Source organism: Bubalus kerabau, chromosome 8, assembly GCF_029407905.1.
Source record: "Bubalus kerabau isolate K-KA32 ecotype Philippines breed swamp buffalo chromosome 8, PCC_UOA_SB_1v2, whole genome shotgun sequence".
Taxonomy (NCBI): domain Eukaryota; kingdom Metazoa; phylum Chordata; class Mammalia; order Artiodactyla; family Bovidae; genus Bubalus; species Bubalus kerabau.
Window position 1 is genome coordinate 45,375,833 of NC_073631.1, and position 905,141 is coordinate 46,280,973.

Genomic DNA, 905,141 nt, shown 5'->3' on the forward strand with positions numbered 1-905,141 from the left:
ATCTCTGTCTCTTCTTTCTTGATCATCTTCCAAACTAGTAACTATAAGGGGAGAGAAGATGTTTGACAAAGGCCTTCAGAATTCATCTGCCAGACTGTAATATAAATTTGCAACCCAATAGTTTTGCTCATACTGCACATTAGATTTGCCTGTTTGGGGTAAGAATGAGTAAAGTGAGCTCACTATGGACATTGTACAGCCTTCTGACTGCCCATTTTACTGGGCACAATTCAGAAAGAGAATTATTCTTTCATAACTTGCGTGTCGAAGAAAGGCATTGGTCTTTCTCAAATGGGATATGACCAAATTATTGTGGTCTGTTATTCAGTATTCACTATGAAGCCTCAAGTTCAGAAGACCAATTTCAAAGAGAAGAATAAAGAAAAGAAACAAAATGAAAAAAGAATAACAAGGAGCAGCAAGGGCATACAGCCCAACAGGTCCATTTTTGTTTGCACCATCCCAAAAAGCCAAATGTTCATGAATGACCAGTGAATTTGTTTACCAAAAAAATAAATAAATCAACCTATTTTGTTTTCTGCTTGGCTTAATTTTGTGGTTGTTAACATGATAAGAATAATTCACTTTTTTTTTTCCGTTTGAAACAATTCATAAACTGAATCAACTAGTCATTGTAGTGTTCTGATTGATACAAAATTGGATGATTGAAATCTCTTCAGAGTAATTTCCTCCATAAGGTTAATCAGTAATCACAGAAATGCATATAGCAGTTTCTACTATTTATTGGTTTATTGCCAGCACAGATTTCAGGCTGTAATTTTTATATTAAGCATTTATCATAGGTGAAGAATGAAGCTATGCCCTGGCCATTTGGATAAAACATACATGATAGGTAGCAAGGATGTAACCATAATACATTTGAACCTTATAAACATTTTCCTGTGTGTTGATAATAAATACTCACTAGTTTATACTCATCAGTGAATAACATATCTGAAGCTTTCTATTTCTTTTATTATGAGGCAAATACTACTGAAATAAGTTTCAGAGATGCTTTTAAAAATTCATTCACACAAATAGCAAAACACAAGAAATCATACAAATAAAATGCTCCATTCTCTGTTTTTATACCTGAGATTAGAGCATCACAGTTCCTGAAGCCAAATTCTGAATTCCTATTGATCCACTCTGGAATTTAGAATTTCTAGACCTTCTTCACAATATGTTAAAAGAAAAAAAAAATTATTAGGTTGGTCATTGTCCAAGATAGGTTGTGTTTGTATTGTTCTGTGATACAGATGAAACTTGACTTTGACTCAGTATGCTCCTAAACCCTAGTTATATGCATAGACAACATAAGGCATCCTTTTATTTTCAGTACTTTCTGTGTTATCAAAAAGAGTTGTACTTCTGGAAAACATTTTTTACATGAAACACAAAATTATCATTAAAGGAAATGCATACAAATGTATGATATTTATAATTTCCTAAGTATGTAAAACCAAATTATCTTAAAATTCAAGATTCAAATATTCCTTTAGGGGGAACTGGACTAAGTAAAGTCTTCTTAAAATGAAATCATTAAAATCTAGGCTGAACAAACCGTGTTCTTCTCTGGTAAATCAGTAACAAGTGGAAACATTTTTATTTTTCTCAAAGACATTTGAACTACTTCCAAAATTTGAGTTATCAGTCTCAAAAATTTCTATTGACAATTTTATGACCACAAAATATTTGAATGGTAAATTATGGAGGGGAGAAGGGCAGTTTCCATGGTAATTTCTTGTCCAGCAGCAGCAGCAAGTATCTCTTGCTCTTTTATTTCAGTAAGAGTTCCATTGCTGAGCTCCTGAGAATAAATGGAATTCTCAGAATACAACTCCCAACAAGCTCAGCTGAGCCATCACCCCAGTATTAAGCAAGTAATGTTGCCAGTAGAATTAGCAGAGTCTACGAATCCTCACTCCCTTCAGTTCTTAGCCATTTGTAATTTCAAGTTTTGATCATTACCAAAGGGACCTGTCAGTATAAGAAAGGTTATAAACTGTGTATTTCACAAGCTATAAGCAGAAAGCCACCCACATTTCAGAATATTATATTATCCAATGCTTTGTGTTTTTTAGTTGTAAGTAGCTTCTAGTTTAATTATAGGGCACAGCTGTTGTAATAAATTCACCTTTCAAAAAATCTTAATTTAAAACTGCAGAGAGAAGATAAAACACACTGGTTCATCCCAAACATGCCAAAAGATGTTTATTGATTTTATTAATGGATATGAGCATATACTTACTGAAGCAAATATATATATATGTTATATACCATTACCAACTAAACAACTGCAGATTGTCCTTGACTTAGAAATGGAGTTGTCTTAGTAAACACATCATAAGCTGAAAAATTGAAAATCAAAAGTGCGCTTAATACACTTAGAATTCCCTGTAGCTCAGTTGGTAAAGAATCTGCCTGCAGTGCAGGAGACCTGGGTTGGGAAGACCTCCTGGAGAAGGAAATGGCACCCCACTCCAGTATTCTCGCCTGGAAAATCCCATGGACAGTGGAGCCTGGCAGGGCTCCATGGGGTTTCAAGAGTCAGACACAGCTGGGCAGCTAAACCACCACCAAGCATCATAGTTGATCCTAGTCTACATTAAACATGCTCAAAACACTTACATCAGTTGAGCAAAAACATCTAACACAAAGTCCATTGTATAATAAAGTATTGAATATCACACATAGGCTTTTTTTTTAATACTGTCTTGAATGTGAAAAAACAGAATGGTTGTTTGGGTACAGAATGGTTTGTAGTATATTGGTTGTTTACTCTTATGATCTCATGACTAACTGGGAGCTGTTGGCTCACTGCTGCTTCCAGCATCTCTAGAGTATACACTGCATGTTATTAGCCAAAGACAAGATAAAAATTCAGAGTTTAAAGTATGTTTCTACTGAATGTGTATCACTTTTGCATTATAAAGAAGTCAAAAATTGGAAGTCAAATCATCTAAAGTCAGGGAGGGACCGTTGTCTATTATTTTTAATTTTTGGTCTTATGGGCTCATTTTACTGACTTGGTATGAATCATAATTTTAGCATTTGTTTTGAGAAATTTGTTTTTGTGATATTCAAATATTATATAACAAAAATAGCTACCTTTCCTTTATTACTAACAAATATAGAATTTTTATCAAACATATTTTCTAAATGTATTGAGATGATCACATTTTTTCTCTTTTACCCTATCATTATGATTAAATTATGTTAATAGATTTCAAAATATTGGAAATATTCCATCAGTCAGGATATCCTCGATTATGTTGTAGTAACAAAATTCCTTCTATCTCCATGATTTGAAACAGGATTTCTCACACTTACTGCTATATACAGTTTGGTTTAGGTGATTCTTCATTGTCGGGTGTTGTTCTGTGCCAGGTAGATGTTTATCAGCATCACTGGCCTCTACCCCACTATATGCTGTTAACACACACACCATGTAAGTTGTGGCAACTAAAAATTGCCAGACATTGCCAAATGTCCTTTGGTGGCTGGATAAGGGATGGGGGAGTGATTGCTCCCAGTTGAAAACCATTGCTTTGAAACAGTGCATGTCCATCAAAAATCAGGTAGACACTCTTCTTTATTTTCCTCTCTGGGATGCCCGTGGATTGAGCTGCTACCATCTGGATCTTTGTTGGACATAATGGCAGAGGGAGAAAGAGAGGATATACAAATTGTATACCAGCTCTTAAAGCTGCCTAAAAGTGATGCATGATGCTTCCGGGAATTTCGCCAAAGGAAAACAGATAGGTGCACCTAAACCCAAAGAGGACTGGGAATTGTCCCATGTGCCTGAGAGACAAGGAGCCAATTATATTGCTGATCTGACAGACTAACATCACAATATGATTCTAGGATCTGTTTTGAGAAGCAAATTCTAACTCAGGCATATTTTCTAAGAAAGTGTAAACAGCACACTGCATGTCTAAAATCATCTCACGCCTGTTTTGTAGTTCAGTATATGCTCATATCCTATAGAACTATAGAGTGGTTACATTGGATTAGTGTATTTTTTATTGTTCTTTCAATCTATAAAAATTATTTCTTTTTTTTTCAGTTAACCTTTTCTGTTTGTGCAATCCACAGTAAAATATCAATATTTGTGGGTTTCATTATTTTTTTTTCTGGTTTTAATATTTATTTATTTGGTTGCAGCATGTGAACTCTTAGCTGTGGCCTGTGGTCTCTATTTCCCTGACTAGGGATTGAACCTGGGCCCCCTACACTGTGATCAGGTGGAGTCTTAGCCACTGGACCCCAGGGAAGTCCTCACACTATCTTTTTTTTTTATTTATTTATTTTAATTGGAGGCTAATTAATTTATAATAATTTACGATGTTGGTTTTGCCATACATCAACATGAATCCGACATGGGTGTACATGTGTTCCCCATCCTGAGCTCTCCTCCCACCTCCCTCCCCATCCCATCTCTCTGGGTCATCCCAGTGCACCAGCCCTGAGCACCCTACCTCATGCAGCAAACCTGGACTGGCGATCTGTTTCACATATAATAATATACATGTTTCAATGCTATTCTCTCAAATCATCCCACCCTCGCCTTTTCCCGCAGAGTCCAAAAGACTGTTCTATATATCTGTGTCTCTTTTGCTGTCTCACATACAGGGTTATCATTACCATCTTTCTAAATTCCATATATATGTGTTAGTATACTGTATTGGTGTTTTTCTTTCTGGCTTACTTCACTCTATATAATAGGTTTGGTTATTTAAGCAATGCATAATGAGAAATGTAAAAAGTAAACAATCCATCAAAAACTTAAAGAAAACCTCAATCTGTACTTAATGTAATGACTTCATACTTGAGTACATAAAGTTCAAACTGATGATTTGAGGGCACAAAATATTTTCTTCCCAATCTCTTTAACCACAATCCTCTTCCCACACTTGTTTCTAGTCTGAGCTCCTTGTTTCTTCTGTTCTCTGATGAAATTCTGTCGTTGTGTCATTATAGTTCAGCTCACCTACTATTAAAAAGTGTAGCTGTTGATAATTATATAAGGTGGTGTTCATGTAAAGTGGTGGAAGTAAAATATACACATTGTAATTCATTTTCAAGTATTTTAAATTTAGAAACTATGTGATAGACAATGTTTCCAATGTGATCATGATGTAAAAGTTTCATATCAGATCAGATCAGTCACTCAGTCGTGTCCGACTCTTGGCGACCCCATGAATCGCAGCACGCCAGGCCTCCCTGTCCATCACCAACTCCCGGAGTTCACTCAGACTCACGTCCATTGAGTCAGTGATGCCATCCAGCCATCTCATCCTCTGTCGTCCCCTTCTCCTCCTGCCCCCAGTCCCTCCCAGCATCAGAGTCTTTTCCAATGAGTCAACTCTTCTCATGAGGTGGCCAAAGTACTGGAGTTTCAGCTTTAGCATCATTCCTTCCAAAGAAATCCCAGGTCTGATCTCCTTTAGAATGGACTGGTTGGATCTCCTTGCAGTCCAAGGGACTCTCAAGAGTCTTCTCCAACACCACAGTTCAAAAGCATCAATTCTTCGGTGCTCAGCCTTCTTCACAGTCCAACTCTCACATCCATACATGACCACAGGAAAAACCATAGCCTTGCCTAGATGGACCTTTGTTGGCAAAGTAATGTCTCTGCTTTTGAATATGCTGTCTAGGTCGGTCATAACTTTCCTTCCAAGGAGTAAGCGTCTTTTAATTTCATGGCTGAAGTCACCATCTGTAGTGATTTTGGAGCCCAGAAAAATAAAGTCTGACACTGGGCCATTCTAGTAATTCTCTGTATAATCCCAAGGATGTAATGCTATCACAATCTTATAAATAAGTCAGTCACCCAAAATTACTCAGCAAAAGATAAAGTCATCATTCAAACTTAACCCACATGTGTTCAGTGTTCCTATATGTCTTCTCTAATGTTTGTACTGTTGGTGATGGACAGGGAAGCCTGGCGGGCCGCAGTCCATGGGGTCACAAAGACATGACTGAGTGACTGAACTGAACTGAACTGAATGTTTCTTATAATTATTATAAGAAGTCTAGGCTTATTCCTAACGATTTATTTTAGCCTAGTTTGGGGTTAGTATCTTTTTAAACTGTTCTAATTAAAAAATTCTGATTCATTTTGTTAGTTCGCAATATGTTTTCTGTGGAAAATTTATAAAATCCAGAAATATACAATGTTTAATATAATTCAGCAGAAATCTGTCCATGAAGAGATAATCATTGTGAAAATTTGAGTGCAATATTTTATTTTAAAGAATAATATAGAGGATAATTTCTCATAGTCTAAAATATAATTTTCATAATTACATCATTTTTCATTTTAGGGATGTTGCATAGTAATTTAACAGCTTCCTATCTTTTTTAACATATCCAGATTGTTTCTAAAGGTTAGCTATTACAAGCAATGCTGTAGTGATACACATATATACATGTTTATGTCCAATCTTACTATTCTTAAGATAAATTTCCAGAAGAGAAGATGTATAATCTCAGGCTTTTCATCTCTAAGGCCAAAATGTCTTACAGAAAAGTTTCCTAAATTATACTTTTAGCAATAGTGCCTGGTTCTCAGCAATTTCTATAAGTGGCAATTTCTATACAAGACGAAGCAAGTCAAAGGCTAACAGAGTTTTGCCAAGAGAATACACTGGTCATAGCAAACACCCCCTTTCAATAACACGAGAGAAGACTCTACACATGGACATCACCAGATGGTTGATACCGAAATCAGATTGATTATATTCTTTGTAGTCAAAGATGGAGAAGCTGTATACAGTCAGCAAAAACAAGACTGGAAGCTGACTGTGGCTCAGGTCATGAACTCTTTATTGCCGACTTCAGACTAAATTGAAGAAAGTAGGGGAAACTGCTAGACCATTCAAATATGACCTAAGTCAAATCCCATACGGTTATACAGTGGAAGTGACATATAGATTCACGATATTAGATCTGATAGACAGAGTACCTGAAGAATTATGGACAGAGGTTCATGATACTGTACCAGAGGCAGTGAGCAAGACCATCCCCAAGAAAAAGAAATGTGAAAAGACAAAATGGTTGTCTAAGGAGCCCTTAAAATAGCTGAGAGAAGAAGTGAAAGACAAAGGAGAACAGGAAAGATATATCCATTTGAATGCAGAGTTCCAAAGAATAGCAAGGAGAGATAAGAAAGCCTTCCTCAGTGATCAACGCAAAGAAATAGAGGAAAACAATAGAATGGGAAAGACTAGAGATCTCTTCGAGAAAATTAGAGATACCGAGGGAAAATTTCATGCAAAGATAGGTACAATAAAGGACAGAAATGGTATGGACCTAACAGAAGCAGAAGATATTAAAAAGAGGTGGCAAGAATACACAGAAGAACTATACAAAAAAGATCTTCCTGACCCAGATAAACACAATGGTGTGATCACTCACCTAGAGCCAGACATCCTGGAATGTGAAGTCAAGTGGGCCTTAGAAAACATCACTATGAACAAAGCTAATGGAGGTGATGGAATTCCAGTTTAGCTATTTCAGATCCTAAAAGATGATGCTATCAAAGTGCAGCACTCAACATGCCCACAAATTTGGAAAACTCAGCAGTGGTCACAGGAATGGAAAAGATCAGTTTTCATTCCAATCCCAAAGAAAGGCAATGCCAAAGAATGCTCAAACTACCACACAGTTGCACTCATCTCACATGCTAGCAAAGTAATACTCAAAATTTGCCAAGCAAGGCTTCAACAGTACATGAACTGTGAACTTCCAGATGTTGAAGCTGGATTTAGAAAAGGCAGAGGAACCAGAAATCAAATTGCCAACATCCATTGGATCATAAAAAAAGCGAAAGAGTTCCAGGAAAACATCTACTTCTGTTTTATTGACTATGCCAAAGCCTTTGACTGTGTGAATCACAAAAAGCTGTGGAAAATTCTTAAAGAGATGAGATTACCAGACCACCTGACCTGCTTCCTGAGAAATCTGTATGCAGGTCAAGAAGCAACAGTTAGAACTGGATATGGAACAACAGACTGGTTCCACATCAGGAAAGGAGTACATCAAGTCTGTATATTGTCACCCTGTTTATTTAACTTATATACAGTATATAAATTAAATAAGTCATGACAATGCTGGACTGGATGAAGCACAAGCTGTAATTGAGATTTTAGGGAGAAATATCAGTAACCTCAGATATACAGATGACACCACCTTTATGGCTGAAAGCAAAGAACTAAAAAGTCTCTTGATGAAAGTGAAAGAGGAGAGTGAAAAAGTTGGCTTAAAACTCAACATTCAGAAAACTAAGATCATGGCATCTGGTCCCATCACTTCTTGGCAAATAGGTGGGGAAACAGTGGAAACAGTGACAGACTTTATTTTTGGTGCTCCAGAATCATTGGAGATGATGACTGTAGCCATGAAATTAAAAGATACTTGCTTCTTACAAGAAAAGTTATGACCAACCCAGACAGCATATTAAACAGCAGAGACATTAGTTAGCCAACAAAGGTCCCTCTAATCAAAGCTATGGTGTTTCCAGTAGTCATGTATGGATGTGAGAGTTGGACTATAAAGAAAGCTGAGCGCCAAAGAATTGGTGCTTGAACTGTCGTTGGAGAAGATTCTTGAGAGTCCCTTGGACTGCAAGGAAATCCAGCCAGTCCATCCTAAAGGGAAGCAGTCCTGAATATTCATTGGAAGGACTGATGCTGAAGCTGAAGCTCCAGTACGTTGGCCCCCTGATGCGAAGAACTAACTCATCTGAAAAGACTTTGATGCTGGGGAAGATTGATTGAGGGAGAAGGGGATGACAGAGGATGAGATGCTTGGATGGCATCACCGACTCGATGGACATGAGTTTGAGCAAGCTCTGGCAGTTGGTGATGGACAGGGAAGCCTGGAGTGCTACAGTCTATGGGATCGCAAAGAGTCGGACACTACTGAGCAACTGAACTGAACTGAGAAAGATAATTAACATCCCCCGCAGTTTTGAAAATTGAAAAACAGAAAATATTATCACTTTATCTCTTTAAGTTTTAGTAAATATAAACTATTTTTATCCATTAGTATTCCTTTTTGTATGAGTCACCTTTACTTACCCTTTGCCCATTTTCATATCATGAAGTTCTCTATAGAGGCCTATGCCATAGCATTGTGTTATCTTCAGACCTGTTATTTTCTCTCATCACACCATTTTTGCCTACAGCAAAAAGTTGATTAGTAATTATAGAATCATTGCTTTTTATGAGATTAATTCATCTAATCTCCTACTTTTATAGACTGCTAGGACATGATGTTTGGCTAGGACTTGAGTTTGAAACCAAGTTCAAATACCAAGTTAGCTAAAGGACCTTGGGTGAGTCACTTTATTCCTTACAGTTTAATTTATTTTTCTGTAAAATGTGCAAAATAATTTTTACCTTATGACATTGGTGTACATAGTACCAATATACTAAATACTCAGTGTAAACTTTGTTATTGCTCATACTGTTGTTGGTCTTGTTATTGTTAAGGATGATGACACTGAGTTTTAAGAGAGCAATGTGATCTGTTAACTAATTTTCATCAGGGATCTTCTTGTACTTTTGTGAATCTTTTGTGCTTTATTGCTTTATTTTTTATAGCCAGCACCTAACTTCAAAAGAAGAATTCTAGTAAAATAAAATTTTTAAAGGAGTGAGGCTTCATATAATATCTCAGACTTTACTAAGTAAGGTAGCCTTTTTTGACTGTGTGTATAGTTGACTGGTATATAACTGTAACATCTTACAACCTAGCAGAGTTTCTGATTTTAACTGTAACATCTTACAACCTAACAGAGTTTCTGATTGCCCAGAAGCTCAGGGGCACATGTAGAAACATCAGTTTGACAAGCTTGCTGCTGCTGCTAAGTTGCTTCAGTCGCGTCCGACTCTGTGCGACCCCATAGATGGCAGTCCACCAGGCTCCCCCGTCCTTGGGATTCTCCAGGCAAGAATACTGGAGTGGGTTGCCATTTCCTTCTCCAATGCATGAAAGTGAAAAGTGAAAGTTACTCAGTCAAGCTCAGTGATACCAAAACAAACACATGAACAAATAGAAAAGCAAACAAAACCCAGAATTCTAAAATTTAAGATGACTAGGACTTTGTTATTAACCAAAATTGAAAGGCTTCTTATTTCCCTGAGATGAAGAAAGAATAAACCAAATATATATTTGTGAGACTTACATAGCTCAAATTAATGTTCCTCCTAACCATTGTGTCCTAGTTTTTTTTTAAAAACTTAGGGAGAGAATAGTGGCCAGATAGGAGACTTTAGTCCTTTAGGAGCTCACAATATATGAAAGTAGATTTTTAAGTGAAAGCACACAAATGAATAAAAATATAAAAGTAAACTGTTACTGGTACTAAGAAGTAAATCAATGAAGGGCTGAGACAGAGGACCTGTAGAGAACCATCCATAGGTAGAAGTTTGGAATGAATTGAGGGAAGGCCAGTGAGATCTCCCATAGGGCTACAGAAGCAGATAAACCAAATCTTACGTGGCCTCTGAGAAAGAAGAGCTGGATTTTACCTCAACTGCAACAGGGCAATTGTGAAGGGCTTTAATCAGGGAATGACATCATATAGGGATACTTCAAGGGACATCATGACTATATTCAAGTAGCAAGATGAAAGAAGACTTAAGTAGAGTTATTAGCTGGAGGCCTTCCCAAGGGAAAAGGGATTCCCTTAGTAGAAAAGTGTGAAGTTTAGCACTTTCCTAGCTTAGTCCTGAATTATAAAAATTTGAACTGGATTATACATCTAAACTTTGGCCACCTCATGCGAAGAGTTGACTCATTGGAAAAGACTCGGATGCTGGGAGGGATTGGGGGCAGGAGGAGAAGGGGACGACAGAGGATGAGATGGCTGGATGGCATCACTGACTCGATGGACGTGAGTCTGAGTGAACTCCGGGAGTTGGTGTTGGACAGGGAGGCCTGGCGTGCTGCGATTCATGGGGTCGCAAAGAGTCAGACATGACTGAGCGACTGAACTGAACTGATACATCTATGAGTCATATACACTAGATGAAATTAATCTCTTTTTTTTCGTGATAGGTAAAGATATGTGTTGATAAGGAAAATGAAAAAATGAAGAGACTAGGAGAATGCAGAGAAAGAGCAGTCAAGGGCAAAATGAAGGGAACTCATGAAATTCTATATAGCTGGAAAATCCTATAGTTAAAATAAAAATATGCAGAATTAAAAATAAAACAAATAAAATGAAAATTATCAATAAAGTAATCTGAAATCTCTAGGAAAGTTGAAAGTGAATTTTGGTTGTTCTCAAATCAAAAGATGAAAAGCTAGGAATCTAGAATAGATAAAGTTATAGGAATACATAAGTGATAATCCACAGAGGAGAAATTCTTCTTCAGTACCAGAAAAATTGACTGTGCCACATATACATTTTTATTACTCTTTTGTCTCTAAATTAGGGGAGGGAAAGAAATGTACAGGTTCCTCTTTTAGTAAAGAATGGGGATCTGATTCCATGAACTGTAAGTACACTTGACTTCATGGAGCACCACTCTCAAGGGGACCACTCCAGTGTCAAGCTTATCTGGGGTCCTTCAGAGTATACTGTGCCCCAGCATGACAGGTAGGAGAATAGGATTCTGTATTCTTGAATTAAGAGAAGATAAAGAGGCTGAGAGGGGGCTTCCCAGGTGGCACAGTGGTAAAGAATCTGCCTGCCAAGGTAGGAGACAGTCTGGAAGATCCCCTGGTGTAGGAAATAGCAACCCACTCCAGTATTCTTGCCTGGAAAATTCCATGGACAGAGGAGCCTGGCAGGCTATAGTCCATAGGGCTGCAAAGTGTTGGACACAACTGAGCACACACACAAAGAAGCAGAGAATGAAGGAAATGGTCACTGATTTGGTTCTAACTATTTTTTAAAGGACTTAGGGAAAAAAATGAGTTGGAATTTGAGATTTGTTTCTAATTTACTTTTAATGTTTAAATTTTAATTATAGAAATTTTAAAGTAAAGAGAAAGTAAATGGAATAGTGTGTGTGTGTGTGTGTGTGTGTTGTGCGACACCATGGATTGTAGTCTGCTGGGCTCTTCTATCCATGGGATTCTCCAGGCAAGAATACTGGAGTGGATTGCCATACCCTTCTCCAAAGGATCTTCCTGACCCAGGGATTGAACCTGTGTCTCTTGCATCTCCTGCGTTGGCAGGTGGGTTCTTTACCACTAGTGCTACCTGGGAAGCCCATATAGCCATCACCTATTTCTATTAATTGTCAACATTCTTCCACTCTTATTATCTACACCTCTACCCACTTTCCATACCATATTGATTGCTATTGCTTCTTGCAATTTGAGAGTTTTTAATGTGTTTTTATGTTTTATGCAATGTTAATTCTTAACAGGGGGATATTATTATTATAATTAGGAGATATTATCCAACATTTTTATGGCTAATATTAACTTGATAGGTTTGGTAGTAATCAAGGCAAGCAGAAAAAATCCTTTTTATCTTGCTTGTGTTTTGTCCTGGTTAAACTTGGTGATTAAATGGTTTGTATCTCTAGGAAGTGTCTTGGAATAGGAAGGTTTAAAGATCAGGCTTCTAGCCCTATGCTCTTCAACTAACTGTCCTTGTGACCTTAACTGCTCTGGACTCAGTTTTCTCATTTGTAACTTGAGATCACTGAATGAACCTCCAAAGTGGGTTCTTACTCCCAAGTAGTTTATACATATTTTTCTTTACCAAGCAATGGCCTTCATACTCCTAATTATCCATCTGGAGCATAATTCACAGTTTCCATTCTTTGTTCCATCCAAGGCAATTCAATTCAACAAATACTTATGGAGGATTATGTGCCAGGCACAGTTCTTGGTACTAAAAATAGAGAAGTGAGCAAAACTGACTCAAATCCCTGCCTTACCAAGCTTACATTCTAATGAGGTGTCACAGAATTTTAAAAAAATAATTAAAATACATAATAGTAAGCAATATGTTAGATACTGATAAGTGCTAAAAAAAATAAAAGGCAGAAAGAAAAGTGTGAAGTATATATGGGGTGAGGAGTGGGGAGAAGTAAGGGTGCAAGTTGAGATGGGATGAAATTTAGGCAGGATAGTCAAAAAGGGTCTCAGTTTAGAAGTTAAATTTGGAATTAAGATCTGAAAAGAATGAGGAAGCTAGCCATGTGGCTATCTAGGAGAAGAGCTTTCCAGGCAGAGGAGACATTAATCACAAAAGTCCCATGTCAGAGTCTGCCTGCTGGTTTTGGGGTTTTGTGTGTTTTGTTTTGTTTGTTTTTTTTTCCTTAATTTTTATTTTTGGCTGTGCTGGATCTTCATTGCTATGCACAGGCTTTCTTAGTTGCAGAGGGAAGTAGCTACTCTGTAGTTGCCCTGCAAGTGCTTCTCATTCTCATGAGAATGAGATTCTCATTCTCTCAGGCTCTAGGGCCCAGGCTCAGAAGTTGTGGTCCTTGGGTCCTGAGCCATGTGGAATCTTTCTGGAGGAGGGATTGAATCTGTGTGTCCTCTGCACTGCCAAGCAGATTCATAACCACTGGACCACCAATGAAGTCCCTGCTGTTTTAAGAGGGCTGTAAAGAGGTGAGTGTGGCCAGAACTCAGTGCACAGCTGAGAGGGAAGGCATTGGGAGTGGCCTGCAAGTTGTCGATTGCCTCATAAATCATATTATGACATTGGATTTTACTCTGAATCAGATGGAACATCTTTGAGGTTAAAATTCACTGAAAGGATCTGATTTCTGTTTTAACAAGGTCAGAAGTCTGGCTAAGAAGAGACCAGAAATGAGGAGACCAGTTAAGCTACTGCCATAATCTAGATTAGACATGAGAGTAGCCTATTGGTAGTGAGGGTAGTGAAAAAAGGTCAGATTCTGACTCTATTTTGAAGGTAGGGCTGACAAGATTTGCTTACAGATTTTCTCTGGGGAGTGAAAGACAGAGAGGAGGCAAGGGCGATACCAACGTTTTTTTTTGTTTGTTTGTTTTTTCCAGGGTACCTGAAAGCATTGAGCTGCCTTTAACAGAGAGAGAAGAGGCTGGTGGGGTGTTTGCAGGTGTAATAGCACTTAACTACCACCTCTAATACACATGTAATCCATAAATGTCCAGCAGACCCTTCTCTGTCTCTCTGCACCTGCCTCTCTATTTCTCTGCTTTGCCATTTCTCTCTCTCACATTCGCAATTGTGAATGTATCTGGGATGTAAAATATCAGGCAGGGAATTATGTCTAGGCACATTCTGCAAATAATGAAAAAGAAACTTTCCTTGTCCTTGCCTTCTAATATCACATCATATTGTATGACTTTTCAGATTTTCTCTTAAACTGCATAAAGTTTCAAAATTAGAATGAATCATAAAGAATATCTTGTCTACTTTTTCACTTTATAGATATGGACACTTAGCTCAAATAAGCTAGGTAACTCACCTATGGGACAGGAAAGAGGAGAAATAGCATGGCTTTCTCAAAAGCAAGGAATAAAAATATGACCATGAGAGGAGCAATTATGTGAGTAAATGACATAGTTTTAAATCCCAAAAAAGAAAACAAATGACAGAGTACAAACAAAAATGTTATATACTTGCCCAGAGAGGAAAAGTGAGTGGTATCAAAGTTGATAATTTTGACTTGATGGCAAAATAGACAATTCATTGTGTAAAACTTTTGTTAAGAGCTTTTCAACTCAATAGTTAAAAAGAAAAAAAAAAAACACTAATCTGTGATTTCTTCTTGTTAAAACCTTTTAAGACTGTTCCAAATTTATAGAAATTAAAATAGAACACTCACACAACTTTTGGCTTTCTACCACAAATAGAAATGGTTTCTAAAAAAAAGTACCCATTTTCTATTTTGTTTGCAAATTCAGACTTGCATAAACCTAATCAACTTTTTAATAAACTAACTTGGAGCAGAACAAAAATAAAAGCATTCCTCTTAGGTAGATTTTTATCTCATTTTAAAATATTTTAATTAATGTCATTTTGTTTGACTTTCTAAAATTTAATGATAACTTCAAAAAGTATGTTGTAACAAAACTCAAGGGTGATAACTTTATTATCTCCTTGGTTAGTTTTAATTTTTATGTGCATTTTATGTTAATAAACATATAGATGCAAATGTAAGTAAAGGGTTATGTAAATATTTCCCCCTTAAAATGTACATATATGCATGAACAAAAAGCCTGTTCATCTTCAGCCAGAAACCATGCATGCCTAGCTAGAATCTGCAGAGTGATGCAGAAAATAGTTCTTAGCTATTGCATTATTTAATGGTTAAAAAAAAAAGTACAGAAGAAAATCTTGGTTTATACTTAGCCTTTCTGAGTTTTATATTATCTTATCATATTTGCTTATAATGAGGAAATGAGATAATGTCTTTGAGAGCTTCCTGATACACTATGACAACCCTATTATGTTAGTATGACCATTCAGAAAACAGCATCAAACTTATCTGTTCCCTGATGAGAAAAGACTATATCCTTGAGTCGATCAAAGAAGGAAAGAAGTGTTTCTGTGTTCTTTAAATAAAATCTGTGTCTTTATGCTTGACATTTTAAAGAAGTAGGCCACATCCTGTGTGCTAGAATAGAAATATGTTGAGTTTTTCTACAGTTCCTAAAATTAAATGCTATTTCACTACTGTAGTTATTTTACTGTTTATTAATGCACACGGGTATTTATTGGTACAGCACTCCATTCTAAAAGCCTTTCTAAAAATCCTGAGTCCTGGACTCAGCACTTGTCGAGGTGGGTACCTGAGAAACGAAACTTTTTTAACCTGAGAGCCAGCAATTGACATTGTGGATTCACCCATTTTAATTTAGTTACATTTTATTGAATTCCAATGGGGAAAATCCAAGGGGGCAAAGCTCCAAAGATCATATACAGTGGAACTTTCTTCCAAAACCACTGGAAACCAATTTAAAAAGTAGTTTCCAAAATAGCCCTGTAAATCATGGGACAGTTATAATAATGCTCTTTCACATTTTGCAAACACACATACAGTCTCAGAGGAACACATCGAACCATCTCCACGTCAAATCAACATCCTTCAAAAACAAAGCCAACATGGCTTTATGTCATGAATCATTCTGGAAAACATAATTTTTCCTGCTGATGGCCACATTAGGACACCCTTTAGATTTTATTTTAGCATTAAATTTTGTTTTGTTATTAAAAGATACTTCAATCTTTGTTCAGGTATGTGTCTAAGTTTTTGTATAGTCATTATAATTGATCACCTTTCAACTATCCTTGTACATGTCCAGATAGCCACTTGTTTTCTAAGACCTATTTGTTCTTCCTAAGGAATTTATGATGACTGTTCTTCACTCCTCCTACCCTAGCTGTCCTATTGGAAATGCTCACCTGACGGCTAATACTCTTCCTAAGTTTGATGAATTTTAGCTTTGACTCAATTTGTGCTATTTTTAACTTCATTACATTTGAATTCTGTTTCTTAAGTTGACAATCTAAAATTTAAAGACCTTATAAATTTTTGAAAAATCTGAGTCATTCTTTGATTTCTTTTTTCTGTTGCTTTCATTATTTATGAAGTTTTCTAAAACTTAGAACAATGTGAAATTTTTAAAAAATCATTTAGGAAGAAAGTTCAAGGTGTTACTCTAACTTAATTCTTTATTAGAAAGAAAAGCAATGACAGAAGAATGATATTTACATTTTGTTCTTAAAGATCAAGCCAAAAATTCTGCAGTCTCCGAAACAGTTCCTTTCAGCCGTCTGTCCTGGTGCCTACCAAGCTAATAGAATATTCTTCCCATTGTTAATATTCTTTGCTTTAATATGGTCCTAAAGCATTGTTTCTTCTATTAATATTGTTTCTTATTTCTTAATGTTTCTTAAAAAGATTATTTCTTATTTCAACTTTTTATGGCACTTTTATTTACTGTTTTGTCTATCCTCAGATATAAGTATGTTGTTCTGAAGATAACAATTAAAAATTTAGGATTCTTTCCTCGCCTTTATCATAATTTTAAAAAAGGGAGTTGTTCCTCAATTTGGAACTCATTTTCCTCTAAGTAGCAGTGATGTGTTCAGCATCCTTATTATTTTTCTTTTATTTAATAGGTGGGGAGAAATTTCTGCACATTTATATAATCAATACTTCAAGCATTTGTGCAAATTTTCTTATATAAGAATACTCTTCACATTTAACCCTCTGCTATATTCTTACTTCTGTTTCTCATGATTTTAAGAAAGGAATAAGATGTAGTAAATTGTCTCAGCAATCAGAAATCATTCCTCAAACAATCTATCCAAATATCATTTGTGAGGAATTCTACACAAATGACAACTCGTCTGCTTACTCATGGAGCTGTGTAGACTATGCCTGCGATTTTCCTACAAGTTTTCAGGCACATTGCCTTTATCTCAGAGAAATTCAAGCAGTTGTGGCACTTTAAGGTGAGGAATAAGGTATACAGGGCCATGGGATAGTTTTGTTCTTCCTTTCTGATCAGGTTTCCCTCATGGCCCTTCGCTGAGACAGTACCGGAGGAAACATCACACATCTCACAAAACGTCTTTTGAAGTATCCATTCAAAACGGATGCAAGAATCACCAACATATGGAAAGAAATAAGATGGTCAAGACTGGGAGTTTCGGGAGTTCCTGGTGGTCCAGCGGCTAAGATCCCGATGCAGGAGATCTGGGTTTGATCCATAGTCAGGGAACTAGATACCAGATGCTGCAACTAACAGTCGCATGCCCCAACTAAAGATCCTGGGTACCACAACTAAGACCTGGCACAGCCAAATAAATAATAAGTATTTTAAAAGATTGGGAGCTAGGGTTTTGTTTTCCCTCATTTGCTGATATTATTGACAGTTATATTTGATATTTAAGGAGGTAGACTAGTGATCTGCATAGTTGTCCAAAAGAGAAAATTAGCACATAATTGAAACATATGGTACTCATACTTACTTGAAAAGCATTTACATAGGTATTTCACCCTCTCATTTTGCTATGTTTTTAAATTAAACCGGCATATAAATTCAAGTTCATGCACACATATGCACATAGAGTGATATGCTGGAGACAGACACATTGGCCTGAAAGAGCCATTTGTGTACATTTCTTCTCAACTCCAGCTCAGGGACTTTAAGTTGATAGCTTGAAATTGGCTATGGTGGCCTATTTACTCCACAAAAATTGGCAAATGCTACAAATTAGTTTGTTTTGAGGTCTTTGTAGAGCCAATTGTTAAACATTAAACAGCATATCACTGCCATAACCGGGCATGCTTTCCTCAAATTTCCATGACCGTTTCAGGATTCTTCACATTTATCTAAAATATCATTGCAGAGTCATTCAATGACGGTTTAATCCCTATATAGATTTTTTCCCAGTTTCTGTCCCTCGGGTGGCAACATGCACCCACAGTACATAAAGAAGTACCTCTGGCTTTGTTTTGAAAGACGTTGTTAATCCCTGGTCTATCTTTTTGCCTCTTTGACCTTGAGAAAGTCATGTAAACTCAGTGAGCCAAAAATTCTTCCTCTTTAAAATGGGGATAATATACTATCACAGAGAGTAAGTGAGCTGAGGTAGGTAAAACATGCAGCCATGTCTGACAACAGAGTCAGGCTGAGTCAGTGGGAGCCAACACTACTTAGTGTCGATGTTGGAGGGTCTTCAAGATATGTTTTACTTCTTAATGGCCTGAAACCAAAAATCTATGAGTTGAATGAGGTCTTGGGGAAAGACCTGATAGAGAGGTCTTTTCATAGAGAAAATCATTGACATTAAGCAAGTTACCTAAGGTCAGGTCTCCTGAACCCTAATAGAGTTCACTCGAATTCTCTACTCTCCTACAGTACCATCTCCTGGCCTCTGGGTAGGTCCTGTAACTATTTCTTCTCTCAGTTTCCTCTCTTCTATCCTTCTCTTCTTTCTTTACTTTTCTCCATATTTTTCAATTCAGTTTAATTTCATTTTGGTTTTATTGTTGTTCTGATGCCTTGGGAAAAGTAGATTACTTGACTGAAATTTAGACCCTCTGTGAAAGCACGTTTTACTTGAACAGTGAAACCATGTATGCTGAAAGACACTAAAGGCAAATGTCAGATGAACAGAAGAGATGTGAGCAGATCAGATGACCATGGAAGATGACCCATGGAAAAAAGGAGCTATTTAGTAGGTGACTGACTCCTTAGGAACAGAAAAAAGGAAAATCCTATTTCCTGAGAGTCTATTATATTCCAGATGCTATGCTAGCAATTTTGTGATTTGATTCACTTTTAGATATTGTATTCCCTATTTTACAGAATGAAAAAAATAATACTTAGGGATATTAAGCTATCTTGCCCAAAGTCACAGAATCAGTTTAAGGTGGCGTTATAATTCAAAACCAAGATACCCATCCAATGTCCCTTTTTCCAAAATTAATTTGCAAAGTCGCATGCCCCAACTATATTCATTCAACTCTATGCTACCACTGTATTCATTTTCCATGATTTGAAACTGGGCTTTGTAAGAAATATACCCTGTTGAGTTCTATCTATTTAAATAAACATGGTTTAGAATCTGTGGGAATTAGTTTCTATTTCCAAGGAATGTCTTCATTTTAAGAGATTATGCAAACCATCCAAGTACTAAGACCACAAGTATCCTTACTTCAAGTAACACGTACAAATGTACACAGTGTATTCTCTTGAATTTTGGTTTTGCTATGAGATAAAAATCAAAACCAGAAAATACTCTGAAAGCAATAGAGAAAGTGCCACTGAGTGATTTAAAGGTCAGATGAAGGAAAGTTGGAAGGCACTGATGACAAATTGCACCTACTTTACAGTATTGTCCAGGCTCAATCCAGGCAAAGTTGGTCTCATAGAGCAGGTAACCCATATACACCCCCATTCAAGCCCATCTGGAAGAGTTCACATGGTAAAGTAGATGAAAGGTTTTGGAAAACCATGAGCTTCTGAAGAAAATAAAAGATCACAATGCAGCCTGGTTTTTAGAAGTCACCAGTGGGATGACTCATTATGAGATCAGAAATGAGATTCATAAAGGACAGCTGTCAACAATGGAATTTATTTATGCCTCCTTGGTACAGAAAGCACTTCACTTATACTTGTGCTTTGGTCTCCTCAGTAATATGAAGCATATTTTTATATGCATTGCTGCTGCTGGTGCTGCTAAGTCACTTCAGTAGTATCCAACTCTGTGCGACCCCATAGACAGCAGCCCACCAGGCTCCCCCGTCCCTGGGATTCTCCAGCCAAGAACACTGGAGTGGGTTGCCATTTCCTTCTCCAGTGCATGAACGTGACAAGTGAAAGTGAAGTCACTCAGTCGTGTCCGACTCTTTGCGACCCCATGGACTGCAGCCCACCAGGCTCCTCCGCCCATGGGATTTTCCAGGCAAGAGTACTGGAGTGGGTTGCCATTGCCTTCTCCGATATGCATTGCTAATGTGTGATAAATTACCCTTAAAGGACTTAGAAGTCATCTAAGGAGGGCCATCCTTGTGCTTGATCTGGTCCTGAGAATGGCTTATGGAGAGGAAAGATTAGTGAAGGGAAAAGCACGTTATGTTCATTTTTACTTCATATACTGAGAGGCATTTAAGTATAAGTTTCTGTTTTGATTGAGACCTATTGGAACATGATGATATGTTTTACATCAGGGAAATAGGCTCAGAATATATAGTGTCATGAGCTGAAAACCAATAAAAAAATACTATAACAATAATAAAGGAAGCTGTTATTTATTGTGTAATTATTTATAGCAGTGCCTGGTACATGGTAAATATCGGAGATGGTGATGAGTAGGAAGATGATGATTGTGATGCTGATGGCAGTGATGTAGTGTTTATGATGTGACGGTGTTGATGATGTTGGTGATGAAAATGGTAATGGAAACAGTGTGCTAGGTGTTATGCTTAGCACTTTATTGCATTATTTCATTAGATGCTTGAGAATTCTATGCAACAGATAGAATTGTTTTACAAATGAGTAACTTATCTAGTACCACACAGCTGGGAAATAGTGAAATCAGGGTCTCTAAAGTCCTGTGTCTTTGTCACCATTCTCTATATTTAAAGGCCATTCTTAAAGCACCTGCTTTGGCTGAACAGTGAGGGCTAAAGAAGAACTCAAAGCAGAAATTTTCTGCTTCTTGCTTTTCCTCTCTCAGAATGGGATAATGAAACTTTAACCGTTGCCTGTGATAATTATGCATGCATGCACATACATATAACTGTCTTCAAGTAGAATAGGATACTTTTTACAGTGACTGAAAATGCATTAATTTGGCATAAACAGTCAAAAAGAGATAAGTTGTTTTTGATGAAAATTACCATGCAGCCTATGAAGCAAGGAGAAAAAGTTCCCAGAGATTTTGCTCTGCAAACATTAACTATACCTGCCAACCCAAAGCAGTCTACATGCACACCCAATAAACAACAGGGTAGTACATCAATCATTTAGTCCACACTCACACAAACCTTAAAAAGTAGGATCCTTTCCTATGAAAATCTTCTTGTTATGTTTGCCTATAGTTTGCAAATGTGATAATCATAATTCTTGTGTAGAATTTTTGCCACTGTCAGAGATCTATTTATTTGATTTTGAAGCATAATACCATATATACATTAAACATGCATTTAACTGACACGTACAATGCACACTTAAAAGAAATTTAGTTTCCTAGTAAACATATCTCTAATGTAAGGAAATGTTCCATGTAGATATAGGAAATATTTATTTAGAAAAAAAGAGTAGTTTTTACACAAAGCAGGCATAATTGGTTTTTAAGAAAAAAATAGTATTTAGTTTATTGCTAAAATAAAAGTGCTGCTTGTAAAAAGTTGTGTAATTTCTATTCTCTACCTGCTAGGAAGCCATCACAAATGTCTCAAGAGATTGTACTTTTCAGATCTAATAATAAAGCCATATGTGTAGTTCATGATTAGTTAAGTACTAGTTGGTGCAGCTTTCTAATTTTATCAAACAGACTGTAGTTCTGTAAACTAGAATGAAAGCTACTTAAACCACATTTAATAATACACAGAATCAATGGTGCTTTTTCACCCCTAAAATCTCTGGATAAGAGGGAAAACTCATATGGGGATACATAGAAAATTTGCTTCTCATTTGCTAATAACAACAATAATGATAATAAAAATGATAATTAACATTTACTGAGTTTTAGTTCCAGGCATTATCTTAAATACTTAAGAGGGATTCTCACTTAAGCTGCAAGATGAAACTATGAGATAGGTCAGGAAGAGGAAGCACGGAGAGGCTAAATGACTTGCCCTTGGTTACACAGCTTAGAGTGGCAGAGAAATCCAGAGCAAGTCCAACTCCTTCAGCCAATATACAAAAGAACAGAAGCCAAAATAGTAACGCTATCTAAGATATAACCAACTGCCACCTTTTGAGTTCCAGATACTCAGGGAGTAAAATACAATATGATATTAACCATGTAACACAGACTGCTGCTGCTGCTAAGTCACTTCAGTTGTGTCCTACTCTGTGCGACCCCATAGATGGCAGCCCACCAGGCTCCCCCTTCCCTGGGAGTCTCCAGGCAAGAACACTGGGGTAGGGTGCCATTTCCTTCTCCAATGCATGAAAGTGAAACTGAAAGTGAAGTCGCTCAGTCGTGTCCGACTCTTAGTGACCCCATGGACTGCAGCCCACCGGGCTCCTCCGTCCATGCAATTTTCCAGGCAAGAGTACTGGAGTGGGGTGCCATCGCCTTCTCCGCAGACTGACTTGGATCCTAATCTAGAAACTGTCATTTGTTAGTTTTGTGGTCTTGGTGAATTATTTAAATCTCCAGACCACTTTCGTTAATGGTTGAATGATGATAATAGTACCTCATGGAGTTATTGTGAGAACTTTAAAGGCTAAATTTCATGGAACTAACCTGAAAGTTGTGTATTAGTATGATTATTCCTGGTGCTGCTGTTTATAAGACCTTAAGTGTTAACCATACTAAAGAAGGGGTGGATTCTTAACCATGTTGTTAGCAGTGAGTACTTGAAGGAGAGATAAAGTGGAGATGGACAAAGGAAAGAGAGTTCACTCTAGGAAGGGGAATCAAAGCTGTAGATGTGAGAAAATTCCTGATGTCAGGAGAAATGATAAATAAATCAGCTGACAGGACAAAGGATTTAACAGAAGATAAAATAGGAATGGTATTGTATAGTCTATTGAATATAATGTTACATTTCAAAGTACAAAATAAATGCACTCCTCATATTTGATTCTGATACTGTTCTCATCTTTTATGTAAAAAATATCTTATTTAAGTGTGGAAATCTTTCTTTTGGGTTAGTAATAATCCTGAGCGTATTAACTCTCTGTGTAACTATCCTTATATGTCTTATCTCCTGGGACGTTTGTTAAAAATAGAGATTCCTGGCCTTCTCTAAATTGAGAGTAGAATCCAGAAATCTATGTATTTACTATCACTGGCAGGTAATTCTTACCATTATAAAGTTTTGGAAATGCTACTATAATCCACGCCTAGCACTGCTGTCAAAACAATCTTTGCAAAACAAATAATTTGCATCTCAGTTAAAGCAGCGATACTTGGGCAGAACATCCAAGATTGTGCACTGTCTGTTCATACCTACCTTTGAAATCGCTCTCCCCCACCCATCCTGGAATTTAGCCATACCCTGCTGTACCCTATCTCTGTTTATTCATGCGTCTTGTGTCTCTTGGCTTGATATCCTCCTGTCTTTGCTTTCTTACCTAGAAAACTGACACATTTTTAAAGGCTCAGTTTGAATGTCACCCATCCTATCGTAACCATCATGCATCCTGCTAAGTAGAATTTTGCCCCCTTTCCTGACCTAATGGAGATTACACTTTGCAAAAACATCGGTTGTACTTCAGTAGTATATATATATGTTCAGTTTCTGAAAGGGCCTAGACTCTTATTTATCTTGTAGCTCTTCAGTGCTTAGAATAGGGCTTAGCATGAAGGAAATGCTCAATAAACCCTGGTGGGATAACTAAAGGTATGAGTAAAGGTATATTCCACACTCTGTCATTACTTAAGTTTGTTCCTTGAATAATGGATGACATTTTATAAAGATGGCTGGGGTTAGTGCTGTAACATTTTTGCTAATTTACTTTCTTCTCCCCAGCTTTGGCCTGCCATTGATAAGCTTTAATAACCCTCTTTAAATCAATATCTTTTGGTTTTAATATTAAAAATTTGCAGTCTAGATTCCATGTTCATCACATGTCTACGTTAGCATAGCATGGAGCTTTAAAGTTGCCATACATTAAAGTTTGGGTTAAAGGCCAAGGATTATCTGACATGGTCTTCCCCGGTGGCTCAGTGGTGAAAGAATCTGCCTGCAATGCAGGATCCTCAGGAGATGCACATTCAATCTCTGGGTTGAGAAGATCCCTGGAGGAGGCCATGACAACCCACTTCAGTATTCTGGCCTGGAGAAGCCCATGAACAGAGGAGCCTGGAGGGCTACCATCCATCGAGTCCCAAAGAGTTAGGCATAACTGAAGTGATTTAGCACTCACACAAGCATTATCTGACATAACATGTCTTTCCCACTTTCTCTCTCATTGCCTACCTTTTGCACATCCAGGGAAAATGATGTGACACCACAGCCAAAAGAAGAAAGACCAGGAGATAAGGTGGAGGGCGAAAAAAGGGATAAATGCAAAATGAAAATATCTAGTATAAAAGAGAACAATAAAGGTGAAACAGTACCTAGTTTGGTTATAAGAGACTGTAAAATGAAATGCTCTGTTTTTATCCTACAAAAATGTAGGTCTTCCTAAATTTGCCTAAGCCTGCTTACTTCTCTGAGAGAAGATTTTTTTTTTTTTTTTTCGGTCCAATGTTTTGGTGTCAATTTTGGTAACACACAGTGAAGCTCAATTTTCAGTCAGCATATAATTTATTTTAAAAGCCTAAATAGGATCTTTTCTGTGCAAGATAAAGCTTTTAAGATACAAAACAGACAAGAACAGTGGATACCTGTTCCTCATTTCATATCTACTGCTGATTGGTGTTTATGGAGGGGATAGGGTGTATTTCAGTCCCAGCAGTAAATGCAGCCCTCCCCTGACATCACTCTGGAGAGAATGAGAGGCTGTTTGTGTAAGGGTTCAAAATGTTATCTTTTGAGGCAGGGATAATGTTATTCTATGTCAGCTCTTCCCTTGTTTTCTTTTTTTTGCTGAGGCATCAGTATCACCATGCTTTTGAAATTAAGAATCTATTCATGGAACATCAAAGGCCAAATAAGAGATTCTTCTTCTGATACTTGTTCTCATCAGACTTGTTGATTCTCCTTCTAATTACTTGTCTTTAGTTTTAGAAATTACTTTTTATCTAGAGTTCTCAAAATAGATTATTTAGAGATTATCTCATTTTTATTTTCAGTGTTTCTAAGAGCAGAATGCATAGCAGAGATGGGAGAGATATTCTCCATTGGATATCAGAAACTTTGAAATAGGAAGCTAGGTGGTAGCAAATGTACTCTTCAGGGTCTAGGTCTGTAGATCATAAAATTATTTTCAACCCAGTATAAGCGTAGCACAAGCTTTTCCAGTTGTATCTCTATTTGTGCCCTGAGCTACTGCTATATCTACTTGGACATCCTCCTGTCAGGCCTGCTTGATTGGCAGGGAGGGGAGATGCTACATTTATTACATTTATTTTCTATGTTCAGGCAAAAACATTGAAATAGAGAAGGAAAAAGTTATTTGCCTAAGAGCAGAAATTACTCATTATTGAATCTAGATTCTCCAATAGGAAACTATTGATTTCTGTCTGCTCTAGTTTTGTCACTTATTTTTTACTTTCACATTATTATTATTGTTGTATTTTGTCTTTTATGATGGTCCTTTGAGATAAGTTAAAGTAGATGTCAAAGAATAAAGCCAATTAGAAAGAGTGTGTAAATAGTAAAATGACTGATTCTTTGACCCTCCTAAGAAAAAGAGTCATGTTTACAAGTTTAAAAGAATTGTTCAGCTGGATGATTCTAAAAGTATGCAGCCTTGTTATTAACACTGAAAAGTTTAATTACATTTCATTATACTATACCAGCTTCTCTTAATTGCTAAAAAGGGACTATGAAAGCAAAAACAAAAATGCCTAATCTCTGGAAGCTAGATTTTCCTCTCTGCTTTGTAATGTAAATGTGCCTGTGTGTGTATTAAAATTCACACACTCCATCCATCTCTCTGGCTTTTAAAGGAGGGGGTCACCTGACTACACCTAGAGCGAGCCGCTCCCCTCCCTTTCTCAGAGAAAACCCAAAAGTGAGAGACAGGCGCCTACGGAACACAGGTTCTCCTGCTGAGAGATGTAAATGACCCCTACAGCACGGGAATCCAATGAGGTTGCTGGTGGGGGCTGGGGAAAGAGAAACCGAGGGAGAGAGCGTAAGCTCGAGAGGGGAGAGGGAGAGAGCCTGGGAGAGGAGGAGAGAGAGAGGGGGAGAGAGAGAAGTGCTGCATGCTTCATCTTTGAGAGGAGGGGAAAACAAAAGACCTCAGCGGCAGTTTTGTGTTACTGTGTCTGGCTTAAAGAAGAAAATTCTAGACATCCAGGCTGACAGAATCAAAGCACAGCTGAGACTCCTTCTATCAAGAGAATTCTGTGATCTGAGAATGGGTTGGATCAGTACAGGTGGTCTGAGAAGACACTGATGAGGACCATGGAAAGGTGGGAGAGGACGTGCGGTTTCCCTGCTTCCTCTGAACAGAGCTCTAGGTTAGTAAGCTGAATCTGCCCCGGGTCTGCTTAGATATCTGTATGTGAGTATGTGTCTGTTTTCTATTTATAACCTCAGACCCTTCTGCTCCCCAAGCCCTGGGTAAACAGTGCCATGTTCCACCAGATGTGAACCTAAACTTGATTTGACTCTCACTTCATTTACCAAATGCCTCTCATGTGCTTGCCGAGCTTTTGTTTAATACAGCCAGTGGAGAGCCATCATGATGTCTCTTTCCTTGTGAGTCAGAATCTGTGTTTCAGCCCTAGACTGTCAGGTGGCTGTTTGGAGAATAGTTAGCATTTTGCTCCTGAAAGCTGCAAATGCATAGTGTAGGTTATTGTGAGATGTAAACAGCAAATATATGCTGACTTGGCATTTCTCATAATGTCAGAATAATTCAGAGATATCTGACTGTATTTGCCTTATCTCAATTTCCCACAAAATTGAGTTCAAATATAATAAGTTTGAAATGGCACCCTACCAACAAAGGCACACGCCAGGTATTCTTCCCATAGAGTGTGTTTTACCTCTCATTGGAGTCAAAGCTTAAAAATCAATTTGGTGGGTGGGGGGGTGGTGCTGGCTTTGAGGAAACAATACAATATGCTGTAATTAAAATAGGTGCAAAGCCATTTCTAAGTGGGTACAGATGTGTGTAAAACAAACACATAATTTCTTCCATTCCTTGTCGTGCAGATAGAGTGTCTTTTGTTCCAGCATGTGTATTTTCTTGTGTTTTTACAAAGAAAGCATTGCCTGTGCTTTCTGTGATAGCAGACTTGTATGCCAGTTTGTCATTGTGCACTGGTCAAGAATCCGCTCTATTCTGAAGTAAACTGCCCAGAGGTATTAGTCAAGAAGCTGGAGGAGGGTGGGTAGTGGAGAAAGCTGGTTTCTTTCTTTCTCTTTTTTTTTTTTTTTTTTTGACGATTAGATCAGAAGTGTCTAATTCACATGATTTTAAGAGGACATGGGGGAAGGCATTTAGTTTTGAATAGGATGCAGAACCGTGCCATGCAGTTACCAAAGAATTTATCAAGAAAATGCTCAGAACAGAGGGAATCTGATTTGTAATGGACTCTTTGAGAAAACGTTCCATGAGGGTGACTGGCTGGGTCGCTTTTGACCAAATTAAGATGCGCTCTGGCAGTGCACTAGCAGCTGTGAGCTGACATTTTCTTGTGAACCTGGTGAAAAATGGCTCCATATCTCTCCTCCCGTCCTGAGGAGATGGTCTCTCTGAGTTGTCGAGCCTTTCCCCAGCGTGATTCGTTCTTATGGCTGTTTTCTGATAGGAACGGACTGGCTCATGGTTCCTTTTAGTCGCCTGCCTTTTTAAATCTCGGTGTGAATGGGGAATGGGTGGTCACGGTTTTACTTCAAGTCCAAACTACCCAGCAAGGCTAGCAGAAAATGCCTTTCCAGGTTTCCATTTTTAAAAGGGAGTAGATTTTATTTCTCTGGACACAATATACACTTTTTGTTGTTGTGAAGAGGGCTAGTCAACAATTTCACTAAGAAAAGATGCACGCAAGGTGTGACACTTTGCATCTGGACTCTCCGCCCGGGAGGTGACAGGTAAAGACACAGGGCTACTTGTCTGTCACTCGTCTCTGGAAAGAAAAAGGTGCCCTTTGCTTTCTAACCATTTCCCTGTTTTTGAATTGGGATCAGTTATGCAAGGAGAAAGCTCGTGCCCTAGAGTTAGAACGCAGGGAGGAAGTGTATTACAGCCCTGTACTCCACATGCGCTTCTCGAGGGACCCTGGTTCTGATCAGGGAGTAGAGGTGAAGGTGCCAGGCAGCACTCTGCCCGTTCATTTAGGATTTGGTCTGTGGAAGCTCCAGTCCGCAGAGGCAGGAGGCGCTTTAGCTGAGAGCTGTGTGTTTGACGGGCAGGCTGGTAAAGAGCATGTGTTGTTTGGGAGTGTGTGAAATTGGTTGTTCTCTGATATATAGCATTCTAAGATGCTTCTGTGAGTAGGTTCGTGAGGAAGGGGTTGGGCTCTTCATGTTTTACGCAAGAAGTACAGCACTGTCCACCAGAGCCTGTAATACTGTGTGCACTGTGCAGAGAGAAAAATTATTTAAATTGTATGATAGTTCCCTAATTCCAAAAATTTGCAAGAATTACAGGCTTCCTGAAAAATGCAACGGAGTCATTTCTACATTATGACAAGTTAGACTTCTCGTACAATAATTTTAACAGCATTATGGGAATAGCTTCATAAGTACTTTAGATACTAAACCACTTGCTCCACTGAAGAGTGTCCCTCTTAGGGTTTGCCTCTTGGACACTTCCATAGGATAGGAGTCACAGCACAGTTTTGTTTTTTGTTTTTAATACAGGTAGACAATTTGACTGTGGTACGTAGTATACTTTGGGGAAATTGATGCAATTATAGTTGAACAATGAACATAACAAAGATAATACAATGAAAACATGAATCTCAATATTCATGGGAGGATTAGCAAGGTCACTCTTATATATTGTTAATGATTACAGGTGAGGGGGGTGGTTTACCCTGAGAAATTTCAAACGTTTAGAATAAAAGAATCATGTTTGTAAAACTAAGGGCATAGCTCACCAGCTGTTATAGAAGCTGAATGGTACTGATGTTTAAAGCAGATAATACGTACATACAGAAGAATCACAAACCTAAGGAACTTCCCACCTATGTAATTTTGTTTTTTAAAAAAGACAAAATAACTATAAAATAGAAGCAGTTCATGAACAGCATCCATTAAGGGAAAGAAAATCTAGGACCAGCATGAGACTTTTGCAGTGAGATGTGTGTGATGCCCCAGTGACTCTCAGCATACCAGTGAATTCTTAATGTGATCTAAAAAAGAAAAATCCACATGTTGAAGTAAGTTTCAGCATGTCTGTATTTTTATACCTTCATGTTTAGAAAACAGTAAATTTCCTAAGATTGAAATTAGTCATCATGTTGTACCTGTGGCATAGAAAGGAAAAGTTGAGATGAAACACTGAAATTTCAGACAAAGCTATTTTTATGAAATATTTTTGAACACAAAGCTTCTAACTTTCTGGCAGTATCTTAAGGAGTAATGGCCTGCTTTCTAATGTCTATTTCTCTATTTCTTTTAGAACTGTACTACCCTAAATTCCATTTCCAGTTTTTGAAAGACTTGGTGGGTGACAACATGATATTAAATAAGTAAATGTACAAAAAGAGCCTCTGAATTTAAAATATTCTAATTTTATGTCTCATTTTAGGTACGTTTCTCCTCCAAGTCTGTCATATCTTCAGCTTTTACTCTAAGTCACGCACTTTGTGGCAATCTCATTTTTAAAGACTTCAGTTTTTACTCTGAAGATAGATTTTTCATATAAGTGGAAAAAATAAAAGCATATTTCTATTTGACTCCATTAGGTGATATCTTAAAAAAGGTTAGAATCTACTTATGATCTGAATTATCAGTTCAGATGATTCATAGATACCAGAAGTTAAAGTAACTACTGTATATTTCAAGACTATCAAAACTTATAAAATATACTAAGTATACAATATGGGGGCTAATTCTTTGCCTAGTTTTTATCTCAAGGGTGCCTTTCTGTCCTATAAGCATATTTTTCCAAAAGCAGTGCATTACTCTGTTTTCTCCCATAGATTCCCTATCCGTTTTCCCAGTTCACACAAAGAATATATCTAATTTAATGAAGGCAATAATGATTTTAAAGATCTAATCAAGGCGTTTGAAAATTTACTGTTTACTTTATGAGAGAACACAGTCAAAATAGCCTTTTCTTTTCCTCATCAGTGAAGCAAATCAAACTGGAATCTTTAAGGAAACTAACAATGACATGTATTATGAAATAGGAACCTCATTTGCCAGGCAGTCAGCCAATGGAGATGCAAGCTTAATTGATGACTTTAATTGAAGCACTGCGGATCAGGAAGTTCCCATATTAATAGGATCCCAGCTGAGATTCCAGAGTCAGCCACTCAACTTGTTCATCTTTCTCTTCTCCCTAGGGCTGGCACTGGGAGAATAACACATTTAATGAAAACAGATCACCTTGGCTATAAGATCATCTCTAATACAGACCAGTGTTTGCAAGCATTTCAAGTATGTTTAATATTCTGTCAGCCTGAAATTTCTGTGATGTTTTCTAGCCGATAACAGATTCCAGATGACTTTGGAAGTCACTCGAAGTTTTGTTGGAGTGAGAGGTCTTGCCATTTACTGCCCACAGACACACAAATCCAGCCCCATAGGAAAGACAGAGGGATGAGAGCCTTCTCCGGCCCACAGAGTACTGAGCCTTCTGAGTCCTTTCGTTCAAAGATAGAGAAAGCTCAAATGCCAAGCTAAGGAATTGCTGGCCAAATGTTTAAGGATTCTCAGTCTTGAATTCATACCACTTTTTAAGAAGAGTTTTCCTTTGGTTCTTGGAAAGCTTCACATTTCCTCCTACCTCAGGGCCTTAGCACATGGTGTTTCTTCTGCCAGAATAAACTTCTGAGCTATTTTCTCTCTCTGACATTTAATTGGCTATCTTTATTAAATGTGCTCAGGGCTCATTATTTTTCTTTATTATACAAAGAAGTTTTTTAAAACTATTAGTTGTATATTAAATCATTATTTGATTAATGCCTCTTTCTACCAGGAGTCAGGACCTCCTATAGTCGGGTCTAAATTCATTTTGCTCACAGTAAAATTCCTCGGGTATTGTTAACCCACATGTATGTGTGCACTAAACATTTGTTAAATGAATGAATAAATGAATATTAAAGACACCAGTACTAGTGTATAGACACAGTGTGGCTTTGGTTCGACAAGGAACAAGTCCCTTAATTGTGTTACCTAGTTTGGATGCCTGACAGGTGAACAGAACCATAGTATTCCCAGTCTCCCTCTTTCAGGCTTTTCTATCTGAGCAAGAACATTTGAGTACTATTACGAAATTTCAAAATGAACCTCACCTACCACAGGGTGTTCGTAGGGCCAGTCTTAGTCAAAATTGTGGTTTGTTGTCTTCTGTGTTACTCCTTCTAAAGTATCTGTTTTCCTCAAATTTACTGATAGCATCCTTTGCTTCCAGGACTTTCCAGGTCTCATTTGACAGTGGCTATACCTTGCTAACTAAGCTGCTAATTAGCTTGTGAGCTGTGAAAATTTTCCTGTGGTATGAACTCTTCTAGCAGTGTTTGCATTTTAAACAAAGTTGTCATGAACTGATTAGTGCTCTGCTTATTAATATGAGGGATTGTAAAACAGAATATAGTATGAAGCTGGCCTTTGGGGAGCTTCTTTTCAGCTTTGGATCTAGGAAGACAAGAAACAATTGGTGACTCCTTGAAGAGTCTGTAATCAGTAACTGTATTTTGTTGTACAGATGTTAGTAAAACTGAAGCATATAGAAAAGGATCTGTAGAAGTGGAACTTCAAGAGGATCTCTAATGATAGGTAATACCCAAATTATCAGGGAGGTAGGATAAGAAAATTGTAACATTTTAGGAAAAACTGGAATAAAAATGTTTAAAGGTATTTAGCACATGGTGTGTTAACGTCCTTGTAGAGGATACTGCTCGTGTTTGTTTTCCTGATCAAAGGCAAAAATACCTTCTATTCAAGAATTCATCAAGCTTTCATGCACTGAAGCCATAATCTTGAGATCCTGAGCATTGGGACTTATATACTGAATTTACTTCCCATTACACCTTGAAGTACTCTTTCTATCTCAGCATTTAAAAGTAATCTCAAAGAAGTTTTGTGTCAGAGGTGCTTTTAAAGATTCCTTTAGCAATATTGATTACTTTAATTGAGGTTTATTGAAAGTGCTCAGTATAGCTCCCTTGTGGTTCATGTTCTATAAATACATCATCATCTTATTGATATATAGTAGAGTTTTCATTTCATTGCAGTCAGCCTAACACCTTGTAGAAACCTTACATTTACACCAAACTGTAAAGAGGAAGCATTCTTTTCCTCTGGTTTTCCACAGAACTGAAACCCCAGAACTGAGTAAGAATCACTTTCAAGTGTGTTTTTAGTAGTGTAAGTCTGTTTCATTTGAAGGGTCTCTGTGGAAAATCCTGAAAAAGAATGAACATGCTAAGAATCCAGAAAACATCAAGGTGCATACACCAAAAAAATTAGAGAATTAAAATTATGTGATTTTTGAAACAGGACAATTTTGAAATAATCTAAAACTAGTTTTCTCATGAATTTTTTTGATATAAATGGTTTCCACTTTACTGGTTGGATTTAGTTTAGGTCAGGAATGGCTAAATCCTATGAGAAAGCACTCGGTTTACTTTTTGGGCTTTCCTTGTTTAGATAGAGATGTTGATTTTTTTTTTAGTGTGATTCAGGATATACATCTGTTTAAACAAAGGGGTGCTTTCAGTGACCCCTTCTCAGCCAGTGCTATAACATGCTTCACGAGTAAGACTTCACGTGTGGTCCTTCAGGTACCCTCAGTGATGTGAAAGAAAGAGAATATAAATCCTTCTTTTGAGATAGCATAGATTGCCCCCTCCACATATCCATGTGTGTTACTCTTTGAGTAGTCCTAAGTTAAAGTAACAGTTCGAAAAAATGAAATCTTTCCCTTCTCTTTTATTTCCAAAGAGAAAACATAAAAAAGAAGCTGGGATTGGCTAGCAGGTATATGAAGTTCTATTTTGTGTGGATCCCCAGGTTATGCTATTTCATTCCTATTGTATATACAAGTCTTCATATGGTGCTGCATATGGTAACTTCTATTTCCTAATATATAGTTGCTACTCTGGGAATCATGTCTTTCCTTTATTATTGGTGTATTAGAATTTAAGAACAGTGATAACTAGTCCATTATCTAATTTAGGTGATAAAGAGATGGTATTAAACTATTACTATATCTATTACTATTTCATATCCCCCAAACCTGAAACACATTTAACTATAACGAGGCCTTTGATGAAGTTATCAGTTGTTCATTTTCCACATTTCTTTCTTTCCAATCCACAGAATTCTTTATATATGCATTTGCTTGAATTAAGGTCTGCCGTGGAATCTCCTGACTTTCTCAAACTGGTCTTAACAAATGTTGGCGCCAAACTTATCAAACCATATCACATTATTTTATGCCCATGAGATCACTTTTTTCCCCACTATTAGGAGTGTTCTTTTACAAACAAACACTGATTATGGACCCAGATTTATAATATGTTCCCTGATGTCTTCTCCCCTGTTCATGGGAAAACTTTGTCAGTCCTTATGATCACACACACGTGCACACACATACACTCTACTTTTCTGTTAACGATTCTGTTTCTCTCATCAGAATATACTCTCTGAAAACAGTTGGATATTTGATTATCTTCCTACGTCCATTGCATAGTAGAAGATGTAACATGTGATTAATGTATATTTTAGTTATGATTTAAAAAAGCTGATTCTCTTGTCCACATCACAGAAGGAGTATAATGTGTGTTTATAAGATTAATTGGTTTAAAGTCTTCATTTGTTTTAATCATGTGTCTTTTTAGTCAGTTTTACTAAAGCTGAAGATAAATGCTAATCATACTAAAAATCACTACATTGTTTTTCTAAGAAATTATGAAAATTAATAGTCAAATGTAAACAATGAGAGGTAGAATTAAAGGAAATTGTTCTAAATAGTTTGATCTGTGAAAAATTAACTCTGGATAACATCTATGAATCATGTTAGTCTTGTTTTTCCAAATCATGTTTGTCCAAAATAATGTAGAGAACTCTCCCTCAGTGCTCCCTTATACCCATCTACTATTGCAATGAGGACAAGTAAATGGCAACCCATTCTAGTATTCTTGCTTGTGAAATCCATGGACAGAGAAGCCTGGTGGGCTACAGTCCATGGGGTTGCAAGAGACTGATACAACTTAGCAACTAAACCACCACCGTTGCAATGAGGAGGCAAAGAAGAGATATCATACCTTTGCATAGAGCTTTGCTGTTCTGAATGTGGTCCATAGAGCAGCTACCTCAGCATCACCTGGGGGTTTGTTAGAAGGAAGAATCTTGGACTTCATTCACCCCAACCTATAGAATTAGAATGCACACATTTGAACAAGACCATAACTGCTTTAATTCTGCTTTAATGTTTGAGAACCAGCCTACAGCTGATCTAGTAACTTGGGGACAGGTTGTGAATATGGAAGGTCATTTCTTTTCTCAAGCTTTGTAATGGAAGCAACTCTCCCTCCAAGTCACCCATCTGTCTGTGTCCTAGAAAGAGGAGGAAATGAACCTTATGAGAAGCTAATATCTTTCTTCTTCTTTTTCCCAAACCAACTTCTATTATGTACATTGGGAAAGCAATGAAGTGTAGCAGGAGACACTAGAATTGAATCTGGTCCCTGGTATATGTTTGCTGTATGAAGTTGGACAACTTCCTTAAACTTTTTAACCTTATTTCCCTCTTCTGTAAAGTGGAAATTATAATACTTATTGGTAAGATTGTTTTGACATTAGAGATAAACATGAGGAATTATTTCCTATAGCATACTTGCCTCATATTAAGCAATAAATAAATAGAAACTATGGTTGATGTTGCCTTGCCTCGCTTTCCTCATGGATCCTTCTTGACAGCAGAAATGTAATTTCTTCTAATGCCATCTAAGTGTTTGTCTCAGGTGTCTTTTGGAAGTGGACACTGAGAATTCTACCTGGTTTGCCTTCCTGCTACTTGATTTCAAACAAACAAGCTAAAGAACTTCATGTGCTTCTCTCACATATACACTTACATATTGGAATAAAATGCCCCTGGAGATACAAAGCAAAAAAGGAAACTCATATTCTCAATATCAATTTCTTCTTCTAATAAAGGGAATGTTGGTTACATCCCAATAATATTGTCAAGGGAGGTTAGTGTCAGAATTTACTAGGGAAAGTAGGCATTTCATTAGCTAAGATAGAGAAGGAATTTAGCATGAGAGCAGAAGAATTAAAATCTATTTGCAGGCCTCTAATTCTGAGAACTGCCACTACGTGATAATTCTGTTTTTAATCTGGGTGGAAATTTTAATATTGGAGCTTCTATACCATTATTACACTCCATTACATTATAAGTTAACAATGTTGTCTTAAGAATATTATATAATGAAAAAAAGTGTGGGTTATAAAAAGCAAATTTTCACAGAGAAATTGCACAAAGAAATCTTTTATTTTCTGAAGGACTTAACTTGAAAAAAAATTTAAAAACTTATCTGAGAAAATGTGTGATAAAAACTCCACACATATAGTATACATTAAGATATACATTAAGATAATTAGCCATTGTCAATCTGCACATTATTTTATCATAGCAATATGAAAGAAAATAGGTTTTTTTTTTTGATAAATTAGCAATTTTGGTCACAACTTTATGTTAGCATCATTGTTTCTTACAACTAGTGAGATTATCGCAATGTGGTATTCAAGTTTTCACATTAAAGTGAACATTGTCATGTTAAATTTTAACAGTCACAACTGGAGAGAAAAGCAAGGGACCCTGGTTAACTTTATTAGCTTCTTTTGGTTACACAAACTTTAAAGATCTGACACAATGCATGTACCAACCATGACCTGAAGAAGTTTATCTCGTTGTAACTTCATTAACTTCAGCTAGTTTTCTTGGTTTTAAATAAACTTTATACAGTCATTTTAGTGCTGTATGTCTTTACCTAGAAATGAATGCATGATTAAAAACTAAAGCCATTTAGCTTTATATTTCTATAAATACAAAGATAATTTATATAGATAAATTTTAGATCAAATTTAAAGTAAAGATAAAAGATATAACCAAGAAAATGACTGAGTCAAGTCTTGACAGAAGTGAGAGAGCTACCCATGAGGAAGTTGTTGTTTAGTCCCTAAGTTGTGTCTGATTCTTTTGTGACCCGATGAACTATAGACTGCCAGGCTGCTCTGGTCATGGAATTTCCCAGGCAAGAATACTGGAGTGCCATTTCCTTCTCCAGGGGATTTTCTGACCCAGGGATCAAACCCGCATCTCCTTCATTGGCAGGCAAGTTCTTTACCACTAGGCAACCTAGAAAGATATAGGTTGGAACATAGGTTTGAGGGCTTCTTACTTATGCAAGAGGATCAGTGAAGTAGGCAGTTGGATGTAGAGTCCTGGAATTCAGGAATGAGGTCCCTGATGAAGTGTACATTGGGTTTAACTGCTCATTTGTGGAGCAAATGGAATCTAATGAAATAATTCAAGGACTGAGTACAAAATGAAGGAACATTTTCCTTATTGAGCACTGGTTTACACTACAGTGTTTCAGGTTTAAAAATAAAATAAAATTAAATTAAAAAAAATAGTTGGGGAGATAAAGGAGAATCAGCAAATGAAACCAAGAAGTCACAGAAAGACAAAAAAAAAAGACAGAATTGTGTCCTTTAAGCCAAGAGAAGCATTTCAGAGCATGATCAGCTGTGTCAGATGCTGCTGATTTGTTATGGGAAATGAAGACTTTCTGATGTCCACTGGTTTTGGTAACACGAAGAGTTCAAGAGAAGATAAATGGAGATAGAAAATGCAGGTGATTAAGTTTGTTTTGTTCTTTACTGTAAAAAGAAGGCAAGAGACAGGACAGTTGCTAGAGGAAAAAGAAGCTATAGGCCAGATTTTTTTAAGCTAAACAAAAAAATTTTAGCTTGTTCGAATTAAAAATAATGATTCAATAGAGAGGAGGAAACTGACACATATATACATGTACAGAGAAAGAATTTCAGTGTCTTTAAGTAGATGTTAGGTAGGGGATGAGATCCACAGTATAAAAGGAGAGGTTAGTCTTTTCAAGAGTACAGACTATTCATTCATATTAGTAGGAACAAATAGCACTTAAGGACAAAGAAGTATTTAGGTGGGAATCTGCTGGTGAGAGCTTCTGAATGTTGGTGGGAAGATCTGCTGGTGAGAATTTCTGAATGTTCTCTTCTGATTTTAGCAACTTCTCAGTGAAGAAAAAAAACAAGATTATGGTGGAGGAGGTATCAGAGATTTTGAGGAAAAAATCAGAAGTCTGAAAGTCTAGAGTAGGAAAGGAGTGGTCTAGATGGCAACCCACTCCAGTATTCTTGCCTGGAAAATCCCATGGACAGAGGAGCCTGGTAGGCTGCAGTCCATGGGGTCACAAAGAGTAGGACACGACTGAGTGACTTCATTTTCACTTTTCACTTTCATGTATTGGAGAAGGAAATGGCAACCCACTCCAGTGTTCTTGCCTGGAGAATCCCAGGGACGGGGGAGCCTGGTGGGCTGCCGTCTGTGGGGTCGCACAGAGTCGGACACGACTGAAGCGACTTAGTAGTAGTAGAGAAACATAAAGTGATAGATGGGTAGCATTAAGGTCCACTTGAAATTAATGGTCAGTTTTCCACAGACACATTGCACAATATAGGTAAGATGTGGAGAAGACAGAAAGTTGGATTTAATTAGGGTTGTGTGTATGATGAAGCAGGAGGAGCAAGGGAGTCAAGGTGGGTTGCATTAAAACGACTATGCTGATAAATGAGAGAATTTAAGCTGGGTAGAGAATGAAGTGGGGTGAGGACTGTGAAATCTGAGTGGGATCAGAAGATGGAAGATTTCGGTAGGCTTGATGAGTTTTGAGTTGGTATTGGAGATGTGAGGAATCCCACTGTTGTCTGTTTAGAAGTATCTGATGTCACATTCTTCCATAATACTCTCAGGGGCAATGATGTTCCATTAAAGGTGTCTTTTTAAAAAATATTACCCTCATTTTGTGCAAACATGTCTGCCAATTGCATATATTACTACCCATTTTCACTAATTGGTCAATTCTCTAAACAACTGGCAAAAAGCAAGTACTGATGTTGCAGCTGCTGCTATGTTTCAAATTGATGCAGGAGAGAAAAAACAACCAAAAATATTATATGAGATAATGATAGAATAAATACTTGTTTACAGTGTGCAATTATGAATCCATATCATTGATACTACAAGACTGATGCTTGAGTTTACTTTTGTATTGTTAGAAGCCCTGCAGTCTTTACAATAATTATTGTGGGAAATAATTTATGCATTTGTAAAAGGACCCCATACTTGCATTCCCACTTGGTTGGTGGAGCTCTGATCCTTCTGCCAGTCTTTTCCTGCAGGGATACTTGGGCTCTGTTTGTTATACTCTCCTTTGGCTAGGAAGCACATCCAGCTGACAGATTTTTTTGGAGAAATATTGTTCTCATGCCTGAAGCTAAGGGTAAGTAACCCCAGGCTCATGGGTCCATATTCTTCCTATAGAACCCTGGGGCATCTTCAGTTAGATCACAGTTATTTCTAAGACTTTTAAGATTGTGACATGGAATATCATGGTGCTTATGATAATAAACAAAATAAAAAGAATATTATGAGAAATGTAGCCCTTTATTTTTGTAACAGTGACCTGTCTCTCTGCAAGCAGACCAATTGGAAATGAGTTAAAATTTTAATATAGGCTGCTTAGTCAGATATCTTGATTTGTCATCCATGTAGAATTGTGACTGTATAGTGGAACAAGCCAGGATCTTGTAATGTTCACAGTGCAAGATTTTGGTTATAACTGGAAGCAACACTATTTTAACAATATGTAATTCCTGGATCTTTGCTAATGTCAAACTTGTTTGCTAAACTGAAATGTAGTCCTAGAAAGGAATATATACATTTGAATGACCAAAGAAAGATTGGCCATCGAATAAAAAACACTTCAAATTTTACATCAAACTATAGACCTTTGTATATGGTACTTATATTCATTGCAGAACCAGGTATTAAAAGTTCCACAAAATGAATCATCAACTGATACCTGAAATTATTTTTTCAAATCAGCAGATTAATTTCTTTACACTGTTTGTGGATCAGACCTTCAAAGATGTGTAGAAACACAAGTCTTTTGTCATGAAGATATGCAGATGCCCTAAAATTGTGATTTTTGTTTTCACATATCCTGGGTACTTTTTGTATCTTCAATGAAATATACATAACCATAGCCTATAGACTCTGAAACATGCTTAAAAGTGAGATCAAACAAACATTTTCATAGATTAAACTTTTCCATTAGAAATATAGTATATGTGAACCTATTCTTTTATATAAAGGAACAGTTGAAATGCCCTAATATATGTTTTTACAAAAACCACATGACACCAAATAATTTTCCAAAGCTGCCATGGTAGTTACCTGGGAATAATATATTTTAGCATTGGAGTAGATTAAGGTTTTGTACATAATCAGTACCATATGTGTTTAATCAGTACCAAGGCCAGAACTAGAATCTATGACTCCTAACTTCTTGTTTAGTGTGCTTCTCCCAACACAATTACAGAAAGTTATTCTTGAGCTCAACATCATTTAGTGTCTCCTCTTTCTGATAGAATTGTATCCTCTTAGAAAAGTGTATATTTAACCTTCAGTCTTCAAATGCTCTGCTAACTTAAATAAGAGGATTTTTAATATATTATAAATGATATTACCTTTGTCTCCAAAGGTTGAATTTCAGCACATGTAAAAGCATATTAGGTGTCCCATAATACATTTTTCATAAAATAGACCATCAATCAAGGTGCAAAAAAAGCATGTTAGAGCAATGAGGGTCATTACAGAAAGTAACTTGGTAACTCCAGTATAACTGGATGGATGTTGTCACTTCAGGTGAGCGTATGTGAAATATCAGGATATTTACCTTCATTCTGTAGTTTCTTTAAATTTGTTTTTCAAAAAGGAAGATGAATGTAGTGATGGAAGCTAACACAGGCAACAGAAGTAGTTACTTTTAAAGCTGTTTTAATCCGTTTATTGATGGACTTAGAATTTATATTTAAACATTATATCGAATTTTCCAATTAATTTCACAAAAGAGATGCTTTTTATAATGATTGCCCAAGTGTGCTCCCTGTTTTGTGTCAAGAATATCTAATATGGTAATACCAACAAGTGATGCCCTTAAAACTAATGCTCACTGTTAAATATCACACCATTTTAGAGCTTCGACAAGTCCTGAAGAGTGTGAGGTGTATTACTCGAAATCATTTTAATTTAACATAGAAATGATCAGCAGGTCCATGTAGTTCACAGTGGACATTTGAAATATAATTTATTTTCTTTGGGTTTAGTATCAATAACTACTTGATTATTAATTTTCAGTTTTCTTTTCATATTTACCTGCCTATTTGCCATTCTGTGTGCTCTTCATTTCTTCCTAAATATCTAAGTTTCTGCCAAATACCAACTCTCTTTGACTGAAGAGCTTCCTTTACTGCTTCTTGTGGCATAGGTTTAGACACTATAGGTGACGGTTTCCTTTCATTTTTGTATGTTTAGGAATGTTTGTATTTCACCTTGAATCTTGAATATTTTTCCTAGGTAGAAAATTGTCATTGGACAGGTACTTGTTTTTCTTTCCACAACCTTTCATTTTTAGCCTCCCTTTTTTTTCTGATGAGAAGTTAACTATCATTTTTAACATCATTCTCTTATGTATCATGTGTCATTTTTCTTTGGCTTCTTTTAAGATTTTCTCATAAGGATTTCAGAAGTTTGAGTAATTTGAATTTTTTTTAAATAATTTTATGTATTTTTGGCTGTTCTGCATCTTTATTGCTGTGTGGGTTTTTCTCTAGTTGCAGAGAGCGGGGGCAACTCTCTAGTTGCTGATGCGGGCTCCTGAATGCCATGGCTTCCCTTGTGGAGTGCAGGCTGTGGAGCTCAGGCTCAGTAGTTGTGGTGCACAGGCTTAGTTGCTTCTTGGCACGTGGGACCTTCCCAGATCAGGGATCCAACCTGTGTCTCCTACACTGGCAGGATTCTTTACACTGAGCCACCAGGGGAGCCCTGGTAGATTGGAATTTTTTAAAAAGTGTTTTTGCAGTTTTCTGAGCTACTTAAATCTATAAATTTGTATCTCTTATCAAATTTGAGAAACTTTAGGCCATTATTTTATTATTTTATAATGTTTTTTCTGTCCCATTCTTTCTTCTCCTCCTATTAATCTAATGATACATATGTCATATCTTTTAATATTATCCCATAGGTCATAGAAGCTCAGTTTATTTAATACCTTTGTCTTGTGACTTCAAATTGAATACTTTCTGCCAATCTCATTTTTAGGTTTACTATTTTTTTGTCTGTTATCTCTAATCTGCTATAAAATGCAGCCAGTGAATTTTTTCAGATATGGAATTTTTCACTTCTAGAATTTATTTTTGTGTTTCCACTCTGCTGAGATTTATCATCTGTTTACTTATTATTATTGTTTTTACTTCTGCCTTTGAACATAATTATAATATCCACTTTAATTGTCAGTCAGTTCCATCATATGTGCTATCTTGGGGTGACTCTCATTGATTTCCTTTATTGTTGAGTGTGGATGATTTTTTTTCCCTTTCATTTATTTGTTCTATCCTGGATATTGCTCTACATTCTGAAAAGTGCATTGTCATGCTTTTCTGAAAAGTGTTTATTTTTTGTTTTAACAGGTGGTTAATCCTGCTGAAATTCCAAAATGTGATACATGTTCAAAAACAGATATATTCAAACTCTTATCTACAGTGTAGGACAGCTGAAATTTCTGTTTAGTCTTTTCAGCTTTGATCAGGCTTCTTGGACTCCACCCAGACATAGATAGTTCAGAAATTAGCCAGATATTTGGGCAAAATTTGAAGCTTCCTTCTGTGACTCTGTCCTTCTGTGACTCTTTCCAGATGAGAAAGATAAAAAGAGACATTGACCGGTGGGATCTAACTTGAAACTAATAGGTAGGACTTTGTGTTGCTAGGAATTAGCCAAGTACTAACAATAGGCTGGAGTATTCTACTATAGAACATGCAATAAAACAAAACTCAGAATACAAACACCAAGCAGGGAATTCTGTTACTATGATGCATCAAGACAAAAATAAGATCACACTATAGTCATGTCTAAAAATAGACAAAACAGGAAAATTATCCAATCCACAAAAAAGACTAAACTTGCCCTCTGTGGGAAATATAATTGATTGCCACTTTTTTAACAGTCTCTAGATAAGAAATACTAAGAATTCCCTCCACTTTCTAACACTTTCTAAGAATCGCGAGCAAAAATCTGCTTTCTTGAACTGTTCGCAAGAGAATATAAAATAAGCCCCAATTCTAGAATATATAAGATTCCCCATAGTTTCCCTTGAGGTGTGTTCTCATTTCTGAGCCAATAAACCCAGTTTTGTTCACCTGGTTATCCTTGGTTGAAGGGAAATGACTCAGAATGTTCCCCTTTACTTCCCAGTATCTATAGTAACCCCTAAATCTGACCTCTGATTTTTATAGCCATAACACAAGAGAAATGGCCAACTTCTGGCCGATGCTGTGTGTGTCTGCCCTGAGGCAAAACACAGTAAAAATCTTCGGAAAATCATCAGTATTATTCTCTTTTTTTATTTTCTGACTACTTTTGGTTTCTTCCCAGTGCCTTCACAAAGTCGTTTATTATAGTTTGTCCAGAGTTTATAGTTGTAATCTCCACCAAGCTGTCCTGATATGAATTACTTCTCCTTTATCGAAAGTAGAAATTTGTTTTTGTTGTTGTTGGAAAATATCACTTTGTGTCAGTAATCTGTTACTACATTGAACACTCTTTTGTGATATTACAACTTCGTAGTGCCCATCACACTGCACTGAAGTGAGTAGGCATTGAGTTACTAAGCTAATAAACTAACCTAAATCCTGAAATTTGGGGGGGCCATATAGATTATTTAGTAAGAGACTTGCTGAATTTTCACATTCTTATGTTGGATAGTAATTAAAAGACTTGTCCAGCCATATAAGTCCAAGAGTTTGTCCTTTTCAAGATCTAATTTTAGAAATAATATAAAATTATCACGCATCAGATCATTATAATAAATGTATTGATTGATCCACAAATATGTTACTAGAAAGTAACATGGAAAAGATTTGTAGTCTGTGCTTTTGAGAAGATAATTTGTCAAGGAAACAACAATACCTTGAAATAAACTTGATGTGAACATTAATTTTCTTAAAAATTTTCCGAAGCCTTATTCTTTTTTTTTAAATTGTCTTTTTTTTTTTCAATTGGAGGCTAATTACTTTGCAATATTATAGTGGTTTTTGCCATACATTAACATGAATCAGCCGTGGGTGTACATGTGTTCCCCATCCTGAACCCCTCTCCCACCTCCCTCCACATCCCATCCCTCAGGGTCATCCCAGTGCACCAGCCCTGAGCACCCTGTCTCATGCATTGAACCTGGACTGGCGATCTGTTTCACATATGATAATATACATGTTTCAATGCTATTCTCTCAAATCATCCCACTCTCACCTTCTCTCACAGAGTCCAAAACACTGTTCTATACGTCTGTGTCTTTTTTGCTGTCTTGCATATATGATCATCATTACCATCTTTCTAAATTCCATATATATGTGTTAGTATACTGTATTGGTGTTTTTCTTTCTGACTTACTTCACTCTGTATAATAGGCTCCAGTTTCATCCACCTCATTAGAATTGATTCAAATGTATTCTTTTTAATGGCTGAGTACTACTCCATTGTGTATATGTACCACAGCTTTCTTATCCATTCATCTGCTGGTGGACATCTAGGTTGCTTCCATGTTCTGGCTGTTAAAAACAGTGCTGTGATGAACATTGGGGTACACATGTCTCTTTCACTTCTAGTTTCTTCGGTGTGTATGCCCAGCAGTGGGATTGCTGGGTCATATGGCCATTCTATTTCCAGTTTTTTAAGGAATCTCCACACTGTTCTCCATAGTGGCTGTACTAGTTTGCATTCCCACCAACAGTGTAAGAGGGTTCCCTTTTCTCCACACCTTCTCCAGCATTTATTGTTTGTAGACTTTTGGATCGCAGCCATTCTGACTGGCGTGAGATAGTACCTCATTGTGGTTTTAATTTGCATTTCTCTGATAATGAGTGATGTTGAGCATCTTTTCATGTGTTTGTTAGCCATCTGTATGTCTTCTTTGGAGAAATGTCTGTTTAATTCTTTGGCCCATTTTTTGATTGGATCGTTTATTTTTCTGGAATTGAGCTGCAGGAGTTGCTTGTATATTTTTGAGATTAATTCTTTGTCAGTTGAGAAGCCTTATTCTTAACTGTTATGTATCAGTCATTGTCTTATTTCTTACGGGAATCAAGTACATTCTTTAACTCGATCATTTAAAGTCCAATGTGTTTCTCCATTGGAATAGATTTGTCCGAGTTCTGTCTAAAGAGACAAATCTTTTAACATTATTTACTTTTTTGTTGTTGTTGTCAAACATCAGCAGTTTTAATCAAACGTTGGTAGAAGGAAAAATATTCTGAAAGGAAATTTGATTATTTTTTTGTTTAAAGATTTACTATATCCACATTTTCCTTTGGCTTACTTTTTGATCAGGAGTAAAGGTAATTAAAAGCATCGAGAATTTAAGATCTGATGAACAGTGATCACCTATCCATGGAATAAGTGAGTCAAAGAAATGGAAGAAAGAGAAAGAGCTAACTATTTTTTAGCCCTCACTCTTAGATTACTCCAACAATGAGAAAAGAACTGTTTCTTTACCTGCCTCTGGCCTTGTGCACCGAAAATAGTGACTCTAGGCTCCCTTAGAGCTCTTTTTGGGTCAGTTGTGATATGAATTTTTTTTTTTTTCTTTCCAAGTATACATAAGTGATTTTTTTTTATTTTATTTTATTTTTAAACTTTACAAAATTGTATTAGTTTTGCCAAATATCAAAATGAATCCGCCACAGGTATACATGTGTTCCCCATCCTGAACCCTCCTCCCTCCTCCCTCCCCATTCCATCCCTCTGGGTCGTCCCAGTGCACCAGCCCCAAGCATCCAGTATCGTGCATCGAACCTGGAATGGCAACTTGTTTCATACATGATATTTTACATGTTTCAATGCCATTCTCCCAAATCTTCCCACCCTCTCCCTCTCCCACAGAGTCCATAAGACTGTTCAATACATCAGTGTCTCTTTTGCTGTCTCGTACTTTTAGAATCTTAGTATAATTTGTGAGTAACATGCATCGTTATTCATATAGACAAGGCATGGATTTAGAAATACCTCTGTGTCACTGGCCATTGGATTATATTGATGTGTGGTTAAAGTCAAAGGATTTACTATTTTTTATAATATGTGTCATATGTCAGTGCTAAAATTTTTATAACTTCTTTTTGAATGTGTGAATATTGCCTTTGTGTGTGTGCCGTGTGTGCTCAGTTACTCATGGCTGACTCTTTAGAGCCTAGCCTACTAGGCTCCTCTGTCCATGGAATTTTCCTGGCAAGAATACTGGAGAGGGTTGCAATTTCCTACTCCAGGGGATCTTCCCAATCCAGGGATTGAACCCTTGTCTCTTGCATCTCCTGAACTGGCAGGCAGATTCTTTACCTCTGTGCCACCTGGGAAACCTGAATATTGCCTTTGGTAAGGGCCAAAATTTAGTACTACCCCTGCCCTGCAGTGTCAAACCCTCATCTCCAGTACTCACAGTCCTCTTAGCCTGCTGTATATTTTTTTCAAAGGACACATTCTATTCTACTATACTACATATTTAGAATGTATTTACTATACACACAGACACACATATACTCTGTTATGTTTATGTGTATTGTCTGATTCTTTCTTCCAGAATGTAGGGGTCACAAGGTCAGGGATATCTGCTTGTCATGTTCATTAGTTATCTTGTGAGACTAGGACAGTATTTGGCATGTAAAAGTTTATATATATATATATATATATATATATATATATATATATATATATCTGAAAGGAAATAGTTTATATAAACCACAGTTTCCTGTTATTAATAAAACTCCTTTACATCTTTATTTGGAAGAGGTAGTAGGAAGTGTCCCATTCCTCTTCCTCTCTCTTTTCCATTTAAAATATCTGCTATAGTCATCTACATAAAGCACAGCTCAGATCTTTTTTAATCTTCAAAATTGTTAACATCTCCCCAGTGTCTATAAAATGAAATCCAAATTCCCTAGCTGGCATTTGAGGTTCTCTGTAATCTATCCTGCTTCTGCCAACTTCATCAACCAACGCTCCCCTTCTGCTTCAGCTCTTCTAATGTGATCTTTGGGCTTGCTTTCTCATCACCTTGTTTAAATGTCTGTGCTGTGGCCTACCCTGATTATCTCATTTAAAACAGGAACCACATTCCCCAGCCTCCTTACTCAGCCTTATTTTTCTGTATTGCACTTATCACCTTCCAATGCACTGTATAATTTACCTACTCATCATATTTGTTTTCTGTTTCCATCCTAGAATATAAACTCCTTGAGAATAACGATTTGTGCCTATTGTGTCCTCTGTAATAACATCAGTTTTTAGAATAGTCCCCAGTCTCCACAGCTAGGTTATCTTTTTCCTTCACTTAGATTTACCTTCCCTGAAATCCATGTTTCTAATTGTAGTCTAACAAGGCCTTCCTTAAATGCCAATTCTTCTGAAAATCCCCACTTCTCCTGAGCTCAGGTGGAGATAACCACTTGTCCTCTGATCACTGGTAGCATTTAATCAGAAACCACTTTTATATCATTAAAAATATTTTATTGCTTGTATTTTTTTTATGTGTGAGTCTTATCTCTTCTACAACTGTTCCTTAGAAACAGGTTTCATCACTAATTCATCTGTACAAACTCAGTAGTACCTACTTCTGTGTACATCGTAAATGCATGACAAATATGGGTTGGGTAAATAGCCACATGCATTTCCTTACTACATCACTTTCTACCCAAGTATAAAAATAATATATTTTGAATTATGCAAAACCCCAGTGAAAAGGAATTTTGATTTTGAGCTTGATTATTTGTGGGGAAATAGAATTATGTCTTAAACTCAATGGACTGGAAATATCCAATAAGAAAAAGATGTATTTGATATATTTGATTTCATATTCAGAGCCTAGAATAAGTTCTATCATTGGCGTTTTCACTTCACAGTAATTTCCTTCTTTCAAAGCATTTGTGTTTTGCCAAATTAGTTTACTCACGAACAAATTCCCTGTCAAGTAACCTGGAATAGTTCATAATAGAATTAAGAAAAATATAATTAAAGACACAAAGAACATGGGGTCAATATCAAGCAACATATTATTTGCATTTACTATCATTTGAGTGCTTTTCTCTTCCATACAGTGTCTTGGCATTAATCAGTTACTTTGTGTTAAATACAATTGGGAGGAATGCTAAGACAGGGCTGTAAAGATTATGGTACTGAGAGCAAACTTGAGGAGGGTATTTTCTTTCTTTCTTTTTTTTTTAATTCTGAAAATCCAGACAAAAGCCTCTATCACTGGATTATATTGATTTCAAAGGCTGTCTCTTAGTCATTTGCCTTACATCTGCTGTCAGCGAATTAAAAAATTTTTTTTTCTCCCTTTTATTTTGTATTAAAATTCCCTATTTTAAAAGTCAACATCCCTCACCCCTCACTATGGCCTTAAGGAGGGATGATTTTCATACTTGTTTTTAGGGGAATATTCCCTCCTCCCTTCACTCCCCTTCTCTCTCCCCGATCCCAGCCCCTCCTCCTCCTCATCTTAGTCTCCTCCTTCTTCCAAAGTAGGTGGTGGAGGAAAAGGAGGAGACAGAGGAGTCAGCAAAGGAGGAGGAGGAGGAAAATCTTCCTAAACCCTTGAGGCAAAAGTATTCTCAAAGTAATCGAAACTGGGGCTCACTCATGGAAAACAACTAGTATATCCTATTTCAATAAGCTAGTTAAAAGCTGATGTTAAAAAGAATTATAACTCTGATGGAATTATGCTCAAAGTCTTAAATGAATGTGTCTCAAAAATGATTGATATTGAGCGCATATAGCACCATGAAATTCTCAAGTGTGCCAGTTGAGTAGCCATATGGTGGTATGCAGTAAAATGTATTTCCCAAACTTTTTATGTAAAAACTTATAGTCTTGGCTTACAACAGGAGACTATTCCCTTCCCACCTGTTCCCATGTTGTTGAAAGCCTTTGGCAGGGAATCAGACCCTGTGCTAACTTCCAGTGACACATATTCATACTTGCTTCCTTCAGCTCTGTGCTCAGCCTAATTCAGCCAGCACAGATGCAGCTATGCTTAGAGCAGACCAGACCTACTGGTGGGATCAAAGTTGGTATGATGGGGAGATACTTTGTCAGGTAGAGCAGTACCTAGGATTGCAGATTCCTTGAGGACCAGTATTAGGGTACAAAACTAGATATCCCTAACTGTTCTTTGAGATTTTTTTTCCCTCTGATTCAGTTCTCTATCCCTACTATTGCACTGTTAATATACTCAGTGTCTAAGGATTTTTGTCACCTCATCTGACTGCTATAATATCGGGCATAGAATGATATTCAGCATGTATTTATTAGGTATAAGAATAAACATGAATAAATGATTCAAAACTCATTAATTTTCTATATGACCCCTTATTCTACCATTTTAGATCTGTCAATATCTCATAGTATAATGATAATATTTTCAGATTTTGCCCATGCCTTAGGGAATCACTATATGAATTCTTATTACTGAATCCTTTTAAAGAGAAGTCAGTAGTACCAGGTCAGGATTAGAAAGGTAGCTTTTTTTTTTTTTTTTTTTTGCTTATCATTTTGCAGGTGGTACAAGCCATGTACAAGCTGTTTTAGGAAAACATTTTTAAGAAAACTGTTCAATTTGAGCACAGTGAACATTATCATCAGCCTGGTGCTGGCATGGCTGGCTGTGAGGCTTATATGCACTTGGTATATTTCCTCTAATCTATCATTTGGACTCCCTTTTTTACATTTGGAATGCCTAAGAAATTGATCAATAGTCTTTAAACCATAATGGCCAACAATGGCAAAATAAAACACAAGAATATATGGGTCTTATTTTGTTTTTATTGTAATCAGGGAAAATTCATTGTCCCCTGCCAGATTACAGTTTATCCAATTGCATTTTCTCTTTCATTTCTTAGTGGAAGTGAAGAGAATTGGAGGTGGGTCAGGGAGGGACAGAGAATTAATGCACATTATATAAAATCAGGAAATCCTTCTACTAAATAAAAATCAAATATCTATCTAGAATATTAAAACCTGTACTTTGGAACAACATGCTTTAAAAACAAATTGAGGTGCTAGTGGCGTAAAAGAAAATCCAAATGCAAATGAGGAAAAGACAGCCATAAAATGTAGGTTGGTTGGCTGCAGTTCTGCCCATGAAGCACTAGCTGGCATTAGTGTGAAATTTAAATTCAGTTCTGTGCTAGTGATTGCCTCTTTGGAACTCATTAAACATTCTTTGGCACCAAATTTTAGACTGAGTAAAGCCATAGAGCGTGATCCAGGCAGAAATTAACCTCAGGGTCTATATGCTCCTGTAACTGAGCCGCTGAGAAATTGATATTCTGTCCTGGAAGAAGATTCTCAGAAAGGGTGGAGCTTGGGGGAGGGAGCTTCTGAGTTTGATTCTCACAGCTGGATATGAAGCCAATAGCACTATGTGACTTGACCTCATTAGAAACACTCCTCTTTGAGGTTGTATGCTAATCTTTGGGGCTTCATCATTTCAGTTTCTGCTTGAGAGATGGCTCTTCAAAAACTTTAAGTGACAATGACAGTGTACAAAATTGCTTTTTGAGAACAATTAAATAAAGTCAGGAGGCATATAATATTTTTAGCAGTGGGTAAAAGGGATCATTTAACTATGACAGAGAGAAACTCATAGTCTTTAAAGTTATTTTGACAGATCTGATTGCTATGTGACAGTTTTGGGATGACAGTTGGTTTCTACAGGCTAGCTGAGCCCAGATGGTATGTGGAGGAATTGCCGATTTAATAGATGTGAACTTAGGAGCTATAGGGAATTACTTTTGAAAAGAAAGCATCCAGTATTTTCTTTCTGTTCAACAGGTCACTGCAGAAGATGCACATTGAAAACTATGTTAAACTATAGCACTACGGACTAATAAAGGAGGATAGGAGAGTAAAACAATACTTATTTATTTATTTTTTTTAATTGTCTTCATTTTATTTAACAATAGTCCTTTCAATGCCTGCTGGATAGAAGGCATTAATTCTCTTGTCTTTTTATCAAGTAGTCTTTTATTTTATTTTAATTTTTTTAATTTTATTTTATTTTTAAACTTTACATAATTGTATTAGTTTTGCCAAATATCAAAATGAATCCGCCACAGGTATACATGTGTTCCCCATCCTGAACCCTCCTCCCTCCTCCCTCCCCATACCATCCCTCTGGGTCGTCCCAGTGCACTAGCCCCAAGCATCCAGTATCGAGCATCGAACCTGGACTGGCAACTCATTTCATACATGATATTTTACATGTTTCAATGCCATTCTCCCAAATCTTCCCACCCTCTCCCTCTCCCACAGAGTCCATAAGACTCTTCTATACATCAGTGTCTCTTTTGCTGTCTCGTACACAGGGTTATTGTTACCATCTTTCTAAATTCCATATATATGCGTTAGTATACTTAATTCATGTTTTTCTTTCTAGCTTAAAAAGAAGCCTAGAATATCAACTTTAAGGGTATCAGGGTTATGTTGTTAGTCACTTCTTGAACTGAGGAAGTTAGAAAGTGGTCATTAATAAAGAAACTGAGATAGATAGTATGAGATATCATCAATTAAATGGACATCTTGTTCTTATTACCTTTGTTCTGATTATGATTAACTACCAATTCTGAGCATTGATTCATTAATCCAAGTATACAAAATACTGAATGAGACACATTACCAAAACTTTTGGAAAGATAGTTTCTTTATATCAAGATCTGCTATATTTTAATTAATGAGTAAACCTACACCTTAACAACTGTGATATGTAGAGGATGTGTCAAGTTTCCAATAGTTGTGGTACAGAACAGGGAGAGTGGAGAATTGGGAACAGAAGACTGGCCTCATCTGGAAAGCCCACAGTTAGTCCTCTCCTCTCACCTTGCATCACTGGATCTTTTCACTAGCATTCTGGGTATTACATAGGCTTTTCTATCAAACAGGGAGAGGTTCAAATCTGAGCTCCAGAACTGAGCACTCAACGGGGATTTTGGATTGGCCTGTACTCTACTTGAGCCTCTTTGTATTTATATTCAAAAGGACTGAAATAAACTAATCAGGCTGTTATGCAGCATGCCTGAGGAAAAAAAAAAGCATAAGGGTAAAGCTCTGGAATCTGAGAGTCTGGGTTTAAATCCTGGCTCAACTGCAAACGAGTCAGTTGACTTTGTGCCTCTTTCTCCCCTGGGTAAAGTGTGGACAATATAATTATCTTACTCCTGAGTAGAAGTGATGATTAAATATGTTCAGTTCAGTTCAGTCACTCAGTCGTGTCAGACTCTTTGCAACCCCATGGTCTGCAGCACACCAAGCTTCCCTGTCCATCCCCAACTCCCGGAGTCCACCCAAACCCATGTCCATTGAGTCGGTGATGCCATCCAACCATCTCGTCCTCTGTCGTCCCCTTTTCCTCCTGCCTTCAATCTTTCCCAGCTTGAGGGTCTTTTCAAATGAATCAGCTCTTCGCATCAGGTGGCCAAAGTATTGGAGTTTCAGTTTCAACATCAGTCCTTCCAATGAATATTCAGGACTGATTTCCTTTAGGATGGACTGGTTGGATCTCCCTCCAGTACAAGAGATCTTCATGAACCAGATAATCATGATGGTGTGATCACTCACCTAGAGCCAGACATCCTGGAATGTAAAGTCAAATGGGCTGTAGGATGCATCACTACGAACAAAGCTAGTGAAGGTGATGGAATTCCAGTTAAGCTATTTCAAATCCTAAAAGATGATGCTGTGAAAGTGCTGTACTCAATATGCCAGCAAATTTGGAAAACTCAGCAGTGGCCACAGGACTGGAAAAGGTCAGTTTTCATTCCAATCCCAAAGAAAGGCAATGCCAAAGAATGCTCATACTACCACACAACTGCACTCATATCACATGCTAGCAAAGTAATGCTCAAAATTATCCAAGCCAGGCTTCAACAATACCTGAACTGTGAACTTCCAGATGTTCAAGCTGGTGTTAGAAAAGGCAGAGGAACCAGAGATCAAATTGGCAACATCTGCTGGATCATCAAAAAAGCAAGAGAGTTCCAGAAAAACATCTATTTCTGCTTTATTGTGGATCACAATAAACTGTGAAACATTAAATATGTTCAGTGCAGTTCAGTTCAGTTATTCAGTCATGTCTGACTCTTTGAAACCCCATGAATTACAGCAGGCCAGGCCTCCCTGTCCATCACCAACCCCCAGAGTTCACTCAAACTCACGTCCATTGAGTCGGTGATGCCATCCAGCCATCTCATCCTCTGTCGTTCCCTTCTCCTCCTGCCCCCAATCCCTCCCAGCATCAGAGTCTTTTCCAATGAGTCAACTTTTCGCATGAGGTGCCAAAGTATTGGAGTTTCAGCTTTAGCATCATTCCTTCCAAAGAACACCCAGGGCTGATCTCCTTCAGAATGGACTGGTTGGATCTCCTTGCAGTCCAAGGGACACTCAAGAGTCTTCTCCAACACCACAGTTCAAAAGCATCAATTCTTCGGCACTCAGCTTTCTTCACAGTCCAACTCTCACATCCATACATGACTACTGGAAAAACCATAGCCTTGACTAGAAGGACCTTGTTGGCAAAGTAACGTCTCTGTTTTTCAATATGCTATCTAGGTTGGTCATGACTTTCCTTCCAAAGAGTAAGCATCTTTTAATTTCATGGCTGCAATCACCATCTGCCGTGATTTTGGAGCTCAAAAAAATAAAGTCTGACACTGTTTCCACTGTGTCCCCATCTATTTCCCATGAAGGGATGGGACCAGATGCCATGATCTTCGTTTTCTGAATGTTGAGCTTTAAGCCAACTTTTTTACTCTCCTCTTTCACTTTCATCAAGAGGCTTTTGAGTTCCTCTTCACTTTCTGCCATAAGGGTGGTGTCATCTGCAGATCTGAGGTTACTGATATTTCTTGATTCCAGCTTGTGCTTCTTCCAGCCCAGCGTTTCTCATGATGTACTCTGCATATAAGTTAAATAAGCAGGGTGACTATATACAGCCTTGACGTACTCCTTTTCCTATTTGGAACCAATCTGTTGTTCCATGTCCAGTTCTAACTGTTGCTTCCTGACCTGCATATAGGTTTCTCAAGAGGCAGGTCAGGTGGTCTGGTATTCCCATCTCTTTCAGAATTCTCCACACTTTATTGTGATCCACACAGTCAAAGGCTTTGGCATAGTCAACAAAGCAGAAATAGATGTTTTTCTGGAACTCTCTTGCTTTTTTGATGATCCAGCGGATGTTGGCAATTTGATCTCTGGTTCCTCTGCCTTTTCTAAAACCAGCTTGAACATCTGGAAATTCACAGTTCATGTATTGCTGAAGCCTGACTTGGAGAATTTTGAGCATTACTTTACTAGCATGGGAGATGAGTGCAATTGTGTGGTAGTTTGAGCATATATGTTAAATACCAGAGTGGCCCTATTACATGGTAAGCTATGTTAGTTCTAATTATCAGTATGAAAAGTGTCTGGGAAAAATGGTTAACAGCTTCTAATTTTGCAGTAAGCAGAAGCTACAATTCTTTTTTAATAGTGAGAGACTTTTCTTATGATTTTATTTCTTTATTTTTTGCTGTGCTGGGTGTTTGTTGCTGCATGGGCTTTTCTCTAGCTGGCACAAGTAGAGGTTGCTCTCTAGTTGTACTGTAAGGACTCACTGAGATAGCTTCTCTTGTTTCAGAGCACCAACTCTAGAATGCACAGACTTCAGTAGATGTGGCATGAGGGCTCAAAGGTTGGGACTCAAAGGTTGTGGCTTATAGGCTCAGTAGTTATGCCTCACAGGCTTTGTTGCTCTGTGGCATGTGGGATCTTCCAAGAACAGGGATTGAACCCATGTCTCATGCATTGATTGGTGGATTCTTTACCACTGAGCCGCCAGGGAAGCCCAGAAGGTACTATTATTACAGTTGTTTTAACTGTTAGTCTCTATCAAGAAGGACTAGGCCTATATCACTAAATTATTTTAATGTTTTAAAACCCTTTCACATCTAAATTTTAAAAAGTACAGGCACAGGCATCCTCTCCTTGCAGAATGTATGCTAATACAAAATAAATTTTATCCATTAAGCATAAATTCATAATGAAAGGTTTTCTTTTTGCTTCATTAAATTAGACTTATGCAAAATTCCCAGTAGTCATAATTTCATATAAATAAAAATTAAGAAAAATACAAGATTAACTATTATAGGTGGAACCAGCAGGAAATAAAGAAACTAATACCATGCTTTAATATTTAGACTTCTTAATTCATATTCTGGAAGATGAATCCACCAGGTTAACAAGAGGATTTGCAGATGACACTAAATTCAGGATACCTGGCAAGTACCAATAGAAACAAAATACTTCAAGTGAATTACTGTGAAGTAAGAATAAAAAGAGATAATACAATATTATCCAAGTAAAACTAAAATAAAAATATTGAATAAGAATGTGATTGCTATTCACATAAGAAAAATATTGGTAGTGACTAACAATATTTTCCCTTTAAAAAATGGTCACAAAAGATAATTTGACTCATTTATAAAGAAATTCCATAGCAGATATGGGATATCAGTAGATTTTATAATGTTGAAAACACAGCTTGATTATTGTTTGTTACCAATCATGTTAAAATATCCACATAAGGAAAAAACATAAGAACATTAAGCTTTGATATTTCCTTCTTTCTTTTTATGTACAATAATTTTCTAGTATTCCAAGTTAAGGAATGACCATTATCTTGAAACTGAAAAAAAAAAAAATAACACTAGTACACAAAAAGTAGATAGGTATGAAAGATTAGTATAATCAATTAGTATATCAATTAGTACAATCAATCAATATGTAGGGCTTCAGAGTTGCAGAAACTTTTCAGATGGAAGGACAAAAAAACAACTGAATGACCTGAAAATTCTTCCCTGAAATAGTTCATAGAAATGGAATTGTTCAAAATTGTTAAAAATGGGAAGGCAGATATCTCTCCCATTGTGTTTTAGAGGCTGATGTGTCTTTTGAAAGTTGAAATTAATTATTCACCTATGTTTTAAACATCTTTGGTGGAAGGCCATACCCATACTATATGTGCCAGAAATATTCATTCAAGTATTCATTTGTTTATTCACCACACATGTATTAGTGCTAACTATGTGACAAGGTATTGTGTTAGCATTTATCACTGTGTAGAAACGCAAAGATAAATAATACACAGACCAATCTTCAAGAAAGTTACAAACTAGGTAGAGAGATAGATATGCAAAAATAAACAAAAAGATTATATTTTATATTATAACAGGAGTTGTAGAAGTGCAAGATACCCTGTAGGCACAGAAAAAAGAATAACCTTTTCTGAGAGTACCAGAGAAGACATCCAAAGAAGGTACTATTTGCTTCAAATCTTGAAGGATGACAAAAATTCTTATTCCAAGGTTTTGCATTTGTATTGTAGAATCCATTCTATCATTTAGCCAGATCATTTAGTGTTTGTGTAGTGCATTACATATTGCACAGCACCTTCAGATGCTTTATCACAATAAAGTACATTTTAAAATGTGGTAATGCCCCTGTTTGTATTTTGGTTTCAAAATACAAATTGATTTTGTATTTCTTTGATTGGTTTTAGCTCATTGATTTTATCTTTCTTTACAGTTACTAGATCTAATATTTTAGCCATGCATCTCTACAGTATTCTAGTAAAGGGGATGTTCTAGGCACTATTACTATCTAACAAGTCATCCCAAATCACAATGATTTAAAATAACAGTAGTCACTTAATTATTTCTCATGATTTCTGTGGATTAGGACTTTGACCCGCAGTTGCAGTAGTTGGACAGTCGCAGCCACTGGGCAGTTGTAGCCACGTAGTAACTAGAGCTAGAGTAGCAGAGGGTTGGAGCAGCGGGAAGCTGGTTGGGCATCTCAGTATCTCTGTGTAGTGTTAGGGCTTCTCCATGTGGTTAAGCCATACAGGCTAGTTTGGGCTTCCTCATAGCATGGCCACCTGAGGATAATTCAGTTATTTACATGCTGGCTCAGGGTCCCATGTCCATGAAGTTGAAGTTGAATTGCTTTTCCCAACCTTTCCTTGGAAGTAACATTGCATCACTTGTCACAATCTGTTGGTTACAAACAAGCTACAGACTTAAAGGAAAGGGTATTAAATGTAACCTCTTGATGAATGAGAGGTAAGATTCTAGAGCAACATCTGAAATGGGAGATTTTCTTTTGGACATCTTTGGAAAATGCAGTCTTTACATTTTTATTCAAGCTTTAAGTAAACAAATCATTCTTCTTTAAGAGAGAGATGGCATGGGATCTTATCAGAAAACAATTCAGGCCAAAGGATATTACTGAATTTTACTGAATGTTTATGAAATTGATTTTTTAAAAATTCAGTACCTGACACACTCTAATGAAACTGAAATCAAAACATGATAGGATAGATAAGAGGGATTTAATTTGGTAGTGAGAAAGGACTTTCTGACATAGCAAGCCATTGAACCTTGCAAAAGCTTATGATGGAAAACAAGAATCAATTTCTTTGAGGGTTTTAAAAATCAATGGTAAAGGAATTCCTTGAGGCTGCTTCTGTTAGCATGGTCCCAGCTGGAGGAGAGAAATGGGTTCAGTAACATTTTTAGACCTCTTTCAGTGCCGTAATTCCTACATATTCATTGACAAATAAGAGAGAGACTATCTGGGTAACCTTAGAAAGGATTTTGGTCAATGGAAGGGATTGTTTTATTTATTTATTAATAACTTATTCATTTAAGCTCTCTGTCCCACAAAAAGCATTTCAGTTTCTTTTTTTTTTTTCCCCTCTTGGGTTTTGCATTTTATTATTATTATTTTTTTAATTTTATTTTATTTTTAAACTTTACATAATTGTATTAGTTTTGCCAAATATCAAAATGAATCCGCCACAGGTATACATGTGTTCCCCATCCTGAACCCTCCTCCCTCCTGCATCCCCATTCCATCCCTCTGGGTCGTCCCAGTGCACCAGCTCCAAGCATCCAGTATCGTGCATCGAACCTGGACTGGCAACTTGTTTCATACATGATATTTTACATGTTTCAATGCCATTCTCCCAAATCTTCCCACCCTCTCCCTCTCTCACAGAGTCCATAAGACTGTTCTATACATCAGTGTCTTGCTGTCTCGTACACAGGGTTATTGTTACCATCTTTCTAAATTCCATATATATGCGTTAGTATACTGTATTGGTGTTTTTCTTTCTGGCTTACTTCACTCTGTATAATAGGCTCCAGTTTCATCCACCTCATTAGAACTGATTCAAATGTATTCTTTTTAATGGCTGAGTAGTACTCCATTGTATATATGTACCACTGCTTTCTTATCCATTCATCTGCTGATGGACATCTAGGTTGCTTCCATGTCCTGGCTATTATAAACAGTGCTGCGATGAACATTGGGATACACGTGTCTCTTTCCCTTCTGGTTTCCTCAGTGTGTATGCCCAACAGTGGGATTGCTGGATCATAAGGCAGTTCTATTTCCAGTTTTTTAAGGAATCTCCACACTGTTCTCCATAGTGGCTGTACTAGTTTGCGTTCCCACCAACAGTGGAAGAGGGTTCCCTTTTCTCCACACCCTCTCCAGCATTTATTACTTGTAGACTTTTGGATCGCAGCCATTCTGACTGGTGTGAAATGGTACCTCATAGTGGTTTTGATTTGCATTTCTCTGATAATGAGTGATGTTGAGCCTCTTTTCATGTGTTTGTTAGCCATCTGTATGTCTTCTTTGGAGAAATGTCTATTTAGTTCTTTGGCCCATTTTTTGATTGGGTCATTTATTTTTCTGGAGTTGAGCTGTAGGAGTTGCTTGTATATTCTCGAGATTAGTTGTTTGTCAGTTGCTTCATTTGCTATTATCTTCTCCCATTCTGAAGGCTGTCTTTTCACCTTGCTAATAGTTTTCTTTGATCTGCAGAAGGTTTTAAGGTTAATTAGGTCCCATTTGTTTATTTTTGCTTTTATTTCCAATATTCTGGAAGGTGGGTCATAGAGGATCCTGCTGTGATGTATGTCAGAGAGTGTTTTGCCTATGTTCTCCTCTAGGAGTTTTATAGTTTCTGGTCTTACGTTTAGATCTTTAATCCATCTTGAGTTTATTTTTGTGTATGGTGTTAGAAAGTGTTCTAGTTTCATTCTTTTACAAGTGGTTGACCAGATTTCCCAGCACCACTTGTTAAAGAGATTGTCTTTAATCCATTGTATATTCTTGCCTCCTTTGTCGAAGATAAGGTGTCCATATGTGCGTGGATTTATCTCTGGGCTTTCTATTTTGTTCCATTGATCTGTATTTCTGTCTTTGTGCCAGTACCATACTGTCTTGATAACTGTGGCTTTGTAGTAGAGCCTGAAGTCAGGTAGGTTGATTCCTCCAGTTCCATTCGTCAGTTTCTTATGTTTATATTTCTCATTAATGCAGTTACTGCAGATTGTTTTCTAGTCCTAATCATCATCCTTTGATCAGTAATTAGAAAGAAATACCTTGTGATAAGGTAAATTTTAAGTTTCTTGCTTGGCATGGCTGGCAAGATAGCTAACAAATTATAGGTAATATTTTTGTGTGAACGAGTGTTGGTGTCAATATGTATATATCACATAGAAAGGTTGAGTGGTGCCAAGTATTCTGCTTTGTTTGAGTTAATTCTGATTCTAAATGACTGTAATGTATAATTAGTATCCCTATTTTAGAGATAATGAGGATGAGGTACACAGATATTAAGTAACTTTTCTGAGGTCAAGAAACAAAGCTAAGATTCAAACCCAGTTCTACTAACACTGAAAGTGAAAGTTGCTCAGTTGTGTCCAACTCTTTGTGACTCCATGGGATTCTCCAGGCCAGAATCCACTGAAGCCTTACTAATTAACTAGGTACTGTATTTTTAAAAAAATTATTGAATGGCAATGAAATGCCACTTTTATAAATTTAGACAGTATTTACAAGTTAGATCAATCTTCCCTGGTGGCTCAGATGGTGAAGAACCTGCCTGCAATGCAGGAGACCAGGGTTTGATCCCTGGGTTGGGAAGAGCCCCTGAAGAAAGAAATGGCAACCCAGTCCAGTATTTTTGCTTGGAGAATTCCATGGACAGAGGAGCCTGGCAGACTATAGTCTATGGAATCATAGAGAATCAGACACAACTGAGCGATTAACATACATATGCACACATATGCACACACACACACACACACACACAGAAAAAAACAAATTAGATCACAGTCTGGAATTTTTAAATCAAGGTTCCTCAATATCATTAACTTTTAGGCCAAATGCTCTTTTATCTGGTCTATAAAACCATTTATGATCTGGACCACTCCCTTTTCTTAACATATTCTTTTATATAAGAGGTCTCTGCTCTAGCCAAAATGGGGAGCTCCTATAGCCTTGTGAATACTGCTTCTTTTACCTGAAATTGTCACCCTACTTGCATCAGAATCTTCCTATTTTTCTAATCAATTCAGAAGCTTCCTCTTCCATAAAACCTCTTAGATTACTTGAATTCTTAGAACTCTTAGGAACTCTTACTTTCTCAATGAAAGTATTACAACTTGTGAAAAATGACTTATAAAAAATGTCTTGTTATAATTGCTATTTATATTTGTAGATTCACACACAGTCAAGTTAGAAATTCCTGCATGGAAATGGCTGCATTCCTTGCTTTTTTCTATCTTCAAATCCTGGCCCAGTATGCAACAGACTGTATTTTTTTCAGTGTTGGTTAAGTAACCCAACAGCCTTTTAACTACTGAATTGAGTAGTTGATGTCCTGTCTGAATTGAGCAGCAACATTGCCTTTATTTCTATTTTCAAACCCTGAGTTTGAGAACAATATTCTCCTCAGGTTTCAAGCATTGTGATAGTTAAGAGGTAGCTAACATATTTTGAAGGTTCTTTCTCTACTTGCTTTGACCATATTTTTCTTCGCTGTACTTTTTAATTATTTTTGTATGCTCATTTTATTAAATAAAATCATAGTTAAGTATACTTTGTTTAAAAATTAAGCAAAAATAATCTAGCCCGATTTACTTAATTGATGGGTGTCAGTAATGCTGAAATTCTGGGCCAAATTTCTGAGCATAATTTCTTAGAAGCCAGCTGGTTTTACTCTTTATAGAGCTGGTCAGTCATCTCACATGCATATGCTGTTGTTTACATGAGGCAACCAAGCAGAGTAAAGTGTCTGTGCTGATTTATAAGTACCATCATTTTTGTATATGATGGGAAAAAATATATATATATACATACATTCATTAGTACTACTTAGGAAACAAGACAGAAGAAGGCAATGGCATCCAACTCCAGTACTCTTGCCTGGAAAATCCCATGGACGGAGGAGCCTAGTAGGCTGCAGTCCATGGGGTCGCAAAGAGTAGGACACGACTGAGCGACTTCACTTACACTTTTCACTTTCATGCATTGGAGAAGGAAATGGCAACCCACTCCAGTGTTCTTGCCTGGAGAATCCCAGGGATGGGGGAGACTGGTGGGCTGCCGTCTATGGGGTTGCACAGAGTCGGACACGACTGAAGCGACTTAGCAGCAGCAGCAGCAGGAAACAAGATTAAGATATCATCCATTTAGAATATTATTTATTTATAAAGAAGAAGGAAATATTGCCATTTGCAGCGACATAGATGAAACTACAGAATATTATACTAAGTGAAGTAAGTCAGACAGAGAAAGACAAATATTATGTGATATCACTTATATATGGAATTTTTAAAATAATACAAATGAATCTATATACAAAACCAAAATATACTCATAGACATAGAAAACAAACATGATTACCAAAGGGGAAAGGGAGGAGGAGAGGGATAAATCAAAAGTATGAGATTAATAGATATACAACGCTATATATAAAATAGATTAGCAGCAAGAATTTACTGCGTAACACGGGAAATGATATTCAATATCTTATAATAACCTACAATGGACCATAATCTGAAAAAGTGTATGCATATATTCAGATATATCTTAATCACTTTGCTCTACCCCTGAAACTAACACAATATTGTAAATCAACCATATTTCAGCAAAAAATAAATAATAATAAAATATACATTTATTGATATCCTACTTTGTCTAAAATTTTATCTAAAGTTAAAAAAGTTACATATGGTAAAAAGAAAAACACAAATTACCATTAAATGGTAGAGCTGAAGTGAGGCAATAACAATGATAAGGTTTTATATATTTATATATATACACACACACATACATTCCAGAATATATCTCTCTATATATACATTCCAGAATAAAGCCAGTAATTTATGTACATGTTATATTGTTATATCTTCTTACCAAGAGTGGGCTGCAATTACTTTAATTACAAGCATGAAGAGGGAAACATGTTCACATTTATAGTTACTTTTGCTGAGTGGTAGGTGCCTAGTAAATAAAAACAAAGCAGTTACTGAGGAGGTGGGCACATACTTAAAGCACTAAGAAATAGTTTTCCTGGATCTTCCAAAAGAGAACACTGTTTAAGCCCTAGGAATGATACTTAGGAAATGATTATAAACCAACACAAGCTGCTTTAAACCAGAAAAATGTAAAGAATAGAGTTCATAGTGTGTATGACAGATTACTGATTTTGCTTTTGTGCCTGCTGTGCCAATGTCTCCTGCATAAGCAATTTGTGACTCGCTGTTGATCTGCCTGATTTCACAGCTCTGTCCTTCTCTGGGAATCCCCCAAAATTTCTCATTTCATTGGTGAGATCACGTACTCCGGGCTTTGTTATTGCTTTCACAATGTCATTTAAAACATCCCCGAGCTTGCCTCATTATTCTTTATAAATTCATTTCATGTCACTGACTACCTGCCTCCAATCCCAAACACCATGCATCTCTGTATTTAAGTTCAGTGATTTTTAGCCTGTGGAGAGATTGTCAAGTATTTAAGGACTGGATGCTGCCACTGTTTAGTCACTAAGTCATGTCCAACTCTTTGAGACCCCATAACTGTAGCCTACAGGCTCCTTGAATCATGGGATTTCCCAGGCAAGAATATTGGAGTAGATTGTCATTTCCTTCTCCAGGGGATCTTCCCGATCCAGAGAACAAACCCGCATCTCCTGCCTTGGCAGGCGACTTCTTTACCACTGAACTACCTGGGAAACCCATTCAGGGACTGGAGATATGGCTAAAAGAAAGCCTCCCAACCCCCAACTAAAGCACTGAAGCTACACTTTTTTCTGATATATCTATTATGGTCCCATCTATAATTTCAGTGGAAAAAAACTCACCTGATTAAAAAAATAATAATACTTGAAAAAGATCAGTCCTCTCTGAAGTCTCTTTGAGGTCTAGATGCTGTTTAATTAGGTGAGCTAAGCTGAATGTCTCTTTTTGTATGTTGTCCAATATGTTTTCTGTTGCCTAGATTCTCTAAATTTGTGCCATCTAACGTGCATGTTTTTTAAAATCTGTAAGTAGTCCTGTGCACATGCAGTAGATCTTTTAATGGGGCTATTTTATTTTTGTATTTTTATAAATTCCTCATTTCTTATTTATTCACTTTGGCTGTAGTAGCATAGATTTCTCTCATTTTTTTCCTTTTTTTCCTGGAAGTACATGATATTTCATCTGAGAGGCAATGATTTTTATGCCGGGTGAATCGTTCTTCAGTATCACATTTACATATCTATTTTGTCCTCAATAAGTAAATCACTGGTCCAGTTCAGTTCAGTTCAGTTGCTCAGTCGTGTCTGACTTTTTGCGACCCCATGAATCGCAGCACGCCAGGCCTCCCTGTCCATCACCAACTCCCGGAGTTCACTCAGACTCACGTCCATTGAGTCAGTGATGCCATCCAGCCATCTCATCCTCTGTCGTCCCCTTCTCCTTCTGCCCCCAGTCCCTCCCAGCATCAGAGTCTTTTCCAATGAGTCAACTTTTCGCATGAGGTGGCCAAAGTACTGGAGTTTCAGCTTTAGCATCATTCCTTCCAAAGAAATCCCAGGGCTGATCTCCTTCAGAATGGACTGGTTGGATCTCCTTGCAGTCCAAGGGACTCTCAAGAGTCTTCTCTAACACCACAGTTCAAAAGCATCAATTATTCAGCGCTCAGCCTTCTTCACAGTCCAACTCTCACATCCATACATGACCACAGGAAAAACCATAGCCTTGACTAGCCGGACCTTTGTTGGCAAAGTCATGTCTATGCTTTTGAATAGCTATCTAGGTTGGACATAACTTTCCTTCCAAGGAGTAAGCATCTTTTAATTTCATGACTGCAGTCACCATCTGCATGCAGTGATTTTGGAGCCCCCAAAAATAAAGTCTGACACTGTTTCCACTGTTTCCCCATCTATTTTCCATGAAGTGTTGGGACCAGATGCCATGATCTTCATTTTCTGAATGTTGAGCTTTAAGCCAACTTTTTCACTCTCCTCTTTCACTTTCATCAAGAGGCTTTTTAGTTCCTCTTCACTTTCGCCATAAAGGTGGTGTCATCTGCATATCTGAGGTTATTGATACTTCTCCCGGCAATCTTGATTCCAGCTTGTTTCTTCCAGCCCAGCGTTTCTCATGATGTACTCTGTTATAAGTTAATAAGCAGGGTGAGAATATACAGCCTTGACGTACTCCTTTTCCTATTTGGAACCAGTCTGTTGTTCCATGTCCAGTTCTAACTGTTGCTTCCTGACCTGCATACAGATTTCTCAAGAGGCAGGTCAGGTGGTGGTATTCCCATCTCTTTCAGAATTTCCCACAATTTAATGTGATCCACACAGTCAAAGGCTTTGGCATAGTCAACAAAGCAGAAATAGATGTTTTTCTGGAACTCTCTTGCTTTTTTGATGATCCAGCGGATGTTGGCAATTTGTTCTCTGGTTCCTCTGCCTTTTCTAAAACCAGCTTGAACATCAGGAAGTTCACGGTTCACATATTGCTGAAGCCTGGCTTGGAGAATTTTGAGCATTACTTTACTAATGTGTGAGATGAGTGCAATTGTGTGGTAGTTTGATCATTCTTTGGCATTGTCTTTCTTTGGGATTGGAATGAAAACTGACCTTTTCCAGTCCTGTGGCCACTGCTGAGTTTTCCACATTTGCTGGCATATTGAGTGCAGCACTTTCACAGCATCATCTTTCAGGATTTGAAAGAGCTCCCCTGGAAACTCCACTAGCTTTGTTCATAGTGATGCTTTCTAAGGCCCACTTGACTTCACATTCCAAGATGTCTGGCTCTAGATCAGTGATCACACCATTGTGACTATCTGGGACTTGAAGATCTTTTTGTACAGTTCTTCTGTGTATTCTTGCCACCTCCTCTTGATATCTTCTGCTTCTGTTAGGTCCATACCTTTTCTATCCTTTATTGAGCCCATCTTTGTGTGAAATGTTCCATTGGTATCTTTAATTTTCTTGAAGAGATCTCTAGTCTTTCCCATTCTGTTGTTTTCCTCTATTTCTTTGCACTGATCTCTGAGGAAGGCTTTCTTATCTCTTCTTGCTGTTCTTTGGAACTCTGCATTCAGACGCTTATATCTTTCCTTTTCTCCTTTGCTTTTCACTTCTCTTCTTTTCACAGCTATTTGTAAGGCCTCCCCAGACAGCCATTTTGCTTTTTTGCATTTCTTTTCCATGGGGATGGTCTTGATCCCTGTCTCCTGTACATTGTCACGAACCTCATTCCATAGTTCATCAGGCACTCTGTCTATCAGATCTAGGCCCTTAAATCTATTTCTCACTTCCACTGTATAATCAGAAGGGATTTGATTTAGGTCATACCTGAATGGTCTGTTGGTTTTCCTTACTTTCTTCAATTTAAGTCTGAATTTGGCAATAAGGAGTTCATAATCTGAGCCACAATCAGCTCCTGGTCTTGTTTTTGCTGACTATATAGAGCTTCTCCATCTTTGGCTGCAAAGAATATAATCAATCTGATTTTGGTGTTGACCATCTGGTGATGTCCATGTGTAGAGTCTTCTCTTGTGTTGTTGGAAGAGGGTGTTTGCTATGACCAGTGCATTTTCTTGGCAAATCTCTATTAGTTTTTGCCCTGCTTCATTCCGTATTCCAAGGCCAAATTTGCCTGTTACTCCAGGTGTTTCTTGACTTCCTACTTTTGCATTCCAGTCCCCTATAATGAAAAGGACATCTTTTTTGGGTGTTAGTTCTCAAAGGTCTTGTAGGTCTTCACAGAACCGTTCATCTTCAGCTTCTTCAGCGTTACTGGTTGGGGCATAGACTTGGATTACTGTGATATTGAATGGTTTGCATTGGAAACGAACAGAGATCATTCAGTCGTTTTTGAGATTGCATCCAAGTACTGCATTTTGGACTCTTTTGTTGACCATGATGGCTACTCCATTTCTTCTGAGGGATTCCTGCCCGCAGTAGTAGATATAATGGTCATGCCTGCTCTAAGTCTGGCCATAAATTTGAGCTTTTTTCCATTACTCAAGCTCAATCAGAGCAACAAGAAAAGTTTCAGCAAATGAGGAAAAAATTTCCCACAATTATGGTGTGGATTTATATAGATAACACCAGGCTATGGCAATATAAGTTTAAAGTCTCCTCTGTGTTGGAAACAATTAGATCATACAAAGGGCAGACACACTGAAACCATACTCACAGAAAACTAGTCAATCTAATCACACTAGGACTACAGCCTTGTCTAACTCAATGAAACTAAGCCATGCCCAGGGGGCAACCCAAGATGGGCGGGTCACGGTAGAGAGATCTGACAGAATGTGGTCCACGGGAGAAGGGAATGGCAAACCACTTCAGTATTCTTGCCTTGAGAACCCCATGAACAGTATGAAAAGGCAAAATGATAGGATACTGAAAGAGGAACTCCCCAGGTCAGTAGGTGCCCAATATGCTACTGGAGATGAGTGGAGAAATAACTCCAGAAAGAATGAAGGGATGGAGCCAAAGCAAATCACTGGTCCAACTGGTATTACAGTTCTATTGTATTACTGATGAAGTTAAAGACAACTGTCTACTTGAACTGCTGCTGCTGCTGCTGCTAAGTTGCTTCAGTCGTGTCTGACTTTGTGGGACCCCATAGACGGTAGCCCAGCAGGCTCCCCTGTCCCTGGGATTCTCCAGGCAAGAACACTGGAATGGGTTGCCATTTCCTTCTCCAGTGTATGAAAGTGAAAAGTGAAAGTGAAGTAGCTCAGTCGTATCCGACTCTTAGCGACCCCATGGACTGCAGCCTACCAGGCTCCTCTGCCCATGGGATTCTCCAGGCAAGAGTACTGGAGTGGGCTGCCACTGCCTTCTCTGCTACTTGAACTACCATGAGCATTTCTTTTTAGATTTCACTGGGAATGAAACTTACACTATTTTTTTTAAAGTTATCATTACATCCTTAATCATACTAATACCATAAAATGTATCTTTTGAAATTTTATATTATCCTGCAGTTTTGAGGTAGAAAGACTAATGATTTGTTAACAAATTAAGCACACAGATATTCTTGATAATGGGAAAATGGGCATATATACTATAACATGACTTGTTGAACAAGTCAGATATTTTTATCTAAAAAGATAGAAATTGCCCTAATTGGAAAAATACCTATGGAATTAAAACTAATTGCATATGTCTCACCAGAAAAGAATAAAATATTGCATCAAATAGTATAAAAGCCAATTTTAAGGATGTAATTTATAATTTAACTTAGCAAATTCTTAAAAGCATGGTTCACTTTTGCTTTACTATTATAGTCTCAATCTTTTGAGGGGGGGGTGGGGAAAAGCAACATGACCTTTCCCAGGTAGCACATTGCAGGTTAATAGGGAAAATTGTTTCGTGTCTCTGTGACTGAAATAATAGTAATAATGTTGTTTAAATTATTTTATAGATGAGTCATGCACATAATGTATGGTTCCTAAAAACCTGAAATATATTTCAAATAACACTGAATCACTGTTGTACCTTTTTTTTTTCTTGAGCAAACTCTGGGAGATAGTGAAGGACAGACAGGGAAGCCTGGTATGCTACAGTTCATGGGGTCACAAAGAATCATACACAACTTAGCAAGTCAACAATTGAGAAAATAATGCCTCTATTTCTCAGAAATGTCAATCTCTGTAGTATATCTGTAAGGGAGTGCATTGTAGTCATGTGGGAAAAGCATGGGCATTGGGTCAAACTAGGCAGGACTTGAATAGATTTTCTATTATCACTGTTTTTCCATTATCACTTAGTTCCAAGTACTTTGGTCTCAGAAGCCATTTACACTATTAAAAATTATTGAGGACCCCAAATAAACTTTTCTAGATGTGAGTTATATCTTATCAATTTTTATTTTATTTGAAACTAAAACTAAATTATTTTATAAATATTTATTATTTTAAAAAATAATAAATCTGTTCCTTTATAACAAAAATATTTTAATAAAAGATAACTATATTTTCCAAAACAAAATCATGTAAAAATTGTATTCTTTAGCATTTTTGCAAAGCTCTTTTATTTCTGGCTGAATAGGAGACAGCTGGATTCTCATATCTGTTTCTGCATTCAATCTGTTGTGATACAGTGTGTTAGTTGAAGAATATGAAGAAAATCTGTCCTGACACAGATATGTAGTTGGAAAAGGAAGAAGTATTTTAGTATCTTTTTAGATAATTGTGAATATTCTTTAATGATGCTGTACCAAAATCTGTTAAGTAAGTGGTAGTTCTTTAAAGTTTAGTTGCAATGTAGAATTGGAAACCATATCAATGAGTTTTTAATACTTAAATTTAATTCTATTGGTATAACTTGTACTTTGACTATTTTATGCATACATTGCTCATTGCTTCATTGAGTTATGCAGATATTTCAAATGTTGACACTTTTCATTGTGAAAAGACACCTCATTAATTTCGCCATCAATCTAATTAGAAAATAGTTTTTGTATTGACAATTGACAAGCTGTCGAATTGACAGTGGTTGATTGAAGTTTCCCCAAATACTAATATTAGCTCAAAAGCTCAAATTTTATCACTGACAACAATCACTGTCAGTTGTTTTCTTTGAAGTAACAGGCTTATTTTGTTTACGTTCAAGGAAATGTCTGCCAGATCCCAAGTCTGAGTAACAGTAGTTTGTCAGTCATTCTTTCAGGTAAAAATAATACTGCATAAAAAAGTAGCTAGTTCAGCTTGTACTCACACAATTGCATGGGCATTTTTTTTTTTTAAGATAACCATAATACTTTGGTATGAGACAGAAGGGAGATATGTGTATTTCCCATTTTTTCACACAAACTATTAAAAGACATGCTCAAGAATTGTGATTAAATAAAATTTTTAATGTTAAGTCAAGGACATTCTTAAAAGGCAGCATTTTCCCCCCAGTGCCTGGTGAGTGAGTGAGTGAAGTCACTCAATCGTGTCTGACTCTTTGCGACCTCATGGACTGTAGCCTACCAGGCTCCTCAGTCCATGGAATTTTCCAGGCTCGAGTACTGGAGTGGGTTACCATTTCCTTCTCCATGTAATCTTCCCAACCCAGGGATCGAACATGGGTCTCCTGCATTGCAGGCAGACACTTTATCATCTGAATCACCAGGGAAGGTGCCTGGTGGTAAATAATATAATGACTAACATCTAGCAAACAGAACTATAAGAGAATAAATTTCTTCTGTTTTAGTCATAAAAATTAGAATATAATGCATTAGTACAGACTTGTGCCACTGCCTTGATTTGTGACAAGACAGAAGCAGTGATACCCACCACTGCTTTTGTAACAGAATGCAAATGTCAACATAGAGCAAAAGACTGATAATGTATTAGTTCAGTTCAGTTCAGTCGCTCAGTCGTGTCCGACTCTTTGCGACCCCATGAATCACAGCACACCAGGCCTCCCTGTCCATCACCATCTCCCGGAGTTCACTCAGACTCACATCCATCGAGTCAGTGATGCCATCCAGCCATCTCATCCTCTTATTTTGTTTATGTTCAAACAAAACATCGTCCCCTTCTCCTCCTGCCCCCAATCCCTCCCAGCATCAGAGTCTTTTCCAATGAGTCAACTCTTCGCATGCGGTTACAAAATACTGGTGTTTCAGCTTTAGCATCATTCCTTCCAAAGAACACCCAAGGCTGATCTCCTTTAGAATGGACTGGTTGGATCTCCTTGCAGTCCAAGGGACTCTCAGGAGTCTTCTCCAACACCATAGTTCAAAAGCATCACGTCTTTGGCATTCAGCCTTCTTTATAGTCTAACTCTCACATCCATACGTGACTACTGGAAAAACTGTATATTTGACTAAATGGATCTCTGTTGGTAAAGTAATGTGTCTGCTTTTTAATATGATGTCTAGGTTGGTCACAGCTTTTCTTCCAAGGAGCAATCGTCTTTTAATTTCATGGCTGCAGTCACCATCTGCAGTGATTTTGGATCCCCCCAAAATAGTCTCGCACTGTTTCCATTATTTCCCTATCTATTTGCCATGAAGTGAAGGGACCAGATGCCATGATCTTAGTTTTCTGAATGTTGAGCTTTAAGCCAACTTTTTCACTCTCCTCTTTCACTTTCATCAAGAGGCTCTTTAGTTCTTCTTCATTTTCTGCCGTGAGTGTGGTGTCATCTGCATATCTGAGGTTATTGATGATATTTCTCCCAGCAATCTTGATTCCAGCTTGTGCTTCATCTAGCCCAGCATTTCACATGATGTACTCTGCATATAAGTTAAATAAGCAGGGTAACAGTATACAGCCTTGACGTACTCCTTTCTCGATTTGGAACCAGTCTGTTGTTCCATGTCCAGTTCTAACTGTTGCTTCTTGACCTGCATACAGATTTCTCAGGATGCAGGTCAGGTGGTCTGGTATTCCCATCTCTTGCAGAATTTTCCACAGTTTGTTGTGATCCACACAGTCAAAGCTTTGGCGTAGTCAGTAAAGCAAAAGTGATGTTTTTTCTGGAACTCTTCTTGCTTTTTCAATGATCCCGCAGATGTTGGCAATTTGATCTCTGGTTCCTCTTCCTTTTCTTAATCCAACTTGAACATCTGGGAGTTCACAGTTTACGTACTATTGAAGCCTGGCTTGCCTTTGCTAGCTTGTGAGATGAGTGCAATTGTGCGATAGTTTGAACATTCTTTGGCATTGCCTTTCTTTGGGATTGCAATGATACTTTTTAGCTATTTAGCTGTTGGTACATTTGACATTGGGGCTTCCCTGGTGGCTCAGTGGTAAAGAATCCACCTACGAATACAGGAGATTCAGATTCTATTCTTGGATCTAGAAGTTCCCCTGGAAAGGAATGATAACCCACTCCAGTATTCTTGCCTGGGAAATTCCACAGACAGAGGAGCCTGGAGGGCTAAAGTCCATGGGGTCACGAAAGAGTCAGACATGACTTAGTGACTAAAAAACATTTGATATTCCTTAGGTATATAAGATGCTTTTTGTCCTTGTACTGATTTGTGCCATTAAATCTTGAGTGTTTTGACCCAAAATTGTGTTTTTAAAAAATAAGACATGATCAATAATCATTGTTATGTTTATAAAGAGCTTATCTTTCCCCTGCCATTTCACACACACACATTTGGTCCACATTCTCCTACAAATTGTTGTCTGTATATACTATAAACTCAAATTTCAAATATGAAGCTAAGTGAAACAGTGTTTTAAAAAAGGCTACTTCTTTCATTCATTTCAGATAAATAAAAAAAGGAAAAAAATCAGATCTCATTTAAATATCTGAATTAGCTTAGTTCAACCAACACAAAGGGAAATCATCAGTGACCCACATGTTTTACTATGATTTGTTTTATGAGAGTGAGTCATCCAAAATTGCAGCCCTCTCTGTTAAGTAATTATGAAGCATTATTTGTAAGATGTACTAAGAAAGCCAATGCATTCTAATAAATTGTGTAATGATTGAATGGTTTTTCTTTTTCTTTTTTTAATTTTTTTAAATTTTATTTTATTTAACTTTACAATATTGTATTGGTTTTGCCATATATCAAAATGAATCTGCCACAGGTATACATGTGTGCCCCATCCTGAACCCTCCTCCCTCCTCCTTCCCCATACCATCCCTCTGGGTCATCCCAGTGCACCAGCCCCAAGTTCCAGTATCGTGCATCGAACCTGGACTGTTGACTCGTTTCATATGTGATATTATACATATTTCAATGCCATTTTAAAAAGTGCATCAAGAAACATATTGCATGGAATATTTGAAAAAGGGTAGTTTAACCAACACAATGTAAAATGCACAGGTTATTTAGAGCCTGTTGAATATTTTGCATAAGGAAATTAAAATTGCAATGTATTTATAAATTTATTTCTCCTGAGGGTTCAGTTAGTTGTTGCTATTGTTTCCTTGTTTTGTTCAGTCACTAATTCATATCTGACTCTTTGTGACCCCATGGACTGCACCACTTCAGGCTTCCCTGTCCTCCTATCTCCCAGAATTTGCTCAAATTCATGTCCACTGAATCAGTGATGCTATCTAACCATCTTATCCTCTGCTGGCCCCTCTCCTTTCACCTTCAATCTTTTCCACCATCAGAATCTTTTCTAAAACAGTCTACTCTTTGCATAGGATGTTTCCTTGAAACAGACATAAAAACTTCAGGGGACCTTCTACGACTCTCACTTTTATTAAAGTCCCTTATCAAGATTGCCCATATATGATCCTGTGAAATCATGTAATGGTTTATTTTTCTCTGACAAAGGTAAAACAAAGAAATTTAAGTTGTTTTTATATACCTTACAATTTTTCTAGCACATTTAAAATATTGTAAAAAAAAAAATCATAGAACTGCTGGGCAATTTGCACCCAGATCAAAGGATATGAATTTCTTGGCCAATCAAAACAGACAGAAGTTTGGGGCATAAAATGTATTAAGGATTTGTATAGCTTTTACAAAGAGCCCCTTGAAGACGTTTACCTCCTACTTATGCAAAAAGTAAATTATGCACAGAGAGGTTAAGTCATGTATCAGTTAAATTTTGCTGTATAGCCATCCAAAAAAAGCTCATTTACATACAACAAAGAACTTATTTTCTCACATGTGTAGGTGCAAATGAATTAGATTGGGCTTGGTTCAGGAGTCTTGCTAGTATCTGCTGAAATCACTCATGTATCTACTGGCTAACCATTGCTTCTGTTCTAGATTGGGCTTGGTTGGTGTATCTTAGCTGTGACAGCTCTGTTTATACACGTTTCTCAGCTTTTCCGTGGAACCAACAGTCTAATCTAGGCATATCCTTCTCATGTCAATGGCGAACGTGCTTAAAGGGCAACATAAAAACATACAGCGTCCCTTAAGATTAGGTTGGCAACTGATCTCTTGCAAATCAGAATGACTTCTGATTCATTCTGTTGGAAAAAGCAAGTTACATAGGGTGATCAAGGTACTTCATCCTTGTAGGAAGAACTCAAAAATTTGCTTGACAGAGAAGTGAATAAAGAGAGAATGAATAGTCAGGACCATAAATGCATTTAATATGTCACGTCATTTTGCCTTAGGTCCTGCAGATCGTGACTAGCTGAGGTAGGTCAGGAGCATAAGCTTCTTTAGGCATCTTCTTTCTTCGTGATTCCTGAGACATGTTTTAGTGTTTCCTCCTGACTTGCTCCGGTCAGAGGCTTTTCTGATGGTATTTGAATGTCTGCATTTACATTTCAGTTACTCCCTATTATAAGAATAAAGCAAAATAGATTCAGATGATGGTATCAACTTCCATTTGCCTCCCTGCAGCTGGGTGATCACATGCTGCTGTACTTGATGCTGTACTGAATTAGAGAAAAATGATAATCTGTCAAGTATATTTTGTCATCTTTATCTTATTGCCTCTGATTGCTCTGCTCAAATTCTCATTCATGAGCAATAGATGGGATCATCTATTGTTATTCTTAGATGATATGAAGAAAATAGGCCCAGTCTACTTACGTTGTTATGTTTACAATTTATTGTGCATTTAACATTTACTGGGGCAGTGTATTAATTTAGAACACAAAGACTATTGTTCTTTGCTATTTTGTTGTTTCTTAGTCAATTACCATTTGAGGATACATAATTACTACATTTGGAACATTGTATTAAATATAATATGTCATTTCCTCACATTTTAAGTGTGTTCTTCTGTATTTGCACTTTAGTAGAGTGAAGAGGCAACTTATATTAGTGGTAAGAAATACGTCTTATTGATACATATACTTAGACTGTACTGCTAAAAGCATGACAAATGATCAGTTGTCTTGATGGTGGTTTGATATTAATAACATAAATATTTTGTGCTTCTGTCTCCTAGCAGCAAGTATATCATAAGGCAAAATCCTTACTATAATGCAAATATTCTATGTGTTTTTTTTCTAACGCTACTTCTTTTTTTTTTCCTTGAAAAAATGATTAATTTCATGGAACTTGTTCAACCAGAAAGTAACGTGGAAATCAGAAAGACAAATAATTTTACTAGAATGATTCTATTACTGTATTTTCACTGGTAAATGTGTTTAGAGGCTCAAGCAGAGCATGTGTGGTTGTGTTTGCACACAGTTGTAAATCTTTTCAATTATATACATCTCTGTCGACATATACTGGAAAATCAAACTGCCCCAGAAGTCTCCCTCTCCTTCCTTGCATCCCTAAGGGAAAGGACAAGATACCCTTGTGGAGTCATTTGGTTAGTACATTTGGTGAGTACTGCCCCATGTCCTGGTGTGTTCTTGGTTATTTTGTGTGTGTGGTTATTTGTTGTCATTGTGAGAGTGGCTTCTGCACATGTTATATAATTGATCAAAATTACTGAAGGCTTTCATACATGGGTTAGTGGGTTTCATCATCCTTATATACAATCTGTACCATTTCCTCCATCCCCATTTTTTCCCCAGAATGTCTTTAAAAAAACAAACAAGCAAACAAATTTTAATTTCATTATGCCATTCCCTGCATAGCCCTTTTAGCTCAGCTCCTTCTCTACCAGTTATATTCAAAGATAAAGTCCACTCCCTAGAATGAAACAGCTCCACACATACTTTGCAAAGCTGATTCCATGTGAGTCCCTAACAAAAATACCTCTCCTTTAGCATTAATTTATGGCAGGCTGATTTGTAATTTTTTATAAAAGTGTTATTATTTATTGCGTAAAATTATTTGTATAAGATTAAAGAATACAGATTAATCATAAAACTGGAAATAATAAGATAAATATCACATATAAGTCCACCCTCAGCTATAATCATTGTTAACAATTTGGAGTGGTTTTGGGGGTTTTTTTGGTCATATTTTCATTCTTTATTTTTTCATTGTATTTTTCTCCAAAATTTTATTATAAAAGTTGCATACCTCTTGAAAAGCTGTAGGAATTTTACAGTGAACATCTATTTACCTAGAGTCCACCATTAATGTTTTACCATATGTACTTTTTCACATATCTAAAACTTACCACTCATGTATGCATTCATCAATCATCTTCTATTTGATGTATTTCAAAGTAAATTGCTGACATTGGTACACATAATTGCAGAGCAGTTATGGGTTAGTTAGAAGTTTTAAGTGAGATGAGAAGACCCATCAGAAAATGGACACGTCTATCTGACACTGTAGGCTTTCCTAAATAGTAATAATGTTTCCATAAATACACTTAAGGTGTCAGACTACATGTCCTCATTTTTAGTTTGGAAATCAGTCCCTGTAGGACATATCTGGGGCATATGGACACATCAGAGTTTTCAAAACCTAGGTGATGTAATGTGGGCCATTCTACCTGAACCAAGCTAAATCCTAGTGAAATAAACAAAAGGGATCTCTTTTCTCATTGACCCATCTACCCTTAATTGGTGACAACTTAAGTGGCAGCAAGAATAAAATGAATGAGGTGCTCTTCCTACCAGATATAAATATGGAACACTTTTAAGATTTCACTTACTTTGAAAAAAATTTTTTTGACCTGTTTGCTTTATTACTTGCTTCTAAACTTATCTTTTTCAATATAGCAATAAAAAATATCTCTTCTGCCTTCACCTTTTCACTTCAAGGATGTATTCTTGACCTGGTGTGTATGGATCTGTGGATCCCCTGAAGATTTTCTGTATGAATATATGTATATGCAGGAAAGTCCATGGTTTTTATCAGATTCCAAAGGTATCTAAGCCATAAGACTGGGAGAACAACTTGCTTAAATCCTGTAACCGTGTAAAAGGCACAATTAGGTATGCAGAGGGTCAAATAAGATAGAACCTGTGTTTAGAGATATACTATATTTTCCTAGACATTTTTTAAGGAGCAAAAATTGGATGTTGGTAATAGTAGAGAATTATAATAAGGACATGAGATATCTGCATTTGATTATTTCTGGAGTACATTCTTTAATATGAAAGCTAGAAAATATATGACCTCCAGAGCCTCTGTTAATGCCAGTTTGAGAGGAAGTACTTTCACTGAAAATATTATTTCAATTGGATCCACTTATTCCTTTAACTAGCTAGTATATATTAGGGATTTGGGTATTATAATGTTGTTCTGTCACAGCTCAATTTTTTGCCACCATTTCATTCCTTCCTTCAATGTCTGATAATGAATGTAACCCTTTATTTGTTTTCACTGCTTACTTTCCTATTCAAAATTATTCTCAGGCTGCATTCCAGAGTGAAGAAACCAAATAGAGATAAGCTTTTGATGATCAACAAAGTAGACACAGATGGTGTAGGATATAGCAGTAGTTTTCAGAAGCAATTTACACAATTCTAATTCTTTTACTGTTTCTAATGTCATGTTTACCTGAACTAATTCTTCCTCTTATTATTCATTCTCTATAAATACACTCCTATTTTATTTGTAAGTGCTTCAAAAATATGCCACATAAAAAGATTACAACAGCACTTCTGATTCACTAAAAGGAAGTAATTCGTTATGAATTGGGAGGTTGAGTTTAAAGAGAAAATGGATTGTAGAACATTGTGAAAACCTTTTTTAAGGAGGTGTTTTTCTTATAGAGAGAAATTGGCTGCCTTATGAAAATTTAAGGAGATTTTAAAGAAAAGCTATTTTACTGAAGGAGCTGAGGTGTAAATAGAGATTTTGAGTTTTTTTTCTCTTTGGAGGGCATTTGTAAAATTTTGGCTATTCAGAACTTTTGGTGGAATACATCTTTCTACCTAGACAGTATATGTGTTAGTTGCTTAGTCATGTCTAACTCTTTGAGACCCCATGTGTCGTAGCCCCCAAGGCTCCTCTGTCCATGGAATTCTCCAGGCAAGAATACCAGAGTAGGTTGCCATTTCCTTCTCCAGGGGATCTTCCTGACTCAGGGATAGAACCAATGTCTCTTAAACAGGGAGGAAACCGAAGAGGAAGTTAACAAACTTAAGGACTTACTATTTCATATATAAGTCCTGCCATTCAACATTTATATGTAACTTCTGCATCTCAACAGTATTTAATGTGTCTTTACATTTTTCTATGTTTTTGTATGGATACCACTACATAAAGAATATATGACACTATGTAATTATGTTTATTTTAATATAAAGGTTTAAAAATCATCTCTATTGTGGAAGTCATGTGATCACATTCATGCCATCATTTGTTACTAAACTTACCATGCCCTGTGGTAAACATCTTTACTATCTCAATGATTTATAAAGTTCTCTATATTAAAAATGCCCTTCTTAAATTGTGTAGCTCTTAAGAGTACAATCAATTATAGATATACCATTAATGAATAATCAGTAAAGTCCTCTGTAAAGCCTCCTGGTTCATTATTATTCCAGTTACGCCTTTGTTTTGTTTTGCTTTAGTATTAGTGGATTGAAAGAAAGGTATTATGGGCCCTGTTAACACCTCACATTTATGGAATGAGTTCTTGCTGAACATCGATGGCTAGAAGGTTATTATTAACTTGCTTTGAGTCATTGGAGGTAGTCAAATTGGGGAAAATCTTGTTTATCATGTTTCATATATTATGTATGGGGTTAAAAATCCAAGATCTATATTTAAAAATTAAATTGAGTGCACAGATACTTCTCTCAAATAGAAAACTATAGATTAATTAGATAATTTTAAATTGTTTTTAATAATAAAAAAATTTTAACCCTAAACTTCTGTGCTTATTTTTAAATTTGACTTGGGTTTAGTTTATTTAAATGATATTAATGCAATGATCAAATAAAACATTGTTATGCCTACTTGTCTGGGTATCACCCAAGAGGCTTCATGGTGTGCCATTACATTATTGAATTTACTATGGTCCCATATGTGCTCCTCAGCCTTAAAAGTTCTAAAGTTTACTTTTGTCAATTCTAAAGTTTACTTTTGTCAGAAGCCACTCATAACAGGTTGGTTTCTTAACATATAAATTAAGCTGTTTACTAATTTCCCCCAGGTAGGTCATTATAATATAGATCAGAATTCCTAGGTTGGTAAGAGCAGCACATTTTCCTATTAAGTATCTGCACAGATATTTTCCTATAAAGTATCATTCATAGTCAGAAGATTACCAGGTCAGCATGCATTCGGAAATAGCAGGAGTCCTGTAACAGAGATGCTTACTAGTATCAGACAAAAATAGTTTGAAAATCTCCGTCTAGAATTATCATTAGGTAGAGATCTTTGCCATATGCAAACTCCTTGAGGGTGGGGGCCAATGTGGATCTTGTTCACTGCTACATCTTCAGCACATAGTATGGCATCTAGAATATAGCATGTAATAAAAAAATGTCACCGAATGAATGGATGGGATGATAATACTGTGTGTAAGCCAAGACACCTTGTCTTAATGTTTGAGTGGGCTATGCCAACAAGTATTTTTTGTTATTCTTTTAATACTAATCCAATTCCATCCTTATTTACCTTTTGTTCCATAGAAAGATGAATATCTTTTGTTTGATTTTCCTATTGCTTAAGAATGAATCTAACCCTTTAAAGAAAATTGTTAAATCCCTAATACATTAGTTATATGTTAGTTTGTCATTTACCTTAACTTCTCAAATTCTTGGGAGTAATTCTCTCTCTCTTTTTTTTTTTTTTTTTTTTTTGCCTTTTTCTTAATTTGTAGTCCAGTGGCATTACATGAGTTTGATTTTAAATTCAGACTTTCCTGTTATGAATCATATAATTTTGAACAAGCTACTTCATCTCTTTGAGCTTAATTTTCAGTTCAGATCAGTCACTCAGTCGTGTAAGACTCTTTGCAACTTCATGGACTGCAGTACGTCAGGCTTCCCTGTCCATCACCAACTCCCGTAGCTTACTCAAATTCATGTCCATCAAGTCGGTGATGCCATCTAACCACCTCATCCTCTGTCATGCCCTTCTTCTATCGCTTTTAATCTTTCCTAGCATCAGGGTCTTTTCCAATGAGTCATTCTTTGCATCAGGTGGCCAAAGTATTGGAGTTTCAGCTTCAGCATCAGTTCTGCCACTGAATATTCAGGACTGATTTCCTTTAGGACTGACTGGTTTGAACTCCTTGCAGTCCAAGGGACTCTCAAGAGTCTTCTCCTACACCATAGTTCAAAAACATCAATTCTTCAGCATTCTGCTTTCTTTATAGTCCAACTCTCACATCCATACATAACTACTGGAAAAACCAAAGCTTTGACTAGATGGACTTTTGTTGGCAAAGTAATGCCTCTGCTTTTGAATATGCTATCTAGGTTGGTCACAGCTTTTCTTCCAAGGAGCAAGCGTCTTTTAATTTCATGGCTGCAGTCACCATCTGCAGTGATTTTAGAGCCCAAAAGAATAAAATCTGTCACTGTTTCCACTATTTCCCCATCTCTTTGCCACCAGTTGCCATGACCTTTGTTTTCTGAATGTTAAGCTTTAAGCCAACTTTTTCTCCTCTTTCTCTTTCACTTTCACTTTCCTCTTTCACTTTCATCAAGAGGCTCTTTAGTTCTTCTTTACTTTCTGCCATGAGTGTGGTGTCATCTGCATATCTGAGGTTATTGATATTTCTCCCAGCAATCTTGGTTCCAGCTTGTGCTTCATCCAGCCCAGCATTTCGCATAAGGTACTCAACGAAATAAATAAGTTAAATAAGCAGGGTGACATTGTGATGTACTCCTTTATAAAATATGATTAACATAGTTCTGGTACAAGTTAAATAGTATGGCATGTACTGAGTGACAGAGTATCTAACACACTGTAAAGACTCAATAAATTATACATCAGTATTGTTATAGATATTGTCTAGTATCCTTGCAAATGGGCAATACTGATATGACTGCAAGCTCTGCATTTATAATATGCTTTCTCTTTGTACTTCAAAAGAAGTACAAAAGTAAGTGGAAGCCTAGGAACTAGTTGTATCCTCAGGAAAAGTACTGGAAGCAATGCCTCAGAGAGAAAGAGTAAGGTAAAGTTTTTCAGATATAAAAAAGGATCGGGGAAATTGGACAACCAATTTTGATGTTTTTAACTTAAACTACAGTGGCACCAAAATGAAGTATTTCATGGTTCTGTCTCAGCTATGTGAATGGAATTTGAATTCCATAGGTTAGGAACCATTGTATTTCTTGTATACGGCTAGTTTGTGGGGGTCACATATTGTGGAAACTCAAAAAATGCTTTTTAATTAAAAAAAAATGAACACCTGTGGGAAAAATTTTGAAATGAGACTGTTTATATAATGTTAATTCTGCAATCTTAAAGATCTTTTTTTGTCTTCCTAACATTTGCTTTGTATTTAATATTTAAATTGTTTAATCCATCAACTGCTGTGCCAGAACCTTGCATTCTCAATGTAGATTATTCTGAAATGATCTGTGCTTACACACTGAAGTTTGAGGAGTGAGCATGGAAGCCGTGTGCGGCTGCGTCTAATTGCAGTTTCACTCAGCTGTCACCTTCTTAGCCTTCTCCTAACCACCCTATCTAGAAATAGCTTCACTTCATCACTGTCACAGACCTACACCTATCTTTATGTCACTCTATTTTTCTTACCTTTTATCACAACCTAGTATTATAATTTATACTTATTTTTTACTCTTAGTCACTAGATGATAAGCTGTGTAGGGGAAAGGGCTTTGCTTTGTTCTCAGCTATATACCTGGAGTGTAGAATAGTCGCTGGCCCATGTTAGGCCCTCAATAAATATATGCAGAATAGAGAAATGAATGGACTCAAAGCTAACACATGTATAGACTGTACTGAAGACAGAGCCACTGAGTATCACTGTTTCACAGCAAGCATAGTTTGATCTCTAATTTTATTGAAGAGATCTCTAGTCTTTCCCATTCTACTGCTTTCCTCCATTTCTTTGCATTGATCACTTAGGAAGCTTTCTTATTTTTCCTTGCTATTGTTTGGAACTCTGCATTCAGATGGGTGTATCGTTCCTTTTCTCCTTTGCCTTTCACTTCTCTTCTTTTCTCAGATATTTCTTAGGCATCACCAGACAACCATTTTGGCTTTTTGCATTTCTTTTCCTTCGGGAGAGTTTTGATGACTGCCTCCTGTACAGTGTTACGAATCTCCGGCTATAGTTCTTCACACACTCTGTCCATCAGATCTAATCCCTTGAATTTCTTTGTCACTTCCACTGTATAATCATAAGGGGTTTGATTTAAGTCATACCAGAATGGCCTAAGATATGCACAATAAAGGACAGAAATAGTATGGACCTAACAGAAGCAGAAGACGTTAAGAGGAGGTGGCAAGAATACATAGAACTATACAAAAAAAGATCTTAATGACCCAGATTACCACAATGCTGTGATCATTCACCTAGAGCCAGACAGACATCCTGGACTACAAAGTGAAGTGAGCCTCAGGAAGCTTCACTATTGAACAAAACTAGTGCATGTGATGGAATTCCAAATTAATTATTTCAAATCCTAAGAGATGATGGAGGTGATGGAATTCCAGTTGAGCTATTTCAAATCCTGAAAGATGATGCTGTGAAAGTGCTGCACTCAATATGCCAGCAAATGTGGAAAACTCAGCAGTGGCCACAGGACTGGAAAAGGTCAGTTTTCATTCCAATCCCAAAGAAAGGCAATGCCAAAAAATGTTCAAACTACTGCACAATTACACTCATTGCAATGCTAGTGATAATGCTCAAAATTCTCCAAGCTAGTCTTCAACAGTATGTGAATCTAGAACTTCCAGATGTTGAAGCTGGATTTTGAAAAGGCAGAGGAACCAGAGATCAAATTGCCAACATCTGTTGGATCATAGAAAAAGCTATAGAATTCCAGAAAAACATCTAGTTTTGCTTCATTGACTATGCAAAATCCTTTGACTATGTGTATCACAACAAACTGGAAAATTTTTAAAGAGATTGGAATACCAGAGTACCTTAGCGGCCTCCTGAGAAACCTGTGTGCATGTCAATAAGCAACAGTTAGAACTGAACATGGAACAACAGACTGGTTCCAAATAGGGAAAGTAGTTCGTCAAGGCTGTATATTGTCACCCTGCTATTTAATTTATGCGGAATATATCATGTGAAATGCTGGGCTGGATGAAGCACAAGCTGGAATCAAGAGTGCTAGGAGAAATATCAATAACCTCTGATACACACATGCTACCATCATTATGGCAGAAAGCAAAGAACTAAAGAGCCTTTTGATGAAAGTTAAAGAAGAGAGTGAAGAAGTTGGCTTTAAATTCAACATTCAGAAAACTAAGATCATGGCTTCTGGTCCCATCAATTCATGGCAAATAGGGAATCAGTGGAAGCAGCAACAAACTTTACTTTCTTGGGCTCGTAAATCACTGCACATGGTGACTGCAGTCATGAAATTAAAAGAGGATTGCTCCTTGGAAGAAACCTAGCCAACCGTATTAAAAAGCAGTGACATTTATTTGCCAGCAGAGGTCCATATAGTCAAAGCTATGGTTTTTCAAGTAGTCATGTATAGTTGTTAGAGTTGGACCATAAGGAAGGTTGAGCGCTGAAGAATTGATGTTTTTGAACTGTGGTGTCGGGGAAGACTCTTGAGAGTCCCTTGGATAGCAAGGAGATCCAACTAGTCCATCCTAAAAGAAATCACTGTAGTGCTTTGTGTTAAATAATCACTGTATTTGCATCATTAATCTTATCATTCTGCTCAGTGTTTCCTCAAAGTCTAAAGTGGAAGTTGTATTTTTAATATTAAAACAAATCTTCAATGAACTATTACTTAAATACTATCATGTTGATTGAGGTTAAGAATCTCTTTAAAGAGGCATTTCCTATTACTTTTGGTGGCAGAAAGTCTTTAATTTTCAACAGGTTAAATATATGAACATAAAAGCAATGAAGTTTCAAGAGTTCACCTACTTCCAGGTAAATTGTACTAAGATATTCTCAACAGTGAAGAGGCCATTTTTTTTTTTTTTTCTAACAAATCTCCAAGACAGTGATTCTGAAATCTGTTCAGGAGTCCATTCACTGTATTTTCTGATTTATGTTACTGACTATATTTCTTTCTATTATTTCATCCTTATTGAAGCTTAAGATAAATGCATTTCCTCACCCACCCCCCCACATTCTCCCAATGACTAAAAAAGGCTAATTTGCTTCTCAGCCCTCTTCCTTCAAGCAAATCAATTTTCTTTTGATTAAACTCTATTAGCGAATAACCACCTTAGCACCATGGCTAAATGCAGGACTCTCTTCTAAACAAGGCATCAGAGAAAAACTAGATATACAGAGGAGGTCTAATCATGAACCTAACAAAGAATATTAACAAAACCTAAATTTAAAACTCTAGAGCTTTAGTCTTGGAGGGACAGTGTTCAGTCCTGAATATTCATTGGAAGGACTGATGCTGAAGCTGAAACTCCAGTACTTTGGCCACTTGATGTAAAGAGCAGACTGACTATAAAAGACCCTGATCCTGGGAAAGATTGAAGGTAGGAGGAAAAGCGCATGCCAGAGGACCAAGATGGTTAGATAGCATCACTGACTCAATGGGCATGAGTTTGAGTAAACTGTAGGAGTCGGTGATGGACAGGGAGGCCTGGCTCGCTGCAGTCCATGGGGTCGCAAAGAGTTGGACATGACTGAGCAACTGAACTGAAGTTACATTTTCAGTCAGCTTATAATTTATAGCAATATTATACAACTGTAAGTTGAAATTTACATTTAAGCTGAACTAGCATATTATACTGCGTTAGTTTTAAGAACTGCATTCTAGATTGCCTCATTGCTTGGGAGAAATGTTTTCCTGTGTATTTCTAAATGTAGAATTCATCTTATATGTTAAGATGTCTCTTTAATGATGCCAGTGTCAACAGTTATTTTGTCCATACCCCACCCTTCTCTTTTTTCTCTAACTTCAGCTTAAGAACGTGGTACTGAATTGTTTACTAATTTGGCTTATATTTTTATTGCACCTCATTTTCTTTATAAAATATAGGTGCTATAGGAGAGATTTATGAATCTAACTACTTCCAACTTTTTAGGTCAATCCAGATGGAGACAGATACATTTCTGTGTAGCATTTATGGATAAAATAACTTTATATACTCAGAAATCGTAAACCTATTTCAAACCTATTGATAACATTTAGTTTTGCAAACACTGAAATGACAACTGAAAATATGAAATGCTACTATAAACTATCTAGTCCTGTTTTTATTTCTGTGAAATATAGATTGTTGTGAAATCCTTCCTAAGGTCCAAGATATATTGCACAATCAGAATCCACCCAATTCATGGGTTATATCTTGGTTAGATGACCATATTATGCCTGTGTACTGATTAAGTGATTAGCTAGTATTAGTAGTTAAATATCATGTTGATTCCAACAATCAACTAATATGAACCAAAAATCAATTTATCTGAGAGAATATTTTTTCACCTTTAAATAAAGTTGATTATTATTAAGTTAGGTCCTTATCCAAATTATCTTTTAACAATAATATTAACTTCTATTTAACTTTAAAAAAAAACAAAAAGCTATATTCGAAGATATACGAAGACAATGACAGAATCCTCCATAAAGGGAATTGGAGTCTAACAGGCTATCCAATAAGATATACACGTGATTGCCTACAGGGCTGAGCTTCCAAGATTAGGGAGTGTCACATTTAACGTTTATCTCCAGCATTCAGCCTAGTATATGGCACAATTTAGAGCCCAATAAATGGTTGTAGAGTAAAGGTTATGTGCTGTGACAGCCATTATATTAAAAAAAAAAAAAGCAGTGGGAGTTCTAGAAAAGGAGCAGTGTATTAACCTGATTTGTTCAAAAGCTGAGGTCAAAATAGTGGTGACTTTTTAGTACTCAGAAACCCAAACTCAAGCATGAGCCATTTTTAGGTCTTTTAGTTCATCTTTGGATTCACATATCAATTACTATAGTAACTTGGACCCTAAGAGTCACAAGCATTAATAGTCTAAAAATTGGTAAGTTGTTAACCAGCCCCCATACTTTTCAGGAAGTTTTGTAATCCCCCTTTGGCCCAATAAAGATGTCCTATTAGCCACTTTTTATTCATAAATTCTGATTTTTTTTTCTTTTTATATGTCAAGAAACCTTGTTGAGTATGATATTATTTGGTGATTATAACATTCCTCCCTGGGCTTCACTGGTGGCTCATCAGTAAAGAATCCACCTGCAATGCAGAAGATGTCTGTAAGAGACACTGGTTTAATCCCTGGGTTAGGAAGATCCCCTGAAGAAGGAAATGGTAAACTACTCCAATATTCTTGCCTGGAAAATCCCATGTACAGAGGAACCTGGCAGGCTACAGTTTATGGGGTCGCAAAAGAGTAAAAAATGACTTAGCGACTAAACAGCAACAACACTCCTCCCCAGTGGGCTCAAGATTCTGTAGTATCACTCACTGAATCTTCTGACATCCTTCTGAAATAAGATGACATAAATGGCAAGGTCTGTTAGCCACAATTTACACAGATGCAGAAGTTGAAATTCAAAGTTAAGTGACCTGTCCTGGTCCGGCCAGGAGTGTGTTGGCATATCTCAGTGTAAACGCTGGAGTGCTGGAATTGCCCTACCAGACACATTATGTTCTAGGAAAATGTTTCAGCACCTCAAAGAGGCTTACCTGATTAGGCTACCTTTCTTCTTCCTCCTCCTCAACAGGAACAATAGAACAAAAGACCAGAAGAAATCCAAAACTAAATGAGGGCTCCCATATTTTATACAGCTTTTCATATTGTTGGGTTCTTTAAAACGCTCCATCAGTTTCCTGACTCTACTTGTTTCTAATGTAACTGGGCCCTGCATTTGTAATCTTCCATTCTTCAATTTCCTGTCATCTAAAATTATACCAATCATAGGTGATCACTATCCTCATGGTCTTTGATCTGCTTCTCATCTAAAATCCATCATTTACTAAAGCTCTTGCTTTTTTCAGTCTTCAGTCTGTGCAGTATATGAAGATGGCAATTATGCCTCTTTTTTTTGAACCCTCACTTAGTGGCCTGGAGAGGAAGAGTGATGCCCTTGAGCAGTGTCACGAGTCCATACCCTTCTTCCCACATGCCACTGTGCTATGCCCCCACACGACCACCCTTTTATTCTTTGATATACTTTCGCTTACTTTTCTTTCTGTGTATCTCATCACACCTGTGTTTTCCTTCTTTGTCTTCTCTTTCACCACACAATAAAATATAGACTCCTTAAAGTTAACTCCTTGCCCTTCTTCACTTTGTTCTGATTTGCTTCACTTGGCCATCTTATCTCCCTCTGTTGCTCCTTGCCCCCATGACTTCAGTCCCATTTTACCTGATCTATACCCCACACTTTGAATTAAGCTTTTACCTGCTCAGAAAACTTTAGGAACTTTCTGTCACTTACTAGAAGGAGTCAACACTTCCTGGTTTGACACTCCTGACTCTAATCAATACCTCCATGGCCTACAGCCATCTCTCATATTATCCTCCCACCTCCTGGGCAAGCTTTGTCATTGTCTATTTCCTAACTCACTCTTCATCTTCTTGCTCTCATGTGTTTACTGGTTCTTTATGCCCTTCTTAACTGCCCTGTACCCCATCTCCACATACCCAATTTATCCAATTTTCTAGAAACATCTTCAGTTCAGTTCAGTTGCTCACTCGTGTCTGACTCTTTGTGACCCCATGAATCGCAGCACAACACGCCTCCCTGTCCATCACCAACTCCTGGAGTTCACTAAGACTCATGTCCATCGAGTCAGTGATGCCATCCAGCCATCTCATCCTCTGTAGTCCCTTTCTCCTCCTGCCCCCAACCCCTCCCAGCATCAGAGTCTTTTCCAATGAGTCAACTCTTCGCATGAGGTGGCCAAAGTACTGGAGTTTCAGCTTTAGCATCAGTCCTTCCAATGAACAGCCAGGACTGATCTCTTTTAGGATGGACTGGTTGGATCTCCTTGCAGTCCAAGGGACTCTCGAGAGTCTTCTCCAACACCACAGTTCAAAAGCATCAATTCTTTGGTGCTCAGCCTTCTTCACAGTCCAACTCTCACATCCATACATGACCACTGGAAAAACCATATCCTTGACAAGCTGGACCTTTGTTGGCAAAGTAATGTCTCTGCTTTTGAATATGCTATCTAGGTTGGTCATAACTTTTCTTCCAAGGAGTAAGCTTCTTTTAATTTCATGGCTGCAATCACCATCTGCAGTGATTTTGGAGCCCCCCCAAAATAAAGTCTGACACTGTTTCCACTGTTTCCCCATCTATTTCCCATGAAGTGATGGGACCAAATGCCATGATCTTCGTTTTCTGAATGTTGAGCTTAGAGCCAACTTTTTCACTCTCCTCTTGCACTTTCATCAAGAGGCTTTTGAGTTCCTCTTCACTTTCTGCCATAAGAGTGGTGTCATCTGCATAGCTGAGGTTATTGATACTTCTCCCGGCAATCTTGATTCCAGCTTGTGCTTCTTCCAGCCCAGTGTTTCTCATGATGTACTCTGCATAGAAGTTAAATAAGCAGGGTGACAATATACAGCCATGAAGTACTCCTTTTCCTATTTGGAACCAGTCTGTTGTTCCATGTCCAGTTCTAACTGTTGCTTCCTGACCTGCATATAGGTTTCTGAAGAGGCAGGTCAGATGGTCTGGTATTCCCATCTCTTGAAGAATTTTCCACAGTTATTGTGATGCACACAGTCAAAGGTTTGGTATAATCAATAAAGCAGAAATAGATGTTTTTCTGGAACTCTCTTGCTTTTTCAATGGTCCAGCAGATGTTGGCAATTTGATCTCTGGTTCCTCTGCCTTTTCTAAAACCAGCTTGAACATCTGGAAGTTTACAGTTCACGTATTGCTGAAGCCTGGCTTGGAGAATTTTGAGCATTAATTTACTAGCGTGTGAGATGATGCAATTGTGCGGTAGTTTGAGCATTCTTTGGCATTGCTTTTCTTTGGGATTGGAATGAAAACTGACCTTTTCCAGTCCTCTGTCATCTTACCTTCATGATATTGTCATTCTTCTCCCACCATGAAGCAGCCCCTTGTCAGGGTTTCAGGATGTGTGGTCAGAAACCTACCTGTGTCAGAATTGCTTTTGATTCTTAAATATACACATCCCCAGGCCTCAACCCAGCCTACTGTATTTAATTATCTAAAGATGAGGACCAGAAATCTACATGTTTACCAAGCTTCCCACATTAATCTTACACACATCAAGTTTATAGAACTACAACTGTATGTTCTAAATTCTGCAGTTGCACTTAAGTATTCTTTTATTTAGGTACATTCAGTTGTTCCCTTTCATCATTATTATTTGCCTGTGTACTTTTTGTGAGTGCATTCTGAGAGTAGGTATATAACTTTAACATCAAAATAAATGCTGCTGCATCAAAAATGCTCCTTGAATTTATTACATCTTTGATAAATATTGGTTAATTAAAAGAAGATGAGTGAAAACATTTCATTCACTAGTACCAAAACAGCATTAGAATTTGTCTAACTCATTTATATATACAGATGAAAATAACAACTTGATTTTTCCTCAAAATAATACAAAAATGTGAGGTGGATTGAAATAATATTAGGAAATCACTTAAAAGACTGACTATGCATTTCTAAGTGTGTCTTATTCATCAACCACTGCAATGCTTAATGAAAGACCAGAGAGTCAGGAGGCCTGGGTTTAAAGTTTCTTTTTGACACTTTACTGAGTGCTCTTCCATAATTCTTTCGACATTCCTAGGTCTTTCTTTCCTTCCCTTTACTATACAGAGGTTCAACTAGATAAGCCAATTAAGTAATACTATGATTGCATTATTCTATGATTAAGCTATGTGGTTTAAGTAGGCCTACAATTTCTGATTTTAGGCTACTTCTGATTAGTCTTATTAAATAAAAGAACTTGCATTTAACTTTCCCCAGAGAGTTTCACAAAACAGAGTTTAAAACTCTCTGACAAACTGAGAAACAAATGTAGTTAAATATCCTTAATATCATTTGTTTTAACTCAAATCACTTAGCAAAGGCTGTTTTAAGTATGTGTTAAATATAGCCCATGTCTTATTGCCTGTGTCATTAGCCAATCCATTAAATTGACATTGAGACTGATATTTTGCCATTGTAATATTGTTCTCTGCCTGCAAATTAAGCTAGAATTCTGGGCTCTTCTGATGCTGGGATCTGAGATACATATATTTCTATGATTTCAGTTTAACCTCAGTGAACATGAAAATGGTGTCTTTCATAGAAGTTTTTTATTTTGGACCTTTTAAACACAGAAAGGCAACTATTGATATGGTCTTAAAAATTATTTTAAAAATTGTTCTCATTTTTATATACTAGGTCCACTTTACTTTATTTTTTTATTTATTTTTTTGTGTGTTAATTTCTCCTGAACAAAGGCACTTTATTTTAACAGTCAAGCAGAGGGGCAGGATTCTCTGAGGCAGGCCATTATGTGAGATTTATATACTAGGTCCACTTTACTTTAAAACATGTTTCTATGCAGAAATATGACAAACAACATTGGACTATCCCCTTCTGATATTGTCATTCTAGTTATATCATTTTTCCACAGTTCAAGTTTTAGTTTTACTGATGGATAATTAGATATGAGAGTAAAATTACATTGTTCTAAAATTTCTGTATCATTATTACTATTCATCACACATTTGCTAAATTAAACAGTATATTCAAATGAGCTAATGAATTATAGGTTTTAAGAGCAGAATGATCCATATTTGTTGAATAAAATTCTGCTCAATCTTCATTGGAAACATTAAAGAGCTGTACCTTATTACACATAAATATTTCTTTAGGCCAAGATTTATTTTAAAAAATAAGTTTATGTAAAGAATTTATTACCTAAAGGTAATGATAGATTATATAGTATATTTTATTAAATATAAATAATCCAACTGTGTTGTTTTTTTAATGACAGCTATTTGACCTAAATTTCTTGATTTGATTTCAGAATAGCATTATTTCAGTCTAGCTCATATTTTTCCCTTGTTTTGAATACAATAAAAATCATTATTTTCATCTTCTTTATATGTGTTTATGAATTAGACTTGGACATTCTGATATGCATAGAGTGCTAAGGAAGCTTATCTAAGTCTTTAGTTTTAAAGACTTTAAAGTGTTTAGTCTGTTTAGTTTCAATATAATCAGTTTCTTAATAAAAAGCTATTATGTTACTGACTTCCTTACAGCACCTTCTCTGTAAATTCTTTACAGATTTCTTATAATTCAACAAGCTGGGAAAATGTGGAATGAATGGGAATATATTTCATTACAAAGTAGATAAAAACTGGAAGATTTCAAGACTTTCATTTCAAATCCTACATCAAGCTGGAACCTACCTCTGTGATAAGGGGATATCTATCTTTTCCTTTCTAAAAATTAAAGTACAACAGGACCCAAACATTGGAAAGTATGCTCTTAACAAGGTAACTTTAAGGTACAGGCATACTAGTAATTTAAAAAAAAAAAAAAAAAAGATATACAAGTATCAGTCACCTAGAGAAGGAAATGGCAACCCATTCCAGTATTCTTGCCTGAAAATTCCATGGACAGAAGAGCCTGGCAGGCTATAGTCCATGAGGTCGCAAAAGAGTCAGACAGAACTGAGCACACACACATACAAATATCAGTAGGATTATTGGAGATTAATCCTTATGGTACTTCAGTCACTCTCTGATAGCTAGATATTGAGGGACATAATTTCTTTTTTAACCATGGATATACAATTTTGTGCATCACTGCTTAGGTGACCTGAAAGAGATTGTATAAAAACTCAAATGTATTATCAGAGAGGAGTCATCAATGGAGAGGATCTGGTGCAGTATAGATAAAAGTAAAAATGTAGACAGAACATACATATTCTATGTTCTCCTTCTTTGTTAATATAACACTGGTTTAGGCAATAATATAACTGCTGAGTAACAGGCAATGTCAAATGTTAGTTTTTTAAACATTAAGTCCAGATCTTTCTTCCAATGCATTTTAGTTCCTCTGGAGAAGTGGTTAGTTATGTCCTGCATCTCCATTTCAGATTTTCAGCCAGTAGTATAATGATTCTCTTTACATGCTGTCTTGCATTTAATCATAAAATTTTCCCAGAAGGAGCAGGTTAATGATTGAGTCATCACAGCTGCTATTTTCTGTCCTTTTTTGTAACCACAGGTTAGATCCAGGGGATGTCCTTTTGATCTTCCTTACCTCTGAGAAAACAACAGTTGATTATTTGGTTTTCTGATGACGAAAGAGATGCTCTTTTAAAGCTTATGCTTTAGAAATTAAGCTCCTTGCACTTTGAATGAAACAATTTTTCCAGGGTATAGGAAATTCAAAAACATCTTTTCCCACGACAGTTGTGCATTTGTGAGCTACATTGTTTCTGGAGTCCTATTAAACTGGACCATTTTGAAAGATCTCCATTATTTAAAGGGACAATCTTATTTTGATATATAACTAATATTGTGTGAATTATAAATTATGTATCTAAATAATTTGTATAAGATATAAACAATAAAAACTTATACAATTGCTCATTTAAAGCATTGATTCTGGAATTGACTGTCCAGATTTAAATCAGTTTCCAGCATTTCAGTTCAGTCATTCAGTCGTGTCCAACTCTTTGTGACCCCATGGACTGAAGCACGCCAGGCCTCCCTGTCCCTCACCAACTCCCGGAGTTTACTCAAACTCACGTCCATTGAGTTGGTGATGCCATCCAACCATCTAATCCTCTGTTGTTCCCTTCTTCTCCCGCCTTCAGTCTTTCCCAGGCTCAGGGACTGGAATTTTCCAATGAGTCAGCTCTTTGCATCAGGTGGACAAAGTATTGGAGTTTCAGCTTTAGCATCAGTCCTTCCAATGAACACTCAGAACTGATCTCCTTTAGGATTGACTGGTTGGATCTCCTTGCAGTCCAAGGGACTCTCAAGAGTCTTCTCCATCACCACAGTTCAAAAGCATCAATTCCTCAGTGTTCACCTTTCTTTATAGTCCAACTCTCACATCCATACATGACTATTGAAAAAAACATAGCCTTAACTAGATGGACCTTTGTTGGCAAAGTACTGTCTCTGCTTTTTATTTATTTTTTTTTTATTTAATTTTATTTTTTAAACTTTACATAATTGTATTAGTTTTACCAAATATCAAAATGAATCTGCCACAGGTATACATTGTCTCTGCTTTTTAATATGCTGTCGATGTTGGTCATAATTTTCCTGCCAAGGAATAAGCGTCTTTTAATTTCATGGCTGCAATCACCATCTGCAGTGATTTTGGAGCCCCCAAAAATAAAGTCAGCCACTGTTTCCACTGCTTCCACATGGGGCTGGATGCCATGATCTTCGTTTTCTGAATGTTGAACTTTAAGCCAACTTTTTCACTCTCCTCTTTCTCTTTCATCAAGAGGCTCTTTAGTTCTTCTTCACTTTCTGTCATAAGGGTGGTGTCATCTGCATATCTGAGGTTATTGATATTTCTTCTGGCAATCTTGATTCCTGCTTCTGCTTCATCCAGCCCAGTATTTCTCATGATGTTCTCTGCATATAAGTTAAGTAAGCAGGGTGACAATATACAGCCTTGATGTACTCCTTTCCTGATTTGGAACCAGTCTGTTGTTCCAGCATTTACTAACTGTGTATAAGAGTAAGTTCCTTTATTGCTTCACCCAGTCTCAGTGTGCTCAATAAACATTTAAGGAGTAGATTGACAAGTGAATGAATGTCTTGGCCCTTGATATCCTAGGCAGGGTGGACCCAGAAAAATGAGGGACATAAAACAGGAAAGTAAGAATGAAGCAACGTTTCTCAAAAGTTTCCAACACTGGACTCCTGGAAATGAGGACTCGTGCCCCTGGCATACATGATTAAGGAAATCCTCAATTCTGTACCCACCAACAGACAACCATATTGATTTACAACAGTGTAAGCTTAAATTCAGGTGTCTCCAATGGTAAAGAATCCCCCTGCCAGTGCAAGAGATGTGTGTTTGATCCCCGGGTCAGGAAGATCCCCTGGAGAAGGAAATGGCAGTCCAACTCCAGTATTCTTGCCTAGAAAATTTCTTGGACACAGGAGCCTGCTGGGCTGCAATCCATGGAGTGCCTTGCAAGGAGTTGGACCCGACTGAGCAACTGAGCACTCAGAGGAGTAAGTTAATTAACCTTTCTGTAACTCATTCATAAAATGAGGACAATAATAGTTCCAATCTTATAGCTTTTCTGTGAGGATTAAAGAAGCAATACATACAATGTGTGTGTGACTGGTTCATAGGAAGCACCCAATCAGTGTTATTGCTATTTATAGTTCAATAGGAAAACTAAGGGCTTACCAGCTGGATCAGTGGTAAATAATCCACCCACCAATGCAAGTGATGCAGATTTAATCACTGGGTCAGGAAGATAGCCTGGAGAAGGAAATGGCAACCCACTTTAGTATTTTTGCCTGGAAAATCCCATAAATAGAAGAGCCTGGCAGTCTACAATCCATGGGGGTCACAAAGAGTTCGACACGCCTGAACACAGACAGACCCAGGAAAAGTAAAGTTATACTTATCAACTGTCACCAAAATGGACAATAACTTTATTCCATTAAGAAAGGCATGATCTATTTATGACTTATGTGCAGTTAGATATATTTTGACATTTTACATAAGAAAAAACTTACCTTCATTTTAGTTAATTTCATCTAACCACACTACTGAAATAATGTATGATTTGTGGAAACATGGAAATGAAACCACTTGAAGCATTTTGTAAAGGTTATGAGTTTTTGTTTAGTAACAGATGACTGAGTAGGTTTAACTAAATGTTTAGAATAATGAAGGTTATAACTGATAAGTTATATAAAGTGAAAGTATAGTACAAACATTAATTTGGAGTTACCACTTTTATTGCTTATTTGAAGACAAAAGTCACTAACATCACCACCTAGAATAGATAGTCCAAATTAGATTATGTTCACAAGAGAGGTGTCTTTGGAGATTAAGTTCCCTATAATGGAACTGCTGCTGTTGCTGCTAAGTTGCTTCAGTCGTGTCCGACTCTGTGCGACCCCATAGACGGCAGCCCACCAGGCTCCCCCATCCCTGGGATTCTCCAGGCAAGAACACTGGAGTGGATTGCCATTTCCTTCTCCAATGCATGAAAGTAAAAAGTGAAAGTGAAGTCGCTCAGTTGTGTCCGACTCTTTGCGACCCCATGGACTGCAGCCCACCAGGCTCCTCCGTCCATGGGATTTTCCAGGCAAGAGTACCGGAGTCGGGTGCCATCACCTTCTAAGTATTTCAGGCAGGCTCCTCATTTGTCAAACAGCTGCTTTGGTGAGACAAGTTTAATGCAAAGAAAGAGCTACTGTTGTCAGCAGCAAGGTTCTAAGCCCTTGTCACAACCTTTGTCTTTGAAAGTAAAACAAGAAATGTAGCACCTTGATTATTTTCTCCCTCCGAGAGCCTGTAGGAACCTCAGTAAACTATAGTAATTCCATGTAAATGATTTTGTTTAACTTACTGTTTTCTATTCCTCACTCCTTTTCTATAATAAATATAGACTGATGACAATTTGGCTTTTATAAACCTTTGGAGAACATGGTCATATGAAGCCTACCAACAAAATGTTTATTTGAAGGTCATTTACAATTATTTTCCTATTCTCTACTTTTTCTTCCAAACTTTATGAAAGTAATTTGAGAGGGTTGAGTTTATTATACAAGAAAAAATATTTATGTATTATTCTATTTAGACATGCATTCACTGTAAGATTTCAAGTATTTAACATATTAGAATATATTAGAACTCATTGAACCACTGTGTCAGATTCTTATATACAATTTCACTTTTAGTTTTAACATTTTTTAAATTAATTAATTCACATAATAGGTGCAGGGAAATTGGCTCTGAGAATGTTGGGAAAATGGAAACAGAGATATTTTCAGGTAAATTTAGACATTCATTCTGTGACTTCACCACAGAAATAAGAACGTGGTTTATCTGATGCTTTGGCTTCCCAGTATATGAACACATCCCTCATTAAATTGTCAGTCTGCACTTTTCCAAATTGTGATGGAAACTCAGAATATAAAAGGACAATCCCATATCAAAGTTTGAATTTTCCAGACCTGGTGAGACCCCACCATTCTTGGACAGTGTGACTATTAGCTCTGTGCCTCCACTGAGCCCTCTAGAGGCCAAAGTACTGAGATAGGTTTCATATGCTCCAATTTGGTGTGGCTAAATTGAAAACATAGCCTCACCCCACACTGGGCATACACGGTAGAATTTCTTTCAGCCAGTCCATAATCAAGCTGAAACAGTGTTAATAGTTTTTGTCATTTTAGGAATAGGCTTGATTCCTGAAGAGTAATCAGGTTCCCCTTGTTCTTCTTTCCATTAACTAATTCTCAAATAGGGATTAAACTGATGATAAATGAGCAAGTCATTCTACTCTTTTCAAATGAGATAAAGAAACTGGGGGGAAAAAAAATGTGTAGAAAGACTCAAATGAACATTTATACAGGATTTATTATTACAGTGTTATCCTGGGCTCACCCATGGAGAAGTAACCAGGCAATAATAAAAATCCATAATTAAAACTGAGTTTCACTCTATTTACAAACATTATGACTATCGATAGCACTAGGTCATTCTAACAGCCCAACTTTGTGCTGAGAAAAGTTATGTAACTTCTGTTAGCCTTTGTTTCCTGATTTATACCATGAGAGTACTAATACTTTAAAGGAATATTGTAAGAACTGAACTAACTAATAGCTGTAAAATTGGGTTTGACATATATGCGTGCATGCATGCATGCTAAGTCACTTCACTTGTGTCTGACTGTTTGCGACCCCATGGACTGTAGCCAACCAGGTTCCTCTGTCCGTGTGATTCTCCAGGCAAGAATACTAGAGTGGGTTGTCATGCCCTCCTCCAGGGGAATCTTCCTGACCCAGGGATCAAACCCATGTCTCTCATGTCTTCTGCATTGGCAGGTGGGTTCTTTACCACTTGTGTACCATTGGAAGCCCAAGACATACATACTATGCTCTAGATGAAAATTAATCTTTATTATTCATGTTTGAAATAGGCACTAGTATTTGTATTTTGATCTCCTCGCTGTCCAGGGAGACCTGGCAGGCTGCAGTCCATGGGGTCTCAAAGAGTAAGACACAACTTAGTGACTGAACAATAATTCGTATTTTATAGAAAAGGAAGAGTATATTAGCACTCAGATAAGTTTACCCACTAGACTAAGGTCATGCACAACTAAAATGTGGAAAGCTTCAGTAAGCACATGATTTGTATCAAAGTGATTTTGAAAAGATTATGGAAATTTATTATAAGTTCACCATAATAAGGTCCTGAGGCTGGCTTGCTAATCTTACCTGACTCAAATGTACTTAGTCCGTTGATATGTATGATAATTTTCTTCTCCCAGATCTTGAACTCCTACTCAGTTGTGTATTTTTCCCATTTCTAATTTTAAATTTTGTAACATTTTACAATATCAGAGTGTGTGTGTGTATGTCTGTTGTGATATGTCATCAGAGGCCTTTTTGGCCTGTAGGTTCTAAATAAGATAGGTTTACACTCCTATTCCTTGTCCCATGGAAAACCCAAAACCCTTCTCAGGCTTTCTCTAAACTCCCAGTGGGTTGTTCATTTTCATGGTCACCTGTCTTTAATTACCTCTTTCTATAACTGTTTTCTTTTCTGCCTGTGTCCTGGCTATGTTATTTATTAAAATAAGGAAATCAGCCTCTTTTTAAAGTATGCACCATGTTCAGAGTTCAATAAAAATAAATGTGTTTAGCAATGTGAAAGTTGTTCACTTTAAGATGCAGAAAACAACAACTTAAAATTGGATCCTGTGCATCCCTAATTTTTTATTTCATCTCTCTTAAAAGCCATTCTATCTTGGTCTCTTTTCTTTTTTTTTTGTTTCCCACCATCCACTAAATTCTCATTAATTTCCAATTTAGGAACAGTTCTGCTGCCTTCTGTTGCTTTCTGTTCTAATAACACGTGTTCTCTGACTCTCATATTTTGCTGCAAGCACGTTGTCAAGATATCTTCCTAATCTTAGATAACACTCTTATCAGGGATTAACACATTAACATACACACACTATAATGGCAAAACATCTTAACTCTTCTTGGAACTAGGAGGGATGGAATTAAATAAATTAAGAAAGTGAAACAAGCCAAATTCACATTTGAAAGATGCTTCTGAGGAAAATGGGCTACAAATCAGAGCTCAGAAATTCTTTGAGAACATCTTTAACTCCTCATCTGTTACCTAACATGCACAGGGGCACAGCTATTAGAATCACAGGAACAATTTCTTTTTTATCTCAGAAGCAAGGGATAGCTGAATATGCAAAGCCCTTGTCTCAGATTAATTGATTTATCAGGTAAAGGGCAATTTGATTTTGTGTAGAAGTGGTGAGTCTCTATGTTCTAATTTGAATAAAAATTTTATTTCAAGATGTTCTACTTCTGAAAGCTCTGTGACAGGTTTAACAATTCTAAATATTATGGCTTCAATAGTCCTTTCTTCTGTGTAGGACTTAAATTTTGTGTTTATTTCCAAATTTTGGCTACACTTGTTGGCCATGCTTATGTATGGAAAAATGGCAATTATTTCAGATTTTTAAAGTCATCCTACTATTGAAGACAATATGTTCTTATTATCTAAGTATTGACTATGAAAATGAAGTAATTTTTGCTATTAGTACTGTTATTTCATTTTACTTTAGTCTTTTGCCACATCACTGTAGTGCTTTGTGTTAAATAATCACTGTATTTGCATCATTCATCTTATCATTCTGCTCAGTGTTTCTTCAAAGCTTAAACTGGAAGTTATATTTAAATATTAAAACAAATCTTCAGTGAGGTATTACTTAAATACTATCATGTTGATTGAGGTTAAGAATCTCTTTAAAGAGGCATTTCTTATTGCTTTTGGTGGCAGAAAGTCTTTAATTTTGAACAGGTTAAATATATGATCATAAAACCAATAAAGTCTCAAGAATTCACCTACTTCCAGGTAAATTGTACTAAGATATTCTCAACAGTGAAGAGGCCATTTTTTTTTTTTTTTTTTTTTTCTAACAAATCTCCAAGACAGTGATTCTGAAATCTGTTCAGGAGTCCATTCACTCCTTTTTTCTGATTTTCACTCCTATTTTCTGATTTATATTACTGAGTATATTTCTTTTTATTATTTCATCCTTATTGAAGCTTAAGATAAATGCATTTCCTCACCCCTCCCCCATTCTCCCAATGACTAAAGAAAAAGGCTAATTTGCTTCTCAACCCTCTTCCTTCAAGCAAATCCATTTTCTTCTGATTAAACTCTGTTAGTGAATAGCCACCCTAGCACCATTGCTAAATACAGGACTCTCTTCTAAACAAGGCATCAGAGAAAAACTAAACACACAGAGGAGGTCTAATCATGAACCTAACAGAGAATATTAACAAAACCTAAATTTAAAACTCTAGAGCTTTAGTCTTGGAGGGACAGTATGATTCCCTAGAAATAGAAAAGCTGACATTTGAAGCAATTTAATCAAAGCTCTTGCTATTCCCTCTTGGGTTTATAATGTGAGGCTGTTTTAAATCATTATGACCTCCATGCCTCAGCATCTTTGGAAAATTCGAAACTACATGTTTAGCACCTGAAAGCCTTTGTATTTCCCTTCTAGGATGATGGAAATACATTCCATATAGGCTTCATATTTTAGATATTTAGCTGATTTTACCTGGTTTGGGCTATTTGCTGACAGTGCATGGTTCTTGAATAACAGGAATAACATACAAGAAATGTGCCCTGCTCCTTGGCACACAGGAAATGAGGACGCTCACAGTGCCTGCCTCCAGGAGTTAGCTCAATAAATTTGAATTGCTCATTAGCGTTCCAATGCCTCATTGTTGCCTATATGTGAACAGCTTAAGTGAATAGGAATCAGATGGAGGGTGGGGGAGGACACACAGAGATTTCACATAATTCCTGTTGCCAGAGAAACCATTTTCTTGCTGTCTGGGCATGTACCAAGTAGCTTAGATCAACTGGAGGCTCAGCACAACCCTTGCTGTGACTTTAGTAAAGAAAACAAACAGAAGGGGGGAAATGCTTACAAAGAAAAGCAGAATCGAGTATTAAAATGTTCTTTTAATTAGATGGTTTTGTAGACTGGCCTTTGAAACACCTTGTCCCCTCAGTAATAACTGATTCATCTGACTATACATGTGTTTCTGTGCTTCATGTTGATTTATATTTCTTTTTCTGCCTGTGTTTAGAAACCATGTTTTTATATATGTTTACATATATCATACATATGCATATTTACACAAGAGTATTATTTATCTTTTCTCCTCTCTTCCCACCTCCCCCACATACGCCCCACATCATGCAGCTGAGCTCTGTTTAACACATGGGAAACTTTCCTCAGGGGATAAAAAGAATATGGCAGTAACATAGTTTGCTCATCAAAGCTGAAAGAAATGACATAAATTGAGGAAATACATGAGAGTACACACCATGAATTCTATGTTCATTGATTTAACACTTGGATCTTTTTGATGAAGGATGCTTTTTAAGCATAAAGATGAGAAAATCATTTAGGAATAAATGATGTAAAATATTGTAAACACACAGCTTCCCTTTCATTTTCCCACATAAGTATGTGCTGACTCTACTTCAGATTCTATGCAGGAAAAACAAGTAGTAGTGGTAGTAGTAACAAAATTTATTTATTTATTTATGACCACTCTGAAAAGAGCTGTTTCACATGCTGGGAGACTTTTATTATTTTGTCTTATTTTGTTTTCTTTGTTTCTTTTATTTTTATCGTTTTTATTTTAATTTATTTAAAGATTTTGATAATGATTTGTTTTTCCTTCATCTCCTTTTGAAATAGAGATAATTGGTAGATATATTTGGCACATAGAGACTTTATAAAACTGAGTGTTCATTCATGAATTCCTTGATATATCTCACCTCATGTAGAGGTAACCTCTATTTGTGATGCCTCTGCTTGTACAGTTTCAATCATAGTGTTTATGCCATCTATGTCACATGTTTTTCTTTGGTTTCTGCTCCACTAGTTCCATCAAATACACTAAGATTATAACTGTGTTCCATCTATATTCACAAATCTCACACCAAGCATAGAGCCCATATGTAACAAATACAGAAGAAATGTTTACCGAAAAAATGAATCAATGAATGACACAGAATGTTACCTCATAGGAATTACTAATATGCACAAGATAACATTATAAATTGGGAGTAAACTGGGGGATGAAATTCAAGGTTTCAAATCACCATGCCACAGTAATTGCTGAACATATTTCACATTTTTAGATATTCTAAGAAAAAATGGCAATATTGGAAAAAATATATATTAAATAAAATCACAGGGTTTCAAATATAAACTTATGTTTCCCAAATTGGAAAAATATTTTGGAAAAAAGAATCCAAATACAAAATTTATTTATTTATTTTAGTTTTTTTCCTAATTTTAGTCTCATGTTTTTCTTTTCCTCTGCATACTTCAGTCTTTAATTGTGTCAACGCTAAAAATTCCCTATGCCTTCATAATTACTGTGTGCTAATTTCACCTGCCCTGGGTATATGGCCCAATTTGCATTCTAGTTTAATGACCCATCCTCTTTAGGACAGCACATGTAGAAAATTGCTGATAGGCTTTAAAGCACTCATACTAAAAATATTTAGATTTTATTTTGCTTTGCCATTTATTTATTTTGTTTTCTATTTATCTTACAGAAGGTGCAATAGTTTAATTTCAATCTTTGTTGGTTTCCACATTTTTTTTTTTCGACTTTCTTTCAATTCTTTAAATCTGTCTGTTTACCTTTGACAATCAATTCATCAGATGAAAGCATAAACTATTAAAGATCCCTGTGTAATAATCTCCATCATTTCTGAATGTAGATCTTGACAGTCAACACAATTTCTGAATTTGGCTTTACCAGCAAAAAGAAAATCTATTCCCTTTTACTCTTTTGTTGCATGTCTTGATGAAAATTCTAATTCCTGTTAAGCTCTTAATTCAAATTTTAATAAACTGAAGGACAGTGATTCTCCTCCCCAGTTAGCATAGCTGATGAAAAGGGAAAGATATTGCAGCCTTAGCCTGCACTGGGAATCAACACCTTCTTGTGTTATATCTTTTCATTATAAATGCAGTTGACAGAGGTGTCTGTTATGAGCTATTTGTTATAAAATCTTTATAAATAGCTCTCATCATGTATAAGACAAGTCTAAATTTGTTTGGAAATAGCTTCTGAAGACACCCTGCTGTGGCTTCCTCCAATTGTCAGGCTTGCATTCAGTGAAGGAGACAGACACTTGGAGCAACTTTAGCTAGTCATCTTCCTGTCAGCTTGAATGATGGGCATCACATTCAATTTAAATGATCCAGTTTAAGTGGAGGCATGGTTCACAGATAACCCTATACAACTCAGCAATATTTAGCCATTTTCTGTGCTATCTAAGATAAATCTTGTTTCAGTTTCTCTTGGGGAGATCTTGCTTAGCTTCTTCAGTTGACACTGCCACCATTTCTGTTTCTTTTGATTCTAATTTGACTCGCAGTCCAGGGGAAGAAGGTTTTAAGACTCAAACATTCAATTGCCCCTTCTCTCTAAAGACTGGTGTGTATAAGAAAGATAGAAAGCTTAGGACTCTTCAAGTCCTTAGTCCCGTATTTCTATTCAAATGAAAGTTTAAAAATGCATTTCAGAGTCGAATCTAAATGGTGTTTGGATTATCCACCATTTTGGATTACACACACCACTGCTCTCCATTACTGCAGGGAATTAAGAGCTTTCTGATATGACAAAACGTTCCCTTAAATGCTGACCCTCTCATCTATCAAACAAGAACTTTCACAAGAACTTTAATATGTGAAACTGACTGATTTAAATTCCACCTTCCTTCTTTACTCAGTCTCTGGAGGAGATATTCAAAAGCAACAACATCCTACAAAACACTTAGGGGGAGGAAAAGAAGATAAGCTGGGGACCTGGGTAGTGAAGACTCCCTATCAGTCCTTGATAGTGGAAAAATTTTAACTCATAATTTCCAAGGGACCTATCAGAAAATATGGCCTTAGGGTAAAAATGAACACAATGAAAACAATCTGGTAAATATATAGAAGTGACAAAATTATAGGGCAGAAACAGACTATAGAGATTCCACCCTCTATTTTTACAAATGAAGAAACTAAAATGATCCTTCCCAGATAATAACCTGTCTCCTCTTTATGACCTCTATATCTTGTTCGTATTTCTAATGTTGCTTTAGTACTACAGTTATCTGCAGTTTTAGATTGAAAAAGAATACACAACCTAAAATTTGAGAGTTACGTTTTATTCTTTGGTCATTCTTAGGTCTTCAAGCCCAGAAGATAGCCTCTCAAATAACTCTGAGAGACTGCTCCAAAGAGGTGAGGTGGGGAGCTAGGTTATATAAGAGTTTTTGCAAGAAAAACCAGGCAATTTAAGCATCAGAAGATTATTGTTAACAAAAGAAAACCAGTTGCCTCAAGTTAAGGAAATTAGCACTTTTCCATGTGTGGGAAGATGCAAGAACCTGGGCTCACTGAAATCATTTCATTGATATACACCTCTGCTCTTTGAGGCCAGCATTCTGTGTTTTCTCATCCTGAGTTTCCTCGGGTTGCACCGCTAGAGGTGCCTGTAGGGGCTGCTTGCTGGATGGCTTGGTAATGGACAGTCCGATTGTCTCCATTCTGTTTTCTCACAGTTACCATCAGGGAAGCTGTGACAAAGTGGCTTGATGGCTGCAACATCCTTTGTTTAATGTTATGGCAAGCAGAATGTTAGTTCTCACAGTCTTCTGTAACTATCTGTTTGCCTATGATGCCTCTTTCAGACTGAGACCAGATAGGGGCTCACCCTGATTACTGTTAGCATTAGCAAAGTTTTGTCACAAAATAGACAACAGATATTTCCTAGTTGAAACTAACTGAGTTGCATACATAACTGTAAATGAAAGTTTAGTGTTCATATGTCCTGTGAACTTAATATGATGTGATCATGCCTCTGGTCCTTTGTATACTGTAAAGTCCTGTGTTTGATATTATTATCATCACACATTAGATTACACAGAGAATTCATAAAGAATTATCTAGAATTTTAGTTGCTGAATTAATTATATTCTCAGATCAGGATTTACCTATCAAGCATTTATTCCAGCAATATTCTATAATTTAAGATCATTTCCCTCTGTTGCATCTTTGTTTTTTTTATTCTTGCTTCCAACTCCCATCTTCCTTTGATTACTATGATTTCATCAATATGATGTTATAATCCCTCTTGCAATGCCCTCCTCAGGAGTTTGGCCGACATTACTATAGCTAATCATAGACAGATAAAACTTCAAATTCACTCATTTGCTTCCTCCTTGTTACATTTTAATTCATTTCTCTAAGAATGGGCCAAGAGTCAAATGCTATGATATATTAATATGTTAATATAGCTTGATTTGTTATCATTACCGACTTCCCATTCCCAAACACAGGATTCTGTGTACACCTGTGCTAGGAACTGGAGACCCCCAGGGTACTTGTACTCAAAGAGAATTATGTGGGGCAGGCCTGAAAGTTAAAATCAGCTAGAATCCTGATTTTGACAGTTATCTAGCTATGTGAATTTAGGCTAGTTACTAACTTGTCTGAGTTTCAGTTCTCACCTTTGTAAAATGTGTGTGACTTATATCCTATGAAGATTAAATAATAAAATATATGCTTAGTATGTACAAGTATATACTTATCAGCAAAAGGAACCATTCTAATAGCATTGGTTATTTAATATGCAGCCACTGTCCTTTGTCTGGGGATGAATTCACTTTCCTAGATAGGTTAATAATTTAGAAATTTCTGTCTGAAGGCTTGATGACTTATAGCTTTGTGACCCAAAAGAAGAGTCACAAGAATGCTATGTTCGTCTGACTGGATATAGGATTGACATTAGGGAAAACCTGTCGTGCAGGGTCAATATTAGGAGGTAATGAGTGAGCACGGCATTTAATCTGTAATCCAAGATACTAAGACTAGAGGCAAAAAGTCAATACCAAAAGGTCATGTGTAAATGCCAGGATCCAAGCACAGAAGATGCCAGGAAATATAGTTGGAAACAACTGTTAAAGATGAGGAATTAGGAGAAATAGTTAAGGTATAAACACATACAAATTCTGCTTGATAACCATCTTTTTTTCTGGGCCTATTTTTAGCTCAGCACCTAAGAAAACATAAAACCCATTGAGAAGTGGAATAATAAATGTAATTTGTTCTATGTGTTTGAGCTTGTTAGGGTGCTCAGTATAGTTGGAAAATAAATGTGAACTGAAGTATTGGTCATAGATAAGAGGAAAGTTTGATGGAGGCTCTAATGTGGAAACAACTGATGTAGGCCCAGTGACATCTGAGAAGACATCCCAGGGATTTGATGTCTTACTAAGTATTGAAGGTCGTGTATGAGCTTAGAAAAGAAGAAATAAAGGCCGTTCTAGCAGAGGAATGATACCTTGCAGAGGCACAAAAGACAGCAAAATGGCAAAATGATTCATCTACCCGAAGCAGGGGCTGTGTGTGGGTGCATGTGTGAGTGCTTTGCAAGTGTGGCAAAGGAGGCCTGGGGATAAATGAGATTGAACTGGCCAGTAGAGCCCCTCTCATGAGAGGCTTTGTGCATTCATGGTTAAAATGTGAGATTTTAGTCTGAAAGCAATGGGGCACTTTGGGAAAGTTTTAAGCAGGGAAGAGACACAATCAGATTTATGTTTTCTGAAGATCAGCATTTTGGCAGTCTGGAGAGTGGACCAGAAGAGGGAGAGTTAAGAGTCTTTTGCAAAAGTACAAATGAGATGTGATAAGGACTTAATTCATCTGCTGACAGCAGAGATAGGGAGAAGGAGACAGGAGAAATATTTATAACAGGGAAGAGTATGACCCAATAGCTTTATGACAAGTAAACTATGGAACTGAAAAAGTAAAAGGACTACATTGTAATAGAAATACTTTAACAGCTATTAGCGAGTCGGAGTGTATGTACCTGTTTGGAGACATTGACACCTGAATTTTTATTCTGCTCTGGTAATTGCTGTTTATGAGGCTTAAGGTTTATTCATGAAATGAAATGAAATTAACAATACCTATCCTAGGTATGATGTGAAGGTGAGCTAAGATATGAAAATGAATCACCACTTAGCAGGCACTCAATAAACAGTAGTTATTTTTAGTATTATTAAATATGCACTTAATACAGGGCTCCTATTTAGAGGCACTTCATGAAACTTTGTTTTTTCTAAACATATTTTCTCATGTCCCTAGTGAGTTATATGACATCTAGGATAAAATGAATGAACATGTGTAAAACACTTGAAAGAATGCCTGCCATACAATAAGCATTGTGTGCTTTTTAATTTAAATAACTAAGTAAGTGTCTAGTTTCTTACTGTGTAGTCAGTTTACTCTGACATGTTGGAAAGTCAGAAAAAGCTCTGAATTTTTCTGGAAAGATACTGACTCCAAATTAGAATTTTATTGGCAGCTAAAACCTATTGTACAGTTTAACAGGAAATGAACCATAAAGTATATATGGATCATAATTTCTTTTCATTGAGTTCTTTCTGAGTTTTAGAAGGTTTCCAGTCTATTCAAAAACAGCCATAAATATCTATACATTTGAATGAACAAATTTTTAGTTGATGGCACAGATTGAAGATAGCATTTATGAGTTAAATAAGAAAATTATCAACTCTCAGCCCTGTCAGTCCCCATTATTGGAAAATCTGCATAGAACCTATTTAATTCTTTCAAACTATGCTTCAGTCCACACATGTCAATATAGTATTTTATCTTGATGAATCTTCAAAGAGTAAATCTGTATTAATCTTATAAAAGAAAATATTCTAAATGTTATGCTTTATAAAGATAAAGGATACTTTTACTTAAATTTTACTTTTATATAGTTTTTCTTACCATATTGTTATTTTAAAAGTATCTCATATCAGAGTGCCTTAAGATCCAAGGTTAATACTAAGGTGCTTATGGAAGTAAAATCAAAGTAGAGATTGTTTTCAGGATGTAGTCACGAAATCTAGGTATGTAAAACGAAGATTATCTCATTAAAGCAATAATAAACACAAAAAGATATTAGGGGCAGATGGAAATTCAAATAGGAGACTCTATAATGGGATATAAGAATGCAAATCACCCAGAGAAGAGTTTTTGCACATTTAAATGTAGTTGCTTGTGTCATAAAAAGACATACACATAAAATACAATCTGTTAAACTATTTATATTTGAATCATAAGAATTTCTAAATAGAGGAACAACAATGTTTATTTGAGAATCAATGCCTACAGGTATTATTGCTTCATTTAAAATGAGTATTAAGTGTAAAGTTTCAAGTACTGTCTGGTGTAACAGCATATTTAGAGTCTCAGGTTATAGTTACACTAAAAGTCATATACAGGCAAATTCAATAAGTATAATTTCAAATATACCTTTCTAGCTTATTTTGGATAATACTTCGATATGCAATCATCCTCCTTTCATTTTTGTCCTTCCCTTATGCTACGTGGTCCTTTTTACTTTGCTAGTTTACTTTTATCCTTTAATTTTCATATCTTATTTGCCACCGATCCTTAAACATTTGCCTTCCTATTCTTCAAATTTCCTTTGCAGGGCAAATGGATCTTTGAAGAGATAAACCCAGCTGCAGTTTCTTTGACCATTTCATGAGATATATTCCAGAGTGAGAAGTGAGAATTCAATGCAAAGGAGGCTAAAATCATTCCCATTGTCCTCCAGGGTCCATTGTCCTCTAGGGTACCACCGTATCATGGCCTGGTCAGGCCCGGCTCATGGCCCTGTTAACCGTGAGTCTGTTCGCTCACGAAAGTGTCACTCTTTACTGTTGTTGCTATTTCCCCCTTTTAAAATGCACTTCCACCTTTAAGGAAAAACAAAACAAACCAAAATAAAAAAACAACACTGTGTATTGTTTTAGGGCTGACTCTAGCTCCACTTCCTTCTCCAGGTTGTCTCCTAGCATCCACATGTGCCTCTTACATTGATCTCATACTTAATAGAAGAATTTAGTCCATGGAATTCTCTCGGCTGGAATACTGGAGTGGACAGCCTTTCCCTTCTCCAGGGGATCTTACAAATCTGGGGATCAAACCCAGGTCTCCCACATTGCAGGTGGATTCTTTACCAGCTGAGCCACAAGGGAAGCCTTCATGATGGACAGTGTTACCTAAATGTTATGTGCCCGTTTTTGCTTCCTCAAGTTAATATAAATTCTTTAAGGACAGGAATTATGCAGTACAAATATTAATACAAATATATGCATTTGTAATATAGATATAGATTGCTCAGTTGTTTCTGACTCTGTGTGACTCCACGGATTGTAACCCACCAGCCTCCTCTGTCCACAGGAATCTCCAGGCAAAAACACTGGAGTAGGTAGCCATTCCCACTTCCAGGGGATCTTCATTGCAGGCAAATTCTTCACCATCTGAGCCACTGGGGAACTCCATGGCTCAATCAGTAAAGAATCTGCCTTCAATACAGGAGACCAAAGTTCAGTCACTGGGCTGGGAAGATCCCCTGGTGGAGGAAATAGTAACCCACTCCAGTATTCTTGCCTGGAGAATCCCATGGACAGAGGAGCCTGGCAGGCTATAGTCCGTAGGGCTGCAAAGAGTTGGACACGACTGGAGTGACTTAGCACCATAGATAGAGATGATTTTTAATCTCTTTAAAATATTGAGATATAATTGAAAAAACATTATTAGTGGCAGGTGTACAGCAAAGTGATTAATATTTGTATATTTAATATTATAAAATGATCACTAAAATAAGTCTATATAAGTCCATCACTATATACAATTTTTAAAAAATGTTTTTTTTCCTTGTGATGAGGATTTTTAAAATTTACTCAGCAACCTTCAAAAATGTAATATACTATTTTTAGCTATAGTCATCTTGCTGTACACTACATCCCATGACTTATTTATTTTATAACTAGAAGTTTGTACCTTTTAACTCCCTTCACTGATGTTGCCATTTCCCCACCCTCCTACCTCTGACAACCACTAACCTGTTCTTTGTATCTATGAGTTTGTTTGTTTTTTTTTGTTTTGTTTTGCTTTATGTTTTGTTTTTATGTGAGATCATATGTTATTTGTCTTTCTCTGTTTGACTTATTTCAATTAGTATAATGCCCTCAAAGTCCATCCATATTGTTGCAAATGGCAATATAATTCTTAGTTTCTTAAAATAACTTGAATTGCTGGGCTTAAAATTTAAAGTAGGGACTTTATATCCATTTCTCAACATCACATAGTCATACAATGATAGGTTTTAACCAAAACTCAGTCATTTATGATTGTTATCCATTTGAGAATAACGGGTATTACTACACTTGTCGATATTTACCAAAGAAAATAGCAGTAGGAGACTGTCCTTCGTTAAAAACCAGAAGCGCCATTTAAGGCATCATTATGAGCATTTACTTGAGAAAACTGAATTTTCAGGCACTTTACACTGCCTGGAAATATTTTGTTAAAATGTTAATTCAAGCAGCTATGTTTTCGTAGGGAAACACATGATCTTGTTTTGATTTTCTTCCTTATTCTCCCAGAAAATATTGGCCAAACAGCATTCACTCATACACCAGTTTTGCAAACAAAATGAGAGACAACTTCTTCACAGTCTCAATAGAGGAGTTTATCATAATCAATTGAAAAGTCCTTACAAACCGTTCACAGGGAGAAAACCAGGGGTTGTCAGATTTAGGTTTATCTATGTGTTAGAAGCTGTGGTGCACTGTTTCCCCTTCAAAAAAAAAGACAAAGGTCCAATTTGAAGTCTGCCAAGTCCTGTGGTGTAAATTATGACCAGGGTGGCTGATTTCAAACCACCAGTGGTTTTAATACTGTTGGAGAAGGAAAATTTTCCCACTCTATTCCTCTGGACTAGTAATAAAATGGACACAAATTAACAGGAGAAAAAATGTAATTCATGTTCATGGAGGGCTTATAGAAACAGGCTCTAAGAAGTAGAACAAAGCAGGGAGCTTTTATACTTTTTAGAAAAAGAAACAGTATATTTGTGAGGAATTGACAGAACAAAGAAACTTAGATTTGGGGTGCTCAATGAGTAAAGAGTCTAAACCAGTTTTGGACTTCAGTAGTAAAATAAAGAAATACCAACGTTTGTTTATACAGGCTTCTCTGTGGGCTTCTTGACCTGACCTGAATTCCCTGTCTCTGGCGATAGGGCTGTCCTTCTAGCTCCAGATGCTGGAAGTGCACCTTTCACATGAGATATTTATTAATTTCCTGCTTTCGGGGAGACAGAAAGGAGGGTCAGAGTATCCTTTTTGCTTTGGCCATATATTGGGCTTCCCTGATAGTTCAGCTGGTAAAGAATCCGCCTGCAATTCAGGAAACCCAGGTTCAATCCCTGGGTTGGGAAGATCCCTACCCACTCCAGTATTCTGGCCTGGAGAATTCCATGGACTGTATAATCCATGGGGTCACAAAGAGTTGGAAACGGCTAAGTGACTTTCACTTTTATTTTGGCCATATCTTAAGTAAATTTAATTCAAAATAATCAATATGTGATTAAGGTGCATTTGGGGGTGGTCTCAACAATAGCCAGTTCACAAGAATTCTGGATATTCAACAATTGGCTCAAAAAAAAAAAAGAAAAAAAATTCAAGCCCCTTTAGTATACTGCTGCTGCTAAGTTGTGTCAGTCGTGTCCAACTCTGTGCGACCCCATAGACAGCAGCCCAGCAGGCTCCTCTGTCCCTGGGATTCTCCAGGCAAGAATACTGGAGTGGGTTGCCATTTCCTTCTCCAATGCATGAAAGTGAAAAGTGAAACTGAGGTCGCTCAGTCGTGTCCGACTCTTTCCAGGCAAGAGTACTGGAGTGGGGTGACATTGCCTTCTCCATTTAGTATACTAGTAGACTTATAATTAGGGAAATGGCAACCCACTCCAGTGTTCTTGCCTGGAGAATCCCAGGGACGGGGGAGCCTGGTGGGCTGCAGTCTATGGGGTCGCACAGAGTAGGACACGACTGAAGTGACTTAGCAGCAGCAGCAGCAGCAGCAGCAGACTTATAATTAATGAATTGGTTTAAAAACTTTACTGAGATATTTCTTATAAAGCAGGAATATTTTATTCTTTGCTCTATCCTTTAATATTAAGTTATATTAAAACAACCTGGACCAAAAAGAGTGTTGAACATGCAGAAAGTAAAAACCAGTTTTTGTTGTGTACAACTCTCTCACCACTGGTCTCAGCCCATCCTTTCTTAATCTAATTGTCTTTATCTCTTCCTTGAGAATAATATCTTTTCATCTTTGTAGCCCAATGCTTAGCACATGCATGATCTCAAAAATGTTTGTTAAGTGAATAATTTTGTGACCTATTTGTGCCATTAAAACAAATTTTATTATAATTCTATGAAATTATTACTGAAACTATTGACATAGAATTTAAAAACACCTATTTTTAAATGATTCTATAGTTTCCCATCTTTATTCCTATATCTTCTAGTTAGATGAATTTGGATGAGTTGCCTAACTCATCTCTTTTTCTTCATCAATAAAACTGGAAGTCAGTAAACCTAAAATAGTCTCAGCCTTAGTAATTGGGGTGTGTCTGATAAATTTTGTGGTTTTTAACTGCAACACATATATTTTTTTCATATATGAATGCATGTGGAATCATAATAGCTTTGCATATCGGTGAACAGGAGTGTTTTACAATTATGATTAGTTGTACATTAACCAGTGAGACAAGAAATTTGGTAAGTTTATAAACAATATGATTTATTAATTAACTGATTTTGCTTCTCTAGTTTCAAGCTGTTCATTGAAGAAAACTATATATGCACAGTATGTATGGTTGTTGTTTTTATTCTCTAAGTCATGTCCAACTCTTTTGCAACCCCATGGACTGCACCTGCCAGGCTCCTGTGTGCATGAGATTCCCCAGACAAGAGTACTGGAGTGTGTTGCCATTTCCTTAGTGTCTTGTAAAGCACACACTTCTTTTTGAGTAAAAGACCATATAAACTCATGGCAAATAAAATAGGTTTCAGACCACAAAACACAAGTTATATATTACCCCCCAAAATGTCATCTTAAATGCACAGCTTTATGCATTTGTTTGACTGTGTTCCTCACTTTTGAGGTGTTTGATTTCTGATTAGTACCTAAGAGAAGAGACTTTTTGAACATTGGTTCATGAACAACCCACTGTTACATCTAGAACAGCCATATCATCTTCACAGTCAGAGTTACAGAGATGAGAAACCACATTTGTACCTCTTCAATGCAAATGATTTAGCCTCTTTAGGTGGCAGATGAGAAATCTGAGAGCTTTACACATCTAATTCCAAAATGTTTGCAGCAAGACCTGCACCATTAATCTCTTTCTTTAACCCTTTTCTGTGTGTTACAGTCTGTTTCTACACCAGAAGGTGGAATTCAATCCAGCCAGGAGGTGATGTACTAAACAGCAACATAGTGAAAACAGAAATAATGTCTTCTGGATAAGTTAAGCTATAGAATCTTTTGTGGCAATAAACTGAACAGTATGCATATTCATTGAAAGAAGTATTTTTCAGGCAGTAACTGAGTGTTTTCTAGGGCTGTGAAATTTTTTTTAAACTTTGTTTATACTGACTTCTATGCTGTCCCTCTCTTCTGGTTTTTCCCCTACCTCTAGCTATGTCAAAAAAAAAGCGCCTTTTTGTTCAAGCCTCTCAATCTCCTTTCTCATCCCTCTTTATTTACATTTCAAGTTCTGAGATTCTCCAGACTTTGATCCTCACACATTACCCTTTAAGATTTGTCTATATCCATTTTATACATAATTCCTATAAGCCCCATGATTCCCAAGGTCCCTTATAAACTAGTGACTTCAAAGCTGCCTCCAGCCCCAGGTTTATTATCCAGCTGCATGGTAGACATTGTCACCACTGTGTCCGAAACTAAACCTGGCTGTTTCACCAACTCCTTCAGCAGTTTTATAATCCACCTTGTCATCCAAGAAATAATTCTAGAATTGATCACAGTTGCTTCCTCTCCACCTCCAAATCCAGTCATCCAATGTCAAAGGTTTGGGAAAGTACAATCCTATCTTGTCTGGAAAGAAGAGAGAACTGGGTCTTTATTATCAGCCTTAATGATCACAGCAGATGTTAATATTTTTATTGTTTTTATGTACCAAGTGACTTATGTGTTCAGGATTGTTCTAATTATTTTCCACTTATTACACACCTTAATCTCCATAACAAACTAGTTCAGTTCAGTTCAGTCACTCAGTTGTGTCCGACTCTTTGCAACCCCATGAATCACAGCACAACACACCTCCCTGTCCATCACCAACTCCCGGAGTTCACTCAAACTCATGTCCATCGAGTCAGTGATGCCATCCAGCCTTCTCATCCTCTGTCGTCCCCTTCTCCTCTTGCCCCTAATCCCTCCCAGCATTAGAGTCTTTTCCAATGAGTCAACTTTTCTCATGAGGTGGCCAAAGTACTGGAGTTTCAGCTTTAGCATCATTCCTTCCAAAGAAATCCCAGGGCTGATCTCCTTCAGAATGGACTGGTTGGATCTCCTTGCGGTCCAAGGGACTCTCAAGAGTCTTCTCCAACATCACAGTCCAAAAGCATCAATTCTTCAGTGCTCCGCCTTTTTCACAGTCCAACTCTCACATCCATACATGACCACAGGAAAAACCATAGCCTTGATTAGACGGACCTTTGTTGGCAAAGTAATGTCTCTGCTTTTGAATATGCTATCTAGGTTGGTCATAACTTTCCTTCCAAGGAGTAAGCGTCTTTTAATTTCATGGCTACAATCACCATCTGCAGTGATTTTGGAGCCCCCCAAAATAAAGTCTGACACTGTTTCCACTGTTTCCCCATCTATGTCCCATGAAGTGATGGGACCAGATGCCATGATCTTTGTTTTCTTAATGTTAAGCTTTAAGCCAGCTTTTTCACTCTCCACTTTCACTTTCATCAAGAGGCTTTTTAGTTCCTCTTCACTTTCTGCCATAAGGGTGGTGTCATCTGCATATCTGAGGTTATTGATATTTCTCCCGGCAATCTTGATTCCAGCTTGTGTTTCTTCCAGTCCAGCGTTTCTCATGATATACTCTGCATATAAGTTATATAAGCAGGGTGACTATATACAGCCTTGACGTACTCCTTTTCCTATTTGGAACCAGTCTGTTGTTCCATGTCCAGTTCTAACTGTTGCTTCCTGACCTGCATACAGATCTCTCAAGAGGCAGATCAGGTAGTCTGGTATTCCCATCTCTTTCAGAATTTTCCACAGTTTATTGTGATCCACACAGTCAAAGGCTTTGGCATAGTCAATAAAGCAGAAATAGATGTTTTTCTGGAACTCTCTTGCTTTTTCCATGATCCAGCGGATGTTGGCAATTTGATCTCTGGTTCCTCTGCCTTTTCTAAAACCAGCTTGAACATCAGGAAGTTCATGGTTCACGTATTGCTGAAGCCTGGCTTGGAGAATTTTGAGTATTACTTTGCTAGCATGTGAGATGAGTGCAGTTGTGCGGTAGTTTGAGCATTCTTTGGCATTGCCTTTCTTTGGGATTGGAATGAAAACTGACCTTTTCCAGTCCTGTGGCCACTGCTGAGTTTTCCACATTTGCTGGCATATTGAGTGCAGCACTTTCACAGCATCATCTTTCAGGATTTGGAATAGCTCAACTGGAATTCCATCACCTCCACTAGCTTTGTTCATAGTGATGCTTTCTAAGGCCGACTTGACTTCACACTCCAGGATGTCTGGCTCTAGGTTAGTGATCACACCATTGTGATTATCTGGGTCGTGAAGATCTTTTTTGTACAATTCTTCTATGTATTCTTGCCACCTCTTTTTAAGTAAGATGGTAGGTGTTGCAAGAGGGCATCATAGGGCAGACATACTGAAACCATACTCACAGGAAACTAGTCAATATAATCACACTAGGACCACAGCCTTGTCTAACTCAATGACACTAAGCCATGCCGTGTGGGGCCACCCAAGATGGGCAGATCACGGTGGAGAGGTCTGACAGAATGTGGTCCACTGGAGAAGGGAATGGCAAACCACTTTAGTATTCTTGCCTTGAGAACCCCATGAACAGTATGAAAAGGCAAAATGATAGGATACTGAAAGAGGAACTCCTCAGGTCAGTTGGTGCCCAATATGCTACTGGAGATCAGTGGAGAAATAACTCCAGAAAGAATGAAGGGATAGAGCCAAAGCAAAAACAATACCCAGCTGTGGATGTGACTGGTGATAGAAGCAAGGTCCGATGCTATAAAGAGCAATATTGCATAGGAACCTGGAATGTAAGTTCCATGAATCAAGGCAAATTGGAAGTGGTCAAACAAGAGATGACAAGAGTGAATGTCGACATTCTAGGAATCAGCATACTCAAATGGATTGGAGGTGAATTTAACTCAGATGACCATTATATCTACTACTGCAGGCAGGAATCCCTCAGAAGAAATGGAGTAACCATCATGGTCAACAAAAGAGTCCAAAATGCAATACTTGGATGCAGTCTCAAAAACGACAGAATGATCTCTGTTCGTTTCCAAGGCAAACCATTCAATATCACGGTAATCCAAGGCTATGCCCCAACCAGTAATGCTGAAGAAGCTGAAGTTGAACGGTTCTATGAAGACCTACAAGACCTTTGAGAACTAACACCCAAAAAAGATGTCCTTTTCATTATAGGGGACTGGAATGCAAAAGTAGGAAGTCAAGAAACACCTGGAGTAACAGGCAAATTTGGCCTTGGAATACGGAATGAAGCAGGGCAAAGGCTAATAGAGTTTTGCCAAGAAAATGCACTGGTCATAGCAAACACCCTCTTCCAACAACTCAAGAGAAGACTCTATACATGGACATCACCAGATGGTCAACACGGAAATCAGATTGATTATATTCTTTGCAGCCAAAGATGGAGAAGCTCTATACAGTCAACAAAAACAAGACCAGGAACTGACTGTGGCTCAGACCATGAGCTCCTTATTGCCAAATTCAGACTTAAATTGAAGAAAGTAGGGAAAACCACTAGACCATTCAGGTATGACCTAAATCAAATCCCTTCTGATTCTACAGTGGAAGTGAGAAATAGATTTAAGGGCCTAGATCTGATAGATAGAGTGCCTGATGAACTATGGACGGAGGTTCATGACATTGTACAGGAGACAGGGATCAAGACCATCCCCAAGGAAAAGAAACACAAAAAAGCAAAATGGCTGTCTGGGGAGGCCTTACAAATAGCTGTGAAAAGAATAGAAGCGAAAAGCAAAGGAGAAAAGGAAAGATATAAGCATCTGAATGCAGAGTTCCAAAGAATAGCAAGAAGAGATAAAAAAGCTTTCCTCAGTCATCAATGCAAAGAAATAGAGGGAAACAACAGAATGGGAAAGACTAGAGATCTCTTCAAGAAAATTAGAGATACCAAGGGAACATTTCATGCAAAGATGGGCTCGATAAAGGACAGAAATCGTATGGACCTAACAGAAGCAGAAGATATTAAGAAGAGATGGCAAGAATACACAGAAGAACTGTACAACAAACTAGTTAGAAAGGTGCTATTATTATCCTTATTTCATGGTTAAGGAATCTGAGACATTACTCTTTTTAGTAACAGTGAATAAGATAAAAATAACTTTTGAATAAGTAAACTATGAAATATTAAGAATTCCTATTCTTGCTATGAAGTTTTATTATATGTTAATACATTATTGCTTTTGATAGGTCAAAAGTCATAAGACTGTTTCTTATAAGAAACAGCATAAATTATTTTTAAAGGAAAATCAATCTTGCATTTTTACCTTGTTTTCCTCTTGCTTTTCTTTTCAATATATTTGGGTGATTTTTACAATATTTTTTCAAGTGTTAATCAAATTTTGGCAAATGAATAATTTATTTCCCCTCAGAACACTCATGAATACTATCAATGTTTTTGGAATACCGAACGACAGATGTAATTCTGATATCCAGTAGGGTACTTCAGACTTAATTGCACTCAAGCACCATCCTTTGTGTTCAGATGGCTCCCCTACATTTATTCTCTTCTCAAGGGGAATTCCCTCCTTCCATTAACTTTGCTTTGAATTATGAACATTCATCAGCAGAATATTCATGGGAAGTTTAAAACAGACATGATACTTGATGGTATTAGTTGCTCATGCAAACTTTAGGGAAATTCCAAAAGCTAGTGTCTTATCAGCCATTTTAAGTGACAACATTTGATATAGGTCAAGGATAAGCTTATAGATGATTATGAGGAAATATTTATTTGGAAATGTTTGGAGGCATAAAAATATATAGCTATTTTTAAATTTGTATTTTTTAACAGATTATATGAGGCTCGGGTCAATTCATAAAAAGTAAGGTTTATGAAGGAAGGAAGGAAAGAGGGCAGCAAAGAAGGGAAAAAGGAAGGAGGGCAGGAAGGGAGAGGGAGACAGGAAAATTCATTTTGATCTTCATTAACTGTCATTATGATTAAAGCATAAGTATCACTTTATCTTTGACCTCAGACATAGTGCCCACATCCTTTAAGATCACAAACACGAAATAAACATCCCTTGGGTTCCAAAGGGCAAAGGAAAAAGAATCGTCAAAAATATGAAGACCTGTTGTCTTTCAATTACTCCAACTTACCTATTTTATTTTATTTTTTATTGAAAAATAATTGCTTTATAGAATTTTGTTGTTTTCTTTCAAACCTCAACATAAATCAGCCTTGCTGCTGCTAAGTCACTTCAGTCGTGTCTGACTCTGTGCGACCCCATAGACAGCAGCCCACCAGGCTCCCCCATCTCTGGGATTCTCCAGGCAAGAACACTGAAGTGGGTTGCCATTTCCTTCTCCAATGCATGAAAGTGAAAAGTCAAAGTGAAATCGCTTAGTCTGACTCTTCGTGACCCCATGGACTGCAGCCTACCAGGCTCCTCCATCCATGGGATTTTCCAGGCAAGACTACTGGAGTGGGGTGCCATTGCCTTCGTGTACATATATTCCCTCCCTTTTGAAACCCCTTTCCATTTTCCTCCCCATCCCACCCCTCTTGGTTGATACAGAGCCCCTGTTTGTGTTTCCTGAGCCATACAGCAAATTTACATTGGCTATCTATTTTACATATGGTAAGGTAAGTTTCCATGTTACTCTTTCCATACGTCTCCTCCTCCCCTTCCCTCTCCCCATGTCTGTAAGTCTTTTCTCTATGTTTGTTTCTCTACTGCATCCCTGTAAGTTCTTCAGTACCATTCTTCTAGATTCCGTATATATGTTTTAGAATATGATATTTATCTTTCTCTTTCTGACTCACTTCACTCTGTACAAGAGCTTCTAGGTTCATTCACCTCATCAGAACTGACTCAAATGCATTCCTTTTTATGGCTGAGTAATTGTGTGTATGTGTTTATGTTGTGTATGTGTATGCATTGTGTATATGTACCACAACTTCTTTATCCATTCATCTGTCGATGGACATCTAGGTTGCTTCCATGTTCTAGCTATTGTAAATAGTGCTGCAATGAACAATGGGATACATTGTGTCTTTTTCAACCCTGGTTTCCTCAGGGCATATGCCTGGAGTGGGATTGCTGAGTCATGTGGTGGTTTTATTCCTAGTTTTTTAAGGAATCTCCATACCGTCTTCCATAGTGGCTGTATCTATTTACATTCCCACCAACAGTGCAAGAGCGTTCCCTTTTCACCACATGCTTTCTAGCATTTATTGTTTGTAGACTTTTTGATGATGGCCATTCTGACTGGTGTGAGGTGATATCTCATTGTGAGCAATTTTGAGCATCTTTTCATGCATTTGTTAGCCATCTGTATGTCTTCTTTGGAAAAATGTATGTTTAGGTCATTTTCCCACTTTTTGATTGGGTTGTTTGTTTTTCTGTTATTGAGTTGTATGAGCTGCTTTTATATTTTGGAAATTAATCCTTTGTCAGTTGTTTCATTTGCTATTATTTTCTCCCATTCTGAGCCTTGTCTTTTCACCTTGCTTATAGTTTCCTTTGCTGTGCAAAAACTTTTAAGTTTAATCAGGTCCCACTTGTTTACTTTAGTTTTTATTTCCATTACTCTAGGAGGTGGGTCAAAGAGGATCTTACTTTGATTTATGTCATCAAGTGTTCTGCCTATGTTTTCCTCTAAGAGTTTTATAGTTTCTAGTCTTACATTTAGGTTTTTAATCCATTTTGAGATTATCTTTGTGTATGGTGTTAGGAATTGTTCTAATTTCATTCTTTTACATGTAGCTCTCCAGTTTTCCCAGCACCATTTATTGAAGAGGCTGTCTTTGCACCATTGTATATTCCTGCCTCCTTTGTCAAAAATAAGGTAGCCATAGGTACATGGGTTTATTTCTGGGCTTTCTATCTTGTTCCATTGGTCTATATTTCTGTTTTTGTGCCAGTGCCATACTGTCTTGATGACTGTAGCTTTGTAGTATAATTGAAGTCAGGAAGCTTGATTCCTCCAGCTCCATTCTTTGTGGTCTTTTGTGTTTCCATGTGAAATTGTTTGTTCTAGTTCTGTGAAAAATGCCATTGGTAATTTGATAGGGATTGCATTAACTCTTAGAAAAGGCAATGGCACCCCACTCCAGTACTCTTGCCTGGAAAATCCCATGGACGGAGGAGCCTGGTAGGCTGCAGTCCATGGTGTCACTAAGAGTCGGGCATGACTGAGTGACCTCACTTTCACTTTTCACTTTCATGCATTGGAGAAAGAAATGGCAACTGCCAGGGTCCAGCCCTGGCTGATCCAGGGAGTTCGAAGCGGGGACGGCATCGGCGAGGATCAGGATACAATAGCTTCAATTAGATATTAATTAGAGATGTAAAGAGTAATAGAATGAGGATAGCTCAGTAGGAAAATTCAGTGGAGAAAAGAGGCTGAGTAGCTTGGTTTATGCGGGAGACCAATAAAACCTCAAGACAAGAAGCTTGCACCACTTACATAGGCCGCAGGCGTCCTTCCGTTCTCCTGAAGGAGAGGAGACACTGAGGCCTCCCTGGTCGGATCATAGAAGCCCATGCAAAATTAGTAAGCTTGGTGGGTTCTGCGCTCCAGGTGACTCAGCCGGAGTGTAAGAGAGAGCGAGCGACATGGGGAGACCAGTATTTTGAGAAACTGATCCCAATTCTTTATTTTCCATGGTCTACTTTTATACACTGAGATGTTATGCAAAAGTCACGCGGGGTCAGCAGTCCTGACTTTTATCAAAGTCAGGTGCTTCATACAAATGTATACAGAGGTCTTAGGGTGTTACATCATCTTCTGGCCAGGAGGCCTGCTGACAATTTATGACCCTCTCCTTGTGACAGCGGTCAGTCAACCAGGACACTTATTTCTCCAGGGGTGATTATTCTTAAAACAGACGCCACCCAAATAAAGTTACATTCCTATAGAGTTAGGGTGTAGTGAGTTTTAGTTAAGGAAAGAATTTACTTAGCCTAAGGTCTAACATGATTAATATCAAAGGTTAATACTTATTTCTTCTATATATTCATTAATGTTTTGTAAGGGCAGGGGATGTGGAGACTTAGCAACAAACATTGGCTCAACAAATGAAAAACCCTTCACCAATACAATTTCTAATCAGCCCACTATACTTATACTAATGGTTTTCTAACTTTTCCAAAGAAACTGTTTTTAGAAGGTTTAAAGCATCTCGTGCCTCTCACAGTTGGGAGGCTGTGAGCAATCACATGTGGCCGGACAAGCCTGTCAGGCAGGCTAAAGAACCTTTAGAGGAGTTTGTAGGTTAAAACACTCTTGTCACACCCAGGAGTTTTTATTAACTGGAGCTCTAAGTTAACTCCTTCTCCGAAAGAGGTGGTGGGGGACAGCCCCCCGTAAAGTCAGAGGTGTAGGTGAGAGCACAAAGTAGTAAAGTAGGCAGGCTCTGGTTATGGGGGTAGATGCTCAAGGATTTCCAGGGGGACTCCTGAGGCTCGATCCTGCCTTTGCGTATGTCGAGCCTCCTTCCTCATGACCTTTGCCATGGGCGGAGTGCCTCACGCTGGCCCCCAACAGGCAACCCACTCCAGTGTTCTTGCCTGGAGAATCCCAGGGACGGGGGAGCCTGGTGTGCTGCCGTCTATGGGGTTGCACAGAGTCGGACATGACTGAAGCGACTTAGCAGCAGCAGCAGCAGCATTAAATCTGTAGATTGAATTTGGTAGTATAGTCATTTTCACAATATTGATTCCTCCTACCCAGGAACATGGAATATCTTTCCATCAGTTTATGTCATCCTTGATTTCTTTCATTAGTGTCTTATAATTTTCTGTTTACAGTTCTTTCATCTCCTTAGGTAAGCATATTCCTAGATATTTAATTCTTTTTGTTGCAATGGTGAATGGGATTGATTCCATAATTGCTCTTTCTGCTTTTTTGTTGTTAGTACATAGAAATGCAAGTGATTTCTGTGTATTGATTTTGTATCCTGCAACTTTGCCAGATTCATTGATTAGCTCTAGTAATTTTCTGATACTATCTTTAGTTCTGTGTACAGTATCATGTCATCTGCAAACAGTGAGAGCTTTACTTCTTCTTTTCCAATCTGGATTCCTTTTATTTCTTTTTCTTCTCTGATTGCTATAGCTGGGACTTCCAGAACTATGTTGAATAGTAGTGGTGAAAGTGGACACCCTTGTCTTCTTCCTGATCTTACGGGGAATGCTTTCAGTTTTTCATCATTGAGCCTAATGTTTGCTGTAGGCTATCATATATGGCCTTTACTATGTTGAGGTATGTTCCTTCTATGCCCCATTTTTTGAAGAGTTTTAAAATCATAAATGGGTGCTGAATTCTGTCAAAGGCTTTTTCTGCATCTGTAGAATAAAAAAATCCCTCTGATATTTCCCAAAGAGGTCACTGTAGACCAAATGCATTTAGTACAGTAATTCATCTCTTAAAATCTTGTATTCAATTAAAATGCAGAGTACTGATCAAATCAACCAAATGTTATACAATGGACTTGTAAATTATGGCCCCAGAAATATAGTGTTGTGAAAAATAGATTTATCCTCTAGTACTATATTCTAATTTATAATTAATGTTCAGTCTTTCTTATCATAAACTCTTTATAATGGAAAAACTGAAGAAATGGAAATACTTGGATTTCTATCAGTCTATATTTTGGCATAATATAAGCAAAATGTATACTTTATGGAGGATTGTTTTTGAACCTTTAAAATTTTTTTCCATTCATTTCAGTCAACATTCATACCCATTTGAGAGTGGTTGTGAGAGAAGATGCAGTCTATACAAAGGTGTCATAGGAATATACAGAAATAAGTCAGGCAAAGAGGTGGAAACGTCAAATATGATATGACTTTAGGGTGAATGCAACTGCATTCATAATCAACTTCTACTATTTAATTTATTCTATCATTATACATTTTTATCCTAATGATTAGAAACCTTTGTTTGATTAAACAGAACGTGACCAACAAATACTAGTGTGTGAATTGTATTTTTCATATTATAAGAGCAGAACTGACAGGAAGAAACAAAGTTTTGAGTCATGTTTTAGGTTAAGACGCTGTCCCATGAACTGCCTCTGAAACGAAAATACCCTTGAAGGTTCAAATCATCAGAACACTAACAACAAATGTGTATACATCCTATGAAGATTTTTGACACAAAGGAATACTTAATACTTATTATTATTTGGGGACTAATGAAAACAAAATGAAAAGCTAAAAAAAGGCTATCCAAAAATGGATTTTTATTAAAATGTTAATAAAACAGACTTAGTAGACTGACCCTCTCAAATACGAGGAATTTCCCCAAGATTTTCACAGAGTTGGATGATAAAGAACTTAGTTTCAGACAGAAAGAAGATAAACAAGGTAACTCTAAATTCATTTTAATTCACTCATATCTGAATTGATTAATAGGTATCATTTATGAACTATTTCCTACACTGACCATGTTCTATGACTTTCTATAAACATCCAAGGCATGTTTTATAACAATTCAGATGGGCAAACACAGACTTGAGAGTGAAATCATTTATCAGCTAGAGAATTCTATGAAGAAAGCTGAGCGCTGAAGAATTGATGCTTTTGAACTGTGGTGTTAAAAAAGACTCTTGAGAGTCCCTTGGACTGCAAGGAGATCCAACCAGTCCATTCTAAAGATCAGTCCTGTGTGTTCTTTCAAAGGACTAGTGCTAAAGCTGAAACTCCAGTACTTTGGCAACCTGATGTGAAGTGCTGACTCATTTTAAAAGACCCTGATGCTGGGAAAGATTGAGGGCAGGAGGAGAAGGAGACAACAGAGGATGATATGATTGGATGGCATCATCAACTCAATGGACAGGGGTTTGGGTGGACTCTGGGAGTTGGTGATGGACAGGGAGGCCTGGTGTGCTGCAATTCATGGGATTGCAGAGTCTGACATGACTGAGCTACTGAACTGAACTGAAGAGAATTCTTAGGTCTTTATGTTAAGTGGAAAATGTGATAGAAATATGATAGAAAGAGCATAGTCAAGTTTAATCTGACTTGAAACTCATCTGTTAGCCTTATCAGTTAGCAAAACAAAAAGATCCTTCGTCTAGCTCCCTGAGTCATACATATTCTTTATTGCTTGTCTTATATTCTCTGTAAGAGAAGACAGTGTATAGCACAGTATATAAAAGAAATAATTTTAGGTCCAAGTGATTTTCTTCATAATTTCTATTTAACTAAATTAACTCCTTGTTTAAAGAGAAATCAATAATTTTGTTTTATAATGTCTCTTCTCAAACAAAGGCTTGTGTCCTTTCATTTTCATGTGGCCCAATTTTCTGAATTTTAAGTATTACAATGTAACAATTATATGGCTATTTTAGGAAGTTTTCATATTTCTTGGAACTCTAATTTTTTTGTCTCATTGTGGAATATTCTTTTACATTCAAACAGAAGACAAGTAATTTAACAAATAGATGCTCAATGTTATATATTTTTGTAGAAATATTATAAGATATTGACATCATGTTCTATAAGGAACCTTGACACACACTGGTGGAATGAAGTACCAAAGTATAAAGTAAGACTCCAGATACATGGATGACTGAAATAAAAAATATCAAAGATTTTATTATGCCTATACATTTTGGACAAATTCATTTGCTTTCACTGATGTAGTTTATTAGAAACAAGAAAATAATCTCCTATGACTTCACTATAATGCAAAATTTTTTATAATATACACATTATATATTTTGTATAACATATAAGTGGATGGTAAATACTCTGAAGGATTAAAGACATTTGATAATCATTGAAAATATTTTTATATTAAGCTGATTAAGGCAGGCTAATTGGGAGTTCATAATAGTTCCTGTCTTAACTTCCTAAAGAAATGAACTGTACACAGAAATGAAGTGAAATCCTTTATCAGTCTTGTGAGGAGTAGACAGGTAGAGATTTTTTTCTACAGCTGGATAAAAATAATATAGGATATCTCACAGTCTCAAAAAGTTCATTCATCATTGAAGGATGAGAGGACAGGAGAAGGGCAATGTAGACACAGTAAAGAAGAGAGAAGTAGTATATTAAAAGCATACAATTGCAAATCTCGCAAAATTTTTCCTTATAAGAAATGTCAGAAAATTTCAGAAAATTGTTCTCTTATTTTGATAGCAAGGTTAAAAAGTACATTTCCTCTATGAGATAAGGGTGGGGATTTATTTATAATTATGGCAGTCTTTTCTTTTTCTTTTTGACATTTTTATTATATGTAAGCCATTGTGCTAAGTGTAATAGATGCAGTGTCATTTGAGTTTTGGAGAAGGACATGGCAACCCACTCCAGTACTCTTGCCTGGAAAATCCCATGGACAAGGGGCCTGGTAGGCTACAGTCCATGGGCTCGTGAGGAGTCGGACATGACTGAGCAACTTCACTTTTACTTTTCACTTTCATGCATTGGTGAAGAAAATGAAAACCCACTCCAGTGTTCTTGCTTGGAGAATCCCAGAGATGGAGGATCCTGGTGGGCTGCCATCTATGGAGTTGCACAAAGTTGGACACGAATGAGCTACTTAGTAGGAGCAGCAGTAGCAGCAGCATTTGGTTTTGGATAAATGACAGTAGAATCCCAAATTTAAAGATGAGAGAACTGAGGCTTCTCAAATTTAATTATTTGGCCAAGAGGAAAACAAGTTGTAAATAGCATGCATGAGTGCTAAGTCACTTCAGTAATGTCTAACTCTGCGACCATATGACTGTAGCCCATCCGGCTCCTCTGTCCATGGGATTCTCCAAGCAAGAATAAGCATAGCCAGAATCAAATTCTGGTACTCAGTCTCAAAAGTCTAAAATACTAAAAAACTATTCTATACTACTTCCTACCAAAATGAGAACACAGACAGAAGGACAAACTGAAATGAAAATGCACTCAGTCAGTCAATTCAGTGCTCAGTTGTGTCCAACTCTTTGCAACCCCATGGACTGCAGATTGCCAGGCTTCCCTGTCCATCACCAGCTCCCGGGGCCTACTCAAACTAATGTCCATCATGTGGTGATGCCATCAAACCATCTCATCCTCTGTCTTCCCCTTCTCCTCCCACCTTCAATCTTTCCCAGCATCAGGGTATTTTCCAATGAGTCAGTGGCCAAAGTATTGGAATTTCAGCTTTATCATCAGTCCTTCCAATGAATATTCAGGACTGATTTCCTTTAGGATGGACTGGTTGGATCTCCTTGCAGTCCAAGGGACTCTCAAGAGTCTTCTCCAACACCACAACTCAAAAGCATCAATTTGTTGGCATTCAGCTTTCTTTATAGCCCAACTCTCACATCCATACATGACTACTGGAAAAACTAAAGCTTTGACTAGATGGACTTTTGTTGGCAAAGTAATGTCTCTGCTTTTTAATATGCTGTCTAGGTTGGTCACAGCTTTATTCCAATGAGCAAACGTCTTTTAATTTCATGGCTGCAATCACCATCTGCATTGATTTTTGAGCCCAAGAAAACGAAAGATGTCACTGTTTCCATCATTTCCCCGTATATTTGCCATGAGTGATGGGACTGGATGCCATTATCTTAGTTTTCAGAATGTTGAATTTTAAGTCAACTTTTTCACTCTCTTCTTTCACTTTCCTCAAGAGGCTCTTTAGTTCTTCCTCATTTTCTACCATAAGGGTGATGGCATCTGTGTATCTGAGGTTATTGATGTTTCTCCCGGCAATCTTGATTCCAGCTTGTGCTTCATCCAGCCTGGCATTTCACATGATGTACTGTGCATGTAAGTTAAATAAGTAGGGTGACAATATACAGCTTTGATGTATTCCTTTCCCGCTTTGGAATCAGTCTGTTGTTTCCTGTCCAGTTTTATCTTTTGCTTCTTGACCTGCATACATATTTCTCAGGAGGAAGGTAAGGTGGTCTGGTATTCCCATCCCTTGAAGAATTTTCCACAGTTTGTTGTGATCCACACAGTCAAAGGCTTTGGCATAGTCAATAAAGCAGAAGTATTTTTTTGAAATTCTCTTGCTTTTTAGATGATTCAGTGGATGTTGGCAGTTTGATCTCTGGTTCCTCTGCCTTTTCTCAATCCAGCTTGAACGTCTGAAAGTTCACGGGTCAGTTAGTGAAAATATACTAACTCTCGAAAAGTAGAGGCTTTAACACAAATAAATACTTACATTTCCTTGGATATAGTAAAGGACAGACTTATCTGTTCAGCAATGTAAAGGGCAAACATCTAAAGCTGTCCTGAATGTAAGGAAAAAATGTTCAATGAGATTAAACATTAAATGTAAAAAATGTTAAAAAAAAAATCAAAATGACAAGGGAGATGATGGTAGAAATGAAAGGTAGATCAAATTTATAAATAAAAGTTTAACCTTGAAATATATTACAAATATATATGATCCACATGGTATACATTGTAGTTGTGGAAATTGTTTGAAAAACGTCAAATGATGAAAGCAAAAAAGGAGTAGGCTGATTGCAACGCTGTCAAGATAAAGGCTAGTTGTGGCTTTTGTTTCTAGAGCTGAATTGTTCTCCTGGGTGTAATGTTTTTTAGTCTGCTTGGTTCATCACAATCTCAACTACATGAAAATGAATCTAAAAGAAGAATAAAATAGTTGGAATATCAAATCACTCAACAAATAAAAACTTTTTGGCTTTTAAAGTGAGCAGTACAAGTATTAACTCTTAACAAAAAAATTATATTGATCAGTCTAACTCAAAGCCTTTTATTTTTTCAACAATGTACATTGTAACAAGAAGTAGTTGGAGTAAGAGAAACTTTTTTTTTCCATTTTGCTAAAATGTGTATGATAATGATTAAGCCTAGCAAATGTGATGCAAGATTCATGTCCTTTAACCTGTATAAACTAACTTATCTCTCCTTTGCCTGAGGATGAAGAAAAAAGCAATTATGCACATACTTACTGATTAACCCTAATATATAACTCTATATCTGTAAAACAATAGTGATTTAGGATTAAGGTTCTCCTTATTTATAGTGTAGCCAAGGATATTAAATTTTCTCACAGGGTTAGGCTACATATAATCATTTCCCAACTAGGTAAGATGAGCATCATTAATTCTGTTGCGTTTAAATTTGCTTTTTTTTTTTTTTTTTTAATTTTATTTTATTTTTAAACTTTACATAATTGTATTAGTTTTGCCAAATATCAAAATGAATCCACCACAGGTATACATGTGTTCCCCATCCTGAACCCTCCTCCCTCCTTCCTCCCCATACCATCCCTCTGGGTCGTCCCAGCGCACCAGCCCCAAGCATCCAGTATCGTGCATCGAACCTGGACTGGCAACTCGTTTCATACATGATATTTTACATGTTTCAATGCCATTCTCCCAAATCTTCCCACCCTCTCACTCTCCCACAGAGTCCATAAGACTGTTCTATACATCAGTGTCTCTTTTGCTGTCTCGTACACAGGGTTATTGTTACCATCTTTCTAAATTCCATATATATGTGTTAGTATACTGTATTGGTGTTTTTCTTTCTGGCTTACTTCACTGTATAATCGGCTCCAGTTTCATCCACCTCATGAGAACTGATTCAAATGTATTCTTTTTAATGGCTGAGTAATACTCCATTGTGTATATGTACCACGGCTTTCTTATCCATTCATCTGCTGATGGACATCTAGGTTGCTTCCATGTCCTGGCTATTATAAACAGTGCTGCGATGAACATTGGGGTACACGTGTCTCTTTCCCTTCTGGTTTCCTCAGTGTGTATGCCCAGCAGTGGGATTGCTGGATCATAAGGCAGTTCTATTTCCAGTTTTTTTAAGGAATCTCCACACTGTTCTCCATAGTGGCTGTACTAGTTTGCATTCCCACCAACAGTGTAAGAGGGTTCCCTTTTCTCCACACCCTCTCCAGCATTTATTACTTGTAGACTTTTGGATCGCAGCCATTCTGGCTGGTGTGAAATGGTACCTCATAGTGGTTTTGATTTGCATTTCTCTGATAATGAGTGATGTTGAGCATCTTTTCATGTGTTTGTTAGCCATCTGTATGTCTTCTTTGGAGAAATGTCTATTTAGTTCTTTGGCCCATTTTTTGATTGGGTCATTTGTTTTTCTGGAGTTGAGCTGTAGGAGTTGCTTGTATATTTTTGAGATTAGTTGTTTGTCAGTTGCTTCATTTGCTATTATTTTCTCCCATTCTGAAGGCTGTCTTTTCACCTTGCTAATAGTTTCCTTTGCTGTGCAGAAGCTTTTAAGTTTAATTAGGACCCATTTGTTTATTTTTGCTTTTATTTCCAAAATTCTGGGAGGTGGGTCATAGAGGATCCTGCTGTGATGTATGTCAGAGAGTGTTTTGCCTATGTTCTCCTCTAGGAGTTTTATAGTTTCTGGTCTTACATTGAGATCTTTAATCCATTTTGAGTTTATTTTTGTGTATGGTGTTAGAAAGTGTTCTAGTTTCATTCTTTTACAAGATTTACAAGATGACCAGATTTCCCAGCACCACTCATTAAAGAGATTGTCTTTAATCCATTGTATATTCTTGCCTCCTTTGTCAAAGATAAGGTGTCCATATGTGAGTGGATCTATCTCGAAGGAAAGAAATCTTAAAAATTAGAACTGAAATAAATGCAAAAGAAACAAAAGAGATCATAGCAAAAATCAACAAAACCAAAAGCTGGTTCTTTGAAAGGATAAATAAAATTGACAAACCATTAGCCAGACTCATCAAGAAACAAAGGGAGAAAAATCAAATCAATAAAATTAGAAATGAAAATGGAGAGATCACAACAGACAACACAGAAATACAAAGGATCATAAGAGACTACTATCAACAATTATATGCCAATAAAATGCACAACGTGGAAGAAATGGACAAATTCTTAGAAAAGTACAACTTTCCAAAACTGGACCAGGAAGAAATAGAAAATCTTAACAGACCCATCACAAGCACGGAAATTGAGACTGTAATCAAAACTCTTCCAGCAAACAAAAGCCCAGGTCCAGACGGCTTCACAGCTGAATTCTACCAAAAATTTAGAGAAGAGCTAACACCTATCCTGCTCAAACTCTTCCAGAAAATTGCAGAGGAAGATAAACTTCCAAACTCATTCTATGAGGCCACCATCACCCTAATACCAAAACCTGACAAAGATCCCACAAAAAAAGAAAACTACAGGCCAATATCACTGATGAACATAGATGCAAAAATCCTTAACAAAATTCTAGCAATCAGAATCCAACAACACATTAAAAAGATCATACACCATGACCAAGTGGACTTTATCCCAGGGATGCAAGGATTCTTCAATATCTGCAAATCAATCAATGTAATACACCACATTAACAAATTGAAAAATAAAAACCATATGATTATCTCAATAGATGCAGAGAAAGCCTTTGACAAAATTCAACATCCATTTATGATCAAAACTCTCCAGAAAGCAGGAATAGAAGGAACATACCTCAACATAATAAAAGCTATATATGACAAACCCATAGCAAACATTATCCTCAATGGTGAAAAATTGAAAGCATTTCCTCTAAAGTCAGGAACAAGACAAGGGTGCCCACTTTCACCTTTACTATTCAACATAGTTTTGGAAGTTTTGGCCACAGCAATCAGAGCAGAAAAAGAAATAAAAGGAATCCAAATTGGAAAAGAAGAAGTAAATCTCTCACTGTTTGCAGATGACATGGTCCTCTACATAGAAAACCCTAAAGACTCCACCAGAAAATTACTAGAACTAATCAATGACTATAGTAAAGTTGCAGGATATAAAATCAACACACAGAAATCCCTTGCATTCCTATACACTAATAATGAGAAAACAGAAAGAGAAATTAAGGAAACAATTCCATTCACCATTGCATCGGAAAGAATAAAATACTTAGGAATATATCTACCTAAAGAAACTAAAGACCTATATATAGAAAACTATAAAACACTGGTGAAAGAAATCAAAGAGGACACTAACAGATGGAGAAATATACCATGTTCATGGATTGGAAGAATCAATATAGTGAAAATGAGTATACTACCCAAAGCAATTTATAGATTCAATGCAATCCCTATCAAGCTACCAACGGTATTCTTCACAGAGCTAGAACAAATAATTTCCCAATTTGTATGGAAATACAAAAAACCTCGAATAGCCAAAGCGATCTTGAGAAAGAAGAATGGAACTGGAAGAATCAATCTACCTGACTTCAGGCTCTACTACAAAGCCACAGTTATCAAGACAGTATGGTACTGGCACAAAGACAGAAATATAGATCAATGGAACAAAATAGAAAGCCCAGAGATAAATCCACACACATAAATTTGCTTTTAAGAAGTTATCTTGCTTAGAGAATTAACTTGCACAAATTAAATGATTATGTGGCACCAGAAAGAAAAGAAATACCCATGCATTATACACTGAGAGGACTGAAATGTATTTTAAAAGCTAGGACAGGAGGAAGCTAGAAATTTTGCTCCTGGCAACATCTTAATGGTACAGTAGGAGGGCAGCAGTCTCAAGCCAACAGGGCCTTTAAAATACCTTGTTGTTGTTGTTGTTGTTGTTTTTGTTGCTGCTGTTGTTTCTTTGCTGAGTCATGTCCAACTTTTTGCCACCCCAGTGACTGCAGCACACCAGGCTTCCCTGTCTTTCACTATCACCCAGAGTTTGCTCAAATTCATGTTCATTGAGTTGTCAGTGCTATCTAACCGTCTCATCCTCTGCCAACCCCTTCTGCTGCCTTCATTTCCCAGCATCAGGGTCTTTCCCAGTGAATACATATGGGGAAATAAATTCCTGATTCATTATCAGGTGGCCAAAGTATTGGAGCTTTAGCTTCAGCATCAATCATTCCCCACTTCTTGATTTTAAAAACATTTTTTTTCCAATAAAGGGTGGTGTGTTTTTAATACAATAGGGGATTTTCCCCTATTAAATTATCTACGTCTTAGAGAATTTTTGCCCCAAGTTAATATTTCACTATTTTAATATTTCACTTAAAATGTAACTCTACTTAGATCTGGTAACCCTTCCATAAAAATATGACCAGTGGTGAAACGTCTAGAAACTGAAATATGAGTACTAATGAAAGAACTAGAATAGTCAGCCTGGAGAAAAGATTTAGGGGGTTCATGGAGGCTACCTTTGAATGTTTGAAAGAGGGAATAAATATGCTCTGTTGGACATCAGATACAGAACAAGGAAGAAGATCTCAGTTTACTGTGATTGTGTGCTGGAAGCATTGTGTATGAGTTTGTGCCTGCTCAGCAGTAGGAAAGGGCGTAGGAAGAGAAGTCTAGAATTACTTGCATATGTTCTTTGTATATATTTATGAACAGCTTTGGAGACTATTATGCAACCTAGGCTTCCTAGTGATAATTACTACCCCCCAAATACCATTTATTGAACACCTAGTGTGTTCTAGGTACTATACTAGATGATTTATACAGACCTGATTTAATTTTAACAACAGATAGATATTTCCTTTATGCATATAAAGTGGTTTGACATTTACTAGCTATACCACAAAGCCACAGAGTTAGTAAATGGACAGTCTAGATTTAAATTCAGGTGTGACTAATTCCTTTTTTACACTAGTATGTTACATTCATTTTTAGAGAAGTAGTTTTCTGTTAAAATGTCCACTTAAGAGATTATGCTATTTTAAGTAAATTGTAGGCACTCCTAGTTGAGTTAAGGAACTTGGAGAACTCATATCCTGTGTATGTATCAGTGTCTATGTGTGTGCTGCTGACTCAATTTCTCTGATTGATCATTTGAGAAAGGTTTTAGACTATGTTCCTTAATTAGAAGAAAAGGAAATCCTTAACTCTGGAATTATTTTATTGAGAGATAAAAGGACTTGAGAAAGTTATTACTGAAGGATTCTGCCAAGTTTAGCATAAAAAGTTTAAAGCATATGGATGATTTTCCTTTCCACGATTATATGTGAGTGTGTTTTGGAGGGGGTGGTGTGTATAGCGTGGCTTAAAGGGACTTCGTATATTTGCTAACCAAAACCAAGAATGATTTTTTGGGAAAACTTGGTGTGTGAAAACAGGGAGAAAAACAGTTTTATGGTAGGTATTTTGGGTTTGCTATTTTAGTTACTCCTTGTGACATTGCTACATAGCTATGTTGGTGTATGGGAAACTAAGACTCGACGGTGCTGTCATTGGTCACACAGCCAGTATTTTGTAGAACAAGAATCTGACCTTAGATCTGTCTGGATCCAAAACTTTATACAATGCGCCCGACCCTTTCCTTTCAATAAACACTTGTCCATGAAAAAATGACACCTTCGATCCCAGCCAGGAGAATCATGGCAGCAGGACACTTTTCTAAGGATATGTAAGGTTCAAGAGGTATCACACAACCAATTTCATCACGGAGCCAGCAGTGCATAGGGCAGTACCCAAGTCCCTGAAAAGATGGATGAGCATGTGATAATGAGTGGAATCAGTTTGGGCTATAAACTGGAGAATCACTTTAAGGATGAGTGACATCATCTCATTTAGTGATTGTTGTAGTGTTGTAGCCTCCCAGGCAGGTGATTATTTGGGAAAACAAGCTCAAAGGTTACCCAAAAACAGAATGGGTAGATCTAATTTACCCAAAGGGAAGTAATACTGTGCTACTTTTTTGCCTAAGCCTCAGAAAGTTTGTATTTGTGGAGAAGCAAGTAGTGGGGCATGGGAAACATTTCTAGACTGGAAAAAAAATTTTTCTCTGTGATGTCAATAGAAAGAAAACTAATGTTCTAGTCACTTTCCTCCAGCTCTGGAACTTTGCAATTTTGAGTGACCCATGGTGCAGAGACATGGTAATAAATGCATAATTTAACATATGAGTACTGTATGCCAGCATAATGCAAGTTCCAAGGAACATTTTTTGTTTAAAGAGACTAGTGAAAAAAATACACTTTATAATGAACAAACTGCCACTAAGTATTTATTGAGCACCTGCTTTGTCTAGTTTAAGATTGCTGCTGCTGCTGCTAAGTCACTTCAGTCGTGTCCGACTCTGTGAGACCCCATAGACGGCAGCCCACCAGGCTCCCCCATCCCTGGGATTCTCCAGACAAGAACACTGGAGTGGGTTGCCATTTCCTTCTCCAATGCATGAAAGTGAAAAGTGAAAGTGAAGTCGCTCAGTGGTATCTGACTCCTAGCGACCCCATGGACTGCAGCCTACCTGGCTCCTCCGTCCATGGGATTTTCCAGGCAAGAGTACTGGAGTGGGGTGCCATTGCCTTCTCCTGAGTTTAAGACTATTAATGTAAATATTGCAAAGATCCTTTGTCCTAATACAATGAAAGAAACTGTTGATGTTTTAATACAATGAAAGAAACAATTTAAAAGAAAGCTTCTAAATTGTAAGCAGTCTTCATTAATCTTATCCACTCCAGTATGACTAGTTAGCATAACCATGGAGTAGTGGTTGATTATTTACACAATATATCCATACACTTCATACATGTGCTAATTCAGTGATTCGAACATGCATTTCTTTGTCCCAGGTTTATTTGGATACAAAGGATAAATTGGTAAGACTCAATGCAACAGTTGAATACATTATGTTTCCAGGGCTTTTGAAAAATAGTTTTGTAGTTTTAAGAAACATTATATGTAAATATAAAAAAATTGATGACCTGGTTATCATCTACCCAGATTTCTCCTTGTGCAGACCTTAATACTTAACCAAATCCTAAAACCTTAATAAAATGAGATGAGAACAGATAAATTGAATGAACAGAATGTTTCTTTCCAGGCCACTATCCTCTGCCTTACTGGTGTCCATTTTAATAAACAGTGTGTTACTATGAAGTATCTCCGTGGTACCCTGAGGCTGCTCCTCAAAGCTTCACATACCTCTAGCTAGAGGTAAGCTACAGAGAGTGGGGCTGAAAATTTTTCTCCTTTTTGCAGAGTAAATGATGTATACTCTCATTTTTTATGACCTGCAGTCTATACAAATATACCTGTTTACCTAGCATTAGAATTTTCATTTGCAAAATGATTAAATATGGATATTTTTCTTCAAAATTTTTTTCAGGATGATATCCATCTATTTAAAGATGTGCTTACTAATTATTTTTAATATATGTATTTGGCTATAGCACATAAAATGCTTTATCAAATACCGCTGAATCTGTTTTTAATTCAACTCCATTTCTCTTTAGTTTTCCACTTAGAGCCTTTTTTTTTTTTCAAGGAAAGGAAGCTAAACTTTTTTCAATTCCTAGAACATGACTTCTGTACAAGCTTTTCATACAATCTGGCACACCAGTCTGTTCCCTGCTGATTCTTAGCTTTCATTCTCTTCAAAAATCTCTACCAAAGCTCACCTATTTCAGGAAGCCTGCCTTAATCCATGTAAACTAAGCAATCACTTTGTTATTTTATGCTTCTTCTGTAATGTGTTCAAGCTCATTCATGCATTAGTTCTCTCACAAATATTTATGAGGTATCCACTATGTGCCAAGCCCTTTAATAAACACTCAGAATACAACAGAGAATTCACAGAGCCTGCAACTAGTAGGGGTTATGAAGAAATCAAGAGACAGTAATAAAGTGAAATAAATAGCAGCTAGAGGGGGCTAATAGAAGCATATAAGCAAAGTCATAGAAGTAAAGTTTTGTTTTGTTTTGTTTTGTTTTGATTGCACTGGGTCTCTGTTGCTGCCAATAGACTTTCTCTGGTTATGGGCGCCCGGGCTTCTAATTGCAGTGGCTTCTCTTGTTGCAGTCTGCAGGCTCTAGGCACACAGGCTTCCGTAGTTTTGTTGCACAGGCTCTAGAGCGCAGGCTGAGTAGTTGTGGTGCATGGGCTTAGCTGCCACACAGCCTGTGGGATCTTCAGTTCAGTTCAGTTGCTCAGTCGTGTCCGACTCTTTGGGACCCCATGAATTGCAGCACGCCAGGCCTCCCTGTCCATCACCAACTCCCGGAGTTCACCCAGACTCACGCCCATCGAGTCAGTGATACCATCCAGCCATCTCATCTTCTGTCGTCCCCTTCTCCTCCTGCTCCCAACCCCTCCCAGCATCAGAGTCTTTTCCAATGAGTCAACTCTTCGCAGGATCTTACCTAACCAGAAATTGAACCATGTCCCCTGCACTGGAGATAGATTCTTCACCACTGGACTACCAGGGAAGTCCAGAGGTAAGGGTTTAAGAATCATTTAAAATGATTTGAAGGCAAGATATGCATTAATGAATTACAAAGGATTTTATAAAGAAAAGGGAGGGACTTCATAACAAGCTGTGCAAGCCATGTGACCTGTTGTGCTTTGTTAATTTGGACAAAGTTAGTCTAGCTTTGTGGAGAAGGAAATGGCAACCCACTCCAGTATTCTTGCCTGGAAAATTCTGTGGACAGAGGAGCCCGGTAGGCTACAGTCCCATGGCGTCACAAAGAGTCAGCCACGACTGAGCGAGCACAGCACAGGGTAGCTTTGTGCTCATTATCATTTTACAGTTAGGTGAATCCACAGAATTTGAGGTCGAGGAGGAATTTGGAGACGGTGTTCTATTCTAAATATTTATATGGTTAATCTTCCACTGAAAATGATTAAAAATGAAAGTGTTAGTCATTCAGTCATGTTAGACTGTTTGTGACCCTGTGGACTGTAGCGCACCAGGCTCCTCCGTCCATGGGATTTTCCAGGCAACAATATTGGATTGGGTTTTGTTCAGTTCAGTTGCTCAGTCATGTCCAACTCTTTGCTACCCCATGGACTGCAGCACACCACGCTTCCCTTTCCATCACCAACTCACGGAGCTTGTTCAAACTCATGTCCATAGTACTAATGAAACTACTAATGAAAATTACTACAAATGAAACTACTAATGATAGTACTCATACACACACACACACACACATAATTGTAGAAAGGAAAATCATCCACATGCTTTCAACTTTTTATGCTAAACCTGGTAGAATCCTTCCATAGTAAATTTCTAAAGTCCTTCTATTGTCAATAAAATAATCCCAGAGTTAAGGATTTCCTTTTCTTCTAATTAAGGAACATAGTCTAAATGAAAGAACTAGAAGAGTTCTTTCTACTACTCCTCCACAAACCACAATCACAGAAAACTAGCCAATTTGATCACATGGACCACAGCCCTGTCTAACTCAATGAAACTAAGCCATGCCGTGTAGGCACCCAAGACGGATGGGTCATGGTGGAGAGTTCTTACAAAATGTGGTCCTCTGGAGAAGGGAATGGCAAACCACTTCAGTATTCTTACCTTGAGAACCCCATGAACAGTATGAAAAGGCAAAAAGATAGGACACAAAGAGATGAAATCCCCAGGTCAGTAGGTGCCCAAGTGGAGAAATAATTCCAGAAAAAAGAGAGATGGAGCCAAAGCAAAAACACCCAGTTGTGGATGTGACTGGTGATGGAAGTAAAGTCGGATGTTGTAAAGAGCAATATTGCATAGGAACCTGGAATGTTAGGTCCATGAATCAAGGCAAGTTGGAAATTTTCAAACAGGAGATGGCAAGACTGAACGTCGACATTCTAGGAATCAGCGAACTAAAATCGACTGGAATGGGTAAATTTAACTCAGATGACCATCATATCTACTACTGTGGGCAGGAAACCCTTAGAAGAAATGGAGTAGCCATCATAGTCAACACGAGAGTCCAAAATACAGTACTTGGATGCAATCTCAAAAACAACAGAATGATCTCTGTTTGTTTCCAAGGCAAACCATTCACGGTAATCCAAGTCTGTGCCCTAAACAGTAACACTGAAGAAGCTGAAATTGAACGGTTCTATGAAGACCTATAAAACCTTTTCGAACTAACACACACAAAAAAATATGTCCTTTTTATTTTAGGGGACTGGAATGCAAAAGTAGGAAATTAAGAAACACCTGGAGTAACAGGCAAATTTGGCCTTGGAGTACAGAATGAAGCAGGGCAAAGGCTCATAGAGTTTTGCCAAGAGAACACTCTGGCAAGCACCCTCTTCCAACAACACAAGAGAAAACTCTATACATGGACATCACCAGATGGCCAACACCAAAATCAGCTTGATTATATTCTTTGCAGCCAAAGATGGAGAAGCTCTATACAGTCAACAAAAACAAGACTGGGAGCTGACTGTGGCTCAGATCATGAATTCCTTATTGCCAAATTCAGACTTAAATTGAAGAAAGTAGGGAAAACCACTAGACCATTCAGGTATGACCTAAATCAAATCCCTTCTGATTATACAGTGGAAGTGAGAAATAGATTTAAGGGACTAGATCTGATAGGCAGAGTGCCTGATGAACTATGGACGGAGGTTCATGACAATGTACAGGAGACAGGGATCAAGACCATCCCCAGGAAAAAGAAATGCAAAAAAGTAAGATGGCTGTCTGAGGAGGCCTTACAAATAGCTGTGAAAAGAAGAGAAGTGAAAAGCAAAGAAGAAAAGAAAAGATAAGCATCTGAATGCAGAGTTCCAAAGAGTAGCAAGGAGAGATAAGAAAGCCTTCCTCAGTGATCAGTGCAAAGAAATAGAAGAAAATAATAGAATGGGAAAGACTAGAGATCTCTTCAAGAAAATTAGACATATCAAGAGAACATTTCATGCAAAGATGGGCTCAACAAAGGACAGAAATTGTATGGACCTAACAGAAGCAAAAGATATTAAGAAGAGGTGACAAGAATACACAAAAGAACTGTACAAAAAGATCTTCACGACTCAGATAATCACGATGGTGTAATTACTCACCCAGAGCCAGACATCCTGGAATGTGAAGTCAACTGGGCCTTAGGAAGCATCACTACCAACAAAGCTAGTGAGGTGATGGAATTCCAGTTGAGCTATTTCAAATCCTAAAAGATAATGCTGTGAAAATGCTGCTGTCAATATGCCAGCAAGTTTGGAAAACTCAGCAGTGGCCATGGAACTGGAAATGATCACTTTACATTCCAATCCCCAAGAAAGACAATGCTAAAGAATGCTCAAACTACTGCACAATTGCACTCATCTCACACGCTAGCAAAGTAATGCTCAAAATTCTCCAGCCAGGCTTCAGCAATACTTGAACCATGAATTTCCAAATGTTCAAGCTGGTTTATGGACTCTGTGAGAGAGGGAGAGGGTGGGAAGATTTGGGAGAATGGCATTGAAACATGTAAAATATCATGTATGAAACAAGTTGCCAGTCCAGGTTCGATGCACGATACTGGATGCTTGGGGCTGGTGCACTGGGACGACCCAGAGGGATGGAATGGGGAGGGAGGAGGGAGGAGGGTTCAAGATGGGGAACACATGTATACCTGTGGCGGATTCATTTTGATATTTGGCAAAACTAATACAGTTATGTAAAGTTTAAAAATAAAATAAAATTAAAAAAAATAGAAAAGGCAGAGGAAGTAGAGATCAAATTGCCAACATCTGTTGGATCATTGAAAAAAGCAAGAGAGTTCCAGAAAAACATCTATTTCTGCTTTGTTGACTATGCCAAAGCCTTTGACTTTGTGGATCACAATAAAGTGTGGAAGATTCTGAAAGAGATGGGAATACCAGGCCACCTGACCTGCCTCTTGAGAAATCTGTATGCAGGTCAGGAAGCAACAATTAGAACTGGACATGAAACAACAGACTGGTTCCAAACAGGAAAAGGAGTACATCAAGGCTGTATATTGTCACCCTGCTTGTTTAACTTATATGCAGAGTACATCATGAGAAATGCTGGGCTGGATGAAGCACAAGCTGGAATCAAGATTGCTGGGAGAAATATCAATAACCTCAGATATGCAGATGACACCACCCTTATGGCAGAAATTGAAGAGGAACTAAAGAGCCTCTTGATGAAAGTGAAAGAGGAGAGTGAAAATGTTTGCTTAAGGCTCATACGTCAGAAAACTAAGATCATGGCATCTGGTCCCATCACTTCATGGCAAATAGTTGGATAAACAGTGGAAACAATGGCTGACTTTATTTTTCTGGGCTCCAAAATCACTGCAGATGGTAACTGCAGCCATTAAATTAAAAGATGCTTACTCCTTGAAAGGAAAGTTATGACCAACCTAGACAGCATATTAAACAGCAGAGACATTACTTTGCCAACAAAGGTCCATCTAATCAAGGCTATGGTTTTTCCAGTGGTCATGTATGGATGTTAGAGTTGGACTGTAAAGAAAGCTGAGTGCCAAAGAATTGATGTTTTTGAACTGTGGTATTGGAGAAGACTCTTGAGAGTCCCTTGGACTGCAAGGAGATCCAACCAGTCCATCCTAAAGGAGATCAGTCCTGAGTATTCATCAGAAGAACTGATGCTGAAACTCCAATACTTTGGCCACCTGATGCAAAAAGCTGACTCATTGGAAAAGACCCTGATGCTCAGAAAGATTGCGGGTAGGAGGAGAAGGGGACGACATAGGATGAGATGGTTGGATGGCATCACTGTCTCAATGGACATGAGTTTGGGTAAACTCCGGGAGTTGGTAATGGATGGGAAGGCATGGCATGCTGCAATCCATGGTGTTGCAAAGAGTCAGACATGAATGAGCCACTGAACTGAATGAAATCCTTCACAGCCCACTCATCCACAACTACTGGAGTGGATAGCTGTTCCCTTCTCCAAGGAAATCTTCCAATTCAGGGATCAAACCTGGGTCTCCCACATTGCAGGCAGATTCCCTACCATCTGAGCCACCACGGAAGCCCTGAAAGTGATTATTCAAGGACTGTTTCCTACTAAATTGCATTTAACCAGTCATTACAGGTTTTATCCTCTCCTCCACTTTCCTGAGGCACCAGTAGGGATATTTTCTGAAGTCAATGAAATAACAGGACTTTGATAAACAAAGTTTAAACTTAAGGCACTGATACAGAACAAAGCATAACTAATTCCTAAATTTGGTTTAATTTCTGTATTCTCTCTTATATATTGGGATAAAATACAGTTGACCCATATTATAATAGACTCTCTATCACTAATACATAATTAGAAATGTTTAAAGAGACAGAAATATATTTGGTGGTTAATAGTACATTCCCAACCTGGTTCTACTAACCTCTAAATATTATAAATATCTTTCTTATAGTGGAAGTTGTAGAGGGACAGTGATCAGAAAGAAATGGAAATTTTCTGAGAATATTAGGCTCCTCTGTTATAAAACATACTTTATATCATGGAAACCATATATGTTGACCTTGTGATTTATATGCCAGCATCATGCATCTTTCACATTTGCAAGTTATGGGCTGTATGGTTAACATATTTATTAAATGTGACTAGGAATTAAGTGCATGCTTTAATGTGTATTATTAACATTGTATGGAAGGTTAACAACAAAAGGATAAGAAATTTAATATTAGAAGAGGTAGTACATTCAAGTTATTTTAATTTTGTAAAATTTTTCTAAGAAAATTTTAAAAGTCTAAAACCAAATGAAAGATCATGAAAGTGGAAAAGCTTTTATTTAATAACTCTTTCAGAAAGTTATTTCATATCTTAATACATTGCTTGCATGTGAAATCTATATTCCAAATGCACGTCTCTTAAATTATTAGGTAACGTCTATAACCAAGAAAAATTCAGTAAGACATACATGATGTTCATAACAGATATAAGAGCTGAACACTGATAACAAATACAATAAGTAAATGAACATAAAAATCATGGTTATCTTATTATGTTGTCATTGTTTAGTCACTAAGTTGTGTTCAACTCTTTTGCAATCCCTTGGACTGTAGCCCACCAGGCTTCTCCATCCGTGGGATTTCCCAGGCAAGAATACTGGAGTGGGTTGCCATTTCCTTCTCCCGGGGATCTTACTGACCCAGGGATTGAACCTACATCTCCTGCATTGACAGGCCGATTCTTTAGCACAGAGCCACCAGGGAATCCTATCTTATTATGATGGAATGCTTTTTAGAAATGAAAAGGAAAAATTACTGATACATGTTAACAACATGGATAAATTTTTAAAACTAATGCTCAGCAAAAAAATCAGACCCAAAAGAGTACATGTTTTATAACTCCATTTGTAAAGATCTTGGAACAGACAAAATAGTCTGTCGTGACAAAGCAAATTCGTAGTTGCCTGAGGGTTATGTGTAGAAAATGGAGAGATGAAGAAGTTTGTGAGCAAAGGAACATGGAATGTGTAGTGTGATAGAAATGTTCTAAATCTTGATTAGAATGGTGGTTATGTAGATGTATACATTTGAAAAATCTCATCAAACTTTGAACATTTTATTTTATTTAAATTACACCTTGGTTTAAAAAAATTTTTAATATGTTATTAGTGTTTTTCTGGTAACATCAGCTTATAGCATTTGCAATAATTATTACGATGGCCTTTCAGAAAAAAAAATTTTTTTCTAAAAGTAATATTCAGTTTTTATAATATTGTAGGATTTGGGCGATTATTAGATTATACCCTGGCTATAATTTATTAGCTAGAGTGGTCAGATTCTGAAATAGATAATTTCTGAAGATATACTAAATTGTAATATGTAAGTTTCTTTAAATTTTCTCTCATTTAATCCTCTGTTTCAACTGCAATCCCTACTTCCATGAAGAATGATTGTCATTGTTCTATACTGAGAAAGACCAAAGTCAAAGAATATTGGCTTAATTCCAGACATTTCTAGATAAAAAATTCTGACTGATAGTGTCAAAGCAACTTTGACCTCTTAACTTCCTTTTAAAGAGAATACCAGAAAAGAATTCTAATTTTCCTAGACGCTTTCCATAAGCTTTTATTGGCAAACCCTAAGCATATTATAAAGGTAGGAATTCATCACAACTAGCTCTTAACATCATTATTTCTTCCTTTATATTTCATCTGTCTTTGAGACACATTTTCCGGTTGCACTTTACAGTTCTAAAAATTAAGAAGCAGAAGGTCTTGTAAATCTTGTGCTAGGGTTTATGTCTGTTCACCCTTTTCCTTAGAAATAGACATGTTGGGGATATGAAATGTTGCTTCACTTCTCACTTCAAAGAAACCTATGCTTCTTCTTCATGTTTTTTTGCACTTCTCACTGATAAAAGTATCCATGCTTTCCGTTGTATGTTCTTACGCTTATATTCTGTGAACCACAAAGATTAAATGAATTGAAATTATCCTTTCAGTAGAGATAAAAGGTCAAGAATTTATGGACTCCTTCTAACACATTTTTTTTTGTTTTAAAAACCTTGCAATATATTTCAGAAATATCTAGGACATTATTTTTGGTCTGTCTATGAATGAAACATATTGTTAAATCTGTCATAGTTAAATAATCTGAAATATAATATTTAATAACTTGAGTTTACTTTTTATAGAAAGAAAATTATTTGTTGATTTTCTTTATAATGAAACCAGACAGACACACTCACCCGAAGGCTAAATGAGATCAGTAATGTAGTCTTAAATGATACTTTGACCTTCTGGCCAAAGGCTAAAAAATAGATGATACCTCATACTATTACACTGGATAATTTTTATAACTGCCTCAAAGCTTTTACAAAATGAGACAGGATATGAATCAATCCATAAGAGACTGAATAAATATGAGACTTTCCAAGCTACAGACTCTTCAGTGTGCTAACTTGCAATGCACACTTTGCTTTTATTTGTGAATCCTATACTTAATATGTGAATATAAATCTTTTCTGCACTTCAGGTGTTCACAGTTTTTTCCTTCAGTTGCTCCCAGGTGTATTAATAATAGAAACCTTTAAATTAAATTGCTTATAATTGTGTTCACATAGATTTATTAGATAGCATCTCTGTGCTACACATTGGATAAGGTACTGGGAAATAAAATATGTGTGAGCTCTGTCTCCACTGAGCTCAGAGTCTGTTTCTCCTGTTGGTTCCATTTGCCACATGTTTAAAAATTATGCCTAGCATTTCTAATTTTCAGGAATTAACACTTTCATTAGAAGGTTACCAATATTCTAATGATATTGCACTCATAGTTTAAGTCATAATTTATCTCCATATGACTATATTTAGCTCCTTAACAAGGGAGTTTAGGGACCCAAATAGCTGGCATAACAAAAAATCAAAGCAGTGGTAAGTCACATGGTAGATTCAACTCCTAATAGTGTAATCAGAACAACAGTAGAAGCTCTAAGTTAGATGGGACCTCAGAAGTCATCTCTGTTTAGAAGTGAGATGTAAACCTGGCTAGGCTCAGGCACACATATTAAGTCACTATTTCCCCAGTCTCACCTACAAGGCTTCCGAGTCACAGTTGGTGGTAGAGGTTCAGTATTTAGTTTTTTAACTAAGCACCTGGATGATATGGCTAGACTGAGTACCAGCATTTGGAAACCACTGATTCTGCCCAGTCTCCAGGATAATATATAAATTACATCAGCACTCACACTGAGCAGTCACCTTCAGGCCCTGTTTGAATGCTGCTACTGGCAGAGAACTTAGTACCTCTGAAAGGGGAACATTTTCTTTTAACCACCTCTCATTATTAGAAAGGGTTTCTTTTAACTGGGTTGATATGTGCTTGTAGTCTTGTGTCTTCTGTCTCCTGGAGTTACACAGAATCAAGCTAACTTCTCTTTTTTTTATTATAGCCCTCCATAAACTATAATTTGTAGATAACTAAATCTTCTGTTCTTCAGAAACACAATATTTTGACTATTCAGTAGCCTTAGATCATATTATGATGGATAAAGAGACATAAATCCTACTGGCCTTCCATCTGTAAGATTCTTCATTCATCCCTGTTTTTCTTTCTTCTTCTCATTTGAAAAGCTAACAGTTATAGCTTGGGATGGGGAGAAGCCTGTGATGAAGAAATATGTAAATATACAACTTACCTCTATCTGACTATTACACGTGTGGCTTCTTATGCTAAATATCAATGAGGAAGGACCGATTGGGAGGGAGGCACAGTGAAAAGTGTGAAGAAAAAAGAAGAGGTTCACACTTCGGTGGATCAGAAAGTGTCAGATGACATTTGGAATTCTTAGATAAGTCATTGGTATGATACCTTTCAGTCAGCTATGCACCAAAGCAAGAAGAATGCCTTGTAAAGCTGTTCAGTTAAATCTCAGGAGAGAGAGAGAATGAAGGGAGAGAGCACACTGGTCAAAGAGTCTAACTCCATCCTGTTGCTTTTTTTAATCCATTCATGTCTATTTGAAAATCACACTTGATCTTCAATGTATCGTGACATACTTGGAAAGAATTCTAAAGAAAATAAGCAAAAATGTTTGTACCTTGTAATATGAAAAGGGAAAAGAACCACAGAATGGCATGTTAGGTAAAAGTTTGCCGTTGACAAAAATAGTAGAAACCCATCAGCTTCTTTTTCCTTGAGGAATCTTGAACGTGAGTACTGATCTTTCGGTGGCAGAGCATCATCTGTGCTCCAGAGGAGCCAGGAGAGGGGCGATGGTGGCATGCCTGCCCACAGAACCTTCCTACACAGGGCTTCTCTCTCATCCTGCCTCTCTAAGTCTTCTTTGTCTCTACCAGTTAAAATTATATCATTAAAAAAAAAAGTTTAAAATACATGCTGTATGTATACCATGGCTTTATTCAAAATGAACCATGTGTGCTTTTCTTTGGTTGTTAAACTGAAAAACTGGGAGTGAATTAAAAAAGAAATATCTTGTACTTCTCTGGCTACTGCCAACATGCCCTCTAGAGGATTTCACTCATGTGGGGGCTATTAAAAAAAGGACAATGACAAATTGAAGGGAGTTCAGAGAAGCCAAAGTGATAAAATGTTTAGAAAACAAGGTTTGTCAGAAAAGGTGAACCTAACTAGATATGTTCAGTCTGAAGGAAAAGAAAGAAAACTAATGGACAGTTGAGAATGATCCAAAATACAAAGCAAGATATACCCTGGGACAGAAATCAACTATTCTCATTAACAAAAAGGACAGGTCTTGGAGTGACAGGTTTGAACTCAGCCAGGGATAACCGATGTAAGGCTCAACATTAGAAAAAGCCTTCTTATTTTTCAAGTCTTAAAACCTTATACATGAGAAAAGAAGGTATTAAAATCAGGTGTCAGGAGACATCATTGTGAAAATTTCTTTGACAAAAACATTTAAAGCTGAGATGGAATATCTATGCAGCAGGTTTAACGCTTTATATATGGAATCAGTTCTGCTATATGTAGTCTCATAAATATAGTATGAGAAAGCATGTGAATATAAATTATAAGCGTATTGCTACCACAGGCTCTTCTGTATGTTTAAAATATAATACTGTAGTAATGTTTTTTGTTCATTGATTATCTGCATTCAATGCATAACTTGTCATGGGTTTGAAATTTCTTTGTCCAGCCAGGTAGAATTTCTCAATGATTCTTCATCTTTGTGTAACAAAGATACTGAGTATTAGTTATGCAGAACATATCACAGCTATATCTTCAAAGTTTCGGCAAAAAAAAGAGACAATTTTCTTTGAAAGCAACTGAAAAGCTGACTCTTTTTCATATATCTCCATTTTATTTTCATTCGATCTCTTGACTCTCTGTTTCATAATACAAAATTCACCTCTGTTTCATAATACAAAAGTAAATACAAATTAGAAATCTTAAGGTAACTTGATTTTTATTGTTTCCAAAGTAATTTGAATTTTACCTTGTTACTAATAAAGGTATTGTATTCATAAGTTGTTTTTTGTTTTTTTTTTTAATAGACCTAGACAATTTACCACTCCAGTACTCTTGCTTGGGAAATCCCATGGACGGAGGAGCCTGGTAGGCTACAGTCCATGGAGTCGCTAGGAGTCGCTAAGAGTCGGACACGATTGAGCAATGTCAGTTTCATTTTTCACTTTCATGCATTGGAGAAGGAAATGGCAACCCACTCCAGTGTTCTTGCCTGGAGATTCCCAGGGACACCAGAGCCTGGTGAGCTTCCGTCTATGGGGTCGCACAGAGTCGGACACAACTGATGCGACTTAGCAACAGCAGCAGCAGACAATTTAAGTGAAACTTAAACCAGTGACTCCAAAAGAGGCTTTATTTAGGGTATATAATTGGCTCTCTGTAGAGATCAAAGAGTCTGCTTCCCATCTAATCTTCCAAAGACAATTCCTTGTAACCCAAAGCACTCCCTGTTTTATATTTTGGAGGTGAGTACAAGTGAGTGTTAATTGAGGGATCATGGGCTGTGATACCTAACTTCACACAGCAAGCCTGGAAGTCATTAATCATCCTCCTAATACTTTCCTAAAAAGATTGTAAGAGTTTAGGTGCTTTATAAAACAAAATGCAAGGTCCAGTTTATGGGATGAAATGTATTTGCAGGATATCAGTTGACAATGAGTGAAATACAAGTTCCCTTTTATCTTTGTTTTTCTGTGTATTTTTTTGTTATTTAATATTTTGAGGATGACATAATGGATACATATTATTCTACCACTGTGGTGGGTTTAGCCAGCCCAGAAAGAGGATCTGACATGAAGACTATGAAAAACAAACTCTTACATGATTAGGGGACTCAGAGCTGTGAACTCTGCACCTTCTATTATATTATTAGGAGAAGTCCTATTATTAAGAATAAGAATTATTTTATTTAAATTATTTGTAAGTTTAAAAGATCTTATATATGTTTTTCCCAAAACAAGAGCCAGGCAATAACAGTCTTTGTTGGTTGTTGTGTTAGTTATAAAGCTACAGTGTACTGTTTTCAACCACAGAGAATGAACTATTAGCCTCAACTATTGCAGAGCAATAGGCTCATGAACTATTGCAGAGCAATAGGCTCATGTTTCAAATGAGTGATCTGGTGGATAGGGTTGGGGTATGGATTTCTAATAGTCCTAAGACTGAGAATATCTGTAGTACTTGGAATGTAGGGCAAAGTAAACATGAAGACATGAGAAACACTTTATTATTTGTAGAATAGTCCTACCTTGCAGATTTTAGCACATAGAATCAATGCGAAGTTCATTAAAAGAGCATTAGGAAACCAAGGTGGCTGGACAATGATCTAAAGTTGTGTCTCTCTTCTAATTCCATTCTCCCAAAAGTCCTTGTGAAATTTCTCAAAGCTCTCCACTGACCCCCTAATCAATAATCTAATGACTTTTCCTCTTCCACTTCTTAATTGTTCATTCTCACCCTTGGTATCTTTCCTCAAAAGGCATCTTCCCTCATCCTCCATGGCACTCAATTCATAGAATGGACATCTGATTTTTATGCAAACTCGGCTCTTCCTCTGGTCTATTAGCTCTTTCCACTGGGCATCCTCTTGTAGCACTATTGTAATAGCCTCCAAATAAGTCCTCTTGATTATATAGCCTTTACTATAAACCAGACTATCAAGAGTCACTTCAGTGGCCTCCTATAAGGGTCAGGACTCAGATTTTAAGTCCTCCAAAACTAACTTTGTCACTAATGCTTTTTTTCATGAATTGTTCCTTAGCCAAACTGATCAGTACTTCCTGTCCATATTTCCTTCCACATACTCACTCCAAAATTTATTACAAGTTAATTCTTTCAGATTTTACCAATATCCTCTCAGTAATTTATTATTTTCATTTCTTAAATACTTTACTATTTTCTCATAATTTTCAGAAACAAAAGATTTAAAGTGGTGGTTTCCACACAATGAAGCAAAAGAGTTTTAAAATTTAAAAATATGTTTTTTTTAATCTTCCTCCTTTTTGTAATATCATGTGGAAAGTAAAACCCTTTTAAGTGTTCATCAAATTTTAAAAACTCTAAGTCTTTCCTGAGAAACATTAAGCATTTCAGATGAACATATCTAAAACTATAAAACATAGTTTTATATATCTTGACTCCAAAATTTGATTCCATAAATCATGATATTTATTCACTAAGAGATAGAAACTATTACTGGCATTTTGCAATGTGCACGCTTTCTACCTGCATTTTAGAATTAATGCTGTGTCAGGAATCAAATGCTCTCTCTTGTGTCAAAGTAGGAGAAATTTTTATGATTACAAGTGTTTAAAAACTTTTACTTGGTCTTTGCTCTGTAGACCATTCCTTTGAACATCTTTACCACTGGAGTAAGATGTTAGTGTAATTATTCTATCTTATGAAGGTTGTGATCCTGAAGTTTCCTAATTAATACTCAAGCTTGTACAAGGAGCACATTTATGAAAAGGTCTCCTTTCCTTCTTTTCCCAACTCCACTCTTTTTGCTATTTTTCCTAGGATACTGTCCCTGGCTATCTTCTCTCCTCACTATCTCAAGTCTAAGTAACTTATTCATGCTTGTGACACCCCTGCCACACATGCACTATCATCTTCCAGTCATACCTTTCTTTTTCTTTTTTTTGGATGAGTTCAGTTCAGTTCAGTCACTCAGTCATGTCGACTCCTTGCAACCCCATGGACTACAGCACGCCAGGCTTCCTTGTCCACCAACTCCCAGAGTTTATTCAAACTCATGTCCATCCAACCATCTCATCCTTTGTTGTTCCCTTCTCCTCCTACCTTCAATCTTTCCCAGCATCAGGATCTTTTCCAATGAGTCAGTTCTTTGCATCAGGTGATCAAAGTATTGGAGTTTCAGCATCGGTCCTTCCAATGACTATTCAGGGTTGATTTCCTTTAGGATTGACTGGTTGGATCTCCTTGCAGTCCAAGGGACTCTCAAGAGTCTTCTCCAACACCACAGTTCAAAGGCATCAATTCTTCCACACTCAGCTTTCCCAGGAAAAAGAAATGCAAAAAGTTTGTCTGAGGAGGCCTTACAAATAGCTGTGAAAAGAAGAGAAGCTAAAGGCAAAGGAGAAAAGGAAAGATACACTCATTTGAATGCAGAGTCACAAGGAGTGATCAGAAAGCCTTCCTCAGTGAACAGTGCCAAGAAACAGAGGAAAATAGTAGAATGGAAAAGACTAGAGATCTCTTCAAGAAAATTAGAGATACCAAGGGAACATTTCATGCAAAGATGGGCTCGATAAAGGACAGAAATGGTATGGACCTAACAGAAGCAGAAGATATTATAAAGAGGTGGCAAGAATACGCAGAAGAACTATACAAAAAAGATCTTTGTGACCCAGATAACCATGATGGTGTGATCACTCACCTACAGCTAGACATCCTGGAATGCGAGGTCAAGTAGGCCTTAGGAAGCATCACTACAAACAAAACTAATAGAGGTGATGGAATTCCAGTTGATCTATTTCAAATAGTAAAAGATGATGCTGTGAAAGTGCTTCACTCAATATACCAGCAAATTTGGAAAAACTCAACAGTGGCCATACGACTGGAAAAGGTCAGTTTTCAATCCAATCCCAAAGAAAGGCAATGCCAAAGAATGTTCAAACTACTGCACAATTTTTGTGCATAGGACCCACATATATAAATATATAGCAACATATATGGCAGACTGATTCTGCAAATAGTGATGACTTTGAAGTTAGGAAGATGTCAGTTCAGTCCTTTTAATTCTCACCTGAATGAACAAGTTCATGACAGTCTCTGATCCTCATTTTCTTTGTATTTAAAATGAGGATGTTGATCTTCCTAAAGATGGTTTTCTTAAGTATTAAATAATGTAACTTGTGCAAAACGGCAAACAGAATCTGATGGATAACAGATAATTAGCAAGCAACAGTAATTGCCGTTAGTAACTTTATCCTTGATGACTTGCAACAGACCTAGAGTATGGAGACAGAAACATTTAAGTTTATTTAAAATGTACCAAAGAAAAATATTAACTTTGTGTGTATGTATAGGCATCTGCCGGAGAAGGCGACGGCAACCCACTCCAGTACTCTTGCCTGGAAAAATCCCATGGATGGAGGAGCCTGGTAGGCTGTAGTCCATGGGGTCGCTAGGAGTCGGACATGACTGAGCGACTTCCCTTTCACTTTTCACTTTCATGCATTGGAGAAGGAAATGGCAGCCCACTCCAGTGTTCTTGCCTGGATAATCCTAGGGATGGGGGAGCCTGGTGGGCTGCCGTCTATGGGGTCACACAGAGTCGGACACAACTGAAGTAACTTAGCAGCAGCAGCAGCAGCATAGGCATCTGCAAACCATTTGATTCTAGCCCAGTTGATGAGTGTAAATCTAGATGTTGTTGTCTAGTAGGTCTCAAGGAAACAGGGCCAGTGTTACCCTCTGTGAGGAACCTGGGAAATGTAGCAATGGAGAATGTGTTTCTGGTTGCCATAATGATGGGAGAATGCATGCTACTAGCATTTAAAGGGTATCGTGTTATGGCGGCTGGCGTTTTAAATGTCTTGCAATGAGCAAGATAACCCCACCAACAAAGAATTTGCCAGTAGACACCCCCCCATGAGATAATTCCATGCAACCCTTCTTCCTCAGCTCAGCCATGGCTTGTCAGTGTGAGGGCCCTGAGAATTAAGAATCACTTTTATGACCACCCTCCCAGAATAGGCCAGCATCAAGATCCACTGAGCTTAGTACTTATCCTAGCCCTCTCAGGCCTTCTCTAGACCCAAGATGTATTAGCTAAGTATCTAAAAGACTATATGGGAGAAGGTGATAAGCTTGTTCATCTAAGGGGCACACAGAGGAAATAAATTCCTACTGGGTTAAGAGGGATTTAGATCAGCTCTACAAAGAATAACTTGATTGTAAGTGTTGTCAAAACTCAGACATAGGTTACAAATGAAAGTGTTTAAATCTTCTTTGGAGGATATTAAGAACAGGATTACCCCTCTTATTAGAAATGTTGTGGATATAATCCTGTCTAGAAGTAGAAAGTGGTCTCAAATGGCATCCCTTCCGGTACTGATATATGAACACTAAGAGGCTAGTTAGCATTTTGGAAAATATATCCTCTCTCACTTGCTGCTGCTGCTAAGTCGCTTCAGTCGTGTCCGACTCTGTGCAACCCCATAGACGGCAGCCCACCAGGCTCCCCTGTCCCTGGGATTCTCCAGGCAAGAACACTGGAGTAGGTTGCTATTATCCCTTAATCGCACCCACCTCCCACTTTTACAAGCCCCTGACCTAAGAGAGCCCATGTTTCTCTCAAGGGTACCACATTTATTTTGTTCATCCCCTAAAGAATCTTAGTGTTCAATTAGTGGGAAAAGAATATAATGATAACTCATTATATACTCCATTGCAATACATGCTGTATGTACACAAATAATATTGTAGAAAATTGTGTATATATTAAAGATTATGTATGTAAACATAAATCCACGTTAATGGCTCATAGGCTATTTCTGTCCATCTGCAGACTCTGGGGGAACTGTAAGCACTTCATTATTTTTTCAGGTTGTATGGAGCAGTCATCCAGAAAGGTCTGTAATAACTTATGATTCGAAAAAAACAATCAAATACACATCTCCAGTTATTTTTGTTTTATGTCTTTATTTGTGTAGAATAGAAATATAGATGAAGGGAAAATAGGTCCCACTATTTGCTTTTTATCTGATTTTCTTAATGTCCAGTTACCAATTTGACTGATTTTTTTTCATTGGTTTAACTAAACTGCCCATACTAGCTTTGAAGAGTTGCTTACTTGGTTGATTGCTTCTGGAATCAGCAACATGTAGAGAGAACTGACCAGGGTCTAGTTTTCCTATGGATTCATTAAAATGAAAGCACTTTATCTCTGAACACAGTTTCCCTTCACTGGTCTTGCTTCCTAAGGTTTTAATGATTCCGTTGCATTGCTTCAAACTGCTGCATGTGCTCCCATCTGTCTTTTGCTAGTTTAAATCGAAGGATAGGATTTTCTGTTTAGACACAGAAAATGGTTGTGTCTTTGAAAGGATCTCTCTTTTATACAAATCTTGCCAATAGTGTGTATATCACTTTTGGGCTAGTGCTATACTCATTTAAGATTGTTGCCTCTTTTATATAGAGTATTTACTTAACATGCCATTGTAACCTTTTTATAAATGACTGAATCATTGATTCATTTGTCTAAAAAATATTTACTAAAAGCAGGGTGTGTAACAGGCTTTGAGCTAGATACTGGGAGTTGACAGATGAAAAGTATTTGGTTTCTGACTCCTCGGAAATCAGTTTAGTGGGGCAGATTGGTATATAAACAGTTACAGTAAAATGTAGTGAGTGTTATAATATAAATATGTAGAAGGGTCTGTAAGAATACAGAAGTAGAGTATATGACTCCTGGAAGGGAGGGATGTGGGGAGAGAAGTAAAAGGTCAAGAGGGAAGGAGGCTCAATGGAAGTGACATCTGAACTTAAATTTGAAGAGTAAAATTTCATAGAATTCCATGAGTGAGGGTAAGGTAAGGGTAATGTAGATACATTTTATTCCTCATTGTTAGTCTAACCATGCCTTTTTTTCAGTAGTTAAGCTGAAATATATGCATGAAATGGAATTGTTGTTGTTTTTTTTTTAATGTAAATTGCTTTAGCTTGAAAACCTAGCAGTTATGTCATTAGTTTATAGAGGTTGTTCTCTTACAGTATTTATTTTGATGGGAAGGATAGAGATCATTTTAAAAGTGGAATAAAGCCTCCTCCTTTTATTTCTTACAATATTCTCTATATTTGGGGATGACAGAGTCCATAAATATTGTAAGGTGATAGCTCAAATGTTACAGCCATTTCAGTTTTTATTCCTATAGTCATTTTGGTAATATTATTAAAATCCATGCAGTTAGTTCATGTAAAAATTGTGATTATTTAAATGTCCTATAATTAAGTAGGACTTTATATTGATGAGCACTTTGGCATCATATCACTCGCATCAATAGAAAAAAACTTAAGCTTCCACTCCAGGCGGTGTTAGTGGTAAAGAATCTGCCTACCAATGCAGGTTCAATCCCTGGATTGAGAAGATCTCCAAGAGAAGGGCATGGCAACCCACTCCAGTATTCTTGCCTAAAGAATATCATGGACAGAGGAGACTGGCAGGCTACAGTACTTGGAGTCGCAAAGAGTTGGACATGACTGAAGCGACTTAGTACACATGCGCATGCAATCATGGTCTAGGTACTGAGAAAGATACTGATTACCTTAGGTATGTATATATGGTATTAATATATGCATATATTAATGCATATATATATATATACACACATATATACATATATGAAATAACATCTTAAATGAGCATAGCCCTAACTAACCTGACCTAATCCTGATGCTCATATCCCTCTCTTCATGGAATTTATAAACTACATGATCATTATTAAGTATAGACATCTGAAGAAATTGCCAGAAGGGAAAGGCAGTAAAAAATAGATGGTACATGAATTGGGCAACCATGTAATTTGCTATCCAAAACCATAGTGTTTTAGAAAAGGAGTGGACTGTATTAATAATTATACACAGAAGGTATTAACCAAGGCCATCTTGGGCATACCTCATCATTTTAAAAATGAGTATAGTCTCCCTATAAATGCATGACACAAATAAGTAAAACTCTGGGGGAAAAAAGGGAGAGATCACTTGGAGTACAGACTGGGCAAAATGTTGATTAGTTAAACAATAAGGAAGCCTTTTCATGCATGAGTGGTATCATAAGCAAAAACATGGTCTGTGCTGTCTCCTCTATTAGTTGGGTTCCAGTTTTCCAATACCTGTACTTGAATATGTTGCCTCATTCTGTCCCTTTTTTGGAAGATCCACATCTTTCCCAGGTGTGCTAGTGGGCAAGACATTGGCTTTGTCTTTGATGTTTGTGACATGCTGTAGTAGATCAGCCCTTCCTCCTAACATACCCCTAGTTCCCAAACTCTGTATCAGAGTCCTAGTTAATCTGTTTGACTGTGAGGGACAACAGACAGCATTAATTTTAAGCAACTCATAACATCTCTAGATACCATACTTCTCATTTGTAAAATCATAGGATTGAAGAAGATGATGTCATAAATACCAACATGTTCTCATTTTCTAAGAGAAGGAGCCCAGTAAATCCATAATAACTCCAATGGACATATTTCCTATCTTAAAACAGAAAAAAAAATGTAGTTGCAAGGGGTAAGCATCAAATGCAAATTATTTCATGCAGTGTCTTAGACATAGTAAATGGTTGATGAAACAAGCCAAAAGGGTGGTGAACCTGCATATCTGAGGTTATTGATGTTTCTCCCAGCAATCTTGATTCCAGCTTGTGCTTCATCCAGCCCAGCGTTGGAAAACTGGACAACTACATGTAAAACAATGAAATTAGAACATTCTCTAACACCATGCACAAAAACAAACTCAAAATGGAATGAAGAGCTAAATGTAAGACTGAACACTAAAATTCTTAGAGGATAATAGGCAGAACACTCTCTGACTTAAATTGCACAAGATCTTTTTTGACCCACTTATTAGAATGAAAATAAGCAAGTGGGACCTAATTATACCAACATTTTTACACAGCAAAGGAAACCATAAACAAAATGAAAAGACAACCCACAGAATGGGAGAAAATACTTGCAAATGAAGTGACCCACAAGGAATTAATCTCCAAAATATACAAACAGCTCAAGCACTTCTATGTCAAAACACAAACAACCCAATCAAAAATTGGCAGAAAATCTTAGACATTTCTCCAAAGATTTGCAGATGGCCAATAAACACATGAAAAGATGTTCAACATCACTGATCAATAGAGAAATGCAAATCAAAACTGCAGTGAGGTATCACTTCATACTCCTCAGAATGGCCATCATTAAAAAATCTATAAACAATAAATGCTGGAGAGGATGTGGAGAAAAGGGAATCCTCCTACACAGTTGGAGTGATTGTAAACTGGAACAGCCACTGTGGAGAACAGTATTGAGATTTCTTAACAAAATAAAAATAAAGCTACCATATGATCCTTCAATCCCACTCCTGGGCATATATCCAGAGAAAACTGTAGTCAGATAAGATATAGGCACCATAATGTTCATTGCAGCATTATTTACAACAGCTAAGACATAGAAACAACCTAAATTTCCATCAGCAGAGGAATAGATAAAGAAGAGGTGGTACGTATATACAATGAAATATTACTCAGCCATAAAAAGAATGGTATAATGCCATTTGCAACAACATAGATGGATCCAGAGATTATAATACTAAGAGTAAGCCAGGCAGAGAAATACAAATAATCATATCACTTCTGTGTAGAATCTAAAAAACAAACAAACAAACAGTAAACTTATTTATAAAATAGAAATGGACTCACAGACTTCAACAATAAACTCACGGTTACCAAAGGGAAAAGGTACAGGGGATGGATAAATTAGGAGTTTTGGATTAACATACACATTACTATGTATAAAACAGATAATCAACAAGCATATGCTGTCTAGCACAGGTAACTCTACTCAATATTCTGTAGTAGCCTATATGGGGGAGGAATCTGAAAAATAATGGATTGTGTATAACTGATTCATTTTGCTGTACACCTGAAATCAACAGAACATTGTACTCCAATATAAAATGAAAATTAACTTAAAGATGAAGCATGGCATACACTCATGTGTGGAGACATAATAGAGCCAAATCAGCTGATAAATGATAGCACACAGAGATAACAAAATGATACAACTTTAGTAGTTATTACTATACCACATTTATGGTTTATTTATGGCTTTGAGTGCCAAAGAATTGATGGTTTTGAACTGTGGTGTTGGATAAAACTCTTGAGAGAGTCCCTTGGACTGCAAGGAGATCAAACTAGTCGATCCTAAAAAAATCAGTCCTGAATGTACATTGGAAGGACTGATGCTGAAGCTGAAACTCCAATACTTTGGCCACCTTGATGCGAAGAACTGACTCATTGGAAAAGACCCTGATGCTGGGAAAGATTGAGGGAAGGAGGAGAAGGGGACGACAGAGGATGAGATGATTGCATGACATCACTGACTGGATGGACATGAGTTTGAGTAAGCTCCGGGAGTTGGTGATGGACAGGGAAGCCTGGCGTGCTGCAGTTCATGGGGTCACAAAGAGTCAGACACGACTGAGCAATTGAACTGATCATCAAAGCAGGCTTTTAATAATGGGGAGGGACAGGGAAGGACAAAATGTCTCCCTGGAGCTAACCCTGTATTTTTCTATTGATATGCTACTTTTAAAGAAAGGATGAAAATGTGAGAGAAGAATGAAGAAGTGAAAGAGTAATGGGAAGCTAAAGAAAACATTGAGAAAATTTCTCTAAACCGAATTTTGTAACCTCTAATCTGAGGAAATTATATTAAACCATCTAAAATAAAAGTCCATTACTCCTTTTGGTCTTCTACTTTGAGTACTACATGGAGTATATAATTTTGAAGCAAGAAACTATTTTCTTTAATAAGAAATCCCTAAATATGTTTGCCAACTATGAAATACATATTTATTATTAAGATGGTTGTTATTATCCTAAAAAGACTAACACAGCATTAAAACACATTGACTCTAGTATTCGTGTAATACTCATGGTTTTCACAAAATCATATTTCTCTAAGGATACTAGGAATGATTAAGGATAATATATATCTGCCTTGTGAAAAAACAAAAACACCTGTTTTTTAAAAATGTATCAGTAAATACTTTCTATGTGCTAAATTGTGACACTAGATTGGGATGAAACAATCTCTGTGGTTTTTCTTTTAAATCTTGCTTTTTAAGCATTTAGAAATAATGAATACACAGATACATACTTTAAAAAATAAAAGATGGTCTTAGAGAATACTTAATTTTGTAAGCTGGCTTTTCCAATACAATAGTTTTCAAAATAAAAATAATAATTCCTGATAATACAGAATAACAAGCACTCAAAAATATGAGGTGTTATTATTGTTCAGTTGCTAAGCCATGTTTGTCTTTGCAACCCCATGACTGCAGCATGCCAGGCTTAGGAAAGGCCTGAATCACCAATAAAAAGTAGTGTGAAAATCTAGACATTCTTATTTGTTCAAGCCTTGAGCATTAGGACTTTTTTCCCCCTCTTATTCTCCTTTTGTATCATTCTGCCATAGCAGAAGCAGCATATTATGAATTCATTTAGCTTTATGTTTGTTTAAATGTGTTTCTATAATGGCATTATAACTTTTGGACCATATAATCATTTCAAAGAGAAATTACCTCATTTTTTATAATGGGATTTTGTGATATTACTTTTCTTTTCTAATTTTTTATTCAATTGCATACACTTATTACTGAATATGTGGCCTTGATATTGACATTGACCTTGTCCATAGCTTACAGGTCACTAGTGACTTAGAATTAGTGAAAACAATATCCTTAGAACTTCTAACTGGTGTTCTGAAATACACCATATTCTTGATTCATAAGGAACAAATGTGATTTTTAATATTGTTTATAGTTTTAAGAAGGAACTAGGCCAATTTGTATTTAATATTAGTTGATTTTTTGGATTATCCTATAATTCTGTCCTCAGGTACACCATTGACATATTCTACATCTCTAATTAAACTTCCTTTCCTTTTGGAAAACAAGAATCAAGGTGGTTGTAAACACAGAGTTGTTTATAACATATTGAGGTCATGATTTATTGCAAGTCATGTATATATAATGCCTTACAATTTATAAATGGATTTCACATATATTACCTCATCTCGGACAAGGCAATGTAGGAATTCTTAGATAAGATTCAGATTCAATTTCATGTATTTTTGTTGTTATTGTTCACTTGCCAAGTTGTGTTTGACTCTCCACAACCCCATGAACTGCAGCATGCCAGGCTTCCCTGGCCTTCACCATCTCCCAGAGTTTGCCTAAGTTCATGTCCACTGAACATATTAACATCATGTATATACACATATGCCTATACACATATGCATGGGTACCTGTGTGTGTGTTTGCGTATATAACATTGAAGCAAAGCTTACTCTTTCTTGTTGATGCTTTTAAATTCTACATCTTGATGGAATAAGCATCTATTACAGTTTAGGCCCATAACTTCTCTTCTCTTTCTCCTTAATTTATTTTTCCTCCCTTCTGCCTGCCTGCAGTAGCTTGAACTTTCTGTCTATCAGTCATTCACTTTCTTACTTTCTTATTCCTTTTTCACTGACTAGAAAATTACATTTTGTCAAGAAAACCCCCAGAGCTCTAACTTTTGCATGGACATGAAAATACCACTAGCTCTTTACATGGTCTGGAAATTGAATCAATTTGATAAATTTTGCTTGAGGAAACTGACTACAAAAATAATGGATGTGTCTTTGCTTCATTCGGTAATCTCCAGCAAGACAGAATTTAACTACTAAGATGTTTGTATTTACAAACAGTCATCTAATCTTTGATACATTTTGACCCAGATTTGTGTACTGCTGAAAATAAACACAAGAGATAAAGATAAGGATCTGTCAGTGTAATCTAATGTAAAAGAGCAAGCATTGTCCATTTATTTTTCCCATCATTCAAATTTTTAACATGATTGCTTTCTTTTCTTAGGAGCTATTTGTATTTCAGGGACATGCTAAATTATTTACTTTTTCCCTCCAAGTCTTTTCATATATATATATATATATATATATATATATTTGAAATATAGTTCAGAATAGGCCATTTCAGTTCCTTCAGTCTTAAATTTATAATGATTGTACTGTTGTTCAGTCACTAAGTCATGTCCAACTCTGTGACCCCCATGGACTTCAGCATGCCAGGCTTACCCATCCTTCACTGTCTCCCAGAATTTGCTTAAATTCATGTCCTTTGAGTCATCCATGAACATAAGCCATCCAACCATCTCATCCTCTGTCACCAGCTTTTCCTTTTGCCCTCAATCTTTCCCAGCTTCGGGATATTTTCCAGTAAAAAGATTCTTTTCAAATCTTTGTATTAGGTAGCCAAGGTGTTGGAGGTTCAGCTTCAGCATGAGTCCTTCCAATAAATATTCAGGGTTGATTTCCTTTAGAATTGACTGGCTTGATATCCTTGCAGTTCAAGGGACTCTCAAGAGTCTGCTCCAGTACCACAATTCAAAAGCATCAATTATTTGACACTCAGCTTTCTTTATGGTCCAACTGTCACATCCATACACAACTACTGGAAAAAATACAGCTTTGACTATACAGACCTTTGTTGGCAAAGTGATGTCTCTGCTTTTTAAATATGCTGTTTAGGTAGTCATAGCTTTCCTTCCAAGGAGCAAGAACCTGTAATTTCATGGCTGTAGTCACCATCTGCAGTGATTTTGGAGCCCAAGAAAATAAAATCTGTCACTGCTTCCATGTTTTCCCCTTCTATTTGCCATGAAGTGTTGGTACCGGATGCCATTATCTTAGCTTTTTGAATGTTGAGTTTTAAGCCAGCTTTTCACTCTCCTCTTTCACCCTCATCAAGAGGCTCTTTAGTTCACTTTCTGCCATTAGGTTGGTATCATCTGCATATCTGAGGCTTTTGATATTTCTTCCAGCAATCTTGACTTTAGCTTGTGATTTATCCAGTCCAGCGTTTTGCATGATGTACTCTGCATATAGGCTAATTAAACAGAGTGACACTATACAGCCTTGTCATACTCCTTTCCCAATTTTGAAGCAGTTTTAACTGTTGCTGATAACTATACTAGACAAACTCTCATAACTGTTTATGATCTTTTTTAAAAAAATGTGTTCCCTTGGCTTTTAGCATCAAATGGTTCAGCATAATCTCTTTCATGATTTTGTCGATTTCTAATTCTATTTGTATATTTAATAACTTAGTTAAGGAAATGTGTTTATGTTTTCAGGATGTTGAATATAAAATTCTGAGTACAATCTAACCCAATGGTAAATTGTCATTGATGAGGTGGTAGATAGAAGGAATCCTAGCTGTTTCAAGTACAGAAAGATCTGAACTTCCATTTTATCCAGTTTCTTAACTTCCCTAGCATGTTTTCTCATCTAGAAAATGAGAGGAGTGCTTCCCAGAGTTATTGCAATGATCTGATTATATACATAGATCAAAAGGCTTTCCAAAGTGTATTCATAAAAGGCAATTGCTACTGCAAGAATCATAAGTTTTTATATGTGTGAAGCAAACAAAAATAAAGTCCTCGAAATTTGGTATCATAGAAAGAAGGAATTCATTTTACCAGCTCGAACTTAATTTCATTTTTTTTTTTTTACAGGAATTAAGTTTGCTTCTTTTTGTGTGATGTCTGGTTTTTCTCAGTACACACTCATTCCCAGTTCACCAAGTCACTGTGCTGGCTGAGCTGCTGTGCTATGGACCACCACAATTAATATCATGAGCCTGGAGCCAGGCTGCAGGATAGAAGTCATTTTTCTATTGCTTTCTAGGTGTGTGACCTCAGACAACTTATTCAACTCTCTGTGCCACAGTTGCTTCATTTGTGTGCTAGAATAATAACAAAGCCTCCCTTTTAAGTTTGTTACATAGATAAAGAGTTAGTATGTGCAGAGTACTTAAAGCCTGACACATAACAAGCCCTATGTGTTTCTAGTATTATAATTAGTACAGAAAAGCAAAGATAAACACACCTCAGCTGTCTTATTACTATTATTTCTAACCTCTTTTCATCATCCTAGAGTCATAAATTGCAAAAGTGAAGCAAGAGGATTTATGATTCACATTGATTTTTTAAAAAATGATGAGAAAGACAAAGTATTAAAAGTATAAAATACATGTATTTACCATGATTTTAGCTATCAAATTCATGTTATTTTTGCATATTAATTTGAGGAAATCTGGGGTATAACACGTAGCACCTCACAGGTAATAAACATGCTATAAATATTTGCTTTTGCTATTGATTATTTGAAATCCCTTCCATCTGTTCTCTTCTGATTTAAGATTAGTCTACTTGATACCAAACTGATCTATTAACTAAACATTCTGCTGTACAACCATGTGTAATAAAACTGCTTTATTGTTTGAATGAATTTTTTCATTTATTTCCAGTTGAATTGGTACTACACAAAAAAGCCAGTCTCCTTATTAACTTTTAAGTTATGAATTTTCATTGATATATGAAAGGTACACAGTAGAGCAAAGAACATTGATTGCCCAATATTGGCAATGTTTTACATGATGGTTATTGGCTATTTTAATTTAAATCAGCAGGTCATTTCCTAGGGTCTGCCATGCACTGTATTTGCACTTCATTTACAGTACTTTTATGAATAGCGTTAACCACCTCATATCCAATAGGGGCTAAACACTGAGCTTTTGAAGTAGTGGTAAGGATTTATAATTCTGGTGGGAAATGAAAGTAGGAATTTTAAAATGGCCGTAATGGTTAATTTTTTGTGGCAACTTGACTGAGCCATGGGGTGCCCACATATTGAGTCAAACATTATTCTGGGTGTGTCTGTGAGAGTGTTTGTATATAAGTTTAACATTTGAATTGGTAAACTGAGTAAAGCAGATTGTCTTCCGTAAGGTGGGTGACCCTCCTCATCAGTTGAAGATATGAAAAGAATAAAAGTTGTTAACTCTTTCTTGAGTGAGAGGGAACTCCATCCCGCTTGATTGTCTTAATTTCTTAGTAAGAAATTCTGAACCATGAAATTCTTTGGAATGCAGTCTTAAACTTAGCAGAAAAACAGTTTGAATTTAGTCACTCAGCACTTAAAAACAATTAGAATTATGAATCATTTTTTGGAATCTTTTCATAAGTAGAGAAGCTGCTTTTTATGCATAGCTTCAATTTAGCTGCCCAATTAATGTCATCACATAGAAATATAAAGGTAAAGCATGATATCTTAATTTTTACATTTCCTGGAGGTACTTCTAAATATGTACTTCATGACTTGGTTTTAAATAATCACAGACTTGGCGAAGAAAAGACGATGACTCTTTCTATATACTGGCTCTAAACAGGGCATTTAGAATCTGAAAACAAGCATCAGATGGTTTTAGCTCTGGGAATACCAGACCACCTGACCTGCCTCTTGAGAAATCTATATGCAGGTCAGGAAGCAACAGTTAGAACTGGACATGGAACAACAGACTTGTTCCACATAGGAAAAGGAGTACGTCAAGGCTGTATATTGTCACCCTGCTATTTAACTGATATGCAGAGTACATCAGGAGAAACGCTGGGCTGGAAGAAGCACAAGCTGGAATCAAGATTGCTGGGAGAAATATCAATAACCTCAGATATGCAGATGACACCAGCCTTATGGCAGAAAGTGAAGAAGAACTAAAAAGCCTCTTGATGAAAGTGAAAGTGGAGAGTGAAAAATTTGGTGTAAAGCTCAACATTCAGAAAACGAAGATCATGGCATCCGGTCCCATCACTTCATGGGAAATAGATGGATAAGCAGTGGAAACTGTCAAACTTTATTTGTTTGGGCTCCAAAATCACTGCAGATGGTGACTGCAGCCATGAAATTAAAAGACACTTACTCCTTGGAAGGAAAGTTATGATCAACCTAGATAGCATATTCAAAAGCAGAGACATTATTTTACCAACAAAGGTTCGTCTAGTCAAGGCTCTGGTTTTTCCAGTGGTCATGTATGGATGTGAGAGTTGGACTATGAAGAAGGCTGAGCGCCGAAGAATAGGTGCTTTTGAACTGTGGTGTTGGAGAAGACTCTTGAGAGTCCCTTGGACTGCAAGGAGATCCAACCAGTCCATTCTGAAGGAGATCAGTCCTGGGATTTCTTTGGAAGGAATGATGCTAAAGCTGAAACTCCAGTACTTTGGCCGCCTCATGCAAAGAGTTGACTCATTGGAAAAGACTGATGCTGGGAGGGATTGGGGGCAGGAGGAGAAGGGGACGACAGAGGATGAGATGGCTGGATGGCATCACTGACTCGATGGACATAAGCCTGAGTGAACTCTGGGAGTTGGTGATGGACAGGGAGGCCTGGCGTGCTGCGATTCATGGGGTTGCAAAGAGTCAGACACAACTGAGTGACTGAACTGAACTGAACTGAACTGACACTTCTGGTGGAATTTTTTATTCAGTGCCAAATGATTATAGTTAACTTTCATTTCCTTGGGGATGTATTATCAAGTTTAAGGATACTTCTGTGTCATGTACGCACTGACTGGCTCCAAAATAGACAAAACTCAAATCAGCCAGTTTTGCTGCAGATAACAGTTTTGGTTAAATGAGAGGTTTAAATTGCTTTTTGAAATGAAATTTGGGGTACATCCATGGATTTCAGTCATATGTGCTATCTCTGAATTCCCCTGTCATAGACAATTTGAGTTGATTGCAATTGTTTTACACACTTTACATTGAAAACTTTTTCCTTGTTGCCCTGAGACACTAACTGCTTGGGGAGAAAAAAAGTATAACAAAGTTATTGATTGTTTTTAAAGAAAGAAAAGCATAATTAAATATTGTTGTGCAAGCCTGTAGAAGAAGCAAAGCATATACAGGAAATGTGCTGTGCAGTTTGTCTGAAAATGGAAATTTGAGGGTCAATATGATAAGGAAATTTAGAAGTTATTATAACAAAGCAAATTGATCTGATGCATTAGGATAATATTGGTGATTAGACTTGATAATCTTCCACTAAAAAAGCTCTGTAATTTAGGTTTTCCCTGTAGTGTTTTGAATGGCATCAGGATCAATTGATCAGCATTAAAATTTATTGGAAAGTGGTGATGTCATGGAGTTCAAAATAAAGTCCTTTCAGCTTGGCTTTCTCTTCATCCATTCTGTGCCATTTGAAATCAGTTCAGTTCAGTTGCTCAGTCATGTCCAACTCTTTGCAGCCCCATGGACTGCAGCATACCAGGCTTCCCTATCCATCACCAACTCCTGGAGCTTGCTCAAACTCATGTCCATCAATTGGTGATGCCATCCAACCATCTCATCATCTCATCATCTCTTGTCTGTCCCCTTCTCCTCCTGCCTTCAATATTGCCCAGCATCAGGGTCTTTTCTAATGAGTCAGAAATGAGTCTTCTCATCAGGTGGCCAAATTATTGGAGTTTCAGCCTCAGCATCAGTCCTTCCAATGAATATTCAGGATTGATTTCCTTTAGGATTGACTGGTTGGATCTCCTTGCAGTCCAAGGGACTCTAAAGAGTCTTCTCCAACACCACAGTTCAAAAGCATCAATTCTTTGGCATTCAGCTTTCTTTATAGGGCAACTCTCACATCCATACATGACTACTGGAAAAACCATAGCTTTGACTAAATGGGCCTTTGTCAGCAAAGTAATATCTCTGATGTTTGAAGTAGTTTAATAAATATTTGGAACCCCCACTAATCATCAAGCACTTGTAGTCTTCAATGATAGGTGGGAATGTTCACAGACTTACTACTATTTGAGAAGTCTTTTACTGAAAGGTTAGACAACCTCAAAACACAATTTGTTGTTGTTGTTTTGAAACTTGTCTTGAAGACCCAACTTTGTCTCTAAAATGTGCTGTGAGTTAAAATATGATCCCCATGGTCTGTAAGAGTTTCTCCCATGTGTAGGGGATGTTTCTCATTACCCTGAAAATTCATAAAGAATGCCAGTCCAGAGGTGTTAGGAAACTGATACTAGTGGTTGGCTATATTAGTGGAATATCACTATTATCAGTGAAGAGGCTGAAGACCTCACTCCTAGCATGACACTCTTATTAGATTTGTGACCCTAGGCAAGGCTGGAGAAGGCAGTGGCACCCCACTCCAGTACTCGCCTGGAAAATCCCATGGATGGAGGAGCCTGGTAGGCTGCAGTCCATGGGGTACTAAGAGTCGGACACGACTGAGCGACTTCACTTTCACGCATTGGAGAAGGAAATGGAAACCCACTCCAGTGTTTTTGCCTGGAGAATCCCAGGGACAAGGGAGCCTGGTGGGCTGCCTCTATGGGGTCACACAGAGTCGGACACGACTGAAGTGACTTAGCAGCAGCAGCAGGCAAGGCATTTCACTATTTTGATTCTTCAACACACTCTGTTCAATCAACTAGCTTTTAGTTTTCATTTGAAAACTAATCTCAGATACATCCTAAAATCACCGTAATAGGGTTGGTTTACCCTGTTTTGTTTTCTTCATCCACCTGAGCTTGCTTCTACTGTAACTGCCTGGTGAATCACCAGTCTTTCTTGTGAAACTGTAAGCTTTAAGAGGATATGAAAGCATCCTTATGGTTCATAATTTGGTTCCCATTATTTAGAGCAGTGCCTGACATCTAATAGATGCTCAATTAATCTTGGTTGAAGTAGTAGATCACTGAATGAATATATGAATTAGTAAAATAAAGTATAATGGTTTCCATGTATTCTCTTGATATTTAACCCCAGAGACTGGGATTCATTTTATTCCCCTCTCCTATTAGTTTGTTGATATGATTGTTCTAAGAGTGTTTAAATTCTCAAAGCAGATTTTACATTTGTTTTCAAGAGTTTATACTCTCCATAAAGCCAAACAGTATAGTTTTCAAGTAATCCTTAAAACTCCAAACACACCTAATTTGGATGTCCATAAAGGTATGAAAGAACTAAATGGCTTGGTGCTCGCTTCGGCAGCACATATACTAAAATTGGAACGATACAGAGAAGATTAGCATGGCCCCTGCGCAAGGATGACACGCAAATTCGTGAAGCGTTCCATATTTTTGTGAAGTAAGCCAGAAAGAAAAACACCAATACAGTATACTAACGCATATATATGGAATTTAGAAAGATGGTAACAATAACCCTGTGTACGAGACAGCAAAAGAGACACTGATGTATAGAACAGTCTTATGGACTCTGTGGGAGAGGGAGAGGGTGGGAAGATTTGGGAGAATGGCATTGAAACATGTAAATATCATGTATGAAATGAGTTGCCAGTCCAGGTTCGATGCACGATACTGGATGCTTGGGGCTGGTGCACTGGGATGACCCAGAGGGATGGAATGGGGAGGGAGGAGGGAGGAGGGTTCAGGATGGGGAACACATGTATACCTGTGGCGGATTCATTTTGATATTTGGCAGATCTAATACAGTTATGTAAAGTTTAAAAATAAAATAAAATTTAAAAAAAAAAAAAAAAAAAAAAAAAAAAAAAAAAAAGAACTAAATGGCTTGGACTACTTCAGGCTCCCTTCCCAACCAGACCATCAGTGTACAGTGTACAGTGAAGCAAAGTGTATTGTATATTAATAGTGTTTGGATTGTTTCTCCATCCTCTGCTTCACCTACCTACTTTCCTGCTTTGCTGCCTGTGACTTTTTTCCCATTTCTAGATGGTTGCCATCGGCTATTGCAGAGTAAATATCCCACATAAGTATAAAGCCAAATGGCTATTTTTGACAAGCAGTGCTTTTACATTATATTTGAATTTTACAAGCTTTAATACAGGCTTTTGAAAATGAATATGATACTATCTATCAAGAGTCTTAAAACTGTTTATAATCAGTAATTTCACTTTGGAATTTAAGGAAATAATCACAAATATGGGCAAAAATTTGACCTGGTTTATTGCAGCACTGTAAAAGCTGAAACATTTTAATCTACACTGAAATGCACACTAATAGGAAAATGATTAAATGAAGTAGAATGAAGTGTACAGTGATCAAAATTATGCTTATGAAAAGGTTTAATATTTCAGAGAAATTTGCATATAGTTTGTATCAAAATAACAAATTATATTCCTAGAAAAATATGAGAGAGTTAAGCATGGCGAGATCATATTTCTCTTAAAATTTTTCATTGAGGTATAATAACAATTTAAAGGGTAATTAACTATGAAGTCTAGGAAAATTAAATGCAATGTATGGTTCGTTCATGTTTATATAACTTTTGGAAACATTGAGGATTTTTCTTTGTGTGTTTATTACTCATTGATTCTATTGGTAATAGAGTTAACACTTTCCTTCCATTGAATCAGTTAACTCAAACCACTCAATCAGTTTAGTAAGTAGTATTCCATAAACATGGTAATTGTTATAAGGTCTCTTAGCTACTTATTTAACAGTGAAACCTCAATGAAATAAAGTGTCAGTTTTTGTTAGGAAATGGTTTATTATCATCTCAGTTATGACTGACAACTGCAGTCCCAACTTCAGCAAAAGGCTTGGGAACATCTGTATCACCTCTGCTGCAAATGAAATACTTGTCTTATCAATGTAGTTTAAAGACATCTCCACAAAGGTGATCCCAAAAGCCACAAAGGAAAGCAGTTAACATTGACAGAAAAAAACAGGAAGAAGAAGAGTTGAGGAACAGGATCTACTCCACTCAGTATCACTCACTTTAGTCACTCAGTTGTGTCCGACTCTGCGACCCCATGGACTGCAGCACGCCAGGCCTCCCTGTCCATCACCAACTCCCAGAGTCCACCCAAACTCACGTCCGTTTAGTCAGTGATGCCATCCAACCATCTCATCCACTCAGTATAATCCTAGGTAAATTGCTTACCTGTGTCTCCTTAAAAACAAATGAAGTAATATATGTGAAAACTATGTAATGTGTAAAGTGCTTCACAAATAATGTTACTGTTGTTCTTGAAAATCAGAAGGAAGAAAGTCCAGTGAGTGAGACAGAAAAGTAGAAACAGTAGGAAAAAGAGAGGAGTGGACACAGTCAGAAATGTCAAAGGAAAACAGTCTTATGAAATGAGTCTGAGTACCTTTGGGTGTTAAATTTGCAAGTCATTGGTGCCCACTGAGAATGCTTTTTCAATAAACACTGAACTCCGTTATCTAGGACTCAGGTTGAAAAGAATGAACAGGCAATTAGAAAATGGAAGTGGCAGATCTTTTTTAAAAAATGTTTATGTCTGTATGTATTCTCATGATGAGATATCAAATGGGAGCTGGAAAGTATAGAGTATATTAACATATTATAAGTAAGGTTATAATGGAAAAATGTCCTAGATAACCAGATCATTCAAGTTCATCCCTTTGGAAATTGAATATGTTCCTTTTACTTAGGAGAGTTTTTTAAAACAGTCCAAGTTATTGTCATATCCTTGGTGCCTATTATCTTTTCGTTACTACTTAAGCTTTTTTCTTTTATTTTTTCTGCTTGAAACAGTTGCCTACTTTTGAATCCACAGTCTTCTGTGAATGTTAGTTAATATTTAATTGAGCTTTATGTTACTCTGTTTTATCTATTAGTCCTTTTCCTCTTAAAGTTTTCTTTGAATCAAATTGATCTTTTCATGAGACTCACTATAACTAAACACTTTAAATGAGTTCAGGGATAATTTCCATTTTCTTAATGCCCATTAGGAACTTTTTCTTAGTTCACAATAGCCTTATGGGTTTCATGGACATAAGCCCTGTTGTCTTTCAGAGGTAGATGTTTTAGGGAGCTCTCTCCCACATATAAATCTTAAAAGTTGGGGCATGAGAGATGGGGTATATACCTTTCTCTTCTCAGGGAAGCATTGTGATTTCCTTCGCATTATGTATTGATGCTCATGATATATCATTTTAAGATATATCAATAATAGCATGGTGAAAAAGTACACATTCTATAAATGAAAATAATAAAGTGATTGTTAAATATACTATTCAATTAAAATGTTTTCAATTAACTTTTTATTTTGAGATAATTCTAGATTCACATGCAGTTGTAAGACATAATATATAGAGATCCCATTGACCACATTCCCGTAAGGGAATAACATCTTGCAAGAGTAGTGCAGTATCACAATCAGAATATGAATATTGGCAGAGTAAAGATACAGACATTTCCTTAACCACAAAGATGCCTTCTACAGCCACTACATTTCCTTCCCATTATGACCTCCTTTGGCAACCAGTAATGTGTTCTCCATTTCTATAATTTTGTCATTTCAAGAATGTTCAGTTCAGTCGCTCAGTCGTGTCTGACTCTTTGCAACCCCATGAATTGCAGCATGCCAGGCCTCCCTGTCCATCACCAACTCCTGGAGTTCACTCAGACTCACCATCGAGTCAGTGATACCATCCAGCCACCTCATCCTCTGTCATCCCCTTCTCCTCCTGCCCCCAATCCCTCCCTTTTCCAATGAGCCAACTCTTCGCATGAGGTGGCCAAAGTACTGGAGTTTCAGCTTTAGCATCATTCCTTCCAAAGAAATCCCAGGGCTGATCTCCTTCAGAATGGACTGGTTGGATCTCCTTGCAGTCCAAGGGACTCTCAAGAGTCTTCTCCAACACCACAGTTCAAAAGCATCAATTCTTTGGTGCTCAGCTTTCTTCACAGTCCCAATCTCACATCCATACATGACCACTGGAAAAACCATAGCCTTGACTAGACGGACCTTTGTCGGCAAAGTAATGTCTCTGCTTTTGAATATACTATCTAGGTTGGTCATAACTTTTCTTCCAAGGAGTAAGCGTCTTTTAATTTCATGGCTGCAGTCACCATCTGCAGTGATTTTGGAGCCCAGAAAAATAAAGTCTGACACTGTTTCCACTGTTTCCCCATCTATTTCCATGAAGTGATGGGACCAGAAGACATGATCTCATTTTCTGAATGTTGAGTTTTAAGCCAACTTTTTCACTCTCCTCTTTTACCTTCATCAAGAGGCTTTTTAGTTCCTCTTCACTTTCTGCCATAAAGGTGGTGTCATCTGCATATCTGAGGTTATTGATATTTCTCCTGGCAATCTTGATTCCAGCTTGTGCTTCTTCCAGCCCAGCGTTTCTCATGATGTACTCTGCATATAAGTTAAATAGCAGGGTGACAATATACAACCTTGACGTACTCCTTTTCCTATGTGGAACCAGTCTGTTGTTCCATGTCCAGTTCTAACTGTTGTTTCCTGACCTGCATACACATTTCTCAAGAGGCAGGTCAGGTGGTCTGGTATTCCCATCCCTTGAAGAATGTTCCACAGTTTATTGTGATCCACACAGTCAAAGGCTTTGGCATAGTCAATAAAGCAATAAAGTCAAGAATGTTACATAAATAGTCATTCAATATATAACTTTTTAGGACTGACATTTTTCACTCAGCATAGTTCTCTTGCAATTGATCCAGTCTGTTGAATGCTTTAGTAGTAACAGCTTGTTCCTTTTCATTGCAATTAGACTTTCATGGTATGCATATACCATAGTTTAACTATTCATTGTTGAAAGACAGACATCAGGGTTGTTTTTAACATGGGCTGTTACAAATAAAACTGCTGTAAACAATCATTTGCCAGCTTTTGAGTGAACAGGACTTCTTATTTCTCAGGAGTAAGTGCCCAGGATTACAATGCTGAGTTGTATGGTAGTTGTATGTTCAGTTTTTAAAGCAACTGCCTGATTATATTCCAGGGTGGCTTTACCATTTTACATCCTGCCACCAATTCTGTAAGTGAGCCAGTTTCTCAACACCCTCACCACAATTTTTTGTTTTCACTATGTTTTCTTTCAGCCATTGCGATAGGTACATAGTATTATTCCAATGTGGAATTAGTTTGCATTTGTGTAATGGCTAATGATTTTGAACATCTTTTCATAGGTTTATTTTCCATCTGCAAGTTTTTGGATAAAATGTCTCTATCAGTTGCCCATTTTATAGTTGAATCATTTATTGTTTACTGTGAAATATATATATTTTATATATATACATGTATCTTTTGTTTTATTTATTTTTGACTGTGTTGAGTCTTCACTGCTGCATGGGCTTCTCACTGGTTGTTGCGAGTAAGAGTTATTCTCCAGTTGCGGTGCGTGGACTTCTCATTGTGGTGGCTTCTCTTGTTGTGGAGCACAGGCTCTAGGGCTTGCAGCTTCAGTAGTTGCACACATGGGCTCAGTAGTCATAGTTCCTGGGCTCTAGCGCACAAGCTCAATAGTTGTAGCACATGGACTTAGTTGTGTGCATGTGGAATCTTCCCAGATCGGGGATAGAACCCATGTCTCCTGCATTGGCAGGTGGATTGTTTACTACTGAACCACCAGGGAAGCCCCTATTGTTGAGTTTTGAATTCTTTATTCTTCTAGAAGTTAGTCATTTGACAGATACATGGTTTGCAAATATTTTCACAGTCTGCACTTTGTTCACATTCTTAATAGGGTCTTTCACATTAGCAAATAGTTTTAATGTTTTGAAGTTCAGTTATCAGGTTTTCCTTCTATGAGTTGTGCCAATTCTAAGAATTTTTGGCTAGCTCTAAATCTTATAGATTTTCTCCTGTTTTTTTCTAAAAGTTATATAAATACTTATGTCTGTAATCCATTTTGAGTTAATTTTGTTTAACATGTGAATTTTAGGTCTAGGTTTATTTTTGAAATTTATTATTCATTTATTTATTGCTTACATATATCATGGGCTTCCCCCATGGCTCTGTGATAAAGAGACTGCCTACCAATTAAGAGATGCGGGTTAGATCCCTGGGTCAGGAAAATGCCCTGGAGAAGGAAATGGCAACCCACTCCACTATTTATGCCTGGGAAATCCCATGGACAGGGGAGCTGGGTGGGCTACAGTCCATGGGGTCACAAAAGAGTCAGGCACAACTTAGTAACTAAAACAACAATGTATATCCTATTGCTCAAGCACCATTTGTTGAGAAAGCTATCTTCGTTCCATTTAATTGCATTTGTACTGTATCAAAAATCATTTGGGCATATTTGTTCTCCTTTTACTGTATTTAAATTCCAGTATATATACAGGGTCTGTATGTGGAAGGAGGTCTGTATGCTTACTGTTCATTGCCTTATGGGAGATGCTGCCCTGAAGGCTGTTTCAGATGTATAATCTGTACTATAAGGAGAGAGTTATCTGCTTTTCTTAGAAGTCAGATCTCTGAGTTATAAGGAAGAAAGGGGGGAAAATTGAAGCTTCTGCCTACTTCCCTTCAGGTAGGGGGTTCCCCCTCCTCCCTGGATTGAAACATGTTGTAGGTCACCAATTCAGCTTCACCTACTTTATGTTGATATGCAACTTATTTTGGCACTAGGTTTTCCATTTTATACTGCTGTGAAGGTTTCTTTCAGTCATTTCTAACATAAAGGGTGTTTTTATGGGTGTGCCAGAGGTTTTGTTTGGAACTATTAAACCAGACACCTTTAAAACAATAAGTCCTGAATTTATGGTTTTAAATAACATTTTATGTTGCATTTAAATCAGTATGAAATGAGTTGCCAGTCCAGGTTCGATGCACGATACTGGATGCTTGGGGCTGGTGCACTGGGACGACCCAGAGGGATGGAATGGGGAGGGAGGAGGGAGGAGGGTTCAGGATGGGGAACACATGTATACCTGTGGCGGATTCATTTTGATATTTGGCAAATCTAATACAGTTATGTTAAGATTAAAAATAAAATAAAATTAAAAAAAAAAAGGAAAAAAAAAATAAAGTTCTAGTCAATTTTTGCTTAAAAAAAAAAAAAAATAAAAAAATAAATCAGTGTGTTTGGCATTTATGTGGAACCCTGTATAAAGAACCATGGCCAAATAGGAACAGTAGGAGAATACATCAGAGAAGGCAATGGCACCCCACTCCAGTACTCCTGCCTGGAAAATCCATGGATGGAGGAGCCTGGTGGGCTGTAGTCCATGGGGTCGCTAAGAGTCAGACACGACTGAGCGACTTCACTTTCTCTTTTCACTTTCATGCATTGGAGAAGGAAATGGCAACCCACTCCAGTGTTCTTGCCTGAGAATCCCAGGGACGGGGAAGCCTGGTGGGCTGCCGTCTATGGGGTCGCACAGAGTCGGACACGACTGAAGTGACTTAGCAGCAGCAGCAGGAGAATATGTAGGAATGACAGTAAAACCAAAATCCATACCCTCATACTAGTGACTCAAAATATATGCATGTAATTGCATATATATACAAATACAAATATGAATATATGCAAATGGTTGCAAAGCAAAGAGGCAACAGGTGCATAATTAGAATTTCACGAAATATGTTAAGTAGAACAAGTGCTATAGGGTAGAAGCATCTGTTCTGTAGGGGAAGAGGGGCTCTGAAATAGACTTGAAAGTGTTTGTGTAAATATATCTAAACAAGATTCTTTTAGCTGTAAAACTTTTCAAAGCTTTGAATTAACCAGTTTTCTTACTCTCCCGAAAAAGTAACATTCCCCAAACCTATCCGATGTGTAACTGCATAGAGCATCTTGTGCAACCAGGTTTATTCAAGACTCAGATTGGGAGATGCTGATATTATGTATTTAGTTAACTATATTATAGAATATTTGTTATTGTTGTTTAGTCACCCAGGCTTGTCCAACTCTTTGCAACCCCATGGACTGCAACACACTAGGCCTCCCAGTCCCTCACCATCTCCTGAAGTTTGCCCAAGTTCATGTCCATTGCATTGGTGATGCCATCCAGCCACCTCAGCCTCTGACACCCTCTTCTCCTTGTGCCCTCAATCTTTAACAGCATCAGAGACTTTTCCAATAAGTCAGCTGGAGGAAGGAATGACAAACCACCCCAGTTTATTTGCCACGGGAACCTCATGAACTGTATAAAAAGACAAAAAGATAGAATATTTACCATGTGCCAGATATCATTTTTTAGGCAAGTTACACATATTATCCCATTGAATCCTCATAACAACACTGACAATGGTAGTATTTTGTTATAACAATTTTGAAGGTAAAGTAACTGAAACAGAGAAAATTAATTACCCTGCTAAGGTTACCTAGATAATAAGTGACAAAGCTAGAATTTGTAGTCAGGCGTCTTGCCTAAAGTTTGTATTCTTCATTTCAATGCCAATATGCAAAGTAACTTGTATTAAGCCTAATGCCAGAAATTTAGGATAATTTTGGATAATTAAACTTGCTGGTTAACCAATTAGTTCATTCTAGTTTTGACTTTGTTGCTGAAAAACTGTCAATTTGCCTTCTTAGCTGAATAGTTTCCTGTAATTTTCAGACTATTCTTGTAAGGAGCAATAGTCATTACCTAGTATTTCCTTATTTATTTTTATAACTATTTGTTGAGCATGCCCTGTGTTAGATGTTGGGGATGCAAAGATGAACAAAAGGAAAAATTAGAGACCACAAGGCTGTGAGAGTCTAGTGAGAAAGGCCAGGATATGGTAAAATTCAGAAACTCAACTGGATTTACCATTCTGTGTCCTTGAAGATGTAATCAGTGAATACTTTTTGTCTTATTGTTTGCCACCCAAAAGTCAAACACTGTGTAAACAAAAATATGGTTAATTGAGAATGTGAGTTACTGAATCAGTGAATGAATATTATAGCCCCTGTTTGGCTAAGAGTGGAGCCAAATTCATGATAAATATTTTCAGAATTTAAAGTTGGTGAATTTGGGTAGATATTTTCTAAAGGGCAGAATATGTCAGTGATGAATATTAAAGAGTGGGAATTTAAAGTAATATGAGAAAGAAAAAGCATTCCTATTAGTTTTATTGTTGTAATAAATCCAAGTTAAGGAATCTATTGAGACTGCATATCTCTAGGGAGAATTAAAATTAGAAGGGATTTGGATACTAACCTGTAGATTTGTCTGCTTGCTTGTCTGTCTCTCCCACTGGTGGAGGGTAGGAATCTCCATTACCTGAAATAATGACTGACGCTTCAAACTCAATAGTTGTTTGTTGAAAGAGATTTCATAAAGACAACTCAAAGTATGTGTTTAATATCTGTAGTCACTATGAAATAAACTGTAACTTTTGGAAATACTCTTCATATAAAGAAGTACATTAATATACAGATTTTCTAGAGCATATAGTTTCAGTGTTTGAGAATATATTTTCTTGGCAAAATCCTTAACCAGTAGTAGTGGTTAGTGCTGGATTTTTTTGCTTGCTTGTTTTGTTTCTATTTCAGGTTCTGAGCTCTTTGTTGTTATCTACTCTACTTTTACATTTAAGAGTAGAGCAGTAATTACCAGAATGCTGGAATAGGTTCTCTATATAAATTACCAGTGTATTTTTTTTTCTTTTTTTGGCTGCACCATGTGGTTTGTGGGATCCCAGTTCCCCAACCAGGGATTGAACCCAAGTCCAGAATTCTTACCACTGGACCACCAAGGAATTTCTACCAGTTTAAAAAGGATTTTCATACTCAAAATACACTTGATCTTAAAAGGTCACATAACATACCTATCATATTACCTTTATTAGGAATTTTCAGGATTTCTCAGTGCCTCGGGCCATTTATCCTTCATCCTAAGTACAATAAACATGCTCTGTTTTATTTTTAAGATAGAACCCCAACTCTTTAATATAACATTAAAGAGTTCCTCCCATTAATATAACAACCTGTATATTTTGAGTGCTCTGTTTTGCAAAAGTAGACTGCAAAAACAATGTGTATACTGATTAAGCATTCTGTGGGATTTCAGTTATATAGTCCTGTAAGAATGCTTACACATGCATAACGCTCAAGTCCAATGGAAGGTTAATAAAATAATGAGGCTGCTAATCAGGTTTGTAAAACTAGTCTCTTTTTTTGTCATTTCTGTGACATTTCATCTGTGCAAATGCCAAAACTTTAAGGAAAAAAGCCCAGACTTTTGGATGAATTTAGAATCTGATGTATATTATAAATAATATTTTAACAGAAATTCATCTTTGGCTATACTTCAAAATAACTCAACACACCCAGACTATATTTTAACAGAAAGAGAATTTAAAACAAAGGACACAGAGGGTCTACAGTGGGCACATTGAAGTAGAAGAGTGACTAATATCCAATGATTTAGGTCAATGTAGGTAATGTGAGGATTAGGAGGAAAATTTTGATCTTGGTTTTTTTTCCCCTCTATGGAAGAAAGGGACAAAGCAGAAAGTTTATATCTTTTGTGTGTCTGCCTCTGTTTACTTTTGTTTTGTGTTGCTTGAATTATCTGAAAGCAACTTAAAGTGTTCAGCAAGATTCTGGAAACTCTGCATTATCAGTCTTTATAACAGTAGACACACTACTATGGGATCAAAACTACTTCAAAGCTCATGGAGGAGCTATTTCCAGGATATGCAATGATTGATTTGAAATAACATGATGTGAGAGATTCTACTAAAAATCTTAAAAGATGACTGAGTGTTTTTCAGGCTTCATGTAATTTGATGAAGGTGCCTTGTCAAGGATTGCTAAAAGCTTGCTCATGAGAACTCCTTAAATCACCAGTGAGAATGCAGCTGCTTCTTTATTGTTTTTGAGTAGCTTCTTGGCAGAATGAGGTGACACTATCTGTTTGGATACAAAAAAAAAAAAAAAAAACCTAAGTGACTATTGTGTGTGTACTGTGCTTGTTAGCCAGACATGTCATGTCACCTCAGACAGAATAGTATTTAGAGCTGAGTAGGATTTAATTTTATTTCAATATACCTAGATTGCTTTTATCTTTTCATTGTGTTTGAAATGATTAATAGCCAGCAGCAATCTTTAGTGAAGGAATAACAAAGACTGCTGCTGAATATTGTTATTGACTCAAATGATAAAGATATATTCTGATTATAACTGCTCATAAAATAAATTTCTTAACAAAACCAACTTCTCTCTGCCTGTATACTCCCCTGTAGATCCTTCATTAAAGGCTCTCTCCTCTAACTGTTGACTCAAGAGATATTTCCAGGTTAAATCTCCTGATCTTGAAAGTCTGTTTTGCCTGGTTTTAGTTCTTTTATTTGCTTTCTTTGTCCACTCCCATGAGTGAAATGACATATGAAACACTTGCTTTGGGAGACCACTCCCACACAGGAGACTTTGGTTCCCTCTGTAGCTCCAGATGCGTGTCTGCCCCTCCCCTAGAATGGGGGTTCAAACAATAGGAACTGAGGTTACTGTCATTATTGAGAGAGTATATTAAGCCTGTAAACATGGATACTCTTATTTTTTCCAGCATGTGCACCCCAAGTCAGTTTCTTGTGATAACACCCAGGATCTCTCATGCAGGATTATTAGTGGTTATAGTTTTTGACCAAAATCCAAACCCCTAAAGCAACAAAAGTGGAAGGTGGAAGCATGGCATATAATGAAAGAGAGAGAAGTTGCTCAGTCATGTCCGACTCTTTGTGACCCCATGGACTGTAGCCTACCAGGCTCCTCTGTCCATGGGATTTTCCAGGCAAGAGTACTGGAGTGGGTTGCCATTTCCTTCTCCAGAGGATCTTCCGGACCCAGGTATCAAACCCAGGTCTCCCGCATTGCAGGCAGACTCTTTATTGTCTGAGCCACCTGGGAAGCCATATAATGAAAGAAGGAAATCTAATTCTTATTGAGTTTCTGACTTACCTACTACAAGTCAGACTAAGCCTTCAAAATCTAAGTGTGGTCCATGCATTAGCAGTGTCAGTATCCCTGAGAGCTTGTTAGAAATTCACAGTCTTAGGCCACACCCAGACCTAACTTAATGGTGGCTCAGACAGTAAAGAATCTCCCTCTAATGCAAGAAACCTGAGTTCAGTTCCTGGGTCAAGAAGATCCCCTGCAGAAGGGAATGGCTACGCACTCCAGTATTCTTGCTTGGACGATTCCATGGACAGAGGAGCCTGGCAGGCTACAGTCCGTGGGGTTGCAAAGAGTCGGTCATATAAGAGTGTAAGAAGTGTTGGGATAAAGCATTTGAAAGTATTTTCTCATTTAATCCCCCCAGCACTTTCACATGCTTGGCTTTATTATCCCCAATTTACAAATGAGGGATATGAGGACTAGTAAAATTAAATCACATACTCCAACCCAAGCTCTAACCTTTTTCCCATAGACCTCTGTCCCCATCTGTATAACTCTATGTCAATAAGAGGGTTGATGATCATGCCAAAACACACGGTTTTAATAACCTAGGGATAGTTTGACAGCTGGGTAGCTACCAACTTCTCTGAATATTCATTTTGATATTTGGCAAAACTAATACAGTTATGTAAAGTTTAAAAATAAAATAAAATTAAAAAAAATAAAAATAAAAAAAATGTTTTGTTAATTACTTTCATAGCCAGGAGTATCACAAAGCAAATAGTTTCATTATTTTTAGTCACACCTCTATTTTGAACCAGATGGTACTAACTTCTTTAATTTATAATCTAAAATTTCACTAGATTTTGATATAAACAAAACTTTAGCTGTTATCTCCACAAGCCAGATTTAGTTTTGGACATTGAAATTTTGCCATGATAGTAGATGTTCCAAAAAGATGACACTGATTCCAAAGCAATTCCCAAAGTAAAATTTTAAAATAATATATTTTTTACTCTAGTACTACATTGGAATTAGTGCATAAAGTTGTAAGATGTAAATACTCATGTACAGATTTAAGTTCTGATGGTTTGTTAAAAATATCTTATAAAAATACAGAGGTTTAAAAAAGTGTCTTACTGCTTTTTCATCACAACTTTTATGCTCCCCCAAAAAAGGACAGGCATGAAACAGTAGAGATTGATGTTTGTTTCCACATGTCATTGTGGGAAATAAAACAAGTGCCAGTACCCAATAGACACAAAGTTAAAGGCACTCAAGATCACCTAGTGGAATCAGAATGTTCCAGCTAAAGGAAATTAATCACCACATTGGGGCTGACTGGACAGCACATTACGTAGAACTTTGAAATGTGTGAGTGTGAGCTTGCAGAACTTGTGAAGTTGCGAGACTGGTCACCCAGGGTAAAACTTGTGTAAACCTACAATGTATCAGATTTTTGAAGCAAAATGTCTTAGATTGACACCAACAAACTTAAAACTATATGGCAGATAGAAGAAGCAAGCATTGGAATTCCCAGAAACAATAAATTTCACAATCTTCCTAAATTTTCAGAATACAAAGAAATCAGTTGAAAGTCAATCAAAGATTTAGCTTGCTAATGATAAATCAAATTTCTGATTATATCCCAAGATCAGTGATCCACAATGCTGGTGGACATGAAAATCACCTGGGAAGCCACCAGTGAACACTAACCCCAAAATTCTGAATTAATTTATTTGAGGTGGAGCCACTGATTTATAGATCTATTCAGGTGATTCTACTATGCAGCCAGAATTGAGAGCTCCTATCCTAGGCATTGCTGAAGTAAATGAAAAAACTAGTGGAGAGACCGGTGTTTGATATGCTGTTGAAAGAAAATCATGAGGGTTGGCCATATTTGGGGTTACAGCTATTGTATCCTTGGAAGTTAGGCTAGCATAAAGACATAGAATATCAGCATGGATTTATGGAGGCCTTTTCTTTTCCCATTACTCTGAATGACCAAACAATTTTCAATCAGTAATTGAAAATGATGGGGAAGAAATTGTTTTATGTTTAGTTTTTTCCTTATTAAAAGGATTCTGCAGTGAACATCCTTGTACAATATTTGGTCTATGAGAAAACATCTGTATGATAAATTCCTAGAGGTAGAATTATTTGATCAGAATATTTACTACATTTTAAATGTTGCCAACTGCCCATCAAAGAGGTTTCAGTAATTTGCTATTTCCAAGTAGCATCTATTCCAACTTGTCTAACTGTAAGATTGAATATACAAGAGTGATAGGATGACCAAGAGAATACCGATCTAAAAAGGAAGAAGATTTGAAGAGAGAGCAATGGTTTTGAAAAAATGTGGAGAAAGATGAACTGAGGCAGTATAGGTATGATTGTTGGGCAGCACTAAAGGACAATGTAAGGCTGTTTCATTCAATCAACACTTAGCTACACAGAGAAGGATACAGAGTTAGATTCAGCTATCTTTTCAGTATTATATTTTGGATCTCCCATTGTGCTTTTCTATAGTTTGTAAAGGACATCTTGATATGGTAGTGTTTATATTGCTGCTGCTGCTAAGTCACTTCAGTCATGTCCAACTCTGTGCGACCCCATAGACAGCAGCCCGCCAGGCTCCCCCGTCCCTGGGATTCTCCAGGCGAGAACACTGGAGTGGGTTGCCATTTCCTTCTCCAATGCATGAAAGTGAAAAGTGAAAGGGAAGTCGCTCAGTCGGGTCCGACCCTCAGCGACCCCATGGACTGCAGCCTACCAGGTTCCTCCGTCCATGGGATTTTCCAGGCAAGAGTACTGGAGTGGGGTGCCATTGCCTTCTCTGGTTTATATTGCTAAGTACATGCAATAGAAACACATGGTCACAGGAGATCTTTTTTAAATGTTTCTTATATCATTGTTTATTGTAGTGAAAATTTGGCAACAATGTAAATGTCATTGATGCTCAATCAGTAGGAGAGTAAATAAAGAGATTGTGATAAATATACATGGTAGAATATCATACACATACATAAGTACATTTACAAAATTGCTGCTTTCCTACATGTGGTTTTGTCCTCAGTTAAGGTAACATTACTCATCAGAAGTATTTTCACACCATTACAGAACTATAAATGTTATTTTAATAGGTACTTAGTACTTATGTACTAGCATTTACTTTAAGGTGTCAGAACTGGAGAAAAATATAACAAAGACCTGAGTATATCCCTCAGAGATTTAATAAATTTTAATATTTTCCTACCTTTACTCAGATTTTTTTTTTGTTTTTATTAACATATTGCAGATACAGTTGAATCTCTTCCATTACACTTTTCTCCAAATTCCCTTCTTGGTCTCATGTTCCTCTCTCATCTTTCAGAGATATCACTGGCCTGGGTTTGGTGTTACAATTTCATACACTTTTTCATAGTTTTGTTATGTTTGTATCTATGAACTAATTGTGCATATTAAGAAACTTTATGTAAACAGACACCTGAGAGTTTTTATCAGAAGTAGATTTTTATTTTGTCAAATGTTCTTTCCATATGCTTTTGATAAAATGTTTTCTTTTTTTTCAGTTTGTGAATGGAATGAAATATGACTCTTGGTTTCCAAATGTTAAAGCAAGTTTGCATGCATGATATAAACATTTTTTCACAATGTATTTCCATACTGCTGCATTCCATTTACTAAATTATTTAAGAGTTTTTTACATATATGTTCATGAGGAATGTTAGTCTCTGATTTTCTTTTCCTGTGCTTTTGACATTGTTTGGGATTAGAGTAATGCTGGTCTTGCAAAATGAATTGGATAGTATCACCACTTCTTCAGTTTTCTGAGTCTGTGTAGACTGGTATCATTCCTTCCTTAGATGTTTCACTGAATTCACCAGGAAAGCTATATGGCCCTGGAGTTTTCTTTGAGGGATAGTTTTAAGCTAAAATCTGAAGTAAACACACAGGTGTATATCAGAATATGTATGTATTTTTTAAGTGTGCTCTGGTTATGATAAGGAATTTGTCCATTTCATCTTAGTTGTCAAATTCATTGGCATAAACTTGTTAATAACTCTCATTAATAAGTTTTTAGTATGTGTTGGATCTGTAGTGATTTTACTACATTGCTAATATCGGCAATTTGTGTCTTTTCTTTTTTGAAATCAGTCTGGCTAGTGGTTTATGAATTTTATTGATCCAGCTGTTGGTTTTCTTGTCTCTCTATAGATTTCTGTGTATTTTATTGACTTCTACTCTGTCTTTATTAGGCCCTTTCCTCTTCTTATATCTTAACTTTTGGTTTAATTTGCCATTGGAAGAGATCATCAAGAGGATATGGTTACCAGTTGACCTGAGCTGAACCTGGGCAATGGAAGGTTCTTTACCCACTCCTCTGTCCTTGGAACATACATTCTGCCCATCGTTCCCGCCGTGGGAGCCATTTTCAAGGACATAGCCTTGAAAGAGCAATGTGTTGTTAAGACCATCTGAATGGTATATTGACTGAACCCAGTCAACCTCCATATAACTTTCAAGATTTTAGTGGACAAGCCTAGAGATCTATTCCTTGCAGCTGCCCAAGAGAAGTCTCATATGTGAGGTCTCTTGCTTGTTAAACCTGCCACATACCCATCTAGAGTGGTTTGTCTCTTTCTTCAACTTTTCCCTGTGCTGTCTATACTAACACACAGTCAGTTTGTGAGCTGGTTGCCCCTTTTTCTAGTTCCTGAGGTCATTGCTTTGGGACTTTTCATATTTTCCAGTACAGATATTTTATAACTTTCCCTCTAATTCTTGATTTATTACCATCCCGCAAATTTTGGTATGTTGTGTTTTCATTTTTACTTAGTTCAGAATAATTTCTGATTACCTTTGTGATTCCTTCCTTGACCTATGGTATTTAGTTTCTGAATATTTGGGGCTTTTCTGTTATTGGTTACTAACTCAATTTTATTAAGCTCAGAAAACTTAATTTTTATTATTTGAGCATTATTGAAGTATTGAAATTGTTTTATGATTCAGATATGGTCTATCTTGGTAAATTTTACAATGTGTATTATTCCACTGCTGTAGGGGGGGTGGTCTATAAATGTCAGGTTAAGGTAGTAGATAGACTTGTTGGGGTCTGTTTCTTTACTAATTATCTGTCTACTTGTTCTATCAATTATTGAAAGAGGTGTGTTGAAATCTGAGTATAATCATATAATTGTAAATTTTTCTTTGTAGTTCTGTGTTCTTTGCCTCATGTATTTTAACTCTCTGTTATAGGTACATAAACATTTAGAGTTTTTATGCCCTCTTGATGAATTGACCCCTTTATTATTATGAAGTGATCCTCTTCATCTGATGTTATTAAAGCATGACAACCTTAATTTAATCATAACATGACACATCTTTTTCTATCGTTAACACTTTTAGTTTTTTTGGTTGTATTTAATATGTGTTTCTTGTAGGGCTTGATATAAACTTATCATCTTTATATTCTAATTTTTTGTGCCCTGTTGGAGATTGCTTTAGGGTTTATATTATATATCTTAACCTATCATGTCAACCAACAAGTAACATACCACATCATATATATTAGGAAAAGTTTACTATAGTACAGTAATCCCCTGCTCCAACATGTTTTCTCTTATAATCATACATTTTAATTCACTGTTATAAACTCCGTAATATAGCATTTTTTTTTTGCTTTAAACCATCTCTTTTTTTTTTTTTAATTTTATTTTATTTTTAAACTTTACATAACTGTATTAGTTTTGCCAAATATCAAAATGAATCCACCACAGGTATACATGTATTCCCCATCCTCTTTTATAATTATTAAAAATAATTTTATATTTACTATTTTAAATACTACTTTGAAGTAATTATTATGCAGGTGGCTGTAACTGTCTGTATCTTAGTAATTTCACATTTGGAATTTTTTTTTTTCCATTTTTGTCTTTCTAGCAGCCAGTGTAGTCACCAAAATAATATTTTTTGCAGTTTCTACAAGTCACATTCCTATACTGTGTAAAAACAGACATACGGTCTATTGGTAATTGAAAGAAGTTAATTTGAAAAGGTTATGTGCTATATAATTCCAACTATATGGATTCTCAGAAAAGGTAAAACTTTGGAGACAATTAAAAGGCCAGTGGCCATCACAGCTTTATCAAAACCTATTGATAACATTTGTTAAAACCTGTAGAATGCATCACACAACGTATGAATCCAATGTAAACTATGGATTTCAGTTGATAATAATGTGTTATTGTTAGCTCATAAATTGTACCAAATGTACCTCACTTGGAAGAGATGTGGATGCTGGGGGAAGGTGTGTATTTTGGAGAGAGGGAGATGGGATTATAGGAACTCTCTGTACTTTCCACTCAATTTTGCTGTGACCCTAAAAGTACTCTACAAATAAAGCCTATTCAGAAATATGAAAAAGGACATATTCTCTTAACAACCAAAACTTTATTCAATTCTTTATAATTTGTGATTTTTCCATTTTGAGGAAATTACTACTTTTTCTTCTGCTCAGAGCTCTTTTAAAATGTTTGTAGAATTCCAGTTTCATAAGTTTGAGGTTTTCTTTTCAAAGATATCTCTCCTTTGTACTCTGTAGCTAATTTCTTGGTAATTCCGGATTATCTTTCTGGATATCTCTACCCAAAACTCAGCAACAGTTCAGAGAATGTCTTACTTCCTCCTTTGCCTCCTGGTTTCATTATTCTCTCTGAGTAGAACACTTGATCTGAATGTGCTGTGAATGTGCTTCCCACCTCCTATTCACCAAGCATACTTCCCTGTCACCCCCACCCACTCCTTCCATCCATCCCTCATGAAAAAAATGTGTATAGAACATTTCATGGGTGAGTAGACTACCCTGTTACTTGGGAGTCTGACCTCTACAGGTAGTCTGACTGGTTTAAATCCTGACTCTGCCACTTACCAGTCCTGTGACTTGAACAAGTTACTCAGGCTGTAAAATAGATCAAATGCTATCCACCTTATGTTGTTAAGAGAAGTAAAAGAGCTAACTCATGCAAAGTGCATAGTACAGTGCTTCACACAAGGTTGTGTGTGTGCTCAATCACTCAGTCGTACCCACCTCTTTACGATCCCGTGGACTGTAGCTCTCCATGATCTTCTGTCCATGGAATTTTTCCCGGCAAGATTGCTGGAGCAGGTTGCCATTTCCTACTCCAGAGGATCTTCCCTACCCAGGGATTGAAACTGCATCCCTTGTGTTTCGTGCATTGGCAGGAAGATTCTTCACAACTATGCCACCGGAGAAGCCCTTGACACAAAGTTAGAGCTCAATAAATATTAGTACTTATTAATATTATTATTTACACAAAGAAACTTCCCCTAAAATTCCTTCCTTTGCTATATTCATCAGTCATATCTTTTTCTTTTTTCTAGTAGATAAACATCCATTCACAAACATCCCATATGTCTTTGGACAAATGATAAATTTGTTTAAAAAAATTTCAAAACTGTATTACTGAATATATTATTAGCAGATTGTCTCAGCAAGAGAAAGCCCTCTAATTATTTTAATATTTTGCTTTAATGCAATGAATAATCAAATATCTTAAATTGCTTAGCCTAATATAATTCTCTTTTTCTTTGTCTTATTTTCATGTATTATGCTAGTTTTAAGATACAGTCTTAAACATACAGTTTGTAGGCATCTGTATATTCTTCAGATACAATTCATCATGTGATTGTTGATATTTATATTAGAAAATACCCACTCCAGTGTTCTTGCTTGGAAAATCCCATGGTCAGAGGAGCCTGGTGGGCTACAGTCCTTGGGGTTGCACAGAGCAGACACAACTGAAGTGTGACTGAGCATGAGCATGAGATATCAGAAAATAATCAATTTCTTAGCACATATAAAATGTGAATGTGACTGTCAGTTTCTCCTACAAATCACATGTAACTTGATTCCCATGGTAGATATGTAGCATACATATGGGTCATTATAGATATAACATGATAAAATTTACTTTTGAAGTTCAGAAGCACGTAGAGGCTCAATACTTCTTCCCTATATTAAATGTCTACTAAATTCCATAGGCTGTTAGAAGCATTGTTAATGAAGTTATACCCCATGGTAACAAGGTCAACAAGATATCATTATTTACCACATAAAGATGCAACACCCTCAGTACTATCTCTAGGGCATGGAGAAGCTTGCTCACTGCTTTACTTATAGGAACAGGTGTGTTTCTACACTTGGTGTGGTGTCACAAATCATATAACTCTCCTTGCGGTTATGTGTTGAAATTAGTTCAAGTATTCCTTAAGGGCAGTTTGGCTTCTTGGGAGACAGATTTCTATTGTCTTTCTCATAGATTTTACTCCCTTTTTTGTTTCTGTGTGTTAGAAACCTACCTAGTTATGTTTTAAGGAATTTTCAAAGAGATAATGAACATATATGTAAAATGTTACACTTAACACGGGTCACACTGTCACAAACGGTCATATTTTTTCTCTATATCAAGGTGGTGTACCCAAATTCCAGCATTTGAGTTGCAGATTCTCTGGTGGCTCAGGTGATAGTCTGCCTGCAATGTGGGAGACCTGGGTTTGATCCCTGGGTTGGGAAGATCCCCTAGAGAAGGACATGGCCACCCATTCCAGTATTCTTGCCTGGAAAATTCCGTGGACAGAGGAGCCTGGCAAGCCACAGTCCATGGGGTCACAAAGAGTAGAACATGACTAAGCAACTTTGCTTTTTCTTTCTTTTGGTTTACAAGTACAGACTGAGGAGAAAAGAGCATCAAGACACAAAGGGCAAAAGACGTGATGCAGAGATGGACAGGCCACTACTTGCAGGTCAAATCCAGCCTATTGTCTTGTAAATAAAGATTTATTGGAAAACAGCCACACTCATTCCTTTATGCATTATCTGTGACTGCTTGCACTTTCAGTGATAGAGTTTAACAGATAGCACTATGAGTTATGGCTGGCAATGCCTAGCTAATTGCTGTTTGACCCTTTTAGAAAATGTTTAGCAATACTTATTCCAAAGGAGATCTTCCCAGGTGATGTAATGTTAAAAAATCTGCCTGCCAATGCAGGAGGTGAGAGAAGTGTGGGCTTAATCTCTGGGCTGAGAAGATCCCTTGGAGTAGGAAATGACACCCCACACCAGTATCCTTGCCTGGAAAATTCCATGGACAGAGGAGCCTCGTGACAAAGAGTCAGGCACAACTGAGCACCCACACGCAGACACACACACACACCTTCCAAAGGAACCATTGAAGTGTAACTGTTTGGGGAGGTACAGAATGCTTAGCTTTTCTTAAACTTACAAAGAATGTTGATTTTAATATGGATTCATTAATGCCCTACAGTCCAGTTTGGCCAGCCTTTGCCTTTCTAGTTTTTTTTTTAACTACAAGACTTTTTAATCCTTCTTCTAGGGGACAGTCCTTAATACTTTGGGTTTGAAAGCCAGAGGACTGTCAACCTATCAGATGTTAACTCCCCAACCACTCACACTTCTCTGGGGAGGTTTCTGAGTCAACAGTTGCATTGATGGTGTTCTCATCTCCTTTTGTACTTTGTCTCAGTTGATCTGGCAGATAACCTTGTGTTTTGTGTTCTTGATACAGTAAATAAGGATTTATCTAAAATTACATATATTCTCTCCAAAGAAACTAATATTTATTTTGATAATTCACTATTTAATTCAATATCTTGTGCAGGAGTACCTTAATTAGCATTCTTTTGAAATGTCCTTAAAATTTTATTTTGTATATTTTGATTTGTAAAACTTCTCTTAATCTCTCATGATAATTGCAAATCGCAGAAACACTGATTTGAGACTCTATAAAGCCAAATATATTTGTTACCATGTGATTTTATTCTGATATTTTTATATAAGTATTTCCAACAAAGGTCACAAATGAATATTTGACAGCTCATTGTATACATTCCTCTAACTTGTATCACTCTTAATTTGCTGTGCAATAAAGAAGTGCACATAGTTACCTGGAAAGAAGGCTAGAGGGTCTGGGAACTTATGATAATTGCATAGAAACTGAGTCCTACTGTCCTTCAAACCTAAAGGATCACATAGGTCAAGGCTAGGTTGCTGATGGTTGCATGTCTAACATTTAGGTCTTAGAAAGACAGAAATAGTATTCTGCGTCTTCCGGCCATCCCTTTTTTGTTTAACCTTCAGAGGCATAAAATTGTTTGTTAGCTTAAAAAAAAAAAAAAAAAAAAAAGGCAAGGTAGTGTGTGTGTGTGTGTGTGTGTGTGTGTTTTCAAATGCCAATTATTTCATTTGATCAAGTCAAATCGTTCTTCCTTGGTTTCTTAAAGAGGAGATGGGCCATATGGCTCAGCATTTCATGACTGACTCATCCTTCTTCTTTTCTTCCTTCCATAATTATTTGACATGTGTATACTTGATGCTACGCTATGCTAAGTCGCTTCAGTCGTGTCCGACTCTGTGCAACCCCATAGACGGCAGCCCATCAGGCTCCCCCATCCCTGGGACTCTCAAGGCAAAAACACTGGAGTGGGTTGCCATTCCTTCTCCAGTGCATGAAAGTGAAAAGTCAAAGTGAAGTCGCTCAGTCATGTCCGACTCTTAGTGACCCCATGGACTGCAGCCTACCAGGCTCCTCTGTCCATGGGATTTTCCAGGCAAGAGTCCTGGAGTGGGGTGCCATTGCCTTCTCTGGTGTATACTTGAGAACCTCAATAAATAAAAAATGATCATTCAGCTATATGATTTGCACCATATAATCTGACAAACCTGTCAGTATTTCAAAATTCCTGATTAGTTAAATGTCTTCTTACCTCCATCTGGATTTTCTGGTAGTCTATAGACTTTGTATTCTATGATCTACCTTGGGCATTTTAGAATATAGAATGCTATAGAGCCATATGGTGATACTAAAAGTTAATGTCATTGTAAGATTCTAATAGAGGTAAAATGATAAAGTTATGATCCACTAAACCTTATATGCAATAAAGGTCAAAGAGTAGAGTGTCTGTGTATTGCTCAGAGGGCTGGTAATATCTCTGTAGTTTAGTTCTGGCCCAAATTAACTTATATGAGAAGAGTCTAAAAGCTTCAAGCTAAATATATACTGTTTCTATAAAAAGTCACTATAGCTCTTTCCTTTAGCCCAGTATGTAATTTTGAAACATTATCTATTAAATCATAAATTAGGTAATCAAAATGTATTTTTATTAATCCTATAGAATACCAGATATAGACTATATCTACATTAAATATTAGAAAATTAAAATAAAATTTCAAAATGGAATTAATTGGTAACATCTTCTATTCTCTTAAAAAATCAGGAACTTAATAACTTAAGACTCTTAAGATTATGGTTTGCTACCCTGATTTATCAGTGAAGGTACAGTGTTCCTTTATCCTGGAATTAGGATTATTATATATTGCAAGAGTGGATCAAACAGCCAAGAACAAGTTATCTAGGAATCTGATTTTCCTTGGATGAGTCATTTTATTTAGTCATGTCTCTGTATCTAGACTGTGAATGTGACTGAGGTAAAGGCAGAATTTTGCTGAAGAAAGTAATTTGTGCAGCTAAAGATTCCTCAACAATCTCTTGGGTAGAAGAGACGAACTTTGTTGTGAAGGAATGGTTAAGGATTAGTTTTCTAATTCTTTGTTATCAAAGCTGTAATGACTCAAATGCTGTGCAATTAGGAAATCATTCATTTTGCCCCAGGTCTTCCTCAGTGTGTGTGCCGTCAACAATGTTACTGTCAGTAACAATTGTTACTGTCAGTAATCAAGTATGATCATTTAGTGTAGAAGCCTTAAAATTAAAAATGTACATGCATGCATCAACTTTAAAAATGATAACCTGCAAATGTTGCCTGTCTTTCTTACTTAGTGTCATGGGCTTTGAGTTCAACTGATAAAGATCAATATAATAAACTTTGACTTTTAGATGACATTTTTTTATCTCTGACTCACATCTTCTCTGGTGTTTAGAGCAGGGACATAATTCTGTAAATAGAGTCATAGAAGTGATGAAAGACTTGGTGGGTCATGTACATGCATACATGTGTGTGTGCTCAGTCATGTCCAATTATTTGCGAGGCCATGGATATAGCCCGTCCGCCAAGCTCCTCTGTTCATGAAATTTTCCAGGTTATAATACTGGAGTGGGTTGCCATTTCCTACTCCAGGGGATCTTCCTGACCCAGGGATTGAACCTGTATCTCCTATATCTTCTGCACTGGCAACTGGATTCTTTACCACTGTGCCATGAATACGTCTTCTAAATAATTTGTTCCAGTAGAGAGCCTTATGGATACTAATTCCACAATGTAGCTGCCCATCCCCTGATTTAGTCTGTTTAGTATAGTTGTAGACAAGCTATAATTTTTCATTTAGTGCATCCAGTACCTTGGCACAGATAACATCAGATGTTACATTTTCTTGGTTGTTGGAGATTCACACTTTTTTCATTTATGTCTTCTTATTTCATTCACCATAGTTTTTTTTTTCATAATACAGGAGATTTTTTGCATCAGATACTTGTTTTTCTTGCCTTATTCACTCCTAGTGAGCCATATACAAGCCTCCTATGTTTTTCAGAATTTAAGCCATATTGTTGTACATGTAGGACCAAGATAGTTTAATTATTTCAAGTAGTAATGAAAGTTATTTATAAGAAAGCATAAATGGAGGTGTGTTGATTTTCCCCCCAAATTTGATTAACTCCTAAGAGAACTGTGAAAAAGCGATATGCAATAGCATAAGAGAGTACTTTGATTTTCCAGTGTACTTCTTGCAACTCCATTCACCTGTACACCACAAATGACAAATGAATTGTTTTCTCTGAATCCAGTATGCAGCTATAGATTACTCTAAAGTAAGTGAAGTCGCTCAGTCGTGTCCAACTCTTTGTGACCCCGTGGACTGTAGCCTATCAGGCTGCTCTGTCCATGGGATTCTCCAGGCAAGGATACTGGAGTGGGTTGCCATTTCCTTCCCCAGGGGAACTTCCCAACCCAGGGATCGAACCCAGGTCTCCCACATCGCAGGCAGAAGATTACTCTAAAACTGATGACAAATTATGAACCACTTGCTTTTTGAGCTGTTGTGGCTAAATTAACAATGAAACTTAACACAGCTTTTAGTTCGGGTTTCCTGAGATATGAGTGAGGTTAGAGCAGTGGTTCTCAATTTACTGTCCCTGGACTAGAAGCATCACCATCACCTGGGAACTTTTTAGAAATACTAGTTCTCAGGCCCAACCCAAGACTCACTGCATCACAAACTGCAGATGTGACACCCAACAATCTGTGTTTAACAAGCCTCCTTGTCATTCTGATGCATCCTGCATGTTAGAAACCATCCATTTGGGTGTGAAGCTGCCTCAGTGCAAACTGTTAAAACGTAAAACAGTAATTGGTTCCACATGGGACATTAGTCTAAACCTTTATATCCAGAGATATTCAAGGAGAGCTTTCTTCTTCAAAAATGTCTCTGTGTCTGAAAGATATGTAGCATTACTAGTAGTATATGTCAATGCAGTTTTCAATAATAATAGATAGTATCCTATTTCCGAGGATAAGAGAGTTTTAAAGTAATTCCCAAGGTTTAGGGCAATATACGGTTAAGAAAATAAGTCATAGTTACTACTGGTATTTTGTGCATGGAGCTGTCACAACTTTGATATTATATAGGACATTCATAGTGTTTTATTGAGGAGGCAATAAATCTTATACCTAATATGTGATTAATTGGAAGGTATGTTTTCCTTTCTGACCTTAACCCAATCCACTCTATTAGTTGATGTGAAATCTATAAATCTCACATTTCTTTATAATCTATCACATAGGAATCAATGGCCCAATCAAGTAAACTATATGGTTTAATTTGCTTGCTTTAGCTCTATGTCTGTATAAAATCACACTTCTGGATTTTATATAATTGAAAATGAATGTAAAGAACCCAAGACCTAGGCTGATTATGTAAAAATTGGTAAGTGCTATCAGTCAACGAATCTCCTGAATGTTTTTATTGGAAGTACACAGAAAAATCCATGAGAGTGTTCACACTTGCTAGTAAGTAACTGATACAGTAAAGAAGTGTCTTCAGGAATCTAAAAGTAAATTAATTAAAGGTTGAATCCACAGGAAGTCACCCTAGCTGTCAAGATTTATTTTCTCCAGTTTGCAGTTAAGAGACACCAGGGAAAAAGAGAAAATATATTCATAAACATGCACAAGAAAAGAATTCACTTTTTCAGATTCTCACACAGTCACACATCTGTGTGCAATGCAATGGGCACTGTGGAACTTTCAGCTCATCAGAATAGATCTTATTAGATGACTGGACTGACCATCATCAAGATAGTAATACTTTCTGGTAAGCCAGTGACTTTCTTAAACAATTTACTAAAATTAGGAAATATTCTAAGGCTAAAGGGAAATGTGCCTTAGAGTTACATTTACCACCAACATCATGTTCTTTTCTTACTGAGGCCAAAGGTGCAACATTCCTTCATTTAAATAGTAGAATTAAAAAAATAAATCCATTGGCACCCCCAGTTGCCATGGTAACAAAATGCACGTGGCTTTCATCTGCTTGCACTGTGTATCAATAATAAGCTAGCCATTTGGGAGCAAATCCATCCTCTTCAGAACATGTCTTTTGAGCACAAATACTATTTCCTTTCATTAACTCTGGAAGGAAATGTGATCCATGCACTACTTAATTTAGCAATTATTCAGTAAGTTGTTTTTTAAAGAAATAAAGCAATAGGTGATAAAGCAAAGACATAATTTAGTACATTTCCTCCATTTCTATTCCTTTTAATTTTTTTTTTCCTTTGGAAGAGTGGTTAGGAAGACATAATAAAGAATGAGTATTTAAACTATAATTTGGATAATAAAATTTATTTTGGACATTTCTAAATACCACTTAGGGAAGTACTAACCAAATATAGAAGAGCAATAAAAGAAAGTGAGCTTCAACTTTAGCTATGTGATGAATCATCTATTATATTTCCTTGTTCATTCTCCCTAGCTTCCACCCTGTTCCTAATGTTGCATGATTACTTGTTATTACTGCTGAGTGTTGCTTCACTATCATCTTTCTATTCATAATCTTCTAAGATAGGGAAGTGGCTATAATTATTTCAGCATAAAAATAAGGTAAGTATCTGCAGGAAATTCAACTTAAACTATTTCTCCATTCTAGGTATGAATTACCTTTAACTATAAATTACCTTCGTATAACCTTTCATTACATTTCACATTATTTGCTTTATTTTTAGAATTGTGTTTCTTTCTGAAAGATGTTCATAGATCACCAATTGCTTTCTCTTTCTTCAGCCAATTGCTTTCTTCTTCTGGCACCAACTGATTTAACCTCAACTAATACCTTTTTTCCCCCCAGACACATAGATCTAAAATCTTCTTTTGTGAGTATTCTTATTGAAGGTCCTGTGCCTGAGGGTAAAAGTAAATGATCCACTAATCAAGTTTTATGAGCACTTTCACACTTTTCAAGTGATTAAGCAAAGGGTAGAAAACTTCTTGCAATCTAATCAACAGGCTTTATTGGCCTTAAGTGTCTGTCTAACAAAAGGCAGAGGATCCTCATAAATAGTGACTAAATCATTATATCCCACATTTTAGCATGTAATCAAAGGAACTGACTTATTGTACACCCAGACAGTAGAAGGGGGCAACCTGAGTCCTTAGGCATAAGACCTTTTTCTTAAGAAATTTTAGCATTAATGAAATTAATTCATTTGAAGTTTCCATTATAAAAATTCTAAAATAAGATGCCATCAATCAAGTTTGTTAGAATTGTATTTTCTTAGTGTATTAATATTACTAAAGAGGAATGCAGTTGTGTTGCCATAGTGCTCATATTTTTATTTTTATAATACCCTTTTACACACAATATTTGCCTCACTGAATAATAAGAACACTGATGATCAACTAAATGATATTTTAACCCAGAACCACATATCTAAAATATTCAAATAGAAAGCTGATATCCTGAATTTCAATTCTAAGAATTTTTTTGCCACACCATCCTTCCACTTTCTGCCTTTAAAAATGAAGGGTAATGTGTCTGTGTGTGTGTGTGTGTGTGTGTGTGTGTGTGTCTATCTATGTGTGTGCACATATACCAGTCATCAGAGTCCAGTATGCTCTGTCATACTTATCAACCTTACGAAAATAGCCTTGAAATTTCAAAAATACCTATTGGACACCCGTGTATAAACTAGACCAAGTACATGCACTAAGTGAAGTTTCTCTCTAAGACTTTAGTGATTCCTTTTAAAATATAGTCAGGCTGTTTGTGGATCTTCTGCTGACTCCCACAGGTCCCTGCTGCTGCTGCTAAGTCACTTCAGTTGTGTCCGATTCTGTGCGACCCCATAGATGGCAGCCCACGAGGCTCCCCTGTCCCTGGGATTCTCCAGGCAAGAACACTGGAGTGGGTTGCCATTTCCTTATCCAATGCATGAAAGAGAAAAATGAAAGTGAATTCGCTCAGTTGTGTCTGACTCTTAGCGACCGCATGGACTGCAGCCCACCAGGCTCCCCCGTCCCTGGGATTTTCCAGTCGAGAGTACTAGAATGGGTTGCCATTGCCTTCTTCCCCACAGGTCCCTAGCCAAACTCAATTCACCCCTCTGGGGCTTGCAGCCCACATATTGCAAGTCTCTGCTTCCTTTCAGCTCCTTTACAGTCTTTCTAGTCAAAGTTTTGCTCTGTATTGTCTAAACAAATGGTTAAAAATCTCAGTAATTTACTCATTAAATAGTCCATAGATGCCAATGCCTTGGTTTATGGTCATTTAACCCTTTTATAGAATATTATATAACTTAGAAAAAAATGTTTTATGTATTTATTCTCTGTCTCTTCTTGTTAGAATGTAAGTTTCTTTTCTATTCTGTGTTCCTCAAAGATATATACCAGGTATCCTGAATAGTGTTTGGCACATAAGTGCTCAGTTAATAATTTGTGGCAAGAATTCATGGGGAAAAGCAACTATCCTTGATGTCATCTCTGTTCTTTCAGACAAGAGTACTTAACATATAATTTTTTCTGAATGCCTGGAATTTTTCAGACATTAAGTACTTTATATGGATTATTTCATTTGTTCTCCAAACTAACTACTTAAAGATGCCACTGGTATTATTCCTACTATTATTCCTAGAGTTTATAGAGATGAAAAACCTTCCTCAAGATATTACTGATAGCACATGGTAGAGCATCAACAAGCTCAGGCAGTTTGACTTCATGGCTCACATTCCCATCTACTATAGCATATGCTTTAAAGTTACTTTCTGTCTTGTCTAGGCCAAAGAGTAATTCTAATCGTGGAAAATTTGGGCTAAAATGAAAGGAGATTGACACTTGGTAGGCCAGAAATGAAGATATTTCTGATGCGGAAAATTCCTGTATTATGTCCTCTCACATGTTCCATCAAGGCAAATCCCTCTAAAGAGACTCTGTAACCTGCCATACCATGAGAGCTGCCTTTATTGTCAGTGATAGAATCTGAGCTTTTTCTGAATGTTTTTAAATTGTAGTATTTTCCTCTCTTTACTTTTTTCAGTCAAATTTCTTGACTACAGATTAGGTAGGTAAACTCTTTGAAGAGGCTGTGATTAACTTCGTCCTCTACTATGGCTAATCAGGTAGTTCAGTGATAAACTGAAAGGGAGAGACAAGCACACTAGTGACATGGACGTTGTTTGGTCCAGGAGGGAGGTCTTTGAAGCAGAGATAGTACAGGATAGAAGGATGACACTGTGGAGTTATAGGGCATGGAATTTGCCAACTATGTGGAGATATAGTAAGAGAGTGAAAGATACCTGAAATGTGACACTTAGGGAAAGTTTCAGGGCATGCATGACTGGAAAAATGGTGGTGACATTAACAAGAGGAGCAAGATGGAAATATGCTTTCATTATGCTATTTTCCTGAAATACTGAGTCAAATTTGCCTCTCATGAGGGTTGCCTAAAGACATTTTCATACATACAAAGTCTCAAAAAATGTAGCTCCCATACAACTTTTGATGAAAGATTTCTGACTTTGTGCTCTGCCAAAATGAGGGAATGGACTACAAAAAGAGATACGGGATCTGGGGAAAAGGGGATAAAACAGAGGGAAGAGGCAAAGTGAATCCCCAGGATGGTGGCAAATGGTGTTCCCAGGATGACTGCTGTGTAGTAGATGAGCATAGTCCACATTCAAACAGGTCAGAAGTCTCTAGGAGAAATGTCTTCAATTGGTTAAACTTCAATTGGTTAAATATACAATGTCTTGTATATTCTGAGAGATTTGTTTATCCAAGGAAAAGAGAATTAATTAATTAAAATACTGATCAATATGTGAAAATATAGAAATTGAAATATTCAATCTAGAGTAAAAATATATAAGGAAGGAAAATTAATCAGTACAGTACATAGTTCTGCTGGAAATAGATTTACATAGTATTATTATAGTAAATGTTGAATAGTAATCTAATGCAAGTTTGTTCTACTGGGAGAATGGGAGGAGGAAAAAGGAGAAAGTGATGTGAGGAAGTGATATGAAGAAATATGGACAAAAAGAGCTAAAATCTTCATTTGCTTTACCAAGAAATCAGTAGTTTCCTGTGACACATATGGTAAAGAATGTCTGCAATGTGGGAGACCTGGATTCGATCCCTTGGTCAGGAAGATCCCCTGGAGAAGAGAATGGGAAACTACTCCAATATTCTTTCCTGGGGAATCCCATGGACAGGGGAGCTTGGTGGGCTACAGTCCATGGGGTCGTAAAGAGTTGGACACAACGGAGCAACTGACACTTTCACAATAGTGACTGAAATAAAAACAAGAACCATGATAAGTTAATTATTCAAAGATATTGAGGTAAAACAGAAATCAGCTAAAAGAGTTAAAAGTGTCTGGATAAGATGAAAAGTGTGTTGGAGAAGGGTGATAAAAGTCTTCATTAAAAAATAAAAGCTTGTACACTTGCAGAATAACCTTGTAAAAGTATAGTCTTTAAAATATATGTGTAGCTTTGATAAAACATAAAAACTAGACTTTGAGAGAAAACAGAAGAGATTAGTCTTGATAAGATGGATGGATGATTAGAATTAAGGATGAAAATCATGCAGATGAAGGAAGTAGACATTAGGAAACTTTAAGAAATTTTAATTCAGAATATCTCTTTATCACCAGAAAGAGAATGAGCTAATGTCTTCTGCTGAAAGTTGAAGCCTTTGTGTATTTTAAAATGGTGGGGTGGTGTCAGAGAGGGAAGGAGATACTTATTAAAAGGATTTCCATGCATCAGTAGAATCAAGCTAACATTAGAAGGGGGAGGAGAGAGGGAAGAGCTGGGAATTTGGTGTTGGTAGATGCAAACTATTACATTTAGAACAGATAAACAACAAAGTCCTTATGCATACCACAGGGAACTATATCCAATCTCCTGAGATAAAATATAATGAAAAAGAATATTTTAAAGAAAGAATGTATATATGTGTAAAACTGAGTCAACTTTGCTGTACAGCAGAGATTGGCACAACTTCATTAATCAATTATACTTCAGATTATAAAAATGAATGAACAAAAAACTTGTCAAGAAAAAAAAACAAACTAACATTAAAAAGCCTGAATCTGTAGGGTACTTTGTCAGTGAAAGCTCATGGTTTTCTACAGCAGTTGTAGTCTATGAATTAAATAGCTGATAGAAAACTTGGAGGCTTATTAAGCTATGGGAAATTTTGAAGATGAACTAAAGGAAAGAAGACATTTCAGATCCCCAGTCCCTTAGTAGGTAGAAAAGCAAGTGAAGTCAAATATAAGGAACATCAGGAAAATTAAGAGAGATCAGGAGACTGGAGGCTGTAATTAGAAGAACATAATGAGAGTAAAGAGTAGGAGACTGATGCCAAAGATGGGAATTGCAGCATTTAAGATTGCACTGTAGAACTTCATCAAGAAGAGTGAAGTGGGCGGGCCCCCAGTCCTAATAGGCAGCCAGCATCAGGCAGGTCAACAACAACAGGTGACAATGATGCAGTCACAGGCAGAATCCCTGAGGCAAGAACTCCGTCACACTGGCCTGATGTGCAAGGTGTAGATGGAAAACCAACCAGTAAACCGAAGTACTAATGGTCCTTCCAACAAAAGCACAGCCCCAGACATGTTCACTAGAACTCATGCTAGTCAAGTCAGCAGCCCTGGAAATTGCCCTCAAGCTTGTGGGTAATGCTTACATTTTGCTAGCAGCACATTACTGCACTGCAAGCATTTAATTAGTCAAAGTGTGTAGCTTCTGAAACATGCAGATAAATTAGGAAAGAAAATTGAAATTTTGTTATGTGATTTTTCTTAATGATTAGAGTATGTTCTAAATAAATAGAAAAACAAATTGATTGCCAAAAACCATGTTAATGGGCTTTTAATTCACAAGGGTTAAGCACATAAAAAGTCAATATATTGAAAGTTAAGGTTCTCACAGAAACATTGATTTGACAACATTATGCATACTAGGTGTGGGAGGTTTGTATTTTATAACATAAAAGCAGTAGTGAATATTATAAAATATTAAAAAATGCACAGTTAAAATAAATTCAGGGGGAAGTCATTAAACATGATTATGAGGAAAAATTGTTTTGCAACCCTCAAAAAAGGTTTTAAAAAATTTAATTTTAGAACATAATGCCTTCAAACTTTAAAAAATATTGCCAGTGGAAATTAATCATTTTTTACCCAAAATGAATTTTCCAACACATTGTATATTCTGACATTAGTTTATGCCTCTCATTTGTCATCCAGATTTGATCCTAATATACTAAAGGAAGAACTGATTGGCCATTGCATGGCCTAGTTGGTAAAAATTTTGGAGAGTGAAATAAATTTAAGGGTTTGAAGTGTTAATACTTTTTCTAGTATATAGAGAATGTGGACGGTAGCTTACAGGTCAATAAGCCTGCAAGTACTAGTACTTTGTTTACATATTTGTTGCAGGAAGGAGGACCCCTTCCAGGGCCCGAAACTGGGCTCTTGTGTAACACAGGGAAATGAATTCTCCGAGGAGACACATGTGCTGACAAAGCAAGAGATTTTATTGGGAAAGGGCACCCGGGTGGAGAGCAGTAGGGTAAGGGAACCCAGGAGAACTGCTCTGCCCTGTGGCTTGCAGTCTCGGGTTTTATGGTGATGGGATTAGTTTCTGGTGGTCTTTGGCCAATCACTGTAATTCAGAGTCTTTCCTGGTGGTGCACGCATTGTTCAGCCAAGATGGATGCTAACGAGAGGGATTCTGGGAAGTGGACGGACACGCGGTGTCTCCTTTAGACCCTTCCCGAACTCTTCCGGTTGGTGATGGCTTATTAGTTCCGTATTCCTTATCAGGATCGCCTGTCATAAAACAACTCATGCAAATGGTTACTATGGTGCCTGGCCAGGGTGGGCGGTTTCAATCAGTGTGCTTCCCCTAACATATTTCCCTTCTCTGTACTTGTGCATACTATTTGCATGTATGCCTTATGGGAATTCCAATCAGACTATGCAAAATGTCTTATGTAGGTAGCATTGAAAAAGGAAGAAAAATGCTTAAAGCTTTCTCAGGGAAGGAAGAGTTCCAGGAAACAAATCCACAGCCTTGATATGTCTCACTTTTGGTTCTTACCTCACAAGCTGGACAGAGATCTCGGAACCTGACTTCTCCAACGGAGCTATACTGAGCAATAGGATTGAGTTCCTGTGGCTGTTTACTCTATAGGCAATATACAGCAAACAAGAGTGGTGGACCCTTGCAATGACCCCTGGGGAGGGTATCACCTCCCAATTGAATTAGAATTAAAGGCAAGAATGAAGGAAGAAAAATGACTTACTAATATAATACTGATTTAATTATACTCATTTCTCAATTCTAATTAGTATTTAGTTATTTAATTCTAAGTAATAATAAAGATTTTCTGATCCTTGAAATCAACCATTATTTGGTACAAAATAATTTTTAACAAATGACAACACCTTCCCCCCCTCAAAGCAGCAGATCATGAAAATATAAAAGTAAATTGACATTTTGCTAACATTTCTATTTTCCATTATATTTTATGTCATAGCAAAGCAGTCTACAGAACAATAGAGGTCCTTTCATGGAAGTGAGATATGTAAATTCCTGAGCTAGCAGACTCCTGGCCCAATATTCAAACCACCTCTTCTAAAAGGGCACAATGGTCTGCATTTTTCACTGAAAAATCTATGCAGCCACATTCCATGGCGATGAGCCCTTTATAAACTTGAAGAAAAATGCTTTGTATGTTTCCTTTAATCTTAACCCTCTGCTATTTTCTGTTTCCAAACAAACAGAAGGACAAATGCAAACTGCCAACTCACAGGGTGTACAAACAAGTGTTATTGAATATTCAAAAGTATGGTGGTATTTCTAAAATTCAGCAACAAATCACTTAGAGTCTTTCTTTTGTTTTAATTTTTTCCTTATTCAGGCACCACAAGGCCACATAAGGAGGGTGAGGTCCCTGGAGTGGACTATATTTTCATCACTGTTGAAGATTTTATGGAATTGGAGAAAAGCGGTGCTCTCCTAGAAAGTGGGACTTATGAAGGTAAGCACAGCTCTACTGCTGAATTTATTTCTTGTTGTATCACATTTTTCTCTTTCGACTGAATGAATGCATTAGAACACCACATTACTAAATTGCTATTGTTTTGGTTTGAGAGCTTTTATGAGGTCACTTTAGAAGAGTATTTTGTAAAGAAAATTTAAAATATATCTGGGTGAATTCTTCTCTTGAGATGCCAATAGAAATATATATGTATATTCCCACTGTAACCTTGTGTTACAGATATCCAGAGGGTAAATTGTGATCTTCAGCTAAAGTATCTTCATCTTTAGGTAGCATCCAAAGGACCACAGGGCTTGAGTTCCACAGTCTTGTAACTACTTCTGTGCAGTTTTCTCCAGTTACTTCACTTCACTTGCCTTCACTGGCCTCTCATAGAAAATGATGGTGTAGGAAAAAATATGAATTGTGGATAAACTCCAAAGCTCTACCACAAGTTTACTTGCATGCCTGTGTCAAACATGAATGAATGAAATTAAAACCTTGCATGTGGGAAGTACGTTTTAGTAGAAAAAGTGCTGTAACCTAAGCCAGGATCTGCTTCAGTTCCAAACCTGGCTTTACTCCGTACCCACTGTGAACATTAAGTAACCCAGGTAGTGTCTGTGAACCTCAGTAGTCTTACCTGTAAAAGGATAATGACAGCATAGAAAAATACGAATAAATAACAACATGATTCCTTGTGTATGTTTAATTAACATCTACAGGCATGTAATAGTTTATGTCTAATGAAATTACAGATCTGTGTCTGAGCAGTGAGATTTTACTGGAACTAGAAAACAGTATAAAATAATACTTTTATTCTTATACCACAGTATTGTATATGTAAACTTTGCTTATATGTACTATGAAGTCCAAAGATGAATCTAGTCTTACTGAACTATAATAAATAGTGTGTGATACTAAAAACAAAACTCATATGCATTTCTGCTTAACCCATCAAATATCAGAGGTCTACAGTGAGCAACTGGGTTTGTAACAGTTTGTTCACCTTTTTCCTCCTTCATTTACTTGTAAATGTCCAGTGGACTATAGTTATTTAAGAACTCAGTATTTTTAAGTTGTCAAAGTATTATAATCTTGTTTTGCCTCACACTTCTATGGCAATTTAGGCTGAGACATGTACCTAGGTTATAGCTCAGACATTAAGCTACTTATTGCCATGTTCATAGGAAATAAGCAAAAATACCTAGGAAAAGAAAATGAATTTATATTTGAATGTTGTTTCTTCTTGTCAAAAATGAATGATAGTGAAGATTGATTGAAAATATTATATAATTTATTTTTATTTAAGTATAGTTGATTTAGAGTATTAGTTTCAGGTATACAGCATGATTCAATATTCTTATAGATTATACTCCATTGAGAGTTATTATAAGGTGATGGGTACAATTCCCTATGCTATACAATATATTCTTGTTGCTTATCTATTTTATACATAGCAGTTAAATAAAAAGCTATGCTGATCATATAAGATGCCTTAAAGTATACATGAAAAATGCCTGTATAAATCATAGAAAATAATGATATCAAAGAAGTCAGAGTAAATTAGCAATGAATTTTGTAGTATATTTTCCTGTGGACTTTGCAACATCATTCATTAGTTTCTGTGTCTGCCAATAATAACACCTTGTATTTAGTTACCGTATTTATGTAACAAAGAACCTATGCCTTAACAACCAAGATCATTCCAAGAGTAGTATGATTAACAAATATGGCTTATTCTTTTGTTAAGGATTGTATTAACTATATAGAAGGTAAAAAATTAAATCAAATGTTCATGTTAAACTTCCTGTATTTTCATGATAAACTAGATGTCATGGAGTTTAATATCAATATTTTAGAATTAAAGCCTAGCTTAAATTTTAGGTTTCAGCTAAATTTTGAGGGAAATATTCTGAAACCATACAAACATAACTAAGTTTTGTTATGATTTACAGTGGATTGTCCTGAATCTTCTTCAGACATTTTTTTAGCACTGACAGAAAAGTTGTCTAAATTGTTGCCAAATTGTTAATCACCCCCATGTTCATAGAGCTGATTTTTGAATAATGAGGCTGATTTACACATATGACTTCAGAGAATCAGGGCTATTATTTATAAAAACACATTATGTACTTGGATAAATAAGAATCTCTTTTCTTAGGTCGTATAACCATCTGGACATCTTTTTTGGGTGTTAGTTCTAAAAGGTCTTGCAGGCCTTCATAGAACCGTTCAGCTTCTTCCGCATTACTGGTTGGGGCATAGACTTTGGCATCACTGACTCAATAGACGTGAGTTTGAGTGAACTCCAAGAGTTGGTGATGGACAGGGAGGCCTGGCGTGCTGTGATTCATGGGGTCGCAAAGAGTCAGACAAGACTGAGCGACTGAACTGAACTGACTGATAACCATCTGGGTGGACATGAATGGAGCATTCTCAGATCTCAAAATCTTCAGATTTTCCTATAGTTACAGCTGAGAAATCAATGGAATTGGCATTCTAATAAAAATCACTCCTATTCCTTCAGGATTAATCACAAGCTCTGAACTCAGAACTACCAGAGTTACCTGTGTTATTAATGTGTTACCCATCATGGAAGCCTAGGGAATGCCTTTTCTACTGTTGGTTCTTTCAGAATATACTGTGTAGCAATCATGTTCTACTCAACTAGATAAAGACAGACCTCAGGGCTTTTATATTTATCAAGCTTTCTTGTATCACTTGCCAGTTTCCCTGTTATATGTTCTCCCTTCCATACTATTTGGGCCATTATTCTTCTTCCTTCTTGCTAGACCATTCTCATGCCTTCTCATGCCTACTCTTCACAGCTCTCAGCCAGACAAGAAAATTCACTTCTGATATCTGTGAATCCACTAAAGAACTTAGAAAGAAATTGAGTTCCTCTCAGCTCAGACCTGTTAACTATATGGGAGTCTTAAGACTGATATATGTACATATGTACTTTTGTCTTGTTGTCAGTAAGTCTAATTTGACAAATTCTAGAATCTGTTCTTTGATTAGAAACTAGATTTTAGTTCTGCCTCTTAGATATTGGCTCAAAGTTCTTGCTCCAGAGGAATAATTCTATTATTATCAGAGGCTGCAAGGAAAGCTTTAATATACTTGTACCATCATCTACAGTTAGGCCACATAGCACGAGACAGCATTTTAGCAGATTCTTAAAGTTTTTTCTGCATCACCAACCCCCCATCTAGTATGAGCAACTTCTTTCAGTTTGTTATACAACAGCTGCCAAATGGCCTTGCCTGTAAATGGCCCAGAGGACTTGACTCTAATGGACCATCAGGTGTTGGTAAAGACTCTTCCATGATTTGGATGATCTCATCTTCATCTTTTCATATTCAGTCAGGTTGAAAATTAAATTAATATGACAAGGCCTAGTTTCAGCCTGACTTAACCTCAAGTAACAGGAGATAACACCATGAACCTTCGTATCAGGACTGAAGATATAGGCTTCATGTGAAACATAAATCACAGAGTTCTGTGGATGAATGCAGGCAATTTTTGGGGGATTAAGGTCATCTGCGGGTATAAATGAGATACTGACAGGTAGAATTAAATAAGTACATTTGGTAGTTTAAAGGTTATGTACTTTACAGAAGGAAACAATGGCCCTTGAGAACTGTCCAAAGTGCTGAATTACTCAGGTATCTAAATCCATGAATCCTGCCTGACTTAATTCCAGTGTTTGGAATGCTGCATTCATGGTTTCACTGGACACTCACACTGCCTCAGCCTGCATTCTGAATGTCATCATTAACTAAACCCATGTCACTTGAGCTGCACCTAGACAATAATTTTATTTAATTTATCAAGTGAGATTATCCATGATCATGTTCCAGAGCAGCAGTTCTAACGTTGAATATTGTATTTTGCTGTTCTGCTTTTAAAATGAAGCAAAGCTATTTTTCTATCTATTGAAGAAACCACTGGTCTTAAAGTTTTTCTTTAAATGGACATAAGCTTGATTCCTTCCATTTTTAAGAGGACCAAATCAAGCTCACAAGTTATTAGGGCATCTGACAGAATATAGTGAAAATACGGCACTCACCTTCACCTTAACGCTGTGGTTTCTCCTAATCATGGTATATGGACTTGCTGTTGTTCAGTTGCTCAGTTGTGTCTGTCTATTTGTGACACCATGAACTGCCACGTGCCAGGCTTCCCTGTCCTTCATTATCTCCCAGAGTCTGCCCAAACTCATGTCCATTGAGTCAGTGATGTCATCCAACCATCTCATCCTCTGTCATCCCCCTCTTCTCCTACCCTCAATCTTTCCCAGCATCAGGAACTTTTCCTATGAGGCAGCTCTTCATATGAGGTGATCAAAGTATTGAAGCTTCGGCTTCAGCATCAGTCCTTTCAGTGAATATTCAGGGTTCATTTCCTTCAGGATTAACTGGTTTGATCTCCTTATTGTCCAAGGGACTCTCAAGAATTTTCTCCAGCACCACAGCTCAAAAGCATCAATTCTGCAGCATTCAGCCTTCCTTGTGGTATAATCCGCATATCCGTTCATGACTACTGGAAAAACCATAGCTTTGATTATACAGACCTTTGTCAGAAAATTGATGCCTCTGCTTTTTAATATGCTGTCTAGGTTTGTCATAGCTTTTCTTCTAAGGAGCAAGCATCTCCTGATGCAATTTCATCACTGCAGTCTCCATCCACAGTGATTTCAGAGCCCAAGAAAATAAAGTCTGTCACTGTTTCCATTGTCTCTCCATCTACTTGTCATGAAGTAACAGGACCAGATGCCATGACTTTAGTTTTTTGAATGTTAAGTTTTAAGCCAGCTTTTTCACTCTCTTTCACCATCATCAAGAAGCTCTTTAGTTCCTTTTTTGTTTCTGCCACTAGGGTGATGTCATCTGCATATCTGAGGTTATTGATATTTCTCCTCAGTTCAGTTCAGTGGCTCAGTCGTGTCCAACTCTTTGCAACCCCATGAATTGCAGCATGCCAGGCCTCCCTGTCCATCACCAACTCCTGGAGTTCACTCAAACTCACATCCATCGAATCAGTGATGCCATCCAGCCATCTCATCCTCTGTTGTCCCCTTCTCCTCCTGCCCCAATCCCTCCCAGCATCAGAGTCTTTTCCAATGAGTCAACTCTTCACATGAGGTGGCCAAAGTACTGGAGTTTCAGCTTTAGCATCAGTCCTTCCAATGAACACCCAGGACCAATCTCCCTTAGAATGGACTGGTTGGATCTCCTTGCAGTCCAAGGGACTCTCAAGAGTCTTCTCCAACACCACAGTTCAAAAGCATCAATTCTTCGGTGCTCAGCTTTCTTCACAGTCCAACTCTCACATCCATACATGACCACTGGAAAAACCATTTCCCCTGGCAATGTTGATTCCAGCTTGTGCTTCAACCAGCCCAGCATTTTACATGATATATTCTGCAAAGAAGTTAAATAAGCATGGTGACAATATACAGCCTTGCTCTACTCCTTTCCCAATTTGGAACCAGTCTATTGTTCAATGTCCAGTTCTAACTTTTGCTTTTTGATCTGTATACAGGTTTCTCAGGAGGCAGGTAAGGTGGTCTGGTATTTCCATCTCTTTAAGAATTTTCCACAGTTTGTTGTGATCCACACAGTCAAAAACTTTAGAGTAGTCAATGCAGCAGAAATAGATTTTTTCTGGAATTATCTTGCTTTCTCTGTGATCCAGCGGATGTTGGCAATATGATCTCTGGTTCCTCTTCCTTTAAACAGCACACCTAGTTTCTCAAACAGTTTTACTACAAGGATTCTGAAAATCAAGTTTTTCTAGCATTTGTACATAAATGAGTGCTATTCTTCCTGATATATCACATATCACTCTATAAAATTTTAAGTATTAAGGATGAATAATTTTCTAGAAAAATAAGCCAGTCACTCCTATGATGAGTGAGATACAATAAATTTTACATAAAATCATTCAATTTCACTAATTAAAGTCCACATCCACTTCTTTTAGCATTAGCTGCTGCTAAGTCGCTTCAGTTGTGTCCGACTCTGTGCAAACCCATAGACGGCAGCCCACCAGGCTCCCCCGTCCCTGGGATTCTCCAGGCAAGAACACCGGAGTGGGTTGCCATTTCCTTCTACAATGCATGAAAGTGAAAGGTGAAAGTGAAGTCGCTCAGTCATGTCCGACTCTTTGCGACCCCATGGACTGCAGCCCACCAGGCTCCTCTGTCCATGAGATTTTCCAGGCAAGAGTACTGGAGTGGGGTGCTATTGCCTTCTCTGTTAGCATTAGCTAGGTACATGTATTATTGAAATTTGATCCTCTGTTTCCAGTCTAGATAGCATTGGTGTCTGAGGTGTCCAACAAAAAATCATTATTGGTAATATAAACAATCTTCAGAAAAGCCATTCTTCTATAAACCCAACCTTCTATCCACTGAAATGTAAATATTTCCTGAAGGGCAGATCAATGCTTCAGTTGACGCTAAGATTGCTGTCATTCCAGGATACCAAAGAGAGAGAAAATTCATTTTTTTCTCTTTCCCTTATATTCTGTTACAGGAGAAAATTTTTACTATGTAAATAATAACCCCCACAGCAACAGTAGATTCTTGGAGCTTGCAGTTAAAAGGGTCCAGCTGTTATTACATATTGTAACATTTTTTTTTCTTTTGAACATATTGTAACTTTTTTTTCTTTTTCTTTCTCTTGACAATTTTCCTATTGTGGAAGATTCTAAGCCATGCATTTTGGTGTTCTTTTTAGGAACATTAAACATTTGCACATAAGGTTCACTACATGTTTATTTGACCAGTAAAGGAAAAACACATTTAGTGAAGTTTTACACCCCTTTGAGATCTTATAATGCCAGAGGTTTTTTGTAAGTGATTCAATTTGTGTTCAAAGCTGTTTACAGAGAGTATATGATTTTTGCATGCTGCTTTGCTCCTGTGTAAGGTACCAAGACTGGAAGTGTTATTGTGCATTAAAATTTGATAAAATTCTCTTTTGGTTTGAGACTTTTATAGGCCCAGCCTTTTCAAAAATATGTAATGCAAATGCCTATTTCTAAGTATTCTTTTTTTCCCAAGAGGGAGTATATGAGACAAACCAATAAATTAATTAACTAATTTAGTATTATTATTTAAATTATAACTTACAAACTGAAGTCAAGGGAAATAAAATGACCCGTTTACTGTTAATATTACCTAAACTACAATATTAACCACTTTCCAAGTTGGTTCTATATGTTTTTGTTCAATGTAGATGAAAGGATCAGGACCAACCTTTTTTGGAGTAAATTATTAAAATAAAGCCAATAATAATGAACATAAGACTTGCTTCTTTGACTCTCCTACAACCCACAATGATATTATCCAAAACTGTGGTATTTGGGGTTTATTAGAGTCCCTCATGGAGAAGGCAATGGCACCGCCCTCCAGTACTCTTGCCTGGAAAATCCCATGGACAGAGGAGCCTGGTAGGCTGCAGTCCATGGGGTCACTAGGAGTCGGACACGACTGAGCGACTTCACTTTCACTTTTCAGTTTTATGCTCTGGAGAAGGAAATGGTAACCCACTCCAGTGTTCTTGCCTGGAGAATCCCAGGGACAGGGGAGCCTGGCCGGCTGCCGTCTACGGGGTCGGACAGAGTTGGACACGACTGAAGCAAATTAGCAGCAGCAGCAGAATCCCTCAAGCTTACGTGTTTAATTACAATGATTTTCTAACTCCTGTACACATCTCTTATAAATTTTTATCTGAAGCAAATTGAGATTTCATATGAAATAAATATCATGACATTCGTATAGTGGGAAGAAAAAAATGCCTGACTTTAAATTTTTTACTTGTATTTCTCTCCATTACTTAAACAAGCAGGATCTATTTGCTTTTGCCGATTGGGTAAATAGTTTCAAGACCCCCTTGAGTTGTTTTTCTGAGTGGGCACAAAATGGATAACAATATTGATAATAACTATTTTGTAATGTTTATGTGTACATTGATTGATACATATTGAAAGATATTTACTGTATCTTACAATTCCGTGACTATCAAAAACAGTGTTAAGTGAAAATATTAGTTGCTCAGACATGTCCGACTCTTTGCAACCCTATGGACTCTAGCCTGCCACTCTGTACTATCCATGGGATTCTCTAGGCAAGAATACTCGAATGGGTTGCCATTTCCTTCTCCAGGGGATCTTCCCGACCCAGGGATAGAACCCTGGTCTCCTACATTGAAGGCAGCTTCTTTACCATCTGAGTCACCAGGAAGTGCCAAAGACAGTACATTTACTCATTCCACAACATCAATTCTTGATCAAAGTGATTACAACAGTCTTCTACACGAGAGTTCATGTTTCTCTAAAATAATATCAATATAGTGATGATCAGTGGCTCTTGTCATTAGTCTTATATTAGACATAAACATCTTCCTAAAGGAGAAGTTTTATTTATTCCAGTTATTCTGTGATGCCCTGATGTCCCTTTCCTGTCAAGCTTTTTTCAGACACTTATTTCATACATTATTTGAAAACTATAACCTGTCATCCTACTTTACAAAAACCAGTTTTGTATATGAAATTTCAAATCTGAAAAATAAAACTTTCTGAGACATCCTTTCCTTATATTTTCCATGTTTCTAATGTTAAGATAGTAGGGTCTACAATCTGATTAACCATAGATTTGTTATTTCTCTCAGGGAGAATGAAAATCATTAAAATAGGAAAGCTGTGCATACTCTAATTTTTATTACTCAATACTGTATTTAGTATTTAGTAATAAAATACAGAACATTGATCTCAATCTCCAACAAAGTTACAGTAGATGTAGATGGTTTTATGAATTGTTTTTATAAACTATAATTCTCATTCAGACTGTGTATAAAGCAATATCTGAAACTTTGAGGCTTCCATTGGTCATGCTGCAAAAAAGACAGATACATTGAGTGCTCTGAATAAATATTAGTCAAACTGTGACTGCAGCGCCTGTGGGAGTGCGTAGTTGCTCAGTTCTGCCAGCTCTTTGCACCCTTTACACCTTAGCCTGCCAGGCTCCTCTGTCCATGGGATTTTTCAGGCAAGAATATTGGAGTGGGTTGCCGTTTTCCTCCTCCAGGGGATCTTCCCCACCCAGGGATAGTACCCACATCTCTTGTGTCTCCTGCATTGCAGGCTAAGGCTTCACTTCATAAACCATCATTTCTCAAAAAATACCCTTTTGTCCCTATATTTGAACACAGTCATGCTGTGTAAGATTCATTCCATACGAAAGTTCTTCCTTATCCAAGACTTTAAACTCTGGCAATTATGCAAATTATTCATAAGATCAGGTCAAAATTTAATATACTGAAGCAGTGAGTCCCTCTCTATACAGTTATCAGATCTCTTAGATCTGTTATGAGCTGTATATGTATGTATATAACAAGCAAATAAGATAAAGTTCAAGTAGTCAACATATCTTGTCTACGTGGGAATTTTTTCATTAAAGTTTATTCTTAATACTCTAAAATATGAATTTTTAAGGCCTGATTGAAAATTGATCATTGTTATTATAATAAAATGAAAAATTTTACTCATGCTATCTTCAGCCTATTGAGGAGGGCATGGCAACCCACTCCAATATTCTTGCCTAGAGAATGAACAGAGGAGCCTGGTGGGCTACAGTCCATGGCGTCACAAAGAGTTGGACACAATTGAAGTGACTTAGCATGCACGTCTTTAGCTTATTTGCTATGCTGGCCTCCTTTCTGTTCCTCAAACAGAACAAGCACATTCTCACTTATTTGGGGTCTTGAATTTGCTATTTCATTCTCCTAGACTATTTGTTTTCAAAACACCCACAGCTATCCCTTTTTCTTATTCATGATATTCATCTAAGAATCTTCAGAAAACTCTTACCTGACAACCTTATCCAAAATAACACCTGCTGACATTCTTTGTTCCCTTCCTCTGATTATTTTCTTTATTGCACTGACTATAACTAAAAGTCCATCCTATGTCCATTTGTTTATTTGATTATTCTCAGTATCCACCCACTTGAATGTCAACTCCTCAAGAGGTTAAATAATTTGTTTGGATCACTACTAATTCTTGAGCTTAGTATGGTTTCTGGCACTTAGGAAGCACTCAATATAAGTTGAATGAATACCTAGGTTCCTTCCTCCAAGAAAGCAATGCTGCTGCTGCTGCTGCTGCTAAGTCACTTCAGTCATGTCCGACTCTATGCGACTGGAGTGGGGTGCCATTGCCTTCTCCAAGAAAGCAATGGGAATCCCTTAATTCCTACCTACAAGTTCAAACAGAATTGAAACTCTGGAACACATCCACTTCCTAATTCAAAATGCTCTAGGTCAGACGTTTAGAGCTACGGCATCAATTTAGCTTCAGAACCTTTGTCCTTGATTCTCTAGTATTATAATTTTAATCATTTTGTTCTTGTCTTAATTCTCATTATTTGCCTCATGAGTTCCTGTTCTGAGTTCCTGTACTTGTTTCTCTCTCAGTATCTTATAAACTCTAATACTTTCTCCAGAATTCATATCTTATCTTCCTATGGCCTTTCCTCATAGTCTGATTTTCATCATAGTGATCTATTGTTTGTTAGATTACTCAAATTCCAAGCCTACTAAACTTAGTCAACAAAACCATATCTTCCAGTAGCCCTCCTGCAACTCTCCACGTCCACATCCTATGTTCTATTGACTATAAGCCAAATACTTCTTAAACTGATAATTACCCTGTCATATAAATTATGTCCTCAGAGGGTAAAGCATCTGCCTGCAATGCAGGAGACTGGAGTTCGATCCCTGAGTCGGGAAGATCCCCTGGAGAAGGAAATGGCAACCCACTCCAGTATTCTTGCCTGGAGAATCCCATGGATAGAGGAGCCTGGTAGGCTACAGTCCACCGGGTCACAAAGAGTCAGACACGACTGAACGACTTCATTTTCCTTTCCTTTCCTTTCATGATTGCTTTTTGTCAAAGTTTTATAATGACTATCTTGATTTTTCTACGTCTAGTACAGAATGTCAGTGGAGAGGTGGAGAGCAGAGGTAATGAGGCCAAACAAATAGGACAGGTAGAAAGGTTCTGTAATTTATGGTAAAATGTAGCAGCAGATTGGAGGATGGAGACTCCTAGAGACAGGCACACTGATAACCTGACATTGATTCAGGACAGGGGAAAAGTACAAAAACTGTACATATGAAATTAAAAAAAAAGAGTCATGTAGGATTATTTCTTATAGTGGGAGCACTTGTCAGTCTCCCAAAAAATAGCAGAGTATTGCAACCCAGCACAGCTACTGATTTTCCTTATAATGACCTTGAGCAAATCAAAAGTTAACATATGCAAAAAAAAGGTAATATTTGAGAAATATTTCTTTCAAAGATGATTAAAATTTTAAAAGTTTGAGCTTCTAATAGGGAAAGGCTAGACTATTCACCCAAATAGAATACTACACTCCCTGAAAATGCAGAGCAAATGGAATGCATATCTTGGTATAAAATATTTTAACTATCTTCTCTCTAGAAACAATTTATAATGTCAGTTCAAATTTATATTCAAATAAACACCTGATTAAACTGTCTATGATTAATTTATGAAACTATTCAGTAAATGCAGACAAACCTGATGTTCTTATGTGCACCAACTGTTCCAGACTTATATAAATATATTTTTAAAAATGACTAGATTGTAATGAAGTTGGAAACAACATATACCTTGGTCCTGATAATGTTTGTCATTTTTTGAATATGTTAGATTTAAAATAGACCTATAAATCTATTGCTGCACTTATTGTTGCTATATAGTCACAAAGTCATGTCCAACTCTATGAGGCCCCATGGACCGCAGCATGCCAGATTCTGCAGTCCTCCACTATCTCCCGGTTGTTGTTGTTCAGTCACTAAGTCATGTCCAGCTCTTTGCAACACCATGGACTGCAGCACTCCAGGCTTCGCTGTCCTTCACTATCTCTGGGAGTTGGCTCAGATTCATGTTCAATGAGTGGGTGATGCTATATATCCATCTCATCCTCTTCTGCTGTCTTCTCCTTTGCCTTCAGTCTTTCCCAGAATCAGGGTCTTTTCTAATGAGTCGGCTCTTTGTATCAGGTGGTCAGTCCTTCCAATGAATATTCATGGTCGATTTCCCTTAGGAATAACTGCTTTGATCTCCTTGCAGTCCAGGAACTCTCAAGTGGCTTCTCCAGCACCACAATTCAAAATCATCACTTATTCACTGCTCAGTCTTCTTTATGGTCCAACTCTCACATCTGTACATGACTGGTGGAAAAACCATAGCTTTCACTATGCAGACCTTTGTCAGCAAAGTGATGTCTCTGCTTTTTAATATGCTGTCTATGTTTGTCATAGCTTTCATCCTATTACTCATAACTTCATTGAGTTATGCAAGCCCTTTCACCACGACAAAGTTGTGATCTGCCGGGGTCCAGCCCCGGTGGATCCAGGGAATTCGAAGCGGGGACGGCGTCGGCGAGGATCAGGAAACAACTGCTTAATTAAACTTTAATTAAGGATATAAAGAGTAATAGAATAAGGATAGCTCAGTGAGGAAATTCAGTGGAGAAAAGAGGCTGAAATAAGGATAGCTCAGTGAGGAAATTCAGTGGAGAAAAGAGGCTGAATAATTCAGCCAGAAGGTGAGAGAAAGAACGACATGGGGAGACCAAGTTTCGGTGAACAAGGCCCGCACTTTATTTTCCAAAGTAGTTTTTATACCTTAAGTTATGCATAGAGGATAATGGGGGAAGGGGTAGAGTCATGCAGCAAGCCAGGCTTTCTTCCTGCAAATTTATCATATGCAAAAGCTTAGGTGATTTGCATCATCTTCTGGCCCCAGAGGCCTGTTAACATTTTAAGACCCTTTCTTCAGAAAACTTATTTTTCTCTAAAGGTGATTGGTCAGGAGCCACCCTCCAAAAGCATTAGATAAAGTTGCATTCCTACAGAGCAAAGGTGTGGTGGGCTATAACAAGAAAAAGAATTAACTCAAGGGTCCCAGGTTACAAACATTAAAGCTACTACTTACACCAATTATATTAATCAATACACTGCCAGGGACACAGCAGGTAAGGGATATGGAAACTTAGCAGCAAACATTGGCCCAACAAGTGAAAAACCCTTCACCAATACAATTTCTAACCAATCTTTTAACTACTCAAAGGAATCTGTGTTTAGGCAGTTTAGAACATCTCCTGCCTCTCACAGTTGGGAGGCTCTGAACAATCACATGTGCCCGGAAAAACCTATTCAGGCAGGCTAGAGGATTTCCAAAGGAGTTTGTAGGTTAAACACTGTCACACCCAGGAATTATTAACTGGAGCTGTAAGCTAATTCTTTTTTCAGAGAGAGGTAGTGGGGGATAGCCCCCCGTAAAGTCAGAGGTGTAGGTGAAAGCACAAAGCAGAAAGTAGGCAGACTCTGGTTTGGGGGTAGATGCTCAAGAATTTCCAGGGGGACTCCTGAGGCTTGATCCCGCCTTTGCGTATGCCTAGCCTCCTTCCCCATGACCTTTGTCATGGGCAGAGTTCCTCACCCTGGCTCCTGGCAGTGATAGAATTCCTGTTGAGCTATTCCAGATCCTGAAAATGATGCTGTGGAAAGTGCTGCACTCAATATGCAATATGCACTCAATATGCAATATGCCGGCTCCCGGCAGTGATCCATGAAAGGAATTGGTTCATTATCAAACTGTTATAAATTAATGTATTAATAAACTGCAAATTTACAAGTTCATCCACTAAGTTTTTTAAATCTTAACATAGTAGTTTGTAGATTTTTTTTTTTCACTTTTTGAAATACTTATCTGTCCTCTAGGAATCTTAAAGAGTGATAGCTGCAGGCTACTTTTTCAAAGCCTATATTTACAATTGGGAAGGAAATGATACAACATTATCTTGGCTTATTTTCATGAAAAGTTCACATTCAGAGAGAGTTATATATATTCATCTTAGAAGCAAAATGTTGATCAGAAGTTAAAGATACTTTACACTGGGTAGCTTTCTTGCAGCATTATGTTATCATGTTTTTCCTTCATTTTCCTGGTCCTGCCTTTGTAGTAACCTTCACTTTAGTAGTTTTCTTGCTTGTTTTCCTTTTAATGTTTAGCTCCTGTCATATTTTTATTCTCTCAGAATTTATTTTCTTTTTACTGATCTTTCAAGGGTTTTTACCAAAATCCCACTGACTTTATTCTCTTTCTTATTCTTGCTTTGTTTATCTTTTGATGTCTCCTGAAAATTGAGAACCCTTAATGGATTCTCTACTATATTCCTACTTTATGTCCTAAAAATACTCCCTTTTGGGGATATGCTGTAGTTTTACTTCTGATGGTTTTATATATTGGTGCTGACTCTTACATTTTATTATTTTTTTACCTGTATAGCTACAAGGAACAACAATGAGAATAATACAAATATTTATAAATGTCTCCACAAAGCAATGATTTGTTGAATAGGGTGGAAATTTAACTAAAATGACTTCTCGGTCCTGTGTAGGAAGCAGCAATGTGGTCCTGTGTAGGAAGCAGCAATGTTTTAGAATTGGGTGTGCTCATGGAAGTTTTGTTCAAAGATGAGTTATATGGTTTGGCAGGGTATTTATCTAAAAACAGATGTAATTTATCCCAATTCACTATACTTTTCATGTTACTCAGTAAGTGCTACAGTATAGTAGAATCTGCCCTCTTCCCAAATGGGTCCTATATACTTAATATTTGCTTGAATGGAGAAAAATATTTCAGTGGATATTTTATCTTATTTTCTCTTTATAATATAAAACTATATCTCTGTAGTTTAGAAAATATAACATTTTCTTCTTTTATTATTCTTTCATCTTCAAATTCTTGTTTCATTATCTAGGCAGGCCTTTTTTGTAGTAATCAGAAGACTTTTGGGGGGAGTAAAAATGTTTCTCTCTGAGTATATGAAAATATTGAGCTAATGAAGGAAGAGATGTACTTTATTTTCATTTAGTCTTTATTATTATTTTATTCTTTAAAATTTTACTTCATTTCTAAATCATCCCTTGTTAATGCTCATTCTCAGCTAAATACATCCATATATTTCTTGTCACTTATTACTTTCTATTCTTGGTATTCTTATAATTATCATTCATTTAATTCTATTATATTGTAATGAGACCACATTTGGGGCTTAGTAGACTCCAATAACTTCTTATTACAAAATTGGATTCAAAAATATTACTTAATAAAATTGTTTGTGTTCTTCCAACATGGGTTTGCAGTAACTTGAAGAATATTTTTGTTACATGTTTCATTTAAATTTTACATAAATTTAATGACTCCTCTAGTAATGAAAAAATACATCGTCATCTACTTTTCATAAAAAATAGTAGAAGTAGAAATCATAGGAGAGCAGATCATTTCCAAGAGTGAAAGAAAGCAGATCACAGCTGCCTCAAAATAAGAGAGTATTGATTAAGATCTTCCTAAAGATAACAAAATACATTAAATATGAGCATGAAAATATTGAGACAGAAGTTTGAGAAGCTAGAATTTGGGTTGTAAAGAGAAGCTGCTGTGGGAGGGGACTGTTGGGTTGCTAGAGAGAGAATTAACTTTAACAGGCCTTGCTGAGGCATGATGGATTCCAATCCTACAGCAGTCATTGATAACTTTTTTGGCTAGCAATCTGCTTTCACGTATGAGAAATGTTAGCAGTGTACTTGAAGGAATTAAATAGAAGTATAATACTGTAGTGTTCAGAACTGGATGATTGTCTGATAGAGTTGTTTGCATCCCAGGCTACATCTGTGTGTTCCAGAAAGTTCTTATCTCTTTGATGTCAGCAAAACCATATCACCATCACATTTTCTGAAAAATAAAATCTATAAATGTATTATAATATAGAGGATAGTTAGTGAAAGATTTTAGTACTCCAGGGAAACAAGGCATTGATGGGGAACATCTGTGGCCTAGAGGAAGCCAAAATGTATTTGTTCAAGTATATGTTTGAGGCCTAGGAACTGAAGGACCAAATGCTAGTCTTGGATTTTTCTTAAACTTGGTATGGGACCTTTACTGAGAGGGCTCTAGGAGAACATGAGCATTGTGGTCTGACGAGGAGGCCATAATAGATAAGTGAGACTTGTTCTATGTGATTTTAAAGAGTGGAACTTTTTAGGACAAATAATAGATAAAGAGACAAAGATTGTGCTTCGATATTTTTTTAAAATGCTGTCTAATAGCCAGGGCTGATGAAATAATAAACTAAATGTGTTGGTAAATAGTTGCTAAACATGGGCAACCTCTTTTGTTAGGGTTGTTCTAAAGGAAATACACAAATGGTTAAACCTCTGGATTGAAATAACTACAGCATCAAAAGATTAAAAAAAAAAAAAGTGTGTGAATTTGAGTGGGTCCTGGGATGCCTAGATATATGGTTAAACATTGTTTATGGTATGTCCACAAGTGTATTTCTAGAATAGACAAGCATTTTAATTGCTGAATTTGGTAAACTACATGGCCTTCCCCAATGTGAGTTGGCAACAATCAACATGTTGAGAGTCTGAGTAAAACAAAAAGGTGAAAGAAGGTTGAATTTGCTCTCTGCCTGACTGAGTTGGACCATAGATCTTCTATCCCTTGGTGCTCCCGGTTTTTAGGTCTATGTATCCAATTTGTTCTTTCTCTATATAATCCTGGCTAATACACTAGGCTTCATGCTTTGCATACACTATCTATAATTTTCACAATGTTTCTTCCGTTAAAATATTATTTTACTCCTTTTCACAAGGAAGAATCTGAAGCTCAAATATGTTTAGTAACATAAGAAGTCTCTCAGGTAGTAAGTGAAAAAGTTGAAATTGCTTCAAGCCTTCTTTGACACAGAGTCTGTATCTGAAGGAACATTTTCCCAGTGGGAAATTATTTAGTCAATGTAAGGCTTAATTAGGAAAATAATTTCCTTTACAATAACACCATAAATCATAAGATACATAAAAGACTTAACTAAGGAAATGAAAGACCAGTATACAGAAAACTACAAAATATTGATGAAAAATTTAAAGACACAAGCAAATGGAAAGACATTTCTGTGTTCATGAATTGGAAGATTTAATACTGGTAAGACATTCAAACTACGCAAAGTGATCTACAGATTCAAGGCAATCCACATCAAACACACTTTGACAAAAGTTGCAGCAATATCTTTTGTTAATCTGTCTCCTAGAGTAATGGAAGTAAAAGCAAAAATAAACAGGACCTAATTAAACTCAAAAGCTTTTGCACAGTGTGTGTGTGTGTGTGTGTGTGTGTGTGTGTACTTAGTTGCTCAGTCATGTCTGACTCTTTGTGGCCCTATGGACTGTAGACTGCCAGGCTCCTCTGTCCATGGGGATTCTCCAGGCAAGAATTCTGGAGTGGGTTGCCATGCCATCCTCCAGGGAACCTTCCCAATACCGGGATCAAACCCAGGTCTCCCACATTGCAGGCAGATTCCTTACTGTCTGAGCCACCAGGAAGCCCAAGAATACTGGAGTGGATAGCCTATCCCTTTTCCAGGGTATTCTCCTGACCCAGGAATGGAACTGGAGTTCTCCTGCATTGCAGGCAGATTCTTTACCAGCTGAGCTACCAGGGAAACCCCTTGCAGAGCATAGGAAACTAAAAATGAAAAGACAACCCACAGAATGAGAGAAAATATTTGTAAACAGTGTAACCAACAAGAGAGTAATTTCCAAAATTTACAAACAGCTTATACAGCTCAATATCAAAAAATCAAACAACCCAAATCAAATGTACCAAAGACCTAGATAGACATTTCTCCAAAGAAGAAATACAGATGGCCAAGAGACACATGAAAAGATGCTCAACTTTGCTAATTATTAGAGAAGTACAAATCAAAACTACAATGAAATATCACCTCACACCAGTCAGAATGACCATCATCAGAAATTCTGCAAACAATAAAGCCTGGAGAGGTATGGAGAACAGGGAACCCTTCTATGCTAGAATATAAACTGGTACAACCACTATGGAGAACAGTATAGAGGGTCCTTATAAAAACAAAAATAGAGCTACTATAAGATCCAGCAATCCTATTCCAGGGCATATCCATAGAGGAACATGGTTTGAAAGGATATATGAACCCCAGTGTTTTCTGCAGCACTATTTACAATAGCCCAGACATGAAAGCAACATAAATGTTCATTGATGGATGAATGGGTAAAGAAGATGTGATACATATATACAACTGAATGTTACTCAGCCTTTAAAAAGAAATAATACCATTTGTAGTAACGTAGATGGATTCAGAGATTATCAAGATTAAGGGAAGTAAATCAGACAGAGAAATACAATATGATATCACTTATATGTTGAATCTAAAAAATATACAAACAAAACTTATTTACAAAACAGAAACAGACTGGAAATCAAATGCGTGGTTACCAGACGGGAAGGTGGGAGGGGATAGATTTGAAGTTTGGGATTGGCATGTACACATTGCTGTATTTAAAATAGATAACTAATAAAAACCTACTGTATGGCATAAAAAACCCTGTTCATTACTTATAATAACCTAAATGGGAAAGGAATTGTAAAAATAATAGGTATATTATACGTATAGCTGAATTACTCTGCTGTACAACTGAAGCTAACACAATATTGTTAATCAACTTTATTCCAACATAAAATAATTGAAAAAAAGAAAATACATTTTTAAAAAAGATAAATGGATTTGGAAAAAAGAGAAATACAAAAATTGGCAAGGATGCAGAGAAAAGGAAACCCTGATGCTCTGTTTGTGAGGATTGTCTGCTAAGTCACTTCAGTCGTGTCCAACTCTATGCGACCCCATAGATGGCAGCCCACCAACCTCCCCCATCCCTGGGATTCTCCAGGCAAGAACACTGGAGTGGGTTGCCATTGCCTTCTCTGGGGGATTGTAGTTACTACAGAAAATAGTATGGTGTTTCCTCAAAAAATTGAAACTAAAACTACCCTATCATCTAGCAATTCTGGATATTTATATTGGAGATGAGTGAAAACATTCACTTGAAAAGACTACTGCATCCCCATATTTATTGCACCATATTTACAATAGCCAAGGTATATGGAAACTAAAGTATTCATTGATGTAAGAATGGATAAAAAAAATCGAGATACACAGACAAGCACACAGACATACATATATACATACAGTGGAACATTATTCAGTCATAAAAAATAGCAAAATCTTAGCCATTCACAGCAACATGGATGAAACGTGAGGGCACTATACTAAATGAAGTAAGACAAAGACAAATATTGTATGAATTCCCTTATATGTGTAACCTAAAGAAAAATGTATTTAAACAAAATAAAAGCAACCAAACAAGCTAATAGATAGAGAACAGATTGGTGGTTGCCAGACATAGAGGTTGCTGGTGGAAAAAATGGCTGAAGAAGTCAAAAGGTTTATATATATACACACACACATAAAGTGAGCAATAATTTCTTTTGGAAGATAGAAATCAAGGGAAGGAGATAACAAAGATTTATTCGCTTAATCTTTTCTGTTGTAATCATTTTTTTTAAATGATTCAACATTTATTTTTTAAAATATAAATTTATTTATTTTAATTGGAGGCTAATTACTTTACAATATTGTATTGTTTTTGCCATACATCAACATGAATCTGCCACGAGTGTACACGTGTTCCCCATCCTGAACCCCGCCCCCCTCCCACCCCCGCCACCTCCCTCCCCATACCATCCCTCTGGGTCATCCCCGTGCACCAGCCCCAAGCATCCTGTATCATGCATCAAACCTGGACTGGCGATTCGTTTCACATTTAATATACATGTTTCAGTGCCATTCTCCCAAACCATCCCACCCTCACCGTCTCCCACAGAGTCCAAAAGACTGTTCTATACATCTGTGTCTCTTTTGCTGTCTCGCATACAGGGTTATCGTTACCATCTTTCTAAATTCCATATATATGCATTAGTATACTGTATTGGTGTTTTGCTTTCTGGCTTTCTTCACTCTGTATAATAGGCTCCAGTTTCATCCACCTCATTAGAACTGATTCAAATGTATTCTTTTTAATGGCTGAGTAATACTCCATTGTGTATATGTACCACAGCTTTCTTATCCATTCATCTGCTGATGGACATCTAGGTTGCTTCCATGTCCTGGCTATTATAAACAGTGCTGCGATGAACATTGGGGTGCATGTATCTCTTTCCCTTCTGGTTTCCTCAGTGTGTATGCCCAGCAGTGGGATTGCTGGGTCATATGGCCATCCTATTTCCAGTTTTTTGAGGAATCTCCACACTGTTCCCCATAGTGGCTGTACTAGTTTGCATTCCCACCAACAGTGTAAGAGGGTTCCCTTTTCTCCACACCCTCTCCAGCATTTATTGTTTGTAGACTTTTGGATAGCAACCATTCTGACTGGCTTGAGATGGTACCTCATTGTGGTTTTGATTTGCATTTCTCTGATAATGAGTGATGTTGAGCATCTTTTCATGTGTTTGTTAGCCATCTGTATGTCTTCTTTGTAATCATTTTTTTATGTGTCTTTCCAACTGGACTTTAAGCCCTTTGCATCAGGGAGAGCTTCTTATTTATATGTGTAGACCTAGATCCCACAGTAGCTGGCACACAATAATCAGTAAATAGCCTTGGAAGGTGGGACAAAAAAAGAATTAATCAGCAAAATATATACAGGACTCCTACATTTTTTTAGTTTACACATGTAAAGGAATTCATATAATTAAGGGAAGCGAAAAGTAAAACCAAAAAAACAAACAAGCAACTCAATTTATAATACCTCAATTTAAATAACTCAATTTAAAAATGGGCTATGGACTTAAATGTGACTTGCCCGGTGGCTCAGATGGTAAAGCATCTGCCTACAATGTGGGAGACCTGGGTTCAATCTCTGGGTCAGGAAGATCTCCTGGAGAAAGAAATGGCAACCCTCCTCAGTATTCTTGCCTGGGAAATCCCATGGACGGAGAAGCCTGGTAGGCTACAGTTCATGGGGTCACAAAGAGTCGGACATGACTGAACGACTTCACTACTACTACTATGGACTTAAATGGACATTTTTTCCCAAAGAAAACATGTAAATGGCCAACAGGTATATGAACAAATGCTGAATGTCACTAATCAGTAGGGATATGCTTGACTGCTAATGAATGGAGTATGTGGTGTGGGGTTTATACAGAAGACTTTTGATACAAATAAATAACAACATTAAGTATCTCTGACTTTTGACAATTATTAATACTAGGACTGCCAGATTTGGGAAATGGACCCTACAACTGGACACTAGATTACATTCTCAGCTCTCTCTCCTTCTTTAGGCCATTCATTCCAAGTTCAAAATTCTCTGCAGGAGTATCTCTGCTTGACTGATACTGGGGTTGCATGACTGCACCATAACTGCCAGCATTCAGGCTGATTTTGTTTTCATAGGTCTGCAGTGGAAGGTGAAGTGCTCATAATGCTTTTTCTCACAATGTTTACAAAAAGGTGGATTTCTCAAACAGAGGAAAGCATTAAAATGCTGGACAAACAGTAATGTTTGTCACTGTTGGGGCAACAGTCTTGCCCACCTCCAGGATTATAGTCAGAGGTACCTGACAAAGGACAAAGGTTTTTGTAAGAGGTATGTTTAAAAAAAATGATATTTGGGCTTTTATTGTTAATTTAATTCCATTAGTATTCAGGGGCTTGAGAGACCTTAGAAAATGTGTACTACATTTACAAATATGTATAAAAGATGGGGAAGGGAGTAAAAATTTTAAATTAAAAATGGTGAAATATTTTTTGATAGAGGAAACAGCCCACATATATGAAAACAAATGCAAAGAAAGCAGAAAATGTCAAGGAAATTATGGGTGGGGTATATTAAGCAGAATCCAAGGGCATGTAAACTGCAAGACAAGGGGAAATTTTATAGAGCAGTCATTTTAACTATATTTTAAAACTTTATTGATGCCATAAAATCCAGACCCTATAAACCTGAATTCTTCATTAAAATTAGGCTATCACATGCAAAGACAAATTGAACTGGGATGTAAAAGAGAAACTAGAGGTAAACTAGTAAACTAGTAACATTTTAGAGAATGTTTGCATAAATAGCATTTTAGAAAATATTTCAAAACCAGCATACAATGAAAACATCTAAGAGAAAATAGTGCAGACATTGGAATATTTTATATATACATATGAAATACTGTATAACAACTTTGTCTGTCTGTCCCTGCTTCTGTCTCACTCTGTCTCTCTCCCTCAGTTGATCACTCTGTCTCTTTCACCCTTTCCCTCTCTCCCCGGTTCAATTCTATGCTTATAATCTTTATTCATCATGTATTACTCACTTTTACTTATACTTATTGCTCTGCCTTGGCCTCACAAAGTTGTTTAGTCTTAATCCTTTTTTTCTCAGTCTTTATATACACCATTTAACTTGACTCCTGTTGAATCTGTAGCTCCAACTCCCCAACTCAGACCTAGTTCCTAGGTCTAAACCTATATACAGCCTCCATCTGTATTGTGCTTCAAAAAGACATAAATTAAAATTCTCCTAAATTGAGCACCTAGCCATCTCCTCAAAACTTCTATCCCATCTGTAATCCCAATATCATTCAGTATCATACCTATTAACTCAGTTGCTAAAGTCAGAAACCAAGAAGCCATCCTGATTCCCCACAACATTCAGATAATCATCAAGTCCTTCCAGTTCTAACCCCAAAATAACATCTTCTTAATGTGTCCCCTCTGGTCTACTGGTCTAGTTCCAATGTCCCTGTCACTTCATATTCTCACCATCTCAGAGAATAATAGAGAATGTGTCCTTACTGGTTTTTCTTTCTTGGTGCTAGAATAATCTAATTTCCTCATCTAATCATGTTACTTCTCTACTCAAATAACTTCCACCAGCTTCTCCATAAAATTCTTTGTATGCTGTAGAATATGGCCCCTCTTACTCCTGTCAGTCTCATGGCCACCACCACCCTGCCCCCTTCACTTCACTGAGTTCTCCCAGGAAATGCAAATTCCTTGAATTTGTCCTAAATTAGTTCATTCATATTCACCAGCATGCCTTTGTGCTTGGACTTCCCTCTGCTCTCCTCCTGGTTTACCTGGTGAAATTCTATTCCTCCCCAGTATGTTTTACTCTGTGTGCCCACCTGTAGCCTTCATCATAGTAATTATAGAGTTATAATATTTTGATTGTTAGTTTTTTGTCTCTTTACTAGACTGTTAAACCCCTAGTGCAGTTAGTAGAACGTAAGTAGGTATTATGAATCTTACTACCAGCATGGTTAAATAACATTTCACTATGTCATTTTATATGTTAACCAGTATTAGGGCCATTCTATCTCTATAAAGGATCATGTTTCAGTGTGTATACCTTAGTGAATAACTATTTATCCATTCATTTGCTTATATTAGAATGCTAAGAATCACTCATGACATATCCTTATTCCTCACCTCCATATCCATTTTATCACCAGAGTATATCAGCATTACTTTCTAAACATTGTTTGGATCATTCTGTTTCTCTTCAGTTCTACCATTGCTATCAGTCTAGTGTAAGATACAGTATTTCTTCCTGGACTGCTGCAATAAGTCTCTGAAATAGTTTATTTATGTTTAGTCTGGACTTTCTCCCTCCAGTTTTTGCATTGCATCCAGAGTTATCATTTCAAAATGCAAAGCTAACTCTACTTCCCTTCTATTGTTACTTTCTCTCCACTGTCACACATTAACATACAGAAAACCGTGAATCCATGGTGAGCTTTACTCTTAAGATTAAGGAGAATAAGTAATTGGGGACTATCTAATTTTCCATCACTGAAAGTATAGATACATAAACCATGATGGGGACACATGAAGTGTTATGTAACACGAGCAGCAGATTATATGTACTCCTAGCAACATGAATGGTTCTTAATAAGGACACAGTTGAAAAAATAAGAAACTAAATAAGATCTATAGCACAATACTATTTACATGAATTTAAATGTATTCAAACAAAACAGGATCAGCAAAGATATATTCAAGTGCAAATGCATGTTTCTTATACTTCTTGCTCCTATTCCCTGCATTGGTTTGTTGTTTTTTTTGTTTTGTTTTTTTCCTGTAGCACTTAACATCTAACCAAATATATTTTACTTGTTTATATCATTCTCTGTCTTCTTTATCATAAATGTAAACTTCATAAGGATTTAAATCTATTTGGTTCACTGTTATCTTCCCAATTCCTAGAGTGGTGTATGGCACAGGGAATGGGTGCTCAATAAATATTTAGTCTACTGAATGAATTTTCATTCAGTACATTAGAATATTTGTCTAGTCTAATGAACAGATTTTCATTCAGTATGTTAGAATATTTGTCCATGTGATACATGGAATAATGGAATTCAGTGTAAGGGGAAAAAATCAGTAAATCGGTCAATTTAAACAAACTAACAATAAAGGGGAGACCAAAATCCTTGGCATGACCCTCAAACCCTTCAGGTTCTAGTTTATGTATGTATGCTAAGTTGCTACAGTCATGTCTGACTCTTTGTGACCCTATGAACTATAGCCTGCAAGTCTCCTCTGTCCATGGAATTCTTCAGGCAAGAATACTGGAGTGGGTTGCTATTCCCTCCTTCAGGGGATCTTCTCAACCTATGGATCAAATCCGCATCTCTTATGTCTCCTGCATTGGCAGGCAGGTTCTTTACCATTCACACTACCTAGGAAGCTCCTCTAGTTTGTACCCATCTCTAGAGCATTGTCATCTCTTGACGGGCTCTTCCTGCCCACCAGGTATCTCCCTGCCCACAGATACCTGCTCCCAGTTCTCTAAATGCACCTTATTTCCTGACACTTCAGGATCATCATTCTGATCATCCTGTCTAAAGAACTGTCTAAAGAACTTGTCTTTGTCTAAAGAACTTTTCCTACCCATATTCCCCTCTCCCCAACAGTTCTTTGCCTAGTGAAATCCTACTCATCCTTTTAGACACCTGCTCAAGGGCCACTTCTTCAAGAAACCTTTCTTGGCTCCTTTAGTCTGTAATGCTGCCATGGAAATCCTATGCCAGCATGCATGCATGCCAAGTCACTTCATTTGAAGTCCTGTAATCAATCTTATTTCTTCTGGATGTCTAGATAGATAGATGGATGGATGGATAGATACATTTGCTCTTGGGCTCAGTCATGTCTGACTCTTTGTGACCCAATGGACTGTAGCCCACCAGGCTCCTCTATCAATGGGATTTTCCAGTCAAGAATACTAGAGTGGGTTGCCATTGCTTCCTGACCCAGGGATTGAACCCGCATCTCGTGCATCTCCTACATCGACAGGCAAGTTCTTTACCACTGAGCCATCTGGGAAGCTCCAAATAGATGGATAGGTAGATAAATAAATTATGCATTCAACTTTATGTTATTTCATTAGTTCCAATCTACCCGACTAATCTACAAGCTCCACAAGATCAGGGACTGTTTGTGTTTTCTGTTTGTTTTAAATATTTATTTATTCAGCTGTTTCAGGTCTTAGTTGTGTCACATGGGATCTTTCGTTTGACACACAGTCTTTCCAGCTGTGGCACAGATGCCCTTTGCACAGGCTCCAAAAGCACGCGAACTCAGTACTTGCCATGCATAAGTTTAGTTGCCCAACAGCATATGGTGTCTTAATTCTTGGACCAGAGACTGAACCTGTGTCCCCTGCATTGCAAGGCAAATTCTTAACCACTGGACCATCAGGGAAGTTCCTGTTTATGTTTTTGACCATTGCTATATTTCTGGTGCCTAAAACACTACCTGGCATATAGTAGGTATTCAACAAATATTAAGTATTTGAATGAGTCTCTTTTTACATATTTCTTTGTAGCCTTTAAGGAAATAGAAGTATTATCTGCGAGAATTTCCCTAAATCAAGAAAGCGTCACTCTGAATTTTTTATTCCACTTCAAGGTCACTCTTCTTACAAATGGCCTTCATATCTGTCTTATTGTCTCATCAGAAATGACATTAAGGTCACCAGCCGAGATAAGATTTCCCCAGAATAGTTATTTAATAGAGCTAGAAAGCAACAGGCTCATTTTTTAACTTTTGGGGAACTGATATTAAAGCATCTCCTGTCATTACTTTTTTAGGAAAATATTTAAGTTAATTATGTACAAGAAAATTAATATTTCTTTTGCCTTGGAGCCAGATTCTATGCCTTGTTCAGCTCAAGCTTTTGTAAAATATTTAGTGCTTTTCATTATTGGATTTCTTGGCACTCTTCAGTGTTTCTGTCACTTTAATTGGAAAAAATATAGGAGGTCTTTGATGACTGAAAGAATGAGTCCCTACACCTAGCAACCAGTAACTGGCATTGCTTATTGTGAAAGGAGCTGGCTTTTCAAAGTCAGGGAGCTAAATCTTTGATCAGATTGCTCTTAAAAATCACCATTAACTTTTCCCCTTATTGTAATTCTTGTTTAATCAATTAATTGCAACTCCTGAAGCTGAAGGCAAAGAATAAATGAAATCTAATGAACAAAATCTATGTGATAATGAGATTTCTTTTGAAAATGGTGTTTCTAACTTATACATAGGTTTAATTTTGACTAATAATGTATTTGATAAAAAAAGGTTTTATGGGGAGATATTTTCCCTGATTGACACTTGCTGTATGGCCCATCTCTCATATATCACTTTGCCTGCACTTCTCATCCCTGTCCTTTGTTTGATGCTTGTGAAAATGCTTTTAGATTTAAATGAAAATGCCCATAGATAAAAGAAACAAAGTGTTTCCACTCAATTTTGAGTATGAAGACTAAATCAAATGTTCACAAAGACTTGGCTTCAAAGTATCCAAGACAAGAAATCTTATAAATGGAGAGAAATATATTTAGTTTTCTGGGAATTATAATACATTGAGAGGAGGGATTGAGAGAAGAAAGGGTCACATTTTTCCAGCATTTGAAATGCAAAAACTAAAATAGAGTTACCTTTCAAATCCTTAAAACAATCGGGCAGTGTACCTGTCTACTAATAATTCCTTGTGTTCAAATCTAATAGATTCACCTAAGTAGGTCTCTGGGTTGCTTGCCTAATCATTCCAAGGAAAAGGCAGTATGTTATATCCATTATATTATGTGTGGATAGGAAGAAGCCCAAATGATACACAGATGACCCAAAATTAATGTTTTCTGCTTGTGTTAATCTTTTTACTCTAATGTAAACATTCAAAGTCTGATACTATTTCTCACAGGTTGCATTATGAAGCATAAAGATTTGGATTTCTTTGCTTTGAAAAATGAAAGTTTGGGAAAGTAATTTTCTAAGGGGATATCATTGTTCAAAACATTAACTCATTAAAATTTAAGAAGTTGAAATACTTTAACCTACAGTATTGATGCAAAATTTGAATGTCTCTTTAGAATGCTCATAAATACTGAAAGAAAACAGGATTTTTGCAGGTTGATCTCAGGTTGATCTCAAAGTGATCAACCAAATTTCCTGAGATAAGTTAGACAGGATTTCTAAGACCTTTTAATAAAACATACTACATGCTGGCTCTCAGCAGGTGAATTTCAGAAAGAATGCTGAGAATATTCTTTTGAAAAAAGTTTATTGTGTATGATTGCCAAATACCTCGCATTTTCAAATTTTTGGGAAAGTTGAGAGGAATATTTAATTTATTAAAATATACATTGGCTTTACTGTAAAACATAAGAATGATAAATCAGATCCAAGGGGTATTGCCCGATAAATATACTTTACTTTATTTTTATTTTGACAAAATAATATATGAACATATTATTAAAGTAGCACAAAAAAGCTGATATTTGATATAAAGTGTTCTACTATACTTCTCACCAACCCATATTCTCTTCCTTCAAGGCAATCGCTTTCAACTTCTATAATAATGTAATCTGATATGTGATTACATATTTAAAAATAAATATTATCCTTGTACTGCTGTGTTGTTTTATTAATTTTAGAAATTGCATTTTGATTCCTAATCTAGTATATGAATCTTTAGCTTTCTTTTCCATATACGCACTCTATGTCTCCCTCGTCCCCTTATGGGTGGTCACAGTTTTTCATTAAATTAACTCATGATTTATTTTATTATGATTGCATAAATTACTGTTCACTTCTAAGACAAATTATATACTGTGATTATATGTATTTTTCCTATGAATTAATAACTTCCTTATTTTGGCATTTCCTTAGTTTTCTAATTATATATATAATACTGAATTTCCAAAACTTTACAAAATGCTAGGACATATTATGGAGAAAGCGATGGCAACCCACTCCAGTACTCTTGCCTGGAAAATCCCATGGGCAGAGGAGCCTGGTAGGCTGCAGTCCATGGGGTTGTGAAGAGTCGGACACGACTGACACGACTGAGCGACTTCCCTTTCACTTTTCACTTTCATGCATTGGAGAAGGAAATGGCAACCCACTCCAGTGTTCTTGCCTGGAGAATCCCAGGGACGGGGGAGCCTGGTGGGCTGCCATCTATGAGATCACACAGAGTTGGACACGACTGAAGCGACTTAGCAGCAGCAGCAGCAGGACATACTATTGTCTACACAGATGCATAGGATAATTCCTAAGTTCCTTTTTCCCCTTCTTGATTCAATCTTTTTTTTTTTTTTTTGTATGGCATTATAGTTTTATTTAATGGATATAGCATCTCTATTTAAAAAAAATTTCCTTCTGTTTCCAGAACAGTCACTTCTCCCAGTTTCTACTTTTCTGTTTCTTTTGAGCACTTGTTTGAGGATTTACAGAAGTCAAGTAATTCTTGGCTGTGTATATTCCAACGTGAAGTGGTGAGTTGTAGTTTAGAGGATTTACACCTCCCCATGTTGGGGCTTCCCTGATAGCTCCATTGGTAAAGAATCCACCTGTAATGAAGGAGACCCCGGTTCAATTCCTGTGTCAGAAAGATTCCCTGGAGAAGGGATAGGCTACCCACTCCATATTCTCGGTCTTCTCTTGTGGCTCAGTTGATAAAGAATCTGCCTGCAATGCAGGAGACCTGGGTTTGATCCCTGGATTTGGGAAGATCCCCTGGAGAAGGAAAAAACTACCCACTTCAGTATTCTGGCCTGGAGAATCCCATGGACTGTGTAGTCCATGGAGTCTCAAAGAGTTGGACACAACTGAGTGACTTTCACTTTCACTTTCTTGTTGGGGAAGAGGGCTGTTGACTGGTGGGCTTCATTCAAAGGGACTGGCCTGCAGTTTTGTGCTCTTCAGGGTGAAAGGGAACACCTCCAGACTTTGGTGATAGCAGGTCTTTCCCTAGGGCCATTCAGTTTCTCCAGAGATGAGTGTTCTAGTCTCCTGCCTGGGGTGTATGCCTAGTACCTGTATTCCGGGAGCAGAATAAAGGACAGGAGCTGACAAGTCCAAAGTTTCAGTGAACAAACTTCTGTTTAACGCTCCTGTTTTCAGCTTTGCACTTCAGCCCGTGAGCACTTATGGGGTCCATGGTAAGAACTGATGGATCCTCTTTAATCACTGCCTAAAGGCTCTAGATTTCTGTTTCTTATTTCTGCCAAGATTATTTAACTCTCCTCCATCTATATTCTTTTTCCTCTCAAATTGTGCTGTCATCCTGAATCTACTATTCTCTTCTTTCCTATTCTTTTTCTGTTTCTTTATTCCTCTGTGAGCATTTTAGTTTGTTTTTGTAGATCAGAGAGGAGATAAACTCAATTCTCCATGTATTCATCTAAATAAATTCAAAAGATTGACAGAATAATAAAATTTTTTTGAAGGAGTTGCCTAGATATTTACAAAAAGGTATCCTATCTCACTTGTCTTTAACAAGAAAAATCACTTGTCTTAATCAAGAAAATTTAAAACCAATTTTAACAGATCAACTCCTTGGCATTGAGACATTAGGATGGAATGTTCGGCATGTAAGCATTTGGCATAAAGGGTTCTGATTCATCTCTCAAGTTCTGTGGATAATTCTTTGTTCTGTGCAGGAAAAGACCCTAGTTCAAAGTTCATTTGAAAGAGTTTCTCTGGTAAAGGCAGGGCTCAGAAAGAAAATGCCCTGGTGACATCCTCAGACAGGAAGAAACAAACAGGAAAGTGAAGTCTTATTCAGTGTTTAAGCTGGCTAAGGGCTCCAGATACTAAACTAGAGGAGAACCTGAGACCTGGACACAGGAACTACTTGATGTCAGACAGGGTGTACTACAATAGTCATTCCACATCTAGAGGTTCCAGATAACTACTTCTGACTTTACAGGTGAGTGTTATTGTTCACTGGAATAGTAGAGTGAAAGAAATATTAACATTGTTTTGGTGGCATTTAAGTATTAAAAATCATTATTTCTGAATTTATCAAAATCTTATTTTTATTCAGACTTGTCTATTTTATTATTTCTGGAATTTCTTAGCTCCCGAACTCTGGATATTTGTCATAGAGACTGAGGAGACGGATGAAATGTTAATTGCTTGAATGGGTTAGGGAGGTGCTGGCTTACTTCACACACTAGGTTACATTTTTTTTTTTTTAATGCAAGTCTCAAAATAGTTTTAATGAACATGAAAATATACCCTCAAAATATGCAAAAGTAGAATAATGAATAGGCAAGGAATCAGATTTTTTTTTCAATTCACCAAAATTAGGTTTATTTTTTTTTAATTTTATTTTATTTTTAAACTTTACATAATTGTATTAGTTTTGCCAAATATCAAAATGAATCCGCCACAGGTATACATGTGTTCCCCATCCTGAACCCTCCTCCCTCCTCATTCCATCCCTCTGGGTCGTCCCAGTGCACCAGCCCCAAGCATCCAGTATCGTGCATCGAACCTGGACTGGCAACTCGTTTCATACATGATATTTTACATGTTTCAATGCCATTCTCCCAAATCTTCCCACCCTCTCCCTCTCCCACAGAGTCCATAAGACTGTTCTATACATCAGTGTCTCTTTTGCTGTCTCGTACACAGGGTTATTGTTACCATCTTTCTAAATTCCATATATATGCGTTAGTATACTGTATTGGTGTTTTTCTTTCTGGCTTACTTCACTCTGTATAATAGGCTCCAGTTTCATCCACCTCATTAGAACTGATTCAAATGTATTCTTTTTAATGGCTGAGTAGTACTCTATTGTGTATATGTACCACAGCTTTCTTATCCATTCATCTGCTGATGGACATCTAGGTTGCTTCCATGTCCTGGCTATTATAAACAGTGCTGCGATGAACATTGGGGTACACGTGTCTCTTTCCCTTCTGGTTTCCTCAGTGTGTATGCCCAGCAGTGGGATTGCTGGATCATAAGGCAGGTCTATTTCCAGTTTTCTAAGGAATCTCCACACTGTTCTCCATAGTGGCTGTTCTAGTTTGCATTCCCACCAACAGTGTAAGAGGGTTCCCTTTTCTCCACACCCTCTCCAGCATTTATTACTTGTAGACTTTAGGATCGCAGCCATTCTGACTGGTGTGAAATGGTACCTCATAGTGGTTTTGATTTGCATTTCTCTGATAATGAGTGATGTTGAGCATCTTTTCATGTGTTTGTTAGCCATCTGTATGTCTTCCTTGGAGAAATGTCTATTTAGTTCTTTGGCCCATTTTTTGATTGGGTCATTTATTTTTCTGGAGTTGAGCTGTAGGAGTTGCTTGTATATTCTTGAGATTAGTTGTTTGTCAGTTGCTTCATTTGCTATTATCTTCTCCCATTCTGAAGGCTGTCTTTTCACTTTGCTAATAGTTTCCTTTGATGTGCAGAAGCTTTTAAGGTTAATTAGGTCCCATTTGTTTATTTTTGCTTTTATTTCCAATATTCTGGGAGGTGGGTCATAGAGGATCCTGCTGTGATGTATGTCCGAGAGTGTTTTGCCTATGTTCTCCTCTAGGAGTTTTATAGTTTCTGGTCTTACGTTTAGATCTTTAATCCATTTTGAGTTTATTTTTGTGTATGGTGTTAGAAAGTGTTCTAGTTTCATTCTTTTACAAGTGGTTGACCAGATTTCCCAGTACCACTTGTTAAATAGATTGTCTTTAATCCATTGTATATTCTTGCCTCCTTTGTCAAAGATAAGGTGTCCATATGTGTGTGGATTTATCTCTGGGCTTTATATTTTGTTCCATTGATCTATATTTCTCTTTGTGCCAGTACCATACTGTCTTGATAACTGTGGCTTTGTAGTAGAGCCTGAAGTCAGGTAGGTTGATTCCTCCAGTTCCATTCTTCTTTCTCAAGATCGCTTTGGCTATTCGAGGTTTTTTGTTTTTCCGTACAGATTGTGAAATTATTTGTTCTAGCTCTGTGAAGAATGCTGTTGGTAGCTTGATAGGGATTGCATTGAATCTATAGATTGCTTTGGGTAGTATACTCATTTTCACTATATTGATTCTTCCAATCCATGAACATGGTATATTTCTCCATCTGTTAGTGTCCTCTTTGATTTCTTTCACCAGTGTTTTATAGTTTTCTATATATAGGTCTTTAGTTTCTTTAGGTAGATATATTCTTAAGTATTTTATTCTTTCCATTGCAATGGTGAATGGAATTGTTTCCTTAATTTCTCTTTCTGTTTTCTCATTATTAGTGTATAGGAATGCAAGGGATTTCTGTGTGTTGATTTTATATCCTGCAACTTTACTATAGTCATTGATTAGTTCTAGAAATTTTCTGGTGGAGTCTTTAGGGTTTTCTATGTAGAGGACCATGTCATCTGCAAACAGTGAGAGCTTTACTTCTTCTTTTCCAATTTGGATTCCTTTTATTTCTTTTTCTGCTCTGATTGCTGTGGCCAACACTTCCAAAACTATGTTGAATAGTAGTGGTGAAAGTGGGCACCCTTGTCTTGTTCCTGACTTTAGAGGAAACGCTTTCAATTTTTCACCATTGAGGATAATGTTTGCTGTGGGTTTGTCATACATAGCTTTTATTATGTTGAGGTATGTTCCTTCTATTCCTGCTTTCTGGAGAGTTTTGATCATAAATGGATGTTGAATTTTGTCAAAGGCTTTCTCTGCATCTATTGAGATAATCATATGGTTTTTATTTTTCAATTTGTTAATGTGGTGTATTACATTGATTGATTTGCGGATATTGAAGAATCCTTGCATCCCTGGGATAAAGTCCACTTGGTCATGGTGTGTGATCTTTTTAATGTGTTGTTGGATTCTGATTGCTAGAATTTTGTTAAGGATTTTTGCATCTATGTTCATCAGTGATATTGGCCTGTAGTTTTTTTGTGGGATCTTTGTCAGGTTTTGGTATTAGGGTGATGGTGGCCTCATAGAATGAGTTTGGAAGTTTACCATCCTCTGCAATTTTCTGGAAGAGTTTGAGCAGGATAGGTGTTAGCTCTTCTCTAAATTTTTGGTAGAATTCAGCTGTGAAACCGTCTGGACCTGGGCTTTTGTTTGCTGGAAGATTTTTGATTACAGTTTCAATTTCCGTGCTTGTGATGGGTCTGTTAAGATTTTCTATTTCTTCCTAATCGAGTTTTGGAAAGTTGTACTTTTCTAAGAATTTGTCCATTTCTTCCACGTTGTCCATTTTATTGGCATATAATTGTTGATAGTACTCTCTTATGATCCTTTGTATTTCTGTGTTGTCTGTTGTGATCTCTCCATTTTCATTTCTAATTTTATTGATTTGATTTTTCTCTCTTTGTTTCTTGATGAGTCTGGCTAATGGTTTGTCAATTTTATTTATCCTTTCAAAAAACCAGCTTTTGGTTTTGTTGATTTTTGCTATGGTCTCTTTTGTTTCTTTTGCATTTATTTCTGCTCTAAGTTTTAAGCTTTCTTTCCTTCTACTAACCCTGGGGTTCTTCATTTCTTCCTTTTCTAGTTGCTTTAGGTGTAGAGTTAGGTTATTTATTTGACTTTTTTCTTGTTTCTTGAGGTGTGCCTCTATTGCTATGAACTTTCCCCTTAGGACTGCTTTTACTGTGTCCCACAGGTTTTGGGTTGTTGTGTTTTCATTTTCATTCGTTTCTATGGAAATTTTGATTTCTTTTTTGATTTCTTCTGTGATTTGTTGGTTATTCAGCAGCGTGTTGTTCAGCCTCCATATGTTGGAATTTTTAATAGTTTTTCTCTTGTAATTGAGATCTAATCTTACTGCATTGTGGTCAGAAAAGATGCTTGGAATGATTTCTATTTTTTTGAATTCACCAAGGCTAGCTTTATGGCCCAGGATGTGATCTATCCTGGAGAAGATTCCATGTGCACTTGAGAAAAAGGTGAAATTCATTGTTTTGTGATGAAATGTCCTACAGATATCAATTAGGTCTAACTGGTCTATTGTATCATTTAAAGTTTGTGTTTCCTTGTTAATTTTCTGTTTAGTTGATCTATCCATAGGTGTGAGTGGGGTATTAAAGTCTCCCACTATTATTGTGTTATTGTTAATTTCTCCTTTCATACTTGTTAGCATTTGTCTTACATATTGCGGTGCTCCCGTGTTGGGTGCATATATATTTATAATTGTTATATCTTCTTCTTGGATTGATCCTTTGATCATTATGTAGTGACCATCGTTGTCTCTTTTCACAGTCTTTGTTTTAAAGTCTATTTTATCTGATATGAGTATTGCTACTCCTGCTTTCTTAGGAATCAGGTTTTATATAAATCAGAAAAAATATTTATGACAGCCTTCATTTCCAAAAATTTATTTTTACCAGAATAGATTTTAGTGCTGTTCAAATACAAAGTCATATCCCAGAAATGTACGTAACACAAATATGTCAGTATTTTTAGCTCCCTTTTCAACTGTTATATATCAATTTGATATTCATTTAATTATACCAAATCTGTATTTTCATCCCTGATCGCTCCTAAATGCCAGAACCACAAATTCAGTGCTTTCCTAATGTCTCCATTTGGATATCCCATAAGAATTCAACTCAATCTGTTTGAAGCTAACTTATCATCATCTTCCAAGGTTCTCCTGAGATATTTACCTGTCCCTATGAATGGCACCTCATTTCCCAAGCCAAAAAAAAAATTTTTTTTTTATCAAATTTGGTTTTACTTCTCCTTTACTCCAAATAACCAAACACTGCATATGAGCAGTTTTACTTCCTCAGTAGTTCTACAATGCAACCCTTTTACAATCTCACTTCCAAATGGCTTGCCTAATTTAGGTGATCAGAATCTTTTTCCAAATCTAAAAGATACATCCTAGCCAGTTTCCCAGTTTCCATACTTGCCCCTTTCTAATTCATTCTCCACACTGTAACCAAAGTGATCTTCCTCTAGTACCAATCCTGTCACTTCATTTCCTTTCTTAAACAAGCTTAAGAGCTCCTCTTAACCCTTCTGAATGAAGTTCAAACCCCTAAGTAAAGTTTATTTGTCTTGGCCATTGTTTGTAGTATCATGACCTCTCCTCCACCTCTTCTGCTTCAGACACTGAGCTTTTATCCACCGTATTTTCCCAAATGAACCGTACCCTCTCATAACTCAGTTTGCTTTCTATCTGGGTTCCTCTCATACAATCACCTCCTTGCTATGTTCCTTTACCAGATTAATTCTTTCTTCTTTCAGGACTCCACTTACAGGCCGCTTTTCCAGGCAGCTTTCCCCAAATTACAAATATACTTTCAGTGCTCTCTATCCTAAACCACTCTCATTGACTTCTCCACACCTTATTCCAAGTCTCTATTTTCACAGCCACTAAACTATACAATTTTTGAAGGCATATTGTTTGTTTATTTGCCATGGTATCCCTAGACTCCAACATAATGTACTCATGAAACACACTCAGTAAATATATGTTGAATTAATGTGTGGGCCAATCTATTTGATGTTGAGCCATTCTTCTTCAATGACAATCCCAAGAAGACAGTTAAGTCCAAAGTAATTCAGCATTTACAAGTAGTTGTTAGAATAGACTTTTTACTTTGTTCAGTTCAGTTCAGTCACTCAGTCATGTCCGACCCTTCATGACCCCATGAATCACAGCACGCCAGGCCTCCCTGTCCATCACCAACTCCCGGAGTTCACTCAGACTCATGTCCATCGAGTCGGTGATACCATCCAGCCATCTCATCCTCTGTCATCCCCTTCTCCTCCTGCTCCCAATCCCTCCCAGCATCAGAGTCTTTTCCGATAGTCAACTCTTTGCATGAGGTGGCCAAGGTACTGGAGTTTCAGCTTCAGCATCATCTATAGCAATTAATACAGCAATTTAAAAATGAAGAAATGCCACATACCTATTTTTCTTTAGTTATTGAGTAGACTTAAGCAAATTTTACCAAGTAAATAATTCTGTATGGAGAAGAAAAACAGAGTGTCGGATGTCATAAAGATTCTTGGACTATTGAAATAGAGATTTTCAGAAGAAACCTTGTAAAGATATATTCAAGCAAAACCAAAATCGCCTGATATTTTAAAAGCCTTGCTCTCTTGTGCTACAGTAAATGTCAATTTAACTATTAAGGGACCAAATTATTCAAGATCAGTTGCATTTACAGTTAAATAAAGATGAGAGTTACTATGAGGACAGTTGTTTCATCTTAAGAGTCTGCCTGTACTTAAACTGTTAAATGATATGTGAATGATCTTCACCCTTTATTTCTCTTTTTCTTGTATCACTGCCTGAGTTCTTTAATTGAAATCCTTTGGGTTAAGAAAATTATGATTTCTTTAGCCTTCTGGATGAGGGAGTTGAGTTGGTTCACTACATAGTGCCTATGACTCTATTTCAAGCTGGAGCTCAATAGCATTATGCCCCCAATTTTCTAAAATTAGCCATGAGGCTCCCAGAGGAATTCACTTAATTTAGCTATTTTATGTTAGATTTCATTACAGAAATCTATTAGATTATCATTAATCTTAGAACTTATGATAATATTAAATAAAAATAACAGAATGAGTGTTTCTTAAATTGAAATATGCCCAGGAACTGCTCAGTGCTACCAAATAATTCATTGGACCTTATGTAAGTAACTATATGTAACTAACTAAAGTCAGATCTTCTCTCCTACCAGTATATTTGTCAGATTTCTCTCTTTGGTTATCCTCTCCTCTACCAATAACTCAGGAGCAATTCCTAGTTAAAGAATTTTCTCTCAAACTTGTATTGCATCCTAAAATAGGCATTTCCCTAGTGTGGCAGTTCTCCAGAATATTTATTTCACTTCTGCACATGGGAAAGGTGCATTCATATGTGTAACACACATGAACGTACCCAGATTTCTGGCTAAAATATAGATTAAACTATGCTCTGTACAATTCCTGAGGGCTAGCTTATACTACACACTGACTCCCTGTTAAGTGATCAACTCATCCATGTGTCTTTGTGAGGCTTCAGCTGAGAACTGTTACATTTGGATACTGGCTCAAGTTTAGGATTTCTTATTGACATTTGGATAACAAGCAGGGCTCTGGAAGTAACTGGTAAACAAGAAAAATGATGCTAGTTTTATTATTCATCTTCAATGGTGATGGTGGTTTTAGTTGCTATCGTGTCTGACTCTTGTGACCCCATGGACTGTAGGCTGCCAGGCTCCTCTGTCCATGGGATACCCCAGACAAGAATACTGGAGCGGATTGCCATTTCCTTCTCCAGGGGATCTTCCTGACCAAGGAATTGAACCCGGTCTCCTTCATTGCAGGCAGATGATTTACTGACTGAGCTATGAGGGAAGCCCCATTCATCTTCAATAAGTTGTTCTAATAACTCTCTAAAAAGAGTGTTAGACATCATCTGCAGTATGACTTTAATAAACAGCTGGCAGTCAAAACTAATAACACCAAAAGCTAATTTTAAAGATTTCTTTTGCTCTGTTCCCATAGTATTTAGTCTATATCCTTGAAACAGCCTTCACCACATTTCATTGTGCCTGTTGTATCCTTCAGAATGGAAGTTCATGGAACCAGAGAACTACTGTCCTTCTTGTCTTGTCATCATCTACTACTGACTGGACAGCCAGTACCTAAATGGAAGGAGCATTTTATTCCCAGGGCTCCATTCCTTTTCTCTAAAACCTTAACTCGCTGCTGTGGCATCTTCCCAGTTTCTTCTCTCCTTCCTTTCTTATTTCATTCCTTCCTTCCTTGATGATACAGATATTTTTAACACAGTTGTTCTGCTCTAGAAATTGAAGAAACAACAGTGAACGAGACTAAGTCTCTATCGTTATAGAGCTTATTTCCCAATAGGAAAAAGTATCGGCTTTGATACTGACTCATGCACATTCGTTTTAATCACTATCCATAACTCAACAGGAAAACCGAATTACAAAGACACTTTGGGGTTATAATAGGAGCAAATAACCTCTCTGACCCATCACTTTACTCAGGAATATCTTAGTGTTTTTCACCATATGCAGTCCCTTGCGAAAGCCTACTGACATATACAGGACACACAGTCAGGATATTTTCTGCTTCCCCAAATTCTACTTTTCCCTGGTCCATCCTTAATCTTTGAGCACCTCATCACACATCCTTCTGTTTTCCAGTGAATTTTAGTGCTTTACAGTAAGTAAAAATGAAAATAATTCCCTTTACACTAACTGATTGCACTATGTATATAGAACTAAGTGCCTAATTTTCTTTTGAGGAAAACAACATAGAAGGGAAATAAATTCCTATATTTTAGGTCAAACTCACATTTGATAATAATCTCTCTGAATCTTGTTCTTTACCAGCTTAGGTAGCAGAGTACAAAACATGAAGCTCTACTTTTTAAAATGCAGTTATTAAACTTGTTAAATGAGAAAGTAAATAGAAATCTCAGCATAGATGGTTTAAAAAGAAAGATAATTTCAGAAAACAGTACAATTTCTTGAATGTACTTTTATACTGAAATCAAATACCACTTTAAATTTAGACACAATTAAATATTTGCCATTCCACAGGTTATATATAGTTTCACATTAAGATAATTTGTTTATACTCTGACTCCAAGCATCATTGCACCAAACTGGTGCAGAAAAATTATGGAAAGTGTTACCCAAATTAAATATAACAGTATAAGACAGAGTCAGGAATTAAATTGTAGAATTTGAGTTCAGTTCAGTTCAGTCACTCAGTCGTGTTCGACTCTTTGTGACCCCATGGACTGTAGCACGCCACGCCTCCCTGTCCATCACCAACTCCCGGAGTTTACTCAAACTCATGTCCATTGAGATGGTGATGCCATCCAACCATCTCATCCTCTGTCGACTTTGAGTACATTATCTTAAAAATGACAAGCTTATATCTGAGCTTTATGGTTCATCCTATATACTGATAGCAAAGTCAAGAATACTTATGAACTCCAAAGAGGAAGATATAAGTGAAGTGGTGTGTATATAGATTAAAAGAGATTATTGACTAAGTTTGTGCAGTCCTGTTAATACACTTTTAAGCCAGAGCTACTAAATATTTGCAAATGTGTTAAAAACATGGATTCTAAGTATTCACCCACTCAAAACCCTGAGTCTGATACAATCTTTGGGGGCTGAAATTGTAAATTCATATCCTTATCAAGGATATAAATCAGAACAGAAGTTATCAGACATTGCACAATTTTCACTTTACCTAGGTGTGGAAGTTTGGGACTATGTAATAGCTTAAATTTTGGAAGATGACTTTTGCTTACTCCATTGCAAATATCTTCTGCTTCTGTGTTCAGAGACATCAAGCCCAAAACATAATCTCCTGAATTTCCTCCCCATTTGGAAGATAAGCAGTAGTTGGTCATCTTCAAAAGAAAACTCATGGAAGAGTGATGCATGCACAGGAATTATTGGTGCCTCCTTATTGGTTACCAGATTATACTAATTCTAAAACAAAAGGGCCAATAGAATTTCCCAGTCACATCTAAGTTCATTCATTTATGTGTGGTCCATGGTTGTCCATCTTCCCTGGTGGCTCAGATGGTAAAAGCGTCTGCCTACAATGCAGGAGACCCAGGTTCGATCCCTGGGTTGAGAAGATCCCCTGGAGAAGGAAATGGTAACCCACTCCAGTACTCTTGCCTGGAAAATCCTATGGACAGAGAAGCATAGTAGGCTACAATCCATGGGGTCGCAAAGAGTCAGACATGACTGGAGCGACTTCACTTTCTTTTTCTTTCATGGTTGTTTTTGTGCTACAGTAGAATAGAGTAGTTGGAAGACTGTATGGCGTACAAAGCCTAAAGTATTTACTCCCTGGCCCTAAAAAGAAAAAAGTTTGTTGAACCCCTGTTCTGGTGTTCTAAAATTTCACCATAGATTGGCATATATTACTTTTTAAAAATGTGTTTGTGTTAGGCCTGCAATACATCCTTCCCATTTGAAAAAAAAGACTTTTCAAATTTGGAAAATATTCTTTTTTATATTTCTTTAAAAATGTGTTTCCTTGGGTTTGCTAGTCTATCTACTGCTACTGCTGCTAAGTTGCTTCAGTCGTGTCCGACTCTGTGCGACCCCATAGACAGCAGCCCATTAGGCTCCTCTGTCTCTGGGATTCTCCAGGCAAGAACACTGGAGTGGGTTGCCATTTCCTTCTCCAATTAGTCTATCTGGAACACCCGTTAATCAGATGTAGTCTTTCTGGATTGATCCTCTAAGTCATCCACCTTTGCTCATGTTTTCTCTCACTTTGTCCCTTTGCTCCATGATATGAGGAATTTCCTTGTTCTTGCCACTCAACTCTTCAATTAAATGTCTTTAACTTTTATCCATTATATATATTTTTTTAATCTTGAGGTTTTATTACTCTTATTTTTATTGTTTATAGCATCTTTGTCTTGCTATATTTCCCTGATTCTTATATTCTTATCATTGTTCTTTATGTTTTATGTATTCCCCCTAGAGGATATCTCAAGAATTTTATTTTATGTGGTTAATCTATAATGGAATCAGTTGCCATAGCTTTTCCTCTGGTTTGTCAAAGAGACAAATACAAAAAAATATTTCCTAGAGGATAGAGATAAAAGGTGAGTGGCTTGAATGGTTTTCCTGTGGTATCCAAAGTGATAACCCACATCACTGGCAAAAAGTATTTGTACCTGCCTCAGTTATAAGGAAAACCAGACATAGGAACTTCAATTTTAAGTAAAAGTTAAATAGGAAAAAACTTCCTTATGTCCAGTCATCACCTAGGGAGGAAGCTGTGGAATTTATAAAAATGATCACAGCTTTTGGAGTTATGGCAGTCACCCTCAGTGAGACCCAGGGTCATCTCCAGAACTAAATTGTTCTCTTGGAATCCCCCAGACTAGAGGTGACTAAGACAAGCTTCTGGAGCGAGAGCAAGGCAACACTGGCATTCAAGGACACTTGGCAACTCAGTGGCTCGTGCTTGGATGACTGAATCTTTAAATTACTATGCTAAGCACATCAAGTAATCCACATCAGTAATAAATTTGCAGACCTAACATTCTTCCCGCAAATGACTTTTTCTTTTGCCTTTCTCTGAAAAGGAAAAGCATAATTTTAACTTTGTCTTCTCTCTTTAAATTGTTCATCATTGCTTTAGGGTATACAAGTGAATGTGTGTTTTATTACCCATCTCAATTTACACTGTTTTCTGAACTGCAGTTTCATAGCAGTTTGTCAATATTATCTTTCCAAAAGGAACCAAGCAAACTGCCATGATGCATTTTTAATGGCCTCCTGGTGATAATTAAAATGTCATTTATGAAATAATGGCCTGTTTGTTTTACCTGACTTCAAGTAACTGTTCAGTTTTACTTAGACTGCATGCTCTTTCCATATTGAAGACCTACATTTAAAGTAACTGAAGGATGCTGTATTTCTTGAAGTGTAATGAATCTTCAGAAAATCTAACATGCCTTCTCCAAGATGGCCTCATTTGTGAAGTGCTTGCAGTTCAGTTAGGATCACACCTGGTGTCTTTGGCTCTTCCCTGCCACCATAAAGAAAGGTCATATATTATATTCAATGAATTATTTCCATGTGGCCACAAGGAACATCTGTTTATCCTTGTTGTAGAGAACTAGTGGTATAGGATAGCAGTGTTCTGAGAGGAAATATAATAATTAAGTGCACATATTGACTGTGTTCAAATCCCAAATCTGTCACTTATCAACCATGTACATTCTGGACAAGTTGTTTAACTATTTACTCTGGGCTTCACTTATTCGTCTGTAAAATGTGGATAATAGTTCCTTTCTCATAGGAACTTTTGTGAGTTAACTGATGGAAAATCTTTGGATTAGTACCTGGCACACAGTGAGGGCTATTCATCATTATTAAGATTAGAAAAATAGTTGCTTGGTGAATTTTTGAGTGTCCACATCGAAATACTCTGGGCCAAACTGTAAAATTACCAAGGAACAGTTCTGAAGTCAGTTAGGCATTAGAGGGGAACGGTAGCAATTTTTTTTTTAGTTAAGTGCATAGAAATAACCCTTTTAGAAATCAACAGCATGGCCTCTTGGGATGAGCCCTGCCCTAGCAGTTAGGGAGTTTGGCAATTCGAACTTGTTGAATTTCCTGACATTGGGCAAGTTGTTTGTCCTTTGGCAGCCTCTTTTATAGTTTCTTTAATTGTAAAATGAAGATGTTGTACTAGATGAAGTCTGAGGTACTTTTCAGTTCTCAATTCCTATTTTAAAAATCACCTATTTGTAAATCAAATCACATTTTGAATGCACTGGGAAAAATTGCCACTTAAAAGAGAGCACTGATGGTCGCAAGTGCTTTGTAATAGCAAATCCTTCCTGTTGATTTTGGCTTGTAGATGTAGCTGTTCTAAAATCCAGTTTATTTACAGCCAGCGCACCAATGTTGCTATTCCACAAATGCCTGAAACAAGAAGTAAGATACCTTAATAGGAACTGGACCAGTCATCTGCCACAAGCTTGTAGCTTTGCCTTGGCTTGACATGAATACACCTGGGTGACAGCAAGTTGGTTGAGACCAGCTTAGCACCCTTTACTCCCAGATTGATGCCCAGGTTCTAACTTCCATTTGCACATATGTTATCTGTCTCTACCTCCTGCTGAATGATCTCCTCCACAGACCCCTGCCATAAAGTTGGCTTATAATAACTGTGCATATTCCATGTCACCCAAGGGATTCTGAAGTTATTAATTAAATTTATTCCTTGAGAAAAACCCATATACATACATACCAACTCAGGCTTTGAAGTTAAACATTCAGTGTTTTTGTGCCAAAGAAAATGAAAAGGGAAGAAACATGGTAATCAGGATAAAATGTTTCTCTGGATAGTTGTCATATAACAAAGATGAAAATTAAAGTGTAAGGGTGAGAAAAGAGGACTAACATTAAACAAGCACCTATTCTTAGAGGCCCCTAATACTTAATGTTTCCCAGCAGTGGTTATTTCATAACTGGAATGTAAGAATTGTATTCTCTAGTTTAATTTTTTTTAAGTTCCACAAAGATTTTTTTTTTATTTTTAAATTTTACATAATTGTATTAGTTTTGCCAAATATCAAAATGAATCTGCCACAGGTATACATGTGTTCCACAAAGATTTCTTATTCAGAGTCTCACACAGCCAGTAAATTCTGTATCACTGGAATTTAATGTCATCAAAAAAGACTCCATTCCGTTTCCTCAACACTCCTCTTATAATTATAAAAAATCTGCTTTGTCTGTCTGCAATCAGTAAAACTAAAACCCATTTTAATATGCAAATGTATATTTTTATAGGCCAATAAACCCGTACATGTGCGTGCTCAGTCATGTCCAACTCTTTGCAACCCCATGGACTACAGGCCTCCAGGCTCCTCTGTCCATGGAATTTTCCAGGCAAGAATACTGGAGTGGGATGCCATTTCCTTCTCCAGGCAGTCTTCCTAACCCAGAGACTGAACCCACATCTTTTTGTCTCCTGCATTGGCAGGCAAATTCTTTTACCATGAGTGCCACCTGGGAAGCTCTATAGGGCAATAGGATTATTAATATAAATTCAGGACCTTAACTTCAAAAGAGGCATTATTGTACTGAATTTATCATATTCTTAATATTTTGAGATTGGGGAAGAGTCTTTTGTTTTACTGCCAAATACTTGCTACTACAATTGAAACCTAGACAAAATATGGAGAATGATATGTGACACCAAGAAACAAAATATAATCAGATGGCTACAGCTTAATCTACTGATTTAATCCACCCACCCACCACCTAAAGAAAACTCAAGTGAATTTTATAATTGTGCTATTTTTTTTATAAATGCAATCCAGAAAATAAATCATTTCAGAAGCTTTTTCAAAAACAACAACTGAAACAGAGTTAGATATAAATCTACAGACAGATGCTAGGTCAGATGAACTGAATCACATTTTTAAATGAATTGCATTCAAGATGACTAACTTTATTTAAATATAACAAGCAATTTACAAATAACACATAGGTATAAGTCCTCTGTGTTTCTTTTCTTAGTTTCCCATCACTGATCTTATTAGGCATTAGTACAAAATCTTAAAGACGCTTACTCCTTGGAAGGAAAGTTATGACCAACCTGCTGCTGCTGTTGCTGCTAAGTCGCTTCAGTTGTGTCTGACTCTGTGCGACCCTATAGACGGTAACCCACCAGGCTCCCTCGTCCCTGGGATTCTCCAGGCAAGAACACTGGAGTGGGCTGCCATTTCCTTCTCCAGTGCATGAAAGTGAAAAGTGAAAGTGAAGTCGCTCAGTCGTGTCTAACCCTCAGCAACCCCATGGACTGCAGCCTTCCAGGCTCCTCCGTCCATGGGATTTTCCAGGCAAGAGTACTGGAGTGGGGTGCCATTGCCTTCTCCAATGACTAACCTAGACAGCATATTAAAAAGCAGAGACATTACTTTGTCAACAAAGGTCCATCTAGTCAAGGCTATGGTTTTTCCAGTGGTCATGTATAGATGTGAGAGTTGGACTATAAAGAAAGCTGAGTGCAAAAGAATTGATGCTTTTGAACTGTGGTGTTGGAGAAGACTCTTGAGAGTCCCTTGGACTGCAAGGAGATCCAACCAGTCCATCCTAAGGAGATCAGTCCTGGATGTTCATTGGTGGGACTGATACTGAAGCTGAAACTCCAGTACTTTGGCCACCTGATGTGAAGAACTGACTCATTGGAAAAGACCCTGATGCTGAGAAAGAATGAAGGCAGGAGGAGAAGGGGACAACAGAGGATGAGATGTTTGGATGGCATCACTGACTCGATGGACATGGGTTTGGGTGAACTCCAGGAGTTGGTGATGGACAGAGAGGCCTGGCGTGCTGTGGTTCATGAGGTCGCAAAGAGTCAGACATGACTGAGCGACTGAACTGACTGACAAACTCTTAGAATAGTCATTAGGATGGTTGTAATAAAAAAAAAAGTGTTTGTGAGGATGTGGAGAAATTGGAACCCTGTGCCTTACTGGTTCCCTGTTGCATCTATGGAAAAGGGTACATTAGTCCCTCAAAAAATTAAAATTAGAATTACTATACAATCTAGTAATTCCACTTCTTGATATCTACCCAAAAGAATTGGAAACAGGGACTTGAACAGATGTTTGAACACAGTGTTTATAATAACCAAAAAGAGAAACTGAGTGTCCATCAACAGATTAACAATTCAAAAGTGTGTCTTATATATATACACACAGTGGAATATTATTCAACCTTTAATATTATTCTTATTAAATATTATTAATATTATTCACCCTTTAAAAGGAAGGAAATTGTGACACATGCTATAATATGGAAGAAGCTTGATGATAAGTGAAATAAGTCAGTCACTAAAAGGATAAACACTTTACAATTCTATTTAAACGAGGTAGGTACCTAGAAAAGTCAGGTCCATGTACAGAAATTAGAATGGTGGTTACCAGGGCCTGGTAGGGAGGAGAATAGAAAGTTTGTGTTTAATGGGTACAGAGTTTCAGTTTGGGAAGATGAAAATGTTCTTTTTTATGGTAATGGTTGTACAACTATGTGGGTAGACAATGTCACTGAGCTGTGTATTTAAAATTATGAATTTTTCATTGTATATATTTTGCTAAAATAAAAAAAAAGGAAGTTGTGTGGAAGAGAAGAACATAAGGGTTTGTCAGCATTAGTTCAGTGTACCTTGTTGCCTAAACCAGAATTTATCTGTGTGAAAACTTTAAGCCTCAATTTCTTCTATATAAAATATTAATCGTAGTGCCAGATTCACATTTGTTTGAATGTGAGGAAGGGAACAAAAGTTCTTAGCCAAAACTCATGATGTGAGTAACAGTCTTTTCTACTGTTTCTAGTTATCACAACTCAGCTGGCCAAATTCCTACCTAGGTCAGTTCTGAGATGTTAACTGCATAGAATTCTTCAGTTGTTCAAAGATGGAGAAAGTTAACATTACTAAATACTTCACTATATCCCAGTGTCAGATATGCCACCTCTGGACTATAAAGCAGATTATACTATTCCCATTTTGCTAATAGAGTGACATGCCGAGAAAGACTTAAGTAACTTGACCAGAGTTGTATCAATATAATTTGCTGCATTTAGTCCATTTAATGATGGAGCTGATATATGAATCCAGCTCATCTCCTTAAAAAGAAATAAAGGGAACTGAAGTTTAGCATCGATTGCCGCTCATGTATTCATCTCTGATGAGAGTTTCCCAGACTCACCATTCCCTGGATCCACATAAAAGTTAATGGTGTTAACATGAAATGGATTCTTGCCCACATCTGATCATACAAGACTGGAAAGTAACCCTACTCTGTCATTTCTCCTCTCAAAGTGTTCCTGGCAGTACTAAGGTGATGTTTGCTCATACTCACAAGCCAATGCAGTCAGCTATGTGGTCAACACATAATTTTGCTGCTGTTTCCCCTGAGTAACTCTTATCCTAACGGCCAGTGCCTTTGCTGTTTGCCAGCTGCCACACACCACAAACCACTAACCACCCTTTCCAAGCGCTGCTACACCTGCTGCACACTGCCTGCCACTGGCTATGAGTACCCCTGCTCCTTTCGCTCGGCGTCACAACCCCTCCATCTTCACCGTTTACTTATCCTGCTGCCTCTTCTACTCTTCACTACGTTCTCAGGCAGGGACCACTGGCAAGCAGTGCCACCTTACGTCACTGGGCACTGCAGCTCTTCTTACGCGTAGTCACCACAGCACTGGAGCCTTCAGATATTCAAGTATTATGACTGATGCTTCATTGGGAGAGAAATACCCTATTTTTTTGTTTTATTCCGGCTAACCCTTTTAGATGAATACCAGAGTAGGTTGCCCGTGTTCCAAAGTCTAACAGGGTTTTAGAGAAGAGCCCTTCAGGTTGTATTCCCAGTCCTCTGTCCCCCTTAATTACAGATATGAACGGGGATGCAGGACTCACCTAGAATAGAATTGAATAGGCAGATTATCAGCCTACACAAAGTCATTCCTACCCACTGACTCCAAGACCATTACTGGCTCCAGTTAGCTCTTCTCTCAGAAGGTCTTTCTCTGGAGGCTTTTTTTTTTTTCTCCTCACACAAATAGCCTCCTGGAGAGCCTACTTTACCGTTTCATCAGACTTCTCCAAATATATTTAATTCCAAATCACAGGCACAGCGTAAAGCAAGCCTGGGTATCCCACTACACATTTTCAGTCTCATTTAAATCTCACAAAACTCTGCGATGTACATATTATTATCTCCCTTTTATCGATAAGGAAATTGAGTCGCTAAGGAACTTGCCATTAAACAGCTAAGCCATTAACATTAAACATTAAAACAGCTAGTTAGTAGCAGAATCAAGATTTGAGGCAAGGTCTGGCTGCTATCCAAAAACCAGATACTTTGTTACCACCCTGCTTCACCTCCCAAGCTTGTGCAGTACTTATAAAGTACGAGGTCCCACCTTTATTCACACAGCTCAGCAGCAGTATTTCTCAGGCAACAGCTATTACTACACCTAAATTACAGCTGCATTAAACCTACATTGTAAGGGAATCAAGCCAGTCAATCCTAAAGGAAATCAATCCTGAATAATCATTGGAAGAACTGGATGCTGAAGCTCCAATACTTTGGCCACCTGATGCCAAGAACTGACTCATTGAAAAAGACCCTGATGCTGGGAAAGATTGAAGGCAGGAGGAGAAGGGGCCAACAGAGGATGAGATGTTGGATGGCATCACTGACTCAATGGACATTACTTTGAGCAAGCTCTGGGAGATGGTGAAGGACAGGGAAGCCTGGCATGTTGCAGTCCATGGGGCTGCAAAGAGTCGGACACTTGACTGAACAGCAACAAAGACCTACATTCTATCCCATCTTCATCACCGCTGTGTCTCGTGCTCTGCACTGTGCTGATGTCAGGCAAGGGGCTTTACAGACATTCAGATTTTTATGTGGGAAAATAATGTTTTCCTTTCTGACATTCAGATTTTTATGTGAGAAAATAATGTTTTCTTTGCTGAGTGCTGACCAGCAGACTCCTCTCCATATCCTTTAATCTAACCCTCTCCCCATCCCACTCTCTACCCCGTCCTTAAGACTAACTTCTGTTCTAGTTGAAAAACCTCCTTTAAAAGGGACCAAATGTTTTTCAGAGCTGAACTTATTGCAAAACTGTTCCACTGAGCTAGGACTCTCATGTGTAAATTTTTTTTGTGTGTGTGGTTATATTTTGTTGTGCTTTGTTCTCATCACATGCAGGTTATATAAGGTTTCTATCATAAAACTCTGCTTTGTGACCTCTGCTTCTTAGAAGCACTTGTGTAATTTATTCTGTACGGGCATTTGGTCTCCGTGCGAAAGGTGCAATTGTCTCTATTTTTCTCCCCCTGAATTCTCTATCACAAAGACTCAATTACAATAGACAAGAGAAATGAAAGTGACCTTTAGGTTATCATCTCATTCTTTCCTGCCAATATATGATTGTTCTCTTCAGTGCCATCCAGAATATTACTGATTCTAATTATAAATGAGTCAAGTGACAGGTCTTCATTTACAGTTTCCCCTGAGGGGATTAGGTTAGTACTTTCAGACATTTTGGCTATTTCTTAAAGTATTCAGCTTGAATCTAACCTTGTCTTTCTTCACACTGTTCCCCAATTGATACTGTTTCAGAGATGTATTTTCAACTCATTTATACATTTGGGGGAAATTTTTTTGTTTTTATCCTTTTCTAAAAATGCTTATAGTTCTCATAATTTTTAGGGGGTAGGCAAAGCTCATCTTTACTCAGAGACCTGTTTTATATATATTTTTGGACAAAGCTTTTCAGCAAGTTATCTCAAGGTGGATTTTAAAAAAATAACCCCAGGTCTTTCTCTATGGAAACGCTTTTAAACCACTGACTTGAGTGGTATCCAACATTAACTTAGAGTTTTCACATATGATCAAGAACCACAGAATTTTAAGTCTGGGGAAAGGTAAGCAGCAACTAACATAGGGACGATTTGTTGCAAACACTTTGACATGGGAAACCAAGGCTCCTAGATTTTTTGGTGACTGATTCAAGCTTCAGTTAAGTAAGGCAGAGCCATGTTCGGATTCATAGATCTTTTTAAAGTAGTGTATAAGGTTGTTGTTTTTCCTCCTATTCCCTTTTCAAAATCAAACTACATTCTTGGCCTCATTGTTTCCCAAGTTGTATATATTAACATTATATTAATATAATTATATTAACATTATACAATTAATGTAATATATATTAACATTATAGTTAATGTAACACTAGCTGCTAACATGGATATGTCCTAAAATGTCAGTAGCTTAACACAATAAAAATGTATTTCTTGCTCAGTTTCTGGTGATGGAAATGGCAACCCATGCCAGTATTCTTACCTAGAGAATCCTGTGGACAGAGGAGCCTGATGGGCTGCTGTCCATAGGGTCACAGAGTTGGACATGACTGAAGCAACTTACCATGCATGCATGCATTGGAGAAGGAAATGGCAATCCACTCCAGTATTCTTGGCTAGAGAATCCCAGGGACAGAGGAGCATGGTGGGCTGCTGTCTATGGGGTTGCACAGAGTCAGACACGACTGAAGTGACTTAGCAGCAGCAGCTCAGTTTCAGTTTCAGTTTAGTTGCTCAGTCGTGTCCGACTCTCTGAGACCCCATGGACTGCAGCACACCAGGCCTCCCTGTCCATCACCAAATCCCGGAGTGTACCCAAACTCATGTCTATTGAGTCAGTGATGCCATCCAACCATCTCATCCTCTGTCATCCCCTTCTCCTGCCCTCAATCTTTCCCAGCATCAGGGTCTTTGCAAATGAGTCAGTTCTTTGCATCAGGTGGCCAAAGTATTGAAGTTTCGGCTTCAGCATCAGTCCTTCCGATGAACACCCAGGACTGATCTCCTTCAAAATGGACTGGTTGGATCTCCTTGCAGTCCAAGGGACTCTCAAGAGTCTTCTCCAACACCACAGTTCAAAAGCATCAATTCTTCAGTGTTCAGCTTTCTTTATAGTCCAACTCTCACATCCATACATGCCTACTAGAAAAACCATAGCCTTGACTAGACAGACCTTTGTTGGCAAAGTAATGTCTCTGCTTTTTAATATGCTGTCTGGGTTTGTAATAACTTTCCTTCCAAGGAGTAAGCATCTTTTAATTTCATGGCTGCAATCACCATCTGCAGTGATTTTGGAGCCCAGAAAAATAAAGTCTGACACTGTTTCCACTGTTTCCCCATCTATTTGCCATGAAGTGATGGGACCAGATGCCATGATCTTCGTTTTCTGAATGTTGAGCTTTAAGCCAACTTTTTCACTCTCCTCTTTCACTTTTATCAAGAGGCTCTTTAGTTCTTCTTCACTTTGTGCCATAAGGGTCGTGTCACCTGCATATCTGAGGTTATTGATATTTCTCCTAGTAATCTTGATTCCAGCTTGTGCTTCATCCAGCCGAATGTTTCTCATGATGTACTCTGCATATAAGTTAAATAAGCAGGGTGACAATATACAGCCTTGATGTACTCCTTTTCCTATTTGGAACCAGTCTGTTGTTCCATGTCCAGTTCTAACTGTTGCTTTCTGACCTGCATACAGATTTCTCAAGAGGCAGGTCAGATGGTCTGGTATTCCCATCTCTTTCAGAATTTTCCACAGTTTGTGGTGATCCACACAGCCAAATGCTTTGGCATAGTCAATAAAGCAGAAATAGATGTTTTTTTGGAACTCTCTTGCTTTTTCAATGATCCAGCAAATTTCTTGCTCAAGCAACGGTTTAATGCTGGTGTTTTGGTTAGGTCTCTTTCAAGTGTTCACTCAGGGATTAGACTCCATCCTGCATCTCCACCATCTTCAACATATGGCTCCTAATCTGGAGTTGTCTGCAATTGGTTGTCAAGGAGGAGAGTCACCAATTGCCTGGGAAATTGTTAAGAATCAGGCCTGGAAATAGCATACATCACTTCCATCCACACTTCATTTCCAAAATATGCTTTTGCTTTTCCTTTACCCCCAGGGTGCAATAGTCTTCCTGTTTTATGTTGCAGAATCATTTAACAGATCCCAAGTGAAGGAGAAGGAGAAGTATATCTAGACCTAATGTTTGTCTACCACATGCTTCTGTTTTCCTTCACTTTCCACTTGGCTGCTCTTAGAATCCATCCTTCATGTCTTATGCCTGAAGGCTAGTTAAGTGTGGTTATATGCTACATTTCTAAGGTCAAGTCTTTGTTAACATCTAATCTGCAACTTACCAAATACACTGATGAGCTCTAACAGTTTTCTGGTAGCATCTTTAGGATCTTACACGTATACTACCATGTCATCTGCAAAGAGCGACAGTTTAACTTCCCCTTTTACAATCTGTATTCTCTTTGCTTCTTTTGCTTCTCTGATTGCTGTAGCTAGAACTTCCAAAGCTATATTGAGTAAAAATGGTGAGAGTGGACATCCTTGTCTTGTTTCTAATCTTAGAGGAAATGCTTTCAGCTTTTCTCATTGAGTATGGTGTTACTTATAGGTTTGTTGTATATGGTCTTTATTATGTTGAGGTATGTTCCATCTTTGTCCAGTTTCTGGAGATTTTATTTTTTAATTATAAATTGGTGCTGAATTTTGTCAAAAGCTTTTTCTGCATCTATGGGGATAATCACTTGGTTTTTATTCTTCAATTCATTGCTATGGTATAACACATTAATTGATTTGCAAATATTGAAAAATCCTTGCATCCTTGGGATGAATCCAGCTTGATCATGGTATATGATGTTTTTAATGTATTGTTGAATCCAGATTGCTAGCATTTTGCTTAGGATTTTTGCATCTATGTTGATCAGAGATGAACTGTTGGCCCATAATTTTCTTTTTTTGTGATGTCTTTCGTTTTGCTATAAGGGTGATGGTAGCCTCATAGAATGAGTTTGGAAGTTTTCCTTCCTTTGCAAATTTTTGGAACAGTTTGAGAAGGATGGGTTATAACTCTTCTCTAAATGTTTGAGAGAATTCATTTGTGAAGCCATTGCATCCTGGCATTTTGTTTATTGAGAGTTTTTTACATCACAGTTTCAACTTCAGTGCTCATGATTTGTCTGCTCATATATTCAATTTCCTCCTGGTTCAGTCTTGGTAGACTGTACCTTTCTAAAATATTTGTCTATTCCTTCCAGGTTGTCCATTTTATTGGCATACAGTTGTTCATACTAGACTCTTACGATCCTTTGTATTTCTGAGGAGTCATTTCTAATTTTATTGATTTGAGTCTTCTCCCTTTTTTTTCTTGATGAGTTTGGCTAAAGGTTTATCAGTTTTGTCTATCTTTTTAAAGAACCAGCTTTTAGTTTCATTGATCTTTGCAATGGTTTTCCTTGTCTCTATTTTATTTATTTCTGCTCTGATCTTTATGATTTCTTTCCTTCTACTAACTTTAGGTTTTGTTTGTTCTTCTTTCTCTTAGGTGTAAGCTTGCTTATTTAAGATTTCTCTTGTTTCTTGAGGTGATTGTATTCCTATAAACTTCCCTCTTAAAGCTGCATTTACTGCATCCCATGGGTTTTGACCATTGTGCTTTTGTTTTCATTTGTTTCTGGATTTTTTTTTCACTTTTTTTTTTAAATTTTATTTTATTTTTAAACTTTACATAATTATATTAGTTTTGCCAAATATCAAAATGAATCCACCACAGGTATACATGTGTATTTCCACTTTGATTTTTTCAGTGATCATTTGTTGTTTAGTAGCATATTGATTAACCACCTCATATTTGTGTTTTTATAGTTTTTTTTTCTTGTTCTGTATTTCTAATCTCATAGTATTGTTATCAGAAAATATGCTTGATATGATTTCAGTTTTCTTAAATTTACCAGAGCTCACCTTGTGATCCAGCATGTGGTCAATCCTGGAAAAGGTTCCGTATCCACTTGAAAAAAATGTATAGTCTGATTTTTTTGATATTGATGTTCAATAAATATCAGTTAAGTCCAGCTGGTCTAGAGTGTCATTTAAGGGCTATGTTTCCTTATTAATTTTCTGTCTGGATGATCTCTGACATAAATCACAGCAATATCTTTTTCAATCCCTCTGCCAAAATAATGAAAAAAAAAAAAGGGACCTACTTAAACTCAAAGGCTTTTGCACAGCAAAGGAAACAATATACACAATGAAAAGAACTCACAGATTGGGAGAAATATTTGCAAATGATGTGACTAACAAATGATTAGTCTCCCAAATTTACAAACAACTCATGACCCTTAACAACATCAAAACAAATGACCCAATCAACAAATGGGCAGAAGACCTAAATAGACATTTCTCCAAAGAAGACATATAGATGGCCAAGAGGCACATGAAAAGATGTTCAACATTGCTGATTATTAGAGAAATGCAAATCAAAACTACAAAGAGATACCACCTCATGTCAGCCAGAATGGCCATCATCCAAAAAAAGAAAAAAAAAATCGAAGCAATAAATTCTGGGGAGGATGTGGGGAGAAGGGAATCCTCCTACACAGTTGATGGGAATGGGAATGTAAATTCGTTCAACCTCTATGAAGAACAGTATAGAAGTGCCTTAAAAACTAAAAATAGAGCTAGCACATATCCCACAGTTGCATTCCTGGGCATACATCCATAGAAAAACATGATCTGGAAGGATACATGCACCCCAGTGTTCATTGCAGCACTATTTACAATAGCCAAGACATTGAAGTGACCTAAATGTCCACCCACAGGAGGAATAGATGAAGATGTGATACATATATATAATGCAATGGAATATTACTCAGCCGTTAAAAATAATGAAATAATGCCATTTGCTACAACATGTATCAACCTAGAGAGTGTCATACTGAGTGAAGTAAGTCAGGCAGAGAAGGAGAAATATCATTTGACATCCCTTATATGTGGACTCTAAAAAGAAATGATGGAGATAAACTCACACAACAGAAAGAGATTCACAGACTTAGAGAATGAACTTACGGTTGTTGGTGGAAGGGATGGGGGCAAGGGATAGTTGGGAGTTTGGGATGAGCATGTATACTTTGCTATATTTAAAATGGATAACCAACAAGCACCTACTGTATAGCACAGGGAACTCTTCTCAATGTTATCTGGCAGCCTGGATGGGAGGGGAGTTTGGAGTTGAATGAATATATGTATGTGTGAGTTGAAGTCACTCAGACATGTCCAACTCTTTGTGACCCCATGGATGGTAGCCTTCCAGGCTCCTCTGTCCATGGGGATTCTCCAGGCAAGAATACTGGAGTGGGTTGCCGTTCCCTTCTCCAGGGGATCCTTCCAACCAGGGATCAAACCCAGGTCTCCCCTTCTTTACCATCTGAGCCACCAGAGAAGCCCAATACATGTATGTGTATGGCTAAGTCCCTTCACTGTTCACCTAAAAGTATCACAATATTGTTTATCAACTATATCCCCCAAAAAAAGTTTTAAAAGTTTTTTTTAATAAAATAAAAAGAATTATTCTTAAAGAGTTGCTTTTGTCTCGCTCTTCCTGCTGCTGACTTACAGTTGAAGTTCTAAGCGTATACTAGCTATGCTTATCTTTATCCTACTTGTGGTATTACATTACTGAGAAGCATGTGCCTTAAAAGTAAAGGAAATATTATTAATAACAGTGATGGTGTGTGTGTGTGGTGTGGTGCGGTGTGTATAAAGGCCCTGACAGAACCAGGAAGGGACTCCCTTATAGATAAAGAGAGGAAATGTTTGTCTTTGCTTTATCTGGTTGGAGAAGGCCAAGCATCTTGGAAGTAGTGATTGTAGTCAGTGTTCTTGTACATCTCCCCTACTCAATCCTGAGGTTATGACTCTGCCTCAGGGTCTCTGAGGAGATATTTTTCCTGGCTTTCACCAAGTATTAAGTCATGTCAAGTTTTTCAGCTGATATAACCTTATCTCACTGTGTGTTTTATTCAGCATTTTATTGAAAAGTAGAAGTTGAAATTATGCATCACTAGCCACCCACCATCATAATTCAAAAAGTCTATAATTCGTAATTTGGCAATAAATAAGGAATCCTATTGAAATTGATAGTGAACTATCATTATCTGCACTCATATTATAATTACTTTTGATGGAACGGAGAAGGAAATGAGATGTTACTTGATCCACTCAGTAGATAAACCCTGGATCAATTCCTGGGTTCGGAAAATCTCCTGGAGAAGAGTTAGGCTACCCACTCCAGTATTCTTGGACTTCCCTAGTGACTCAAATGGTAAAGAATCTGCCTACAATTCAGGAGACCTGGGTTCAATCCCTGGGTTTGGAAGATCCCTGAAGGGGAGGACATGGCAACCTTCTCCAGTATTCTTGCCTGGAGAATCCCCATGGACAGAGAAGCCTGGCTGGCTACTGTCCATGGGTCACAAAGTGTTGGACATGACTGAGTGACTAAGCACAGTACAGCACAGATAAGCCATGCTAAGCTTTTTTATGATTTTGATTAAAAATGATTTCAAATCAAGAATGAACAATATTACTGAAGTTTGTCCTCATTAAATGTTTGATAGAAATAGATAAAACCCAGCCTCTTCTGTCTTTCTGATCTGAATGACTTTCTGATCTGAATCTGATCAGTATTTGTAAGGCATCTGAGTCTATTTAAGACTTCTACATGGTACATTGAGAGTCATTTGCTGAACTAGCTAAAGTCGTTTTCTTTTTCTAACCAGACTTGGCAGCTAAGGATAATCACAAGGATATTGAGCCATTCCCAATACTGTGTCAGGATTATGCCAAAATTTGATGTCCTGAAGCCTGTCCATACCCAACTGGGATGAAGTGTCCTTGTTCTTATTGTTAGGTCCTGGCAATCTGGCTGGGTTGCATATGGTATATTCATCAAAAGGAAATAATTGTCAATTATCATTTTTAGATTGTTCTAAGCATTACATGTTACTACACATGCAAGTCATTACTTGATTTTGAATAAACTATTCAAGCACTGTAATGGAAAGATTCAGTAATCACTATCCCCCTTATTTTTCACTGAACCTGTTTTCATCTCCTAACATATTGATAATAGTACTGCTCTGGCCTATAAGTGGTAGTTTTTAAGATGGCATACCTGTTTCTGATCTCATCATATGTTGGTTTTACATTTTAAAATTTAAAAAGAAAACTAATTTTTCTTATTTCAAAGCTTTTATGAAGTATCTTATAAAATATATGCATGCAATAACAAATATATTCACTTACAAAAATATATATTATTTGAAAATGTTTAATAATAAATTATGTCTTACAAATTATCTTGTTGAGGATGTCTGTGGTAGTTTCATTAGTTCATTCACTCATTTGTAAGAGTAATAATATGCCAGTTGGACAATATTAGATGTACTGGAGATTAATAGATAAGTAGTTGGTCCCTGCATTCAAGTATCTTACAGTTTACCTGAAAAGAGGCATATAGACATTTAGGATATTCATCCATCTTCCCATCCATCTTATCATTCATTCATTTGTCCAATGTGTATTAAGCACCATTTTTGTGTCATTGTGTCAGTTATGGGGAGTGTAACTATAAGTAAGATCAGCATTGTTGCAGTCTTCAAGGAGCTTAAGGTCTATAGGAAAATTGATGCTATCCAAACTGAACTTGGGGAAGGCTTCAGAAAGGAGTTAGCCAGAAAAGTAAGACTTGATGTGTGAGCAGAAGCCTGCATATAAGACTACAGATGAAGATGTTCCAGGCACTGAGACTTGAGCATTATTCTCTCAGTCATGTCTAACTCTTTATGATCCCATTGACTGCTGCCTGCCAGGCTCCTCTGTCCATGGAATTATCCAGACAAGAATACTGGAGCAGGTTGCCATTTCCTACTCCAGGGGATCTTCCCAAACCAGGGATGGACCTCAGGTCTCAAGCATTGCAGGCAGATTCTTTATCATCTAAGTGGAGACTGGAAGTAAAGATCAAAAGGTTTCTTTGGAAAAGCCACTAGAAGAACAAATATGTAAATATCCAGTTTAAAGAGATAAGGCCTTTGGATCTGGAAAGGAAAAGTTTCTTTGCATGTTTAGTGCATTCTTGCTTTGTTCTTACATCCAGTCACTTCTGAGGGACAGTGCCCTGCACCCCCAGTGAGAGCCAGGAACTGTGGTTAATTAGCTAATTAACATTTCAAACGGATGAATAAAAGGTGTTAACACAGGCACCTCTGCAGTCCCAAGAAGGGAGCGTGGCAGTGCCTTCAATTTAGAATCTCCAGAGGCATCCTCTTTAGTTCTCTCTTTCCTTTTGCCTTTGTGTTTTCTCCTTCTTACTTCATTCTGTATAAATCTTCCACCTTTTTATTCTCTCTTTTCCCAATGTCCTCCTTTGTCTCTTTTTGATTTACTTAAAAAAATTTTTTCTATTTTAAAATTTGTTTTCTTTTCTCTTTCCACATCCAAGTTCCCCATCCACTGGACTAATTTGTTTAATATACTAAAGTGTTTACATTGATTTCTATTTGTTGTCTGTGTTACATGTGTGTGTAGATATATATATATATATATATATCTACACACATACATATATATACATATGTATATATATATAATATGAAACATTTGCATCCTCATAGTTCTCTCTCTTTCAAAACAAACAAAAATTTTCATTCTATCTTAAACACAGCCAGAGATAAAGATTGCATGTATTTTGATCATTCTAGGAAATTTACCTACTATCTGCCAAAATTTTCATATTTAAGTGGGTCTGGTAAGATCTTTCTATTTTTAGTTCTAATCCTGTCATCTTAAAATGTAAATTGTGGGAGTGGATTCAATAAGATCTTTACTGCCTTGAGACATCCTTTTGATTTATTGTAATAACCAATTGAAAAAGTATATAACTCCCTTTTCTAAGAGTAACAGTGGGGCACTCTTTGTCCCCCTTCTGATGTCCATGTCAGAAGATTTCTCTGTTCTCTTCCACTTTAATAAAACTCTGCTACACACACACACACACACAAAATGAAAATAAATATACAAATGTAGGGAGTAAGATTGAATGTCCTTTTCTTTGGTCCTTTGTGCACAAGGAGAACTTTCCATGATACTAATGAACCCCCAAATAAATAAATAATAAAACATATAGAAAGTGAAAGTCACTCAGATGTGTCTGACTCTTTGAGACACAATGGACTATATAGTCCATGGAATTCTTCAGGCCAGAATACTGGAGTGGGTACCTATTCCCTTCTCCAGGGGATCTTCTCACCCAAGGATTGAACCCAGGTCTCCCACATTGCAGACAAATTCTTTACCAGCTGAGTCACTAAGGGAAGTCCTTAATATATAAAAATAATATAAATATAATGGAGAAAATTAAAACAGTCATAAAATGGACAGTTTTCCTCCCTTATGAAAATATAATTCAATCTTTGTGATATTGCCTACTTCTAATCCATAATAAGAATATATTGCTTCTTCATTATTAATCTTATATTCATCTAAGACTGCATATATTATTTGTTTTTATATTTTGATTAGGAAATGACCACATATTTCTAGGTTTCCTATATTTTAGAATGCTTTATATTACATCAATTATTTTGATTTTTAATTTTTTATATCATTAATAATAGCACAAATTTAAGTTTATATGAATCATTCTTTTATTTGTCCAAGTAAATGGAATGAAACAATAGAATTACATGGACTGTATCTTGTTTATTTAGAATTATGTGGAAGGCACAGTGTTAAATAAAAAAAAAAGAGTTAATATAAAAACCACATTTTGGCAAAACTAATACAGTTATGTAAAGTTTAAAAAATAAAATTAAATTAAAAAAAAAAACCACATTTAAAGTAAGCTGCTCAAGGAAAGAAGATTGTACATGTCACAGCATGTATACACAAATAATGATCGCAGGTAGTAGAGACTAATGTGTCCCCGAAGCCAGTTCTAGATTCTTTAGAAAGTTCCCCAAATAAATGCCTTATAGAATTCTTTTTTTGTTATTTTTGTTATGGTTTGTTTTTACCCCTATTAAATTTAAAGAATTTTCTTTATTCTATTGTTATGTTCGCTTTTATGTAAACTCATTTAAGAAGAGATTTAGATTTACAGAAAAGTTACAAAAATAGTACAGAAAATTCCTGTGTACCCACATCCAATTTTCTGCTTTGATATGATATTAATGTAGTACATCTGCTATAACTAATGAGCATATTTTTATCCATTGTTAATAACAGAAGTCTGTACTTTATTCTAATCACCTTGGTTTTTAGTCTCATGCCCATTTTCTCTTCCAGGACTTTGTCTAGAATACCACTTTACACTTAATCATCATGTCTCCTCATGCTGTGATACTTATAATACTTTATTCTTATTGACTTTGACAGTTTTGAAAAGTATTGCTCAGATATTTTGTGGAATGTCTCTCAATTTGAACGTATCTGACTTTTTTCTCATGGTTACCCTGTGGTTATAAGTTTGGGGGTGGAGAGCCCAAAGAGATAAGGTAACATTTTCAGCACATATACATTCAAGGGTATATATGATCAATGTGACCAGTGACTTATGTCTGTTGATATTATGCTTGATCACAAGACTGAGTGGCATTTTGGGGGTTTCTCCACTGGCTCAGAGGGTAGAGCATCTGCCTGCAATGCAGGAGACTGGGTTTGATCCCTGGGTCAGGAAGATCCCTTGGAGAAGGCAATGGCACCCCACTCCAGTACTCTTGCCTGGAAAATCCCATGGATGGAGGAGCCTGGTAGACTACAGTCCATGGAATCACAAAGAGTCGGACACGACTGAGCGATTTTGGTACTTTGGTACCACTGTAAGGTAATTTACCCCACCCCATACCTTCTCCATAACTGTAGTCTGTGAAAGAAAGTGACTATGTACAGCCTACACTTACAGGGTCGAGAGTTATACAGCACATCCTTGAGAGAGAGACGTCTACATAAGTTCTTCTGTTCAGACTTTTCTGTTCTCTCCATTTATTTATTTATTCAAACATCTATTTCAGTATGCCCTCACGGATATTTCTTTTAAACTTTGTTCTATACTTTAATATTCAGTTATTTCTTTTGTTTCTCAAATTGTTCCAGTTATTAGCTCTTTATAAATGGAATAATAGTGATAGTTGATTATTGTGTGTTTTTTTATTTGTTGAATATCCTTATTGGGCCAAAAATGTTGGCAAAGCTGTGTTGTTACTTCAACTGGAGAAGAAAGGCCCAGAAGGGAATTATTTTTCATTTGAAGTTAAAAACATTAGAAAAATACAGGTATAGAGATCAAATATTTACAGAAAGATGGTGAGATAATTTCTGGCTGACATATCAGGGAAATAACATTTTAGAGAAAGCATGATTTAAGTATGGTTTTGAATATTTGGGGGGTGAATATTTTTAGAGTTATCACTTAATACATTTACCATAGTTGATTATTTGAACTGATGACTCTTCTCTGCATACAAAACAGTTATTTACCCTCATCACCTCATCAATACCTAATATTGTATTTGGGACTGAATGCCTCCCTATAATCTATGTGTCTTATAACATGTCATTGTAGAGCACGTTTATTGTTTTCATTTATGATGAAGACTATACTTCTATTGTAAAAGGAATTCAAATTGGACCAGAATATTTTTATTTCACAAAACTATAATGATTGCTGGTCACTTGATGATGTATTCTAGTACCTCCTAGTACTTAACCAGTGTCGAGATTTGACTATATATTAAAGAAATCAATTATTACATTTCATAGCTATTACTCAGTTACAACTCCATCCTTACCAATAGGCAGTTTTACCTGTTTAGAAAATAAAAGGCTTGCAGTTACTTTCACACAGTTAACAAATGTGTCTAGTCTGCTTACTCCCTAAACATCACTAAGATGACACTGTAAGTGGGAAAATAAACTGTTTCTTAAGAAACGGCAGGAAGATTGATCCTCTGAAACACAAGGTTAAGCCAAAAGAAGTAGAACCAGGAGTTCCAGGGAATGGGAGCTTTATTGAAGGAATGAGTCCAGAAAATGCCCTGATAATAATAAAAAGGAGGTTTCAGCTGTGTAGCAGATCAGGAGAACAAATATTCAGATCAGAGAAAAGAGTATAGTGGAGGGGTGCCCTCTAAAGTCAGTCTCCAGGAGAAAAGGGAACTGCTGAATTATCTGATGGGTTTGAGTGTGTGGGAAATAGTCAAAAGACATTATTAAAGAATTTGGGAAGCATGAATGAAAGTTGGTCAGTCATGTCCAACTCTGAGAACCCATGGACTGTAGCCTGCCAGGCTCCTCTGTTCATGGAATTCTCCAGGCCAGAATAGTGGAGTGGGTAACTGTTCCCTTCTCCAGGGTATCTTCTCAACCCAGGAATCAAACCCAGGTCTCCTGCATTGCAAGTGGATTCTTTACCATTTGAGCCACCAGGGAATCCCAAGAATACTGGAGTGGGTAGCTATCCCTTCTCTGGTGGATCTTCCCGACCCAAAAATCAAACCGGGGTCTCCTGCATTGCAGGCAAAACTTCAATAAGAAAGGAAATATCATATAATTAAACTGTTTTCCTCAGCAGTGAACCATAGGTATATGGTCATAATATAAAACACAGGATACCGATTTAATAAAAAATTTAAAAGAATACTGAGGCATCATGTAAGAGCGATGAACACTCTTCTGCTATAATATGATGTCAGTAAGTAATATCTAAAATGGATAAATCAAGAGCAATATAAGAAATGAAAATAAATAGCAAAGTAAATAGCAAGAACAAAGTCAGAGTAGATGGTGGTTGTCTCCAGGGAGAGGAATTCGGTGGGTGAGTGAATTGCTGTCACCTGTATAACTTTGTAGGATGATTTGACTGTTTGAATTATGTGAATATATTACTTTCAGAAAAATAAAATCGTATATATGAATAAGTTAGTGCTGTGATTTCTTTGAAATATTTATTTTTTAGCTGCCTATTATGGTGTATATAATTATTCTAAAATCCAGTGGCTTAAAACAGCACTGATTTTTTTTAATCACCCAGGAGTCTGTGGGTTAGCTGGACTCAGTTGAATAGTTCTTTTGCTTAATATTATTTGACTGGAGGCTCTCATGTGATCCCACCCAGCAGGGGACATTATTGGCTGGGGCTGCCTCAGTTCCCTTCCTTGTGGTTTCTCTATGCAGATTAGAGATGTCTTCTTAGAATCCAGCAGGATACTTTAGGCTTCCTGTGGCGTGATGGCTAAGTTCTTAGAGGCAGCCATCTAAAAGACGTGTCCCAGTGTGTGAGCACTTATCAAGCCTCTGCTTGCAGCATGCTTGCCAATGTCTTAATATTGGCCAATGTAGTCTCATGGCCCAAATCAGAGTTAGTGTAGGAAAGCTCTGGACAAGGACATGGCTACTGGGAAACATGGTTCATTTGGAGTCACCACTGTAACACAGTAACACATCTCTGCCTCCATCTAATATGTTTTATCTACTCTAAGTATATAAGTGAAAGTCACTCAATCATGTCTGACTCTTTGCAACCCCATGGGCTGTGGCCCACCAGGATCCTCGTCCATGGAATTCTCTAGGCAAGAATACTGGAGTGGGTTGCCATTCGCTTCTTCAGGGATAGAACCCAAGTCTCCTACATTGCAGTCAAATTCTTTACCCTCTGAGCCACCAGAGAAGTTCAAGAATACTGGAGTGTATTGCCATGCCCTTCCAGGGATCTTCCTGATCCAGGGATCGAACCCATTGTCTCTTACATCTCTTTCATTGGCAGAATTCTTTACCACTAGCACCACCTGGGAAGCTCCTACTTTACCAAGGGTTAAAGTTAGACTTATCTAATGAAACTGTTAAACCACTACCTGTTTTTGATTCTTTAGTGTTGGCATACTTTAAAAGATAGAACTTACCTTGAATCCCTTCATACTCAATTATACAGTATTAGACAACTCAAGGACTGATGCTAAAGCTGAAACTCCAGTACTTTGGCCACCTCATGCAAAGAGTTGACTCATTGGAAAAGACTCTGATTATGGAAGGGTTTGGGGGCAGGAGGAGAAGGGGACAATAGAGGATGAGATGGCTGGATGGCATCACCGGCTCGATGGACATGAGTTTGGGTGAACTCCGGGAGTTGGTGATGAACAGGGAGGCCTGGCGTGCTGCAATTCATGGGATTGCAAAGAGTCAGACACAACTGAGCGACTTAACTGAACTGAACTGAGACAATTTATAAGCTCTAAGGAGCTTAGTAAGAGATAACATGAAAGCCAATGAAAATATTTGCTGAACCACTAATAACCCACAAACAGCAAAAGAGATTTATTTTCCTTATTGATTATTTGTTATTACATCTTATTTCATGTTAGGAGCATGTCTCTCCTTTTCTTTTGATTTGTTGTTTTGCTAACCATTTGTCATAGACACTTCTGCCTTTTAAATTTGCAATCTATATATACTTCCAAAGATTTAGAATAATAGTGGACTAATAGTGATAATACCTAAAATATATAAGGCATTAATTATATACTGGGATTTTGCCAAATAAGAAATTGAATATTAGATTTCTCTGGAAACATTGAGGGTATACAAGAAATTTTTATGGAAAAATATATATTTTATTATTGCAAAAACTTCCAAGCCTTTTTTCTTTGAGGAGAAAAACTAGCTCATTAGACAAAGTTCATTAGAAAATTCAATATAAAAAATTTTAGTCCTTGGTTTTCCACATGTATTTCTCCCTCTACTTTTTCTTTTTGTTCTTTACTTTCTTCCTATTATTTTATTATTCTTTCCATGATCAACTAAAGCACCTTAGAATTTTATTTTCCATAAAATATCTTGAATATCATTTATCATATCAAGCTGCTCTTGTCAGATTCAGTTATAACTATCCACCTAAACATGACTATTAAAAATGACTGAAGCACTTTGCAAGTATAAGATGTTCTATAAACACTTTTTCCCAGTAGTCTACAACCCATTTATATGGTATTTGATCTGGCATAAATTGCTGTTTCAAGCATCTTTGAGCCATCATAAATTTGGATGCCTTCCTTGTTTTCTGGGTTTCAAATTCCCCAAATGTTCTTTATTGAAATCCAATGTTCATTCCAAAGTATAGTGAATTCAAATTAACTGAGAACAGGAGCCAGAAAGCCCCATTCCCTCAGTCATTTTTAAATTAGCAATAAGAATTAGGACTAGGAGGTCACATTTGATTAGACTATTTCACTCTCAGCTGTGATGCTGCTACTGCAGGAAACTTTGAAGACATCTTTATCTGTCTTTACCATTGGAGAGTGAAGGTGATATTAATTCCAGTACACCAAAGGGTAACAAGTTTATTTCAACTAATCATCATGACTGAGCACATTTTACTTCATGAAAATAAAAGTGATTGTAATCAGTTCAGTTCAGTCACTTAGTCGAGTCCACCTCTTTGTGACACCATGGACTGCAACACACTAGGCCTCCCTGTCCATCACCAATTCCTGGAGTTTACTCAAATTCATGTCCATTGAGTTGGTGATGCCATCCAACCATCTTATCCTCTGTTGTTCCCTTCTCCTCCCACCTTCAATCTTTCTCAGCATCAGGGCCTTTTAAAACCAGTCAGCTCTTCACATCAGGTGGCCAAAGTATTTGAGATGCAGCTTCAGCATTAGTCCCTCCAATGAATATTCAGGACTGATTTCCTTTAGGATGGACTGGTTGGATCTCCTTGCAGTCCAAGGGACTCTCAAGAGTCTTCTCCAAAACCACAGTTCAGAAGCATCAATTCTTCGGCACTCAGCTTTCTTTATAGTCCAACTCTCACAACCATACATGACTACTGGAAAATCCATAGCTTTGACTAGATGAACCTTTGTTAGCAATGTAATGTCTCTGCTTTTTAATATGCTATCTAGGTTGGTCATAACTTTCCTTCCAAGGAGTAAGTGTCTTTTAATTTCATGGCTGCAATCACCATCTGCAGTGATTTTGGAGCCCCCAAAAATAAATTCTGCCACAATTTCTCCACCTATTTGCCATAAAGTGATGGGACCAGATGTCATGATCTTAGTTTTCTGAATGTTGAGCTTTAAGCCAATTCTTTCATTCTCCTCTTTCACTTTCGTCAAGAGGCTCTTTAGTTCTTCTTCACTTTCTGCAATAAGGGTGGGGTCATCTACATATCTGAGGTTATTGATATTTCTCCCGGCAATCTTGATTCCCGCTTGTGCTTCATCCAGCCCAGCATTTTGCATGATGTACTCTGCATATAAGTTAAATCAGCAGGGTGACAATATACAGCCTTGACGTACTCCTTTTCTGATTTGGAACCAGCCTGTTGTTCCATGTCCAATTCTAACTGTTGCTTCCTGACATGCATACAGATTTCTCAAGGGGCAGGTCAGGTGGTCTGGTATTCCCATCTCTTTCAGAATTCTCCACAGTTTATTGTGATCCACACAATCAAAGGCTTTGGCATAGTCAATAAAGCAGAAATAGATGTTTTTCTGGAATTCTCTTGCTTTTTCGATGATCCAGCAGATGTTGGCAGTTTGATCTCTGGTTCAAGCCTTTTAGAAAAGGCAGGTTCCTCTGCCTTTTCTAAAACCAGCTTGATCACCACTATACCACCAATGCAAAACTAATACAATTATGTAAAGTTTAAAAATAAAATAAAGTAAATAAAATAAATAAAACCAGCTTGAGCATCTGGAAGTTCATGGTTCACGTATTGTTGAAGCCTGACTTGGAGAATTTTGAGCATTACTTTACTAATGTGTGAGATGAGTGCAATTGTGCGGTAGTTTGAGCATTCTTTGACATTGCCTTTCTTTGGGACTGGAATGAAAACTGACCTTTTCCAGTCCTGTGGCCACTGCTGAGTTTTCCAAATTTGCTGGCATATTGACTGCAGTACTTTCACAGCATCATCTTTTAGGATTTGAAGTAGCTCAACTGAATTCCAAAACTTCCACTAGCTTTGTTCATAGTGATGCTTCCTAAGGCCCACTTGACTTCACATTCCAGGATGTCTGGCTCTAGGTGAGTAATGACACCATTGTGATTATCTAGGTCATGAAGATCTTTTTTGTACAGTTCTTCTGTGTATTCTTGTCACCTTTTCTTAATATCTCTGCTTCTGTTAGGTCCCTACCATTTCTGTCCTTTATTGAGCCCATCTTTGCATGAAATATTCCCTTGGTATCTCTAATTTTCTTGAAGAGATCTAAACTCTCTAAAGTTCCTATCCCATTGTTGCACACTGTAGTTTACTCACAGTCAATGGACATTAAATATTAGCAAATTGGAGAACACTTGCTTAAAAAACTTCTGTTTTATATGATTAATAAAATTCTGTTTTTCTCCCTCTACATTCCATTTAATATCATCAGAATTAATGTTCCCTGGCTACATTTTAGGGACCCTGCTCTACTTAGATGATTTTAAATTTCAGAGCTATAAAAAGTTATTAATATTTCAGGAATATTCACATAATCTACTGAGTTAGTGATAGGAAAGTCCAGATTTTAGTGAATTGGGTGGGAATTAATTGCAAAGCAAATTGTACAAATGCTTTGAGAAATTGTTTGGCAATATCTCTTAAAGCTGAACAAATGTCTGTACCCTGACCCAGCTATTCCTTTCATTTTTACTTGTTGGAAAACGCAAGAACAGGAATGGGTGTGGCATTCTTAAAAGTTGTGAACTGGAAATAAACTAGATATTGATTGATAAAAGAATGAAAACCTAAATTGTGAAATATCCATGCAATAGATCACCGTGTAGCACTGAGGTCAGTTAAAGTCTTACTACCCACAAACACATACATTAATCTCGAAAACAAACAGCTGAGCAATAAAATAAAAAATGGCCAGACGAAAAGAAGACATACTGTGTAACTTCATTTCTATAAAGTTTAACATGAAAAATAATAAGGGTAATCAATGGGAGAAATCAGAGTAGTGTTTGCTTTGGGCAGGATGAGTGACTCAGAAGGGTCAGGAGGAGACCTCTGGGATCCTGAGAACATTCTTCATCTTCACTTGGGTGTTTGCCTTGTGGAAATTCATCAAACTGCATACTTAATGATAGCGCAGTTTTTGTGTATGCACACAAATTATGAATTACTTTAAAATAAATTTAAAGTTATAAATAAACATTTTAATATTTCTGTCGGAATGATTTAATGTTTAAAATTTTTTCTCTCCTTTTTGCCCAGAAAATTCTTATTTACATGCAAGTGATACTAGGCATGACAAAATATAAATCTACCCCTCAGACTCTGATTTACCATATGCCTAGATATTTAACTAATCCACTCCAGTATTCTTGCCTGGAGAATCCCAGGACAGAGGAGCCTGGTAGGAGGCCGTCTATGGGGTCGCACAGAGTTGGACACGACTAAAGTGATTTAGCAGCAGATATTTAACATGGACTTTAGAGCTAACAATGTCTTGCCATTAGTGTGTATTTGGGTGTGTGTGCCTGGATGCATGTGTGTATAACAAACAAGTTCAAGTAAAACATGGGGACATATGATAGTATTATTCATTTATTTGACCATTTAGTTAATGTTCCAGGCAGTGGGAATATATACGTGAAAAGGATAGAATAAATCCCAGATCTCATGGGCTGGCATTTTAGAATATGAAATGAATTAAACACCATATAAACAAATAAATGTATAAATAAACACAAACAATACAACATTAGATAAGGATTTGTGGCTTTTAAGAAAATGAAGCAGATCGAGGGAATAGTGACTGTGTGTGTATTAGAGGATCATTTACTCTGGTCAAGGTGAGAAAAGACCTCTCTGATAAGATGACATCTGAGCAGTCTTGAATAAAGTTAAGGACTGACCAGACAGCTATTTGGAGGAAGGTAGATTTAGTCAGAACAAATAATTGGTAGGCCTGAGGACAGAGAATATGCTGAATGTTCCAGGAGTAACATGTAAAACAAGGTGGCTGGGACAAAAAGAGCAAAGGAGAGTGGTTTGGGAATAAAGAAAGAGTGATTATATTCAGGATATATTTCAAAGATATAATGACAAACTTGGTAATATATTGGATATGGGATCTACGAGAAAAAAATTCAAAAATGACTCCACTATTTTTGGCCTAATCAACTCACAGATTAGAGTTACTATTTAGTGAATGGAGGAAACTGTAGGATGTATAGATTGAGAAGGTGGAATAAAGAATCAAGCATTCAGTCAGGGGCATACAAAGTTTGAAATGCCTATGAGACATCTGTATTCAGATGTGCACCTAGCAGCTGAATATATGAATCTAAAGTTCAGAAGAAAGATTGGAGCTAGGATATACATTTGAAAGTTGTTAGATACTAAATTGCATTTAATACAGAAAATGAGTATGTAGATAAAGAAATGAGTTAGTCTGGGAACCAATGTTTGTAAACCTTAAACATTTAGAGTTTGGGAAGATGAGAAGGAACCAGAAAGAGAGATTGAAAAGCAATATTGAGTGAATTAGGAAGAGAATCTGGAGTGTGTGAGTTTGTAAAGTTCACTGGAAAAGGTATTTCAGGAAGAGACTTATTGATTATCTCAAATGTTGCTCAAAGTCCATATAAGATGAAAACAGGGAAGGGACCAGTGGATTTATACTGTAGACATTTTGGTAACCAGAGTAGGAGGAATTTTATTGTAATTGTGTGAACCAAAGCCTGATTGGAATGGGTTTCAGGAATGATCTGAAGAGAAAGACTGAATATGGAGCCCTCTTAAGGGGATTTATTCCAAGGGTAGAAGAGGCTGGGTGATTGCAAGAGAAAGATGTGAGGTGAAAGTCGGATTAGTTTTTAATGACTGCAGATATTCTAAAATCTGTATATAAATGGTTGAAATGATCCAGTAAATGAGGGAAACTGGTGGTGTAGGACATATAGAAGCAGCTGCAGAAATGAGGGAAGCTGGGTGTCAGAAACACCTGCAGAATATTTACCATTATATAATAAATGTAGGTACAACCTGATTAAAGGGCTGATTTTTTGTGATCTCTTTTCCTCTATAAGTAAATATCTGATTGGATAGTTGATGTATAAGTTAACATTTTAATCAGAAATTTCTATGAGAGAGAAAAAAAATCTTATTTATTATGCATTTTGGTTGGTTATATTGGAGAAGGAAATGGCAACCCACTCCAGTGTTCTTGCCTGGAGAATCCCAGAGATGGGGGAGCCTGGTGGGCTGCAGTCCATGGGGTAGCTAAGAGTCAGACACTACTGAGCGACTTCACTTTCACTTTTCACTTTCATGCATTGGAGAAGGAAATGGCAACCCATTCCAGTATTCTTGCCTGGAGAATCCCAGGGACGGGGGAGCCTGGTGGGCTGCCGTCTATGGGGTCGCACAGGTGGGACACGACTGAAGCGACTTAGCAATGGTTGGTTATAGGTACATTGATGGACTCTTTGTTATTATTGAGGTTTTCAACATATTCAGGAGACTGGTTACATCTCTTTTGGCATAATACTTACTTATTACCTGGAATAAAGCAATCCCATTAGCATTCTGATGTTCAAGAGCTTGTTCTATATTCGCTCTTCTGAAATGGCCAATAAGAAAAGTAGTAGAGAAAGTAAAGAGAAATAAAAGCTTGAAAGTTAACTGCCTGTCAATTATGAATTTGCTTTTTCAGAGGAGTTAGTTATCTAGAAATGTTAGAATAAAGGGGCTATATATAGTAAGGAAGCCTCTTGTTTATTGTAAACTGCATATTTTATTTTACTTTTATTTCAGTAAAATTATAAACTGCATATTTGGCTAACTTCCCTTGTAGTTCAGCTGGCAAAGAATGTGCCTACAATGCAGGAGACCTGGATTCAATCCCTGGGTTGGGAAGATCCCCTGGCGAAGGGAAAGGCTACCCACTCTAGTATTCTGGCCTAGAGAATTCCATGGACTGTATAGTCCATGGGGTCGCCAAGAGTCGAACACGACTGAGCAACTTTCACTTTCAGGCTTTTTAAACTCATCTTACAAAACAGAGAAATGAGCTCAGAACAAGAGTTGGTTAGTTTCCATATCTAACATAAGAGATCTAGGGCAGAAGTATTGAATGGAATAAAATTTCAGCTTTTTAGTTTATGCATTCAACTTTAAGATTCTTTAGCTTGATTACATACATTTTTCTAGGTCTTGATGCTGTGAATAATAGTTTTCTATATTATTGATTAGCAGTGAGAAAAAAAAACTACTATTTTAAAATCAGCTGTGTCACTTAAATTATAAAAATTATAAAGATGTAAAAAGGCATGTTATCTGATAGAACTTTTTAATAGTGTTAGGACATTTAAAGTGTCCATGGTATTATACAGAGCATGGATTCTTCTATATATAGCTTGCTCATCCAGGAGTCTACTTTCTGCTGACCTCTGGATGCAACTGTAGGACAAATCATTTGAACTTTATTCATCTTCCTCCTCCTTTCTACTGTGGCTGTTAATAAATAGCACTATCCTTTCAGTCATCATAGCTGGACAACTTTATTAAGCCCTCTCTCAGCAGTGAGATTTAGCTATGATAAATAGTTACCCTAAAAAAAGTTAAGATTAATCTTGTTGGTATACTTTTCACTAAAGTATTCCTTCTCACCATGCCCATGGCCATTCTTGCCTTCATGCCTTTTCTAATACTCCCCAAAAAGTAGTCAGAGTTTCCAGATTGTCAAGGCCTTCAGGATTTGTCCTCTGTCTGATGTTTCACCCTTTTCTCACTCTATTCCCAATCACCTTGTTTGCCCAAGGGAAGTGGTCTTCTGTCCATACCATTTCCTAAACATGCTCTCAGCTTTATACCTCCATGCCTTTGCTCACACTGTTCTATGAACCACAGGTTGGAGATCAAGAGACATTTTCCTACTGATATCACCTAGGGAAACTTTCCCACATCTTTGACTTTCTAAAATCCTCTGGTTCTTGATGGACCATCTCAAATATCAGCTCACTTTCAGCCTCATGACCCTTCCTGGAATCACCGTCTTTGCAGTGTCTCTGTAATGCTAAACTAAAGCATTATCCTCATTTTAAAGATGACTAAACCGAGGATCAGGGAGGTTTAATGATCTGTCTGCACCACAGAGCTAATATGTGGCATCCTGAGACACCAAAACCATGCTGTTTTAAGGCACTCAGCTGCCTTCTAAATGTTCCTTGACTGAATGAACAAGTAAAAGAATTTGTCATTTTCCATTTTTCATAATTTAAAATCGGGAAGTACTAAATGGTGCTTCTCTGTCAGTAAGATGTCTTGCAGGACTAGAACAAAGTAGATTATTACTGACATAAACTGAAAAATGAGAAAATGTGAGAAATTTCTGAAGGGAAGCCAACAGTAAGGCCGTGTTGTCTGTGAAAGAAAATGAAATGAAAAGCAAATGTTTTCATCTTTTACTTATATGTTTTAATGATGTAGTGTGTGAAAATAACAACAATAAAAATAAATGTCTTGAAATAACCTAGAACAGTTATTAAGTGCTTCATACAAGGGAGACATTTTTGGATATTTTATATATTTGTTTTTTGTTGTTGTTTAGTCACTAAGTTGTGTCCGACTCTCTGTGACCCCATGGACCATAGGCCACTGGTCTCCTCTGTCCATGGGATTTCCAAAGTAAGAATATTGGTGTGGGTTGCCATTTCTTTCTCCAGGGGATCTTCTTGGCCTGGGGATCAAAGCTACATCTCCTATGTTAGCAAGTTAGCAAGTGGGTTCTTTACCACTGAGCCACCAGGGAAGCCCCATTATATATATATTAACTTTTTATTTAGCTATTATGCCAGTTCTGCAAATTAAGTATCATCATAACTACTTTATGATTGAAGGAAAGGGGGCCAAAGAGATAAAGTCACTTGCTCTGGGTTAAGCATTAGTGTTACAATTGGAATTCAGAGATAAAAGACAGCAGCATGTACTCTATTGATTTAACTGAATAAGGACTATAGAGACAGAGGATAACATATTTTGAGGTTAATTTTTAATCACACTTACATAAGTGGAGAGAGCTAAAGCTTTTAATGACACTAAGACCATGACTCCTAGTCCCTTATGGGGAACACATGTATACCTGTGGCGGATTCATTTTGATATTTGGCAAATCTAATACAGTTATGTAAAGTTTAAAAATAAAATAAAATTAAAAAAAAAAAAAAACAATATAAAAGCAGAAATAATATAATTCCAAAGAACTTCAAAAGTTGCCTAAATTCCTTTGCTAAACTAATGACCATTAAAATTGATAAATAACTGGATCACTAGACAGAATTAAGATCCCTGTCATCACTACAAAAACTTCCAAGTATTCAGTTGTAATAATACTTGATCTGAAGCAGAATATTTTGCATATGTTTTAATATATGTGAAATGTAAGATGTTGACTTTCAGGGTTAATCCAAGCCCACAGACTGAATAAAATTAACTCCTGTGATATTGAAACATTGGGCATAATAAAAGCAGAGTTATTCTGCAGGAGCCTAGTTTCTCCTTCAGAGAGCACCTAGTCAGATCACCAGGCAAATGTGTGGTGTTCTCCGATAGTTACCCAGCCCAACTAGCTTTGCTTATGCCACTGGCCTATTTGGTGGTGATCCTTTAGACTCGATGTAGCTCCCATGTTGACAGAATTTGAAAATTTATGGTCTCCCTTTTATCATATAAATTAATCATGTTCTGCTGATACAATGTTACCAATTAAAAGAAAAAATCTATTCAAAAAGTACTTTGATTTGATCACATTTAATTTAGTTCCTAATTTCTGAATTAAATAAAATTTAAAAGAATCTCATAAACTCATACTTGTTTGCAGTCTCAGACACTCTATTTGTACTATGCTTTTGATGTATTATTGCTTGATACTTAAACTATAATAATCTTGGTCACTGTGTTGACTTTACACACTTTCTTTCCAATGACCACACCAGTGGAGAACAGACTCGGCATAGGCATTGGATATTTTGGTTTGAAAGATATGATCTGAGAAAGAGCATGTATAGTTTGTCTTTGAAGGGGCACTTAGTACTTCTACCGGCAGAATTTATCATAGCTCTTAGGGTTACCTCTGAGAAGAGCCATCTGCCTGGGGATTTAAAACACGGCTGTGGATGACTGAGGTCATATGGCACTCAGTTAATTTTTATTGGGGACCTCAGCTCTGGCTCATTTCCTCACTCTCTTGAGTGGCTCTAGTTTATTGCTTTTTCATGCTCCTGGTTTCCAAAAACTCATAATCCTAGAATCAATGTTACTTTGCCTCATAAACCTAATGGCCAAATGCTTGAAGAGACTCCACTAATTGTCACAATGGACAGGCTTGGGAAGGTGTGTGAGGTCCCATGTGGCCTCTGAGCCCTGCAGAGAGGTCTTACCATCTCTGGTCATCAGTTTTCTGGGAGCCCATGTGAATGTGCCCCAAGCTAGCAATTGCCTTGCATATTCAGCAATCATCTTTGAACTTCTCTGTCAAATTATGAAACTTGTTTAGTACAGTCTTCATCATCTTGCCAGGGTGTCTCAGCAGGACATTAAGATGTTAACAGAGAACTTAAAAACATTCCGACTAATTATAATAAATTTGCAAATTCCCTTTTTTCTTTCCCACATTCTTATTACCACTACTACCATATTGTCATTAGGTGAATATTCTGGCAAGAAATTCCAATCGAATGATCGATCATTCGTTAAATTTTTTTTTTCCCACCAAAAAAGAGAGAGATGGAAAGTGAATGTATTTTCAGACATAATTATGATGACTTCAAACTTCACTTTAGAATTGCTAAAATGGAAAACAATAGTTTGCTGGGGGGTTTTTGTTTTTGTTTTTTTGCTTTACAGCCAAAAATTAAAACAAAAATTACTATAAAGCAAAAATTTGGTTAGTGGAAACCTGGAAAAGGTATAAATTCTTAAAATTCCTCCTGAGGGATGTGGTTAAGAATAATAAATTCATGAAAGTTCTCTTTGAATAAAAAAAGCCTCATCTATCATACATGACATTATTATCCAAGACATTATCTTATAATGTCCTGCAAAAACTTTTTGTTTCTGATTATCAGATTCAGGAGACAGTGAAATTGTCTTGTAAGAGTATATTTCAGTCTACTTAACTAGATATAATTTTACCTATTTCACTGAGGAAAGAACTGAGGAAACATGATGCTAAAGTTCAGGTCACTTAAAATCACTTCATCAGCTGTGTAAATAGCACATGCCTTTTTGCATTCATTCTTCATCTCCATTGCTATGTTTCAATCAGATGTTCATTATTCTACCCTACTATTTGGATTCCTTAAATGCTAAAATGCCACATGAGTAGCGGAGAAATTTCTTCAGGCTTTTGTGTGGTTATTGTTGCTAAGGAAACCATTTCCTTTGCACTGCAGTGTATGGGACATCTGTGCCATGCTGAATCTGCTACAGAAAGACACAGAACATCAGGAATAGAAAGCAAAAGGAGGGAAGAACATAAAATAACAAAACAGGAAAAGTAATACAAGTAGAACTCCTTTTAAATAACACTCTGCCAGTTTTATATATATATATATATATATAGAGAGAGAGAGAGAGAGAGAGAGAAACAAGTAAGGTACGTATGTGTAATTCTCAGCAACATGGGATATATTTATGCCTATCACTGCCACTTCTGGACTAGGTCTTTTTTTTCCCTTCAGTAAAACTCCTGGTGGCACTTACTCCTGTAGGGCCCTCACCAGTCTTATAAACCTCATCACAGCCATTATCACTTACCAGAGAAGCAAACAGTGACAGTGTTGCAGTGTTTGAGTTAGTACGCCTCTCAGACCCGGTGGTCTTCTAGCCTTATCCCCAAATCCTACCCCCACTCATGTCTTTTTTTTTCTCATACCCTCTCCCCAGGTAGTGCTAGCAATTAAGAGCCTGCCTGCCAATGCAATAGATGTAAGAGACACAGGTTCAATCCCGGGGTCCAGCAGATCCCCTGGAGGGGGGAATGCCAACCCACTCCAGTATTCTTGTCTGGAGAATCCCATGGACAGAGGAGCCTGGCAGGCTACTGTCCATAGGGTCACAGAGTCAGACATGACTGAAATGACTTAGCACAGCATATGTCCTCTTACTTACTTTTATGCCCTAAAGTAGTTTCTTTACTCCTACTTTAGACTTTCCCCTGCACCCTTCCCTGTCCTCCCCAGAATGTTTATTTCTAGTAAATAATTCATTTAATAATCTTTTTGCTTCCTGCCTTGAAATCTGACCATCCCCTGAGGAAGTTGCTTGTTCTGCAGTCATTTCAAGAGAAGGCTGACCATTCTGTCAAACCCCACAGTCCTTAGGCTCAGAGGATGAAGAGCTGGTCTGTATCCCACCTCCTCTTCTAGGCGTTCCTCTCCCATCCTGGCCTAAAACCTTGTCTTCTTAACAAACCCGTCTTGTCACTGACATTGACCTCTCACGGTTACCTGCCACCTTGTCAGTCCCTTTATTTAGTCAAGTGTTGGAAATCGAATTGCAGTCTTTCTTCATGCTAATCTAGGCTTTTTCTTCATTCATGTAAGTGACCTAGTCTCACAGTTACTAAACATTTTAACTCTGCTGTCTATTCAGTTTCAACCAACATGCCCAGGACTGTGCAGTTGTTAACAGCTTCAGAAGCCTAAACATGAGTCTCTCGTGACCTCGTTCTTACCACACATCCTTTTCCACCTCTCAGAAAACTCCAGTTCTTGATCTCAGTATCTCCTGGTTTCTTTGCTTTTCTCTCTTTGTTTCTATTAATCCTGACCCCTTGGTGTTCCTTCACCTATCCTGAAGATGTTTTTTATTATGTACCACTGTTGCTTCCTGAGTCTTTTGTTACCCCTCTATGTATCCCTATCTTAATCTTGCTCCTTTGTTTTTCTGCAGCACCTGCCCAAGATTCCCAGCCTTGAGCACGTGCTACAGGATGCCTCATCTTTCATTGTGTCAGCTGAGTATATAATGCTTGATAAAGTTTCCAGTTGATAGAACTTAACACTTATAAATACAAGATTTTCATCCTGAGCCTCATTCCATGTACCACAAATGTACCACAAAGGCTGTACATTATCCTTGCTCAACATTCACTCTCATTCTCCCAGATAGCAATTCCCAATCCTCTCAGAGGTAATCCATCCTTATAAGGAACAAGAGGATTGTGTAAAGGCTAAGGAAGCAGTTGGGAAGAAATTCAGTCAGTTCAATTGCTCAGTCATATCCAACTCTTTGCGACCCTATGGACTGCAGCATTCCAGACTTCCCTGTCCATCTCCAACTCCCAGAGCTTGCTCAAACTCATGTCCATTGAGTTAGTGATGCCATCCAACCATCTCATCCTCTGTGGTCCCCTATCATACTGAAAACCCCATGAACAGTATGAAAAGGAAGCAGTTAGCAGTTATCAAAAGGAAGAATAGGAATTTAAACGAAGATTTCACTATGTCTAAAAGCAAGAAGAACTTTTGGTTGTATATTATTGTTGATAGTGACATAAGAAAGTTTTGTTTCCTAGAATACCTTTCTTTTGAAACAACTAAAGAATTGAATTTATATTTCTTTTTCCACCTTCACAATTTTCTTTAAAAAATTTCTAGATTAACACTCAAATCACAGGTTATTTTAGAACATGGTCATTTACGTGTTCTATTGATTACTTTTTATCACATCAAATTTGACATTTTTCCATGTCATTTTGTTCATTCTCCCTTGGGAAGTCTATTCTTTTCTATGGCTTCAATTATCACCTCCAGAATATTCCCCAAAACCAATCTGCAACTCTCACCTCTCTTTTGAACTTCAGTCTCAAATGTCCAAATGTCAGTTTGACATATGCATGGGTAGTCTGCTGTCACTTCCAACTCAGCATGTTGAAAACTAATTTGTCTTACTGTCCCCATCCAAATAAGTTGGATGATTTCCATATTTCCATACAATGTACTTTATCCCAAGTTCAAACATCAATGTTAGTTTTCATTTTCCTTTCTTCCTCTTTCAAGGATATATTTTCTTTTTTGATGTCAGTTCTCTCACAATTCTGTTCTGTGTGGAAGTAGCAAATGCCATTATCTCTCTTTTTTCATCCTTCAGGCTGGAAACCCTTGGTGAATATTGCCTTTTGTCTGCAAGTACTCATGTAAACATTTTTATTCATTCCTTATTTACCAGTCTTTTTTAGTCTCTACTTTTTTTTTAATCACTCTCTTTCCATTTTCTTCCTTGCAACACTGTTGTTCAATATTAATGAAATTGGTCAAGGAAGAAGATGGGATGGCAATGTATGTGTGTGTAATTTTTACATATATATGTAAAGTCATGTACATGTTTCGATGAAGATTCTGAGTCACAGAGACAAGAATTAATACAAAAACTTAGTGAGACAGGTATACAGCACTTTAAGCTAGTGTTTGGAACCTTGGGTACTTTTGTATCTAGTAGGTTCCCTTTAAGCAGGACAAGCTTAAGCTGACCTTCATACTAATGAGCACCAGCATGGGAAATTACTTAATATCAGACCATATAGTATATGCTTTTTGACAATTATTCATAAATATCAAGTTTTTAAAATCACTAACTGCTTAAATAAGCTCTATAACAGTACAGAAAACACCATTCGAAAAACTAATCTTTTCTGAACAGTACACTTATTAATGACCATTTCTATTTTCCTTTCTCTTCCTAAAATGTAAAGAATTTGTTAAAAGGGTGATCTTAAATTACTTAGATCATAAACCCTGTAAGATACAAGTCAACCTAGGGATAGAGAGAAGAAACTCCAAAAATAAACTTAAAACTGGGAAAATTAAGAAAACAAACGTGTGTGTGTATATATATATATATCTCTTTCCTGGACCCAACCATTATTGCTTTTGATTCTGTTTTTTTGTTTGTTTTTATTCAGATTGCAAGCTCCTGAAAGCAGAGCTGTAATCATGCAAATATTCCCTGTAATAACTTGAGGACACTCACAGAGGCCTTCTCTCTATTATCAGAGAACACAGTACAATTTATTGAGCTGCAAAAATGGAATTGGGTCCCCCAAATCTGCATCATGTATAGTTAAGTGACTGCATAACAGCATCCTGCACATGACCATGATTATTAGATGAATGACAGTTTAAAATCTTCCTGGTGTGCTGAAGGCTTTGCAGAAAACAAAGGGGTCTCAGAAGGTCTGTTGTTAGAATTTCTGCAAAAGCACACTGTGTGATCACCCACATTGGGCCTTGATATGAAGTCACAGCTGGGAATATTACAATTATTTTCATACTTATGAGAATATAATTTTATTTTGTGACCTCTTATGTGATAATATAGACCCAAAAAGTCAGTGAAGGAACTAAAGAAAGAAATGCTGTCTGTCCTCCTAGAGTAGGGCTTTAGGTTGATTTCAAAGTTTCCAACATTTTGCCGAGTCAAAAGAGACGATATTCATTGCCTCATTTGCTAAAAGCACATTTAAAAACTAACTTTAGGGTTCAGGATGGGGAACACATGTATACCTGTGGCAGATTCATTTTGATATTTGGCAAAACTAATACAATTATGTAAAGTTTAAAAATAAAATAAAATTAAAAAAAAAAAACAGGACTTAACAATAAAAAAAAAAGTGAGCTTTAAAGTTCATTTTTCTTTTGGGCAATTGTAAATTTTTTAAGAAAGGTATTATCATCATGAATGATGCTAAAGAAATACTTGAAAGACCTTAAGCCATAAAACTCTTGTAAGAAAACATAGACAAAGCTCCTTGACATTGGTCTTGGCAATGATTTTTTGGGGGGTATGACACCAAATGCATAAGCAACAAAAGCAAGAATAAACAAATGGAACTACATCAAACTTCTTCACAGCAAAATAAATGATCAACAAAGTGAAAAGCAACCTTCTGAATGGGAGAAAATATTTGCAAATCATATTTTTGATAAAGGGTTATTATCCAAACTATATATGGAAGTCATATTAATACAACAGCAATAACAATAACAGCAAAAAAAAAAAACTGATTAAAAAGTGAGCAAAGGAATTGAATAGGTATTTTTTTTCCAAAGAAGATATATAACTGGGTAACAAGTACTTGAGGAGCATTCACATCACTAGTCATCAAGAAAATGCAAATCAGAATTACAGTAAGCTATCATCTCATACCTGTTAGAATGGCTGTTATCAAAAATCAGGAAATAACAAGTGTTTGTAAGAATGTGGAGTAACAGTTTGTACACTGTTGGTGGAAATGTCAATTGGTTTACCCACTAAGGAAAATAATAGAGTGGATCCTCAAAAATTAAAAATAGAATTAATATTTTTACTTAAAAAACAAAAGGAACTTTTTGGCCAACTATGTATATGTACATATACATACACACACACACACAAATTAAAAATAAAACTAATATTTTTACTTAAAAAACCAAAGGAACTTTTGGCCAACTATGTATATGTACACACACACACACACACACACACACACATTTTTTAGCCATAAAATGCGAAGGAAGCCTTGCCACATATAACAACAGAAATGTACTTTAAGGACATTATTCTACATTAAGTAAGTCAGACAGAGAAAGATAAATACTGTATGATCTTACGTACATGTGAAATCTTAAAAAAAAAAAAAATCTCCTAGAATCAGAGTAGATTAGTAGTTCACAGGGGCAGGGGTTTGGGGGAAATGAGTGAAAGTGGTCAGTGGGTATGTTCAGTTCAGTTCAGTTCAGTCGCTCAGTCGTGTCCAACTCTTTGCGACCCCATGAATCGCAGCATGCCAGGCCTCCCTGTCCATCACCAACTCCTGGAGTTCACTCAAACTCATGTCCATCGAGTCAGTGATGCCATCCAGCCATCTCATCCTCTTTCGTCCCCTTCTCCTCCTGCCCCAATCCCTCCCAGCTTCAGAGTCTTTTCCAGTGAGTCAACTCTTCGCATGAGGTGGCCAAAGTACTGGAGTTTCAGCTTCAGCATCAGTCCTTCCAATGAACACCCAGGGCTGATGTCCTCTAGAATGGACTGGTTGGATCTCCTTGCAGTCCAAGGGACTCTCAAGAGTCTTCTCCAACACCACAGTTCAAAAGCATCAATTCTTCGGCACTCAGCTTTCTTCACAGTCCAACTCTCACAGCCATACATGACACAGTTATAAGATGAATAAGTTCTGGGGATTTAGTATGCAATATACAGTACAGGGGCTATAGGTAACTGTAGAGTGTTATATATTTGAAAGCTACTAAGAGTAGATCTCAGAGTTCTCAGCACACACACAAATAATGATAACTATATAAGATAGACGTGTTAAGAAACCTTATTGCAATAGCCACTTTCTAATATATACATATATCAAATCATCATGATGTACACCTGAAACATAAAATGATATGTGACAATTATATCTCAATAATACTGAAGAAAAGAAATGCTTGAATCCAAAATAAAATCTCAATACTGTTTATGTTTTCTTGCTACCATAGGTATTGATCACAAATGAGCCAGAGGATGAATACACAGTTTGGGCACATTTACCTGGCATAATGTCCATATTTATTTTAAAAATGATGCTTGTTTTTTTCTTTCCATGCCTGATTGGTCTTGTGTGAGAATTTAGAACTATTTTAATGGCATAAACCTCTTCTATTCCAGTTATTTCATGCCAACTTTATAACACAAAACAATTGCTAGTCATTTTATTCACATATTCAGCATTTACATATTCATTTTTTCACATAGTCAAAATACTCATGTTAGGGATTTATTATCTATATTGTTACTTTGTAAGACATACTTAGATAAGACTATCTATCTGGGATTATCTTTAAGTATACTGTAATCAAAGAATTTGTATTTAAGTAGGAGAATTTAGTCATATAAACAATAAACTATAAAAAAGAAGTGTCATAAGAGTTTTAGGAATGTTTTAGAGATGTTCAGTGGAGAGAGACTACCTTAATTTGCTGGGATGAAAGACTTAATGGAGTCAGTGACATTTGAGCTAAAAATTTAAGTTGTTTTCCTTATGCAGGAATACTCAATTATTTTTTAAATATACAATAAGTAATAAGTACACCTCTCCATTTGCACTGAAGTCAGCTCTGGGCCAAGTGAATGATTTTTAAGATTAAAAAAAAAAGCTTTATTATTGCTTTGTACAGAAGGCAAAACATACACAACTGAGTTAGGAGACTAGAATTTCACTCATTGTGTACCTAGACAAGTCAGAATCCTCTAGATACCATTCTTCAGCTATAAATAAGAGTCTTAGATAAGACAGTTTTCCACGTCCACAATGCTCAAAGTGGAGACTTCCCAGTAGAGGAAGCATGACATTTCAGGCAGAAGGGAAAAGGGAGTGTGTTTCTGTGGGGAAAAACCTTAAGACATGGAAACAGGAATGTGTAGTTATCTGGAGCATAGTGAGCAAACCATTCTTTCCTTAATCTTGGCTGTAGACACGTTCATCCCCAGAGCTATTGCTCTCCAAAATAACTTTCCAATTATAAATCAAGAGCACTGCCTCTTCTTACTCTCTTCACTTCTACACATGATCCTATTTCAGTCTGCATCTTCAAACAATTACAAGCCTCCAATCCAAACATTCTAGGGGTGTTTAACAACTTCAAGATATGATAAGCAGCAATAGCCCAAAGTAAATGAAGGATTCTAGAGCTGAAGCCCACGAAATCAGTTCATGTTGGTGCTAACATGAGACTTCACACATGGTCCAGCTCAGTCCGTCTTCGGTGACTGTTGGGGTCAAGTTCATCAGCTAAGGGTACATGGCCCTGAGCAAGAAATTAGAAGACCTATAGTGATTATATCTCCTCTAGTTCTGCCCTTAACCACAGATTGCCCTTCAGTAAGTCGTTTGCTCTCACTGAGATTCAGATTCTCCACATTTCACTTGACAGTGCTATTAATATCTTTTCTGCATCTTTCAGATACAACAATTTAATATATGTGAGGACTTTTTGGAAAAATACGAAGTGTTGAACAAATGTAAAGTGTTCATTTGATTGAAAAACTTTCCAGATATGCTCACATATATTTAAGGCTTATGGTAGTCACTAGATCTTCTTTTAAACATAGTAATAGATTTACTGATGTTATTGCAATGCTCTTATTAGATGAAGGCTTCTGCCCACCCACTAGTGGTTAGTGGGAAGAGTGGAAGTAGAGGTTGTAAAAGTGTATAATAATGTGACAGAAATATGCAGGCAGAAATGACTGTTTAGATAACAGTATTTTGGGCTGAGTACTATAAAATGCTAGATCTAAGATTAGCCATTGACTTAGTATCAATCTATGAAAAATGTTTATTGACTTTCTCAAATGGGGTAACAGTTTTTTTTTTCTTTAACATCCTGAAATAATAATGTGCTGTGCTTTTATCAGCAAGTGGCAACATAAATAGGTAATAAAAACTCACTTCCCAAATGTAAATAGTAAGCTTCCAGATATCATTTTATCAACATCTCTATAGTGGTATTTATAATTGTCTTTGGTCATTTAAATTTCATAATAATATCGTCACATTTCTCATTGCAATTTCATATATACAAACTGTTTTGTAGCCAGAGTAGTTAATTTTGTGTGTATATATATGCATGTGATATACATATATATATACACACACACATACATGCATATACACATATATGTATGTATGTATATGTATATATATACATACACACATTCATATGAAATACATGTGAAATAATTTTCACTTAATGTATTCATATGTACACATATACACATATTCTTGTAACGTTTCTGATAGTTGGTCATTTATTATATATAAAAATGGAAATATTCAGTCTAATAGATAACAGTGCTTTATTTCAGATCCAAATTTTATGACATGATGACTTAGATCAAACTGTTAGATTGTATTTGTATAAATAAATATATAGAATATTTAGGTAGAAAGTTTTTGCTCTGACTTTTATGTTTAAGGGACAACAAATAGTTAATAATTAAAGAATATCAGTTTAACATAACTAATATCTGAAGATTGATACCATCTCTAAGAAATATACTTCTATAAAAATATGTGAAAACTATATAGCAGGCTCAAGATATCCACTTAATTGAAACCATTAATTGTGTCAATCATGTTAACTACAGACTTTCAGACTTTGTATGCAATTCAGCCTATTTGGACAATTGTAAAAAACTGAATTCTTTATAAATTCTGCATGTAAAGGAAACTATTCTTGTGAGGCATTGCCTATCAGAATGAGGAGATGCATGTGAACTTGTAGAGTTACTTATGGTTCACAAATATGGGACTGAAGCGTGATTATCTTAAAAATGTGACCAAGATCAAGATGGTGCTTGAGGCCCCATGGAGCACTTACACAAGATCTCTAACAAGCCTTGGTGGTCTGTTTATCATCTTTTCAAAGACAACTAGTTTTGTTCTGTGTAATTATGACTAGTCTGCCTCCAAACATGTTTCCTTTCAACAAAAATGGAAGCATTTAAAAGGTCACCTTTGAATCAATACCTATGCCAAACTATCTTGCTCCTGGAGAACATCTCAAAATGCATTTCCACCAATAATAACTTAGTACTTTTTTCATTATTATTTTTTTAAACAAAGGGGACACATTTTTTGGAATAGAAACATAAAGAAGAAATAACCATAGATTTTACTAAGTAGTCACAACCTGGTAGAAACAGTACTTCAGGACTGAAGTCAGATGCATCTTGAGACTTGGCACCACACCTCTTCTTCCTGTGGGAGTATCCTCCACTGCCCAGAGGGCCACTGCCTTTCATTTTCTGGGCATAGATCAGATACACATAGTAGGGAGCAATGTGTCAGAGTAGATGAAATAAAAACTTCAGATTTATTCAAGATCCAAACCCTGGGGCTTCCCTGGTGGTTCAGTTATAAAGAATCTGCCTGCTAGTGGATGGAGACAAGAATTCAATCCCTGTCCCAGGAGAATCCCACATGCCGCAGAGCAACTAAGCCTGAGCACCACAACTATTGAGCCTGTGCTCTGGAGCTCGGGAGCTGCAACTACTGAACTCAGGTGCCGCAGCTACTGAAGCCTGCAGGCCTTAGCGCCTGTCCTCTGCAACAAGAGAAGCCACCAAAATGAGAAGCCTGTGTACTGCAGCTAGAGAGTAGCCCCCACTTGCTACAACTAGAGAAAAGCCTATGCAGTACCAAAGACTCAGCACAACCAAAAAATAAATGAATAAATAAAATTATTTTAAAAAAGGAAATTGTTTACATGAGCAAAATTAGATGCTGGTTAAGCCTGAACTATCCAAGTAATATAGTATTCCCCTTCCACAGTAAAATGAAGCTTCCACATATTACTATTCCAAAAAATAATAATTTTAAATCGTATCTCTGCCACTTAATAGCTATGTGATTTGAGGCAAAGTAATTAACTCTCTGAGCTTGGTTTACTGATCTGTAGAAATGCCTATGTAATAGAACTGTTGAGTGTCTAAACCAATGTGTATAATACATAGGACAGTGTCTAGAACATATAGGAGCTTAATACTTAGTAGCTATAATGAGATACCTAACTTATATTGGGATTGTTTAGTATGATTTGCCCACAAAGGTGCATATAAAGCCATGGTTTTTCCAGTAGTCATGTATGGATGTTAGAGTTAGACCATAAAGAACGCTGAACACAGAAGAATTGATGCTTTTGAGTGGTGGTATTAGAGTAGACTCTTGAAAGTCCCTTGGACTGCAAGGAGATTAAACCAGTCAATCCTAAAGGATATCAATCCTGAATATTCATTAGAAAGACTGATGCTGAAGCTAAAACTCCAATACTTTGGCCACCTGATGTGAAGAACTGACTCGTTAGAAAAGACCTGATGCTGGTAAAGATTGAAGGCAGGAGGAGAAGGGGACGACAGAGGGCGAGATGGCTGGATAACATCACTGACTCTATGGACATGAGTTTGAGCAAGCTCTGGGAGATGGTGAAGGTCAGGGAAGCCTGGCGTGCTGCAGTCCATGGGGTCACAAAGAGTCGGGCATGACAGAGTGGCTGAACAACAACATGACGACAGAATCTAACTCATATTTGGATTGTTTACTCTGATTTTCTAGAGTTAGAGACAGAGTTTTAATGAAAGCAGGTATTATTTTATTTCTGTAAGTACAAGTTTTCCTTCCACCAATAACATGTTATGACAGAGATCTCCAAGTTACTTATTTATTTGAAGGACAGTTACTTTTACCTCAACTGACATTCCTGTCGAAATCAGTTCTAATAGGCAACCCAGTGGCATGTTCAGGGTGACCTCAAACATTTTGCATAGTCATCATAAACATATTTCTTCCATTTGTGAGAAAAATTAGCATAGTGTGGATAGTAATATGGGAAATTTTCAAGTGATTTACTGTAATGAGATCATTACAATAAAGCAATGAAAAATGTTTATGTAGTCAAAGTATATCATAATTGCAAGACTGGTTGTTAATAGATGGGTATGCACAGATTTTGCTGCCTTATAAAGCCTGAGTTGTCGCCTTTTTAGGAAAAAGGACAAGCCTGCATTCTGGAAGGCCCTTTGTTGTTTGTTATGTCTAAAGTCGCCTCCCCTTCCCCTTCTTTGTGTGAAGCAGCGAAGACACCTTCCTTACCATGTTCTCCAAACTTGTTTTCTTAATGTGACCAAGTTTTGAAATACGATACACTTGCTATCTACTTATACTTTTACTACTGAGAGATAAGAGAAAATACATATGTTGGTCTCTGCCTTCAGCCCCTGGCACAGAGCTCCTGAAACCTTTGTAATTTCCAGGTGATAATACCACTGTGGTGGTGATTTAGTCGCTAAGTCATGTCCTACTCTTGCGACCCCATGGACTATAGACAGCCAGGCTCCTCTGTCCATGGGATTTCCAGGGCAAGAATACTAGAGTGGGATGTCATTTCCTTCTCCAGGGGATCTTCCCTATCCAGCAATCAAACTCAGGTCTCCTGCATTGCAGGCAAATTCTTCACTGACTGAACCACCAAACATCTTTTGCTCTATTGAGGCAACTCTAGGTGGGCTCCTGAATGACTCCTAGATGAGTACCAGTCACCAGAAAGACCAAACCATGATTCAGTTCAGTTCAGTTCAGTCACTCAGTTGTGTCCGACTCTTTGCAACCCCATGAATCTCAGTACGCCAGGCCTCCCTGTCCATCACCAACTCCCGGAGTTCACTCAGACTCACGTCCATCGAGTCAGTGATGCCATCCAGCCATCTCATCCTCTGTCATCCCCTTCTCCTCCTGCCCCCAATCCCTCCCAGCATCAGAGTCTTTTCCAATGAGTCAACTCTTCGCATGAGGTGGCGAAGTATTGGAGTTTCAGCTTCAGCATCATTCCTTCCAAAGAAATCCCAGGGCTGATCTCCTTCAGAATGGACTGGTTGGATCTCCTTGCAGTCCAAGGGACTCTCAAGAGTCTTCTCCAACACCACAGTTCAAAAGCATCAATTCTTCGGCGCTCAGCCTTCTTCACAGTCCAACTCTCACATCCATACATGACCACAGGAAAAACCATAGCCTTGACTAGACGGACCTTTGTTAGCAAAGTAATGTCTCTGCTTTTGAATATGCTATCTAGGTTGGTCATAACTTTCCTTCCAAGGAGTAAGCATCTTTTAATTTCATGAAAAAAAAAATAATTTCATGGCTGCAGTCACCATCTGCAGTGATTTTGGAGCCCCCAAAAAATAAAGTCTAACACTGTTTCCACTGTTTCCCCATCTATTTCCCATGAAGTGATGGGACTGGATGCCAAGCTGCTAATTTTCAACCCCAACCCCACAAATCTCCTGAGAGGTGAAAAGAACTATAAATATCCTTTTAAAGATATGGTAACAGCTAGTCCATTTAAGTGACATGTTAAAAAATAAAAACAAAAACATACAATACAAATTACATAGGTTGCTACTGCTGCTAAGTCACTTCAGTCGTGTCCAGCTCTGTGAGACCCCAGAGACGGCAACCCACCAGGCTCCACCGTCCCTGGGATTCTCCAGGCAAGAACACTGGAGTGGGTTGCCATTTCCTTCTCCAATGCATGAAAGTGAAAAGTGAAAGTGAAGTCGCTCAGTCATGTCCGACTCTTGAGGACCCCATGGACTGCAGCCCACTAGGCTCCTCCATCCATGGGATTCCCCAGGCAAGAGTACTGGAGTGGGTTGCCATTGCCTTCTCCTTAAACACAATTGAGAATTCTAAAACTAACCCCTCCCCAAGCATGGCTTGACTAAATGATACTAAGTAATTCTTCTGCAGTTTTTCTACACTTCTCTGCATGGCAACATCAGCTGCAAGCTAGGTCTCCTCAAGGTGGATATAAATGTTTGCTGCAAGCTGGATTACATAGCTTCCTTTTTTAGTACAGTAAGGGGATTTTCCATAACAGATGAATAAACTGCTTGTGTGCTAAGTCACTTCAGTCATATTCAACTCTTTGCAACCCTATGTACTGAAGCCCACGGAGGCTCCTCTGTCCTCAGAATTCTCCAGGCATGAATACTGGAGTGGGTTGCCCTGCCTTTCTCCAAGGGGTCTTCCCAACCCAGGGATCGAAACTGCACCTCTTATGTCTCCTGCATTGGCAAGCAGGTTAGTTACCACTGGGGCTTCCCTGATAGCTCAGTTGGTAAAGAATCCACCTGTAATTCAGGAGACCCCAGTTCAATTCCTGGATCAAGAAGATTCACTAGAGAAGGGATAGGCTACCCACTCCAGTATTCTGGGGCTTCCCTTGTGACTCAGCTGGTAAAGAATCTGCCCGCAATGCAGGAGACCTGGGTTCAATCCCTGGGTTGGGAAGATTCCCTGGAGAAGGGATAGGCTACCCACTCCAGTATTCTGGCCTGGGGAATTCTATGGACTGTGTAGTCCATAGGGTCACAAGAGTTGGACACGACTGAGTGACTTTCACTTTTTTTTTTTTTTTTTACCACTAATGCCATCCTAGGAAGCCCAATGAATAAATTGCTTCACTCTAATTGGACTATCCTGAATTGATCGTTGCCACTAGGAGATTACCATTTACTAGTTAATGTATTAGACTTGCATAGAGCAATGTCATACATTTTGAGTGTCAAAAAAATTTAATAGTATATGCAAAATATATATATACCATTTAAATTTCCTCCTATCTCCTTATAGATTTTAAGACCATCTTATCCTCCTATACACCGTGCTCTTACAAACTTTTACAAACCAACCACAAATTCCCACTGCTAGTCACAGAAATTACCTAGAGCCCACAGTTTTGGGGTGGACAATTTGTACGTGCTCTGCCGTTGACTTGATTTCAAACACTGCCATTGAACTTGCTTCTGCCCCTTTGGATGTGTGGCTTGTATGTGCCATGCCCAGCATTTGAATCTTGCTTCTGCCAGTAGATTTTGGCTTTGTGTTCCACTTTGGCTCAGGGCAACCCAGCTGGATCAGTCCTGAGGTACCCTCACCTTCTGTAGTGTTTCAAATACAAGTAATCTGTGCCTACCTCATTGTTAGCTGAGATGAATCATAGACATACAGCTTTTAAAATAAGCAGTTACAATATGGCAGCCACACACCCCTTTTTATCAACCAGAACACCACACAGTTCCTTTGTAGTCCTTCATTTTAACCTCTACAACTTCTTATAAAGGTTGCTTTTACTGTCATGTTGGCCTACATGTTTTTATGTAATGTATTTCAGAGTTAAATGAAAAATCTCTACTAAAAATCTGTGGCCAGTTTCTTTATACTTTTTAGGCTTGTTTTTCTTCAAAGCAAACTGTCAAATCAAAGTGCTCAAAGCAAATAAGCCTTTTATTTCATTGACAGTGCAAACATAAATTTCCAGAAACCAATTTTACTTGGCTTTTTGGAGCGTATTTTAAACTTTCATATAATCCAGTTCAAGCTCAAAGGTTAGATGGGAAGTTACTCTCTTAGAGTCTCATGAAAGCCTGGAGATTTCTTTCTTAGGATAGCCTCCTCATAATTGTCTCCTTTGGAGGCTGACATGCAGTAGGAATATTACTTATGTATGTGACTCAGATTATCCATGCTGGAAATATAATTCAGATGCAAAGTAGGTGTAAAGAGGAACATTTTAACTAAGTAAGCAAGCATGAGGATCCTGTAAAGTAATGCAAAAGCAAGACATCTGGCTTGACAACAGATCTTGTGGAACAGACTCAGAAGTTTTCATGATCTATATGCTTATGTAATATAACTACTTTAAAAAAAAAAAAAAAAAAAAAAACCTTGGTATGGTATACATTAGTCTAGAGAATTTTAGAGAGTATGGTTTCAATGGAAATGTACCAAAATGAGACTGGGTAAAACATTTATCTGGGTAATCAACATCGTGAAATTCAGGTATTAACAGTCTTCTGTTTGTCCAACTTATTCCAGGAGTAGATTTTAGAGTATCTAGAAGAAACACGTACTTTGTATCTTTCTGGTTAATCTTCATAGCATTGTTTTTATTGACTGAGCTTTTGAAATGTACAGAACAGCCCTAAATGAGGTGTACCTGATGTACTAGTACCCTATTACCCAGTCCGTGAAAGCGAAAGTAACTCAGTCATGTCTGACTCTTTGCGACCCCATGGACTATACAGTCCATGGAATTCTCCAGGTCAGAATACTGGAGTGGGTGGCTTTTCCCTTCTCCGGGGGATCGTCCTAACCCAGGGATTGAACCAGAGTCTCCTGCATTGCAGGCAGATTCTTTACCAACTGAGCTATCAGGGAAGCCAGTCAAGTGGAGCATTAAACGCTTTATCAACTGAGTGTCACATAGAGTTGATTCTCTTATGAAAACACAGGTGTCAGAAAACAGGTGCCAGAATAAGACGTCTTCTAAGTTTTACTCGGAATGAAGTCAAGAGTAAAACTCTAGGGAGGGCAAAATCAAGATTCCCATCAGAAAATGATTTTTAGTTCATGGTAACAAACATGTAAATGGGTACTTATGAATGGATTTAGTGTCTAAATTGGCATCATTCTGCCTAGATGTATTATAACAATGTTTCATAGGCCATAAGAAATTTACAATAAGATTTGCAATTTAATAAAATTCCAGTTAGTCTTTTTTACCTTATGTGTCATCTCAATAACAAGATGTCAGCGTCTTTCAGCCAGGATCACCAGGAATGCACCTGTAGTTGAACAAAGGTGGGTTTACTGACTCGTTGCAGTGAGGGAGGGCACACACAGTCGGAAAGTGTGGGACACCTCAGGAGGGAGATTTATTTGACTTTGCGTTAGGTGAATATATCGAGGACTCAAGGAAGTGGAACTTTTCTCTGGACTGAATGCTGTGAGGAAGCCAGGATGATTTTCTGATTGGATATCTAAATAACCCTTATCTAGAATGTGGAAGGACGAAGCAGGGCTCATGCTGTCATTGGGAAAGACACAGCAGAGGGTAGTCTTATTTTTCCATTGATCCATCATAGTCCCAGAGTGGCTTTGTCTGAAGTTGGTGTTCTGTGAAATTGCTGATGTTTGACAGGAGAACACCAGGGCCCAGGTGTGAGTTCCAGGCTAATTCTAGGAACATGGTCTAACTGATAGTACCAGGTTAGCCTTCATCTGTCAGCTTTCCTCTTTATCAAAGTCCAGGAGTTTTGTCAGTCTGGGCCTCCAAAAGAGGAAGCCTGTTTTTCTAGGACAGAATGGTACTAAAATTATTTTAAGTTCATTAGCAATCTATTTATAGAAAATGAGAGGAGAAAATTTTTTTTTTGATTAGTAGATATTTAAATGATCCATGGATATTAAAAGGGCACATAAAATTTGAAAACCACCATGCTTTTCTTAGAAACCTCATCTTACAAGTTGGATGAAAGGTGAATTCTTTCTACCTAACTCAAGTTTTATTTAACAATTGGAAAATAAACAAATGAAAGAAGAAAGTGATACCCCACTGTTTTAAGTACTATTGAAACAATGTCTCCAGCACCATGTCTGGTTCTGTTCAACACTACGTTTAAGAATAAAGATATAATAGTAGTCCTGGAGTATCTGAAGATCTATCTTGTAGGTTAACCTTTAAGCTTATTCTATTCTGCTCCCAAAATCAGTATTATTAGTTTTATGTAACAGGGAACAAAGGTATCTGTTTAGCAAAAAAAAAAAAAAAAGAAATGTCTTATAATTAAGAGTGATCCAGAAATGGAATGCTTAATTATATAGTGAACATAAAACATTGGAGTGCTAGAAGCAGAGGCTGAATGAACACTGGAAAAGCAAAGCTAATTGGAGTATGTGAAATGAAAGTTTAGATTACCTTTCTGACTCCAAAGACAAAAATCAATAAGCCAGAGAAAGAAGTTGAGAAGTCAGCAAATTACCATGAGCTAGAGCAAGTTAAAGGCATTGTATGAGTCAGGGTTCTCCAGAGAACCCAACCCTAGTTGAGAAAAAAAAAAAAAAGAAGAAGCAACTCAAAAGACTGAGCAATCTGGGTTCACCAGTTCCTAAAGTCAGGCCTTTGAAAGGTATCCTCTATTGGGCAAAAATTAAATGAATTTGATGCGTAGGCAGAAACTCTGCCTTTTTTTTTAATATGTCAAGTCTAGGCAATAATAATAAGATTTATGAATTATTTAACCATGACTGCTGAATGATGTTGAGTGCTATGCAAAAGTATGCAGCATCTCATTTTCTGTCTTTGCAACAATCCTTTGTGGAAGGTGCTATTATTTATTATCACTGTTTTAATAGATGTTATTACATGCTCAGAGTTACACAGCTATCATGTGGCAGGGCCCAAGTTTGAACCCATGTTTGTCTGAGTCCATGGGTCAAGCTTTTATTTTAGGTTATACTGCTTCTGGGTAGAAGGAGAGAAATGAGGCCCTATAACAACTGGCATGATAAAGGACTGTTCTTTTGAAAGGGTGTAGGGGGCCACAGCTGTTGATAACATTCATAATCAAGCATAATCAAATGTTTGATTTTCTAAGCCTAAAGGAAGGCCAAGATCACACGAAGCCATAATTGCAGATCTTTAGCATGAATAGAAAATATAATTATACTTTCAGGCTTATATATCTTTAAATTTTTCTCTAAGTCAGAGCTTTATGTTTTGATATTATTAGGCGAACTGTGTGGGAGTGGTTCTCACACATTCAGTTATTTAAAATCTGATATGTAACCCAGTGATCTCAAGGAAAATTTGTACTGGAAGTAATTGTAGTAGTGAAGGTGATAGTAATAATAGTAGTTGTTGTAAAAGTAATAGAAGGAGTATTATTAGAAGAACTATTATGGGAAGTATTGATAGTAATAGAAATCAGTAGCAGACAACCATGAAGTACTTGTTCCAAAAAACTTCTTCATGCTCATCTCATTAAAGGTTCAGAATAGTTACACAAAGTTGGTCTTACCATTTTCTTAAAATACAAGCACTAAATGTTAAATATGGACTCAGAGAATTAAGGGAACTTGCTCAGCTAACATATCTTGCTGACTTGAGAGCCTTTTATGAAAACTTTGGATTTCCAGACTTTTTATTTGTAAATTTGAATAGGGCAATACGATGTGTGTTGGAGAAAATATTTAAAGCATCATTGAAATGTGGGGATTTATTTTTAGAATAGAACCCTATATTTTAGGGAGCAGCTCTACTTCAGATTGAATGTTGTATTGATACCATAAAGTTAATGCCTTTTAGATTTTTTCTTTCGGAGACAGTTACTGTAAACATTCATACAAATAAAATAATAACCTAAATTTTAAATATATCCCAGTTAGCCTTATGTTGACTACATTTAATGAAATGTAGTAAATAGCAATATGTTCTACACAAAACCACTTTAAAAATTGGTCTTTTTCATTTTGTGGCTGTTAACTAGTTTAACAGAGTGAACAATATAATCTTATCATTTACTTGACCATCAGTGCCATTAAATAGTGTTTTAGCAATTTACTGCTGGTTAATGATCCAGGGCATCATAATAGCTCTTCAGGTCTGTCAGGTAAACACAATTTGTTTAAACTAGTGTTGCTTGAGAGTAAGATTACTTAGCATGACCTAATTTAATGTAAGATGATAAAGACTTATACTTCCAACTTAACCTCAATTGAACTCAAAAGGAGTACCACATTGGATCCCTGCCCTCTAGGAGCCTAATCTAATAGAGATGCTAAGACAATAAATAGGCAGGCGGGTTTTTAAGTGGCAACATAAGCAATGCCAACAGCTGGGATACTAGATTATGAAATTAACATACAGAAACAGTATTCAGGTCTTTATTTGTGTCATTAACATATGTTTATAGAGTACACTTTGTGTTCAGTGAGCAGCTGTACAACGTGTCCTCAAGACATATTGCACTCCTCAAACTTTATTGTGCATCTGGATTGCCTGAAGATCTTGTTAAAATGAAGATTCTGAGTCAATATATCTGGAGTGAGCTTGAGAATTTGCAATTTTAACGAGCCTTCTGGTGATGCTGATGCTGTTGGTCTTTAGATCATGCTTTGAGTTCAAGAGTCTAAGTTATTTTAATAAAATTTCCTTAGCATTTCTCATTAAAATCTGTGATATCTTATTTAAACATAAGCATGGATATTTTTAGAGATTGTAGTTATGTATAAATGTAGTGCCACTTTAAAAATGATAAACTCTTGGACTTCCCTGGTTGTCCAGTGGTTAAGACTCCTCACTTCCACTGGAGGGGGCATGGGTTCCATCCTTGGTCAGGGAAGTTCCACATTCCCCATGGTACAGCCAAAAAAAAAAAAAAAAAAAAGATAAACTATCAGGTAAAAACTTCTTGCCATTTGCCTGAAAACTTTTGGCTGTTCCCATCTACAAAGACCATTTTTAACGGCTAGGAGCTGGTGGAGTATCTCCTTTCAGTCAATGTCTTGACTCCTGTCTAAAGCTATCCATCTTGGGGCAGGAGGTAATCACAAATTCCTGACACAGATACCAGTCTTTTAAATTATACTGAGATCACCAATTCATTTTGTTCAACAGCTGTCTATCAGTAATAACTTTTAGTCACTACCAGTTTAGGCCAAATTGGAGTCAATGACCTTTGGGTGAGAAGTTTCATATTCCATTTCAAGTCCCTGGAACCATTAAAGGCTCCTGTTGGAAGAGTTATAATTCATGAATTTCAGCATACTGCCTCCAGCCCAGAGCACAGTGATTGTTTCTTGAAACTTACAGTCACACGTAGGCTATTGTTTGCTCATGACATGAATGTAAGAAAATGGTATAAGGACTTGCTTTGGATTACTTTTTCTTCTAAGCAGTGCTTCAGTTGATTAGTATAAAATATGCACGGGCATTTAAACTAAAATATTCCTGGTCCATGTTCTTCATCAGTAGTCATTTTTACAATGGGGCTTCCAAATACGAAATTAGCTTTCTTTTCTGGAACCAAGAGGATTGTTGGGGAAGATTAGAGACGTTTGAACCACTGTAGAAGAAAAATTTTATGTGTTCTCCTCTTGTTATCACCATAACAGAGACATGAAGTAATGAGGAAGAGATAGTAAGCTGGTCCTGTGATATTGTTTTCTCTTAGTGTTCATTCCTATGAGGTAATCATCTAAATTATAAGGATTTGGCCTTTTATACAGAGGAGAGAACCTGATCCAAATGGCCCTATAAAAAGGAAATTGCTGAATGAAGCCATTATTCTAATTAGCATTTATTCCCCCGTGTTAACAGTATACCTTTTTGAAATATGACATTCAGTACATTCCAGCCCACTACACTGAGTCGTAGTTGTAGCCTGAGTGCCAATTTTAATTGTCCTTTTATTATCAATTTAGACAGATCAACTAATAGAGTTGTATTATTAGATAAATGCCTCTGATAACAGGAAAAAAATGTCATTACAGGGCTGGATTGAATAGCTCTTCACTATGATGAACAGTAAACTATCAAAAGCTCATTCATTCATGAGGCCTACCTACCTATTCAGAGTTCCTTTTCTTGTCTTTGTTCATATAAGAAGTATCATTCTTTAGCTAGTGGAAACTGTTCAGTGAAGCTGTCTACCCTCTTCCTAAATGACTTTTTTCTATATGTGGATCAAATTCCATTCCATTGACCTCCCCAAACCCTTAGATTCTATACTGTTGAATTCTTAAATTCTGCAATTTTAAGATTGTCAGTTTTGGCTTGGGAAATCATTTCAATTCACTGCGGTTTCTGCATGAATAATTCAGTTATAACAATACCCAATATCTGTCAGTAAACACATACACGCAGATACCCCTTTCATCCAGCCTCCAAACCATCTCTCATGTTTCGTGTTCTCCTCCAAATCTGTTTCCACACAGCACCAAGGATGAATAACCTTTAGAACCTTAAAATCACATTTCCCCTCTGTAAAACCTTAACAAATCCCTTGACTTGACTGACAAGGCCCTATAGGATCTACTTCCTTTCTTCCCAGTTAAATCCTGCCCCTCTCCTCCACACTTATTACAGGAAGCTCTTTCTACCCTGTCAACTTTATTCTTGTTATTCTTCAATCTATAACTGTCTTCTCCTGGCTTTTCATATGATAGGCACATTCTCATCCTTCTGATCTCAGTTTAAATAGTACCTTCTCAGACCTTTTCCGGAGAAGGCAATGGCACCCCACTCCAGTACTCTTGCCTGGAAAATCCCATGGACGGAGGAGCCTGGTAGGCTGCAGTCCATGGGGTCGCTAAGAGTCGGACACAACTGAGCAACTTCACTTTCACTTTTCACTTGCATGCATTGGAGAAGTAAATGGCAACCCACTCCAGTGTTCTTGCCTGGAGAATCCCAGGGATGGAGGAGCCTGGCGGGCTGCCGTCTCTGGGGTCGCATAGAGTCGGACACGACTGAAGCGACTTAGCAGCAGCAGCAGACCTTTTCTGCCCATCCTACCTAAAGTAGATTTCTCTGTTGCCCTGTCTTAATCACTCTGGCGTGTTCTTTATTCTTTTCATTTATCTGATTAATTTTTAAAGTCTTTTCTCCTCTGGTTCCCTGAGGACAAGTGCTTTATCTGCATTGCTTATTTACTGGGCACATATTAAAGGCTTCCTTTGTGGCTCAGCTGATAAAAAATCCACCTGCAATGTGGGAGACCTGGGTTCCATCCCTGGGTTGGGAAGATCTTCTGGAGAAGGCAATGGCTACTCACTCCGGTATTCTGGCCTGGAGAATTCCATGGACTGTATAGTCCATGGGGCCACAAAGAGTCGAACACAACTGAGCGATTTTCACTCACTTTCATTTAATTAAATGCTCAATTAATGAGTCAATATCTATGTTTGAAAAATTGTGTGTTGGGGACTGATTATTCCATAGACCAGCAGTGGATAATCTACGTCCAGTGGGCCAAATCCACTGCAACATCTACTTTTGTACTGTTTGAAAAGTAAGAATAGTTTTTATTTTAAATCATAGAAAAATCAAAAGAATAATATTTGTGTCACATGAAAATCATATGGTATTGAAATTTTAGTAGCCATAAATAATATTTTATTACTGGTGGTGCACAATCTACATCCAGTGGACTAAATCCACTGCAACATCTACTTTTGTAAAGTTTGAAAAGTAAGAATAGCTTTGATTTTAAATTATATAAAAATTAAAAGAATAATATTTGTATCACATGAAAATTTTATGATACTGAAATTTTAGTATCCATAAATAATATTTTATTGGAGCACAGCCACACCTGTTTACTTGTGTTCTATCTGTAGCTAGTTGCATGCTACAGCTGCAGAATTGAGTAATTATGACAGAAACCACATGCCCAAAAAAAGCCTAAAATATTTATTTTTTGGTTCTTTATAAAAATTTTGCTAATCCCTAGCATAGATAGGTTTCATATCAGAAAATTAATAATAAAAAACTCGTTGAGTCAGTTCTAATGTGGTAGATTAACCTAGAACCTATTATTCAGAGTGAAGTAAGTCACAAAGAGAAAGATAAATATCATATTCTAATACATACATACAGAATCTAGAAAAATGGTACTGAAGAATTTATTTACAGGGCAGCAATGGAGAAACAGACATAGAGAATAGACTTTATGGACATGGGGAAGGGGGAGGAGAGGATGAAATATATGGAAAGAGTAGCATGGAAACTTATAATACCATATGTAATATAGATGGCCAATGGAAATTTGCTGTATGACTCAGGAAACTCAAACAGGGACTCTGTATCAACCTAGAGGGGTGGGATGGGGAGGGAGATGGGAAGGAGGTTCAAAGGGGAAGAGATATATGTATACCTATGGCTGATTCGTGTTGAGATTTGACAAAAAACAACAAAATTCTGAAAAGCAATTATCCTTCAATAAAAAAATAAAAATAAAAAACGTCTATGTTTGGCAGCTTTTTATAAAGACTATTTTCAAGAAAAAAGAATGATAGGAGATCCTAAAATAGTCTAATTGAATCCTTCTTATGCTGGCCTGACTTTTAAAATCTAACTTGATTGGTCTGCCTCCCGTTGAGGCAGTCCTCCGAAGCTGTGGTTCTCAGATATTAACATATAGCAGAATGACCTGGAGTGACCCGTGCCCAGAGATTCTGATTAGGAGATGAAGGGTAGGGCCTGGAAATTTGTATTTCTAATAAAAGTCAAAGTTAAATAGTGATCAGGGTTGCATCCTTCTTTACAGGATGTGAGCATCCCATCAGTGTAAGAATTCATGTACTCAGTATTGGCCATGCGCCAGTTTTATTCTAGATGCTGGAAAACAAAGCTAAATAATGAATGACACCTTTTGAGAAGCCACAGTTTTAGTGCTATGTAGACATTGAATAAATAATTACAATAAAATGTAAAAGCTGTAACAAGAGGTATAAACAAACTCTGATATGGGCACCAATAAGCACCTGAATATTTGTGAAAACTTTCAAAAAAGGAAATTAAGACCTAAAGAATTTTATAATGTTTCAAAGGGGAAAAAAAAGTACTTATTGACAACCCACATTGTCTTCTAATGAAATTCTGAGAATCAGGAGCAAATTTAGAGCTTCTGTCCAAAATTTCTTATTTCCAGGGTAAAGAAGGGGAGGTCATTGTGAAAAGACTAACAGTTCGTTAGGCAAGTGGCTAATACTAGTTCCTACCTAAACATCATTTTGTTTCTTTGGTTTTGGCCTTTGAAACCTAACTGATTATCATTTTTGTCCCAACACCTATCACCTCCTAAAAGCCCATGCTGCCATGTTGCACCCCTTCCATAGACCCCTCACTGACCTCACGACTTTTCTTCTTGCAGCTTCTAATCCATTCTACTTGCCTGGCAGTATGCTTCAAAATAATCTGTCTTTCACAACCTTCCTGTCACAGTTTGAAAGTTAACCTAAAGCTTTAACAAAACCTTTTAGGCTCCATGTAATCTCTAACCTCAGGACCAACCCCTCCACTTTGTTGTTGGCACCAAGCACACTGTTCTTTTAATTCTTCTAAGGAACTGTTCTTCCTCAAGAGCCAGGGCTTTTGCAAATGTATTCCTTTGGCCTAAAATGCTTTTCCTGTACATCTTGAACCTATACCAGGTTCTACTCACCTTTCTAATTTCAATTTAGACATCAATACCATGGGAAGCTAGCCTTTCACTAACTCTACCCCTGTCCCCACTGTCAGAAGCAAGAAATGACTAGTCTACTCTGGTTATCAGTCTGGAAAAAAAGACCCTATTACTGTAGTAAATAGAGTGTGGGAAGAGAAGTTATTCATTACATTAAACCTGCCATCAAATATACCTTCAGTTAGTTTCATTTCATCAAAAGTGAAACTTTAATTTTCAAACCACATAGCCCTTGAGTTACTGGAATGGATGAAGTATTTTATAGACTATGTCATGAGTTAAATTGAGAAAGGGGAAACTTATCTAGCTAACTAGTTAGCAGAATTTTACAGTTAGCTTTTATAGGCAACTAAATTTGTTTGGGAGAAGAACACACATATAAACACACACATATTCTCATATATATCAACTTCCATATAGCTCAGTTATTTAACCTTAAGAAGAGTCTTTGAGACAAGTTTCAGAAACCATAAAGACATTTTATTTCTCATAGTTATAAAAGTCACATGCATTTCTTAAAAATCTATATTGGCCTGGAAATATTTTGGCCTGGATAGTGGGAGGGGGGGACTGGGTTTTTAACCATATCCCATTTTTTTTTTTTTTCATTAACGATCCTAACCTCAACTCAAAGTACTCAGAACACCACTACTTGACATTTGTAGCTATTGTCAGTTTCTACTTTTGTGTTTGTGTGATTATTTTACTAGTATCTGTCTCCTCAGTAGAAGGTGAACTCAAAGAGGACTTGCTTGCGTTTTTCATCATTGTGCCTTTAGATAATTTGTGCCTGGCACATAGCAGGCTCTTAGTAAATATTTGCTGAATAAATGATAGAATTCAGTTTATGAGAGTCTCAAACCCCTGGTGACCCTTGAAGAGTTTTCCTAACTGAACCTCTTGTCCCTCAGTGTCTGTTATGGTCCTAGACCTTTGGATTGACTCTCACCCTCACCTGTGCCCACTCCTATCCTTAATGGATGCCATTACCTGCTACCAGTAATTGACGACTTGCTGAGTTTTATTTTTTTCATAAGAACTAGAAGAGGAATTGAAACATTATGCAATCTAAACCTTATAATTTTTACATCATGTGTGCTTGCTAACTTGCTTCAGTCATGTTTGACTCCTTGTGACCCAACAGACTGCAGCCTGCCAAGCTCCTCTGTCCATGGGATTCTCCAGGCAAGAAAACTGGAGTGGGTTGCCATGCCCTTCTGCAGGGGATATTCCTGACCGAGGGGTCGAACCCAGGCCTCCTCTACTGTAGGCAGATTCTTTACCATCAAGGCCGCCAGGCTAGCCCTTTGACATCATAAATCAGTGTAAAAATGATAACTGGGATGCTTTCTTTTTTATACCTTCATCAAGATATACCTTCATCAAAATCTGTGGATTACACTTGTAAAGTTTCTCATTTCAAACCAGCCACATTTCAAGTCCTCAACAGCCAGATGTAACATATTGGGTAGTGTAGCTTAGTACGTTATCAGCTCTTAAGTGATGACAGATGAGCACACATGCATGATTTTGGGCAGAATGTCACTCAGGAATAATATTGGAACTTTATGAAAAGGCACATTCCAGTCTTCATCTCCATCCTACTCTTCTCATCTTTTTCCTTTTTCAACCTTTTCCTCCAATTCTCTCTTATTCTCTTCCTCTTGCTTCTTATTTTTCTTCTTACTTTCCATTTTTTCTGCACATTTCTCCCTCTACTTTTCCTTCATTAATGCAAGAATTTCTTTGCAATAAACTTTTATTTCTGATACTTTCGAATTTACTACACAATGATAAGGACGATGTGAAAGGCAAATTTATAATGTAAAAATATGAGGCTTGTGGAAGGTGTACCTCAATAAAAAATACATCTTAAAAGAATTAGTGGTTAATTTCTGGAGTTTATTAACTGCCAATAGTTCTGACATAATTATCTTTATCACAGGTTGATTTTCATAGATAGTAGATATGTTGATTCAGGAAAAAAATATGCATTATTCAAGACTTGTTACAATTACACAAAGCCTCATAGTTAAATGTCAGAAGTTCTTATTTTCTTTGGTCTTTTGGGTTGATCATTGTTTCCCTGGCTTATAAGTTGGTTCTACTTAAGTCTAAATTGTTGCTTACTTTATAGTTTAACAGCTAGGATTTACACTTGTCTCTCACAGATCACAATGAAAATTTTGACTTTTTTCCTATGTTTTTATTTAATTTTTTAAATTACTTTTAAAAGTCATAAATTTTTAAAGTATCACATGGACTAAAATATAAATTTGAAGTAATTCATGTATGGCCTTCCACAAAAGTAATCACAGTTCACATCCTGTCGGGGATATACTTAAGGGCTTTCTAATACTTAAGGGCATGAATTCAAGTGAAAGGCTTGGAACAAAAATAGAAATACTCTGTAACTACAACCATTTTCCCAGAAGGGAATGTGCAAAGAAATATGAAGAGAGAGTAATATGACAGTTCTCCACATTTGTGTCAAGAAAGCAAAAGAGTCCAGGCATTCAAGTAATTGAAATTGTTGGCTACAATTTATTGCCATTCTCTCCTCATTGTCTCAGGGCTTTCTGATATGATGATGTTGTTTTTCACTCGCTCAGGCCTGTCTCACTCTTTGCCACCCCATGGACTGCAGCCTGCCAGGCTTCCCTGTCCATCACCATTTCCCAGAGCTTGTTCAAACTCATGTCCATTGAGTCGGTGATGCCATCCAACCATCTCATCCTCTGTCATCCTCATCTCCTCCTGCCTTCAATCTTTCCCAGCATCAGGGTCTTTTCCAGTGAGTCAGTTCTTTGCATCAGGTGGCCAAAGTATTGGAGTTTCAGCTTCAACATCAGTCCTTACAGTGGATATTCAGGGTTGATTTACTTTAGTATTGACTGGTTTGACCTCCTAGCAGTCCAAGGGACTCTCAAGAGTCTCCTCCAAAACCACAGTTCATAAGCATTAATTCTTCAGTGCTGAGCCTTCTTTATGGTCCAACTCTCACATCCATACATGACTATGGGGAAAAAAATCATGTCTTTTACTAGATGGCCCACTGTCAGCAAAGTAATGTCTCTGCTTTTGAATACACTATCTAGGTTTGTCATGGCTTTTCTTCCAAGGAACAAGCATCTTATCATTTCGTGGCTGTAGTCACCATCTGCAATGATTTTGGAGCCGAAGAAAATCAAGTCTATCACTGTTTCCATTGTTTCCCCATCTGTTTGCCATGAGGTGATGGAACTGGATGCCATGATCTTAGTTTTTTGAAAATTGAGTTTTGAGCCACCTTTTCCACTCTTTCACCTTCACAAGAGGCTCTTTAGTTTCTCTTTGCTTTCTGCCATAAGGTTAGTATCACCTGCATATATGAGGTTATTGATATTTCTCCCCTGCCATCTTGCTTCCAGCTTGTGCTTCATCCAGCCCAGCATTTCTCATTATGTACTCTGCATATAAGTTAAATAAGCAGGGTGTCTGTATACAGCCTTAACGTACTCCTTTCCAAATTTTGAAACGATCCATTGTTCCATGTTATATTCTAACTGTTGACTCTTGACCTGCATAGAGGTTTCTCAGGTGACAGGTAAGGTGGACTAGTATTCCCATCTCTTGAAGAAATTTCCACATTTTGTTGTGATCCACACAGTCAAAGGCCTTAGTGGATGTAGTCAATGAAGCAGAAGTAGATGTTTTTCTGGAATTCCCTTACTTTGTCTATGATCCAACAGATATTGGCATTTTGATCTGTTTCCTCTGACTTTTCTAAATCCAGCTTAAACATCTGGAAGTTCTTGGTTTATATACTGTTGAAGCCTAGCTTGGAGAATTTTATGCATTACTTTGCTAGCATGTGAAAAGAGTGCAATTGTGCGGTAGTTTGAACATTCTTTGACATTGCCCTTCTTTGGGACTGGAATGAAAACTGATCTTTTCCAGTCCTGGGCCACTGATGAGTTTTCCAGATTTGCTGGCATACTGAGTGCAGCACTTTACCAGCATCATCTTTTAGATTTGAAATAGCTCAACTGGAATCACATCACCTCAACTAGCTTTGTTCATAATGTGCTTCCTAAGGCCCACTTGACTTTACACTCCAGGATGTCTGTCTCTAGGTGAATGATCACACCATCATGTTTATCTGAGTCATGAAGGTCTTTTTTGTATACTTCTTCTGTGTATTCTTGCCACCTCTTCTTAGTATCTTCTATTTCTATTAGGTCCATACCCTTTCTGTCCTTTATTGTGCTCATCTTTGCATGAAATATTCCCTTGGTATCTCTGATTTTCATGAAGAGATCTCTAGTCTTTCCCATTTATTGTTTTCCTCTATTTCTTTGCATTGTTAACTTAGAAACAATCTGATATGATGACAAGGATGTAAAACTGTTGTCATTGCATCCTTTAAATACTTACAGGATTTTTGAGGTAAGTACTTTAGAACTAAAACCCGATTCTGTCACTTCACAAATGAAGAAACTAAAATTCGAATGGTCTCATGCCTAATCCAAGGTCTTTTAGGAAGTCAGTCGTAGAACCTTGATTAGGATCCAGATCCTCTGACTATGTGCTGCACTCTTTCACGTGCATGCTTGGAATAATCCAGCAAACAAAATTCCCAAGTAGAAGTTAAATTTTTCTGCTTTCTGTTAGCATCTAAAAATTAGATATTTTGGCAGATTTCTTAAGTCATTAGCCAATAATCAAATTATGGTTAATCAGAATTTCCCTAGATATCATACTTGCAAGACAGTAATAAAAGAAAGTCTTAAAGGTCTCCTAATTTCTTGGTAACTTCATGCTATCACAGCTAATAGCACCATTGAGAGAAGGAAGTTGTATGAGAAGCTATAAATGCCGTGTAAGAAAATTAATACTGTCCTTGAATGATTCAGTTTCCTTTATCAATTTTTGAAGAAGTAAATTTAATCAAGATGACTATCACAGAAATCCACTGAGCTTTTTGCAAACATTCATTTAAAAACTCATCAAAATTTCACTTCCACTTATTTACTGAACCATGAAGGGACTGTCTGTCTCTTAAGGACCAAGCTCACTAGACACTCTAAAACTTAAACATTAATTGCATTAGTAACAAAGTTGCAAATGGTTTCTGTTTAAAAAAAGAAGCATGTGAATTTGGTACTAACTGGAATTATAATACAAATTATTTTTTTCTCAGTGCTGTTTTCCAAAAATCTTCATATTGATCTTTCCTTACATTCCCCAAGGATCATCATATTTATTTTACCAGGTGCCCTGACTACCCAAGAGAATATCTCCATTTGAGAGTACCAAAAACTAAGTTCTTCTAAAATTTATGTGAGTGAGACTTGCTCAGTCGTGTCCAATTCTTTGCGACCCCATGGACTATACAGTCTATGGAATTCTCCAGGCCAGAATACTGGAGCGGGTAGCCTTTCCCTTCTCTAGGGCATCTTCCCAGCCTAGGGATCAAACCCAGGTCTCGCACATTGCATATGGATTCTTTACCAGATGAGCCACCAGGGAAGCCCAAAATATATGTTACACCCCTGAAAGGACCAAATCTCACAATCAACTTTTTGGACTAGAATTAAAAGTTGTTAATATTCAAGATACATTAAGCCAATTTTTGGTGTTGGCATTAAGTTTGAATTAGTTTATCAGAGTGGTGATCCAGTCACTTAGCGTAACTAAAGAAAATTAGAAATGGGACACATATACTGTATAGAAGAAAAAGAAAACTGGAATTATTATGAGCATGGGGTGTGAAAGAGGAGTCTAATGAGAGAAGTATGAGGCAGTGGATTCTGAGTACTATGGAGTATGTTACCAGAGATAACAAGAGGAAGAAAAATGAATATGAGTAATCTGTTTTTACACCATCACCATGAACCAACAATTTCTCTGTGATTTGTGACTAAAAAGGGTTCTTCAGCCTTAAGATGGGCTCCACACACAAGTCCATATTTATATTATTCACTTGAAACATTTTTTTCTTTTTTTTACTTTCTAACTTATAGGTTGATAATAAAGTCAGAAGTAAAATTTTCAGGTTAAGTCAAGATAAAGTGATAAAATGAATGATTAGGAAGCAAGATGGATGAGAGTTGTTAAGAAATGCACATCTGTTGGGTGCTTAATAATATTTTCATGAATTCAGTACAGCAAAGCAGTAAGCAAAAGAAACCTCGTTGACACAGTGTTACCTGAAGTGGTCAGTGTATTCTGGTGTTTTACTCAATTCTCTCATTCATTTAAAGAAGAGATTTTCACTTTATTGTTTTTGAGAAGAATGAGTCAGATGATGACCTGAGTGTTATTTGATAAAATAAGGCTGTACTGTTCAGTATAGTGGTCACTAGGCACACATGGATATTCAGCACTGAAAATGGGGCTTGTCTGAATCAAAATGCACTTTAAGTGTAAACTATCCATTGAGTTTTGAAGACTTAGTAAGAAAAAAGGTAAAAATAGTGCATCCCTAACTTTTAGTATTATATTACATTAAAAATATTATATTTTGTATATGTGGGTAAAGTCAGATATATCATTACAATAACTTTCACCTTTTTCCCTTTTCAGTGTCACTAATTAGAAAATTTTAAATGACATATGATTTGTGTATTTGTGACTGATATAACATTTTTACAAGACAGAACTGCTCTAAGAAATTTAATATTATTTAAATGTGATATGTTTATGCATTGGACTTGTAAGTTTTTTTATGTTAGTATCATTATAAATGTTCTAATGCTTTACTTTGAAAGCAAACATATATTTGAAATTGAAAAATCAAATGTAACTTCCTTATGTTCTCTTAAGGATTTCTTTGCGTGATTTCTTTATATATTTTATTTGGCACAGGCTGGAAATGTTCAGAATACTTCAGCATAATGCTTGAATGAAGAATTGCTAAAGTAAAGGATAGCTAGTTTTCTTTAAAGAAGGACACGACATACACTAACCAGTCTATATAGTTCAGTTTAGCAAAGATTTGTTCTGTGTCTCTAAATATTGGCTAACACGAATAAATGGAAATTTGGCCCAAATGACCACAAGGAACTCAATGAGAACTTGAAAACAAGTTTCAGACAATGTTAGATTAAACCACCTACTCAATTTCTGGAGAGTATTGATGAACAACTAAAGACAGTGATATCCAGAATGCACGTGGATCCTATTATCTAACCAGCATTCATTAATTTCAAGTATACTTGAAATTCTTAGGTGAGGATTGTGGCAGAATAATTCAGTTTTGCCTGTGGAAAAAAACATAATTTTTCACGTTGTCTACACAATTGTCCACATTTTGAAAGTCATATTCAACACTGAATTTTCAAATAATTTAGTAATTTATTGTTTAGTAATTTAGCGCAGATATCAGTGATCATTTAAAATTTTTTTTTTCTATTTCTGTCACATGTGAGATAAATGCTTTTCACCACAAGAGAAAAATATATCTTCTTTTAAGGTCAGAGCATCTTTTTGCATTTTGGTTTCAAGCTACTAACTATATATGACATGCTGAAGAAATGATGCCTTCTAGGGGAAGATCAAATTTAAGTATCAGACCTGCTTGCAAAAATAATTTCAAAAATCAGTTGACAGAAGCATTCTGCAGTGATACTTTGAGTCTTATTTTCTGCTAGGAAGTATAATTTTAAAACAGAATGTTTTCTATGGTACATTTACTAACTTTGCTTTATATTTACAGAATTTCTATTTTACTAACTGTAGCCATATGACTGTGATTCTTGCCATGGCAAGACCGTCTTATAATTTTTGGTACTAATTTTCAGTCATTTACTATCCCATATGTAACATGTTGAACATGTCTTGAAGTTTGAATTAGAATCCTTTGATGACTTATTTGTTTCTGTTAATACAAATTTAAACATCTGATGTGATAAAAATAGTTATTTACTTATAATCTGTCATGTTTTCTAGCGCAGTTAAGTGTGCATGGACCTAGAACTCTGTTCTCTCCATTTAATATAGGAGTCATTTTATGCAGGTGCCATTAGGATGCCAAGTATCAAACTCCTCACTCCATTTATAAAACTGTAAAAAACAAGTGATTAGACTGTCAGCCTCTCAAATTTTGCCATTATTCTTTCCAACACAAGCTCTCTGGGGATCTCAGTGATAGACTGTGTTGTATGCGTACCCTGAAGTGTCTGTAGGCAGTCATCTCTCTTCCACCGAATAATTATCCAAAATGAATTCTTTCTGGGTACTGAAATGGGAATAAAAGCACTGAGAATATAGGGGAGAAATGGGGGTCAAGACCTTAATCTGTGAGGTATCTTGATGACAAGAATATTACCTTTCAAAAGTCCATCTCCACTTGGGTGCTGTGTGGAATGATAGATGGTTATTTAGTGTAAAATCTACACATGTTATTATCATACACCCAAAGGACTGAACCCACAGAGCCAACATCTGCGTCTACTACTTAAGAAGACAAATGAACTAAACAACAAATCATATGTTTCTATCATGAAAACTGATTTTGTTTAAAGGGAAAAAATGTTGGGAACAAGTAAAAACATTTCAAAGTATCTCAGCACTCTCACATTTCACATTTTGTCATACCCCAAATTAGTTTTTAGTGTCTTTCCTACTTCTCATCATAACTTATAAGCAAGTTCTTATTAGAACTTATAAGCAAAAAGAATATGGTGCATCTCAGAAAATACTATTCTGTTACCTATTACCCTTCAACAAAGACTATAGATACAAAAAAATATAAAGAACAGTTTATAATTTTGTATTCCTTTTTTTCCTCTGGCCTCACCATTAAAATCAGTATCTGGGGTGGGGGGAGGCAGGGGCGGAAACTGAGAAGAATCAGAAGAAAGACAAAATGCTATTTAGAAAATTTAGACTTTTTTAAAACATTATTTGTTCTAACAAGCTAGAGAAAGCAAAGGAGTAATTCTGTGATGGTCCTCAAGTATAATACACAAAAAGTCATTTGAAAAGCTCATTTCATCTCTTCTGGATGGCTTAGGAAGGGTCTGTCTAAAAGTGGGTAATGGATTAGATTTTCCAAGTATTTTCTAGGAAGGTTAATTTATAGCACTGTAATCTATTTTCATCCACTTGCAAGAAATTAAGTATAACAGTATTCAGTGTAAATGGTCATTTATTAAATATTTTTATTATTAAACAGATTATTGACATTATAGACTATTCTTTTTATTCATATTTCTGGGAAGCTTTCTTCACATTTTTTTAAATATGTATTTATTTTTGGCTGTGCTGGGTCTACGATGTTTCATGGGCTTTTCTTTGGTTCTGGCGAATGGAGACTACGCTCTAGTTCTGGTACACATGCTTCTCATTGCAGTGATTTCTCCTGTTGTAGTTGTGGGCATGCAGGCCTTAGTAGTTGTGGCACATGGGCTCAGTCGGTGCAGCTCCCAGGCTCTAGAGCACAGGCTCAGTAATTGTGGCACACAAGCATATTTTCTCCACATGTGGGATCCTCCCAGGTCAGGGATCAAACCCGTGTGTCCTCCATTGGCAGGCAGATTCTTCATGACTGAGCCACCAGGGAAGCTCATTTCGTATTTATAATGTAAGAAATGACTGTATTCACCCTGTTTCACTTTTTCATAACTATGCTGTTGTTTAGTCGCTAAGTCATGTGTGATTCTTTTGCGACCCAATGGACTATAGGCTACCAAGCTCCTCTGTCCATGGGATTTCCCAGTCAAGAATACTAGAGTAGGTTGCCATTTCCTTCTTCAGGGAGTATTCCTGACCCAGGGATTGAACTTGGAGAAGAAAATGATAACCCACTCTAGTATTTTTGCCTGGGAAATACCATGGATAGAGGAGCCTGGCAGACTGCTGTTCATGGGGTTGCAAAAGATTCGGACACGGGTGAGCAACTAAACAACAAAACAAAGTGATTGAAACCACATCTTCTGCATTGGTAGATGGATTCTTTACCACTGAGCCATCAGGGAAGCCCTTTGATTATCTATACCTTTATGAAAAAAAAAAAGCCATTCTTTTAAGTACTTTAAAAGCTGATGTATAAGTCAAGTTTCTCAATAATTGCCTCTTTTATTTTCCAAACATTGATTCAAAATTAAACTTTCTTAATTTATAGATTATCCTAATTATGATAGAATTATGTGAACAATGATATGTATCATTTCCATTTTGTCATCATTTTTAACAACTAACTTAGTGAAACTTTGTGTTAAATTAACATGAAACTGCTAATGAATACATCATTCATTACAAATACAGTCAGTAAAAAGTGGGCTGGAAAGCCTATAATCCCTACCCCATGCCCCCCCAAAACACACACACACACACATACTCACACTCACATTCACACTCAATTTTAAAAGAAAGGAGGGAAAAAAATCACCTAAAATGTCCCTGCTTCATGATTTTGGTAGCAATCACTGATTTCTCTTTTGAAAGTGATATTTTTCTGTTCATTGGTTGTGACTTTGAGTGAAGTCCTAGAGGACTGTATCAAATTGCTCTGTACTTTTATTTATTTATCTTTCTTTCTCTCTCGGGAGGCATTATAGTATTTTGAAAAGAAATGTGGTTCCTCAATCAGATGGATATAGTTTTTCCACTTGCTTCATGTATAATATTGGAAATAGTTTAATTTTTTTAGAGCCTCTATTTTCCTTTAACTGCAGAGGCAGGATAACTTCATTCTAATCCCTATCAGATACAAGAGCTCAGAAGTAAAATTCCCTTTCAATGTCCAGCTCACTAAATTGCTATGATGATAATCATGGCATGGGTTATTACAGTTGCTTTTGTGGCTGTGGTCATCTTACAGACCCACAGTTCCACTTCAGCTGAATTTCACTTTAAGGATATGAAGAGCCAGCCAGATTAGGGGACACAGGATTCAAAGTCATTTTATCTCGCTGTGATCTGTGCTGTTAAACATACATACAGGTACTTCATGCTTAATGGGACAGTTTTTCCAAATTATATTTTAAAATAGTTTTGATGTTTATTTGTTTTCTGAAAACATGCTGTTGTGTTACCTACATGGCACATTTATCCTTAGTATATTGGTTTGTATATACTTAAACACCAGGATTATTTCAGTAATTAAGCTACGTGACCATTTGGCTGAATTTCAGCTTCTTTTAGGAATTTCCTGTTTCTTTGTTCTGTGTATTTGGTTTAAGCAATAGCCTATTTTCTAGGAATTGCATTTCTCAAATGTAGTAACTATATGCATTATTTCTATGCCTCTTTTAAATTGCTATTATTATTGCTAATAAAGATAATCTTAATGTCTTAATTAATATTTTATATTCTTTTGCATCTAAAATTTAAAGTATTAATTTTATAAACCAAATTGTAGGAAAAAATACTGCTATATGATTTATAATCACATCACATGTCAATAGATGCAATTATTTATGAATATAAATTCAACATAATCTGTTAATAATTATTTTTAGCCTGAGCTATGTGACTGAACTCACACATGCATTTATTTCTAATTAGTAAAAGGTTCTTTTTCTACCTCACAGAGATTTAAGCCATAAAAGACAAATTGGAAAAAATGTCACTGAAGTGCAATTCATTTTTCTTAGTACTTGTTGTTGTTATTCATTCATTCAGTCATGTCCAGCTCCTTGAGACCACATGGACTGCAGCATGCCAGGCTTCCCTGTCCTTCACTATCTCCCTGAATTTACTCAACTCATGTCCATTGAGTCAATGATGCCATCCAAGAATTTCATCCTCTGTCTTCCCCTTCTCCTCCTGCCTTCAATCTTTCTGAGCATCAGGCTCTTTTCTAATGAGTCAGCTTTTCACATCATGTAGCCAAATTATTAGAGCTTTAGACTTCACTTTCACTTTTCACTTTCATTCATTGGAGAAGGAAATGGCAACCCACTCCAGTGTTCTTGCTTGGAGAATCCCAGGGACGGGGGAGCCTGGTGGGCTGCCGTCTCTGGGGTCGCACAGAGTCGGACACGACTGAAGCGACTTAGCAGCAGCAGCAGCAGCAGCTTCAGCATTGGTCCTTTCAATGAATATTCAGGAGTGGTTTCCTTTAAGATGGACTGGTTTGATCTCCTTGCAGTCCAAGGGACTCTTGAGACTCTTCTCCAACACCCCAGTTCAAAAGCATCAATTCTTCCACACCCAGTCTTCTTTGTGTTCCAACTCTTACATCCATACATAACTATTGGAAAAACCATAGCTTTGACTAGATGGACCTTTGTCAGTAATGTAATGTTTCTGCTTTTGAATATACTGTCTAGGTTTGTCGTGGCTTTTCTTCCAAGGAGCAAACATCTTTTAATTTCATGGCTGTAGTCACTGTCTGCAGTGATGTTGGAGCCCCCAAAAATAAAGTCTGTCACTATTTCCATTGTTTCCCCATCTATTTGCCATGAAATGATGGGACTGAATGCTATGATCTTAGTTTTCTGAATGTTGAGTTTTAAGCCAACCTTTTCACTCTCTTTTTTCACATTCATCAAGAGACTCTTTAGTTCCTGTTTTTTTCTGCCATAAGGGTGGTGTCATCTGCATATCTGAGGTTATTGATATTTCTCCTGGATCTTGATTCCACTGTGCTTCATCCAGCCCAGTATTTCTAGCAATGTACTCTGCATATAAATTAAATAAGCAGGGTGACAATATATAGCCTTGATGTACTCTTTTCTCAATTTTGAACCAGTCCATTGTTCCATGTCTGGTTCTAACTGTTGCTTCTTCACCTGTATACAGGTTTCACAGGAAGTGGGTAAGGTGGTCTGGTATTCCCATCTCTAAGAATTTTCCACAGTTTGTTGTGATCCATACAGTCAAAGGATTTAGCTTAGTCAATGAAGCAGAAGTAGATGTTTTTCTGGAATTCTGTTGATTTTTCTATGATCCAACAGATGTTGGCAATTTGATCTCTAGTTCCTGTGTGTTTTCTAAATCTAGCTTGTGCACCTGGATGTTCTCAGTTCACGTACTGTTGAAGTCTAGCTTGAAGAGTTTTAGCATTATCTTGCTAGCTTGTGAAATGGGCGCAATTGTGTGATAGTTTGAACATTTTTTGGCATTGCCCTTCTTTGGGACTGGAATGAAAACTGACCTTTTCCAGTCCTGTATCCACTGCTGAGTTTTCCAAATGTGCTGGCATAGTGAGTGCAGCACTTTAACAGCATCATCTTTTAGGATTTGAAGTAGCTCAGCTGGAATTCCATCACCTCCACTAGCTTTATTCATAGTGATGCCTTCTAAGCCCAACTTGACTACACATTCCAGGATGTCTGGTGCTAGGTGAATAACCATAGCATTGTGTTTATCTATATCATTAAGACCTTTTTCATACAGTTCTGTGTATTCTTGGCATCACTTCTTAATCTCTTCTATTTCTGTTACGTCCTAACTTATTTCTGTCTTTTATTGTGCCCATCTTTGAATGAAATGTTCCCTTGGTATCTCTAATTTTCTTGAAGAGATCTCTAGTCTTTCCCTTTCTACTATTTTCTCTATTTCTTTGCATTGTTCACTTAAGAAGGCTTCTTATCTCTCCTTGCTATTCTTGGGAACTCTGCATTAAGTTGGGTACATTTTTTCCTTCTCCTTTTCCTTTCACTTCTTTCTTCAGCTATTTGTAAGGCCTCCTCAGACAACCATCTTGCCTTGTTGCATTTCTTTTTCTTGGGGATGGTTTTGGTCACTGCCTCCTGTGCAGTGTTACAAATCTCTATCCATTGTTCTTCAGGCAGTCTGTCAGATCTAATCCCTTGAATCTGTCACTACCACTGTATAATCATAAGAGATTTGATTTAGGTCAACCCCTGAATGGCCTAGTGGCTTTCCCTACTTTCTTCAATTTAAGTCTGAATTTGGCAATAAGGAGTTCATGATCTGAGTCACAGTCAGCTCCAGGTCTTGTTTTTACTGACTATACAGAGCTTCTCCACCTTTGGCTGCAAAGGATATAATCAGTCTGATTTTAGTATTGACCATCTGGTGATGTCCATGTGTAGAATCATCTCTTGTGTTTTTGGAAGAGGGTTTTTGCTATCTTGGCAAGGCTCTGTTAGCTTTACCCTGCTTTATTTTGTACCCCAAGGCCAAACTTGCATGTTATTCCATTTATCTCTTGACTTCCTACTTTTGCATTCCACTCCATTATGATGAAAAGGGCATCTTTTTTTTGATGTTAGTTCTAGAAGGTCTTGTGGGTCTGCAAAGAACCATTCAGCTTCAGCCTTTTTGGCACTAGTGGTTGGGCATAAACTTGGATACTGTGGTGTTGAATGGTTTTCCTTGCAAAGGAACCAAGATCATTGTCATTTTTGAGATTGCACCCAAGTACTGCGTTTTGGACTCTTTTTTTTTTTTTTTTTTTGACTATGAGGGCTACTCCATTTCTTCTATGGGATTCTTGCCCACAGTAGTAGATATAATGGTCATCTGAATTATATTCTCCCATTCTGGTCGATTTTAGTTCACTGATTCCTAAAATGTCAATGTTCACTCTTTTTTTTCCCTCAATGTTCACTCTTGCCATCTCTTCTTTGACCACCAATTTACCTTGATTAATGGACCTAACATTCCAGGTACCTATGCAATATTGTTCTTTACAGTATCAGACTTTACTTTCAGCACTACATCCACAACTAGGCATAGTGCCTACTTTGGCTCAGCCTCTTCATTCTCCCTGAAGCTACTTCTCCACTCTTCCCCAGTAGCATATTAGACACCTAGTGACCTGCGGGGCTCATCTTTCAGTGGTTGCTCAGACAGTAAAGAATCTGCCTGCAATGCAGGAGAACTGGTTTCAATCACTGGTCGGGAAGATCCCCTAGAGAAGGGAATGACTACCCACTCCAGTATTCTTTCCTGGAGAATTCCATGGACAAAGGAGCTTGGTGAGGGCTACTGTCCATGGGATTGCAAAAAGTTGATCACAATTGAGCAACTAACACTTTTACTTTTCTTAAGTTCAGTTCAATCACTCAGTCATGTCCGACTCTTTGTGACCCCATGGGCTGCAGCAAGCCAGGCTTCCCTGTCCCTCACCAACTCCTGGAGCCTACTCAAACTCACTTTTCTTAGTAACTATATATATTTAGAAGCACTAAAAAATCAGAACACTGCTTAAAAGTATACTACTTATTGGAAAATGCAGGACTATTTACTAATTTACATTATATTTATTACATAAGAAGTTAAGTGTTATGATTCTATAGGAAACACAGCAATATTACTAAGAACTATGCTAGGTCTTTTGGGTGCTGTAATACAGTAATAGTTCATAGACTTCTAGGAACAACTAACAGTTTTTGTTTGCTCAGAATTTGGCAAGTGCATTCAAAGGTCTGATTCATTTGAAATGCTCTAAATCAAATTAGAAAGCAACCTGTAGCAAAATATGTAACATCCACTTTGCAGACTAATGTTTAAAAGTTCTACATGTTTAAGAACCACTTTACATGATAATTTTTTTCTGGTATTGTTCTTATAACTGTGAATATCTGTGAAAATGAGCAACAGTGTCAGTGGCATGGCTGGCCTCCAGAACCATCACTCACTTCATGCCAGCCTGAAGTTTTACACTGCCATTAAAATGGGCGGTGTCACAATTTATGAAGCTCTTCCTCATACATCCTTACTTCATCGTCACAACAACCCAGTTGGGCACATGTAGTGAAGGTTTGTAATTTCTGCCTGTCCAGCATCTCAAAGCCCTTCCTGTCTCAGGGAGAACCATGATATACAATGGATGAAAATAGGGCTCCAGACTCCCCTGTGAAATCTAAGGAGGGCAGTCCTCCTCAGCAGTTCAGGGGCTCTCTTGTGCCTGTGATTCAGCCAATGAGATGACCTTTCCTGAACGTTTCCCTGGAAATGAATAAGCTCAGAGCTCCTGAGAAGAGTTTAAGTTCATCCCCACCAGGGTGGCTGCCACTGAGGGTTGAGCCTGAGGTAGTGGGATCTGCTAGGCTTCAGAGTCCAGGGCCAGCACACAAAGCCTGGGTGTCCAGAGAGAACTTCTTTGTTTCTGCCCTTTTCCCCCAAGAGTTTCCAGTCTCTTCCCTCAAGTAGCCATCTCACATCTTCTCATCCTTATCATTTTTAATTTAACTAGAGTATGTTTTATTGTTTGCAGATCACAATACAGGTGATTTTAACAAATATTGCCATTCCCAATATATAGATGAAGAGAGTGAGCCTTACTGAGTTACTTGAATCGTAGTTACATAGAAACTACACATCTAGACCCCATCACTTCTACTTAAGAATTGTTTCTTTCACACCACACGGTCTTCCCAGTTACCTTCAGTGGTCTCTGCAGGTAGTGAGATGGGTTTTCCTCTCTGTGTCTCCTTGTTTGAGTGATTAATCCTACTTCCTGTTTTAATGCTTGTCTGCTTACTGTCAAATGTGCCTAGACCCTTGAGCATCTGGAAGACAAGGATTGCATTGCAGTCATCATTTTCTCTCAGAGGTATACTGGAGTGCTTGGGTTCATAGTCAATGCTAAGTAAAGACTCCAATGAATGCATGAGCAAAGATGTTCATAAACTATTCAATTGATTGAAAACACAATAATGGGTTTGAAGTTGATGCTGAAAGTATAACACTGATCTTTTTAAAAACACACCACTATATTTTTTTGCCAATCAAAAAATTAAAGTATTTTTTAGAAAGTAATTTGCCTTGAATATATATGGATATTCACGTAGTAAGCTCATATACCATGCCTACTATTTGCCAGGCTCTTATTACAGAGATGCACAGGAATTAGTCTCCTTTTTAACAAGTTTCGCAGGCTGATGAGAGAAACAAATGATTCTGTAGCTGAGATCATGGAACTGTGGGAAAAAGAGCTGTGGTAATCTGAAGAACGATTAGAGCAGCAGGCCCACTGTCAGCAGTCATGGGAACGACTAAAACGGCAGGGAGATGCAGCTCTAGGCAGGATGCTGTGCACATCAAAGACAACAGCCAGAGCCCTTTGAAAGCTGGAGAAAAGCACAGTGTGTTTGTGCCTTTGCAGAATGTTGTGAGATTTGCTTTAAAAAAAAAAGTTACCTATACTCTTATTCAGAAATAATTATTCTTAAAAAAATTATAAGAAAAACTTGTTACCAAAATTCTTTGATTAATTTGAAATTGCTGTGTGCCATATCAATAAGTAAGACTATATTTTATTTGGAATTAAGGTGAAATATAGATCAGTATCTTTCCTTAAGCATTAAAGCCCAATACAAAATAAGAAACAAATTAATGTATTAAAAACATAAAAGGCTATAAAATGATATATTTGTAGGTATATTAATATATATATATAATGTATACAAACTAGGATCCACATTTGTTAATAAAATTTCCATTCTTTACAAATTATGCGCATCGGTAGGAGAAATGCTTAACTTCATAATGCTTTTTATTGTTTGCAGACAATTACTACGGTACCCCAAAGCCTCCAGCAGAACCAGCACCATTATTATTAAATGTAACAGACCAGATACTTCCTGGAGCCACTCCAAGCGCTGAAGGAAAACGAAAGAGGAATAAATCAGTGAGCAACATGGAGAAAGCAAGCATAGAGCCTCCTGAGGAGGAAGAGGAAGAGAGGCCTGTGGTCAATGGAAATGGAGTAGTAGTGACACCAGGTTAGTCATTTACATTTGTCATAGGTTCATCAGTTCTTCTGGAAATAGCTGAATATATATTATATCTGTGTTCAAATGTATTGTCAGTAATGCCTAACGTGGCTCCCGTCGGGGGCCGCGTTAGTCATTACTGACAATATATATAGTTCATTCATATATATTTTTTCACATTTATTTTCAGATGTATATGTATGCATGTGTGTGTGTGTATATGTACATATGTATGTGTGTGTATATATATATATGTATATATATGTGTGTGTGTGTGTATATATATATATAATGTTTACAGTTATCTTCCAGGAGAGGATTATGATATCAAATGGGAAGGATATGATTCTTGTGTCTGAATTTATTAGTTTAAATTTTGGTGTATCTCGCAATTTATTCAACTTCTTCTATTTCTGGTTTTACTCATACAATTTTAGTGGCAATATGGTGAGTAGTTTGGGGCTTCCCTGATAGCTCAGTTAGTAAAGAATCCGCCTCCAGTGCAGGAGACCTGGGTTCAATTGCTGGGTTGAGAAGATCCCCTGGAGAAGGGAAAGGCTACCCACTCCAGTATTCTGGCCTGGAGAATTCCATGGACTGTGTCCCAAAGAGTTGGACATGACTGAGAGACTTTCACTTTCAGTGAGTGGTTTAAATCTTAGAAGGTGTATAAGTCATGAATACGACTGTGTCACTTTGTGAAATATTTTTTGTTAGTTAATATTAGATATTAATTAGATGTAGTTATCCTTATAAACCTTACTATACTTTCAGCTCTGTGAAGAGAGGTTGTGTCATGTGATTTAGTTAATAACATCAATGAATACAGTCCACAGAATAACTGAAGTTACAAAATGCCCATGTATTTATCCTTCCACCTTTATCACACAATCTGGCAATTTGGAGAAAGCATCTTCACAATTGATATCATGAAGGCAATTACCTTGAACAAGGGAAAGATATTATCCCTTTAATTTATCATCTGTCATATCCCTATATAAAAATATTAGACAGATATAAAGTGTGTGCAAGGTATGCATTTGCAATTTCCTTATGCTTGTTGCTAATGTAGTACAAAAATTTATTTATAGTATAGATTTTTCATAATCTTATTCATAATAACCAAAACTAAACTATGACATTCTCTTTGCCTGTAATCTTGGAAAAAGTTTCTAAAGTTTTGTTTTACTTATTTATTTGTTAATAATGGCATATCATTATTTTAATGGGCATTGAAAGTCTAAGAGCTGTGTTAAAACCATTGAAAACAATGTTAATACATGTATCTTGCAAACATTATTCTTAAGATATTTCCTACAACTACTTTGATGTCTATACTTTTTACTTATCACTATGCTGCTTCTAGGAGAAGGAAATGGCAACCCACTCCAGTGTTCTTGCCTGGAGAATCCCAGGGACGGGGGAGCCTGGTGGGCTGCCGTCTATGGGGTTGCACAGAGTCGGACACGACTGAAGCAACTTAGCAGCAGCAGCATACTGCTCCTATAGCAACATATTATTTGAATTTTCATGCCTAATTATTTTTTATCAAAGAAAAGTTTCATAAGCCTATTTTTACCTTCATTTTCCATAATACCTGTATAAATGTTCTTCATTAAATATAAGGAGACCAAACATTCAATATGTGTCAATCAAGGTATAAAACCTTAGAAAATGGTTTCATTTTGGTTAATATATGAGGATAGCTTCCTCTATTAATATATTTGTTAAAAAATTATTCTCTGACTCTAGCAATCGTTGATTTCTGGGTACAAATGCTAAAAATCAGTTTAGGTACATAATGTAATTTATTTACTGTAAAATGATCTGATAATTTTCAAGTACTTAGATACCATCTCTTTTTGATTTTTGATTCTGAAATGTTTCTGTCAAAATATTTACTTTTCATCATGTAATGGATTTAAATTAAGTTGATAAGACATAGTTTCCTTAGTTGAACTTTGATATGAAAAGCACAACAATTCAGCTAAGTGGAAGAAAATAATCACAAAAGAAGCAGGAGTTGGATGTCAAAGAGCAGTTATAGGATTTCTTACTGATTAAAACCTTATAGATAAAAATGTAAAATATATGGCCTTGATAAGGCCCAAATCATTGATTTCTGTTCCATTTATATTCTGTTTAGGGCAAATCAAATGAAACATTCTTGACATACAAATTCTCAGACTAGAAATTTATTTTAACTTGAGGGCATAGTAAATCTGGAAAGCTCCATCCCCTTTTATTCATACCTTAGACATGAGAAATATTTAGTTTTGCTTTTTATGACTAGGATGTTTTTAAGGCTCCAGGTAAAATGGACTGCTTTGAACTCTTCTTAACTAACACTAGCCTTGTAACTGTCTTTGGACATCTGAGCCTGAAAATAACAGAGAACAACTATGCAGGCCAGCTTCAGGATATCTGAGTAGTCAACAGATGCCACAAACAGTTCCTCTGTGAACCTGGTATAGCCGTGGTCTTATACTACTTTTTCTTTCTTATTATGGGACTTGAAAGATAGGAGAAAACAGCCCCAAACCAGAAAGTGGTTTCATCATCCTTTATTAGAAATCCTTTGCCAAGTCCCATTTTTGAAGGGTCTCTGTTTTTCTTTATGTTTATCCAAGAGAGTTTTTAAGATAAAAAGTTTCAACAGGGATTTTAAAATAAAACTTCTTTGCCCTCCTCATATATACATTTACCATTTGAATCTCATCACCATTTGAACCTCACCAACTCTTCACCATTTGACCCTCATCACATTTTTTCTAGCACAGGGTCTTTGTTTTGCCTTTGTCTTCTCCCCATATACATTCATTGGATTCAGGACACTTCAAATAATATTGAGAAAATTGTTGCTTACATTTTAGTTAACACTGCCCTGTAGGAGCCTATAATAGTAATTAATATCAGACCTCAGTATAGAGCATAAATAATATAATTAATGAGATACATTTGGAAAAGGAGGAAGTTTACTGAGGTAACTTTATTCCATTACAAGTAAAATTGATAATAATGGTAATAAATAATATTAAATAATTAACTTCTTTTGGATCCTATCATGTGCTAGGAGCTCCTTAACCTCATTGTGTGTATCAGTTCATTTAATTCTCTTATAGTCTTATTAGTTAGATGCTGTTTTACAGACGAAGACTGAGGTACACTACAGTTAAATAACTTGCCCTGTAACTGGAATTCATATATAGGAAATCTGGATCCAGAACCAATACTCTTAGCTGCTGTACTATCCTGAGTCTTATATTAATATTACCAAATAGAAGAACAAATACATTTCTTAACAATCTGTAAACACATGCCTATTACCAAGTCCAAGCTCGCTCTGCTTGCCGCAGGACAGGCCAATGAATCTAAGAGACTAGGTGTTGAGGCAAGAAAAACAACTTTATTCTGAAAGCCAGAAGACTGAGAAGATAGCAGGCTAGCACCTCAAAATAACCATCTTACTAGGATCTGAACACCAGGCTCTTTTATAGACCAGAGAAGGGGGGAGGTGAGGAAGCAAAGCAAAAAGGCCATTAATTGTTCCGTTGGTCTATATTTCTGTTTATGTGCCAGTACCATACTGTCTTGATGACTGTAGCTTTGTAGTACAATATGAAGTCAGGAAGGTTGATTCTTCCAGCTCCATTCTTCTTTCTCAAGGCTGCTTTGGATATTCAGGGTCTTTTGTGTCCATATGAGTTGTGAAATTTTTTGTTCTATTTCTGTGAAAAATGCCATTGGTGATTTGATAGGGATCGCATTGAATCTGTAGGTTGCATTTGGTGGTACAGTCATTTTCAGAATATTGATTTTTCAGGAACATGGAATATCTCTCCATCTGTTTATGTCACTTTTGATTTCTTTCATTAATGTCTTATAATTTTCTGTGTACAGTACTTTTGTCTCCTTAGGTAAGTTTATTCCTAGATATTTTATTCTTTTAGTTGCCATGGTGAATGGGATTGATTCCTTAATTGCTCTTTCTGATTTTTCATTGTTAGTATATAGAAATGCAAGTGATTTCTGTGTATTGATTTTGTATCCTGCAACTTTGCTAAATTCATTGATTAGCTCTTGTTAATTTTCTGATACTATCTTTAGGATTTTCTATGTGCAGTATCATGTCATCCACAAACAGTGAAAGCTTTACTTCTTTTCCAATCTGGATTTCTTTTATTTATTTTGTGTTTTCTTATTAATTTTCTGTTTTGATGATCTGTCCATTGGTGTGAGTCGGGTGTTAAAGTCTCCTACTGCTACTGCTAAGTCACTTCAGTCATGTCCGACTCTGTGCGACCCCATAGACAGCAGCCCACCAGGCTCCCCCATCCCTGGGATTCTCCAGGCAAGAACACTGGAGTGGGTTGCCATTTTCTTCTCCAATGCGTGAAAGTGAAAAGTGAAAGTGAAGTCACTCAGTCGTGTCCAACTCTTCGCAACCCCATGGACTGCAGCCTACCAGGCTCCTCCGCCCATGGGGATTTTCCAGGCAAGAGTACTGGAGTGGGATGCCATTGCCTTCTCCGAAGTCTCCTACTATTATTGTGTTACTGCCAATTTCTCCTTTTATGTCTGTTAATGTTTGTCTTATGTATTGAGGTGCTCCTATGTTGGGTGCATAGATATTTACAGTTGTTATGGGAAATATTGCAAACATCTCCCAGAATGACAAGCCTCAGGCAAGGGATGTGTTAATTTCTTCCCTCCTGCTATCCACAGGTGGACAGGGTTGTACAAAGACACTTTAGTTTAAACAGTCAGGCAGAGGAGCAGTATTCTCTGAGATAGATCATTCTGTATAATTATAATAACAAAAGCAATGAAAAGCAAGTCAAACAATTCCAACATGGAGTCAGAATAGGCTTCTTCTCTGCAATATGACCACTATTTTACTTATACATCTTTAAAGAAGGAATTAAAAGTTTTTATCTACTAAGTGCTTCTTATTTTTTATTCATTTCTGTAAATCATGTAAAAGGCAACTCATTTCCTTCTCTGGATATAAAATATTTCTAGTTTTATATATATATACAATATTCTTTGTTTATGGGTATCTGACTCTTTGTAGGTCCCATGAACTGTAGCCTTCCAGGCTCCTCTGTCTATGAGATTATCCCAGCAAGCATACTGGAGTGGTTTACCATTTCCTCCTCCAGGGAACCCAGAGGAGTCTGGCAGGCTACAGTCCACAGGGTGGCAAAGATTTAGACATGACTTAGTGACTAAACAACAGCAACAGCAATTAAGTACCAAACCTACTAGTCTTTAACCCCTTATATACTTCACCAAAGTGAACTGTTTTCACTGTGGAAATAAAGGTTTTATAGTCCTCAATTTACCCTGATTACTCATTGTCTTGATCTTTACTCCTTTGAAATGTAGTTTGTAGAATTATATTTCTTTTGCTTTCATACCATATGTATATAAAGTCAATACCCACTTTTAAATAGGTAATCAGTCAATTAAGTTTTACTAACATCAATGAATATTCACATACATGAATATTTATTTTATTCTAGTTTCCCTCTATTTATTCAAAATTGCATTACAGAAATGTTTCTTTTTCTGATATATGTCACTTTGGTAATAGAAATCAGTGTAGTTCTACCCTTGAAAATGTAGTTTTATCCTTGTAAGTAATAAACATTACAAAAATAAAATAAATAATGATAAGTTTCCTTTAGTGAATGCATACTATGTACGAGCTATATGGGATATATGTTATCTCTAGTCCCATAATCACAGTATATTTGCTTAAGAAATGAGATGCTCAAATTTACCTTAAAGTACTTTAGTAAGGTAATGATAGCAGAGTTGAACTCTGAACCTAGGGAAACCTGAACTCGTCTTTTTCCACCATATTTCCCTTTGTTGTTAACTACGCTGAGGACAAAGTGACTCCTGACTTCTGTAAGGTAAATCACAGTCCTGTAGTTCAGTGTACTCCATCTACATTGTATTCCATTATATTTGTCCTTCAGAAAGTTCATGGAAGTGACATTAGCTCTAATGCTTGCAAGGATGATACATCCTTATATCATCTAGGCGAATTTCTCTTTAAAATGCTATTTAAAATTCATATGCTCAGGAAACCTTCCCTTGCCATCAACCTCACCTTATGTTCAAACATCTTTATCTTGGTAGAGGTGATGTTCAGCCCTGTGGCTTCAAATACTTAGATTTATCTGCAGCTTTCATTTCTCCCTTGTGTTCCAGGGCCATATTTCTAACTACTGCCCATGGACTACACACACCTCCCTCCCCAAGTATTGCTTCAGCAATTTAAATGCAGCATTGCACTTTAAACTCCTCCTAAAAAACAAACAAGCAAGCCAACTCACAAAGCATCTTACCGGTTTTCTCTAAATCTGCCTCTCACCCAGAGAGTTCAGAGTCTGTTACTTTTCTCCCGCCTGCTGGATATGCATTATTAGATTAAAAAAATAATAATAAGATCACTGGGGCTTTAGCTTTTATCTATGCCTTCCTTAGCCTTCCTTAGATCACTGCCTTATCCCCTCATTTGGGGAACACAGTCGCCTAACTTGGGCTTCCCAGGTGGCACTAGTGGTAAAGAACCCGCCTGCCAGTTCAGGAGACATAAGAGACATGAATTCAATCTCTGGGTTGGGAAGATCCCCTGGAGAAGAAATGGCAACTCACTCCAGTCTTTTCACCTGGAGAATTTCATAGACAGAGGAGCCTAGTCCATGGTGTCGCAAAGAGTCTGACACAACTGAAGGGACTTAGCATGCACTTAGCATGTCACCTAACTGACCTCCTTTCCTATAGGCTCCATTCCTGTCAATTTCCCTGTTACTCTTCAATCAATTAAAAGATTTTGAACCACCATTTGGTTACATATCCTTCTCAAAACTTGGATGAGCCTCTGTTTCTAGTACTTCAAACTCTTCGGACAACTGCCTAGGTCCTCCCACACTTGACTGCAACACTTGTTATCTTTGGTTCCCCCCCCACTGTCTTCTCTCATCTGCATCTCATACTCAGAAAACACCTTCACCTATCTGACAAGCCTTTCCCACATTCCAACCTACTATTGTATTCACAATTCAATCAAATGTTTATATTCTCTGGTAATCATTTGTTGACTCTCATAATGAAAAACTGACAGCCCACCAGGCTCCCCCGTCCATGGGATTCTCCAGGCAAGAAGACTGGAGTGGGCTGCCATTTCCTTCTCCAATGCACAAAAGTGAAAAGTGAAAGTGAAGTCGTTCAGTCGTGTCTGACTCTTAGCGACCCCATGGATTGCAGCCTACCAGGCTCCTCCATCCATGGGATTCTCCAGGCAAGAGTACTGGAGTGGGGTGCCATTGCCTTCTCCGTCATAACAATCTAGTATATGCTAATAGCCAGTTATCTTTGTTTGCTTACAAAAGCTCCATCCTTTTATCACCTTTTTGATATTTTTGATAGCACAATTTACCTCTTTTTATATTGTGTATCCATTAACAAATTATGTTATAATTTTTAAAAACTTGTAACTTTATGCTTGAGTATAGTTGGTTAACAATGTTGTGTTATTTTCAGGTATACAGTAAAGAGATTCAGTTATACATAAAAAAAGAAAAAAAAAAAAAAAAGAAAAACTGAGACTGTCCATTTCTGAATTATTGAAGTCCAGCTTACACTTCTCATTCATTTAGGAGATACTGGTTAGCCTGGACCTTGTAGGTAACTTTTCATAATGTGCATGTCTGTCATTCCCTCATAAATTGTAAATGTTACCAGCACAAGGATTATGTCTACTTTTTTGTTTGCCTGTGTTAGTGATTAGTATATATCATTAATTATTTCAAATTCTTGGTAAATATTTATTTTTCCAGTCAACCAAACCTCTTGAGAATGTCAAAGCCTCACTATATCAACATGATTGTATTTATTTTATGCTCATTTTCCACTGTTCAGTGTCTTCAACATGCAGTGTTTCTAAGTTTGAAAGATATGAGGATTCATGATCTTACATTTCTTCATAAGTTGTTTGAACAAAAGAAAGTAGTATATTTTAAAAGATGCATTCTTAGAGATGAGAATTAGTCAATCTTTGTAACTGTGAAAATGACCCAGATAGATAGGTGCTTAATAGATCAGTAGATAGAACTTTTTTTTTTTTTTCAGTGAAACTTTTCTGAAGAAAAACAAGTCCTGTAAACAGTAGGGTTTGGCTTGGGTTAGGCCTAATTGGGTTAGGCTTTCCTGGATTTCTTTTATTTCATGAATTATCTGCTCAACTTTTCCGGAGAGTAATTCACTATTATATTGTAGCTTCCCCTCACCAGTGATTAGTAAGCCTAGTGCAAAGAATTAGAAATGCACATATATTTTAAAGGCAGCTAAGTCTCTCTGTTAATACACACACATTTACAATGCCAGGAGGAACAGGACCCGTGAGAGCTACCTTCACCAACAAAGGGAATACAGTATGTGTACACAGAGCTGCCTTCTCCAGGCCCCCAAGCCTGCAATTAGTGCAAATGAACTGCGTCTCCCAGAGAGCAAACAGAGTGTCCCTTATGTGATCACTGAGTGTCCTCAGCAATGATCTCAGTTCACCATTAGGGACCCGCATCCAGGTCCTGTGCCGCTTGGCACGCTGACTGTGCATGCACCATCAGTCCTGGTTCTGTGAATGAGGTCCTGTCACTGTCAAAAGAATTATGTCCTCCGTGGTGAATCTCGCTGTTTTCCTGTGAATAATGGTGCACTCTGAAACCACCCCAACGCCTATCCCCTGCTTATTTTTGTGTGGGTTCACAGAGACTGTGATGTGTGTATCCACTCAGATCTTTATCTCTCTCTCTCTCTTTTTTTTTTTTTTTGCAGGGGAGGTTTAATTGTATTATTTTGTTCCCAACATAGTACTGGTTTATCTCGGCACTGGAGGGGCAGATTTCTGGAGCTGTTTTAAATGGTTAATTTTCAAAAATTAGATATTCCATTTATTAATAAATCTTTTCTTAAATGATTATTTGAACGTGAAAGCTGCCCTAAATGTAAAATGCTCCGAGTATCTACATATGATTATAAAGTAACAAGATAATCTCTTTAGAGTCTGTAGCTATGAACTTTAGTAGTAACTGTATCTATACCACTGTAAACAAACATGAAATCATGATTAATTTCAGGGATGTCATTTTAAATCAAGGCAGACTCTCTTTGTGATTAAACTGAAAGGGAAGTACTATTTGAACCTCTTCATGCCCAAAGACTGATTAAGCAATTTTGGAATCTTTGCACTCAACCTTTTGTAGTTTTTTTCTGCTTCTCTGAGTGTTTATGTGATGTATATGAAAGAGAGATTTGATACATTAAGGAGGAATGCACAGCAGGAACAACCATGCTCACACTGGGGTTTGTAAAGCAGACACAGAAAGCCTGCAGCCTAGTTGAAACGTTTGTGTCTTCAGGTTCTCCAAGCATTGTTAGAGTCTAACTGTGGTGTTGGAGAAGACTCTTGAGAGTCCCTTGGACTGCAAGGAGATCCAACCAGTCCATTCTGAAGGAGATCAGCCCTGGGATTTCTTTGGAAGGAATGATGCTAAAGCTGAAACTCCAGTACTTTGGCCACCTCATGGGAAGAGTTGACTCATTGGAAAAGACTCTGATGCTGGGAGGGATTGGGGGCAGGAGGAGAAGGGGATGACAGAGGATGAGATGGCTGGATGGCATCACTGACTCGATGGACGTGAGTCTGAGTGAACTCCGGGAGTTGGTGATGGACAGGGAGGCCTGGCGTGCTGCGATTCATGGGGTCGCAAAGAGTCAGACACGACTGAGCGACTGATCTGATCTGATCTATCTGAAGCTTATTTCTAGTCATGGTCATCCATTCTCTCTAGGTTTAATATTCACCCTGTCGTCTGTAGGGTCCCACAGAGTTGGACACGACTGAAGTGACTTAGCAGCAGCAGCTGTAGTCTATTTTCTTATCTCATATTTCTCCTCATGGATATGTTTATCAATTCAGTGTGAAATCTTAGCTACCTTTTGTCAGACAAAAGTTGCTCTAGTTATTTCTGACTGAAGGCTGGTCTTTGACTCTGAAGAGGGAAGGTCTCTGGATAAGGTCTCTCTGAGCACTCAGGGATAAAGGGATAGCACCTTTATCTTTTATTTTCTAGTTGACTTCTTGTTCTCATGAAAAAATACCTTGCCTCCAATTTGGCCCCAAAGAATGACACCTGAATTATCAAGATCAAGGTTGAATAAAGTCTTCTGCCTTTTCTTTCAGCCCCTTTGATGTTCCTTAAACTTCAGAAGATGATGTTTCATGTAGTACTAATTTGCTGATTTTTGTCAGAATTTTGAAAGATCTGAAAATTATTGTACATACATGTACATATCTTGTTTTGGTCTTTGAACATTTTCAATACTTGTGTCAACTTCTCTCAGCCCAAAGTTGGTTGAAGATTTGGGGTGCTTGTTTCTATATGATAAATATCTTCAGAATTCATTGCATTATGAAAATCATATAGCACATATAGTTTCAAAGATGTAAAGATTAATTTTATTGCCATTATTCCAGTCTGCTTTTATTAAAATGCTAAAACTTAAAAAAAAAGAATATATACTAATTAAGGCAGCACTTCTTCCTTGTCAATGAAAAGTAATTCCCTTTACTAATCTTTTTAGTAATTCTTCCCAATTTAGCTTTTTATATACCCAAATTTTTCCTGTCATCTTCCACTCATACACCTTGCATTTTTCTATTTTCATAATTCCTCATATTGTTCTTTTAGTATTCCAAAGAATGTGTAACTAATTTTGGATTATAGATATAAATGAAAAATAATTTTGAGATATTGAATATGCTTTCTTATTAATTCATATTTCCCTGACCGGCCTCCTAAGTAGATGATATCCAATTTGGTTACAGATATTACAGGTACAAAGTAATCCCTTTACAGGATTGGGCATTCCTGCTCCCTCAGTTGATATATCATCTCAAAAATCAGCAGCATAGTTACTCATACCCTAACTTTCCCTAATTCTATTTTATTCTAGGCTTGTCTTTCTTTCATATTCTCAAATATTAAAATTAAATATTAGTTAAAATATCAGGAAAAAAACACACTTTTAACATTGCCACAGTGTTTAAGGGCCACCCTTCCTCATTCTCATACCATACATAAAAAGAAATTATAGTGCTTTGTTTTTAGAACTTAGAGACACTTTAGGAGAACTAAGGAATCAGAAAAATACCAACTACAAGTCAGTAATCAGTGTGCATAGAAACACCTCAGAAAGAGCAGAAAATATAACCACCTTTGCTTACAGGATTGCTGGAGCACTGGGGGTAGAAACAGGAGAGAAACAGCTTTGCACTGTTTTTCTTCTCTGTACTTTTGGATTTGGTCCCAGTGCATGTTTTACTACATCAAAAAAGTAATTATTTTTTTTTTCTAAATGAAGAGTTAATATTCACTAATCATTCAATGTGCAAATATTTTGGCACCCATATTATAATTCCTCTTCTCATTTGAGAAGGTTAGGAAAAGCAAGGAAAATTGACAAGAGCGCTGTTTGAGCAGTGAGCTAGGACATTGACTTATTTCAGTCAACTGGTAGCATAGAATGCAGGTGGCCACTGCGTGACAGCTTCCTTTCTGAAGGCAGAATGTCCTCTATTTTCACAATAGAAAATAATCTATAGGATGGCCATATGAAAAATCAATTACAATGATATTTTTCTCCTGTCCTAGAGTCAACCCTAAAATATTAATTTATTTATAAGAGCCTATATTTCAAATTCCAAAAACTTCAGCTTCTAGCAGTAAAGCAAGCATGTTATGACAGCCTCCACTCCATCCTACCCCTATGACAATACAATAAGTCTTTATATCAACCTAACAAACATACTTTTTGATGAGACTGCCAAGTTTGCAGGAAAGTAAGGAAAATCTTTCAGAGAAGGCAATGGCCCCCTACTCCAGTTACTCTTGCCTAGAAAATCCCATGGATGTAGGAGCCTGGTGGGCTGCAGTCCATGGGGTCGCTAGAGTCGGGCACGACTGAGCGACTTCACTTTCACTTTTCACTTTCATGCATTGGAGAAGGAAATGGCAACCCACTCCAGTGTTCTTGCCTGGATAATCCCAGGGACAGAGGAGCCTAGTGGGCTGCCCTCTCTGGGGTCGCACAGAGTCAGATACAACTGAGGCGACTTAGCAGCAGCAGCAGCAAGGAAAATCTTGAAGCCCCACCACTTTCACCACTATGGTCACTACCATAGTGTTACCAAAGTGAACAAGAGTCTGGAGCTGTCTATTAGATTTGAAAACCAAGCTTACCCTGAGACTACATTAGGGAAAAGCCTTGGACTAATAAAAAATAGAAGAGCTGTGTCTCTGATTATGATTTTAATCAGTACCCTCAAAGGTATGAAAGCCAAGTTCATAGCTCAGTAGCAGTCCCTGGCACCTAGCAAAATCAAATGTAGAACTCTGCAGGAAAACATACAGAACTTTGAAAAATGTGTGATTTCTGAAGATTATTTTCCCTCCTTTAAATGAGTTAACAGCACAGCAAGTTTCGACTGAGGAAGAAAAGCTCAATTTGTGCACGCACCTTTTAAAAAATATATAGTAGATTTATGTGCATCTTTCTTTGTTAAGAAATTGCATTGTTTTTTGAAATACCTGTCTTAAAAATCATATGAAATTGACCATACTTCTTGTTTCTATGGGGAGAAACCATTTAAGTTGCTTGACTGATTGAACTCGGCAGTTTATCTAGTGTCTATGTAGTATACTGCTAAGTCGATTCAGTCGTGTCAGACTCTGTGCGACCCCATAGACGGCAGCCCACCAGGCCCCACCGTCCCTGGGAATCTCCAGGCAAGAACACTGGAGTGGGTTGCCATTTCCTCCTCCAATGCATGAAAGTGAAAAGTGAAAGTGAAGTCGCTCAGTCGTGTCCGACCCTCAGCGACCCCATGGACTGCAGCCTACCAGGCTCCTCCGTCCATGGGATTTTCCAGGCAAGTGTACTGGAGTGGGTTGCCATTGCCTTCTACACTATGTAGTATAACTCACATATAAAAATATATAACATTTACTGAGCACCTACTATGTTGCAGTAGTTTACTGTTCTACACAATATATATACCTGTCTTATCTAATCCTTATGTAATGTAATGTTACTCCACTTAAGGAAATTGAGGCAGGCACAGAGTGAGTTAAATGATTTGCCCAACAGCACACTGAGAAGTACAGATACAAACCCAATCTGAAGGACAGATTCAAAACCCAATTGCTAAGACACCGGCCTTAGCAATTATATTCTACTGCTCCTTGTGGAGTGTTTATTGCTATCTGAGAACAGTTAAACAAAAAGAAAAAAAGAATCTCAAATTATTCCTATTCTCTTACCTTATAAGCTACAAACATGTTCCTCAACCATTTTTTCCCATTAAATGTCCTCTAACCATGCTTATTTCCCAAAAATAACATAAAGATAGGAGAAAGAAGTTATTAGATTTATTAAAATTTGTCACAGAGCCATTAAAAATATAAATCATAGCTCTCTCGCAGGATATAGCAAGTTTTGAAAATTCAAATTTTATGACTATTCAAAGAAATAAAATCAACAATTTCCTATCTGGCTTTGAAATATTATGTTCCCTTATTTCAAAGGAAGGCAATTACAGAAAGCTTAGCATTAACTATATGCACAGACCATGTCAAATGAAAATATGGATAAGGTATAAAATAGGCAATCTTCTTGAAATGTTTTATCTTGGTTTCTGATTATCCTTTAATAAAACTCAGTAGGGACATTCAAAGCCATGGTATTCTGATTTATTGTTAGCCTTGCATCCTAAAGGCAATGTGTTAGATACTGCTAGAGCAATAAACATGTAAGTAAAAGGAATGACTACTATACTTATGTAACATCAAAACCTTTGACTGGACCAGAACTGTAGAATTTATGTGAACTGTACTGAGTGCAAAAATGCATTCATTTAACTCTCTTCCCATTAAATGTTTTTTAGTCCCTATACTGTGTACAGATCTTTGAGCTCTTCTGAATATCTTATGGGAAGAAGGAAATTATTTGCTGAATCCAAAGAAATTATATTTAATTCTTCACAGAAATAAAATTATACACAAATCTTGTTTTTTATAGGTCATTGCTTTTAAGAATGTATATTATCAACACCTATGCTATCTCAAAGTTTCCACAGAATTTCTAGGAAATACACCAGTCCTAGTCAAAGGGAAATTTTTTTAAAATTATTGTCATTCTCTAAAAATAGATATTCATTCTTTATTGAAATGATTTTTGTTTCTATTGTTAGGGCAAAAATAACCCCCTCCTCTGGTTTGCAAGGCATCTAATGGACCTAGAAACTCAAAATGAAATGCTCAAAACTGCCAGTGTTTGATAAAGTCTGTTCACTTGAGCAGCAAGCGTCTTGGGGGAAATTCATTTACATATCCAAAAAATTCATATTTGAATTTAACAATAAAACCATGCTAAGAAACGTGTCATGGAGGTTTAAAAGGCCAGTTCTATATGACCACTTCCTAATCAAAAAATACTTTCAAACCACTATGAAAGAAAAACATGCATGGGGTTATTTGCCTCTTTCTCCTTAGTCAGAATTTAAATAGTCTAAGATTTCTCAAGTCATAGATTTGACACATATGAGATCTGTGTTAAGGCACATTTGCACGCATATAATTTTAAGCTAAACTTTATGAGAGGGGAAGAATGTTAGCAAGAATGGCTACACGTACGCCTTGGTAAAATCTGTTCTTTCCCATCCCTAATTACTAAAAGTTTATTATGGTGATATATCCAGACAATGAAATATTATTTAGTGCTGAAAATAAATGAACTATAAAACTATTAAAAGACATCAAGCAGACTTAAATGTGTTTTACTAAATAAAAGAAGCCAATCTGAAACAACTCTATACATTATATGAGTGAGTGAGTGAAGTCGTTCAGTTGTGTCCGACTGATTGCGACCCCATGGACTGTAGCCTACCATGCTCCTCTGTCCATGGCATTGCTCTTCTAGAAACAGGTTCTATGTCTTTGTGGGAAACCTGCCCTAATTCAGTACTGTCTTGGGCATACTGGCTTGATTCTACATTTCACCAGAAGCCCTTGACTCTCACCATAAACTGTATCCCTAGATTAGCCTTTCTGAGCAGTAAATGTTAGAAATGTTGTGATTCTCCTTTTGCTTTATTCATTTTTTCTCTTATTTTGTTCAGATAAAGAAAGCAAGTGCTGCTTATTACTTGCCTCTCAAACCAATTCTTAATAACCTGATAAAAATAGCTTTTTTCTCTCCCCCATTAAACTCTTGTTAAATATCTTGCACATTGTAGATATTAAATTCATGTTTGCTAATGTAACAAGTGATTGATTAGATAAGAATAAAGGAATAAATGGATAAATGAGTTAAACTGGGAGAACTTGGCTCAGTGATCTCTCATACATTAATAAATATAATTACTGACATCTCCATTTTTCAGAGTGAAAAGGGGGACCTCCTGGGAACTGAAGACCTTCTGGGATTAAGTGCAACTGTGACCTGAACCATGTGTTAGTTACTCAGTTGTGTGTGACTCTTTGCAACCCCACGAACTGTAGCCCTCCAGGCTTCTCTGTCCATGGAATTCTCCAGGCAAGAATAGTAGAGTGGATTGCCATTCCCTTCTTCAGAGGATCTTCCCAACACAGGAATCAGACTCTGGTCTCCTGCATTGCAGGAAGATTATTTACCATTTGAGCTACAGAGAAGTCCCATTTTTCAGGAGATGTCTCACATTTCTCTGGAAAATATAGTTATCAAGATGAGAAAAAAAGAATAGTTGTTCATAGCTAATCTTTGACTTTATCTGTCAGGATATTCTGTATTTTCTTTTTATTTGTTCACTTAATCCATTCCAACTTGGCTTTCCCACCTACCACTCCACTATAACTACTCCCATATCTGGTACCTAATATCACCAGTGACCTCTATATCATTAATTTCACTAGATTTTACATCCTTATCTTTCTGTTGGCCTGCTTAGAGGTTTTGGCCACAGATAAGTGTTTACTTCTCACCGTCCTTTGCTTGGCTTGTGTGGCATGAAGATCAACTGGTTTTTCTGTTACTTCCCTGGCTGTTCTCTCCTGATCATTCTCTCACTCACTGTTAAATGTTGGAGTTCCTCAGCCAGCTATCCGAGGTATTCTTGTTTCCACTTGCTGAACTGTCTCTCTAGCAATTTTATTCACCCCTGTGGTTTAAATTATAATACAATTTAGCCATGAAAGTGAAAATGAAAGTCGCTCAGTCATGTCTGACTGTTTGCGGCCCCATGGACTATACAGTCCATAGAATTCTCCAAGCCAGAATACTCAAGTGTGTAGCCTTTCCCTTCTCCAGGGGATCTTCCCAACCCAGGGATGAAACCCACGTCCCCTGCATTTCAGGCAGATTCTTTACCAGCTGAGCCCCAAGGGAGGCCCACAATCTAGCCATATGCTGTTGTCTTTTAAATTTGATGGATTCCCTAAGAACTCTCTGACTTGACATCTCCATTGTGAGTTTGACATGAACCTCTATCTCTTGTGCCTAAAATTATACCCACTGGTTTCCCCACTCCTGACATAGTCTTGCTGCTCCTTTCATGGTGCTTTGCCCAGTGAATTGCTTTCCCCCTTTGGATTTACCGTGACTTCTTATTTGCCTTTATCTGTCCATTTGTTTAATCATATCAAATCTATATTCTAATTTCATTTTTCAGTTCATAGAAGAGCCATGCCATTGACACTATCATCTCTTGTCTCAATCACAAAAAATAACTCCCCACTAGTCTGTGAATATCTACTGTTAATACTTTCAAACCCCCAGAATAGCTAGGAGGATCTAGAGAATGAAAATCTACTTGTGTCATCCCCTTGATTAAGACACATCAGTACCTTCTCATTACTCTCCGGGTACAGTTCCAAATTCTGAGCATGCTTTCTAATGCTTAATCCATTCCTTGCTTGTCTGTTTCTTTCTCCTTTACCTTCCTCTGAAAGAAGTCTCTTGACTCCATTTTCTAGTCTCAGATTTGTTAGCATACTGGAAAAGGGGCTTTCCTTGATTCTTTATGTAAGGTTAGATAAATGCATGTACATGAGATCTCATCTTTCCCTTTGGTAACATTCATCACACTTAAAATTGCTTAAAGATGACACATCTTGACATATTTCAAGTTCCATGAGAGCAGGGATCATGCCTTTCTTGTTTGCTTTTCTGTCCTTGGTGCCGGATGCCAACTGAGTGTTTAATAAATATTAAGTGAACATTGAATAAATGAATATGTTCAGATCATGACCTTGCATTTTCACTTTTCAAATGCATCATGACATTTGGAAATACTGAGAACAGTATGCTTCTTATATTGATAATTACATGTTGTAATAAGGTATAACAAAGAACCTAAAGAGAAGCGTCCCTTCTCTTGCTGTTTCTTTCCTGAACAATTTACAAAGGTCAAATCTGTATGGAGAATCAGGTGGAAGACTATATCACTAAGGAATATATTATTTTCATAAAATCCTCTTTTACAAAGAAGAAACAACAAAAACTTGTAAAATGTTCGTATCCTTTCTAACTCCTAAAGATACTTCATATTGCTCTCTGAGATTGACACACACAGGGAAAAAATTGATCCAAGCTGTTGATTAAGACGATAAGTACATTCTACTTTAGTTTACTCATCTTATATTGCTTTTATTAATTTTAAAGTTATAAAAATAGTAGCCAACTAATGCAGAGGTATGAAAAAAAAAATCTCCCACTTCCATCCAATTTTACTGCTTTGGGTTACTCAAAGTTGAAAAATCTATTGTACATTATTTCCATCTTGTTTTTCTAGTCTTATGATTATAAGCAAAATTATATATGTATCTAACTTGGTGTTTGCTTATTTAAAAAAATAGAATTAATAGTGTACATGCATTATTCTTCAACTTAGATTATTCTTTAAACAATAATGATTGGCATCTTTTCCAGGTTGTAGGTCTTTACACTACATAATTTTCCATGGTAATGATAACCACAATTTATTTAACAATTTTCTCATTGATAGGCGTCCAAATCATTTCCAGGTCTTTGCTGCTACAGACAAATTATACAGGTAGAGTAAGCATTATTATTTAAGTATTTTTATATACTACCACCTTTATTTCTAGAGGATATTTCTCAAACGGGTTACTGAGGCAGACCATATATGTATTTGTATATTTTTTAATGTTAATAGTTATAAATTAGGTTCCCAAACAGTTGTGGAATTTCCTGTTTCCAAGAGGGCTGCCTTATCATCAGATTGGCATTGTATGTCAGTAGTGTCTCCTTCCAGTTTCTGGGTTAAGCCATCCCCACTACACCTTCTGCTGTGAAGAAGTCATATGATCCTCACTGCAGGTGGATTGGTTCTCTGTTCTCAGCTACTTTCCAAGTCTCCACCAGAGCATACTTGGACTTCTGCGTGATGCCCATGTCAAAGGGAAGTCTTCGGAGTAGTACTTGCCAAATGTATTCATCTACTTGTTTCTGACACCCTGATGAAAATTTGGAGCAAATCTGCAGGAAACAGTCCTCCCAAAGTTCCAAACTAAAGTATTCCACAGACCAACTCTGCTTTTGGCTCCCTTGATCTTTTCTGTGGTTTCCCTCTTTGTACACTACCACACCCCAGTCTGAAACCTAAATATAGTGGTGCTGAATCCCTGAATGAACCAAGGAAGATCTGAAATCTAAACATTTCCCCTTTGGACTTCTCTTCCAACTGCCTTCTTAACTTGCAGGAAATTTCTCTGAACCTGAGCTTTCCGAAGGTAAGATTTAAAACTCATTTTGATATTTGGCAAAACTAATACAGTTATGTAAAGTTTAAAAATAAAATAAAATTAAAAATTAAAAAAATAAAATAAAATTTAAAAAAAGAAAAAAAAATTAAAACACATGCTAATAATGAATTTTCAATATAATATTTTCTTCTTTTTTAAGAATCTGTCTTTAACAAATACTATAAGTTTCCTGAAATATGATCATCCTTCTTTTAACTATATTATGCAGGGTTTATTTTTTCTAAATTAAAAAAAAAGTCTTCTCCTTATCTCTCCCTACTTGGAGATCTATACTCTGATTTAATCATCATGATATATCAGATGCTGTCTTCTGGTAGCATCTGAGAAATACTTGGGTTGGATACATGGGTGATATGCATTCAGAACTTCTGCATGTTTAAGAGTGACTTTCTTTTGTATAGATGAATAATATTTTGGTAAAGTTCTTGGCCTGCTATACTTTTCTTCTCCTCAAGTTACTACAGATATTATCTTACTATCTTTAAGCTTCAAGTATTACAAGTGAAAGTTCTGATGATCTTCTATTCCTCTTTTTTGGGGTAAGTTTCTTCAGTATGGAAGCTGGTAAAGTTGCTTTTTAACATTGGAGTTTGGAAATCTCACCTACATGTGTTTAGGTGAAATGTATGCTTCATTAATTTGGCCTCAGATATAGTGAACCATTTTAATTGGCAGACTCCTGTGTCTCTTCATCTTAGGTAAATTTTAGTCTATGTTTATTGAACTTTTATTTTTTCTCCATGTGTTCCTGTTCATCATTCTGGATCTCATATCATTTACAAGTTGATATCCTTGGGTCTCAACATCTGATATCGTTGGGTCCTCCAAGAATTTTATTGTTTCTCTTAAAGTGTATATTTCTTTTAGTTTTTGCTCTGTTGGATTAGTTTTCTGTCGCAGCCATAACAATTTACCACACATCTAGTGGCTTAAGATTGAAAGCAAAAGGAGAAGGGAGCAGCAGAGGATGAGATGGTTTGATAGCATCACCAACTTAATGGACATGATTTTGAGCAAACTCTGGGAGATGGTGGAGGACAGGGAAGACAGTCCATGGGGTCGCAAAGAATCGACATGACTTAGTGACTGAACAACAAGAGTGGCCTAAAGCAGTGCGTATTGTTTTATCGTACTGCTCTGTAGGTTAGAAGTCTGAAATGGGTCTCACTGGGCTAAATCAAGATTTCTAAAAGACTGTGTTATTTTCTAGAGACTCTAGAAGAAAATCCATGATTTTGCTTGCCAGCTTCTAAAGGTCACCCACACTTCTTGCTAGTGTTGGATCCCCTTCTGTCTTCAAAATCAGCAGCAATGCATTTCTTTGGCCAATGCTTCTCTTCAATAGTCTTATCTCCCTCTTATAGTCCTCTTCTGCTTTCTTTTTGTACTTGTAAAGACCCTTGTCATTAGAGCAAGCCCACCTGAATAATTGAAGATGATCTCCCAATCTCAAGGCCCTTAATTTAATTGATCCTGCAAATCTTCTTTTGCCATATAAGGTAACAATCACATGTTCCAGGGCGTAGGATACAGGCATCCCTAGGGATTCATTGCTCTGTCTACCACACCTATATAATGACATGGTCCTCCAATTTAGTCATCAGGTTTAATTAGTTGAAGAATAGACTAGAATGATGAATGAAAGAGGACCTCAGATAGGCCTACTGATAATTTTCAGAGGTGGTTACAATTATGCTTTTTCTGTTAGCTTTCAGAGAGCTCATTCCCTGGTGACCATAGTCCATACTCACTCAGAAGTTACAGTGGCTGGAGTGACTAACCATGTACCCTTGTTGTCTTGTAGAATCCAGTGAACCTGAAGACAAGAGTGCAGGTGCCTCAGCGGAGACACCCTCCCAGCCTTATCCTGCACCAGTGTACAGTCAGCCCGAGGAGGTGAAGGAGCAGATGGATGATGCGAAACCAACTAAACCTGAGGAGAATGAGGACTCAGACCCATTGCCTGACAACTGGGAAATGGCTTATACAGAGAAGGGTGAAGTCTACTTCATTGAGTGAGTCTCACACATTTCTCTGAACATTTTCACAAAGATCATAGCAGTATATATATGATGTAACAGATGGAGAGGTAGGTCAGAGTAATTTGAATTTTATTGATCATAATATTACCTTCTTTGTGAGAGAATAATGGGATGGCACCTTGATACAGCTAAAGATTCTAGATTACAGCTATAAACCAAATAATGAATTAAATAGTGCCACTGTAAAATTTGTTGCAATCATGACTGAGGAGGCAAATATCCATGTGATGTTACTTTTGAATTGGAAATAGGGAGGAAATGCTTACTCTACCCTTCCAAGACATCTGTGTAGCTCAAATGAGATAATCCCCATCTTTTAAATGAAATTGCTAGAAACCTCCACCATCATGTCCAATGGTTTGATCGAATGCCAACTATTGAGAGCCAAATACTTGCTAATCACAAATGAGAATATTTTAAGCATTTGACCCTAAGGTCAGCTGTCAATAAAATCATGTGTTTGGTATAGTTTGCCATATTTATTTTTATTATATCCCATTCTATTTATTGCTTACCTTTCTATGATTTACCAAGGAAAATGAAGGGCTAATTCTGAACTAACTAGTGATGCATACTCAGTCTAATCTTTCCTTTCACTGGGGACGCTTTTTCCACAAACTCAGTTTTTATATATTTTATTAACAGCATTGTCTAGCTTTCCTTTTCTTTTTCTTTTTGGAGTAGAACAACTTTTTTAACCCCCTGAGTTGAGGATCGTGGCTAAATATTAAATTGTTGATGTGCATGAGACAATCAAAATGTCCATTAGAAAGGTAAAAAACTAAATATATGGTAAATGAACAACAATCCCTATTCCTGCAAAGCTGTAGAAGACTCAGAGGGAAACATTAACAGAATCTGAAGTTTTCAGTTCAGATAGTAGATAAAAATATGTGAACTCTTGATTACTCAAGAAAAATATTAAAACTAGATTTTCTTTCCAAACCTGGAGTGATTTGTGACTTAGATCTCCATAGGCAGAACTCAGTTGTGAAATTGAAATGTTACCACATGCCAATATTTAATTTTCACTTGAAAACTTTATAACATGTGGCCAAGGGAATACATAATCAGGTAATTACTTGGTGCTCTGCATGACTCCACCATGGATGAGAAATGCATAAAATACATTGCTACCATTCACCTTTTGACAAATCTTATAAGTTACAAAAAAAGAATAAAACTCTCTTGTGTATTTCTTATGGCTATAATCAATGACCCACAGGCATCCTTTTATCAATTAATTGGAAAAGAGAAGGTCATACAGAATTTTTTAAATGTTTGAGCATATTTATATCAAAAACATAGTTTTGTTATTGATAAGCTTAGCATAGCACCATTTCAGACCAGAAATCAAAGTATAAACCTAGATATGAGGTCTCACATTGGTGTTCAGAACAGTTGTTTAGAACAGGGGGACTGACTACCCACACATTTTTATTGCATAATATAGGCAGAGTAAGACTATGTGGAAATAATAAAAGAAAAACAGCATTGCAAGTTGATGAAAGAACTATTTCCTTACCGTGCTTTCAATAATGCAATTATAAAAACCTCCTTTTTTGTGATTATAAAATAAACTTTCCCCTTTTAACTGCGTCACATTTGGGGATCGTGGAAAAAAGAGATTCCATGAAACAAAAGCTGTATTTGTGGTTTATAGTAAATGATGAGGCTCTATCAAGACGTGGGAGAATGGACCAAAATGATTCTGTTAATATGCTAGTCAGTCATCCAGTATCAGAATCAAAAGACTCATTAGAGTTTGTCCCTGGTCTTAAATTTATTGTCACACTGGGGAAGAAAGGATAAGAGGGATAGTTAAAACAATTAGTCAACCACTCATTTCTGAATTTTGTGATACAATTTCAATGAAGATACACTTAACGTAGACTTAAGTAATGAAAGGAAGCATTATAGGAAAGGTAAAATAATGTAGACTTGAAAAGTTGGTACTAGGTAAATAGTACATTCCAGGTATAAGAATCACCATTACAAAAACCAGATGCTTTATGTGTTAGGAGTAGAGAGAAGATGCCCAGACCTACTATAGAGATGTCAGTTGGTGAAAACCGTGTGAAATGATGGCTCCATTCTCATTTTGCTTGATCATTAGTGCTTTTGAAAAACAAGCAGAGCTTTTTGTTTGTTTATCTTCTTCCCACTACTGCAGGGAAGGATGAATGAATAGTATTAGGAGCAGAGATGGGGTGAGCTGAAAAATTAAAACAAAAAGGAGGAGACAATTTCATTTGCAACATGAATGTTAATGCTAAGGGAGATTCATCCAGAGGTCAAGGAGAGGGAAGAAGCCTGGAGTAAAGGCTGAAGTGAGAAGAGTGTGATGGGAAAGTGATTAAAATTGGAGGCAGAGGCAGATGCCTGCTTAAATAGGTCATTCACAGAATGGAGGTATCCCCTGGCCCACCCTTCATCCTGGACCAGCTTGAAATCTGCCTTTTCTTCCTTCAAAAACCTTAGTTTGACTCATAAGACTCAGTGATATAAGCTCCGGTATCGCAGAGCAGGGAGGGGTCAGGCAGTGTCTTTTTCATCTGGTACCTCATTTTCACACCGTTGCAATCTGTGCTGCCTGTTCCTTTCTCTGTGGCCTACATTTAGCTCTGCTGTACTTCCTTCTCAGTAACTTCCTCCAGACCACTTTCAGTCCATCCTCTGGAATGCTCCTTCCTAACTACCTTTGACAAACTCAGCACTTCAACCCACAGGTTATCTCTGCTGATGATACTGCAGAGAATCCTTACCTGGATATAGCCCATGCTTTAAAAGCCCTGTGCAAACAGGCTGGAAGGGCAGGAGAAGCAACAGCACAGGGACCGTGATGGGCCATTAGGACCTGCTTAGGGACTGAGCTATGACGCGTCCCAGAGTTTCTCGCCAAGAAACTCATAATACTATTTGTAATGTAAAAGTTTGCAGTTCTGAAGCAAAGTCAGAGGAAAGAAAGAAAAAGAAGAGTAATTTAAGAGAAAGGTAAAACAAGGAAATGTAGAAGAGGTGGAAAATTAGAGATTACAGCTCTCTCAGAAGAGAGCTGACACCACTGGAAACACTTCTGGTAAAAATATTGTGAGAGCTGCTTAGAGTAATGGGAGTCCCTGGGAGATTAATATGTACTCATTGTTTTTGTTGTTCAGTCACTAAGTTGTGTCCAACCCTTTGTGACACCATGGACTGCAGCACACCAGGCTTCCTTGTCCTTCACTATGACTCATGCCCATTGAGTTACTGATGCCATTGCACTTTACTGAATTTTGTCTCCAATGAAACAAATACTGTAATCAAACATAAGTAAGTGAAACAGAGGAAAAGGACCCTATGGTTCTGTGTATAACATTTAAATATATTTCTATATTCATTTTTGAGTTGTTGTTTGGTCACTGCAGATCCCATTGACTGCAGCATGCTAGGCTTCCCTATCTTTCTTTCTTCCAGTCTTTCACCATCTCCTAATTCAGTTCAGTTCAGTCGCTCAGTCGTGTCTGACTCTTTGCAACCCCGTGGACAGCAGCAAGCCAGGCTTCCCTGTCCATCACCAACTCCCAGAGCTTACTCAAACTCATGTCCATCCAGTCGGTGATGCCATTCAACAGTCTCCTCCATCCTCTGTCATCCACTTTGCCTCCCGCCTTCAATCTTTCCGAGCATCAGGGTCTTTTCCAGTGAGTCACTTCTTCACATCAGGTGGCCAAAGTATTGGAGTTTCAGCTTCAGCATCAGTCCTTCCAATATATACTCAGGACTCATTTCCTTTAGGTGGACTGATTGGATCTCCTTGCAGTTTAAGGGACTCTCAAGAGTCTTCTCCAACACCACAGTTCAAAAGCATCAAATCTTCGGCACTCAGCTTTCTTTATAGTCCAACTCTCACATCCATACATGACCACTGGAAAAACCATAGCCTTGACTAGAAGGACTTTTGTTGACAAAGTAATGTCTCTGCTTTTTAATATGCTGTCTAGGTTGGTCATAACTTTCCTTCTAAGGAGTAAGCATCTTTTAATTTTGTGGCTGCAATCACCATCTGCAGTGACTTTGGAGCCCCCAAAATAAAGTCAGCCACTGTTTCCCCATCTGTTTGCCATGAAGTGATGGGACCGGATGCCATGATCTTAGTTTTCTGAATGTTGAGCTTTAAGCCAACTTTTTCACTCTCCTCTTTCACTTTCATCAAGAGGCTCTTTACTTCTTCACTTTCTGCCATAAGGGTGGTATCATCTGCGTATCGGAAGTTATTGATATTTCTCCTGGCAATCTTGATTCTAGCTTCTGCTTCATCCAGCCCAGCATTTCGTATGATGTACTCTTCTGCTGCTGCTGCTAAATCATTTCAGTCATGTCCAACTCTGTGCGACCCCATAGACAGCAGCCCACCAGGCTCCCCCATACCTGGGATTCTCCGGGCAAGAACAGTGGAGTGGGTTGCCATTTCCTTCTCCAGTGCATGAAAGTGAAAAGTGAAAGTGAGGTTGCCCAGTCATGTCTGACTCTTAACAACCCCATGGACTGCAGCCTACCAGGCTCTTCTGTCCATGGGATTTTCCAGGCAAGAGTACCAGAGTGGGGTGCCATTGCCTTCTCCAGATGTACTCTGCATATAAGTTAAATAAGCAGGGTGACAATATACATCCTTGATGTATTCCTTTCTTGATTTGGAACCAGTTTGTTGTTTCATGTCCAGTTCTAACTTTGCTTCCTGACTTTTCAAGAGGCAGGTCAGGTAGTCTGGTATACCCATCTCTTTAAGAACTTTCCACAGTTTGTTGTGATCCACACAGTCAAAGGCTTTGGCAGAGTCAATAAAGCAGAAATAGATGTTTTTCTGGAACTGTCTTGCTTTTTCAATGATCCAACAGATGTTGTCAATTTGATCTGTGATTCCTCTGCCTCTTCTAAATCTAGCTTGAACATCTGAAAGTTCATGGTTCACATACTGTTGAAGCTTGGCTTATAGAATTTTGAGCTTTACTTTGCTAGCATGTAAGTTTGCTCAAATTCATTTCCATTGAATTGGTGATGCCATCCAACCATCTCATCCTCTGTCGTCCCCTCCTCCTTCCTTCAGCCTTTACCAGCATCAGAGTATTTTCCAATGAATTGGCTCTTTGCATCAAGTGGCCAAAGTATTGGGACTTCAGTTTCATCATTGGTCCTTCCAATGAATATTCAAGGTTGATTTCCTTCAGGATTGACTGGTTGGACCTCCTTGTTGTCCAAGGGACTCTCAAGAATCTTCTCTAACACCACAGTTCAAAAGCATTAATTCTTTGGCCCTCAGCCTACTTTATGATCCTAAAGCTATTTAATGCTATTTATGGTCCTGAAGCTAGTGGAGGTGATGGGATTCCAGTTGAGCTGTTAAAATCCTTAAAAACGATGCTGTTAAAGTGCTGCACTCAATATGTCAACAGTTTTGGAAAACTTAGTAGTAGCCACAAGACTGGAAAAGGTCAGTTTCATTTCTGAGTAGAATAGAATTCTACCTATGCTTAAATGAAGTGTTCATTTAAGTATGTATTAAAATATTGTTGTTGTTCTGTCACCCAGTCATTTCCAACTCCATGCAACCCCTTGTACTATAGCACACCAGGCCTCTCTGTCCCTCACCATCTCCTGAAGTTTGTCCAAGTTCATGTCCATTGCATCAGTGATGCCATCCAGCCATCTCATCCTCTGATGCCCTCTTCTTCTGCCCTCAATCTTTCCCAGCATCAGGGACTTTTCCAATGAGTCAGCTATTCTCATCAGATGACCAAAATACTGGAGTTTGAGCTTCAGCTTCAGTCCTTCCAGTGGATATTCAGGGTTGATTTCCCTTAAGATTGACTGGTTTGATCTCCTTGCTCTCCAAGGGACTCTCTGGAGTCTTCTCCAGTACCACAGTTCAAAGGCATCAATTCTTTGGTAGTCTGCATTCTTTATGGTCCAGCTCTCACTGTTAGTTGGTAAAGAATCTGCCTACAATGCAGAAGACTCTGGTTTGATTCCAGGATCAGAAAGATCTGCTGGAGAAGGGATAGGCTACCCATTCCAGTATTCTTGGCCTTCACCTGTGGCTCATCTGGTAAAGAATCCACCTGCAATCCAGGAGACCTGAGTTTGATCCCTAGGTTGGGAGGATCCCCTGAAGAAGGGAATGGCTACCTACTCCTCTATCCTGGCTGGAGAATTCCATGGACTGTGTAGTCCATGGGGTTGCAAAGAGTTGTACTCGATTGAATGACTTTCACTTTCTCACAACTATACGTGACCACTGGGAAGACCATAGCCTTTATTATACGGACCTTCATCAGCAAAGTAATGTCTCCGCTTTTCAACACACTGTCTAGGTGTGTCATAGCTTTCCTGCCAAGAAGCAAACATTTTCTGATTTCATGGCTGCAGTCACCATCCATGTGGTTTTAGAGCCCAAGAAGAAGAAATCTGTCACTACTTCCACTTTTCCCGCCTCTATTTGTTAGGAAGTAATGGGGCAGGATGCCTTGATCTTAGTTTTTTCAGTATTTAGTTTTAAGCCAGCTATTTCACTCTCCTCCTTCACCCTCATCAAGACGTTCTTTAGTTCCCCTCTTGTTCTTTAGTTCCCCTTTAGTTCCTTATTATATATGTATTTATTTATATATATATATTTATAAATATATATATATATAAAACCTTTGAGTTAAGGTAAGAGTAATTTAATTTTTGTCATCTATGCAATGTTTTAAAATAATTATTTATTTACTCAGTATTGACAAGTAGTTTATATGTCTCGGTCTTTACAAGTGCTGCAGATAAAAGATGAGGGAAATTTTTATCATTGTTCTCAATATTGAACAAATGGGACAATTATTTCCCACAGTCTTCAAGACTCCATCTTTTGTTGAATAATTAAAGCAGATTCCTTTTATCACTTACAGTGACATTTAATGGGAAAAGGTAAGTGTCTGAACAAGTATTTTTACACAACAGAATTTTAAATTGCAGAGAATGCACTCTTCCAAGCATGGCTTTAAAGCATTTCTGTCTTGTGCTCAGTCACTCAGTTGTGTTTGACTCTGCAGCCCCATGGACTATAGCCCACCAGGCTCCTCTGACCATGGAATTTTCCAGGCAAGAATACTCAAGTGGGTTGCCATTTCCTCCTCCAGTGGATCTTCCTGACCCAGGGATGGAACCCACATCTCCTGCATTGACAGGCGGATTGTTTACCACTGAGCCACAAAATCTCTAATGTCTTATGTTTAGCAATTTTTAAGACTTTCAAGTGTATACTATTGTTTAAAACCAATAGTCTGCTTAACTCATAATATCTTCTTCATTAATATTATCTTTTTAAATAGTATATTAATTGTACATTCAAATTAGTAATAATAATCACCACATATTTAGTGCCTACATTTTACAGTCTGTGTTCAGCTTACTTAGCAGTAAAGCTAATATGTTAATCATTTACATTGTGCTTATTTATTTCTCATTTTGGGAACCTAAAACTTACAGAGGTAAGCACCTTGCCTTGATCATATAACCAGGATATGACAAAACAAGGATGCTTTGATTTCATTTATTGGGCACACCCTGTGTTCTAGGAACTATTTTATTAAACCCTGGGGTTACAGTGGTCAACAAAACTGACAACATTCATACTTCCATATTTTCATGGGCAAAATGTCGCTACAGGGTCCTTGCTGTTTGCCATGATGCCTTCTTTACATATATTGTATGATAGTCACTCAGTCGTGTTCAACTCTTGACGACCCTTTGAAGCATTTGAGGTACTCCCATTTTATACATGAGATTCTGAGGCACCTTGGACAAATTAATATTCCCAAGGTCTTACAACTTTGTGACCCTGCAAAGCCATTGACATTATCCCATGCTACTTCCAATATGTAAACAGGCACTGGCTAAAAAAAAAAAAGAAAAAAACAGACTTTTATATTACAAATAGTATTTGTTTTATAAGTTTCTCAGCCAGAATTTACTATTCCAGAGGCTAAACATTCCGCAAAGAATTGCTGCCACAGGGTTAATCTGGATTGACATGCTTTGGGAATCCCATTAAATTAGTTCTTTGTTTGGGAGTCAGTTTAGTTAGTGACATAAAAGAGACTGCTATTGCTTTGGCAAAAAACAAAACAGTAACAAGAACCTATTTGTTTACTAACATCTTCCCGAAGAGCAGTGAACACTATGTCATCTTAAATAATAGATTTTTAAAAGCAAGCTTTTGAAACTGAAAATCATACCTATGGAAAATGTCTTGGATATACATGCTTTCCCAAATTCTAAATAAGACACATGATCTATTTCATCCGTTGTTGCTATTTCTATATTTCCTTAAGTTTTAAGTAAATCACCAATTCCCATTTTCAACAAATTTAGTACTTTCATTTATTGAAAGAAAACGAAATATTTTAGAAATTTACTGGAAAGAAAAGTTGGTTTTTTGGTAAAGCATAAATGTTTTCTCAGTCTAGACTTGGTGTATACCAACATCTGGTCTTTGCTTACTCTCTGTTATTTGTTTTACAATAGCAGTAGATATATTGAATATTTTTTTTTCTGTACAAGGTTCTAGTGCAGTCTCCAGACAGAAAATAAGCATTCGAACAAAGTAGTTTGCAACAAACACTCATAATATCCAGGATAAATTTATAATAAAACCTCTTTTAAAAATGTATTCTAAATATATGAAAGGCAATATGATGACAAGCTCATAATTCATGTGCTTAACAAAATTTTAGGAATATTATTTAGGAAACAGATAACCACTGTAAAGGTCATTGACAATTTTTATGTGGATTATCGATGTATAAATAGAAAAGATTAAGCAGTACAATGAAAGTCTTAAATAGAAAAACTTCTACTGTTCATTATCAATTAGATGTGTCCAGTCATTGTTCAACAGTTCTTCCTTCTGAAATAATGATCAAGAGGGAAGACAAAATCTTTCAGAAAGTGATATAATCAATCTGAGGACTTTACTGACTATTATATGAAATGTAAATATCTATATTCCTTTAAAAACTAATGTTAATTTTTAAAAATACATAAAATACAGCCAGTAATCTCTGTGTTCTTCCTGATTCTGAACATATGTGACGACTACTAGAATTTTAACATTCACGTGCATCTTAAATGCTCAGAGGACTCTAAAATATTTATCTGGGCCTTGTTTACCTTGTTACTATGTTTCATGCTGTCAAGTATTATTGAGTTCAATCTCTTTTTATTCTCCCAGGGTAGTATTTCCCAAAATGAAAATGCAGTTTATGTAATAAAAACTAAGATTCAGAATTGGCTTTTCTGGAGAACTTTCAAAATTCAATGTGTTTATCATTGTTTTAAGTCTGTTACTATTTTTTAAAGAAAACAGAGCAAAGGAAAGGAGTATATTTGATAATAAAAGTTTCTTATCCACTAATCAAATTTCAGTTGATGAAATGCCATCTAGTATTTGTGCAGTAGTGAAAATATTATTTGGATTTCAGTGTCAGTACAAAGGTAGGAAGAAAAGAGTAAAAGAAAACAGAAGGAAGAGAAAAATGAAAAGAGGAGTTGTCTTAAAATTGGATTTGAATTGGGTCAACATAGAGCCTTTTGTATACCTAGGAAACCATTAACAGGTTTGAGCCCAACTGGAAAAACATAGAGTAAATGAAAAAAAAAAAAAAGAATAGAGGATAGAGTGGGCATGACCTATATGAAAATTTTGTTTTACTCCGAATAAATACTCTGCTCATTTGAAAGCTTTTTTATTAACCTAATTCTCTATAACCTCTATGACTCAATATTCACCTGTAGATTATATACATCACCATTGTAAGACTATTCTGGAAAAAATATTCAAATTTGATTTTAAATGATTTGAATAGAGAATTCAAGTTTATAAGGAGAAAATATTTTTAATGATAATATCTCTATGAATGTACAATTTAATATAATACCAAGCACAAGGCATTCAACACAAAGGAATTTAATCAGTGATTACTATTCTCACAAAGGAGATAAAAGTCTCACTTTGTAAACCATTGGCTATGAAACTGGGAAAAAGATCTTTAACTGTTACCCAAGAGAGTGAAATAAAGCATCTCTGTATAAAAAGAAAAGTTTTAGATTTATTATGTCTCTGGTTTCAGATCATTAAAAAAAAAAAAAACTTGGCGTTGGGAATCAGATATGTCTGTATAAGGCCAGTGCTTTTACTCTCATGCACTAGATGTGTTTCCTTAGGCAAGTCACTCATCTTCTCTCAGCCTTCATTTTTATGTAAAATGGAGTTAAAAATAATAGCTGCAAAGACTCTTTAGCATTAAATGAAGTGATGCTATGGAAGTTCTAGCGCAGTCCCTGACAAAATAGGCAATCAGGAAACGTTACAAGATAATAAGAATATCTTTGCAGTGGTATGGCATAATGTCAGCAGCTTTTCCTGTTAAAGGGAAGCATTTTCTGTATGAGAAGACTGTTTCCTCGGCAGATAAGATGTTATTATTTATTGTGCTGCTTTTGTCAATTTGGAAAAGGTTAAACTTAAAAATTATCCAGAAATTTCAAATTCATTACAAGTCAGCCTATCACATGTCTTCAAGGCCATTCTGATGTGAATTTAAACTAGAATTGAAGGGCTGAATGAAATTTCACTTCTGGTTTACTCCAGTCCTCCTGATGGTTTAACATCAAAGACTTTTGGATATACCATTTTTTAAGGTTTTAATATATGACAGTGATAGAACTTGAATAGCTACTGACTCCACTTGATCTCTTACTCTTCATAATCATCTCATTAACTTTAGCCATAGAAATACATGCAGGAAAGTGAAAAGTGAAAGTGAAGTCACTCAGTCATGTCCGACTCTTCGCAACTCCATGGACTGCAGCCTACCAGGCTCCTCTGTCCATGGGATTTTCCAGGCAAGAGTACTGGAGTGGGGTGCCATTGCCTTCTCCGTAGAAATATATAGAGTAGTATATTACTGTGATTCAAAGTTCCTGGAAAATATGTATTTCAATCCTCAACTAGAAAAAGTTTATTTGCAAAGGCAGCCTATATATGTGTATGTGTCTCTGTTGAAGAAACTAGTATTGAAATACAGGGTTATATAGAATTAGCATCTTACCTTCTTGTTATTCATGCTCCTCACAATTTGGGGAAAAGCAGGAAATTGGTGTTCTGCATCTGCCTCTGCATCTTCAGTAATGAAAGTGACAGGAAATCACATTCTTAACTCTTGAGGAAGGATGGTGTGCAGATTGTGAAAAATCCCTCAGTGGTCCCCTTTTACACAATCTCCTGCCCAATGTCAAATCTTATTTTCAAGTGAAATTGTTGAGGTTTAAAAATTAAATAATTTAAGAAAGTGAAAAAGCCACCTAGTCTGTTGTCTCCCAAATGCATTAAAAATATCCCCTTTGTAAGGCATCTTAAAGACGCATGCAAACTACAAGGCTTGTGAGAGCCACTGATGGAAAATACCATGCTGTATATTCATGAGATGTTTGTGACAATTACTGGAGGTAACTACAACCCACTTTCTTTCAGAATCAGTTCAGAGGATCAGCTAAGAATGCTGTTAACTATAAGAGACTCAATCTGTCAAAATGTATTAAAGTGACACACTGTTAATGCTAGTTCAACCTGAAAAAATCATCCTGTAATGAAATGCTTTATATAAACTCAGGAAAAATAGGAAATTCATGAGTCTCTACTAAATTAGACAGTATTAGAGACCCATGTTGGAGCTGTATAGAAATGGTAATTTGACTGCCTGCAGTGGCTTAGTAATGTCGCCTTCATACTTATTTAAAGATGTGTGTCCTCTTGTGAATACATCTTAGAGACCTAGAAATGACTTTGCTCAAAAATAGGGGAAGAATTTGGAAAAAGCAGGTATAGGTAAATAGAAGGGAAGTTTATTTTCCTTGCTTACCTCCCAAGTTTTTTGGTAGCACATAAAAACATAGACATCAACACATATCTACCAAGGGAACATTTCATGCAAAGATGGGCACAATAAAGGACAGAAATGGTAGGGACCTAAAATAAGCAGAAAATATTAAGAGGAGGTGGCAAGAATACACAGAAGAACTGTACAAAAAAAGATCTTTACGACCCAGATAATCATGATGGTGTGATCACTCACCTAGAGCCAGACATCCTGGAATGTGAAGTCAAGTGGGCTTTAGGAAGCATCACTATGAACAAAGCTAGTGGAGGTGATGGAATTCCAGTTGAGCTATTTCAAATCCTGAAAGATGACACTGTGAAAGTGCTGCACTCAATATGCCAACGAATTTGGAAAACTCAGCAATGGCCACAAGACTGAAAAAGGTCAGTTTTCATTCCAATCCCAAAGAAAGGCAATGCCAAAGAATGCTCAAACTACCGCACAATTGCACGCATCTCACACACTAGTAAAGTAATGCTCAAAATTCTCCAAGCCAGGCTTCAGCAATACAAGAACTATGAACTTCCTGATGTTCAAGCTGGTTTTAGAAAAGGCAGAGGAACCAGAGATCAAATTGCCAACATCTGCTGGATCATCAAAAAAGCAAGAGAGTTCCAGAAAAACATCTATTTCTGCTTTATTGACTATGCCAAAGCCTTTGATTGTGTGGATCACAATAAACTGTGGAAAATTCTTCAAGAGATGGGAATACCAGACCACCTGACCTGCCTCTTGAGAAATCTGTATGCAGGTCAGGAAACAACAGTTAGAACTGGACATGGAACAATGGACTGGTTCCAAATAGGAAAAGAAGTACATCAAGGATATATATTGTCACCTTGCTTATTTAACTTATGTGCAGAGTACATCATGAGAAATGCTGGGCTGGAGGAAGCACAAGCTGGAATCAAGATTGCTGGGAGAAATAGCAATAACCTCAGTTATGCAGATGACACCACCCTTATGGCAGAAAGTGAAGAGGAACTAAAAAGCCTCTTGATGAAAGTGAAAGAGGAGAGTGAAAAAGTTGGCTTAAAGCTCAACATTCAGAAAATGAAGATCATGGCATCTGGTCCCATCACTTCATGGCAGATAGATGGGAAAACAGTGGAAACAGTGGCTGACTTTATTTTTCTGGGCTCCAAAATCACTGCAGATAGTGACTGCAGCCATGAATTTAAAAGATGCTTACTCCTTGGAAGGAAAGTTATGACCAACTTAGATAGCATATTCAAAAGCAGAGACATTACTTTGCCAACAAAGGTCCGTCTAGTCAAGGCTATGGCTTTTCCTGTGGTCATGTATGGATGTGAGAGTTGGACTGTGAAGAAGGCTGAACACCGAAGAATTGATGCTTTTGAACTGTGGTGTTAGAGAATACTCTTGAGAGTCCCTTGGACTGCAGGGAGATCCAACCAGTCCATCCTAAAGGAGATCAGTCCTGGGTGTTCATTGGAAGGACTGATGCTGAAGCTGAAACTCCAATACTTTGGCCACCTGATGCGAAGAACTGACTCATTGGAAAAGACCCTGATGCTGGGAAAGATTGAGGGCAGGAGGAGAAGGGAACGACAGAGGATGAGATGGTTGGATGGCATCACCGACTCAATGGACATGGGTTTGGCTGGACTCTGGGAGTTGGTGATGGACAGGGAGGCCTGGTGTGCTGCGGTTCATGGGGTTGCAAAGAGTTGGGCACGACTGAGTGACTGAACTGAACCACACACACACACACACACACATATATATATACTTTGAACTGAGGCACATCTATAAAGTGCATCTTTACAGTGACTTTATTTTTCAAATGGGATCAATGAGCACTGAACCCAGTGCCACTATCCTCACATTAGGATAGTCATAACCCCCATTCTGTCCATAGGCATCAAGTCTTTAACTGAGAGGAAAAGACTAGATGATATTGATATGACTACAGATCAGGACCAGAATGAGATACTACTTTACAGAAGTCACATGTGGAGAAAATAAAAGCTAGCATACTCTCCCAACAGTTTATAATTTCACCAAATTCGTAGACTTTATCTCATCAGATTTATTAGAGTCCTGCTCAGAAAGATCAATTATTGAGGAGTTCCTAAGTATGAAGAAAATGATTGGAAAGTGTTTTCTCTTTACCCCACATGTAAGTCAGAAATAAAAGGGAATCCTTTTTAAGAGCAGAAACTTCATGACCCAAGGATATTAATGTCTAGGTTCTCAGACCGGAGATGGCTCTGCACTTGGGCAAACATATGATCATCCAGAAAACACTCTTTGAACAGTACTTTAACACTCTGGAATCATTTGCTCACTGCCCTCCTTAACCCATTCTCTCCTCCTTCCTGCCTTGAAATTCCCTTCATTAAATAGGCATTTAATCTCTAGAAGTTTGCTATTAAATATGCTACCTGGGAGACTTTTCTGAGCTGTGCTTTAAGTGCAGATTGATTCATCAGATTATTTATCTAACACTGTAATATGATAAAATGTATTTAAATCTCATTGAAGAAACAGACAATATATGTGAATTGACATCATAATTGTAATTTTGACTTCCTTACAAATGTGTTCGAAGATCTTGTTATATGGGTTTAATTTATATTTCTTACCTATTTTCCACTTTTCCCTTTCATATTACATTCTAACTCTTTTCTATACAAACCTCACTTTTCTACATCTGTGACTTTGATCATTCTTTTTAGTCCTTACAGATGTCACTTCCTTGGTATTTTGTCCATTGACAGATGCGATAACATGAGACAGCTATTCACAGCAAATAGTTTAGCTCCACTGTATGCTTATGAGCTATTCATAACCATAATGTAGTTCATTCATAATGTAGTTTTCAAACACAGAATGTATAAGAATCACCTGGAGTGCTAGCCAAAGATGGAGATTTTGCAGCTTCACCTCAAAGATTCTGATTTGGTAGTTCTATGAGGATCCAGAAGATGGATTAAATCCACCAGATGATTCCAGTGCAGGTCATTCCAGAACCTCTTTTAAAGACACTGTTCTAAAAACATCTCTCCTTTGTTTTTTAAATTTTTGCAAGACTTCCCAGAGATCATTTTTTTAAAAACAAAATTATCGTTAAAAATTAGTAATTCCTAGAAATTCCATTCAGAAATGCTAGAATACAAGCATTTTTACCCCCTGGCTGGATTGAAAGTATTTACATGGAAGATAGCTAAATGTGGATTAATGAAATTGCTATTAATCACTTTTTGAGAAAATGTAGGAATCCCAAGAACATGCTATAATTTGTATCACTTTTGTACTCCCTCTGCCAACTCTGTAGTTAAAAGAGTAACAAAACAACTGTTTATGAAAAGGACAGATTTAAGATGAAAATAATTCTTTTGCAAAACTCAGGAAATAGTATCAGAGCCTTCAGCCTGTGCTCTTCCAACTGGAGAATCCTGTATTTGTAATAAATTCCATTTGCTCTGGATGAGTTCTGCATTTTCAATGAGGTTAACTTGGCAACATTCTAGTTGATTTTAATAAAAATAGCTGCTTTGAGGACAGGGAGCTGAGGTTGCCAAATTTACAGCTGCCTTGCACAATTACTCTTACACCTCCTTCAGGGCTACTTAGAACCAGTAAGCAAATTAAGTGTATCGATTGCAATTTTGTTGGTCTAACCCTGTTTTTTTTTTTTTTTCCTCTTAAGGAATAAACGTGATTCCTTTCAGTATGTGTCTGTTCAGAGTGATCTCTTTTCTTTTCAGCCATAACACAAAGACAACATCATGGCTGGATCCACGACTTGCGAAAAAGGCTAAACCTCCAGAAGAGTGCAAAGAAAATGGTAAGTTATTTAAGTTTTTATGGTGTTTTGCCGTTGCACTTCAATAATGTGTCTATTTCTTAAAAGAGAGTCTTGTCTAAAGAAACTGTATTCTGATTGAGACAGTTTTAAAGCTGTAATATTTAGTGCTCAGATAGGAGAGAGAATTAACTCGGCATTTCAGCAGTGCCATGTGGTTTTCCTTTTTCTCTCTGAGGTGACTGTGCTGGATATCAGAGCTCTGTCATCTCTGTGGGTTCTGTTTGACTCCTGGCCTTACTTTCCACCACCTACTAGGGAGTTTTTGTTTGCAATATGTCTCTCTGAGTACTCTGATCTTTTCATTGGAATTGAATATGGTGTATAGAGAAAAGTACTGTGAAACTATAAGTAATACTTTATTTCTGTGTTGTGAGGCATAACATTCTAATAGTTATTATGAAATGAATCTATGATTTAAAGATATATGTAAATATTCTTTCTTTCAACCAAGCATTTAAATACAAGCATGAATGTGCTGGGTTATCTTTAGTATTTTACATTTCCCAATGAAATGGCATAACTTGCTTGAAAATCAACTGTTTTTATCTATGTGAAGGGTTTTTAACAATAATCCTGATGATTAGATGAATGAAAATCTTGTTCTCATATAGTAAATTATATAGATGAAATCTGTTACTGATGATACTTATAAGTTTTGTACTATTGAGTTTAATGTTGAAAGAATACTTATAATTTGTCTAAAATGATAAATATCATATACTCCTGAAGATTCATTATTTGAACACATTCATAGTTTTTATCTGATCAAATTATTAGAGCCTTGTTCAGAGACATCTCATCATTGAAGAGCTCTTAAAAGTGAGGAAAGTGATGAAGAATATTTACACTTTTTAAAAAGCTTTTAGAAAGTCAACTTTTTACGAAGTCTGTAATTCTAAAAGTCCTTTAATTTTGACATAATTCTGTCTCAGATAATATCAAGATGCTATTGTTCATTCTTAAGTTATATGGTAAATATTCACAAGTTGGTTATACAACTGGGTTAAATTAAAAAATCAGTATACAATTTACACGTATGTATTTGAATGCATTAGTCTCTAATTTTTATCACTTTAATTTTATATTCATAGCTATATCTGTATGCCTTCTGTATACAAGTATAGCTGTATGTATGTGAATTTTTTACAATTATATTGTGACATGAGATTTTGAGCACAATTAGGGTACATTTCATTGATACCCATAAGACATGTGTTGCAAAGTATCATTGGTTATAAATTAAAATGACCTGATCTGCTATATCTAGGAGTTACAATTTACTTATGCCACAGATGAATTCAGTGATTTTGCAGTTCTTTAACATGTTGAACTTCTCAGCTGTCTTGTTATTCTCTGAGTTGTTCTTTTCATTATAAAAGGCGATTAAAGTCAAATCTTGAAATTCCGGGAGAGATGTGAGTTTAACATTTTGAATAACTATAACATTTCAATGTTATCAGTTTCTCCTATATCTATACTCGTCTGTCTTTTCAGGATGGTATATCCCTAAAATATACCAGGATCTCTGAATCCATTTGCCATTAAGAAATGAGTCCTAGAATAGAGTCTTATAGCTCATAATGGTTTTATAACTGGTTAATTACTGTTTTTCATTTTGTTCAAAATAAGTAATCCACAGACTTTATTTCATATATTATTGGAGTATTTTACAATGGAAACTAATATCTAGGTAAAATGCTATTGTTCCAGACACATAGCTTAGGTTTTATTAACAAGAAAAGTACCTTTTTGTCATAATATTGCTTCTGTTTTACTTCTTTTTCTTTTTTTTTAATTATTTAGGTTAAAATTGTTTAAAATATTGAGTGTTAATGCATTGCTGTTGAGTCTACTAGTTAAGACAAGGTTCTTTATATGTTTCACAAGTCAATTCAGATAAAAAATGGTAGTAATTTTCTGAAATGCTGAAATATGTGTAATATATGTTTAAAAAATGTAGAGGCTTAAGATGATAATATGTTTCACTGGCAAAGATTTATCCTTCTTCTACTAGGGAGATAGAATGGAGGCTAATCACCTTAATCTGATCAGAACTGGGTCAACGTGAGGTTGAACTGAGCTTTGGTGAGACCCAGTCTACATCTAGTTTGCTTTTTTTCTCACAGTGTTTGCCCACCCAGGATTGTAGGTCAGCAAATATTTTCTTTAGAGGGTCAGGTAGTAAATATTTTAGGCTTTGGTTACCCAGTCTCTTTGCAGCTACTCATTGTTTAGAAAAGTGGCCAAAATCTATATATAAATAAAGAGCATGGATTTATTTCAATAAATGTAGCTCAGGTACACAGAAACTTGAGATTTATATATTTTTACCTATTAAAATATTATTCTTCATTTTTTTCTCAATTATTTAGAAGTGTATAAACAGTTTACTTACCTCTTGGACCATAAAAAATATATGAGCAGGCTGGACTTGGTCCAGAGGATCAAACGTGGTCTAGTGGGTCCATGGGGAGCGTGCCCCTGAGTAGCTCTTGAACACCAACAGTTAATTTTTTTTTCTTCTTGACACTGCAAAACCGCAAAAAATCTGTGGTGCCTTTCAGGGGTTTTAGATTATTTTAACGGAGAAGGCAATGGCACCCCACTCCAGTACTCTTGCCTGGAAAATCCCATGGATGGAGGAGCCAGGTAGGCTGTAGTCCATGGGGTCGTTAAGAGTCGGACACGACTGAGTGACTTCCTTTTCACTTTTCACTTTCATGCATTGGAGAAGGAAATGGCAACCCACTCCAGTGTTCTTGCCTGGAGAATCCCAAGGGTAGGGGAGCCTGATGGGCTTCCGTCTATGGGGTCACACAGAGTCGGACACGACTGAAGCGACTTAGCAGCAGCAGCAGCAGCTTATTTTAAACTTCCAGTTCAGTTCAGTTCAGTTAATTCACTCAGTCCTGTCTGACTCTTGCAACCCCATGAATCGCAGCACACCAGGCTTCCCTGTCCATCACCAACTCCCGGAGTTCACTTAGACTCATGTCCATCGAGTCAGTGATGCCATCCAGCCATCTCATCCTCTGTCATCCCCTTCTCCTCCTGCCCCCAATCCCTCCCAGCATCAGAGTCTTTTCCAATGAGTCAACTCTTCGCATGAGGTGGCCAAAGTACTGGAGTTTCAGCTTCAGCATCGTTCCCTCCAAAGAACACCCGGGACTGATCTCCTTTAGAATGGACTGGTTGGATCTCCTTGCAGTCCAAGGGACTCTCAGGAGTCTTCTCCAACACCACAGTTCAAAAGCATCAATTCTTCAGTGCTCAGCTTTCTTCACCATCCAACTCTCACATCCATACGTGACCACTGGAAAAACCATAGCCTTGACTAGACGGACCTTTGTGGGAAGGTAATGTCTCTGCTTTTGAATATGCTGTCTAGGTTGGTCATAACTTTCCTTCCAAGGAGTAAATGTCTTTAATTTCATGGCTGCAGTCACCATCTGCAGTGATTTTGGAGGCCAAAAAAATAAAGTCAGCCACTGTTTCCACTGTTTCCCCATCTATTTCCCATGAAGTGATGGGACCAGATGCCATGATCTTCGTTTTCTGAATGTTGAGCTTTAAGCCAACTTTTTCACTCTCCTCTTTCACTTTCATCAAGAGGCTTTTTAGTTCCTCTTCACTTTCTGCCATAGGCTGGTGTCATTTGCAGAGCTGAGATTATTGATATTTCTCCCAGCAATCTTGATTCCAGCTTATGCTTCTTCCAGTCCAGCATTTCTTATGATGTACTCTACATATAAGTTAAATAAACAGGGTGACAATATACAGCCTTGACGTACTCCTTTTCCTATTTGGAACCAGTCTGTTGTTTCATGTCCAGTTCTAACTGTTGCTTCCTGACCTGCATACAGGTTTCTCAAGAGGCAGATCAGGTGGTCTGGTATTCCCATCTCTTTCAGAATTTTCCACAGTTTATTGTGATCCACACAGTCAAAGGCTTTGGCATAGTCAATAAACCAGAAAAAGGATGCTTCTCTGGAATCTCTTGCCTTTTCGATGATCCAGCAGATGTTGGCAATTTGATCTCTGGTTCCTCTGCCTTATCTAAAACCAGCTTGAACATCAGGAAGTTCATGGTTCACATATTGCTGAAGACTGGCTTGGACAATTTTGAGCATTACTTTGCTAGCATGTGAGATGAGTGCAATTGTGCGGTAGTTTGAGCATTCTTTGGCATTGCCTTTCTTTGGGATTGGAATGAAAACTGACCTTTTCCAGTCCTGTGGCCACTGCTGAGTTTTCCAAATTTGCTGGCATATTCAGTGTAGCACTTTCAGAGCATCATCTTTCAGGATTTGAAATAGCTCAACTGGAATTCCATCACCTCCACTAGCTTTGTTCATACTGATGCTTTCTGAGGCCCACTTGACTTCACATTCCAGGATGTCTGGCTCTAGGTGAGTCATCACACCATTGTGATTATCTGGGTCATGAAGCTCTTTTTTGTACAGTTCTTCTGTGTATTCTTGCCACCTCCTCTTAATATCTTCTGCTTCTGTTAGGTCCCTACCATTTCTGTCCTTTATTGTGCCCATTTTTGCATGAAATGTTCCCTTGATATCTCTAATTTTCTTGAAGAGATCTGTAGTCTTTCCCATTCTGTTGTTTTCCTCTATTTCTTTGCATTGATCGCTGAGGAAGGCTTTCTTATCTCTCCTTGCTATTTTTGGAACTCTGCATTCACATGCTTTTATCTTTCCTTTTCTCCTTTGCTTCTCGCTTCTCTTCTTTTCACAGCTATTTGTAAGGCCTTCCTGGACAGACATTTTGCGTTCTTGCATTTCTTTTTCATGAGGATGGTCTTGATCCCTGGCTCCTGTACAATGTCACGAACCTCAGTCCATAGTTCATCAGGCACTCTATTCGATCTAGTCCCTTAAATCTATTTCTCACTTCCACTGTATAATCATAAGGAATTTGATTTAGGTCATACCTGAATGGTCTAGTAATTTTCCCTACTTTCTTCAATTTAGGTCTGAATTTGGCAATAACAAGTTCATGATCTGAGCCACAGTCAGCTCCCAGTCTTGTTTTTGCTGACTGTATAGGGCTTCTCCATCTTTGACTGCAAAGAATATAATCTATCTGATTTCAGTGTTGACCATCTGGTGATGTCCATGTGTTGAGTCTTCTCTTGTGTTGTTGAAAGTGGGTGTTTGCTATGACAATTGCTTTCTCTTGATAAAACTCTATTAGCCTTGCCCTGCTTCATTCCGTATTCCAAGGCCAAATCTGCCTGTTACCCCAGGTGTTTCTTGACTTCCTACTTTTGCATTCCAGTCCCCTATAATGAAAAGGACATCTTTTTTGGGTGTTAGTTCTAAAAGGTCTTGTAGGTCTTCATAGAACCGTTCAACTTCAGCTTCTTTAATGTTACTGGTTGGGGCATAGACTTGGATTACTGTGGTATTGAATGGTTTGCCTTGGAAATGAACGGAGATCATTCTGTCGTTTTTGAGATTGCATCCAAGTACTGCATTTCAGACTCTTTTGTTGACCTTGATGGCGAATCCATTTCTTCTAAGGGATTCCTGCCCACGGTAGTAGATATACTGGTCATCTGAGTTAAATTCACCCATTCCAGTTCATTTTCAGAGAAGGCAATGGCACCCTACTCCAGTACTCTTGCCTGGAAAATCCCATGGGCGGAGGAGCCTGGTAGGCTGCAGTCCATGGGGTCGCTGAGGGTCGGGCACGACTGAGCGACTTCCCTTTCACTTTTCACTCTTCTGTATTGGAGAAGGAAATGCAACCCACTCCAGCGTTCTTGCCTGGAGAATCCCAGGGACGGTGGAGCCTGGTGGGCTGCCGCCTATGGGGTCGCACAGAGTCAGAACTGACTGAAGCAGCTTAGCAGCAGTCCATTTTTGTTCGCTGATTCCTAGAATGTCAACGTTCAGTCTTGCCATCTCCTGTTTGACCACCTCCAATTTGCCTTGATTCATGGACTTAATATTCCACGTTCCTATGCAATATTGCTCTTTACAGCATTGGACCTTGCATCTATCACCAGTCACATCCACAGCTGGATATTGTTTTTGCTTTCGCTCCATCCCTTCGTTCTTTCTGGAGTTATTTCTTTACTGATCTCCAGTAGCATGTTGGGCACCTACCGACCTGGGGAGTTCCTCTTTCAAAATCCTATCATTTTGCCTTTTCATACTGTTCATGGGGTTCTCAAGGCAAAAATACTGAAGTGGTTTGCCATTCCCTTCTCCAGTGGACCACATTCTGTCAGACCTATCCACTGTGATCTGCCCATCTTGGGTGGCCCCACACGGCATGGCTTAGTTTCATTGAGTTAGACAAGGCTGTGGTCCGTGTGATCATATTGACTAGTTTTCTGTAATTATGGTTTCAGTGTGTCTGCCCTCTGATGCCCTCTCACAACACCTACCATCTTTTGAGTTTCTCTTTCTTTGGACATGGGGTATCTCTTCATGGCTACTCCAGCAAAGCACAGCCACTGCTCCTTACCTTGGACGAGGGGTGTCTCCTCTTCTGAACTTGACAGATATCATCATGGGATGATTGGCATTGTTGGAGCCTGTCAGTCCCTCAAGATTCTGCAACAGTCTGCCCATTTCTGTCACCCCCCATGATGGTCTTCTTCCCAGGCCAAGGCTGGATTCTTCTCACAGCCCAATCAACAAAAATGAACTACACATCTTTCCTTACCTCTCCAGGGTTCTCTCTTCTTCAGATTCTTAGACCATTTTAGATCTTTTGTTTCAGCAGTTTTCTGATTCCTTTGTACTGCTTATTTTTTACATTTAATCTAGATTTTCTGTGTGTTCTCTTGGGTTATAACCTGCTAACTTCATCCTACCTAGTAGCAGAAATTTTATTGCAATAATTTTTAGATTATACAATTTAGACCTTACTGAGTTGCATACCATAAATTCTTTATTGTCATTATAATTTATATTTAATCTCACAAGGTTGAATCCCATGTTGTATATGTGTGCATAGTTTATAAATGTACATATGATGGATGTCTATGTAGATATGGATTGCATCTGTAAATATATGCTTCTTCAGTTCTGTTTATATAGATGCTGAAAGTAATTCTTCAGTCAACTATAAACAGGACGCTGAGTGAAACAGAGATGGGGCACTGATTTAAATTATCCTTGAATGAGAGAAGCACTAACAAACGTTTTCTTATTAGTATCAAGGGGAGAAAAGCCATCATGGATGACTCAGTACAAATACTTACTAAACAACCACTTATTCTATTGAAACTAATCATTTTGCTTTTTTGTTTGAAGAATAACATAACTACTAAACATAAGAACGTATTTCCTTCTCTCACAGTATGGTTGCAAATACTGAAGTAATTGTGTTCTTTGTATTTGTCATGGCTCTGTGCATTTTTGGAATTTTAGCAACAAGTCTACATGGCAGAAAAAACTCACCACCTACTACTGAGTTCTAATATTAGTATTTGGGGGAGTACTGTTTAGCACGCCAATATAGTCTTTAACAAAATGCAGATAGCAATTAACTGTTAAAGAATTCGAATGTAAGATTGCCTGAACTACATATAAAGCATCATCATATTGTCCACAGCCCTCAGAATTAGCACTGTGGTGTTTGAGATGTTTCCAGTCATAAACGTCCCAGTGACGACACAGTCCATGTGAATCACTGTATTAGGATTAATATCAAAAGTAATTCAATCCCAGTATGACTCTCCTTAAGGTTGAAAAATGACTAAACTCAGTAGGAGTTTGTATTCAGGAAAGGACATTATGTAGAATTTTTCAAGGAAAGCTCTATTCTAAATCTCAGTCTGTGGGCTTTTAGGTAGGTACTTAATCTCTAGGATCCTAGGTTTTCTGACCTGTAAAATGGAAAGGATATCTGTATCACTCAAATTTAGTTTCACATACAAGGAGCACAGAGTTTGCTGTACCATAGGCTCTAAATTGCTTCTTCACTTTCTTTTGAGTATGCTCTGAGCCAACAAATCAGCCTCATGAAAGACAGGGCAAAGAAATTCAGAATAGTTGGCCTACCTTGAGAACCTTTAATTACTCTAGGGTGCTCTGAAGAGGTAGAAAAGAACAAACCCATCTAGGCTAAAATTATCCAGCTAGCTAATTCCAGCCTGGTTTTAGTAGACAGGCCGTCCCCCTCACCACCATCTCCATTCTGTTAAAGTGGTTGTAAATTTCACAAAGAGAATTAGAGCTATGTGAATGGGATGCCTTCATTTGTGTATTTTGTATCTATGAATTTAGTTGTCTCATGTTACCATAGCGGGGCAGGGGGGCGGAAAGCTTACATAATCTTAACCTTTTACCTACATGAAAACTGCTTTTCAGCTTATTTTAACTAAAGCCTAAACTATTACTTACTCTATCTTAGAAAAAAAAGTCCAAAATATGTATGTCCAAAATATTCATAAAGATAGCATGAGCTTTGTTTCATAATAGTTATTAAATGGATGGATTTTTTTCAAGAGAAGGAGGTTGCCTTTCTAAAATAATTGAAAATACTAATTTCAGGTCATTTCTTAAGTGAATTTTATAGAAATTACAGACAGATGTGGACATTTTTATTTTCATAGTTCAAATTCTATCTCTTGACAACATAATTTATTTTCCTTAAATAGGAACTTTGAACTTTCTCATTGAATTTTTTTTTAATTTTATTTTATTTTTAAACTTTACATAACTGTATTAGTTTTGCCAAATATCAAAATGAATCTGCCACAGGTATACATGTGTTCCCCATCCTGAACCCTCCTCCCTCCTCCCTCCCCATTCCATCCCTCTGGGTCGTCCCAGTGCACCAGCCCCAAGCATCCAGTATCGTGTATCGAACCTGGACTGGCAACTCATTTCATACATGATATTTTACATGTTTCAATGCCATTCTCCCAAATCTTCCCACCCTCTCCCTCTCCCATAGAGTCCATAAGACTGTTCTATACATCAGTGTCTCTTTTGCTGTCTCGTACACAGGGTTATTGTTACCATCTTTCTAAATTCCATCTATATGCGTTAGTATACTGTATTGGTGTTTTTCTTTCTGGCTTACTTCACTCTGTATAATAGGCTCCAGTTTCATCCACCTCATTAGAACTGATTCAAATGTATTCTTTTTAATGGCTGAATAATACTCCATTGTGTATATGTACCACAGCTTTCTTATCCATTCATGTGCTGATGGACATCTAGGTTGCTTCCATGTCCTGGCTATTATAAACAGTGCTGCGATGAACATTGGGGTACTCGTGTCTCTTTCCCTTCTGGTTTCCTCAGTGTGTATGCCCAGCAGTGGGATTGCTGGATCATAAGGCAGGTCTATTTCCAGTTTTTTAAGGAATCTCCACACTGTTCTCCATAGTGGCTGTACTAGTTTGCATTCCCACCAACAGTGGAAGAGGGTTCCCTTTTCTCCACACCCTCTCCAGCATTTATTACTTGTAGACTTTTGGATCGCAGCCATTCTGACTGGTGTGAAATGGTACCTCATAGTGGTTTTGATTTGCATTTCTCTGATAATGAGTGATGTTGAGCATCTTTTCATGTGTTTGTTAGCCATCTGTATGTCTTCTTTGGAGAAATGTCTATTTAGTTCTTTGGCCCATTTTTTGATTGGGTCATGTATTTTTCTGGAGTTGAGCTGTAGGAGTTGCTTGTATATTCTCGAGATTAGTTGTTTGTCAGTTGCTTCATTTGCTATTATTTTCTCCCATTCTGAAGGCTGTCTTTTCACCTTGCTAATAGTTTCCTTTGATGTGCAGAAGCTTTTAAAGTTAATTAGGTCCCATTTGTTTATTTTTGCTTTTATTGAATTTTTTTGATGATTAGATATCCTAGATGAAATATGACCAAATTAATATATCCCTTAAATATTTGATTTTCTAATCTGATAAAACTGCCAGGATTATATTTGTAAAGTATCTTGAAATTTTTTCACTAGGAAGACTTAATAAAAAACAGTCTCTAAAGCTATTTGCTATTCAAGTACTAAAACTTTAAAGTTAAAAATATATATTTATGTGCAAATATTGAACTCCTAATGTTTCAGTATTATGAACAACTAATTTGAGTATTTTCTGTCTATACTGATATTTTGGGGTGTTTTTGTTTAAAAAATGAAGAAATTTAAAATTTCTTAATAGAAGCAATTAATTTTTATTCTACCAATTGTTAATTGTTTATATTGTTAGTCATTATTTTCTACAGCAACACTTGGAGATATGCTTTATCCAACAATATAGCACCGTTCCTTTATTTCAGCTCAAGGCTACAAAGAAAAAACAATATTTTAAGAATATTAATCTTTTTGGAAGAAATAATAAAATTAATCTAAAATAAATCATTGGGTAAATCAGTGGATATTCCACTGTTGTGCACGAATACCAAATTCTGGGTTGTTCCTGGCTGGCATCTGTTCAGATTTGTCCCATTCAATTCTAAGTGCTCAGTGTCACAACAATTAAAGTTGTTAAATATTTGGAATTTCATTCCTGTACCAATTATTTGTTTTTCCCCTTCTACCTATTCATTATTACAGTAACTGTCAAGTAGTACCTTGTCCTTTAGTTCTCAACTTTTATGTTTAGGAATATGTCATATCTTTTCCTTACTCCTTGTGGCTCAGACTGTAAAGCATCTGCCTGCCATGCAGGAGACCTGGGTTCGATCCCTGAGTTAGGAAGATCCCCTGGAGGAGGAAATGGCATCCCACTCCAGTCCTCTTGCCTGGAAAATCCCATGACTGGAGGAGTCTGGTAGGCCACAGTCCATGGGGTCGCAAAGAGTTGGACACGACTGAGTGGCTTCACTTTCTTTTCTTTAATGCTCACAAATTTAAAAATAATTTTGACATTACTGAAATTGTTGTGTATAGCAGCAAAATTATTTCAAATTTTTTCAAATATGGCTGTTTTGGGAAAGCATTATAAATCCACAGGAAATAGCAAAGGAATGTACAAGGAATTCCCAAACACCCTTAATGAAGTCTCCCCTATATTACTATCTTATATAATACAATATCAAAATCAGGAAATTGACATTGATACAATGCACAGAACTTATTCAGACTTCACTAGTTATACAAGTACTCTTTTGTGCATTTTTCTATACAATTAGACCATCTGTGTAGCTGCATATAACCTTAACCACAATAAAGATTTGTTACCTTGAGACTCAACCATTGCACAGTCATACACATCTCCTCCCACTGCATAATCCTTACACCACTAATCTGTTCTCTATTTCGATTACTTTGTTATTTCAAAAATGTTATACAAGTAGTATCATGCAGTGTATAAACTTTTGAGATTGCTTTTCCATTCAATTGAATTATGTTGAAATCCATTCAAATGTGTATCTCAATGGCTTGCTACTTTTTGTGTACTATTGTTTGTTCAAGCATTTACCCATTGAAGGATATCTAAATTGTTTCCAGTTTTTAGCTAACACAAATAAAATTACTACAGACACTTGTATACAGGTGTTTGTATGAACATAGGTTTCATTTCCCTAGTGTTCTAGATTGCAATTGCTAGGATATTATAGAAAGTGTTATTTTTGTTCAGTCACTCAGCCGTGTCTGACTCTGCAACCCTATGAACTGCACTATGCCAGGCTTCCCTATCCTTCATTATCTCCTGAAGTTTGCTCAAATTCATGTCCACTGAGTCGATGATGCCATCCAACCATCTCATAGATGATAGAAAGTGTGTCATTACTTTTAGAATACAAAAAACTACAAAACTATTTTTAGAGTGACTGTACCCATTTATTTCATTCCCACCAGCAGTGGAGTGATGAGGTTTTACTGCATACTTGCTGGCGTTTGGTGTTACAACTTTTTTTAATTTTATTTTAGCCCTTTTGATAGACTATAATGATATTGCATTGTGGTTTCAATTTGTATTTCCATAATGGTTAACAATATTGAACATATTTTCATGTGATTATCATTTATATATCCTTCTCAGCATCATGTCTGATCATGTCTTTTGCCCAGTTTTTAATTAGACTATGTTTTTAAATTCAGTTTTGAGAGTTCTTTACATATTCTGGTTATGTAAAGATACATGCTTTCTACAATTGATCAGATATGTTTTGTACAAACATTATCTCTCAGTGTGTATTGGTCTTTTTATCTCTTAACATGGTCTTTTGCAGAGAAAATGTTTTTAATTTTATTGAGGTCCAATTTATCAAATTTTCCTTTTATGAATCATGTTTTTTATAAGTCTAAGGATTCTTCACCTAACCCTAGATGCCAAACATTTTTTCATGTCTTTTTCCTAAATTGTATAGTTTTACATTTAAACCTGTGGTCTGTGTTGACTTAATTTTTGTATAAGGCATACATTTTAGGTTCAGGTTCAGTTTTTCCCCTATGGGTATCCAGCTACTCCAGCACCATTTGTTTAAAAGGCTATCTTTTCTCCATTGCATTGAGAGAGCAACTCTGTAATAAGTCATTAGGTGCCACTGGTGTATGTGTCTGTCTACATGCCAGTAACACACTGTCTTGATTCTTGTGGCTCTATAATAAACCTTTATATTAGGGAGCATTGATGCTGCCTAGTTTATTCTTATTAAAAAAAAAGGAAAAGGAAAAATTGAAAAGGAAAGAGAAAGGAGCTTTAATTAATTGGGAAGAGATAACAATTCTGAACTTCTATGTGTGCTTGTATGTATAGCTTCAATTGCGGCTGCTAAGTCGCTTCAGTCATGCCCGACTCTGTGCGACCCCATAGACGGCAGCCCACCAGGCTCCCCCGTCCCTGGGATTCTCCAGGCAAGAACACTGGAGTGGGTTGCCATTTCCTTCCCCAGTGCATGAAAGTGAAAAGTGAAAGTGAAGTCGATCAGTCGTGTCCGACTCTTCGCAACCCCATGGACTGCAGCCTACCAGGCTCCTCCGTCCATGGGATTTTCCAGGCAAGAGTACTGGAGTGGGGTGCCATCACCTTCTCCGATAGCTTCAAGTTACAGAGTGGTAAAAATGACAAATCTGAAAAAAAGAAAGAAGAATTTGAAGAATTCACTATTAGAGTGTATGATTGAACATACCTGTCTTACTACTCTGCATATTAAACAACCAAAAGTAAGAAAAAATATATGAATAACAGAAATAGGATTATTGATCTAAAAGTTTTAACAAATGGAAAATATACTTCTCAAGCATACATAGTATTTTATAAACATTGGGTACGTAATAGTCAATAGAGTAGGTCTTTGCAAAATTCAAAGATATCATTCCTATATTTATAGAAAGCTTCAATTATATATCAGTAAAATGAAAACTAAAATAATCTCCACAATAGGAAATTTAAAACATATAAATCTTTTCCAACTTTATGTAATATAATTGACAAATGAAATGGTGTCAATTTAGAGCATGAAATATGATTATTTGATTGTCATCATTTAGTCATTAAGTCGGGTTTCCTAGGTGGCACAAGTAGTAAAGAATCCACCTGCCAATGCAGGAGATACAAGAGGTGTAGGTTCAATCCCTGGGTCAGGAAACTTCCCTGGAGAAGGAAATGATAACTCACTGCAGTATTTCTTGCCTGGAAAATTCCATGGACAGAGGAGCATGGTGGGCTACAGTCCATGGGATTGCAAGGAGTCAGGCAGAACTGAGTACTCACATACTAGATGATTTGATACATATATATTGTAAAATGATAAACATAATTTACTTAATATATCTATGAACTCATGATTACCTTTCTGTATCTATATGGTAAGAATATTAAAGATTTACTCTCTTTGCAACTTTCAAGTATACAGTACAGCACTATTAACTATAATCATTCTGCTGTACATTAAATCATCAGAACTTATTCAACTTATAACTGAAAGTTTCTTCCTTTTGACCAATATCAGCTGGTTTCCCTTACTCCCCAGCCCTTGGCAACCACCATTCTACTCTCTGTTTCTATGTGTTTAGCTTCTTAGAATTCCACGTATAAGTATGGTCACATAGTATTTGTCTTTCTCTGACATTTCCTGTAGCATACTACCCTCAAGGTCTATGCATTTTGTTGCAAATGGCAATATTTCCTTCTTTTTTATGTCTGAATAATATACCATTGAATATATACATCATGTTTTCTTTACCCATTCAGTGTTCAATGGATACTTAGATATGGATATCGTGGCTATTGTAAATAAAGTTGCAGTGAACATGGGAGTGCAAATATCTCTTTGAGGTAATAATGTAATTTCCTTCAGATATATGTGCAGAAGTGGGAGTGCAGGATCATGTACAAGTTCTGTTTTTAATTTTTTTGAGGAACCTTCATACTGTTTTCCATAGTGGCTGTACCAATTTACGTTCCTCTCAATAGTGCATAAGTGATTCCTTTTGAACATCTTTTGTCTTTCGATAGTAGCCGTTGTAACAGGTATGAGACGATAGGTCCTTGTGGTTCTGATTTGCATTTCCCTGATGATTAACAGTGTTGGGAACATTTTCATGTACCTGTTTGTCTTCTTTCAATATATGTCTATTCAGGTCCTTTGTCAATTTTTGAAGTAGATTGGGTTTTTGCTATTTATGTGCAAGTTGTTAATATATTTTAGATATTAATCCATTTTCAGATTAATGTTTTGCAAATTTTTTCTGCCATTTAATAGATGTTTTCTGCCTTTTCATCATGTTGATCTTTTTTCTGTGTGGATTCTTTTTAGTTTGCTGTTTTCCCACTTGTTTAGCTTTGCTTTTGTTGCTTGTTCTTTTGGTGTGATTTCCAAAAATATTACCAAGATCAATGTCAAAGAGCTTTTTCCATATGTTTTCTTCTAGGATTTTAATGATTTCAGATCTTACATTTGAGTCTTTAAGCTCTTTTGAGTTAATTTTTGTGAGTGGTATAAGATAAATACCCAGTTTCATTTTTTGAATATGAATATCTAGTTTTCCCAACATGATTTGTTGGAGAGACTATCCTTTCCCCACTCAGTACTCTTAACTGCCTTATCAAGTACTAATTGACTTATAAATGCAAGTTTATTTGGGGGCTCTAAATTCTATTCCATTTGTCAATGTGTCTGTTTTTATGCCAGTCCCATACTGTTCAACTACTTTAGCTTTGCAATATGATTTGAAGTCAGGAGGAAAGTTGATGCCTCCAGCTTTGTTTTTCCCTCCTTTGGATTGCTTAGCTATTTAGGATCTTTTGTGGTTCCATGCAAATTTTACAACTTTTTTTTCTGTTCTGTGAAAAATTCCATTGGTATGCTATTAGAGATTTCATTGAATCTACAGATGGCTTTAGGTAGCGAGAATATTTTAACAATAATAATTCATCAATTTCATCAACATGGGATTTTTTTACATTAAATGTGCCTCTTCAAAATCTTTCATCAATGTCTTATAGCTTTCAGTTGTACAGATCTTTTATTTCCTTAAATTTATTACTTAGTATTTTTTCTTATTTTTGATGCTATTGTAAATGGAATTGTTTTTTTTTTAATTTTGTTTTTCAGATTGTTGTTGTATGGAAATGCAACAATTATTATTTGTTACTTTTCTACAAATTTACTGAATTCATTAATTAGTTCTAAGCACTTTTTGGTGTGGAGTTTTTAGGATTTTCTCTATATAGAATTATATCATTAGCAAACAGAGACCATTTTATTTCTATCGTAGAAAATGTTTCGTGTACACTTGAGAAAATGTATTCTGCTGCTGTTGGATGAAATATTCTACATATCTAAGTCCATTTATTCCAAGATGCAGTTTAAATCCAATATTTCCTTTTTAATATTCTATCTGGATGATCTATCCATTGTTGAGAGTGAGGTATCAAAGTCTCCAACATTACTGTATCATCTATTTCCCCCTTCAGATCTGTATTTGCTTAATATTTAGGTTCTCCAGGATAAAATGCATATCTATGTCTATATACAGTTGCTATATTCTCTTGATTAATTGACCTCTTTATCATTACATAATGACCTTCTTTGTCTCCTGTTAAACTTTTTTTAAAGTCTATTTCATCTGATATAAGTTAGCACTCCTGCTGTCTTTTGGTTTTCCCTTGTTTGGAATCTCTTTTTCCATCCATTCACCTTAAACTTATGTGTGCTTAAAGTTGAATTGAGTCTGTTTTAGGCAACATATAGTTGGGTCTTGTTTTTCTGTCCTTCTGGGATACCTGGATACGTTTCTCTTTTTTAATCTTCCTATATGTTACTTGAACTTGAAGATTCTATATTTATTTACTTGTATATTTTTCATAGTGGTTGGATTGAATGTTACAGTAATGTGTAATTTATCATAATCTAATAATATTGACATATTGCTACCTAGAATTAAGTATAGCAGTTTTACTTCTAATTATGTTCCTTTAGCCTCTCTACTTTTTAAATATATTTGAATTAAGCATTTCCTCTGAAAGTGCAAGTGAAAAAAGTAATCGTTTCCTCTAACATATGTTGAAATACTCCATTAAGTGTGGTTATAATGTTTGTTTTAGCTATCAAATACAATTTAAGAGGGCTTCCCTTGTAACTCAGTCAGTAAAAATTCCGCCTGCAGTGGGTTCAATCCCTGGGTTGGGAAGATCCCCTAGAGAAGGAAATGGCAACCCACTCCAGTATACTTGCCTGGAAAATCTCATGGACAGAGGAGCCTGGTGGGCTGCAGTCCATGGGATCACTAAGAGTCGGGCACAACTGAGCGACTAACACTTACTTACAATTTAAGAATTTCTCTAAGAGAATGATTATTTATCATCTGTTCCTCCTGGTGTCCCATTCCATTGAACTTTTCTTTCTAAAGTTCTGAGTTTTCTCCTGTTACCAGTTTTTTTGTTTTCTTTTGTATGTTTCTTTTGAGAACTTCAGTTAGCCATTCTTTAGGGCATGTCTGCTAATGACAAACTAAGTTGTTGGTGTTTTTTGTTTTTGTTTCCATCTAAACAGTGTATTTATTACCCTTCATTCATCCAGAGTATGAAATGTGTGCAACTTCTTTATGACCCCCAGTTTCAGATGAGAAATCCACTGTTATTTGAATTTGTGTTGGTCCGTAGATAGTATGACACTTTTCTTATTTAAGACTTTTTCTACCTTTCATTTTCAAACATTATGCTGTGTGTTGGTATGAATTTCTCTTTTTTATTGGTTTATGCAAATTCTTGAATCTATAGGTTTATCTATTTTGCCAAGTAGGGAAATCCTTTGGCATAAATTTTTATTTATTGTTTTATTTCTTTGCCCTTTTTATCTTCTACTTCTGGAACTTTGATGATAGAAATGTCAGTATTTTTGTTACTGTCCTACAAGTCCCTGTGGCACTGTTCTTTTCTTTTTCGTGTTTTTTGTTCATATTGAGTAAATTCTACTCCTCAGTCTTCAATTTCACTATTCTATCCTCTGTTCAATTCACTCTGCTACTGAATCCACTCAGTGAGGTTTGAATGCCTTATTTATTTATTTTTTTGTCATGCTACATGGCATGTGGGATCTTAGTCCCCTGACCATGAATCGAACTCACATTCCCTGCATTGGAAACACAGAGTCTTAACCACTAGACTATCAGATGTCTAGTGTCACAGTAAAATGTCCCAGATTTTATTTCCAATATTTTTTTCTATTCTGTGACTTACATTTTGTTGTTTTTTACCATTTCTATTTATGTTCTGATTTTATTTCATTAGTTTCAAGGGAATTCACAATTTCTTGTTGAAACAATTTTATGATGGATACTATAAAATTTTTGACAGATCATTCCAAAAATTGATTCATCTTGATATTGGAATCAGCTGATTGTCTCTTCTTATCCATTTTGAGATATTCCTAGTTACTGGTATAATGAATTTTATTTCACTTTATCCCGAACTGATTTTATATGGACTTTATAGACATTTAAAATAAAATATTTTATGTTAGTAGTAAGTGTCCCTGTTTAAATTTTGTATGCATATACTGACCCATTTTGTAGTCTGTGGTTTCAGATGCCGTATGGTTTTCAGAGCCCTTGCTGTGCTATTTTAATCAGCTTGGTCCTTACTTGGGAGTTCCTGACTGATCCCTGCTTGTGCCATCTGCAAGCTGTGAAAGGGTCCTCCCTGAGTTGCTTGTTGTCACTAGTAGGGATGTGGGATTCTGGATCTATGGGATAAAAAATGTTACCCCTTGTGTATGTTCTCTGCCCACCTGGTAAAGGCAGGTGTAGGGCAGGGGATGGATCACCTACTTGGGACCCACTGATGTCATCATCTCAAGTGTATCAGTCCATCACTCCTGATGGGGAATATGTTGGTCTCTCTGGGCTCCAAGATGCCACCAAGGGCCTCACCATTGTAGCTAGGGTTAAATAAGCAGGGTGACAATATACAGCCTTGACGTACTCCTTTCCTGATTTGGAACCAGTCTGTTGTTCCATGTCCAGTTCTAACTGTTGCTTCCTGACCTGCATATAGGTTTCTCAAGAGGCAGATCAGGTGGTCTGGTGTTCCCATCTCTTTCAGAATTTTCCACAGTTTATTGTGATCCATACAGTCAAAGGCTTGGCATAGTCAATAAAGCAGAAATAGGTGTTTTTCTGGAACTCTTGCTTTTTCGATGATCCAGCGGATGTTGGCAATTTGATCAATTCGCACAAATGTTATATTCATTTTTGAATACTCCATTAGGTTCTGTTTCTATTATTGCTTATGTAATGCTAGATAGTTCTGGCCTCTACTACTCCAATAAGGTCTGTATTTGTTATTTTATTTTTATTTATTTACTTTATTCTTTAAAAGACTTGTAAAACTCATCCTTTCTATTACTAAACTGTAAGTCTTACATGCATCTTTATTCTATACTTCCTTCATAAAATGCTTCATATAAGAAAATATTTCCTTTCCTTATGAAATCTATTCTCTGAAAAATGTCTGTTTCCAAATATCTGATATCTCCTTCCACTATTCACATAATGTGCTTTCCCACTATTCTGCAACTCCTTGTTTTTCATATTCAACATAAATCCAGGGGTTTTGTCTTTGTATTTAAAGTTATGCATGATTCCTGTCTCTTTCCATTTGTTTCATTTTTCTTAGGTATATGGCCACAGGTTATTATTTTCTCTATTTCACTCTGATACACTAATATTTATTTTAAAGCACCCAAAAACAAAAAATCTACAAGAATCAAATAAGCATTCTTGAATCTTCCTTAAAACTAAAGTTCAAAAAGGTCCAAGTACCAACTTGGTGTATTGATTTAACATGGATTTGAACCCCAAACCCTGAGGGAGCTTCTGATAAAATTATGACCCAAGAAAGGGTCAGATGAGCATTTAACTTGAAGTACCGTGAACATCTTGGAATCATATTACAAAAAATGTCAGCTTCCAGGAGTTCAAGAGAATTTTAAACAAGAACATCAGGGTATTCTCCTTTGAATTGAGTTCCCTATGTCTCTGTTAATACATTTTAAGTTTAATAAATCTTATACACATTATAGGGCTTCCTAGGTAGTGCAGTGATAAACAATCTGCCTGCCAATTTGGAGACACAGGGGACATGGGTTTGATCCCTGCATTGGGAAGATCCCCTGGAGAAGGAAATAGCAACCCACTTCAGTATTCTTGCCTGGAGAATCTGGCAAGAATTCTTGCCAGAGGAGCCTGGCGGGCTATAATCTATGGGGTTGCAAAGAGTCAGACACAACTGAGTGACTGAGCACATGCACATTGTATTTTTTGAGAAAATATCTATTACATTAGTTTCTTCCCCTTAAATAGAAAAATTACCATTAAATTTTACAGGTGTAAGATTATATGTCTTCATCAGTATCTATATGGGTTGCTGCTGCTGCTGCTAAGTCGCGTCAGTCGTGTCCGACTCTGTGCGACCCCATAGACGGCAGCCCACCAGGCTCCCCTGTGCCTGGGATTCTGCAGGCAAGAACACTGGAGTGGGTTGCCATTTCCTTCTCCAATGCATGAAAGTGAAAAGTGAAAGTGAAGTCGCTCAGTCGTGTCCGACTCTTAGCGACCCCATGGACTGCAGCCTACCAGGCTCCTCCATCCATGGGATTTTCCAGGCAAGAGTACTGGAGTGGGGTGCCATTACTTGTCCACTTGCCATTCAAATTCCACTGAGAACATGATTTATTTTGAGCAGGAAATCTATTCTTATGGAATGGAACGCTTGGTTGAGGCTTATTGAACATTTTTAAAGTATTGTTTTTTTTTTACTCTCATAACAGGGGCTAGGCAATTCTCAGTCACTCTTCATATGTAATTTAATTAGTTCCTAGTGCCTGGAGCTATGTCATGTTAGCTCTTTTCCAACATAATTTTGAAATTACCTTTTCCATCAGTCTGAAACTCAGCTTTGTGAGTTTTCTTGAGAATGTAACTGAATGATGATCTTGTTGCTCAAGTTTATGTACTATTATACAGATTCCTTTTTTTATCATCTTACAACTCATAACTTGCAACTAGCCAGATGTCTAATACCCTAAAATCAATGAATACCTCTTCAAAATTTGTTGGGAAAAAGTCCAGTTTGCAGGTGAATAGGTACATGTGGTAGTTGGTTCTTTTGCTCAAATAGGGTAGTATTCCTTTTGGTCTTGTTCTCATAGTAATACCAGTGTATGAGATAGTATCTGAGAAGACTTTTGTAACATTTAAGGCACTGACACACGTTAAATTGATGTTTCTATCTTGGTGATGTCGAGTGTGTCATTGATATATGCTAGAGACTGTTCCCTGGTGATAAGAGGAGATCAGATGGTGATTTAAAAAGTAAAGCATTGAGTTCAAAGAGATTTTAGCCGTTACATGGCTTCTTCCCCTTTGTTATATATCTCATTGAATAGCTCATTTAACATCCCTCTCCAATCTTTTTTTCCATCTCTTCTTTCCTCCTACTTCTGGGCTCTTTCATCTAACGACTTGTGACTTGGAGCTTTCTTTTAGTAATTCTATTTGAAGCAAGGGAAGTTAAAGGGGCATTGTGTTTAGATCTCCATGTATGATTACATAAGAAATAAGTATTGCATGTGTGTGTGTGTATGTATATTGTATATCATTGAACAGAGTAAAATGATATGGCATTAGAAATGCATCTGTGTAATTAGGGAAGACTTCTTTTCCAAGATGGAATTTTTGGGCTAAGTGTTTTGAAAGACTGAAGAGGTATGCCATGACAGAGAAAAAGCAAAAGAAACATATTTTACATGTGGTTTGACTTGAGGAAGATTTGAAATGGAAGAGTACAAGCAGGTTTTCCTGAAAGCTAAAATTTAAGCAGGTAAAGTCACATGTAGGTAGAAAGATAGATGATCATAGAGAAGAGACAGAAATGTTATGAAGTCAGGAGATTGGAGCAGGCACTTGTATGCTATCAAAAAATAAATAAACTGATACATTGATAGCCTTAAGCCAAAAAAAAAATGTAGTTCTAACCCCAAGAAGCTTACAGGTTATTTGAGGAATAGCTAAGAAATGGGACTAGTTGGTAGCAATCCAAAGACGTAAAACGGCTCTGTGATCTTGTACCTCAGCGGCTTTTCTGGATATTTGTCATTTATAAAGCATATTTCTTTTCTCAAGAATTTCACAGATGTTAAATTATTTCCCAGTAGCATGCCATAAAATAGTAAAAATAAATATTCTCATTAAGAGACCAAGGCTTAGAGAGTTACAGTGATTTACCCAAAGCAGCTACTGGCAAACCTGTTAATCCTTCCCTTGTGACTCTTGAGTTAGTGACCTTTCCCTCTAAAACACTGCCACTAGGCATGGGGTGGAACCCAGGGGTAAATACCATCAAAAGTCCCTGGGATTTATAAAGCTCATGTGTCTTCTCCTAAAAGATGCCAAGCATCAGTGCCATTGTAGCAGCAGTCATGAACAGGAACCGAAAACAACAGCATATGTTTAGGATGATGCTAATTAGCATCGTTGCATAACTTGGGAATTCGTGCTTAGAAGAATGCTTGAGTACTCTCCCAACACTCCATTGGGTTTATAACATCCCATTAAGTGGAATGGGATTGTGATTACCATTTGCTAGTATCTGTCAGCACACATGGTACCTGCCATGCTTAGAAATATAGTATTCCCTAAAGAATAGTAAAGCTGTCTTAAATTTATTGAATGTTTAGCTTGCTTCAAGGGCAATAATTTGTCCTTCAAAGAAAAGTTTTCTTTTTAAAAAAAGGTATTTATTGAATCATTAACTGCCATGAGGTAGATAGATCTGTTAAATATTATTTATTGCTCTTTGGTTCCATAATCCCTGCTGTCTATATTTGTCTGGTCTTTAAAGTCATCACCTTTTATTCAAAGGACGTTTTAATGCTTTGTATAGTATATGTATGTAAATTCATGGACAAATCTAGCAAAGAAACAATTTTTAACTAAGTGTGACTTAGAAGTTTTAATATTTTAATCCAGATTGGGGAACTAAATTTTGTCACCAAAACAAATTCATTATAGCAGCAAAAAAATGGTGATGAAACACGTATTGGGAAGGATAAAGAGATGATCATCATCAAACCTAATTATGGTAATAATTTAATACTGTCCAGATAGTGCTGAGCCATGTGACTACAAAGAGGAAACCTAAGATAGCAAGCAAGAATGTGGAATCTCTCTGGAGTCACACTACTTGGATGCAAACCCTGATTCTCCCCTTTATTGCCCATATGAACTTGGGCAAATGACTAAACCTCTGGATACCTCCGTTTCTGCATCTGTAAATAGAAGTAAAAGTTAATCTTTCTCACAGGTTGCTGAGAATATTGAATGGATTAATATATTTAAAGTGTTTATATCAGTGCCTGACATTTAATAAATACTCTATAAGTAATTCCTCTTATTACTATTAAGCAAAATACATAATTTTATTTCTAACAGTCTTCCCTCAGATTCCAATATGGAAGAAAATACTTTGAAATTTCCAGAAAAATATGTTTAATCATAAATAAAACCCATAGAATTTATTTCAATACATTCAAGTTATCTACATCACCATTACTATTTTTTTTGCTTGCTAATTTATATTTTATTTTTTATTATTTATTTTTTTTATTTATTTTTTTTTACCTTACAATATTGTATTGGTTTTGCCATACATCAACATGAATCCACCACGGGTGTACACATGTTCCCAATCTTGAACCCACCTCCCTCCTCCCCCCCCATACCATCCCTCTGGGTCATCCCAGTGCACCAGCCCCAAGCATCCTGTATCCTGCATCAAACCTAGACTGGCGATTCGTTTCTTATATGATATTATACATGTTTCAATGCCATTCTCCCAAATCATCCCACGCTCTCCCTCTCCCACAGAGTCCAAAAGACTGTTCTATACATCTGTGTCTCTTTTGCTGTCTCTCATACAGGGTTATTGTTACCATCTTACTTAATTCCATATATATGCGTTAGTATACTGTATTGGTGTTTTTCTTTCTGGGTTACTTCACTCTGTATAATTGGCTCCAGTTTCAACCAGTTTATGTTGTTACTTTTATTAATAGCTACCAGGTATTGAGTAATCAGTGTGTGCCTAGCAGTAGCAGCAGCAATGTATTCACACAGAGAAGGCAATGGCACTCCACTCCAGTACTCTTGCCTTGAAAATCCCATGGACGGAGGAGCCTGGTAGGCTACAGTCCATGGAGTCGCTAAGAGTCGGACACGATTGAGCGACTTCACTTTCAGTTTTCACTTTCATGCACTGGAGAAGGAAATGGCAACCCCCTCCCGTGTTCTTGCCTGGAAAATCCCAGGGACGGGGTAGCCTGGGGGGTGCCGTCTATGGGGCTGCACAGAGTTGGACACGACTCAAGCAACTTAGCAGCATTACATGTATTTTCTCATTTAATCCCCATGATAGCTCAGTGAGATGCATATCATTATCCCCATTTTATTGAAAAGGAAGCTTGTGATTAGTTCATTCTTCTAATAAACTTAGAAAATAAAAGAAGACTTAGAAAATAAAATCTATGCAAATGTAGCTGCATATATGTCAGCCTTTTCTTCTAATTTCTCACTCCATTTTAATTGTTTTGGTAGTAGCACTGAAATAGCACAAGTATACTTCCTTTTATGAAAGAGCAATAGATAGTATCATCCTAAATGTGATTTTCCTAATGAAATAAAGCTGATTAAAAAGTTAACCTTTTTAAAAAATAATTCACTGCTGCTGTAATATAATCAATAGTCTAGTTCACTTTGGGTGTGAGATGACTAAAATATAAATTTTCCATTCTTAGATGAATACAAGATATATGTTTACTACTGCCACAGAACACAGAGAATCTTATTATATTGCACAAAAGTTTATTTAATGAATAATTTAATGAATGTTAGAACCTTTACAAAGAATCACTTGGTTTTATTTTGCTGTGAATCAGTTCATTTTTCCTTCAATATTGCACTTTTCCTCTGGTCAAATTTTAAGGCTTACCTCAAAGACATGTTAAATTGGATCTTATGCTAGTTTATGCATCCTGAGGTTGACAGTAAAGCTGACTTTATTGTAAAGCATTTTATTCCATGGAAAGGAAAACTGTGAGTCTCAGTCATTTGAACCCCACCCAACATAAGGCAATGGCAACCCACTCCAGTACTCTTGACTGGAAAATCCCATGGGCAAAGGAGCCTAGTGGGCTTCAGTCCCTGGGGTCGCTGCAAGTTGGACACGACTGAGCAGCTTTACTTTCAGTTTTCACTTTCCAGCATTGGAGAAGGAAATGGCAACCCACTCCAATGTTCTTGCCTGGAGAATCCCAGGGATAGGGGAGCCTGGTGGGCTGCCATCTATGAGGTCACACAGAGTCAGACATGACTGAAACGACTTAGCAGCAGCAGCAGCACCAGCAACAGATCCATTGTGTTCAGCCAATAGATCAGGACTTTCATTCTATCTAAATATAGGTCCCTGTAAACATAAATAAATTATTATTTCTCTGTCTCTCTGTATGTTCTATGGAAGTAGTGACTGACTTCCACTTTAGTGGCTGACCCAAATGCTTCCCAAGTCCATGTATATTTTGTAACATCCTTAAAGCAGAAGATTCATAGATTTTGACCATCACATGCTCAAAAATTATCTAGAGCCTTGATTATGTTGCATCAAAATTGAATTATGAAAACAAAGGTTAATTATATTGATCAAGTTTATTCCATTAAGAAGAAAATTAAAAGTGTATTTTTAATTTATTTTTCTATAGTCAATCATCCATAATCCCCACCAGTAAATAAAGGAAAAGCAATGCATTAATGTATATTAATGCAGTCTAGCTGATTTCTTATTGTTAATTCTCTCCCAATTTCCTATTAATTTTATTTTTTAAGTTAAGCAGTGCTAAATAAACATTTTTATTGTTTAATGAATGCAGTAGATGTAAATGACATATTCCACAGATGATTAAATGGTAGAAAATGTAGTTTTTTTTTTAATGAGAGAATAATAATCTGTCTTAAAATTTAGTTCCCTTTGGGTCAAGAATGATATCTCCACCTGCATCATGCCAGGCACAGAGCCAGAGGTTTGGATTGTAGAGATTGAAAAAATATTGCTTATAAGGTGGTTTTACATCCTGTTAATGAGACAAACAAATGTTTGGAACTTTTCAGTGCAAAATGGTAGAGACGGACTTACATAAGGGGCTTAAGGAAGAGAAGAGGAAGACTGAAGGCATCCAGAGCATTCTGTATTTTCTGCATAACTCTTATTGACTGTGCCTTAGTTTTAAAGCACAGTGGTATACACTGGGTGGAAACTTCAGGCAGAAAAATCACATCGAGGAATAGATGTGGATGAGTAAATAAGGAAAATGAATGGGTGAACTGAGATCTAGTATCCTCAGGACTTCAAATTGGAACATTGAAAACCCCATCCCAGAGGCAAAGTCATTATAAAGCAATTTTCCCCAGACAGGAACCAAGTTAATAAGCTGCAGACTAATATTAGTATGGGGAAAAGCGCATCTTTAAAAAGTAATTGAGAGAAATAAAATCAAGCATTTCTTAAAATCTTTGAATTATAGGAAGGTATGAGAGTCTTTGCATGTGGCATGATCAGGTCTTAGTTCCCATGGCGGATTCCAAAGAGAGAAAAGAAATAACATCCCATTAATGGCCCACCCTTATGGCAGAAAGTGAAGAGGAACTAAAAAGCCTCTTGATGAAAGTGAAAGAGGAGAGTGAAAAAGTTGGCTTAAAGCTCAACATTCAGAAAACAAAGATCATGGCATCTGGTCCCATCGCTTCATGGGAAATAGATAGGGAAACAGTGTCAGACTTTATTTTTTGGGGCCCCAAAATCACTCCAGATGGTGACTGCAGCCTTGAAATTAAAAGATGCTTACTCCTTGAAAGAAAAGCTATGACCAACCTAGATAGCATATTCAAAAGCAGAGACATTACTTTGCCAACAAAGATCCATCTAGTCAAGGCTATGGTTTTTCCATTGGTCATGTATGGATGTGAAAGTTGGACTGTGAAGAAGGCTGAGCACCAAAGAATTGATGCTTTTGAACTGTGGTGTTGGAGAAGACTCCTGAAAGTCCCTTGGACTGCAAGGAGATCCAACCAGTCCATTCTAAAGGAGATCAGCCCTGAGTGTTCTTTGGAAGGAATGATGCTGAAGCTGAAACTCCAATACTTTGGCCACCTCATGTGAAGAATTGACTCATTGGGAAAGACTCTGATGCTGGGAGGGATTGGGGGCAGGTGGAGAAGGGGACGACAGAGGATGAGATGGCTGGATGGCATCACCGACTCGATGGACGTGAGTTTGAATGAACTCTGGGAGTTGGTGATGGAGAGCGGGGCCTGGCGTGCTGTGATTCATGGGGTCGCAAAGAGTCACGACTGTGACTGAACTGAACTGAATTGAACTGAATGGCCTTACGGTAGCTTTTCAGTTTCAGTTAGGCAAAAACAAGCACATTGAGTAGAAAGAGTTTGTTGATTCTTCTTGTCTAAACAAATGAGATGTGAAATAGAGATTACCTCAAATAAGCCAAAGGCCAGTGACCTTATAGCATTTTTGAGACTCTACTGTCTGGAGTTTAGGAAAGTGTTTGCACAGAGTAAATAAGAAAAATAATGTTTTGCAATGTTTTATCCATATGGTCCATGACTCTAATGGTTCTAGTTCTAGGCTATTTCACAAATATTGATCACTTACTTTAGTTTGTGTAAATTTAAATTTTGTTTCATGTACAAATTAATGGATGATGTGTCTCGTTTTCAGAAGGCAATTATATTTGTATCAGACAATAAATAGATTATATGCTATGCTATGCTATGCTAAGTCACTTTAGTCGTGTCTGACTCTGTGCGACCCCAAAGACAGCAGCCCACCAGGCTCCCCCGTCCCTGGGATTCTCCATACAAGAACACTGGAGTGGGTTACCATTTCCTTCTCCAATGCATGCAAGAGAAAAGTGAAAGTGAAGTCGCTCACTCGTGTCCAACTCTTAGCAACCCCATGGACTGCAGTCCACCAGGCTCCTCCGTCCTTGGGATTTTCCAGGCAAGAGTACTGGAGTGGGGTGCCAGTGCCTTCTCCAAATAGGTTATATATTAGTAACTATATGTACATTTGTCCCCTGAGCATCTGCAGTTCCCCCAAAGGATTGAGAGTTAGTGTTAATTTGTTAATTTAAGCTTGACTTATTCAAAACAGGAACTTTTTTTAGTCAAGAAGGAGTACTGAATAATCATTCTCTTGTAGCTTCTGCCCAGCCATGTGTGATTTTGCTTTTATCATCTTCTGACGTGGCTTCACTGTGTCACCTCTGCTGATTCCTATATCAGTCAGATGTATTAGCTGTAAGCAGCAGTGTTCTCTCCATCAAGTCTGTCACAGAGAGCAAAAGCCAAAGATGTTAGAGGCATCCTTCACTTTTAACCTCCTAATAGTGGTCAGGTAATCAATAACTATATATTTTCATGAACTTTTTTTCCTGTTAGAAAGCAGAACCAATAATATTAAATAGCTTAACTTTAAAAAGTTATTTAAGTGGGCTATTAGAAAAATAATAATTTTAAATCTAATGTCAATATAGTATATGTGAAATGGTTTCTCAGTGGTTTAAAATTGATTTTATGTGAGACAAACTTTTGTAAAATGCAGATCCTTAAATAAAAGCAAGAATGACAAAAAGAACAGTGAGCAGAATTTATATACATATATAATGTGCATACATATGTATAATTTATACAGTGATATACACACATATAATGATGTGAACATCTTCAGTTTTCACAGTCACTACCACTACTACATCTAAGCTATTTTACACACTGTATTACCTGCCTGGACTAGTAACCACTAGACTGTGTCCTTTGAGGAAGGGAAGTGACTGAGAAGAGAGCTAGTATTTGCCTAGATCTAGTATTTGTAATGAAGTGAAAGTGAAGTCGCTCAGTCATGTCCGACTCTTTGCAACCCCATGGACTGTAGCCTACCAGGCTCCTCAGTCCATGGGATTTTCCAGGCAAGAGTACTGGAGTGGGTTGCCATTTCCTTCTCCAGGGGAATCTTCCCGACCTAGGGATCGAACCTGGGTCTCCCGCATTATAAGCAGATGCTTTACCGTCTGAACTACCAGGGAAGCCCCAATAATAATATCCTATAAATATATTTTTGGAGCTTTCTAGATATTTGTTCATTTCAGTTCTTACATTTCTCAGATCCCATCAGTTTAACTTTCAGTGCTACACATAATATTTTGTTTTAATTAAACTCTCGTTTGCTTGGCAAGATGTCTGAAGCATATCAATTAGCCAATTAGTTCTGATCAGTGAAGTGTCTCTTTGGCTCTGTTTCCACCAGGATACAGCTCACAAAGGACCATCTCTTAGGACTGGAGGCTGAGGCATCTCTCTGTGTCCTAAGGGCCCAATTCCTTAAGGGTTATTGTTAGGATTAAATGAGTTAATAATGCAAAATTGAACAGCTGTTGATTAGCGTGGAGAATTAACACTTCAAACAAGAAATAGGGAAGCAGGGTATCACAGTGGTTCCATGTACAGACCTGGGAGCCAGGAGCCTGCATTTATATCTCATCACTGTCACCTGTTAGCTGTGTAACCTTTGGCAGATTTCTGACCTTGTTTGTGGCTCAATTTCTTTGCCTGTAAAATGGGAATAATAATAGAGGCTACATCACAAAGAGTTGGCCACAACTGAGTGGCTTTCACTTTTCCAAGGACGCCACTGACTTATTCTGTGCCTCTGTGTGAGTTCAGAAAAAGATAGAAGCCTTTTAATTTTGCAACCTAAAGGCACTTTTGGACTTCCCTAGTGGCTCAGATGGTAAAGAATCTGCCTGCAATGTGGGAGACCTGGGTTCAGTCCCTGGGTTGGGAAGATGCTCTGGAGGGTGGCATGGTAACCCACTCCAGTATTCTTGCCTGGAAAATCCCCATGGACAGAGAAGCCTGGCCGGCTACAGTCCATGGGGTCTCAGAGAGTCGAACATGACTGAGCAACTAAGTATAGCACAAAAGCCACCTTTATATGAAGAAATAGGAGCCCCTTCATTCGGCAAGATGCACTAAGCAATGGCAACATATCAGCTCCTGTCCTCACTCTCTGCCATGTGCTTTTGGCAGTTTGATAGCACAACCCTTTACCATGACCATAACCACAGTGTAGAATTACTATGTGTGTGCAATGAGTCAGTACCTTTAAGACATTTAGAACCATGCTCAGCACATGGTATGTGCTCAGTAAATACTAGCTATTTTCCCATCTAGCCCTTCACACAGTTTATTTCCTAACCTGGTTTCCTCACCATCCACCAGTTTCAGCACCATTTTATTTTAAAGCACAAAAGGCAGGTAGAGAACTTTTTCTAATTCCTTGTTTTTATAGTCACTATCTGTTTTAATTATTTGTAAGACTTTTTATACTTGATGTAATGCAAACATTTAAATTATAGGCACTTCAGCCTGTGCACACCACACACACACACACACACACACACACCCCCTTTCTTCCCTCTTTGGGGCAATTTGAATTGACCCAAGACTGAATATAAAACATCTGCTGAATTCACAGTTTGTATTCACATTTGGGCCTTAGTGGAGGCAATTTCAGTGCAACACTGAATGGAACAGAATTGAAGACAAAACTGGAGTTGTTTCTGGAGGAAAGTGATTACAGTTACTGATTAGTAAAATCAGTTAGTAAAATCAGTGATTACAGTTAGTTTGATGCATTTTAAACTCAGAGTGGAAGGGAAACACAGGGCAGGGGCTGATCAGACAGCAGGTCAGGAACAATTTCTATAAGATTTGATGCTAGAGCTCTTCAGAAAGATAAGGGAAAATGGGAAAGGGGAAGTTCAGATAGGACGACAGCTTAGAGGTATTAATCGAGTCCACTTCCCTAGACAGACGCTTTGAGTAGTAGGGAGGAAGTTAAGAGATATCAAAGCCAAGTTGCAGTAGGTCATCAAAGGGGTCGGGATAAATATGTATAAGTTGATCCTGTATATAGCGTGAGTCACTTAAATAATTTGAAGTTCACCTATCTAAAACTGTATTTAGGATAGAATTTTGTGTCTGAGTCACATAGACAAAGTTGGAGGAAAGAAATAATGGCAGTAGGCCACTCAAGATAAGAATCTGAAGTGAGAGAGATTATGAAGGAGGAAATGGTGTGGTTTGAAGATTTGACTGGATGATAATGGAACTGGCTGACATTTTAACTGTGAAAGCTAAGCAGAGAAATTATAACCAAGGGATGAAATACATTTTTATTTCATGTTATGCCTTGCATTTAGGGCTCTTTTTGTAAAGAGTTACTTGATTGATCTTTCAGAAAAGAAACTATTTCTCAGGCCTTGGTAGTCTGGAAGAAACTTCATTATTTTCTAGGTTCAGGCAAAATAACTTAGAGGAAATTTTTGTGTGTGATAGTTTACATCTTATTATGATTATCTCCTTATCCATGCCATATGGGACACCTCTAAATGTTTGAAACAGCAACTTCTCCAGAGAGCAGCCTAAGGATTTTTCATAAAGAAATGCATCTGTTAACAGTTTGATAAACCATATTGTGCAAGGTGAACCTCATGCACTGTAGCTCAGGAATGTGGCACAAGTCTCCCATCTATACAGAAATTCTATACTTGCCTACTTCTATTGTGTAATATTAATATAAGTAACTCATATTAAGATTCATATGCTAGTAAATCCGTCCCAGTTTATGATGACTTTCAATGACCTACCTACAGACACCTGCTCATGTCACTACAAATTGGGTTAGTTCACTACCGCCATATGTGTATGCATTTTGAAGCCTAGATTTACTGAATCTCATTGGATTAACACTGGGTGCACTGAAAACAGATTTCTTTACTTGACAGATTTCTTGTATGTTTCCCCAGGTTAACTATAGTCATTTTAGATTTTTTTAATATTGGATAATTTGTCCAGTTAATATTCTGAAATAATACTATGATTCATATGAAATCATAATAAGCTTTTATTGTAAAGCAAAGTTATAATAAGCATTATGGAAGTATTAAAGAATTTATAAAATTATTCCTGTAGGCCGATAGTAATGGGATTAAAACTTAGAATAAAATGCACATACTTGCCTCTAGCTCATCCTTTAGTAGCTCTTAAAGTTTCAGAGGATAGTATGGTCATTTGAAAAGTTCAAGTATCATCCTAATTGACTTGACAAAATCCAAGAAAGTTATTTGTTTGATGTATCACTTGTGAAAAAGCCAAATGCTTATCACCTCACTTTGTGAAAAATGTTTTCCCCAGGGTGGAAAAATAAGCTGTGCATTCTTTGTGGGCCATTAACATATGCAGAACATTATTTTTTCCTAGAATTTATCCTCAGAATAATATTGCCTGTTATTTCATTTTCTCTATTCTCTTGAAAATGAATTAAGTTTAAGAACACTTTTTAAAATACTTTATTTTTGGATGTGCTGGGTTTTTGTTGCTTTGAGGGCTTTTCTTTAGTTGCAGTGAGTGGGGGCTACTCTGTTGCAGTTCCTGGGCTTCTCATTGCAATGGCTTCTCTTGTTTCAGGGCATGGGCTCTGGGGCATGCAGGCTTCAGCAGTTGCAGCTCCTGGGCTCTAAAGTATAGGCTCAATAGTTGTGGCACAGGCGCTCAGTTGTTCCACGGCATGTGGGATCTTCTTGGCCCAGGGATTGAACCCATGTCTCCTGCACTGGTAGGTGGAGTCTTTACCACTGGGCCAGCAAGAAAGCCTGAAGAACACTTTTGAATTTTATTTATTCTTGAATCTTAGAGAATTCCAGCCCCCAACGTGTTGGATCAGGATAAGAATCTCAGTAAAGGGACTTGGTAATGGCCAAATATATTGGAGGAATAAAAGCAGGAGTGTTGTCACCAAAGCCAGAGCGGCTTCCAAAAGTAAGAAATCATTGCTAATGGTAAGTTACTTACCTGCAATGAAGTCAGGTAAGATGTGAATGAAAAATTGTCCACTGGGTTTTGCAACAAAGACGTTATTAGTGAATTTAGCAGGAGTGAATTCTTTAAGTGTCAGGAGTTACAAGCTTAAATGAAGTGGGTTGAAACATGAGGAGAAGATTATCAAAGTGTCTTAGTAGGTCATGGCAAACTAAAGAATTTCTGAAGTATCTTTGTTGCTAAAAGTCCTCTAAGGACAATGATAGTTTTGATAATGATGGTGATAATAACAAAGATGATGATGATGATGATGATGATGACGACGACATTTAAGGTTTCTTGAGCACCTCCAGTATACCAGGCACTGCAATACACACTTTTTACATATTGGCTCTTATAACAGCAAACACTTTACGTATTAATGAGATTTTAATAGGTCAGCTCTTCTTCATCTGCTTGTTCCCTTTGATGCCTGCCTGCCTACCTCTCTTCCTTTATTTCTTCCTTCCTTCCTTTTTTCTTCTTTTTCTTCTTATCATCTCTAGCAAATATATATTTAACTCTTTTTAGATTCCAGGTAATTTGCTATATATGCAAGAAATACAGTGGTGATGAAAATACTTTGGCAATCTTTTTCCTTTGCTTCTTGAGAAGGTCTTCCTTGAATACTTTAGTTCCGGTAACCCATCACTTTCTGCATATCAAACTACCTCCATTGGCTAAGGAGAGTTTCCCAGAATTCTATTCTTACTTCTTTGCTCTCTCAGGATCTTTCATACTAGCCTCCACTTCCATATGTTTAATTCTCTAGGAAGGCCATACAATTAACATATATTTAAACTTCTCTGAGAAAGCCATTGTGTTTAAAGTGTGAGACCTTGGGGGCATCTCTGGTTAGAACAAATGCAGATGAGCATGGTGAAGAAAAAGGTTTTTGCAACTCCCTCCATCCGTATTGGTTCTTCTAACATCCTAGCCCAGGAACTTCAAAAACCTTTTTTAAATATTGCTTATCTTTATTTTGTGAAGTCTTTTCTTGAATCACCTTCCTCTCCTCTGTATATTTCTCTCATTTTTGTCTTTTCTGTCACTAGCACCCTTAGCAGACACTATAATACTGCAGATGCCTCGTTGCTTTCACTCCTGCATTCAGTGTACGTCCTCACCACGGCCGCCAGTAGCCCTTCTCAACACATGTCTTTGGACACAGCCCCACCCACTCCTAGAAGACCATAGGCACCAGGCCCTCTGTTTAAATTACACCAGATAGTATCCTTTTCATTCAAAGTTCAAAATGGGCCTCTGGTTACATTTTTTATAAGCATCTATTTAGCCATCGTCCTGTGAATATTCTGTACTTTATTGACTCCATCTCCTATTTTAAATCCACCTGTCTCTCAATTTTAGGAACCTTGTAGAAAGTTATAACGTAGCATCATTTTTGTGTGCTGAGCGATGGTGGACTTTGCTTTTGTGTTGCATTTGAAATTCTGCCATCAGCACACCAAAAGACTACATCCTCAGGAACCATGCTAGCTTGTGAAGGTAGGAGACCTTTTGCTCCTTCTAGCTTACATGCTGTGACTTTGAATGCAGCCTTCATGCAGCAGCTTTACAATTTTATGCAAATCTTCAAGGAAGATTTTGATTCTTTTTGGAAAATGTTCATCATTGATTTAATAAGTAAATTGGTAAGGTTTTTAATTACATTTTTGGAAAGTATTCTGCTAAAATTAGGTTCACTAATTGGCTCCCTGTAAATAATATTGAAATCATAAATGTTTTCTTCATATTTAATGAAATGTACAGTAATTTTAACATATCTAGTACAATTCTCCTAAATGTGGCAACAAATTTTTGACATTAAAATGCCTTGAGTTTTTTTCTCATCATTATTTCTGATGTTATATTTTAAAATCTAATTCCTAGGGTGTCCTGAGATCAAGAGAAATTGAAGTTCATCTTAAAGTAATGATATATCTTCCATTGTTTATATTTTTATGCCTCAGTCCTTCTATTTGATGTCAGTGCTCTTTTTCCACTGTCATTCTTGTAAGAAAAATAATTTGACTATTCTGTGAAGCTTCTGGCAGAAGGATTTTTTTCTACAAAAACTTGAGTCATGTGTGATTTGAAATCAAGTTGGTACTACACCTGAATATTTAATAATTCAATTTTACATTATAATCATTTTTTCTGTTTCCTTTTTATATCTTTTTGCTTCACTGAGATTTTGTAAAGCTCTAAATTCAAAATTAGGAAATATTCTGTTTTAGGCTGCACCATCAACATAAAATTTTTATATTCCAAACTGGTTGATTCAGAAATTAAAGTTACACAAACACAACATATGAGAATTCAGAACAAAACTGAATAAATCTGATTCTTCCAGCCAAGAGGAAGAGATTACCCAACACACACATATACATTAAAAGTATCTTGGAATTTAACTTATATTTATTTTTTTTTGTATTTTTAATATGTCAACCAAAAATTAATGCAGGAGCTTGCAACTAAGAAAACAGTTTCTTTGGGATTTTAAGAATTGAGACACAGATTCAGATAAGCCTGAAAGAGTAATCCAGTGAAACAAAAGATTCAGGGGCTTATAAAGAAAAAAAGGCATGAGGTTGTTGAAAGTTGCCTGATGAGAATTGTGATTCACAATTGTGATTCACATCAGAATTGTGATGCAAGTCAGAAAATAATTGTTCTCAAGGAATTGTGAGTTGTTTTAGGGTAAAGGGTCTGATATTTTGAGTTTCTGGCAGATGCTGACAGACGTCCTGGATGCCTTCATTGGGATCATAAGTGGTCAAAAGACCAGGTTCCATCCAGGCTGACACTTCCTCTGCGGCCTCCCAGCTCTGTTGTAGAGAGCTCTCAGCAATACCAGCTCCATTTTGATTTTTCTTTCACAGGTTTCCTCACTCACTTACACTACTCATCCAAATGTAAGCCAAACAAACAGTGACAAATTCTTCTTAGAATGGCTTTTGTTACAAAGCTTCTAGAAGAAGTTAAAATCTTTCTTTACTGACCTAGCACAGAGTAAACATTCAAGTATGTATTGAATGTGGGAATGATGAACATGATGGACAGACATGTAGTGTGAAAGATGATGAGTGGAGAAAAAGATGAGTGAAAAGACAGCAAAGGAAAGAAAATTGAATGGGGGATGGCAAGAGGAGAGGTAAATAGAAAGGCTGTTAAAAAGGATGGAGACCAGAAAGATATATAGAACAGCAGGTAGCTCTGTGTGTGTGTGTGTGTGTGTGTGTGTGTGTGTGTGTGTGTGTTTTCTCCATGCCATGTGTTGGTACTTTACATGGCAGTATCTTGAGCACCAGTATCATTGACAGCATAATCCCTTTGTTAGAATTTTTAAAACAACTAACCATCACTTTGCAGTTACAGAGTTTATGAACCAGTACTTTGTTTTCATTTGGTTGTAATAAACATGGATTTAAGTACAGAATTATTTTCTTAATTGCCAAGACTGAGGAAGGAAGGTGTGGTATTAGAAGGAAATTTCACAGTGAATACATGTGACTCCTATGAGTTATTTCTCTCCACTGACTCGCACACTCAAATTCTTTCTATAGTATGCCAGTAAACCTTCTCACTGGCCAACCAAATCTCAGGCCATTATAGGATCTGCTTCCCAGAGTTTCCGAATAATTTATTCAAAAGACTAAGTATAATCACATGTGTATATGTGTGCTAAGATGCTTCAGTCATATCTGGCTCTTTGTGACCTGCATGGATTGTAGCCCACCGGGTTCCTCTGTCCATGGGATTCTCCAAGCAAGAATACTGGACTGTCCATGGGATTCTCCAAGCAAGAATACTGGAGTGGGTTGCCATTTCCTTCTTCAGGGGATCTTCCTGACCCAGGGATCCAATGCAAGTCTCTTATGTCTCCTGCATTGGCAGGAGGCTTCTTTACCACTAGTGCCACCTGGGAAGCCCAATAATCACATGATGCCACATTAAAATGATTGGTAGAGTGAGTGCCAGATGTGTATCAGGGCTTACTATCAAATGGCTATTTTGTTTTGTTTCTCTAAAAACATTAGAGATTTTAAGCAAAATTGGATGCCCTGGGGAGCAACCCACTGGATGTCCATCCCTGAAAAGTGATTTAGTGTTTGCAAAATCTGCAGCAGTCATTATTTCTGTGCTTACCTAGATGACTGTGACTATTAAACACTGACTTGTTTTAAATGTACTTCTACTTTTATCCTATCAGTTTAAGGAAATGTAAAACACTCACCTTTTCAAAATCTAAAGGTCATTCCCAAATGCCATAGAGAATTTGAAAATGCTGAACTGTCTTAGAAATCTTCGCTTATTCTTTGAAGTATTAGCTTTAAAATAATTAAATATACAGCATGACTGAAAAACATGAATAAGAAAAATACATATATGAAAGTAAAGTATTCAATTAAGTTTTATGGTATTAATTGCACACTTAGTTAATCTTTATTGTTCACAGTGCTCACTTAATAGGAAAATAGAGGAATATTAAATTAGTGGAATATGTCTCATATCAGTATTTTTTCCAGTATGTGTACATTTTAAGTAACTGAAAATGCCTTTGCTCTTAAGAGATTTTAGAGATTCAGCCTCTGCATTTATAATTAAAGATTTCATTTTTAGAACCCTCATAGGTGTGACTAAAAAGGGAAATGAGCCATAACCATGTTAATACTACCTTTTGCTCAGAAGTGAAGTATCTGCTCACCAAAGTTTATGAAAAGTGCAACTAGGTAATCATGAGAAGATAAGGTTTCTGACTCTAACTGGTTTTCCCCACTCTGAAGGTTATTATGTAATTCCTAATGAAATTTTTTTATTGATCAGGTTCAAAAATTGCCTTGTCATATGTCAGGGATTTTAATTGTCAATCTGGTATGCATTTTTTAAATGTGGTACGTTGGTGGAACAGGAAAAATAGTTTCTATTTTTACTTATGAAAATAATCAATTATAATTTCATTATTTAAGAAAAGCAAACATACTTTGCATACTCTTTTATCAAACTGAATATATATTACCAGTCAATAACTTCTAAGTTAAAGACAGAGCTGTAACTACAATCCTCTTATATTTGAAGTTTTAGATATTTTTTACCCCTCTGGACACAGACCAGAAAAAGCAATGAATCACTGACCAGCAGTTTCCTTTCTACTTATCAAAACAAAAAACAAACAAACATATCACTGGTAAAATAAATACACAGATTACTGCTCAACAGAGATATAAACATAAATATAACTATAAATACATATATTCTGAACAAATTTACTTTTTATCCTTATTATTATTAAATTGTTTCTCATATAACAAAGTTTAAGATGGAAAACATGTATATATCCTTTTTCATTTTCCATCTTATACTTTGTTATATGTGCTTCCCTTGTGGCTAAGCTGGTAAACAATCTGTCTGCAATGCGGGAGACCTGGGTTCAATCCCTGGGTTGGGAAGATCCCCTGGAGAAGGGAAAGGATACCCACTCCAGTATCCTGGCCTAGAGAATTCCATGGACTGTATAGTCCATGGGGTCGCAAAGAGTTGGACATAACTGAGCGACTTTCACACACACGCATAGGTACACATATATGTATATATACACAAAAACATATTTAAAAACACATGCATATAAACATATTCTTCAGAATACAAAGGGCATTCATAAACAGTGTGTCCTAAGCAAAATAGATGCCATGAGAGCCAACAAAGTGCCATTACTGTCCTTAACTGACCAGATTGTTAACATCTAAACAGGAGTATGGGTAGTAGATTGAAAACAGCTCTTCTAGAAGTCCCCAGACACAGTGAACTGAGAGGAAAGAGACAATGCCCACTGCAGTTCACACTGGGTTCTGGGAGCTTCTCTAAAGGCAATAATCTTATGATTGTAAAATCTAATCTCCAATAAAACTTTTGAATTGATTTATGGAATATTTCTAAATTTATGTCTCTTGCATAAATGTTCATACTTACATTAGTTGATATCTGCTGTAGAAAAAGGTCAAGCATCTCCTTTATTCCAAAATACTGCAGGTTTCTTCAGAAAGCAATATGGCCATCAGAATGTTTTAAGCATTTGTCTGCATCGTACCTCCTGCCAGATTCCCTTTTCTTTCTTTCTTATCTGTGAACTCCTTGTTTTTAAATCCCAGTTTGAATATATCATATTTCTGGAAGATTTCCCTGGCTGATTTCCATCACTACCTTCATAGGGTTTCTCTTACCCTCCTCTCTGAGAACTCTCTAGACTATATATCTTTTTGCTGGTGCTATCACTGCACTATACTATATTCTTTTCACAAATATTTTTGTCCAAGCATATGTTTAATAAATGTTTGTTTATATAGTGAAACTGCTGAAAATAGGGACTGAGTCTTAGGAATCTCACTTTTAGCAACGTCTGGCACAGTTCTTGACCTAGAATATGTGCTCAATAATTATTTTTTAATAAATAAATGAATGATGACTGTGACAGGCCCTGAGAAATACCATTTTCCTCCAGTTTATTGAAAATGGAAGGATGTTTAATAGAATCAGGGCTGTCACTTTAAAATGATGTATAAAGGAAATTAACAGTAGAATGATGGTTACCAGGGGCTATGGGAAAGGGGAAATGGAGAGGTGTTGGTGAAAGTGGTATGACATATTGGTTATGTGTGATGAGTAAGTTCTGAATATCTAATGGACCATAGTATAACTGTAGTCAAGGATATTATATTGTATATTTGAAATTTGCTAAGAGGACAGATCTTAAATGTTATCATTCCCCAACCAAAAAAAGAAAGAAAAGGAAATGATAACTTTATGAGGTGAGAAATTTGTTAATTAATTTGATTGTGGTGACTATTTCACTACTATATACATACATTATGTTTAATTCTCTATTGTACCTCAGTTAATCTGGGAGGGAAATGATGTTTAAAGAAGATAGGAAGTGGAATATGTCCCAAGCACAAATTTGTAAAAAGCCTTGAAGGTCATCATAAGCTAGGCTGACAAAAATGTCATGTAATCAGTAACAATAACCAGATACCTCTTTATAGCATGTAAAGAAATATACTCATCACTATTACAATGTTAAAGTGTAAAATAGAGAGCAAAACTATGACTCCTGATTTGTTAAATCTTTTTCTTTAAGGGCAATTATTTTCAAAGGGGAAAGACTAGGAAAAAAAGTATATCATGTAGAACTTAAAATTCAATGTATCTAGGTGAGTCTTTTTGTCTCAAGTTTACAAAGATGGCCCTGAGAGCTGTCAAAAAAATATCTAGTGGTCCAAGATGTCTGAAATAGTGCAAAGCCTTAGACCCAGATTCTTTACCATCTAAGCCAGCAGGGAAGCCCAAAATGATAGTATGATCTCTGTTCACTTCCAAGGCAAACCATTCAGTATGACAGTAATCCAAGTCTGTGCCCCAACCACTAATGCCAAAGAAACTGAAGTTAAATGGTTCTATGAAGACCTACAAGACATAGACCAAAAAAATATGTACTTTTCATCATAGGGGACAGGGATGCAAAAGTAGGAAGTCAATAGATACCTGGAGTAAGAGGCAAGTTTGGACTTGGGGTACAAAATGAAGCATGGCAAAGGTTAACAGAGTTTGGCCAAGAGATGACACTGGTCATAGCAAACACCCTCTTCCAACAATACAAGAGATGACTCTACACATGGACATCATCAGATGGTCAATACCAAAATCAGATTGATCATGTTCTTTGCAGCTGAAGATGGAGAAGCTTTATCCAGTTAGCAAAAACAAGACCAGGAGCTGACTGTGCCTCAGATCATGGACTCCTTATTGCAAAATTCAAACTTAAATTGAAGAAAGTAGGGAAAACCACTAGGCCATTCAGGTGTGACCTAAATCAAATTCTTTACAATTATACAGTGAAATGACAAATAGATTCAAGGGAATAGGTCTGATAGACAGAGTGCCTGAAGAACTATGGACAGAGGTTCATTAACGCTACAGCAGTCGATGACCAAAAACCATCCCCAAGAAAAATAAATGAAAAAAGCAAAATGGTTGTCCAAGGAGGCCGGAAAAATAGCTGAAAAAAGAAGAGAAGCAAAGGGGAAAATAAAAGATATACCCATCTGAATGCAGAGTTCCAAAGAATAGCAAGGAAAGATAAGAAAGTCTTCCTAAGTGAACAATGCAAAGAAATGAAGGCAAACAATAGAATGGGGCAGACTAGAGATCTCTCCAAAAAATTAGAGATACCAAGGGAACATTTCACGCAAAGATGGGAATGATAAAGGACAGAAACAGTATGGACCTAACAGAAGCAGAAGGTATTAAGAAGAGGTGGCAAGAACACACAGAAGAACTTACAGAAAAGATATTAATGACCCAGATAACCAGGATGGTGTGATCACTCATCTAGAGCCAGACATCTTACAGTGCTAAGTCAAGTGGGCCTTAGGAAGCATCTCTAGGAACAAATCCTAAAAGATGATGCTCTGAAAATGCTGCACTCAGTATGCCAGCAAATACGGAAAACTCAGCAGGGGCCACAGGACTGGAAATGTCAATTTTCATTCCAATCCCAAAGAAGGGCAATGCCAGAGAATGTTTATACTGCTGCACAGTTGCACTCATTTCACATGCTAGCAACGTTAATGCTTAAAATTCTCCAAGCCAGGCTTCAACAGTATGTGAACTGAGAACTTCCAGGTGTTCAAGCTGGATTTAGATAAGGTAGAGGACCCAGGAATCAAATTGCCAACCTCCATGGGGTAATAGAAAAAGCAAGAGAATTCCAGGAAAACATCTGCTTCATTGACTATGCCAAAGCCTTTGACTGTTTGGATCACAACAAACTGTGAAAAATTCTTAAAGAGATGGAACAACAGACCACTTTACCTGTCTCCTGAGAAATATGTATGCACGTCAAGAAGGAACAGTTAGAACTGGACATGGAACAACAGACTGGTTCAAAACTGGGAAAGGAGTATGTGAAGTCTGTATGTTGTCACCCTGCTTATTTAACTCATATGCAGAGTACATCATGTGAAATGCTGGGCTGGATGAAGCAGAGGCTGGAATCAAGATTGCTGGGAGAAATAACAATAACCTCAGATATGCAGATGGCACCACCCTAATGGCAGAAAGTGAAGAGGAACTAAAAACCCTCTTGATGAAGGTGAAAAAAGTGAGTGAAAAAGCTGACTTAAAAATGAAGATCATGACATCTGGTCCCATCACTTTATGGTGAATAGATAGGGAAACAATGGAAACAGTGACAGACTTTATTATCTTGGGCTCCAAAATCACTGCAGAAGATGACTGCAACTCTGAAATTAAGAGATGCTTGCTCCTTGGAAGAAAAGCTATGACAAACCTAGATAGCATGTTAAAAAACAGAGATATTACTTTGTGGACTAAGGTCTGTATAATCAAAGCTATTGTCTTTCCAGTAGTCATGTATCAATATGAGAGTTGGACCATAAAGAAGGCTGAGTGCTGAAGAATGATGCTTTTGAACTGTGGTGTTGGAGAAGACTCTTGAGAGTCCCTTGGACTGCAAGGAATACAACCAGTCAATCCTAAAGGAAATCAGTCCTGAATATTCACTGGAAGGACTGATGCTAAAACTGAAGCTCCAGTACTTTGGCCACCTAATGTAAAGAGCTGAGTCATTTGAAAAGACCCTGATGCAGGGAAACATTGAAGGCAGGAGGAGATAGGGATGACAGAGGATGAGATGGTTGGATGGCATAACCTACTCAATGGACATGAGTTCAAGCAAGCTCTAGGAGATCATGAAGGACAGGGAAGCCTGGCATGATGTAGTCCATGGGGTCACAGAGAGTCGGACATGACTGAGCAACTGAACAACAACAATAACCAGACCCAGATGCTGGAAGTAATTAAAATGGGTAAATTATGTCACTGCAGATGGTGACTGTAGCCATGAAATTAAAAGACACTTACTCCTTGGAAGGAAAGTTATGACCAACCTAGATAGCATATTCAAAAGCAGAGACATTACTTTGCCAACAAAGGTTCATCTAGTCAAGGCTATGGTTTTTCCTGTGGTCATGTATGGATGTGAGAGTTGGACTGTGAAGAGAGCTGAGTGCTGAAGAATTGATGCTTTTGAACTGTGGTGTTGGAGAAGACTCTTGAGAGTCCCTTGGACTGCAAGGAGATCCAACCAGTCCATTCTGAAGGAGATCAGCCCTGGGATTTCTTTGGAAGGAATGATGCTAAAGCTGAAACTCCAGTACTTTGGCCACCTCATGGGAAGAGTTGACTCATTGGAAAAGACTCTGATGATGGGAGGGATTGGAGGCAGGAGGAGAAGGGGACGACAGAGGATGAGATGGCTGGATGGCATCACTGACTCGATGGACATGAGTCTGAGTGAACTCCGGGAGTTGGTGATGGACAGGGAGGCCTGGTGTGCCGCGGTTCATGGGGTCGCAAAGAGTCGGACACGACTGAGCGACTGAACTGAACTGATGTGTATTTGTCTCTTAAAGGAAGAAATGAGTCAGTAGACTTGTCAAACTTTGAAAGAAACAAATAAGCAAATTATTAGATAATGTTTAAGTACTTAGCAAAAAATGAGATAATTCTTTGAAGCCAGATGACATCACTAAAAATAAGAAATGACAAGCTAACATTTATTTTGTGGTAAGGGCTACTAGATTATGACCAAAAAGTACTATTTAGCTACCACCATTAAAAATAAATAAATAAATAAATTAGCTGCTTTTATGCCAGATTCTGTGCTCAGCGTAATATCTTTTGATTTTCATTGAGGTGCTAGTATAGTATCTCAGGATATCTTTGTGGGTAAGATAGGGAATAGGGATTAAAAGATAGGCAGATTTCAACTGGTTGAAGACGTGTACCTAAAGAGACTTGATATTCTATAGTGAAATGGTCTTTTGCTGTCTATGTTGTCATATTACACTAGTATTGGAAACGAGGTGGGGAGTTTCTTGGCCTAGGTGTTTAGAATCCCACGCTTTAACTGCTGTGAACTGTCTTCAATCCCTGGTCAGGGAACTGAAATCCCACACACCACACAGTGGCATTAAAAAGAAAGAAATAAAGAAACAGGTTATATTGATTGCAGTTGTAGGTGGCTCAGAACTGGGGGTTATTACTACTAATAGTTATAAAATGACAGAAACAGTATTACCTAACTACTTAGTGTGAAAATAGTAAGAAGCAGTATCTTAAGAAATAATTATAAGTTTCTGAATTAAGGGTTTTAAAAAAGTTAGTTTTTAATTCATAGACTTTGTTTTTGGTACAGCTTCAAGTTTAAAGAAAAATTGAGCAGAAAAGGCAGAGCTTCATATATCTACCTCACTGACAGTTTCCCCTTTTAGTAACTTCTTATATTAGTGTGGTACATTTGTTACAATTGATGAACTGACAATGATACATCATTATTAACTAAAATTCTTAGTTTACATTAGAGTTCACTCTGTGTTGTATAGTCTTGTGGGTTTTGACAAATGTGTGATGTCATGTATCCACCATTAGTGTATCATAGACAATAGTTTCTTTGTCCTGATAATGTCCTTGCTCCACCTAGTCATCCTTTCTCCCTAGAAACCACTGGTCTTTTCACTATCTGTATAGTTCTGTCTTTCCCAGTGTGTTATGCCGTTGGAGTTATAAGATACATAGCCTTTACAGACTGACTTCTTTCACTTCTCAGTATGTGTTTAAAGTTCCTCTGTGTCTTTTCGTAAGCTTCCCGGATGGCTCAATGGTAAAAAAATGAAATTCACCTGCCAATGCAAGACATATGGGCTCAATCCCTGGGACAGGAAGATCCCCTGGAGAAGGGAATGACAACCCACTCCAAAATCCTTGCTTGGGAAGTCCCATGGACAGGGATGCCTCTAGCAGGCTATAGTCCTTGGGCTTGCAGAGAGTCAGACACAATTTAGCAACTAAACAACAATACCTTTAAGTGGCTAGATAGCTAATTTATTTTTATCTCTGAATAACATTCCATTCTATGGATATACCACAGTCTATCCATTCACCCATTGAAGAATATCTAATTTACTTTGAATGTTTTGCAATTCGAATAAAACTTTAAGCATTCATCTGCAGGCTTTTGTGTGGACTTTGGCTTTCAACTCATTTGGATAAATACCTAGGAGTATGATGGCTGGATTAAATGGTGAGGATATATTTAGCTTTGCCAAACTGTCTTCCAAGGTGGCTGTACAATTTTGCATTTCCACTGGCAGTGAATGAGAGCTTCTGTTTCTTAACATTCTCATCAGCATTTGCTGCTGTCAGTATTCTGGCTTTTGGCCATTCTGATAGGTTTCTGGTTGCACTCAAATCAGGTTTTAAAAAGCGAGTTTCACTAGGAATAAAACCACCATATGACCCAGCGATCCCACTCCTAAGCATATACCCTGAGGAAACCAAAACTGAAAAAGACACATGTATCTCATTGTTCATTGCAGCACTATTTACAATAGTTAGAACATGGAAGCAACCTAGATGTCCATTGACAGATGAATGGATAAAGGAGTTGTGGTACATATATACAATGAAATATTAATCAGCCATAAAACGGAACACATTTGGGTCAGTTCTGATGAGGTGGATGAACCTAGAACCTATTATACAGAGTGAAGTAAGTCAGAAAGAGAAAGATAAATATTGTATTCTAACTCATATACACGGAATCTAGAAAAATGGTACTGAAGAATTTATTTTCAGGGCAGCAATGGAGAACAAACATAGAGAATACACTTATGGACATGGGGATAGAGGGGAGCAGAGGGTGAGATGTATGGAAAGAGTAACATGGAAACTTACATTACCATATGTAAAATAGATAGCCATGGGGAATTTGCTGTATGGCTTAGGAAATTCAAACAAGGGCTATGTATAAATCTAGAGGGGTGGGATAGGAGGGAGTTGTAGGGAGGGGATATATGTATAGCTATGTCTGATTCATGTTGAGGTTTGACAGAAAACAAAATGCTGTAGAGCAATTATCCTTCAATAAAAAAATTTTTTTATTGTTATTTTATTTTATTTAACTTTACAATATTGTATTGGTTTTGCCATATATCAAAATGAATCTGCCACAGGTATACATGTGTTCCCCATCCTGAACCCTCCTCCCTCCTCCCTCCCCATACCATCCCTCTGGGTCATCCCAGTGCACCAGCCCCAAGCATCCAGTATCGTGCATCGAACCTGGACTGGCGACTCATTTCATATATGATATTATACATATTTCAATGCCATTCTCCCAAATCATCCCACCCTCTCCCTCTCCCACAGAGTCCAAAAGACTGTTCTATACATCAGTGTCTCTTTTACTGTCTCGTATACAGGGTTATTGTTACCATCTTTCTAAATTCCATATATATGCATGAGTTTCACAAGTAGAGAAAGGGGGAGACTTGCTTAATAAATGGTTCAACTGGGAAAAAATGTTCTTGATAGAGTTTTGTGGATCATAACATTAATATATATTAAGAGCTTGTTAAAAATGCCAAAAACATATCAAAACAAAACAAAAAATACCCTGCATGTTGTTGAGGTATGTTAATTGCCCCGGCACCCTGCTCATGTGACTAGTCGCACCATGCTCCATTGGTCAGGCCATGTGGGGAGAATGGTCCTCGGGTCACTTTGGCACACATGGTACACTGCCAGCGTGGATTTGTTCATCCAGAATGTTGAGATTGTGGTTATGATGTCAGTCAAAGTATGGTAAAAGAGAGGAGCAGAACAAGGAAATATATGAAAACTCGATCAAAATGGTGTTGCACACCTATTAGAATAGCCAATGGCCAGAATACTAACAACTATCAAAATACTTGAACAAATGTCATATTAAAGGAATTGCGTTTTTGTGAGTTTCCAGACTGCAGAAAGTGAAGGGGAACTAAAAAGCCTCTTGATGAAAGTGAAAGGGGAGAGTGAAAAAGTTGGCTTAAAGCTCAACATTCCGAAAATGAAGATCATGGCATCTGGTCCCATCACTTCATGGGAAATAGATGGGAAAACAGTGGAAAGTGTCAGACTTTATTTGGGGGGGCTCCAAAATCACTGCAGATGGTGACTGCAGCCATGAAATTAAAAGACGCTTACTCCTTGGAAGGAAAGTTATGACCAACCTAGACAGCATATTCAAAAGCAGAGACATTACTTTGCCAACAAAGATTCGTCTAGTCAAGGCTGTGGTTTTTCCAGTAGTCATGTATGGATGTGAGAGTTGGACTAGGAAGAAAGCTGAGCACTGAAGAATTGATGCTTTTGAACTGTGGTGTTGGAGAAGACTCTTGAGAGTCCCTTGGACTGCAAGGAGATCCAACCAGTCCATTCTAAAGGAGATCAGTCCTGGGTGTTCTTTGGAAGGACTGATCCAATACTTTGGCCACCTCATGCAAAGAAAGATTCTGATGCTGGGAGTGATTGAGGGCAGGAGGAGAAGGGGACGACAGAGGATGAGATGGCTGGATGGCATCACCGACTCAATGGACAGGAGTCTGAGTGAACTCCGGGGGTTGGTGATGGACAGGGAGGCCTGGCATGCTGCAATTCATGGGGTCGCAAAGAGTTGGACACAGCTGAGCGACTGAACTGAACTGAAGCTAGTAAAGAAAATTTCCCTATTCTCAAATATAAAATGGAGATAATTTTACTAATCCCCAGAGACTTTAGGTAGAGTATATACTGTGAGGTAATGTCTGCAATTTGCCTGACTCATGATATATGTTCACCGTCAGATTGGATACCACTGGGGGTCCTGAGGGAAGTCTTAGCTGGGAGACACATAAGTGACATTTGAAGTGAAGTGACCTTTGGATGAGTTGGCTCTCTCACCAGAGACACATTCAGAGCAAAATAGGAGAGGCCAACGAAGGTCTCTGAAAAGACCAGGAGGAAAAGGAACTAGCCAAGGACGTTATTGCAAGAAATAAATGAACAGATCAGAGCTTTTGTGGTTCTTGGCTCAGGTACCTGAAGCCAGGAGCCTGGGGAAACATCAGTTTCTTTCTACAGATTCGCTGCAATCGTTTTCCATCCTTTTATCTCTGAAGACAAAGAACCCTGTGAAAGAGTCAACCATTACTGAGAGTCTGTGGCATTAATTAAGTCTTTCAGTTTCTCCATCTGTGTATTTGCATCACACCTGTCACCACAGTACCTGGAAGCTTATCTCTATACTTGTGGGGAAAGGTTCACATATGTTCATCATACAGAGGGATCTGGCAGAGTTAGGTCTGGTTGTGGCAGTAAGGAGAGTTCTGACAATGTGAGACTACCCTAAAACTGAAAGTAAATCCTCAGAGAATACAAATAGAGGAAAGGGGCTATTAGCATTCCGAGTGAGGTGATCATGATGACATTAATATATTAGAAGCAAAAAAATCGTTTTCAAAAATTATTTCTTTAGTTTTGATACTAAAAACAAATGTGTTTTTTCAGGAGAAACTCAGCAATCAACATGAAATAGGTTGCAATGACCTTATATTCTACAAAAATTGTAATATGCTAATAAATAGTGATATAATTTTCCACATTAGGATTTTGACATTGAAATTATATATTTGGGGGTTAACCTGGTAATTTTCGTATGGATTTTAAAGTTATTTACGAAGTACTATAGAATTTTTTGTATGTTCCTCTGGTACCTGATACCCTGGTACATGTGTTCTACCAAGTTCGTCTCCACATTTCTTAAAGAGATGCTTACTTTATATTTTCTGCCTACAATTAAACTTTCCTATGAAAGATGAGATATTCTGTATTAAAATTAAACAACTTATTTGTTTTACATTTTGAAATTTTGTGAGTTTCATATTTTCCACTATTTATTTTGAGAAGCTTTCAAGATCTCTACCACAGTGGTAGTATACTGTTTCAACCCCAGAATTAAAAATCATAGGCATAGCTTTAATACTATTAATGATATCCTGTCTTCACTTTGTGCTCTACAATTTTCAGTGCTCTGTAATGTGTGTCACTCTTAGCATCCAATTCACAGTTATCATCAAAATCAAGAAGCACCATTTCCTGGCTGCAGATCTGGGCACTGGAACCAGCTAGGACTGGTTCTGCAATTTAATTTATAAGCTTGAGGAAATCATTATACTTTCTTAAGTCTTGGTTTCTTCATTTCAAATAATACCTCACAGGGCTAATATAAAGAGCAGACAAAATAGTACCTGTTCTGCACGTAGCACAGTGCCTGGCACAGATAGGTTCCAAACAATACTATTTGTCTTTATCATCATCATTCTCAACATAGTACAAAAATATTGTTACATCAGTAACTCTAAAGATGCAACCAGACCTGGAATCTTGGAAATAAAGCAAAACTCTTAGGCCACAATACCGAGACAGATGTGACATTCCATTAATTATGCAAAACCTTTGTAAATGCCTTATATTTCCCAAAAACATATTCTAAGGGAACATTTGTCAGTCTTGTAACAATGCTTCTCAGCAAGAGGGCAAACAGTATGGAGAAATTCTACAACATATCACCCTCTTGATAATTCACAATGTGCATTAGTATATCAAAATCCCTGATGCAGGAAAACAACTTTGCCAGCATTGCCAAAAGTGCCCCACCCATATAATAGTGCTTACACTATGCCAGACCATCTTGAGCTCTTACATAGTCATTCATTTAATTCTCACAAACCTCTCAGGTAGAGGTTATCATCCCCATTTTGCTGACTAGGAAACTGAGGCTGTTTCCTATAGTAGGAACATGCCCAAGATCCCTCAACTACTTAAGAGACAAAGTCAGGATAAAAATCCAGATCCAAGTAGGCTCCAGAGTCTGTTCTCTTAATCCCACCCCATATATTGTCTCTATCATCCTCCCAGGATGCTTTCAGAGTAACTAGTTCCATTTTCAGTGCCTACCAAAAGAAACTGTCAACTCTGGAAGCCAACACCGCTTTAATATGCTCAATAAATGTTTGTTAAGTTTTATAGATTATAAAACAGCTTCCTTTGCTTCCTTTGTATCTTTCCTTTCCATTCTAAACATTATAAGAAACCTTCTCATTCCAGTACAATATTAGAAATGCATGTTCTTGAGGCTAGTAAGCCTTTCATAAAACTTCTGAAGTCACACACATTCAGGTGTAAAGAACAAGAAGGCCACAAAAATAGGTGCTTTTTCTGCACAAAATTAATATTTAACACTGGAACTCCTCCAAGTAAACAATGGGAACTAAATTAATTAAAAAAAAAAACAAAAAACAATGAGGTGACCAGTGCATAAAGAAACACTTCTAGAAATGACCTTGATGTCACCTTTTCAGTACTACTGCCCACCACTGAAATAATTTTTTTCTTGTTGTTCTCTATCATTATGTGAAAATCATATTACTATTATATTTATTATGATTCAAGGATAAGAGCATGAATCTCCAGACCCTTAGTCACCTCACCATTACCTGAACTTGTGCCAGAGCAGGTGTTGAATGAATTAGTAAATGACTAAATGACCACCTTTGGTAGAAAACACAGTCAATGAAAAGTTAGGGTGGCCTTAGTTCTAATCCCAGCTGCATCACTAATCACTTTGCTGCCTTGTGGAAATTCTTCTCCTTCCAACTCTGAGACTCTATTTGCTGTCTGCGCCAAAAAAAGTACAAAAAGTGCCAAAAAAAAGTAAGTGGAGAAAATGAGAAATGTTCTTGTCATCCTCAAGTTAATAAAGACCTGTTTTAATCACCCAGATACAATCTCCCTAAGAATGTTTCTTTTTAAACTCCTAGAGGCCTCAGCATCCTGTCTGAAAAGCACTTTCATCATAATGAAGCATGTGCTTTTTGCATGCTGTATCCAACTTAGTCATCTTATTAACAAATGCAAAATTATAGAACATTTATTTGAGTTGATTAAATTATCCCTAAATGGGGCAATTTCAAGACATGAATAACTTTCCATCTTTTATATTTCTAATGAGACATTCCTTTTTTCCCTTATTCTGCCCTGAGGATATGTAAAGACTATGAATAATTTAAAATAATATTTCCTAAAGTATCTTACATTTTAATAAATTCCCAACAGTGGAGTCCCCAAAGAATTTTAGTATTGTTTAAATCATATGAATGTTATACATCAGTATTTTGTATTGGTCATGAACATTTCATCCTCATACTATTATAATTTGATAACATAGGAGGAAGAAATGATAAAATATTATGAAGATATTATGAAGAAAGATATGGGAAAGTTGAAATTAAGAGGCAATCTCATATTTTTCAAAAGAAAAATTTCTATTGATTTCTATAAAGAATATCAGTTCAATTCAGTTCAGTTGCTAGTCATGTCCGACTCTTTATGACCGATGGACTGCAGCATGCCAGGCTTCCCTGTCCATCACCAACTCCCAGAGCCTGCTCAAACTCATGGCCATCGAGTCGGTAATGCCATGCAACCATCTAATCCTCTGTCGTCCCTTCTCCTCCCACCTTCAGTCTTTCCCAGCATCAGGGTCTTTTCCAATGAGTCAGTTCTTCACATCAGGTAGCCAAAGTATTGAAGTTTCAGCTTCAGCATCAGTTCTTTCAATGAATAGTCAGGACTGATTTCCTTTAGAATTGACTGGTTGGATCTCCTTGCAGTCTAAGTGGCTCTCAAGAGTCTTCTCCAAAATTATACTTCAAAAGCATCAATTCTTCAGCACTCAGCTTTCTTTATAGTCCAACTCTCATCAGCCATACGTGACTCCTGGAAAAACCATGGCTTTGACCAGATGGGCCTTTGTCAGCAAAGTAATGTCTTTGCTTTTTAATATGCCGTCTAGGTTGGTCATAACTTTTCTTCCAAGGAGCAAGCGTCTTTTAATTTCATGGCTGCAGTCACCATCTGCAGTGATTTTGGAGCCCCCCAAAATAAAGTCTGACACTGTTTCCACTGTTTACCCATCTATTTCCCATGAAGTGATGGGACCAGATGCCATGATCTTCGTTTTTGGAATGTTGAGCTTTAAACCAAATTTTTCACTCTCCTCTTTCACTTTCATCAAGAGGCTCTTTAGTTCTTTGCTTTCTACCATAACGATGGTGTTATCTGAGTATTTGAGGTTATTGATATTTCTCCCAGCAATCTTGATTCCAGTTTCTGCTTCATCCAGCCCGGCATTTTGCATGATGAATAAGCAGGGTGACAATATACAGCCTTGACGTACTCCTTTCCCAATTTGGAACCAGTCTGTTGTTCCATGTCCGGTTCTAGCTGTTGCTTCTTGACCTGGATACATATTTCTCAAGAGACAGATCAGGTGGTCTGGTATTCCCATCTCTTGAATCATTTTCCAGTTTGTTGTGATCTACACAGTCAAAGGCTTTGGCATAGTCAATAAAGCAGAAGTAGATGTTTTTTCTGGAATTCTCTTGCTTTTTCCATGATCCAACAGATAAAGAATCAGATATGTTCATAATTATTCAAGAATGGTATGAAGATTCACTTGTATGGCAGCTGCTATAGACATAATCCTCTAATTCAGTGTTATCTAAATTGGGGAAGGCACCATGAGAGATTTTAAGTGAAGGAGATGCAGCTTTAGATTAAATAAAATCAATTCACTTCTGATTACCTGGTTCTACGAAATCTCAAGTCTGAAACCCTTTAGAACCCCTTCACTTGAACGCAATATTAGAGATGCATATTCTCTTCTAAAATTTTGTTTATTTATTTCTGGCTGCACTGGATCTTCATTGCTGTGTGTGGACGTTCTCTAGTTGCAGCAAGCGAAGGCTACTGTATGCAGTGCACAGGCTTCTTGTGCGGTGGCTTCTCTGGTTGTGGAACATGGGCTCTGGGTGCACGTGCACAGTAGTTGCACCACATGGGCTCAGTAGTTGTGGCAACAGGCTTCGTTGTTCCAGAGCATATGAGATCTTCCCGGACCAAGGATGGAACCCATGTACCCTGTATTGGCAGGTAGATTCTTAACTGCTGGACCACTAGGGAAGTCCCTGGAGATGCATCTTATTTAAGCTAGTAAGCTCCTCAGGGAATTTCTGAAGTCACACATATTTGGATATAACAAACAGAAAGGGACAAAAATAGATGGTTATAATGCACAAAAGCAATACTTAACACTGAACTCTCCCAAACAAGCAGTGAAAACTTAAACTAATAGAGAGAGGTCCTGCTCAGAACTTTCTGAAGATGATAGGATCTAGGCAAACATCAAGTACCACTGTTTTATCTACAATTTATTTATAGTCACTGTTTTTTTTTTTCCATTTATGTTGAGACATGCTTTTTTTTCTTCTAATAGTGGCACATTTCCTCTTTATATTTTATAAGCTTTGTTTCGTTATATAGTCGTTAAGTTGTGTTGAACTCTTTGCAACCCCATGGACTATAGCCCGCCAAGCCCCTCTGTCCATGGGATTCTCCAGGCAAGAATGCTGGAGTGGGTTGCCATTTCCTTCTCCATTTGTAAGCTTAATTGTGCATCAATTTTAAAAAAATATTAAGTAAACAGTAGTGCTGATGGCATACCAATGTGGCAAAGATTCTGACAGTGGTGTATTAATGACTAAAGCTTGGGAAATATTGCTCTGCCAAGTTTAGACATATAGCCTCTCTTCTAATACACTGTCCATGTCACCACAGCTGCTTGTCAGGACCATGAAGCAGGGAAGCAACTCGCCAGTGATAGTGGGGGGACGGAGTACCTGGGTAGCAGAACGAAGTGACGGGATTGGGAAAAGTGTTGAAAGAGAACATCAGTATCTCCTATCTTCCAGTAATCAGAATGCTGAGTGAGTGTCTGTAAGCCAGAGCAGATGCCCTTGACCATTATCTTTACCTATTGAACCATTCACTTGGTTAAGTGGAATGGGGAAAGATTTTATTCTACAGAATCAGTGTGCGATGTCTTTGTGAGTCACTGACTGTCTGACAAAGCTTGTCTTTACTTATCTTTTCCTAACTTTTCACATGCTTAATCCTGGCATTGTATATTATCAGCAGTTTGCTGACAGAGGTATGTGAGTGTCTCTGTGTGTTTTCATATGTGCACACAAACATACACATAAATATATACACACATATACACATACTTAAATTAGTGCTTAAGATACAAAGCATGGGGTTAACATGACATACTCGCATTTTGAGGATTCTCTCTCATATAGAACAGGTAATTTTTTGAAATGGCACCTTTTTGTTTTTGAAAGTAAGTCTGAATGTCCTATAGCATATTTAAATGTGGTCCTAAGCAATAGGAATGTTAGCCATGGAATTTGGAAATGTTTAATCAGTTCAGACTTGGTACATTCTTGCTCAGAGTGGCTCATTTTCCAGATGCTTATTAGAAAATCAGGTTCCCTAGCCTGCATTTCTTTGGATAATATGTATCAGCATTGTTAGTACCAAAATATTGTTTCACATTTGAATATGTAGACAGTGTATGTATATGTATGTATATGTGTGTGCTGTGCATGTATGCCTGTGTGTGTGTGTGTGTGTGTGTATAGGTAGTGCCAGAGTCTTTCCAGAATCATTTTGTCAAATTTGTTGTAACTGATGAACTGTCATCCACATAGAATAATCAAAATGAGTGATTCTTCTGAGAGACTGCCAACTAACTGTGCTTCCTACAAACAGGTCACAGTTGATTGACTTGACCTGAAGTTAGGTATAATAATCACGATTGAGATGGGCTTTGTAACTCTTCTGCTGATAAGTATAGAGTCACAGTCTGGTTGTTTCATGCTTATTAGCATAATTGGGATGCCTAAAATAAGATAAAATTGCTGATGCTTCATTTCAAGAGCAAAACCCTGGGAAAACTATTAACAACTTAGCCTCCCTAGTTTGTATGTGAGTATATAATGAGCCTTGTTAAAATGACATTTTATAGAGGGCTCCTTTTCTGGTTGCCCACTTTGAGCATCAGAACTTGACTGCCGAGGACCAGCAGGACCCATCTGGCATAGTTTTTTATCAGTAACAAAATCCAGAAGGATTCTTTAATTGGTGTTTTATGAAGACAGCAACAAGATTAGCTGATGATATATACATTTTGCTTTGAGGTAACTCATAATTATTTACATCAATGACTCACTAGTATTTATGTCCAGGTCCTTTTTTGAGGAAATGGTGAAATCCTTAGATTAGACTCCTCTGTTCAGTTCACAATGCTCATTTTTATATGTTCATCCAGGGTCTGTTGATTCTCTTTGAGAGTCTCATATCTTATTTATTCCAGTTAAAATTGGTCACTTTCCTTGTAGAAATTTGCAAATTAAAAAAAAAATTGTATCAAGAGCATCTTGACACAATATGACAGAGTAAAAATATGTTTACTCTCCTGCCCTGTGTCCCACTGAACATCACTGTAAATAAATATAGAAAAATAGAATAGTGTTATCATCAGAAAAAAGTCAAATCTATAGTACTTTTTTCGTTTCAGAAGCATGTGATTTTTCAGAAGAATTTTTTAGTACATACTAGAATTCAAAGAAAAAATTAAAAAGACTAAGACAAAAGACATGTGAAATGGAAAGTGGCAAGGCTTGATAAAGAAAGAGATGAGGGGGGAAAGTATTAAAGGTATAAAGGCATTGGCAGTTCAGTGGTAGAATTCTTACCTCTCAGCTTAAAGATATAAATGCCATATTAAAAGCAATGACAATACCATAAACAAGATTTTTTAAAATCAAGAAACAAAGATAGATTTGAGGATAAAATTTATGAAAGAAACATTTAAAACTGTATGCAGAAGATGATACACATGAAAGAGACAAGGTAACCTCACTTATGCATAATTGATGTTTTAATAAATAAAATGGAAAAATTTCCCTAAATTACTAAGTTTGAATTTATAAGTGAAAACACTGGATCTTAGAAAATCTGATATAAAATTACCATTATCAAAGTAAATCCTAGTGAATTACTGTAATTTTCTGAAGCATATTTTCATATGTGCACATAAGATATAAAAAAATTAATTTATGATTATTGTATCAGGAATGAATGCCAGGTAAATCTTATACTTTTTGGTATCAACACTCAATAACAGAATACAGATAATGTAATACTAAATTCTGAGGTATAGTAAGTTTGAACCAAACATTTTTATTTATTTTTTTTGTTTTTGGCTGCGTGAGGTTTTGTTTGCCGTGCACAGGCTTTCTGTAGTTGCAGCAAGCAGGGCTACTCTCCTGCTGTGGGTGTAAGGGCTTCACATCACAGTGGCTTCTCTTGTCACAGAGCACAGGCTCCAGAGCTCAGACTCTGTCGTTGGGGCACACAGTCTTAGTTGCCCTGCAGCATGTGACAACGTCCCAGAGCAGAGCTCAAACTTGTCCCCTGCATTGGCATAACCACTGGACCATCAGGGAAGTCCTGAGCCCAAAATTTTAGTCTGCTAAATTATTTTTGCAAGCATGTAGGAAATTTTTTTGTCAAACAATAGACATTCTCAAGCAAGCAACTATATAACTCACAGGTCCCTTTTTAAATTTTTTTTTTTTTTACCAGATTTCATAATTCAGCAAACCAAAAGGTAAACCAGTATAAAGATTTCAGAATAGAAAATCCATGGTTATCATTGTTGATTATTTTCAAGTTTATGTGACTTATGGTTAAGAACATCTTAAGAACATTGTTTACAACATGTAAACAATGTTGGCAATATATAAAATTTAAAATCAAACAAATTCCTGGTAGAGGAGGGCAGGTGGTCAGAAGATGTATGCATTCAAGACATTTGAGAGGTTCAGTATGGCTAAAGTATTGGATGTGACTAAAGTGAAAGCTAAAGATGTAACCAAAGGTCAGATCACTCTGGGTTCTTAAACCGCTTTAAGGAATTCAAACATTTTCCTAAGAGTAGTGGGAAACTAACATAGGACTTCAAAATGGACTTCTGAGAAAACAGGAGACAGGGTTTTCTGCTTAGAATGGTGAGGGAAATGATGGGGTCAGAGGTAAGAGAAGGAGGTTTGGAATAACTTGTGTGGAGACTAACAGAGAGCTGCCTAGAGAAACTGAAAAGGTACAGCGCTTACCCAGATCTCTGCTGTGCTGGTGCTGCTGTGCTATCGGTTGTCTGCTTTTGGTGACTGAGACCTGCTTCATTCCGGAGATTAAGCCTTCACTCCCCAAATTCCACCCTCACCTCCTGGGTGGCAGGCAGCAGCCCCAGTTAATGAGTGACTGACACGGGAGGAAGTTCAGTAGGCAAAGGGCCTACCCCAGAGCTTCTCCAAAACAATCAAAAGCTACTTTTCAGGTAAGACCACATCTTGGCTTAGCTTTTTCCATGTCCTATTTTGCTTTTGTCACTCCTGTTGTCCTGAGAGCACTGTCTCAGAGAGTCTTTGTGAGAGGCTTCCTGTCATGGGTGCTTTCAGGAAACACATTTCAAGGCAGAGATTTCAGGGCAGTTTTGAGAGGCAAGTTAAAGTTAGGGTACATACAAGTTGGTAAGTACCCTTAGTCTATGCAGCTGTGATTTTTCCAGCAGTATTGTTCAATAGTCTGAGGTACATTCACAGAATGGTCATTTGGATTGATCATGGTTATGAATTTTGTCATCTAGGTGGGGTAGAATGTCAGTGGGATAAAACAGTGTTCGTGGGAGAGGAGATTCAGTGATGGGCCATGATAGCTCAGCTGGAGAGGGAAGAGAGTGCAGACAGGATGGAAATGAGGGATTAAGGGAAGATAGAGGAGAAAAAGGACTAGGGCAACTAATAACATTTTTTAAAGTAAAAATATGCACATAACATATCATGCACATACACATACGCATACATATATTATGCATATATCAACACTAATGTACATATGTATATATAAATCATTGGAGTGCCATAAAAATAGAGTAGTGGAAAGATTCAAGGTAAAAATTGAAGAGATAGGCCCTTCATATAATGTGAATTGCATAAGGATTATAATATGAAACAATTTTTGTTTCTCATTTAGCCAGGGTTTATTTGAAGCAGCACTAGCTCCCCAATGTAATAATGCTAATCAAACTTTTTTTGAATGAATTTAAATCCTTAGGCCAATGAAACATTTATCCTTAATGAGAAATATAAGTATTACTTCCTCTGTCTCTGCCCAGCCACAGCAGTAGAAAAGGATTGCTAGGTGTGAGTGTGGATTTCTTTCTCCTCAGGAGCAGGGATTCTGAAAAGGTGGCCTGAGGTTCATCACTGAATCATGAGTGTTCCACAGATTGACCAAAAAGGGATCTAATTTTTTTAACTTATCTGAGTGGCTCAATCTTTCATAAACTTTAGTTTTCACTTAAGATTTAAGGCTCTGTACAGAGAGCCAACTAAATGAGTTATTTATGATCACTAAATTTGTAAACTAACATTAGCTAGTGATTTACCCAGTTTACTGATGATTTTAATTTAGTGTTCTGACTGCAGCTCAACCCTGGAACAGAAAGTTGAAATTTGAAGTTGCCCAGACAAATGGGAGCTAGAATAGTAAGTGGGCTGCTTTTTTTTTCTTCCCCCACCCAACCTAAATGGCCTTAGTCAAAACATATGAGAGGCTGCACTATATTAGAGCTCAAGTAAATAGCATCTTCAATGCTGTCTCCAATAACATTCCATTCCATTTCTAAATTTATTTAAAAATCTCTGAAGAATCTTCTTTTCCCATTAATACTCCTTTACATGCATCACATCCTAAGGAAAAAAAATGAGAACAGCAGGTTGCATTCTCCATGAGGTCAAACTGAAGGGCAGGACTTGAACTTTGAAGTCTCTATACCAAAGCCAGTCCAAATTAACTCAATTTGAATGCATAGTCCTGGTGTACAGATTAATAATAGACAAATAGAAAGGAAATTATTGAATGTTTTAGAAATCCCTATATGGTTATTATGACAGATGCCTAAAACAGAATATATTGAGTAATTTTCATCTAGAAAAGAGGGAAAAGTACTTAAATGGCTTTAAGAAAACAGGATTAGTTACATGTTATAAAAGAAGAATAATCAAAGAATAATAATGGAATGAGTTCAATAGATTTTATTCATCCAGAAAATATGCATAGAGGGCTTATAATATTCCAGGCACTGCTGTACAGACCAGGGATACAGTTCAGTTCAGTTCAGTCTCTCAGTTGTGTCCAACTCTTTGCGACCCCATGAATCGCAGCACACAGGGCCTCCCTGTCCATCACCAACTCCCGGAATTCACTCAAACTCACGTCCATCGAGTCGGTGATGCCATCCAGCCATCTCATCCTCTGTTGTCCTGTTTTCCTCCTGCCCCCAATCCCTCCCAGCATCAGAGTCTTTTCCAATGAGTCAACTCTTCCCATGAGGTGGCCAAAGTACTGGAGTTTCAGCTTTAGCATCATTCCTTCCAAAGAACACCCAGGGCTGATCTCCTTCACAATGGACTGGTTGGATCTCCTTGCAGTCCAAGATACAGTAGTGAACTAAAAAGATTAGACTCCTCAGAAATGAGAAGAAACCTGGGTGAGCTAACCTCAAAGCAGGATTTTGAACTTCAAATATTGCTTTCTACTAATGTTCCAGGTCCGAAATAGGGGCCCAGAGCTTTAGGACAATCCTCCAGCTTATCATTGTCAAATATAAATTGTATCGTTACCTTCTGATCTTTATTCATCTGTCATAATAAGCCTGCAGTGATTTTGGAACAAAGTCTTCTTCCCAAACACATTTTACAGTACTCAAGTGATTAATCTATAAAATATATTTTCATTAATATGGCTCTGCTTAGTAGTTCTCTACAGCTGGATAAAGAGAATATGTCATGAATAAGGGAGTACAGGGCCACTCATTCACTGTACAGTAGTTGGAAGTAGAATATAAACCATGTATTGTTCTCACATGTCAGTTAACTGACAGACCATATGGTAACTATTTGGCGCATTTAAATCTATAGTTTCAAATAAAAGAAGCAAAATAAACTGAATCTCAACTTACTTTTTCCTGAATGATGAAACTGCCCTTTCAAATCTTCTGTTGTAGGCGGGGGAAAAAACAGGTTTGCATCAATAACTTCTGTGTGTTTAATCTGTATGTTCAAAAACTGTGAGTACCAAATCAAACAGTTTTAATGCTCAATTATGTTAAATAACCTCCATTTGGATGTTTTTCCAAAATAGATCTAAGTAAATATTGACAAACAGCACAAAGCATATCAATAATTTGTTGTCTAAGCTTGTTATTTAGAGGATTAAAATCACAACTGAGAGAACAAATAAAATATTACAAGTTATACTGCATCATACTTGCTAGACTTCCTAAATTATTAGCAAACCTACCGGGTAAATGCAGCAGCAAAGCTCAATCCATTTAACATGCAAATCTGAAATCCACTTATGAGGCATAAGAGGGTATAGATGGGATTTCAGATATATAATTACAGAAGAATTATTGATTCACTGTTTTCATTTATAAACAAGGTCATTCTAAGGGTCACCTTGTAGGTTTACCCAAAGTGAAATGAGAAAAGAGTGTATCAGGTTTTCAATTAATTCTATGCCTGGGTACAGATTTGGAGGTCAGTTTAGCCAGTGTGTGCCAAGATGGTGATTGGTTCACTCCACGTAGAACCTATCCTCAAATAGGAAATGTATAAAATAAGTACACAAAACTCTGCCACATAGAAGCATGAAGGTGCCAGTAGCAGTATGAGAACTGTGAGGGGAGAGACCATGTTTAGATGGGGAAGGTAAAGTGGAGTCCTGATTCTTTGACTGGCATTGGGATTTGAATTGGTTGGGATCTAACAAGAACAACAAAAACAAAAATAGAGGAGAAGCAAAGACTTTGGAAGAAGAGTTTGTGTAACTAAAGGATCGTAGTCACATTTGCCTTCTGAGGAAGCAGTATCCCTTTCCTTTAACTGAGGATCTTGAGTAGCAGAGGTGGAGGCCCTAAGACAGCTGTGAGACAGAGGCTGAAGAGAGTTGAAGGACTCTGCTTGGGGAAGTGGGAGGTCTGAGAGGATGAGAGCCAAGGCAAAGGAAGAGATGGGCAAAGAAGAATGAAGCTAAAACTAAAGAACTTTCTGTTACAGGACTCTGTAACATGAATGCTAATTATCTCATCCCTACTGTGTAAGTCCTTCCATCTACCCAGACTTCTGTATTTCATTTCTTCTAGCAAACATCTCGTGTGGATGGGGTATTTTGTCTACTGTATTTTGGTTTGGTTTGGTTTTGCTGATGGGGTTCTTTTTTTTACCCTTGAAGTTAAGGAAGAGAACTGAGTTCTGTGACTGGTTAGCATATAAATGAGAGACCACATTAACAGAAATGTTAAGTAGAGATGTAATCTAATCACAGACTCTCCTCTAGTTACTAACTGCCAAGGTAACGAAAAACCCTAATTGTGCATGAACCACGACTATTGCCATCTGCTAATGGCTGACAGGGCTATCCATGGCAATTGAACATTTTTAAAAATTGAAGTGATTCTGATAATGTAACCCCCTTCTCTACTCCCTCTAGCCTACAAATACCTGCAAATCTTAGGGAAAACTTTAGATTCCATATATATATTTTTTAAGAGTTCTGCTAAGTCTCTTCAGTCGTGTCCGACTCTGTGTGACCCCATAGACAGCAGCCCACCAGGCTCCTCCGTCCCTGGGATTCTCCAGACAAGAACACTGGAGTGGGTTGCCATTTCCTTCTCCAATGCATGAAAGTGAAAAGTGAAAGTGAAGTCGCTCAGTCGTGTCTGACTCCTAGCGACCCCATGGACTGCAGCCTACCAGGCCCCTCCGTCCATAGGATTTTCCAGGCAAGAGTACTGGAGTCGGGTGCCATTGCCTTCTCCACAGTTCCCTTTAAATCTCTGTCTTTAAGTGTATAGAGACTGTAACTGATGTCAGTCCAATTTGGTTGGAGCCAAGTGTGTGTGAAACAGAAGTAGAGAATTTAAAAGAGAGCTTGTGACCAAATTGTGTAGAACCTTGAATGTTTAAGTCAGGAACTATGTTTAATTCAACCACAAGGCTATTCCTTGTAACTCAAAAGGCCAAGACTGCTGGGGGAAGGGAGTGAGGATCGGGGAGGCTAATGAGTAAGAATTGGTATAACCAGTCTGAATATCTTCCTTGAATTCCACATCTATATATCCTGTTTCCTATGGACATTTCCACTTGAATTTCTCACCGATGCCTTAAATTTGACTGTCAAGTTTATCTTTCCTCCTAAACATACATCTGCCATGTGTTTCCTGTTTTGTTTGGTGGCACCCCGTTCCCAGCCAAGAATCTGGGCATCAACTCTATCCCCATATTCCTTACACATACAAAAAATTGGTCACTGTGATATGTTCATATTAGTTTCACGATATCTTTTCAATTCATCATTTCTTTTCCAACCTACTGCCTCTCATTTAGTCCTGTCCATCATGGTTTCTTTTCTGAAATACTGCAGTAGAACATGCTGAGCGCATAAGACTGCCTGAATCCTACATCAAATCCTACACCACACCTCACCAGTCATGCTATGCCTACCGGCTTTAGTTTTCTCATTTGTAAGATGGGGGAAATGAGCACACCTACCATGAGTGAATGGATGAATGGATGCATGCATGCATGAATTTATTAATTACTAATAGAAGAAGGGAAGGGATAAGAAAGAAGTTCTACAACGTCTTACTTTATCTGGATATGAATCTAGGCCCTCACACTCTAGGGCAACACTGCCTGACGGAAATATAATGGGAACAATATTTGTAATTTTAAATATTCTAGTAAAAAAGGGTAAAAGTAAATAGGTTAACTTATTAATAATATTTATTTAACTCAATATATCCAAATATTCTCCTTTTAACTTGTGGCACTAGCCACAGTTCAAGTGCTCAATAGCCACATGTGACTGGTGACTCCCATTACTGGATAAAGCAGCTCTGGAGATTATTGCATCAGAGACTAATAATGTCAAACATGGTAAGAGGAGACCTTTTCATCCAAAGAAGGTGCTTTGGATGAAAGGTGATGAGTTTATCCTGGTCATAGCAAGTTTGAGGGCATGCAAACAATTCAGTTGGAACTATCTTAATGGTCAATGGGAAACATAGCTCTAAACTAGACAGAATTTGGAATTACATTTCAGAGCCTCCCCCAGCACCACCACCACCCCCCCTCCCAAACCAAAAAAAAATTAGCCATAAGGTTTGCTTTAGTTTTTGTTCACTTCAACAAGAGTTTACTGAGTACCTAATATTTGACTGGTGATAAATCAGGGGCTGAGGGCCCCTCCCTGGGTACTGTTCTTGCTCTGCCCCCTCCTCAAAGGTCCCAGTCCTCCTCTCTACCTCTCCAGATTCTGCCACACTTCTCCTGTTAAGGCTTTTGCAATCATTTTCTCACATAAATCTCCCCCTTCATATCCTGTCACACATAAAATTATTTTTCCATATTTAGGCGCTTAAATCTAATTCCCTATGTACCAACTCACTCTTTCTAGCTTGACTGTAAGCTCTTTGAAGACAGAGGGCCTTCCATCTTCCACCATCCTCAGAATTGAGTAGAGCTCAATAAAAGATTCTTGACACAATGACTGACTCAGGCAGTATTCAAGCTTCAGCTCCTAAAATAAAAATTCAAGAATGAAAAATTCAGGAACGTTGTTTTTAGCTCAGTGCTGATGGTCAAACTGCTCCCAATTGCATATAGAAGTTAGAAATGGCAGGCTCCGAAATCATTTTTGACATAAGTCAGGTAGCCAAGAATGTACAGTTTCTGCCTGCAGCTGTTTTTCAGATTCACCAGGAACAGAGGGTTCAAGGTGGTTCTCTTATAAATCTTAAATTTCTCAATGCACTTTTCAGCTAATTTATCTTCAAAGGAAGATGTTTTCATCTCTGAGTTGTGAACAGGAAGAGATTAATTGTAAAAGCTAGAAAAAGAGCCTAAACAGTCCTCGAATGATGCCATTTTCCCAATTTCCTGCTTTTAATGTATTGTGCTCTTATGAATGATGGGGCAAATTCCAGCTCTGGAAATTCATCTTTCTTGGAGATAATCCATTTCTATGCCTTGCAAAACAGAACTACAGGTGCAGCAGGAAAGCAAACAGTACCAGCTGCTCATTGGCTGTGGTTTCTTAATGAGAAATTAAAGACCAAATCTAGGTTGGAAGGTAGTACAAAATCCCAGCAAGGATAGCAGTGGATTTTCATGGCTTTGGCTGCAATTCCAGCAGCTCCACCGGAGAACAGCATGTTCTTGAAGGGAATGCAGCATTCCAAAGCGAGATGTTGGGGCTGGTTTCTGCCCATATTCTGGTGAAAATATTTAGCGACAGTGTCCTGGCAGGCATTGTTACTTAACCAGAAAACTCATACTAGATGCACATAGTAAAGCAGTATTGGTTGATTTGAGGTATAATATATGCATTAGTCACCCAAAAAAAAGTATTAATAAATTTGGGTCATAGATTCTAAAATAATAATAATTCCAGGAAACTAAATGGATATTTTTATTGTAACTTATGACATGAATTCACTTTTTTTATAAATGATTAGTTTATGCTTTTAGAAAAGGACCCCTGTACAGAGCTTATCAGAATGAAAAAAATTCTGGTATAGATATCAGAGGACCATGATTCTTTCAACATATAGCATGAACTCACTTTTTAATGATGAGTTTATGCTTTCAGAAAAGGACCCCTTTGCAGGGTTTTTCAAAATAAAGTAGGATATATAGTACATGTATCAGAGAGTTTCAAAAAGTGTTATGCAGTTGTCTGCTTTATTCTCATGAATTACCTTGTGTCTTATAGCATCCTATGTTTAGTACCACCAAGGATCAAGGGAACGAACTGTCATTACATGTGACATAAACAGCCACCAGTAACAAAGCTGTTGCCTTTTATTGCTCCTGTATCACTTTCAGCATTTTATTACATCATTTGACATTCTGAAACTTTTCAAGAATTTCTGGGAAAATTTTTCATTAGATGAAATTAGGTGGAATTTTCATTAGGTCAGTGATGGTGGAAGCTGGAATAACCATCTCTAAGAACTTGGGTGACCTTTTTCCTACCTATATAGCAAATTATAAACTTTCACAACTGCTCTTGCTTAACTTCATAGTTAATACTGTGGACCATGATATGTCACTTGGGAATGCAAAACAAATGCTAAGAGAACACTCAGTGGGCATGTCATACCATTATCTCTTTTAAATGTATTAATAGTTTTAGTGCCCTAGTCACTGCCTATAGTACAGTTTACCCCAGTGCAAGGGACTTCAGTGTCACTGCCCTTGTGCTGGCAATGTCACATCATATACCCATTACTCCCATCCACTGTCAAGACATGCGTGCAGAGGCTGGGTGAAAAGGGTCATGAAATACCAATGCACATTCCCAGCATAGGAGCAGAAGCCACACTTTGTTTTCAAACTGGGTCTTTTCAGGTAAACAGCCTTTGCCCTGCTTTGTAGAATCACTTTCTGTTTAGACTCTCTTATGCCTGGGGAGAAAAAACTGTAGCAAAATGCAAATTATTTTTGCATGATTTCTCCTCCAAATTCAAAGATGCTTTTACAGGTCAATGTGTAGGAAGTAGAAAGGGCACAGCCTTGTGTGCTGAAAGGAATGTGCTGTGTATTCAAAGGAGCCCTTGATAAGCTATCATCTCCCTTGCCTCTGAGTGAGGCGTTGCAGAAACAGACAACTAAGCAGCTGCCAAAAGGCAGCCATGATGCTTCATGGGTTGCCCATGTACCAGGAGCACCTGAATGTTCTCTCTGGCACAGAGCAGTGACAGTCCTGTCGCTGTAAAGAGTTTTTCTGTATTCTCCAGGATCTTCTTCCTTTCATATACCTTTCCCAAATAATCCTGTAGTTTCACTCCATGCCTTTGGTATAGAGCAGCCCTGGAGAGAGCTGCTGGGATCACTGCATGTCCATGTAGCACCAGTATCATAACAGGTTACTGAATGCTGTTTCCATCCACTTGCTAAGAACTAGTCTAAATGCATAGGTCCCATGCTGCTGCTGCTGCTAAGTTGCGTCAGTCGTGTCGGACTCTGTGCAACCTCATAGACGGCAGCCCACCAGGCTCCTCTTGTCTCATGTCTCAAATATTTGGGTTTGGTTTTTGAAGGGCACCTGGATGTCTCTAAGGCCTGGCCAGCCCAGGGGTGTGGCTGAGAGCTAGGAGATGTGGTCTATCACAGGAACATGGCAGGCTTATACAGAAGCAAAACATGTAGACAGGGTCTGTGAGCAGAAAGTATGACATAGAAAGCAATCTATGCTGTCAGAGAGGCTCAACTAGGAAAAACCAAACAGTGAAAGCTAATGATGACATTTTATATAGAACAGGCAGAAAACTTTTTTGGATTTGGTTGTTGCCGCTGTTTGTTTGTTTGGAGGTTTTTTAATGTGTTCTTAGCCATAAACATCGAAGAAGGCAGTGGCACCCCACTCCAGTACTCTTGCCTGGAAAATCCCATGGATGGAGAAGCCTGGTAGGCTGTAGTCCATGGGGTTGCTAAGAGTCAGACATGACTGAGTGACTTCACTTTCACTTTTCACTTTCATGCATTGGAGAAGGAAATGGCAACCCACTCTAGTGTTCTTGCCTGAAGAATCCCAGGGACGGGGGAGCCTGGTGGGCTGCCGTCTATGGGATCGCACAGAGTCGGACACCACTGAAGTAACTTAGCAGTAGCAGTAGCCATAAACATAAAAAAAAAAAAAAAAAAAAAGAGTTCCTATGTAGAGTCTCAAACTCCATAAACCTTTCCGACTGCTTGCCTAGTGGTGATTCCAAAAAAGACTGCAAATTGAAAATCCGAGGTCAATCACAAGGACTTTCTCCTCATTAAAGTGTCCCATCTTCAGGGTTTTCTGCATCTGACTTGGCAGCTTCAGCCAGGAGGGATCCAAGGAGCTTTTCACCTCATTGGTTTTCACTTTGCTGCTCCTGGCTTTCTCAGGAATTGTTTAATTGGGTTACTATTGTCTCACTAGCAGGAATCTACAGAAAGGACGCATTTCTGAAAGCAGGATCTTCCTCTCCAAAGCTGAGTAGGCTTATTAAGTAAAGTCAACCCCTTGACCAGTATGACCCTTTGTATAAATATAAACATGATTATGGTCTAGCTTTTTTCCTGTATGAAAAACTTTGGGATTAAAATGACTGATAGATAAGTGATAAGCTTGCCCCAGGATGTTTTCCTGAAGAATCTCAGGGCATCTGGAAAACCTTGTCCAAAATGGCATCTCTCTGCTTCTTGTTTCACCTGGTCCTCTACTTTGAGAATGTCCAAAACTCTTGAGAAAAGTCTGTTTACATATTTTCAAAGGATTATCAACTTGGATGTGGTTCTAAACAAGAGAGAATATGTCCTTAATAGCAGGAAGACCCAGGGAAAAATGTCCCCTTTTATTAGAAATTTGTTTATTTTGCCTTTAGCAAGAAGCTGTTTTCTGTGGCTTAGATTTTTTATTTCTTCAATCTGCTGACTCAGGCAAATGCACCTGAAGTATCTGAAAATGTGTGCTCATGCTGGGTACCCTCCAGCTGAAACAAAACATTTCTTAGGATTCTCTGTGACCTCGGGCACAACTTTAGAAGTAGGTGGTGCTTGCAGCTTTAGTGCCTGCAGGCATGTGAGATCCTGCCACTTCTGCTTGCGCTTCTCAGCTCATGAACCCACTTGTGTGTGTGTTTTGTTTTCTTGGCATATAGTGTTTTCTAAGTAGTACAGAGTGTACCAGGATAGGCTCAGCTGGAGGTGACTGAAAGGAAATCTGGGGGAAACTGGCAGAGCGCTGTCCACTGTTGAGAAGCAGGCATCACTGAAATTCCATTGGTCTTTTGTGAAGGCAAGCAGTATCCTTCTGAGCAGTTAAAAGTAAGGCTGACAACTTGAACTTCAGACAAATAGTTTTGCTACTCATATTTCAAAGTATGAGAGAATAACTCTTCTCACAGAGCTTTTATTAAATAAAGAGCATAATAATACTGCTGCTGCTGCTGCTGCTAAGTCACTTCAGTCGTGTCCGACTCTGTGCAACCCCATAGACGGCAGCCCGCCAGGCTCCCCTGTCCCTGGGATTCTCCAGGCAAGAACACTGGAGTGGGTTGCCATTTCCTTCTCCAATGCATGAAAGTGAAAAGAGAAAGTGAAGCCGCTCAGTCGTGTCCGACTCTTTGCAATCCCATGGACTGCAGCCTACCAGGCTCCTCCGTCCATGGGATTCTCCAGGCAATAACACTGGAGTGGGGTGCCAATACTAGCTGGTATTTATTGAGCATTTACTATAAACCAGAAGTTGTGCTAAGTCCTCTTAACACATTATCTCATTTTAATTCTCAGAACAACCTCTAGGTGCTAAGTGCTTTAATTACCCAATTTAGAGATCAGGAAACAAGCATAGAAAGGTTAAATAAATTATCCAGAATGACACAAGTATAGTGAAGTGGCAGAGCTGAGATGAAAACCCAAGACAGACTACAGAATCCAAGCTCTAATAAAATTGTAAGTCATTTGACAGTTGTGTTTGGGTCTTTGGCAGGAATCAGTTGGGGAATAGAAAGCAGAGAACCACTAGGGAATTAGTGAAAAACCATCGTGGCCAGCTAGCAGCTCCTTGGTAAGAGAGAGTGGGTTTTCAGCCAGTTAACCTTACCTTTTCATTTTGCTTTAATGATCAGTTTTCTTGCCTTTCCTTACTTTTGTTCCTTTCTCCTCCTGCAAGAATTGATATATCTTTCATTCATTTCCTGAATTTTTCTACATCTCCAAGTTTTTACCCCTTTATATCCCATTGTCTTTCTTGAAACTGTTCTAGAATAACCAATCCATTGCCTTACTCTGCAACCCTCTCTCTCCTTATATGTGGAGGAGAAGGAATCATATATGGATAATATGGAGCTAAAGTCATCTCTTTTTATCCTCTTTCAATTCCTTCCCATAAGAAAGTGTTAAAACTTTCTTCCTCCTATGATAAAGAAGGAGACGCTGAGTGTTTTTACCAAACCAAATTCAGGTCCACTTACCAACGCATAGTAAAGCCAGTCTACTGACACCGGGTTGTGGTGTAGGAAAGTACAGCATTTATTGTAAGCTGCCATGCAAGTAGTCTGGGACAGCCAGTGCTGAAAAAGCCCAAATTCTCCACTTGGTTTCAGGAAATCATTTTAAAGGCAAGATGTGGGAAGGGGGTCACAGGACGTGTAATAAGGTTGTGTACAATTTTCTGATTAGCTGATGGTGAGGTAACAGGGTGCTGTCACAGGAGTGAACATTGTCGATCCAGTAGGACTGGGGGCTCTGTGCTTATGGTCATCAAGTAGTTAACACCTTCCATTTAATGGGAATTTTCACATCTGTAAAATAACTCAGGAATGTGTGTCACATACTGTCATCTAGGTACTTCAGGGAGAAACTAAAGCAGAGAATAAAGGAAAGGGGCCCCAGGAAGGCCTCATAGGGTCTTGCTTGGTTAAAAATCCCCTTTCTTTGATACTCCTCAATCATCAGGCAAATGGGTGTCTGACAAGAAAGGGAATTACTTTTTGGATAGAGAGTTTAATCATAAAGTCTGTAAAGGAACTAGGTTTTCAGTTCAGTTCAATCACTCAGTCATGTTGGACTCTTTGTGACTCCATGGACTGCAGCACACCAGGCTTCTCGGTCCATCACCAACTCCTGGAGCTTGCTCAAACTCATGTCCTTCGAGTGGGTGATGCCATCCAACCATCTCATCCTCTGTCTCATCCTCTGTCTTACCCTTTTCCTCCTGCCTTCCATCTTTTCCAGCATCAGGGTCTTTTCCAATGAGTCAGTTCTTGCATCAGGTGTCCAAAATATTGGAGTTTCAGCTTCAGCATCAGTCCTTCCAATGAATACTCAGGACTGATTTCCTTTAGGAGGTACTGGTTGGATCTCCTCGCAGTCCAAGGGACTTTCAAGAGTCTTCTCCAACACCACAGTTCAAAAGCATCAATTCTTTGGCACTCAGCTTTCTTTATGGCCCAACTCTCACATCCATACATGACTGCTGGACTGGCAGTCCATAGAAAGCATTGGTGACCAAAATGTTGTTCCTGTCCCAGGTCCAATCATCTCCTTTGGGTTCCTTTGGCCTGCTTTTTGTAGATAGGTAGGTAGGTAAGTAGATAGATAGATATTTGCCTATTTACCCACATTGAGGGAAAACTAATCAGGTATAACAAACAAGAGCAGAGGTACACTAACCTTTGTATTGTTTGTAAACTATTCCACTAAGAATAAACTTGAGAATTACAAGCAAATAACCAACTGGGTATACATAATTATTTAGTTATAGTTCAAAAGTTCTTAGGGCAAGGGTTAAAATTTTGAACTAAAATGAGATTTTAACATTATCTGATATTAACTATTTGTCACAGGGTGTTCATACTTACCCCATTGCTAGTACTATTAATAAAGGGAATGAGCATTTTATGTATGAGTATTAAATAATTATTTCTTTATTCATAATGAAAGAATGATTTTCAGTACATTTGATTATGTGATATTTTAAACTACATAGTACAATACAATAAATAGCAATAGGAGACCCACAAACTATACTGGAAACAGTTTGAATAAATTTGGTAGATTGTGTCTATCTACAGACTAAATCTTTGTCATTTGAGAAATATTGAGTAGTTTCATCGAAGGTGATTGATTTCTAAATTTGTTCATTAGATATTTTTCAAAAACTTAACAAGTAATAATTATCACACAAATCAATAGTGAAGAAATATATGATTTAGCGCATTCAAAGAAATCACACCAAGCCTATGTTCTTGAGAACTGTGATCATTTCACAACCCTCTTGTCCTCAGTTTCACTGACTAGAAATGAAACATGGGGAGAATTTGTCTACTTCTGCTATTTAAGCATGGTTAGAAATAGAATCTGGAAAATGCTTTAATTGTACAGTCTTATGATTGTGTGCTTAGTCACTCGCTCGTGTCCAAAACTCTGCAACCCCATGGACTGTAGCCCACCAGGCTCCTCTGTCCATGGGGATTCTCCAGGCAAGAATCCTGGAGTGGGTTGCCATGCCCTTCTCCAGGGTATCTTCCCAACTCAGGAATCGAACCCAGGTCTCCCACACTGCAGGCAGATTCTTTACCATCTGAGCCATTAGGGAAGCCCTATAATTATTACCATCTAATTATCAGAGGAGTTAATAACATCCATAAATTACAAAGTTGTCATGCTTCTGTTTTTGAGAGGCCAAGTATAATTTGTTTTTGGCAAAGGAAAAATTAGTTTTATCTGATATTTTTGCAAAGCTTGTATGGGTTATTTTTTCTACCAATGCACAGAATCTGGCTATATTCGGCCAAATTTTCAGGGTGGCTGAATTTTCAGTTTTCTAAAATTTTCAAATTTTCTATCTTTTTAAATGATATATTCATCTATAATCAGCCAAATTATGTAAGTGGCTTCATTTTCCATTTTATAAGATTTTCTATCCTTTTTAAAGTATAATTTAATGCTTTAATATTAGTTTCAATAAGTTAACTTAGTACTTAAACCTGCTGTCTTATATGAAATGTGAAATAGTTGCCCTGTTTTTAAAAATCAGTTTTATTTCACTTTTATCCATTAGGTAAGGAATATAAACACTAAAGATTTGGGGTAATTCTGATTTCCTGATTTTTCTTTTCTTTTTAAGAATTCAAAAAGCTTTGAGGAAAGTTCAAACACACGCAAGATAGAATCACTGTGAGAAGAAAAGTAGCAGAGACTGGCAGAGATGGAGGAGCTACATACACCCACAAATACACTCACACAGCTTGACAAAGGGCAGAACACAGAGTATCCTGGTCTGTCAGTGTTTTCTCCTTCAGCAGTGTTGCCTTCTATATGGAGCTTAGTTCTCCTCCCAAACTCTCCAGGTCTTCAAGTGCTAAATCCCTTGGATCTCCTCAGTACTCTGAGAAATGGGCAACAATGCAACTTTGGGATGGCCAGTTCTCCTCCCTTACAAATAAAACACAAGCTGTGAGAATTATGGGATCTATACTTGCCATAGCATCTGAGATCAACTTTGTTATCTACCACCTGCCATTCTTTCACTTCCAAGATTTTATTTTTCTTGCTTTGACTGACCAGTTGCATAAATAACTTGGAAAAAAGTTTTTGATTAAGCACCTACATGTAAAACTGTTAATATGATTTGGAAACTCAATAAAATACCTGATAAATAGTCAAAACTGCTTTAGCAGTTTTTCATTTAGCCTTTGAAAGGGAACAGTCAGCTTCCAGATTATAATCAGACTGAATTTTAAAAGTGAGTTACCAACCACTGCTTTCCTTGCTCTCTCTAATTAGCAGTTACTAGCATCTAAAGAAAGTCAAAAGAAAACAGGCAAACTGTGCTCTGCCTTCACACCTTCAGTCAGCTTTTGAAAGTCCTCTTATTTGCAAGTGTCTCAAATAATTACCAAACCATTCATGTACATATTCCCCTAAATGAAGTTAGTAATCATAGAGGCTAATCAAAAGTTCATTGAATCAGCAGGGAGTGTAATAAAGGTATTCATAAACAAAAACGGTGTTTTCTTTTGGTTTTAAAAAAACATACCTCACTGATTCCAAAGAGGAAATTCTCACAGATAAACTGCGAATCTATATACCAGAGCAAACCTAGGCAAAACTATGAGTTACTCACTCTGAACACAGTCGAACCTTCTCTCTGGGATTTCTGCCTTTCTCTTTCCCTAGGATCCCCTCCTGATAAACTTGGAAGAACTTAGTCACTAGTGTCAGTGAAAAACTGATCCAAGAAATAAATGGAAAATTTCATTCAAGCCAAATGGAGGATTATAATCTGAGAATAGCATTGCAGAAAGCTCCCACACATTCTAAGTCAAGGAACAGTTATATAAATTTTTTGAGACAGAGGGCTATATATTGAGTGATGTATTGACAGTTTCCACAATCTAAGAGTCTCTGACCCCTTTCAAGATCAAGAAAGAATGTTACCTTTTAAGGTATTGTCTTATTGATGATAGGAGATTGTTGCTCTTTATGGTTGATCAGGTATCCTGCTGGTGAGGAAGGTTTGGTTGATACAAAAGCAATATACATACTATGTATTGAATAATGCAGATATACAATATGCAGTATGGGGGAGAGGGGGGCCAAAGGACAGAGAAAGGTATTTGTGTTTAATTTTTTCCTTGCTTGCCATAGCATATGAATTTTGTTTCATACTAGTAATCTTGGTTGTAAAGCTGTCCTCCTTGAGGTGTCAGTTATGAACACATGGCCATTTACCCTTTAGGGAAGCAGAATTTGCCACCCCAAAATATGTCTCTTTGGCATATTCATTGCTTTAAGCTAGTTATTTTCTAAGAAACAGCAGATGTGAAAAAATTTCAGAAAACCAAGTAGGAGTTACCCTTTTGTAAGAAGCATTTGTAGGAATTCTTCGTTTGTGAGTATTTCTCTCTCTCTCTACCTAGATGAGGAAGGTGACCAAATTTAGAAAAGCTTTTCAATGGAGAAGGCAGTGACATGAATCTATATCACAATCACCCTTGTTTACTGTGCTTTTCCTGGCAACTTCCCAACTGACTCCCCCTGTGCTCAACACTCTTGTCTTCAGCTGAAAATGGTATTTAAGTTGAGGGGCTCAGCCAATTTGGAGAGTTCCTCTGTTTTCCAGGGTCTCTCCCGTGTACACATGTTACTAAACTTGTGTATGATTTTCTCCTGTTAATCTGTCTCATGACATTTAATTGTTAGACCTGCCAGAAGATCCTGGAAATGTAGAGAAAAATTTCTTCTCCCCCAACAGTCATGCCATATGTCTTTGTGTTTTACTAGAGTTATAAGGCCTAAAAAATGTCAAGACTTGAAGGACTAGAGAGAATCTCAGAAAACAGATCAATTGTACCACTTTGGGGGACACACCTGCTCTTAGGCTTTCCTCTTCAAAATTGTTTCAAGAAGTTGCAAAGTTTCCATTACCAAGAACCACTGGTGTGTGAGGTGAAAGTTGCTCAGTCATGTCCAACTCCTTGCAACCCCATGGACTATACAGTCCATGGAATTCTCCAGGCCAGAATACTGAAGTGGGTAGTGGTTCCCTTCTCCAGGGGATCTTTCCAACCCGAGGATTGAACCCAGGTCTCCCACATTGCAGGTGGATTCTTTACTGTCTGAGCTACCAGGGAAGCCCATTGGTGTGTACTGTTTGATAAGTGCCATTGTTGAGCCCTCTGAAGGACAGTTATTCAATTGTTAGATTTATTTACAGCCAAAAAAAATGTTTTTAACTTATTTTAATAAATAATACCAATAGATGAAAAAGCAGTTTTAAAAAAGCTTTCTTGAATCTATTTACATGTTCAGCTGTTAGAGTTGACAGAAAGGAAGCCTAATGAGAAAGGGTTAATGGTTTTTTTGGGAGAAAAGGAAGTAGAACCCATATAACTGAGTAGGTAATAGCTGAAATTGTACTGTTAGAAGCAAGAGTCTGTTTTGTGCAAGACCATATTTTTTAATAATAAATTTGAACTAAGTAATGAGATATTAATGAGCCCTCTATCATGAGCACAGCATTTAGTTTAAAATTAACATTGGTTTTCACTTTATTTCTACCTTTAAAACTGTATGACTTTGGGAAAATCCATTTCTTTTCACTTCAGTTCTCATATATATAACTAAAGAAAATGTATGTCAGCCACATGGGTGCCTTGTTTTCTTGTCTTTATATATTATGTTCACATTCTAGAAATAGGATATTGAAAATTATCCTAAGGAGTGAGAAAATAATGAGGTCAAGTGATAAGTGAAAAAATAAATTATACCAAGATTCATATTGTCACAAAAAGCACCTGCACATTACAAGGTTGACATTATATTCTGCCTGTTTAGGCAGAAATACATATATTATCTAAAACCTCAACTATATTGTCAGTGTTTGTTTATTTGTTTTCTTAATTGTGGCAAGAAAACATGGTCCAATGGAGAAGGGAATGGCAAACCACTTCAGTATTCTTGCCTTGAGAACCCCATGAACAGTATGAAAAGGCAAAATGAGAGGATACTGAAAGAGGAACTCCCCGGGTCTGTAGGTGCCCAATATGCTACTGGAGATCAGTGGAGAAATAACTACAGAAAGAATGAAGGGATGGAGCCAAAGCAAAAACAATACCCAGTTGTGGATGTGACTGGTGATAGAAACAAGGTCCGATACTGTAAAGAGCAATATTGCATAGGAACCTGGAATGTCAGGTCCATGAATCAAGGCAAATTGGAAGTGGTCAAACAGGAGATAGCAAGAGTGAACATCAACATTTTAGGAATCAGCAAACTAAAATGGACTGGAATGGGTGAATTTAACTAGAATAACCATTATATCTACTTGTGTGGGTAGGAATCAATTAGAAGAAATGGAGTAGCCATCATAGTCAACAAGAGTCCAAAATACAGAACTTGGATGCAGGCTCAAAAATGACAGAATGATCTCTGATCATTTCCAAGGCAAACCATTCAACCTACAAGACTTCTAGAATTAACACCCCCAAAAAATGTCCTCTTCATTGTAGGGGACTGGAATGCAAAAGTAGGAAGTCAAGAGTACCTGGGGTAACAGACACATTTGGCCTTGGAGTACAAAATGAAGCAGGGCAAAGGCTAACAGAGTTTTGCCAAAAGAAGGTGCTGGTCATAGCAAACACCCTCTTCCAACAACACAAGAGAAGACTCTACACATGGACATCACCTGATGGTCAATACTAAAATCAGATTGATTATGTTCTTTGCAGCCAAAGATGGAGAAACTCTATACAGTCAGCAAAAACAAGACCGGGAGCTGACTGTGGCTCACATCATGAATTCTTTATTGCCAAATTCAGACTTAAATTGAAGAAAGTAGGGAAAATCACTAGACCATTCAGTATGACCTAAATCAAATCCCTTACGATTATACAATGGAAGTGAAAAATAGATTCAAGGGATTAGATCTGATAGAGTGCCTGAAGAACTATGAATGGACATTCATGACATTGTACAGGAGGGAGTGGTCAAGACCATTCCCAAGAAAAAGAAATGCAGAAGGGCAAAATGGTTGTCTGAGGAGGCCTTACAAATAGCTGAGAAAAAAATGAAAGAAAAGTGAAGTTGCTCAGTCGCGTCTGATTCTTTGTGACCCCATGGACTGTAACCTACCAGAGGAAACTGGTATGGGATTTTCCATGCAGGAATACTGGAGTGGGTTACCATTTCCTTCTGTAGGGGATCTTCCCAACCCAGGGATTAAAACCCAGTCTCCTGCATTGCAGGCAGATGCTTTTACTTCCTGAGGCACAAGGGAAGCTGAGAAAAGAAGAGAAACTAAAGGCAAAGGAGAAAAGAAAAGATATATCCATTTGAATGCAGAGTTCCAAAGAATAGCAAGGAGAATTAGAAAGCCTTCCTCGGTGATCAGTGCTAAGAAATAGAGGAAAACAATAGAATGGGAATGACTAAAGATCTCTTCAAGAAAATTAGAGATACCAAGGGAACATTTCATGCAAAGATGGGCACAATAAAGGACAGAAATAGTATGGACCTTACAGAAGCAGAAGATATTAAGAAGAGGTGGCAAGAATACACAGAAGAATTGTACAGAAAAGATCTTCATGACCCAGATAACCACGGTGATGTGATCACTCACCTAGAGCCAGACATCCTGGAGTGTGAAGTTGAGTGGGCCTTAGGAAGCATCACTATGAACAAAACTAGTGGGGGTGATGGAATTCCAGTTGAGCTATTTCAAATCCTGAAAGATGATGCTGTGAAAGTGCTGCACTCAATATGCCAGCAAATATGGAAAACTCAGCAGTGCCCACAGGACTGGAAAAGTTCAGTTTTCATTCCAATTCCAAAGAATGGCAATGTCACAGAAAAGTTCAAGCTACTGCATAATTGCACGCATCTCACAAGCTAGCAAATTAATGCTCAAAATTTTCCAAGACAGGCTTCAACAGTATGTGAATCATGAACTTCCAGATTCTCAAGGTGGATTTAGAAAAGGCAGAGGAACCAGAGATCAAATTGCCAACATCCGCTGGATTGTCGAGAAAGCAAGAGAGTTCCAGAAACACATCTGCTTTATTGACTCTACCAAAGACTTTAACTGTGTGAATCACAACAAACTGTGGAAAATTCTGCAAGAGATGGGAATACCAGGTCACCTGACCTGCCTCCTGAGAAGTCTCTACACAGGTCAAGAAGCAGCAGTTAGAACTGGACATGGAACAGGAGACTGGTTCCAAATTGGGAAAGGAGTACGTCAAGGCTGTATATTGTCACCCTGCTTCTTTAACTTATATGCTGAGTACATCATGTGAAATGCCAGGCTGGATGAAGCACTGGCTGGAATCAAGATTGCCAGGAGAAATATCAATAACCTCAAATATGCAGATGACACCACCCTATGGCAGAAAGTGAAGAGGAACTAAAAAGCCTCTTGATGAAGGTGAAAGAGGAGAGTGAAAAAGTTGGCTTAAAACTCAACATTCGGAAAACTAATATCATGGCATTCAGTCCCATCACTTCATGGCAAATAGATGGGGAAACAGTGGAAACAGTGAGAGACTTTATTTTCTTGGGCTCCAAAATCACTGCAGATGGTGACTGTGGCCATGAAATTAAAAGACGCTTGTTCTTTGGAAGAAAAACTATGACCAACCTAGACAGCATATTAAAAAGCAGAGATATTACTTTGCCAACAAAGGTCCATCTAGTCAAAGCTAGGGTTTTTCCAGCAGTCATGTATGGATGTGAGAGTTGGACTGTAAAGAAAGCTGAGCGCCAAAGAATTGATGCTTTTGAACTGTGATTTTGGAGAAGACTCTTGAGAGTCCCTTGGATTGCAAGGAGATCCAACCAGTCCATCCTAAAGGAAATCAGTCCTGAGTATTCATTGGAAGGACTGATGTTGAAGCTGAAACTCCAATACTTTGGCTACCTGATGTGAAGAACTGACTCATTGGAAAAGACCCTGATGCTGGGAAAGATTGAAGGCAGAAGGAGAAGGGGATGACAGAAGAGATGGTTGGATGGCCTCACCAACTCGATGGACATGAGTTTGAGCAGGCACTGGGTGTTGGTGATGGACAGGGAGGCCTGGCGTGCTGCAGTCCATGGGGTCGCAAAGAGTAGACCATGACTGAGTACTGAACTGAAACAAAATGCAACACCTACCCTCTCATAATTTTTAAGTGTATGATATTGTATTGATAACTATAGACTCTAGAATTCTATAACATGGTCTACTTTACCTACATTATCATTGTGATATGTTACATAGCAGCTGGCACAATGGTTAGTACTCTCTGTGGGTTAATTTCAGCTCCACATTGTGTGCAAGGCCCTGTGCTCTGCAGCTGATGCTCTGATTTTTATGGTTCGGTCCCTGATAAGATCCTGTTCTAGTGTTTAGAACTGCAGTGTTTGCTGTATCCTGTGAAAGTCAAATTCTGAGTATACTCTTCAAGTATTAACCTAACCCATTTCTTCATATTCAAGTATTCTTTTGAAATTTCTCAGTTTTGGCTGAGTCAGCTTGATTTTTCCATTCTGACTGGAGCTTAAGAAAATATGTCCATTCAAAATATCTATGCTAAATTCCCATTCAAATCCATTTATGAAAATAAGACTGTTTTTCACAACTACTGTAAGATACATCAAAGAAAATGTTCCTTATGAACCCTGTCTGTGTTTTCTATCATAGCTAGTTTTTAGTATGTGACAGAAGAGATCTCCAACTCCATGCCAACTCCATGTGTGTTTTTGTAAAGCCATTATAAGTAAATCTGTTCAAATGTCCTCAAGAAAAAAAAAAAAAAGGAAGTTTTGTCTCTATTGGCCACACAATTGCCATCTGAAACCTCAAAAACACAAAAGAGACCATATTAGTATGATTTCCTCTTACCAAACTGTAGAGCTTTTACCTCCACCAGTTAGATACATAGAGATATTTAGTGGAATTGACTCTTTTTAAAATTATTCTCTGCATCTTTTATGCCTGGAAAGCTATTAATAGTCTTGTGGATCATCATCTTGTTTCCAGGGTTTCTCAAGAGTCCTTCTTCTAGATAGGGATCACATCAGAATCTCCCAGTCCTCTGGCAAGGTGACTGTTTGCAATAACAGTTTACAAGTTTGGCCAGTGGCTCCGCAGTTTCACCCTTGAATTCCTTTGAAACTCTTGGGTGAGTGCCATCTGGCCCTAGTGATTTATCTATGTCTCTGGTAGCTCAGACAGTAAAGAATCTGCCTGCATGCAGAAGACCTGAGTTCCATCCCTGCATCAGGAAGATCCCCTGGAGAAGGAAATAGCAACCCACTCCAGTAGTCCTGCCTGGGGAATTCCATGGACAAAGGAGCCTAGCAGGCTACAGTCCATGAGGTTGCAAAGAGTTGGATGCAACTAACACACACACGTTTGTCAACTCAACTTGGAATACCTTATGATCACCTTTTGATCGATTACCTCTGGCCTGTATAATTCCAACTTTCCACCTTCCTTTTGCTCTCTTTTCTGATCTTTCTAATAGTTCAAAAAGTCATCATTAAGGTAAGGTTTGAACTCATGACCTTGCTTAGAATTAGTTAAGTCATATTTCAACTTTGTTAAATCAGGTTACATGGCCAAGGTCTGAACAGTACTTCTGGGTAAAATTTTGATATAAGTGATAATTAGAACTGAGCCATCAGACTTAAGGAATAGAAGAAAATACATGTCCCAAAGCTATCTTTATATTGTACTATTCATTCCCAGAGAATAGGAAAGGATCAGTGAAATAGGACTTTCAATCAATATACCCTTTTCCAGAAAACGTAAACTTTTTCATTTCAACCTTTGTAGGTTGTTATCATCCAGTGTAGTTTCAGGTTTCATTTTAAATGGAGAGCTCTTAAAAGAGACTGGGTATATTATTAAACTTTATTTGCTTTTTATTTCTCAAGGGAACAGTTGTTTGCTCTGATGACTCTCCCATTTTTAAAATTTACATATTTTTTTATTGGAAGCACTCCTCAAAATTTTCAGTTCATGGAGTAGTTCTTTACTTCTTGTTCCTTACTTCCTGCCAAGAACCTTTGGTGTGTACTGTTTGGTAATTGCCACTGTTAAGCCCTCTGAAGGACGATTATTCAAGTGTTAGATTTAGTGATCCTAGTTACTGTTGTTCTGGTAGCAATAAAAAGGCAAATGATGAGCAGACTTTCAACAAACAGTCCTTTATTAGGGCCAAAACTACCCTGGACTAACTCCACCCTAAATCATCATGGCAGACTACTATAGAAACTCAAAAAGGTTTGAATAATAACAGGAACTCTAAAGTAACAAAACAGCTAGCATGCCCCCGTGTCCTCTGGCATCACCATCCAATGAGGACAAATTAGGTCACCTTAAAATTAGTGCCTGTTTATACCAGTCTCTCTCTGATCAATAGGCCCTCAGCTCCCTTTCTGAAACCTTCCACAAGTATTTCTGAGATACCATAAACAGTATGGGTTTTCAGCACTGCCCCCTGTGCAAGCTAGGATCACTTCTTTCTGTGCAATTTGAGAGTCTCCTTGTCAGTGTTCTCTTCTTATGAATCCGTTAGAAGCATCTTCAGCAGAGCCTTTTCCCATGGTGTCCATCACACTGCTAATTGATACGCATAAGGCACTGTCTTTCGCTGTTCCCAAAGCTGCTGGTCTCCCAGATATTAAAGTGACTTGGTTCTCTGCAAAAGTTGAGAAAATGGTTCGACCTCCTGAACCCTCTTGCCTAAAAAGGCAGCATTGTTCAATCCCAGACTCAATACCAGAGAATGATAAATTTCCTAAAAATCTCCTCTTTCAGTTTCTCTTCTTAACCTGTCTCTCCTTAATGGGTTTAGACTCTTTCAAAAGTTTGGATGGATGTAGATGCCAAGATATTGTCCTATTCTAGTCTTCATTGTCCTTATTAGCCTCTGCATCCCTACACACACACACATACACACACACACCCCTCAGCCTGTATGCACCTAGATGCATATTAACTACTGAACATAGATCAACAGATTCCAGAAGAATTACCCACACATTCTAAAACAGCCTAGTCTTTATTATAGGCTCAGCAGGGCATCCTTCTTTATTTAGCATTTATCCAAGTTTCTTCTTGCCAAGCATAATATTCCTTTTAGTACTTTGTAGTACTAATATTGTAGTACAATATTCCTCTTGTACAAGTATTCCTCTTTGTACTAACAAGAGTCTATCTTTTTTAGTACCCATGGTTGCTCAGATTGATCTGGCATCACTTTAAGAGTTAGACAGTGGGCCCACGTCCCTTGAACTTGAATTTTCAAAATGCAGATACATACCCAGAAACATTGCATGTGCACTAATTCACCTGGAAATTTCAAACTAATCAATATTTACTGAGAATCCATGTAGCCTAATGTCTATAATGAACTTCCTAACTTCTAAGCAGCTTGCCATCTTTTGTGAGGTGGGGGGAGATATTCTTTTATGACCTGCTGTTTATTGCAGTATTTAAACCTTCCTTGCTGTTTATCAGAAGGATAAAATGTTGTTATTACTATAATTACTAGTAGTCCTACTCTCCCTAGCACGTACTACCTTCATTTCCTCTCACTTATCATATGCCAGACTTATATGCTAAGTATAATCCATCATCACGTCTCATTAAACCCTCGCAACAACATTTTAAAATAGATGATATTTGCACTTTCCAGATCAGAATACTGAAACTTACTGTACCATCAGACTTAACTGATAAGGAAGATTGGTTTACAAAGCACAGTCTAGTTTTATACCATCCAATAGGATAGCCTCTAGCAACTGTGGTTATGTATATTTAAATTAATTAAAGTGAAGTTAAAATTCATTTTCTTAGTCACATGGGCAGTATTTCACATTCTTAATAGCCACAGGTGTCAGCAGCTGTGCCAGTACAGACTCGAGAACATTTCCATCATCATAGAAAGTTTTGTTGAATACCACAGATAGTCCTCATCGTTGCCATAGTTGCTGTCTTTTTCAATTGAATGCATCAGTGGTCTGAGTCTTCCTATCACTTCATCTTCTATGCCTTCTAGTTTACATCTTGCTGACTGACTCCAGCAAATTGTTAACACAGCTTCATCTGTTTGTGAGCATATCCTCTGATAGATTCCCTGATGCACTCAGTTATTGCTTAGCAAAAAAATATGGAATTTCAACCCTTCTTTCAATTATTTACATTTGCTTCATCAGTGTCTTGTTTATAATCTGCTCTTCTACTGCATTTCTTTCTGCATCTGCAATAAATTTTGTTTCAGGGTGAATCATAATGTAATCTTTTCGAAGATATTTTAAACAGCAGTTAAGCTCATCGTGTGCTGGACTAACCATGCCCCTAACTCAGTTGAAAAGACAGCAGTGTGGCGATCCATCACCAGATCCTCAAACACACAAAAGTGACGACTGCTGCCTGATGACACTGATTAAAATTTGCCATCAGAGGTGAAATGCATCTCACTTTTCAGAGCTGCCTTCAATGTGAAAAGAAAAATTCATGTTAGAACTGATGAAATGTAAAAGCTTACAATCTAAACTCTACCACTGAAGTCTTTGTGACATAGGCAATCCACTCTCTTCAAGCCCGTCTCCTAATCAATAAAATAAGCACAGTAATGTCTGTCCCACAGGATTATGGTGTTATCCAGTGAATAATACATGTACATGAATCAGCACTCATTAAGCACCTATTATGTACTAAGTATTGTGCTGTGGGTTGGAAACACTAGGATGAATAAGACTTTGTCTTCTTCTCAAATAACTCACAGTCTGGATGAGAAACAAACATGAAAATAAATCACATATTGTAGAATGATAAATAGTATTTGACTAAGTAATAGGCTAGAGGTGTGGCACTAAGGAAAGAGTGATTGATCAACTTTAGGAGATGGACATAAAGCTGAGGGAAGCTTATCAGAGAGGTCTGTGAATGTGAATTCCTTTACTGCTTCACCCATGAGTGAATGTCTCAGAGCAGAGGCAGTGAATGATTTACTTAGGAAATGTGTTTATTTTTATAGATTGTCAGGAGCAAGAATGGGTCATTTCACGAGTCTTTCCTTAGTTTGCTTCAAAATAAACTAACAGCCTTTCAGTATATTAGTTTTAGGAAATGGAATGATGGATAGTAAAATCCATCCACTATGCCCTGCCTCCCAAGCAACTTTATTTATTTACTTGAAATAATAGAAAATCAATTTATGCTTCCTGATGTTATCACTTCCTTTTATTAGGATTTTTTTTGTAGTAGTTCTAACATGAATCTAACAAAGATTATTTGTTTTCAAATAATTATTTATTTGAAAAAATAATTATTTAAAAAAAGATAATTTTTTGTTTTCAAAACTTATTATTTGTAGGTTTTCAGTGACTGCCATTCAGTTTTTTATATCTATTACCACTCTTAATACAAGTTTAAAGTTATTTTAGGAGACAAAAAAGTATTTAGAATATACAATTCAACTATGCCTAATATAACTTAAGAAACCTGCAGAGAAAATAACACTCTTCTGGACCAAAACAAGCCCTAAAATAAAATTATTTGGTATAAATAATTTATACAGTGTTAGAAGCATTTCTGGAGAAGGCAATGGCAACCCATTCCAGTACTCTTGCCTGGAAAATTCCATGGACGGAGGAGCCTGGTAGGCTGCAGTCTATGGGGTCGCTAAGAGTCGGACACGAGCGACTTCACTTTTACTTTTCACTTTCATGCATTGGAGAAGGAAATGGCAACCCACTCCAATGTTCTTGCCTGGAGAATCCCAGGGACGGGGGAGCCTGGTAGGCTGCCGTCTATGGGGTTGCAGAGAGTCAGACATGACTGAAGCAACTTAGCAGCAGCAGCAGCAGCAGCAGAAGCATTTCATTAAAAGTGTCAATATTTATTTTTAAATTGTGTGTATTATATGCTGCTGCTGCTGCTAAGTTGCTTCAGTCATGTCTGACTCTGTGCGACCCCATAGACGGCAGCCCACCCAGCTCCCCCGTCCCTGGGATTCTCCAGGCAAGAACACTAGAGTGGGTTGCCATTTCCTTCTCCAGTGCATGAAAGTGAAAAGTGAAGGAGAAGTCACTCAGTTGTGTCTGACTCTTCGTGACCCCATGGATTGTGGCCTACCAGGTTCCTCCGTCCACGGGATTTTCCATGCAAAAGTACTGAAGTGGGTTGCCATTTCCTTCTCCAGTGTATTATATAAATGATGCATATTTAATATGTGGCTCTCATGCAGATTTCCTCTTTTGTAGCAGATCTCCTCTGCATTCTTAGGCTCAGCCCAGTGTACCATATCACCTATCCTATCGCACTCCAACATTATGCCGTTGGCTCTGGGGATCTTTTCATCTTTCCTGTACAACCACTAGCTAATTCTCATTGTTCCAACATATTCACTTCAGTTCAGACCACGTTCTACTTTGTCAACAACTCCTGTGATATTGCTGCTTCAGATATTTGTAAGCCACATGCTGGCCCATTCCTGTATCCAGCAGCTGACATCAAGGCTCACTCTTACCCAACACCCACCTTTTCACCTTCTCTGTTCTACCTCCAAGGCTGGGGTTCCTGCACCCATTCCCATTAATAGCCTTGCCTCCCAGAAATCCCTACCCATCTTCAAATCTTAATGCCTCATCAACATACAAAGGATCGGGCCATGTCCCAGCCCCTAAAGATGAAAATTGAAATATTAAGGCTAAAAACATTTGCATTTCACTTATCATTGTGAGAGCAATTATGGCTCATGTTCAAAGTATTATAGACAGAACATCTGGTTAAATGTTTATAAGCCTTTAAAACCATTATCACTACCACTGACAGATCTACTTGCTGCCATCTGTGGGGCTGAGGATGACTTCTTTATGGTTCATGATGCTACTCTGGAACTCCTTGAGACATTTGCCAGAAATGCTTCATTCTATTTTATATCTTAGAGTCAGAAAATAGGAGCAGAAGAATTATAATCCATGCTAAATTATAACTAGCCATAGTATTTTGAACTTGGGGTATTTTGAACATGTTTTGAACATTTTGAACATGTTTCAGCATGTATCTGCTGCTACTGCTGCTGCTAAGTCGCTTCAGTCGTGTCCAACTCTGTGCGACCCCATAGATGGCAGCCCACCAGGCTCCCCCGTCCCTGGGATTCTCCAGGCAAGAACACTGGAGTGGGTTGCCATTTCCTTCTCCAATGCATGAAAGTGAAAAGTGAAAGTGAAGTCGCTCAGTCATGTCTGACTGTTAGCGACCCCATGGACTGCAGCCTACCAGGCTCCTCCGTCCATGGGATTTTCCAGGCAAGAGTACTGGAGTAGGGTGCCATTGCCTTCTCCAATCATGTATCTAGTGCATACAAAAAGAATTGTTCTTAATATGTCTGTACTTAACATTCTTTGTATTCAGAGCTAGCATAATAATGTCTTCATTTCACTTATGAATATTTAAAAACCTTTTGAGGTACAATCTACCTGTTTTCCAAGACTACACCCTATTCCCATGTCTTCTCTCCAACCTGTATTTCATCCACCTGTACAACTTAGCACATTTAGATGAAATGAAGGGAAGTGAAAATTGATACAGGTCTATAGATCTTGAGATACAAAATAAGTTAATAGCATGCAGATATAATTTGATCTGATTCCTATTTGTGATTAGCTGGAGAAATGAAGGAAAATAAGGTACTGGTTTTAAATGAAGCCTTAAAATAATCCCTGGATGTTTATAAATAAAGGCACAAAACAATTTGGTACGTAGTTTCATGATTTCCCATTTTTATTAAATCAATTGTCATATAGCTTCACCCTTCTATCACTTGGGTTAAATCAGGGCATATATTCTTCAGAAGATATAATCCATTAAACCTCATTATTTAAACATCTAAAATAATTACCAGTTGGAATTTCTGAAGAGACATCTTACCAACTCCTACTATCTACCTATTTTGTATATTTTGCACTTGAGTACTATTAAAAGCATACTTTAGCAACATTAGTTTTAAACAGTTGCCAAGCCTATTTAACCTTTGTTCTAAAGCCAGATGCCAAATCTGGGAGTGAGGGCTGAGTCTGCCCAAATTTCATAAATAGCAAGTAGAATATATTTCTACTTCTTCTATGCTAAAGGAAGAAGTGTGTGCTCACCTGTGTGTTTGTGTGTGTGTTTGTGTGTGTGTGTGTGTGTGTGTGTGTGTAGTACATGTACCCACATGGATTTGTATTTATTAACTGGATGTGTTTATATGTGTGTTTCAGAAAGAAAAAAATTTCTGCTTTACTTCGATTAATATTATTCTATTTTTCTATTATTCCTTCCTTTAGCCTTTTAGAAGTAGAAGTCAATGAACTTTTTCTATTAATAAAACCAATACATATTTTATCTGAAAATGTAGAAAATTGAAAAGCAGTAAGAATAAAATTAAACTCAACCTCTGTATTACCATTCAGACAAAACTACTCTTAAAATTTAATGTATTTTCTTGCCTTCTCTGTGTATGTACTTTTTAGTGATTTTGTTAAAACACCAAATTAGGCAATCATTCTGGACATGCTATTTGATATTCTGCCTTTTTGCATGTAATAGTATATTATTATATATCATATTTTCCCCATGTGACTAAATATTTTATATAATGTGAATGATATTTTATCATATTCAACTTAGCCATTCCCTTATTTATGGGTTTTTATGTGGTTTCCAACTTATTAAAACAATGCTTCACTCTTGGACATCAATCAATCTTTCTACACATCAGTTGCCTTCTAGAAATGGAATACTGAGGGAAAACGTGCCCCAATTTGCACCTCTGGGAGATGTCTTGCTATTATTTGCATAGCTTCTTACTAAACATATATGATGGCTGGAATATATCCCCACTGACTTTGAAAAGTGCTGTATAAATTTACTGTTTATTATATCCAGATAATCTTTGATTTTGTCAAAACACCACACAGATTCTCAGTGAAAGTTAACATAAGTTCTCAGCCTCCTGTGATCTTGCTTTCTCCGTGTTGCGCTGAAACTTGTTCAAGGCTGTCACTGGGCCTCTGAAATTGCAGCATCCAAAGCTTCCTTTTCTTCCTTGCCCCGTGCGGTATGTGACAGCAGTGATCTGGTGACCAGCTCTTAACTTGGGAGCTGCCACCTGTTCTCTCCTGGTGTTCCTCCTACCTCTCAACTGCATCATCTTTCTGAGGTTGTTCAACCTTGCTTGTCTTCTCTTTTAAAACTGCACGTGCTTCCCTGAGCTTTCCCAGCCACCCACGTTGCCTCAGCTACCACTCCTACAATCACTCTCAAATTTATCTTTCCAGATAAAAAGTATTTTTGAACTTCAGAATCACACTTCCAATTGCTAATTAAGCATTTCCAGTTGCTAATTAAGAGGAGCTGAATTGATCCTCTTCTTCCTTCTTCTTCACCCAAACCTTGAATGTTCTGTAATGTCATGATGATGGAATAACTATTCTTCATAAGGTCCTAAATGGAAATCTGCATATTTGTGATCTATAAATGAACCTGGATAACTTCAGACATCATTTTCTTCCACTAATGGATTGAATCTTGTGTCAAATTCAGTTGACTTAAATTATGTATCAAGCCAGTGTCATTTGTTTGGGCATAGAAATTGGTCCTTAGATCAGAGACCTAAAATGTTTAAGTTCTAAACCTAAAAAGAGAGAGCCTTTAGAAAAACTAATACAATTATGTAAAGTTTAAAAATAAAATAAAATTTAAAAAAAAAAGAAAAAGAAAAACTATCTAGTCCATTTTGGTTTTTCTCATGTCATGTATAAGACCACTGAGGCCCATAGAGCAAGACTGATTTTGTCAAAACCATACAGCTCCCTGTTGGCAGTCTTTCACCAAAAGACATACCCTAATCCAGATAACTGTGGTTTTTCCTGTGAACCCTGCTTCCTTCTGTGTGCAGATTAAAATTATTGAGATATTAAAATGTTCTTATTACTTGAGAAGGTTTTCAGTCTCTAAAGGAAGACAATGTGGGATGGTGGTTAACAACCTTTTAAAAACATTTACATGTTCATATTTTAGGCTTCGAAAATTGGAAATTTGTGAATGATCAAGAGAAAGATGGGACTTAAGTTCTTAAGTGTGGCATTTCTGCAAATGGGTGGTCTTGTAAAATGACTTAAGTTTAAAAAGTTTGAGAAAACTGTTTTCTCTCTCAGATAACAAACTGTTCCCAAATATTTTTGAAGTGATCTTTTTTGTATAGGTACACCTTTGACAATTTCCGGTTGCCTGTAAGATAAAGTCTAAGTTCTTAATCACATACAAAATACCTACCATCTACCCTTAATCTAATGTAGTTTTATCTTCTGTCAGTCCTCTTTGCTCACACCAGGAACCTGCTCTAGTAACATCAATCTCTTTGCCATTTCCCAGAGTAGCATTTCACACCCCACTAATGCTTGTCATGCTAGTTCCTTTATTGTTTATGCTTATTTCATATTGAAGTATAGTTGATTAATGATATTGTGTTAGTTTCAGGTGTACAACAGAGTAATTCAGTTATACATATACTTGTGTCTGGGTTTCCCTGCTGGCTCAGTGGTAAAGAATCTGCCTGTAATGCAGGAGAGCTGGGTCCGATCCCTGGGTCAGGAAGATTCCCCTGGAAGAGGGTGTGGAAACCCGCTCCAATAATCTTGCCTATAGAATCCCATAGACAGAGGAGCCCAACAGACTGCAGTCCATAGTCACACAGAATCGAACATGATCGAAGCAACGAAGCGGCAGCAGCAACATATGTGTATCTGTACTTTTTCAAATTATTTTTCAACTTAGATTATTATAGAGTATTGAGCAGAGTTTCATGTGCTTTATAGTCCTTGTTGGTTATCTGTTTTAAATAGATATCTGTGTACATACATAAATAGAAATATTTAATAAATATTTAATATTTAATAAATATTCAATAAATAAATATCTGTTTTAAATAGAAATCTGTGAACATATCAAGCTCAAAGTCCCAATCTGTCCCTCGCTCTCCCACTCTTCTCCCCTGGTAACCATAATTTTATTCTTAAAGTCTGTAAGTCTGTTTCTGTTTTCTAAATAAATTCATTTGCATCACTTATTTTTAGATTCCTCATATAAGCAATACCATATAATATTTGTATTTCACTGTCTGACTTATTTCACTTAGTATGGTAATCTCCTGGTCCATCCACATTATTGCAAATGGCATTATTTCATTCTTTTTAATGGCTGAATAATATTCCATTATGATTATTTCTATTATGATATTTTCCATTATTTGATTATTTCCATTAATCAAATCCCTTATGATTACACAGTGGAAGTGAGAAATAGATTTAAGGGCCTAGATCTGATAGATAGATTGCCTGATGAACTATGGAATGAGGTTCATAACATTGTACAGGAGACAGAGATCAGACCATCCCCGTGGAAAAGAAATGCAAAAAAGCAAAATGGCTGTCTGGGGAGGCCTTACAAATAGCTGTGAAAAGAAGAGAAGCGAAAAGCAAAGGAGAAAAGGAAAGATATAAGCATCTGAATGCAGAGTTCCAAAGAATAGCAAGAAGAGATAAGAAAGCCTTCCTCAGGGATCAATGCAAAGAAATAGAGGAAAACAACAGAATGGGAAAGACTAGAGATCTCTTCAAGAAAATTAGAGATACCAAGGGAATTTTCATGAAAAGATGGGCTCGATAAAGGACAGATATGGCATGGACCTAACAGAAGCAGAAGATATTAAGAAGAGGTGGCAAAAATAAATAGAAGACAAAAAAGATCTGTACAAAAAAGATCTTCACGACCAAGATAATCACAACGGCATTGATCACTCACCTAGAGCCAGACATCCTGGAATGTGAAGTCAAGTGGGCCTTAGAAAGCATCACTACGAACAAAGCTAGTGGAGGTGATGGAATTCCAGCTGAGCTATTTCAAATCCTGAAAGATGATACTGTGCAAGTGCTGCACTCAATATGCCAGCAAATTTGGAAAACTCAGCAGTGGCCACAGGACTGGAAAAGGTCAGTCTTCATTACACTCCCAAAGAAAGGCAATGCCAAAGAATGCTCAAACTACTGCACAATTGCACTCATCTCACACACTAGTAAAGTAATGCTTAAAATTCTCCAAGCCAAGCTTCAGCAATATGTGAACCATGAACTTCCTGATGTTCAAGCTGGTCTTAGAAAAGGCAGAGGAACCAGAGATCAAATTGCCAACATCCGCTGGATCATGGAAAAAGCAAAAGAGTTCCAGAAAAACATCTATTTATGCTTTATTGTCTATGCCAAAGCCTTTGACTGCGTGGATCACAATAAACTGTGGAAGATTCTTGAATAGATGGGAATGCCAGACCACCTGACTGCCTCTTGAGAAACCTATATGCATGTCAGGAAGCAACAGTTAGAACTGGACATGGAACAACAGACTGGTTCCAAATAGGAAAAGGAGTACGTCAAGGCTGTATATTGTCACCCTGCTTATTTAACTTATATGCAGAGTACATCATGAGAAATGCTGAGCTGGAAGAAGCACAAGCTGGAATCAACATTGCCAGGAGAAATAGCAATAACCTCAGATATGCAGATGACACCACCCTTATGGCAGAAAGTGAAGAGGAACTCAAAAGCCTCTTGATGAAAGTGAAAGAGGAGAGTGAAAAAGTTGGCTTAAAACTCAACATTCAGAAAACGATCATGGCATCTGGTCCCATCACTTCATGGGAAATAGATGGGGAAACAGTGGAAACAGTGTCAGACTTTATTTTGGGGGGGCTCCAAAATCACTGCAGATGGTGATTGCAGCCATGAAATTAAAAGACACTTACTCCTTGGAAGAAAAGTTATGACCAACCTAGATAGCATATTGAAAAGCAGAGACATTACTTTGCCAACAAAGGTCCATCTAGTCAAGGCTATGGTTTTTCCTGTGGTCATGTATGGATGCGAGAGTTGGACTGTGAAGAAGGCTGAGCACTGAAGAATTGATGCTTTTGAACTGTGGTGTTGGAGAAGACTCTTGAGAGTCCCCTGGACTGCAAGGAGATCCAACCAGTCCATTCTAGAGGACATCAGCCCTGGGTGTTTTTTGGAAGGAATGATGCTGAAGCTGAAACTCCAATACTTTGGCCACCTCATGTGAAGAGTTGACTCGTTGGAAAAGACTCTGATGCTGGGAGGGATTGGGGGCAGGAGGAGAAGGGGACGACAGAGGATGAGATGGCTGGATGGCATCACTGACTCAATGGATGTGAGTCTGAGTGAACTCCGGGAGTTGGTGATGGACAGGGAGGCCTGGCGTGCTGCGATTCATGGGGTCGCAAAGAGTTGGACATGACTGAGTGACTGAACTGTACTGAACTCAACTGAATATTCCATTGTATATATGTACCACATCTTTTTCCATTCATCTGTTGATGAACATTTAGGTTGCTTTCATATCTTGGCTATTGTAAATAGTGCTGCAGTGAACAATGGGGTGCATGTATCCTTTTGAACCATGTTTTTGTATGGATATATGCCCAGAAGTGGGTTTGCTGGGTCATATGATAACTCTATTTTTAGTTTCTTAAAGAAACTCCATACTGTTTTCCATAGTGGTTATACCAATTTACATTCCCACCAACAGTGTAGGAGGGTTCCTTTCTCTCCACACTCTCCAGCACTTGTTATTTGTAGACTTTTTAATGATGACCATTTTGACTGGTGTGGTACCTCATAGTTTTGATTTGCATTTCTCTAATAATAGTGATGTTAAGCATCTTTTCATGAGCCTCTTGTCCATCTGTATTTCTCCTTCAGAGAAATGCCTATTTATGTCTTCTGCCCATTTTTGATTGGGCTGTTTGTTTTCTTGATATTGAGCCTCATGAGTTATTTGTAAATTTTGGAGATTAATTCCTTGTCGGTCACATTGTTTGCAAATATTTTCTCCCATTTTTCCACTCTGTGTTATACTTATCTCAGTACCATGCTGTGGGTATTATTGGCTCCATCTTTACAGATGAGGAAATACTAATACATTTTAATTCTATAAAATTTAAAATAAGCTACCATAGCATCTATTTTTATTATTTGCATTAATAAAGTTATTACAATTTATAAATTTATTATATTTTTAAAATTTTAATAGTTTCACCCATTAAAAGCAGTAGAAATGCATTTTTCTCAAGGTAAAAGTTAAGCATGAAATGTAAAAGAATAAAAATGAGATTAACTAATTAATTAACAGAGATTAATTAATAGAAATGAGATATATATACTAACACAAAAGAATGCGTAGAAGTACTTATATAGGAAGATTATTTAGAAAGACAAATGGGTAAAGAACACAGTAGTTAATTCAAAAAAGAGAAATTTAAATGTCTAATAAATATATAAAAATGTTTACCTGAACTGTTTTCATAGTAATGTAAATTAAAACAATAACCAGTTTCATCCTAACTTTGCAAGGAGATGAAAGATTGCAAGCCTCAGTACCTATAGAAAGTTCAAGGTTGAAGATATATATTGATAATTCCCAACTACTTGAGTTTCAATCTATCCTTCCATTTTATTTTCCCCATACTATCAGATCAGTCGCTCAGTCGTGTCTGACTCTTTGCGACCCCATGAATCGCAGCATGCCAGGCCTCCCTGTCCATCACCAACTCCCAGAGTTCACTCAGACTCACGTCCATCGAGTCATTGATGCCATCCAGCCATCTCATCCTCTGTCATCCCCTTCTCCTCCTGCCCCCAATCCCTCCCAGCATCAGAGTCTTTTCCAATGAGTCAACTCTTCATCCATACATGAACACTGGAAAAACCATAGCCTTGGCTAGATGGACCTTTGTTAGCAAAGTATTGTCTCTGCTTTTGAATATGCTACCTAGGTTGGTCATAACTTTCCTTCCAAGGAGTAAGTGTCTTTTAATTTCATGGCTGCAGTCACCATCTGCAGTGATTTTGGAGCCCAGAAAAATAAAGTCTGACACTGTTTCCACTGTTTCCCCATCTATTTCCCATGAAGTGATGGGACCGGATGCCATGATCTTCATTTTCTGAATGTTGAGTTTTAAGCCAACTTTTTCACTCTCCACTTTCACTTTCATCAAGAGGCTTTTGAGTTCCTCTTCACTTTCTGCCATAAGGGTGGTATCATCTGCAGATCTGAGGTTACTGATATTTCTCCCGGCAATCTTGATTCCAGCTTATGTTTCTTCCAGTCCAGCGTTTCTCATGATGTACTCTGCATAGAAGTTAAATAAACAGGGTGACAATATACAGCCTTGACGAACTCCTTTTCCTATTTGGAACCAGTCTGTTGTTCCATGTCAAGTTCTAACTGTTGCTTCCTGACCTGCATACAAATTTCTCAAGAGGCAGATCAGGTGGTCTGGTGTTCCCATCTCTTTCAGAATTTTCCACAGTTTATTGTGATCCACGCAGTCAAAGGCTTTGGCATAGACAATAAAGCACAAATAGATGCTTTTCTGGAACTCTCTTGCTTTTTCCATGATGCAGGGGATGTTGGCAATTTGATCTCTGGTTCCTCTGCCTTTTCTAAAACCAGCTTGAACATCAGGAAGTTCACGGTTCACATATTGCTGAAGCCTGGCTTGGAGAATTTTGAGCATTACTTTACTAGCGTGTGAGATGAGTGCAATCCCCATACTGTAGATCCATCTTAAAAATACTGGGGTTTGTTGTTGTTGTTTTTCTGTCTTCAGGGAACTTTGTTACTCTTCCTTGAGAGTCTAAAAGTACCCTAGGTTTTCACAAAACCAAAACTCCCAAGACATAGAAAAAAAAAATGTTATCTTTTAAATGAGTGAAAATAAGAAAACATAGAGATGACAGCTGACTTGGGAATGCCATGGAAAGACTTATAAAATAAATACATAGAAAAAATACTCGTGGCTCAGACGGTAAAGCGTCCACCTACAATGTGGGAGACCCGGGTTCAATCCCTGGATTGGGAAGATCTCCTGGAGAAGGAAATGGCAACCCACTCCAGTATACTTGCCTGGAAAATCCCATGGACGGAGGAGCCTTAGGTTACAGTCCATGGGGTTGCAAAGGGTCAGACACGACTGAGCAACTTCAGTTCACTTTCTCAGTCTCATGCTCTGGTTTATATTTCACTATGACAGTAATAAAGACAAGACCTTCAGATAGAAATAACTTACATCATGTTCAAGAGAAGGACTTCATGGTGAATGATGATCATGTTTTGGGAGAGGTTGAGGGAAATAACATACATCAAGTTAAATTTTGTTCCTCTAAATTGGAGAAATGTCCAGAAGTCTGTTTAAATATGAGTTTCCAATAATTTAGCTCTACTACTGAAAAATATTTCTCCTAGTCATGTAGGAATGATGACATCATGTGTCATTTTCAACTTAAAAATACCATGATGGTATTTTTACCATCATTAATAGTCTAAATTTATCTCTAACTTAAATGATTCACCATCAAATATTGTTCACATAATTTTTAGTATAGTCTGAGTGATTTAATTAAACCATCTCCATGAACCTAATTGTCTCTAGATTGTTCTTTCTTTTATTAAGAAATTGTGTGAAATAAAACACAAGATCTGATTATACATTTGGGTTATTTTTATTTCACTCTACTACAGTCCTGATAACAACTGATTAAAAAAGTAGAACTGAACACTAATTTTAGCCCAATAAAACCTGACAATTATAATCAATTTTATAAGGGATGATTTGGGCTGAATTAAGTTAAACTGATACAAGTAAGTAGATAATGGAGTATTTATTGTTGTTGGAAGAGAAATCGAAGACTTTCTGCTACTGCTGAGAAGTTTCAACCAGGAAGCCCCCAGTCACAACGGACCATTATGTTTCTAATTACCTCCATTAACAGAAGAAAAAGAAGCCCACAATTTTCTCTGGAGAATCTTAGACAACCTGCTGTTTCCAAATAAACTAGATGGTGTTGGTCAATACATTTTATATTTACAGTTTAGCTGTCATCATCAGAATAATGATAAACCAGGGAACTAGCAAACCAAATGCAGTCAGGCATTTCTTTATGAGCAAAATGTGGATGTTACATTCTTAAAAGAGAAAAACGGACAAGCCAAATGTGTTCCTAGATGTATTTTGTTTTGTGTTGCTTTGATTCATTTTCTTTAATCTCAGAGTTCTCAATCTAAAATACCTACTTATCTGATGAACAATCAAATTTTATTAATGTGTCTATGTTTTTGTCCATTGTAAATACTATAGCTTTTTTTTTTTTTTGTAAACTAGTAGCTCTGTTGAAACAAGCAGTTCTTCTTAGCAGAATATCAACACTTAGCATTCTATAGTTGAAGTCCTGCTGTTATGTTCAAAAAACATCCTCATGCATTTTACATCATATATCAAGAAAATTTCTCCACTTGGCAGAGAAATTTTCCAAATTCTCCAACCTTGAGCATTTCTGTATAGGGCATTAGATGAAAAGCTCTGTGTGTGTGTGTGTGTGTGTGTGTGTGTGTGTTGTTCAGGGTGAAGAGTGGGAGAGTATTTTTTCATTGAGTTGTTCTTTGATATTGTCAACTGAAAAAATGCACAATGTGAAAGTTGTAAATTAAGTTTTATTGGGGGCAAAAAGAGGACAATAGCCCAGGAGACAGCCTCTGAGACAGCTCTGAGGAACTGCTCTGCATAACAAAGAGGTAAGGTGGGCTGTCACCCTGCTTATTTAACTTATATGCAGAGTACATCATGAGAAATGAAGGGCTGAATGAAGCACAAGCTGGAATCAAGATTTCCAGGAGAAATATCAATAACTTCAGATAGGCAGATGGCACCACCCTTATGGCAGAAAGCAAAGGGGAACTGAAGAGCTTCTTGAGAAAAGTGAAACAGGAGAGTGAAAAAGCTGGCTTAAAACTCAACAGTCAGAAAACTAAGATTATGACATCTGGTCCCATCACTTCATGGCAAATAGATGGGGAAACAATGGAAACAGTGAGAGACTTTATTTTCTTGGGCTCCAAAATCACTGCAGATGGTGACTGCAAGCCATGAAATTAAAAGACACTTGCTCCTTGGAAGAAAAGCTATGACCAACCTAGACAGCATATTAAAAAGCAGAGACATTACTTTGCAGACAAAGGTCTGTCTAGTCAAAGCTATGGTTTTTCCAGTAGCCTGTATTGATGTGAGAGTTGGACCATAAAGAAGGCTGAGTGCCAAAGAATTGATGCTTTCAAACTGTGGTATTGGTGAAGACTCTTGAGAGTCCTTTAGACAGCAAGGAGATCCAACCAGTCCATTCTAAAGGAAATCAGTCCTGACTATTCATTGGAAGGACTGATGCTGAAGCTGAAGCTCCAATACTTTGGCCACCTGATGAGAACTGACTCATTGGAAAAGACCCTGATGCTGGGAAAGATTGAAGGCAGGAGGGGAAGGGGACGAGAGAGAATGAGATGGTTAGATGGCGTCACCGACTCGATGGACATGAGTTTGAGCAAGCTCCGGGAGTTGGTGATGGATAGGGAAGCCTGGTGTGCTGCAGTCCATGGGGTCACAAAGACTCGGACACGAATGAGCGATTGAACTGAACTGAAGGTGGGGTGTATATATGTGTTTTTAGTGAAGGAGGACACATGGAATCAAGCACACATTTTGGCAGAAGGTTGTTGCTGGTTACAAGGAGGAAATGTCTTGTTAACAATTTCCGTGCTCTTCTAGATATGAGAAGATGCAAGAAATTGAGCTCATAAAATCTTCTCCTGAAAATATCTATCTGAAGGTTTGGTCTGCCAATTTTTCCCAGGATACAGAATGCCTCATTCCTGACCTCCACCCTGAACTTACTTCAGCATGTGTTTGAAGATCAGCAAATGCAGTAGATAGTGACTTAAACCTTGTAGAGGCAGAGGGCAAGTGACAGTTTTTAGTCAGCAATATTATCCAGTGACCTAAATTTTCATATTCTACTCTGATTGTTTTTGTTCTTCAGTTCATCTGTCATTTACTACTCCTGTCTTGGATTTCCATTTCAATTACATTTATTCTAAGCCTCATACTTAAAAGAAGCCTTTTACTGGCTTAAAAGTAACTAGAAAATATTACCTATCAAGATAATAAACAATATTATCAAGAGATATCAAAAGAATAAACAATTTAGGAAGATGAGAAAACAGATCAGGCCACTGTCAAAGAAATACTGCAACAGGCAGACAAGAAAGACTTATTATAAAGGCAAGGAAGACTAATTCAAGACTATTGCAATAATAGGGAAAAGAAATCGATCTAACTCCCTAGACGGAAAGGAGGATTTTCAAATGCTAGTGCTATCTAATGAAAAATACTGGAGGACCATAGGCATGAAAGAATGGAGAAGTTTGGTTACAGTATTTAGGCCATTTGTGTTTGTTAATTGGCACTTATCAAATTTGGGCTCCTACCCTCCTGCAGAAGTCATTAAATCTGGGTGATAGGGGTGGTATCTTTCTTGATGATTACATTTCAAGAGAAGGCTCCCAGGTCTTTACAAAAGATATTCCTGAGTTTTAGAAGACTTATATCTTGAAGAGGCAGAGAAAGAAATGACAGTTGCAAGTTTCTAAAGTAATTGCTCTAAGAAAAGGCAAGTCAGGGGCCCACAGTAAGAAAGAAACCTTTCTTAAGGTTAGTCAAGCTGAGGGGAATGTTAAGGCCCTCTGAGTCAAATGATACTAGGAAAGTTCCAGACAATCAGACAAGAGATAGTAAACTAATAGTTAACATGATATTTTCTAGACAGGCAATGTTATAAGCACAAGTAATAAAATCAAATTCAGACTGCAACTTTAATAAGCATTCTTCTGACCCTGATGTGAAATCTGCAGTAGTACATCAAATCATTTTACGCATTCTTTTCATAATACCTGAGTCAACTGAGTTAATACTGCTGTTTCAGTTTCTGACTTGTCTTTGATCGTGGATTATTTGATTCAGTTTGACATTCCTTTGAAGAATCTTCTACCTGATTGTAGCATGTAGATAGCCAGTTTCTATTTTTGGCTTTTTCTCGCACAGCACACACAGTCACACATACAGTACAGCTTCATGGAGGATGTATGCATCCTTTTTTCCCTCTTTGATATATAATTAGGCTCTTACATTTCATAAACAGTGTTTAATGTTTAGGATACTACCCAATATTGTTAACAGACGTGAATATAATAATCCTAACCCTCTATAAATTAGAAATAAAAGAGGATAGAGGATATAATATGTGGACCTCTACTTATTCTTTTATGGCTTCTTAATATTTGGAAACTTACCTGTAACTGGATGGAACCCATTCCTGCTTTGGAGATAGAAATGTGCCCATTGTCAGCCTTTTACGTAGAAATGAGGTCATGTGCTAGATGAAACTGGAGTTGTTATCTTATTGATTGTTATATCTTAACCTTGGAAGTTAGTAGATATTCAAAAAGATGTTTAGTCTTATTCCAAAGTCTGAGCCCTAACCAAAACTCCTATGTGTTCCTGGAAGAGTATATCTTTAGATCAACCTTATCTCTAAGTTCTTGCCCATCAAACTCGCCCTCACTAACATTTCACTTTCCATGGCTGCTCTTTCCAGGTCAGCCTAGATATGGAACTCAAACCTTACTCCTTGGTTTTCTTAGGAATTTCTCACATAAGGAATTACCAGGCAATATGTTAACAGAATTTATTGATGTTTTGGGCAATATAAGACTTGTATATCTATGTGTGTATAGAAATTTAAAATATTATCTTTACTTTTGCGATTACTCTGGTGACTTTGATATCAGTGTGCTTTCATAGGCTCAATCATCATTGGCCTATTCTTTTCTCTTCCTTACATATATCTTCATTCCTTGTGCAGAGCAGTTTAGCTTTCCTTTTTTTTTTTTTTCATGATCTCCTTAAAACAAAAAGACAAACAAACAAAAAAGTAAAACTCCTAAGACCTTACTTTTTACAACCAAACAGAATCATCCTGATATTTTCCTGACTATAAACATTTTCATGAAAAATCTGTTGCTACCTGTTAAAATAACTATTCTATCTCTTTCTACCACTTTATATCCTAGATCTGGGATGTCATGTTCAACATTGTTTAAGCTCATTTCAAATTAATTATAACTAAAAGTTAAATTGCTACCTAGGAAGTTACGTGAAAATATTTGTCATTTATTTAGTGTACCCCTTTGCCTACTACTGAGCTAACCAAGAAATATAATAGTCCAAGTTCTTTCTCTTAAGGCCAAGAACAGAGATTTAATCTAACCCTCTCTTCTTTCCTGAATTCTATGTTTCTTGAATGTATCAGACACCACATTCCCCTTTTCACTTAAACTTGATTTCATAACATTTTATATTTCTCACATTCAGTCATTCATTCAATGAGGTCATTTACTTTGTATATCAAGATAACAATAGAACACAAGTGCAGCTCAGATCAAATAAACCATAAAATGTATAGTAAAAGTTCATATGGTTAAAATATGCTTTTAAAATAAGGCAGGATATTGGATAAAGTGAAGGGAAGGTGATAGCTATTTTAGACAGTATGGCCAAGCCTTCTGTAGGCATGTATATTGATATTTGAGGAGATTTGAATTATGAGAATCCAGCTATGAAAGTATCTAAGGAAGCACATACCAAGTAAAGAGAAGGGCAGAAGTCAAAGCCCAAAAGTAGGACTTGGCTTAACACACTTAGAAATGGCAAGGGGAACAAAACAAAGCAAAACAAAATCATAAGTTTGACTAAACTACAGAAAACAGGAAGGAGAATAGTAGGACCTGAAGTCAAAGAGGTTGGCAGGAATGGAAGGCCTGTAGGTCCAGATATGAAATTTGGAGTTTTTTCTAAATCACACTGGGGAATATTTTTCTTAATGGGATATGATTTTATCTGACTTGTTCTTTTCTTAAATCACTTTGCGGTGTGGAGATTAGATTTTATATTAGTTATCTTGAAACTTAAAGAGTCATCTTAAAACTATTGGTATAGTATCTCCAGATTACCTTCTAGGCTAACAATTTATTCAGTTTATGTTTCTTGAATCTTTACTGTTTTCCTGGCACTGGACTAGACCTGGAGATTCAACAGTGACAGGGATATGAACGAGAACACACAGCCTCATAAAAAAGGTTTTGTTCTGTTTTCCATAGACAGTTAATATTGTTCACATGCTCCGCATTCTTGGAATCAGTATGACCTATTTTTGGATCTTGGATGATATCTGTTTTTAGTGCTATACTGTATTCCTCCATCCACTTTGTACAAAATAAATGTTTAAGAATGTATTTGCATTTTCATCATATTCTTGGATTATTTTCAATTTCATACATTGTCCACATTCATTTTAGAAGAAAAACTGAATTCATTGTAGGACATAGAAAAATAATAGCACCAGTATAACATTTTTTCTCTTAGGAGTGCTAAGTTAATTCAAAGTTAGAAATATATTAGGTGAACTAGGAAAATACCTATAATGCTAGATCACAGAACAAGTTTTGTGCTCTGTGTTGGGTCATTTCTAGCTCTTCCTCATATTGAACAGCAAAGTACAGAGGGTAGATTGCGCCTCAGACTGTCAGTCAAATGCCTGATTACCTGTGGATGTTGCCTGACCTTGAGGAGCTGGGTGATGAAGATGAGGGAAATTTTTGAGCAGAACACTGGGAAAAAATCCAAAACACCAATTTTCTGTTGAAGTTGAATCTCAGCATGAAGCTAGAGCTTTCTCTGCCCTTGTGACTATTTGTGTTGCTTCCCCTCCTCCCTTCTCTCCTCATTAGACTTTAAAATGTTAAAGTTTTTTCTTTGTTTCTTTATCTCACAATCTCCTAGTCCCTCTGTTTTGTCTGTATTTTTTTCCCTGCTCTCTTCTGTATTCTCCATACTAAAGATACACTTGCATTAAACAAGAGCCTCTAAAGGACTCTGTCTTTGAAAATCCATTTTGAAGTTGAAAGAAAGGCAAAGCAGCTCTCTGCATTTCCTTTCCCCTTGGGGCCAAGAATGTTGTTCAATAAATATTCTCCTCCTTTCGAAAGAACTAGCATTCTGACCATTGAACATTTGGGGAACAATTATATATTGTGTCTTACAGATCCAGCTTCACTATAGACTAAGTGCTGGTTAATGGAAATACCTTAGACCCTCTCTTACCTTTTTAAAAAGGATTGTTTATCATCATAAAAATAGCCCAAGTGTTGTTATGGATATCCTTCAGGTTTCATATGTAATATGCGCTCTTTTCATTCCTGCAACAAGGTTCCAGGCAGAGGAAACAGCATTTGTAAAAACAAGAAGTCAAGAGATAGTGTAAAGTTTGAGCATGAAAAAAAAAAAACAAAAAAACAGCACAAAAGGTTTATGTACTTGAGAGATGTGAACATGATAGACCCTTGTGCCTTTCTGATGGCGTTAGACTTTAGAAAGCAAAGGAAGGGCACCTAAGGATTTCTGGTAGGGGTGAATTGGAAAGGACAAGGAAACAATTCCAAAACTCCAGTTAAGAAGTGATGAGATTTTTGGCTACAATCAGTAATGGAGGGGCAGGGAATTATTGAGAGATGATTAAGGGATGGAATACAGGACTTGTTGGATAATCAGAAGAGGAAGGAAGAAATCCATGGTTCCTTGTTTAGGTATCCGACACCTGCAGTGCTTATCATTGAGGCAAAACATGAATGAAAGACCACTTGGAGGAAAAACTATGAATTCTGTTTAAGCCATGTTGAGATTGAGGCAACAGGTGCTGGTGTCAGACAAGAAGTCAGTGAAAACAGTGTGGTTCTCATAAACATCAGTTCAGTTCAGTTCAGTCACTCAGTCATGTCCGACTCTTTGCGACCCCCTGAATCGCAGCACGCCAGGCCTCCCTGTCCATCACCAACTCTAGAAGTTTACCCAATTGAGTCAGTGATGCCATCCAACCATTTCATTCTCTGTCGTTCCTTCTCCTCCTGCCCTCAATCTTTCCCAGCATCAGGGTCTTTTCAAATGAGTCCGCTCTTTGCATCAGGTGGCCAAAGTATTGGAGTTTCAGCGTCAGCATCAGTCCTTCCAATGAACACCCTGGACTGATTTCCTTTAGAATGGACTGGTTGGATCTCCTAAACATACATAGAGTCAAAAACTATATTGGCTCATGAAAGCTTCACACTTTGTCTTTGTAGAAAGATATTTTTATGTATAACCACTATTTATGTTTACCACCATTTCCCCAGTTTAGTTTATTCTCTGAAGAAATGTCACATTTACAGACATTCTGTTCACATATTCCACAAACACTTTATTATGAATCCATTAGGATATATATTTGCAAATATTTAGTTTCACTCTGCTTTATCCCTTAGGCAATGTCATGCACGTAGTGCTGCAAACAGAGTAGTGAAGCAAGAATGGAACGGCATTATCTTGCTAGTTACCAAGTCTGTCGATTATTCCTTGTCAGTTCCTCTCAATTCCTCTCAAGAAAGAGTCCTTTCTTCACTCTGCATTATCACTGTCACAAAACAGGCTCCTAGTCATTTCCTGCTTGAGATACCTTTATCAAAGTTCTTGAGTGCAAACAATAGAAACTGATTCTCATGATTTAGGTAGAAAATGAATTTATTGAGACTGTTTGGTAGCTTACAGAATGACAAGGAAATTGGGAAAACCAGGCTTGGAAAAGAAGAAAGTGAGTTTTCATAGCCAGAACCCCAACCTGAGTCATCACACATGAACAGGCCAAGGAAGACACTATTCTCTGGCCAAACTGCCGTGGCTGCCCCTACAACTAGCTGTGACAGTTTCGTCCAGCACTAGAATAAATTCTTCACAGTTGCTGCTTCTTTGCACCACTAGTTCCAAATTCAAAATCCCAGGTGGTTGTGTCTGACTGCCCAAACCTGGATTAAAAACAGGCCCATGCCCTAATTTCCAAGCTTCAGGGAAGGCAAGCACTAGGCTTTTCAACTTCTGTAGTTGGATGTAGTACCCACCTCCTGCTAAGATTCGATCTGTGGAGAGTCATCCAAAAATAGGAAAGAAGGTCTGAATCAGGGCAGCCACAGAAATGCAGGTGTCCTCTTGAATATAACCAGCTTACCTCCTGGCTCTAAACATTCATTTCTGTATTTTATTTGAAGCATTGTGCTAGGCATGTGCTGGGTACTGATGATGGGAGAACCAAGAGTGCAAGTACCTGATTAGGGCTTTCCCAATTACATCCATTACGGTGTTCCTCCTCTTAGACACTACAGAAGTTTCCAATTAACCTAGAAATCAAAAATATTCTATCAGTTTATATACATTACACATACAACCTTTTCTCATTAGCTAACATAAATACTCTTTTCCAACTATGATAATTAACTTACAATTTATGTACTTTCCTATGTTCACTCTCTGAAAAACTAGTCATCATCCCACATACCTCTCCATTGCCCATGCCTGAAGTCATCTTATTTTTAACCCCCAAGTAGCACCCCACTTCTGTTCTTTGCTTGCTTTGTGATTCTACTTAAGAATCAATGAGAGTCATGAAGCTACATGAAGGCACATTATTTATTATGAAATTACACAGTATTTATGTATATCAATTCACACCTGCACCTTCATTCATAAATACTCTTTGTGGATCTATTTCTGTTTTTAAATGTAGATGTTTTTACCTTTCCATGTAGATTGTAAATTATTCCGAGACCAGGATCTTATCTGCTGCCATCTCCTCTGCCATACCTAACATGTTAAAAACAGAATATATACTATGTATTTGTGGAACAGCTGAGCAGATGTCTGCCAGTTTCAGCTCTCACCACACACTTCCAAGGCGTTTAAGATCTTGGAATTTAGGATCTGAAACTTTGTTTTGGCCTTTTCCATAGTCTGTAACTCCAGGTAAATTCTGCTGATCATTGTACAAAGGTACGAGCTTCACATCACAATGAGAACCAGTCAAGGATAACCTGGTATGAATTCACTGCCATTACTAGAGACTTACCTGATACAAGTGCCCAGGTGATGCCAGTGATGTCATCTTCACAGAGGAAAAATGGCTTCATTATAATTCAGAAGAGTAAATTTCTGTACTACACCATATAATCCTTTCATGCTTTGCAAATCTAAAACTGAAAAGAAATGGGACTCATTTAAGAATCTGCTTATTTTGTCATTGTCACAGATTGACATTAATTGGATAGTGAATTTGCAGAAATCCCTTGTGAATGCAAACAAAATGTGCCTTTTGTGATTTAAGCAAAAAACAGATGCCTGTTTCTCACACAAAGTTACTTTCCTATGTTGTCAGAGCAGTACTTTTTGACAGAGTAAGTTTTGGCAGATGGCATTACAATTCAAATAAAGCGGAATAGGCTTCCAAGTGCATCCACATTTTCTTGTCACGTGAATGCCAGAAAAATGTTTAAAGTTTCTAATGTTTCTGAATGTCCTCGTTATTGCATAAATATAAAAGATTAAATTATGACTCTAATGTTAGCTAAGATACGTGTGTTGATATCTTTCTGTCCAACCAAAGCTGACATTCACTGTATCGCACAACAAGGGAATGCAGTATGAAAGGATTTGAAAATATTGAACTTAGACTCCTGCTGAAGAGCAATGTGAAAAGTATTTCAGAGTCATGGGGTATTCCTCAAAAAAGATGAATACACACATGCCAAATCTTTCCCTTCATATTTTCTTACCAACATTTAGAACAATGGGAGTCCCAAGAAAGGCTGTCCAGAAAGGAATCTTTTTTTTTTATTTTTTTTTATTTTAATTGGAGGCTAATTACTTTACAATATTGTATTGGTTTTGCCCTACATCAACACGAATCTTTTAAAGTCCAGGGGATTCCAGGACTACCACCTCCCACCCTCATCAAAAATAATTTTAGTTGTGACATTGCACTCTAAGCAATTAAATAGTATCCCCTACAAGGAAGAAATGGCAACCCACTCTAGTATTCTCGCCTAGAAAAATCCCATGGAGAGGAGCCTGGCAGGCTACAGTCCATGGAGTCTCAGGACTCGACTGAGCATACAGATAGGGTTGTTAGGAGGATCCGAAGGATGATACTTAAAGCACTAAGCACAGTCTCTTATACATATTCTCTCTATATTGTATGTTAAGTCGCTTCAGTCGTGTCCAACTCTGTGCGACCCCATAGACGGCAGCCCATTAGGCTCCTCTGTCCCTGGGATCCTCCAGGCAAGAACACTGGAGTGGGTTGCCATTTCCTTCTCCAAAGCATGAAAGTAAAAAGTGAAAGTGAAGTCGCTCAGTTGTGTCTGACTCTTAGCGACCCCATGGACTGCAGCCTACCAGGCTCCTCCGTCCATGGGATTTTCCAGGCAAGAGTACTGGAGTGGGGTGCCATTGCCTTCTCTGCTATATTGTATAATTATAGCTAATTTTAGTGCTTTGATGATGCTTAATAACTGAGATAAGGCTGGAAGTGTTATAACTTTGGCTACGAAAAATTTTCAAGATAACATCCTGAGATACTAAGATAGGAACATAAATAGCATTGAAATTAAATGCCATTTTTTCAATATAAGGTAAACTCTCCTCAGTAAGAAACATTTCAGGTAATGTTGATTCATCTTTTCGGGCATAGCACAAGGGGAACTTCTCTATAAAGCATCCGCTGTCTACTGCAGCTGCTGCTATAAATGGCCGTTCCTTCATTTGAGAGCACTTGGGCATACTTCTACTATCACATGCCCCCAAAAATCTATGTTACTGAAAGCAATACAACTAAGATTTTAATACCTATTTTTCATATTCATTACTAAAACAGTTCTTTAATCCCTGTGTGCTTCTCTAACATCTCTGTCATTCAATAACAAGGGAGGAAATGAACTTTATGGAATGTTGTCCATAGCTTTTCCTTCTCCTTCCCCACCTCAGCACAGCACACCTCAAAATATCTGAAATATGGGGCAAAAATTCTCAACAGAAAAACATCTGACTAAAAACTGAGTTAACATTTGTTTAAACAACTAAAGTATTAATGACTTAGGAATCCAAACATTCCATGTGCTACCCAAATCTCTGAGATTGCTCTTCCAACAAAGGTGTAATTCCTTTAATAAATGCCTGTGATGAGCCCCTCATATTAGGTTTTGGAATAGAAAATGAGTGGGATACGCTCCCTGTCTTCACCTTTCTCAAAGAGAGAGAGAGAGAAAACAGATGATTATAACATAATCTTTAGAACTCAACAGAAGTCCCATTTTTTCCATGGTGTACCATATTCTTTCTCTCTCCATTGTTTTTTCCTTTTTCTTAGCTGCCCGTGGAGTCCTTTCCAGTCTGTCTTGTTACATCAGGTCCTACTGAGTTTTCTAACTCTCACCTCTCACTGTGGAACTTGGTGAATCATAGCAGTTTTAAAACCATCTAAGTTGTATCTCTATTAGATTGCTGAGTATAATATGCTTATTTTTAAAACTGATAAAGTAGCTTTCAGGTTCTTCTTCACCTTTTTTTCTATTTTCCAGATGAAAAATTTTCCTTTTTCTAGCACCATAAATCTAAGACAGATTTATCTTTTCTTTTCAGGTATTAGTTCTGAGTGACAATAATCAATTGACCTTTGAGCAAAAATAGATTTTTTTAATCACTACAGTTTTATTAAAAGAAAAATGCCACCATATCAAACAAAGGAATTTTCTAATGAAAATATCATTATTAACTTAATTAAACTTGTTATTTCAAAGGCTGTATTTTTAGTTCTGATGCAGTTTTGATTTGCCAACTAAAGAAATTATTTCAAATATGCTTGTTAACTTTATGTAATAAAGAGCCATAGTGTAATATTTTAGAGTAATTTATATGCATATTAATTAAGAATTATAAGCACACATAACTGTTTATTTTCAGGCAGTTTTCTTTATGAACTCCAGTTGCATCCCTTTGTATTATGCAAAGTATCTTCTCCATAAATCAAGTCCCTTCTCCCATTTTTGAAGCTAGACTGCTAAATGTCAGAATTCTTATTCTGAAGCCTTCAAGCCAACTTTACACAGGAAGAAAATAATAGATAGGATCCCCTACTTAATAATTTTTAAATCCTCATTTTTCACACCTAGTTTTATAAGTTCTTTCCCATACTTCAAATAATTTTGAAAAATCTTATTCTTCAAATATTTATGAGGCAAAAAGGCTAATGATTTTTTACCCGCCACAGACTCTAATATGGACCCGCCGTTACTCCATTGAGTCCTACCATCGCTACTATTATAGTTACTACTGATGATGATGACAGAGGAACAGCATCGAGAGCAGTCATAGCAAAACCTAACATTTACTGAGCACCAAGCAGGTCAGGCACTCTACGTTTCTATTCCTTATAACATAATGCAGGATAAAGAAACTGAGGTTTATCTAAGAAAACCCAAAATTCAAATAAGTTTTATCTGATTCCAAAGCCTACAGTAATTCTATCAAATATATTTGCTTAAATATTGATACATGATTTTAGCTTAGTGCTACCATAGCAAGGTTGGTATTTGTAAACTACAACTCATATATAAGAAAAGATTTTTATTTTAATTTTTTTTTATTTTTTTAACTTAAATTTATTTATTTATTTTTTTAATTTTATTTTATTTTTAAACTTTACATAATTGTATTAGTTTTGCCAAATATCAAAATGAATCCGCCACAGGTATACATGTGTTCCCCATCCTGAACCCTCCTCCCTCCTCCCTCCCCATTCCATCCCTCTGGGTCGTCCCAGTGCACCAGCCCCAAGCATCCAGTATCGTGCATCAAACCTGGCCTGGCAACTCGTATGTAACCTCATTTGCATTGTCTCCTTCATTATTGTTAATGGAGGGTGAAGAAATTTAAACTTTCCAATTAAAGGTGGTCTTTTTTTGTTTGTTTGTTTTTCTTGTCCCTTTTAATTCAAAACATTTATTTGGGAGACGGCAGGGTGGCAATAGCCTGTTAATATTAATTAGGTTCAGATTTCCTATCAATTTTTTTTTCCCAGTAGGTCCCTCCTCTCCTCTTGGATCCAAGGTAGTAGATGAACATGTATCTCTATGGCAACAAGGGCTGGTCTGTGGTAGGCCTGCTGTTCTCTGCTGCAGGATGCCTTGGGAAAAGTGAAAATGTTAGTCACTCAGTCATGTCTGATTCTTTGCAACCCTGTGGACTGTAGCTCACCAGGCTCCTCTGTCCACCGGATTTTCCAGGCAAGAAAACTGGAGTCTGCAGCCATTTTCTTCTCCAGGGGTTCTTCCCAACCTATAGATCAAACCAGGGTCTCCTGCATTGCAGACATATTTTTTTACTGTCTAAGTCACCAGGGAAGACCAGGATGGCTTATACCTGCTCAGGTTACGGTCCTTGCCTTTGTCTAGAGCTCCAAGAACTCTACCCTGAACCCTTTCTCCCAGGGCTTTGCACCAACAAGTCCTACTCCCAACCTTGTGACATGGAAGTCATTCATTGATTCTTGGCCCTTTCTCTTTATAGTCCATTTGACCAGGCCTAAATCTCCTAAAATACATGATTGCTTAAATAGATGGAGAGTTATACACAGGGAAATGTGAAATAGGAAAGTATGTTAATATGTTTTAAAAACTACTGTCATTGCTTATACTTGCTCTCTGTACTATATGCCCTGTGTATATCAAAGTTGATTCTGAAAGTTTTAGAGAATCTCGTGCTACATATGAAATGTAGCCTAACACCTTGACCCAATTATCATAAAATGTTTTAACTAGTGATGCTCTGTGAACAAATCAGTATTTTCAGTGTTTTTTGCCTCTAAAGAACATTACAGGTTAGAAAGTATGTGATTCCCTCCTCTAGACCATGTGGCCCTCTGGAGCTCCCTGTGTACTTTGTCTGCACGTAGCACTGCTATTGAATAGTTTGAATTTTTACATGTAGAGTCTTACAAAAGTGGCTAAGTCCTACATCATATCACATTGTCACAGCTCACATGATTTACACACAGTCCAGTTGTTACCATGGGTACAAATCATAGCTCCACTTGGACCTTTAATGTTTCCTGAAAGCCTGGCACGTGAGTTAGAAACGCCTGCAGGGCAGCCTAATATGTGGGATTGACTGGCTCTTTACATGCCAAGTAATCCAAACTAAGACAGACTTTGACAGCTTTATACGGGTAATATTTTTCACTGAGTTGAAGTGCTCTCCAAGAATTCCCCCCCTGTTTTAGGCATCTCAGTACCTCGCAGACACAGCAGGCATCCTGTCTTCTGTTCCGGGCCTTTTTATATTTCGCAGTTTTACTTACTGTGGACAACATTAGGAAATACCACCCTCAGCTGTTTTCCATGTTCCTTTGTTTCCTTCTGCCAGGAAACAAAGCAGGAACGTAGTTCATTCCAAATCCTCTACTTTTTTTTAATGTTACTATGGCATACCTCACTACCACCTTTTATATCACGCAGGATTTTATGTTTCATTAGGAAGTGATTTTGCTTCTCTGTTTCTCATGTCTAATCCAGTGCTTCCACCTGAGAACACTGCGAGGATGGAACAAACCTGGATAGGTAAAGATTTGTATAAATCACAGCACCCAAATCACTGGAAAAAAATACTCTGCCCTCTTTTGTTCTGGAAGCTTATTGATAGAAGTCATTGCCCTTTGTGTGGGGAGGTCAGGAAATTCAGGATTTGTTCTAAAACTACCCCTTCCCTCTCTGAGTAAAATGCTGTATTTGAAGTGAATGCCTCTGATGCCAGCACAGTGTATATTAATAGATACTTTGTTACTTTTTTAATACTTGCAGTATTATTATGATTCACAATTCATTTCGATCTAGCTGAAGGTGTACTTGTGACATTTATACCATTCACATCCCTCAAATTTATAGATGCTTATGTCCTCTCAAGTTACCATTCTCTACACTATATTGCCAAGATGGCAGGGGTTGGGGTGGGGTGTGTGATTCCAACATCTCTGCTAGAGGATACAGCTAAAATAGTTTCCACAGGAAATCATTTTGGTAAGGAGCATTTGGACAATCCTACGCACACATCTGGCTATATAAATATAATTTAATGTCTGTATTTTGGCATTTCTGTCATTAAATCTTAATAGGCAGCATTAGTGCCTTAGTTTAATTCAAAACAGGAAATCAGACATCTTTTTGTTTCAGTCACATACTGAATCATCAACCTCCTTTTCTTATGTCACAGAAAAAGTGTTTCCCTGCTTTATCTTTCAAGTCTCATTACCTTTGACATTCTGTGATCTATCTGTGATAAGTATTGCTGAGAATTACACATTTTCTCTACCTGGAACAAGTATAAATCAGAGCACTATGGGCTTGGTCAGTTTGCCTATTCTGTTAATATTTAAAAGCATTCCACAACACAGAGAGAAAATATGGAAGGTACCCATGCTTCCTTTCTCTCCCCAAAAGACATTGACAATTAGTATTTTATTGATTTTTCTTTTTAAGTGTGCTTTTCAAAAATGTCCATGAACTGATTCTTTGTTCTGCCAGAAAAACACAGAGCTCAGCAAACCAGGTAAAGTAGAGCATCTATGGCAATACTGTATCACCCCAATTTGACAGATGTCCAGCTTACTTGTCTATAAAGCATGAATGCCTTGTAGAATCCATGAGTGTCATGGCAAAAACAAAATTTATGTTAGTGTTTAATGGTATGTAGAACTGTCATGATGCTTCTTACCCCCACTGTTGTGGGAGATGCTTCAGACAGTACCATCCTGCAGAGCTGGCGTGTCTTTCTGCACATTTTAGTTAAAAGCCCCGAGTTTGTGCTTGGTCTGATTTGTTTCACTAGTCAAAGTGGCATTTTAATTAAACAGTGTTCTGAGGCTGCATATTAAGTAGAAAATGAAATTAGGGCATATTTCTATGTAGAATTCAGCTCATCTAATAAAATAAACAAAGGTAAATTTTAAATTTCATTTTTCCAAGTCCTTACTGTATTGATGTTCAATAATTAGTTGTCCCTAGAGACTTTCATGCATTGGAGAAGGAAATGGCAACCCACTCCAGTGTTCTTGCCTGGAGAATCCCAGGGACAGGGAAACCTGGTGGGCTGCTGTCTCTGGGGTCACACAGAGTCGGACACGACTGAAGCGAATTAGCAGCAGCAGCAGCAGAGATTTTAAACAGTAGAATGTTCTTGTATATAGTCAATTCATTAAATTTAAAAAGACTGCTCTGCTAGAGCAATGACATCTATTGTATGAGTTCTTCCCAGAATACTCAGTTGACAAATGTGTTGATGACTTGTTGCATTAGGATTATTTAAATCAGTCATAATGAATTATACCCATGAAATGTAACATCCTATGATTCCAAGCTTTTCAAAAATCACCTGAGGCTTTAGGTAGAGTGAGATGTGCACATACTTCTCCCAGTAGTGATATCATAAATTATAATGAATTAATAATTAGTGAAAATATTTGTTTAAAGACTGGCTTTGCCTGAAGCCATCAGCTCCATGGATGTTGAGACATATCCCTATAGCCTCACAACCTAGTTTCTTGCCTCCCTCAAAGCAGATGAGCAATAACTCTTCTTGAATAAAAAAAAGAGGTTCATAAATGTATTACACTATAAGAGATATATTAAGTAATACCATCAGTGATAAATTGAAATTTCTCTTAATCTAATATATCCAGATCTCATCAAGAACCTTGTCAACCACAAAACCATCAAATATACTATTGAAAGCCTATCATTTTGGGGGCATAAGAAAACAGCAGTCACAACAGCCATCAAAACCATGGCAAGATGTGGCTATTTATCTCAGTTGTTTCTCCTAAATCTGTAAGATCTTCATTGGTAAGACAAAGTGGAGAATTAAAGCAATTTTTTAAAGTTTTTCTTTCTAATAACCTATCCTGGTCTTCATCTTGACTCCATGGAAAGTGATGGTTAAACAATTTTTATTTTTATTTTTTTTAATTAATTTTATTTTATTTTTAAACTTTACATAATTGTATTAGTTTTGCCAAACATCAAAATGAATTTCTCATTATTTATCAATACTTACTTTGAGTCAATAAATAAAATATAGACACTGTGCATTATAGAAGAGCATGTTATGTGCTTAAGTCTTAAGTCATTGCACCCATCTGACCTCCCCAGTTGGAAGTGCCACACTGAGAAAACTGTAGGATAGACTGACCTCTTTATGGGGGAAATAGGACAACCTAAGGAGGAAGAATGTTTTCAGTCTGTAGCCTCCTACTCTGGATCCAACTTCTTCTGCAAGCTTTCCCTCTTACAAGCCCACAGACCAAGATTTAGGTATTGCTCTGTCTCTAAATAAGACCTTGCATCTTGAAGCAAAATCTCATTCTTGCTCCCACAAAGGCAGCAAAACTTGGATAGATTGTCCCCTGTGTGTGTGTGTGTGTGTATGCTTAGTTGCTCAGTCATATCTGATTCTTTGTGACCCCATGGACTGTAGCCTGCAAGGCTCCTCTGTTCTGCTGCAAAAAATACCTGTTTTCATTTTCCAGATTTGTATAGGTTCCCTGCTGCAGTGACTTTACATTCCAAATGCCCAGTGTCTGTAATAGCACTAAGGCTGTTAGGATTATATGGAATGGCAGAGTCCCAGAGTAAATGGAACCCACCTCTGCAGCCTCCATAATGCCTGAAGGTCCTTTTCACTGAAGCCTATGTCACCCTGCTTATTTAACTTATATGCAGAGTACATCATGAGAAATGCTGGGCTGGAAGAAGCACAAGCTGCACTCAAGATTGCCAGGAGAAATATCAATAACCTCAGATATGCAGATGACACTACCCTTATGGCAGAAAGTGAAGAGGAACTCAAAAGCCTCTTGATGAAAGTGAAAGTGGAGAGTGAAAAAGTTGGCTTAAAGCTCAACATTCAAAAAACAAAGATCATGGCATCTGGTCCCATCACTTCATGGGAAATAGATGGGGAAACAGTGGAAACAGTGTCAGACTTTATTTTTGGGGGCTCCAAAATCACTGCAGATGGTGACTGCAGCCATGAAATTAAAAGACACTTACTCCTTGGAAGAAAAGTTGTGACTAACCTAGATAGCATATTCAAAAGCAGAGACATTACTTTGCCAACAAAGGTCCGTCTAGTCAAGGCTATGGTTTTTCCGGTGGTCATGTATGGCTGTGAGAGTTGGACTGTGAAGAAGGCTGAGCACCAAAGAATTGATGCTTTTGAACTGTGGTGTTGGAGAAGACTCTTGAGAGTCCCTTGGACTGCAAGGAGATCCAACCAGTCCATTCTGAAGGAGATCAGCCCTGGGATTTCTTTGGAAGGAATGATGCTAAAGCTGAAACTCCAGTACTTCGGCCACCTCATGCGAAGTGTTGACTTATTGGAAAAGACTCTGATGCTGGGAGGGATTGGGGGCAGGAGGAGAAGGGGACGACAGAGGATGAGATGGCTGGATGGCATCACTGACTCGATGGACGTGAGTCTGAGTGAACTCTGGGAGTTGGTGATAGACAGGGAGGCCTGGCGTGCTGTGATTCATAGCGTCACAAAGAGTTGGACATGACTGAGCGACTGAACTGAACTGAACTGATGGTATTAGTTCTCTAAAGTCACTGTCAGCCTAAGACCAGGTGTCATTTGATCAAACCTGCCCTCTCCCGAGATCTGTGCCTTCCCCTCTGAATTATTAAATTCTAGTCTGCCCATAAGTCAGAGATTAATGTTTGCCCAGCCCCATAACTAACTCTTGAAACTTAGTTATTGCAGCTTTTTTTGATCACGATGTTCCTAAACTCCAGACCCACTGGATTTCCCAATACAGAAGGTATGAGAACTAAGATAAGTTAACCCCAAGACCCAGAAACCAGTATCCTAATGCTTCCTGTAAAGAAAGCATCCCAAATTGTGTGACATTATAAACACATTTGTTTACCTACTGGGTCTTTGCACAATGAAATGTTAGTCTATAATTTCTCTAAAATTTGAGTTTTTCTGAGTGATTAGCAATTTCATATACAATTAGGGTAATTTGCCTTTTGTTTGTATTTAATTTGAGGGTTTTTCATATTAAAAAAATAATAAACATTGATATGGACTACAAAGAATTTTTCTCAAAAATGTCTTTCTTTTTCTTATCCCTTCAACTTTATCATCTATGCCCATCTCTTACAGTTAAACAGTTTCTTTAGTTGGTGGTTCACCTTCTGGTGTACCTTTTCCAAAAGCATGGAAATCTTTTTATTTAGCAATACATTCCACAAGCCACCATATATTACTTTATAGATATTTCCCTCATTAGTTTCACTGTTATATAGTACTACATCATGGGTGTGTGTACCATGTTCATTTAACCAGTCATCTTGCTTGAATATTTTGCTAGTAAAATAATACTGCAAGAAATAACCTTCTGTGTTTGATTTTGTGCATTGTTAAAGATGAAACTTTAAAGAAATTTCTTAGAGATTGTTGAGTCAAAGAGTAAAGTATGTCTGGTTGTGTTAGTTATTGCCAAATTCCTCTCAATAAGGGTTGCACGACACTGCCCATCCACCAGTACTGTAGGTGAGGGGTACAATTCTTGCACAATCTTGCTTGCAGAATGTGTTGCCAAGCTTTTGAATTTTTGCCGATTTGATAGGTGAGAAATTGTATCTCAATATAGTGTTAATTTGTTAAAGGAAGTTGGGCATCTTTTCATGTATAAAGGACATTTGTTTATACATTTTGTGAACTGTCTATTCCTAACTCTTACACATTTTTCTATCAAGTTGATGGACACAGGTTGTTTCCATATCTTGATTATTTTAAATAGTGCTGCAATGAATATAGCAGTGCCTATAACTTTTTGAATTAATGTTTTCACTTTCTTCAGGTAAATACTCAGAAATGGAATTGCTGGAACCTGCAATAGCTCAATTTTTAGTCTCTTGAGGACTCTCCAGACAATTTCTCTTAGTGGTTGTACCAATTTACATTTTTACCAAAAATCTATGAGTTTTCACTATATATGTTACAAATATTTTCTCTGTTTATTATTTATCTTTTAATATTGATTATGGTGTTTTGGATGGCACAGAGATTCTTTTTTGCTTTTGTATAGTCAGATTTGTCAAGTTAGAGTCAGGTTAATATCAGCCTTTACTCACACTCAATTTATAAATAACCCTTAGTACTCATATTATTTTTCTCTGGGACCACTTTTCATAAATTATATTTTTCTAAGAAATTATCCATTTAATTTAGATTTTCAATTTTTAGCATAGGTTTGTGCAGACTTGTGTTTAAATTGCTTTAGATTGTGTTTAGATTGTTTAGATTCCTTTTTGTTACTCTTTTACTTTGTTGTATGTGAATAGTAAAGTAGTGATTATTTTGCTGATTTTTAAAAGAAACAGTGCTTCAATTATTATTTATTTTTCCATTTTCTACTACGTGAAGTTTTGCTTTTATCATTTATAGTCCTTTTTTTATATTTTGTTTTGTTTTTTCCTTGGATTACTTTTTCTAGCTTTTTGAATTGGGAATTCACTTTTATTTCTGTTCTTCCAGATATAGGTATATATATGTGTGTGTATATATACACACACACACTATAAAATTTCCTCTAATCACTGTTTCTTTTCTACAGATTTTGCTACTGTTTTCACTCTCATCACTTTTAGAAATTCTGCAGTTTAAGTTTACATTTCCTCTCTGACACATGAGGAGTTATTTAGAGCTTTTTTTAATTTCTAGATGAAAGTTCTTAGATTTTATGATTTTATTATTAATGTTATTGTTTGTGTTATTTCTGCTTTGTAGAATTTAAGACTTTTGTAGTCTAACGTATAGACAGTGGTGGGGAATGACCCATGTGTAGTTGACAAGAATATACATTCTCTGTTGTTGGTGTATAAATAGAAAAAGAGATGAGGAGAGAACCAAAAGATTTGCCTAATTAATTTTGCTGTATTTAGCTCTTATTTATCTGTAATATTGTCAATTTTGACCTAACTTAAACTGGAGTAGTCTTAAGTGTTGTTAGTGTATTTCTAGTTTTCTTTGTAACTCCTGTAATGACTATTTTATGAAGACAATTTGTATTGTTTGCTATGCAGATATTGAAACTAGTGTGCTTTCATTGTGAATTGTGACCTTTACTGTTATGAAATAAGATTTCTTATCCTGGTTAATGCTTTTGACTTCAATCCTGGTAGCAGATCTGTAATCCCTGCTTCCTTTTTTATTTTTTTCCCCCATTTGTCTGGCATGTCTTTGCCCAGACCTTTCTATTTAGCCTTTCTTTATGATCTAATTAGAAAATATGAACAAGAAAAGCAAATTGCATTCATTAGTTTTAACTCTGTCATACTGTTTTATGTTATATTTATTGACCATATCATGTTATACTGACTGTGTTTGTCTATATAGTCTTTTTTTTGGAGGGGGAGCTATTTGTTTCTTTCTTTGGTATTTAAAACAAGTCTGTATTTGTGTTCTAATGCTTGCCTTTATACTGATATCTTTTATAAGACCCTTGTTCTTTTGTTAGCTTTAAATGGTATTCTGTGACTCCTATCTATCACCAAAGCAACAATCAGTGAGATCTTTGGTCATTCTCTCCTTTTTAATAGTCTCTTTTTTAATTGATTTATTTCAATAATATCTAAACATGTAATAGTTTCATATTATTCTGATGGCTCATATGGTAAAGAATCTTCCTGCACTGCAGGAGACCCAGCTTCAATCCCTTGGTTGGCAAGATATCCTGGAGAAGGGAATGGCTACCCACTCCAGTATTCTTGCCTGGAGAATGCCCATGGACAGAGGACCCTGGTGGGCTATAGCCAATGGGGTCACAAAGAGCTGGACATGACTGAGTGACTAAAATATATGTATTATTCTAACATCCTTACTCCCACCTTTGTTCTACACTTAGATCCACAATTAAATATCTTAGATGATACTCTTAGTCCTTGCTCTAGTTATCTCTTGGTTGAATTGTTTGGTTTAATTAAGATAAGTAGGCATCTCTGGAAGGGTTCTTGAATTAAGTATTCCTTGAGTTCTTGCATATTGTAAACTCATGTGTGAGTGTGCACATGTGTATGTGTGCTTACACATGTGCACACTTTAATATATTTGACTGGCTGGATTTAAAACTCTTCCTAAAGGAGATCGGTCCTGGGTATTCATTGGAGGGACTGATGTTGAAGCTGATACTCCAATACTTTGGCCACCTGATGCGGAGAGCTGACTCATTTGAAAAGACCCTGATGCTGGGAAAGATTGAGGGCAGGAGGAGAAGGGGATGACAGAGGATGAGATGGCTGGATGGCATCACTGACTCGATGGACGTGAGTCTGAGTGAACTCCAGGAGTTGGTGATGGACAGGGAGGCCTGGCGTACTGCAGTCCATGGGGTCTCAAAGAGTCAGACACAACTGAGCGACTGAACTGAACTGAAAATCCTTGGTTCACTAATTCTTTCAGACTCCTTAAAATGCTGCTTCACTGTTGTCTATGTATATTATTCCTGAGATGTAAAACTTTGATTTTTTTTTTTATTTTAAGGAACTTATCTTTTATCCAGTTTTCCTCTATATCTGAAGTCCAATGGCTAATTGATGTCTTACAATTGACTATTCTGGGACAGTGTTCAGTATAGGGATGTGTAGTAATTTTATTTCTGGAAATTCTTCTGGATTATAGTTTTAAGTATTACTTTTATTATTTTATCCTTGATGTATTCCAATTATACATTTACTGGATTATCTTTGCCTGTCTTCTATATTAGTGACTTCATTCTGATTCATTTTACCATTTATTTTATCTTGTTTTGTTTTTTTTAGCTATCACTGTGTCTTTCCTCAGTGGTCCTTATTTTATTTCCGATTGACTTCGTTCTCTCTTGGGCATCCGGTAATTTAGTTTTAATTTCAAAATTCTTTTTCTTACTTTGTATTCTATTTTAATCAACTCTTCTTTAGTATCTTTCTGTTCCTTATCCATTTCTGGTCAGAACTTTTAAATTTCTAATTCAAAATGTTGTTTTATCTTTATAAATGTTTGTTCGAAAATACCTTGAGATTTCATTACAATTTTCTCATTTGTGTTTTTGTTTATGTTTGAGGAAGGAGAGTGATTTTTATTAGACATATTGCTTTGACTCTCATTTCTGGTTTTGTATGGCAACTTGGGCTTCCCTTGTGGCTCAGCTGGTAAAGAATCTGCCTGCAATGAGAGAGACCTGGGTGCAACAATCCCTGGGTTGGGAAGATCCCCTGGAGAAGGGAAAGGCTACACACTCTGGTATTCTGGCCTGGAGAATTCCATGGACAGTCCATGGAATCGCAAAGAATTGGACATGACTGAGCAACTTTCACTTTCACTTTTCACTTTCATTTTTCATGGCAACTTTGTAGGAATATTATCTATTTTGTATGTATTTTTATTTTTTTCCTGGACCAGCAATAACGATTTTATATAAGCAAAAATAAAAGATTTTGGTGGATTACTACATTCTTAGTTCATGAGCACCCTCTTCTGTTTATTTTGTGAAATACTAATGTTTTAGTAGATGACATCTTTTTTTTTTTTTTTGGAGATAGTAGTTGGTATGTCTTAAGATCTTGATTCTTTTTTTGTTTGTTTCTGCAAACACAACTTCTACCACAATTTTTTTCTATCATAACCAAATTTCCAAGGGCCATTTCCTCTATTGACTTCATTTCCCTCTTCTTCTTAAGAAGTACCTTCCTGGTGCACTGGGACGACCCAGAGGGATGGAATGGGGAGGGAGGAGGGAGGAGGGTTCAGGATGGGGAACACATGTATACCTGTGGCGGATTCATTTTTATATTTGGCAAAACTAATGCAAATATGTGAAGTTTAAAAATAAAATAAAATTTTAAAAAAATAAATAAATAAAAAAATAAAAAGCTGAGACATCACTTTGCCAACAACAACAACAAAAAAAAACGAAGTACCTTCCTAAGACTCCATCTTTCATTCTTCTCACTTCAAACTCCCTTTTTTCAGTTTCCCAATAGCTGTGTTCTGATCAACAAGGCCTGTTAGCATTTTCCAATTCAGAACAGGAATTTGTCTTTCTGAGGGTGATTTTGTCTGTCTTTCCATCCCTGAGCTCCTTCTCCCTCTCTTTTTTTGCTGCACTCTCCACCTGACTTTCTCATCCAGAATGAGCTCTTGAGTTGGCTCTGATGCATTAGTGTTGTGTCTCCACTTACATGTACCTTTTCAAGTTCATAGCATTTTCTTTCTCCTAATTATGTTGTGGGCTTCCCTGGTGGCTCAGAGGTAAAGAATACGCCTGCCAATTCAGGAGACACAGGTTTGATCCCTGAGCCAGGAAGATCCCCTGGAGAAGGAAATGGCAACCCAACCAGTATTCTTGCCTGGGAAATCCCATGATCAGAGGAGCCTGGTAGGCCACAGTCCATGAGGTTGCATAGAGTCAGAAATAACTTAGCAAGTGAACAACAACCACAATTATATTGTGGATATGGTTTCTGCATGGTTGTATTATTCTCTTACTGGATATTTATTACTTTCCAAGTGGATAGGTTAAAATTTTAGATAGCAACCTTTACATTATAAGAGACCAGTATGTTTTCATAAAGAATTTTATGTGAATGGTGATCATAAATAGATCAACAGATGGGTTAATATAGACTTAAAGAAATTAAGATTTATAAAATTCTAATTTTCTAAATTTCATGAGAGTGACTGAAATGAAAGAAATTAAGAGGAAACTGGATATCTGTATTTTGAAGTACTAACATATTGTTTCTAAAATCCTTCATTATGTCCAGACCTCTCTCCAGAGCTCTAGGAAATTTATTTTAAAAAGCTCACCTACTACATTCATCATTTTTTCACCTTCTAGTGCAGCTTGCAAACTTGAACCATATATAACTCTTTCTGAAGCTTTACCAGATAGAATCCTTTTTTGGGTCATGCCTTTCTGCCACCACTTCTGTCATCATCTCAAATAGGTTACTCTGCCATTTTTAAGTTAGCATTGCAAAAGTGTGCATCTATATTTGATAGTCTTTTTCCAGGTAGAAAAGGGACCCTGAATATCCACATTATTGAGCATATATTTGTTTATATAGTATCTGTTAGGAACATCGTATGCATTTTACTTTTTAAAAAACAGTCAGTTCAGTCACTCAGTTGTGTCCAACACATTGCAACCCCATGGACTGCAGCGTGCCAGGCTTTCCTGTCTATCACCAGCTCCTGGAGCTTGCTCAAACTCGTGTCCATCCAGTTGGTGATGCCATCCAACCATCTCATCCTCTGTCATCCCCTTCTACTCCTGCCTTCAATCTTTCCCAGCATGAAGGTCTTTTCTAATGAGTCAGTTCTTAGGCCAAAGTATTGGAGTGTCAGCTTTGGCATCGGTCCTTCCAATGAAAATTCAGGACTGATTTCCTTCAGGATTGGCTGGTTGGATCTCCTTGCTGTCTAAGGGACTCTCAAGAGTCTTCCCCAATACCACAGTTCAAAAGCATTAATTCTTCAGTGCTCAGCTTTCTTTCTTTATTGTTCAACTCTCACATCCGTACATGACTACTGGAAAAACCATAGCTTTGACTAGATAGACCTTTGTCGGCAAAGTAATGTCTCTGCTTTTTAATATGTGGTCTAAGTTTGTCATACTTTTTTTTCCCAGAACAAGCATCTTTTAATTTCATGGCTGCAGTCACCATCTGCAGTGATTTTGGAGCCCAAAAAAATAAAGTCTGTGACTGCTCCATTGTTTCCCCATCTATTTGCCATGAAGGGATGTGACCAGATGCCATGATCTTAGTTTTCTGAACTCTGAGTTTTAAGCCAACTTTTTCACTCTCCTTTTTCACTTTCCTCAAGAGACTCTTTAGTTTCTCTTCGCTTTCTGCCATAAGGGTGGTGTCATCTGCGTATCTGAGGTTATTGATATTTTTCCTGGCAAACTTCATTCCAGCTTGTGCTTCATCCAGGTCAGCATTTTGCATAATATATATGCATATAAGTTAAGTAAGCAGGGTGATAATATACAGCCTTGACATACTCCTTTCCCAATTTGGAACCAGTCCATTGTTCTGTGTCTGGTTCTAACTGTTATCTTGACCTGCATGCAGATTTCTCAGGAGTCAAGTAAGGTGGTCTGGTATTCCCATCTCTTGAAGAATTTTCCACAGTTTGTTGTGATCCACACAAAGACTTTAGTGTAGTCAATGAAGTAGAAGTAGATCTTTTTCTGGAATTCTTTTGCTTTTTCTATGATGCCACGGATGTTGGCAACTTGATCTCTGGTTCCTCTGCCTTTTCTAAATCCAACTTGAACATCTGGAAGTTCTCGGTTCATGTACTGTTGAAGCCTCGCTTAGAGAATTTTGAGCATTACTTTGCTAGCATGTGAGATGAGTGCAATTGTGTGGTAGTTTGAACATTCTTTGGCATTGCCTTTCTTTGGGATTATAAAGAAAACTGACCTTTTCCAGTCCTGTGGCCACTACAGAGTTTTCTAAATTTGCTGGCATATTGAGTGCAGCACTTTCACAACAACACGTTTTAGGATTTGAGATAGCTTAACTGGAATACCATCATCTCCACTGGCTTTGTTTGTCATGATGCTTCCCAAGGCTTATCTGACCTCACACTCTAGGATGTCCAGCATCTGGTGAGTGAGCACACCATTGTGCCTATCTGGGTCATTAAGACCTTTTTTATATAGTTCTGTGTATTCTAGCCACCTCTTCTTGATATCTTCTGCTTCTGTTAGGTCCATACCATTTCTGTCCTTTATTGTTTATCCCATCTTTGCATGAAATGTTCCCTTGGTATCTCTAATTTTCTTGAAGAGATCTCTAGTCTTTCCCATTCTATTGCTTTCTTCTATTTCTTTGCATTGATCACTTAGGAAGGCTTTCTTATCTTTCCTTGCTGTTCTTTGAAACTCTGAATTAAGATGGACATATATTTCCTTTATTTATTTATTTATGGTTACTTATTTGGCTTATTTATGGCTTATATGGCTATTTATTTATTTATGTCTATTTATTTATTTATCAAATTTTTAGTTGTGGTGCACGGGATCTTCTTTGCTGCCTGTGGGATTTCTCCTTGTGGCACATAGTCTCTTTCTTGCAATGTGCAGTCTTCAGAGCATGTGGGATCATAGTTGTGGTGTAGGGGCTTTTCAGTGTGGCATGTGGGCTCTCTAGTTGTGGCACAGGCTTAGTAACCTCATAGCATGTGAGATCTTAGTTCCTCAACCAGAGATCTAGTCATGTCCACCATATTGGAAAGCAAATTCTTAACCACTGGACCACCAGGGGAATCTGAAGCTTACACATTTTGTACTCAGTGTGGTAAGATACATTGCTATGCTATGCTAAGTCACTTCAGTCGTGTCCGACTCTGTGCGACCCCATAGACGGCAGCCCACCAGGCTCCCCCGTCCCTGGATTCTCCTGGCAAGAACACTGGAGTGGGCTGCCATTTCCTTCTCCAATGCATGAAAGTGAAAAGTGAAAGTGAAGTTGCTCAGTCGTGTCTGACTCTTAGTGACCCCATGGACTGCAGCCTACCAGGCTCCTCCGTCCATGGGATTTTCCAAGCAAGAGTACTGGATTTATTTGGAATTTGTTTGTGCCCTTGTATGTTTTATCAACAATCCCATGAAGTTGTGGTCAGTACATTTAAAATCGATTACAATACTTTACAATACTGGGGTAATGAAATATTCAGGTTGAAGCCAAAAGTAGCCAAATTAAAAGTTACTATCATGAAACCACATGAAAACATGAATGAAATGCCAGTGCTGTAAAATGCAAATCAGCTAGTTCTCATTTCCATTGTAAAAATGGTTTTTAAAAAAAAAAAACTGTCCTATACTCAGCCCTACAAATGACGATTCCCTAGCCTATAGTTCCACGATATTAACTGGGTTGTGTGTTGTAAACATTCTCTGAGAAAGATGAAAAAGAGAACATAAAGAACCAATTTCCATTTTCATTTTTAGACTCCAAAGTTTGTTGCTTTATTTGTTCATTTTCATCACTGAATGGAATAAAATTATCTAGTAAATAGGAGCAAAAATAGAAGGATACACCCTCAACCTTATATAGGGAAATGAATTTGTGATTAATGTATCATTCTTTTATGTATTTGTTAAAAATGAGAATGTTTTCAGAATTTATGTTTATAATTATACTCCTTGGGAACAAAAGTTATGTAACTTTTCCAGGAAAACTTAGTTATAGTTCCCAATTGATATACTATGTGTATGGCCAAAATCTAATAAAAATATAGGAAAAGATTTTAATATGAATATTAGCTATCACTGGAGTGTGCGGTTTTCTACCTGGGGAAATTTTGTATGCTTCTATGTTCTCTTGTGATGTCATCACCTCTAAACCACAATAGCAAGAGCCTCAATTTTTCAAAAAAGCCAAATCCAATTAAAATAATCTAGGACTAAAGGAAATAGGCCCACATTCTGGCCCTTGTTCCTGTCTCCAAAGTCTTAGTACTTCGTATGTTTTCTAAATTGGTCTACCTTCCTGGCTTCGTAAGCTGCCCACCAGGATGGGCCTTTATACAACCCTAATGAATTAGCATAACCTGTGCTGTGACCCTTACAAGATTCTGCCTCCCAGGAAATGAACAAAACCTGACTGCAAATTTTGAACTCATATTACTGAATTTGTATCTCTAGGATTCAAGATGCAGTAACCCTTAGATGTGAACATGGTGTTAATATTTACCTAGTTTTTCCAGTGATAGGCAATAGGGAAAAAAAAGTGAAAAATAGCCAAATTAAAAGTTACTTTCTTGAAAATATCTATAAAAACTCAACATAAAATAAAAGAAGACTACAAATGCAGAAATATTATATTCTCATTTTGTTTAAAAATTTAATGCTATCCAAATTAATTCCGTGTTATATGTATATGATTGAATACTAATCAAGTTTGAATAGAAGTCATCTAATCAATAGTGAGAGTTGGTGAAATAGCTTTTTTTAATTTTGAAAGTATTTTAGATTTCAGAAATAGTAGAAAAAAAGAGTACAAAGTGTTTCTGTGTACCTTTCACCTCACTTCCCCTAGTAGTAAAATCTTTCGTAAGTACAATTATTGAAGTCAGGAAATTAACATTTATATAGACTAGTTCTCTGGTGGCTCAGCTGTTAAAGAATCCACCTTCAATGCAGGAGACCCCAGTTCGATTCCTAGTCGGGAAGACCCCCTGGAGAAGGGTTAGGTTATCCCCTTGAGTATTCCTGGGCTACACTGGTGGCTCAGATGGTCAAGAATCCGCCTGCAAAGCTGGAGACCTGGGTTGGGAAGATGCTCTGGAGGAGGGCATGGCAGCCCACTCCAGTATTCTTGCCTGAGGAATCCCCTGGACAGAAGAGCCTGGCAGGCTACAGTCCATGGGGCTGCAAAGAGTCATACATGATTGAGCGACTAAGCACAAACTAGTACTAGTCTACACCTTATTTAGCTTTTTCTAGTTGGTTCACTAATGTCCACTTTCTGGTCCAGGCCCAATCCATATCCTATTCTACATTTAGTCTTTGTGTCTCCATAGTCTCCGTACATTGTGATGGGACCTCAATCAGTGTTTCTATTTCATGACCTTGACACTTTTGAAGAGTATTGGCCAGTTATTTTCTAGAATGCTCCTCCATTTCAATTTGCCAAATGTGGCTCTGTATCTCCAAAAGGGAAACACTCCCCTACCTGTATCTGATTATTATATACGTGAATTCTTGACCTGAGAACAACCATTACAGTGATCTTCCAGGCTAAGTAACTTGGATTTATTTTGAATAAAATGAATTGGATTAATGAATTAGGGAGATGGTAGGGGAGGTGGTAGAGAATCAAAGTAGTGAGATAGTGTTTCTTATGGCTTTTCAGTATTTGGGTCCCATTTCCATAGGGAATACTATCCTTGGATTCTACAAGTTTCCCAGTTGTAGCCTGGAAAATGTTTTATTTTTTAAAATTAATTGCTATTGGAGTATAATTGCTTTGGGCTTCCCAGGTGGCTCTAGTAGGAAAGAACACACTTACCTGTGCAGGAGACATAATGGATGCAAGTTCAGTCCCTAGGTTGGGAAGATACCCTGGAGGAAGGCATGGCAACCCACTCCAGTATTCTTGCCTGGCGAATCCCCATGGACAGAGGTGCCTGACGGGCAACAGTCCATAGGGTCACATAGATTCAGACATGACTGAAGTGACTTAGCACACACACATTAATGCTTTACAATGTTGTGTTAGTTTCTTTCTGTATAGCAATGTGAATCAGTTATGCATATACATATATCCACTCTTTTTTAGATTTCCTTCCAATTTAGGTCACCACAGAGCATTGAGAAGAGTTCCCTGTGCTCTATGGTAGATTCTCATTAGTTACTTTTTTTATCCATAGTGGTGTTTATATGTCAGTCCCAATCTCCCAATTCATCCCACTTTTCCTTTCTTGCCTTGCTAACTGTAAGTTGGTTCTCTACATTTGGGACTCTATTTCTGCTTTACAAATAAGTTCATCTCTACCATCAAAAAAAAAATTTTTTTTTGAGCTAGCATAAAGGAGTCTCAGTTTTCTGCAATGAAAATGGACTTAACAAATAAATGATAAACAAACAGTAATTGGGAAAAGCAAGTAAATAAAAAGTATAACATGATAGCTGTGGCAAAAACAGGCAGAACTAGATGCCTCTTTAATTTTTTATTCTATTGTAGTTTTACTAAGCTTATATGACTGACTGCAAGTTAACCTAGACATTTGCACAGACATTTGCAGAGTGGATTACTATAAGAATATATAATCACTGAATTTTCCCAATGGTTCCATGGCCTGAAGAAAATCTCAATTATAACAGTTCTTAATGCAGCATTAACCTTGCAGATCTCAAGTGTTTATTTTTCTCTGTTGCATAGTGTATGTTATTCTTTCATTAGTGTGACCTTAATCATCTGTAAATTTGTCAGATATTATCAGATACAGTTTTCTAAATAACCCAGGACCCAAGAGCTCCAAGCTGCATGCTTGTTTGGCAGAGCAAATAGTACAAAATTGGAAATTCTTTTTTGTCATTTGTTCCCTTAATTTTAAAAAGAAGTAGTCTTTTTTAAAAAAACAAATTCAATTCCAAATAACTTACTTTTCACAATGAAAGATGATTCTTAAGTTTTCATCATATAAATGTATACTTCTCAGTTAATAATCAAGCTATTATTATTGTTATTATAACAATTGTTACTTATTATTATTATGACTTGTCTTCTTAAAAGTGAAAAAAGCTTGTAGTTTTTTTGTTAGCATTTTAGCATAGATCTTCCTTTGCTTTTCAGAAAGAATATCTTTGTGTGCACATATATGCACATGCATATACATATATGCATACACATATACATTCATATATATGTACATACACACACTCACACCATTTTAAACATTGGTTGTAGGTTTTTATACTCATTCTGTCATATTTACAAATGAACCAATATATGTATTGTATTACTTGTTTCTTGTAACATCCATCCGTCAATCCTTTGCAGGCATTATAAATGAAATGAGCGACAGCTCTTTGTAACAAGTTAGAGGTACAGTGTATCATTTTGTTTCAAACTGTAAGTCAAGTACCACTTAATACTTCATCTTAAAATATAAGTATTTATAGCATATAATTTTGTTTAGGAATTAATAATCTATTCTGGAAATATGACATAAGCAAATAAATTATGTTATTATCTTATGAAATGCAAACCAGATTTCCCCCCTAACTCCTGATGACTACCTCATGATGGAAAATGGGAAACAATACCAAGGAATTGTTCTCAGAACCTTTGGCATTAAAAATCCACAAAGATAAAGAATCAGTGAACTCTATACATGCTAAAGCTGAAACTCCAGTACTTTGGCCACCTCATGCGAAGAGTTGACTCATTGGAAAAGACTCTGATGCTGGGAGAGATTGGGGGCAGGAGGAGAAGGGGACGACAGAGGATGAGATGGCTGGATGGCATCACTGACTCAATGGACGTGAGCCTGAGTGAGTCTGAGTGAATTCCGGGAGCTGGTGATGGACAGGGAGGCCTGGCCTGCTGCGATTCATGGGGTCGCAAAGAGTCGGACACGACTGAGCGACTGAACTGAACTGAACTGATCTTTGGGGATACATAGCTTAGAATTAGTAATTTACACCCCCCCCCAAAAAAGAGCCAAAAAAGGAGCCAAAGATAAGGAATAACTGAAGGAAAGGTTTTATACTATAAAAATTTTTTTTTTAATTTAACTTTGAAATGCTTCCATTTGACACACCTTCAAGTAGGACTAGTATATATAAAACTAACCATGTTAGACTTTTACTCTAAATATTAGTGAATATGATTGTTTTACTTATTTTTATAGACATGGGGTAATATTAGACCTATTATATGTATGAATCCATGTATTCAGCCATATTAATAATAAATATTCATAATATCAGGGTTTCCTGTAGCTCCAACAGTAAAGCATCTGCCTGTGATGCAGGAGACCTGGGTTGGGAAGTTCCTACGGAGAAGGGAATGGCAGTCGACTCCAGTACTCTTGCCTGGAGAATTCCATGGACAGAGAAGCCTGGCGGGCTACAGTCCATGGGATAGCAAAGAGTTGGACACGACTGAGCGACTAATGCAGGCACGCATTCATAATATCAATTGTCCTCTGTATATTCTTTCACTTTAGTTGCACCCCACTCCGGTACTCTTGCCTGGAAAATCCCATGGATGGAGGAGCCTGGTGGGCTGCAGTCCATGGGGTCGCTAGGAGTCGGACACGACTGAGCGACTTCACTTTCACTTTTCACTTTCATGCATTGGAGAAGGAAATGGCAACCCACTCCAGTGTTCTTGCCTGGAGAATCCCAGGGACGGGGGAGCCTGAAGCGATTTAGCAGCAGCAGCAACAGCAGCAAAAGGCACTCGGCAGATATCTTTCAAATGCATTTTTCTTTTTAATAGCCAAATTCTCCAGTAGCTTGAGGAATTTGATAAAAACTATCTGGATAGTTATTCTCATTAATCTAAATTAAGTATTGTTATGGCAGAAAGTGAAGAGGAACTAAAAAGCCTCTTGATGAAGGTGAAAGAGGAGAGTGAAAAGCTGGCTTAAAACTCAACATTCAGAAATGAAGATCATGACATCTGATCCCATCACTTCATGGGAAATAGATGGGGAAACAGTGGAAACAGTGTCAGACTTTGTTTGGGGGCGGGGAGGGGGGGGCTCCAAAATCACTGCAGATGATGATTGCAGCCGTGAAATTAAAAGACGCTTACTCCTTGGAAGAAAAATTGTGACTAACCTAGATAGCATATTGAAAAGCAGAGACATTACTTTGCCAACAAAGGTCTGTCTAGTCAAGGCTATGGTTTTTCCAGTGGTCATGTATGGATGTGAGAGATGCTAAAGCTGAAACCCCAGTACTTTGGCCACCTCATGTGAAGAGTTGACTCATTGGAAAAGACTCTGATGCTGGGAGGGATTGGGGGCAGGAGGAGAAGGGGACAACAGAGGATGAGATGGCTGGATGGCATCACTGACTTGATGGACGTGAGTCTAAGTGAACTCCGGGAGTTGGTGAGGGACAGGGAGTCCTGGCGTGCTGCGATTCATGGGGTAGCAAAGAGTCGGACACGACTTAGTGACTGAACTGAACTGATGCTATATTAAACAGAGTGCCTAAATTAATATCTGAATTGGCTAAGGTCTCTGGAACCAAAGTACAGGGTTTTTGAATTTTGTATGATTGTTAAGATAAAATGTGTCAGTGCATGGAAAGTCCATCAGTACCTGGACATTGTAAATACTCAGTAATATTACCATTTTGAAAGAAAAAGTTCTTAAAGTGCTTCACAATTTGATGTTATATGTTACTACTCCAAATATATTATATTAATCCATTACTAATCCAAGAATTATTAAGCCAGGTCATAGCCTAGATTTTATATAGTAAAAAAAAAAAAAAAAACTTGAAAAATATCTTTAGTATTTAAGGGAAGCTCCAATAATAGAAACCATAAAGGAAATCGCTGAGAATTTACCAAATAAAATTTTAAAAAACATGTGTTAAAGAGACTGTTCAACAAAATTAAACTCTTAAAAACATGTATGCAACATGTGATAAAGGATTGTTACTCTTCATAAATTAAAAAAAAAACTATTATGAATTGATTTATAAAAGCAAGAAATGTACAAAAGGGAAAAAAAAGTCCAAGAATGAAGAAATAAAAATTAATACAACTATGAACTGCTATTTAAAAACAATTTGGTTGATTTTTAAATAATAATTTATAATATTTTATCTGCATATCCAGATTTGAAAGTTCTAAAAATTGCCTTTTATAAACTCATGTGGCAGCAAAAGGTAACCTGATCTGGGCTGGCAGCAAACCAGTGATAACTGACTTGAAAGGGTCCTTTTCTGTGCCTCTTAGTGAGAATCACATGATTTGGGCTGCCTGAATATTCATGGCTTTAAAAAATTTTAAGTGCTTTCTCGGACTCTGCTTGGATTGTTATAGAATAGAAGGTATTTGCATCATGTTATCCTTCTAAAATCAGAAAAATTATGAATTTCAAAACCACTCTGTCCAAAAATTTTTGGATGAGGAATTGTGGACCTGTGTTTAATTTGATGGTACAGAGAACCAAAGTCACTCATAAATTCCCAATGAAGTCATAAATTGGTTTCTTTTGTGAATGGGATAGTAAAGTGTGAATATAGATATAGAGATTTATCAAAAGCCATAAAAGTGTGCATTCCCTTTAACCGGAAATTTCTCCTCTAGGAATTTCTCATGGCTAAGTTATTGGGAAAATGATGAAAGACTTAAGCTTTAGTAAGTCCAACACAGGTGACATATAACTGAAAAGTCCCAAATGTTCTATGACAGAAGACTGGTGGGATTACACAAGGCTCGAAACACACCTCACACAACAACTGTGCCACTTTCAAAGTGATATTGTGCAGTAACACTCATTCATGTTGAAGATGCCCTCAATATTTGTTAGATAGAAATACCAGGCTGTAAAAATAATATGACTATATTATCTAATTTCTCTAAGAATTGTCTCTGGATGGCAGAATTGCAGGTGATTCTAATTTTCTTTATAACTGTGCTTGTCTATGATGAACATGTGTTACTACTTATAATAATAAAACTTTTAAGTGTCATTTAAACATATTATTAAGAGTTTGTCAATACATCTTACTTAGTTTCAAGTTATGTATGTTATTAATGTGTGTGAGGAAAATATAATATTCTTCATATTTATAGGAATTAATTATAATGACTTGGTATATTTGAAAACAGTATCATAACACATAGCCTAGTTTTCAAATAGCATGTTTTTCCTTAAGGAAACCTTTATTGTATTGTTGATATTTTAATGTGTATTATTAAAATTTGCTGTGGAGCATTGAAAATATAAGCCATATTGTCAAGGAAAGCATGCTCAGAATTTTAGACTTTATACAAAAATATACCCAGAGAGTTTACTGGCAGCATTCAAATTCTGACCCATGGAGAGAGAACAGTATGCTAACCATCTCGAATAGTGGGATATCAATTGAGAATGTATAATTTCTTTGTTTCAGTCATCAGAAACAATTTGCTATTCTCAGAAATATATTTTGAAATTATAATCTTTATCCTGAAATGCTCCTTTTAACAATACAAATAAATGAGAAAGCTGTGTGCTCTTTCAGGAAAGTGATTTGCCTTCTGCATTGCCTTGAGTGGTGATAACATGATGATGTGCCATTCTACTGCTTGGCATGGGATAAACAGCTAGACCCAGCAGTATATCTACAGAGAAGAGAGTTCTGTGTTTAAAGTGCTAATTTCAAGTCAGTGCTTCTTATAGTTCCTACAATATGCATTTGAAATTTGGTGCTGACTCTGAATACTTTATTCCAGTTTGTTAGACTATTTCTGCAATATATGTACAATTAAACTATATTACTTATTAAAAATAGTGTTATCTGTTACTTATTTACTGAAAGAAACAACTCTTTATTTTTCAGAGCTTCCATATGGCTGGGAAAAAATCGATGATCCCATATATGGCACTTATTATGTTGAGTAAGTCTCTAAGTTTGATATTAACTTGTTATTAATGTGTTGTGAAATTGTGTTAGTATTCCATTTATTGTGCATGTGTGGCTAACAGTCCTTTTATTCCCCTTTCATCTTACTTTGAAGGACCCACAAAGACTCGAGCAGCACTAGCTTGCTGTCTCTTGCCTCTCCAGCTGGCTAATTTGTCATACTTTCCCTTTGACTCATGATTCTAAAACACCCATTGGAAAAGTGTCTTTCACACTGTCCTCTAAATGAGTGATAATTAAAGATATCAAAGTAAATGCCCTTCATTTTGCAATCAGAATGTTGGGAGCTGACTAGTTGTGCAATAGAGATGTTCTATTAGACCAGATTTCAAAGTCAGTTAAATGAAGCAACCATATTTTTCAGTTGAGGGATGAAATAAAATTTAGATTTCTTTGTCTTTTAAGGCCTCATTTTAAATCAGGAGGGTTTTTCTGTAAATTGGACTGAGCGACTAAACTGAACTGAACGCTTACTGAAAATCTTTTAACATTGACAAAATTAACCAGGAGTTGCAGCTATAGTATTATTAAAATATATATGTATTTATTTTAACATATATAAATACCTAATACATAATATATTTTAATACATAAAATATATATGTATTTATCTATTGGAGGTTGCAGCATAATGAGTTACCACTCTATGCATCCTTTTATTCAGGATAAAGCCCCTATTAAGGATTCAATTATATACACATCTTTCCTTAGGAAAATCAAGTAATATTCAATAACTTTCAAAGGTTACATACATAAGTTACTTTTCTAGAACCCCTTTTCTGATAGACAGTTTTTTTAATTTTACTTATTGCATCATGTTGTTAATGTTATTTGGGTGAATAACAAAACCTACATACCCACGAAACACAGAGGCTGAAACACTAAAAATGTTCTCCCTCTCCATCAAGATCTAAATCTGTTTCCTCCAGTCATATTCTGTTTAACAATAATAATCTAGATGGTAAATGGTTACAAACTAATGACATCATTGTTAAACTATTTTTATAGCCATAGTCAAACCGTTACTGAGCTTTTACTAAGTGTCAAGCCCTTCTCTCCACTGGGGAGGTGCTGATGAGGACAGCCTGTGTGCTCACGCCCTTGAGCATCTCCTTCATGAACACTTGTTTTGAGCTATCATCTCAAGTGAATTTTGGCACCACAGTCATTTCCAGTGAAGGTGAATTTACTTCATTTGCCAAATGCAGTTTTCTAACATAGTATCTAAGGTCACGTAGACACTCAATACATGCAAAAATTAAGATAAATACTTGGAGGTATCACTAATTGCAAAAATAAAGGAAAATCACTTTTAGATAGTTCTAAGGCTTCTAGTCCCATTACATTGCTCATCAATTAAAATACATATATATTTTAATAATACTATAGCTGCAACTGCTGGTTAATTTTGTCAACGTTAAAAAGATTTTCAATAAGTGTTCAGTTTAGTCACTCAGTCGTGTCTGACTCTTTACTATCCCATGGACTGCAGCACACCAATAAGTGTTATCTTGTCTTAATTGTTGAATCAGACTATCCCTTGCTTAAACCTAATATATCTGAAATTCAAGGTAGTTCAATGGAAGGAAAGAGAACAGAAGTATGTGACACACCAGATCTCATCTGTAATACACTTCCTTGCATAATTTATCAAACAAGAATGCTTGCCTAAGTTTAGATATTGGGAAACTCCATAAAAAGCCATATAGCAAATATTTTAGGGGGCCAAATGGCATCTGTCACAGCTATTCAATTCTGCTGTTGTTGAAAACAACCATAGATGCTACTTCAAATGAATGGGTGTCACTATGTTTCAATAAAACTTTATTAGCAAAAATAGATGGCTGGACAAACTTGGCCTGGGGGACATGATTTTCTGACCCTTTCCCCGTTTGAAATCTTCTGATTCTTCTTCCATGTCCTCAACTGCTTTCAAGCTGATTTCCAATGTATGAAACAGTATTTAACTCAAACCTTACTTCACTGCTTAAATATCTATCAAAGAGGTGAGAGACTCGCACATCAGAAAGCAATGCTTCCTACCTTCTTGTTCATTGAGGTGTCTGTTCTTCAAGGAAAGATTTGATGCTGGTAGTTAAATTATTGAATTGGACATTAGATATAACCCTAAAAGGAAATGGTTCTCAGTATCATTGCACTTCATATGGTTTACTTTGTATTTGTTTTTGCTTAAACTACATTTCTTTCCATTGGCTTTCCTGGTAGCTCAGCTGGTAAAGAATTCACCTGCAATGCAGGAGACCCCAGTTTGATTCCTGGGTTGGGAAAATCCCCTGGAGAAGGGATAGGCTACCCACTCCAGTATTCTTGGGCTTCCCTGGTGGCTCAGATGGTAAAAAATCTGCTTGCAGTGTGGGAGACCTAGGTTTGATCCTTGGGTTGTGACTATCCCCTGGAGGAGGGCATGGCAACCGACCCATTATTCTTGCCTGGAAAATCCCTATGGACAGAGGAGCCTAGTGGGCTATTGTCCATAGGGTCACAAAGAGTCAGATACAACAGCCACTAAGCACAGCACAACACATTTCTTTCTACATTTCTCCACTTCATTTTTCATGTATAATCACCAAAGTCAGAAAATTACTCATAATTTAGTTAGTTATATCTTATATAATTAAATCAGACTAAATGGCACCCCACTCCAGTACTTATGCCTGGAAAATCCCATGGATGGAGGAGCCTGGTGGGCTGCAGTCCTGGGGTCGCTAGAGTCGGACATGACTGAGCGACTTCACTTTCACTTTTCACTTTCCTCCATTGGAGAAGGAAATGGCAACCCACTCCAGTGTTCTTGCCTGGAGAGTCCCAGGGACAGGGGAGCCTGGTGGGCTGCCGTCTCTGAGGTCGCACAGAGTCGAACACGACTGAAGCGACTTAGCAGCAGCAGCAGCAGCAACATTTAATACTTTTAGATTTCAAGTGATTGTGAGGTCTGAAATACAGTCATTGTTATTGTTGTTTAGTCGCTAAGTCAGGTCCAGCTCTTTTGCAACCCTATGGACTGTCGCCTGCCAAGCTCCTCTGTCAATGGGATTCTTCAGGCAAGAATACTGGAGTGGGATTTCCTTCTCCAGGGGATCTTCCCGACCCAGGGATTGAACCCACATCTCCTGCAATGGCAGGCAAATTCTTTACCACTGAGCTACCAGGGAAGCCTCTGGGTACAATCATAGTGAGTCTAATAGTTTAACCCACTTCAGGTTGCATCCAATTCTACTATATGTCATGGCTTTTTCCCCATTACATGATTCCATAGGTATACCAATACCAAAAATTAAGCATGTGCGTGTGTATCAGACCAGTCAAAAAACTAAGACAGGTAATTCAGACCTCCAGATAATTTTAAATAGAACTGTATGCCAATATTTCTTAAAAATGTCTTTTGGGAAAAGATCATCAAAATAATTGAAGTACCTCAACTTGTAAACATTGTGTGTTTACATTATATAATGGGTTCTCTGGAGAGCTATCATTTTTGGTATTTAATTGCGTACCCCATTACACAATTAGAGAACAGGTTACAAACTATGGAAAACATTCCACCCTCCCACCAAGTGGTAAAAAAGCCTATGCAAGGACTCTAGAAGTCTAACTCAGCAGTTACTCTTCAGACAGACCAACAACTAGGAGGAGAAGTTGTAGAGCAGACATCAGCAGTGAATATCAGATTGAAAGAAACCTTGTGCCTCTGGCAGTTGCACAAACACTCATTCCTGCCAGCTACAGATAAACCAGTAGGACTCCAGCAGTCAACAGCAGGAAAGTGTATATACAACTTGACACTGGAAAACCTGGGCTGAATAAACTTTGACCACTACTGGTGACTTTAACTTGCTGTGTCATAATTTTGTCCTGGGCAAATCCAGTTTTAAGATTACAGGTTTAATATATTTAAAACTCAGAAGAAATTATCATTATCATGTAAGTATCACTGCATCATGGCATCTGGTCCCATCACATCATGGCAGATGGGAAAAAATGGAAACAGTGAAAGACTTTATTTTCCTGGGCTCCAAAATCACTATGGATAGTGACTGCAGCCATGAAATTAAAAGACACCTTGGAAAAAAAGCTATGACAAACCTAGGGAGCATATTCAAAAGCAGAGACATCATTTTGCCAATAAAGGTCTGTATAGCCCAAGCTATAGTTTTTCCAGTAGTCATGTAGGGATGTGAGAGTTGTATCATAAAGAAGACTGAGCGCTGAAGAATTGATACTTTTGAACTGTGGTGTTGGAGAAGACTCTTGAGAGTCCCTTGGACTGCAAGGAGATCAAACCAGTCAATCCTAAAGGAAATATACCCTGAATGTTCATTGGAAGGACTGATGCTAAAGCTGAAGCTCCAATACTTTGGCCACCTGATGCAAAGAGCTGACTCATTGGAAAAGACCCTGATGCTGGGAAAGATTGAAGGCAGGAGGAGAAGGGGGTAACAGGATGAGATGGTTGGGTGGCATCATCAACTCAACAGACATGAGTTTGAGCAAGTTCTGGGAGATAGTGAAGGACAGGGAAGCCTGGCTTACTGCAGTCCATAGGGTGGCAAAGAGTTGGACATGACTGAGCAATTGAACAACAATAGTATAACAAAGTAAATTGTCTTAAATTGACATATGGGGAAACTCTGGCTGAAGAAGTTCAGTAACTTACCCAGCATCACATTATTGATAGGAATGGGCCCAGGCACTGTGACTGTAGAGCCCAGAGTTCAAACTCTTGCTTGAAATGCATCCCATAAATGTAGTGTTCATAATCCTCATGTGATGGTCTGAATAAGCTTCTGCAACTCATCACTGGAGAGGAATAGAGGGTCCCCAGAGAACATCTCCTCCCTGGCTCCCCTCTAGTGGTATCACAGGAGGGTGACAGACAGTGGTGGTCATGTTGCACACAGCCCCATCAGGCTGACTTCTGACTCACTCATTCTGAGCCACCAACTCCATCACCCATGGCTTGAGAGTGGTCCCAGAGACTCCGGCCCCCAAGAGCAAGACTGGAAAGTCCTGAACAAAGAGGATTCCATGTTGTGAGGGCCCCAGCATAGCGATGTTGGCCCTCATTTGGAGCTACAGAAGCAGCCACACAGCTCTGTATTTTGGAGAACAGTGAGGCTCACTCAGCATATTTTCTTATTTCATCTGCAGACAGGACAGACAGACCACATTTCTGCTCAGTTTAGCCACAGAAAGAGGTTAGCCCTATTTTTCTTGACGCTAAATCCATGATAGTACAGGACTTAGCAATGTATTAAAAAGTCCTAAAGTTGCTAACTAGAAATGTAACTGTCACTGTTCATAAAGAAAGGAAAATTTTTAATGAAAAAAGTACAAAATGTAGAGTTGAACAGCTGTGACTTTTGTACAAATGTGGTTTTTTTCCTCCTCTTTTGTGAAATTATGTCTGCTGGGTGCATTTTGGTTTCAATGGCAGTTACACAATTTGCTTAACTAGCTCTCCCAGAAGACACAATTTCCTGGAACAGTTTTCATGCAAAGCTGCCTTCTCTGGCACAGACGGAGAAGCAAACCATACAACTACAGTTAAGATAATGGTGGAGACTGACAGATGTGATTTTCATGTAAAGGTTTTACAAGTTTTCATGTGATGTCACACATCTGCTACTATGAAATGTTACTTGTGTGCAGTTCCAGAATGTATGAAAGATACTGTATAATATCTCCAATATAACATTGAATGTGAAAGGAGAATTGCATTCATTTCATGGTTAATGATGAGTATTTGTCATGATGTAGCAAGTTGCAAAGTGGTTAGAGGGGATTTTAACTCAACAATATTATCTTAACAATGTTTTTCTCCTTCATGCCTTTGAGTAGTTCTCTAAATATTCCAAGAAAACACTTTCTAAGTTCAGAATTTTTGAAAAGTCAGCATTTATGTAAAAGGATATATCTAATTGATATATCTAAATTATATATCTTTTTTATCTTATTGTATTTTTTAACTTTACAATATTGTATTGGTTTTGCCATATATCAACATGAATCCGCCACAGGTATACACGTGTTCCCCATCTTGAACCCTCCTCCCTCCCCGTACCATCCCTCTGGGTCATTCCAGTGCACCAGCCCCAAGTATCCAGTATCGTGCATCGATTTCCAATTAGAAGTCAACACAAAAGTATATCCTTATAAAATCTTGCCTTTTCTTAGAGAATTTTTTTCCTGTATTGAAAGATTTTTTCAAACTTTCAATTTTTTCTTCAATCTTCAAAAATTAGCACATGTTCTGATGCTTGTAAACACCTATTTAAAAAAGAATCCTTTCACCAGCTTAACAAACTTGTGTAATAGAAGATGTTAAACTGAAATGCACTGCTGATGAAGTTGCTCAGTTACATTTTAAAGGGAGCTTAAATCTTGTCAGTAGCATTTGGTCGTATCAGTTATCACTTAGTGGCCAAGAACATGGGTGGCAGCATTTCACAGTATACCAGCCCTGCAAGTTCCTGGTTGTGAGATCTTAAGTACACAGATTGTGGAGAAGGAAGAAGGGGAGGAGGATGGGGATCAGAAAGGAGAGAGGGAAAAGGAGAAGAAGAAATTGTATTATGCATCTACTACATGCCAGTCAGTATTCTAAGTACTATACATATTACTAACTCATTTAATCAAAACAAAACAAACTGTGAAGTCTATGTTACTATCCCCATTTTATAGATAATGAAATAGAAAATAAAGATAAAAAGATAAAAATAACTGAGCTGTAGCTATTTCTACAAGTACTAAATAATAAAGCTGGAATTTGAATCTAGGCAGTCTCATTACACAGCTGGTGAAAGTGAAAATATTCGTTGCTCAGTCGTATCTGACTTTTTGTGACCCCATGGAGTGTACTGTCTATGGAAACCCCCAGGCAAGAATACTGGAGTGGGTTGCCATTTTCTTCTCCGGGGGATCTTCTGACCCAGGGATCTGACCTGGGTCTCCTGCACTGCAGGCAGATGCTTTACCATCTGAGCCACTAGGGAAGCCTTAGCACCTAACACAGGTATATAGGAAGTGCTGAACAAATGTTAATTATATTTTATCTTATGTATCCCAATGACATAGCTAAGGACTCTCCTTTTTGGAATTACCTGCTTTTTCAGTTCTTTCTTGATACAGTAGCAGTTTTGGTCGCTCAGTCATGTCTGACTCTTTGTGACCCATGGACTGTAGCCCGCCAGGCTCTGTCTGTCCATGGAATTCTCCAGGCAAGAATATTGAAGTGGGTAGCCATTCCCTTCTCTAGGGGATCTTCCCAACCCAGGGATAGAACCCAGGTCTTTTGCATTGCAAGCAGATTTTTTACTGTCTGAGCTACCAGGGAGGCCTTTCATGATACAGTTCAGTTCAGTCGCTCAGTCATGTCCAACTCTTTGCGACCTCATGAATCGCAGCACGCCAGGCCTCCGTGTCCATCACCAACTCCCAGAGTTCACTCATACTCATGTCCATCAAGTCGGTGATGCCATCCAGCCATCTCATCCTCTGTCGTCCCCTTCTCTTCCTGCCCCCAATCCCTCGCAGCATCAGAGTCTTTTCATGATACGATGCACCCCCAAAAGTGAATAATTCTAAGGATGATTATTTGATTTGTAAGAAACATATAACTTAATCTCATGGTTAGAGTGTGCCACATTGAATAAAAAATACCATTTCTGGTACTTTTTCCATAAGCCCACTGAAAATGATGAAGCAAGGACTGCAGAGTGTGATATTTCTGTGTCTTCCAGAGGGGCTGAGGTTTCAGGGTAATTTCCAAAAAAACTATTAGTGATGAAAGGATTTATTTAATAACACAGTGATGTTTAAGACACAATTTTTACTTTCAACTACTTTCACATCCATTGTCCCAGAGATTGAGGGAACCAAATCTCTGAGGAGTTAAGTGAGTTCTCAATGAACAGACTCCTAGTAAGGCTGCAGCTATCTGATGCATGGAGAGCTAAGAAAGACCTTTCAATATGTTTTACATTAACATTAACTTTATAATTTATGAAATGTTTCTCATGTTTATAAAACAAGCATGAATCAATTAACTTCACAGTTCAATGAAGGGAAGAAGACTATTGAAATAAACATACGATATTCTATTTCTAACCAAACTATATTCAGTTCTTTTTTACTAAGTTATTACATTTTTACCTCTTCTGGCTGATCCAGGTCAACTTCAAAGTATGTGGCATCACTCCTTTCTGCCTGGAGAAGACAAGCATCAAACCTTGTCGTGAGGGATCTCCTAGGTTCACATACATGTTCTTTACACTATGTTAGCATTTCTGATAGTTTGTCACTGATAATTCTTACTTACCCCTCTGTACTACTTACTTATAGTATGTATTTCAACTGGCTATTGATCTGCTTTGTTAACACTGCACTTCAACCACAGTTTGGTGGAAAAACGTATGCTTCCTTCTGCTCTTTTTGCCAAAGTCTGTCAAATATTTTTAAACTATGATTCTTTCAAAACAAAATGATGTCTCATGTCCAATCTCCCTTCTTACTATTATCATCCAGTCAAGACCTGGGTATATGCCCCTCATCAACCCTTTTCATGAAGTTAGAGATAATTTTTCATCCTGTAAGGTATTTCCCCGTTGCTGATTCATTTTAATATGACCAAAACTTATTTTGTATTCCAGTTGCCTTTCCTTCTCCTGAATGTCTTTTCACCTGAAGGAAAGAAAACTCAACTCTGTAATTGGATATATTTTTGTTAGCAACTTTTAAGCTGATAAACTGCCTTGTTTTAGCAAATCCTCTGGTTCGAAGTTAAAAAAATGTCTTAGGAACCTAGAAGTTTAAATAGATTTAACTGCAAGTGGACTTTTACAAATAACAATGAGCTAATCACTTTGATAGCAGTTATCTTTTTGTTTTTAAAAGACAAAATAATTATTATTCCAGCTTCATCTTTTCTTTTCTTTGAAAATGTTAGTGAAGAATGTAATGTGTGCATCTTTTCATGTGTTTGTTAGCCATCTGTATGTCTTCTTTGGAGAAATGTCTATTTAGTTCTTTGGCCCATTTTTTGATTGGGTCATTTATTTTTCTGGAATTGAGCTGTAGGAGTTGCTTGTATATTTTTGAGATTAGTTGTTTGTCTGTTGCTTCATTTGCTATTATTTTCTCCCATTCTGAAGGCTGTCTTTTCACCTTGCTTATAGTTTCCTTTGTTGTGCAGAAGCTTTTAAGTTTAATTAGGTCCCATTTGTTTATTTTTGCTTTTATTTCCAATATTCTGGGAGGTGGGTCATAGAGGATCCTGCTGTGATGTATGTCGGAGAGTGTTTTGCCTATGTTCTCCTCTAGGAGTTTTATAGTTTCTGGTCTTAAGTTTAGATCATTAATCCATTTTGAGTTTATTTTTTGTGTATGGTGTTAGAAAGTGCTCTAGTTTCATTCTTTTACAAGTGGTTGACCAGTTTTCCCAGCACCACTTGTTATTATCAGAGAAATGCAAATCAAAACCACTATGAGGTATCATTTCACGCCAGTCAGAATGGCTGTGATCCTAAAGTCTACAAGCAATAAATGCTGGAGAGGGTGTGGAGAAAAGGGAACCCTCTTACACTGTTGGTGGGAATGCAAACTAGTACAGCCACTATGGAGAACAGTGTGGAGATTCCTTAAAAAACTGGAAATACAATTATGTAAAGTTTAAAAATAAAATAAAATTAAAAAGAAAAACAACTGGAAATAGAACTGCCTTATGACCCAGCAATCCCACTGCTGGGCATACACACTGAGGAAACCAGAAGGGAAAGAGACACGTGTACCCCAATGTTCATCGCAGCACTGTTTATAATAGCCAGGACATGGAAGCAACCTAGATGTCCATCAGCAGATGAATGGATAAGCAAGCAGTGGTACATATACACAATGGAGTATTACTCAGCCATTAAAAAGAATACATTTGAATCAGTTCTAATGAGGTGGATGAAACTGGAGCCGATTATACAGAGTGAAGTAAGCCAGAAAGAAAAACACCAATACAGTATACTAACACATATATATGGAATTTAGAAAGATGGTAACAATAACCCTGTATACGAGACAGCAAAAGAGACACTGATGTATAGAACAGTCTTTTGGACTCTGTGGGAGAGGGAGAGGGTGGGAAGATTTGGGAGAATGGCATTGAAATATGTGTAATATCATGTATGAAACGAGTCGCCAGTCCAGGTTCGATGCACGATACTGGATGCTTGGGGCTGGTGCACTGGGACGACCCAGAGGGATGGAATGGGGAGGGAGGAGGGAGGAGGGTTCAGGATGGGGAACACAGGTATACCTGTGGCAGATTCATTTTGATATATGGCAAAACCAATACAATATTATAAAGTTAAATGAAAAGAAAAGAAAAAGAATGTAATGTGTGTAATGAAAACATGAATGTAATGTAAACTGTTTGTTTGTCTTGAAACATTTTTTTGTGAATTAAATTAGTCTCTCATTTAGATACTTCTGGAGAGGTTGAACACAACAGCTAGCACACAGCAGGTAAACTGAGTGGTACAGGCAGCAATATCCCTGAGCCCTTATTATCCCAAGGAGAGATGACGAGAATGGTCATAACTGGAAACACCATTGCGTGCTCCCAAGGAAGGACCATGCTCTCTCCTTCTATTCCATCTTTTCTGTAGGACCATGAGAACTGGAGAATGGCCATGGTGAAGGAAGGTAGGACAGTCTGCAATTGGGCCTTGTTGCTCAAGGGAGTTTCAGGCAATGTTCTGAGAGGAGTGTGAGCAGGTGGATGTGGGGAGTGTCATTTTTTCGCTAAGAGGTCCTAGGGTGTTGTGAGATGTGCTGTCTCTCCTGATGGGGGAGGGATCGCCTATTTCTATTCTGTGTAGGTCATTGCTAGGCCAGACCCAGAGAAAACTGCCACCATCTTTCACTGGATAATTCTGTTTGGCTCTTGCCAAGGTAATGTTATAATAACAAGTAAATTATTGTCATCATTCCATAATTTGTGAAATAGTCAGCTTATATAGTTTATTAATCTCTGTCTGGATTAAATATGTTAGGTTTCTTGTGAATGAACTACAAATTGTCTCATGCTACCAGTCTGTATCACCACATACTTTGGAGCCATATCTTAGACTAAGTTCTGAAGTTAGCACATGAAGTGAAAAATTGGATAGGGTCAGAATTATCCTAAAAATCCCTCAGCATCATGTCATGTTGGAGACTAGCATACTGAAACAACATTGCTGTTTTTTCCTTTAGTGTTGGAAAAGAATTCTCTCTGGAATTAAACCGGTTGGCTGGCATTTAGGTCTTTTAGATCTTTAATGGATACAAAACTAGAATCACATTCAGCTCAGAGAGAGGCTGTCAGACAGATGAAGAAATTTAGTGAAACAGAAGAAGCAGTAGATTGATTTCATTTGTGTACATTATTATGAATATAACAAAAGACGGTTACCTTCCCCCACATGAAAACTATAATTTCATCTTTTTTACTATTCAGGTAACGTTTTTCAAAATTGATTTTGTGTCACAGACCATAATGTTAGTAATAGTTTGTCCTTTTTTGCATCCATGGTTTTGAATTTACAGGCTAGTAGAAAATTACACTTAACCTCTCTGGCTTCTATCTGTTAAATGAGTGGTTTGGATTAGGTGGTTGCTAAGAGTTCTTCTAGTTCAGGGAACGTCCACTGCACCTTGTGTTAACAAGGATAAATTTGGCCATTCTCCCGTGTTAAGCCTCGTTGTTTTCTCATTATGCCTGCTGATCAAAGACTTACTTAAAATTTAAAAGCATTTTCTTTCCATTTCTGCTTGTTATTTGGCTAGACAATAACATATATTACCATTCTTTTATTTTATTTTAATGATTTTAGCAATCCCATAATGTGAATGTTAATGAAAGACTTCCAAAAAGAGTGGATTATTATAATAGAATCTCCTTACAAAGCTCTGACAATATATTGTCATAAATACATTGTATTTGATATCTACAATGTATTTTATATCTATAGATATGAAACTAATTATCATTAAATAAAAAGTCAGTGGTATAAAGAGAAGCTTATAGACAAAAAGTCAGGTGAGAACTATATTTTTCTCACCACTGTCAGAGCTGAAGACATTTGAAGGGAATATTGTTTTCCATTTTTTATAGTACAAGGTGACATTGTTAAGGGGCTTTCCTGATAGCTCAGTTGGTAAAGAATCTGCCTGCAATGCAGGAGACCCCAGTTCGATTCCTGGGTCAGGAAGATCCCCTGCAGAAGGGATAGGCTACCCACTCCAGTATTCTTGGGCTTCCCTTGTGGCTCAGTGGGTAAAGAATCTGCCTGCAATGCTGGAGACCTGGGTTTGATCCCTGGGTAGGGAAGATTCCCTGGAGAAGGGAAAGGCTACCCACTCCAGTATTCTTGGGCTTCCCTTGTGGCTCAGTGGGTAAAGAATCCACCTGCAATGTGGGATACCTGGATTTGATCCCCGGGTTAGGAAGATCCCCTGCATCTTCCTGTGTTTAACAGATGACTTTATTTACCTTGGTGAAATTATGTTACCATAGACAGCTAACAATATAATAGATAGATAACAAACTTTTTATTACCAAATTTTGTATATTCAGTCTAGCTAAATAAGATGAAATTTAAAATTATCAGGGAAAAATTCTGTCCTGTGGCTGAGCTTATCTGGATTTGCTGTGATAGGCCAATAAAATTATTTTTTCATAAATCTAGTCCAGGTGAAATTCACCATTAGGTATTTGGTTTCCAAAAGCTTATTAAGTGACACTTATTAAGTCTGTCACAATGTAAAGAACTTAGTTCAAATTTCTATTTAGCCCAACACTCATATATAAAGATTGACAAAGTCTCCTCTTTTTATTCTCACTTCACTTTCTCCAGTTTCAATTGGGCATCTCAAACATAGGATTTTCAGATAAAATGATGGGAATGATTGTCTTTCTTTTTTCTGTACTATTAGTTAGTTGGGGGCATTGACTTAATACATAAATAATAAACAACTATCAGTCAAGCCAGGAAAATCATATTAATAGCTACCACCTACTAAGTACTTTTTATGTATTCGGCATTTTACATAACTTATTTAGTCATTACAACAACACTTTATGTTAGATATTCATGTTTTACAGACAGAAAAACTTAAGCCAGACCATCAACCTCATAGGCGGTAGAAATTGAGTTGGAGCCCAGGACAGGAATTAAAAGACTTGATGCTGTTGGTATTTAAGTTACACTTGACTCCCATACTCTGAGTACCACCAGATAATATAAAAATCTATACAGTGCTTCATGTTAAACACTTTCATCTATTTCTCTTCAAAACAGTCCTGTGAGGTGAGCAGAATAGTTAGATGAGGCCATTGCAATTCAGAGATATTAGGGGAACTTTACAAGGGTAATGAGAAGTAGTCTTAACCTGCAAATGCATTTTAAACTTCAAATGTTGATTTGATGTTAAAATAGAGAATGATCACTGAGACTTACTGTAAGTGGCTTTCCCTCTGGTGACGTCCAAGAGATCCATGTGAGATTGAGGAAACCAGAGCACAGGCGGCTCCTCTCACCTGTGTTACTGTTTGTGGCTAACCCACACTTAGCCACGCAGCTATCACTGGGCCTCCAAGGGAGGATTCTTACTCATGCTTGAGGTTCCACCTTGTTACCGCATAAGGGCTTTCTGTAAGTAATTGAGCAAGTGCCATGTTTTCACTTCTTATTGTATCACTGGACTTCAGCAGGACCTAATATGTCCTTTTCAAAGTTTGAGACAAGGCATAGGTAGTTGTTATTATTGACCATCCCCCATTCTCACTCACGTAAAACTCTTATCTCATCCATAAATGTTAGTGCAGAATCTTATTATCATTATCATAATGGCCAGACGCGGCCCATGTTCAATTTCCAGAGATGGTAAGGACAGAGTTCAAGAAAAGTAGTGAGGATCAGCCCTAAGTGAGGCTGACAGGCAACCCCCAGAGGAGACTCCTCTGGTTTGAAAATTAAGTCACCCAGAGCCGGTCTCCTGGCCCCTCACCTATATTCCCATTCTCATTCCTATTCTCACTTTTCATGACATATGAAATATACACATGCACATGTGTTTTCTTATAAAATGTATACAGTCCCTATTTCTATGCACATAATCACTGGGTTCTTTAAAAAATAATTCAATAATCAAAGTAATGTGCTATATTTTCACATTTTATCTTCCAAGGACCAGCTTGTAATTTAAAATTCTGTAAGATCCAGTTTCACTGATCTCACACTGATAATTGAGAACCACCCTGAAGTAGTCACAGATTACTAAAAATAGTCCAAGCCTAAATATACAGAGGAAGTATCATTGAAAAGTAAATGTGTATTTGTGTCAGAAGCACCTAGATCAATATTGTTGGATTTGGTACTACACAGAGCCAGGTGTGAGTCATGAATCTACTTCTTTCTGTGAGAACTTCTAAAACTTGTTTACCCTCTCTGAGGAGCAGCTCAATTAAAAGCACGAAACATGTTTACCTGAAGGTTTGGCATATAGTATTTACTCAATGAATATTAGTTCTCATCTCTTTCTGCTCCCTACCACTCTCCCATTATGCCCTCTTTTATTACAAGGCTGCCATTCATTTGTCAGACAACTATTTCTTTCTACAAATTGTGGTATCTATTAAAATAGATTTTAAATCTGAACAGCTACTAAGTAACTAAAGTGTGCAAGATGGAATGTTCTTCTGAAATATCCAACATCATGCTTTCCATCTTTATTTGGAGCTTTATTACTTTTTTTTTTAAACTTCACAATATTGTATTAGTTTTGCCAAATATCGAAATGGATCTGCCACAGGTATACATGTGTTCCCCATCCTGAACCCTCCTCCCTCCTCCCTCCCCACACCATCCCTCTGGGTCGTCCCAGTGCACCAGCCCCAAGCATCCAGTATCATGCATCGAACCTGGACTGGCAACTCATTTCATACATGATAGTATACATGTTTCAATGCCATTCTCCCAAATCTTCCCACCCTCTCCCTCTCTCACAGAGTCCATAAGACTGTTCTATACATCAGTGTCTCTTTTGCTGTCTCGTACACAGGGTTATTGTTACCATCTTTCTAAATTCCATATATATGTGTTAGTATACTGTATTGGTGTTTTTCTTTCTGGCTTACATCACTGTATAATCGGCTCCAGTTTCATCCACCTCATTAGAACTGATTCAAATGTATTCTTTTTAATGGCTGAGTAATACTCCATTGTATATATGTACCACAGCTTTGTTATCCATTCATCTGCTGATGGACATCTAGGTTGCTTCCATGTCCTGGCTATTATAAACAGTACTGCGATGAACATTGGGGTACACGTGTCTCTTTCCCTTCTGGTTTCCTCAGTGTGTATGCCCAGCAGTGGGATTGCTGGATCATAAGGCAGTTCTATTTCCAGTTTTTTAAGGAATCTCCACACTGTTCTCCATAGTGGCTGTACTAGTTTGCATTCCCACCAACAGTGTAAGAGGGTTCCCTTTAATGGAAAGTACAAGCTCAGCCAATGAGGGAGCCTATCTATATTCACCAACCTTGTGTGTATATTGTGGAAAGGAAGAAACATGTTACATAAATACATCCCCTGATACAGATACATGAAACTGTCATCCCAGAATTCTGATCTTCCTGTAATGGCATAATTTTAGGCATAGTGTGTTAATTATATAAAACTCTTCAACACTAGTTTTCCCAAAAAGCAAGCTATTAAAATCAACAGTGAAGCAACTTATTGCCACCTGTATTTGCTCTTGGTTCTGCTGAACCTTTATCATCTCTTCCCATTACTTCTCTTCCATGTCTTTCTTATCTTCCCAGGGTCCTCATCTTCTCAGAATGACAGGCTCCTGCCCAGTCAGACCACATGGCCACTTATTAATGCAAGGTATTGAAAGATTCTGTGCAGATTCTAGGTATCTGGCAAAGGAGCCTTTTCTCCCTAAGATGCATCAAAAGTACTTTTAATTTTGTTTTGTTTCCTAATTCTTCCTGCATTACTGTCTAGCTTATAAAAGGAATAACTGCATATTTAGTTTTTCTCTGATATAAACACTAACAAAGACTCAGTAGTCAAGAATAATATTTTTTTAATCTTTATCTCACCCTGAATATTAGACTTGGAAACCTAGTGAGGTTTGCTATTCTATAAAGTGGGAATTATCTTCCTGTCACATTGACTTTCAAGATCTACACAGTCTTGTTCCCAGTCGTGTCTGTCTCCCCTCACTGGCACTTTTTCAGACCCCTCCTTCCTGGATAATCCTAGGCATTAGTGGTGTTGCCTTCATGATCCCTCACTTCTCTGACTCTCCTTGATGTCGGACCCAAAGTATGCTTGTACCCATGGCTGTGTGTTTCTAGCATTATGTATGAGTGACATGTATGCACAGGTTTATAATTCTTAATTATATTTTTGGGGTTCAGTAGACTTCGGTTGGGGCCTCCCTCATAGCTCAGTTGGTAAAAAATCTGCCTGCAATACAGGAGACCCAGGTTTGATTCCTGGGTCAGGAAGATCCCCTGGAGAAGGAAATGGCAACCCAGTCCAGTATTCTTGCCTGTAGAATCCCATGGACAGAGGAACCTGACAGGCTATAGTTCACAGGATCTCAAGAGTCGGACACAACTTAGCAACTAAACCATCAACCAGACTTAGGTTGTATCGTGATTTCACACTTCAATAGCTCATGCATAAGTTGTTAATAAATAGCAATCCAGTTCAATCCAGTATATTACAAGTCAGACTAGTCTCACCCTTACCAGCACATTGTAATGGCTAGTTCCCTGGGTAATAGATTCTTCATAGTCACAGAGCATCTTGCTCATCCTCATAACACCAGATAAGTAGAATGACCAGTGCATTGGAGGTACAGTAAATGATGCTGAAATGGTTGGGAATTTGAGGGAGTATCACGATTCTTCCCATGTGGCTAATATGGTGAAACTCATTCTCTAATCTGCCCATGTTCAGGAAATAGGCACATCTTCCAGAATGGAAAGTTTTCAAAGCTGCGATCATCCTTTAGACTAAAGCCATAGTGGAAGTACGGAGACTTTGAAACAAAATAGAACCTCGTCCCATGACTTGGAAATATTCTTCTTGTCCCATCACTCATCCTCTCCCTCACACCCCTGCTCCCACACCACCACCCACACAGAAATGTAGTAGATGTAGGCACCATCCCTGTCCTCTCACTGAGCAGGATAGAATTTGTTCCTGAACACTTTTGAATCCACTATTCTCTTCCTGAAATGTCTTTTTCTCCATCTGGCAAAATACATCTCTCCTTCTAGAATCTGCTCAAGAGTCACTTCCCTTGTGAAATTTCCTGAACCCCCAGATTCAGTTGTTTTTTCTTTTGAGTCCTCACTTTGTGCATACAAATTTTCTGGCTGCTTATAGAGTGACCAGCTCATCCCAATTTACCTAGGAATGTCCAGGTATTAGCAAAGAAAGGTCCCACACCCTGGGAAAGCCTTTAGTCCTAGACAAATCCAGGCAAACAAACCTCGTATGTCTTCCCCATTGGAATATAGACCTCCTTGGTGAAAGGGTTGTATAGCATCCATTTCTGTGTTCCCAGTGTGTTGCACACTGATACATTGACGAATGTGTATATGAGACTTGAAAGACTGAAATCAATGAGTCAGAGTTGGCAGATACCAGTGGAGGAGCAGTTTATCTAGTTTTGTCTCAATACAGAAAGATGTCGAAATAGTGTTGTCGTTTAGTTTTCTTCTAGATAAACTCTATCGTACCTCTAAGTTTATAACTCACTACTTTTGCTCAATCTAGAAGCAAAAGGTTAGCAATACCTACAATAACAATAACCTCCTCCTACACCCAGCAATAAAATTTGAGATAGATGTTTTATGAAAATGAGAAGAAATGGATAGAAAACGTTTTTAAATGCATGCCTACTGGCAATTTTGGAAAATGAGTCCACATAACTGGTAGGTCCCGGGGGCTTCATGACATGAATGATAGGGCACAATGTCATTTCTGCTGAGAGTAAAATATCAGGTTTGCCATGTAATTGGTGAATAGTAATGTCTAGGTGATGAGTCCCACTTCTATAAAAGATACACATAAAATACACATTACATATTACAAGTCAGTGTCTTAATGTAGCGCTAGTACTGGGGAAGAGAAGAGAGCTCATTTATCTGAAAATATACCCACATTTGGGAAGCTCTGCCTGGAGGGGGATGGGGGAGCAGACTCCTTAGCTGTGAGAGTTTCAGCACCAATGTAAGAATACTCTTCTCAGTTGGCTATGAGTCTACCTCCCACCTGGACGCTATGACCCCAGATCAGACACCCTCATGTCCAGAATGAGCAAAAGAACATGTGAGTGACTCAATCTTCCCACCCACATTCATAAAGCAAATCTACATTTCCCTCAGGAACAGTAGGGTATAATGAATGAGCATCCATAGGAAGAAAATGATCACTTAAGTGTTAGAACTGGGAAGAAATCTTTCAAGAGGCAGGATTCTATTAGTCTGTTTCTTTCTTTTATTTTTTAATGCTCCAAGTGAAATAGATTTAATTATTCCATTTATCCAAAGCTCATTTTTTAAAATAAAGTATATTTCAAACATTAGTCTTTGAACTAGTGCTTTTAAAATTTATACTTTCAAAACACTGTAAGGCACACATCATATTATGGAAAGCCTATTTTATAGCTCTTTTTGTTTCTATTTTATCTCCCCTGCTAGTCTATGTGTCTGATTGATCTTTGCCCATCCCTGCACCCCCTACCACAGTGCCCAGCAAAGACCATTTGAGAAACAAATGTTTGATGAAGCACGGTAGCATTTATTGAGTAGTGGCCACCTCATGCGAAGGGTTGACTCATTGGAAAAGACTCTGAAGCTGGGAGGGATTGGGGGCAGGAGGAGAAGGGGACAACAGAGGATGAGATGGCTGGATGGCATCACCGACTCGATGGACGTGAGTCTGAGTGAACTCCGGGAGTTGGTGATGGACAGGGAGGCCTGGCGTGCTGCGATTCATGGGGTCGCAAAGAGTCAGACATGACTGAGTGACTGAACTGAACTGAACTGGCTGACCAGTCTTAAGTGATATACTCAACTTATTTAATATGCACAACAACTTTATGAGGTGATATTACTTCCATCCCATCTTTACAGATGAAAAATTCTGAAGCATGGGGAGGGTAAATAATGTGCCCAAGATCACATTCTAGGATGGGATTGGGGGGGAGGCTTGGATGTAAATGCCGGCAACATGACTGCAGTGACCAAGTTCTTAATACAGTGTCCCTCCCACCTTCTGTCAAGAGGGTTGGCCCCAGAAGATCCCTGCAATGTTATTATTGTCTTACTAGTTTCTGAAGCAAAAGGAAGCTTTTATTCCATTTATCTAGACTGAATAGTAGAGAAAACTTTATGGGATCTTCTCAAAGTTTGTTCTAAAGTGAATAAAAATTATAGACAGGGCCGGCAAAGTATGTGTTTGGCTGCCCATGTAGCTGCAGTTTAGGGCTTCAGATGTGAGGAGGCAACATGCACTTTGCTAACCATCCTGAAGTGTGGGAGTCAGAATTACGGTCAAAGAAAAATTATGGAATCCCAAGCAACCAGGAAATTCATACTGTGATTCCACTCAGGAATTATTCTCTTAAAAAAATGTACTCCAAATAAAATAGATTTTGGGAAGCCCCAGAAGGAGCAGGTTTGCATAGGCGGGATGACATACTGAACAGCAACCCCAAACATCAAGCTCACCTTCCCACAACCAGTGCTGAGTGGCTGCCTCCTGGCACTCCCACATTTTGTCCCTTACGAAGTGCCTTTCCATATGAGCACATCTCTGTTGTAACATTAGAGAGCAGGTCCACATCTTTCCTAAGCAAAGTGGATGACTTTTTCACTATCACAAGAAAGTCTTGAAAGAGTCTCTGTTTTGCAGGATTCCATGGGTCATTACCCAGATGCAGATTGTTTATAGCTCATAAACTGGCCCTAAGCTTCACCTGAAGTTCTGTCACAACATATATTTTATGGGAGAGTTAAACTGGAAAACAGCAAGATCTATGACCTTTCATGCCTGCCTGCCTCCATCCAGATATTTATGTGACAAACATTTGTTGAGCACAGGCTACCTCATGCTTTGGAGTAATTAGTGTAGCCACCTTGATCACCTTGGAAATATTTTACTTGTGGTACAATCTCTATTTGAAAGGTACTTTCTTCCTCTCTCACATTGACCCAACGATCTATTTCTAAACTGTCAACCAAAGTCCAGATGATGTGAGAGTGGCCAGTGGGTGCAAAAAGCATTATTGGTGACTATGTGCTAAAAATGTCCCTCTCCACAAACCCAGGAGAAGCAAGATGGGGGAGTGAACAGGTTGGACTATGGATGGAGCAGTGTTAGTGAGGGTCAGACCACGGCCTTCATCGCCCAGCAGATCTGTCCTGTGTGTACTGATGGGCTCAGGACATGAGGCATTCCCCTTGTTTCTTCCATTTCCTCCCCACAGTGAAGGAGGTGTCAGTCAAACAGGACTGCGACCTGTGACTACTTTTGGCAGCATGTCATCCAATCCGCCATAAATATTTCCTTCCCTCTGTGCATGTCTGAAACTTTCATTTGCGTGTGTCCTCTCTTCTTGAGCAAAAGAACATTTGTTAATACTCCCCGAGGCTGAGTACAAACTTCTAGTTGAATAAAGGACACCTTTGTACACCTTTGCAGCTTCCATCTCTGGGGACTGCAACCCTAGCTGAACAAGAGAGTGATCTGGAAAGCTTTTTTTTTTGGTGTCAAGCCGTATACCCCATTTGGAGATTGGGACTCCACTGAGTTCGGGTGTGCCTGAATCCTCTCTGTTTTGTGTGTGTGTGTGTGTGTGTGTGTTTAAGTTATTCAGGTTTATCCAGAACTACAAAGTACTGCCACATGCAAACTTATCTTATGTTTCCATTCCGTAATGAAAGAGGGTGGGAGAGGTAAGCTGCAAATGAGTGACTATACTGGCAAAGAGAAGAGGTGATGGAAGGGCATCCTTGAATGTCCTTTTGCCATTCCTGTGTGAAGGATCTCGTATCAGTAGTCTTTCATTTCTGAAATGGGGCTGTTGGAATCTACCCTCCTCAGAATATGTCTCTTACCCCCTTAGCTCTTAACACCTACAAATTCTATTACTAAAATGTAATAATAGACTAGATATAAGAATAAGAATTTTTGATGGTTTCCTAGGTTCCTGTCCTGTACAGAGCTGGATGAGCTGGCTAATAATTCCCTCACAGAGTCTTTAAAAAAAATGAAGAGGAGGATGGCATATGTCATTCACATCCTTTTACACATTGTAGGGCCCCCAAATCCTTGCTAAAAGGGCTAGAAGCTATTCATACTGGAAGCACAAGGAAAACAAGGCTCCCTTACTCAGCGACAATCGTATTCCTTTGTGATACGTCTTTTAAAGCTTGGGAGCATTTTACATTTTAAATGAATGACTCTATTTGTGACAATGTAAATGTTCTGTAGCAATTAGCTCAGGACACTAAAGCCATCCCCAGCTTCCACTATTTGTCAGGTACAAGTCGTACTAGATGAGTTCATTGGTATTTTTCATTCTCTGTGAAATGTAGAATTTCAGTTTAATGGTGAATGGAATCTTTTCAACATAGTTTCCATAAAGCAAGTGGCTGCACATTGACTTTTCTAAGGAAGTAATTACATGCATGTGGCAAGTTGGAGGAATCCAATTGTGTAGTAAAACTATCCCAGAAAGTTCTTGTAATGTATTTTCTAAGGATAAAGTTATGTACATGATGAATAATGACCTAGAGAAACAGAAACAGAATAGTTGGGAAATGAAGAAAGATGGTAACTTCCGGAAACCTGAAAAATGTTTCTAGTTTCTCAAAATTAATAACATATATTTGCAGATAAAAATTTTAAAACACATACTCAACACTTAGCAATATATATATATATATATGTTATCTCTCTGGGGAAACAGTGGAAACAGAGTCAGACTTTATTTTTGGGGGCTCCAAAATCACTGCAGATGGTGATTGCAGCCATGAAATTAAAAGATGCTTACTCCTTGGAACGAAAGTTATGACCAACCTAGATAGCATATTGAAAAGCAGAGACATTACTTTGCCAACAAAGGTCCGTCTAGTCAAGGCTATGGTTTTTCCAGTGGTCATGTATGGATGTGAGAGTTGGACTGTGAAGAAAGCTGAGCACTGAAGAACTGATGCTTTTGAACTGGAGAAGATGTTTGAGAGTCCCTTGGACTGCAAGGAGATCCAACCAGTCCATTCTAAAGGAGATAAGTCCTGGGTGTTCTTTGGAAGGAATGATGCTAAAACTGAAACTCCAGTACTTTGGCCACCTCATGCGAAGAGTTGACTCATTGGAAAAGACTCTGATGCTGGAAGGGATTGGGGGCAGGGGGGAAGGGGACGACAGAGGATGAGATGGCTGGATGGCATCACTGACTCGATGGACGTGAGTCTGAGTGAACTCCGGGAGTTGGTGATGGACAGGGAGGCCTGGCGTGCTGCAATTCATGGGGTTGCAAAGAGTCAGACATGACTGAGCCACTGAACTGAACTGAGCTGATGCTGTCTCTCACTGTGTCCAGTGCTTTGTATACAAAGTTGAATAACCTGTGAACCCTTTACACAGGTATGTACAATATTGAGAAGGAAATAAATATGAAAATCAATCATTAAAACACAGTATGATCAGGTTGTTAGATTAATTATTGTGACATTATCATTTAAGGTGTCATACACTACATCACAAAAATATCTTTATCCAAGACCCAGAAAGAATGATCTCATGAGCCTGATTAACAGGAATACTATGTCCTTTAAAACAACCATCTTGAGTTTATCTTAACTATTCCAAAGAATATAACTTGTTTCTTTTTCCTGCTGGATTAGCAGCTTGAAAGCTCAATACTAATTTGCAGCATAATGGCAACCCACTCCAGTATTCTTGCCTGGAGAATCCCATGGACGGAGGAGCTTGGTGGGCTACAGTCCACGGGTCGCAAAGAGTCGGACACAACTGAGCTACTTCACTCTCACTTTCTAGTAAACAAATAGGATCCTATATTATTAATTTTGTCTCTTGATCTTCCACCTAAACTCAACTAACTTCACCATGGATTTTGTTTACTTCTCCTTGTTGTTGTTCTTTAAAAAGGGCCTCAAATTCTCTCAACAATGAGTCAATGTATAAGAAAATAAATAAACTGTTTGACAGAAGTTTTCTGAAGGTTTTATGTGAGAACCAAAGGGACGAGCATAAAACAGGTTTGGAATGTTGCTGGGTGAGGGTGGAGAAGGAGTTATGGGACAGATGAGAAAAGCATTGTAGAAATAATGGTAACAACAGCAACTGCACTTACAAATATAGTAATAGTAATAGGGAATAACTATACCTTGAAGAATAAACAACTGTACTTTATAATTGTGGGGTTCTCCCTGTATATCTGTACTTTGCAAATATTACTTCTCATATCTTCACAGCCACCCCAAGGAATAGATATTATTGTCCCCATTTTGCAGAAGAGGATATCAATGGTCAGAGAACTTAGTAATTTGCCTCAGATGCTACCTCAAACCCAGGCTGTCTTGCCTCAACTGCTTCACCACTCTAAGTCTCACAGGAAGAGAGGAGAGGCTTGATAGGGTATTGCTGATTCCAATGAAAGTAAAAGTCACTCAGTTGTGTCTGACTCTTTGTGACCCCATGGACTATACAGTCCATGCAAGTCTCCAGGCCAGAATATTGGAGTGGATAGCCTTTCCCTTTTCCAGGGGATCTTCCCAACCCAGGGATCAAACCCAGGTCTCCCACATTGTAAGTGGATTCTTTACCAGCTGAGCCTCAAGAGAAGTCCAAGAATACTGGAGTGTGTAGCTGTTCCCTTCTCTAGCAGGTCTTCTAGACCCAGGAATCGAACTCGGGTCTCCTACATTGCAAGCAGATTCTTTACCAACTGAGCTATGAGGGAAGTCCACTGATTCGAGTTGAAATCTTCCTATTACATCAGAAATATTATTTCCAACTTTGCCCTGACTCATCTCTGTACCTTCCCCTTTGGCTGCATCACCATGCACCTTTCACTTACAATCACTCCTGTGGGGGAGGCAGTATTATGCCCATCTGAGAGATGGAAGATGCTAAAGTTTCAGGCTTAATAATTTGTGCAGGATCACACAGCTAATCAAGCAGCAGAGCTGGATTTTGAATCCAGGACTCACTGATGCCAGAGCCTGTGTGGCAGCAGCTCCTCTGCCCCAGCTCTTGTGAGCAAGTACTTAGATACTGCAGTCATCTTGGCAGGTTTCCGGCAATCGCTTTTCTGCCTCAACAGGAATTCAGTTCAGTTCAGTCACTCAATCGTGTCCAACTCTTTGTGACCCCATGGACTGCAGTACTCCAGGCCTCCCTGTCCATCACCAACTCCCGGAGTTCACTCAAACTCATGTCCATTGAGTCAGTGATGCCATCCAACCATCTCATCCTCTGTCGTCCCCTTCTCCTCCCACCTTCAATCTTACCCAGTATCAGGGTCTTTTCCAATGAGTCAGTTCTTCATATCAGGTTGCCAAAGTATTGAAATTTCAGCTTCAACATCAGTCCTTCCAATGAATACTCAGGACTGATCTCCTTTAGGATGGACTGGTTGGATCTCCTTGCAGTCCAAGGGACTCTCAAACATCTTCTCCAACACCACAGTTCAAAAGCATCAATTCTTCAGTGCTCAGCTTTCTTTATAGTCCAACTCTCACATCCATACATGACTACTGGAAAAACCATAGCCTTAACTAGATGGACCTTTGTTGGCAAAGTAATGTCTCTACTTTTTAATATGTTATCTAGGTTGGTCATAACTTTCCTTCCAAGGAGTAAGCGTCTTTTAATTTCATGGCTGTCGTCACCATCTGCAGAGATTTAGGAGCCCAAAAAAATAAAGTCTGTCACTGTTTCTACTGTTTCCCCATCTGTTTGCCATGAAGCAATGGGACCAGATGCCATGATCTTCGTTTTCTGAATGTTGAGCTTTAAGCCAACTTTTTCACTCTCCTCTTTCACTTTCATCAAGAGGCTCTTTAGTTCTTCTTCACAACAGGAATTATCTTATTCATATTAACAGAAAATTGGTGGTTAAGATTTGGTTTCTCTTACCTCCTTTTGTTTCTTATGAATATTTATAGACCTAAGATGAGAGGACTGTGTGTGCACATCGTGTGTGGACTTTTCAGTGTGAAATGATACATTGAGAAAGAGAAGGTATGTAGATAAAGGATGCATTTTTAGAGACATGTTCCAGTCTGTTCACTCCTAGGAATGTGATTTAGAGCAAGTCATTCAGTCTCTTGTGTGTCAGTCTCATCACCTTTAAAATAGGGATAATTAGGATTCTAGACTATTGTCATGAGACTTAACTGAGAAAATTTATATATGGTACGTGGCACAGAAAATGAAAGTGAAAGTCACTCAGTCATGTCTGACTCTTTACAACCCCATGGACTGTAGCCTGCCAGGCTCCTCTGTCCATGGGATTTTCCAGACAAGAGTACTGTAGTGGGTTGCCATTTCCTTCTCCAGGGGATCTTCCTGATTCTGGGATCGAACCTGGGTCTCTCACATTGCAGGCAGGCTCTTTACCATCTGAGCCACCAGGGAAGTCTCTTAAGTGCTAATTGTTCATTCCTCTTCTAAGCCCTCTCCTCTTCATACTCTAATACCATAACCCTAGTTTTTTTTGTACAAAGAACCAAAATCAGTATACACGCCAAACCTCTGGTGAGGTATATGCAGAAAAAATAGTTACATGAGTATTACTAGTCAGGGTTGTGGTTCCCACCCTTTCTATGGATAAAGAACTTTAAATTTTATACAAGTATGGATCATACTCTAAGGATACTATAAGGAATTCTTAAAGTCTAAGCCCTTAGTTTAGCTGATCCATACTTGCTTAAAGATACTCTGTATTTGATATCTGGAAGTTTATTATCTCACTAGGAAGACTGTAAATACTCTCCTTTTGATTGATCTCTCAGCATCAGTCATCCTAAAGGTATTCTACAACTTAATGTTGTTAACATAAATTCCACACGTACATATCATTAGGGATCTTTCTCCCCATATTCGAGCCCTTTATTACAGGTCTGCCAATTTCTAAAATGTGTAGACTTTAGTTGCTATAAGAGTAAGACAATCAGTGAATTGCCCTTATACTTATCTTGTCGAATTTTACAAAGCTTAGATTACCCTTTTTTCTTCAGCACCATTTGGTATAAATTTCATTTGTTGACCACATATTTAAGTGCACCAAACTCAAATCAACATGGTAGACCAGAAAGTAAGTGCATATTCTAGCTCTTTTAGCTAAATCATGCATAATTTAAATACAAGACCATATGAAAGAGCTATTGAGAACTCTCTTGTCACAGAAACATGCATTGTACACAGGCTGCCCCAGCAGAGGCCTGACTCTGTGCCTGGTGGGGCTTCAACTATAATCATTTAAGGTATCTCGTACTCAGCTGCATTCTGTAGAGCTATCCATTTGTTCTCTTAATGACTTTGCCCCATTAATATTCTAATTTGAAATTTTATTTTTCAGCCACATAAATAGAAGAACGCAGTTTGAAAACCCTGTCCTGGAAGCAAAAAGGAAGCTACAGCAGCATAACATGCCCCACACAGAACTTGGAACAAAGCCCTTGCAGGCCCCAGGTTTCCGAGGTTAGTGCCTGTCAACACTCATTGTTTCAAAGGGAAAGACTGTCTCTCAAATTGCCTACTCTTCCAAATATGCCTTTAGCTCCAACCCTTTCATATAATTGATTTGCTTTCCCCAGACCCCTCAGTTAGCTTTAGCTGGGTGTTTGCTCTGGCTCTAAAAGCATGTACTTAGCAATCAGGAGTGAAGTTAACACTGGGGCAGCACGGCACAGGAATTTATGGCAGGTTGCCAGGTGGAGATGAGTGGGTGTGACAGTGATACCTTACACGGCAGAGATGCATAGAGACTCATAAGTTTGCCCTCAAATGACCAAGCACAAGAATGAGGCTTGTTCTCCTTTGTGACAGTAGACAGCTCCTCATCGACAGTACCTAGGCCCAAACCCGCCCGCCCCCTCGCCGCCTGGGAGCGGTCCCGCAGCGTGAGTGACCTGTCTTACTACGGGAGCCACCTCCCCGGGAGGCCCTGGCGCATCGGTATGTCCTGGGCCGCTTGCTGCACCCGAATTCACCCTGGAGCCGCGTGTGGGCATGAGATGCTGAACCCACTTTTCATGTCTTAGTGAGCTCTTACACGTGAGAGCACGAGGGAGGCACTGGTAGTTGGGAGGCCTAGTTACGCCTGCGGAAGAATTCACACGCTTTCACCGCAGGACCATCAAGATGAATGTAAAAGTCTCACACTGAACTTCTCTCCAAATTGTAAACTTTATTTTCATAAAGAAAACATAGGTGGCATTTATATTTTAAAGAAGCCCTCTTTTTCATAAAGATATGTGTGACATGTAAACAATGTAAGGGCTTCTCTGGTGGCTCAGTGGTAAAGAACCCCCTTGCCAATGCAGGAGATGAGGGTTCAATCCCTGGGTGGTGAAGATGACTGGAGAAGGAAATGGCAACCCAGTGCTGTATTCTTGCCTGGGAAATCTCCTGAACAAAGGAGCCTGGCTGGCTACCATCAATGGGGTTACAAAAGAGTCAGACATGGTTTAAGGATTAAGCCACAACAAAACAATGTAAAATCCCAGTATATGGCCCTCATTACTTTATAGTTTATCCATTACATATGGCCCAAAATGGAGCAATAACCGAATACTTAAACTTAGTCACCAGGTACAGTCTGGTTCTTATAAGTATTAAATCATATCACTCAAAATGGAACAACTAAAAATAAATATATATAAATATACTTGACTGCATAGCATTTAAAGCATAGCTATTAATAGCATGACTATTATTTTTAAAGCATTTGAAATATGTAGGTTGGGAAGATCCCCTGGAGAAGGGAAAGGCTACCCACTCCAGTATTCTGGCCTGGAGAATTCCATGGACTGTATAGTCCATGGGGTCACAAAGAGTCAGACGTGACTGAGCGACTTTCACTCACTCATACTCATTACAGATCATAGCTGGAAAACAAATTACTGCTGTTGCTGCTGAGTCGCTTCAGTCGTGTCCAACTCTGTGTGACCCCATAGATGGCAGCCCACCAGGCTCCCCCGTCCCTGGGATTCTCCAGGCAAGAATACTGGAGTGGGTTGCCATTTCCTTCTCCAATGGAGGAAAGTGAAAAGTGAAAGTGAAGTCGCTCAGTCATGTCCGACTCTTAGCGACCCCATGAACTGCAGCCTACCAGGCTCCTCTGTCCATGGGATTTTCCAGGCAAGAGTACCGGAGTGGGGTGCCATTGCCTTCTCCAACAATTACTAGTTAAACCTATATGAGTGGGTTCAAGTTCTTTTCAGATTATTTGGGTATATAATTTGAACGTGTCAACATATTGCTACAAACTGTGTTACTTTTACATTCATGATTATATTTAGAGATACTGACTTGCCACTTGCTCACATTTTAGAGTGTACTAATTGCTATCAGGTCAGTAAGAGATTTATCTGGTTATCTTCATAGTATCTTATAAGCAAAAGCTAACTCAGTCCCACATCTAGGCATTCTTTCTAATTAATTTAGATATTTGAGGAGGTGCTAACATTCTAGTGCTCCTACTTTTTGTTAGACAAAATAGTCCATTCTGGTTTTCTAGTCCTCTCCCTTCAAGGTTTTGGGCAGTCCCAGCCTCTCATACAAACCTCCTACCTGGACCCTTTCAGAACAAGAGGAATGGATCCACATGTGTCTGGATGATGTTAGGCTCTGTCTCTTCAGCCCTCTTTAAGCATGAGAAAGTGAGTTTAGTGAGTAGACACACTGACTTGACAAACTCTGTCTAAACCCAGGAGCTCTGTCGCGTTTTCTTGGATTCTTGGGCCGGCTCTGTGTTTGTGGCAAGTGCTCAGAGGTTTGCTCTCACAGTCACACCTGCCTGCGTTTGCCGTAATTAACCCGACAGCTGCACTTGGGGTCGCTGTTCAGTGGCTGACTATCGCTGTATAAGAATGTGCCTTAACCGCCATGCTTTTTCTTTTTTTAACTTTTACTGACCAGTAGAAAAGCCACTCTTTACCCGGGATGCCTCCCAATTGAAGGGAACGTTTCTCAGCACCACACTCAAAAAGAGCAACATGGGGTTTGGATTTACCATCATTGGCGGAGATGAGCCTGACGAGTTTCTGCAGGTGAAAAGTGTGATTCCCGACGGGCCTGCAGCACAAGACGGGAAAATGGAAACAGGTAAGTCCCTTAACACTTTAGAAAATGGTTTTGCAATGTCTTTTCTAAGACAAATGTGAGAAGCTTCCTTTTGTGTTTTTAATTTGAAGGTCAAAGGTCACTTCACTGAAGGGAAACCACAAATCATGTCTCCCCTGAATTTAATAACATCAAATTGAAGTAGTTTGGAACTCTAAATATCATTTTTGTCTCATTTTTCTGACTGCCCCTCTATTTGCTGGATTCAATGAACCCTGGAGATTGACACTTTTCTAATTTATTTCTGCAGTCCCTTCTTAGAAATTTGATTAACATTTCATCTTTTTCTATCATATAAAAAGCTATTGATGTTTTAAAAATCTGTGTTAATTTTATAGTATTCTCAGGCTAAATTGCCCAGGTTAGTTATTTAAATATGCTTGCTTATCTCATAGGAAAAAAAATTATTAATGGTATTCATCTTTATATATTCCCATATAGTATTTTAATACATAATATTTTTTCTCTAGTCCTTATAAATTAATTTTCATATGCATGTACTTGGATGTCTATCCAATTATGATTAAAATTCATTTAACATGGAAATGCAGAGTCTAATTGTTAAGGGCAGGGAAATATGAAAGATACACAAAGGTAGAAAAAATCGTAATGAACTAAGTTTGATTTGCAGTCTGGATTTTTAAATTCTCCTACTTGGTCCATGACCTGGAATTAGTCCCATAATTATGAATACTACTTTCCTTACCTGGAAAATAGAGAAGAAATCACATTTGATCTTGTGTATTTAAAATATTGATTCAAGAATTTGGGAGTATTGTTTTTGAAATGTCTTCAGTTCAGTCCAGTCGCAAAGTCATGTCTGACTCTTTGTGACCCCATGAACCATAGCACGCCAGCCCTCCCTGTCCATCACCAACTCCCGGAGTCCACCCAAACTCATGTCCATTGAATCGGTGATGCCATCCAACCATCTTATCCTCTGTTGTCCCCTTCTCCACCTGCTCTCAATCTTTCCCAGCATCAGGGTCTTTTCAAATGTCTTAGAAAATTACAAAATGCAGTAACTATATTTTACCATTTCACAATTTATTCACCATTGATATAATTTATGGTATTTACTTACTGAAGTCCATGGATCTTAGTAGATAAATTAAAGAATTACTTTTGAGGAAAAGTTATAACATTTATATTCTCTATATATTTATTGATTGCAATTCTGTGGATTTTAAAGTGGTTTGTATATGAAGGGACAACATAAAATTGAGGTCTTCATCTGATATTTTTAATTTCAAAGATGACTGTTTAGTAAATGGTTCCTATGGAAATAATATCTTTTCAGGGTCACCTCATGAGTATATTTGTCACTGCCACTCACTAGTGAGAAAGGTATTTAATAGATGTTCAGATCAGATCAGATCAGTCGCTCAGTCGTGTCCGACTCTTTGCGACCCCATGAATCGCAGCACACCAGGCCTCCCTGTACCTCACCAACTCCCGGAGTTCACTCAGACTCACGTCCATCGAGTCAGTGATGCCATCCAGCCATCTCATCCTCTGTCGTCCCCTTCTCCTCCTGCCCCTAATTCCTCCCAGCATCAGAGTCTTTTCCAATGAGTCAACTCTTCACATGAGGTGGCCAAAGTACTGGAGTTTCAGCTTTAGCATCATTCCTTCCAAAGAAAACCCAGGGCTGATCTCCTTCAGAATGGACTGGCTGGATCTCCTTGCAGTCCAAGGGACTCTCAAGAGTCTTCTCCAACACCACAGTTCAAAAGCATCAATTCTTCTGCGCTCAGCCTTCTTCACAGTCCAACTCTCACATCCATACATGACCACAGGAAAAACCATAGCCTTGACTAGACGAACCTTTGTTGGCAAAGTAATATCTCTGCTTTTGAATATGCTATCTAGGTTGGTCATAACTTTCCTTCCAAGGAGTAAGCGTCTTTTAATTTCATGGCTGCAGTCACCATCTGTAGTGATTTTGGAGCCCAGAAAAATAAAGTCTGACACTGTTTCCCCATCTATTTCCCATGAAGTGGTGGGACCAGATGCCATGAACTGCGTTTTCTGAATGTTGAGTTTTAAGCCAACTTTTTCACTCTCCACTTTCACTTTCATCAAGAGGCTTTTGAGTTCCTCTTCACTTTCTGCCATAAGGGTGGTATCATCTGCAGATCTGAGGTTATTGATATTTCTCCCGGCAGTCTTGATTCCAGCTTGTGTTTCTTCCAGTCCAGCGTTTCTCATGATGTACTCTGCATATAAGTTAAATAAACAGGGTGACAATATACAGCCTTGACGTCCTCCTTTTCCTATTTGGAACCAGTCTGTTGTTCCATGTCCAGTTCTAACTGTTGCTTCCTGACCTGCATACAAATTTCTCAAGAGGCAGATCAGGTGGTCTGGTGTTCCCATCTCTTTCAGAATTTTCCACAGTTTCTTGTGATCCACATAGTCAAAGGCTTTGGCATAGTCAATAAAGCAGAAATAGATGTTTTTCTGGAACACTCTTGTTTTTTCCATGATGCAGCGGATGTTGGCAATTTGATCTCTGGTTCCTCTGCCTTTTCTAAAACCAGCTTGAACATCAGGAAGTTCATGGTTCACATATTGCTGAAGCCTGGCTTGGAGAATTTTGAGCATTACTTTACTAACGTGTGAGATGAGTGCAATTGTGCGGTAGTTTGAGCATTCTTTGGCATTGGCTTTCTTAATAGATGTTACATTTTCTTAAATTTGAGTAGTTTCAAAACTCATTACATTTTTCAAATGCTATTATTGTAAAAATCATGTGTACATACTTTTCTAAGAGTAAGTTAGAGAATGTTCAACTCTGCTGCTCATCTGGTGAGATTTTACTAAATAGTGAACACCTTCACGTTGCCCCCAAATCATAGAGAAACATCAAAAGACTCAGTTAAAAAGCAATCTGTCGTTTTCAACTAGAATATGAGGAAACTATGGAGTTAATAACCATCTTAGTAGAGGGAAAGTGATCCCCAATGCTTCTGAACTTCAGTGAAATATTTAACAAACTAATTTCTCTTTTTTTGATCATATTTTTTTTTGAAGTATAGTTGATTTACAATGTTGTGTTAATTTCTGCTGTAAAATGATTCAGTTATACATTATTTTTTATATTCTTTTCCATTATGGTTTATCATTGGATATTAAATATATTTCTCTGTGCTATATAGTAGGACCTTATTGTTTATCCATTCTGTATATAAAAGCATACATCTGCTAACCCCAACCTCACTCTTCACCCCTCCTTCAGCCACTTCTCCCTGGGCAACCACTACATCTGTTCTATATGTCCCTGATTCTGTTTCTATTTCATAGATAAGTTCATTTGTGTCATATTTTAGATTCCACAAATAAGTGATATCATATGGTATTGGTCTTTCTGACTTACTTCACTTAGATGAAATCTCCTGGCACCCCACTCCAGTACTCTTGCCTGGCAAATCCCATGGACGGAGGAGCCTGGTAGGCTGCCGTCCATGGGGTCTCTAGGAGTCGGACACCACTGAGCGACTTCACTTTCACTTTTCACTTTCATGCATTGGAGAAGGAAATGGCAACCTGCTCCAGTGTTCTTGCCTGGAGAATCCCAGGGATGGGGGAGCCTGGTGGGCTGCTGTCTGTGGGATCGCACAGAGTCGGACACGACTGAAGCGACTTAGCAGCAGCAGCTAGTTGGATGCATGTTGCTACAAATGGCATTATTTTGTTCTTTTTATGGCTTAGTAGTGTTCCATTGGATATATGTACCACATCTTCTTTATCCATTCGTCTGCTGATGGACGTTTAGACTGTTTCCATATCTTGGCTATTGTGAATAGTGTTACTGTGAACATAGGGATTCGTGTATCTTTTTGAATTATAGTTTTGTTTGCTTATACGGCCAGGAGTGGGGTTGTTGGATCATATGGGAATTCTATATTTAGCTTTCTGAGGAAACTGTGTACTGTTTTCCAGTGGCTGCACCAACTTACATTCCTACCAACAGTGTAGGAGAGTTCCCTTTTCTCCACATCCTCTCCAGCATTTATTATTTGTAGACTTTAATGATAGCCATTGGTGGCTCAGACGGTAAAGCGTCTGCCTACAATGCAGGAGATCCAGGTTCAATCCCTGGGTTGGGAAGATCTCCTGGAGAAGGAAATGGCACCCCACTCCAGTATTCTTGCCTGGAAAATCCCATGGATGGAGGAGCCTGGTAGGCTTCAGTCCATGGGGTCACAAAGAGTCAGACACAACTGAGCTACTTCACTTTCTTTCACTTTCACTTTCTATTCTGACCCATATGAGGCAGTACCCCATTATAGTTTTGATTTGCATTTCTCTAATAATTAGCAATGTTGAGCATCTTTTCATGTGCCTACTGGCCATCTTTGCTTCTTATTTGGAGAAATGTCTACTTAGGTCTTCTGCCCATTTTTCACTGGGTTTTTTCATTGTTGGTGTTACTGAGCTATATGAGTTGCTTATATAATTTGGAAAAAAGCCCATGTCTGTCATATAGTTTGCAGATACTTTCTCCCATTCCTTAGGATTTCTTTTTGTTTTTTTCATGTTTTATTCCACCCTTTTGCTATATAAAAGCTTGTACGTTTGTTTAGGCTCATTTGTTTGTTTTTATTTCTATTGCCTTGGGAGACTGACCTAAGAAAACAATGGTACAATTTATGTCAGAAAATGTTTGCCTATGTACTCTTCTAGGAGTTTAATGCCGTCATGTTTTATATTTAAGTCTAAGCCATTTTGAGTTTATTTTTGTTCATGGTGAGAAAGTTATGTTCCAACATCATTGATTTACATGTGGCTGTTCAACTTTTCTAACACCACTTGCTGAAGAGATTTTTTTCCATTGTATATTCTTGCCTCCTTTGTCGAAGACTGATTGACTATAGATGTGTGGGTTTGTTTTGGCGCTCTCTGTTGTATTCCTTTAATCCATGGGATTAAACCCATGGGGTTAAATCCATGGGATTTAACCCAGGGACAGGGGCGCCTGGTAGGCTGCCATCTCTGGGGTCGCACAGAGTCGGACACTACTGAAGCAATTTAGCGGCAGTAGCAGCAGCAGCAGCAGCTGTAGATTATCTCTAGTTTAGGCAAAGAGATGTTAATAGTCTGTTTGGACACAAAGAAAAATCTATTCTACTAAAGTTGACTTATGGTCCTGCACTACAGAAACAAGGGTAGAGTGGGAATTCTTTCTTTCTCAGTCAGCACTGATTCTAGGAAGCAATGGAGACAGGATAAAGAAGGATACTGTGCCCCCGGCTGCTTTTTAGCAACTAACTGAGCCAATCCCTAATGGTCCTTTAATTTTACGGAAGACATTTTCTTAGAAGAAATTACTATAGTGCCCAGAAACCATCCCACTTCTGATTATTCAGGATTCAACATATCCCAGCAATCATGTGTAGGCACCAGAGATCCTGAGAACATTCTTGAAATTATTTTAAAACTCAAGATTGATGTAGCAAGGCTTATGTAGAAACTGCAGAGTCTAAAAGAGACTTATCTAACATCCTCCCATTAAAAAGCTTCCCTCATTACATGATGCTTCGTGTTTTTCCCCAGGCTAAGTTTTGAATCAAGGCTTATGGTTTTGAACAAATATAGGAGGAAGGAAAGTTGACCTATCCATGAAGATCTTCTATAGATGTGTTGAATTATGAGATCACTCACAGCCCATTGGTGTTTTTTTTCCCCCACCATCTTTTAATAATTATGCATTTAGTTAGTAAAATAGCAAGAAACTGTCCAGGAGACTAACATTCTGACATTGTCTGGCTCCTGGCATTTCTCCATTTGAGCAGATTGAAGTTATTGCTTTTACTGGTTGCTACCTCTTTATTGGCTTTTCTAAAAGGGGCACAAGATTAACTTTGTCCAAATCACTTGGGGAGCATTTTAAAGATGCAGCATCCTGTGCCCCTAGACCTGCTGATTCCAAGTTTCTGGAAGTAGTGTTCAGAATGTATGTTTATGTAATTTTAAAACTTGTAAAAGCAATACACGTACATGATAAAAAAAATGAAATATTTATAATGCATTAAAACCTCTTGTGTCCTGCCCTTGTTATCTCAATTCAACAGCTCTAGAAATGACCTCTAGGTACTTTAGTTTAGAAAGAGATGAAGCTTTAACTCCTGTATCCCTCACCTGCTCTCCTCTAGTTTCCCAAATGAGTTTTACAACTACTTTTGGTAATATTTGTACAAGTTTTGCATTATCATGGCTCTGTAAACTTGTTCGCTGACCCCAGTGGTGGTATATCATTAATATATTTTTTTTCCCTGTAAACGGCTTTGTGGAGTTTTACTTTGTCTTTCTTTCTTTATTCTTTTTGGCAATATCTTTCTTAAAATGATGCTTTTCCCTTCTGACTTCCCTGGTGGCTCAGAGGTAAAGAATCTGCATGCAATGCAGGAGACATGGGTTCTATCCCTGGGTTGGGAAGATCCCCTGAAGAAGGAAATGGCAACGCACTCCAGTATTCTTGCCTGGAGAATCCCGTGGACAGAGGAGCTTGACAGACTACAGTCCACGGGGTCCAAGAGTTGGACATGACTTAGCAACTAAAGCACCACTTTTTCCCTCAAAGCACAAACATGTTAGGTTCTTAGAGGGTCCTTGTTTTTCTGGGCATCCTTTGTCCTCTTGCTCCTCTCTGGGCTGGCTTCTTTCTATTATGTCTCTCCCAAGCAGAGTTCAGGCTTCCCTGGTAGCTCAGATGGTAAAGAATCCGCCTGCAATGCAGGAGACCTGTGTTTGATCCCTGGGTTGGGACAATCCCCTGAAGTAAGAAATGACAACCCACTCCAATATTCTTGCCTGGAGAATTCATGGACAGAGGAGCCTGGCAGGCTACAATCCATGGGGTCACAAAGAGTCGGAAGCAACTTTCACATCACTTCACTTCAAGCAGAGTCCACTGTTATCTGTAGCTATATCTTATTTTGTCATGGATACTCATTTTATGCCAGCACAGTGCTCATATGCCTTGCAAGCTTTGATTGTCTATATTTAAAAGTTAGATACTGAACAGGTTGCTTGGGAGTTCTGCATCTGTGACAAGGTTTGAAGACTGGTCACATTTTACCTGAGGCTCTTAGGCAGGAGTGGAATAGAAAGTCCATTAAATAGGTTCCTTTTTTTTTTTTTTTTTTTTTTGGAGACACCCTCATCTCTGACTTGAGGTAGGTGGTAAGAGCTTTCCATGAAGATGTAGCATGGCAGATTGTCTATATACTGAATTGTCCAAAAAGATCATTCAGGTTTTACTGCAACATCATGTGGAAAAATCCCAAACTAACTTTTTGGCCAACCCAACGCTTATATCTGATGTTTCCTAATCCCAAGCCTTTCTGCGATTCTGCAAAGCAACTGAGAGTCCTTGTCCATGTTTCTCTTTCCTCCAAAAGCATACTAGAACAGAAATCAGCACATTATTTCTATAAAGGGTCAAGTAGTAAATATTTCGGAGAAGGCAATGGCAACCCACTCCAGTACTCTTGCCTGGAAATTCCCATGGACAGAGGAGCCTGGTAGACTGCAGTCCATGAGGTCGCGAAGAGTCAGACACGACTGAGCAACTTCACTTTCACTTTTCACTTTCATGCATTGCAGAAGGAAACGGCAACTCACTCCAGTGTTCTTGCCTGGAGAATCCCAGGGACGGGGAAGCCTGATGGGCTGCCATCTATGGGGTCACACAGAGTCGGACACGACAGCAACAGCAGCAGTAAATATTTTATTGTGGACCAGCTGGTCTCTGTCACAGCTGTTGATTCTCAGTCACTGTGAAATGAATATGGCTGTACTCCAATAAAACTGTATTTATAAATACATGCAGCAGCAGGCTTTGCTTTGTGGGCCATAGTTTGCCAGCCACTGCTCTAGAATATACCTTCCAAAGCCATAATACATCAGTTATCATGTCTTTATCCACATTCCATATTCTAAAATTCTCTTGAGCTGTCTTGTTTTATAAGGGCCCTTCCTGTCACAATGGTTCTTCTTCTTTTCTCTTCCTTGCTGTAGGTTTATTCATTTTAAAGTCTTTGTTCATATATACTTCATTGAAGTATAGTTGACTTACAGTGTTTCAGGTGCATGGAGGGTGATTCATTGATACATACACACATATATTATTTTTGAGATTATTTTCCATTATAGGTTATTATAAGATCTTGACTATAGTTCCCTGTGCAGTACAGTAAACCTTTGTTGGTTTTTGCATATCTTTTTTTTTTTTTTAAGATTTTTAAGTCTTTGTTAAAGGGGATCGCCGCATATGTTCAGTCCCTCATCTTGAACTACAAGTCTTTGAATCTGCATGATTATAGCAACTGAAGTCTGAGAACCACCACAGGTATTGGTAACAGGAAGACTCCTTTCCCACTTACTGTACAGCTCAGTAAACATTCTCCATCCCAGCAAGCCTGTGCTCAGAATTGTTTTGAAAGAGTATTTATGAATATTCCTGGGGACTAACTTTTGGGATAGAATTGGTGGCTAGTAGAACAAAGCGGATTAATCTTTATATTTCATGTCAGGTCAGGGCATCGAACTATGAGCAATTTCTCATTCTTTGAGATTTTAACATTCTGAGGTACTCTATCTCATGATTGCATTCTCTGAAGTCTTAGTTACCTTTTTGCTTTCTAGGGAACAGTAAAGATTAACCTAGGGCCATGAGTGCTCTGTGGACAGATGACTGCCAGACTTTCAACGTGGCAGCTATTACACCTTTAGGGGCCCCCTTCGGTGCTCAGACGGTAAAGCATCTGTCTGTAATGCAGGAGACCTGGGTTCGATCCTGGTTTGGGAAGATCCCCTGGAGAAGGAAATGGCAGCCCACTCCAGTACTCTTGCCTAGAAAATCCCATGGACAGAGGAGTCTGGTAGGCTACAGTCCATGGAGTCGCAAAGAGCTGGACATGACTGAGCGACTTCACTTTCAGTAACAAATGTCCTCTTCATGGTTATCCGATGGTTTTCCACCCCACCCTACCACAGTGTTCTTTGGCCTTCCATAACCATTATTAGGGAGAAGGCAATGGCAACCCACTCCAGTACTCTTGCCTGGAAAATCCCATGGACGGAGGAGCCTGGTAGGCTGCAGTCCATGGGGTTGCTAAGAGTCAGACACGACTGAGCAACTTCACTTTCACTTTCCACTTTCATGCATTGCAGAAGGAAATGGCAACCCACTCCAGTGTTCTTGCCTGGAGAATCCCATGGATGGAGAAGCCTGGTAGGCTGCAGTCCGTGGGGTCACACAGAGTCAGACATGACTGAAGCAACACAGCAGCAACCATTATTAGCTTCTTAGCAGTTTGATAAAATCCTAGAGTTGTTCATTAAACATCTCCTGGGAAAAATCCATATGAATGAGAAAGCTTAAGAGTCAGTTCAGAAGTGTTTTCTGTGTCTCGTTTTCCTACCTCATAATCAACTTATGCCTAGGGCAGACTTCCTTTTGAATTTTGAGCAAACACTTGTTGGTCTTTCCCATGATGCCTCTCTTATTGACTTGCTGCCTTATAAAAACATTCTAGTGAATCAGCCAGTTCTTCATTACCACCCACCTCCACAGACAAGTGTTCATATTTAGGTGATGTGAACCACATAGATGGTCCTGTCAATTGCCAGAAGCAAAGTAATGCAATATTATTTTTTCTATTATTTTAAGTATCTGTTTAGTTTTCTAGTACCACATCACAAACCATACACAAACTCAGTGCTTTAGAAGCACAATCAATCAAACATTTGCTCATGATTAAACTGGCTTAGAACTCAACATTCAAAAAACTAAGATCATGGCATCCAGTCCCATCACTTCATGGCAAATTGATGGGAAAACAATAGAAACAGTGACAGACTTTATATTCTTGGGCTCCAAAAATCACTGCAAATGGTGACTGCAGCCATCAAAATAAAAGAAGCTTGCTTCTCCCTTGGAAGAATATCTATGACAAACCTAGACAGTGTATTAAAAAATAGAGACATCCCTTTGCCAACAAAGATCTGTATAGTCAAAACTATGGTTTTTCCAGTAGTCATGTATGGATGTGAAAATTGGAGTATAAAGAAAGCTGAGTGCCGAAGAATTGATGCTTTTGAACAGTGGTGTTGGAGAAGACTCTTGAGAGTCCCTTGGACTGCAAGGAGATCCAACCAGTCAATCCTAAAGGAAATCAGTCCTGCATATTCATTGGAAGGACTGATGCTAAAGCTGAAACTCCAACACTTTGGCCGCTTGATGCAAAGAACTGACTCATTTGAAAAGACCCTGATGCTGGGAAAGATTGAAGGCGGGAGGAGAAGGGGACGACAGAGGATGAGATGGTTGGTTGGCATCACCAACTCAATGGACATGAGTTTGAGTAAACTCCAGGAGTTGGTGATGGACAGGGAAGCCTGGCACGTTTAGGTCCATGGGGTATGTGCAGTCACAACTGAATGACTGAACTGAACTGAACTGATTCATTGGAAGGACGGATGCTGAAGCTGAAGTTCCAATACTTTGGCCACCTGATGCGACAAGCTGACTCATTGGAAAAGACCCTAATGCTGGGAAAGATTGAAGGCAGGAGAAGAAGAGGGCAACAGAGAATGAGATGGTTGGATGGTATCACTGACTCAATGGACGTCAGTTTGAGCAAACTGCAGGAGGTAGTAAAGGACAGGGAAGCCTGGCTTGCTGCAGTCCATGGAGTCAAAAAGAGTCAGACATGACTGAGAAACTGAACAATAACAAATGGTTTCTTGCCTGGAATGGACTGTAGTTCTCATCTGTTCGTCTCACACTGGGACTCCTGTGCAACCACCATCACTAGGAGCTCCCCTGGGGCTGGATGTGTGAGGTGACTTCATTTACTGCTGATGCCTCTGCTGGGGTGGATGCGACTCTTCGGGACTGGCATAGAATCTCTCTTTCCACATGGTCTTGACTGGTGGGGTAGCTGAATTTATACGGTGGCTTAGGGCTCCAAGACACCAAAAGAGAAAGCTGTCAAGCCTTTCAAGGCCTAGCCTGGAACTGGCACAATGTTATAAAATCAAGTCACACATCAGCCCAGATAAAAAGGGAAGGAAACTAGGCCCCACATTTTGATGAGAGAAGTGGCAGGAAAAAAAACATTCCCCTTTTCATCTACTGCAGTTTCCTTCCTATGGCTTCTTTGTTTCAGAATTCCTTGAGTTATTCAAGTTCCCTGAGAAAATTATCTTTGACTTTCATGGGCACTCTACCTTCTTTCAGTCTTCTGGGAGGTGTTGATAATGCTTTTGCCTTCCAGTTCTCTACTGTGCTATGAATAAATAATAGTGAATTATAATGTCACATCCAGAGATTATGAGCAGCAAAATCACCAGGCCTCTAGCTCTGTCTTTCTAATAAAAATAAAAGAGGTGGTCTCAGCAATTTATTTTGAAAGATCTTCAAAATATTCACTCAGATCCAAGTTAGGTAAGTTTCTGAATGACCCCTTGATATTAACATCATTTTTGCCTTTTTTAGACATTTATGAGCTTTAGATGCTTCCAAAGAATCTCGTACCCAATAAAACCTAGAAAATGAAATTGAATTTCTAGCCAACTGACCAATACTAATATCTCCAGCAGAGAAGAAAAAAACTGTGCTTGTTTTTTTCGTCACAATATGTTTACTCTTGGTTCTTTCTAAGCACACCTGAGTTTCAGAACCTTGCTTCATTTTGTTGAAATCCTAATATTTCCACTGCTAGTGATATATCCTTCAGATCAATAACAGGACATCTCACAGCGAGGGTTGGAGCCACACTACACACTTTCTATCCACTATTCTTCTTTTATATTGATACGCAGATGATACAGATGTCATAGTTGATAAAATATTTGATCTTGGCTACAGACCAAACCACTTGAAAAAATTTATTGCACCAGTTCTCAAAATCACACCAGGCTTCAATAACTCATTTAGTTTATTTTTTTTTTTAAAGGAATTTGTAACCCAAATAAATGCCACGGCAGTGTTTCTTTTGTTTTTTTACATACTTCTATCTTTTCTCTCATTGTGAATGCCTATACAGTGCTCTTTATACTGTCTTCATATAAAATCACAGTTTAGATAAAAACTCACTTGAGAAGGGATAACTACTGTATACAAGTCCTATCCTAGTTCTCATCTGTGCCCCAGGATTAAGAACTTGATTCCCATTTTAACAAAGGTGTAGCAAAGTTTGCTACTTTTTTTTCCTAGCTTCAGTACTGAGATCCATTTGGATGTTATACAGTAATTATGATATTTATGACCATATTCATGACCACTGTGTCTACTAACATCATGGCAGTCAATGCAGTTAAGTGTGCTTTGTCACATATTATTTGTTAGCCATTCTTCACCAAAACTTTACATGAATTTGCAGTACAGGTTCACTGGCCCACTAGGAGCTCAAGGAGAAAGTGGGAGGAGTCTCCACTAGGCCTGAGAGCAGAGCTCAGGATAGTGCTAGATATCCTTACACCAGGGATGTTGTTTGGAGTACTCTTCAGATCAGATCAGTCGCTCAGGTGTGTCCGTCTCTTTGCGACCCCATGAATCGCAGCACGCCAGGCCCCCCTGTCCATCACCAACTCTGGATACAAAATTGGCATTTTAAAAGTTGGAACGTTTGTTGTTTATGTTTAACAGAAATGGACTGGAGATTATAGGGTTAACATTTTTTACACTTGCTCTGTGGAGGAAGTTGTTGGTTGTCAGTATATTTATTAGTGAAAGAAAGGTGTTCAGCCTAAGTTAGATGCATTTGAAATAAAGGTACTATCTAAATGGGATTAAGAAGTTTTATCTTTTTAGATCTGAGACCAAGATAGCCAATACTCTTGCATATAAGTGAACTAAAAGTATCCAGATAGATAACAGAGATTTACCAGATTCTGGAATCTGGATTGGCAGATGTGTTCTTATAGACAATGTCAATTCTTCCAGTTCCTGCTACTCGCTCTCCCTTCACTAATTGAACTGTGCCTTTGGTTCATCAGGAAACAATCTGCTTTTATAAAAGATGCTTATTTTTATCTTACCCATCCAGCAGATGAATTGTAATCTCTTGCTATTTACTACCCTTACCCCTACCCACTATAAGCTCTCTGAGGTCAGGAACTGTGTCTGATTTGATCATTAACTAACCCCCAGGCTTATTTCACTACCAGATATATAGCAAATATTCAACTTGATGAAATAGTGCAATGAGTCTATGCAGCACTGATGTGCTTACATGAACTACTGTGGAGGTATGTGATTTGCTGTTGTATCATAGATTCCTCTGTGATTATTTATGTTTCTTTTAGATAGTTATCTAAAGCTTTTCTAGTTTAACCAAACATTTCATTAGATGAATTATCTACATTTAAAGTACTTAGAATAGGACACAACATATGGAATTGCTCAAAATAGTAGTCATTATTAATATATTTTTAGAACTATTTTCTACAAAAGTGAAAGAAGCCTTAGCATTCTAGGCATAATAGATATATGAAAAGATCTGTGAACAGCTTAGACTGCTCCCCTCCTTGTACCCAGAAACTAAAATGAATACATATTCATGCCTGAATACATGACAAAACAACTCTTGCTTCTTTAAATAGTTTTTGATTTAAAGAAAAGAAGCAAAATTTTCAGAATTGCGGTGCCATGTTGACAACCTTTATTCTGCTGATAGACTGGCAGCTGAAATACTATAGTCAACCTCTTGTGTGTGCACATACAACTGAAAATTATGCTGTGTACCTTTGGAGTATGCCATAGGATTCCCTGGTGGCTCAGTAGTAAAGAATCTGCCTGCCAATGCAGGAGACGCAGGTATGATCTCTGTGTTAGGAAGATCCCCTGGAGAAGGAAATGGCAACCTGCTTCAGTGTTCTTGCCTGGGAAATCCCATGGACAGAGGAGCCTGGTGGGCTACAGTCCATGGGGTCTCAAAGAGTCGGACATGACTTAGCAACCAAACAACAGCAATGAGGATTCTAACACATATGCTAGACATATTTTAGGAGAGTAGTGACCTAATCTTCATTTGTTTAATGATGGTTCCTCATTTTTTATTTATTATAACCCCTTCAAAAACAAAGCATGTCAATCTTGAATCACAGCAAATAAAAAGAAAAGCCTAGGAAGGGTAAGGTAGTTGGAAAATGTATGAGACAAGATATAAATATTTCTGTTGAGAGAATAATACACCTGAATTAAATAGGGTGATGGTATATATTCCTACAGATTGTCACACGGGCTTGTAAGTGTTCAATGAAGAGTTTGATTGTAGATACACACACATATATATCATCATCTACAGACATATGTGCAGTGAAAGTGAGAAAAAGAAGCAATAAATATGTCTTTCATTGTTTCATCAGCTTAGATCTGAGTTCATAATTATAAATCTCTTAGCATTCTAAGCCAGAAGACTTTACTGAAGTCAATAGGAGATAAATTACCATGCAGACCTTTGTTTATAAGTGTATTTCTTCTGGTTTTTGCAAGCTGCCAGTGAAATTAGAGATGAAGTGTGCTGGAGTCTGCAAATATCAAAACTGCTACAGCTGCAGAGACATTGTTCCTGTATCCAGTGTAATTAGCGTGCCTCTCACATGCTCCAGCTGAGGATTTGCATGAACTGACAAGAGCACACACAGTAAATCTTGTGTCATCATCTAATTTACTACTTTGTTTGAAATATCCAACTCTGTAAGGTGAATTTTGCATTTCTTAAGGGTGAAAACTATTGTCAGAAGGAAAACATTTCACCACATATATGAGATATTGACAAAAGAAGTGGGAACTTTGTTTTGTGAAACCAAGATTAATAACCTGGAAATGTCTTTCTCCATATCAACACCTTTGTATATTTCTCCTCTCTTTGTTTTGAAGTGTTGGGTCCTGAAACTTTCACTTCTTTTGCTTCTTTCTTTCTTTTTTTCCTATTTTTTCACCTGAAAAAAAGAACACTGGATATATTTTCTTCCATTTTCTTAGAATGAAAATTTTTTCCATGGAAAAAACTGACTTAGATTGTTCCATCTCTGAATTTATTAAGAAGCACTTAATATTCTTTTTAAATTAAGTTTTATTATTTTGTATTGGAGTAGAGTTGATTTACAATATTATGTTAACCAGGTATACAGCAAAGTGATTCAGTTATACATATATCCATTCTTTTTCTGATACTTTTCCCATATAGGTTATTACAGAATATTGAATAGAGTTCCCTGTGCTATGCAGTAGGTCCTTGTTGATTATCTATCTTATATAAAGCAGTGTGTATATGTACTGCTACTGCTAAGTCGCTTCAGTCGTGTCCAACTCTGTGCGACCCCATAGATGGCAGCCCACCAGGCTCCCTTGTCCCTGGGATTCTCCAGGCAGGAACACCGGAGTGGGTTGCCATTTCCTTCTCCAATGCATGAAAGTGAAAAGTGAAAGTGAAGTCACTCAGTCATGTCCGACTCCTAGCGACCCCATGGACTGCAGCCTACCAGGCTCCTCTGTCCATGGGATTCTCCAGGCAAGAGTACTGGAGTGGGGTGCCATTGCCTTCTCTGAAATACTTTTAACCATAATGATAGACAAACAATCAGTATATTACAGCACTGGCATTTTCTCAGAGTTTCTCATGGGTTTGTATGAAATTGTAATGCTGGATTAGCACGTAAAAGCTTTAAAGTGTTACAGTAATGAGCTTAAAGTGTGTATGTGGGGGTGTGTTTGTGTGGTGTGGTATGGTGTGTGTGTGTGTGTGTGCGCGCGCGCGCGAGCGCATGCACGCGTGCGTGTGTATGGGTAGCGGGGAAGGACTTACATGCAGCAAGAGCCAAGAGTCTGGATTACAGGCATCCAACCTGCACACAGGGAACATTCCTGGAAAACAAGGTCCTGGGACTTTCTGGTCATTGACATTCGCCCACAGGCTACATCAGTGGTGACAGGTGTAATCTCAGAATTTACAAAGTAAAACCTCATGTATAAATTAAGAGATAGGGAATTGTTTTCCATGTTTTTCATCAAAGCTGAGTCCTTGAGAATTTTTTTAACAAAATGCAAAGGTCATTTTTCCTTTGAAAAAAAAAAAAAAAACTTACCTGCCATTTCCTAGAGAAAAGGTGACATTTTTCTATGAAAAGGAGACATTTTGCCCAGAGGCAAGTGCGGGCAGTTTCTGGGATTGCCTGATAGTGAGTTTACATAAGAACAGGGCAAGATGCTGTGCCTCTGGCAGAAATGACATTTTCCTCCCTGTTCAGTGTTGGCAGATTCTAAAAAATACAAGTCTGATTTTTTTGTGGTAATTCTCCCGGTCTCTTATTGATGTGTGCAGCAGCATTACTAATTAATGTTATGAACACAGAGTGTGCTGAGACGAGCAGGGCTTGCACAAAGATGGCAGGCTGGCCACTGAGCCCTGAGACTGAAGTACGGGGATTTCCACGGGACTTCTAGCACTGATTTCTATCACTGACACATCTTGTTCTGTTTCACAGTCCACCTAGCACCTCATTGCACAGCAACAGTATTCCCCTCTATTAATAATTATTCAAAATAGATATATCCACCTGCTCATTCATGTATTCAGTGAGCTTTATAATGGGATGTTGAGGGATACTCTTTATTAAGTTGGCGCTGGGGCCTATAAGCCTCCCTTGGAGCTGCTATGGATCGACCTCACCACAGTCAACCACTCCACTCTCACTCTAGTCTGTATAAAGAGAAGCTGGAGAGGGGAAAGAAGAGCCTCCAGAATAGTTGTCTTTATGTGAGAGTCAGTGTTTGTGTGTAGAGGTAATCCCATGATCTCCACAAGAGGGGCATTTCTTGTCCCTGTCTCAATCCAAGTGAAGGGGATGCCCTAAGGGCATCATTCATTGAAACTAGAGTTGCTTGAAAGAAGGAGAGTTGATGGTTTGATCCCAAATCAGACATCTGCTTGGGGTCATTGGACTTGCTTCCTTTGCCAGTCAGAAGAAGAAAGAAGTGAATCGGGAGCTGGCAGGATAGAGAGAGAAAACACAGGGAAACCAATGCAGCCTAGTATCCGCATGGCAAGAGTGTGCAGGTTTTCTGTGGCTGAAGTGATTGTGAGGAAGAGACCTTGACCGAACCCGGCTAACTTTCACATACCACTCAAGAGAGCTGCTACCAGTCAAGGAAACCCGGTGTCAACAGGCTAGGCAGTGCAGGCTGGGTACCGTGGGGATAAAGGAGGTCAAGCTTGAGCCAAATAGTGCAGTGACCCTAGGAAGAATCCACAGATTGATCCTATGAGAGAGCCAGCCGCTGATTACCTGCCATTTCAGTGACCAGTTAGCATTCACTAGACAAACAGCTGCAACTGGCACCAAGAAAGAATGCCATTGCAGCTAACTAAATAAAAAACCCCTCCTCTCTGCATATAACACACACTGGAAGAATTAGACCTTGAAGAGTAAAGGAGGGAAGAGGGGATGCCCAGAGGTGGACCATGTCTCCCCCACCTCAAAGCTGTCAGGGTCCCAGTACAAGCCCAGGCAGATGGTAGGAGGGGAAGAGATTTAAATCAAGTTGAGGCATTAACAAGACTGCACATGCGATAACCAAAAGTGACTCAAAACTTAAGAATTTTCCCAAGCCATTATCAAGGAATGGGAAAGGGACATGAAAATAGTAACCATAGAAAAAAAATTACTTCAAATGCTGATTCCTGCCCCCACCCCATGTACTAGATGATTCTGCTTAATAAACGGGTGTGTACCCACCATGCATCAGCCAGGCTTTCATCCTGAGGGCCCGTGGATGAATAAGCCTCTGCCATTAAGGACACGTGTCTGGTAAATTAGCGGAAGTATGTGAGCAATTTCAAGTGGCACCTGGAGATAAATACTAAAAGGAACATGTACTGCTGAGGGAGCACAGAGGAATGAGTCTCCCACAGGAGGAGGGCATATGGGGAGAAGCCAGGGAAGACTTCACAGAGGAAATGTGATTCAGAGACCTGAAGGGAGGTTATGAATGTATCAGCCATGCTCATTACGGGGAGTATGGTGTGCAAAAGTGCAGGCATCCATTCATTCAACAGGCACATATGGGAGCTTTGACTATGAGTCCAGAGTTGTGCCAGATATGATCCCAGTTTATAAACCCAAATCTCAGGGACATGCAAAACCCTGGGCCATTTGTTATGCCTTAAACCTAGGAGGCAGCAGAGAAGGAAGATGGAGCAGAAGTTGGAGTGAAAGGCTACAGAGAGCTTCATGTGGAAGGAAACTTTAAAACGTGCTTGGGAGGCATGGAGGGGGTTATAAGCAAGGGAGCAACCTGATCAAATGTGCATTTTTAGAAAGTTAACACTGGAGTCTGTATAAAGCATGAATTATAGAAAAATAGGAGTCAGAACAGAAGTTAAAATGTGCGCGAGCTCTTCCATTTGCCACTGTAAACTCACCTCCTCTGGTTTCCTTCATGGACTCCACCAGCAGGCTTCCTTGCCCTAGAGTGCTCAGCTGGGCTCCATGTGTGGGAAGAAGCAGCTGGCCATCAGAGAATGAGGTTTTGGCATTTAATGCCTTGGGCCCTTTGCTGCTAGGCTGTTGTGTACTGAGTATCCGTGCTTTTGGAAGTCTCGGCTCTAATGACCATGGGAGGAGAAAAAGGAAATAAAATGGCAAGTATCTGGACAATAGAATCAGTGTTCTTGTCTGAGCGGATGAGAGAGTGGGGAGTCAAGTGTGTTTGTGTGTTTGGCTTTCACGCTTGAGCAACTAGGTGGACTGTGGTACCTTTAATACTGAAAGAGAAACAAGTTTAGAGGGTTTTAATGATTCTTAAAGCATGATGAATAAGGCTAAGTTGGAAAATATGTAAACAAAGCTTATATGTATAAGGTTTATGTCCATTGAGAGCTTCCCTGGTGGCTCAGACAGTAAAGAATATGCCTGCAGTGTGGGAGACCTGAGTTCGATCCCTGGGTTGGGAAGATTCCCTGGAGAAGGGAATGGCAACCCACTCCAGTATTCTGGCCTGGAGAATTCTATGGACAGAGGAGCCTGGCAGGCTATAGTCCATGGAGTCACAAAGAGTCAGACACAGCTGAGCAACTTTCACTTTCACTTACACCCATTAAGTTCAGTATCTGTAAATTCTCATCAAAGACAATGAAGTTCTCAGTTCTACAATTTCCATTTCTTCGTTGAGTGTTTTATGATTCCCGTTTTGATTCCTTCTCAGGAAGAAGTGGTAGCAGTAGGATTCATTTTATATTGCCAGCAAAGTCTATACTTTTAACAACTCAGTGGGATGGGAGAGGGGAGGGTTTACGTGCCAAAGTCTACAGAATGCATAGTGCTTCAGACACTGACTAGCTGCCAAGAGGAAGAAGGAGCAGCCTTGATTTCCACCAAATTCTCCTAGGTTTTTCCAGATGGGAGAACAACCACAGATGAGTGTTATACAGAGAGAGATTTTGATTTATTTTAAAAATAGCTTAATGACAAAGCTACCATGCAATGGAATGGGTTGTCTGACTAATAATAATATTCATTCACTGAGAGTTTCATGCACTCTGCCAAACTCTTAAAACATAATATCTCATTTAATCTTTACAATAACCCTGCAGTGTAGATACCATTATTTATAATTTTATTCTAATTCTAATTATTTTAACTTAAGTCCAGAAAAGTTTAGAAACTAGCCCAAGCTCACATCGTCAGTCCACAGTAAGGCTGAGATTCAGCCCCTTTACTGACCATTGACCTCTGTACTACTGCCTACTGGGAGACTAGTCAACCCCTCATCCCCCGGAATTGGGAGTTTAATCAGTCTGAATAAGCACTTCTCAGGTGCTTCTGCTCTGGCTGGAGGCTGAACCACATGGCTCATAGAGTTGTCCTCTCTCGGGTGTAGTGTCCTGTGGTCCTCCTCTTCTGCGCTCTCTCACTTTCACCACCACCCCGCAGGCTGTTAACTTTATATACATTATATGTGTTTTGTGTATGTATGCATTCAATTTATTCTGTTAAACAAAGTCCATATTTTTTATTAACAGGAAAAGATATTTAGGGAAAGTTAGAAAAAAAATCTGTTCCCTTTTCACTAAACCCATGTAACTGTCTGCATATCCAATATACCTCTCTCTGGCTGGCTAAAAAGAAAACTTCAAGGTCAATGCACAGAAATCATGATACTTTATGATAGAATGTTTTTCCTTGCCATATGCCTGAATGTTTTGCTGGGAGAAAGCCAGCATATAAATATCTTGTAGTCATTTCACATGTTTCACCAGGAAATGATATCTTTTGTTATTAAGAAGTACTGAATTAAAGGTGTTTCAGAACTTCTTGGAACAAGACCTATGAAGTAATATGTTTCAAGTATGTCACTTAGATAGACAAGTTATCTAAGCACAGAACATAGAGCTCTGAGAAGATTTCTCATGATCATTGCAGTTCCAGTGAAACTATCTTCTGTGAAAAGAAACCTGTGAATATGTAAAACTGGCCAAACTACTTAGACTAAAGTGTAATGAAGTAGGATTTCAGGGCAGGTCTCTGAGGCTCCTAATTCCAAACTACCTCCTGGTTCAGTTTCAAACCTGGGGCAGAAGAAGGACTGTCGTGTTAGTTGAGACATGATCCCAAGAGAATTCACTTTTCCATAGGATGTAGAAAGATCTTTTTTGTTTTTAGTAATACATGAGTTCAAACATATGATGTCTCTTTTGCTCCAAGGAAAAAGCCTGAATGCCCTTTGCTCACATGGCTGAGATGTTGAAGTGGGGAATGAGGTACTCAGAGAAAAATCATTTACAGGAAGAGGATCATTACAGTTCAATACTGAGAATTCGCATCATACCCTGTTATTATCTGAAACCCAAGTATGTATCTGATATCCTTGCCCAGTAAACCACTGACATCATAGTATAAGATAGGTAAGACAGTGACTAAAAATATTTTGAAAACTGCAAAACAGTGCTTCAGTTATAAGTTAGTGTCAGGGTGGTTTTACATTCACAAACATCTTAATATGCCACTTTTTCCATTTTAATTCACTGCATTGATGTGCATGCTTATCTTTTCCCTTCTGGGTGTTGTCAACCTGTCTAGTTAGATTATACAATCATTAGGTGGAGGCCAGTGGCTAATTCTGTGTTTAGTACAGAAATGATATACTGTGTTGGTATTTATTCATCCATAGTCTTCTGTTCTGGCTCAGCAGGGTGTAACAATACGTCTTCTCAGAGCTCACTGGAGTGAAAATTTCCCTGCAGAGGGTGAGAAGAAAACAAGAAGGGCAAGTGGATTTTCATTCAACACTCAAAGAGTTCTTTTTAGTAGAGTGTGATAGCTAAGTCACTAAGCTATAGGATGGAAAATCAGCCTGGATAGATGTAAAAGGAAAAAATATGCAGTAGTTGTTTTATGCAGCACAGTTCAATTCCAAAAGAGCTGACAGTTTGTAGAGGCCAAAAAAAAAGATATGTGTTATTCCATTTGGGGAAAAAAACAAAGCAAATAATTCATATGTGGAACTTTTATGAGTGTCTCAGAACTGTTTAAGGAAAGCTAACTCAGTTTTCCTTGGAGAATAATGGGTGAAACAAGAGTAGGGAAAGTACTAATTTATCTAGTTTATAATTGAAAAAGAAAAAAACATATAACAAAACTCCAGGATTCAGAGATCATCAATCCTGCAGCCAGCATCCCAGATTGCTCATCTGCTATTCAATATAGTTTGTAAAATCTGTAGATATTTAGCAGTATCTACTGACTCTGAGATTAGAATTTAAGTTCTGCTCAAATTCTTAATCAAAAGAGTTTCACGGTTTCTTCTTTAGAATTGAATCCCTCTCGAATTGCAGTCAACTTTACCACCACTTCTTCTGGAGCTTTATTTGGCTTAATTGAAAGTATCTGCTGAGGCAAAGATGGGGAAAACAAAATTGCCTACTTCCCATTGATTCTGTAAGAGTTTGATAGGTTAATAATAGAAAACTCTTTTAGCAACTCTCTTTTCAAAGGGTTACAAGGTTCTTTTTCTTCTCAGCTAGTAAGTAAAGCTTCCTTTCTGAAAATGCTATTAGCACCACTCGGAGTTCATAGAAACCAACTTAAGGATCTCAAAATGTTCAAAGAGCTTCTTCTCTAGTCCCCTCAATGTAAATGGGAGGAAGGGTAGGAACTAAGTGCATCTGCATCAACACTGAAATTCAAGGTAAAAGATGAATTTTTATTTTTATGTACCCAATTTCATTCAGTTCCATTCAGTCGCTCAGTCGTGTCCGACTCTTTGCAACCCCATGAATCGCAGCACGCCAGGCCTCCCTGTCCATCACCGACTCCCAGAGTTTACCCAAACTCATGTCCATCGAGTCGGTGATGCCATCCAGCCGTCTCACCTCTGTCGTCCCCTTCTCCTGCACCTAGTCCCTCCCAGAATCAGAGTCTTTTCCAATGAGTCAACTCTTCACATGAGGTGGCCAAAGTATTGGGGTTTCAGCTTCAACATCAGTCCCTCCAGTGAACACCCTTTAGAATGGACTGATTGGATCTCCTTGCAGTCCAAGGGACTCTCAAGAGTCTTCTCCAACACCACAGTTCAAAAGCATCAATTCTTCAGCAGTCAGCTTTCTTCACAATCCAACTCTCACATCCATACATGACCACTGGAAAAACCATAGCCTTGACTAGATGGACCTTAGTTGGCAAAGTAATGTCTCTGCTTTTGAATATACTATCTAGGTTGGTCATAACTTTCCTTCCAAGGAGTAAGCGTCTTTTAATTTCATGGCTGCAATCACCATCTGCAGTGATTTTGGAGCCCAAGTCTGACACTGTTTCCACTGTTTCCCCATCTATTTCCCATGAAGTGATAGGACCAGATGCCATGATCTTCGTTTTCTGAATGTTGAGCTTTAAGCCAACTTTTTCACTCTCCTCTTTCACTTTCATCAAGAGGCTTTTTAGTTCCTCTTCACTTTCTGCCATAAGGGTGGTGTCACCTGCATATCTGAGGTTATTGATATTTCTCCTGGCAATCTTGATTTCAGCTTGTGCTTCTTCCAGTCCAGCGTTTCTCATGATGTACTCTGCATATAAGTTAAATAAGCAGGGTGACTGGGCTAAAATTTGATGAAAAGTGAAAGTGAAGTCGCTCAATTGTGTCTGACTCTTTGACACCCCATGGACTGTAGCCTATCAGGTTCCTCCGTCCATGGGATTTTCCAGGCAAGAGTGCTGGAGTGGATTGCCATTTCCTTCTCCAGGGGATCTTCCCGAAGAGAAAGGAAAACTTAAGCTTTTATTCATTGCTTGCAGTGCACCTTGGAAAACAAGAGAATAGAGACAACTTTGTATTTGAAAGTTTGTACATTTCCATCCAATGGAACAGCTCTAGGGGACAAAGGACCACTTTGTAAAAGAGATTGTATGTTAGAATTTGAGCAGGAAATATAATTTTAGTTTGTTGTTAGTTTCTGAGTATATTTTAAATGCAGTTAAATATTCTAGTGAAATCTTGTGTGGTTAATAGATTATATATCTATACTTATTTGCACAGCTGTAAAAACTTCAAATTTATTTTGAAAACTAAAAAAAGAAAAATAGCAAAATATTGTAGATAATCCTCCATCACTCATGACACAGATGGGCAGCTAAGAAGCTTCCCAGTGGACATCCTGGGACATACTGGTGAAAGTGCCCAACTCAAAGACTTTTGATGAAATGAAACATCTCTGACTGTGGAAATTGCAATGCTTCCATCATGAAAAAGATTAAATAGAAGAATATGTTTTGAAGTGAGCCAAGGAAAGTATAAGACATTGCTGAAACAAAGCAAAACCAGTACTGAGAAAGAAGGAGAGGAAGAAAGAGATAGGGAGAGAAAGATGACCATAGCATCTTCCAGGAAATGAAGAACATGCTTGCACACCTGCAAACTAATTCTAAACTTTAAAACCTACTAAAATAAAATGGAGCAGAAATGAAGTAGAGGTTTGAAAAAAATAGTTCTGATTTTTTTAATTTCTTAGCATCTTAATGTATATACTTAAGCTTTGTTCGAATAGTTTGCAATTCTCAGTATAATAGAGTCTGAGCTAATTGGCTGAGAATTATAATATCCTTTAAAACAAGCTTCTGGCATAATGTCTGATCTTCTCTAGGCCTATAATTATTGATGTGTGTATGTGAGCAAGGAACTATGTGATTCAGTTGGGCTCAATGGACTAGTAATAATACCCCTGATCAGTGTTTGAAACTTTCCAAGGAAGAACCCAGTGTGAATAGCATGACTAAATTCTATAGACAGCAGTGATTGTAAGAATTAAAGTGAATAAACAGGGTATGTGCACTTTATCATCAACTCTTCTTTCTGGGAAAATGGCAAAATATGCAACCCTGTCAAGTATATGCTAGTTAGTGTGAATCATTTTGGATGTGAGTTAACCATCTACAAATGTCCAGATGAGGTTTCTCACTTAATACTAGGTCATATTATATAATAGTTTCACTTAATTGTGTGAAATAAAAATGCAAACTCTTAATTCCAAGTGGGAGACAATACAAAATGGAAACCAGAACAGTTGGCTTGGAAACTTGGGAAAATCATTTCTTACTTTCTTGCCTTGGTATCCTCTGCCCAAAAATATGATGGTAAATTAGATTAGTTCATAGGTCCTCTCCAGCTGAATGACTGTGAGCCACACAGTGACAAACGCTGGTCTAGTAACAGTATAAAACTGTGGCCTTTAGATACAATGCCCAAATCAGTAAACTGGATAAAGTTCATTTATTATAGAGGTGTATGTCCAGCAATTAACTCTGGGGATCAGTATTGAATCCTCCAACAGAAACAACCACAATGAGTTGAATATAGCCTAATAGAATCAAAACATAAATACCACCAAAGGCAGAGTCAGCTAATTTTATAGTTTATAATAAATATATACAGAAGAAACTACATAACAACATTAGCATCAAACATTTCATTATCCTGGAGCAAGACTTGGGCACACTACACTGTCACTATAATTGATTGAGGAAAGAAAGATGGTTAAAGTTAGCAAACAAAAGGCAATAGACTGAAAAACAGTTAACTCAGAGGCCAGAAAGCCTTATGTGGACATGCCTCTTGTTAACACTGATAAACTGTTAATGATGGAGCCAAACTTACAAAGTTATAGAACATGCTGCCCAGGGTTAGCTGTGAGTAATTTGTATTATAACTGATATTCATCTTGATACTCAGCCTACTTTTTCTGTGTGCTCTTCCTTTTTTTGTTCAGTCACTAAGTTGTGTCCTCCTCTTTGCAGCCCCATGGACTATAGCATGTCATGCTTCCCTCACCTTCACTATCTCCTGGAATTTGCTTAAATTCATGTCCATTAAGTCAGTGATGCCATCCAACCATCTCATCCTCTGTTGCCCCCTTCTCCTCCTGCCTTCAGTCTTTCCCAGCATCAGGGTCTTTACCAATGAGTCAGCTCTTCACATCAGATGACCACAATATTGGGGTTTCAGCTTCAGCATCAGTCCTTCCAATGAATATTCAGGGCTGATTTCCTTTAGGGTTGACTGGTTTAATCTCCTTGCAGTCCAGGAGACTCTCAAGAGTCTTCTCCAGCATCATTGAAAGCATCAATTCTTCAGCACTCTGTCTTCGTGGTCTAACTCTCACATCAGTACATGACTACTGGAAAAACCATAGCTTTGACTATACAGACCTTTGTCAGCAAAGTGATACTGTCTAGGTTTGTCATAGCTTTTCTTCTAAGGAGCAAGTATCTTTTAATTTCATGACCACAGTCACCATCTGCAGTGATTTGGGAGTCCAAGAAAACAAAATCTGCCACTGTTTGCATTTTTCTGCATCTATTTGCCATGAAGTAATGGGACTGGATGCCATGATTCTAGTTTTTTGAATTTTGAGTTTTAAGCAAGCTTTTTCACTCTCTTCTTTCACCTTCATCAAGAGGCTCTTTAGTTCCTCTTTGCTTTCTACCATTAGGGTGGTATCATCTGCATATCTGAGGTTGTTGATATTTCTCCTGGCAGTCTTGATTCCAGCTTGTGATTCATCCAGCCTGGTATTTTGCATGATGTACTCTGTTGTTATTGTTGTGCAGTCACTCATTCATTTCTGACTCTTTGCAACCCCATGGTCCACAGCACACCAGGCTTCCCTGTTCTTCACTATCTCCCAGAGTTTGCTCAAACTCATGTCCATTGAGTCGATAATGCTATCCAACTATCTCATCATATAAGTTAAGTAAGCAAGGTGACAATATACATCCTTGATGTGCTCCTTCCCCGATTTTGAATCAGTCCATTGTTCTATGTCTGGTTCTAACTGTTGCTTCTTGACCTGCTTGCAGGTTTCTCAGGAGGCAGGTAAGGTGGCCTGGTATTCCCATCTCTTGAAGAATTTTCCACAGTTGTTGTGATCCACACAGTCAGAGGCTTTAGAGTGGTCAATGAAGCATAAGCAGATGTTTTTCTAGAATTTTCTTGCTTTTTCTATGAGCCAGTCATTGTTGGCAATTTGATCTCTGGTTCCCCTATCTTTTCTAAATCTAACTTGTACATCTGGAAGTTCTTGGTTCACATACTGTTGAAGCCTAGCTTGAAGGGTTTTGAGCATTACCTCTTCCCTTCTTGAGAGTATAATAATTCCCAGCAAGTTCTCTGTCCTACAAAGTACCACTCTTCTTCTGTGTTCTTCCTGCCTCTTCTCTCTCCCATCACCACCGCACAAATATGTAAGAAATATCAGAGCTGCTATTTCCAAGATACTTCTGATTTTGATAGGTTAAGTCCTGCACCAAGGCCAAGACATAATCTACTTTTATAGAACATGCTATGTTAGTCTGCCTTCTTAATTTCATAATATAACTTCTTTCTGTTAACCTTTTCCAGGGAACTGTAAGGTATTGTCTTTATATCTATGGAAGTCTTGAAAAAGCAATAAAGAGGCCTTATAAATACTTAATCTTCATTGCGTCCTATTACTATGTCACTGTAAAATGCAAAGTATCTAACAAAACATACATAGCAATAATGTTCATTCTGAGAACATAGTAGGTGGCTCCTGTGCTGCGCCATGCTTAATTGCTCAGTCATGTCCGACTCTTTATGACCTCATGGGCTATATCCTGCCAGGTTCCTCTGTCTATGGGGATTCTCCAGGCAAGAATACTGGAGTGGGTTGCTATGCCCTGCTCCAGGGGATCTATTCAACCCAGGGATCGAACCCAGCTCTCCCACATTGCGGGCAGATTCTTTACCATCTGAGCCACCAGGGAAGCCCACCCAAGAATACTGGAGTGGGTAGCCTATCCCTTCTCCAGGATATCTTCCCAACCCAGGAATCGAACCAGAATCTCCTGCATTGCAGGCAGATTCTTTATCAGCTGAGCTACCAGGGAAGCTGTTGCTGCTGCTGCTACTGCTGCTGCTGTTAAGTCACTTCAGTTGTGTCCGACTCTGTGCAACTCCATGGGCTGCAGCCTACCAGGCTTCGCCATCCATGGGATTCTCCAGGCAAGAACACTGGAGTGGGTTGCCATTTCCTTCTCCAATGCATGAAAGTGGAAAGTGAAAGTGAAGTTGCTCAGTCGTGTCTGACTCTTAGCGACCCCATGGACTGCAGCCTACCGGGCTCCTCCATCCATGGGATTTTCCAGGCAAGAGTACTGGAGTGGGGTGCTATTGCCTTCTCCAGGGAAGCTGTAGGTGGCTCCTAAGCTACTGTTAAAGTCTTTTACTGGACTAATGCCATTTAAGGCTGTGTGGGTTCATTACAGGTATCATTTGAAGATGAATCAATTATAAAATCAATCTATCTTTGCTCTGTGTATCATGCACCAAGCCTTCAGCTACATGATAAACAGTATAGAAACATTAGTGAAAGTGAAAGTAAAGTTGTTCAGTCGTGCCTGACTCTTAGCGACCCCATGGACTGCAGCCCACCAGGCTCCTCTGTCCATGGGATTTTCCAGGCAAGAGTACTGGAATGGGTTGCCATTGCCGTCTCCTGGATAGAAACATTAAGTTTGATTAATTTTTCTAAGGTAAATGGAGGAGAAGCCTTTCAAAGTAAACAGCATCTTAGCATGAGTTAACCTAGTATAGGTTGACTCCTGTCTCCATGCTAATTCATGTCTCCAAAGCTCCTAGTCCCAAAAGTTTCTCTCTGTAGTTTTTAATCATAAGTGCAATAATTTTTTAAGTCATTCTCAAAAAATCATTGTAGTGTCAGGGGTATTTAAATCAACACAATGGCAAATAAGCATATCATTTCTTTTATGTCTGAAAAAAGTCTTGCTTAACATATGTGGATACAGCCTTAAATGCAGAAAAGTAAGCAAACCATGACCTACTGGCCACGTGATAATCCAAAACATGAACACTTTGTCTTCCACTGATTTCCTTTTGACTTTTCTATTTTTGCACCAACAGAAGAATGCCTATTTCTGTATATCAAAAAAATAATTTTATGTCTTTTTTTCACGATAGATAATCTGTACATCTAAACCTTATGAGTTATCTTACCACTACTTGACAAAAAAGGAGTATTGTGTCTAGAAATGAATAAATAATATTATCACTTTAGTGCTAAAAAGTATATGTCTATACTTAAATTCATTACCCAAAGAATCAGAAGACATCTTAATTTTTAATAACTGTCTTCATAATTAACAGCTTACATAATAGTAACATAGGTGAAAATGTATAAAATCCTTCTGCAAGCATAAATAGCATTACCCTTTATTTTACAAATGTTGTCCTTTGAATGCAAACTGGTCTAAAATTATAAAATTGACAAAGGTGAACCTATGACTGACTTTTAAGTATAAATACTCCTTTTATGTGGGAATAATACTCAGACAGCTCTGTTGGCATTACCTCTTGAATAGATAAATTATGAAGATGAAGCAAAATTTATTTTTCCTTTATATACTTTATGCTCTGGAAAGAATACTAATGATAGTCAAAACATTTGAACCTGAATTGGACATATATATTTCTCTATTCACTTGACTATTTTAAATAGGATTTAAAACTCTTTTGTGAAATTATTCAAAAATTTCTCAGTTACAGTTTACTTGGAATTGACTATTAAATTGTTGTCTCAATGTAAACATTTTTTTTAAAACCATACCATGATTTTCAGGAACCTCTACTGAGTTGTTGATTCAAGATTGAACTGGTCTCAATGACCAATAGAAAAGGCCATTGTGAACATGTGATTATATAGCAAAGTCCAGCTCACTTTCATTCTACTTTCTCAGAATTTGCAATATTTAGAGTATCACTGAGTATTTCAGTAAAAGAAATACAGTCATTTGGTACTGAAATTTGTGCATAAAACCATAATTTTATACCCTAGGGATCTCTACATCATACCATTTTTCTAATAAGCTTCATTAATATTTGGCAGTATCTCTTTTATTTAAATGACTTGATGACAGTTTCCAAGGCAAGAACACTCTAGATAACATTGTATTTTATGCCCATAGTTGGAATGTGGATAAGAAATCACTGTCAAATAGTGAAGCAGTAGCCAAGTTAAAATGGATCTAAATTGGAGAAACAATGAGCTTATTGAAGTGCTGTTATTTTAAATGCCACCCTGAAGGAAAAGATAATACAACCCTTATTCTACTATAAGATACACTTTGCTTGAGTTCATCATTCATATTACATTACTAATGATTAGAGGGAAAGAAGTGTTTGGATGAGGAAATAAAAGAAAAGTCTTACTTGGGCTCATGTGCCCTTAGAAAGACCTCCTAAATGGCTTTACAGTTAACTAAGGAGAAGCCTTTCAAGTCTTTGCTAGGCTGCATTAACACATCCGCTTCCACTCTGTTCAACAAACATGTATGGACTTTGTTACCACATCAGTCCATTTGTAAGAGATATTTTATACTTCCTGATTCAATATGTCCTAAATGTGATTTTTCTGCTTGAATTGTCAGTTCCCAGAAAAGCCAGGCCATGTAAGGTTATGGATGGTTAGCAAAGGTTATGCCATATTGTTTCTGATACCAACATTTTTTTTTCCTTTTGTTGTTTAGTTGATAAGTTGTGTCTGACTCTTTGCATCCCCTTTGGACTGCAGCATGCCAGACTTTCCTGTCCTTCATTATCTCCCAGAGATTGCTCAAACTCAAAATGTGCATTGAGTCGGTGATGCCATCCAACCATCTCATCCTTTGTCACCCCCTTCTCATCCTGCCTTCTTCAATCTTTCCCAGCATCAGGGTCTTTTCCAGTGAGTTGGTTCTTCATATCAGGTGGCCAAAATATTGGTTCTTTCTTTATATCACATTTATTTGTAAGTAATCAGGAATGTATTACAGATTTAAAAGTGTTTTAGCCTAAAACTCATTATTCTCTTAGTTTTGAAATAGCAGCACTGCCAATCTGGAATGCTTAAAAATAGAGGGAATGGGGGAGGAAACCATGGACTGAATGGCAAAGAAAAAGATCCATTACTCTCCCATGTATACATTGCTATGGAGAATGCAAAGGGGGCACCCTTCAGAAGGATTCCCTTATCCTTTGTTCCCCCTTTGTTCCCCTTCTTTATTTTAAATAAAAAAGGTTGGAGCTTATGGTTACTTTGTTATTCAAAAAAGGAGGTTCAGATACTGTGATATTGACCAACTTCTAAAGGTTCTTAAATTACTTTGTAAACTATTCTAGAACATAAGAGCAATTTTAACTGGATAAGTTGATTGTGAAGTACTCACTTCCTTCAAAAGATTCTCTTTTATCTTATTATTACTGAGCACCTGGCACATACCATTAGACACCAGGCTATACATGGTGCTCTGTCCTGAAGACTCAAAGTCGGGCTCACTGCCCCTTGGAGCTTTCTGTTCAACAGTGATGACAATACAAACAATCATCAGAAGCAGGGAAAATGACATTTAGCTGATGGCAGACCAGGCAGTGTTTCATTAAAGCAGTGTCATTGGAGTTGTGTCTTAAAGGATAGTGTTTTAAAAGCAGAGATGCAGTCTAGATAGAGGAAATAAACAAGAAAGACTAAAAAGCATGGAGAATGTTAAAGGATTGGAAATAGCTGGGTTTGTCTATAGGGAATGACGGTTCACTAAATAAATATTTACTGAGTCTGTTCCTTGAAGAAGGTTCAGTCTTCGACTCTTGGGATAAAGCAGTTAAAAACAAAATGTTGGCTGATGCACTAATGGAGCTAACATTCTGAAGAAAAGAAATAAGCTATAGAAAAAAATAGATTTATAATATAATGGAAGTGAGGCATGAGAAGTGGTGCCCTTTTCAAGCCACCTTGTTCTTACTGATGTTCTGCTGGAACTCATCAAGCAAGATCTCACTTCTGGGCTTTGTATTTGCCATTCTATATACCCAAAACATACATCTTCAAGACATCCAGAAGGTTCACTTCCCTCACGTCCTTCAGACCTATATCCAAATAGCCCTTTTTCAGGGAAGACTTCCTTATTAAGCAGCAACCACCACTCTCCACCAACACATCCCTGCTTTGATTTTCACCATAGAACCTATTTTCATCCGACATATTCTTTAATTTGTTTATTGACTCTGTGCCCAGTGGAAAGTAAGCACCATGAAAGAAAGGGGTTTTTGCCTATTTTGTTTAGAGCTGTACTCTGAGCACCTAGGACGGTACCTAACATACTCAAGAGATGTTTGCAGTATGAAATAAATAAATTAATTAATAATGGAAAATAAACTAAGATTAAGGTGGTTACATGAATGAAGTACTGGTGTTTTATTGGGAGCCTAGGGAGGACTTCTCTAAGATTGGGGAAGACCTCTCTAAAATTATTATTTGAATAAAAAGCCTGAAAAAAAGGAAGGAGGGCGTCACATAACTATGTGAGAATAGAGTTCACCAGGCAGAGGGAACAACAGGGGCAAAGGCAGGAGCATCCTTGGCTGGAATGGAAGAAGCTAAATAGGAGAGTGAGAGAATATGTCAGAAAGATAACATGAGGCCCATGAAATGATCTGGATTTCATTCTGAGTAAAAGAGGAAGCTACAGAGGGTTTTGTTTTGCTTAGTTTTAGCAAAGTGGTAACACAATTTTACTTTTGTAAAAACATCAGGCTACGGTGTGGAGAATGGACTATAGTAAAGCAGAAAGAGATAGGAAGGAAGGCAGTACCAAGCCATCTAGACTACCGTTAGAGCAGTGAATATGTAAGGTTCCAGATGGCTTTGAAGCTAGAGTTAGCAGGATTTGCTAATAGAATAGATGGATGTGTTGTTTTGTTTTGTTTTAATGTCAAATAGGAATTCAAGGATTTAGACTGTATAGATAGAGTTGTCTTCAGCTGAGATGGGGAAGATTGTGAAAGGAGCAGATTGGGTAAAGGGAGGAAGATCAGAAATTGAGAGTTAGTATTTAAGCTGAAGAATTTGAAATGCCTTTTAGATATCCAAGCGGGGATACTGAGTTTTTAGTCTGAATCTCAAAGGTTACAACTAGAAATATAAATTTGGAATTTATCAGTGTATAAATGGTATTTAAAACCATGGGGGTAGATCAGATCATCAAGAAAATTACTTGGACTAAAACCCACTAACATTTGTATGATGTTTTACCATTTATCAAGCACTTCCACATTGACCGGAAAGCTCAGGAATTAATACTGCAAATGTAAAATGGACTTGACAAAGAGTGACTGAAAGACAAGAGTAATAGGAGAGAGAATGCTGACTACACAGTACTTTACAGATGATTGAATTTGGAGGATGAGGTTGTTAAAGACAGTTCCATTTCCTTCACTTGAAGGGACTATAAATATGTAAGGGTGGAGATGGGGCATGAAGAGAGATAATGATAACTATTATTTTGAACATGGTGACTTTTTGGTGCTTCAGGAATGTCCAGATGATGTAGGAGGACGAGGATTCTCTTTGCCAAAGCTAAGCCCTATTTATCCTTCACGACTCAGTTCAAGCATTACTTCTGCCAGAAAATCTTCCCCTCCCAGCCTCCTTGGTCTGAGTCAGGGCTTTTCCAGTCTCATTGCCACTTCTATCACACACTTGGATTGCCTGCTTATTTGTTTGTATCCCACTGAGTTCCTTGAAGAGAAGGATTTTATCTTTCGTGCTTGTGTCCTTTGAATGTTGGACAGTGCCTGAGATGTATTAGACGCTTGTATGGATCGATGGACGGATAACAGCAATGAGTACCCAGCTGAAGCTGTTTACATTGTGAACAAAACCAGGGTAGTTTTGTGGAGCCCAGAATGGAGAGAGCAGGAAGTAACACTAAAGGTCAACTACAGCTTGATCTCAAGTGGCATCTGTCCTACATGAAGTATTTTTCAGGTCACCTGACTGAGACATAAAAACGTGAAATATTCACCATGCTGAAACACATGGTGACCAAATTAATTTCCCTGGATGTTTGGAGGTGAAATTAAGTATTAAAAATTGTTATCTGAAACTTTTTCTCTGTTTTAAGAATGAGATGAAGGTGCTTCTTACAAAATGAGAACATTTGCATATTTACCAAGTTTAGCATCTGGATATAAAGTGGAAGGCAGTTGTGCTCACCACTGGATAACCACACAGACCTGAAGTTAATGCCTTGATGACTTGAACCTTGAACCTTCAGATTTAAAATGACTGGTGCTCTGTTTACTGAGTTACTTAAAACAGATGTTGTTTAAGGGTACAAACTTGCAATGACTAATAACTAAACCCTTGAGATCTAATGCAAGCATGGTGAATATAGACAACAGAATTGTATAATATTGTCAAACTTGCTAAGAGGCTAATTCCCATCTTATATGAATTAATGAGAATCGATACGCATGAAGTGATTAGTATAGAGCTTGACACGATACATTTTAGTTCTCATCATCATCATCTTCAGGTATTTGTGACAAGCACACACTTCCCAAGTGAGCTCAGGCAAAAACCCATTCAAAAAACAGGGAGTTAAATTTTGGTATTGTTTTCCAAGTGACTTTAGATAATATGCTTTTAGTGAAGAAATCCTATAAATGCATAGCAAAACAGATAGGTTTGTAAGGCAATTGCTCTCAGGTTTGTTACATTTATATGTAAAATAGTTTTACCATGTTCCCTGGGGAATTAATTCCTCCTGTGATGCTAAATCATAGCTCTGAATGCACCATTGTTTAAATGTGGAATGTATAGAAAATAACTTACTCATATCAACTCCTCCCTTCCCAATTTTTGATGTCTGTGATCAGTATAGTATTGAATTGATTTCTACCTATGAATATGTTTGATATTAACTACCTTTGCCTCCATGGACTGTAGCAGAAGTCTCCTAAGCTCTCTTGTTACTTACATAAAAATTCATAGATAGATATAACATAAAATTTCAAGTTATTTATGGTGGTATTTTCAGCACTTTTTCTGTGAGAAGTCCCTAAATTTTTGATCCTTGGTTGTCTTTGGCAGTATGGTGAAGCCTGTGAATCCTTCTTGGAATAATATTTCTAAATGCATAAAATAAAATATGAAACTATCTATGATTTATATGGGTAACAGAGTCATAGGTTCTGCTGTGCTACTGTTGTTTGTAGAAAACATGTATTTTTAAAGAAAATGCTGTATTTCTCTTAGAAGTAAATGAAAATAAAGATGAAAAATTTTTTTCTCATCCAAGTTCATAGACTCCTCTGTAAAGATCCCTGAGGTAAAAGAAAAAAATGAGTCACTTTGTGAATAATACACTAAAATCCAAAGTTGTTACTCTTTTTGATTAATATTCTTTTTATATACCTTTGAACTGTATTAAATTTATTTTCACCATTTAAAATACTATGCCCACATTATAGAAAAATAAGAAAACAGGAAGAATTAGAGGAATAACCTATAAAATACCCACCTAACATATTTTCTGCCAGCGTTTTCATGTGCTTCTTTCTAATTATTTTGTAATTGCCATCATCATACCGTGCATGTAATTCTGTGTCTACTAAAATTAAGCATTGTATCATGAGCATTTTCCATATTGTCTTACAGTGTTTACAGCCACAGTTTTCATGACTGTGTGATATTTCTTATCTCACTTAGCCATACCCTTCCTACTGAATAGCAATGTTTTTGCTACTGTGAGCAACATTATTTCATAATGGGGGCTACTTAAACTTTCTACATGATAAATTTAAGTATGACTAAGGATTTTTGGGGGCTCTGAAATCACTGCAGATGGTGACTGCAGCCATGAAATTAAAGGATGCTTACTCCTTGGAAGGAAAGTTATGACCAACCTAGATAGCATATTCAAAAGCAGAGACATTACTTTGCCAACAAAGGTTCGTCTAGTCAAGGCTATGGTTTTTCCAGTGGTCACGTATGGATGTGAGAGTTAGACTGTGAAGAAAGCTGAGTGCCAAAGAATTGATACTTTTGAACTGTGGTGTTGGAGAGGACTCTTGAGAGTCCCTTGGACTGCAAGGAGATCCAACCAGTCCATTCTAAAGGAGATCAGCCCTGGGATTTGTTTGGAAGGAATGATGCTAAAGCTGAAACTCCAGTACTTTGGCCACCTCATGCGAAGAGTTGACTCATTGGAAAAGACTCTGATGCTGGGAGGGATTGGGGGCAGGAGGAGAAGGGGATGACAGAGGATGAGATGGCTGGATGGCATCACTGACTTGATGGACATGAGTCTGAGTGAACTCTGGGAGTTGGTGATGGACAGGAAGGCCTGGCGTTCTGTGGTTCATGGGGTCACAAAGAGTCAGACACGACTGAGCAACTGAACTGAACTGAATTCCCTTAAGTGAACAACCAGTTAAAAGTCATGATATGTATTAAAGGTTTAGAACTTACAATCCATTATTTCATGTTAATCATCACAATAAGCCTTCTTTTTTTTAAATAAATTTTTTTGAAATGGTTTAGACTTAAGGAAAATTATGAAGATAGTACCCAATTTCTCTTACTATTAACATCTAACATGAGTATGGCACATTTGCTATATTTTATAAACCAATATTGATACAGCATTATTATTAAAGTCTATACTTTATTCAAATTTCCTTAGTTTTTGCCTAATGTCTTTTTGCTGTCCCAGGACACCACATTACATTTACTCATCATGCCCTGCCTCTTTGGGCTCCTCTTGGCTGTGGCAGTTTATAGACTTTCCTTGCTTTGGAGGACCTTGACAGTTGTGAGGAATGCTGGCCAGGTATTGTATAGAATCTTCCTTAGCTGAGATTTGTGTGAGGTTTTTCCCATGGTTATACTGGCGCTGTGGATTTTTTAGAGGTAAACTACAGGAGTAAAGCACCACTTTTAACACATCATATCTAAAGTATGTATTATCAATGTGACATCACCTGATGTGAATCTTTATCGCCTAGCTAACGTCCTGTTTGTCATATTTCTCCACCATAAAATTATTACTCCCCCTTGTTTTCTCTCCCCCACCCCTGCCTTCTTCTCATACTATAGTCTTTCAAAGAAAGTCATTTTCTATAGCCCACATTTACCAAAGAGAGAGTTATGCTTCACCACCTTACACAGCTACATTTGTTATTTGTAGTTCTGCATAGAATATTTGGCACAAGCTTCCTTTAATGGATGAGAAAACTAGGCTTAGAGAGATTAAGGAACTAGCCCAAGATACATAGCCTTCTATGCTTATTACTGCTAGAGCTTTCCTCTCCTGTCCCACCCTGGTAGAAAAGTGATCCTTACTTCTCTGTGCTGAGGCAGGTGAGCCCTTCACAAGGTGGCTGCACTGTTTGTGGCTGCTCAGCAGCAACTCCTATATTGGCCCATTTGGGGAGAAAGGTATTCATTCTACAACTATCATGTGTTCACTTGCAAATACCAAGTTCCCTCTGATGTCTAAGCAAGTATTCCAAAACCACCAGAAGCCACTCAGTTTGGGAGGATGAGACAGACGAAATAGACTGAACTGCTTCCTTCCTTGGTAAATGCTATTCTGCTTATCTCAATTTATTGACTGAGAAAAAAAAATTTGTATGTAAAGCACTATTCTAAGCATTAAGTATATCCCAGTAAACTAAGTCCCTTCTTCATGGAATATTTTACTGGGAGAGGCAGAATGTAAGGAAATAAATCTCTTCTTAGTAGTATGTCCGAAAGATGCTGTAAAGACAAATAAAGCAGAATTAGAGAATAGAACACTCACGAAATGGCTGAGGACAGGACATTTGAACAGAGACCTCAGTTATATGAGGCAAGACATACCAGGCAAAAGGAATAAAATTGTCTAAGGACCTTCAGCTGCATTGTGCTTGTTCCGATGAGGAACAGCAAGGAGATCATTGTAGCTTGGGGGCATAAATTAGGATTATGGAGTTGTAAAGATACCAGAGGCTGATCATGGACCTTGTGGGCCACAGAAAAGCTCCTGGATTTTGTTCTTAACATAGTAAATGACCATTTAGCAGAGGAATAGAACAATAAGATTTATATTTTGTAAAAAAAATTAATCTGGCTCCTGTGTTGAGAAGAGACTGTCAGCAGAAAAGGGAGAAGCTCTCTGCTTCTCTCGGACCAGTTAGGACACTATTAGAGTAGTCCAGAAAAGAGCTCATGATACCTGGGAGCAGGGTGATGGTAGAGAGAAGAGAGTAGGTTAAGTATATATTTTGGAGGTAGCCATGACAAGATAGATATTTTAACACTGAGATTAAGAAAGGAGAAGAGGTCAAAGGTGGTTCTGAAGTTTTTGTCCTGAGTGGTGGTTTCAGGTACTGAGAATGGAAGACTCAGAGATAAGCAGCTTTATACATATTAAGTTTGAGATGACGTATGGGACCTTCTGGCATTGAATAAATAATTGAACCTGAAGTTTAGAGGAGAAGTTATCCCTGGAGATATTGATTTGGAGGAGAGTAATTGACATATGGATGATGTTGAAATCCATAAGATTGGATGAGCTCATGTAAAAGATAACAGAGAAGTGAAATAGTTCAAAAAAAAGGTATAGAAGAGAACACTGAAAAAAAAACAGTAAGATTGAAAGCCAGGAGAAGGCCATGTTCTGGAAACCAAGTGAAGAAATTGCTTAAGAGAGAGAGTGATCAGCCACATGAGATGATGCTAAAGAAGTTGAATAAGATCTCACACCTTCAGTGGTTGTACAAGATTCTCTTAACTTGAAAAGAGGCTATCTTGTCTTCAGTAGATGGACATTCAGGCACCAGATTTATAGTTTGCTTTCCTACATTGGTTCAGCGCAAATAGAGGCACACATAGGGATGTATATATTCACAGTCTAGCCGATCTTATGTTTGTAGTTAAAATACACAAGGATATACAGATCAAAAATGGAAATAGCTGGAAAAATAAATAATAAAGTCAGATTTATGAACATGATCTTTCTGATACTCTTACTTTCTCTAACCAACAGCATGGATACCATCCCTGAAGCAGTTGAGCATTATGAAATAGCATAGTCATCTATACTTACATAAATATTAAAGCATTGTACAAAAACTAAAAGAGAGAGGGAAAAGGTATAGGTAGAAAGGCAAGGTAACACGAGGTTTATTATTTTGTCACTAACAAAAGATATTCAGCAGAGATAAAACGGGTGGCTGCCTTCTTTAAAAATATTTTCTATTCTAGTGAGCTAGAATAGTTGAAAATGCATGTGTCAAATGCAGAAATATTATCCCAGAACCTTGTTTATTATAGTGCAGTATTTGGAACAAAATATCCATCCATTGGTATCAATAATCAAAGTACCAAAAGAACGTCATTAAATTCAATTCAACCTTTTAAGTTTGATTATCATATAACCAAAGAGTGTTCAGTCCCTTAATTAAGAGAACCATGCTATACACCTTCTAATGCTTAGCATGGTACTAGGTACATAGTAGAGGCTCAATAAATACATTTTTGTTGGTTGGTTGACTGGCTGGGTAATTGGTGGATTAGCTGATTGTTGGCGTTGTGGCGAGATTTTAGTATACACTAAGTTAAAAAAAGAAAGACTGTATTTGTTAAGTGTTTCCAAACTTGTCCTAAGATCTTCTGCCTTCAGCAGTAAGTATTTTCAAATGTGAAGGTTTATTCATCCAACAAACATTTAAGGTACCTTACAGTGTTAGACTCTGGTATGAAAGTCATGAAATTTCATAAAAACTAATAAGAAACACAGGACAGAATTTAAGAACTTTAGAGTTCCTAGGCATTGAAAAGATAATGGTGCTGCTATGGAAATCAAAATGCAAATCATGCTTAATAATGAAACTAGGATGAGAGCACCTAACAATGTTCCTGTTTCCTCCTTGATGACTGTTTTGATAGCCCCCTCCTTTCTTGGGATATATTAAAAATAAAATCCTTTCTTGTAAAATTCTTTGTCCAAGAAACTATGCTGGTTCTATTGGTTGATTCAGCAATAATGGCACAGAATCTATCCCTCAGCCCCGGAAGTTTACAGTCTAGTGAGAGAAACACAAGTATTAAAGGGCAGTGTGGTAAGAATGCGGAGAAGGCAACGGCACCCCACTCCAGTACTCTTGCCTGGAAAATCCCATGGCTGGAGGAGCCTGGTGGGCTGCAGTCCATGGGGTCGCTAAGAGTCAGACACGACTGAGCGACTTCACTTTCACTTTTCACTTTCATGCATTGGAGAAGGAAATGGCAACCCACTCCAGTGTTCTTGCCTGTAGAATCCCAAGGACGGGGGAGCCTGGTGGGCTGCCATCTACGGGGTCGCACAGAGTCAGACATGACTGAAGTGACTTAGCAGCAGTGGTAAGAATGACACAAAATTGAAATATTCACAACATACCAATAATAAAACATAGAGAAAATGGCAAATATTGCCTAGAAAATTATAACAAGGAACCTGGGAAAAGAGTAAGCATTTAAAACAGAGATGTGTATATTATCACATAGAACTTAAATAGTATATAGTTAATTTTGAGTTAACGTTACTATTCTGTTAATGTTGATGTTTAATGGGAAAATATGAATAATGGATTCAGTTTGGAGCAAGGCATGGTTTTATTATTTAAACATTATTTTTCATGTAGCCTATTATTACTTTGTCATGTTAAATTTATGTATTGAATTTGCCTGTCTCATGGTAGAAGAATTCCCACTGAAATTATCCATCTCATAAAATGAGCAATGCATTGCTGGATTTTACAATCCTGGCACTGTCTCCTCTTCTGTTTATTTAGTGGCTTCATTCATTTGAGACAATAAACCCCCACTGAAAATTCAACCACTTGGATTTATCTTGCACGTTTATTTTAAGGAAAGGAAGACAACAGTATTAATATTTATAATAGTCTCCTCTCTTCTCTTTTCTAAGTGATAATCTGGATACCTTTGTTAGCCTAAAGCATATCCTGATGGGAAGATGTTTTAAACAACTCACCTCAAATCCGCAAATTTTGAAAATACTGTAGATTACCAATGCTTTTTGATGCTGAATTTATCAAAGCTGTCACTTAGTAGTCACTCTACTTAAAATAGATTGGCTTCTATGTTATATAACAAAACATGTCACACACACATACACACACAACCCACATACACATATAAAACATTTTCTGTAAAAAATAAAATAACACTTTTAAATGATTGCTATGAAACCAAAATTACTATTCTAGCCTGTGTGATTAACAGGAAGAAACTATATAGCTGTAGTCTACATTACAATCCTGCCTTATATCCTGAGGAAATTGTTGAAAGTTTATTCAAGTGACTTTTGAGAACTGCGTTAATTTGTTACCATTCATTTATGCAGATTCCCTTTCTGACTGAGAAATATAAATTTTTGAAAGCTAAAACTTCTCATTGCTGTTTTAACCACACCCTGCCATGTAGCCTATAGAAGATGGTAGGCTTGCCTCAAGTCTTAGAGATTGTCTGTTCACGTCCCTTCATTCTTTCTTGGTCTACTTGATATGCTTCTCCTCCATCAGACCCAGTATTTCTACATGTGCTGACTAGACTCTATACCTCACAAACACCATACACTTATCCTGCCCCTCTTCACAACTTCTCTGCTTCCTGAATTCTCAGTCTGGGCTAAGAGAATGTTTATGGACCCCATTTCTCAACTTAGAACCTAAACATTGGTTCCAAAATGTCCCCTTCTCTCCTAACTCCATAATCAGTAAGCTTTGACAATTCCTTTCCAGAAATCCACTCCTTTCTTAGCTCCTGCTTAGTTCAGGACTTCATTGTCTATGTTATCTCAGTCATGCACTAGCCACTCTGAGTTGTAATGAAACCTTAACTTTACCTCCAGACTTATTTAAAAAAAAAAAAAAAATGATCATGCCACTTTCTGCATATAAACTTCTCAGGATTTGTAAAATAGACAAAACAAGTCCCTGGCTTGGAATATAATATTTTCCACTATAAAGTCCCACTTCACCATTGCACCTTATATGGCACTAGTTTTTTTTTTGTTTTTTTTTTTAATTTTATTTTATTTTTAAACTTTACATAACTGTATTAGATTTGAAAGATATCAAAATGAATCCGCCACAGGTATACATGTGTTCCCCATCCTGAACCCTCTTCCCTCCTCCCTCCCCATTCCATCCCTCTGGGTCGTCCCAGTGCACCAGCCCCAAGCATCCAGTATCGTGCATCGAACCTGGACTGGCAACTCATTTCATACATGATATTTTACATGTTTCAATGCCATTCTCCCAAATCTTCCCACCCTCTCCCTCTCCCACAGAGTCCATAAGACTGTTCTATACATCAGTGTCTCTTTTGCTGTCTCGTACACAGGGTTATTGTTACCATCTTTCTAAATTCCATATATATGCGTTAGTATACTGTATTGGTGTTTTTCTTTCTGGCTTACTTCACTCTGTATAATAGGCTCCAGTTTCATCCACCTCATTAGAACTGATTCAAATGTATTCTTTTTAATGGCTGAATAATACTCCATTGTGTATATGTACCACAGCTTTCTTATCCATTCATCTGCTGATGGACATCTAGGTTGCTTCCATGTCCTGGCTATTATAAACAGTGCTGCGATGAACATTGGGGTACTCGTGTCTCTTTCCCTTCTGGTTTTCTCAGTGTGTATGCCCAGCAGTGGGATTGCTGGATCATAAGGCATGTCTATTTCCAGTTTTTTAAGGAATCTCCACACTGTTCTCCATAGTGGCTGTACTAGTTTGCATTCCCACCAACAGTGTAAGAGGGTTCCCTTTTCTCCACACCCTCTCCAGCATTTGTTACTTGTAGACTTTTGGATCGCAGCCATTCTGACTGGTGTGAAATGGTACCTCATAGTGGTTTTGATTTGCATTTCTCTGATAATGAGTGATGTTGAGCATCTTTTCATGTGTTTGTTAGCCATCTGTATGTCTTCTTTGGAGAAATGTCTATTTAGTTCTTTGGCCCATTTTTTGATTGGGTCATTTATTTTTCTGGAGTTGAGCTGTAGGAGTTGCTTGTATATTCTCGAGATTAGTTGTTTGTCAGTTGCTTCATTTGCTATTATCTTCTCCCATTCTGAAGGCTGTCTTTTTACCTTGCTAATAGTTTCCTTTGATGTGCAGAAGCTTTTAAGGTTAATTAGGCCCCATTTGTTTATTTTTGCTTTTATTTCCAATATTCTGGGAGGTGGGTCATAGAGGATCCTGCTGTGATATATGTCAGAGAGTGTTTTGCCTATGTTCTCCTCTAGGAGTTTTATAGTTTCTGGTCTTACGTTTAGATCTTTAATCCATTTTGAGTTTATTTTTGTGTATGGTGTTAGAAAGTGTTCTAGTTTCATTCTTTTACAAGTGGTTGACCAGAGTTCCCAGCACCACTTGTTAAAGAGATTGTCTTTAATCCATTGTATATTCTTGCCTCCTTTGTCGAAGATAAGGTGTCCATATGTGCGTGGATTTATCTCTGGGCTTTCTATTTTGTTCCATTGATCTATATTTCTGTCTTTGTGCCAGTACCATACTGTCTTGATAACTGTGGCTTTGTAGTAGAGCCTGAAGTCAGGTAGGTTGATTCCTCCAGTTCCATTCTTCTTTCTCAAGATCGCTTTGGCTATTCGAGGTTTTTTGTTTTTCCATACAAATTGTGAAATTATTTGTTCTAGCTCTGTGAAGAATGCTGTTGGTAGCTTGATAGGGATTGCATTGAATCTATAGATTGCTTTGGGTAGTATACTCATTTTCACTATATTGATTCTTCCAATCCATGAACATGGTATATTTCTCCATCTGTTAGTGTCCTCTTTGATTTCTTTCACCAGTGTTTTATAGTTTTCTATATATAGGTCTTTAAATTCTTTAGGTAGATATATTCCTAAGTATTTTATTCTTTCCGTTGCAATGGTGAATGGAATTGTTTCCTTAATTTCTCTTTCTGTTTTCTCATTATTAGTGTATAGGAATGCAAGGGATTTCTGGGTGTTGATTTTATATCCTGCAACTTTACTATAGTCATTGATTAGTTCTAGTAATTTTCTGGTGGAGTCTTTAGGGTTTTCTATGTAGAGGATCATGTCATCTGCAAACAGTGAGAGCTTTACTTCTTCTTTTCCAGTTTGGATTCCTTTTATTTCTTTTTCTGTTCTGATTGCTGTGGCCAAAACTTCCAAAACTATGTTGAATAGTAATGGTGAAAGTGGGCACCCTTGTCTTGTTCCTGACTTTAGAGGAAATGCTTTCAATTTTTCACCATTGAGGATAATGTTTGCTGTGGGTTTGTCATATATAGCTTTGATTATGTTGAGGTATGTTCCTTCTATTCCTGCTTTCTGGAGAGTTTTGATCATAAATGGATGTTGAATTTTGTCAAAGGCTTTCTCTGCATCTATTGAGATAATCATATGGTTTTTATTTTTCAATTTGTTAATGTGGTGTATTACATTGATTGATTTGCGGATATTGAAGAATCCTTGCATCCCTGGGATAAAGCCCACTTGGTCATGGTGTATGATCTTTTTAATGTGTTGTTGGATTCTGATTGCTAGAATTTTGTTAAGGATTTTTGCATCTATGTTCATCAGTGATATTGGCCTGTAGTTTTCTTTTTTTGTGGGATCTTTGTCAGGTTTTGGTATTAGGGTGATGGTGGCCTCATAGAATGAGTTTGGAAGTTTACAATCCTCTGCAATTTTCTGGAAGAGTTTGAGCAGGATAGGTGTTAGCTCTTCTCTAAATTTTTGGTAGAATTCAGCTGTGAAGCCGTCTGGACCTGGGCTTTTGTTTGCTGGAAGATTTTTTATTACAGTTTCAATTTCCGTGCTTGTGATGGGTCTGTTAAGATTTTCTATTTCTTCCTGATCGAGTTTTGGAAAGTTGTACTTTTCTAAGAATTTGTCCATTTCTTCCTCGTTGTCCATTTTATTGGCATATAATTGTTGATAGTAGTCTCTTATGATCCTTTGTATTTCTGTGTTGTCTGTTGTGATCTCTCCATTTTCATTTCTAATTTTATTGATTTGATTTTTCTCCCTTTGTTTCTTGATGAGTCTGGCTAATGGTTTGTCAATTTTATTTATCCTTTCAAAGAACCAGCTTTTGGTTTTGTTGATTTTTGCTATGGTCTCTTTTGTTTCTTTTGCATTTATTTCTGCTCTAATTTTTAAGATTTCTTTCCTTCTACTAACCCTAGGGTTCTTCATTTCTTCCTTTTCTAGTTGCTTTAGGTGTAGAGTTAGGTTATTTATTTGACTTTTTTCTTGTTTCTTGAGGTGTGCCTGTATTGCTATGAACTTTCCCCTTAGGACTGCTTTTACCGTGTCCCACAGGTTTTGGGTTGTTGTGTTTTCATTTTCATTCGTTTCTATGCAAATTTTGATTTCTTTTTTGATTTCTTCTGTGATTTGTTGGTTATTCAGCAGCGTGTTGTTCAGCCTCCATATGTTGGATTTTTTAATAGTTTTTCTCCTGTAATTGAGATCTAATCTTACTGCATTGTGGTCAGAAAAGATGCTTGGAATGATTTCTATTTTTTTGAATTTACCAAGGCTAGCTTTATGGCCCAGGATGTGATCTATCCTGGAGAAGGTTCCATGTGCGCTTGAGAAGAAGGTGAAATTCATTGTTTTGGGATGAAATGTCCTATAGATATCAATTAGGTCTAACTGGTCTATTGTATCATTTAAAGTTTGTGTTTCCTTGTTAATTTTCTGTTTAGTTGATCTATCCATAGGTGTGAGTGGGGTATTAAAGTCTCCCACTATTATTGTGTTATTGTTAATTTCTTCTTTCATACTTGTTAGCATTTGTCTTACATACTGCGGTGCTCCCGTGTTGGGTGCATATATATTTATAATTGTTATATCTTCTTCTTGGATTGATCCTTTGATCATTATGTAGTGACCATCTTTGTCTCTTTTCACAGTCTTTGTTTTAAAGTCTATTTTATCTGATATGAGTATTGCTACTCCTGCTTTCTTTTGGTCCCTATTCGCATGGAAAATCTTTTTCCAGCCCTTCACTTTCAGTCTGTATGTGTCCCCTGTTTTGAGGTGGGTCTCTTGTAGACAACATATGTAGGGGTCTTGTTTTTGTATCCATTCAGCCAGTCTTTGTCTTTTGGTTGGGGCATTCAACCCATTTACGTTTAAGATAATTACTGATAAGTATGACCCTGTTGCCATTTACTTTATTGTTTTGGGTTCGAATTTATACACCATTTTTGTGTTTCCTGTCTAGAGAATATCCTTTAGTATTTGTTGGAGAGCTGGTTTGGTGGTGCAGAATTCTCTCAGCTTTTGCTTGTCTGAAAAGCTTTTGATTTCTCCTTCATACTTGAATGAGATCCTTGCTGGGTACATTAATCTGGGCTGTAGGTTATTTTCTTTCATCATTTTAAGTATGTCTTGCCATTCCCTCCTGGCTTGAAGAGTTTCTATTGAAAGATCAGCTGTTATCCTTATGGGAATTCCCTTGTGTGTTATTTGTTGTTTTTCCCTTGCTGCTTTTAATATTTGTTCTTTGTGTTTGATCTTTGTTAATTTGATTACTATGTGTCTTGGGGTGTTTCGCCTTGGGTTTATCCTGTTTGGGACTCTCTGGGTTTCTTGGACTTGGGTGATTATTTCCTTCCCCATTTTAGGGAAGTTTTCAACTATTATCTCCTCAAGTATTTTCTCATGGTCTTTCTTTTTGTCTTCTTCTTCTAGGACCCCTATGATTCGAATGTTGTAGCGTTTAATATTGTCCTGGAGGTCTCTGAGATTGTCCTCATTTCTTTTAATTCGTTTTTCTTTTATCCTCTCTGATTCATTTATTTCTACCATTCTATCTTCTAATTCACTAATCCTATCTTCTGCCTCTGTTATTCTACTATTTGTTGCCTCCAGAGTGTTTTTAATTTCACTTACTGCATTATTCATTATATATTGACTCTTTTTTATTTCTTCTAAGTCCTTGTTAAACCTTTCTTGCATCTTCTCAATCCTTGCCTCCAGGCTATTTATCTGTGATTCCATTTTAATTTCAAGATTTTGGATCAATTTCACTAGTTTTATTACACCTATATTGAACTCTCTCAGCTTCTTTTTCATGAAGTTTGTCTCAGTTCAGTTCAGTCGCTCAGTTGTGTCCGACTCTTTGAGACCCCATGAATCGCAGCATGCCAGGCCTCCCTGTCCATCACCATCTCCCGGAGTTCACTCAGACTCACGTCCATTGAGTCAGTGATGCCATCCAGCCATCTCATCCTCTGTCGTCCCCTTCTCCTCCTGCCCCCAATCTCTCCCAGCATCTGAGTCTTTTCCAAAGAGTCAACTCTTCGCATGAGGTGGCCAAAGTATTGGAGTTTCAGCTTTAGCATCAGTCCTTCCAATGAACACTCAGGACTGATCTCCTTTAGAATGGACTGGTTGGATCAATATCATGTAATCCAAGCCTATGCCCCAACCAGTAACGCTGAAGAAGCTGAAGTTGAATGGTTCTATGAAGATCTACAAGACCTTTTAGAACTAATACCCAAAAAAGATGTCCTTTTCATTATAGGGGACTGGAATGCAGAGATAGGAAGTCAAGAAATACCTGGGGTAACAGGCAGATTTGGCCTTGGAATACAGAATGAAGCAGGGCAAAGGCTAATAGAGTTTTGAAGCAAGTACCCTCTTCCAACAACACAAGAAAAGACTCTACACATGGACATCACCAGATGGTTGACACCGAAATCAGATTGATTATATTCTTTGCAGCCAAAGATGGAGAAGCTCTACAGTCAGCAAAAACAAGATCGGGAGCTGACTGTGACTCAGATCACAAACTCCTTATTGCCAAATTTAGACTGAAATTGAAGAAAGTAGGGAAAACCACTAGACCATTCAGGTATGACCTAAATCAAATCCCTGATGATTATACAGTGGAAGTGAGACATAGATTTAAGGGACTAGGTCTGATAGACAGAGATGGAGGTTCGTGACATTGTACAGGAGATAGGGATCAAGACCATCCCCATGGAAAAGAAATGCCAAAAAGCAAAATGACTGTCTGGGGAGGCCTTACAAATAGCTGTGAAAAGAAGAGAAGTGAAAAGCAAAGGAGAAAAGGAAAGATATTCCCATCTGAATGCAGAGTTCCAAAGAATAGCAAGGAGAGATAAGAAAGCCTTCCTCAGCGATAAATGCAAAGAAGTTTGTCTACTTGAATATAAAGCCCACATAATCTCTGATGTTCATGAATTGTGCCTCCTCTTTATTCTAAACCAGTCATGTCAACCAATTTCAGACTTCCCTTCATCACCAATTTCTGGTTGCATTTCTTCCTGATTTCATGATTCTTTGGTTTCTTCATCTTATTCCTTTAAAACCAGTTCTTGGTGCTTCTTCTCCATCTTTGAGCTCTGTCTTCTCACCTTCCTCTCAGTCATTCCAGCATATAGCTTTCCTATAAATATTTCCCCTAGAACTCTCAGGATACTTCACCTCAAAACAGATTTTCATAGTAGTCATCATCTCCAGATTTACACTCATCATGCAGGTGAAATCCAGACCATGACTTAACTTTGTATGAAGTAGAAGGAATGCCTTTCCTCAGAATTCCTTTCCCTCTGCCAGATTCCCTTTCATGACACAGATACCCATTCATAACAGATACATGTCAGTTCTACTATGAAATCTTCCCTGAATTCTTTAGATAGTAATTCACAACCTTCCTTATTTTCTCAGGACATCTCATCATATATTCCATATAGCACATAACCCTTTTGTATTGTAAAACATCTGGCTCTCTAGTAGATGTTAACTTCTGTGGACAAGGATTGTATTTTAATGACACATAGATGTTTGAAATCTGCTTTAGTCTACGTCCATGCCACCCTGAACATGCCCGGTCTCATCTGAAATCTCCTTTAAATCCTTTTAAAATTTGGGAAGAGAGGTAGAGAGAAAGAGAGAAAAAAGAAATTGTATTCCTTCTAGCACATAGAATGGCTTTCTTCTTTTTTAACCTTGACCCACAATGAGGAATACATTTTACAGCAAGAACTCAATACACTATCACAGACATAAATAGACACACACACACAAACTAACATAAAAAGTATGCAGTGCTCTATAGTCTGTTGTTTTTAATATCAATATTGACTACTAAATTGACTTTGAGAGCGACATTGTATTAGAATTACTTGGGGGTCTTTAAAAAATGATTCCATGTCTGAGTTCCAGCCCAGAACTTTAATTGACATGAAATGTGGCCTGGACTTAGAAATGGTTTAATAGCTGTCCAAAGTATTTCTAATCTGCAAGGTAGGATGTGAACTGCAGACTGCAGTCTTGCTACTCAGACTATGACCCAGGGGCATCACCATCACTGAGAGTTTGTTGGAAATGCAGATTCTTGGACTTCACTCCAGATGTCTTGACCAGAAACTGCATTTTATTTATTTTTTAAATTTATTTATTTTAATTGGAGGCTAATTTTACAATATTGTTTTACTGTGGCGGATTCATTTTGATATTTGGCAAAACTAATACAATTATGTAAAGTTTAAAAATAAAATAAAATTGAAAAAAATAAAATAAAGAGAAAAAAATAAAAAAGAATTAAAAAAATAAAAAAAGAATATAATCAAAAAAAAAAAATATATATATATATACTGGTGGTTTTGGCCATATATCACCGTGAATCAGCCATGAGTGTACATGTGTCCCACCATCCTGAGTCCTCCTCCCACCTCCCTCCCCACCTCATACCTCTGAGTTGTCCCAGAGCACCAGCTTTGGGTGCCCTGCTTCATGCATCAAATTTGCACTGATCATCTATTTTACATATGGGAATGTACATGTTTCAGTGCTATTCTCTCATATCATCCCACCCTTGCCTTCTCTTGCATAGTTCAAAAGTCTGTTCTTTATATCCATGTCTCTTTTGCTGTCTTGTGTATAGGGTCATTGTTACCATCTTTCTAAATTCCATATATATTCATTAATACACTGTATTGGTGTTTTTCCTTCTGATTTACTTCACTCTGTATAATCGGCTCCAGTTTCATCCACCTCATTAGAACTGACTCAAACGTGTTCTCTTTTATAGCTGAGTAATATTCCACTGTGTACATGTACCACAACTTCCTTATCCATTCCACTGCCGATGGACATCTAGGTGGCTTCCATGTTGTAGCTATTGTAAACAGTGCTGCAATGAACATTGGGGTACATGTGTCTTTCCATTATGGTTTCCTTAGTGTGTATGCCCAGCAGTGGGATTGCTGGGTCATATGGCAAGAAACTGCATTTTATCTTAAAACTTAAAAAATTATCTTGAAACTATATATTCAAGGTGTACAATATAATGTTCTGTAATACACAAATATTCATATATGTATAGGACTATGAATTGCCACAGTCAAACTGATTAACATATTCTCTCCCACATAGTAACACTTTGTTTTTGATTGCTGTGAATTTCCAGAATATTTTTTTAAAGTTCTTGAAATTCAAGGTCAACATTTTAATAAAGTATAGATAATCTGGAGATGGAGCATATTTTAACAACGAAAACAACATGCTTTTGATTTAACAGTGTGGCAATAAAAAGAAAAAAAGCTTATTTAGAACTTGATAAATTTTTGGCTGATAGTAGTAACAATTTAAATTTTAAGAGGAAATATTTCATCTTTTAAAACTTCACCATTTTCCCCACTTACTTTTAAATTGAGATAAAATTTACAGTGTGAAATGCACATAACTTGAATGTGCAGTTTGATCTGTCTAAAGAAATATATGCCCATATGAGATTAACACAGCCAAGATATTTCATATTTTCCTTCTCCCAGAGTGTTCTCGTGCCACCTTATAGGCAGTTTGCATCCCAGAGAGACAAATCCTATTCATTGATCTCCATAGATTAGATTTGCTTGGTCTGGAACTTCCTAGTAACGGAATCTATAGTAAATACGTAAATGCATCTATGTTATTATCAGTATCAGTGATTTATAATTTCATATTGCTGAATGATATTCTATCATATGACTGTGTCTCAATCTGTATTATACTAAAGCTATTCTAAACATTTTTGTCCATGTAAAAAAGAAAAGACACTGTATTTTAACAAACTCACTGGTGATTTGTAAACACATTAAAATTTAGGAGGCACTGTTCAGCTTAGAGGACACGGAAGCAGTTAAACATAACAGTTAAACGTGTGGGCTGCGGTGACTGTGGCCAAGTTCCTAACTTCTCCTTGCTTTGGTTTCCCCATCTCCCAAACAAGCACAGAACAGTATTATTTTCGTGATTGGTGATAGTATTCTCTGTATAGGGTTCCTGTGAGAATTAAATTAGATAATTCATATTAAAGGTTTTTCACAATGCCTGGCATATAGCCTGGCACATAACATGGAAGAAACTAGCATCACTTATTTGTATTATCCTCAGTATGGCATATGATGCATGCTTAGTCATGTCTGACTCTTTGCAATGCCATGGACTGTAGCCCACCAGGCTCCTCTGTTCATGGAGTTCTCCAGGCAGGAATACTGGAGTGGGTTGCCATGCCCTCCTCCAGGGGATCTTCCTGACCCAAGATCAAACCTGCATCTCCTGCGTTGGCAGGCAGATTCTTTATTACTAGCACCACCTGGGAAGCCCAAGTGTTACCCAAGTATTATCCTCAGTGCCAGCAAAATGACGGCCAAGTAGTAGGCATTCAAAAATTGTGCTGTTCACTTTTTCAAATGGACACTCAGAGAGGTAAGATAACTCATTAAATTATATAACTTGTTTACCAAAAATCTAAGAATATAAAGGGGATCTAAGAATAGACCTGGATTTCTTTGGATGCCTAATCCAGTCTGTCTTTCCTGTGGTTAACAGTCTCTAATTTGCAAGGTTTTGGTACTTAGTGGAGTACAAGTTTCACTAAACGTCTCTTTGTAAATTCATGCACTGTACTAGCAGCTTCAGTGAGCTCATTTTACTCTGCCTCATAAAAGCTAACTTTGAAATTTTCAGAGTTACTTTTGCAGGCCATTAAGCCATTTATAGAGTCTGCAGTCAGTTGGCCAAAACTTGTTTATCCTCCAGCATCTGTTCATATCTATCAGAATTTAAACTGTAAAGTGCCATTTTTAAAATTATAAATCAAAAAACCTCGAATAGCCAAAGCAATCTTGAGAAAGAAGAATGGAACTGGAGGCATCAACCTGCCTGACTTTAGACTCTACTACAAAGCCACAGTCATCAAGACAGTATGGTACTGGCACAAAGACAGAAATATAGATCAATGGAACAAAATAGAAAGCCCAGAGATAAATCCACGCACCTATGGACACCTTATCTTTGACAAAGGAGGCAAGAATATACAATGGAGAAAAGACAATCTCTTTAACAAATGGTGCTGGGAAAACTGGTCAACCACTTGTAAAAGAATGAAACTAGAACACTTTCTAACACCATACACAAAAATAAACTCAAAATGGATTAAAGATCTGAGCATAAGACCAGAAACTATAAAACTCCTAGAGGAGAACATAGGCAAAACATTCTCTGACATAAATCACAGCAGGACCTTCTATGACCCACCTCCCAGAACATTGGAAATAAAAGCAAAAATAAACAAATGGGACCTAATTAAAATTAAAAGCTTCTGCACAACAAAGGAAACTATAAGCAAGGTGAAAAGACAGCCTTCAGAATGGGAGAAAATAATAGCAAATGAAGCAACTGACAAACAACTAATCTCAAAAATATACAAGCAACTCCTACAGCTCAACTCCAGAAAAATAAATGACCCAATCAAAAAATGGGCCAAAGAACTAAATAAACATTTCTCCAAAGAGGACATACAGATGACTAACAAACACATGAAAAGATGCTCAACATCACTCATTATCAGAGAAATGCAAATCAAAACCACTATGAGGTACCATTTCGTGCCAGTCAGAATGGCTGCTATCCAAAAGTCTACAAGTAATAAATGCTGGAGAGGGTGTGGAGAAAAGGGAACCCTCTTACACTGTTGGTGGAAATGCAAACTAGTACAGCCACTATGGAGAACAGTGTGGAGATTCCTTAAAAAACTGGAAATAGAACTGCCATATGACCCAGCAATCCCACTTCTGGGCATACACACCGAGGAAACCAGAATTGAAAGAGACACATGTACTCCCATGTTCATTGCAGCACTGTTTATAATAGTCAGGACATGGAAGCAACCAGATGTCCATCAGCAGATGAATGGATAAGAAAGCTGTGGTACATATACACAATGGAGTATTACTCAGCCATTAAAAAGAATACATTTGAATCAGTTCTAATGAGGTGGATGAAACTGGAGCCGATTATACAGAGTGAAGTAAGCCAGAAAGAAAAACACCAATACAGTATACTAACACATATATATAGAATTTAGAAAGATGGTAACGATAACCCTGTATGCGAGACAGCAAAAGAGACATAGATGTATAGAACAATCTTTTGGAATCTGTGGGAGAGGGCAGGAGTGGGATGATTTGGGAGAATGGCATTGAAACATGTATATTATCATATGTGAAACGAATCGCCAGTCCAGGTTCGATGCATGATACAGCATGCTCGGGGCTGGTGCACTGGGATGACCCAGAGGGATGGTATGGGGAGGGAGGTTGAGGGGGGTTCAGGGTGGGGAACACATGTACAACCGTGGCAGATTCATGTCAATGTATGGCAAAACCAATACAATATTGTAATTTGCCTCCAATTAAAATAAATAAATTTATATTTAAAAAAATAAATAAAATTGTAAATCATATCAATCTTAGTATATATTTTATGCCCCCCCCTTTTTGGCATGTAATTGAGAACAGGATTTTGCTCATAGATTTCTGCTTGGCCATTTGTTCAAGAGTGATAGTTTTGAGTGGGATGGGGGCTAGGAAGATCCCTTCACCATATAATCAAGATCTCTTAATTAGTGGGCATACTGATGGTTGATTCTGCTCCCATTTGATGACAAGCAGCTAGATTTCTCCAGATGACCAAACCACAACTGGAGTGAAAGTAGATCTACCCCATAGATAAGTGAACTTTTGTTCCCTTTTGCCTGAAAAATCATATTTGAATCAACTGGACAAAGAATATATAAAGAGAATACACTACTTTAGAAGATTAGCTAGATCCTGATAAATATGTTTCATTGACTTCTGGCCAAATAAGCATGACTAACTTCTCCAGAAAATGAAGGATTCTCAGGATAAAATGAGCTAGAGTTTCCTTGGCCCAAACAGGGATTGAGGGAAGCAGGAAAGTGGACATAGGAATTTACATTTGTCAGAAGTTCCCATAGACAGAGCAGCCTAGATGGTATAGTAACTTAAGAATAAAACTGCACAGTTCTCTATTTTAAAATAGAATTGGCTATTTTTCAGTTTTAAAATGTCAAAAAAAAAAAAAAAACAAGCAACTAGGAACTGGCTCTTAAAAAGTACATTTAGTTGGCAAGAGAGTCCAGGCTGAACATCAGGCTTAGAACTGCAGCAACCATTGGAAGAGCTCCATAATGCTGCAGGAATAGGGAGTGACTCTGATTTGGACCAGCCATGTCCTTTGAGGAGAAGAAAATTCCTTCTCTAGTTAAACTCAAGTGAATTATATCCTAAATTAAATGACCCTCAGGGCATCTTAGTTGAAGCTAGGAAAGTAAGAAGAGAGAAGTCAAGTAGGAACCAGTGAACTTAAATTGATAGGCATGAGCCAACAGAAAGGAGCCTGACCCATGGTTCCTTGTACGGATCCCTCTGAGTGGGGAGAAAATCATGTGTGTGTGTGTGTGTGTGTGTGTGTGTGTGCTCATTTCTAGAGTGTTCCCTTCCATCAGTGCTACAGTTACAGTTTTTGTGAGCACAGACACAATGCAGGAAAAAAAAATCTTGCTCTATTGTCTCCAATGGCAGGAGCAGTCATTAACTGAAAGAGACAAAGCTTAACTACTATCAATAGGGAGATTAAAAACCAAAAGCATAAGACTCGCCTCACATAGGACACCTGGAGGAGTCATCAAACCCAACAGCGGTCCTACACATTAGCTGAAATATGGTGAGTGTGCAGGTTTCAGAGCAGTTTCTGGGAGAGCTGAGAATTTAAGCTGGAAGCAGAATGCTCTCTGGGGCAAAGCGAAGTGTCATCCTGCCCAGGATAGTGTTCCAGGAGGTTTGAAAGAGCTCCATGATGCTGTAGGAGTAGGGAGTGACTGTGATTTGGAGCAGCAATGTCCTTTGGGGAGAAGAAAATTCCTTATCTAGTTAAACTCAAGGCCCATTACCCTCTGGCCCACCCACAGATACCCTCTTCACAGAGACAAATGTGTGGATACTGAGGGAGGTTGTGGTTAATGGTAGATACCAAATATGTATATAGCTACTTTAAAGCCTGGAAAGAACAGGGGAGAGCCATTGGACTTCAGTTTTTCCAGTTTGTAACATATTGTCTGTAAGAGAGGCAAAATGTAGGAATCTCTATTTCAGAATTCCTAACAGGACCATCCTACCTCAGCTCAAATATATCTGATGATGAGAAAGTGAAGGACAAAAGGGAATGTGTATTTATTTAACGCTCACTATGTGCTAACATATAAAATGTTTAACCTTCACAAGAGTGCTATGAGATATAGTAGGTGTTATTGTCATTTAGTCACTAAGTCATGTCTGACTCTTTTGTGACCCTGTGGACTGTGTAGCTGACCAGTCTCCTTCCGTCCATGGGATTTCCTAGGCAAAGATACTGGAGTGGGTTGCCATTTCCTTCTCCAGGGGATGGTCCCGACCCAAAGATTGAACCCACGTCTCCTGCATTGGCAGGTGGATTCCTTACTCCTGAGCCATCAGGGAAGCCCACAGGTACTATTATCTCCATTTAAACAGGTTAGAAAGATTTGACTGAGACATGAAGTAAGTTCCAAGGATACCCAGCAGTAAGTGGTAGAACCAGACATATAGGACTGCTAAGTCCATTCCTTAAAGCCTGGCTGCCCTGCGGACAATCATGGACCACAACAATAGCATCTCTGGAGCTTATTAGAAATACAGAACTTCAAGTCCCACTGCAGACCGACTGGTTCGGGGATTGCCTTCTATCAGTTTTTAACAGATGATTTATAGACACATTAAAGTTGAGAAACAATGCTCTGAATCTCTGAAACCCATTGTCTTCAAAGGTCTTCCTTAAATTGAATCAGAATCTCCTTCTTGTTTATGCTTTTTGGGGGACCCTTTTTAAACAAAAGAATACAAAATTGTGAATACAAATTGGGTGGGTACAAAATGTGTATTTATTTAGAAATGATGCCCATGGACATATAAGGGAAGTACAATGCGTTGGCAGTGAAGTGTAAAGAAACCATCATATTAACAAAAGGTCTTTTTGTGTGTGTATGAATATATCACTTGGGCCCCTTACCAGAGTTAAGAAGGGGTCCATTCAGCAAAGGGTCTTGAAGCTTAAGATTTATTAATATCATGATAAATTTGCTTCTTTGTCAGCCTCATAGAGTTGTGAAAATTAAATCACAAGACTAAATATATGAAAACCTGTTTTGTAATTATTAAACATGCTGCTGCTGCTGCTGCTGCTAAGTCATTTCAGTCGTGTCCGACTCTGTGCGACCCCATAGACGGCAGCCCACCAGGCTCCCCTGTCCCTGGGATTCTCCAGGCAAGAACACTGGAGTGGGTTGCCATTTCCTTCTCCAATGCATGAAAGTGAAAAGTGAAGTCTCGCAGTCGTGTCTGACTCTTAGCGACCCTGTGGACTGCAGCCCACCAGGCTCCTCCGTCCATGGGATTTTCCAGGCAAGAGTACTGGAGTGTGTTAATCTTTATTCTGATGTCTGAAAGCAAGCATAAATGATTATTCAATAAATGACAAAATGGATGAAAAAAAAAAGAATCTCCTTCTTGACATCCTTCAGTGAGTCATCAGGTGTCATTTTTTTTCTATTCCTTTTCATTTTTAACATCTAAACCCAACATTTATACCTATTAGATTTCATCTGCTGATTTCGGTCTGTATTTTCATTTTCAGTCTAAGATCCTTTTGAATCCAGATTCATTTCTCCCAGATTTATAATTTACAAATCTGATGGGCATGCTTTCTTGTTATTCAAGTATGATCTACTGTTTTTTTTTTTAATTCTATATATACAACACATACATTAAATGCAGTTACTCATGGAGTCTAACGGCACGGTGACATTAATCCATTTATCAACTTATGTAGGTTCTGCTCTTTAAAAAAACTATAAATGGTGGTTGCCAGGAACTGGTAGAGAGTGAAAATGTGTGGTATTAGTCAGAGCATACAAAGTTTCAATTATAAAAAAGGAATAAATCCTAGAGATGTACTGTAGAACATGGAGCCTGTAGGTAGCAATTCTGTGTTGAATCCTTTAAAATTCACTGAAAGAGTAGAACTTATAGTAAATGTCCTTATCACAAAAATAATAATGAATGATTTTTATAATTAGGAATACTGTATAAAGAGGAAATTTCTGGAGATGATAAATATGTATTATGGCTGGTGGTGATGGAGGTGACGGTTTCATGGGTAGACACTTTTCCAAGCTCATCAAGTTGTATACATTAAATGTGTACATCAATCACATCTCAGTAAAGTAGTTTAAGAAAAACTATAAATCATGGGAGGTGTCTTCCAGATCATATTTCTCTAACTTATCTTCATCAAGAGTTTTTTGTTAAATGTCTTGCTCAACCCAAAATACTCTTAAGAGTATTAGGAACTGTCCTAATAACCTTATATAGACATGCTCAGTCACCCTGTGTCCAGCTCTTTGCAACCCCATGAACTGTAGCCTGCCAGGCTCCTCTGTCCATGGAATTTTCCAGGCAAGGGTACCAGAGCAGGTTGCCATTTCCTACTCCAGGAGATCTTTCCCACCCAGGGATTGAACCTGCATCTTCTGTATTGCAGGCAGATTTTTTACTAGTGCCACCTGGGAAGCCCTGATAACCTTGTAGCATAGAGGAAAGAGTTAGCTAAGTGATTCGTTTTTAGTCATCCCATGTTAGCTTCTAGTAATTATTCACTTCCTTTCAAAATTGGTCATGAACAACTTTTCTAACACTATATTGAAAGAGTAACAGATCTTATTTACCTGTTTGTAGTTTCTAGAAACATTTTCTCCGTTTAAAAATGGGCCACCTGCCAGGCTTTCAGTTCCAAGATTTCTTCCATTCACCCTCATTTCTTAAAGAATTTGCACTGTGAGTTCTTTTTAAGGGTTTAAACTTGGAATACTTGGAATTAGAAGATGTGGCTCTAGTACAGTTAAACAATGGGCATAATTGCTTTGAGCAATAGTCATCTATTCTGTACAGTAGACATAATCATCTTTCTGATAAGAACTAGTATGTGGGAAAGTGTTATATAAATTACAAGTTGTGTATAGTCCTATTGATAATGTTTGAAAAAAATTATAACATCAGTGTCCTAGCAATGTAAAACTCATTTTGTGGGTGATGCTTTCTTACTTTAATATCCTCTGCCCTAGTTCTGATACCACCTGGAGCCTTTATGCCACATTCTCTCCAAAGGCCAAGAAAGCAATGCTACTTACCTTGCCATGAACTCCCCTTAGAACAAAGATTGGCAAAACTATGACACATGGGCAAATCTGGTCCTCTGCCTGTTTTTGAAAATAAATTTTTTGGGGGACAGCCAGATGAATTCACTTCCACATTGTCTATGACTAGTTTTGTGCTACAGTGGCAAAGTTGAGTAGTTGCTACAGAGACATATAGCACATAAAAACAGAAGATATTTACTGTATGGCCTTTTCCAGAAAAAGTTTGCTGACCCCTGCCTTAGACTATAAGCTTTAGAAAAAGGGGGAATTTGTAGATATATAATTTCTGCACTCAATTCCTAATTCATCTCTGTGCTTGATTAGGTAGAAAGTAAATCTATTTGTAAATAATTCCTTTAACAGGATTTCTCACCTGTTAAATGAAATCTTATTCTAAAATAGTCCAAAATGATTTGATAAAGCTGGATTAGGATATTTAGCTAGAAAATACTGTTGATTTCAAATCTTATTGATTTAAAAAAAAATCAACATGAAAGGAGAATCTATAATGTTTCTGCTTGATTTTCAACCTTAATAAGTTCCAGATAAATAAAAACATATTTATTAAATAAAAACATATCTTTAATGATAATTTAATGTTCATGTCAAACTGAGCATCAAATCACATTGTCTAGCAAAGTAAATATTAGTGGAAATAATAAAGCAGGTTAGGCTGAATCCCATCTTTAACTTAAGACATGTTCTGGCTTTCCTTTTAAAATAATTTTCCTAGCTAATGTGTTTTTATAATAGTTGAAGTTTCTAAAATTTAAGTGTGGAGAAAAAGTTATCTGAAATTAAGAGTCTCAAGAGTCAAAGTTTGAAACCACTTTGTTATCTGGGCCTTTTTCAATAAAGAATTTCAGGACCTAGTACATGTTATTCTGTATGACAGTCTGTTAATTGTTTCCAAGAGAATAATAAGAAGCCGTCCTTGAAAAGAATGGCTGGCAATGGAATTAACTCTAGAGACTTTCAGATAGCATTTGCCAAGAAGCAAGGTCAGTCTGATAATATGTCAAACATATCCTTTATTAACCTGAATAAATAAAATATACCTATAAATTATGAAGTGCGTGGTGGCTGAGTAGCCAGACCACTGTTTTTAAATGTTCTCATTAGCATTTCATGACTATAATAAATGACTTTCAATTTTGTGCTTCTCTGAAAGGATATTTTAAATTTCAGATTGCATGGAAGAGAATAGCTATGAAATCTTGAGTTTTACTCAGATAAACAATTAAATCATGGATTGGAGTCTTTTATAGTATGCACGACTATTCCAAAATGGTTATTGCTATAGTTCGTAGTATCTGTAATTGGCCCTGAAAACAATAAATTTGTTCCAGCAAAGTAACTCCAAAGATTTCAAAGTGATATTTTGAAAGCCAATGCCTATCTATTTAATTCATATTAGTAGAACATAAATAGGGGAAATTGATGAAAATTATATCCTTTCTCAATACTAAAACTCAAAAGTGATTTTTTTCTTTTATTTATTTTTTACCTTTCACCTAAAGGTAACCAGGTGCTTGACCCAGTTTTAAATAAATTCCTCAACCGCATAATGCAATAAACGTTTGTGTGTGTACTCAGTCATGTCCAGCTCTTTGCAACCCCATGTTCTGTAGCCCACCAGGCTCCTCTGTCCATGGGATTCTCCAGGCAAGAATACTGGAGTGAGTTGCCACATGCCCTCCTCCAGGGGATATTCCCCACCCAGAACATCACCACCTAGAAAACCCCACAATAAATGTTTAATATTTAACAAATCTTTATTTTCCTTTAATAAGTTTAATAAATGAAATTTAGTTTTGATAGATAACACTGTATAGTGTCAGAAATAGGAGATCAGAGCCACTCTTTTTCAGGAAAGTTTGAGCTTTGGTCTCTGTATCAATCAGTGTTCTCCAGAGAAACAGAATCAGTAGGAATTGGCTTATGAAAATCGTGAGGCCTCACAAACTGGAAATTAATAGGGCAGTTAGGCAGGCTGGAAACTCTGGGACAGGAGCTAATGCTTCAGTCTTGAGGCAGAATATCTTCTTCAGGGAAACCTCAGTTTTGCTCTTAAAGCCCTTCAGCTGATTGCATGAGGTCCACCGTAATTATTAAGGATTATCTCCTTAAAGTCAGCTGATTATAGATGCTAATCCCATCTACAAAATACCTTCACAGTAATGCCAAGATTACTGTTTAATTGAATAACTGAGTACTATAGCCTAGTCAGAGGGAAACTAAAACTAATCATCAGAGTCTCCTTATGAAAATAAAATCTTTCACATCTGTGTTTGAATAGTGATCTCTTCTTTAATTTGTATTCCTTAAGACCATGTAGATCCAGCTCCATAACTCAAGTTGAGTAGTTTGCGCAATTGGTGAAATATTTGAATGACCAGCTTTTACTTGTCTGAACTGATGGAGCAGCCAACCAACCTCAGTGCACTAGACATTGTTTCTCTCCTAGATGTAGTACTAGGAGTACATCTGTCCTGGAGGAACAGTAGTGCTGTGAAATCAGCTAATTAATGGTATTTACATGACAGCGTGGGACACTAAGAAATCTCTAAATGCGGTATTTTCAGGGAGTCTGTAATTTTGTATCATTGCCCTGCTCCCCAAGATAACCATCTCTCACCCTGTTTTGCTGAGATGATTAATTTCCTTATAAATGAGGAAAAGATAATGGGTTTCCTCATAAATGAAGATGAAGGTAAATTTTTATTATTGCCCATACTATACTTGTTTTCTACTCTAGAGTCAGGAAAAAAAGAGGATGTTTGTTCTTACTTTATTCTGAAGCTAAAATTCTAGCTAAACTTTCAAATTTGTAGCCTCTGATCCTTATGTAATACCTTAAATTTCCCTTTCCCACTTTTTCCTCATCTTTTCCTCTGGGATGGCTTCTTCTTTTGGTTACTTTTCTGTGTATTTCCTGCCTTTCACCTGCAGATTTCTTAGTAGTAGGTAGACAAGCACTATATCCATTTTCTCACTACTCCCTCTCTCTCCAGTTTCCTGTATTATTATTTTTACCCTCAAAAGCCTACTGAAACAAAACTTGGAAATGTCTCTGGGGTTCACCCACTTGGTGAAACCAGTGGCCAGTCCGCACTCTTCCTTTCTCCTTCACTGATTTCTCCTCCCTGGACATCCTCCTCCCAGCTAATACCCATTTCCCAAACCTTGTTGCACCTTTCAACAGCTCTTCTTTGGCTAGCTCATGCTTTCTTAAAATGTTGCATGACTCCTAATTTCTACATTCAACAAATGTTCCTGAGCTCTTACTCTGTGCCTTTGCTATACTAGATGCCAACTAAGAAAATGAAAAGTAAGGATAGCTATTTTCTGTAGCACTCCAAAGAAAAGGGCTAAACATTTTATGTGTTTTATTTGTTTGTTTGTTTTGTAATGTGCTTTTAAGAGCACTGGCTATTTTTAATATTTCACTGAAATACTGAAAAGGAATCATATATTTGTCCATGATAAATATCGACTAGTTTTCTTTGTTAGTTTAAGTTATAGGTCATAATGTTTCGAGGTTAGGGACTATATCTTACTCTTCGTGTCTTCTGGTCCCTTCCCAGTGTGCATGGTAGGGACCCTATAAACATCTATTGAATAAATATTAAGATATGAAATTATTGTATTATGAGTAAAAATATATCAACCAAATGTGAGTTACTTTGATTAGTAGTTAGTGAAAATACAACTAATTCATTACTTCTCAATAAAAAGTTGAGATTGAAAAATCATTTTAAATATAAAATCCATAGAGAAATAACAAAAGAATCTGAGTGAAAGCATAGAACCTAGATCTCTATATTAATCACTCCAAATTTAGTATTTCCAGCCCCCCACCTCTGTGTTTGCAAGTCCCTTTCACAAAGTCCCTTTCAATTTACCAAGAACAAATCAATATTTATCTTCTTCCTACCGTAAGTTTTCACCCACACTAATAATATGATCATTTTCACAGATGAGAAAGTTAACATGTTTCTTGATATTGAAAATAAAGATGTTATTGTGTATTTTGTATACATAGAATATACAGGGTAGGTTGTAACTACAGATATCTTTTGCATATATTGAGTGATTCAATCAATCAGTAAATTTACAATTAAAACTAGTACTAAAATAGTATTAGTGTGTTTTTTCTCTTTAAAAGAAGGAAAAATTTCTGAGAAAAAATCAGCTGAACAAAGAAAAATATTTAAATTAAGTGAAAGAGATGCTGAAGTTTATGTTAGTTTTGTTTTTGCCAAAAAACACAAAATTCTGCCTCCATTCTAATGCTTTCTCCACAAAACAGGTAGATGCCTTGTCAAATTTAAAACGATAATTGTATGTTTAGTAAGTTTGAATAAATTTAAGAACCTGCAATCAAATCTATATGGAAAAAAAAGAAACTAAGACAAAAATTAGATAAAGATATTTCATGCCAGAAAATATTTGAGATAGTTCCAATTTCCTGTCCTTTCAGAGCTAAGTCTGACTCAAGTGTTTTATGCTGAAGAAATCATTGAAAAATTGTCTAGCAAACTTTTGATGTACTAATAAATATTTATAATCTGCTGACTGTATTTTTATATTATTTATTGACTAAATCCTTAGATCTCTTGCTTCTGTAGGCCAGTAATTAGGAATGTGAAATGTGACATTATGCTTTCTCTGTGCCAGTTTCATGAGTAGAATTCATAATGGAAGAGGTAACAGTCACATGATTATGGTTATGTAGAAAAGTTAGCATGTCTATGTAACTAATATTGGAAATAGAGCATGCAAGGTAAAGATATTACCCCACTGCTTTAAATGTTCTAGAAACTGATTCCTTTTAGAATTAGCTAATGAGCTAATAGGCCTTCCATATTTGAATCCATTTAAAATATCCACTCTGATTTCAGTTAAATGGGATACACAATCCTGTTTCTAATGATTCTTCTGCCTTCTAGAATTCATGAAAGCCAGATTCTCAAAGTTTAAACGTTTAACAATATACCTTAAATTAATGTTCATTGTTTTTTGTTGTTGAACTTGCTAAATGTTTACAACCTCAAACTTGCATCCCCAGGGATCTTCTCTGGTAGCTTGTGATTTTGTCTGTTTTGATTTGCTTCCTTTAACACTTGGGCAAGCTGACAAGTCTATTTAAATATAGATTTTTCTATTACTGGGTGATTTCTTTGTATGGGCTACAACTTGTGAGTAAAAACAAGATTGTTACCTCACAGTAAAATATCATACAAGTTTCCATTATGCCAAAATACCCATTCAATTCAGGTGGTCAAAAATGTGAAGTTAGGGTAAATAAAATTTCAAATGATAAACCATAGTCTGTGTCTATAAAAGTTCCAAGTAAATGAAGTTCCAAGTAATGAAATGAATCTTGAAATTTCATGAACTTATATAACCAAACATCCATGTAGTTAGAAGACAAGCCTAAAAGTAACCCCAAACACACTAGAGATAAGGCAACTCTGCTACTCTGTAAATATGACTTGACTTCTGTAAGTCACTTCTATAAAATGGGGCAGTTTATTCTCCATCAGATCATTTTAAGGACTAAAGAGGCTCAGTCTCTAAAGTGCTTGGCAGAGTTCTTGGCGCACAGTTTTACCCCTTTAGCACATAAATAATACCTATTTTTGTCATTTCCAGTGGGCTTCCCTGGTGATTCAGCAGGGCTTCTGTGGTGGCTCAACAGTAAAGAATCAGCCTACAGTGCAGGAGACCCTGGTTCAGTCCCTGGGTTGGAAAGATCCTCTGGAGAAGGAAATGGCAACCCACTCCAGTATTCTTGCCTGGAGAATCCCATGGACAGAGGAGCCTGGAAGACCGCAGTCCATGGGGTTGCAAGAGGCAGACACAGCCACCACCAACGTAGCCTCCAATAGTGTTTTCTGTTCAGTGGAAAAGATTTAATGGACTGTTTTGCAATATCTAAACCAGAAAAACACAAGAAACTATGTAAAACTTTCACTTTCTTTTTTTAAACTTTTTATTTTGTATTGGGGTATAGCTGATTAACAAACGATGTTGTGATAGTTTCAGGCGAACAGTGAAGGGACTCAGCCATACATATACATGTATCCATTCTCTCTCAAAACCCCCTCCACCCAGGCTGGCACATAACATTGAGCAGATTTCTATGTACTATACAGTAGGTCCTTGTTGGTTATCCATTTTAAATATAGCAGTGTGCACATGCCCATCCCAGACTCCCTGTCTCTTCCTTCCATCCTTCCCTCCTACCTTGGCAACCATAAGCTTGTTTCAAAGTCTATAAGTCTGTTTTGTAAGCAAGTTCATTTGTATCATTTCTTTCTAGATTTGATGCATAAGGAATGTCATAAGATATTTCTCCTCTGTCTGACTTACTTTACTCACTATGACACTCTCTACATGCATCTATGTTGCTGCAAATAGCGTTACTTCATTCTTTTTATGACTGAGTAATATTCCATTGAATATATGTACCACATCTTCTTTATCCATTACTCTGTCCATAGATATTTACGTTGCTTCCATGCATTAGCTGTTGTAAACAGTGCTTCAGTGAACATTGATGTGCATATTTCTTTTCAGATCATGCTTTTCTCCAGATATATGCCCAGGAGTGGAGTAGCTCTTTTTAGTTTTTTAAGGAACCCACTTAAACTATTCTACATAACGGCTGTATCAGTTTACATTCCTACCAACAGTGTAGGAGGATCCTCTTCTCGCCACACCCTTTCCAGCATTTATTCTTTGTGAATTTTTTGATGACAACTATCCTGACTGGTGTGAGGTGATATCTCATTGTCATTTTAACTTGCATTTCTCTAATAATTAGTGATGTTGAACATCTTTTCATGTGCCTCTTGGCCATCAGTGTCTTCTTTGGAAAAACGTCTATATAGCTCCGCTGCCCATTTTTGGAGTGAGTTGTTTGTTTTGATGCTGTTAAGCATCATGAATGATGGTAAATTTTGGAGACTGTATTTTTGTTTGTTTATTGTTTCCTTCTCTGTGCAGATGCTTTTGAGTTTAAGTAGGTCCCATTTATTTGCTTTTATTTCCATTATTCTGAGAGACAGATTGAAAAAGATATTGCTGCAATTTATGTCAGAAAGTTTTCTGCCTATGTTTTCCTCTAGGAGTTTTACAGTTTCTGGTGTCACATTCAGGCCTTTAATGCATTTTAAACTTATTTTTGAGTATTAAGTTAAAGAATGACTTCATACTCTTTCTTTCTTTTTTAGACATAGCTGTCCAGTTTTTCCAGCATCATTTATTGAAGAGACTGTCTTCCCAACATTGTGTAGACATGCCACCTTTGTTGTATATTAATTATCCTTAGGTACCTGGGCTGATTTCTGTGTTTTCTATTCTATTCCATTGATCTGTATTTCTGTTTTTGTGCTGGTGCCATACTGTTTGGATGACTGTAGCTTTGTAGTATAGTTTGAAGTCAGGGAGCCTGATTGCTCCATCGCCATTTTTCTTTCTCAAGATTGCTTTGGCTATCTGGGCTCTTTTGTGTCTCCCTACAGATTTTAATATTTTTTTTTGTTCTAGTTCTGTGAAAAATACCAAATTCTGGCAATTTGATAAGGATTGCATGGAGTCTGTAGATTGCCTTGAGTAGTATTGTCATTTTGCCAATATTGATTTTTCCTATCCACCAACATGGTATATCTTTCCATTTGTTTATGTCTTCTTCAGTTTCTTTCATCAGCACTTTATAGTTTTCAGCATACAGGTCTTTTGTCTCCTTAGGTAGGTTTATTCCTAGGTATTTTATTATTTTTGATGCAATAGTAAATAGAATTGTTTGTTGAATGTCTCTAATCTTTCATTGTTAGTGTATAGTAATGTAACAGATTTCTGTTCATTAATTTTGTAACTGCAATTACCAAATTCATTGATGAGATCTAGTATAAAACTTTCACTTTCAATTGATTCATCTGGAACAATATCATTATGGTTCTTGCCTTTTACTGTGATTTGGAGAACTTGAAAAAATAAAGTACAAGTACTATAATTATAAAATCATTGCTAGATTTAGTTTTAAAAAGCAAGAGTTGTTCATTGTTTCTGACTCTGTCATTAAGTAAATCTGATTGGAGTGTAAACTGTAACCCTTAAATAAGCAAATTAACATATACACATGTGGATGTATTTACATATATTTTCATGTAGATATATAGTCTCTAGTGGTAGAAGACGGAGAAGGCAATGGCACCCCACTCCAGTACTCTTGCCTGGAAAATCTCATGGACGGAGGAGCCTGGTAGGCTGCAGTCCATGGGGTCGCTAAGAGTCAGACACAACTTAGCGACTTCACTTTCACTTTTCACTTTCATGCATTGGAGAAGGAAATGGCAACCCACTCCAGTGTTCTTGCCTGGAGAATCCCAGGGACGGGGGAGCCTGGTGGGCTGCCGTCTCTGGGGTCGCACAGAGTCAGACACGACTGAAGCGACTTAGCCGCAGCAGCAGCAGCAGTGGTAGAAGAGGGAGAAGACAACTTAAAATCTTTGATGATAATTCTCTAGTAACATATTCCAGTTGATTTCAGTACGGTATAAAATTTTTAATATCAGGAACAGCAGGAGATTAGATTGTTTTTTCTGTGCCAGTTGTCTGTTGTATCTAATAGAATAATCTCGCATTGTCTGCAGGGAAATCGCTGCATATTTTCCTGAAACTTCTAGCCTAGTAATATTAATCATCCTCAAAAGAATCATTGTATAGTGTTGATCATAGATAGGGTAGTGGCAGGGTATGTGACCTTTGGAGGAAGTTCTGGGTGTCTAATACATATTGATTTCCCTTTCTCTGCACATAAACCAAAGACTTTCTCTAGATTCCAAAATTTCAGTGCAGCCAGGACAAAATTTTTTTTCTCTCCTTTTGCCATGTGTTTGTGGGAATTTTAATTGGCAATCTTTGGTGTATATGGCCCAATGAACAGACTGACTTCTTGATACTTGTATAAAATATTGCTCTTTCAGAAAGTAAAATTGGAAATAAAAGCAGCCAAGTTTGAATGATCAAAATCTGTCAGTGAAAAGTTACATTTGCCAAGCCTGTTTCCCTCTTAACAAGTTAGAAGGGCTCTCTCATCAAACCTTGGACCAGTGTGTATGCAATATACAGACACATTTTTAGCATGGAACATTTGTTCTTTCTGCCGGCCATTTGATGAAGCTCAGCAACTTAAAGCTGCACCAGTTCAGAAATCCATATGGGAGAAATATCCTGGCAGCCCTTGTTTCAGTAAGGCAGCAGGGGCTCTGTAATTTTTCACATGAAGGGAATAGAGAAGTAGATCAGCATAACCTGATATGTTACACTACCAGTTAAGGATTGTTGATTGGCTTGCACTAGCCAGAACACTTGCCAGAAATATCACACAGGGTGACAGCCATCCAGGTTGAGAGCTCCCTTAGCCAAATAGCCCCAATAACAGACCCACTCCCATCCCCAGTCTGGATCCTCAATGTCAATCCCCAGCTCATGTTAGAGCAAATGGTATGTATTTTTCAAAAGCAATTCAAGGAAATAACTTCACTGAATGTTATCTGGAGCCTTGAAAAAAAAGGGTTTTTTTTTCCCTTTTCTATATCGATTTCACAGTATCAAAAACTAAATGCGTCTTTCCTCTGACTGAAAAATCACTTCTACCTGTCTTAAAAGTGCATGTAGGTATGTAGATCAGATAGCAAACACACACAGAGTTACACACACTTTCCCACATTTGGCAGGAGCCCGCTGTCTGAAATGCAGTGGGTGCTCTAGTCCTCTTCATTCTCTCTTGTTCTTTCTCCCCCTGTTATTTTGTTTTCTTGCTCGATCAGGATGGCTGACAACCGACAGCTGCAGGTAGAGTAGAATAAACTGTTGGAAAGCATGCCCGTGCCCAGTTCCTGGCTCCACCTCGGCCAGCTGTCCCCCCATCATTTCAGAGGAGGTTTTACAGCCACTCTATACACTGTTGGAGTTAGTTCAGAAGATGGCACTGGGTCATACTGGCCCCTAGGAGTCACTTATGCTAAAAAGAGTCATTCTTGTTCAGGAATACAGTTAATGCTGTTTGAAAATAAACGTGCACACCACTCTCTGTGCGTGTAAAATGGCGGCTTTTTCCTATAAGATACTTCTGTAGCTTGGGTTTCGTGGGGAGTTGTGAGTAGCTGAACGTATTTCTGTCATGCATCTGCTCACATGTGTGTCCATACACACAGGAAAACTGGAATGCATTTCTGTCTCACTCTCATAAACTTTCATGTCCTACAAAGGTTTTAAGATATTTTAAAAATTATTTTGTTTTTATTTTCTTCTAGTGAAATCATAAGGTCTCTTTATATTCAGAAACCTATTTTCATTTTATAGAGTCTTTATGATGACATATTTGTCTCTTTTTCTTGTCATTGTTTAAAATTCTTTGCATTCTTTTAAGGAAATAGATTCACTGACCCTTTTATGCTATTGAATTCCTAAAGTGAACCAGCTATTTAGAAAGCATCTACTCTTTGGAGCTTTGCAAAAAAAATTGTTTTAAAAGAAAAAAAGTTTAAAAAAAAACAGTCTTTTATGCTTTCTTTTTGTGACTTTACTTATAGTTTTAATCTAAAGTGTTGTTTCATCTCTGCCAGATCAGCACATAATCAGTGCCTTTAGATTCTCTCAGAATGTATTTCTTTCTTCCTCCTTTCCAACAAAGTAAAATGCAAGTATTTAAATATATCTTACCACTCCCTGCTACACACCACACAAAAGAAATGTAAATATACTGTCAGTCTGATCCACATCTGCCAGAGAATAATTGTCGGATGCGTGCTGATTAAACATAATTTTTTTAACCAAGCTTTTAATTAGGCATCTGCACCAGGTCACACAGATGCAATTATAAAATATGATTAAGAAAGCTTTCATTCTTCTGAGAAATAAGGGGCCATGCTTGGTATACTTTTGCCTGTAGATAAAATGTTAGCATCACTGGCTGCTTTTCCAAAATCAAGGATCCTTGGGGTAAGCCCACAAAGTTTGGTCACTTACCTGTTTAACTGCACCACTGAAATTTCCCAATGCCTTCTATGAGTGAAGTAGGAGAGCTTTTCACATTCTCATCAGATATAGGAACTTTTAAAACTGCACCTTAGAAACTACCTTTCCTGACTTTTCTATGCATAAAAGAAGCTAGATTAAACAGTTAAATTTCTTGCCCAAAATCACACAACTATTGAAATAATTTATACTATAGCTTACGATGGCTACAGAGTTCTGTAGGTTACAGTGCCCTGTCACCCTCCACCTCTTCAGAGTCCTCTTGCAAACAGATTCTTTTAGAGCTAGGCAGAAAGTGGACTGGGATATTGCAGCAGATTCCCCCATTGCAATTATTTGCTTCACTGCTTCCCTCTATTAATGTGGCTAATCAAAAGAATATTGCACTTCATCTCTCAATTTTCATATTCAGGAATTAAAGATATTTTACCCAACATGTCAGCCGATACAATTGGAGGGACACAAAAGTGTCCCCAAGTCAAAATGTGTCCTGGTCTCTGAAATTCTTAACACTTGTGTTAAAGCTTGGGTTCAATTCCTGAATCTCAACCTAACTACCATGATTCAGTTCTCCTAGGCTGTTTCCACATGTATGAAGTCCAGTGGTAATAATCTCAGAGGAATTTTTAAGGATTAGGTAAAACAGAATTTGCAAATGCCAGATAAGTATTAAATATATTAAAATGGTAGTCACTGTGTTCAGAGAAACTCTAGGTGGGGTTAATGTGGTTAGAGAGGTTGAAGAATTAAGGTGTCATGAAGGGTAACACACAGGAAGAGGTAATAACACTGAGCTATGTGGTGGTCAGAAAGATGATCAGAAAGGTTAAGTTGGTCTGAAAGGGTGCTGCTGCTGCTGCTGTTGCTAAGTCGCTTCAGTCGTGTCCGACTCTGTGTGACCCCATAGACGGCAGCCCACCAGGCTCCCCTGTCCCTGGGATTCTCCAGGCAAGAACACTGGAGTGGGTTGCCATTTCCTTCTCCAATGCATGAAAGTGATAGTGAAGTCGCTCAGTTGTGTCTGACTCTTTGTGACCCCATGGACTGCAGCCTACCAGGCTCCTCTGTCCATGGTGACTAGGAGTTTATTAGTGAGGACAAAGCATGAGAAATGGGAGGATAGGAAGACATAGCATGTGTAGGACATAGGCCTGAGCTTACCCCAACTAAAGCACAGAGTGGGTTAGGAAAAGGCAGGAGATGATAAAAATGTAGACTGAGAGCCTTGTTTGCTGAACTAGAGAACTTGGACTCTGTTCCCTTTCGATCAGGCATTGAAAGGACATTAAATAGAAAGGACATCAGAGAGTATGGTATGAAAATGAGTTGACAGGGAGGCAGACAGAAGAAGGCAGTGCCCAAGGCTTTCAAGTCCCTGAAACTAATACCCTTGACCTGTAGAATATTTATACTCTTCTGGTTCCTGAGACAGTTTGATCAGAAAAGGGGGCTTATTGGCCATCCCTTGTAATCCTAGTCATACGGGGTGAAATTATAGAGCCCCATAATCCCACAGGGGAGAAGGCAATGGCATCCCACTCCAGTACTCTTGCCTGGAAAATCCCATGGACGGAGGAGCCTGGTAGGCTGCAGTCCCTGGAGTCGCTAAGAGTCGGACACGACTGAGCGACTTCACTTTCTCTTTTCACTTTCATGCATTGGAGAAGGAAATGGCAACCCACTCCAGTGTTCTTGCCTGGAGAATCCCAGGGACGGGGAAGCCTGGTGTGCTGCCGTCTATGGGGTCACACAGAGTCGGACATGACTTAAGTGACTTAGCATAGCATAGCATAATCCCACAGATTCAAAGTCATTCCATTTGCCAGGCTCTCCTCTTTCTCTCCTTCCCTTCTATGATATGAAGAAAACCAGCTAAGGGACTGTTGTAGAAATCCGTATAATAGGCAAATTCCCAACCTCTATGGTGGCACAATTGCAGAGACACCTAAGATAAGAGGTAGACTCCAAGGGACTTTGTGTTAGAATTTCAGACTGAAAAAATATAGCTTAGAGATCATCCAGTTCAGTCTTCTCTGTTTATGCCATAGTCCCTGACTCATGGTAGCTATTGAGTATAATAAATACTTGCTGCATAAATTACTAATGAGGGATAAGACCCAGAGGTTGATACCACAAATCGTTGGCATGCCTGACATAAGAATGTAAACTTTCTGACTCCTAAATCAGTGCTCTTTCCATTATGACATACTTGGTGCTTTAAAGTAAAAAGAGAGAGAGGGAGATTTAAAACACCTTATTTTATTGCTATAGATCAATTCACCTCATTTTCATTCACAATGTCATTTATAAAGTAGCACATAAGAATTAACAAATTCAGACTCTTCTGATGAAGGCTTTTGTCCTGTCTCTTATACCTTCCATAACTTAAGTATTTGCATTTCTGCACAATTCGGTGGTGTCTGCAATAATGCTGTCTACAAGACAGATGTTTAAATAGACAGGGGTTAGTTCCGGAACATCTAAGATGGAATCTCCTCCAATTCATGGCTGTTTTTATAACTAGTACCCTAAAGAGACCGTTTGGGAATTCTAGAAACCATTTTAAATTATTCTGAAATAATGATGCTTCCATGAGAATGGAAATTGAGGAAATAGTGATCTTTAGCAAAATAAATTAGATTTAGGTGTAAGGGAAAACTATGGGGCAATGAGTGGCATAGAACTCTGTAACAGATTCATCTGGAAAACTGAGAAAGGCAAGCGATCATTTATTTGGTGGATACTTATCATCAGACCTTTTCACTTTGTGACATAGTTGAGAATATGTCAAGACCCTGAAGTGTGGGTGTTCTAAGTCCCACCTACCACCACGACAGCTGCAGCCTCACGGGCCTTCTGACTCGTCTACCCTAACTACATTGTACCTACATTCTAGAAGGAAATGAGGAATCTCAGGATGCTTTCATAAGGCATTGGTCTTCCTTGTTGTGAAACCATATTCAGCTACAAAGATGAACTTTATCTGTCCTCTCAGATTCCTCCAAGTAAACTGCCAGATAATTTGATAAAATCCAGCAGTTTCTTTTTAAAGATTTGAACTATTCTTTCCCCCTTCTTAAGATATTCTTAATTTCCAATCTTTATCAGTCATTTGCTTAAAAAATTTAATATGTAAATTTATATATGTGGTATCATGGTAATTTACAGAACACTTTCACAGACATCTCTTTGCTATAAGGTAGGTAGAACAGCTATTGTTCTCCCATTTTTTAGATGAGGAAACTGATGAATTACTTCTTCAAAGAGCAACCCAGAGACCTGGCTTCAACTCTTGTTCATCTATCTGACATACCACCGTACTTCACTTAAGGGAATACATTTTATTAAGAACAGTTATTTTCAATTTAATTAAAGTGGTGAGTAGCAGACTCCCAAAAATACATGTCAAAATTTATTATCTTTGTGGGAGTCACAGAACAGAGGGAAAATGAATATTCAATATTATAATAAAATTACCTAGTATAATACAATTATATATTATTATTATAAAAGCAGAAACCAAAATAAGCTTCAGAAAGGAGAAAAATTAGTCAAATTGTATTAGCTGGAAAGAAAACCAAGAAACAGTAATTTTTCAATGTAGAGTACATGTAATTGGTGGGATGGGAGTAGTCAGTGAGAATTATTTTTCTTTTAACAAAAATCTATATGACTTGGCTTCCCGGATAGCTCAGGTGGTCAAGAATCCACCTGCAATGCGGGAGACCCCGGTTCGACTACTGGGTTGGGAAGATACCCTGGAGAAGGGAAAGGCTACCCACTCCAGTATTCTGGCCTAGAGAATTCCACGGACTGTATAGTCCATGGGGTCACAAAGAATCAGACACAACTGAGCTACTTTCACTTACTTTTTTCATATGACTTGGCAAAAACAAGTTAGAAACGCTTAAAGGCAATGAATGAAATCCATTCCAGTTTTTTTCTGTCTGTCTATCCTTTATTCTTATTGAATACCTAAAGAGTTTTCAGTATAGTAATGATACTCTGTATATTTTATGGAAAAAAACTTGGAACAGGTAGAAAACTCTCACAAAGGAATAAAATCTGAGAAGAGTTTGTAGTCACAGGAGCAATCTTTGTAGGAATAATGAAGGATTTCTTTGAAAAAGTCAGGAAAGAAATGAATTATCTGGATGAAATTATACCTAGAAAAGACATGCACTTAAGGGTAGAAGAATAGCAGGATTCAACTAAAAGACAAATTACCAAGTTATGAATTGTGAACAGTAACGATGACAGCTTCCCCAGAAAGGTAATTCATTGGGGGGTGAATACAAAAATAAATCGGAAAGACTAGTGGTAAAGAGTGCTAAGCAGTGGGTCTGAAGATTGAGTAATTTGAAGTTAATAGAAGAGACTGTAGGATAAGAATGGAGTGTGAAGTGAATAATTCTAGTCTGGTCCAAGGTGGTGGTTAAGAGAGATAGACACCAGGTGGTAAGTGAGAGCAGCTGAAAAGGAAAATTCTTTAGCCACAGTGACTCAAAGAATGTGGGAGCAGAGAAAAGAGGTATAAAAATATCTCCATTTTAGGCAGTGCTTTACACACAGTGCTCTATTTTATCCAAAATAATGAAGTACCCAAGAGATTGCCAATATTGTATTTTTATTTCCACGACTAAGAAAGAAACCAATTATCTTAGAACATTTTCTCATAGAGTCCAGCGGTTTAAACTTCCCGCTTCATCAGCCTCATTCACCTTCACTTTCACTTTGAAATCCCATAACTGGGAATCAGGACATTAGGAGACCGGCCCTGTTGGGGACACCAAGCTCATTAGTCACACCAAATTCAACCGACAGACCTAAAGGCAATAACCCTGAAACAATCTGGCCTCAATAGGGCCTGAAGCGAATGGCCACATAGAAAACAGTTAACCTCACAGGCGATATGGCAATAAAAATGTGTGCTTGGCTCTCAAAAGAAATACATCATCATATTTTTATGGAGAACTTTCCTTTGGTAAAATTAAAAGTATTTTCACAAGCATGATCTCATTCTCACAGTAGTCCTGTGAAAGAGGAAATGAAGGAGATATTTTAATTCTCATTTTATAAAAGAATAAATTGAGAGATGGAGCAAACAAGTGACTCTTTTACAATTCTCTCATTTAAGTAGGCCAACAGGGTTAGATCTGGAGCCAGTTTTCCTAATGATGTCCACGTCTGCACTCATAAGCCCAGTCTGTCTCAGGACTTAGCATGGCACCATCAGAAGGCACATACCAGGTGGCTCATATTTTTATTTCACAACATGTAAACGACATTCATACAGCATGATCTATAAATATTACCCAATCAGTTCTATTTGAGTAAGCAAAGGTTTGCTTATATCTCCATCAACAACAGCTTTGGCATGACACCATATCTAGGCATCCATTTGCTTTTTTAAACGAGCAGTTAAGTAGTGTCAGGTTATTAGATGTGATAACTGACCACTGATCTTTTATATTTAGAAATCTTCTGGGTAGCTCCATAAAGATATTGTTGCAGGGTTCTTAAGCACTAGCTTTGCTGATGACTTGAAAAATTGCTCTGAGTGGAAAATATCCATAAATTTTAGAAGGCAGTCTCACTAAAAAGCACAAGTAGTTCTCATTCTATTTCTAAATAGCAAGATCACATTAAAACTCAAAAATAGATAACATTAATCACTATAATTCAAGTAACTGCTTTTAGACCTGGCAGGGAACCGTGAGAGCTTAGAATATTACCCTTAGTTCTTTTTTTCCTGTGACTTTCTGGCATAGTAGAGGGAAGAAGAAAGCAACGTGGAGGCCGGGGAGTTTAACTGTGATTAGAGTTAGGGAGAGCCTTAGAGAACAGCATTTGTTACTCTCCTGCCTTTGCCTTGCCCACTTAGAAATTCATATCCACCTTAATTATGACTGTGGTGGGAATATCTTGGTGGGACTGTCCTGATTTTATAAACAGATATAACCAAGGACAGATAATCATTCCTGAAACAACAATTATCCTTTGCATAACAATTTACAGCTTACAAACACTTTCACCTGTATGATCTCATTTCTTATTTCCCGTAGCACACTAAGTTGCTATGATTATTGTTCCTCATTACTTCTGCAGAATCTGAGTCACAGAAGATTTAAGTTGGTTTTGAAAGTCACATAGCTAGTAAGTGATGGAGTGAAGAAGCAGTCCAAAGACTTTGGTTCTCTATTCTGTGTCATATCTGCTTATACCATGTAGCCTCCCAAACCTACAAAAGATGTTGGGTCAAGAATGGTGGCGGGCAGAAAATGGTCAATGTGTTTAAAAACAAATGACTAACCTAATAGGAAAAATGGGGAAAGGAGAGGTACTAAAGAGGAAACCCAAATAGCCAATAAACACATGAAAAGATGCTCACTCTCACAAGCAATCTGGGAAATGCAAATTAAAACCATGATCACACCCATTAGATTATCGAAAATTAAAAAACTGAGAATGGCAAGCATTGTATCAGATGGGGAGCAATGAAAATTCTGATACACTACTGAGGGGAGTGTAAACCAGCTTGATCTATTTTGTCAGCCATTTCCCATTGCTGACAAAGTTGAAGATGCACGTGGCCTATGCCCTCAATTCTACGCCAGGTAAATACCTGACAAAAACTCTCCCAATTGTGCACAAAGGCCATGAAAAAAGGTTCACAGCAGGGTTTTCTTTAATAACCAAAAATTCTCAAGGATCCAAGTGTCTATTACCATAACAATGGATAGACATTAATAAATAATGATGTATTCACCCAATAGATATTATATTAAAATGAGAATTGAGCTAGAAGTAAATATATCAAAAGAGATAGATATCAAAAATACATTTTGAGGAATAAAATGTAGTATTAATATGTATACCATTTTAAAAAGGTTTAAAATGTGCAAAAACATACTTGGGTGAATATTCAGTTCAGTTCAGTTCAGTTGCTCAGTCATGTCTGACTCTTTGCGACCCCATGGATTGCAGAACAGCACGCCAGGCCTCCCTGTCCATCACCAACTCCCGGAGTTCACCTAAACTCATGTCCACTGAGTCAATGATGCCATTCAACCATACATCCTCTGCCGTCCCCTTCTCCTCCTGCCTTCAATCTTTCCCAGCATCAGGGTCTTTTCCAATGAGTAAGTTCTTTGCATCAGGTGGCCAAAGTATTGGAGTTGCAGCTTCAACATCCGTCCTTCCAATGAACATTCAGGACTGATCTTTAGGATGGACTGGTTGGATCTCCTTGCAGTCCAAGGGACTCTCAAGAGTCTTCTTCAACACCACAGTTCAAAAGCATAAATTCTTCAGCGGTCAGCTTTCTTCACAATCCAACTCTCACATCCATACATGACTACTGGAAAAACCATAGCTTTGACTAGATGCACCTTTGTTGACAAAGTAATCTCTCTGGCTTTTTAATATGCTGTCTAGGTTGATCATAACTTACCTTCCAAGGAGTAAGCATCTTTTAATTTCATGGCTGCAATCACCATCTGCAATGATTTTGGAGCAAAAAAAAATAAAGTCTGACACTGTTTCCCCATCTATTTGCCACAAAGGGATGGAACCAGAGGCCATGATCTTAGTTTTCTAAATGTTGAGTTTTAAGCCAACTTTTTCACTCTCCTCTTTCACTTTCATCAAGAGGCTCTTTAGTTCTTCTTCACTTTCTGCCATAAGGGTGGTGTCATCTGCATATAAGAGTTTATTGATATTTCTCCCGGCAATCTTGATTCCAGCTTGTGCTTCTTCCAGCCCAGCGTTTCTCATGATGTACTCTGCATATAAGTTAAATAAGCAGGGTGACAGTATACAGCCTTGATGTACTCCTTTTCCTATTTGGAACCAGTCTGTTGTTCCATGTCCCGTTCTAACTGTTGCTTCCTGACCTGCATACAGGTTTCTCAAGAGGCAGGTCAGGTGGTCTGATATTTCTCTCTCTTTCAGAACTTTCCACAGTTTGTGGTGATCCACACAGTCAAAGGCTTTGGCATTGTCAATAAAGCAGAAATAGATGTTTTTCTGGAACTCTCTGGCATTTTCCATGATCCAGCAGATGTTGGCAATTGGATCTCTGGTTCCTCTGCCTTTTCTAAAACCAGCTTGAACATCTGGAAGTTCATGGTTCACGTATTGCTGAAGCCTGGCTTGGAGAATTTTAAGCATTACTTTATTAGCGTGTGAGATGAATGCAATTGTTTGAGCATTCTTTGGCATTGCCTTTCTTTGGGATTGGAATGAAAACTGACCTTTTCCAGTCCTGTGGCCACTGCTGAGTTTTCCAAATTTGCTGGCATATTGAATGCAGCACTTGCATAGCATCATCTTTCAGTATTTGAAATAGCTCAACTGGAATTCCATCACCTCCACTAGCTTTGTTCATAGTGATGCTTCCTAAGGCCCACTTAACTTCACATTCTAGGATGTCTGGCTCTAGGTGAGTGATCACACTGTCATGATCATCTTGGTCGTGAAGATCTTTTTTGTATAGCTCTTCTGTGTATTCTTGCCACCTCTTCTTCTGCTTCTGTTAGGTCCATACCATTTCTGTCCTTTATTGAGCCCATCTTTGCACTGACCTTTGAGGAAGGCTTTCTTATCTCTCCTTGCTATTCTTTGGAACTCTGCATTCAAATGGGTGTATCTTTCCTTTTCTCCCTTGTTTGTCACTTCTCTTCTTTTCACAGCTATTTGTAAGGCCTCAGACAGCCATTTTGCTTTTTTGCATTTCTTTTTGTTGAGGATGGCCTTGATCCCTGTCTCTTGTACAATATCATGAACCTCCATCCATAGTTCATCAGGCACTCTGATCAGGCAGTTCCTGATCTAGTCCCTTAAATCTAGTCCCTTAAATCTATTTCCCACTTTCATTGTATAATCCTAAGGGATTTGATTTAGGTCATACCTGAATGGTCTAGTGGTTCTCCCTACTTTCTTCAATTTCAGCCTGAATTTGGCAATAGTGAGTTCATGATCTAAGCAATAGTCAACTCCCAGTCTTGTTTTTACTGACTGTATAGAACTTCTCGATCGTTGGCTGCAAAGAATATAATCAGTCTGATTTCGGTGTTGACCATCTGGTGAAGTCCATGTGTAAAGTCTTCTCTTGTGTTGTTGGAAGAGAGTGTTTGCTATGATCAGTGTGTTCTCTTGGAAAAACTCTATTAGACTTTGCCCTGCTTCATTCCGTATTCCAAGGCAAAGTTTGCCTGTTTCTCCAGGTGTTTCTTGACTTCCTACTTTTGCATTCCAGACCCCTATAATGGAAAGGGCATCCTTTTTGGGTGTTAGTTTAGAAGGTTCTGTAGGTCTTCATAGAACTGTTCAACTTCAGCTTCTTCAGCATTACTGGTCGGAGCATAGACTTGGATTACCGTGATATTGAATGGTTTGCCTTGGAAACAAACAGAGATCATTCTGTCATTTTTGAGATTGCATCCAATACTGCATTTTGGACTCTTGTTGACTATGATGGCTACTCCATTTCTTCTAAGGGATTCCTGCCCACAGTAGTAGATATGATGGTCATCTGAGTTAAATTCACCCATTCCAGTCCATTTTAGTTCACTGATTCCTAAAATGTCGGCATTCACTCACCATCTCCTGTTTGACCACTTCCAATTTGCCTTGATTCATGGACCTAAGATTCCAGGTTCCTATGCAGTATTGCTCTTTACAGCATTGGACCTTGCTTCCATCAACAGTCACATCCACAGCTGGGTGTTGTTTTTGCTTTGGCTTCATCTCTTCATTCTGTCTGGAGTTATTTCTCCACTAATCTCCAGTAGCATGTTGGGCACCTACCGACCTGGGGAGCTGATCTTTCAGTGTCCTATCTTTTTCCCTTTTCATACTGTTCATGGGGTTCTCAAGGCAAGAATCCTGATGTGGTTTGCCATTCCCTTCTCCAGTGAACATACTTTGTCAGAACTTTCCACCATGACCCATCTGTTTTGGGTGGTCCTGCACAGCATGGCTTATAGTTTCTTTGACTTAGACCAGGCTGTGATCCATGTGATTAGATTGGTTAGTTTTCTGTGGTTGTGGTTTCAATCTGTCTGCTCTCTGATGCCCTCTCTCGGTGCCTAATGTCTTACTGAGGTTTCTCTGACCTTGGACATGGGGTATCTCCTCACAGCCCCTGCTCCTGACCTTGGACATGGTATATCTCCTCATGGTCCCCCACTCTAGAGATTAAACATTATGTAGGGATATTGTTTATGAGTACCTAGATATATCATAAATATATAAAGACATGTGAATAACAAACCTCAAATGCAGGACAGTGGTTATCTTTGTAAAGGACAGTAAGGAATGGCACGTGGAAAAAGGTACTACTGAGGAGGTCTTCAACTAATATGAGCAATGTTCTAATCATTTAGCTGGATGATAGTGCACAAGTATTTATATTCTTTCAACTTTCAGTGTGTAAATATATATAACAACTTTAAAAATAGAAGAGACAGGGAAGACGAAAAAAAAATCTGGTTTAAATACATCTCTGGAACTCTAGGATGACCCTAACCAGTTTAAAATGATGCCAAAGCATCCTCAATGGCTCCAGTCAACTGTTGAGAAGTCGTAGTAGCAGAGAGTGAATGTCCATCTCAATTGAGTCCTAAGTCATGGCCCAGTGTCCCAGTCATCACATCAGCACCCTCTCTGATAGATGTAGCTGAAGAGTGAAGTTCTATCTGACCAGTCATATGGTCTGTGACATTTTCCAAAATCAGACCTAAACTGGATCACTGAAAATACTATTTTATTTTGTTTGGTTGGTTTTCCTTTTCTGTCTCTGTATCTTTTAACACTTTCAAGCAGTTCTCTAGCATTTGGTAATTGTTAACTGAGTGTATACAGTTAAGGGCATTTTACTGACTGTTCTATTCATAGAATTACTTATTTTTAAAATGTGTTTTGGGCTTCCTGGTGGTTCAAATGATAAAGAATTTGCCTACAATGAAGGAATCCCAGGTTCGATCCCTGGGTTAGGAAGATCCTCTGGAAAAGGAAATGGCAACCTACTCCCGTGTTCTTGCCTGGAGATTCCCCATGGATAGAGGAGCCTGGCAGGATACAGTATATGGTGTCGCAAAGAGTCCGACGTGACTGAGCAACTGACACACACACAATGTATTTAGTGGAGAAATCATTTTATATCAGACAACTGAGAGAAGCCAAAAAGTATTTAACTCTGAAAGTTCACCTCTGTTTTTTTTTTTATTTTTGATATTTGCAGTTTTGATGGGCAATGATGTCTCAGAATGAAATTCCTAGCCATTTATACTACCCATTTCAGAATGATCCTGATAAACTGATATCTGTTGAATTATTCACTTGACAATCTGTGAAAATATGTCTTTTCATATCTCACATACTCTTCAGCATCATCAGACACAGTCTCAGTTTGCAAGTTCATTTCTCAAATGTTATGCTTTTTAAGGATAAAAATACCAATCCATGGTAGAACAGTGCTCTAAAAATAAAATTATTATTTATACATGATTGAATTGTTTTTAACACTGTTTTTTTTTTTTTAATTTTATTTTATTTTTAAACTTTACATAACTGTATTAGGTTTGCCAAATATCAAAATGAATCCACCACAGGTATACATGTGTTTAAATTCAGGACAATTTTAATATCATAAAGTTAAGTTCTGACCAGTGGTCTTCAGTAACTCCATGATTAAATTCATTGGGGGAAATTCCTTGGCTGTCACATGGTTAAGACTCCATATTTTCACTGCTCGGGGCCTGGGTTCAATACCTGGTCAGGGAACTAAGATGCCACAAGCTACATGGCACAGGCAAATAAAATATTAAAAATTCATTGGAAAAAAAATTCATTGGGATGAAAAGACAAATGCCTTTTTTAGAAAGATCTACAGAAATATCAAGTTGTCTGAGATCAGAGGTTGAATCTATGGCAGCTTCCTATTTGAGAACAGAGTCTGAAATCCTCTTCATATTATTTTGAAAGTGAAAGTGCAAGTTGCTTAGTAGTGTCCTACTCTTTGCTACCCCATGATCTATACAGCCCATGGAATTGTCCAGGCCAGAATACTGGAGTGGGTAGCTGTTCCCTTCTCCAGGGGATCATCCCAACCCAGGGACTGAACACAGGTCTCCCGCATTGCAGGAGGATTCTTTACCATCTGAGCCACCAGGAAAGGCCAAGAGTACTGGAGTAGGTAGCTCTTCCCTTCTCCAGCAGATCTTCCCAACCCAGGAATCGAACCAAGGTCTCCTGCATTGCAGGCAGATTCTTTACCAGCTGAGCTACCAGGGAAGCCTCATCTTATTTTAGCAACAATAATATTAATAATGGTCCACACTTATCGCACTCACTGTGTGTCAGGCATTGCACCAAGCCCTTTTTCTGCATCATCTCACTTCATCCTCACAACTTTACAACCATGGCTCAAAGCAGGTAAGTCACCTGCCCAGCAGCACAGATCTGCTAAGTAGTAGAGCCGGGATATGGAGCCAGATCCCTGAACCCAAAATCTATATTCTAGACATCTACCTGTGTTCACATGGAACCTTTGCAATTGCAGTTTACTATAGAAGAATAAAATAAATGGGAAAAAAAAAAAGACCACTGACTCAGTAAAATGATGCTCAAAAGCCCAAATACTGGGCTTTGATTATCATCTGAAACTTGTTTCCACCACTTCTCAGTAACTTGAAAATTCTATTAACTGAATTGCACTGAAAATGAAGATGAAAAAGAAACAAAGAATGTGTCCTTCTTCAAGGTACACATTCTTCTAAATGTTTCTGTAGCTTTATTCCTGTATATGAAGTTGTTTCTGAACTTCAGGAATAACCAACTAGCATTGTTTTCAGCATTTGATCACTATGTTTGTTGTAACCTTGAGTCACAGGGAATTTAGATACTATTCTAATTGATTTTCTCACCGCTTACTGAGAAACAGAGCACCTCTTTCACTAGTCTCACAAATAATTCCATTTCTCTATGTCAATGTTAATTGAACTTACCTCATGTTGTCAATCTCTTTCTTTTTTTCCCTTGCAGGTGATGTCATTGTCTATATTAATGAAGTTTGTGTCCTTGGACACACTCATGCAGATGTAGTCAAACTTTTCCAGTCTGTTCCTATTGGTCAGAGTGTCAACTTGGTGTTGTGTCGTGGCTACCCTTTGCCCTTTGATCCTGAAGATCCTGCTAACAGCATGGTGCCACCCCTTGCAATAATGGAGAGGCCACCTCCAGTGATGGTCAATGGAAGACATAACTATGAAACATATTTGGAATACATTTCTCGGACCTCACAGTCAGTTCCGGATATAACAGATCGGCCGCCTCATACTTTGCACTCAATGCCAGCTGATGGTCAGCTAGATGGCACGTATCCACCACCTGTCCATGACGACAATGTATCTATGGCTTCATCTGGGGCCACCCAAGCTGAACTTATGACCTTAACCATTGTGAAAGGTGCCCAGGGTTTTGGCTTCACCATTGCAGACAGTCCTACAGGACAGCGGGTGAAACAAATACTTGACATTCAGGGATGCCCTGGCCTGTGTGAAGGCGACCTCATTATTGAGATCAACCAGCAGAATGTACAGAACCTGAGCCATACGGAAGTAGTGGATATACTTAAGGACTGTCCCATTGGAAGCGAGACTTCTTTGATTATTCATCGAGGAGGTAAGATAAAGGCTGGCTTAGCAATCAGTATACAGGTGAAATTATAGAACCTTTATAATAATATTGAAAAAATGGAAGTTTCTTTGGGGTTGAATGAAACTGTACTTTTTAATTTTAAGTTTTATTGAATATAGTTGATTTATAATGTATTACTTTCTGCTGTAAAGCAGTGATTCAGTTTTATATATATATATTCCTTTTCATGTTCCTTTCCATTATGCTTTATCACAGGATATTGAATATTGTTCCATGTGCTACACAGTAGGACCTTGTTATTTATCCTTTCTGTATATAATAGTTTGCCTCTGCTAATCCCAAATCCCCAATCCTTTCCTTCCTCTCCCCTCTCCTGTGGCAACCACAAGCCTGTGAAATCATACTTTAAAAGTTGAAGGTAAGAGTAATAGAGAAAAATATGAGTCCAGGAAACTATGCTTTTGAATTTTGAGAATTTTGAGAACATTTTTCCTATTTTATATTAAACACAATAAAAATAGTGCTTTCAGTCTTACAAATATCTACTGCTATGAAGAATTCCCTAGCAGTCCACTGGTTAGAACTCCAAACTTTCACTACCAAGGGTACAGATTCAGTCCCTGGTCCAGGAGCTGAGATCCCACAAGCTGTAAGGTGAGGCCTGTGTATAGGCCTATGTATTGTGTGTGTGTGTGTGTGTGTGTGTGTATGTAAATATATATATATATATATATATATTGCTGTGAACTGAGAGGGTAAAGATTGAATTCCCAAGTGTGAATAGGTTATATTCCAAAACTTTATTAACATATCAGTTGTGGAGTTTCAGACTAGTTTCCATTGACTAAAGTAAGAAACTTGATTTTCCTGAAGGAAACAAGGCTCTGAATTGTCCATAGGCATGCCTGCTAGCAGGTAGAAGCTGGTTGAACTCCTTCCAAGCTCAAGTACAGTGTTGACAATCCCCAAAAGGACCAATGGGAATAGTGTCCGACTAGAAAAATCTTTTCAGAGTGGTGAACAGGGTTGCTCAGGACACTTCTTCCATCACTTACAGGAGCACTTCATCAATAATTACCTGTAGCACCTTCTGTGACCTGGGAAGAAAGTTATGGAGCAGGGCTGGGGCTGAAGTTCTGGGCTGGGTGTCCCAGGTTAAGTGTGAAACTGGAAGCAGCAAGAGCTGTGGTAGGAGCTCCAAGCCCTGGAGGTTTCTTACCTTCCCCCTGCTCTGTGAGGAAGGGAATGGGGCTAAGCGGAGGCCACCTCCTTCATTTCTCTGCTACTCTGCTCTTGATTGTCAGTGAAACTAGGAAGAAAAAAGAGGGGAGGGTCAGAGATAGGGTACTTGAAAACAGAGTATAAATGAAGGGGTTCCGGCAAGTCCTAGTTTTCTACTTACCAATTTGAGGACTTAGGACAGTCAGTCCATGAGTCTGAGATGTCTCATCTGTTATATTCTGATGATAATGCTACCTATGCTTATGGTACTGTTCTTAGTGAAATGGCCCGCAGTAGGTGCTCATTAAATGTCTGTTGTCTGTAGATTACCACCAGAGCTACAGCAGGAATGGGTCAGAAGGGGCAGTACTGTGAGGAACTCTTGCGTGAAGAGCACACATGTGGCAAACATATGTGACTGTCTATTCAAAGCATTAAAAACAGCAGGAAAGCCCTGACAGTTTGAAATGCAAATGAAAGCAGTCAAAGCTGAAAGAAGCACCTTTTATAATGTTTTTTGCCCTTTCTGCAGGTGTTTCCCCTTACAGAAGTATTTATGTTATTGATTTTTGTGTGAAAATGGGTATGAGATATTAGGCATAGTATTTCACAAATAGGCATAGAACACAAAGTACTATGTTCCTGTCTTAAAAAAAGAAATTAATATGATAGCAGAAGTCTTAAATATGACCTTAAAGCATTATTACAAAATTGCACTTGAAACTTGATAATTCAATATTGACAGTGTATTTTGATTTTCCACTGCTCAAGATTAAAACAAATACCCTTAATTAAAAAGCCATAATTTCATAATGTCCAATCAAAATTAAATCTTTGAAACAGATTCTTGATATTAAATGGTATAGCTGAAAATCACTGCGGTATCCTCTGTATGAGTCATAGAAACAAGTCTGGACAAATTTTTGCATGTAATATCATACAGTTATGTAAAGTTTAAAAATAAAATAAAATTAAAAAAAAAAAAGAAGGCATGATGTAGTAGAAAAAAGTATTCTGAAATCATTTTTTCATATATATATATATGCCCATATATATAATAAATATTTGGGCTTCCCAGCTGGCACTAGTGGTAAAGAAACTGCCTGCTAATGCAGGAAACATAAGCAAAGCAGCTTCAACCCTTGGGTTGGGAAGATGCCCTGGAGGAGGGCAAGGCCACCCCCCAAGTATTCTTGCCTGGAGAATCCCCATGGTCAGAGGAGCCTGGTGGACTACAGTCTGTGGGGTTGCAAAGAGTTGGACACAACTTAAGCAGCTTAGCATGCACGCATGATACATACTCATATTAGTGCTGTTTATACCTTTACTGAAAACGTGTCTGTGTGCCAGCTGTCAGCAGACCACCCTATTCTTGTTTGTTCTTTCCCTCTACTCTCCAGCATCTCCATTTAATCCTCATGTATTCAAAGTTTATTTTGTTTTTTTTTTACTTTTTTTTTAAATTGAGACATAGTTGATTTGCATTATTGCCTTAGTTTCAGATGTACAGTGTGTGGGGAGGGGTGTGGGGGATGGTGTGCAGTCAGTCAGTCGTGTCTGACTCTTTGCGACCCTTTGGACTGTAGTCCACCAGGCTCCTCTGTCCACAGGATTCTCCAGGCAAGAATACTGGAGCAGGTTGCCATGCCCTCCTCCAGGGGATCTTCCCAACCTGGGGAGACTGAACCTGTCTCGTGTGTCTCCTGTATTGCAGGTGGATTCTTTACTCACTGAACAGTACAGTATAGTGATTGAGTATTTTTGCAGATTAATATAGAAATCGAGTTTTCAAAGTTTTGTTTGTGTTTTGAATGAGGAATTTGTTTTTATTTTGTGGCTAGTGTAGAATTGCAGAATGTAGTACCCTGTGATGTTTAAAGTACTTCTGGTCAAAAAACCTCTCATGTTTTCCTCAGATTCCCACTATCTGAACTCAGCTCTCTGGAATTAATAGGAACTAACATGTTTTATGATGAAAATCACTTTGTCTTACCATAGGCTACTCATAGGTGCTTATCACTCAGATAAGCATAAATTTTCAAGAGCAAATTCATGTACCTAGGTCTTTGTATCCTGAGAAGGCAATGGCACCCCACTCCAGTACTCTTGCCTGGAAAATCCCATGGACGGAGGAGCCTAGTAGGCTGCAGTCCATGGGGTCGCTAAGAGTCAGACACGACTGAGCGACTTCACTTTCACTTTTCACTTTCATGCATTGGAGAAGGAAATGGCAATCCACTCCAGTGTTCTTGCCTGGAGAATCCCAGGGACGGGGGAGCCTGGTGGGCTGCCGTCTCTAGGGTCGCACAGAATCGGACACGACTGAAGCGACTTAGTAGTAGTAGGTCTTTGTATCAGGATCATCAACTGTTTTAAATTATTTATAGGATTTTTTTTATTTATAAAATGGTTATGTGGTTTAATTTTCTCAGTGTCAGAAGGTATATAATGAAAAGTAATTCTCTTTTCCCAGGATTTTAGTCCTCTTCCTAAAGGTAACCATATTGTTTATATATACACACTTCCAAAAATTTTGTGGTCTTAACTTGCATGTATGTTAATATATGTACTGTGTTTAACATAAATGGAATGATATTATACATACACATGTCTGGTTCTGAATAGCTTGATTATTAAGGTGTATTTTATTTTTTAACAAACATCATTGTGGTATTATTTACATACCATAGAATTCACCAATTATTTGTGTGCTCAGTGGCTCAATCAACTCTGAGTTGTGAGTGGTCTAAGTGGTCTCAGTCCAACTCTGAGACCCATGAATTGGAGTTCACCAGGCTCCTCTGTCCATGGAATTTCCTAGCCAAGAATACCAGAGTGGGTTGCCATTCCCTACTCCAGGGGATTTTCCCAGTCCAGGAATTGAGCCCATGTCTGTTGCATCTCCTGCTTTGGCAAGTGGATTCTTTGCCACTACACCACTAGGAAGCCTCAATTATTAATATAAGTATATATTTCAATAGGTTTTGCTATAGTGATTTAGCTGTGCAGCAATCACCATAATTCTTAGAACATCCATCATCCCAATTCCCTCAGCCCCTAGATAATCACTAATATGCTTTCTGGATAGTTTTGCTTTTCTAGACATTTTTGTATGTGGAATCTTACAGACTAGTTTTTATTTAACATAATGCTGTTGCGATCTACCCATGCAGGGAAAAGAATGAATAGCTTGTTTCTTATTCCTGAGTAGTATTACATTGTATGGGTATACATTTTTTTTTTAATCTGTTCACCAGTGGAAGGACATTTGAGTTATTTTCAAATTTGACATTTATAAATAATACTGTTGTGAACATTTACATATAAGTATTTGTGAGTGCATATATTTTCTCTTTTATTGAGTAAATACCTAGGGTCTGTTGGGTTACATGATAAGTATATATTTAAAGTATTCAGAAATAGCCAGAGTGTTTTCCAAAATGGCTATACCATTTTACATTCCCATTACCGATGTGTAAGGTTTTCAGTTTCTGCCCATTGTTGCCCATGTTTGGTATAGTTAGTTGTTTTGATTATAGCCTTCTTTAGGTATAATGATGCCTTTTCTGATTTTAATTTACATTTCTCTAATTTTTTCATATGTTTACCATGGTATGTGTTCATATGTTTATTAACATTAATTATCTTCTTTGGTGACATGCCTACTCAACATTTTGCTCATTTGTATATTTCTTGAGCTGTTTGTCTTCATATTGAGTTGTAAAAGTCCTTTTTACATTCTGATTACATGTCTTTTCGAAGATAAATGATTTGCAGATATTTTCTCCTAGTCTGTGGCTTATCTCTTCGTTTTCTTAATGCTTCCTTTTGAAGCACTAAATTTTCTTGATAAAATCCAATTTATCGTTATTTTCTTCTATGAATCTTTCTTTTGTGTTAGATCTAAGAAATCTTTGTATAATCCAAGATCAGAAAGTTTTCCCTGCTTTCTTCTAGAACTTTTGTAGTTTTAACTCTTACATTTAAACCTGTAAACCATTTCAAGATCATTTATGAGCATAAAATAAGGTAATGTCTAAGTGCATTTTGCTGTCTATAGATTTCCAATTGTTCTAGCACTATTTGTTTAAATTAAAAAAAAAAAAAAACTGTCCTTTCCCCTTGGATTTCCTTGGCACTTATGTCAAAAATGAATTGGCATAAATATGGTTTATTGCTAGACTCTATTCTATTTCATTGACCTATATGTCTATCCCCATGGTCATACCACACTCTCTAGACTAGCTTTTTATATAGTCTTAAAATCAAGCCGTGTGAGTCCTCCAACTTTTGCCTCCTTTTTCAAAATTATTTTGGTTATTCTAGGCCCTTTGCATTTCCATATAAATTTTAGAGTCAACTTTTAAAATTTTTTTTTTTAATAAAAGGCCTGTTGAGATTCTGATGTTGCATTGAATCTATAGAACCATTTTTGAAGAATTGCCAGTGAATCTCTCCATTCATAAATGTGGTATATCTCTTCATTTATTTGAATCTCCTTTAATTTCTCTTACGATGGTGTGTAGTCCTTAATGTACATATCTGTACTTCTTTGGTTAAACTTATTCCTACCTATTTTATTCTTCTTAAAATGAATATGAATGGAATTGTTTTCTATGTCATTTTCAGATTGTTTATTGATAATGTATAGAAATATATATTTTTGTTTTGATCTTGTAAACTGTAACCCTATTACACTCACTTTAGTTCTGGGCTTTTTTTTTTTTGTAAATTCCATCAAATTTTCTATATAGTTATTATGTCATCTAGTAGTAAATCTTTATTTTTTTCTTTACAATTTTATGTCTTTGATTTTTTTCTCTGTGACTTGCTGCACTAGCTAGAACTTCCAGTATGATGTTGAATAGAAATAATTATGAGAGAACATCCTTGCCTCAATTTAAGAAAAAAAAAAAAAGCGGGGGAGGGGTGGCTTCCCAGGTAGCTCAAATGATAAAGACTTTGCCTGCAATGTGGGAGACCCAAGTTCGATTCCTGGGTCTGGAAGATCCTCTGGAGAAGGGCATGGCAACCCACTCTAGTATTCTTGCCTGGAGAATTCCATGGACAGAGGAGCCTGGTGGGCTACAGTCCATGGGGTTGCAAAGAGTCAGACACGACTGAGCAACTAACCCATACACACATCCTTATCTCACTGCTGATTTTAGTAATAAGGCATTCACTTTTCACCATTATTTTTTTTTAATGTAGTTTTTATATTTTGTGTGGTCAGGGCACTCAAGAGGACTATTCTCTTGTTATCTGTCTATCCTTCACCCGACCAGTGCCTGCTTCACCTAAACCCTATATACGTGACTGATCTTCCTGTGTACTTGCCCAAGGCCCCAGCTGGTGATTGTTCTTATCATAGGGGTGGTGAGGGTCATGCCCCTCTACTGGTTTCCCTGGTAATTACTGAGCCCAGTCCTGTAAATGGTAACCTCATCTCCTCCTTGCTCCTGCAAGAATGAAGACTGCCACTGTGTCCTGCCTGCCATCAACCACACACACTGGGATATCTCTCTGAGTGAAAGTCACTCAATTGTGTCTGACTCTTTGCGACCCCATGGACTATCCAGTCCATGCAAGTCTCCAGGTCAGAATACCGGATTGGGTAGCCATTTCCTTCTCCAGGGGATCTTCCCAACCCAGGAATCAAACACAGCTCTCCCACATTGCAGGCAATTCTTTACAATCTGAGCCACCGGGGAGCCCTAGATATCTCTCTAGAATCTTGCTTTAGACATGTAAACTCCGCCATCCATTAAACCATTGATGTCTCTGTTGCTGACTCCTGTTTGTTTCCTAGGTCTTAAAGCTGGGTAAGCAATGGACTTGTAGGCCTGTGGAGTGCATCTCAACATATGCCCTTTATCAGGTTGAGAAAATCCCAGTCTTCTATTCATAAATTATTGAGACTCTTAATAATCAAAGTCTTGACTTTCACCAAATATTTTTCTCACAACTATTGAGATGATCATGTAGTATTGTTCTTCGTTAATAAAGTGCTATACATTATATGATTATTTAGATATTAAACTAATTTATCATTCCTGAGATAATCCCATTTGATTATGGTACATAATTCTTTTTGTATGTTGCTAGATTGTGTTTGCTTGTGGTTTTTTTTTTTTTTCTGTTTCCATTTTGATTTTATTTTTTTATAAAGCTACTTTGAACAAGGCTTTCTGTAGGCATATGTTTTTTTTTTTTTTTCAGATTTTATTTTTTTTATTTTTATTTTTTTAATTTAATTTTATTTTTAAACCTCAAACACTGTATTAGTTTTGCCAAACATCAAAACGAATCCACCACAGGTATACATGTTGCTCCCCATAATCTTTGAACCTATGGATAGGAGATTTTCTGTAATTTTCTTTTGTCTGCTTTTTTTTTTTCAGGATAATATTGGACTTTCCCTCTATTCTCTGAGTTTGTGTAGTATTAATATTATTTACCCCTTAAAAGTTTGGATAGAATTCACCAGTAAAGACATCTAGTCTGGGTTTTTACCCAGAAGATTTTTTTAATTACTAATTAAATTTATTTTATCAATTTAGGTCTAATTTTTGGATTCATTGTTTTTCTATTTTCTAGTTTAATTATTTCCACTCTGATCTTTAACTTTTTCTCTTCTACTTATTTTTTCTTTTATTTACTTTGCCTTTTCTGTCACCCTGAAGTAAAAGCTTAATGACTCTCTTCTCCCTAATAAAATTATTTAAAGCTATAAATTTCACTGTAAGCACTTCAGTAGCTGAATTCCATAAATTTTTATATTTTGTGTTTTCTTTATTCAGCTCAAGATATCTTCTTATTTCCTTTGTAATTTATTTTATAAACCATAGGTTACTTAGAAACATGTTGTTTATTTTTTAAACATTTAGGATCTCCCAGTTTTCTGTTGATTCTAATGATTTATACTTGGAGGATAATATATTTTATATGATTTCAGTCCTTTTAAATGTGTTGAGATTTGGATTATGGACTAGTGTCTTGCTTTTTTTAACTTAACAATTTATCTTAGATGGCTTTATATATTCGGAAATACACCTCATTATTTTTAATAGCTATTTAATCACCACTAATGGATATTACAGTTGCTTTCCATTTTTATCTGTTATTAAAAACTGATGTATCTTTGCACATCTATCTCTACACAAAAGAGTAAATCTATCTTATAGATTCATCCCTTCTTTAAACAAATATTTCTTGAGTGCCCACTATGTACTAGGCATTTTTGGGGGACTGGAGGTAGAGCAGTATACAAAGTCACATCCTGTTTTCCATGCAGTTGGCATTTCTTTGGAGGGTGACAGATATAAATAAATAAATAGATACGTGTCCACATAAATCTGTCCTTTATTTGTCACATATCTCCTTACCCCATGGAGTTTTACTCTTGAATATTAATTTCATAATCAGTTATTTACCCCAAGTTATCTTCATGTTTCTTATATTTATTTCAGTTCATCTCATAGGATATGGGCACATATAGTCATACTACCTACAAATAACAGTCACTGTGCCTCCTCCTTTCCTATTTGCATGCCTCTGCTTTGTTTTATTTAATACATCTGACTGTTATTTCTTGAACATTGTTAGTTAACGAAGATGATTATAGAAATTCTTATCCCTGGCTTATATGAAAACTGTCTCATTTTACAGACACAATATTGACTTTATTTATCATATTAAGGAAGTACCCTTCAATTCTGATTTCATTAAGAATCTTTATCAAAATTGGATAATGAATGTTATCAAAAACCCAAAAGGCATCTATGGGTATAATCATTATTTTCTCCTTTGAATTATCATTGTGAATAAATTGCATTAAGAAATTTATTAGTATTGAACTATCCTTTCATTCCTAGAATAAAATGTATTATGCATATAACACATCCCTAAATTCTATTTGTTTATATGTAATTTTGCATCAACATTAGTAAATGAGATCTGTCGCAAGTTTGGGGGATGGGGGTATTGTTTTGATTTGTTCAAAGTTATACTGGTGTCATAAAAGCAGTCAATAGTTTTCCTTCTCTCTCTGCTCAGAAACAATTTAAGTAACATTGAAGTTTTCTATTTCTCGAGGCAATAATATAATACACCTTTGAAATTATCTAGTTCTAGTGAGTTGGATTTTGGTTTTGGCTTGGTTTGGCTTTGTAAGGAGAGGGATACCCTTTTACAACTTTCTCAATTTCTTCCATGGTAATTAATCTTCTTACAGTTTCTGCCTTGGCTGGACTTGGTTTTTATAATATATATTATAGCCTACAAAATTGTTTCTTTTATTCATGTTTTCAAATGCATTTAAATAGAATTGAATCAAGTATCTTCTATTTTTTTTTTCTTCCACTTTCCCCTTGACCTAAGATAATTTCTATTATTCTCATGTCTTATAGGTGCTATTATCTTGATTATAGACTGGCTAATAGTTTTTCTGTTTCAGTGGTTCAAGAAACATATTAGTTTATTTATAAATAATTTGTTGGCTGATGCTCAGCCTAATATGGTAGGGTATTGTTAGTATTCTACCCAAGGAGGTTGTTATGTGATGTCTGGGATAAAGCAACTCCAGAGTGATTACTAATTCCTCATCATGTATTTTACACTTATTTATATTAAAATGCAACAATTCCCTACCTAATTTGTGAGCCTCCCATAAACTGTAGCTGATTAATATTTGAAAAATTTTCTTTTTTCTAGAAAACATGATACCAGAAGTTTTCACTGTATCAGAATATTCCCTTGTCATGCTAACAATATAATAATAAATAGTATCAGTAACGCACATATTCCCATTGCTTTACATTCAAATAGAATTCAGAGTACTTGAGAGGCAGCATGCTGCTGCTGCTAAGTTGCTTCAGTCATGTCCGACTCTGTGCAACCCCATAGATGGCAGCCCACCAGGCTCCCCCGTCCCTGGGATTCTCCAGGCAGGAATACTGGAGTGGGTTACCATTTCCTTCTCCAATGGAGGCAGCCTAGATTATACCAAAACTTTGAGGGCAAAGCTTAAAAATCATGAACACAGAATTATGTCTATGTAGAGAACTCCTGCTTTGAAATTTGAAAAAGCATGCTATCAAGAACATTGTAATAAAAAGTTTTAAATTGCACAGAGAAAATGTTAAAAATAAAGCTATAAGAAGTATTGATATTTTTAACAATACTAACATTTTTATCTAAAACAAATGTGTTTGTCTAAAAATAGTTTCAAATTCACATGAAAATTCCAAGTATAGTACACAGAACATCATATACTGCTTACCCACATTGCTGTTAACATTTTGCCCAGTTCTCTGAGTGTAGGTGTGTGTATATGTGTTTGTGCATTGGTGAATGTGTATTTCTGAACCATTTAAGACTAAGTTGTAAACATCATGCCCCATGACCCCAGATATTTTAGTGTTTGTTTCATGTCACTACTTTTTGGAGAAATGTAGTAACAGCTAGTTAGTTAAAGTTATAAAAGATGCTTTTAAAAAGACATGTAGAAGTTTAAAACTATCATTACTACCACAGCAATGAAAGACTTAAGAGGTCATCAAAAGATATTTTGACTAAAATAAGAGAAAGCCAATACTCACCAGTAATAAGGATCTGTCACTGGAATATTTCTGAGAGAGAGAAGCACTCATTATTTGAAAAGAGTGCTCTTCAGAGATTAGGTGAAAAAGTGGATCTTACACAATTAATATTATGTAATCCACCATTCCACTGATGTCAGCAGACAACAATAAACATGACCAAACAAACAAAAAACAAATCCACATCATGAGGTGTGAATGACCATGGCTTACTGGCTGCTGTGTTAACAAATATGCCCTGGGCCTCAGAAGCTCGATAAAAGTCTATTTCTCATGTATATGATTTCCAACACTGCACATTCCTGAATTACAGGTTTTCTAGGCCACTATCCTCCATACAGTGGCTCAGGGAACCAGGCTTCTTCTCCCCTGTTCATGCTTTAAGGCCTTGAAGCCCCACCACCCCCCGGGTCCTCTCTAACCCACTGGCAGATAAAGCGCAAACGAAACAACAGAGGATCATGCAGGAGGCTGTGGGCCCAGCCCCATAAGTTGTGTGCATCACCTTCTCCTACAGTTAGTTGACCAGACCTCAGTGTTGGCCCCATTAACCATCAGAAGCCGGGACATGCTGTGTTCCTGTGTGCCCAGGAATAAGGGAATGTCTTGGGGTCACACACATAGTAGATACTCTGCCCTTGATATTTCAAATATGCTGCCTGCACCTTGACCTGCACATCAGGGATTATAACTACCGATTATGCCAAAGTCTGAGATGATATTTTTTTTATAACATGGTATTGTAATATGACTCATTTCAAGCTTTTCAGGTACACTTAAGCAATTAGTATATGTTTTAAAGTTCATAAGGTCTCCTCAAATATTTTGAGTTTACATGACCTTTCAAATCAACGGAGAAAAAAGGAAAAACTAAAAAAAAATTTTTTTTTCTTGATGTGCTGGGGAGAAATCAGCATCAGTGTTTTGGTCTCATAGAAACAAAGCGTCTTTCATATTTGAACCCGTAGAGTGCATTTATTTGCATGTACTGTGAGATGGTAAATATTCCAAAGAAGGAAAGTATATGTTTTCCTTTTATAATTACCCTGTGCTCAGTCTGTCACTGTTTCCACTGTTTCCCCGTCTATTTCCCATGAAGTGATGGGACCAGATGCCATGATCTTAGTTTTCTGAATGTTGAGTTTAAAGCCAAGTTTTTCACTCTCCTCTTTTACTTTTATCAAGAAGCTCTTTAGTTCTTCTTCACTTTCTGCCATAAGGGTGGTGTCATCTGCATATCTGAGGTTATTGATATTTCTCCCAGCAACCTTGATTCCAGCTTGTGCTTCATCCAGCCCAGCATTTCTCATAATGTACTCTGCATATAAGTTAAATAAGCAGGGTGACAATATACAGCCTTGATGTACTCCTTTCCCGATTTAGAACCAGTCTGTTGCCCCATGTCCAGTTCTAACTGTTGCTTCCTGACCTGCATACAGATTTCTCAAGTGGCAGGTCAGATAGTCTGGTATTGCCCATCTCTTTAAGAATTTTCCAGAGTTTGTTGTGGTCCACACAGTCAAAGGCTTCGGCATAGTCAATAAAGCAGAAGTAGAGGTTTTTCTGGAGCTCTCTTGCTTTTTCAATGATCCAACGGATGTTGGCAATTTGATCTCTGGTTCCTCTGGCTTTTCTAAATCCAGCTTGAACATCTGGAAGTTCATGGTGGAAACAGTGACAGACTTTATTTTGGGGGGCTCCAAAATCACTGCAGATGGTGACTGCAGCCATGAAATTAAAAGACGCTTGCTCCATGGAAGAAAGGTTATGACCAATCTAGCCAGCATATTAAAAAGCAGAGACATTACTTTGCCAACAAAGGTCTGTCTAGTCAAAGCTATGGTTTTTCCAGTGGTCATGTATGGAAGTGAGAATTGGACTATAAAGAAAGCTGAGTGCCGAGAATTGATGCTTTTGAACTGTGATGTTGCAGAAGACTCTTGAGAGTCCCTTGGACTACAAGGAGATCCAACCAGTCCATCCTAAAGGAGATCAGTCCTGACTATTCATTGGAAGGACTGATGCTAAAGCTGAAACTCCAATACTTTGGCCACCTGATGCGAAAAACTGACTCATTGAAAAGACCCTGATGCCGGGAAAGATCGAAGGCGGGAGGAGAAGGGGATGACAGAGGATGAGATGGTTGGATGGTATCACTGGCTCAATGGACAAGAGTTTGGGTAAACTCTGGGAGTTAGTGATGGACAGGGAGGCCTGGTGTGCTGCAGTCTATGGGTCGCAGAGAGTCGGATACGACTGAACGACTGAACTGAACTGAACTGTGCTCAGTGACTCAGTCGTGTCTGACTCTTTGTGGTCCTGTGGACTGTAGCCTACCAGACTCATCTGCCCACTGAATTTTCCAGGCAAGAATATACTGGAGTCGGGTGCCATTTCCTCCTCCAGGGGATCTCCCCAACCCAGGGATCGAACCCATGTCTCTTGCATCTCCTGCATTGGCACGTGGATTCTTTACCACTAGCTCCACCTGGAAAGTGAAAGTGAAAGTGAAGTCGCTCAGTCGTGTCTGACTCTTTGCGACCCTATGGGCTGTGGCCTACCAGGCTCCTCTGTCCATGGGATTTTCCAGGCAATAGTCCTGGAGTGGATTGCCATTTCCTTCTTGGGGAGCCCCATAATTACCCTAAATTATCTTTATTTTCTGCCATTCAACTCATGTGAGATCAAGTGTTTATCACCAAGAACTAGCATCCCTATCTGTGCTGTGTCCAAGTTAGTTCTGTTGTAGGTTCCAAAAGAGTGGGGGGTGGGGGGGGGGCTGCTATACTGCATAATATTTTATATGTATGGGTTAGTTGCTCAGTCGTGTCCAACTCTTTGCAACCCCAGGCAAGAATACTGGAATAGGTTGCCATACCCTTCTCCAGGGGATCTTCCAGACCTAGGAATTGAACTTAGGTCTCCCACATTGCAGGCAGATTCTTTACCATTTGAGCTTTTCATTTGGGGCTTATGAAGTAGGAGATGGCATTCATTGTATCCAAGAGATTCTTGGAGCTGAATGACTTTTTCAACTTTTCATCATAAAGCTTAAGTACTATAAAAATACAGATTTAAAAACTGAAGACTCTATTTCATACAAAAATTATCCCACCCCATGCTAACCCATATATATACATCAATTAAATAATCAACTTAATATATCAATTTGTTTTCTTTAAAAATATATCTGGCCATTTCTAAATATAAATGGAAGAATGGACAAAGGGTCTGTAGATGGTGAATACAATCTACATATGACAAGATATAATTTAGTTATTGTGACTTAGTATTTACCGTCTTTTACCCTATTTTCTAATTCGAGGTACCCTACATGCACAGAAAGGGGCTTTCCAAGTGGTCCATTGGTAAAGAATCCACCTGACCATGCAAGAAGCTCAGGAGACACAGATTGCATCCCTGCATCAGGAAGATCCCCTGGAGAAGGAAATGGCAACCCACTCCAGTATTCTTGCCTGGGAAATCCCATGGGCAGAGGAGCCTGGCGGGCTACAGTCCATAGGGTCGCAAAACTGGACACGACTGAGCATGCTCATGCACATAAAGTGTGTGTTAAGATTTATAGTCCCACATTCACCAGTATAAATATAAATAATTGCGCTAATGGAGATTTATGGAAGTGCCAATTCAGGGAAACTACTCATTTTTTTAAAAATGCTAGCTAATTTCCCTCAAAAGCAGGGACTGTATCTTTTTCCCTACTTTTTCCTCAGAGCTTGGCGAGTATACATGTTAAGTTGTTTTATTCTATTATGACACTAGGAAGAGAAGGACAGTTCTAAAACAAAATTAGGAACATGCATGTATGAGTCAAATAATGCAGCTGAGTGTGCTAAAATGGACAAAACTATTATTTTCTCCTGTCTAGGCTTTTAAACAGCCTTAGCATCTCTCCTTTCTCTTTGGTCATGCACCAAACCTTTACCTAAATTGTCTTTTTTTTCCCCCTTTATTTAGTTCACAAGTGTCATATGTGCTGTTCTAAATATGGGGACATCCAGTAAACAAAATAAGTCCTTGATCTTAGGGAGCTTACTTAAAATCTAATGGGTAGTAACAGGTGAATCCTGTAAATTAACCCACCAGCTGTGTGATTTATATGACTATAAAACCTGTCATACAACATCTTCACTCAGAAACAAAACAGGCTTACTGGCATTAAATGATGAAAAAAGCTCATGTAACTAGAATCAACATACCAGGCTTCTAGTATAATCTGTGCTACTAATTCACATGGCTACTTTGAATGTGTCACTTAAGTTCTTTGGGTACCAGCTCCCTGTTTATAAATTGAAAAGAATCTGTAATGTCCATATTTTCTCAGAAACTCTACAATTCTCAGTGTTTCTGAATCATGAGCTTACTTGGCTATAACTGTACATTCATTCATTAGCTGGGGACACCAGGAGGAAGGAGCTGTGAAAAATAGTTTTATTTTTCATGTGATATCTCTAAACATATCTCCTGCCTCCTTCTAATCTACCATCACAATTTCCTTGAGCTTACAAACCAAACATTTACTAACTTTCTACAAAACTTGGCAATAGTAGAATTAGGGATTTTGAGAAATGTCAGAGGAAAGAAGGAAAAAAGTGAGGATGGCTATAGCCAATAATTCAGAACCTCAGAAAGATGATAACATTTACTATTATGTGGAATATGTTAGATCAGTTCATGCAAATTATTTTTGTGTGAGAGGAGAGAATATTAGGGTCTTTTCATTAAGACTTCTTTTAAAAAGTTATAAACTCAAATCTGAAAATGACCAGTATACAATAAGCTTACTTGAGTAAGTTTCAAAGTCCCCTGATTTTATAAATCTTAAAATAAGTAACCAACACACATGCACACACACACACACACTCCTCACTCTTTGGTGCTATAATGTAATATATTATATATAGAAATTTATGCTGATCGTGTCAAAAATGTGCTCACTCCCTAGAGTGCTAGTTGCTTATGCATGAGAACAGAAAGTTAAGTGGACTGAGTGCAATTAAAGTTCTGTGCAAGAGAATTCCTGACGGTAAACTTAGAAAATCTTGTCATGAAGACTGCTGAATCATAGCACCTGCATGTAGGCTCTTACTTGTTGAATAAATTAATGAAATCACCTACAGCACTATCTTGCTATAAAACATTGTAATGTCATGTTCATTTTTTTCATATTTCAGAATACAAACATAGACTTTTAATGAACATAAATTCTATCAAAAGTGCAAATGAAAATAATTATAGTTATTATACCATATTAATGGGAGTTATGATAATTGCCCTAAAATTTAAAGAAAATGTATTATTTTGCCTCTTCTAATTAACATTATTTCACAATGTGTGGTACATTTATGGAGAATTTTGTAGTGCATTAGATAAATCAGTTTTACATTTCCAGGAGAGTGAGTTTTAATGAGCACTAGAATACATTTCAGTTCAGAAACAGTTTTATGTTACAAAGCATCTTCTCCTGGTAGATTGGGAAGAGTTGCACCAGACTGACATCCACTTAAAATATGGAATGCAATTTAGTGAGGGAAGCATGTGCTAAGTTGCTTCAGTCGTGTCCAATTCTTTGCAACCCTGTGGACTGTAGCCCACCAGGCTTCTCTGTCCATGGGAATCTCCAGGCAAGAATACTGTAGTGTTTTGCCATGCCCTCCTCCAGGGATCTTCCTGACCCAGGGATTGAACCTGTGTCCCTTATGTCTTCTGCATTGGCAGGTGGGTTCTTTACCCCTGGCGCCACCTAGGAAGCTCAAGGAAAGCATTGCTGCTAAGTCGCTTCAGTCATGTCCGACTCTGTGCGACCCCATAGACAGCAGCCCACTAGGCTCCTCCGTCCCTGGGATTCTCCAGGCAAGAATACTGGAGTGGGTTGCCATTTCCTTCTCCAATGTATGAAAGTGAAAAGTGAAAGTGAAGTCACTCAGTCGTGCCTGACTCTTAGCGACCCCATGGACGGCAGCCCACCAGGCTCCTCCGTCCATGGGATTTTCCAAGCAAGAGTACTGGAGTGGGGTGCCATTGCCTTCTCCGAAGGAAAGCATAGATGAATCCAATTCTGCTAAATGGCTATAAACTTATGATGAATATTACATTTTAGCTGTGTATATTTTCCCTATGTTTAAAACCTACCCAGACCACATATGCCAACCATCTAACATAAGTTTGAGGGTCTGCTAAATCCCATATGGAATACCTTGCCACTTGGCATGTAAATCCCCAATCCTATATAAAGAAAAATCAAATGAAAATGAAAACATTTGTGCCATTAAATACATTCTTTAGATCCACATTTAGCTGAACCTAATCTAATATTCATCATTCCAAGTGTATATAGATAAGTACCTCTTTCAGTTCTCAGAAACCAACTTACATAGGCCCATCCTTTCTTCTTCATCTCTGGATTTTCTTTATAGATCCTCTATTCAAAGCCACCAGCTTCACCTTGCTCTTCAAAGAAGCCACCACTATCCACTCAGAGAATGGCTTCATTCACATCTTTTATCATGGACATTATTATAACTTTTCTTTGGGCATCTTACCCTTAGCCTATATACCTGCTGGAATTTATCCTATACTTTAAGAACCTTTTCTTAATTCTGCATTACCCTTCAGCTATGGCTGTTTCTCTTTTCTTTAATTCTCAGATAATTTTTTCAAAATATCATCCCTATATGTGTTGACATATATCCCACCTTACTCCATGAGTCATTTAAGATCACTTTCCTGGAGGAATAGACTTAACATCTGCACTTTCTCACTGTCCCAGTGCCTTTTGACCTACTGCTTCTGACTTCCCTCCCATTACGCTACTGAAAATGCTCTAACGTTGACAGCGGCTTCCTGTGTGTCCGGGAATACTTCTCATTTCTTCAGAACTTCTCCTCCCCAGTCTCTTCTAGCTGTCTTCCAGTTCTCTGTTTCTTCTCAGACTCATTTAATGAATCCTGTTTCTTTGTTCATCCCTCAAAAACTGAGATTCCCCAGATTCTGTTTTAATACTTTTGTTCTTAACCTTATAGCTTTACCACCACCATAGCCACCTACATGATCTTATTGAATTTTATGGTTTTATGTTCCCTCTTAATGCCCTCCTGTGCTTCTCCATGATCTCTAGAGAACCAAGACCAGTTCTTTATCTTACACACAAACCCTTCATCAGTTGGTCCACACCAACCTCTTTAGCTTCATGTCACATTCTTCATTCCACAAATAGCATCTGCCATGTTTCAGACACCATTTGAAATTCTGTCGTATAGCGGTGTATAAAACAGATTTAAAATCCCTGCCTTCATAGAATTTATATCCTCCTAGCAACATAAAACTATTGTTTTATTGTTCAGTGTCATAGAAAATTATTTCTTTTTACATGAAAGATACCTTCTGTTTTGGGGTTTTATTTTTTTCAAATTCCTGTTTACCCTTGAGAATTCAGATCAAATATTACATCTTCTAGGATGACTCTCCCAGCCTTCTGCATTTCCCCTGGAAGCTTTATAAATACACCAGTTTCAAAATTTTCTGTTAAGTCATGGCATTGGAGTTACCATTATCCCTCTTCAGAATTTATCAGGAGAATCCCAGAAAGACACATTATTCCTTCCAGGTTGAAAGAGCCAGCACGCCCTTTAATCAATTATAAGTGGACTTCTAGTCCATAGGATGGTCGGTTGAACTCTGTTAATAATCCATACATCATTTTCCTGGCATAGTGAAGGGGATCATTTATTGCTTCAAACAGCCTTGCTTACATATATTGTGAAAAATGAATAAATTTAGTATACTATTCTTATGTATTAAAATTCTGCTGTTAGTCTAATTATAATACTATTCTAAAAATAGATACAAATCCAGCAACACAATCACACTTTTCCTTTTAACTTCTATTTTTTTCATAAACTAAGGATCATCCTTTTAAGGAAAGATACAAGCAAGAAGACATGATTTCTACATACACACCTATTAGCATTCAGCCAATAGCATTCAGCTATTTAGCTGATATGCCCTTGGTTCAAAAAAGACTATTAAGGTCATGAGTTTGCTCGCCAATATTATTTGAAGCTACATGCTTTCCAACAGTATAATAACCCATGATTTCTTGTTACCTCCTTTTCTCCTATGTGGATTTTCTCTTGTGGTTTCTAACAGTGGTTCCCATTGGAGTCTATCTCATCCACTCCTGTCTCCAGGAGTGTATTGATACAGGGTCATTTTCAGACTATATTATGAAAAAAAAGTCCTCAGGATCAGAGTTTGAAATAAAACTCAGTTTAAATTTCATTTGTAAGACCTGCATTGCAGGCTCAAAGTAGGCAAGTACTCACCAGTCAATAGCTGGACTTCCATCACTGACTGGTTCTCAACATAATTCAAATTACAGGTTTTCCTTAGCACATAGAATTGCTTTGTGATGGGAAAGGAGGTCTTATGATGTAACAGGGGAGCAGAAGGAGAGAGAACTTTGTCATCTAAGTGAGCAACTTGAAGAAAGTCTCAGTTACATCAGTGGAAGAAGTCACCAGATTTGTTCAATAAATCTTTAAGGATACATAAAAGTGTTAGAGTGCTTGTCTGATGGAATAAAACATTAATTTTAGTTGCAATTTTAACTTCAAGAATACATGACTTGAATTTCTGTTTGTTTTTAAGGTTACTTTTCTTCATCGGTTACCATAATGACTGGGCCCTTACTGGCATTTAGCACCCAGGGGCCAGGAATGCTAAAGCCACTGATGTAAAGGATAGGCCTACACGACCAAAAATCTCATCCAAAACGCCAATTAGTATTTCTGTTGAAGAGTATCCTGACTGCCATAACCAGGGATCTTCTCTGCACATGTTGCCTGGGTTCTTTTAGCCACTGGCAGAGCCTGCTGACTTCTCAGGTAACCTGAAAGCAGCAAGCACCTTGCTCTTCAGAATGTGCTTGAGGACCGCCATCCCCATTGCCTCTGAGACCCTGTAATTTCATGTCCCACCTCAAACCTCATGTTCTGCATTTTAACAACATCTCCCAGGAGATTCATATTCAAATTAAAATTTTCTTCCTCAAATATGCAGTTTTGTCTGTGGAATGGTTGATCCTGGCCTAGTGACAGCATCTCCTAATTTGTTAGAAGAGATTTACGCCAAATTAATAAAGACCTCCCCAAAGGCTCCTGAGAAAAGTTCAACAAATATCCCTGAATCACGGGAGTTTATGAAAATTGGTTAATGACCCTTGTGAGGCACGTGTCTTAACACACTGAAAGACTGCCTGGGGAAAGCACAGAAGGAATCTCTGAGCAGGTAAACTCCTGAGACAGCCAGGCCCACGGGGGAGTCATGCTCGAGGGTTTTCACTCAAACCAAGAGATGCTCAGAATCTGAGCTGGTGTCAGATGAAGGGATCAGGGGCCTCCCAATTGTTCCTTTTTAAACCAAACTGCCCCTGAAAGTCTCACTGAATAAAAAGACCCTTTTTGATATTTTGCTTGAGAACCTAGAATTTAAATTTACTCCAGAAAATTGGGAAATTATTTACTAAAAACAGGAATTTGATTGATAGATGGAAAATGTGAACTGTAGTTCACATATGTAACATAAAGATTGTTTATAAATGGTACATCTGCTAAAAAAGAAACAGCAAAAGAAACTCATATCCACTTCTTATAAAATGCTTAAACAACATTAATTCTAACAGAGAAATAAAACCTTGTTGCCAAAAGAAGTGATCAGAAATTGTGCTTATTGCTCCTGTCCTTTGAAAATTGTGTGGTATGAAAATGGCTCTACATACCACACGTAATTATACTTTAAATTGTTATGGTTATATCAAAAAAGTAACATGGTACTCTAAATCTGAAATGTCTGAAAATTCTTTAATTCAAAGCAGCAGTCCCAACTGTTGGGAAGGACGTAGCCATGCTGCTTCGTCAGGCATGAGGAGAGGGCACAGGGTTTGGTCTCATTCGTCCCAGTGCTGTTCCCCTGAACCAAACTTAAAGGCTTTCTTCAACTTGGGAAATTAATAAGGACCAAAGGGCAAAAAAAAAGTGTGTGTTGATCTGAGCAGTTCTCAAGCAGTTAATTTAGTCACATTAAACACTGCCACATGCAAATAATTATTTTTTCTGTGGATCACCAGTCCCTGTTCACTAGATGTTAGTGGACCCTCAGCTCAGAAAAATCTGTGTCTGGAATCCTAGCTTTCATTTGATGTCCTTGTCCATTTCTCCAGAGTCCAGTGCATGTGTGCTAAGTCACTTAGGTTGTGTCCAACTCTTTGCGACCCCATGGACTGTAGCCCAGAAGGCTCCTCTGTCCATGGAATTCTCCAGGCAAGAATTCTGGAGTGGGCTGCCATTTCTTCCTCTAGGGGATCTTCCTGACCCAGGGCTCGAACCTGAATCTCTTACAAGTCCTGCATTGGCAGGAAACTCCTGTGTCTCTTTACCACCAGCGCCACCTGGGAAGCCTGCCAGAATCCAGGCTTCCTCTCCAAAGAAATATGCAGTGTGGCCCCTGTGGATGTCCTCCTCTTTGGGTGCAGGTCTTGTAAGATAGATTTATTCCCAAGGAGCCTACTTTGCTGTTATTGTCTCTTTCTGTTAGAAACCTGGCTTGCTGGTTCTCAAACTTACATAAGAGGAAAAGACATTGTCCCCATCCTTGGCAGGGTGACACAGAGCTGTCCTAGCAAGACAAGAGGGTTGCCTTCTCCTGACCTCGCACAAGGCCATACCAGAGTGATGGCTTCTTTTTCAGGTGGCTTAGCCATTTGTCCAGAGTCTACACACAGCCCTGCCTCTGGTTTCCACTCCATCTAGAGTGAAGGAAACCCCACCAAAGCCTGGTTTTGTTTCAGTGTGATGGTGCTGGGAGGTGGCTCAGGATAGTTGTTACGAGCACAGGCCTTGAGCACAAATCTAGATCTTAACTTGACCTGTGGGATCTTGGACATGTTCCTTTATCTCACCAAAACTCAGTTTTCTCACCTGTAAAATGTAGCCACTCATGTGTTTGTTGTGAGGATTAAACAAGAAAATCCACATAAAGTGCTTCTCACAGCACCTGACATAGAAGAGCTACTCACTAAATTTTGGCTAATGTTGGAAGTTAGAAGTCTTCATTTTTCCCATTCCACTCCTTACCTTTAGAATTTGGGGATAATTTGCAAAATACAGATGATGATGGTCTGCGTCATAGATCAGAAACTACCAAACTTATTCTTCTCAGGTGGGTCATATTCTAGCCTCAATTGCTTGGCGCTGGCAAAGGGCCCCTGTGGGCACAGTTTTCTAGATAGTTCTTCCTCAAAGATGCTTTTTTGCTTAATCTAGTGTGTTAAATGAGTTTATATAGAGCCTTGAGAAATACATTGTATCTGCCCTTTAGAACTGATTGCTGATAAAGAAAAAAATTGTCTCTCCTGAATTTGCCATCACTAGCAGAGGCCTGAGCAACAGAGGCTTTCTTTGGGGGCAGAAACATAAAGAATATATTTTTTTTTACATTTTAGTCTCGTACACATTATATTTAATAAGGAGTGTGAATTTCTTTTCTTCCCCATGAATACACTTCTATTTTTACTGAGTTCAAGTTAAATAAAAATTTGCTGCATCTACTGATATTCTGAATAGCATGCATTTTGAATGTAAACACTCAGAATCCCCAGGTTTTTAATTTTCTGCACCTGAAAAGATTCTAAAATGCTGATTAAAAGCATAGAGTTCCTGTTGTTGATATTCACCCGTTTGGTTCCAAGTCTTATAAAATCGATTCCTAAGGAGCCTGTTCTGTCACTGCCCCCGTCCTGTTAGAATTTCACTTCCTGGCTCCCCAGTACTGACTCAAAAAGTTAAAACATTTTAGCCATTGTAGATGTGGCAGTTCATAGCTCTTTGTTAGTTTCTTTAATGTGATCAGAAATTCTGCTTCACTGGGTCCAGAATTTCTATTTTCTATAAACTCCAGGCCCAGGGCGATTCTGATTCTGGTGGTCTAAGAAGTGTATCTTTGGGAACAAAGATCTAGACCAGGAGTCAGCAGACTATGACCCACCAGCCAAATTTGGTCTACCACTTGAACTAAGAATAGTTTTTTAATTTTTTCCAGCTTTATTGAGATATAATTGACATATAGTGGGCTCCCCTGGTGGCTCAGATGGTAAAGAATCCACCTGCAATGTAGGACACCTGGGTTCTATCCCTGGGTCATGAAGATCTCCTGAAGAAGGGAATGGCTACCCATTCCAGTAGTCTTGCCCAGAGAATTCCATGGACAGAGGAGCCTGGTGGGCTACAATCCATGGGGTCACAAAGAATCAGACACTACTGAGCAACTAACACTTTCACTTCCAACTGATATATAACATTGTGTAACTTTAAGGTGTACATTGTGTAACTTTGAGATGTTGTGATTTTATATATGTATATATTGCAAAGTGATCACTACAGTTAAGTTTTGTTAAATCCAGTTTTTGCATTTTTAGCTGTTTAAAAATATCAAAATAAAAACACTTAGAACACAGACACATCCGTTTGTTTCTATACCGTCTTTGACCTGTTTCTTGCTGAAGTGGCAGAGTTGCGTCATTGCAACAAAGACCACATAGCCTGCAGAGCCTGAAATATTTATCTGGCCCTGTACCAGCAAAGTTGACCAGCCTCTGATCTAGGTATTCACAGTGACTAGTGATGCTTGTTCTTAAGGATTGTTAAAGGCACCTAAGAAAGAAGTTGTTGCAGTGCTTCTTTGGCACATCTTCAGAGGTGACAGGAGAGCAGCGGCAGTGCCAAGTCAGAGGGAGGGAGGAGGGTTAGCCAGGCTTTCCACACCATGTGAAAGAGAAAATGTTGTCTACCTGTGAAGTCTACCTCATTTCATTAAGGAGATGGAGCTAAAATACACAGAACAGCCAAGAAATGATAGAATGCAGGCTATATTTACTTAAAATATAAATCCTGGGATACAAATAGAAGCTAGAGGACTTAAGGAAAAGAATTACCTGACGGTAAGACTGAAGATGGACAAGGATTTAAGGCTTAAAGGCAGAGAAAGAGGAAAGAGACTTCCCCCATGGAATAGCTTTGTGAGCCATGAGAGCTTAGAAATGAGAAAATCTACAGCCAGTTAGGGGAACTTTGGGGAATCAGCCCAGCTCCAATGAAAGTTCATGCTGGGACGTAATCAGAGATAATGTTGGGTCAGTGAAACAGAGACAGAGCCGTCAGGGCTTAGTGACCCAGCAGGAGAGCCAAGACTTGTTCTGATGGGAAATGATGAACAAATGTAGATGCTTCATCAGGGAACTATGTGATGAACATGTGTTAGGAAAATGGCTCTGGCAACAATGTGAAATTAGATTCAGAAAAAAAGGGGGAAAAAAGTAGCTAAGAAGTCTATTTTTATTTTTCAATGAATATTCATTTATACTTTTATAGCCCTTTTTACACCAACTGTATAAGAAAAGAATAAGACCAAAACTGTGCAGAGAGGTGGAAGCCTTAAATAAATAGACTTATGTCCTAAACTTTTCTAAAAGATCTTTAAAGTCTCTCTTTTTAATAATGGTGTCCCACAAAATATCTAAAATCAAACTACAGGCTGATTTTTAAACCAGTGCATTTGACCATGCCTCTCTGGGCCCCACAGTTTTTGATATGTGCACGTCCTCATTTACAGGAGACTAGGTTCTCTGATCCTCCGGCCTTGCATGTAAACATCCAATTAAATTTCTGTTCTGATAGAAGTCTTAACTGTGCATTGTTAACAATTTTTCCCTTGAAAAGCCACTTTTATGTTTGTAAACCTCACAGAGGAAGACACATACACACAAGCTTTTTTTTTTTTTTATTGTTTTACTTTGCAGAAAAAGGTAGTTATCTCTAAAGTTTATGATGGCAGCTATTCAAAGGCAGAATGTGATGTTACACAGCAGTTTAGCAGGGAAGGTCTAATTTCAGTAGTGGAAGACATTCATGTAGACAGACACAATTACCCAAATTGAACTTTGGCCAGAATATCTGAATTAACTGAAAAAGGTCTCCTTCCATGGAGGTGGCATCAGATCACTAATGAGCATGGATGTGAAGTCCCAGCTTTAAGTTGCTGAAAGGCTCAGGTATAAAGTTGAAATAAGGACAGTGAAGCCTTGTGTTTTGTGTATCACCAATTAATTTGCCCACCATACCAAAGTCTCTGTGACAAGTTGTTGCTACCCCCCTTCTTTTTGTCTTTTTTATATACATCTTACGCTTCCTCTCCTCATTCTCTGACAGTTAAACTCAAAATGCCAGAGACCAGGCAGGACCTCGCCTGGACAAGGCTAGGGGGCACCACTCACATAGAATCTATGTCCTAGACCTGTGAGTGGCAAAATACACACCAGGGACCAGTATCATCCTGAAGCTCAAAAAAAGATGCAAGGAAATGAAATAAGCATTTAAAACTTGTTAACAGCAAACTAACTCAAATCATTTTATGTCTGTTGAAGCAAATATTTTTACCAAGGTCTTGTATTTTTTAATTTTCTAATAATTTTTGGTGGATTAAATTCTTTTTTTTAATGGTCATTTGTCAGAGATGTTTGAGAAGCACTGTGTTATCTTAGACCTTCTATCATGTGAACAGTGCCCCCAGGATTTGTGCAGAAACCAAGATCTGCCACTGGACACTCAAAGAACTAAAAGAATTTTAATTTCTTTAGAAATATTTTAGTCACGTGGAGACGAGTGGACTATGATGAAATGAAGCCATTGCCCAGAATGCTTTGTAGGTCAGGGTATTCGAGAAGAAATTAGCCTCTCTGGTCAGCCCTCATCAAATATGGATTTGGTTTTGAAGCAGTCTTACCCCAGCCAATTAGGCTGTTTGGCTTTAGGGACTGTGCCCTAAAATAGCTTTACTTCTGAAACTCTGAGGTGCAGAGAGATGAACATTTGGATCCAGACACATAGTAAGTGCTCAAAAAATATTTTTTAGTAAGTATTCTTTTTATAAATGCTAAGAAAATTAGTGTGGAAAGGGTCTTCACCAGACTGCTGTCTGGATTGAGTCTCTTGATGGTAAGAGGCACAGTGGTCCTCCTGATGGACTGACAGGAAAGCCTGCTGGTGTGGGTAAATGAAAAGTTGAGATCTCAGAAAACAGAGGGGAAAGAATTCAAGCCAGAGGTCTGCTGTGGCCTGACAACTGGTTTCTGGGTAAGTAGTCAGGATTGTTTTGGGGGGAGGTGTTAGGGGCTGCTCCGGGTCTTAGTTGTAGCATGTGGGGTCTTCTGTCTTCAATGGGCATGCAGGATCTTTAGTTGTGGCTCTTGAACTCATAGTTGCAGCATGTGGGACCTAGTTCCCAGACTAGGATGAAACCCAGGCCCTCTGCATTGGGAGCTCAGAGTCTTCACTGGACACCAGAGAAGCCCCAGTATTGGGTCTTGGAGTAGTAGTGGAACATCCCAAAAAGGGACTTAAGGGATGCCATACTAAGAAACACAGACCAGTAGGTCATTTGTGTCCAGGACATGTGCTGAGACTGTGCCAGCTGAGCTGGTGCTTAGTAAGTGGGAAGTGAGCAGAGAAGGAAAGTAGACCTGTTACCCAGCGGAGATGACAGACTAGGGTCCAGAGGACATTCTGGCATGACTCGCAGTGTGGTGACTTGAAACTGAGTCACACACAGAGAGCTAGTAAATTTCCAGAAACTTACCATGAGGCCTTGACTCTTTGGAATTGAGAATCTTGAAACAATGCAAAAGAAGGAACACTATGCAATTACTTACTAATACACTTCCACCCAAAAAAACATACTGGATGAAATAAAGCCAAAAAGTGTATTTATTACTCCTTCTGTAAAATGAAAAGGATTATTAAGAATAATGAAAGGAGATCACTCTCTCTCACCCACACAAAATAATAACTCACATTAGAAGTTGTCTCTGGGTAAAAGCTTTCCTTCTAACTATTTTAAGGAAAGAGTAATTATTTATTTTGCTTCTGTATAAATTGCTCTGTTTTTTGCTCCACCCCCTAGATGAAGCAGAACAATCCAAAACCATAAAAATACCAACTGAACAAGTGCTTCTGTTTCACAGTGAAATCTGTCTACTCTTTCTTCTTCAGTAATTGAGAATGAGAAGCTCAGTGTTTGTATAACATTGCCTTTGACTCAGGCAGTCTGGGGCTTTACATGACCTTAAATCAAGAGTTGGTAAACATACAAAGGGCAGTTGCTTCTGCATGTCAATTGTACCAAGTCTTTGTCAGCTTAAAAGGTGTGTGAGCAATTTTGTTTTGAAATAGTATTCTAAATGCCTGGAAAAAACAGTGGCTGTGATAAGAATAGACTTAATAATAATGACGGGCTTCCCCAATGGCTGAGCGGGTAAAGAATCTGCCTGCAATGCAGGAGATGCAGGAGACGTGGGTTTGATCCCTGGGTTGGGAAGATCCCCAGGAGGAGGGCATGGCAACCCACTCCAGTGTTCTTGCCTGAAGAATCCCATGGATGAGGAGCCTGGCAGGCTGTAGTCCATGGAGCCACAAAGAGTTGGACACGACTGAACCAACTGAGCACATACACAATAATAATGACACATACAACAGTGATATTTTATACTTATCCAATCCCTTCCCAGTTATTGGATTCAAAAATGAACAAGTTCTGTGCTCAGTTTCTGCTGACTTTCAAACCATATATATATATATCTGTGCTCATCATAATGCAAAAAAAAAAAAAAAGAAAAGGAGGGGCAATAGAGAATACTAGTCATAAATCATAAGAAAAGAGAGACTTGTGGCATTAACATTCAGTGGTTTTGGTGAAGTTGGCTCTTTATCACACCCTTAATGGTGTTCTTTGATTATACACCATATTTATTAATATTTAACATTGTTTTAAAATTGTTGATTCAGTTCAGTTCAGTTCAGTCGTTCAGTCATGTCCAACTCTTTGCAACCCCATGAACCGCAGCACACCAGGCCTCCCTGTCCATCACCAACTCCCAGAGTCCAACCAAACCCATGTCCACTGAGCCGGTGATGCCATCCAACCATCTCATCCTCTGTCGTCCCATTCTCCTCCTGCCCTCAATCTTTCCCAGAATCAGGGTCTTTTCCAATGAGTCAGCTCTTCACATGAGGTGGCCAAAGTATTGGAGTTTCAGCTTCAACATCAGTCCTTCCAATGAACACCCAGGACTGATCTCCTTTAGAATGGACTGGCTGGATCTCCTTGCAGTCCAAGGGACTCTCAAGAGTATTCTCCAACACCACAGTTCAAAAGCATCAATTCTTCGGCACTCAACTTTCTATATAGTCCAACTCTCACATCCATACATGACTACTGGAAAAACCATAGCCTTGACTAGATGGACCTTTGTTGGCAAAGTAATGTCTCTGCTTTTGAATATGCTGTCTAGGTTGGTCATAACTTTCCTTCCAAGGAGTAAGCGTCTTTTAATTTCATGGCTGCAGTCACCATCTGCAGTGATTTTGGAGCCCAGAAAAATAAAGTCAGCCACTATTTCCACTGTTTCCCCATCTATTTGCCATGAAGTGCTGGGACCAGATGCCATGATCTTAGTTTTCTGAATGTTGACCTTTAAGCCAACTTTTTCACTCTCCTCTTTCACTTAATTAATATTCCTTAAACTATTTGATAATATATTCCTTAAATTCTTTGTTACTATTTCTTCAAAGTCTCAGACCTTTTGAAAGTTATCTTTTCTTCTAAATCGGAATGTGATACCACAATTTATAACTTCCCTCTTTATAAGTACTTTAAGAAAAGAGTTCCTATTTCCAGAAATCTCAAAGCTGACTCTCTTTAAAAAGAAAGAAAGAAAGAAAACACACCTCTCTGCATGGTTCTCCAGACTTATAGGTCAAGTATGAGAGAGCATTTTTTTAAGTACAGAAGACTCTTGAAAGGGGAAAACATTTTACCTAAAGGTGACATAATAAATGGTCTAGGGATCAGAGTGAGAAAGTATACATGTTTTTCTAATCTTCCTAAAGAAAGAATGATGTCATTAAAAAATATAGGTTGAGGATTCACAAATCCCAGGTGTGGCAGCTGCAGACCCAGAGACTCTGTGAAGGGTGAGAGGGGGAGGGGTATCTGCTTCACACCCCTGACTCTCCAGGCAGTGACTGGGTTATTGATGATCTGCAAAGCTTTCAACATTTGTGTTGTTCACGATCATGTTTCATGGGGTAGGCTTTTTTTCCGTCTGATTATTTTCTGATTACTTCTTCAATCCAGGGTAAGAATATGACCCATGCCCTCAAGAGACTTATATTCTGATATTCCAGTCAGCACAGAGTAGAATGTGGTATCTGACAGACCCAGGGCTCTGATTTCATCATAGCCTCTGTACTGACCTGAGGAAAACCTGGGAGTCCTTTCTCTGAGTTTGAATCATAAACTTTTTATGGTCTTTCTTATGTCCTTGTTCAATAGAGAGAATGGTTAGAGAGGACAAGAGTAAAAGAAAGGAATGACTGTTTTAGATATAATTTACAGTAGTGTAGGCAGGAAGTTATGTGGCACCTTCGGCAATGATGGACTATGGAGGAGGAGGAAAAGGTTAATATGGGACAAGTCCAAGATTGCCAGCTTCAGTGATTGTTCGTGCCTTTTATAGATTCAGGGACTGTTGAAGGTAAAGCAGGCTTTACAGGAGAGAGACTAGCATTATTGGAGTCCTATAGAATGGCCAGGGCAGATGCAGATGGGACACTTGGGCTTGGCCTCCGGGGAAGGATGGGCTAATTTAGAAGCAGACTTAGAAATCTTAAACAACAGGGGAAGCCCTGGGGATAAATAAGCTCACCTCAGGGGAGTGTGACAGTAAGAGGAGAAAGGGGGCAAGGACAGAGGAAACAGGTGTGACCGATTCAGCAGCATCAACTATTACCTTGTTTTAGCAGCTCAGCTGTCCAGACAGACACTGTGCTGTTCCTGCAGCTCGCATCCAATAGCTGTTGGTTTAATGACGAGTAAGTGAATGAATGAGTGAGTAACAGTTGAGAGAGAAACAAGGGACCCATGGGACTGAGAAGTAGAGACAGTAGAGGTCAGGGTGAGAAAGACAACACTACCAATTATTCTCACACAGACGGAAACTAAAACCATGAGAGTGAAGGAGACCCCAAGGGAACAGGTGTAAAGGCAGAAAATAAGGACTTAGGAGTGAACACTGATCTCATTGAAAAGGTAGACGCTGCAGGTTCTCCACGCTTCTCTGTAAAACATTAGTCATCATTAGTCAGAGCAGCCCATCAGCAGGAGCAGCGGCTGTAGCCACAGTTTGACCTTCATCCGCACAGAAGGAAGATGATATTCTGGTTCTCCTTCATGTGGGAGGCAGATGAAGATAGAGGAAGATGGAATGTCGGCTGTGATGAAGTACCAGGTTCAGCAGGAGCACGTTACCAGCCAGGGAGGGGTATCTCGTACCATAAAACATGGTTCTGCACTGCTTAATTCCATTATGAAAAATCTTTCAGCCTTTCCACTCCCCACTAAAGCAGGACCAGGGGTGAGCGTGAGCCCACAGCACCAGTGAGTCTTCAGAAAGCAAACCAGATCCACCGAGTTCCTAAGTAGGTCTAGGAGACATCAACATGATTTATTTGTCCTCTGCAGGGGACAGAAGGTGGTTCAAGCTCTTTCAAACCCTATTTATCTTTACATAATGAGGTCATTAGAAACCTGAAAGCTTCTATTTCGGAGGCTAGGTATCCTTTTTTTTTTTTTTAAGTGACTTAAAGATAATGGGAAATTATTCAAAAATAAGCTGACAACTTAATGGAATTCTGTTCAACTGAGAAGTATTTATTGTGCGGTCACTAGGAATTAATTCTTAACAATAATTCTTAATTCTTAGTTTTGCCAGTGAAAAATGTGATCCTTGCCTTCACTAATTTCCTTAAGATTAAAACCAAAGCAGATCATGATTTTATTTAGTTCAGATGTCATCTAGTGACAGGAGAATTTAAGAGCTGATTTACCTCCTTCTCTGAAAGATTTGTATCATTTCTGATGTTCATGCACAGCTAGCAGTTAAGTCATCAGCTCTGTGATGATCCAGTGAGACACATTCTGTGTCCACATCTGTAAAATGAGAAATCGGGTGGCTAGAGGGTCATCTATTCCACACACACACATTGTGCTATCAACTTATAATACAGTTTTCAGGAACTAAACATGGCAACGGCTGGCAACCCGGAAGTCTTCATTTCATCCTGTCGTCTCTGAAATAGGATGAAACGATGACATTTTGGAAAACTTTAGAGTCGTGAAAGGCTTTTTTCTTTGCCCAGCATACCTGACTTCTTCAGTTCCTAGCCTACCCTTTCCAATTATTCCAGCCTATCCTTGTAGGACTTCACAAGGTCTCTGAGTTAACTTCCTTCCCTAAGTAGAACAGCACCCTGGGATTATGCCCCTTCTAGGAGAATCCCAGGGACGGGGGAGCCTGGTGGGCTGCCGTCTGTGGGGTTATACAGAGTCGGACACGACTGAAGCGACTTAGCAGCAGCAGTTGATATCTAAGGTATCAACACGTAAGATACCTTAGGTGTCTCTAAGGTACAGATAAGAACATACTAAGTCACAATGTGTGTGGTAACTCTCAACCCCGACAGCCCCCAGTGTCATGTGTCCACGGGGGGTCACTGCTGCTGCTTGTTTCTGTCTCATCGACTGTAAAACCAATAAATAATGCCCAAATAGATATTGCAGATCTACTTGCTGATCTGGCAGATCTTAGGACAAGATCATAGCAATTAAAATTGCGTAAAAATCTGTCATTGTTCTGTGATACACTGTTTGTTGGAAAAGAACTCCAGACTTGGAATCAGAGAAGATGGGGGCTTGAACTGGTTCTGCCACCTCCCTCTTGCATGCCTATAGGCAGAACACTGTCAGAACCTGCTTTTTCTGCAAGATGCATGTAATCATTCCTTCCCTGCCTTCTCCCCAGGGATTTCATAAGGAATATATGGCAGTATACCCCAAACTGCCTTTTAAATCATAAACTACTAAAGAAATAAACTTTTTCTCAGAAATTATTTTAGTGTTAGTAAAAATTCATTTTGATTTTTCTTTTATTCATGCAACAGATATTTAGTGGGCACCTGCTATACGTTAGGGCCTGTGTTAGGAACTGGAGAATCAGCAGGAACAAAACTACAGATACAACCCCAGTCATCAGGGAAATTTTAAACTCAGGGGGAAGAAAGCATCATCACAAGAAGCAATATTCTTACCAATTAGTGACCTTAGCCGTGGAAGTGGGAGGGAAGAGGAATGTTGAGATGTTCATGGAGCTGAAAGTCCTCTAGTCATGGGATTTGGTTTAGAGAGGTCGTGGGTGCCTTCCCTAAGAAGTAACCCCAGGAACCAAGATCTAAACAATAAACAGGGGTTAACCAAGTGCTGAGGGAAGGGAAACAGCTTCAAAGACCTAATGGTGAGAGGGAGCCTGGACAATCTGAGGGACTGAAAGAAGGTTCCTGACACTAGAGTAGAGAAAGCAAAGGAGGTAAGAGTCCAGACCAAGTCAAGTCTAAAAAGATGGTTGGGAAACAAAAGTCAGGTTCTGTAACCAATTTTCACTTTGTTCTTTCCAGTACCAGGAAGCTGGTTACAAAGTTTTAAGTATAGGCGCAACATGATAGGATTTGGGCTCTGAAAAAAGATTACTGTGACTATATTGTGTGTAAAAGATGGAACCAAGTGGCAGTTCAGTTCAGTTCAGTCACTCAGTCCTGTCCAACTCTCCACGACCCCATGAATCGCAGCACGCCAGGCCTCCCTGTACTTCACTAACTCCCGGAGTTCACCCAAACTCATGTCCATTGAGTCGGTGATGCTATCCAGCCATCTCATCCTCTGTTGTCCCCTTCTCCTCCTGCCCCCCAATCCCTCCCAGCATCAGGGTCTTTTCCAATGAGTCAACTCTTTGCATGAGGTGGCCAAAATACTGGAGTTTCAGCTTTAGCATCAGTCCTTCCAAAGAACACCCAGGACTGATCTCCTTTAGGATGGACTGGTTGGATCTCCTTGCAGTTCAAGGGATTCTCAAGAGTCTTCTCCAACACCACAGTTCAAAAGCATCAATTCTTCAGCGCTCAGTTTTCTTCACAGTCCAACTCTCACATCCATACATGACTACTGGGAAAACCATAGCCTTGACTAGACGGGCCTTTGTTGGCAAAGTAATGTCTCTGCTTTGGAATATGCTATCTAGGTTGGTCATAACTTTCCTTCCAAGGAGTAAGAGTCTTTTAATTTCATGGCTGCAGTCACCATCTGCAGTGATTTTGGAGTCCAAAAAATTAAGTCTGACACTGTTTCCACTGTTCCCCCATCTATTTGCCATGAAGTGATGGGACCAGATGCCACGATCTTAGTTTTCTGAAAGTTGAGCTTTAAGCCAACTTTTTCACTCTCCTCTTTCACTTTCATCAAGTAGTTCAGCTAGTACTTAATGGTAGGTTGGTAGGAGGCTTCCCATTGGTGCTAGTAGTAGAGAACCTGCCTACCAATGCAGGAGACCTAAGAGACCAGGGAAGATCCCTGGAGGAGGGCATGGCAACCCGCTCCCATATTCTTGCCTGGAGAATCCCATGGACAGAGGAGCCAGGTGGGCTATAGTCCATAGCGTCGCTAAAAGTCGAACACAACTAAAGTGATTTAGCATGCGTGCACAGATTCAGATACATCATTGGAGGTGAGAACTGAGAAATAATGGGCTTCCCTGATGACAGAAGATGAAATGGTTGGATGGCGTCACCAAGTCAATGGACATGAGTTTGAACAAGTCCAGGAGCTGGTGATGGACAGGGAAGCCTGGCGTGCTGCAGTCCCTGCGATCGCAAAGAGTCAGATACAACCGATCGACTGAACTGAACTGAACCCATGGCTCAATGATAAGGAATCCACCTGCAATGCAGGAGACACTGGTTCAACCCCTGCATCGGGAAGATCCCCTTAAGGAGGAACTGGCAGCCCCTCCAGTATTCTTGCCTGAAAAATCCTGTGGACGGAGGAGCCTGGTGGGCTACGGTCCATGGGGTCACAAAGAGTTGGACATGGCTGAGCACACAAAAACTAAAAACTCAAAGAAAGTAGGAAGTAATAACCACAGGGCTTGAAATTAAGTTGAATTGCAGTAGTACAAGTTGAGATATATTTAATACTGTACTTATTCTTTGAATCAACAGTTCAAACCGTGACCCAAGGTAAATGGTGATATTTTCCTTGTCAAGACATTACGACAAAGTACTTATAAAATTTCCCTACTTGATTTAATGACTATTTATTTTTCTCTAAGGTACTTTTTTCTAGTTTTATTGAGATATAGTTGACAAATGAAATTGTACATCATGGTGATTTGACATACATATACATTGTGAAAAGATTTCTCCCATCTAGTTAATTAACACATCCATAGTTATTACACTGTATTGTGTAATGAAATTTGCTAAGAGAATTCAGATATTCTCACATCCCCCTCCAAAATTATACTTTTCTCAACACTGACACTATGAGCAAGCACTAATGCTATTGAACACTGTCTGCCTTTGATCCCTTTTTCTAGTTAATATTATGACTCTTACACTTTTTAATATATCAGTGAGAAAAAAATTAGCATGTTTACTTGAAACCTGTAGCAGAATAACAAGGCTAATGCCTGTAACTGCTGTGCCTTTGAAGTTTATCCCAGGCTTATTCATAACATTAATTGGAGAATTCTTTCATTAACCAAAGGCAGGCCACATGCTGTGCATTTTGAAAGGTCAAATCTCTGAAAGAATTGTATTTCATTAAAGAAATCTCAGCACTGATATGAATAAAAATAGTCTCCACTTTAAAGCAGGGTGACAAATACATGCCCCACATGGCTCACATGCCACCCTTCTGTCCTCCCATTTCCATGTTTGGGATGCTAATTGATAAAGTATGATTTTCTGCTGAGGCTTTTGAGAATCCTCCTCAACACAGCTCTCTAGGCAGTCAGTTGATCAGAGTTGGCATCAGAGTTGGAGCTTATCTGTCATCCCTGTTTTAAGGCTGTGTAAATCCTCTGTTCCCCCAAAACAATTACTCTAAGGGCATATTTGTTCAGTTTTTCCTCCCACCACAGATAAGGTTTGCCAGTTTTCATCTCCACGGACTTTTGGTCCTTGTCTTCTTAGCTCACCTGAGCTCACAGGCAGCTGTGGATGTTTCCATTCAGCTGACCGTCCTGCCTCAAGCACCAGTGTCTCCTATTCTCCACCCCAGAACTTTCTGTGGCACTACAGGTGCTTCCTCAGCCTTACACAGGGACACCCCAGAAATGCAGGAAAGTTAGCACCCTGGAAGAGCAATACTCAGTGAGGAGCAACCATTTACCCCGTGGGAGAGGGGGGTCAGAGCACAAATGGCCTGGCCGCACCACTCCACAGGAGAAGGTTCTGATGTGTGTTCCCCAAGGCTTCTCAGAAGAGCCACAGGGGGAGTCCCAAATTGGTCCCCAATTCACTTTCCACATTCTTTATTTTTTCTTCTTGGGGTAACCCAAGTCCTCACATCAGGGCCTGCTTTTGGGAAAACCCAAACTAAAATGGGCATCTTCTGTCTTCATGTTATGTAAAACATTGATTCACAGACTGTAGTCAGTGAAGTACCCCCCAGTGATCTTGGGCTGAGATATGGACTCTGACCCTCCGCTCCACAGCAGACCCAGTCAAACCATGTGTCCTTCCTCTGTGCAGAGTCCCACAGGACAACCTGAGGGGTAAGAATGGGCAGAGGGGGAGAGAAAGAAACAAACTCAGCTGCACCACCAATTCCCACCACAACCAAACAAAATTTTTATCTGTTTTGTGATTGATTGAAAAATACATTCCAAGGACAGTCTTATTTGTACTTGATCTCCGCCCACACTGCTTGCTACTGCTACTGCTAAGTCGCTTCAGTCGTGTCCGACTCTGTGTGACCCCATAGACGGAAGCCCACCAGGCTCCGCCTGGGATTCTCCAGGCAAGAACACTGGAGTGGGTTGCCTTCTCCGATGCATGAAAGTGAAAAGTGAAAGGGAAGTCGCTCAGTCGTGCCCGACTCTTAGCGACCCCATGGACTGCAGCCTACCAGGCTCCTTTGCCCATGGGATTTTCCAGGCTAGAGTACTGGAGTGGGGTGCCATTGCCTTCTCCACCAACACTGCTTAAGTGATGCTAATTAGGGATGGCAGAACTTTAAATGAAGATGGAGCCTTAGCTTGTTAAGTTAGAGCAGGAGATAAGCATCAGTTCTGTCTATATTTCAGATATTAGTTTATAAATAATAATATAGAAAAAAGTAATACATAATGCTATATTTGTATATATAACTCATAGACAAATAGAGATAAAATTGTTTTTTATAAAAAGTTTTATTTAAAATCACATCAGGGCAATGAATTGTCTCTCTGCTTTCTCTGAATTGCTCAGTAAAGTGCCAAGAATTCATAGAAAAGAAAATGTCTGAGATTCACAGATTCTAGCACTTATAAGACTGCTGAGATACTGATCAGTTGTGCTTATACCTCTTCCCTGCTGACCAATCACTCTCATTTCCCTACAACTCTCTTTCAACAAATTCTGAAGTCTCAAATACCAGAGCACAGCATAACAGAAAGCAGAGAGGCAAGGGTGATGAAAAATTGCCTCCTGGGGCAGTGGTACAATTACATTAAGCTCCAAAGATGGAGGTAGAACTATAAGAAGCCTTTGGAGTAGTATATAGAGACAATCTCACAGTTTTATAGCACAAATGTTTCTTGCCAAACCAAGCAAACAAAATTACGAAGTTGTGTCAAAGAGAAGGCTCCCTACAGTCCAGAAAAGCTAAGTGACACCATTGCCAGTGAAAGTCTGGCTACAAGCTGTGCACATGTGTTCACTGTTGTATGAGCTCCAAAATGGGCATTATTTCACATAACTGAGTGAGCAGCAATCAGGCCATGAACCTGAATCTGGATAAATCTTCCCTTAAAAAAAAAGAAAAGTAACACCCAGCATGGAACATACAACAAAAAGCTAAGCATGTAAGAAAGGGATAGTTATAATTAGCCTTTAAGATCAACCTTCATGACACTGAAATAGATTTACTGTAGACAACAGAAGAAACTGAGAAAACATGCTAGGAATCCTCCGATGCTAGAAGGTATGACATTTGAAAAAAAAACAGAAATGGACAGAGCAGGTTGAAATGCAAAAATCAAGCAACGTGATACTTAATGAAGTAAGAGGGTCAGAATAAACAAACCTGGAGGACTGTAATTATCTCAGAAGATTTTGTTCACTAGAATCAGTAAAATGTAGACCTGATTGTTGTTGTTTAGCTGCCCAGTTGTGTCTGACTCTTTTGGGGCCCCATGGACTGTAGCCTATCAGGGTCCTCTGTCCATGGGATTTCCCCAGGAAAGGATGCCGGGTGGATTGCCATTTCCTTCCTAGGCTATCTTCCTGACCAAAGGATTGAACCTGCATCTCCTGTATTAGCAAGTAGATTTTTTTACCACTAACCCACCAGGGAATCCTGTGGAACTGATGCTGTGAGGAGTTAATGGTGTCGAGACCCAATTGAGCAGTTTCCCAGTTACAGAACAGTAAATCTTCATCTTTGTTCCATCTTAACAGCAATCACATATACAATACTCTTCTACCAGTAATATTGATCCTTATCTCAAGATCCTTAACTTTATCATGTCCGCAAAATCCCCTTAGCCATGTAAAGTAACACATGTACCAATTTTAAAGACTAGAATGTAGAAGGCCAATATTGTACCTACAAAATCAAACATTATGCTATTTCTGAAAAAATTACACACATATACTGGCAACCAAAATTCAAAACCCCAAGATAGTTTTATTAATCCTTTTATACCATGGTTATAATGCTATGAAAGGAATTGTAGGAGGAGGAATCAAGATGGCAAAAGAGAAGTACATGGAACTAACCTTCCACAAATACATCCACATGTGGAACAATTCTCACAGAATATCTTACTCAACACTGAGAAAAGGAATTGTGCTTAGTCATGTCCAATTCTTTGTGACCCTACAGACTGTATCTTGTGAGGCTTCTCTGCCCATGTAATTTTCTAGACAAGAATACTGGAGTGGGATGCCATTTCCTACTCCAGGGGATCTTCCTAACCCAGGGATTAAACCCATATCTCTGTGTCTCCTACATTGGCATGTGGATTCTTTACCACTAGCACCACCGGGAAGCCCAATGAGCGTTAAAAACAGGTTAGTTGATTAAGTCTGAGTAATTATTATATAAATAGTTATAGGAAAATGTAAATCTAGGGACAATTTTAAACATTTTAAAAATCATGATATTGAATATAATCATGTAAACCGGGGATACAGTTTACATAGAGCACAAAGACTGTAGAGTGAGGTAAAAGTGGGCCACCTTACTTCTCTAACCAGGATAGAAGGAACTTAAGGGAGAATCATAGTAGGATGAAAATAACTATTTACTTTGTTTAGCAAAGCAAAATAAGCCATACTCCATATTTTTGGGCTTCCTTTCTGGCTCAGCTGGTGAAGAATCCCTGCAATACAGGAGACCTGGGTTCGATCCCTGGTTGGGAAGATCCCCTGGAGAAGGGAAAGGCTACCCACTCCAGTATTCTGGCCTGGAGAATTCCATGGACTGTATAATCCTTGGGGTCGCAAAGAGTCAGACACCACCGAGCGACTTTCACTTTCATACTTTCATATAGCAATAGGGAACTTGTAAGACCTTAAAAGGCAATTTAAAAGACCTTAAAAAGGAATGTTAAAAGAGCAAAAAGCTTAAAACAACTAAGAGAAGAAAATAATATATCCATTGTGGCAATAAATTGTTGAACACCTTTCTGAAAAGTGGGCCTCTGTTTTGCAGAAAAAGAATTCAGAATACATCAGAGCCATTAAGTGGAACAATGCACCATTTTAAATTGGTAAAATGTAAAGTGCACATTTATTTAGTTCCCACTGCAGTAGTCCCGATTATTATCATCTTTGTTACAGATAAGGAATCTGAACCTTGATCAGGGGACTCACTCACGGCCACCCAGGCATAAGCCATAAAGCAAACCCAGAGCCTCACTCAGAGCCCGGAGCTTGATCCTGGTGTACACGCCCTGCCAAGTGTGTGTGTGACCACACAGCTAGTGACAGGTGGAGCTGGGGCTAGAGTCCAGGTCAGCATTATCCCCCTTCTGTGTGCACAGCCTCTCCACTGTGCTGTGCCAGAAGTTGTTTTTCTGTTCTTATCTTTGTCTCATCCCCATGAACCAAACATTTTGACACTGGTTACTTTTATTCTCTCCTCCAGTTTCCCTGCATACTCAGAGCCCCTACAAACCCGCACTGCTTTTGCACTCTCAGCCACTATGAGTAAATTCTAGTGAGTCCCATCCCTGCCCCATGAGGTAGATCCTGGAGGTTTTCCCCAAAGATCTGCTCTGGCCTCTTGATAAGGACTTGGATGCTTGTGCTCTCTCAATTAGCGTTAATTTCTCCCTTTTACACTCTGGATCCCACCTCTTATCTCCTCATGAAATAATTCCACCAGTTATCTCCTTTTCTCCTCAATCTTCAGACTCTGTCTCTGTTCAGATACCATCTCATCTAAATGCATGCTTCTCCAAAAGGAAATCTTCCCTTTATGGGCAGCTTTATTCCTCCCATAGCCACTATGACACTTCTCAGTTCCACTTCCTCACTTCCCATTCATTCAGACCCACTGAAATCTGATTTCTGCCTTTGTCCTAGCAATCAACTGCCACTCCTGTGACCACCTGTGACCCTCCTGTTTGACAAACTTCTTAAGGCCTTATTTTATGAGTATTTCTGTTTACTACTTCTTGAAACCTTTTTCTTACTTGACTTTCAGTTACGTCTCAGATACTTTCATTCATTCTACATACCATGAAGTGGTCTCTTTTCATGCCACACAATTTTGGTGTCTTGTTTTAAGTTTCACCTAACATATTATATCTCTAATCCTGATAACCTCTATTAAGCTCCAGACAAGAAAGCTAACTACTACCTGACTTTACCTGAACCCAAATTCACTAAGGTTGAGACTTCAAAATGTAGTTCGACTACATTTGAATCCAAACTCCAAAAGGCACCTCAAACTCATTTTGCCCATAACCTAACTTTCTAGACTCCATTCAAAGAAACCTTTTTCCTGTATTTTGTATCTCAGCTAATGAAACCACCCAGTTTCCCAAGTTAGAAGTCATCATGGATTTCATCTTCTCCTTTATACTCCTCCATGCCACGCAAATCATTCTGAGTATCTTGTGACTCCTGCTACCCTCCTCACTCTTCACTACTACTATTAATTCATTAAAATGTGTCTATTGAAGTATATGCTGTGTGTCAGGCATTGTGCTAAGTACGGGGAATACATTGTGAACAAAATAGATATGATCTCCCCTAGTGGAATTTATACTCTAGAAGAAGAGGTGAGCATTAAACTAACAATCTCACAAATACAATTGCATAAATATGGTTTCACAAATATATCTATAAATAGTGATAAATTCCATATGAAGAAAAATAGAGAATGCAATGAAAAATAATTGTGAATGACTTAGATTTAAGATGAAAGGTCAGGGGCATCTTCCCTGAGGAGGTAGTGTTTAAGCTGACACATAAAGAAGGAGCCAGAGATGATTTGGTGGAGGGTTAAAAAGGATAGGTAAATGAAGGAGATTATGCAGAGGCTCTGTGATTAGAGAAGCCTGGCTTATAGTCAATGAATTTCAGTGAGTGAAAGGAAATAACCCATGAGGAAATAACTCTGGGGAGAGTGTGTGTGTGCTAAGTTGTTCAGTCATGTCTGATTATTTGTGACCCTATGGATGGTAGCCCACCAGGCTGCTCTGTCCAAGGGGTCCTCCAGGCAAAAATACTGGAGTGGGTTGCCATTCCCTTCTCCAGGGGAGTGGGTAGGGACAAACTTAGGTAAGTCCTTGGAGGTTTTGTGTTTTATCATAAATGTGTGGGAATCCATTTAAGGATTTTAAGCATGATCAGATTCGGTGACATCAGCAAATTTACTGTAGCTTCAGTTGAGGTAAAAATGATGGTGAGCGTGGATTATAATGGTGACTGTAGAGATGTGGGTTTGAAATAGATGTTGGTGGTAGAATAGACAAAAGTTGGTGAAAAGGAAGTGAGGGAAAGAGATTAAGAATGACTTCAGGTTCCTGCCTTTAAAATTTGGGGAGGCAGGTGAAATTTTCCCAAATATTGAACACATAAGATAAGAAGTAGGAGGGAAGGCCGAAGCTTCCGTTTTGCCGTGTGGAGTCTGTGGTGCTTGTGACACACTCACAACTTAATAAACATGTATTTAATGTTGGTGTAATTGAATGACTAAAGTGTTTAATCTCTCTGAAATTACTTAAAGATGTTTCTAGATGGGTTTCTCAATAGAACAGAATTTAATGCTACATATCCATTATTATAAAGAAAATTGTTCTCAGAAATGGACTTTTCTGTTTGCAAGACTGATATCCTGCCACCTCTCCATTGCCAACTGTTTACAGCCCACCATAAGCACATGGAGTGGTTCTCTCTTCCTTGCCCTCTGTCTTGTTCAGAGCATAAGCCCTTTGTAGTTGCTAATATTTTCAGCAAGCCTCACCTCAGTCTGAGTTTTAGCCTCACTGACACAATTCTTCCTCTTCCAGTGTGTTGCTTTATTCCTGTTCAAGGCTATCTACCTGGCCTGCTTTATTTTGAATGTATCCTTTATGTAACTGAGTTTATCAGAAGACAACATGTGCAGGCTTATCCTTTCTCAATACTCGCTGGGATTACTTGAAATGGTCAGATTGCTCTCTCCATAAAGAACAAAGCCCTGGGGGGAAATGGCCTTCTGAAAAACAGCTTTACAGTGTTTATAAGTAAAACACTTTTATTTAAAAGATGCAGAAAGGATCATTTTTAAAGCATTGCAGAGAACGCCTCAGCTCTCCACACAAAAATGGATTCTGTAGGCCAAAGATGGCAACTAATTTGAAATTTTCTTTGCAAATTGAATAATTTGCTTGACTGAAACATGGTGATGTTGAGGTTAGGGTACCACCAGCAGTATCTTAATGGAAAGGTTGTTTCTTAGCCTAGGTCAGTTTCATTAAGAAAAAGTCCCTTTTTGCTGATATGAAACAGCTTAAACAAATTTTCTAAGGTAACTGCAGGGTTTAACTCATTTAATGAATTTTAATAAGAAATACATGATCAGTCAAGAACATGAAAAAAAAATGAATAACACTGAACTAGTTTTAATGGAAATTAGCTCATTACCCTGCTGGCTTACATTTACTGAAGGCTGAATTTTTGATGGAAAATTTGCCAGACTGTGGGAAAATGGGAGGATCTTTAAATTAAAGATTAACTGTATTAGTGGTATTTTTCTCCCTTAAATTAGCCTTAACTGGATGCTTTTTAAAACCTTGGGTCTTTCTCCGCTTTGGGAAACTTAAAAAAAAAAAAAGATGATTTCCTCTATAGGAAGAATTTCTCACTGTCCCTGAAATATTTTCAGGAAGTAGTAGGGACATGAATCTCCTTTATTAGTCACAATCCTTTGTAAGAAATGATCATTTAAGAGGTGGGAGGGTCTGTACAAGTGGCCAGGTGGGTTTTCTGACCTCCAGCAGGGTACCAAGTTCAGTTCAGTTCAGTTCAGTCCCCCAGTCATGTCTGACTCTTTGTGACCCCATAAATTGCAGCATGCCAGGCCTCCCTGTCCATCACCAACTCCCAGAGTTCACCCAAACTCATGTCCATCGAGTCAATGATGCCATCCAGCCGTCTCATCCTCTGTCATCCCCTTCTCCTCCTGCCCCCAATCCCTCCCAGCATCAGAGTCTTTTCCAATGAGTCAACTCTTCACATGAGGTGGTCAAAGTATTGGAGTTTCAGCTTTAGCATCAGTCCTTCCAAAGAACACCCAGGACTGGACTGATCTCCTTTAGAATAGACTGGTTGGATCTCCTTGCAGTCCAAGGGACTCTCACGAGTCTTCTTCAACACCACAGTTCTAAAGCATCAGTTCTTCAGTGCTCAGCTTTCTTCACAGTCCGACTCTCACATCCATACATGACCACTGGAAAAACTATAGCCTTGACTAGACAGACCTTTGTTGGCAAAGTAATGTCTCTGCTTTTGAATATGCTATCTAGGTTGGTCATAATTTTCCTTCCAAGGAGTAAGCGTCTTTTAATTTCATGGCTGCAATCACCATCTGCAGTGATTTTGGAGCCCAAAAAAATAAAGTCTGACACTGTTTCCACTGTTTCCCCTTCTATTTCCCATGAAGTGATGGGACCAGATGCCATGATCTTAGTTTTCCGAATACTGAGCTTTAAGCCAAAGGATTGTGAAAAAAATTATCTTTCTCACTTTCTCTTTTTTTTTTCTCACATTCATGTGATATGTGTGTACTTTTATTCTCCCTTTCTTTTTCCTCTTTTTATTGCTCTACTTTTTTATTTTTTAAATTGTGATAAAATATATGTGACATAACATTTGCCATATTAACCATACTTAAAGTATATAGTTGTTTAGTCACTCAGTCATATCCAATTCTTTGCAACCCCATGGACTGCAGCATACTAGGCTCCTTTGTCCTCCACTGTCTTCCAGAGTTTGCTCAAATTCATGTCCATTGAGCCGGTTATGCCATCCAACCATCTCATCCTCTGTTGCCCCTCTCCTCCTGCCCTCAGTCTTTCCCAGCATCAAGGTCATTTTCAGTGAGTTAGCTCTTCGCATCAGGTGGCCAAAGTATTGGAGCTTCAGTTTCAGCATCAGTCCTTCCAATAAATATTCAGGGTTGATTTCCTTTAGGATTGACTGGTTTGATCTCCTTGCAGTCCAAGGGACTCTTAAGAGTAGTCTTAGGTATATTCAATTGTTCTATCTTATTTTTCAAGCAAACCAGAACAAAGCTTTTAGTAACTCAGAGCATGGACATCTCTGCTGAAACAGGCCTTTAGTTCAAAATGGTTCCTAGTCCTTTTCTGTTGCTTAAAGAAAAAGAGAAATAGAAAGTGTTTCTCCTGCATCTCTGTCATTTGTAGTAAATGGAATTTTCTATAAAATGCATGAAATTAATGATAGTTTTCAAAGCCAGAGTCATATGTTGCAGCAAGTACTTCAGTTAAAGAAAAAATCATCTCACATTCTGCAAACGGTAGTTCAGTATATCAAACAGACTGTAGAGGCATATTGAAAGATTTAGTCCTGTTTGAGGAAATTACTAGAAATCCCAAAAATTGCATTGGCCTAATTCCAAACTGAAGATATCATGATGGCATTCTCTGATTAAGTTGCTCTTTTGAGCCCTTATTTGAAGTGGGGAGTTTTAAGAAAGTTCATCATCTTGTGCCCTGTGAAAATAATTATTATATAATGATTAAAAAACAACAACAACAACTCTTACCAAACAACTCACAAATGCATGCTAGAAAGTGACTCTCCCTTCAGAGCTGCAATAAATATACTGATATTCTTTCATTTGGGGTATCATGTGTCAGAAGTAGTTTCTGATAAAATCCACTTTGTGGAACTTTCTTATGATAAGGCACTACTGCTAACCAGTCATCGCACAATTTGAAAATGTTCCTTTGCGGCACTGACATTGGCCACACAGAGTTTGTATCACCTGAGGTCAGACATTAGGCAACAATTGTTCCTTATGAACAACCAACCAACGCAATCCAATGATGTGCATAGAATGTTTTCTGGTTTCTCCTAAAGCAAGGTTCCTAACAATAAAACATTGGAGATGGTGCAAAAATGGGAAATACTAAATATTTTCTGCATTTTTACTTAATTGAGTGGGTATTACCTACAGTAGACATTGCTATTGTGTTTTCATTTTTAACTGGTTCAGTTCAGTTCAGTCACTCAGTTGTGTCCAACTCTTTGCGACCCCATGAATCGCAGCACGCCAGGCCTCCCTGTCCATCACCAACTCCCAGAGTTCACCCAAACTCATGTCCATCGAGTCGGTGATGCCATCCAGCCATCTCATCCTCTGTTACCCCCTATCTCCTCCTGCCCCCAATCCCTCCCAGAATCAGGGTCTTTTCCAATGAGTCAGCGCTTCACATGAGGTGTCCAAAGTATTGGAGTTTCAGCTTCAGCATCAGTCCTTCCAATGAACACCCAGGACTGATCTCCTTTAGGATGGACTGGTTGGATCTCCTTGCAGTCCAAGGGACTCTCAAGAGTCTTCTCCAACACCACAGTTCAAAAGCATTAATTCTTCAGTGCTCAGCTTTCTTTACAGTCCAACTCTCATTACCCAGGTCTTATATAAAATGTTCCCTATATAGGGTGTTCAAATTTAGAAAATGAAAATGTAGACTTCCCAATTAAATTGAATTTCAGATAAACAAGTAATTTTTAATATAAGTATGTCCTGTGCAGTATATGTCTCATGCAGTCAGTCTACAGGACATACTAAAAAGTTTTTCACTGTTTATCTGAAATTCATATTTAACTGGGCAACCATAGTCCTATAATTATTAAAATTGTATTTAGTTGATATGTAAATTTGATTTAACTTTCAGTATGAAACTGGTTTTGCCTTCTCTCCTCTTCATTTTTAAGCATCAGAATTTCTGTTTAAGCTATTTGTACTGTGTTTCTGTTTCTCTGCCCATCTAATTGTGCTTTTACATGAGGAATTAAAAATATATTTTAACTTTATTTCTTGTTCTAAAGAAGACAGATTTTAGAGATCTAACTCAGTTTTCTGCTTCATATTAAATGCATTGAAATTTCCTTATTGGCTGCATCTAAATTTTCCCATTTATTCTCTTGCTTTTTTCCTTTTTAAAATGTCCCTACTCATGTGTCAGTTAGCTTATAACTGTTTCTTGAGGTCTTTCACTTTTATTGTCTTTAGAGTTCAGTTCAGTTCAGTTCAGTCACTCAGTCGTGTCCGACTCTTTGTGACCCCATGAATTGCAGCATGCGAGGCCTCCCAGTCCATCACCAACTCCCGGAGTTCACTCAGACTCACATCCATCGAGTCAGTGATGCCGTCCAGCCATCTCATCCTCTGTCGTCCCCTTTTCCTCCTGCCCCCAATCCCTCCCAGCATCAGAGTCTTTTCCCATGAGTCAACTCTTCGCATGGGGTGGCCAAAGTACTTGAGTTTCAGCTCTGGCATCATTCCTTCCAAAGAAATCCCAGGGCTGATCTCCTTTAGAATGGACTGGTTGGATCTCAACACAGTTCAATAAATGATCAGTATGGAAAACAGGTTAAGTTATTATAATAAATAAATAAAATAAATGAATTTTAATTCTATAAGAGAATTATAATATTCTACTTTCTATAGAAGTAGGGAAAATAAAGGCCAGAAATAAGCTAAAATATAAAGCAAGTTTTATTAGTATTTTAAAGAAAAATCCCTTTTTTATGAATTTGCCTTTGTAAAAAGGACTATCAGCTCTGAAAGGCTTAAGAAAAAGCTATCTGTATTCCTCATCCTGTATCCCTGAGTGTAGGTGGTGAGACACCCAAAAGTAATTGTCTCAACAAACCAAGCCTGTCTTCCTTCTGTGATCTATTTTGGCCAGAATGATTTCAAAAAAAGAAAAGTTCCAGAAATAAGGATTTAAAAGTTCTTATTTTGTTTGGGGTATTTTATGTTAATTGCAATAAACTAGATTTCTTAGAGGTGTAATCCCTACAAAAATTTATTGTACATTTATAATCATTTGACCCACATTATTATAGCATTTGACCTACATTATTTGACCCATGCTATTATAGTATTTATGGAGCTCTTCCAATGAAGCCGAGCAGAAAACTGGAGATTAATCATGTAGAAAACATGATTTTATCAATTAATTGGGCCAAATTGGGTATACCCAAAATAGATGTTTTCTTTTCTTTCTTTATTCTTTTGCATTTTTATTTACACAATTATCAGAACAGCAAACTGCCAACCAATTAAATCTTTAAAGAAGAGTTATGTACCTTTTTATATAATTTATTTTTAATTGTAGGATAATTGCTTTGCAATGTGGTATTGCAATGTTGTATAAATGTTTTCTGTTCATCTTCATTTAAGTGTTTATAGCATGATTGCTAATTTGCCAAAGAAACTCTAAGACTCACGTAAGTTATTTATTTTTAAGGAAATCTATTCTGATATTATTTCTGCTACCTAAAATTACTTACTCTGAAACAAGCAGCTTCTTTCTGACAATGACTCAGAAAGTGAAGCTATTGCTTCGGAGATCGAAGCCTCTTCCTCACAACTCAGCATTAGGCATATTTCAGAAACTGCCATAATGGGCACAGTGGAGAGTCCTGCGTCATGCCAATAGTCTGAGGTCAGACTGAATAAAACAACCTCAAAAGAATAGGAAGTCAATGTGCCAGTGATGACAGGTGGTCAAATTAAATGGCCCTCTCTCCTTGTCTTATCTTAACCAATGTCCCTATTATGCCATTTCAGTTCTGGCACCGTAACTGCTGAGAGATCCCATGATTATACATTTTCCACAGGAGGAATAATCATCTTTTAAGATAATGCCCCATGTGGAGATGAGAGCTCCATAAAAAGAAACCATTTTCAATACATCTGTAAATCTAAGAAACTCCCAGCACCTAGCAAATGTAAAGCAGCAAATACTCAAAATCCATTCTGGCACTGCAGGAAGAAGAAAAAGGAGGAACACAGAGAAAGCAGAGGAAATCACTGAATGTTTTAACATTGTGAGAATGTATAAATGACATCTTTTCTCAAAAGAACCATTGCTGACAATTCCATGAAACAGCAAATAAATTTTATCCTTCAATAAGAATAATAGTTAATTGGCCAATAGGTCACAATGCTTTTCACTTTTATAATTATTGGTCAAATTGTTTTCATTAGCATTTTACAGAATGAGTCAAAGAGATAAATATATTTATTTATCTGTAATTTTACTCTCAGCTATTATCAAAAAGGATAATCAAGCCACACATTGAATAGAACTTTTTTAATAGTTAGAAAGAGAAATAAGAACATACATACAGAGTATACAAGAAAGTAAGCCAATTCCACCCATCTCCTTAGGTAAGACAGTTGTTATACTTCAGCATTAAATTTAACTCTGTGTTCCAAGGAAAATTGAGGAATATGATGGCTTACATGCTTTCACTCTTTTCATAAAATGCAACATCAGCTATTTACAACGTTTGTGTTGAGGTGCAATTAGTATTTAAATTAGTATTTATACTGTGCCTGAGTTGGATTGCTTCAGCATCTAGATAAGTGTGTGTCTAGTTTTCTGTGGATATTTCCTATAAATGGAAATAGTTGAAAACCATGGCCCATTCTATGCCAGTCCAAGTTTTAAAGGTAATGAGCATTACGTGGCATATTTTCAACATTCCATTTTTTATTGGGCATTTTATCAGACACCACCTAATATTAACATGAGTGAAGTCATTGAAAGAGGGGAGAGATGGTATGAGAAGAAGGTAATTTTGTTCTGTATTTTGGCTTGTGTTTTGGCTTGCTGGGGTCAGTGTATGATAAAATAATAACAATAAAGGAAAAAGGAATTAATCTGTCCTTTACTTTTAATTATCTTAAAGGTCATTCAGATCAAACAAAGCCAGTTCAACCGTCACACCATTTGTGATCATTGAAAGAGCTCAATGAGTTGAAAAAATCCTGTCTTTGATGATACATGATTCACTCAATTAACAAACATTTTTAGCTGCTTCTTCATGAAAAACATTGTGTTGTCACTAGGGCAGAGGGATAATAAAATAGATATCTGCTGTAGAGAAGTCAGTGGGAGAAACGGCTCATATACAGTTATAGTAGAATCTATTCATGATATAAGTATATACATTATTTATAAATGTAGGATTAATGAAGGCTTGTTGATTGATTTCTAACCACATAAAGCAGAATTATTTATTATACTAGTCACAGGTGTTAACCTTTAAAAGTCTTAATTTCTATCTATATTCTCTCTGTCTGTCCCTTTCTACCCCCCTCACTGTTTCTCATTTTCTCTCTGTCTCTCTCTCCCTCTCCTTCTCCCTCTCTCTCCCTCTTCTTCTCCCTCTCTCTCCCTCTCTCTCTCCCTCTCTCTCTCTCTTCCAAGCCCACCCACTCACACCCATACCCACATCCACACACAGCTAAGGCTGTGCCACAGAAATCCCGAAGGATGACTCAGCCTTAGCTCTTGTAAAGTGACTGATCTTTTGCCACACAGTTCCTCACCATCGCTGGGCTTCAGAATCCTCAGCTGCCAAATAAAGAAATATTCCTAGAATCATTAATATAATTCCAATAAAATTGTTCCCTTTGAAAAAAAAACTGTGCAGCCACGCAGAATGTGTTGTTGTTGTTTACTATTAACTTATATAAAGTACTTGTGGTTGTCTTAATATAATGCTACCTGTAAGTGGTAGTGGAATGTATTTTCAAAGTTCATATATTGTTTTCTTTATTGCAGGTTTCTTTTCTCCATGGAAAACCCCAAAGCCTGTAAGTTGAAATTCTTCTTCCTTATTACTAGTTAGATTACAATTTCACTAAGTAAGATTTGAATTGGATAACCTCAAAATCCCTTCCTCCTTTGAGATTTTTGATGTCAAAAGAACAAATTCTCTGTGAAAAACTAACTTGTCTTGCTTTCCTATAAAGATTATTCTGTTTTTTTACATTTTTACAAAACAAGCATTAACATTGTTCAGTATGGTATGCTGAAAATTCTTTAGAAACCTTTGTTTTCACCATCAGAAATACCATAGTTTCTTACTGCATTGAATTTTTAAAACAATACAAATTATAGACCCAGATGTCTTGACCTAAAAATTAAATCTGATCCTCAAGAAATTTAGCTGTATATATATTTGTGTTTATATTTACATTTTAATGCATACAGAGCTAAACAAAGACACACAGATACATGTGTGTCTGTGAAAAAAATTGTGTTTTTCCACCATAACTGACAGTTACTCAAAGTGGTGCTCTGAATTTTCAGAAACTGGTGATCTCTGCTGTCACCTAGTCTCTCTGAGCCTAGTTTCTTTATCAGCTGTCCTGAAAGGTTGATGCTAACATAGGAGACTGGTATTTTATTAATCTTTTTGTGATACAAGTTTAGCCAACTTGCCTTCCCAGCTGGAGATGATCTTTACTTGCCATTAGATTGAAACTAGTTTGTCCAAGTCCCAAGAGCTGGGACTAGCTTTCTGGGGTCCCATTCTATGCTGTGTTAGAATAGCCAACCTTAACTGAGATGGCTAAAACCCAGACGTGGAAGAGAGCTGTGCAAAGTGATTCAAGTTAACAACAAAAAACAAAACAAACAATTAAAAAAAAAAACTCAAAATCTCAGGGAATCACGTCTTCCACCTACTTTTCTTTCCTCTCACAGTAAGTAGCTCTGACACCAGTGGCCCCTAATTTGGCCAGTGAGTAGGGACTTCTTGGGTTAACTTTATGCTCCTTTTTTCCCCCTTTTACTGAAGGAATATTTAAGTGCTTCATTTTAGAAATGGACATAATATGATTTCGCCTATTTTTCAAGTGCAATAACTGGCTTAGTTAAATAACATGGCTTTAAAATTATTTGAAGACATGTGAAAATAAAATATTATTGAGCCCTGGAGTATGCCTGAGGTCCAGGTTTCTTTCAAAGAGAGATAAGAAAACTGGGAGCTGGTGATGAGAGGCCCATGCTCTCAGAACTTTCACACCAAGCATGTCCTCATTTGGGATTCAGCTCATCTGGTCCACAGAGAATATCAGATGAGAAAACTAGTCTTCCTTGAGCCTAGTTAAAGTATTTAGTGATACATGTGATTTTGAAAAGAAGTGTTTAAAAATATTTAAAATGAAATTTATTTTGCCTTGACCAAAATCTGAGTAATTCCTTCCTTTCACCCCCAGAGTTAAAAATCTGTGTTCTTTGGTTACACATATCTTTATCTAATTTAAGAAGGAATCTTGCAACTTCATCACGGTGCTACAATTATATAATCTACTGATTTCCTTATATGTACCACATTTACACAAATAATGCCATTGGCATAATTATAGTATCTGCTGTCATTACACTAATTACATCCACACTCAATAATTCTAAAAATGGGTTTTCATAGAACTCAGTTTAAAATTAATCCTGAACCCAGGCATCCCTCCAAACGGTAGGGCTTGGACTTCCAGGTCCTAAGCTAAATGAAGACAGAGGATTGTCAGTGTAATGTCCTCCGCGCATCTACCAGAAACTCTTCAGATTAGGGACTCGGGTGACAGGCCATGTGTACAGTGGTTTAGGGTGCAGGCTCTGCAGGCTTACTGCCTGTGTTCAAACTGTGCTTCTCCTTACTAGCTAGGTTGCCTTCGACTAGCTGCCTAAGGTTTCAGTATTTCAAGTTCATCTATAAATGGGGATAATAATAATACTCCTCTCATGGTTATTGTAAAGAGTCTATGGCTTAATCCATGTAAGGTGCTTAAAGCAGAGCCTCTGACATGCTCAAAAATATAAAATACTATCATTCTAGAAAGCAGACCTTCCACAAATAAACTCGTAACAAATTAATCACTCAATGAATAAACATAGTTTGCAAAACTATTTATTTAAACAAATATATGAATACATACCCACAGTATTTGGATTTATACACTCTCTCCTTTGAAGAGGATTGATGATATTGTTAATCAGGATAAGGAAATGTTTTCACCCCTTCTGGTCCTGTGTCACTTTCTGACCTTCTTCTGTCCTACTGTTCCACATCTAAAACTAATCCACATCAAGAGAGCCACTTCTGTTTAACAAGTAATACACTAACTGTAGTGGGTTCTTGTTCTCTTCATCTGGAAGGAATCCAAGTTCATTCTCCAAGTACTGAATCAAGCCAAACGTCTTCATCTCCCAGCCCTGCCCTAAAATAGTAAGGAAGTGTGTTTAGACTATCCCAGCTTCTACAGGTAGCAAGCAGTTTCTAGTTTTCATGGGGAGGACAACTTGCCTTGTTCACAAGCTCTCTATTCTCAGTGTGCATCCTAGAATCAGAAGGTGGGTTTAAAAAAATTGACCACACCATAATCGATTTTTTTTCTGTTTTACTGTTTGATACCCCATCGTGAATTATATGTCTACTCTGTCCACAGCTGTCTCAGTGACTATATTTTCATACAATTAAAACATTCACTCATTCATCAAGGAGAATAGAAATACAAGTCTTCTCCCAGATAAAACAATTTTGTTTCCATTTTTCCTTACTCTAGTGAAGTGTTTATAAATATTGGCATAGATAAGGACACAGCTAGGACTGTGGAAAGTTACAATCAGAAGCCTTTTTGACAGGTAAATGCCTGGCAGGTAACACAGCTCTTCAGAGGTCAAGGCCAGGAAGACATTAAGTGGAATAAGAAGTTGGGGTAAGAATCTAGGTGGTTCATGAATATTGAGAGGAACTAGTGAGTACAAGGTAACCCAGCTGGAAGGCAAAAGTGCAGAGACCAAGGTATCTAAGAAAATATTGGGAAGTCAATAGAGTTGCTCAGTCATGTCGGACTCTGCGACCCCATGGACTGTAGGCTGCCAGGCTTCTCTGCCCATAGCATTCTCCAGGCAAGAATACTGGAGTGGGTAGCCATTCTCTTCTGCCAGAGATCTTCCCAGCCCAGGAATGGAACCCACGTCTCCTGCATTTGCAGGCAGATTCTTTACTGTCTGAGTCACCAGGGAAGCCCTTACTACCTATGGCTGATTCATGTTGATGTTTGGCAGAAATCAACAAAATTCTGCAAAAGCAATTATCCTTCAGTTAAAAAATAAATTAAAAAAAAAAAGATGCTGTCAGATTAGCACATCAGCTCCAGAGAACAGGGGTTGAGGGGTGGGGAGGGGGGGGGGGGTGATCCCACAGCAGGGGGTTTCCACCATGGTCTTCTAGGTCTGAACTTCAAATGACTGGATAAGAGGGTGGGGGAGTGAAGGACTATGAGTCTTCTTTTTCAGTAATTTCATGGGCACTGTGATTATCTGCTCTACAGTCTTACAAATCCCTGACAGAGTGACTCGAGGGTTGATTAATGTCACAGCAAGACACTGTGAATGCTTTACTAAGCATGAACTGGACTCAACAGATTTCTCCATCTCAGTGCTGTAGACATTGTAGAATTTTTCTATCTGCCACAGAAACTTTCCTAAACAGTGCCAAAAGCATTATTTATTTTCTAGTTTTAACAATGTTTTTTAATACTAATATTTCACCTGAAGCATGTTTGCTCCAGTGACTGTACATGAACAATATATATACTAGCAAGACTTATGGGAGAATCAGATAACCCTCCGTGGAAGATAGAAGAAATAAATAGACATTTGCTGAAGCCCTTTGATGACAAGTGGGATACTCAGTGATTCAGATCATATTTCTAATTTATTTACTTTTTAGAATAAAGTATCTTATGTTTAGAAACAGAACGGAGAAAGTCACAGCCAAAATGCATCCACATGGTGCCTGAAGTCAGTTAAAATGAAAAATAAAAAAGAATATGCCTTTAGCCACAGTGTGGGTCTTTCTATCAGAGCACAGGCACAGGGAATGGATGACCAAAGGAACCTACAATGGCTTCCTAGGCAAATTTTACTTTCAAGTGAATTATGAAGTGCATATTTAAAGATTTTTACTAAATGGGAGCGAAAGGGTCGCTGAGCAGAAAATTGGCCAGGACTCTGAGCAAATTTACAAATTATTCCCCTCAATGTATTATTATGTTAAAAGAAAAAAAAGGACTCCCATTATAGATATAGATTTATTTTTGACCCAGGGTCGGACACTGACAGCTGCTGGACCTCTCTGTGCTCCTACAGATCATGTTTAATATTAGGGAGTTGAACTCAGCTAGGGGTTTTCCATCTTTGTTAGTTATAGAACCTTTGTTCAAATGAAATCTTGGTCAGTAGCCCATAAAGTAAACAAATTAAAATGAAGCCAAGTGTCTTCTTAGTTTCTTCTGAAAGCTATGATAAAATAGATTGGTGTCTTATAAAAACAGGAATATATTTCTCATAGTTCTGCAAGCTAGAAGTTCAAGATGAAGGCACCAGAAGATTCAGTGTTGGTCAGAGCCCACCTCCTAGATCACCGTAACCTCACCTGGGTCTTGGGACTACAGAGTTCTCTGGGGTCTCCTCTATAAGGGCACCAATTCCATTCATGAAAGCTCCAGCTTCATGACCTAATTTTCTCCCCAAAGCTCCACCTCCTAGTAGTGTTACCATGGGTGTTAGAATGTCAATATACGAATTTCAAAAAGGCTCAAATATTCAGGCCTTATCTCCAGGAGTACTGAGAGAAGGGTCAGTGACCCATTTCTTGCCCAGTTTGCTGAATGGTCCAACCCCTGCCACAATCCTAGGTACATAAGTGGGTCACAGGGACCTTTGTGTTATATGCTATCTCACATCCTCTCCAGCTTTAAAACATATTGTTGATAGGTGACAGCTGGCATTGAAGCCCTAACCAAACAATAGCTATTATGAAAACAAAAGCAGTGCGGTAGAGACTAGAAAGTTATAATCCTGCCAAGCTCAAAATAGTGTGTATCAAAACTGGTCTTCAAGAAAGAACAGGTGACCATATTTTACTGATTTCATCCATTCACTAAATTTGCATTTTCTGAGTACTTGCTGTGTGTTGATAATGCAACAATAAGAGAGACTATGTCCCCTGTGGTCTCTGTCCCCAGCATCATCTATGTGCGGAGACAAAGGTGGACTTGCAATTACACTTGAGTGTGAGGGGTAGGTAGTGGGTACCATGGGAGCACCCAGGAAGGACAAGTAACCAGATCAGGAATGGTCAGCAAAGGCCTTCTGGGGGAGGGGCCTCATCTGAATCTAGTAGCCAGGTATAATGAAGATGAGAGATGGGAGAGTGCAAAATAGGTAAACTTTGCAAGCAGAAAAAGAAATAAAATATGCAAGGGCGAGAACCGGTAGGGTTCTAGGGAATGAGAGGAGGGACCATCAGTGGAGATGAGAAAGAGGATCGGCTAGAGAGCCGCCATGCCCCACTAGAAAGTGGCGTTTATCCTGAGGACTACACTCAGCACAAAATTTCAAACAAGAGGGCATCTTGTTTGAAATCTCAAACAAGATAATCTCATTCTACATACAACAGGTTTAGTCAAAACTGAAAAGCTGAAGTTGAGTTTGAAAGAGAAATCGATTGGTTGTTTAAGTTGGTCGTGTAAACAGGTGATCTTGGTGAACGTGGCTTTCTCCTTGATAAAAAGAAATGAGTCCCCACTTTACCTCAAGGGGCCATAGTGACGATCAAAGGAGATAATGTAAAAGAAAGAACTTGGTGAACTAATAAGTATTCTACAGACTGTAAATAAATCACGATGGTGGCAGCAGCAGCATTCTGGAGAAGAAACCACTAGATCAGCAGTAAATGAAGCTTCATAGAAGACTTTGAACAACTCAGAAACCCTAAAGGGTTGTATAATTACTTATAAACCATGAGGAAAGTGATTGAATGTTCAAGTATAGGAAGTGGTTTGGATGTGTATAGGCGTCAAATGAATACCTGCAGACTATTTTCTTCTTCAGTAAAAACGGTTTCATGAATTGGAGCCATCTTAGAAAAGGAAACATACCATACAGTTATAAGCACTTACAGATAAATTATCTTGAAATATATACAGTGTCTTATTTTATAGGGAGAAAAAAACAGATTCAGAGAGATTAAGTGATTCGCTGAAAATTACTAGCTGGTAGGTGACAAGGTTATGAAAGTTTGCATTCAAAAGTCAAGCAACACCTGTATTTATAACCATCCATGGTGCTTTATTATATAGAAATAGAATTTTTTCTTTCAAGGCACTTATACCGAAGTTTTGAATGTTTTGTAAAAGAAAAGTCTGCAGGACAAGGAAGTCGAACTTAAATGTGAGGGCTGTGGTGTGTGACAAGGGAAACAGCAAGAAAGAGAGTTCATCGTCAGTCATCTTCTCTGTTCTCTTTGGCTTTACAGATAATGGACCGATGGGAGAACCAAGGCAGTCCTCAAACGAGTTTATCTGCTCCGGCCATACCACAGAACCTGCCCTTCCCACCCGCCCTTCACAGGAGTTCCTTTCCTGACTCAACAGAGGCCTTTGACCCAAGGAAGCCTGACCCATATGAGCTCTACGAGAAATCGAGAGCGATTTATGAAAGTAGGCGTAAGTGAAAGCCACATAAAACAAGAGTGTATTGCAAATAGCTGAAGCCCTGCCAGGGGGTTTATTGAGGATGGAATGATCTGGTGTGATTTTTATATTTTGAGGTTCAAAACCTATCTCTAAAGTAAAGCCAGCTGATCTAAACTTTTCCTTAAAAAAGAGAAAAATCTATGTCAACTCAAAAAGAGCTCATATCTTTTGGGTTTAAATTTTGTTTCCTCCTTTTTCTCCCTAAATCCTTTAAGAAAATCAGGAATGTCGGGGGGAAAGGGGGCAAAGCGTAGGCAGTCGAGAAAGAGACGACTAGCTTTATTTAAGCCACCAGATAATAAGAAGAAATAGTTAGGATTTTTATGTTTAATCTGATCTTAGTCTGAAGCATAGATTTCCTTAGAGCATGAATGCAGTCACTGAAGATTTTAGGAATGTGATTAAAATGTCAACCAAGTCCTTCCAACTCATGATGGTGAAAGTAATGGTTCTACAAGAAGCAAAGAGCAGGTGCCCATCATTTCTACCTGAAATTTCTGCTTCATTTAATGCACTGAGGCCCATTTGAAAGTTGAGTCATAAAATATTGTGTAGGCACTTGTCACCCTATTTAAAAGTCTTCTAAAATCATTTCATTGCACTTTATAAATATTAGAAAACAAAGGTTTTTAATATTGCATATGCATTCACTGAGCCATTTTTCACCACCTAACAGGTTATCTCTTTTGAACGTTAAAGAACAGGAATCCAAATGGCTTGAATGTATAATCTATGAAGGAAATACACAGTATGATATGAACTTGAGTAATGGCTTGAGAAAACTAGCCTAGAGAGCGGTGTTTGGTTCCTGGTGCTCCTGTTTACAGTCCGCTGATTTCCTTTGTTTCGGTATTCCACCAGTGTCTTCTTTCCACCTTTATCATCTGAAGCATGAATAGCAAGTTTTAAATTGTGTGTGATCTCAGAGGATCTCAAATCTGCTTACTCTTTGATGAGCTCGGGGGCTGAGAATTATATGCCCAGCTGGTAAGGGAGAAAGTAGACATAATACCCTTTCCCCATCCTCTACAACTCTCTGTAAAAGTAATTTTACTTGATGAACTAGTTGGGACAGCAAGCCATTGAGAAATCACTCTCATCAAAATGAACCTCCCCCCTGCCACCACCACCCCTGCCACTCTTTTAAAAATAATTGGCTGTGTCAGGGCTAGTGTATTTCACTTTTCTCCTTCTGGCTGAACAACTAAAATGTTTTCAAAGGGCTCTGTAGTTAGAATGTCTTTGCTCTGATAGAATAAATTTTTTCACTGTGTAATACAGAGTATGAATTCATGGTGTTAACGGTCATTATACTGAAAAAATAGGAATGATTTCAGCACAGTTCTTAATACCTTTTCTACTTCAGTAATCAAGTATTTATTAAATACCTACTTGACCTTTAGCACCATGAGGAGACACCCAAATTGAGTTCTATGTCCTGCTCTCACTAACTGGGAGATAAGAAAACTAAGTTTAAACGAGTAGAGATCAGGATACAGCAGAAGTCCTAACTCAGAAGGTGGAACATATCCTCCTGTCCTTGCTGGCTGGATTTTGTGGTTACCTTTAGGGAATGTCAAGAGATGCTTCCTCCTGTTTTTGGCCCTTCTTTAGTCATTTGCTTCCATCCTTTTGTGGTTTCCTGACCAATGCAAGCTTTATTACCCAAGACAAAGGCAGCGTTGCTGTTTATTCTGTCTTTTCTTTATGGTGTCTAATGCTCTTTGTGGAAAGGAATGGTGTATGACCTTCTTTTAACCCTGAACAAATTCTGATTTCTTTATCCAGCCCCTGCAATGTTCCTTCTGTTCATTGCCTTTCCACTCCTCACCTGTGACAAACCTCGCAAAGCAATCCACCTTCACCTCCGTGACTTTCTTTTTCGGTCCTCCTCCGGGAGCTCTGTACCCCTTTGTGTCTGCAGCCACTTGAACAACAAACATCCCAACTGCCCGCCCCATGCCCCTGCACTTCCGTCAGCCCAGCCCGTGCCTCTGCTGGGACCTCTTTTCATTGCTCCTCGCCCCCACCTCCCCACCGCCTCGGTCTTGTTTTCTCAGCTCTCTCTAATGTTTCCAAGGACACAATGATGTTTTCAGGGTCACAACTCTTAGGAGCCAAAAGAGCCATTTTCTTTCCCATTCTTCTCTCTCTGTCCTGTTATTTTGTAACACTAAATGGAGTGTGAATGAAACACAGAAATCATGTCAAGGAAAGAAAAGCTCTGCTCTGAAGATTAAGGAAACCAAAAAAAAACTAAAACAAAAACATGGCACCACTTTCTCTAATCTCTGGATAGCTGATCAGTTCGCTTTGCTTTTCTCAGCTTCACATAGACCTTTGCCCTGTATCCATATCGTGTTTCCAAGTGTGAAAAAGTCTCATTATCTCTTTTAAATTTTTAGAAAAATGCCAAAAATGCATTCTTTTAATGAACAGAGGGAGTATTTCTCATCATCTTCTAATAGTTTTGGTTTTTTTAACCATTGTAAAATGTATGCATCCAAACAAAAGACCCATATTGAGCCACTCTATTCTTTTGAATTACATGCGTAATATTTAGGTATGACTCCTTTTATTCTGTACCTCCAAACTGTTTCCTAGGAGAAAAATCAGTGGGACCAAGGAAAGTATGGAAGGGAATCCTAACCAAAGTGTCTAAACCAAATCTTTTCACATTTTCCTTGACCTGTAATGACCTCATGGTATCCTCTTTTACAGTGAAATCTAACGCTGAGCAGATTTTTTAAAATTCATGTTTAAAACTGGGTTGCAGTTACCAAATAAAAGAGTGTACCTGCACCCACAAGCTTCTACTCTGCAGAGCTACAGAATGTTTGTTACATCCAGTCTGTCAAGAAGTATTTGGATTCAAATTACTAGTCCTCTGCAAATGATGGAAACTTATCAAATGATGTAAATGGTGCTGTGCCTCATTTGGCTCATAATTAGATTATGCTGACATTTTAATGTGCATGCACAGGACATCTTAATAAAGATGTATTCCTGGGAGGAAACATACTGTGATTTTAAATAAACATAGACAACCATAGGATACTAGAGCCACAGGAAACAGAACATGGCAGGTACATGCTTATGAAAGGAAAAGCTAGAAACACCTCGGGTCCTCATAAGATCTTATGATGACATGGGACTTGAGAGAGAGAAGATTCTTCCATCTGGCAGGCCAGGCAATGCCTCTGATTGCAGAGCATCAGGCAGAGTGCCCAGAGGTGGCAGCCCCAGGCTCCACATCAATCAACAAGACTGTATGAAGCACAGTGTGTGTCTGGAACTCGGCTGGGCATGCCATGAGAGAAAAATCACAAGACATGATCTCCACTCACATGAGGCTTACAGTGAAAGTGGGGACACAAAGAGAGAAGCAATTCCTGAATGACATTTTATTATGTAACAGCGAATCATTATCAGTATTTCAACATGCAAAATGTTGCCATTGATACAGATAATAGTTTAAATATAACTAGACAATTAGACCCATCGTCCGTGTGTGTGTGTGTGTGTATGTGTGTGTTTTGCAATTTATTTTTTAACTTTACAGTATTGTATTGGTTTTGCCATACATCAACATGCATCCGCCACAGGTGTACACGTGTTCCCCATCCTGAACCCTTCTCCCTCCTCCCTCCCCGTACCATCCCTCTGGGTCGTTCCATGTTCAAAATTGATATTTAATCAGAAGAATGTCTTGCATTAAACATCTTTTAACTATCAAAATCTTGTTAGTTCTTACTGGCAAGCTCTACGCAAAAAGAAAAATTTTCCTGATTAACTTCATTCCACATAAGCTTATAAACATACTAGAAGAACCATGCCTAAAAAGTCCCAAAAGAAATTTTGACCAGTGGGGTTTCTGGGTTTTCATGTTAGTTTTTCAAGTGCTGACACCCTATATTATTACTGGAAATTCCCAGAAAACAGCAAAAATCTACCCACCCTCATCTCTATCCAAGTCTTTTACATAAATCTCACTTTCCTTTGTGTAACAGTCTCTGTTGATAATTGACTTCTTGCTGTTTCCATTACTTGGATTTTTTTAAATTGAAAGCAGAGGAAAATACCCACCGTTGTGTAATGAGATAAGCCATGCTATTTTTAAGTTTTCCCTTCTCTGTCTTTTTTCCATAAATTTCATGAAAGAGGGACTTTAATTTTCTTTGCAGTCACAAGATGAAAGGCTTGAACTGTGTCGGTTTGTACGCGAACATTCTAAATGTTGGGCTCCGTACACCATTTCTGACTTTGAGGGGAAAAGACTATTTCTGAAGGTCCTTCCTGCCTTCTGCCCTCCCATCTCCTCCTGCCACTTGTTCTCTATATGTGTTTACATCATGTTTCAACCACATATTTCTAATATGATAGGAGACAGTTTATAATGTCCTACTTACCCCAAGACTATCTAGGGTGACTGTGCATGCCATTTGCCTGGGAGAGCCCTGCTCTGTGTTGTCCTGGTATAATTAATAGCTCCCTTTAACACTGCAGATTGTCCTCATTGAATGATAAATTATATGACTTTCCTTTACTACACAATCTGTTAAAGAGATAGACATCATTACTGTCCAAGAAAAGCGTATATCTAAAAAAATAAAATTAAATTAAAAAAAAAAAAAAAGAAAACAAGAAACAAAATAAATAAATAAATAAATAAATATACAGGCTGTGAATACAAATTTTAAAGCCTAATCAGATAAATAATTTCTTTTAAACTGATTTATTTGGCTCCCTGAATTTTTGTCCATACATCTTTTATCCCCAGTTGAGGTAAAGATGTATGCAGTGACTTGTCTTGGTAGCCCAACACCCAGAGAACTCCTTCCATACCCAGAAAACTCTGCAAATGTACAAGTGCAGAGCATGGCAAACTAAGTAGAGAAAGTAGGTGGTGAGGCTTCACTAATCTAAGTGAAGAGAACTTCTCATTCTTATCGTAGAGAATAAATCAAATTCATCATCGCAATAATCACAGGACCAAAAAAGAGTTAACTTTGTCTGTCTTTCTGCTCCTAAGACAGATTGTACTCACGAAACTGCAGAAAAATGGCCATACTGGCTCCTCTTTTTAATGCAAGGGAATACAAAGTGCTTCCCAAAGAAATGAGTGTGGCTCATTTTGGAATCTTACAAAATAAGATTATGATCATGCCAAGGAACTTGATAATTTAGGAATGAGGGTCATGTCCTGCTGCTTCATTTTTCTCTAATTCAGACTTATTTTAGAGTTTGTCCCCTCAGCTCATGGGGCCATTTCCTGAACACACTCCACACTGCAATCTCAGAAGCTGGAGCAGGCAAGCCAGTGAAAACAAAAAGAGAGAAGAAAACCCCTTGTTCCCTGAAACTCTTCCCTCATGATTGTGTCCCTTAGTAGGAATCCAAGGTGAATTATGACTGAAGTTGTTCAAACTTTTTTCTCTTCACATTGAACCTTGGTTATTATAAATAAACAATTTATGAGGTACAACATGTCTATACTCTTTTGCAGGAAGACATCACTCAAACATAGGATTGTAAAAGAGTGAGGGACCCATATAGTATAATGTGCCTTCTGGTAGGACCTCCTTAGAACAGAAATTCCTCTGGAATTTCTTCAAAATGAGCTCACACAATCAATTTTTCTTTCGAGAAATGAGGAAGCATTAATCTGTAATAAGCAATGAGTTTTGTGCTGAAGGTAGCAATCAAGAGCAACCACAGGCCAGTTAAATAGCATAATGAAGGAAGGCTACAAGGCTGTTTTTAGTACTCTATTTGAAATGAAATTATAATTCATAGCTGATCAAAAATGGACCATTGTGTTTTTCACATAAGCCTTTATCCTGCACTTTTGTTGTTCATTGTGGAGTTCTTTTGGGATTATAAAGCACATGTAATTCATAACATCTTAAATGGGTGGTTGTATTTCTAAACCATCTTCTTTTTTTCTGCTGCTCTTTCCTTGTTATTAGTGAGCAAGGGTTGTAGTTAGCACTGTCTCCCATCCTAATGGCAGAGCCATTTGGAAAGCTGGGGTAGTGTAAAAATATTACTCACTGCAGCACATCACTTGAGACCCTAAATGGAAACCAGTGGTGTGAAGTGTGAACCACAGCACACAAGGTAGATGCATAAGATGTACTGAGCTCAGAGCCAGAGCTCCACAGCCCATGCAAGGGCTTCTGCTGAGCCTTCTTGTCTCCAGTCTCCTCTGCCCTTGTGACTAAATATTCAGTACAGTCAAACTGGAAACACCAATAGTTTAGGAAAGGTTTAGATAAAGTGATGGCGTCCATAGCAGCAGGCAGCTATTCAGTAATCATAAACAGCTACCTTGGTTTGTAGAACATCCACATGTCTGAACACAGCTAAATCAAGCCCTGGCCACATGTGCTTGGACATTGCTGATGTCCAGTGGCCTGTGGGTAGTCCAGTACTACCCACAAATGTTCTCTGGAACACTACCTTATTTTAGTGAAAAATCAAAATAAGATGATATGTAAATGTTTAGACACTTTTACCAGTGACTTTAACATTAGAATCATAAAAAGACCAGAAAAAAATAACATCATCATTTAAAATATCCTCTGTTGGGGCTTTCTTGGCAATGCAGTGGTTAGCACTCTATACTTCCAATGCAGGGCATGCAGGTTCAATCCCTGGTCAGGGAACTATGATCTCATATGTCATACAGCACAGTCGGAAATCAAATAAAAGAAAAAAAGAAAGCAAAAACACTCCATGGGGGAAATGAGCATTAAAAAAAGTCCGCAACTGTACAATGAAGGTTAATTTCCTGTACCTTGTTCAGGAAAATCATTATTGCTATCTTTAATTTGTTATGGTTTAATCTGTGAAAAAAAATTGCCTTTCAGCTGGAGTTTCTAATATATCACATTGTGCGTCACTTTGCAGTTAGAGTATGTTGGTAAAGGAGTCAGTAAATCCAGTTAAGTGTGCTTGCTGTTTTTCATATGTAAATTTTATTTGGGAAATCTAATTTCAAAAATAATATTTTTCAGTAACTTTGTAAATAACTATGGTATTATATTTCTAACAGGTTCCTTTTAATAGAGAAAGATATAGCTAAGTAATAATGATAGTGAAATAAAAGTTAAGTTGGAGACATGTTTTTCCCCTGTATTTTAGAAATTAGATTCAATCTGATAGCTTATAAATTCATTAAATTCACTGGTTTAAAATTTAATGCTCTGGGACTCAGACAGGGGATAAAAGGGGATGGAAATTCGAGAAGTAAATTCTAAAATCAGTCCTTGATTGAAAGTTAGTTTGTCAGAGCATTTTGGTGGTAGCACAAGTTGACAATGTAACCCAAAGTACTTTCATGATTAAAAATAAGACCATCAGGGCTGCAGTAAACTGAGTGTAATTGCTGGATGGTAAGTAGGTCCTAGTGAGATTAGAATAGTATAAAGATTATGATGTCAGTTTTACAACTAATGGAGGTATTTAGAAGGGCACAGTCTTCCATCCCTGTTATAGCTCCATCTTTATGATTAAGGAATATTTCTCAATTCATAATCCTAAGCAGTTACACTAAACAGGGAGATTAAAAAAAAAAAAAAAAAAACAGTTTTGCTGGAGAGCTTATTTCCTGTGAAAATGCAGATTGCCTAGCAGGGAGCTTCATTCTCCCCACACCAAGTGAGACTAGCTGTGCAGGGTACCCTGGGGAAGCCTGTCATCACCCTCAAGAGGCTTCTATTTCATTTTCAGTGTTGAATAGTGAAGCAAACAATGCTCAGTAAGAAAACAATCAGAACTTGGTCTTCTAATTTTTTAAGTTTAATGATAAAATACCCATTTTTCCATAGTATTTCATATGCACATTATAGAATATATATAGTATTTTACACTCATGTCCATAAACTTTTATGTTATATGTAACATGTTATGGTATCATAGTTCTCATGAAGGATCCCTATTGCTAAAATAAACCAATTTTATTCGACTAGTTATATATAACTTACTATCCAAATAATTATAAGGATCAAAATGTTTGGAATGGTGTACATAAATCAGCATAATTATTGATTGAAGTTTTCACTTTCCATTTTAATATTTGATGACACAATATCATGTGTGATTTCAAAGATATGTGCATATTTTGGGTTCTGGATTGACGTTACTTTCAAATCAGCACTCATCTTCAGAATCAAAGCTTAATCTTTGGAAATGGTGATTTTCTTTTTCCATTCTGATCTAAAAGAATTCAGGTATTTTCCTACGTGTGAAAAAGATACATTTATAGACATATTCATATACGTAAAACAGGGTAAATCTGTCCATTAACTCCATGGATTTTAGAGAAAAAAATCATGAAACACAAGAAAAAGATTGAGGGTGAGTTCTAACTGCAACCAAAAAAAAAAAAAAGATGAATTTTTAAATGCCATAAATGAATTTCAATTTTAATTCCCCATTTTCCCATCCAGAACAAGTGCCACCAAGGACCAGTTTTCGAATGGATTCTTCTGGCAAGTATTCTTCAGTACTCACAGTCCTGTGAATGAAACGTCTTCCATTTTGTGTAACAAATCATTCTTCTAAGTAGTATCAGTTTTTTAGTATATAATCGCCATGCTAATTTCACTCACCCACATAAGCGTATATTTAAGGTAGAGGGCAATTCTCACCAAATTTGACCTATATGGCAGCCAAGGAAACAAACAAAAGTCAAAGGAAAACAATCATTTATTCATTAAGTTCTTTCATAAAATGCTTTAGTAAAAGACTAGATTAAAACACCAAGTACCAAAAGAAGCTATCAGATTGACTAAATCATGCTATCCAGTTGAGAAGCTTCTAGACACTTGTGGCTACTAGGTGCTTGAAATGTGGCCTCTCTGAGTTTGGATGTCCTGTGAGAAGTGTGTAAGATCCACACTGAATTTCAAAAACTTAGTACCAAAAAAAAGAAAAAAAAAATATGATATCTCACTAATTATTGTGTTAGTGCTTAAATAGTATTTTGGATATGTTAGGTTAAGCATATTATTAAAATTGTATCTGTTTCTTTTTGCTTTCTAAAATATGGCTATTAAAATATATTTTAATTTTAAAATATATTAATTTTAAAATTTATTAATTTTAAAATATATTAAAATATACCTATATAGCTTGCATTTTGTTTACATTGAACAGCACTGGACTAGATAATTGAAATAAGCTAGAGTATCTGAAAAGATTTGTGGTTTAGACATTTCCATAGAACTTACTAGAAATTACTTTACTTAAAAATTACTATAAATTTTGCTAATGTAGAATGAAATTATTCTCACATCAGTTAAATACTGATAACCATTTATTTTTAAACCATGCCAGTTATAAAGTGCTACATTTTGATAGTATTTTAAGTTAGAATAGAATAGTTTGAAGCTTAAGAGCTTTTAGTAATAATTAAATTACTTAAATATTTTTGACCTAATTATTCTGAAAAAATATTTATTAATTTGATTTAGGCTGAAATATTTAATTTTATGGAAATAAAGGAAGATTTAGATCTTCCTACTCTTAAGAAGTACTTTGAACAGCTATTTAGACCACTAGATTGAAAGCCAGAATACTGAAACAATTGTAGAAAAGAATGTTTCATAATAATAGTACTATTTCAGGTCTGTGGGCTCACAACACACATCTCTAGAGTGTTTCCATGATGACAGCTCATTATCCATCTCAGCATGTTCTAACACCCCTTGGAGGATATATGTGCTTGAGATCATTTCATTCTATAAGTTTCCATGTCATTTTTTTGGATTTGTAGAAAATATGGAAGATATTGCTCAGCATTTTGTCATCAGATAATGTATAAAGTATTTGGTTTAGCTTTGTCTGAAATTTTTTAAAACATAATTATATATTATATTATAAATTAAACATAATTTATATGTATAATAATATATATTTTATACCAACTATAACATCTTTGTAGTTTTTAAGAGTATCTTAGAACCAGAGGAAAAATGAGACCTAGTAATTACAGGTGCAAAATGAAGGCAAGATTTAATTTGAGATTCTGAATCTTAGCTTACGGCCACAACAAGCACATTTTCTGCATTTCTCAGCTTCTGAATGTACTATATTTAAAGCCAAAAGAAGAAAGAGAAGAACTACATTTATGTAATAACTTAGATAACCTTGATATATGAGCAAAATGATTCCAAAATATATATTACTTAAAAGAGGAAAGTTTTAATATAGTTTGAGTGTATTATACTACCATACAATCCAGATTTTCAGGGTAAGAACCAATTCAAATATTTTGTTAAGTGTCCACACAAGTTAGGAAACTATTCTGAAAAATTATGACTCCATCCAGAATAAATAGATCTTCTATACTACTTGTCATATTTATAAAATGTTCTTTATCAAGCTATTTGTCATGATTTTCACTTGGATCTGTTTATTAGAATTGTAAGGTATTTTGCTAAATTTAACTGCATGAGATGCTTAGGCAAAATTAATGGTAGGAAGTCCTAATGTAATTAGGAAGCTAAGTGAAATCTCAATAGTAGAATAGTGTTGTGGTTTATCAGGTTCACTAGATTGGAAACAATTAAATTTAAGACACATTTATTTAGCAACTCGTGCAAGCTATTCATAATGGAATATTATAAACAAACAAAGATAATTATGCCATCACCAGGGTAGAATGTTAAGAAGAAACAATGAATCCATAGTCAGGGCCTTTGAGTGGACAGCTCCACCTAAAGACAAGAAAACCAGGATATGGAGTACCACAGAAATCAAGACTAGAAATTACTTCTGGAAGGAGATCTTTTCTTGTTTAGAAACAAAAGAAATCAAGGATCATAAAGGGTGTGTCCACAGTATTAAGTGAGACATAGAAATCAAGCAGAATGAGCAAAGAAAAAATGGCCATTGGATTTTTTCATTAGGATGTCATCAGTGACCTTAGAGCAGTTCAGTAATGCCAAGAGCACAGAAACCAGACTGGCAGGAGTAAGTCAGAGAGGAAAGAGGGAAGGCTTGCGTCCAAGAGAGAAAAGGATGGGGAGAGCAGGGGAGTATTTAGGATGGGAAAATCTGACTTAATTTGAAAACTCTGGGTATTTGAAAAGAACCATATGCAGAGTGGGAGATGGCTTCTACTATGGCTAAACCATGTCTGGCCATGTTCATATCACCAAAGGTTATAAAGAGAAAAAAGTGGAGAGAAGTGATTCTTTTAAGGCAGATATGTATTAGTTATTGATCTGGTAATGTTAGATTTGAGCAGTAAAAGTTATTTAATTCCTGTTTAACTTATTCTGTATCTGGAGTTCTTTGGAAACCACCTTTGTTCCTTCCTAGTACTGTTTTTCCTAGATTTCTTTATGAGGAAAAGCAAAAAATAAATAAATAAATAACATTTTTTCCAGTAGAAAAAATATTTAATGAATTCATTCTCTGTGCCAGACTGTGGTAATAAGCCCTTGGTGCTTATGTTTAATTAAAACATGAAAGGGGATTCAAGTACCAGAATTTAATTGACATGTTTACAGCAGCATCCCGTGTGCCAAATTAATCCATAAAAATGCCATTCTTTGCATTTTTGAAGCTTGAATACATTCACAAAATTAATCAGTTGTGTTCAGTCACCTATCCTTTTCCCTGAAATTGTGCATAAAACCATGTCTTTCAGAAGCTACACCAAGGGTACATAGAGCATGTGAAGTCTTCCTGGAGTCTTAATGCAAAATAAGAATAAGCTTTTGAAATGATGCTTTTCTTTATTATGACAGAGGTTGCCCTGCTACCTGGATATAGTTTTTTCAATATTAGTGAGATCCCAGGATTTATCAGTAGTTGTAAATTCCATCCCCATAGCTTGTCCCAGAGGTCATGCAAAGTCCCACCTGGGACAAGGATCTTCAAATGTTTTATTTCATAAATCCTGAGGATCCCAAGACCCACCTCTAAAGAACCAGCAACACTGGCCATGGCTAGCCATTGAACACCAGCATCCAAAAAGGTTTCTGAGTCTTTTAGTCCATTTCTTCACAAACACTGCCTCACCTTGAGTTGCACCAAGCCATGCCTGAGAGCACCTCTGATGGTTTTTCAAACAGAAAAAAGAAGAGGAAAAAGAAGGGGAAAAAAGAGCATAAATACAGAAAAAATAAGGCAGAAAAGAAAGAAAAAAGAATGTTGGTGGGGGCATGACTGAGTGACATCGAGCGACTCAGGTCCCACTGAGTGTTCACCCAACCGCCTCATCTAAGAACCTGCTAGGTACATGGTTTGTAAACCAACTGGAGAGAGAAGTGAGGATTGTGAAACAGTGGGATGGAGACTGGCCCTTGAATTTCTTTGCTTTAAGTCCTTACACTGACGGGAAGAGATAAAGCATATTACAGTCGTTTTAAACATGTCATCACACCAGAAGAGCAATGAAGAAAAGTAGCAGAAACATCATAATCTTTCAAGAAAGCTAACAAAGTGGGGAGAAAGAGAAACATTTCAAGCTTTGTGCATGTAATTTTAGTTACTTTCTAAAGCCAGGCTCAAATGGTAGGGGGAAGGAAGGAGAAAACAAAGAAAAATTGTCTTTCTGAAAACTCTTATTTTCCTTACACACACACACAATACTACTGCCTTAAGGCACAATCTATCATTTAAACTTTTTTATCCAGTTGACTGTTTCTCTAAAGTTTCCATGCCCTGCAGCCTCTGAGTCTCTGTTCCAAAATTAACAAAAAAGTTAAAAAATAAATCACATCTGTGGCAGACTACTCTAATGGGTCTCTCTTTGCCTCTCTCTATGCGTACATGTACCATGAAACTAGCCATCTCGGCCTGGAAGAGTGGAAGGTGAAGATGACATGGTTGGCATGTTTTGCCCCATGTTTGAAATCAGAGCAGTCAGAGCAATAGTCAAGAGATCGCAATGTCACCAAAGTGCACACAAAGAACAGGGGAAAGACAATATGTGCTCTGCTTACCTCTTCAGAGTTAAATAAAACTAGCAAACATCTGTATTTTTCTCCTAATTAAAAAAGAGTCCTGAATCATTCATTAAGGAAAAGCTTTCCAGTTCTCCCAGGAATCACAGGATTCTCTGACACAAGACAACTCCCTTGTACATTGGCACATCTCAAAATTCCATTACTGGGACTGTTACAGTTTCAGCATCTCCTTGGGGGGAGGTTTCACTTAGCAAATAAAACGGATCACACAGTAAACTCCTTTTAGAGCTCCTCGTGCAATACGGATTGGTGCTGAAGCCACTGGAGGAACAATTTCTCACCATACTCAGCAGCGATGCAAAAATGAGAATATCTACAATTAGATGGCAGGTTCTGGTTAAACATATGCTAGCTCTGTCATTTTAAGTGACAGAAGTATATCATGCTCTCTTTGTAATTTATATATATATATATATGTATGTATGGTCTAGAGTCCACTAAGCCTAAAGTAACCTAGAGGAGAGATTGATGTGAGCAGTCATACCATAACCACATTTTAGAGGTTTGAACAGTGATTGGGCATCGTCTGTCGTCTGCCTTTGTCTTTCTGCCTCCCTCAGGAGGAGTATAGATCCCTGCTATGGTTTTGTAGGGCTGCTCCACCTGCTCCAGAGCCCTGAAGTTTTAGCACACTCCCCAATATGTGATTTCATATATGATGTTCTAGACCTCAGGATAAACTGAGCTCAAAAGTCAACTGAGACTCGTAGAGTATAGGGCAAAGGTTTCGTTTTCCTTTTACCACATGAGTCTAATTAACTGTTTAATAGGAACTGAATTCTGCTAAGTTGTCTTATCTTTAAAATATGAATGATTATACAGTTCATAAAGGATGACTAATGGATGTGGAAATGCAGTTGGTTCTTATTCTTGAGCTTTGTATTCATCGTTGACTGAGAAAGCCTTTGGTTCTCCATGCATCTGGCCATAAAAGGACATGAAAGTCATGGTCTTGGATGATACATACATATGTACATAGGTGCCTGATTCAGCTTTTTTTTTTCCCCTTGAGAGCACTAGACACATGCATATGCCTAAATTTCAGAAGTGAGTGACTTGCCTTCCTCATATGGTGGGAGGGCACAAAGGCGAGCCCCATCTCATTGTACTTTGTTTCCTGTCCCACTTCAGCAGCTTCACTTACTATGGACTCTAGAAAAGATTTTCCAGGCCATCACCAACTATGACTATCACCGTATGTCCAGATGACTAAGACATAGCTTCCTGTCCCATGAGGAGTCTCATCTGAAGTCCCATCCCAATTTCCAAAACCATCCTGATTAAATAATAAGAATTTAAATTTTAACTGAATAATTGCTTCTGTCAGTTTTAATACCTCCTTTAAACCATTAAGGCCCAGAGATCACAAATACTTCTTAAGCAAAGGATGGCATTAATAAGTATTCCCCAAAGTTGCTGATTATTGATTAACATCCTAACAGTGGTTTCTAAAGTGTGCACAACCCAGTCGTGATTGAGACATTTGCCCCTGAAGAAGATTCAAAGGGCCGGGGGCAAGGGAGAAGCTTAAATCCTATTTAAATCATATGCTCCTTTAAAAGTCAAAAGATTTCTTATGGTTTTAGCTTATTTATTCTAGAATTGAAAATGACATTCAGAGGAATTTCTCAGCTTTTTTTTAAGTACATTTCAGTTCTTTCGGCTAACTACAGAAAAGTATCCCTCATCAGCTTTATTTTTAATGTGTTTATGAAGTCAGCAGTCAATCTACTAGTGGCTTCCACATTTTAAATTGTTTGAGGGATAAGAGTTCACTTAGACTCTCATAAATTTCTAGTAATAAGTTATGAGAAACCTAAAGGAGCTTTTCAGAAAATTAAAACTTCACTCAAACCTCAATAGAGAACAGTTTCAATTTTATGTTTTCTAACTTAAACAATTTTAAAAGAGACAACTTCTATTAAGTGTAAGTTTATACCCCCCAGCATGCACGTGCTCACGCGTGCACACACACACACTAAATGGGACACATCAAATCATAAACAGCTATTAGTAAATTACTAGATGGCACCCCACTCCAGTGCTCTTGCCTGGAAAATCCCATGGATGGAGGAGCCTGGTAGGCTGCAGTCCATGGGGTTTCGAAGAGTCGGATACGACTGAGCGACTTCACTTTCACTTTTCACTTTCATGCATTGGAGAAGGAAATGGCAACCCACTCCAGTGTTCTTGCCTGGAGAATCCCAGGGACGGGGAGCCTGGTGGGCTACCGTCTATGCGGTCGCACAGAGTCTGACATGACTGAATCGACTTAGCAGCAGCAGCAGCAGCAGCAGACTATCCTTTACCAGGTAGTTCCAGGGTGTCGCCATCTGTTCTCTCATACTTCTAAAACAATCATCCTGATCAGAGTAACATCCCCAAAGTGGCAGCCAGTCTTCGAGGGCAGTCTCAATGATTTCAGGAAAATAAAGAATTATAGAGGCATTGATTTTTTTTTTTTCCAACTCAGAAAACGTGTGTGCTCTTTCTGCCTATGGCAATACGCTAGTAATGTCCTTGGCTGGTCACTCTTAATCCAGACTACCTAATTTTGGAATGTGTACTTTTTTGTCACCATATATATATATATATTTTATTATTATTATTTCTGTGCTCGTCACTACTCTTAACAGCACTCTCATTAATCACATCCACGAAATTAATTTATCATTGGTGTGTCTAGTTCCTCAGAGGGTGGGGAAGAGGCAGGATTCATTACTCAATGGGATCTCCTTTATGCCAGGTCCAGATTATAAGGAGCTGGATGTTCACCTTCGCAGGATGGAGTCTGGATTTGGCTTCAGAATCCTCGGGGGAGATGAGCCTGGACAGCCTGTGAGTTGAATTATCTTTATTTCTACACTTTGGGTTATATTGTATATGTATGGCTGAGATGAAATACCATTCAGTGTGATACGAAAAAGGAAGTCATTTAGGACTCACATAAAAATTTCTGAGGTTTGTGTTTCTTGCTATTTAAGTTTCCAAAACTTGCCAGTGTTTCCATGCCAGTATATCATCATACATCAATGCACATTTCATTCAGAGAGAGACATTACTCTTTCTTAGAATGGATTGGATTCCTCTTGAATATTTCAGTTATTTAATTGTATTGGATCCCCAGTCTCTTTGGGCAGCAGCTCACAGATAAACATGCAACATGACAGAAGATGTATGTGAGGAGATGACTCAGGACCACAGAACTGTGTATGTTTTCAATCAGAACTACAGGGGAGAGAAAACATGGGGATCAACATAAGTAAAATCAAGTTCAACACTGCAGTCTCACCAGATTTGAATTAGGTGATTACAGTTAGAGGATGTTCATGAACTCAGCTTCAGTTGGCACAATATTGGGGATATGGAAAGGGCTCTGAAGAAATTCTGTATAAATACATCTGAGTGAAAACATAAAATAACAGTGTTCATTAATATACAGAAAAAAAAAATCAACAAAGCTAGACTTCTGACCATGTATTGAAATAACAGCCATAAAACACTTATTGTGTTTTAAGATACAAAAGATGTACCTTAAATGCTGCTGCTAAGTTGCTTCAGTCGAGTCCAACTCTTTGCGACCACATAGACGGCAGCCCACCAGGTTCCCCCATCCCTGGGATTCTCCAGGCAAGAACACTGGAGTGGGTTGCCATTTCCTTCTCCAATGCATGAAAGTGAAAAGTGAAAGTGAAGTCGCTCAGTCGTGTCCGACTCCTAGCAACCCCATGGACTGAAGCCTACCAGGCTCCTCCATCCATGGGATTTTCCAGGCAAGAGTACTGGAGTGGGGTGCCATTGCCTTCTCCGATACCTTAAATAGTACCTAGTATGACTAAGTTGGGCTTCCCTAGTGACTCAGACGTTAAAGAATCTGCCTGCAATGCAGGAGATCTGGTTTCAACCCCTGGATTGGGAAGATCCCTTGGAGAAGAGAATGCCTACCCACTCCAGTATTCTTGCCTGGAGAATTCCATGGACAGAGGAGCCTGGGGGGCTACAGTCCATGGGGTTGCAAAGAGTCGGACATGACTGAGCAACTAATACACACACACAAGACTGAGTCAGGTTCATAAAAGGTTCATAATTGGTCTTTAGGCCCTGAAATACAAGCAAGTCCTTTCCTATATATACTGGAGTGGGGTGCCATTGCCTTCTCCAAGTAAAAGATTAAACTGCAAAATAAATGTAAGGGGAAATAACAAAGTTCCAGTTCTTCTCATAATGCTTATTTCAATACAGTCTTTGAGATACACAATTCTTACTTCTTACTTTGCTGGACACTCCTACCCCTATAGGCTCATGCTTGTCTGCTTTGTGGGTAAACTAGCACCATGTTCACAGCACCGTATTCCCTTCACACATCTCCCCCTCTTGAGAGGTAGAAGGGATTGCATGACTAAGTCACAGGGAAGGCATAGCATCAGCTGGTTCAAGAAGGGAAAGGCCTAGTTGCACTTAGCCTGGCACAAAAGCAGTAACAACAGAAGCGATGGAATTGTTACCCAAATGAAACACATATTGCTCAGAATGAAGCTCAGGTGTGTGAGTGCAGTATGGTCACCATCCAGCCTCAGGACAGCTTTCTACTGGGTGAGAAGACAAGATATCAGGTTCCCAACCCTTCTGAACATTGACTTTGTGCTCCCTGTCCTTTCTCCCCTCCAGTGGGCAGGCATCCAGTATTTATGATAAGCCTCCTCAGATTACAAGTTTTGCTGATCATCCTTATTGCATTTATTTGGCTTTACTCTGGTTTATTCTTTCATTTGAATAATTTAAAACACAATCAGGCTGCAAGTTACAATTTTACAGTTAAACCATAAAGTAGAAGCCTAAATCTCCCTGTTGCTTTCAAAGCCAGAATGTACTGTCTTGAAGGCCAGAATGTTGCACCTCTGAAAGACCATGTCAGGAAAGGTGAATCTACCATAAAGATCTCCCATGTGCCTTTCCGTCCTGCTTTCCTTCACTGAGAGTCCAGAGATAACATGCAAACAAAATGCACTAGCCTCATTTAGTTGCTATTGTGCTACAAAGGGAGAGGCGTGTGAGGTGACTTGGTCCCGAACCACAGGAGGTCTCATAAATTATATCAAACGGGTTTCTGCCTCCATGTAGATGAAATGGTATTGACATCTCATGGTGCACATTAAACACGACAGCATGGCTTTCAGCAAATAATGAACAGCAGGACCCCAGCTCAAACGAAGTGTATGGGCATTTTTCCTGCAAGAGGAAATACTTTTCACAGTTAAATAACAATAGAAATAGAAAGAAATTAAAAAATTGCCACAAAGGAATGAAAATGAGATTTCCAGCTGTGATCTGAAAAGAGATGGGAAGGCATCGAGATGAAAAGGCTTGGAAAACACTGCAGTGGAGAAAGGCCTGTGTGGAGAAAAAACGTGCATGGAAAGAGAGAGCTGATGATAGACGTAGGCCTTGGCATGAGGGTCCAGTGCAAACTTGTGAAAGAGTTTCAGAAAGCAAGAGCCTGAAATCTGCTTGCCACCTTGTCAAGTTGCCCTGGGCTATAATTACTGAAGATCAGACTTGCTGGGTTTAGACTGACATTAGGTAGTATTGGGAAAGAATTAAAGCCTAATTCAAAGGACTGCAAAGGTGGTTTGGGTTTTGTTTGTTTCTTAGTTTTTGTTCTCTTTTTGTGTGTGTGTGTGTTAGTTTTCTCCCTGGCTTACGGGGATATCAGCCACTTGAATGCGAATTGCTATTATTTCATATCAAATACTTCATTTTGTTCTGTGCCCTTACAGCCTATAAGATAAAGTAGAGCTATTGAGATTTTGCTTCTTTTGCTATTTTAGAAAAGACAGTTGAAAAGATAAGGTCAGATCAGTTGTTTGGAGAATGGGTGGGGGCGGGGCGAGGCGGGGGGAAGGTTGGGGAAGAAGAGAGTCTTTCTTGATCTGTTTTTCTGCAGAGTTGTTTCTTTAGGGCCAAAGCAAGAGAGGCAGGATAAAGAACTCTCTCAAGACCAATGAGAAAGCTGATGAGTGGGGCTGAAGTGTCCTCAGAGGTTGAAGGATCCAGTGAGGTCAGAGGGAGGTGAGAAGTGGAGTGTTTGCTGGGAAGACTCACTAACCAGTGGAGCCAGGGGTCACCAAGGCCAAAAGGAAAATATAGACTGATGGGTTGGGGAGCCCTGACCATGCACTCAGCAGACCTGGAAAGTGACCAGTGCGATGGGGCAGGAGGCCCAAGCCAAGCACCGGAGGGAAGGTCCTTCAGTGAACATAGAACATGACCAGTGCATCACTCTGTGGCCACCAGACCAAATGAGAACACTCAGAACCTTACTGCTCAGAGTGTGTCAGATTTAGAGACCAGGGGCACCCAGCACCTCTTGGGAGCTTGGTGGGCATGCGGAATCTCAGGTTCCACTCCAGGCCTGTAGAATCAGGCTCTCGGGGTAAGGGCAGAATTCTAACAAGCTCACGGTGTGATTCATGTGCGCCGTAAAGTTTGAGAACTACTGATTTAAAGGATCAGATATTCTGAGGTATGTTTTCAAGAACTTAGATGAACATAAGAATATATATATATATATATATATATATATATGGAAGTCAATATGAGTTACAGTGCAAGAAGGAATCATAGATTATCTAGTCCCTGCAGTTCCAGTGGCAGATAGGAAATAAACTACTCAAATGTGTCAAGTGTACAAAGCATATTTGAATTAAAGGGGAAAAAAAGTGGGTTATTTTCTTTCCTTAATAGATGCACAGAGGTGGCTCTGTGTCAGAAGTGAAACACAGGACACAAAGGTGCAAATTGGCCAAAGGCTAAAGGACACCAGCAGTGGGAGCCAGAAGCAGAGACAGCGTAGGTGGTCGGCCTATTCCCAGCAAAGGCAGCAGCTCCTGAAGGAAGGAGTGAGTGTGGCTCCTGTATGTGACTCATGGGCGAGCAGCCCTAATGCCACTCCATTCCCCATGCTCAGCTCAGCTCAAGCTTGTTTCTTAACCATAGCAACTTTTTTTTTTGAAACAAGTTAGGATGGATTATACAATCTAATTATATAATAATATATATGCATATAATAATTATGCAATATATATAATAAGTTATGTTGAAGTATTATGTTGAATACACTATAAGTAAATTTATAAGATTTGGTGGAACAAACTGAAGATTGAAGGTTAAATCTTCAAGTTTAAAAAAAGCGTGTCCAGTGAACTTCAGTCTTTGCTCAGATGTCAGCTTCTCAATAAGTCCTGCTCTAATCTGCCCTAACACCACCTCAGCCACAAAGTTGACACCCACCCAACATCCTACCTTGGTGTATTTTTTTCCACAGTACATGCCTACTAACACACAGCATATTTTTTTTCTGTGTCTTTACTGTCTGACTACTGGAATGACTCTTTAGGATGGGGATTTTGTTCATCGTTCACTGAAGGGTTCCTAGCACCTAGAAGCATCCCTAGACTCCATGAATATTTGCTAGATAAATGAATTACCTAGTGAGGAGAGTACTTCATATCACAGCAAGCAAATAGAAAAAACAGATGTTTTACTGGGATTCTCTGTTTAATGGATGCTATTAAACTAGTCATACAGAAGATAACTTCAAGAGTATTTCTTTGCTGTTTTCCCACAGAGGGAGAGGTATGAGAATTTTCCGATGTGAAATTTTGTTTTTGCTATTTTTGTAGAGGGCCCAATTGCAATGTTAGCTCTTAGTTATAACCTATGTTTTTACTCCTTTTCATGAGTTAAAATCAAAGTTACAGCTGAATGGTGGTAATTAAGCTAAGAATTCCGCTAGCCATTTTTTCTCTATTCCTAGCTGTAAGCTCTCCCACTGAGGCACACAGGAAAGTTAAAGGTTGAAGCATTTTCTTTGGGCTAACCCAGCCAAATGCAGCTCTTCACAGGGCAGTGGAAAAACATAAACATTCATTTTAACTGGTTTTTGCACAAAGCACTTACTAAATCTTTGAAGTGCTCCATAGTGGGTTGAATCTTTTGAAGAATAGATTGGACCATGTTTAGAAAGAAACTCATAAATTCAGGCTGGCATGATGATAAGGGAAAATGGAAAATACCAGAAGTCTGCCTGACTGCTGGCCTATAGCAAATGGGCACAGCCCAGTCAATCCAAGGCCGGAGATGGGATTCCCATGGCAGCAATAATGAATCAGTCATCAGAGCACCAATATTCAACATGGGAGCAAACCTACTCCCCACTTCCCTATTCCCATCCCTCGGGAATGGGAAAAAAATAGCCATGGTGGGGGGAGGGTGGGTTTTCATTCCTATCCAGTGAACTAAGAATATGAAGTCCTCAGGAGAAAAAGAAAACTCTCCAGACCATAATTTCACATATTAACTGAGAAGGCCTGGACATTCAAATCTGGTGGCTGTGTTGACAGACCACACTGAGCAGTGTGGCCAAGTAGGAAGACAAACCTGAAAACATGTAAGCCTGCTGGTCACGATGGACCAACTGCAAATTAACTGGGGTCCACAGATCTGAGATTTGAGAGAAATTAGTGCCTGAAAGAAATCAATCTGTGAACAAAGGATCATTTTATAAAGACTTAAAATACAACCTCGAATATAGCCTCTGTAATAGTATCAGACTAATGATAGCCACTGCTTTCAGATGCTGTGAGCCTAAGCCGCTTGGCAAAAGAAAATCTACTCCTTTGAACTCTATTGTCCATGAGTTGGAAAAACTATAGATTTAAGAGCAAAACTAAAATATTTAGTGCTATTGTCTTTCCTCTGTGACGGGAAAAAAAAAAAAAAAAAAAGCCTTGCTAATGGACACTAATTGGAGTGTTTCTAATGGGAAGTAAGAAAACTTACCCTGTTGTGCCTTTCATTGCAATCCCCAGTTCAGGGATTTATGACAGTATGCACGTTTCCCAAATGTGTACCTCCAAACTTCCTGGTATAGTCATTTAAACAGCAGAGCGTTGCAGGCGGCAGGCAGAACTGGGGACATGTAGGGATGTGCTCCTAGAAAATATTCAAAGAAACAGAGCAAAAATCTGGAGGAGATTTTTTTTTTTTTCATTTCAGTATGCAGGATCTTCAGTCTGCATTGCAGCATATGAACTCTTGTTTGCAGCATGTGGGATCTAATTCCCTGACCAGGGATCGAATCCAGGCGCCCTGCACTGGGAGCTCAGAGTCTTAGCCACTGAATCACCAGGGAAGTCCCTGGAGAAGATTTGACTGAGTTTTTAAAGTAGATAAACTGTTCAACTGAGAGACATTATTTTGGGGGGCTCCAAAATCACTGCAGATCGTGACTGCAACCATGAAATTAAAATGTGCTTCCTCCTTGGAAGGAAGTTATGACTAACCTAGACAGAATATTAAAAAGCAGAGACATTACTTTGTCAACAAAGGTCCATCTAGTCAAGGCTATGGTTTTTCCAGTACTCATGTATGGATGTGAGAGTTGGACTCTAAAGAAAGCTGAGCACCAAAGAATTGATGCTTTTGAACTGTGGTGTTAGAGAAGACTCTTGAGAGTCCCTTGGACTGCAAGGAGATCCAACCAGTCAATCCTAAAGGAAATCAGTCCTGAATAGTCATTGGAAGGACTGATGTTGAAGCTGAAACTCCAATACTTTAGCCTCCTGATGCGAAGAACTGATTCATTTGAAAAGACCCTGATCCTGGGAAACATTGTAGGTGAAGAGGAGAAGGGGACAACAGAGAATGAGATGGTTGCTTGGCATCACCAACTCGATGGAAGTGAGTTTAAGTAACTTCCGGGAGCTGGCGATGGACAGGGAAACCTGGCGTGCTGCAGTCTATGGGGTTATAAAGAGTCGGACTTGACTGAGCGACTGAACTGAAATGAACTGTCCAGGGAAAGTCAGCCACGAATTCTGCTTTGTTTTGTTTTGTTTTCTCCTTACCTCCAGCTTTTCAAAGCAAAATGAAAATTAAAAGATGAAAAGCAATATGAACCTTTATCTGAATTTAATAATACACAGCAGTCAGTTTCCCCTGACACGTTTCAAGAGCTCACTATGTGCCCTGAGCAAAGTCAAATGCTTCCCATGTGCTGTTTATTTCACATCTCCCAACAGTTCCATAAATAGGAATAGGTCCTATTTTGCAGGTGAAGCAACTGAGGCTTGCAGAGGTGCAAAGGCCTTGCCCGTGGCCACACAAATAAAGAACTGGAGCTAGTTTGTTTCATGTTAGAGCCCATGTGCAGTGCCAGTAGCATCAGACGTTTGGAGTTAAGGGTGGTAACTTATGAGCCAGTTAGCAAGTGTCCCCCAAACTTTACGGCCATGAAGAGCAAGTTCAAAACAGCTGTTTCTCTAAGAGGAGTTAGCAACCTGGAAGAGTTAGAAGAGCATCCTTTCAGCCTCTCATTTTTCATTTTTCAAGTACATACTCAGTGGGTTCAGTTCAGTTCAGTTCAGTCACTCAGTCATGTCCAACTCTTTGTGACCTCATCAATCACAGCACGCCAGGCCTCCCTGTCCATCACCAACTCCCGGAATTCACTCAAACTCATGTCCATCGAGTTGGTGATGCCATCCAGCCATCTCATTCTCTGTCATCCCCTTATCCTCCTGCCCCCAATCCCTCCCTGCATCAGAGTCTCTTCCAATGAGTCAACTCTTCGCATGAGGTGGCCAAAGTATTAGAGTTTAAGCTTCAGCCATCAGTCCTTCCATTGAACACCCAGGACTGATCTCCTTTAGGGTGGAGGGTAGAGAGTATAAAAGCTTCCACTAAATTACTACATACATACATACATACATAGGAAGGAAAAAGAAAGTCGGAAACATAAATGTTCTTTTCTTCTCATTGCTTCTCTAGATTTTGATTGGAGCCGTCATCGCCATGGGCTCAGCTGACAGAGATGGCCGCCTACACCCAGGAGATGAGCTCGTCTATGTGGATGGAATTCCAGTGGCTGGAAAGACCCACCGCTATGTCATTGACCTTATGCACCATGCAGCCCGGAATGGGCAGGTCAACCTCACTGTGAGAAGAAAGGTGCTATGTGGAGGTAGGTAGCTCGAACCAGCAGCAGGAGTTGGGGGTTAGGTGATGTAATGCTTTGTGAGTCGTGGTCAGGACACTGGAAACAACATTTTAAATCGGTTTCCATATTATGAGGGAAAAGACCAACCTAGATATTCCACATGTAACGATGAAGTTGAAAGTGCAGATTTTCACCTCACTAGTATAATACATTTCTAAGCAGTCAGGGACCGGGGAGCCTGGTGGGCTGCCATCTATGGGGTCGCACAGAGTCGGACACAACTGAAGTGACTTAGCAGCAGCAGCAGCAAGCAGTCTTTGAGGCTGACATTTTCCATGGAGTCATTAAAAAAATTCCTAGCAAAGCCTGGGACTAATTTAAGATGTGTATTCTCTTTGCTTTTTAGTAGGTGCTAGTTATAAGAAGACCATTATAGTAGTGAAAAATATAGATTCTGAAAATGTTCTTCGTTGTGTTTACAAGCCAAAAGCCTCAGTGTTTTGATACCATAATAAGGCAACTAGGATGGAAAACTAGCTTCCTTTGTAGAGCCTGATAAAAGGTAACAATGGAATGATTACCCTGATTTAGAAAAATACAGCTATATGTCACTCTGAGAAAACACATTTCATATAACTCCAAAGTTATGAGACAGAGAAATTAGAAGTAATTATTCCCTTTGCAACTATTTTCTCAGCTTAATAAAAGAATCCACAAAGATATACTTTTAAAATCAGCCCTCTTAGTCATATTATGATGATTCAGTTTATCTCTCTTTACCATGTCTCAACTCCCCCAAAAAAGATTTATATTTGTAAGAATTATGTTCATTACAAGAATTATACTTTTTTTTATCATCTGAGCACTCAGTAACATAGGGAATATAGTTCCAAACCACAGGTGTTTTTCTCTGTTACAACGCCAATGATGTTCTGGCGTCACCTGCCCCGTGAGTCTGCTGGCCTCTTTGCTTAGCTACCTACTGCTCCTCGTACAGAATGATCAATGCTAGAATTAGGAGGGACCTTAGAAAGAGCAACGTGAAATCCCTCATGTAACAGATGACAAATCAAGGCCCAGGGGTTCAGTAGATCACCCTGTGGTCTGCAGTGAGTCAGTGATCATGCAGAGACCCATCTCTCCAGCCAGGGCTTCTTTCTTTACACCATTTCCAGTTCCCTTCCACACTCTACAACCAACCCCATGTCCAGTGAATTCAAAGCCATTAGACCAACCTTTAGCAAATGTCACTCCCTAACATAAGGACTCTTCTACATGTGCTATTATCATCACACGTTTGAATTTTTTAAAAGGCCACCAGCTAATTACAGGCTCTAAACCACTCAAGAAGATAAGGTTTGCTAGTCAAATTAAAAATCCTTTTTGAGTCTTCTAGAAACTAGATTTAGAACAAGAGCCATCACTTAAAAGGCTAAGTCAGAAGTACTGTTAGCCCTTACCCATAGAGACTGCTGTGGATCTTGTATCATACGGAGGTTTTGCTAAGAGGTGCCATTCGTCTTCAGAAATTCATGGCAGACTGCTTGACCCAGTGAGGTAAAGCACCTTGAATTATGCCTTATCCTTGGGCGAGGTGCCAGGATGGAAGACAGTGTTTGCTTGGTTAACATTTAACTGTCTCTCACCCTCCAGAATGATTTTTAATAAAACGTTTACTGTGTTATATGTTCTGTAACCCAAAGATAAATTAGGAAGATGCTTGATTTACAAGGAAATATACTGCAAAGTGCAAAAACCAGTGCAGCAACATAATTTCATGCTCTTCTTGCCACCAGCTGATCATTGCAAATTAAATTTTGTTCTAATCAACCCAAGCTATTGGAGTGTACGCCAAATACCGCAAAAATGTATTCTTGCAATTTGTGGATTGTGTGACTTCCGTGAAGATGCTCTTTGATGTAGTTCTTACCAACTTTACTCATTTAGACATTCAAGTGCATTTCAAGTGCATTTAATTTTTGAAAATGTTCTACTGCAGACTGCTCATTCACACCAGAAGAGTTTCCAAGTTAGTTCAACCCACTCTTCCTTGAAAGCTTTATGAGTATTAAAAACAATGAGTTCAGTAAAGGATACTTTGATAGTAAAGTCAGTGCCTCGAAATAGGATGGGACAGATTTTAAAAATATGCACAGGAAGACAGCCTTTCTTCATAGCTGCCATTTCTTCAACAGTGAGAAGAGATAGCTGCAAATGGATATGGGAATGGAGATGTCATTTCTAGGGTTCTTATTATCATGGTTAAAATTATTACGCTTTCCTAAGCCAAGGCAGTGGGGGTACAAGCCTAGCTTATGATGAGATGGTTCAAAGCCGAGGCAAATGAGCAATTACATAATGAAGAGACACAAGATGAACAAGAAGACAGGCAGCGTCACCCACTTCTTGCATAAAGGAGCACTGTAACGGAAAAAGAGCTGAAAGAAGGAAGGTCATAGAGATTATACCCTTCAGCCTTATGCTTGCTTCGGCTTGTTCAAATGTCCTGCTTCACCTCAGAAGACCCTAGGCAGTGGTTTCCTAGCTAATGCTCAAGAGGGAAAAAAAAAAAAAAAAAAAACATTGATTATGAGAAATATAGACCAGTTAGTTACATTGGGCAAAAATGAAAATAATGGAGAAACCTGCTTCAAATGTTAACATATACATTATGTATGTTACATACATAACACACTAAAGATAGAAAGGCAAAGTTTTCAATTAGACAACGGCAAACTAGACACTCGAAAGTGAGAAATTGTGGAGTAAAGGATGAAAACATCCAATGATGTATCCAATTTTATCAGAAAATTTTAGTACAGATCTTGCACCTTAAACTAGTTTTGAGATTTGTCTTATCCATGCCACTAGCTCCAGTATTTAGCTGTTTTTTCCCCAAGGATAGTAGAAGAGTGGCTTTAATTGTTACACTGAAAGTATAAATATTTATATGTCTCAGCTTTGAGATGCTCGACATAGTGACACATTATTTTGAATACATGCTATTCATCTGAGAGAAGAGTGTCTCTGAGGAGTTTCATAAAGTGTAAATCTAGAGCTGATGTACAAGAAAGTTTTATGACTCAATCAGAACTTGTTAGAGTCCATCTTAAAGCTATCAGCATCTTTTTGCTAACACCTAAGGGAAAGTATGGCCTTCCCTTGTGGCTCAGCTGGTAAAGAATCTGCCTGCAATGTGGGAGACCTGGGTTCGATCCCTGGGTTGGGAAGATCACCTGGAGAAGGGAAAGGCTACCCACTCCAGAATCCTGACCTAGAGAATTCGATGGCCTGTATAGGCCATGGTGTCGCAAAGAGTTGGACATGACTGAGTGACTTTCACTTTGAAGGGAAAGTGTGATTCTTGGCCCGATGCTGAGAAAGGGAAAAGTCTTCTTTACAACTGGGTGAAAAGTTTAGTCAGTGATTAGGGTACTGGTGCGGAGAAGGCGATGGCACCCCACTCCAGTACTCTTGCCTGGAAAATCCCATGGATGGAGGAGCCTGGTAGGCTACAGTCCATGGGGTCGCGAAGAGTCGGACACGACTGAGTGACTTCACTTTCACTTTTCACTTTCATGCATTGGAGAAGGAAATGGCAACCCACTCCAGTGTTCTTGCCTGGAGAATCCCAGGGATGGGGGAGCCTGGCGGGCTGCCATCTATAGGGTCGCACAGAGTCGGACACGACTGAAGCGACTTGCAGCAGGGTACTGGTGAATTTCCTGCTCCTGACTGCTATACTTTTTGTCAGTTCTAAATGCAGTCCCTTATTCTTTGTCTATAAGCATTTAAATAAGTTGTCTGCCCTGTTGAGCATAAAGCAGGAGTACATAAAATCAAATGCCTGTGGGTGGGCCAGCCCCTGACATGGGAAGGGCACCACAGGGACGCACTATGCCTGTGGACACTCCAGCGCACACATCTAAGCTCTGCCATGTGCAGCCCCACTGCCTCAGTGGCTTTAAGACTCACATCTGCAGTGCTGTCATACGTCTGGGGGACAGTCCTGAGGAGAGACCCAGGCACACCCTGAAAGCAGGCAGGGGCTGCTTGGTTACAGAGTCTGAGAGTTCTGATACCCACCGGGTGATCTTGAAGGGAAAAAAGGGCTCTGGTTGAACAAGTCTCTTTGCCCCTACATGCTCCTCACTCCATGGGTAAATGAGTAAATCAGGAATGTACAGGAGACACTGGGGAGTAGTTGAGACTGTGGGGCCTTGCACATTTCATACTCAGTCAAAGGGGCAGCAATTGCCCAACTCTAATTGATTATTGGAAGCTTCCCAGGTGGTGCTAGCGGTAAAGAACCCACTTGCCAATGCAGGAGACATAAGAGACATGGGTTTGATCCCTGGGTCTGAAGATCCCCTGGAGAAGGGCATGGCAACCCACTCCGGTATTCTTGCCTGGAGAATCCCATGGACAGAGGAGCCAAATATTTCAAAAGAAACTAGAACTCCAGCTTTCTGTAAAATCTCCCTATTTAAAAATATTGCCAATTAATTTTAATAATCATTTAATAAACTCTAGGCCAGCACTGTGAAGGAACCATTAATAGGTCTGCAGACCAGGAGCAGCTCCTGGCCAGCACTCGACTGTTCTTGTCAAAACTACCTCAACCTGGAGGACTTTATCAATGACACCTGCCTTCCCAGACTCTCTCTCCCAGTCAGCACAGTGATGATTTCCAGTATGACTGGTGAGGACAAACAGAAGCTAAACCTAAAAATTAATTATTTGATTTGAGTAGATATTAAGTGACTGAATTTTGTATACTCATTTGGCTGTAAGCCAGAAGGATGAGTCAGGGATACTGGAAATTAGTGAGTATTTTTTTTTTTTTAATGCACATGGTATTTAGTCACTTTCTGACATTTTACTATATTATTCTAAAACAATGTTATTCATGCTCCATACCAGGAAGTGTTGTTGAAAAGAAGACAGAGTCATTTGTGTCTAGAGACAGCCAAGTAGAAAAATGATGTGGAATCAGTAATATTCCTCAAAGCCAATCATTGGCAGTCGTCTTAACTCCCTGGGTTTAAATGTGCTCGTGGTGTTAAAGATAAAGAACATTGTTGGAGAGGATGAAAGAGACATCCAGAAGCAATAGAAATGTATTCTGTTAATGTATTTGACTCCTTCACTCACCCGGGGACCACTTGCATTGACTTAAACAATGATTGTCTTTCTTTCTCCCTTTAGAACCAGTGGCAGAGCCACTGTGAGTCATCTACTGCAAAGACAGATAATTTTTCTTTGTGCTGCTGTACCGACGACTGCAGCTCTCAACCCCCTAAAATATGACAGCCAGAAAATGAGATCTTTCTTGTCACTGCCTATGACATTTAGTTACTGATTTGGTCCAGTAACTTGGGGAGCTCTTCAATTTAATGTTGCAGCATAATAATTGTTTGTTTTTCTTCTTCCTGACTATCTCTAATCACTTTATTTCCAACTTGTGCAAGGACTGATAAAGGACATGTGTGCTTCACCAAGACAATAACAGCTTGTCTTTGGATGATGTTTTCTAGTTCATTTTACAGGCAGTTTGAAATTCTGGTAGAAAAGAGGAAAAAGCTTTGACATTGACATTTTTTGTTGTTTTTCTTTTATCACTTCAGTACATTTCTTACAGATGAATGGCATCTATTTGCTTTATTTTATTAAAACCTGATTGAGTAAATATCACAGAAAATTCAAATTTATCAAGTGATAATAAGCAGCAGCCTGGATCTTCTTCATTTTGTACTTACAGATGAGAAATGAATACATTTTTGTAAAGATCATTTGTAAAACAGTATTTTAGTAAATGCAGTTCCATTTTCTGTAGGTATCAGTGTAACAAAACATCTCTTATAGTCAGTGTTCTTGCTCCCTGATTTTTGAACTGACTTAGATTTTTGAAATGAAATGATTTTTCATTTCAGAATGTAATTGCAGTTTAAGTAAGAAGCCCTCACTGGAACTTTGGCTAATTATTTTTAACTTGCCATATGAGATAACTTCCAGTATGCCAAATAGGAAACCATATCTAAAGACCCAAAAAAGAATCATTAATTATCATTATTTTCAATCTTAATGTCCCTCTATTCCATAAATATCTTTTGAGTACAGATGGACAGGGAGGCCTGGCGTGCTGCAGTCCATGGGGTCGCAAAGAGTTGGACACAACTGAGTGACTAAACTGAATCAAATTGTAAGATGGCAATGAAATGGTCATTTTTCTAATTATAGCATTCTACATGCCTGCTTTTAAGTTTTTTTTTTTCATCAGAATACCAGAACCTAAGTATTATTGTAAAATAACAAAATTCTTTCTTGGATGATAGATCAACTTTCAATTTAAAACCTAGCTTCTCTTGGCTGCCAACTTTCTGTCATTTCCCCCTGAAAATATACTTACTTTCTCATGGAAGTATTGGCTTGGATTATCTGGTTGATATAAACTATATTTTGTAATAATACAGAATGTAAATGAACAAGGCTTCTAACACCTCCCTTAGAGACTCAAAGTTCATCATTCCTTAGCCTGATATCATTGTTAGATTTGATCCTAGAGTGAGCAAAGTAAGTGTTTTCCACCTATACAAAGTGAATAAACACTTCAAGGCTAACAGGGTCTCACAATATTAAATAAAACCATGGCTGTTTAGTAAAATTGCAATAGGTCTCTTACATGGACATCCCCTGTTAGCTCCAGCTACAATCAGCATTTCTCAAAGTGTGGCCTTAAAACCTCATCTAAATTCCTGGGCTCAGTTGTTCCTATATCTACTGAAAAAACTTCTTGGGTGGACTTTGAAGATGCATATTTCATACTAGTTCTTTAAGTTTTATGTGTAGTACAGTTTAGGATTCTGTCTACCTGTTTCATGGTCTTTTATGATCTGTCTTAAGATCAATTATGATCATGAAACTAAGAAGCCCTATATTTCAAACTAGGTGTTGTCTAAGGGGGATGTAATTTTACCAAGGAGAATTTATAAACAAGTAACAGCACAGGGGGACTTGAGGAGGGGTTTTACTTGCATTTGCTGAGAAGGGTGGAAGGGGACAAGACCTAGGGGCCTCCTTAACGAGGTTCATAGCCTTTTAAATACTCATCACATCCAGAGACTGGGAGAGTAGAAGCCAGTCAACCAGTCTCGTAACAATACAGGTGTCTGGAACAGTGCCCAGTGTACAGGAGATGCTCGTTCATTCAGACTCTGGCCAAATAACCGGGTACCTGTGTATGATGTGTGTTCCAGGGGAGCCCTGCCCAGAGAATGGGAGGAGTCCAGGCTCCGTGTCGACCCACCACAGTTCTCCTCGCAGTGACTACGCAACCTACACCAACACCTACAGCAACAGTAACCATGCCGTCCCCACCAGCAACGCCTCTCCCCCCGAAGGCTTCGCCTCCCACAGCCTGCAGACCAGCGACGTGGTCATTCACCGCAAAGAGAACGAGGGTTTCGGCTTTGTCATCATCAGCTCCCTCAACAGGCCAGAGTCTGGATCCACTATAAGTAAGTGACTGCTCTGCCTGCATTTGAATAAGAGGTCATCTTTCCATTGTCTGGTGGTGGGGGATCCCAGACAAGCAGACCAGAGAAATGTTGTGTTCATAAATAAATGTGCAGCCTGAAAGTCACAGGCGACGGTCACAACTAAGGCATCTTTAACACTTGACCAGTCAAACTGCTGACTTCGGCTTAGAAAGAACACAAGACTACCACTGATGTCCCCCCAAACCCACAACCCCCATGAAAGCTCTTCATTCATTTTATACTGGGAAGAAAATAAAGCAGAGTGATGTAGGAGTCTTGATGTGAGGAAAGGGGCACTCCTGTTCCATAGAATGACTGATATGAGACCAAGACATAGAGCTTGGCAGGAGCTAGGCCATGCAGGGCCTCACACACCCTTGGAAAGGAGTGTAGATTATAGATTAAATCCTTGGGAGCCATTGGAAGGTTTTAAATGGTAGACAGATATCTAACTTAATATTTTTAAAGGATGAATCCAGCTACTTGTTAAAAATGAAATCAGAGGAAAGAGAGATGGAGTAGAAGTGTGAGACACAGTGAGGAGGCCTTTAAAAGAGTCCTGTGGATCGTGCTGATATTCTGTGATGGATAAAATATCAAATCACTATGCTGTGCACCTGGAACTAATGTATTATTGTAGGTCAACTATATTTTAGTAAAAAAAGAAAGAACTTTTACAATAAGTGAATAACTTAATAAGACAGCCCTGGAGGTCCAGAGGTTCTAGTGCCTTCTCTTAGGGTAGAAGTTGTGGAATGGGGAAAGTGGATGATTTCACCTTCAGAGGTTCCTCCAAATCTCTGGTTCCAAGAGACTGTACAACAGGTGACAGCCAGAGGTTATATTTCTCTTCTGATGAAGCATCTTTGCAGATTTTCAGCTTCTGCAGTGGTTTTCCTTTCAGCCACACTATTTCAAAAGTTACTTGTCAGCCAGCAAGCAATAGGACGGAAATGGTAGGAAAACTTGTTCAATTTTTATGTTGAAGTGATTTATCCCAGAATGGTGTGAATAGAAACACTATAATAGAGAGCAATAAGAGGAAAAAATAATAATAACTGAGTCATGCTGTGGTCCTAAATTTCGTATGAACTGTGGTTGTTCCCAGCACATGGCAGGGGGTACAGATGTCAAACAGTGCTCAAGAAATCAAATTGTTGAGCATGAATACGAACTTTTTATGATAAAGCTAATGTTAGCAAAATACTACCAGGACTAAATGCCAGAGAATTGCCCTGTTTAGCTTTAGCTTTGACAAATTCAAGGGTGGAAACTGTAGAAGCATTAAACCTCGTTGAATATGTACAAAAGGTAAATTGCATACATCTGAAAGTACAATTTCACTTATCTTTTTCTTCATGATAAGCCAAAGAAATAAATCCAGTCTTTAAGCATAGAGTAAAAGCAGGATTCTGTCAGTGTGGTGGATTCACCAAGATTAAAAGGACACAAGACTAAAGATTTTCATGAATTATATAAATAGTTTTCCAATAATTTACACTTGGGGAAAACATTCACAGAGAGCTTTTGTAGCTATTCCAGTCATCCAAATTGTTTGTCGGGACAGGATACCTAAAGGACTGGAATAAAACAAAGTATACTGCCACAATGAGACTGTTAAGTATGTACGTAAGGTCTCATCTTTATTTGAAGTGTAACAGCATAATTGCTAAATGTACAGGAGGATGTGTGTACGTACACACATGCACTTCTTACGTAAGAAGCCACAGATGATCTTTCTCTTGCAGAGAAGATCCATGCATGGACAGATTTGGAGAACACCAGGTACCAGTGCTTACAATTAAATGTGGATTTTTCTTTCTGCCAAGTGACATTAGACTGACCTCAAAAGAGTAATTCTACTCCTTTTTTGAAATGGTATTATTTTATATCACCCTGGACAGTGGAAATAGATTCTAGAGTTCATGATGCTTCTTAGCTTCTTTTTTTTCACATATTTATTTCTTTTCAATTTAAGAAAATGGAAACACACACTGCCCCTATGTCCCATGGGAAGAGCAGCTATTACACTGGTAGCACATGGTGTTCACAGCCTGTAATCTGCAACGTGCAGCTAAAAGGGTCCTAGACCTAATACTGTTTTATCCCTAACTTTCATAATAATTTTCAACTCTAATTTTGGAGAGAAAGGCTAAGCACCTCCTTGTTGTGCCACACAGCCACTGTCAGAAGATCAAGGTTTCCTGGGCTCTGGGAGACTGGGAGAATCTGATGCTATCAGGAGTCACAGTCATTCCCGGGGCTGTGTCATGTTTCTCTTAGTTTCTTATCTGAGCATAAGATCTCGAACACATTTGTACTTTATTTTTAAGGCTCCTGAGACGCTTTCCTTAACGGACAGGAGCTGTTATTTATGCCTTTGATAGGTGTACCATCACATTTAGGCGAGGGAGTGGCGTGGCTATAATCATACTGCCTGCTCCTGAAACCTGGCTCGTCACTTACTAGCTATGTGACCTTAAAGAAATTTCACAAGCTTTTTGGACTTTATAGTTTCCTTGAATGAAAAGAGAAAGTAATTCTAATGCCTGTATCATCAGGTTGCTATGAGGGTTGAGTGAATTAGTACAAATAAATGCTTAGAAAAACTCTGGCTCTGAGTAAGCACTAAGTATGCCCTTGTTGCTGCCTTGACCACCTCGCCTGCTAGGAATCATCACTGCAATCAGCTCACTCTTCTCGGAGTGCCGAGTTCACGCTGCCTGTCAGTTCAGTCTGCCATTTGTCAATGCTCCCCACTCTCCCAAAGCAGCTAAATCTGAGCCACAGATGAGCATCTCTGAGGGCCAGCACCCCCTCTTCCATGCTGACGTTCTGGGTGCAGAGTCTTCCCGATGCCCCAGGCCAGTAGTAGGGGCGGTAAGAGCAGCAGTATCGACGGCCACAGCAGACCAGCAGGCCTTGCTGAGGCTTCAGGCAGGAAGTCTCCCCAGACTTCACTAACCAATAGACTAGAAAAGGCGTGGCAGATGTCAGAATTCAGACTCAAGGCTGTAGCTTTTAGAATATCCTGCAAACCTGACGTCTCCATTGACTGTATCAGAGAAGAGCAGAGATCTGGAGACCCTGTGTAAGCTTCCCTGCCCTCCAGACAAAGAAAGCATTCCCTTCCCCAGCTTTTTCAGCCCAGGTGGCAACTTTGTCAGGGAGGCCAGATGTTTAACCAATAGGGAACTTTGAAAACCGGCAAGCTTCCTGAACACTTTTGTCCCATTATCCAAAATATTGCTTTTTGTTTTTCAGACCTTAAAATTGAACTCAAGGGAAAACAAAGTGGTTTGCAAACCAGAACCTAGGGTAACAGTGAACTGTAATAGGCATTTGCACTTAAAAGTGTTTGAAAGGATTAAAAAAAAAATTTATATAGAAAGCTATTCATGGCCATGTTACTGATAAACATTGAAAGTTGGAAGTAATGTTAGAAGTTTCTCCAGAACTGAAAACGTTGGTATATTTGGAAAGTTCAAGGGATTTGCTGCCCATGACTGACTCTCCTGTCGTGCTTGCTGAGGTTTTGTACCCAGGATAAAGACGGCTCAGGTAGGCTTCTGACTCAGAGTGGATCAGATGCCTGCTCTATAAAAATGCCCCAGTGGCCACGTGCAGTGGGGTTGACAGGTCAGTCTTTGGGCCTCCCTAGTGAAAGGTCTGAGTCTGACATCCTGGTTTACAGCTATAACCTGTCACCATAGATGCTTCCTGCTCTGACCTCAAAACCTGTTTTCCCACCAGCGGTTCCCAAGAAAGGCTTTGACACAACTGATGAAATAAAGCGATGCTTAGTGTCCTGCTCTTATAAAACCTGTGAAGAAGGTTATGTTGAAATGTATGGAGTCAATGTGCCTGGCCAGCTCGGACATCGGTGGTGGAGGCCGGCAGCCTGTTGAGGGGATTCATAAACTTAGGTGCAAACAAACTGAAGGTCAGGCATGCTCAGGACAGCAACCGTAACCCAAGCAGACAGCAGCAGGAGAGGAGCAAGCACTTGAGCCTTTCTTTCCCTTATTCACATCATCCCAATGTCATCAACTGGTTCCCATGTCTTTACTGGAAATGCCTCACTGGTCAACACGGTGCTGGCTCTTCATCTTTCAGCTCTGGGCGAGAGTTGAAAATCTTTTTTCCCGCGCATGAACTTTCTCTGGCACAGGTGGGGAGCGCAGACTAGGTCATTGTTGACTTTCCCTAATGCCCACTGCAATCTGATTTTCTAGGGAAAAGTTAGTTAGTTTTACCTTTGGTAGAATGCCCTGATGACTCGCAAAGTTCTTAATGATATCCATAGGCCCTGGTGTTGAAAAGTTATTCTAGAGATTCAGAAGCTTATCCAGTGGCTCTTTTGTGACATTTTAAGTGTAATTTACCAAAAAGGATGAAATAAAACTGAACAATCGGTAAAGAAATTTTTTTTCCACCTAAACTCATCCCACCAACCATGCAGCCGCTGAATAGTCATTTGAGTTTAGGAGAGGTACAAATTAAAACCTAAAACCAAGACTTCTATAGTTTTGCCCTAACACAGAGAGATTCAAAATAAATGAAAAGTGCATTGGACAACAAGTCTGAGCCTCTCTCCAGCTCATCCACTGAGTATTGTGTCCCTTGAGTGAGTCGTTTGGTTTTCCTGTGCTCATTCCTTGTGTATGTGATCAGGAAAAATGGTCTTAATAACCTCTTTCAGCTCTAAATTATATTATGCCATGAATCATCATGGAAATAAGGTATTTGGTTAGGTTTGTCTGTGTGTGAAAAGCCTTGGATAAGTTTGAGGCCTGGCTTATATTTTTCATTGCCTTAAGTTATCACTTTAAACTTCTGTTACTTTCATTTTTGTTATGTTTTTAGGGTGCTCCTCACACTTTCATTTCTTTTGTTCATCTTATCCTTTGTCAGGAAATGATCTGAAACATACCTTAAACATTAAGCTCTTAAACATACCTAACTAGCTTCCCCTTTAAGGCATTTTAAGGCAAGATTTCCCTCCTTCTTTCACTTACAAAATTATAGCATTTGTATAAAGCACTGAGGTAAAATGAATGAGGCTGATGGAGGCAAAGACCGCCGCGCCTCGGGGCTCTGCCCCTCACCTCAGCCGGCCATCTCCTGGAAGCAGCGGCTCTCGGCATACCTGGAACCTTCAGTGGAACACTTGTTTTAATGTCCCATAGTCACAGAGGTCTGCCCTAAAGTGAAACCTCTGAGGGGCTTCCCAGGTGGCATTGCGGTAAAGAATCCTCCTGCCAATACAGGAGACGTAAGAGACGCCGTTTCAGTCCCTGGGTAAGAAAGATCCCTTGGAGGAGGCCAGGCAACCCACTCTAGTAGTCTTGCCTGGAGAATCCCGTGAACAGAGGAGTCTGGTGGGCTACAGTCCATAAGGTCGCAAAGAGTCGGACACGACTCTAAAGCGACTTAGCATGGACACACAAACCTCAGCAATCAGTAAGCGGCCCATCTTTCATTTTATTGCTTTGGGTTATAGCAGTGGGTTTTCTTCCAAACTCTATACTGAGGGTTGCTCAGTGATCGCCTTAAAAATAGAGGCAATTGGTGGCACTCGTGCTACTGCTGGGACCCAGGCCTTTTCTAAGTCAACAACACCCCAGAAGTCGTTGCCAGAAGGTTTCTGAAGTTATACCCATGCAGTGGAATTAGAAAGTGAATCCTGTTGGTTTCTCTGTCATTGGTTTGCAAAGGCAAGTTCCCTTTCAGAGTTCTTAGCCAATTTTATAAACTAAAATATTCCCTTAATCCTTGAATGAATCTCTACTTTGAATTCCTTTAATGACATAGTGGCTTTTGCTTTGAGTTTTATGCTGAAAGTAGTTCACTCAGGAGGTGTGATGGTGTCACCCACACTGTTAAGGTGGTGCTTTTGTAACAGAAGAAATATGGTGGAGCAGAGGACTATATATAAACACTAGTTTTCCCTCAAATATCTGCTTCTAAATATAACTCATGAAACCATATGATAAGCAAATGTCTTCATAATCTTCTAGAAAATCTACATGTTAATACATAAAAAATATAATAAGGTGTTCAGTCTGCACTGAGGTACATATGTTTTAAGGCAAACCAACCTTTTCACATTTATATGTGTGACTTGATTTCTGCTTTAGGAAGTAGCCAGAGGCTAGGGTCTGAGTGGAGTGCAGTTTTTAATCAAGCAAAGTTCATCTAGAAAGGTGGCATTTTCTGTGTATAATCCAATCTTCCCAGAATGAGTCCTTGATCATAATACCCCTGATAAAAAAATATCTACAGAGTAAATCTCAAACACATCTCTCTTACATGCAAGACCCTAAGTAATGTAAATGCAGCCACTTTTTACCAGTAGCTCCTCACAGTTCCGCTCCATCAAAGCTGGTTTAGTTACCCCTGAAAGACAACTTTTGCTTTCCTGCCCCATAGTCCATGTTTTGGCTGCTGCCACTTGAAATACCTTCTTCACTATGTTTAATTTTCACAGCAACCCTATGAGGTAGAGAAGTGAAAGTTGCTCAGTCATGTCCGATTCTTTGCAACTCCATGGGCTATACAGTCCATGGAATTCTCCAGGCCAGAATACTGGAGTGGGTAGCCTTTCCCTTCTCCAGGGGATCTTCCCAACCCAGGGATCGGACCCAGGTCTCTCGCATTGCAGGCGGATTCTTTACCAACTGAGCCACAAGGGAAGCCCGTGAGGTAGAACTACTGCCCAAACAGTAAGCATCTCTTACAAGCAACTCAAAAATCTCTTCTTAATTTCTGAATGAGAGTCTGCCTGAAGCCTCACCCTTCTTTCTTAAGTGTTTTCTGCAGTTCTTATATGAAATTCTTCTTCATTTTGTTTTTTTGTTGTTTTTTTGTCTTCAAACCTCTTGATTGTTGACTGCTCTGTGATTTCCTTTCTCTTATCATGTCTTATTACTCTCACTGTCATTTTATTTTTCATATGTTTTGCTAACCCTAAATGGAAGTTCCTTAAGGGCAAAAAATTATGACATTTCTTTAAATCCCTCACAGTTCCTGGTAGTATGCTCTTTAAGGATTTGTCACATAATTTATGTTGGTGGGATAGGGTTGGATTGGACTCTCATACAGTGACCTAGCCCTGCCCTCATCAAAGTGTGAATGTTCTCTGCTCCAACTCTCTGTATACCTAACTAGCTGTTCTGTCCCTTAAAGGCAGCACAACATCTCTCTGAGAATGAGCATAGAACTCAGGAAAGGAAATGTTTGCAAGCTGGTCCTTGTGCAGCCTGAGAAATTATTCCATAAGAGAGTGGGACTATAACAAAGTCCCAGATCCTATACAGATTTCCCATCAGTTGTGCTTAGCCTAAGTAAATGATTCCACAGCAGCTAAGGGCCTAGTGAGAGAGCCCTCTAAGAAATCAGGCCCTGGTGAACCAGGGAAGTGCCCCAGGAAGACCTAATCATGAGTATCTGGGTCCCCAAACCCTTGTGCTCTGGAGGGCCAGGCTGCAGGCCTCAGTGTGCTCCCTGATCCCCCTCATCCTGGCACTGACTGTTCCTGGAATGGCCATCCATCTGTATGAACACCATCTCAGTGGTAATGATACCATCCTAAGCAGGAAGGTTTGGATGGCAGCCCAAAATCCTTAGAAAAAAGTTTGACTTCAAATTATTCACTTCACAGTCCTCATTAACAAAGTAACCCCTATCTGTTCCAAGTGAACGACCTCTGAATCACATTAGTCTTCATAGGATCATACCCAACTAAAACCAGAGGACTAGAACCTATTGATTAAATTCAACTTTTTTTTCAGTCCTGCACATGACTAGTTTTGTTCCCAAATTAAAACTTGGCTGCCTAAGTCTTAACAGTAAACAGACTGGCAAACAACAAAAACTAGAAAAGATTTTGCATCAAACTCTAAGTCCTCTGATATCCAAACATCCACACATGTATTGACTAAAATGCAAAAACAAATGTAAGCATTTTATTTTCTTAGCACTAACAAATTTCAAGATCATTAAACTGTAAAATAATAATAATAAACCAGAGAGACACAGCATCATTCTTATTTATTTTCAAGAAGGGGAACAATGCAACCTATCAAAAAAAAAAAATCTGTGAATGCTCACATTGTATTTTTTTTTTAATTCTTGACCATTTTTCTTATCTGAATGGAGCTCATAAATCATAATTTTTCCCCACTAGGAATTATTTTTCAGGAGGGTTTTATCATCACATTCAAAGACTCTCCAGGCAGCAGCAGAAGGTGGATGTCTTCTTAGCTATTGTTTCCTCTGGGCTTATGTCCTGCAGGGCCTTATTCTTCACTGGAAGGTACAGGGAGATCACAGCTGTGAAAAGAGCCCAGACTAGGTGTACAGGAGCTGCCTCTACCAGCAGAAGATGCCCATGAGGTTCAGATAAATTCTGAGCATACAGTTCACTTTTGCAAAAGGCATATTTTCTTTATAATCCATTCAGGGCCTCATGTTGGATTAAATTCTCTGTGATTTTGTTTTTCTTCTTTTTTCCCAACAATCAACCACATAAAAAAAAAAAAGCTGATTCCACAAAGACAACTATTTTAAAGGCATGTTGTTAAGTGAACACAGTACTGTTATTTAATCCCCATTTTCTAGCTATGTTGAAAGAGTGTCATTAGGGAATATTTTCCCATTTGGGCTGGGATAAATAGCATTTCTCTTTCTGCCCCTGCTTTCACCAAGGACTCAGAGAGTGCCTATACCCAAATCCTCCCTGCCATACCAAATCCTGGTAACAGTTCTCTTTGTTTGTTCACTTGACCACCAATAATTTTGACATTTATGCTAGATTTTTTCCCAAACAAACCATTGGCAGTCTTTGGTTAGAATTATTCCTAAAGATTAATCAGTCAGCCTCCTCTGGGTTGATGATCACTAGGCATTCCAAATGTGTACACTGTGCCAAAGAAAATTAACTAAACAGTGGGGCCTGCTATGGCATATTCATTTCCCAGTCTGATGTCTTCCAGATCCTCTTTCTCTAAGCCAGGCAACAGTTTGATCCACAAACATGCCCAGATGTTGGGCACCTGATGAACCCATCTGCTTTCTCAAGGCTGAGGTGCCCAAAATCTTCTGTTCGGAGACTGTTCACAATATAGATATGTTTTTATGGGCTCATCATAGAGGAGGGTCTCCCAGTAAACAAGAGCACATAGTTTAAAGGGTGTTCTGACAGAGAACAGTTGAAACAACATGAGGTAGAAGAATATTTCCACTTAGAAGTCTTCATTCAAATGTGTTTTAGACTTGCTAGATGAACAGCAAGATGAAACATAGCTTAAATTCCTGTAGACATTTGATAAAATTCAAATACAGTGAAACCTTTATTGTATTGTTTGCCAAGTGTCTTAGCCTGTGCAAGCTTCTATAATAGAATGCCACACACTGGTAGCTTGTAAACACCAGTTTATAGAAATGTATTCCTCGCAGTTCTGGAGGCTGGGAAGTCCACGATCCTGGCACTGACAGATTCAGAGACTGGTGAGAGCTGGATTCATAGACAGTGTCTTCTCACTCACTGCCCTTCACATGGTGAAAGGGATAAGGGAGCTCTGGGTGGTTCCTTTCATAAGGGCACTAATCCCATTCATGAGGGCTCCAATCTCATGACCTAATCACCTCCCACGGCCCCATCTCCAAATAATTGTCACTTTGGGGATTAGGTTTCAACATATGAATTTGGAGAGGACACAAACATCCAGTTGCTAGTATAAAGTTAGTCACTGATAGTGATGCTTCCTGGGGCTTAGTGGTTAAGAGAAGGCTAACAGGTATACTTTCAGCTCCAATCAGTGTATATACTCACAAGCTTTAAAGCAGGCCTCCTAGTACCTAAGTTCATATCCCAGCTGAGTTGATACACAACTGCACCTTCCATACTTGAGAGACTAATGCAAGCTATTACCCAAACATGTTTTCCAAATAAAATACCTTGAATACATCAGGACCTCCCTACTGCCACTGCCAAGGCTTAGAAGAGGCTCTAGATTAGCACTTTGCAGTAGAACTTTCTGCAGTGATGCCAGTGTTCTGTCCTGCACTAAACAATACTGTAACCACTAGCCATGCTCATGTGGTTATGGAGCGCTGGAAATGAGGCTACTGTGGCTGAGGAATTAGATTTTTAATTGTCTTTCAATTAATCGAAATGGCCATTTGTGGTGAGCAGCTACCATGTTGGGCTGCACAGCTCTGAGCATTGCAGTAGCCTTTAAATGTCCTCCCTGCCTCCAGCCTTCTTCCCACCCTCCTACCCTTAATCCAACCTTCATACCTCCACTCTGGTACTCCTTCTCAAACAACAAGTCTGATTATATCATGTCTCTTCCTACATCATTAGTGACTTCTCATTTGGTCTTCAAATAAATTCCAAACCCTTGGCCACAACCACTAAGGCCTGCCATGATCTATCCCCTCTCACCTTCTTCCTGAGGCTCAACTGTTTATGCTGGTGGCAACCCTGTACCCCCACTGCAGACTCACAGATCTGTGCCTTTGCGCGTCACATCACCTGGGACGGTGATGCTCTCCCCACCCTTGCCCACCTGGAAGAGTCCTGTTCACCTTTCAAATGCACACTAGGCAGCATTTTCTCCTCCTCTACTGTCCTCTTCCCACCTCCTTTCTCCTGCTCATTCGACAGTACTTCTTTTAACTACTCTCTGTTTATTTCCACCCAAAGCCCTTTCTTTATCACTCCCTGATTTTTTTTACTTCTCTCTCATTTTTAAGATTTAATTATAGATAGTAAATTGTGCCCTTTTCAGTCTATAGTCTGTGAATTTTGACAAATTCTGTGTCTGTTTTTGTAACTACAACCAGTTCCTTAACCAAGGAAGTCAAGCCCTCCACCCACTCCCAGCCCAGGCAGCCACGGATTTGTTCTGTTCTGTAATTTTGCCTTTTCCCGTGTAAATGCAATTACTCAGTATGTAGCCACTTAGCAGAATGCATTTTAGACACATTCAGATTGTTTCGTGTGTCAATATCAGATTCTTTTAAATTGCTGAATAGTATTCCTTTGTGTAAATGTACCACAGCCTGCTTATCCATTCCCAGTTTAAAGATATTATGGTTGTTTCTTGTTTTGGATGATTATGAATGAAGCAACCACGTACCTTTTCATATAGGTTTTGTGTGAAAATAGGTTTTCGTTTTACTTGGGTAAATATCCAGGGGTGGAGTTGCTGGTTCATGTGGTACCACTTTCCAGCATGACTGTTCTATTTTGTACTTCAAGGGATGAGCCACATCCTTGCCAGTACTTGCTGTTTCTAGGCTTCATTGATTTTTTTTTTTTTTTTAGCTTTTCCAATAGGTACGTGTAGTGCTTTCAAGTAACATTTCTTCTCTAAAACTAAAGATATCGAGGATCTTTTCATGCACACTTTTGCCATCCTTATACCTTCTTTTTCACTTTCGGTCTCTTCCCTATAGACTGTAATTCATATTTCACTTTGAACAAGGGAACACATTTTGAGGTTCTTCAGCCTTTGTTTTTTTGCTTCTCAATCATTTCTCATGGTAGAGTAATAAAAATCATCCTATGATGATGATCTCAAGTGAAGTTATTATGAAGATGTATGTCTGCTTAGTAAAAATGAAAATACATATAATTGCTATACTTTAAAGTACAAGGGATTAGGTAAAATACATATAAGCTGAAATTCAAATGAAGTTAAAATGTGTAATAATTGGGTAAGAAAGATAAGGATAAGAAAGAAAAATTATATGCAGTAATGGTCTCACATTTCAAATAAGAAAACTGACATGATTTATTTGGCCATTCAGAGGTCACACTGAAAGTTGTTTTCAAATTAATATATGACCAAGATCTTCTAGCTCTTGAACCCTCTGCTTGAGGGTCTATTCATGTTTTATCCAGTCATGTGAAATTGCGTTATTTCAAGTTAAAACATGATATACCTTGTTAGTGAAACTTTGGCTTCTCTGAGAAACTAAGCAGCCAATAAATATTCATGTAATCTTCTGGATAACATATTGAAAAGGACAGCTGGCTCAGGAGGGATCATTTGCCTGGGTTAGTATATGTTTCCGTTTACATTAAGAAAATATTGCAAGAAGTTATTATCTACCTGAGGGCTTAGGGGAATACAATGAAAAGCTGATATTGCACCTGATTGCTTTTGACATTTACCTATTGTAACAGGGAAACTGTGTGAAGATAGCCAAGTGACTTTTTACAAAACACAATTTCAGAAGCTATAAAAGGAAAACGGAAATGGCAGAGATAGACTGCACTGCATCTGTAAAAATGAGAAACATGACTTGTCAGCAACACCTGCTTGTAACTATCAACTATTTCTATTGGGCCTGCTGAGAAATTACTGAAAGCCAAGTACATTGATGGGTGTGAATTCTCAAAGGCAGTCAAGACATACAGAGGAAAGAAAGTGTGGTTTCATTGAACATTTTTAACACAATACCTGGGGTTGATGAAATGTAGTTTTATGACATGTTCTGAACTCTTGAAAAGAAATCAGTTATATTTTATATTTTATCTGTCAGGGCTACAGGAAACAGCAAGACTTTTAAAGTTTAGGTCCATAAAATATTGATATTCTTTTCCCAAATAGATTCCAAATCTTTAACTGGTACACCAACATATTGATTGCAAAAAATAAAATTTACAGAAGATATTTTCAATTTCTAATTAATGATGTCATTAATGTTTATCTTTTCCCTTTCTTAGGCACCAATAAAATGGTGGTAAATAAAGAAGAAAGGGATGGCTATGAATGGGGAAGGTACTTTAAAGACAAAAATACAGCAACTCATTTTGTAAGACAAAGGAAACCAAAAAGAGAAATGAATAGCACTGATCTGCCTATTTTCTTTTAGAAACTCAGACCAGCTCAGAACTTTGAAAACTTTGGGAAGAATGGAAAACAACCATGGCCACCAGACATGAAATTTGTATTTTTAAAACAGAAAAGCAAGCAAATTAATGAAAGAATAAAAGAAAAAATGGAACAATAACTTACATACATAGAGAATATTACCAGCATAAAATAAGTACAGAATGCTATTTTAAAAAAAAAAAGAATGATATGATTAAAGAAAGAATTCTTAGGAGTTGGAAATATCTTGACTAAAGTTAAAAATTCAACAGAAGGGTTGAAAGTTAGAGTAAAGGAAATCTCACAGGCAGTAGGACAAAGAGAAACAGTATGAAAGAGATGATAAAATTAACAGATCAATCAGGAGGTCAATATCTAACTAGTAAGAGTTTCACAAAGAGAGAGCAGAGAAACAGAATGGAAGTTATCAAAGATATATTATAATAAAAGTTCCCTAAAGCAACACTAAAAGAAATGTCTCCATACTGAAATGAACCAAAATGCATCACTGCAAAACTTTAGAACACAAAATGTACAAGGACAATCATAAACATTTCTGAAAGGAAACAGACAAATAAGTAGGTTATATACAAGGGAAAAAAATCCTAAGGAGTTCAGACATTTTAGTAGCAACACTGGATGTTAGAAGACAATAGAGCAATGCCAGCAAATTTCTAAGGAAAAAGGAATTTTTCAGCCTCAAACTTCATACAACCTAGAATTCAAAGCCAGAATTCTATTTCAAATGAGAAAGTAAAACTGAAGAAGTTTTCAAACATTAAATCCTGAACCATTACTTTCTCCCATGTATAGTTTCTATAGGAAGATACTATAGGATGTGCTTTAGCAAAAGGAAAGAGTGCATCAGAAAAAGACTCGGGATTTACTGACTGTGTATCAGTAAATTCCTTTTGGAAAACAAAAGAAATTCATTCACCTGGGGTTTGTTTTTGTTTTTGTTTTGTTTTTGACAAAATAAATTCAAACTTTAATTTTTTTAATTTTTATTGAAATATAAAATGTGTTCGTTTCTGCTATATATCAAGATGAATCAGTTATACATATGTCCCCTCTTTTTTAGACTTCCTCCCCATTTAGGTCACCACAGAGAACTGAGTGGAGTTACCTGTGCTGTACAGGAGGTTCTCATCAGTCCTCTCTTTTATACATAGTAGTGTATATGTATCAATCCCAATCTCCCGATTCATCCCACCACCCCTCTCCACCTTAGTATCTGTAAGTTTGTTCTCTACACCTGTTGTCTCTATTTCTGCTTTGCAAGTAAGTTCATCTGTACCATTTTTTTAGATCCCACGTCAGCAATATTATTTCTCTTTCTGACGTACTTATTCTGTATAAGAGTCAGACACGACTGAAGTGACTTAGCATAGCATAGGTCTATCCACATCTCTGTAAGTGACACAACTGTGTTTCTTTTATGGCTGAGTAATATTCCATTGTATATATGTAATATATCTTGTTTATCCATTTCTTTCTTGAGAGACAGTTTGGTTGCTTCCATATCCTAGCTATTGTAAATACTGCTGCAGTGAACTTTGGGGTACATGATTCTTTATAAATTATGGTTTTCGTCAGGTATGTACCCAGGAGTGAGATATCTGGGTCATATAGTAGCTCTATTTTTAGTTTTTACTCCATAACGGGAAAATCTTGTGTCACTGATTTAACTCAGTGATGGAAATATGTATCCTTTTCAGAATTTTTGGAGGGAAATTCAAAAAATGTTGAGTACAGTTGATATTTGACTTAGAAGGACACATTTTCTATATCAATTTCAGACCAAAACAGGTAATAAAAAGAATGTCCCAGCTGCCTGGAAATTAGCAAGGGGAAAAAAGGACTTCTTGGGATATACAGTAAAGTGAAATGCATTTTTACAGTAATATCTTGAAATGGAAGTGTTTCCCTATCTTCTCCCTCTCCAGCTCCACATTCCCACATGCATGCCTTTCTGGCCACCTGCAGACTTGAGGGGCATGACTATTCTAAAGTTTCTCTAGCTCCCTCCACTCTCATTTCTAGGTGTTTTGTCAGATGATGAGGGATATAAATAGTATGCAAAGAATACAGAAACTCCTTCACATGTGGTGTGTTATCACTTAGTGGTGTCCAGCTCTTTGCAACCCCATGGACTGGAGCCTACCAGGCTCCTCTGCCCATGAGAACCCAGGTCTCCTGCATTGAAGGCAGATTGTTTACTGTCTGAGCCACCAGGGAAGCCCTAAAATGTCATGGTAACAGTAAAAATCTAGTTAAAGAAAGAGAAAGAAGGATATATGCTTAGTAGATGCTCATTAATGAGTGACTTATATGAATATTTAATGAAATAAGAGAATTAAGGTAATTTTTAGGCCTCTTGAACCAACACGTAATGAATCAAAGATCTTTAAGAATATAAGTAGCAGCAATTATTTGGACTGTCTCTCCTAATAATGTGCATGGGAATGAGAAATGCAGCTACCACTGGAGAAAGAAATTGTTTTTGCTCCTTCCTCCACCATCCTTAGTGATAATTTTTCTTGATAACATACCATATTTTCATTTACACCTTTCATTGCAAACACTGAAGTGATACCTAGTGGCATGAAGACAAAATATACTATGAATATAGTCACGTTGTTTTTGTTATTGTTCAGTAGCCAAATCGTGTCCAACTCTTCGCAACCACATGGACTGCAGCACTGCAGGCTTCCCTGTCCCGCACCAACTCCTGGAGTTTGCCCAAGTTCATGTCTGTTTAATCGGTGATGCCATCCAGCCAACTCATCTGTTGCCTTCTCCTTCTGTCTTCTCTCTCTCCCAGCATCAGGGTCTTTTCCAGTGAGTCACCTCTTCGCATCAGGTAGCCAAAGTATTGGAGCTTCAGCATCACTTCTTCTCATGAGTATTCAGGGTTGATTCCTTTAAGATTGACTAGTTTGATCTCGTTGCTTTCCAAGGGACTCTCAAGAGTCTTCTGCAGCACCACAATTCAAAAGCATCAATTCTTCAATGCTCTGCCTTCTTTTCTGTCCAACTCTCACATCTGTACATGACTACTGGAAAGACCGTAGCCTTGACTATATGAATCTTTGTCAGCAAAGTGATATCTTTGCTTTTCAACACACAGTCTAGGTTTGTCATAGCTTTCCTGCCAAGAAACAATTGTCTTCTAATTTCATGGCTGCAGTAACCATCTGCAGTGATTTGAGAACCCAAGAAAAGGAAATCTGTTACTGCTTCCTCCTTTTCCACTTCTATTTGCCATGAGTAATGGGACTGGATGCCATTGTCTTAGTTTTTTTAATACTGAGTTTTAAGCCAGCTTTTTCACTCTCCTCCTTCACCCTCATCAAAAGGCTCTTTAGTTCCTCTTTGCTTTCTGCCATTAAAGTGGTATCATCCACATATCTGAGGTTGTTGATGTTTCTCCTGGCAATCTTGAGTCCAGCTCGTTACTCATCCAGCCTGGCATTTATCATGATGTGCTCTGTGTATATGTTAAATAAACAGGGTGACAATAAACAGCCTTGTTGTACTCCTTTCTCAATCCTGAACAATTCAGTTGTTCCATTCAGGGTTCTAACTGTTGCTTCTCAGATAAGATGGTCTGGTATCCCCCTTCCGCATCTCTTTAAGAGTTTTCCACATTTTGTTATGATCCACACAGTCAAAGGCTTTAGTCAATGGAACAGAGGTAGATGTTTTTCTGGAATTCCCTTGCTTTCTCTATGATCCGATGAATGTTGGCAATTTGATCTCTGGTTCCTCTGCCTTTTCTACACCCAGCTTGAACATCTGGAAGTTCTTGGTTCGCAAAATGCTGAAGCCTAGCTCAGAGGATTTTGTGTATAACCTTACTAGCATGAGATGAAGATAAGTGCAATCGTCCAGTGCTTTGAACATTCTTTAGTACTACGCTTCATGGGAATTAGGATGAGGATTGACCTTTTCCAGTCTGTGGCCACTGCTGGATTTTCCAAATTTGCTGAGATATTGAGTGCAACACTTTAATAACAACATCTTTTAGGATTTTAAATAACTGCTGGAATTCCATCACCTTCACTAGTATTTTATTGGCAATAGAGCTTTCTAAGGCTCAGTTGACTTCACACTCCAAAATGTCTGGCTCTGAGTGAGAGACTGCACCATCGTGGTTATCAAGGTCATTAAGAAGATCTTTTTTGTACAGTTCTTCTGTGTGTTTTTTCCATCTCTTCTTGATCTCGTCAGCTTCTATTAGGTCTTTACTGTTTCTGTCTTTTACTGTGCCCATTTTTGAATGAAATGTTCCTTTGATAACTCCAGTTTTCTTGAAGAGATCTTCAAGAAGTCTAGAGATTTCTTGAAGAGATCTCTAGTCTTACCCTTCCTGTTGTTTTCCTCTATTTCTTTGTTCATTGAAGAAGGCATCTTTGCTATTGTCTGAAACTGTGGATTTTGTTTGGTATACCTTTGCCTTTCTCCCTTGCTTTTTGCTTTTCTTCTTTCCTTGGCTATTTGTAAAGCCTCCTCAGACAACCATTTTGCCTTCTTGCATTTCTTTTCCTTGGGGATGGTTTTGTCTGCTGCCTTCTGAACAATATTACGGACCTCTGCCCATAGTTCTTCAGGTACTCTGTTAACTAGATCTAATCCATTGAATCTATTTGTCACCTCCATTGTATATTCATAGCGGATTTGATCAATTACATAATTTGCAGCACCCATGTTCATTTTCAGTGGAAAATGAAAACATGTCCTTATTTAGAAATTATTAAGAAGATGAGGATGTTGAAAGTACACCACTGAACCAAACACTAGACCGTTTTGAGTGTAGAAATCGTGCATAGGTCACACATTCATGAAACTGGGCCTGTGCCTACAAGTTCACCAAATCTTTCCAACCAAGATGAGGTTGCTAACTCAACTTCGTGTTCCAGGATGGAATGGTCAAGTAATAGCTAATTACATTTCCTAATGCAATGAGTTTTCTTTTGATTACCAGTTCACTGTCAGGAAAATAATAGCATAAATGTAAGGTATGGTTGATGAGTGTCTACTCCTCTTCAACCGTGTGGTTAACTTTTTAGGTGGTCTTTCTGCCCCTTGAAACAAGAGTTCAGCGGGCTTCCCAAAATGCCAGTGGTGGGGCCCTCTTTCCATTCTCTCATCTGACTATCTTGCTTGTTACCAACTGCAGGGTAACTAAACTGTTCAACCACAAGAGAATGACTCATGGGAGCTGGAGAGGGGAAAGTGCACTTTTGGAATCTGCAGTCCTTAAAACACCAGCTGCTCGGTTTTGGATTGCAAGTTATTTGGCTATGAAATTCAGAGAAGACGTTTTCATTTTTGGAAATCTGAATTTTACAGACTTCTAGAGGAAAACAAGTCATGCAGTCTGTTTTTTTCTTAATTTTACCACAATTAAAAAAAAATACCAAACACATGTTTTCCCCATATCTTCACCCCCTGACAACCTAGAAAATCTCTTTCGAAGGACGTTGTGTCACACTGCAGGAAGGGAGAGAATCTAGCTGAATGGGCTTGTCACCATAGAACATTCTCATTCGGGACTTCTAGGAAGGAGAGAGGTGGAAAATGAGTAAGATTAGCACTAGGCTTAGGTTTCCGAAGCACCCCCTCCCCAAAAATCAGAATCCATTATCATATATTAGAAATATCCTGTGCCAATTACTCTTCTGTTGTTCTGTATATCTGGAGAAGCTGGGCAAAGGCATCATACTTGGGCTCTCGGGGAAGCATGGAGTCATAATGATGGTTGGAGGGACCCCATCCACAAAGCATCCTCTCTGTGCATCTCCCTTCATGGATATGATGGCACCCCCTTTACTATCATGAGTTTTTCACTAAGGGAGCTGCCACTTAGCCTAGGGGCCATGTGTTCTCTCTTCCCTAGAGTGGCTTCCTTTTCCTTATCACTCTGTAAGTCCACACCTGGACTTAATAATCCATCCCACCTTTCTACTCTTGTATGTTACTTGCACCACAGATTTTCCACTTGTGTTTTGTTTTAAATATTTGATATGATTATCCCTGGTCTATGCAACTGGGCTGGGAGATTCTTGAGGGCAAATGCCATGCATTTATTTTATTATTGTCTTCCCCACTGTACATAGCATTTTGCCGGTTACTCAGAAGACACTGTGCAGGAATATGTTATTGATAGAATTACTGATTTTCCTACCCTGACCCACAATTTTAAAACTAGGCAATACATAATTTTCACAGGTGATTTTAAGAAAACCGACTGGAATCATCTAGTTAAAAAAAAATTCTTTTCATGTCAGGTCATAGATTCTAAACCCAGACTAACTTCTGTCGCCTCTTTAAGCTAATGATATGTTGCTTAACCTTCACAAATTAGTGGAATTGTGAGCTAATGAGAATTGATACTGTTGATTGCCTTTGAAGTATTTATTTTTGTCACTTTCATTTCAGACACTTCTCCCTTGTAAGTTTGACATGAATGATGCAGAATTCACTTTCCCCGTCTAATACTTTCCTCAATATACAACTCTACCTCGTGGGGTCTGTTAACAAGGAAATAATTAAATGTAAACATGAGTCACAGGCTCTTCCTTTTCTGGAATGAGATACATATGAAACAACAAGGAAATATTGGGGGAACAGGTGGGAGGAAGATCCACTTCTCCCTTCAGGAGGATGATACAGCTAAAAATTCCATGACTAATCCATCACCAAAAGATTCCGAAAATATACACCACCAGAGCGAGAAAAGTCCTCCCACCTTCTGATGGGAACTGACCCAAGGGAGAACACAAGAGCTCATTGGTTGTCCAGTGACTGAAGGTGTCTGGATAGACCATAGTAAGTCCCAGAAGAGAAGAAACCCACAGCCAGAAGGGAGGATCGTGGCTTCCTGTAGTGGTTATGGCTAGACACCGAAGAATCCAGACCTTTAGAGCTAACTTAGAGACCATCTGGTCCAACTGATTATGTCTGAATAGTCTTACTAAAACAAGTTTGCAGTGTTGAGCATTGCCAAAAGAGTCAATTCATCTACAGGAAAATATGAAACATATTGCAGTGTAAGTGCACAGTAGTGTTTTACCCAAAAACGAATAAAAAAGAAAAAGATGGGTTTCATTTTTCCATAATTTATGTGATTTGCAATTAAAGGAAAATTTCCAACTAGTAATATGTTGTCTCCTTCCAATGTCAGTATGCCCAAAGCCTCATGACATATTGCAGCTTTTCCCAAATATCTGTGTATCTTAAGAACACTCTGTCAAGAGGCCTGATCCAAAGACTTGATTTATGTTGCTGCCTGACAGATGATGTCTGCAAGGCATGCCATCTAAATGGACTGCACTCCAGCAGTTACCTTAATCATCAATTCTCAGAGAATTAATGACTACCATTCATCCCAATAATAGAAATCAAGGTCAGGGCCTCTTCCATGCTCTGTAATCTCATTAACTATGCACAGAAAGTACTTAGGTCACAAGCTCTGTAGACCTCATAACTGAGTGAGTGGAGCTGCATCTTGTTTCCAGAGGGAACCTCCTCTGAGCATACCCCTTGTTGTACAGGAGCAGTTGATGTCCTTATGTATGGAGGGGAAATGCCGGTAAAGGGAAGTGAGGCTGTCTGCCCCTGCCAAGAGTTTCAGATACTGTTTTTATGACAGTAAATGCCAATAGCAAACTATTTGAATAAAGCCATTCCAGGCACTTCCGTGATGGGGCATCCATTTCTGCATTGTATACTCATTCAGATATTATGTAAGCCACTCCATCATTCCAGGACATTGTCGTAGAATTTAGTTTTCATTCTTTTATCTTGGTTTTTAGTTTTTATGCTACCTGCCCTAATAAAGTGAAAATGAGCTTAAAAGAATTATCACCATACACATATTTAGAATGAAACTTTCATCTTAAAATCTCAAGCATGGTTTCCTAAGCTAAGTTTCACTAGGCAGTCCTTCACTTCTCATAATTCAAATTGCTTTCAGCCCCTTGTGGCTCAGCTAATAAAGAATCCACCCACAAGGCAGGAGACCTGGATTCGATCCCTGGGTTGGGAAGATCCCCTGGAGAAGGGAAAGGCTACCCACTCCAGTATTCTGGCCTGGAGAATTCCATGGACTGTATAGTCCATGGGGTTGCAAAAGTCGGACATGACTGAGCGACTTTCACTTTCACTTTGTCACATATTTTAAAAAGGGAGTAACCCAAAGTTTCCAAGTTGTAGGCTTTGACATTTTTTATTGTTGTTTTCTCAACAGTTGAATAATTAAATTTTATTGAATTGAATTGAATTGAATTGAAATATTAAATTTTTACAGCTGTTTCACATTGAAGCTGTAAGGAGTTAAAATAAGTGCCTAATACAGTGCCTGGAAATTAATAAATAGTAGCATAGTGTGCCTGTGTGTGTGTATGTGAAATCTTGTTTTGAAACATTTGGAGTTTTATGCCCAGTAAATTCTAAATGATGCACAGTAATGGTGGGGAGCAGAGGCATGAATAATTCAAAACAGCAAATCATCTAAATATCATTTGTATGTGTTTTGAAATGTATTTTTTAATTTCATTTCAAATGTGACTGTTTCTAATACCCAGAGAAATTGCCTCAAAGGAATGACACTGCAGTGTGAAGTCCTTGCTAAATGGGATCTGAGGAGCTGTCCAATTTTCCTGTTTTCTCCTCTCCCTGGTGCCCTCTTCTCCCCTTCCTTTCTCCTCCTTCCTTGCCTTTCAAAAGAGCTGCCGCAAAGAAACCGCTTCAAGCAAACCTCCTGCCTTTCACCCTCCTCTGGATCAGGGCCAGTGGTGAAACATTTACGACTCTCTCCTTAGGGCAGCCTGCCCTCGCCAAATGAAAGCACCAGGTGCTCAGGGGGCACTCAAGTAGCGGGAGGAGTTGGTGAAAGTGAGAGAGGCATTGTTGGGCTGTGTTAAGGACCCAGGCTGTGGCATCTGACAGTCTGGAATTCTAAACCCTGGTTAGCCTCTGTGACCTTGGGCAGACCGCAGACTGTTTAATGCTGTTTCCTACGCTGTAAACATGCAATGATAACATTGTCAGGTAGCTCATAATTTATTGAAGATGAAGTTATATTTATTTTAACGTAGTTGTAAGTGTGTGTATGTGTGTGTGAGCAGTTCAGTGCAGATAATGCATCATATACAGAAGAGGTCTGTATTATATTCATTTTCCTTTGGATAATTAACTCTTACTTGTAAGTTAGTGTTTTCCTATAGAGATTGTTGCAACACCTTTTTTGTGAAACCTCAGAAAAGGGAACAGGACTCTTGACCTCAGCTGGTGTCTCTATTTTCCATGAAACATACCTCTCTTTCCCAAAGGAAGCTGTTTTCCCCTGATACTGCTCTGTAATAAGCAGTATTCCTTCTGTTTCAGCTGTGTTACAGGTTTGCCCCATGCAGACAGAATTTCAGCTGGTGCCAATACCCAAGCACATACATATCAATAGTGATGTCACTTTAAAATAACAGTAATAGAAAGAATGAATGAAGAGTTAATACTTACAGAGCAATTCTTAATGCCAAGGACTATTTTAGTCTTTTTATGTATGATAACTCATTTAATTCTCAGAACCATCCTGTGAGTTCAACTATATTATTATCCTAATTTTACTTTTGAAATACAGAAAGTCAGAGAGGTCAGATAGTTGTTTAAAGGTCAGGACAGGTAACAATATTACATAGTATGACCAGGGAGATCTTATCATTTATTGACTGATCCAGGATACTCTTGACCATGAAAGGATGCAAAATCAGGAATGAAAGTTCACTCTATTTATGATTAAAGGCCAGACACCTGGCAATACCCGTATCATGCTACACAATTAGTAAATGAATGAGTTTTTATTACATTTCTGCTTGAGCACTATATTGTCCTAAGATTCTCAGATGATCATCAGTATGCTGTAAGTAAGTTGTTCTTAATTAAAGCCATCCATGCTTATGGTAAATAAAAATGTGTTTGAGCTTCCAACATGATGAGTTTCACTTCAGAGACACAGGCTCGGCCAGTATTTTCATATGCTACCTATAACCTTTCACAACAGAAATATGATCAAGGTACTGGTCCATTAACTCTGATTGTCCTTCCTTACCATGGTCATTAGTTGATGTTCTGCCTTTCGCTGTATCTCAGACACAAGATTGAGAGTTTAAGGAACAGATATCCCTGGGGCATAATGAATGGTGAAGTGTGTCTTTGCCTCTTTATGCAGATGAAATCAGTCCCTGACTTCCACGGGGAGTGCAACAAGTCTTTGACAGGCAGTTTCCCCGCTGGGCTCCTGTCTTGAAGGGGAAAAGGAAAAGAAACAGGTTTCTATATGGTCAGCACCTTGAGGGCATGCATAAGGACATCATGCACTACTGATATCTGACCCCAAAAATAGTTAACCTCTAGGAACTCAGACATTGACATTGAACACAAGTCAACCTGCTAGAAAATCTATATCCCCACAAACCTGGCTCTCCCCATGCATATAAATAAATGATAACAAAATGAATTGTCATTGTTGTAAAGAGACATATACCATATTCCATTAATTGTAATACAAATTTTTCATATTTTAACATTTCAAAAATTAGAGAACATGCTATGTCAAATGGAGTTACTGTTTCAATGCTAGAGGTTTTTTTTTTTTTTTCTATTTTTCTTTCTTGTGGTTCATAAAAGACAGGTGTATCTTACTGGAATTTTAAATTTGATGAACTATATTATATACCAGATATTAACAAGATCTTAGCACCACTTGCACTGAATCAGAAAGAATAAGTTAATAGTTGAAAGCTGCATCAGCCTTTAACCTTAATAGTTGGGTAGGAAGTTGGTCATAACTTCTTCATCAGCTGGATAATTCCCATATAAGTATTTCTTCCCTTTCCTGTGTTCTCCTCTTAGTAAAATAGAAGAGGGTAGATATAAGTTCTCTGCATAGAAGTTAAATAAGCAGGGTGACAGTATACAGCCTTGACGTACTCCTTTTCCTATTTGGAACCAGTCTATTCCATGTCCAGTTCTAACTGTTGCTTCCTGACCTGCATACAGGTTTCTCAAGAGGCAGGTCAGGTGGTCTGGTATTCCTATCTCTTTCAGAATTTTCCACAGTTTCTTGTGATCCACACAGTCAAAGGCTTTGACATAGTCAATAAAGCAGAAATAGATGTTTTTCTGGAACTCTCTTGCTTTTTCCATGATGCAGTGGATGTTGGCAATTTGATCTCTGGTTCCTCTGCATTTTCAAAACCAGCTTGAACATCTGGAAGTTCACGGTTTACGTATTGCTGAAGCCTGGCTTGGAGAATTTTGAGCATTACTTTACTAGCATGTGAGATGAGTACAATTGTGCAGTAATTTGAGTGTTCTTTGGCATTGCCTTTCTTTGGGATTGGAATGAAGACTGACCTTTTCCAGTCCTATCGCCACTGCTGAGTTTTCCAAATTCAAGGAGATCCAACCAGTCCATCCTAAAGATCAGTCCTGGGTGTTCATTGGAAGGACTGATACTGAAGCTGAAATTCCAGTACTTTGGCCACCTGATGTGAAGAGTTGACTCATTGGAAAAGACTGATGCTGGGAGGGATTGGGGGCAGGAGGAGAAGGGGATGACAGAGGATGAGATGGCTGGAAGGCATCACCGACTTGATGGACATGAGTTTGAGTGAACTCCAGGAGTTGGTGATGGACAGGGAGGCCTGGCGTGCTGTGATTCATGGGGTTGCAAGGAGTCAGACACGAATGAGCAACTGAACTGAACTGAGATATATGTTCCCAGGTTTATTATGTTTTTCTAAACTGTATTTTTGTCTCTAGAGTATGAGCTCTTTGGGTACTGTATTCTACATCCTTGGTTCTAAATTTTTTGTATGTATTGGAACTTCTTGAGGAGCTTCTTAAAAATCCATTATTCTCCCCTTCTTCCTAAACATTCTGATTCACAAGGTCTAGGATGAGACTCAAAGAGCTGTATTTTTAATCCTAGGGTGATTATAATTTGCCTCAAAGTTTGAGAATCTCTGGTGCATGTGTTTGGAATTGGCCCGTCACTGAATTTAGCCTTGACTGTAGAAACTCTGCTGCTGTTAAGTCACTTCAGTAGTGTCTGACTCTGTGCGACCCCATAGACGGAAGCCCACCAAGGCTCCCCTGTCCCTGGGATTCTCCAGGCAAGAACACTGGAGTGGGTTGCCATTTCCTTCTCCAATGCTTGAAAGTGAAAAGTGAAAGGGAAGTCGCTCAGTCGTGTCTGACTCTTAGCGACCCCATGGTCTCATCTATATGCACAGGGCTGCATTTGATAGAAAAGACTGTAGTCTCGAGAGACTGACAAAAGGCAGAATTCTGATGTCACGTTGTTTCCTATGCGGCAGGCACTCAAAGGTAGAACTTGTACTGGTAATGGCCCTGATACCTGTTTCTGTTTGGGATGTTTTTGTAGCTGTGCCACATAAAATTGGACGCATCATTGATGGGAGTCCCGCAGATCGCTGTGCAAAGCTAAAAGTGGGAGACCGGATCTTAGCGGTGAACGGCCAGTCTATCATCAACATGCCTCATGCAGACATCGTGAAGCTCATCAAGGATGCGGGTCTTAGTGTCACCCTTCGCATCATTCCTCAGGAGGGTGAGTGCCTGAGCCGGGGTCCCGGAGCTCACCTGGCTGTGGTCAGGGATATCAGAAAGTCCAAAGTTGCTCTCCAATATTGAAAAAGTAACACTCTGAGGCAACCCATATCCTATTTACTCATTACTTGATTCCAAGATAAGCTATATGGTGTTACAGATAACTAGTGTGAATCCCAAGGCACCGTGTTATTCACTCATTCGCTCTGGTCCCTGGAGTACAGTTTTTATGGTTATATTCAGCCAGAACCCATTCAACAGAGATGATAGAGTTACAAATCTGCAGAAAAAAAAAAAATTCATATTAACACTTAAGCTCTGGAGGATTCTTCAAAGTCAGATTGATTTTGAAAAGCTTGAGGAAGTTTTGTGGTATAAAAAGAGCTCATTTAGAAAATGTTGCATCTGATAAGAATTTTAAATTCCCACCTAGCCTTTTGAATTTCTCTGTACAAGGACTCCCCCCTGAGGCTTGAGGAGTCATAAGCATCACAACCTACAGCCTGCCGTAAAGAGCAACGAAATTCTGAGCATCAATTCACCATCAATTCACAATTTCAAGACACAGTGGGTTCATGACTAGTTTGAGGCTGCTGACTCAGTACTGATACTTGAGGATTCAGTCTTCGGAGCTCACTGGTGATTGGACCACAGTGTCCCACATGGAGAGGGATGCGCTCAGTCATCTTGGACCCCTCTGGTTTCCTCCATCTCCTGATTTCATCTGGGACTATCTAACAAGCAGGCATCAAGTAGCCACCTGACTTTAAATATGAAACAGCTGTCCTCAGCAGAGATGGTCTTGTCCCACCAGGGGGCATTTGGAGATGCCTGGAGACCTTATTGGTTGTCATGTCTGGGGTGGGGACGCTCCTGCTCTCCAGTGGGGAAAGGACAAGAATGCTCCTCCGTACTCATCCTACAGAGCACACGACAGCCCACCACAGCCTGGAATCATCTGGCTCCAAGTGTCCACGGTGCCAAGGCTGATACAGGTGGAAAACAAATTTTTAAATGTAGGGTGGGAGCAAAGAAAAAGGAAAGTGGTTTATAAAGGAACACTAATATTATCACTTTTCTGTCACCCAGGGAAAAAAATAACCATTTTAACCTGTTATATGCAGACAACATTATGTATAAAATATTCAGTAGAAGTTAACTTCAAACAAAATTGGTTGCAAAAACCTGATTTGGTTTTCCCTTTTCCTGTATGAAATATGTCTCTCCTGCTCTTAGTTCAACATAGAGAGATACTTTCAGATAAAAATTTGATGCTATAACAAGAAAGACCAAGAAGCCATTTTAACAAAGAACAACTTATTAACTTTCCTGTGTCGAATGTTCTTTCTGGAGAACCATGGAGTACAGAGAGGGTTATTAGGAAATAAGACTAACAAGGAACTGAAAAAAGGATTGTGAAAAGCGTTTTGTTTTCTTGTGGTTAATTCCTTATCCAAACTTTAGGATACTGGTAGGACTTCTCATTACAACCAAAATGTAATGACTAAAACACTTTGCTTCAGCAAGTAATGATAGAACAAGTAGAATATGTTTTAGAGTCCTTTGAATTATTTTTCATAGTTTTAATACTTTTTATTGTAATCTTTTCTTCTGACAAAAGATGAGAGATTCTTGTTCATAACCTTGTTCAGCAGCCTTATCATTTATGAAAGAATACTAATTATAGGAGGGTATTAGAGCTTGCTAAGTTTAAGCTGTTATCTTAAAGCCTAACAGAAACTAGAAGAACTATAGCCTTGAGTCATGTGAGCAGGCAGAGGAACCATCTCTGGCCACCTCTTGCCCTTTATCAAATGCCAACCTGACTTCATTTGCCTCTTTGGTTTCCCACTGCAGAACTCAACAGCCCCGCTTCAGCACCCAGCTCAGAGAAGCAGAGCCCCATGGCCCAGCAGCACAGCCCCCTGGCCCAACAGAGTCCTCTGGCCCAGCCCAGCCCGGCCACCCCCAACAGTCCCATCGCCCAGCCAGCTCCGCCTCAGCCTCTTCAGCCTCAAGGACATGAAAATAGGTAAAGTTTCCTCTGTTTTTTCTAATTCTGAATAGTGAGGGAAGTATAAGGAGAGAGTTTGGGACAGGACAGAACACAGGCAGGAGAGAGATTTTCAAAAAGTAAAATTACCACGTGCACCTTTGTGTGATTTCATGATTGTATATATGTTATAAACATAGTTTCGTTAGCAAATGTAGATGTTTGTCCTTCACAATAAGAGAAGCTTTCCTGAGTAAACAGTGCATGGTTGCAGATAAGTAAGGGGTTAACTAGCTGAAGAACACATTAAAGAGAGTAAGATATACAGTATTCAGTAGCATACAGTAAGGCCCTTTGGCAGGAGGGAGCATGCAAGCATGAGAGAGGAAATAAGGCCAGTGTAGGGGGTGAGGAAGCGGGAGCATAGGTTGGAGGGACCCACCCTAAAGGGTCCTGTAGACATGTTATAGATTCTGATCTTTATCTTAAGTGTAGCGAAGAGGTTTTTGCAGGGTTTTAAGCTTAGGACTGACATCCTTGGATTAGCTTTGCAAGACTATCTCTCAGTTGACCCCTTAGAGAGCAGACTGGAGGCTGATCAAGATGAATATGGTTAGATGTGGCCACCAAGTCCACCAAGTCACTGATGGCCCAGAGAATAACGGTGGCATGGAGGGGGAAATGCTGAAGAATTTGTGAGCATGAATATAAGTTAGTCTTTTCACTGCATTTTACCTTATGTCCACCTCCCCACAGTCTAATGAGATCCTTCCGTCTCACATCATGAACGAATGTGATCAGGTGCTATGAACTTCCAGAATAAAAGGATGCCATAGAAAATCAATGCCGTCTTCCTCTTGAGACTTGTGTGTAACGGGGAGCCTGAATTAGGTGCAGCCATTAAAGACAGAGATGAGGACGTGCTCCCATGTTGTTTTCACCCTTTCAAAGGAGAAAAATAGAACAACCCACAGGAATATCTCTGAAAACAAAACCCTCACTGGTCCTTTTCGTGATTCTAATGTTTTCTGAACATCTGCTACCCATCTCCTGCCTCCCCTGTTAGTGAAGATGAAGTGAGACCCAGTTTTTGAGTCCCAGAACTCTCTAGGTTTATCACTCAGAATGTTGCAAAGCAAATATTTTCCTTGTGCCACAAGTGTTCTTTCCGTGAAGCCCAGTCCTATTCTGATTTCTCCCATTTCCTTTCTTAGAGAAGTAAATGTCTGTTGTCCTCTGCTGTTTATGGTTTTAATATTGTCCAGAGAAGAACAAAGACTAAGCCCCAAAAAGTAAATGATACAGAGGCAAGAATCCAAGAGTCCATAAGAGGAGTGTGTCCTGGGTGCCTTGGTAATAATTCCCCGATGTGCTTGCTTTCACCATGTGTGCTTTGGACAGATCACACTGACTTTCCCCAGGATTCATTTTAGACTTGGGAGGAGGGATCCAAGTGCTCCTGCAGTTCCTGAGCCAGCTTCAGACGTCACTGCTTCTTGGCTCTGCCTCTGTCAATTAGCTTCCCAGACACAATCCCATCTTCCCTTTGTGGATTAGACTTTGCTGGAATCAGGCTCTTGCTTCTGGCCTGGGGGTGGGTAATCTCATCGCTGCAGTGTAATAGTTCAGCGGGGAGAATGGCACTGGGGAGAGGCCGCTACCCTGTCCCCATCAGCTACTAGTTACAACAGGGACTCAGCCCCTGTCACAGAAACAGCAGCCTTTGGATGTTTTGTTTGTTTGTTTTTTGCCTGACTTCAGGATAAAATATTTCCTAACTCTGGAATTAACAGATTGATCCAATTTGTTTTATAGATTACTAACAGATAGTTAGTAATCTATCTGGACTGTAAAGAAAGCTGAGCTCACAGAATTCTTAGCTGTTTTTGCTTCAGTAATAGTAAATGTCTGGAACGTGCCCATTCCAATTCTAGGGCCCTTTTCCTGAGACTCACGTTTCCTGGCTTAACTTTTTGATTGCTAGTAGGCAGATCTTTTTCCAAATGAATGAAATAATTCTAAAATCTTACAGAACCGTTTTTCTAGAACCATTTTTCTAGCTTCATTTCAAGATGTTCATGGTGTCAGAGAGAAACTCTGCCTTTTTCTAGATCAGGCTACAGATGTCTGCAAGGCAACTTCTATGCCAAGCACAGTATGAATTTCCTATTAGTTCATTTGTACAAGTGCCCACCTACATGTCAAATTGAGCCAGTTTCCATGTTAAAGTGAGATAAAATAAAATGACAATCTGCTTGCAGATTTTCTTATATGAGTTAGAAGAAGTGAATATTTTACCCCATCTTATTTATTCTTGAATTGGCTTTCTCCTGACGTGCTGCACACCTCTATTCACTTCTCTCTTAACATCCTTTTGGTGTGTGCTCTGGAAACAAAATAATTTTGATATGAACATAAGCAAAACATGGAGAAGCATTTTTTGCAAACAACAAAGAGCCCTTGTGTAATATATTCAAAAACTAAGTATAAATAGCAGAGTTCACCTTCCCAGCAAAAGCAATTATTATTTACATGTCTTAAATATCAAGGTCAGTGGAAAGCATTTGAAATTGACTTCTTTCAGAGACTTTGTATACTCAATGCTGAAGACTGGAAGCAATTCTTGAAAGACCCACATGAGGCAAAATCCCACCATAATATCCCCTACCATAAGAGCAGCATTTTTTGATTCTGGAACTTATACCATAAAATTCTCCTAGAATTTGCCATTAGCAATCTGGTTTTATCATCTCTAAAGCCTCTTTAATAATGTAATTACTAGCTACAAAGAGTTATACTAGTATACAACCTACAAAGGTTATCCTTTCATAAGTAAGGGAACTACCATAGTAAGAAAAATATCAATAACCTCAGATATGCAGATGATACCACCCTTATGGCAGAAAGTGAAGAGGAACTAAAGAACCTCTTGATGACAGTGAAAGAGGAGAGTGAAAAAGTTGACTTAAACACAACATTCAGAAAGCTAAGATCATGGCATCTGGTCCCACCACTTCATGGCAAATAGATGGGGAAACAATGGAAACAGTGACAGACTTTTTTGTGTGTGTGCTCCAAAATCACTGCAGATGGTGACTGCAGCCATGAAATTAAAACACACTTGCTCCTTGGAAGAAAAGCTATGACCAGCCTAGACAGCAAATTAAAAAGCAGAGACATTACTTACCAATGAAGGTCTGTCTGGTCAAAGCTATGGTTTTTCCAGTGGTCATGTATGGATGTGAGAGTTGGACTGTAAAGAAAGCTGAGCTCTGAAGAACTGATGCTTTTGAACTATGGTGTTGGAGAAGACTCTTGAGAGTCCCTTGGACTGCAAGGAGATCCAACCAGTCGATCCTAAAAGGAAATCAGTCCTGAATATTCATTGGAAGGACTGATGCTAAAGCTGAAACTCCAATACTTCAGCCACCTGATGTGAAGAACTGACTCAGTGGAAAAGACCCTGATGCTGGGAAAGATTGAAGGCAGGAGGAGAAGGTGATGACAAAGGATAAGATGGTTGAATGGCATCACCGACTCTATGAACATGAGTTTGAGTAAGCTCCAGGAGCTGGTGATGGACAGGGAAGCCTGGCGTGCTGCAGTCCATGATGTCGCAAAGACTCAGACATGACTAAGCGACTGAACTGAACTGAAGTAAGGGAACTCTTAAGAGACTTTGAAAAGTAATAATAATAATCCTGAATTTTCCTTAAAATAAACTGTTTCACAAATTCAGAGTAACAACTTTTGCCCTAACTAGTATGTCATTCACTTAAAAGTTAGCAATACTCATAAAAATTTGTGTATTTTTCTTATTAGAGAATTCTTCAGTGTGTTGTTCAATGTAGAATCCTGACACATGGCACTGTCAAATGAAATCTGAATGCTGAGAGGCAGGCTTGGATGGCAGCTGTTACAAGTTCTAACTGTCCCTATTTCTAGGCTCTGGGGAGACTCTTAACATTTCACCCTCTTTTGCTGTACTTCATGACACATCCGGTTGAAAAGGAAGCTCATAATGGATATTTCATACCAGCACCACAGAGATAATGAAAATAAAGTGACTGTGCTATAGCTTAAAACAATGTGACATTTAAACCACCAAGCAAACGATTTCTAGAAAGGAACCGACACCCGCCAACGAATGTCACCGTCTAATTCCTTTTGTTTAATTCATGCATTTGCATAGTTGAGTGTCTTTTTCAAAGCGTCTTTTAAATAATTATGTTCTCAGCATGCACACTCTCAGTAGGTGAGTGGACAGCTTGCTGAAGTATAAAGCAGAGCCTGAATTATGCATCTTGCAAAAGGAAAGTGTCACTTCTGTTAGTTAAGCAACTAATGGGAACTACTTAACCCTTTATTAAAATAACTGCATCGCTAACCCCCTCAGTTCAGTTCAGCTCAGTCCCTCAGTCGTGTCCGACTCTCTGCGACCCCAGGAATCGCAGCACACCAGGCCTCCCTGTCCATCACCAACTCCCAGAGTTCACTCAGACTCACGTCCATCGAGTTGGTGATGCCATCCAGCCATCTCATCCTCTGTCGTCCCCTTTTCCTCCTGCCCCCAATCCCTCCCAGCATCAGAGTCTTTTCCAATGAGTCAACTCTTCGCATGAGGTGGCCAAAGTACTGGAGTTTCAGCTTTAGCATCATTCCTTCCAAAGAAATCCCAGGACTGATCTCCTTCAGAATGGACTGGTTGGATCTCCTTGCAGTCCAAGGGACTCTCAAGAGTCTTCTCCAATACTACAGTTCAAAAGCATCAATTCTTAGGTGCTCAACTTTCTTCACTGTCCAACTCTCACATCCATACATGACCACTGGAAAAACCATAGCCTTAACTAGACGGACCTTTGTTGGCAAAGTCATGTCTCTGCTTTTCAATATGCTATCTAGGTTGGTCATAATTTTTCTTCCAAGGAGTAAGCATCTTTTAATTTCATGGCTGCAGTCACCATCTGTAGTGATTTTGGAGCCCAGAAAAATAAAGTCTGACACTGTTTCCCCATCTATTTCCCATGAAGTGATGGGACCAGATGCCATGATCTTCGTTTTCTGAATGTTGAGCTTTAAGCCAACTTTTTCACTCTCCTCATTCATTTTCATCAAGAGGCTTTTGAGTTCCTCTTCACTTTCTGCCATAAGGGTGGTGTCATCTGCATATCTGAGGTTATTGATATTTCTCCCGGCAATCTTGATTCCAGCTTGTGTTTCTTCCAGCCCAGCGTTTCTCATGATGTACTCTGCATAGAAGTTAAATAAACAGGGTGACAGTATACAGCCTTGACGTCCTCCTTTTCCTATTTGGAACCAGTCTGCTGTTCCATGTCCAGTTCTAACTGTTGCTTCCTGACCTGCATATAGGTTTCTCAAGAGGCAGATCAGGTGGTCTGGTATTCCCATCTCTTTCAGAATTTTCCACAGTTTATTGTGATCCACACAGTCAAAGGCTTTGGCATAATCAATAAAGCAGAAATAGATGTTTTTCTGGAACTCTCTTGCTTTTTCAATGATCCAGCGGATGTTGGCAATTTGATTTCTGGTTCCTCTGCCTTTTCTAAAACCAGCTTGAACATCTGGAAGTTCACAGTTCACGTATTGCTGAAGCCTGGCTTGGGGAATTTTGAGCATTACTTTACTAGCATCCAAGCCCCAGATAAACACACATCTGCTGCCATTTACTGTCAGTGTGTCCTCAGCAAATCTTAGATCACACTAATGGCAGCTGTTCAGGTGAGTCACTCTTTAAAATGTCTAATACTCATCAGACCATAAGTCAGTAAAAAACAAATAAAACCAGAACTCATCTAGTCTTAGATGGTGAGAGGTAAAAATTCTGCTGGTTTTGAACCCATTTTCCTGAGACATTTGAGTTTTTCCTTGTTGCTAAACGTTTTCTCAAATCCTCCATATTAACTCTAGATAAATTTATTATTATACAGAATGTATTTTTTAATTGACCTATATCTCTAAGTAGCTCATTATGTAGAACACTGTTCTGGCAATTGGCATTGAACAATAGAGTTCAGTAGCCTCTACACATGGTAATAATTTTTTTGCTTTATCTTATTAATGATCCCATACTGAGCGCCTAAGAATTGATGCTTTTGAACTGTGGTATTGGAGAAGACTCTTGAGAGTCCCTTGGACTTCAAGGAGATCCAACCAGTCCATTCTGAAGGGATCAGCCCTGGGATTTCTTTGGAAGGAATGATGCTAAAGCTGAAACTCCAGTACTTTGGCCACCTCATGCGAAGAGTTGACTCATTGGAAAAGACTCTGATGCTGGGAGGGATTGGGGGCAGGAGGAAAAGGGGACGACAGAGGATGAGATGGCTGGATGGCATCACCGACTCGATGGATGTGAGTCTGAGTGAATTCCAGGAGTTGGTGATGGACAGGGAGGCCTGGCGTGCTGCGATTCCTGGGGTCGCAAAGAGTCGGACACAACTGAGCGACTGAACTGACTGACTGACTGAATGGTAGGCATTGACTGCTTCAGCCCTTTTGGAACCTGGAAACTCCTCATTTTAGAGCAAGTTGGATCTACAAAACAGAACTTAAAAACTAGTTTTGGCCTCTTTTGCAGAGTCGGACATCACTGAGTGACTGAACTGAACTGAACAGTGACTTTCTGCCTGATTTGTAGTTAGTGATTATACTTTACTTTCACTCCCTTAACCTCTGTAAGATACTCAAATTCTGCAAGCTAACAGGTTAAACTAACCTTTAATTAGATATTTGTAGGGCTTCACTGGTGTCTCAAATGGTAAATAATCCACCTGCAGTGCAGGAGACCTGGGTTCAGTCCCTAAGTTGGGAAGATCCCCTGGAGGAGGGCATGGCAATCCTCTCCAGTATTCTTGCCTGGAGAATCCCCGTGGACAGAGGAGCCTGGTGGTCTACAATGGGGTCACAAAGAGTCAGACATGACTAGGAGACTAAGCACACAGCACAGGGTAGAGATCACTTAAATTGTCTTTTCATGAAGTAATGAATGCTGTGTATGTGTGTGAGATAGAGAGAGAAAAATTCAAAGAGTTTACTGATATTAAGACAATCTGCTGTTTGGGTATGTATAGTTAAGTATGTGAGTTAAGCTGCAGTGGCACAGCTTTTAAATAGCCAAGTCAAAGAAGGTGGTCCATAAGTCCTTTTTCACAAAGTTCTGATTGACCATCACTTTTACTTTGATTTCTTAAGTGGCCAAGTGAAAAGTATATAATATGGCATTTGTCAAAGATTTTCAAATAACGCTTATCATTTATTTAATCTTCTTGTAATCCTGCATATGCAAAAGAACCACCAATAGGTGTGGCTTGTACATGCTTGGAGGTCCTAAGATTATTCTAATCTCTTTAGAATCCTGAGATACCAAAGCAAGTTTCATTTCCCTTCATCTAGTTACAGATCAGAAGTAAAAGCGAGGCAAGATGTGAAACCAGACATCCGACAGCCTCCATTCACGGACTACAGGCAGCCTCCACTGGACTACAGGCAACCCCCAGGAGGGGACTACCCGCAGCCCCCACCCTTGGACTACAGGCAGCCTCCGCTACTGGACTACAGGCAGCACTCCCCAGACACCAGGCAGTTCCCTCTGTCAGACTACAGGCAGCCCCAGGTACCTCAAAGACCCCACTATGTTCATTTCATTTTTCTAATCAGCAGACCTGTACTTCTCACACACACACACACACACAACTCAGGTGCATTTATTTATGGTGCTCAGCAGCGGTGAATGAGAAAATTCAGAGAGATAATACCACTGAGGCCTATGTGCAGTAGTTACATGTTTTCCACATAAATGGATAAGAACTAAAGTCCACAAGCTACGCAGCAGTTATTTTAATGACCAAGGAAACTGTTCTGATCTGCTCAAACCTTTGGAATTTTGTCTTGAAGTCAGATTACTCCTCACGATATCTCGTCAGTTGGATCACAGTAACTATGAGAGAGGAGAACAGAGGGACTGACCGCAGAAGCTTCTCTGATATTAAACAATTGTTCATTCCATTTTCTCCCCAACCCCAAAGGATTTTGATTATTTCACTGTGGACATGGAGAAAGGAGCCAAAGGATTTGGATTCAGCATTCGTGGAGGAAGGGAGTACAAAATGGATTTGTATGTGCTGAGATTAGCAGAAGATGGGCCAGCAATAAGGAATGGAAGGATGAGGGTAAGAACATTCTCTTTTTATGCTGCTACTGCTGCTAAGTCGCTTCAGTCGTGTCCGACTCTGTGCGACCCCACAGATGGCAGCCCACCAGGCTCCCCTGTCCCTGGGATTCTCCAGGCAAGAACACTGGAGTGGGTTGCCATTTCCTTCTCCATCTCTTTTTATAGAATTGCTTAATTCTGAAAGAAACACCTATTGTGGTATTGATGCAGTGCTAAAGCCCACTATTAAGCAAACTGACTTGGTGTACATGTTGCCTTCTTTCCATTTCACAGTCCAGTATTCTAAAGGTTTGGCCAAACAAGGTTTAAGACTTATCTCTCATTTTCTTTCTTATGTCTTCTAATTGACAACTCTCAGTATGATGGTTTATGTATATGTTTCTCTAAAGAGCAACTTAAAGAAAATGGACAAAGTAAACAAGTCTAAGAGATACCTTGAAATGCAAATGTGGCTCCATAATCTTTTGTGTGGTTTGAGGATTGAGTTTTCATCTGAGACTGAATCTTTTGAAATTTATTTTTAGCGTCATGCTTTTTTCTTCACATGGTTTTGTGTTTCTTTGGAAATAGTTCTTTTGAGTTGACTGACTTTGGGTTTGATATTGGGCAAAAAGAAGCAGGAGAACGGGGGATGAAGCTTCTTGGATAAATGTTGCCCTTAAAATGGTAGCAGCCAAAAATTTTCCGATTAGAGTGTAAGTTGAGGGTAGATTTTTAATATAATAGTTACTTTGAGGCATCTAGTTGATGCATAACTAACTCTTCACCTAGGGGTACAAAGCAACACTTGACAGAAATATAGAACATTAGTCAGTCTCTCTATAAAATGTCATCCAGGAAGCACACACTAAAGGTTAGTTATTATAAGTAAAATCTAGAATTATTCTTGTCCTCCTTCCTTGCCCTTTAAGTTAATACAGAAAAGCTGTGGTTCTTGAGTTCTAGAGCCTCTGATTCTTCTACTGTTTTACCAACCAATTGCTCCTGGCAATGGAATGAACCTGTTATTCCTGCCACCAGGTCTGCCATTTCTGTAGTCTCATTTTCGAGTCAGTGAATCATCCACAGTGCAAAAGTAGAAAGTGCAAATGTGTCTATTTTTCTCCCTCCCTTCACAATCCTTTGACAACTGGGGAGTCTCCAGGGGATTTGAACCCAGGCAAGGCTGACTGCAGAGAATAACAGCCCCTGCCCTGATTTAGCCCCAAGCTCCTCTTAACATCCTCTGCAGGTGGTTTTAGGATTAGTCTCTACCTGGTTTCTTGGCTCCCAGCTTCCCTGGGAAGGGCAACAGAGGGCACTTTCTTAACATGCTGCAAAGCCAACTCACGAGTGGTTCAATAGAACGAAATTCATCTTTGCCATGCAGGTGAACACAGCACAGTGCAGAAGCTGTGAGTAAAATGACCAGAGCTCCGTTAGAGAGGACCACCCCACCACCAGCCCACAAGTGGATTTTAGAGTCGTGGGCTCCAAAAGGTGGCCACGGTTTATAACAAATGGTCTAGTTGACTTCTGAATATATTCAGTTCTCCCAAGGCACAGAAGCCTAAATATAGAAGCACTCTTGCGTAAAAATGAATGTTCTTTCTTGTAGAATTTAAACCAGAGCAGTAGTTCTCTGCTGTGTGGTCCCCTGGCATCAGCTTCCCCTCGAGGGGACATGTTAGTTAGCAGCACAACATGGAGCCGCATCTCCTGGATGCGCGTCTCAGAGCCACTGAATCAGAAACTCTAGGACTGAGGCCACCAGGCTGTGTTTGTGCGATCCATCTCCCAATGAATCTGGTACAAGGTGACGTTTGAGAACCAATGAGCTGGAGGGAAGCTGGGGTGACATAGGTGCGGCACAGTGAGGAAGTGTGTGACCCAGGCTCTGTTCATTCCCCCTAGACCCTGTCCAGGGAGTCTTCCCGTCCACTGGTTTACCTCAGGTCTCTAAATCCATGTAAAAACAGATTTAGAATTCTGTAGACAGGTGCTCAATTTTATGAAAGCTGTTTTTCTTCTGGCAGGTGATAAAAATGAGTCTTCTACCTGGGTTTCAAAAAATGGTACTTTCACTCTTTGTCAATGATTATAAAAATCAGCAATATTTCCTCATTTTTGGTGTCATTTTTATATAGCAACATATTCTTCCTGTGTACAAGCTGTCCAAAATAAGTTATTATGGCCAGTTTTAGATATTATGGGTCTTTATTTTGGACTACTATATACATATATATTTCTAACATTTAATTCTCAAGGAAAACAAGTCACTTGAGAGTCACAGAAATTCTGGGGATCAGATTTTACTGGTTGATTTTATCTCTGATCTTTAAAATAAGGCTAGGACTTGTCAGGGATGACTTTTTTCTACTGTTATGGTTATACTTAATATTCAGACTTTTTTTTTTTTAACTTATGGATTCTTATGGCACCAACAGAGAACTTGTCTAGGGTAACAAACTCCATGTCAGGGAAGAAAACTACTTCACCATATAAGTTCAGAAGTACTTGTATTAGCTACTTCGAATGTGATAAATATTTTGTATCTACAAAATTAAAGATTAGCAATTGTTCTTGATCATAGCACATAATTAATTCAGATTTTATTTTCATGTTTGATATCAAATTTCATCACTTAAAGCTAATCTTTTCTACCTTCATTAGTATTTACTAATTAGCAATAATGTTTATTTCACAGATATGTTTAAATTATTTCAGCAAGGAACAGGATAGATTAATATTTGCACAACTCAGTGGTTTGATTACTTTAAAATCATGCATAAACTGGATAACATATAGGTTACCAATATGGAAATTTAACAAATAAAAGTAATTAGGAATTCATTTTTCATCTTACTATAACATCCCCCCTTTATACCATTATTGCCCAGGTCTATATCTGTGTGTATATGAATCTGGGCAACAGTGGTAAGATCTACATATGTGTGTGTATATATATATATATATATATCTTAAAAACTGTGCAGATGATCCTTATAAGACAGCTGCTCATTCCATGGGTATTATGGCTTGGTTTAGAAAGGTCCAAGACCTCTGAGAAAAGTAGGTGAACTAGAGATGCATGAGCTACATTAAAAATAAGTTCAAGATGAGAAGCTGCTGCTGCTGTTGCTAAGTCACTTCAGTCATGTCCGACTCTGTGTGACCCCAGAGACTGCAGCCCACCAGGCTCCCCCGTCCCTGGGATTCTCCAGGCAACAACACTGGAGTGGGTTGCCATTTCCTTCTCCAATGCATGAAAGTGAAAAGTGAAAGTGAAGTCACTCAGTCGTGTCCGACTCCTAGTGACCCCATGGACTGCAGCCTACCAGGCTCCTCCGTCCATGGGACTCTCCAGGCAAGAGTACTGGAGTGGGGTGCCATTGCCTTCTCCCAAGATGAGAAGCTAGCACAGGTTTTTCCCAACCTTTAAACTAGTCAGGCACATTTCTCCTTGTTAATTGTGATTTCTTCACCTTCATTCTTAATGCATTATCGACTAAACATGCTCTTCATGATCAAGTAATTTTGGAACACAGTGTATAGCTGCCCCCACCTTTTTTGTGATCGGAAATAGAAGGAAAAATCAGGAAGTATCTGGTAATAGCGTGGTGTCTTAGATTTAACTCAGTACAGTAAAATTGCCCAACTCAGAATCACTACACAAGAGCTAGGTGATTCTGAAAAATCATTTCATGTAATAGTTAATGAATTTCTGTGCCTGAGGATTAGGGCTGTAACACTACTTTTGAACACTGAGTTAATGCACAGGTGTTAGCCTCTGAACCTGAGACTTTTCCTGGGTGTTTTATGTTAGTCTTGCTTGTAGGACAGTGGTGGTTTGTGCCAGTTTAGTAGTACAGGACTTTGCTGAGATTACAGAGAAGCCAGGTAAAGTGAGAGTCAAAGAAGGTGGCTAGCACCAGTGTGAAAGCATCCCCCTTACACTGGGGAGTCTAATAAATGATGCCATAGATATGGATTTGTAAAGAATGTGCTTAGGCATCCGAGTGACCTCCTGGGCATCCAAGAGAAATGCCAAAAATCTTCCCTCCTCAGGGGTTCTCTCATGGATCTGGTGAGAGACAGGTAGACATATCCCAAAAGTGGGTCCCAGGTGAATTATTTCACTCTTGTCTTTCTGGGCATCTGCAGCAGGGACAGTTATCTTAGAGATCTTTGGCAAATTAGACTGTCTGACTTTCAAATTGATTAAGAAGTACTTGCAAAGAACATGATTTTTTCTTCTTCTTCTTCCTTGGAAAGTACTATACGCTTACTCAATTTTTTGGTTAAATAAACACTTTCTTTCCACTTGAAACAAGAGTCAGATCAGGCAAGCATCCTGATAATACTTTTCCTAGTAAGGTCAATGGATTCCTTCAAAATATGAGAACGTACCAAAAGCAAACCACAATCAGAAAGTAGTGAGGAAAATAATGACTCTTTCTGAGGGTCAAATGTACAAGGCAAGTCTAGATACAGAGGAGAGGATAAGAAAATCTTTTTCAGAAGATCAATTTGATGTTTATTTTAAAAGATTCTAAAAACCCCTTTATCAGAAATGTATAAGCATAACAATAAATGAATTTAAAGATTTACTAAAAATATAACTATTTTGATCCCTTCTAAACCCGCAGCCCTCTCTCAATCTCCAAAAAAAGCAAACATGATGGAAATGGCAACCCACTCCAGTATTCTTGCCCAGAGAATCCCAGGGACAGAGGCTACAGTTCATGGGGTCACACGAGTAGAACACGACTTAGCAACTAAACCGCCACCAACAACCATTTAACATTAATACCTATGAAACAGGAAGGATTATATCTATTAATACCATATAGAGTTGTTGGGAAAGTGTAAGCAGTTTTTCGGGAAGTAGAATTGATTTTTCTTATTAAGACAAAGAAGGGAGGTATTAATTTATGAGTGACTTACGTTATTGAGAGACTTATACATGAGAATATGTCATGAAATGGAACTTGAATAGCATAGTGCAATTAGAATAAACACTACGAGAAGCAATGTGAAACATAATTTCATGAAATACTGACTTTATTTAAAAAATTAGAGAGTAGCAAGTTTTGACTTTAATTACTAGCTAATGTTTTAACACTATGTAATAAAAATTAAACACACAAAACAATCTGTAAATGTAGAAAATAAGGGGAATGGGAAATAGAAACATAATCATCCTGTCTGATTGCTCTTCCTCAGTCATTCAAGAAGGGTGACATCAGAAGAGAAACACAAGTGACATTAAGATTTCAAGGAAAAGTTTAAGAAAGGATTAGAACATATTAATAATCTGTTTTTAAAAGAAGACTTTTTAAGTTTATAAAAGAGTCTAATAAAGTTGAGAGGGATAAAATGTTCATAACTGATGAATAAATCTCTGGTACAAAGCTCTTAGGGACACAATCTAATTAAAAACTGAGTATAAATAGAAAGCACAGGCAAAGAATAATGACTGTATGAAGTGATTTACCGGTGAAGCTCAGTGAAGCAGGAATCTAAGAAATCAAGAGACTTCTGGAGGGAAGAGATAGTGCTTAAAGAAAAATCTGAGAGTCAAGTTAGAAGACATCTGAAAAAAGATCAAGTTTGAAAGGTAAAATGTTTCCTTGAATATTTACCTTGAAAAGGTAAACTATTTCCCTGTTTCCATAAAAGTAGAATACATTCCCTATTTCATAAAATGCTTTTTTTATTTTCAAGAAATAGCATCATTTTTTGCTTAGCCACCTTAATAACTGGGTAGTAGCTATCTGTGCCTACTTAGCATTGCATAAACTTATTTATAAAATGGTTTATCTTCTTCCTGAAACTCATATGTGACAAAGTCAACCAGGAGTGGGCCTTGAGATCACCTACAAAAATTTGTAAGACTGAACAATGTGTGAAAAAGATACTGCTTACCCATCATTTTCTTTCTTTTTTAATGAAAAAGCAACTTCCCTGATGGCAGCTTCTCTTAAATTCATCACCTCTCCTGTGGACAAGACACGGCTAGCCTGTGACTATAGAAAGTATTCTACTTTATATTGTTTTAATTAAACATAAAACCAGAAGAACATTTCTAACATATGTAATAGTATAAACACTAACAATGATTCAGGCACCCGTGAGCCCTTATCCCAACTTAAAAAAGCAGAACATCTCCAGTCTCCCATGATCCCATTCTCCTCCCACTCTCCAGCCCCCAGAGGTAACCAGCACCCTAAATATTATCATTCCTTCTGGTCTTGCCACACATGTATGTACCTCTCAACTGTATCATTTAGTTTTGTACACTTAGTGAACTTTACATGAATAAATCTTACTGTACATGTTCTTCTCTGTGGTTTACTTTTTATATATTATGTTCATAGCACTCATCCAAGTTGATGCATGAAGATGTAAATTATTCCATGGTATGAATATGCTACAGTCTCCATTAGTTATAAATGGAAAGTTGAAGTTTTCTGTATTAGTGGACACTGGACTTTTTCCTTTTTTTTTTTTGCAACTAATACTATCCTGCTGCACATATGCACAACCTTCTCTAGACTAGACTATATACCTAGGAGAGCATATATTTAACTAAATAATACAAAGATATTTTCCTAGGTGGTTGTACAAATTTATACTCATACTGGCAATATGAAAGTTTCCCTTACTTTACATCCTCACAAGACTTGTACTTCAGGCTTTTAAATTCTTATTTTGGTAGGTAGAAAATTATATATAAATGCAAATATAAACCTATTTCTTGATTACAAATAATATTTCTTTTCTTTTCTTAGGTTTATTGGGCTTTATTTCCTCCCAAATAAAGATGTATATTCATATCTTTACCCCACCTTCTGTTAAATTATTCCTTCTTTTCATATTGATTTTGAGCCAAGTATTTATATGTTCCTGATGATGGTTTTTCATTGATTGATGTGTTGCAAATATCTTGTTCCACCTTATGGCTTGTAGTTTCACTTTCATTATGATGCCCTTTCATAAACAGAAGATCTTAATTTTAGTGTAATTGACTTAATCAGCCTTTTCTTTTATAATTTCTGCTGTCTGTGTCATCTTAGAAAAATCATTCCCTAAGTCATATTCTTGAAGACCCCCTACATCTTCTTCTAAAAGTCTTATAATTTTGCTTTTTCAAATCTGTCTTTAATTAGGTAGAATTGATTTCTGCATGTGGAAAAAGGAAGAAATCCAATTTCAGTTTTCCATATGGATAACCACCTGTCACAGCATCATTTATTGGGTATCCTCTCATTTCCCTGCAATCTGCAGTGACAGCTCCATAGTAAATACGATGGGCTGTTTATAGGTTCCTTATACTGCTCTACTGGTCTGTTTGTCTATACCTACATCAATACTATACTTATCTACCTTTTAATAAGTCTTGAGTTTTGATGGAGACACTTCCTATCTCCTCATCCAGACATACATCTTAATTCTTCAGCAGTGTCTGAATTTTCTTGGACCTTAGCCCTTCCATATAAAATTTTAGCAGTTTCTTGTCCTGTTGGGGTTTTTATTGGAATTGCTTGGAATCTATAAATAAAAGTGGAAAACCTTATATCTTTATAATATTGAGTCTTTCTATCTGTGAGCATGATATAATCTATTTATTTTGATTTTCTATAAAGTGCTTAAAGTTTCATAGTATTTTCCATAATTTTGATAGATTGAGTCTAAGCATTTGCACATTTTCTTAATACTTTTACTCTTGTATTTTAATGTAATATTGAAATTAACTGTACCAATAAAAAAAAAACCAGTTGATTTCTGTATATTGATCAGTTGTATCATACAAAATTACTAAATTCATATTAATTCAAATAACTTATCTGTAACTTCCTCTAGATTTTCTACATAGATACTCAAATTTTCTGTGTCTTTCAAGTCCTTTTATTTATTTTTATTATTTTATATATTTATTTACTTGGTTTTCAGTATGATGCTAAATAGAAGTGGTCAAACAAGCACTCATATTTATTTCTAATCTTAAAAGGAATGCTTTCACCATTAAGCATAATGTTGAATGAATTTATATAAATAAGCTTTATCAATTAAGAATGTTCCATTCTATGGATAAGGAAGTTTTGGTACATACATACAATGGAATATTACGAACACAACAGGACCAATTGAGAAAGTAGCATTGACGCATACACATTTCCATATTAAAGTAGATAGCCAGTGGGAAGTTGCTATACAGCACAGGCAGCTCAACCCGGTGCTCTGTGACAATCTAGAAGGGTAGGATGGGGGTGGGGAGGGGTGGAGGTTCAAGAGGGAGGGGATGTGTGTATGCTCAAGGCTGATTCACATTGTTGTATGGCAGAAATCAACACAACATCTTAAAGCAGTTATCTTCCAATTAAAAATAAATTCAAAAAAAAGAATATTCCATTCTGTTACTAGTTTGCTAGATAGTTAATTATGAATACATGTTGAATTTTGTGAACTATTTGTACATCCACAGAAAGCATATAATCTTTTCCCTTTAATATGCTAATTAATATAATTAAGAATATTATTCATATATTAATGGAATTTTATGTTAAATCATTCTTGATTTCTCAGATAAGCTATATTTATTCATGATAATCTTTTTGATGCATCATTCAATTCAATTTTCTGTTATTTCCTTTAAACTATTTGCAGCTTTATTCTTAAGTAAGGTTAGCCTGTAATTTTCTTTTCTTGAAGTGTTGGTGAATAATTTCAACATTAGTATTATACTAGTCTTATTAAGTGAGAAAGAATAATCCCTTTTGCTATTGTCATCATTATTGTTATCTGGAAAAGCTTATGTAAGTTGAGAATTGTCCTTGAGTGTTTGGTAGGACGAACCTGTAAATCCATCCAGATCTAGTATATTTTCTTTATGTGAAAATTTTAAACTACATTATGTTTCTATAATAATTAGAGTATTCTTTAGATTCTCTGTTTCTTCTTGGATCAATTCTGATCATTTTTTTTTGATAATTTATTTCATCTTAGTTTTCAGTTTCTATAATATTATCTTATTATATTTTTAATATTTAAAGATTTTTGTTTATGTTCCCTTCTCATTTATCTGACTATTGTGTATGTATGTATTCTTTCTGTTTTTCTTTGTTAATCATGTCAGGGGATTTGGCCATTTTTTTATTCTTTTAAAGAACCAGCTTACATATTTGTTCTCTGGCTTATTCATTTATTTTTATATTTGCTATTTCCTTGGCTCCGTTTTCTTTGGGTCAACTCTGTTCTTATTTTTCTTGTTCCTTAAGTTGAATGCTTAGATCAGTAGTTCTGAAGTTTTCTTTATTTCTATTAATAATGTACAAATTTAAGGCTGTAGTTTCAATATATAGTATGCTCATTTTTTTAAAGTTATAAATATATTCTGATTTCCACTATGACTCATTCCACTGTTTTCTTTTTCATTCATGGATTATTTAGAAGATGTGTTTGGTTTTTATTCCTAAGAGTATGGGAATTTTTTGGTTAGTTGTCTCTTCTTGATTTCTAATACAATTCCATTGCCATAAGAGAATATATTCTATATGATTTCAATCTTTCAAATTTGTTGTGGCTTACTCTTCAAGCTTACGTGTATTCAGGTTTTTTATATGATCCATATGTGCCTGAAAAGAATGTAAGAATGTGCATTCTGTAATTACTGAGTGCAATATTCTATAGCTGTGTTTACCTAAAGCTTAGGTATTGTGTTATTCAAATAGTCTCTATTCTCAATAATTTCTATCTGATTGTATCTATCTATATATTGAACTAGGTACTTTAAACTTTTTTTTGTTAAAAATCTTCTACATTTTTCTTTGATCTGTAAAGCTTTACTTTATGTTTACTGTGTTATTTGGTACTCAGATATTTGTTATATTTTCCAGGTAAATTGAATCTTTTATCATATGCAGCAACCTATCACATCTCTGTCAGTGCTTTTTACTTTCAAGTCTGTTTTGTCTGATATTAGTAAGTACACTAAGTTTTCCTTATCTGGTGTGTCTTCTATCCTTTGCTTTCAACTTTTTGTGTCCTTATATTTTATGTGTTTCTCTGGTCTATGTAGCTATTTTTGTATTTTTTAAACAATATGTCTTCACTAAATCATTATAGTCAATTTACATTAATTTTGATTACCAATAATTTTATTTTATCCTATTGTTTATTCTGTTCCTTTTCTGTCCCACTCTTTTTGTTCTTTTTAGCTTACTTTGAATAAGTCTTTGGGTTTCCAGTTTATGCAGGTATCTCCTATTTATAGCGCCAGGCTGTATTTTCTATTCCTGATGCCCATCCATCAGAATGGAAACAGGTTTCCCAGAAAAAGGTAAAACTCTGTTTGGCATTTGTTTGCCTCCTAAGAGTCCTACCTACATTCACTTTGTTTTTGGCATCAGAGGAGCCTTTAGTTTCTTGCTTGTTCAGCAATGGTAATTTGGGTTATCTAACCCAGCATTTTGCTAGAAGCAAGTTTATGTCACATATATCCTTAATGACCAAATTATGGTTGCTAAAACTATCTCCTGCCTTAGAACTGTCAATTAATCTCCCTCTCAGTGTCTCTATTTAAGAACCCCAGAGGGTACCCTCCATGTGCCAGCTACAGTCATTCTGTAGCCTGTCTTCTTCTCCATCTCCAATTCTACTGCCCTCTGCCCATATAGCCACTGATGAGTTCTTGCTCCAGCCCTGCTGAGACCTCCACAGCTTGGCCCTTGGGTGGGACCAAGGTGTCCAGCCCCTGTGATGTACACTCTGCTAGGTTCTGGGCAGAGAGAAGCATGGCTCCCTCCTCACCCCCAGCCACTCTTTGCCTCCTCTGCACTCCAGTAGCTCTGCTTTGCCCACAGTCTCACAAAGCTTAGGGGTGGTCACTGACTCACTGCCTGCAGGAACAGAACAAGTGAAGAACACAGGGCCCTTGGCCTGCCTAAGGAGCAGCCTCTACTGCCAAGGCCAACTGTGAATCTGTGGGAATGCTGTCTTCCTCCTTTTAAGTCTTCAAACTTTCAAGAGAAAGCAAAAATCTGTATTCTTAAGAATCAGCTAGACTTGAAAAAATTTTTCATTTAAAAAACCTGCACAAGCCAAACAAGTCTCCAGAAGGTGTGGGGTTCACAGCTACCCCATTTCTATCACCTATTGTAGACAGATCCTAAAGCAAGGGGGAGGCAGAATGGCTGAGGGCAGGGATGGGAAAGCAGCTCCTATTCTAGGGACCCAGGGTCTGGGGACCCAGTGGAGTCAGCCAGTAGTATGCTGGTGTAACTAGTACTCTTGTTTTTTCTTACTCCAGTATTACTGGTGTAACTTTTAGGAAAAGCGAATGCAGGACCGCTCAAAATGTTTCAGCATTGTGCATGGTGAGGAAAATCTTGGGAAAATTTTGATCTTCTGCCTCCTCTTTGTACTTGAAATTTTAAAGATGGTTTTCACTCCTAGAAAACTTATTTTGATGGCCCAAAATGATTTTGTGTTTGTCATCTCCTGCCAGATCCTAGAGAAATCAGTTCTGAGAGGGGCCATGTTTAGTAGGGTGCATATTCCTGCTGACCGTGCAGAAGAACCCAACTTTGTCTTCCATGGACCAGTATTGTTTGTCTAGGCCATGAATGCATGGGCCTGCATAGCTGCCTGAATCTGGTGAGGAGCCCTTTTCATATCTAGCTTGCATCCTGCCGTTGAGTTTGAGTAGCATGACATACTGTCTTGAATGAATATGCCCTGAGTCTAGAGAAAGCAAAGAATCTGTCTCCCTTAGCAACAAGAGACTCTCTCACACAGAATTTCCCCACAGGAGGAAAAAGTTAGGTTAAAAACAGTGAGATACACCCATCCATGGGTCTTGGCTTGAAGAGTCTATCTCTGGTAATTGACATATGTCTGTGAAGAACTACATTCACTTCATTTATGTTTAATCATCTAATCTAAGATACTTTCATTGTCACTTAAATTCACACAGTTTCTTCCTTACCTTGAAGACTGGCTTAGAAGGAAGTTCTTATCTGTCTTAGTGACTTCTTAGGCTACTCCCTACGTTGGTCCCTTTCCTTCTTCCTCTGTCTACTTCTCCCTTATCAGGAAATACGGGGTACTAGAATGGCGGGAGCCTGGAAGACCTGATATTCAAACTGGCTCAACAACTCACTGCCTATCTAGCTCTGACCTTGGACAAGTTACCCTGTCATACAGCTGTTTCTATAGCTCCAAACAAATACCAGGCCTCCTGTGGGCAGCTTCAGGGGTACACACATTGGGGAAAAAGAGTCCTCCTAGCCAGCATGACCAGTTGAATCAACCCTAGCAACTCATAGAATGATAGCATGTCCACATATCCCATAAGTTATTCAATAGAATCAATTTTATTTATCTGTAAAATGGGAAAATATTTTCCCGGAAGGGGAAAATGCCTGCTTCAATACTCCTGAGTTTCCATCTGTTCTTTCTCTTTCTCCTGCTCCTCAAGGCTTATGCTTCTATTAAAATACTCAGTAGTCTAAGCTGGAGATACAGAATGCATTTTTTTAAGTAAATGTGGAGATCAAGAGGCCATGAAAGCTTTGAAAATAAAAATCAACATGTATTTACCTCCCCCCTCCCCCGTCTATTAGATAAAGCGGCTCCTTTTGAAAATGCAAAAGGAGCACTGGTCTATCTGCCCAGTGCTTAAAAACCTTCAGTGGCACCCCATTTCTTTCAGGGTAAAGATCAGACCCACCCAAGGCTATCCATACCCTGCATGTTCCAGCTCTGTCTCCCTCCCCAGCTCAGCTCACCTGGGCTCCCCTGCTTTCCATGCAGCTGACAACCAGGCTCTCTCAGTCTCTGATAGTTCACGTGCTTCCCTCTCCTCTTCACAAGATTATCTCCTCCTTGTCCTTCTCATCCCAGCTCAAACATCTCATCCCCAGAGAAGGCTTCTCTTCTCCCCTCTCTGATCAGGTCATATCTGCCTGTCACAGGTGCTTCATAGCATCTTTCCTACTGCTCGTTTTACATTTATGTGTGATTATGTTATGACGTTTGTCTCTCTAGAATATAAGCTCTGTGGGAGTGGGAGCCATGTTGCTCTGTGCTCCCCACTGTACCCCTGTGCCTGACACATGGTGAATGCTCAGTAAACATTTACTGCTGAATGAATGCATGAACAGAAGCCTTTGAAGGGCAGGATACAATAAGCAAGCTCACTAAGTTTGGAGATAGTTTGTAATTTCCTCAATTCTGTCTCGTTGCAACAAAAATTTGAAGCGACGGACAGACCAGTGTTACAGCTCAGTTTTATTTAGAAAGTAAAGGAAAATACATCCTTGAGGCATGAGGGCATGCCGACCCAAAAGACATGAAAAGAGAGGCCTCTGACCCAATTTTGACTCCTCTTTTTATGTTTTTCTCCTTCCCCTGGGCCTGCCCTGTGTAAATTAGGCTAGCCAGGAGTGCTGTTTGTTTTACCTGTGGTCCTCACTCCAGTCCTCCTGGGACCTTCCTTTGTTCTATTTTTGCAAGCTTTTCCCTTCCTTGTCTTTTAATCACTGCCATTCTGGGCTCCTTTTTCCTATTCTAACTACCTAACATTAAGTACATGACCACAAAGGCACCTGATGACCAGGCCGTGGGACTTCATAGATAACTAAGTATATGAATACACAGGGCAAATTCAGTCTAACTCATGGTGAGCTTCTTATGCCCTAGTGCCTCATTGTAAATGCACCATTGTTTTGAGGCTGTATTTAATTATTACAGATTTTGCAGTGTCAAGGAGATGGTATATGCAAAAGCTTACTGTGCCTAATATTATTTAAATACCCTTAATCTTAAATTACATGACAGTTCATGTCTTGCCTTCCTCATCTGTAAACTCCTTATCACCAGATGGGAATGACAAGGTAAGAGTGGAAAATAAGGTAAAATAAGGTCAAACAGGAAATAATGAAGAACCTCAAAAGCATGAGGTATGCGATACATGACAGAATAAAGGGTTACAAGACAGGTGTGCCGGAGCCTATTAGAAGAGGTCCACAGGAGAGCAGTGTAGTTGGCCGAATGATGAAACAACAGAGCTTGGCAGAATATTCCAACTCTGCAGAGCTGAGTTCCTATCAGGTCAATGCAGATAAATGAGGTAAGGAGTTGATAAAATCAAGAGCACGAGAGAAGAGAGATAACAAGTGCTTAAGAGAGGAATAAAGCAGTCTAACTGGAGAATCAAAGCAGTTGTCTGGGCTCAGGTAGATCATTTCAGGAACCCTGCCTTGCAAAGATCACCTACCCGATGTTTCATCACCTTCGGGTGCTGACACTCAGTAAACACAGAAAGCTTATCCTGCATGAAGCGTGAGCCTTTACATGTCATCACAGCCCTTATCACTCAGCTGCCCATCGTCTCTCAGCCGTCACTCTGAATCACCCTTCAGATCATCTGCAAAAGTGAGGCTTTCCCTTTATTGTTTGATTCTGCTCCGTGCCTTTTATGAATAAAAAGAAAAACCCCTCACAAAGATCAAATCCATTACCTTTCTATTTTCAGAGTCTGACCTATGAACGCTGTTAAATGTGCTATGCGAGTTCCTTTCAGGAATGAGGGAGAGCGTTGCCTTGATTAAAGAAGGAGCCATAGGCAGCAGAGCCGGCTCACTGGCTCTAGACTCCATTGTCAATTATTTAAGGCTCATTATCCCACTCGGGGAGGGCTCCAGTTTCTCTGCCCTGTTTCTTCTTCTATGGGATGCCCAACTTTGAACCATTTCAAAAGCAGATTCCCATGAGGGCTAGTTAAAGGTTTGATAAGAAATCAAAGGGTTAGTGTTAGGATTGCATCTTGGTGGGGAAAGAGACAGAAGAAATTGAATAAATTGGAAGTTAGGAGAATCTTCCCATTTTAATTATTCTTTTTTTTTTTTTTTTTGCCTATGGAAAAGAATGAGAACATTTACAAACCACTGCTGTGATCTGACAAACACATTTTACTTGCCTCTTCAATGAGAAGAGGATTTGTGAGTATAGATTCCTCTTTTCTACTAAATCATCATTTCTCCGTCTGTATCTGAGAATAAATCAAGATTTCTTCCCTCTTCATTCTTACGAAGTGTCTTCCCAGTGTTTATGCAAAATTGGTATTCTGCCTGAGATTTTTTTTTTTTTTTTTTTTTGTCATTCCATCTTTCCCTTAGACCTAAAGCTTTTCTTCTGAGTAGGTAGAGAGTCACTCAGTTTGCTCTGTCTACTCCTCTTCTTCTCTTTTAATCAGGAAAATGGACACAAAATACATCTTGATCCTTATGCACACAGGACTTTGCACAGCAGAGCAAACAGTACTGCCCTTATCTTGACACAATGCCATCTTAGTGTCTCATGTCTTTGTGTAATGATCTGCCAAAAGGGTGACTATGCCACTAATCTTTAGGACACTGTCAACAATATTAGTCTATTGCAGGATGTAAAGGGGATTCTTCAACCTATTAGCATGACTTTGCCTTATTCTTCTTGAGAGAAGAACAATTGAGCACAGAAAGGGAAGTTAAAGTCAAATGAACAGCAGAGCAATTCAGAAGCTCTCAAGAGCCAGGCTCTCTTGTCTTCAAATGTGAGTCCAGGTCATTCATGCTTCTTCTCCGGGGTGCCCTGGTGTCTTGCCCTTTGGCAAAACAGCATCCTCAGTCCACAGCCTGTTCATTCCCTGGGGCTGCTGCCTGGTGCCTGCACTATTGAACAAAGAAATGGCCTCTGTTCCTGCCTGCAGAAGGTTGCTGCCTCCTTCTCTGGGATTAAAAGGTCGTTACTGTGTCTGGCTCCTGACTGATTCAACTTGACAAGATACTGGTTTTTCAGTAAGTTCTTCTGTATATTGGAATCCGCCAGCTGTTTTTGACCCTGTGTGAAACAGCACAATCTCCTAGGCAGGCTTGTCTCATTACTGGCCAGCTTTAGGAGTTGTGGACTGACATCCCTTCTAAATGCCTAACCTGAATTTCTGACTGCCTGTTGGATGTCCAAGGCACTCATTTTCCATTTCAAACCAGCCACCACTTCTTGACACAATGCCCTCTTAGAGTCTCACTTCTTTGTGTAATGATCTGCCAAAGCAGTAACTATACCACTGGTCTTTAGGACACTGTCAGCAGTATTAGTCTCTTGCAGAAGTAAAGGAGACTCTTCAACCTATTAGGATGACTTTCCCTTGTTCTTCTTGAGAGAAGAGTGATTGAGCTCAGAAAGGGAAGTTAAGGTCAAATGTAAAGAAGCAAAGAGAGGCAGTATTAATGACTACTGAAAAGTGGGTCATTTCCAAATATCATCTTCCTAGCTAAAGAGAGAACAAGCAAGGAAGATTGAGAGGTGTACCTGATACCAAAGGGAATTGGGGAGCAAAGTGCTGAGTCAGTGCTTGGAGTTAGCTATTCAGAGTGTGCTGGGTCCTGAGCAGAGGCTGGCATGGAGGAAGCCAGAGTACAGTGCCTCAATCTGTCCTTCTGGAAATGGATATATACTTCAAGGATGTTATTGTTGTTCAGTCACCCAATCATCTCCAACTCTTTGCAACTCCATGGACTGCAGCATGCCAGGCCTCCCCATCCCTTACTGTCTCCCAAGGTTTGCCCATGTTCATGTTCATTGATACCATGCAGCCATCTCATCCTCTGACACCCTCTTCTCCTTCTGCCCCCAATCCTTCCCAGCATCAGGGACTTTTCCATTGAATTGGCTGTTCTCATCAGTTGACCAGAATACTGGAGCTTCACCTTCAGCCTCAGTTCTTCCAATGACTATTCAGGGTTTATTTCTGCTGGGTTTGATCTCCTTGCTGTCCAAGGGACTCTCGGGAGTCCTTTCCAGCACCACAGTTCAAAGGCATCAACTCTTTGGCACTCTGCCTTCTCTACGGTTCAGTTCTCACAACTATCAGTGACCACAGGGAAGACCATAGCCTTGACTATATGGACTTTTGTCAGCAAAATAGTGTCTCTTCTTTTCAACACACTGTCTAGGTTTCTTACAGCTTTCCTGCCAAGAAGCAGTCATCTTCTGATTTCATGGCTTCAGTCACCATCCACACTGATTTTAGAGCCCAAGAAGAGGAAATCTGTCACTACTTCCACCTTTTCCCCTTCTATTTGCCATGAAGTCATGGAGCTGGATGCCATGATCTTAGTGTTTTTTTTTTTGTTTTGTTTTTTTTTCAATATTTAATTTTAAGCCAACTCTTGAGCTCTTCTTCTTCCCATCAGAGGCTCTTTAGTTCCTCTTCACTTTCTGCCATTAAGGTAGTGTCATCCTCATATCTGAGGTTGTTGATGTTTCTCCCACCTGTCTTAATTCCAGCTTGTAACCCATCCAGCCTAAACTTTCTCAAGAAGTACTCACGTGTGAGTTGAATAAAGAGGGTGGCAGCACAGCCCTGTTATACTCCATTCTGGATCCTGAACCAAGCAGTTGTTCCATAGGGTTCTAAATGTTGCTTCTTGACCTGCACAAAGTTTTCTCAGCAGTCAGGTAAGATGATCTGGTATCCCCATCTCTTTGAGAGCTTTCTACAGTTTGTTATGATCCACACAGTCAAAGGCTTTAGCGTAGTCGATGAAACAGATACAGATGTTTTTCTGGAATTCCCTTGCTTTCTGTATGATCCAGCAAATGTTGGCAATTTGATCTCTGGTTCCTCTTCCTTTTCTAAACCTAGCTTGGACATCTGGGAGTTCTTGGTTCACATAATGCTGAAGCCTAGCATGCAAGATTTAAGTATGACCTTAAACTAGCATGGACATTGAGTGCAATTGTCCAACCATTTAAACATTCTTTGGTACTACCCTTCTTGGGAATTGAGATGAGGATTGACCTTTTCCAGTCCTGTGGCCACTGCTGGGTCTTCCAGATTTGCTGACATATTGAATGCAACACTTTGATAGCATCATCCTTTAGGGTTATGAATAGCTATACTGGAATTTAATCATGTCCACTAGCTTTATTGGCTGGAGTGCTTCCTAAGGCCCACTTGACCTCATACTCCAGAATGTCTGGCTCTGGGTGATTGACCACACCATCATGGTTACCCGGTTCATTAAGATATTTTTTTTGTACAGTTCTTCGTGTGTTCTTTCCATCTCTTCCTGATCTCTTCTCTGTATACTAGATCTCTACCACTTCTGTCCTTTATTGTACTCATCTTTGGGCAAAATATTCCCTTGATATTTCTAATTTTCCTGAAGAGATCTCTGGTCTTTTCCCTTCTGTTGTTTTCCTCTATTTTTATGCACTGTTCATTGAAGAAGGCCTTTTTGTCTCTCTATGTGATTCTTTGGAACTCTGCATTTGTTGGAGGTACCTTTCCCTTTCTTCAAGGATCCTTATGTCAAATCCCAAATTATACTTTCTTGTCTTTAATTTCACTGCCATTGTCACGATACAGACCCTCATTTGTTAGCCTGAAATGTCCCAGTAAACAGATAGGTCCCACTTGTCTCCCATTTCTCCTGTTCATTCTTTATACTACCACCCAAATTATATGTTCCTGAATTGCAGGTATAATCAAATATCAGTTCAGTTCAGTTCAGTCACTCAGTCGTGTCCAACTCTTTGCAACCCCATGAATCACAGCATGCCAGACCTCCCTGTCCATCACCAACTCCCGGAGTTCACTCAAACTCGTGTTCATCAAGTCGGTGATACCATGCAGCCATCTCATTCTCTGTCATCCCCTTCTCTTCCTGCCCCCAATCCCTCCCAGAAAAAGGGTTTTTTCCAGTGAGTCAACTCTTCGCATGAGGTGGCCAAAGTATTGGACTTTCAGCTTCAGCATCAGTCCTTCCAAGAACACCCAGGACTGATCTCCTTTAGGATGCACTGGTTGGATCTCCTTGCAGTCCAAGGGGCTCTCAAGCGTCTTCTCCAACATCACAGTTCAAAAGCATCAATTCTTTGGTGCTCAGCTTTCTTCACAGTCCAACTCTCACATCTATACATGACCACTGGAAAAAACCATAGCCTTAACTAGACGGACCTTTGGCAAAGTAATGTCTCTGCTTTTCAATATGTTATCTAGGTTGGTCATAACTTTCCTTCCAAGGAGTAAGCATCTTTTAATTTCATGGCTGCAATCACCATCTGCAGTGATTTTGGAGCCCCCAAAAATAAACTCTGACACTGTTTCCACTGTTCCCCCATCTATTTCCCATGAAGTGATGGGACCAGATGCCATGATCTTTGTTTTCTGAATGTTAACTTTTAAGCCAACTTTTTCACTCTCCTCTTTCACTTTCATCAAGAGGCTTTTTAGTTCCTCTTCACTTTCTGCCATCAGGGTGGTGTCATCTGCATATCTGCGGTGATTGATATTTCTCCCAGCAATCTTGATTCCAGCTTGTGTTTCTTCCAGCCCAGCATTTCTCATGATGTCCTCTGCATAGAAGTTAAATAAGCAGGGTGACAATATGCAGCTTTCACATACTCCTTTTCCTATTTGGAACCAGTCTGTTGTTCCATGTCCAGTTCTAACTGTTGCTTCCTGACCTGCATATAGGTTTCTCAAGAGGCAGGTCAGGTGGTCTGGTATTCCCATCTCTTTCAGAATTTTCCACAGTTTATTGTGGTCCACATAGTCAAAGGCTTTGGCATAGTCAATAAAGCAGAAATAGATGTTTTTCTGGGACTCTCTTGCTTTTTCCATGATCCAGCAGATGTTGGCAATTTGATCTCTGGTTCTTCTGCCTATTCTAAAACCAGCTTGAACATCCGGAAGTTTACGGTTCACGTATTGCTGAAGCCTGGCTTGGAGAATTTTGAGCATTACTTTCCTAGCTTGTGAGATGAGTGCAATGTATGGTAGCTTGAGCATTGTTTGGCATTGCCTTTCTTTGGGATTGGAATGAAAATGGACCTTTTCCAGTCCTGTGGCCACTGCTGAGTTTTCCACATTTGCTGGCATATTGAGTGCAGCACTTTCACAGCATCATCTTTCAGGATTTGAAATAGCTCTACTGGAATTCCATCACCTCCACTAGCTTTGTTCATAGTGATGCTTTCTAGGGCCCACTTGACTTCACATTCCAGGATGTCTGGCTCTAGGTGAGTGATCACACCATCATGATTATCTGGGTCGTGAAGCTCTTTTTTGTATAGCTCTTCTGTGTATTCTTCCCACCTCTTCTTAATATCTTCTGCTTCTGTTAGGTCCATACCATTTCTGTCCTTTATCGAGCCCATCTTTGCAAGAAATGTTCCCTTGGTATCTCTAATTTTCTTGAAGAGATCTCTAGTCTTTCCCATTCTGTTGTTTTCCTCTATTTCTTTGCATTAATCACTGAGGATGGCTTTCTTATCTCTTCTTGCTGTTCTTTGGAACTCTGCATTCAGATGCTTATATCTTTCCTTTTCTCCTTTGCTTTTTGCTTCTCTTCTTTTCACAGCTATTTGTAAGGCCTCCTCAAAGAGCCATTTTGCTCTTTTGCATTTCTTTTCCATGGGGATGGTCTTGATCCCTGTCTCCTGTACAATGTCATGAACCTCCATCCATAGTTCATCAGGCAATCTGTCTATCAGATCTAGTCCTTTAAATCTATGTCTCACTTCCACTGTATAATCGTAAGGGATTTGATTTAGGTCATACCTGAATGGTCTAGTGGTTTTCCCCACCTTCTTCAATTTAAGTCTGAATTTGGCAATAAGGAGTTCATGGTCTGAGCCACAGTCAGCTCCTGGTCTTGTTTTTGCTGACTGTATAGAGCTTCTCCATCTTTGGCTACAAAGAATATAATCAATCTGATTTTGGTGTTGACCATCTGGTGATGTCCATGTGTAGAGTCTTCTCTTGTGTTGTTGGAAGAGGGCGTTTGTTATGACCAGTGCATTCTCTTGGCAAAACTCAATTAGCCTTTGCTCTGCTTCATTCTGTACTCCAAGACCAAATTTGCCTATTACTCCAGGTGTTTCTTGACTTTCTACTTTTGCATTCCAGTCCCCTATAATGAAAAGGACATCTTTTTGGGGTGTTAGTTCTAAAAGGTCTTGTAGGTCTTCATAGAACCATTCAACTTCAACTTCTTCAGCCTTACTGGTTGGGGCATAGACTTGGATTACCGTGATATTGAACGGTTTGCCTTGGAAACGAAAGAGATCATTCTGTCATTTTTGAGATTGTATCCAAGTACTGCATTTCAGACTCTCCTGTTGACCATGATGGCTACTCCATTTCTTCTAAGGGATTCCTGCCCACAATAGTAGATATAATGGTCATCTGAGTTAAATTCACCCATTCCAGTCCATCTTAGTTCACTGATTGCTAGAATGTCGATGTTCACTCTTGCCATCTCCTGTTTGACCACTTCCAATTTGCCTTGATTCCTGACCTAACATTCCAGGTTCCTATGCAATATTGCTCTTTACATCATCGGACCTTGCTTCTATCACCAGTCACATCCACAGCTGGGTATTGTTCTTGCTTTGGCTCCATCCCTTCATTCTTTCTGTAGTTATTTCTCCACTGATCTCCAGTAGCATATTGGGCACCTACCGACCTGGGGAGTTCCCTTTTCAGTATCCTATCATTTTGCCTTTTCATACTGTTCATGGGGTTCTCAAGGCAAGAATCCTGACGTGGTTTGCCATTCCCTTCTCCAGTGGACCACATTCTGTCAGACCTCTTCACCATGACCCTCCCGTCTTGGGTGGCCCCACATGGCATGGCTTAGTTTCATTGAATTAGACAAGGCTGTGGTCTGTGTGATCAGATTGACTAGTTTTCTGTGATTATGGTTTCAGTGTGTCTGCCCTCTGATGCTCTCTCACAGCACCTACCATGTTACTTGGGTTTCTCTTACCTTGGACGTGGGTTATCTCTTCACAGCTGCTCCAGCAAAGTGCAGCCGCTGCTCCTTACCTTGGATGAGGGGTATCTCCTCATAGCCGCCCCTCCTGACCTTGAACATGGAGTAGCTCCTCTCGGCCCTCCTTTGCCTGCACAGCCTCTGCTCTCTGGAACTTCCAAATATCAGGGCACATGGTCAATGGCCAGCCAGTTTTGTTTTGGCTGCTGCTGCTGCTGCTAAGTCGCTTCATTTTCACTTTTTTTGGCTACAGTAGCCTAATAGTGCACCTCCCAGCAGTACTGTAGGACTCCAGGGACAGGCATCAGCAGTGTGGAACCGATCCCAGCCTGCATTCAGATAATCCAGCATGGATTATGAAGTCCCCTGACTTCAGACGTGGGGTAGCTCCTCTCAGCCGCCATCCCCGACCTCGTGCGTGTGGTAGCTCCTCTCGGCCGCCGCCCTGACCTCGTCTCCTCAAAAGTTTTCAACAACTCCTCTTTGCTTGCAGCATTAGATCTAAGAGTGTTAAGACGTTTTGTTTAATTTTTTTAATTTTGTGTTTGGTGCCTCTCTCTTTCTCTCTCTTTGTCTCTTGGAAGGCCATTTTTTCCACTACAGTTTTCCATCTTAACGTGCTACTCTATCCCCCCAGTTTATACTCCAACCACTGCTAATTCTCTGACACGCCATGCCATTTCACACTTTCGTGTCTTCCTCACCTTTTCTTCCCAAGTGGAATTTCCTCTCTATTTCTGTCCTTCAAACCCTATGAATCTTTCAGGAGCCAGCTCATGAAGCCGTCACTAAGTCCTGCTTCTCACTCTCTCATTCAGATAAAGTACTCCCATCACACACTTTTGAATACATTTTTATTGTGAAATGTAGTAAAATAGAAAAGAAATTATAGAATATATATGTGCAGTTTAACAACAAAGATAAAATAAGAACCTGCAGACCAATATCTAGCTTAAGAAATAGAGCAGTGCTGATATACTTGAAGCCTTCTCTATCTCCTCTCCCTCCATGCCACCATCTGCCTCAGGTAACTTCTATTCTGAAATCTGTGTTTATCATTCCTCGCTTTTCTTTATAAGTTACCACATGTGGATATAGCCCTCAACAATATACTGTTCAGTTTCACATATTTTTGAACTTTATCAACATAGAATTATATTTTTTATGTTCTCTTGAAATTTTTAGCTCAACATTGTGAATGTCACCCACGTCAGTGTGTATTAATGTAGCTTATTCCTTTTCACTACTGCATGGTTTCCTATAATACGAATATGAATTTATTTATTCATTTCCTATTGATGAGCACTGAGGTGGTTTCCAGTTTTTTCGTATCAGAGCCATCACTGTTATCATCATTCACATAAAGGTCTCCTGGTAGACATGCGCAAGGTTTTCTATCAGGAAAAACTCCTGCATCTATTCCTAGGAGTAGATTTGCAGAGTCCTGGGATCTGAGCAACTTCAGATTGACTAAATAACCCCAGAAAAATTTCCTAAGTGTTGGTACCACTATATTTACTCCTATATACTGCATATGATTCCCTGTTGCTTTATATCCTTGTCAAGATTTGATATAAAATCAATATTAAATTTTTGTTAGTGTAGTAGATGTGACATGCTATATCATCATGGTTTTAATTTTCTTCCGGATTACTAATGAACATCTTTTTATGTGTCTGAGTTATTCATTTTCCTCTTCTGTGATATGTGTGTTGATATATCTTGCCCATATTTATATTGTTATTGTTGTTTTGTCCTTATTGATTTTTATACATGATGGATATTGCATTTCTGTTGCGTATATGCATTGCACATATCTTTTCCCAGTTTGTGGCATCTCCCTCTCCTTTATGGCCCATTTTGATGAAATCAGATTCTTAAATTTGGTATAATCAAATATATCAATATTCTGAATTATTTGCATTTTGGTTATTTAAGACATCCTTTCCTATCTCACAGTCATAGTTTTTTCTAGGAATTTTAAAGTTGGACCCTTCACATTTAAATTCAAAAACCCCTAGGAATTCATTTTTGTATGTGTCATGAGGTAGAGATTCATCCTGAAAGATGTGTAACCACAACACTTAGTTCAGTTCAGTGTATCGTTAAATTTAATATGTTAGATTGTAAACACCTATGGGTGTCACACTGTATCATAATCATCTCTGTCCTCCACGGTCTTAGTACAACTCTTTCTACCTAGTGGCTCCTCAGGATGGCCAGAATATCATAGCCATTGGATGCCTTCCAATGCATCTGTCCTTACACTGTGCTTCTGATAACAAACACTAGGAAGAAGACCCTATAGCAAGGAGCATAATGGCTTTTTTTCCATCTTATAAGACACCTCCCCTTCTCCATCCCATCCACTGAAGATGTTCTTATAAGCTGCTCCCTTATTCTGTTCCACATGTGCACAGCCAGAGATTGGAACTTCCAGATATCAGGGCACATAGTCAGTGGCCAGCCAGTTTTGTTTTGGCTACAGCAGCCTAATAGTGCACCTCCCAGGAGTACTGTAGGACTCCAGGGACAGGCCTCAGCAGTGTGGAGCCGATCCCAGCCTGCATTCAGATAATCCAGCATGGCTCAGACATCACAAATCATGGAGAAGTATCTGTTGTGTTTTGAGGTGCCAGTTTCCTTAACCACAGGCTGGCAGCAAAATGGAATTCCCAATGGATTTGCTTTGCTTTTCAACCACCAGAGTGGTTAACATGGAACTAAATACAAGTGTGAAGTTCTTTTCTGAATCATACAAGCATGAAAGGGAAATACTTCAATTCCCCGCCTCTATCCATGTGTGATTTTTCCATGCTTTCATTTCTGAGCAGTTGAGCATATATTTATTCAGTATTTGTCAGAATAAGCATTTCTAGAACATGCAAAGAAACACTCGGCAACACTGTGAGTGGCAGAGTAGTGTGAAGGAGAGAGCTTGGGTTTGGGCAGATCCCAGCTCAGTCACTTACTAACTGAGTACCTCAACTGCCTCATCACAAAATTGGAGATCAAGACATACCTACCTTGCAGAGTTTTTATAATAATTAAATGAGGTAATTATATAAGTGCACAACCCTGCCTGGTGTGTTCTCAGTAATGAATAAACTATTTAAGGATGATGACAATGAAAATGAGAGGGAGGAGGAGGAATGATGATTAATTGTGATGAAATGACCCAATGTCTGCTCTTTGGAAATGCATACTTTATGACAACTACATGGATCAATAACTCAGAAACAAAGCTGACTGTGATGAGAGCTGTAATTATAACCATATTTTCCAAGCCAAAAACTGAAGTGTGGTTTGACAAATAAATGGATCCAAGAGCATATTAGAATCTAGTATTAGAAATCAGGATTGTTTCAGAATATCTGAGACTAGCAGTCCCTAAAGCTGTAATAGAAGTGCTGATCATTTGCCATAAGGAAGTTTTGTCTTAGAGAGAGTTCCTCGGGAAGATGATATTTGAGTGGGGTTCCAATGTCCTTTCAACAGGTGGCTATGAGGAAAGAGGAGGAATTCCAGATAGCAGAGAAAGTGTCATGAAACAGGCTGGATGACATGGCCATATTCCCCAGATGCCTTTTTATCATATAGAAAATATTGTAGATAATCCTCAGGACTCCACAGAGTCCTCTGGGGTAAGAAAGGAAGCTGGGAAAATAGGCAGGGGTAAAGAGAGCAGGAACCTGAGTACCACCTCACACCTGCATCTCTGTTCCATCAAAGCAGCTTTGCTTTTTCTTAATTTTTTTTAAATGTTACTGGAGTATAGTTGATTTATAATATTATGTTAATTTCAGGTATACAGCAAATTGATTCAGTTATACATATACATATAGTAATTATTTTTCAGATTCTTTACCCATGTAAGTTATTGCTGAGTATTTAGTAGAATTCACTGTGCTATATAGTAGGTCCTTATTGATTATCTATTTTATATATAGTAGTGTATGTGTGTGTTAATCCTAAAACTCCTGATTTATCCCTCCCTGCCACTTCCCCTTTTGTAACCACAGTATGTTTTCACAGTCTGTGAGGCTGTTTCTCACAAATAAATAAGTAAATATGTTTATTTGTATCATTTTTAATTAGATTCCACATGTGAGTGATACCATATTTTTTTCTGGGTCTGACTTCACTCCGTATGATAATGTTTAGGTCCATCATGTCACTGCAAATAGTGTTATTTTGTTCTTTCTTACGGCTGAGTAGTATTTCATTGTATATATGTACCACACTTTCTTTATCCATTCCTCTGTCAGCGGACATTTAGGTTGCTTCCAAGTCTTGGCAGTTGTGAATAGTGCTGGGTAAAACATTGAGGTGCACGTGTCTTTTTGAATTATGGTTTTGTCCAGATATATGTCCAGGAGTGGGATTGTTGGATCATATGATAGTTCTATTTTTAGTTTTTTAGGGAACTCCCACACCATTCTCCATAGTGGCTGTACTAATGTACACCCCCACCAATAGCGTAGTAGGGTTCTCTTTTCTCCACACCATTTCCAGAATGTATTATTTGTTGATTTTTTTTGGTGGTGCCCATTCAGAATAGTATGAGGCAATACCTCCTTTAGTTTTGATTTACATTTCTCTTATAATTAGTGATACTGAGCACTTTTCATGTGCAAAGCAGCTTTGCTTTTTTGTATGCCTTTCTGAAGTAAAATTTCATTTGTAAAAGACTTTCCATTGCTTATTGAAAAAAGGGGGAACCATATTATTGGTAGTATGCTTAGCCTTTGCCTTGTTTTCTGTAACTAGTCAGTGTGGTATTTTTGGTGATTCTTTGATGTCTTTTTCTCTAGTTACTTGTATTGGAAAATTGTCTGAGTCCTACTTGGGACAGAGGTCAACAGTATCATGGATATTATTGAGGTATAGGAGCTTTTTTGAAGAGAGGGAGCGCAAGAAGGATGTAGAGCAAGTATAACCCAGCCCTGAATGCAGAGCTTTGTGATTCAGATTGTGGCTTAGACTCTTTTTGTGGGGAAAAGAAGTCTTTCTGAAAGTCAGCTAGGAGCTGAGATAGTGACCTTGAACAGTAGATACCCCAAGAGGAGTGCTGGTGGGAAATGTACACAATGCAACGCAGCAGCCTCCCAGCCTCCCCCAGAGGGATGCACTGAGTAGGCAGGCTCCTCTGGGATAGCTATGTCTCATGTCTAAACTTCTTAAATTTCTGAAGGTAAGTTGAGAAGCCTCTAGAGGAAGAAAAGCAACACAGGTGTGTCATATGTGAAACTACACAGAATGTCATCATCTAAGAATGTTGTCATTCTAAGAAGAGCTTAGGAATCAGTGAATCCCAGAGTTTTTAAGCTCTTGGCTATTTGTATCCCCACTCATTTGTGCTGGCCCTTTTTTAAAACTAGCCACACTGGCACATCAAAGTGTCCTGGAATGGAATGAATCCATGTAAATGTTCCATTTAGCTCTTAGATATCAAGTGGCAATAAAACTCAATTTGGAAAAGGTAAACTAGAAAATAGAAATAAATTGCAAATGCCCAAGAGAACATGGCCACAGTTAGAAAAATAAGACCGAAAAAATTATATTATAGCTTTCTGTGCTAACAAAAATAGTGCTTCTTGATGCAGCAAGGAGGCTTATGGAATAAGAGTTTAGAGAAGCTCATACTTTATAGACCATATTAGATGACATAAATGCTCTATTAGAGAGACAAAACCCTACCTTTTTAATGGCATGTCATTGCTTTCAGAAATTATTGAGGATATCTAATTTGGAAAGGGGCAGAATGGCTTTAAAAAGTTCCCTAGGTAATTCTGATGCATACCCCTGAGTAAAGCCCACTTTTAAATAGGCTGGAATAGCAATTGAGCATTAAATGGATCACTATTGTAAAATATACAATGTAAGTAAAAAAAAAAGTTAATCCTTTATAACTCAGTTGTTTCCTAACTATTTCACTAAGAAAATTACAAGGTTAAAATAATTCCACTTTTATTTATATGATTTAAGTCTTTGCAAAAATACTTTTAATTTTTTAAAGACCTCTTAAACAGCTGTGGATTAACTTCTAGCAAACCTTTGTCTGCAAATCACAATTAAAATGTTTGAGTTAGCAATTTGTTCCTAATGTATCTCATAATACTTCACACGTGAGGTGAAAAGATTAAGTGTAGGTATTGCTCTCAAACCTGAAACTCAGATAATTATTCATTGTGTATAACCTAAAGATGTTAGGAATCATTTGTATTTGAAAATGAGGGTAAGTGTAAGAGCCTAAAAACATCCAGCCTCACAAGATTTCAAGATTTATGTCTATGGCTATAGGAATCAAAACAATGGGAATGTTGGCACATGAGGCCAAGTTAACTAGAGGACACCGTGAAAAGCTTAGAAAAGCAACAGTGGAGGGGTGGAAACTCATACTTGACTGAGGCAGCATTGCAAACAGGAGGTGAAGGACAGATTCTCAACAACCAGAACTAGGACAAATGGATACCCATGCCGATACAAAATAAGTCTACTTCACACCACACACAAAAGTCAACTCCTGGTGGATTAAAGATTAAGTGTGAAAAGCAAACACCAAAAACTTTAAAAGAAAATATAGGAAAATCTTTGTATTTTATCTGGCTTGAAAAGGATTTTTTAAACAAATCACAAAAAGCCTAAACCACCATCAAGGAACATTACTGATAAATGTGATTCCATTAAAATTTTAAGCATCTCTCTGACGGAACACCATGAAACAAGTGAAAAGACAAGCCTCACATTAAGGGAATATATTTGAAATACATGAAAGTGACAAAAGTATGCTCTCTTGAACATATAAATAACAAAGAGCTTTTATGATTAATAACAAAAGATAATGCAATGCAAAAATTGGACAAAGTACATGATGAATAATTTATGAAAGAAGAAATCAAAATGGCTAATAAACATCTGCAAAGATGTTCAACATCAGGAAAAAGCAAATTAAACTGTAAGGGCACTTTATCTCCATCAGATTGGCAAATGTTGAAAAGTCTGGCAGTTCCACACACTGGCAAGGATGTGGGGAACTGGGAACTCTTATTCACTACTAATGTTAAAGTTAATTTTTGCTGCCACTTTGCAGAGCAATTTGGCAACAAGACATTTGAAGATCTCAGATATGCTATATATCAGCACTCCACTGATCTATGCATGTAACCTGTTCTTCCTCATATACACCAGGAAACCTTTACAACAATGTTTACTGCAGCATAGTTTTAATTGCAAATATTGGGAGCTGTTGGACAAATTCTAATATGCATCTGTAGAACAGCAACAACAAAATGAACTAAAGAATGTTTATATAATGGAGTATCATATAGTAGTTGGAATGAAAGAACTCCAGAGAATAGCAAGGACAGATAAGAAAGCCTTCTTAAGTACACAATGCAAAGAAATAGAGAAAAACCATAGAATGGAAAAGACTAGAGATCTCTTCAAGAAAATTAGAGTTTCCAAGGGAATATTGCATGCAAAGATGGGCACAATGAAGGACAGAAATGGCAAGGACCTAATAGAAGCAGAAGAGATTAAGAAGAGGTGGAAAGAATATACAGAGGAACTGTACCAAAAAGTTCTTAATGACCCAAGATAACCATGATGGTGTGGTTACTCACCTAGAGCCAGGCATCCTGGAGTGTGAAGTCAAGTGGGCCTTAAGAAACATTACTACAAACAAAGCTAGTGAAGGTGATGGGATTCCAGCTGAGCTATTTCAAATGCTAAAAGATGCTGCTGTTAAAGTGTTGCACTTAATATGCCAGCAAATCCAGAAAACTCAGCAGTGGCCACAGGACTGGAAAACATCAGTTTTCATTCCAATCCCAAAGAAAGGTAATACCAAAGAATGTTCAAATTACTGTACAACTGCATGCATTTCACATGCTAGCAAGATTATGCTCAAAATCTTTCAGGCCAGGCTTCAGCAGTATGTGAATTGAGAACTTCCAGATGTACAAGCTGGATATGAAAAGGCAGAGGAACTGGAGATCAAATTGCCAACATCTGCTGGATCATAGAAAAAGCAAAGAAATTAAAAAAAAAAAATCTACTTCTGTGTCATTGACTACACTAAAGCTTTTATATGGATCACAACGAACTGTGAAAAAATCTTAAAGAGGTGGGAATATCAGACCACCTTACCTGACTTCTGAGAAATCTGTGTGCAGGTCAGGAAACAACAGTTAGTACTGGACATGGAATAACAGAGTGGTTCAAAATTGGGAAAAGAGTCAAAGGACAATATATGTCAAGGCTGTATATTGTCACCCTGCTTATTTAACTTATATGCACAGTACATCATGAGAAATGCCAGACTGGATGAAGCACAAGCTGGAATCAAGATTGCTGGGAGAAATATCAATAACCTCAGATATGCAGATGATGCCACTTTATGGTAGAAAGTGAAGAGGAACTAAAGAGCCTCTTGATGAAGGTGAAAGAGGAGAGTGAAAAAGCTGGCTTAAAATTCAACATTCAAAAAATTCAGATCATGGCATCCAGTCCTATCTCCTTATGGCAATTAGATGAAGAAACAGTGGAAACAGGGTCAGACTTTATTTTCTTGGGCTCCAAAATCACTGCAGATGATGACTATAGCCATGAAATTAAAAAGCACTCGCTCCTTGGAAGAAAAGCTATGACAGACCTAGACAGTGTATTAAAAAGCAGAGATATTACTTTACTGACAAAGGTCCGTCTAGTCAAAATTATGGTTTTTCCAGTAATCATGTATGGATGTGAGAGTTGGACCATAAGGAAGCCTGAGCGCTGAGGAATTGATGCTTTTGAACTGTGCTGATGAAGAAGACTCTTGAGAGTCCCTTGAACTGCAAAGAGATCAACCAGTCAATCCTAAAGGAAATCAACCCTGAATATTCGTTGGAAGGACTGATGCTGAAGCTGAAGAAGAGCTGACTCATTAGAAAAGACCCTGATACTGGGAAAGATTGAGGGATAGAGGAGAAGGGGGTGACAGAGGATAAGATGGTTGGATGGCATCACTGACTCAATGGACATGAGCTTGAGCAAACTCAGGGAGATAGTGAAGGACAGGGAAGCCTGGCATGCTGCAGCTCATGGGGTTGCAGAGAACCAGACAACTGAACAACAACAGTATCCAGTACATGAATAAATTTCAACAACAAAATGACGTGTAAAACCAACTTGCAGAATTACGTATGTAATGATATTTATGTTAAATGTAAACATTTGCAATATAATGTATTATTTATAGATATATACATATGAGGTAAAAGTCCTAAAAAATGAAAAAAGGACAAGCATCAACTACAGAATAGGGGTTACCTTTGTGGGGAGGGGAATGAAATCAGAAACCATTCAGGGAACTTTAACTCTATCCATAAGATTTTATTTTTATGCCAAAGAATTAGAAGCAAATGTCACACAGTATTAACCTGATTAAAATCTGGTTGGTGAGTGCAAGGGTAGAAATGTTATTACTCTCCACTCTTAAATGTTTTAAATAGTACATAATTTAAATAAAAGCAAAATAAAATTTTTATCCTAGATTCATTAATTAGAGAAGAATTCTCAAAAAGTCAAGTGTGAACTGCACCCTACGCACAGATCTGTTAGTGTACAAATTATCCAAGACAAGCAGTTGTCTTTCCTAAATTTAAAGGTCCATGGGTGGTCAAACGTTTTCAATAAAGGACCATGGAGTAAATATATTTGGCTTTGTGGACCATACAGTCTCTGATACAACAACTCAACCATATCATATTAGTATAAAAGCAACCATAGGCTATAGGTACATGAAAGAATATGACTGTGTTCCAATAAATTTTACATTAAAAAAAAAGAAAAATAAAAAAACCAGTGGGTTGAATTCGACCTACGGGCCATAGTTTACCAACCCCTACTCTAAATTTTTAGAGCCGAAAACCCCAAATATTACCTTTCAGTACAGGCTGCTGCTGCTGCTAAGTCGCTTCAGTCGTGTCCGACTCTGTGTGCCCCATAGATGGCAGCCCACCAGGCTCTCTGTCCCTGGGATTCTCCAGGCAAGAACACTGGAGTGGGTTGCCATTTCCTTCTCCTTCGGTACAGGATACAACCCAAATCTTTAGTGTTGTATATATTCAAGTTTAAAGTGAGTTTGAAAGTCACCTACTGAGTAAAATTTAACAGAACGAATGTTTATTGAATGCTTGCCATGGCTCAGGCACAGTACTAAGTTTGCATGTGTTTCTCATATGAACTTCTCAACAATTCTGAGATAGTCACCATGAGATAGACACCATTATCATCCCCCATTTTCAGATGAGGAAACTAGGACTTAACAGAGGTTAAATGACTAGTCTAACATTTCTGAGTTAATAAGTGATGTTAATCATAAAACACAAGCCTAGGGCTCCTAATCCCCCCAAAGCCTATACCATTAATCCCGTTGTTACACTACTCCATCTCCAGTGTCCATCATGCCTTCACTACATAAATTATCTAATGGAAACAATCACAAATTAAAAATTGAAACATTGTATCAGAATAAAACCTAGTATATTAGATTTTAATAATAAAGACATACACATTTTAGTCAGTAACCTGTTTCCTTTAGAAACTCTTGTCTAATAAAGACTTTAAAAAAGAAATGAAAATAAGGTCACTTTTCAGTTATCCAGAATGTAGCTGAGTAAGTACAATTAATAGGCAATCCACAAGCTTCATCCAACCCCCTATTTTTATTCTGTTACTCGTCTCCATGTGGTATGATGATGTAAGATCCTTCCAATTATCTAGGAAATGGTGACTCAGGTCATAGCTGAGGATAAACGATTAAGTTCCCCACATTACATTTAGAGAATCACCAGGGGTGATGGGTGGGGCCTGCTGTGGGAACTGCTGTTTCACAGGACCAGCCCTGCTGATGTGTCCTCCCCTGCACTCTTCCAGGGGAGAGTAGAAGCAAGAGCTCTTACTGCAAACAAAACAGGGTTGATGAAGCATTAATCTTTCTTCTCCCTGGCCCCTCCTATGAGGGAAAGAGATATCAGACATGTCCTGTTGCCTTCCTTCAGAGTTGGGGATGCTCAAACCATCTTGGCCTTGTACCCCAAGGGAGACCCATGATTGTTTCTTACTTTAAAGTGACTGAGCTTTTGAATCAGTAGATGACCTGGAAAAGGAAAAAAAAAAAAAAGCAAAGATGAAATGTAAAGAGAGGGAACCTGCAGGTGGGTTAACCTGCACTCCCACCATTTCCTGTAGGTTGAGTGGACACAACAGAAGGTGATTTGAGGCATAAGCCATCTTTCTGGAGGAATATTTTCTGCAAAGAGGGACCCATGCTGAAAGAGGCTATAGGTCATATTATCCATAGTGGAGGAAAGGGATGCCAAGTGGAAAAGAAAGAGAAGAGCCTCAACTGTGTCTCACAATTTGGGGATATATCAAGTCTTCCAAACAAGTGACCCAAAACATCCTCAAGAGAGAGGCAGCATTTGAATATCCTTGAATCAAAATTCCCTGGGGTCAGAAATCTTTTCTTCCTTGATTTCCACCATATCCCCAGCACCTAGAACAGTTTCTGGCACAAAGTGAACACCCAACTCAGATTAAGATCTGCCACATGGAAAACAGAAACAAAAAAAAGAGAGCCACCAGGAACTCTTGATCACTCAAGAGAATGTTGCCCCTCTTACATAACCCTGCCATGGGAGCTTCTCTAGCAGCTTGGAGAGATGAGGAAGAGTGAGGAGTCAGGGAGAGAAGAGAACAAGCTCCTTTCCCTGCGTAAGTCCCTCAAGCCTTCAGCTTAGAGGGGCAGAGGTGGGGGAAGTTCTTAACTGAAGGTGAGCTTGCAGTGCTAACTGTACTATACTTTTCAATAGCTCAAAGTGCTGAAAAACCATGGAAATGGAATAGTATCCAGCAGGTAAGGGTGGGGGGAGTTAACAGGGCACAGCTGGCAGCAGTTATTGGAAAAATAAACCAATCACACAGAAACACCTCAGTGACTAGAAACACTTCAGCCAAACAAGTTGCATTAATAATGTGATATCCTTGGAAAACATAAGTGATTAGAAAAGAAGATTCTCCTTCAGGACAACCCTACAGAATTGTTTTTCTAGGGATGATGATGAATTTGGACGTTTCCATTCAAATGTTTATATTCAGTCCTTTTGGTGACAAGTGGCCCATATTTGTCAAATGACTAGGTGGCCTCACATCAATAACAATGCAAGACTGAACAGAGATAGCATAGGAAATATCAGCTTCCAAAAGCATCAGTATGATGATGACCTCAGATGCATTTGAGGGGCCATCACCAAGAGATAACCAAAGATTACTAGAAAGTGTGAGAAACCGAATTGGAGAGGTGACAAGGGTCATAGTCCAAGGCAGAAACCAAGGACAAAAACACAGAAAATTCACTCGGAATTGGAAAACAGGATCAGAGGAAGCATAATGAAGTAGATCCAAGTCATTCTTGAATGTCCAGTCATATGAACTATTAAAGGAACCTGGCCAAGCCAAATGCAGGGGCACAGCTGATGACGTGGGACAGCTCAAGTACCTAACCGTGTAGAGGCCGACCTGCTGTCTTGGCATGAGTGTCGCTCAGTATGCAGTACTCATATGTTAAATCAGCTCCCAATTAAAAAAAATTGTGATTTCATTTCCCAAAGTTCATTTGAATTTTTCTTTGTTTTCTCTAGCTCATGGAGAGTAGCTTTGCTTTGTTTATTTGTTTGAGAATTAAATAATGCTTCTAATATGCCTAGAAAGTATCTGGCATAAACCTTTGTTCAAAAAGTGTTCATTAATGTGAAGGGTCCAGTTTTTCATCTGAGTGGTTCACAACTGTAACAAGATCTTGGACAATTAATTGAGAGTTTAGTATACAGATAGAAACGTCAGTGTAGATACTCACACAGAGACCTGAAAATAATTGTGAGTCTAGTTAAGATGCAGGATAGCATAATATCACTTTACTTGCCTTTTTCAAAATAATTAATTATGAGACTTAATTGTTATTAATTATGCTATATTTAGCACCAAGTGGTACCCTGAGCTCTGAAGATGGAGGGTTTCTCTTATATCAGATGCTCAAACACAGCTCTTATGACCTTATGTCAAATTGCATTTCTTTTCTCCACCCAATATTCTCTGCATTTCATCCCACGTGGGGTCATTTCTTAAGAATTTGGTAAAGGAGTAGAGGGAGCAAAATGATTGTTTCTCAGGATATAGGTGGGAGAGTCTGTTTTTAAAAACAGCTGATTTACCATAGGATGTCCATGGAATTCTGAGTACTGCCACAGTTACATTAATCAGACAGTTATTAACTTAAACTGCAAAGGGGGAAGAGTTCAAAAAGTGCATTGTGAAGCTACAATAAACCAGAGGCTCTTTATTCTAGCAATTTACGAAAGCTTTACATTTTTATTTCCAATTAACCTATCAATACTGATGTCACTTAAATACTCCTAAGGAATGTTATCTCCTTATTATTGCCAGAAAACATGCTGCCCAATTTCATAGCTCAGCTGTTCTCATGCATGGATGGACAATCTGAATTAACTTGAACAGGAACAAGATTTTTAGACACTCAGCTTCATTCCTAGTTGTAAATTTTAAGTAATTAATATGTGACTTTAAGTAGTAAAGAAAATTGGATAATGTTTATTTTGTGCATCAAAATAATAGTAATACACTGCTATCCTTTCTATTTATTCAGTGTTAGCATATCAATACAAAAATTATTGTAATCCACACATTCAATGCCAGTATAATTGAATATGGCAGCGATGGATGAGTAAAGACCCTCTGGAGAGCTGTCTTAAAATTAAGCTATTAAAGAAAGATGGTGTTTTCAATATGACCAAACAAAGACAGTCAACCCCAGAGACATGAGTTTTTCTGCCTTGTGTACAGACTTCTTTTGCATATTAAAATCAGGCCCAAGGACATCCATTATTCTGCTGATCTAAAACTTTGATGCTAAAAACTAACTTTTATTCATGGAGAAAGTACCTGAAGTGATCAGGGAAGTTTAGAATGTAAAGTACTAACTAGATCTATTTACAATTATAGGTTGTTCTCATTACACCATCAATCAGACCTTCTTTCTCATCCTACTCATGCTTGAGTGAACCTGGATTTCCAAACTATTTATGAAACATGATTGTGTGTATACTTTTAAACAATAGCCCAAAGGTCAGCAATAAATCACAAACATCTTACATAGTGTCTTGTTCCTATAGAAGGAACCTTTGACTGTGAACTAAATAAAAACCCACAAGTGAGTCACTCTCCCCTCCTCAGTGATGCTGAAGCAACTTGAGAAGAACAGGGAGCTGTGGGCTTGGGAATGAGGGAATCTATGTCTTGTCTTGTGACTTCTGCTTATGAGCCACGTGGCCCTTCAGAAAGCCCTATTCCTCCTTCAAACTCAGAGTCCTCACCTTAAAGTAAAGATAGTAGAAACCAGGGATGAAGGGACTGATAAGCTGTACCCTCAGTGGCCCTGGATATGGTTTAGTGTGTGTAATGGGTGTCTTGTTAGCAACTGCTTCCTTGACTTACTTTACCCCCAAATCAATTAGCCAATCATTTCTCTTTCTCTCTCTCTCTCCCTCTCTCTCTCTCATGCACCAGTCAGTACTGCTAGATGCTACAAAGGATATTGTAGAAGTGTAAATCATGATCTCTGCACTCAAACGGTGTACTTTGGGAGGGTGTAATTATGTCTCATATGAATTTATTGTCCAGTGCTTCTCACAGGACTCAGTAAACACAAAAATAATATGTCTGCTGCTTTCAGCCAGCTTTTGCCAGCACAGGCATGGTTATATCAGAAAGAAAAGGGTTGCTTCCACCTTGTGGCTGGGTCTTCTTTAGCTGGTTTCTGGCAAAACCCTGCTACTGCTAAGCTTACTTCTCATGGCAAGTAAAAGACTGTATTGTTTTTGCTTTTATATACTTTTTCACCTTTATATTATAACAGAGATTACAAATTTCTCTTTAGTCCTTGTTCTCATGGAATTCAAGGTTAGCCTTGGCCAAAATGTAGTAGGCAGCATTTATTCCTTCACTTGAGAAATGCTAATGAAGCTCTTATCCTGTGCTAGTCACCTCAGCCAACAGAGAAAAGATGAGTAAGCACAGAACTGCCCTCAATGGGTTCTGACCCCAGAGCCACTCCCCCTCGAACTCCCCCACACTCTCAACTCCTCAAGGACTTTCCTCCTCCCATTAATCATCTTATATCTTACACAGTAATAACTTCTGTCCTTGCTGCAAGTTTTATTATCTGCTGTTTTTAAGGCAGTGTAGATGGAACAAAGGTACAATCCCTCTTTCTAGGACTGTATACTTTACTAGGTGCAGACATGGTGGGGAGAATAAATACAGATATGATGAGAATAAGAGAGGCATAGTCAGGGAGACTTATAATTATACTCTGTAAGAGAGGCATAGTCAGTATGCAGTGGACACCTAGAGAAAGGTGGTGACATCTCCCCTTGGAGGGACCAGAGGTGGCTTCATGGAGGAGTTGAGCAGAACCTTGAAGAATGGGCACAATTGCAAGATAAGACAGGAGGAGTCGGGGAAAACGGCAAGAAAAACTGGCAGAGATGATAGCAACAGCAAATATGCAGAGCTGGGAGCACCCAATGAAGAGTGGAGGAAGAAGAAGCCAGCCAGGTTAAACCTGAGAGTGGCAGGAATGAGCTGGAAGGTTAGGGGCACCAGATCCTGGACGATCATCACACCATGTTAAGGGTCTGGATTCTGTTCAGGAAGTCTGGGGAAGGAGGGTGGGCGTGTGAAAAGGAGAGAGACCACAGCAGAGGTGAGCTTCAAAACATGATGGTGGCAGCCACAAGGACCAAAAGAGGACACAAAAGAGAGAAACAGAGAATGGAGAATGAAGGCAGGAGAAGTGACAGGCTGGAGACCTAGAGGGAGGAGGATGGATGGGGACTAGAAACTGACTAGATGCAAAGGCAACTCCGAAATCTTTAGCAATTTTAAAAAGTAGGTGTAATTCAGTAACCCTGATGCCACTTGTGTTTCTGTAACATTATCTTAAGAGACTATCTATATAAAAATGAAATATTAAAACAAAGCCTTCCAAAAATAGCTTCTCCAATGTAGACTAAGTTACCACCACCTGATTTTTATGTCTTGTCCTTGAATTATTTTATAAAGCCTTTGTCTTAGTCCCTTCAGGCTGCTATAACAAAATACCATTGAGGGAGTGGCTTCTTATAGACAACAGAAATTTATTTCCCATAATTCTGGAGGCCAGAAGTCCAAGATCAAGGTGCCAGCAGATTTAATGTCTGGTGAGAGCCTACTTCCTGGTCCTGGTCCTCACAAGGTGAAGGGACAAGGGACCTCTCAGGGGTTTCTTTTATAAGAGCACTAATCCCATTCATGAAGGCTCTCCTCTCAGGGCCTAATCACCTCCAGATGTCGTCACCTTGGAGGCTAGGATCTCAGCATGTGAACCAGGTGGGCAATACAAGTGTTCAGATCACAGGAGCCTTCATATGTCATGTCATATTCATCCATGGCTTTAAAATCTATCCCCATCCCACACACACCCCACCCCAGTGTTGGTGCTTCTTTTGTTTTACCTCCTCCCAAATCTAGTCTCTTCCCTCTTCTCCCTATTCTGCAATCTTGGGAACTGATCACTATGTCTGCATCACCCAAACTCTCTTGCCCTCTAATTTCCTGTTGGATTAGGCTGATAAGAAGCACTAGTAGGAAATCAGAGGGCAGTGTGTTAGCTTTCTATTCCAGCTGTAACAAAGTACTGCAAACTTATTGGCTTAAGCCAGCACACATGTATTATCTTACAGTTTTAGAGGTCATAATTCCAAAGCAGTTTCAGTGGGTTAAAAATCAAGTTGTCTTATGAGCAGGTCTATTTCCTCCTGTAGGATCTAGGAAAGAATCCATTCCCTTGCCTTTCCAGCTCCCGGAGCCACCTGTATTCCTTGACTTGTAGCCTCCTCAACACCAGCAGCAGATCATCTTCCCTTATCCCTGACCTCTGCTTCAGTCCCAAATCTGTTCTCTCTCAGACTTTGACCCCTGTGATTACATTGGGTCCACTCAGAGAAGCAGGATAGCCCTTCCATCTCAAGATCCTTAACTTATTCACATCTGCAAAGTCCCTTTTGCCGTGTAAAGTAATATATTCACGGATTCCAGGGCCTAGATGTCAGTGTCCTTGAGGGCATGTTACTCCGTCAGCCTCAGAAATGTTGATGTATTCTTACCCCTGTTGCTTGCTGCCATGGTGCCCTGGGCCCAGCGGTGCTCCTTCCTCTACCACAGCAGCTCCAGTCAGGTAGCCCCTCTTTCACAGTTTGAGCTCTCGTATGCCCCTGTAACTTTCTATTCCTCTGGCAGAGGAATAGATGCTATTGGCATCTGCCCTCTTTGGTTGTCTTAATCCTGCTCACACCTCTGAAATAGTCCCACCATTAAATTCTCTTCAAAAATCCCAGCTGACTGATACACCCATCTGGGTATACCTCTCACTGTAACTCACACTGTAAACATCAGGTCTGGAATTGGTATGTGCACATATGCACACACACACAGTAAATGCAAAGGCAATTTGCAATTAGGTCAGCTTCAGGAAAACAAGAATTGGTTATCCTCTGCCTATATAGCAGTCACCACACAACGACCAACACTTGCATCTGAAAAATAAATCTATCTGATTAGATAAGTATGCACAATAATAATCCCTCATTTTCTCTCAATTACATCCAGGGAAGGGAAATCACAGCCTATATTAGGGCCACAATGGAAAGTTTTCTTTTTGATTTGCTTTTGTTTATTTTTCAATCAACCAGGGAAACTGACTTCATGACCTAACATAAGTGATTTCCAAGAAAATGAATAAGCCACTAGCTGAGCCACCAATGATAGCTTTCTATTCTTGCTCAGGCAGATAATTTTAAGATATTTCCCCAGTCTCCTCTTCTTGCCTGAGTAGTCAAAACAGCATATGAAAATGGAATGGTTGTGCTTATATTTTGCTTTGTAGAAAATATTTTGCATCAACCAGCTTGCCTTTAAAATCTTCTTTGCATTTCTGTTTGTGGCCACACAAGCAGTTATCCCTCTGTCCTGGTTTAGGGTTTAGATTATCTGCTCAACATTCAAGGAGATCTTTTTGTAAGAACTATTTGTCAAAATCATAGAATAAAAAATAGCATTAACATCCTGTAGGAATTTCCTAAAAGGCAGTACTTACAAACCAACAGAAGATTTTGGGAGTCTTTAACCTCTCCGTGACATTTTCAGAAAACCACTTCCCTCATTTCTCCATTAAATGCATTTTCAACCCCTCAGGGGCTTCTCTCCTAGATTCATTGGGAAGAACTTACCATTGTGTTCCATTTTTTTTCTCTCTTCCACCATTATGAAGCTGATGATGATAGCTACTACAATTAATAATAAAGATTATATTTAAACAGAGTTTACAAGGCACTTATATACACTTTATATTATTTGATCATTGTCAAGTCCGGCTGACACATATCACGAAATCAGATTTAAAACTTTTTATACATTTTGCTGAACTTGATTGAAACAATAAGGAAGGTGGAGTCAGAACACAGCTTCTGAAAAACCGCTACTTTCTATTGTTCCTTCATCCATTGAAGCAATATATATGGGTATTCCCCATGTGATGGAGTCCCTGCCCTTAGAGAGCATACAGTGTTAATGATAGGCAAAGGTCAATACCATCCCTTGGTATCTATGGAGATTGGTTTGAGGACCCCCACAGACACCAAAATCCAAGAATGCTCAAGTCCGTCATATAAAATGGTATCATATTTGCATATAAACTACTTACATACCTTTGCATATATTTTGCATGTAAAATATATAAAATACTTATATACATCAATGATCATACTTTATCACCTCTAGAGTACTCATTATACCTCATACAATAAAAATGCTATATAAGCAGTTGTTAAATACAATGTCAATGTTAGGTAAACAGTTGCCAGGCATGCCAATTTCAAGTTTTGCTTTTTGGAACTTTCTGGAATTAAAAATATGTATCTATTTGACACTAACACCTAGGGAAATGGAGGGCCAACTTTTAAAGCAATGCTTAGGAAAGGTACCCAACCCAAACTATGGGATCATAGAAGGCTTCCTGTATGCAGGCATACCTGAGGTTTCTCCTAAGGGCTGAGTAGGATTTAGTTGTTGTTTGAATGGGGAAGGGCAGATTCGAAAAGGAAACCACATGTGCAAAGGTACATAAAGAGAACAACTCTATGTGGAAAGTATTTATAAGGCAGGAAATGGGTAACCTGAGGAAGGAAACATCAACACCAATTAAAAGCCCTAGAAGAGTGAGTTTGGGAGGGGAGGGAAGCAATCTAATAATATCCCCTATATGAGATTAGTGTTAGTAATATTTGACAGAGGAAAAGGGAAGTTTTGGTGATAAAGATTCCAAATTATAATTTAGAGTTGACTTCCACAATTGGGCTACTGCATCATCTTTAAATTTCACATACATTTACGTGTTTTAATTTAGAGAATTGTAAAAGTAAGAATGAGAAATGAAAACTATTGAATAAGGAGCTCCCCCTGAATCTCCACCAAAGCGGCCCTCTGAGTGAGTGGCCAGGGTACCACCCCTGCCCAAGTCAAAGACTGAACTTTTTTTGAGCTGTTACTGAATCTTTTCTAAAGAGAAGATACACACATTAAGAAAATGTGGAGTAAGGTACCCCACTCATATCAAGGCTCTGCAATGACTCATAACTCCTTGTTCCCCTCTGGTTCTTCTCACCTTCATGACCCTTCCAAGCAGGTATATGCTCAGGTATAACCCTGATAAAGAACTTTTCTGCAGATCCACCAGGGCTTTTTCACACTTCTCTTTGGATGAAGTTTCGTAAGAAATGTTTTCTTTTTAAATGATTACAGTCAAAACATAGAGTCTTAGACAGATTTCAACATATAAAATAATTGAGGCAAATAAAATCCACAGAATTTTGGTGTTGTCAAAATTTCAATTTCAATCTGTACTTCAATTTCCAGGGGGATAGAAGTTTTTTCAGGAAAAGCATGTTGACTTAATGGGCTCCTGTGCCTTGCTGAGGCGATTGTGCACCACAGTTTATAACCAGAGCCAGGTCCTGTAATAGACACTTGGATCCTGTCTAATTCAATCAACAGTCTCATGGAAGACATGGGAAAGTGAACCAAAGCACTCAGTGTAACCCCTTGGAAAAGATTTATATTGTAATAGTCATTAAATAATATCTCAGAAAGGTTAATTGTGAAAAAAAAACCATAATATAGTACAGGTCACTATTGAGGTGAAAATCAGCCTGTCCTTTGCTCCAGCAGGGCCCTTACAGACCAGGTGTCCTGATGTCATAGCACCAAGTGACAATGCCTCTGGCAGAAGCGAAGACCTGAATTCTAATTTTGTTTTTATGATTTTATTTAGACTCAGCCTCCTTTCATCTTTCTCTCAATCCTTTAGCATTTGTTTCCCATAACAATAACACACCTGTCTCTAGCAATTTTTATAGGTCACCTTTACTGAAACCTCATTCGGTCTCTTGTAATACTGTTGAAATTGTTGTGATTTGGCTGCAAGTGCCTAAGGCAGTATTTCAAGACGGCTTTATGGTGTGCAGAGGTGCTCAAAAGCTGAGTTTTCTGTGTCATGAAAACGAAGACGGTTACTATAACTGAAAAGCAAACCTAAAATTCATTTACTCAAACATGATTAACTGAGGACCTACTCGTTGGGAATTGTGGCAGGTATAGATGACGTGGAGGCAGGAGGCGCTTTCCCTGCTCTTGAGGGATCTAGAGTCAGTGGGAGAAACCAGCCTCTAAGGGAAAAATTATGACAAAACTATCCTGTGACCTCGGACCATTAGCCACACAAATGGTCCACAGCTAAGTCTTTCATGAAACAGCAAATAGAGGCATCAACTATTTTTTGGCATAAAATTCTAAAGAAGCTCAATTCCTCACACCTAGTTATAATCTAGGATCACTTCAGTCACACATAATCATATGAAATAGATTCTTGTGGTATAAAGGCAGTGAACTGATTGCAACCAGCTAGGAATGTTTGTGGAGAAACCTGAGGAAGCCTTGAGTGGAAACTACCATGATTAGGGGCTGCAGTAATTCCAGAATGAATATAGTCCTTGTAAAGATTTCGTTGAGTTGAACCAAATACTGTCTACAAAAATGTGTACAGTATAGAGCTTATTTTTTTTCTTACAACCTGGACTATTAATTGCTTAAGAAATACTGAAACTTTGGGAAATTTCCTAGTGGTTCAGTGGTTAGGACTCTGTACTTTCATGGCTTGGGGCCCAGACTTGATCCCTGGTCAGGAAAGTAAGATCCTATACGGTATGGCCAATATATACATATATACTGAAACTTTTACCTTTACCTGCCTTGGCTTTCCAATAAGAGAAGTTTTACCTGCAGAGCCTCAAGCAAGTTCAAGGACTTAGTAATAGTTTTGTTCAGTTCAGTTCAGTTCAGTCACTCAGTCGTGTCCAACTCTTTGCGACCCCATGAATCACAGCATGCCAGGCCTCCCTGTCCATCACCAACTCCCGGAGTTCACTCAGACTCACGTCCATCGAGTCAGTGATGCCATCCAGCCATCTCATCCTCTGTCGTCCCCTTCTCCTCCTGCCTCCAATCCCTCCCAGCATCAGAGTCTTTTCCAATGAGTCAACTCTTCGCATGAGGTGGCCAAAGTACTGGAGTTTCAGTTTTGTTTTGTTAGGAAAAAAAAAAAAAAAAAACCTGGCAAGATGTGAATAGAAATGTGTGTGTAGAAATGCAGAGCTTGTTAGGCTGAGCCAAGATGGCAGCCTTCTCTCGCTCTGCCTTGCCCCTAAGACACCACTGTGAGGTTGTCAGTTTCCCAAGGGGACCACAGATACAAGTATTTCTTTTACAGGAAAAAAAAAAAAGAATGCCTAGAATTCATGTTATATCCTTTGGTTAGTTTCCTACATTTAACATCTCCTTGATCCCCATAAAACAATATGCACATTCCTAAATTATGTCTATGGCTGTCTGTCCATCTGTCTGTTTCTTCGTTGTCCCCACTGCCTCCATTCTCTCTCTCCTCCCCCATCCCTGTCTCAACTCTAACTCAAACTCAATACTTTAAAAGTTCTCTAAAAACAAGTGGAGGAGATCTTCAGTTTCATTTAGTACCACGACTCAGTTGAAGATAGCTCTGTGGTGAAGCGTGTAGAAAGAGAAGACTACATTAGAGTCACAACTGGTCTTTTTCTTCATCTCTGAACAACCTGCACATTTTCCATTGTTTCTTTTTTTTTTTTTCTCTTGCATTGAAAACTATTTTTGTAATTAATTTATTTATTTTAATTAGAGGCTAATTACTTTACAATATTGTAGTGGTTTTTGCCTTACATTGACATGAATCAGCCATGGGTATACATGTGTCCCCTATCCTGATCCCCCCCTCCCAACACCTTCCCCATCCCATCCCTCAGGGTCATCCCAGGGCACCAGCCCTGAGCACCCTGTCTCATGCATCAAACCTGGACTGATGATCTCTTTCACATATGGTAATATACATGTTTCAATGCTATTCTCTCAAATCATCCTGCCCTCTCCTTCTCCCACAGAGTCCAAAAGTCTGTTCTTTACATCTGTGTCTCTTTTGCTGTCTTGCGTATAGTGTCATCGTTACCATCTCTAAATTCCATAAATATGCATTAATATACTGTATTGGTGTTTTTATTTCTGATTTACTTCACTGTCTATAATAGGCTCAATAGAACTGATTCAAATATTTTCTTTTTAATAGCTGAGTAATATTCCATTATCAAATTAATTCCCCCAAATAATTCACATGCCATATAGGAAAAGGACCCTTCAACTGGCCACACCCAGCAGCTGAATGAAAGTCAGAAGGTAATGAGAACCTCTTCTTTCCCTGACAAATTCATTTTCTTATTCATCTGGATGCTCACAGGATGAAAGTGAAAAGAATCATTTCTCAAATTTCTTTATGGAGTTCCATGTCAAATAAGTATGTATAAGACTGATATTGGACTGAGAGTGAAGAGTAAACCTTTTTAGCATTTGTGTCATTTCACAAGGATAGATGAGCATCTCCTGGCTGGGCCTTGTTACCTCTGACACTGGGTCCAAATGAGTTTAACCACTTTTGCAATATGCCCAGAATACCTGTAAGATTCACATCTTCAACAGTGGCAGCATTTCCATCTCATTGCCCAACCAGCATCTATCTCACTACCACCACCACCAAGTTTTTTTTCCTGAATTTGCCAAGATCTTGGACTGTTTCAAACTTCCATTGCTCCCAGGGAGGCAAGAAGACTGTCTCCCTGGCTCCCTGGCATGGATAGGGGCTTGGGAGAAACTGAAAATCTTAGACAAGGGGCTAAGGACCTTCAGTTCAACCAGCATCAGAGTTATTTTCTGCTTCTAAGGGGATCCCACATGGAATGCTGCCAAGCCCCAAGAGGTCAGCTCAGACTTCCAAAAACTCAATAAAAATCTTCCCAGAGCCCAGTCCTGAAAACCCCACACTGGAGACACTGCACCCAGCCCCGTGAAGCCCTTGAACCCTCTATTCCTCCAACTCCTACACAATCTTCCAACTCACCACCTCTCCCTGGCTATTTTTTCCTCCCTTAATTCTCATGGCTGTCAGTAAGGGAAAGGGAAAATAAATAGTCAAGAGAATGAAAGCATCAAACTTTCTAAGTATGGCTATTAATATTTCTATCACACCGTAAGAATCCTTCTATACAATTCTTGTTGAAATGTCAGTCTTGAGAGAGAAGTGTCTCAGGCAGCGTTGTCTGTCAAGGTTTGAGTTTTGGATCAAGAGTACGTATAACCCCCTCCCTCTGTGGGTCTCAAGATGAGCTGTGTGGAAATGCTTCATTCATTCATTCATTTACAAGTATGTACAGTGAACCCCATACAAGATAAATAGTCAAATGGGACTTAGTCCTCATTTATCCTATGATTTTCTTCCCCACGTCTTCCAATTTCTCATCTGAATAAACACCATGACCACCTCACAACTTCAGCTCCATTCCTCAATCTCCTACTTTCTCTCCAGTCCACTCTTCATGCTGATGTCTCAGGGAAATTTCCAAACACCATTCTGTTTTCCTGGTCAGCTTGCCCCCTGTTCAAAATTTTCAGTGCTTTGCTGCTGCTGCTGCTAAGTCGCTTCAGTCGTGTCCGACTCTGTGCGACCCCACAGACAGCAGCCCGCCAGACTCCGCCATCCCTGGGATTCTCCAGGCAAGAACACGGGAGTGGGTTGCCATTTCCTTCTCCAATGCACGAAAGTGAAAAGTGAAAGTAAAGTCACTCAGTCGTGTCTGACTTTTAGCGACCCCATGGACTGTAGCCTACCAGGCTCCTCCGTCCATGGGATTTTCCAGGCAAGAGTACTGGAGTGGGGTGCCATTGCCTTCTCCGTTTCAGTGCTTTACTGTTGCCTTTAAAATAAAGCCCAAACCCCTGAGTAGCAGAATTAACTACCGGCAGTTCCCCCAAATATACCATGCTCTCAGATCTCAGGCTCTTTGCATATGCTGTCCTCTCTACCTAGAATGTTTTTCCTCTTCCTTTACCAAGGGAACTCCTGCTGATACTTCAGAATCCAGTTGAGATGTCACTACCTGTAGGAAGCTCTCTCTGACCACCGGCCACATTTATTCTAATTTAGATGGCCCTCCCTTCTCTTTCATTAGCACTTTGTGTACACCTCTGTCATAGCAAAAACATACTGAATAGTAATTGTCTTATTTACCCACTTTCTCCCCAACTAGACTGAGAATGTGTCGTAAATAAAAACTGTACTTTTTGTCACTGTTTATCCAATCTCCCAGTAGACTGTCCAAGACATAATAAGTGCTCAGAAATTGTTTGATGAGTGAAGAAGTTCAAAGTCTAAGAGGGAAGACAAAGAGGCATAATTCCCTAATGAGGTGTGATAGATAACAGAGTGGGGTGCAGTGATAACTGAGCAGAGGGATTGCATACTTCTGCTTGAGGAGAAGACAGGGTCTAGGAAGTCATCCCTGGGGAGAAGAGCTTGGGTTGGCCTTGAGGGAAGATTAGGAACGCACCAGGCCTATAGGGAAGACAAGGCAAGGAAATAGTGGCATATGGAAGGCTCTAGCCGCCTTAGTGAGTATGACGTATCTGGGGAGATTTCCCTCAGAAGAATGCTGCTGGTGACCATGTGAAGATATTGGTGGGAGTAATCCAGATGGAGGCAGGAACTGAACTAGGAGCTCAGCAGGAGCCCCAGGTTTCTGTCTTGGGTGAATGGTGGCGCTGTTGTCCAGGATGAGGACTTGAGAGGACAGATTATCTGGGGAGAAAGGTGGTGAGCCCATTAGACTGGTGTTGAGCTGCAGTGGCCTGCTGGACATCCCAGTGGAGGAGATGTTTAGCAATCAGTCAGGTATGTGAACCTGAAGAGAGTAGCCAGGAATGAAGACTCTATTATAACAGCTTCACTGAAACCTGTGCTTTACTTCTACGATGTGATGCTGGGCCTTGGGGTTTCAGTCACAGGCGAGGACTGCTGAGAGAGGGTTAATTGGTCCCACTTCTGCCACTGGCTTGGATACCTGACCTCAGGCTAGCTGCTGGACTTCAGGCTGTGCCTGGTGCCTCCTGGGAAAGGAGACCGTAAAGGAGACCTGAAGAAAACTGGTGCAAACCTTGGCCCTAAGACAAATTAATTTTGTCCTGTCTTTAGTGATTCTTCTATGTGGAGTTTGTGCCATCGAGGCCAGCCTCTTCCACTGCCTTGAAACAGTGCTTCCAAAGGCCACCGAGTACACAAAGTGGGGAGCCTTTACTTTCATTACACTGAAGTCCTGGCCCCTTAGGAAATCCGATTTAGGTAGAGGCATCATTTCCATGGGCTTCCCAGATGGCGCTAGTGGTAAAGAACCTACTTGCCTGCCTGCTGATGCAGAGACATGGATTTGATCCCTAAGTCAGGAAGATTCCCTGGAGGAGGGCATGACAACCCACTCCAGGATTCTTGCCTGGAGAATCGCATGGACAGAGGAGCCTACAGTCAATAGGGTCACACAGAGTCAGACATGACTGGAGTGACGTAGCACACACACAAGCACATACATCACTTCCTTGCTATAATAAACACGTGTTTATTCTCCCCTCCTCCCACTTTGCTCTACCCTTTGGCTGTTGTGACAGCAACTTTTTGTCCCTGTTCTGGTCCAGCCTATAGCACCCACTTTGATAGTGCTCCCTTAAAGGGGGCTTATTTGCAATTCTGTCTGCATTATCAAGTTCAGGAACCCACCTAAAATAGCATTTCTGCAAAGCAACTCATTGTGCTTTTCCTGGCTAATTTGTCTTTAGTGACTTGCGCTGAAATGAAACATATTTTAATTCAAAGGTTCCTGACAGTAATAGTACTGTGGGAGTTACATGGTGTGCTCATGGCTGAACCTCTTTTATTCCAAATATCTATTCACAAAGGATAATGGGAGCTGCTTATGGAACCCACGCATGCTCAGTTGTCTCAGCCATGTCCAACTCTTTGCAACCCCATGGACTACAGCCCACCAGGCTCCCTTGTCCGTGGGATTCTCCAGGCAAGATTACTGAAGTGGGTTGACATGCCTAGGTATTGTCAACAATTCAAGAGGAATTGGTATTTAACCAAAGAGTTTCTGACAGTCAGATGTGAGAATGGCAAAGATTGAGCAAGGGCATTAGTCACGTATGGAGAATGGAGTCATTTTTAATTCAAAGGACTGTGATAGAAAATTCATCATCAAACTTGAATATCAACCAACCACTATTTACAAAGAAGGCAATATCACATCACCCAGGGAAATGTAAGTAAATGATGCATAACAAAAATTCTCAGAGAAGCCCAAAAACCAATCATTCCATCCAACACACTGAATTAGATCCTGCACTGGCACCCCACTCCAATACTCTTGCCTGGAAAATCCCATGGACAGAGGAGCCTGGTAGGCTGCAGTCCATGGGGTCACTAAGAGTCGGACACGACTGAGCAATTTCACTTTCATGCATTGGAGAAGGAAATGGCAACCCACTCCAGTGTTCTTGCCTGGAGAATCCCAGGGACGGTGGAACCTGGTGGGCTGCTGTCTATGGGGTCGCATAGAGTCGGACACGACTGAAGTGACTTAGCAGCTTAGCAGCTGCGTTCAATGAAAAGTCCTTAAAATATTTATTTCTTGACTCAAAGCGAAGATGCCAGCTTATTTTGAATTGCAGCATCAAACACATCCCCTAATTTTTTAAGAAAATCCTAAATAGTTTAATTATGACCTCTGTCATACTGGCTAAATATAAGTGACATATCATCACAAGCTTTATGATCTAATATTTTAATTTCTACAAAGATAAGTAAAGTTTGGTGGTCAGATTCAGGATGCAGCCAGGGATTAGCCTCTACTAAGGAGCAGCAGGCTGCAACCAAGCCTTTCTGTTGCTCTCTGGAAACTGGTCATCTATGGGTGCTTCTCTGTTGGAAATGCAGCTTGAATAAAACCATCTTTGGCTAACGTGATGTTTCTTTAATTAACAGGTAGGAGATCAGATCATTGAAATCAATGGGGAGAGCACAAGAGACATGACCCATGCCAGAGCAATAGAGCTCATCAAATCAGGCGGAAGAAGAGTGAGGCTACTGCTGAAGCGCGGGACGGGACAGGTCCCAGAGTATGGTACGTTTCACATTTTGATTCATGTTTTTTCTGTTTCTTCTGTGCCCATAAATGCCTATGCTTATTTATAAAGCTACGTAAGTTCTCTAATTCTACCTAAATATATATTTAGTGATCAGTGGACATAGATCTATACACATGTATATTTAAGGACAAGGTATATATTATATGTTTGTGAGCTCTTTCTTTTGCTCCCTTATTTAGGTAATGTTGAAAATAGCAAATGTAGGACCTTTCAAGGCATCTCTGAGTGTGCTGGGAGATCTGGCTAAATTTATATATTAGAACTTCTGTTATTTGACTGATAGTCCTCTGTTCATTTGAGTCCACAGTAATTTATCAATTATTTCCTAAAATGACTCATGCATCAGACTGTCCTGTGGGATATGTAACCTGAGCCAAGGGACCAGCAAGACCAAATCTTCAGGCTATGAAGACTAAAACATAAACTTCAGTTCAGATAGTGGTTGCATTGCCTTGGAGTTCAGGGATATTCCAAAAGTTCACTCTTATGTGTATCTAGATGCTTGTGAGGAAGGCTTTGCAGTGCAATTTAATTCATAGATTTGCCTTCAGAAGTCTTTAACAGTGTTATTTCCCAAAAGCCCATTTAAGGTACAGCCAACATCATTACCCTAGTATATCGGAAACTGTTATGTGATGTTTACATGAGAAACAGAGAAACCTTGGCTTGTCTTTAATCTCAGGGAGTAACAGAGAGACAGACAGACATCAGTCAAGAGTAGCACAGATAGTAAGTGTCCAGATTAGGGAAATACGATCTAACCACTGATCTGAATAAGTAGCTGAGGATGTTGATCTAGATTAAATTGACTCCCATTTTCACTCTTCCATTCTTGAAAATCTAACTAGTACTTTTTCCTCTTAAACTGTGCTTTCTGCCTAAGTTACCTAATAATTGACTGAATGCTTATTTAGTAGGACAGATATAATCCTGAATTCAGTTTAAATATCTGAATTCAAAGGCCCTTAAATTCTTTATGTTTCCAGGGTCTTGAACATATTGAAAGCCTACAAGAAGGGCTGGCAAGTCCTCACATTAAGAGTAGGGCAGCATTTAGAAGTTTCTAGGGCTGGCCATATGCCCAAGGAAATATTTCATCCCAGCTTCCCATCCTTAATACTTGGATCTAATAAAATATTTTTAATTATTAATATTAGCAGTAAGCACAGACTTGAGCCTGTTCAATGGCATTAGCATTCTTCCCTTTGTAAAGAATCTGAACTCTTGAAATAAAATCATTTTTTGCACCCTAGGGCATGAAGGGATTCTGTAATGTGAAACCAACCAGTGAAATTCTATCACTTCTACAAAAGACCTTGCTTCAAGGTGTGTTTCCTTCCATGCCAAGACCTATTATCTATACCCAGGAATTCTCATAGAATTAATGTTGTTCTTATTGTTCTAACAAATTAATCTTTAAAAAGTCAATCTGAATAACATGGCTGTCCTGAACTTTCTATTCTTTTTGTAGAATCACTATTTGGTCCTTATTCTGAGCACCCACCACACCAGCTGCTGCTCTACAGAGAGCAGTTAAAACAGTCTGTCGACCAACATGTGGCATAACTCAGACTGTGATGCATCAGCACGAAGCTGCCTCGAGGCATAAAAATAAAAATATGTTTCTGAACAGCATGAAAATTCAAGACCATGTCAACATTATCCCATTAATTCTTAATATCATCTGAAAATATATAGTTAAAGTTAAATTCTAAAATTAACCAACACAGAGAGTTTGTTAAATATCTGGACACACTTTTGAATATTAACTAATATTATTAACTCTAGCAGTATTGCAGAATTTCTTCTAAATATGTTCTTCTAAAATGTAATATAAAAATCATACACACTGGTAGCAGTAGAGCTTGTCAGCTACTTTTGATGTTAGATTTGACATGGATTGTGACTGTAATTTTAGAGATTATGTCATAAAAGAACAAATTTAATAGAGTAAAGCAATCTCCTTTACGGAAGTAAATGAATAGTTATAAACTAAGTAAACATTAGTTCTTTAGGAAACTCTAAACCAAAATTATGGTTTGGTTGGTTCGGTATGGTTTGGTTATTTGCGTGAAAAACCAAGAATGTAGGGATCAGATCCACATTTTTGAGGATAATGCCATCAAATGATATTTCTGGAACCTCACAGTGCCTCATGAAGGAGCTGTTTTAGGGGTCCCCAAGGCCACCCCACATTCAGGTATTTGCTTATAGGACTCCTGGGACACAGAATATAGTTGTGGTCACAGCTCAGATTTATGACACTGATGTATTAATAGTAAGGATACCCAGTAGAATCATAAGGAAGAATAACACAGGTAGAATTGGAGGAATCCACATGCAGGCTTCCTTCTGCTTTCTCTGTCTCCCATGAGGGGTCACCCAGAGAGCATTCTTCATGCAGCAATAAGAATGCAGCAGCGTATGTGTGATAATATTGCTGCCCTGATGGTATGGCTGCCCTGGGAAGCTCATAAGAGACTCAGTGCCCATGGTTTCTCCTGGAGGCCAGTCAAGCTGGCACCCTCTGCCCGGCACGTATCAGAATCCCAGACTCCCAGAAGGACAGAAGGTGCTGAGCATAAACCACATTGCTTGAGCAAACAGTTGAGATACAGTGAGAGACTTGTATCACTTAGGAAAGGTTTATATTAGTGAGGGAACGAATTACCAGTCACGTTCCCGGATGCCAGCCCAGAACCAGACTGGCGAGGAGGCCTTTCTGAGGTATCAGTCACAGTCCTGCTCTGGAAATGCATTCCGGTACCAGGAACAAGTCACAAAGTGGCCACATTCACAGACTCTATAGATGCCCCCAGTGTCTGTACTTGCAGCTAAGGAACTCGCAATTCCTCCAGCATCAGTTAAATCGACTATCTCATGACAAAGAATTTTTTTTGTCCAAGATAGAGTATATTTTTATTAAGGTACTTTTATGAAAATTTTTATTAAAATATACTCTAGACTATCTTGGACATAAAAAAAGTGGGGGAGTGGCTAGGGGTGCAGGTAACAAAACAAAATAATAGCAACAAGAGCAGTGAAAGAAAATGCTTGGACTTATAGTAGATGTAACCAAAAATATAATCCACTTTGTCCAAATGCACCCTAACGACAGGAAAACTGATTTCTCTGTCAACTATGAGTTTAATCCTATGTTTGTTTCCTTTGTTTGCCCTTTAAGATCCCAAACTTGGCATAAAATCCAGTCTCAAAAGATTGTTAAAGGGAGTTTATCGGAATCTAGAGGCGACTTTACCAGTTAGGGAAGTGTTCAGGCTTAACCCCGCCCGGGTGAGAGTGAACTCTGAAGGTGAAGAGACTGGCGAACAGCAGGCTAGGAAGGGGTTTAGGTGATAACCCTCAGCCCTACCTCTGATACCTGCAGAATTCAGAATTCAGAACAGCTCTGAAGCCATCCCTTATCTGGACTTTTGGACATGTCAGGAGAAAGCTGATCTCAGTCAAGAGAAATACAAAAACTCTGGCTCAGGGTCCTTAAGGTGGTTTGTGACAGAGAGATAAGCACAGGTACAATGGGAAGAAAAAATTACCCCAGGTAACCTGTCAGACTGTTGACTAAACAAAGTCAGTGTGAAGCCAAGTGAGCTGAGGAAGGGAATAAATATGCTGCAAACATGCCATCCATAATTACCATGAGACTAATCGGCAGACACACCTCAGCCGATCCAGAGGCAAGAATAAGCAAAGGCAGCCACTAGCAAGCATACTGGCTGCTCATAGGTGGCTGAGCAGCTGTGGCAGGGCGGGGAGGGCGGGGGGGGGGGGGGGGGGGGGGATGGGGGGGGTGGTAATAAGGGCTTCGAAGGAGAAGCTGCTTTCATAGTTAAGTCCTTGCAAGAGCAGCTCAGGAGATAGGCACTTCAACTGCACTCTAGTCCTCGGGATAAGAATTTGTTGATTGTAAACTCAACGAAAGCTTGGGCCCCCCCCTCCCCTGACACATACATCTCAACACCTGCCAGGAAGAAGGCAATTTGACTCCACCATACTGAGGAAAGGCTCAAAAACGGATGCAGCAGAAGCAAGCGGTGCCCTCCTTAACACTGACTGTTGCAGTTCCAATTAAATCTAAAAAGTCTAAGAGAAAAGAAAACAGGGATCCTGATTCTAAAGCTGCATAGGAATGTATTATGAAAATTAACTCCTTCATCAGCATTCAGGGATTGTAAGGAATGTTCACTTGATGTACACACTGAGCCACAGAGCCAGGGCCTTGGTAAACAGAAGTGCCACTGGATGAAAAAAATGTCCTCCACTGGCAATTCAGGCCGATGCAGAGCCTTCCCCTGGTTATTCTTGCTGTTCAGAGCTCATCAAAATTTAAAAAAAAAAAAAAAAAATTATGCCTTCCATTCTTGGTTGGTGGTCTGGCCTGTTGATTCTCTTAAGCAGCATTCCAGGTCTTTATGACAAGAATGCTGAAGCAAGTTTGATTGTAAATGGCCTCAATGGTCTTAGGAGGCCAGACAGGGTTCCCAGGAGGAAGCACAATTCTCAGAATGCCCAGGGACAATTAACACTAATGTCCACATCTCCCTTTGGGGAAAGAAATCATCAATCCATGAGTTAGACTTCTTCCTGCACTACCATTTTCAAAGTTAATTGCATCTTTGATAGGTGTTAACTAATACAAGGCCTATGATAAATGAAATTGTTTACATTTTATAAGTGTAATAAAACTGCATTAGGTAAGAAAAGATCTGTTTGAACCATACTGCATTCATACTCTAGCTGAAGAAATGAATGGGCTAAATAGTTAAAGGTCTTCCTTTAATCAGTAAATGAAAATGATTTACAGTAGTATCAGAGCAACAGATTAAGCAGTACCAGTCTCTACTTGTATGGCAATTAACATTATTTTTTCATGTATTCTTCTTTAACAATGTGCATTGGCATGTGACTATTATAAGCATGTTCCTATAATCTTATTAAGAATTATTTGTTCAAGTCCTTTCTTCCTCTGATCATACAAAGGTCAGCTCTAGACGTTGTACTCCTACCAAATAAATATTCCATGTGAGGTGAGGCAGATCCTGTAATTAGTATCATTAATTAATATCATTACTATTTCCTCAACTAAATCAGGATTTTCCTGAGCACCTACTATGTTCAAGGCACTTTGCAGGCACTGAAAGTAAGACCCAGTCCTGGCCTTCTGTGAGCTGACAGTCTGAAATGAGGATATGTGTAACAGTTGATTTTAATAGAGGGGTGACTAATTAAAATGTCTCAAAGGATCTACTCTAATGAAAAAATTATTAGTTTTACTAGTTATATGTGGCTTTAATAAATACATCTAGAGGGTTAAGGATCTTTGAAAAGCCCTTCGCTTCTTTTGTCTGTTAAGCATTTCCTTTGTAATATTTGTACTAATAATTTGTACTTTTCCCAAAGAAAGAACTCGCTGAGTATGGATAAATTTCTGCTTATACCTTGGCTGAATGATTCTCAGTTCCACATTAGTGAGATAGAATTCTCTTGAGCAAATTTGCTAATCGTTGCTCCTCCCCTCCCGTGGCCCTCAACATGGAGCCTGGAGAACTGTAACCTCATAGCCTGAGGTGTCCATGGTGCAGACATGGGGAGAGTCTCTGCTGCCTTTGCCTCTTCCTCAGAGACCACATTTATGGGAACTTTAAATGGTTCCATAGCCTTTGCACTATTTCACCTGCATTTTTAATAGGGCAAAAGGCGGCTGGCTTCAATAATAAATTCTGAAATTTAATTTCAGCTTCTGACATTCATGGTTGAGTGTATCTCCCTTTTCCCTGAGTGGTTCCACAAATCACTCCAGTTCACCCTGACTGAGCCAGACCAGGGAAGAGGACAGGCAGTCTGGCAGTACTCTGGCTGCATCCCACAGAGAACAGAGTCCTTCCTTGGCTAGAAGGCTCCAGACTGCTCTCTTCAGAATTTAGGGAATCCCAGGAAATGTTCAAACCATGAAACTTCTAATAGGTTCCTGTTTCATGGAGTCACACCCAGGAGCTTCCTTGAAGGATGCCCAACTCTGAAATTCTTTTCCCCACTGCTCAGCCAAAACCTCGTTTATTAAGGTGCTTTAAAAATGAAGGTGAAATCCCATTTCTTCATATGTTTTATTGGAAACCCTGGACTATGATGATATTCCTTCTTGATAGTCTTTGAAACATACACTGTTCTCTTTCAAGATATATTAAGTGACCCACTTCCCCCAGTCGACACTTGTTAGGTATTTAAGACTCTGATAAAATATATTAGACCATGAAGTAACCAAGAAATCAAGCAAGAAAAACCAGTTTTGCTCTTGAGGTCTGACCTCCTTTCCATTCCTTAATAGTACATTGTTGGAGGAGACTAATGAGTGAACAGCTATCTTTCCCAAACCCCACTGAGAAGGACTCCACATGCATCTTGGAAAACCTAAAAAATCCAACTCCTCCAGTAACTCATGCTGGACAGTTGGATTTAGGTTCTGATAAAACTTTCTCTTGCCTCCCCTAATATGAAGCTGAGCTCTCCTGGGCAAGGGCTGCTTCCACCACAGTCCAGGGAGAAGGTAGCCTCTTAGATGAAATGCTGATGAGTTCCGTAAGACCATTGAAATAGATCTCAGAGAAGTCACAGAATCAAGAAAAGGTTTGTGTGTTTTTTTACATGGTAAGCAGAGAGTGGGTAGGAGTGGAGATCAAAGTATTAAGGTTAAGAGGAAAGAAAGCTCACATCATGGTTATACATCTTCACACACACATGCACCATATGTGCACACACACACACACACACAGGATTGGGTCGATTTGGCCCAGGTGTCATCCCAGGTAATTTCATGCCATGGAGATGGCTGGCTTTGTCTCCTCTAGCTCTCCTGTAAAGACCTGAGGAGTTTCTGCTTCTTGGCCTCTCTGTGTTTTTGTGGACCTCTCGCTATATGAGCCTCACCCCTCAAGCCGGCTCCCCCTTGGCCATCAGATCTGAATCACCCTCCATTCAGGCTTGCAACCGTTAAAATTAAAGAAAGGAGATAAGATTGTCTTCCCTTTTTTCAGTTTCAGGCTTTTGTGACAGTCTCAGCTCAGCTCTCACTCAGCTCAGTGTCCCTCCTCACTGAGACAGTCTGACCTGTGTTCATAGCATGGTGGTGTTGATTCAAGTCAAGCTTGTGACCCCTCAAATATACCCACTATGAAGCTGGTGCTAAATGCCAAAGCCATTTTCTGCACTGTCTGATTGTTCTCTTGTCTCAAAATAGGGATGATACAGAAGATGTTGACCCCTATGAGGGAGTTTTCTAACAACATCCTGTTATCCAGGTGCTCAGAGTGGAGTTTAATATAAGACAAATTCTTGGGTAGTCCAGCTAACCGCTACAGCCAGCAAACATCAAATCTCCAGAGCAGTCCTTAAGCTCTGGAGTCCGTAAGTCCTATCCCAGTGTTCCCAAAGCAAATAATTCATTTTAAACTAAAGTACTAAAAACCCCTCATTTCTAGTGAAAGAAATAGTCCATAAGGTTGGATTTTTTTGTTGTTATTTGAGAATTCTGCGTACAACTTTGCTCACAAATAGGATTACCCCGATGTCCTGTTCTGACAAAGACTTCCCTAGGTTTTCTTTTCAACCGAACTCCCTCAGGACCAAAATAAGATTATATAATGCCTTACTCCAGGCTTGAATTATATGCTCTAATTGTAGCAAAATCTCTATAAACGGTGAGAAGCACACATTCTTCAACGTGCTGTTTGGGTTCAAAAAAATTTTTAATAGAAACAACAAACAGACGCTTAGCCCGGACTAAACAGCAGTTACTCTAAGGCAGCTCCGAGGTTTGCTTAGAGAGGAGCCTGCATCCACACTCCCGTCACAAGGTCTCTGGTGTTTTTGGTACACAGTCTGCAACAAACAGTGATCCTCGTCAGGACCCTGGGTTTTCAGACTGAACGTGGGTTTTAGGACTCATGACATATGCATCGAATATGCCAAGCGCAGGATGCAACTGTTTGTCACATTTCACCGTAATTTCCCTTACAGTTTTCACAGCTATTGTCCCCACCATGTTCTGGGCTCTTTTGTTTGACCCTCTGGCCCCAACGTTTCCTAGCACATGTATCTTTCAAGCCCAGTAAAGGCCACGTTTAGAATTAAATGAGACCCTTTTGTGCTTGATAGTAAAACCACTTGATGTTTTTTGTACAAAATTACTTGCATCTTGGTGGGGCTAAATGGTAAACTCAGTTAATAAATCCTGAAACTTCACTTCCCTCCTGATATTCATTGTTAAGCGTTAGTTTCCACACCACAGAGAGCCTCTACTTTCCCTTTAACTTCAAATTGTTTGTCCAGGTGGCGCTAGTGGTAAAGAACCCACCTGCCAGTGTAGGAGATGTGGGTTCATTCCCTGGGTGGGGAAGATCCCCTGGAGGAGGACATGGCAACCCACTACAGTATTCTTGCCTGGAGAATCCCATAGACACAGGAGCTTAGTGGGCTACAGTCCATAGGGTCCCAAAGAGTCGGACACGACTAAAGCAACTTAGCACAGCACACCCCTCAACACAGCTGTGCAGTGAACACCCCAGGGGGCAGGGGGGGTGCATAATGAGACATCCGTGTGGGTGCACTGTCTCTTTTGTGTGTTGAAGCGCGTGGAGCAAGTTAGGCATTGAGATGGGGGCTTGGGGAGGGGTGGTATCATAAGAATATACTGGCAAAGACGGGAGCAGGCTCCCATATGTCTGAGCTATGTGGACTCAGTGCTTCTGATCCAGCAGCCCCACGTCACCCTCTACCTCACACTGTACGGAGCTAAGACAACATGGCACTGAGTGCTGCAGGGACTGGTTATTACATCTCCCAGGGCCTGTCTGGTGGAGATCACTGACAGCCCAGAATTTCTAGTACCGTCTTTATGTCGGCAAAGAACTGAAGCCCAGGAGCTGAGATAGGCCTAGACCAAGGCAGCCTCTAAGAGGCAGGTTTCAGAGCACAGCCCTTGGACAGGCGAGTACAGCCACGTAGAACAGGCAAAACCTGGCTGTTCTACAGCTCTTTTTTTCCCCAGAAAACAAATACGGCCAGCAAGTCAACTGTGAAGTTTGAATCTAAATGAGCAAATTGTTACAGAAGAGACAAGCTATAAGAATTTATGAGATTATTAGAGAAAACATAAATATAAACATAGGCAAACCATGGCTTTAGTTTGAGGGTTTTTCAAAATTTAGAAACATGATTACTGTGACTTCTCAAATGACAGCTGGTCTCACTGAAACACTCTAATTATGAGAAAATTCTGCAAAAATTCTGATATTATGATTTCAAGATGTTTTAAACATGTGTGCCTCCTTAAAAGCACCTCAGGATGCCCTCAATATTTTGAGAAAAAAAAAATCTATTTTTGAAATACACATGTAGCTCAGTCTTTTCACTAATTTCACTTGCTGCATGCTCAATAAGGTCAGCTTTACTTAAAGTCTTTATTCTTACTGCCTAGATAATTTTTATTCAGCTACTCTAAACGTACTAAGCAATCTTGATTCTAACAGTAATACTATATCTTTGTCACTGGTTCTGTTAATTCTAATGATTGGTCCTAGGCTGTTCCTCCCCTTCCTTTAGGAATGGTACCTTCCAGTCTCTCCATGTGCATGAAAAGTGACAAGCATGGGTCCCCATATTTCTACTTATTGGGCCACCCTAAAGACACGGTTTGTAAAATCTGCATGAATATTATCTTTCTCTAATGAGCTTTGGTTTTGCATATGTTTTTAACTGATGTATAATGCTCTACCTTTCATAGTAGCTTGTCTAATTACTGCTAGAGCTCTGGAAAATATTTATAGCTGAGACCTTATAAGTGGTGAGGATAAGATTTGTGGATTCAGGAAAATTAGAGACACACTCATTCCTGGGTTCTAGCCAGTATGGTCCCAGCAGGAAGGAAGGGCTGGGAGGGGACATACAGCAGAGGCAGCACTGGGTAAGCTCCGCACACACACTTCAGAAAGCAATCCCTGGGCGTCAGTGCAGAAAAACAAAATGTATTTTCTCTCAGCCCACGTTTGGTTTGGCCAGCTCCCACAAGGCCACCCTTTCTACACCAGACGGAGAGAGCCACAGTCATCAGACATGTTAGCCCTGGGAACCCAGAACTGCCCCCAGTGTCATGCTATCCTCCAGCCTGTGTGTGCCAGTCATTCATTAAGGACCAGATCTTCTAACTCTCCCTCTCCATACTAGTGATGCACCGAGTTTAAGGGGGAAAAACAGTTACGATTTTTTTTAAGTAGTCCTAAGTTTGTATCAACAATTTCAAAATGAACATTCTCATGCTATATTTTAGCATAACATTTGGTAAAATTCTTAAGGAAATTAAACATCCTGTATTGGCTGGATGGCATCACTGACTCGATGGACATGAGTCTCAGTGAACTCCAGGAGTTGGTGATGGACAGGGAGGCCTAGAGTGCTGCAATTCATGGGGTCGCAAAGAGTTGGACACGACTGAGCGACTGATCTGATCTGATCTGATCTGATGTTACATACACACACACACACAAATAAAGCAAAATATAAATAACAGCTTTGAAAATATAGTTCAAGCAACTTTTCACCCCTCAACTATATCCCTAGAGCAGCCCCCATGTCCACTATCAAAGCTTGCAGTAGATCTGTGACTACCAGCAAAATTATTAAAAACTGCAGTTTTAAAATGTCAGTTTAACTTTTCAGAAGTAGTTGATACACATGCTCGGTTTCCCCACGGTTTGCTGTGCAAACAGGAATCAGATTGACACACTTCTCAGTTCTGACTCGATTTATCCCCCCGCCTTACACTCTCCCAGCCATGGCTAAGCATCTCTCCAACAAATATTTTTAAGTTGGCCTTCTGAATGTTTTCTGAAATATATTTTTCTATTGTTAATAACCCTGCTAGTTGCCATCTAGGACTGGTTTGAATTAAGAATGAAAGGAAATATTATTCTCTAAGTGAATTATTGAATTGGCCTATTGTTGAACATTTCCTTATCAAATACGTTTATGTGGATATGTGTCTACATACACACACACACACACACACACACACACACACACTCTATCACAATCATTCCCTGAAGATGTCTACAAAGACATAAGTTTTAAATGAATCGTTTCTCTAAAGTGTCTCTCAAGGATAAGTTATTGATCAGGGGAAACCTAAATTAGGGCATAAAGAAGACAGTTGCAATGTACTGGAAAAAATAAAAGCCATGGAATCATTATTGGGGACATCTAGTCCAGTGACCATGCTTTAAAGAGGTATAGATTTCTGTTTCTGACAAAAGAAATGTATATGCTTGTCATATAATTTACTTTAACTAGTTTGCAATCCATGCAGGTAAGGTGTCCCTAATCAATTCACTAGAGTCATTAGCTAAAACCAACAACAGAAGAATTAGAGGGCTCTTTGTGGTCTCAGTTCAGTTCCACCAACATCTATCAGGCACCTTGCTTGGTTCTAGAGAGATAAAGATTAATGACAGAGTCTCTCACTTTATGCATTCAAAAGCAAGGAGGAGTGATGGGGAGAGAATGAGGTAAGGGGACAAGTAAGGATAGTATCAGCAAGGAATGCTAAGAGCCCAAGGGACACAGCACCTGAAATCTGAGCAGAGTTGTAGAAGATTCTACTCCACCTAAGAGGTGACATGTTAGCTGGGCCTCAAGTGACAAGTATGATTTCACTTGTGTGGGCAGGAGGTACAGTGGCTCTTATACTGGAGGAGTAGGAAAAGGAGAGGGTCGGACTGAAAGAACATTAAAATGGGGCTCAGTGAAAAGGGCCTTCTATGCTGCATAAGGGAATTTGAATTTTATATAATCATATGTCATCAAAAAAATTAAGTGGAAGGGTGAAATTATCTGTATTTGGAATTGTGCCTCAATAGTATTTAAAATGGCTTTTTATAGGAAACTGGGGACAATTAAAATGTTATTGTAAAAGTTGAAGCAAATGATGTGAGGACCAGAATTAGGGAAGTCGTGACAGAAACAGCACATTGGAAACAGATTTCAGAGATACCTCAGGCATTTCACTGATGGAAATAAAGCTTGGTCAATAGTGAATACAAAGAAAGGGTTCAGGAAGCAGAGCTGTGGCCAGAGTTAAGTGGAAGATGATGCCGCATGGGTGAAGGAGCAAGTTTAGGAACAAAGGTGATGAGGTTAGCTTCAGATTTGTGAGTTTCTGGTGCCTGGAGGAGCCTTCAGGGAAGAGCCCAGGTGCAGGGCAGTAGGGTGTGGTGCTCAAGGGTGGAGCATTTCAGGAGACCTGGAAGGGGCCATCCTGGAACAGGACGGGCTCTCCCCAAGAGACCCTGCTGCGTAGAGAGGAGAGGAGAGTATAGTCAGAGAGGAAAGCAGAATCTGCCAGGCACAGTCACATCTGAGTGGCAAGCGAGGGCGTTTCTGAGAGCCAGGGATCTCTTCCAGAAGAGGAGCTGGAAGGGAGCCAGGGTGGGGGTTCAGAGAGGCCGCAGGGAGAAAGGCAATGGGAGGCAGTTAGGAAACAAAGGGGAGGAGCAGGCCTAGCCTGCCGGTTCAGCGCAGTGCAAGAGCACAGCACTCCACTGACGCTAACATTGTGAGGGCGGCGGGAACGGGCCTTCAGCTGCTCCTCTGCAGGGCCTCCCCACAGGCCTTCCCTGCGCACTGCCCCACGGTCGCAGCCACACTGGGAACCCCCGCAGCGAGACCATGGGTGCTCAGGTCCAGTCATGGGCAAAGGCCTGGCTTCTCTGGTTTGGTTTTTCAGAGGGCAGGGGTAGGTAGGATACAAAGATGAATAAGACACCAATTCTACTCTGAAGGAACTCAGTATGTAGGGAATGTTTAAGAAAAACAGAGTGCTCATTGTTTACAAAAAATACTCTTTAATCACCATCTTGTTGAAACCATTCTCAAATGTACTGTGTTCCATTCTTGGGTTGAGGCACACAGTATCCTGAAAATGGGCATGCTATTGAGTTTCCCTTTTCCCCTGACACATTCAGCATTTGAAATCTGGATTTCATCATCAGGACTCCAGTGAAAAGCGTCCCCTCAGTGATCACCAGCCTCACCATAGTAACAGCATCCAGTGATGGAGTCAACCCTTCATCCCCTTGGGACGGCCTGTAAGCTGAGACTAGTGGTCAGTGTATTAGCTGAATTTTCTCCTTCCTCTTTGATTGCTCCTCAGGGGTTTCCTTCAACTCTCTTCTCGTGCGATGATGCCCCATCCCCAACCCCTCCCCCAGGACCTCATCTGTTCTCATGGCTCCACCCGTTACCACCATACAGATGACTCTGATGTCTGTTTTGCCATCTCTGGCTTCATTCCCAAGACTTCCACTTGCCCTCTCAATATTTCTCTCCAGATGCCCCACATGTATGCGTTCAAAATTATTCATGACCTCTCCTCCTAAACTCCTCCTCCTCTTGAATCACCTATTAATTAAGAAACCATCAACCCTCCTTGTTGCCCAGCTCAAAACCATCTAAGTGCTTTCACACTCGTATATATATATATATGTATGTATGTATGTATGTGTATATATATATATATATATACAATCAGTTCCCAAATTCAAGTGATTTACTTCCCCATTTCTCATAAGGGCCCTCTCCTCCTTTCCTCCTGCTGTTCTATTCCTGTTCAGGCCCATTCTACAGGGTGAAATAGCCTCTACTACTATGGTAAATCTTCCCTGATCACTGATACCACAGCAATTGATTGTCCTAAAGGACCGCCCCACTTGGAGACTTTTCTCACACACACACATAATGTTAAATGAGTCCTCAGAGCATCCCTGATGCAGCCCCATTCAAATATGTCTTATCTCTCCTCTCCCGCAGTAGCCTCTTACCCATCTGTGCTGCTGAAACACTTGGCATCATCCTGTGTTTCCACTTTCATGGTTAGGCCCATGCTGATCCCTTACCTTGGAAAACCCTTTCCCCAAACCATGTCCTCCTTCAAAAACCAGGTTGAAGGCTGCCTTCTCCATGAATCCTTCCCCAAATCCATCAATCAGAAGTGATTTCTTAGTCCTCTGAAGTCCCATCGCTCCTCATACATCTCTTCTGTTCCCTCTCACTCTCTGGCAACATGGTTATCGGTGTTCACATGTTCTCCCTTTTATGGAATTCAAACACTGGATATTACCTTGGGTTCTTACAACAGTGCTTTTCAGAGAGAGTGAACAAGTACATGAATGAGTAAATAAGTCTTGCAGTCTCATTAAGTCATCATTCTATATCAAATTTTGGGTAGATTGCCTATCTCTACATCACTTAGTTGTTCTTCTGGAGCTTTATCTTGTTCCACTGCCATCTCATTTGGTCTAAATTTCTACTGGTATTTTTATGTATGTGGAAGGTTTCTTACATTTCTTGACCTTGGAGAAGTGGCCCTCTGTAGGGGTGTGCCGTATGTCCTAGCACTTCACTCCCCTCGATCACTCAAGGGCCCAGGGAGCAGCCTGTCCCCGGTGGTGTTTCCAGACTCAATTCCGGAAGCTGCTGGGTTGTGGTTTTCTGGTTTCTGGTGTTTGCCGCCTTGTTGGAGAGTCGGTCTAGAGGCTTGTGAAAGGCTTCCTGGTGGGAGAGGCCGTGCTGGCCCACTGGTGGGTGGGGCTGGGTCTTAGCCCTCTGCTGGGCAGGGCCTTGTTAGGGGCGTGTCTACTCACCGGAGTCTTAAAGAAGCCTGTCTGCCACCGGGTTGGAGCTGTGTTCCCATCCTATTGGTTGTTTGGCCTGAGGAGTCCCAGCATGAGCCTAAACGTTGTTCTGTGGGGCCAAGTCTTGGTCCTAACTGCTCCAGCTGGATGTCTGCCCCCACTAAGAGTTCAAGCAGAGGAACACTCCCTGATATTTCCACCACCAGCTTTTATGAACCCAGAGAGAGGGCCACAGCTGCACCCTCCTCCCCAGGAGACCCTTTAAGACCAGAAGGTAGGTCTGGCCCAGGCATGAGACCTTGTGTGTGCCCTCCCAGAGTGGAGTCTCTGTCTCCCCTCCTCCTGTGGAACTCCTGTGCTCAAGCCCGGCTCTGGGGGCTCCTCCTCCCAATGCCAGACCCCCCAGGCTGGGGAGCCTGGTGTGGGGCTCAGCTCTCTCTCCTATGGGAGAACTTCTGTGACCTAATTGTTCTCCAGTTTGTGCGTCACCCACCTGTGGGGTATGAGATTTGATTATATCACACATGTGCCCCATCTACCATTTTGCAGTTTCTTTATGTCTTTAGATGTAGAATATCATTTTTTGTAGATTCTAGTCTTTTTGATTGATGGTTCTTCAGCAGTTAGTTGTTATTTTGGTGCACTCATGAGAGGAAGTGAGCAAATTTATACACAGGCTTTTAGTTTATAGGAGGATGGCCCAAATTTCCACTGACCATCTCAACCAAAATCAGAAGCAGATGTTTATTTGTTAATAACTTCCTGATTGTTTTGCTTATTTTCTTGTAATATATTGCTTTCCGTTCAGAGTTGAATGGAGAAAAACTGGCTAATTGAATGTTCCAGGTAATTGTCTCTGGTTAACCTAAGTTTGTGCTTCCCTGGTAGCTCAGACAGTAAAAGAATCCATCTGCAATGTGGGGGACCTGGGTTGGGAAAATCCCCTGGAGAAGGGAAAGGCTACCCACTCCAGTATTCTGGCCTGGAGAATTCCATGGACTGTATAGTCCATGGGGTTGCAAAGAGTCAGACACGACTGAGCGACTTTCACTTCACTTCACCCTAAGTTTTGTTTCTATAAGGTGTTTTCTTTCACAAGGGTAGCTGGGACCTATGTCAATCCAGCTACTCATTAGAATCACCTGGGGGACTTTGTTAAAAAAATAGAGGCTCCTCCCCAAACCAATTAAAACAGACTGGTGCCAAGAGTGATGATAGTGCGAGGTATGCTGCTTTTTTTTTTTTTTTGAAACACACCCCAGGTCAGTGCACTGAGCAGCCTGAGTGGAGAATCACCAATAGCTCAGATAAGTAGGAATATTATATACGGAGGCTGTTACATTAACTGAGGGAATTCAGGAACGGGGATTGAGGTGCTGAAAATAGCAGAAGTAAAATGCAGAAGTGACAATATCAAGAGTCTTGAAAGAATAATCTTTAAGACTTGGTGACTGTTGACGTAAAGGGAATAAAAATTAGGAGAACTCAAAAATTATCCCTGGACAAAATCCCAAGTATTTGGGAAGATGGCACAGCCATTGTCAGGGGAGAGGGAAAATGGGAAAATTCAGAAATGATGCCATTGACAAACTGGGTGGCCTTTCAAGAATTACTTACCTTCTCAGGGCCTCGTTTCCTCGCCTATACAAATGATAGGGTTTGGTTTTTTGATGTCTCAGTTCCTTTCAAGTTCTAGCATTGAAAGTAAGTGGATGAACTAATCTGGGATAAAAAGCCATATGGAATTTCAAGATGTTTGTGGACATTTAAATAGTGATTCACAACAAGCAAGTGAATCAGAGCCCTGTGGCTTCAGCAGATGGGGTCTCCAGGGAAGAGCCCAGAAAATTGGGGTTGAAGGGTAGGTCAGGAAAGGAGACTGAGAATATAGAATTTGCCTCTTCACCTGCTCCAGGCTTGCTTACCTTGTGACTGGTGCGCAGGGACACAGTGCCTGCTGTCCCTCATCACCTCACCATTAATGCTTGGACACAATCATTTTTCACAGGACTACTTGGAGTTGCTGTCATATACAAGGTTTTTCTGGAGAAAGATCACCTCTTATTAACAGTGCCTTTGAAAACTGAATTGGATCATTTTGCAATTCATTATGAAAATTTACTAACAGGAAAAAAAAATAGCAGGATATCTTAATAGCTCTTTTTTATATTTAAGATGTCTCTGTGTTTTCATATCAAGTGCCAGGAGGGAGAAAAATTATATTTTACAAGTGACATACATCTGTTCAGTTGGCCTTTTCCTATTATTTCTATCAATAGCTTATCACCCCTGGGCATACAGAAATCAATATCTTTAGCTTGTTTTCAAAGTGAAATTTTAGGCAATGGCCATGGGTGGGGGTGGGGGGGGGGGGGGGCGGGGAGCGGGAAACCTCATTGCTTATTCAGCACAGAAGTGAAATGTTGATTGCCTTTCAGCTGTCAAATACAGTGAAACCAAGTCCCAGTCTTCCCATACCCAAAGCTGTGGGGCCCACAGAAGCTCTAGCTAGAAGCCCCTGGTTGTGTTATGTTTGGACCACAAAGATACACAAATAGCCAATAAGCATATGATAAGCTGTTCAACATCACTAAGGATCAAGGAAATGCAAATTAAAAACATAATGAAATATTGCCTCATATCTGGCCACTATTTGGGAAAAAAAAACAAAAAACAAAATAGCAAGTTTTTGGCAAGAATGTAGAGAAATGAGAACCCTTGTGCACTGATGGTAGGAATGTAAAGTGGTGAAGCCACTAAGGAAATGGTATGGAGATTTCTCAAAAGATTAAAGATAGAACTACCATATGATCCAGCATTCTCATTTCTGGGTATATATCCAAAATAATTGAAAACAGAATCTCAAAGATATTTGCACACTCATAGTTCATTGCAACATTATTCACAATAGCTAAGAGCTAGTGGCAACATCGGAGAAGGCAATGGCACCCCACTCCAGTACTCTTGCCTGGAAAATCCCATGGACGGAGGAGCCTGGAAGGCTGCAGTCCATGGGGTCGCTGAGGGTCAGACACGACTGAGGGACTTCACTTTCACTTTTCACTTTCATGCATTGGAGAAGGAAATGGCAACCCACTCCAGTGTTCTTGCCTGACGAAGCCCAGGGACGGGGGAGCCTGGTGGGCTGCTGTCTATGGGGTCACAGAGAGTCGGACACGACTGAAGCGACTTAGCAGCAGCAGCAGCAGTGGCAACATAAATGTCCATCTTTGGACAAATAGATAAAGAAGTAGAATATTATTCTTTAAAAAAAAATCCTGACACATGGAACAACATGAGTGAAACTTGAGGACATTATGCTAAGTGAAATAAGCAAATCATATAAACACAAATACTGCATGATTCCATTTATATGAGGTACTTAAGCAGTCAAGTCTTAGAATGTAAAATGGTGGTTAGCCAGGGGGTCAGGGTAGTAGGGGGCATTGTTCAGCAGGCACAGGGCACAGGGTAACAGTTTTACAAGATGAAACAAAAGTTCTAGAGGACTGTGTATAAATAACAGTACTGTTACTGTTGTTGTTCAGTGGCTAAATTGTGTCCAAATATTTGTGACCCCATGGACTGCAGCATGCCAGAATTCCCTGTCCTTCACTGTCTCCCAGAGTTTGCTCAAATACATGTCCATGAAGTCAGTGATGCTATCTAATGATCTCACCGTCCGTTGCCCCATTGTCCCCCTGCCCTCAATCTTTCCAAGAATCAGGGTCTTTTCCAATGAGTTGGGTCTTCACATCACCTGGTCAAAGTATAAGAGCTTCAGCATCCATCCTTCCAATGAAAATTGAGGGTTGATTTCCTTTTGGATTGACTGGTTTGATCTCTTGCAGTCCAAAGGACTCTCACAAGTATTCTCCAGCACAGTTCAGAAGCATCAGTTCTTTGGCACTCAGCGTTCTTTATGGTCCAACTCTCACATCCATAATTGATTACTGGAAAACCCACAACTTTGACTGTACAGACCTTTGTCTGCAAAGTGATGTCTTTGCTTTTTAATACACTGTCTAGGTTTATCATAGCTTTCCTTCCAAGGAGCAAGTGTCTTTTAATTTCTTGGCTGCAGTCACCATCCACAGTGATTTTGAGCCCAAGAAAATAAAACTTGTCACTGCTTCTACTTTTTCCCCATCTATTTGCCATGAAGTGATGGGACTGGATGCATGATCTTAGTTTTTTGAATATTGAGTTTTAAGCCAGCTTTTTTCTCTCTTCTCTTTCACCCTCATCAAGAGGCTCTTTAGTTCCTCTTCACTTTCTGCCATTACAGTAGTGTCATCTGCATATCTGAGGTTGTTGATATTTCTCCTGGCAGTCTTGATTGCAGTGTGTGATTCATCCAGTCTGACATTTCTCATAATGTACTCTGCATATAAGTTAAGTAAACAGGATGACATTATACAGCCTTGTCTTATTCCTTTCCGAATTTTGAACCAGTCCATTGTTCCATGTAAGGTTCTAACTGTTGGTTCTTGACCCACAAACAGGTTTCTCAGAAGACAGGTAAAGTGGTCTGGTATTCCCATCTCTTTAAGAATTTTCCACTGTTTATTATGATCCACCCAGTCAAAGGCTCTGGGTACTCAATGAAGAAGTAGTTTAGATGTTTTTTTCTGGAATTCCCTTGCTTTCTTTGCGATCCAGCAAATGCTGGCAATTTGACCTCTGGTTCCTGTGCCTTTTCGAAACCCAGCTTGTATATCTGGAATTTCTCAGTTCATGTACTGTGGAAGCCTAGCTTAAAGGATTTTGCACATAACCTTACTAGCATGCAAAATGAGCACAACTGTATGGTGGTATGAGCATTCTTTGGCATTGCCTTTCTTTGGAATTGGAATGAAAACTGACCTTTCACAGTCCTGTGGCCACTGCTGAGTTTTCCAAATTTGCTGACATACTGAGTGCAGACTTTAAACAGCATCATCTTTTAGGATTTGATATAGCCCAGCTGGAATTCCATCACCTCCACTAGCTTTGTTCGTAGTAATGCTTCCTAAGGCTCTCTTGACGTCACACTCCACGATATCTGGCTCTATGTCAGTGACCACACAATTGTGGTTATCTGAGTTGTTAAGACCTTTTTAGTGTAGGTCTTCTGTGTATCCTTGCCACCTCTTCTTAATCAAGTGTGCTTCTGTTAGGTTCTTACCATTTCTGTCCTTCATCATGCCCATCCTTCCATGAAATGTTCCCTTGATCTCTCCAACTTTCCTGAGATCTCTCTCTCTTTCTTGAAGAGATCTCTAGTCTTTCCCATTCTATAGTTTGCCTCTATCTCTTTGCATTGTTCACTTAAAAAAGGCTTTCTTATCTCCCCTTGCTATTCTCTGGAACTCTGCATTTAGTTAGATGTATCTTTTCCTTTCTCCTTTGCCTTTCATTTTTATTCTTTTCTCACCTATTTGTAAGGCCTCCTCAGATAACCGTTTTGCCTTCTTGCATTTATTTTTCTTTGGAATGGTTTTGTACAATGTTACAAACCTCTGTCCATAGTTCTTCAGGCACTCTATCTACCAGATCTAATCCCTTGAATCTATTTGTCACCTCTACTGTCAAATCATAAAGGATTTGGTTTAGGTCATACCTGAATGGCCTTGTGGTTTTTCCTACTGTCTTCAATTTAAGTCTGATTTTTGCAATAAGGAACTAATGATCTAAACCACAGTCAACTCCAGGTCTTGTTTTTGCTGTCTATATACAGCTTCTCCATGTTCAGCTGCAAAGAATATAATCAGTCTGTTTTTAGTACTGATCATTTGGTGATATCCATATGTAGAGTTGTCTCTTGTGTAGTTGAAAAAGGGTGTTTGCTATGACTAGTGTTCTCTTGACAAAATTCTGTTAGCCTTTGCCCTGCTTCATTTTTTACTCAAGGCTAAACTTGCCTGTTATTCCAGGTATCTCTTAACTTCCTACTTTTGCATTCCAACCCTCTATGATGAAAAGGATATCTTTTTTGGTGTTAGTTCTAGAAGGTCTTTTAGGTCTTCATAGAACTGGTCAACTTCAGCTTCTTCAGCATCAGTCGTTGGGACATACATAGCCTTGGATTACTGTGATGTTAAATGGTTTGCCTTGGAAACAGAGATCATTCTGTCATTTTGAAGTTGCACCCAAGTACTGCATTTTGAACTCTCTTGTTTGACTATAAAGGCTACTCCATTTCTTCTAAGGGATTCTTGCCCACAGTAGTAGATACTATGGTCATCTGAATTAAATTTGCCCATTCCCATCCATTTTAGTTCACTGATTCCTAAAATGTCAATGTTCACTCTTGCCATCTCCTGCTTGATCGTGTCCAATTTTTTTTAATTTATTATTTTTTTACTTTACAATAGTGTCTTGGATTTGCCATACATCAACATGCATCCACCACGGGTGTACACGTGTTCTCCATCCTGAACCCCCCTCCCACCTCCCTCCCCATACCATCCCTCTGGGTCATCCCAGTGCACCAGCCCCAAGCTTCCTGTATCCTGCATTGAACCTGGACCGGCAATTCGTTTCTTATATGGTATTATACATGTTTTAATGCCATTCTCCCAAATCATACCCCCCCCCCCACCACAGAGTCCAAAAGACTGTTCTATACATCTGTGTCTCTTTTATTGTCTTACATACAGGGTTGTCATTACCGTCTTTCTAAATTCCATATATATGCGTTAGTATACTGTATTGGTGTTTTTCTTTCTGGCTTACTTCACTCTCTATAACAGGCTCCAGTTTCATCCATCTCATTAGAACTGATTCAAATGTATTCTTTTTAATGGCTGAGTAATACTCCATTGTGTATATGTACCACAGCTTTGTTATCCATTCATCTGCTGATGGACATCTAGGTTGCTTCCATGTCCTGGCTATTATAAACAGTGCTGTGATGAACATTGGGGTACACGTGTCTCTTTCAATTCTGATTTCCTCATTGTGTATGCCCAGCAGTGGGATTGCTGGGTCATATGGCAGTTCTATTTCCAGTTTTTTAAGGAATCTCCACACTGTTCTCCATAGTGGCTGTACTAGTTTGCATTCCCACCAACAGTGTAAGAGGGTTCCCTTTTCTCCACACCCTCTCCAGCATTTATTGCTTGTAGACTTTTGGATCGCAGCCATTCTGACTGGTGTGAAATGGTACCTCATAGTGGTTTTGATTTGCATTTCTCTGATAATGAGTGATGTTGAGCATCTTTTCATGTGTTTGTTAGCCATCTGTATGTCTTCTTTGGAGAAATGTCTATTTAGTTCTTTGGCCCATTTTTTGATTGGGTCATTTATTTTTCTGGAATTGAGCTGCAGGAGTTGCTTGTATATTTTTGAGATTAGTTGTCAGTTGCTTCATTTGCTATTATTTTCTCCCATTCTGAAGGCTGTCTTTTCACCTTGCTTATAGTTTCTTTTGTTGTGCAGAAGCTTTTAATTTTAATTAGATCCCATTTGTTTATTTTTGCTTTTATTTCCAATATTCTGGGAAGTGGGTCATAGAGGATCCTGCTGTGATGTATATCAGAGAGTGTTTTGCCTATGTTCTCCTCTAAGATTTTTATAGTTTCTGGTCTTACGTTTAGATCTTCAATCCATTTTGAGTTTATTTTTGTGTATGGTGTTAGAAAGTGTTGTAGTTTCATTCTTTTACAAGTGATTGACCGGTTTTCCCAGCACCACTTGTTAAAGAGATTGTCTTTTCTCCATTGTATATTCTTGCCTCCTTTGTCAAAGATAAGGTGTCCCACGCACCAGTGAATCACGTTTTGTCAGAACTCTTCACTATGACCCATCTGCCTTGGGTGGCCCTGCAGAGCATGGCTCATAGCTTTACTGAGTTACACAAGCCCTTTCACTATGACAAGCCTGTGGTCCATGAAGAGGATGTATAGTACCATAGTGTACATTTAAAATTATTAAGATAATCAGTTTTATGAATTTTAAAAAAAAAAACAAAAAACAGCACCACGTAGGGCTCTTATAAGAACCAGCATCTGTAAGGCTTAGTAATTCAAAACACAGAGGACTTCTCTTTGAGCTTTATTTTGTAAAACGTGCTGAAGTGTGCTTCCCTCAGGGCCATTAGATGAGAAGCCTCATGTTTCTTAAAGGAGCCATGAGTTGGAGGGAGGAGCCTGTTATAGTAAGATTGACATTAGTATCCCTTCTCCCTCTACAGAGTTTTCTGTTTTGCTTCTCTCATTGCTGCTGTTTAGGTTCTTGCTTTTGGTTCATTTTGGAATAGGGTAGCCTTGGGGTTCCACTGGGACAATAAGGAAGGAGGACTGCACGGTAGAAAAGAAAATTCCAGTCTCGTGACATTTCAGAGATCATTTAAATATTTCCGTTCCTTTGCATCCCACTTCTTTTCACGAAGGCCTCTTTGAAGCAATATTCAGGTTCACAGGGAAAGAGGAATATCAATTGTCCTGCCAGCCGAGATATCAAAACAGACAAATGCTAATAGAACACACAGCCCGCATTCCCCACCCAGAGGCTCAGTGACTCAATGACGAGGCGAAAGCATTCCCATCCGTCAGGAGCCTCCGGTGACGGCTGCAGCCCTCACCACAGTGACAGGCATGGAAGTGGAAATGCCTTCCCGGGTTATTTGGTTATTGCAAAATGTGCTGTGAAGAGCATGGCATCCTTTGTGCCTTTCTGTGACCTTGTTTATGAAAGTTTTTAGGAGGTTATTATTTTTGTTTCATCAGTTAGCAAGCCCAGAGCCCCATGCGGGCCCCTGAGAGAACTGTTTACCTCCAGAGGACAGAAGCCATGACTGCTAGCTCAGTGGGTCTGAACTTCACACCCAACGGTGCCCTGTGCTGCACTGCATGAATGAAGGAGCGAGTGAGTGACTAGAAAGGACATATAGCAGCAGTCGGGCCCTGCCCTCCAGGAGATTGTGGTCTATTAGGAAAAAGACAAAAAAGAGAACAAACTTAAAAATAATGAGAACACAGTACATACACACACTAAAATGAGGAGGATGCCCAAAAGAGTAAGTTGAGTGTGGGGGAGACTTTTTTTAAAGAGAATTCCTACCCTTCCAGTCTGGAAAGTACATTCTTTTAACCAACTGCAATACCTTTTGCCTATGTTTATACTAAACTTCTCTATTTAAATATATATATGTATATATATGTGTGTGTGTGTGTGTATATATATATATATATATATATATGTAAGAGAAAGTGCAAAGTAAACTCAATTCATAAAGAACATAGTGTTGGATCCAGCTAATTCTGAGGCAGACCCCACAAGAGGACGTGTGCGCTTGAAAACTGAAAAAGCTAGAACTTATCCTTTAACACCTCACAGCAGCTGGAAGTTCAGTTTGGACAGCTGAACAGAATGCCAAAAAACCCGATCACCTCCGTTTCCTAGCAAAGGGTAAATGATTTTCAGCACAAAGTTTTTTCTCCCCGCTTGCTCACTTCTCATCACCCTTCTCCATCTGATCGGTCCTCAGTCCACCCACCCCAGGAAACGGATGCTTCCACTTCGAAGCAGGGAAAGGACAGGGTGTGGGGGAAGTGAGTCACAAACTGCTGCCCAGGCTGGAGACTTGAGAGGAAAAAATACAGGGAGATGTCACCTATATTTTTCCAAAGTCCTAGTTAATAGATTTCTCCTGAGAGAAGACATTTAGCCTCACTTTCCCATCTCCGAACAGAACACATTCCTGCGGCAGGTACCTGGCCAGTCTGTCCTCCCAGGTCTTCACCCACCTTTGGGACCAGTGTGACCAAGAAAGTCAGAGGAGGGAGAGAGGACCCTTGCCTGGAAACTTGCTAGTTCAGAGGCGCCATACCCTGGGACTCCCTCTGTACTGGGTCTCTTCACCAAGCGTTCCAGGGTACCGCCTTTATGAACGGCTAACATTCAGAAATTAACTCTTAAGACAGAAATTAAGAAAAGGATGGATCTTAAATCTCAATTGAGAGACTGTTCCTATTGTCATTCTGTGGCTGCATTTATCCTCCAGTGATGCTGCAGAGGGCATCGCTTCTTAAGATAACTTTTACTATTTTTAACACAATAATACACACTAGTTATAGAATATCTCAAAGAAATTATCAAAAGAAGGAAAAACTTCTTCCTCTCTCTTGAAAATGTAACCATTTTGTTTGGAAACCTGCTTGATGCATTTGCCAATCTGCTTGCCTCTCCACAATAGAAAATACCCTTCTGCACATCATTTTGCACAACTGCTTAGCACTTTGTTATAAAGGTTTATCATTCAACCAACGTCCTACTTGAACTTCTCTTGTTTTTTTCTGATTTCTCCACTATTGTGAAAATTACTGAAGAGTATCTTTGTGGCTATATCATCTGTCCATGGGATTTCCTAGGCAAGAATACTGAAGTGGGTTGCCATTTTCTTCTCCAGGGTATCTTCCCAACCCAGAGATCAAACCCAAGTCTCCTACATTGGCAGGTGAATGCAAGAGACACAGTTTCAGTACCTGAGTCAGGAAGATCCCCGGAAATTGAATGGCAACCCACTCTAGTACTCTTGCCTGGGAAATTCCATGGACAGAGGAGCCTGGCGGGCTACAGTCCAGGGGATCACAAAGAGTCAGACACATCTTAGTGACTAAACAGCAGCAGCAGCAGCTACGTCTTGCCATGTATCTTTAGTTCCTCAGGATAACTTTGGAAAGTACAACCACTGGGGCAGAGTATCTGCATTCTCACATGAGGGTAGACAAAGTCAGAGAATCGTGTGGACCCATGTGGGAGCTACTCCTTGGTGATGAAGTAAACTTTATAATAAAGTATCTTTTCCAATAGCCAAGCAGTTATGAGCTCTAGCAGAAGCCTTGTGATCTAATAAAAAGCACCAGGAGCTGAGGGTCAGAGCTGGGCAGGAAGGCCAGGCTGCCCCACACAGCCCGCAAAACCCCTCAGGCCCCAGCCCTGCTCTCTGGGGCTCCCACAACTCATGGATAACCTGGTGACTAGGCTGAACCACAGGTTCTCTGACCAACCCTCAGGCTGGAGCACAAGAAGACTCCACTCAAAATTGGAAAACAGAGTGCAGCCCAACAATTGCTTCGAATGTATGTGTACCTACAGTTTGTTTTACTGTTATCGTCCCTTCCATTTTCTTTAGTTTGTTTTTAAACAGCACTAGCAATATTTCTCAGAGAAGCAGAGGGCTGTGTGTGCAATTTCATAATACACTTCCTTGACAGTTCAAGAAATCATAGGCCTTCTCGGATAACTTAGAAGTTGTCTGCATCTGTGTATCATATTACATTGGGGAAGAGCAATTAGTCAAGGGGAGGCCCAGGCCCAGGGCACCACTGATATTCCTCTGGGTTTCTTCCAAAGTGTGCTGGACAGCAAGGGCCCTGCAGGCACTCAGAGTGAGTGCTGGGTGGTCACTCACCAGGGCGGGCCTGACCTGTGGCGCTGGACCTCTTGCGCCTGTAGCACACTAGGCAGCGACAGAACCCGAGCAGCCTGACGTCTGAGGGAGGGATGGCCGGCAGAGGAGGCTGTGGTTTCTGACTTCAGAGGTATCTGTCCTCTGGCACAGCAGATTTTGAGGTCCATTCCTGTTGACTCAAGTGTGGAAATGCTTCCATTTGGGGAACCGGCTGAGATGGTAATATTTAAGGGGACCCGTGGAGCCCATGATATCTAACTATCACTCTTCCTGGTGAACTGTGCCTTCACCTCTAAATATGTGCTATTTCACTAAGAAAGTTCTTGTGAGATGATGTTTTGAAGCAAGCAGGTCTTTGAGAATTCCTTAAACTAGATCAAGACAGATCAGACCCCTGGGAGAATCGTCTCCACATTGCAGTTCAGAAATCTAAGATGCAAGAGGAATTTCTGATCACACTAACCTACAACGCCAGTGTAGAAATGAACATTTCCATTTCCTTGCCTTATCCCCATTCATTCAGTAATATTTCCAGCTGAACAATAGCAGCTGATGGGAAATACTCCTGTGTCATTTAGTTGCTGTCCAAAGCAGACACCCTTGACACTTCCAAAAAGAGCTGTCTTATGGAGCACCTTGACTGCGCTGAGAATATTCATTCCTATTCAGTCTTCACTTTAAATAGCCACTGTCTTGTTTTTAGCAAGATAGGCTTAATTTGAAGAGACTAGTGTGGGGGGAAAAGAGTAACTAAATGAATTGAATACTGGTCAGTAACATTGGTCTAAAACCACCAGGCAATTTAAATATAAGATCCCTAGGGTTTCTTATAGAAACAGATTTATGGCTAAGGGTTAAAAACTATTCAAGGACAAAACTGAGTCTGAGAATGTATTATACACACACAGCTGTAGCACTTAATAAATATGTAATAGCTAACAGAGTTGAGACAACTTCCTAATATAGAAAATTTGGACAACTTCTACCTGGTGATATAAGAAATTTTCTCCATCGTGAAAGATTTGTTGGCCTTTTACACAGGTATCAGACAGCCTTCATTATCAGTCCCAATGTATAAAATGGTGTTTAAAGAGAAAAATAGTGGCATATTTCAGAGGCCAAAAGACCCTAAGATCTTACAGTGAGTTTTTCCAGGAGCATAAATGTGTGGAAAATTACAGAGATAAATTCTGAAGCACATCGATGTTCAGTGAGACCCTAAATACTGGAAGCTCTCATTTTCCCCTTCTGAAATGAATAAGAAAACATGGAGACATCCCTGCCTGTTATAAAAAACATCCCATCCCTGTTATAAAGAAAGCATCACATTGAGAGTTCTTCTCAGTCAGGGATATTGATAGAGGATGCCATCAGGCACAACCTGGCAGACTGTATTCTTGGAGCCGATGGGTTTTGTTTATCACATTCAAATGGATCCCCCATCCGCCCACCTCCACGATCTGGGTGGAGAGGAGATGGTAATGGTTGTTAGGTGCTTGACTGCCGGACACTAAAACATCATGAAATTGCAGTTCTGTCTGCAACCATTTGTTAGAAGCTAGAGCTGATTACAGGTGCGAGGACAGAGCCCCCACCATGATTTGTGGTGGAAGAACAGCTCAGAGAGGAATTCAGTCAAGCAGGCTAAGAAGCACGAGCCAAGGAGTGAGCACGAAGTGAAACTTCCAGAAGGAGGAAACTTCAGCCACGGGCCTTAGCCCTGTGTTCTGAGCCAGAGATAAGTTTAACCTCTTCTCCTTCCTCATCTTTGACCTGGTTTGCAGTTTGCACTGACCATTCTTGGGAGAAGCCCTTTACAGATCAGACTGGCGACTGTGGCAGTGATGAGACTATTGTGATTATGAAATTGCCTCACACCTTTTATTCCACAGGGTCTTTTTTATCATCACGTTGTATCCTTAAAACAAAAGCAGTGCATCAAACGTTTGAAGCGGAGAGGACAGAATAAATTAAAAATTAATTTTGAAACCAGTTTTTAAAAATTTCCCAGCCTTCTTTATATTCACTGGAAATTCATCAGAATGCCTCATAACTAAGAGAAGAGATCAATAAAACTATTTATGTTTGAAATCCATTCTTGGGTGAATGGAGAACCCAGGTTAAACCACTCCTCCAACACAAAATCAGTATGAAATGAAAATCTAGTTTGTATAAATATGAGGGTATCAAGGAGAAATGTCATAGAAAGAAAAAAAAAACTGGAGGGAAATTCAGATTTTAATAGTATCTTTTTTCTGAGTAGCAAGAAATACTGACCAGATTTTACACCTCTATATATTATCCAAAGTGTCTCTAATATATTTTAGTATTCAGAGAACAAGAAGAAGGAAGATGAGACTGATTCCTTCAGAGGGTGACTGATTCATTTCTCTCGATTATCATATGTAGATAGATGTATGGGTGAGAACATGAGTTATATACACAAGGACTTTCAGGCAACTCCTGGGGAATCACCATGTTCTCCACCCAGGCTTTCTTCTGAAATACTATCCCCATAAAACGTAAAGCAGTACCCCAATTTAACATACTGTGCATGTAGGAGACATTCCAGTGGGACATTCTAATATCCACATTGTTACCCACTGAGTTGCAGAGCCTTCATTCCAAAATGTCCCCTGGGCAAGGCTTTCTCTTGACCTGACTCATTCCTTAAGTCAAAGTTTTTGGTGCAAGACACTTACCTTACCACTGAGAGGAACAGAAGATGAATGAGCCACGCTTCCTACATAGTAGGCATGACCCAAAAAGCCTATCAAAAAGTGAATATCAGCCAACAGATGCTCAGAAGAAATGAGCAAAATACATCTTTCCCTGTGAGGTTTTCAAAGAAGACTTTCCAGAATGTGGTGGCATTTGACTGAGCCTTGAACGAATAGGCTGACTTTTTAGGAGGCAGAGGGAGTGGGGCAATCCAGTCACAGGCGAAATCAATCAAAGCGAGGGCTTGAGAGTCAAGGCAGGTAAAACAATTTGATTGGAGGTTAAGGTGTATGCTCGAGTGGGAAGGAAGGAAAGCCGGAAAGCCTACCATTCAGCCTCAGGCCATGCCATGGAGGCCAGACAGTGAAGACAGAGCAATGGGGTAGCAAAGGAGAGGCTGGAGGTGGAGGCAGCAATGGCCAGGTGACAGCCACCACAGTGCTGTAGAGAGAGAGCAGACTGCAGGGCCTCAACTAGGCAGGAGTGGAAAGGCAGGCAGAGACGGGGGGGAACTGCCAGTACCTTATTACGGGCAAGTGGGAGAGGACAACCCTGAGGCTTGGCTCCTGAGTGACTGACTGGCAGAGGAAAGAAAGCAGGGAGTCAGATGGCAGCAGCTCATCCTTACCGAATCCAGGGAGGCTCAGCAGCCTCCAAAAAGGCAAGATGCTTCCACACAAGATCTGGGCTGGCGCGTTTATAGGCTCACCAGGAGATAACCCCGTTCATTTTCTTCTCTTCAGGCAGTTCCATGCCAGAGCTTCTCCAGACAGCTGAGCTAGACATATACCTAGCAAAGAAAATTCTTCTCCCTCCAACCCCATTTTAAGTTTTCACAGGAGAATGTATTTGCAGGTTATCTAATTCGTCCTAATCTCTTTTCCTTCCCTATTAAGATGATACACACAGAGCTCATTGCTTGGTTCTTTATAAAAGGGCCCAGTCTCTGACTAATGAGTATCCTAATTTTAAATCCCGTCGATGGGGATCTGGTCTATATATTTTATAAACATGGATAAGCAGTTACCTGGCTATTTAGTGATGCAAAATGTCATTAAACTACTTTATATTACCAGTTAATATATTTAATATTTAATGTTACACACTAACATGAAGTGATTCCTAAATATTTTAGTCCATATACATTTTCATCTGGGAAGAACACTTTATTAACATATTTGTGATACCATCTCAAGACTTAATATGGCTTAATTCTATTAATAAAAACTAATTTTAAAATCTTTTCCTAATTATAGCTTTTGATTTAGTTATTTCCTGCGTGGCAAATAAGGGTTGCTGAAGCTGTCATGCAGTTGGTCCATAGCTAGCTTTGTTCTTTTTGTATCTATCATGAGTTATTTGGTAAAGGAAGTTGATTAAAAGCAGCGGCTCCCCATGTGGCCTCACGACTTGACTGTAGCCCAGTTTGTTAGAGCTCTGAGTAGATGCTTAGCTTTTAGCTTATTCTCTTCCATGGTCATGACCTTTAGCCCACAGAAGCCATGGTGAAAGCAATTCAAACTGGATGGTCAGCAGCCTTACCTATGATGACCCAGGTCATCTCATCAGCATCTTTATTGAGCCTGATACTAGAGACATTCCTACTTCTGAATGTGAGATGCCTTCCCTTGGTATTAAGTTTCTAGCTCCTCAGTTTCTCAACTGTGGACTCATCATCCAGGCTCTGTAGATACAAGGCTGGCAGGACCAGGACACCAGGGACCATGCGGTTTTTGACCTTGATGTTTGCAACAAGGTTGCAAAGCTGCTGAGTGTTCAGTAGAGCCAGTATCCTAAGACATATATCAGAACTCATCATGGGAAGGCTGCTGGCAGGGAAGAACTAAGAAATAGGGGATGGAGAAGAGATGTCATATCTCCCATATAGATGTTAAGTTCCATGGGGTAAGGCTGCAAGGAGCCTGAATATTCCTGTAGAGGTTTGCTCCTTGCCTGAAAGCAAACCACCAAAGGGGAAGAGAGAATGTCTGTCTGTTCACCAGGAAACAAGCACTCCCAGATCTTGGTGGTTAATAAGGGAGTTGCCGTAGTCACCAAATGTTTTCAATTACAGGTAAAGCCAACTTGTTTCAGAGTTAAGCCAGAGTGCATTGATTACAGAAAAGCTGTTCTTTGATCTAACTCTGGTTCCAACTGGGAAAGTTTTTGAGGCAAAAAGAAAAAGAAAAGTGCAGTAGCCAAGGATGAATTGCTCAGAAAGCAGTTGAGTTTTTCCCCTCACACTGTTTCATATATTAAAGTAAGCATAACATGACTGAGAAATAAGCATATGATGCTACTACAGCTTTTTTTTATTTTTCCTTCTTTTTTTAAGAAGAAATCTCAGGTCAGTCTGTCTTAAGGGAAGTTGGTCAAAGAAATGGTAAAGCAGGAAGGTCAAGTGATCCTGAAAAGTTAAAATATCTCTAATTCATCTAGGCTTATTAACTTTAATATTAAAGTGCTTTCACTGTATCCATGCTCTTTCCTAAGAGAGTTGCATGTAGTTGTAAAGGAAACAGGCTCATGTTAGATGAATCTTCCATCTCAGATGAAGGGAAAGTGAACTTACCCCATGTATATACATAACCTTAAAATTGTTGACTGAAATTGAAAAGGCTCATGAAAGTGCCATCATTACTCAGGTACTTTCTCTCTAAAATACCTTTCTAAGGAATTGTACCGTGTCTTCATATCAGTCAGTATATAACTCTATTACTGTGCTTAACAAATTGTACTGCACCTCTTTCTTTAGGTGTCCTTCTCCCTTCATTAGAATGTGAGCTGCACAAGGTCAGAAAGAACAGGTTTTAAATTCATTTTCATATTCCCAATTGTGAGCACTTCACTCTGCCTTAGGGATATGAATAGGCTACTCAGCCTGTGGTTGAATGAATAGATGGATGAAAAGAAACTAAAGAGTATCAGACCCCCAACCAAAGATCTTTAAATGGCTCTTGCTGTTCCATATACCTAGGTCTCTGCCACTAAGATACATCCTGAAGCATCTGGGCAAAGTCTCCCAAACAAAATCTCTAGAGTCTTAAGTTTCCATCCACATTTGACATTTATCCCCACTTGTAGCAAATGATAACACTGAAGTTGTTTTTTGAATGTCATATTGACTTTGTCATTGATTCTCAGAGTCCATCTCTTGGTGGGAGCCTCTGTTTGCCAAATACTGCCCCCCAAATGGTATGTTAGCTCTACAAGGGCACTGATGATGTCTTGTTGACCTCTGTATCCTGAGTGCTACCACTGATAGTTACTCCAAAGATATTTGTCAAATGAGAAAGTGAAGATTTCTCAGTCTGCTGCCATCTAACCAGTCCTCTATACTGCTGTGGAAGAAAAGACAGACATAAAAAGCAGTACCAGAGCTCTGCATTAAGAATGAGCGGTTCCCTTGTGTTCAGCAAAAGGCGGAACTGGAGTCTGAGGAGATACTAACACCACTCCATGTGGCTCTGAAACTTTGTCATTCTGTCCCTGGAACGGCAGTGACAACAACCAACCTGCTTTCCTCATGGCTATGTTGAGAGAGGAGGAAAACGTCTCTACTGTTGCCTACACACACACACACACACACTCTCTCACATTCTTTCTCTCTCTTTATACACATACATACACATGCCTATTCCATGGATGGGGGAGCCTGGCGCAGTACAGTCTGTGGGGTTCCAAAAGAGTCGGACACAACTGAGTAACTACACAACAACACATACACTCAAAGACCTCCTACTTAAAAGAAGCAGTATTTCCACTTAGAAATAATTTGTTGTCAGTCTTACTAAGAGAAAGAATGCCCAGGGAACTTTGGATCCTGAAAGGGAAGAGTAATAGCGCTATAAATTTAGGGAGGGGAAATCGTATTATTTTATTAAATAGTTCTCATAAAATAATGGAATAAAAATGACCTCCTCATAATAGACATACAAGTTATGACACAAATTACCTTTTTCCCCCCATTTACCTTTAATCAAGCTACCCCCGGGAAGATGAAAGAGTAAAGAGAATGAGCTTGAACTTGAAAGAGATAAGATTTATACCCCAGTAATTGTCATTATTCTTTTAGCATTTGCTGTAGCTTAGAGTTTGGCAAAAATCAAACTTGGTGAAAGTAATAGTTATACCAGAGTATATCAGTTCTCAATTTTTAAGTTTTTGAGGCAAATTTACATCTCTTAAGATTTATACTTCTCAGTAAATTGGGGATGCCTGTGTCCTAGGGAAAGGCACTGCCAAAAATAAAGTGCAAGGCTGATTAGCATTCACTCTTTCCTAAAACAGCAATGTGGCAAGTTGACCATGAAGACAGTGGTCACACATCAAGTTAAAATATCTTTGACTTGCTTGACTCATTCAAGCTTAGATGCTACAAAAGAGGAAAGTGCTAACAGACCATCCTCTAGGGCTCTCTGAATCCATAAGCCTTATCTAGCTTTGCTGGTTATTTCAAGTGGCTATAAATGGAGATCATGACCAATCCATTCTACCCTCAGAAGTCAATAGAGCATCTGTACTTTTAAAACAAATTCTTTTAAAACTTAAGTTCCGTTTAAAACTCAAGTCCCGTGCAACTTTCTCTTGGTCTTTAAGGCTGATAAGAAGCTCCAGAACACAAGCTCCCCACACAGATGCACCCCCTCTCAGACTCCACCTGCCACACACAGAACCAATAGGGTCCATCCAGCTTACCTGGCGACATCCAAAGCCTTTTGTAGCAATTTCAGTTGCTAAAATGTAGCCCCCAAATTTTTACTGTTTTAAAAAAGTTCTTGTCAGGTAATACAAATAAGAAAAATAATATATCCCACTGTATATTTGTATCATGTCTTTACTTCATACAAGGCAACTTTAAGAAGGAAAGTAATTAATATTTAACAGTTAAGAAAATTAAGGCCCAGATACATTTGTCTAAGGTCACATAGCAAGTAAGCAATAAACAGTGTACTTAAACCCATCTTCTGACTTCAAAAGATAGTGTTCTTTTCACTCAGCTGTGCCCTGCTGGCCTGATCCAGAGGCTTTACTCAGCTGAAGAGGATGCTGGTATATTCCTGCATATCGTATATATTGATGTATTGATGAAGTCCTGGTCTTGAGGGTCTGGCAGTTGTCATTTAGCTGCATTTGACATCTCCAGGGTTCACTCCCTGTAATACTGTAGATATGGATAAAGCTGACTCATTCAGAGTAATTCCAGGCAATTCAGTCCAGTCAGGCCTTCAGAGAGTCTCCAGAGGACAGGGTCTTTGTGGTCAACCAATAATAACAACAACATTTAATTCACTTTGCATTTACTTTGTATCGACTATGTGTCTGGCACTCTAATGGGTGACGTGGTTATTGAGCTCCCTCAAACTTTATAACAGGTCTGGAGTTGGGCACTACAACTCATTTTTTTTTCTAGCTTATTTATTTTTGGCTGCATTGACTCTTCATTGCTGTGCCCAGGCTTTCTCTGGTTGTGGCGAGCAGTCATTGTGGGGTATGGGCTTCTCATTGCGATGGTTTCTCTTGTTGTGAGTTACAGGTTCTAGGGCATATAGGCACCGTACTTGTGGTTCACGGGCTTAGCTGCCCCACAGCCTGTGGGATCTTACTTCCTGCACCAGGGATCGAACCCATGTCCCCTGCATTGTCAGGAGGATTCTTAACCACTCAACCACCAGGCAAGTCCCATCCTCTCATTTTCCTAAGAAGAAAGTCAAGGAGTAGAGAGTGCTGGTTGGCCTTGACTGGGGAGGCTGATCAGAGAGTGGAATCAAGGCAGTTGGACTCCACAGTCCAGACTTTTAAAAGATGCGTTACTACAGCCCAGAGGAATCCATGCCCTCCTAATCAGCCCCAGCCCTCCAGAGACTCCTGAAATTTAACCAGACTTGAAGCCTTTATAGAGAATACTGTCCTAAAAAACAGCAGCCAGCCCTCTTGGCTTATGGCCTGCAATGTTTGCCAGGACAGGGAAGAGCTGCCATTTTATTAGCACAGTGAAACTACCCTCTTGTTCTTCTTTGGGTCATTTATCGAGCCATGTAAACGTAGCCAAAAAACATATTCCTCAACCACTGGGAACCTGACCCTGACTCTTTGGAGTCAAGAGCAAAACTCTCTAAAAACCATATTAGAGGAAGAAAAGATAAAAACTTGAAATAAATGTACTGATTTGAGATCAGAAGGAGCCATTTAGGACCCGTGTCTTCCGTACTCACAGTTGCTTTGAGTATGCATAACGGAATCATCCTTTGCTTTGAAAATAGCCCCTGGCAAAAGGAGCAGCGGCACCTCCTCAGGCCTTCCATTGTTCATTGCATCCCCTCCAGGCCTCTTCACCTCCTCCACACAGCAGCCTCACCCCTGGGAGCAGCGTTCTGTGAGGCCCTTTAAAGGAGCCACTGAGAGGGGCAGCAGGGCATGCAGTCGGGCAGATTCTGACCTCAGCCGGCCAACTGACATTCAGAGGGCTGGGTTTCTAAGTTGACCGGAGCCTTCTTGAGCAGCTTTGCACGGCAGACTGGCGACGGTGGTTGCTCCACCACCAGCGTTAGTTTCTAGTGACTGGCCCTGAGAGGTCATGGTGGGTGGATTTTTCTTTCCACAAGCGCTTGCATTAAAGCATGCAGTTTCAGGTGAGGAGTGACATCGTCTCTGGTGCTAAAAGCAGCCAGAGATGGTTCTGTCTTCCCCCAACAGTATACCTTGTGTGTTCAGCAAAGCAGCCGATAGTTGAAGCAAAAGATGCAGAGTACGTGCTGGTGTGGGGGAGAGTGGGGAGCATGAGCATTTTCCCAGCTGCTCTCCCTCTACCTTAGGCACAGTGGCAGCCACAGGCATACCTTGAGGCTCCTCCAGTATCCTTGGACTCTATGACTTCCTGAAAGACCACTGAAAGATTAACATCCCACCCCACCCCATCCCTAGGATTCCCTGGTGGCTCAGATGGTAAAGCATCTGCCCACAATACAGGAGACCCAGGTTTGATCCCTGGGTCGGGAAGATCCCCTGGGAAAGGAAATGGCAACCCACTCCAGTACTCTTGCCTGGAAAATTCCATGGATGAAGGAGCCTGGTGGACTACAGTCCATGGGGTCGCAAAGAGTCTGACGACTGAGCGACTTCACTTTCACCACCCCATCAGCTTTATTAGTTAAGCCATTTAATTGGAGGCAGGTCACCTGAGTCCACCCTTACTGAGCAGTGATGTAAATCAAAAGAGCTTAGTCTTCTCAGATGAAAAGGGATTCTTATTACCAACTAATGCTTCCAGTCAGCATTTCTAAGGCAGCGGGTCTTTGCCCTACCTGCTGATTGGAATCACCTGCCATGCTTTACAAAGAACCCAAATTTGAGTCTCCTCTCCAGAGCCCAGGGACTGGTCCACGTGCCTCTGCTGGAGGAGAAACCCAACCACCATATTTTGAGTGCAGGCAGAGGAGGATCCCCTCATTCCCAGTGTTCAGTTCAGTTCAGTCGCTCAGTCGTGTCCAACTCTTTGTGGCCCCATGAATCACAGCACACCAGGCCTCCCTGTCCATCACCAACTCCTGGAGTCTACTCAAACCCATGTCCATTGAGTCGGTGATGCCATCCAGCCATCTCATTCTCTGTCATCCCCTTCTCCTCCTGCCCCCAATCCCTCCCAGCATCAGAGTCTTTTCCAATGAGTCAACTCTTCACATGAGGTGGCCAAGGTATTAGAGTTTCAGCCTCAGCATCAGTCCTTCCAATGAACACCCAGGACTGCTCTCCTTTAGAATGGACTGGTTAGACATCCTTGCAGTCCAAGGGACTCTCAAGAGTCTTCTCCAACACCACAGTTCAAATGCATCAATTCTTGGGCGCTCAGCTTTCTTCACAGTCCAACTCTCACATCCATACATGACTACTGGAAAAACCATAGCCTTGACTAGACAGACCTTTGTTGGCAAAGTCATGTCTCTGCTTTTGAATATGCTATCTAGGTTGGTCATAACTTTCCTTCAAAGGAGTAAGCATCTTTTAATTTCATGGCTGCAATCACCATTTGCAGTGATTTTGGAATGCAAAATCACAAAAATAGTCTGACACTGTTTCCACTGTGCCCCCATCTATTTGCCATGAAGTGATGGGACCAGATGCCATGATCTTAGTTTTCTGAATGTTGAGTTTTAAGCCAACCTTTTCACTCTCCTCCCTCACTTTCATCAAGAGACTTTTTAGTTCCTCTTCATTTTATAAAGGGTGGTGTCATCTGCATATCTGAGATTATTGATATTTCTCCCGGCAATCTTGATTCCAGCTTATGCTTCTTCCAGCCCAGCGTTTCTCATGATGTACTCTGCATAGAAGTTAAATAAGCAGGGTAACAATATACAGCCTTGACAAACTCCTCTTCCAATTTGGAACCAGTCTGTTGTTCCATGTCCAGTTCTAACTGTTGTGCTTCCTGACCTGCATACACATTTCTCAAGAGGCAGGTCAGCTGATCTGGTATTCCCATCTCTTGAAGAATTTTCCACAGTTTATTGTGATCCACACAGTCAAAGGCTTTGGCATAGTCAATAAAGCAGAAATAGATGTTTTTCTGGAACTCTATTGCTTTTTTGATGATCCAGCGGATGTTGGCAATTTGATCTCTGGTTCCTCTGCCTTTTCTAAAACCAGCTTGAACATCTGGAAGTTCACGGTTCACGTACTGCTGAAGCCTGGCTTGCAGAATTTTGAGCATTTACTAGCATGTGAGATGAGTGCAATTGTGCGGTAGTTTGAGCATTCTTTGGCATTGCCTTTCTTGGGGACTGGAATGAAAACGGACCTTTTCCAGTGTTGTGGCCACTGCTGAGGTTTCCAAATTTGCTGGCATATTGAGTACAGCACTTTCACAGCATCATCTTTTAGGATTTGAAAGAGCTCATGGAATTCCATCACCTCCACTAGCTTTGTTCATAGTGATGCTTTCTAAGGCCCACCTGACTTCACATTCCAGGATGTCTGGCTCTAGGTGAGTGATCACACCATCGTGATTATCTGGGTTGTGAAGATCTTTTTTGTACAGTTCTTCTGTGTATTCTTGCCACCTCTTCTTAATATCTTCTGCTTCTGTTAGGTCCATGCCATTTCTGTCCTTTATTGAGCCCATCTTTGTATTAAATGTTCCCTTGGTATCTCTAATTTTCTTGAAGAGATCTCTAGTCTTTCCCATTCTGTTATTTTCCTCTATTTCTTTGCACTGATCACTGAGGAAGGGTTTTTCTCTCTCCTTGCTATTCTTTGGAATTCTGCATTAAGATGCTTATATCTTTCCTTTTCTCCTTTGCTTTTCACGTCTCTTCTTTTCACAGCTATTTGTAAGGCCTCCTCAGACAGCCATTTTGCTTTTTTGCATTTCTTTTCCATGGGGATGGTCTTGATCCCTGTCTCCTGTACAATGTCATGAACCTCTGTCCATAGTTCATCAGGCAGTCTGTCTATCAGATCTAGTCCTTTAAATCTATGTCTCACTTCCACTGTATAATCGTAAGGGATTTGATTTAGGTCATACCTGAATGGTCTAGTGGTTTTCCCTACTTTCTTCAATTTAAGTCTGAATTTGGCAATAAGGAGTTCATGATCTGAGCCACAGTCAGCTCCTGGTCTTGTTTTTGCTAACTGTATAGAGCTTCTCCATCTTTGGCTGCAAAGAATATAATCAGTCTGATTTTGGTGTTGACCATCAGGTGATGTCCATGTGTAGAGTCTTCTTTTGTGTTGTTGGAAGAGAGGGTTTGCTATGACCAGTGCGTTCTCTTGGCAAAACTCTATTAGACTTTTCATTGCTTCATTCCATATTCCAAGGCCAAATTTGCCCGTTACTCCAGGTGTTTCTTGACGTCCTATCTCTGCATTCCAGTCCCCTATAATGAAAAGGACATCCTTTTTGGGTGTTAGTTCTAAAAGGTCTTGTGGGTCTTCATAGAAACGTTCAACTTCAGCTTCTTCAGCATTAGTGGTTGGGGCATAGGCTTGGATTACCGTGATATTGAATGGTTTGCCTTGGAAACAAACAGAGATCATTGTCATTTTTGAGATTGTATCCAAGTACTGCATTTCGGACTCTCCTGTTGACCATGATGGCCACTCCATTTCTTCTAAGGGATTCCTGCCCATAGTAGTAGATATAATGGTCATCTGAGTTAAATTCACCCATTCCAGTCCATCTTAGTTCGCTGATTCCTAGAATGTCGACGTTCACTCTTGCCATCTCCTGTTTGACCACTTCCAATTTGCCTTGATTCATGGACCTAACATTCCAGGTTCCTGTGCAATATTGCTCTTTACAGCATTGGACCTTGCTTCTATCACCAGTCACATCCACAACTGGGTATTGTTTTTGGTTTGGCTCCATCCCTTCATTCTTTCTGGAGTTATTTCTCCACTGATCTCCAGTAGCATACTGGGCACCTACCCACCTGGGGAATTACTCTTTCAGTGTCCTATCTTTTTGCCTTTTCATACTGTTCATGGGGTTCTCAAGGCAAGAATACTGAAGTGGTTTGCCATTCCCTTCTCCAGTGGACCACATTCTGTCAGACATCTCCACCGTGACCCGCCCATCTTGGGTGGCCCCACACAGCATGGCTTAGTTTCATTGAGTTAGACAAGCTGTGGTCCATGTGATCAGATTGAATAGTTTTCTGTGATTATGGTTTCAGTGTGTCTGCCCTCTGATGCCCTCTCGCAACACCTACGATCTTACTTGGGTTTCTCTTCCCTTGGACGTGGGGTATCTCTTCAAGGCTGCTTCAGCAAAGCGCAGCTGTTGCTCCTTACCTTGGACAAGGTCACCCCCTCCTGACCTTGAACCTGACCTTCCCAGTGTAGGAACCACCATATGAACTCAAGTGAGTGAGTTTGCCAACCCAGGGAAAGTTGAGCAAAATGTAGAATGAGGTGCCCAGGTTCCACTCTAGGACTGAGCTGTGAGGAGGCGGTTCAGCCAGGAGTCCTCCAGGGGATGCCTGTCCTCCTCCAGTCCACACCAGGCCATGCAGCGCATTCTGTGTGGTGGCCTGAGGAGAGGATAGGAAAGAATTAGCATTGTGCTCTAACTCCTTCCTGCATGTGAGGTGACCCAAGGAAAGTCACTTGCTGTCTGGGAATACATACATACAAAATACATACAAAAATAACTGTTACCCACAAGCCCTAGACAAGTGCCCTAAGATCAACAGCAGGATGGCTGGGGAGTGTACCGGCAAAAGCAGCCCATTTGCAGGAATTATTATCATTACGAATAATGACTTGCCTGTTGAAGTCTAATGTCTATATTAAAACGGCTGCATGTGTGCTGGGAGTGGTCCTCTAAATGACTTGACACATTATTGTGAAGATTAGTCCCCCAACCTGTAGAACAGTATTAGCAGATCACTATGAGGTTCATCTCTCAAAATTGCAGATTCAGAAAGCAAATCTCAGGTGGCAGGTATGAGGTCAGGTCTACTCCACCAAGGGTAAAGGCCAAAGAATTAGCAGCATCTTAATTACTCATCCACCGGGGTTTACAGACTTCAAGCCTGAGCCAGAATGCAGGAAGCTGTTGCCCTACAAGGACCTCCCTACATTTTTCAAGCAATTTCTCCAGTTCATTTGTTTCAAGCACCTTTGAATTCCTCTGGCATAATCACCCTACCCTTTGTCAACACAAAGTGATCGTTTAAACGACTCAATCAGATCATGCCATGGGCGACTATTTCCATTTATTATGATTTATTGCCTGTTTAGCACCAGTGTGCCAGGCACATTCAACAGAAAAGGAAGCTTCGGAAATGATTTTTCTTTCTGCTCTGAAGGCCTACAAAATAAAAACCGCCTGCTCAGAGTAAAGGAAAGATTATCCTCACTGATGAGGATCAGTGACTAAGGACATTTTGGGAAGGGGGTTTAATTTTCCAGATGAAAAAGAACAAGATTTTCTCATTGCCATTGATCCTCCTGTTGACCTAGGGCACAGAGTAAATTGATTAAAGAGAGAGGGAATTCCCGGTTTTTCACCAGGCCCGGAAGAGATTTGTCTGGAAGTCACATAATCCCATTGAAGGCAGGAATCTGGCTCTATTAGTCTTGATTCCCAGCACTGGCCCCACACTGGCACCTTTTGGCACTGAACAAATGCGTATTTAATCGATCAATCCAAGTGCGAGCGATCAGACCACTTATTATCCCCATCACTGATCACATCTACCATTTAGAGAATTGAGGTTTTTTGGTAACAGCTTTTCAGGGAAGAGCCTGTCACCATTTTCCCTCAAGTGGTTGCCAGAAAATGACAGGAGCCAGGTACTGAGAGGTGGTTTTTGAACAGCTGATGGCCTCAGGAATATATTAACTGGATAAACAGGCTCAAGTTCTTAATAACAAGAGCCAGCTAACTTCCTTTTTAAGAAGTCCTATTAGTATTAACCATCAAATCATTTATAAAAATTAAAAAGCACTGTCTATCAACACATCATTCGGATACCCCCTCTCCAGTCATACCTGGGGTAGACAGGGATGATTGCTGTCCTGTCCTGAATGAAACACTGAGAGTTAATATGCCAGTAACATGGCATGACTTATGCTTGGTTAAAACACCACTAACTTAGCCAGTAGTCTCTCTTTAGCATTCACAAGCAAAAGCCTACCTGGGAGGCATAGAATTTCTTATTCATCCTTGAACCATCATTCACTCCACACTCTGGTCACCACTATTACTTCTTTTCTCAACTTTGGGAAAGCGCCCCCTGCAGTTCACAGGATGATCTCACAGGCTCAGATCAGATCAGTTGCTCAGTCGTGTCCGACTCTTTATGACCCCATGAATCGCAGCACGCCAGGCCTCCCTGTCCATCACCAACTCCCGGAGTTCACTCAGACTCATGTCCATCGAGTCAGTGATGCCATCCAGCCATCTCATCCTCTGTCGTCCCCTTCTCCTCCTGCCCCCAATCCCTCCCAGCATCAGAGTCTTTTCCAATGAGTCAACTCTTCACATGAGGTGGCCAAAGTACTGGAGTTTCAGCTTCAGCATCATTCCTTCCAAAGAAATCCCAGGGCTGATCTCCTTCAGAATGGACTGGTTGGCTCTCCTTGCAGTCCATGGGACTCTCAAGAGTCTTCTCCAACACCACAGTTCAAAACACCACAGTTCTTCTGTGCTCAGCCTTCTTCACAGTCCAACTCTCATCTCACAGGCTAAACTGAATCTTTGAGAGCTTTCTCAAGCTACAAAAGAAAGTGAAGTCGCTCAGTCGTGTCTGACTCTTTGCGACCCCATAGACTGTAGCCTACCAGGCTCCTCTGTCCATGGGATTTTCCAGGCAATAGTACTGGAGTGGATTGCCATTTCCTTCTCCAGGGGATCTTCCCAACCCAGGGCTCGAACCTGGGTCTCCCACATTGTAGACAGACACTTTACCGTCTGAGCCACCAGGGAAGTCTCTCAAGCTAGGGAACTCATTAAAATGCAGATTCTTTTTTTTTTAATTGGAGAATAACTGCTTATAGTATTATGTTGATTCCTGCCATACATCACCATGAGCTAGCAATAGGTACACCCATATCCTGTCCTGCCTGAACCTACCCCCCACCCAATCCTGCTCCTCCAGGTTGTCACGGAGCCAGGTGTGCGTGCCTGTGACACACAGCAGTGTCCTACTGTCTGTTCTACATCTGATGTATATGTTTCCACGCTGCTCTCTCAGTTTGCCCCACCCTCCCTTTCCCCACTGTGTCCACAGTCTGTTCTCCATGTCTACGTTTCTACTGATGCCCTGCAAATAGGTTCATCAGTACCATCTTTCTAGATTCCATATATATGCATTAATGTATGATATTTGTTTTTCTCTTTCTGACTTACTTCCCTGTGTATAATAGGCTCTAGGTTCATCCACCTCTTTAGAACTGACTCAAGTTTATTCCTTGCTATGGCTGAGTAATAGTCTATTATATATATATATACATATATATATATATATATATATATCACACACACACACACACACACACACACATACATACATACATACATACCACAACGTTTTGATCCATTTATCTCTCAGTGGATATCTAGGTTGCTTCCATGTCCTAGCTATTGTAAGTAGTGCTGCAATAAACATTGGGCAACATATGTCTTTTTCATTTATGGTATCCCCAGGGTATATGCCCAGTAGTAGGATTGTTATATGGAAGTTTTAGTCCTTGTTTTTTTAAGGAATCTCCATACTTTTCTCCATAGTTGCTGTATCAATTTACATTCCCACCACAATGCAAGAGGGTTCTTTTCTCCACACCCTCTCCAGCATTTATTGTTCGTAGATTTTTTGCTGATGGCCATTCTCACTGGTGTGATACTTCTTTGTAGTTTTGATTTGCATTTCTCTAATAATGAGCAATGTTGAGCATCTTTTCATGTGTTTGTTAGCAATGTGTATATGTTCTTAGAAGAAATGTCTGTTTAGGTCTTCTGCCCACATTTTGATTGGGTTGCTTGTTTTTCTAGTATTAAGCTGCATGAGCTGAAAACATAGGCAGGACATTCCTTGACATAATCACGGCAAGATCTTCTATGACCTACCTCCTAGAATAATGCAAATAAAAACAGAAATAAGTGGAATCTAATTAAACTTCAAAGCTTTTGCACAGCCAAGGAAACTATAAACAAGGTGAAAAGACACCCCTCAGAATGGGGGAAAATAATAGCAAATGAAACAACTGACAGAGGATTGATTTTCAAAATGCAAATTCTTATTCCTTGAATCTGAGTTTGAGGCCTGAGATTCTGCATTTTCAACAAGCTCACAGGTGATGCCAATATTGCTGGCCCATGGAACAGCTTGAATAACAAGGTTTTAGCAATTCGTACAAAATTTTTCCTACATATTGTACATGACGTGGAATATCTTTACTTTTTTTTTTTCATTTAGCAAGACAGTAATGCAATAAAATGTAACTAAATAAGAGTTGTATAGCATTGAGTGATATTACCTATAGATACAGACATTGATACATATCCGTTTAGTTCAAGCATAGCAGCTTTCCACATTTCTCTAAATTACAGTGGTTGGCTGCAGTTACACCTTTAGGAGAGGAGAGTGAGTGATCTCTAAGTGATATTCATCTTTCATTCAAGGGCTATTTATTGAACACCCAGTATGAGCCCACAGCTGTGTTAGATAATGAAGTTGTAACAGTGGACAAGACAGATCACTGTCTAATAGGATTTGTATTGGAGGAAGAAAGACACACAAATCGGGATAAACACTGTGAAAGAAGAAAAGGAGCCTAAATAAAGAAAATGGCCACTTTGGGCAAAGTGGTGAGAGAGGCCTGTGTGAGGAGATGACACTGAAGCTGAACGGTCTGCTCATGTGAAACAACAGCGGCCCGAATGTTTGGGTTCCGGCTGTGTGCACGCCCAGGGAGCCGCTCCTTCCTTGGCAGCAAGTGGATACTGAACAGAAGGAGCCGCTGCACAAGTTTGGCCCTCAGCTCCGAGTCGGCATCACGGCCACGACCCCTCTGCACTCAGCTGCGAAGTTCTTTCCCCAGCCAGCCTCTGCTCCCCTCCTGTCGGCAGCCCCATCCAGCCACTGCACTAGCGCCCCCTGCAGGCTTGCCGACACGGGTGGCGGTTTTCTCCTTGTGCACAGACCCGGGAAAACCTGGGGGCTGATAAACCATCCACCGCAGTGATAGTCAAATAGAGTTTCTGGTATTTCTTCTCAGTTCAGTTTCATTTCTGAAAAAGAGATTCCAACAAAAGAGCCTTATCTTGCTAAAACAAAATTAAACCTGCTGGAAATTGAACATTATGTATGAGACCAAAATGCTACAGAAATTGATACTTACTGTTTGTTTCTAGGAAGAGCAGGGACTTTGTGTGCAGAGTAAAAATTCATAGACAGTCTTTTTCAGAACCCATTGAGAACTATCTTTTTTACGGAGGCAGACACCGTGTGGATGGATGCCTTGTGGGCTCTGGTTCCTTCTCCGGTGAATTATCCAGGAGTTGGATCTACTAGGATCTGTATTTGTTCATCCTTCTCTGGGGCCGTAGCTCTGCTCTCAGCATCTTCTACAGGATATATGAGAAAAGAGATAAAACTCACCTTGCCTTTTTGCTCCTAATGGGAACTGTAAATGTTACAGAAAGGCTAAAAGGGTGGAAGAGGACAATCTCCGAATAAGCCAGTTAACCTCTCTGAGGCTCAGTTTCCTCATCTATATAATGGAGATAATGCCAGTATCTACATCAAAGATATGTTGTGAAATTTGAATGACAGAATGCATATACAACATTTAGCACAATAGTAAGTGCCCAGTGAATGTTAGCTGTTTTTTCCCATTATCTTTATTATTTACAAGTGCTTACTATGTGCCAAAAGCTGTGATAGATGCTTGTTTAATGTCTACAAAAGTTTGGGTAATTTTGTTTCATAGTAGACATGTGAGGAAGTTATTATATCACTTAGGCTCGGAGAAGTTGAGTACTTTGCCCAAAGTCACACAGCCAGTCAGTAGTAAAGCTAGGATTTAACTCTACACCACCTCGATTGTAGATCTCCATCCATGCTTTTTCATGGGTGTTCGTGAACATTGACATTATAAAGTCGGGCTCAAACCCTCCAGTGGTTCTCCGACACCTGAATAATGAATGATCTCCTTCACATGCCTGCAAATGAAGAAGCTCGCCATCGCCTCCTCTTCCATTACTCTACTCCTCACGTGCTTGGATAGTCTGTTTGGAGCCCCTCATACACTGTGCACATAGCACAAAACTTGAGCAAACAAATAAGTGTGTGCAAATATGAATGCACAGGAGTCAGGTTTGTGTGGCTGACTGAAAAACAGAGGAGCTTAGTTTGGGGGGTATACACGTGAGAGATTCATTTTTTCTTCCTTTTTCCAAGGTAGGCAAGAACTGAACATGATTGAAGGTGGAAGAGAAGCAACCACTTGAGAGAAAAAGGCTAATTATTCAGGAAATAAGGAATGATATTCCTGCTAATAATAAAACTATAATTAATCTAGTTTTCACTTAAAGACCATTTTGGCAGGGAGGCTTTCCTGAACCCCTAAATGAGGTCAGCTCCCCCATTAAATGCTTCTGTAACAGCCTTCACTTTTTTACGCTTTTCTTTTGATAATGCATCATATTTGAAATCATTTGTTCCGTATCTGCCTAATATAACAAGTACCTAAGGGAAAGACCATCATCCTTGTTGATTCTGGATTCCCAGCAATGAACACAGTGCCTGGTACACAGCAGATGTTCAGTTATTATTAATTAACTGCAAGATTAATAGTATTTGTCTGCCCTGAGAGCAATAGTGTTTCTCCTTGCCAAAACCAGTAAGATAAAAAGAAATTTAATTTCATGATATAGGAATCTAAAACAACTTGATACTCGGATTGAGGAAGCAGAGAGTAAGTTTTAGTTCCAGCGTCAGTGAATTGACTCACTTGTTAGTGAAAGAGGGGGAACCACCCTTATCACTTTCCTGCGTTTAAACCCTCCCCACTGTCTTTAGGTTGAAGTTTTCACTCCTTAGTTGGTACCCACAGTTCCTAGGCACCCAACCTGCCTTCCCAACCTCCTTCTCCATCACAAGCCCAGGTGGGCACTCCTTACCATTTCCACAACCCACTGAGCTCTTGCTGATCCCACTTTCTGGAATATTCTTTACTACATTTATTTTTTTTAACAGCAAAAATACTTTGTATTGGGGTATAGCTGACTAACAATGTTGTGGCAGTTTCAGGTGAGTAGCAAAGGAACTCAGCCAAACATATTCATGTATCCGTTCTCCCCCAAACCACCCCCCCACCCGCCGCCATTCAGGCTGGCACATAGCATTGAACAGAGTTCCATGTGCTGTTCAATAGGCCTTTGTTGGTTATCCATTTTAAATAGACCAGTGTGTACATGACCTTCCCAAATTCCCTAACTATCCTTTCTCCCCAGCAACCATAAGTTAGTTTTCTAAGTCTGTGCATTTCTTCTTATTTTGTAAGTAAGTTAATTTGTATCATTTTTTTTTACATTCCACATACAAGGGATGTTGTATGATATTTCTCCTTCTCTGTCCGACTTCACTCAGTATGACACTCTCTAGGTCCAACCATGTTACTGCAAATGGCATTGTTTCATTTTTTAAATGGCTAAGTAAAAAAGAACATTTGTTTGTTTCTGGAATTTTTTGATGATAGCTATTCTGACTAGTGTGAGATGATCATAGTTTTGATTTGCATTACTCTAATAACTAGAAATATTGAAGATCTTTTTACATGCATATTGGCCATATGTATATCCTCTTTGGAGAAATGACTATTCGGGTCTTCTGCCCATTTTTTGAGTGGGTTGTTTGTTTTAATGCTATTAAATTTTGGAGACTAATACCTTATTAGTCACATCATTTGCTAATATTTTCTCCCAATCTGTGAGTTTTCTTTTCATTTTCTTATTTCCTTTGTTGTGCAAAAGCTTTTGAGTTTAACTAGGTCCCATTTGTTTATTTTTGCTTTTATTTCCATTTTTCTGAGAGATGGACTGAAAAAAACATGTTGCTGTGATTTATGTCAGAGAGCATTCTGCCTATATTTTTCCCTAGGAGTTTTATAGTAGCCAGTTTCAAATTTAGGTCTTTAATCCATTTTAAGCTTATTTTTGTGTATGGAGTTAAGGAATGATCTAATTTCATTTTTTTTACATATGGTTGTCCAGTTTTACCAGTGCCATTTGTTGAAGAGCCTCTCTTTCCAACATTGTGTAGTCTTGCCTATTTTGTCATAGATTAATTGACCGCAGGTGCTGGGCTTATTTCTGAGTTTTCTATTCCAATCCATTGATCTATATTTCTGTTTTTATGCCAGTGCCACACTATTTTGATGACTGTAGCTTTGTAGTATAGTCTGAAGTCAGGGAACATGATTCCTCCAGCTCCCATTTTTCTTTTCCAAGATTGCTTTGGCTATTTGGAGTCTTTTGTGTCTCTGTACAAATTTTGAGATTTTCTCTTCTAGTTCTGTGGAAAATACCATTGGTAATTTAATAGGGATTGTATTGAATCTGTAAAATGCTTTGGGTAGTATAGTCATTTTGACAATATTGATTCTTCCAATCCACAAACATGGTATATCTTTCCATCTAGTTATGTCTTCTTTGATATCTTTCACCAGCATCTTATAGTTTTTGGAGTACAGGTCTTTTGCCTCCTTAGGTAGGTTTATTCCTAGATATTTCATTCGTTTTGATGCAGTGGTAAATGGAATTGCTTCTTGAATTTCTCTTTCTGATCTTTCATTGGTAGTGTATAGAAATACAGTAGATTTCTGTGTATTAATTTTGTAACCTGCAACTTTACTAAACTCATTGATGAGTTCTAGCAGTTTTCTGGTAGTATCTTTAGGATTTTCTGTGTGTAGGATCATGTTATCTGCAAACAGTGACAGTTTAACTTCTTCTTTTCCAGTTTGGATTCCCTTTACTTCTTTTTCTTCTCTGCTGTAGCTAGGACTTCCAAAACTGTGTAGAATAAAAGTGGTGAAAAGAGGCGTCCTTGTCTTGCTCCTGATCTTACAGGGAATGGTTTCCGCTTTTCACCATTGAGTATGATGCTAGCTATAGGTTTTTCATATATGGCCTTTATTATGTTGAGGTATGTGGTACCCTCTATGCCCACTTTCTGGGAAGTTTTTATGATAAATAGGAGCTAAATTTTGTCAAAAGATTTTTCTGCATCTATTGAGATAATTGTATGTTTTTTATTCTTCAGTTTGTTGATGTGGTATATCGTATTTACTTGTGGATGTTGAAAAATCCTCACATCCCTGGGATGAATCCCACTTGATCACGGTGTATGATCTTTTTAATGTATTGTAGAATACAGATTGCTAGTATTTTGTTGAGGAATTTTGCATCTATGTTCATAAGTGATATTGGCTTGTAATTTTCTTTTTTTGTGGCATCTTTGTATGGTTTTGGTATCAGGGTGATGGTTTCCTCATAAAATGAATTTAGATGTTTTTCCTTTCTCTGTGACTTTTTGCAGCAGTTTCAGAAGGATAGGTGTTAACTCTTCTCTAAACTTTGGATAAAATTTGCCTGTGAAGCCATCAGGTCCTGGACTTTTGTTTGTTGGGAGACTTTTAATCATGGTTTCAGTGCTTGTGATTGGTCTGTTCATATTTTCTATTTCTTTCTGGTTCAGTCTAGGGAGACTGTGCCTTTCTGAGAATTTGTCCATTTCTTCCAGGTTGTCCATTTCTTCCAGGTTGTCCATTTTATTGGCATACAGTTGTTCATAGTAGTCTCAGGATCCTTCGTATTCCTGTGGAGTCAGTTGTAACTTCTTTTTCATTTCTTATTTTGTTGATTTGAGTCCTCTCCACCTTTTTCTTGATGAGTCTGGCTAAAGGTTTATCAGTTTTGTTCATCTTTTCAAAGAACCAGCTTTTAGTTTCATTGATCCTCACAATTGTTTTCTTTGTCTCAATTTCATTTATTTCTGCTCTGGTCTTTATGATTTCCTTCCTTCTACTAACTCTAGGTTTTGTTTGTTCTTCTCTCTCTAATTGTCTTAGGTGTTAGGCTGTTTATTTGAGATTTTGCGTGTTTCTGGAGGTAAGATTGTATGGCTATACACTTCGCTGTTAGAACAGCTCTTGCTGCATCCTGTAAGTTTTGGACTATTGTGCTTTTGTTTTCATTTGTCTCTGGATTTTTTTTTTCTTTGATTTCTTCAGTGACCCAATGGTTGTTCAGCAGCATATTGTTTGGTCACTATGTGTTTGTGTTTCTTAGAGTTTTGTGTTTTTTTATTGTTTATTTCTAAGTTCATAGCATTGTGATCAGAAAAGATGCTTGATACGATTTCGATTTTCTTAAATTTACCAAGGTTCATCTTGTGGCCCAGCATGTGGTCAATCCTAGAGAATGCTCCAAGTGAACTTGAGAAGAGCATGTAGGCTGATGCTTTTGGATGGAATATTCTACAAATACCAATTAAGTCCAACTAAAGTATCATTTAAGGCCTGCATTTCCTTATTAATTTTCTGTCTGGATGATCTGTCCATTGATGAAAGTGGAGTATTAAATGTTCCCACTACTATTATGTTGCTGTTGATTTCTCCCTTTATGTGTGTTAGTATTTGCCTTACATATCAAGCTGCTCCTATGTTGGGTGCATATATATTTATAATTGTTATATCTTCTTGGATTGAACCCTTGATCATCAGGTAGTGTTGAAACAGTTTACCTCCAGTTGGGATTTGAACCCATCTGCTGGGACTCAAACCCAGCCAAAACCCTGCTTAGAACTTGAACCCACTTGGCTGGGACCTGAACCCAGCCAAAATCCTGTTTGGGACTCAAACCCACATGGCTGGTACTCAAACCCAGCCAAAACCCACAGTACCTGGTTTTGGGGCCTAATAAAGCTCAAATCCTTGATGTCTCATTGCAGAAAGAATTCAGTGAGAGACAAAATGATAGGTAAGAAATGGATTTATTCAGATTCAGAGAGAAACACACTCCACAGACAGAGTGTAAGCCATGCAAAGGGTGAGTGTAAGCCATGCAAAATATGGTGTGGTTAGTTTTTATAGGCTGGGTAATTTCATATGCTAATGAGTGGGAGGATTATCCCAGCTATTTTGGGGAAGAGGCAGAGATTTCCAGGATTTGGGCCACCACCCACTCCTTGGTCTTTTAACAGTGCCCTGGAACTGTCATGGCACCTCTGGGTGTGTCATTTCACTTGCTGATTGAGGATCAAAGTCTAGTCTTGTCTGCAATCTTGCTTTCATTTGATTCTAATCTGTTTATGCTGCATCCTTGGGCTATGTCATTCTTTCAAAAGTTGTGCCCTGCCATTTTCCCTCCTGCTACAGTGTCCTTCTTTGCTTTTTAAAACAGTCTTTGTTTTAGAGTCTATTTTGTCTGATATGAGTATTGCTACTCCAGCTTTCTTCAGTTCAGTTCAGTCGCTCAGTCGTGTCTGACTCTTTGCGACCCCATGAATCGCAGCACGCCAGGCCTCCCTGTCCATCACCAACTCCCAGAGTTCACTCAAACTCACGTCCATCGAGTCAGTGATGCCACCCAGCCATCTCATCCTCTGTCGTCCCCTTCTCCTCCTGCCTCCTTGTCTCAATCCCTCCCAGCATCAGTGTTTTCCAATGAGTCAACTCTTCGCATGAGGTGGCCAAAGTATTGGAGTTTCAGCTTTATCATCAGTCATTCCAAAGAACACCCAGGACTGATATCCTATAGAATGGACTGGTTGGATCTCCTTGCAGTCCAAGGGACTCTCAAGAGTCTTCTCCAACACCATAGTTCAAAACCATCAATTCTTTGGCACTCAGCTTTCTTCACAGTCCAACTCTCACATCCATACATGACCACAGGAAAAACCATAGCCTTGACTAGATGGACCTTTGTTGGCAAAGTAATGTCTCTGCTTTTTAATATACTATCTAGGTTGGTCATAACTTTCCTTCAAAGGAGTAAGCATCTTTTAATTTCATGGCTGCAGTCACCATCTGCAGGGATTTTGGAGCCCCCAAAAATAAAGTCTGACACTGTTTCCACTGTTTCCCCATCTATTGCCCATGAAGTGATGGGACCAGATGCCATGATCTTAGTTCTCTGAATGTTGAGCTTTAAGCCTACTTTTTCACTCTCCTCATTCACTTTCATCAAGAGGCTCTTTAGTTCCTCTTCACTTTCTACCATAAGGGTGGTGTCATCTGCATATCTGAGATTATTGATATTTCTCCCGGCAATCTTGATTCCAGCTTGTGCTTCTTCCAGCCCAGCGTTTCTCATGATGTACTCTGCATAGAAGTTAAATAAGCAGGGTGACAATATACAGCCTTGACGTACTCCTTTTCCTATTTGGAACCAGTCTGTTGTTCCATGTCCAGTTCTAACTGTTGCTTCCTGACCTGCATATAGGTTTCTCAAGAGGCAGATCAGGTGGTCTGGTGTTCCCATCTCTTTCAGAATTTTCCACAGTTTATTGTGATCCACACAGTCAAAGGCTTTGGCATAGTCAATAAAGCAGAAATAGATGTTTTTCTGGAACTCTCTTGCTTTTTCAAAGATCCAGCAGATGTTGGCAATTTGATCTCTGGTTCCTCTGCCTTTTCTAAAACCAGCTTGAACATCTGGAAGTTCACAGTTCATGTATTGCTGAAGCCTGGCTTGGAGAATTTTGAGCAGTACTTTACTAGCATGTGAGATGAGTGCAATTGTGCAGTAGTTTGAGCATTCTTTGGCATTGCCTTTTTTGGGATTGGAATGAAAACGGACCTTTTCCAGTCCTGTGGCCACTGCTGAGTTTTCCAAATAAGCTGGCATATTGAGTGCAGCACTTTCACAGCATCATCTATTAGGATTTGAAATAGCTCAACTGGAATTCCATCACCTCCACTAGCTTTGTTCATAGTGATGCTTTCTAAGGCCCACTTGACTTCACATTCCAGGATGTCTGGCTCTAGGTGAGTGATCACACCATCATGATTATCTGGGTCGTGAAGATCTTTTTTGTACAGTTCTTCTGTGTATTCTTGCTACCTCTTCTTAATATCTTCTGCTTCTGTTAGGTCCATACCATTTCCGTCCTTTATCGAGCCCATCGTTGCATGAAATGTTCCCTTGGTATCTCCTATTTTCTTGAAGAGATCTCTAGTCTTTCCCATTCTGTTGTTTTCCTCTATTTCTTTGCATTGATCGCTGAGGAAGGCTTTCTTATCTCTCTTTGCTAGTGTTTGGAACTCGGCATTCAGATGCTTATATCTTTCCTTTTCTCCTTTGCTTCTCACTTCTCTTCTTTTCACAGCTATTTGTAAGGCCTCCCCAGACAGCCATTTTGCTTTTTTGCATTTCTTTTCCATGGGGATGGTCTTGATCCCTGTCTCCTGTACAATGTCACAAACCTCATTCCATAGTTCATCAGGCACTCTATCAGATCTAGTCCCTTAAATCTATTTCTCACTTCCACTGTATAATCATAAATAATTTGATTTAGGTCATACCTGAATGGTCCTGTGGTTTTCCCTACTTTCTTCAATTTAAGCCTGCATTTGGCAATAAGGAATTCATGATTTGAGCCACAGTCAGCTCCTGGTCTTGTTTTGGCTAACTGTATAGAGCTTCTCCATCTTTGGCTGCAAAGAATATAATCAATCTGATTGCCGTGTTGGCCATCTGGTGATGTCCATGTGTAGAGTCTTCTCTTGTGTTGTTGGAAGAGGGTGTTTGCTATGACCAGTGCGTTCTCTTGGCAAAACACTATTAGTCTTTGCCCTGCTTCATTCCGTAGTCCAAGGCCAAATTTGCCTGTTACCCCAGGTGTTTCTTAACTTCCTACTTTTGCATTCCAGTCCCCTATAGTGAAAAGGAGATCTTTTGGGGGTTTTAGTTCTAAAAGGTCTTGTAGGTCTTCATAGAACTGTTCAACTTCAGCTTCTTCAGTGTTACTGGTTGGGGCATAGACTTGGATTACTGTGATACTGAACAGTTTGCTTTGGAAACAAACAGAAATCATTCTGTCATTTTTGAGATTGCATCCAAGTACTGCATTTCAGACTCTTCTGTTGACCATGATGGCTACTCCATTTCTTCTAAGGGATTCCTGCCCACAGTAGTAGATATAATGGTCATCTGAGTTAAATTCACCCATCCCAGTCCATTTTAGTTTGCTGTTTCCTAGAATGTCAACGTTCACTCTTGCCATCTCCTGTTTGACCACTTCCAATTTGCCTTGATTCATGGACCTAACATTCCAGGTTCTTTTGCAATATTGCTCTTTACAGCATCGGACCTTGCTTTTATCACCACTCACATCCACAACTGGGTATTGTTTTTGGTTTGGCTCCATCCCTTCATTCTTTCTGGAGTTATTTCTCCACTGATCTCCAGTAGCGTATTGGGCATCTACTGACCTGGAGAGTTCCTCTTTCAGTATCCTCTATCATTTTGCCTTTTCGTACTGTCCAGCTTTCTTAGGATTTCCTTTTGTGTGAAATACCTTCTTCCACCCCCTTACTTTCAGTCTGTAAGTGTCCATTGGTCTGAGGTGGGTCTCATGTAGACAACATACATATGGGTCTCGTTTTTGTACCCACCCTGCCAGTCTGTGTCTTTTGGTTGGTGCACTTAACCCATTTACATTTAAAGTAATTAGAGATATGTATGATCCTGTCACCGTTTTGTTAATAGTTTTGGGTTTATTTTTGTAGCTCTTTTCCTTCTCTTGTGTTTCCTGCCTAGAGAAGTTCCTTTGTTGTAAAACTGGTTTAGTGGTGCTGAATTCTCTTAACTTTTGTTTGTCTGAAAAGCTTTGATTTCTCTATTGAATTTGATAAGATGTCTTGCTGGGTAGAGTGTTCTTGGTTGTAGGTTCTTCCCTTTCATCACTTGGAATTTATTATGCCATTTCCTTCTGGCTTGTAGAGTTTCTGTTGAGAAATAACCTAGTATCCTATGGGATTTCCCTTGTGTGTTATTTGCCTTTCTTTTCCTGTTGCTTTTAATATTTTATCTTTCTCTTTTAGTTTTTGTCAGTTTGATTACAATGTGTCTCAGTGTGTTCCTCCCTGGGTTTATCCTGCATGGGACTCCTGCGCTACTGGCTGACTATTTCCTTTCCTATGTTCAGAAGTTTTCAGGTATTACCTATTCAAATGTTCTCTCGGGTCCTTTCTCTCTTTTCCTCCTGGGACCCCTGTAATGTGAATCTTGGTCCATTTAATGTTGTCCCAGACGTCTCTTAGGCGGTCTTCGTTTCTTTTCATTCTTTTTTCTGTATTCTGTTTTGCAGTATTAATTTCTACCATTCTGTCTTCCAGGTCACTTATCTGTTCTTCTGCCTCAGTTCTGCTGTTGATTCCTTCTAGTGTATTGTTCATCTCTATTTGTTTGTTCTTTAGTTCTTTTAGGTCTTTGGTAAACATTTCTTTCATCTTTTCCATTGTTTTTCTGAGATCCTAGATCATCTTCACTATCATTATTCTGAATTCTTGTTTCTTCATCTGGGACATAATCCTATTTCTTTTCATTTTGGGTAGCTTTCTATGATTGTGGTATTAATTCTGGAGGCTGATGGGGTTGTAGTTCTTATTTCTTCTGTCTGCCCTCTGGTGGATGAGTATAAGAGGCTTGTGCAAACTTCCTGATGGGAGGGACTGGCGGGGGGCAGGGGGGAGGGGGAAGGTGGGGGGGGGAGGCGGGACTGGGTCTTGCTTGGAGGGTAGGGCTGTGCTCAGTAAAACTTTAATTCAACTATCTGCTGATGGGTGGGGCTTCACTCCCTCCCTGTTAGTTTGGCCTGAAGTAACCCAGTCCTGGAGTTTACTGGCTTCTATAGTAGGGCTGTTGGTGACCTCCAAGAGGACTTATTCCAAGACACATCTAGGACTGCTGCTGCCAGTGCCCCTGTCCCCATGGGGGTCCACTGTCAACCCATACCCTCAAACACTTACAGGTAGGTCTGTCTCAGTCTCCTGTGGGTCACTGACCCTTTTCCTTGGGTCCTGGTGCACACAAGCTTTTGTTTGTGCCCTCCAAGAGTGGAGTCTCTGTTTCCACCAGTCCCATGAAGCTCCTGTAATCAAATCTCTCTGGCCTTCAAAGTCAGCTTCTCTGGGGATTTCCAGTCCCTTGACCAGAATCCCAGAATCTTGACAATGGTACAAGAACCTCTTTGGTATTATTGTTCTCCAATTTGTGGGTCACCCACTTGGCAGGTATAGGATTTTATTTTGTTGTCATTGTTACCATTTTGTTACAGCTTCTCCTTTGTGCTTGGATGGGTTTATCTTTTTTTGGTGGGTTCTTGTGTCTTCCTGTTGATGGTTGTTCAACAGCTAGTTGCAATTTTGGGGCTCTGGCAGGAGAAGATGAGTGCACGTCCTTCTGCTCTGCCATCTTGAACCAATCCTCCTATTCTTTCCTACTTTCTGCATCTAGTGTACTCTTATTCTGCCTTCAAGCTCAAACTAAAACCTCCCTTAAGTCCCAAGTACAGAACAAGCTGTTCTCATCCTGCCCACCTCACAGCACATTTTACTTGCCCCCCAAAGTCTAGAAATCTGGAACAGGGCACTGTGAGCTCCCTGAAGGCACTAATTGTGTCTTATCAATCTTTACCTCTCCAGTGCCTGTATAAAGGTCATTGCATTTTCTAATGAACAAATACAGAAGAAACCCTTGGGTCCTCAATGGCTCTTCTCTCCCTCACACCCAATATCCAACCCATCAGCAGGTCCAGTCTAATTTATCTTCAGAATCATCCAGAGTTCAGCCCCTTCTCTCCACCTCCATCACTACCACCCTAGTCCAAGCCCCATCATTTCCTGCCTTGGCCCCACAGTAGCCTCCTATCTGGTTATCTTGATTCCACTTATAATCCGTTCCACACACAGAAGCCCCATTGGCCTTTTAAAATATCAGTCTCCTGCTTGAGACCAATCTCTGGTTTCTATCACACTTAGAATAAAATTCAAACTCCTCACTGAAGCCCCATTGATCCAGATTTTCTCTCTTCGGCCTCTATTTATATGCCTCCAACATGCCAAACCCTCTCTTTGCTCTTGTTCTGTTTTTACTCACATGACTTGCTCCTCAGCATTCAAGTCCCTGCTCAGTGTCACCTCACCACAGAGGCCTTCTCTGACCGTGCCTGCTTACTTAGTCATGTCAGACTCTTTGTGACCCCATGGGCTGTAGCCCACCTCCTGTGGAATTTTTCAGGCAAGAATAATGGAGTGGTTAGCCATATCCTACCCCAGGGGGCCTTCCCAACCCAAAGATTAAACCCATGTCTCCTGCATTGGCAGGCGGATTCTTTACCACTGTACCACCTGGGAAGCTGCTTCTCTGACCACCTTATCTTAAATAGCCCCCAAATTTCTCTCCATCCCCTTGCCTAACCTTACTTTTCTGCATTGTACTGATTTATACCAGATTTGTTACCATTGCCTATCTGTGTATTAATTGTGTATTAATTTTCTGTCTCTTCTACTTTTGTAAAGTCTATGAAGACAGGATATTGCTTTCCTCACAGGTGTATTTTCAGTGCATAGATCTGCATAACATAAACATTTGTTCAATGAAAAGTTTCCCCCAGGCGTCTACTGAAGGTGGCAGTGGGGCAGGTCTGGTGCTTGATGTCTGAAGCCATCTCCTGGGCCACAGGCACCCATCATGGCCAAGAAGGTCCTCTGGGTGGGAAGGCATGGTCATGTGCTGAGTGGGCATGAACATTGTTTCTGGCAGTTTCTCAGAAACAAGCTAAAGTGCCTAGCCCTCCTCTGAAAGTGTATGAACATCAGTTGGTCCCGTGGCCCCTCCCTCTTCCATCCCCATTCTCACCCCTTGGTGGATGGAGGAGGCATGCCACCCACAAGACCAAGTGAGGCCAGGCTGCCCTGACCTCTTTGGTACTGGATAAGATCCCTCAACCCCTGACAAGAGAAAACAGGTGGTCATTCTGCTGCCCTCCAGACTGTGTGTCTGGAAGCTTTGTGAAAGTCTGTCCACACAGGGTGCCAGGACCAGCAGGTTGGCTGGGAGTATGGAGGTGATAGCACCTGGAGGAGAAGGGGAGGATGGCCAGGTTTCTTTACCGGAGGAAAGACCGGCTCATGAGTCTACAGGAAAAGGCTGAAAGGAATGTGGAGAAGAAAACCAGTCCATCCACAGAGATCCTGAAGACCCAGGGACTCCCGAGCTGAGCGCAATAATGGCAGTCTATGCCTCTTGCCTGGTCTGCCCTTTGCCCAGCACCATCCTGGGATGTGGGGACCTAAGGGTGGCCATCCAGGGGCCACAGGTAGCCTGGGGCTTAGTAGGCTAGGGTCACAGAAAAGGCCTTGGTCATTGTTCCTGATGAAGAAAGACCTTTCTTTAAAAAGTTACTTTAAACACCTCTAAGAGCTGTGCAGACATACATTGTCTGTAACCTACTTGTTCATGAGGGAGTTTTAGGAAATCAGTGGTAGGAACGAGTTACTTCAGTTTTAGTATTTGCACAAGTGAGCTGTAAAACCATCATTGGAGGGGAAATCTGCATTATGAATAGGACATCTGTTTGAAACTTCCCACATGGTGGTATACTGTCCTCAGCGGCTGTTAGAATATAGGGAAATGCTTGTGGGGATGGAGCCTGGTGTGGTGCCAAGGTATGCCAAGATATGCACCCAAGTGGCTACAGACATAGCCATTGCTGTTGCTCTGTATTCATGATCAGAAGTGAATACAGTATTTTTTAAATTATTTTAATAATTTAATCTTTTAAAGAAAAAAGGGTGAATAGAGCAGCTGGCCTAGAGAGAGATATGAGTGGGAGGACAGTGCTTTGTCTCTGGATAGTCTGATGAAATATGATGCCAGCGAAACTGGATGACTGGAGACACAGAGCTTTGCTTCCACAACTACATTTTCTTTTAAACAGCCAGAATTGTTAAGGGACTTTGTTCCCTGGGGACAAATTTATGAGGATACAGCTGCACATCACTTGTGGGGCCTCATAGTCTAGAAGTGAGTTAATGTGATGGCTGAGTCTTTCCTGTGGATGGCGCAGGCAGAGGAAGGGATTATGGAGAAGAGCTTGTTTGGGTACAGAGGTGTGGATTTAACTAGAGTACAGGAGCATCCTCTGAGTCACTCATCTCCACTTCTTGCATCTTTGGTGACAGGCAGCTATTACCGTTTCCATCATTTCTCCCATGAAATAGGTACATTATGATGGATCATTCTCATCCCTATTTCCACTCTCTGCCACTTCAGACAGGGGATGTATTTCTGTGATGAAGAACATGACTCCAGAAAAGCTGGGATATTAAAGATGCCTTCTAAAGATTAAAGTAAAATCTCTTTAATTAAGATTCCACTGTCTGAATTCAGAGTTCATGATCAGTTTCATTGGGCTGAGAGTTAACTTAGTCCAGTGGTGAGGGAGGGAGGGAAGTTCCTAAGCAAACTAGTGGTGGAACCAGTATTTGCAAAAGATGTAGCCAGTTTAAAAAGATTTCTTCCCATAAGGTGTAAAAACAGTTTATCAACACTATTAATTTTTTAACATTTTTAAACTGAGGTTTAATAGTAAAAATCACCAGTTTAGGGTGCAATTCTACCAGTTTGAAAAACCCATACAGTTATATAGTCACTATCATAGTCAAGATACAGAACAGTTCTGTAGTCTCCCCAAACTCTCATTCTCCACCAGGGTCAAGCCTCTTTAAACCCCCACCCCCTGGAAACCATTAATCAGTTTTCAACCCCTTTAGTTTTGTGCCTTAGAACATGATATGTAAAAGGAATCATACATACAATCAGCTTTTTGAAGCTGACTTATTTCACTTAAAATTTGAGTTAACTTTGTTATTGCGTATATAAGTATTAATAGGGACGGGGGAGCCTGGTGGGCTGCCGTCTATAGGGTCGCACAGAGTCGGACACGACTGAAGCAACTTAGCAGCAGCAGCAGCTTGTTCCATTGTATAGCTGAGTTCTGTCTCCCTGCAGCACAGTGTGTTTACCCAGGGATCATGGGCATTTGGGTTGTTTCCAGTTTGCGGTGGATAAAAATACAGCTACCATAAAAATTTACGTTCAACAGGAAATAGTCGATTATGGGCTTCCCTGTTGGCTCAGACAATAAAGAGTCCACCTGCAATGCAGGAGACCTGGGTTCAATCCCTGGGTCAGGAAGATCCCCTGGAAAAGGGAATGGTAACCCACTCAGTATTCTTGCCTGGAGCATTCCATGGACAGAGGAGCCTAGTGGGCTATAGTCCAGGGGCTCACAAAGAGTTGGACATGAATAATATTATAATTTTGGTGTGTTACCTATAAAAATATACAATCACTATGTTGTACATCTGAAGCTAATATAACATTCTAAGTCAACTATATACTTGAATTTTTTTAAAAATTTGCACTACTCAGATTTTTGTTTGAATATTAACTTGTTGGATATATCAGAGTGAGATTGCTGAGTTATACAGGAAGTACATGGTTGACTTTCTGAGAAACCTCCAAACTGATTTCTAAGGGGGCTATTGCTCTTTTCTTTTCTAACAAAAATAGGTGAGAGTTCCAGTTGCTTCACATCCTTGCCAGTTATTTTTTATTTGTTTGTTTGTTTCAGTTTTAGCCATATTAGTAGATCTGTCGTGGTATCTCATTGTAGTTTTGATTTGGATTTTGCCATTAATGAGGTTGGCTATCTTTTATCTGCTTATTTGCCACTTATATGTCATCTTTGATGAAGTGATAGTGCATATCTTTTGTCCATATATTTTATTTTTCTTAACTTTTAATTTTATATTGGAGAATGGTTATTTCCAATGTTGTGTTAGTTTCAGGTGTACAGCAAAGAGATTCACTTATGCATGTACATAGATCCATTTTTTTTTTCAAATTCTTTTCCAATATAGGTTATAACAGAATATTGAATAGGATTCCCTGTGTGATAGAGTAGGGCCTTGTTGATTATTTGTTTTATATATATTACTGGGTATTTATTAAGCCTAACCTCCTACTTTGTTGTTATTGTTGTTCAGTCACTAAGTCATGTCCAGCTCTTTGGGACCCCATGAACTGCAGCACGCCAGGCTTCCTGTCCTTCACTATCTCCTGAAGCTTGCTCAGACTCACGTTCGTTGAGTCAGTAATGCCATCCAACCATCTCACCCTGTCATCCCCTTTTCCTCCTGCCCTCAAACTTTCCCAGCATCAGGGTCTTTTCCAATGAGTTGGCTCTTTACATCTGGTGGCAAAAGTATTGGAGCTTCAGCATCAGTCTTTCCAATGAATATTCTGGGGTATATTTCTTTTAGGATTGACTGCTTTGATCTCCTTGACGTCCAAGGGACTCTCAAGAGTCTTCTCCAGTAACCACAGTTAGAAAGCATCAATTCTTTGGCACTTAGCCTTCTTTATGGTCCAACTCTCACACCCATACATCACATCCATACTGGAAAAACCATAGCTTTGACTAGACAGACCTTTGTCGGCAAAGTCGGATATCTCTACTTTTTAATATGCTGTCTAGGTTTGTCATAGCTTTTCTTCCCAGGAGCAAGTATCTTTTAATTTTGAGGCTGTAGTCACCATCTACAGTGATTTTGGAGTCCAAGAAAGTAGAGTCTGGCACTGTTTCCACTTTTTCCCCATCTATTTGCCATGAAGTGTTGGGACCAGATGCCATGATCCTCGTTTTTTTGAATGTGCAGTTTTAAGCCAGCTTTTTCACTCTTCTCTTTCACCCTCATGAAGAGGCTTTAGTTCCTCTTCACTTTCTGCCATAAGGGTGGTGTCATCTGCATATCAGAGGTTATTGATATTTCTCCCAGCAGTCTTGATTCCAGCTTATGCTTTATCCAGCCTGACATTTCACATAATGTACTATGCATATAAATTAAATAAGCAGGGTGACAATATACAGCCTTGATGAACTCCTTTCCCTAATTTTGAACCAGTCCATTGTTCCATGTCTGGTTCTAACTGTTGCTTCTTGTCCTGTTTACAAGTTTCTCAGGAGGCAGGTAAGGTGGTCTGGTATTCCCATTGCTTTAAGAATTTTCCACATTTTGTTGTGATCCACACAGTCAAAGGCTTTAGTGTAGTCGGTGAAGCAGAAGTAGATGTTTTTTTGGAATACTCTTGCTTTTTCTATGATCCAGTGAATGTTGGCAATTTGATCTCAAGTTTCTCTGCCTTTTCTAAATCCAGTTTGTACATCTGGAAGTTCTCAGTTCACATACTTTTGAAGGATTTTGAGCATTATCTTGCTAGAATGTAAAATGAGCACAGTTATATGGTAGTATGAACATTCTTTGGCATTGCCCTACTTTGGGATTGGAATGAAAACTGACCTTTTCCAGTCCTGTGGCCACTGCTGAGTTTTCCAAATTTGCTGGCATATTGAGTGCAGCACTTTCGCAGCATCATCTTTTAGGATTTGAAATAGCTCGGTTGGAATTCCATCACCTCCACTAGCTTTGTTCATACTAATGCTTCGTAAGGCCCACTTGATTTCACACTCCAGAATGTCTGGCTCTAGGTGAGTGACCACACCATCGTGGTTATCCAGGTCATTATATAAGTCCTTTTTTGTACAGTCCTTCTGTGTATTGTTGCCACCTCTTCTCAATCTCTCTGCTTCTGTTAAGTCCTTGCCATTTCTGTCCTTTATTATGCCCATCTTTGCACGAAATGTTCTCTTGGCATCTCCAATTTTCTTGAAGAGATCTCCTACTTTATCCTTTCCTGAAACTTATCACCTTAAGTATCCATAACTTTGTTTTTGAAAGCTGTGAGTCCATTTCTGTTTTGTAAATAAGTTTATATCTATTATTGTTTAGTCTTTCAGTCTTGTCCACCTGTTTTGTGACCCCATGGACTGTAGCCTGCCAGCCTCCCCTGTCCATGGGATTCCCCAGGCAAGAATACTGGATGGGTTGCCATTTCCTTCTCCAAGTGGTCTTCCCGACCCAGGGCTTGAACTCAGGTCTCCTACATTGCAGGTCACCAGGAAAGCCATCTATTATTAGATTCCACCTATAATTTATGTCATATGATATTTTTCTTTCTCTGACTTATTTCACCGAGTATGATCATCTCCAGATACAGCTATGTTGCTATAAATGGCATTATTTCACTCTTTGTATGGCTGAGTAATATTCACTTCCACATATGTACCACATCTTCTTTATCCACCTATACATGGACACGTTCATTGCTTTTTTGTCCTGGCTGTTGTAAATAGTGCTGGAATCAATGTTGGGGTACATGTGTCATTTTGAATTCTGGTTTTCTCTAAGAATATGCCCAGATATTGGTATTTGGGATCATGTGATAGCTCCATTTTTAGTTTATTTATTTTGTGGAACATCCATACTGTTCTCCATAGAGCCTATTCCCAATTTACATTCCCACCAACAGTGTAGGGTGGTACCCTTTTGCCCATGCCCTCCACAGCATTTATTCTTTGTAGACTTTTTGATGATGACCACTCAATTTGTGCCAATGATACCTCACTGTAGTTTTGACTTGCGTTTCTCTAATAGTGAGTAACGTTAAGCATCTTTTCATATGTTAAAAAAAATGGTGTGAATACAGTTTGTCTTCAAATTGCCTTCTTGAAAGCCTGCTTTCTTCTGAATTCTCTTTTGATTACCTACTCCAGTACATTTCTTGAGGGATACTGTCACTGACAGGCCTTGTGAATATGTGTGTTAAGTTGCTTCGGTCGTGTCCGACTTTTCGTGACCCCATGAACTGTAGCCCACCAGGTTCCTCTGTCCCTGGGATTCTCCAGGCAAGAAGACTGGAGTGGGTTGCCACTTGGGAAGTTTCCAAAATCACTGGTTTTAAAGTTGTTTTTACCAGAAATGGCCACAAGGTGGCAGGGTTACTTCATGCCCAAATCTGGTTCTGGCAACGGGAGCCTTCATGAAAGGTCTCTTCCTGGTTGTAAATGAGAGGGGAATGTGCCAGAAAAAAAACACCCAAGAGCTGGTGTATTATTACCCTTCTGAAGAAGGCAATGACACCCCACTGCAGTACTCTTGCCTGGAAAATCCCATGGACGGAGAAGCCTGGTGGGCTGCAGTTCATGGGGTCGCTAAGAGTTGGACATGACTGACCGGCTTCACTTTCACTTTTCACTTTCATGCACTGGAGAAGGAAATGGCAGTCCACTCCAGTGTTCTTGCCTGGAGAATCCCAGGGACGGGGGAGCCTGGTGGGCTGCCGTCTATGGGGTCGCACAGAGTCCCCATAGACAACTGAAGCAGCAGCAGCATTACCCTTCACACCCAGAAAAATCCCAACCCATGCAAAAGCACACTACTGAGGGTGCTGTGGTCCAAAGCTCGGGCAACTCTAAAGAAGGAGACGGCAGGTGCAAACCCCAGCGCTAGGACACATGGAGGACAGGTGACTCCTCAAAGGACCTACAGCCCGGAGGGTCCATCATCCTCTGGGTGCACTGACCTTGGCTTAGTTGTCAGATGGCCCGCCTGGTGAGGACTATGGTCCCATGCAGAAGAACCAGGCACTTCGGGTCCAAGAGGGTTCCTTTCCTGGCACATCCTTCCCAGCTCTCTCAGCCTTAGGACAGTCCAGCCTCAGGACCCTAGCCAGCCCAGGCTCCAGGGATGTACCACTAACACCAAACACCCATGTGTAAGGGGAATATTGTAGGCATTCTTCCTGTTCATATATTTTCATTTCTTTTTTAGTTAATATTGGAGTACAGTTGAATAACAATGTTGCATTTCTTTTGGACATGAACCAGATTTATTCAGTTATACATAGGGGTACATCTACTCTTTTTTAGATTCTTTTCCTAGATAGCATCTTCCAGGGTATTCAGTGGAGTTCCCTGTGCTGAACAACAATTCCTTCTTGTACTATGCTTAGTTGCTCAGCCATTTCCAACTCTTTGCAATCCCATGGACTGCAGCCCACCAGCATCCTCTGCTCATGGGATTCTCAAAGCAAGAATACTGGAGTAGGTTGCCATGTCCTTCTCCAGGGGATCTTCCCAACCCAGGGATCAAACCCAGGTCCCCCACACTGCAGGTGGAATTTTCACCAGCTGACCACCAGGGAAACCCTTCTTAATTATCTATTTTAGAGGTATCAGTGTTCATATGTTAATCCCAACATGCTGATTTATCCTTCTTCCCCACCTTTCCTCTTTGGCAACCATAAGTTTCTTTTCTAAGACTCTCAGTATGTTTCTGTTTTGTAAAATCATGTATTTCTATACATTTTTAGATTCCACCTCAAAGTGGTAGAATCATATGTTATTTGTCTTTATCTGACGTTCTTCCAGCAGTATGATAATCTCTAGGTCTGCCAGTGTTGTTGCAAATGGGACTATATTCTTTTTTTATGGCTAAGCCACATTCCCTGTCAGAGAAGGCAATGGCACCCCACTCCAGTACTCTTGCCTGGAAAATCCCATGGACGGAGGAGCCTGGTAGGCTGCAGTCCATGGGGTTGCTAAGAGTCGACACGACTGAGCGACTTCCCTTTCACTTTTCACTTTCATGCATTGGAGGAGGAAATGGCAACCCACTCCAGTGTTCTTGCCTGGAAAATCCCAGGGACGGCGGGGCCTGGTGGGCTGCTGTCTATGGGGTCGCACAGAGTCGGACACGACTGAAGCGACTTAGCAGCAGCAGCAGCACATTCCCTGTATATAAGTGCCGCATCTTCTTTATTTTTTTTATTTTTTTTAATTTAATTTTATTTTTAAACTTTACAAAATTGTATTAGTTTTGCCAAATATCAAAATGAATCCGCCACAGGTATACATGTGTTCCCCATCCTGAACCCTCCTCCTCCTCCCTCCCCATACCATCCCTCTGGGTCATCCCAGTGCACCAGCCCCAAGCATCCAGTATCGTGCATCGAACCTGGACTGGCAACTCATTTCATACATGATATTTTACATGTTTCAATGCCATTCTCCCAAATCTTCCCACCCTCTCCCTCTCCCACAGAGTCCATAAGACTGTTCTATACATCAGTGTCTCTTTTGCTGTCTCGTACACAGGGTTATTGTTACCATCTTTCTAAATTCCATATATATGCATTAGTATACTGTATTGGTGTTTTTCTTTCTGGCTTACTTCACTCTGTATAATAGGCTCCAGTTTCATCCACCTCATTAGAACTGATTCAAATGTATTCTTTTTAATGGCTGAGTAATACTCCATTGTGTATATGTACCACAGCTTTCTTATCCATTCATCTGCATCTTCTTTATGATTTCAACTGCTGATAGAAAGTTTGGTGGCTTTAGGTCTTGGTTAATGAAAGTAGTGTTGCAGTGACCTTGGGGGTCGTCTGTCTTCTGCCTTAGGGTTTTTGTTAGGTGTTTGTCCAGTGATGGGGTTGAGGGTCCTGTGGTAGCTCTCGTCTCAGTTTTAAAGGAATCTCCACTCCATGGTGTCCTTCATAGAGGTTCTTACCAGGTTACGTTCCCAGCCACAGCACAGGAGAGTTCTTTCTCCACACCCTCCCCAACATTTACTGCTTGTAGACTTTTCTGTGATGGCTGCTTGGACTGATGCAGGGTGGTACCTTATTGTAGTTCTCATTTGCATGTCTCCATTCATGAGCGATGCTGAGCATCTTTCCATGTCCTTCACTTAGGGAAAAAAAATTTTTTTTTTGAGGAAAATTGAAATGGCTTCTCTCTTGAAATAGGTTTTCTGAAAGTTGACTGTGTTTTGAATTTTCTTTCAATTACCTACCACAGCACATTTCTTGCGGGCAGTTTTCATTAAGAACCAGCAGGCCTTGTGAATGCCATTCCGTTGCTGCTGCTACTGCTAAGTTGCTTCAGTCGTGTCCGACTCTGTGTGACCCCATAGACGGCAGCCCACCAGGCTCCCCCGTCCCTGGGATTCTCCAGGCAAGAACACTGGAGTGGATTGCCATTTCCTTCTCCAATGCATGAAAGTGAAAAGTGAAAGGGAGGTCGCTCAGTTGTGTCCAACTCTTCGCAACCCCATGGACTGCAGCCTACCAGGCTCCTCCATCCATGGGATTTTCCAGGCAAGAGCACTGGAATGGGGTGCCATCGCCTTCTCCAGCCATTCCCCTAAACACTGGTTTTAAAGTGGCAGTTATAGGAAGTGGCCACCAGGTGGCAGAGTTTCACTTTCCCCCCAACTGGTAACAGGGGCAAAGGGCAGATGAGGGAAACGCCTGCTCCTAGGTTGTAAATGAGCCGAATGTGCCAGAAAACACACACCCATGACTTCTGTCTCACCACTTCCACCCTCTTACACTCTGCCCCCCCAAAAATATCCCAGTCCCTATAAAAACCCTGTGATGAGAGTGCTGTCAAAAAGGCTAGGGGTAGGAACCCCAGCACCAGGAGACATGGAGACCAGGTGACTCCTCAAAGTCTTAAAACCAGAGGGTCCATCATCCTTTGGGTGCGGTAGGCCTGACTAAGTTGTCAGATAGCCCACCTGGATCTTCAGACTGTGGTCCCATGCAAAGGGACAAGACACCATGGGTCCAAGGGTGTTCCTTTGCTGGCACCTTGTGACTATTCCCTCAACTTTAAGACAGTCTGGTCTTAGAATGCTCACCAACTCAGGCTCCAAGGAGGTCCCACCAGCCCAGATCACCCAGGCATGAGGGGAATATAGCAGGCATCCTTCCGGTTTATATTTTCCTTTCGTTTTTGTATTTATTGGAATACACCTGATTAACAATGTTGTGTTTGTTTTTGGTGCCAAGCAGCTCAATTCAGTTTTACATATGGATGCATCTGCTCACTTCTGGCCTCTTTTCCCAGATAGTTTCTTCCAGAGTGTTGAATCCAGTTCCCTGTGCCAGACAGGAGGTCCTTGTTGATTATCTATTACAGTATCAGTGTTCATATATTTATCCCACGTGCTAATTTATCCCTTTCCAGCACCCTTCCCCTCTGGTCACCTTAAGTTTCTGAGTCTGAGTGTGTTTCTGTTTTGTAAATTTGTGTATTTCTATACATTTGTGGATTCCACCCCAAAGTGGTATCATATGCTGTCTTTAACCTGCTTCCCATAGTATGCTCATCTCCAGATCCATTTGTGTGTAGGAAGTGACATTACTTTATTCTTTTTCTTGTCTGAGCAATATTCCCCTGGATACATGTACTACATGATCTTTATCCATTCCTTTGGTGGACAGTGTGGTGGCTTTCAGGTCTTGACTATTGAAGGCAGTGTTGCAATGACATTGGAGAACATGTGTCTTTTGACTTAGGATTTTCCTCAGGTATATCCCCGGGAGTAGAATTGTGGATCACGTGGTAGCTCTCATTTCATTTTCTAAGCAACCTCCATAGTATCCTTCGTAGTGGCTATTACCAGGTTACATTCCCACCCAGAGCATAGGAGAGTTCTTTTTCTCCACACCCTCCCCAGCATTTATTACTTGTAGACTTTTCTTGCATGGCCGCTTGGACTGGTGCAAGGTGGTTCCTCATAGTTTCGATTTATATTTCTCTGATAATAAGCAATGTTGAGCTTCTTTCCATGGCCTTTTTACATTAAAAAACAAAACAAAATATTTTTGAGAAAAATTGAAATGGCTTCTCTCTTGAAATGGGTTTCTTGAAAGTTGGCTGTGTTTTGAAATTTCTTTCCATTACCTACCTCAGCACATTTCTTGAGGGGAGTTTTCATTAGTAGCCTTGTGAATGCAGTTCCCCTATGCACTGATTTTACAGCTGTAGTTATGGGGAATGGCAACGAGGCAGTGGGATTTCTTCCTCCTCACCTCTGGTTGCTCTGGCAAGGGGGAGATGAGGGAAAGTCTTGAGTTATAGATGAGAACAGTATGTGCCAACACCCGCACCCCGGGCTTCTGTCTCACCATTTCTACCCCCTCTCCTTTCCTCCAGGGCAAATCCGAACCCCTGCAAATGTGCCGTGGTGAGAGGGCTGTCATCTATAGGCAGGATAGCAGTAAGGAGCGAGGCTGCAGGTGGGAACCCCAGCCCCAGGAGACGTGGAGACCAGGAGACTCCTCAAAGGATCTGCAACCCAGAGGCTCCATCATCCTTTGGGTGCACTAGGCCTGGCTTTGATGTCAGATCACCTGCCTAGATATGGGGACTGTGGTCCCATGAGGAGGGACCAGGCACTATGAGTCTAAGGCAGTTCCTTTCCTGGCACCTCATGCCCACTCCCTCAGCCTTAGGACAGTCCAGCCTTAAGACCCAACCCAGCTGAGCCAGAGGTAGGTACCCCGGCCATCCAGGCATGAGGGGAATGTAGTAGGTATCCTTCCTATTTATATTTTCAGTTCACTTTTTATTTCTGTTGGAACACAGTTGATAAACAGTGTTGTGTTTGTTTTTGGTGTCAAGCAGCTCAATTCAGTTACACACAGGGCTACGTCTACTCATTTTCGCCTTCATTTCCCACATAGCACCTTGCAGAGTGTTGAGTGGAGTTCCCTGTGCAGGACAGAAGGTGCTTGTTGATTATCTATTAAATGTATCCGTGTTCATATATTAATCCCATGTATTAATTTTTCCCTCTTTCCCACCTTTCCTCTTTGGTAAATATAGTTTTCTAAGTCTCTGAGGATATGTCTCTTTTCAATTAGGGTGTATCTATCCATTTTTTGATTCCACCTGAACATGACGTATATGCTATCTGTCTTTATCTAACCGACGTCCCACAGTATGATCATCTCCAGGTCCACCTGAGTTGTTACAAGTGGCATTATTTTTTATTTTTAATGGCCTAGTGATGTTCCCTTGTGTACACGCACCACATCGTCTTTATGCCTTCATCTGCTGATGGACAGTTCGTTGGCTTCTTGGCGACTGAAGGTATTACTGCAGTGACGTGTGGGTGGTGCATCTTTTACCTTTGGGTTTTCTTCAAGTATATTCCCAAGAGTTGGACTGCTGATCCTGTGGGCACTGTAATTTCATTTTTAAGGAACCTCCACAATGTTCTCTGTAGTGACTCTTACCAGGTACCGTCCCCACCCACAGCTTAGGAGAATCCTTTTTTTTCTAGGTCCTCTGCAACACTTACTGCTTGTAGACATTTTGATGATGGCCCCTCGGACTAGTGCTGGGTTTTACCTTATTATTGTTTTGATTTACATTTTTATGATAATAAGTGATGTGAAACATCTTTCTATGTCCTTTACAGGGGAAAAGAAAAAGTAAAATGTTTTTGAGTCACAATTTGAGTAAAATTGAAATGGCCTCGCTCTTGAAATGGGCTTCTTAAATTACGGCCTTATTTTGAATTTTCTTTTGAATACCTACCACAGCACGTTCCTTCAGGGCAGGCTATTATTCACCTGAGGGGCCTTGTGAACCGAAAGTTCACTGTTTTATGTCTGGGCATTTGCTTTTTCAGTTCGTTTTTCTATCCATTTTAGTTTCCACCGCAACCTGGTATCACATGCTATCTGTCTTTCTCGATGGGACCTGCTTCCCATAGTATGATCATCTCCAAATCCACCTGTGTTCTTCCAAGTGACATAACTTTATTCCTTTTTTTATAGTAGGCAATATTCCTTTGTATACGTGTACCACATCTTCATGCACTCATCTGCTAATGGACAGTTTGGTGGCTTCCATGTCTTGGCTATTCAAAGCAGTGTTGCAATGGCGTTGAGGTTCATGTGTCTTTCACCTTAGAGAGTTCATCAGGTATATGCCCAGGAGTGGGATTACAGATCATGTGGTAGCTCTCGTTTCGTTTTTAAAGGAACCTCCATCATGTCATTTGCAATGGCTCTTACCAGGTTACATTCTCACCCAGAGCATACTAGAGATCTTTTTCACCATGCCGTCCCCAAAATCAGTGCTTGTAGACTTTTTTTTTTTTTCACACACACACAAAAAAAACCACGACTAAGCACACTGGGCTTTTGCCTTTTCTCTTATTGACTTGTAGGAGTTCTTTATATATGCTGGACATTAATCCCTTTTAATTGTCCATTTTTTTAATATAAATTTATTTATTTTAATTGGAGGTTAATGAATGATGGCTTCTGATAAATCCTTATAGCTGTGATTTACATTTCTCTGATAATGAGTGATGTTGAACATCTTTCCTGTCCTTTTATAAAAACAAAAGCATTATTGAGTAACGCAAATGGCTTCTCTTTGGAAATGGACTTCTTAAAGATACATTTTTTGAATTTTCTTTCCATTTACCGACAAAGCACATATCTTGAGGGCTGTTTTCATTAATAACCACACAGGCCTTGTGAATGCGTGGCCGGAAGACTGGTTTTAAAGCTGTAATTCAGGGAAACGACCACGTGGTGGCAGGATTTCTTTTCCCCACCTCTGGTTACTATTCTGGTAATGCGGAGAAGGCGATGGCACCCCACTCCAGTACTCTTGCCTGGAAAATCCCATGGATGGAGGAGCCTGGTAGGCTGAAGTCCATGGGGTCGCGAAGAGTCGGACATGACTGAGCGACTTCCCTTTCACTTTTCACTTTCATGCATTGGAGAAGGAAATGGCAACCTACTACAGTGTTCTTGCCTGGAGAATCCCAGGGACGGGGGAGCCTGGTGGGCTGCCGTCTATGGGGTCACACAGAGTCGGACACGACTGAAGCGACTTAGCAGCAGCAGCAAGGCGGAGATGAGGGAAAGTCCTGCTTTGGGTTTAAATGAGAGCAGAATGTGTCAGAACCCACACCCAGGGCTTCTGCCTCACCACTTCCACCCCCTTACCCTTCACCCAGGAACAAACCCCAGCCTCTACAGAAGTGCTGTGATGAGGGTGCTGTGGTCTCTAGGTGGGGTCACTCTAAGGAAGGAGGCTGGAGGTGGAAACCCCAGCACTAGGAGACATGGAGACCTGGTGACTCCTCCAAGTCTCACAACTCACAGGGTCCATCATCCTTTGGGTGCACTAGGCTTGGCTTGGTTGTCCCATAGCCCATGTGGATCTGAGACAGTGGTCTCATGAGAGGGACCAGGCACTCCAGATCAAAGAGTTCCTTTCCTGGCACATCCTTCCCAGCTCCCTCAGCCTTAAGACAGTCCAACCTAGAACCCTATCCAGCTCAGGCTCCAGGGACATCCCACCAGCCCTGAACACCCAGGCAAGAGGTGAATATAATAGGCATCGTTGCTTTTAACATTTTCATTTAATATTCAGTATCTATTTGAGTATGGTTGATTTATAATGTTGTTTGTTTTAGGTGTCACACAGCTTGACTTAGTTATACATAGGCATACATCTACTCATTTTCAGACCCTCCCAGACAGCTTCTTCCAGAGTGTTGAGTAGAGTCCCCTCTACTGGACAGGAGGACCTTGTTGAGTATCTATTACAGAAATCAGTGTTCATATATTAATCCCATGTGCTAATTTGTTCTTCTCCTGCACCTTTCCCCTCTGGTAACCTTAAGTTTTTTCTGTCTCTGAGGGTTTTTCTGTTTTGTAAATTCATATATTTCTATCCAATTTGAGATTGCACCTCAACGTAATATCGTAAGCTTTCTGTCCTTCTCTATCTAACCTGTGTCCCATAGTATGATCATCTCTGGGTCCACTTATGTTATAGGCAGTGACATCACTGCATTCCTTTTCTTGTCTGAACTGTATTCCCTTGTATTAATATATGTGTACCACATCGTCTTTATGCGTTCAATTGCTGATGGACAGTCTGGTGGCTTCCATGTCATGACTGTTGAAAGTAGTTTTGCAATTATGTTGGGGTCCATGTGTCTTTAGCCTTAGGGTTTTTGTCATATATATGCCCTGGAGTGGAATTGTGGATTATGTGGTAGCTATCATTTTGTTTTTTAAGGAACATCCATGGTATCCCTCATAATAGCTCCTGCCACCCACAGCATAGGAGTATTCCTTTTTAGCATGTGATCCCTAAAATTTACTGCTTGTAAGCTTTTCTACGATGGTCACTCAGACTGGTGCAAGGTGGTACCTCGTTTTACTTTTGATTTATATTTCTCTGATATTGAGCAGTGTTGAGCATCTTTCCGTTGTCTTTGTTTTTGTTTTTTTTTTTAAGTATTTTTAAGGAAATTTGAAATAGCTTCTCTCTTGAAAAGAGTTTCTTGAAAGTGGCTGTGTTTTGAATATTCTTTTGATTACTTACCACAGCACATTTCTTGAGGAAAGATTTCATAGCACTGATTTTATAGCTGTGGTAATCTTAAATGGCCACGAGGCAGCAGGATTTCTTTTTCCCCAGCTCTGGTTACTCAGGCAAGGGGGAAATGAGGGAAAGTCTGCGGTTATAAAATGAGAGCTGAATGTGCCAGAACACATACCCAGGGCTTCTGTCTCCCCACTTGCATCCCCTTACCCTTCATGCAGAAACAAATCCCAACCTCTACAAAAGTGCAGTGCTGAGGGAGCTTTCATCTATATGTGGGGTGATTCTAAGGAAGGAGACTGGAGTGGGAACCGCAGCATCAGGAGACAGAGAGACCAGGTGACTCCTCAGTCTTGCAACCCACAGGGTCCATAATCCTTTGGGTGCACTAGACTTGACTGCTGTCCGATGCCCCGCCTTGATCTGGGGGCTGTGGGCCCATGCAGGGTGACTAGGCAGTGCAGGTCTAAGGGTTCCTGTCCTGCCTCATCCTTCTCGGCTCCCTCAGCCTTAGTACAGTCCAGCCTTAGGACCCTAGCTGCTCAGGCTCCAGGGATGTCCCACCAGTACCAAACACCCAAGCCTGAGGGGAATATAGTAGACATCATTCCTGTTTATAGTTTTGTATCATTTTTATTTCTATTGGAACAGAGATGATAAACAATGTTGCTTTTCTTTTCCCCATCAAGCACATGCATTGTTATACATACGAATACATCTACTGGGTTTTGCCCCCCTTCCCAGATAGCTTCTTCCAGTGTGTTGACTAGTGTTCCCTGTACAGAACAACAGGTCTTTGTTGATTATCTCTACAGATGCCAGTTTTCATGTAATAATCACACATGCTGATTCATCCCTGTCCAGTATTTTCCCTCTCCAGTAACCATAGGTTCCTTTTCTAAGCCTCTGAGTGTATTTCTGTTTGGTCAATTCATGTATTTCTATCCATTTTTAGATTGTACCCCAGCATGATATGTATGCTATCTGTTTTTCTCTGTGTAACCTGCTACCCATAATATGATCATCTCCGAGTCCACCTATGTTGCTGAAAGTAGCATTAATTTATTCTATTTTATGGCTACCCAATATGGCTGCCCACATCTTCCTTATGCATTCGCTGCTGATGGACAGGTCGTGTCTGTTGAAAGTAGTGTTGAAATGACATTACGGTGCATGTTTCTTTTCGCTTAGGGTTTTGTCGGATATCTGTCCAGAGGTGAGATCACAGATCATGTGGTAGCGTTTACTTCATTTTTTAAGGAACCTCCATAGTCTCCTTCCTAGTGGCTCTTACCAGGTTACATTCCCACCCACAGTGCAGGAGAGTTCATTCCTCCACACCTTTCCCAGCATTTACTGCTGTAGACTTTTTGACGATGTCTGCTCTAACTGGTGCAAGGATGTACCTCATTTTGATTTACATTTCTCTGATAATGAGGGATGTTGACCATCTTTCCAAGTTGAGATCAGATCAGTCACTCAGTCGTGTCCGACTCTTTGCAACCCCATGAATCGCAGCACGCCTGGCCTCCCTGTCCATCACCATCTCCCGGAGTTCACTCAGACTCACGTCATCGAGTCAGTGATGCCATCCAGCCATCTCATCCTCTGTCATCCCCTTCTCCTTCTGCCCCCCAATCCCTCCCAGCATCAGAGTGTTTTCCAATGAGTCAACTCTTCGCATGAGGTAGCCAAAGTACTGGAGTTTCAGCTTTAGCAAAATTCCTTCCAAAGAAATCCCAGGGCTGATCTCCTTCAGAATGGACTGGTTGGCTCTCCTTGCAGTCCAAGGGACTCTCAAGAGTCTTCTCCAACACCACAGTTCAAAAGCATCAATTCTTCGGCACTCAGCTTTCTTCACAGTCTAACTTTCACGTCCATACATGACCACAGGAAAAACCATAGCCTTGACTAGACGGACCTTTGTTGGCAAAGTAATGTCTCTTGCTTTTGAATATGCTATCTAGGTTGGTCATAACTTTCCTTCCAAGGAGTAAGCGTCTTTTAATTTCATGGCTGCAATCACCATCTGCCGTGATTTTGGAGCCAAAAAAAAATAAAGTCTGACACTCTTTCCCCTGTTTCCCCATCTATTTCTTATGAAGTGATGGGACCGGATGCCATGATCTTTGTTTTCTGAATGTTGAGCTTTAAGCCAACTTTTTCACTCTCCTCTTTCACTTTCATTAAGAGGCTTTTTAGTTCCTCTTCACTTTCTGCCATAAGGGTGATGTCATCTGCATATCTGAGATTATTGATGTTTCTCCCGGCAATCTTGATTCCAGCTTGTGCTTCTTCCAGCCCAGCGTTTCTCATGATGTACTCTGCATAGAAGTTAAATAAGCAGGGTGACAAGATACAGCCTTGACGTACTCCTTTTCTTATTTGGAACCAGTCTGTTCCATGTCCAGTTCTAACTGTTGCTTCCTGACCTGCATACAAATTTCTCAAGAGGCAGGTCAGGTGGTCTGGTATTCCCATCTCTTTCAGAATTTTCCACAGTTTATTGTGATCCACCCAGTCAAAGGCTTTGGCATTGTCAATAAAGCAGAAATAGATGTTTTTCTGGAACTCTCTTGCTTTTTCCATGATCCAGCAGATGTTGGCAATTTGGTCTCTGGTTCCTCTGCCTTTTCTAAAACCAGTTTGAACACCTGGAAGTTCACGGTTCACGTATTGCTGAAGCCTGGCTTGGGGAATTTTGAGCATTACTTTACTAGCATGTGAGATGAGTGCAATTGTGCAGTAGATTGAGCATTCTTTGTACACTGCCTTTCTTTGGGATTGGAATGAAAACTGACCTTTTCCAGTCCTGTGGCCACTGCTGAGTTTTCCACATTTGCTGGCATATTGAGTGCAGCACTTTCACAGCATAATCTATTAGGATTTGAAATAGCTCAACTGGAATTCCATCACCTCCACTAGTTTTGTTCGTAGTGATGCTAAGGCCCACTTGACTTCACATTCCAGGATGTCTGGCTCTAGGTGAGTGATCACACCATCGTGATTATCTGGGTCGTGAAGTTCTTTATTGTACAGTACTTCTGTGTATTCTTAACACCTCTTCTTTATATCTTCTGCTTCTGTTAGGTGTTGACCATCTTTCCAAGTAGTTTACATTTAAAAAAAAAATGAGTAAAGTTGAAATGACTTTTCTCCTGAAATGAGCGTATTGAAAGTTGACCTTTTTAAAAAATATTTTTCAAGTATGACTTTACAATTCTTGAGGTCCCTTTTTTTTTTTTTTTCCTTAATGAACCTAATAACCTTATGAGTGCGATTCCCCAAAGCACTGATTTTAAGTTGTAGTTTAGGAAATAGTCACAAGGTGGCAGGAGTCCATCTTCTCCACCTTTGGTAACCAGGGTGAGGGGATGATTAGGGGCAGTCCTGCTCTTAGGTTGTGAAGAAGGGCAGAATGTACCAGAACACAGACCCAGGGCTGTGTCTCACCACTTGCATCCCCTTACCTTTCAATGTGGGAAAAATCCCAACCCCTGCAAAAGCGCTGTGTTGGGAGCTATTCTCTACATGGAGTGTCTGTAAGGAAGGAGAATGGAGGTGGGAACCCCAGCACCAGGGGACATGGAGACCAGGTGACTCCTCAAAGTCCTGGCAACCTGAGGGTCCATCATCCTTTGAGTGCACTATGCTTGGCTTTGCTGTTAAACAGCCCGATGTGATCTGGGGACTGTGGTCCCACATGGAGGGACCAGGCACCATGGGCCCAAGGGGCTTCCTTTCCTGGCAGATCCTTTCCATCCCCCTCAGTTGAGCTTTTCAACTCAATCTGGTTCAGGCTCTAGGGATGGTACCCCCAACCCTGACCACACAGGCAAGAGGTGACTATAGTAGGCATTATTCCCTTTAATGATATCTTCATTTTAGTTTCTAATGCAGTACAGTTGATTTACAAAGTTGCATTTGTTTTGGCATCGATTCAGTTACAGATAGGAGTACATCTACTTGTTTCTGGACTCCCAGATAGCTTCTTCCAGAGTGTTGAGTAGAGTTCCCTATGTTGGACAGTAGGGCCTTGTTGACTATTTCAGAACTATCAGAAAAGAAAGGGAAGTTACTAAAGTCGTGTTCGATTCTTTGTGACCCCCATGGACTGTAGCCTGCCAGGCTTCCCTGTCCATGGGATTTTCCAGGCAAGAATACTGGAGTGGGTTGCTATTTCCTTCTCCAAGGGATCTTCTGACCCAGGGATCGAACCTGGGTCTCTCGCACTGCAGGCAGACTCTTCACCATCTGAGCCACCAGGGAAGCCCCAAAAATACATTACATGTTTATCCCAAAGTGCTAATTTACTTCTCTTCTGCGCATTTCCTCTTTGGTAACCATAAATTTCTTTTCTAAGCCTATGAGCATGTTTCTCTGATTTCTATCCATGTTTAGATTACACTTCAAACTAATACCATGTAGTGTCTATTTTTGTCTATCTGACCTGGTTCCATTGTATGGGCATCTCCAGTGCCAACACTGGAGATATAGCTGTAGTTCTGGGAAATGACCACTGGGCAGCAGGATTTCTTCCTCCCCACCTCTGGTTACTCAGGCAGGGAAAGTCTGCAGTTGTAAATGAGAGTTGAATGTGCCAGAACACATATCCAGGGCTTCTGTCTCACCATTTTCACCCCCATACCCTTCACCCAGGAACAAATCCCAACACCTACAAAAGCACTGTGATGAGGGAACTGTGTCTGTAGGCAGTGTGACTCTAAGGAAGGAGGCTGGAGGTGGGAACCCCAGCACCAGGAGACGTGGAGACCCAGTGACTCCTCCAAGTCTTGCACCCGACAGGGTCCATCACCTTTGGGTGAACTAGACCTGGCCTTGCTGTCAGATGCCCCGCCTGGGTCTGGGGCCTGTGAGCCCATGCAGAGGAACCAGGCAGTGCAGATCTAAGAGTTCCTTTTCTGCCCCATCCTGCTTGCTCCCTCAGCCTTAGGACAGTCCAGCCTTAGGACCCTAGATGCTCTGGGTCCAGGGATGTCCCACCAGCTCCGTTCACCCAGGTGTGAGAATATACTAGGCATCATTCCTGTTTATATTTTTATTTCATTTTTATTTCTACTGAAATAGTTGATAAACTTGGGTTTGTTTTCCTTGTCAAGCAGCTTGACTCAGTTATACATAGGGCTGTGTATACTCATTTTCGGCCACTTTTCCCAGATAGCTTATTCCAGATTGTTGAGTGAATACCCTGTGCTGGACAGTAGCTCCTTGCTGAGTACCTCTACAGATATGGTAATCCCAGAGTGCTAATTTATCCCTCTCTTGCACCTTTCTTTAGTAACCAAAAGTTTCTTATGTCTGTGTATTTTTGTTAATTTGTGTATTCCTATCCATTTTGGTTCCACCGCAACCTGGTATCATATGCTGTCTTTCTCTGTGTGACCTGTTACCCACAGTACGATCATCTCCAAATCCAGCGGTGGTGTCCCAAGTGGCATTACTTTATGACTGAGCAATATTGCATTGTATACGTGTACCACATCCTTATCCACTCATCTGCTAATAGTTTGGTGGCTTCCAGGTCTTTGCTATTGAAAGTAGTGTTGCAATGATGTTGGGAGGCATGTACTTTTACCTTACTGTTTTCTTGAGTACATTCCCAGGTGTGGGATTGTGGATCATGTGATAGCTTTGTTTTTTAGGAATCTTAATGCGCTATGCTTAGTCATTCAGTCATGTCTGACTCTTTGAGACCCTGTGGACTGTAGCCCGCCAGGCTCCTCTGTCCATGGGTATTGTCCAGGCAAGAATACTGGAGTGGGTTACCATGCCCTCCTCCAGGGGATCTCCAGGGATCTAACCCCGGTCTCTCACATTGCAGGCAGATTCTTTCCCGTCTGAGCCACCACAGTGGCCCTCATAATGGCTCTTACCAGATTACATTCCCACCCACAGTGTAGCAGAGTTCTTTCTCCATGCCCTCCTCCACATTTATTGCATACAGACATTTTAGTGAAGGCCATTATGCTTGTGCGAAGTGGTACCTTGTAGTTTTGTTTTGCATTTCTGTGATAGTAGTGGTATTAAACATACTTTCATGTCCTTTTTGGCCATCTGTATATCTTCTTTGGAGAATGTCTATTTAGATATCTACACATTTCAATTTTTCTTCATATTGAGCTGCATGATCTGTTTATTTGGGTTCAAACTATGAATGTTATGGCTGACACATATATAAACATTCACATATATATTCTTCTATGTGACCATCCATACTTCTGTGATGGAAGCAGAGCAAACACTCCCTAATTCTCAATTGTCATTTTCTGTTGAGAAACTGAAGCTGGAAAGTTACATAACCTGCCCGAGTTCACCGCCCCCCACAAGTATTTGGTTAAAGTGAAATGAAAGTGAAAGTCGCTCAGTCGTGTCCGACTCTTTGCAACCCCATGGACTATACAGTCCATGGTATTCTTCAGGCCAGAATACTGGAGTGGGTAGTGTTTCCCTTCTCCAGGGGATCTTCCCAACCCAGGGATCAAACCCAGGTCTCCCGCATTGCAGGCCTTTACCAGCTGAGCCACAAGTGTTTGGGCTAGGAGGGCTCAAAGCCTGGCTGCTCTGGATACTCTTCTCTCCACAAGATGCTGACTGACTGACTTTAAGACAAATGGGGTCACTTCCTACTTAGCCGAGCACTGAGGCTCTAGGTCAGCAGCCATCCCAGGCAGAATTCTGGAAGGTGAAGTCTGTCCTTCCCACGTGTGCTAGACATTGCCACCTGCTTCTCTTCTGTCCGTTATCTCCTGTCTATGAAGCCTAACTCCTGGCTACTACCACTCAGAAAAAAAGCCTATTGCACAAATCTTCCTTGACTGTTTCCTCTTCCCACCCCTAATGGGCAGTGGTTTTCAGATTATTCCGTTAGAGCTTCCATGTTCCTGAGAAATGGCCAGAGGAGCCATTGCAGGTGGGCTTGGGGCTGAATGGGAGAGACTGTGGCTCCATTCAGCCAACCAAGGATGTCCGGCTTTTATCTCTTTTACATATTGCACTTTTAAGATTTTAATTTAGAAGAATGCATTGCTTTCTAAAACATGCTTGGAATAAATAAACCGACATGTTTCTCTTCTATCTTGTAATGTTGATAATTTATTAATTAAGACTGGTCTGTGGGCATCCCCACACCCCTAGCTCAATCTGGATTATCAAGATGTACCTTGTTTACAAAAAAAAAAAAAAAAAAAGCTGAATTTCAAAATCTGTTCTCCATGATACCCCTCTGATGGGTTATACCGGGACGTGGACTCTCTTTAGCACTCGGGACACACTTGGCTGTTATCTGTAGACCTTGACTGTCTTCTTCAGCTTACTCCAGTGCAACGTCTAAATAAGCTCTTCTTCCATGTGTTTCCTGATGTGGAAAAAGTTAGGAAGCACAAAAGTACCGGAAGCACTAAAATCTAGTAACACTTGGGGCTTGGGCTCTGGAATTTTATGTAGTCAGTCATCTTGATTCTTACTAGCTAAGCGGTCCTGGCAAATTGCTTAACTAAGCCTCAGTTTTCTCATCTGTGAAATGGGAGTGACAGCACCATTTCTTAAGAGCTGGTGTAAGGATTAAAAGAGAATATATGTGACATGGCACAGTAGCTGGTATGATACTTAGGACACAGTAAACCGTAGACCCACGGTTAATAGCCCACCTTGCACTGAGATTTGCCCTCAAGCATGGAAGTAAATTTTGCCATGGCTTTACTACTGCTGCACCTTTGATAATGCTTGCAAAAGAGTATAGATGTGAAACATCGTAAACAAATATAAACATTAATAACTTTAAAAACTGTGACTATAACACCTAGTTTACACTCTCCGATAATAAAGGTGAAACAAATACTTATTTGAAGGTTATTAACAGTGCCTCCAGACTGGAAACACTGCTTCAGAAAGAGCAGAATCAAATACTTTTTCCTGAATTTTTTTTAAATGCACATTTTTATTTATATTTTGTTACAAAAATCAATCATCTTCATGATGGTAGAACAAATCCAAATGAGCCATTATGGTTTGAACACATCTTAACAAGTTTTCTTCTGAATACCAAAATGACTTCACATTACTGTCTTTTGATCTAATCATTTATATTTTCTTGTAATATTCTAAATTAGAAGAAAATATATTTCTGTATAACCATATCAGTATTCTCTAACCCAGTCAATTTATAGGAAATAACACTTAACCAAATCCAGAAATCTCTTTGCAGAAATTTTATTCATTTCAGCAAAAGTATTTATGTAAAAGATGCTTCCAATATCTAGTTTGAATATTTTTATATTACTATATTGGAGAAGGCAATGGCACCCCACTCAGTACTCTTGCCTGGAAAATCCCATGGACAGAGGAGCCTGGTAGGCTGCCGTCTATGGGGTCGCTAAGAGTCAGACATGATTAGTGACTTCACTTTCACTTTTCACTTTCATGCATTGGAGAAGGAAATGGCAACCCGCTCCAGTGTTCTTGCCTGGAGAATCCCAGGGACGGGGGAGCCTGGTGGGCTGCTGTCTCTGGGGTCGCATAGAATCGGACACAACTGAAGCAACTTAGTAGTAGTACTAGTAGTAGTATATTACTATATATTTATCCTTTTACTATTGTATTGAAGTATAGTTGACTTACAATGTTGTGGTAATTTCTGTTCTGCAGTAAAGTGAGTATATGCACATTCTTTTTTCTATAAGCTTTTCTCTTATGGTTTATGATTGAGTATCTCTGTGCTACACAGTAGGACCTTGTTTATCCATTCCATATATGAAAGCTTACATCTGCTAACCCCAGCCCGCCCCTCCCCTCTGGCAACACCAGTCTGTTCTCTGTCCGTGTTTCTGTTTTAGATAGGTTCATCTGCGTCATATTTTAGATCCTACATGTAAGTGATATCATATGGTATCTGTCTTTCTAACTTACTTCACTTAGTATGATAATCTCTAGTTGCATCTAGGTTATTGCAAATGGCATTATTTTTTGGTGTGTAGTATTCCAGTGTATATATGCACCAGATCTTTATCCATTCATCTGTGGATGAACATTCAGGTTGTGGGATTGCTGGATCATAAGGTAATTCTATTTTTAGTTTTATTAGTGGTTTCTGGAAAACCACTATACTGTTTTCCACAGTGTCTATACGAACTTACATTCTCAACAACACTGTAGGCGAGTTTCCTTTTCTCCACATCCTCTCCAGCATTTGGTATTTGCAGTTTTTATGATGGCCATTCTGACCACTGTGAGGTGGTACCTCACTGTAGTTTTGATTTGCATTTCTCTAATATAATTAGCAATTAGGAACATCTTTTATAAGCTTCTAAGTTTGATTACGTCCCATTTGTTTCCTTTCCTATTGCCTTGGGAGACTGACCAAAGAAAACACTGGCACAGTTTATGTCAGAGAATGTTTTGCCTATGTTCTCTTCTAGGAGTTTTACGATGTTACGTCTTACATTTAAGTCTTTAAAAGCCATTTTGAGTTTATTTTTGTGTACGGTGTGAGGGTATGTTCTAACTTCATTGATTTACATGCAGCTATCCAACTTTTCCAACACCACTTGAAGAGGCTTTTTCCACTGTAGATGAGATTTTCAATTCAGGTTCAAGGTGTGACAACATGAGGGATATTTTTAAAGCATATAATATTATCCCCAACCTTAAGACATCCAATCTCACTGTTCTGATTCCAGCTAATAATATGCCCAGCATTTCCACAGATCAACACAACACCCCGGCTCTGTAACTATTCCTCTGTGTCCAAGATTCAAACACAAATAGCATTTCAGAGACTAGTTGGATTAATAATAGATCTGCCTCTGACAGTGCTTTAGATGGGAGTTCCTGTCAAGCTGCCCTAGAAGACATGAGCCCCAATCAAAAGAGTTGATAGCAAAGGAGTCTTGTGACAGTATTCCAGCTGAGCTTGTAGAACTTCACCCCATTCAGAAAGTCATTCAACAACCCTGTTCTATTACCTTCTGCTATGTAGTCTTGAACAAGGTAAACTTTTTGTGCCTTGGTTTCCCCATCTGTAAATGTGCAAGTTTACAGGTGAGTAAATACATCTTAAGAGTTCAGAATAGTTCCTGGTACCTAGGAAGCACTTCAATCCGTGTTAGCTGTTGTCAATATTAGTCATCCCAGCGGTGCTGACAGCACTGTTGCTCTCCTAGATGCCCGAATCCAAAAGGCAGCCATTAGGCTTCGGGCCCGACCTCACTGAGAGGAGGAGACAAGTGCAGGAGCTCTTTTTCAGGGTTTGGGGGACCGGTCAGCCCAAGCTAGAACCCTGGAGGCTGTCAGGTAAGGGGTATAGCAGGAAACAGATCCTCTTTCCCTGCAACACTCCCTGGCTTCCTTCCTTCCTTCCTTCCAAGGGTCTCCCTTACCCTTCAGCACAGAAAAAAATCAACTCTTCCTTGACTTATTTTCCTCTTCTGTACAAATTTTTGCTGCCAATAAGAGCCACCTGGGAAAACCAATAATACAGATATTTACTACAATAAGTAGTTTATTCCTAGCAGATCACCTCTCTGGTTATTGTCACTCTAGTGATATTCAATAAAATAAAAAGAGTGGTTGAAGCACAGTAGATAAGGTTTGTTCTGTTTTTTTTTTAAAGCTTGGACATATGAAGTCAAAGAGAGCATTTTATTTTTTCAATATTGCCAGGTTCCTACAAGATAATTTAAGAGGTCATACATCTTTTAACCCAGAAATAATGATGTGTGCTTGTGAGTGTGTAATGTGTGTACACCATATACCAGTAATATGTAATGTGTATTCACTGGTTTGTTTTCTAGGAGAGATCCAAACTGGCTAGAGCTGATAACAGCAAGGGGAATAAAGTTGATCTAACTTAGGAAAGGGGGTTGCTTCTCCCTCAAGGGCGTGCAAGATATTTTGGTTCTGTCTTACCTGTCGGCTAATCTGAACATTCACTGGCACGTTGATTCATGCTTCCATAAGGATGACGTTCCTTTAAAGCAAAGGCATTATTATCACTATAACTGCGAAGATTACAGAGGGAAGGAACATCTGTTGTATCAGATGGACTTGGATCAGGACCCTCTCTGCCCTCTGCATCCGAGGAGCCACCAGGGAAAGCTGATGTCACTGGTGTCCTCCTTCTGCTCTCTTTCCACAGACTTCCTTCTTTCCTCTCACACTTCAAACAGACATCATCGTCATCCTCCCCTTGGAAAGTCTTCCATTTCTATTTGTGCAGTAGATTTATTTTTTATTCAAATATACAGTGAACAGGTATTACTGTGTCAAGCACTATGCTAGATGTTAAGTCCACTGTGATACACAAGACCAGTGTGGTCACTGACCTCATGAAACTTACAATCTACTAACTGAGACTTATGTTAATCAAAGGGGCAGCCAAGTATTAATTCCAAATTATAAGCACTATGAGGAAATAAAAAGACAAGAAGCTCTCAAGGAGACTAGAGTACCTACTGTGGGTTGGGGTTCTCTTGGGTAATATTTAGGAGTCCTAAAGAATGAAAAAGAACCCAGCCTGTGAATCACTGTGGGGTGCAGAGGAGCCAGCAATGATGTATGGTCCCAGAATACAGAATGAGCTTGTGTGTGTGAGTAACTGCACAATGACCAGTGTGAATGAGGAACAGGGGATGAATGGAGGTGAAGCTGGGGAGGCTGGCAGGGGCCAGATAAGGCAAGCTTTTGTGGGCTTTGTTAATGATTTTAGTCTAAGAGCAGTGAGAATCCACCAAACGTTTTAAGCAAAGGAATGGCATGATCAAATTTATGTCTCAGAGACATTGCTGCTGCATGGAGACCAGAGGTAGGGAAGAGAAGAAGTAAAGAGAAGACTGGGTTATGGTGGTGCCCATGTGAGAAACAAAGTTTGCTAGGAACTGCACTGACTCTGCAGACTGCCTTAGGTAGTATAGTCCACTTGGATAATGTTGAATCTTTCGATCAAGGGTGATGGTGGCCTCATAGAATGAGTGAGTTTAGAAGTTTCCCTTCCTCTGAAATAGTTTCAGGATAGATGTTAATTAACTCTTCTCTAAATGTTTGGTAGAATTTGCCTATGAAACCATCTGGTCCTGGACTTTTGTTTGTCGGGAGTTTTTAAATCACAGATTCAATTTTAGTACTTGTCATCGGGCTGTTCTTATTTTTTTTTACTTCTTCCTGGTTCAGTCGTGGGAGATTTGTACTTTTCTAAGAATATGCCTATTTCTTCTAGGTTGGGGGAGGACTTTTGCAATTTAATTATTCTCCAGTGTGTGGGTCTCCCACCCGGGTGGTAACGGATTTGATTATATCATGAGTGTGCCCCCCTACCGCTATCTCATGGTTTCTTCTTGTGTCTTCGGATGCAGAATATCCTTTTCTGGTAGATTCCTGTCTTTTATCAATGGCTGTTCAGCAGTTGGTTGTGACCAGCATGCTCATGAAAGGAGGCGAGCTCAAGGTGTCTGCCTTCTTGTATCCAACCAACCTCAGGTTTCTGCAGAATAAAATAATTTGTGTTTTAACAATAAAGTTTGAACATCTAGTAGACAACTTTATATTACCTGTTTGAATCTTGGAACTCAGGTTGACAATATAAGGCCAAAGGAAAGTTGGAGATTATATTTTTTATATATATATATATAGGAAAGAGCTCCTAAAGGGTGTCCATCCAGGAAGTAAAAGTTTCTGCAAAACTTTCTAACACTTTAAGGCAGAGCCTCATAGAAGGGGCCCTCCTTCCACACCAGCCTGGTCCCACTGCCCACCCCTATCCCCAGAAAAACGAACCTTTTTAGGTGTCTTTATCCAAATTCTCTGTCTGGTGGTCCCTAAGAAATATGTCTTGAGTGACACTGAACTGCTGAGAAAGTCACTCCCCCAACTTCTTCCAGAGAATGCAGGCCAGTATTTCTCAAAAGCTGGTTCTCCAATCACTTTCTGAATTACCTGGATGCCTGTTAAAAATGCAGAGGACTTCCGTAGCCCTATCCTACTGGAAGCTCTGGGTCTGGCTGCCCTAGGTGATTTACGTTCTGCCAAGTCAGATTTCCACACAGGACTGTCAGACCTGATGACACCCCAGGAAGTGAGAAGGGGCCAGGGCAAAGGGATGGATTAGGCCTGGGCTTTGTAACAACCTTCCTGAACCAGCAAGGAGGGAAGGGGTGAGGTAGAGGATGGGAATAGAGAGCCCACGGGGGAGGTCAGCTGCCCTCTTGGCAGTGGGGGTGGGGGTGGCAGTGGCTCCGGCCACCTGCTCTCATTCCCAATGTGGAGGGAGGTGGCGAAAGGTGGAAAGCCTGTGCGGCCGGGCCCTAATGCCTGCGCTTCCTGCCCCACAGACGAACCCGGCTCCTGGAGTGCTCCCGCTGCCGCCTCCCCAGGTCTGCCGGAAGTAGGCGTCTCCCTGGAGGACGTCCTCTCTCCATTCTCTCCATCACATTCAGCCCTACCCTCCGACCCTTCCCACCAGACAAGCCCAGACCCAACTTGGGATATCAAAAGGGAACACGACGTTAGGAAACCAAAGGAGCTTTCAGCCGGCAGCCAGAAGAAGCAGCGCCTTGGGGAGCAGAGTGAGCGCTCGGCCAGCCCGCAGAGGGCCGTGCAACCCGGGCTCGAGGAGGCGCCTGGCGGCCAGGGGCAGCCTGAGGCCGGCAGGCCCTCCTCGGAGACCAGAGCGCCTGGGCCCGCACTGGCCGAAGCGGCGCGGGCTGGCAACAAGGAGGGGCTGCAGGCCCCGGCGGGCTCCGAGCTCGGCCGGCACGGAGGCCCCGGCGCTGCACCTGCGTTTGTGGGCCCGGGCCGCGGCGGGGGCGCACGGGAGGTCGAGGGCCGGGCCGGGGCGCGGGCGGGGTCCAGGCATGGCGCGCGGCCCCCCGGGGGCGCCCCTGCGCGCAAGGCTGCCGTGGCGCCCGGGCCGTGGAAGGTGCCAGGCTCCGACAAGCTGCCGGGCGTCCTCAAACCCGGCGCCTCAGCCCCGGGGAGATGAGCCCACCGCCCCGCCTCAATACCTGCAGGCCGTTCTTAAGTTCCGTCTCTCGGCGTTTTAATTTATTTCCACTGTCAAACGCATAAATCCACGAGGCACCAAGGCTTGGGAGCACCGACATGAAGCCCCACGTGTCCAATAAGCATGGTCCGGACGGTGTCCACAGTGCAGACCTAACTGATCCTAAAGCCCCCTGTTACACAGTGGGGGCTTTGGCAGCTACGGAAGAACCAAAACAACATGAAGAACATCACAGAGAATGCAGTGTAGCTTTAGTAAAAAAAAAAAAAAGAAAAAAAATTCCCCCACTGCATGAAGGATTTGGATGTCATCCAAACTTTGTTTCAAGAAACTGGACAAGTTAAGAGCAATCACAAACTGGAATATCGCCTTAAAAATCAAACTGCACGGAGCAAGCTGAAACTGAGACAAGATTATATCTTTTAATTGAGCTGAAGAGTTGTAAATAAATTGTTCTTGACATATCTAGACAGGGGTTAAAAGGTTTCTTTGAAACATTCAGAACTGTTCGCCCATGACCTGTTTCCACGGCTCACTCGGTGGCACCCATCACCAGTCTTAGAAGCAGTGTTCCCTGCACACTTGCAGGGTGAGTTAGAAACCTAGTGAATTCACTGGTGTGCTGCCATTTGTACTGCCATTTCTGTAATCACGTTTCTGTACATTTTCAGTGGTAGAAAAAAACGTTTTAAAAATTGTATTCTAGGGAACAGTTTGCCATAAGTCAGAATTTTGCAGTTTAGCTCATAGATCTTAATCAGTTTTCATCTACAATACAAATTTTATAATTGAAGGACCACAATTTGTTAAATTGAGATTGGCATTGCTGCAGTTCCTTTATGAGAAGGCTTTCCTCTCGTCTCAGGCTCAGAGATAGGAGTTTCTTTGACAGCATTGTTATATTTCTGTCATTTTATTGTCTTTTTAAGAATCCTCTTTCCATTACATTTTCACCTTGACAGAGCAAAGTATTCCTCCTATATTTTCTCAGATTACAATGAATCGCTAATATTAAAAAATCGTTATTATAGCCCATTTATTTTCATTAAAGAACACGGATCTTTTTAGCATTCCTTTCTGCTTACCTTTCTTATTATTTCTCCTTTTATTTCTATTTGGTTTGCTTTTTTGTCTAGATGTTTATTTCCCTTGCCCATGGTTGATAACCTAGTAAAATTTCAAGGCTTGCCTTTCTTCTCTGCCATTTTAATTTTTAATCTTTCTTTTTAAAGTTTTACCTTCAGTTAATTATCCATGCATTCTTATTTGTAGCTACACATACTAAAAGGCAAATGTTTCAGAGGGCAGTTTCTCTTTAATGGGACCTGAAATAATGAGGCTTCCCATACTTTGCCCCTCACAGGAGTTCAAATGCAAATAAGCCTTACCTCCCCTACTCAGAAAGTCAAACAGGGAGATCAGGTCCATCACAAGAGGGCACATGTAAACAGCTTCCTTGGGTTGCCTCTTTCCCTCTCTTTAAGTGCAGTATCCTGAGCACCAGCTGTTTAATTCCCATCAGGCAGAGGTATAGTTTAGTTGTTTGACAAGAGGACAATGTAGTTGAAAGCCTCAAGTGAAGAGTCTTGCAGCCTGTAAAAGCAATTTCCAAAAAATGAAACTTACTCATCATAAACTAAAGCACAAACACATGTAGCAGTTTACAGTACTTTTGGTTTAATCTCAATTAGTCTTTCTCCCCTGGACTAGAAATCCAGTCTATTTTGCCATTAAGTTATTGAATCTGGTTTTGGACAATGCTTCTGTAGTGTAGCTGCACGTCCGGGTACCGTATCCTCTGACCTTTATTTTCCATGTGTTACAAAAGGATAAAAAAAAATTGAGATTACGCTTGCATAAACTCTAATTTGCACAGTTCACAGCTACTACTTGTGCAGTAATTGCTTTATGCGGCTGTAATCCATAACCTGTGAAGACAGCACATCATCTAAACCCCATTCCAAATAATATTTCTGTGTAGTGTTAGCTGTGAATTTACCCTGTACAGCTGTATCTCTATAAATATAATTACATGTATTAATAGTCACAGAAAGACTGTAAGTGAGCAACTATTTTTATGAAACGCACCACTATGGATAAATTAACTTTTACAGAAATCTTGTTTACTGTATGATATTCTAAAACACTGTCAAATAAAATATATATCCAAAAATATTTTCTTTTTCCAACTATATAGGCTGTGTGTTGTCACCTGAAAAAAAAAAAACAAAACAAAATTCACAGCATGAGAGTTGTGAGTTAAGTCTTATTCAGGGCAAAATGAGGACTATAGCCCAGAAGACAGCATTTCAGAGAAACTGAGAAACTGCCTCAGAGAGGTGGGGAGCCGTCAGTATTAGGTATGACTGTAGTGAAGGGGTGGGATTTGCAGTCATGCACACATTCTGGTGGAGGCTTGCTGCTAGTCATGAGGAGCAGATGTCCCCTTTAATGATTTTAGTGCTTTTCTAGGTATGAGGAGATGCAAGCACTGAGCTCGTACAATCTCCAGAGAACATCTGACTATCCAAAGGCCTGTTCTGCCAGAGCACAGAGTGTCCCATTCCTGATCTCCACCCTGACCTCCATTCAGGAGGCATTGAAGGTCAGTGACCACAGCAGCGAGTGACCTCATCTGTGTAGAGGCAGATGGCACGTGCCCATTTTTAGTTGGCAGGGTTCCCTCATGGTCATAAATGTGTGGACTGGGAGGCATTTTGTGACATTTTGGCCCATGGTGCTAGGGAGCCCTAGGTCAGGTGAGGATTTCATTGTTAGGCCACTCAGTGTGCTATTACTGGACTAGGCCTTATTAACAGTAGTCAAAAGTCTCTGGACAATACCAGTCTTACTAGTCTATCATGGTCCCGGGAAAAAAATTCCTTCTTATTGCTTCTTCCCATATCTAGAGTTATACTATTAAAATCATTTATCTCATATATATGTATTTTATATATATATTTAGAGGAGAACTATATATGTGGTCAAGTGCTTCCAATCATCATTTTATCAGAGGTTCAGTCACACATTTGATAATGCAAGAAACAATTTTGTAAAACAGGCAATATACAAATAATGTAACTACCAGTATTGGTTAAGGAGCAGCCCAGTACATCCCTAGGCTGTCTTAGTCTGTCCCCAATCCCGGCACTGTCCGTAAGGCGCCCAGCCCAACTTCCTGCTGTTCCTAGGCTGGCTATCCTTGTGCGTGTGTGTGCTCAGCTGTATCCTTTTTGTGGCCCCATTGCCTGTATGTAGCCTGCCAGAGTTATCCTGTCAAGAATCCTGGAGTGGGTTGCGATTTCCTCCTCCAGGTGGACTGTTTACCACTTTTGCCACCTGGGAAGCTCTGGCTATCCACAGTATGGTTTAACTGTACCCAACATAAGGGAGTCTTTAAACTTAAATGGATATAGCCTAGTGTTAACCACATAAATTAGTCTCAAAATTGTGGGAAGCTATATTCTTTGGCTAAAATTTTTTTGTCTGTTGCTCTGACTGAACTTGAAAATGTCTATTTATGGCCAGGGTCAGAGCAGGCCAGGTGAAGGGATATCACCTAACAATAGTGTCCAGAACAGAACTATAATTTCTTTCTTTCTTTTAGAATAAATTTCCTAAGAGCCAACCAAAAGGAGAGGAGAAATCCAAGGTAACACAGAAATACTAGACACAGGTAATTGGTCACAAACCCAATAACTGGACTGAATTTTAAAGCCAGCACAAGATCATGCCCATGATAGAAAAACATCTGATTCGAGTGTACAAAGGTCCAAGAAGTCAAGAAAACACAATAAATGACCTTATGGGTCAGGTCCAGCACCTTCAGTCAGCTGTCTACTTCTGATATTGTCTTTTTCTCATCCTGGTCTGAGTGCAGTTTCTCCTCTGTTTGAGTGTCGTTTTAAGGTGAATTTGAGATGAGCAGTCCTCTCTGTAGACCAGTCCAGTGTAGGAGCCCTTTCTAAGTGGAAATATTAATCAAAGAGTCAATTTCTTTCAATTTTGCAGTGCATGAGCTAATGCAGACTACCTGATAAGGATCTGTCCACCTAAGTGAGAGGTTGTCCTTTAAAAGATGTCATTTCCAGTACACACAATACTGCTTGCAGGCTGTGGGATACCTGATCTTCCTCTAAAGATTATTAAGATAAGCTTCAGACACAAACTTAGGGTGTCCTATTAATTATTCAATTAAACTTAATATAACAGCAAGGAATCATCTGAGAAGTGAGTCTTAGTAAATGCAGACCTCAACACAACTAGAATTTAGTACTCACTGAAAGAATCTTTTTCTAAAATTACTTACCAAATTCAGCCAAATTAAGACTAATTTGTTTCCAAAGTAAGTCTGATCTCAATAAACTTGGCCTGATGATTTATATAAATATAGTTGATTGCATAGGCTTTTTTAAAAATAGCTTTGAGGGAACTTCTTTTATAAGGAGTCTCTGACTGAACCTGTAAAAGGCCTCTCAGAAATAGTAAAGTCATACCCCAGGGCTTATCACAGACTGTCTCACAGACTTGGGTGAATTCCTTTCCTTGAAACTCCTGTATCTGTTAGGAGGTGTCCTTCCTAATATATCAGACAAAGCTACTAGGAACCTAAGCATTTCTAGTCTCTGGAGAGATCAGATAGGTGAGATAAATGTTTCAATTCAGTTTACAAAAGCATAATTTACCAAACGCAAGTCATAATCAGCTTGAGGAGGAGGGTTTCCTTATATCTGGAAAACACAGATTAAAACCAGTTACTTTTCAGATAGAAGCCATAAAAATTACAGCCAGAGTCATCAGTTCATTCACTCCTATTGTTAACAGTTTTATGAAGCCATTAGGTTTCCTTTCAGAATTCCTTCATTTCTTACCCAGTTCAGCATTATTGTCTGAAAGTCAGAAACCTATACTTGTCCTAATGTTCTTCCCATAAATCTTTTTGAAGAGGAAGCATTTTTGTAAAAGCATCAGTATAAAACCATAAATGTCAACAGTGACAAAAGACATATGGCACTTTTAAAATCTGACTACAATGCAACTGACAAAGAAATTTGGCTACTGCTATAACAAATAACACTTTAATAACTAGAATTATGACTGATAATTTTACCAGGAGTATCAGATTTTAAGAATTCCATGCAACTTCTGGAATATCTATGTTAATAACATTTTCCCTTATAACAGAACCTAAGAAGATTTATTACTCATTTGACAATACTTCCCATGAAATTTAACATACCAAATGAACCTAATTAGTTTAATATCTCTCTCTGAAGTTTTCCAGGGGCCCTTTGAAGCATCCCAAAATTAGCTAGGGGTCAAAAGAACTTCATTAGAATTTGATTTTGGAAGTTTTGTTAAAAAAAAATTATCAAACAGTTTTAAAACCCTTGGTCAGACAGGATCATAGGTCACTGCAGAATAACATTCCCTTAACAAAAGTGACTGAAACTCCAATATTTTGGCCACCTGATGCAAAGAGCCGACTCACTGGAAAAGACCCTAATGCTTGGAAAGATTGAAGGCAGGAGGACAAGGGGATGACAGAAGAAGAGGAGATAGCTGCACAGCATCACTGACTCAAAGGACGTAAGATTGAGCAAACTCCAGGAGATACTGAAGGACAGGGAAGCCTGGCATGCTACAGTCCATGGGATTGCAAAGAGTAGGGCACAACTTAGCAACTAAGGCAGATACAGATCAGATCACTTTAAAGGTAAAGAAACTTAAAAATATGTTATCAAAGGCAGCTCAACATTTTAAGAAAAATGTCTCTTAGAAATAAAAACCAAATTCAAGTTTTATACCAGCTTACTTTTAAAATTCATTTACTCCACTAAATTTATTTTAAACTTAGCCAGTTCTAACCATGCACAAAACTCTTTTGTTGGCAGTGTTAATTTGAAGGAAATAATTACCAGAAGTTGAGTTTTTTTTAAAAACTGCAGTTGTCTTAGATTTTTCAAAATATAAGTTTAATGCCCAAACAGGACTTCTTTGAAAGTTGACTCTAAATGCAGTAAAACTGCAAGGGAAAATAATTGTAGACTTTTTCCACCCTAGTAAACAGAGTTTTCTCACAGACACTCTAGTTGGTATTTGCCTGTCAAGGGACCGCCTCATTCATGAATGGCACTATGTTTCTGTTGCTTGCTATGCTGATTGATACCGAACTTTTTTTTTCCCAAAAAGGTAGGTATCAATCACCAGTAAATTCCATCGCATTTTTTTCTTTTAATTCTGGATTTTTTTCATGCAAAATCCAAGCTTATGCAGAAGCCAAGATTTAGTGGAAAACAGTGTAAAGGTACGAAATGAATGGCCAGATAAACTGTTTGCAACATAAAACAATACTTGCACTACAGAGGAGAGAGTTCTAGGAAGTAACAGGAATAGGATGATGACAACCGTGCCATCAAGATTACAATCCAAATAAATAGTTCTCAACCCTAGTCAAGACTTCCCACTGATGTCAACAGGAGGCCTAAAATTCCCAACTGACCATTTTTACTCCAGTAGGGTTTTTCTTTTTCTTTTTAAAGATTTAAACCTACTGTGTATCGCTCAGAAAAGTGAAGAAGCTAATACAAAGTGTGAAATCAAGCACACAAATTGAGATAATTACCATAAATGTATGTCGTGCTTTGTGGACTAACCAGAGAAAGGCCAAGTGAAAGTTGAAAAAAGCAAGATCTATAAAACAATGAATTTAGTTTTAAAAATGAGGTGTCAATATTAATCATGCACAGCCAATTACATCTTAAAAGGAAAAAAGTCATTAGGACATCAAAAAGATCACAGATCAGAGACCAAAAGTATCAGGGCAGGGACAGAGCAGCACCAGGGCTGAGCAAGTAAGAGCCTCAAAGGACAAGGCCTTACCATGAATCAAGTTTCCAAGGTCAGGCAGAAAATAAACATGAAGATGCCAAGGTGGGGACTGGGTGGACCAATAAGCACATCCCTTCTCTAAAGCTGTCATCTGTCACTGTGGAACCATCTTTCAGTTCCTCATGAGAAGGGTTGGGGGGGTGGGGTGGGAGAGAAGAAAACGAAAAATAAATCAGCTTTTTATATGAAATTTATGGTTTTTAAAGTTTGACAAGTTTAATTCACATTTTTAAGAAACACTGAACAAGAAGTTTCTTATCTTCTACCACAACTAACCACCTGCAGACCGAGTCTGGCCCACAGCCTACCAATCTGCAGCCTCTGTCTTGGAACAACAGCAAGGCTTTCAGCAGAGAACCCCTTGCTTTCATCAGGATCTGATTCCCCTTCCAAGCAGTGGATCATACACACCCCAGACCTGGTGAAGTGTGTGGCTGCTGGGGGCTACATGTGCCTGGCATAGCTTCAAGTGTGTACTCCAAGTGCAAGGCACTCTGCCAGACACCTGACCACTGTTCCTACAGTACAGGTGGGTTTGCTGTGAAGCTGGAGGAACTGAAGTTTGCGTGAGCCCTCAAGCTCATGCGGAATTTTACATTTTCTTTCTTATTGAGTCTCTCCCAAACTGTGTAAGCTTGGGGCTCCCCCAGAATGAATCTGACCCTGCCCAACTGATATTATTTTTCAGGCCAAACTCACTGCAAAATCAAGTGACCTAACTGCTGAAGAAGTTGGACTAACAAGATTTCTTTTTCAGATAACCATAACGCCAGACGGGATGCCTACAAAATCTCCAGAGTGCTTTCCAAGTCTTAACACAGTAAGGGCACTATGTCCAATGATAGTGCATGATTCTGCATCATGTCAAGTTTATTTAGGGCACCAATTAAATGTGTAGAGATGATGGTTATGCTTACTGGTGGTAATAGCAGCTGCAGTGTGTAAACATTTGGGAATAAATGATGGAGCAACAATCTCAAATTACACTGACCTCTTGCTGGGCCACACTGGTGGCATATCACCCCGGCAGCCCAGCGATCCAGGAAAGCTGAAGCCTGTCCACCGCCCGGGGGGAGGGTTGCTGGCAACCGCAGATGAGGGCCGCATCTGTTATAAAAGATTCTGAGAGTTTCGTTGGATCTTTTCTTCTGATGTAACGGTGTCTTGGAGAATGAGTTCACCTGGAAATCTTGTGAAGCAACAAAGTGACCTTTCTTCATTAAGTGGAAGGTAAATTTTCTAAAACCCTCACAAGGTGTATCTGTGTGAAAGAAGATGTGATCTCCACTGTGCCTTCCTCCTGGGTCAAATGCCTTCACGCCAAGAACACACAGTCCCTGGGGGGCACACAGAGACTTTCCAGGGCTCACACAGGCAGGGACCTGTCTTACCTGGAATCCACTTCCAGAACTTCATCTTTCATTTTTATGCATTTCAAGGCTTGTGGTTTGCCCACTGCCCATTCCCACCTGCCCTACACAAGGACCCTTCACATTATGGAAGAAAGACGGACTTATCATTGCAACCTAAATTTGACTCTGTTCATCCCCCTAAAGTGTAAAACCTCTAGGGCATTAAAGTGACAACTGGAGAAGGCAGCCTTGGGAAGTCAGGAGAGCAAAGCAGAGAGCATCACTTACACGGGCAATGCCTTCCTTCAATTCAAGAGCCCTGTAGGGTTCCTATCTAAGAATTAGCACCCATGTTTATCTAAATTTTAAAATAAAGTCAGACTTTTTTCCTGATTGAATGTGTGGTTTGGCTGTTTGTCTGACTTGACCACAAGGACTAGCTTAGCCAGTTAGATTTATATAGCAGGTATTTTCCATAAGTTAAATGAGTCAAATCTGCAACTACAAGGTTTAAATAAGATACATTTAAAGCATATATACAAAAATATATCCTTGGCAGTATTTAAATTTGTGAAAAAAACATAGATGTCAACTTAAAAATGAAATCAGATCTAGAATTTTTATAAAATTATTTCACGGGCTACATGAAACAAAAGGAGCATGAATTAAACCTACTTAACTCAGCTTAACAAACATTTTTGAATAGTGTTGAGTACCTACTATCTATAAAGCATTACAGATGCGTAGAACGCAGCCCCTGTTCTCAAGTTGCCTATAATCTGGTTAGAAGGTCAAGACAGTTAACACAGTGGGAATGTCTGTTTCTACAGAATGCAGAAATGCGTGGAGGCATTTAGAAGTGACCCTGGACAAGGGGTGTATTAGTGGGCTTTGGAGGATGGGTAGGATTTCAAAAGGTAAGGGAGGGATAAGGCATAGAACAGCATGAGGGAAGTCAGAGTTAAGGAAGTTGGAGGTATGTTAGAGAAACAATGTATTGTTTATTTTGACTGAGACTGACAGAGACAGAGAGGCAGAAGAATAACAGACATAGGGGCAAGCAGATCACAAATGCTATTATGAGCAGTCAAGTGTCATTACAGCTTTCTGAGAAAAGGTGAACTCAGCACTCAGCTCTGGGAGGAGGCCCTGGCAGCCCTGTCCAGGTGCAGTGGAGACAGGAGACGTGCTGGCAGGCACTGAAATCCTCCAGGTAAGAAATAAGGAGACCTGAGCACCTGTTAAGGGTGCCAAGAAATAGCCAGGGACTCTGACTCAAGCACAGAGTACATATACAATGACACATATGCATTTTTAAGTTGTTGCTCTTACCAGCTGAGAGACATGTAATGGTTTGCAGTGGTGCTCTGGAATTCTCGTTCAGCAGATGTTTATCAGTGTCAGTCATGTGGCAGGTACTGTGCAGAGGGCTGAGACTACAACTTTAAACCAGACAGGCACGACCCACCTGTCAGAGATGTGCAGGCTTTACATATCAGGAAGCTAATTCCACAACTAGTTATGTTACTTGCAGTTGTAATAAGAGCTTCAAAGGAGAAGTGAAGGAGCCAGAGTGGGCAAGCAGGAGGCCTCATGAGGCCAGGAGGGGTGTACCCAGGGCTTCTCCTAAGAGAACAGCCGGGGACTGGTTCAATGTGTGCAGATGTCACAACAGGAACAGTGTGGGGGGTCCAGGCCTCAGGGAGCAAGGTGACAACTTCCCCCAGTTTGACAAGGATGGTCCTGGTTTCGAAACTGTTGAGTGGGCATCCAAGCAACACCCTCCCCACCTCGAGTCCTGGGCAAACTGGAGCAGTTTGGCCACCTGAGAAGAAAAGGGCCTGGGGGCCAAGCTCCAAATCTGAGACCTGATGGCAGCCCGTCACCTGGGGGCAGAGGATATCAAAAACTGGCCTGTAGAAGGCTGGGGGGCCGTGGGGTGAAGATATCACAGGCCTAACAGGCCCCGGCCAGGATGTGGGCCTCCACACCAGGCAGCAGCAGGCACTGACGGGTTTCACTGGAAGGATGACCTGACACGACGTGGGTCCCCCTACAGAAGCCGGAGCTGGGGTGGGGCCCACCTTTATGCTTCCTGCCTCTCTTCCTTCCCCTCCATCCTCTGCTGGAGGCTGCAGCCCTCACAGGCTGCTGACCCGGAACTCAGCCTCTCCCAGCCCCCAGTTGTGTTTCAACTCTTCCAAGAGCTTTCCTGGGCAGGTATCTAATCAGTACACAGATTCACATTCTTATAATCTGCTCTCTTCTCCATCATCAAGGTATGAAAATTCACCTTGGATTTCTACAGTTAATCTTCATGGTGCCTAACATACAATAGGCGCTTGGTGAGTATTTAAACATCAGATAATTAAAAAAAAAAAAAAAAACTGGTCTCATGTCTACATCCACTATAGTTTCCCTTGAATAAAAATGGTTTGTAACATGGTAAGTGACCCTGACTAGTCAAAGTGGACAGTTTGCAATTCTTCTCAGGTTTGCTGCTATTTCTACACAATTCTGACAGAAGGGCTTGATGTTATCTGAATACCAGATGGGACAAAGGCTAGCTTCTGCCACCACCCAGGTGCTTTATCCAAAACCAGTATTATTTTCCCTTGACTTCCTCCTGTTCCTGCTCAGGCCCAGCTCTGTCCCAAAGCCAGCAGGCCTTGAGAAGACCCAGCTCTGGCTTTATTTCAGGAAGGTAAGGTCAGGACCATACCAACAGTGACAGGGCAGGCCTTCTTGTTCCAGCCTTTCTTCCTCAGAACCTGGGGAGAGATTTCCCACTAGCATCCTTGGCTGAATTCTAGCATGCTGGGTCCAGCTGGTCAAGGTTCCTCAGATGAACTTGGCCTCCCCACTGTGAATGTTTACTGCAAGGAGGCAAAAGGCTCCTGTGGCTTTTGACCTTGGAGCAGGTCTGGACTCCCTCTGCCTCTCTGCTCCAACTGCAACTCTTCCCAATAGCACACACACTCAGATACCACACACATCAGTATCCCATCTGCCTCCCTGCCCAGGCTTCTGTCACTGGGGTCAAGCAGCCTTTGCGTGACCACACTTTTGGCTGGGCTCCTCCAGCCAACCTCTGCCCTGCAACCTGCACCAGGGCCCTGACACTCACCCGCTGGTCCCTTGCTTAAGAGACTCTACCTCAACTCCCTGCACTGAGACTTCTCAGGGTCAAAGACCCTCATGGTCTGCTCTCCACTAACCTCCCCGCCAGATGAAGCAGATCATTCACAACCCATCCCAAACATTTTCACTCTCTGTTTTTAATCCAAGTCAACAAATATAAAACCCAGATTTTTTTTTTTTTCCCCCTTAACCACTATTGTCAATGAGCTAATGGTATAAGGCTTTGGCAGGTTTTAAAATGGGCTTCCCTTGTGACTCAGCAGTAAATAATCTGCCTGCAATGCATGAGGCACAGGAGACGTGGGGTCGATCCCTGGGTCAGGAAGATCCCCTAAATGGCAACCAGTATTTTCCAGTATTGCTTGGCAAATTCCATGGACAGAGGAGCCTGGCAGGCTAGAGTCCATAGGGGTTGCAAAGAGTCGGACGTGACTGAGCATGCAGACACGCCCATACCTTTCTGCAAAGGCTTATTTCTCACTCAGGTAACAGATCAGGAGTTGCTGAGTAAAGGAGATTTTTCCTACTTAAGTGATTCAGAGACAGGTTCCTTTCATTTTATGGCTCCACTACAGAATAAAGGTCTAAGCACCAACAGCACTGCCATCTCCTGGAAACTTGTTAAAAATGCAAGATCTCAGACCCTGCCCTGGACCTACTGCACCTGCCCTGTGCTTTAACATCTCCAGATACAGGTGACTCAAACACTCAGAAGTTTCAGAAGTCCTGCTCCAGAACCTCAGAGCCCTCTATATCCAGATAGCTGAAGGGGACAGAGGGCTTGCAAGTGAGCATTTCATTAAAAATCCCAGCCTGCAAATGACCGGTCACTCCCATTCCCAATCCATTGGTCAGAACTAGTCACATGGGTACACTCGACACAAAGGACTGTGGGAAATGCAGTTCCTGACTGGACAGCTATCAGGCAGCTACCATGCCACACTATGGAACTAGGAGGACGGATTTTGGTAGACAGACATTTCTGACTCAGAGTATTTTTGTATTTTTTTCCAGGAGTAGAAAGAAATGTCTTCCTCTCTCCTAGAAACTGTCTTGGAATAAAGTGACAGGGGAATTTTCCCAGCTCTCTTTTGGGTTTTTTTAATGGATTTTTGTGGTAAGAATACTTAGATCTACTTCCAACAAGTTTTAAGTAAACAATTCTGTATCATTAACTACAGTCACCATGCAGCCTCCAATGTGAAGGTGGCCCAGCCTGGTACTAAGTGGACCAACGTACTGGACAAGAAGACGCCCCCGCAAGGCTTCGTGTCTGTGAGAGTCTGTGAGCACCCATGGTTTACACCAGTGCTGCTTCCCTCCTCACCCTTAGCTCAGAGGGCAGCCCTGAGTGACCTTATCTTCTCAACACATCTAAGGTATCCAAGCAGGGGTCAGCAAACTTCCTATCAAGTGTCACATAATAAATATTATGAGCTATGTAGGCCATTCTGTGACAGCTGCAATCACTCACCTCTGCCATTCTAGCATAAAAGCAGCACAGACAAAATGTAAACTAATTCACATTATATAAACAGTATGGAGAACTGACTATAGTTCATGTTACAGACTTAACTGAGTATTTATTAAGCTACTTAATGCCTCTTGTCCAAAGTGTAAACTCTGTGAGGACAGGAACCATTTCTATCTCCTTCTTTATTATAATCCTTGAACACAGCACCATAAATGTCATATATAAATGAAAGAATGAATAGTTAAATGAATGTCATACATGGGGAAATTTTCAGATTGGAACAGATGTAGCAAATGCTCTGAGGTCCATCCTGGCCAAGGGCACTGCCCAGTCAGGGCTGCCATGCACCACAGGATCAGCATAAGGCCAGAGAAAGTCATCAGCAAGGTCATTAATCTTTGGCAATCTGGCCCAGAAGGGCCCTCCCAGAACAGGCTAGCCTGAGGCTTTCACCTTCTTGTCCAACACATCAGACCATTCAGCACCAGGATGAACCACCCTCACAAAGGAAGCAAGGATCGCTGCTAATAGTGCATTGTCCACTTGAAATCTGCCAGGAGAAGATCTTAAGCATGCTCTCACCATGCCACCTCCTTAGTGAGCAGGTGGCCAAAGGGGAAGAAACACTGCTCTGACAACAAACACCAGGCCCTGCACCAGGGCACACACGACATGAGTGTGCAAGGCAGAAACAAGCAGAACCCTTGAGAGTTCTCAAGAGAACCATGAAAGCCATGGAGAACCATGGAGCTACAGTAATTAAGACTGTGAGGTCCTGGCTAATATACGCAGATCAATGGAACAGATAAGAGCTCATAAACACAACCATACATAAGCCTAAATGGCAATTCAAAGAAGACAGAATAGTCTTTTCAAGAAATATATATATGTTCCTTGATGCATGCCTCACACTGCATAGAACTGAACTCAAAATAGATCACAGACCTAAATGTAAAACCTTAAATCTGATAACTGGACTTAAATAAAAACTGGAAACATCTGCTATTCAAAAGACCCTATTTTTTTAAAAAAAATGGGAAAAAAGAGTCCAAGACTGGTAGAAAATATCTGAAAAACAAAAATTTGATAAAGAAATTATATCCTAAATACATTTTTAAAAATTCTGAAAATTCAATAGCAATTCATCAAAGGCATGAAATATTTGTAAAGACATTTCATCAAAGAAGATATATAGAAGGCAAAAATTACATAAAAATAATGCCCAGCGTTATTAGTCACTAGGGAAATGCTACTTACAACCACAAGGAGACATCACTACATGCCAACTAAAATGACTAAAATTTTAAAAGTGACATGCATTGGTAGTGGGAGCGCAAAACGAGACAACCACTTTGGAGAACAGTATGAGAGTTTCTTATACAGTTAAAATGTGCCTGCCATCTGACTCTGAAATCCCACTCTGAGGCAACTATCCAAGTGAAATGAAAATCTGTGTTCACACAAAAGCTAGTATGTGAATCTGAATAGTAGCTTTATTTCTTATTCATATAAAATTGGAAACAACCTGAAAGTCCCTAAACTTGTGACTGGATAAACACACGGAGGCACATGCACACACTGGACTGCTGCTCAGCAAAAAGGAGACTAGGGCATTCCCTAGCGGTCCAGTGGTTAGGACTCTGTACGTCCACTGCAGGGGGCATTCTGCATGCTCCAACGAAGACCGAAGATCCCACCTGCTGCAACCAGGACCCAGTGCAGCCAGATGAATACACATCTATAGCACAGGCTACATGATATATAGTTTCATTTACATGACGCCCTACAGACATAACTCTGAAGACAAAGCTAAAAGGCCAGAAAAGACAACAGTGGTGCCGGGGACTGCAGGTGAGGGCCGAGCTGACCACAAAGGGGTCCCCGTGCACTCTGACTGGGGAAACTGGTCTACATCTAGACTGTGACAGTCACATGACTACACGTGTTTGTCAAAACTCACAGGACTATGTAGTCCATATCCTCAGGTTCCACATCCACAAATTCAACCAACCTCAGATCTCAGATTCAGGGGAAAAATTTTTTGACAAAGTTCTAAAACAACAAAACTTGAATTCACAGCATCCCAGCAACTATTTACACAGTATTTACACTCTATTAGGTATTACAGGAAATCAGAGATGGTTAAAGTACATGAGAGGATTTGCGTAGATTATATGTAAATATAAGGAACCTCAGCATCCATGGATTTTGTTCTCTGCAGGCACTGTGTTCCTGTGGATCCTAAAAAAGGTGAATTTTACTGTATGTAAATTCAAAAAATTATATATGAATAGGATTTGTATTTAGGCTTTTGGAAAGAAAATTAATCACTTATGAACCTGAATAAAATTCTACGACTGTAAATAAAACAAGTCAGACTCTCACTCCGGCTCACACTCAGCACCCACCACCCTCTCTCCACATGCACACCTACCTGACTTCACTTCCTTTCACTGTCCCTGTCACTTCACTCCAGCTGCACTGGCTCCCTTGTTCTTCCTGAAATAGCTTCTTTTTCCTTTGCTCACGATGCTCTTCCTGTTGTTTTCTGCATGCCTTCCTCCCTCACTTCCCTCGGGGCCTTAGCACAAATGTCACATTCAGAGACCTCTTTCCTGATCTCTCCTTCTCTCACCCTCAGTATTCCTTCTCCTCCTTACTCTGTTTTATTTGTCTCCATAGCACTTCTCAGGCACCTTTTTTGCTTATTTGCATAAGAATGTAAGCTTTATCTGCTGTCATCACTTTAGTCTCCTAAAACAGTTTCTGAAACATACTAAAGTGAAAGAGTTAGTCGCTCAATCATGTCCGACTCTTTGCGACCCCATGGACTGTAGCCCCCCAGGCTCCTCTGTCCGTGGGATTCTCCAGGCAAGAATACTGGAGTGGACTGCCATTCCCTTCTCCAGGGGATCTTCAAATGCTCCATAAATACCTGAGTTTTTTGTTTATTGAAAGAAGCTTCTTTTTTTGAGGTATAATTGACATATAGCATTAGATTAGTTTTGGATGTTATAAACACTTGCTAAATGAACAAATAAATGAAAGACTGGATGCGCTGATGGGAGCAGGGATGGAAAGACACAGGGAGGGAGGGAGGGAGGGAGACAGAAAGAAAGGAATGGGTGGATTAGCTGGTGGAGATGACTGGATATCCTCAGAATTTGAATTCAAAACATGAGATGAGAATGAGCAACAACTGTAACAGTAAAAACAGAGATATGAACAACTGTGTTACAAAAAGATTAAACACTAAAATTAGCAGTCACAAATAATTGCAATCTCACAAATAATTAAAATCTGTCAGCATGGTCACAAATTTTAACACATGATAAGTAAATGTATCAGTCTTCTAACTAGCAAGTCTAGCTGCCTGTCTTCCTTACTTCCCTGAGTTTCCCTATACTAACCCTCTTTTGACTGAGGTTCCCCATGCTCTTTCTAGGGGACTTGGGGATGGACTGTTTCCCCTGCTCAGGAAGAGCGCCCTCTGTAGGTTTCCATGGGCAGGAGTCACAAGAGACGTGAGCACCCAGAGTGATGCTGCTCTACTACCAGCCTCAATGTTGTGTGACAACAGAATTTCCGTGTGTCCCCAGGAGACCCCTACAACTTCCTTCTTGCAGCATCAGGACAACTTGCCCCAACTCATCATGCCCCTTAACTCTGCTTTGGTTGGGTATCCTTTAACCCTCAAACCCTTATCCCACCCCTTTCTGACACTCCTTTTTCTGATCCCCTTCCCTGAAGCTCTTCCACAGTGCCTTTTGAAAATCATCAGCAAAATATCCACAGCCTTCATTTCTTCTCTGAACTTTTCTGAATCTTTGTGGTCACTGGAACCTACCTTCCCCTTGGGACTCTGCTTCCCCTGCAGGCTCTCAGTGGCAGTTTTCTTTCCCACTTCTCTTGTTCTTTGAGGGTTAAGTGTCTTTCTTACATCTCATGTCACTTTCAGCACCTCTCCATCCTCCTCTATAAAATGTTTAGTCTTAAAACTCATGTCAACTGACTCAATAATTCATTTCTAATATATGAATTCATTGTTACACATTTTCTTCTATGCCTTGCTTTTATTGCATTCCATAATTTTGATGTTATATTTTTATTTACTTGAAAATATTCTTTAAAAATTTTTCACATGGTTTCATTTTGACCCATATGTTATTTAAAAGTGTGATGTTTAATCTCCAATGATTTTGAGATTTTTCAGCTTTATTTCTGTTACTGATTTCTAGTTTAATTCCATGTGGTTGAGAAGAGACTTTGTAGGATTTCTACTCTATTGAATTTGTTAAGGTATATTTATGACCCAGAATGTGTTTTAATCATCCATACGAGCATGAAGAGAATGAATATTCTGCTGTTCTGAGGTAGAGAACTGTATAAACATGAACTAGATCCAGTTGATAACAGTGTTGTTCAATTCAACTATATCCTTACTGACTTCCTGCCAGCTGGATCTGACCTAGCTTAAACTCCATGGTCACTCACCATACTCCTCCCTTGCACCTTGCCCCTCTCTGCTCACTTACCTAAACCACAACCCTGTTCAATCCAGTTTTCTGCATATATATTGCCTATCTCCACACATACTGACTGTGGTCAGTGAAAGACACCCCACCATGGTGAATGGTCTGTCCTTAAATTCATAAGCACTAAGATCAGGTGGGCCTTGATTGCTATCAAGTGAACAGACGGACACTCCCCATTCCCCGGAAGGATCCATTTCTAACCCCACTCTCATGGATGACTATTTCCTTTCTTCTTATTCCCCCTCAGATGGCTAACACCTCCCTAGTCCTCACTCTCAGCAGATGTCTCTGTTTCTTAGTTCAGTGAGAAAGGAGATGTTCCCATCACCGTGTCTACACTTGTACATGTGCCTACTTACTCTGCCTTCAAGACTTTTACCAGGAATTTGTCTTTACTACTAGCAAATGTCAACCCCTTGACTTCTGCACTAGATTCCCCTTGCTTACTCTTAAGTGATTCTCCAGCAATTCTTTTTCCCCTGCAGCATCCATTTGTCCCTCACTTTGATCTTTCTCATCGACACACAGGATATTTTGTCTCAAAATGGCAGGCATGTTCCCCGAAAATTTGTATTTGTTTTTTTCCCTCTTGGGAAGATGCTCTTCCCCAGGATAGTCACATGACTTTCTTCCTCTCCTCCCCAGGTCCTTCCCCAAATGGTAGCTCTCAGGGATGCCTTCTCTGGCCACCCTGCCTAAAACTGCAACCCCACTGGGTCTGGATATTCCCTAAGGTGACCTCCAATGAGCCACACCTAGAATCCCTCTCCCCTTGGGTGAGAGCAGAACCTGTTATTTGCTTCTAATAAAACAGAGCAAAGGTAATGGGGTGTCACCTCCCTGATTAGGTTACAATATATAGCAAGGCGATGGGCTGTCACCCCATATTTAGACTACATGATATAAGACACCATCTTAGGAAACTAGAGCGACAGCTCTTCCTTGCTGACATGAAGAAGTCAGCTGCCATACAGTGAGAGTGCCAGTGGAAGCGGAAGGCCTCTAGGATCTGAAAGTGGGCTCCAGTGGAGAACCATCAAAAAGCTGGGGCCTTCAGTTATACAAACGGAAGGAATTAAGTTCTGCCAACAACCTGAATGAGCTTGCAAGAAGATGATTCTCCAGTTAATTCTTCAAATGAGACTTCAGCCTCGGTGGCATGTTGATTGCAGTCCCGTAAGACACTGGGCAGAGGACCCAGTGAAGCCGTGTCCAGACTCTTCAAACCATAGAAACTGAAAGATAATAAACATATGCTGCTTTAATTGGCTAAGTTTGTAGTAATGTGTTATGCAGAAAAACTGAGAATATATCCCCCAAATCCTCCCAAAGGAGGATTCACTTTTTTGCCCTGGCATTTATAACCATTTAACATTTTCTATTTCACTGATTTGCCTTGCTTATAGTCTGCCTCGTCCTCTACTTTTGAATACAAGTTTCACTAAAATAGGGATTCCTGTCCATTTTTTCCCCCATCATTATATTCTCAGTGCCTGGCACACTCTCAGTAAATGTTTGTGGATGGAAGGAATATTGAATAGATGCTAACTCTTCTTACCTGAACAGAGGGATTCACTAAGCTCACATATATCTCAGAAAGGTAAAGGTATGAGAGGAAAGGTGTGTATTGTTTTAAACTTGTTATGGAAATGTTTCAGCACTCTTTCAGAGCCACTGTGATGTGTCTAAGCAACAGCTTCTTACTAGTCTGGCTTGCTCCAATGGTAAATTACACATTCTGAGAGCAGCACTCTTCAAGACCTTTTGACTTGAATCACATTTAAAAATACATTTCACATTATGTCTCAGTACACACATATACCCACATAAATAATAGAAACAAAGCTTTCATAAGATAGTGCTTATCTTTATCACATGCTCTGATTGTTTCCCATTCTGTTTCATCCTTTTGCATTTCATTTTTTTAGAAACTAGGTAAGACCCACTGATAGGTCAGACAAACCCTCCAGGCAATTCTCTAGGAAGATCAATTTTCTCAGTTGTCAAGCATCTCCCGGGTGCAAACTGCTACCAGTTATTCCTGGAGAACACAGGGAAGGCTCCTCTGTGAGGCCTGGACAGCAGAGGCATTGCCTCAGCAGACAGAAGAGCTGAGGGGCAGGGCTTGCAGCGAGTGAGCCTGGGCAGGGAACCAGAGCTTCTGGCTGCAGCAGAGCCACAGGACGGGCCTGGGGCTGATGCTCATCACCATTAGTTAAATAAGTGCTCATACATTTCAAAGATTCTAAAATATAATAATACTGTTACAACTAACCTTTAATCACAGTCATACATATCTCATCAGATGTCTAAATGGTCCCTAAGTCACTGGTATGTGGTGCTTGAATTTCTTGGTTATACAGTGTTTTTGAAAACCACCAAAACATTAGCTACTTTACATGGTTCCAAATGGCATAACCTGTGAACAAATGAAAAATTACGGTAAGGTACTTTCCATATTGCAAGATCTAATCAGTGAGCCCAGAAAAGCTCATGTTGATGAAGTGCCATTAAGTCATGGCATGAAATGCCACCTGTGGGTAAATCTAGGTGTAATTTGCCTTTTTGCAAGTAGTTTTCTATTTATTTGAATGTGAAATGAATCCCAAGGATGGGAGATGATAAAGATGCTGCCCCTTCAAAATTGATTTGATTTTAAATGTATTTGGTTTTTTTTTTTCCTTAAAAAGCATGTGGTTCAAGAAAAATATTTTTTTTTCAAATCCCTTAAGTTTTAGCTCAACAGTGCAACCAGAATGAGGAAAATGCCCCTGACACCTTCCACCCCTGCTGCCCCTGCCCCACCATTCTGCCTGAGGGTTGAGGTGGCAGGGTGAGGAAGGGGAGGTGCTCAAAGACAAAGAACTCAGAAATAAGCAGCAGGCAAAAGTTTTCTCCAGTGCTTCTCTTTGCGGATTCTCTGCTTTTCAGTCCCCACTTTCCTCACCTTCCCTGTGGGTTGTGCCCCTGTTACTGCAATTCCTTTCTTTGGGTCAGATGGCTCATTTTTCTTCCCTTCTGTTTTCATTAAAACATCCCTGACCTGTCTCATTCCTGTAGGATAATTTCTAAGTTTAATGGATTTCTGTTAGGTAATATTTTTTTGTCACCATGAAGTAGTAACAGCCAAAGCCACAATGTGGGAAGGACAAAAGACCCAGTTGATATACCACAGGAATAGCAAGGAGGGAGAAGTGGAGATAAGGTATGTAGGGGGGAAGGGAGGAGGAGCTGTTAGACTACATTAATAAGATTCAGTCTTGTTTCAAAGTACAGACAAGAGTTCAGTGAATCCCCAATTGCCCATCATCCAGCTTCAACATTTATCAGTATTTCGCTCTTTTTGCTTCAATTATTCACTTCAACAGATGTTTATTCCTTTGTTTTGTGGAGAATTTTAAAACAAGTCCCAGAGTTCTTATGATTTCATCCACAAATACTTCAATAGTGTATCTTACAGAAATGCAGTTTGGCAAGAAGTGTCCAGCCTTCAGAGAGGGGCTCTCCCAAAAGTATTCCTTTGACTCTAAGTGAGGGTTTGCTTTAAGGATATTATTGATATTTAGAAAAACACATTGTTCCTCTATACACAGCCTCAGAGTAAAATTCCTTCCAGACTCAGCCTAGGAGAATTGCCACAATTTCTGACCCAAACACTGAAAAATTGGTACACAATCAAATTTCCCTTTATATATTAATAAGGTGTGCTGGGAAGCTTAGAGGCAAACCTGCAGCCCACCATGTCCCATGTCTGCCCTCCATAATATGAAATTGTCTGTTAGCATCATCTCCAGCTCTAGTGAGGCCCTCTCCTTGCTGTTCCTTTTATCTTTCTCATCTACTTCAAATCTTACCTTAGTGTATCTATATATGTCCCTGTAAGCAGAGGTGTGCTGGTGAATGTTCCACACCTGGTTCTTTGAAAACAATGTGCATGTATATTACAAACATGCTGCTATAAAAGATGTATAATACACAGTAAACAAATAATAGTAAAATACACAATATTTATTGTAAATTCCAAGCAGCCAATTGATTCTCATAGAATGCTTTTGTTCATTTTTGTCAAATCCTTTATCCACAGCCAACCTGTGGTTGCAATCAATAAATAAGAATAGTTTAGACATGAATGTTGGCTAATATTTCCATTTTAACAAGGAAGACAAAAGTGAAACAACAAAGATCTATGTCATGCATCAGAAATCCACTCACTCTTCCCCATGTAAGCAACTTTTTTGCTGAATTTGTTAACTGCTTCCAAACACTGGAAGAGTATTTCCTCAACTTTTTGTGCTATTCAGAATGTAACTGCTGTGGATATGACATACTTTTAGTATTTACTTTGCACTGTTATTCTCTTCATCACTATATGAAATTTAGACAATCAATAAAGAAATAAATAAGAGTTGATTTGTAATGTGTGTCCATTTCCCTGGTGTAAATACTCCCACCATGGCCCATTTCAAGATACTAACATGAGGCTGTCCAATGTGGATTTCGGAGGAGATGTGCAGTAGGACACCTTTCTGTAGCATTTTCACCATGCAGATACGAGGGACATAAATAACCTCGACAGTATAAGTAACAGTGGAACATAATTAGAAAGTGATGAATTTGAGTATTTATTATGTTTTTAATTATTTAATTTTAAGTTTATATAATTTAATTTTTAATGATGGCTGTGTTTAACAGACGGCTGGCAAGATTCTTAAAAGTTTAACAATAAATTTCTCATAAGCCAGTACAAGATGACTACACCATACCACTATCTGTAGGCCACCTAAGATAATTTTGGAATTAGGTGGGGTATGAAAAATGAATAGATCAATACACATGTGGGGGTTGCTCTTCTGGTAAGGTTATGGATTGCAATTATGAAAATCCTCCCCTGAGAATACTAAATTCTGGATTAATTATAATAAACATACTCTTTAAAGTGCAGTTGAATTATTTACAATAGCCAAGAGATGGAAACAATTTAAGTGTTCATCAATGGATGAATGGATAAAGCAGACATGGCATATATATGCAGTTGAGTATTATTCAGCCATTAAAAAGAAGTGGGACTTGCCTGGTAGTCTAGTGATGAACACTACGCACTTGCACGGCAGGGGACATAGGTTCTATCCTTGGTTAGGGAACCAAGATCCTGGCTGCTGCATGGCATGGCTAAAAGAAAACAAGTAGGAAATTCTGTCAGTTTGTGACAATAAGGATGGACCTTGAAGGCATTATGCTAAGTAAAATCAGGCAGGCAGAAAAAGACAAATACTCTTTGATCTCAATGATATATGGAATCTAAAAAGAACATAGAAACATAGAGACTATTAGTTGCCAGAGGGAGGGGCTGAGGGTGGGAGAAATGGGTGAAGGTGGTCAAAAGGTACAAACACAAACTTTGAGTTATAAATAAGTTCTGGGGATGTGGTGTAAAACATGACTACAGTTAACAATACTGTATTGTATATGTGAAAGATATATAATACAGTATTTGTATACTGCTAAGAGAGTAAATCTTAAGGGTTTTCATCACAAGGAAAGAAAACCTCTGTAACTATGTAAGGTGATGGATGTTATTTAAACTTAGCATGACAATCATTTCACAGTATATACATATATCAAATTATATTCTGTGTCTTAAACTTATACAATATTATATGACAATTATATCACAATAAAACTGGGAAAAATAAGGTATTGCTGAGCTCAAACAAAAATATGGGTTCAAGGGGCAAAATAGGAGCAGTGAGCTAAAACCAGGTCTGTAGACAGTAAATGAAAAATAAAAAACCAAAAACAAACCAAAAAACAAGACCAAACAAACAAGCTTGGTTTCTCCTGAAGGTCAATGCTTCTATCACACAAAGAACCACAGACCAACTTGGATCATACAGAGTGAGGAAGTGAACCTCGGACCCTCACAATGATTCAAGGACTCTCAAGAGGAGTATACCCTTTGTGGGACTTCAGGACAGAAAAATAACTCACCTCCCAGCAGAGCAAACCCGAGCAGAATGTGGATTGTCTCCATCATAATTCCAGGTGGAATTATGTGGGTGCTCTGCTCTCTGCTCTTAACCCTGGAGCTGGTGGGGTCTAGTCCCCTCCACCTGGGAACTCACACCCAGGTCCCAGGCCAGGCAGCAGTCACTTCTCAGGCTGCCAGAACTCCTCCTCCTGAAGCTATTGTACCTCCCTGGCCTCCCTTCACCTCTGGGCAAAACCAGGATCCGGAGACAGGCTGAGCAGAAACCACTGGGGGACCTGGTCCATTCAGTCTTCAGGGGTCTGTGGGGGAGGGGTGCTGTCCTAGAAGGCTTCCTGGAGGAGCGGAGCACTAAAGATGGAAATAGCACTCCCTCTGGGTGGAGTTTAGTACCGTCCTAATGACTTATTTTCTTACTAATCACATGGACACCCCTTCCTACACCTCATGTCATTTGGCAGTGACTCTCCTCTCCTCTAGAACAACCTGTGGCTCCTTGGGCCAGTACAACTACACCCAAAGCCCTGCATGTCACACAGGTGCCCTGCCATTCATGCTTCTTTCACACCCCTCCATCTGCTGCAGGCACAGTATACAGGCAGCTTCATCATGACCATCCGAACCCAGCAAACTGCATGAAGAGCTGCTGAAAGAAGCGGCAGGATCACGTGGGGCGATTCCTACAGACCCACTCGCTTCACTATTTTGCAGCTCACAGTATTTCTATTCCTCAGAAAGAGGAAAAACCAACACAACATTTAAGAGCTTCAGATTTCATTTGCTACTTTTCTATTCTACCCTTCTTCCCTGAGCGTCTTTAAGGGCACTACTACTTAAATGGATAAATGCACACAGCGTGAACTGAACTCTTAGGGTGCCAGAAGAATCCATCTAAGTATGCCCAGTGTTCCTGATAGAATGGTCTCTTCTCTTTCCTTATTCTCTCTCCCTCACCCTTAGGGTCTGTAAAAATAAAATAAGTAAGTAAAAATTATTTTAAAAAATAAAAATAAATTATAATAGAGTGGTGAAAGTGGTGTCAGGTTAGTAATACTACCTAATGCCTAAGCAGAAGCACAAATTCTCTGGAGAAACAAAGTAAGTTCCATCAAAAATGATCCCATCAAATATACAAGGAAATAAAACAACATGGGTGGGAATCAGGAGAAATAATACACAGCAGATTTACATCTCCAAGAACCCCAGATGTTAGAAACACTGGAAACAAAATTAGTATGTATAAAATACTTAAAGAGGAAGATATAATCAGAAAAGGGTCAAGAAACAGAGAACCAGAAAGACTTGAAATGATTCATACGAAAATTTTAGAAAGGAAAAATATTAAAACTAAAAATTATGACTGGATTAAACAGTAGACTAGATATACTGTTAAAAAAAAAAAAGGCAGTAAACTGGAAGAGAGATTCAAAGAAATTACCCACAATTTCATAGAGGCATGGAAATAGAAAATAAGAAAGTAAGGAGAAATGAAAGAGAGAATGAGGTTCAACGGAAGGAGACTCAAAAGAAATGATAGAGAAAATGTAAAGAAATAGCAGTTTGTTTTCTTTTTAAATTCATGAGATGTTACTATAGACAAGAAGCACATAGATAAATGAAAAGAAAAAATATCCCCACCTAGACCTGCTAGAGTAAAACCACAAAACAAGAAAAACAGAGATGACCACAAAACAAGAAAAACAGAGATGATCACAAAAGCACCCAGAGAAGAAAGACATCTTGGTCACAAGTAATGACAATCAGATCAATAGTCAACTTGCCTACAGCTATACAGGAGGACAGGAAAGGGTGGGGAAATCTCTGCTGAGAGAAAATAACTGTCAGCACAGAATTATGTCTCCTTTCGAGAAGACAGATGAAATACCCAAACTGAGAGAGTTTACCACCAACAGGACCTGCACCTAAGAGGAGGGTATCCTACAGAAGAAAAGACAGGACTGAGAAAGGACCTGGAGTAAGAAAACTGATAAATCTGTTAGTAAATATAAACAACTAACTATGTAAAATAATAACAATGTCTAATTCTTAGGGGTTAAAAAGACATTAAAATACTCACCAATAGCGTGGAAGTAAGGAGAGGGGATCTGAGTTAAAAGTGGTCAAGTCTCCTTATTTTTATAGTAAAGGAATTAAGATATTGATTACATTTGTACTGATGAGTGTGCATATTAAAGTTTCAAGGACAAACACTAATACTGTAGAAGTAGAGGGTCTAACTTCCCAATCGGTAAAAACGGGGATATGGAATAAGAAAACAGCAAGGACAGGCAAGCCATTCAGAAGACAGTAAGGCAAGAAAAAGGCGCAGGGCATTTGAATGATGAAATGACGATGGTCACCAGGAGGAAGGCACTGATTTGAGAGAACTCTTCCCTGTAACTCACTGGCAGTGCACCCATCCCTTCGCCCCCTTAAGCCAGACCGTCTCAAAGTTCAGTTGCCACCTGGGTGGGCAGGTGGAAGCAAAGGGTGAGCAGGCAGGTGCCTGAAGCCTAGACATTCTTTCTCAGAGAGGGAGGTTCCAAATCCATAGCCTTTCAGGATCTCCTGAGCAACCCTGGCTCAGTCTGCCTCTTCCTCTCCCAGGTGCCTCCCTGAAGTCTGCTCAGCAGCAGCACAGAAACATGAGGTGTCTGTTTTACAGTGAAGGCTCCTTCAGCACAGTTAACGATTAAGTGGATGGGCCTGGACAGAATGGAGTGGCCAGTGGTAATCCCTGTTACACTCCTCATGACTGTGTAAGCTCAGGACTTTCAAATCATCTCTGCATATTCCTCATCTGCGCAAATTAGGAGGCTGAACTAGACAACTGGCCAGGTCCTTTACAGCTCCAATATCCCTTGATTACGTTCTTCATTAAATATGCATCAGGTACATTCAATTGTAAGCCTCATTTTTTTCTGATTAAAATATTAAAGTCTGCTCTTTGCACACAGCTTTTATAACTTGCAGCTTACATAACATGTCCAGTATGCTCACAAAACATGATAGCAATATTCCCTCTAATAACATGTATTCAGTTACTGCCTTTCTTAACATCACTTTTTTAGGACCTCAAGTAAGAGGTTTAAAAAATAAAAAGACGCAAAACAAACAAGCCACCTTCAGTGACTCCACTTCCCGTGATACGTGTCCTTTTGTCTTTTCTCATCTACTCAGGTGCAGCAGCTCTGCCGAGTTGGCTCAGATCTTAAGTCCTCTACTCTGGGGAGCTAATGGGCCTTCATCTGCCTGGATTTAGAAGTCAAGTTGTCCTCACAGCACACTATTCAGAGCTTCAAATGTCCCTTGATAGATAAATTAAATGGTTGTTGTCCACTATGATCCCACTTGATTTAGGTGATGTTTTGAAGTGATTAATCACAAGGTATTGCTTCACTAACTGTCCTCACCAAGCTTTCAAGGTTCTGGACTCCAGTCTCTGCTATGTTTATTCCTGTCCACATCTCTCTCTCCCTTGGACAGTTGAATGACCATCATTATCATGCAGAAAGTGAAAGTGAAAGTCACTCAGTCGTGTCCCAACTCTTTGCGACCCCATGGACTATGCAGTCCATGGAATACTCCAGGCCAGAATACTGGAGTGGGTAGCCTTTCCGTTCTCCAGGGGATCTTCCTAACCAGGGATTGAACCCAGGTCTCCTATATTGCAGGCAGATTCTTTACCAACTGAGCTATCAGAGTAGCAGAAGATCATGCAGAAGGGACCCTAAAATCTAATGCTCCAAATTATTCTCCTCTTACCTCTCAGGCTCAAATTTGTCCACCTGTTTCACTAGAGTAACAGCTGAGAAACAGAGCAGCCTCCTCCTTGACTTACCACTCAAACCCCACTCTGCCCCCTTTCGTGTGTGCAGGCATTGCGCTCAGGTGGACAGTCCAGATGCAGGAGTGCTACACCACGATGCCAGCCTCTTGCCCCATCATCCCCAGTTTCTGTTCTATGTCTGTGAGAGCATTCACTAAGGTCTTGAGGGTGTTCCAAGAATTCCAACCTCAGTCTGACCACCGGTACCTTGAGTAATGTCAGTCAAACTAGCAAGCTCTATGCACCCATGACCATCAGGAGAACCTTTGCCACACGCCATTGCTGTGCCAAGCTCATTTAATTCTTTCAATACTGTCAAAAGGGCTGATATTCAGCTGGTTGGCATGAGTTGGTCCTAACAAGTGATTTACAATCCTCATCCACAATCACTGGTCTGTGCCCGTGCCACACCGGTTGGAAATGTACTAAACACAGCCTGGAGATAGACAGCACTCCCAGTTTATCAACGAGGAGATGAAGCTCTGAGCTTCACAGGAAGAGGGGTAGTAGACCACGGCAGAGGTGTGGGAGGCCCTAGAGCTGCAGGGGTGCAGCTTCCTGCTCACGGTTAAGACAGCAGCTCTTTGGCAGCACAGTTCTATAATGTGGTCTAGAGGGCTGTTTCTGGAAGCCCGAGCTATAGGCCATTTCTTCAGACTCTCCTAATTCTATAAAATACCCCCCTTAATAAATGCCTTGTGAAATACCCAAATGTCAGAACTAAAACTACAGAATTCTTAAAAGAGAACCTAGGCATAACTCTCCATGACCATGATGGTTCTTTAGTACCAAAAAGCACAAGCAAAAAAGAAACAAATAGATAAACTGGACACCACGGGGTCATCAACAGTCAGAGCTTTGGTGACCTTGATAAGAGCCGTTTTGGAGCAAAGGAAAAGAAGAAAGGTAAAAAGACTTGTACATGGAAATAGCAATGGGCACAGATAGACTGTAACAGATAAGGCAGGGGATACGTCAGCAAGATCTGGCAAAAGAAAAGATCTTTCCCTGTGGTACAAGAAAGAATGAAACATCAAATATGGCACAGGTATGTGTATGTGGGCATGAGCATGCTCAGTCGTGTCCAACTCTTTGTGACCCTGTGGATTGTAGCCCATCAGGCTCCTCTGTCCATGGGATTTCCCAGGCAAGAATACTGGAGTAGGTTGCCATTTGCTTCTCCAGGGGATCTTCCTGACCCAGGGATCAAACCCATGTATCCTGCAATGGCAGGCAGATTCTTTACCACTGTGCCACCTGGGAAGCACCAATGGCACAGATAGCTATTAACAAAAATGCTTTTTGAGTTTTATTCTGAATTTAATTCTGCAACCTCGCCATCGAAAGCAAAGTGGCTCAGTACTTAAAGCCTCAGTCTGTTTACATACAGACATATGTATATGCACAGAAATAACAAAGCACACAAAAAATATTTACAGTGTTTCTTCCTGATTGAGGGATAATGGACGATTTTCATTTTCTTCTTTATATTTTTAAATCAGAAAAAAAAAATTAAGAAAATAAATTCAAAGAGTTGTTCAAATTTCATAATACACAAGAACAGAAAAAGGTTAGTGTTTCCTCTCTTATCATCTTCCCTTACTTGCTACCCTGCCCAAGTCCTTCCTTTGCTGAAAATTCACAGTAAGCCAAACCTTCAGAGATTAAGTAGTTTCTACAGACTTGGTTCTGCTTAAATCAGGAAAAGAAACCCTCAGACCCAAAGTTAGAAGGTGTCATTGCACACTTCTCCGGGGGAGGTAAGACAGTGTAAGGGTTAAGAGCAAACCAAGAGATTCTGATCAGGCACTACTCCTTATCTGTGAGTGGCCTAGAGCACATGTAAAATCTTCTTAGCTGTGTTTCCTTGGATGAAATAGGCTAATTCTATAAAGGTATTCTGAGATAAAACAAGCTAATGCTCATAGTCGGGTTATGAGTTTGACAACTTTCAAAGGGCAGCAAAACCTCTGAAATGTTAGAGTATCTATGCACAGAGACAGAGTACCAGAACTTAAAGAGTTTTAACAACATCCTGTGCTCACCTTACTTGAACTACACAAGACTCATCAAGCCTGTCACATGTTACTCCCCGCCTGCTCTCTCCCTAACATCCACATCCCTTTAATTATCCAACATGATAGCAGATTCAATGATCAACATCTGGAATGAGGTTAGGGAGGTGAAATCACAGACTCTAAGATGACTCGAGATTTCAAACCTTGCTGTTCAAACAACTACTCAAATTTTAAAAATTCAAGCAATCCAGAGAAACAAAAAAGAATTTCTTTTTTTAAAAATATATATATTAGCAAATGAGCTCAGCAAACCATAGCCTGGAGACCTGCAAAACCCATGCCAAATGAGGCAGGGACTCTCCACCAAATGACAGAATGACAGTTCAGGGGAGACTAAAGCATGGAAAGAAGTCATCCCAGGGAGGAGCAAGTTCAACTCCTTCACTTCACAGAAAGATCTGGGGTGTCTCCATCCAGCTACACATGGCTTCTCTTCCACTGTCGGCCCACATGGACGAGCAGCACTACTGTTATCGGGTGGTCAGACCTCAACCATGCAGGAAGCCTCTCCGCATGGGAAGCCTTCCGCTAGGGTCACTCTGGCTGCTCTGACTCCACTCTGACAGTGGAAGTTTCCTGAGTTCATCAACAGCAGCAAATGTGGAAGGGCGAGGATCCAACAGCAAGCCCCCTAGATTTTCATGAACCGAGCTCATCAACTGAAATGCAGAGAACAATTCCTACAGGAAGTTTCAAGGATAGAAAAGAAACTAGGGCTTCCGTGCCCCAAACTTCTTCAGAATAACTCTGTTCTTTATTCAAGGGCCTCCACACTACTCTTCTCATCTTATTCCAAAGGACTCTCTTCCTGAATAAATACTACTGGAATCTCCCTGACACTTAGCCCATTCTCCCCACTCCCCTGAAGTACCTCTGTCCTATCCATTTCCACCTGTCAAAATCTCACTTATCCTTGAAAACCCAGTTCAAACCACTGTTCTCCATGGATTTATTCCTGATTACTGTGACAGGAAGCAGTGACTTTCCTTTGAAATTTAAACAGAACCACTAGTTAAACATCTCCCATAGTCATCTGATGAAGAAAACATATGACAAGAGGCATGATTCTTCAATACTGAAGGCCCTGAAGAGTAGGAGCTGTTTTTGTGTTAATGTCCTTCCTCAGTACCAGGCAGTGAAGGGGCTTCATGATGAACAAATGAATGAATGAACAAATAGAATAAAGAAAAATTAGACCTTCATGTTCCATCTCCTCAGCTCAAGAGACAATCAACCCCATCAAATGAGATACCTCTTAAAAAAAAAAAAAATGATTGATTGATTTTTGGCTATGCTGGGTCTTCACTGCAACACGTGGGCTTTCTTCAGCTGTGGAGAGCAGGGGCTACTCTAGTTGTGGTGCTCAGGTTCAGGCTTCTCATTGCGGTTGCTCCTCTTGTTGCAGAGCACAGGGTCTAAGGCGCACAGGCTTCAGCAGTTGTGGCCTGTGGGCTCAGCAGTTGTGGCGCACGGGCTTAGTTGCTCTGCAGCATGTGGGATCTTCCCAGACCAGGGATCAAACCTGCGTCACCTGCATTGGCTGGCAAATTCTCAACCACTGGGCTACCAGGGAAATTCTATAACTTTTGCCTGTTTTGTCTTTGTGCCTGTGCTCAGTCATATCCAACTCTTTGCAACCCCATGGACTGTAACCCAACAGGCTCCTATATCCATGGAATTTTCCAGGCAAGAATACTGGAGTGGATTGCCATTTCCTTCTCCAGGGGACGTTCCTGACCCAGAGACTGAACCCACATCTTGCATCTCCTGCGTTGGCAGGCAGATTCCTTACCACTGGGCCACTGGGAAGCCCAACTTTCCTCTTAATGACAATTTAAACCCAGGAGCAGCTCAGACAACATACTGATGGATTAGAGAGATGAGCATCAAAAATGTGAAGCACATTTGTCATCAATACTATTAATAAGTACAACTGATTTTATTACTTGTTTTTCCCCTTACTTTTCAATAATGAAATAAACCCCAGTCCCAGCAAATCACAAATCTCTATTCTTAAAGTACACTTGGATTTTACTAATTTACTTTGCTTATACATAATTCAAAGCTAAGTCGCTTCAGTTGTGTCCGACTCTTTGCAACCCCATAGACGGAAGCCCACCAGGCTCCCCCGTCCCTCGGATTCTCCAGGCAAGAACACTGGAGTGGGTTGCCATTTCCTTCTCCATTGCATGAAAGTGAAAAGTGAAAGTTAAGTCGCTCAGTCATGTCTGACCCTCAGCGACCCCATGGACCGCAGCCTTCCAGGCTCCTCCGTCCATGGGATTTTCCAGGCAAGAGTACTGGAGTGGGGTGCCAGTGCCTTCTTCATACATAATTCAAAGGGGGGGATTTTATTTCAGTGCTTTATTTGTGGCTTCTAGTTATTAATCCTTCTGGAAAAGGTCCTTCATGTATATTAGGTGTAAAGCTCCACTAAAAGTTTTTGCGGTGTGTTTTTAACTTCATTTTCTTAAGCCTGTAAAGTGGAAGAATGAGTTTGGGTGTTTCATGGTGCCATTCAATTTCTAGGACTGTACGAACCCTAGTGAGGACTGGTGGCAGGATGAGGAATGAGATGTTGAAATACCAGAATATGGGCTTATGGTTTCTCGGAAAAGGTCTTGCTTGAGCCAAAGTCTCTAACTGCAGAGAAAAATGCCTTATTCAGAGTCAAACGGGCACCTTCTCTGAAGTGCCAGGAACTATATTCCCCAGAGCCTGAATAAGCATGGTTTAAAATAAAATAAAGAAAGAAATCCATCTTACCCCAGCACTGTGATAGAGGGAACTCTCTATACTGTGGGGAAACGTCAACAAAAATCTCAGAGACTTAAGAGATAAGCACTGTATCTTGAAACCTCCTAGCAGGGCCAACAAAACAGCTGCCCTGTGCATCTCAGCGCCCTAGGCTGCCCCCTATCAAGTGGGGTGTAACTAGTGTGTTGGCTGAGTTTCCTGCACCTCTGTGGGAGCAGAGATAACCTATAAGATGCTGAGATAAAACCTGATTTTAAAAATAGTATTTAATTGCATGCCTGGGGCATTGGGAAGGGTTTATAGACAGAAGGGACAAGGGTAAAAAGGCAGATGGTCAGACTTACTATCTACCAGGTAGGCCAACTCTTCCAGAAGAGTTTTCTAAGCTGCCAGGAGACCTGACAATGCTTCAGGTCCTTGCTTTCTGCCTTATTCAGCAGTGCCCTGATGGCCACCACTATGCTTGGCCCTTATCTCCCGCTTTCCTGAGCTGAGTACAGACCTGACCTTGACAGAGATCAGGGAGTTAGACAAAACAACAATCTCAGTCTGAATGGTCCAGGAACCCAGAATCTCAGCTCCTATGGGCCAATCTGATGCCTAAAGTCCTTGGTACCATGACCATTACTCAGTCCTAAGCTCCTTTCACAGGGAGGTTGACCCCGCGCCTGCTTTTGGGGCTCAACGATGACCTCTGGCTAGACCACAGCATCAAAGACTAAAACGGGTGTGGATATCCTTAAGTCCAATAGCAGAGATGAGGAAACTGAGGCTTCCAAAGATCAAGCCCCTACCTCCTGTCCTCTGACTGCTGAAAGGCAGAGTGTGAATGCCCTACCTCTTAGTGGGAGTGTGCACCCTCTGGCTTTAACCTGCATGGTCACTGGCTATGAATCAGTCCAAACTTGAATGCATTAAAATGTAATGCTTTTACTATCCTCAAAATAGAAATCAATTTCTCTCCTGACATTTTCCATCTACCATTCTCCTTGCCGAGCTTTTTCTTAGCATTCTGCTAGCAAAGTCTCTTGCTGAAATAACTCTGCCTGTTATACTCTTGAGGGAAGTATCATAACTGCCTGGGGTGAGCTGATTAGTATTAGCCAAAATCTGAGGCTCTTCAATAACTGGTTCTTTAAAAGGCAGGGATGGGGGGAATCTGGTATTATCCCAAGGATTTGTTAGGAATAAGTGCGCAAGACAGAAGGAATGACAAAATGGCATTTCTGTTTACAAACCCTTTGAACACTGTAAGACCCAGCCAGTCCTCCCAGTGATGCCTGTCTCTATCTGCCTGATGACTGAGCCCTTGTATTATTTAATCAATTCAAGAAATATAAACTAGCTTCATTTCATTAGTACTTAAAATGTTATGATTAGGGCATCCAGCAGTGAAACGCTGTATTTGTGTTGTATAAAGTGGAACATATATTTTAATTGTGATTGATTCTCTCAAACTGGTCAACTAACATCTTTAAGTATTACTGTGAGCAAACAGACACAAAGGATGTAAAAAGAGACCTCATCAAACATAGAAGGCTGTACCATCTTCGACTGATTTCAAGACTCACATTTTCACATTTAACATCTCTCAATCTATCACAGTGCTTTTTCTAGTAATACACAGAATAATGATATATTTTATAATAGATGACATCTTAGATTCAATAAAACACTGAACATCAGATTGCTAAGAAGAAATTACTGGGTGACTTATCATTTTGGAAAAAAAGAATGTAGCCATTTCCTTATCCATGTGGAAAATAAGAGTATACATAATGTGTATGCTTTCTTTGCTCCAATCCACTGAGGCCCACATTATATTTAGTAAGACCAGATGCTCATAGACTTCTATCATATCTTACATGTTTTACCCTATTAGAGAAACACACTGATTTGGTGACCAGTAACTTTGTCAATGACAGTTTTATTAAGAGAGAAAAGCAAAATATCAAAATTAACTTATATACATAAGAATATACAAAAAAGTGAGAACTTCCATTATAGAATTAGTAGACTCAGTAGAGTTGCTTTCTCTTTTCTCATTAAAACAAACAAACCCCCCAAAAATCTGATACATTTTGAACACTAGCAATGACAGTCTGCCCTGTTATAGCACTTCCTATGAATAACAGGCCTAAGCTTCCCAAAGCTGACAAACGTCATCCCGGGAATCTGAAAGATGGAAGCACTCATCTCACACGCTAGTAAAGTAACGCTCAAAATTCTCCAAGCCAGGCTTCAGCAATACGTGAACCGTGAACTTCCAGACGTTCAAGCTGGTTTTAGAAAAGGCAGAGGAACCAGAGACCAAATTGCCAACATCTGCTGGATCATCGAAAAAGCAGGAGAATTCCAGGAAAACATCTATTTCTGCTTTATTGACTATGCCAAAGCCTTTGACTGGGTGGATCACAATAAACTGTGGAAAATTCTGAAAGAGATGGGAATACCAGACCACCTGACCTGCCTCTTGGAAAACCTGTATGCAGGTCAGGAAGCAACAGTTAGAACTGGACATGGAACAACAGACTGGTTCCAAATAGGAAAAGGAGTATGTCAAGGCTGTATATTGTCACCCTGCATATTTCACTTATATGCAGAGTACATCATGAGGAACGCTGGACTGGAAGAAGCACAAGCTGGAATCAAGATTGCCGGAAGAAATATCAATAACCTCAGGTATGCAGATGACACCACCCTTATGGCAGAAAGTGAAGAGGAACTAAAAAGCCTCTTGATGAAAGTGAAAGAGGAGAGTGAAAAAGTTGGCTTAAAGCTCAACATTCAGAAAACGAAGAAAATCATGGCATATGGTCCCATCACTTCATGGCGAATAGATGGGGAAACAGTGGAAACAGTGTCCGACTTTATTTTTCTGGGCTCCAAATTCACTGCAGATGGTGACTGCAGCCATGAAATTAAGAGCCCCTTACTCCTTGGAAGGAATGTTATGACCAACCTAGAGAGCATATTAAAAAGCAGAGACATTACTTTGCCAACAAAGGTTCCTCTAGTCAAGGCTATGGTTTTTCCTGTGGTCATGTACGGATGTGAGAGTTGGACTGTGAAGAAGGCTGAGCATGGAAGAATTGATGCTTTTGAACTGTGGTGTTGGAGAAGACTCTTGAGAGTCCCTTGGACTACAAGGAGATCCTACCAGTCCATTCTGAAGGAGATCAGTCCTGGGATTTCTTTGGAAGGAATGATGCTAAAGCTGAAACTCCAGTACTTTGGCCACCTCATGCGAAGAGTTGACTCACTGGAAAAGACTCTGATGCTGGGAGGGATTGGGGGCAGGAGGAAAAGGGGACGACAGAGGATGAGATGGCTGGATGGCATCACCAACTCGATGGACGTGAGTCTGAGTGAACTCCAGGAGTTGGTGATGGACAGGGAGGCCTGACATGCTGCAATTCATGGGGTAGCAAAGAGTTGGACATGACTGAGCAACTGAACTGAACAGAACTGAAGCTGTTTCAGGTTGTGCAACGTTAATTGAAGCATAATAAAGACAATTTATAGTTGGTTTAGAGATGAGCAACAGATAGTTTCTGGTTTTACTAAAAGATTCGATGGGAAACTTAAAGAATGGGGTTTTGAGTCTGATAAAAACTGCTAGATGGGGACTGAATTTATTTTGTAAATATGATTTGGCATTAATGAGAACTATCACTTATTAAGCAATTTCTATTGCCAACATTTCACCCCATCTTATTTCTGGTAAGCTTTCTAAAATAAACTATCCAACTATTTCTACATGAGAAAATCATCTGAGGGGAAGTTCTGCCTCAAGATCTCACTGCTGCTGGCTGAGAGCCAGGACTCACATCAAGCCTACCACCTTGAAGACCCATTCTCAGTCTTAACCTGGGCCTGGAGCTACCGGATGGTGGTCAGGTATCTCTGAGGCTTCTAATTGTGACTTTGTTCTTTAACAAGTGGTGAGTCAGAAGGAGCAGTTCCCAGAGACTGGGTCAGAGATTTGACACGACGACACTGCACTCTTCACCAACGGGTTTGTGTGTGGGGGCAGACACCTGGGCTTACTCAGAAGAGATGAGCCAGTGGTCTTGCTGATACGCTGTGAGTGCAGACCAGGTAATGCTTGAAGGGAGGGCCTGGGAGTGAAGGCCTACTCTCAGGGCAGTGTGCCTATGTCTCTCCCTCCCCACTGAAAGGGATATACATGCTCCCTCTGCACTTCGGAGCTTACTCTCAGAAGTTGGGGGAAGTGTCTCTTCTTTGCAACACAGTCATAAATCTTGGCAACTGAAGACCTGAACTTAAGCTCCAAAACTTCCTCTGGGTTGTCCTAAGAGGCCTTATGGTGCTTGTCAGACAGCTTCTCCTGCAGCCCTAATGGCACAACAAAGGGTCCTGAGGTGGGTACACATGTCAGACCACACTGGGACTCCCCAGAATTAGGGCAGAATCAGAGTGCCCAGACTGGGGTTCAAGCCAAAGAGTTTCCTGAGTGTCGTGGGTCAGTGGGTCTCATTCAGTAGGTGTATCCTGCTTAAACATAATTTGGTGTATTCTAAGAACTTTCACAATTCAGCACAGATGCAATTTTTAACAATTATTTTTGTTAAAAAAAAAAAGTCATCTCATTAACATAGCAAAGATAATCTATGGCTCTCAGTTCAGTTCAATTCAGTCACTCAGTTGGGTCCGACTCTGCGACCCCATGAACCGCAGCACACCACGCCTCCCTGTCCATCACCAACTCCTGGAGTTCACCCAAACCCACGTCCATTGAGTCAGTGATGCCATCCAACCATCTCATCCTCTATCGTCCCCTTCTCCTCCTGCCCTCAATCTTTCCCAGCATCAGGGTCTTTTCAAATGAGTCAGCTCTTCGCATCAGGTGGCCAAAGTACTGGAGTTTCAGCTTCAACATCAGTCCTTCCAATGAACACCCAGGACTGATCTCCTTTAGGACGGACTGGTTGAATCTCCTTGCAGTCCAAGGGACTCTCAAGAGTCTTTTCCAACACCACAGTTCAAAAGCATCAATTTGTCTGCACTCAGCCTTCTTTATAGTCCAACTCTCACATCCATACATGACTACTGGAAAAACCATAGCCTTGACTAGACGGACCTTTGTTGACAAAGTAATGTCGCTGCTTTTTAATATGCTGCTAGGTTGGTTAAAACTTTCCTTCCAAGGAGTAAACGTCTTTTAATTTCATGGCTGCAATCATCATCTGCAGTGATTTTGGAGCCCCCCAAAATTAAGTCAGCCACTGTTTCCACTGTTTCCCCAGTGGCTCTCAATACCTAAGAAACTCCAAAGGTTTAAGAGCTATGTGCTATGGGACTTCCCTATAAAGTGGTAGGACTCCATGTGCCAAACATAGGGGCCCCGGTTCGATCCTTGGTCAGGGAACTAGATCCACATGCCCCAACTAAAGGATCCTGTGTGCCACAACTAAGACCCAGCACAACCAAATAAATAATTCTTTTTTATAGACCTATGTGCTGGATGAAGACCAAACATACATTTCTTATTATAAATCACCATATCACACCAATCTAAAACATGCCTTTGTAAAACTTATTTTAGCTATTTGAGGACCTGATATTGACAGACTCAGTGTGAACTAATAATGGATGAAAGAGAAAAGGCAGTCAGTGAGAAGGGCAGTTAGGGCCACCCGGTGAGAGACTGAATATACAAAGAGACAATGTATAAAAACAGAACTCTGACCCATAACTTGCAGAAATTTGCCCAGGAAACCAACCGTCTTATACTGTATACAATAATCAGCCCTGGAAGTCTCCTTGCAGGAGACTGTATTGCTATCTCTAATAATAATCCAAGAAGCCAAACAATAACTTTTATAATAACTTGCTCAAACTGACAAGGACTTGACTAACAACTGTTAGCTTCTCTAATTTGTATCCCCACTTCCAATTTAGGACCAGTCAGAGAAAGCCAAATACATACACCATAAAATACCCTGTTTTAGGCTTCTAGTTAGATCACCTATTGGAGAAGGCAATGGCACCCCACTCTGGTACTCTTGCCTGGAAAATCCCATGGGCAGAGGAGCCTGGTGGGCTGCAGTCCATGGGGTCGCTAAGAGTCAGACACGACTGAGCGACTTCACTTTCACTTTCCACTTTCATGCACTGGAGAAGGAAATGGCAACCCGCTCCAGTGTTCTTGCCTGGAGAATCCCAGGGACGGGGGAGCCTGGTGGGCTGCCGTCTATGGGGTCGCAGAGTCAGACACGACTGAAGTGACCTTAGCTTAGCTTAGACCACCTATGGCTTCCTCATGCAAACAGCTTCCAGTCACAGCACAGCCAAGGCCTTCCCTTTTTTCCACTATAAAGCTATCCCACTTTTCTACTTGTCTTTGAGTCTCCATTAAAATGCAAGTGACAGTAGTTGACTCTCTTGCTATATCAAAGATCTGAATTAATAGCCTTTACTTGTTCTTTATATCTATAGTATGTTTTAACGTGAAAGTGGTATGTGCTCATTGCAAAAACACTTGGACAGTAAAGAAATTAATATCACACATATTTTCGTCTTCAGAGACAACTTCCAATAACTTTTTGTAGCATCTCTTCCAGCAACCCACCCATTTAAACACAAGTGAATGCCAGATTCTTGTCTCTTATTGAACTGTGAGTTTGGCTGGATCTTGTGAAAGATCAAGGCCTTATATTTAATTCCAAATGCAAATTTCTTTGCTTGAATATTCTAGAATGTAATAACCACCTGGCGTGTTGCCTTTTCATTGTGATAGTACCAATCTAAATATAACACGTAGGTGATAAGCTACATTCCGAAACGTAACTAAAATGACACTGTTAATCTTATTTTTTGTTGTTGTTGTTCACTCACTCGTGTTCAACTCTTTGTGACCCTGTGGATCTTATTTGTATGAGTGCACAAATTCAGACTCTACATTTTTGTTCAGTTCTTCTAGGCTTAAAAACATAGGAATGAGATTCTAAAGTGGATTGGTAGAAAGAGCTTTTTATAAAGGCTGCCGCTTCAGAAAAAACAGAATGTCTTATATAATAAACATTCTGGCAGTGTGCATAATCCTTCACCTATGTGTTCACTCTGTGTGTTTGTACTCCCAAAGAGGCTGGAGGTGATTACTCAACTAAACATTAAATCTGATGAGGATTCTGTATTAAGAGATCATCCTCTTTGCCTTTTTATTGATCTGTACACTTTTAATACCAACTCTGACTATACATGTCTGTTACACATCAGGGTTAAAGAAAATATTCAAGTAGAAAAGATTTAAATTTGAAAAGAAGCATGAATGTGTTGGCCCAGTGTTGGCCCAGGAAGGAAAATCATTGAGTAGGAATGCTCTAGGTGCAGCCGACTCTGTTTCTGATGTAACAAAAGTTAGTAAAAGGCTGAAAAGCAACAGGCAAAGAGGAAACTGTTCCTAAGAAGAGAATTAGGGTACCCAGAAGAAAATTCCAAATTCTCAACAGTGCTGTAATAGCCACATGATTGTATTTCTTTTTAATTCATAAACACCTAATAAGCACAGTCTGCTTCACTTCACGACACTTTGAAGATGCAGGATGCAGGCTGCAGTCTGCCCAGCACCATTCCAGTCACTGAGCTGCCTCTGTCTTATTCCAGGTAGTTCTGATGGGATACCAATACCAATTGATCCACCACTCCCTGCCAAAGTAGTGGGCATATGACCCAGTCTGGTTAACCAAGTTTCTCCTTAGCTCTGTCTAAGGTCATTGGTTGAAGACAGGCATGTGGCCCAAGTCAAGTCAATGAGTCTCCAAAGGATTGGTTTGTGACTGCTGAGAGTACATCTTTGTTTCTACCTCTGAGCTCATGAGCTCAAAGGTCCATATGAGCTTAGAGCTTCTGATGGCTATTCTGTAGCTGAATGGAGAACAAAGTAAACAGAGGTAAGTAGAGAGAATGGGCAGAAAATGGGAAGAAATAAGAAGAGGGAAGAGAACTTAGAGTGAAGCCACTATGGCAGTTTGAACACTTGGATCCAACTGATCCAAGCCAGCACTAGCTCAGCCTGGTTTCCCAGTTACACGAGTTAATAAATGCTCTTTTGTGCTTAAGCTAGTTTGATGCAGGTTTCTATAACTTAGACGAAGACCTAAAAAGGCTTCTGACTCCAACTTTGTAACTGCAGATAAACTATAATAAGTCCCAGAGAGGTGCTGCCCAGATTGGACAGTAAGGTGAGGGAAGGCCCTCATTCTCCAGTGTGTGCCAATCAACTACCAGCATACTGAAAATAACCACAGAGTCACAAAACTAGAGATTCCTTTTCTACACCTCAGACACGCAATCTGCTGGCCTCCCCATGAGCGCTGTAAACAGTAAGATCCTTTGTCATAGCAATGTAATTTCTGGACTCCAAAAGGACCCTGGGCTCTCAAAATGTCTCCCTTCTAAGTCTACCATAGTGTTTTATTTTCCCTTCCTGTTTCTTTTTCCTCCTTAAAGGAAAAAAAAAAAAAAAAAAAGATGGAATTTAGTTTTAGTACTGTCTCAAAAATCCTAAGGGCAGGAGGGATAAGTGGGCCTTACAAATGTCTATACAGCAGCTGAAAAGTGAAAAATCTACATTACCCTGAGTCTTTTGGGAGCTACGTGACTTAACTTGTGTTTGTTTTTGTTGTTCTATCTGCTTACGGGTCTTCTCATGTTTATACCCATGCCCTCCTCAGCACCAGGGTTACCCAACTTGTAGGTTCAAGCAATCCACTAACTACTTCAGACATGTACATCACATGTTCTCAGATTATTTTTGTCTCAGAATCACTTTACACTCTTAAAGTGAAGTGAAAGTCCCTCAGTCGTGTCCGACTCTTTACGACCCCATGGACTATACAGTCCATGAAATTCTCCAGGCCAGAATACTGGAGTGGAATATCTCCAGGGGATATTCCCAACCCAGGGATCGAACCCAGGTCCCCCGCACTGCAGGTGGATTCTTTACCAGTTGAGCCACTACCAGGGAAGCCCAAGAATACTGGAGTGGGTAGCCTATCCCTTCTCCAGCGGATCTTCCCAACCCACAAATCGAACTGGGGTCTCCTGCATTGCAGGCAGATTCTTTACTAACTGAGCTACTAAGGAAGCCCTTACACTCTTAAAAATTACTGACAAATTCAAAGACTTTTTGCTTGCATGGCTTGTATCTATCATTATTTACCATGTTCAAAATTAAAACAGAAAAAGTTTAAACACTTGCTAATTTATTTGAAGGTAATGATGATAAATCAATCACATGTTAATCTAAAGATTTTTATAAAAAACATTTTCTATAACAAACAAAAAATAGCTTAAAGTGTAGAATTGTTTTGAATCTTTGGAAATCTCTTTAATATGTGGCTTCTAGAGAATGGATGGGATTTCTGCTTCCAAAATAGATGGGAAAAACAGCAATCAGATTTACCATCCTGCATGAATCATCTAAGAAACAGGAAAAAATATATAATGGCAGATTAGATGTGGAGAAAGAAAAGATCAGTAAACTTGCTATCATGATTGAAACCATACAAAATGAAACACAGAGACAAAAAGCTGAAAAAAAGTGAACAGAACACCAGTGATACTTGGGAAAACTCTAAGTAGCCTCATATACGTGTATTTGGAATCCCTAAAGCAGATGAGGGGCAGAAAACAATTAAAGAAATAATGGCCAAGATTTTATTGAAATCAAATTTGATAAAATTAATAAGCCCATTAGATCTAAGAATCTTAATCAGTTCCAAGAACAGGAAACACAAACAAAGCCAAACCAAGTCACTTCAAAAACAAATTGCTTAAAACTAGTTGTCCGAAAACAAAGGCAAAATAAAAACTGTTTCAGACATACAAAAGCTAAAGGAATCTGTCACCAGCAGATTTACACTAAAATAAATACTAAAGGAAATCCTTCAAGGGATAGGAAATCTAGATTTACACAAAGGGATAAAACAGATCAGAACTGGTAATTATGTCAATAAATATAAATATTTCTTTATATTGTTTAAATACATTTAAAAGACAGCCAATTATTCAAAGTAAAAACAACTACAATGTACTGTGGAATTTATAACATATGGAAACAAAATGTATGACACAACATGAATTTTCAGAAGGAAGAAATGAAAGTATATTATTATAGAATTCTTCTGCTATATGTGAAGTGATGTAACACCAATTGAAAGTAGAATATGACAAGTTTAAGATGCATATTACAAACCCTAAGGCAACCACTGAAACAAAATAAATAGCTATAAGCCAACAAAAATGATAAAAAGTATCATAAAAAATGCTCAACCCAAAAGCAGGCAGAAAAAACATAAAACAAGAAACTGATGGAACAAATAGAAAACAAATGTCAACATGGCAGACTTAAATCCAACCATATCAATAATAACATTTTATGTAGATGGTCTAAACTTCCCAATTAAAAGACAGAGATAGGGCTTCACTGGTAGCTCAGTGGTAAAAGAATCCACCTGCCAATGTAGCAGACACGGGTTTGATCCTTGATCTGGAAATATCCCACTTGCTGTGGAGCAACTAAGCCTGTACGCCACAACTACTGAGTCTGTGCTCTGGCTTCTGGGAACCAGAACTTCTGAGCCCTCACGCTGCAACTACTGAAGCTCACACACCCTAGAACCTGTGCTCAGCAACAAGAGAAGCCACCACAATGAGAAGCTTGCACAACACAACTAGAGAGAGGCCCCCGCTCGCCACAACTAGAAAAAAGTCCATGCAGCAACAAATACCCAACACAGTTGAAAATAAATTAAAAATTTTTTAAAAGAGAGATTAGGAGACTGGATAATAAAGCAAGACCTAAATACATCCCGGATGCAAAAAAAACTCACTTTAAAAATGAAAATACAAACTGGCTGAAAGTAAAAGGATGTGATAATATATGCCATGCTAATATTAACCAAAAGAAAGCCAAAGTGGCTATATATTAATATCAAACAAAGTAGATCTCGGAATAGAGAATATTAATAGGGATAAAGAGGGTCATTTCATAATGATAAAGAGATCAATTTATTGTAAGTTCATAACAAGGCTAAACACATATGTATGTACCTAATAAGAGAAAATAAAAATAAACGAAGCAAAAACTGACAGAAATAAAAAGAGAACTGTTATTCTCTTGAATAACAATTATATTTGGAGGACCTCCCTAGCCGTCCAATGGCTAAGACTCTGTGCTAACAGTGAAGAGGACCTGAGTTCAATCTCTGGTCACAGAACTAGATCCCACATGCTGCACCTAAGAGTTTGAATGCCACAACTAAAGATCCTGCATGCTATGATGAAGGCACAGCCGAATAAATCAATACTAAAAAAAAAATTACATTTGAAGATTTCAACACCCCTTCCTCCATCACTGATAGAGAAAGTAGAGAATTTGTAAGTAAACAGAAAACTTGAACAACACAATCAACCAATTTGACCTAATATTTATCACACAATCTAGGCTCAGCTGGTAAAGAATCTGTCTGCAATGTGGGAGACCTGGGTTCGATCCCTGGGTTGGGAAGATCCCCTGAAGAAGGGAAAGGCTACCCACTCCAGTATTCTGGCCTGGAGAATTCCATGGACTGTATGGTCCATGGGGTCGCCAAGAGTTGGACACGACTGAGCGACTTTCACTTTTCACTACCAAACAATAACAGAATACAAGTTCAAGTGTACATAGATTATTTAAAGGTAACATCACTGGGTGGAATCTGAAACCACATTTTACATATTTTATGCTGCTACATTAAAATACATTGATCCATATTACACTTGGATGGATTTTTCACTCATTCATGAAAGATCCATTGTCTTGCAGATCCATGAAAGAGTCTTGGTAATCTCCTAAATGCCCTGAACCACACTTTTCAATGGCAGATCTAGATTATTCAATCTTTTATCAACTGAGATGGAGGCAACTCCTGGGGCCTAGCTGACCCTAAAGAATCTGTGACAAAGTAAGGAAGGTAATCCTCATGCTGATTTAAAGATTACATCTGATGAGTAGTTTAGATCAGTTCAATGTCTGCAATAAATTACTGTGCTTTCCTCTTTAAATATCCTCTTGAAACAAAGTACCTAAAAGACCTGCTGTACCTCTGTACCACAGATGAGCACTCTGGGAAGCAGAGACAGGCTAAACATCACCAACAACACTTAGCTGACATATTCTGTTTGAACATATCAACAATCTTTAAGCCCTGAGGCAGGAGCAATATTACTCATAGGTGCTGTCAGCAGCTAAAGAGGATTAACAGGGTCTCCAGGTATGAGAAGCGCCAGGAAACTAATAAATAAAAAAGAGAAAACAATGGCACATTATTTAGGGCACAAAATTTTCAGTTGTCAACATAGCAAACACATTTCTTCTAGCCTCTGAAATCATGAATCCACTGGCAATGTCTTCAACACTGTCTAAATGTTTCTGATAATGAAGACCAACATTTTAATAATCACAATTCTGGTTCCCCAAGAGTAACTGGTAATAGTGGGCAGAGTTAAAAAATCCTCTTCTCAGAATCGCTGGGAGTGGAACAAATACATCAGTTTTCCTAATGGTCCACATCACTCTAATAGTCAGCCAAGCTTGAGACGCTCATGAAGACACCACACTCTTAAGTAAACCTTATGGTCTCCCTCTGCTACTCCCTCTGTATCTTCCCCTCAGTGAGAAGCTTCGGAGAAGGCAATGGCACCCCACTCCAGTACTCTTGCCTGGAAAGAGTACATCTCCATGGATGGAGGAGCCTGATAGGCTGCAGTCCATGGGGTCGCCAAGAGTTGGACACAACTGAGCGACTTCACTTTCACTTTTCACTTTCATGCATTGGAGAAGGAAATGGCAACCCGCTCCAGTGTTCTTGCCTGGAGAATCCCAGGGACGGGGGAGCCTGGTGGGCTGCCGTCTATGGGGTCGCACAGAGTCGCACACGACTGAAGTGACTTAGCAGCAGCAGCAGTGAGAAGCTTATGTTCAAAGATCTACATTAGATGTTTGGGAAGATATAAAAGAAAGACTTTGTTTCTTATAACCTACACACACAAAGATGTTACATTCTATTATGATGCTTTTAATAAGATGCTTAAAGAAGATAGAAAAAGTAAGGGCAAACTAAACAATTAGGAGTAGAGAGAGAAAATATAAAGAAAAAAGTCTCAGAATGGTAAAGTTCAATGGGAACAGACCAAGTTATTTTAATTCTGTCCAATCTTTATTCAGATAGAGAGTAAATGGCTACTATAGGTCACCAAGGAAATCAGCCTAAAAGGAAAGATAAAAATCTAGGTTCCTGATACTCAGAGCAAGACCTTCCTCCTATGCCATATCTCCTTCATATGCAACTGAGATGAAAAAATCTTCCATTGCAGATGAGAAAATACGATTTTCTGGATCACCTACTGAATGACAATGTACTCTACATGGTATCGTTCTACACTGATAAGAGGAGGATTCAATGCACCAATTAAACCAGTTCCTATTTCCAAGCAGGTGAACCCCATAACTGCCTAAAGTGTCTCTAGAGTTGGGGTAGCCCCAGTTTCTACTAACATTCAGTGTTGAATACGATGCTTTTTGTTTCATACTTTGTATGTGTATAACGAACTAAAGTCCCACAATACAATCCAGGTACTACCTGTTGCTTTAAATTCTGAGGTGAATGAAGAGCAGCTGATTAGGGACTTCACTGTAAGCCATCACATGCCCAAAGACAAATGTGACCTTCCATTTTTTTTTTTTTCCATTTCCATATTGAGTCCAAGTGCTTTCTCCCAAAGCCTGACTTTTCATCTCTTTAACAATTTAGACTTTTTTCTAGACAGCTTCAGTTTCTCTAGCTCATTTTCCAATTGGATAATTAATTTATGGAGATCACTGAATCTTTGTTTATTACCTGAAAAGGATGCTAATAAAAATAATAATGCTAATATTTAACAATTATTGTGACATGACTGTATGTCAGGTACCAAACTAAACACTTTTCTTAAGTGGCAGGATTCTTTGGAATATCTGATGCTGGAAAAGACTTAAAAAAAAAAAAAAGAGTGATGTCTTCCCCTCCACTGTTCTTTTCTTTTTGCAGTCTTTACATTTTATTAACCATAGAAGAAACTTTTTTAAAGAGTCTAATAGAGACATTAACTGTGCAAAAGCTGATGACATTTACAGTCTTAAATACAAGCACCAACACAGAAAGGATATTGTGTCAGTTCAGTCGCTCAGTTGTGTCCGACTCTTTGTGACCCCATGAATTGCAGCATGCCAAGCCTCCCTGTCCATCACCAACTCCCGGAGTTCACCCAAATTCAAGTCCATTGAGTCGGTGATGCCATCCAGCCATCTCATCCTCTGTTGTCCCCTTCTCATCCTGCTCCCAATCCCTCCCAGCATCAGAGTCTTTTCCAATGAGTCAACTCTTCACTTGAGGTGGCCAAAGTTTTGGAGTTTCAGCTTTAGCATCAGTCCTTCCAATGAACACCCAGGACTGATCTCCTTTAGAATGGACTAGTTGCATCTCCTTGCAGTCCAAGGGACTCTCAAGAGTCTTCTCCAACACCACAGTTCAAAAGCATCAATTCTTCGGCGCTCAGCCTTCTTCACAGTCCAACTTTCATATCCGTACATGACCACAGGAAAAACCATAGCCTTGACTAGAGGAACCTTTGTTGGCAAAGTAATGTCTCTGCTTTTGAATATGCTATCTAGGTTGGCCATAACTTTCCTTCCAAGGAGTAAGCGTCTTTTAATTTTATGGCTGCAATCACCATCTGCAGTGATTTTGGAGCCCCAAAAAATAAAAGTCTGACACTGTTTCCCCATCTATTTCCCATGAAGTGATGGGACCAGATGCCATGATCTTCGTTTTCTGAATGTTGAGCTTTAAGCCAACTTTTTCACTCTCCTCTTTCACTTTCATCAAGAGGCTTTTTAGTTCCTCTTCACTTTCTGCCATAAGGATGGTGTCATCTGCATATCTAAAAAGTCCATTAATTCTACACTTAAGAGGATCATTTCTTTATGTAACCACAATCTCATTTATGAATTACACATGATATGTAGTTTAGGATCCATCTACATTATGCTTGTAACTGCATGCTGCTGCTGCTGCTAAGTCGCTTCAGTCATGTCCGACTGTGTGCGGCCCCATGGGCTGCAGCCTACCAAGCTCCTCCGTCCACGGGATTTTCCAGGCAAGAGTACTGGAGTGGACTGCCATTGCCTTCTCCTCCCCTCCACTATTCTAAGAACACAGTCTCACAAATCTATTTTGAGTTCAAGTCCCTCCCCTGCAAGGGTATCATTATCTTTGGAACTTCTGAACAGAAAACAGTAGTTCTCAAGGCTCGCAGGATGACAACTCAACCAGGCTTTGGCTTAGAAGTCTCGTGGATTCAGAGCATCTAATGGAAAATGAGGGGGTGCCGATTACTGGAAGAGGGGCACATCCCCAAGACAGGCTGCAGATGTGCAATGGCCCACAGCTGTGGGGCATCTGTGGAAGGAGATGGGCACTGATAGCAGAAACCCTGAAGCAGAGATGAGGACCTTGAGGCTTAGCCTGGGGTCAGGGTCGGGGAGGACCTCTGTGGGGAGCATCTCTGAGCTGGCTAGAGCATACATGCCCAAATAGACACAGGACACACTGGCCAGGCAGGAGCATCAGAATGGAGGAATAGCTACCACCAGAGAATAAGGACTGGGCCAGTTCTGTATTTTCCAAGTACTAGGTGAATCCCCCCTGGGATTTTGTGTCACTCTAGGGAAGACAGGCTCTTCCAAACATAACATACTATATTCTCAATAATCTTTTCAGTAAGTGCTCAATGCTGGATTTAGTTTGAGGACAAATAAATTGATGTTTTATTGCACAGGAGGTTGGTGGGGCAGGACTATGCCCAGTACACGGACATTTTCTAATTTTATACTCACAAGAACCACTTTAGGCTCCAGCAGCAGCAGCTCCACACCTCATTTTACAGGTGAGGCTTAGGGAGTCTAATGAACTTGCCCGAGGCCATACACGTGCTGTGAAGTATCCCAGCTCTGCCTAACTTCAGAACCCATGGTCCTCATCATAGTGCAGATGAGCTGGGCTATTCTGTAATTAAAAAAAAAAAGAGAGAGAGAGAGAGATGCAATTTTGCAAATATCAATAATTATAAACTGACTCTATCATCCAAACATGGAGAAAGAAACTGAAGTCAATTTAATTTTACAATACTCTTGGATACAGATTTGTGCTATGTCATTTTTTTTTATGACATAAAAATTCTAGCATAGATTTAACATGGACAAAAATTTTAAATTAAAAACCTTAATTCTCAGACTGGAGCTGTTCACTAAGTACTCAAGTGTGTGGTCCCTGAGTTTGGTATTTGCCAAGTAATTACAACATGCCAGAACTGAGCTAGGCAGTCCCAATCTTTGAGGATAAAATTGAAATCTCTTAACTTCATAAATCATCTGCTAGTGTTATCTTCCAACCCTTGTCTACAAATATCACCAGCCATCTGAACTGCCTGCATGTGACACTTACACCGGCACCTCCACAGCACGTACCCTTCACAAGCTAAAATCTGTACCTCCTGGCCTCCATGGTAAATGAAACGAGGGACTGGATTTTAATTTCTATTTCCCTAGTACCTAGTTCAGTGCCTAGCATGTGATATTCAAATACTATCCATGGAATAGATGGAAGAAAAACAGAATAAAATTGCAATTTTAAAAGCATTTGGTCTGTTTCCCATTTGCTAGAGTAGCCTCTTACCCGAATGTTTTTCCCCAGACAGTAGACTCACATTTTGAGAATCTTTCAGCACCACTAACCTGACACAGTAAATTCTGGCTGACAGCAAGAGTAAGGGTATAAATAGAACGCCAGAAAGCTGCCAGGTCAGTCTGCATTTCTAGGCAAAAACAAGCAAATGCATTTGCAAACATTGGGTATATATCCCAAGGGATACAAATTGGTCACAGCCTTTGGCAACACGTCTATTTTGCTTTAAAACACACCTCTCACTACAAGGTTAGGAAAACCAGAAATTCCCAAATATAAATAATTGATCAAAACTTGTAAGAGAATTTAACAAAGACAACCCCAAATTCTTAAAAACCAGTCAGAGAGATTGCTAAATAACTGCATTAAGTAAATGATTACATTTGGCACAAAGAGTCAGATTCTGCTTTAAAAAGACAAAAAAGAAAGCAAGCTGCTAATTTAAATTTCAGATCATTGTTGAAAACACCCAACTGAGAAACGCAGCAGCATAAAAAGAAGGAACAAGCAAAACTTTTAGTCCTGAGACTGTTAACTATTTTGTAGACACAGGAGACATAAATATGTTGGAAGAGTAGATAGCACTGATAGCCAAGCACTATCCTTAATGAGACAGGAGTAGAAAGATGCAGAGGGAAAGCCAATTAGGGAAGAAAAATGGCTTAAGATTATACAGTCAGTCAAATGTATGAAGCTTATCCAGGTTGACAGTCATCCTTTGGTTACTTGAGGTGATGAATTTATCATAAAGATAAATGGGGGCATCTGGCCTCACGGTTCAGGACACAAGATGAAGCTACCAAAGTCTGAGACCAGCTCTAATGATTCAATGGCACAGCTGGTCAAGCTATCACTCGGTCTCTCTGCCTCTAACAGCTTAGGGGGGTTTCTGTTAGTTTCTTCTCCCATCTTCACTTTCACCACTGTCTCTCTACTTTAAGGCTTTTTAATTCACGGCTTCTTTTGGGACTCTGCTATCCTACCAACTCTTCCTGTTTACACTGTGCCTGATTCATTCTTGCAGCACTAACAGAAATTCTGACCGGGTCAGGAAGTAACCATGAAGGATGGAAAGCCTGTGCTGGGCAAAACCCTCATGCCTGTTGGTTTCACAGGTTCCTTGAGGCCTGTAAAATGGCTGGCTGCTTTCAGGCCCAGGACTAATCACTGACCTGTTCAGCTATGGCTGAGAGAGAAAAGTGAAGAAAACCAAGCATGACCAACTTCTTGCTTTGTTCAGATGAGGGTTGTAGCAAGCCCTTACAGGGCCATCTAGTAGACAATGGTCCCATCCAACCTATGACCAATAAATTCAATCTCATTCTAAGGATCCAAGCACCTCTCATTGAAATATAAATGATTTATAACATAAAACTGCAAAGGGTAAGACTGAAGATGATGATGGGGGAGAGCAGAGGAGGTATCCTACAGGAGGGCAGCAAAAGAATCCTGAGCACTGATAGACAGCTGGCCTCACAGAGCAATGTTTCCTTCATAGAACTGAAGAAGGGGGAAAAAGACAGAATTCATGCATGATGATTTTTCTCTCTTTGGTAAAGTTAGAGGAATAAAATACCAATAGTTATAAGATGAGAGGGATTAGGAGCTTGATGATAACAAAGGAGGTTTGGAAAAGCCATTGTAGGCAACATCTAAGTGGACAAAAGACTGATTAAAGAAAAAGCACTGCCAAATACAGGACTCAAAAGTTCTAGTAATACCTTGATAGGCAGCATTTGTAGAAAGTGAAGGAAGTCAGATGTTCTCCAGCTAGTCAAAGCACAAATAGTGAGCAGAAACTTAAATGTTAAGAGGTGAAATCAGGTAAAGACACAAAAACTCTAGGCTGTTACTAATAAGGGAATCTACCACATAAACGAAACAGAAATCTAATAATGAAAAGATATGAATGGAATATGCACCTGAGAA

At 38.6% G+C, this 905,141-nt stretch overlaps 1 protein-coding gene, 4 long non-coding RNA genes and 2 other non-coding genes across 12 annotated transcripts; 3 read left to right on the forward strand and 4 right to left on the reverse strand.

Moving 5' to 3' along the window:
* Positions 1 to 25,399: 25,399 nt before the first annotated feature.
* Positions 25,400 to 856,552, forward strand: MAGI2 (membrane associated guanylate kinase, WW and PDZ domain containing 2). 4 transcript variants are annotated; one of them, XM_055590145.1, is made up of 25 exons: positions 25,400 to 26,749; positions 30,755 to 30,848; positions 90,293 to 90,504; positions 94,620 to 94,697; positions 159,581 to 159,752; positions 198,926 to 199,045; positions 315,255 to 315,470; positions 336,162 to 336,372; positions 352,085 to 352,164; positions 482,652 to 482,709; positions 509,430 to 509,551; positions 509,900 to 510,028; positions 511,994 to 512,179; positions 594,303 to 594,941; positions 644,286 to 644,317; positions 650,833 to 651,022; positions 666,785 to 666,876; positions 674,869 to 675,061; positions 682,294 to 682,554; positions 707,917 to 708,102; positions 709,959 to 710,133; positions 717,505 to 717,724; positions 718,137 to 718,280; positions 767,747 to 767,885; positions 853,709 to 856,552. In XM_055590145.1, the coding sequence occupies exons 6-25, from the start codon at positions 198,997 to 198,999 to the stop codon at positions 854,356 to 854,358; spliced, it is 3,972 nt and encodes a 1,323-aa protein (XP_055446120.1). In that variant the 5' UTR covers positions 25,400 to 26,749; positions 30,755 to 30,848; positions 90,293 to 90,504; positions 94,620 to 94,697; positions 159,581 to 159,752; positions 198,926 to 198,996; the 3' UTR covers positions 854,359 to 856,552. The 4 variants fall into 4 exon arrangements, with proteins under 4 accessions (XP_055446120.1, XP_055446121.1, XP_055446122.1 ...); XM_055590146.1 differs by lacking the exons at positions 30,755 to 30,848; positions 90,293 to 90,504; positions 94,620 to 94,697; positions 159,581 to 159,752; positions 853,709 to 856,552 and adding an exon at positions 777,526 to 777,671 and having other exon boundaries at positions 25,409 to 26,749; XM_055590147.1 differs by lacking the exons at positions 30,755 to 30,848; positions 90,293 to 90,504; positions 94,620 to 94,697; positions 159,581 to 159,752; positions 853,709 to 856,552 and adding an exon at positions 769,382 to 769,849 and having other exon boundaries at positions 25,410 to 26,749.
* Positions 164,885 to 164,991, forward strand: LOC129659759 (U6 spliceosomal RNA). Its single transcript, XR_008718229.1, has one exon. It is a non-coding gene; the product is annotated as a U6 spliceosomal RNA (small nuclear RNA).
* Positions 238,867 to 238,939, forward strand: TRNAC-ACA (transfer RNA cysteine (anticodon ACA)). Its single transcript has one exon. It is a non-coding gene; the product is annotated as a tRNA-Cys (tRNA).
* On the reverse strand, positions 595,878 to 617,485 carry LOC129659082 (uncharacterized). The gene is made up of 3 exons (XR_008717786.1): positions 616,891 to 617,485; positions 596,137 to 596,226; positions 595,878 to 596,014 (listed from the first exon to the last, which is right to left on the reverse strand). It is a non-coding gene; the product is annotated as an uncharacterized LOC129659082 (long non-coding RNA).
* LOC129659081 (uncharacterized) lies at positions 780,891 to 782,570 on the reverse strand. 2 transcript variants are annotated; one of them, XR_008717784.1, is made up of 3 exons: positions 782,315 to 782,570; positions 781,869 to 782,062; positions 780,891 to 781,059 (listed from the first exon to the last, which is right to left on the reverse strand). It is a non-coding gene; the product is annotated as an uncharacterized LOC129659081 (long non-coding RNA). The 2 variants fall into 2 exon arrangements; XR_008717785.1 differs by having other exon boundaries at positions 780,891 to 781,066.
* On the reverse strand, positions 850,857 to 853,719 carry LOC129659080 (uncharacterized). Its single transcript, XR_008717783.1, has 3 exons — positions 853,155 to 853,719; positions 852,696 to 852,861; positions 850,857 to 851,352 (listed from the first exon to the last, which is right to left on the reverse strand). It is a non-coding gene; the product is annotated as an uncharacterized LOC129659080 (long non-coding RNA).
* A 731-nt stretch (positions 856,553 to 857,283) lies between the features above and the next one.
* LOC129659078 (uncharacterized) lies at positions 857,284 to 876,837 on the reverse strand. 2 transcript variants are annotated; one of them, XR_008717781.1, is made up of 5 exons: positions 874,048 to 876,837; positions 872,866 to 873,007; positions 861,262 to 862,459; positions 859,065 to 859,109; positions 857,284 to 858,343 (listed from the first exon to the last, which is right to left on the reverse strand). It is a non-coding gene; the product is annotated as an uncharacterized LOC129659078 (long non-coding RNA). The 2 variants fall into 2 exon arrangements; XR_008717780.1 differs by having other exon boundaries at positions 857,284 to 862,459.
* Between the last annotated feature and the right edge of the window lie 28,304 nt (positions 876,838 to 905,141).

Excerpts from the sequence above, each read along its gene's own strand:
- MAGI2 (XM_055590145.1), top strand. The coding sequence starts at position 198,997 with ATGGAATTGGAGAAAAGCGGTGCTCTCCTAGAAAGTGGGACTTATGAA. Across the intron at positions 510,029-511,993 it reads CGGGAGGCCCTGGCGCATCG|TAGAAAAGCCACTCTTTACC; the intron begins GTATGTCCTGGG and ends TTTACTGACCAG. Across the intron at positions 644,318-650,832 it reads CATGGAAAACCCCAAAGCCT|ATAATGGACCGATGGGAGAA; the intron begins GTAAGTTGAAAT and ends TTGGCTTTACAG.